General features: G+C 39.7%; 2 protein-coding genes, 1 long non-coding RNA gene, 1 other non-coding gene and 1 pseudogene across 6 annotated transcripts; 3 read left to right on the top strand and 2 right to left on the bottom strand.

The window, feature by feature from the left end:
* Positions 1–221,992: 221,992 nt before the first annotated feature.
* Positions 221,993–1,020,807, top strand: dpp10 (dipeptidyl peptidase like 10). Of its 3 annotated transcripts, none has more exons than XM_008109652.3 (26): positions 221,993–222,372; positions 710,252–710,366; positions 717,748–717,843; positions 791,898–791,992; positions 808,010–808,084; positions 921,769–921,821; positions 921,903–921,984; positions 952,655–952,775; positions 955,765–955,919; positions 957,217–957,314; positions 961,534–961,657; positions 968,279–968,317; positions 970,850–970,957; positions 976,600–976,691; positions 980,664–980,711; positions 981,159–981,280; positions 982,736–982,783; positions 989,034–989,132; positions 989,235–989,304; positions 1,004,975–1,005,169; positions 1,006,951–1,007,005; positions 1,010,315–1,010,414; positions 1,011,786–1,011,844; positions 1,011,942–1,012,014; positions 1,016,198–1,016,271; positions 1,018,745–1,020,807. In XM_008109652.3, the coding sequence occupies exons 1-26, from the start codon at positions 222,313–222,315 to the stop codon at positions 1,018,880–1,018,882; spliced, it is 2,394 nt and encodes a 797-aa protein (XP_008107859.1). In that variant the 5' UTR covers positions 221,993–222,312; the 3' UTR covers positions 1,018,883–1,020,807. The 3 variants fall into 3 exon arrangements, with proteins under 3 accessions (XP_008107859.1, XP_008107864.1, XP_003214942.1); XM_008109657.3 differs by lacking the exons at positions 221,993–222,372; positions 1,018,745–1,020,807 and adding exons at positions 644,918–645,651; positions 1,016,043–1,016,076 and having other exon boundaries at positions 1,016,198–1,016,259; XM_003214894.4 differs by lacking the exon at positions 221,993–222,372 and adding an exon at positions 644,940–645,651.
* LOC134295652 (mitoferrin-1-like) lies at positions 330,500–334,082 on the bottom strand (annotated as a pseudogene).
* Positions 360,663–366,020, bottom strand: LOC134295325 (uncharacterized). The gene is made up of 2 exons (XM_062967428.1): positions 364,173–366,020; positions 360,663–360,944 (listed from the first exon to the last, which is right to left on the bottom strand). Exons 1-2 carry the CDS (start codon positions 365,718–365,720, stop codon positions 360,903–360,905), a joined length of 1,590 nt encoding a protein of 529 aa, XP_062823498.1. The 5' UTR covers positions 365,721–366,020; the 3' UTR covers positions 360,663–360,902.
* On the top strand, positions 656,599–656,762 carry LOC134295734 (U1 spliceosomal RNA). The gene has a single exon (XR_010002371.1). It is a non-coding gene; the product is annotated as a U1 spliceosomal RNA (small nuclear RNA).
* Positions 717,850–750,909, top strand: LOC134295326 (uncharacterized). The gene is made up of 2 exons (XR_010001868.1): positions 717,850–750,290; positions 750,374–750,909. It is a non-coding gene; the product is annotated as an uncharacterized LOC134295326 (long non-coding RNA).
* Positions 1,020,808–1,116,518: the final 95,711 nt, after the last annotated feature.

Below are 1,116,518 nucleotides of genomic sequence, written 5' to 3'. Positions count from 1 at the left end.
TCAGCGCCTTCCAAGTTGCCAGTCTTCTATGTGCCCGGGTGGGAGTCTCTCATCTGATGTCAGCCATGGGTTGAGATTCCGGGTTTTAGCCTGCCACTTTTGGACTCTCGCTTGCTGAGGTGTTCCTGCATGTATCTCTGTAGATCTTAGAAAACGATTTCTTGATTTAAGGTGTCAGCGTGCTGGTTGTTATCCGAACAGGGGATGGGTAGGAGATGTCACTGCCTTGGTCTTTTCATTGCTGGCTTCTACTTCCCAGCGGATGTCAGGTGGTGCAATGCCGGCTAAACAGTACAATTTCTCCAGTGGTGTGGGGCATAGACAACCTGTGATGATGCGGCATGTCTCATTAATGTGGTGAGATGCATTCAACACCGGGTATGTGTATTCAGCAGCAGAGTAGCAAAGGACAAGGGCAGGTGTCTTCACTGTGTCTGGTTGTGATCCCCAGGTTGTGCCAGTCAACTTTCATATGATATTATTTCTAGCGCCCACTTTTTGCTTGATAGTCAAGCAGTGCTTCTTGTAAGTCAGAGCATGGTCCAGGGTAACTCCCAAGTCTTTTGGTGTGCTGCAGTGCTCCAGTGGGATTCCTTCCCAGGTAATCCTCAGAGCTCAAGATGCTTGTCTGTTCTTAAGGTAAAAACCATTCCTTAATGGCATTATTTCTTTTTATCGGGATGTTGGTTTGTTGGATATTTCAATAATGAAAACAACAATATATATACAACATAGTACTTTTTCTATAAGTTAGACATTTGCACATATTCTGGTTGTAAAATGGCCAGGTCTGCACTATATATTACTTGTAAGAACTGTGATAGGATATCACTTTGAACCCAAGCAACTATAGCTCTGGGCTTGAAAGAGCATAGAAAATAGGAATGTAGAAAATGGTGCGAATATCTAGCAGACTTTGTGCTCGAGCAGACTTCATGCTCCAGGATTATATTTTTGAAAGGAAAATTAAATACACAGAAGGCCATATCAAGAAGAATTGGGGCTCAAAGTGGGGAATTTTGACAGCTAGAGTAAAAGAAAAAAGAAAATACAGAGAATTGAATCATACTCTTCACAATCGATCAATTAAAATAATACTTGAATCAAGGCTATAACTGTTCCTGGAGGGTGGGAAGGGAGGGGGGTGGGTGGAGGGAGGGGAGAAAAATGGTTGGATACAAGTGGGAGTTAAGTGCGGAATTGATAGGTTAGAAAATAGGGCACAGAAAATTGAGAGAGAATGTAAGTGGAATATCACTAATTTGTTCTATTTAACCTTGTGAATTGTTATTGTTATTTGTATCATTCTACATTCTATTAATAATAAAAACATGGTAAAAAAGGATATTACTTTGAGTGTCTGTCTGTCTGTCTGTCCGTCTGTCTGTCAACTGAACTACAGAAATCTTTGAAATAGCAGTGTTAATGGAGAGCATATTTAAACTGTCTTCTCTGTTACATTTACCTCATCTCAACCCCTCAAAAGAAGTAGTAACTTGACAAAATGTCTTAATATACCTTTCAACCCCAAGTGCACATTGTCATCAAGTCAGAATGACAATTCAGTGAAAAAGAATGCTATTAGAACAGTGGTTTTCAACCTTCCGAATGCCGCGACCACTTAATACACTTCCTCATGTTGTGGTGACCCCCAACCATAACATTATTTTCGTTGTGACTTCATAACTGTCATTTTGCTACTGTTATGAATTGTCAAGTAAATATCGGATGAGCAGGATGTATTTTCATTCACTGGACCAAATTTGACAGAAATACCCGATACACCCAAATGTGAATATTGGTTGGGGGAGGAGTGATTTTGTTATTTAGGAGTTGTAGTGGCTGGGGTTTATAGTTCGCCTACAATCAAAGAGCATTCTGAACTCTACCAACGATGGAATTGAATCAAACTTGGCACACAGAACTCCCATGACCAACAGAAAATGCTGGAGGGGTTTGGTGGGCATTGACCTTGACTTTTAGAGTTGTAGTTCACCTACATCCAGAGAGCACTGTGGGCTCAAACAATGATGGATCTGGACCAAACTTGGCACAAATACTCAATATGCCTAAATGTGAACACTGGTGGATTTTGGGGAAAATAGTCCTTGACATTTGGGAGTTGTAGTTTCTGGGATTTATAGTTCACCTACAATCAAAGAGGCCTTTAAACCCCACCAAAGATCAAATTGGGCCAAACTTCCCACACTGAACTCGTATGGCCAACAAAAAATACTAGTCTTTTGTGATCTCTCTGAACCCCACTCGTTACCCCTCCAGGGGTCCCGGCCCCCAGACTGAGAAACGCTTTATCAGAAAATCCAATTGTCAAACTGCATTATATGGCAGTATAGATGGGACCTCTATCATTCTTATTAGCTATGTATTTGGGAGTTGTATTTGAAACAGTGCCAGGCCAGAGAATGGCAAGCGGGCAGGGGGAGCTGTTGGAGAATCTAGAAAAGCAAATAAGGAAGAAATCAGAAGCAGTAGCCACAATGCAGTGTGTTGCATACAACCTAGACAGAGATGAAACAAGATTGCAATGGAAGTGAGAGAAGGCTGAAATTTTCACTGTGAAATTCCTAGCATCACCTGAAAGAATATGTTCTAAAGGTCTCCTAGCTTCTCCAAAACTACAGAGGAAGTAGGAAATATAGCCTGTCTATTCCTTTCAGTCAATTTAGCCCATTGGTCTATCCTCTTGCTGTAGTGAGCAGGACTGCAGTTGGGTTGCCATACTCGTAATTGGGGATGTAATGATTAGGAGAAATATTGGCTGGTCTTGTCTTTCATTTTCTCAAAAGCAACAAAATGTCAATTCAAATATTTGAAGGCAGAAACCCTAAACTTAAAAATGTTAATAAGAAGGCAGAAAATAACTATTTACTTTCTATTTCTAGCTGAGCTGTTCAGAGTGGTGAGATGCTTAGCCCAGGTGCCCTCCCCTCCGAACCCATTATTAGAACCTTCAGTAGCGCACTGTGATGCTTTTAACAACCATTTCGCAGACAAAATCTCTTACATAAGAGCCGACTGAGATATGGTCATTGGAGCAGAGGCCAACAACACTCGATCAGTTTCAATTGGTGAGTACTGTTGATATAGACAAGTTGCTGGGGCAAGTAAAGAAGACAACCTGCTTTCTTGATCCTGTCCCTCTTGACTGGTCGCCCAGGGAGGAGATGCAATTCGATCACAAATACAACAAAATATTACTGCAGTCTCAGAGAAGAAAATTTTCCATCCTGTTTAAAAGAAGCAGTAGATAGACTGCTGCTGAAAAAGCCCGCCCCTGGATCCCCTGGACATTAATAATGGCAGACAAGCATCTAACCTTCTTTTTTAAAACAAGATGATTGAAAATGCAGTTGCCTTCCAACTCCAGGCAGTCTTGGATGACACACATTTCCTTGACCCATTTCAAACCAGCTTCAGAGCAGGATATGAAGATGAAACGGCTATGGTCGCCTTAGTGGATGATATCCGTTTCAACACAGACAGGGGGAGTATGTCCCTGTTGGTGCTTCTAGATCTCTCAGCAGCCTTCAATACCATCAACCATGGTATCCTTCTGTAACACAACTGGGGGGGGGGGGGCTGGGAATTGGAGGCAGTGTGTTGCAGTGGTTCTGGTCATACCTCTCAAGCAGGTTCCAGATGGTGGTGCTTGGGAATAGCTTCTCCTGAAAAAAGGAGCTGTTGTGTGGTATCTGTTTTCGATGCTCTTTAATATTTACATGAAGCAATTGGGAGATATCATCCATAGGCATGGGGTGAGGTGCTATCAGTATGCTGATGACACCCAAATATATTTCTCTATGACTTCCAAAACAGCCTCAACTAAGGATAGCGTATCTCCTCTGAATGAATGCCTGAAGGAGGTAGTGGGTTGGAAGAGGAAAAACAAATTGAAACTGAATCCAGACCATCAAGGGTTCTAATCTGGGGATGGAGGTATGCCAACCAGGTCTGGATGACGTTACACACCCACCCCTTAAAGATTATGTTGGCAGCTTGGGAGTGCTCCTGGATCTGTCTCTCCAAATAACAGCCCAGATAGATGCAACAGTCAGGAAATCTTACTACCAGCTTCAGCTGATACAACAACTGCACCCCTTCCTAGATTTGGAGGACCTTAAGATGATAGTGCATGCACTGGAAACCTCAAAGTTGGACTTCTGCAATGCACTTTACATTGGGCTACCATTGTATCAAGTTCAAAAACTCCAGTGGATTCAAAATACAGCAGCCAGATTGGTTACAGGAACATCCAGGAGTGAGCATATCACACCTATCCTTAAAGTCATTCCACTGGCTGCCAATTAGTTTCCGGGCAAAGTACAAGGTGTTGGTTTTGACCTTTAAGACTTTACATGGTGTGAGTCCAAGTTACCTAAAGGATTGCCTTCTCCCATATAATCCGCCCCACACACTTGGGTCCTCTGTGGGGCATCTCCTTCAGCCTGCCAGAACCCGACTGGCAACCACTGCCGATGAAAAGAGGACCTTTTCATCGGCAGCCCCACAACTGTGGAACGACCTGCCAGAAGAACAGGTCAGAATTTGAAAACCATGTAAAGACCTGTCTCTTCCAATAGGCTTACCCAGCCAGTTTTTAAGAATTAATTTTAAACTTATATCCTTTGTTTAATCTCTGCTTTGTGTATTTTAATAGTGTATTTTATAGAAACATGTTTTATTATGTATCTTTTATAAAATATATTTTAATAAGTGTTTTTTGTGGTATTTTTACAATGTGTATGTGTTTTAATTATTCTGTAACCTGCCTTGAACCATGAGGAGGTGGGTAAGAAATAAAATTGTCATTATCTTTATAATTATTATTATTTAAAAGAAGCAAACAAGCTCATTCCAGGATATGCCTGTTATTCATTGACTACCATTCTGCATGACATCCCAGCCTTATGGTTTCACCATCTAATCCCGTTCTGACATACAAGTTCAATATGCCTTAACTGAAAGGCTTGAACCCAGAGGTGTTTGGAATTTCAGATTATTTGGGGTTTTGGAATCCCTGTATTTGGATATGCAATGCATACATCATGAAATATATTGGTGGTGAGAGGGAAGCAGAAACCAAAAATTAATTTCTGGTTAATATATATTAACCATACATACCAGGCGTGAGCAAACTTTCTAACTTGGGGGCTGCATGGCGGGCTGGAGTGGGGTGGGCGGGCCGGGAGGGAGAGGGGGAAGGTGTTCTCCCCAAGTCCTCTCCCTGCTCTTTCCTCCCCTTCCTATTTTCTTTTAGAGGCAGAAAGTGAAGGAAATACAGGAAACTTCTGGATCCCAAAAGGGTTGGCCTTGGTCAGGGTGAGTTGGTGGACAGGAGAGGAAAAAGTGTCTCCATTAGACCCTGTATTGCCTACTCCTAATATAGAATCCTAGAGTGGGAAAAGACCCCCAAGGGCCATCCAGTCCAACCTCCTGCCATGCAAGAAGGCACAATCAAAGCACTCCCAATTGACAGACTCTGTGAAAAAAGCCTCCAGAGAAGGAGACTCCACTACACTCCGAGGCAGCCTAGGCCATTCTCCAGGAAGGTCTTCCAAATCTTTTCAGTCTATTTTTCCCCTGCCATGTGAACCCATTGCTCCCTTGTATCCTGGTCTCTAGAGCAGCAGAAAGTCAGTTTTCCCCCTCCCTCCTTCTCAATGGGACTCCCTTTGAAATCTTGAAACAGGGTTCTCATGTTCCCTCTCAACTATAATAATAATTATAACAGTAATACTGTACTTTATTTATTGCCTGCCCTATCTCCCGAGGGGACTCTACCTTCTCTTCTCCCAGCTAAACATCCCCAGGAGGAACGGAGGAAGGAAAAAGAGAAGGAAGAAAGGGAGGAAAAGAAGGATGAAAGGAAGGGAGGGTGGAAGGGAATGGAGGGAAGGAAGGGAGGGAAGGAGAAAGGAAAGAGAAAGAAGGAAGGGTAGGATAGTGAGAGAGACGAGGGCCTGAGAAAAGAGCCCAACAGGCCGCATTCGGCCCCTGGGCCTGGGTTTGTTCATACCTGATATATATACCCATAGCCTGAAAATATTTTTATACAATATTTTAATAATGTTGCGCAAGAAGTAAAATTTGTATACATTGAACTATCGAAAACCACAGGTGTCACTATCTTAGCCACCTACATGGACAATTTTCAATTTTGGAGTATTTCAGATTTTGGAATTCTGGATAAGAAGTGCTCCACCTGTATTCGACTATCATGGTGTTCAACAGGATTGAAACGCTGTAACTCCAGAAGCCTTAGACTTTCTGTTTAGAAAGTTGTTTGGCAGCCATCAGTGTTCAATCTCTTTTTTGACCTCTTGACAGCTTTAACAGATAGCTGCTTAATAGCTGTCCTTGTAACACGCACTGTAGAACACTTGTCATTTCAGCTACGCTTAAGATTATAAACCACAGAGTATATTTTTTTGTCAGTGAAGCAGACCTTGAAGCTGTAGATAAAGAGGCAACCATATAAAGTGGCATTTCAAAGAAGATGTAAAGGCAAACTAAATTAAATTTTATAGAGTGGCTTTTTATCTTAATAAACACTTGGAATTTACCAAGAAGCAACAGCAGCATCTGGAATTAAAAGAAGCACATAAAATTGCACTCTATGGCCTGTAAATAAAAAGCTTTTCTATTTGTAAGCATGGAAAAGCTCAAGATGAAATGTCAGGCCAGACTCTTGGTAACTTAGCGGTAGGACACCATGGACAGTATATAATTATCAAGACAGAATTGACAGTGATTCTGATAATCACTTAATGTCCTCATTAAATTATCGCTGTGCAATTTACAGCAAGCATTAAGAAGTCAAGTGCTCACCCCTCGGCCTTGCTTTTGAATGACTCAGTAATTAATTACATTCTATAATGCTTGTTCTCTCCTGCTTTTATTTGGTAGTGACTTTTCTCTCCATTTACTCTAAGAAGGGCGATCCTGTAATTATTAGGAGGGATACATAAAGTCAGAAAGTAGAGTCCAGACCTCTTCCACCTACTTCAGGTTTACATTTTATGCAAAGGCTGCTAATATTTAAATTGCGTCCTTTTGCAACCCTCTTGAACTGAACATAATTGGTATATTCCCATTAAAAATAACCCAGCTGACTCAACCCTGCGAATTACCTTTAGAGGAATAGCATAGACATTAAAGTTTCTGAATAGTTTGATCATCATTCAATATAATTTGTACACATTGGAACCAATGAAAGGAATGTCCTCGAGGCGACCCAAAACTGAATACTTTTATCTGCAAACCCTGAAAGGTAACATATCGTCAATCCTGTACAGTATTCGACCCAAGCTGGGGGAGGAAATTTTCATGTTTGTGTATCTTTTTGAAAAAACTTTTGTATTTCATTTCTTTCTTCAAAATTCTTCCGGCTACTACAGTCAACATATTCTCAGGACAGTTGTTTGAGTATTTGCATTGCCATCCAGCTGCACTTGCCTCGAGCTAAATGAAATTGAAGAAAAACATCTTTTGCTGCAGCTGCTAGGGAACCAACAGTTGGGTCCCCTGATTCAATAAATCACTTAAAAAACACGCTGTGCCCAGCTTTGCATGTATCTGTAAGCATGAGATATATTTACACACTTTTTCATTGATCAGAAATGGTGTCACATGTGCCTGTAGATATGTTTGGTCCTGTCCTGCTGACAAATTTGCTAAAGGAGCCAGTCAGTTTTTAAAAAGAGTATTGGGCTGGGTGTAAAGGAGAGCTTTAAAATATTACTATTCCAGAAACATTTTCCCCAGTATCTTGTGTTTATTATTCATGATGGTGTTTCTCAAAACAGTTGTGTTAGGAACGCAGTTGGAGAGTTGGAGAGTTTACTTCTTAGAAGTAATTTATTCACAGTTATCCTTGCAGTTTTTATAAAAAGTAACTCATTGCCTCTACTCATTACACTGTTAGAAAAATTACCTTGCAACACTCCTTGCTGCTTTTCTATTTATATTTCTTGTTTTTAAAGGGGGAAAGAAGACTTCTTAAGACTGAAAAGATGGCATTAAAATCCCTGTTAAAATACCTCTTAAGATGCCTAGAAATGTGCCTTAAAAATAATTTTTAAAAGTAACTAGAATGCTCAGTAATTTGCATTATTCTTGGATTGTAACATCACAGTATCTTTTCAATACAAAAAAAGGAATTTATTGCAGGAAAGGAAAAGAATGGTTCTTTGAATTATTGAAGTCTAAGGGATTCTTTGTATAGTATTTCTTAGAACAGGGTGAATAAATATCACTGATCCTCTAGATCAGTGGTTCTCAACCTTCCTAATGCCATGACCCCTTAATACAGTTCATCATGTTGTGGTGGCCCCCAACCATAACATTATTCTAGCTGCTCCTTTATAACTGTCATTTTGTTACTGTTATGAATCCTGATGTAAATATCTGATATGTAGGATGTATTTTCATTCACTGGACCAAATTTGGCTCAAATACCCGATACACCCAAATTTGAATACTGGTGGGGTTGGGGGAAGATTGATTTTGTCATTTGGGAGTTGTAGTTGCTGGGATTTATAGTTAACCCACAAGCAAAGATCATTCTGAACTCCACCAATAGTGGAATTGAACCAAACTTGGCACACAGAACTCCTATGACCAACAGAAAATACTGGAAGAGTTTGGTGGGCATTGACCTTGTATTTTGGAGTTGTAGTTCGCCTACATCCAGAGAACACTGTGGATTCCAAACAATGAAGGATCTGGACCAAACTTGACACGAATATTCAATATGCCCAAAAGTGAACACTGGTGGATTTTGAGGAAAATAGACATTGACATTTGGGAGTTGTAGCTGCTGGGATTTATAGTTCACCTACAATCAAAAAGCACCCTTAACCCAGCCCACAATGGATCTGCACCAAACTTGGCACACTACTTACAAACGTGGCGACCCCTCTGGCACTTCCCTCACAACCCCCCCCCCCCCCCAGGCGTCCTGACAACCAGGTTGAGAAACACATCTCTAGATTTTGTTGGACTCTAAATCACAACACCTCTAGCCAGAGCAGCCAATACTGAGGAATGCTGGGTGTTGCAGTTCATGTCACTGATACAGTAATGTTTTGTGTTTTGAAGACACTCTTTGAGATTCATGCCTATTAAACACCATGAAATAGTAATCAGTTTCAACTCTGAACATATGAAACTGCTTCATGATGAGTCGGACCTCATCATATGTGCTGCTGGAATCACCTCTGATCGCCCCATGCCCTGCATCACCCAGCTTCCCCCCTACCTCATCCCATGGGGGGAAGCGTCTGCCACCTGGTTTCCCCCATTGATCCCAATGCAACACTGGAAGCCTCTCGTGTTGCTGCAGCAGTAGTATGTGCCAGTTCCTCTGCAGTTTTGCAACAGAACCCTGCTGGAAGTAGTTCTATAGCTGTGGTTCTCAACCTGTGGGTCCCCAGGTATTTTGGCCTACAACTCCCAGAAATTCCAGCCAGTTTACCAGCAATTAGGATTTCTGGGAGTTGAAGGCCAAAACATCTGGGGACCCACAGGTTGAGAATTACTGGTCTACATAGTAGTTCGCACCATTTTATTCTCCAGTCAACCCTGTGAGAAAGGTAGGGCCCAAGCTGCAGCCACACTTCAGAGAGCCTGTGATTGTGAAATGGCCTTGGTATCTTGGAGAAAGCATACACTACCAGCAAGCTATGATTGTCACAGATGATATATTTCTCTCCTTGGGAAAAGAATTTAACTGTAGCACTTTTCTCAAACGTATCACTCAGTCAGTGTGTTATTCTGGATGATCAAATAACACAACCTTTTTTATTCTTCCTTTGTTAAACTTCACTCTTTGGGGTGCAACAGGGACAGCTAGTAAGAAATTTGCTACAACAACACTGGAAGCCGAAAAGGCTTTTTGGGAGATGAGCCAAATGTTTACAGAGTGTGTACTATTCCAGTGTACTCCCCAATATTGTTGAGGATAATATGCTTTTGAGAATAGAACTTCCTCTAATTTTAGCATGGGTGTAATGCAGTTGTTTTCTTTTTGTGTGTTGCACAGTTGGGAGCCAGGAAATCAACCAGATTTACTTCCAAGTAGATATGTCTAGAGATTGCCTGTGTATTTGATTGTTTCTGTAACAACCCAAAGACATGTTACCAAGAAGGCTCCTTTAGCAGTTTAATGACCTAATGGACAGCCTTGACAAATGCTCCAGTACCTGTATGATTACATGTATATTTATTTATTCAGTGTCCCCCCTCAAATTTAGAAAGAGTAATCAGAGGCCGTTTTTAGTTGACACTTTGCACTTGGCAATGCATACTGAGTACAAAACACATCAGGGGTCCATCAAGTGTGACGGAACAGAATTAGGCTTTGAATAACTTGACAACAGTGGCTGTCACTTTCAAGCATGTAGAAACATACTCCTTATTTTACGTATGCTCCCATTTTCACACTTAAGGGGTTCTCTGTGCATTTTTCAATCAGAAATGCATACGTGTGTATAGGTAAAGGTAAAGGTTTCTCCTGACGTTAAATCCAGTTGTGTCTGACTCTGGGGGTTGGTGCTTATCTCCATTTCTAAGCCGAAGAGCTGGTGTTGTCCATAGACACCTCCAAGGTCATGTGGCCGGCATGACTGCATGGAACGCCATTACCTTCCCACTGGAGCGGTACCTATTGATCTACTCACATTTGCATGTTTTCAAACTGCTAGGTTGGCAGAAGCTGGAGCTAACAGTGGGCGCTCACTCCGCTCCCCGGATTTGAACCTGGGACCTTTTGGTCTGCAAGTTCAGCAGCTCAGCGCTTTAACACACTGAGCCACCGGAGGCAAAATACCTGAGTGCAAAATTACAATTAGATTTGAACCTGGCATTTTTATATAATGTGAATTGATGCTCAGGTGTCGGCGGTGGCCAGGAGGGCCTTTGCACAACTAAAACTTGTGTGCCAGTTGCAACCGTACCTCGTGAAGTCTGACTTGGCCATGGTGGTCCACGCCTTAGTTAACTCCAGGATGGACTATTGCAATGCTCTCTACATGGGGCTGCCCTTGAAGACGGCCTGGAAACTACAACTAGTCCACCGATTGGCAGCCAGACTGCTAACCGGAGCAACTTACAGGGAGTGGTCAACCCCCCTGTTTAAAGAGCTCCATTGGCTGCCGTTCACTTTCCAGTTTAAGGTGGATTTAAGGTGCAGGTACTTACCTACAAAGCCCTGAACGACTTGGGACCTGTCTACCTTTGTGACCGCCTTTCCCCCATGAGCCTGCATGATCTCTTCGATCATCAGGGGAGGCTGTCCTCTCGTTCCCTTCACTATCGCAGGTTCGGCTTGCTGGAACGAGGGAGAGGGCCTTCTCTGTGGTGGCCCTCCGGCTTTGGAATTCCCTCCCTAGGGAGATTAGATTGGCTTCAACCCTGTCTGCCTTTGTGAAACAGCTGAAGACATGGCTATTTCAGTGTGTGTTTGATTAATTCACCAACATGATAGACCCTTTCACTTAGACCTTACTTCTTAGCACTTTAATCCCTTCCTACCTTACCTTATCCCATATTATCCCAGTTCATTCTCTGACACTTGTTTATGCACTTTATTAAAGCTTTGGCTATTGTGTTTTATATGCCCGACCCTTTTTATCTCCAGTGGCTGATGCTGTATTATTACTCATTTGTTCTGATTTTATGTGTTTTATTGTATTTTTAAAATGTTTAAATTGTTTATTTTATTTGATTTATGTTATCACTGTTTTTGTTTTGATATTCGTTGTAATTGCTTTACTCTGTTTTGTTTTGGGCATTGCCCCATGTTAGCCGCCCCGAGTCCCTTTCCAGGCAGGCTTAAAAACCCAAGAGAAACCAGCATTTGAAATGCCAATTTCTCTTAGGTTTTAGGCCAAACAGCAATCCCAAACCTCATGATTTTAAAGGGGGGACAACCAGCCACCAGCCCCCCATTTTCCCACTAAACCTACCGGAGAGGACTGTCTCTGTGTGAAGGCATTTAGGAGTAAGCTTCTATTGCGTCAAAATGATGTGCCAGGAGCTTTGGAGAGGGGCTTTCTGGTTTAACAGGGGGAAAAATTCCTACCGGGCCCCTAGGTGACCAGTTGGAGTCACACTGCTGCAAGGTTGGGTGGGTGGGTGAGTCAACACCAAGATTGGAGAGAAAACCGAGTGGAGTGGGAGCTGCCTTCCTCAAATAGCTTCCCTAAGCCCTACCCTTCTCTCAGGGTGCTTATGCCCAGCTCCCACAGATGGTCTCACCTTCCTGTAGTCCATTAGATAGGACTCCAGTTCAGCATGTTCATGCCTACAGAGTTCCCTATAAATCTTAGATCTTGGACATGCTTTATATAGGGAGATAATGGTTTCTATATAATCTGGACAGAAGCTTTGTAGGACTTTAAAGGTCATAATGAGCACTTTGAATTCTGAAATTAATTGGCAGCCACTGGAATTGTTTCAGCCAGGTGGCCACATGATCCCTATAACCTGCTCCAATGAGCAACCTGGCTGCTTAATTTTGAACCTGCTCAAATTTCTGAACAGTTTTGAAACACAGCTCCATGTCCATTATGGTAATTCAAATGGGATGTAATCCAGGCATGCATCACTGCAGCTAGGCTTTTCCAGGTGTACTTATTGGCAGTTAACACTTTACACAAGATGCATTTTTGTTTTGGTCTCAGTCTTTTGCATTTGGCCCTGTCTATTATTGGAACGTGGCTCCTAAAAACTTCCACAAAGTTGAATTCAGCTTTCAGAAGGAAAGCAGTTCCACACTCTTCATTATGTACTACTTTTATGGCCATGATGATCATGGTTAAGTTTTTTTCAGACATGGTAAACTATAGTCTTTCATGATGACCACATACATCTAGACTGCATATGTAGAGGAGTAAATAGTGCATGCACGTCAGCATGCATTGTCTTCTCCAACAGAATGTGACTGTTCCCCACTTCTTCTGTAACAAAATGGGATGAGTGACATGGGTGCTCTATCTGGAAAGGAATGAGGTTATTAAGTAAAAAATGTGATAGCACATTGGCCAATGCCATTGATCAGGCTACTTGTAGTAATTGACACTTTGATTAAAAGAATAACAAAAATGATAGTGGAAAGAAATCCTGCTTCTTGCTTTTATCCAGTTACTGGAGAGAAGTAGAAAGCTATCCATAATACATTTTATCAGCAGCTTCCTTATCAGCTGCACACAGTTGCCAAATAGGATGAGAACTATTTTATAACATTATTATTGTGTCTCCTAAGGCACAAGCAAAAATTAATAACCTGCAAGAATTGATCCACTAAGTCAAACAATGTTTGTTTAGGGTATTACTTGCATAACATTTGCTCATGTCAGATTCATCTGTTATAGGTGGCATTCAATGTATTTCAAATGATAATCTGCTCCATAGTAGCTTTTCATCATAAAGGTATGAGGGGCTTGAAACATTTGGTTAATTATTTCTCACAACATCCCAGCATAGAAAGAATGCCTTTATTATCCCAGTCCCTAACATGAGTTAAACAGAATCAGGTTGGAATGTAGCCATATTGTCCTCCCAGCACCCTGATAGACCATCACATGAAGATCTTTGATGTGAGGGACAGCGGGGAATCCACAGGGCAGCAGGGATTCCTGACTTACTCCCGCACTATCCCCAGCATTTTCTATCTGAACACGGATAGTCTTCCATGCTCAGAGTTCCTGTTGTGGAACACTTCACTATGTATTATTGTGATGTCCCATGGCCCTCTGGGTCGTGACCCTGGCGCCATTATGGATCACAGTGATGAGGAAATGGGATTTCTGCCGTTTCAGCAAGAGGCTGTTCCTTTCCGGATGCCTTTTGTTGACAATTCTAGCCCGGAGCTCATTAAAAAGGACCTTGAACAGGCGCCTATTCCCAGCACCTCTCCCCCCTTTGCGAGAAGGGAGTTTTGGGAAGCTAGCCGCTCAGAGAAAGCGCAAACACGAAAAAGTGCCCGATTAGCGGCCAGAGAGAGTGCTAATTAGCTCGTTTCCCCTGAGAGTTCTCAGGGAGGATCGCATCTGGACGAAGATGTTGTTTCAGTTCCTTTCCCTTGGGAAAAGGAGCACTGGACACCTGCTTTGTAGAAAGATTTGAAGTTCTTTAAAAGTTCCCCGCACTGGCTAGTCCTCGCGGAGTCAAAGTGTGAATTTGGAGGATTAACTTCGCTTCCAGCCAAGTGTGGACTGCGTTAAGTCCACTGCCTTCCAGCCTTGTCGTGCTTCGCCAAGCCGTGTTCCTTGACTTGCCTTGCCGTGAATCCAGTCTTGCCTTGTCGTGCCATGTATTCAGCCTTGTCTTCAATTCCTTGCCTTTGGACTTGTTTTGAACTCTAGTGAAAGATTTGGACGTTTTCCCCCACTCAAACTGCTTGGAAGGTTGAGTGCGTTTCGGTTTTGGATTACAAACTTTGAACTCTAATATAAAATATTGGACAATATATTACTGGACTATATTTGACCTTTCCTGAAAGGTCTATTGATGGACTATACTTTCTACTTGCTTTCATCTTAATTCCTTAATTCCTTAATAAAGATATTAGATTGTTTATTGGCCTCGGTGTATTGGTTTCCAGTGTTCTCGCAGCCAGGGGCGTCACAATTATGTGATGAAATCAAGTGGGCTTCGTTCTGGCTGCATCAGCAAAGTGTTCTATGATGGGAAAATTTGCCAATGTGATGAGGTCACAAGTCAACAAGGTGCCTGATATTGCTCATATTTTTAAAGAAGGTAAGCGAGAAAACTCTATCCTTGAGCACATTGTCATAAAATAACTGTTGAAAACAGAGCACTCCTTCTGATCTATTGTGTTGTCAAGAGCACTTTATTGTTGCTGGCATTATCATGACAATTCTGATAAAAAGGAGTAATGGTCACGTCAAATAGCACAGTTCCATTATAAATTTCTTCACTGCAATTCTGTTGTTATTTATTTGGGAACAAGTCCCACTGAACTCCATAAGGCTTCCCTCTGAGGATACATGTGTGGAATTGCCCTGTTCAGAGGATTTCTAATCAGAAATAGTGGATATGTTTGACTGACTTAAGTAAAGTAGGACTGAGTTAGGTAAAGTAGATCCTCTGAAGATTCCAGCCACAAATGCAGGTGAAATGTCAGGAGAACACTGACATACAGTCTGGAAATCACACAACACCCCAAAGTAGAACATTTCTTTGATCCCGGGTCATCTGAAGACCGGCTTTCTTCTTTTACTCTAACTGGAAACCCTTTCTATTACACACACACACACACACACACACACACACACACACACACACGTGTTTTGTTTTCTCTACTGAGTTGTTGTGTACCTTTATATCATTTCATCTTTTGTTGATTCTGAGGAAACATAATATAGGAGCATCATTTTAACCCAGTTTTATATAGTATAACAAGAGGTTGGGAAATGCTCTGGAGTTTCAGTGCACTTTGGGGTTAATGTGGACAGCTTGACCAGTTCTAATTTGAATCTGTCCATTGTCCACATAGTCCAGCATCCCCACCCCATTTTCCCTGCACTCTACAGTGCATGGAAAAGAGACTGAATCGGGGGCCTTTCACCTTGTTACCCAACCAACACCAACTGTTTTTCTTGACATTGGCAAAGGAGTCAGGGTGACCAGGCAGAAAGAGGGGGGCAATGCAAAGGCAACTGGCTACAGCCTGCAGGACTATGAAGCTCAGAACTGGCTGCCACAGAAACAGGGATGACAGGCCAAGCAAGGGTGACCATCTAGCAGGATTTAACCAGTGTCAGCCCAACTGGATGGTCTGCACTCTGTCTCTGCCACTATTTGTGGGTCCAGGATGGAGCATTTGAACCACTGGATTGGTCCCAGATTTTGGTGTGTGAGTGGCTGAGCCTTCAGTTACTGATTTTAGGAAACAATTCTTGCCCTTGAGGACAGCATTAAAATCTGCTAGAGATATGCAAATGAAACCTATGGAGACAAAATAATGGAACATCATCTTGTGATGACATCATCTCTACTGTCATGAAAAACTCTCTTAGTTGCTTCTTAGGTAGGTTCTTGACATCATCAATCATGTAGATAGCAGATCCTGAGAGATACACCCTTTGAATCAATGGGATTTACCTACAAGTTGTTTCCCTGAGTAACAATGGATTCAATAGGACACATAGTAAGGACTAAGCCACAGGAATTAGGCTCTTTTGTCCAAAGGGAGGGTTTAGATTTTATCATGTTTGAAGCAGCATGTGTATTTGGTGTATAGATTTGAGTGACTTCAGAAATTCAGGAAAAAAGAAAGAAAAAATAGTTTCAGATTATGCTTTGAATTCAAAAAGTCCCTGCTAGAGATAAAGGAAAAAATGTAAAATATGTAGAAATTGTTTCCTGCACTTCAATTTAAGGGTTTTTTTTTTTTAAAAAAAAACCCTTCCAATCTCAAATCCTGTATTCTATTTTACATCTCTTCCCAATTTCATCCCAGCCTACATTTTATCCTCATATTCCATATACTGCAGTCTTTCCTGGAATGATCCTTTTCTGTCTTGTTATGAACACTCTGTGCTTTTGCTTAGTGTGGGCCAAGTTGTATCCTCATGTCCCCAACTGAAACTCTTGAACATTTCATTGATATACAGTAATTCTCCCTGTCATTAATAATTGCTACTTAAGGAAATGTCACTATTCTGGCTGCGCAGATGCTGGAGCACAGAGAATATGTCTGGAGACATATCGTATTTAGGTGTGGCATCTGTTAATACCCATCTCAAGTTCTGAAATAATAGTGAATATGAATTATTTTGACAATTATAAAGATGCAGTTTCAGCTTTTAGATTTAGGTTGCCGTTCCAAATAGGGAGAAGCCCTTTGAACTCAATCAAGCCTGTGTCTCTATAAATACGTATAGACAGACAGCATTGTTAAAATATAGATAGAGTGAATGATTATGGATGACCATACATGCCACTATTTGTATGAACATTTGGCATTGAAAAATAAGGCAACAATTATGTATGGGTATACAAATATCTGTTTGGGTGAACATTGGTATTTCAAAATAAATTCCCTCTCATCAGATCCCCAAAGCGCTTGTCTCATTTGCAGCAGGAGGAAATACATACGGGCTGTGATCATAAAAGTATGAGAAGCACAAAAGAAGGGAACCGATGCAAACATAAGCTTGTGTAATTCAGAAAGATTTATGACACATGTCTGACTCTTTTCTTCTTGTTGTTCTTTTTTCAGGTATGCTAAATCGGGAAGCAGTGCTACCTTTAACTATAAATGCAATGAACCACTGGATGGCCATTTATTTGGAAGGAAAGGAGCAGATAAGGTATTCTAGGAGTGACAGAGTGGGCTGTAGTAATTAGTTTGAAGTTATTGTTTTGCTATCTTTGATGCCGCCTTATCTTTTCAGTTCAATGGCATCTGGATGGCAAGGTTAATAAATAAGCAGAAGTTGAAATGTTTTCAATATTCTGATGGCACTTCTATCTCTGTTTCATCTAACGGAGCAGCATGTTGCTTTCAGGCTTTGAGAATGGAATTCTATACACAGGATATAGTTTGAGGCTAGCCAGAGTGGCATGGAGCTGATTACTTTCAGACTAGTGGACTCCTCCTAGACGGAGCCTTGGGCAGGATTTTGGCATGAGCTCATACAAAAGCACAGCACAACCCTGTTGCTCTGTGTATAACATTTGTACCTGTTATCTTTTATGCCTAGGGAAAGACATAAATAGAATGGAAGGATGGATGAGATTTTTATTAGACCTTCTGTCTTAACTTGTTGGCCTGGTGCAGGACTTATCGTGATTAATCTTCTTAAGAGACTTGAACCATATTGTTGTGAGAATTTCCCATATGCAGAGCAAAGAAGACACAAAGGGTCCTCTCACATTACACAATTACAGTGCCACTTTAACCGCCCTGGCTGCATCTGTGAAATCCTCGGGTTTGTAATTTGATGAAGCACTGGCTTCCAATTCCTTATCCCTAGACTTCAAAATGCATGATTCCCCAAGATGTTGCCATGACAGTTAAGGATGAATATACCATTTTAATTATGTGAATAGATCCAAAGTCATTGGTGCCAGAGGTGCTTTCAAAGAAGGAATAATTTAGCAAATGGATGCCTCAACTTTAAAAAGATGAAGATTCTTCTGGATAATTTGTCATTGCAATTGTGACTATGATTAGGAGGAAACACAAGATGGTGCATGTGTAAACTCAATTGCGAAGTCTCTTTTAGAGAACATCTCATTAAGTCTTTATCATTAGGTTCCATTTTCTGTTCTCTAAGCTTCTGAGCAGAAATTGAAACAGTCAGGTAAAGAAAGATTGGTTATGATGCTAATAGGTTATTTCTTGTTCTTCACATTTTTATGATGAAAAGTAATTTTATTGCTCTGATACTAGACTCATTATCAAATTTATTTTTTTGTTTTAAAACTTTATTTGTACATTCATGCACTACAATACAAATGCACAAGTTTGCCTAAAAAACAGAAACATCAAGAACAGATAAATAAATTTTCAGATGAAATCCAAGTATTACTTGCGAGGGATTGTAGACATGAAGATGGAACCCAACAAAGAAGTACTTTTTTATTTAACCACAACAGTGAGAATAGTATATGCCAGGAAGGAGAGACAACAAGAAATATCCACAAAAGAACAATGGCTAAACAAAACTTTAGAAGTGATGAGCATGGACGGATTGACTCAACTCCTAACAAGACACCAAGGAAGACCTAAGAAGGTGACGGATTGGCAACCATTCAGAATATCTACGCAGAGATAAAATAAGACTTTTGTCATATAACCAATATGAAAAGAACATGTCTATGGACCAAGACACAAATAGAAGGAGACAAGGAGGAAGGATATTATTAAAAGATAAGAATACAAATCCAGCGAAGGAAAAGAATGGAATTACAACTTTTGGGGTTTTTTTCTTGTTTTGTTTGTTTGGTTTTATTTGTTCCCCTTTTTGTTTTTTCTTTTCCCTTTTCTCTTTTTTTTCTGTTTCTTTTAAGCTTATCTACATACAATCTCAATAAAAATATATTTTTTAAAAAGAACAAATAGATAAGTATTAGGCTGAAACAGATCATAGTGTTGCTAATCATTCTTCAAGAAATCAATTCACCATCTACCGGTATATTTATCCTTCAGATTTTAAGTTGTAAGAAGAGCATAAGTCTTAGTTTCAGTGGTAAACATCTGGGGACCCACAGGTTGAGAACCACTGCTTTATTTGGAATGGAAATCAGTCCGGAATCTTTGGTAATTCCCAGACTGGCAGATTTATTAAGAAAATCAACAAAGCATTGCTATTTATCTGTGAAATTCTTCTCCTGTATTTCCTGCAAATGTATTTTACTTTTGATGTCAGCTTTTTATTTCAAACCAGATCCAGAATTTGATTAAGCCAAACATTTGTATCCAAATCAAGATAAAACTTCCAGTTTTGTGCAATTAGTGTTTTTGCTACCTTTAGGAGGATATAAACGAAATACTTCAGCTTCTATAATTCACATTGTAGATCTCTATTAACTATATATTCATAGTAGCAATTAGGGGTTTCTCCCTATGATGAAACAAGAGTTTAAAGAGATAGCCCCAGGTACATTGGATTTTTTTTTTAGTTCATCATGGTGGTTACAAGTCTAAGCTCCTTCTGCTAGGCTAGAGTGCTTTGTGCTATGTCCTTAAGCACCAACACTCCAGAACATTTATAATATAGTCTCAATTAATATGCTGTTCAAATATATTCGAACATGACGTTTATTTCCAAAATTAGTAAAACACAACAATACATCTCTATGGGTATTGAGATTCAAAGATCTGACAGCCAGGACCCTGTGGAGTCTGTCAAAATCTGAAGTGGGAGTCAGGCGATCCAGCTGATTTACAATAATTGTTGCCAATTCCACCTCTTTTATCTGCTTCTAGGACCTCCCTCTCTTCAGTCTAGGATTACTATGTCTGCTACTATTCTCCAAACTTTGAGCTTTTTTTTGAAACTCGCATTATCTAGGTCTTGAATCCTAACATCATTTGAAATGCCTAATTTTGTGTGTGTGTCAGGAACAACTTGAGAAACTGCAAGTTTCTCAATTGAAGTGCTTCAATGGAAGTTTTGAGGATTTATCAGTCAAAGCAGAAAATATTTTTATTGATGGGTTCAAAGGTTGTCATCCAGTCCTATAAAAAGGTAAAGGTTTTCCCCTAACATTAAGTCTAGTAGTCATGTCCAACTCAGGGGGTTGGTGCTCATCTCCATTTCTAAGCCGAAGAGCTTGCGTTGTCTGTTGACACCTCCAAGGTCACGTGGCCGACATGACTTCATGGAGCGATGTTACGTTTCTGCCAGAGCGGTACCTATTGAGCTACTCACATTTGCATATTTTCAAACTGCTAGGTTAGTCTGGGGCTAATAGTGGGAGCTCACCCCGCTCCCTGGATTCAAACCATCGATCTTTCGGTCAGCAAGTTCAGCAGCTCAGCGGTTTAACCCGCTGAGCCACTGGGTACTCCAGTTCTCCTATAGCTCCCTTTTAATCTGCCTGATAATCACTCTGACCTGCATCTCAGGGGATGAAGCTTTTGCTCTCCTATAGATTTCCAGCACCATCTTAGAAAACACTGACCTTGAATCCTTGTTCAGAAACTCATTTTTGGTTCAAAAATGGCTTGGATACTTCTTTCAGAAAGTAATCCACTGCTCCCTTGATTCTCTGTTGGAATCTTAAATTATTACTAAAGCTGGTCTGTGTATTTAGAAATACTTTGCTTTGATGAGGAGTCAGCTGAGGAGCGAAGAAAGGCTCTTATGCCTCCATTGCTCTCCACAGTCCATCAACTATCTTTTTTAATTTAAACTTTGAGCAAGATGATACTTAATCTTGATTACTGTCACAGCGGACTCCCATCGAAAGTGTCCTACATTTTATCTAAACATAATCAAAAATGTTTGATGTTCTGTGGATCAGAGTAAATAGCTGACACGTCTGCACTGCATTTCAAAAGAAGTATAAAAAAGTCATTAAATAGAAATTGCTTGAAAGGTGTAAAATACACACAGGAATCTGTTAAATAGAACCTGTTTATAAAAATCATTTAAGTGTTTTAAAAAGCAATAGAAATGAATAGTGTTTCCTTTATTGCCCCTTTCCCATCATTGGTTAAGTAGTGTGCTGTCAATATTTCACAAGGATTTTGAATAGTGATCTTTAGTAACTGATTCTTTCCATTGGGCTTTCAGCAACAGATAACAGAGCAACTTAGGCAAAATTGTTGGGATATTATATACTTGGACACTCTGCTGCTCAAGCGGGAGATGGGCAAGAATACAATTCCACTTTCAAGCAGCTCCCATCCATTTCCATGGTTACTGAGCAGTTATTCCTGATGAACCTTACCCTCAAGGAAAAGCAACAATGAATTTGTTGCTTCATTGCTCAAATCTTCCATCATGATATAAGTCCCGGTGCTCTGGGAGCCAGCCTATTAAAAAGCTTAACTATTTCTCTTAATGCGTTTCCCTCGAATCCTGACTCACACACCCAGGAATGTCATATTTGCTATAAATATCAAAAGCATGGACATTCATTGATTGAATTTCCTGACTTTCCCAGTCCTAAGAGCTTTTGGGGTAAGCAATCATGTCAAAGCATTTTTGGAAGACTATTCTTTCCCCCCAAACAAATGTACTCAAGCCTGAAAAAGCAAGTCAAGTGGATAGTTCAATGAGTTAAACACAGCAGTTTCTGTCAGATTTAGCAATAATCACAACAAGGGACACTCCAGGCACTATAACAGAATATTATTTCTTTATGGAAATGGTTGGCTTTACAACTATTGGGAAGGCAAGATTTATTTCACTTTTGTGGTTTGTTTAGTGTTTTCTGCCTCGCGCCAGGGATGCAATTGAAAGAACAGCTTGGTTCTGATAGAAACACATTGCCAGATCCATTAAATTGTTCACTTTATAGCTCTTCCTTCGGAAAAAGCCAAAGTTATGTGATCCCTGAGTAATTCTGAAAAGATTGGTCAAAATGCTAAGAATTCTAGGCTTAGCCTTTGAACTTGATTTACATTTGAATGCGATTTCCTGTTTTTTGGCAGGGCGTTGGACTGAATGGCCCATGAGGTATCTTCCAACTCTATGATTCTATGATTCTATGGTGGCTTTAGCATATTGAGATTTATTAGAGGCTCAAATACCTGAGAAAATGAGCTGGGAGCTGAGATTGTGGGTACATTCTGGAATATGGATGACCTCTTTATCATTTGGGAACATATTTTCAAAGTTGTTTGCAGATGTTAACTCGCATATATTGACCCATATTAAAGTGATTTTGTTTGTGTGTTTGTCCATAACACCATATATCCCAGGTATGGGCAAACTCAGGCCCGGGGGCCGGATGTGGCCCCCGAGGCACTTACCCAAGACCCTCCTCATTTACCCTGTCCTCTTGGCATAAGGACATGGCAGCCTGTGTTTATTATTATTTATTTATTACAATGCTTCAGCTGAGAGTCATCTGGAGCACTCTCAGTCACCGCATGTCTCGCCCTCTTCCTGGCATAAGGAAGGTGCAAGTGGCCCCATCCTTATGCTGGGAGGACTGCTTAAGGAAAGCACATGGAAGCTGAGAGTCCTCCAGAGCACTCTCAGCCATCGCCTGTCCCACCTTCCTCCTGGTGAAATCGAGCTGTACGTTTGGGGGGAGTCTGCCCCAACAAGTGAGAGACCCCGCAGCCCCAACAAAAAGAGATCGCTACTTTGGCGAGCTCAAGGAAGCCTGATTTCAGCAATTTTAGTTCCCTAGAATCCAATAAAAAACTCTGCCAAAGTGAAAAAGCGCCATCAAGGTGATTTATTAGCGATTCAGCTGAATAGGTTGCGATGCCGCAATCATTTGTCAAGCAAAGCATGTGGATACAGAGAAAAATGCCATTTTTATAAGAAATACAGAGGTTTGCTTTTCAAATTTCCCGCCCTCCTCCCTCCTCCCAGCTCCCTGGTGATTGGCTGGCGCGCTTCAGCTGGGAGGAGGCTTGGCCGCCCGTCCCGCGCTTGAGCCAATCACAGGGCTTTCCCCTGTCTCAGCACTCTGGCCAACCAGAAGAGAGGGAGGTGGGATGAAGGGGAACAATGCTTTCATGAATGGATTATAGTTTTCCATGCCCGACGGCCCCTGAGTCTGGACATCGGCCTTCTAAGGGAGCCTGTTTTATTGTCTTGAGATGGGTCTGCCATAGATAATGATCACTTAATCCAGGTTTTCCTGTCGTAATCAGATATAACCCAATGGCAAGGCTGGGGTGGCTTGATCTTTTGGTGGAAGGGTTGAATAGTATACAGTTTTGGGAAGGGGGACTTTCCGAAGGTCCCTTGGCTCCCCATTGATATGTGATGAAGGGTTTGCCAAAGGGAATTCATTCTGATGGGCCAATTCCGAGGTCAGATAGGATTCCCATTGTTATTGTCCATGCAAATATGTTCTAAGATAATAGTCTTTTCATGACAGCTGATCATCTTTTCAGTGACAGGGCGCTTCTATATGGGAAAGGGAAGGGGGTGAAGGGGGGTCAGGCCAAAGTCAGATACATATAGGAAAATATACAGGAATAAAAGGAGTTCTCAGAGAATTCATATACGAACCATTCCCACTAAAACAATTAATAAAAGTTATAACCCTAATACATCATGAGTTCATAATTCATACAGAGAGACTTCACAAAATAGCTTAAAGAAAATTGAAGCTTGAAATGTATTGCAGAAAGTCCAAAGTCCCCAAAAAAGGTTTAGTGGTTTCCACTGAGCCAAAGATGGGGTCCTGCAGTGCGGGAACCAAAGCTGGCCCTTGGTCCTTGGAGAACTGTAACTCCTTCCCAGGGCTGGAGCCCAGTTGTTGGATTGCCCCTGGAAGGCTCCATGTGGCAACCATCCCAAATTTCCAAAAGGGAGACTTCACACGGGCGATGAGTGGCTAGCCGTGGGAAAGAGAAATGGCGAAGTGCAGAGTTTGACAATCAGCTGTTTTCCCTTAAAATATAACCTCAAAACTTTAAAAGGTTATTCCCCGGGCGTAGGGGCCCAAAATGCAAAAAGTGAGATAGCAGATTATGTAAGAATTTAACCAGGAAAAAGAAGACACGGAAATGGGGCGGTTGGGAGGAACGTGGATCAAGGTTCCCTGGGACGCATGGAAGGCTTCCCAGGTTGGCCTGCAGTCTCCCGCAGCCCAGATAAGTTTTTGCTAATGTTAGTATAGCTACAGGCAGAGAGAAGACACAATGTATCAGCTAGGAGAGGTTGAAGTTGCAACTTGGTTAATCTTTATTATAGACTTGTTACATAGTTGGAGCAGGGTAGGGAGATGAGAGAGAGAGAAAAAGCATGTGGTAGAATAGAGTCCCTGGTTGAGACAGCTGCTGGGGCACATTTCATCATTTCTAGCCCAATTTGGCACCCAGGAACTGCGGAACCCCCTGCAGTTTATCAGATCAGCTCAAAGGGAGGGGTTTGGGGTGCCCTCGATAACACTGGCATAGTGCCAACAGGATAGCCTGAGGATTAGGGGAGGAAAATCAGGGCTGTTGCCACGTGCCCTACGTGGGCAATAGTCTCTTCTTTATGCTGCCAGGACAACCTGAGGATGACCCAGGCCCTGCCCTGCTCCCTCCTGGCCCCACCCTCTCATGGGCCCTACCCTTCATGGGCACCCACCCAGCATGCAAACAGTCCCATCCCCCCCCACCGCCTGGCCCTCCCAGCTGTGACCGCAATGCTGCCTAAGGCAAAAAAGTTTGCCCATGCCTGATATATCCACTCAGTGGTTTTGTGTTGTTGTTTATTCATTCAGTTGCTTCCTACTCTATGTGACCTCATGGACCAGCCCATGCCAGAGCTCCCTGTTGGCCGTCACCACCCCCAGCTCCTACAAGATCAAACCAGCCACTTCAAGGATACCATCCATTCATCTTACCCTTGGTCGGTCCCTCTTCCTTTTTCCTTCCATTTTCCCTAGCATTATTCTCTTCTCCATGATGTGGCCAAAGTACTTCATCTTTGCCTCTAATATCCTTCCATCCAGTGAGCAGTTGGGCATTATTTCCTGGAGTATGGACCAGTTGGAACTTCTTGTGGTCCAAGGCACTCTCAGGATTTTCCTCCACACCACAGCTCTCGCATCCATAGGTTACTATGGGGAATACCATTGCTTTAAGTATGTGGACCTTCGTTGCCAATGTGATGTCTCTAATCTTCACTATTTTATTGAGGTTTTATTGCTCTTCTCCTGAGAAGTAAACATCTTCTAATTTCCTGGCTGCAGTCTGCATCTGCAGTAGTCTTTGCGCCTCGTAATACAAAGTTTGTCATTGCCTCCACATTTGCTCCCTCTATTTGCCAGTTATCAATCAGTCTTTCTTCTTTGTTCTTCCACCTTGGTTATAAGGCTCCTCGGCTGTTCCTCACTTTCAACCATCAAAGTAGTATCATCTGCGTATCTAAGGTTGTTAATGTTTCTTACAGCATTTTAAACTCCAGCCTTGGATTCATCAAGCCCCGCACATTGAATGATGTAACCCGCATACAAGTTTAATAGGTAAGGTGAGAGTATATAACTCTACCGTACTCCTTTCCCAATCTTGAACCAGTCTCTTGTCCTGTGGTCTTTTCTTACTGTTGCTACTTGGTCATTGTACAGATTCCTCAGGTGACTCTGTATCCCCATACCACCAAGGACTTGCCACAATTTATTATGATCCACACAGTTAAAGGCTTTAGAATAGTCAATAAAACAAAAATAGATATTTTTCTGAAACTTTGTACTTTGAAAGTTTTTTATTTTGGTAAAAAAAGATTTGGGATAAATATTTTTGAGGAAACACATTTAATAAGGGGTCAGAAACTGTAGACTTCATCTGTTATTGGGTTGCTTTCCCTGCTTATTCATGTTGATCAGCAAGTGAGGTATGAAGAATTAATTGGCTCTGTGTGTGCAACAGTTCTTTCGGTAATTGCTGCTAGCTGGAACTGTGTTCCTAATCTGTCTCTGGATAGATGAAGTAGATTATGGAAATGTGCATTAATGGACAAATTAACTGCCCAGCCAAAACTATTTAAAGGTATACAAATGTTTGAAAACTTTTGTACTGTTTGGTTATGACTTTTAAAATATGTTAACAACAGCTCTGGTAATATTAATCATCAAAAGCCACATGCAAATCTTGATATCCTTTCTGTTGTTGTGTGTCTTCAAATTTTCCTTAGCAAGAACTATTCAAAGTGTTTAATGTAAGTTATTTTCAGTTTTGGGTGTTATATTCTCTTTTTTCTCTTCATTTTTTTCATGTCAAGAACGACTTGAGAAACTGCAAGTTGCTTCTAGTGTGAGAGAATTGGCTGTCTGCAAGGACGTTGCCCAGGGGAGGCAAAGTCCTGATGCTTTTGATGTTTCTACCATTCTTGTGGGAGGCTTCTCTCATGTCCTTGCATGGAGCTGGAGCTGATAGAGGGAGCTCATCCACGCTCTCACCGGGTTGGATTCATACCGGCAACGTTCAGGTCAGCAACCCAACCTTCAAATCATCAGTTTTGCCGGTACAAGGGTTTAACCCACTGCGCCACCACAGGCTCCTTTTCTCTTCATTTATTAGTAGTGATTGATTAGTAGTCTTTTTAGTATGCATTTGAAATGCACTTTTGTAATAAATATACACACAGCCACACACTACTAGTATACAATCTCTCATAAAGTTTAAATTAAATTGAGAAAATCCTGATTTATCCACATTGCTTTGGCAACCACCAGACTAGTTTATTTTTTTCACCGGTTAGCTGTTTATTCATTACTGCAGAATTTTGGTTTGCATGTTTTCTTCTTTGATGTTCTATACATATTTTAATGAAATATCATTATACTGCAAAAGTAATAAGGAGTTAATTCTTATTCACTTCAGCTGGGGGGAATATGTTCCAGAACCTGGAAGGCACAAATGCAATGTCTGTCTCCTCTTCAGCTGACTAGATGACTTAGAGGTGGAGACATCTGAATTGAAAATCAATTCCAGTAAGAGCCAGAAGAAAGGTAGTGTCCTCATCCAGGAAAAAAATTAAATAAGGGGAAAGGGGTGGTCAGCACTGAGAGAGTATTCATGCTGAAGTATTCAAACCATCAGAAATAAACCTGTTGTGGCATTTGAATAAAAATGGCAAGTTGATTATAAAAAGTGTGACCTTTTGTGTCTAGTAGGATTGCCATGAGCTAGAAATTTGAACTTCCTTAAGCATTTCTACAATAAGGAACAAACAGATGATGAAGGACTGGATGTTTGTGCTGGATTGCAAACCCATCAGCTGCTTTTCCTTTGGGAAAGCAACCCTCTTTCTAACTTCGGGTGGACTCCAATAACTGACTGGGTGTTGGGAAGGGGAATTTTTGGCAGACTGTTACCATATTTTTGAACTTATTTTTCAAAAACTGCTTTCTTATGACCTCCTCACATGGGGCTTTTTCCTGGTCCTGTGTGATGACTCATGGGCCTTGTAGTCCTGTTCCTAGTACTATTGTGGCAGACGAAGAGGAAAACATGGGGTTTTCGCCGGTTCAGCAAGAGCCGGAGTCTCTTCACCTGCAGGATGTTGATGTTTGCCCTCAAGAATTCAGCCAAACAGGCCTTGGGCAGAACTCCCCCCCGTTTTCCAGGAGGGAAAATTATTCTAAAGATAGGGGAGTCAGGGAGGCTAATCGGAGAAGCCTCAGAATCGCTGCCAAACAAATGGCTGATTAGGTCTGCTTCCCTTGGGAAATTCTAAGGAGTCATGCATCTGGACAGAGTTGGGTTTCGCTTCTCGTTCTCTAGGGAAAGAGTTCTGTTGGCGGGAAAACGAGACCCAATATAGGTGTTTGGCACGAGGGATTCTTTGCGGAGTCAATTGATCAGCTTGAGGAGAGAGATCGTGTGTGGACTTCGTAATCCCAGTTCCTTGCTTTCCAGATCTAGCTTCAAGCCTTGCCTTGTCTCACGGTTTTACCACGGACTCTGTTCATACTTCATGTTCGTCTTGCCTCCAGTCACGGATCTAGTCAAGAATCAAGTTTATTTCCAGCCTTGTTGTCAAGCTTCATTGGACTTTAAAGACTCTGTTATTTCCCCACACTATTGCTTGGCAAAGTGTGTGTTTCGGTCAAGTGGATTAAAACTTTGAACTCTAATATCTTATATTGGACAATACATTTCTGGACTATATTTGACCTCATCTGAAAGGTCTGCTTCTGAACTATACTCTTCACTTGTTTTTATTGATTTTATATATTTCTTTAATAAAGATATTAGATAGAGACTGGCCTCTGTGTAAGGTTATCGGTGCTCTGCAGCCAGGGTCCTGACAGTTTGACTCCGCCACCTTAAGCACCAAACAACCTAAGGCCAGAATGTCTACAGGAACCGGAGCGGAGGCTCAACCGCCCAGTTACACCATTTCCCAAGATGAATTCAATCGAATCCGGGACACACTCCGAATGCAGGAGGGAGAAATACGGGGCTTGAAGGAACGCGGAGCCCGTCTCCCTGCCCTAGCGCTACCAACCAAGTTTTCTGGAGAAGCCTCCAAGGTTCATGTTTTCCGTTGCCAGTGCCAGGCGTACTTAGAAGCCCGCCAAGCCGAGTTTCCCCAAGAAGATGTCAAAGTGGCGTGGATCTACAGTCTCCTAGATGGGCCTGCGGCCACTTGGGCGACGGCGCTATATGATGCGGGTTCCACGCATCTAAGCACCGCGCAAAATTTCTTGAACTACCTTAGAAAGACCTGGGGGATCGAGGACGTTGAGGAGGCGGCCGGCCATAAACTCCGGCGTCTCTTCCAAGGGGACAGGCCGTTGTCCCGGTACATAGCCGAGTTCCGGGTGCTGGCTCAGAGCACCGGCTGGAACGATATAGCCCTTAGAGGACAGTTTCGCGAGGGCCTCAACATCGAGATGCAGGAAGAAATCTCTAAGGTGGATCCCCCAGGGACTCTTGAGAGACTCATCAACCAGTGTTTACGAGCCGAAGCCCTGCTTGCCAACAAAAAACAGTGGCTCCGAGGCCAGAGTGGAAGAGCCGGAGTGAAACCTCCCGCTTCTGCCAGTGTTCAGCCACGTCCAGTATGGAGATCCCCACCGCCAGCCCCAAACCCCATGGGAAGCGAGGAGGAGCCGATGCAGTTGGGCAATGTGCGCCCCCGACTAGATGTTGCCGAAAAGGCCCGCCGCCAACGTTTGAATATGTGTTGGTACTGCGGGAATGGGGGCCACTTCGCCAGAGAATGTCCAGCCAAAAAGAAGCCCGCTGCCCGCCTGGCGGCGGCGTCCTCTGCGGAGCCGGAGGCGGCCGAGGCGGCTGGAGCAAAGCCGGCGGGGGAAGCCAGCGACCGGGCGTAGAGAGGCTCGCCAACCCGGTCAAAAACCCCACTCAAGAGCCGCAAACCGGGGTCCTATTTCTCCTGGTGGTCACGCTGTGGTCAGTGAAAAAAGGACCCGTCATGATCCATGCCATGATAGACTCAGGGGCAACAAACAATTTCATCGATAGAGAGTATGCCGACTCTCTGGGATTACAATATCATGATTTCAAGAATGCCCGGGTGGTGCAGGCCATAGATGGCCGACCCCTAAAGACAGGTCCAGTAAGCCAATGGACTGAACCCACCAGAATGTGGATAAGGGAACACATGGAAGAAATTTCTTTCTTCGTTACCGAGGTTCCCCACTTCCCTGTGATTTAGGGAATTCCATGGCTGACACTCCACGACCCAAACATCTCCTGGTCCAACAGAGAACTGCAGTTCGCCTCAAGATATTGCCAAAACCATTGTCTAGTAGCTAAGGTCTGCCATGCCACAGACGCAGAGCCCATCATCACCTTGCCCAAGAAATATTCGGACTTTTGGGATGTTTTCAATGAAAAGGAAGCCGAGAAACTACCCCCACATAGACCCTACGACTGTGCCATTGACCTGGTGGAGGGGGCCCCAATTCCGCGAGGACACCTCTACTCCCTGACTGAACCAGAGCAAGAAGCTCTCAGGGAGTTCATAGAGTCAAACCTCCGCAAGGGGTTCATCAGACCCTCTCAATCCCCAGCAGCTTCCCCAGTGATGTTTGTGAAAAAGAAGGCAGGGGACCTACGCTTGGTTGTGGACTATAGAGCATTGAACAATATCACGAAGCGGAATCGCTACCCCCTGCCTCTGATCTCGGACCTATTAGACCGGCTCCGAGGGGCCAAGGTTTACACCAAGCTGGATCTCCGTGGGGCTTACAATCTAGTTCGCATAAGAGAAGGGGACGAATGGAAAACCGCCTTCCAGACCAAATTCGGATTATTTGAGTCCCTAGTCATGAATTACGGATTATCCGGAGCTCCCGCAACATTCCAGCATTTTGTCAACGATATCTTCCAGGATTATCTAGATCGGTTCTTGATCATATATTTGGACGATTTTTTGGTGTATTCTAGATCACAATCGGAACACGAGCAACATGTCAGAATGGTGCTACAACGATTGCGGGATCATGGACTATATGCCAAGTTAGAGAAATGCGCCTTTGATCTGCAAGAGGTAGACTTCCTGGGATACCGCGTCTCGCCACTAGGGCTCTCCATGGACCCGGCAAAGGTTTCAGCAGTATTGGAATGGCGGGCGCCAACCAACAAGAAGGAAGTACAGCGCTTCTTGGGGTTTGCAAACTACTACCGCAAATTCATCCCAGACTTCGCTCGCTGGTCTGACCCAATCACCAGCTGCATCCGAGGGAAACAGCCTTTCCGCTGGACGGAGCAAGCAGAGAAAGGGTTCCACCAGCTAAAGCAGTTATTCACGACCCAGCCAATTCTACAGCACCCTGATCCTAAAACCCCTTTTGTTGTGCAGGCTGACGCCTCTGATGTGGCAATTGGGGCTGTACTCATGCAACCAGTGGGAGAACATCTTCATCCTTGTGCCTATTACTCCCGTCAACTAACAGCCCCAGAGAGAAATTACACTATTTGGGAGAAAGAACTTTTGTCCATAAAGGCAGCTTTTGAAAATTGGAGACATTGGTTGGAAGGGGCCAAATTTCCCATTGAAGTTCATACTGATCATCGAAATTTAGAGCACCTAAGGACCGCACGAAAGTTAAATCAAAGGCAGCAGCGCTGGGCTTTGTTCTTTGAACGTTTTGACTTCCAGATCCATTATGTGACCCCGGCTCAGACCAAGCAAGCAGATGCTCTATCACGGAAACCAGAGTATGCTGCAGGACGCAGAGAGACCTCAGAATCTCGATTGCTGCAACCCGAAAACTTTGCCACGCTCACAGTGGGAAACACCAAATCCACTCCAATTGAACCAACTCCCTCTAACCCAGAATCTCTTTGCACTCAAGAAATTAGAGCCAGTCAACAGACAGATGCCTGGGCTCAAGAACAGATTCGCCAAGGACAACGTTTCCCATTCTCACTTAAGGATGGGCTACTATGCTACAGGAATCATGTTTACATTCCTCCAGATCCCGGCAGAGAAAAAGCACTTCATCTGTGTCATGACAGCAAGCCAGCAGGACATTTTGGGCTATTTAAAACCATGCACTTGATCCTACGAGATTTCTGGTGGCCCAAGATCCGCAAGGATGTGGAGTAATATGTCAATACCTGTCCTGTATGTCAGCGTTCCAAGACACGAAGGGAGAAGCCGTCAGGGCTACTACATCCCCTTCCCACTCCTTCTTGCCCATGGGAGATAATTTCCGCGGATTTTATCACTGACTTACCACCCTCCCTTGGATTCACCACGATTCTAGTAGTGGTGGACCTTTTTACCAAGTTGGCCCATTTCATCCTCTGCGATGGCCTTCCCACGGCCAAAGAGACTGCAGATTTATTCCTTCAACATATCTTCCGACTACATGGATTGCCCAAGAGTTTAGTCACTGATCGTGGATCTCAATTCACCTCTCGTTTCTGGAAAGCACTACAAAAACTATTGGGCATAGACTCTCGTTTATCTTCAGCTCACCATCCCCAAACGGATGGGCAAACTGAGCGCACCAACGCCACTTTGGAACAATACCTTCGCTGTTATGTAAACTACCAACAGGACAATTGGGCTTCCCTATTACCTCTGTCAGAGTTTGCATACAACAATAGTGTCCAGGCTTCAACTAAAGAAACCCCGTTCTTTCCAAACTACGGTTTCCATCCACGTTTCTTTCCTTCTGTCATTGAAACCTCAGAAGTCCCTGCAGCGGAGGACTGGCTGCAGGAACTCACAGCAGTACAAGAACTTTTACACCAACAACTGGATCAAGCCAAAGAGGACTACAAACGCCACGCTGACGGCCATCGCCAGCTGGGCCCCGAGATCAAGGTAGGAGATCGGGTTCTGTTGTCCACTCGCTTTTTGCCCTCCCACCGTCCCTGCCGGAAGTAGATGCCCGTTTCATTGGTCCCTACCCAGTGGTGGCGCAACTTAACGCCGTGACTTTCAAACTCCAACTCCCGCGCTCCATGCACATTCATCCGGTGTTCCACCGTTCCCTGCTCCTTCCGGCGGATGTTGTACGCCCCGACGCGAGTCGGCCGCCCCCCGCCCCTGTTCTAGTGGACGGAGAGGAGGAGTTCGAGGTTCAGGACATTTTGGATTCTCGCTTCCATCGCCGCCGCCTTCAGTATCTCATTGACTAGGTGGGTTTTGGCCCCGAAGAACGCTCCTGGGAAGATGCTTCCACAGTCCATGCCCCCGACTTAGTCTGCCGCTTCCATCAGGCCTACCCTACCAAGCCGCGGCCCCGCGACTCGAGGAGAGGGGCCCTGTTTGAGGGGGGCCTTGAGGGCGGGGATAGTGTGATGACTCATGGGCCTTGTAGTCCTGTTCCTAGTACTATTGTGGCAGATGAAGAGGAAAACATGGGGTTTTCGCCGGTTCAGCAAGAGCCGGAGTCTCTTCACCTGCAGGATGTTGATGTTTGCCCTCAAGAATTCAGCCAAACAGGCCTTGGGCAGAACTCCCCCCCATTTTCCAGCCAAACAAATGGCTGATTAGGTCTGCTTCCCTTGGGAAATTCTAAGGAGTCATGCATCTGGACAGAGTTGGGTTTCGCTTCTCGTTCTCTAGGGAAAGAGTTCTGTTGGCGGGAAAACGAGACCCAATATAGGTGTTTGGCGCGAGGGATTCTTTGCGGAGTCAATTGATCAGCTTGAGGAGAGAGATCGTGTGTGGACTTCGTAATCCCAGTTCCTTGCTTTCCAGATCTAGCTTCAAGCCTTGCCTTGTCTCACGGTTTTACCACGGACTCTGTTCATGCTTCATGTTCGTCTTGCCTCCAGTCACGGATCTAGTCAAGAATCAAGTTTATTTCCAGCCTTGTTGTCAAGCTTCATTGGACTTTAAAGACTCTGTTATTTCCCCACACTATTGCTTGGCAAAGTGTGTGTTTCGGTCAAGTGGATTAAAATTTTGAACTCTAATATCTTATATTGGACAATACATTTCTGGACTATATTTGACCTCATCTGAAAGGTCTGCTTCTGAACTATATTCTTCACTTGTTTTTATTGATTTTATATATTTCTTTAATAAAGATATTAGATAGAGACTGGCCTCTGTGTAAGGTTATTGGTGCTCTGCAGCCAGGGTCCTGACATCCTAGAATGCTGATGAGATGCAGCCAGGATGGAGCCCATTAAAGCCCATCATATGGCACAGGGCTACTTCTGGTGGGCTCTGTCCTGAATCCATCTCGGCAGCGTGTTCAGAAGCTGTCACTTGTGTTCTCATTCAAGAAGCTGAGGACATAGCGGGATGAAGCCGGGGGCAGACAGGAAATGGCATCTGATGGTAAGGAGGCAATGTGGGACGCTGCCTGACAGTTTCCTCCGCTGCCCCACATATTCCCCAGCTTATGAACCTCCGTCTAATGAGCTCCTTAGTTCAGTAGTGTTTTAATATTATAAAGATTAGGTCCGATTATTTGAAGGACTGTATCTCTCTGTATGAACTTGTGAGAACTCTATGATCTTCTAAAGAGGACCTTTTCTCTGTCCCTCCACCCGATTAAGTATGCTTGGTGGGAATAAGAGAGAGGGCCTTTTTGGTGGCTGCTCCCAGACTCTGGAACTCCCTTCCAAGAGAGACCAAGATGGCCCCAAAGCTTCCATGCATAGGAAACAAATTAACAATTTCATATTACATTCAAGGAACACATTCAAAATGTAATTACTTGCATAACAGCAGATATATTGGAAAGAGTGTGTGTTTTGAAAGAGGGGGCCAACATATAGAGAACATTTTGTAAAATTGTGGAATGAATATTTTGTAAATAAAGGTATATTTAGCTACAATTTCGCATTTCCCCCGATGTTCCTTTGGGACACCCTGTAGTTTAGAGCTGCCTTAAATTGATATTCTTGGAGAAAGGTTGGGTATAAGTTAAATAATTAACTACTCATCTGCATCTTTTACTAAAGGGGTAAAATTCAAAGACAGTCATATTAGTCTGGAATATCAGTATGCAAAGGGATTGTGTAGTGCAGTGGTTCTTTACTTGTGGGTCCCCAGGTATTTTGGCCTACAACTCCCAGGATTTCTGGGAGTTGAAGGCCAAAACATCTGGGGACCCACAGGTTGAGAACCACTGTTGTAGTGCCTCATCATCTGAGGGGACAAAGTTGGCAGCATATGCTTTCATAGAGATATGAGACATTTGAGTTAGAGATAGGGCACATCTATACTGACCATTTATCTGGGGGGTGGGGGATCAGCTCTGTGGCAGCTGCATGACACACAGAGCTGATTCAGGTTAATGCAGCCTTGAACTGCTTAAAACAAAAATTGCAGGTTGCTCTGAATTTTCCCCGAGAATCCAGAGAAACCCATAATTCTGGCCCTGTGTAAGCTACCTGTCTTTGGTACATTGTAGAGCTGAGGAGTGGGAAGTCTCTCACTCCTCTAGAGCACATCTGGGATGCTGTAGGGAGGAGGGAGAATATATATATAGTCATCCAACCCAATGTCTTTCAAACAAACAAACCTAGAAAAATAAAGTCCAAATCTGTGGAAGATGTGGAAAAGCCATTTTCTCCTTGGCTGTTGGTCAGAAGGGTAGGTCCTGCCCCCTTTAGGGCCCACCCGCATCGTCTCCTAGCAACCCACTCAGCCACAATGGTGACAGGCAGAGTTAGGCCTCACTTAGGCCTCTTCCACACTGCTGATAAACTAGAGATTATCTGATTTGAACTTGATGATATGACAGTGTAGACTCAAGGCCCTTCCACACAGCTATATAACCCAGAAAGCCAAGGCAGATATAATCCACAGTATCTGCTTTGACTGGGTTATCTTGAATCCACACTGACATATAATACAGTTCAGTGTGGGTTTTATACAGTTGTGTAGAAGGGGCCTCATATAATCCAGTCCAAAGCAAATAATATAAGATTATAAATATAATACTGTATATAAAAATTACTGTGGTATAATAAAAAAGAACAATACAATCTCAAAAATCAGGATAGTAAATAAAGAGCAACACTCTGAAAAGGGGGGAATTCCAGATGGGAAACAATCAGGACCAGCTAACACCTCCCAACAAAGGATTCCCCCAGGCAGAAAGCAGCCAGGCTTTGAAGCTGTAAGGCCGTTAAATGCTAATCAAGGTGACTAATTGCAGCATTCATACTTGTTGCACCAAGACTATTCATTGCAATTCAACCTGGTGAACCAAGGATTCCACAAGGTAGAAAGTGGCCAGGCTTGCAAGCAGCAAGATTATTCAGTGCTGTTCAACCTGACCAACCAAGATTTCCCCTAGGTAGAAAACCCCCAGCCTTTGAAGGCACAAGGCTACTCTGTCCCATTCAACCTGGCCAATGAAGGATGCCCCTATGTAGAAAGCGGCCAGGCTTTTAAGCTGCAAGCCTATTCAGTGAAATTTAAGCTGGCCCTACAGAGGAAGTAGCCAGGCTTCAAAGCGACTATTTGATTGAGGGTGCTACTCCAGCTTGCCAAACAAGGATTCCCCTGGGTATAACACAGCCAGGCATTGAAGATGCAAGCCTATTCAGTCCAATTCAACCAGACCAACAAAGGATTAATCTTGGTAGAAGGCAGCCAGGCTTTGAAGCAGCGATACTACTCTGTACCAACCAAAGATTCTGCTAGGTAGCAAGCAGGCAGGCTTTGAAGCAGCTAGGCTATTCATTGCAATTCTAGCAGCCCAAAAAAACATTTCCCTAGAACGCAAGTACCCAGCCTTCCAAGCAGTAAGCCTATTCCATTGTATTCCAGCTCCCCAAACAAGGATTCCCATAAGAAGAAAATGGCCAGGCTTTTGAGGATACAAGGCTATTCACTGCTATTCTACTTGGCCAACAAATGATTCCCATTAGCCACAGCAACCATTAGTGTGGCCGGGCATGGCATGCACACATATACACAGAGTGTACACATACACACACACAAGTATCTATCTATCTATCTATCTATCTATCTATCTATCTATCTATCTATCATCATCATCATCATCATCTTCAGCAACTGAAATTATTAAAAGAAGTGCATATTGAACATTAATTTACAAATGAAAGTCCATTTTTCCTTTTCATTTCTCCATCTTTTCTTGAGTGACATAGGCACCACATGGAGAACAATTATGCTTTCTGATAAAAAAAAGAATGCATTTGGGAATCACCAATCCTTCCCACACCATTTAGTGTGCAATTTAAAAGCAATAATCAGCAAAAGCTCATTTCCTACCTCCCTGATGCCCAATACCTAAATCCTGAAGCATTTTTGCATTACCAGAAAAGGAATGTCTCAAAACATTAAATCACAGCAGGGTTTATTTCAGTTTTAGATCAAGTCCTTTCAAAGCAACCTAATTTGTAACAAATAAAAAATACATAGAATTTATTCTTCATGGTGTCAACAAAACATTGCTTGAAAATTAAAGACGGTGTTTTTTTCTTTAGTAAAACTTGAATCAAAACTAGAAAGAATGAAAGCAGGTAATCATCAGATTCAAAATTCTTATGACTAATAAAAGGAAAAATAGGTCATTCCAGGTTTCGGAAATATATATTTCTAAGATCTGCTATTTAGTCATTTTATGAATAAGCTACTGACTGGCCACTCTAAAAATATAAGGCAGGTAAAGGTTTTCCCCTGACATTAAGTCTACTCTTGTCCGACTTTAGGGGTTGGTGCTCATCTCTAAGCTGAAGAGCCAGCATTGTCCATAGACGCCTCCTAGGCCATCTGGCTGGCATGACTGCATGGAGTGCCGTTACCTTCCCGTCGGAACGGTACCTATTGATCTACTCACATTTGCATGTTTTCAAACTGCTAGGTTGGCAGAAGCTGGGGCTAGCAGTGGGAGCTCACCTTGGTCCCTGGATTCGAACCACCAACCTTTTGGTCAGCAAGTTCAGCAGCTCAGTGGTTTAACCTTCTGCACCATCGGGGACTCCATTCTAAAAATATAGGTTCATATTTAATTACAGCCTTCTGATGTTCACAGTAAATTCACAGAATTTAATTCGGCTATTGGACTTGCAGGAATGGAGATCAGCCACTCTTTATGGCATACAATAGAGTTTATGCCAAATCCCCATTTGTCATGGAAACAGGTTTGTGTCCCACTGATACATTCAAATCTGTTCTTTTTCAGCACCTGTCTTGAGGGTTTGCAGATACATTTTACCTTATGATCTTAGAAGAAATCAATATCACTGACCATGACTACTCAGAGAAACTCGGCCCTGACTTGTGTGTTTATGCAAATGTGATGTCCTCTGATCAAAGTGTGAAATAACCTCTTTAAGGAAAGATGCTGCCAAGCATAAACCAGCAATAAGAAGCATTAATTGTTTGGGTGTCTGTGAGATATTCAGAGGCTGTATCCAAATGTTAGTTTCTCAAGTTTTTTTTGTTGGTCTTTTAACACTAAAACTGAAATTTAAGAAGATGCACTTAAACAGCAAGCATCTTTCTCAGCAGATTGGTGGAAGTAACCTGGCTCTTACTGCTCAAACCACTTACTTTCCATAGTTTGTTTGTTAAGAAGAGACAATGACTTGACCAGAGGGAGATCTACATTGATGTTTGTTTGTTGTTGTTAATTGCCATCTAATTGGCTTTGATCTACAGAAAGCTCTGATTGATAGACTTCCAAGAGACTCCCAGTTGTTTTCAGACTTATTAAAGTCTTGGAAACCTTGATTTACTCAATCCCCCTAAAATGTGTTCTTTCTCTTTTTCTCCTCACTTCAAGTTTGCATGTGTGCACACAGTAAGGCCCCCATAACAACGGAGTCAATATCTGTGGTTTTATTTACTTAAGCCTAGGAGAAATATGGTCTCTTTAGGAATTTGCTATGTCCTATAGGCAATTCTATATGTCTCTGTAACTTATTGTAGAGTTGCATTAGAGGACCTACTGCTATAGGAATATCTAGTTCGTCCTAAAGGGGATTTTTTCCTAGGAATTTCTAGTCTTACTGTATGCACCTTCAAGTTGCCTGCTGAGTAAAGGCGACACTATGAATTTAACGGGGTTTTATTGGTTTTGTCAGTTTCTTCATCTGAAATATTGCTTACCACTCATGATTTCTTTTCCAATGTGTCAATTACTGGTCACTATTAATACAACAACGGAAATTCTCTAATGTTCTACCAATGGTTCTCAACCTATGGATCTTCAGATGTTTTGGTCTTCAACTCCAAGAAATCCTAAAAGCTGGTAAACTGGCTGGGATTTCTGGGAGTTGTAGGCCAAAATAGCTGGGGACAAACAGGTTGAGAACCACTGCTCTAAACAGAGTCCATAGGTTGCTTATAGACTTTGACAGGGCTTGCATCACTAAAGAGAAGAACTTGGCAAGCCTGGGTACAATCACAGTTCATGACATGTTGTGGAGAGGTGGAGGGAGTGTAAAAAGCAGAAGCTAGATATGGTCAGTTAGAGAATGTGGATACATATTATTCTTTTTTTGGTACTCTCAGCAAAAATAACCTATACATCCATATATATTTTCATAAAATACTTAGGGAAGCTCATGCTTCAGTCCCACAACCATAGGGAAACTATTCAGTGGCTGGTCTCTGATTGTGGAACTCTGGGCACTTCTACTTCTGGCCATATAATGCAGTTCTAAGCTGACTTGTGGCCAGATCCAGGATGAAATTGGCTCCACCAAATGCGGAATGCATTAGGCATCTAACCCTGAGGAAGCGCAGTAAACAATCTCGAATGGGGCTGCTGAAAAACACCCAAAGGCAGCAGGGGGCTAATGAAGTCCTTATGAGAGGCCATGGATTACCCTCACTCTTGACTTTACCTTCTCGTTTTTCCCACCTTTTATGCCTCTGGTGCACTGAGAAACATCTATCTCAGAAATGGGAAAGAAACTCTACAAAGCAGATTAAGGTCTGGTTGTGTGGTAAATGTAATCACCTTCCTGACCTCAAACTGGTTCCAGGCATGACAATCTGATAAATAGCAAAACTGGATCCTCTTGAACTGGTTCCAAGCTGGATTATAGTATAAGTATAGAAGTGCCCCTGAGCTGCTGAACTTGCTGACCGAAAGGTTGGCGATTCAAATCCGGGAAGCAAGATGAGCTCCCGCTGTTAGCCCCAACTTCTGCCAACCTAGCATTTCAAAAACATGCAAATGTGAGTAGATCAATAGGTACTGCTCCGGTGGGAAGGTAATGGAGCTCCATGCAGTCATGCCAGCCACATGATCTTGGAGGTGTCTACGGACAACGCTGGCTCTTTGGCTTAGAAATGGAGATGAGCACCAATCCCCAGAGTCGGACACGACTAGACTTAATGTCAGGGGAAAACCTTTACCTTTACCTTATAGAAGTGTCCTCTCTTCTGAGGAAAACAAAACGTGCCCCTGCTTTGTGGCCTTTCTATCACCAAGCAGTGACCTGTTAATTCAGGCAGCCTTGTGGCTCTTATATGAGATTGCTGTTAAAAATGTCTGAACTGATTGAATGCTTTTAGTTTAGTTGTTGTTGTGACACACACACACACATATATTCACACAGTGGGCCCTTGGTATCTGCTTAGGTTTGTTTCTAGGCTGCTACATGGGTAACTAAATCTTAGGCACTCAAGTCCTATTATATACAGTAGCATAGTAAAATAGCATCCCTTATATAAAATGATGATGAGCCCAAAAGAAGCGTCAGAGAAAGCTATGAAATGGTGTGAGGCTATAGCAGACTATGTCTACACATTAGTGTAGTGCAGGGGTCCTCAAACGTTTTAAGCAGAGGGCTGGTCCAAAATCCTTCAGAGTGTTGAGGGGCTGAATTATCATTTGAAAAAAAAAATACAAACAAATTCCTATGCACACTTCACATGTCTTATTTGTAGTGCAAAACAAACAACAACAACAACAACAATGAAAGAACAATGCAATATTTAAAAATAAAAACAATTTTAACCAACATAAACCTATTGGGATTTCAATGGGAGGTGTGGGCCTGCTTCTGGCCAATGAGATTGTCAACTTAATTAGGATTGTTGTTGTGTGCCTTCAAGTCATTTCAGACTTCGGGCAAGCCTATGTCTAAAACTGAGAGCAGGGGCCAGATAAATGATCTTAGAGGGCCGCATCTGGCCCACAGGCCTTAGTTTGGGGATCCCTGTTGTAATGCTTAGTGTATGGCAAAATCAACGTTTGCCATTTTGATTTTTCCCTCTGAATACTTTTTGTTAAATCCATGGATGTTGAACCTGTAGATACTGAGGGCCAACTGTATTTTAAGTGTATCAATATTATTTGAATTTTATTGTGGTATTCAAAGTATTTGTTTTAAAAACCATAAAGTGACTTGTACGTTTTATAAATCCTTATAAAAATATGTTGTGTTCTGAGTAACTGAATAGTAAAGTAAATGTTTCATGTCCTGCAGCAATACAGAAATGAGACATCGTTTACTGGCCTAAAATAGATTTTTAAAGTCTTTTGGAAGGATATTTTTAAAAAAAGTAATGACAGCTATATAGATAAGATCCAAGCCATAGAAGACACAGACTTAAATATGGCAGTGCCCCAGTGCTTTGTTGCAAACATAATCTTTTAGGGATTTGGGGGGGGGGGGGGGAAATAAAGGCTGTCTTTTACACTTTGAAGTGTATGTTGACAGAAAGAGCGCAGAATCATTTACTCATTTCTCCCTCTTCTTTTCAGTCACCTCGAACAAATATACCGTTTCTCAGTGGCTGCATGGAATGACTTTTAGTACAAGCAAGATTGCAATTACAGATGTGTGTAGTGCCATGTCAGCTAACTTAACAAATCCAGCGTTGAACTTGTAATAGTGTCCACATTACACAGCAAGAACACTTAGGGGCTATAAAAAGAAGCACATTGTCTGTAAAGATTTAGGATTATGGACTGGAGCTTTCCCAAGAGTGTTTGAGGGTAAAATCAATGGCTATTAATTATGGCAGTCTGTATATTATTTTGTGAGGGTGTCCCTAAAACTTCATTTGTCAAAGCAGGAAAGAGTTGATAAGAGAATGCTTTCCAGTACTCTTCAACACTTAAGTTACTGGGAAACTAGGTGCTTCCACAAAAAATTGTACCAGGTTAAGTGAACTGCGTAACTTGGCTCACAAAATAAGTTATAAAGCATCCACAGACTCTATCTTAGTTCCGGCAAGGAGATAAAAGGGCTGATAAAATATGGAGTTCATTCCTGTACTTAATGTATCCCTCGTTTTATAAACTAACAACCAATACATTTCAAGACCAAATTTGGTTGTTATAACTGAAACCATGTAATATCTGTAGAGGATGGTATGAATAGATGTAGTGTACAAATGCTGATGGTGATGCAGTACACAGATATATGGAAAATAGGAAGTGAAATGTGTCATGATGGATATAAAGTGGAGAGAATGAAAGACCCTTAATTTAATTGTGATTCAGTGTAGAAAACCACAGATAATGTCTTGTATGACCTACAATTTAGAATAGCCAAGATGGTATTAAATATTTGCTCAATCTGATTAGGTCAGAGAGATATATATATAGTCAAAAATTGCAAATTCATTTTAAGGAGCAGGTATACATAGGAGAAGATATATATATATATCTCTTCTCCTATGTATACCTGCTCCTTAAAATGAATTTGCAATTTTTGACTCCACATCATAGAAGGTTAGATGCCAATAAATGTATGGAAGGAAGCTGACTATTCCATTCTCCTTTGTGGAAGACCCATTGACTCATAGGAAAAAAAATTCTGGAGGTTGAAATTCCATGTAATTCCATGAATAGTGCATTCTTTATAAAACAATAAAACACAAACTATATACTGTTCCATTTAATTCTCCAGTTGCAATTTCTTCATAAGCTTCTTTCATAGAGTTTTTTAAATGTCTACTAGAAGTTTGAAAGTGATGGAGCTAGCCTGACATGTCTCAGAATGAAATTCTATAGTCAGTTAGAATGTATTCAGGTCTTTTCGAGCCTGGTTGTTTGGCTTGGTACTTTGATATGGTCTAAGGGCTAATCAATAAAATCTTCTTCTTCTTCTTCTTCTTCTTCTTCTTCTTCTTCTTCTTCTTCTTCTTCTTCTTCTTCTTCTTCTTCTTCTTCTATAGTCAGGAGACTGCTGTGGAGAAAGTCCAGTCTTATGTACATACCAAAAAACTTTTCCAAATATCTCAAATTCCAAGGAGGCCATATAGGAAGTATAGTTCATACCATAATGGCTCATACAGAAAAATATATAGTCACCCCTCCTCATCTGCAGTTCCAACTTTTGCAGATTTGAATATTCACAGATTTGATTAATATGTGCTGCCTAGGAATCTCTAGGGGCACTTCCAGACAGTACAAAAATGCAGGTTTTAAATGGAGAATAAAAAAGTTTAAAATAAAGAGTTTCAGAGAGTTCTAATTGCTCTCTGTGTTTCCTTTAAATCACTGTGTGTCCGTTTCACAGCCCAATCAACCGATCAGCTGGGCTTTTAAAAAGTGGACATGTGCTGGAGCAGTCTACACAGGAAGAAGGGAAAGAATACACATTTTTTTTTTGCAAGTGCAGGGTTATACAGTGGTGTGAATATGCACATTTTCTGGCCTGAATCAGGATAATGAGGGACCTTTTAACATTGTGTTTTTCATCGGTTGCAGCAAATCAGCACGCATTTAGCACTAGCCTCATGTAGCCACCTCCCCTTTTAACTCGGGAAATCCTGTTTTTTAGGTTCTGTGTAGATGGGCCTAGGTCCTTCAGAAGAAAGTTGACCATGCAATCACCCTAGAAAAACTAGCGATTCCTTGAGATTTCTAGTGGGATTGCTAGAGAGGTGTTATCTCATATTAAAGAAAAATACCCACAGTTTTTTGTGGCAGTCCTGCACTCCTAACCCCTGTGACTTCAAAATTGCGATTTTCTTTGAAGACTATCTTCCCTGTCATCTTAAGTGAGGCCAGTGTGTGAAAGAGCACTCTCAGCCATGGTAGCCTAGCTGTAGAAATGTCTCCCTATGCAAGTTACCTGGCTCCTGAAATAATGTTTTTAGATGAAGGCAATTGGTTTTCTGCATTCCTAGTTTTTAATTGTATTTTTTCTCTGATTGTTTTTTTTTTAGCCCAGCCTTTTACTGCTGTCAAGTGTTGTTTTACTGAAGATTGTCGAATTGATTTGTTTTATGATCTATTGAAAACCATCCTGAAAGTTTTTAATTGGGGAATGGTAAGAGAAAATCTATTATAGACACAAATTGGTCTATCAAATTAAAATTCAGTGTAAAATAATAATGTGTAAAGTACCAGTGTTTTAAATAATTTTGTGTTTCTTTCACCCAGAGTGGAATGTACTCATTTAAAAAAAAACGAGTAAAAAGAAATACCAGAAAGGGTCACAGAAGTCAAATGGACATTCAAAATAAATAAAATCTAGGTATGCCAATTCTTTTTCAGAGTATAATGGAAAATTTCTACCCATTTGTACATGGAACTTACTGTTAGAGGTTTGTGCTGAAAATGAAAGATGAATATATAATAAAAGTACAGGGGGAAATAGAATACTGTACACTATTTTCCAGTAGGGAAGTACAGCTATGCCATTTTAAGCCTATGAAGGTTTTTGGTCTGTTGTGGATTTAAGTCCCACATGTGGATGGCAATAGTTTGATTGTTAATATCTGTAAATGTTCAGATGACAAAATTCATGAGGGTCCAAAACATGTTTATATGGAACTTTTGTATGAGGGAAGCAGTCCCAAGTTTTCTATCGGTTCTTTGCAATGCTATATTGTGATGTCATGCATTTATATTTGGAAATATTGTTTTACTGGTTGTATATCAGAATAGGGTAAAGAGTTGTTGGGAAGTGGGGGGGGGGGGGGCTGAATGTTGGAGTGAATGATGATTGGCAGAAAGTTATAGGAAATTTGCATAATTTGCATGATTGACAATTGGTGAATGATAGTTGGGTATTCAGTTCAACAAGGAGTTTTTGGGGTGTGGTGTCCGCTGAGGATAGAACTAACATGGTACATTATAGTATGTTTGTATAAATCAAGAATGTAAGGCAGGAATGAGGAACATGTTGCCCTTGATGTTTTGGGATTGAATATCCTATTAGCCCACATCATTGGCTATGCTGGTTGAGACTTGTCATTCAACAAGGGTAGAGAGCAGGCCCGGTGCAATGTGGAGGCCATTGAAGTGGCTGCGTCGGGCGCACGTCAAGAGGGGCGCTGTCGAGGCCTCGACAGTGCTCCCGTGTAAATTTACCAAGGAGGGAGGCAGCGGCGGCCTCAACTTCCACCGAGGATGGAGGCAATGGTCCCACTGCTGCCTCCCTCCTTGGCTCGCGAGACCTCACGAGAATACCTAGGCCTCAGATAGGCCTTCTGCATTCGCCAAGGAGGGAGGTGGCGGGGACCATCGCCTCCCTCCTCGGCGAACATAGAAGGCCTTCACCTGGGAGGGAGGTGATGGTCCTCCTCGCCGCCGCCACCGTCGTCGCCGCCGGAGGTATGTGTGGGGCCTTGGGGGTGAGGGGCGCAATTTCAGGGGGGCGGGGGTGGCCACTAGGTTTGCTTACAAAGCAAAATTACCTAGGGCTGACCCTGGTAAAGAGTGTAGAGAATGTAGCGAGTGTGAGATTTAGGTTGTTTTCTTTCATGATAAATGTTTTGTTTTCAAATTTATTTCATCATTGTAGTGTTTAAGGATAGAATTCCCGTTCACCTTTGCAACTAAACAATTATCATAAGCTTCATGTAAGAGAAAATCATGTCTTTAAGCATATCTTGGCTAGGGCTACTGAACAAGTCCACTCTTTTTAATTCTCTAATAGCCTTTTACTGTACAACATTCCAGATTAACTCAAATACATGATCTCTTCAGACTCCATTATGTTTAATTGGATCTGATATGCATTCATCTATTGAAATGCAAGGTATAATACTACATCCATGCAAGAAAGGCCAAAAGTATAGAGAACAGACGAATTTAAAATTCTAATGGATGCAAATTGATTTAGATGTCATGGAAAAGATACTCAAGGCTAATAAAAAATTACAGAGCATTGGGGAATGACATTCTTTTACATTGTTAAAATGCTGATATATATTTTTCTAGTATGAGATCTAAAATGCCAGCTCTCTTCTTTGACAAAGGGAAGTCAATGCAATTGGTGGCATGACTTTTACAGGGCGTTTTTCACCAAAATGGCTTGCTGCCACTTTCTTTTTGCCTACCTTCATAATAGATTCCTTGCCTTCCTCTGCCCACTCTTTTCCTCTACCACCTACTTTCTGTTATACTTAGATCTGCATTATTTTGTGACATGGTAATTCAGTTTTACTAGCAATCTGGGGGTTAAACCAACACCTTATAAAAGATATGAACACACACACAAAGTGTAATAACAAAATGTATGGGGGTGCAACATATCTCATGAAAACCATTGTGTGTGCGATTTATTGCTTATTTCACATATGCCAGGACTTCTTAAACCTTTTGCACTAGTAAGAATTTTTTAATGCAAACCCAAATACATGATCAATATCATGGAATGTTAATTGGCGGGCTCCATGCTACAAGTGATGTGGAAGTGTCATATGACAGGCAATTTTGCCCATCCGATGAGGCTGTAGGACATGGAGCACTGGATTCAAAATGGAGGAAAAGATATTCCACCTAATATAAGAAAAACCTCCTGACAGTAAGAGCTATTTAGCAATGGAATATGCTGCTGCTTTGGAATCTGGTGGAATCTCCTTCTCTGTTGGAAGTGCTTTGACTAGGTGTTCCTATATAACCAGACAGGGTTGAATTGGATGACCCTGGGGAGTCTGTTCTAACTCTATGAAAAAAAATTCTTGTTGAAATTTTAGTAGCAGATTAATGACATTTCTGATTTTAATTGAGTATAGTTTATGAAACAAACTTATTTTTTGAGAATCTAAATTTGAAAAGAAATATTTCTAAAATGGAAAAGATAGTCAACAAAATCAGCATTTGCAAGACTTGTTAAACATGACAGGCTAATTTTTTAATGAAGTACTATTGAAGCATTTTCTTCAGAGTCCACTGTAAATATTAATACGAATAGTTATTATTATGATTATGATTATTATTATTATTGATACAACGACATTGTATGACACAGCAAACAAGATAGATATACTGGATTTCGTATCACAAAATCACAAGTCGAACACTTCCCAAGTGTCTTGGAATTTGTGATGTATTTTCGGATGATACGCGCACTAGGGTGGCCTTTTGCAGTTGGCAGATTGTAATTTTGTCAATGTCTATTGTTTCCAAATGCCGGCTGAAATATTTTGGCACTGCACCCAGTGTGCCGATCACTACCGGGACCACCTGTACTAGTTTCTGCCAGAGTCTTTGAAGCTCAATCTTGAGGTCCTGATAGTGGCTGAGTTTTTCCTGTTGTTTTTCATCAATGCGACTGTCACCTGGAATGGCGACATCAATAATCCAAATGTTTTTCTTTTCCACAACTGTGATGTCTGGCGTGTTGTGTTCCAGAACTTTGTCAGTCTGGATTCGGAAGTCCCACAGTATTTTTGTGTGTTCATTTTCCAATACTTTTGCAGGTTTGTGATCCCACCAGTTCTTTACTGCTGGGAGGTGGTAGTTGTGGCATAAATTCCAATGAATCATTTCGGCCACATAGTTGTGCCTCTGTTTGTAGTCTGTCTGTGTGATTTTCTTACAGAAGCTGAGGATGTGATCAATGGTTTCGTCAGCTTCCTTGCACAGTCTGCATTTTGGGTCATCAGCTGATTTTTCAATCTTGGCCTTAATTGCATTTGTTCTGATGGCTTGCTCCTGGGCTGCAAGGATCAGGCCTTCTGTCTCCTTCTTCAATGTCCCATTTGTGAGCCAGAGCCAGGTCTTCTCCTTATCAGCTTTTCCTTCAATTCTGTCAAGGGTCAATTATTATTATTATTATTATTATTATTATTATTATTATTATTATTACTATTAGTTACCCACCTCCTCTCAAGGCTTGAACTGAGGTACACAGTTGAAATACATAGATAAAAATATAAGACCACTAAACATACATATGTTAAAAGACATGCATAAGATTTAAATACATTAAAATTATTCATATTAATAAAATGCAAATTAAATTCAGAAGTTAAAATCCAGTGGTATCTTTAACACTGCTAACTGATTTTAATAACTTGTTACATGACTTATTCATTTATCATTGGAAAAAACTTTTTCAGGACATTATAATGCTCATAATCTTTATGGTTCCTTGATAATAGAATAATACAAAACTTGGAAGAAAAAAACTCTGTCCAAATGCTCTAAAAATGCCCTTTGAAGGGAACTAGAAAACATTACTCCTTTTACTTCAGCAGGGCTTTCTTGGGTGGGCTTCTGAGAAAGGGGCCGGAAAGTGGTCATTTTCTTGTTCTTTACCCTCCCATCCCTAGCATATTTGTTGTTCTTTATTTTCCAAGGGTTGTTCCTTTAACTGTTTTTAATTTCACTGCTACTTTAGTTACATTTTTAATCTGTATGATGCACATTTTAAAGCTGCAGTTTCTTTGACTCCCTCACTCGGGAAATAAAGGAGGAAATAAATAAATTGTGCATTTGGTTGTTTTTAAGCTTTTCAATTGCAGAATTAATTTTTAATGTATATAATATTAGAGACAGTTACATTTGAGTGCACTTTTGTATTTTGTAAATCTTTTTATATCGTATCTAGCTTACGTTTACAAGCTGTGTTTAGTTCCATTTTTGGAGGAAAGTTAGTATGAATAAATCAACCAAATCAAAAATACACTGTGGCAAGACCATATCTCCTGCAGGCTTAGAAACCAAAGGTGACTGGAAAGTTTAAGATGCCACAGCCAAACTTTTTTCTGCTTGTCTCCACAAATTCCTGATTTTACCTCCTGGAAGTAATTCTTAAAGAAAGCCATCCATAAATTTTGCCTAAAAGCCTATCACTTCTTCCAGGTAAGTCTCTATATGCTGTTCAAACACTGGAAAAACAAATCACTAGCAATAATTCGCTCTGAAGCCTGACTTTAAAAATATCCTACCTTCTCCCGCCCTTCTGAAATCCATCTTCTAAAGTAGCTTTGAACCTAATCCAGAGGCATTCCTGGTCTTAGGGAACAAGGAGAGCTTTCACTGCCTCCATCATATGAATTTTATTTTCAAGCCACAGCTGTGTGAAATCATCCAGCGAGAAAGAGGAAAGAGAGAGGCTGCTGTGGCTTTCAAATAACCCCTTTTACATTAATAAAGAATACTCTTGAAGAAACAGACATATAGAATTTAAGAACTCTGTACAGCTCACATGCTGCCTTTGATGAGGTTTAAACTCCAAATAATATATGGAGAGACCTGCAGCTGCCATAGTTGCATCTAGTCTGCAGGGATTTTAAATCCTGACTGCATTACTAATCCGTCTTCTGATATATAGTCTTTCATCCCAATTCCTTCGTTTGATTGTTGCCAGGCAAGGAAGACTGAGGAGGAAGTGGGGAAACACAGGAATAGACAGTGTATGTTTCTTATTGAACTCTAAATGCTGGTGAGAAATGTTAACAAACTCCCTGGTAATACATGCACGTTGCTTTGTACATAGCAGTTCTAAGAGAGAAGGGTTTAGATACCAGTTTCCACACAAATGTACACCATTGAAGCGGTCCAGAAATGTTCTGAGATACTTTGGGGTCCAAGATTTTTCAGACTTCAGGAGCAAAAGCTCACTCCTATGCAAGGCTGTAGCTGAAAATTTTAAGGTTTAAAAAAAACAACAACCTGATTTACTCATGAATTTTAACTGATTAACCTAATCTCCATGGGTGTCCATTGAAGTTTATCTGTTTTGAGTGTCCACTGAAGTTTATCAATGGAACCTGATTTCTGGCTATGGTCCTGCTCCTATGAGCACTGTGAAGTTTAGCATAGCTCTCTTTCAGTCCCTTCTCTGGATATAGTTTTTCTTCAGAGAAGAGGACTAGGCATAGCTGAGATCCTGCACTGCATGAAATCCTGCCCTATTTTTCTGCCCAGCTCGCTTCACAAGACCTATGAATAGTCAGGTGAAGGTGTGATATGCTCTAGAACAGTGTTGTCATACTGTGGGTCCCGAGGTGATTTGGCCTACAACTCCCAGAAATCCCAGCCGATTTTACCAGCTGTTAGGATTTCTGGAGTTGAAGGCAAAAAAAAATCTGGGGACCCCAGGTTGAGAAGCACTGCTCTAGAAACATCTGGCTGCTCTTCTCCAGCTGAGAGGAGACAGCAAATGTCCATCTCCTGTGCCTGGATCTTCAAAAGGATGAGGGAAATTTGCAAGGGAGGTGATTTCTCCTTTCTTCTTCAGATAGTTCCTGGGGTTTTTGCTCCCTCTCTGGCCCATAACTACTTCATTATATTAAAAATTTTCCTGGTCATAGGACACTTCAGCTTCTTTTTAAGCATGGAGAGGCACGGAGCTCATCACATGACGGTAAACTACTTCTGACCATTATGCATAGCCCTCCTTGGTTGAGGTGGAAGTGTCCTGAAAAGACCTCATCACATTGAGAAATTTCCCCATTGTAGCAACATGGAGAGGTCTGGGACTTATCATATGATGATAAAACTTCATTCAAATCTAGAATTCACTCACTCCAAATCCCAAACATTAAATTGAGGCCCCATCTACACTTCATATAATGCAGTTGTCAGTGTCGATTCAAATAATGCAATTGACCTGTATTGAACTGCATTCAGCAGCAGCTCTAGGTTTTTTCACTATGTAAGCAAACCTAGGTCCACACCCTCCCCGAAATTATGCCCCCCAACTTACCGGTGGTGGCAGCGGCGCGCTCTCCAGCCGCGGAAATCCAGGAAGGCCTCGCTTTCTCGCGATATTTCGTGAGATCTCGCAGAAATCTCGCGAGAAGAATGAGGACTTCCTCGTTCCGTGGTGAGTGACCCAATGTTGCTGCCGCCACTGTGAGTGCACCCCAAGCGGCGGCTTCAACAGCTTCAATTATGAACTGGCCCTGACTGCATTATATGAGTCTCCATTGACTATATAATGTTAAAAGAAATACGTGTGGCTTCCAAAGACTTGTGAATCTTCATCAATGTTCAAATGTGCCTACAGAATCATTTCTTCTAGAAAAGTCTGGGGAAACATGAATACAAAAACTGGAGTCTTGTTTTTCACTTTGATGGTAATGGCTCACTGGATTTTCAAAGGAACATGAGAAGGGCTCTATTGGATCAAACAAAAGAACTGTCTAGCTCAATGTCTGCCCATACTGTTGTCAACTATTTTCCTTTGTGAAGCCCACAAATAGGACATTAATGTAAGTGCATCCTTTACCCTGCATCAGACATAGGAAGGGGGAAATATTTTCATATACCAGTTGCCAGGAAATAGTGGGATTCTCCTTAAGAATCCATTGCCATGACATATTTGTTGTCCATATTGTGTGTCCTTTTGCTTTTTGTTATCAGCAACATATATCCTCAAGTGTTACATTCTTCTCCCTCCTCTGATTACATATTTAGCTATCCCTTTCTCTTCCGCTAATTTCATATTGAAAAACAATCTTTCCACAACTCCTATAATTCAACATCTTCTCTGCCTTGTGGGAAAGGGTGCTTCCAAATGAAGCATGGAATTTTGCAATGGATTCTATTTGTAATGGTCTCCTTCCACAAGTTCTTGCTTTTTCTTTTCCCTTAATACACACACAAACACGTGCAAAGGAAGAAGAGACAGAACAGCTGCACTGTGCCTTTTTGGTTGATAGAGCTAGGAGCTATCTGTCTCGAAACACTCAAGGCATATGTTGCTACAGAGGACCCTAGGGACTGAACTGTTGGATTTTCAAAAAGAAAAATACACCTGTATAATCTCCTTTTCCCAGGAGTTATAGATTCTCTTCAATGACATTAAGTGAAATCACGCAATGTTCAGTGCATACATTTCAGTAATCTCCTGTTATATGATATATGAGTCCAGTAATGTCAGGTTACTGAACTTTATATAGTATATGCACATTTGCGATTAACATAAGAGAGTAATCAGGGCGGCAGTGGAATTATCCACCTGCAAGGATAATTTCCTGCATGGGAGAAGTAGGTCTATTCGGTGCTGCAATGGGTATTAACAGGGATGTAATGTGCTTAGTTCTTTGCCATGTGAATTAATTGGGCAAGAAGTCTTGGGAAGAAGAGACTCATCTTCGGTAAAAAGAGCTCAAATTTCACAGGGAATATTTAATGTCTGTCCACCATTGTGTCCCATTGCTTTGTTTTAACTGGCTATGAAAAGGTTGTTTCTTGTTCCACTTTATTTTAGTAGCAATGTTTCACTGCTACTGAAATAGATGTAGAAATCAGTCAGGTTTGTTTTATTCTAATCCTGTCCAAAACAGATCATGGTAACTGCACAGAAATGTTTGTGCATTTTATTTTGGACTTTTCTTATTTTTTGGTATGTTTTAATACATACATTTTCATAAATGTTACCATTAATTCAAGCACATTTTACAAATTTTCCAGATTTCTCATTTTAGTTGTGTGTTAGTTGTAACTTTTGTTAATATATCAGACACTTGTGATGTTCTCCAAATGGGAGCAGATGAATATTTGACAGCAGAATGTGTTGGAGGGTAGTGGAATCTTCTTCACTTGAGGTTTTTAAACAGAGATTGGGTGGCCATCTGTCAAAAGTGCTCTGATGATCCTGTTGGTTTTTTTCAACTCTATAATGCTCCACTTGTACATTACAGCTTGAGTGTAATGAATTATCCAGAATTCCAAAATCTGAGTGATGGCTCTGCTTTCTGGTTGTTTACTATCCATAAACTTTGCTTCATGCACAAAATTATTAAAAATATTGTGAATAAAATTACCTTCAGGTTATATGTATAAAGCAGGCATGGGCAAGCCTTTTTGCTTTGGGGCTACTTTACAGGTCTGGTTGAGAGGGCTGGGCTAGGAGGGAGGAGGTGGCAGTTCATAAGCTGGACAGGGTGGCCCCGTGAGTGGTAGGCCCCGGGAGACAGCGGGGACAGGAGGTGGCAGGTCAAGGGCTGTGTCATCCTCAGGTTGTCCTCTCGGGCTGCTTGCCCATCAGTATGCCGGAAGGAAGGCAGAACATGCGGTGACTGCTCCGATTGTCTTCCCCTGATACTTGGGCTGTCCTCTTGGCATTATGCCAAGACGAGGGCAATACAGCCGTGGTTGAGAGTGCTCTGGAGTGCTCAGCCACCACATGCCTTCCTTCAGCTGTCCTTCTGGCATATGGATGGGGCCGCTCGCACTATCCTTATGCCGAGAGGAGGGCGGGACACATGGTAGCTGAGAGTGCTCCAGAGGGCTCTCAGCTGCTGCATGTCTTCCTCCCACATCTTTTTGGCATAAGGGTGTGGCAGGCCGCCGTGTCCTTATGCTAAGAGGACAAGGAAAATTAGGAGGGCCAGAGGTAAGTGCCCAGGGGGCCGCATCCAGCCTCCAGGCCTTGGTTTGCCCATGTCTGGTATAAAGTATATGTTAAACAGAAATGATTTTTTTCTTTAAGTTTGGGGTCTCTCTCCATTACGTATGTATGTATGTATGTATGTATGTATGTATGCATGCATGTGCAAATACAGATTTTTAAAGAAAAAAATCCAAAACATTTCCAAGCATTTTATATAAGGGATACTCAGGTTGTAACAATCATGCAGATCTCATATTGGATGCATCTGTTTCTTTATTCTTTTCCTTTTTTTAAACCTCACTTGATATTAATTTCTTTTTGCACCTTATTCATATTAGGCCCGGTGAAATGAACATCTTCATTTTGATATCAAGCAAAACAGTCCAGCCAAAGAAAAGTATTATTAGACAATATTTCACTGGGAGGTGGGGGAGCTAAGCATCCATCTGCTCTTTGAAACTAGTGGGATTCTGGGAGGTTAACCATAGCTGGATTATCCCCAATATAGTGATTGTGTTTACCATGGTGGAGATTATCGGTGTCTTCCTCTAAGGCTGAGAGAGACTTGTCCAAGGTCATTCAGTAGATTTTCATGGCTGAGCAGATACTCAAACCTGGTTTCCTAGATTCCTAGTCCATTGCTCAAACCACTAGGTAAAAGTAAAAGTTTCCCCCTGATATTAAGTCTAGACTTTGGGGGTTGGTGCTCATCTTCATTTCTAAGGCAAAGAGCCAGCATTGTCCATAGACACCTCCAAGGTTATGTGGCCAGCATGACTGCGAGGAGCACTGTTACCTTCCTGCCAGAGCGATACCTATTGATCTATTCACATTTGAATGTTTTTGAACTGTTAGGTTGGTGACACCAAGGGCAAGATGGATGGACGGTATCCTTGAAGTGACTGGCTTGACCTTGAAGGAACTGGGGGCAGCGATGGCCGACAGGGAGCTCTGGCGTGGACTGGTCCATGAGGTCATGAAGAGTCGGAGATGACTAAACGACTGAGCAGCAGCAGGTTGGTGGAAGCTGGGGCTAATAGTGGGACCTCACCCCGCTCCCCAGATTTGAACTGCCAACCTTTCAGTCAGCAAGTTCAGCAGCTCAGCGGTTTAACCCACATCACCACTGGGCCTCCATCTCAAACCACTACATTATGCTAATTCTTTGGCAGTGAATTATTGAGTTGGATTTTTTCATTGCCGTAATCCTAAAATGTTTTAGTTCTCCCCCGCTTCTTTAGTCAATTGTTTATTTTACTGTGCTGCTCTCTTTGAAAACCATTATCCCTTTTTTATTTGCTCATCTGCTCTTCAATGTAGTAGCACATATAAAATGTGTTCAACTGTAGCACTTGTGGAATCAGGACACCAAATTGAGATTGAACTATGTGAAACCAGGTGACTTTCCACATAGGCATTCTTTTGATGAGTCTGAGGGATACAGATCAAGTCATTTCAGGCAGGAACTCAGGAAGATTGAATTTCTGAGCCATCCTTACCTCTTGTCAGTTCTTGGGTCAATCTCATGACTGTGATTCTTTTCATCTGTGCAATTCTGTGACATGTCATGCAAAGGCCAGCATAAATTCTTTACCACATATCAGGTCTTAAAAGATATGAGCCATGATATTTCTGTGTTGCAAAAAGCTAGTGGAAACAATAAAGTCATAACGATTTCATATTAAATTATATTTGCCAAGCAAACACTTCTTCTTCCTTGCTGCATCCCAAATTGTCAATTCAGACCCTGATGAGTTACTATTATCTGAAAGTTCAGTACACTGTTACCTTTCCTATCAGTGCAAAAAGAGGACTGAGGTAATCTATCACAGCATTCTAGTTATTCGGAAAGGACAGCCATGCAATTCTTCCAAAGGTATAAACCAAGCTGTTTAAAGATGATTATAGCAATTGTATACACAGCATCAACTTGAGTCTTTAAAGGATGGGACCATCTCTATCATTATGGAAGAGGAATACCACTTTTCAATTTGCTTTTAAGGGAAGCCATGAGTAATTTTAACAGTGTTCTTCCTGTTGAGAGAAAGCATTTGAAAATTGTGCAGCTTTCAAAGACTATTTGCAGTACAAGATTTATTCTGTGCAAAAAATCATACATTTTTTTCTGGAAGAAAACAGCAACTGCAAGAAGATGCAAATTCCTGTTCAGAAATGCCATTTTCCTTGCAAAATGCCCTATTGTAATATTTTCACAGAATAAATCTCAAACTTTCATTCTTTTAAATACAGGGTTTTCCAACAGATGAGAAACTTTAAAAAATCTTCCCATTCCTGTTGTGGAGAATGACACAACACTCCCTCGAGAGGTATTTTTTGTTCTGGCAAAAGGGCAGCAAACAATTTATTTAATATAGAATTATTGTCATTTTACACTCAGGGCATGGCACTTCGGTGCTTCTGACACCAAAATAACTTGGCTAGCCTTAGATAGTATTTTCCTTGACTTCTGGGGAAGTACGACATGCTTTTTCTGCCCTAAGAAACAAAAGGATTTGGTTCAGCCAGATGCTAGATGGTTTTATTTATTTATTTAAATTATTACCAACAACAACAACAACTTTATTTTTGTACCTTGCCTCCATCTACCCGAAGGGACTTGTGGCGGCTTACATGGGGACAAGCCCGAGTTCAACATACTTAAAATATAATATAACAAAATTCATGAAAACATCAGCAGTTTAAAAACAACCACACATAATACAGTATAAAGCAATAATCTAGGATAGATCTGGAAAGAGCTAACAACAGAGACATTTTTTAAAAAAACACTTAAAATAATTAAGAAAACATGTAACCAAAACATTATGGCAGATAATTAAAACATCAGAGTCAGCTTAAGTTTAATTAAAAAGCTCACATGAACAAAATTGTTGGTAGCAGAAAAAAAGGCAGTGGAAGGGTCTAAAAGTCTCATGGAAGACTACATTGAAGCCATAGAAAAGACTTCCCATGGCACCTAAATTATGCAATATGCATCCATGCTATGTTGTAAAGAAGGTCATCTCCATCAGATCATATAATGCAGACTGGATGATATAATATGGTGAGGTGATTCTTTGGGTCTTCCGATAACCAAGAAATTTAAAACAGTGTTTCCTAAACTTTGGTCTTCCAGATGCTTTGGACTTTAGCTCCAAGAATGCCTGCCTGTTGACTAAGATGGATGGAGCTTCTGAGAGCTAAAGTCCAGGTTCAGACTTTGGGAAACAGCAATTTAAAAGAAAGAGTAGAAGGAGGAGTAGATTTTAGCTTATATAATAATATAATAATAACTGTATTCTTATACCCCACCACCATCTCCCAAGCGGGACCCGAGGTGGCTTACATATGGGACAATGCCCATAGACACACAACAAATGACCCATCAAGGTCAACACATAAAACAAAATAAAAACAATACAAAATAACAATACAGTTAAAAACATAGTTTCAATAAAACATCGGATTATCAAATAGCCACATACACAATACTCAGTGAAATTATATCTCCCATAATTCCTTGCTGCTGCTCAGTTGTTTAGTCGTCTCCAACTCTTCGTGACCTCATGGACCAGTCCACGCCAGAGCTCCATGTCGGCCGTCACCCCCCCCCCCCCAGTTCCTTCAAGGTCAAGCCAGTCACTTCAAGGATAGCGTCCATCCATCTTGCCCTTGGTCGGCCTTTCTTCCTTTTTCCTTCCATTTTCCCCAGCATCATGATCTTTTCCAAGCTTTCCTGTCTCCTCATGATGTGGCCAAAATACTTCAGCTTTGCCTCTAATATCCTTCCCTCCAGTGAGCAGTTGGGCATTATTTCCTGGAAGATGGACTGGTTGGATCTTCTTGCGGTCCATGGCACTCTCAGGATTTTCCTCCAGCACCAGAGTTCAAAAGTGTCTATCTTCCTTTGCTCAGCCTTCCTTATGGTCCAGCTCTCGCATCCATAGGTTACTATGGGGAATACCATTGCTTTGACTATGCGGACCTTTGTTACATAATTCCTTACCAGCAATCATTTTGAGCAGGGCTGATTCGAGCTGCAGGCCAAAGCACTTGGAAAGTGAAAGTTTTGCTGATAGATGTCTTTATTACTTCAAGTGACATTACCTTTGTTCACAATGACAGAATACCCTCCCCAGAGATCTCATAAAGGAATTTACAAAAGTTGTACAAACATGATATGTCCAGAATGAGGAAGAACTTAAATGAAAATGGTCAGCAAATGTGATTTATTTCAGAAGCAACTTCTAAAGAGCATGTAGTAAAATTATATAAAACAAGATGGATGAACGAATGGAGAGAAAAATGAGAGACTGAAAAAATATGACATTCTACATGAAGTGGTATCTGATTTTATAAGTATTTGAAATTACAGCCTAAAGCGAATACCCACTTATTGGAAGGAATAGGGTTTTGTAATAGCTATGCAGCATATGGGTATGTGTTGTTGTAGTCCAGTCACCTATGTTCCATTTTTGTCAATGTTACTAAAACCTATTCACTCAGCTCCCCTTCGTTCTACCTCCCCTTTTCCTCTTTTTTACTTCCTATTTGAAAACTGGAGGGTTGCCCAGACCTTGCAGGCCTTCTCAGCAATTCCATAAATCATGAGATGTTTCAAGGCCTGGGGCAGCATTTGCAGCATTGTTAATTCAATATTCGAAACCTGGTTCTACATCATAGAAAATTCAATCTATCCATTCCTTGCAGCATAGAGGAAGCAAGAAACATGGTGTGGAGGCATCACTAGAATTTTATTAAAAGGACATGTTCCTATTAACATTTCACCCACAGAGGTGGAAATAATTTGCCTTGAATGCTCTTCTTCGACACTGGGTAATGAGGAAAGAAAATACATAAACTTCAGAAAAGAGTATCTCAAACGTCTAACACCCAACCAATTTTCAACCCATGAAATCTAGCATTCCTGAGGTTAAAAATGAAGCATTTAAACAGGGATTTTGCAATTGTACTTTTGTTTCTATCTGTTAGTATCTGGGAAATATTTAAGACTTTAGGTTTTCATATGTCCAAGGGGAATCTCACCAATCTCATTCTTCATATTTGAAAAATCTTTGAGATTTAGGTATTGGAAGCATGGATAGTTATTATACTTGCTCCTGATATCACAGTCCTATTTCTTTGAAAGCAAAATAGGGTCACTCCAAAATAAGAAAATGAGTTTCATGTATTCAGTTGCTTATAATGTCCTTATACAAAAGCACATTTTATAACCCAATTATATGCACTATATGTGTGTGAACTGGAGTGCTCAGATATCAAAATATAGCACCTCTTTTCTAGTCCTAATGGCAAGAGGAGGCATCTCAGAATAGGAATATTATCCTGAAAAAACAAACCAAGACAAAAAAAAATTATGCTGTAGATCACATTTCTTGCAGGTCGCTTTGCTGTAGACTTTCCAGGGTATCTGTGTGTCTAAATTCTCCTTTCTCAAGGGAACATCACAAATGATCTCATTACAAAGGCCCATGGATTTGCTACACATTGTTGTGAATCCATGGGCTCCTGGTAGGGGGCGTGGGAAACCGATCACTCCATACCACACATCATGTGACTTGCCTTTGCCCCCATTCCACAGAGGGAAGCATCGTTGTTCGGCTTCCCCTCCTTGATGGTAAGGCAACACAGAAAGGCTCCCATGTTGCTGTGGTGGTGGCATACAGCACTTGCTTTCCCCTTTCTGGACAGAACCTGTCCAGAAGTATGCATACATCGTGTAAAGGGCTCCATCCTGAAAGGCGAGAACAAGTGGAGTACAACGGGCCAAGTAACCCATCTGATGAGGTAGTAGGTCTCAAGCTTTGATGTTGAATCCAGGGCCTGGAATGCTCCTGGAACTGAAATCCTAGTGTGAGAACATATGTATGCTTTTTTGATCAAAGGGTGATGGAAAAGGTATCAATACCACCTGACTTTGAAAGCTAAGCAAAACACTAAGTGGTTTCAAGAGTTGCAAGCTATATTTCATAGGAAGAAAATAGAAAATAACTGTTGAGTGTTCATTACATAAGAAAACCTGTGAAATTGATGGGGCCACCATAAGTCAACAGATGATAGAAGTGTGATGCCACAACTGAAAATGGCAATGCAATTTTAGGCTGCATCAATAAGAGTACCGTGTCTAAGTCAAGGGAAGTCACAATCCCACTTCTTTGACCTCACCTGGAATAATGTGTCCAGTTCTGGGCACCATAATTCAAAAAGGATATAGACAAGCTGGAATGGGTCCAAAGGAGGACAGCCAAAATGATCAAAGGTTTGGAAACCATGCCCTATGAAGAGCAGCTGAGGGAGCTGAGTATGTTTAACTTGAGAAAAGAAGGCTGAAACTTGTTTTCTGCTGCCTTGGAGAGTAGCAATTTCATCATATGCAGGGAGAGAAGCGTCTTCTCCTCACTTTTCTGTGGTGCCATCACGGAGTCCTGGCAGGGCTACTTCCAGTGGGAATCTGTGGCGCTATGTGCCAGCAGCGTTGTGGCAGCAAAACCTGGAGGAGTCAAGTATACATCTGACTCTTCATAGGAAAAATCAACAGGAGTTGAAGACACAAGAACAGCAGGAAAACATCATGGGAAGGAATGGCATTGATCCCAACAGTAGGGAACACAACAAGATGGTTCTCTATGCTGTCCCACGATTTTCCCTGATGTCCTCCACTGTCCCCTGCTTTACAAAGGGTTATCTGATAGGTCCTAGGACATGGAGCAATGGAATCAACTTTCAGGAAAAAAGATGCCATCTAAACATGAGGAAGAACTTCCTGATGGTAAGAATTATTCAGCAATGAAATATGCTGCCTTGGAGTGTGTTGGAGTCTCCTTCTCTGGAGGTTTTTAATCATAGAATCATGATTCTATGATTCTATGAAGTTTCCAAGCACTCTTTAAAGGTGGAAGCAGAGGCTGGATGGCCATCTGTCGGGGGTGCTTTGAACATGATTTCCTGCTACTTGGCATGATGTTGGACTGGATGGCCCATGAGGTCTCTTCCAACTATTCTATGATTCTATTGGGGGGGGGGGGGCTGAGTCTGGGTGGATCTACCCTAGGAAACCTTTTGTATCGTTATCCCAATACCCCCATGCATATGGGATATATTGAGCATGGTGATCAGATCATGATATGAATAAACATAACAGTTTAAATAATAAATGTTATTTATTTACTTTCATGAACAAAATGTTTAGAATACTTTTTGACTTATTTTTTACTTTACAGAAACAGTCTTCTTTTCTACTCCCCAGCCATTTTGTCAATTACTTTTTCTGGTTTGATAGTGATGTCCTGATGGATGGAAATCATTGCTAGTCCATTAAGTCTCTGGTCTGTCATTAAACTTCTAGATACACTTTTCACAATCTTCATGGTTGAAAATGATCTTTCCACACTGCATGTCATTACTGGTAGAGTAGCTAATAGGCTTGCTCAAATAATTCGATTTCCCCGTTACCCGTTATTAATTCGTTACTTTCGTTTGTTTTGAAGCAATATATGGCCTTGATTGTCCACACGTCTGGATATCGCGGTTTCGAATCGCGAGAGGCCGTTTTTCGTTTTGTCGTCGTTTTTTTCGTTAGGAAAAAAAAGCTTTTGTAAATCACCCAAACTCCCACCATTCAGGCCCTTTCCTTTTGCCCCTCAGCAAAAGGGGCGTCACGGGCTCAGCCAATGGGAGGGGGTGAGGGGGAAGGAGGCCGAGGAGGAGGAGGAAGACGGAGGGGGGAAATGGCCGCCGCCGCCTCGCCTCAGCTCAGGCCTGATACTCAGAGGTTTTGACGTCTATGCGAAGCTAGGCAAGTGGGGTTTATATATCTGTGGAAGGTCCAGGGTGGGAGAAAGAACTCTTGTCTGTGGGAGGCAAGTGTGAATGTTGCAATTGGTCACCTTGATTAGCATTGAATAGCCTTGCAGCTTCAAAGCCTGGCTGCTTCCTACCTGGGGGAATCCTTTGTTGGGAGGTATTAGCTGGCCCTGATTGTTTCCTGTCTGGAATTCCCATTTTCTGGGTGTTGTTCTTTTACTGTCCTGATTTTAGCTTTTCTGTAGCTAAAAATGCATATAAAATTGATTCTATAGGGAGGATAAATGATTGGATTTCAACTCCTACAGCTTAGCTTTCTCTGCCAATAATGGTACCATATCAAACTAAACCTCCCAAGATTCTGTAACAGTGAGCCATCTTGGATATTGTAAGGGATTTTTTTTTATTTATTATTATTATTATTATTATTATTATTATTATTATTATTATTATTATTATTATTATTATTATTATTAGACCTTGCTCCCAGGAAGGTGCCTTCGCTGTGGCTCCCAACTTATCTATCTACCTTTCCACATATTCTCCACATTGTGTGTATGTGTATGTATATTATATATACATGAGCCCCGATGGCGAAGTGTGTTAAAGCACTGAGCTGCTGAACTTGTAGACCGAAAGGTCCCAGGTTCAAATCCCGGGAGCAGAGTGAGTGCCCGCTGTTAGCTCCAGCTTCTGCCAACCTAGCAGCTTGAAAACATGCCAATGTGAGTAGATCAATAGGTACCGCTCTGGTGGGAAGGTAATGGCACTCCATGTAGTCATGCCGGCCACATGACCTTGGAGGTGTCTATGGACAACACTGGCTCTTGGGCTTAGAAATGGAGATGAGCACCAACCCCCAGAGTCAGACATGACTGAACTTAACGTCAAGGGATACCTTTACCTTTACCTATATATATATACACACACACACACACACACATTATGCAGGGACTATATATATATACACAGTATATATCACACACACACCAATTTAACAAAGTTTCAGCCACAAAAACAAAGTTTCTGAAATAGAACAATGACTTTCACAGTAAAGACAACCCAATTTAACAGGAAATAAGACTTCCAAACCAGGAACAGATTTCTGCAATTATTAAAAAATGGTTTATTATAAAAGCTATGAAAATTCGCCAAAAATCAGAGGATAAGGGAAACGTTCCAAATTTTGGTGAGCTATCAGTGTTAAATGTGTTCTACCACTGTACCAAGTTTGAAGAAGATCACTCAAAAAATGAGGGTGGGAGAGTCCTGTAAAGTCCTCTCCCTCTGGGAATTGCGCATGCGCATCCGCCATTAACGAATTAATTTAGAAAATAACGAATTTTCATTAATTTCGAATTTTTTGGGGGGGCAAAATTCAGAAATGACATCAGAAACGAAACGCTGGCGCCCCCTGCTTTTGAAACGAGTTTAGAATCAATTTTTTCATGGATCGCTCAAGCCTAGTAGCTAACACAGTCAAAAGGAAATTTATTGACCAATAGTAGGTTTTGTCACCATGCCACATACCAGTAAGGCCTTCTCGCAGATAACCCTGAGAATTTTGGGTGGGGTTGAAGCCCCTCAAGCCCTCCACCCCCCCACCCCCCGCGGCTACATGCCTGACCCTAGGGGTTTCTTCCAACTCTATGACTATGACACAAAGGCACACATGCATACCAAAAAAGCTTGGCTAAGAACAATAAAATGCTTGCTTAGTGGTTTCTACAACCAGATTCAAAGAATGCTGAAGAGTAGCTAAGCCACAACATGCTGAAGATGTCAGGAATATGAAAGTGAAGAGGAAAAATAAAGAATGAAAATGGAATTGGACAATGTGAGTACTTTACAGTACAGTTTGAAGTTGAATTTGTGCTGTGACCTGCATGACATAGTGTATAATATGGCCATCTGTGCTACTTTTTGAAGGTGTCCTCTGTTTCAAGTGCTATTCATTTCAAATCAAATTTAAAGCAGCAGCAGAAGAAGAGAGATAAGGGAGCCAAGGTTGCCTATCTGGATAGCAGGCACCCAGGCCATCTATTTTCATACACATTTATGTATATAAATTTGCACTTAAAATTAATAAATGCAAACTGTATGCAGATCTGTGCTGTATTCTGTCCTCTTTTCTGGTGATAAAGTAGTCACCTTAGCCACTTCTAGCCTTGAGGCACAAATCTTTCCTCTACATGTGACCGGAAGGTAGCAGACCTCATCTGATTTAGGAAGGAACAGGACTAGTTGATTCTTGGATGGAAGGCCTCCAAGGAATGCCAGGAGCATAGGCTGTCTTTAAGAAAACTGTATGAAACTAATGGGGTCACCATAAACTTACAGGTGACTTCAAGACAGAAGTAGAGTAGTTGCCTATGATGTAAATCAGAAATATAGCTACTTGTTGCAAAATCAAGCACATAAAAATCCCGACAATATAATAAAATTAATGGGTGCAACTTTCAGAGATGAAAAGAATTTCACCCAGGGCTTAGAGAAGCAAAGATTTAATTTCATGCTATATAATATCTTAATATCCTCTGACTGAAAGCTGTGGAATGAATGTGAAAAAAGAAACTATTTTGAGGGCAGGGTGAGGCAGAGAGCCCTGGTATACCTAGAGCTCTGAGAAACATCACTGCAAATTAGATTGTGACTCCAATTCAAAATTGGAAAAACATACAGCACCATATTGTTCTATATTGGTTTGGGCATATCCATATGTTTAACTTTGGACTAGAGGTTCTCAACTTTTAGTTATCTAGATTTTCTCTAGAAACTCCAGTCAGTATATTCGGAGATCAGGTCAGAATTGACATCCAAAAAATCTGGAAGAGCACCAAGATTGAGAGAACCATCGATTCAAAGTATTAAAACAGCAATCTTATATTCCATAAATAGGATGGTCTTTTTAAAAAACTCACAGAACCTGGCTAGATATCAAGAACAGTGGCAAGAAAATGAGAATTGCTGGGTGGGTGAAGAGGATTAAACCTCTTTCCCTCTCTTCAGTGATCTTGATAAAGATTTTCATTTTCCTGCTGTAGTATCATAGGTCTTGGGTTGTTCATATGTGGCAGATAAAATTGCAACCTTGACATCCTAGAGTTAGATTTTATGTAAGAAAGTCATGTATTTTGCCCATTTGGCAGTACGATTCTGAACTTCAAATCTATACATTTGTCAAAGTGATAGCGCTCAAACCTATTGAAGTATCTTTGTTTTTAAGCCCTGTTATGAATTAGTTTATCTGAACGCATTGCTTTATTTTATAGAAGTGCTGAACATATAAAATGGTTGCCTAGTCTGAGAATTATTTAAGTAAGGTAGTTTTTAAAAACAATAATGTCATTAAAATTGTGGAAATAAAATGCTTTTATAATGACCATACATACCAAATTTCTATCTCATGTGGATGAAATAAGTTAGCATATTAAACGTTTTTTTAAAAAAATAATTAAATATGAGCACACACACAAACTGCAAAAACATTTCTAACAATATAAAACACCTATAAGGTGTTAAAACTGATAAGTCACTTGCTATCTTATCCTAAATTACATAAACAATATTAAGCACACATATATGTGCGCACACAATGGAACAAGGGGGTAAACAGGGCTTGACTTTCCAAAGTATATACAATTATATTCTAGCTCATGTAGATGAGCATGGAACGATTGCAGTGCTAGATGTGCCTTGGTATCCCTCCATTAATTAAGATAATTAATTCCTTGTTAAAAAAAACTGTTGGCTCTCAGGTGGAAAAAGGCGAGTTTGCCTCTGTACTAGACTGAGAGCAAACAATATTGACTCAAAGCAGAGATAAACCAGTAACTTAATCGCTGAAACTGCCGTTGAAGCTGACTGCAGTTTAGTCTTTTAGAAGCTCCATTGCTATGATATGTCTCTTTAAAAGAAGGCATACAATACATGGTATGTACAATCTGTGTATAGCAGTGGTATGAGTGCCATGCTTCTTTTTACTATTTTAAAACATATTAATAGGTTTGGGAGACTATGAGCTAAATCCTGTTATTAATTAGTGTAGAACCATTGAAATCAGCGGAATTTACAATGGATTGAATAACGCTGCTCTAGTTGGAACTAACCAACAGGATCATGTTTGTATTTACATTTCTTGTTTAACATATTTGGTATCAGCAAAAAGACAGGTAGATTTTCAACTTATAATGCCCCAATAGCAAATCCGTATCACTTTCTCTCAATCAGTTGCACAGAAGACATAAAAACAGGTAGGTGACAGATGTGACATTTGTGTTTCCTTTAGGCTTTTCAAATACTTCTAGCAGTAGTGGGGAAGATGGATGATTTTTAGCTCTCCAGTGCATCTTGGGTGTTTTGATAGCAGGCTGAGTGGGAGTTCCTTGATATCACATTGTATCTGTAATATTGTGGAAACACCTCACTCAGCGTTAAGTGGCTCTGCCTGATTTTTGTCAGATGGTTGGGTGTGTTTTCCCCATAGAACTTTCTTTTTGCCTGAGAGAAGGACTTCAGCATTTTATGCTCCTGTGGGGATTTATTCTGAAAGACAGCTTTACTATTTTCTGGTTTTTTTTTTTTTTGTTATTTTGCAACTCTTACTTTGGAAGGAGCAGGCATGAATCTTGGAAGAGAACTTGTTCCCAGTTATGTTTACATAGGCCTCTTCCACACATACATTAAATCCCCTTTGGAGCAGGTTTAGGGGGGTTTAAATCCACACAGGCAGGGGGGAAAACGGGCTTTGCCCATTGGCTGTCAACATGCCATCCCAAATATTTCTGGGATGATAAGTGGCCATCCCCCCCCCCCCCAAAAAAACCCCTTAAAATAAAAATAAAACTCACCGGGAGCCATTTGGCTTCTCCTCATGCTTGAAGGAACATACCAATGATGCCCCAAAAGATAGAGGGAGCCAGGAGTGATTTGGGCCCCCTTCTTTTTTGGGGTGTCATTGGTATGTTCCTTCAGACAGGAGGAGAAGCCAAATGTCTCCCAGTGAGTTTCCTTTTTATTTTTGAGGGTTTTGTGGGGGGTTTGGAAAGGTGGTTGATGCCCTCATAGTTTTCCAGGCTGAATCTACCTGGAAAATGCTAGAGGGCTGTCTGGACTGTTGCCTCAGATGTCCAGGACTTCTGAGGGAGCAGTCCAGACAGTGACCATAATGGGTTCAACCTGTGCCTTTCAAGAAGGTGTGGTTCAAACTCACTATCAAATCATTTCGCTATACAGTAGGGTTTTTCTTGCTTTGTGGTGAATGAATTTGTTTTTCTGTGGGTTGTTGTTTGGATGCCCCACTTGAAAATAGGGGAGCTTCTAAGGGGCTGTCTGGATGCGCCCATGGAGTGGATTAAACAAGACATACACATGAAATGATGTGGTTTAGACTGTTATCAGCATCTAGTATCTGATGTCCATATGATATATACACAGATTCCTTAAGCATATGGGTTTCTTATGTCATTAATTAAAGGATTTTTGCATACAACTGACCAACTGGACAGCTCTTGTAGATGAAAGTTTAATGTTAAGCCACACACCTATAACAGATTAAGGACACATCGACATTGTAAAATGTATGCAGTTCAATAGTATTTGAGCTGCCCTGGCTCAATATGTTTTTGCCCTTCAACTCCCAGAAATCCTAACAGCTGGTAAACTGGCTGGAATTTCTGGGAGTTGTAGGCCAAAAAATATCTGGGAACCCCAGGTTGAGAACCACGGCTCTAGAGCAATAATTCCCAAACTCTAGTCCACCAGGTATTTTGGACCTCAGCTCCCAGAAAGTTAGCTGTTATGGCCAATGATCAGAAATTCTAGGAGCTGAAGTCCCAAACACCTGGAAGACCAGAGTTTGGGAATCACTGCTAGAAGAACTAGGGAAGGATTGAAACTGGGATCTTGCTATGATTGATAGCACACTATGATTTGCTGGGTGTCCACCAATTTAACAGATTTTCAGCCACAAAAACAAAGTTTCTGAAGTAGAACAACAACTTTCAAAGTAAAGACAACCCAATGAAACAGGAAATAAAACTTTCAATTCAGGAACAGATTTCTGCAATTATGAAAAATGTTTTTTCATATATAATAGGAATATTCGCCAAAAATCAGAGGACAAGGGAAACATTCTGAAATTTGGTGATCTAACAGTGGTAAATGTGTTCTAGTTTCATCAGGATAGCTCAAAAAATGAGGGTGGGAGAGTCCTCGAAAGTTCCCCCTCTCAATGCTGTTTTTTGCTATTGCGCATACGCGTCCTCCATTAATGAATTAATTATGAATATTCTGAAGTTTCATAAAGTTGCAAATTTTGTGCTTCAAAATTCGGAAATGACTTTGTAAACAAAGCACCAACTCCCCCTACTTTCAAACTGAGTTTAGAACCATTTTTTCCCATGCCTAATTTCAGTCTGGGGAAAATAAAACTGAGGGACACTCTTGAAATATCTGAAGGCTGTGCAGGGTGGTTCAGTGTTGCTTTAGGACCAGTTCTGATTGTTGTAAGTTTTTTTGGAGAGTAGATTTCAGTTAAATATTAAGAGCAGTTTGATAAGGGAATGAATTATTCTATTGTAATTCCACTTTAACTATAATTGTTCTCGCCTATGTAATCCAGAGGCTTGTAATTTTATGAGGCCTTAGAAGAGCTCTCTGGCTGAGAATTGTAAACACCCCTTCTCAAATGGCAAGTCTCTGGATTCCACATTATACAGTCATAGTAGTTAAAATGGAATCACACCACTATAATTGTAGTGTGAAAGGGTCCCATAGCTCAAATTCATTCTGAGCAATAAAGCTTAGATGGCAACTTTGGACACATTACTCTAATGGTAACCTACCTCACAGGATTCTTATGTGCATAAAATGATATAATCCCCATGAACGTTGCTGAAAAATTGCAATATAAACATATGCAATTCAAGTGTTGTAAATACGAAATACTAGTAGCTCAGTTTATTTCCTTTTAAAAGGGGTGGGAGTTAGAGATCTCTGAAGATGAGAAACTTTGAGAAGGATGTGCATTCTTCACTCCTGCCGTGACACCAGCTGCTTGAAGGGTTATGAAAATGTTCTGCTGCTATCTATGCCTTAATCCTTGTTATTACTGTGTAAATGACTTCATCCAATTAAAATCTAATGTTCTGTTTTTACTACCTGATGGTCTCTTGCTGTTATGCTTAAACAGTGACTGTGGGCTCTGAAAAATTATAAGTATTCTCAATTCAGCCTGATGCCTCTTTCAGCTGAATAGAACAAGACAAAGTGCTTTCTCTCTTGTTATGAATATGAGATCTAGTGCTCTCCATATTGATTCTCAGCCATCCTACTCACTGATGAACGGATGTGTCAGTTACTCCCTTGATACTCCAGAGAGTCTTGTATGGGTTCATAGCAGTGGTTCTTAACCTGTGGGCCATGGCCCAGCAGTGGGCCACAAGAACAAAAATCATGTCCCCGAACTCCCTTCCTCTTTGTTTATTTTTTAAAATTAATTTTATTTCCTCTCCTTTCTACAGAGCTGACCATTGCATTGGATAGACCACATCAGCTCTAGATTATTAAATATGGTTTTCTTTGAGTGAGCAGATAGCAATTACTGGATGGCATATGTTCTTTGTGGAGCCCCGGCGGCGAAGTGCGTTAAAGCACTGAGCTGGAGACCGAAAGGTCCCAGGTTCAAACCCCGGGAGCGGCATGAGCAGCCGCTGTTAGCTCCAGCTCCTGCCAACCTGGCAGTTCGAAAACATGCCAGTGTGAGTAGGTCAATAGGTACGTCTCCGGCGGGAAGGTAACGGTGCTCCATGCAGTCATGCCGGCCACATGACCTTGGAGGTGTCTACGGACAACGCCAGCTCTTCGGCTTAGAAATGGAGATGAGCACCAGCCCCCAGAATCAGACATGACTGAACTTAATGTCAGAGGAAACCTTTACCTTTACTATGTTCTTTGTAAGAAACTTGAGCTGATTATAATAATTTTCATATGTTCAAAACACCTGGAAACCCGAAGGTTGGGAACCACTGCTCTAGTATGATGAGGCAGTGTGGCCCCATGCACAATTAAGTCACGAATTTGTCATACACTGAATTTGCAAGCCTACCTTCTATTCATTCCTCCATGAAGCTCATGGGGTGACCTTCAACCAGTCATCATCTGTTGGATTAGTCTATATCATCCTGGTAGCAGATAAAACTGGGGAGGGGGAGTTCATATGCAATATGAAAATGGTGTGAAATAGTCATTTTCCCCTTTGAATATTCATCTCTAGTTTTGATCTAGTGAAGAAAGTGGTCTTCAGGCTTCATTAAGGACTCCATCAGATGGAGCTGGAGAAAGCGGGGGGAAACCTTCTTCTTTTCATGTAAAAACATATTCTTTGTGTAAGATTCTGTCTTTAACGAAGATGGAGAATTACTTACCCCCATCACACAAGATCGCCTCCTCCTGCCTCCAGTTCAACCATCCATAGAGGAGACAGAAGACATGGTTCTTAAGGAAGACACCACTTCTCTGGGCTCCTTTCCTTTCCTTCCCAACCTCCTTACTCTCAAAGAGCCAGAAGGCATCATGCTTAAGACAGACACCATTTCTTTCTCTGGGCCCTTTTCTTTCCTTCCCATTCTCCTTACTCTCAATTGCAGAAGTCCAAAACATACTAGGCACTAGAACTTACTGCTAAAAATCTAGCAGTAGTGCAATTTTGAAATCCAAGAGAGAAATGAAAGGAAAAACAAAGTGGTGATATCTTGAAATTGAAGTATTCCTAATAATTAAATTAATTTTAAAAAATTGCCATACCAGGCTCATGAAACAAAATTTTGGGAGAGAAATGTCAGTGCTTGGTAGGAGACTGCCTATAGGAATGCCCATTACTCCACATCACTGAAGTGATTTAATACAGGCAAATTCGGCAGATCCTATACCACGTGCTTCCTCCCACTTTCTCACATGTATCAGGAGCTCAGAAGACGCTTTTTAACCAGCTCCAGTTCCCCGTTTCCCTGAACTTCAGAGACAGTTTACAGACAAAGCAGCATGGGCGAGAGGCAGAAATCCCCATGTGTCATATGATGAGATCCATGTTGAGAGCTAAGAACTGTTTTAGTATCTGAAAACACTAGGGGTGGGAGGTGGGGGCTTGCATGTAATGAAGTCCTTAGACAATAACCACCCAAGTGGTGTAGTGTATTGCAATGCTTCTTAAGCTATCTGATGTGAAGGACCAGCATTATTTTTGCTCCCAGTATGTTACGGACTAGTATCATATTTGTGCCCATTTGCTATGTTGGTATCATATTTGTGTCCATTTTTCCTTTGCCTGGAAGGTATCCAAGGACTGGAAGTACATTATACATGAACTTACACCAGTCCACAGACCACCATTGTAAGCATCATTGATGTAGTGCATATCTGGATCTACCTTTACATTATGTTTTAAAAGTTACATCTTTCATTATGTAATTGTATTGCCAGATGCTGGAGAACAATGCACCCCAATGCTTTTTGCTTGTAAAATTTACTTAGCATTGTATTATGCAGTGCTTTTGGCATGCCCAAGCCTTCTTTTCAGTTTGCAGATTATTAACATAGCAAATGCACATTTTCTCTTTGTCAAGGTGACTTTTTAAAAAAAGTTGTAAGAGCTGAACATCCAAGTGTGAAATCTCTGATATACACACATGAAAAATAAAGAGTAGCATATAGTAGATACATAAATTTTGAAATCTAGTTCAATAAGAAAAAAATGGAAAAATTATGAGCCAGGAACAGAATATTTAAGCAAACTTTCCTGCCCAGAGGTCCAGACTTAATTTTCATACTTTACATAGTAGACGTACATGTGTTTCTGTTATACTGCTTCTGGGTGATTAGTTTAAAAGGCCATTAAGTTAGGTCAATTGTGTCATTTGAGAGAAGGTGGTATAGAACAGCTAATTTATTCTTGGCTTTATGAAGAAGGTTTCAAGGATGTGAAATCATTATTAGTCTTAATGGTAAAGCAATGGCAGTAAATGCAATGATGAAGTCAAGGCTATTTTTTGCCGGTCTCAGCCTTCTATCTTTTCAATTTCATAGGGGCAAATCTTACAACCAGTGAAGAAGAATTTGAACCATTTTGGGGTTGTTCCATTTTTGGAGCAAATCAATCATGTGAATGTTCCAAAGCTGTCTTTCCCATCACAAACTAACCTTTTCAAAGTTTGTGGTGAGTTACTTCTAATTGTTTTTTTTTTCCCAAAAAAGATAATTTGTCTCCTTTTCCTTCAGTCCATTTTAGTTACATTAAACAACAAAGTGTGCAATATATTTGAAAAACAATAATATAAAGTAGGATAAACACCACCTCTCATCAAAATTTAATAGGATGCCCATATTCACTCACTGTATGCTGCTGTTTTTTTTTTTGTCTCTGATCCATCGGATTATGATTGTGGAATTTTTGGCCCTCTGGACATTTGACTTCAATCCTAGAACCTTAGACAGCATGGCTAATGGTTAGGGATTTGTTAAAGCTTTAGGCCCCATCAACACTGCCATATAATGCAGCTTCAAGCTGCATTATATGGCAGTGTAGATGGAGCTGTAGTCTGCATAAAGGCTGGATCGACACTGCCTTATAATGCAGTTAGGAACTATATGGTCTGGTGAAACTCATATAATGCAGTTTAATTGCATTGAATTACATTATATGTCAGTATGGATGTGACCAAAATTCACTATTCCTGTAGCATGTAGAATTACATATATGTAACCCTATTTGATATATCAGATCCCCTCAAATAATACAGGAAATTGAGAATCGGAGGGAAGAAACTCTCTCATACTGAAGGCTATTCTCATAACCTTAACTATTTGGGCTGTGGTGAACTGCCTGCCTGGCACAGGGCATAGTGTAAAATGTATGATAGTTCCCCTAAACCTTTCTAAAAATCCAAATGTTTCTTCTTCCTGTTACATTCAGGAACTAGAAATACTGCTGACAATGAATAGTTGTGTTTTTTCAATAGATGTTGGTGCTGAGAATCATATACATATTTTGAAAGGTAGTGTTTGTTTATTTTACTGTCCTTCCTGATAGAAGTCTGGACCCTCCAGAGGTCTAGGAGATTTTGGTCTCCTGCTCCTCCATGTATTGTTCGTATTCAGTTGGGCTACCAGCAGTAAGAACAGACCACGGAACAACAGACTGGTTCAAGACTGGGAAAGGAGTACGGCAGGGATGTATCCTCTCACCCTACCTATTCAACTTGTATGCAGAACACATCATGCGATGTGCGAGACTTGATTAATCCAATGCTGGAGTTAACATTGCTAGAAGAAACATTAGCAAACTTAGATGTGCAGATGATACCACTTTGATGGCTGAAAGCAAGGAGGACTTGAGGAGCCTTATAACTAAGGTGAAAGAAAGTGCAAAAGCTGAGTTGCAGCTAAACATAAAAAAACCCAAGATGATAGCAACCAGACTGATTGATAACTGGCAAACAGAAGGAGAAAACGAGGAGGCAGGGACAGACTTTGTATTTCTAGGTGCAAAGATTACTGCAGACACAGACTGCAGCCAGGAAATCAGATGTTTACTTCTTGGGAGGAGAGCAATGACCAACTTCCATAAAACAGTGAAGAGTAGAGACATCACCCTGGCAACGAAGGTCCACATAGTTAATGGTATTCCCTGTAGTAACCTATGGATGCGAGAGCTGGCCCATAAGGAAGGCTGAGTGAAGGAAGAGAAATGTGGTGGTGGAAGAAAATTCTGAAAGTGCCTTGGACCACAAGAAGATCCAACCAGTCCATACTCCAGAAAATAATGCCCAACTGCTCACTGGAGGGAAGGATATTAGGGGCAAAGATGGAGGACTTTGGCCACATAATGAGAAAACAGAAAAGCTTGAAGAAGATAATGATTCTCGGAAAAATGGAAGGAAAAAGGAAGAGGGGCCAAACAAGGGCAAGATGGATGGATGTTATCCTTGAAGTGACTGGTTTGACCTTGAAGGAGCTGGGGATTGTGACAGCCAACAGGGAGCTCTGGCGTGGGTTGGTCCATGATGTCACAAAGAGTTGGAAGTGACTGAACAAATAAACAACAAAACCAAAACCCATTTGTTTGCCTACTGATTTGGTACTTCTATCTTCATGTATGGGCAGTGTTCTCCATATGTCTGCTGATTACCACTGATCTTTCCTATAATTTTCCTGTGATGGCATCCTATGGCATCCTAAGGTTGGTAGTTCAGTGAGGCACTAATGCTCACTGGCTGAGGATGCTAAATGGATCTTCTACCTGGGAATCTCAGGTTTCCATAGGATGTTGCCATGGCAGTTAAAGAAGAATATAGCATATAACTGTGTCCTCTGAAAGAGCCTCATACCAACCTGATGTACTTCATCAGTGTTCCATCACTAGAAACTTGTTCCCTTTTAACCAGAACAGATTTGCTGAGAGGAAGCAGTTTAGAAAGAAGTTTGTTCTTTTCTAGATTCCCATGCAGATCAAAGGATTCTGGGAGGTATTTGAAGGAGTATGAACAGTAGTGTTAACGATAATATACATGCAAGTACATACATATTAGGCATGTGTGATCTATGAAAAAAATGGTTCAATACTCGCTTCTAAAGTGGGGAGCGCTGGCGTTTTGTTTCTAAAGTCATTTCCGAATTTTGAAGTAAAAATTCAAAACTTTCCAAAGCTTCCGAAGCTTCGTATGTACTTCGTTAATGGCGGATGCGCATGTGCATATAGGAAAACATGATTGTCAATGGGAAAAATTGAGGGGCCTCTTTCTCCCTCATTTTTTGAGCTAAACTGATGAAATTTGCTACAATGGTAGAACCCATTTACCACTGTTAGCCCAACAAATTTTAGAACGTTTTCCTTATCCTCTGAATTTTGGCGAATTTTCATAGCTTTTATGATAAACCATTTTTAATAATTGCAAAAATCTGTTCCTGGTTTGAAAGTCTTATTTCCTGTTTCATTGGGTTGTCTTTACTTTGAAAGTCATTGTTCTACTTCAGAAACTTTGTTTTTGTGGCTGAAATGTTGTTAAATTGGTGGAGAGAGACTCAACAAACCATAATGTGCTATTTTTATAGGACGATGTCCCTTGCTGTTTTTATGACAGAACCAATTAGGAAATGACATTTATCAACCAGGAACAGAAATCATAGTACACCATCAAATCACTCCTGACAGATGGCCATCAGCCTCTGAATAAGTAAATCTGTTCCTGGTTTGAAAGTGTTATTTCCTGTTTCATTGGGTTTTCTGGGGCTGAGAGAGTGTGACCACTATGGCTGAGTGGGGAATGAAGCCATAATAGTAGTCCAACTCTCAAACCACTACACTACACCATGCTGTCCCAAAAAGAGGTCCACTGTTTCTGTCTTTGAGGCTTAGCCCCCCTTCTACTCATGAGTGGCTTTCTTCCCTATGAGGCTTAACCCACTTCCGATGTTACACTATGTCTTAGGAAAAAACCTCAGTCTTTTGTTTTTTTTAATGAATGCTCCCATGAGAAAATGTATAAGGATGTGGGTGAACTAGAATTCCCAAAAGTCTTGGGTCAACCCTAATAATACTCCCCCAGGATTCACAACTGTGTGCCAAGATCCATCACTTTTCTTCTTATCCCAGATTATAAAGCAGTGGGGACTCATATAATCCAGTTTAAATCAGCTAATCTGGAATAAGATCCTGGGATATAGGCCAGTGTAGATCCAGCCTGATCTTGCAAACGAGGAGAAGGATGAGCAAGAGGAGGAGGAGGAAGAGGAGGAGGAGGAGAATATATGTCCCCACTGCCATATAATCTGGGATAAGATCCTGGGATATAGGCCAGTGTAGATCCAGCCTGATTCCTCTTGCAAACGAGGAGGCGGAGGAAGAGAATATATGTCCCCACTGCCATATAATCTGGGATAAGATAAGAAGATGATCTAGGAGTGTTTCTTTCTGCGCTCAGGAGTGGATGGGGCTTACACATGTCACATACACAGGAATACTATTAAAACATAGATTTCAAATGCAACCTTTTCCCTTCCCAGAATGATACTATTATATATATATAAGTCCCTTTCCGTCTCAAATCTAGAGAGAAAAGTGGGGTGCCAATAATAATAATAATAATAATAATAATAATAATAATAATAATAATAATAATAATAATAATAATAGGATAATTTAAAATAATAGGGGGGAATTGTGGAAAATCCTTAGCAGGGTGATAGTTAGTTTGCTTTCCCTACCCATTGGGTGGAGAGTTCTAGTCTGGGGTTTTGCCAGCACATTGGGATTGATCCCCCCTCCTTTCCCCCCTTTCCTCACATAAAGTTTCTGGCAAAGGCAGGAGGGGTTTTGCAAGGGAGATCCTGCAAAATTAAAGCCCTGTAATTATCAGGCTCTCTCCCTTCTGCAAGCCCTGGTTTAAGCGCGGGAAGACAAAGTGGTTTGCAAGGGTTTGCAAGCCTGGGTTTTAGCATGGGAAGACAAGATCCAGGCTCCCTCCACTTCTGAAGCCAGTTTTAGAGATTCATAGAAAGCAACCACTCCAAAACAGGAAGGGGGATTTCTCTCTTGAATAGCAAAGGTTGGTTGAATTAAAACATTCCCATATATCTGAAGGTTATCTGAAGGTATTTAGAGGCATAGGCACCAACGCTTCAAATTGGAAAGTTAATTCCGAAGCGCCAAACCACCTCGGAAACCCCTTCAGATCTATTTTGAATAACGAATTTATTACGATAAATGACTTTTTCTGACCATTCGTCCATGCCTAATACATATATGAAATGTACTTCCCAACAGACATTTCTCTCATGAGAAAAACAACCACCTTTAAGAAAAATAATCACTTTTCACAGATTGACTGTACCTTTAGAGCTTTTTCAACTCTTTGTGACATAATGTACCATCTGATCATAATTTTTTAATTCAGCACTGCTACGAACAGAGATTGAGATCTCCATTATTTTATGCCTTTCTTTATTCTGCTGCAGAAAGAGTCTGGGTTGGTTTTTTTGCCTCCATGTCGTTCGATTGCTTATCATAGCCGCATGGTGGGAAGATGTAATGCGGCAGGGATGTGAGACCCTTATTTTCTGAAGCCTGATTATGGTCTTGAGACATTTTTATTAAAGACACTGCATAAAGCAAGGAAACATTAAAATGCTGGCACATCTGAGAGTTATTTTTTTCAAACTCTAATAACACCAGAAGCACATCTTCCTTTCACATCTTTGCCACATCTCCAGGGCACAGACAGAGGTTTTGATTCACCTCAGAGGCTAAATGCAAACAAGAAGCTATGAGACAGAATTTTTAAAATGCCTCCTAACCAAATGGTTCTCTCTTATATTCTTCAAAAAGCTAGACTCCGGGTTGAGGGGGGATTAAATTAGCATTCCAAAATTGCCCCAACTGGCTTACGTAGTGTTATTTCTGGGTGCTTCAGGTACATGTTTGATGGTTTATTGTTTGTTATTTTCCAATTCATGCATAGTTATTATGTATGCTATCATAATCCCTAGATGAAATGCTATATAAATAAAAGTTATTTGAAAAAAGGTATTACACAAAGACAGGGCCATAGCCAGAAAAAAATCGGAGGGGGGGGGGGGACTTTTTTTTTTTAGCGAATCATGAAGAGTAGTTTCATAATGCAAAATAATTTAGAAATCAGGCTCCATCGATAAACTTCAGTGGACACTCAAGACAGATAAACTTCAGTGGACACTCATGGGGATTTGGTTAATCAGTTAAAATTAAACCAGGAGTAAGCCACAGTTGTCCATCTAACAAAATCGTTCTGTGTTCTAGGAAACCACATTTCTCCTTCTGCAAATTCATGCCAATACCACTCTTTTTACAGCAGACAATGTAGGGAAGAGGTATAAGCAAGTCAGTCCACTTTCCCATATCTTGTGTCATTACAATGCTGTTTAAAACCACCACCACCATCATCATCATCATCATCATCATCATTTAATTACTTATTAATCGCCCTCCATCCAAGATGCTCTAGGCGATTTACAAGATAAAATTGTAAAGGATAAAAATACATACATACAAATATTGATAAAATTAACATAGATTAAAAGCTCTAGTAAAGAGCCAGGTCTTGAGTGCTAGGGTAAAAGGCCCTAACTCAGGCATGGCTCTCATATAGGGCGGCAAGGCATTCCATAAGGCAGGGGCAGAAATGGAAAAAGCTCTGCGTCTGATCCTTTTCAAGTGCACTTCTCTAGGACCCGGTATATAAAGTAAGTCGTGTTGGGATGGTCGTTGCGACCTCCGATGATGGGAGAAGGAGAGACGGTCCCTAAGGTACGATGGGCCCTGGCCGTAAAGAGTTTTAAAGGTCAGAACTAGCATCTTATATAGACCACGGTAATCAGTTGGAAGCCAATGCAGATGCTGCAGCACTGGTGTTATGTGGCATTTCATGGGTGTTCTTGTGAGTAGCCTGGCTGCCACATTCTGAACAATACGGAGCTTTCGGGTCGTAGACATCGGAAGGCCAACATACAGGGCATTGCAATAGTCCAGCCTAGACGTGACCGTGGCATGGATGACTGTTGCCAGAGCCTCATCAGATAGATAGGGTACCAGTTGCCTCGCTTGTCGTAGATGGAAAAAGGCCTGTTTGCTAGCAGCAGCGACCTGAGCTTCCATTGTCAGCTGCGAATCCAAAACGACACCCAGGCTCTTAACGGTAGGCGAAGGAGACAGGGCAGCACCATCGAAGGTGGGTAGCAAATGGGTCAGACCAGTCGAGCAGCCATGCCAAAGAATCTCAGTCTTCGCCGGGTTCACCTTCAGTCTACTAGCACGTAGCCAGTTCAACAGAGCCTCCAGAAATAAGGTGAAATTGTCTGGTATTGACGTTGCTCCAGGGTCCAAGCGCAGAAGGAGTTGGGTGTCGTCCGCATATTGATAGCAGTCTAGGCCGAAACTCTGAGCCAAACTAGCAAGGGGTCTAACGTAGATGTTGAAGAGAAGAGGGGAGAGAATCATCTGATCTTAATAGTACAGAATAACACATGGATCTATGTCAGGTTTATTACAAAATCAAAGGTGCTACTTACAGCGCTGGTGTAAATGTCTGTGTTGGATTAAGTCAAGGAGGTGGGATGTAACATTTAGATTTGCACTAAAGCTTTTAACTTTTCTTCAGAGTTTATTAAGCACAAGAAAAAAAGGTGAAAGTCAGTTATAGTTTCTCTAATACTCAGCCTCTTTCCCCTCAAGGTTCCTAAAATAAGATCTCCAACTGTGTAAATATCATTTAGAGGCTGATGTGGAGGTTACAATTTTGATAACCTAACTGGGCTTCTCCTCTATAAGCATACATGTATTTCATGTGTCCTTCCAATGGCAGATTCGTGTTACAATATATTCCTACCTTAACTCAGCTTGCAAAGCTTTTAGAGATGGGAAATAACTTGAGAGTAAGGACCTAATTAGCCTTCTCTGTATTAAGGACCTAATTAGCCAGGGCTTGGGAAGTGTCCTAGGATGCTTCCCCACCAGTCCAGCACCATCCCCATGAAACGTCGTACAACACTTCCCTCCCAACACGGGAGCCTGCCCATGTTGTGCTGGCTCCAATGGAGCAAGCACGGATTCTTGCTTCTTCGGTGATTCTTTCCACATGTGATGCGGGGAAAGTGTCACTGCAAGGGAGCAACACATGGGGCAATGGATTTACCCCCCTGCCCCTCTGTTTGGCAGCAAAGCCAGGAGAAGTAGTCCGCTTCGCCTGGCTCATGAGAAGGTTGCAGGAGAGTAGATCCCATACACAAATATCACCCTTCAGGCTTCTGTGGCTAAGTCCGAATACCTCTGGATCCCCAACTATCTAGAGCTTCTTCAGCTGTTACTTTGATTTCTCTCTCTCCTAGCTTCTCTTCCTCCCCACACAGAGCTTTTGTATGCTGGCTAATATCTAATGTTGGTATTCAGCCTGTTCTTGTCAGCTAAGCCTTTCCTTTGCTCTTGGTGATGAAAACAAGGCACTAGGGAGGAGAAAAGGGCTTCAGAGTGGGAAAGGTCAATGGGAAGAGCTCCCTGGGCTCAGTCTGAATCCCTAGTTGACCAGGTTAAGCCTAAAATATTACATCCCTGTTTTAGACAATTACGTTCTTCAGCTCTCCTTTTTCAACATTGCTTAATAAATCATAGTATTTGGAGCATGCAAGACAGTAGATCAACATCTGCAATGGCCATGCTTTGACCACAATTGTTATGCATGCATCCTGAAAAATATATCATGATATCTTGTATGAAATTTAAAATGAACCAGTTTGGATTCTAGATTTTCATTCATAGATACAATACTGGAACTATCAAAAACACTGTGACACCAGTTTTAACGTAAGTGGCCCAACTAGTAGTATGGAATAAGGGGAGGAAACATATAAAATGCACAATACGTCTTCCTTAATCTATGTGTGTTAAATCACTGAGGCGTTAATAAACTGCAGATAATGATCCCTCAATGGGTCAGCACATATTCTGGGCTACCCTTTGGAGGCACGTATAAAGCTTCAAACATAATAGACTAATTTGCTATAATCCACCTACTTACTGATTTCAAAGATGAACTGGCTGTTCTCCGAATTGTATTCCCTCCAAGTGATGTACTAGCTTATATTCTCAGTATGGTTATCTTGATTCAATTTCAAGACACTCAGCTCTTTTGTTTATGGTTCTCTGCTCCTGAGTTTCAGGAAATTACTCAGCAATAAAACTGAGCTCACAAATTAGTAATGCCATGTAGTCCAGCTAGAGTTGATGACCATGAATGCTGGTAGGGTCATGAATAGTTTATAAATTCAAGCCAAGACGCTGAGAGTGAGGATGAAATGTCTTCTGACTGCATCATCAGTATGGCAATTTAGGCTTTCACAACTGAACAGGGATTTGAACCATGGTCTCTGTTCTTTCCTCATGCTATCTTAACTATTTGGAAGGTGAACTGGCTGCACAGGGAACAGACCAGAGACTATATAGTTGAATTAAACAAGAATTTATTAACTTACGAGAATTTTAGACTTTCTCTCCTCCTGAGTCTCACTACAAAGTCCTTATGAGAAGAGGTCTTTGAGAGATAGACACAGTTCTGTCCGAACGGAGGCTCTTGAATCTTTATTTCTTCTTATTGTCTTTCTTGAATGGTGTTCAACTGTCTCTAAGATGGTCTCAATATTAAACTCTGACTAGACTTGAATACAGCTCATACAGCTCCGACTGGATGTGCTATTTTGTAGACCTTCTGGCCTTCCTCTCTTTTCACCTTCCAGACATGAAAAGGCTCAATTTTCCAGGAACCAGATGTGCGTTGCCTGGGGATCTGTCCCTGAGGGGATTCTTAAAGGGGCAGGGTGATGGAGGCTTAAAATCAAAGAGGCTGTCTAGACTGACCACCCAGAAACTGTACATAAAATATTAATCCCTCTAACTAAAAAGGGCTTAACTAGGGGTAAATTGTGAGGGTTTTCATGGAGCACGACATTCTCCCACACTCCTAGTCCAGTATTTAGCTACTACAGTACAGTGAGCCTTTTTATTTTGTCATTGTAAGTACTTTTTGATATGGCAATCCTAAGTTTTTGTTGGCAAGATTTGTTCAGGGGAACTTGCCATTGCCTTCCTTTAAGACTTATAGTGTGTGACATGTGCAACGTTACTCAGTGGGGTTCCATGAATGAGCAGGTATTTGAATGCTGGTCTTCCAGAGTCCTAGTCCAGTATTCAAACTACTACACTAAACTAGCTCAGTGGATTATGGTTGTGACTCTGACTAAAATGCTAATTCCATGAAATTTGTGAAGGTTATGAGTAACCTGAAATGACTTTTAAAAATACATGCATTATTCTAGGATGCCAGAAGCAATCTCTTTTCAGATATGTCATGCAAAGAATACAACTGCCTCCATTCCATACTATTTTGTTTAAAAGTTTTCTACACATAGATGACATATATGTTAGCTGTCTAAATAAGAAGAAAGAAACCATATTTCATAGTGGTAGGTAAACAACTGGCCCTGATAAATGAATTCTGGGGTTGCATTTTATTCCTGTGATCATCTTTCTATAGACTTATCATGAAATTTCACAAGTGTCTATTTAAAATGACATTTTTGCAGTAGATGACCATGTGTACATACTTGCTGAATTACAGATCCTTGCATGGGGATGGCTTGACTTGGTGGTGAGAAGCTGCTGCTGTCAATACCGAAGCCTACCTGTGTTCTATAAGGAACAACATGGCTTCAACGGACTCAAGATGTGTGGCAATGTGGGATGGGGAAGCGTTAGCTGGTGGTCGGGGCACCGGGATTGTCCTGCTGCTGCCCCGATGCCACCCAAATTCGCCATGGAGCCTGGCAAATCACAGTGCTGAACCTCATCCATGTGATGAGGTCCTTAATGTGCTAAGGTTATCTTCAAGAGAAGCGCAGTAACTATTTTTCTGTGAAGGGCATGATAGCAGTGACTCAATCCAATCCACTTCTCCCATTCATTCAATCTTCTTTACTTCTTCTGGAATAGTACAGCACATTATTAAACACACACTTCACCCATAAGCAGTTCCCAAAGACCTGTCAAAACAAGTAAGCTTCATTTGCCACTATAAAGACATTATAGTGTGGAGCAATCCAGCCTCTTTAGGATGGGACCTCCACAGTCTGCCCATTTCTTTTTCCTATGGCAATGATATCAAAATCATGTCTCATTCAAAGATAGGTGTTCTCCCTAGTCAACCTTTGTCACAATGGTTTGACATGGTGGCATATGGATCAGGCAGTGTTTTCCCATCAACCAGAGCCGGCCCTAGGTATTTTTCAAGTGTAGGCGAACAGAATTTTGGCGCTCCCCCTCCCAAACCAATCACTGAACAATCAAAGTGTTGGATAAGAAAAAATGTTGGATAATAAGGAGGGATTAAGGAAAAGCCTATTAAACATCAAATTACATTAAGATTTTACAAATTAAGCACTAAAACATCATGTTTTACAACAAATCAACAGAAAAAGCAGTCTCGACTGCGCCCCCGTATGTTTTGCGCCTGAAGCGACCGCTTAATTCGCCTCATTGTTGGACCAGCTCTGCCATCAACATATGAAATCCTGGAAAGGGCCAACAGTTTATCAGCCCTTGTGTGAGAAGGAAGGAAGCCAGTTCCATGCAGAGCTCATGAAATGTACTGAATGGCTCGTATTGCCTCATAATATGTTGCTAGCATGTTGAAATTTTCATCTTTGCAAGATTGCTCTAGAAAGTCAAATATAAAAATATTTCCTTTGAGCTGTGCCATGAAAGTTTATAAATCCTAGAATCACTATACAGTTGCAATTGTACATCAAAAGCCAAAGAGGGCCTCTGTAACAACCCTCTCTACCCTGAGATTGGTGCAGCTTCTTGGGATGAGTCCTTCTCCTTCTTTGATGGGGAATGCAGAGTTACAAATGTAACACATTAGAGCTTCTTTTTCTTTGCCTCCCACATCTTAAACGCCTTGGTCCAAGATCAATGTTTCCTAAGCCTATTTGTGACTGAGTAGCTTTTCCCTTTGTTGCTCTGTGGCTTACAAAACTTTTGTAGTTTAGATTACAGCAATGGGTGATGGTGGGAGGGAAGTAGAGCTAAAGCTGCAGAATCTGTTTGTTGGTAAGATGTTTTTGGGTCTGTTTTTGCCTTTTCTTTTCTCAAAGAGGAAAAAAACATCAAGAATCTTGAAACAGCCTTGATATGTTTCCTTTTCCATCAAGAAACACAACATGTCCTTTGAAAGCTTAATTGAGCAGCGCAAAGCTAATTAGCTGTCCGAAGACATGCCATTTAATTCACAATCCAGCATTAATTTGTTCTACTGAATGAGCTTATCTCATATATAAACGCCTTTGGCCTCTGGCTTCCAAGGCAGCTGCAATGCACAGGGAAGACAGATAATTCTTTCATTTGAGCATTGCTTGTTTCCTTGAGCATGAAACAATTGGCACATGGGTGGTAACTTTTAAAAAGTTTTAATTTTCAGAAGTGAAAAAGAAAGAAGCTGCTTTGATAGCTATTAAAACACACACACACACACACACACAAAACGTTGCTTATTTGCCACTAAAGTGTGTATTCCTTGCTAGAAGTTTCAGGATATGATGATCACTTAACAATCTAAATTGTAACTCAAATAGTATGCCTGAGCAAATGATTTTAAAGCCTTCCATAGATATTGGCTAATTGCGTTATATACTTTCATTTCATGAGACAAAAAAAAATCCAGAATATTTTAAAGGCTTGGATAACACAGGGGAAATGCTGCAGTCAATATAGACACATTTTAAAATGTTGTTAATCTCTGAAGCATACAGTACTTCAGAAACTGGTAAATGAATCCACTTTCCTTCCATCTTTTGAAAGTCATTATATTGTAAATGTATAATATATATAAACAGTGCTGTGTGCCTTAAAGTGTAAAAAACCCATTGCAGAGCTGGGTATTTCTAACTAAACTAATAATGTTAATGAGTTTTCAAACTCCAGGCTTGATCACATGATCTTAGTAAGTTATCACCATCAATTCACTTTTTTAGTTCAATTCACTGAGAATTTGCCATGTGGCAATTATATTCTTATGATCTTGTAAGGGATATATGGAGGTGGGGTGGGGACACCCTCCAGCAACTGAAACTTCTACGTATTTCAACTGATGTCATAATGACAATTTTCTGTTGTGGATTGGGTGTGTGTATGGTCTGTCATGTGTAATATGTTGTATGTTGTTGTTTGAATGTTATGGTGAACTCTAATTTTTTTTTAAATTAATGAATAGAAAGCTTAGACTGAAAATAGTGGATAACATGTAGAAATACCAATACTATATGTTTTAAGTTAAGTTACTGATAATAATATGCACTCAATGTCAGAATTAACTGGTTGATTGACTAACGTTGATATGCATGTATACATCAAAATTATTGCTTCCTGACTACATCTGCTATGATTTGTTGTTCTGTTATGTACCATAACTATAATAAACTGTTAAAAAAAAACAACCCTAATCTGATGACCTATCCTCTTAAAAATGACAATTTGCTGCTGTGGAGACTATCTGCAATACACAATGATACCATATCACTTTAATTGTGATGTCTCTCTTCTCAGGGATTCCACAGATAAAGCCCTTCTTTCTGAGGTAGGCTTGCTCCATGTCATTGAACTACAGTTTCTAAAGTACCTCGGTAAAAAAGAAGATAGGGGTTTGAAGTGGTTTTATTTTATAGTACAGACAAATGTGTCTACATGAAAATGGATTAATGCAAGCACAGTCCATACTGATGTCCCCGTTTGAGGGGGGACGTAAGTATGGATCACACTTGCTGAGGTTTTCCACAGAGTCCCTTCTCTACTGGAGTTGTGTGCAGATCTGTTTTCCTTCAGTATCTTCAGGAGCATGTAATGGGAAGGGCCCCCCCAGTACAAAAACCCACCCGCAACTAAAGCAAGCAGGAACCAATCTTGGCTCCTCCTCCTCTATTTGGCATCACAGTTGAATCTTTTTGATTTTCCTGATCCTTTTTATTTAGTGGGACTGACTGGGACTTGGGGACCTGAGGGATGATGGGTGGGGTACGCGCATGTGTGTTTGGGAGCTTTCATCCTTTTAGCTTTTTTTTTCTCCTTATCTTCCTCTCCACCACAAAATACTTCTAAAAGATAATAAATAATAATAAAGCCATCTAGGCAAAGGAGCGTAACACTGATCAGTAGGGCCTGTCATTGTCAGAAACCCTCCCAGGTCCCAGCCTTGCAGTCTCTGTGAGCAAAAGAGACCCCCACCTCCTCCACCGCCAACATGGAAAACCTTCCCTATCAGCAAAGGATGAGGTAACCCAGAGCCGCTCTCTCACTCGCACACAGGCAAGAGAGGGGATTTTAAAGGTAGTCCAGGGAGGATATCTCCACTGAGTTCCAGGTCATCATTCTTCCTTCCCCGGGCCTCCTTAAAATACCTTGGAAAGCTGTGTGGTGTGGTGCTGGTGCTGGGAGAGAAATGTGCATGCCTGCCTCTTCTCTAGAGTAGAACAGCTTTAAGAAGTATTAACCTGGTCTCCTCCTCTACAAAGGGAAAGGATCCAGACAGAGTGGCAACTCTGATACTTCTTTAAATTCAGGACTTAATGAAGGATATGGAAGGGTTGCCTGTGGGAAGCTTCCAGCCCCCCCCCCCCATAATGGGCTGGATAGTGTGCTTTCTTAACCCCGTTGCTGACACCCAGGCTCCCTTGAAGGGAAGAAAGGAAAGGCTCCCAGGGGAAAGGGGAGCCTCAATTTCCCCACTGCCACCAATGGGCCAAAAAGAACCGGGTTTTTTTGGATACAGAACTAAAATGCCCATTTGGCAGTGCACTCATTTTCAGGTGGCACTGGAAAATTGATATGGGTGGCTTCCAGTATCAGGCAAATAGAAATGGATAGCGATTCACCAGAAATGCACAAACCTATTCTGTACCACAAATTGATTTTTTTTTATTTCACAAAGTCTTTTTAAAGATTCAACATTTCTGGGAACCTACATGTATATATTACTCCTGCATCTTATTCTCTGGTATGTGTGTGTGTGCATGCACACTGTGGTTTGATATATATATTTGCTGTATGTATTTTATGTTGATAAGTTTAGACTGTGTTGTACGCTGCCTCAACCCATTAGGAGAAGCAGGTAACAAATAAAATTGATGATGATGATGATAATGATGATGATGATGATGATTATCATGATCATGATAATCATGATGCATGCACACATTACATACATTCTGTGGGCTATAGTTCCTAAATTCTCCCAGTCACTATTCATCTGCCCTTTTGTTAGCTATATATTTGGATTACGCTGCACTCCATTAAGGTTTGCCACTTGAAGGAAGATAGAGTTCACAGCATTGTTCCAGCTTCATTCCAACACAAATCCTTCCCAAAATTTAATATTTTCCATCTTTTGAAAGATGAATAGGTATGTGAGAGATGACCATTACAATAGTAGGCTTCTTTTCTTTAAAAAAAAAGAAGAAATTACATATAGAACATACATTTCCAACATCTAAATGAGGAATTTTTTAAAAAGAATATACTTCCATTCTCACCTTCAGATACAGCTTTTCCTGCACCTGCTGGTTTCTATTAATCCTTCATTTTGTCGTCAACTTTAATAAATAATGTGTTTATTTTTTTACCTATTAAGTCCTTTGTGAAAATCAAGAGGGGCTTTTTTATTTATTAAATAGCCACATTGATTGCTGATGGATAATAATTTACAGCTGCACTGCCAGGAAAAAAGGAGAAGGAAATAAACCTTTTGTTTTATTATGTTCCTAGAAATGATTACTGGAATAAAAAGGAATAAAACAACTTATACATCTGAGAGAGATTATTACACTATCAGGCAATACACCTGCCCAACTGATGAATAGGACCCATGAGTGGAGTTAATAAAAGCCTAAAGTTACTTGAAGCTCAAGCATGGTAGGCTAAAGCAGTGAAAATGTAGTTCAAGATGATGTTGCCATCATAATAGAAAATCTGAAGATTTAGCCATGAATTATGGAAAACAGCATCACTCTGTTAAACCCATTACAGTCGTTCAGCCTTGTGGATCTAATGGTTTCCATGCTGGGTTCTAACATAAGGGCAAAATAAAGATAATTATTATAATAACACTTTTTGGATTTAGAATGCATACATTTTATTCTTAGGCAAATGTAGAAATTCACATGTTTATCTAACAAAAATGGATAGCTTTAGATGGAAGAATTCACATAAATGGATAATAGTACCTTGGCAATAGCTACACAGTGCACACAACATGAACTGTGGACTCTCTTTCTCCCCACAAGACTTCTGTGCGGTAACCAGATGGAGGGGACAATTGACCCAAAGTAACCCAGTGAGATTGATGATTAATTCACACTACACAAATATAGTGCTTTATTCCACTTTAATGGTTATGGTGGCATCCTATGGTTTCTGCCAGGGCCATAGCCAGAAAAAAATATTGGGAGTGGGTGGATTGAAACTTTTTTTTAGCTAATCATGAAGAGTAGTTCCATAATGCAAAATAATTCAGAATTCAGGCTCCACTGATAAACTTCAGTGGACATTCAAGACAGATAAACTTCAGTGGACACGCATGGGGATTTGGTGAACCAGTTAAAATTCATGAGAAAACCAGGTTTTTTTAAACCTGATTTTTTTTGGGGGGGGGGGGGGGCAGGGTTTGAACCCCTCCTTGGCTAAACGCCTGGTTTCTTCCAATCTCAGGATTCCATGGGATGTTCCCATTGCAGTTGAAGTGGACTACAGCACTACAATTGTGTGGTGTAAGTGGGCACTGGGTCTTCCAAAGTTCTAATACGGAACTAAAGAAGCTCCCAATGTGACTAACATACTGACTAAGAAAGGTAGCTGAAATTCCTTCAATTCAGATATCACATATTTCATAAACTCATTGGACAGCTGTAGGCAAGACACAAATCTTGCGGTATTAGCCATTTGTCCATAATGTGGGTATAATTGCAGTTCAGGCCTTCTGAACAGTACTATTCTGGTGGAATATGTGAAGCTTGATGTCCATTATCCAACTGCAAAGTATTAATATTAGATTACTGAAAGGTGTAGAGAGAAGGCTTTTATGTTAGCATTTCCAAGTGAGGTTCAGCATGTATCCTTATTTAATGGCAGTGCCCTGTGAGATACCAGTCAGTCTCCCAATTTATCTACCCAAGAGTAGAGGGAAGAATTTATTCCCTATATAAGAGACATAACATAACAATGCTTTCTTTAAGAGAGTTTTTCCCTTGCAAAGCATTGTTCTATTTACATTAACATTGCAATCACATACCGTAGATATCTACTCAGAAGTACATCCCAATGGGTGTACTGGGGATTCAGGCAACAGGTGAACAGGTGAGCAGTTTCTACTCCACTGGAGGAAACTGCAGATGCTGAAGATTCATTGCCATCATTCATTGAGTGATGAAGAAACAAGAGAGATTGTGTCATTGCCAGCAGTTGTTAAGTAGGAGACACTGACCTAATTAGTCATCTGGGATCCCAATAAATCTCTTTAGCAGCTTTGCTACTTTAGCTCTCCTTCTTGGCAAATGGCAGTAGTTTTTGGTGTTCATGTTTCCCTGATGTTGGACTGCCGATTTATGACTTTGTTTTAGTTCATGTTTGATTTGTTTATCTGGATTATTGACTTATTGCATGATTTCTGGAGTGGCTGATGACTACTCTATTGCTTCTCCCTTCCTCTGCTGAATACTTCGTGACTGCTGTTGGAAATCAACAATATGCTATACAAGAGATCCAGTCTTCAAGATGAGAAGGTTAAATAGGCAGATTAGGTTAGATATTGTAGGGAAACACCCCTCCACTCATTATCCTATGGCTGTCTTCTATCTTCCCTCCTATTTCCTGTGTTAGACTGATACTTCAGGGCAGTGGTGGTGAACCAATGGCACATGTCTCAGAAGGGGCACACAGCACCCTCTCTCCTGGCACATGAGCTGTCACCCCCCTGCTTGCCCGCCCCCTTGCTCGCTTTCTGCCTGCCTGCTGCCTGTCCACCTCCTTCCTTGCTCACACTTGTCCACTGCCCATTCCCTGCTCACCCCCTCCATTCACCCCCAAATACCCACTCAGTTAACTGAACGCAAAAAGTAGTTTGTGTTCAGTTAACTCAGCAGGGGGTGAAGAAAGAAGGGGGCAGAATGTTAACCTTCCCAGTAGATTCATGTATAAGAAAACTGCAGCAGCCTCTCTTAGCTTGTCAGTTCCTCCTCCTTAATATCCTTTTCCACTTCAAGTTCATTGTTATTTGGCCTCATGTGTCCCAGTTGCCTTCTATGAAATGAGAGGTCTCCGTTGCAGTTCTGCTCTTTTATCTTACAGGACAGTGCAAGGATTTAAATAGGACCATATGCATGTAAAGAATGTGCTCTGCTATTGTGCTGTGGGTCTTTTCCAGTAATAATGCTATTATATGACTCCTGCTGGACTAAACACATAGCCCCTGGCCTTGGCAGAGCACCAGCCTGTTACTTTCTCTGACTCCATTTCTAGGCCTCCGAGATTTTTCTCTCCCCTTCCTGTTATTTTAGCTCAGCTGTTTCATCTCAGCCTGTGCTATATGCGACTCAGTACACAAGAGAGTCATCTGTCTCCTTTCATCCTTAAAAATGAGCATTCTGCTTTTCTAATGGAAGCCTGCCACCCTTTTCTCCATTTTTGTTGCTGCTGCTGCTGCTGCTAGCCTGGGGACATCAAAGGCACAAAGAAATGCTTAGCTTTTTGAAAGAGACATACTTTCACCAATCAATCACGACCCTTTAAAGACCCCATGTGCTGAAAGACCAAAATGCATCTCAAGGACATATTGCGCAAATGGGCAAAACATTAAGGAACCGATGACAACACACAAACTTTACAGGACTATTTAGCTTTAATGAAGCGGGATCCAGTACAGTACTATTGGGTTCCCAGCTTTGTTTAATGCAGGCAATGGCATTAAGAGCAGAGTTTGAGGTTTACAGTAGATCCACTGAGAGATGACCTGACCAGCCAACCAAGTGCTCCTGAAGCTGTAGCTGTTCTGTCAGATCATCTCATGAATAATTAGAATTAGTTTGACACTGCCCAAGGGTTATCCAGAGAAATCCTGAGATGCAATTATGGGGGAAAAGGGGAAAGGTTGGTTAAAAATAAAAGAGTTGTACATCTTAATGCAGGGATGGGTAACCTGTGGCTTTTCAGGTTTTGTTGGACTGCATCTCCTATCATCCCTTGCAACAGATGGGAGATGTGGTTCACAGTTTCTTGGGAGCTCCAGATTGCTGACTCCTGCCGTAACAGGGCATTATACAACTGCTAGCCAGCACTTCCATTCAAAATATAAGAACTGCATTCATATGCAGAATATTAGAGAAATATCTGCTCTAACTCAATTAACCAGACTATTGGCAGGTGAGGTCTCTTTCTCTCCCTCTCTCCTTTTAAATGGCTAACCTCATGGAGAGAGTGAAATGATTCTTTAAAAAGGTACATTTGCAAAAGGGGATTTTTGGTGACCATTACTTTGTAACTTTTGACAAATGAGGGTTCGTTTATACTTATTACATGATTAATACAAAATGACCTTTTCACTCGTCAGACGTGAATCTGTCTTGCCTATTGTTCAAGAATGTTAATAGCAGTGATGATGTCTTTTCATTTGACATTTTGCCTGATGCATTTTACAGAAACCATTTTCCATCTCCCCCCCCCCCCCATACCCCTCTGAAGCAGCCTAATGTAAAATTAATGGAGAGATGGAAAGATTACTTCTGTATATGCCAAGGCAATTTTAACTAGCATTAGCCAACTTTAAGTAGTTTGGAATTAGATATTAATATGTGTATGTGTAGTGGGAGAAGGTCTGGCAACCAATTGTTACAGTGAGTCCCTAACAGGGCTGCCCAATGGATTCAGCCAAACTCTAAATAATGAAAATAGAGCTGTTTTGGACCAGTTCTAGAGCATAATACCCTGTTTCCTCAAAAACAAGACAGGGTCTTATATTAATTTTGCTCCAAAAGATAATTTAGAGCTTGTTTTCAGGTGCAGTCTTATTTTTCCAATTTGACTTTTTAAATGAACTATAAGATAAAAGTAAAGGTTTTCCCCTGACATTGAATCTAATCGTGTCCGACTCTGGGGGTTGGTGCTCATCTCCATTTCTAAGCTGAAGAGCCAGTGTTGTCCGTAGACACCTCCAAGGTCATGTGGCTGACATGACTGCATGGAGCACCGTTTACCTTCCCGCTGGACCAGTATCTATTGATTTACTCACATTTCGATGCTTTTGAACTGCTAGGTTAGCAGACTCTGGGGCTGAGAACAGGAGCTCATTTCTCTCCCTGGATTTGAACTTCTGACTTTTTGGTAGGCAAATTCAGCAGTTCAGCAGTTTAATCTGCTGCGCCACTGGGATTCCAAAATGAACTATATCTAGGGCTTATTTTTGAAATAGGGCTTGTAGTATGAGCATCCTCAGAAATGCTGAAAAATCATGATAGGTCTTATTTTCGGGGAAACAGGGTAGCTTGGTCCAGTTTAGTTGGAGCTGAATGGGACACTCAATCCAAAGATCTGGACTTTGAAAATAACTGGACAATCCTTGATATATTTTGACAAGATGATATAAGCAAGCTAAGGAGTTATATGGTCCAAAGATGGAGGAGAGAGCTGAGCTCTTTAAATACTTTACTGCATGACCGAGCAATAATCCCATGGCATTCACACAATCACAGATACTCACCTGATCACATCATGTGACAGTGGCGATTGGCTGATCCATGGTTCCGGGACAGTACTTCCTGTATAGAAATAACTCTGCCACCCTCCCCCCCCCCCCAGTTCAATGGCTCTATACATTTTCTTTTAAATCATAAAAGCAACTTCCAAATCCAGCGAAAAATGAAATATATTTTGCACTACTCCAAGGGGAAAGCGGATAAGGAGTTTCCTTCTCTGGATTGGATGGCCATCTGTTGGGGGTGCTTTGATTTTGTGTCCCTGCATGGCAGCGAGTTTCACTCAATGACCCTTGTGGTATCTTCTAATTCTATGACTCTATGACAATCTCCCCCCCCCCCCCCCCCCGCCCAATATCACTTATGTACTAGCATGCTGGCACTGAAATGGATCAGCTATTTTCCATTGATAGCAGGGGAAAACATTGTTGCAAGGATGTTGGCAAACAGCAATGGGGTGCTATTGATCTGGCTGAGCGTTGATACCCTCATTTTAGTTAAATAGAAAATTCCACATTTTAGTTGTCTTTCAGGTTCATTTTTCTGTTTAGTATGTGTGTATTTGTGTGTGTGTTAGCAAAATGTATTCTCCCTTCCGACTGTTTCATGTTGTTGCTGTTGTTGCTGCCACCGCTGCTAACAGGTGTTAGAGAATACGCAGAAAAGGAGTTTAAGTCACCACAGAAAAGCTTTATTAAGCTTTATTAGTTAGACAGCAGCTGCATGGAGGAACAAAGGGTGATGGCAGCAGCAGCTCACCCTTCCATGATAGGTTATTTTGTAAATGATGTGGTGAGAGAAGCATATGGAAATTACAGGACAATTTCCAGTGCCAACCCAGATCACCCAATGTCTTAAGGAGGATCAGAGGGCTCCTAACAGTATCTCATTGCTGACACTGCTCTCAATAAACATCTGTATGCAGCAGCACTGAATCTTGGTAGTTGTTTTGCTGAAATATCCCTCAGTTGTGCTCTCTATAGCTCTGAACAGTGCCGTTTCTGATCGGTCTTTCTGTTCCTGAAACAAATCTTTTATAGAAAGTGTTATGTTAGTGTAACACCTTTATTAAACCACCTCAAAGGTCACTAAAATATGCATGTTTTTAATATCTCTGGCTCCCTTAATTGGGCAAGATTTTACATAAAGCTGGGGAGTGTGGGATCAGGAGGTCATGCAAAGTCCTTGGGTTTGTGTAACTAGAATAAATTTGGTTTTAGTCAGTAATGGCTTTAGGTTGTATGAAAAATTACTTACACTGTTGAGAGTGAGAAAGGAAATGTTTGACTCCTAACCTTTTTGGGTTTTTTAAAAGAAGTGAGATGTGAAAAATAAAGAAACAAAACACATATAATATATTGTATTTCATCGCATAATAGTTGCCATAGTCACACAACCTTTTTTGGGTCCCATTTTTAGTATATTATAATTCCTTGCATAATAGTTGCACAATCTTAGACAATCTTCCCACTGTAAACAGCCTAACACTCCCTTCCACTTGTTTGTCCATCTGCGCGCCCACTTATCCGCTCTCTGACACACCTTACTCACTGCTTCACTTACTCATTCTCCTCATCCACTTGCCCACCCACCCAACTGCACACTCATTCATTAAGTTGCATGCCCATCCATCCACCCGAACACCCACACACCCATTCATCCACCCACCCACTCACTTGCATGGCCATCCATCTACTCGGCACCCCATTTTAAGATTAGGGCTTGAAGTACCATTCCTGGAAAACTAGAATTTCTAATGCACTGGATGGGTCAGAAGATGATGCACTGTGGGATAGTGATGTGGAGGAAAAACATCTGAAATGAGCAGCGCTACGTACAGTGTATCTAATCATGCAAGCAATGATAGTGGTGTGAAGCCTTATGACAAGGGAGATTAAAATGTACATGTAACTATTTACATTTGTTTTTCTGTACATTCTTGTATTTTTTCTCAAGTTGTTTTCAACATTGGTTTAAGAAAAAGTTAATGTTTTGGTACAAAAAAGGCACTCTTTCCCCCTTGTGTTGTGTGACTATTGTACAATGAAATGTGGTATATATGCAGTCACTGTGGCTGTGTTTGAAGGAATGCCTCTTACTTGACAGTGTGTGCTCTGCTACAGATAAGTACAAAACATCTTGCTTTGGTTATGAATGCCAGATGTACACTGAAATCATGTGTATTTTGCCAAAAAGGCAGGAGCAGCAATCAGAAAAGTTATACTCCATTTGTTTTACTGGGAAATGCATTTTATAACTATGTATACTCAAGTGAAAAATGTCAGGACAGACTCACTTAACATTCAGCTCCAACTAAACTGGACCAAGCTACCCTGTTTTCCCCAAAATAAGACCTACCCCGAAAATAAGACCTATCATGATTTTTCAGCATTTCTGAGGATGCTCATAATACAAGCCCTGTTTCAAAAATAAGCCCTAGGTATAGTTCATTTTGGAGCCCCCAGTGACACAGCAGATTAAACTGCTGAGCTGCTGAATTTGCCTACCAAAAGGTCAGACGTTCAAATCCAGGGAGCAGAATGAGCTCCTGCAGTCAGCCCCAGCTTCTGCCAACCTAGCAGTTCGAAAACATGTAAATGTGAATAGATCAATAGGTACCGCTCCAGCGAGAAGGTAAATGGCACTCCATGCAGTCATGCCGACCACATGACCTTGGAGGTTTCTACCGACAACGCCGGCTCTTCGGCTTAGAAATGGAGATGAGCACCAACCCCCAGTCAGACATGACTAGACTTAACTCACTTAACAAGGAGTTGACAGTGTATTTTCATAATGATTATTATTTATCATTATAGAAATATGTATTCTACCCTTAAGTACATTATTGTGTCTCAACGTTTGGAGGCAATTGGCCAAGAATGAAGGATCAAAGAATCAAAGAACTGACCAGGAATCAAAGAAGCCAGTATTGGGCTTCTTTTATTCTTTTATCTCAGGAATGGTGTACAAGAGTTCATACTAGTGGAAAACCTGACATATCTGAAAAGCAAGACGCCCAGCATGTTTGTCAGTCATCTTGTGAGCCTGCAGACAACACAGTTATCAAACCGGGGTCTTCTGTAGAAATGTTTTGCTCTCCCCCCCCCCCATTAATAGGAAGAAATAGCGGCATGAATAAGTGAGTAGGTGGGCATGAGGGAATTCAGTGATGAAATTAGACTCAAGCGTTGATCTGAAGAATGCATAGACCACTTTTACTTTTTATGATCTCTTCTCTTTTCTTTGTACAGAAACTGCTGAAGAGGAAATGCCAGATTCTCCCACTTGCTTTAAATGACATTCTGTTCTGCAAAAACTGCTATCTACAAATAATAGAACATGCTTGAGAGGCAGATTGGTAATTTAGAGAGGGCATGGAAAAGTTACTTTTGTTCTACAGAATTCAACAACCAGAATAGTTTATAGTCATGTTAGCTGGGGGCGTGGTATACTGGAAGCAGTTATCCAGAACATATATTTTCCAAAATGTACATATTTTCCAAAATGTACATTAGAAGAAGCCAAAATTTTCCCAGGATTAATAGGGGCCACATATATCAACTAGTACGTCTCCTAGTACTGAAGAGTTTGTTGAAAACTTTGCAAAGGATGGAAACAGAAAAAATCCTTGGTTACTTCTTTTGTATAGTCTGACAACAGAGTAAGGGTGTTATGCCATTAGGGCAGTGTACCAGTTCTAGATGCCCACTAACTTTAAAGGAGCTGTCCATATGCTGAATAATATTCAGCACCTTGGAGAGATAATTTAAAGTCTGCTTTAGAACCTGGGTTAGAGCCCCTGGTGGTGCAGCGGATCAAACTGCTGAGCTGCAGAACTTGTTAACCAAAAGGTCGGCAGTTTGAATCTGAGGAGTGGGGTGAGCTCCCATTGTTATCCCCAGCTTCTGCCAACCTAGCAGTTCAAAAACATGCAAATGTGAGTAGATCAATAGGTACCACTCTGGAAGGAAGTTAATGGCACTCCATGTAGTCATGCCGACCACATGACCTAGGAGGCATCTATGGACAACGCTGGATGTTTGGCTTAGAAATGGAAATGAGCACCAACCCCAGAGTCGGCCACGACTAGACTTAATGTCAAGGGGAAACCTTTACCTTTACCTTAGAACCTGGAGCACATTCGCTGTCTTGCTGATATGGAAACCACCAGTCACCACATAAACAGAAAATAATTATAACAGTAAAATGTTTTTTAAAACCTGTTTTTACACTCTTGTGGATGAGAAAGAACAGAGCCAGTGAAGACATCACATTGCAGTGGAAACAGCAGGCATATTTGTAGTCTGTATTTGGATAGGAATATTACAGTTGTGTGAAGGATGATGCCCAAATAGGGCTATGCTTCTTAGTCATGACTATATTGCAAGCTTCTACTGGATAAAATTCCACATCCAAGAAATTTAAAAAACTGCCCAAGACATTTCTCATTACTCAATACATTTGCAACCCACTTTTTATGGTAAAAGTTAATACAAAGTGGATTGTAACTAATCAAAATGCACAATATGTAATCAAATTAAAAAATATTTAAAAGGAACAAGGAATTTATCATTGTTAAAATATCAGGAGCAGACAAGGCTTTAAATCTTAAGGGAGAATTACAGGGTGACTCAATTTTACAATGGAATTAACTTGCATTTCAAACTTTCTTAAAGGTCAGAAAAGAATGGGTTATACATACTTCATGGAAGAGGGTGTCCTAAAGACATATTCAGCAGCACACCTACAATAGATATGCACACATTTGAGTGCCCTGTTAACAGACATACAATTATCATGACTGTCATAATAATCGGTGGGTTGCTTGGGGTTTTTCAGGCTGTATGGCTATGTTCCAGAATGCTTCTGGAACATAACTATACAGCCCGAAAAACTCACAGCAACCCAATGATTCCAGCAATGAAAGCCTTCAACAACACGTCATAATAATTGTTTTTGAAAAATACCTATAATGAAAATATATGATTTCTATGCCTAGCACAGTTTACCCAGAACAACTACAGAAAGTATGGTGTCACTAGGTGAAAGCATAGAAAAAGTATATACAGTTTGCCCTCCACATTTGTGGGTTTAACTTTTGCAGTTTACATTATTTAGGGATTAGATTAATCTGGTATCTTTAGGGATCTCAATGTCCCACCAGAAGTTGACCATAGAGTCACTGCTGAGAACATAAGAGTTTACTAGGGAGTTGTTCTGTTATATTCAAAAAGTGCTTTTGAACAAAGGATTCCTCCAGGCCAGGACATGAAGCTTGGAAGGCCATTTAATGCTAATCATTCACACTGGCCTCCAACAGTCCTTTCCCCCACCCTGGACTTTCCACAGATATGTAAACCTTCCTTGCTTAGTTTCTCCATATACCTCACAACCTCTGAGGATGCCTGCCATAGATGTGGGTGAAACGTCAGGAGAGAATACTTCTGGAACATGGCCATACAGCCTGGAAAACACACAACAACCCAGTGTTTTTATTTAATTGTAGGTTTTTCACTTTTGCAGTTGTCTTGTGTCCCCAATCCCAGCGAAAGTGGAAGGCGAATTGTATTACTGTCCTTATGGAGAGCTAAGGATCTTTTTTTCTTTAGAAAGGGGACACAAGAATAATTCTCCTGCAGCAATGGATCACCACCCATTTCCCTGTCTTCCTCTCTCTTTCTAAGTTTTCATTGGGACTGCAATTTATTAGGCAAAAAGCTATATACAAGACAGTCTGTTCAATTTCAGCTCTCTGTTAGTTTGTATGGGAAGGAAGGAAGTGGGTGCAATTAAGAGTGCTGATTCAAATAGACACATTCAGCAACATTCTTCATCTCCTTAACTTTTAGCTACCAAGCTAGCAGTGCTAGTGTTACAGCAGCAATGATGCTATTATTGCTACACAGACATAATCATCTGTGCATAGCTTGAGAGAAATAGAATTGTGTCCATTCCATGAGGCAAGACTAGAAAAATGCCATGGAAAAATACAACGGGAATCTTTAATGAGTTCTACTTGACTCACCAAAATTTGACATTATTTAGTATAGCAGTTCATGAAGCCAGCCTTCGCTGCTTAGTAATGGCTCTACTGTGGCTCAAAAATAGTGCACACAAATCCTGGAGCCTGGTATAAGCATTCCGAAGATTTTATATTTAAAGGAAGAATTTGCTTTTGTCACATTCTACTGGGGTAATCCTGCTGAGCTGGATAGTTTCTGAGTCCTTGATGTTTGCATAATTGTGATGTTTCATCCATTATGAGAGGCAACCAGAACATCAGGGGTGAGAAACTTCTATGCCCTGGGGGTATCCCAGATGGTCACACCATGTTCCTCATTACATCATTGTTAGATGATTGATCAGTTTTTAGAATGGGGGTTTCCCATTAAAAAGAAATGAAATGTCTTTTTTATAGTCATTATATGACTTCAAGTCATTTCCAACTTACTGCAACCCCAATGCAAAGCTATCATGGGATTTTCTTGGCAAGATTTGTTCAGATGGGTTTGTCCATTGCTTCCTCTGAGGTTGAAGGTCACCCAATGGGTTCCTAATATGTCTGAGCAGAGATTCAATCCCTGATCTCCAGAGTCAAACCACTACACAATGCTGACCCACTGAAATTTCTTTTAGACAAGGCTTAGTTATTGCACTAAGAGCTTTAAACTAAACTATATTGCCGCTTTCATATCACATTTTCCCCTTTGGACTCTTTCAGTAGAATGTGTCTCCAAGGACATAGTTCAAACTGATACATCTTTCAGACCAACAATTTATCCATTTGTTAAGTGCCAGTATAGCCACACAAAAGATATCCTGGAAGTATCCCAAGTAATTCTATGGTTGGTGGATGGTGAAAGAGAAACAGATGCTAGAGTGTTTGTGGATATCAACATCTTCATTTTCTTCCATCACTTCTTCTTCAGTGAATCTCTAGATAGCCCTAATGGCAAGAACATGATCAGACACACTATAAAGACCATTTCATAGATACAAAGAAGAAGAGACTATTGACAAGACCCCCTGTGCAAGTTCAGTTGCACCATCCTTGATCATCCTCTTCTCTCTTTTTTTCAAGCAGAGAGAAATTCATATAAACATAAAGACTAATTTAGTAGAGACATTTTTTTTCAAGAATCTGTAACAAGACATATCATTTTATCATATGCATGACACAGCAAGGTGAAAAATGTGTGTCCTGTATTCAACTGTTTTCCATACTTACAAAGACAACCAGTCCTTCTACCCAGCCTATCTTACTAATGCATTCACAACAAATGTTGAAACCAACAAGTGGGAAGAGCAATGTATGAATCTCACCTTATTTTGTGTTTTCTTTACACAGAGAGTGATGTCTAAAAAGGGTAATGCCATCCACTCATGGTAGTTCTCTACTGGAAACCCTAAAATTCATGACCTAAAGAATTCCACATTGGGTAGAAGACTTCCTTGATCTTCTTGTCTTTAGATTACTCATTTCAGACTGATGACCTTAATGCTTTCTGTGCACATTTGGAAAAGTTCTTATGGCTTGCCTTGTTTCCTATACTAGGAAGAAGTTTATTTTTAGCACCGGGTGATGAAATGTTTTTTTTTAACTTTCCAGGATACTTTAGGAATAATTTGAGTGCTCCTAGATATTTGGAGTGTTTTATTCCCATAGTAGAGTTTACTTCTGATTTTATTGTGCACTGTTCCTGCTGAGTAACTGAACCGGGCTTATGACTTGAGTATTTCTCATGAAACAATGCTTTGAAAAGTTCATTTTTAGCAATAGTTTTATAAGCCCTATAACAAAAGTGCTTTAGGTACAAAAGTTGCATAATGGGGGGGATACTAGTCTGAATTATTACAAACTCCACAAATCATTGAACTAGTGATGAAAATAAGCATTTGCTGTTACTAAGAAAATTAAGTTGTCTTTTTGAGAACCATAAGAAGTGAAAGGCATTTCCATCTTTTTCTCAGTGCATTTAATTTTAAGTGCATTTCAGAAAAAGGTCCTCATTAAAGTTACTCTATGTTTTATACTGGTAGAATGTGCAGTGTTGATGTAAGTTGCCATTAGTAAGTTTCTCTCCATAATAATGCTTTTAGAATTTTGCAGGTCAAGAGTGAAGAGCAAAAATACTTACAGTTCTTCTGCAAGCTCTATATATTACTGTAATCAAATAAATAACCGGATTGTTTTGCTTTCTCCCACTTTCATTTACTTTCCTTTTTTTGGTATCAGGACTGAAAGGCTTCATCCATTTGTAGGAAATTTTTCATCAAAATGTAGAGTTTGTTTAATCAAAAAGCAATCACCTGAAATTCTCAACTATTTTGCTGGTCAAATTCAGCTACTCTCAGGATAGAAGAGATTAGGATTTACCTGATGTCTATGTAGAAGTTAAGGGTGAGGAGCCTAAAAAAACAAACAAGCAAACTAACAGCAATTCTGCTGAAAATGCAGGCAGTCAAAGACAAGCTTAAGACAGTGGTTTTCAACCTGTGAATCCACAGGTGTTTTGGCCTACAACTCCCAGAAATCCCAGCCAGTTTACTAGCTGTTAGGATTTCTGGGAGTTGAAGGCCGAAATATCTGGGGACCCAAAGGTTGAGAACCACAGTTTTAAGCGCTAAATAACAAAAGACCTTTGAAAAATGGCACTCAATTTGTTAGTTTTGTTTCCTCTCATATTCAAATGTTTTAAAAATTGAAGTTTTCCCTCGATTAATTTCATGAAGAAATTTGCCAGTGTTAAAACAGTCTCATACAAAAATCAACTGAAATCCTCTCCAGCTTGTCTTGAACCAACTGCATTAGCTTCCAAGTTCACCACAAATGTTGCCTTTGGCCTACAAAGCCCTTAATAATGTAGGGATGTGACATCTGGAAGACCTTTCTCTTCATGGGAGCCATTCCAGAGTGAGAGATCTTCAAGCTGTGTGATCTATATAACAATCTCAAGATGGTGATTATATGAGATAAAGGCCTTATTTTCGGTAGCAGCCCCCAATTGTGAATCTCCCTCTCCCATCAGAAATATAAAATCTTGTCATAAATGTCTAGATGCTTCTTTAAAAAGTAAGTAAATAAGATTTCTGTAATGTTAACATGTGGATATTTCATAAAGAAATACAACCAGTCTTCCACATTCATGGGTTTATTATTTGAGGATTTGATTATATGTGTCAGTGACATATTGACCTTTCACCACTTCCCCCTCCATTTCTTAGCTGACCAACAGCCACAGCCCATAGCTCCTTTTCCTACATTGACACCATGACACCTCAGCCAAATTTTCCACTCCCACCCCCCACCCCACCTCCCTAGGACACCGAGGACAATTTTAGCAGCATAACTCCCAATTTTAGAAAGTGAGAGGTTTTGAAAATATGTCTGATGTATTGTGATGCAAACTTGAGGAAGGGAGCTACAGGCTAGGGCTGTTGGCAAGGCAGGAAATGAAGAGGAGGAGAAAGGGCAGAGTGAGGGGTCAATATGCTGCTGTCACCACCTGTTGCTAAAAATTGGCTTCTGTTGTGACTTCTCTGATTCTGAGGGAGAAGAAGTACAGGTGAATGAAGAAGCAGCACTTGGGGATTTGGGGCTAACTGGTGAGGAGGAGGAGGAGGAGGAGGAGGAGGAAGAAGAAGAAGAAGAAGAAGAAGAAGAAGAAGAAGAAGAAGAAGAGGCAGACATATCACAAATCCCTACGTTTCAGGAATGTCGAAGGGAGAAAGAAGTCAGAAGAAGATCAGCTAGGCTTGCAGAGCCTGAGCAATCAGACCAAGCCCTAGAGACAACTGTGCTGGGAAGCTCAGGGCTATATATTAGCAGCAAAGTCAGGGGCCCAGTGTTGGCTGCAACTGACCTACTTCAGGGAAGTTCCTGTTCCAAGCACCATGTCTCCATTCCAGCATTGGATCTTGCTGAAGACTCTTGGCTATTAACATTTGTTTTTACAACTTGTAAGCCTGTTCATCAAAGACTTTAATTTCTGTCTGATGTGAAGACTTCTGTTTTACGTTTGCTTGAAGACCATGCATTATTATTGAGATTGTACTTTCAGTTTCACTTATTGCATTATCTTTATTTTGGCTGAAGTAAAGACTTTTTATTTAATTTCACTTGTTTCTAAGGCTGTTTCTTCAGTGTCCTAGGAAGGGAGGTAGTCTATGAAAATTTCAGTGAGTTGTAGTGATGCTAAGGGAGGAAAGGGAACTATACAATTGAGCTGTTGGCAGGAAGGGAACTTGTAGTATGCTTTTTTTTTGAGTGGTGGCAGAATCGCTGATGATATTCATGTTTTTGCTCATCTCTAACCCCCATGATTGTAGAGCGCTAACTGTATAGTCATAATGTATGTATGTTGTAAACCTTCTGTCAGGAACGGTTTCCTTTTGTGTTCAACACATTGCCAAGCAAGCATCGCAACCAACCCCCAACTATTTATCTGCCTTGTCATTTACAATCATCTTCCAGGAAGGCTCAGCCAAATGCATACTCTCGGGTTAAAGGCTAAGAACTGCCATATTCTTTTGTCTGGTCCTTGAAATGTTGCAGCTAGAAGCACACACAATATGAAGAGAGGATGACCAAGCCGTAGGCTCTCAAGTATGCCTGTGAATTATTAACTAAGCCTTGCATTATGTTGTACTAAAAGTTTTCACAAAGTGGTGAAGAGAAGCCATCCAATGGCGACTAAACATAACTTCCTCAGAAACCTTTTGATTTTTTTCTTCTTGTTTTAAAAAAGCACATGCTTTGTTAAGAGATTCACATGCCCTGCAAACATGTATGTCTAGAGGAATCTATTATTTCCTTTCCAAATTCTGAAAAGTGTAAAAAAAAGTCTCCTATCCTTCTTTGCTCTGCAGGAAGACTGCAAAAACAACAGGAGACCTTCTGACCCTTGCAAGTTACCTACTACTGTTCTAAGGGTAAATGATACTCTTCTCACCAGTGTCTCTTCTCACTTTCTGAAGAAAAGAGTATTAAAATAAAAATGTTGAAGTCGAAATCTGGAGTCTCCTAAGGGCTGAGGTGTTCTGGAGGGCTCAAACCTGGCAGGAATGCAAGTGATTTTCAGCCAATGATAAAGAACCATCGGGATAAATGTGAGTGGACAGCAATTTATTGTGAAATCTGCAGATCTGGATGCTTTGTACAGCAATAAAATGCCAAAAAGTACCAGTATAAACACAGGGCCAGAGAGGCCTTTTTATACAGTAGCTTACCATTCACTTGCATAGCCCCATTCAAAGCTTCCCTCCCTCACTCCTGATTGGTCCAATGTCCGAAAGCCAGTCGATGTCTCCTTAGCCCCTGATTGGTTGAGGGGAAGTTATCACTTTTTGGAGGATACCAATCAGATGGTGGAGGAACCTCTTGAGGGGGGGGGGGTATCCTTGATGGCTGTATCCCTTTGAGGTGTTTGAAATGGAATTTCTAAAACAGTGGATGTGGCCAGAAATTGTGATGGGATTTATGACACCCTATCCCAGTCGAGGTATGAGTTTAATAACTCTAAATTGAATCTTCCAGATTCCAAGACAGAAAAATAAGGGATTAGCCAGCCAGATGTTATTTTGGTAATTGCTGTCCCTTTGTACCAAGCTACTTTCCTGATGGTCCAAGGGAAGTGTCATCCAGGGGACAATCGCATGCAGATTCCAGCCAAATGGAATGGAATCTGCGTGTGATTGTCCCCTGGAATCTGGGTGCATCTCTGGGTGGTTTCATGCCCTGAAGGGAATTCCAAAATAGCAGGGGTCCATCAGCTTGCTTTCTGTGAGGTGTGGGGGCATGGAATAAATGTGAAATAAAATGGTAAATAATCATCATCATCATGCGGCCCGCCCTGTTATATTGTTTTTTTATTTTATTTTGTGTTGCACTGTACATGATTATTTATTGTATTGTTTAATTGTATTATGATATGTTGTTTTTATATTTTGCTATATTGTACTGTTCTGGGCATGGCCCCATGTAAGCCGCCCCGAGTCCCCGTTGGGGAGATGGTGGCGGGGTATAAATAAAGTTTTATTATCATCATCATCATCATCATCATCATCATCATCATCATCTGAAGAAGGAGACAGAAGGCCTGATCCTTGCAGCCCAGGAGCAAGCCATCAGAACAAATGCAATTAAGGCCAAGATTGAAAAATCAGCTGATGACCCAAAATGCAGGCTGTGCAAGGAAGCTGATGAAACCATTGACCATATCCTCAGCTGCTGTAAGAAAATAACACAGACTGACTACAAACAGAGGCACAACTAAGTGGCCCAAATGATCCACTGGAACTTATATCACAAGTACCACCTCCCTGCAGTAAAGAACTGGTGGAATCACAAACCTGCAAGGATAATGGAAAATGAACATACAAAGATACTGTGGGACTTTTGAATGCAGACTGACAAAGTTCTGGAACACAACACGCCAAACACCACAGCTGTGGAAAAGAAAAAGGTTTGGATTATTGATGTCGCCATCCCGGGTGACAGTCGGATTGATGAAAAACAACAGGAAAAACTCAGCCGCTATCAGGATCTCAAGATAGAACTTCAAAGACTCTGGTAGAAACCAGTGCAGGTGGTCCCGGTGGTGATGGGCACATTGGGTGCCGTGCCAAAAGATCTCAGCCGGCATTTGGAAACAATAGACATTGACAAAATTATGATCTGCCAACTGCAAAAGGCCACCCTGCTGGGATCTGCGTGCATCATCCGAAAATACATCACACAGTCCTAAACGCTTGGGAAGTGTTCGACTTGTGATTTTGTGATACGACATCCAGCATATCTATCTTGTTTGCTGTGTCATACTATGTCGTTGTGTCGATAATAATAATAATAATAATAATAATAATAATAATAATAATAAATAAAAGAAAGGGCTTGATGAGTGGTTTTTTGGAGTCCCATGAGAGAGCAGGGGAGGTGGAAGGAAGGAGGTAAGGGAGAATGACTACCCCTGTAGAGAGCAAAAGCTATGGAATTGGTTCATTGACTTCTGGCAGGTCCGTGTTTGTGTGCCAAGGAAGAAATGGAAACAAAGTGACAGACAGGAAATGTGGTTGCTACAAGGAAGCAGGAACCGTAATGGAGAGATACATTGTATCCCTTTGGCTGTTTCATTGTTTCTAATGGAAGAGGCGAGACCAGGCAGATCTTTGATGCTAACTCTTTACAATTCTCTGCAGCCCTGCCACCGATTGTAGCCTCTGTTCTGGGGTCACTTTGTCTGGGACTCTTTGGGTCTAGGGGAGCCAATAGTGGGTGTCCTTGCTAATGGCTAGACTCACATTTGGTGCACTTTGTCCTGGGCTGGGTCAAATCTGATGATCAATGCCCTGATGTATATGGAGAAATGGGGATGATGGTACAGGGGTGCTGCTGTTGGTGCATGGATGTGTGTGAATCTAGTGCAAGGCTTCATTTATCTATTACCACATTTCTACACCCTCTTCCATTCTACATTATCCACTCACTTATCTAATATATCATAGTTCTGTTCACTCTTTTGTTTTTTCCCCTACATCCCCCTCCCCTCCCCCCACACCAAATCCATACCACAATTTTCATTGAAACTTTAACTCTATCCATGATCTCAGCTTTTTGCATCTCTGTACAATATTTACATTGGCTTTGCCTCTTTTTATCCATTTCAAATATATCGACCATTTCTCTTTAATTTTCCTCATTTTATCTTCCTTCTTATCCTCACATGTTATGTTTTCAATAATTTCTGATTGGACCTGATCAATCAAATAATTTTTCCAATTTACCATATTCCATTTTTTTTCATCTTTCCAACCCCAAGCTATTACAGCCTTCCCTGCAAGAATCATCGCTTTGAATAATGTTGATAGTACATTGATCTTATTGTTTCCTAATATTCCCACAAATATCAAGTCCATATTTACTTGAAATTGTATTTTAAATATTTTCTTCATTTTTTCCATTATTTGTGCCCAAAATGTTTTTGCCTTTGGACATGTCCACCACGTGTGAGCATACCATCCTTTGCTTAATCCACAGTGCCAACATGTTGAACTTTTACCGCTAATCATATTTAATAGTTGTGCTGGGGTACAACTATATTAGATAAGTGAGTGGATAATATAGAATGGAAGAGGGTGGAGAAATGTGGTAGTAGATAAACAATGTGTATGTATTAAATGTGCAAATCTATTCACAATACGAAATATAATATTAATAAAAATATATATTAACAAACCTAGTGCAAGGCAGAGGGGCGCCACTACAGATCTTCCTGCCCCTGTGCTTTGAAGAATTATAGATCTCATGCCTGGGACCTTCTATATTTGAGGTGGGGATATGGGTTCTTGACAACAGAGCCTCTTCTAAACTCACAACTGTTACACAAGGTTTCATTCTCCTTCTGTTTCCACTCTATTTTCTTGTCTCCATTTTCTCTCTGTCCTCCCCTCCACAGCCTTTTTTATTCTTTTGGCATCATTCTTTCAACTCACACAAATAAAGCATGGCACAAAGCCGTGCAGCTGATTTAGGAGTGGAATCTGTTTGGAGTGTCAGCATCCTGATTGACAGAAGAGCTAATAATGACTTGGAACAATCCCAATAATGGTGGCCCACCTTTAGGGCAACAAGCCTAACGATGACTTGTATTTAATTAGAAATAACTCACATTGAGTCCAATATGATATGTTGCTAACCAGCCTTATTCTTTGTCTACATTCTCTTCATTCAAATTTCAGAGTTTAATTCCCCAGATTGCAAGCTCATTCTATCCTAAAATATCTTGTATGACCTTGGAAGCTCAGCAGGGTTGGCTTTGGTTAGTATTTGGATGATAGCCTGACAATGAATAGCAGGCATTGTAAGCTGTCTTTCAGTGGAAGAAACTGGTAAAACCACTTCTGAGTATGCCTTATCTTAGTTAAATCCAGGTTGGACTACAGTAATGCACTCTACGTGGAGCTGCCTTTATAGATGGCCTGTAAATTGCAGTTAGTGCAAAGGTCGATGGCCAAGATACTAACTGGAGTGAATTACAGTTAAACAGCTTCACTGTCTCTCAATAAGTTTTCGGTCTCAATTCAAGATGCAGGGTATCACCTATAAATCCCTAAACGGTTTGGAATCTGCCTATCGTCATGACCGCATCTTCCCCTATGAACCTGCATGATCTTTAAGATCTTCTGGGGAGGCCCTCTTCCCACTCCCACCTCAGTCACAAGCACGGTTGGTGGGGATGAGAGAGAGGGCCTTCTCCGTGGTGGCCCCCCGGCTCTGGATCCCTCTCCCCAGGGAGATTAAGCTGGCACCCACCCTGGCCACCTTTCCTAAAGACCTAACAATGTGGATGTTCCAGTGTTCTTTTGATTAGATAGTTCCCCAAATAACTTTGGCCCCTAACTATGACCCAAAACCTAGTCCTCACACTCTATAACTATTCCCAACCCATTGATGTAGTGCTCTGTTTTACATTGCCCTCTAGTCCCAATTTTGTCATCTGGTTTTACACTTTATCCATCAGCTGTGCCCTTATAACTAATTTGCACCTGCCTGCCTGCCTATATCCAGAAGCTGTGTAGTATATCAGGCCATTAATTGTTTGCTCAATGGTTGTCTTTATATTGTGTCATATGATGTTGTTTTATATTGTTTTATTATGTCTGAACTTTATTGTGTTACGTTTTTACTATGTTGATCGGGCTTGTCCCCATGTAAGCCACCTAGAATCCCTTTGGGGAGATGGAGGCAGGATACAAAAATAAAATTATTATTATTATTATTATTATTATTATTATTATTATTAATTATCACCTATGAAAAACCTATGAACTCATGAAATCTCCTCCAGTAGTCAACCAATAACATGAAGGCACATGCACACACACTATCTTGCTCATTATACATTGGACTGCTCACTTTGGAATATATAATATACTTGCCTAGATAATTACAGGCAATACTGTAGTTCTAATCAAGCTTAGAAACTCTGAAGCAGATTTTCCTCACCAACTATAAGCCACCAGTGGTGCGAGGAATCTTCTTCTTCTCTCTTTCTGATCCAATGTAACTGATTTTAAAAAGCATTAAGCCAGTGGTTCTCAACCTGTAGATCCCCAGGTGTTTTGGCCGACAACTCCCAGGAATCCTAGCCAGTTTACCAGATGTTAGGATTTCTGGGAGTTGAAGGCCAAAACATCTGGGGACCCACAGGTTGAGAACCATAGCATTAAGCACTTCAGCAGCCTTCCTGAATCAAATCAATTGGTGACAATGTAAAGCAGTGGTTCTCAACCTGGGGTTCCCAGGTTTGGCCTATTTGAATGCCTAGATCAGTGGTTCTCAATCTGAGGTCCTCAGATGTTTTTAGTCTTCACCTCCCAGAAATCCTAACAGCTGGTAAACTGGCTGGGATTTCTGGGAATTGTAGGTCAAAAACATCTGGGGACCCCAGGTTGAGAACCACTGATGTGAAAGATTCCAGCCGCTATGGAGTGACATCTGATCCACAGCCTGGGACCTTTGTTTCATATGTGCCCCATACAACAGCCAGACCTCAATATAAAAACAAGTAAAATGTTGCTGGCTAAGAAGATCCCATAAATTTTCTCTTTTATGAGTTTTTTTTAAGGAACTGATAAGAGTGTCAGAAACCAGCTGCAGAGGAACTCCATCTCAAGTAAAAATGGGTTTCTTGGGAAAAGTCATCTAAAAGGAAAAAAGGAGGGCTGGTAGGAAAAAAAATGATGATGAAAAGTAGAAAGTCGAAGTGAATAAAGGAAAGCAAATAAAAGAGTGCATAAAGCCTCATAATTTATGATTGCTCTGCCAAAGGAGGCTGAAATGTATGACATAAAAGTAAAAAGGAGAAAACAAATCTCCTTTGCCTTTGCTGTGAGAAAGGTTTAATGGGCAGCATTCCTCAAAATAGCTGTTCTGAGTGCCCTGCACAGCCATATATAAAAGAATCTGAACTATCATAACCATGGGAGCAAATAGAGAAGTGGGTAATACATAAGGCAGTAATGGACTGGGAGTTTCCTGTCATGCACTACGGTAATCATTTTGCAATATTAGAACCAGTCTACGACTTGTCAGATAACTTCTGTAATTCAACTGCATGCCACTGGTGTATAATATTCTCTTGTGTTTGACAAATGCCAAACCCCCAAAGATGGGCAGAATCCATTCTGACCATGGTGCCTTCCAGTTGTGTTGGATTACAACTGTTTTCAGTCCCCAGACAGCAGGGGACTGAAAGTTGTAGAAGCAACTGACACGGAAAAAAAAGCAGGGTTATTGGCTATGAGGAAAACCATCTGGAGATAGAGACAAAGTGAGCGTACTTTTACTTGACGTATGCATTTGTATGTAGCCAGAGAAGCAATTCATTGTGTGTGATTTGGAGATAGAGCATGCAGATGTCTGAAGCAGTACTCAAGTCACCAAGTACATATAAGGAAATGGTGGAGGTGTGTTCCACCCACAGTGTACTGAAAGATGCAGGGCATACTGTGGCAAATTCATAAATAAAGTAAGAAATATGAAGCAAAGCAAAGGGAAAGGCTAGAGCTAGCAAATCTTTGGTAAAAGGATGCTCCAGTAGGAAGTCGGACAGCAATCTAATTTGACTTGTGTGTTATCATATAGGTTAGGGATAGGAATTTTTGTCCTTCCAGATGTTTTGAACACCAGCATCTATGAGCCCCACATAGCATGGTCATTGGCCAAGAATTATGGGAACTGAAGTCCAAAATATCTGAAGAGTTGAAGGTTCTCCATTCCTGATTTGGACTTACTACTATTATTTATGAGATTCATTTGGCCGGCTCCCTCATGTTTCAACAGTCAAGTAGCAGCGGGTAGCTTTCATTTTGGTAGGATAAGGAATCCAGTCCAAGTTCCAGTTTAAACTTCATAGGAACTCTCAAAGAGCTCTGGAGACTAGGACGTGGAACAATGACTTCAAACTACAGGAAATGAAATTCCACCTGAACATTAGGAAGAACTTCCTCACTGTGAGAGAGAGCTGTTCAGCAGTGGAACTCTCTGCCCCAGAGTGTGGTGGAGGCTCCTTCTTTGGAGGCTTTTTAGCAGAGATGACCATCTGTCGGGGGTGCTTTGAATGCGATTTCCTGCTTCTTGGCAGGGGTTGGACTCAATGGCCCATGAGGTCTCTTCCATCTCTATGATTCTATGAAAGATATAGTTCTCACTAACATGGAAACTATCAACCACTGTCACTGGGAAAAACTGTCTGGCATGCCAAGGATCATAGGTTTGGGATATCTTTGTTCCTTAGGCTAACATTTCTGTACTTTTCTGGCTCCCTGTCAAAAAAAGAAGGAATGGCAATTTTTCCATTTAGGCATGCTTTCATAAACTAATTAATCCATTGATTTGTTTTTCTTCTCCTTCATAAATGCCTGTTCCAATTTCAGAAGCATGGAAGTGTTATTTGGAGCTTCAAGTTCCAGTGGGAACTCCACTGTATATAATCACTCTCTTACATTACACAGAGTCTGTGTTGGATGCCATTTGCTTATGGGACCATCAGGCACAAGTTCTTGAACTGAGCATTTGACTTCCAATTAACGGATTAGGTCTCTAATGAATTTTTAAAGACACATTTTTTTGTTTTTCAGCATAGATAAAAACTTACTATCATGCAAGTGTTAGGGTTTATTAGCAAGAATGAAGTTAGCAAGAAGCTATTTATTATTAGGATATTTATAAACTGCCCTTCATTAAAGGATATCAGTGCAGAGTACAATAAATAAACCAAATCATGGTTATATAATCACAAAATGCAGAGAAGAGGAAAAAAACCCACTGTTAAAGCAACAATAAAAGCCAGTTAATAATAACAGGACGTACTGACCAAGACAAAAAGGATTGTTTTGACATGGTGCCAGAAGATTTGCAAGATTCATCCCAGTTATATTTATTCTTGAGTCAATAATCAAAATGGGTACTGTGGTCAAGAAATCAGAAGATGACTAAGGGCCCTTCCACACAGCCATATAACCCAGAATAACAAGGCAGAAAATCCCATAGTATCTTTGAACTGGGTTATGTGAGTCCACACTGCCATATATTCCAGTTTGAAGCAGAAAATGTGGGATTTTATTCAACTGTGCAGAAGGGGCCTAAGACTTGGAAGGGCAGCTATAAATGAAATAGACAAGACCCTGAAGTGTAAAGAGAATACTAAAATCAGAATTGTCAATGCATTTCTGTGTTGTTTCAGAATTGTTCTATGAGTTTCTGTGTCTAGTTTTGAAAGACAGACAGTGAAGAAGGCTGATAGGAAAAGAATAAACTCATTTGAAATGTCATGCTGATGAAGAGTTCTGCCAATACCTTGGAGTGCCAAAGAAAGGCAAATAATGGTGTCCTAGAATAAAATGAAGCCCAAACCTTCCCTAGAAGCCAAGATGACTAAACCGAGACTGTCATACTTTAGACATATCATGAGAAGACATGAATCACTAGAAAAGACAACATTGCTTGGGAAGGTAGAAAGCAGTCAGAAAAGAGGAGGACCCAATTTGAAATTGATAGATTCTGTCAAGGAAGCCATGACCATGAGTAAATGATCAGAATAGGAATGTTGTTAATTGGATGACTTGGAGGTCTCCTATTCATAAAGCTGCCATAAATTGATGTCATCTTGGTGGTGATTAACAACAGCAACAATAACTGGGGAACTGTGGTTATTTAGATGATTTGAATTACAGCTCCATAATCTTCGTCAGCCATGCTTACTGGAGCTTTTGGAAAACAAAATTCTAAAATTTGGATGGCCATATAGGCCCCTAGCTATAGCGCTCTCTCTCTCTCTCTCTCTCTCTCTCTCTCTCTCTCTCTCTCTCTCTCTCTCTATATATATATATATATATATATATATATATATATATATGGAATATATTTTACAAATGAAACACTGTAACTGAGGCCCCATCTACATTGACATATAATCCAGTTTCTGGATTCAGATGATCTGCTTTGAACTGGATTATATGGCGGTGTAGATCTACTACCTTGTCACACACACTGCCAGAATCACCCAATATCGCAGTGGATCGAGGTGATCTTGGTAGCACCTGCCCAGGAGGCATGGGGACCTGTTGCTGTGCACCATTCCAGGTTCCACCCTACCTCATCACATTGGGGGAAGTCTCTTTAAATTGGCTAGACCAATCTTTCCCAATGGAAAGATGGGGAACCTCCTGTTGTGCACTGGTGAAGGCAGTAGGGTTTTCATACCAGTTCCACCACAAAGCCACTCCGGAAGTATGTTTACTGAGTGTGATGGAAGCTGGTGGCTCCACTGAGAAAGGGCAAAAAACCTGTTGCTACTACCAAATTTTGGACCATGTGTAGAGGTCCTTATATAATCCAGTTCAAAGCAGATAATCTGATTCAGAAATTGTATTATATTGCAGTGTAGATCTTGCCTGAGAGGCTCTTTCCCATGTTGTTATGTAGGGGAAAGCCTCCTCTGAAGATCTGAAGAAACTGGCAGATTGGCAGAGTGAGAGGCATTCCTTCAGGTATTTACCCATCTGTTTTGAAGAAATTAATTACTTTTCTATACACTTTGCATTCCTTCTGTGGACCACAAGGCAGTGTGCTGAGGGCTTTCTATCAGTTTCCCAATATCCAGATTTATATTGCTTCATTATATATCTTCAGATAACAGCCTCAGGACCATTTCATCTGTAAAGGCTTGGAAGAAATGTATTCCCTTTAACACATTACTTTTTAAGGGAAAAGACTTGACTATGTCTTACTTTTAAAACACAAATTTGCCACAATAGTTAAAATAGCTGGAAGAAACATTAACAACCTTAGATATGCAGATGATACTACTTTGATGGCTGAAAGTGAGAAGGAGCTGAGGAGCCTTATAACCAAGGTGAAAGAAGAAAGTACAAAAGCTGGGTTGCAGTTAAACATAAAAAAAAACCAAGATTATGGCAACCAGACTGATTGATAAATGGCAAACAGAGGGAGAAAACGTGGAGGCAGTGACAGACTTTGTATTTCTAGGTGTGAAGATTATTGCAGATGCAGACTGCTGGCAAGAAATCAGAAGACATTGACTACTTGGGAGGAGACCAATGACCAACCTTGATAAAATAGTGAAAAGAAGAGATGTCACACTTGGCAGTGAAGGTCCGCATAGTTAAAGCAATGGTATTCCCCATAGTAACCTATGGATGCGAGAGCTGGACCATAAGGAAGGCTGAGTGAAGGAAGATTAATGCCTTTGAACTGTGGTGTTGGAGGAAAATCCAGAGAGTGCCTTGGACTGCAAGAAGATCCAACCAGTCCATCCTCCAGGAAATAATGCCCAGCTGCTCAGTGGGGGGAAGGATATTAGAGGCAAAGATGAAGTACTCTGGCCACATCATGAGAAGACAGGAAAGCTTGGAAAATATCACGATGCTGGGGAAAATGGAAGGAAAAAGGAAGAGAGGCCGACAAAGGGCGAGATGGATGGATGGTATCCTTGAAGTGACTGGCTTAACCTTGAAGGAGCTGAGGGTGGAGACCACTGACAGGGAGCTCTGGTGTGGGCTGGTCCATGAGGTCACCAAGAGTCAGAAGCGACTGATCAAATAAACAACAAAACCACAATAGTAGCAATGTTTCATCTTACCATAACATTTATTTCTCAATTGTGAAACATCACTTATTTTGTTGGGGGTCATTTTGAGATATTTTTGCCCAATGCATTTTAATTAATACATTTAAAAATAGCTTTTTAACAGTAATATGTTACTAATGAGCATCATAATTAGTGGCAGCTGAATAAAAAGTATTGCAACAACTTTTTTATTATTGCAGTGAGTAATGAGAATTTGTTAATTTGTCATTGTTAAAAATAAAATTCAAAGTTTTGAGAAATGTACGCATAGATTCTTTCTGTATCTACTTCTTTGAGAACCTGATCTTTTATGTATCAAATTGCATTTGCCCTCCATGTTAACTCCATACAGTTCAATTTGAATCCTCCAGATTATAGTGGTTCTTTATTTAAGAAGAACTTGCAGGATGAACAACTGCTTTAATAAGGCCGTCCATATATAGATAGCTCTAACTGAGTGGCTCTCAACCTAGGGTCCCCAGATGCTTTTGACCTTCAACTACCAGAAATCCTAACAGCTGGTAAACTGGCTGGGATTTCTGGAAGTTGTAGGCCAAAAACATCTGGGGGACCCCGGGTTGAGAACCACTGCTCTAACAAGTGAAGCAAACCATATTTTATGGGGAAACTGTTAGAAATAAAAAAAGTCATTAATGTGATGGAAATGTTATATGCTAAGGAAATTAAGCTACTTGGTTCTGTTGGGATTGTTAGGATGATGTGAGTTCTACAACTGCAGCAAATCTCTTGAGATATTCAAATAGGTTGACTGGAACAAGTGTAATTATACTGCTAATCTAGTGGTGACTGCTTTTAAATACCCAGCATGTTTAAACTGGAAATATCTTGTCATTTATTATTATATGTTTCCAAAGTATCTCACCGTTTGCCTTTCTCTTTTGTGCTGTAATTAATCGCAGAGATTCATAAGCAAATCATTGTGCTTGTTCATTAGCCACTTCTGAGGTTGCAAATTTGACAGACAATATTGAACTGTGGGGCTGACCTTGAAACAATCCTCTACATAAATCCATTGAAATCCATAGATTTGGGTTGCATGAAGTACTTCCACTGCAGCTCCTTCCCAGAGTCTTCCAAATGTGTCATATCAATATTATTAATTATTTCCTAACACATTGATGCCTAGTGTCCCATCCTTTTCTGCTAAGAAATGCCCCATAACTTATACAATTGATAGGATCTTGCCTTATGATAGATTTCACCCCTTCTCTGGTTATGGCTACTTTCACCACAGCATTTTATCACTCTACCAGTGGTTCTCAACCTGGGGTCCCCAGATGTTTTTGGTCTACAACTCCCAGAAATCCCAGCCAGTTTACCAGCTGGAAGTTGAAGGCCAAAAACATCTGGGGACCCCAGCTTGAGAACCACTGCATCTAAACCTTTTGCTTTTATTGTCAATCCTCTTTTTTAATTTTAAAACAATTGTTTTGCATTTTCTAAATTAAGGGCATGTGGTTGTTAACCATGAGTGATGATGGGAGTTGAAAACCAACAATATGCAGTCCATCCCTACTCCACAGCATAAAACCTAACAATGGGCACTAATTCCAAGTTTCGAGAACAGGAGGCTGCAAAAGTCCAAACCCTGATGTTCATGGCTTCAGCTGATGCATAAGCCAATGAGCATCACTGCCCCATTTCCCATACAATTCTATTCCCTCCTTTTCATTGTGGCTGGATGGCAAGGTCAGGCCTCTGTAGTTTTGAGGCCACCATGGAATTTTAGATGGAATACATGGAGGTGAGAAGACCATCCAGGAGTCTGTGAAAGATTTACATCCCTGCAGGCATGACTTTTTAAAATCACAGAATAGGTTTTGATATCAGCACACATTTTTGTATTCTCCCACTATGCTGACAGAAAACTTAAAAACATACTGTTTTTAGCATAAAAACCTACTTAAAGGATTTCCATAATATATACAGATATCTGTGTTTCCTTCCTGTGGGGAGGAGAGGATGTTATTTATTTATTTATTTATTTACAGTATTTCTATCCTGCCTTTCTCTACCCCGGAGGGGACTCAAGGCAGCTTTACATAAAAAGGAAGCTATTAGATGCCTTGACAACAATGCAGCATTAAAAGACATTTAGCAAATCATAAAATTCATGTAAAACAATCAGAACCTTTTAATTTTACAGTGACCCAGTGAAACATTTCTTCTTCCTTAAACAGACCAGCTGTTTTGCCCTCCCATCCTTCAGATATCTCATACACTCCTGTGACAGAGAAGAAATAGTAGAAAATCAGTGGAAAATGGAAATGGAAGGGATGTGACAAGATTTTGGGTTGTGTTGGTTGCTCTGGTGTGGCTCACTGCAGCGTAGAAGCAAAAATGTCTCTTCCCTGTCTGCACTCACACTGATTTAAAGCTTGGGGGTGAGGAGGAATTGTGGCCCTGAGGCCTCTAATACCCTACCATTTGTTATGCTAGCTAGGGATTATGGGAGCTTCAGTCTAGATAGCCATGTGTTACTGAGCCCCAAGCTTACCCTAGAGCAGGTCTGCACAACCTGTGGCCCTCCAGGTGTTTGGGACTCCAACTCCCAGAAGCCTTAGCCAACTTGTCAAATGGTCAGGAATTCTGGGAGCTGAAGTTCAAAACACCTAGAGGGTCACTGGTTGTGAGTCCTGCCCCAGAGAAACAAAGATGATATGAATATGTTTTCTCCTGCTCCAGATAGAACCAATGAAGGAAAATTATCAGAAAGGAAAGTGTGCTAAACATTAGACAGAGCTTCCTGCCTCTAAGAGCTGTCCAACAGTGGAACAGAAATGCTATAAGTCTCTTTCCTAAAAAGTTTTTAAACAGAGGATAGGCCCTTAGCTGATCCTGCATTGGTAGGAGATTGTACTAAATTTGAGTAAATACAAAGGGAGAAGCGGGATGCACTAGCACTCCAGATGTGATGGGAAGTCAAGCCACAGCACTCCGACCTTCATTTTCAATGCAGTTATCAAAACACATTTTTATACTACCACAGAGCTGGATGGAATTCGCTACCATCCCTTGCTTTGAAGGAGGACTATCTACTATCTGCATTGGGTTGCAGCATGCAGAGGATATGCATCATTTAGAAAAGTGCAAAATCCATAGCAAATTATTTTTGATGGCCCTACTTTATGGACATATCACCAGCAGGACAGGACTGGGGAAAGTACAGCCTGCAGCCCCCATGTTGCTCCCAGGACCCAAGCTTTATGCTCTTGAAACCACTCAGCAGACTCAAAATTTCTACTGTTTTGATGAAAATTTACTTCTAATCATCAAAACTCCCTATTACCATCACAAACCCGAAATATGCTAAAGAATCATTCATAGTTCACCTGAAAATCATTCATAGTTCACCTGAATGCTAGAACTGGGAGTGAACTCCCCACAGTGATTTATAGTTTTCCAGGGACATCAAAATAAAAACGTAATTTTTATTTCTTTTTAAAATTCTGCTGGGCTGTACCACAGCTAGTAAATCGCCAGCAGTAATAAGATCTACCAACTGAAAGGTGGCCAGTTCAAAGCCCAGTTGGGATGATCACTCAACCGTCAAGCCCAGCTCACTGTTTGCTTAAGTAGTTTGAAAACAGTTTAGAGCTGTAAGTAGAGAAATTAGGTACAGCAAATTGTGGGGGATTTATTATTGTTATTGTTATTTATTTTACACCATAAATAACAAGACCAGAAATGTGGTGACCAAGAGGAAGGTGGAAGGATGAAGTCCCGATGGCTCTTCGCCATAGAGAATGGAGAAACAGCACCCCCTTGTGACTGAATCGGAACTCAACCTCAATCTCCAAGGTACAAAAAAAGGACTTCAAGACAACATACCTCCTTCTGTCTGTCTGTTCTGTTCTGTACTGTTTGTCCAAACTGCATTGAATGTTTGTGTACTGTGATCTGCTCAGAGTCCCCTTGGGGAGATAGGGTGGAATATAAATAAAGTTGTTGTTGTTGTTGTTGTTGTTGTTGTTGTTGTTATTATTATTATTATGATGCTCTGAACTGCTCCAATTAGGGAGAAGAAGGATACCGGCAGCAGACCAGCAGCGGACCAGCAGCAACTCCTACTCAAAGACTAATTTGTTTCAAACTCTTGATAAAATATACCTTTTCTCACAACTTTCAGCTTACCTTGTATCCTTTAATGCTATTTCTATCCCTTTATGTGTGTATATAATATATGTGATTTATGCCAAGCCATAATGAGATGAGCCTTAGAAGCCTTCACCTTTCAGCCATCCTGCAGAGACATTTCCCAGAACAGGAGAGGCTGGGCCGATACTCCAGCTATCCCTGGCAAAGGTGATAATCAAGATCCATTGTATGTACATGTAGAATAATAGACAGTTCCCGTGCCTGATCTGATAAAGCTAGCCGATGTTTGTTCAACTAACTATCCCACTTGGGCTGAGAGATTGCTGACTGTGAAAACCGAAGCTTGGAATATGTACATTTGAAGACTCTTTTTATCTGAGGCTTGATTAAAATGATCATCACCTTTTGTTCCTGGGATCCTTCACCTTTGTTTCCCCAAGACATTTCCCCATCACCTGGAACTAGACAATTAAGCTACTCAGAAACTCATTAACATTTCCCAAATATAGGCACAGATCTTCCAGAGCTCACCCCCGCCCATGAGGGATGCATCTCACAGCTGATTGGCACTCCTGGACCAACCCCCCCATCCATCATTTCCTCCCCACTAGTGGGAATCGCCAACTGGGGAGGGCATCATCATCAGAGCACCAGCCAATCAGAGTGCAGATACAAACTGTCTCTTCTTTTGGCCAATCAGGGGAGAGAGGGAGAGATCTGAATAGCTGTCAAATGTATAAAAACCTTGTGTCTCTGTGTTCATGTTATCTGTACCTTTGAAAGCATTTGCTTGTACATACATCCTTTCTGGTCAGATCAAATAGACCTCTGTGGCTTGCCTTCCCCCTAATGAGTGGCTTCTCTGTCCTGGCCTGTTTTGATTTAGCCTGAATGCTCGCCGGGCATGGATCCCCTTATCCATGGTTCTGACTCTAAATTCGGCTATAACATGACTTCCAATTGTATCAGGAGCCATGGAGCTGCCTTGGAATGTATATGCAGAGAGAAATGAAGTTTTAGGGGATGGGGGAGAGCAGACAGCATACAATTTCCACTAATTAATTATTTTGCAAGTTGCCCACTGCACAGTCTTAGGCAGATTTATTTTGTAGGAAACGGTATTGATTTCAATGAGACTCACATCCAGGTAAGTGACCCTCAGACTGCAATATTAACGAACCCGTTAAGGAATCGTTGGAATACTGCAGCTGCATATTTATCATGGAGAAGAATGACTTGGGAAAAGTGGGGAGACAGAGAAGAACAGATCGTGCTTAAGGAGTTAATATACTTAAAATTGCTGAGACTGTCACAGTAATTAATGTTCCCAATAAACATGCTAATTAGTCGACATGGAGAGAATCTTCCTGGGAACATGTTGGGCTCTTTCATATTATCCGGAATGCAAACACTACCTTATCATATCCTTACCATTGAACATTACCTCTACATCATTTCCTGGGTTTAGACACTTGTTATTGACTATTCACAGAAGAGCAAAAAGACTTAATAAAATCTGACAGCAGGCTGCTTTTCCTGCCTGCATAGATTAAGTCAGTACCATGTTTGCATTTCAATTACCCAAAACTAATGGAATAAATATTTTACTTTTTTAGCACCTTATTTGGCAAATAGCTTAGAGAAAAAAGGTGTGACCTGGAATTATATCCTTCTTTTAAAAATGAATGGTCCAATGCTTTTTTTTCTGGCTGTTGAATATGGGATTTTTGTTTTATTTAAAAATAAAGAAGCCCAATGTAATAAGCACATTGTGTTTGTACATCAGTGTCAATAAAATAAAATAAATACCTGTCTGTCAGAAGCATATTGTGGTTTCAAGGCCATGAAATGTAAACACAGTAACCTTGTCAGATATAATATGGAGAAATTACCTATGGGTTATTTTTTTCCAGCCACATTATCTTCAGTGTCTCATTATATTTGAGACCATCTTCAGTCCTAACCAACACTGGCAGCTGGTGACCTCCATTTCAATAGATGGTAAACTCATTCTGAAGTTCGGTCTGAATTTTGAAGGAGCTATCCAAAGCATTGAATCAACCCTATATATTTGTATATAAGTTAAAAAATTTTAATCAAGAAATCTACTTATCCACACTTCAATGTGAATACTGTACCTTAAATTTTGTCAAAAAATGGAATACCCTACTTATTTGAGTACAGTGGCAAAAGGCAAGAGCTTAACTCATCCTAGGAGAACCTAAAAGCAGCACTGACCCCTTCAACACTCTCTGCCATGGCACCACGTTCGGCCTATTTGAATGCCTAGATCAGTGGTTCTCAACCTGAGGTCCCCAGATGTTTTTGGCCTTCAACTCCCAGAAATCATAATAGCTGGTAAACTGGCTGGGATTTCTGGGAGTTGTAGGCCAAAAACATCTGGGGACTCCAGGTTGAGAACCACTGGCCTAGATGGAGAAATGCTGATGGGCAGCAGGCCCCTTGAAACTATATTGGCGCTTTCGCTTCTCTGTAGAATGACCCTTGAATGATCCATGAGCTACACAAAAATCTGTCCCCAAAACCTGTCCATCACTTATGCTTGAGATAAATGTTTACCTGAGTACATATATTACTTAAGGCTATAGTTCACAACTGTAATAGATTATTTAAAATTCAAACTAAAACCAGAAGCAGATTCATTGCCAAACTGACAGGGATGCCGGTCTTCCATGGTTGGCCAATGTCTAGATTTGCTGTCATTACATACCATTACACATAGGCATCATAGGTTGAGTTCAGAAATTTTGATTTATTTAATTTATATTCTGCCTTTCTCCTTCCACAGGACCCAGCAAGACTAACCAGTCTCACTGGAGTCTATGGGGGAAGTTGAACCAAAGCTGAAGGCCAGAAGCCAGGAAAAATTAGAGAACCATGAGTTATTATGCGAAATCTTCCCACCATTCCTTTGTTCTGTTCCTAATCTGTTTGTTTGTTTGCAAACTAATCAGCCTATGCAAAAATTCAATTCACTTGTGACTTGTTTCAGGAAAAAAACACTGCCTGATATTCCTCTTAATGTAAGTTTATCATCTGGGAAAACTTGGCAAATATGCATTTCAATCTTTAAAAGTTTCCTATTGAGGGAGCTGTCTTGCGACTTCATCATATGTGACAAATTTCAATGGCAACTCCAGTTGTGCTGCAGCTTTGCCATGGGGTCCGCCAGCTCCCACTGCACATGGGAGAAGTAGTTCTGGTGCAGCTTTGGGGCAAAACTGGTGGAACTAGAATAACCGCAGATAAAAGCTGCCACCGGCAACACGGGAGGCGTCCCGTGTTGTATTGCCTTCAATGGGCAAGCCAGCTGTTAGACACTTTTTCTCATGTGAGGAGGAAGGGAGGACACTGGAACGGTGTGAGAATCGGGGTGATGGGTCCCTGCTGCGATCTGCGACAATCTGCGGCAATTCTGGAGGTGCGTTGACAATATAATTGGTGGTTTCTCTTCAGTGCTCTAGTAATATCCCATTGTTTATTCAAGGTGAAGTTCTATGGTCTTCAAGCCTCCTACAAACTTAAGGAGACCTATGGATTTCATTGAGTTTTTAAGGCAAGGAATACTCAGAGGTTTTTCGTCCTCTGAAGTATAGCTTGCACTATCAGGTATTCATTATCATTAAAAAGACTTATTCAATAGTAAGTACAGTTTTAGGCTTGCAACATTTCTATTATGATGTGACTATTTCTCTTATCTTCAAATGGAACTGCTTGAAAAGATTCAAATGATTTTCATCAGGGCAGAGTATCTGTTAAAATTATCCTGAATCTAATACATTATTTCAAGGATTTTAATCAAAAAAGTAGAACTCATTTATTTAACTCTATGCAAAGACTGGTTAGCTTACAATTGTTTATATTGATACATAGACATGCTTGGTGATTGATTTCCCACTTTTTTTTGGACATAAAGACATTGCAAGACCTGCAATGTAACCAATAGCAAATGGTTTTAAAACAGGAGTGATTTGATGGTGATTTGGGCTTTCCTATATTTGATTAGATGGCAGTATATATTAATCATATATTTTAAAAAAACATTGCTGAGACAGCTGCAATAGTTATGTGGGCAGAAAATTAGTGGAAATTGATAAAGCATTCTGATGAGCTGATAAATTAAAGGAAGACGAGAACTTTCTAGAAGCAAGCTTTGAACTTGGAAAATTACTTGTCATAGCAACAGGCAGGTAGGACTGCTGAGGCCATTTCTAGACAGTAATTTATCATGGGAAAAATGAATTAAAGTAACCTGTTTTCTCCCGTATTCCTGTCCACGAGGACACTCAAAAGAAGCAGGCTTTCCCATGCACTGTCCCCATTGTAGCATGGTAACAGCTGTGCTACAACGGAGACAACCCAAATCCCCTCCAAAACCTTTAAAAAATAAGAAAAACTTGCCGGGCCATCATTTGGATGCCTCCAGTAAAACTGCGGGAGCTCCCGCATTATGGGCCCTGTCTGGATGGGCCCTGAAATAACAACTTTGAAGCAAAGAATTTGATTTGTCAATGAAGGCACGTTGTGTAGGAAATATAGAGTTTGCTCACAGTCCTGAGTAGTAAAGAACTCTAATTTGAAACCAGATGAATCTTTTCATGTTCCAAAGACATAATATTGTTTCTACAAAATTATAAGTGGGTAAGGAGCATATAAAACAAAGGAAAATATCTCTCACCACCCACAACCCACATCCTTGTTTTTCCTTTTTTTGTCGACTTCTATCCTACCCAACTTCCCACCCCTTTCAGCACCAAACACAGAAGAACTTTTAAGAGGCACTGTTATATTTTTAAAGAGAGAAAGTGTCTGTTTTTATACTAGAAAGTGTTATTTTCAGAAGGAGCAGAATGACCTATTCTAGTCATATACCTACAAGCATTCTAGTCATATACCTACAAGTACCACTGAACATTCTGTTGTTCATGTTTCCTTCTCTTTTAACTCTTCAAGTATGGAATAAGGGGTGCTTTATCCAAATGGTGGAATGATTTGACAGCTGGATACACGGTTTGAATTTAAAACAGCATTAAAGACCAATCTTTCTGAGTAAAGGATCACTTGTTCAACTGAAATAACTAATACATAGAAGATGGTCATGTATCTTCTTGTTTTAAATGGTCCACAAACTCGGTTTCTATTTCTAGCTGAAAACACATAGTCCCCTTGTTCATCTGTAACTCACTCAAGGACTCGCAAAACACACTTCCAGGGCCTGAAACTTGGAGAAAAGGTGAGGTCACTCTGACTCTTTCTGTACAACACATATTTTTAGAATTCCTTCAAAGGATGGCATTTACAATATGACCCCCTTATCCACAGAGTCAATATCCATGGTTTCACTTACCTGTGCTTCAGCCTCATCTCCTCAGATGTGGTTATGTGCCTCTCTAGGTCCCCCAGTGCAATTTTATGGTATGCTTCTGGCCCAACTACCATCGAGATTAATATCTATGGTTTCACATATTCACAAATGGCCTTGAAATGCATCCCTACCACATATGAGAGTTGTTTTGTACAAGTAAAACTTGACTTCTATGTCCTGCCTACATTAACCCTTATTGATTCACAATAATTATGCTATTTTGTTTCCAAAAGATGATGCAATAGAAGACCAATTACCTGAAGTGCTATAGATAAGGCTGACCTTGACCTGCACCAATAGATACATTTTTGTGGTGGGAAAAATTCCGATGCAGAGAAATGCAGCTGCAGGAATTTTCTTGAACAGGACCCAAGCAGGAGATAACTGAGATTGATAAGTTTAACAAAAAGGAAGTGAAAACAAAATGCAATGAATATGCTTTGGAAAATGCAGTGTTCCAAGCAGCATGTCTTGAATACGTCAGAAAGTGAATACAGTAAGAGTTATCAAACAGGATCAGTCCTAGAACCCAACTAGCAGAACCAAGGTTTCCTTACGGCAATGGTTCTCAACCTCTGGGTCCTCAGGTGTTTTGGCCTACAACTCCCAGAAGTCCCAGCCAGTTTACCAGCTGTTAGGATTTCTGGGAGTTGACCCATGGGACCCATAGTTGAGAACCACTGCCTTTTCATTAGAACACAATCAAATAAGGATTTGCTGGCAATTACCACCTGCAGTCAACCTTGTCCTTGTAATAAGTGCATCTACATGTTTTCAAGTGTAATTATTCTTTTGGCAGGTCCTTATATCATAAAAATTGATCTTCTTCCTAAATATCTGAAATTACATTTTTGGGTTTAAGAGTGAAGTTGGTATAGTTAAAATCTTAAGGTTTATCTCTTGCTAGAGTCTTGCATCAAAATTGGTTATACTCTGTGCTGACATAGAGATGTTTGTTTTGTTTTGTAGTAAAAGGTAAAGGTTTCCCCTGACGTTAAGTCCAGTCGTGTCCGACTCTGGGGGTTGGTGCTCATCTCCATTTCTAAGCCGAAGAGCCGGCATTGTCCGTAGACACCTCCAAGGTCATGTGGCTGGCATGACTGCATGGAATGCCGTTACCTTCCCGCTGGAGCCGTACCTATTGATCTACTCACATTTGCATTTTTTCAAACTGCTAGGTTGACAGAAGCTATAGCTTATAGCAGGCACTCACTCCGCTCCCCGGATTTGAACCTGAGACCTTTCGGTCTGCAAGTTCAGCAGCTCAGCGCTTTAACACACTGAGCCACCGGAGGCTCCTTTGTTTTGTAGAGGTTAGTAATAATTTAACTTTAGTTTATAGAGTTGTTTTTAGTGCTATTATTTGCTTCCTGTGGGACAGGATCAATTCTTATCATTCCCTAATGAATTTTTATGTAGAAAGAAATAGGATCAAAGTATTTTCTTTTTCAATGGAATACTAATTGAGAAGGAGGAGTCAGAAATCTCATATGCTTCATGGAACATGAGTGAATAAAGCTTTTATGATTTGTGATGTTTAATGAAGTAATAATATGGCTGAATTGGAAGGGAGGGAGCAATATAAGTCCTATAATATCTGAAATCTAACTGTTGAAATCGCTGGGACTACTATATGCCACCCTTTGGGACTTCTCTTTTACTTCTAATTTATTATTGGCCCTTGCATTTTTGTCCACCAGTCCTGTTCTGAAATTCTATTGCACAATTCCCTTCCCCCCAAATTTCAGTACCCATTACTGCTCAGACTATTGGCTGTTGATAATGTTGTTTTTATTTTATTGTCTTTTTGTAATGTTGTTGATTTTATTGAGATATGTTTGGTTTTAATTTTTGTTGGCTCGGGCTTGTCCCCATGTAAGCCTACCCAAGTCCCTTCGGGGAGATGGAGGTGGGATATAAAAATAAAGTTATAATATTATTATTATTATTAATCTAGAGACAGGGTTTTTTTTGGGGGGGGGGTTGGATTCAGACAGGCCAAAAGAGAGAAAGTAATGAAAAGATCTGAACAAACTTGACTATATAGTTCCTTGTATTATAGAAATATTTCCACCTAGAATGTGGGTAGAAATCTATGAATTACCCGTGCAGAAACCTGTGATCTTCACAAAAGAGATTCATCTATTGCCCCATTACTGCTTCACTGTTGATTAACTCTGAAAATAGAGGTTGTTCCTCATAGATGCCCTCTTATACACCTCAAATAGATAGGTAAATTGAAATTTACTGTAAGGTGTAAGGATGCGGTGGTCACATAGAAATCTAAATATCTATAAAGCAAACTGAAAGCTATGTATGGTGTATAATATTCAGGAAAAATGTGTACAATATTTCAGAAGAAATGATACTCAAAGCCCATGGAAGACTTACAATTCCATCCTGTACTGCCTTGCTGAAATTTGAAGCTTTCTATTGAAATCTTGGTATATGTTGCTTTCATTTTTTTTTCTTGTTATTTACTGTCAAATTGACTTTGATGTATGGCAATCTTATGAATTAGAGCAGGGGTCCTCAAACTTTTAAAGTAGAGGGCCGGTTCATTGTCCCTCAGATTGCTGAAGGGCCGAATTATCATTTGAAGAAAAAAAAAACGAACAAATTTCTATACACACTGCACATGTCTTATTTGTAGTGCAAAAAAAACCCCCAACAACAATCATTTATTTATTTATTTATTTGCTACATTTATACTCCACCCTCTCTCACCCCGAAGGGGACGCAGAGTGGCTTACAAGTTTACGTACATACAATATATTATATTATTAGCATAGCACAATATTAGCATTATATATTACTATATTGTACTATACCACTATACCATATTATTATTACAGTAGAGTCTCACTTATCCAAGCTAAACGGGCCGGCAGAACCTTGGATAAGCGGATATCTTGGATAATAAGGAGGGATTAAGAAAAAGCCTATTAAACATCACATTAGGTTATGATTTTACAAATTAAGCACCAAAACATTATGTTATACACAAATTTGACAGAAAAGGTAGTTCAATACGCAGTAATGTTATGTTGTAATTACTGTATTTACGAATTTAGCACCAAAATATTATGATATATTGAAAACATTGACTAGAAAAATGCCTTGGATAATCCAGAACCTTGGATAAGTGAGCCTTGGATAAGTGAGACTCTACTGTAGTAATATTACATTTAATATATAATTAATATTATTATATTATACAATATTATTACATTGTATTATTATTATTAGCCGACCTGAGTCCTGTACTGGGTGAGAAGGACGGGGTAGAAATACTGTAATAAATAAATATTATATTGTATTACATTATAATATTATTATCAATATTATATGTATACACAAGATATTATATTATTACCATAGCACATTATTAGTAAATGAATGAACAATACAATATTTAAAAATAAAAACAATTTTAACCAACATAAACCTATCACAATTTCAATGGGAAGTGTGGGCCTGCTTCTGCGCAATGAGATAGTCAAGTTAAGTAGGATTGTTGTTGTTGTGTGCTTTCAAGTTATTTCAGACTTTGGGCAAGCCTAAGTCTAAAACTGAGGGTGGGGGCCAGGTAAATGACCTTGAAGGGCCGCATCCGGCCCCCGGGCCTTAGTTTGGGGACCCCTGAATTAGAGGCTATTAAGATTCCTGGTTAGGCCTTGAAACAGCTGGTAAAGTGGCTGGGATTTATGGGAGTTGTAGGCCAAAAACACCTGGGGATTCCAGGTTGAGAACCACTGATCTATATTGAAGTCTAAACAGCAATATCCACCTCCACTGAGGTCTGATGCAAAAAAGAAAGTGAATACAAAATGGAGTCCTGAGCCTGAACATGCTCAGTACAATCACATGTCTACCCCCCCCCCCCACACACACACCAGAGAGGCATAGTCAAACTGACAAATCAACATATACATAGAATACAGGTTAGCAAATATATACATTAACAAATAAATAGTGAGAGGCTTGGGAGGTTGCTATTTCCAACACATCACCCACCAGGAAGTGAACTAGAATGGTATAACTCAGTGGTTCCCAAACATATTTGGCTTACCGCCCCCTTTCCAAAAAAAATATTACTCAGCGCCCCCTGGAAAGGGGAGCATGGCTTAGAGGGGTGGGCATAGCTCCTGCTCAAGAGGGTGGGGCTGAGCCTCTCACCTAGTCCAAGATGCAGGGCTGGGAGGGGGAGGTGGGCGGGGCCACAGATGGGTGGCCAAGACTGCGATGGTTGGAGTTACGAGCTCTGAGGCAGGGCTGAGCTTCTATCCCTGTCCTGCAGCGCCTGCCAGGACACAGGGGGCAGGGCTAGAGGGGAGGATGGGGCTAGAGGGGGCGGGGAAAGAGGAGGGTGCGGAGCCTCTTCCCAAGTGCCTGACGGGGCTGAAACCACTATACCCCACCCTGTGTTCTAACAAGCACCTCAGGGGAGGTATACAGAGGCTCAGCCCTGTCTCGGGCTCTTGAAAGGAGGCCACGCCCCCTTCCCTAGCTCTGCCCTCTGTGTCCCAACAAGTGCCTCAGGAGAGGTATAGATTCTCAGCCCTGTCTCGGGCTCTTGGGAAGAAGCCACGCCCACCCCTCTAGCTCCATCCCCTGTATCCTAACAGGCGCCTCAGGGGCTCAGCCCTGTCTCCAGAACTTGGGAAGAGGCCCCGCCCCGCCCCTCCCCTGACTCCGCTCCCAAATGCACCTGTGGCTATCACCGCCTCCTTGGATCGCTGCAGCACCCACCGGGGGGGGGGGTAGCACCCATTTTGGGAATCACTGGTATAACTGGATGTTATTTGTTGGATGTTTTGTCCAATATGTAATATTTGCATTCAGTTCAAGATTGTGGAAGTGGAGTTGTAAATGTATCATTTCACATTCAAATATGTGTGGGCAGTCAGCTATTTGGTTACTTGTGCATTATGATGTACATTCTGTTGCATAACTTTGCCATTCAACATAGGGATTCCATAGTACAATCTATGCATAACTCCATATGTAGACATTTACACTATGCAACCCTGATGGGGGACTTATATTTGAACTGTAAAGGGACAGTATTCTATTAATTTTTCATGTATATGTATGTATGTAAAACTATAGATTTATACAGTTTCTTTATTTAGGAAGGCTAGAAGACTCTCAAATAATATAAAATAGACCTTAAATAACACTTTTGAAATTATAAGGGAAGTCTCTATTGTTCAGGGAAGTGTTCTATAATTAATTCACTGAAAATTGTTCTGAGTGTACACATTTTATGATTCTATTATTAATGACATTGTCCAGGTCATTAATTTTTACAACTAATGAATTCATCTAACTACTGGTATGTAAATATTAAGACTGGAAAGCTGTGGACAATTACATTCAATATATCAATATATGAATAATAATAGGTTCTAACCGATTAGTCATTTTGTGATGAGTCAGTGTGGTGGTTCAAGTGCTGGACTATGGCTGGAAACCAGGATTGGAATTCATGTTCAGCCATGGAAACCTACTGGGTGACCTTGAGCAAGTCTCACTCTCTCAGCCTTTGAGAAAGGCAAAGGCAACCTTCCTATGAACTAATACTCCCTCTTATGCTAGCATTTCCTCTGGTGCTATCTCTTAACTAAAAATGCTGCTCTTATGTCAAAGTGAAACCCAGGACAAGTACCACATCTCAACTCATCTTGCTAAGATTTATCTTATGGTTGTCATAAGTCATAAACAACTTGTAGGTAAACAAAAACAAATATACAACAAACTACAAGATAACAGTACAAAGCCTTAATACACTACACAGTTATAGCATTGCTACTGCATGTAAACTGCCACAACTACATGCTTCAGCATCAGCCTTTTCTCGGCCTAATGGCAGGATTGTATCTGGCTCCATTGCTATTATTTAAGTTTCAAATGAATGACATTCTTTGTAATAATAATAATAATAATAATAATAATAATAATAATAATAATAATAATAATAATAATAATTTGTTTGACCAGTCATATGACCATTTCAAACTATAACACAAATAAAAACATGGCAGAAAGGAGGGGAGGGGAGCAGCTGACCTTCTGTTTGCAGTCAAAATCTTATTTTTCTGATTCTTCTTTCAGGAAATGTGCTGTTTTCTTGATAGCTTTCAGGATAAAAAGGCTTACTCTGATTATGGTGGATCTTTCTTGTCCTTGTAAGAGGACTGTAAGAAGATCATTTCTGTTGGGGGACCTATAATTAGATAGTAATGGATGTAAATATCTGTATTGAAGTTCAGTATATGCTGGACAGTCAATCAAAAAATGTTTGATATCTTCCACTATTTGTTCTCCCCAAACACAAAATGTCTCATTGCTTGGGATGTTACAGTAATTTGCACCATAATACCAAGTTGTTCAAACCTGGCCCTGGTATATATTCTTCTTAAAAGTAACAGAACTGGAATGGTCAGATAGTGTTCTAAATGAATATTCATTTTGTGGGAAGTTAAAAACTTTGTGGCAGAAGACCTACCTATACTTGCTAGGTCCAATTGAGCATAGATATCACGAGTGTGTTACATGAGCACTTGTTTTGCCCTAGGTCCTAGATCATTCAGAAATTGTAAAGGGAGGCCAACTTTAGCCATCTCATTGTTTAGAGCCACTACCCATGATGACTTGTGGTCACGCTGGACTTGCTCCTCTAGACATAGGCGAGAAAGTCTGCTGGAATTCATCCAATTTATTTTTGACCAGTAATTGAATTGTCTCATTAAAATTTGAGCTTTTACTGGGAGCATTCCTAGCTCTGCCCTTACTGCAGCCATCAGCGTTGTTCTGGAGAGGCCCAGGAGGATGCGAAGCTGCTTAACTTGGAAAGCTTCGATCTTGGTCAAATTGATGTGCCCCCAAATTTCAGCCCCAAATATAAGTGTTGGTATTATTTTTGTCTTGAAGACTTCCAGGATGGGTCTAATTGTGCCTGGGTATCTATGATGATACAGCTTATACATGGAACCTGCAGCTTTCGTTGCTCTTTGTGTACTATGAATAATGCGGTTAGCCCAAACACCAGATTATGAAAACCTAATGCCTAGATATTTGTAGCTATTAATTTGTTCCAGGTATGCGCCATTCAGGGTCCAAGTGAACTGTTTCCTGTTTTTTTCCAAAGATCATGATTTTGGATTTGTCCTTGTTGATAGTGAGCGAATTTAGTTCGCAATACAAATTGAATTTTGCCAGAGATCTTCTCAGTCCCACTGGAGACATTGCCATGATCACCATATCATCAGCGTAAAGCAAGAGGTTGATGGTTCTGGTCAGAATTTTAGGGCCATGTAGACTGTCAGATGATAATGTTTTCACAATGTCCTTTATATAGAAATTAAAGAGAAAAGAGGCTAATATGCACCCTTGTCTCACACCAGTTGATGTTTTGATTTCATTGCTCAGGGCTCCACTGGGTCCAAGTCTGACTTTCAATACCTTATCAGAGTACAACGTAATGATTAAAATAAGTAATCTTCTGTCAGTGTTTGTGGCAGCCAGCTTTTCCCATAATGTGTTGCAGCAGTTTGTGTCAAACGCTGAAGACAAGTCTATAAATGCTGTATACAGACTCATCCGCCTTGAATTATACTTTTGGGTTATATGCTGCAGAACAAAGCAGCTTTCTATGGTTGACTGTCCCTGTCGGAAGCCTGATTGTTCTTCACAGATAATATTGTTTGCATTGGACCATTCCTTGATTTAAGATATTTTGCGTAATTTTTTGCTGTGATATTAATCAGGCTTATAGGTCGATAGTTCTTTGGGTTGGTTTTTCCTCTATTCTTATGAATAGGGACAATAATGCTCATCTTCCAACCTCTAGGTATACTGCATGAATTGTTAATGTGAGAGAAGAGCCCTGCTAAAAGTTGGACCCACCAGTCACTGTTGTTCTTAAATAGTTCAGTCGGCAGAAAATCCTCCCCTGGCGTTTTATTCTTTTGAAGTGCATTGATAATGGATATTACTTCATGTGGCTCAAATTATGGCCAAGGCGGGAGGGTGACAGGATTATAACATGTAGTTATGTGTTTTACATTGTTTGAATTGCCTGCCTTATTAAAGAGGTCACCATAGAAGGTTTTCCAGTGGGTTTCAGGAATTGAGGAGTCTATTGAGAATATAACTTATCTCAATTTTGAAAAAACTAGTTGCCAGAAGACCACTGAATTCTTTGAATATAAGTTCCTGCCAGATATTTGTATTGTATAAGGACTTCTTATGGGAAATCAGTTTTTTATATGATCTTCTCAGAGTAACCCCCTCGATGGATTGTTACCTTGACGTGGTGAGGGGGCTTGCGTGTTCCAATGAACCTGCGGGCACAACCACAGGAGTCACACACTTTCAGGAGTGGCCACAGGGGAGGGTCCACTGCTGGGACCTCAATCTGTGAAGACTGTGTGTTGATCGGCCGTGCACCGACCTCCGCACATTAAAAAAAATCACACACAGGCATCTTCCAAGAAATGGAGGACCATCATCCTCGAACTACGAGGCATCGCCTAATAATAACAATCTCAGAGTAAGCATATTATTGTGCAGATCTTGATTAGAGTAATGTAATGCTTTCCTCATGCTCTTTCTTAGTGACTTTCTCAGTCTTTTGCAATCCTGGTCAAACCATGGGTTTGCTCTATCAATGGAATCTTTTCTTATGTTTTGTGTTGAATATGTAAGCAGGCTTTTGAGGTTAGAGCACAAAACAGTTTGTTCCTGGTCACTGAGATCCCTCATCCGGTTATCTTGGGGATCCCTTGGCTGGCAGTTTGGAGAACCTGGATAGGGTTAGATGAAGATGCTTTTATCACTTCACCACATGTGACTCTATGTGCCTGAGCGAGCGTTAAGATTTGCCAGGGAGGCCCTTCCTGCGGTCCTGCCACCTTCACAAGCACAGTTGGTGGGGACGAGGGAGAGGGCCTTCTTGTGGTGCCCCCCCCAGTCTTGGAATGCCCTCCCCAGGGAGATTAGGCAGGCCCCCACCCTGTCCTCCTTCCAGAGGGAATTGAAGACTTGGATATTTAGACAAGCCTTTGAGAATGTCTAGCCCAATGGTCCGCAATTATGATATAGCACAGCACTTTCATCCCATTCCCTTGTTCCTTAGCTACAGCTTGCACTATCCCTTTCCTTTCTTCTTGTTTACAGTTGGCCATGCCTTTACGACAGTTGACACTATAGGTTATTGGGTGCTGTTCTGAGTTCAAATTGTTGTTTTATGTTCTAGTGGTTTAGTTTTGTATTACATGTACTATGTATTTATTTTATGCATTGTTCTACACATCTTGTGCCATATGTAAGCTGCCGCAAGTCCCTTTGGGGAGATGGAGTCAGGGTACAAAAATTAAGGTATTATTATTATTATTATTATTATTATTATTATTATTATTATTATTATTATTATTACAGACATTTTTAAAAATGCTTAAATAGGATGTATGGGGTTTGTAACTTGCACTCCAACTGCAAATGACAGAACTAAGAATGTGACTTTAAGATTTTAAATTCTAAGGTCATTTTGCCATGGAATTGCTCCACTAATTTGGGAGAGTACTTAAGGTATGTTATGAAACACTCCCATCTTAAATACTCACTTCAATCCAAAATTATTTATATGTGTATTTATGTCATTTCCCACCCCTTCTCCTTCTCCTTCCCCCTACCACATTGAAACCTTTCTAGGCAACTGACAAAAGCAAAGCTATCAAACATAGATGATAGCCTAGATTTCTTGGTGAAAACCTCATTTAACTTTCTTCGATGGTACAAAATAGTTGTTGACCTTGTCACCATCATGCTATGTAATAATAATCCTCTAATTTTAATTCACAGTCTCTCTGTGAAGAAACCCCAGTTCATATAAGCTTTATAGATCAGTCCATCTTTTCATCGTAATCATTATATTTGATAGCTTCAGTTGTATGTATGGACTTAACAAGGAACAGATTCACCTTTTGGGTCGGGAGGGGGGTAATATAACCATGATGGGTGATTCAGGTACTGCTTTTTCTGTAATTACTCCTTACATGAATCTGAGACAAACACAGTAAAACATCTATTGTTAGACTTTAAAAAAGGAACACGTTTCACTGCTCTGGAAGTTAATGTTCATAGCAATGACAGAACAGCATCCTTTCCTATGCCTGGGAGTATGAGGCTGCTTGGTACACACAGATCTACCACAGCTTTATCAAGGACAACCAACAGACTTTGTCTTAGGCTGTTCCTAGTACATGGGGGAAATTGACTTAAGCATATGGTTTCTTTTCCTTTTGTTGGAATGTACCAAAGATTAATTAGGAAACCAAACAGGGGAAAGGGCTGCAAAGGCTTTCTGAAAACATGGATGTTCAGGCAGGCCTTTGACCTTGAGTAGGCTGAATGGGCCCATATGAAGCTGACACGTGGCATTTTGTGAATTGATGGCAATTATCTACTGTTGTTTTAAAATTGTATTATTCTGATTTTATGCTATATGTGTTGACGGGGGTTGTTGTTATAATTTTATACTTTTGTACCATGTTTTCCTGTTCTATGTTATATGTGCACCCTGGAATGCTTGTAAGCCATCCCAAGTCCCTTCAGGGAGATAGTGGTGGGATATAAATAAAGCAGGCCCCTATTTTGAAAAGAGGAGATGATCCATTCATTTTTTAAAAATACAGAGGTAATGGAGGCTTCCTTTTAGTATATGCCAACTAAGCATTAATTGTTCTGTGAATGATCTGCAGTTTGTGAGGGGTAGACTTCTCAGCACATCGTAAGCAATTCAAGCATGCAAAAGCAGTGAGGCAGTTTAACATTATTAATTGCAATCTAGCTGATTAGATTTATGTGGCACTGTCAGTCCTCACAGCCCAAATAATAATTCCTCACAATATTTAAAAAATTACAATGCCGTTAAATTTAGCCTTAGCAGGTTTTCCAAAGTGAAACCTCCCAACAGCGATAACGTTTTATTACATGTTTAATTTATTTGTCCCTCCAGTCAGGAAATGTCTCAAAGACTTATGTTGCTTCACATTGGTATTATTCCTTAAATATACATAAACATATTTAATCTATTTCTTTCATTCTGTTAGGATTCTAAGAATAAGGTTGTTTCCAGATGTCACTACTGGGAGTAATAATAGTATAGTATAGAGGCCTACTCAGTAGATAATAAAATAGCTAATTAAAGAGGTGCTATCTTAGGAAAAACTTTTGACATTACTTTTGCTGCTTCTGTGTGTGAGAAGATTTCTATCCGACTCTTGTTTTGGTCTAGTAGTCCAAATGGACTGGAAGATATTGTTTCTTCCAATGGGAAAGCTAGTCTTAAAGGGTTAGCAATTTAATTAACTGTTCATAGGCATAGTATTTGTCTCTGTGACAACTCACTAACTCATAACTCATTTCTATCATGCTTTTGAATTTTGATGGTCCTGTTTGTCTACTAATTGAGACATCTGGGGTAGTGATGGGAGAATGAGTTGATTACTCTTCCATGCCAGTTTTGATTGTCTTCTTCACATTAATGTATGATCTTTAAAAATTCATCAAAAATACACATGTATTATTCAATGTGTTTCCTCACAAAACACTTATAAATATATTCATCTAAATGCATTATTAAAATACTACAACTAATAATATTTCATTTATATACTGCCTTTCTCCTGGAGTGAAATCCAAGGTGGCTCACAAAAGAAATAGACATTCCTAAACATATTTTAAAATATGTGTTTTAAAATGCATAACTGTCATTTTATGAGTTGAGAACAGCCATTTTTGGGTGGAGAATTATTCCAGGAGGTTCAGATAGTTCACACCAGAGTTCACTAAAATTCCATTTGGATTTGTGCAATTAATGTAATCCCCAGCCTTCTGACTGTTTAGAAAATTGTGCCACTGACATTCACGAGAATTTAAACTGAGGTCAACTGTTGCTGTTTGAAAAATTTATCAATGCGTTTTTGAAGTCAAAAAGCAATATTAAGGCCCAATTGAGGTAGAACCACAACTGGAAAAAATCCACCATTTTGCTTAGAGATAGAAAAATATGGAATTTTTCTAGTGACTTTAAATTAAGTTTAACATGAACAAAATCTACTGAACCATGTCCAAAACATTGGAACCTTCTGCTAACATGGCAAATCCAGAATAATGAAGCTGAATAAAAAGAACAAGTGTGACATACATAGTGTGAGAACAGTGTTTGCTCCTTATTGTTCAGTTTGCACTATATCATAATTTTTTGTTGCTCATTTTGTGTCATTTTATGTTTTTTAAATAAAAATTATATCTAAATTGGTATACTTGCTTGTTGGTAGTCAAACATACCAACTGATTTTAACAAAAAGGACTTTTGTGGTGCTGTGCTGTTTTTAATCTGTTTTAATGTAATATTTTATTTTAAATCTGTCATAAATAAATATTGTTTTATGTAATATGCTTCAAGCTACTAGATGTGTTTTGTTGTGTTCTGTCTTTGTAAGATGCCTTGAGTCTCAGGCCTAATCTAGGGGCCATCTGGATTGACCATGATGACAGCCACACACACTGGAATGAATCTTCTGTGACACGATGTCAGTGTCCAGCTGGTCCAGTAGAGTGAGACCACATCAGTCTAGCAATCAGTTCATCCCCTTGTCCTTGTATTGCTGCTCCTTGTGTTGTCCTTGTATTGCTGCTCCTTACCAGAAATGCCAGATCTCTGTGGGGGCTTGACCATCTCATGTCATGTTTCTTGATGTCATAATACGGCACTCAATCTCAACTGTGCGATGGTAAATCATTGGGGGACTCCTGAGTAAAATGAAAATCCAAATACGTAATATTTCTTTACATATACATATACACAAATGTGCAGAGTCATGCATATAAATCAATGATGTGCTGCCCTTATATGTCATGAGAATGCTCAGATTCTGTCACTTAAGACAGTTGCATTACATTACCTAAGTGGTTCTCAACCTGTGGGTCCCCAGATTTTTTTGGCCTTCAACTCCCAGAAACAGCTGGTAAAATGGCTGGGATTTCTGGGAGTTGTAGGCCGAAACCACTAACCTAATGGGAATGCCAGCCATGTATACAGAGAAACTTTAGCTGTAACAAAGGTATATGCAAAAGAGACAAAGCTTGTAAGTTCCAAGGAGCTACACAGCAGTACACAGATGAGCATTATGAAGTCCTAGAAGCAATTGGACCTTAATATGAAGAGTAGCCCCTTTCAGACATTCAGATATTATTTTATAGTAATATGGGAGGGAGGAGAATGAGCATGAGTATATTTGCCCTTTTTAGTCCTTGTTCTTATCATACTAAAATCAAGAGCTTGTCTGATTTATCGAGATTCTCCATGTGATGTAGAAGTCAAATCCAAGGGTTCTCTGGGAAGTCTCCATCAAAGGAGTGGGGATTCTGCTTCATATACTTGTTTTCATCACGATGTGCACATCCCCCTCTCCTTATGCATTGCTAAAAAGTATTAATTTAATGCCTTAATAGGGCTGGTGTCATCTTTCTAGAAATGGATAAGACTGCTGATCTGATTGCTCTAGCTGGGAAACTAAATTGAAATGCAAAATCAGAGATGGTAGGGGAGTGGAGGGAATTAATTAGAAAATTATCAGTCACAATGAACAGAGTACACATTGCTGAATTATGTTTGTTATCTAAGCCTAAGGGCATTTAAACAGGAAAGATAATATTCAACAAAGGCAACAGCCCAGGAAAAATCATGTTAACAAAAAGAGATGTACTAACAGATTTCTTTACACCTTGGTGCAGCTTTTTATGAACGATTACCACAAGGCAGAAATGGAGTGAAATTCTGTGCACGTACTGCTGTCGGAGAAGACTTGCCAAGAAAGAGCGAGGTTGGTCTTCCCATATTCAACATCCACTTCATGCCGGAATCACTCTCTTGTTTTGTTTTATGTTTTTTAAAATAATCAAGTTTACTTTAGCACTAGAATGTCTCAAAATCTACTGAGCTTCAACAAAAATTTAAAAGGTCATTTTCTTGGCTGACAACTTCCAGAATGACCTAATCACCTTGGCCACCAGTTATATTGGCTGCTAGATGCTCAGAACTGCAGTCTGAACTGGAGTCCTTGTGGACAACAAGTTAAACATGAGCCAGCAATGTGATGCGGCTGCTAAGAAAGCCAATGGGATTTTGGCCTGCATCAATAGGGGTATAGCGTCTAGATCCAGGGAAGTCATGCTACCCCTCTATTCTGCCTTGGTCAGGCCACACCTGGAATACTGTGTCCAATTCTGGGCACCACAGTTGAAGGGAGATGTTGACAAGCTGGAAAACGTCCAGAGGAGGGCAACTAAAATGATTAAGGGTCTGGAGAACAAGAGGCTTAAAGAGCTGTGCATGTTTAGCCTGCAGAAGAGAAGGCTAAGAGGAGACATGATAGCCATGTACAAATATGTGAGGGGAAGTCATAGGGAGGAGGGAGCAAGCTTGTTTTCTGCTGCCCTGCAGACTAGGACACGGAACAATGGCTTCAAACTATAGGAAAGGAGATTCCACCTGAACATCAGGAAGAACTTCCTCACTGTGAGAGCTGTTCAGCAGTGGAACTCTCTGCCCTGGACTGTGGTGGAGGCTCCTTCTTTGGAGGCTTTTAAGCAGAGGCTGGATGGCCATCTGTTGGGGGTGCTTTGAATGCGATTTCCTGCTTCTTGTCAGGGGGTTGGACTGGATGGCCCATGAGGTCTCTTCCAACTTACCTGGCCGCCATAAATTTCCTGCTCGTGCCAGGAGGGAACGAGGAAATAACAAGCAAGTAAAAGGGATTTTTCTCCTCACCCCATCTGTCTCCTCAGGCATCATTGACTCATGTCCTCCTGGCACAACGAGGAAAGTTATAGTAGCCAGATACATTTTACTTACCTTTTAGGGCGAAATTGGGGGGCTTTGGGATGGCTGCATGCCATCCAGATTTCAATTATGATGTCATGTAGGCCCTCCCCCCCTGCGGGAAAGCCCGGGCTTTTTTGCGGGCAGTGGGGATTGAAATCTATGCCAAATTAGGTTTTTTAAACCCTCTTTGGCACGGATTTTAGTCTTGTCTGGAAGCACCCTAAGATACATTTTGATTTAAACAGCATTGGTTGAGGCTCGTTCAAATCAGTGTCTGATCCCTAATTCAGTACCCATAGGTGCTCAAGTTTTGATATCCGAAACCAAATACTCTCACTCTAATACCAGAACATTTTATTTTAATGATTAACAATGTGTATATAACAATAGTTGAGAACCTTGAACTCAGAACTTCAGGTACAGGCTTTTCCTAGGGAGCACGGCAGTAATGGGACCAGAACTCTCTCCAGGTCACAGTACCAGGGCTTTGATTATTATCAAGGATTGCAACATCATCTGCCACCTTGTCTGTCTTAATAGTTCTTCAATATCTGCACTAAGGTTTAACAAAATCTGTTATCATCTATTTCTTTCACTGCAATCAGCTAGGGGGGAAAGTGCTAGAAATATTTTGTTGAGATGAACTATTTTTTTCTTGAAATACTTGACAAAGAAAAATGGAAAAAATTAAGATATGGCATGTAAGAACAAGTGTGTGTACACAAACATGAGAGAAAGGTGAGTTGATTGACACAGCTGCCTCAATTCTGGGTATGAGCATTCTTGTATGTGAGCATTGGTGAGTGCCTACATTTTAAAATGTACCACAACCTCATTGCTTGGATTCAGCCTAAGACAGCATGCTTTGTTCTTTGGTAAAAGGAAGAACTGATGAGTGTGACAGTGGCTCTCAGGTGGAATGAATTATAATCAACTATACACCCAGGCTTTGTATTTTGACTCTAGGCTAATAACTGATTTTATTTCCACTCTGAGGCTCGATACAGGAGTAGTCTGATTTGATTCTTATTGTTACTCATGAACAACTTTAAAAATTAAAAAAACCTGAAATTAAATAAATGGTTTCTTAAAAGCTTAGTTAAGCAGGAGGGTTGAGATTGTAGTAAAGTACACTTTGGGCTCTTCCACACAGCCACATAACCCAGAAGATCAGGGCAGAAAATCCCACAATATTTGCTTTGAACTGGGTTATCTGAGTCCACACTGCCATATAAGCCAGTTCAAAGCAGATAATGTGGGATTTTACACAGCAGTGTGGAAGGGACCTAAGTCACGTCTTCTGGCCTTGAATCTTGCTTTACCAATCATAGGTTGATGCAAGTGATGGAGGTCTGTTTCCGCTGTAAGCTCTGGTGCAACAATCAGAAGCAGGATCCCTATTGCAATTGAGTTGGAGATCATTAGCAGAAGGGAGGTGGAAATATTAGTGTACTGTTCCCTGACTTTTCAAGGCAGCAATTTTGCCCTGAAACCCCTCTTTAATGCCCTGGGGATTGGAGAAGAGGCTTTGAAACCTGCTTGGAAAAGAAAAGTATAGAAGTTGAGTGGGGAAGTGCTTCATGTGAGTTTTCAGAAAGATGTGGAACCACAAGCAGAATGAAATGAAATAACGGTCACTGATGTATATGTTTACATTTGTCCCTGAAGTGTTTTATGTGGGTTATATATATATAATCTTAGTCAAATCATTCCTGTGTACCAGAACCCTCAGACTGCCACTTAAGTGGAAAATTCCAGGTGTCAGGAAGGCACTGATGATCTGATAATATATCATCAGAAAAAAATAATATGAGAAAAATTAAATGTTTGCAGAAGGAAATGCGCCATAAGCTTCTTTAATCAAACTGTTCTACCAAAAATGCAGGTAATCTGACAAACGTATTATCTTTACTGGCAGAAGCCGCAAGACAGAAAACATTTCTTATCAACAGGGAGCAAGGAGAGAAATCATCAACAAGGAAAATAAATCTTTCATGTTTTTTAATTGAGTATAAGATTTCTCGTTTCTTCTTCTTAAAAAAAAAACCCAAAACAATCTGTCTGCAATTTCAGCTGGTAAGAACCTTTAAATTTTCTTGTCCTGTCAAAAGCTGAAGTCTGAACATGAGCTTGCTTTTACAACTAAGCAGCTATTCTGCTTGTGAGACAGAAAGCAGTGGGCAGCTAAATGGCAAGTCCTTAGTTATTAAATGGCCTGGCTCGTAACCCAGATATTTCTTATTGAATTTTCTGGTAACAAACCCAACACAAAAGCAGAGTTTCTGAAAGTGCAGGTAGACAATACTGACAGAACAATTTACAACTTGCAAATGAAATGCCGACTTCTACTTAAAATGTATCAATTATATATCTATCATCTATCCATCTATTTATCTATCTATCATCTATCAGAAACTGCTGATGCCTCTCAGCATAGAGATAAAGAGAAAGGGAATGTTTACACATACCCTTTCTGTTAATTCTCCTGTGTATTTGCATGAGTTTGTGGGACAACTCCCATGACTACCTTAATTTACCATCCTACACATGGCAAGGATATGCTTCCTCTTTGCCCAGTCAAGGAACCTGTCCTCTCCCTATAATGGTGCCTGGTAAGCTTTGGTGTTCTTGATGGTAGCATTCTTTAATTTAGTATACAGCAACCCCTGTGTCTATGGAGAATACATTTCTGGACTTAACTGTGGAAATGGGAAACCATGTATAGTAGCGAGCCCTGTTGAAATGATTGACACCTGGTAGAAGTAAGCCATAGAATCATGTTGGAGAACCTAGAGAAAACCTAGCATTTCTAGATCCTTCAGAAGGACTCTGGGCCCTTCCACACAGACATATAACCCAGAATATCAAGGGAGAAAATCCCACAATCCCTGAGTTCACACTGCCATATATTCCAGTTCAAAGCAGAAAATGTGGGATTTTATTCAGCTGTGTAGAAGGGGCCTCTATGATCACTTTCAGGCAGAAGCCTACCATAGACTCATACTAGAGGATTTAGAAAATTCGCAGAGAAAATGCCTCTCAGGCATTTCTACGTCCTTTGGGAAATCTTTGTACTCAAACTCCAGCAGAGACAAGCTGAAGTTAGGCTACAGTCTACAGAGTCTATAGAATCATGCTGGGGGACATAGGAAATGTCTAGAAAGAACACATTTTTCTGATATAAGACCTAGTAGAGGTTTTGCTGAATTGCCAAATATAAGCCTCCCCTGAAAGTAAGACCTAGCAAAGTGTGTTTGGAAGCATACCCGCCAAACAGAACACCAGAGCATGCAGAATTGGTAAATGTACGTACTATAGAGTATTGTACATGAAAATAATGGTAGTAACAAGAAATTATTGATAAGATTCACTGTTTGTTTGGTTATGCTGGTTTGTGATGACAATTATATACTGTACAGTAGTCAACTACTGTACAGTATATAATAAATTTTCAGTTTTTGTTCAACAATAAATGTGAATTCTTCTTCATGGAAAAATAAGACATCCCCTGAAAATAAGACCTAGCACATCTTTGGGGGCAAAAATTAATATAAGACACTGTCTTATTTTTGGGCAAATGGTACAAGGTACTGTCCCTAGCTCCTCTTTTAGTTTAATATTTATTTATTTATTTATCTTATTTCTACCCCGCCTTTCTCTATACCGAAGAGGACTAAAGACAGCTTACATATGACAACATTTAGATGCTTTAAACAGAGACATACAAACAGAGACTTTAAATCAATTACATTTAAAATTAATACATATTAAACATTTAAAACATTACATTCAATATTACAATGACATCATCCGGAAATCATAGTCCAAGGCCATTCCGTCATCAATTATCCATAATTCTAAGTTATTATTGCACTGTACTAATCACTGAAAGCTTGATCCCAGAGCCAAGTTTTTACTTTCCTCCTGAAGACTAGAAGGGAGGGGGCTGATTTAACGTCACTGGGGAAGGACGTGGATGTGCATGTTGCATCTTATTCACACAAGTCTTGTTTAAATTATAGGGAGTCCCTCTGCTGGCTCAACATTTTCTGGTCAAAAGGGCACTTCCCCCTGTGGAGGAGAGGAAGGTGATTTTCACTGATTGCGTCTCCTCCCTGCCTCCTCCTTTTTCTCACCATCTGCTTTAGAGAGTTGGATAAATCTTCAGAACAATGTGGTGGGTTCCATGTGAAGGACAGATCAGCAACCATTGCCATTCTCCATCCATGTTTAGTAATTCCATTGGTGGAAATCTCTGTTACACGTGGCATTAAACCCTGGTTAATTGTACTCAGCCTCTCTAATCAAGGCTAATTTGATGGGTAGCTATGGAAGAAAGGCATTTTTCAGTTGTATGTAGAGTTTTCAGCAAATTTGGACCAAGAGATTGCATAACGACCCTAAAAATCTACAACATATACAAGAGATACAAAGCAAATTGCAGTTCTCAGTTATTTTGAGCTTACAGTAATATGCTGAAGCCTCTTGTGTGCCATGCCTGGTGTGATTTACTCTTCTGTGAGTCTCTATAGCTCCCCTGACTACATTGAGCTTTTGTAGTACTTCAGTCCCAAAGGGGGGAAAGTCTGATGCATCAAACATAATATAATTTTCACAGCCTGGTTTGTAAGACTTCTCTAGAATAAATCACCAATACTGGATGCATAGCTGTCTGACTCAAGAGGTAGGAAAAGTCGGAAGACATGTTAAACAAACTACACATATTGCATACATTTAGAAAAAGGAATGAAATAAGATCAGTCTTCTTGTTGTACTAAAGAAAAATCTGCAACCAAAATCCTGACAAGCTATTGAAATAATGAATGTTTAGCACAGCTTTCCTGAGAGAATTAACATTTAAAAATAGTTATATAGTTTTTGTTATTGAGAGTTCAATGTTACCACATTCTAAAGAAGCTACCTCTATTCTAAACCAGTGTGTGGCATCACTAATGGACTGGAGGGCAACAGACAAATGGAAACATAATCCAGATTAGAAAGAAATACTTTTGGTTAGTCAAGGCATATCAGGAGAGAGGGATGCAGTCTGTGCTGAATGGAGCTGCCCTGCCCCTGAAAAATAGTTTGGAGAAGAGAATGATGCTGGGGAAAATAGAAGGAAAAAGGAAGAGGGGCTGACCAAGGGCAGGATGGATGGATGGTATCCTTGAAGTGTCTGTTTTGACCTTGAAGGAGCTGGGGGTGGCAATACCCGACAGGGAGCTTTGGTGTGGGCTCTGTTCCATGAGGTCATGAAGAGTCAGAAGCGACTGAACAAATAAACAACAACCCCTGAAAATACAGTTTTGCAGTTTGGGTGTACTCCTGGACTCAACCTTTGGTGTCTGCCATGGCCAGGAGTTTATATGCACATTTAAAATTGGTGCACCATCTGTGTCCTTTGCTTCAGATGCCTGATCTAGCTACAGTGACAAACACCTTAATTATACTTCATTTGGCTTATTATCCAAATGCTCTACATGGAGGTGCTTTTTAAAAGCCTTCTTTAAACAAAAAGATATTTGTCTGTCAGTAAAGGAAGAGCAGGGATAGTGTTGGAGTGCAACTCTCTGCACCATCATTGGCCATTCTGTCTTCTATTGATGGGAGTTGCACCCCAACAACATATATTACTCATTCCTATTGTACTTTCAAGTTCTCCATTGCCTCCCTTGCCAGCCTTTTCATACTACAAAATTATGGTGCTATGATTCTACTTTAACTGCCCTGATGACTTCCTATAGAATTTTGGGATTTGGAGTTTAGAGAGAGATACTTAGGATTCTCAACTAGAGAACTCTAGTGCTTCACCAAATTACAAATGCCAGGATTCCATGGGATGCAAAAATGGCAACGAAAATGAAATGATAGCACAGTAAAGTCTCACTTATCCAACCTTTGCTCATCCAACATTCTGTATTATCCAATGCAGTCTGCCTCCCGCCTGGATCCACAACTTTAGGCAGGCAAGCATGACAGATTTTTAAAAATCTTCACAGGAGTGAAATTTTTATGGGTTTAACTTTCAACAATGTTGTGACTGTAAGTTCATTTTATGCAATTCTAACTTTATTTGTAGGCAATTTTAAGTAGTCAGTGTTTTTGTAGCCAATGTTTTCAATACATTGTGATGTTTTGGTGCTAAATTCCTAAATACAATAATTACTACATAACATTTCCATGTATTGAACTACTTTTTCTGTCAATTTCTTGTAAAACATGATGTTTTGGTGCTTAATTTGTAAAATTATAACGTAATTTGAGGTTTAGTAGGCTTTTCCTTAATCCCTCCTTATTGTCCAACATTTTCTCTTATCCAATGTTCTGTTGGCCTGTTTATGTTGGATGAGACTCTACCGTACCATAATTGTGTCATGTGAAAAGGTCCCAATCTTTTTGAATGTCAAAACCTGGGATATTTTACATACAAAGGCTATGTGCAACCACTAAACTAAGATGATCCCCATTGCTACTGAGAAACAGAAATAGAGCAGTTGTCAAGCTCCTGTTAGGCAGCAGGTCTTAATTCATGGTCTCAGCTCTTTCCTGTACTTCTCAAGTTGTGGCAGATCACAGTGATTTGAACTGAGCTGGAACAAAGGAGTTGTTCTTCCCCAATATGTTTCTGAAGTTCCCTGCTGTCATGGGCCAGCAGGAGGCAGAGGAAATACTTCTTGTCCCTGGGAAAGCTGAAAGCGAGATCTGTTGCTGCAAATTGCTCCAAGCTGTTCATCCTTACATGTATTTTGTGTTGTGTGTTCATACTCCAAAGCTTTTAAGAAATAGATAGGGTCCTGTCATATATGATATGTGGTTCGTAAGTGTTGGAGGACATCCAGCAAGATATCATCTAGCTTGACTATGAATGTAACCTGCGTCATGTCAGAGTAATTTACGCAGCAGTAGTTGGATGGAATCAGTGGAACGCAGAACAAAGAGACACCCAGAGACGTTAGTAAAACTATACACAAAGTTTTACTGACTTCAGCAACAATCAAGACAAACAGACTTGCAGACAATAGAGACAGGACTCTCACTCTAGGCAGACAGAACTCAACTAAGAACAGAATAGAGCAGATCTGATGCAATCAGCAATGCACACACACTTGTGTCTGGATACTCCCCAGCTCCAGCCACATATCAAGGTCATCACAGCTTCTTAGCATTTAACTCTTTCCAGACTATAGTACACTCTGGATGATGCAATCAGTATGCAATACAGGCAAGACACAAATTGCATTTAAACACTACCAATACACAAATCCCACATTAACACGTCAGTCACTCTGTCTCTATCTATACCATCTTACAGAGTAGTTTTGAGAATAAAAATGGGATGAATGACCAGGGCCATAGCCAGAAAAAAAATTCGGGATGGGTTTTGAAAATTTCGGGGGGCCCCCGGCTACAGACCTGTCAATATCTGCTTGAGAGAGTGCCTGGAGGGACTCTTAATTTTTTGCGTCTCATAGACTTAGCATGGGGATTTGGTTAACCAGTTAAAATTCATGAATAAACAAGGTTTTTTTTTAACCTGAAAATTTTCAGGGGGGTTGAACCCCTAAAATGCCCCCCTGGCTACAGGCCTGTGAATGACTATGTACACCACCTTGAGTTACCTAGGGGAGATGTGGGATAAATTAGGGGGCAAAGACATAGATCTGAATTCTGTTACAGGTAACCCAGTAAGATATTATACATTGAATCAATTGTTGAATGGTGAGTCAACATATACATACATCCCATTTATTCCACAAGTTTGCTGTAATTGGGACTATTAAAGGGATTCAGGGCATACACGGTATAGAGTCTATAGGTTTTTCAAAAATAAATATTATTTAAATCAGTGAAAAGAAAAATAAATAAAGAAAAGAAAATAGAGAAAATACAAAATGGAGAATAAATACCTCAACCCCACAGTCAACAATCACTGTTCTATTTCCAACACTGCCCCACCCCAAAGAATCTATATGACACTACAGTAAAGATTTCATTATTACTTAACTAACATTTGAATTTCTATTGAGAAAAGCAAATAATCAAACTCAGTCTTCAAATCCTACCAGTGTTGTGATTTGATTTAATTTTGATGATGAGGTAGAGAAGTATAAGTTGTAAATGAATTAAAGGACAACATGGAAGGCTGCAGTAAAGTTTGGTAACTCCAGACTGGGAATCAAGCAATCTTTCAAATGCTGTTGAACTGCAGCTTCCAGAAGTCCAACCCAATAGTAGTTATAAGGGACACTTGGAGTTGAAATTCAGTCATATTAGAGTACGATTCTGAACCTAATAGTCTTATGGTAATTCACTGTCTTTGGATGGTAATGCGTCTTATATGAATTATTTTGAAATGTGGCTAGCCAGCCACTTTGAGGCCATGCTGTTTATTCTGCTGAATGCTATTAAGTCATGATGGGCCCACAGCTGGAAAGTCAACATTGGTACACTAAATCACACTGCTGTACTTCAGCCTGATGTATCAACAGTTGTTGATCCTTAACACCTTCACCCACACACTTCACATTACTCGTTGTATTGCCTTTGTTGCTGAAACCCCTGGGTGAGGTGCTTAAAGCAGATCTTATCATCATAGCAAGGTGAAAAATATTTACTTGAAGATGTATTAGTTACTGTCAAATCATGGTCTTCATGCTACCTATCTAGTAGCCCTGATTGCTGAAGCTGTGAAATATTTTTGTGAAGTCACTCTGAATGCCACTGTAGTAAATTGTGCTTGTGATAATGTTAATTTGATTTATGCTCAGTGCTTCATGAGTATTTGAGATTTTTATCCAGATTCTGTTTGACTACTGTTAGTCATGTCGAGTAAAATATCAAATTGGACTTCTTGTTCGTAACCCCCCCTCCCACACACACACACAAAATATGTGTCTGCATTGCTTTTCTCCACAAGTTCTGTTGTGTTGTTGCTCTTTTGATTAGTTATTGTTTTGTGTCTTCAAATACCAGTAATTTCTGACCCATGGGAACTTTAGGACCACCTTATTAAAAGGCTTTCTGAGTGGAATTTGTTCAGAAGGGGCTTTCTATTGCCTTCCTCCAAGACTAAGGGCCCTTCCACACAGCCCTATATCCCAGAATATCAAGGCAGAAAGTCCCACATTACCTGAGTGTGGACTCAGATAACCCAGTTCAAAGCAGATATTGTGGGATTTTCTGCCTTAATATTCTGGGATAAAGGGCTGTGTGGAAGGGCCCTAAGAGAGTGTCTCTTCCAAGGTCACCCAGTGGATTTCCATGGCCTAGCAAGGATTCAAGCATAATCTAATGCTCAAACCTCCATGCCATGCTACAGCCTTAATCTAATTGTGTAGGCCCATTCATTTTAATTAATTTACATGCACCTTTTTCCTAGAATGAGCCCCAAGGTAGTTTCCAAATACACTCAGTCAATGGGATTGATCTATGTGTTACCATTCCACAATTGATTGATAGGTTTACTCTAGTTGGTAGTAATCAACAGAATGTCACTCCACATTTTGTCTGGGGTCCATTTGTTCCTCTAAACATCTATCAGACAACTGATTGAGAGGGCATACAATGTATGGCAAGGTGTGGCAACTGGGGAGGCTGAATGCTGCACTGATCCTTATGGGATTTTGGAGGGATGCATCCCAATGCATCTTTTGGCAGCCATAGGATTTGTTTTTTACTTTTTAAAAAAAGTATTCCTATTTGTCCTGAAGTCCATATGGACCAATTTGCCTACAGTTGTGGACTCTCCCAAGCTGATTGAAGAATCCGGGCTGTTTGAAATCAAAAGATAATTTCCAATTTGAAAAACAAGTTCTACTGAGACAGGAGTTATTCCTCCCAACCTGGACTTTCCACAGATATATAAACCCCACTGTCCTAGTTTCCAACAGACCTCACACCTTTGAGGATGCCTGTCATAGATGTGGGGGAAATGTCAAAAGAGAATGCTTCTGGAACATGGCCATACAGCCCGGAAAACTCACAGCAACCCAGTGATTCCAGCCATGAAGGTTTTCGACAACACAAGTTCTACTGGGCTTTAAACAGCCCACTGATAAATGAGTGGGTGGGCAAAACATGAAATTCACCCCACATCTCTTAGGAGATATGGATGTCAGACAACCTCCGGTTAGAAAAATCTGAGGATTTGAGGAACCACTGACAGCCACAATAAAAGTTGAAAGAGGGCTGTATTTTCCCCCAAACAAGCTACAAGATGCTTCTATCTGTGCCACTTCTGTACTGAGGCAGTGGAGTGGTTAGAAATGAATCACCTTGTGTAAAAGAAGAGGCAAGCCCATTTACACTTGTTCACTTTCTCACTAGGTGCTACAATAGCTGTTAGCAGCAACAACAGGGGGAATTTTGTGTGGATGTAGGCGTGAAGAACTTAGGGACAAGGGAAAAAGTCATACTATAAAGCCGAGTTTCTTCTAAAATGGATTGTGAGTTGGGGAGCCAGTGAAAAATGAAGGAACAGAAACAATGTTACTGATGAACCCTATGTGATTGAGAGACACATACTTTTATCCTTGCATTTGACCACAGAAGGGAATATATCACACATCAGAGGTGGAAGATATTTAATGAAGGCACTTGTTACATTGATTTATTCTTTCACACCATTCCTTTTCCACTGTGTGGTTTCTAATGATTTCAAGGCAAATTGTTGAACCTGGAGAGTCAAGGGTTAAAGAAACCTGTGAAATCCAGAAAAGAAAGAAATCCAGCTAGAAAGAAAAAAAGTAGGCAAAAATTACGAGTGGCTATTATAGATTATAATGTAGGACACCTAGCAAGCCAAAGCTTGTGTAATTGACAAAAAGTGTCAGTGAATAAAGAATGCAGATCAATAATTAATTTTACCTTCATTTTAATATTTTAGCCCCAGACAGATTTAGTGCATACTGGATGCTGCAAAAGACTGATGCAAATTCTGGTTCTTTGAAGTGTCATGATGGGGCTATAAAATGTTTCTTTCTTCCTGGTATCTCTAAATTCCACTCCACATAAAATACTGGGGTGGGGTGGGGTGAAACCAAGGCTATTTGCAATGAGGAAGAAATCAGACTGAACACAGACATCTCATTCAGCTGGTGTCATGGTTTGATGTCTAAATAAAGGGGACAGCTGCATACGGTTACAAAACCCTGTCAGAATGAAATGGTGGATAAGCTGATTTCAGATGAATTTGAAATATGAAGGTGGAGTGCAACTTTTTGGTGACAGAATTTGGTGCCAGCAACCAGATTGTTTTAAGAGAAAGACAGAACTGATGCAGGGAAAGAACAGAATATTTTGGTGCTTTGAGTAGCATCTGGAGTCATTCCAAGCTAGCAGTCAGTGAGTGGCTTCTAGATTAAAGACTGGTATGTCTTATTGGAGCATTTACTTATCAAAATTCCTTGGAGCGATGAGACCAACCACATGCGCTCTAGACCCTTGTCCTACTTGGCTTATAAAGCTTGCCGGGGGGGGGGGGGGTTGGTCTATTGGTTTTTGAGGATTATCAATGCCTCATTGGAACAAGGGCAATTTCCATCTAGCCTGAAACAGGCAACTATTAGACCTATTCTAAAAAAGGCATCCCTTGATTCCTCGATTCTATCTAATTACTGACCAATTTCAAACCTTCCATTTTTAGGCAAGGTTCTAGAGCGAGTGGTGGCCTCTCAACTCCAGGGATTCTTGGATGACACCGATTATCTTGACCCATTCCAGTCTGGCTTCAGGCCTGGTCATGGCACTGAGATGGCTTTGGTCACCTTGGTGGATGACCTCCGCAGAGAACTTGATGGGGGAGTGTGTCCCTGTTGGTTCTCCTGGACATCTCAGCGGCTTTCGATACCATCGACCATGGTATCCTTCTGGGGCGGCTCTCGGGAATGGGCCTTGGGGGCACTGCTCTACAGTGGCTCCAGTCCTTCCTGGAGGGTCGTACCCAGATGGTGAAGCTGGGGGACACCTGCTCGGACCCCTGGCCTTTGACCTGTGGGGTCCCACAAGGTTTATTCTTTCCCCCATGCTTTTTAACATCTACATGAAACCGCTGGGCGAGGTCATCCGGGGTTTTGGAGTTCGGTGCCATCTCTATGCAGATGACACTCAACTCCACTACTCCTTTCCACCTACTTCCAAGGAAGCCCCTCAGATCCTAGACCAGTGCCTGGCCGCTGTAATGGGTTGGATGAGGGCCAACAAGCTGAAGCTCAATCCTGACAAGGCAGAGGTCCTCCAGGTCAGTCGTAAGGCCGATCGGGGCATAGGGTGGCTACCTGTGCTTGACGGGGTCACACTCCCCCTGAAGGCGCAGGTCCACAGCTTGGGGGTCCTCCTGGACTCATCGCTGTCACTTGATGCTCAAGTGTCGGCAGTGGCCGGGAGGGCCTTTGCACAGTTAAAGCTAGTGCGCCAACTGTGACCATACCTCGAGAAGTCTGACTTGGCCATGGTGGTCCACGCTCTGGTTACCTCAAAGATGGATTACTGTAACGCACTCTACGTGGGGCTGCCCTTGAAGATGGTCCGGAAATTGCAGTTGGTACAACGGTCGGCAGCCAGGTTACTAACTGGAGCTACTTATAGGGAGAGGTTAACCCCCCTGTTTAAGCAGCTCCACTGGCTGCCGATTATATTCTGGGCCCAATTTAAGGTGCAGGTTATTACCTAGAAAGCTCTAAATGGTTTGGGACCTGCCTATCTTCGTGACCACGTCGTCCCCTATGAACCCACCCGGTTGCTGAGATCTTCCGGGGAGGCCCTCCTCTCGCTTCTGCCTTCTGTATTTATTACGGTCTTACCTTTTATGTGTTTTTAATGTAATTTTTTATCCTGTTTTGTTGTTTCAATTGATATATTGCATTACTGTTTTATCTGTTTTTTATTGTGATTGTATTATGTTGCTTATATTTTGTCCTTATGTTGTTTGGGCCTCTGCCCCATGTAAGCCGCCCCGAGTCCCCACGGGGAGATGGTGGCGGGGTATAAATAAAGTTTTTTTATTATTATTATTATTATTATTATTATTATTATTATTATTATTATTATTAAAATTCTTGGATGTTATTCAGGACAAGATAAGAGTTTTGTGATCCATGCTTCTTTATATTGTTATCCCAAGGGAAGCTTATCCAAATTGATTTGATAAGATTTTTAAACCAAGAATACACAGAACACTTAACAAATGTTACAGTGCATGGAAGTACACTCACTACAAATAATAAGAGGGGATGCAGTTTAGCTACATCTGTGGGGTCACACAATAAGAACTGATTTTCAGGTCCTCTTTTCACACTTTGTACACAATGTGAAAAGCAATAGAGTCAGAGATGGGATGAGCCAGCATAGTGCTGTCCTTTGAGTGTTGGACTAAGTGTGGGAGATCAGAATTCAAACTCCTGCTGAACTATGGAGACCCACTGGATAGATCCAGGCATGTCATGGCCACTCAGCCTCAAAGGAAGGCTTTGTCAAGAAAACCCTAGTATAAGGTTGTCTTAATTCAGAGTTGACTTAATTCAGAGTTGACCATCAGGGCCTCTGACAGATCTCGATAGGAAAAGGGTTCTAAAGTGGAGAGTGGTTAAGAATCTGTCAATAAGATTAAAAGAAAATGTATACAAAGTCCTATGGAGATGGTATACCACACCAGTTAAATTACACCAGATGGGTAGGAAGCAAAGTAACCTCTGCTGGAGATGTGGCATGCACAAAGGGACATATTTTCATTTATGGTGGGAATGCCCCCAGTTGAAGAGTTTTTGGAACAACATATTCATAGAAATAGGTAACATTATAGGATTAAACATCACCCCGGATGCTAGGTTAGCATTATTAATGGATGCCACAAAGTTGAATTTAGAAATGGAAAAGAAAGAATTGGTAATTATTTTACTCACAGTGGCAAGACTTATAATTGCAAGGAATTGGAAGATAGTAACCAATCTCATAATGGAAGCATGGCATGGGGAGGTATGGAACGTAGCCTTAAATGATAAATTATCAATGGAAATGAGGGTGTTCAGGGGAAACAAATAGATCTGATTTTGATTTATACTGGTCAGTTTTTATTAAATATGTTTTAGAGAGTGAAAAAGGAAAACAATACAACTTCGTTGGTCAGAAATTTTGAATATGACATTTGTTTACTGGTTGACTTATACATTTATGGCAAAGGAAATTATACTTGTTCAAGCTTTGATGGTGGGGTTATATGTTTGTAAAATGTTCATTGTTTCGTGTTTTGTTTACATTGTAAGTTGTTAATGTATGAAAATAAAAAAAATAAAAAAATAAAAAAAATAGTTCAGCGTTGACTTGAAGGTATATAACAACAAGAAGAGAAATTGGAAAGTTACTTTTAAAAAGAATTAGTTGTCATTTTGAAGACTTTGTAGGGAGTTAGATACTTCCATAAATACCATTGTTGAAGAGCAGTGGTTCTCAACCTGTGGGTCCCCAGATGTTTTGGCCTTCAACTCCCAGGAAGCCTAACAGCTGGTAAATGGGCTGGGCTTCTGGGAGTTGTGGGCCAAAACACCTGGGGATCCACAGGTTGAGAACCACTGGTTAAAGAGTTAAAAGAGTTATTGCTAAAATAGACTGTAGCAGAGATAATGAATCAGGAGACATTGCTAGGAAATGTAGCAATGACACATCTCCAGCCAACCCTATCTAGGCTTTCTGAACTACTGGCCTCTCAGCATAGCTGGATGCATAGCAACAGGCATTCACAAGGATCTCCAGAAGTCCCCATGAATGATGCTGTTGCTGTGCATTCAGCTGTGGAAAGATAGCTGAAAACTTATATATCTCCCCCCGCACGTCTTATAAACTAGGAAATGACTGATATGGGGTGGAATGGGGAAGTTTGTTCTGTGATTTGTAGAAAATTCTGACCTTCACAGTGACCAAAAAACTGAAATGTTGGGGGGGGGGGGTACATTCAATGTACATCACCACACCTCAATAACAGGATGCCAGCCATTTTTGTAACCACTATCTGCTTTTAATGCAGCAGGAGACACAGCACAAGGCTATTTCTTAACCAGCACTATTCTCCCTCCACTATTTAATAAGGCCATATTCCATAACTGCGCCCCTGGTGGCCCAGCGTGTTAAAGCATTGGGCTGCTGAACTTGAGATCGAAAGATAGCAGGTTCGAATCTGGGGAGTGGAGTTAGCACCCGCTATTAGCCCCAGTTTCTGCCAACCTAGCAGTTTGAAAACATGCAAATGTGACTAGATCAATAGGTACAGCTTTGGCAGGAAGGTAATGGCGCTCCATGCAGTCATGCCAGCCACATGACCTTGGAGGTGTCTACGGAGAATGCTGGCTCTTCAACTTAGAAATGGAGATGAGCACCAATCCCCAGAGTCGGACACGACTGGGCTTAATGTCAGGGGAAAACCTTTACCTTTACCTAATCCCATAACTATTTTTTTTTAAAAATAGGTATAATTTGGAAACAGTGTAGTTCTATTCTTGCTTAATAGCTAGTGTTTTTACTGGAAAAATAAGTACCTGTAATTATAAGTATATGCCAAACACTTCTGAATGAGGGCCAAGGAACCTGTGATTTCACGTTTAGTTAAGGATGAGGCATGAGTGGAGTGCTATTTTTATCAACATATGGAGTGCCACTCCTGGTGTAAGAAACCACGTGTGAATTTAAATTGGAAAGAAGAGATGCCATAGCCATGAGTTGATCTGATGAGTGTGAAATGCCTTGTGTTAGGCTTTTTAAAAGCAATTCTGTACTGAAACACAAAATGATCTTCTCGAAATTCTGCCATGACCCAATTAGTAGTTGTTTTGTCCCTGTAGAAAAAAAATACTCGAGATCTCAGGACAGCTTTAATTGAAAACCTGCATTGCAAAAATATGTGGTCACTGGAACTAGGCATGACATGGGATTTCACCTTCTGCTGCATCTGCAATATTAATTCAAAAATATTTATAATGCTTTTAAAAAATGGCTAAAAATCCAAAAGAGAATAGAATTAAAACTACCCAGATGTAATTACAGGTTGAGAGATATACTATTCCTTCTAAATGTTTCTACATTTTAAAATTGATTGCAAAGTTTGATGCAAAGTTTGATGTACACAGAGGGAAAGGATGAAAAACACATTTCTGTGAGATTATCATAACATAATGGGACATAATGGAATTTTGGTAATAGTGTTTGTGTTTGCCTATATGGGTCTGATGATTTAGGACATCAGTATATTGAATTTAAGATTATAGGAAGCTATGGTATACTAGTCAATAGCCCAGTATTTTCAATATTTACTGGTGCCTCTATATGGCCATGATTTAAAATGTTTTCCATATCCCTACCTTGCAATCATTTTCTGGTGTTTGCCCATCCAATAAATAACCAGGCCTAATCCTGATTAGCTTGGGAAACCACATATTGGGTCTGTTCAAAGAAGAGACATGTTCAGACTTGTCTAATTGCATATATGTGAGTTGATGGATGCAAACTAAAAATAATTAACTGTCTCATACATCTTGAATAAATCATCCAACCAGAACGGCTGTTAATAGTACATTTGACTATGGTTGCTGAAAATGTTAAAATAAACTTGGAATGAATACAATTTTTACTGAACTGATTATAAAATTCGGTATGATGGCAACATGCCTCTTTGGAGTATTTCCCTGGCTTCCTTGGGATGTTGGCAGCTTGAGTTAAAACATGGCACCTATGTATCACTATCTGTCCATATCTTCACCTCTTGTAATATGCAGGTAAAGGTAAAGATTTTACTGACTCTGGGGGTTGGTGCTCATCTCCATTTCTAAGCCGAAGAGCCGGCATTGTCCATAGACACCTCCAAGGTCATGTAGCCAGCATGACTGCATGGAGCACCATTACCTTCCCGCTGGAGCGGTACCTATTGATCTACTCACTTTGCATGTTTTCAAACTGCTAGGTTGGCAAAGAAAACATGGTGACGAATCACCATATTTTCTTTCCCTCTTTCATCATTATGGGGCAATTCTTCAATACTGCATACGATCAGGAAAATTCACTTTAGAAGAAGCCAGGAAATGCTAGATCTATGGTTTAATTTAATTTATTAATTTTAGTGAGCAGTTGGACATAAAATGTGCAACCCCCCCCCCCCCCCCCAAATATAGTGCAGTTTTAAAAGTGATGGTGTGCTTTTGGGAAAGTTGTTGGAAGCTAGACACAAGGGCTGGAATCTTATCAGTGATATAAGAAAGTGTAAGTTCAGCTAACTGCCATGTAAGTTCCTCTTTGGACAGGTTGTAGGATGCTATGCTTTTGCTCTTGTGCACAATCCAAAACTTGCTGCTGCTGCTTCTTACTTGAAGGAAGAGAAGGGTAGAGAAAAGAGATTTAGACTAAGTTGATGTGGCTACTCTAAACTCTTTGTTTATTCATTCAGTCTCTTTTGACTCTTCGTGACCTCATAGACCAGCCCACAGCAGAGTTCTCTGTCAGCCATGGCCACCCCCAGCTCCTTTAGGGTCAAGCCAGTTACTTCAAGGACACCATCCATCCATCTTGCCCTTGGTTGGCCCCTCTTCCTTTTTCCTTCCATTTCCCCCAGCATAATTCTCTTCTCCAGGCTTTCCGGTCTTCTCATGATGTGGCCAAAGTACTTCATCTTCATCTCTAATACCCTTCCCTTCAGTGAGCAGTCAGGCTTTATTTCCTGGAGTATGGACTGGTTGGATCTTCTGGCGGTCCAAGGCACTCTCTGAATTTTTCTCCAAGACCACAGTTCTTTTGCTCAGCCTTCTTATATGAGGGTTGAATGAAAAGTAATGCATTCACCTTCATAACTCCTCAACAGATGGCAGTACTGGTATGCAGCAGGTACTGGCTTGTTCAGTAGACTCTCCTCTACAGTTCCATTTGGCAAGAAGCCTTAGCATTGAATGGTTGTGTTGTTAAAGTACGGAGTATGGAACCCTGCGCAGATGGTCAGTCAATGCGGCTTATGTGCAGTCAGTGAATTCTTGACAGCAGAAAGTGTCACCCAAAGGAGATTCATCAGAGAATGCAAGCTATTTATGGTGATTGTGTTGATGTGAGTACTGTGAGTCATTGGGTAAGTAAGTTTAAAGATGTTGAGGTGGAACATCTGACTTGTGTGACAAAGAGTTGGACGTCCTGTGACAGCAACCACCGAGTTTCACAAGCAAAAGGTTGACAGATTAATTCAGGATGATTGTCGTATTACTCAGAGAGAAATGTCAAGCATTTCGGCATTTCACAAGAATGTGTGGGTCACATTACTGCTTTGCTTGTTTATTGGAAGATCTATGCACGATGGATACCATGAGATGCTGGTTGCGGAAACAGAGTGTCGACTTCTTCTGTGACGGCTTCAAAAACTTGTTCATTGTTGGCAGAAATGTATCCAACTGGCTGGTAATTATGTGGAAAAGTGAATCATGGTAGTTAAAGAGCACATTCTAAGGATTATTTCTGCATTTGATTTATTAAAATATTCCCATCCAAATCAAAGTAACAAAGGTAGAAGCATTACGTTTCATTCAACCCTCGTAGTCCAGCTCTCACATCCATAGGTTACTACAGGGAATACCATTGCTTTAACTATGTGGACTTTTGTTGCCAGTGTGATGTCTCTACTCTTCACTATTTTATCGAGATTGGTCATTGCTCTCCTCCTAAGAAGCTCGCAGGGGAAGGAAAAGTTGGGTGTGCTCCATTTGAGAACACACTATCATGTCTTTTCCCCAACCAACTTGAGATTACCTTCTTTTCTATGGTCTAGCTTGACATTCCCTCCTTCCCACCTCTAGTTGTGAAGGACAGAGGGACTGTCTACATGGACATAATAATAATAATAATAATAATAATAATAATAATAATAATAATAATAATAATAGCAGCATTGGGTGCTGTGCCAAAAGATCTCAGCCGGCATTTGGAAACAATAGACATTGACAAAATTACGATCTGCCAACTGCAAAAGGCCACCCTACTGGGATCTATGTGCATCATCCGAAAATACATCACACAGTCCTAGACACTTGGGAAGTGTTCGACTTATGCTGGATTTTGTTTCACAAAATCATATCTATCTTGTTTGCTGTGTCATACAATAATAATAATAATAATAATAATAATAATAATAATAATAATAATAATAACAACAACAACAACAACAACAACAACAATAATAAAATAAATAAAAGAAAAATAGTCTGGCATCATTGCTATGTGGAATAAATTCCTTCAAGTTTCATTATTTGAAATGCTTGAACGGGTCTTTATATAGGAGCAATTTTTAGGATTTATGAACTGGGTGGTAGAACAAAAAACACCTGTGAACATATTTTATAATTAATATGCGCAGAATAGTCAATATGCATAAACACCAACTTCTATGCAGAAACAAACAACATGAAGTAGAAAGTCTATATTTTGTAATTCACATTTATGTAAAGACATTTATGTTCCAGCTTATCTGAGTAGTTCTTGGTGGCTTACAAGTTAACAATTTAATTAAAAACATCCTTTTAACTAACAACAGAACAGAACACAGCTTAACAAGGAAACACAAGCAGAAAGCCATAGTACAAAATATTTAAAATAGTTTAAAAAGTAGAGATAGATGTAAACAGCAAATTCAGATAGCATGCTGAATAACCCCCCTGCTAAAAAAGATAGGAGGTAAGAAAACCTTCACAATGGGTGCATCTACACTGTAGAATAAATGTAGCTTGACACCACTCTAACTGTCATGGCCCAATACTATGAAATCATGGTTGTTGTATTTTGGCGAAGAAACAAAGCTATTTGGCAGAAGAGGCTAAAGACCTGATAAAATTACAACTCCCCTGATTCCATAGCATTGAGCCATTGCTGTTAAAGTGGTGTCAAACTGCATTCATTCTGTGTAGTGTAAATGCATCCATTGTGAAGGTTTTCTTACCCTCTATCTTTTTTTTAGCAGGGGGGTTACTCAACATGCTACCTGAATTTGCTGTTTACATCTATCTCTACTTTTTAAACTATTTTAAATATTTTGCACTATGGCTTTCTGCTTGTGTTTCCTTGTTAAGCTGTGTTCTGTTCTGTTGTTAGTTAAAAGGATGTTTTTAATTAAATTGTTAACTTGTAAGCCACCAAGAACCCAAGATAATTAATGCTAAGGTGAGAATGGTGAATTTCACAGAGTACCAGTAGCCTTTTTACTAGTCCCAAATGAAGATTGCTCAGGAGTAATTGGGATAAGTAACTACATACATTATTTTAATAGCTATACAGTCTTATACGAGGAAAAGGTAGCCATTCAGATATTCTGATCCTAAACCATTCGAGATATTAAAGGTCAGTAGCAGCCATTTCAGTGATGCCTTCTTGTACTATTCTGTAGCTGAGCCAGGTGAATTTGGGAATTCATTTGTGGGTGTATTTGCATCCTCCAATGCAGCTCGATCTGGTATAGCTTCTTCAAATTGCCTGGAATAACCTAGGAATAAAAGGTCTCAATAGTTTATTTCAATTCCAAAGCATGGTGGATATATTCCTATAAGAAGAAGTCATCTCAGCTTGGGGCTCAATGAGGCATGCCAGTGATTGCTGTTGCAACAGAGCCCAAGTCACAGGTCTGTGCTGCTGTAGGCTGGATTATCAGTTATGTGACTGGCGCAAATGTTCTTAGGCTAAGGGCCCTGTGCTGCTTCTGGTCCTGTACGCATTCTTATACTATGACGCTGTTTAGAAAAAATGGTTCTCGAGAAGGGAAGCTTGTAGATGTCCCTGTCCCTCTGCTCCTCAAAGGTTAGTACAATTTACAAACACATTGGATGCTCCTAGCCAGTTAGCAACTACATACCTGAGTGATGGTGCTTCGGGACTAGTGAAAATTTAACTCAGTGGTTCTCAACCTGTGAGTCCCCAGGTTGTTTGGCCTACGACTCCCAGAAATCCTAACATCTGGCAAACTGGCTGGGATTTCTGGGAGTTGTAGGCCAAAACACCTGGGGACCCACAGGTTGAGAACCACTGATTAACAGCCCCGTTTGTTGCCTCTTCTTTGTTTAGATTTTCTTGTGTTTGTTTAGGTCTTCTTCACTCCTGTCATCTCTATGCAGCAATGATGGCTTCTCCCCAGCCTTCGTGTGCATTGGACAAGTTCCCAGGCCAACACTGAATTTTAATTGTTTCTGTTAGTTGAATTACAAGCTCATAGTATTTCAGGAAATTCAATATTATTCTGTCACAGTTTAATTTGTCTAATAGTAAGCAAATGCCATGCTGGTGGATTGGAAATGAATTTGATTATATTTTCCAGCAGTATGAAATGAATCTCATACTGATTAATAACGCAGGTGAATAGCTGAAGTTAGTTGAATTTGGATTATATGACTTTGGACAAATACCACAAGTCTTAAGGCTGTGCATGGGAAACATAAAACTGGGTCTGCCATAACAAAACTTAAATTGCTACATAAGTTTTATTTCTAGCATGAGCAACAACAGAGAAATCATCTTGTACAGAAGAGTATTTGTGCATGTATTATAAAAATAGAGTTGTGTATACTACCTAAGGTAAAACGAAAAGCAAGGTGAATTGTGACCCTAATTCAGATTTGATTGCAAAGCTGGTTTGGAAACTGGATATTTATGAGAAGTGACAACACTGGGTACTGATGGGTTTAATCAGAACCAAGTTTCCTATTGAATTTCAGTATCACACAAACATTGCGGGATATTTGTTTTAGATGGATTGTTTTTAGCTGTCTCCTCATCTATGCACACATACAGTCTTTATTGGCATACAGTCTCATCTATGCATTCATATTCAAATATTATACACACACACACACACATATACATACATATATACACACACACACAATCATTGCATGTGCTGACAGAACTATCTACAGTTTTGATAATGTTATATAATCAATTTAACTTGACAGTGGTGAACGAGGAGAGCTGAAGCCCAACATATCTAGAAGGTCACTGAAGGTCTTTAAGGGAGTTCCTTGTTGAGTGAAAGAAATGGAAAGAATATTTTAAAATAGTCTACCAGCAGTCTACAAAGGGGGTTTCCTGACCTCTAGTCCTCTCTGCTGGGGAATTTTCTGCCTAAGAAATGTCATGTATGTTGGTTTTGTTTTTATTTCTGCACAGAACATGGCATAAATAAAACATATCTCTGGCAAAACAACAACTACAACATGTGGGTGTTTTGTACGAAAACATCCCAAATTGTGAATAGTTTTTGAAAATTGTACAATTTTCAAGGATTTCATTGTAGCAGAAAGTAAATAGCTGAGATTACTCATTGCCTCCTCTGAGAAGGAAATCAACAATGATTTACAACCCTTATGAGAGGTGGGGCACAGAAAGCGTAGGTAGAAGACACTTGTCTCAGGCATGTAAGGGACACTTTCATGTTAGAAGCTGTGGGGAAAATAAACCATATGTTGCATTTTTCACAGTTTTCTTTTTGAGTCTGGGAATTTGTAAGTTTTCTTCTCTTTGTCTTTCTGATCAGAAAACAGAGGAAATTCAATTTCCACAGGTCTCTAATGAGTAATATCTTTAAGTTCTACTGCTGATAGCTTTCAATGGATAGCATCTCTCTTTTTAAAACTTTATTGTTTTGGTTTCTTTAGTGCTAGTTATATTATTATATTTTACAAAAACTGCTTTTTTAATGACTGCATTGCTTTTATTTCTATGCTCTTAGGCATTCTGGGAACAATACCTGAAATGTAGCAAATAAAATAAAATGTTGTTCTTGTGTATCTTCAAGTCCTTTCCAACGTATGGCAACCTTAAGGGAGAATCTATGATAGTGTTTTCTTGGCAAGATTTGTTTTTAAAGGTCTTTATTATTGCTCCTTTGGAGCAGAGAGAGTGTGGCTTTCATGGCTAAGCAGGAATTTGAATCCTGGTCTCCAAAGTCATGCACAGACATTATTAGAGACATGTATAACACCCCTGCAAGGTTGTTGAAAGGTGGATTGACAAGTGACTTGGGTACTATCTCTTCACTGTTCTTTGTTACATACAAAATTCCTAAGTATCAGCAGTTAATCTTTTATTTGTTAACTTTTAGACCAAATAGTGTTCAGATCATTCTAGATGGACCCTACCAGAGGGCTGGTTTGCAGTTCCCCAGACTTTTGGGGGTCAGACTATAGTTTGACAAAAACAAAACAAAGTAATTCCTATTAATACTGCACAGAAGGGAGGAGAGGAAAATTGCTCCTGGCCCCCTTTTCCTGGCGTGTCATTCCTATGCCCCAGGAGACCTCCAGCACCACGCTAATGAAGGCCAGGTAAGTTCTTTTATTTTTTAAAGGGGGGGGGGCTTTGGGGAGAGGGTTAGGGTGTCCGGATGTTTTTCCAGAAGGTTCCAGGAGCACATCTGGACACCCGCCCCAGAAAGCATGCTCTTTCTGAGGCGTGTGTGGATTAGGACTCGGAAACGTTCACATCCCAGTTTAAAGGGCTGTCTGGATGCACCCTTAGCTAAACTGGATGGAAGGATTGTAGCCATTATTCTAGATTATTTATTTATCATAATCAATTTTAACATACAGTAGAGTCTTGCTTATCCGACATAAATGTTGGATAAGCAACATTTATGTTGGATAAATGTTGGATAAGCAAAAACGTTGGATAATGAGGGATTAAGGAAAAGCCTATTAAACATCAAATTACATTATGATTTTACAAAATAAGCACCAAAACATCATGTTTTACAACAAATAGACAGAAAAAGCAGTTCAGTACACGGTAACGTTATGTAGTAATTACTGTATCTATGAATTTAGCACCAAAACATCGCAATGTATTGAAAACATTGACTACAAAATATTGACTACTAAAAGGCAAACTGCATTGGATAATACAGAATGCTGGATAAGCGAAGGTTGGATATGCAAGACTCTACTGTAATGGGAAAAAATCCAGGTAAATATTTCAAGTAATGCTCCTAATTGTAATTACATGTTAATTAGTAAGAATCAAGTTCCCTGTTGAGTCGCTTTTTACTGGTAAAGGAAGCACCCAAAGAACTGTCAGAATGAGAAATTTGTTGCTCAAGAGATGGTCTAACAGAGATGAGGAATATAAAGCGGGTCTTTAGCTGGTGTAGCAATGAAATACTGCATTTACAGCCTCTCCAGGCAACCTTTATAATTAGGATACCAGTAAAACATATTTACTGAGAAAGCTAGTAAAAAGTTTCTCTTTGAGAAGATTTACCAGGCAGGCCAAATAAAAACATGTTGGCATCTACAGAGGCTTAGAACACAGTGCCAGGGAAGAATGCAGCCTGTGGCTTACATTAATGTGTGGTGCTTCTAGTTTTAAGGAAACCCTATATCAGGATGCAGGGAGAAAAATTCTGCTCTGTGTGTGTGTGTGTGTGTGTGTGTATAAGAGATAAAAAAAACTGGGAGAGTGAGAACCATGTAAGTATCAGTCACTAAGAAATAGGTTTTTGTTTAAAAATGTTTTTACAAGTAATCACAGATATAACTCCTCAATTATGCTTTTCAGTTCAAAAGTATATTGTGCAGCTTCAAAAAAGAGCATATCAATCCAAAATAAATTGTGTTTTTTTTTATAAAAAATCTTTTTGGATAAACAAGCAACAATGACAAAGAAGCAAATGCCAATTGTGCAAGTTATTGAGGAAGTATCTGCTTGAAATTCCTTCAAATATGTTGCTCCCAAAAGTGAAAATTGTGAAATTCACTTTAGTCTGATGAAGCATTGAATATCTGTCAACACGTGTCAAAACTGAGAATCAGTTTTCACATACAGCCGTAAGTGCCCGAAAGGTGAATCCTATGGGATAAAAATGGTACATATGTGGAACTTTTGGTAAGTTCATCAAGCACTAGAGTTGGAGTTTTGCAGGATTCCGCCCTTTCAATTTTTGGATGACTAAATTGCATTTCCAAGTACTCAACTGCACTCAACTGTAACAATATTTCAAATTTGAGGACTGAAGGGAAATTTTCTTAGGGGTGTAATTCTAATTTGTGCGAGCACCAACACCTCAATCACTGTCATCCCCACATACTTATCAAAAAAAGAAAGACAAAGGAATCCATGTGTTCCCTTTCTATAATTAGGGAGAAATGAATGAGTTCCCTTCTCTTTCTTTTAACAAAAAATCCCCTGCCTGATTTACAAGGCAGGGACATTGTGGCGGTGGGTGCTCCCCCACCTGCCACCTCCTCGTGAGGTTTCTCTTTGCCAAGTGTCCCTTGCACCCTGCTCACTTTGGCGCTTCTCAGGTGCACAGCCACTGACAAGTTAACTTCCCTCAAGCTCAGCGCTTTTAAGCTATGGAAAAGCAAATAGTTACATAAAATGAACTCCAGGCTCTCTTGCGCCACCACAATGTTGCTTGTAAGGTAGCATTCTTGGGTAGACCTTTCTGCACTTGCTTGACATTCACTACAGCTGGTGTTGGGTCCGACACCACTAAATCAAGGTAAGTACAGAAATGCGGGAAGACCTGAGGGTTCGGCCTCAATTTCTAGTAAAATTCTATGGGGCTATAATAAATAAATAGATAACACAATGCAAGCCCAGAGTTGAGCTGCAGGTCCACTCAAAAGCAGCGAGCCCAGCTGTGAGCCACAGGTCTGCCTGAGACCTCTATCATTGTTTGATGGAATCGGCCAGCAACGGGCTGTCCAATTCATGATTCAGAACCCATGCATGGCTGCCAACTCTGTTTGCATTGTAACCAATAAACAAGTAGTGGCCTTTGGTTATCCTAACGCCGTACATTCATCTATTTGTTTGGGGAGAATGGATGAAAGATGGTCGTCCCTGCCCACACAATAAAAACAACCAAGGATTACTTTCTCCCTTTCTTGGTTTGATTAACAGAAGGTAGGAACAAATGGCTCACTCTTTTTTTCTCTATTTTCTTGTGCAGTGGCAAGTATGTTGGATCCATCACCAAGCCTGTTTGGCTTATCAGGACTTAGCCGCAACAATTTACTCTTTTTTTGCTTCTTTTACTTTTCATTTCATCTTCCTTTTAAAGAAGCACATTTGGTACATAGTTGTTGTGAAACGAAGGCTCCAAAGTGCCTACTATCTTCATTTCCTAGGTCTCTTTCCACCACTTTCAAACCAGGTGAAATACATAGACACGGAAAAATGAAGTTTAGAAGTGTGGTCTGTAGAAATATGCCCACTCTGGAAAATGTTTGCTCTGACAAAGAAAAAATAAGATATCAGAATGTCTGTTGAAAATTTTGTTTTGTTTGTGGGCTCTGAGCTGCTGGTCTCCAGCCCAACCTCTAGAAGTGTGGCCCTACTCATGCCACACCATGTGTTCATGAGCTGTCCCTGTGTTTTACTTTTCGAAAAGGGGAATGATTCTTAGTTGAATTCATTTTTGCAGACTAGCAAGTAATTTAGTCAATTTTCTCCTTACTGTGGAAACATCTTTGATAACAGTTTTGTAAGTTGTTCGCACATCAGGGAGAAAATCTCTCTCCCTTAAACTCAGTATAATCATGGTGAGGGGGGAAAGCTAAGAGGCAACCAGGCTCAACCAACTATAATACGATCTCTGTATCTGCAATATGTTCTTAGACTTTTGTACAGATATGTGAAACTGCAAAAATAGCAGCCCAAGAATACTATAGACTTGTGCTGTAGGATCTAGCAAAATAATGCAGAGAGAGGCCATATTTATCAATCTGAAGTGGATATATAAAACCACAGGTGCCAATCCTTTAGATACAGAAATCACATTGTATGTTCTAATCACTGCTACAAAATGATGTAGGTATCCTCTGAAATTTAGCTGAATCTTCAGATGCCGCTTTCTCTGTCACCGTGTGGCCATAGTGTACATGGCTAAGTAGACTGTGAATGCCTGTATCTGAGTAGGTAGTGGAGATTCCTCTTAGGACCTCAGGCCAAGGCTTAGCACAGCTTTCTCCTCTGTGAGAATTCCCAATTCTTGCAAAACTTCTTTTCGGGTCCCCAACCACATCACTGAATGTTCTTTTCATTCATATTTCTGACTGAAATAATAGTTGAGGAAGGGCACAGTGCTGCTGTTAAATGTTGCCAATGCCATACTGAAGCTGGAAGAAACCCCTATAGAGGAATTATAATGAACTGGATTAAGAATAGGCTGTTGAATAAAAATCATATGCCGCCTAAATTTACTTTGACATTCATAACATCGAAAAGTAAATGTAACATTAATAGCAGCTAGTGGTTGAATGATTTATTCAAAGATGTACAAGACAGGTGATTATTTTTAGTCTGCATCAGCCAACACTCATATATATGCAATGAAGCAAGTAGAGGATGCTGATGCCCTAAATCATTGGGTTCATGTCTAGAAATACAACACAGGTAGCCAAATTCGCTTTTATTGTATTCTATGTAGTGACTTAAATATTGTCCAAATGTACCTGTAAGGCTGTTTGCATGAGCTTCCATCTCTGTGTACATTCAAGCTTTCTTTGCATCAAAATTCACGGTCACTTCTAAAATCAGAAAATAGCTTGAACTATTATGCAAAACAGCGCTTTTAAGATATTTTTCAATCTATAATTACAGCTGGGCAGCTTTAAGATGAAGTCCCTCCTGGATTCTTACACTTCTTTAATGGCATTCAGAATATCTTTGGAATGAATATTGCAGCATACAGCAGAAGGCAGAATCTGAGTTGTGGGACACAGCATATATCACATCATGCACTTCAAACAATAAAATGAGTCCTAGTGGCTGTAAATTTTACAGAACAGGTTTTTCACCTTGTATTTTTGACAGTGTACATTAGGAACAACTGTAGAATAACTTTCTCAGTGGAAAGAGATCAGTCTCCCTGAATGCATGGAAGTATTTCCATGAGACACAAAACCTGGTGAATAGTGCTAGCGTAGTTTTTAATAATATTCAAGCAACTTCTCTTCTGAATCTAAATAATCCCAAAGCTATAAGGTTAGTGCCTGATCATTTCAGATTCTAAGGGTAAGGAAATCTGTATTTTCTTCACATAAGATGCACAAAAATGCAACATTCAGAAGATGGTTCCTCTTTACATCTCAGGCAAGGTTAAATTAAGGTCATGCCTCTATCTAGTAGGCTGATCTAGTAGGTCATCTTCTCTTCTCTCCCTCATTGAACTCACATATGACATTTGTGTGTTTCATCACACTCAGTTAAACAAACAAATACTTTTAAATAATTTTGGGGAGCCTTATTAGAAGCACAGGTATTTCCTGGATTCAACAACCCTAGTTCTTGTTGTTATTCCTATCAAGTAAACTTCAACTTATGTTGACTCTAGGACTGAGTGACCTACAAGAGCTGCAGGGCTTATCTACATGAGCCCCAAACCTGGTCTCACCCCAAATAGATCCCCCGTTATTCTCATGACACACAGCAGCTTCTGGGGAGCATTGCAGGGTTTTTTCCAGAGTTTAAACCATCTTTGCTTCACGACTTTGGTCTGGATTCCCATATGGCCTAACAGACAAACCTGCACAGAGATGTGGTGTATAACTTTTCAACATTTCGTGATTTGATTCTGCATCAACTGAATAAGTTGATGAGATACGGAAATAGGATTGATAAAGATGAGGATCGAAAACATGAAGAAAAAAACATGGGGAAGAGAAGAAAGATATTGAGAATGGCTGATGAAGATTTTTGAATTTGCCGAGACTGTTAAATTAACCAGGGTGCACAAGGAGAAACATTTGTCCAACTTTAATAAATATTGGGGTGTTATTATAATGAAGTGGCATCTGTTAATTGTGAGTTTGTGAATTAGAAGAGTGTTATTAAAAGTAGAAGTATTACTATATGGTATAACCTAAAGAGAGTAGCCTACTAATTACCTTATCACACTCCCTCCCTCGTGCCATTTCACTAGCAAGTGTGGCAAAACAGCAAGTGTGCTTTGCTACAGCGTGGCGATGATTCCTCCATCACACAGGGGAAGCATCCTCCAAATGAGGCAGAAGTGTGCTGGCTCCATTGGAACCAGCACAACACGAGAGCCTTCCTATGTTGATGAGGAAGTGTCCATACCGGTTGGCAACAGGGCCTCCACCAGAAGTTGAGGGATGTTGTGATGGCCTGCATGCCCATCAGTCCCTCAACTGGCTGGCAAATGTCCTAGGGTGCTTAAATGGTTAGTGTGATGAGGCTCTAAGACAGTGGTTCTCAACCTGTGGGTCCACAAGTGTTTTGGCCTGCAACTCCCAGAAATCCCCACTAGCTTACCAGGGGTCGGGATTTCTGGGAGTTGAAGGCCAAAACATCTGGGGACCCACAGATTGGGAACCACTGTCCTAAGAGATAAAACCATCAGTCAGGGAGAAGTCCATGGACTGGTTCCTTCGTGTTTTTGTGTATGTATTCATTTGTATGTCATATTTTGTTATTTTTGTTCTGTTAGTTTTAGTAAGTACTTAGTTGTAGGGTTGTAGTTGCATTAGTTGCAGGTTAAATGTAAATGTGTAGCTTTTAAAAATATATTATCAAGAAAACCTTGTTTTTATCTTCTATTACTCTTGGGTAATTATATTTTTGTTTTTGAATAAAAATAATTTTAAAAATGTTTTTAAAAAGTTCCCGGCAAATTGTATCCCCAGCTTTTTGAGGCAGCCTGGACAATAAGATTCAATTTGGCCTTATCCACTGTCCAAACTTAGCACAGAAAATGCTGTAGTTGGGGACTATTTGATTTAAAATGCACACATAGTGGGTTTTTTGTTCAGAAAACAACATTTTCTGCACACATTGTTTTCCGTGAAGCTAATGCTTTTTTTTCTGTGCAAATAACAGCAATACCAAAAATCCAATTTTTCTATTATTGGTGTTTCAGTCTGTGTCCAAGTTTGAGCAAACAATATCCTTGCTGCCATTATGTATCAGAGAAGTAATTCATATTTGCTATCCAGTTATTTATTCATAATGCACAATGAAAATATCTCTGGTAACATTTCAAATTATACCTTTGAAATGTTTCGAATTTACATATAAATCTTAGAACAGTAACTTTTCACTTTCTTACATGCCTGGACATGTTTGACAGTTTGCTTGAGAACCAATATGGCATAGAGGTTTGAGTGTATGACTCTGAAAACAAGGATTTGAATCCCAGCCATGGAAAACCAATGGGTGACCTTGGGTAAGTCACTCTCTCAGCCTCACAAGAAGGCAATGGCAAGCCTCCTCTGAAAATATCTTGCAAAGAAAAACATGTGATAGATTCATCTTAAAGCCTCCATAAGCTCGAAAAGTTACACAACTAAAAGTAGCAGCAGCAGCAACATCAATAAATATACATCATCTGTTTTTTAAATGAAGCTGGAGATTTTGAATGCCAATGAGCCTGTGTTTATATTCCACTGTGGTGCCAGAATCAGGCACACAAATAACCATATTGAAAGTATTATACCTCTAAACAGAGCTAACCATTTTGAAATGCATGCATCGTGGTGTACACATGCACCAACACAGAGATAAATATCAAGGTTTAGATTTTATGATTCACATTTGAAAACCTAAATTAGATGCCAGATACTAGATACAAGCAGAGTGGTTTACCTTCAGATCAGTATTCTATTCTCTGTAGTCACTCATTCCTTCATTTACAAATGCTATCAGCCTTGCAATTATTAATGTCAGTAGGTGCTCTCTTAGGATTGAAGCATAAGATAATGATCAGAGAATTTGCATAGACTATATGAATGTTGCAAATAGATTTGAGCAATTTACATGTCTCTTGTAGAGGCAATTTGAGTGAAAAGCCAGATAACAATGTGTATGGAGAAATATGTGAGCCCATTCTCCAACCAGACTGGATTTCAGTGTGTTATGGAACCCCACATCATTTGAAATATAAGTGTTCTAGCTGTGAAAAAAATACACTTTCAAAATTGCATTTGAAAGCTAAAATGATAATGTAAGTGCCCTTTTCTCAGCCTGCTTTACATAATCAATCCATGTACAGTATTTAACTCTACATTCCTTTCTGTCTGAAGTCATTACCATGTAGCCAATTCTAGCACGGCTGCAATCTAGATATTAAGTTAGATGTTGTCAACTGCTATCAAGCTGATTTCCACTTATGGTGACCCATATGAGTGAGAGATTGACATGTCTTTTTAGCAGTCGAAGATATCTGTAGAACTCTTTCAGTGCCATACTTCAAAGAAGCAGATTTTCTGCCTATCAGTTTTCTTCTCTGACCATCTTTCATAAGTATATATAGAAACTGGAAATACCATTGCATGGACAATTTTAATTTTAGTATTCAATGATACACTATATCTTTACACTTCAGAATCTTCTCTGTTCCTTCACAGCTGCCCTTCCAACACTGAGTTTTCTGATTTCTTTCTTGATTCCTTGAACACACATTCCATAAAACTCTTTAAAAATTCCAACAATTTTAATTTTAAGTCTATTCATTGTATCTTCCTCTGACTTCTCACATTGCCTCTTGATCTTCATATCTTCTTTTCCAGTTCTTCTTCATTGGAAGCTAATATTAATTATTCACGGCAGATTGTTTCACTTAAAGCTTTCTTTTAATTATTGATTATTATTTACAGAGAAAATGTTCTACAATTTTCATTTAAACTGTTAGTAGATTGGTATTTATATAAACAAGTCTTTGTTGTGTATCATTTTATTGTTATCATGCTTTCTCTCTTTTTGTATCACATCAGACTTATATAATTCTATATAACCAATCCTTTTTATATATATAGTCCATCCCAATCTTATTAGTTAATGCCATTTCACAAAGTTTCTTAAATTTTAGGTGGATGCTTAATACAAAATACAGGTGTGTGTGTGTGTGTGTGTGTGTGTGTATATATATATATATATATATATATATATATATATATATATATAAGTATAGCATTTTCCATCCAAATCTTTTGGGTTTTTATTTTCCTGGTCCTTATTTATTTCATCAAAAGCAAATTTCCATGCCCCAGATATTCGATACTATCTATGTGTGTGTGTGTGTGTGTATACAATTTCAGAAACTCTCATGATCTAGCTAAAATCATTCAATAGTATACTTTTTGTAATCCATTTTTAAAGACTTTCCCAAATAGCTCCTGAAGACCAGGGTCTTCTTCACATGACCGTTTGGTGCTGTGCTGTTGAGCCAGCTATCGCCGGCAAAAGGGAAGGCATGTGTGTGTGTGTGTGTGGGGGGGGGGGGGTTGTGGTGCCCCGTGCACCCTTTCTCCTCTACTCATCACATTGCCCCACCACCCTTTCTGCCATCTCATGGCAAAAAGGGGAGGAAAGTGCAGGCAGCTCAATTGGAGATACCCAAACTCCACTTTCCTTCCTGTAGTGGAGGAATGTATGCGGGAGGAATGTATGCAGAGCCTTCCGTGCCATGCAAAAAAGCGGCAAAATGGGGCAAAAATGCCCTGTATGAAAAGGTAGCAGGTCTCTCGATCTAGAAGTTTTGTTCCTACTAGCTTATTCTGCATCTGATTAAATTCTTTCTTCACCACTGGTTCCTGTTTTCCATGCCCTGCAATTTTTATTTTTGTTTTCTTGATGTTCAGTTGTAAACCTCTGACTTTGCACTTTCTTCCTTGCCTTTTTTAATTAATCAGTAAGTTACTCATACTCTACTTGTATCCAGAGACACTATTATTTTAAGCAAGTACCAGTTAACTCAGTGAGATTAATTTCTGAGTCAGCATCTTTAAGACTGTACTAGAATTGTGTGGATTTGAATTTGTATTTGCCTGCCTTTTACTGTCTTTTGTTGACGGTCCTCATATGGCCAATAAGAGAGTAGCCTCTTGCCCGCCTCAAGATGTGACATCATTTTTCTTCTTCTGTATGATTTTTAACATCTTTGCCTAATGAAGAAGCCAGTGAGGCTTCAAAAGCTTTCAGGATGTATTTTGAACATTTTAGTTGGCCCAACAAAGGTATCTCTGTTTTGTACATTTTGTATTTTGTTGTATTAAGATTGTCCTGTTAGTCTCACTGAAGGACAATGTAGTCTTATATAAAGAATAAATTGTCAACAGCTTTTTATTTTATGTTTTCCAATATTAAAGAAGATACTGTATGTTCCAGCTTTCAAGGGCAATGAAGGCACATTACCCATTCCCTGGGCATTTGTTTTGCTTTATTACTTAAATGATCAATAAGTATTTCTTCATGCCTTCCAATTACATCTGAAAAATTGTACTCCTATGGATGCAGGAATGGAAGTTCTGGATTGGTAGTATTACCAGAGAGGTCACTATTACAAGGTCCTAAGGGAGTGTCCTTTAATATTTCCTTAATATGAGATGAAACTAAGGTGAAAGAATCATCATTCCACCTCAATGTTATATTAAGGGCAGTGAATTATACAGTTGAGAACCAAACATTACTGCAACAATACAAAGGTTTATATCTGATGTAATAATATTGGACAAAAGTACACATAGTGGCAATGTTCTGCTGTCGGTTGCATGTTCTAGTAGTGGGTGCATAATAAATAGTGGAACTAGCACAAGCAACGTTTAGTTTAATAAAGTCATAATGACTTATGAAAATGTTTATGAAATTGCTTGTTGCAAAGGATCAAAGCATTGGATTTGACTCTTGTGTAAGTAGGAAAACAAGGTTTCTGCAGTTGTAGTAACTGAGCACTGCTGTATGAAACTGACAACTTTTGTGCGTGCCCCAGCTTTTACCCCAAAACAGATAAGGGGAATAGTAGCAGGGAAACAGATCCCTGTTTATTGCAGTAGCTGCTGCCTGATAAATTGGGAATGGGGGAGTTTTATAGTCCCTACATAGCCCCCGAATTTCAGTCTACACAGGGATAGTAAAGTAATGAGTGTATAATTCTAGATTATGCAAACATAACTGCCATAGACGATTTCAGCCAACAGGTTTTGCCAGATCATGGCTTTTTAGAATAATAAAGGGAAATGACTTCACTTTTTATTTTAACTTAATGAAATAAACATTTTGCACAACAAATAATGAGTTCCCTTTTGCTATTTTATTATACTTCTGCTATTATATATCTTCAGTAATTTCAAATCAGAAATAAGGAGTTATTTAAAGTATGGGAAGGTTTTGTATTGCAATTTGCTTTCATACCAAACCCTCAGAGCTTTGACATGGGAGAAGTGCTTTTACATAGAAGAAGAGTGCTTCAGATGCTGACACAGCACTTTACATTCTGCAGAGTCACTTCCACTATGTGATATGATTTACACTAGAGTGCACTGATGCACATTATGAACTCTATTCTGGAATATTTCCTGACTTTGTTTATTCTGGTTTAAAGGTGTTAAAGCATGCTGCAGTGTGCATTGTAAAACCACACCTCTGTCAAGTTGCCTCCAGACTGCATTAAATAATCAGTGTAGATATGCCCTAGGTTTCCATTATTCACAGTTTCAAAATCCAGGGTTTCACTTATCTAGCTCAAAAACCACCCCTCTTCCTGGACGTGTTTGTGGGCCTCTCTAGGCCATCCAGTGCAATTCTATTGTATGTTTCTGGCCCAAGTTAAGTAAAAATGTAGAATTCACTATTATCCAGTTTCAGTTATCAGATGTATTTCTTGGAACACATTCACTGTGGATATGTGAGTCATACTGTGGAATTATAGAAGTATGACTATGTAGAATGAAATCTCCATGCTTCAAGCTCTTAGGAAATGAAGAATTATTGTATTTTAAAGAAGTGGGAAACAGACAGACAACATTGTTATTTAGGAGAGGTAGGGAGCTTCTGAAGAAAAATCCTAAAGAATATTTCCCTCCAGATTAAGGAGAAATCATTAAGTAACTTTAAGAAAGATCGGTACCTGTTTGTAACTATTTCACAGCATAGGGGCATTTATCAATTGTGGGACTCAGGAAGTTGTAAAGTATTGCCAAAAGTAAAAGTGTGATCACATTGTTGTTTAAAGAGAGTAGACTAACAAGAGATAACAACCATAAGACAGAGTAGGAAGTTTGTACTTTTTAAAAAACTTGTAGTGGAGAGTGTGTAGTTGTGCTGTTTTGATAGTTTTACACATCTCAAAGTCTCGTCTGTGTTTTATTTTGTCTATTTTTTAAATAAATATTAACGTTATAAATAGAAATATTTATTTTGAGAATACAGTTCTTGAATGGTTTTAGAAATGTTTATTTTGACCTACATGGAATATGTTTTGCAATAATGAAAGTTAGGTACTGCATAGTGCTATAATCACTATCAATAGCTGCTTCAGAAAGCACAATTTCCCAATTTTGTTTCATGTTTATAGGATATATATATCCATCAGAAGACAGACTGCATGAGTTTTATGCATAAGATTATGGCTCCATCTCATATGATAGATAGAAAAATCTCCCTTTTTTTTAGAAAATCCACAAGCAGTGGGATAGCAATAGGGAAGAAAATAAGCAGATTTTGGTTTGGCTCTCTTAACCTGCTTGGAAAAAAAAAGAGTGACATTTTTATTATCTAGGTAAGACATGGGTAACAATACTGTCCTCCTAAATCATCAGAAGGGGGTCCTACTGCAATAGTGTTTACTGTTTTATAGACTGACTTGGATCTCGATTAAGTACTGCAGAAATAGACTTGGGCCAGAATCCTGTAAATGTAAGTCTGTCTGTGGAAGCAGCTGGAAATCTTTGTGCAATGCAGAACAGCTGAATTCAGTTCAAGGTTGTGGAAAGGGAATGAGGTTCTATTGCACCTGGATGTACATTGTGAATTTGATGTCTTGTACAAGTTGTGAAATATCACTGTTGTTCATAGGGTTCACTGCACAACTCCACATCTGGAGATGTATGCTATTTAATTCCAGTGTGGGACTTCAATCCTGAAATTTGTTGTGACTTAAATCCCACTGATTTTAATGGTTAGGAAGTATAGGCAGTCCCCAAGTTATGAATAAGATTCTGTAGGTTTCTTCTTAAGTTTAGTTTGTATTTAAGTTTTTGAAGTCATTTTTAAGTGCAACTCCAGCCAAATATACACATTATTTAGCTTTGGATAGCATAGGGGCTAACACCCTTGTGACGTTTCTTTTGTTGTTTGTGCCACCCCTGTTCAGAAGATTTTACTTCACTTTCTGTCCCTTTTGATCCACATTCTGTGACAATTGGATTTTGAAAAAAAAATGGCTTGCTGTGGAAATAAAGAATGGAGACCCCATTTTCCCATGATAATGCTTCTTGGAGTGAATTTCCCTTCAAAGGGGTAGATTTCTCTCACTTCCTGTTGTCTCACCCCTGTTCTTAACTGTGAGTCCTTTGTAAATTGAATGTTTGTAAATCGGGGACTGCTTCTACAATTAATCAAGGCCTAAATCCTATTGCTAGTCTCAAGTCAAGTAGACCTACAGAATCAATGTCTGATTCAAATCACCATTCACATGAATCTAGTCATATATATAAGGGATTCAATTTTAGTTGGGACTATGGAGTTACATCACTTCCCCTGGGATTTGTAATTTGGTGAGTGATGTGGATTTCACATCTAGAGAGCTATAGTGGTGTGATTTCACAGAATGTGCACTAAAATACAACACAAATACAATGTTTTATTTTATAGATGGTTTTATGTGTTATATTTGCTGATTGTTGGACTTGCATTGCTTTTAATATGTTGCAAGCCACTTTGGGTCCCTTTGTGGGAGAAATGCAAGATATAAACAACAACAACAACAACAACAACAACAACAACAACAAAACTTTTCAGGAAAGAATTTTAAATCTCTCACTAAACTATAGTAGTAGTAGTAATAGTAGTAGTAGTAGTAGTACTACTACTACTACCACTAAACTATAAATCCTTGGATTCGATAGGATTCAGCTATGGCAATTAAAGTAATATCAAAAGTAATATCATACTGTAAAACCCGGAATTAGTCGGGTTAAAAGGGATGGTGGCAGCTAAATGACATTTAGCCAAAGTGCAGGAAAGACTGGGTTAAGAGCTAAAAAGCACGTATTTGAAAGGTGTGCTTATAACCCGATCCAACCTGAAAAAAGCACACCTTTACCTAACAGCATATCCCTGCAGTCATGCAAAACATGTATTTTCCTTCCCTCCTTCCTGTGTAGACTGTTCCAGTGCACATATGCTTTTAAAAACCCCAAATTAGCTGGCCAGCTAATTGGGCTGTCAAAAGAACACAAAAATGGTACAAGTGAAGCACAAATGGAGAGTAATTAGTACTCTTTGAAAATCTTTATTTTATATTTTAGAATCTTAAACAGATTGAATTAACAATTGGGGGGGGGGGAAAGAGATCCAATGGAAGTTTTTTTTTAAAAATCCTTTTGTTATGCACTGAACCTCATATGTGCATATGTGAGTTTGCTTATATTTATATTAAGATATTTGCACATGTGCATATATGGTCCAGTGCATAATGGAGGGATGTGCCCCATCCACACTCCAACTTGATCCTCTACAAAGGAAGTCTGTGAAGATGGTGGGGGAACATTTCCCAGGACTGACAGATCTGTGTGTGGACCTGCTGTCAGGTCCTGGGATTTTTGCTTTAGATTTAAAGCACAAATTTTGGCACTGTCTGGAAGTGCCCTGTATGGTGTACACACACATTTAGGACTAGATCCAATTGCTAATTCTAACTAGAGAGGTCCATTAAATTAATTGAATTTATATGGCTTAACAAGCTATCATTGCTTCAATGCAATCAATTCAAACTGAGGACTGAATCCCAAGCTACTATTTGATGTTTAACATCTGGTCCTGTAACATTTGACTTTGCAAACTTCCTGATTTTATGACTTTTTCCCCTCCCTCTCTGGTATGGAAACATGCATTTTGTTCTTCATAGTAGAGGACGATTGACTGGAAACATTCAACACAAGATGGAAGATCGCAGAAAAATGATTGCTAAATCTATGGCAAGTCACAGGATTGCAGAGACACTGTTTCCAGTCAAATCTACATATGAAAAGTAGCCGGCACACTGGGAGCATTAGATTCCCCCTGAAGGACATTACAATTAATGCTGACTTTGGTTCAAGCTGCAGCCTTCCAACTTTTTTTTGGAGCAAAAGCACTTGTGTTTCCTACAGAGTGGCACATGTTTCTCCATGATCGGGGAGCTGTGGCTTTGTTGCTTCCCCTCAGGCAATGAATGTCATTGGAACGGTGACTAGAAACCATATTCCGCCAAAGGATATGAAAGTCACAGGATTGCCTACGTGCCTCTGGTGGTTGCTGATCCCTTGCTGGTTGAGTGGTTGTTCTGTTTAATACAAAGCAGAGCTTTTGTACTCTGTTTGTGAGAGAAGGATAAAATATCTGGAAGCAGCTATAATACCAGCATTCTCATGCCACATGTTTAAAGCCAATGCATGCAATAATTGCCTTTAGATGTTATTCATCTAGGGATGGGATGGTGTTTGTGAAACTAACATGTAAATCTATTCATTGTTTAAGCAACATAGCAATTGTAAAGCTAGTCTTTCTACAATATTTAATCTTCTACTGCAATGGTTCTCAACCTTCCTAATCACACGACCCCTTAATACAGTTCCTCATGTTGTGGTGACCCCAACCATAACATTATTTTAGTTGCTACTTCATAACTGTCATTTTGCTACTGTTATAAATCGTAATGTAAATATCTGATATAGAGGATATATTTTTATTCACTGGACCAAATTTGGCACAAATACCCAATGCTCCCAAATTTTAATACAGGTGGGGTTGGGGGGGGGGGGATTGATTTTTTCATTCGGGAGTTGCAGTTGCTGGGATTTATAGTTTACACACAATCAAAAAGCATTCTGAGCTCCACAAACAATGAAATTGAACCAAACCTGGCACACAGAACTCCATGATCATGAAAATACTGGAAGGGTTTGGTGGGCATTGATCTTGAGTTTTGGAATTATAGTTCACCAACATCCAGAGAGCACTGTGGACTCCAAACAATGATGGATCTGGACTAAACTTGGCACAAATACTCAATATGCCCAAATGTGAACACTGGTGGAGTTTGGGGAAGATAGACCTTGACATTTGGGAGTTTTAGTTGCTGGAATTTATAGTTCACCTACAATCAAAGAGTCCCTTGAACCCCACCAACCAAAAAATTGAGCCAAACTTCTCACACAGAACCCCCATGACCAACAGAAAATACTGGAGGGATTTGGAAGGAATTGACAGTGATTTAGGGGAGATGTAGTTCAGCTACCCCCAGAGAAGACTGTGAATTAATATGTGTTTTCTGATGGTTTTTGGTGATGCCTCTGACACCCCTTCATGACCCCCTCGGGGATCCCGACCCCCAGGTTGAGAAACACTGTTCTACTGGTAAATATGGACCCATTTGTTCTTCCTGCCCCTTTTTAGTACACGTTGACTACCAGTTTGTTACATTCTCAAGTAATAACTTTGTAAATGAGCCATTATAGATATTAAAACAGTACTAATAGAACTTTTGTATCCTTTCATGTTTAAAATCCTCTCTTTTCAACAATGTCTTTTGATATCTCTAGTTGTTGGCCATTTAGTATAAAGTGTGGAGAAACTGAGTGATGTGCATTATTTATTCATGAAGCAGGTGTTGATAATTGTAAGCTAATTATAAGCACTAATTCCACTACTGAAAACTATTGAGATAATGCTTTTCTCCTTGGAACAGAATTTACCTTTGCTACACTATACCTATATCTATTAATATACATTAATAGTTAATTCAAACACATAAACACCATTTTGGCATAATGTTGAATAATCATGGATGAACCAGTCTTAAAAGTTCACTTGTTTCTAAGTGATTGTCTTTTTTTGTGAAAAATTGTGGTGAACATTATCTATAGTGTAGCAGGAGTTTAATCCAGTGCAGTGATCCATAATTAATATCCCTAAAAATTCCCTGGGTATATTGTTGTCATTCCCTCCTTTTTTGCTAAGGAATCTCACCAACATTAAGGACCTCTTCAGACGTGCTGGAGATTGTCACTGCAGATTGTGACAATTCTGGAACCAGTTGCCCCATGCCTGTGCCAACCTGGCTTCTCCCATACCATATCACATGGATGGAAGCATCTGCTTGCCGCATTGAGGGCAATGCAACCACGGGAAGCTCTATGTGTTGCTGCTGCCAGCTCTTTTCAGCAGCAACTCCAGTTCTGCAGCAGTTTTGCCACGGAGCTGCCCTGGTGTGTGATGGGACCTAGCAGGCTCTGTGGCAAAGCTGCTGTGGAACCAGAGTTCCTGCCGAAATTTGCCCCATGTAAAGAGGTCCCGATTTAGGTTCTCTTTCCATTTTCCTGCCCATCAACACCACAGGAATTAGCAACACCACCTTATCTTTCTCCATGCTTTGTTTCCTTTTTTCCCCACATCAAGAATCTTAACATGCCTCTCAATTTTTCTAGTTCTTTCAAGAAAATATTTCACAATGGGTTATGCCAGAATCACATTTTTGCTCTTAAGATCTTGCTTATTTGCAATTTTGACTCACAAATTGGGCAGCAAATGAAAGCAAGTAGATTTTGAAACATACCTCATGATGTGTCAATGAGGTTTAGTTTCTAAGAAGTCTCCATTTAGAGTATTAACCTGAAACCATCTATTAGAGTGGTAATCAACCTGGAGTCCCCAGATGTTTTTGGCCTACAACTCCCAGAAATTCCAGCCAGTTTACTAGCTGTTAGGATTTCTGGGAAATGAAAGCCAAAAACATCTGGGGACCCCAGGTTGAGAACCACTGATCTATTGGAACTTTGCAGTAACCAAAATGCTCTGGCCAGCATTCTGTAAATGATGTTACACATGTGTACACTACTTGTACATGGGTGTATGTTTATTTCTGGATACATCATACCCACTTGTGCCTTAGGAGTTACCAAAGTAAAGAGATGGGCTCACTTGTTGCAACTTCAGGAGGATCCCAGCAGAACTAAGCAGATGGTCAGATGCAGCTATGACCTCTAACACTCACCATCAGACATTTCTTGGCCATGAGGAGAGACTTCAGCAGAGCTATAGTGGGTCTGCTTGGCGAGGGTAAATGACTCCATGGACCAAGAGCTCCTCTTGTGGAACAACACTGGACTGAGTCCTATTGGATTCTGTGAATTCAGTTGTACCCTGTGCAGTGGACTAGAGAGGGATACACAATAAATAGGTAACCGAATAAATGAACACATTTTGAATCATGTACCAGATGTCTTGATGGACTAAGTCAGACTTCCCTACTTTTTATTCTGAGAAGCTGGAATGTTGACTTGAAATGGATATCAATCAAGAAAATGTCCTTAGATTTTGAATGTATATTACAATTTTCTGAAAATTTGTGGAAGACTGTTTCTTTTAACTTCTAGGAAGCACCTGCCCTTGTCCATGTTTGAATTTTGACATGAAATTGGTGGTGTAACTAGGATTGTGTCCAATTTTAAAGCATCGACACAATTGATGTTGTGTTATGGCTCCTCCCTTTTTCATTCTTTGAAGCCGTCATCTGGAATTTCAATTTGAAACTTGGCATTACATCTTGGATGATGTCCAAAAACACTCTCCTTAATTTTTGAGGCAGCTAGCAAAATTTCAAAGTGGCTTATAACTGTCATAGACCCACAAGCTTTCTCATTTATTGATATGGATTGTTCTTAGCCTAATGGCTACTCCTTTAAAAAGAAAATTCAGACCATAGGGGCAGCAGGAACATCCAGTTCATTTTCAATTTGCTTGGTTGTTGGACAAACTTCCCTTCTAGTTCCTTGTTAATCTTTCCTCTAGGCTTGGGACACATCTACATTAGTAAACAAACAAACCTGTACTTATCTGAATCCAGTGCTGGCAATCTTCACAATGCACAGCAGCATGCAGATAAGAGAACAATCCAGCGTGGCCAATGTAGTCGTGGCCAGCTGAGACATCTGGCTACAGAGAACTTGGCCCAGTGTGTGTGGCTGGCCACCGTCATGGTTGATCTGGGGCCAATGCAGAGCATAATGGTCCAGACTGGTCCTGGATTAAGCAGCCAATATAGATGTGGTCTTAGTTGATTTTCCTTTCTGTGCATTTCTGTGGAAGCTCCCATGAAGTGACCCCAATTTACATAGAGGAAATTTAATTGATTTAATGGAGTTCCTCTAAATGTAAATTAAGCCCCACAGTATCTCTGTTTGAAATTGAAGGCTGTTTGGAAAGGATGAGACATGTGGAAATTTAAATTCCAAATGTGAGAAACATAACACTTATCAATTTAAAATTCGAGGGAATGTGCTAATTGCACAAAAGACAACATTGTATAATTAGGAATAATTATGAACAGGTAATTATAGAACTGATAAAATTTGAATGACTTTTGAAAATATAGCATATAACATTTTGCATCAATGGGCTTTCTTCAGTGTGGAAAGAGTACTGGGGGAGAGCAGGTCACAAAGAGGGTAAATTACAGCATTGCATTAGTCTCCATAGTGAAAGATATTGAAGAAATGGCCACAACTGAACAATTATTTTAGGTGAAGGCATTTGAAGACCTATAGTAAAGGTAAAGGTTTCCCCCTGACTTTAAATCTAGTCATGTCCGACTCGAGGTTGGTGCTCATCTCCATTTCTAAGCTGAAGAGCTGGTGTTGTCTGTAAACACCTCCAAAGTCATGTGGCTGGCATGGAGTGTCGTCATTTTCCCACCAGATCCCACTATTGATCTACTCGCATTTGCATGTTTTTGAACTGCTAGGTTAGCAGAAGCTGGAGGTAACAGCAGAAGCTCACCCCACTCCTAGGATTAGAACTGCCAACCTTTTGGTCGGCAAGTTCAGCTGCTCAGCAGTTTAACCCACTGTGCCACTACGGGCTCTGACTTAGTTATACTTATATAACCAAGTTATATAAGTCTATAACTTACATAGACTTGGTTAAACTTCGAGAAAAGGTAATGGATCAGTGAGACTTAAGTTACTTATGTTTAATGTCGTTATATCCATTGTGGCAAATGAAGACCTATGGTAAGTAGGAAAGAACAATGATGTTTTAAAACAAATTAATCAGTCATGGAAATAATGTAGCAGTCATTTGAGAGTTCTGAAAGATATCATATGTGAAGTTGCCAATCTATTAAGGCTATGCTGATGGCAGCATTGCTACTGACAGGGACTCCCATATCAGACAGGCTTTTGATGAGGAGCCAGATGAAATGTGCCAAAGAGCTCCTGGGCAGCAGCAGTGGTGAGTGACACTAGTGGATGATCTCTCCGAAATAATGGCGTTGGCATCACAGCTAATACTTTTTGTACTGTGAAGAATATCTAGAGTTCTCTTGGAGTTCACTATTTTGGTGACTTCTAATCCAAGACTGTCAGGATAATTTGTCAGGAAGTCAGAATGAAAAACAAGCATTTCTGGTTTCTAGAACACATTAGTCACAGAAGATGACAGCTTGCTTTGGCAGAATAATTCTAGAACCTGAGAAGAGCTAGTGATAAAGTCCTTTCCTGCACCATGCCAAAGAATGGCAGGATGGAGGAAAGAGATCAAAAAACTTTGGCATGCTCTTATGGAAGCATATGATCTAGAAACAATTGTTTTAAAAATATGCAAAGGAAAATCTCCCAGTAGCTTCACTCATGCTGTCGGGAAGACTGCTATGATTGTTCCTGAGGTAAAGGATATCAAATACATTGTACGATATATACCAGTAGTTCCCAAATTTTGTCCTCCGGGTGTTTTGGATCATCTCACAGAAACTTTGATGATTGGCCAAGTTGGCTAGGTCTTCTGACACTCGAATTTCAAAATACCTGGAACAGCAATGTTTAAGAATTACTTGTGCGTACTACAAAAGGTCACTATTTTTCCTATTCCTATATTCTTATGGAAAACTATATAAAGCTGGGACCACCTATTGTGATTTCTGTTAATGTACACTCTGAAATGCAGACCTGTCCTGATGGCCCCTTATTGTTGTTTAGATCTTATAATTATTTTGGGTAATTGACATTTCTTCAGTCCTTCTTGCAGTAAAGCAAATCTCCTACCGTGAGAAGCTGGCAGATGTATTTCCTAAGTACAGCCAAACTATTAATTTTATTGTATTTGATACAATTCAATGTGTCATGCACAGAATATGTTAGGCAAGGTATGAAACAATAAAAAATAAGATAGAACCTAACAGAATGTCAACATCGATAATGCTTGATTTCTTAGTGTTAGCAAAGTTGTTTTTTTTTCTCTCGTGTCAGGAGCAACCGGAGTTGCTTCTGGAGTGAGAGAATTGGCCGTCTGCAAGGATGTTGCCCAGGGGACGCCCGGATGTTTTGATGTTTTACCATCCTTGTGGGAGGCTTCTCTCATGTCCCCACATGGAGCTGGACCTGATAGTGGGAGCTCATCCACGCTCTCCCCGGGTGGGATTCGAACCTGGCAGCCTTCAGGTCAGCAACCCAACCGGCAAGTCACAAGGCTTTTATCCCCTAGGCCACCGGAGGCTCCACAGCAAAGTAGTTAATAACAACGGATAAGAATTTTACTATATTTGCAGCTAATGAGTTGTATGTTATTTCCCCAAAAATAAAACAGCGACTTATATTAAGTTTTGCGTTAGGGCTTGTTTTCAGAGGCATCTTATTTTTCCAAATTGACTTTTTAAATGAACTATATCTTGGGCTTATTTTTGAAATAGGGCTTATATTTCGAGCATCCTCATAAATGCTGAAAAATCATGATAGGTCTTATTTTCAGGGTAGGTCTTACTTTGGGGGAAACAGGGTATATAGACTTGGTTATTCTTAGAGAAAAGGCAATGAGATCAGTGAGACTTAAGTTACTCATGTTTAATGTCATTATATGCATTCAGGCAAAAGGGACTTAAGTTAGTCATGACGAACTTAAGTCCCAGCAATTTCAGTGAATCTGTTCCAAGGGTGATTAAGCCTGGATTGTATTCAATAATCACATCTTGATATATTTCTTTTCTTATTAATGGAGCTGTTTTTTTAAAGAAAGCATTTAGATTTAAAAAATTCTCATATGTGCGTAATTCATAGAGTAGCACAGAAGGTTAAGCAATATTTATAAGTCAAATGTTCAGAGAACGGAAACTAATGCATCCTGCTCATAAGATCTAAGAAATATGTAGGTGTCGCTTCTGTTAACATTAAGATTTTACCTAATTAGCAGAGCAAGCAGGATACAAAGTTGGATCTTTGTGAAAATGATATCATCTCTTGTTTAGGTAATACTAGGAGATCCTAACAATTGGATCCATTTCAATATGAGTTACTTTGAAAATAAAAGCAGCCTTGATCAGCATGATAGATGAGTTTGTGCCAGGGAATGGTCAGGTAGAAAATTATACTATTAGTTCCCCCTGACCTCTCAGTCAAACCTTCAGCATCACAAACTATGGCATATTTGCTATGGCAAGTTGCCATTGCAGAATAGATAAAAAATACCCTGCATCTTCATACAATTCAAGAAGATGATCAAACATTCCTACTCAGCTCCATGGATAACATCATCAGATTGATCTATAACTGGTTGGAAGACCAAGCTTAAAGAGTCATCTTCAATAGCTTCAGAATGGAATGAGGTGCTGAGTGTACTGCCTGTGTTGTCCTAGGGCAGTGGTTCTCAACTTGTGGGTCCCCAGGTGTTTTGGCCTACAGCTCCCAGAAATCCCAGCCAGTTTACTAGCTGGTAGGATTTGTGGGAGTTGAAGGCGAAAAACATCTGGGGACCCACAGGTTGAGAATCACTGTCCTAGGGCCATTACTCTTCAACATTTTTATCAATGATTCAGATTATGAGTTAGAAGAAATCCTTTTCAAGTTTGTAGATTATACAAATCTGGAAGGAGTGACTAACATTGGAGGATTGGAACAAATTCAAAACTATCTGGATAAGCTAGAAAAGGTCCTTCAAATTCATAATACTACAAAATCATGTATCTCATATCCCATATCAGTGTACTGTATTTGGGTTTTGTGGCTTAAATGTATTTCTTTCATTATTCTCTATTGGGATTTCATTTTTCTAATTTCAGCCCAAATGGAAAATTTTACATTTAGGTCACAAAAACCAGATATAGGATGAGAATGTATGGCTGAAAGGACCTTGGGGTTATTGTTGATCATAAATTGAACATGAGCCAACACTGTCAAACTACAACATGGAAAGTGCATGCTATCATAGCCTGCATTAGTAGAAGCATGGTGTCCAAGTTGAGGGAATGAATATTTCACAGTATTCTGCATTGGCTATGCCTCACCTGTAGAACTGTGTTCTTGGCTACAATCTGAAGAAGGATATAGGAAAGTTGAAGCATATTCAGAAGAAACAACAAGGATGATAAGAAGTATGGAGAACAAAATACACGAAGAAAGGTGGAGTGACTTCATGAAAAAAATACTGAAGGAAATGACATGCCTGCAGTCTTTAGATACCTCAAGGGCTGTTTACAGAGAGAAGGGAACAGACACATTCTCTGTTGGCTCAAAAAGTAGGGCTAATTGTAATGGTTTGAAATTGCAGGACAGATTTTTATTAAACATTAAAATGAACTTCTTCAGAGTAAAATCAGTAAAAAAAAATGGAACCAATTGTCTAGAGAGGTGATAGGTCTTCTTCTATGGACATCTTGAAAATGACACTGGACAGCTACCTGCAGGGGATGCTTAAGCTTGGAAAATTTGCATTGAGGGTTGGACTTGATGCCCCTTTCCAACGGTGTGATTCTATGATGCTATGAATGCCTGAAATAATCTACAGTCATACCAGAATTTCATTAATTTCTCCAGCATTTATCTGCTCTGTAAGCAGTTGATCAAATACATACCAGGACATACTCACTTGCAGATCTTCAAAGCTAATAATAATAATAATAATAATAATAATAATAATAATAATAATAATTTATATTCCTCTCTATCTCCTTGAGGGGACTCAGAGCAGTTTTACAACATACACAGATAGGCAAACACTCAATGTCTTTTAATACCATGGAATAGCAATCTATATATATAAAAGAGTGATGGCATCACGGCGATGGACAAAACAACAAATCTACAGCCCCCCCAAACTCGAAAATTGGCAACGCAATCCATCATCCCCGCCTCCAGTAAGATACAACAAATTTACACATAAAACACTATCACAACACCAAAAAATGCCAAAACTAAGTACGCATGCGCAAAAACACCATGCTTCAACCCTTTATGGCGCTCGCGCGGCTCCAGTAAGATTTATAGGACAAACACAATCACAGGGCCACAAACGGCCAAAAACTGCAACAGGCGATATGCGCCTGCGCGCACCCCCCCATCCCTTCCCGCGCGCTCACACACACACCTCGCCTCAGAGCTGAAGGAAGGAAGGCAGGAAGGCCGATTCCTTGGTGGGCGCGGGATGGAGGAGGCCGCGCTGGGAGGCGTGCGGGCCTCACGTCGCTCTCTGCCCTCTCCCCCTCAATGTCCTCCCCCCTCAGGGCCCATGGAGGGCCCCGGTTGCCGTCCAGGCCCCCTCCTCCCGCCCCTCTCCCCTCCCCCCAATGCGAGGAAGGCCCCGCGGAGCCCCCCCCCGCCTCACCCTCTCTCCTCCTCCTCCCTTCTCGGTTCTTCTCGGAGGTCTTCAAGCTCTTCAAGGTGAGGGGGGAAGAGGAGGGCACGGCCCTCGAGCAGGCCTGGACCTCCCCTCGAGTGGTTTGGGGCGCCAACCCCCCCCGCCCTTCCCGGCCTCAGGGCCCTTCCTTTTCCCCCTCACCCGGTTCAACGGCTGGTGGGGAAAAGGAAAGAGCCTCAGGCCAGGAAGGGTGGAAGTTGGCGCCCAAAACAAGTCAAGGGAAGGCCCCAGTTGGCCCAGGCTGAGCTTCCCCCTTTTCTGTTGTTGTTATTGTTGTTGTTGTTCTCACCCACAAATGACAACCCCTCCAATGCCTCAGAAGCCCCCCTTTTTCCCCTCTCAAACCCTATCGCCCTCACCTTTCCCTTCCCTGTAATAATTATTAATATAATAACTGATCATCAGTTAAGAATGTAATAATCACCAATAATAATACTAATTTATTATTAGTATAATACTGCTAATCATTCGAGAACATAATAATTCATAATAATAGTCAGTTCTTATTATTATAACACTGACAATCATTCAACAATGTATTAACAAATCGTAATAATAGAAAATTATTATTATTATTATAGTAATAATCATTCACAAATTAATAATTATTATTATAACATTGATAATCATTCAACAATATAATAACAACTAATAATAAGTAGTTATTATTTTTATCACAATGATAATCATTCAAGACTATAATAATTATTATTGTTATAACAGAAGGCGCCTCATATAATCCACTTCTAAACAAATAATATCACATTATAAATATACACTAGAATCTCACTTATCCAACATAAACAAGCCGGCAGAACGTTGCATAAATAAATATGTTGGATAATAAGAAGGGATTCAGGAAAACCAATTACACATCGAATTAGGTCATCATTATACAAATTAAACACCAAAACATCATGTTATACAACAAATTTGACACAAAAAGTAGTTCCATGCGCAGTAATGCTATGTAGTAATTACTGTATTTGCAAATTTACCACCAAAATATCACAATACATTAAAAACACTCACTCCAAAAACATTGACTATTAAAAGGCAGACTCCATTGCATAATCCAGAACATTGCATAAACGAATGTTGGGTGAGATTCTACTGTAATATGAAATAATTACTGTGGTACAATAATACACAACAATATCATCTCAGGACAGTAAATAAAGATCAACACTCTAAAAACACAGCTATTCCATCCAGGAAACAATCAGGGCCATCTAACACCTCCCACCAAAGGATTCCCCCCTTCACACAGGAAACCACCCACACTTTGAACCTACAAGGCCATTCCGTACTCATCACTCTCTCATCTCAGCACAGTAAATAAACAACAACAGTCTGAAAACACACAAATTCCATCCAGGAAACAATCAGGACCACCTAGCACCTCCCAACAAAGCATTCCCCCCCTCTAACACACGGAACCACCCAAGCTTTGAAACTACAAGGCCATTCCGTACTCTGGGGCCAATTTGCAATATATTAATATATATAATAATACAATACATATATAATACAATACATTGTATATACATATAATACTACTAATAATATTATAATACACTACAATATAATACTAATAACAAAACAAAACAATATATATATATATATATATTACTACTAATATTGTGAAATAGTCGTATATGTTATAGCGTAATATCCTATCATATGTCTTTAATGTAATAAATGAATAAATAATACTGTATAATTTTTGTTGACGGTCACAACAAAAATAAAACCCAATGTAGATTGACCAACATCACTAAAAAAAAGCCACAGCAACGCGTGGCCGGGCACAGCTAGTGACATATAAATACACAGAATAAAGGTAAAAGCTTCCCCCTTTATTTCCAGCTTTCTGGAGGCGGTGCTCAACTCTGGCCATGGGGAAGTGTTCTTGTTCCAATTCCAAGCCAAGGAGCCTGTTGTCCATAGACACACCTCCTGGTCATGTTGCTGGCATGGCTGCATGGGCGCCTTTATTACCTTTCCGCCGAAAGCGGTACCTATTGATCTACCCACATTTGCATGTTTTCGAACAGCTAGGTTGGCAGAAGCTAGGGCTAACAGCGGGAGCTCACCCCAACATGCTTCGAACTGCCAACCTTTAGGTCACCAGATTCAATAGTTCAACAGTTTAACCATTGGCCCCTATTATATGACACTTTCTGATCTCTCTAAGCTACAAATGCACCTACTCATTTTCATTTGTTTTGTATAATGCAAAATAACTTTGTGCCTGGGCAGTGAAATGAATTTGAAGTATGCCAAATTATTATTTAGAAATGATGTGCTTATTGATGTGCTTCAAGCATGAGCTGAGTCACTAACCACATGAATAGTTCTCCCCATTACTGGAGGGTACAACTGATCGATACTGGAGAGTGGGTAGCTTTGGAGGGGGATGATTCTGCCCTTCTCCATACTGTTCTAGAGGGTCCCTCAAAGTTTTGGAACATTTTCTCACGGGTACAAAATACACTCTGCTTTTGCTCACAGGAGTGGCCATGAGAAGCCTGCTTAGAAGCTTCTTTCATTCATGGAAGCAAATCCAAGATCCCAGCCATAGATGGACCCAGAGATAAAGAGGTAGCATCATAAAGAGTTTCTTTTCCATGTCAGGAGCGACTTGAGGAACTGCAAGTCGCTTCTTGCGTGAGAGAATTAGCTGTTTTCAAGGAAGTTGCCCAGGGGACGCCCTGATCTTTGATGTTTTACCATCCTTGTGGAAGGCATGGGGAGCTGGACCTGACAGAGGGAGCTCACCCACACTCCCTGCATTCGAACCGTCAACCTGACAGTCAGCCGTCCTGCCAGCACAAGGGTTTAACCCGTTGCATTACTGGGGGCTCCTATCATAAGGACTAATTGTACTTTCAGGGCCGGCCCCACTATTGAGGCACCTGACGCCGCCGCCTCGGGCGCAGGCCCGGGGGGGCGCCGTCAGGCTGGGCGGAAGGCGGGGCACCGCCCTGACGGTGCCCCGCCTCCCGCCCAGTGCGCCCTGGCCCGTCTGGTCTTTTCTAGCAGGCCAGACTTCAGCGGAGGTCCCTGCAGGCCGCAATCGCGGCCTGCAGGGACCTCCGCTGCAGTCTGGCCTGCTAGAAAAGGCCAGACGGGCGAGCGGGAGTAGAGTGGGAGGCAGAGCCAGCTCTGACGCCCCCCCCCCCCCGCCCAGCGTGCCTTGGCCCTGCCTCCCACGCTACTCCCGCTCGCCCGTCTGGCCTTTTCTAGCAGGCCAGACTTCAGCGGAGGTCCCTCCAGGCCGCGATTGCGTGGGAGGCAGGGCCAAGGCACGCTGGGCGGGGGGCGGGGCCAACTCTGGCCCCGCCCCCCTCACTATTCGCCCTGGCCCCGCCTCCCACGCAGCGTGGGAGGCGGGGCCAGGGCACGCTGGGCGGGGCCAGGGCGCGGGAGGCGGGGCCGGTGGCGGGGGCGCTTTTCAGCACCCCCGCTTCACATCAAAAAATATCTCCGGCCAGCCCTGTGTACTTTATAATACTTTTAATCATGTGATAACTCTCTATCATCGAGCTGTCACCTGGGCAATGGGGCAGTGTGGAGGGGGAACCATTTGACTTTGGCATTCATCCAGATATTACCAAATTTTTATGGTTATATGCTTCATATATTGCACGGGCAAAACTTACTGCATGCTGCTTTTTTAGTCTGGGACTGAGCAGGCCATTTACATACTTTTCAGTCACAATGAATTACATTTCAGGTAGAGGATTTTTTCCTCAATTTTTTAGGAGATGGAAAGCTTGTTCGACCTAATAAATTGTATATCTTGTGATTATGCAACACTCCCAAGCTCTCAATATGGGAATTGCAGCACATTTGAATAAATGAATGCATATGCTATTTCCCTTGACATTGTTGTTTTTCTCTTTCAGGTTGCTCCATGCTAAATTGATCCTCCTTACTTCCTCTTCTTGCAAATTCTATCGTTAAATTAAATAGTCTGAAAGGAGCAGCCATTAAACATTCATTCCTTTTTAACTAAGTGGTGTAAAATGGAGGTCTCTGAGCATTTGCCTAATTGATTGTCTAAAGCTAGAAACAAAGTTAAGAGAGAGCAAATGAATATTATTTGGGAAAGAATTTGACAATTAACTGGAAAGCTGTTTACCAAGGAATGTAGTAGTGGAAATATTTTTTCCATTCTGCAAAAGTTATTAAAACTAAACCCTCAAGGTAAATGTGTTCCATTATTTTCTGCCTCCACTTATAAACATAAACCAAGTTTGAAAATGTGGCCGTGTAAGGTGGATGTGGTCAAAGACTTCACATTATTCCTATATGTTTGTGTAGTTCTGATAGTAGGGGCATTGAAAATGTATAGAACCATTTGTACTAATTTAGGTAGCAGAAAAGGGTGCTAAAGAATAATTTAATATTGTATGTAATCTATAAATGCCTACTTATATGTAGGCTGGTTTGACTTCACTGAGATTTACTCCTCGCTAAGTGGATGTAAGCACAAACTTATAGCAAAACCTAACATGCTGCTCTTATTCTTAGCTAAAAGATTTAAAAACACAGCTCAATCTATTTTGGGAGTAAGTCCCATTCAGCTGAATAAAGCTTAGTCGCCAATAAGTGTGCAGGATAGTTGGGTTAATTAATTAAATGTTACAATTTGATCCCTAATCAATTTCCTCCTATTGTACTAATACAATTAGAGATTTTATATCAGCAGAGATTTTTAAACCTTCAGTCTAGACTTAATGGCTGATTTCACATTTACAGCAAATGTAATATCAGGATTCAAAGTTTCAAAGCCATAAATCAAACTGTTGTGTAATTTGAATCATTTTCCTTCATTTGGCTAATACCTAAAATGAACTAGAAGTTATAGAAATTATGGAGCAGAGGTTAACATTTAGTACGGTGTTCCCTCACTTATCTTGAGGGTTACGTTCCAGGACCACCCGCGATAAGTGGAAATCCGCGAAGTAGGGACACTATTTTAATTTTAATATTTATACATTATTTTGGTCCTTTCTCCCCACGACCCACCCGAGGTCAGGTCCCGCTCAGCCTCCCCCACTCACCGGTGGGGGTGCTGCAGGCCTGCTCCCTCGGCTCATGTGGCCGGCCTCCCTGTCCTTGGACCCGGAGGGGAGAAGAAGCGGCACAGTGCGGACTCCACTAGGCCCAAGGCACACCTGGCAAAAGAGGCAGGGGAGGGCAGTGCACCGCCCCGCTCGCTTCTGACACAGAGGAAGCAAGGAAAAGCAAGGCAGTGCTGCACCACCTGCTGCTTTTCCTCATGCAGGTGCTTGTGGTCACTCACCCCAAAGCCCTTGCCTAGGAGCCCCTTGCCACCATTTAAAGCGGGGAGACAAAGGAGGGTCTGACTGCCAGCAAGGGAAGCTAATACTTCTTCCTCTCCTGCCTTTGCCTGTGGCCCCTGCATGGGCACACGCAGATCCTGAGCAGAGGAGCAGGAGTGGGAAGAGGAGCCTGGCACGTGATAAGAAGGAGGAGAAGAGGAGAAGGAAGCGGAAGAGGGGGCGGAACTTGTGGAGGACTCCGCCCCCTCTTCCGAGTCCTCCATGTTTCCTGGCATGGCTGGCTGGAGTGGTGGTAGAAGAGGAGCCTGGCCACTTCTTCCAGGTTCTTTTCCTGCCGCTGCCGCTGCCCACCCTCCCTCACTCATTCATGGAGCAGAGAGGCGTTCCTTCTTCCCTGGCAGAGTCAGCCAGAGCCACATGGCAGGGCCAAAGCAAGGGGGCAGCCCTGAAGAGAAGCAGCAGCAATGGGGTAAATAAATAAATAAAATTTCCGCAAAACAGCAGCTCCGCGATAAGCGAACCGCGAAGTAGCGGGGGAACACTGTACTGTTTCTTGTCTGGTTGAAAAAAAAAGATAGGATACAAAAATAAAAATCCATGGCATGGAAACAGAAAACAAAAACAAAACTTCAAAACTTTTAACAAATCCTGTGGCAGTCAAAGCACTGTTGAGATTCACTGTCACTAGGGTGACCAAATAAAAAGTTATATATTATATCCCTATTCCTGTACTTATTTTTCTTGACACTTTCATAAATAAGAGGGAATGTTCGAGTTAGTCTTACCTCATACTGTAACTGATAGGCAGCCACAGCAATATGACTTAAAAGCTGCAAGAAGGCAGTTTGGTTGGAAGGATTTTTCTCTAAAGTCATTATTTTTAGGCAGTAATGTAGTTAAAGTTTGCCATCCCATGAGAATACTATGTGGCTAGCTACTGTTTAGTCTGGCCCTTTTCTCTGGGCACTGCAGATATCTTTCTTATGCAGCAAGTTCTTTAAGACTGCATGCCAAATACTGTTAGTGAAATACCCCACATCTGCTGAGCACATGGCTAAGAAATGATCCGGCCTGCTCTAAATGTAAACTTGGCAATAAGACTCTTTTCTAAAATCTTTTAAGCTCATAGGCAGAGACACGTAGCAATGTAGCGATTAGAATAAATGGCTGAAATCTTTCTAATGGTTCTATCAAAACAATTCCCCTCAGCTTTGAGGCTGCTTGAGAAGAATGTGGTTTGGTTGCATGGGCTTGGAGCTTTACTATGTCACCAATTTGGATGAAATTTTGAGGGAGAACTATAATTAAATTTTAATATAAGCATTAAAAACCCCCACTAAGAATGTGGTAGTCATCTCAGGACTACCTCCCATCTGGAAATATATGTCCTCTCTGCAGAAGACCATGTGGATCCAAAATAGGTCTCTACAATCACTTATGGACTCGCCGCCAAGACTCTACCCTTAGAAAACAATCATACTCGGCTACAAGGGATAGCTGATGATGATGATGATGATGATGATGATAGGTGTACGTGGCTTTCATGATGCTGAAAGACATCAAGACAACTGAATGATTAGCCCTATGCATCATATAATATTTACCAAGTTGAATCAGAACTACTATTCTTAAAATTTATCCTATATGAACTGGTCAACATGAGTCAGAAAGAAATTTTAGTATTAGAAGTTTTTTTTTTAAAGATATCAGTTCTGGGCACTGATACCTGGGAGAGAGCCGATTTGAACTCAGTGGGATTTGCTTCTAAGAAGGCATATCGTTACACTGTCAAAACAGCATTAACCTCAAGAAATTATTTTATGCATTTCATCTCTAATTTGAAAGAAGATATAGGACTGAAGTGGAGTTAGTAATTGATCAAATTTACCGTCTGTGGATTTTGAAGACCTATATATTTAACATTAGGAATATTTAGAAGAAAATACATGCAAAGTAGATTTTATGCCTCTTTTAGCCTTTTGCGATTGATTGCTCGTAGTGAAAGTATGTCATTCTTGGTGTTTTTTTCCTCTGGGAAGTACATTTTTATTGAAATTAGCTACTCTTCAGTTGATGCGTCAGACTTGATATTTAGTTATACAAAATCTCAAAGCACACTCTGGAGATTGCTGTCTCTGCTAGCGGTTGGACTAGTGCTAAAAGTCTCTAGTTGAAGAAGTCATAATCACAATCACGGCTCATATCTGCCCTTCCCCAAAGCTGCTTAAAACAGAATGTAATCATATCTTCATTATTTCACAGATAAAATTGTAATATATGTGGCCAAGCAACATTAGCATGTGGTCAAGATGATGAAGTTATTAATGAGAAAGAACATACACTTTAAGAGATGCTGCAGCATTTTGTGTTTGCCTGAGCCTACTGAGAAGAGCAAGGTTCTGCCCATCTTCTCTCCTTACTGCTGACTTAACTTATGTCACAAACACTTTCTAATTTATACGTTCTGAGCTTTTTTGGAAAAATAGAACTGGGATGCTGTTGATTTTCGTTTAGGTTCTCTGTTAGGAGCAGTAAGGGTTTTTTTTTTTATTGAAGCCTGCAGAATTTTTTTTATAGTAGTTAAGATGAAACTTTATACCATTGGCCCTCCACATTCTTTGAGGTTAGAGGCACAGGACCACCATGAAAGTGCAAAACCATGAATAAAGAAATCACTGTTTGTCAACCTGGGGAAACATTTCTCCAAGAATTTATCATTCTTCTAGCATTACTCTATGTTTGAATTCCACTGGAAATTGACCACAGAATTGCACTAGAGAGAGCATTTTAATCACATCCACGAATAATCAATTTTGCAAAAGGCAAAACTGCAGATGAGCAGGGACAGCTATAGCCCATTAGACAATAGAATAAAAATAAGATTGAAATCATAAAACCAAATGGTTGGATCCAGAAAAATATCAGATGGAGCTTTTTGCTGACTGAATGGGAGAGGCAATCTCTACTAATTCTTCTTTGCTCTTAGTACCTCCTAAAACTTTTGAAATACTACTGCAGAGGATTGGGGGAATTACTGGAGCACTAGGAAAGTGGTGCTATTTGTGGCAAAGGCAAAGTCCATGACTGAGTGCATTTTGCCTCTTGGTGTGCTCCTGGTGGGTGAATAAAATACTTTGCTCCCATCCTAGTGTATGTTTAACTGTTCGAGACTTTTTTTTTTGCCACACTGTCATATGGCCATAGATCAAAAGAAATGTGCCTCCCAGGTTACATTACATTAATGTCTTGAGTGGATAACTTTTGTTTGGTTGCTCATTGAAACAGAGCCTACTGAATTCACATGAATTAGTACACTGGTCTTAATTTGTTTTGGATACACCGATAATTGCATTCTACTTGCATTCAGTTTGGAATATGATTTTGTGGCTAGAGACAGCACATTTTGATTTAGGAAGAAAGATTTGCTGTGGCTTTGATTTATGGCTTTCCATTCTGCTTTTGGAACATTAGTAGTGCAGCAAAGAGGACAGCATGAACACTTAGTAAATGTGCTCTTACAGTGTAATTTATCTTTACGACTAAAATGCAGGGCTTCCACAAACCTTGCTAAGCAGTCTTCTGTGGTTCTGAGTGGTGTTTCAGGCATCTAGTCTTCTGAATCAATTTCGATTCAAACTAATTCAAACTGTGATGTTGCCCAGTGACTGAATGTGATGGCTGTTCCAGGCAGCTTCTAAAAACTAGACTTATTAAAGTGTGCAGTTTGTGATTCAATGCACACATTAATAACTCTGATTTGTAGAAATGGTATAGAAAAGTAGTCACACTCTGGCATTGAATGACATCATACTTTGATTGACAGGTCCATCCTCTAAAATACCACTCTATTAAAGAGACTGCTGGGCACTTGTGTGACTATAAAAACTGAAGATCTGAAGCAAAAGCAATAATAACAACAACAACAATAACAACAACAACAACAACAACAGCAACAACAACAACAACAACAGCAACAACAACAACAACAAAGATGGTGTAAAAATGAAGTCGCTATTGTTTTCAGACTTGTAGGACTGCAAAAACCATAATTTCTTTGTTTTAAATTGCTTACATTGATTTCAATAGCTTGTAAAATCTGGCACCTATTGAGAAGATGCTATAGGCGACACATGACTGCCTATTCAATTAGGTAAATGAATTTATTTATTTCCATTTATTTCCATCATTTCTATGCCGCCCTTCTCACCCGAAGGGACTCAGGGCGGCTCACAATCTGGCAAATTCAATGCCGGTATACAGTACAAAAATAAAACATAGCAATTAAAACAATCAATTTAAAACAATCCAATAAATACATTTAAAACAGTATAATAAAATACTTAATCCATGTAGGGATAACAATATGAAGGGATAACAAATGAAGGGATAACAATATTTCATGCAACTGTATACTACTTTTCTGAGGCTCATTGCAGATTATCTATATCTTACCTTTATATTTGTTGTTTATTCGTTCAGTCGCTTCTGACTCTTGGTGACCTCATGGACCAACCCAGAGCTCCCTGTCACCCGTGGCCACCCCCAGCTCCTTCAAGGTCAAGCCAGTCACTTCAAGGATACCATCCATCCATCTTGCCCTTGGTCAGTGCTTTTTGCTTTTTCCTTCAATTTTCTCCAGCATCATTCTCTTCTCAAAGCTTTCCTGTCTTCTCATGATGTGGCCAAAGTACTTTATCTTTGCCTCTAATATCTTTCCCTCCAGTGAGCAGCTGGGCATTATTTTCTGGAGTGATGACTGGTTTGATCTTCTGGCGGTCCAAGGCACCCTCAGAATTTTCCTGCAACACCACAGTTCAAAGGTGTCTATCTTCCTTCGCTCAGCCTTCCTTATGGTCCAGCTCTCGCATCCATAGGTTACTATGGGGAATACCATTGCTTTAACTATGCAGACCTTCGCTGCCAGTATGATATCTCTACTCTTCACTATTTTATCAAGATAGCTCCCATTGCTCTCCTCCCAAGAAGTCAATGTCTTCTGATTTCCTGGCTGCAGTCTGCGTCTGTAGTAATCGTGTCGCACCTAGAAATACAAAGTCTGTCACTGCCTCCATGTTTTTTCAATCTATTTGCCAGTTATCAATCAGTCCAGTTGCCTTATTCTTAGTTTTCTTGATGTTTAACTGTAACCCAGCTTTTGCACTGTTTTCTTTCACCTTGGTTATAAGGCTTCTGAGCTCCTCCTCACATGTCGCATGATGTGTTCTGCATATAGGTTGAATAGGTAGGGTGAGAGTATATAGTCCTGCTATACTCCTTCCCCAATCTTTAACCAGTCTGTTGTTCCGTGGTCTGCTCTTACTGTTGCTACTTGGTCATTATACAGATTCCTCAGGAGACAGACAAGGTGACTTGGTATCCCCATACCACCAAGAACTTGCCACAATTTATTATGATCCACACAGTCAAAGGCTTTACAATAGTGAATAAAACAGAAATAGATGTTTTTCTGAAATGTCCTACCTTCCTCCATTATCCAATATATGGAGTTTTATGTTGGTGGCAGAGTACCAAGCATTGAAGAGGTCTATAGAAGTATTCATCATGTGAAAAAAGTGCAGACTTTTGCAACACTTTTGCAAGACTCTTGCAACCTTCTTTTTTGAAATCCAGGAGAGACAAAAGGAAGTACTTCTTCTCACAGTCCATCACCAAATTCATGTCTGCGCTACCACAAAACACATGATGCCACTCTCATGAAAAACAGTATCATTGAGCTTCACAGCCATCAAATGCTCAATCTGAAGAGTCATCCTTTGCCTCTCTAATGTCTTGTTTTCTTTTCATCAAGTTTATGAGCAATCTTACCAGTGGGAGAGTTTCCTAAGAGGTTCATATTAAAAGAAAGAAGTAGTTTAGGCCTTCTGATTGCTTAATTGTTATGTTTTATGGGTATAAAAGCAGCTTTTGTCTCTGTTATTTGCCTGTTTTAGAATTTTTCTGATTCTACATTCTGAGAATGTTTTGTATTCATGTTTTGGGAAATTTAGAGGTTGTTTTATATCTTGCTATCATATCTTTGTGTTTATCTTGTTTATGGTTTGATTCCTACACTTGTTTCCCATCCAGAATGAACTATGCATTGTTAGCTCAGCAAGTTTGTACAGTTGGCTCTTCATATTCACAGTTTCTGAATCTATCATGACTTGAAAGTATTCAAATAAATTTCCAAAAAGCATGCCTTGATTTTGCCATTTTATATAAGGGTTGCCATTTTACAATCCCATTGTATAATTAGACTTCAGCATCCATGGATTTTGGTATCCACAGGAGATCATGGAACCAAACCCCACGAGGTACCAAGGGCACACTGTATTGTTATATTGTATTCCCAAAGTATACGGTTATCCCTCATGATCATTCCCTCATAATCACTTCTTTCTGACAAATCCATTTTCCTAATTTGGTTCTGGAGGTTGCTCATCCTACTAATCCTGGGTAATTGGCTCATGCTAGTGTTTACAACAGGATGGGGAAAGTGTGGCCAAGTTTCTTAATCTTGCTTCAGTGCCCGTTTAAGTGCTATTTGGAAGCGGCCCCAAAATATCAAGGCAGATAATCCACAGTATCTGCTTTGAACTGGATTATCTGAGTCCACACTGCCATATAATCCAATGTGGAATGGGCCTCAGACAAAAGCAAACTGCTGCAGTTTCTCTTAACTTTTGTGTTATTTCACATTAATAAATTTTGCCATCTTAACTATACTCTGACATTGCTGGGCTACAGTGTCTTGATTTTCAACTTTGAAATATTAGAGAGTATAAATCCCGAATGGCTATATATTATTTCAGAACTATAGTCTTTGAATACCAGTTGCTAAGGAAAAACAACAGGAGGTGACTGTTGTAATGCCTCATTGATGGACATCTCATAGAGATCTGCTTGGCCAATGTGTCCACAGAATTTTGGAATAGCTGGGTCTTTGATCTAATCAAGGATGTTATGTTTTTTAACATTCACTTGATAAAGTTTCCTGACTTGTATGGTAGCTCTGTGCTATAGATGAGCATGAAACACCGCCAAGTATGTTAGTATCATGTCTATTTCCTCAATATGTGGGATTTCTCATTGTCCTTATTATTCAAGATTTTTTAAAAAATGATCTTCAATGTCTTTTCAATGTTTTGGGCAGTCCAGGGGTATGATGATGCACGATGAAGAAAAAAACACCATATATTTCAAAAACACACCTAAGTCAACAGAAAAATGTCTCCAAAATACATTTGAACAATAGCATCCAGAAATGTCTATATAGAGATTGGGGTGCAGGAGCTTTACAATTCAATACAAAACTTGAATAGAAAGAGAATGCTGGTAGGATATAGAGAAATGCAATATGAACAAGACGGATGGATATTTATACCCTCCCTTACCATTGCTCCTATCTTGCATTGCTGTATTTCCAAGCACATTTCTCTTTTTCATATCTTCTCATTCATCTCTTTCCTACTGAACTGGCAATGAGCTCATTTGATGGTATACAGTTTCCAGCTTCCATTTAATACATCCTTGGCATCAATATCTAAAATATACATGCACCCCCCCTCCCGGAAAATTGGATGTTTTTCAACTTGGCTTGTTATCTATCTCTGATTTTTTAATCTATTGAAAGTCATAAGTTAAATCAAGCAGCAACCCTTCACAGACAAAAGTGCTCCTTCAATCTTCAAAGGGCTTTTGATCCAGTGGACATTTTCTGCTAGCTGAATGTGGGAGCCAGTGACCTTTTCTTTTTAAACCTCCAGTCCTTTCCGGACCTCTGAAAATCTGGAAATGTGAGATACATGGCACTGGAAGTTGCAGAGGGGTGAGGGAGTCTGTGCGAATGTGTTCAAGAAGCCAGATGTTATCAATGAATGCCTGCAACAGTTTGCTTTTGCATTAGCCTACTGGGAAAGGCAAGATTTCCTCCTCTCCTCTCTACTGATTTAACAGAATGCCAACAACATTTGCACTTTTGCAGCAACTGAAATAAGCTAAGGACAAAGGAGAAAAGTGTGAGGAATATAGAGTAACTGGTACATTTTAAAAGCAGCTGAAAATATGAAATGAAAGAAGATTAATCGGGATCGTCCCTGCCAAACTGGAATAGTTGGAAGGTATGTAATTCTGCCAAAATAGCACTCTGGTTGATACTGGCATGTGGAGTAGGTATTATCTGCCACAAGCTTATGTTCTTCATTCTGCCTCCTGTTTACATATCATTGCATTGCAGTCTTTTCTTGGAATCATTAAAATATAAGCTCGGTGCAATGTACATTTTGCTAAGAATTACTTTGCATCAAGTTCACTAAACTCACTCCTTCTCAATTAGCGAGTTTAGAATTTTGGTTTTATTTACAGATGAAACTAACATAATCTAAAGGTCTATTTGTGCCATTTTACCATATGGACACATATCTTCTTCTCCCTCTAGGGTGTTTTTATTTTTAGGAATTCTTCTGGAGACAGTATAAATTAGATGAAGTTTAGAAATACTTCCAGCCCCAGGGTGTTTTGTAGTTATACATTCACTGTGAACTACTGCGCTGTAGTGCTCATCTTTAATAACACAGCTTATTGCTCTGTGATCTTTTTTTCAAGGAAGAAAGAGAGGTTTTTTTCCCCCTAGTATTTGACCTGAATATTTGAATATGCCAAGTAGACCATGGCAACAAAATGCCTCAATGTGTATCCTTAGTATGTATCAATGGAGCCCAAGGCTGAAAGAATTGTCTCAGGATCTAGTGGCAGCTATCCTTGTGTACAGGCATAGTTCACAATCAGCGGGAGCCAGTCTTATTTGGGTCCCTATTTCAGATACTATGGATTAGAGGTGAGGGGCAACATCTACCATCTTCCTGGAGGCCATGAGCCTCATGTCCAGATCTTCCTATGACCTTGTCACATGGCTGCTGGCGTTGTTCCACTTCATAGAGGGGTGTTGGGGACCCAGAGACCCATGCCTCGCATCATCCAGATCCAGATAAGGGTGATCAGATGGGGGAAAGCATGAGCATGCATAGTGCATGTGACTCCCCCCCCCCCCCAATGGATTCTATGGCATTCAAGATAGTATTCACTCAGGTTCACCTCGGCAGGAGAAAAGGTTTTTAACACTGGATGGATATTCATTGTGCTCTGATTTTGCTGGCCTTTTGCTTGAGTTATATTTATTTATTTATTTATTAATTATTAGACTTGTATACCGCTACTCCCAGTTTGGCTCGGAGCAGTTTATAGAAATAGATTAAAACAATACACTTAGCTTTAAAATAACAATAAAAACAATAAAAACAACAATAAAAACAGATATAGCCTCGAGTTTACACCCATTGAAAGCTTGTCGGAAGAGGAAGGTTTTGCAGGCTTTCCGAAAGGCAAGTAGGTCTCGGATAGTTCGAGTTTCAACTGGCAAGGCATTCCATAAATGAGGGGCTACAATCGAGAAGGCTCTCTGCCTAGTGGAAGACAAATGATAAGTCCATATGTTAGGGACTTCAAGCAAATGTTGGTCTTCGGACCGAAGTAATCTCTGGGGTTGGTAGGTGAATAAGCAGGCCCTCAGGTACGCCGGCCCCAAACCATGTAAGGCATTAAAGGTTAGAACCAGTATCTTGAAAGTAATCCGGTACTCAATCGGTAGCCAGTGCAGCTGTTGTAGAATTGGGGTGATACGCCACCTTGCTGGCACCCAGGTGAGAAGACGAGCCGCCACATTCTGCACCAGCTTCAGTTTCTGGATCACTGACAGAGGAAGGCCAATGTAGAGCACGTTGCAGTAGTCAAGCCTCGAGATGACCGTCGCCTGGATCACCGTAGCCACGTCGTTCCTAGATAGGTAGGGAGCCAGTCGCCTAGCCTGACGTAGATGGAAAAATGTAGATCTGCTCACAGCAGAGACCTGGGCCTCCATTGTGTGCAGAGGGTCCAATAAGACACCCAGACTTTTTACAGAAGATGACGGACGTAGTGTCTCGCCATCCAGGGTAGGCAGCTGGATCTCTCTTCCACCCGGACGGCTCAGCCAAAGGATCTCCGTCTTCACTGGATTCACCCTCAACCTGCTGGCACGCAACCATCCAGTAACGGCCTCAAGGCACTGATGGAAACTATCGGGTACGGAGTCCGGCCAGCCCTCCATCCTCAGAATGAGCTGTGTGTCATAAGCGTACTGGTGGCACTCGAGCCCAAAGCTTCGCACCAGTCGGGCATATAGATGTTAAACAATAGAGGAGAGAGAATAGCTCCCTGTGGGACCCCACAAGTTAGCGGAGACCACTCGGAAACCATCCCTCCCCTCACCACCCGCTGTCCCTGATTCTGGAGGAAGGAGGACACCCATTTAAGGGGTATCCCCCTAACCCCCATCATGGCTAGGCGGTGGGTCAGTAGATTGTGATCGACCATATCAAATGCTGCTGTGAGATCCAATAACACGAGCAGCGCTGATCCGCCTTGATCCCTTTGGCAGCGAAGCTGATCTGTGATGGCCACTAGCACAGTCTCCGTCCCGTGCCCCCTACAGAAGCCGGACTGGAAGGGATATTTGCTATTACTCATACCCTATTTTCCACAAAATAAGACAGGGTCTTATATTAATTTTTGCTACAAAATATGCTTTAGAGCTTGTTTCCAGGGGCACTTATTTTTCCAAATTGACTTTTTAAATGAACTATAGCTAGGGCTTATTTTTGAAATAGGGCTTATATTTCGAGCATCCTCAAAAATGATGAAAAATCATGATGGGTCTTATTTTTGGGGTAGGTCTTATTTTTGGGAAAACAGGGTAGTACAGTGTTTACATGAAGTGACCAACCCTTTTGGAAGGTTTACATATCCAAGTCCCCCTTTCCCTCCTTCATTCATTCATGTCCTACTTTTCTCCAAAACTAGGACTTAAAGTTAAAACAAATGCAATTATAAATAGTTACAAAAACATTTAAAATTTATGAAAAGTTCTTATTAAAATACAATTAAATGATAACTAAAATTTACAACAATTTATAAAATCTATTTTTTTAAAAACAAGAAAACACACCATAAATATCACACCTTTTAATTTGTCTGGAGAGAAGCTCTGCAGTATCAGGTCCAGCTCAGGGGAGTGAAAGCATGCTTGTGAGGCCACACAATTGACTTCACTTAATGAAGCCTCTTTGTGCAGTTCTACACAGTCACATAGTGCAGGGCAGGACCCGTATGAAAAATACTGGTTCCAGTCTGCATTGTGGCCCCATGGAGTGCCGTGAGCTGCCTTAGTAGTGGGACACTGATCTGAAAGCCCAGTCATGCTGAAGCCAGTTTGGCATCACTTGGAATGGCTTGATCCCCATCCTCACTAGCATCCTAATTTTGCCTCAAACAGAGAAAAAAACCCAAATGTACATGTTTTACTGCAACCCTTATTCTTAGTCACTTGCTATGTGACTGGCAAAGGAGTTTGGAAGAAGTGGGAAGTGGGCTCACTCCTCCTACACTCTTTTGCCAGTTATATGGCAAGAGATCAAGAAGAAGGGCTGTAATAAACTAGGCAACTAGGTGTATTTTTGCTCTGTTTAGAGGGCAAAATTGGGGTGGGAGAGGGCACGAAGGGACAGCCATCCCACCTCCCTTGGCTGCCTGAACCCAGAGAGTGTGGGGTGGCTGTTGAGCCAACTGCCTTCAATTCCACATAGGAACTGGGGGTTGGGGGATTGCGCTAGCCAGATAAAGGGGAAAGCCCAAATCCTGGAGCAGGATTTGAACTTTTTGCTGTGTTTTTTTTAACCCAAAGTGTCACATTAAGTGGCTTCCCACAGGTTACATCACAACAGTCTGCATTCCTCTTCTAAAGATGTATGTAAAATCAGGATATAGTATGACCCCCATATTTCACTTATCTGTATTGTGGTATCGTCTAGTATGCCACTGGACTGGACTGGGCCACTTCACAACAGATGACCACCATCTACTACTGTGGACCGAAGAAATGGAGTAGCCTTCATAATTAATAATAAAGTTACTAAAGCAGTGCTTGGATACAACCCAAAAAATGATAGAATGATCTCAATTCGAGTTCAAGGCAAGCTGTTTAACATCACAGTGATCCAAATATACGCTCCAACCACAGCTGCTGAAGAAGCAGAATTAGATCAGTTTTATGAGGATCTGCAGCACCTACTGGATAATACACCAAAAAGAGACATTATTTTCATTACAGGAGATTGGAATGCTAAGGTGGGCAGTCAAATGACAATCGGGATCACAGGCAAGCATGGCTTAGGACAACAAAATGAGGCTGATAGAATTTTGCCAAGAAAACTCACTGTGCATAACAAACACTCTTTTCCAACAACCTAAAAGACTTTGCATGTTGTTTCTGCTTCTGATACCTTTTTTTGTTTAAGATGAAATATGCAGGTACATATTTATTCCATATGTCTTTGTAATGCATATCTCTGACTGTCATACACTTGAGCCTTATAAAAATCCCATTTAAGCCCTCAGCCAATCAGGTATCTCCAGCATTCCATGCTTTCATCTCTCTCACTCACTTTAATATCTCCGATCTATCCTACACACAATATATAACTATCCTGTACCTTATTTCCCTTAGTATGTATTCATTAATATATACACAAACGTCGACATCACTCCCCACTCCCATTGCTGGATTTCTGTTTTGCACCATTTGATAATTCATATGTGCTGTGTGCGTCTCATGCAGCAGTTAGCATAATTGCCCAGCATTTTAGATTTCCTCTTTCTCATTGAATTAAACCACCTCATAATGCCTTGACAGACAGTAATACTGAGAAATGTGTTCATAAGGTGTATATGGCAGCCATCTTCATTTTACTCTTGCTCTTTATGTATCCTGTGCACAACCATTGCTATGTTAAACTGAATTTCTCTCTGCAGCCAATAAAAGTGATTAGTTTGTAATAGGCCTTTGCAAATGGGAAGATGGAAGCTTTCCCTTCTATGTCTCCATTTAGGCTCCTCTAAGTGCCCTCTGCAACAGCACTTTTTTGTTCCAAAGAATCTGGCTCATATTATGCTGTTTATTGCTTGTTTCCCTTAAATCTTACTCAGACAAATAACATTTGTTCCAGCTCCCTACACTGAGCACAAAAAACGTCTTTTAATTCTCACTGTAGCATTTGCTATTTGATTTAATTTCTTTGGTTCAGATGAGTCAAGTCGAAGCCGCAGCTATTCTATAGACATTTTTTTTCCTTTTGAGAGGTTATCTTGTTCTGAATTTATCAACAACTCTTCCTTTGCCATTTTGGAGAAAAAGGACAGCTATAGCAACAATAAGATTCCATTTTTATCCCCCTCCCTGCCTCCATCTATTTAGTGTCTTTGTGGCTGCCCTTGTCAACTAACAATTGCAGTCACTCCTTTTCCTGTGCAGAATCCCAAGAAGATAGAGTAAAGATGGGGAAAAGAATAAGCTAACTGGAAGCTGAACAGTATTGTGATGAAAGTGCAGATGTACTGACACTTTCAGAGGTCAATATTTCTATCAACAAGACAAAATCATATTGCCCAACTATCCTCACTTGGCATGGACATTCCAAATTAAACCTCTGTTTCCCCACGTTTCCAGCTGCTTCAAGCTAGTTTCACTTTCTTCCTCCCACTTGCCCCCTTTGTCTTCCACTTTCTTCAATTGCTGCAAACAGATCTCAAAACATATGAAAGACTCCCTCTTCATCCTAACTGCCACTGTTCTGGCCTCAGAGGGAGAAATGAAGCCGAGGTATCTGCTAGACTTAGGACTTCATCAGAAACATCTCCAGCCAGTCTGCCTGTTGCTGCCTCTGGACTCCTTGCCTACTGCCCCCCTCCCTTTTTCCCAGCGCTGGTGAGTGGACATAAGAAGGGAGGGAAGACTTTTAAAACTCCAAAGCCATCTGGAGGAAGAAGGCAGAGGAACTGACTTTAAAATCATTCTGTCTCTTGCTGCAGGCCTACTGCCCTCCTCGCTTTCCCCAGCATTGGCTATTGAACTAAGAGTCTGTCTTACTGAGGTCCACTCATTATTTATATATTGCTGCTATAACAATCTTTAAATGCTGTTATAATAACTATTATGCACTGTGAAGCCTGGTCCCCCTGACTAGTTTACTAAGTCTATCATCTCTAATTGGTCCTGCCCTGGCACCTTATAATACCATATTGCACCATATTGAATTAGTTCACCATCATAATCCCCACTGCCTGCCTTGCACTTTAGTCAGCTCAGACCCCTATACCTATGCTGCTCATGCACCCTCTGCACTTTACAACTGCATTTGCACTTTGTATTGTTGGAGGGGGGTGGGGGAGGCCGGAGGGTTATGGGGACTGCAGGGTGGGGGAAGGGAATGGGTGTGAAAGGATGCCAATCTATAACAGAAAACTAGTAAACCAAATAACATCGTTTGGACCAGGGGAAGAGAAAGGGAAAGGACAGTGTGATAGGGGAGGAGGGTGTTCTGATGGGTGGGGAGCCCCTATAGAGGTGGTGTCTGGGAGGGGGAGATACGGGAAAGGGAGACCAAATCATTTAATTCGGCCTAGGGTTTTTGGTAGGACTTTAATAGTTCCAAAACGGTCTCCTGACATAGCTAATCTGGGTAGCCAGGATGGCGGTCCCTCCAGGTTAAAGGTGGTGCTGTTTAATGCCAGGTCAGTGAACGGAAAAACATCTTTCATCCAAGATCTCATCTTGGATGAGCATGTAGACCTGGCATGTATTACGGAGACCTGGCTGGACGAGATGGGAGGAGTTAATCTCACCCAGCTCTGCCCGCCAGGTTATTCCGTACAGCACCAGCCGAGAACTGGAGGGAGGGGAGGTGGGGTCGCGGTGGTCTATAAGGATTCCATCCCCCTGACCAGGTGCCCCGTCCCACAGTCGACCATGTTTGAATGTGTCCACCTGAGGGTGGGAGACCGGGACAGATTAGGGATTCTGTTAGTGTACCGACCACCCCGCTGCACTACAGTCTCCCTGCCTGAGCTAGCTGAGGTGGTCTCGGGCCTGGCGTTGGAATGGAGAGATGACTAGGGCAATAGACACGATTGCTCCGGAGCGTCCCCTCTCGAGTAACCGAGCTAAACCAGCTCCTTGGTTTACTGAGGAGCTGGCAGCGATGAAGCGAAAGAAGAGGGAACTAGAGTGCGTGTGGCGATCAGGGTATAACGAGTCAGACCGAACACGGCTAGGCTCCTATCTTAGGGCATATGCCGCGGCAATCAAAGCTGCAAGGAGAGCCCACCTTGCGGCCAACATTGCGTCCGCACAGAACCGTCCGGCGGCGCTGTTCCGTGTCATCAGAGGGTTGTTAACTCCCACCAATCAAGGTGGGAGCCCTGATAACTCGGCAGCCCGCTGTGAAGCATTTGCTCGGTTCTTTGCGGACAAAGTCGCTCTGATCCGTTCCGACTTTGACACCATATTAACGGCAGTCTCTGAGGATGTAACGAGTGCACCTGCTTGTCCAGTTTTGTTGGATTCATTTCAATTGGTTGAGCTCGAGGATGTGGACAAGATCCTGGGAGAGGCGAGACCGACCACATGCATCCTAGACCCCTGCCCATCCTGGCTGGTGAGAGAAGCCAGAGGGGGTTTGGCCGAGTGGGTGAAGGTGGTGGTAAATGCCTCCCTTCGGGAGGGCAAGTTTCCAGCGAGCCTAAAAATGGCTGTGATCAAGCCGCTGTTGAAAAAGCCATCATTGGATCCCACTCAATTCGGAAACTTTCGGCCTATTTCCAATCTCCCCTATTTGGGCAAGGTCTTGGAACATGTGGTTGCTTCGCAGCTCCAGGGTTTCTTGGTTGACACTGATTTTCTGGATCCGGCACAGTCTGGCTTTAGGCCGGGGCATGGTACTGAGACAGCCTTGGTCGCCTTAGTCGATGATCTACGCCGGGAACTGGACAGGGGGAGTGTGTCCCTGCTGGTTCTGCTGGACCTCTCAGCGGCCTTCGATACCGTCGATCACGGTATCCTTCTGGGACGCCTCGCAGGAATGGGACTTGGAGGTACTGTCCTGCAGTGGCTCCGGTCCTTCCTGGAGGGTCGGTCCCAGATGGTGTCATTGGGGGACGCCTGCTCGGCCCCACAACCGTTGACTTGTGGGGTCCCGCAGGGTTCTGTACTGTCTCCCATGTTGTTTAACATTTACATGAAGCCGCTGGGAGAGATCATCAGGAGTTTCGGGGTCCGGTGTCATCTGTACGCAGATGATGTCCAGCTCTGTCACTCCTTCCCACCTGTCACTAAGGAGGCTGTTCAGGTCCTGAACCGGTGCTTGGCCGCTGTGTTGGACTGGATGAGGGCCAACAAATTGAAATTGAATCCAGACAAGACAGAGGTCCTCCTGGTCAGTCGGAAGGCCGAACAGGGTATAGGGTTACAGCCTGTGCTGGATGGGGTCACACTCCCCCTGAAGGCGCAGGTGCGCAGTCTGGGGGTGATCCTGGACTCATCGTTGAGCCTGGAGCCCCAGGTCTCAGCGGTGGCTAGGGGAGCCTTCGCACAATTAAAACTTGTGCGCCAGCTGCGACCGTACCTTGGGAAGCCAGACTTGGCCACGGTGGTCCACGCCCTTGTTACATCCCGTTTAGACTACTGCAACGCACTCTACGTGGGGCTGCCTTTGAAGACTGTTCGGAAGCTTCAATTAGTCCAACGGGAAGCTGCCAGGTTAATAACTGGAGCGGTGTTCAGGGAGCGTACTACTCCTCTGTTACGCCAGCTCCACTGGCTGCCGATTAGCTACCGAGCACAATTCAAGGTGCTGGCTTTAGCCTATAAAGCTCTAAACTGTTCCGGCCCAGCTTATCTATCCAAACGTGTCTCCCGCTATGACCCACCTCGAAGCTTAAGATCGTCGGATGGGGCCCTGCTCGCGGTCCCGTCAGCCTCACAGGTGCGGCTGGCGGGGACGAGAGACAGGGCCTTTTCAGTAGTGGCTCCCCGCCTATGGAACGCCCTCCCCATTGAAGTCAGGCAGGCTCCCTCCCTCCTATCCTTCCGTAGGAAGGTAAAAACTTGGTTGTGGGGCCAGGCTTTCGAATAAGAATCAGCAGCATTAATTACTATTATGTATACTGGAACTCAATTGACAGACCCAGTCTTTTAAACTTGTACACGCCTATCTATATTTTATAAATGCATTTTATGAATGTTATATGTAAGTTAATTTTTTAACTAATTTATAGTGTATTGTACTGTTTTTATATGTCTGTTTTATTGTAAGCCGCCCTGAGTCCCCTGTTGGGTGAGAAGGGCGGGATATAAATATTGTAATAAATAAATAAATAAATCAGATGAGTCTTCAACAGCTTTGTAGGATGCCTTTCATCCCAGGTGAGCCACAGAAACCCACACCACCCATCACATGACACAGACCCCCTTCTGGCACAGCTTCATGGCTTAACTGGGGTGCAAGCATCCTACAACACTGCATCCAAAATATGGGAGGCTTTCCGTTTTTCTTTGAAAACAATGGGTCCAGTTCTGGGGGAAGTCGTGTGGTGATGCTTCCCCATGTGGGAAGTGTTGCTGTGGAGTGTGGAGCACCGGGAGTGTGGGTCACCTGCTGATTCACCACAGAGGCTGGCAAATCACCCCAGCAAATCAGTGTGATGAGGTCCTTAATGCCATTCCCTTTTCCTTCTCTGTCACATCTTATTTAGATTATAAGCATGAGAGGATATTAACAATTTGTAAGCCTTTGAAGTGGAGGAGTGTGGTATAAATATTAAAAATTAAAAAATTAAAAATAGTTTTCACTCATTTAACTCAGCAATAAGGATTAGAGAAGAAGGGAGAGGTTGTTGCCCTTGTCAGTAGACTCAGGAAAAAGCAGACTGCTGTAGCCTCTACAAGTTTATGCATCCTCTCACAACAGCTTTTGGTTTTTGTTTTGTTTTGGGGGGGGGGGTTGGCCATATTCTAATATAACTTGGTCTAATGTCTACTAGTTTTCATCTGTGGAAATATTGGAGGATGTACAAAATTCATCTTAAAATGTTGATCTAAGGCTCCTTCCACACAGCTGAATAAAATCCCACATTTTCTGCTTTGAACTGGAATATATGGCAGAATGGACTCAGATGACCCAGTTCAAAGCAGATATTGTGGGATTTTCTGCCTTGATATTCTGGGTTATATGCTTGTGTGGAAGGGCCCTAAGATTCACAAGACCCTCTTTTGCACACCTGAGTGTAGTAATGCACTACGTGAAGTAAGGGTTGTCTACACTAATCAGAAAACTCAAATCTACTGCTGTCTGTCTCCACAATGCACGATGACAGCAGGTGAGCATTCCAGATTTTCTGGCTTTAATACAACTTTGCTGTGCTGTAGACAAAGTCAAGGAAAACTTGGGCGTTTGCAGGAAAACCCAGAGTATTCAGCAGTCTGGACCATTCAATTGGGTCCTCTTTGGCCCAATTCCCTGTCCAGATGGACACTACTACTATCACTTTTTTCCCTGGACTAATTAACACAAGTGAAAGACAGCTTGTTCTGTATATCACTACTGCTGTCTCCCTACCAGCCACAAGTTCCATGCAAGCAGGCTTGTTGTGGTTGTGTCTGCTGATGTCTGAAAGAAGGAGAAGATTACTCTCCCTTTTCCTTGTTGGTTGCCTGGGAGTCCAGTTTTGACTTCAGCAGGCATGACAGCTGACAGCCAGGTGCTTGTACCATGGCCAGCAGGGAGTGGTGACAGAAACATGGAGGATGAGGATCTTTGTTTTCTCCCTGTGCTCTAGAACCCCCAAAATACATCTAGGAAACTGCCTTTCACCATAAAGTTCCTCAGTATCAAGGGTAAGGTTATCAAGAGGCCTGGTTTCATATGGATCTCTTTTTCTAGCCTTTAGACCCTTCCAACAGCTAACACTCATCCTAACACTCTAGAAATAAGACAGAAGAAAGGAATATGCATGGAAACAAAAGCCCCAGCCTCTATTCATTTTATGATGGAGAGCAAACACAACTTGTCCTTGTGACAGTATCATACTAGCTAATAATGAGTTTGATCTTTTGCCTCTCACATAGCTAAATTTAGCAGTTGGGAAAAGTATAAAACAGCTTAAATAGATGACTCCCTTTTCTAACTTCTATTTTTCAGCCACTTAAAGGTCAGGATAGCATGAAGATGTATGACTGCTTTACACAACAGCTGAAGCTTATATTTTATATTAAACATGGGCCTTTGTTTTGGCTTCCTTTGCACTATATAAGGCATTGATCAGACCATTTCCTGTGGCAATGAGTTCGACAGGCCAGCACTGTGATTCATGACTTAGGACCTCATCACATGTTAGGTCCCTAACAAGGGTGACAGTGGGGGATTCACCTGGCAGCTTGGTGAATCCATGGAGCAGTGGGGGAAATCGTTGCCTTGTGGCTCATATTGCTGCTTTCCCTATCACACAGGGGAAAGCTTCACCACTCGGCTTCTCCCTGCGCTGTCCCCATTCTATGCAATGAGAACACAGGAAGCCTTCCATGTTCTCAGGGCTCTGTCCTATGATGCTTCTAGGACAGAGACAGAATAGAAACCCACTGGAAGTAGCCCTGCTTCATGTGATGGGCTCTGGCAGGCTTCATCCTATCTCCATCCAGGAAGCATCCTGGGATGGAGCTGGAACCCAATGTGATGAGATCTTAAGTATGTGTATATGTATATATAATGCTAGGTATAAAGATTCATTAAAATACATCTTCAGTGTAATTAAAAATTCATCATGCACTTATGTAACCAGGTTACTTCATTATGTTTAGGAAACAGAATTACTTTGTGTGTGTGTGTGTGTCAGGAGCAACCTGAGTCGCTTCTGGTGTGAGAGAATTAGCCGTCTGCAAGGATTTTGTCCAGGGGACGCCCAAATGTTTTTGATGTTTTTACCATCCTTGTGGGAGGCTTCTCTCATGTCCCTGCATGGAGCTGGAGCTGATAGAGGGAGCTCATCCGAGCTCTCCCCGGGCGGGATTCGAACAGCAACCCAACCTTCAAGTCACAAGGCTTTAACCCACTACTCCACCGGGGGCTCCGGCAACAGAATTACTGAAAGGGTGTCTTAATGTGAAAGTGTATATTGAAAGAAAATGTGAAAATCATAAAGGTTCATTGAATATTTTAACAGTGAAGCATCAAAACCTTAAGAGTGAAATGTGTGGGTGGAACGTGGACTTTAAACAAGAAAAATTTAAAGCATTTCCATGTTTCCCTTTCATTCTTTAAGTAAGTGAATAATTTCCACCACCTTTCTTTTAGTTCAAGTTTAAGATAATGAAGATAATTTCAAACAAAAAGTTTTCTTTTTAAAAGTAACAGACACCCTACTGCGAGCCACAAAAAGTTGCATTAAAAAGTCTACTTTTTAAATTTAAGAATATCATAAGTTGTCCAGAACATTGCAAGTTTATTGGTGTGACAGATAAAGGGAAGAGACAATAACCAGACTACATAGTGCTTTGGAGGCTGTGTCTCTGCTGTCTTATGGTGACAAGTAAAATAAATGTGTTGTGTTTATGAACTTGTCTCACTCTCCACATTTTTTCTTTCTTTCACTGGAGTGAATCTTTTTTTTCTAAAACCTCCACTTCACTGAAATTTCACTATGCTATTGAGTACAGAAAGTATTCTAGGGAGATAATAGCAGTTTGTGAGTACAAAAACAGGATCCAAATGTTGTTTATTATAATGATGTGGAAACTTATGAATAGATAAAATTTAGTCACCATATATATAGGAAAAATCATTTGGAGATCATATCTATGGATGAGAATCATTTTGTTCCATATAAAATTGATAGGAAATCTTCAAAACATGTGTGTCTTTAAATTTTCTTTTTGATTTTTATACTACTAATACCACTTTTTCACTGCCTGGCAGTTACCCATGGTATAGCAGTATTTTGGGGGCAGAAGCTAGGAAATGTTTAAAAGCAACGCCTGTCCTGTCTGACACAAGTCTGCCCATGCGAAGCAGGTGGACGTAGCACTGAACAAAACATGCAGAATAATCACAGGATGCCTTAAACCTACACCTGTTGATAAACTCTACAAGTTAGCTGGCATTCCCCCCCCCCCCCATTGTGCGACAGGAAGTTGATGCTAACTGTGAGAGAAATAAGGTCGAACGTTGTGAAAGCTATCCACTTCATGACTATCAGCTTCTTCCCACTAGACTCAAATCAAGGAAAAGCTTCATGAGAATGTCAATGTCCCCCCAACAACAGCAGCGTATCCTTCTGGGCAGCTAAACCAGGTAATCCCAACTGGATGGCCCCCCATGAGGGCCTGCCTCCAGGGGCAAACTAAGAATGGGCAACTTGGAAGTCCCTGAACAGACTCAGAAGTGGAGTGGGCAGATCGAAAGGCAACTTGGCAAGATGGCACTACCTGGAGGAATCCTCCACCTTGTGTGACTGTGGAGCAGAACATACAACCCCACATATGTATGCTTGCCCACAATGTCCTGCCTCATGTACGGAGGAGGAGTTGTTTAAAGCTATGGACAATGGGGTTGACGTTGCCCGCTTTTGGTCTAAAATTATTTAGCTGCTTGTGATTCCTTTATTTCATCACTTTAAAACTTATTTATTATGCAATGCTTTTGGCACGAAATAAATAAAGAGGCTAGGAAATTAGAGAAACCAATAAACACAATGTTATACGGGTATGCATTTATTTTTCCAGTTCTTATACTGGAAAATATGATATGTGGAAAATATGATTGTGTATGATAATCATACACAAGGTGAAATCCAATGCACAGGCAGCTCATAAAGTGAGAAAGGTGAACACAATTGATTCAGCGCTGCTGTTCTATATGTCGAAAAACTTTTAATTCAGTGAATGCTTCAACAATTTTTCCCATTTTCTTTTTTCCCTACATGCACTCTACTACCTGTCATGACATACTGGAGAGTCTCCAAATACTCTGCGGCCTGCACTCTTGGAAAATCCTTTCCACAAAGAACTGTGTGAGATCAAAAGCCATTTTGTAGACTTCATCTTATATTCTTCTCGTGTACACATGTCCAAAGTGTGTTTTTATTTTAGAGTATTCTTATTTTCATCACCATCATGTGATGAGAAAAGGACCAGATTCATAGGTGGTTTTAAAATATTTTCTTTCTTAATATCTATTTTTCACTACCCTAGCTGTTATTCATGGGAGAGGGTGACACAGATGTAGTTTCACAATTGGATACATAAGAACATGAAAAGATTAGTGTTGAATCAGACTGACTATCTACCTAGTAAAGCAGTTTCAAGAGATTAAACAAATATTTTTAGGAAGAATTGAAGACTACATGAACCCATCATCCTGGTTATTATTTAAAAACCTGCTGCTTAGAATCATAGAGACATCTTATTTCTACTCCTTATATAACAAGGCTTGTAAGAATACATCTCTTCATTTAAAAACAGGAAATCAGTCTTAAACTGCTTCTCAGTGTCAGTTCTGTGAAGTCTTCCTTTTGAACATGTGTATTAATTTGAAAAAGTCAACATGGTGTAGCTGTTTGAGTGTTAGACCACAACTCTGGACACCAAACTTTGAATCTCAGTTCAACCATGGGAAACCATTGGGTGACCTTGGGCAAATCACATTTGTCTCAGAAGGAGGAAGATGCTAATCCCCTTTGAACAAATCTTGCCAACAAACCGCACGATAAGTTCATCCTAGGTTCACCATAAATCAGAAATGATTTGAAGGCACAGAACAAGAAACTAATGGGACCACCAAAGAACCCACCCTAGAATTTGGGATCAAGATATTCAGGTGAATAGTAAATTGCAAAGTGAACATTTCTCTCTTCAAAGACGAATCACAAAGCAATTTTCCAATGGATCTCTGCTTACTTTGCCCATGTCCTGTCTTGGGGGCTTCTGAATAATTTATTCTCATTATGCTAAAGTACTATTTCAACAAGTCCCTCTTGCTGCAGTGAAAAATGTACTTATACTCTTTCATCACATTCACACTCACACACAAATCCTAAAAGCAAAGTTAAGGGAGTTTGTTTTACTCTGAAACGTATTTTGGAACAATGTTTAGATTCATCCTACAACACCTTGTGAGACATTCATCTGTTCATTCCTTCCTTTCATTTATGTGTGACTTTTATTACAAAACACAGTCCCAAAATGAATTTTGATGGAAAAAAACACAAGAAATCCATTGCGAATATCGCAACAGAAACAATTAAGAAAAGACAATAGCTTTTGGAACTCTCTAGCATGGCTCAACACATTTTGATTTGTATCTTATTACGGATACACAAACATTAATGTTATAGTATGCTACATTTGCCATTGATGTGTTTTAACAGCCTTGCTTTAAATAACATAGGTTTCCACAATTACAGGGGATGGCATTTCCTTCTTAGAGCCCAACTTCATCCTCGGCTTACTGAACAGCCATTGAAGCCCTCCACATAGCTATTCTGTGCTTTGTGGGGAGGAGACGAGATCGTGGAAGCATGTGACTATGGCCCTGTAACCAGATACAAAATCATGACATTAGCACTGAGACCAACAGGTTACAGCACTGATCTAATAATTTTCCATCTGAATAGAGCAGTGATTCTCAACCTCTGGGTCTCCAGGTGTTTTGGCCTACAATTCCCAGAAATCCCAGCCAATTTACCAGCTGTTAGGATTTCTGGGAGCTGAAGGCCAAAAAATGGGGGACCCACAGGTTGAGAACCATTGGAATAGAGGAACATAGTCAGATGCTTTTGTAATCTTGCCTGCTCCCTACAAAGCATAGAATCACAGTGCAAGACCTTTTAAAGGCTGTTTAATAAAGCTGGTAATGACATATGGCTTTTCCCAACATAGGTCAGCGTGAAGACTTGTGCTACACTGCTGGATTGTAGCCTATATCTTTTGAAAAAATAATTAGATCTTCCCATTTCCATTTTACATTAATGCAATCTCAGGGTTTTATTATGAAGGGATGTAACCCAGCCGCATTTTTATTTCCAGTACAGACTATAAGAATGCTGAATTTTGCTCTTTTCTGCCACTTTTAAGTCAACGCAGTCTCCCTTCATTCCCCTGGAGGGTTACCCATCAGCCAAGAAAGTTGTTGTAAGCTTATTCATAAAGACTCTTTTTCCCACTTAATACTAATTAGAAGTCAGTTTGTTGATCTTAGTTGTTGCCAATTGTTAGTAAATCTATGGTCCAGCTCACAGAATGCATGCAAAGCATTTCAAAAAGAGGAAACATTGCTTGAGCGCATGTTGTCAAAGGAAAGCAAAAAGCGAGAAGAAGCATCCCTTGGGTTCTCTCCACTATCAGGAGTTTAGGATATTAGTTTGCTCCTCTCTGTTGCTCTTACAGCTATTAGGATATTACAATTGAGGGGGGTTTCTGTTTTAAAAAAGTCTTTTGGCAGCTTTTGGTAAGGAAGCACATAAGGCTTTGGCAATCTGGATGAGGGAAAGATGTGTGGCAAGGGAACAATTTTGGGGATTGGAATATTAACAGCAGGATACTGGAAGATCTGGATAATGATCAAGCGCTTTGGGGAATAGCCTCTCTAATTAGATGACTGCAATCATGGCATTTGTGTCCTAAGAGTTGCTGTTGATGTGTTTTTACTGCAGGGCTTTTAATAATATACCTTCCAAGCAGATGATCGTTTCTTAGTCATTCTTTCCTACACCCCTTTGTTATGTTAAACAGACTATTCAACATTTTATTCACTTTATTTATTACATTTCCACAGCTCTTCCTTCTCCAAAGAGATGAGGCTTCCATCAACTGTGCTGGAGGGCAGTACTATCCTTTTGATCCCTTGCCATAATACTGCCCTAGATTTGAAATCTGGGCATCTGTCTGTGGCTGCTTGTGTTCCCTCTAAAACATTTTTGGAATCTCCTATTATTTATTTTGTATTTTGGAGGCTATGAGATGTTTTAATCTTTCCTCTTCCTCCTCCTGGGAGAAGCAAACAGCAATGCGCACATTAGCAGGGACCATGCAAGGTGTCATGTTAAGAACTGAATTGAGCTAAGCGTCTAGTTACCAAAGAGGATTATACACAGAAGAGGGGATTAAGAAGCTGCCTGAAAGAAAGGAAGAAGTATAGCAGGGGAATGACATTGCACTACTACATAACACTGCACTACAACAGTCCTGCAGAGCATCGTAGTGAGTAGTAGAGCTTGTGGGATCCTGTGCTGTTGACTGGAATTCTTCGTATAATGTTTTATGATGATAAATGGTGCACTTAAAGAGTCATTATCATTCCTGATCACCCTTGTTAGGCTTATACTGTAATTAGGTTAGATCAAAGAAGACTGAGAGGTTAATCAGTGAAATTTATGCTTGCTGGGGATAGATAAATTAACATTTTGTAGAAGTCCATCCAAAAAACAATGCCAGCAAGTTATTGATCGTGCCATATATCTTTCTCTGCTCCCCCTCTCGGGCATTTTTGTTTGAAGGTGAATTTTATTTGACAGCTTTGAAGTGTCTAATGCAGGTGCCCTTTTGTGGTGTGTGTGTGAATTTACACAGGGGAAAAAAAATCAGTTTTGCAAATGCATGAAACAGGGCATAAAGATAACTATAAAGTTCTTATTGGCTCTCATAAAATTCAGTGCATACTTAAATCTATTCAAAGTCTTTGCAATGAATTTCACTGGCTTCAAATACTGAAAGCCACAGTTTGTTAAATTTGGAATGATGTTTTTCTAGTTCAGGAAGAAGGAAGTACCTCGCTTTTATCTCTAGGAGAGGGTGTGTGCAAGGCAAGGACATGTCGAAATTATATCCTCTGGTTTTCCTTTGGTATTCCTGTCAATTCATTTACACCCTCTGTTTTGTTTACTTGTCTAGTCTTTTGGCCAGGCGCTACTGGACCACACATCAAGCATCTTTTATGTGCACTCTTTGGGACTGGCCTGTCTTCTTGCCAAGATTCTTAGTACATCTAACAGTGCATTGACATTTCTGCTTTCAAGACTCTGCATGGGCTTTCCTCCCTTGATTATATTATAACTTTCAAAAGAAATAAGAAAGGCAAACTAAAACAAAACAAAACAACAAAAGTGCATATATAATAAGCAAAAATCTGAATATTGCACATCAGTTGCTGTTTGTTGTTTACTCATTCAGTTGCTTCTGACTTTTGGTGACCTCATGGACCAGTCCACACCAGAGCTCCCTGTCGGCCGTGGCCACCCCCAGCTCCATCAAGGTCAAGCCAGTCACTTCAAAGATACCAACCATCCATCTTGCCCTTAGCCAACATCAGTTGCTATAGAGTTAAAAATCCAATGGAATTCATACCAAAATCAGGTCATTTCCAAAGAACTTGATGCCATAGTAAAAAATCAATATAGATGTGAACTACAAACAGTGCCGGTTCAATATGGAGGCCAATGAAGCCCCCGCTTGGGGCGCACGGTCCCCAGGGGCGCCATTGAGCGCCCCCCCCCGCGGGGACCACTGGCTCCGTCGCCGGCTAATGCGATAGGCCTCAGTTGAAGCCTTCCACATTTGGCAGCGGCAGGCATGGCTTTTTCTTCCCTTCTCTCTCCTCTCTCCCCACTCCCTGCTTCTCTCTCTCTCTCTCTCTCTCCCCAAACTCTGAGGCCTGGATCCACCCTCCTGGGCCTTCTCCCGGCCTCCGAGGCCAGGATCCACCCAACGGGGCCTTCTCCCAGCCTCCGAGGCCTGGATCCACCCAACGGGGCCTTCTCCCGGCCTCCGAGGCCAGGATCCGCCCAACGGGGCCTTCTCCCGGCCTCCAGGCCCTTCGCTCGCCCTCAGGGGCCCTGCGACAGGCATCCTCAGAGGTTGTGAGGTCTGTTGGAAGCTAGGTAAGTGGGGTTTATATATCTGTAGAAGGTCCAGAGTGGGAGAAAGAGGTTGAATGGCCATCTATAGGGAGGGTTCTAATTGTATCTCCTTGCCTGGGAGTCTGGGGAAATTTCCTTCCCTGGTGTTTTTTTACAGCAGAGGCTGGATGGCCATCTATTGGGAGGGTTCTAATTGTATCTCCTTGCCTGGGAGTCTGCTTATCTGCTTATCTGGTGCTTTTTTAAAGCAGAGGCTGAATGGCCATCTATTGGGATGGTTCTAATTGTATCTCCTTGCTTGGGAATCTGGGGAATTTTGCTTTTCTGGGTTTTTTTAAAGCAGAGGCTGGATGGCCATCTATTGGGAGGGTTCTAATTGTATCTCCTTGCTTGGGAATCTGGGGGAGTTTGCTTATCTGGTGTTTTTTTAAAGCAGAGGCTGGATGGCCATCTGTCGGGAGGGTTTTAATTGTATCTCCTTGCCTGGGAGTCTGCTTATCTGCTTATCTGGTGCTTTTTTAAAGCAGAGGCTGGATGGTCATCTGTTAGGACAGGTCCTTTTTTCTCTCTCAAGTCTCTCCTCTTTTTTTCTTTCAAGTCATCTGGCATAAAGGTAACTATCATGTCTCCAGTGGATTAGTGAAATGATGTCCTTTTGGATTGAACAAATATTTTCAAGCTATTGATGGTTGAATATGTGGGTACAGAGTTGATCCAGATAACTTCATATAGCTTTATCAAACCACCTTCTCCTCCTCCTCCTCCTCCTCCTCCTCCTCCTCCTCCTCCTCCTCCTCCTCCTCCTTCTTCTTCTTCTTCTTCTTCTTTTAAAATATTTATTCAGGTTTTACATATATATGATAAAAGAAACATGGCAACACCAAAAGACAAAAGAAAAAGAGAAAAAATAAAAGGGGGAAAATGTAAAAATAAAATAAAATCAAAAAAATAAAGTTCCCTACTTCTGGTCTGTAGGATTCAGGAAGCAAGGCAAGTGGGGTTTATTTATCTGTGGAATAATGTCCAGGGTGGGAGAAAGAGCTCTTGTCTGTTTGAGGCAAGTGTGAATGTTGCAATACAGTAGAGTCTCACTTATCCAACATAAACAGGCCGGCAGAAGCTTGGATAAGCGAATATCTTGGATAATAAGGAGTGATTAAGGAAAAGCCTATTAAACATCAATTTAGGTTATGATTTTACAAATTAAGCACCAAAACATCATGTTATACAACAAATTTAACAGAAAAAAGTAGTTCAATACGCAGTAATGCTATGTAGTAATTACTGTATTTACGAATTTAGCACCAAAATATCACGATATATTGAAAACATTGACTACAAAAATGTGTTGGATAATCCAGAACGTTGGATAAGTGAGACTCTACTGTACTTTTATTTTTGAGCTATTGGTTTTTTTTGGGGGGGGGGATGGCAAAATTCGGGGGGGATGGCAAAATTCGGGGGGGGGGGGCAAATTTCTGTTCGCTTACACTTGAAAATTATCTAGGGCCGGCTCTGACTACAAAGACAGGAATCAGTCTGCTGGTGTTTTCCCTCATGATGTGCCTCTCTTTATTGGTCAATTTGTACATGGAGGCCACATCTCATATACTTGCATACCACTGAACTGGATTATCTCATTCAGCATTTGATCGTGTAGCTAGTCATAACTCCATTTGAGCTTATACTTCCAATTGAAAAATAACGTTGTATAAAAGTGTATTTCACACAGAGTGATTCCTGAAATGTAGGCATTGTTTCTCAGATATCTCAGACATGAGAAATATTTTTTGCTCACCATACATAAAAGAAAAAGAAATGCAAAAAGCACAAAAGTGATAATCCAGTTATTATTAACAGTGTCTAATCACAAAACACTTTTTATAATAATTCAGACATCCCAGACCAGTGTAAACTAAACACATGTAGTGTCGTTTTTTTAAAAGGAATGTCAAACAAATGCCTTACTCCTATTCAAGACCAAGGTTTGAACCAGGCTTTTTGATTAACAGTAGATCACTTATCTTCTCAACACAGTTGATCTCACCTGAATTGATAAGGAAAGTCATGCTTGGTTAGCGCTCTGATGGGACCATTAGGAATGAGGAATACCAGACATACCCAAGTAAAGCTAGGAAATATCCTTCATGAAACCCTGGACAACCACTGTTGCCAGTCAGAGACAGCAACAGATTATGAAGTATTTATTTGGCTCTGTATAAGGCAGCACATTGTGTTCCTATGTAGCTCAACACTTGTCCAATCTTAAAGTGGCTCAAGACCAATCGCTTTAATGCCACTTACAGCCTGCTTTGAGAAACAGCTCCCCATTAGTTTGGGCTGCTGCCATTTAAAATTGCCAGGTTTATTTTTATTATTTTGTACAAAGATTCCTCGGAAGAATGAAGAAAGGCATCACTGGTAGATGATGATATATATCCCATTCAAACAAGAGCAAGTAAAACAACTCTGATGTTGAAGGTAATGTTGTGAGAGCCTATAATAATGTTGCTAGAGGGCAGAGTTTGGCATCCTTGTTTGTTATAGAGTTCTGGCCCTGTGTCTGCAGCTTAGTTTGGAGCTTGTTGCTGTGAATGTGGAGCTCATTCTTAGAGTCTGAGGGAGATTATAGACTCCTCTTTCTAACCCCTTAGTCTCTTCATTCAATACTGCCAGCACTAGTGCAAAGATTAAAACCAGGAGTCAAAGTCCATGTAAGAGTGATTACTGTAAATCAAGGTCTTCTGATGCCAGAGTGGGTAGAGTCGGTGTTCGGTCATTTTTTTGTGGCATTTTCAATCTGAACTGACACACAGGATAGATTTACCAGTGTAGCATTCTGGCATTTACAAAGTTGTCTCAGGGCAAAAAGCAGAATCAAGATCATCTTTGGAAATGGCAATTCTGCTTCAGTTCATCTGCTCATGACACGATCACTGGGTTTCATCCAAATTTAGTAGCGTTTACAGCAGATCCAATGAAATCATGGGGGCAACTTACAATTGAGGTACATTCCATTGTTTTCAAGGGGTGTTGCCTAAATCTTCTGTTCCCTGATTAGTTAAGTCTTTACCTGAATATTCAAGTGACACAAATATTTATATTTATACCAGTGTAAATTAATAGCAACAGATTCAGATACCCTCTGTAATAAAAATGGAATGCTGCATGAACCACATAGAAATAGCATCCAGGACTTTGTGAATATCGCCATATGCTGAACATATAGAATCATAGAATCATAGAGTTGGAAGAGACCTCATGGACCATCCAGTCCAACCCCCTGCCAAGAAGTAGGAAAATCACATTCAAAGCACCCTTGACAGATGGCCATCCAGCCTCTGCTTAAAAGCTTCCAAAGAAGGAGGCTCTACCACACTCCGAGGCAGAGAGTTCCACTGCCAAACAGCTGAAAACAAACTAATAAAACCAAGAAAGCCTCAACATATGAAGTAGGAAATACTAAATTTATTAGATGGGGAAATCAAGATATTTACTGATTCACCTTAGTTAAAGGCACATTTACACATTTCCGTGCATATGTTTTAATATTATTAATTTCATTATTCTTTAGCAGATGGTCAATGCAACCTTCATTTTCATGCCTTTTCACTTTCATGTGTGATGGTTGCTAAAGGAAAATTAGACATGGTAACAAGGTAGAAACAGGGATGGCCAAATTTCCTACAGATTCCCTCTTGGAGTCAATCACCAACACACCAAAATATCTTTGTGTCCTTCAAATTCCATCTTTAAATGTTGACCAAAAGTAATATTGCATCACTTCATGTTGTCATTTTGAGAGAAAGTCCAATGAAAACAAAGATATCTGGAGTAGTGACTTCTTGGTAGTGTTAGGGGTGGACTAGTGAGTTGTAATTTTTGGTTTTCTTTGTGGTTTCAGGGTGAAAATTTATCCCAAGCTATGCTATCCTTTTTGTAACTTTTTTTAAAAGGTAGGTGCATGGGGCCTTTGAAAAACTGGTGGGATCATACAATTTGGGCTGTGGGACCATACTTTCTCCAACCCATCCTAAGGGAAGCCCAGCCCCAATTTTGCATGACTTTATATAACCTGTATGCACTAGAAATAATGCTATGGCCAGTGGAAGGCATGAGAGAGAAATGACTCCTGTTCTCATTGTAAAGACAAGTTTTGGAGATTTGCATAGCTCTAAAATGTATCTGAATGGTTGTTCCTAGTGAGCAGGATCAAAAGTGTGACATGTTAATACCCTCTTTGTTAACTGGGGAGGAACCCTCGGTGGCGCAATGGGTTAAACCCTTGTGCCAGCAGGACTGCTGACCGATAGATCGGCAGTTTGAATCCAGGGAGGGCGGGTGAGCTCCCTCTGTCAACTCCAGCTCCCCATGCGGGGACATGAGAGAAGCCTTCAACAGGATGGTAAAACATCAAACATCCAGGCATCCCCTGGGCAATGTCCTAGCAGAGGTCAATTCTCTCACACCAGAAGCGGCTTGCAGTTTCCCAAGTCGCCCCCAACACACACACACAAAAAGCAACTGAGGACATTTGGAGAGAGAGTGCAACTATTCCTTTGTCCTAAGGAATGGACAGGTGGTCATCACATAATATACATCATTCATACTGTGCATAATGTAAGTGAGGAAAAGGTGGTTCCCTTCTGATTTTACTAAAACTGATTTAGCAGATAGCCAGTATTTGAGGAAGAAATTTGGAAAGGTTTTCCTAACCCTTTGCATGGATTTCAGTCACTTCCCAATGACCATCTTAATGTATGGAAATTAATGTGATTACATTATATTCTCTCTCTGTGTATGTGTCTGTTATGTTCATGCTACAACAACAGAAAAGATAGCATATCATGACAACCTGAGTTAGATCAATTGCAAGGAAGGAAAGGGTGTGCTTCTTTAAGCCACCGGGCTGCAGTAAATACTGATGCAGTTTGCTGGTACTCTGCTCTTTTCAAAGGGATGGAGCGATCGTTGGCTGTGCTGAGGTGCTGTCACATTCTTAGTGCTGGAGAGGTGCAGTGCAAGTGAATGGAAAGAGGATTTGAGCCCTCTGCAAGCAGAAAAAGGCTTCAGAAACGTGCAGAAGGATGAATCAAATGCATATTTGACTTTAAGGCTGAGAGAGACTCACAGAAATCTGACTGCATCCTAGCTTCTAGTCATAAGCACTCTTGCAAAAGGAGCAACAGTAGAAGTCTGAGAAGGAAGAACAGATTTCTAACGGCTTGCTCTATAACTCCTTGTGGGATTTGTGCTGTCCTGGGTGCTGAAACATGAACCAAACTGCAACAGTGTCCCACCAGGTAAAATGCCAGTCTTCCAAGACAATCAAGGTATGAACAAATCAATATTGTTGCAGATTGTGTTGGATATCTATCATCTCTATCTATCTATCTATCTATCTATCTATCTATCTATCATCTTTCTGCTTACCATTGATCTATGTGTCAATTATTCATATCTGGGACAATGTGGTCATTGTTAATCCACATGTTTAGGATGTTGTGGTATATTGCTGGATTAATTTGTTTCTAGAATGGAAGACAGGTCTTTGTTCTTTTTATTCTGTATTACTTGAATAACACTTGTATTGGCATTCCCACTTGACAAGGGACAGCATGCTCTGCAAGGTTTCTAAATATGAATACTAGCAGAATGAACAAGTTGGTCATGCTTGGTAGTACTTTCTACAATGACAAGCAGAAGAGCAGAGCACAGGTGTACCAACCTGTTTGATTATTTCTTACATTTTCTGTACACAACAATGAATCCCTTGGCCACTGGGATTTTGAATTGTCTTGTCAGTCACTCTGGCTGTAAGGTCAGATCCCTCATATGGATAGATAGGGGAGCCAAGTTGGAAAGAAATGGAGTGCAGTTGGCTTGCTGGTGGCTTGTTAATTGAAAATGTTTTTGGTAGCTGAGATAGCTCAGAGGTAGAGCGGAAGGCTGAAGTTTTATTGATGGCCCTGTCACTTTGTGAATAGTCTTGACTGACATGAATTGATCTGCTAACAGTATGAAATAAGCTCTCTCATCATTTTGTGTTCACCTTACTGCAGTTGAGAGCACATGCATACATATAAGAGGTGTGGCAAAGGAATGATAGTTTGTTGCAGTGAATAGGGTTGACAGAAATGTTTCATCTGATTTTTGTGTATCAACAAATCTATTATTTATAGTAAGATCAATATTTATTCATGCAAAATTCCTTTCCATCTAAGGTGCAGACTTTTGATGGGCGTTTGAAAGGATTCTATAAGTGTATATGGACTTAAAACCATCTTTACAATGCTCTTTTTTGGTTTTATGATGGAATCACTCAAATGGAAGCAATTTACAATTTATTTTACACACACTCTCTCTCTTTTCTGTGCTCAGCTCAGAACAATACTACATGGTATTGTTTAGTTGGCAAAATTCTGGAACGGTTCACAGAAATGGTAAAGCTGCACTCCTAGGTTTCTTTACTTGGGATCATGCCCCACTGAGTCTGGTGGCACAATCCTATGCAGGTTTATTCTTAAACCATTATCACTGAGTTGACAAATGCACAAGTACAAGTAAGTGTGCATAGATTGCAAGCCTTCCTCTCAAGCAAATACACATAGAATTGGTTGTCCTTATGATATGGACATGTTTTCTTTCTTAAAAGAAAACAACTGACATCTATAAAATTAACTAAATCAAAATTTAAACTGATTTCTAAATCTGACCAGGATAAAGTAAGCATAACTTACAATGCAATCCTAATCAAAATTGGGACCTATAGACTTCAACTGAGTTAACTTAACATCACAAAGATTGCAGCCGTCATTTATTTCTGCAGGTAGGAGAGGAAAAACTGGGCTCAACAATAATCTTTGATTCATAATGTTATCTGTAAAAGCTAAATGGTTAGTTATATCATGTTTATATACAAAATAAATGCATTATTTAAGACTCTGTTTGAGCTGTGCATTATATATCTGGTTCATATTATACTCTATTATCACATATCTGCTTTACTCAATATCATCCTATATCTGGTTCATACTATACTATACCATATACTGTATAATATAAACTATAAGTAATCTTTAAGGATCCGCAGTCTTAGTCCAAACACTGTAAGTATTCTATGCAGGATGTGTGATGCATTGTATATGGTTTCTGCTGAAGCTAAACCAACATTTTCACTGATGGTAATGCTTGTTAAGTGTATTTGATTGTATGCCAATAGAAAAGCATGAATATGTAACTTTGAAATTAAAAACCCAGCCTGGTCAATATTTGAAAGGGAGAGAGAGAATGAGAAGAGGTTAGAACCAAGACAGGGGTATGTTTACTTGTTTAGGCACAAATCTATTCTAATATTCTTGTCATGAGCGTAGCAATGCCCAATATATGAACCTTTCATATTTTATGTCCTGGTTTTTGATGTGAGGTGTATTATGGTCTTTCCAAACATTTGCAGATACTGCAGTGCTAACTGAACAGTAGCAGCAGCCTGACATAAATATGAAGTTAGAATGTAGACTGCTTCAGTAGTTTGAAAGCACAAGCTCTTTGATGTGCCTTTTTAGTAGTAGTGTTTCCAATAGAAAAGCAATGGAGAGAAGAGTTAATCGTTTTCTTGGCAATCAACTGGAGTGCACAAAGACATTCAATTGTGCAGAAACTGCTTAAGAGCTTACTTTTATGGAGCCTACAAGCTAGGGTGACTATCACACAGGTAGAAGCAAACCAAGACAGTTGGGATCGTGTGTAAGAAATGAAAGTTGAGCAAAATCAAGAAGAAGTTGGAAATGAGTCTAAGAATGTTATACCAAAACTACATAAGAAAGGTAACAGCTAGGATGAACAGTGATTTTGGGTAATTTGCAGTCTGACAGATATGAAAATGCAATGAGCAATTTGTAGGTTTGCTTAATACTTGACTCAAAGACCGGGAGTTGAAAAGGCACCAAGCACCTTTTCCTTTCCTTTCAGAACTCACCACCATCCTCATTTTTTCTAGCAGAGGATCCATCCTGCCTGTGCCCCCACCAACACAGTGGCTGTGTCCAGAGTAGCTAAACCACCCACATATGTGGTTCCATCACACCATGTAGCCTTAGGAGAAAGAAGTTCTGGCACTATTGCTCCAAGACTTTGATTATTACCATTTTGGACACATATCTTGCTATGTTATCTTTCATATGGTTACTCATCTATGATTTGTCGACATCTTTCATTCTATGCACAGTCATAAAGACAGGCAAAGATAAGCAAAGGAAGGGGGGAGTGACAGAGGAGACAGAGGAGCTCTTGAAAACAGACCACCTGGTGGAAGATCAGGCTTGCTCTTTTTGTGAACAGCATATATGAAAGCAAGGCAGGAAAGTGAATTTTCCTAAAACCTGAACTCAAGCATCATCAATGTCATTGAAATGTGGTGGTCTTGGTTTTGAATGCATGTGAATTAACTTGAGTGAGCTGTTTAATATTAGATTTAGTTATGTGGGAAATTCTAAACAATTCCTCTTCTCTCAAAGTAATAAAAATGGTTGTTGGGATTCATTAGTAGAATCTTAGGATTGGAAGTGGAGCCTCTTGTTTGATCCATGTGCCTTGGGAATGATCACATTCCTTACATCTAGCAGGTGTGTAGATGTTTTTTTACTGATGCAGTGGCAGGCTGGCAGATGGCTGAATGTATTTGTGAACAAGCACATAACAGCAAATTTTCAATAATTGTCTGGGCAAGCAGCGTGGCACGTAAGAAAATTATAGACACAATTTTCTTCGGGAGCACACTGGGACTATAGCATTATGCTAACCACATTTTAGTGTGGACAAAACAAACCCTGTATTAGACCTGCAGAGAATCAATTTAATGCCATTTTTTCATGCCTGTGGATCATACAAATATGAAATCAGTGAGGAATTCACAGATATGGCTTGTGTTTGTAATATATTAGGAAATATCACTTCATTTTGCTTAGCACCTTTCTAATATGAACATGTCTCAGTAATGGGCTATATGGCTGTTGTTTGGAATCTATAGTATTTAAATACTTTACGGTGGAATGGGGAATTTTTTTCCCTTTCAGATGTTTTGGACTTCCACTTCCAGAGTCTCCAGCAAGCATGAGTGATAGCAAGGGATTGTGATACTCCAGGCTAAAACATGTGGAGGGTCAAAAGTGTCCCATTCCAACCTCATGCATGGAGCCAAGAGAAAAAAAAGAAGAAAACATATGTGGTGTAAATGAGATGTGGAAAGACGTTTAATGACTTTTCTCCCATATCTCGCATAATCTGTGTGTTTCTGAGATATATTTGTTGTTTAACACATTTCTAGATTGTTGGCAAAAAAAACTTCTATAGGAGCCAGTCCACAATTCTCTTTCAATCAAAAAATACAATTGTTTTCTTTAACTCTGTTGACAATCACCAAAGTTTTGTACTTAAAAGGTCCCAGTGCAGTTTCCTTATCTCTAGTTGAGAAGATATCATGAAGAAAGTATTTAGGGAAATATTCTACTAGCTGTTCTTCTTACACTTCATAATTCTACTCTATGACCTCGGTTTAACAACCATAGTTGCATCCTTCAGTTCCTGGGATTTGCAGTTTAGTGAGGCATCAGAGGAGCTCTCTGATGGTCCTCTCCACAACTACATGTTTTCGGATTCCATAGGATCTAACCATAAACATAAAATGGAGTCATAGATCTATAATTATGTAGTGTGAAATGGCTCATTGTAAGCCAGGTTGAATCAGGTCAAACACGACTACAGGCAGGACTACATCTGACTTACAAATGACTTATAGTTAAGAATGGGAGTGAGAAAACAGGAAGTGAGAGAAATCTACCCCTAGGAAGAGACATTAACTCCTAGAAGTGTTATCATGAGGAAAATGATACTGAAGCTTTCTCACCAATCCTTGTTTCCATAATAAGCCACTAAAAAAACCCCAATGATCACAAGGACAGAAAGTGAGGTGAAATCTTCTGAACAGGGGCACACATGGCAAAACAAAGATCACAGGGGTGACAATAATAACAACAATAATAATAATAATCATTTTATTTCTTACCCACCTCTGTCCATGGTTAGAGGCGAGTCACAGCACAGTAAAATCTACTCAAATACTATAGAAATTTACACATATTAAAATGCAGTTTCATAAATAATACATAAGAATTATTTCTATAAAAACATATTCATCACACAGGACAGAGTCCAAAACACAAGACATGAGTATAAAAGATATATATTTGCTTTGGATAGTATAGGGAAAATGTATATATTGCCTGGAGTTATACTTAAAAATGTAAGAACAAACCTACATAATCTATCTTGTTCGTAACTTGTTCGTAACAGAACCTATCTTGTTTGTATCTTGTTCATAACTTGTCTGTATTGGTCTAACTTGTCATGTAACCTTTCCTTTTATTTGTATGGAGTTTCATTCCTCCAAAACATAGTGTAATAAATTAACTCATTTACATGAAAAGTTATGTGATTTTTGATTCTTATAAAGTATTTTTCTTAGGAACTCTATGTGCATGTGAATCAGAAATACAGTACTAGCATTTTCTAAATGGTATTTCCTTTTAATGAATATTGGAGAACAGATGATGCCACAACTTTTCAGTTGACTTCAGTAAAATTCCCAGGCTTTTAATAAAACATCCACTTAACTGTGATTCACTTTACAGTTTTTTAAAATACTCTCAGATCTTTTACCCAACAACTCCCTGAATAACTATGTTTCGCTAAGATCTGTATACTAAAGCGCAAAATGAGCTCAGGCTTGCCAGGGACATAAAAAACAACAAAAAAGGTTTTTTTGCTTATGTTGGTAGAAAAAGGAAGAAAAAGGAGGCGATAGGGCCACTGCAAGGAGTAGATGGGGTGATGGTGACAGGGGATAGGGAAAAGGCAGAACTGCTTAATGCCTTCTTTGCCTCGGTCTTCTCACAAAAAGAAAGCCATCTTCAACCTCAGCAACATGGAATGGACGAAGGATTGGGGGAAATCCAACCCCAAATAGGGAAACAAGTTGTCCAGGAACACCTGGCCACTCTAAACGAATTCAAGTCCCCAGGGCCAGATCAGCTACATCCAAGAGTATTGAAGGAACTAGCGGAAGTTATTTCAGAACCACTGGCAATCATCTTCGAGAGTTCTTGGAGAACAGGAGAAGTCCCAGCAGATTGGAGGAGGGCGAATGTGGTCCCTATCTTCAAGAAGGGAAAAAAGAACGACCCAAACAATTACCGTCCGGTCAGCCTCACATCAATACCAGGCAAGATTCTGGAAAAGATCATTAAGGAAGTGGTCTGCAAACACTTAGAAACAAATGCGGTCATTGCTAATAGTCAACACGGATTTACCAAAAACAAGTCATGCCAGACTAATCTGATCTCTTTTTTCGATAGAGTTACGAGTTGGGTCGATACAGGGAATGCCGTGGATGTAGCATATCTAGATTTCAGTAAGGCCTTCGACAAAGTCCCCCACGACCTTCTGGCAAACAAACTAGTAAAATGTGGGCTAGACAAAACTACGGTTAGGTGGATCTGTAATTGGCTAAGCGAACGAACCCAAAGGGTGCTCACCAATGCGTCGTCTTCATCATGGAAAGAAGTGACAAGTGGAGTGCCACAGGGCTCCGTCCTGGGCCCGGTTCTGTTCAACATCTTTATTAACGACTTAGACGAAGGGTTAGAAGGCACGATCATCAAGTTTGCAGATGACACCAAACTCGGAGGGATAGCTAACACTCCAGAAGACAGGAGCAGAATTCAAAACGATCTTGACAGACTAGAGAGATGGGCCGAAACTAACAAAATGAAGTTCAACAGGGACAAATGCAAGATACTTCACTTCGGCAGAAAAAATGGAAATCAAAGATACAGAATGGGGGACGCCTGGCTTGATAGCAGTGTGTGCGAAAAAGATCTTGGAGTCCTCGTGGACAACAAGTTAAACATGAGCCTACAATGTGATGCGGCAGCTAAAAAAGCCAATGGGATTTTGGCCTGCATCAATAGGGGAATAACGTCTAGATCCAGGGAAGTCATGCTCCCCCTCTATTCTGCCTTGGTCAGACCACACCTGGAATACTGTGTCCAGTTTTGGGCACCGCAGATGAAGGGAGATGCTGACAAGCTGGAAAGTGTCCAGAGGAGGGCAACTAAAATGATTAAGGGTCTGGAGAACAAGCCCTATGAGGAGAGGCTTAAAGAGCTGGGCATGTTTAGCCTGCAGAAGAGAAGGCTGAGAGGAGACATGATAGCCATGTACAAATATGTGAGGGGAAGTCATAGGGAGGAGGGAGCAAGCTTATTTTCTGCTGCCCTGCAGACTAGGACACGGAAGAATGGCTTCAAACTACAGGAAAGGAGATTCCACCTGAACATCAGGAAGAACTTCCTCACTGTGAGGGCTGTTCGGCAGTGGAACTCTCTCCCCCGGGCCGTGGTGGAGGCTCCTTCTTTGGAGGCTTTTAAGCAGAGGCTGGATGGCCATCTGTCGGGGGTGCTTTGAATGCGATTTCCTGCTTCTTAGCGGGGGGTTGGACTAGATGGCCCTTGAGGTCTCTTCCAACTCTACTATTCTATGATTCTATGATTCTACTACAGAAAACTTTATAAGGCTTAGCAGGAAATGCCTATCTTATTACTCTGTATTACAACTTTGACTTCAGAAGCCACTTTTTGAGCAAATAATTTGTTTTTATGCTTTACAGTGTTGGTTCATCCTTCACAACTGCTAGAAAATTGGATCCTGTGGCAGAGTTTCATCACTCCATTGTACATTTATGATTTACTAATAGCAAAATGAGAGCCGATGTCAGAACTGAGAGAAATGCCAAATCTCTGCTCGCCTTGTTATTAAAAAAAACAACCAATGGAATTGCTTGGTTTTGCTAAATCCAGAAACTGTAAATCTCTTGAGATCACAAATGTGAATATAACCAAAAATAAAGTGTGAATACTGTACTGCAGAAACATTTGCCACCCGCCTGTTGCTGTGTGAAGTTAAACGTAAGTGATAGAAAACATATTATTTCCATTACATTCTCAACATATTCTTATTGGTTTTGTTTTTATCTCAAACACTGGATCAGTGGGCATCATAATTAGGGAAGACACTGAAGAATATCCTGGTATATCAGAGGAATTAACTACTTGTCATTTCTCCCTCTGAATATTTAGACTCTTGTCATTTTTCTGGGCTGAGATTATTATTATTTGGTTGTCAGTAAATTCTAATGAACTCCAAATATTATCACAGTTACTCTTATCTTGGCTCCTGAAACCGTTTTTGTGTTCAATTAGATGTTTCTTACTTTTGAAAGTGCCAATTTGGTGCTTCAGATTAAGTCAGGCAAGTGAAGAATTCCATTTATGATGAACTGCTGTCAGTCCATATAGGAATGGCCTGGGGCTTTCACAGTCCTCATATTTAGATTCCCATTCAAACCATAGAAATGTTCACGGGGAAGTAGTAATGTCTTTCCTGGGATAACTGATTTGCTGTCAAAATAATCTGGGAACAAAAAATTCTCACTGAGTATTCTACTTTTTGAAAAACACATTTCACAAGACTGGAGTTTGTGTGGCTTTCTACCAGAGAATTGAAACCTCTTCCCTAAATTCCAGTGCCAATGTATTTTTTAAAAATAATCTATGCCAAAACATGAGCATCCCTAAAACAGTAGTGAAATGATTCAGTTATGAAGGGGTTATGAAAAATCTCGAGATTCACATCCAAAGTGAAAGGTAGGGTAATATTATGGAAACTACCATACCAGCACAGGCAAATGGACAATCTATATTGCATTCTGCTTTTAAAAACGTTAGTTAACAATCTGTCATGACAGAAAAATGCTTCAATAGTCCTACTAATGTATCACCAAAAATAATTTTCATTCAGTCACATCTTTTGGTTTGGGGTTGTTGTGTGTTTTTCGGGCTGTATGGCCATGTTCCAGAAACATTCTCTCCTGATGACTTTGGTTTTTATTTTCTTGACTGAGTTATGAGGAGACTGCAGACTGGGAAGCACACATTTTGCTGGTGGCTCCATTTGTGTACTTTTAAATTAAACAACCAAGAGTCAAAACGGAAATCAACTATATCTACGCATTTGAAATTGTGTACTTCAAATGAATGTAAATACTGAGGCAGCCTGATCAAAAGATCCCTGCCTGGGATGAAATGATTAAAATAGTTGTTTATAGTGAAGTCTTCAAGGGTCCAACACTTTATGTACATCTAATGAAGGCTGGACCATGCATCCCAGAACTCATACCTAAATTTTATCATGTCAATAAAACAATGAAGGTTTTAACTAAACAATGAGTATTTTAATTTTATTTCTCTTCCTGATATTATCTAGAGAGGACAACTTTAATGTTTTCTCACCCATTAAATGCATTCTATAACAAATTTGTGGTAGCTACAATACAATATTATTTATCTGAATATGCAGCAAAATGTCTGGCCTGCAGCAAAGTATTATTCCCTTTTCTTTTACCACCTCTTCTTCTTTCTCTCACACTGACATTATTCTATTTTGTATGCAAAGATTTGCATGAGGAAATCAGTCAAATATACATGGGTTATTGAATCTATATGATCAGACTCTTCCTTCCACCATTTGATCCACTGAGCAGACTATTTCTGAAATGTACAATGTAATAAAGTGAGTCACTATCTGAAAAATAACACAATTGCTTGGACCATTAAGAATTATTCTATACAATGTACAACAAATGTCACACATCACTAATATGAGCTAATGACATCTAATGGGAAGACTGTCTGAGCGGTTAGTACTCTAATAGCCTTGAATAGACTTTACTGCTCTATTTTGTCCCAACAGCAATGCAATTCCCGGTTAGCATTTTCAGCCTTGGATAATTAGGCTTCAGTCTCTTTTCTTTCTAAGTGATGTTCTCTATAAACCTGACTCTTGCCTATTACACCATTTGTCACATAGAACAAAGTAAGACTGTGGGAAATGTGACACAATATATGTAAAATGAATATTTAGGAACATGGATTAAGGCTGCAGCCTAAACAGGATTGCTAAGGAGTAAGTAGAATTGAGTGCAGCAGACTGGCTTCTGAGTAACTGCAATTGGGATGGTGCTACTCAAACAAAGCCTCCAAATATCAATGCATATCCTTGGAACAGATGAGCTTTCTATATTGTCAGGTTGCTTTTCTCTGATTAAAATTGGCCATTCTGACAATCTCTTGCAATTTACCAAATTCCCCAGATTTATTCCCATTACTACATCTGTCTTCTAGCAGGCTAGCTTATCTCTTGTTGGCATTCTCCAAATCTGGTTCACATGTACACATTCACCCATCAAACAGGGCAATATGAAAAAGGAGCCACAAAGCTGAGCTGTGGATTAGTAAATTGATGAGAGCCATCTATTGCTTTTCCTGGCTTCCTATAAACCTCTGTTTCAATATCTAAGCCATCCTATAATCTGCCTCTCTCTTTCATCTTTTCAACTAGCAGCATCTATCTTGTTCAGATGAAAGTGATGTGAGAAACAGCAGAAACAACAGAGTCTTTACAATGTCATCTCCCCCTTTTTCCTGCAAAATGGCCACACCTTTGGACAAGGGGAAAAGTTGTACTGGCAAACTCATCTCATAGAGGAGATCACTTCAATTTACTTCAATTTTCAAAGTATTGCAAATTCCCCACAACACAAAGTTGCAGTCTAAAAAATTAAATGCACTCAAAAATCAAGAGAAACTTTGGAAAGCAGAAGATGTTGATAAAATGTCAACATATCTTTAGATTGTTGCTAATGTCAACATTTAATGTTGAATATAGGAAAGAACAATGGCAAACAAGTGTATGTGTAAAGATTCACCCGCAATGTCTGATGAGGTGTACCTGTAAAGTTCCTGGAAGTGTGTTTCCCAGATTGCTGGGAGGATTTGAGAGTCGACCATGAATCAATCCTAACTTCGAATATTAGATGTGGTGCACCAGAAGGTGACTGTATCTTTTGTCTTGACAGTTTGGATGAGCAGAGCCCAATTATTTTTCATGGCCTCTCTTTTTTTGCGAGTCAGCAATTGTTTATATTGTCTCTTTTGCTGAAGGAAATCTTGTGCAGCTGTAGGTGTAGTGTTGGATTTGAAAATCTGATAAGCAGTGGTGAGTGCTTTTTTGGCAGAAATACATTCCTTGTCAAATCATGCTTGGGATTGTTGATACTGTTGTTGATGTTGTTGTTTCCACTCTGTGTTGTTGCTCTGACTTAACTGTTTCTGGAGCTCTTGGATGATGTTTCTATAGCTTTCCATGAATGTACTGGTGGTTATAGCTGATGTCAGAGAAGAACAGAGGCTCATGAGCTGATCTGTGGCCAGCAGTTCAGTTATTCTTTGGTTCAGGTGTGGTGTCCACTTGGCTCGATTATAAGATCTTTCAGCTGGTAGTAGAAAAGGATGGTAAGATTCTGTTACGTGGGTTTCTTGAAAGAAGGAGTTTAATTGAAGAGAGATTGGGAGATGGTTGCTTTCAAGTTTGGGCATAACTTTTAGGGATTTGGCATATGGGAGGAAATTCCTTGAAATGGCTAATGGCGTTTGTGCCTCTCTCTGTGCTGGTCATGGGCTGTAATAAAGTCTTGATTGATTGTGATTCTCTAATGGTAAAAACTATATGATAGACATGGCCCTGAAATTACTGTGATTGCCATGACCTTGACAGGTGGAGGGGTAACACGCCTATCATCTGAAAAGGTACAAAAATAAATCATATGTACAACTAGATGGAAAAGAGACCATTAGAGAAGGGGGAAATGCCCTGTAAATAACTTTAAGGGATGGCCCACTTCCAGCAGCTCTGTCTCCAATGCTATGCTATACCTGATCTTTTAGAGATCAATATTTCAACATTCTCATCCTGTGAATACATAATCTTCTATTTAGCATTTTAAGAGCATGTAAATAATGCCCTTGATAACATAATGTGCTAAAGTGGACACAACCTGATATAGGATTGAACCATTATAGATTAACACTTGGTTTATTTTGACAATTTCTGGTTTAATTTTGTGGATGTTTGCACACCATCAGTATGTATGCATTTCATGTCTCGTTTAGAAAAGACAAAACAAATATTTTGCTGTTACTAAAAGAAAAGTTTTATAAAAGACCTTGACCTCTTCCCTCCCTTCTCTATCTATTGCATAACATGAATCTGATTGTCGTAGGTGTGAGCATGGCTTTGGCCACTAATAGCTTTTAGATTAATGACATGGTTGAAGAAGGGCGTTTTAAAGCAGGTAGGCACAAAATATCTGTGAACATTATAATGAATCTTTTCCAAGCACGGTCAGTCATTTCTTGGGTTGTAATCATGGCTAAATTTGCTTTTCAGAAAAGGCTGTTAAGTCCAGTGAAATATTATTTTGTGTTCCCATGTTGTTCGGTGAAACTAAGGTATGGGACTGTGATCGAGCATTATTACATCGTTTATCTTATTTGAGGCACCACCAGATATCTTCAGCTCTTATTTCCTGTTGGTTATTGATTATCAATGGTGTAAAAGGAGCAAATGTTGGTTATAGATTATCAATAGTACAATTAGAATAAATGCTGCAGAGTTCTCAGCACTATGGTGGTCTTGAAAGCATACTCACCAAGCTTTTTGTACAGTGATCATGTCATGAAAGAGCACTTCTGGAAGATGGTGACTGTTGACATTACCCTGCCCTCAGTCTGAAGGAGCTGATAGTGTTTTTAACTTATCCCAATATCTTGTGCAATGCAAGTGATGAGGCATATGGTGCTTTGCTATGTTGGTCTATACCAGGCATGGGCAAACGTTTTTGCCCTGGGGCTGCCTTTGTGGGCCCGGCTGCAAGGATTGGGCTGGGAGGGAGTGTGAGTGGGGCCAGAAGGGGCAGAGTCATGGCCCAGAAGGGGCGGAGCCAGCCTGGAAGGGGGGCAGACAGTTTGGAAAGGCGGGACTGGGGCCTTGAAGGGGCTGGGGCTGTGTCCGGAAGAGGCAAGGGGTGGGTATGTCTCCAGAGTGTTCTCTGGGCCTCAGGAAGTCAATGGCCCACCTTCCTGGGGTTCAGAGAAGTGAGAGAAACACGCTGCTGTCAAACACACTTGGTAACAGTGTATTTCTCTCTCCTGCTGTTTTCTGGACCCCAGGAAGGCAGTGGCCTGCCTTTCTCAGGTTCAAGGAGGGAGAGAACATGCTGGTGCCAAGTGCCCTCCAGAGAGCACTTGGCAGAGGCCTGTCTCTGCCTCGCTCTCCTCCCAGTCTGGGACTCAGTGGGCCACTGTATCCGCATCCTGAAGGGGAGGCTAAAGCAGACAGTGGTTGGGATGAAGAGCTCAAAGGCCGTGTCTGGCCTGCAGGCCTAGATTTGCCCATGCCTGGTCTATAGAATCCAGCCTTGGTTATACTAAATGGAACAAAGGCAAGGAGATGTCCAAAGCTCTCCCTCTCAGAGAAGCTCCTTGCTATACAGAGGCTTCCTTTGGCCACCATGAGGTCTATGCCAAGGCAATCTGACAATGGAATAACTCACAAACAGGGCCCTGTTTTTGGAACTGTCCAAGGACCCCAACCACATACTTTGGACTTGCTTTTTGCCTTACATTTGGGCCCTTTCTCAATATAGTAATGAATCATATTGTCTTTCTTCATATTTAAAACTTATATACATTACAAAAATAATTTCAAACGGGAGTTTATAAACTACTACTTCTCTGCTTACATCTTTTTTACCCAAATTGCATACTAACATGTCAAATAAAACTGAGGGCAACATCTTGTAATAAAAAGAGGAAAGATCAAATGGTGTGCCATTTTATTTGGAAAATCACCTAACTAATTCCTGTGAATTTTGTCCCAAAGTCCTCCCTCCATTTTATCTGTATGCTTGATTCTCACCATCAACCCCTAAGCATCTTTCAGCCAGCTGTTGCCTAAATGCTTATCTTCCTGTTTTTCCTCAGAAGAACCACTAGCAATCAGCAAATCCTGAATTGATAAATGTGAATCCTGAATTGGTTAGGCTTCAGTGTACTTTGGAATTTAATGTGCCTCTTGACACAAGCTTTTGTGGTACCGCTGAGCCAAAAAGATTGGCATTATAATGGCAACACAACAGGTTTATGTAGTTCTAGCAGATGCACACATTTGTGCAGCTGTAGCAGATGCAACAAATGCCCCCAAGTTTTAATTTTCAGGTGCTTGTTCAGATTTGGATCCAAAGCTTGAGAAAGTTGCGTTTTTGGATTATCTTTGTGACACATTTAAGAGTAGCAGATGTATTTTAGCATTTTTAATGGATTGCAATCTAGTTCTTCAAATATTCATTCATTTGGCAGGGGGGGGGGAGCTCTGTTTGGATAAGTTGGCTTTTCCCTCAGCAAAGGTCTGCTGAGAACACTCTTATCTGCATTCCTGGGATCTCTGTGCCAGATTTTCAATGATTTTCCAGTCTTTCTCTTGCCTTTGGAACCTTCTCCCATTATGTTATAGAAGTTTGTGAAACTTCTGAAATAGTTGTGGTAGGAATGGGGCTAGAAAGAGAGGGAAAGTATTGACAAAAAATCCCACATTGATCTAGTAGGATTCTTTAGGAACACCAAAGCCTTCTACATTATTAATGTAAGGAAAATCTAGATCTAACTGAGCCTTCCTACAATAGTCAGTCCCACAAGTTGTGGTGAGCAAAATGTCAGAGATGATGTTAACATAATCTGAAATCAGATCTGGCTATGTGGTAATGCCACCCGTGGGAGTAAAGACGACAGGATAAACAAACAGCCCAACACTTCTTGAAGGAAAGCTGTTTATGAGGACACACCATACACACTCACACACAAATGGGATAGTAGCATGCCAGCACTACTCAAAATGGTTGCTGAAAGCTGGGAGTAGTTTACGTACCATTCTGCTCACAATTATATGTGAAATATCTCTTGCTGAGTTGTGCTCCATTAAGGATGCAGAGAAGTTTTTTTAAATGCCATAACGAGTTTCTGGAAAAGGTAAAATATTTCTTGTTATAGTCCCACTGAAGGAAGAAGAACTCATTATATAGGTTCGAGCTTTCCCTCCCCCTTTTCCTCTATGGACTAATTCTAATGTAATTTTCCCATTTCCTTTTATACAGAATTACCAATGGAGCTACTCACATGAAAAATGACTTTGCCGCAGAGTGAGCGCTAGACTGTGTGTGTGTGTTGGTGTGGGTGGTGACTTAACTGTTTATGTGCATTTCTCTGCAGGCATTCATTCTTCTCTGTGTGTATATGTGTGGGAGGAGAGGGGAGATGCTGAAATCTGTCTTTCTGGTTTTGAGGTATATATGGGTGGATGAGACACAACTGCACTGCATTTGATCCTCAGTGGATCAAATGCACTAAAAATGCACTTCTATCCTGCACTAAAAGCCAAATTAGATCTAACAGCAATCCTATAAAGGCACTTAACATGCCCTTTAAAACAAACAGTAAACAGCCGAAATAGCTCCTAGGCAGTGGAATAGGACTGGGATCATGGGAGAGGAAGAAAAAGAAAAGAAAAGATTTAAACCTTTGTCCCCTGTCATGGATTGAAGATCACCTCCCCCTCCCCCCCCACCCCAATCCTATCCCATCCCATATTTCTATTGATAGTAAGTCTATGAAAAAATCCGTTTCTCTTTCTCTCTTTAGGCTTAGGAGAGTCAAGAAATGAAGTTCTGTCAACACTGCAGTGTTAGTGGTGGAGGAGGATTAAACCAATCTCCACCCACCACCATCTTAATCATTCAGTTGTTTACATTTTGTTTTACATTGCACATCAACTTATTTCACACAATGAATGCTCCACATGCCAGAGATTTTGGTGCTCCACACAAATGAATCTAAGTGGGGCAAAAACTACAGCAAGGCATGTCTTAGATTAGGTGAATTCTGACTGGGCATTTTGGTGTGCAACACTGAAATCAATGTATTTGGATCTTCACCTCTGAGTTGAATGGTAGACCAGATAACAACTATTTGTTTGTCAGAAGACAGCTCAGAAAGGTTACTAGTTTTATAACCACCAGCCTATTGATTAGGAATATTGGGATCAGGCCTTTAAAAGTAACCTTTTCTAATTTTTGTCAGAAACAGACTATATTAAGGAGAGTGGAAAATATGCACAAATAAAGGAGCAATATTGCTTCAGTATTCTGTTATATTACAGATCTGCTTCTCTGGGGAATTTTCATTTTGAAATTTTAGAGAGGGAAAAAAAGCTGGAAAAGATGTTCTTCTTCTTTTTTTGGTCTCAGGTCCAAAAACTTTGATGCTCTGCAATTTTGAAGATCCTTAAAGCATGAAATTGTGTGTGTGTGTGTGTGTGTGTGTGTAAAAATGATCAGAGAAAGCAGACATCAGAGCTGTAGAGAGCAAGGAGAAATATGCAGGTTGAAGAGAGTTGTATTATTGTGGGGCAGAGGGATTGCAGTGGGGATTGCTGTCCTCAATCAGCACCCCACGTCCCACCCCTAAAGCAAATAGCCTAGCTAGGCTTGTCAATAGCTATCCCCTGGGGAATGCTGCTGCTAAATGATAGGTCAGTGAACAAGGAAACAACTGTCTAGGACCTGATACTAGATAGGCAAGGTGTCCTGCCAGGATAAAATTACTGTACATGGGGGAAGGGGTAATTTTCTGTGCTTTGCCTGCCAGTTTTCTTTTCAAGAAGCAGACAATCTCTGGGGGAGGAAGGCACTGTTGAAGCAACCTTTTGTGATTAGTTTCTCTTCTATTGGATTCCCCATCCTGCAATCTCTAGGATTTGAGAGTGTGTATCTGACAAAATAGAGATTGTGTTGATATACCACCTACCTAGATGCTCAAGAGCCTCTCTTCCTGAACAAACTTGAGGAGCCTTGACAGCAGTGTGTTAGATTCTTCTTGGTTCATTGTGCTGGAGAACTTTAACATTTATGGTAAACATCCTTTGACCTCTGGCTCGGGAACCCATCCCCACCAAGACAACGATGAGGCTGTCCTTGTCATGATGCAGGATAACTTTCTAGAGATTTTTTTTTCAGCAGTGCATAGAACTATAGTCATCTAGAAGTACATAGACTTTCTATTGTTTTACTGCCATCAAATAGCCACTACCTGGTGGGTTTAGATTTATTGGAAATGGCAAACTTCAGGGGTGGGGAGCCAATTCAGAAGGTATGTTTTTTTAGGGCAAGTCAATTCCTTTGTGGAGCGGCACACCAAAAAGTTGTTATCAGGAGATTTCATTGTGCCACCTTACCATAGGATTTTGTAGGTCCTCATGATTCCAACTTGTCCCCCAGGCTATTTAATGCATATATGAATGAATTTGGAGGGATTGACCAGAGTTTTAGGGTCTGGTACCAGAAATATGCAGATGCCTAATTATATTACTCTTTCCTTCTAAATCAGTGTCCAATAATAATACAGTCAAGAAAGATAATTTGAAGTTTAATCAAGGCAAGGGTTTTCCTAAATCATTAAAAAGACGGATTGAGAAATACGAATTTAGTTTTTCTCAGACAGAATTATATGTGCCTCAAAAATGGTTTTTGCCATTTGGATAAAATACCTGATGGTACAAATGTGCAGTGGCTAAAACTGTATTTGCATATTACAGTGGGTACACAAGCTGCACCAGTTCCGGTGTGTGTCTAATCTAGATATGGTACCATATGTCTTAGTTATAAACTCTTTGGATTATTCTAATATGGTTTCTATGTGGCTGTATTTGAAAAGTCATGTGAAGTTTCAGATGGAGAACATATTTGATTGAAACTGGTGAAACAGATTGAAAATTATGTTTTCATTGGGGGGGGGGGAAGCCTATATGTATATTATTCACATATTTTTCTTGCAGAGGGAAGAAAATTGCTTTAATTTCTCAATCCTTTCTTCAAGAATGAAATGAGTGAAGAATTCTAGAACTGCAGTTGACCCTGTCAGTCTCTTCTGGGACATAATTCAAAGTCCTTGTAATAAACAATAGCCTACAAAGACCAAGGCTGCTAGAATCCAGACTAACTCAAGAACTGAATTTCTTTTGCCTGGGATCTCTTCAACCTGCCACGTATGATGGAAATACAGAAGAAGGTCTTCTTTATGAATTTGTTTTCATATTTTCCTAGGGAAAGTAGATTACCTTGCTGCCTGCTGTCCTCCTGTCAGCAACTAAAGTCTGTTAAAAAAAATAAAAATGCCTTTTGGATTTGTTTATAAGGAAAGAGCTTATGTTTATTTCTTATCCTCTTAATGGGTAGTTTTAATTTTTTTTTTAAAAAATCTATAGATAATTCAATTGTATTGGGTGGTACGTTAAATTCTTGCTTTTCATCTACATCTATTTTAATGTTTGTAAGATGTCTAGCTGCCTTGAGATCCAGCTTTGATAAGATGCCAAGGTATGTCTTATTAATATATTAGTAGTAAGAATTAAAACAATAACAACAAGAGAATATGGACAATGATCACAATTTCTGGACTATATTAGGTACTAGATATTTAAAGATAAAAATACCCACGAGATCAAGAATGAGAATTAATTTTGTTAAGACTCATTTCTTTCAGAACACCATGAAATGCAGCATGTACCAATTTCAATTTGCTTCCTGCCATGTTGCTGGAAAATGATAAGCTGTTTGTGTCAGTTATGAAGAATAGAAAAGGACACATGGCTGGGCCTCAGAACCGTGGGCTCTGGAGTTCCTTGCCATCACAGATAACTGGAGGAGGGCTCCAACAGCTGCCAAAAATATGCAAGGAAACACAACAGCTGCTGTTGTTTATTCCCTGCCATCAGCTAGAAATTAACTGTTATCTTGTAATGATGGAGACACAGGCCTTCATGCTGTTGAAAGGAATTGAGAATATCACTCCCTCTTTCTCTTTTTCCCCCCTTCTTGGCATTGAAATGTGAGAAAAACCAATTTGGTAGTACTCAAAACGTGCATAGTATGACTACTTTAGTCATTCATATAGATCCTTTTGTATAACTGTGCCATGGAAATAATTAAAACAACATATAGGTAAATGTAGGAATCACCTGACAGAGGTAAGGGGGAAAAACAGGCACCAAATTTAATGTAGTATGGAAAGATGCCAAGTTATCTCTCACAAAATATTTAAAGTACAGGACTTAAACTTAGTTTCTATATGGTTAATCAGTATGCTTGCATTGAGGAAAGAGAAGCTTTTCCTTTTCCTTCTGATCCACAAACCTGAAAATTTCTCACTCTCACGCACAGCAGTTACAATCAGGAGAAAGGATATTCTCATAGATGGAATACTGCATTCAGTTTTGGGCACCTCACTTTAAGAAGGACATAGATAAGTTGTAGCATGTTCAGAAAAGGGCAACAGGCATGGTAGGAGGGATGGAGAACAGAACATATGAGGAAAGGTTGAAGACATTGGGAATGTTCAACCTGTTGAAGGGAAGGCTAAGGATAACAGGATTGCACCTTTCAGTATCACAAGGGCTGTGACAGAAAGCAGGGGGCTTTATTCTATGCTGCTCCAGAGGATAGGGTGATCTAATGGTTTTCAATTACAGTTATGAGTAGATTTTGATTGAGTAAGAATTTCTTGATAGTAAGATTGGTTTAGCAATGGAGCCACGGTCGTGGGCCTGCTATATCTATGAGAGTTTGGTTCCAGAACCCTGCATAGATATGAAAAAATTGAATGATTATACCTCATGTTATTAAATGGCAGTGACATTAATATGCATACTTCAGTGAGTCTGTGTTCACTTTGATGCCATTTCATAACATGGGGAGTAATGATCCATGGTAAGTTAGAAGTGAGGATCTGGATCCCAGTAATTGAGAAGGCCTACTGCGGAGAGGTGGGTAAGAAATTATTGTAGCTGTTGTTATTATTACTCATTAAAACAATTTAAGATGAAAAGGGTTTAGTGTCTTCATACATGAGTTTGATTTGTAGCGGCATGTAGTTTTAAACACACAATGTTTTTATTTTCATAACATGTGCCTATACGCTATTTTGAGACAGTAGATAGCAATTTGCCGGAGTGCACAAATTGCATTTTGAGAATCCCATCCCACCACATTTCTTTGAGAGGTAAAAGTGTGCATAGCACTAATGTTAAGGTAGCAAACATTATTTAATGTTCAGGCAATAAATAGTTGTCTTCACAAACCTACTAAACCAAAATACTGGGGGAAGGAGGGGAATACATTTGATTTGTGTGATTTTGCAGGCTGCAACACCAACTATGATTGATTTTTGTTGTAGGGCATGGGGCCTGCTTTATTGATTTGAGTTCATTTGGATCAGAGTTTTCTTCATTAAAGCCACATAATCTTCCTTGATTGTGAACATTTCTACACTGTTGCTTATTTGTATTGCCTCTGTATCTGATTTTAAGCTCTATAGCAGGGGTCCCCAAACTTTTTAAACAGGGGGCCAATTCACAGTCCCTCAGACCGTTGGTGGGCCGGATTATAGTTTTTTAAAAAAAACTATGAACAAATTCCTATGTACACTGCACATATCTTAATTTGAAGTAAAAAAAAAAAGGGGGGGGGGACAAATACAGCCTCAATATTAATCATCATCATCATCATCAAAATAATAAATAGGGTTGGAAGAGACCCCTTGGGCCATCTACTCCAACCCCCTTCTGCTTTTGTGCACCAAAACATAATCAAAGCACCCCTGACAGACACCCAATAATAATAATAATAATAATAATAATACTAATAATAATACCATAATAAAAATGGTTGGAAGATACCCCTTGGGCCATATAGTCCAACCCTCTTCTGCCTTTGTGAACCAAAACATAAAGCACCCCTGACCAACAACAAAAACAACAAGAAAAACAATACTGTAATAATCAGGGTTGGAAGAGATTGCTAATCTTCAAGAAAAATAAATCCAGACAGGGCTGCAGAGGAGGGAGTCTGTTTGGCAAGATAAGACGGGAGGCCTCTTCCTTTTACCATAGGCATGCCTCCATTATTGTTTCCCCTCCTCCATCGCTGAGGAAGGCACACACCAGGTGAGGGAGGAGGCGGGAAAAAAGCGTGCAAGGCGAGCGAGGAGGCAGGAAAGGCACGCACCTTTCCATCCTCCCTCGCTCCATGCTCGCCTTCCTTGGCGGCAATGGGAAAGCTGCTGGCTGGGCGATGGAGGACAGGCGCACGCCTTTCCCTTGCCTCGTGTGCACCTTTATCAGCAGCGGCAGCGGGAAAAGTGTGCGGGGGGCGAGGAAAAGGCATGCACCTTTCTCTCCTCCCTCACCCTGCATGCACCTTTCCCACTGCCTTCCTCGGCAGTGATGACGGGAAAGCTGAGGGAAGAAAGGCGCACGCCTTTTCCTTGCCCCGCGTGGCCCTTCTTCGACAGCAGCAGCGGGAAAGGTGCACGCGGGGCGAGGAAAAGGCGTGCGCCTTTCTCTCCTCCCTCACCCCGCGCGCACCTTTCCCTCTGCCTTCCTCAGCGGCGGCAATGGGAAAGCTGCCCTTGGGACGAGGGAGAAAAGGCGCACGCCTTTTCTTCGCCCCTTGCGGCCCTTCCTCAGCGGCAGTGGCAGGAAAGGTGCCCGTGGGGGGAGGGAGACAAGAAAGGCGTGCGCCTTTTCCCCCTTCTCCTTCACACTACATGCACCTTGCTTGGTGGAGGAGGAGGGGAGCCACTGCCTCCGGGGGCCGGATAAATGGCTCCGGTGGGCCGCATGTGGCCCGCGGGCCGTACTTTGGGGACCCCTGCTCTATAGGCTCTTTCACACCAGGAGTGGTTTTTGTTTGTCTCCTAGCCACGCAGTACTTCAGTACAATTGAGAGTATAGATTGAATCTGACAGGGAAAGAATTGTCATAGAAAACTATGAACACCTGCCATAGGAACAGACATATTTCACAACCACAGTCAATAGTTCAAGATAAGAAGATGGGAAGAAGCAGTCTGCAGGTTAGAGTTCTACTCATGTATGCAATGTTCCGTGATGTAGCTTGCTGTAGATTAACCTAGCCAAATTTCAATAGCTAATTATGAAATATTGGCTGGAAGGAGGACAAAATGACAAGGAATATCTGGCTACACATTTGGTGGAGATGACTCAGTGGTTTATCTGGGAAAGCGGTGGGAACAGGGAAATAGCCAGATCCTTGACCAGGTGGGAAGTGGCCAAATCCTCAGTGTCATATGGGTGGACAAATTTGGACTCTATCATCACAATACTTTACTTAGTGTGCCTTCCAGTAGTCAGAACTTCAGAAGAATGAACTTTTTTGCCTTCGTTGTAGTTTTTTGTCTTCTGTGTTTCTAATGCTGTTACAACTCTCTTACAACTGGTCTTACAACTCTGCATTCCACATCAACAATCTCATCATTAATGAAAAGACTTTGAAAAGACTGTGTAAATATTTCTTAGCTCTTTGTAAACTATTCTTGTTCAATCGTATAGCTACAAGGGGGATTATGTGATTTTTTTTGTCCCCACATTTCTAACATTTCTAGCAATTTAAAATATCAGTTCAATATTCAGAAATACAGTTTAGAAACTGAAAGAAAGGGGGCCAGTAAGGTTACCAATAGAGTGTCAATGCAGCAAACATGAGTTCTGGGCATGGACTGTTTTTATGTTCAGACTATCTACATGGGGACTGAAGTAAAACTTCTCTTTTGGAGGCAAAGTTCTTATTTGAAGGGGGAGTGCCATCACTTTGACCCTTTCTCCTATAGTATCATCCCAGGCCTACATACGTTTGCAAGCGATCCCATCAAATTTTCCTCCTATGTCTTCTCTGTAGATTCTTTACAATATCTCTCTTCCAGCAAATATTGCTTCTTCATCATGTCAAGAATAAATTTCTTTCTTTCACCAACCCTCAGAGTTGGACATGACTAGACTTAATGTGAGGGGGAAACCTTAACCTTTACCTATGGGACTAGTTAACTTGTTGGGTAAGACTGGGCTGTGTTTATCTTTTGGCAAACATTTTTACTATCTGGTTCATGTTTTAGATGTGCAGATATTCTGGCTTCAGTGTTATGTGGGATTGTAAAAGCCTATCTTCCTTTCTTCCTTGGTAAAAGGGAGAAATTTCACAACTCCCAACACTCATTGATCTAAACTTGTAGCAGGCAGTGCAGGGAATAGAGAGGGTACCTTTAATAAGCAAACATAAACAGCAGCCAAGGAAGGGTGCTTTTGATAGGAAACTGGCAAGAGAAGCAATCCTGACTCAGCATATAAAGGCTCCTGATTTAGAGCCCTACATGGCAGTTTTTCTTTCAAAATAAAGGTGGCCAGATCAAGCATACTTTTGAAACTTTACTTAGGCGATCCTTCGTATTCGAGGATGATGGTCCTCCATTTCTTGGAAGACGCTCGTGCGTGATTTTTTTTTTAATGTGTGAAGGTCGGTGCACGGCCGGTTCACACACAGTCTTCACAGATTGAGGTCCCAGCAGTGGTGTGATTAACACAACGAGAGTGGCTTCTCAGTCTGTTGCAGCCTTCTTCCGCCTTCACAGCCATTGTAACATGTACCATGTTATCCTCCGCCTGCTCCGCTGTTGAGGTCTTTGGGTCTTCGGATTGTTCTTGGTCTGGGGAGGCCCTGTGGCCACTCCTGGGAGTGTGTGACTCCTGTGGTTGTGCCCACAGGTTCATTGGAACACGCAAGCTCCCTCACCACGTCAAGGTGACAATCCATCGATTGAAAAGACACAAATAAAGTAATGCATCATTTGGCTTTGAGAATACCAGCTTGCTACATCTCTTGTTAGGTTCATGCATAGTATTCATTTTTCTTTGCTGTTTTTATTACTACAGAAGAAAAAAATCTTTATTTATATACCGCTCTATCTCCGATAAGAACTCAGAGCAGTTTAGACATCATAAAAACAATCAATACATATACATAATACAAAATACAAGAAACCAATATAACAGCAATTAACAAACATGTTTAAAATTCCAGTATTGTCAAACAAAATAATACCTAGTAAGAGCAATTGCAAATCACTCCATTGAGTGGTTCTACAATGAAAGGGTGTAATATATAAAATATATAAAACAGGCAAGATGGCAGTATGGCCGGAATATGACTTATATGGTTAAAATGGCATAAAGCCAAGGCAAAGTGTGACCGATAGCAAGGAACCTAGGCCAAAATTCTACACTTCAGCCTACTGTATAGCTATCCGGTAGGACTAATAGAATAAACAGCATAACAAGATCAAAAGAGTGGGTAAAGTACAGGGCAAGTGTCATGCAATAATCAAGTGTGGTGTCTAAAATTGCAGAGTAAGCACTTCCAAAAGCCAATTTCAATCCCAGTTTCCTTTTAATGGCTAAAGTGGCACCTAAGGCTTCAGGTTAATCATTTCCAAAAACCTGTTGGAACCACCAAGTTTTCAAATCCCTACGAAAAGATGTTATTGATGATGCTAATCTTAGATCTTTGCGTAGGGTGTTCCAGAGGCGGGGGGCTACCACCGAAAATGTCCTCTCTCTTGTCCCCACCAGCCATATCTGGAATGGCGGCGGGATCTGGAGGAGCGCCTCACCAGAAGATCTAAGGGTTCATGTTGGGGCATAGGGGGAGATGCGATTGCAAAGATAGGTGGGGCACAAACCCCCACCGAAGAATGTGAACAGGGAGCAGGAGCGAAATCATGGCTAATGGTGTTTTCTGGTTCTGTCCAATCCACTGTATGGATTCAGTAGGATGTTTGAAAAGACCCTCCTTGCATGCCAACCAAACCCACCTCTACTGAACAGTGAGGGAACCTTTCTCTTCAAAAGCATGCCAATCATCCAGATGGAATTTATGTTTGGCAACTATCTAGCTCCAGAGAAGGGGGCTCTCAATAAGTGAGTGCATTCTCCAAACATTTCTTTGAGTCCACTTTGTTTTTTATAATCTAGTTTACTAAGGACATCATCAGATGCAAGTCCTCCTCTGTTTCCAGTGACTTGGAAGACATTTCAGGGACGAAGTGCCACAGAGTCCTTCATGATGTAAAACTACTTCTGGCTGTCCTCCATAGTACTACAGCCATGAAATGCAGAAGTATGAAAAAAAGGGCGACAGGAGATGGGAAGACACCATCTTCTGAGCTCCCGATGCACCTGGAAATAAGAAAAGGTGACTAAAAACATGTAAGATAGGATATGTCAGATTCTCTCATGCTGAATCATTTCAGTGACATGGAGGAATGGGCATTCCTATGGGCGGTCTCCTATTCTCCACTTCTTTTACAAAATCCTTCTGCATGAGCCTGGAAGAGTATTTTTTTTTAATTAATGTAATCCTAATGAATAGTGCTATTTTAAAATATCACCACTTCACTTTTGCTGCATTTTTTCCTTTATAATATTCTAGTCTTTGGGAGAAAGACTTTGACAAACTGATTTTGATAGGCTTCTGAACATTACATAATTCAAACAAAAAAGTATTGGGTGTGGTTTGAATCTTAAGTTTTTGTGTGCCCCCCCTCCTGTGTTTCTTAATATCTGTTCATATATACAAAATGTAGCAATTAGATGCGACTTACCCCTAGTGTATATACACCCAGGCTTGTAGAAATATATGCATACAATGCAAACAAACTGTGTAAAGGTAATCATTCTGTGAACATTATGTTTCATGAGAGGGCTAACATTTCATGGCAATTCACTTCCTGAAGATTAACATTTATATTCCATTGTTCTCCCTTGAGTTAAAATGGCATTTCACAAGGAAAGTTTCTCCCACCCATCATTCTCTCTGGCTGTATTTTTTTGACTACAATTTAACAACAGACTCCCATCTGGAGAGAGAAAACTTATTGTTTTACAACTTTTAGGTGGTAAAATCAATTGCTGAGGTAGGAAGAAATCTATCTTCCTGACTGAGTAATTTATCTTATCTCTCCTCCACAACGGCAGTTTGTGTGTGTGTGTGTGTGTGGGGGGGGGGGGTTGGAATAGGCATGAAAAGTGTTCTAGCTCTTTAACTGAATAACTAGCAATGTGCAGCAATCTGAACCTCTTTTCTTCATTAGAAGACATAAAGGAATCTAGCAGTGCCTATGAGGCTAAACTTGGACAAAGAAATGTCTAACAGAAGCTCTTGTGGATTTAGTCTACTTTACCATCTCCATGTATCTTGATGTATCTGATAAACTGGGCTGTAGCCACAAAAGCTTCTGGTAGAAATGTTTGCTTCCCAGTTAGTTTGAGAGGTCCTCCTAGAGTTCTTTATGACCTTTTATAGTAATACATGGATCTCTCTAAATACTTCATCTTGCTCCAGTGAAAGCCTTCATATATATGCTTCAAAATTGTTGTTGTAGTTATTGTTTGATATCACTCTCCATGTCTTTCCCTTTTGTGGAAATGCTTCATATATGCTTCAAAATTAATATTGTTGTTGCTGATTTTGTTATTGTTATTGTTGTGTTTTTGATAGCACTCTCCATGTCTTTCCCTTTATGGAAGTGTTGGAACTGTCTAATATCAGTGAAGGACTCTCAGAAGAAACAAATGAACCCATTCCATTGATCTGCTGCAAATGGAGCTAGTTCCCTGGGGCTATCATAAACTGCTTTGAATCATTCCACATGGTGGCTGTTGTCATATTCTGCACATTTTCATTAGAATAGTTAGCCAGTACCATTGTCTGGATGTTCTTCACTGTTGCTTAACAGAGCAAGACCATATTTGAGCTACAGGGATTCATATGTGTAGGAACTAATGGCTTTCTGGGAAGTGATTAGCTGTCTGCTTCTTCTGAAAAGAATAGTAGTAAAACACTGTCCTAAGTTCTAATAATGCAAAGTCAGTCTTGAAAAGACAATTCATATTTCAAGGTCTTTCAGATAATTCCTCTAAACTGTGTTTGCCGCAGGAGTCATTTAAAAGTTTACACCAAGATGAATTACTTCTTGTATAGCTATATTTTATTGTAAAATAGTGTGAAGTATGTGGGGCTTTATCCTCATAAGACACTGTCATCTATGCTGGGTCGTAGTGATCAATGAAATCTAGACTAGATAATCAAAGCTAAGCCTGTTGAATCTTTTTTAAAATTCCCTTTTCACATTGACAAATGGTTACAAAGGTCTGGGTACATAAACAAGTTCCAAAACTGCTTTTGAGTTAAAGATTCTTGATCTGCATTATCTGACAGTCTTGTGAAACTGGGGCTCATATTTGTTAAAAATGCTAGATTAATTTCAGATCACCAAGCAACTGAAGGAGCACACTGACAAGTAAATCACTAAAATCTATAGAAGTGCAAGGTGTTTTGATCTATATTTGTTTTTCCTTTTAAAAAATAAACCAAAAAAGCTCTGACTTGCAACAAAACAGTAATCTAATCGAAAAGCTGCAGCACATGTTGATATAATTATAGAGCTTGCAGTTTCAAGATCAAACGAAATTATTTTATGAAAGAGCTTTAGGGTAACACATCCCCCTAATGTCACTGTTCAACCCATTCTTCATTTGTAGCTGTATGTGGTGTCTGCTACAAACAAATGGTCTTAAGAGTTTAACCCCCCCCCCCCTCCATATTTCATGATGATTTCAGAGTCTGGCTGCAATTCAAGGGATTGAGATTTTCCAAAGGCCCCTGTTGCTTCTCTCAGTCTCCTCACTCACTGAATTGAAATAAGGCTGTTATTTAGAGATCTGTCACAGTGCCAATCTTCTCTTAAATGGAATGGAAATTGGAGATGGAAAAAAAAGCACTGGGGGCCAAGATATTTTTGCTCTGTGATGCAGAGCGCCAATGCCACCCCAAATATCAGGGTTGGCCCTATCATTAGGTTTGGCCAAGTCCTCCATCGCAAGTAGCAGAGAATGAAGGTCTTGGCCAGCTTGGGTGGATGGCAGCATTATTTGCTACTCTATTTCTGACAGCAATGGAGTACAGAGGATGAAAGGGAGCACTTAACACATAATCTATTTAATACAATAATATAATACTTTATTTATATACCGCCCTATCTTCCGGATGGGACTCAACCTCAGACATTCATAAGATAGTTTTAAATTCTGCATATACATTTTTTATAGATAGCAATTGATGGATAAGATTGGGATTTTAATTTCGTAAATTTCACTTGGAGGTCACTTCACATATATTCATTAAATTCATCATGGATCTATAGATTTCGGCTTTCAAATCATTACTCAAACTTTCAAATCAAATATGAATAGACACATTCTTCTGACATTTTTAAAAGGATTGGCACAATTCAATTACTTGCAAAATGTATTGTTCTATGTATGCTAGTTTTCTTTAAAACATTGCAATTAATTTCACATGAGAGAATACATTTTCTTTTGCTTTATGGTTTTGTGCCATCAGCCACAAAGCAGTTAAAATGTCTGTATTTTTAAGGGCCAAAAATATTTAGGAAATGTTGATAATATTACATTTTGGGGTTATCACAACACTCCTATCAAAACGTGTTCATAGCTGTTACCACAGGAAGTTCATTGTCTGCCTTAGAAGCTATTTATGAGTCAACTTGGACCATCTACTGCAAAGGGATGTAGCATTTGTCACGGTCGTTTAAGCCTTAGTTCATTTATAGCATTGGACATTAAATCTCTGCCAAGAAGCCCAAGAATTTTAGCTGTCTAGGAGTCTGACCCATTTGACTGTGAGGTGGGTCTGTCTAGGGCATGCTATCTATTTCTAATGCACTCAGGTCCTCGTAGTATTGATCCCCACAGCCAGAATAGAGCGCCTGCAATTAGCTGGCCTCGTTTTGACTGACTCCAATGCCTGATTCAGCAGGCAGTTTAATTTAGGACCTGGTGCTGAGCTGTAATTTTTCCCCTTTCTTTTCTAATATGCAAGCTGGAAGTTGTGTGAAGAATGCTGGAAGCTCAAGGCTCAGGGCAAGTTATAGTTTAACTCCTTGGTTGTTGAGGGAGGAAAGATAATATAATGAAAGTAAAGATTAATAAAAGAAGGTCTGAGATAATGGAAGAACATAATCGCTTAAATAAACTAGACATAGAAGAAAAATTAATTTTCTCATGGACTCACCAATTATATCTATCCTAGGATGTACACAATGTGCTGCTTTCTACATTTTAGCTTTCTGAAAGAGAAATGATGGAGTTGGGAAAATAGATGCTACCTCAGAAAGCTGCTTAAATTGCTACCCTTTACCCACAGTATTAACTCCAGTCTTTCCATTTCTTCACTGCTGAAAAGATGGCAGTACAAGTTATCCTTTCCTTAATCTGAAGCTGGAACATTGGCTGTAGATGAATATTATTATATAAAGATCCACAGGATGGAAGGAGTCAGGATAAGGTAAGGTGACATCTGTGCATAAGTTTAGTATTAGTGGTATCCTTGCCAGCAGCAGGTCTCAGAAATGAGGCATTATAAGGATAGAGTAGAGGGCACGACTACACTGAGCAAATTAGCCCCAGGAATAAGTGGTAAATCTGCCTTGAGCAGGCCTAGATCTGACACATTTGTACTGAATCTGGGGCCATCATTCATATGGCCCTGGGTGGAAACCACTCCATTGGGATGGCCCACACTTCATCTCCTCCAGGCAATCACTGCTGCCACTTCTAGATGGCCACAGAGGTCTACCTCAGATGCCTCAGCTATGGGAAGCACATTTGATGTTGGAATGGGGCACCTGCATAAAAAGCAAGGAGGATTGGGTAATCACTAGCATTGAAGCCATGATCCTTTGCCATCAGCTTTGCTGGATTGGTCACATTGTCTGAATGCCTAATCACCATCTTCCAAAGCATTACTCTACTCTCAATTCAAGAACAGAAAACGTAGTATTGGTAGATAGGGAAAGAGACTTAAAGATGGGCTTAAAACTAAACTTAAAAACTGTGAAATAGAAGCCACAGAAGGATCAATAATCTTTCCTAGCACTTTTTACTGCTCTTATCTGCTGCCATAAGTTCATGCACTTTATTCATCAACCTATTATTATTGCTGTAATTAGTTCAGCACCCTGAAGATAACATGACTTGCATTTGGTTGCTGGTTGGAACTACTATTTATTGTTATAATCAGAGGCGGTTCACCCACCAGGCAAAGGAGACATTTGCCTGTGGCGCCATCTTGTGGAGGGCGCCACAGGCAAATCCTGGCTCCGCTAGGAAGGCGTTCTGTGCTTTGAAGACCTGACAAAAAGGAAGCCCTTTCTCGGAGCTTTGCAGCCCATAGGAGCAGATGCCTGCTTCTATGGGCTGGAAAGTTCCCAGAAACTGCTTCCTGATGAAAAGGAAGCCCTTTCTCGGAGCTTTGCAGCCCATAGGAGCAGATGCCTGCTTCTATGGGCTGGAAAGTTCCCAGAAACTGCTTCCTGACGAAAAGGAAGCCCTTTCTCTGAGCTTTGCAGCCCATAGGAGCGGATGCCTGCTTCTATGGGCGAGAAAGCTCTCAGAAACTGCTTCCTCCCCTCCCTCCCTCAACCGCGCATGTGCTCCCGGACCCTGCCCGCCTGCACTGAAAAGAGGACTGAGGGAAGAAGGGAAGAGAAGAAGGAAGGGGAGAGAGAGAGGAAGAGGAGGAGAAGGTAGGCAAGGGCATGCCTCTGAGCATGGGCAGAGGGGGAGGGAGGTACTCTTTGGGGCCTGGACACTCCACCTGGGACACTCCACCTTCACTCCCACTTCCTGCCATAGAGCACACCCTGCCAATCATATATATGCATTTCAAAAGTATGGCATTTTCCCTGTTTTGACTCAGGCCCCTTCTATAATAATGATAATAATAATGATGATGATATAATAATAATATAATGTATAATTATAATATATAATAATATAATAATATAGTATATAATAATATTACCATAAAATAAAACAACAACAACAATAATAATAATAATAATAATAATAATAATAGAACTTTATTTTTATTCCACCCTATCTCCCCGCAGGGATTCTTAATTATATATTATAATATAATAACACCATATAATATATAATATATAATATCATAATATAGTATAACAGTATAATAATAATAATAATAATAATAATAATAATAATAATAATAATAATAATAATAATATAATGGTAATATTATAATAATATAATGTATAATAATATATAATACTATAATATCATAATATTATATCATTTATAATAATATAATAACAATATAATATAACAATGTGATAATATAATGGTAATGTTATAATAATAAAATAATAACCCTTTATTTATATCCCGCTTTTCTCTCATAAAGGAGCCCAAAGCGGCTTCCAGCTTGTTATAATGCAATTAAATGCAAAATAAAACCAACAACAATCAACAACAAATGCAATATAAAATCAACATCAATCAATAATAAGCAATTAGTAAAAAAATAAATAGAATCCTACAGTTGGAAGAGACCTCTTGGGCCATCCAGTCAATTCGGCCAAGAAGCAGGAAAATCTCATTCAAAGCACCCCCAACAGATGGCCATCCAGGCTCTGCTTAAAAGCCTCCAAAGTAGAAGCCCCCATCACACTCCAGGGCAGAGAGTTCCACTCCTGAACAGCTCTCACAGTGAGAAAGTTTTTCCTGATGTTCAGGTGGAATCTCCCCTCCTGAAGTTTGAAGCCATTGTTCTGCGTCCTAGTTTGCAGGGCATCAGCAAACAAACTTGCTCCCTCCTCCCTATGACTTCCCCTTACATCTTTATACATGGCTATCATGTCTCCTCTCAGCCCTCTCTTCTGCAGGCTAAACATGCCCACCTCTGGATTATATGGCAGCGTGGAATCAGATAATCCAGTTCAAAGCTGATATTGTGGATTATCTGCTTTGATATTCTGGGTTATACAGCTAGGTGGAAGAGTAGGCAAGGATTAAAATCACCGCATTGCAGCCAAGGCTAGCAGAGCATGGGTCACTTAAAACCAACAGACAGGTTTGTAGAAAGACTTATCATTAAACATACCTGATTATTAAACATGACTTCTCTCTTTGTACAGAGACACACAGCATTTTCCAAAAACCAGTTTATCCATCCCTTCTGCCTCTTCTTTCTTTCTCTCTCTCTTTGGGGACATCTACACTGTAGGATTAATGCAGTTTGACCCCATTTTAACTGCTGTGGCTTAATGCTATGGAATCAATGGAGCTGTGGTTTGATGAGATCCCAGTACTCTTTGGCAGAAAATAATAATAATAATAATAATAATAATAATAATAATAATAATAATGTGTTGTCAAAGGCTTTCATGGCCAGAATCACTGCGTTGCTGTGAGTTTTCCGAGCTGTATGGCCATGTTCCAGAAGCATTCTCTCCTGACGTTTCGCCCACATCTATGGCAGGCATCTTCAGAGGTTGAGGTCTGTTGGAGACTGGGGAAGAACCTACAGCCCGAAAAACCTACAGCAATCAAAAAAATACACTGATTTTTCAAAATGTTAATTCCCCCCATTAGTGTTTCTTTGTATTGACTCTGGCTTTCTAAACTTTTAATTTGTATTTATTTTACTCTTGGTAACTGAGGGTGATATATACATTTTAGGACCTTAGTACCGTAAAAGTACCAACTCCCATCTGATTTTGGAAGCTAAGCAGAGTCAGCCATAGTTAGTACAGTAGAGTCTTGCTTATCCAACCTTCACTTATCCAACGTTCTGGATTATCCAACACAGTCGGCCTCCCACCCGGAGCCACAGCTATTTCTTTAGGCAGCAAGGACTGAAGTTTTTACGGATTTAACTTCTGACAATGTTGTTACTGCAAGTTTATTTTATGCAATTCTATCTTTATTTGCAGTCAATTTGTTAATAGCCAATTTTTTGTAGTCAATGTTTTCAATACATTGCAATGTTTGGTGCAAAGTTCGTAAATATAGTAATTACTGCATAACATTACCATGTAATGAACTGCTTTTTCTGTCAATTTGTTGTAAAACATGATGTTTAGGTGCTTAATTTGTAAAAATCATAATGTAATTTGGCACTTAATAGGCTTTTTCTTAATCCTTCCTTATTATCCAACACTTTTGCTTATCCAACACTTTTATTTTTCAGTAATTAGTTTTGGGGGGGGGGGCAGGACACTTATATTTTCTCTATATATACTCATATACACTCTGTCTATTTAGTATGTCCACAGATGTAGTCCCACATATTGCTATTGATACACATATAGACATTCTATATCTACACACATTATATATCCACACACACATGCAGACCCACATGCACACATGTGCATACTGTGTTAATAATAATAGTGTATTATTGTAAATAATAATATATTATTCATAATTGTCTCATGTACTGTTATTAGTATTATGAATATGAATATAGTACTACTATTAGTGATAATATATTATGAATGTGTTAATAATAATTGTATATTGTTGTGATATATTATTAATATTTGTCTGTGCACATATTAGTTTTATTATTTTTATTGAGTGATTGGCTTGGGGGAGGCACCAAAATTTGGGGGGGGGGGCAAAATTCTGTTCGCCTACTCTTGAAAATTACCTAGGGCCGGCTCTGGTTATAATGTCCCTATCTTGTTTTATTTTGACTGTACTGTGAATGGCATTTTATGTAATTTTCATTTTAATTGTACTGTCAGGCTTTGCCCCATGTGAGCCACCCCAAGGTGAGATGGTGGCGGGATACAAAAATAAAGTATTATTATTATTATTTACACAACAACATAGTATGACACAGCAAACAAGATAGATATGCTGGATTTCGTAATCACAAAATCACAAGTCGAACACTTCCCAAGCTTTTAGGACTGTGTGATGTATTTTCAGATGATGTGTGCAGATCCCAGTAAGGTGGCCTTTTGCAGTTGACAGATCGTAATTTTATCAATGTTTATTGTTTCCAATAAGATCTTTTGGCACAGCACCCAGTGTGCCAATTACCACCGGGACTACCTGTACTGGTTTCTGCCAGAGTCTTTGCAGTTCGATCTTGAGGTCCTGATAGTGGCTGAGTTTTTCCTGTTGTTTTTCATCAATCTGACTGTCACCTGGTATGGCGACATCAGTAATCCAAACCTTTTTCTTTTCCACGACTGTGAGGTCTGGTGGGTTGTGTTCCAGAACTTTGTCAGTCTGGATTTGAAAGTCCCACAGTATCTTTGTGTGTTCATTTTCCATTACTTTTGCAGGTTTGTGATCCCACCAGTTCTTTGCTGCTAGGAGGTGGTACTTGTGGCATAAATTCCAATGAATCATTTGGGCCACATAGTTGTGCCTCTGTTTGTAGTCTGTCTGTGCGATTTCTTACAGCAGCTGAGGATATGATCAATGGTTTTGTCAGCTTCTTTGCAGAGTCTGTATTTTGGGTCATCAGCTGATTTTTCGATCTTGGCCTTAATTGCATTTGTTCTGATGGCTTGCTCCTGGGCTGCAAGAATCAGGCCTTCTGTCTCCTTCTTCAGTGTCCCATTTGTGAGCCATAGCCAGGTCTTCTCCTTATCAGCTTTTCTTTCAATTTTGTCAAGAAACATTCCATGCAATGCTTTGTTGTGCCAGCTGTCAGCTCTAGTTTGTAGTGAAGTTTTCTTGTACTGATTCTTTGTCTGTTGTGCTTTGATTTTTGACTTCAGTCAAAGCAGGTTCTTCACTTTGCTTCTGCCAGGGCATGTTCTTCTTCTTTGACTGCTTGTTTTACTTCTAAGAGTGCCACCAGATCTTCTAGGCAGATACAGCCAATCAACATCACTGCGAGGGTGTAGTGAATGATAAATGGTCATGGGTTTTCTTGTTTTTCTGTCCAAATTGTCCAGTTCCACCTGTGTCCAGTTGATGATGCCAGCAGTATATCTTATGACCGGTATGGCCCAGGTGCCACCTTGCCGTGGTGGGGGGCTTAACTGCTCCAATGATGACTGAGAGCTGTGCTGGCGGTAGTGTAACTACCAGCAGGTCCAACCAAGCTAGAGAGGTCTCAGCTGAGGAGTGGAACTAAGAGCACCTAACCCATTAGCATTATGGAGAAACAAACCAAAACGAAGTCTATACTGGCTCGGTCGTCACCTAAGGTAAAAAGGACCATGCTGGATGCTGCCAATTCTGGACATCCATCGACAAGTGGGCTACAGAATCAAAATACAAATGAACAGCCACAGAAGCGGCAGAAATATACAATGCCAGAAAACTGCACAATAATAATAATAATAATAATAATAATAATAATAATAATAATAATAATAATAATTAGAAGCTGAGAACTGGGAAGCCCTGGCCCTCAGGCGTTCTGACTGGAGGTCAGCTGTTACCAACAGTGTTGTGGAATTCGAAGAGGCATGAACGAAAGGTGAAAAGTAGAAACGTGTCAAAAGGAAGGTGTATCAAGCCAAACCTCATCCAGACTGCTTTCCTCTGAAAGAACCTTCAGATCAAGAATAGGTCTCTAGTCTACAGTCACCTATGGGCCCACCACCAAGACCCCACACTTGGAAGGCAATCATACTCAGCCGCGAGGGATTGCCTATTATGATGAAATAATAATGAACTGCCTTTCAATTCTTTATTCCTCAGTTCTGATCTCTGTGTGGTTTTTGGTTCTTCTGCGAATTTCTACTGGAGCTTTAATTTCCTTGCTAGCTCCTTTATTCTATCTCCTTGGCTCCAGTTCTAGCCCCCTGCTTTGTAGCTCTTGGCTCCTTGTGGAAGTATATCCAGCCCTGACATTTTAAAAAATAGTTTTGAAATTAATCTAAAAATTGAGCCTCTCCTTCCTATGGCTTGCTTTAGTTATGTTCTCTTCATCAGATTACCTTATTTTAAACAGTAAAAATGGTATGGACGAAACACCAGAGTAAACAGAAAGGAATTCTTAAATGAAAATATAAGGAGTGTGTGAACTTCTAGAAGTTCATGTTTCATTGTTAAACTGTGAGACATAGGAGGCACTCTTAAGTTCATGCTTGATAAATGTTGCACTCACTACAGAAAACCTGCCTCCCAGGATATTGGAAATGTTCCTGCAGATTCTGCGGTATTTTGGAAGGTGTTTTATGGTGCAGTTGGTGGACTTTAAAAAAAACTTAAAATACTCTTTTAAACACCTAACCTATTAAATTCTAGTGTTGTAGAAATAAAACTGCCACCTCATTTTCATATTTTCCTTTCTTTTATTTTGCTCCTTCAAAAGGTGTAGGGAATGTTCATTTTAAACATGCTACCCTTTGTTCTAAATTGCAAATACGGTTATAATACTAATCATATATCTATGCCTGGAACAAGTACTGGGACTTTTCTGGATTTCATGAAACCTATATGTACATCTCTACTTCAGTCATTACAAATCCCCCCCCCCCCTTTAATGGGTTGGGGAAATTGCAACCAGTCACATAATGGGTTTTGGTCATTTATGAGTCTTGATGAATCTAACCAGCAGTACGATAATTTAACTTTAAGAAATTCATTCAATGAATTGTTTTACTTTTCTGAATCCATTCTCAGTAAAGTCTAACTAAACCATTTTACTTTTGCTATGTCTTGTTAAATAAGATAAAACTAATTAGCGTATATACTCGAAGATAAGCCGGGTTTTTAAATCTCTTTTTGGGGGCCAAAAAAGCCTCCCTCAGCTTATAATGAGTCAAGGTCAAGCCAGCAGCAGAGCCTGGAGGCCACAGTATGTTTTTTTCCCCCAAAACCTCCCTCCTTCACTTCTCCTCCCAGGCTGGAGTTATCTTATTTTTTTAAGAGGGAGAGCGAGAGACAAGAAGAGAATGTTTTCAAAAGCGAAAGGAGAGTGCAAGAGAAACCCTTGCAAGCCAGGAAGAAGAAAAATATTGCATGGGTCGAAGGGGAAGAAAAAGAGAGATTCTTGCAAATTTGCAGGATTTATTATTATTATTATTACTATTATTGCAAGAACATTTGAGTCCAAAGGGAGGGAAGGAGGGAAAAGAGAGCAGCAGACGGTGTGTATTTCTTTTTATTCCTAAGGAAACAAAAATGAGGTGGGTTTTTTGTGAGAGGGAGAGAAGTTTTAAAAAGCCTTTTCTGGCTACTTTTAGAGTTTGAAAAAGGGAGAAAGAAAAGAGGTGGGAAAGGGCAGGACAAAAGAGGCCAAAGTTGTTTTTAGGGGGGCTTTGCTTGCATTTCTTCCTTGGGCAAATGCATGCCCCAAAGCTTGTAAATATTTATAAAGATGTTTCCCCTACAAATACATTAATATATGAATTTTCTCCTCATATGTTTGCAGGTCTTTTCAAATCCTATATACATATAGATATCTAGAGATTTCCATGTACCTGTATATCTGTACCTATATGTATATATTAATTTTATATATGAATTTTACCCTCACATCTGCAAGTCCTATATATAATTATCTATAGATAGATAGATGTCTAGATAGATATATATTAAAATAGATATATAGAGGTTGCAAATATTACAGAGGGAAAATGCGCGCGCACACACACATATAGAGAGAGATGTCTAGAACATTGATAAATAGGGCTTGCAAATATTTCAGGAGGAAAATGCACATAAAGGATTTGCAAAGGTTTCAGGGGTAAATACAAATGTGAAATTAGAATATATAATTATAGATCTATATCTAGCTTTGCATTGTTTATATAGGCATTGAATTTTTGTCTGTTACTATGTTGGAAGCCGGCCTAAGTCCCCATGGGGAGATAGAGTGGGATACAAAGGAAGCTGTTGTTGATGATGATGATTATTATTATAAAGTTATTGTTGATATCACATTGTTTTTGTTGAGCCTATTTTTCCACTTATAGATTTAGTTTATGTTTTTCTTTGAAATACAGTAAATATTAAAAACATTTAACCCACTGATGCCTCAATTAACGTTATTTTATTAGTATCTATTTTTATTTGAAATTTACCAGTAGCTGCTGTATTTCCCACCTTTGGCTTATACTCGAGTCAATAAGTTTTCCCAGTTTTTTGTGGTAAAATTAGGTGCCTCGGTTTATATTCGGGTCGGCTTATACTCGAGTATATATGGTATCTAGAAACACAGCCAGTCAAAGTTAAATCCCAGCCTTGGAATTTAAGCATGTGTTTAATTCTTTTATTGAAATCAGAGGGAGTCAACCCCCCCCCCCCCCCCCGGTAATCTGTTAACTTCTAGTACCAGCTGCATCACTGTTCTGAATGGGTGTGTGACATAATCTTCTAAAAACATTTTTGTGGGGTTAGGGGAATAGAAGACTATAGGGAGAGAAAGGAATTGAGTGCCATAGCACCTTTTACAGTTTTAGGACCAGTGGTTCTCAACCTGTGGGTCCCCAGGTGTTTTGGCCTACAACTCCCAGAAATCCCAGCCAGTTTACTAGCTGTTAGGATTTCTGGGAGCTGAAGGCCAAAACATCTGGGGACCTACAAGTTAAGAACCACTGTTCTAGACCCAAAGCTGTATCCAATAGAATCTCCATAATTCTTTCTCAACAAGTTATATGTCCCATAATATCATATCATTATGTAACATATATCCTGATATAGAAAAAAATCATGACCTTCTTTTTTGTTAAAGAGTCAGTAGTGATTTCATTATTGGCTGATCAGGGAATATACCATTCTTTGTCATTAGCTGGGTAAAATTTCAAAATTGTAGCATTATCATGTTTTATTTAACACGTACATCTTCCACAGTGATAAAAGTCCTATGCTTAAAAATAAGAACCTTGCATCATTAGCAATGACCACTGCACCAGCTCATTTCACTTTATTAACCAGAGGCAGTTTAGTATGAGATGTAAGAAGCAATACCTCCTGTGGGAACATGAATTCCTTGTTATAAATTCAATCACATTTTTGTTTCTATTATTTCTTCTACTTAGAGCCCAAGGTTATCATGTAGATTAAAAGATTTAGGTCAAGACTGTGGAATCATGCCACTGTTAGACGACAACTTTTACTTTTTTTTACTATCAGCTATGCTTTCTAGGATTTTTTGGAACACCAGTTCTGGATTCTTACCTCTTACTTAGGTTGATTAAGGAATAATAAGAGTGAAGGCCATGAAAATCGAAGATAAAGAGGATCTGAGTGGGTATATGGAGAAAATTCATATTATTAACTGATCAACAACATGAGAGTAACACATTTTTCTGCAGTACAGGATTGTTTCACATATTCATTATTTAGTAGATGTAACTGCAGTTTTGTCTTCTTTTTAAAAAATTTGCCTTTGGAGCTTTTGGATCCAAAATCAGCAAGGAAGGAAATATGCTGTGAAGTTTAGTATGCATTTTAAAAGAATTATTCAAGCTGCTGAATCCTAGTCATCACCACCCACCATGTGTTTCAGCACCTAGTATTTAATGTTGTTATTTGCTGTCAAGTCAATTTTGTCTAATGGCAACCATGAATGAGAGACCTTTAAGATCTCTGGTCACCTACTGCCCTTTTCTGCTCTTAGAAACTTGTAGCCGTGGCTCCTTTGATTTAATCATTCTACCAGTAGGACAGTCTTCCTTTTCTATTGCCCTCTACTTTACTAATCATTTTTCAATGAGTCATCCCACTCATAATATCCCAAAGTCCATCAACCTGTTGTTGTTGTTGTTGACATGTACATAGCATCACAGTACACATGCACAATAGATCCAAGTGTCTGGGATTCATCTCTGAACATCGGGCTCTTCCCAAGGGCCTAGGATATTATAGGCATTTTCATAGAATGTGAATTATTATATTATTATTGTTATTATTATTATTTTGTATCCTTGGACTTAAGGAGGATTCCAGTCAGGATTTAGGCTTGAAATGTTATAGGATCTATTTATTAGGATTTATTGGTTTTTTGGCTGTTTATGATATTCTCAGAATTTTCCTCCATCTTCTCGTAGCCTTTTTCACAACCATACATGGAAATTAGAAAAAAAAATTGACATGTATGTTTCTGACTTTGGTCTCCTGAATTGGGGTTGCTTTGATATGAATTTCACTCTGATTTGCTTAGTTATGGCATCTTGAGAAGTACTTTTTGTGATGTTCAACATGATTTTTCCCTTTTTCATTAGCTAATATTTGGAGGGAGAGGCAACATGTAACCACTAGTGACTGAGAGCTGTCTGTGAAGGTTCCCCATACACGTTGCCCATACCTCCAAAACATCAACAGCTGTAAAATGGGAAGGATTCCAACTTGAACATAACAAAATGTACTTTTAAACTGTGTTAAAGCACTGAGCTGCTGAACTTGTAGACCGAAAGGTCCCAGGTTCAAACCCCGGGAGCGGCCACTGTTAGCTCCAGCTTCTGCCAACCTAGCAGTTCAAAAATATGCCAATGTGAGTAGATCAATAGGTACCGCTCCGGTGGGAAGGTAACGGCGCTCCATGCAGTCATGCAGGCCACATGACCTTGGAGGTGTCTACGGACAACACCGGCTCTTCAGCTTAGAAATGGAGATGAGCACCAACCCCCAGAGTCAGACATGGCTGGATTTAATGTCAGGGGAAACCTTTACCTTTTACCTAATGTAGTTAGATTGAGATTTAACCCCCTCTTGTTTATAGGATATCTGCTTCAATTCAGTCAACTTGTGAGTCTTCCCCTCAGCCCCACAAATTAGCTCAGTTTGGAAGTAAATTTGTGGTATGCCCAAATCTGTTGCACACAGCTACTTCATGACAAATGATTTTCAATTTCATTACTTTATACTTTGGCATGATGTCCCAACATGTTTATTGCTTTCACCACTTTGAGAATAGTCATATGGCTTCTTGACCAAATCATTTTGTGCCAATAAGAAATTCAGCATTTTAAAAAAAAATCATCTCCTTTCTCAATTAAATCTTACAGTTGTTTAATCAATTTCATTGGGAGATGATCTACTTTAGGGGCTATGCAGGGATCATGAAAGTTCCCCAGTCTTCACTTAGTGGAAAGCAACTGCTTTGATGATGAGGATCTGTTCCATGCTGGTCAGGAAGCAGCTGGCTGATAGTTCCATTCGCTCTTGTGTGAGCAGTCACCAGCACAATAGCAATTGTGACAGAGGTCCTTCTTCTGGCTGGTGTTTAGAGGTTGCTCAAGGGGGGCAGTGGGATCATCCGTCAGCTGCTTTCTAGGGGAGGACAGGGGAATAGACCCCCATCAATTACAGCATCTGCTTCCTAGTAAGTGAGGATTGGTAGGATGGGGACAGGATTCATTGTGTAACACTGTAATTACGGTATTATGTGTATGTACATCCCAAGCAAATCCTACCTCCAAAAGAAGAAGAAACTGCTACTAGCTCTACTTTGCCAATTATCTTCCTTTTCCTGTTCACACATATTTCAATACATGGCTTGTGGGCTGAAACTAAGCAGCAATACAGCCTGCTTAAAGTATTGGTTTAGAGCATTTTGAAATTTCTAGAGGATGTTATAAATGTTAACAAAATGATTGAACCCTCACAGCATGTATCTGGAGTAGGTAGAAGGGGAGTAGGCAAGCAATTAGATGCCATTATCCCCCGTTTAGGTAGCATAAAGCTAAGGGAAAATCATGTCAAGCAGGCTCTTGTACATTTCAAAGCATATAAATGTTATTAATAGGTCTGGAACTTGAAAGCAGCTTGCTGAAATATGCTAGAAGATTCCATGAATTTGTTCATTAGTATCATAGGGTATTGTCTGTAAGGCTTCTACAGTTTTCAAGGTACAAAGAAAGTTGGGGGAAGGAGAGAAGAGATAAGAAATTAACTAAAATTGCATCAAGAAGTATAAGTACTTGCAAACTAATTGTTTGGTACGATTGGACTGTTAATTTACATTCATTTATGAATGAGTTTTAGCTCCAGTGTGAATCTGTCTTTGCTTATCTACAGTCTTGTTCACTTGGGAACATCCCTCAGGGTCTCAGAGTGGCATCCATACCTGTCTTTACTGATAAGCCTCTAGTAAACAAAAGAAAAAATCACATGTAATGGTTTACTTTGTCTTTGAAGACATTTGGAGGAAAAAAAATAAAACAAGGCAAAGCTGCATTTCTAGGTTTAAATAAAACCTTTTGAAGCTATTCTTCATGCTTAGATTTCTACAGGTGGCCAAAACTTGCATTGATTATTCTGAGAATTATAGTCAATTTCTGCTGCTTCACTGATCAGGAACAAATGTCTCCAAGTCTCTTTTCAATATTTTGTATTTAGCATATTAATCTTGGGGGAGGGGGCATCATTTTTACAGTGGTATTTAATGGTTTGTATGTCAATTAATGTTGAATCTTCTCCAGGTTTTGTAGTCTGAATTATAAAAGTACTTTCCATGATAATTTCTTCAGAATAGTTTCACTGACTTAATAATACTAGAGCCACCAAAAGCCACTGGATTTTGCTGCAATCTCAACTAGCGTATAATAATGAATCCACTGAGTCAGTGGGATTTACCGGTGTATTGACTTACCAGTCAACAATGTATCTGGTCTAAACTGGTTGGGATTAACTAATAGAATCTAGGCCATAGCTTCTACAATTACATGAGTATCAATCGTTCTCTTAGGACTTTTTTTTTTTTACAATATTTGAATTGCTAGGAAACTACAAAATAAAGAGTTTCTGAATTGCAGCTACTCACCATTCTTCATCATTGGCAATGCTGATCAGAGTTGCTGGGAGCTGCAGCCACACAATTCCCATCTTTGTGTTATGGTCAGACACACTTGGCTTGGTGTTTTGAAAAGGGCAATTGCTTCAAAGGGCTGAAGCTTCCATGCAATAAAATGGTCTGACCAAAATTATGGACACGCAAGCAACTTAGAGCTTCCACTCTCATTCCATGACACAATCCTCTCGTGGTCTCATGCAAGTGACCTTAGGGCCCTGTGGCTCATTTGGGCCATTCTGTCAATTGCTTTTCCACTCATGCATGCTGCCTACTCCCTCTATAGCAGAGGTCATTTGGCAGAACTGAATGAGAATGCATGAGTTGTGGTTAGCCTTGATTTCCCATGAGGACTTTCTTGTGGTTTGTCAGAGAATGATAACACACACAGAGCACCAAGCCAGTAAGCAAATTCCAGCAGTAGGTGATTCCGTGAATGAAAATAACAGGGCAAGGAAGAAGATTACATTTAAATGCTTAACATCTCTGTTACAGTGCACTGTGAACCAAGTGGGACATTTTGTAGATACCTTAATTTCAGCCATGGTGTGATAGAAATTAGAACTGCCATTGGTTCCACCTCGAGTCACATCCTTCCCGATTCAGATTGTAAACCAATTAGAAATGTCGCAGTAATGCCATATTCTGTAGAAACTCAGTTTGTTTCACAGTTGTTAAGCTTCAGGTTGCTAAAGATATTTCCTCATGACTCACATTTTTATCAAAGAGTTTCCATCAGATACTGACATTTTGGATTGCCAAAGGAAAATGACAGCAGCAGTTTTAGATCCAAAGCCCTTTAAGATGTTTAGAATGTTAACTTACCATCTTTTCTGATGATAAGAGCACTCAGTATTCTTTCACACAAAAGCCTTTGGAAATTTGAGGTAGCAGCTCTCGCACAGAAAATTACCACTTGCACAAACATTTTCAGATGATGTGTGTCTTGTTAAAAATAATTTGCTATAGTCTTCGATTTGAGGGGTAAGAAACTAAAAAGAAGTAGGATATCTCTGTTTGTCTGCGTGATGGGAGAGTAAAACATTTGTTGAAATGATTACACTATTTTTACATCTATAGAAATAAATCTGTGTTTGAATAAGCTTGCTGGTCCTTTGTTGAATGGTTTTTCATTTTTCCATTTCTCAATCTTTTTTTGTTTGCTTTATTTTATTACCGAAGTGTCGGAGTCAGGATACATGGTTATATATGTTCTTCATCCTCACTTTCAAATTGTACGTGGGAAAGTCACAAGTCTGGGATTATGGAAGCTCTGCATTACAGACTTTGGCCAAGATCCAAGATAGTTGTTTACTCAGTGCTACATTCATAGCAGGGTTTTACATAGTGCAAGTTCAAAAACAAACCAGATGCAGTTTAAGCAGTAACAACATGTGACAGAAAAACTACCATTGATTCCACCTCGTCATATCCTTCCTGATTCAGAATGTAAGCCAATTAGAATGTTTAGATACTGAAGAATCATTTCAGATTGTTCCTGAATGTTAAAAGATGATGCATTCTTCTTTTGGTGATTAACAATAAAAAGAAAATAAGAAAGAATCTCTTATATTTTGTCACATGATCATATGTTGACCTGAATCACAGATTATGCATTTTAGCTAGCAATCCTGACTACTTGAATCCCACCCATGGGAGAAAAGCCAGATAAAAATGAATTAATAATAATAATAATAATAATAATAATAATAATAATAATACTTCCCATGTTAGTCGGGGTAGTGAATCCACTCAGTTTCAGTCTTTTAAAGATGTTGAAACTATTTTTGGAAAAGAATTGAGCATTTAGAATAATTCCTTTATAGTTTGGACTTATTTGGAGAAGATCCAAGTCACTACTGACTTGGAAGCCACCAGCTGCCACTGTAATTGCCACTGATTGAGAAATCTGAATAAAAATTATGTCTTCCTTGCTTACTGACATCTGCATTTTGCACACTGTTGTTATGAAAGTGTCTACAAGTCATGGCTGATTCAAGTCCATGTAAGTCAAGACTACAGTTCCCTTAGTAGGCAAATAGAATCATATATGCCTACTAAGGGAACTATATTAGGCATATAGGTGTCTATTCTGTGAGGATTTGTAAAGAGACATCATGATGTAATGGGTTGACTGGAAAGGCATGTCTCGACAGCTGATAGGCTGACCCAGCCAGGAACCAGAATTCCAATTGGCTGCTGTCTCTAGCTTGCTGCAGAGACAAATGGTTTTATCTGTCACTTTCACCTCAGAGAGTGAAGAAAGCGCTGACTGGAAATGGTTAGGAAGGAAATGGCTGCCAACTCTTCAAAGCCTGATTATTTATAAGGTAAATGAGGCATATTTAAAGACTGTTTAAAGGGACTGTTTATTCCCTCAGTTTTCTGTGTAAATTCATAGAGACTGCTGTATATATTGTTGCCCTGTTTGATCTTTTGAACTGAAGTAAAGATACTGTTACTTGTTACACAAATCTGAGTGACACTTTATTATACTGCAGGGTTTATCTTGCAGGGCTTATCTAATAAATATTGTGCTATTGTTCCTGCCATTCTTTGGGTGACCTTAGTCTGGGTTAGCCAGATTTATTGTCTTGGGATTGCCTGTCACTTTTTATTGGAAAGATAGCATAGACATTTCGTAAACAGAAGGCCCAACTGTTCAAATGCTATAGCCCTCATTTTAAAGGCTTTCAGAACTATGCTGCTTTGTCCAACTAACTAGAAAAATGCAGGTTGGTCCAAGACATTTTGCAGTACAAGACAGAACAGCAAATGGCATCATCCACCTAAGGTAAGAGGAATAGTACTGAAAGCCAGGCAATCTGTTTTGCCACATATAGAAAAAACAAAAACAAAAAACATACTCAGTCCATCACTTGCAATAAAAATAAAAGCCACGAATCTATGAGCTATTTATTTATTTATGCATTTATTTTCCTGCTTTTCATGGGACCCAAGGTGATTCAAAATATAAAATAACAGATAAACTTACCAGTAGCTATATAATAATTCACAACTCTATTAGCAATTTATGCACATGTTGAAACACTTTGCAAAGTGAGTCTCACATACAGCTTGTTGCAGTAACCTATATTGGTTACTATATTGGTTATATGTTTTAAGCTTTGTATAATGTTTTTATTAAGTATTGTTAATTGATTTCAATGTGTTGATTGATTTTACTGAATTTTGTTCTGGGCACTGAATTTTGCCAGTCTCTGTAAGCCGCCTTGAGTCCCCTCGGGTGAGAAAGGCGGGGTAGAAGTGTTGTAAATAAATAAATAATTTGGTTATATAACAGACATAGGCAAACTTCGGCCCTCCAGGTATTTTGGACTTCAGCTCTCACCTTTCCTAACAACCTGTAGGTTGTTAGGAATGTTGGGAGTTGAAGTTCAAAATACCTAGCAGGCTGAAGTTTGTCCATTCCTGTTATATAAGATGTGTATCACTGTAGCCAAATCTGAAATTCCAATCATGTATGCAGTGGGCTCACTCTTCTACAAAGTTCTCAGCCACCACAGAAACTTTGATATCCATGCTAGGTTCAGGAATTCAGGGAATATAATTCTATCACAATGTATATAATCATATCTAGCACAGTTTGAATCCTCATTGGCTGGATCTAGATAATTCATTGGCCTAAATCATTTATCTCAGACTCTATGATGCACCACAATATACCTAGTAATGGAATACAGGCAGTCCTCAAGTTACAAACATCCAGCTTACAAATGATTGAGTTATGAACGGGGGCAAGACAACAGGAAGTGAAAGAAATCTACCCTTAGGAAGGGAAATTCACACCCGGAAGCGTTACCATGGGGAAAAGGTGTCTCAACTGAACCTTAATCACCAATCTTTGTTTCCACAACCAGTCAAAATCCAATGAGCACAGGGAAGTGAGGTGAAATCTGAACAAGGGCACAGACTGCAAAACAAACACCACAGGAGTGTTAACCCTTTCCTATACATATATTGCTGGAGTTACATTTAAAACAAGTGCCTGTTCAGAGTTACATACAAATTCAACTTAGTAACAAATCTACAGAACCTTTTTCACTCCCTAGGCAGCTACCTTTGTTCTACCCCATGAGAAGGGCTGCACAGGAGTGTTCATTGTGCCAAACATTCCCCTATTTCAGAGGCCAATGAGGGTTTCAACAGAATTTTTGTGAGGTGTGAGGAATATATTCAGATCAATCGACCTCCTGAGGTAGACCACTGTAATTCAAATCCATCGGCCTTCTGGTGTGAACTGCTCTTGCTGGTTTTCACAGTACCCTAAATTTTCTGCCAAAGATGGTTACTCCACATTGTCTAATTATATGGCTGACTTTGGGAAACTGTACCTGAAAGTTAAAGAAAGTCAAAGAGGTTTTTCTAAAATTTTCTTCATTACACTCTAGTAAACCCATCATCTTTATTGATGGCTGGCTTTTCAAACACCTTGCATCTATGTATTTTCTACTTCCATTAAACTTTATTTTAAAAGTTATGGATGTTGCTAAATTTATCAAGTTTTTTTTATTTCCATTGTTCAATTGCCATGGATCCATGATCCAAATAAATGTATAAAAGGAAAGGTAGTTTATAGTTTGATAATAATAGATCTGATTAATAACTTTTTGAAGCTGACCACAGAGTGGTTGGCTACATTTTTATAATGCTGAAGGAATTAGAAGAAAGATATGATATGACTTCCTGTAAGTTTTGATTCCATTCTTATCAAATATAGACACATTTTCTAAACCTGGAGTAATTCTTGATATTTGTTGAAGATGTGATACAAAATTAATAAATAACTGATCAAGGTTATGGGAAAGCAAGCTGCACTCTGTATAACTTAGGTAGAAATTTTTATAGATTATAGTCTATGTTTACAATGGAAAAGTTATTTCCATTATCTTTCCCTGGACAGATAGCCGGAGGACATTAAGTAAGAACTAAGCAGTAAATTCCGATTATTTATGCCCATTGTAAAGATCTTGACAAAAGGAAGAGCTATTAGGAAGGCCAGATTATTATAGTCAGTTCTTTATTAGGGCCAGCAATAATTGTAGCCAATCTTCCACCTCAGTGGAGTAGTAAATCCATTCTGGGTTTTAAAGGAGCTATCTAGGGTGTTGACTACAACTTCCTAAAAAATAAAATCTTCAGCGTCCTTGAAAATTACAAAGTGCATTCACAACTCCACCAAAACCAGTACCACCAGTTGTCACTGACCAACAACCACTCTATACACAGCTGTATAAAATCCGCACTGAAGTGGATTACATGGCAGTGTGGACTCAGATAATCCAGCTCGAAGCAGCTATTGTGGATTATTTTCCTTGATATTCTGGGTTATATGGTTGTGTGGAAGGGCCCTTAGTAATTATAAAAATAAGACAGCTACTGGGAAGAACAGATGTCCTCTCAAAGATAGTGAGTGTATATATCTATATCAAAACTATTTGTTGTTCTCCCTTATCCAAGAGGTTTTTCAGATTTCAGATTTTTTAAAATACCTGTATTTTTATATACATTGAAAATGAGGGGTGTTGGAAAAGAGCTAGTGAAATTTTCAGCATATATTGATGTTTTCCTGAATGAGCTCTGATGTGGACAAGGGAATGACTGGATGGGGGCTACCTACACAAGGCCCCTGTAAAAGGTAGATGTCCCAGACGCTACTGAGTGGTCAACAAACCTTCCACTTTTTTTTTTAAAGCAAAGCAGACAAGAAAGAAGGAGAATATCCCCCCCTCCAGACTTTTCCATTCTCTCTGCGTTTGATACAGGCAACAGCCAATACAGTTGCTTTTCATTTATCCTCATGGTGTGTTTACAGGGTGTCCATCCCATCATATGCTATTGAGGCACTGCACATGTGACTAGCCGCTGTCTCCCAAAGGAAGAAGTGGGTAGATGGCAGCTAAAAAAGTGTTTACATTACAGTACTGCAGATTTCTGGATAAGGAAAACTCAACCTGTATCAACATCTCTTTCTGTATAGTGCAGTAGAAAATTTGTGGGTGAGGATTGATATTCACATGAAATGTCACATTTTCTGGCTCAGAATACAAATGGTAGTGATTCATAATGCTTATCTCAAATAACAGGGGAGCATCAGTAGTACAATTTTTTTTCCTGAGATCAGGTAGAGAAGATTTTTCATTTTCCTACTTTCCCACTTTCCTCTACTTGCCATTCGCCTACTCATCTGCCCTTCTCTATTGCACCCCTTTCTCCAACTTATTTTTCTTGAATCTCTGGAATGGAGGAAAAGAGTGAATCTATTCTCTTCTTCTCTTTGCTAGTATGGGTGCACTGTAGTTAGCAATGTACCAAGTGTGCTGTAAAATAGAGCTGCATATTACATAGAAGAATGGCCAACTCCCTCTGTCTCCATTGCACCATTAATGATAATGCATCAAGCCATATAAAAGAATGTGTGGCAGTGGGATTTGATGGCTCATTGGATGTTGGAGACGTGGAAAGGGATCATACTCTTTTATGCTCTCACTATGGAAGCACTGGGTGCACAAGAACACAAACAGATTTGATGGTAATTGGTATTTGCTAGTGATGCCAACATTTGCTTATTAATAAAGTGTATAAGAGACTACCTGATCTCAGAAAAAATGTACTTTTGCACTGTGGTTCCTTTTGTTAACTATAGCGATCTTTATGAAAAGCAAGTGTTGAGCTTTACACTCTCATGGGTGAAAGGTAAACACTCTTGCAACAGTTGACATTTTTTTCTATTTCTAACCTCAGCGAGGATGAGAAAATCTGTGAATATTATTTATGATCCTAGATTTGCACTTGGAATAAGTCAACACATTTTCTTACTCTGGAGGGTTTTTTTTTGTGTTTTTTTCCCCCTGTGACCTACCCAGAGCATGATTCAATGGGAATTTTCCCTCCATGATTAACTGCCATATATTCATTCCTTGGCATAATGTTTGCTTGTTTACTGAAGGCAGAAAAACTCTGCACATCATTTGCTGCATACATTTAACTCTTAGGTCAAATATTTCAAGTCAGGCATTTGCAGTAGGTTTTAGGTTTGAGACTTGAGACTTCAAATCTTGTGTATAAACTGCCTATTATATGGCACACATACATTTTAAAGATTCCTGGGAAGAAATATAAGGGAAGAGTGAAAGAATTTAGAATTAGGTACTTGAAGATGGAAAGTGTACTATAGATAAGGTGAATTACCAACTCAATTCCAGTTGACAGTATCTATGTGTCCAAATGATGACATTCTGGAAGGGGAAAAGGTACAGCAAGATATACTCGACAACTACCATATTTTCTAACAGTTTTTTCTACCCAGTCATGAGGAGGCTAAATGCAGTTTAAAGGAACAGCACATATTTTAGGGAGAGGCAGTGCAGTCATTTGAACGTTCAACTAAGACTCCAGGTAATCAGGGCTAGGAATTATTTCTAGTCACTTGTTATTTTGCAGAACAACTTTTCTTGGACTTAAAATTGCCAGCTTCCTTCTTGACCTCAACATGACAGTGCAGGAAACATTTTGATTAAACTTTTAAACATGGAGTGCACATCTCTCTAAGGATCAGTGAGGGCCATGTGTGTGCCCAGACCTTGTAAAGAGGCCTACCTCAGTCATAAATGATAGAGAGGATGACCTTTGTTCATCTGATCACTAACAATCAACAATTTCTTTGAGTAGAAGCCTGGTTCCCATTATATTTACTGATAAACATTTTAAGGTCACATTTAAGGATAAAATCTGCTCACTATTTTATGGCATACACAGCCGAAAATTGGCCACTTGTGCGCATCCCAGGACCACCCGCAATAAGTGGAAATCCGCGGACGCTATTTTAATCACCCCCTCTTCCGAGTCCTTTACGTTTGCCGGCATGGCCAGCTGGAGCAGCAGCAAAAGAGGAGCCTAGCTGCCTCTTCTAGGCTCTTCTGCTGCCGACGCTGCCCACCCTCCCTCCCTCACTCACTGAGCGGAGCAGCATTCCTTCTTCCCTGGCAGAGGCAGCCAGAGCCACATGACAGGGCCGAAGCTAGGGGGCAGTCCTGAGGAGGAGAAGCAGCAGCAGTAAGGGGGCAAATAAATAAATAAATAAATAATTTCCCCCCAAAACACCGAGTCCGTGATAAGTGAACTGGCGAAGTAGTGGGGAAACACTGTAGTGGGAAAGATCATCAGATCTTCTGCATGCAAAACACATGCTCCTAAGTGTGGAAATGTGGAGTAAACGAAATAGAGGATGGCATCTTCTCATGGGTTTCTAATGACCCACTAAATAAAGCATTTCCTACTTGTATGCAGGCTGTCCATTAACCTCTTGCCACATCATTCTCCTCACTGCATTCCCACTTCTGTAAGCTACTCTTTGTTCCCCAACCACCGAAATAACGAGTCAACACAATCATGTGGGATAACTATGGGCAACTTTTAGTAATGTTACCATTTAACTTTTCTGTGACCTGTCAACCAATTTCAAGGGCATAAACTTGGTATGGAATAAGCGGAGGCAGTGGCCATACAAAACCTACTCCTCAGTTAATATGGGCACCTGGATGCAACAAACTGTTGGTTCCAGAGCAACCACTTAGTGAAACAGACAGAGAATACTGTCCTAAACCTGGAGACCAGAATTCTATCTGCTCCAAGGCCATTTCCGTTGGCCCTAATCTTGGTTGTTTAAACCGCAAGTGAGAGTTCCCATTCCTGGACTCGTCCATCACAAAGGGGTACACCGAGATGTGAACACATCCCTTTTTTCATGCATGATAGACTATTTAAGACCCCACACATCAATTAGCCCATAGAGAAACAGTGTAGAGTAGCGGACTAGAACACGGGGGTTGAAATTCCTACCCGGCCTTAAATACAACCCCATAAGCACACTGTTAGCAGGCGGGAGGGTGGGTCAGCACTGGATCAAAAGTGAGCATCAGGGTGGGGCAACATTACTATGCTGGCTCCCCCTCCCACAAAAAGTCCCAGCTGGGACTATCTCCACAGCTCTCATTTACTGGAATGGAGCAAAACGCTATTGCTCAGGATTTTTGAGAATATTTAATATTTAAGGGGCAACCACTGCGATTCTCACTTTTACACACCTGTTAAAGATGCGACCACCCAGCTCTTTGAACTGATCAATGTAACCTATAGATAGGTATGGTTTTTGAGAGTTCATTTTTCCCAGAGTCCAAAATGGATGGGCTCTCCTTGGAAGAGGAGAAAACCTTGACAGAACAGGAGGAACAGAAAGAGCCACTTGGAGTAAGAGAATTTCCTTTCTCTAGTAGAGGCCATACTGCGGCTCCCTTTAGACACTACTGAAACTATAAACATTGGTGCGCATTGCTGCTAAAGGCTCAGCGACACCCTATACTACAGCCAGCCACCCTTTAAAAAAGAAAATTGATAGACTGCAAGAACAAGAATGACTTGAAAGATGGAAGATCTTCCTGGAATTCACTATTTGAAGGAAGCACATTCATCAACAGAGGGCCAATTAGAATGTGACACTAACTTCATAATATAAGGATTATTTATTGCAGTTTAGATAACATAAGTGCTACTGTGGTGATGGAAGAAAATTGTTTGAATGCCCCATTTTTCTCCTTTCTTCAGCTAATTCATATTTGGAAGCACGGAAAGCAAACAGCTAAGACTGGTCTTCTCCAGCGTAAAAAATAAATACATTAATAATGCATTTAAAGAGCCTTAGGTCACCTCTGTAATTAGCTCTTTGGAATACAAATGGCCACAATGCTGGGCTAGAAGTAGAAAAAAACATTGTTTCATTTTATGGCTGGTAAATTGAATTTAAAAACAGCAGAGCAAAGAAATTGCATACTGCACCCTCACACTCCCCACCTTGTGCTTTCTTTAAAGTGTCCTCATTTGCTTATAAAACAGCTTTACAAATCAATTTGTATGTAGAACAACGCAAGGGCTCAAGAAACACATCTGGCAATGGGTGCATTTTCAAAAAAACAGCTGAAATGCTGTCATGGGGAGGGGCTTCTCCGTGGCTACTCTACTGTGGGACTCCCTTTGCAGGGAGGTTCATGCCTCATCCACACTGCCATATAATGCAGTTTGAAGTTGCACCATATGTTTAATGTAGGCTCATATAATATAGTTCAGTGCAGTTAAACTACATTATATGAGTCTACATTGACCATATAATGCAGATTCAAACTGTGTGGAATCAGCCACATAAAGGTTTCCATCCTTAATACATCAGGGTAGAAGTCATGTAACTACTGTAGTTGTGCTTTTTAGAGATATATCTATATATATAAAAGAGTGATGGCATCAGGGCAGTGGACAAAACAACAAAACTACAGGCCCCCCAACCTCGAAATTTGACAACACAACCCATCTTCCACGGCTCTAGGTTGATACAACAAGAAGAAAAGAAAAATAAAGTCCTAATTAGAGGGAGAGGAATAATTGTTTTTATCCAATTGCTGCCAATTAGAGGGCTAAGCTCCGCCCACTTGGTCTCCTAGCAACGCACTCAGCCCAGGGGACAGGCACAAGAGTTTGGAGAAACCCCTAAGGGCCATCCAGCCCAACCCTTTCTACTATGCAGCAGGACACAATCCAAGCATTCCCAACACATGGACAACGTATAAATACTATACAATACTACACAGGGACATAGACCCCCTCTACCCTCACCACTTTCACAGTACACAAACAACCAAATGCATACTAAACATAAAGAGAACCATACAACAGACATTCAATACCACCACTACCTCAACAAGTTCTCACCAACACCACCAGACAACGCCACAGCAATGCGTGGCCGGGCATAGCTAGTAATATATATTTCCTTAATATTTGTTATTATTAAGTCAATATCCTCAAAGTAGTATGTCAATTGAATTACTTTTGCAAGCTTTTTTACTCCATATTTTAAGCTGTTTTATTTTAAAATATTTTAAAATTGTAAGCCACTTCAAGCCTCCTGTGGGATCAAATTGAAATCAAAATCAAAATATATAAACACATTTTGCTTTTTAAAAATGGTTTCGCACATTAAATGTGTATTTTCTCTTTTTACAACCATATAACAGAACCTTATTTGGGCCTCTATCTTTTTCCTCTCCCATCTCTATTCACCTATTTTAATAATCATGACCCTTCTAAGTATAAAACTTATTTTCAATCTATTTGCAATAGATTTCTTTATCTTCTTTAAAAGTAATTTCATAAATCCTTTCACTTTCATTTATTTATATCTCCTTCCCGTCAGACTGAGACATTATCAAACAATAGACCTTTTGCGAATATCATAAACCAGACGAGAAAAAACCTATTTCCTCCATTCTCCCCCTCTCCCTTAAGTGTCACCCTTAGTTTCACACCAAAGCCCCATAAATGGATGTCTAGAAAATCCTTAATGGGGTCATATGAGGGGGGAAATATATTTTTATACAAAACATTTCAATCCATTTCAAACATTGTCTCTTATTTCTTCCCATTTACAAAACAAAACAAAACAAAAGTACATGCCACATCTCCAAAGCTTTCTCCCACAAATATCCCCACGTGTCTTTTTTGCCTTTTTTGCCTCTCAATTACGTATTCTCCTCCACCTCTATGGCTTCAGCAGCACTCCTGCAAAGCAGTCTCTCTTGGAACATCTCTCAAAATCCCACATTACCCACAGATTTGGGTAAGTGAAAACATAGATATGTGTTTTGTGGCTACATTCTTACTGGATTTAACTTTTTAAAACTTACTTACTTACTTAGGCGATCCCTCATTGCTAGAGTATGATTGTCTTCCAGGCGTAGTGTCCTGGCGGTGGCTACAAAGGTGACTGTGGAGCCCTATTTTTGATGTTCTTCCACAGTGAGGACATTGGTTTCCAGACGGAAGGCGGTCCCGGTCAGGATTGGCTTGATGCACCTTCCTCTTGGCACATTTCTTCCTTTCGCCCTCCATTGTGCCTCTTTTAAACCCACAGCACTGCTAGTCACAGCTGATCTCCAGCTAGAGCGCTCAAGGGCCAGGGCTTCCCAGTTCTCGGTGTCTATGCCACAGTTTTTAAAAACTTTTTTAAAACCCCAAATTTTCAAAACCAGAAGTGGATTGCCACTGTATTGTCGAAGGCTTTCATGGCCGGAATCACTTCTGGAACATGGCCATACAGCCTGAAAGACTCACAGCAACCCAGTGGATTGCCAGCTTCCCAAACATTCACTGCTTGAACTACTGCACTGTATTTTGACTGTAATGACACCACTGGAGTGAGGCCTTTATCTTTTTACTAGTTTATTCACTGATGGACTACACAAACTGCATTTTGTAAGCTGTGTCTCTCTTTCTCATGTGGTCAAATGGTGAATTCCCAGCAGAACTTTGAACAGCAGTTCTTCCAATCCCCTGCTTGAATGCCAAATTCACTTGGCTAATTAAGACACTAACAAATCAACTTTCAAATTGTAATAGATCCATGTTGCTGTGGGGAAAAGTTTCAGTGACATACACCTGATATGCAAATGAATCTTCAAAGGAATATTAGCCTATTTAGTTCTATGTCTTCATAACTAATGCAAAACAACCCTGAGGTTATCTTTCAGTTTCATCCCCCCTCCTTCTGTCAGAAATATTAAATATTAACTGGATATTTTTGATTACAAAAGTGTAAGCCGAAGCCTGTTAGAGTTAGTGGGCCAAAGTCAGTGTTGCCCTGAGGAGAGTGAGTAGGCCGAAGCCTGTTGGTGGTATCTTTTGCCTCAGTGAGGGAACTCCTCAGTCAGTCTGGGGTAATCCTGTATGAGAGAAGCCTCCTGTTTTAAAGCTCCTTTGTTTGAAGGCTGCTGCGTGTTAAATCTAGTATGTGTTTTGTGTTCTAGAAACCTTGTTATTGGAAATAGTACAGCTATATTATTTTACTACAAGGAAAAGCCTCTTTTGTAAGATATAATATTGGTCTGTGTGTTTTTGTTCCTTTTCATCCCTTTGGGCTACTGGTGCTGAGTTGCGCTGCTGCTGAAGAGTTGCTCTGCTATACATTTATGAGGAGGGTCTTTTGTTGTTAAGCCCACTCACCCAACGCCTTCTACAAGCAATATGAATGCAATATTTTGGAGGGAGACGGATATAGGACAGGAAAGGACAATCACTTCCATCTATTTACATATTATTGTGCATTCTTGCCTATACAGATCTATCATGGATCTACCATGGACATCTCCAAATTGAGGATCTTTATCTGAAAGTTGCAGTGGTCAATGTACAGGGGTATAGAAAAGAGATTTAAAGATGGGCTTAAAACCAACCTTAAAAACTGTGGCATAGACACTGAGAACTGGGAAGCCCTGGCCCTTGAGCACTCTAATTGGAGGTCAGCTGTGACCAGCAGTGCTGCGGAGTTCAAAGAGGCACGAATGGAGGGCTTAAGGGAGAACCGTGCCAAGAGTCCGCTTAGCACGTTTCTCCCTTAAGCCCTCCATTCGTGCCTCTTCGAACTCTGCAGCACTGCTGGTCACAGCTGACCTCCAATTAAGCCCATCAAGCCAACCCTGACCGGGACCGCCTTCCACCTGGAAACCGATGTCCTCACTGTGGTAGAACATGCAGATCACATACAGACACACCCCCAAGACAATAGAGATGGAAGACAATCCTCCTCGAACTACGCGGGATCACCTAAGTAGTAAGTCACAGCGATTGTAGGTGAACTATAAATCCCAGCAACTACAACTCCCAAATGACAAAATCAATTCCCTCCCAACCCCACCAGTATTCAAATTTGGGTGTATCAGGTATTTGTGCTAAATTTGGTCCAGTGAATGAAACTACGTCCTGCATATCAGATATTTACATTACGATTAATAACAGTAGCAAAATGATAGTTATGAAGTAGCAATGAGAATAATTTTATAGTTGGGAGTCACTACAACGTGAGGAACTTTATTAAGGGGTTGCGGCATTAGGAAGATTGAGAACCACTGGGCTAGAGGAAGGAATGAAAGTATAATAAATGCTCCAGGTGATGAGGAATTCTGTCTTATCAAGCATCTTGAGCTCAAGAGTTTTGTAATTACATTCAGGTAGATTTGTCCATGGTTCCTTTGCAGGCTTTGTATTCAGGGGGTTTAGGAAAGGATAGAATAGAGTTGAATTACTCTGCACTCAATACTTTGTTCTAAATGGTATGGCAAACGTCTTTGGAAGGTGAAAATTATGAAAAAAATTGAACAGAAGAAGAAAAATAGATCCTCTACAAATATTGTTTACTGGAGAGTGAAAGAGAAAATGGAGAGGAATCTACTTCAGAGGATAATTACAGATCAGGAGTTCATCTTTGTTATCAGACTGCTGGGACTGCTTGATTCATTTGTAGCTGGGGTGAATGAATGTGGAATTTGAGACAAAAGGAGATCTGCAGATTTCATAAGCTTTAAACAGAGTAAAGCTTGGAAGGAGAAAATAAGGCTGGACTTGAATTGCTAAATTGTGTACAAAATGATAAAGAAGCTACTTGGAGAAAGGAACTGTGGGAAGATATTAAAAGGAGATGAAAGTCAGGTGGAATGCTGAGCCAGAAAGTGCTACCAGTATTAGAACAGCACTACGTAGAGTGGTTGTTTGTGAGCCATTCGCTGCCAGTCCATGACAGATTTCCAGGAAGTTATGCAAGTGTGATAATAATAGTACACACAGTACCATGCATCACCACATGTGAGGACAATTAGACTCCATCTACACAGACACTATGATGTAGCTTGGAACTTGTCTGGGAAGAACTGGTATCACTGTGCAGGCAATCAGATAGACAGATCTGGATTAGGGTAGACACTAGGTGGTCAGTCACCAAATTGGGTTGACATCAACCTGGCCAAAAGCCACTCAGCAAGTGTGTTCTCATTTCCAGGAGAGATGCACAACAATGCTCCAGAGGCATAGGAGGTGGGGAAAGGGGGGGGGGGGCGACAGGTAATCAGTTAGCCCCCTGCTAGCCTTGGGGCATTTTTCTGTAGCTCCCTCACTCCCTCATTTGAATTTTACCAGTGTTTCAGCAAGAAAGGCACATTAAAGAGCTTAACCCAGACTACCTTATGACTTTCTTTAATGCACTGCATACCCTTAAATCTGCACTGCAGCACATATTGGTGGCATGCACTTTGTGGCCACTGCAGTTTCAAGTTGTCTTGAAGTCACATTATAGTGTGTGCTCTAAGTCTTCCATATAAGATGCCTTGCAAATCACTGCTTTACAGTACAGTTTAATGAATGGGTTGGTTTTTGTTTTTTACAACAGGGATATTTTCTCTATCATCTAGAACATGAATGGGCAAACTTTGTCCCTCCAAATGTTTTGGACTCCAACTCCCAGAAATCCCAGCCAGTTTACCGGCTGCTAGGAATTATGGTAGTTGAAGTCCAAAACACCTGGAGGACTGAAGTTTGCACATGCCTATTCTAGAAGCTAAGGGATTTTACAGTGCTAGGTGACCCAACATTTTTTTGTGTTACAATAATAATAATAATAACAACAACAACAACAACAACAACAACAACAACAACATCACACAGTCCTAGACACTTGGGAAGTTTTGTGATATGAAATCCAGCATATCTATCTTGTTTGCTGTGTCATAATAAAATAACAGCTACTTTATTTTTGTATGTCGCCTCCATCTCCCCAATGGGGACTCGGAGCGGCTCACATGGGGTGTTGTGTGATGGATACAAAGATGTGTGTTGTGCATTTGCATATGAATGTAAGTCTTCATCTTTAAGGAAGGTATGAGGTGTGCTGACCATGGAATCAATCTTGCCTAAAGCTTGTTGGGATCTGGTCTAGAGAATTCTGTCTTCTGTGTATTCAATAGGTTTAACAAAATATAGAAATTTAGTTTAGCTTTGCTTAATTTAGTTTTATTTCTTTTTTAAGGGAACTTCATTAGTATTCGGAGACAGTCATTGCTGGAGGGCAGAGCGGAGGGAGGGAGGGAGAGAGATGAAGAAAGGAAACATTTGTAGAGCCAGAGACAGGGGAGAAAGACAAATTGGGTAGAAAAAAGGTATCACAACTGACTTCATTTTCCCATCCTTGTATTTTCCATCTTAAACCAAATCTAAACAGTTTGCAAAGTAACCAGGTTGAATGAAACCCACCAGAATATTGTGATCTACCAGGTATTGGCAGTTGTATAGTGAGAATAGGATTCACTGAATCAGAACCTTGGAACTATTTGAATAATGATGATTATGAAAGCAAAGATTCATTTTCTCACTAATAGAGTGATACACAATAAAATAATATAAAAAACTCTCTTCTGCAAGAAAACCAAATGAGATATTTGGAATAAATTAACATTTTTCAGGCAAAAGGCACAATTTGTTTTGTGTAAAACCCCCCACATGAAACACATCCCAGAACACATTGTTCTGGAAATAATGTATATTTGAGGGGGTTGCACAAATGTGTTTTTTCTCATGAAAACATAATTTTAAGTTTTCCTTGGTGGGGGAGGGCGAAGTGCTGTGTTCTATTCACACGTGCACAAAACAAACAAACAGAATCCTCATGTTATATACAGTAGAGTCTCACTTATCCAACATAAACGCGCCAGCAGAACGTTGGATAGACAAATATGTTGGATAATAAGCAGGGATTAAGGAAAAACCTATTAAACATCAAATTACGTTATGATTTTACAGATTAAGCACCAAAACATCATGTTATACAACAAATTTGACAGAAAAAGTAGTTCAATACGCAGTAATGCTATGTAGTAATTAGTGTATTTATGAATTTAGCACCAAAATATCACGATGTATTAAAACATTGACTACAAAAATGCATTAGATAATCCAGAATGTTGGATAAGCAAGTGTTGGATAAGTGAGACTCTACTGTATATGGAAATTGGTGACCCAACCAGTTTCCAAATAATTTGAAATTCGGGGTGTTTCAAATCTCTCTATCCTTCTGGATGAATGCATCGGAGATCATCCTCACCCCCTCCCCACAAACCTGGAGAGGCAACATGGCTGACCACGTGAATATTATTCCTGGTAATGTATACTCTATGAGCTGCAGAACCTGAACATTAAAGGGCTTGATTTTCAACAAATCCAGGCCATTCTCTTCCAGATGAAAGACAAAAATTTGTGGAGGAGGTGCCTTGAACTCCCCAGACATCAAATCATGCCAATGTAGGCTTCATTTTCAAAGCCATTCTACTGTGACTTGGTTGTTTGGCCCCAGTTAACCACTAAAATGGTAATTTTGGACCTAGTATGGTACCCAATAAACCTTAGGATAGCCAAAAATCAGGATCCACTGTCTCTCCAGACAAAGTCTAAAATCTGGAAAGGCACAGAAGTAGTAAATGGAATGATATAATTTAAAACCTGATAAGACGGACATATCTTTTATATGTCAAAGATCCCAGTGCCCAATATGCTGACTAGTCCCAAACACAGGACCTCATTACATTGACGAGGTCCATTGCCATGATTTGCCAGCCTCCTTGGAGAATCTGGACAACAGCGGGGTGACAGCAGAGCAATCCCGGTGCCCTGGCCGCTAGCTGGTGCTTTCCCATCCCACATGGGAAAACATTGCCACTCAGCCAAAGTCCTGTTTCATGTTGGCAGTTGCAGTGTCCCACCATGCTACTGCCCGTTTGCACACAGAGCCCCAATGGAAGTCGACCTACATTGTATGATGGGTGGTATGGGGTTCCATATGTGAAGTGTCCTAGGATGCTTCTTCCGCCCCATGTGATAGGGTGAACAGACTCATGGTAAAAGTAAAACTAGCTCCTCCAAACTGGAGTGAATGGATAAACAGATTTAACCTCTTGCAGACCCAAGTGCTGCAAAGTCTTGGCCATAATGGCCAAGACTTTGATATTTGATAAGAGGTGAGCAATCACCATGGCTAAATTAAGGTCCTCGTCTACATCCTCTAATGTACACATAACTTAGTAAAGCACAAACAGGGAGAAAATCCCAAATGTAATCCCCCCCAACTCACTATAATCTAACTTAGATGTATGGATCCACAATCCTGCATGTTGTTCTAAAGAGCTAAACCCCTTAGCCCCAATGCTCTACCTGATAGATCCCATCTAGACAATATAGTCAGCTAACCAACCTGCAAGGCACCAAATAAGACAAAGATGCTCTATAGGACAAAATGGCCTCATAATCCATGGTACAAATGATCAATTGAGTGTCTCAATCCCTTAAGGTTCTTAAACTGTTGTACATCTATTTTATTTGGATTTCACCTATGGAATGGAGGCTGGATAATTTCTCCAACCAAACCTGCCCCAAATATAATATAATCTCATTCAGAACAATGACTATTTCTTTCTATCAATGTGTGAGTGAAAGCTTGCCAGCTCAACTAAATCCTGGTGTTTCACTCCTTCATTAATCCACACCCTGCTATTGAATGTCTCTGTGTGTGAGAGGGGGGGGGGGGGGGAGAGAGAGAGAGAGAACTTATCACATATGGCTGTTTGCAACCAGTTGCCCACATGATTTGGAGCCTTAAATTAGCCATTTGCCTGAATGGGGAATTCAATTCTGCTGGGAGGAAAAAAGGAACATAACACCCAGATATGAATCTGTTGAATTATTGTAGAATATATGCAGTTCCATGTTGTAAATATTTTGACATGTAACATCTCTCATTGCTCACAAAGGAGGAATAATAAAAGCAATGGTTCACTCAGCTAGTACTTTTCGCATAGACGGATTGAAAACCTATCTTATAGGCTGGGAGGATGCAATAAAAAGGAGGCCAAAGTGGATCTTTCCTAGCCCCTTTACAGTCGAATGTTGAATCTTTACAAAATAATTTATAGTGACAGCAGCACACCATAAACGCTTGGAGGAAGAAAAGGAAAGCACTCCCAGTGCTCTCCATCATCTCCAATGTGAAGTTTAAACTTAAGCAGGACTACCAATTAATTAGAGGAATCCTGTTTCTTCAAGATATCCTCTGTAGTTTTTGTGTCTGACTCTTATCAATAGACTGCACTTGGTATGAGACTTGTGTATCAGTGAAAAACAACCAGATGTTCCTGAGTCAGCAGAGAGGTAGAGAGGGAAAGAGGGCACATACAAATGAGACGTAGAGGGAGATTTTGCAGTTTTGAGTCTCTTGAGTGAAAAACTGGTCCATTAAGATAATCCTGGGATGATGCAATAAAATTCTACTCATGTATAAAAATTCTCTGTCTACCAACAAGGAATTTAAAGCAACTAACATTAGTAGGTGACTAGCACCCTTAATTCTACCCACTTAAGATTCCTGTAGCATCTAGTAGGAACCTTGCAATAAAAAAACAACTTCACTAGAATGTTATTGTTCTGTGTTGCAAATAAATGCTGCTCTTATGATTTTGTATTTCTGATGGGCTCACCATGCATTTGCTATTGTACAGAATTGAACAGAGATATGGTCCACAGTATTTACAAACCCAGAAGGCTTGCAACAATACTGCAAAAAGATTGTCTCTCTTCCCTCAAGCATTCACATATACAATTTTTAAAAGCCCTTCTGCTATTTTGGTTGTTAAGCTTCTGGATGGGTGCAAGAAATGTGAAGGGAAAAGGCAGTGCCTGAAAAAAAGGCAGCATACTTTGAAAAACAACAGAGATGACAAGAAAAAAGTAGACATAAACTTAGGGTGCAGCTGCACCACTTTAACTACCATGTCCTAGTGTTGTGGAATCATAAGAGTTTAAATTTTACATAGCCTTTTGCTTTCTTTGCCATGGGGTGCTGGTGTACTTCCAAACTGCAACTTCCAGGATTCCACTACATTTATTCTACAGTGCAGAATATGCACCCAAGCCTACTTCCACACATGCATAGAGTGAAGTGCCCAGAAACAGATTTTTCTAGGCAGACTGTATGTGTGAATAGCCAAGGAAATGCAAAATCTGTAGGTATGGTGTTGAGGTGACAAATTTCAGTATTAATGAAGATCATTGACCTGGTTGCTACTGTAACCAATGAGTTCTTTTGTCTAACATTGGCTGTTATGACGGCTCTAACCCTTACCAAGTAGATTTATCTGCAGTGTTTCAGGTCTTAGTTACGAATAAGTCAGGGCCCTTCCACACAGCTTTATATCCAAAATATCAAGGCAGAAAATCTACAATGTCTGCTTTGAACTGGGTTATCTGATCCACACTGCCACATAATCCGGTTCAATGTGGATTTTATATAGCTGTGTGGAAGGGGCCTTAGATTACTATAAGTGGATCTATATGAGGACACATTTGAAGTATTGTTGGAAGATCTAGCAAATTGGCTACACTTATGTCTGGTGTGCATTGGCGTCCAATACATTTCTGAGTTCATTTCAAGTCCTTGTTATTGACTTAGAAAACATTAAATGGCTTGGGGCCAAGATATCTGAAATACTGCCTTTTTCATCAGTATTAGTCTTCCTGGAATTTGAGATCCTCAACTGTGGCTCCACTGCACCTGTCAAGAGTCAGACGCCAATTAGCGAACAAAAATAGAGTTTATTCAGTAGATAAGCCAAAAGGTAATGTTAACACAGAAAAAACCTTGAAACACTTCACTATCAGTGCTTCAAGAGCAGTTCAAACAAAAATATAATTCAGCAACACAAGCAGGTAAAAACAAAGCTAAACAAACTTAGTGCAAACTGCACTTTCTGAGTCCAAGCCCTGCCAGCCGGCTCTGTAGTTTTCAAAGGAACAGTTCCCAAAAGAAAACACCAAATTGGTCAGGAAACAAACAAACAAACTAAGAATGCAGTAGACTGCTTCCACAATGTGGATAAAGCCGAAGGCTCCAAAAGGATGGTGAAAAGACGTCGTCCGGGATTCCAAGGTCAGGTCAGGAGATAACAGCGGTGTCCAAAGAGCAAGCCAGGAGTCAAAAGCCGATAGTAGTCATCAATCACAGGGCGAAGGCAGTAGCAAGGTCAAATTCCGATCCAAGGTCTGAAGAGGGTGCAGTCATCCAAAACAGGTCCACGATAAGACACAGCGAGAGCCAAGCTAGGTAATAACAGCAGATTCAAATCATAGTCCAAGTCCAGTCTTCATGGAAACACAGAGATCCCAATGGCGCCTCAGCAACACCTTGCCACACGCAAAGTGCAGTGGCCAAACATTCCCATTTTATTCCCCTTCCTCCTGAGTGACCAAACACTCACACCCAAACACCAGGTGTCCCAAATCTACTCAGAGTCTGAGCTCCACACAGCTAGAACTCGTGGATCTGGAGTACCTAGCAATTCGTCGGAGTCCCAATCATCCTGCCCACACTTAGCCCCATGAACACTTAAAGAACCATCCTCCCTTCTCCAAGCATCCCAATTGGGATCAGCTCCTGCAGAAACCCCAGGTTCAGAAGTATCCATAGACCCCAAATCCTCAGACATCTCCGGTGGCTGTGCCCATTCAGTGCCCGCTTCCCCAGCCACCACCTGTTCCTCAGCATCCATCTCCCCATCTGAATCTTCCTCAGAAGATCCCCCATATAGCTCTCTAAGTCGCTTCCTGCGCAACTCCTCCAGTGAACCCTCATCACGAGGGTTTTTTCTTCCTCTTCGAATTCCATCCCCATCAACCATAATCCCCGAAGGCGCAGTCACAACAGCACCTGAGAAACTAGGTTAGTGTGACCATGAGAGGCTGTGTTTTCTCAAGAGCAGTACCTCAACATTAGAAATTTTGCCAAACTATCTGCATGACCCATGGTCTTTAAAAGCATGGTTAGAGTTGGCTTTTGTGATGATTCTTTTTGTATGGCTTTTTTGAAAATGAATTTTTCAAACATTTAATATGTTTTTAAGGAATATTTTTATCTGTCACTGTCATTTGTTTATTTTATCAATTTTCCCCAGTACTGGGGCTGAATGCAGTATCTGTTGCATATGTCCTTGGGGAGTTTGGCAAACAGAAAGGTAATAAATATTTCTGATAAAGAAAGAATGATTTTTTTTCTTGACAGATTCTGTAATGTGCACTAAACAAGAAAGCTATAAACTTTGTTCATTTGCTTCCTTTTTTATTTCAGTGTGAACGTTAGAGCTTCTTTCTTGTTTTCTTGTTTTCTTTTTTGGCAGAAAAAGGTCAATATATTGATCTTTACTTCTTGTTTAAGGAATATGACACTGTAAAATAGGAGCTAATTTTTTTGGTCTTGGTATCATAATTATGGTTTCTATGTGCAAGCCAAGCTCTGTGCAAAAGATGCAAAGTGCTATACAGGTGAGTGCTCCCTAAAATATTCCAATCTAAGTTTGACTGGGAAAGAGCACTTAAACTCCTGAATTATTTAGTTCCACATGTTATTCTTTAAAAGCTTTTAAAAAAGCACTTCGCAAATACACCTGCAATGTCAGCATGTCATCATTCTCAAAAGGAAATAAGTGGAAATTGAAAGACCTACGATAAAGACAATGTGTTGTCTGGAGATATGCATAAACTGACTTCAAACCAAAATTAGTAGATTAATAAATTTTATTTTTACAAGCTTGACTTTTTGCCTCCTCCATATGTTTCTTCTTCCAATTGTGAGATTGGTTTTTCGGGGCCAGAATGGCTGGCATTCAAAGAATGATATGAGGTATCCTCATAGGCATTTAGTTTATGTTGGGTCATTGAACAGTAGTGCAGTAGAATCTCCTCAATATCTAAACAAGTTGCTTGATTAGACTGCTGTTTTTAAAACTTCTACAAAGTTCTACATTCACATGCTTCTGTGAAATTAGATCTCTGACCCCTATGATTTTCTACAGGGAGTTGATAAGTGTATATGCAAAAACATGTATGATATCATTTTGCAGTGCTTCACAAATCAGATGTTTAAATAAGATACCCCTTTATTTACAACAAAATCACCAGAGAACTAACTCTCTGATCAAAAATTCCTCAATCAACCTTGACATACGCCAACAACTGTGTAAATTGGAAGCCCTCCCACCTAGGCTTTATGAACTTCCAAAAATCCATAAGGACTCCACCCCACTCAGACCCATTGTGAGTGCCATTGAATTGCCCACATACGACTTGGCAAAATTTCTGCCTACACAGCTACAAACCCCTATTGGGCTCACTATGCACTACACCCACTTCATAGAAAAAATCAGCAACCTCAATCCCAGCACCAATGACATTCTGATCAGCTTCAATGTGGTGTCGCTATTTACCAAAGTCCCGGTAGCAGACATCATTGCACTAATAAACCAGAATTTCCTAGAAGACATCACAGCCCTCTTTCAGCGTTGCCTCACCACAAGCTACTTCCAGTGGGACAATGAATTCTATGAACAGAAAGATGGCGTACCCATGGGGAGCCCTCTCAGGCCGGTCATAGCAAATTTCTACATGGATCACTTTGAAAAACAAATCCTGGAAACAGCACCAAAAGGACCACTCTATAATTCAGATTTGAGGATGACACCTTCACTATTTGGAGCCATGGAGACAAAGAACTAAACAAGTTCCTGGCACCTCAACAGCATCCATCCAAACATCCAATTCACAACAGAAAAAGAAAATGAAGGAAAACTGCCGTTTCTTGATGTTGTAGTCATCCGCAAACCCATTCAACAATTGGGCCACACAGTTTACAAAAAACTTACACACACTGATAGATACCTGCATAAAACTCCAATCATCACCCAAGTAAAAAAAGAAGCACAATTAAAGACCTGACAGACTATGCAAAAATAATCTGCGAACCCCACCTCCTCCAAGGTAAACTGAACCACTTAAACTGGGTTCTACAGGCCAATGGATACTCCACCACAGACATCAGAAGAACTGCAAGGCCAAGAACAAGCCATGAGAGTAAAGACAAAGATCCACTCAGAGGAAAAGTGTTCTTACCATACATCAAGGGAACCACTGACCATATAGGGAAGCTGATGAAGAAACACAATCTACAAACTATTTACAAACCCACTAAGAAAATCCAAGAAATGCTATGTATGATAAAAAGGACAAAAAGGATCCTCTCACTTCTGCAGAAGTCTATCATATATTGTTCAGCTGTGGACAAGTCTACATAGGGACCACCAAACGCAGCACCCAAACACAAATCAGGGAACATGAAAGGCACTGCAGACTAATCCAACCAGAGAAGTCAGCTGTTGCAGAACACTTGAGGAACCAACCTGGATACAGCATAATATGAGAACACAGAAATGTTGGGCCACTCTATAACAACCACCATGTCAGACTACACAGAGAAGCCATTGAAATCCACAAGCATGTGGACAATTTGAACGGAAAGCTCATAAACTTCCAAGTTTAGCTCATAAACTTTGTGTGCTGGGCTTGGTCCCACTTTTAAGCTGCCCCAAGTTCCTTCAAGGAAATGGTGGTGGGATATAAAAACAAAGTTGTTGTTGTTGTTAACCATGAAAATGTACAAAATCTAGGTACCAATATTAAAAACTTCTAAAATCAGGACAGTAAATAAAGAACAACATTCTGTAAACAGGAATTCCAGACATGGAACAATCAGGGCCAGCTAACGCCTCCCAACAAAGGATTCCCCTTGCAGGAATCAGCCAGGTTTTGAAGCTGCAAGGATTTCAATGATAAGGTGATTAATAGCAACATTCACACTTGACTCCAACAGACAAGAGTTCTATCTCCCACCCTAAACCTTCCACAGATGTATAAACCTCACTTGACTAATTTCCAATATACCTCAACCTCTGATAATGCCTGCCATAGATGTGAGTGAAATGTTGGGAGAGAATGCTTCTGGAACATGGCCATACAGTTCAGAAAACTCAAAGACAAGATACCTTTTTGTCTGTAAATCCAAGTGTCATGTGACCCCCTTACCTGCAGGACAGGTACCCTACTCATAGTTTGGTATGAATGGTAAGCTCCTGACAGAAGTGACAATAGATTCTCCTCCCTAAAGGACATAACAAATTCCTAGAAAAGATATACTCTTGGAATTTTCTAGATCTTCCAATGTGACAGTTGTGGTATCTTCTGGCAGAAATTATTAATTTAAATAGGGTTTGTCACTACCCCCAGATTTCTGTTTACATAGTAAATTCAGGATGTATCCCCCAATGGATACAGAAATCCTGTATTGCACTTTGTATTTTTAAAAAGTGAAGTATTTTAAGATCCAGACTTTTAAAAGACTGGTTAAAATAAATAGAAATTAAGTTAATATTAAGCACCAATATTCTACACTGCCTGCTTGGTTACAGATATGTAATAACTCCTGTTCTGACCCCCTCATTCTGCAATAACAATCAGTTCTTTTTAACTTCTATTCGGGGCACTAAAAGATGATATTTCTGACCCACTCCCACCAGTGATTGATGCTGTAACAAGGAATTACAGCAAGGGTTCTGCTTCTGATTATCAGAGCCTTGGTCTAGAGGTCAATGGTTCTCAACCTGTGGGTCCCCAGGTGTTTTGGCCTTCAACTCCCAGAAATCCCAGTCAGTTTACCAGCTGTTAGCATTTCTGGGAGTTGAAGATCAAAACATCTGTGGACCCACAGGTTGAGAACCACTGGTCTAAGTGGAAACAACCTTAGACCATCATTCTTTTTAATTTTTTTATTAAGAACCATCATTCTCATTGTACCCAAATAGGCAAATTAATATAGTCTTCCTGAATACAAAGCACTTATAGATCCATAGATTTGGAATTGCAGTGTAGAATGCCAGCCAAGAAACTTAATTCCTATTCTTTCTATGTCTGGACTGGACCCAGCACATTGACTATGCAAACCACAATAACAACTACATGCATATTATTGGGAAAGGATATCCTATTCTATTTCACTAAAGCTGTAAGTAAATCTTAACCAAAATTGAAAACAACACATGGATAATAACTTGTACTAAGATACTGTGCCTGAATACTATAATATCACAACAGGCTTTCATTTCTGAATAGCTGCTTCGAATCAGGTGGACTGTAATATAGTTCATTTTCTCTCTTTGTTTGTTTTCACCAAGGTTCCAAGGCTATGTGGATTTTCAGTTGAGTTAATCATATTTAATGGATTTATTGCTGGTTTCTCACTTTCTCTGGGAATCACTTTGGATCAGATGAACATTCTTTACTTTTTCAAAGAATGAAAAAGTAATACCATTTTCAGTAGACTTTGATGACAGTCCCCATCAGCTGGTCAAATTGCCAAATACCTGAACAAGATGGACACAATGATAACATTGAGAAGTCAGATGGTAGGAAAGGAGCTCTTTATCAGGCTTCACTGCAGATAGAAGACCGTTTATGTGCTCCACAACTCCAAGAGAAACCTTGGATGTAAAATGTAAAACAAACCTTTGTAAAAGGAAGCAGTATCTTCTTCAGTATTCATGACAGCTCTCCTATCTTCCTTACCCTTTAACAGAGTTGTCATTGCCTGTTATTTAGACAGATGGTCTTACCATTTGAAAATGAAGTAGGATAATGGTTTATAATAACCTATGGTGGCAATGATATTGCATCACATAATATATGTGCTACCAGTGAGAAGTATAATGAAGAGATTAGTGTGACAGATGAAAGAAACATGTTTTTTAAAACAGAATATTGAGTGATTATTGAGTAGAGACCCAAGCGCTAATGCAAGTCACTTATCAATTGTTGAGCATTGTTGATATGGTACAAATGCTAGGAAGAAATGCTTATTGATGGTGATCCACAAATGTTGGGCCTTTTCTCAGTGGATTTCAAAATAGATGTGTGTGTGTGTACCAAACCTGTGTACACAAGCTGCATCACAGAAAACGCCTTATATAGAGTATGTATATTTTTGGTAATCAAAAGTAGGATGGTCTGCTCTGAAAAGCAGTGCCTTTTAGTGTTTCAGATAGGGTTCTTTCTTAGCTCTACCAGGAGTTCCCTGATGTCTCACATTCATGCTTCCAAAATCAGATGGGACTGGGTGTGTTAATATCAAAGCTAGACTTGAAGATATGTCAAATCCCCTATGATTTAGCTGTTTCCTGGTCTGAAGAAAGAGACACTTTAAAATAACTTTTCTTTCAGGCTACTTGCCTGAAATGTAGAATCAAAGCATTGTAATGGCAGATTGTATCCAATTTGTAGATGTACTGAGTTGGAAGCAAAGTTTCAGGTGAAGGTAGTAGGAAAGATGTAGAAAATGTTTATAATGTTGTTGTGGTTTTTTAAAAAAAATAGCTATCCAGAGTAATCAAGTGCAGCTATCCTGAATAATAAAAATAATTAAAAATTTTATTACATCAAAGAAGAGTGTGAGTTGAGGAGGACATGACAGTTTCCTAGACACATAATAGATAATATTGCATTTAGATGCCATAGGTGCACCTGTTTCTAGCAATGTATTTTGTTAGCCATCCATGCTGTGGCAGTGAATTTATGCAGACAAGAGAATGTTGAGAAAACTCTTGACATATCTGGTTCATCAAAATGCCAGAGAAAGTCTGGTCAGGTGGATGTAGAGAGGTGTGTATACAGCAATATATAGTCCCATTCAGTGACAGAATGGCTGTTTTAAGTTATTTCTTGAAGAAACCTTCCTCAGATCACATTGCACTTGTACCGTTTCAATAAATGTAATTTTTGAACATACATCTGTTAGTAGAGATTCAGCATCCCTTATCCAAAATGCTTAGGACCAGGCAGGCCCGTAGCCAGGAATTTGATTTGAGGAGGCTGGGATTTTGCTTTGGGGGGGGGGGGGGCTGAGGCTGAGTGAGAGGGGGTCTACCCTAGCAAACCTTTTGTATTGTTCTCCCAATACTCCCATGCATGTGGGATATATTGAGCATGGTGATCAGATCATGATATGAATAAACATTACAGTTGAAATAATAAATGAAAGGCCTTCTCGTGGACCACCCTGAGAATTTGGGGGGGGGGGGCTGAAGCCCCTCAAGCCCTCCCCTAGCTACATGCCTGGGACCAGGAGTGTTCTGTACCTCAGTTCTTTTCCCAGATATAGGAATACTTGCATATACATAGTGAATTGTCTTGGAGACGCCACTCAAGTCTAAACATGAAATTCATTTGTGTTTTATACACAATTTATACACATAGCCTGAAGATTATTTACATGATATTTTAAATAATTTTGTAAGTTGTAAAAAGTTGTGTACATAAAATCATGAGAAAGTAAAGGAGTCACTATTTTGGATTTTAGAATTCCAGCTAAGGGAAGCTCAATTATTGGACTTTCCAGTGGCATCCAGTGCCATTCATCACACTCTAGTTTTGGAACAACTGTAAAGGACAAGAGCATAACTGTGACAATTTACTGCCTGAAATCTTTGATCTGGAAGCTCTAACCTCGCTTGCCAGGCCATGAGAGAAACATTACATGTTCCAATGCCTGTATTGAAATGGTTGAGCAATGGTTATCTATAGCATTCTTAATTCTTTTTATACACAGTAAAAGGGTGGAGGAACTAGTAGAAAAAACCTTGAAGTTTTACAATTGGAAGATAAGAATATCTACAGCCTCCATAAATATCATTAAAGAGACACGGTGATTGCACATAAATATATCAAGTGGAAACAGCCTACATTTCTGATTTTCTGCAACAAAGCTTAGAGCCTCCATTGTCTATTTGAATTCTGGATAATATAGCTTTTGAGTGCTTCATTGACTAAGACAATAAAAAAATAAAATGCCAGAGAAAGCCATTAGTAACAAAGGTTATAAGTTCCATCATAAGCAATGACAAGCAAAGAATATTGCAAACATAGGAACATCTCTTGGTTTTTGTCAATCCTTTTGGCTGATGACTTCCCTTCTATCATATTCATTCTCATAGCTCCCCTGCTTCTATTCTTAATGTTTGTTAGGTTTGGGAAACTGTGACTGAAACCTGAAAAATGGGAATGCAAGTAGTGGCAAAACACTCTAAAGACCTCATCACATTGAGGTCAGAAATGTGGGTGACATGGGGGGAGGGTTCACTGGGCAGCGTGGTGAATCTGTGGGACAGTGGAGGAAACCATCACCCTGTGTTCCACATTTTCCACATTGCCGCTTTCCCCATCACATGGGGGAAAGCATCACCGCTTGGCTTCCACCCGCACTGGCCCCATTCTAAATAATGAGATCATGGGAAGTTTCCCGTGTTTTCTGGGCTCTGTCCTCAGATGCTTCCGGAATGAAGCCAGGACAGAGCCACATTGTGTAATGGGCTCCAGTAGTCTTCATTCTGGCTCCATCCTGGAAGCATCCCAGGACAGAGCAAGAAGTCAATGTGATGAGGTCGTAAGTCTTGATCTACACTGCCATATAATCCAGTTCAATGCTGTTAATCATTCTGAAACTGGATTGTATGGCAGTGTCGATGCAGCCTATAATGTCAAGCTGTCTCTGAAAAAAAAATCTTCAGAAAGTCTTAAAATAGGTACAGTATAGAGAAATGCACATCATGTGCATTATTATATTTCAGCAGAAAAGGCAGAACAAAATTGTAATTGGGGACTATTAAGACAGAAATTGAAAAATGGCATTAAGTCTAGAGGTGTTGATATAGCAATTGAGCAACCAAAACCCTTAATTTTGTCCAATTATTTCAAACGTCTTTTACAAAATCAAATAAAAGCCATTACTGAAGCATTAGTTTATGAATGACACTTTTGAAATTACATTAATTCTATGATTCATTCTGCTAATTGGATGTAGAGAATTTTCTGTCACCTTCCCCTTTATATCAAAAGTGTGTCAAGGGGACCATACAACAATTTTATCATTTGTTAACAGATTTTTGAACACACACTAATGTTTCAGTTGGTAGACATAAAAATATAAACAGGCAGCGCAAATGCAGCACTGGTTATAAACATGACTCTATCTTTTTTAGTTTTAGCTTCCCTGGCTGTACTTTATATATTTGCTTTATGTCCCTTGTTTTCATAAAAAGGTAGTTTATTAGACACTTGCTATGTACAGTTTATGTTTGCAAGACCAAAAACATCTCAGACAAATTATGTCCCAATTATACTTTTTTGCCATTGGCCATGTAATATATTGGGGAGAGGGGTGCCTTTTTGATGACTCAATATTCTTTTTTTAAAAAAATAAAGCTTTACATACTGAGTTTCAAAAGCCTGCTTCATATACAGCAATAGCAATAATTCCCACTCCCATTTCCATTTTTGTTGCTCAACAATTAACACAACAAAGGAAAATAAGGAAAATAAGAAGGAATAGCATGGATTTTTGTGTGTGTGTTAAGAGAGACTTGAGAAATTGCAAGTTGCTTCTGGTGTGAGAGAATTGGCCGTCTGCAATGACATTGCCCAGGGGACGCCCGGATGTTTTGATGTGTTTACCATTCTTGTGGAAGGCTTCTCTCATGTCTCCACATGGAGCTGGAGCTGATAGAAGGAGCTCATCCACGCTCTCCCCGGGTTGGATTGGAAACTGCAACCTTCAGGTCAGCAACCCACCCTTTAAGTAAACAGTCCTGCCAGCACAAGGGCTTAACTCATTGCGCCACCGCAGTGGGTTATACCCCCCAAATCCCCCAAAAACAAAGTTCACAGAGCATCAAAATCAAGTCTTTCTTTTAAAACAACACAAAAACAGTTGAATTCTTATATGATCCGAAAATATCTCAGCACTCACTCCTTGCAAGTTTTTTAATATCTACTGAAGGATTTAATGAAGTAGAAAAACAGTTGAGAGACAATCCAGCAACCAGTTAACTACATTGTTGTCAGTGTCTCACTGAATCCATGCGATTAGAAGCTCTTCTGTATAATGAAACATGTTGTCACATTTCCAGTTACCTTTAATCTCATTGAACTTGTTTTGGGGACAAATTAAAAGGGAAGGAATTAAAATGGCATCATATCCAGGAACCTTTCACAATTCCATACTCCTGACAAGAAGATTAAAGTTGCAATGCAAACTTCCATGTTTTTATGATAAAAATGTGTGTGACTGGGACTCCATCTACACTTCCATATAATGCAGTAGATGGGGCTTCAGTGGATCTGTTCTGGACTAACAAATGGATTTAAATATTAAATGTTAACATTTTAATAACTGAATTAACATTGTTATTTTTAAATAACATAAAAACCTTTAAACACCAACCATTTGTCAAAGCCCCTTAAACCAAAAGCAAATACTATTTGTTCAAATACATTGTACAAATACATCTACCAGTAATCCTTTTATCAACAGAGGATGCTCCTATACATGCATTTATTCTGTATATCTTTTCTTTCTTTAATTGTGTGCTGTATCTTGTTTGTATCATGGGGTTTTTACTTGCATTGTATAGTATACCTATCAGCCATCAGTTGAAGAGAAACGAGCAAATGGCTTAAGTGGATAAATACAATGAAAAACAAGGCAGAATCCATCCCTGGACAGGGATAACTGTCTGTCTTGATCAAACATTTTCTTTGAGACAGCAATTGCTTAAGCTCTAGTTTATGGGAAGTTTGTAATGGGAAAAGCTAGTGTTTGCAGTAGTTGCATCAGGGAAACACAAAGCTGGGAAAAGTCATAATTTGGGACTTTTCTCAGTAGAGGCAGTGATGTCATTTGCTGGAGAGTCAGAGAAATCCTTAACATGTTCTCACTGCTCTAGCAAGTCAATGAAATGATCAAAATACTTTCAGATTTTTTAGCCATTTGTGACAGAGCATACAGACCATCAAAGAATTGAGTAAACAATAAAGAAATCTGAAAACTTTTATTTCGTATTCTTGGATAGAGTTCCTATTTCATTCTAGAAATGTAAATGTCATCAATCCATTTGCCAGATGGTCTACTAGACATTACATCTCAGCCAGCTGTTTGGTAAAACTCAATATGTTTTACTAGTTGAAAGAAAGCGTGCATGGTGTGGCGTTAAGACTGGGATTTGGGAGATCAAGTTCTAGTTCTCATTGGGATGTGAACCTGGGTTAGTTACTCTCTTTCAGCTGACTGATCATATAAGTTTGTGGTGAAAATAAAGCAGATAGGAGGAGGATCATATACAGGTCCTTCAGGAAAAGGGGAGTATAAATGTAATAAATAAAAATTTGAAAATGATAAGAAGAGACCAATAAAGTTTATTTCAGAGTCACTGTGCAAAGAATTAGCAGTCAGGCCGAGTTTAATACATCTCGAGTGTTGCTAGGTGCTACCTTCCACATATCTGTTTCTACACACCATCAAATGGCTCCTGCACTTCAAAATGTATGACTCCCTTACTTGTTGATTCAAAAATGAAAAGAAAAAACACATGGGAAAGAGGAAAAAACGAAAAAATTCTCAGAGGCATAAAATAATGAAGCCTGTCCTTCCCTTTCTTTAGTGCAATAGCAGTTATGATGCCACAATATCTGAGTGAGGAGGAGATTTTTTTTTAAGAATATACATAAAGTTTAGGCAGGTGATGAAAGATAAGTCAGTGTTTTCCACTAGAAGTGAAACCTGAATATGGAAGAAAATATATACCAGAAGCAGTGTGTGGGTGTATAAGCTGAGAAAAGGTTGGCAGGGAAATCGGTATGCATGCATCCTCATTTCAAAAGTGCTTGATTCCATTTACCTACTCGCAGGGTGCTGGAGTCAGTGTGGCAAATACTCACAAACCCATGAAAAACCAGGAGCAATTATTCTGATATTCCAAACAGGATATTTGTATTCACAGCAGCGGAAAATGATTCATTTTGCAAAATACTGTGTGAAATATCATTTTAGTGGTATAATATCGTTTTATGAGGAGAACCTTCTCCCAGCACATGAGCTTTATGGATTTAGCTTGATGCCAGCAATGAATTACTGGTACTATACTACATGCAACCTGTTGTACAAAGACTTTTCCCACTTGAACCAGCAAATTAGAAATATTGTCTGAATGATAAATCCAGTTGATAATGAGATATGGACTGTTGTTGGTTTTGTTCACTAGCGCAAAACATTCATGGCACCTGAGCTATTCCAAAACTCCCATTCAGGAAAATACATTTGTTAGAACAATCTAAAAACACAAAATTTCCAGTGGAAGCTATTGGAAACACACACATTTCTCCATTGGGTAGGTAAAGGTTTTCCCCTGACATTATGTCTAGTTGTGTCCAACTCTGGGGGTTGATGATCATCTCTATTTCTAAGCTGAAGAGCTGGCGTTGTCCATAGACACCTCCAAGATCATCTGGCTGGCATGGCCACTGGAGCGGTATCTATTGATCTACTTACATTAGCATGTTTTCGAACTGCTAGGTTGGCAAAAGCTGGAGCTAACATCAAGAGCTCTCCCCACTCTCTGGATTCGAACCAACAACCTTTCAGTCAGCAAGTTCAGCAGCTCAACGGTTTAACTCGCTGCATCACTGGAAGCTCCTATTTCTCCATTGGGCAAGGTTAATTCATTTTGCTATCTTTCCCACATTCTGATGTTGCTTGGCTACACATGACTTTGCTTTCATAAAGTGTTGGAGGGTATGGCATACTCTTTCCACTGTGCACCTCAGAACATGTAGACCGTATGACATTGACATTTCCTTCCTATGCTTCTTAACCATCCATCTCATAAATATGTGTTTTGAATGCTTGCTCAAAGAATGTTTTTCATTTGGGGGGCAGCCTTTCCATATAACACAGTTACAGCACTGTGATTTTACTTTAACTGCCATTGCTCCATTCAATGGAATCCTAAAACTTAAGCATTTAGAGAATGGTAATGTCTCATCAGACTACATATCCCAGCATTCCAAAGGCTGCAGCCATGGCAGTTAAAGTGGAATAATTGTACTACCATTCCATAGTAAAAAAAAAAAAGCCATTTGCTGACAGAATTAAAATATCAGAATGTGGACTTCTGGCATTTGTCTAATGATCACATTTCTAACATAGAAGCAAGTCCATTCAGCAGCAATCTTGTGCAGTGTCAAACCTGAATGATTTCAGGGATACTTGGAAATACATCTAATTATGCAAAGTAGGATTGTTGGTTCAGGAGCATCTCGGACTCTGAGGTTTCCAGGCCAAAACCTGAGATCTAGGGATGGTCCCTGTAATGTCATAAAGTGTTATTTATTGAGTACCAAGCATAGGTTCTCACAGCTTGTCATTCATACACACAGAGGTAACTAACTTATTTTGCTATTTAGGATTTAAGACAGAAATCATTGCCAAAGAGATTGTTCCCTGATCAAGGTGAAATGAGGGAAGGCTTGCTCAGTAAAAATAGCAACCTTCTGAGAAGTCTTTGCAAGTTGCATGAACAAATTATTTAGCCTGGGAAATTGAAACAAGTTGCTGCTCAACTAGATTTGTACCTTTTCTCCCACCTGGAGGTGACCCATAAAAACTGGAAGCAAGACAAGGTACTGAAATTTAGTAAGTGTAGTAACGCAAGGTACTGAAATCTAGCAACTCTAATTTCCTAAGTGGTGAATTTCTGGTGGTGATGTCATCATTGTTTTGTTTACTATCACTCCACTACAAATTTAGCCAATATTAATCAATAATACTCAATCAGTTTATCTATAAATTGCATTTTAAATAGATCTATTTAACCAAAGTATTGGACAGGTATATTCTTCTATGATCCATTATCATGAGATAAAGCTTCAGGCACATTAATAATAAGTTGAAGAAGAAAAAAGGAAGACAAGGAGGAAAATAGCTGACTAGTCCTGGCCAGATTTCTAGTCTAATTTTTGAAATGACCAAGTGATGGGGGCCTTTTTTGAAAGAATTAGTTCACTGATGCAGTCACCTGTCTCCTTAGGCAAAATGTCTTTTTGTAGAAACTTGATGGAGTTAGAGGCACTCAATGCAAAAAAGCAGGCTTTAAGCTCCAGCCAAAGAAGTGAACTTTTCAGAGTTAGACAGAATAATTTGAATGAAGAAACAAACTCTATACTGTATATTTAAAAAGTCTACATCTATATGTGGTGGATTTAAAATAGCTGTCCATGTGGCTACAGAAGTATAATGAGGGTTATTGAAGATTGAACTCTGGATAATTCAAAGAGAATATGGCAGCTTTCTGACAAGCTTGAGAATCAGTTTTCCTTAAAAACGAAAAAAGCTTCCAACCTAAATTAGATACAGTGTGGTGTAGTGCTTTGGGAATTGAGCACAACTGCTAAGTAGGGCTCCCTTCAGATTAAGGTAGATTCCTGGAGACAGCTTTGGTTGGCTTGGTAGACACAGGGAACTGGGCAGGGTGTGTGTGTGGGTGTGCGTGGGTGGGTGGGTGTCTTCTGGATTTGCTGGACCTCTCAGCAGTTTTCAGTACCACCAACCATGACATTCTTTTGAGTTGTCCCTCTGGGATGGAATTTGTGGGGTAATATTCTACAATAGCTGTGTTGTTGCCTGGAAGGTGGTTCTAAGAAACTCCCATTTAATTCCTTGGACACTGGACTGTAGAGTCCAAAGCATAAAACTGCTGGGAAAGATTGTTCAGAGTTTGGGGGTTGCATGTCACTAGCATGCTGCTGATACCCCACTCTATTACCAAAGAAGCTGTTTCTGTGCTAAATCAGTGTCTGGTAGCTGTGATGAACTAGATAAGGGTAAACAAATTGAAATGTAATCTAAAACAAGTCAGAACAAGTGCTTGTGATCAGCAAAAAATAGACCTGGGAGTAGAGATTCAGATCTATGGGCATTGCATCCACACTGAAGATGCAAGTCAGAGTGGCACATTCCTTGGTTACATCCTATTTGTATTACTGTTATGGGCTCTACTGCCTTTGGGACTGCCTAAAGAGTTGCAGTTGTTAACTGGGGCTGGCTGCAGGGAGCACACAAATTGATTCTCCTCTTCTGCTCTTTATAGTGAACTTTCAGTCCTCTGCTACTACAACATCACTACTATTTCTTGGTCTTCCAACCTTACTGAACCAGATAGCCAGTATTTTGGTGAGATGCCTGCACTGCCAGTATACTCCAGCTGTGATATAGCCATTTACTTTGGAGTGATCGCTGTGCATGAAATACAAAGCTATAGCATACTATTTTATTTCTCAAGATCTTGTTCACTGTGTTTGAAAACAATTATATGGGAACATGGTTGGTTGAATGTAGCACAATAAAGCTCTTCTCAGTAGGCCTATGCATCAGAAGCACACATTATTAGCAGAACGAGACATAGGAGTAAACCTTTTAGTTCATTTCTGTTCAATACACCATTTCCCTTCTATTTTCAATGCTATGTTCCTATCATTTCAATTACTCTTTACCAAAATGATTATAATTTTTGTAACGATTATAATGGTCTGTCATGAGTGATCAATGATATTAATGTTTGCTCAGCCATTTTAGCCAAAGTTCTCACATATCTTTTTTGTGAGCTGTTGTGCTACTTCCTTGCCCGCTGGGCTTCTGGCTCTGCTCAGGACTAAGCTGCCCAGAAGCCTAACCACAATGACAGATTAGGTTTATAGTTCAGTGCTAATCGAAATGAGAAATATAGTAACCAATTTGGTGTATTAATTTCCTCCCTCCACAATCTCTGGATGGAACAAAATTGAATGTGTGTTCTAATGGCACTCTTATTAAATCCGACTACCTGGGGAAGCACTGTGAAGCAATGAAGCAAGTAGATTTATTCTCTAAAACTCGCAGTGCCTCCTGGTGGTTAAACCCTATACTGTCTTTCAGCATTAACTAAATAGATGTAGAACTGCAATAGTAGGCAAATTTGCTGTGATTCATCTGCAGGTGAGATTAAATATGTTTCATGGAGTACTACATTTCTCACATTCTCAGTAGCTTCTGTTATCTTTCTCTGCCAGGCAGGGATATCCATTGTTTTGGATATGTGGAGCAAAAGCCAATGCTGTCTTTTATTGAGAGAGGTCTGGACATGACAAGGAAGAGATCAATGCCATTGAGAGAGTGACAGTTTTAAAAATGAATGCTAAAGAGAAGACAGGCATTAAAAGTCTTTTTTGTCTTGCTATCTGAGAAGAAAAGAGTGTTACCATGCAGCCAAGGCACTTGATGGGAGAGATGATGACGCTGAAATCTAGATCTTTATGTGGAAGTTGATCAACATGAGATTTGCTTGGATTTGGTATAAAATTTCTGATGATTTGGGTCCAGATGACCTAGAGCCCTTCCACACAGCCATATAACCTAGAATATCAATCCACAATATCTGCTTTGAACTGGGTTATCTGAATCCACACTGCCATATAATCCAGTTAAATGTGGATTTTTTTTACAATTGTGTGGAACAGAACTTGAGTGCTTGAAAAAAATGGCTAAAAACACTGTTACTTTAAAAAATACCAATTTTTCGGAAGTCATCAAGGCCAAGCAGAACGGAAAAACAGCTTCCATACTGATTCTCAGAAAATGCAGAGAACTATTGGGAAACTAGCTGTTTTCACATAGTTGCAAGTTCTCAACAAAGTAAAAGTTCAGTTCATCTTATCTTGCTTGATAGCCTATGTAGGTGGTCCTGACTTTTAATTTATTACTCATCTTTCTTTCCTGGTTTCAATCTACTAAGAAGTAGAGATTTACACTTATTCAGGTCAAATAGCAGATTTCTGTTTGTACTGATTATACATTTATTAAATATTTCTGAAGATCAAGCATCTCATAAAGAGTGTCATTCTTCTAAAGCAAAAAAAAATGTAATATATTGGCTTTTTGATTGAGTTCTACAGGCAGGTACAAAGGTGAAGGTGGACTTGGCAGATAGAGAGAAATTGAAGCTAGCTGGGGAAATAAATGGGTGTTGATATACAGGCAGTCTCCAAGCAACAAACATCTGACTTACAGACAACTAGTAGTTAAGAACGGGGGTGAGACAAGAGGAAATGAAAGAAATCTATGTCTCAGAAGGGTAATCACTCCTGAAAGAGTTGTCACAGGGAAAAATGTGTCTCCACTGAAGCTTTATTGCCAATTCTTGGTGATATTTTTCAAAATCCAATTACCACAGGGACAGAAAGTGAGGTGAAATCTTTTGAGCAGGGGAACAGACAGCAAAATAAACACCACAGGATGTTAATCCTTCCCTATGCTATCCAAAGCTTATATGACTGTGTGTGTGTGTATAAGTAAGTAAGTAACTTTATTTTTCTACCCCGCCACCATCTCCCCACAGGGACTCGGGGTGGCTAACATGGGACAATGGCCCGAAATACTAAACAAGTACAACAATTAAAACATATTACAATGAATAAAACACAGTAAAATCACATTATGCAAACAATACATTACTGTGTGGCTGGAGCACCTGTTCCAACTTACATACAAATTCAACTTAAAAACAAACCTACAGAACCTGTTTTGTTTGTAACTTGGAGACTGTCTGTATTTGTTTCATTAGGAAATCTTGATAGTCTTTCTGCAAACAAATGTTTGCTAAGTTTTAAATCATTCTCTCAAAGAATGGTTTCCCTGTGTGTATTCAAAACACAGCTTACATACTGTGTTAGAAATAGCAACCTCCCAAGCCACTTACCATTTATTTGTTAATGTGTATATTTGGTAACCTGTATTCTATATGTATGTTGATTTGACTCTTTGGGTGGGAGGAATTATAGACATGTGATTATACCAAGCATGTGCAAACTCAAGACTCCCTTTTGTGTTCAGTATCTGTTTAGACATCAATGGGAGCAGATGTCTTGCATCAGACCTCAGAGGAGGTGAATGTATACAAGTTGCTATTTGGACTTCAGTGGTGAAGTCAGTTTAGAGACTTCAATATTTGCTTATGAACTTCAGTGAGTACAACTATGCTAAAGACTATGGACTATTGATAAAGATTGATACCCTGTATTCTCAACACAGAGAGAAGAAGAGCTATATTCTATATGTAATTGATCTATATTAAGAAATGTGCCTGTATGGTGAATTAATACAAGAGATATGTTATTTTTCAAAGAAGACTTTGTTTTTATCTCTGAATACATATTTTAACTAAGATGTTTAAATGGGGTGTATATATTTTGGGCAACTTCAACTGCAATGAAGCAACCATCCTCTGCTAACCAAATATATATTTGTATTGACATGTCTTTACCCTTGGCAGTCTAAACAGTTTAACAGCTGAAGTTACCTGTATGCTATTCCACGAATGCTTGTGAGTATCACTTGTTAAAAGAGCTGACTTCTAACAAGGTCATGCTTTTCTTGACTAGTGGTTTTCCAAAGGTGGTCTCCACATATTCATGGAGATTCACATTTGCCAAAAGGATATGTCCCTATAGACTGGGCGCAGTGATGTTCCAATAGCTTATGCAAAAAGTTATGTTTTGCAAAAGGTTATGGGATGTCCAATATATTTGGGGTACTTTAGGATACTTTCAAAAGAGAGTAAACATTTTACATGAGGACTCCAAGGCAGTGCAGGAAACGGGAGAAGTCAAACGATGTGTGGATTTGAAGTGGCAAAAATCTACAGATATACTGAACAGATAAGATAGTCGCTATGGAGGTTGACCTGATCTGGGTTTCTCATAAGCCCCAGGCTTCTGACACCATAGTTTCAAATGTCACAGAAGTTCCATTTAACAGTTCAGTGGTTCAAAGTTCTCCCCATATGATAGAGAAAAATCTAATATACCTGCCGAATAAACAAATGTATTGTTTATACTCAGCTCTTTTTTTACAATGTATTTTGCTTTCCTTGAATAGTTCTACTTCAAAATCATGTTAACAACTCTAACGTATTTGTAGAGCAAGTGTGTATTTCCTCTCAACTTCTCTGTCAGAAAAAGAAACTTTAAAAATAAGAATCTTATAGATTGTGCTATTTGTTGTTGTTATTGTTCACCAGCCTACATATTTCTACTAGAAAATACATTTAAATATAATTATAGAATAAAAGACCTGTAGGTAAAGTCATAGGCCAAGTTAGATAGGTATGTTGGTATAATCCCCTTGCTTTAGAAAGTAATTCAAACTTGAATTTAGCTTTTCTGTTTTGGTCTCTAAATATCTTTGCTGTCTGGTAATTTCACTCTGAAGATGCAATCTTGTTCCTCTAAAGACAGTGCTTCTCACTCTATTCCCAAAGGCTATAAAACTCATTGCTACACAGAGGCTAGAATGATTTCAGTCATCTGCTATCCATCATGCTGAAAAGTTTGCTCTTCTTTTCCCCCCTACACTGACAAATGTAAATGTAGCTGCTCTCCCACACAGCTTGCTATAGGAAAATGGGAAATAACTATGGTAAATAACCCCCTCCTCTTGTCATCTATGCCAATGATACTCATAATTTGGTCCTCCAGAAGTCCCCATCTTGAAGTCCCAACCAACTTGGCCAATGGTCAAGGATTCTGAGAATTTATACCCAAAAATCTGGAGGCTCAAAGATTGACAACATCTGAAGTAAATGTATGAAAGAACATTAAGGATGCTTTTTAGAAGATGATGGTAGCCCTCAACTGCCTCGAAGTACTGCATAAAGCAACTGGATGTAAATGCATTCTAACTCCTGCAAGGACAGCCACGGTCTGAGCAAGGAGCATGCCTCAGCTTGATACTCCAAGATGAGCATTCTCTCAATATGCCATAGTTGATGACACCGACTCTGTGAAGCTTTCTGACTCAATTGGATGGGCCCACCAGAGCACCCCCACATAAGCATTGATATGAGCATGCCTTGGTGGAGTGTTTCTCCAGTGATGTTGGAGAATGAAGGCCTAGAACTTCTGAACACATAGTTGTGTATTTACTTTCAGAGCCCAATTGCAAATTCAGAGGTGGTTCAGCATAGTTAATACTGCCCAGAGTATGTACTTAGTGATGGAAGAGACAATTTATGCTGCTCTTCTGATACTCCCTTAATGCAGCTCTAAGACATGATTTGCATTCAGACATTTCTCTTGTATTTTTTTTTTTAATTTTGGAAGTTCATATGTTTTATTTATCCAGAATACTGTCTGCCATCTCCAGGTATAATGGGAAATTGTTTTATACCAGCTCTGTGAGTCATTTTTTAAAAAAAAAAACACAGTATAAAATCAGAAATAACATGAACAAAATTTGGGACTTTTCAGTCTGTGGTAGGCACTTAAGATGCATTGGAGTGAAGCTATGGCAGAACTATGGGATGTAATAATTATAATATTAGAATCATAGAATCATAGAATAGTAGAGTTGGAAGAGACCTCATGGGCAATCCAGTCCAACCCCCTGCCAAGAAGCAGGAAATCGCATTCAAAGCACCCCCGACAGATGGCCATCCAGCCTCTGCTTAAAAGCCTCCAAAGAAGGAGCCTCCACCACACTCCGGGGGAGAGAGTTCCACTGCTGAACAGCTCTCACAGTGAGGAAGTTCTTCCTGATGTTCAGGTGGAATCTCCTTTCCTGTAGTTTGAAGCCATTGTTCCGCGTCCTAGTCTCCAGGGCAACAGAAAACAAGCTTGCTCCCTCCTCCCTATGACTTCCCTTCACGTATTTGTACATGACTATCATGTCTCCTCTCAGCCTTCTCTTCTGCAGGCTAAACATGCCTAGTTCTAGTTCTTTAAGCCGCTCCTCATAGGGCTTGTTCTCCAGACCCTTGATCATTTTAGTTGCCCTCCTCTGGATGCTTTCCAGCTTGTCAACATCTCCCTTCAACTGTGGTGCCCAGAATTGGACACAGTATTCCAGGTGTGGTCTGACCAAGGCAGAATAGAGGGGTAGCATGACTTCCCTGGATCTAGATGCTATACCCCTATTTATGCAGGCCAGAATCCCGTTGGCTTTTTTAGCAGCTGCATCACATTGTAGGCTCATGTTTAACTTGTTGTCCATGAGGACTCCAAGATCTTTTTCACGCGTACTGCTATTGAGCCAGGCATCCCCCATTCGGTATCTTTGCATTCCATTTTTTCTGCCGAAGTGAAGTATCTTGCATTTGTCCCTGCTGAACTTCATTTTGTTAGTTTCGGCCCATCTCTCTAGTCTGTTAAGATCGTTTTGAATTCTGCTCCTGTCTTCTGGAGTGTTGGCTATCCCTTAGAATTTGGTGTCATCTGCAAACTTGATGATCGTGCCTTCTAACCCTTCGTCTAAGTCGTTAATAAAGATGTTGAACAGAACCAGGCCCAGGGTGGAACCTTCTTTCCAAGATGAAGACGACGCATTGGTGAGCACCCTTTGGGTTTGTTCACTTAGCCAATTACAGATCCACCTAACTGTAGTTTTGTCTAGCCCACATTTTACTAGTTTGTTTGCCAGAAGGTTGTGGGGGACTTTGTCAAAGGCCTACTGAAATCCAGGTACGCTACATCCACAGCGTTCCCTGTATCGACCCAACTTGTAACTCTATCGAAAAAAGAGATCAGATTATTCTGGCATGACTTGTTTTTGGTAAATCCGTCTTGGCTATTAGCAATGACCGCATTTGTTTCTAAATGTTCGTAGACCACTTCCTTAATGATCTTTTCCAGAATCTTGCCTGGTATCGATGTGAGGCTGACCGGACGGTAATTGTTTGGGTCATTCTTTTTTCCCTTCTTGAAGATAGGAACCACATTCGCCCTCCTCCAATCTGCTGGGACTTGTGTTCTCCAAGAACTCTCGAAGATAAATGCCAGTGGTTCTGAAATAACCTCAGCTAGTTCCTTCAATACTCTTGGATGTAGCTGATCTGGCCCTGGGGACTTGAATTTGTTTAGAGAAGCCAGGTGTTCCTGGACAACTTGTTTCCCTATTTGGGGTTGGATTTCCCCTAATCCTTCATCTACTCCATATTGCTGAGGTTGAGGCTGGCTTTCTTTTTGTGAGAAGACTGAGGCAAAGAAGGCATTAAGTAGTTCTGCCTTTTCCCTGTCCCTTGTCACCATCACCCCATTTTCTCCTCGCAGAGGCCCTATTGCCTCCTTGTTCTTCCTTATCTTATAGGAATATCATATCCAAGCACAGATGATAGACAAGCTTTTACCCAGCACAGATATGGAGAAAAAGGAGCCAAGTAGTTTGGTTACAAACTCCTGCAGTTACTAAAAAATTAATGATGTCACTGAAGTTCTGAAACAAGAGTGATTTGAAGTAATGTTTTATTTATCTATCCAGAGGAGAGCCCTCTTTCAATGAATTTCTTCCTCTGGTCATAATTTTGGCTGAGATATTGTAAGTTTATGTACCTGTTTCCCCACTTACACTTTGAATTCAACACCGTATGTTTAATTACACAAAACGCCTTAAGCTCAGTAAATGCTAGCTGAGTTTTTTTTTTTTGAATGTATTTTTTTTTTAGTATTTGAAGCATAGCACACAGAAAGTAGGTCTTTTAGAAATTCTTTGTTTCTACTGACTAGCTCTTGTCATATCACACAACAAAACAAGACTTCTCAGAAGAAAGACATTAAACTGCGCTGTTAGGAGCATTTCATTTTATTATTTATTTACAGCATTTATATTCTGCCCTTCTCACCCCGAAGGGGACTCAGGGCGGATCACATTGCACACATAAAGGCAAACATTCAATGCCATGACATAGAACAGAGACAGAAACAAGACGCAGGCACCGGGCGGGCCTCGAACTCATGACCTCTTGGTCAGAGTGATTTGTTGATTTGTTGCAGCTGGCTTGCTTTCCAGCCTGCGCCACAGCCTGGTCCTCACTTTCATCACTTCTAAAAGCCGAAACCATAATGATGGTTATGTTAAAAACACACCATATGCTTAGAGAGGAACAGAACATTCTTGTATTCTAGACTATGGGAAAACTTATCAAGAAATTGCTTGAGTATACATTATCCATTCTATTTTCTCCCACATTCCTAATCACTATTATTAAAAAAAATCCCCTCTCTTTCTATAGGTTTAATCATATAGATACTGTTTTAACCATATTAGCTGCAACTAGATATATAAGAATTCAACCCATAAGCATTCTTTTGCATATCCTACAACTGTCTCAATTTGACGACAGCCCTGAGCATCCTCTACCTCTCAGCTGCTTTTAAAATGTCCCAATTTCTCTCTCTTCCTCACATTTTCCTTAGTGTCTTTAGCTTATGTCAGTGCAAACTGAGTTCAAGTAGTCAATGAATTAACTCAGTGGTAGAGGAGGAGAGGAGACCCCCCTGCAGACTCAAGGAAAAACAGACTGCTGCAGTGTCTCCTAGCTTGTATGTCTTTTATCATTAAAAACAGTTGCTAACTTGACACTTTCCTCTGATGTTTGGCTGGACATGGCCTAGTTTTCATCTGTGAAACATTTGAGGGTATGCTTTTGCTTTTTGTAGATGGGGCCTTGGTTAATTTCATCAGTTGCAATGTCCTCCTAGAAATTGTACAAAAGAAAAGCTCTTACAATTTTTACAACAATTTTCTATAGGACATAATCCCTAACAAAGTCATCACTGCAGTGCTGATGCAATGGAAAAGCTTCTTTCTGCCCTCGTCTTATACTTATTGCTAGATATTTTTCCCCAAAACATTTAATCTCCATGGGCTTTGTATAATTACTGTTAAGGCTTTTTTTCATTCCAATAGTTTGCTCTACATGGCAGCTATCACATTATGACTCTTCACCACAGCCCACACATTTCCCTCAGCCTTTTTGATATGCTCAAGGACTTAATTCTTATATAAATTCATACAGCTGTTTTCATAGGAATGGAAAATTCCTCACAATATTGGAAATATATTCTTTAATGTGAAGTAACTTGTACACAGAGTAACCAGCTTACCTTTTTAAGGTAAAAAAAGATGAGCTACTTATCTCAAACTGGGATCCTATGTGCAGTGTGTGTGAATAGCAGTGATGGGGTTTCCTGTGGGCAACTTTTTTTGGAGGGGGGATACGTTTTATTTTGTTTTCAAAAAAGAAAATAAATAAACAATAAAAAGGAGAAAAGAAGGGAAAGATGGAGAACATGAGAGGATATAGTATGTGGGCAGCTTTTGAAGATGTAGCAGAAATCATGGTGCTAAAATCATAGAATCATAGAGTTGAAAGAGACCACATGGGCCATCTAGTCCAGTGGTTCTCAACCTGTGGGTCCCTAGATGTTTTGGCCTACAACTCCCAGAAATCCCAGCCAATTTACCATCTGTTAGGATTTCTGGGAGTTGAAGGCCAAAACATCTAGGGACCCACAGGTTGAGAACCACTGATCTAGTCCAACCCGCTGCCATGCAGAAAAAGCACAATTGAATTACTCCTGACAGTTAATCTATTAAAATATCTTTATTAGAAATGGGCAAAAAAAATTCACTTAGATTTCAGACTATAGGTGTTGCATACAGGAGACCACTATCACCACTCCTATCTCCCGTCCTTCCCTCTTTTCTTCTCCTGATCTTTTTTCTTATTCTGTCTTCTTTAACTGCTATCTATGGGCAACTACAATACAATATTCTCAGTATTGGGAACAGTTGTGCCTTCTGAATATGGGCAGTGAAAATGAGTGAGTGTTGAACCCCAAGGCTGCATGGGCACCTTGAAAACCACACGGGAGCCCAGAATCTAAGCAATCAAGCTGTTTATTGTAGAATATAAGCAAGCATGTAAGCCGCCCCGAGTCCCCATCGGGGAGATGGTGGCGGGTTATAAATAAAGTTTTATTATTATTATTATTATTATTAAGCACAAGCAAATAAAGATTAGAGTCAATAGAGTGAATGAACCACCAAGCAAAATACTTATCTGTCCTAAATAGAAGTCCAATAAAGTCTCTCAAGGTTATAATCCAAACTGAAACTGTGCTTAGTCCCACAAGATGCAGAGTTCAATTTCCAAGTAGGAAACAGCAGGAAGACACAAGAATAAAAACCAAACTCAAAGTAATCCAAAGAACTGCAATCCACATGGCAAGGAATCAGAAAGGTTCAACTGGAGACAAGATACAACAAGGCGAGAGATACTTGAAATCCACAAGGCAGAATCTTGGCTTGGAAGTCACGGAGGCAAGAGCACAAAGACAGAGTTCTTTCTCACTTAAATAGCAAAGTTGACACCTCTGCAGTGCAGAGAAAGCAAGGAATATTTAAGGAGATTTCAATTTCAATTTCAAGGCTATTGTTTCTGATGAGAACTAGGGAGTGCTTTCCTTCTCATGAGAAAACTCCTCCTCATTTCCTTCTCATGAGAAAACTCCTCTGAACCAGACGCTGACTTCGTCTCAGAAACTCCCTTTTGCTTCGTCCCTGCGTAAACATCTCTCTTCTGTCAAAGTCATCAACCTCCTCCGGGCTAACAAACCCATCTGGCTGAACTGGCCTTGACTGCTTACAGGAATGCTCACCCCTAGTTTCAGAATCCTCTGTAGAAATCAATTCAGGCACCTGTAGCTGGATTGCAGGCCTATAATCACAGTCTTGGATAGGGCCAAAGTCTGATTCTGACTCCAGCTCAGGCTGAACTACAACAGTGAGAATGTTTTCTCAGTTTGTTTTTGATAAAGCCACCCCTATAAAAAAAATTAAACTGAACAAAAATTTCACCCATCTTCTCTTGCTACTTTCAAAATGAATAGTTGTTCTCTGTAGATGTATTTGTAAATTCAAGACTGAGAATTTGATTTAAAAAATAAAAAAGAAAGTCTGAGAAAGTGATTTTTTCCCAGATTTTTCTATCCTTAGGGAAATCCAAAAAGTCAGGCTAAAGGCTAAGCGCTTATAGATCTAAATAAGAAATTCTGATCTTCCTTCATTGTAACTATTTGGGAGCAAAAGTGCTATTCCACATCCTTAGAGGGCATGCCTTTTTCAGAAGACGAAGAAAACTTACAGCAATGGAGTCCTCCTTGAACACTTCAGCATTATGAACCACTGAGACCTCCTTCCATTCAGCAAGAAGGGGAGCTGGAAGAAAGACCTCCAAATCATTATGAATTAAGCATTTGACACAAAACATCATATGTTGCAAAAGGTTACATGCCCACAACTGTGAAGGCCCTCTCTAAATATTATTGAGAGCATGGGCTGAGCTGAGGTTTGTTATAAGCAGACAAGCATTCTCTGGCAGGTACTGAAAGCAACTTCAGTACATTTCATGACTACTGGACCTTGCTATTGTATGTCTTGGACTTATGATCCTTGAACCTTTTCCTGACTTCTTTACTTGAACTTTGTTCTGATTTATGGCTTCTTGACCGGGAATTATTTATTAATGCAGATTCTGTGCTTTACCTTCTGAACTCTTGTAAAAGCAGACAAAATAGATAGAAAGAATTAGCTAATGGCAATTCTTGAACAAGTGAACTAGTTTGGAAAAGGGTACTGTACCATAAATTTTTCATGCCATTGCAAGAAAAAGGAAAGGAAGCAAGATTAAGTGCTTAGAATGATGTCTGTAGCAGTTAGCTTGTGGGGATGGTGCTCCTACCAAAGTTATAAAGCAATGTCAAATAGTCACAATTTCATGGGGCTAAAATTATACATACTTAGTAGAATGAATTCAGTCTGTACATATACACATAGAATTACTGCTGAGGGTAGGGGGAAGTAATATGAAGAATGTGTGGCCAGGCTGATTGTAATGGCTGATGTTCCTTTTTTGCAAGGAAATTTCTTTAATAAGAAATTAAATTTTAAAAGGAATCAATGCCTTTGTTTCTTAACAAGTATCTGTTATTTCTCTCTTTTAGACCTCTTGGGAAGAAACTTGTGTCAGATTAAAAACCAGAATTAAACATCCTATTATTTTCCAAAATCTGTATGTAAACAAGAATAATAAATAAAACTCTGGCTGCTACCGAAAGGTGTTGGGGAAGGATGAGAGAAAACAACATTGCTATTCTGAGAGTCTGTACAAACTAGGACATGAAATCTTCTTAAATGCTCACATGAAAGATAGTTATGAAATACTATCCATAGAAATGCAGCCGAGAAACGTATCTCAGATTACTACATATATTACTCATTCCCCACACTTCTAAGTATTTTTCAAAAAGAAAAATAATGAACTAGTTTTTCTATTCAGCAAATGAGTTACCCATGGTGGAATTTGACAAAAAGTAAGGTTGTTATTGATGTCATTGTTGTTATATGTCTTCAAGTCATTTTTAATTTCTGGTGACCCAAGGCAACCCTATCATGGCATTTTCTTGACCATATTTGTTCAGAGGTGGGTTGCCTTTGCCTTCCTCTGGCTGTGAGAGTAGGACGTTCTCAGTGGGTTTCCATGGCCAGGAGGGGTTTAAATCCAGCTTTATAGAGTTATAGTCCAATGCTTAAACCATTATACCATGTTGTCACAAAGGAAGGTTGGGGAAGGGGAATTGACTACTTAGGAAAAACATATTAGTGAGGAGAGCGCCAGTATGGTGCAGTGATTTAAGGGTTGGACAAGCACTCTGGAAGACCAAAGTTCAAATCCCCATGTTCTGATCATCATATTTTTAAAGAAGTTTGTGAATTTCATAAAGCAGGATGGAAAGGGAGAGAACCAAGCTAACATTGTGGATTTTTGGTAAATTATTAAAAATACTAAGAAGCAAATAGGGCGGGAGAGACAAAAATGAACCAAACAAAATTGTCACCATCCTGATCCAAGTCTCCTTGTCTGCCCCAAGCAGACTTCATACAACCCTGGCCACTTATGATAGGTTTGACACATAGGCTTGACAGATTATGAATGCATAAAATGCTAGTCCTTTCCATGAAGGTTCTAAGTATAGCACTTAGGGCAGTGGTTCTCAACCTGGGGTCCCCAGATGTTTTTGGCCTACAACTTCCAGAAATCCCAACCAGTTTACCAGCTGATTTCTGAGAGTTGAAGACCAAAATCATCTGGGGACCCCAGGTTAAGAACAACTGACTTCGGGGTTTCATTATGAGCAAATTAATAATCAATGTTCCTTTCAAAGCTGGTGAAATATTATGTGCTAATTTAGCAAGGAAAATAGGCCGCAGGATTTGGTTATAGTGTCCCAGAGGACATTTGACAGGTTCCTTCAATTTGAATTCTCTTTCCCATTCCCTGCTTATAGGCAGATGGATTTAATGTAATGCAAGTATGTTATTTGAGTAACACTCTGGAATCGTACAACCGCTAATGAAGCTTTGGTAGATATATACAGTTGAAGGCTATTGTTATTTATTCACTTTATAAATCACACTTGTTTTGTGAAAGTGAATATAATCCAAACACTGGAAATAAGAAGTAATGATGACATACATCATTGCTGCATAATTTTATTTCATTTTATAGCCTGGAAAATATGGTGAATTCTATAAAAGTGACAAATGGCACAGCACTGTAATAAATAGCTATGCTTTATGCATTGTTGCTTGGCATATGGGTATAGATGGAGATTCATATGTGGAAGGAATTGGTTGAGGATATTGGATGGAATCAAAATATATCCATTCTCTATACCAACTCGCTATTCTTAGTCCTTAAGTGCTTGTGCCAATGGAAGGTCCCAGATGTTTTTGGCCTTCAATCCCCAGAAATCCTAATAGCTGGTAAACTGGCTGGGATTTCTGAGAATTGTAGGCCAAAAACATCTGGGGGTCCCAGGTTGAGAACCACTGATACAAACTATGCTATTCTCTATATATACTGCTGCAGGCAGATGGTTCTTCCCAATAGGTTTAAATCTTATTAACCTCAACACAATGTTTTGAGCTTTCTTTCATCCTCCCTTTTTCCAAGGTATATTGTTCCTCCTCTAAAAGTGAGTCTTTTTGAGAAAACAAATTTTTGACACTGAGTTTTATCATTAGGCTTATTGACCTGGTGCCTGCCAATCTTCATCTGCTCTCCAGTTGCTAATCTCCTGATCTTCTCCCACCCAGCATTGGAATCAGTCTACTAATCTCCTTATCTCCTTCTTACTTCCCTTCTTTGATCTACCCATCCCTCCTAAGGAGCCCCCAGTAGCGCAGTGGGTTAAACCCTTGTGCTGGTGGGACGGATGACTTGAAGGTTGGGTTGCTGACCTGAAGATTTCTTGTTCGAATCCAGACCAGGGAGAGTGTGGATGACCTCCCTCTATCAGTTCCATCTTCATGCGGGGACATGAGAGTAGCCTCCCACAAAATGGTAAAAACATCAACAAACATCTGGGTGTCCCCTGGGCAACGTCCTTGCAGACAGCCAATTCTCTCACACCAGAAATGACTTGCAGTTTCTCAAGTCATTCCTGACATGAAAAAAAATCCCTCTCCTTTCCTCCTTTCCTCACATCTCCTCTGAGTCTCTCCTCAGATCTGTTGATCTGTCTCTTTTTAACTGATCTTTTAATCTCTTCCTTTTTACTCTGATCACTCCAATCTCTTGATTTGTGTTCCTTCCTGATTTCAGGACTGGGATAGCACTCTGCTGATAGCAAGATTGCATTGAAGGAATAAATGAAGACACTGTATGTTGTGGGTGGGAGCAGGTAGGAAGAGCATTTGAACAAAGAATCAATGAAAAAAAGTACTATGAAGTAAGACAATTTTGATATAACAAAATTGTGAGCCTGTAGATAATTTGGTCATTTTTTTGTTATTTTTTAGTGCCCATCTGTGCTGGCAATTGCCTTTCTACTAAGGAAACACGTGCTCTTTAACTGGATCAACATGTACTAGTCGTATAACATTGCGTGTATAGCTTTAAACACTACTTAGTCCTTCTAAAGTTTCCTGAAACACATGGCATATTAGAATCTATCAAATCTATAATATTTTAATACACCTCATCTGACATTTCTTCCTTCTCCCCCTCTTCTTTGGGGACCTACATTTTTATTCCTCCTTTAGGCTAAGAATACCCAGCTAAAACCAATTATTTTCTTTTGACAATGTTCATCATGAATATTTACATGTGAAATGGTTATCTCCCCCACCAAATTAAAGCACACCTTCCAGTCTAGAATGTTAAATAATTTTCTGTAGTCCTTAACCATTTGAAGTTGTGCCAAATATATGCTTGTTCGAGTTTTTAATAAAAAAATAATAATCTACTGCCTGAGTGGTTTAGTCAGGTAATTGTTATGAAATTAAGTCCATTACAGACTGTACACGATATTTAAACTTTTATGTTTGATTAAGCAAGGTAAAATAAGATCTGAAGTAATTACCCTGATGTTCATCCTAAGATTTGATAATTTATTTTATCTTTTTCACATCCCCAGATTGTTTGAAAATAGAAAGAAAACCTCCTGGTCTGAGCTTGGAAAATGTTCAGTTCAAGACTGGAAAATAAAATCCTGTAAAATCCTGTGATCCTATTTTTTGCCATCTTAAGGAGTACTTCTTATAAGTACAGTAGAGTCTCACTTATCCAACACTCGCTTATCCAACGTTCTGGATTATCCAACGCATTTTTGTAGTCAATGTTTTCAATATATTGTGATATTTTGGTGCTAAATTCATAAATACAGTAATTACTACATAGCATTACTGCGTATTGAACTACTTTTTCTGCCAAATTTGTTGTCTAACGATGTTTTGGTGCTTCATTTGTAAAATCATAACCTAATTTGATGTTTAATAGGCTTTTCCTTAATGCCTCCTTATTATCCAACATATTCATTTATCCAACATTCTGCCGGCCCGTTTATGTTGGATAAGTGAGACTCTACTGTATGTGCTAAAAGTATCATAATTTGTACTGCAAGAGAGCTACAAATCATCTGTACAGCAACAATTATAGCAGTTTGCCACCACTGGGATTTGTAGCTTGTTGTGGCACTAGACATTTCTGACATAAAAGGATAAATATCTCAAAAAACTGAAAATTCCAGAATTCTCTATCATTAAGCCATGATAATTAATGTGATATCAAATTGCTATAATTATGTAGTGTGGATTCAGGCCAGAAGGTTAGCAGAACAGTGTTTCTAGGAGAAATAATCAATCATTTTTCTTTGGAAAGATGTTTACCAAATAACATTTCTTGAATTTCCATGCTGTTTTCATTACTATAAAAAGGAACTGATGTGGCAAAATGGAAAAATGCCAGAATCATTGAACAACTGGAAATATGAATGATGGAGAACAGGATCCAGTTAGACAATACTTCAGATGTGTGATGGTATTTGTGTAGGTTTAAATTTAAAATGCATCTGTAAAACTCTCCACTCTGGATCCTGACATGGTAAAAGTGGATTAATTTCCATCTCCATCCCATTCTCCCTGATGCTTGTTTTTTTTTTTTTTTTGGTTTTGTGTGTGTGTGTGTGTGTGTGTGTGTGTTGTTTTTTTTTTTTTTTTTTTTTTTTGCGGAGGCCTGATGCTATTTTTTATAGAAGGAAAGCTGGTATGAGAGAAAATAGCACTGTTAGTCACAGTTTTCATTTGCAAAAAGTGGGAAAGAGTTCACTCCCTGCACTATAGTGTCACTCTGGATCAGGCCTCCACATGGTGGTTTATATTGTGGTTACAGCGGTGGTTACATTGCGGTTACAGCGGGCGCCATGAACATGCAGCCCAACCCCTGCCAATGTCCTTCCCAAACACTACAGCCCACCACCCATGGAATGCTTTTGTTTGGGGACCATTTCCTCCTAGATTTTGCTTTTTCTTCCACCACAGGCAGGCATCCCAGGGTTCTCCATTGCTGTGGAATTTGCATGGCCCTGCCCACTGCCCTATCCTTTCCAATCTCTCTGCATAACAAACAGAGCAGAACTGAGCTGCAACTAAACTTACTGGAGGAGTTTAGGGATTGACTCCACATGGTGGAAGTTGTAGTTCACCCTGCATCAAGTCAGAGCACTGTCACTCCTACTGAGGAATATAGAGGAGTTGTAGTTCACCTACACCCAAAGTGCTATGAACCCAAACAATGATGGCTCTGGACCAAACTTGCCATGCACACCCAATATGCCCAGATTTGAATACTATTGGATTTTGAGGGGAACTGGACTGGAAGTTGAGGAGTAGTAGGTACTGGGATTTATAGTTCACCTGCAATGAATCAGCATCACACTTGGCACACAGAGCCCCCATAACCAATACAACATATTGAACAGGTTTGGGAAAAAGGGAGTTATAGTTCACCTGCAGCCAGATAAACACTGCCCCCCCCCCCCCCACTGGTACAATCAAAATGTCTAGTGTGCCAATTAAGGAAAATATCCTCTAATTCTCTCAATTTGCCTTCACTCCAGTAGCTGACCACAGAATAGATTGCTGGAATATTCTGAATATTCTGAATATTCCAAGGGTTCAGGAGTGACTGCATTCATTCTGTTACTCATACTCAGCCGTAAGGCCTAGGAGTGCTACAAATTTTATTCTGATTACAGCTTTATGATTATTGCCATGTAGATTGTCAAAAATGGTAACACTAATGCCATTTAAGCAGACAGGAAGCTTTCTCCCCTCTTTGGTTGTTTCAGAGAAGATACATATATTATATAATGGAAGAAAGGAAGATTTAGAGAAGATATCAAGCAGAGAAAATTGTACAAAGACTTTCTGCCTGAAACTTGACTACTTTTGTTATCTGCACTTGATACAGCCTCTCTTTCATCACTTCTGTGATTAAATGGTTTGGGCCCAGTCTACTTAGCAGACCGCACCTCCTCTTACGAACCCATACAAGTCCTGAGGTCCTCAGGAGAGGTCCTTCCTTCGGTCCTGCCATCATCTCAAGTGCAATGGGTGAGAACGAGAAAGAGGGCCTTTTTGGTGGTTGCCCTTCAGCTCTGGAACCAAAATGGTTAGAACAGCTTCCTTCTTGCTTTCATTTAGGAACCAAGTTAAGACCTTCCTATGGAAGCAGGCCTTTCCCAAAGGAGAAGAGTAGTATTTTTTAAACATCAGCTTCATGTGTGCAATGTGCGAATTAATGAACCTCCGGTAATTTGGACTTGACTACGGCCTAAAGGAATTGAGATTAGATAGGCTTTTAATCTACTGCACATTTAAATTATGTTCTATAGCCTATTTATAATGCCTATCGTGTTTTTTTCAATTTTTATAATTTTCATTAGCTATGTTATGGTTTGTTTATTATGTTTATTTTTTATGGTTATGTAATATTTTTCGTCTCTGTTGTTCACTGCTTTGAGTCCTATTTTGGGAGAAAAGTAAATAAATAAATAAATAGATGGAAGCAAACTACACTGGTTTTCAAACCACTGAATGCAACATAATAAAAATTAAGAGAATTGGTCTAGTTCTAGTTAAATAGAGGAACTTTAGTGTCAGCTTCGCTTGCCTCTTTAATCAACTCTGGTATAACCAAAAAGACATTAGAAACTTTTAATTCAATTACCTTTAATTCAGTAATAAAAGGGGAGCACATAAGCATGCACCTTTGGGACTAATTTATTTTAGCATGTGCTTTCATGGCTATCAGTCAATTTCCTCCATTGCCCTGATGAAATCATATAAAAACCAACATATTTAAACTCAATTACACAGTTATAGGATCGAGACAGAATAAAAAGAGATGCAGAAAGATGCAGATGGCCATAATGCTTCAAATAATTAAGAAAAAACATAAAGGTCTTTCAGGTAGATGGTTTGTCAGTACTGGAGCATGGAAATATCTCTCTGTGTGTGCATATTTCTTCAAATCACCTGTTGCTTTATTGTGCAATCATGACTTTCACAGGGTTTTCTTAAGCAAGGAATACTTGCGGTAGTTTTTCCAGTTTCTTCCTCTGAAGTACAGTTTTCAGCAGCTGGTATTCATTGGTGGTTTCTCATCCAAGTTGAGAAGTCTGTCCCAAGCGAACCTGCAAGAAGCACCAATCTGCTCTAGTTTTTCTACTGTGATGTCATATTTTGTCTTTTTGAATGGTTGGAAAGGAAAATTGTGGCAGTAGTTCTTTAGTTGTTTCCCTCAAAGGAGTACTGAGAAAATATAAAGGGTCAGTGCTTCTTTTATTTTCTCCCAGGCCAGACTTTAACTTTTTGCCACTCTATTCAGAGAAGGTGGTTCTTTTTTGTTTGTTTTGATAAGGGTCAGGCCCGTAGCCAGGATTTTGATTCGGGGGGGGGGGGGGGGGCTGAGTCTGGGTGAGAGAGGATCTACCCTAGCAAACCTTTTGTATCGTTATCCCAATACCTCCATGCATATGGGATATATTGGGCATGGTGATCAGATCATGATATGAATAAACACAACAGTTTAAATAATAAATGTAAGGCCTTCTCGTGGACCACCCTGAGAATTTCAGGGGGGGCTGAAGTCCCTCAAGCCCCCCCCTTCCCGGCTACATGCCTGATAAGGGTTAATATTGCACCTTAACTTTTATCTAAAAATGAGCCATGCCTTTATTTATTTATTTATTTATTTATTTACAGTTTTTATATTCCACCCTTCTCACCCCGAAGGGAACTCAGGGAGGATCACATTACACATATAAGGCAAACATTCAATGCCTTAACATAAAACAAAGACAAAGACAAACGCCTCGAACTCATGACCTCTTGGTCAGAGTGATTTGTTGCAGCTGGCTGCAGCTGGCTGCTCACCAGCCTCCGCCACAGCCCAGGCCTCTTAAATGCCTGATAGGGGACATCTAGGCCCTCAAAGCAACCCTTCTGCTTTCCTTCTCCATGAAATGACCCTGGACTTATTCATGAGTCATATCAAAATCCATAATTTTAGCTCCCCGTCCTGGCGTCAATTTATACACGGGGTAAACTTATATACGTGTATGTATCGTCGGTCTTGTTTTCTCTGTATGCCATAGCAAAGCATGCCACCATAAAAAATAATAACCATTCTGTAAGTGCATGAGGTGTAATCTGTGATTTGCAAATGACAGTTCAACTAACCATAATTGCAATGAGCCAAAATATATCCCAGTTCAGAAATAGCATTGAAATGTGGGAAATGATAAATGGAGGGAAAGGCTGTTTTTCTATATTCCTCATCACAATCTTCTTCCACAACTTCATTTAGACAGGTACTTTCTCAAATTCATCTTATCCTTCAAAACTCGCACAGCATAGGTTTTCCCTTCATTGGCCTTGCTACACACTAATATGTGGGAAATAGAGGCTAATTTTTCTTGCCAGACAGGGGTATTGTTATCTGGAGTGAAGTTTCATTTCCAGCATTTTTCACTGAAATCATCACCCGATAATTATGCCAAATAGAAAGTAGCCATTAATCAAAAACATAATATAACAATTCATCATAGTCCTTTCCCATGTGAAGTTCCATGGTTAAAATGAATCAGTCAAACTGAACTTCATCATGATACATCCACTGCTCCCTTAAATTAAATGACGGGACGCATGAGCCTCTTCTGGCAGAATGATTGAGTCTCTAAATTGTTTAACTATCTTTTGCCATTATCCAAGATTATTGTAATTTTATTTCCTGCCAATTTAACACAGTAGGAATGTGCTGAAGATTTTATATGACACCTGACCGTTAAATGCCTTAATTTGATTGTAGTGACAGTTTAACAAAATTTAGTCAAGGTTGGTTAGGAAGCTGCATCCCGTCCCATCCCCCCCCCCTCAAATAAGTCCTTTTCATTTTGCATAATCATATGCTACTTTTTGTTTTTGCATATTTTTAAAGCAATCCATAGAATCCCAAGGTTAATGGCAAATTTTACTAAAATTGTGAAAAATGAAAAAGTTACTTCTATTTCAAATGGCAACTTCAAAAAATGTAGCCTTCATAGCATTCTGCAAAATGAATGTAGTCACCCCTCCATATCCTCATATTCTTTATGCATAGATTGAACCATCTATTAGTTGAAAATATGTTTTTAAATTCAAAAAACAAATCTTGATTTTTCCATTTTATATAAGGGACACCAGAGGGTTATAAATAAATATATTTTAGTGTCCATGGATTATTGTAATCCTGGGAGATCCTGGAACCAAACCCTAGCAGACACCAGAGCCCACTGTAAATGTTCATGTGTCCTATAACTGTGATTAAGTGTTGGAATACTACTTAGTCATTTTACATTGAATAAGTGCCAAATGCTGTTTTAAAGATTGTTTCACAGAGAGTAAAAATTGCCCAGTTTTTCAAGAATAAAATCAGCAATGAATTACATTCCCACTATCTTGTCTAGTTATTTTCTACATTGTTTAAAAGACATTGTTTAAATGATATTTTGCAGCAGATGCAACAGGTGGCCAAGGAGAGAGGTCCCTTACCTTCATGAAGATTGGTGTTTTTCCTTCCTCAGGTTAACTTTTCTTAGGATCTAATTCAGTGTGTAAATTGATAATGGGAAGGTTTCAAAGGAAAACAAATGATCACAGATACAGACATAAAAATTACAAGTAGTCGTTCACAATTTTTTTGGTTTCTTTTTCTTAATTTCTTTGTATAGAATACAATCAGTATTATTCAGCAGTTACCAGAATTGGTGTTCAAATAATATTTGTTGCTGAAATCACAGATATCCTCTTCTGGGTGAAACATAAAGTGACTACAATGTTTAAGAAACACAAAATTCTACAATGGCAAGGGAAGTTTCAATAGAAAGCACTTAAATTTCAACTATACAAAACTTTTTTTAAAGGAATAGATATAAGCTGTAAAACAAATGAATTGTTTAAATTAATAGATGTTATATTATTAATATCTCAGTAATTTTTTTTAAAAGGGGGATGGGTATTAAGAAATGTTTACAAATAGGAAACAAAGAATTAGCAAATCTCCAAGATACAAACAATTTCACTATGAAGTTTAGGCCTTCCAGCATTTTACAGGTGAACATGGAGACATCTGTTTGAATTTGTAAAGTACATGGTTGAGCAAAGGAGCCCTGGTGGCGAAGTGTATTAAAGCACTGAGCTGCTGAACTTGCAGACCGAAAGGTCCCAGGTTCAAATCCAGGGAGCGGAGTGAGCGCCCGCTGTTAGCTCCAGCTTCTGCCAACCTAGCAGTTCGAAAACATGCCAATGTGGGTAGATCAATAGGTACCGCTCTGGCGGGAAGGTAATGGCGCTCCATGCAGTCATGATGGCCACATGACCTTGGAGGTGTCTACGGACAACGCCGGCTCTTCGGCTTAGAAATGGAGATGAGCACCAACCCTCAGAGTCAGACATGACTGGACTTAACGTCAGGGGAAACCTTTACCTTTTTACTATGGTTGAGCAACTTAAAATTTCATTTGAAAGATTAGGGTCAAGTGTAATGGTTATTAATGAGGCAAAACACATAGCTGCTGCTCTATACATCCATGATTCTGCCAGGGTTGTATCTGAAAAACTTTCAGATGACTTTTCAGACACCCAAAATATTCTCTTCTGAGGCAGTTATCTTATTATGCCTAATAGTATGACCTGCCCTAAGTATATTAGTTGTCACATTTTTGGTCTATGTGATTTGGCATGTGAGACAAGTCTTAAACACCATATTTATATTTTGGTAATTTTGTGGTGCCTCTGTCAAAACTTTTAGCTATCTTATACACGTAAAATATTGTTCTAATTTTCCTTGTTCTGCACTGCTGGTATGCTTTTATTTTGAGAATTGATTATAGTATTAAGTTTTAAAATGGAACCTTGATTCTAATTTAAACAAATAGGACCATTATTTTATCATGCAAAATTTCTTGAAGCAGATACTTAGAAATGTGGAGGTTGTCTTGTTAAAGGAAAGAAGAAAAGATTTAGGCTCTTACTATACAAGACATGTATGATGCAGATTTAGCACTGTTGATATCATTTAGGAATTTTCTTTTACCACCAGATGACATAAAATAGGAGTGAAAAGAAAAGTGCTACTAATGCAAACATCTGTTTTTTAAAAAAATGTTTTGCTACGCATTGGTTGTTAATGGCAGGAAAATGTTATCTGATTAAAAGATAGACTATAGAGAATCATTTGGGAGAAGCTAAGATATAGATGACTATACACCACCCCATCACATACATACAGACAGACACTTTTGCAGTGGGGACAGGAAGCATTTCCGTCTGTTCGGTTGCTTCCCTTCCTCCCTTTCCGCTCTATGGCTATTTAATGACCACAAGTATCAGAAATGCAGAGTGGACTTCAAGTAATTCCACAGGTTTTTCTTAAACAAGGAGTACTTGAGATGGTTTTGCTAGCCCCCTCCCCCCCCCCAGATGAAATTTTGCATTATACACACTGAACTCTCCAGGCTGGGATTACAGGTTGCCCCCATCACTCTAAGTGTATTTAAACAATGTGGATCAGCCAGATATGAATATAAGCGCATGTCTCACCATGGGTCAGACATCCACAAATTTATCGAAACTTTGGAAGAGTCCATGTATATAAGGGAGAAGGATGGCAATGGCAACCATACTGATGGGGGTAAATTTGATTCATATTGCTGCCCTTCTTCTTTTATAAAATGCTAGGGTATGTGACAGCAAATAGAAAAATGCACATTTACATTATTTTAAATTTCAAAATACAAATATATGAATTAAGAATGCAAATAATTGCTGATTTCACTCTTAATACAAGACTGAATAGTTCCAGAATATTTCTTCATGATAGGTGAGATTATTTAATTTTGTATGCTTGATGTACTATTTTGCAGGTGTGTGTATATGTGTGTGTGTGTGTGTGTGTGTGTGTGTGTGTGTGTGTGTGTGTATGTGTATATATATATATATATATATATATATATATATATATATATATAACCTTTTGCATAAAAATAGAAAACCTTTTGCATAAAAAGTGTTTTGTTAAAAACCTAAATCTATTTTAGAACGTCTGCATGTTCAAGTGCTTTGCATTGAATCCACTATTTTGTGAACAGAAATGTTGTTTTTGTGCAAAACCCAAACTTTTTGAACTATGTCTCAATAGGATGTCTCAATGCATTGAGATAGCATAAGTTCAGAAAAATACATACGCTTACCACTGGAACCTGAATGATAGTGTGATAATGACAGTGTGAATACATTGTCCTAGAGCAACATGTCCTAGATCAGTGTTAAATCTGGGCTACTCAGGAAGATACGTAGTACTCTAGATATTTGAGCTTTGAATGGTATAGAGATTTGTATACTGATATTATTGTTAACTAGTGCATTGATATCAGAACAGGTCTAATATATTTATATCTAGGTGTTGGCATTGTTCACCACTAGAGCCATCAGACTAATTAGAAGTTGGAATGAACAAAAGGAATGATCCAAGCACAGAGTATTATGGTTTTATTATTTTGGTCCAGAAACATATGTAGCTGGCAAATCAACTACAGCTGGCCACGAGCATTATCAGCTGATGTCCTTCTGTGATCTGCTGGATAAAACAGAGCCCAGGCTCTGTGTGTTCTTCAGGCATCAATAGATTCTGAGTAACATGTAATAGTTTAATTGTGCATTATGCGTGCATTGTACATGTTGTCCAAACAGAAGAATTTTTTTATAAGGATGTGGAATAAATCCCAGAGTGTGTATTCTCTGGGATTGCCAGTTGCTTCCTTACTCTTTTTAAGAGTTTTAATATATTTAAGGTAGAAGGCACTGATTCCAATTGGCATGAAATGCTTAAAACAATGTTCTGTTATGAAACTTGCTACTGTTGAATTGTGAATGCATTACTATGTTTGGACTATGAAAGCATTATGATTAGGGGAAGACAATTCAGTTTTCCAGTCTACTTTATTTTTACATATGTTCATATTTAACCATCAAGTTTTATTTTAGAATTTACATAAAATCTGCATTTAAGCATACCTTTTCAACACATATTTATAAACCCACCTCCTATCTCTCAAACACGTATTTCTTTATTTAAAAGTTATGTTAAAAATTGATCCATGATTCACATTAATCCAAAGAAGATATTCCCTTATGGTATTTGTAAAAATCTGCTGTTGAATGCAAATGAGCAAATTATATATATTCTACTGAGGCTAAAGAAACTGCATTTTCCATTTCTCCCCACTAGGTTGTACAAACAGGCTGCTGAATTTGAAAGGGATCACATTTATATTCATTCTGCAGGCATTACAGTGCACTATGGTAACCTGAAATTAATCATTATTCTATAAAGGAAGCAAGAAGAGGGAGGGAGAGTTGAACTTCTGAAATCTGAATTAATGCTTAAACAAAACCGAAGAATGTTCACTAGGGCATACCAGAGCATGCATGCATATATATATATATATATATATATATATATATATATATATATACCCAATGACATCAGCCATGTAAATATCACCTTGAATTTCAAAGGCTTCTAAAACAAAGCTGCTCTGAGAACCAGACTGTAATGGCAATCACTATGAAGCTTGAATCACTGTTTGCTCCCAATTTAAGAATATATAGCTGGACATCTGAAGCAGACCTCCATATTCTACTCACCTTATTTTGTTGGATCCTGTACAAGCTTGATTAAGTAAGCAGGTTTTTTCCAATCCTCTGTGGGCCGGGCTGTGGCACAGGCTGGTCAGTAGCCAGCTGCAATAAATAACTATGACCAAGAGGTCATGAGTTCGAGGCCAGCCCATGTCAGAGTGAGCACCTGACAATTAAAATTAAAAATAGCCCTGCTAGTTGTTGACCTAAGCAACCCGAAAGACAGTTGCATCTGTCAAGTAGGGAAATTTAGGACCGCTTATGCGGGGAGGCTAATTTAACTGATTTACAACACCGGATGAGGAAGTACTCCATCAAAAAGGACTAGCCTAGTGAATTTCATGTTGAAGTCTACTCATATCTATAATATTTAAAGCAAACTCATATGCTACAACTGGCACGATCAAAGAAAAAAATCACAGTTGCTTTATTGCTGGCTTGATATTAGTTAAGTAGGTCTGCAATATGTTCTTTCAAACAGCTTGAAATGACATGTCTACACAGATGTTTATCATTTTCAAAAAACCCATGGACTTGTTTCTTTCCCAAACATACATATTTTAATAGTCAAGTTGATTCTTTCACAGACTTCTACACTGTTATTATTATTTTCTGAGTGTGTCTCATTTCCTTTCTAAAAATATAGGAAGCTGTGGCCATAACATTTAGGTGTTAAACATCATAAGACAATTTCTTCCTGAAACTTTATTGATTGATTTATTGTTTGATTTTGGCTATCTTAGCCTGCTTTACAGATTACACTTCTTCCTATGAGTTTCAGTAACACTGTTCCTAAAAAGAAATTGAATATTTCTTGATAGTACACCAAAGTCCCCTCTCTTCTTTTCATAATGAGATCCTAATATCAATATATTTAACAGGAACTATTCCACAAAAAGTAAAGATGTAGAAATGTGTAGATTTTGAGCATAAATGTGTGCCCATAAAAATAGTATTTCCTGGGGGAAAGGTAGGAAGCATATTCATGTTCTGCTAGTAATAGTGGTAAATTTATTGATTAGCCCTTACGCCGTACCACAGTACCGAACCAAATAAAAGGGCCTAATAAAACATGATTACACTCTATACAGTAAGTTAAATACTAGCAATAGATTTAGATTATAAAAAAGGTCAAAAGCATGAAAGAGATATTCAACATAGTGATATTTATTTATTTATCATGTCAGTAGTAAACTGAGGGTACAGTTGTAATGTATTTAAAAACACAAACAAAATTTTAAAAACTTTTCATTATACTAAATGTCCTTTGACTAGTAGCTGGCCACTTGGTGTAGCTATAAGAAGGTCCTCCATTGTTCATGTGGCAGGGCTCAGACTTTATTGTAATAGGTGGTCTGTGGTTTGCTCTTCTCCCCACTTGCATGTCATGGACTCCACTTTGTGGCCCCATTTCTTAAGGTTGGCTCTACATCTGTGATGACTCATGGGCCATGTAGTCCCGTTCCTAGTGCTGTTGTGACAGATGAAGAGGAAAACTTGGGTTTTCCACCTTTTCAGCCAGAAAGGGAACTTTCCCAGCCTGAATTAGAGCCCTTGCACCTGCAGGAGGTTTGTATTCCAGAAATCTGCCAAACAAGCCCTGAGTCAAAATCTCCCCCATTTTCTCGCCGTAATTATTATCTACAACAAAAAGGAGTTCAGCAGGCTAATCGCCGAAGCCTGAGAATCGCAGCAAAGCATTCTGATGATTAAGCCTGCTTCCATGAGAAATTTTAGGGAGTCATACATCTGGACACAGAGATTGACTTTCGTTTCTGGTTTCCCCAGAGAAGTGTTCTCTGGTGGGAAACGAGGCCCTATTTAGGTTCCTTGCCCCTTTTGGAATCTTGCGGAGTCAATTCGTCAGCTACTGGAGTAGCGTGTGTGGACAGCTACTCTGTTTCCAAGCCTTGTTCCTGTTTCCAAGCCTTCGTTCCCAGCCTTGTTTACTTCCACGGATCTTGCCTTGCTTCCCGGACCTTGCCAAGTAAATTCCACGGATCTTGGTTTTGCTCCTCGTTTCTTGTTGCCTTGTTCAAGCCTTGTGTTCCAAGTATCAAGTTATTACCTAGCCTTGCTCAAGTTTCATGGACTAAAGGACCTTGTCATCTCCCCTCACTTCGCTTGGCGAAGTGAGTGTTTCGGTTATTGGATTACAACTTTGGACCTTAATATTTCATATTGGACATTGTTTCTTTGGACTAATTTTGACCTTCCCTGAAAGGTCTACTCCTGAACTATTTCCTACACTTGCTTTTATTTGCCTTATACAATTCCTTAATAAAGATATTAGTTAGATTCTGGCCTCTGTGTATGGTTATTGGTGCTCTGCAGCCTGGGTCGTGACAACATCTCGTGGTGCCAGAGCACAGTCTGTTCAGCGCCTTCTAAGTCACACAGTCTTTTATGTCCCCAGGAGGGATTCTCTCATTCAATATCAACTATGGTTTGAGGTTCCGGGTTTTAGCCTGCCACTTTTGGACTCTTGCTTGCTGAGGTGTCCCTGCAAGTATCTCTGTAGATCTTAGAAAACTATTTCTTGATATAAGGTATTGATATGCTGGCTGATATCCGAACAGGGGATGGGCTAGATGTCACTGCCTTGGTCCTTGGCAGGCATGTAGCCGGGGGAGAGGGGGGACTTGAGGGGCTTCAACCAGCCCCCCCCCCCAAATTCTCAGGGTGGTCCGCGAGAAGGCCTTACATTTATTATTTAAACTGTTATGTTTATTCATATCATGATCTGATCACCATGCTCAATATATCCCATATACATGGGGGTATTGGAATAATGATACAAAAGGTTTGCTAGGGCAGATCCTCTCTCACTTAGACTCAGCCCCCCCCCCCCCGAATCAAAATCCCAGCCCCCCCCCCTCCCCGGATCAAAATCCTGGCTACGGGCCTGATTCTCAGCTGCTACTTCCCAGCGGATGTCAGGTGGTGCAAACACAGTGGTATAAGAAATAAGAATTTGCTATGTTTGTTCTGAAAGGAAGGAATGAATAACTTTAGCAATCCTTACTAAGAAAAAGGTGTCAAAAAGTGCATTTTTTGAAAACTATTCACAGTTTGTGAGTTATCCCACAAATAATTTGCATACTATTTTTTTCTGTTTCCTGTGCAGGAACACTATTTTCTGTGTCAAAGACCATGTATTAATTTTGTGGAAAATGTGTTCTGACCTACCTAGACTATCATTGGTCCAGGATTCTCCTTGCAAAGGTTTCTCGACACATAAGAAATGTAAATTGCTATTTTTAAAACTATTTTTCATTTTTAAAATCTTCTTACTATCTCTAAAAGAGAAACAGGGCTCAAATTCTTTTTTTAAGACCTAAGTGACCCCAAAAATCAAAACCAGTATTCAGCATCAACATTCAGGCTAATGTATTTTGGATGAGGAGATCTTTAGTCAAATTCCACTCACAGGATGCTGCCACCGGAAGGCAGGTTTTTCAGTAATCTACCCCTCCTCTCTGATAGAATAAGCAACGTGAGATGGTGAGACAGTTAAGATTCAGTGCAGTAGGGTCTCTCTCTCACCTCCACAGGGTTGGGGAGTCACTGTGTGGACCACCATACCTGGGACAGATCCAGCATTGGACATGCTAGATTGGCTCTGGATTATAGGTAAATTTAGATCCACACCTTCCCTGTCTCTTAACTCACCCAAGCCTGTCCAGAAGTGAAAATAAAACCGACCCTGTATCAGAAAACTTGGAAAAACCCAAAAATGGGTGGGGAGAGACTTAAAGGGAGAGTATTAACATCCCAATGAATTCTGTTGGTGATCAACAGCCATGGGAAAACAGTGGGAGGGGAAATGGAATAAGGCATCATGGAAAATGAGATTTCTGACTGATAGAAAAAAGGTTAGCAGAATACCCCATGTGACAATGTTTTTTGTACATCCGGTTTGCTCAAAGTTGGGACTGTACAATTGTGGTAAAGCTATTCATGTCATTGCTCAGTCTTATTTCTAGTCATTTAAATGTCCTACTTTAATGAGGGAAATGACATTTTGTGTTAAATGAGAACTGCCAAGTTGCAAGTGGTACATTTTCACAAAAAAGTACCATGTGTGTTTCTCTCTCTAATTGGAAGATATGTTAATGCAGATTTGAACTATAAAGAGGAAAGATGACATGGACATCTAGCAAAACATTTATACTCACCTTGAATTTAGTAATTATTTCTGATTTATATCAACTTGCAAAAGAAACAGAGGGCACATGAGAGAAAGAAGGCATATGCTTTGTGTGGAACTTCATTAAAACAAAATGGACAAATATATACCCTGAAATGCTACTGTGGTTGTACTGTGGTTGTTTTATCCTTTTTCAGCAGCTTTTTATGACTTCAGGTGGTTCTGTAGCTTAACAGTACATTATGAGAAATAAAATTGAAGCAAGAGAATCCTAACTAGGTTTGTAGAAAGACCAAAGGCTCCAATATTTTCATACCATGCTTTTCACTAAAACCTAATTTAGATAAAAGCAAAATGAATCCTTATTTTGCCACAAAGGGGAGAAGAAAGGGAAGCAAGAAGTAGGTTTGCAAGACAGTTACAGATATCAAAGGAAAATGAGAGTCCTTTTCTTTTTTCTTTCTTTTTTTTTTAAAGTTTACTTCAAGGTTAGAAACAAAATTAGAATGCAAAATATGGGGTTGTCATGGCCTTAGTAAATTTGTGAAATAAGAAATGGATCCAAAGTTTTGCTGGCAAATGAGTATGTGTTCTATCCCAATTGTAAGAAAATATGTACAGTAGAACCCCGGTTAACTGAGCTCTGATTAACCAAGGCTCTGTATTATCCAAGGCACCGCCGAGGGCGCCCCACCCTCTCCCTCTCCTTCTCGCGAGTGAAGGGATCTCGTGAGAGGGAGAGGGAGGAGCAAGCGCCCCGGAAGCGCTCCACCTCTCTCTCCTTCTCTCACGAGAAGGAGAGGGAGAGGGAGGAGGAAGCGTCTTGGAAGTGGGCTGCTTCCCTGGGCCGGGGCACTTCCCTCCGGTAGGCACTTGGGCCTTTGGAGAAGCGTGAAGCTCTGATAGAAGGCACTCAAGCCTTCAGTCCTATGCGCCATCCTGATGCATTCCATGACAGTCTTGTATGGAGAGTTGTACATCTGCATGCGCTGCTTCACCACTTCAGCAGGATTCATGACACCATCATGGAGTAGGGTAGCCATGCTCCCAGCCATTCCGTTGGCCAGGTGGCTGTTCCCTCCGTGGTGAATAATGTCACTTAAAGTGTTTTTCATTTTTTCGTAGCAGGCAAAGTACAGAGCGTGAGCCAGGCCTGCTCCAACCACAGTCACGTTGATCCCGCGCAGAAGCCTTCTGTTTGGACAATCTTCCTCAAGGCCTCAAACACACTCCTGTACTGGGCTTTGGGGTCAGGTTGCAAGCTCTGCATCCGGGTCTTGACAGAGTCCACGGGGTACATGACCGTGTGCTCCAGGATGCCGGCCACCGCCCCGGCCGTCATGTGCGTGCCCAGGGAGGTGCCGGTGGGCAGGCTCTCTTACTCCGCCTCCCCGCAGCCCTCAGAGGAAGAAGAAGAGGAGGGCAGCACCGTTGTGGTCTCGGGGGTCGGCACGCCGCACCTCAGCTCCATCCGGCGCGCATCCCACACACACTAAGCAGCGGCACGCCTCGCACTTCCCATAGTAAGAGGCGCCTGGGCCTACAGATCTGGTTATCTGACAAATCCGGGTATCCGAGATTCGTTCCGCCCGTTTAAATCGGAAAACCGGGGTTCTACTGTAATTGAATAGATACAATTCACACCCAGGTTTTAGTAATAGTGGCAGGAGAGCTTTACACTGCTTGCAAGAAGTAGGGATCTCACATTATGTGCAATCTGTTGATCTACTCCAGGAATGTGCAGGGCTCTATCTGCTGTCACTAATACTAAGATCACCATGTTTATGATCTGTGGATCACATGTAGAGGGTAGCCAACTCCAGGTGTGGGATCAAAGATATACTGCTGAATCTGATATTTATCTAATATAAATGGTAACACAATCATAGGGGAATAATGGGATTGTGTGAGTCAGATGTTTTACATAAGTGATCTGTGACATTATGATCAATTTCCATTTAGTAAATCAATATTTTTATTATACACTTGAGCCTTCAAAAAAACACTACCGATTGAAAAGATTGAGTTCAGATATGATATCTGTGGTGGCAGCAGTTAATAGAGGATAGTAGTGTCATGGATGTAAGAGGAATAAAGTCAATGGAGAGTGGTAATGCGAGGAAAGAAATGTCAGACAGGAACCATGGGAACATCTAAAAGGTCTCCACGTTTGATGGCATAGTAAGAGATTTGAGGAGATCTTAACATTCGGTGATAGAGGCAGGGCTAATTCGAAGCTGGCAGAGTTGGAGAAAACCTATGGAAATGAGCAAATAGAAATAGCATGCCTTAGTTAAATTTAAAAAATAGAGTAAGATGGTAAGGACACAGCTAGTTCTTGGACATCATATGTAGATCAGCCATGTTGCATATAATCTGATTCTTGCCTATTTTAACAAAACTATAAAATGTCCATGCCACTTTGAGTAATCAGAAGAGAGAATAGGAAAAGAGAAAACCATGAATCAAATCACTTTAAGAAGAAAAGATCAAGAAATTGTAAGATGGTTTTTTTACCACTTTATCTTTTCAAATGTCCAATAATTTATTCATTACCACATTGCTCCAGCATTGTAAAACACACATTTCACATACTCAGAATCTACACTTATAATTCATTTAGTTCCTCCTCAACTGGAATTTCAAGTGAAGCATGACTCTTCTCCTACTGTTCCAGAGATAATTTCCTGTGAGGTCCCATCTGTTTTGAATTGGATCATATGGCAGTGTAGAGTCATATAATCCAGCTCAACGCAGATAATCTGGATTCAGAAACTGGATTATATTGCAGATATTGGATTATAACGCAGATAATCTGGATTCAGAAACTGGATTATATCCAGCCTGAGATGTGTGTTTGGAAGAGGAATGGGGCAAACAAGACTATACGGAAAATTGGTTTAACAAGGAATCAAGCAACTCTAAAATTTCTGCCATTTCTCATTATGTTGGTTGAGAACTGGCCCAAGATGTTTTAACTGCTTGACACCAAGCAGAAAATATTTCCTCTTGCCTCAATTAAAATGCACAGTATCCAAAGTTGGTAGATGTATTTAAATCACACCTTCTCATAAGAACCTTTCCCCTTTTTTGTTGTAAATAGCCAACAATAATAAATTAAATGGCAGGCAGTTTCCTGCCTGTTCAAATGACAAGATAAGCTGCCTGAGAGAGTTCTATCTTCATGACAGTTTGGAAGTCCTTTTTAAATCCCTTTCACTTTTATTTGCCACTGGAGAATGACTCTTATCAAACTATCTCTGTTACTGGGTAGAAAGAAAGCATGTCATCAACTATTTCCAAAGTTTGGAGGTCTGACATTGGCAAAGGGTACTGACTTTTACTATTGATGATGGATGTATAGAAAGACAAATACAGTGTTCCCTCACTTATTGCTGGGGTTAGGATCCAGGACCGCCCGCAATAAGTGAAAATCCACGAAGTAGGGACACTATATTTATTTTAATATTTATACATTATTTTAGTAGTTATACACTGTTTTAAGTCTTTATCAACCAATCGTGTGTTGATATATCACCTCCTTCTCCTCCTGTTGTCGCTTGGGCTCCTTTTCTCTCCCTTTGGCTTCTCCTTCCTCCCTTCCTTAGACTGTAATTTGATTTTTTATGATTTATAATAGTCTTTTAGAGTTTATTTAAAAACCGCTAAACAGTGAATCCGCGAAAAGTGAACAGCAAAGTAGTGAGGGAACACCGTACAGGGGGTTTGAAGAAGAACTCCCTAGTTGTATTTATACTTAAAACTAGGGAGTTCTGTAGTAAAGAAAATCACTCGGAGTGTATATCTCCAAGGAAATGATGCTCCTGATTGGGGGGTGAGGAGGCACGTCATGGCAGCCCAGTATGTTTACCTTTATTTTTAGGAGGAAATTTGGGGCTTGGGTGGTGGGAGTGGGTGCCCTCTTAGTCCTTCTGGCTCCAGGAGCCAGAAAAACTTAAAAGGCTGTTTTGATTGGACCCAGGAATTGTGTGATATGGCCTCTGGGTCCTATCCACACAGGACCCACACCTGGTAAGACCTGGATCTTACCTTAAGATCCAGATCTTACCAAGCATTTTATTCATTCCTAGTTTGTTCCAAATTAATTCAGTTTGGACGCCTCAGCTAAAACCAAGATAGGTCCTGGTTTTGGGCCTGTCTGGATGGGCCCTGACTGCAAAATAGATAAGAAACAACATGGCATTATAAAAGGCTAAAACCTCCAGGGTACCATAGGATGGAGCCATGACGAAAGTTAAAATTAGTATTGAATTGCTTTAATTGTGTCATGAGTGAAAATGAGAGAAAAGCCAAGATGACTAAACAGAGACTGTCATACTCTGAGAAACCATATCATGAGAAACTTTGACTCACTAGAAAAGAGGACAGTGCTTGGGAGGCAGTAGAGCAGTGGTTCTCAACCTGTGGGTCCCCAGGTGTTTGGGCCTACAATTCCCAGAAATCCCAGCCAGTTTACCAGCTGTTAGGATTTCTGGGAGTTGAAGGCCAAAACATCTGGAGACTCACAGGTTGAGAACCACTGCAGTAGAGACTGTAGAGGAAGACTGAATTCCAGGGGGATTGACTCAATCAAGGAAGTCAGAGCTTTGCGTCTGCAAGTCCTGAGCTGGGCTGTTGATTATAATGTGACTTAGAAGTCTCTCATTCATAAGACAATGACAACAAAGCACTTTTGAGTTAATGCTATCAAGCCAAGTAAGCCATAAACTAAGGAAACAAACATAAGAAAACAGTAACAAGGAGATGCATGTGGAAGAACAAAACCAATGCTTTTTTTTTTTTTGCTTCCAGTGGCTGTAATGTGTATTTCTATTTAAACATCCATCATGGAGGCAAGATTTGAATAAAGATACTGCGCTGTCATAATTTGTTCTCTATTTCTCTCTCCTTCTCGTTGCTTTGGTGCTTCGGGTCTTCAGTTGCAAAGTTATTTTTATTATGAAGCCATAAATTTATGAGGTAGGAGGTATATGTCATAAAACATTCTTCCAAGGCTAGTTTCTGCTGTTGAGTTTTGGGTTTTATTTGTTGTTTTGTTTATCTCAAAGCTTTAAGACAATTGAGATAATTTGTATGTGCCACATGAACCATTTGGAATTCATGCTGGTGGATGAACCATCTCTTAAGAAAGAATTGTTGATTATTTATTATTCATGACACACACTACTACAGTGCATTAGGACAATAAAGCCCTCTCTATGGGTATAAATAAATACCAGTGGTATACATTTTTCAGTATGAAGAGCTGATCACATAAACACATGTTTACAACTTCAGTGTTAGATGATATTTATTCAGATCTCTTGTCCTCTAGGAGCGATCTAAGATCCATTTCAAGTCAAATGCAGAAACAGCAATATTTGTCCTTCTGTATTTTGAACTATATCCTAGGATGTACAGTATCTCCCCAGTGGCATCCAAAGTGATTGGGGCAGAAACTCTTCAGAAATGAATAATAAGGCCTACTTTATGGTCAGATACAGTAAGTCTTGCTTTAAGAGTCCTTTGTCTAAACCAGTTGTCTATAGTAGGGCCACTTATGCTAAACCAGACTAGATAACAAAACAAGATGCTAAACCTGAGGAAAAAGAGTAGAAGTCTTCAAGTGCCTCACTTGCACAGCAAATTAAAGCAAGATGCATTTCTTTTGAATTATATGTGCATTTCTATACATATTTTTATTAACATATTTTGTGGCATCTCTCCCCCCCCCCTTTTTTTTTGTGCATGGACTTCATCAGACAAGCAGGCAGGAAGTGGGGAAAAGCAGGGGAAAGTGTTGGGACTTATCTTACGTTTTCTCCTGGCAAGGTCTTCAAGGATGGCCAGTCATCCCACATCCTTTCCCCATCTTCTTCTCGCTTCCCCCCTTTTCCTCCCACTTTGTTGAATCTTCTGGAGTCTTCTCTCCATTTTAGCATGCTGGCAAGACAGATTTCCAAGGGTGGCCATCAGAAGTGACTGTGCATCATGGGATGGCCTCCTTGGGACTCCATTTTGCCAGTGTGCTAAAACAGGAAAAAGAGAGGAAAACTTCCATGTGATGAAGTCCCATGTCACCTTTTGAGAAATGTGCAAACTGCTTTATAAGCCTCATGAATGATGGTGCATTAATAGGAACACCCAGTGAGTGGGTGTCAGTCGTCCAACAGCCAAGATCTGGATTCTCATTTATACCTGCTAAATTGTGCTACCATTAAGGAAATTGAGGCAGTTGCCATATAGTGCAAACTCAGCTCAAAGATGCATCAACTGCAGGGTGTTAGCAATAAGTGGCAGCCACTTGTGCTGGCCAAACTGGCCTTCTACAGCCATAATCCCCATCTGTCAGTTGGTCAGAGATTAGTTAGTGAAGGGATTTGCGAACACAACAGTTTTACCATCTAAGGTAGCTGGAAGAAAAGCCAAACAGTGCTAAAAAGGTAGCAGGGCGTGGGAGAACCAGAGTTATGCCAGATCTATACCTCTTTCAGTTGAGGGACACAGTCAAACACAAAGTCAAGTCAGGACCCAATTTCCAACATCCTGAGGCTGGGAGTGGGTTGGATTTGCCTTAGCTTCATCTGGTCAAATATTTGCTCAGCTGCATTTGGCTATCACTATGATCTAGAATTGCATTCCAATGAGAAAGAATATGTCAAATCATGATTTCACTGCCTCAACTGATCACATTAATCCATCTTCAAAAAATATGCTGATCTTTTAAATGCCCACTCAATCTGTTGTATGTTGATAGGTTAGTCAAATAGTGTACATCAGAAAATGTTCTATTATGGCATTCCTAACCCCATATAAAAAAGGGAGTTGGTGGAATTCAGGTCACAAGCAAATGTACAACCTAATTTCTTTCTGTCAGTGTGAACTGGTGTAGTGCAGTGGTTAGAGTGTTGAACTGGGACTCTGAGAGGCCAAAGTTCATATCCCTACTCCACTGTAGAAACGTTGAGCAGATCACACACAGCTTCAGAGGAAGTCAACGGCAAAGACATTCTGAACAAATTTTGCTGTGAAAATCTAATGATAGGGTCAGTTCCCATAAATCTGAAATGATCTGAAGGCAGCAACAGCAAATAAGCCATAAAACTTCTCCCTCTTATGTGAAGAAAAGATAGGAAACAAGCTTGCTTCCTTTTCTCTCCTGGATTCAATTTCAAAGTGCTATTTTAGATTTATAAAGCCTTACATGGCTTGGGGATAGGATACTGAAAAAAATCACCTCCTTCTCTATGAGATATTTATTCAACAAAGGCCATGTTACATTTCCTTCCACCTGAAAGCCTAGATTAGAGAGAATGTGACAGGACTTTCTCTGTAGTAAAACTCATTCCAAAGGGAAGTCACGTTAGTCTGATATTACTAAGCTTCTAAGAAAAAGTTAAAACTGTGCCATTTTTGTTATGCCATTGGCTTTTTTAAATGACCATAGTCTTCCTTAAACTATTTTAATTTCTCTTTTGTTTATTACATTGCAATTTTGTTGTGGGAAAGTTATTTCTAAATGGTTTTTAAAAATACATAAATATGAGATTATTTCTTATGTTCTGTTTTTGAAAATAAAATTGGAGGGGGGGGGGGGAGTACTATGATTTCTGAATACCAAACAGAACAACTGAATTTATGCTTCCAGAGATACCATAATACACAGCACTTCTAGTAAAACTATGGGATGGGCAATGGGGCATTCTAGAATCTGGAAAAAATCTTATGCAACTCTATGGAGTCATGCAGATACATATGCTATGGAATCTTACACATCTGTAAGGCGCCCTGAGTCCCTACGGGTGAGAAGGGTGGGGTAAAATGATGTAAATAAATAAATCAATAAATCTGTGTGAGTTGAAAAAGCACTATCATCACACGGGCCAGGCAATGTCAAACGGGTTGCATCTACGTGGCCCTTCAGATATTATTGAACTGATATTCCCCCATAACTCACCATCTGGATGATGGCACCTACAGTCAACAGTGTCCAGAGGGCTCCTAGTCCTGGAATTGTAAATAGTAAATACACTTCTCCTGTCCTCAGTAATTCTCAGCTGCTGCTTTAGAAGTGATGTCCAAGCAATGCCAGCATGTTTTGCTCCATGAATTGCTATTGAAGATATTGCAAATGTTAAGTTAAACAATTTTGCATGCTCTTGTGCCAAATTAAACACTTATAGCTATGCTCCAGTTGCAATAGAATTTACTTACCAAACTTTCAGATGAGTTCGATTATCACTTTTAATGCCAATTGGATGGCACTGTGAGTTTATTCATGTATCATGAATGAGCTAAGACAAGCTCTTTCCCCCTGATCTGATGAGCTTTGGTCTTACTTGAAAGCACATCTGTTGAAATGGAAGCCTAGCTGGATATTGGTATCTCAGAGGAATATGTTCTTTAATTTAACAACAGGAAGGTTTAATAAACTGGCAATGATCGAAATCTAATTGAATTTGGTCAATTAGAGGGAGGAAAAGCGGTGGATGGGATAAAAAGATGCTATTAAATATAGGAATTGAAAATTATGCTTTCATTAGCCATTGTAAATTAGGCCTCAAACAACACTTTAGTTACCATTCTTATACAAAACAAGAAAATTAGATAAAGCTAAATTACACATATTAGCTGTACTAAAAGAGTCACCAAAATATATGACCCTGGGCCCTTCCACACAGCTATATAACCCAGAATATCAAGGCAGAAAATCCCAGAATATCTGCTTTAAACTGGGTTATCTGAGTCCACATGGCCATATGTTCCAGTTCAAAGCAGGCAATGTGGGTTTCTTTCTATTTATCTGTGTGGAAGAGGCCCTGTGGCAAAAAGGAGAAGTCAATAGACCAACATATCCTGCTGTTAAAATTATTTTAATTATTACATTTTCTCTGTTCTTTATAGGTAGTGGAAAAAAAGGAAAAATCATCACTCTGTCTATATGTGAGCCAATTTTCCAAATTAATTCCAGTTTATATTGCCTAAATCTAGTACAAACGTTTTCAACACACACATACACACATTTCGCACACACAATCAGTTTATCTAGAACTACTAGTGTTTTCTTATTCATGTCCTGCCTTCTATGTTTTGGTGGATGTTCATAGTTTGCATAAAATCCTCTCGTAAGTTCTTGTCCTATTAATTTAAGTGGAAAAAACCTCAGACAGAACATTGTAGAATTCCTTACCTCCCCATAAAATTAATACTGTGAGCTTGAAATGAATGCACTAATTGGATATCATCATAAGATATATTACATAAATGAAAATTGCATTTGATTACAGTTGGCAAAATTAGAGTCACGTTGACTAAAATATGCTGCACACATAGTAGTAGAATATATTATTTATAATGGTACCCTTTGCCTTCTTCTTTTCCTTAAAAAATTGCTAATAGTATTTGCTGGACAACAGATAAGCATCTGTGCAGAGTATATGCTTCTGCTTAGTTGAACTGAACCAAAACATGAGAAATCATGAAATAATATTTTTTGTGTTTTCATCTATAAAAGTCAAGATCATGCATCCTGAACTAGTTAGCATGATTTATGCTCAGGAGCAAGCTTGTACAGAAATACAGGCTTCTGGATTAGACATCTGCACATGCAAAAGTTTGTTGATATATAGGGAAAGACCTCTGTTATCTAAGGCCCCTTTCCCAGAAATCCATATAGCCTTACTCTTTGGAGATAGGTTTTAACTTTAGCTAATTCCATTCTGTTTCTGCATCATGGGGAAATCTGTAAAGTTAACACTGTTTATTAAGCATAACCAATTAACTTTTAAAATATTTTGGACACTGAAGCCAGCTTGGAGCATGTATAAATACAATGTTAAGCTATTTCACAGTTCTCCCCATTGCTGAAGATGTGGACATTTTTACCAGTACAAGGCAAGATTGGTCGATTTTCTTCATGAGGAATTACAACTTCAGTATTGAAATTTCAAGAGTATTGACTTTTTAAAAACTTTGTGGTCTGAAACAACATTACATACTAATGAGTGCATAGATATGTGTGTAACAATGCTTTGTTCTTAGATATGGTATTTTCTCCATATCTACTTACCTTGAAAAACTCATTTCATCTGTTTATTCAGAAAAATATAATGAAGATGAATATTAGGTTATAGGTTTATTAGAAACAACTGATACCATTTGAAGATTAGATTGTGTGATCTCCTAAATCTAGGCATCAGGAGATATTTCATATGTTCTCATCATACTTGTAAACAAAACACCACATTAGGAGATTTTAGAGATCATATTTAGCCATCAGTGACTAGTCACCTGTATATGTATAAAAAAAGGTAGAAGGCCAATATTTTTGTATTTTGTATGCATTAAAACCTATTGAAGAACCATAAGGATTACATTATATTAGACAAAATGAACGTTGATAAGCTTCCTTGATTCAATGTCTTTACTGTAAACTGGTGATTTATTATTGGATTTAGGTGCAAGACTTCCACCCTACTTATACTTATTCATTGGTGTACATTAACAGCCTCATCACAAAGTCCAGGCAAAGTGTTCTGCTTCGCCCGGCTTCGCAGAGAAAAGAGGGGGGCAGCAGGGTGAATCTGTTTCCCCATGTGCAGCTCCCTCTCGACAATGCTTTCCCCATCACACATGGGAAGTGTCACCATTCTGCAGAGGATGAATGTAAACAAATCTGATCATACTGAACAAACAGAATGCACTAATGCACATATTGTCAAACAAATACATTATTTACTGTCACAGATTTTTGTAAGACAACAAGTATTAATTCTGCTGAAATCCAAAGTTACTTTTATTTATATAGTAGTAAATGTAGGTATTGAAATTGAGCAATATAATAAACAAATTATTTATATAACATCCAAGAGGCATTCTAGATGTTATTTTGGTAAAATAAAATGTTATAACATTAGACAGCTATGTTTCGCACCATTTCTTTTCCTTCAGTTTGGTTCTATCTTAAGATTTTATTGAAAATATATATTGGAATATGGACCAGACCAAAGAATTCCATAATAAAATCATCCTGTGTTTAATAGAGCATATCAAAACTTCAGATTTTGTAGATCCTGAAAAACCTTGACTCTGTCTTAAAGAAATTGGTGTCCCACAACATTTGATTGTTCTGATGTGTAACAGTATTCTGGGCAACAGTCCACAAAAAATACAGAGAAACAGCATGGTTTCCAATTGGCAAGAGGGTCAAGCAAGCCAACATTTTATCATCCTATCTATTTAACTTGTGTGCTGCATGTTTCATATGGAAAAATGGATTAGATTTAGAAACGCGATCCCCAACCTTTGGTCCTCCAGTTTTTTTTTTTACTTCAATTCCCAGAAATCCCAGCCAGTTTACTAAATGCAATGATGGTCTTTTAAGTATTCCATGACTTTTTGCAAATATGCAATCCCAGCATCACAGCACAGCATTGTAATGTTCAAGAACAACAAAGAGGCAGATCCTTGGAAGAACATATTTACTATGGGATAACTTCCATGGATTCAAGTTCATTCTAAGATCAACCTCTCATTCAGCACAGTTGCATAGTTTTTATCAGAATGGATGGCTTTTAATCAGGGCAATTTAATCTTGTTTCTATTTTTACTATTGCTTCAGAATAACAATGGGGCATTTTTCTCATTATATGACTAATATATTTCCCAAATAAAACAGCACACTAATTGGTTGCTATAAAAATTAAAATACATCATTTTTCACTTAAAAGACTTTTATACAACCTTGTGAAATAACTCTAGACCTTCCATCACTTTGCTGGCTTCCCACATAATAATATAATAGCAGCACTTTTCTGGATGCAGACATTACAGAACTGCCCAATTCTAATTCCGGTGGATTGAAGTCTACTTATAAAGATGTATGTCTCCAACAGGATTCCACCCAACTAAAATATTTATATCTTACTTTCTATTGAAAGATCTCAGGTTGGGAGATGAAGGCAGCAAAACAACAATTTCGGATAGTATAAAATGAGGCATCATCACCAGTATTGTAACAATAATATACATTCTATTCCATGTAAACATTTTGAATGTAAGGTTAAGAAATGTGTGTGTGTGCATGTGTGCAATTTGATTTTTTTTTCTCCTCAATTACAAATGTGTGTTCATGAGAGGAATAAATATTTTTCTTTGTTCAAGTATATTAAAATTTCAATTACTTAAATAAGCAGAGGTTCAATTTCCTATCTATGGCAAATGTTGTAGAACATTTTATAGGGTTTCTTGGCCAAAACCAAGGTCTATTTTAAAGTTATTAAAGTCCTCTAATGAGGCACCTTTCCAAGCAAAGAGAGGAAAGTACACTATTCTATGATGCAGTATAATAATTCAGTGAAATTAAGCAAGTACAAGTGGTCAATGAAGCAAATGATTAAAAAGAGGAATGAGAAATGAAGATTAAAATTAGTAAAACTGCATTTTGTACTACTTTAGCTTTTAGCTCACGATTAACATTTGTGTGACAAAAAACAGAAAAGTGACCTTTTGAAAAGACACGCAAAAGGTGTTATTGCTCTTACCACCTGCGCCAGGTTATTTAAGTCTCCTACTATTTCCTACAATGGATAATGGCAAATAGGAGATAATGATAGGTCATTCTGAAACATTTCAGAATGTTCTCATTACACAATGGAATTTCTCAAATTCAATTCTTTGTAATGGATTATCAGATATCTTTTTCAGTGACTGCATCCTTCTTTGGAATTGACGGCACTCATTTATTTCCATTGTTACCGCACAGAAGTAGAGAACTTACTATGTCATTTCCCTTTTTAAAAAGATATGTAAGAGACTAAAAATGCAATAACAATCTATCCATTAATAATTATAAAAGCCTATTAATAAGGGCCTATATCTGGATCCAACCCAATACTTACACCTCTGTTTTGCTTTTTATGGGTGGGGTTGTTCTTGTTGTTCTGTGCTTTCAAGTAATTTCCATCTTATGCCAACTCTAAGGTGAACCCATGATGAGGTTTTCTTAGCAAGTGGTGTTCAGAGGAGGGCTTCCTTTGCTTTCTTCTGAGACTGAGGGACTGATACTTGCCCATAATCACCAAGTGGGTTTGCATGGCCAAGCAGGGAATCGAACCTTAGATGAGAAATCCAAGACAAATCAAAGTGTATTTTTGTATGTGTTATAGCTCCATTCTACTCTGTGTCCAATTTCAACCGAGCAATGAAATGGAGCAATACTTGGCAGTGATACCAAAGATTAGGAAAACCTATTGCTTGGAAAATGGACTTTTGCTTTGACTTTCTTCTTTTGCCTCAATTTTATGACCCGTAGCATAAAGCTATCCTGGACCACAGACCTCTTATTTCTAATAGTCCAATGCACCTCTAACCTGTGATCTTTTCTCTTCCAACTCAGCTATTCTCCATCATTCAAAGGTCTCCTGCTTCAACAAGAGATTTCTTGCTTTCTTTCCTATGTTTTAATTTGTTGATAGAATACCAATGTCTCATGGAGGATGATGGCTCTGATGGCAGAGAGGTGGTAAATTCAATCTGGGTTTCAATCTAAATTGTGTAAGAGTTGTCCCAAGGTACAGACCAATATCTGTGCAATAAGTTTGGTGCCTTAGATAGTCCTCCTAAGATAAAGGTTTTCCCTGATGCTAAGTCCAGTCATGTCTGACTCTGGGGGTTGGTGCTCATCTCCATATCTAAGCCGAAGAGCCAGCGTTGTCCGTAGACACCTCCAAGGTCATGTGGCCGGCATGACTGCATGGAGCGCTGTTACCTTCCCACCAGAGCGGTACCTATTGATCTATTCACATTTGCATGTTTTCAAACTGCTAGGTTGGCAGGAGCTGGAGCTAACAGCGGGCGCTCAAGCCGCTCCCGGGATTTGAACCTGGGACCTTTTGGTCTGCAAGTTCAACAGCTCAGCACTTTAACGCACTTCGCCACCGGGGCTCCAGTCCTCCTAAAGTTGAAGGTAATAACCAGAATAACTTCATGACTTCATTGATGTCAAAGATCCTAGCCCTCTACTGCCTGTGTAGCAGCTTTATTCTTACTACAAAGTTCCTGATTGCAATCCCTATTTTCTATGAAGTCCTTGACGCAATCTCCCAATCCCCTGCTTTATTATAACTTAGCCTTTCATTCGACCTTTGCTCATAAAACTCATCCAGCTACATATACTTTCTAAATTTTACACTTACCTTCGCTTCCCACCCTCATCATTATTATTTTCCCCAAAGTTGAATTTATTTACTTGAGCTGATTTTTACCCTGCTTTTCTCCTGCACTTAAAGCAGCTAACAATATAATAAGAACATACTAAGTAAAAATTAAAACAGATTAAATTCTGATAAATTCCTTATAGCAACCCGATTATCTAAAACTGTTGGCAATAAAACCCTATTTTAGATCATAAACTCCTAGAAATAGCAGTTTGTCTTCTTGCATATTTTATAGGAGGACATCTCAGTCTGACGTGGGGGGGGGGTAGCATTTTCAAAATCCAGTTTGTCAGGGTTGACATTTGTGCCTGTTGGTTACTATTTTTTCTTACCCTCTGGAAATTTGCCAGAAACTAGCAGCCAAAAATTCAGGGTCTGATACCCATATATATGCATATTTGACACAGGTCTGAATTCTCTTTTTCCCCACTGTCATTTCTCCATGCTCCTTTGCTTAAGAACCTCTTCCCCCATAAGTTGGCCCACTTCCCATTTCAAAGTCAGGCTGGGGGAACGGAATTGGCAGCCATGCTGTGCAACAAATCACATTTCTTTTACCATTTTTTTCATCATTAAAATAACTTCTGCTCCTATTACAAATGTGAATAGGACAGGCACATATGTGATGCTGATACACAAATGCAATCACATCTGGTTTAGCCTTAAGATATCCGGTTGTGCCACCTATTAGGCAGAAGAAATATGAAAGCACAAAAGCAGTTCAAAATAAATGAAAGGAGCCTAGCCAGCTGAAACGATCTCGGCTGCTCATGAAACCTTTCTTTTATTATGTGTTTGATCAATGCTGTTACAGAGTCAGGAAACCCCAAGTTGCTTTGAAATGCTGCCATCTGCTGTCTCCTTGTAGTTGTATGACAAGCAACAAAACAGAACTAAACCAGAATTGTACCAAGGGAGGATCATTTCAATGAAATATCAGTATTCTCATCTTGTTTATTATATTGGTTGTTTGGACTATTTTTCTGAAGGGATATGACAGTTACTGTAGTACGTCATGAAATCTGACCTTGAATTGTGGCCAGCCTTGCGTATCCCTTATCCTAAAATCTTACAACCAGAAGTGTATTGGATTTCAGATTTTGGATTTATAGGATATCATGGAGATTAGATAGAATTCTTAATACAATTAATTTATATCCCATGTACACCTTATACATATATGTACATAAATTACATACAAAAGGTAATATTGCTAAATCTGTACATGAAACAAAGTTGATGTACATGTGGACAATTTGGGATTTTCGAATTCTGCATAAGGGAGCCTCATCCTAAAAGATCCTAAAACCCAATAAGCTAATATCAAATAAATGATCAGTAATTCAATCAAAAGAACAAAAAGTATGGAAATTTCACATTTATAAGTATAGAATCCTGAAAATGTAGAAGAATATGTCTACCTCGGAAGGCAGTTAACATCAAGGAATAAACTAAGGTCGGAGTTGAACAGATGCAGGAAAACAGGATGCGCCACTTACAATTCTATTAAAGCCACTGTGGACTCAACTAGAAGTACATCTCTACAAGCTTAATTGTTCAACTTGACCGTACTACCTGCCCTATGCTATGGTGCAGAGATGTGACAAAGGCTCTCTCAGAATAACTATGTATTGCATATTCCTCCCTTGAAAGACAGCTCATTGGGATGTCTTTCCTAATGCCGAGAGAATGTGGACAGCACAATGAGGATGTTTGCAAACTATCAAAAGTGGAAGATCCTCTATGCCACGTTGCCCAACTCAAACAATGCTTTGCAGGCCACGTGATGTGTAGAACAGATGGGTGCTGGAGCAATACCATGGCAACATGATACCCACAGGGGTGGACAAGATCTCTTCCCACCCAAAAGGTATGATTCATTCTATATGGCATCTAATGTGAAAGACAAACATGGTCGTACAATAATACACTAGTCAACTCGTGCTCGAAGTAGATATGAATGGAGGCGATTAGAGAAGATATTGTGATCCATGCGAAAGCTGGAGAACAAATAGATAAGGCCATGGTGCAGAATACCATTGTTTAATCTCACATATGAATATCTTTGTGGATGTTTCAAAAACAAGCATTTGCATTGACTAAGTTTAACAGGTATTGTATGAGAGTTGAATGAAAAGTAAAGCCTCCACCTTCGTTACTTGGGTTTGGATGGGAATATTTTAATAAATCAAATGCAGAAATAATCCTTAGAATGTGCTCTTTAACTACCACTATTCATTTTCCCACATAATCACCAAACATTTGGATAAATTTCTGCCAATGATGAACAAGTTTTCGGAAGAAATTTACACTCTGTTTCCGCAACCAACGTCTCACAGTTCTCTTAATGTCTTCATTAGAAGCATAAGAATGTCCCTGCAGATCTTCTTTCATTATCGGGAACAGATGGAAGTCAGATGGTGCTAAATATGGACTGTATGGAGTATGCCATACGGTGGTGAGATCCAGTCTCTGACGCTTTCATTTCAGCCGTCAGCATCCTGAGTACCCATCATGCACAGATTTTCACAGGTTCTTGTGAAGTGCCAATTATGCTTGAAATTTCTCTCTGAGTGATACGACAAACCTCCTGAATCAACCTGTCAACCTTTTGCTTGTCAAACTCGGTGGTTGCTGTCACAGAACGTCCAACTCTTTGTTTGTCACACAAGTCAGATATTCCCACCTCAGCATCTTTAAACTTACTCGCCCAACGACGCACAGTAGTCACATCAACACAGTCACCATAAACAGCTTGCATTCTCTGATGAATCTCCTTTGGGGTGACTCCTTCTGCTGTCAAGAATTCAGTGACTGCACGTTGCTTAAGTTGTATTGACCGACCGTCTGCGTTCAATGCTAAGGCTTCCCGCCAAATGGAACTGTAGAGGAGAGTCTACTGAACATGTCAGTACCTACCGCATATCAGTACTGCTGTCTGTTGAGGAGTTACAAAGGTGAAGACATTACTTTTCATTCAACCCTCGTAATTCCCATGATGGAGAAGACCTTGATGTACTTCTTCTTGTACAGATGTTAAAGCTGAGGAAACATTTATTTATTTAATCAGTTAGTTAGTTATTTCAACTGTTTTTGTATTGCCTCCCAGTCTATAGAATGAAATATATATATATACTGATATACATTAGATACGGACATATTAAAACATATTAAAATATTCTTCAAAAATTCCTAAAAGGGGTCTACAACAGTTCTAGATTAAAATTTCTAAATGGTATAAACAGCAATTTCAAACATTGGATGTCAAGTCAAACAGCATTGTTCAGCTGCCCACCACAAGATGGGTCCACTCTAAATTCCTTGGTAGACAGTTCCAGTCTAGGTGCTGCTACAAGGAAAATCCTGCAATGTGCACTTCACAATGTGTTCAGATATGAAACAGGATCTTCCCTGAAGATCTCAAATTTCTGACAGGCTCATAAGGGAGCAGACAGTCTCTAAGGGCCCTTCTACACTGACCATATAATGCAGTTCGGAGCTGATTTGAGGCTGCTAAAAGGGATGGTAACCTTAATTCACAGTAACTTTGGGAGCATATGTATCATAGAATTAATTCAGTTTGACAACACTTTAAATGCCATGGCTCCATGTTGTGAAATCCTGGGATTTGTCATTTGGTGATGCACTTACACTTTTTAGCAGAGAAGGTAAAAAAAAATCCTTATAAAACTCCAGTGCCTATTATTCCATTTTATTGAGCCATGGCAGTTGACTTTTCAGTTAAATGTTCAGAGTTCTGGATTTTGACAGGTAAATCTATTAATTTCAGCTTCTTTCTCTTTGTTTGTTTTAAGGGCCCTAATTTTTTTCTATCCAAAATATGAAGAAAGATGTGATTTGGAGAATGGAATAAATTCTTATAAAAATCAAAACTAAATTTTTGCCCATTCCCATTTGTAAATAGAAGTTCACCACAACTGGGAATGATTCTCCTGGAAAAAAAAATCTTTGCCCTCCTCCCAAATCAGTTTGAATATCTTTTTAAAAATGCATTTGCTTAACAAAAAAAAATAGTGCCTGCACTGGAAAAAATTAATCAGATAGTATGCTTCAAGCTGGGGTAAAATCTACTAGCTAAAAAAGTCTTGAAAAGATTCATCGTTAATTCTGTATTAGCCCCCTCCTATTATCACCAAAATACAGCTGCTTCTGCAATTTTCTCCCAGTGATTTCTGAATCTTTAGTATTTGCTTGGAAGTATGTCTTGCTGACATCAATGAAAATTGCTTCCAAGTGCCCTTGAGATCCCTATATAATTAAAATGAGGCTAGCAAAACTCAACAACTGGATCAAAGCTGGCCTTACAAGATCTCATCTCTTATACAAGCTAAACTGACTAGAGCTTCTAATTTTGGAAATCTCTGACCTCTGAGCGGCACTGTAATTTCTTTGCCAGCAAACTGAGACCAAAAGTGCACAATGGATTTTACATGGACAGGATGTATAAACTGGTATCCTAGTACTGAGTTTTTTTCTCTCCCTCATTAATATGTAGGATCATATTCCTGGTGAAAGAATATTTTCATCCTACCATTCCTTTCCTATTGTCTCTGAGCAGCAATCAACCAATGTGGAGGTGTGTGGATGAAGCACAATACGAAGATATAATAAATTGTGTCACATCTGCAGAGAATATAGATGCATTGGTCATACCAAGAGATGCCTAGGTATTGACCAATGACCTTATCCTATCACATGTTGTTCTTTCTTACCTTTTCTCCCAAAACAAACCATTCTCAGATTTATCGATTCCAGCTTTTCTCCAGTCTCAGTACTCTCAATTGCAGAAGTCCGAACATTAAAAAGCTAGCAGTACAGACAGGAAAAACAAAGATATTTTGAAATGTCAGTATTTTGAATGTTTAAAAAATATTAGTTTAAAAAAATACCATGCCAGGCTCATGAAGCAGGTTTTTGGGAGATAAATGCTAATGCTAATGAGGTCTCCTACAACTCTACTATTCTATGATTCTATGATTCTACTGTTCACAGGAACACCCCTACTCAACTTCACTGAAGCGATTCAACCCGGGCAAATTTGACCACTCTTATTCCATAAGTTTTGGGGTGTTTTCTCCAGTTATATCCTGGTTCCTGAGTACAGAAGATGATCTCTGACTGTCTTATCCCCTCTCCTTTTTTTTGGACTGTTTCAGACATTTTCCTAAGAAAGCATGACAGAGCTGACAAGAAGTTTCCCTATGTCATGGGAATTGCTCCATCATAAATCGTACCATCAAATAGATTCTAACTATTTAGAAACCGGGGGGGGGGGGGGGGGGGATAGTGTAGGATAAAGTTCCAATTATCTCTTCTCATAGAATCATAGAGTTGGGAGAGACCTCGTGGGCCATCCAGTCCAACCCCCTGTCAAGAAGCAGGAAAATTGCACTCAAAGCACCCCCAACAGATGGCCATCCAGCCTCTGCTTAAAAGCCTCCAAAGAAGGAGCCTCCACCACAGTCCAGGGGAGAGAGTTCCACTGCCGAACAGCCCTCACAGTGAGGAAGGTCTTCCTGATGTTCAGGTGGAATCTCTTTTCCTGTAGTTTGAAGCCGTTGTTCCGCGTCCTAGTCTCCAGGGCAGCAGTAAACAAGCTTGCTCCCTCCTCCCTATGGCTGGCTTCTCCTCACATATTTATACATGGCTATCATGTCTCCTCTCAGCCTTCTCTTCTGCAGGCTTTGACACACTCTAATGTGCCATATAGAAGAGATGTAAGATAATGTTATCTTCATGGAGTTGCACTCAGTTGTGCACCTCTGCTTTATTACAGAACTGTAATGTTATATGACTAAATGCACATTGTGCAATGATGATGCAAAGCATAATAGGCAAATATATGCAATAGTGGCAGATTAATGCACAACTATTTTCAATGGAATCACATGTATAGCTCCACTTTTACAGTCTTGAATTGAATCTATTCATGCATAAGTCACCAATATGATTCCAAATGATAAATATAAAGATTGGAATCCTACACTGGGAAACATATGTGTGGCACATATTATAGATGTACCCATAATTAGTTATACCATGTAGTAATTCAGTTTGACACCACTTTAACTGCCATGGCTCAGTGCTATTGAATCCTGGGATTTGTATTTTGGTGAGACACCAGCACTCTCTTGCAAACAAGGCTAAAGGTATTGTTAAGCTACAACTACCATGATTCCTTAGCATTGAGCCATGGCAGTTAATGAGGTGTCAAACTGCATTAATTCTACAGTGCAGCACAACCAGCTATAGAAAAATAATTGGATATGTCTCTGTTGTTCCCAGTTCTCTTCACCAACATGGGTGTGTTGTAAGAGTGGAGATTTGTATTACTTAAAAGGTGGTTTTAAGGAGCTGGTCATTCTGGAGATTAGACTATACAGAATGTAATACAAACATTTGCTTTTAATCAGTCGTTTAAACAAAGCTGCACTGAAAATATTCCTTTTGATCAAGGTCTGATCTGGTTCATTAAAAAAGGTAGGGCATGACTCTGAAGAGTCATATCTCATGGAATAATTTACATTTTACTCCACATTTATTCATAAGTGACTGTTGTTAGCTGCTTCCATTGACTGTACAATTAGAGTATCTGTTATCAAAAATGTTTGATATCAGAAATGTTTTGGATCAGATATTTGTTTTGTTTTCGAAATACCTACTGTTGCATGTACATACATAATGAGATACTTTGGAGATGAGGTTCAAATCTAAACATTAAATTCACTTGATGTTTCTTATACAACTTATACATATAGCCTGAAGATAATTTTATACACAATATTTTAAATAATTGTATACATAAAACAAAGTTTGTTGATATATATAAAACAAAGGTTGAACAGTCAGAAAACCAAGGAAATTACCTGAGCCATACATGTGGACATTTTTGGTTTTTGGAGTACAGTGTTGCCTCCCTACTTTGCTGTTTGCTTTTCACTCCCTTACTGCTTTGCGTTGTTTTTTTTTTTCTGCGTGGTGGCACATACGCAAAAGGTGCCAGTTTCCCTTTTGCACATGCGTCCTCCTTCTCATTGGCATCCAGCTGGGCCACTCTGGATGCCGACGAGAGAAAGGGGCATGTGCAAAAGGGAAACTGGCAGGTGCCGGAGAGGAGGCCACCAAGAAGAAGCGCAGGAAGAAGGCTTGCAAAGGGGAGAAAAGCCACCTAACTACTAATATAATGTGTAACTATTAAAATAAACATAGCTCCCCTACTTCATGGGTTTTCACTTATTGCGGGTGGTCCTGGAATGTAACCCCCGCAATAAGTGAGGGAACACTGTACTTTGGAATTCAGAATTCCAGATAACGAATGTTCAACCTGTAGTAAGCTTTATGTTTTCTCGTTTTGGAATTTTAGCATATACCGTAATTTACTTCATTTAAGAAATTAATAAATAAATGGTGAATGCTAGCATGGCCTATTCTGTGTTCAAGAAGAAATCAATATGAAAATCAGACATTATCTGATGGTACCACTTAAAATCAGCTAACATCTTGATAGTTTTACTCTTTATTGTAGATTTTATATTTAAAAGAAATATTTGAAAAATAAATAAATGGGTAGAGTTAAGAAAATCTCCAACACCTTTTGGTGTAAATAAAATCAAGCATTATACCGGAATTAAGTGAACCATTTTCTGGCAGCTTTTCTTTATCATTAATTGCTAATGCAACTGAAATAATTTCAGCCTTAGTTTTGACAACCTAGAATGTAAATGTGGAGGATAGATTGATCTCTTTTAACTTGAAATTTCTTTTTTCTCCACATATTTCATTTTATTATCAGCCCCATCCCTGTAGTATGTTGCACAAGCCCTGCCCCACCCCTTCTGCTCTGAATACACCCACTGTGCTTGGCTACGAGATATGGATTGCTGCTGAGTTTACTTTTTATGATCTTTTATATGTTTATATGTCTTCAACTCATTGTTAATGCAATTGCGTTTTATGGTGATATATTTTAATTTTGTTTTACTGCGCTTGGTCCCCATGTAAGCTGCCCCGAGTCCCTTCGGGAAGATGGGGCAGGATATAAGAATAAAGTTATTATTATTTATTATATATTTCAAATTGTCTGATTTGTATCCACTACAAAACATTGCGGTTCCATATGCGTCTGTGAACTAAACACTTACTCAGACACCTGCAAACTGAGAGGTCTAATGGGTATTTGTGTATAGGGAGGAGGGGAGACACCTTCTGTTTTTCTATGCCTTTCCCATCAGATGTCTCCCAATCCTGCCTATGCACAAAGAACAATGTGACCTGTACCTCATATGGTAGAGTAGCCCAAAGGAAATTTCTCTGTCTTTGTTACAAACACAAAGTGCACAAACACTCTCTCAGTTTTATAGAGAAGGGCCTTAGGCTACAGCTAGTACAAGAAGCCCAGAATTGCAAGATCTTACTTGAGATTGCTCTAATATTGCTTCTCATTGGTTGCAGGAAATCTCAGAATGGGAATTATTCCTTGGTTGTGTGTTTCTGGACATCCAGGGAAAAGCAAAGTATACTGTTTCCATCACCACTACTCCTTTTGTAGAAGTCCTGGCTGCAGAGAAAATGAGGGTGATAGTTCAAGGTTTGAATGGTTTCAAAGACTCCCTGGACATTTTGCTGGCACCATCCCCAGAGCAACATACCTTCTGACATTTGTCAGATGAAAACTGAAATATGTATGGCCATACAACATCATAATATTTTGAAAAGTTAGGAATGGGGAAGAACACACAAGCTAGAAGAGGTTACAGCAATTTATTTTTGTGAGCCTACAGGGAGGAATCAAGACTCCACTCTATCCCCTCTCTGACCCCCACATTGAGTAAATTGAGTGCAAACTATTATTGCCCTTTGAATTTAGTTTTCAGATATTGGAGTAAGCTGAGGATTAAGGGGAAAGCGAGTGGAGAGAAACTGGGACCATCATTCTGTAGATCAGGTGATCACATCATTGCAGGTTTATTGTTCTTGCTTGAACATGGTTAAGTTTTATTTGTTTGGCTCCAGGGTGGAATACTAAAGAGGTATGTTCTGAAGAACGTAAGAATGAGAAACAATAAAACCAATATGCTCTGCAATTTTTGCCAGTAGCAATCTCTTTCCAAAGTGATAAGATTTTAATTTGTTCAGATTCCCCAACAACTCAAATTGTATTAGCTCAAGAAGTGCTTATTATTCATAGATTATCCTACATAAATGAACTGGTTGAGCTAAAGCAAGCATTTGGATAGGTTATAGATAATGCATTTCAAAATAACGGACACCGATATATTATGTACTATTGGCACAAAGCTTTTGTCTAGATATCTACCAGCTCGCTTCATTTCAAAATTGAAAGTGCTTATTTGTAACTTATCATCTATGCACATTTAAAAGTTCAAAGTATCCAGTTATTATAATTAAGTAGGATTCTGTGGTTACCTTTTGTATCCCAGCTTTGAGGACCTCAATTGAAATCTAATTATTTTTCAATTGAAAAGATGATATTTCCCAGATAGATGCAATAGATAAGGGCTCATTACTACAGCCTATCATTATTTTTAATGAGTGCCTTCATTATACAGAATTTGATTCTAGTGAGGAGAAGAAGATATCATCCTGTCAATGCAGAAAGTCTTGTTAAACTTCAGTGGCCAGACACAAATGACTACCAGTCAAAATTTGGCAGCACTGATGATAGGGGTCAAATAAACTACCACATAGGATTTCTAGGGTATTAGTCTAGATTAAATATAGTAAAAGAGCGGGGGAAATTTTTTTTGTGGCAGTCTCTTTTAATGGATTTAAATGCTTACTCCTCCAGTGCTACCTGCTGCTTTATTTGCACTAATTTTGGTTTGGACCACCTGTAGTTCTTTGGTTGGAGTGCCACTCTAGTCTTTGCACAATTAATTCCAGCATGCAGTGATGCTATCTGTAACCAGCAGTCTATAGAAACGGAGTTACCAGAATCTGGAGGCAATTAGTTTCCTGAAATTATATTCCCTATAATAAAAGGTATAATGAACATATTCTACTATTATAATTGTAACATCTCTGTGACTTTTATAGGGATGGATTCACCGAGTTCTTGAAAAGGGACAAGAACAATACCACAAAGTTCACATTCTGGCTTGCGTTGTGCTTTTTGTTGCTTCCTTGTGCTCTGAGGTTAATATTGAAGCAATGATGAGGTCAGTGGGAAGAAAGCACATTTTGTACAACACTGCAGCCTATGGAATTCAGAGATTTTTAGATAAATAAAATAGTGAAAAGCTCAGTTAGTTTTAATAACAAGGAAAGCAAGGAGTTGCTTTTAAGATGTTGTATCTATAACAACTTTTGCAGAAATAAAATGGAAGCAATTATGTTGTCAAAGCAACTATCTGGACTTATTGTGCATCCTGCTCAGACATTTCTGCCAGCACATGTTGGTAGTTCAGATGGAGCCTAGTAGAGACTGGAAAATCTAGAAGTAGAGTCTTTCAGGCCAATAATTTCCCCTGCCACTGAGCAATACAATCCACCAATGAGCAGACACCACACATCCAAACCATCCAATTGATAACTAAACCATAATTGAAAAGTTCATTTTTGCTTGATGAAGTGCCTCTCCCTATATTTGCCTCCTCAGGGACTAAAGTCAGTGAGAGAAATCCACATTGGGTGCAGCACACTGTGGAAGGACATGCAAGGAACCCTTCTCTGCTCTATGTCTTTATATGTATATGCCTGTCAAGTTAGGTCAAGTTGCCTGTCAAATTTGTGGGAACCCTATAAATTTCATAGTATTTTATTAGGCAAGGAATCCTAAGAGGTGAGGTTTCCTGTTCCTTCCTCAGAAATATAATCCATAGTATTTGGTATTCATTGGTGATTTTCCGTTCAAATACCAACCAGGCTTATCCTGTGTAGCTTCCAAGATCAGATGGGATCTGGTGCCTTTAAAGTATTTAGGCACCCTGTGAAATACCCTCACCTTGTCGATTCCATTGGTACCATGCTGGCTTTGTTACACTTCTAAGTAAAAGCATGAACGAAAGCCTTTATGGTCAATACATTTCTCTACCAAATACTTTTTAACCTGTTATGTTGCATATGTCTGGTACTTCTACAAATATATATACACATACCACTCTGGGATCTCATGATAAAGGACAAAATAGAAATATTTGAATAAAATAACCAATAATAATTAGAGACAGATTTTGCTAAGGCAGTTTCAAATGCATAATCTAGAGTTACATATTCATGACTGGTTTGTGTTCATGATTCCTATGTGCAAACAACAAGGGTCTCACAAAGAAGCTGACTTTTGTTCCCTCCCCACTCCCATGCACAAGCGACAATGTAAGAATTGCTCAAAGATTCCAAAGCAAGACATTGTCATGATTCACCAACTAGCTTCCAGAACATAGCCAGAAGTTCTCCCTCCCCTTGACTAATCATTTGCTCCTCCAAGAATCAGTAATTTAAATAATCACATTCTAGTCATGAGCTATGGAGAATTAAAAGCTATGAGTTTTACAGATAACATATCCCTGATGAAGAGGGAAACTGCTGTGTCTTTGGACCATAGCTACAGGGACTGTTATGATGAGCAACCACACTTTGAAATTTAGCATTATGCTATTGGATTCATCTCTAGGAATGTCTTGTTCATATTTCTGTATTTATTATTCCTACTACATCTATGAAGCCTGAATCAGCCTCCCAGTCCTGCAATGCAGACTTTTGTTTCAATATTTAGTATGCCATGAAAGACCTGGATATTTGTCATCCTTAATGATCTTTGCTAGAAAACAAATTGCCTAGAAATTTCATGCAAGTCAACCATAATGGTGGAAAAGCCTGACATCAAAGGGACTGGTATAAAAATTGTATTATTATTTTTCATCCTGCAAAGTTACTGGACCCTGGGAGACTTACAAATCTAGAGAATGATCCCAAATGCTGAATTTTGCTCTTGGATCTCAGAATTAGCTCACAGCTACATAAAATTGCATATTGCAAGATTGTTCTTGGGGGAATATGCAAAGCTCAGGTTTTCCAAGCCATATTTATCATTAATTTAAAGTCAAACCTTGATCCTGGATGGGTTTATGGAATGCACAGCAGGGAGACCTAAGTATTATCCAGAGCGGAATATATTCAGCGGCAGGGAGTGTAGGCTTCCGCAGCAGCCTAGTCACAGTGAGAGAAAACAGGTTGCCTGAACTTTTGTCTTGCCAAGTATGCAGCCTATAAAAGAAAGAAGCATGCTGATCAACTACACAACTGGGACTATCTGGATGGCATGCAAATATGGAAGTATAGCTATTTATTGTATCCCCCTTCTTTCTGCATTCTCACTCCCATAAGAGAATATACATGATCATAATTCACAACTGTAAACTGCAATCAGGGTTGTGCATATCCTATGTCTCAAAATTAAAATCTGTGATCTCCATATGACAAGAATAAAAAAGTGCAGAGTATGTAGGCATCATTACAAGAATCCCAGCCGTTATAGTTTTTGTACACCTCTTATTTTGTCATTCTTGTCACCATTATCTCAGCACCTTTTAAAATGTAGATCACGTGTTGCATTGTACAGGCTGAATAAGCAATAGGTCTGTGGTAACTAAGAGAAAAGGGAATCTGATGTCAATATACTACTGGTACCTTTACTATGTACAAAGTTATGTGCATTTAACCTAGATTACGGGAGGGGGTGAATTAGGAGGAACTCCAGGTAAATATTAAGGGCTTCCTGACTTACCATTTTAGGTTAGGTAAAGGTTTTCCCCTGGCATTAAGTCTAGTCGTGTCTGACTCTAGGAGTTGGTGTCCATCTCTATTTCTAAGCCAAAGAGCCGGCATTGTCCATAAACACCTCCAAGGTTATGTGGCTGGCATAACTGTATGGAGCGACGTTACTTTCCTGCCAGAGTGGTACATATTAATCTACTGCCAACATAGCAGTTCAAAAACATGCAAATGTGAGTTTTTGCATTTGCATGTTTTTGAACTGCTAGGTTGGCAGAAGCTGGGGCTAACAGTGGGAGCTCACCCAGCTCCCCAGATTCGAACTGCCAACCTTTCGGGTCAGCAAGTTCAGCACCTCAGCGGTTTAATCTGCTGCGCCACCAGGAGCTACAATTTTAATCAAGTCTAAATCTGTGGCCAAAAACAATGCTTCAGTCCTGAATGGTCCCCATCCTAGAGCAGAACAGCAGATTAATAAATCACTTAGGTAACCTCATAGTATCCCTTTATTCCTAAAACATTGCTGTTTGAAAGCTTGGGTTTGTAATGCTTAGCTAGCTGGCTTCAGTGCAGCCAGAAAGCTACAAATTTGTGAAGATCCTAAATTAAGTTCCCTTTCCTTTGATTTGTTTCATCCTGATTATGGCCAAAGTTTTCCTCTTTGAAGTTTTTACCTGTACCTATAATTGTCCCTAAACTGTCAGTTCTTTGAGCATTCTTAATTATTCTCAAAACACTCCAGAGATCCTAGAGAACTTTCTTCATGGATCTCAGCACAAAGTTATCCACCATTCACTCTGTGAGCTTCTTATCTTTATTTCCACTCTGGAGCTCAACCTGCAAATTGCTCAATACTAGTGTTCCCTCACTTATTGAGGAGGTTACGTTCCATGACCACCCGCAATAAGTGAAAATCTGCGAAGTAGGGACACTATATTTATTCTCCGTGTGGAGGAGAGCAAAGTACAGACCACTTACTACAATGCAGTCTGTACTTTATTTCCATGAAGAAACTTCTCTAGGATCTCTGGAATGTTTCGAGAATAATTAAGAATGCTCAAAGAACTGACAGCTCTCATATAAAAATTTATACCAAATGCTGGGAAATCATAAGAGGAAAAAGTGATGTATGGTGTTTCAACTTTTTATAATCAAAATGCAACTAATGCCCAATTGTAACAATATATAAATTAGATTTTTGGGGGGGTTTGGAACTCTTATGCCCTACCTTTAGGAGACCTAGCATTGATATACATTTTTATATGAGCACTAGAATGGAATAATTTTTAGTGTGTTTTACTTGAAAGTACAAATTCCTTCTTGGGATGCATCTATACAATAGAATTAGTGTACCCATTTAACTGCCCTGGCACAATGCTCTGGAACTCTGGGAGTTTCGTGAGGCACCAGCACTCTTTGGCAGAGAAAGCTAAAGTCTTTATAAAGCTACAACTCCCAGGATTCCTTAGCATTAGAGCCATGGCAGTTAAATGGGTGTCAAAGTGCATTAGATAAACCATGTAGATGCACCCTTGGCCATAAAATTTTCTGTATGGCCTTTAGCCATACACAATAATTATGTCAATCATCCTTACCTCAAAGATGATATTTTGTATCAGTGTCATTTCATGTCTGTAACACATTGGTTGCCAAGTGCAGGGCCACCTGCTGGGAGATATATAAATGCTGATAGATAATGAAGTTTAGAGGAGGTTGCTGGCTATAGGATTTGACTAGCTAAGTGCTTTGCTCTCCTACAACAGAGTCAAAAGTACAGCCGGACCTCAACTTTTGCAGGTTTAATTTTCATGGATTTTCTTATTTGCAAGCACACCATCCATAATTAGGTAAAGGTTTCCCCTGACATTATGTCTAGTCATGCCCAACTCTGGGGCTTGATGTTCATCTCCATTGCTAAGCCAAAAAGCTGGTGTTGTCAATAGACACCTCCAAGGTCATGTGGCCAGCATGACTGCATGGAGTGCCGTTATCTTCCCGCCGGAGGAGTATCTATTGATCTACTCACATTTGCATGTTTTCGAACTGCTAGGTTGGCAGAAGCTGAGGCTAACAGCAGGCGCTTACCTCGCTCCCCGGATTTGAACCGCCAATCTTTCGGTCAGTAAGTTCAACAGCACAGCAATTTAATTCGCTGTAACACCAGGGGGCATAATTAAATTGTCATTTTTTTGTAGTTTTGTGGCCTACTCCAAATAATTCTGCAATAGACAGACTTTTTGTCAAAGGCTACACTTTCCTGCAGAGTTTTAATATTGACCCAGGGAACTGGTAATTGGAGATGAGAAAGAATAGCTTGCAAATATCAGTCCCTGAGGAATAATATTCATTAGGAAAACACTCAAAAGGCAGAAACTGGCTTGTTTCTCACAAAACAATTGGATGGAATAATTGTGATGAAATGAAATTCAGACGAAATGAAATTCACACTTGATCAGTCTACACATTGTTTTGCCAGAGAAAAGATATGCCACACAGATGAACAGTAAATATCAGGAACTTTTACTCTTTAAAATGCAGAACAACATAAATGTCTTCCTCTAGCAGCCTAGGAGAGAAACCTCTCTTGCTAAGCTCCTTTTCAAAACTAAATCTCCACCAGAAACTAAACTGTATCCAAAACTCCCAGGCTCAGCCATCTCCCTGGGTGTGTCCCAGCCAATCAGCTTGGTGCTTTGCAATTTTCCTGTTCACACACACAAATTGATTTTTACATGCTGTAATAATAATGATCACATTTTTTACCCCATAATTCTACTCCTAAAGGGCTAGGGATGTATTTTTTTATTAAACAAATGCTTAGAATCCAGACCAGAAAATGGTCTAAACCTCAGTGAGTGGTATAATAATAATAATAATAATAATAATAATAATAATAATAATAATAATAATAATTTCATTTTTGTATCCCGCCTCCATTTCCCCAAAGGGCTCACATGGGGACAAGCCCAACAACATAAGTTAAACCACAGAACAATCAATTAAAACATTATAACTACATCAAAGAATAAAAACACATCAACAGAATTTAAAACCAGGGAAATAATAATAACTAAACATTCAGAGGGTAAAATTGTTTAGGACTCTGAATAGGGCTCCTAGGAGGTATAAGGGCGATCAAAAATACGGCCGGAGGAGCAATTTCAATAAACACTAAAACCACAAAGGGTATGGAACAGTGATAAAGTGCAATAACTGATCATGAGTTGTAAGCGGGCTGAATATCTGGTCGGACTGCTTACTCAAAAGCGCACTGGAACATCCACGTCTTTATGTCTTTGCGAAAGATGGACAGGGTAGGTGCCAGTCTGATCTCCTTGGGAAGAGAGTTCTAGAGCTGAGGGGCTACCACCGAGAAGGCCCTCTCCCCCGTCCCCACCAGCCGCACTTGAGACGAAGGTGGAAGCGAGAGAAGGGCCTCCCTTGCAGATCCTAGGGCCTGCGTGGGTTGGTAGGGGAGGAGGTGATCACAAAAATAAGCAGGTCCTGAACTGTTTAGGGCTTTTTAGGTAATAATCTGCACCTTGAATTGGGACCGGAAACGTATCGGTAACCAGTGGAGTTGCTTGGATAGGGGTATGTCTAGAAATTGGATAAAACCTAGGCAATTTTACTGAAATCCTGCCTCAGTGTTTCATATTGTTCTCCTTCCCTGGATGGTTGGGCAAGCACATCTCTTTCTTTTCTTGCTCTATGTCCCTTTCTTTTCATAATCTTGTGCTAATCCAAGATTTAGGGTTTGTATACATTCATTTTCCTGTAAATATCTGTGGTGAAACAAAACTTGTACAGTAGAGTGTCAGCTCACCACAGCCGCTCCTGAATGAACACACGAGACTCTTTGTGGTATCACCAGGAACTTTTACTGTAGGAAACATGAACATCAGAAAAGCCAAGAATGGGAGGCTCCGGCCAACCCTCCTTTATATACCCTCCCCCTCATTTGAACAGTCTCTTCCCGCTCAGTAAAACCCCGCGCAAATTCCCCGCCAAGTCCATCAGCCGTTTCTCCTCCGAGTCCTGGGACGCAGGTGTCTTATCAATGTCAGTGACCCTGAAACTCAGAGCCACATCCAGGCTCTAGTAGCAGGGTTCTGACATGGCGTCCTCCTCCCCTTCGTCCTGGAAGGAAAAGATTAAACACAACTATTGTTCTCCGCTGTCCAGAGTTCCTTTATACTTTTTTAACAGGCTGCAATGGAATACCGGGTGTACCTTTCCTAGGTCCTTTGGTAGCCTCAGCTCATAGGTCACTTCGTTTATTCTTTTTGCTACCCTGAATGGCCCTATATAGCGTGGAGCCAATTTCTTGGATGGGAACCCCAATTTCAGGTTTTTTGTGCTCAGCCAAACCAGATCTCCTTCGCCCAATTTGTCCCCCTCTCGGCGCCTACGATCCGCAAAGAGCTTGTACTTCTTTTGTGTTTCCCGCAATGCCTCTACCACGGTTTGCCACCCTTGCTTGATTTTGGCCGGCCATTCCTCGTCGGTCTGGCCCTCCCCTTCCTTCCACTCGGGTAGCCTGGGGAAAGGTGCCACCTCCTGTCCGTATACTATTTCGAATGGGGCACGACCTGTGGCCGAATGTACGGCCCCGTTAAAAGCCATCTCAGCAAACGGAAGAAGGTCCGCCCAATCATCCTGTCTATAATTGGTGTACATCCTTAAGAATTGGCACAGTGTCTGTTGGGTACGTTCGACCCCCCCGTTGGTCGCGGGATGAAAGGCCGAGCTCAGGTTCCTTTCTGCTCCTAACAGCTGTAAGAATTTTCCCCAAAATTTTGCAGTAAATTGGACTCCCCGGTCACTAATTATCTTGTCGGGACACCCATGTAGGCGATATACATGCTTCACATACAAATCGGCAAGTTTTTCAGCTGAAGGAAGTTTTGGCAGAGCCACAAAGTGTGCCTGTTTTGAGAATAGGTCCAATATTGTCCAAATGTATCTGTGGCCTCTGCTGGGGGGTAGTTCGCCTACAAAATCCATGGCTACGCATTCCCATGGCCTCCTGGGCTCCACCACCTTCTGCAATAGCCCCTGGGGCTTCCCCGGTGGTGTTTTTCCCTCTGCACATAATTCACACTGCGTGACGTATCCCCTGGCGTCTTTCCTCATTCCGGGCCACCAGCATTGTTTGGCCAACAGTTTAATAGTCCTGGTGGGGCCTAGATGACCCGCACCCTTGTTATCATGGTACTTCCTTAACATTTCTCGTCTTAAACATTCAGGAATATACAATTTCTTATTTACAAACACCAAATCCCCACACAATTCTCCCTTTTCTTTGTTTGTTTGTAACCATTTGTCCATTCCATACGCTCGCTTCAACTCTTCCTCCCATATTTCTCCTCCCCCCGTGGAAATGGCAGTACGTTTGTTTTCTTTGGCCGCTTGTGCTCGAGTTAGTACTGCCAGGCCCCATTGCTTATCAAGAAAAATACTCCCTTCAGATTCCTGAATTCCTCCCCCGTGCTGAGGCATCCGAGAGAGAGCGTCAGCGAGTATATTATGTTTCCCCTGGAAGAATCTGAGTCTGAAATCAAAACGGCTGAAATATTGGGCCCATCTAATTTGCTTCGCTGATAGTTTACGAGGGGATCTTAGATACTGTAAATTTCTATGGTCAGTCCACACCTCAAACGGTGTTCCACTTCCTTCCAGGAAGTGTCTCCAGCACTCTAGTGCTTTTAGAATCGCTAAGGCTTCTCTCTCCCAAATCGGCCAGTTTTTTTCTGTATCGCTAAACTTTTTTGACAGATAGCCACATGGCTTCAGGTTCCCCCCCTCGTCTTTCTGTAGCAGAACTGCCCCATATGCCCGGTCTGACGCATCGCAATGTAATACAAAGGCTTTAGACATATCCGGGTGCTGTAGGACAGGCTCCTCAGTGAAACGCTTTTTAAGGGCTTCGAAAGCTTCCTGGCATTCTATTGTCCAGGTCAGTTTGGCCCCTGGGGCCTTCACTTTGGCTGTTTCTCCCCTGCCTTTAGTCTTTAACAAATCCGTTAATGGCAAAGTGAGGCGCGCAAAGTCCTTGATAAATGTTCTATAGAAGTTTGCGAACCCTAGGAAGGATTGCAGCTGCTTCCGTGTTTTGGGGGCTTCCCACCCCCTCACGTCTTCTACCTTCGCAGGGTCCATCGCCACTCCCTGGGAGGAAATCCTATACCCCAGAAAGTCTATCTGGTCTTTATTGAACTCGCACTTGGCAAGCTTCGCATACAGTTTTGCTTCTCTCAACTTTTGCAGGACTTCCCTGACTAGTTCTATGTGTTGCTCCTTAGTCCGAGATACTAACAATATGTCATCTAAAAAAACAAAGACTCCCTTGTACAACAATGGATGCAACACTTCGTTGATTAATTGCATGAACGCGGCGCCTCCGCCGCACAAACCGAAAGGGAGCACACGATAATTGAATAATCCGAATGCACAGGAGAAGGCCGTCTTCCACCTGTCCTCTGGTTTAATCTGCAATTTATGGTACGCTTCAATTAAGTCCAATTTAGTGAATATCTGTCCCTCCGATAACTGGGCGATCAAGTCCTTCACTAAAGGTAGGGGGTATTTATTTCCAGAACTGATTGCATTCAGGCCCCTGTAGTCAATGCAGAGCCTCAGCGTTTGGTCCTTTTTGCGCCTGAACAACACAGGCGCCCCTAGAGGGGAATTTGAAGGCTCTATGAAACCCCTCGCTAGGTTTTTATCAATGTATTTTCTCAGTTCCTCCTTTTCCCTAGCCGACATTGGGTATATTTTTGCCTTAGGAAGCTCTGCTCCTGGGACTAGCTCTATCTTCACTTCAACTCTCCGCTTCGGTGGGAAACTGTCTGCTTCCTTCTCATCAAATACGTCCACAAAATCCCGATACTCTGGGGGTAATTTATCTGCCAGTTCTGCTATCCTGATAGAGTCTTCCTCCCCCCTTTTCCCCGGCTCCCTTTCCACTTCCTGGCTCCCTCCTTCCAACTTCATCCTGAAGATCATGCTCTTATCCTCCCAGTTGATTTGCGGGTTGGCCTGCCCCAGCCATGGCATGCCTAGTATAACATTATAGCTGGCTATTTGTGATATCACAAATGACACCTTTCCTTCCCAACTCCCTATCTTACACTTTACATCTTCGGCACTGTACTTAGCTAATGATCCCGATGCTGTGGATCCGTCCAACTGCGAAAAAGCTATTGGGGATTCTAGGTTCGTTCTTTCGCATCCCAATCCCTCGGCTAATTCAGGGGAGATGATGTTCCTGGAACATCCACAATCCACAAATGCTTTGCAGGTTGCTTGTTTGCTGCCACTTTCCAGCTGAATGGGGACCACTATCATGGCTTTGTCCTGACTTACCAACCCCCCCGAGTGGTGCCTCATCGGTGGTTCTTCCTCGGCGCGTTTCCCTGCCACGGCTCTTGGTTTGGGCGGGCCTCCGCCTTCCCCTTTTCTCTGCCAGCACTCGGCAGCCCTGTGGCCCAAACGGCCGCACACGAAGCAGCCCCTCCTGCTGGTGCTCACGTTCCCTGTCGGCTCCGTTCTCCTCCCGGCTGGGGTTGATCCCTCCTTCCGGCTCCCCTCTTTCATCTGCGGCCGCTGCTGTAGCCCTCCTCGGTGCCTCCTCGCCTGGGCCAGCGATGTCTCGATGCGCCCCGCCAGCTGAATCCATCCGCGCAGTGTGTCAGGCTCATCACGATGCACCGCCCAGGAGAGGATCTCCCGCCTGAGCCCCTCTTTGAAGAGTTCTATCTTTGTCACTGCAGACCATTCCGGCACCTTTTCAGCGAGGCATTGGAACTCCTCCGCATACTCAGACACCGACCTCTGCCCCTGGGAGACGGTCTTCAACTCCTCCCTCGCCCGGATCTGCTCCAGTGGATCTCGGAAACGGGTCTCCAGGGCCCCCATAAAGCGTCGGAGTGACCCCAGACATGGGTCGCGCCGCGCGTGTAGTTGAACGTACCAGCTGGCCGCTCCCCTCTTCAACACTGCGCCAATGGCCCGTACCCGGCTGGATTCCGTTCTAAAAGTGTGGGCATTGTCCTCCATATAGCCCCTCACCGTGGTCAGGAAAAAATCCAGTTCAGAGGACTCTCCCCCAAACTCGATCCTTAGTTCCTCTCGTCTCGGTAGGGGTCCCTGTGGTGGCAATCCCCAATCCTCCGCCCGTCGCAAGCCCCCTTGCGGGCCAGTGGGCCCCGCTGCTGCTTCCCTTTGTCCTGTGCCACGCCCGGCATTCGCCAGGGGCACCAGGGTCTCAGTTGGGAGCGTAGCCGAGATTCTCGGAGGCTTTTCCCCTTCGTCGTCACTCTCCTCCACCCGCGTCAGGCTCGTTCGGATCTTGGGCCGGGCACCGGGCTCCTTTCGCATTTCCCTTCCCTTCGGTGCTGGGAGGTCTGCAAAGCCCTGGCTGCTTCCCATGCTCACGTCCCACATTGAGCTAGCCCGGAGTTCCCTTCCTCGCTCCGGCTCCGCCAAAACCGCCAGGCGCTCCATCGCCCTCGACATCACTGCCAGGGTGGTCTCCATCGCCGACATCCTCTCCTCCAGAAACACCATCTTTTGCGGGCCTGGGGAAGGTGAACCTTCCTCTCCTCCGGTGCTATCTCCCCGCACCACTCCGCGCCTCTGGGTTACCCCATTTGGCTGGGCATAAGCGGTGGATGACGCCAGGGCCGCCAGCTGGTGGAACTCAGCGTCCGTCTCGGGAGTGGCCCTTTCCGACCTTCCTCCTCCGGCGCCCAAGAGCTCTTCATCCTCCACTTGCATGTTACACCTCACCGCTACAGCGGGATGGTGTCCGTATTCTTGGCTTAGTGTCAGCTCACCACAGCCGCTCCTGAATGAACACACGAGACTCTTTGTGGTATCACCAGGAACTTTTACTGTAGGAAACATGAACATCAGAAAAGCCAAGAATGGGAGGCTCCGGCCAACCCTCCTTTATATACCCTCCCCCTCATTTGAACAGTCTCTTCCCGCTCAGTAAAACCCCGCGCAAATTCCCCGCCAAGTCCATCAGCCGTTTCTCCTCCGAGCCCTGGGACGCAGGTGTCTTATCAATGTCAGTGACCCTGAAACTCAGAGCCACATCCAGGCTCTAGTAGCAGGGTTCTGACAGTAGAGTCTCACTTATCCAACATAAACGGGCCGGCAGAATGTTGGATAAGCGAATATGTTGGATAATAAGGAGGGATTAAGGAAAAGCCTATTAAACATCAAATTAGGTTATGATTTTACAAACTAAACACCAAAACATCATGTTATACAACGAATTTGACAGAAAAAGTAGTTCAATACGCAGTAATGCTATGTAGTAATTAGTGTATTTACGAATTTAGCACCAAAATATCACAATGTATTGAAAACATTCACTACAAAAATGTGTTGGATAATCCAGAATGTTGGATAAGTGAGACTCTACTGTATTACTAACTCTTAAACTTTGTCAACTAAGTCATCAGTCACATTGAATTAGCATATTGCATATTGCACTGCATGCTTGGATAAGAGCAAAACATTTGGATACATGTGTGAAAATGAAAACGTGTGTATATATGTGAATTAAGACATGATGTTATCTTCAAGAATAAAGGAAAGCAAGATAAGTAGATGAAGAATATAAAAAAGTCAAGTTTGAATTATTGGTTCCAGATGATGAACAAACAGAGCATTAAGCTTTTACTAATTTCTTTAGAGACTTCTTTCAACGCCTGCTTCTCTCTGACACTTTTGACAATACTTATAATACAGGTGAGTATAATACTTTCATTTGGTTTGATTCTTTGATGAAAATTTATCAAACTTCACACGTTTCATTCTTTATTGAATGAAAAAACTCAAGATATTTTTTAAAAAATCAATGGGGAGAAAGTCAGATTTTGTCCACCTATTTTTTATCATTAAGCTTAAGAAGATGGCCTTTGAATCCAATCCCTGTGTGTTGAACCAGGTTTAAGGTGCTGATTAAGGTGCCAACCTTTGTTAATCTGGCAGATTTTCATTGCTAACACCCCCTTTGAACACAGGTAAAGCAAATATTCTTCATGTTAGAAAAAACTATATTCAATACTGATTGGTGCAGAAGTGTGAGGATGTCAGTAATGTTTTTCAACTTGCCAAAATTTGGAAATACCTTTGTAAGCAGAATGGAAAAATCTAGAGGGGTTTTTTTTTCCAAGTATGCAAGAAACAAAATAGATGTTCACCTTTAAATTATAGTTTTACAAACTTACTGTAACTGAAACAACAACTCGTCATTCTTCTATTGGTCTCCGTATTGTCTTCCATTGTACAATCCTTTATTTTTCCTAACATATTTTGGGGGCAGTAATCAGTGACTTGCTCCTGCCAACCTAGCAGTTTGAAAACATGCAAATGTGAGTAGATCAATAGGTACCGCTCCGGCGGGAAGGTAAAAGCTTTCCATGCAGTCATGTCAGCCACATGACCTTGGAGGAGTCTATGGACAACGCCGACTCTTCGGCTTAGAAATGGAGATGAGCACCAACCCCCAGAGTCGGAGACGACTGGACTTAACGTCAGGGGAAACCTTTATCCTTACTTTAATCAATGACTTGATTGTTAGTTAACTCCTGCGTCCATGAGTTGTTCTATATTACTAAATATGTATGACATATTTGGGATTTGGAATATTTTTATACAGGAAGGATCATAACATGTGATATTTATGTACTAAAATGATGCATAATAATAACAATAACAACAAAAACACTAATATACTTCATTTATATTCCGCTTGATCTCCCTGAGGGGACTCAGAGCTGATTAGAGGTACATATATGCCAAAAAAAATCAATGCCATTATATACAATTGACAGAGACAGACAGTACATAAACAGAGGCAAGTCTTTCCTTTTTTCATCTCCAGCATCTGGTTGTGCTTGACCTGACCATGGGCAAGTGCTGTTGTTTCATTTTCCATGCCGAGGAGCCTAACATCCATGGAATCCTTTTCTGGTTGGATTTTTGCCGGCATGTTTTTCAGGGCGCCTTTTACCTCGCTGACAAAGTGGTACCTATTTATCTACTTACATGGTGGTTTTTGAATTGCTAGGTGAGCAGGAGCTCACCCTGACTTGAGATTGAACTGCCAACTTTCTGGTTGGCAGGATCTTCTATAGCAGGCAGTTTAAACCACTGTGCTAGCCCGGCCCTATAAGGACTGTGTTCCATGAATTTGTTTACTGCGAGATAGTGTTTAGACCAGCACTATTCAGTATGAAGTCTATCAAGCAGTGCTGGTCTACAAGACATTCATCTAGGGTGAATTTCTAAGAAAATATTTTAATACAATAATAATATGGAATTGAGATGTTATTGATCCATTGCACATTGTTGGAAAATTGCCAGTCCCAGGCCAACACAAAGGATATTTTAGGAATCACTGGTGTAAACCACTACATTTTGAAGGTTATGATGGAATTCACTACAAGCACATTTGAGGATAAATATTACTGTTATATGAATGCATGCCATTCCACTACCTGGAAAGAAGATATTACAAAAACGTTATTATCCAGTATAAAATCATCCTTTTTATTTCAAAAAGATTCTAATGTTCATTCCTTATTCATTTAATAATTCTTCCTTCGTATAAAGAACTGGCAGTTTTAGGCTGGAATATAATACAAGGTGTTGTAATATGGTGATTTAAAGCAACGCTAAACTCTAGAGCTGGTAGAATGCAGAACACAAGTCAACACTGACTTGTATGGACTGATAAATGCACAAAAACATCTGCACAATATTGTACTTATTGTTATCCGATCATCAGTCTGTTCTTAATTTTGTCGTAAGTAAACAGAGCCAGGAAAAACAGCACTAGCATTTATACTCAATATGGATATTTGATTTTACATTCTTCATTCCTGTTTTACACTCAGTAAACAACCATTCCTTAGAAGTGAACAAATTGCATTTGAATGTGGATGCCTAATTATCAATATTTCTATCCTAAAAAACTTATGCATTAGTCATGGTAAATGGAAATGTGCTATTTGCCTATTGGATTTGCAAGTAATATGCACCACAGCCATTATCTCTTCTTTTTCCTCCCATGGCTTTTCTCATTATTTTTATTTGCCTTGTTAGTGGTATTTAGATAAATTAAATGGAAAATTAAATGCTAGCAACAATTAGCATGCTCTTTACGAACTGATTTTGACAATGCCTTCTATGACTGAAGAATCTCATTTATTGTTTCCTTCCTCCATTCTTGGCAGTGTACAGTGTACTGCCTGTGAAAAATCCAACTGTACAGTTGCTGAACACATTTTCTTTAGCAGTTCAGGGAAAGCATGTTAATGCAATATGCATGGCAAGAAAGATTGAATTGCTCCCACTTTTCCCTTACACTACAACTGGTATAAATTTAACTATGGTGGCATTAGCAATGGGACTTTTTTTTTCGTGTCAGGAGCTACTTGAGAAAATGCAAGTCGCTTCTGGTATGAGAGAATTGGCCGTCTGCAAGGACGTTGTCCATGGGACGCCCAGATGTTTTTGATGTTTTTACCATCCTTGTTGAGAGGCTTCTCTTATGTCCCCACATGGAGCTGGAGCTGATAGAGGGAGCTCATCCACGCTCTCCCTGGCAGCCTTCAGGTCAGCAACCCAACCTTCAAGTCACAAGGCTTTAACCCACTACGCACCAGGGGATCCAGCAATATGACATAAGGAAATGATATGCTAATAGTGAACTAACAGAAAACTACCTTCCTAAGGTTTGCTTGAGAGACTATTGGAATAAAGGTGCTTGAGCTAAGCTATTATTTATTTGTTTGTTTATTTACTTTTATCCCACTTTTCTCCTACGGGTGGGATTCAAAGCGATGAACAAAATAGAAAAACAACTACATAATACAGAAAATCATCATCCAACCATATAACCTACATATAAACAGTAAATCAAAACACTGCATAAAACACAAATTACATAAATATAAAGAAGCATAAAAATAATCACATATATCATTAAAATCTCTAAACCTCGGGCCACTGAAGTTGTCCTAACACATTAAAACATGAAACTAAACATCTCAGGGCTCCAAGTCTTTGGCCATATGAGACTTGTCTGATCGAGATAGCCGTTATTGTGTGTTTTTGGAGAAGGCCTGCTTCCATTAAAAGGTTTTCACCTGGGAGCAAAAGGCCAATAACAAGGGAGCCAAATGTACCTCTTTGGGAAGGGAGTTCCAGAGCTGTGGGGCCACCACTGAGCTATGTCAAAATTTACTAAAAGCCTCTCATTAGATGTTCACTAACAGTGATTTTAATTTTCTGGGGCAGTTAAATGAGCATTCCTAGCCAGGAAAGGGAGGAAAACATCTAAATAGTCTTCCTGAAAGTGTTTAGCATTTGCTTACTCACTCAATTGAACTAATGAGAAGTTTGTGGGTTCCTGTATACGCAATAAAGGGATGTCAGGGGAGAACGCTGAAGATCCCGCCTGCTGATAGTAGCAGCCTTGGGCAACTGAGCAATGTAGCAGTCCTAGGAGACCATTGATTTCACTGCACTGATCCTCTGTGAGAGCAGTATTCATTTCAGTGATGTGCCTCAGGCTAGCCTCTGGTCCTTAGAATCCATTCTCTCTTGTCAAGGGATGGCAGCCCTCTAAGCTTGCTTCCCACTCCATGACACATGAGTGTTCACATGCTCATCTCTTTCATAAAAATACATGGTGCTTTACAAAGGACAGATGTGACAGGTCCTCATGCCAAGTAGCTCATCTAAAGAAGATGCAAGGGAAAACTGAAGGAAGGAGATGGAGACATGAGTAAGCAAGGGAAGGATATGTTTTCATTTCAGTGCCAATGGCCTGTACCTCGGGCCCTTTCCACACTTCCCCTGTATCCCAGGATCTGATTCCAGATGATCTGTTTATCCCAGATTTATCCCAGATTATCTAGAAGTGGAGACTTGTATAATCCAGTTTAAAGCAGTTAATCTGGGATCAGATCCTGGGATAGAGGGCAGGTTAGAAGGGGCTTTAATTACAGTAATGTATAGGAACTGGGGGGGGGCATATATCAACTCTCTCGTAATATGAGAGATTAGGGGATCACTCAATGAAATGGACCACTGAATTTAGAATGGGAAAAAGCCAATGCACAACACAACATTAATTTATGAAATTTACTTCTTAAGGAAGTAAATTAATTTGTGAAATTTACTTCTAAGGAGGAGCCCCTGGTGAGCTGCTGAACTTGCTGACCAAAAGATCGGTGATTCGAATCCAGGGATCAGGGTGAGCTCCCGCTGCCAACCTAGCAGTTTGAAAACATGCAAATGTGAATAGATCAATAGTTACTGCTCCGGCGGAAGGTAACGACACACCATGCAGTCATGCCGGCCACATGACTTTGGAGGTGTCTACAGACAATGCTGGCTTTTCGACTTAGAAATGGAGATTAGCACCAACCCCCAGAGTCGGACATGACTAGACTTAATGTCAGGGGAAAACCTTTACCTTTACCTACTTCCTAAGGTCTGATGAAAGACACAACCTTAACATGACTTCAAAGAGAGGCTAGACATATTTAGGAAGTTGGGTCTGTTAATGGACAACTGCTATGATGCACAATTGTAACATGTAGTATGACTGGTAAATATTTCACCAGTCATATATTCTGGTCATAGATCATAATAAATTGCTGACTGACTGACTGGTAAATATTGACGTATGGATGTTGCTCCTCTTGTAACCTGGAAAAAACAATTTGTTATTATTCCAATATATTTGGAGGAGTTATTATTTTAACGAAAAGAATGCTGATACTGTACACTGCTGTGTACCTTTGGTTTATTAAAAATAAAAATCAGAAGTTTTAATTGTTTAAAAGACTTTAAAGATGGCTCATTTACATTTTTGTGTCATTCTTTTGTATGTTTCATTTGTTTGAATTTTTTAAGTGCCCTGAATTCTAATTCTAGGTAGAAAGATAGGATAAAGAGGGAAAGAAGGTAAGTTGGATGGGAGGATGTAAGGGGCTAAAGTGACTGTATTATAAAACTAACAAAACAATAGCGAGAGTAACATAAACTCATTCAAAAAATCAACAAGTATCAGTAAAGAAAGAATGGGACTGAATGGTGAATGAGGAAATGATTTAGGGATGTATGTGGAACTAGACAAGATCTTGAAGTGTAAATATATATCACTGGGTACTAAAATTAAGTTGGTCCATGCCGTCATATTCCCTATTTCTATGCATGGGTCTCAAAGCAATGAAGTGTCCAGTCCTATCCCAGCAGTAAGGACAAAAAGCACCCGAGACTCTTATGGAGTCCTGTCACAGCTTTGGCTTCAGAGTTAGGCTCCATCTTGGCCAGTGTTACCAAAAGAAATACAAAGCAATGAAGAAGGGATCCCCAAAACATGGACACCTTCATGATGTTGAATTTCAGCATTTAGAAGCCCTAGCCATTAGCCAAGATAGTTAGTGGGTTAGCAACAGCAAGACATCGAATTTTGAAGCCAATGTCCTGGAAGCCACTATCCCAAGAAATGCAAAAGAGTTTAATCTACGAATTTTGTTTTACATTGGGTGCAAATATGTTCCCTCGGCTTTGTTAGGCCTCTATTTCCAAAGAAGAAGAAAAGTAGTAATAGCAATCTTTACATGTTTGTATTTATTATTAATTTGCATGTTTCCAAACTTGCTGTTTTCTCACATTACCTCACTTGTTCTCTTACTGTATTATTCTATCCGGAAGCAATTTTTCCCTGTCTATCCTCTATAAAAATATATGTATGATTATGAACAAGTAATTAGTGTTTAAAGCTATTTTTATATATTATTACAAAGAGTGTGGTGAGCTCCCGCTGTTAGCCCCAGCTTCTGCCAACCTAGCAGTTCAAAAACATACAAATGTGAGTAGATCAATAGGTACCACTCTGGCGGGAAGGTAACGGTGCTCCATGCAGTCATGCCGGCCACATGACCGTGGAGGTGTCTACAGATAATGCCTGCTCTCTGGCTTAGAAATGGAGATGAGCACCATCCTCCCAGAGTCGGACACGACTAGACTTAATGTCAAGGGAAACCTTTACCTTTACCTTACAAAGAAGACTGGCCTTATTTCATTGATTAATAAAGACACTGTTTGGGGCTGGAGGTGGGATAGGTTGTTTTTCAGCTTCTGCCTTGCCAACTGTTTGCGTTGTTTGAGCGATCTCTCCTGTTTCTAATTTAAAAGGGTGCCATCTATGGTGGAGAAGGAGAATTTTTTGGAGAACATTCAGCTGTAGAGAGTGGACCAAGTCATTCCTACTTTGTTGGTTTTGACAGACAAGGTGCTCAATATGTGTAGGAAAATAATAAATCAAGTAAATATGGATTTAACATTACTGATCTATCTCCTTTTTTCAAAGTAGGCACAAGGTTCTATATTGCATTGAAAGGGCAAAACTTTTGGGGGACTGTTTTTCTGCATATGAAAAGGAACATTTATTTCTTTATCACAATAGTAGCACAGTCTATGAGAGATAAGAGGCTGGATCAAACACACCAGGAACCACATTTTCAAATAGCTAAATATTATTTATTTTTCACCTTATGGTGAACTCTAATACCAATGTTTCATTGAACATTTATTTATATTAGCCATTATAAGATAAATAATACCTGCTAAACTGCATCATCTAGATTAGGCATGTCACTGAAGAATTAGTTCTGTTTAGTCACATAAGTTGCTTGTTGTTGAATTTTTAATTTGCTGCAAGTGAACTATCACTCATCTGTGTCTGGCCTTACTTGTAAAGAGAAATAGAAGTGTTTTACGATTTGAATTACAAATATCGTCTGCATCAAACAGAGTTATGAATATTTAATATACCAACTGGAATTAGACATGATCTTTTTGAAAATATCCCTATTTGCAAAAAGTCGGAATTATACAGACCTGACCTTTAAAATGAAATGAACAAGATTTTTAATGCAGTTACATTGAAAGGAATGTAACTTCCATAGGAGGAATTTATGGAAATAATGAGAGATGCATAAATGCTGAAGATTTGCATAATTTTGTTTGTTTAAAATCTTATTTAAAATCTTATTTAAAATATTTTAAGTGGGAAACATTATAAACCTAACATACAATACAGCAACTAATACAAACCAGTAAAACACATCCATAAATGCCAAGGCCAGGGTTTGACATAAGGCATGGAATAGCTCGGGTAAAAATATGTATTTTTAATATATCACAGCATTGCAGGGCCAGTGGTAATGGGCTGGATGCAGGAAGTGAAGGCATAATCTCTTCGGAGAAGGAAATAACATTATTTTATCAACTGCAGTTCCATAGGGTTGGTGTAGCAATCGGACAATCCCCATATCATCTAATGATTGCCAATCCCTTTGGTCTACATGCTAAATGGGAACTTGGAGTGACAACTATGAATTCTATGGCCCCATCTACACTGACCATTTAATACAGTTGCAAACTGGTAATGAGGAAAGGGCACTTCCAGACTGGCCCAAATCACTAAAGGAAACAGGATTTAAAATCCCAATTCTTTTTGCAATTTACGCCATGCATAGGGCCCAAATCCCAGGATTTCCCTGGGGGGTGGTGACTAAATGCCCTCTCAGGTCAAGCAGAAATTGAACCAGTCCCCTTTCCTTTCAGGTGTTGGGTCTGTGGAGATTGACTCTCGTATCCACCTTCTGCAATCCTGGGGGCCAATGCCCATTGCCATTCTGGTTCTTCAGTCTCTAAGAGCTAAGACAAGTTCCATCTTGGCCAGTGTTACTAACAGAAATACAGAGTTATGGAGCAGTGGTCCCCAAACTTGAGCACTCTCTCGGCGGCTTTTGATAGCATCAACCATGGTATCCTTCTGGGCTGTCTCATTGGGATAAGACTTGGAGATATCATTGTATAGTGGCTCTGTTCCTTCTTGGAGAGGTGCACCCAGAAGGTGGTACTGAGGGACTCCTGTTCGAACCACTGGCCAATGACCTGTGGGATTCTTCAGGGTTCTGTTTTGCCCCCCTTGCTGTTTAACATGTAGTTTTGGAGTTTTGGAGTTCAATGCAATGATATGCAGATGACACCGACTTTACTACTACTTCCCACCTAATTCTAAGGAATTTGTATATATTAGTTCATAAATTGTATTGCATTGGTTTTATTGTAAGACATTTAGAGTCTCTTTTGTAGGGTATAAATAATAAGTTCACAAGTTTATGAGAACTTTACTATTCTTTCCTCTTGAAAGCATTAAGACTAACAAATGAGGAAACACATGTGCACTTACACACTTTTCAAGTCAGTGCTCTCATCCAGAGATTTCTCCTCCTCCCCTTGAGAACCATGGAAGATGACTCAGACCCCTTCCACACAGCTGTATAAAAGCCACATTGAATTGGATTATCTGGCAGTGTGGATTTAGGGCCCTTCCATACAGCCATATAACCCAGAATAGCAAGGCAGATAATCCACATTCGAGTCCACACTGTATTATATTCCAGTTCAAAGCAGAAAATGTGGGATTTTATTCAGCTGTGTGGAAGGGGCTGTAGTGAGGTTAAATGACATGGGGATGCTTTTTTACATCCTGTGTGTTATATAGAAAAGGAAAAATAAAATCCTGAAAGTTTCCCATAGAGTTTCATAAATACCTGCCCTAGGAAGCCCTGGTATATGTAGATGTGTGTCTTTAAAAGGAGATAGGCTCCCTTCATTAGAGAACATCGGGATTTTTAGCAACCTGTTTTCCCTAATCTTGCTACAGGACATAATTTCATTGACAAACAGCAGCTTTACTCACCAGTAACTGGGTACCAGCGCAGTGTATCTGGGCATTTGTTCTTACCCTGTTTCTCATCAGAAGGCTTACTGGATGCAAAGAGCAATTTTAATACCGTGTAAGGTACTCAAATACATCCTTAATTATTTATTATTCCTGACAGAAGTTCCCTTATTTAAACACTATATTGGAAGAGCACCTAATAGATATGAACAAGAATGTAAGTTTAAACAAATGCATTAATTATCATGATGATGCAGGTAGCTTCTGACTTTCTGGAAGTACGAGAAGTGTGGATAAATGAAATAAATGGTCAGACAGAGCAGGAAGCGATGCCATAGAAATGATATCTGATTGAGAAGAAACAATGTATTTTTCATCAGAATCATGATTTTTTTTTCATTCTATTAAATGTATTATTAAGTAAAGCAATTGCATTATGCAGCTATACTCGTGGGGATTCACCCCATTCCATAGGCATTTCCCCATGTTGACACATTATGTTTCATGGACTTTTCATAACATAAGCACATATTTTCTTATAAAAGCACATTTCATATTAGGAAAGCAAAAACTGGGGAGCATCCATTAAAATCCACAAAAGAAACCAAGAGATTTAGTTCAAAATGCTCAAAACATATTCTGTTTATTACTTCAAAAACCCAATGTGTTTTGGCCTGTGGGCATTCTTAAGACTTTTTTTTCCAGGAGGCTATAGAAAATAATAAAAGGAGAACACATAAATACTGCACACTGCATAAAAACATTTTTTATTTGTACATTGCCTATAGCCCATATATACCTACTTGGAATTAAAATATCTGAGCCAGGAACACCAACCCATTTATTGGCAATTATTTCCCATGGTGTGAAGCAAAACATTGTTTGTATGGATAGAGAATGCTGAAGAAATAGCAGTCGTTTGCTATAGAGGGAAGAAGTTGTCTCTCAATATTTTTTTTAACAAACATTACATTTTAGAAGATATATATGGCTCCCTCATCTCCCAAACCTTGTTGCTGAAGACTCTTTATCAGTTAAATTGCTTGGAAGGATTCAATAACTGGAGAGGAAGAATTCATTTTTGGAGATATGGCTTCAATATGTATCTCTTAAGGTGATACGATTATAGGATTATGGGCATGATTATGGGATGGTAGACATGGTACAGTTGAGGCATAATGACTCCATTGCTCCTCCTGGCAAAAGGGGAGCAGGCTGTTTTTCTTCCCACATTTAGCCCTATGTGCACCAGCACGAAAAGGTCTTGAGCATTCCCATAACCTACAGAATAGATTTTATGGGGCAAAAGAGAAGATGAAAACTGCCTAGCTTTCATATCCGGTAGTGGCTTCTGGGAGCATGTTTTTGTGAACAGAGTTCTTCTCACTTGATTTTTGGTTCTAATCATTATGATGAGGCAAAGCCACACAATGGTCAAGTTAAACTATGTAATCTTTCAGACTATATTTTCTTTCTTTCTGTTTTTGTGTGTGTGTTATCCATGAAAATGAGGATAAAAATCTTGCAAACATTCATCCCCTATCGTCTCCTTTCCAAATCTAGACCCTAGTGATAAACATGTACATTTACATGCATTGCAAGTCACACAATCAAACATGTAAGGTTATTTGCAGGTACTTCATAAGGACCCTTAAGAGCTCTTTGTGAATCTCTGGTGCAGCATGTTAACTACAGGAAAATAACTGGATATCTCTTTGGCTCCTTCTGTCTCCAAGGACATGGAAATGACAATGTTGGGGGAGGACTGCATCACATAAAGGTTGGTAATGGTGGTGGGAGACACTGGGAGACATTGTTACAAAGAGGTAATAATAATTATAATAATAATGATTTTTATTTGTATCCCGCTTTTCTCCCTAAGGAGCTCCCAGTGGCGCAGCGGGTTAAACTGCTGAGCTGCTAAAATTGCTGACCAAAAGGTCAGCAATTCGAATCCAGGGAGTGGGGTGAGCTCCTGCTCCAGCTTCTGCCAACCTAGCAGTTCAAAAACATGCAAATGTGAGTAGATCAATAGGTACCACTCTGGCGGGAAGATAAAGGTGCTCCATGCAGTCATGCCAGCCACATGACCTTGGAGATGTCTACGGACAATGCCGGTTCTTCAGCTTAGAAATGGAGATGAGCACCAACCCCCAGAGTTGGACACGACTAGACTTAATGTCAGGGGAAAACTTTTATCTTTACTTTTCTCCCTAAACAGGACCCAAAGCGGCTCACAACATTATAAAAACAATACAAATCACCATATATATATATATATATATATATATATATATATATATATATATGCACTTTTAGCACTTTGGCCTAGATTTTTTGAACCGAATCCATGATTTTAACACTTTATCTTGTATGTGGTTTTTTATGACTTGCTTTTATTGTCTGATTGATTGGTTTTATTGTTTTGTTTTTATATTGTTCTGTTCGGGCTTGGCCCCATGTAAGCCGCCCCGAGTCCCTTCGGGGGGATGGGGCGGGGTATAAGAATAAAATTATATATATATATATATATATATATATATATATATATATATATATATATACACACATACACACACACACACACACACAGAGTATATATATATACACACACACACACACACATATATATACTAGCTGTGCCCAGCCACGTGTTGCTGTGGCAAATTGTGGTGGTACTGGAAATAAAGTATTGAGTAATTGGCGGTAGTTAGTACATGTTATTTACTAAAGCATGTGAATATACAATATTCACAACAAGTGTCTGTTGGAGACAAGTATGAAGGCGGCAGTTTGCCAGAATTATTTGCATGTAATGGCCTTTAGCTTCAAAGCCTGGCTGCTTCCTCCCTGGGGGAATCTTTTGGTGGGAAGGTGTTAGCTGGCCCTGATTGTTTCATGTATGGAATTCCTCTGTTGTCAGAGTGTTGTTCAGAGTGAACCCAGTTCATAGCAGAAAATGGGCGATGGCATTCAGCTGGGTGGAAGGGACCCTAGAATCTCAAGGCAGGTAAATCACACTATCTGCTTTGAGCCGGGTTAGCTGATTCCAGACTGCCGTATAATCCAGTTCAATGGGGATTTTATTGAATTGTGGAAGGGACTTTAGGCATTCCTCCCCCCTATATATTATTTCCTTGGTTTGAGAGCACCCCCATTAACCTTTACTGTGAGGACCCTCCATTCTTCTTCTTCTTCTTCTTCTTCTTCTTCTTCTTCTTCTTCTTATTATTATTATTATTATTATTATTATTATTATTATTATTATTATTATTTTCTCCTCATCCCAAAGAATCCCCCATTCCCGTCTCCATTGGCCCCATATTATTATTATTATTATTATTATTATTATTATTATTATTATTATTATTATTATTATTTTCTCTTCACCCGAAAGAGTCCCCCATTCCCCTCTCCATTGGCCCCATATTATTATTATTATTATTATTATTATTATTATTATTATTATTATTACTATTATTATTATTATTTTCTCCTCACCCCAAAGACCCCCCATTTCCCTTTCCCTCTCCACTAGCCCCTATTTCCACTCAGTCCAAGGACACCTGTTCCGTCCCCCAGGACGATGGTTTGCCTTACCTATTGGTCGTTTGTTTGTTTTCCCTCCTTTACATTTTGTTTGAGCCTCTGGCTGCAAAAGCCTAGGAAAAATGGCTTGGAATCTGCAAGAGCTGGCTGCAGTTTTCTTTGCAGTGATTGGTCAAAGAATGCAACATCTTAGGACCGCCCTTTTTACCAGGGTCTAGTCTCCATTTTGGAGCTTCATTCTGGCTATAGTCTTCCAACGTGCTGGAGCTGTGCAAGGCTAACTGGGACAAATCATCCTCAAAACCAGGCCAATCTAAGCCTATCCAAATTAGATAAGTATTGAATTATATTGATCTGGAATAGGAAATCTAGTTGGAGGAGCAGGGTTATTCTGTCGCTTCTAGAACTAATCTTTGCTGTAAAGATAGGGAAGGAAAGAGTTTCTCCTTCTAATATAGGCAGCGTGATTAGGGTATAGTGGTTTTATAATCACCTTTGCTTTCTGGAACCAGGGATAATTCTGTACCTAAAACCTATAGAAATTTGTTTCATTTTCTGCAACTTTAAGATCTGTGCCAGGTTTACAACCTTGTATGAATAAACATCCTTTTTTGAAGTTATCCAGACTCAGTCGTTCAATATCTATAGGACAGCTTATAGGGATTTGCAGTTCGCCCGGATAAAGGACAGCACGTTTCAGTTTTATAGTTTTTTATTGTCCGGCGGACGGCACAGTTTTGAGGTAGATCAGCGGTTTTTCCGCTTGAGCTAGCTTGCACGGCTTATAGTTTTTTATAGTTTAGGAAGTTTAGTTTAGGCCGCGGCTTTTCCGCCTGAGCTCAGTCTGCATACCTAAAGACTCTACCAGCATCTGAGGCAGTGGAGCCCGCTCTCAGACCTGAAGGAGTCAAATAGTGGGGCTCTATTTCCTTGCTATTTGGCTCGCGTGTGCGCACGTGGCCCAGTGGCTTTCTGGGTTTGCACAGGCTGTGCAGTTCCCAGCAACGTCCAGGGCTCCCTCGGCGGTAGACCTCGAGCCGCGGAGCACCAGCGACAGTTCTTTGGCTGGCTCTGAGGCGTGAAGCCCACCGGAACCAGGCTAGAACCTGGACAGGCCTGGCAACGCTGCTGCGAGTTCGGCCGGAGCACTCGGCCGGCTTCGACCTGCCTCATCGTCCTGCGGTGGTGACCTGCCTCATCGTCCTGCGGTGGTGACCTGCCTCATCGCCTGGCGGTGGTGACCTGCCTCATCGTCCTGCGGTGGTGACCTGCCTCATCGTCCTGCGGTGGTGACCTGCCTCATCGTCCTGCGGTGGTGACCTGCCTCATCGTCCTGCGGTGGTGACCTGCTTCATCGTCCTGCGGTGGTGACCTCCCTTCACAGCGGGGAGGAGGCGTCTTTTCTCTCCTCCTTTCCAAAGCCAGCCTCGGTGCTCCTTCGGCGGCAGGCCTCGAGCCGCAGAGCACGAGGTGCTTGAAAATTTGGCGAAGTCGCCATTTTGGCAGTTTACGTCACTCGGGCAAGGGAGGTATCAAGTGGCAAGTTGCTGTCAGTTGGCATTTTGCAGCTTGCCCACTAAAATCTGGCACCAAAGGTCACAATCTTTGTAAAGTATAGTTACTTAGTGATATATATTGCTATGGTTAAGTGTTGTGCATTGTATTATATATTGCATTTGCTTTTATTGTAAATTTACTTGCTGGTATGTTGTATTTGCTTTTGTTGTAAATTTACTTGCTATTAAGAATACATAATGTCTATGCAATTTCAAGATGATACAGATGGTATACCTCCTTCTGAGGCTGAAAGTAGGAATGAAAGGCCCCAAAGGATAAAGCACCCTTCAGCCAAGATGCTAGCCCATCTAATAGGTGAAAAGGAGCTCCTCCATGTGAGGTTAGGTTCGGCATGGGAGCGAATTGTAACATTGATGGACAGAATTGAGAGCTTGGGTATTACAAGGGTGCCATCCATATTACAGACAGACCTTGAAGAGACCTTCGGTCTCTGGAGGGGTTTGGTGTCTAAGATAGTCCAGGTCCTCGAGCGCATTAACGCCAAGGATTCAGAGTTAGAAATAGTGAGTGTCTTAGCTGACACTAATGAGAAAGAAAATAAGGTGAGGGCAATTCTAGATGCCTTGGAATTTAGTTCTCCACCTGTTAATCTAAGGTCTGAGCCAAAAGGAAAGCAGTCTTCCTTATGCAGCCATGAGACCAATCTTTTAAAATCACCTGCTGTGGCACTTAGTCTTAAGTCCAACCGCTCTAGCCAGGTATCTAAACTAAGGGAGTGTGCATCATCTAAACATAGCCACTCTAGCAAGTCTTCTGCTGCTGGGAGTGCCATCTCTTCCCTAGCTGCCTTGCACATTAAGGAGGCTGCACGTCTGGAGCTAAAGAGCAAGGTAGCGGGGGCGGAGGCTGATGCTAAGGCAGCTGATCTCACCCTTCCCTTTAAAGAAGAAGAGCAACGACTGCAAATAGAACAGGCCCGTAGACAAAGCGAAATGCAAATAGAACAGGCCCGTAGACAAAGCGAAATGCAAATGGAACAGGCCCAAAGGCAAGGTGAAATAGAAATGCTTAGAATAAGGATGGATGCTACTGCCAAACAGGTAAGGGCTGAGACTTTGGCCAAGGCCCTAATTGAGCCACTCACAGAAGAAAATGTAAGTCAGTTGCCGAAGCAGGACCCTTCTTCCAAGGTGCTTGTGCATCTTAATAGCTTAAACAGCCAGTTTTCGGATGAGGAACAGGAAGACTTCTCTCCTTACCCAGAGCAGGGCCCCAAAGTCACTTTTGAGTTTCCTGCAGAGCAGAGCGTCATAGCGGGGAGCTCACCCTTGCCCGAGCTACCTGTGCCTCCTGCTAAATCCCTAGGTCAGTCAATCAGGGCCTCAAGGCCAAGTGCTAGTTGGCCCTTACAGACAGCTGCACAGGGAGCCACCGATTCGTCAGTGGTCGATGTCATCCCTCCAAGAGGCCAAAGGTTGACGCAAGGTGCACGGTGGGAGTCCACTCCACAACAGCAAACTCCTCAATTGTTCCCTTCGACGCCAGAGTCCCAGCTTGTCTCCATCATCAGAAGCCCCAGAAGAGATCTTAAGGACAAGGGTGTCGAAAAGTTTTCGGACAAGCCTGAGGAATTTCTTCTCTGGAAGGCCACCTTCCAGAGAGCAATCAGAGACTTAAAGTTATTGCCTGAGGAAGAACTGACTCTTCTGGCTGCATGGTTGGGCCCAGCCTCATCCTCACAAGTTAAGAAGATCTACGCAGCCCACGTAGCCGATCCCGACAAAGCCCTGGAAAAGGCCTGGGCCAGGTTGCAGCAGAGGTATGGGGCCAGCACAGAGATTGAAGCATCTCTTATGGACAAGCTCCAAAGGTTCCCAGCTTTGAAACTCAAAGACTTCAAACTCTTGTGGGACCTCAGCGATCTCCTTACGGAATTAGAGTCGGCCAAGGAGAATCCAGAACTGCCCGGTTTGAAGTGCCTCGATCAGCACCTGTCCCAGAGGCAGATCTTGACCAAGCTGCCCTTCACTTTGCAAGAACGCTGGGGACAGGAGGTCTTCAACTACAAGGAGGCCCACTCCCAGGCATACCCTCCATTTTCTCATTTGGTCCAGTTCATCACCAGGGCAGCCAGAGAAAGGAATGATCCGCAGACGGGCCTCCCCACCTTATACCAAGGGACCCATCCAGGGAAGGCATCTGAAGTGGACAAGAAACCACCTAGAGAGGCCAATAGACCTGTCAGCGTAAAGGCAGTCGAAACTCAACACAAGACTGATGAACCCAGGTCGGAGGTAAAAGAGTTGCTTTGCCCTATCCACCAAAAGCCTCACAGCTTGGCCAACTGCAGGGAGTTTAGTAGAAAGTCATACAAAGAAAGGCAACAGCTAGTTCAAAAGCAGGGAATCTGCTTTAGATGCTGTGGAGCAACTCCACACTTTGCGTCCAACTGCAAAGAAAACGTCAAGTGTGAGAAATGCAACAGCCTCAAGCATTGCACCGCAATGCACAACTCCAGTGTCATCTCCCACCCCAAAGGGAACGTTTCACCAAAAGAAAATTCAGCAGTCGAAGACACCGACAAGCCAGTCGTACCAGAGATGCAGGTGGAGGTTTCAGCAGTCGCCTGTACAGAGCTGTGTTCTGACTCGCACCAGTACAGAGTTTGTCATCCTATCTGCCTAGCGGATGTATATCCAGCCAAGAGCCCTTGGCTTAGAAAGAGACTCTATGTGGCCCTGGATTCACAGAGCAACGCCTCCCTGGCTACTCCAGAGTTCTTCCGCATGTTTGACCTTAAAACCAAGATGGTTGACTACACTATGACTACGTGTGCAGGAAAAAAAGTTGCAGGGTCGCATAGCATCTGGCTTTGTTGTCTCCTCTTGCAACCAGAAGAGGCAGTTCAAGTTGCCAGACCTGATTGAGTGTTCCTCCATCCCTCGGAACAAAAAACAAATTGTAACTAGAGAAGTTGTGGAGGCTCATCCACATTTGCGACGATTAAAGAATGCCATACCTGCTTTCCGTCCAGATGTGGACATTGCCCTTCTGCTTGGTGCGGACTGTCCGAACTTGTTCTATGTGAACGACCAAGTTAAGGGACCTCCAGGGGCGCCCATTGCTCAGCTGCTACCACTAGGCTGGACAGTTACAGGCCCAGTGTGCATAAACAAGATGCACCCACCATCGTCGTTGGACTCCAATCAAGCACAGGTGCTTAAAGGTGGACGTCCTACACTTGTGCGCAGTTGCCTAAGTCACGTCTCAGTCTACTGCCAAGCAATAACTCCAGAGTATTCCTCCATTTTCAAAGTCTCTGAGAGAGACGAAGCCACAGCGCTCTCGAAAGATGAGCAAAGGTTTTCGGACATTATGAATGCTCAAGTCTCACGAAGTGCAGAGGTGAAAGCCTGCAAATCAACCACAGAAATCAAGATGGGCCAAAGATCTTGCCTGGAACCACACCGTTTTGAACGTTTTTCGGAGTGGCACAGTCTTCTTAGAGCAGTAGCTAGGCTTATACATCGTTTAGCTTGCAAAGATAGTGAGCCTTTACAGGTCCAGGATATGATAAAGGCTAAGAGCGTCATATTCAAGTCAGTACAGAGATCTGCTTTCAAGCAGGAAATAGCTAGGCTAGAGCAAGGGCTCAACATCCCTAATCAAAGTCTTCTAAATGAGTTAAACCCATTTCTAGACAAGGAGGGTATTTTGAGAGTTGGAGGAAGGTTAGCCAAAGCTAAACTCAAGGCGTGCATAAAAAACCCCATCATCATACCCCCTAATAGTCACACTGCATTGCTGCTCGTTCGGCATCACCATGAAAGGATCCATCATCAGGGTAGAACTCTAACTGAGGCAGCCCTTAGAAATGAAGGTCTGTGGGTAGTTAATGCCAAAAGGTTGGTCAACAGTTGTATTTTCAAATGTGTTAAATGCAGGCGCCTTAGGCGAAACTGTCAAAGTCAGTTGATGGCAGAACTACCTCAGGATAGGACTTTGACAGACCCACCCTTTTCCCATGTGGGAATCGATGTGTTTGGTCCTTGGGAGGTTGTCACTAGGAAAACCAGGGGTGGTGTTGTAAATAACAAGAGGTGGGCAGTTTTGTTTACTTGTTTAGTAATACGAGCTGTCCATATAGAAGTCATAGAAGGGATGGACACTTCATCATTTTTAAACGCATTAAAAAGGTTCATAGCCCTCAGAGGGCCAATTAAGTCAATTCGGTCGGACTGTGGCACCAATTTTGTAGGTGCGACCAAAGAACTCAATTGTGTGTCTAGGTTTGGGAGAGACCCAAAGGTTCAGAACTTTACGAATACTGAACAAATTATGTGGACTTTCAATGTTCCTCACGCCTCCCATATGGGTGGTGTTTGGGAGAGGATGATTGGTATTAGTCGCAAAATCCTTAATGCCATGTTTTTGAGTCATAGGTCATTGACGCATGATGTTTTGGTGACACTTATGGCGGAAGTTACCGCAATTATCAACAACCGGCCGCTGGTTCCCCTTACCAGTGACCCTGAGAACTTACAACCACTGACTCCTGCACTTATTTTGACACAAAAGGTGCCAGGATGGAAGGACGTCATGTTGCCAGTTCCGGACGGAACTCACCGTGCCCTGTGGAAACAGGTGCAGTCCTTGGCCAACCACTTTTGGAAAAGGTGGAAAGCTGAGTACTTAAGCCAGCTTCAAGCTAGAAGAATCTGGCAAAGCCCACAGGACAACATTGAGGTTAACAACGTTGTGTTGTTAAAGGACAAAGACTTGCCCCGCCATGCGTGGCCCATGGGCATTGTATTAAAGACCTTTCCTTGCCCGGACGGTAAGGTCAGGAAAGTTCAATTAAAGACTTGCAACAGAGGCAAAGTGTCCATTTTGGACAGACCAATTAGTGACCTCGTGTTGCTTATTGGAGATGTTTAAAGTTCTAGTGTTTGTATTGTTGTGTATACAAAGGTGTTTGTATGTTTTTGATTGGTAAATTCCCACATCCTGGGAATTTAGCGGGGAGTGTTCCGTCCCCCAGGACGATGGTTTGCCTTACCTATTGGTCGTTTGTTTGTTTTCCCTCCTTTACATTTTGTTTGAGCCTCTGGCTGCAAAAGCCTAGGAAAAATGGCTTGGAATCTGCAAGAGCTGGCTGCAGTTTTCTTTGCAGTGATTGGTCAAAGAATGCAACATCTTAGGACCGCCCTTTTTACCAGGGTCTAGTCTCCATTTTGGAGCTTCATTCTGGCTATAGTCTTCCAACGTGCTGGAGCTGTGCAAGGCTAACTGGGACAAATCATCCTCAAAACCAGGCCAATCTAAGCCTATCCAAATTAGATAAGTATTGAATTATATTGATCTGGAATAGGAAATCTAGTTGGAGGAGCAGGGTTATTCTGTCGCTTCTAGAACTAATCTTTGCTGTAAAGATAGGGAAGGAAAGAGTTTCTCCTTCTAATATAGGCAGCGTGATTAGGGTATAGTGGTTTTATAATCACCTTTGCTTTCTGGAACCAGGGATAATTCTGTACCTAAAACCTATAGAAATTTGTTTCATTTTCTGCAACTTTAAGATCTGTGCCAGGTTTACAACCTTGTATGAATAAACATCCTTTTTTGAAGTTATCCAGACTCAGTCGTTCAATATCTATAGGACAGCTTATAGGGATTTGCAGTTCGCCCGGATAAAGGACAGCACGTTTCAGTTTTATAGTTTTTTATTGTCCGGCGGACGGCACAACACCCCCATTCTTTTCTCACCCCCAAAGACTTTCCCCAATTTCCACTCAGCGCCTCGGAGGCTTCACTCACGTAGATGATGCGGCCATCCACCCCCTTCGCTCCTCTCCCCCCAGGGTTGCGAGCCTCACAGTTTGGCAGGCCACCTTGCTCTCCAGCTGAAGCCTGAAGAGGTAGCATGTGGTCTCCTGGCCTCTTCCCAGAGAGCAAACCGCTGCTTTTGCTGCCCCCTCTCTCTCCTCGGGCGGTTTCTCCTTTCATCCCCCTTCCATGGCGTGCGGTGCTCTGTGGAGGACGGAGGATGGGGGCGATGTTGGCAGTGCCCGCGGAAACAGGCGAGCGAACGTGCGAGCATGTAGGAGGGGGGGAGTGTGAGGCTCACGCACTGCGTCCTGCTTCGCGCATGTGCTTATGGTTTTTTGTGTTTTTTGGGCCATGGTTCTGACTTGGATGTTTGGTTTTGTTGTCAGAACCTAGCAGCAAGGACGGTGGGTTGTGTTGCCAAGTTTCATGGTTCTGGGTCGTTTAGTTTCGTTGTCTACTTTTAGGTAAAAATTCCAGAAGATATATAAACCAAATTTACAATGAGGAATAAATAAATGTATTTAAAAAGTTTATCAAATACAATTATTGCAGGAAACTCAACAAAACAGATAGTAAACTTAGCACGACTCACTAAAAGGTGGCCTTCCTGTCTTTCCAACTAAGTATCATTGTTAAAAGCTTATGCAAACAGGAAGGTCTTTAGCTGCTTTTTAAAAGATGACAGGGAGGGGACCATTTTAACCTCCTTGGGGAGGGAGTTCCAAAGGGTTCAGGGGCCACTCTCCTGTCGCTGCCAACTGCATTTGCAGTAGTGGTGACACGAGAGGAGGGCCTCTCTGGAAGATCTTAATGTTTGGCCTCGCTGGAAGATCTTAATGTCTGGGCAGGCTGGTATGAGGACACGTGGCAAGATAGCTAAGTAGGACCTGAACCATTTAGGGCTTTAAAGGTCAAAATTAGCACCTTGAATTGGGTCTGGAAAGGAACTGGCAGCCAGTGCAGGTGCTTTAGCAGCGGAGAAGTGCACTCCCAGGGTCCAGTATCTGTCAATAACCTACACATTCATCTCTCAATGCATTATTTTAGCCATGTATTGGAAAAATTCCTGTTTGGCAAGAAACTCCCAGTGAGCATTAATGGTTGGAAAATCATGCTGTTTTCTTCAATGATTTTTTCAAGCTCTGTATATTACTCAAAGCACTTTTAGAACTCTAGCAATATTGATAAGGATATCCTAATTGTTTAAACCATCATATGTCCAAGAAAATAGCATAAGTGATAATGAAACTCAGAAGCTACCTGTATTTACTCAATGACCTCAAAATCAGGAAAAAGAAGTAAAGGAAATGTAAAATAATCTTCCAATGTGGGTAAATATCTACTTACCTGATGGAAAGGTCAACAGACTCTGCTGTCTTTTGGACATCTAAAAATGATCTCACATCCACAAATATCCAGACAAATATATTGATCTCCCAGAAGACAAAGAAAAGGAGGATGGAAAAACCACTACAGGGTTGTAATTAAAGGTCAAGTCATCTTTATAGCACTTTAAAATGCTAGCAAGTTTCTGCCTCTTTTTATAAGCTTTTAAGTTTACAGGTTTACAAAGCTATTCAGTAGAGAGTTTATCCTTGAAATGGAATTTACATTTGAACAAAGAAGCACAGGCTTAGGCTGGAATCTGATGCTTTTCACTCTGTCAGTATTAATTGTTCAAGCGCTAAATACACATTCAGTCTCTCAATCATTTGGGTCAGGCAGTGGTGCCTTTCTCATTCTTACATATTCCAAAATGAAAAGACATTGAGCTAAATATGCCAACCCCACCCCCACTCTGTGTGTGTGTGTGTGTGTGTGTGTGTGTGTGTTTCATTTATGTGTTCACATACAAATCGGATTTCAGTTTAAAGTAATGGTAAAAGCATCCATTTGCAAAGCCTGTCTAAAAATCTGAATATCTTCTGAATTTTCAGAACTGTGGCAACTGTACTAAATGCCATTATTGTGTCCCAAGTAACAATTATTAGATGCATCAGCACTATTAGGATCTAATGTAGACATAACAGTAAATAAATGCATTTTCATATCGAAAATATTCAATTTTTCACACTGCAAATAGTGGCAGGGATACAGTCGATGGGGCAAGGAAGTTTCAATCCTTTCTCCCCTTACTTCACATATGGGAAAAAACTGCTATTGGCTCTGGTGTAATCATTTGATCCTCCTATTTACAATTTCTCTCCCTATAACTATGTGCAGCCGTCCAAAAGGACTACAATTTGTACATATGATGAAGTTAGATTTCTCTAAGGGTCCTTATATTCTGACATCTATCTGCACATTCTTTGATTCATTAGGCAGATTAAATAACTGTGTTATCTTCACTATTTATCAGTATTGTTTTACTGTAGAAGTCATTCCTTTAAAAATAGTAATTCCATTTTGGCAGGTAATGATCAGTCAGAGATTGTGTATAATGGGTCTTTATTTATGCCCCTGTTTTGTACTTCGTTGCTTGTCCTGCCCTTTAGTATATTACTATCTAGACCTAATGGGCTACTGTTTGAGTAATGGATTTCCCAACGGGGTAAACAAGCAGGTTCTTCTTGATTTCCACTGGATTTAGTCTTTTCTTAATAAAAGGTCAGGGGAGCATCATTTACTTTCCTTCCAGAGTGAATAAAAGCATTTATTCTTTAACAATATACCACATAGTTTATTCAGCAGATACTGTTTTGAAAACCTTGAGCATATTGGCTGGAGTCTGTGTGTATATCCATAAAATCAAGATTCCCTTTTTAGATTTGAGTCAGCTGCCTGGGGCACAACTCTCTTGGCATTGCTTAAAGTAGCATTTCAAGATAGAGGGTAAAGTTTAATATAAAATTAGAAAGACTCCTGCAAATATAAACACTTCCCAAAAAAGAGACTATGGCAAGCTGAATTAAAAAATCAAATATTTAACAGCAGCAAATGCCAGGTACAGCATAAATAGTTTGAGACAATTGACCTTAGGCTGTATACTTCTCACATAGAATAATTAAAATGTTTCTCATATCACTCAATCGTTGTCTAGTGCTTCATGTAACCATGGATTTCATTTCAGTTTGTTTTGAATAAAAACACAGTCAGTTCCTTAAATAAATGATGTACACAGAACAGGGTTCTAAAAATCTCAAATCTTGACAAATTTGGGAGAAACCAAAAATGATCTTTCATTTTTCAGCTTTTAAAAATATGGATTTGAATTCCTGTGTATGTGTTGTAGTCCAGCCTGTGCGAGTGTCAGATGTATCTGATGTCAATGAGGTTTCTGGGCCTGTGTTTGATTGGCAGGCTTGCCTTAGAGCCAGAGGTTTCTGCAAACAGTATTGTCTTAAAGCCAGAGATTTCTACAGAACAGAGACCGGAGGTTCAAGGCCACATTCCTGAAAGGGGACAGTTTTCTGAGAATGATATGTCGGACGCAGATGCAGATGTAGAGGTTAATAAACTAGCAGATAAATGGCAAGACTTTTGTAAACAGAAAAAGAGTTCTCAGCTTCTTCGAAAGTCAGTTCACTTTCGAGAAAAAAGGCCAGATAAATTATCTGGTGAGAAAGTGAAACGAAATGTGGTTTTTTTTCCCCCACTGCAGGAGGCTTTTTAAGAGAAAGGGGAAAGTCTTTTGCTTTCATTGGGGGTCAACATTGGTAATTTTCAAGTGTAAGCAAACAGTATTTGCCCTCCCCCCAAATTCAGTGAGAGTGGAAGAAGAGAGCCACGAAGATAAATAGCAAAGATAATAGGCTTCTTGTTGAAGAAGAATAACTAAATTTGTTGTAACCAGAACAGAACAATAGAGTTGGAAGATATAGATATATGTATTAATGAAATAAAAATAAATCTCTAGTTTGCACTTGTGTGTCTTGTACAGTTAATCTGTGTTGTGTAATGTTTCATGTCTTTTAAATTTGTTTTAATGATTCCCTTGTAGGTTTAATTATATTTTAATGCTTATAGTCTGCTTTGGAGTATTTTAAGAGGGAAAAAGTGGTATATAGTATAAATTAATAGTAATATCAAAAATAAAATATAGTATCCTAAAAATAATGCTAATAATATAATCAATATAGCACAACTTCTAGTTTTTAACGGCATTTTCTATATTTTTGTTATTTTAATGTTTATGGTTTGCTTTGGAGCATTTTTAGAGGGGGGAAAGGAATATACAGTATAAATAAATATAAGTAAAAGGTAAAGGTTTTCCCCGATATTAAGTCTAGTCGTGTCCGACTCTGGGGGTTGGTGCTCATCTCCATTTCTAAGCTGAAGAGCCAGCATTGTCCCTAGACACCTCCAAGGTCATGTGGCTGGCATTACTGCATGGATCCCCATTACCTTCCTGATCTACTCACATTTGCATGTTTTTAAACTGCTAGTTTGGCAGAAGCTGGGGCTAACAATGGGAGCTCACCCTGCTCCCTGGATTTGAACTGCCAGCCTTTCAGTCAGCAAGTTCAGCAGCTCAGTGGTTTAACCCACTGCACCACTGGGGACACCAAAATAAATATAATAATATCAAAATAAAATACAGTATCACAATAATATGTGGGAAAATGAGGCAAGGAAAGTCCTGTCTTGTTGTATATGAGGCGATCTTCCATGCAGGGAAAAGGTGGATGGAAGGAAAGCACGTAGGCAGCCTGTCAGCCGTGAGACACCTCCTCTCTCCCAGCTTTGTGGGTGATTGATCTTGGCATCAGAGAGTTATAATTCCCCTGTATTAGAGAACACTGAATCCAGCAAGTGACGGATCTGGACCAAACTTGGCACACAGACCCAACATGGCCAACTGTGCATCCTGCTGGAGTTTTTGGAGGGTTGGCCCAAGATTTTTTGGGAACTGTAGTTCACCCACATCCTTATACATTTTCTCATGGGAGCATTCATAAAAAACAAAATAAAAGACAGTTTTTTCCTAAGACATAGTGTGTGTAACATATGATATTACCTATGGTAATTTCCAAAAAATAAACAATGCCCCTTTCAAATAACCCTGGAATTGTCAGGTACCCAAGCTAGTTTTAAAAAATGGGAATAAGAGATGATGGGCATTAGGACCCCGCAGACCTCAGCCAGGGGAAGAGGGAGACACGCAGACACACTCACAGGGTGTGAGGGAGTCAAAGGAGGGAAGCAGGAGGAACTGGGCGCCACCGCAGGAGCAAAAGCAAATGTGGCAGCAGCAAGAGACTCTCCCAGATTTGGGTGCTGCTCTCACTCTTGAGCAGCAGAGGCAGCTCTGAGGCAGAGAGGTAAACTTTTCTTTGCCCACCTCTCTCTCTCCCTCTCTCTCTCTCTCTCTCTGCAGCACTGAACTTAACGTGCCTCAACAGCGCCCCTAGGGGATTGGTGCCACTCACAAAAGCATATCTTGCTTATAGCATAAGCTGCCCCTGCAAGCCAGTCATGCTAAGTTCATGCTCCTAGCTTCCTAAATGGATTTTTAGCTTCATGGTTCCTTTCCTGAGAAGTTCCTGTTCTTTGATTCCATGTGCCCCCTCTTTAATTTTTAAGATGGGGGGGGGAGAGGATGAGACTCATCAAATTCGAAACATTTCTGGCCTCAAGCATTTTGACTAGGGGATACTCAGCCTATATGCCTCATCACAAAGGCCAGGAGAAGCGCCCCACTTCACCTTGCATAATGGTGAAAGGAGAGGGGCAGTGGGGCCAATCTGTCACACTGCACACAGTTCCCTCTCAGCGACATTTTCCCCATCACACAGGGGAAGCGCTGTCCTCCTGAACAGAACCCATGCTGACTCCATTGGAGCCATCACAACATGGGAAGTGTTGGGAAAGCCTCTGGTGACATTTTTACCCCAGTTGAGGGTGGGGCCTCTGCCAGAAATCACATGATGTCATATAATGGCTGGCATGGGGCTCCATCCAGAAGACAGGGTGAAAGCATCCTAGGACACTAATTCCCTCCATCTGATGAGGTCGAAAATGTGACAGAAGGGTAGCTGTTTCATTTTAACTATCTGATTCTCTCAGCCAGGGTTCACTAAAAGCTTATGATTCCACAAGGCTTTGCTAGGGGATCTGCAAGAGATCATGATTGTTCCCTTCCATATAACTGGCAAGACCTTAAAATCACAATTTGTTGTATGGCAGTGGTTTCTAATCTTTGGGCCTCCAGGTGTTTTTGACTTCAACTCCCAAAAATCCCAGCCACCTTACCAGCTGTTAGAAACTCTGGGAGCTGCAGTCCAAAAAAACAGGAGGCCCAAAGGTTGGGAACCGCTAGTGTATGGGTATCCATCCCTTTTGGGATATTCCCAACCAAAAGATATTAAGCTGAGAGCTTATGCAGGGGTTGCACCTGTGCTGGGTAAGCTCATTTGCTACCTATATTGTGTAAAGTCATTTTGTTTTTGCTAGCAAGTAAGGCATTTAAAAAAAATCCAGGCCTTTTAGTCTTTTCACATACATTTTTGAGATTTTTTACCAACTTTTAATATTGCTCCAGCTTTCCTTCAACTTTATTCAGCAGCTGTTTTAATTTTTTTTTTAGCTTTTTCTTTTATTCTTAATATTTTATGTCTTTGGACATGGCTTCCTGAAGCTCCTAATGAGCTTCAGCTGTTAGGCAGAATGGAAGGGTAACTAAAATAAATAAGGCAACCTTACCCTGCCTACTAGATAATGACTTTTTCACCAGTTAATGTTGCACAGGATGTTGTTCTCTGTCTAGTAGAGTTATTGACTTGGCTTCTGCTGAAACTGATTTCTTTGTGCTAGCTGAGTCAGCAGACATTCCTGGCACTATTCCCCTGCTGTACCCTGACTTCCAAACTTGACAAGAGTTCAGTGTGTGAAAGATGTATCTATCTTTCAGAATGAAAATGAGGTACAGCATAGACTGTGATGTCTGAATGCAGGAGAATAAGAATCCCACCTCAATTCTGTCTCTTATCACACAGATTGAAATTGTACATCATTCTTGTTCCTTGTCTCAAAAATGCCATTGCACATTGATTACTGAAAGGTCTGGTCTCTGACACCGTCCTGTTGATGGCTGGGTTTCAATATTTTGTAGGAATACACAGGGGACTGAGGGTTGAGATCATTGAATTCCAATACATAGCATTTTGGCCTTTTTAAAAGGGTGCCTGCCTTTTGCTTTTGTTCAACTGATCTGCTCCAGCTGAATAGTACCTTTGTACAACACACTGCAGCCAAACATGTAGTAACAATCCAGAGTTAGAACTGAATGTTGCTACCAGAGACATATAATCATATACAATGGGAATCCAATCTATATACAAGTCCTGCAATCTATTATCATTAGTAGAGGCCATTTCTGCAGAAACAGAGTTGTGAAAAAATGTCTTTTTGTGGTAAAGTCAAATGAAACCACCCAATTGATCTAGGGCTCTAATTAACTTTCCAGTACAAGTTCAGATGAGATAATACGAAAAAGTGATTTTTAAAAATGTGTGTGGTTCACAGCATAAGAACATCGGTAATGGGCAAATTTGGAAACAATGGGAAACAGGTTTGAAATTTTGTGTTTTATAGTTTTTTGTTTGTTTGTTTGTTTGTTTATATTAGAGAACCACTAGGCCACTTCTACTGGGAAAACAAAGTATTTTCCCTCAAAGTGTTGTGCTTTGGAGATCTATGCTAATAGAATCTGATTTTTGTCTACCTTATTTCTGGACAGTGAAGGAGGGAGTGGGGACTAAGGGCGCTTCCATACAGCACAAAAATGCAAGTTTAAGAGGCGCGGGACACTCGGGATCTGAGAGCAGGTCCCCACACAGACCTGTGGGTCCTGGGATTTCTTCCCCTGCTGTTCTCACAGCTCTCCTCTGCCCCGGAACAAGATAGAGGGTGGATGGGGGACATTTGGCGGAAGTTTGTTTTTTTAAAAAAAATCACTGTTATGTGCTGAACCATATATGCTTACATGCAAATATCTTAATACAAATATAAGCAGATTTCCATGTACACATATGAGATTCAGCACATAATAGAATGAATTAAAAAAACTTCCACCCGATTTCTATTTCCTTCAATTTATAGAATGTAACCAGGTCTTTTCGAGCCTGGTTGTTTGGCTTGGTACTTTGATATGGCCTAAGGGCTAATCAATAAAATGTTCTTCTTCTTATTTCCCTCAGTTGTTTATTCAAGCTCTGTTTAATATTTTACAGTTTAAAATAAAGAGTTTCAGAGTTTTAATTGCTCTCCATTTGTGCTTCCTTTAAATCATCTATGTGTCCATTTCACAGCCCAATCAACTGATCAGCTATTTCGGGCTTTTTAAAAGTGGACATGTGCTGGAGCAGTCTCCAAAGGGGGGAGGGAAGGAAATCATGTGTTTTTGGTGAGTGCAGAGATATACAGTAATGCAAATATACATATTTTTTACCACAATCAGGATAAAGGGGGCACTTTTTATCCTGTGTTTTTTCAACCATTGCAGGAAATCATTTAGTGCTAACATCATTTTAACATGGGAAATCCTGTGTTTTAGGTAATGTGTAGGTAGGTCCTAAGGTTGCCAGGTCAACATTGTCCCGTTTCCTGAGATTTCAGGAGCAAATACTGAGGGTGATGGTGACTTCCGATGTTATTGAGGTGAGACTGGCAATGACTGATAAGCAAATTAAGATTGCTTCTAGGCCAACTCATTATACAAGGAAATTCGGGGTAAAATGGCCCAGCATCTGGAGAAACACAGCTAACCAGGTAATGTGGCACTCCAAAGTATGTGTCTGAATATATCTATCAGTGTAGAAATATCTGTCCTTGTTGGGCTCATATTCAACACAGTTTGGGTTCATATCTGCAGCAGCTCATATGTCATACATGCCAATTCACATGTAGCTGCCAAGGTAGGTACAACCAAAATGTTAATGGGTCATGGCACTCCACTTTCTGCCTTTCTTGGAATGGCAGAATGGCCTGGCTCTCTCCTTGGTTCCTTCCCTGTGCTGCCAACTTTTTGAGGTACTAATGTACATATAAGTACAACCAAAAACCCTTTTATGTTGAGCCACTGAATCATGATGGAAATGGGTGGAAAAAGATGTCTGACTTTAAAGACATGTCACATACCAAAATCAGACTTTGTTCTGCTGTAAAGCCATTCACCCTGTGATTAATCTCATTGAATGGAGATCTGGAGCAGCACAATAATTCCCTGAAACTTCAGTTGATTTGTATTCATCTAGCAAACAGCTCAGGGACTGTTCACTCATTTGTTCAAGATGAAACTGGTGTGTTAACCATTAACTGTATCATGGGGTTGTTTTGGGGTTTGTTTGTTTTTTTGCTCCTCTGAGGATATTACAATCTGTTGCAAAGCTGTTGCAAGTGGCAGCTGGAAATACCAAACCTGGCAGGTGCAAAGTCATTCTTTTGCATCTCCATAATGCCCACTGAAGGCCTAGTGATATAGTTCCATGGAATTGTATCCATGTTGGGCACTGATGGGTTTCTCCAATGAATTTAATGTAATTTTGAAATAAAGTTTTAAAAAGAGAACAAAAAAAACTATGGACGATATCACATTAATGTTATAAAACGGAGGAGCTCATTTCTGTATTGCCTGGTTTGCTTCTGCAGAATTCTGGGAAATGTAGTTTAGGGAGGGGCCTTTGGAATTCTCAACTAGAAAGGTCCCTGGCTTTCCTAAACTACATTTCCCAGAATTCCACAGAAAGCAATCTGGCTGATAGGGAAATGAGTACCTCCGCCTTAAAATGCTAATGTGATATCATCCTATGTGATACTATTTCTCACTGAAGAATAAAGAAATTTGCTGATTACAATTTTCACTACACCATGGAATGTACATCTGGATCAGCCAAATTAAAGTAGCCACTATTTTCTCCCCTTTTATATTATTCTCGTAGCAAAGAAATAGACACTGAATGATACTGACACTCAGAGATGTGTGAGGCAGGATGACTATTTTCGATTTCTTCCAATCCCTATTTCATTCTTCTTCTTCTTCTTTTTATTCGTTCAGTCGTTTCTGACTCTTCATGACATCATGGACCAGTCCATGCCAGAGCTTCCTGTTGGCCGTCGCAAGGTCAAGCCAGTCACTTCAAGGATCCCATCCATCCATCTCACCCTTGGTTGGCCTCTCTTCCTTTTTCCTTCCATTTTGCCCAGCATCATGAATTCTACGCTTTCCTGTCTTCTCATGATGTGGCCAAATACTTCATTTTTGCCTCCAATATCCTTCCTTCCAGTGAGCAACCGGGCATTATTTCCTGGAGGATGGACTGGTTGGATCTTCTTGCGGTCCAAGCCACTCTCAGGATATTCCTCCAGCACCAAAGTTCAAAAATGTCTATCTTCACTCGCTCAGCCTTCCTTATGGTCCAGCTCTCACATCCATAGTTACTATGGGGAACTTTTCAGCTTAGAAAGACAGAAAAGGAAGGCACTCTGGGACAACTGCAAGTCGCTTCTGGTGTGAGAGAATTGGTCGTCTGCAAGGACATTGCCCAGAGGACGCCTGGATGTTTTGATGTTTTTACCAATCTTGTGGGAGGCTTCTCTCATGTCCCCACATGGAGCTTGAGCTGATAGAGGGAGCTCATCCACACTCTCCCCTGGGTTAGATTTGAACCTTCAGGTCAGCAACCCAACCTTCAAGTCGTCATTCCTGCCAGAAAAAGGGTTTAATCCACTGTGCCACCGGGGGCTCCACAGGCACTCTAGTGCTTCTGACCGAACTCCAAAACCCAAAGTGTTAACAAATGTTATAATTGCTATAACTCTGCAATGTGAAATAGCCTTTTGTAGAGACACGTGAGAAATACAGCTCAGAAAACCACTGCTAGAACTTTTTATTACAAAATTGGCCCTTCTATTATAAAAGTGGAAACGAAAGTCCTGACTTCTTTGTTGGGAATGGAGAACCCATGAGCACATTTACATAGTGCTAAGCTATACTTTAATGTTCCACTCAGAAAGGTCCATTGATAAATGTTTCCTTTTCATTCCTTTGGAATGAAATACTGGCAGTCTTTAAAAGCCATAACCTTGGTGGATGGCTTCAATAATGATTATTCTAATTCAGTAGAGGGAAAGGCTTTGAAACTAAACAAAACTGCTTAATATTAAGCTTCAGGGCCTGATTGAGAAACAACTGTTGGAATCATTCATCACTTAACATTTCCAATAGCAAGCCGTTAGACATTTCTGCTTTAGTCCCTTTATCTTCATTGTTACCAGATGTTGATTGAAGGGGATATGTCCCCACATTCTAATTAAACCATTTTTAACCTCATGCTCTGCAGGCATGAAAGCCTGGAAAGCAAAATGATTACTGGCTGCTTTGGAGTTCTAATCGATAAACTGTTATTCATTTATCACGTGTTTTTTTTAATAATTCAAATGAAATGTTCATTATATATACTACAAAGGAAACAAAACATCCAGTATGCAAAACTGCCAAGGTACAAGGCTCAAAGCACTTCATTGTTCCTGTCATGTACAAGAAAGATCAAGGCTAGTCAAGATATGAACTTGATATTCAATAATTTCAGAGCAGTATTACTTCTTTAAAATGTTAGAAATGGAAATATCGCCTCAATTGTCTGTTTCCCAATTGAAAAAAATAAGCAGTGTTACTTTTGTGAAATTTCCCCATATATTGAAATGTCCAAATGTTTTCAGGGAAATGATTCTATAGAGGAATACAGAATTGTTTGGGTTAAAACAGAAAGTTTTCTACACATAACATGTCTTTCATGCCTTGCCGTTCTCTCACCTCCATATGTTTCCACATAATATTTTCCCTAGAATATTTTGTCCACATGTAGGAAAAATGCTAAAGGAAATATTTGCTTTCTCTGCAATTTGGGGGGAAACCTAGGATAATTATTTGTCCTTGAATATGAGGATGAAATAGTGAAGGATGTAGAGTGCTGTTTGATATTGTTATGTGCCTTCAAGTAGTCTCTGACATATGGCAACCCTATCACAATTTTTTCTTGGACATTTTTTCATAGAAGGCTTTCTATTGCTTGTGTGTGACTTTTCCTTAGTATATAAAATGCACATCATTGAAAATGCTTGAAAGTTTTTTTAAAGAAGGAGGGCAACTACACCTTATACTGTTCCCAAACTAGCATGGCCAGAACATTTGTGGAAGTTGTCATAATTAATAATAATAATACTGGCTGAACACCAGAAAAATTGAAGAAGCTTTGGAAATCGTGAAAGAACAAATTACAGCAACAGCCAGAAAAATTGAAAGATATGAAGCCAGAATCATCCAGTACAGACAAAATCCAGCATATCTACCTTGTTTGCTGTGTCATAATAAAATAATAATAATAATAAAAACAACAACTTTATATTTGTACTCCGCCTCCATCTCCCCGAAGGGACTTGGGGCGGCTTACATATGGCACAAGGTGCCTAAAACAATGCATAAATAAACACACAGTACTTGGTGGCACAGCATGTTAAGTGCTAAACTGCTGAACTTGCGGACCGAAAGGTCAGCTGTTTGAATCTGGAGAGTGGAGTGAGCACCTGCTGTTAGCCCCAGCTTCTGCCAACCTAGCAGTTCGAAAACATGCAAATGTGAGTAGATCAATAGGTACCGCTCCAGTGAGAAGGTAACGGCGCTCCATGCAGTCATGCCAGCCACATGACCTTGGAGATAGATGTCTATGGACATTGCCAGCTCTTCGGCTTAGAAATGGAGATGAGCACCAACCCTGAGTCGGACCCGACTGGACTTAATGTCAGAGAAAAACATTTACCCCTTATAATACAAAATAAAATCATTAGTATATAAAACAGCAATTTGAACTCAGAACAGCGCCCAATAACCTATAGTGTTAACTGTCATAAAAACATGGCCAACTGTAAACAAGGGAAAAAAAGCTTTCTAATCACAGCAATTCAACATCTTGGTAAGAAGAATTCTCACAAATCCACATGTCTTTAGAAATCATGTGAAACAGTAATCAGGATTTCCTTATTACTTGCGTTGATGCAAAAGACTTTTTCCCTACCATGTATTTCTATGTCCATCCTAGAAAGCTATAATTGAGTTATCTATATTCATATAGCAGGTCTAATAACATTAGCCTCATCTATGGGTTCCAATTACATTTAAATGGTGCAACCAATGTGTATAAAGTGGCAGCCTCCACAATGGTTAACAGAAAAGCTGTCTGCCAAAGTTTACTGCACTGTGAAAAAGATATTTCAAATGATGGTTCAGAAGGCCCTCAAGTTAGATAACTAGTAAATGGAGTTAAGCTTCCTATGCAATTTATGGGCAAGAGATCATTTCTATTACATTCTGAGTTATACTTTCTGTTTATGTAATGGAATGAAACAAAGCATCAAGGATTTAGTTAATATCCTTAACAAACTGAATGTACCTTCAATGTATCTGGGCATCACCTTCAGTTTGTCAGACACATCCATTTCAAGAATTTCTTTGAAAACCAGAAACCACCAATGTAAGGGCACTTCCAAATAGCATCCAAACCCGCTTTGGCACAGATCTGAGTCCCTACCCCACACCCCAAAAACTGGGCTTTCCTGGGGGGGGGGGGGTCTAGATACTATCAATTGTTAAAATTGCATTGAAAATGGGATATTCATCCAATCTTGGAAGAGGCGGGGAGAGCTTTGAGATAAAAATAGGGAATAGGGTCTCTACTCTTGCTTCTTTAAATCTGAATGATTTATACACCTTATTTTGCATGCACCTGTGACCATATTAACAGCACATTAATGCTACAAATCCCACTGGACCTAACAAACCTTTCTCTCAGGTAAGAGAAGAAGCATCATAATTACATTAACAGTGGTGAGCTGAATGCAGGAAACAATTACACCAGTCAAAGAGTTGAAGTACACTTCATGGACTTCTGTTAGTGTATATAGATCTGAAAATACATTTTCCCAAATATTATAAATCCTATTATTCTACACAACTTTCTTCTACACAGCATTTTAAAAGTTTACTGTATGCTAGCAAAAAGAAAGGAAGTCCTGAAGGAAATCAGAAAAAGGATAAACGGGAATTCCTTGGTAACCTCAACAGCTGAAATGCTGAGTAGACATCTAACATAACTGATAACAGTACTTTCTGTTATGAATTTTCCTCCTATCTCGTCACTAATCCCTGCTTCTTCAAATCAAGTTAAAAAGATAACTTCACAATCTAGTCTTGTGGAAAAAACCATTTGTGAAATCAAGTAAGCCTTGGAAGGAAAGGCTGTAATTGCTGCAAAGAGATTTTGGCAATAAAAGTCATGCTTCCACTGTCAAAAAGTAAGCATGGCTCCAATTTCAAAATTTCTGCCTGATTTATGGCTGCCTTTTCTCTCACTGTCATCTCCTGCTGTAGTGAGGTCCATGAATGTGCACAAGAAAGAAAAGGCAAATGAGAAGTGTCAGATTCTGAGTGGGCCATAATGTAATATTTCAGGATCATTTTAAGTAGCAAGGAATAAACTATGGAGGATAAGATAGGATTGCTATATCCCCGGTTTCATAGGAGGTGTTCACATTTTTTTTTAAAAAAAGAGCAAGTCTCTACCCTCTGCAAAATACAAGATATGGGGCAAAATTATTGGACACACATCAAATTGTTCTACAAGAAACAAGTCCACATTGGAATTTCAAGTATATGAGAACTAAGAAGAAACACACTGCAAGGGCATGAGGTCAGGTGATGGTGGAAGTAGGAGTGTTATGAGAGCAAGTGGTGTTAGTAGCAGAATGCAAGAAACAAAGGAGTGTGCTGAAAGCATGAGAGTTGATGTGAAGAATGGGAAAGCAAAAGGTGTGGAGTGCAACAAAAATGTGTGGGACAGAGATGGGAAATGAGGCAAGGGGAGGGGATAGGAGTGACAGGAGAGCAAATGTTGTGAGCAGCAGATTGCCAGAAGGAAGGTCACTGAGAGGACACAAAGTGAGGTGGGAGAGTGCATTCAAAGGAAGAGAGAGAAAGCAGTGGATTGCAAAAGTTGTCAAAAGGGAAAATGGGAAAGATTGGAAAGTGAAAAATTGGAAAGTAGCTGGGTGCAAGTGGAAAAGGAAGGACCCTCTATGAAGGCATGATGGAAAAGGAGGGAGGTGGGAGTGGCATGAGAATGAGCAGTGGGAGCAGAAGGTAAGGAAGGGATGTACTGCAAATGAAGAAAGCGAAGCCTGGCTGTGAGTAGGAGGGAGGCAACAGTGGATCAAGGGAGAAAGGGATATGTGGATGAGAAAGTGAAAGCTGTAGTGGCAGGGCACAAGAAGCAGGAGGGAGGGGGGCCTGGCACATGCTGGGTGGGTGGGCCTGGGAGGGGGAGGGTCCGGGAGAGGGCAAGGCCTGGGTCATCCTCAGGTTGTCCTCCCAGCATAAGGACGGGGCTGCTTGCCCTATCCTTATGCCGGGAGGAAGGCAGGACAACTGCACCAATCCTCTCCCCCAATCCCCATCCTCCTGCCTCAATCCTCGGGCTGTCCTCTTGGCATTATGCTAGGAGTAGGGCGAGACAGGTGGCGGTTGAGAGTGTTCCAGAGGGTCCTCAGCCGCCATGTGCCTTCTTTGAGCTATCCTCCCTGCATAAAGATGAGGCCGCTTGTACCATACTTATATCAGGAGGAGATCAAGACACACAGTGGCTGAGAGCACTCCAGAAGGCTTTCAGGTGCTACATGCCTTCCTCCCCCAACTTTTTGGCATAAAGATGCAGTGGGCTTCCATGTCCTTCTGCCAAGATGACAGGGGAAATGAGGAGGGCCTGAGGTAAGTACCTAAGGGGCTGCATCCGGCCCCCAGGCCTTAGTTTGCCCATGCCTGATATAGCTGCATTTGTCTTTTATGACAAAAACAACAGGATTTTGTATCTACTTTTATGTACACAACAGTATCTAACATAGTGTGGTTTGGCATATGCCATTGCAGCCCAGATAACATGGAGAGAGACAGCAGTTGGTGGATATTTATATACATGTTTGAGGTGAGAAAATTTAATTTCTGAGTTGAGAGGGAATAGAAATGCAAAATCTACAGACATTCATCTTTAACTTAGCTGACATTAACAAATAACAATTGTGTGGGAGAAGATACATCCTAGCATAGGCAAACTGTTTAACGTAGATTTTGATGAAAAGTCAAATAGTTGAAAGAAAGCTGAAGGAGATTGTTTTCTAGTTATAACAAAATATTCTGTATCTCTGAAGAAAATAGACTACATTTTTCTCCTTCCATTACTGCCATTTGTCCTCATTACACACTTTATTTGTGCATCAGAGAGAAGTCACAATAAGATCCTTCTCTGATATATTCATGGATATGTACCTTTGTGTGATGACTAAAATTGATGAGAAACCCTGGAAGTTCCTGTGCCTGATAATATGTTAACATCATTTTTATTGTTCCATCTCTACTTCACCAGGAATGTGCATGTTCTTTTTCCATGGTTTTTCTCTCCCCATTAATGCCTACAGAAAATCTATAAGGTATGGTTGCTGAGAGATAGTGATGAAGCAGACATTTGATCTTGCTCCTCCTTGTTCCATGTCAAGCATTTTAAACATTCTTTTTTCTCAAATTGATTCTAACTGAAAAATGCAATGCTGCTGTTTTATCAAGCAAATCAAAGATTTCTTATGGTTCCATCCACATCAATCGAAACACAAAAAATCTTTGATTTGCTTGATAAAACAGCAAGACAGTCTTGTCCCCCAATATCACTGGAACCCCAAATAGAATCTGAGTAGTGATAGTTTTTGGTTCACATGATAGTGTTGTGATATTCAGAAAACACTAATATCAGATCATTCTTCTGTTTATCCCAGTTTTCTGTCCGAATACTCATTAGAAGAGACTTCTTCAATGTTGTTTTTTTTTTTTAATTTTTATTGGTTGCTCTCTTATAACCTGAAAGTAGCTGTAAAGGCTCTGAAATAAACCTACTTTAGGATAATTGCAACTCAGTTTTTCAGCAGACATGATTACCTTTCTGAAATCTGGACCCTTCTCAGACTCAAAAACAAGCAATAGCTAGTTTGATAAATTAAAGACTTCAGAAATAATTCTTAAAAATAGGTTCTAGGTGCTGTTTGATTAAAAAAATGGCAGATATTTTAATGTTAATTGTGTGACAGTCAAATAAAAATGATTACATTTGTAACAACATTATTTTAAATGTCTTTTTAATGCTGTATTGTTGTCAAGGCATCGAATAGCTGTCTTTTATGTAAAGCTGCCTTGAGTCCCCTTTGAGGTAGAGAAAAGTAGAGTAGAGAAAGGCGGGATAGAAATATTGTAAATAAATAAATAAACATAGATAATAATCATGAGAATTAGGCATGCTGTCCTGCTAAAAAGTTCCACTGAAAATCCAAGTTCATTGTTCACTTAGCTGAGAGAAAAGCTGACACAGTAGCAGATTAAAGATAGATATGCAGTGACTTGCCGGTTTGGAGCAATGTCAGAAATTCTACCAACTATATCAGTATTGATAGATGAAAAACAACATTGAGAATGGTCTTCTTCCTTGGACAAGTACTACATTTGTGTTGTAGGGTAGTGACGATTGCATTAAGAGGGATGTTATAGATAGGATTTATGTATAATACAACCCCCATATATACTGGACCAGTATCTGCAGTTTTGTTTATCCATATGTGACAAAATTTGTTCTTTCTAGCATTTTCTAGTCCTCCAGCATGACTCTACAGTATTCTTAGACCAGATGTACATACTTTCAATAGTACAGTAGAGTCTCACTTATCCAAGCCTCGCTTATCCAAGCTTCTGGATTATCCAAGCCATTTCTGTAGTCAATGTTTTCAATATATCGTGATATTTTGGTGCTAAATTCGTAAATACAGTAATTACAACATAACATTACTGCATATTGAACTACTTTTTCTGTCAAATTTGTTGTATAACATGATATTTTGGTGCTTAATTTGCAAAATCATAACCTAATTTGATGTTTAATAGGCTTTTCCTTAATCCTTCCTTATTATCCAAGATATTCCCTTATCCAAGCTTCTGCTGGCCCGTTTAGCTTGGATAAGTGAGACTCTACTGTATTTGCTATTATCCATGGTTTTGTATATCCACACAAAATCCAGGAATCCTCTATGTTATGGAGATTGTAATTTTTTCTAAACAATCTGAGCTTCGTAATAATATACATATGATATTTAATTTCTTGTTTTTAATCTCCTGTTAGCTCATTTGTTTTATTTTTGTATGAAGATTAACATCGTCTCAATATTTTACTGTTATTAGATGCAAAAGGAGAGACTATGGCAGCTGATGGATCAGTCGTACTTTTGGTCTTCCATTTGAAGTCCTTTAATATGACCCTTAATAGAGAAGAAGGGCCATAAATGCTGTATTATAACAAGAGAAATACTAATATAGACTTCAGTGAAGAGTGCATGAAGCTATAGAGCTTCCGATTAAGAGCAGGCATAATTGGTATTGTTAAAAAAAAAACCAAAGAAAGCTAAAAGGCACCTCTTCCTCTGCTGTGAAAGACTGAATCTTCTTTCAACATCACTTCAGTCTAGTTGTTCAATACACTTATTGATGTGTTGTGCATTGAACAAAAGTGGGCCTTTGCAAGAAGGAGTAGCTAAATTCAGAGGGCTCTTGACTATCAGTAACCCTTGGCTCTGGAAGAGATTGAGTACCGGGACTTAAACTCAGGTTAAAGTGGTTCTGCATTTATGCTAATTCAAGATGAGATTGTACCAGAGGCCTTCCACTAATGTAGCTAAAATCTTCAGCCACAAACATCAAGGAAACATCAAAACATTCTAGGGTTTAGGAAAGGTCACTTCTTATATTATAACTTTCAGAATCCTCCAGTTAGTACTCCTGTGCTGACTTGGAATGTTGAGTGTTGTAGCCTTCAAAAGTATTTTTAAAAAAAAAAAAAAAAACACTCATGTGAATGATGGATTCTGGCAGTTTCTGAGTGTTCCTCAGACTTTGTCCCTCTTTCTTGTCTCCAGATGTTTTGTGGTTTTGTTCTGGCAGAGACTGATATCTGGTTCTGGTATCTGTATATTCCAATCTCTCCCCATCTTCGGTATGTGCTTTGAGTAGTTATTGTGACATATTCTCAAATTGTTAACAATTTTTCTATTTTAGTAGCTCAGACTCTTACAGCTCTGACACTTGGAATTTCCTTTCAATTCAATGTATCTTATATGTTCTCCTTTATGTCTTTACTGATTCATATTTTTTATATATATATATATATATATATATATATATATATATATCTTTATTAAACAGGAACACACATATACAATTCCAAAAAATATACAATATAAAACAAGGATTTTTACAATATAATACAAGGAAATATATCACAAACTTCCTTGATATAAACAACTACCGCAACAACAAAAAATAACACAAGGATAAAACAAAACTAAAATAAGGAAGTAAATAGGGCTTGGGCTTCAGTCCTCCAGCTGAAGGTATCATTTGCCTCCTAGACCTATTTTCTTGAGTACAAACTATATTATTCTATCATTTGTCGAACTAGATAACTTATATAAACCTCTACTTAACATCATTTTCACTATTCTTCGAACACTATAACAAATGATTTGTTCTAGTTGTCTCTCAAATCTGTCATAACCAGTTGCCAGTTTTGCTTAAACCTCTCTGCTGTATTGTCCTGTATTAAATTTGTTAGTCTGTCCATTTCAGCTAAGTCATACATTTTAAATAACCAAACTTTGCTTGATATTATATTGTCTTTCATCTATTAGTTTTTAACTTAAAACATTGATTGTCAGAGTTGCCATAAATTATAAAATGTAAGGGACTCTGAAATGCAAACCTTTAAGGAAACAAAAAAAATGTTGTTTGCTGGCAGCAAAGTAAAAAAAAATGGTACAGGACTTGATTACAAGATCTAAAGAAGAGACATATAGCCTGAAGGAAGAGGAGGAGAGTCAACATGATTGTTAAAGAACACATTCTACCTTTGTGTAATTTAAACAATCTAAATTGGCACTGCGTCTCTCTGATGATGTAATTATAATATGATGGCTTTTGTCATCAGAATATTAACAATTCTACATCAATCTGTTTTGGAAATCTGAGGACAAGCTTTAGCTGGAAGATTTTTCATGTCCAGGAACTTCCTCTCTTCCACTCTTGTATTCTTTGAATCCCAGGCAACACCGGTGAGTATGTAGCTCTTTTTGTAAACATGAATTGAGCAAGATAGCAACCTCCCAGTGCCTCAGAGCAGGAATATTAATTTTAATTAAAACATATTTATTTTTAAAGAAAGATGAATGAGGCCCTTAACATAAAAATAAAGATGCACAATGATTATTTTGATCCTAGTTGGCTATTTTCTCTGACAATGTTTGTTCAGCTTAGCAGCTATCCAATTGCTAGAGTGGAGGACAGCTTTCATTCCAGTTTGTGGAAAGTTCCAGGATATGAATCAAGACTTGGTTCATCACATCACCAGAGGTAACCAATGATTCATTTCCATGAGGGAAGCAAACCCATTTTTGGTTTTACAGTTGATCCTCCTTGTAACTGCCTAGAGTTGTGAGAGTTTTCTCAGTGCTAAAACTCTGATGAGATTGAGGAAAGCTCATATGACTGGGAGGAGCAATGAGAAGAGTGCCTGTGAAACTGGAAATGGCAATGAGCCTACCAGTCAACATTGCATATCTCCACTTTTTGTGCATGAGAAGGTGTATGGATCCTGAGGGATTCCTGAGGTCTCTTGGGGTTCTGTCTGCTATGGAGGCTGACGATCCTGTCGATGCCTTGGTCACTCGCCATAATAGCGAGATGTCCAGGGCAATAGACACGATCGCCCCCGAACGTCCCCTCTCGCTGTGTGGAGTTGCCCCGATCCCCTGGTTCACAGGGGAGTTGGCGGAGATGAAACGTACGGGAAGGAGACTAGAGTGCCACTGGCGGAGTACTCGTGACGTATCTGACCGAGCATGGTCTAAGGCCGCTATTAGGGCCTATTCCGCGACGTTGCGGGCAGCCAGGAAGGTTTTCTTGACTGCCCGCATCGCGTCTGCAACTAATAGATCTTCAGAATTGTTTCGGGTCGTCGGGGAGCTCCTCCACCCTCCTGGGGATGGGGGGGCACCTGACATCTTGGCAACCCGGTGTAGCGAGTTCGCTCACCATTTTGCAGATAAAGTCGCTCAGATTCATTCCAACTTAGACACCGGCCTTGATGCATTGCCAGGTGAGGTAACCGAGGCATCTGTCTGTTCGACCTTGTGGGATTCGTTTCAGCTTGTGCAGCCTGATGATGTGGACAAGATTCTTGGTGCGGTGAGGGTGACCACCTGTGCCCTGTACCCTTGCCCATCTTGGCTTTTAAAACAGGCCAGTGGTGGGTTAGTTGATTGGTTTTTGTCTATAATCAATGCTTCTCTGACGCAGGGCAAATTTCCATCTAGCCTAAAACAAGCTGTGGTTAGGCCGATTTTGAAGAAGGCCTCTTTGAATTCGACTGACCTCCGTAATTATAGACCAATCTCTAACCTTCCATTTTTGAGCAAGATCTTGGAACGGGTGGTCGCCTCTCAGCTCCAGGGATTCTTGGAAGATATGGACTTTCTGGACCAATCGCAGTCTGGCTTCAGGCCTGTTTTGGTCGCCTTGGTGGATGACCTCCGCAGGGAACTGGACAGGGGGAGTGTGACCCTGCTGGTTTTCTTGGACATCTCAGTGGCTTTCGATACCATCGACCATGGTATCCTTCTGGGACAGCTCTCTGGGATGGGCCTTGGGGGTACTGTTCTACAGTGGCTCCAGTCCTTCCTAGAGGGCCGTTCCCAGATGGTGAAGCTGGGGTACACCTGCTCGGACCCCTGGCCATTGACCTGTGGGGTCCCGCAAGGTTCTATTCTGTCCCCCATGCTTTTTAATATCTACATGAAACTGCTGGGTGAGGTCATCCGGAGTTTTGGAGTACGGTGCCATCTCTACGCGGATGACACCCAACTCTACTACTCTTTTCCACCAAAATCCAAGGAAGCCCCTCGGATGCTGAACCAGTGCCTGGCCGCTGTGTTGGCCTGGATGAGGGCGAACAAGCTGAGACTTAATCCTGACAAGACAGAGGTCCTCCAGGTCAGTCGTACGTCTGATCGGGGTATTGGGTGGCAACCTGTGTCTGACGGGGTCGCACTCCCCCTGAAGGCGCAGGTCCGCAGCTTGGGGGTCCTCCTGGATTCGGGGCTGACACTTAAGGCCCAGGTGTCAGCCGTGGCCGGGAGGGCCTTTGCACAACTAAAACTTGTGCGCCAGCTGCGACCATACCTCGAGAAGTCTGATCTGACCATGGTGGTCCATGCCTTAGTTACCTATAGACTGGATTATTGCAATGCACTCTACGTGGGGCTGCCTTTGAAGACGGCCCGGATATTACAAGCAGTACAACGTTCGACAGCCAGGCTTTTAACTGGAGCGAATTACAGGGCGCATTCTACGCCTCTGTTTAAGGAGCTCCACTGGCTGCCGTTTGCTTTCCGGGCCCAATTCAAGGTGCAAAAGCCCTAAATGGTTTGGGACCCACCTACCTTAGAGACCGCATCTCCCCCTATGAACCTGCTCGTTCTCTTCATTCGTCGGGCGAGGCCCTCCTCTCGCTTCCACCACCTTCGCAGTCACGTTTAGTGGGGACGAGAGAGAGGGCCTTCTCCGTCGTGGCCCCCCGACTTTGGAACTCGCTCCCCAGGGAGATCAGGCAGGCCCCTACCCTCCTCTCCTTCCGGAAGAGCCTAAAAACCTGGCTCTTCCAAAAGGCTTTTGACGATTAATTACTAGGTTGAACTATCTGCCCATCCAACTACAGGATTTTCTGCCACTACTACTTTGCACTTTATGGACTACTTTGACTGAGAAATTACCTCTCCCATTTTGATTCTACACTTTGGCCCAGATCCTTGTTTTAGTCTCTGGTTTTTAACATTTTATGCTGTATGTTGATTTTTATGATGGTTTTATTGATATTGATGTTTTATTGTTGGAATAATTGTTTTTTCGTTTTATTGCTGTATGTTTTGGGCTCGGCCCCCGTGTAAGCCGCTCTGAGTCCCAACTGGAGAGATAATAATAACTGGAGTTATTATTATTATTATTATTATTATTATTATTATTATTATTATTATTAAGATTGGAATACTTTTTAGGAATCTTGGTGCATGTGTTATTTAAAAAAATACTTATGGTATGTTTGATCAATTCAGTGTCCTACTTATAAACCTAATTGAAATATACAACATGAATCATTTTCATCAGGAATATTGAGTCTTTTTTAGCCTTCTGTGTTTTTGTGTTAAAGACAGCTTTACATGGAAAACAGAACCACATATATGGATTACCATATCATAGGGTGCCCCCCCCCTCATATTTTTATTATCAGATAGTGAAATGCAGCTCCTCTGTAGACACTTAGTGTAATAACTATCCATGCCTCATGAGAGGTTATTCTGTAAGCATCTTAGGAGGGTAAACACTGCATTCAAAGTTGCCCAAGTGTAGAATTCTAATTAAGTTGTAAGGAAAACAACTGAGGGTTTTCTTTGGATCAAGATATTTGAAATGCTAAGCTAGAGAGAAGGAATTCTTTTTTCCTCCTGACTTTTCACATTGTCCTTTCACTTACTGTAACACAACTGTGGCTAGAATACAACATGACACCAGGCATCAGCAGTATAAAAGGGGTCTTTGAACCTGCTTCTTTTTATCCTGCTCTATTCTTAACAGGGCGTCTCTGCTCTAATTCTTTTACTGTTCCAAAGAGAATTTGCTTCAAGGCCCATAATTGCATCAGGGAACTGAATCCTCATCAAAATGCAAAGCATTCCCTCTCCTAAGCCAATTTGTATTATCTGGAGTAGTAGCAAACTGATATACCAAGAAGAAATAATTAAAAATGCCTCTTCTCAAATGAACCATTTTTCACTGAAAACAGAATAAATTTCAATTTATGGCTGGTTTATAAAAATAACAACAAGCATAAATGGTAATGCACTGAATCCATCTTCATCATACTTTGAGTAGACTCGGTGAAATCAGTGGCATACGTTCGCTGCTACAGACATGGGCTGCTTTGTCAGGCCCATCATTTCACTCTCAGCACAAAACAATGTTTCAAATATGGAAATAGAAGAAGAAGACTAAACCCAAAGTGACAATGATTTCCAGTGATGATTTTTGACTTTTCAAGGGGAGTGGGATTGTTATGTCCTACTAATCCACCCCACATCAGATTTGAACACAAAACCTCTTCTATTGGACAATTACCGTGTTTCCCCGAAAATAAGACAGTGTCTTATATTAATTTTTGCTCCCAAAGATGCTCTAGGTCTTATTTTCAGGGGATGTCTTATTTTTCCATGAAGAAGAATTTACATTTATTGTTGAACAAAAAAAAATGAACATTTATTATATACTGTACAGTGGTTGTCATCACAAACCAGCATAACCAGACAAACTGTGAATCCTATCAAGAATTTCTTGTTACTACCATTATTTCCATGTACAACACTTTATGGAAGGTACATTTACCAATCCTGCATGCTCTGGTGTTTGCTAGGTCTTACTTTCAGGGTAGGCCTTATATTTAGCAATTCAGCAAAACCTCTACTAGGTCTTATTTTCTGGGGATGTCTTATTTTTGGGGAAACAGGGTACATAATATTCAGGTTTTGGAGAGGTGATGGATAACTCCAAGCAGTGCAGGCCACGCTAAAATCCAAGGGGACTAGGTCTTCTGGCCACCATTCTTCTACTCAAACTATGGACAATTGTGAGAGCTATGGCAGCATCCATTTTTAACACATGGAAATTTAATAGATAAAAGTAATTTTTGCCTGGCCCTGAATTCAGGAGTCATCTCCGTGGCTATGCAGGAGGTGAAGTGCAAAGTTCCAGTTTTGTGGACTCAAGGTGAGAAAAGGACCATGTACAACTCTCCAACACAGTAAGTTGAGCATTTGCTTCCTACAGCTTGCAATTATTAATTGATAGCTTCTGCAGCTACTAAAGGGGTGGCCTATGTATTCATTTGGTTAGCTTCTTCTTTCTCACCCAGTCATTGTGGTACAAAGGCACACCCTCTCCCCTGTCTGTATTTGCATTCTAGCTAGAAGTAAGTAAATGAGATTAAACATTTCTTATCCCATCTCCCTAAATTAACAGTAAGGAATAATTTCTTAATTTCACTTTGATCTCAAGCAGCCCATTTAATGTCTCTAATAGTTTAAGTGTTGGACAAAGAGTCCAAGAAACTGGGATTTAAATCCCACTCAGACCTGAAAACCCAGTGGATAATCATGGGCAAGTCACACTTTCTCAGTCTTAGAAGAAGGCAATAACAAACCTCCTCTGAACAAATCTTGCCAGTAAAACCCTGTGATAGATTCGCCATATGTTGCCACCAACATGAAAGCACATTAACAATTTTTTTCCAGCTGGACAATGAAGTTTTATTCCTGAAAGGGCGAGGAAGGCAAAATCATTAAAACCAACTGCATTAATAAAGGGAAAATCACTTAGTAGATATATCAGTGGATACTGAAATATACACCCAAGCCAAAATAGTATTTAGTAATTAAAATGTGTTTTGTAGTGAAATAGCTATCCTTTCTAAGTGGCTGTAAAATATGATGTGTGTCCCACATGGTAACCTTTGCTACTTTCCACTTAGAAAATGCTGCCATTTTATTTCTTTCTAGTTTGCTAACATCGCTATCTCCCAGTAAATTGCTTTTCAGAAAACCATGGATTCAAGAGAGACAGGAAATTTAATTCCTTCTTTGTTTCTTCGGGATACTAGCTTTGCAAAGGGGCTTACTCAAGGGAGGTCCTTACAGGACTGCAATCTTAGATAAACAAACAAGCTAACAAATCTCAAAAATGGGTTTCTTCAGAAAGCAATTCAGTGTTGTTCTTTTGAAGAAGGTTACTTCAATATCCTCACTTACCAGCTGCCCCAGCTGGAAAGCTAACTTGTTGAAAGAAATAGGTACAATAGATTCCCTAGGACTCATAACAAAGCAGTTGGACAGGAATCTAATCAGATCTTTTTGTTCTGGTTTCTCACATAATCCTTTAAAAAAAAAAAGATTGCAAATTCTTCCCAATTGACAAAAAAATTGCATGTTAGGAAATTCATGTCCAAAAATAAAGCAAAGGAAACTCTCACCTCTCTACATCGATGGGTTCACCGATGTGAGAAGGACATGTTTTACCTGCCTGAAAAATAACCATGTGAAGGATGAGGCATCTGACAGGAGGTTGTGCATGACTGTTAGTATATGGATGAATACACAGGTCTTCAAAGGCAATTTTTATAGAGCTATGCCCTCAAGGCCATCTGCTTCAGTGGACCAACTTGTCCATTTTTTCTGGGTGCTTAAAACACCAAGAATGAAAGGGCGGATTCCAGGGGTCATACATAGGTTTTTAATGTGACAGAAAGTGGCAAAAGGACCTTAAGTGTTAGGGGGGGAAAAGATTGGAAAATCACCATGTGTGTCCAGTTACTGTTTTCTGAGTAGCACAAGGGTTTAACCCACTGTGCCACCGGGGGCTCCTGACTTTCTGGATATAACTAAATGACTTTCTGGATATAAATGCTTTTACTTTGCATTTTCAGTTTTCCAAGCCTACATTCCATTTCTAATCACATTCATTTACTGTCGGACTTTATGTAGCTAAAATGGCAACAGCCATGCAAAAGAGAAAGGTGTCAGCAAATTCAAAGTTGCCTCCTGCCCCTTGCCTTCTCACCCTGGCGAACCTTCCACCCGCTTGAGTTTAAAAAGCAAATTTTATTGCTTTCTTTAATGTATTAAAAAAAAGGTGTAAAAAAATCAATCTGAGGAAGGCAGGTATGAAGAAATAGCTCCATAAATCCACTTTTATTTAAAAATATACTCAGGTACTTCCCCAACTGGCATGTTGCCATAGCCTGTTTAAGACCCGCTTCCTGGGAGAATTTGACTGAGAGTATTAAATCCCTCCAGGTCATTAACATTTTAAGTAATTAGAGTGAATGAGTATTCTCAAATGCTTATTTAGCATCTCGTTAATAACAGTGCGCGGTGCTAAGTGCATTTATGAACAATAAACCGATTAGCAGGTCTCGTTCCCATCTTAAGTATATCAGATTTACAAAACTGAAGGCAGCAATTTCATTTATAATTCTTGGTGACTGATTATCAGGATTTGCTGCTTTGGCTGAAGTGGCCAGGAGAGTGCTGGGGGCAAACACAGGTGCTTGTGTGGCTTTGGATTTAGCACTCAATCATAAGTGGCCTAAAGCGAAAGTCTGATAGATGTAAAGTTCTCTGAGTGTACCTGTCGGTACATACGGGATTGTCTAGCAATGCCATAGCTAAATGTCACCATGGGCTGGCTAAAATCTGAACTGTGTGGTGCCATAAATTGGCTCAAAATGCATCAGGCATGAAGTTGTAGCTTTGAGTTGTTGTTGTTGTTGTTGTTGTTGAGGTTTCTTTCTTTCTCTCTCTCTTTTTGCAAATAAAATAATGTAGAAGTTAAAGGAATAATGTAGAGAATGTTAGAGAAACATCTGGGGTGCTTCTACATTATGGGTGCTCTTTCTCTCTTAAAAAATGTGCAGTTTATCTGCTTTATTCATTGTAATATAATTGCAGTTTTCCCTCTAGGATTTTTTAGTTTCCTGTATAAAAAATCTGCTAAGGAGAAATGCTGAAATAGGTCCAGCATCTTGCTTGAATTATGCCAGAATAAATCCATTTGGAATCATCCAGCTGTTTAGGATGGACTTCCCATGCTTTCTTCTTTTCTCTTTTGTGCCAGCCTTTTCATTCAGTCGAAAATACACAGAGACATCTCTGTGCAAGGTTTTGAAAAAGTGGTAAGGAATATGGGTGGACTAATCTGAGGACCTGATCCAGAAAAATGGAATGTTTATTGATTAGAAAGTTAGATTCAGTACATCGATCATAAATGTAAAAGGAAGACTGCATACGTTCTTCAATCTGTATTTGTATGGGTTTCCATGGATCCAATTTTGGACAGGTGTTCCCAAGAGAGAACCAAAAGTCAAGTTATTCTGCTAGAGATTTTATAGAAGATTCTCTATAGGCTGTCAAAAATGGCAGGCTAGGAGACAGGTAAAGTCTTTTGAGAAAAGCACGGCAACAGTTTCAGTTCTTGGGAACAAGCAATGTGTATCATTATCTGAGGAAATGACGTAAGAGAGCTGAAGGACTTGACAAATGCAAGATGACTATATTTCAGGGCTTGCTTGCTTGGTACACTTCACGCTACATGTAAAATGGACCTCTAAAAATAAACCACTGTATAGGATAGAGATGTAGATACAGTAGAGTCTCACTTATCCAACATAAACAGGCCGGCAGAACGTTGGATAAGCAAATATGTTGGATAATAAGGAGGGATGAAGGAAAAGCCTATTAAACATCAAATTACGTTATGATTTTACAAATTAAGCATCGAAACATCATGTTTTACAACAAATTTGACAGAAAAAGTAGTTCAATACACAGCAATGTTATGTAGTAATTACTGTATTTACGAATTTAGCACCAAAACATCACAATGTATTGAAAAGATTGACTACAAAAACATTGACTACCAAAAGGCAGACAGTGTTGGATAATCCAGAATGTTGGATAAGCGAATGTTGGATAAGTGAGACTCTACTGTAATATTATATGGTATTTATCACAAAACATCAAAATACTGGTTTTTTGAATGTCAAGAAAGACTGCCAAGATAAATTTCATATGACAAGAAGCTTTATAAGTTTAGGATTTATTCTGCATGAAAAAGGAACATAGAAGTTTTGCAAAGAATGTGGCACTTTTACATAGGAAAAAAAAGTTGTTTTGTGCAGAATTTTTTTTACATTCATTTTAATATGGGACTTATTGCGGCAAAGATTTCTACAGTTAAAATACCAAAATATTCCAATAAACTGCCAATTACTAGGTTAGGTAATAATATTTTATATTTATAAGTAATAATTTAGGAGGATAATGGTTGAGCTATATGATTTTTTAAAAGCAAGATGTTAAAATGTAGGATCAGGTCATCTCATTTTTTTTCTTATTTTATCCAATTTAGATTCCTTTCAATCATCAAAAAGGTATACAGCAGTTGACCAGGAGGCGGCAGTAGTGCTTGCTGAAACAAATGCATATAAGCAGCAGACGGTAGAAAAGCCTGTTGAAATTCAAATAGGCTGTTTGCAGTTTTGCCAATACAGATAAGAAGAGTCTGAATTATAAAGGTGGTGAACTTTAATTGCATACTTTATTGACTATATGGTATGCTTAGTAAATAATTTATCATTTCAGTTCAAAAGCATTTGAAGATGCAGCACACACAGTATTTGTTGAAAATACATTAGGCATCAAGGCTTGGCAAGATTTTATAGGACAACTGTCTAATTTTATATTTGACTACATTTCTCTGCCATGGTTCTTCAAAGTTCAAACTGAAGTCTCTGTCAGATCTCATGCTTTTGCAAGGAGTCAATTGTATAAACATGCATTCTTTTGTTATGCATAAAGCTAGGAGGGAAAATCACTGTGAGAGGCTCAATAACACTGTCAGGCTAATATTATTTACATGGAATTGGGCTGAGATCTTTAGTGCAGTTCTGTGGATTCAAGTTTATACTGTAGTATTCTATTAAGAAATACATCTATTTGTAGAAGGAGATATTAAATGAGTATACAATATTAGTTCGAAGGCTTCTTAAGAAAGTACAATGTGCTATACACCCCGTTTTAGTTTTGTTGTAAAAGAATTTGAATCCGGAACATTGGCACACACTCTGCCACTGAATAGTTTGAAATGGAATGCTACCCACATCAAGGATGGAATGGAAATTTGTCAGTTTCAGCTAGGGTTGCATTCGGTGTTCTCAACTCCTGAAGTAACTTAGGCAAGAAGATACTGGAGGCCATCTTCTGTGGTTTATGTAGTTGCAATCCTGGCCCTAATTCTGTTCTAGAAATGGCAATCTAAACATCCACACACCAAAACCAGTTTCTGTCAAACCAGTTCGGAACTGACATTAAGTGGTCAGTGTAGTGATCTTCAGACAGACTCCACTTTCCATCATCTGGAATGGCCAGAAATTCTGAAAATAGCAGCCAAAATTATTTAAAAGACACCAGAGTCAGGTACGGTCACACTGAATGTCTGCTTTGAGCCTTGTACAGAGATGCTTTCTCCATCTAACTAGAAAGGGGTATATGGGATTTTGAAATAAAAAAGCCCGCCAATGTGTTAGCCATGAAAACATAAGGCAAATGAGGCCACTGTATTATTTCATTCTAAGTACATAGCTTGCTTTTTAACTCATCAAATAAGATATAGAATAAACAGATAACTATGGGTGGTATCCAACTGGTATCATTTGGCTGACAGAAGACATCTGTGAGCATAACCAAGAGGCGGGTCACAATTTAGGCTCATTTCACTCTACTTGACTTCTTCCACATAACCTTCCATACTGTTCTGAAAGTTCTCCCACTGCTCTTAACACTTTTTGGGAGGTGGGAGGCTGCTTTCTGCCAGCAGTAGAGGCACCAGCTAGATAGCACACATCGTCTGGCTTTTCCAGGTCTTCTGAGGAAATGCTATAAAAAGCTACACATTTTCATATTGTTTCCAAATATCTATTTTCTGACATACTTGATCTGATTTTTTTTTTTAGTATTTCACAAAATAATGGGTTGTGATGTCCTTCTAGATAAAGTCTTACATTCATAGTCAGAGACTATTTATCTGGTTTGGACAAGACCAGGTGCATAATTTGGAGGTGTTCATAGATCTATCATTGTCACTGAAGCCTCAAGTAGTCTCAATATTTTGCCACCTTGGGAAAGCCAACTGGACATTCAAAGGCAGGGTACATTTTAAAGATTAGCAAAGAGAAATATAGAACAAAATATAGGTCATTTCTGATAACTAATGTAGAAGGAGATGCTATTTTAGGATCATCCCAGTGGAACAGCTTCCTATAATAGACATGAGTTGGGGGGTCTTGTGGGTGAATTCATGCTGTCATTCTTTCCTATATAAGCATTGTTCTTTCCTCCCAAATAACAATGCTGGTGCTGCTATGGGAATTGAGTACTATGCTCCCATGTGGCTTGCAATGCCTTGAAGGTGAGAATTGTGTGACTTTCCATATCTCAAGGGAGGGAATTGTGTGACTTTCCACTGTTTATTGTCTATGTTTTGTTTTGCACTTGTTATATTTTGTATGTCACACCTTGAGTGTACTGTGAGCCAACTCTGGGAGATGGTGGTGGGATATAAATAAAGTATGATGATGATGATGATTATGATAATGATGATGATGATGATGATTATGATAATGATGATGATGATGATGATGATGATTAGTGGGTCTAGTTAATCTCAAGGGGTACATGATTCTCACCCCTCCAGAAGCCAAATGCCATAGAACAAATTGTTGTTTCAGTTTCTGTTTTCATGTCTGTGTATTTGGTCTAACTTCCCCTTTTCCCCATACACAATTGTTGCATTATTAGATTCACTACATCTGCCTCCACAGGGAACTTCTATACTTTTGTATTTTTGCACTTCTACTTGTTCATTTCTTTTCTTCATTTTCCGTGCCTAACGCAGTAATATCCATTCTATCCCTCTCACAATGTTTGCATATTGCCAAATATATCTTTTTGTACTTTAGTTAAATAAACTTATTTTAAGTTTTGTATGATACCTGGCAAATCTTTTCTTTCTGTGACAATAGTAGAAGAATCTGTCACTGGTAAAAAGGACAATGGCCAACGTATTAATGGCTGCCCTTTTCTTTAAATCTGGCTAGATGTGAGCTTCAGGATAGAAGACCATGCTGGTTCTGCATGAATTTCTTTCAAGAGTCCACACAGAGAGCCATAGAAATATATTTTCTTAATAGGAGTCACTGTGGTTAGAAGAGCACAGACCATTTATTAGTTAAAGACACACCAAGCCTGGCTCATTCAGTTGGTGTTCTCTGTGCCTTTAGATCAGTCACTCTCTTGACCTGACCTCATTAATATGCTTTTCCCTTGACTGTTGAAGATTAATCTAGTCAATGTATAGTTTTTTAAAAGGATCTTATAAAGACATATAAAAGGTATTCCCAGGGCAACAACTAAAATGTTAAATTAGGCTTTGACAGCAGAACATTTCACCCCAGGTAGATTAGAAAACTGTGCCACAAATTACCGCTCATAAAATTTTCCTGGTACTTATTTGCATTTTATTATGGCACATATGGAATACACATCCAAGCTTGATTTATTTCAAATGGCAAGGATCTAATGCTATTTCATGATATTGTTCATGCTGTTGATGAAAAGAGGAACTATTTCAGACAGGCGTGGTTTGACTGAGATATTAATGTTGGAACTCAGTCAAGTTGTGTGGACCTTGTTTTCCTACATTGACTTGATTGACAAGTAACCATGGATTTGTCTCTCCCTCATTTTGGTGGATAAATGCTATAAGCTCCAGGAGATAAATTATTCTTATACCTCAAGAGGAGAGGTACATAGCACAGTGTTGCCAATGACTGAATGCTTATGTGTATGAATAATGAATGACTTACAAACAATATTTTATAATCGGCCAAGCAATTTTGACAATACTGTACCTAACTTTAGAACGTCATTATGAAATCTAAATGCAACCACTTGCCTTCCCCAATCTAACAATTGATGCTGAAGGGTCATATTTAAAGATTACCATACAGAATTCTCTAAAGGATGGATATACAATAGATTCAATGCAAACATATGTTATTGCCTAGGAACATTTTGACATGATCCATTTTGCCATTTTTCAAGGATATTTTCATGTCTGCAAGATTGCTTCAGGAGTTTAAAACTTTCCATTTATCATTGTGTGTTTTTCCTCCATACTGATACATTTTCAAAGTTCTCTGGGTACTCTGTACTTTGAATTAACAAATACTCAAAGTATCTATAAAGACCAAAAACATTTTGTACACTTATTATTTTGTGTCAAAAGCATTGCATAATAAATAAATTTAAAAGTGATGAAATAAAGGAAATCACAAACAGCAAAATAGTTTTAGACCAAAAGCGGGCAACAGCGACTGCATTGTCTGTAGCTTTAAACAACTCCTCCTCCGTACATGAGGCAGGACAGTGGGGGCAAGCATACATATGCGGAGTTGTTTGTTCTGCTCCACAGTCACACAAGGTGGAGGATTCCTCCAGGTAGTGCCACCTTGCCAAGTTGTCTTTTGATATGCCCACTCCGCTTCCCTCATGGGGGGCCATCCAGTTGGAATTGCCTGGTTTAGCTGCCCAGAGAGACACCCTTGCTGCTGTTGGAGGAACATCAAGAGGAGTGGTGGTTCTCATGAAGCCCTTCCTTGATTTGAGTCTGGTGGGAGGAAGTTGATAGTCATGCAGTGGGTGGCTTTCACAATGTTCAACCTTATTTCTCTCACAGTTAGCAGCAACTTCCTGTCGTATGTCAGGAGAGGCAATGCCAGCTAACTTGTAGAGTTTATCAACAGGTGTAGGTTTAAGGCAGCCTGTGATTATTCTGCATGTTTCGTTTAGTGCTATGTCCACCTGCTTCACATGGGCAGACTTGTGCCAGACAGGACAGGCGTACTCAGCAGTTGAGTAAGACAAGGCCAGGGCTGATGTTCTCATTAATTGTGGGTCTGCACCCCATGCACTGCCAGTAAGTTTCCGCAGGATGTTGTTGCGTGCAGCTACTTTGTGCTTGGTGTTCATGCAGTGTTTCCTATATGTTAGTGTTTGATCTAAGGTAACACCAAGGTATTTAGGATGGAAACAGTGTTCGAGCTCTTGGCCTTCCCAAGTAACTTTCAGTTTCCTGTACACAAGGCCCTCACTACATTTTAAAATGCAGCCATGTAACTCAGCTACAGCTAATTACTACAAAAAATATCTAGTACAGTAGTTACAGAATTAACATGTCAAAAAATGAGTTACCACCTAAAACTGCTTTTGGTCTGTCACATCCATGTCTTCTGCAGAACAATTTGTTTCCACACCTTTTGCTTTGGGAACAAGCAACAGGTCTTTGGCCAAAGGTCTCCTTACCAATAAAGAAGGAGGACCAGAGCACATAAAGACTCCTATTGCTTCATTACCTAGAGTTTATGAATATTCTGTTGTTGTTGCTGCTGCTGCTGTTTATCTTCAAGACATTTCTGATTTATGGAAACTAATGTGAACCTATTGCACTGTTTTCTGGGCAAGATTTATTCCAAGAAGGTTTGCCATTGCCCTCCTCTAAAGTTGAAGGAGTGACACCACTTTATCATATCAGAGCTTTAAAGCAGGCAGCCCTACATTTCAACCACCTGCAGAATTCTGGGAAATGTAGTTTAAGGTGGGCCCTTTTGAATTCTCAGCTACAGAGTTCCTTGCCACCCCAAACTACATTTCCCAGAATTCTGCAGGTGGCAAAAATGTGGGGCTGCCCACTTTAAACACCTGGTGTGATAACGTCACAAGTGGGTTTCCACAGCCGAGTACAGATTTGAATCCTTGTCTGCTAGAGTCCTAGGGATTATCTACACTGGCCGTGTGTCCTGAATCAGATCAGAAGATGCTCCTGGATGTCCAGGCAACATCCAGGGACTTCTAATCCTTAATGCGGGGTAAAACTGGCTAACTCTGGAGCAGCCCTACACTTTGGAGTTAGTGGGGACAGTTGAGCTTGCTCTGATCAATTCAATCAATCAACTGTCCACACAGCCTGGCACTGCCATCTCCTTTTTCTTTCTCTCCATGGTACAGGGAAAAGGGTATTTATTGAGCCTGTCATTTATATCATTTTGGCACAAGGTTTGAGAGCTCTGTAAAGCTCCTGGTTATAGTCAAGTGTCATCTCTAATGTAAGCAAAGACTGTTGGAACTCTCCAGCCAGCTGTCATAGCAATGGAAGCATCAAGCGAGGAAAGGGTGACCATCCAGGAGGGTAGAACCAGTTTTGGTGCAAGCAGATGTTTTGGACTCTGCTCCTGCTGCTGCTGCAGGTTGGGAGCAGAATGTCTGAACTGCTCCATGGAAGCCAGGACTACACTGGAGCAAAATGCTCTGGACTGGCCCTGGATTTGGGAGTATCTGTAGATATGTCCTCAATCAAACACTGAAACTACTATACCGCACTGGTTCACTAATATTCTTTTAATTGGACATTTCTTTTAAAACACCTCACATTTTTACAGAGGCTACAGATAGAAGGAATGAGGTAGGAATCCAAATGTGTCAATAATGAATAAGTAAATCACAAGTGAAAAGTTTATTATTGTAGACAATTCCCTTTTAGAAACAGAACTGGTGCACTGGGGAAAACCTACATTTACACTAATAATCAAAAGGCAATCATTATTGTTGTCATCATTCTGGATACAATGTGAGATTCCTGAAACTGATTTGCTTAACATGATTCTCAAATTCAATAGTAACAATGGGCTATATTTTGCATCTTTTTTGTGTGCCATTAGCCTACAGGATGTCATTTAAAGTAAACATTCAGAATATGAAAAATGAATTCTTCTAACAAGATAATGCAAGAATCTGGCAGCTATAAAGAATTATTTCTTTTGGGTATAGTGAGCACACTCCATTGCTAAACCTCTTGAAAATGTTAATTAGCACCAAATAAAGAACAATGAAAAATGTCTGCATCCTTCCTTTGAGACTGAGATTTGGGACAAGTCATTTTGCACATGACTTGAATACTTAAGTGTAAAGAGATTTAAATATCTGATTTTAATAGGTTTCCTCCCACTGGGAGAGACACTTTTGATTATCTATGACCTCTACCAATTATTGTGATTCTCCCCATAGGCGAACCGTAATTTTAATAACTCATCACACTAAGCCTGAAGGTTCTCTAAAATGCCAAATATGTACTTGAATTTTTTTTGCTAGTTACAGAGCAAGTAGTTGCTACCTGACCTTCTTTTATTCCTTTTTTTTTTCAAACAAGCAGTCATCGTTAACTCATTAAACTATTTAACTTTTGAACAAAGGTTTCTCATAAAACCAGAACCCCTATCTGTACATAGGTGTGGATCTCCTAATAGATAAAACCCACATATTAATACACAAGAGAGCTTGAATGAAAATATATCACATAAGATTGTACCTGTACAGTCAAACAACATCAAATTTTTGTCTTATCATGTTGTGTTGCAAGGAGAACTGATATATGAGTAACTGAAATGTGATTTCAGAGTTACAGAGTCAGGTGCAAATACTGATAGCTTTACATGAATGACAATACAAAATGTTTGAGCATTGTATGTGTGTATGTGTGTGCGATGATGTTTCTTTGTTGGTTTCCTATTCATCTGTTGCTTTTAACTTACCACACACACACACAAATGTTTATTACTCTTCATGAAAAAAACTAGATAAAACTGGATTAGCCAAGTAGTTTTAAGATTTGATGGATATACCAATGGGGGGCAGGAAGTAAAAGTAGAGTATCAGAGAACCTTGGTGGGCTCAACAATCTTATGATCACACTTTCCGTGTCAGATGCTGGGAACACACAGCAATTAGTCTATGTTTTACAGAAACTACCCAATTAAACACAGCAAGGAGTTGATAGTTTTGTATTCATTTTATACACCAGATCAATATCATATCTTACTTATTTTCAAATCTAGTTGTAAGATTTACTCATTAAAATGGAAATAGGAAGCTTTTTTGCTTGGAGAAAGGCCATAGAACATTTTCTCGAGCCTGAAGTATAAAGTACAGGGTGGTGTTCACTGGCGATGCCCTATGTTAAGCATTTCCATGAAGAAATATGGACAATAGAAGCATAGAACTTTTGCCTTGTTATTACTTCTGCCTAGCAATTGTGAGAGCATTTTGGTCACAATTCAAAATAATGTAACTCAATATTCTCCCCATGTTGGAACTGTGGTATTCTTTGTCATCACTGAACACAGCACTTCATTATTATAGAATTGCCGTGGTTTTTCAAAAACCTTTCATTTCTAGGGGTTGTCTGTTTGGAAGCTGCAACTGGTCCAATGGGCGGCAGCCAGATTGCTCACTGGATCGGCATACAGGGAGCATACAACTCTCTTGTTGTGCCAGTTCCACTGGTTGCCAGTCTGCTACCAAGCACAATTCAAAGTTCCGGCTTTAGCCTATAAAGTCCTAAATGGTTCTGGCCCAGCTTACCTGTCCAAACGTATCTCCCTCTATGAATCGTCTTGGAGTCTAAGATCAACTGGGGAGGCCCTGCTCTCGGTCCCGCCTTCTTTGCAGGTGCAATTGGCAGGGATGAGAGACAGAGCTGTCTCGGTGGTGGCCCTGTAGCTATGGAATTCCCTCCCCAGGGAGATTAGATCAGCCCCCTCCCTCCTGACCTTTTGCAAAAAAAGTGAAGGCTTGACTCTTTGACCAAGCCTTCGGAAATCTGGTGCAATAATAGATATGAAAAATGTTGAACTGACTAATGAAATGGACCCGACTACGTCTATGGCTCATGTGATTTGCCCTGTTGTATGGAGTTAAATGCTTTTAATTGTATTTTAGTATTTTATTTTATTTTAAATTGTTGTTTTATTGTACTCTGCTTTTAAAGGCATTGAGTTGTTTCCTATGTTGTAAAGCCACCTTGAGACCCCTCCGGGGTTAAGAACACTGGGGTAAAAGTGCAGTAAATAAATAAATAAAAATTTCCTGCCCATAGTCCTTGAATTCACAGTGTCTTCAATCTTAGAAACAACTTAAAAAATTAAATGCTGCTTCTTTTCACTTTCTCTTCTTTTTAGCTAACAAATACAAAGAAACAAACATGGTACATAGTCTCTGATTATAATTTCATTGAACTATCATCAAAAGAGGGCACTGTTCACACCGCACAAACATGGTTATTTGGTCTCAGCCCATTTCTGTTTTTCATTACAAGACTTTGTATTTTCTACAAATAGTGTGAGAGCATCTTATTTTAAAAAGTGCTTGGATAAGCTTCACCAAGTGTGTGTGCAAGTTGTGTGCATATTTGTGTGATGGGCCCCACATGGCACTGTAAGCGATTCATCTTCTTTTGGTTTGATGTTTGAAGCATCTCTCTGCAGTTTTCATTTCCTGCTGAGTGGTCAGTCACGTGTCTTAAACAACTATTTGCCAAACATTCTGCTACAAGTAAATACCTTTTGTTCATCCTGTACTGCAATCTTGGCAGTCAAAAACAGAGCCCATGTTTCCTTACTTCGGAAATATCAAGATTTTGAGAGAGGAAGCCTTACACCTTTACAAATCACTGCTGTCAAAGTAACTTGTGACAAATTGGGCATGCCATGTTTCATTGTACTTTTGTGGCAAAGGTCAACAGATGGTGCTATTGTAGATAATTCTTTCTTCTTTTATTGTATTTGTGTTGTTTCTTGCTAAATCTGTAACTTAGGTTTTCAGTAATGTGTTTGCTGTTTGCTTAAGTTTTTTTTAAAAGAAAGAACACTGTGCCTTTCTGGCTAATGTGTTAGAGCATATAACTCTACTTCTACAATGATGTGGCATTGCAGGATGGCATGGGGACAGCCAACAGGCAAAACCCATTTTTTCCCCAGGGTGTGGAGACTTAAACCCACTTCGAAGAGGGTTTAATATATGTCTATACTGAAGTGCCTTCGGTATATTTGTAGTCCATTTGTCTCATAGATTGGAAACATTCTCCCACAATTTTCCAGCAAAGTATCAGAACTTGATTTTGGTTGATCCTGCACATAGGCAGCAGCTCTGTACAGAAATTATTTTATTATTATTTTATTTACAGTATTTATATTCCACCCTTCTCACCCCGAAGGGGACTCAGGATGGATTACAATGCACATACACATGGCAAACATTCAGTGCCATTAGACATATGACATATAGACAGACACAGAGGCAATTTATCATTTTCCAGCTTCTGGCTTCATGAGGGTATGCTCAATTCTGGCCACGGGGGGGGGGGGGGGGCTGCCATTTTATCATCCACTTGTGACACTGAATCATTGATGGTAGTACTTCCTCATTCCTTTCCACACTCTGCTGGAAGCTAAATTGGCCTCTCCACATAAAGCGGTACCAAAATTTTCTACTAGACAGATGCAACTGTCTTTTGAGCTGCTTAGGTCAACAGCGAGCTAGGCTATTAACAGTCGGGTGTTCATTCTGGCCCAGGCTTCGATCTCATGACCTCTCAGTCTGTAGTGATTTATTGCAGCTGGCTACTAACCAGCTGTGCCACAGCCCAGAATAGTTGGCAGGTGTGCTTGCACCTCTCCCACTTCTCTCCAGGTATGCTGTCTGTATGTTGATCCCTGTGATGTAAGATAATAAGTATCTTGGATAGAAGCAGGAAAAACTCCTCCCTAAAAGTTCAGAAAATTGCTTGCCAAGTTGACTCAGTAATACTGAATGAATCAAAGATCTGACTAGACTTGGGAACGTTATTTTGGGGATTAGATCCCAAAGGCTAGCATTGGCAGTAATTCCCCACTACACTTTGGAAACATAGTTATGATAGTTTCTTGTAATCCAGTGTACAAACATATAGTAAACACCACATATTGGCTTGCTCCCTAGAAATGTTATTTTGCATATGTCTGAGAAATGACAATAGAAGTGCCATTTTCATGCTGAGGAAATAATCAGTACTAAGTAATCAGTACTAAGTGCTCTCCACTTTTTTAGACAATATCTAAGCATCCATTCATCCAACAAGATGGATTGGTTTGCAGACCTACATTCAGACATGATAACAGCAGAACAATGGAAAAATGTATCTCCTTATTCCATGGGTATTCCATTTTGGTCTCATCTTAGCCCAGCAGTACACTAGCACTTTAATAAACATTTGACATAATACAGCTATGTAATGGTTGGAAGCTTTGGTAGGAACAATGAAGAAATAAATACACTGACCAAACTAAGTCTCTGCACGCAAATGAAAAAGTTCATCTGTCATAACAATGTTACCACAGAATGCACAACAAAATAATTTGCACAATGTTTTTATTGAGCATTTCCAAATGCTTTTTCACACAAAAATGGGGAAATGGAACAGTCAAGTAGAAAGGAAAAAAGGGAGGATAAGAAAAGTGGAGTTATTGTTAGCAAGTTAACTTTTTATAAAGATCTTGTATGGGCATTAAATGGACAGCAGACCAATTCCAAAGTGAACTGGTTGGCTGTCCACGTGGACCAACCTGTGCCTCCTTTCCCCTGTGTCCATCAGCATGGGGAAAAGGGGGCAGATTGGACGCATGCCTCTCTGCCATTGTAACACATGGTCACAGAGCTTTGGAGAGCTCCTGGCTATCTCTGGGCAATTTTGCTAACATCAGCAAGGGCACCTGCACAAGAGGGAATGCCCCCTCTTTCTCCCTGGCCACACAGATGCCTTTGCTAATATCAGCGACAGCTAGGAGCTCTCTGAGTCTTGTGACTGTCTAGCAGTGGTGATGTCAACAAGAAAGCTAAGACTGACAGTTTAGCTGGGCCAAATCAGTTTTGATCCAACTGGACTTTGTGGGCTCCATCTACCACTGCCATAGATTGAAAACAGAGCTTCTGAATACCTCCATGGTCTCCAGGCCAGTCTGGAGCATTTCTGCTTTAGACTCTGCTATATTTGGTAGGTGTTGATGAAAGGAAAGTGCCAATGGGATGGTGAAGGGCTAGGAATTCCTTTCTTTATATGTTGATTCAAATCAGGTAAGCAATGCCTGAATATATACATGTGCAATACCAATGTCATATTGATTAATCTATGCATGTGAAGACCATGTCTGTCAACAATTCAACAATTTCCAATGATTTTCTATCAAGAGTTTCACAATAAGGAATAATTTCTTTCCTTTCTGTTCCATCTGCAGCTCCTAAAGTCATATGGATATGAAGAAGGCCCACAATTTAATTAAAACTGATAGGTTTCTAGCCTTCTGGCTCTAGAGAAACTTGAATCCATGACCCCAATTAACCTCAAACTCTCAAACAAGAAAGTTAAGCAGAAGAAAATGTATATTCCCCAAAGTATTATTTTTGGAACACTCAAAAAATTGTGATTCATTACTCCTGAAAGTTTCACAGTGATAGAAAGTGGTCTGTTATCAAATGAAAAAAAATTAGCCTCTGAAGATATAGCAGTATCTTCTAAGCTTAAGGCGTTGTTTGCATGAAATTTGTCTTAAACCTAGCATATCAAAGTCATAGATTTAATAGAAAACATGACGCCATTTTAAATATTTCCATGCATCCCTACAATGAATATAGTTTGTGGACACTTGACTTCATGATCTGGGGAAGTAGACTTCTACATGGACACAATATCCCAGGGCTGATAAGGGTGTTGAACCACAGATCTACCCAAAGATGGTTCTTACCACAATCTCCCAAGCTGCTACAGAGACAGGACGGAGTCCTTACTGCCAGACCATGAGCCATTGCAAAGGCAGGAAGGAGTCCTGACTATCCAGTGGCATCGAACGCAGTTCAGCACTACTAGACAGCCACCATTAAAGATGAACCAATTTTCTCCCCACAGCACCACGAGATTTGTTTTAAATGCTTTATATACTTTAACTAATTGTCAGTTTCCACACACATTACTGAATCTTTGATAATTAGAAATCAGTTTTTTTAAGTCTATATGGTTTTTTTCATATAACTGTAATATCAAATGAAAACGAGACCTATCTGAAATATTGGTGTGCATTGTTTTAAGCTCTTACAACAACTCTGTTTAGAGGCCACAACATGTCTTTAGTTTACAAGCAGAGCACAACTCCCAGTTATCCGAATGGGGTAAAATATTTCTTATTGCACAGACTCTAGACAACTTCTTCCTTTATAGTTTAATAACCAACTGCAGCTAGTAATAGTTTCTCATGTTTCTACTCAGTTTGTTCCCTTGTTTTTTAGCTTTCCCTGGAAGAGTTTTTAAAAGATGAGAGTCAAAAGTATTGTGACTTGAAATGTCAGTAATTTTTGTTGTTAGTATGTTAGAAATAGTTGGAATTATGGATTTAATATAAAAATAAAAGTTGTTCAATTGTAGTGCTTAGATTGGAATGAAGTGTCCAGAGGAAAATACTTTTGTCTAATATTTAAGACTGGAACTCTGTCTCAAATTTTGTATTCAGCGTAGGTCTTGATGGATACAACATAGTGACCTTTCTGCAAATACCACGTCCAGCTGAGCTGATCAAAAATCCATCAGTTACGCAGTTTGAGAAGGCTCCCTCAACCAATTTGCCTGTATTACTTCCACCGTGGAGGACAAGTAGGAAAGCAATTTGGAAGTGTTTAGGCAAGTGCACCAGTATTGGAACAGATGTTCAGACTGATGAGATGGTGCAGGCTTCAGATGTGAAGAGGGCAGTCACACAGGGAGAGCCATCTATGTTCAAATCTCCAAATGGCAACCTTTATATTTGCATTAACACCCATCTTTCAACCATAGACTTCCTGAAGCATCTTGTAATAAAACCCTTTGAATTGGTGTTTTGGAGAAACAATTTCTTTAGTTGGGTTAAATCTGATCCCCCCCCCCTAACGAATGAATATCCTATCCACCAATGTTTATACCTCCAAATGGCTCACTTTCAAAATCACTGTCCTTGGTATTTACACTGGGCATCACCTCCCCCCCCCCCCCCCCCAGTTTTGAAATTGCCGGAAAAACGGAAGGCTCATGGGGTGCCTTGCAGTGACCTGTGTGCCCTCCCTGACATGGGGGCATTGGGACAAGGCACATTGTCCTCCTGTCCTGCCCCCATCAGATGAGGAAAAGGGTGGCAACACTTGTTGCTGCATTGTCCTTTCTCCATCCGACAGGAGGAAATGGCCAAAACTGCAGGTAGCTCTGTCAGAACTTCCCAAAAGACACCTTATCTTTCATTGTTGGTGAGGAAGCATCACTACTTCAGCCATGAATGTGTTAATGTGAGATTTGTGTATTGGTAGTGTTTAAATGAAATTTGTGTCTTGCCTGTATTGCATACTGATTACATCATCCAGAGTGTACTATAGTCTGGAAAGAGTTAATTACTAAGAAGCTGTGATGACCTTGATGTGTGGCTGGAACCAGGGAGTGTCCAGACACAAGTGTGTGCATTGCTGATTGCGTTCGGTTCGTTGTTGAGTCGAGTCCTGTCTGCCTAGAGTGAGAGTAAAGTCCTGTGTTCATCTATTGTTTGGAAGTCTGTTTGTCTTGATTTTTACTGCTTACAGTAAAACTTTGTATATAGTTTTACCATCGTCTTGGTGTCACTTCATTCTGCGTTCCACTGATTCCATCCAACTACTGCTGGGCTGCAAAATACTCTGACAGAATGAGGCGGGGCCATGTCCTGTGTCACATGATAGTTCTCAGCAGGCTCCATGGCCAAAGAGGAGGGAGAAGCCCAAAACCCCCAGTGTGATGAGGTGGTAAGTGAGTTTAGGTCTTCACTAGGAGCTTAGGTGATGGTTTGTGACAAATAAATGATTCACGTACATTTTGAAGATATATTGAAAATAGTTCTCTGTCAACTATCCAGACTTTCCTTTCTGTTTTGGAACTTGGTTCATAGCTGGTTCACACAATATGGATTAAGATGGAGTGTATGTATTAGTTTTCATCATGCTTGCCTGTGGGTATGTAAGTAATAAACCAATGCAATACATCAGAAGAGGACAGCCTTTTTAAATAACATTTACTCTAATATCACAGTAGCATTTTTTCAATTACAGCTTGGATATATGCTGTTGGGTAATGGTGTTGAGTGGATATTTATCATGGAATGCAGGTAATTGGATGGGAAGGTAGATTTGCACTTTTCTATATATTACTTTTGAAAGAACACCCCATACAAAATACGTAAAATATAAAATATTGAAAAGAGTAAGCTTGCTCTTAGGACATGTTTTGCTGCCCTTGAAATTAGGACTAGGAGCAATGGGTTCAAATTACAGGAAAGGAGATTTCACCTGAATATTAGGAAGAACTTTCTGACCGTAGTAGCTGTTCAACAGTGGGACTCTCTGCCACAGAGTATGGTGGAAGCTCCTTCCTTGGAAACTTTTAAACAGAGGATGGATGGCCATCTGTCAGGGATACTTTGATTATGCTTTCCCTGCATGGCAGGGGGTTGGACTAGATGGCCCATGTGGTCTCTTCCAATTCTATTATTCTATGATTTTGTGGCATGAAGCCTTCTGAAGGGCTTCACAAGACAGAACTGATCCACAACATTTTACTAAAAAGAGCATAAAACAATAATGTGCCCATCTCTGTACCAACGATTATCATGGTTACAGCTTTAGCACTGGCAATAAGCAAAACCCTTAATCACATCTAAAAGCAGCAAGATGATTTTGTACAAATTAAGTAGGTTTTGTGATATGCACAGAGTTCTCTCATCAAAGAGAAGAAAGTGGCATGAGCCCTTAGAAGGGATAACCAAAAGTCTAGCGGTGCCACCCCCAAACAACTGTTGTCTAAGTTTGTAGACTCAGTTTGGTAGGGTTGTCCCTGAGATCAGATATTTTCTACTTGCATAGATCTGATTTAGTGTCTTGGGAATATTGATAATAGATAGGCTTTTGAAAGGCAACCTGCTGTGAACACTATGTACAACTTCTGTTCAATATGCTTGTGTGCTTCCTGATATTTGCTGGCCCATGCAAGCTGTTACATTAGATAACTCTGTGTGTGGGGGGTGGGTGTTAGAACTGGATGCGTCTACACCAGGCATGGGCAAACTTCGGCCCTCCAGGTGTTTTGGACTTCAACCCCCACAATTCCTAACAGCCAGTTAGGAATTAGGAATTGTGGGAGTTGAAGTCCAAAACACCGAGAGGGTCGAAGTTTGCCCATGCCTTTTCTACACTGTACATTTAATGCAGTTTGATGCCACTTTAACTGCCATGACTATGGAGTCTTTGGAGATGAAATTTTACAAGGTCTGTAGTTTTCCCTGCTAAACAGTGCTGATGCCTCATCGAACTGAAACTCATGGGATTCCATAGCATTCAAGTGGTGTCAAACTGCATTAATTCTACAGTGAAGATACACCCTTAGTCTCTCTCCAGGATACATGCTCATATATACACACTTATACATTCTGAAGAAGTAATGTAGTAGTTTGTGCTTAGAACCATGACTCTGGAGACCAGGATTCAAATCCCTCTTCAGCCATAGAAATCCATCAGTGGTCTTGGGCAAGTCACACTGTTTCAGTCTTGGAGGAAGGCAAAAAAGGAGGGCCCTCAACAAATATTGCCAAAAATTCTCTGTGGTAGCTTTATCTTAGTATAGCTGTAAGTTAGACTTGAAAATACACAAAGAATATTTGCTTTTATACATTTATCTGAACTAGTGCCTTGTAGAAAAGGAGTCCCTGAATACTAAAAAATATTATGTGAAGAAATGCAGTCTTTCTGTAAAACAAAGGATGGAAAGAGTTTTATGACTGGGAAACAGTATTTTGTGAGAAAGAGCTCACTTCCCTGCGCAGAAAATGTGAATTTGGCACATTTTTTCATAGAAAATAGTATTCTGTGCAGAATTACTTAACAAGGTGACATTACTGGAAGAATGCAGCACAGAAAACTTTCTTTTCCTCTACAGCAGAGAGAAAACTGAGACTTATTCATTCTTGCCTTTGAGGATGATATACATTTACATCCATGTTAAAAATGACCACTTCACAAACATGTTTCAGCAGTTTGTCAGGTATTACAAGCTTTGGGTTGTATCTTTCCCAGGGTCATTCTCCTACTGCGGAAAACTGTTTAGTTCTAGGTATCCAAGTATATTTCCATTACCAATATGCAGTGAAACGATCACTTAGTCACTAGGGGTATGCAACTCAGCAAAACCCATGCCATTTTCAGTCCAGGCTTTTCCTTAATCCCTCCTTATTATCCAATATTTTCACTTATCCAATGTTCTTCTGGCCCATTTATATTGGATAAGTGAGACTCTACTGTGTGTGTATATGCATGTGCTGGTATTCCATAATCTGAAATCCAAAACACCTGTAGTCCCAGCAAGTATTTCAGGATACGATAGACTCAGCTTTTGAATTAAGGCCCCCTTTCACCATCTAACATTTAGTTCTGTCCAGAAATGTTCAACATACAAGTGATATAAATAATAATAATAATAATAATAATAATAATAATAATAATAATAATACATCACACAGTCCTAAACACTTCGGAAGTGTTCAACTTGTGATTTTGTGATATGAAATCCATCATATATATCTCATTTGCTGTGTCATACTATGTCTTTGTGTCAATAATAATAATAATAATAATAATAATAATAATAATAATAATAATAATAATAATGTAAAGGGAAATGAAATAAAACCACAATATTCAGGGGCAAAACTGTTAAAGGGACCACAGAAAAAATCTACCATTCCATGCCAATATCTCCAAACAGGTCAAGACCACTTAGAGCAGAGGTCCCCAAACTAAGGCCTGGGGGCCACATGCGGCACATTGAAGCCATTTATCCGGCCCCCGCAGCAGCGGTGGCTCCCTCCTCCGCGTGCGGCGCAAGGGAGGAGGGAAAGGCACATGCCTTTCCCACCTCCTCCCTCGCCTGGTGCGCGCCTTCCAAAGCTTTGTTTGTTTATAATGGTATTTTAATTATTATTTAATTAATAATTAATTATTAACAGGTGCTTTGCTAGTGCTTTTGATGCACAAAGGCAGAAGGGGGTTGGACTAAATGGCCCAAGGGGTCTCTTCCAACCCTTATTATTATTATTATTATTATTATTATTATTATTTACACAAAGACACAGTATAACACAGCAAACGAGATATATATGCTGGATTTCGTATCACAAAATCACAAGTTGAACACTTCCCAAGTGTTTAGGACTGTGTGATTATTATTATTATTATTATTATTATTATTATTAACAAAAATATTGAGGCTGGGTGGCCATCTGTCAGGCGTGCTTTGCTTTTGCTTTTGGTGCACAAATGGCCCAACACATTGCCTAGCTGCTTCCTGCCTGAAGGACTAAATGGCCCAAGGGGTCTCTTCCCACCCTCTTTATTATTTTTATTATGATTATGATTATGATTAACATTGGGGCTGTATTTATAGTCCGGCCCTCCAAAGGTCTGACGGATCGTGAACTGGCCCCCTGTTTAAAAAGTTTGGGGACCCCTGACTTAGAGAGGACAAACCCTTCCCTTGGGCAAATCTCCAAATTGCCCAACTGATTGGGTCAAAAATCGCCAACTGACCAGCTGAAAGAGACCCAAGTGCCACAAACACATTGCAACACATTGCCTAGCTGCTTCCTGCCTAAAGGAATCCTTTGTTGAGAGGTGTTAGCTGGCTCTGACCATGTCAGACTACACATAGAAGCCACTGAACTCCACAAGCATGTGGGCAATTTCAACAGAAAGAAGGAAACCATGAAAATGAACACAATCTGGCAACCAGTATTTTAAAAACTCTAAAATCAGGACAGTAAGTAAAGAACAACATTCAGTAAACAGGGGAATTCCAGACAGGACCAGCTAACACCTCCCAACAAAGGGTTCCCCCAGGCAGGAAGCAGCTAGGCTTTGAAGCTGCAAGCCATTCAATGCTAATCAAGATGGCCAATGGCAACATTCATACTTGCCTCAAACAGACAAGAGTTCTCTCTCCCACCCTGGACATTATTCCACAGGGGCCGGGCTGTGGCGCAGGCTGTTGAACAGCTGCAATAAATCACTCTGACCATGAGGTCATGAGTTCGAGGCCAGCCCGTGGCGGGGTGAGCACCCGTCAATTAAAAATAAAAAATAGCCCCTGCTCGTTGCTGACCTAGCAACCCGAAAGATAGTTGCATCTATCAAGTAGGAAATAAGGTACCACTTATAAAAAAAAGTGGGGAGGCAAGTTTAACTAATTTACGACCTGGAATGAGGAAGTGCCGTCAGAGTGGATGATGAAGCAGCTGCTCCCCCCTGTGGCCAGAATCGAACATCCCCTCAGGAGAAAGTTAAAAATTGCCTCTGCGTCTGTCTGTCTCAGTCTCTGTTTGATGTGTTTATGGGCATTGAATGTTTGCCCTATGTGTGTATAATGTGATCTGCCCTGAGTCCCCTTTGGGGTGAGAAGGGCGGAATATAAATACTGTAAATAAATAAATAAATATAAACCCCACTTGCCTAGTTTCCAACAGACCTCACAACCTCTGAGGATGCCTGCCATAGATGTAGGGGAAACGTCAGAAGAGAATGCTTCTGGAAAATGGCCAGGCAGCCCGGAAAACTCATAACAACCCAAAATCCACATAGTCTGCTTTAAAGTGGATTATTTAAGTCCACACTGCCATATAATCCAGTTCTAAGCAAATAATCTGGATTCTGTATGGCTGTGTGGAAGGAACCAGAGAAAGTGAAGGATGTCAGAAAAGGGAAAAAAGGATAAAGAGAAGGGGAGAGGGAATGAGAGAAAAGCAAAGGCAAGGGGAAAGAAGGAAGGAGAGAAAGGAGAAATGGGAAAGGTAAGAGAGGGAGAGGAGAAGGAGAGAAAGAGACAGTGAGAGGGTGAGAAAGAGAGAGAAAAAATCACAGAAAAGTAGTGAGGGGAAAAAGAAAGAGAGAGAGCTTCAGAGAAGGAAGGAAGGGAGAGAGGGAGGGAGGGAGGGAGGAAAGAAGGAAGGAAGGAAGGAAGGAAGGAAGGAAGGAAGGAAGGAAGGAAGGAAGGAAGGAAGGAGGCTGGCTGGCCTTCCTCCTCCTCCTCCTCCTCCTCCTCCTCCTCTTCCTCTTCCTGCCCCCTTCTCTGCGCGTGCGTGCAGAGTCCCATCAGCCATTTTGGGCAATGGGACAGGAGTGCATGCATGCACAGTGCCGGCAGGGCTTAGAAGAAGGGCGATGGCAGCGGTGGCGGGCAACAGCAGTGGCAATGCCGCGGGCGGCACCTGGGGGGCTTTGACTGCGCCCCCTGTTGGTGTGTGCTACAAGCGGCCGCTTCATGTGGCCCACACCGTTAGACCGTCTCTGCTCATTAGCCAAAAAGACTTGGTTGCTGTGATCCATATTGGCTAAGACTTTGGCTGCCCCCTGCCAGGCCCGTTTCAGAGGATTCAGCAGCTGAATCCACTGAATCCCCCGAATTCAGTATACCAAAATAATATTGTGGCCACCTCTATTAGTTACTTCACATTTGCCACATAGAAGCAGGTGGACACTTACCTCCATAGGTAGAGTAATGTGTGGGGCAGCCCTACATGTAATAAAATAGGGAAATTAGGCCACATCTAATATTAGACCAGCACTTGACAGCTAGCATGGTGATAGTTTCCTTCCATGCAGTTTCTTGTAATGCCCCACAACTAAAGTCCACCAGAGCAGGGTTTGTAGGTGCATGGGGAGCAAAGGAAAAGCACTGGCTATTCTGCATAAGACCATCTTCTTTTCTTGGGGAGATCTTTACTAAGGATCCATTCTCACTTCAGAATTATCATGCTGTTATTCCACTTTATAGAATCATAGAATAATAGAGATGGAGACAAACACATGGCCCATCTAGTCCAACCCCCTGCCATACAGGAAAAGCACGGTCAAAGCACTTTAATTGCCATGGTTCCATACTATGGAAATCCTAGGGTTTGTAGCTTAGTGCAGATTGGAGTCCGCTGGATGGAAATCCTGAGTGCTCTTTCCTAAACAGCCAATCCCAGAATTCCATAGAATTGGTAAATAACAGTGGAATAATAACACTGTAGTTATCTAGTGTGAATGAGTCCCCAATGTTTAAAGAACATGCCTTTAAACTACCAGGTTGAATTCCATCTCACTCTTTTATGAGGAAGTTCAAAACTTTGTGTTTCCTCAGCTCTATATGTGAATTGCCTCTAGCAATACTTGAATAGTTACAAAATAAAATGAAAATATATGATTTCAGGGGAAGTTCTTATACCAATTCAAATAGACTAAATTGCCCAGATATGAGGGCTCGGTTAAAAAAACTGTGCACTTTTGCTTACAAAACACACTGAGATTATGGCCAGTAAATCCCATTTTCCAGAGCTAATTCATTTAGAATATTTTGACGAAAAAGCAATAACAGTGGAATATTGAACTACTGAACTTTCATAAACAGTTTTAGCTCCATATGAAATTTATGTTAACTGGGTGAGCGCTGGCAATCCTGAATACCTTAGGAAAATTGTTTTGTCAGATAAGATGATAATAACATCTCAAATAAATATGAACACTTGTGAAATGTGAGCAGCTTGATGTAGGCTGTATTCCAATGTGGGCATCAGTCACATTCTGTAAGGAGATGCTCAGCTCTCTAGGGAGATATCCAGCAGTGAAGGGGATTTGATGGTTTCTCATTGCTTTACTCATTAGCTTCTCTGCTGCTGCTTTCAATTTCTGGCAAAAAAACCTCTCTTAGGATGCCCCATCGTCATAATAACAAATGAATTGATTTGAAACGCGAAGGCAGCTGAGCTATTCATACTGGACCACATCTAGAAGGGTCAGATTCACATAAAAATGCTGGAAACAAACAAATTTGGCATATTATGGTATCAAACTGTTTTGCGTATTATACACAGAGGAACATCACATTTTGTCCCAAGAAGCTCAATCATCCCAAGAACATAACATTCCATCATCTTCTGTGCTGTTACCAAGGTAGGATGTTATTTTGTAGCTGAAAGATGACTCCACCCACAGAAAATACAGATGTGGTGTGCCATCATTTTGACAACACCTTCGAAAAGACAGGAAGAGCAGTGGGAATTCAGGAAGGAACAATAATAGTTGCCATGCATAGCTGTAAGGCAAGTTGCTCTAAGGACTTTATCACACAAGGCAGTAATTCGTAATTGGAGTAGAATAATTACTATTTGGGTGAGCCTTATCACCTGATCCCCTGGTGGTGCAGTGGGTTAAACCCTTGCCCTGGCAGGACTGGCGACCTGAAGATTGGGTTGCTGCCCTGAAGGTTGCTGGTTCAAATCCACCCTGGGGAGAGCGTGGATGAGCTCCCTCTATCAACTCCAGCTCCATGTGGGGACATGAGAAAAGCCTCCCAGAAGGATGGTAAAACAGCAAAACATCTGGGCATCCCCTGGGCAACGTCCTTGCAGACAGTCAATTCTCTAACACCAGAAGCGACTTGCAGTTTCTCAAAGTTGCTCCTGTCATGAAAAAAAATCACATGTTGTTCTCATTTTATTAGAAAGGGGTTCTTTTCATTAACACAAAACCTCAGTGAATGATCTTTTTTCCTGGTAGAATTTTGTAACCATTTGTAATGCTATAATTCAATTCTACTGTGATGCTAATTTTGGGTAGGCCTTTGATGTGCCTTAGGTGTGCTTTGTTTATCAGTGATCAGGGGAGAAGGGATGGACATTTCCATTTGATTTCCTTTCAAAACATTTTACAGTTTTTCCTCATTAAAAATCCATTGGCAATGGTTTTCCCATTTCTTTTTGCAGCTGAGTATCACAGTTCCAGAATCATGCACACACACATCATGAAAAGGATTTATTTCATTAAATCTTTTCAGCTATCTTTGTTGCTAAACTCCAGTGTTGATTAATCGCTGGCAGGTTAATTACTAACAGATGAATGCCACATCTAGTGATTAATCTGCCAACAATTAATCTAGTCCAACCCAAATCAGAAAACTGTCCTCCAGAAGGAAAAAAATACCTTAAAAATATTTTAATTTAATTTTTATATTTTGGGAGAGAAGATCTGAATCTGTACCTGCATGTGGATGTATGTCAAACACAGAAAATGGGTGCTGCTAGATGAGTAGTCGCAATCTTTTAGTGCATATGAAAGATACTATATTTAAGTGCAAATGAAGATTGCAATTCTTGAAAGATTCTTAAGGTGTGCAATTGGTTGCATGGTGTTTTCAGCAAGAAAGGTGTTTTGTGTGATAAGGTCCTAAAGCACCAACATTTCTTCCTTTCCTTCTTTCATTCATTTGCCTTAAATTATGTATACATTTCTTTCCTTATCTAACAAAATTAAAGTGGCATATAAAACAAATTCTGGCCTAAAAAACTCCAAAGTCACTGGGCCACATCTGATCTTGGAAGCTAAGCAAGGAAAGATTTGGTTAGTATTTGGATGGGAAACTGATAGTGAATACCAATCGTTGTAGGTTATATATAGGGAGGATCTGGCAAAACATCTCTGAGTAGGTCCTTACCTAAGAATAGTTTAAGCAATTCATGGAGTCACCAAACATCAACGGGTGACTTGAAGGTACAAACACACACCCAATAAGAACGGCTAGGGAGTGAAAAGTCATAAAACTGAAAGGTCTGGTTGAAATGTCCTTCTAAATGCAAGTAGTGCAGGAACAGGAGGGGAAGGAAGGGATTGCAGAGGTGAGTGATCGCACACAGAAAAAGCCCTGTGTATCCTACCACATTATAAATTCTTGGGGGGGGGGGGGGGGTTGATGAGAAGCCGGGAAATCCGTCTTTGTTCTGAATTAATTCAGTAAAACCGAGACAGGTCTTGAGTTAAAGGCCTGCCTGGATGGGCCCTGAGTCTACACTGCCATATAATCTACTTCAAAGCAGATAATCTGGATTTTCTATACCAGTGTAAAAGGGGCTTCAGTCAACCCAGCCAGTAACTAGGAATGATGGGAACTATAGTTCAGAAACACCTGGGTTTCTCAACCCTCTTACTATTAAGAAAGAGAAATGCGTTTACAATGTATAGACTAATCCCATCCTGACTTACTTGTCAGGTGTGGAGTTTCTGATTCTCATTCAGTCACGATAAATGCCCTTAGATCATAAAGCATAGCTTGGGGGTTTCATGCTTTCCTAAGGGCTATTTTGTGGAACCCATGGAGTTTTTTTATTACTCCAAATGCCCTCTATGAGCTGTTGGAACACTGTTGCTCCTTCCCTTCTCGATCAGGAGGATACTTCTACCCATCCCTTGTTAACCCTTTTGTGGGGTTAAAATGGTTTGGCAGGCCCTCAAATGACTCCCTGACCTCTAGAGAGTGTTTGGGGGATTTTGGTAGCAATTTTTATATTTTATTACATTTTCCAGGGGGTGCAGGTGTACACACCATTTTAGATGGCTTTGAAAGTGAAGCAAATATTTGTGGCAAACCATCAATGATCACTGCTCCAGACAAATTATCTTGCTACCCTATTGTAAAGGGGGGGGGGGTGTTTGCACCTCTGCATTCACCTACACTGTGGAACCAATGTAGTTTGGTGGCACTTTAACTGTTATGCACAATGCTATGGATTCATTAGAGTTGCAGTTTTAACAGGTCTTTAACCTTCTCCGCCAATGAGAAGTACAAAGTACACTTCAGCAATCAATAAATATATTTGAAATCAAGAATCACAATTTTCCCATATTAAATAACAGTAACTAAGATCATTTCACCTTGATCTTTGAAAAATGAGACACTCTAGTCTTTCAGTTTTCAGCATCAATATGCTAACATTGACCTTTTGTTTCAGAACAGTGTTATAGAAATGTTTGTGATGTAACCATTCCAGTATTCTATATAGAAATACCAATCTCAACAGAGAAATTATTTAACTTTCTGCACGACTTCATTGAATTAATTGTTACTTCTTACAATACAAGCAACAGTTCATGCTCTTCTCATCATATTTAAAAGTCCACTGAACACAACTTTTAGATACTTTTGCAGCCATTCTGAGAGTTCTGAATTAAAACAGGACTCTAGAGAGAACATATAGACGAGAGACAAAAGCAATGGATGCACCATGGGTAACAGTACCTTAACCATGTGCAGAGCAAATTACATGTCCCAGGAAAAGAGATGGTGAATGGAAAAACAGTCAATGAAGTGTTGGGAAACACAGCCAATTCAAGCCTATTCAGCTCCCCCACTACATTAGCTTTATCTCTTCAGGTACAACAGAATATGTTCTCCCATCAGGGAGCTGAAGTGAGATTCACCTGCCAACCCCAGTCGACTTGTGCATTTGGAAGGGAAGGATGGCATATTGTCACAAATATCTTGGGATGAATTTCTATTAATATAACTTCTAAGCTGTATGTGATCTCTAAAGCTTACGGCGATCTCCCGAGTTTTCAGCAGAAAAGAATAGAGAAACCTTTTTTAAAAGGTGGGTGTAGCTATACACAAAAAGCAATTGCTTATTAATGATACACAGATTAGTATTGCTGAATTATTCAAAAATGGGAAGCCCGCAGAATTTCCAGCTATTATTTACATTACACGGTGTTCTGTTGGTCCAAAATTGATGTTTTCTAGCAGTAGCAATAGAAAAGGAGGTATTATAATGAAGATACAATAGACACCCAGTTAACTTGAATTCAAACAACCAGAACTCTCAAGCAATTAGCATAACAATTGAAGAAATAATACTGCATTCAGTAATGTTTGTACTTTATTTGTCATTATTTACTTTTAATTTCTGTATTTTAAAATCAATATCAGGTCAATATACAGAGTTTATGGTATGGTATAGTAAAATTAGGCTTATTTAGATGGGGCTTCAGTTAACTGGCACTCACAGAGATTGGTAAATGCTGGATAAATGTAGTTTCTGATTGTTTGAAAATTACTATTAAAAATAAGCCTAATTTTACTATAATGTAAAGGTACCTTATAGTAAAATTAGGCTTATTTTTAATAGTAATTTTCAAACAATCAGAAACTACATTTATCCAGCATTTACCAATCTCTGTGAGTGCCAGTTAACTAAAGCCCCATCTACACTTCCATATAATCCAGGCTATCAAAATGGATAATCCACATTATTTGCTTTGAACTGGATTAAATGAGTTTACACTACCATATAATCCAGTTCAAATCCGATAATCTGCATTTTATATGGCAGTGTAGAAGGGGCCTCAGTCTGCCATATATAATTTAATATTAAGTGCTCCCTTGGTATACTTTGGGTTTGATTCAATGGAAACTAAAATCTGTGAATGCTCAAGTCCCATTATATATAATGGCATAGTAAAATGGTGTCCCTTATTTAAAATGCAAAAGACAAACTTTGCTTTTTGGAACTTTTGTGTGAATATTTTCAAAGCATGGATGGTGGAATCAGCGGGTGCAAAATCTGTGGATCAGAGGGCTGACTAACTATATGCAAAGATTAGAAGAATAGAAAAGTATAATGACATTATATTATATTATTGGTAGCCATTATATTAAGAGGTAGCCAATTGCAGCCCTTGGAATAATAATATAAGCTATATCAATAGGGTCCGTTCAGATAGTGTAAACCGACAGATAGAGAACAGGGAAGAATTCAAGTAAAGAATTTGCGATAACACTAAAATAAGTTGCTACATTGATATAGTGTCTACATAGAATTCTTGATTCTGAGCCTTTTGCTCTTCTTTGTCCTTATTTTATTTTACATCTTTATAAAAACATCTTTATGGGGGAGGCAGGTCAGTCAGACAAATATTAACCCATACTAAAAAGTAAAAGAATATTTGCTTGTCCAATATTTTAGTCACCATAAGACTTCAAATACTAAAGTTAGATAGTGGTTTAAAGGTTGTGGGGCAAAATGACAGGTACTCCAGAGTTAATGTCTATGTAAGTAATGTGCCCCTGATGGCGCAGTGGGTTAAACCACTGAGCTGCTGAACTTACTGACCGGAAGGTCAGCGGTTTGAATCCGGGGAGCAGAGTGAGCTCCCGCTGTCAGCCCCAGCTTCTGCCAACCTAGCAGATAAAAAAAGCAAATGTGAGTAGATCAATAGGTACCTCTCCAGTGGGAAGTTAACGGCGCTCCATACAGTCATGCCAGCCACATGACTTTGGAGGTGTCTATGGACAACGTCAGCTCTTTGACTTAGAAATGGAGATGAGCACCAATCCCCAGAGTCGGACACGACTAGACTTAATGTCAGGGGAAAACTTTTACCTTTAGTAAGTAACGTGGGGAAGGTTTCTATCAGAATATTCATTATTATTTCTATAAGAAACTGTTGCACAAATAGATTAATACAGATTAGTATATTCAGTACACACGGACAGAATGCAGCCTTTACATTCGGAATTCACCGTATTAGATTTTAGTAATAAGCAACAAATATGCACGAAGAAACCATAAATGTTTAATTGACTTTTCTGTAATGTATTAATGTAGCATGAAACACCGGCTACATAGTATGATATCATTTAGGGAAAAATAGATTTGGCTAAGCCCTTAATGTGTGTTCCTGAAATGTTTCACTTAAGGAATTTATATCATCCCCCAACCATAGCAGGTCAAGTGTTCAAACTATCACTTTTCAGTTGAACATACAGTAAATCAAAGCAATCTGTTCCAGTCTGTGGGAGATAATTCAAGCCTGGATTGATCCTTAGGAAAGTAGGGGATATTTTGTGTTACATTAATTACACAGCAATCCTGCTCTTTAAAGCGTGGTTCAAAGACACAATTGCCATCACTTAGGAACCTCCCGCATGTTTCATCTACTTTCAGTTTTATATCACTGTGCCATGCTGAAGGATTTTTGCAATTTTCAAGTGTAACAGTAGGAGCTTGTAACGTAGGAAGCAAAAAAGGGGATGCAGGAGCTTACTGGTGGACTCTCTGGCCTAGATCCTATTGAACATCCCACCCAAGTAGATACATGGAATGAATTTTTGAATGGGGAACTAACAATTATGTAAATCTCAATAATTTGATGGGTCTGCCTTAATTGGAATAACCAACAGGATCTACCTTAGTAGAGGTAAATATTTTCCCCTGACATTAAGTCTAGTCGTGTCCGACCCTGGGGGTTGATTCTCATCTCTATTTCTAAGATGAAGACCTGGCGTTGTCCGTAGACACTTACAAGGTCATGTGGTACCACTTCCTGCTGGAGTGGTACCTATTGATCTACTCACACTTGCATGTTTTCGAACTGCTAGGTTGGCAGAAGCTGGTTCTAACAGTGGAAGCTCACTCCGTTCCCCAGATTCGAACCACTGACCTTTCGGTCAGCAAGTTAAGCAGCTCAGTGGTTTAATCCGCTGCGCCACCAGGAGCTCCTGGATCTACCTTATAGCCTCCTATTATATTGTGCACTGATTATCTATCTATCTTCCATATCTCTATAGGCACAACACCCAAGATAGATTTATCACCCCTTTGTTAATGAAAGCAGTTGTGCGAATTTGTTTTTATTTATTCCCTGCTCAAATTACAAGGTGGTGCAATGTGAACCCAGATTGTCCCCAAAACATAAAGCTGAGCCATATCACAGGTTGAGTACAGTGTGTGCTAAATTTGTGTACCCCATAGTTTGTTAAATCAAAGTACTTCTAATACATAACCCAAACCCCTCAAAGTTGGATAGACTTTCCATTCTACATTACCATTTTCTAGCTGGACAATACCAGCAGGCATCCTGAAAGCAATACGTGCATCAAAACCCTTTCACAACACTTGCAAATACAATTTGGCATCACCAACATGTACTGCAGTAAGTTCCACTGATATGTGGTGAGAAATTTTAAAATAATAATTTCTGTCTGGCACACTTTTGTGGCATGAAAATGGGACTTGGTTCTTGTTATTATAACACATTGGTGTGTCTTGGTATTACATAGTGCCATTTCCATGGGAAGTGATGGGGACGAGGTCAAGGAGGTTCAACCACGTTGCTCATGTGTCAGGTTTTCCAGCTGACCTCTCAGTACCACAACAGTACAGTAATCAAATCTTTTCATTTCATGGGATCACGGCATTGACTTCATGTGTTTTAATACCAAAAAGAGAGGAACCCAGAATTACAATAATAGTAATGTTGATTATAATCATAATAGGCATAAATCCATGATCATTTTAGAATAATTAAGCTTAAATTATTAGCTCTGACTTTCAGGCTTACAATATAAATAAAAAAACATTTCTTGCCAAAAGGAATATACTTTTCCAAAACTGTACGTGACATGGATCCAGTTTCTTCACTTGTTTTCGTATACTTCTCCCATTTTGTTCATGATTATCTTAGTGAATTGAAATAATGTTCATGAAGATCGGGATAGAACTGTTCCCCAATGTTCTCTTTCCCTTCCTTCCTCTTGGATGGATGAATCTGCTAGTTTCAGTTTCCGATACATAGGCTTTCTTTGGCACATAATTATGTAGTCTGTGAAGCAATAAAGGTAGAGTTGGGACCTTCTGGAGCATATATGGGGAAAATGAGGGGGGAAAGGAAATATTATATAGAAAAGAGCTGCAATTCCAGTAGCCATCCAGTGGACATCTGCTCCTGCAGTTACAGGTTCAGCCCAATAATGGCAAGCTATGACTTCTGTCTCATTGTTGTGCTAAATTCCTTCTGGGTTTAATTCTAGATTTTAAAAGAACTATTCATCATGCTGAACTCTATCTTCGAAATAGATTGAGCTGTTTGGATAATTCCTTTAAAGTGCTGAATAAAACCCAAAGGTAATTCACAAGATTAGATATGAGCCTCTAGCTACTCCTCAGCCTTGTGTATGATTGTATACTTTATCATTCTACAAGTTCTAAACATATTTTGACATCTTTCATGTAAGTTTGGTGTAACTATTCTGAAGGGCATACACTTCAAACACTGGGCTAAAAAGTAGAAATATAAAGAAGAATGAGACATTAAGACAATTGTCTATACACAATGATCTGGAAGGAAGTTTCACTGTGGAACTTATTTCAAAGTGAGTATGCACAGAGTTGTAATGTTAAATACTCCTATATACATTAACTCACACAGATATAGCAAGTTCTCTACAAGTTCTAAGGGCAAATGGTAAAAGTAAAATATGATGTATAGTATAAAAAATAAACTCCAGTATGTATTTCAAGCATTAGAATAACAAATCAGTAAAATCTAATTTGAACTAAGTCAGTGCATATTCTATAGTGCCCTTACCAAAACGGGGAATTTGATAGATTACCAAGTTAAGAGTGCAGAGTTGTTCCACAGTTTATTGAGTTTCTCCACAGAGAAACTAGAAGGTTGGTTTAATTACGCAAATTGTACCAAGCTCAAATGTTTTTCGTAAAGTTAGAATCTATTTCCCTCACATTCCCATGGGATCTGGCAACACATTTATTTGCCTGTCTTACTTCAAGAAATGATATTTAAATATTGAGCAACATTTCAGCGAAATTATTATCATAAAATGTCACGCTATTCTTAGTCATGCCAGTGTATGAAATATTCAGCTATTCAACTCATACAAGAAGGTAATGCAGTCAGGTATCATTAGCACATATATTTCAGTGCCATCTTCAATTTACTTAAGAAGCTACTCTTGAGGTAAAAAAAATTACAACAACTGAACAAGTAACAATATTGGGTAGAAAAAGATAATAGAGCCACCCATAATATTGCTGATGTCAAAAAAATGTAAACTAAATAGATCAGAATGAGGCATCCAACATAGAATTGTTTACTGGGAGCAGTAAGTGATTTTTCAGGACCATGACAAAAAGTTGTTTAAAATGGTCACTGTTGTTTGACACTAGAAGATTAATAGAACCAAATTTTATTACTGTTTGGAGGGTTCTTGATCAGGATTCCAGGCATGTCAGATTCTTGTTGCTAATTGTTTCTGTAATTGTTGTGTGCCTTCAAGTCATTGCCAACTTATGGGGATCCTAAAGTGAACCTATCACGGGGTTTCTGGGTCCATGGTAAGTGGGAAATTGCACCCTCATATCCAGAGTCATAGTCCAACCTTCAAACAACTATGGACCTCATCACATTGAGATCCAAATCCGTGGGGCAGCGGAGGGGGGACCATTGCCCCATGCCCCACATCGCCCGCTGCAGCCCTTATTCCATCTCATGGGAGGAAACGTTGCCGCCACACTCCCCCATTTTTCCCTATGGAACACAGGAAGCATCCCATATTCCCAGGAAGTGTCCTCGCACACTGCCTGGACACTTCCTCTACGGAGCCCTATCTGAAGTTGTTGTTGTTGTTGTTGTTGTTCTTGTTGTTGTTGTTGTTATATTTATACTCCACTTTATCTCTTCCAAAGGGGACTCAAAGTGGCTTGACATAAAAGCACTAGCATACAATTTAAAATATACAAATATGCAAACATTAAAACACAAATAAACACAAACAGCACTCTAAAATTTACAATTAAAATCCATCAAAACATATTCAAAGTTAGAAACCACAGCACCCTCTGACTAGATCTTAAACACCTTCATATTTTAAAGCCTGTCTGAATAGGTTTTAGCTTGCCTTGTGTTGCCTTGTGTCGTCTGATGGCATCCAGCTGGCTCCATGGAGGAAGCATCTTGACAGTGTGCTAGGATGCTTCCAGTATTCAGTGTGATGAGGTGGTAAGTCATGCAAACTTCCTGACATTACTCAGTCCTTGTTGAAGTGTTTGGACTTCCTCTCACCCCACATTTAGAAATTCTTTCCCTTAGTTTTGTTGTTGTTGCAAATCTCTAGGTTTCCAAAATCTAATGAAATTTCAAAACTTATGTGTGTTACTTTTCTTTTAAAACTTCCAGAAAAATCCAGATAGTAATTAATAATAATGATGAGTGTGGTGAATTAATTCCCAGCCTTTTAGCCAGTCTGCCTACAAGTGCTCCAGGAACTACGGCTGCTCCAGAGTAGGGTTGTCCATATGTTCGTAAAAATTCTCCTACTGTAATTATTTCGTATTGTTCCCGTTTTTTGAAACGAGTATTGAAACGTTTTCCCTGGGCGCAACTGGCAATGTAATACGATCCATCGTTGGCCCATTCTGTAATTGTGTCTTAAAATTTTCGTTAATTTTTTTCCTCCAAATTTTTTTTAATATTTTTAAAATATTATTATTTATTTATTTTTGTTTCTGCAACCTAACATGAACGGGAGCCTAGAGCAGCCTAACATGGCTCCCGCTCCCTGCCAATCAGAGTCTTCCACGATGGCTAAAAAAGGTGGGGGCTAGCGTCCTCCGTGTCCACGTGTAGAATCGCTATAAAAATCGCCTCCGCACGGAGCCAAGCCATTCTGGGTTGGGATACCGAGGAGAGAGGGTGGTTTGCGCGCGCCATGAAGCTGAGAGGGCAAAGTGACTGGGGGTAGAGGGTTGTTGCTGCTTAGATATTGTGTTGGGGGGAAATTGGCTTGGGGCTTGGGGCAGAGTCCTTGCTGTGGATGTTGGGAATTTTTTTTCCAAAGGAGTCTGCATCCCTCCCTGCTAGTGCTGAGCTTTGGGTTGGTTCCTTCTCCTGAGGTAGACCTTTTGCCTTTCTATTTTTCCTTTTTTGGAATAAAGCAATCACCCCATAAGCCTTTCTTTCCAAGCCTTAAAAGGAGGGAGCTTGCTTCCCTGTAACCGCTGAGCTTTGGGGTGTTTTTGCTTTCCTACTCCTGAGGGAAACCTTTTGCCTTTCCTTTTTTTACTTTTTCTGGAATAAAGCAATCACCCCATAAGCCTTTCTTTCCAAGTCTTAAAAGGAGGGAGCTTGAAAATTATAGTTTTCTAAGCACGTCTGCTTCCCTGTAAGCGCTGAGCTCCTGAGGGAGAACTTTAGCCTTTCCTTTTTAAATTTTTCTGGAATAAAGCAATCACCCCATAAGCCTTTCTTTCCAAGCCTTAAAAGGAGGGAGCTTGAAAATTATAGTTTCCTAAGCACGTCTGCGTCCCTGTAAGCGCTGAGCTCCTGAGGGAGAACTTTAGCCTTTCCTTTTTAAATTTTTCTGGAATAAAGCAATCACCCCATAAGCCTTTCTTTCCAAGCCTTAAAAGGAGGGAGCTTGAAAATTATAGTTTCCTAAGCACGTCTGTGTCCCTGTAAGCGCTGAGCTCCTGAGGGAGAACTTTAGCCTTTCCTTTTTAAATTTTTCTGGAATAAAGCAATCACCCCATAAGCCTTTCTTTCCAAGCCTTAAAAGGAGGGAGCTTGAAAATTATAGTTTTCTAAGCACGTCTGCTTCCCTGTAAGCCCTGAGCTTTGGGGTGCTTTTTCTTTACTACTCCTGAGGGAGAACTTTTGCCTTTCCTTTTTTAAATTTTTCTGGAATAAAGCAATCACCACATAAGCCTTTCTTTCCAAGCCTTAAAAGGAGGGAGCTTGAAAATTATAGTTTCCTAAGCACGTCTGCGTCCCTGTAAGCGCTGAGCTTCCCTCACGCTTCGTTTATAATCCCAAGCCCCCGGGCTGAGTGTTATTGCATCAATTACAAAGACACACATAGCTTTCAAACCTAAAAGGGTACATTGGAAGAAATAGTTTCCAAAGGACATTGCCAATCCTGTCAAGGCATTGCTTGGCGTGTGCTGCGTTTCTAATCCAAAGTCTGCACAAGTAGAAGAGGGACTTTCACAGTAATAAGAACCCAATGGAACAGGAAATAAGACTTTCAAACCAGGAACAGGTTTCTTCAAATATTGAAAAATAGTGTATTATAAAAAAGTTATGAAAATTCGCCAAAACTCATAGGAGACAGGAAACATTCTGCAATTTGTTGAGCAAAGAGTGTGGAATGTGTTCTCCCACTGTACCAAATTTGATGAGAGTAGCTCAAGAAATGAGGGCGGGAGACCCCCAGAAAAGTCCCCCCCGGTTTCCTGTTTTTTGGCGATTGCACATGCGCGTCCGCCATTTTAGAAACATTTTAGAAACATTACGAATTTTCGGAAATATCTGAAAATTTTGGGTGAAACATTTAGAAATAATTTCTACATCGAAGAGCCGGCACCCCCTACTTTAGAAACGAGAATTGAAACATTTTTTCCATCGATTGGACAAGCCTACTCCAGAGCTTTGCAGGTGTCAGGAATAGGTCCCAGCAGCTGGATGACCTTTGTACAATCAAGAGGCACTATAGATCAGTGGTTCTCAACTTGTGGATCCCCAGATGTTTTGGCCTTCAACTCCCAGAAATCCTAACAGCTGGTAAACTGGCTGGGATTTCTGGGAGTTGTAGGCCAAAAACATCTGAAGACCTCAGGTTGAGAACCACTGCTATAGATAGAACAGCTTTAAACTGAATAGATTGACTGTTCTCTTTAAAAAGGATCCATTAGTACCATAGTTAATACTAGTTAATGTAAAAGAGGAGCTGTGTGTTCAATAAATGAGACACACTGTTGCCAGAGGAGTCATAAGTACCACACTGACAATTCCCAGGATGTTTATCTATGTATCTATTATTACGTATTTACTTTATTTATATCCCGCCTTTCTCCCCAACGGGACTCAAGGCAGCTAACATCTATCTATCATTTATATTTACTGTATATGTTTGTTTATTGTATTTACACCTTGTCCTTCAGCCAAAGAGACACCAATGTGGCATTCAAAATATTAATTTGACAGCTCCCTGCCCTCAGGCTTACAATCTAAATAAGAGATGACACATAAGAATAGTGAATTGGGCTGAGGGGTGGGATTCTGTCCTGCAGATACTGGTTGTTTTTTTGAATAATGGCAGTTGGAATGGATAGAGAGCCTCAACTGTAGTCCAATATTCTAACAAGTATAACTTTTCCAGGTTCTGAATAACTTTACCTTGTGTAGTCCCATTTTGCATTTGGAAAATGGATGTATAATTCCTTCCTTTCCAGAACACCCCAGAAAAAAGACACAGACTTGGCCCTATACATTGATCCAAGAAGGATTGGCTGTAGGAATCTTCCCTTCTTCCATGTTAGAAACACTTCTTTTCAGTTGAGGGTTGCCCTGGGATGGCAGTATATTTTGGCCTCATCCATCAACCCAAGGACCAACAGCCCTGGAGGACTGTCTTCCTTGCCTCCCAAGAAAAATGTCGAGGCAAGAGGGAGACCAACCTAGATTGGCCAATCTTTCAGGAATACTGTTTTTCTGTTCTCCACCAAAGGTGGAAAACCAATAATAAGAAATCTGTAACTAAGAGCTAACTCCCCTTTCCTCCTTTCATCCCACTCGATTTTTTTTTGTATCATGTCATTAAGATTGTAAGTGTGAAGGTAGTGGCTGCCTTTTTGTTATACTTCTTAAGCTGCCCTGGGGAGCCTTTTATGACTGAAGAGTGGGGTGGGTATAAGTCAATAATTACATCAATAAATAAGTGAGGAGAATAGAAAAAAATTCAATATGAATGTAAAATCTAATTTAATACCATCCTTTTATCTGTTAGAACTACATGAGAGTGCAGTAGGGTTTAGAAAAAACACTTTGTCAGGGCCCTTCAAGACAGGCCCTTTATCCCAGGATCTGATCCCAGGTTTTCTGCTTTAAACTGGATTATATCAGTCTGTATTGCTAGATAATCTGGGATAAACAGAAAGCCTGGGATCAGATCCTGGGATACAGGACCCGTCTGAAAGGGCCCTTAATCACACTCTCTTCTTTTTCCTTTTAAGAGCACACTGTTTCCAAACAGATGGCAGTTTAAAATTCTTTCTGCTCCGTCGTTTTATTTATAGTGGGGTTTCTTAACTGGGGGTCCATGGAAAGATTTCAAGGGGTGTGTGAGCTTTAATTGAGATATATATATATATATATATATATATATATATATATATACACACACACACACACACACACACACACACACACACACACATACATACACATACACACACACACACACACAGAGAGAGAGAGAGAGAGAGAGAGTATAGTGTGGACTTAGTATGATTTTTATTTTGATGTGGCATGTTTTGGTGTAGTGAATATAGCTGTCTGCAAAAGGTTTGGCAAGGATGGTATATGGTTTTGTGACAACTTGAGAAAATACACATTTCTAAATGTTTGCCAAAATTATCACTTGAACAGATGTTGCACCGTGTTAGGTTATCAGATATTGAAATTGTGGGAAAGTTGAATAATTATACATTTTAATTCAATGGCATGCTGATATTGAATGTCATAAAACTGTCTGTTGCTACATTCTGAGATGGGGTTCATGGTTTTCACCTGACCGGTAAAGGGGTCCATGTAACAAAAAAGTTAATTATTCCTGGTTTAGAGGCTAAAAGATCTGGATCAAAAGAAAAACCTATTCAGGTCTAACCTAAATTCACATGCATTTCCCTACTAAATGTCAGTGGCGAATTCTTTGACCTAGTTTGTTTTAAGCATGAACAGAGAGCTGCTGTTGGAGAAATAAAGCAGTTCCATGTGAAGTATAATGTGTTTGCTGCTTGGGATATATGAAGAGTTCATTGGGTTCTTATTTTTAAAAACTTTCAAAAGTTCCAAACCTTTTCAAGCATGCAATAGAAACAAATTGCCACCTGCAAAATCTAAATATGTAAAAAGCAAAACACATGATTCCTCAACCCCTGGGATACTTAGATCTTAAAAGTTTGTATCTGGATGCATGCGTATTAACTTGCATTTGTAGCGCTAAATTATGTTAGCCATTTCTACCTTTCTGTCAGGACCCAGGCTGCAGAGCACCAATAACCATGCGCAGAGACCAGAATCTATCTAATATCTTTATTAAAGGAATATATAAAGTCAATAAAAACAAGTGAAGAATATAGTTCAGAAGTAGACCTTTCAGGAAAGGTCAAATATAGTCCAGGAAAACAATGTCCAATATGAGATATTAGAGTCCAAAGTTATAATCCAATAACCGAAACACACACTTTGCCAAGCAAAGTGTGGGGAAATGACAAGGTCCTTTAGTCCAATGGAGCTTGACAACAAGGCTGGAGAGCAAAATAGATTCTTGGCAAACAAGGCTTGATTCAAGGCAACAAGAAGCAAGAGACGAGAACAGGGTCCGTGGCGAGGTCCGTGGCAAGGTCCGGGGAAACAAGGCAGGGCTGGAACAAGAACAAGGTCCTGGAAACAAGGAACAGGAATAGCGAGTCCACACACGATCTCGCTCCCGAAGCTGACGAATTGACTCCGCAAGGATTCCCTTGCGGTTAAACACCTATATAGGATCTTGTTTTCCCGCCAAGGAACACTTTCCCTGGGGAACAAGAAGTGAAACCCATACTGTGTCCAGATGCATGACTCCTTAAGATTTCCCAAGGGAAACAGGCTTAATCAACTAATTGTCTGGCAGCAATTCTGGCGCTTCTGCGATTCGCCTCCCTAGCGCCTCTATCTCGATTATAATTATCCCGGCGAGAAAACGGGGGAGATTTCTGCTCAAGGCTTGTTTGGCTGACTTCTTTTGGGCAAACATCTTGCAGGTGCAAGGGCTCCAATTCTGGCTGAAACGGTGGGAAACCCAAGTTGTCCTCTTCATCTGCCACAATAGTACTAGGAACGGGACTACATGGCCCATGAGTCATCACACTTTCTGACAGGTTTTAACATCTACATAGCAGGCAGGTTCAAGACAATCCTCTCTATACTGGGGTTATTATTCCTTAAATGTCACCATTGCAAGTATTTTTTTTAATAAAGTTTGATTTTTTTTTGCAAAAATCCCCCCTAATTTGGCAGAAATAACTCAATATCCTTTTAAAAGGACAGGAAAAGAAAACTGACAATTTTGTCTATCTTGATTTGTTCCACCAACAACTTGGATTTCAACTCACTGAGAAAAACCATGATTAAAACATTTGAAAGTTAATGGCTGGTATCCTGTATCAGCATATACTTAACAATATGCTTAACAGTAACTTGTCCTGAAATGATCCCTATGGTATCCCATGAAGACCCTTACTGTTTACCCCTAATTAAGCCCTAATTAAATAGAAGGATTGTAACAATTCATAACGTTTTATTGACAATTTAACAGTAATGTAATATTAACTTTTTTATCCTATGAGGAAATAATACATCATCGGTGTTAGAATTTGATGGTTTCCTTAGATATGAGATTCAGTTAAATTCTTAAACAATGGGAATAATAAAGAGGGAACATGTGTGGTTATGTGTTTGATAATGATCAATGGAAATGCGAGTGTACAGGGGAGAAACCAATAGATAAGATTTTGATTCATATTGGTCAGTTTTTATTAAATATGTTTTAGAGAGTGAAAAGGTAAAACAATACAACCTTGTTGGTTGAGAATTTTGAATATGACATTTGTTTAATATTGACTTATAAATGTAATGGTAAAGGAAATGATACTTGTTCAGGCCTTGGTGGTGGGGTTATGTGTTTGTAAAATGTTAATTGTTTTGTGTTCTGTTCCACTCTCAGTTGTTAATGTATATAAATAAAAATTAATTAAAATGTGTTTGATAATGATGTCATATATATACTATTAACAAAAATGAAGATATACTCTTCCGCCAACTCTGTCAATGAAGAAAGAAAATGTGGAACATGATATTAATGAACAAGAGCATTGCCTGTAGAGATTCGTGAAAAAGAGGAAATAACCCAATGGAGACTTTTCAGACAAATGGGACTTTATTCAGCTTTGGAATCAATACAGGCCAAGTGATTTAGTACCGAAGGGATATTTTGGCAGACTGTCAACAATGAAAAGAACTGGATTTGATTAATAACAACAATAGCAAAACAACGTGTTTGCCCATTGTTCCTTCATCTTTCCTTTCTCCTTTGGCTTTGTTCAGATGGGATGGATCAAACTGAGTACTATAATCCTTATTTGTGAACTTTGTCTGGAAAACAAAGAATCGGACTTAGTTGGAACAAAAACATGAAGAGAAATATTGATTCCAAAACATGTAAATTAAATCCTAGAGATATTGCTGTTTTATTTCCAGGATTACTGGCCAAAAGTAAGGAGGACACCAGGAAGGCTTTTCTCCCCTTCCTCTCTCCTCACTCACCCCCCCCCCCCCCGACAGAGCCACAGGAGAGGTTTAGACTTTGCAGTAATGAAAAACCTTCTGCAAAATGTCCAAGACAAAAAAGTTCATCTAATTCAAAGTTGCATAAACATATGGCATCAAGAGGATTTCAAGCCATAGGATGCTCTCAGTAGCAACAGAAGGTTTGGCTACTCTGACTTTCACCCCTTCCCAGTTGTTGAAAATCTATTCCAGGGGTTTTCAAGCTATTCAAATAGAGTTTTGGGGACATTTGAAGGGCTTCACCAGGAAAGAACGGCTGCATGCCTTCTCTTTTTCTTATACTGGATTTCACTTTCTAAGCAAGTAGACATCCATAATTGGATGCAGCCCTTCCTCCAGTGTCCCTTTATTGCTAACATATACGGTCAGCTGTCCACCTTCATTGGGAGTTAGAGGCACAGGACCCCCATGAATAAAGAAATTGGCATTTTTCTACCAGAGAAAGCACCTCTATAGGAATTTCTGCATTTTCCAGCATGACTTCTACCAGAAGCTGGCCAGAAAATTGCATTGTAGGACTGGAAAATGTGTTCTCTCTAGAAATCTCGAGGTTCTCTATCATGACAGGTTCTCCAGCATGACAGGAGGAAGTTGACCATATAGTCACACTGGAAAACTTAAAGATTACTAGAGATAAAATTTTCAATCAAATATATGAAAAATAAAATCTGCAAAAGTCAACCACAAATGTGGAGGGATGTCTTTATGTGCATTCTCTATGTATCTGCTGGTTATGTCTGCTCTGAAACTGGGTATGGAATTGGTTTCTTTGGGTGGGGGGGGGATGTCCAAGGAAATTTCAGGAGACCAACTTTGCAGAATCACTTTCTTTCTGTGGTGATTTCATCTAATATAACCCAAGATGTTAATTTATGCTCTTTCCCCCTAACCCTCTTCTTAACGGTTTACAGTTGCTTATTGAAAAAGTAATTACTGTCTTCCAGTACAATAACTAGAAAATGACTTTTTTAAATAGAACAGGCTGTCATAACATCATCAACACTGTGAAATCATTCTTGCACAGAGGGTGACAGAGAGAGTGGGAGACAGCCGGAGAGATTTCTTTGATTTTAGATGGATTTTAAATTACTGCAAAAAGATCTATTAATGTCTAGATAGCTCTGTTGTGATTATTTGATCCAGGGATTTTGCTGTGCAAGACAAAAGGTCAATACCTAGAGAAATGTAGGAGGGGGGCACTCCTTTGAAGTTTAAAAATTCTCCCTGGGGTAGCAGAAGACAAAAAGAGAAGAAAAGAAAAAGGAGAGTCTGCTAACTGAGATAATCTCCCAAAAAGCTTGTACTATAACTGTTCCCTCATTCTTTCAAAATCTCTTTTCTATTTTTGTATATATTTATTTATTGCTGTGCGTTTTCAAATCTGATATATGAATTACTGTAAATTTCTGTTCTTTTTCCCAATATACAGTCCATCAGGAGAGTTTAAATATTTGAAAGAGCACTGCTTATCATGAAACAACTCAGTAAATTTGAGCACTGTTGTTGTTGTGAAGTGCCTTCAAGTTTGCTTCAACCTATAGTGATTCTATGAGTGAGAGACTTCCAAGTTACCTTATCCTCACCAGCCCTGCTCTGGTGTTGAAAAGTGAGGTGTGTTGCTTCCTTCTGCAATGAGGTCTTTCTCTTTTCAACTGCAATCCACTTTACCAAGCAGTATTGTCTTTTCTAGTGAGACATCTCTTCTCATGATATATCCAAAATGTATCAGAACCTCATCGCATGGGCTTTCAGCCCCATCCTAAAACACTGCCAAGATGCTGCCAGGAAGATCGTGATGGAGACCATCACATGACGCAGGCTACTTCTGGTGCGGCTCCATGATGGCACTGGTACTTTAAAAACAATGTTGACACTTTTCAAGTTTGTAGCAAAGCAACATCTGCATTTACTATTTGGAAATGTGTGCTGCTAGAGCTGAAGTAAAGCTGATCTCTAAATTGCTCTGCATTTGCAAACTTTCAGGCTGAATAGATTGCAAAACAAGAAAGCCTATATAGTAGAACATGCATGGAGACTGAAATCTAATTCTCATGTCACACTTGCTTAATTCTGTAATTTGGCATAGTGAAGATGAGATTGTATCATTTGTTTGTTATTTCTTATGGTTAATTATTTTGTTACCAGCCCTGTCCTCAGCCCTGTCTTGTTCTGTGAAAGTAGAATAGACTACTCTAGCATACAGAGAGTCATTTAACATTCTGGGCATGACTGGAGAAAGAACAAGTGACTGGTAGAAGGGCTGTTTTCATTTACACCTCTGTGACTGAAAGAGCATTTTCTGTAATGATACCTACCTGTGAAAGGCCCTCTGTAAGATGTTTTTTCCCAAAAATTATGTGTGTAGGAGATGATATGATAACCTTTGAAGAAAAAATAGAATCTATGGGTTGCATAATGGGTTTCCCATGTCTAGAGTCTAAGATATGCCAAGTAGGAAGGTGTCTACCTTCCAAAGACCTGGCTTTCAACCAGTTAGCTAATATTTGAGCTGTAGAATGGAATTGATGAAATTCAAAGCATAGAAAAAAAGTTTGATGTTTTTTCAATACCATAATCACCATCATGTTAGTCTCTGTAATTTATTTCCTACTTTTTTTCCCTGATATGGGATCAGAGTTGTCTTACAACCTCATCAGATGGACTGATTTTCTTGTCATATGCCACTTCTTCTCCTCTTTCACCATGGAGCCCTTCCCAAGACATGCATCAACTTCCAGCCAGGCTCCATGGTGAAAGAGGAAGCAGTGCATGATGGGTAAATCAGCCCATCTGATGAGATCATAAGACAACTTGGAGCAATGGGGGAAAGCCGGGCAGTGACACTTTCCCCCTTGGGATGGGGGTCCAGGTAAGGCGGGTGATGCAGGGCATGGAGTGACTGGCTCTCCACATCCTCAGCCAGGATCCCCATGGATTTGCCACAATGCATGGCAAATCTTTAGTGTAATGTGATACGGTCTTTACAACAACCAAAGTGGAGCTAAAAATATGAACCTAATTTTTTTTCTATACATAGGCTACTTACATAACATTTCTTTGCCCAACCCCTGCTGAATCTACTGCATTAGGCGCCAGCTGCACAAAGAGAAGGAGATGCAGATGAATAGCATTCCCAATCCCTCCTAACAGCCAGTGAAACATAATTCCCATGGGAAGCATTTCCACTGCCTGAGAGTAGCCACTGCAAGATGTTCTCACCAAACATGTATGTTATGTTGATAAGATTGAAACATATCCCAAAACACACACATCTTAAGACTGGGACAGGCTCATACAGGGAGATATAGTTTTTCAAATCATCTGGACCCAAGCCACAAAGGCCCAAAGCCACAAAGCTATAATCAGGACTTTGATTTCTGTGTGGAAACAAACCAGTAGCTAGTGAAGCTGTTTCAACAAATCATTAAATTGACCTTTAACACGACATGGTGAGCACTCTGGGTATAGTATTTGGTGTGAGCTGAAGTTTCCAATAGTTCTCCTAGGCAGCCCCACATATATTCCAAAGGGAATGTAATGAACAATAGATGAAATTGCCATTTCAAGAATGGGCACAATTCGTATAAAGTACCAGTTTGAAGTCATACATATGAAAACAACCAAAAACCTGGGAATACATGCTTGAAGCTGAGCCCAGGATTATATCCAAACTGAAAACCTGAGGTTTTAGGATGGATTTAATGATACCCAGTACAAACTGTTTCCCTGTTCCCTGATCTGTCTTTCAACAGACCAGGAGCACCTATGTCTTGTCTGGATTAAGTTTCAGTTTGTTCACTCTCAGTCAGTCCACTACTTTTAACACTCAATGAAAGGCAACACTTGAAAACTAAAATAGGGTCTCATGGCTGTGCAGAGTTTTGAATGTAGTCTTCTAGAGTTGTAGTCCAACACTCAATTACACAGGTTCTGATTAACATGTATCATATTTATAGAATCTCATCTGTGGTGGTCTTAATGTCGACTTCAGAAATAAACACAAAATAGTAGAACGCTTTGGACTGATTCTAGATTTCTCTCCAACTCTTCTGACAATTGTGTATTACAAATTCACTATTGCAAATTTAATATCTAATGTTTAGTTTGGCGGACTGCCTTCTTTCCAACTCTTTGTATTTTTGATAAGGAATAAAAATGAAATATTGAGGGTTAGAGCACCATACAGAACGTTGAGCATTTTGTATGTACACCATAGAGAAGAGCTGAGGGGGTTGTATCTATACTTGATGACACAACAGGATTAAAAAAGTTGAGTTAGAAGTGGGTTATGGATTGTATGTTCAGTGGTGAGACTAGCTCTACATATAAAAACATAAATCAGACAGATGCCTTAATTAGAAAGATATAGGTAATAACTTTATTTGGTTGCAACTATATATCAGTTTGACAGACATATAGGTCCAGATCCAGGCATCGACCAAACTGTTTGTTGACATATGAGCCCATAATACCAAGCTAATGTTGAATCCCTTGGGAGTGCGTGCAATGGTCCATCCAAGTGGAACCCCAGTGTGGCTCCACAGCTACCAATGAATGCCTCCCTTTTGCATAACCTGAGTCCTTGACAGGGAGCCTCATCAGATACTGGAAGACACTGTTAACACAATTTTGGAACTTTAAACCATGCCCACAAAATTATGACTAGGTAATTACTACAATACCAAATATAAGACGGGAGTATGGGACCAAGCTTGGATAGAACCGGCCTGCACTCCTCCCATGCCCTGATTTGATCTAAATTTACCTCACCAGAGACAAAACCTTACATCTGGATCACTGCCCATGAGTTGGGCATCTGGTTTGCTTGCATTTTCTTTTCCATTTTGCACTAAGCTATTTTTCAGTTGGCATTTGGCATAGAACATTTACATCAGCATGCCTTCCTAGAGCATTTCTGTCACCTTGTGCTGTTGTTCCTCTGCTTTTGGAGAAGATGCATTGTCATTATCTGTCTTGGTTGAGCAGCTTCCAAGGCACATCTATTGGATGAGTTGAAGAAGGTGACTTTAACAATTTTAGCCAGGTGCTATTGCTCTCTGATCTTTTATTCTTTTTTACTTAAAAAAAACAAGAACCAGTACTTCAGTGGTATTGAGTCCTAAATAAACCTGGCATGCAGTCATGTGTATCTTTCTTTTGACTTTGTTCAGTCCAAAGTAGAGGACTTGAGCAGATTAAATATAGAGCAAAAACTCATATGTGAATAATGGGGAAAAGGAAGGGATTCACCTTTTCTGCTAGCAGTCTTTATGTTCAGAATTGCTTCTGCCGGGTTTCTTTTTTATGGAGAAAATTCTGTATAAGAAAAAGGAAATATGAGAGGAATGCCTTTCACATGAAAAATAACTGGTAGGGAAATGTTTATTTTATGTAGAGAAATGTGCATTTATCACATGGCAAGGGAGCTTGATTTTTCTTTGATTCCTTCCTCCATGTAGCCTCAAAATAAGATTGTGTGATACCATTAACACTCAGGTATAAGTCTAAAAATTGATTTAAAAATTACTCCCCCCCCCCCCCCACACACACACACACAAAAAGGAAAACCTGAAGTGATTTATACACGAGTCAGTGTTGGAATAGGGATCCAGCATTAAAGAAATGACAAGAGGGAAAGATAAGAAATGCCCAAAAAAAAAAATCCTAAAAATGGCTGCCACTAATCTGCTCCACCTTGGGCGCTTGAACAAGGCGAGAAAGAAGAGAAGGTTGCCCTTTTTCTGTGATTTGACACTGGAGGGTTAATGCGGTGGGAGTACTTTTCTCCTCTGCCTTTTGTCATTGTTGGGGTTTTTTCTTGCTCTTCCCTCTCCTCTTTTTTCAGGCTACATTCTCACTCTTTCCTCCATTTATATTCCTTTCAGTTCTATATTAGTATAAATGTAGACAACTTAAGATCAACAATATAATTCCCCACCTCCTGTTTTAACCTGTCAAATACAGATCTTCTCCTTCTCTTTAGTTTTTCCTAGCTATGCTTTGTATGCATTTTAAAAGAAAAAAAATACAATATTTACTTGAGTCTAATGCTCATCTTTTTTGGCTAAATAACATTGCCAAAATTGAAATGCACATTAGATTTGATGGCATGAAAAGGCCCAGAGGAGCCTGAAACTATGGAAGTCAGACAGGGAGGCAGGTTGGTAGAAAGGGATTGTTCCTGGTATTGGCAGCAACGTCAGGGCTCCGTGGCACCTGGAGAAGGAAGAGTGCTGGGTTGGTGACTCAGTTGTTTCTACTGCTTAGCCATGGATCCTGCCTCCGAGGCAACTATCAGAGTCTCTCGTCCACCCACACCAGGCTCAGTCCCATGTGGTTCCCAACCAGCCTCATTCACGAGGCCTTCAAAACCTACCCATCAGTTTTGAAGGCCTCGTGAATGAGGACAGTTGGGAATTGTGTGTGGCTAGTGAATTTGCAAACCTTGGTCTGTTGGAGGGGCATAGCTTGCCAAACAGCCTCATTCAAGTTGCCTTCTTTCTTCATATGCTATGCCTGTGCTGTTAAATACATTACATTTGAGGGCAAATCCATTTTTTGTAATGTGCACCTTCAAAATTTAGGTACGCATTACATCCAATAGCACTGTATATTTGAGTAAATATGAATATTTGTTACATGCCTTTACCTTTTACCTTCAGTGTTTCTATGTGTCAAAGCATAATCTGTAATTTTGACCTCAAAACTGCCCTCAGTTTATACATGAAGTTGACTTATACATAAATAGATACAGTAAGTTAGGACAGGAAAGGGAAAATTAGTGGGGAAAGGTTAAAATGTTAAATTATCTGTGCCAGGCATGTAGCCAGGCCAGGCATGTAGGGGGCCAGGCTTCAGCCCCCTCCCCCCGAAATTCTCAGAGTGGTCTGTGAGAAGGCCTTACATTTATTATTTAAACTGTTATGTTTATTCATATCATGATCTGATCACCATGCTCAATATATCTCATATGCATGGGGGTATTGGGATAACGATACAAAAGGTTTCCTAGGATAGATCCTCTCCCACCCAGACTCAGCCCCTCTCCCTGAAGCAAAATCCCAGCACCCCCCAAATCAAAATCCTGGCTAAGGGCCTGATCTGTTCTAAAGGTAAGCTGTCAATTACAAATACATTAAAATATTGATAGATTTTTGAATCATTTTTAAAATGGTTCTAAAATTTTTGTTATATTTTTATTGTTTATCCTTATCATTATTCCATTGAAAAATCAACCCCATTATTTAACTTAGAATCATAGAATAATAAAATCATAGAATTGGAAGAGACCTCACAGGCCATCCAGTCCAACTGCCTGCCAAGAAGCAGGAAAACTTGCACATACATACCCTACTCTGTATGAATCTTGGAAAGAAGAAAATGATTGTACATATTTTTGAAAACCTCAGTTTCTCATCTATCCCATAAAAAGACTTCTTTGGATTCCCCTTTCTCATTCCTTTGCAATTTTATCCCCTTACTCCACTGATTTACTAATTTCTGCATGAATCTCAACAAAATGTCCTGGGTCAAAATTCACTTTCCTGGAATGAATGAAGAACATAGGATGATCATCTGGATGCAAAAAAAGTCCACCAAACCCCTTTAGGCAGCCATTACGAATTGCTATCTAAATGTTGTAGGTTCCCAACTGAGGATTTTTTTTTAAAGTAAGGATTTGCTTTTTTCAAATGTAAGACATCTAGGTTTTGGGTAAAGATCCAACTGGGTAATATAAAATATAGAAGATTGTCAGTATAGTTGATAATATAATTAATTTTAACTTTATTTAAGAAAAAACACAAACACTGACTAGAAACTTGTTGGGGAGGTATGAATACTTAAGTACCATAGTTATGATGCTACACATCCTCATCCCCATAATTCCAATTTTACAGATAGCGGCTACTATAATCTATGGAGTTCTCAACTGGAAAGCTCTGATGCAACAGGCATCTTATGCCAGAGATCATTTGTGTGAGGGGTGGTACTGAAATATTGAGTCAGCTTATTCCGTCTGGACATAAGAACAGATCTCTGTTAATTGCAGTGGCTGCTGCCCAACAAGTGGGAATCTAAAGATATATAATTTAGGGTTTTATTTCTTTGTTTATTCATACAAAAGCAAAATTCAAACATTTATTGGTAGAAATGTTAGAATGCACCAGAACTTGAAGTTCTGAATAACATTTGAACTAGGTGTCAAAATCAGTAATATATTTGAATATGAAGCTGTTTCAATAACCTTTAGGAACTCTGCTGGCATAAATGACTCTGAAATTATAGTGGCTGCAATATGCTTGAAGGTTCACAGCTGTAGTTAATGAGTAACATTAATTTTTGATGTCCCTGTTTAAAACACTGTCACTTTCAGGTAGGTCCAGAATGTACTAGTGATCAGTAATTCCTGTCAGGCTCTAGATTGTAGACTTCTTTGTGTCCAAAGTGTTCAATGGATTTCAAAGTAACTTCTCTGCAATTGAGGGCATATATTCACTACAGGATCACCCAAGATATTCTGTTGTTTGATGAGGAAAAGTAAGTGTCTTCCCTCACTCCCTGATTTCTACATTAGAAGCTGTGTCATCAAGCACTGCATTCAAAATCAAAGAAATAATATTCTCTACTACATTACATCTCAGTGCATGTTAGTTTTCCTATATAATGATCCAAAGAAGTAATTGGAAACTGACATCAAAGAAAAGGAAGAATATTGAACCAAAAAAAGCCAACAATGTCAAATATGGAGAAGAGATGTTGAACCATTGTCCAAACTTAATCATCATACAAAAGCTGGCTTTTCTTATCTAAGAGTCAACTCAACCAGAAAGAAGTCTCAGCCAGATTTTTTGAGAAACTGCTGACAAATAACAAGTTATAAGGTCTTCCACGTCTGTCACTAGCATCACCTTCCATGGTGGCCTCTGTCTGCATGGATAGCCTTCTAGAGCATTGTAATTTAAGAAACACTAAGGCAAAACATAGGCCTGTGATTCTAACATTGTCATTTTTTTCTACAATATTTTGCAAGATGTATTTTGTGTTTTTTTAGTTGAGCCCATAAAGATAACACTGTCTTATGGATTTTGCATTTTGTTGCATTTTACTAGACCTAAATAATAACTTCACAAATTGCTTCTGAAAACATCTAGCAATTAATCAACCCAATTAGGCTCAAGTGTAGATATTTTCATATCAGGGCCAATTTTGTCTGTGGAATAAAATGGAAAAAAAATAATTTGCTTTTGAGGATACCTACTGTCCTAACTTGTTCTGTAGTTAAGCCCTATAGGCTCATAAAAGTGCTCATATAATATTGAGTGAACACAGATATTACAAAATTAACTTAATAATTGCAAGCACTATTTGGAATCTGCAATTCCCACCAAGGCCCTTAATTACATTGCAATCAGACATAATATGGCAATTGTTATCCATTACCCTTCATGAATAATGGCTATCATCAACTGTAAATATTATACTTGGTGTTACTTAAAATGAACATATAACTTTCGCTCCACCCTCTTTTCAAAGGCTGTTTAGCCAATGCATTCTACAGTATTCTGTATCTGATCTCTGCAGCTACCAATTTAGCATGGACTTTTGCTTATGCTGGTGTTATTCATGTTCTTTAGTAATTATATATCTATTAAATATATAATTAGATAAAAATGGCATCTAGTAAACTGAAATTTAGCTATTAGGGACTTATTTTTTTCTGACTAGGCTATTTTTTAAAAAAATTCAGTTTGGATGAAATCCAAATGCGCATGACTGGCATAAAACTAGACTACTTTGACCACCTACATGAGAATGAGGTGAAATCATATAATGTGAGCAACAGTAAATTATTGAGGCAGGGACTTCATAGTAATAATTACACTTTCTACTCCATTATATAGGCAACACATAACTTGTCAGTAATCAATGTGAAGAGACCAAAACTAAACATAAATAAACTGAAAAAAATTAAAGATAATGCAATGCTAGACTGCATGAATACTGTACTATACAGAACAAGGTAAGTATTGGTGCAAGAAAGAATTGAATCCTGCCTCCAGATATACATCAAAGCTGCAAGAGCCAAGTCTAAAAATAATATCCAGTATTCTCTTTCAACCACTATGTTAAATATAATTAATTAAGTAGCCACTGTAGGCCTGACCACCACCCTACCTCAGCCCTCAACTCTGATAGAAACATTCACCCATTCTCTCATTACAGGCAGAATAGACTTCTTTCTCCCTATGTTGCTGATGAGTGTTCAGTGTGTGTATTATGATTGTGGCAATAGGCTCAAAATCATGATTAAGTAGTAATATTGAATTCAAAGCAATTAGAAATGAGGTTACTGTTTTATATATACAGGCCATTAGATGGGAAGAAAATGCCATGATATCTGTAGTGATTATACTGATGAAAGGAACAGATTTTCAGCATAGTTCCTCTTACATTTTTAAACTTATTCTCACATTTCTATTATAACTAGCTCAACCCGTTTCTCTTCCCAATGACATTGCCTGGCTAAATCAAAGGTTAATCCTTTGTACAACACTGATCCTTCTGTGGATAGTTATGTGAGTTTGTTGTAATAGAGAAGTCAGAAAATGTGTGTGTATTCTTTACAGCAACTCTTTTGGCTCACTCTTTATGATGGGCTAGTCTGTGTTCTCTCTGTTCTGTCAAAGTACAAAAAGATGTGAAAACATCTCTCTCTCTCTCTCTCTCTCTCTCTCTCTCTCTCTCTCTCTCTCTCTCTTTCTCTCTCTCAAAAGCTAAGTGGCCCAAATCAGGATTTGCCTGGACCTTGTCAAAGAATTTCATCCCTTTCCTTCTACAGTTATATCGAGAAGGAAATTGAGATAGAGCAAACGTTTTCAAGCATTAGAAAGCCACCTGCTGCTTTTTTTTTTTTTTTGCCAGTTCGTGAAGAGATGGAAGAGGTGGCACAGGGATATGCTCAGCATGCCAGAAAGGGGGGGGGGGGGCAAGATGTAAGGAGGATTTGTAAATGCAGACATTTAAATTGCTTGGAAAGGCACCTATGAGCACTGCTGGTAGAATTGCTGAATGAATATCTTCCAATATTGATCAGTACTATTGGTTGTAATAACAGTAGTTGCAAAACCAATTAAGAATATTATCAACATATCATACCTACATCCTGTATATATAACATTGTTCTTTATTTAAATAACATTGCTTAAGATAAACATAAGGAAGGCCCATAAGGAAGGCTGAGTGAAGGAAGATAGATGCTTTTGAACTGCGGTGTTGGAAGAAAATTCTGAAAGTGCCTTGGACCGCAAGAAGATACAACCAGTCCATACTCCAGGAAATAATGCCCAGCTGCTCACTGGAGGGAAGGATATTAGAGGAAAAGATGAAGTACTCTGGCCACATCATGAGAAGACAGGAAAGCTTGGAGAAGACAATGATGCTAGGGAAAATGGAAGGAAAAAGGAAGAGGGGTCGATCAAGGGCTAGATGGACAGAGCATTTTCTCATCTGAATCATAATGCCCTTGTATTTGCAGGGCAGCCTTATCCTGCCTGATGCTCTCCAGGTGTGTTGTACTTCAGCCCAATGTTTACGTCAAAATGGGGTTTGTAGTCTAAAGAACACTGAGTTAGGAATAGCTGAGGTAGGAATTTCCACAAAGGTTTAACGTTTCAGTCCAAATCAGTGGTTCTCAACCTGTGGGAAGTTTTGGCCTACAACTTCCAGAAATCCCAGCCAGTTCACCAGCTCTTAGGATTTCTGGGTGTTGAAGGCCAAAACATCTGGGGACCCACAGGTTGAGAACCACTTGTCTAGATGCAGGCTGGCACAGTAAGCAGATAAGTCATCTCACTCTTCCTTAAATGGCAATGCATGTAATGAAATCTGATCATTATGAATGTGAAAACATAAGCATAGCCTTAGTATTGTCAATCCATATGGCTATAATAATCACACAAATGTTAGATATAATGTGACAAAGGATACATCTGATATTCTGAGTCATGTTTATTTTGTTAAAATGCTAACAAGAAGCACAGCTAATGTTCTGCAATCTTACTTTCTTTTTATGAACTTTTCCCAGAGAATGCAGTATCAGGCTTTTTAATGTCCTGTAGGCACCATGAATTATATTGCCATGGTGTATTGCTCTGACCTTTTCTACCTGGTTTAATTTGAGTAGCCATTCCAGTACCCTGGCTTTTAACTGTTTTATTATCCTTTAGGGAACAGATAGCCAAAAAGCAGGCATTAAAAACAGTCACCCTCACTCATTTCACCGTTGGCAGCATTTTTGATTTCATGCAACATTTTTACTGAAGTTTCACATTAATTGGTCTCTATAAATGGAAGACTCTTATCAGAGGATAAGTTATAAAAGAAGGGACAAAATATAGAATGCTGAAACAAAATGTGTCATATGGAATAGTCAAAAATATGGTAATACAGTGTTCTTCTCTTGTGACTCAGAATTCATTTGCATATGATAAAGATAACAAGATGGGAAATGAAATACAATTTCCATCATTCTCCATTGTGGTGTTGAGATAAGCTGCATTGTGGTGCGGTTCTTTGACCTTAATAATGGGAGACTGTTTAATGAATTGGTGATATTAGGCATTATATTTGTGAAAGATATAAAGCCAGTCATGATATCATTAAGATTGCACCTGGAATATAGGATTTCTGCATGTAAAATGTGAGAAGAATAATGAGTAGTTTAAATGTCTTTTTGTTTCTTAGGGTTGGTGTCTGTCTGTGAAGTAAAATGTTTCAATCTGGAATTTTCTTTCACAATAATAATTGTGTTTCTAATAAAATTGGAATGTTTAGGGCAGTGGTTCTCAACCTGTGGGTCCCCAGATGTTTTGGCCTTCAGCTCCCAGAAATCCTAACAGCTGGTAAACTGGCTAGGATTTCTGGGAGTTGTCGGGCAAAACACCTGGGGACCCACAGGTTGAGAACCACTGGTTTAGGGAGTCTTTGGGTTATTAAGAGAGGGTCTTTAATGGGACACAAAATGTTTGTAAAGTCTAAACCTATTATGACCCATCTGTGAACAAGATGCTTAGGTCTAGTCTTTGTATCAATTGGCAAAGTCAGGGGTACACAACCTGTGACAAAAGAACTGTAAATAGTCCAGGGTCCTGATATATGGCCTTTTAACCTGGAAGGAGTTCACCTTCCTTTTCCTGTATGAGGAGAATGCTTTCATTGACTTCCATGATTGCAATTTTTCAATTACTAGGGATTCAAAACAAATCCATATACAGTAGAGTCTCGCTTATCCAACCTTCACTTATCCAAAATTCCATTTTATCCAACTGACCTTGGCTGCTTCTGGCTTGGAAGAATAAAAACAAGGCTCTTCCTCAGAGAATTTCAACGAGGTTTCCTTCCTTCCTTCCTTCCTTCCTTCCTTCCTTCCTTCCTTCCTTCCTTCCTTCCTTCCTTCCTGTCTTCCTTCTCTGGCTCCTGCTCCGGATTCTGCTTCCCTCATTGTTATCTCTCTCCTCCCTGAAGCCTCTCAGTCAGGCCAGGCGAGGCTCCGGGGAAGCGGCCTTCACATGGGTGAAAGTGGAGCCCCACCAAGGCTGCCCTGGCTTTTCTCTCTCTCTCTCTCCAACAGCAGAAAATGTTTGCTTTATTGAATGAATGAATGAATAAATGTGAAAGAAAGAAAGAAAGAAAGAAAGAAAGAAATTGGGCACTGAAGGTGGGAGGCAAGGAAGGGGGGGGGGTCGCATGTGGGAAGAGCCTGGGAATGATGTCAATAGCCCCCACTCCCTCCCTTCTGCCTTTGTTTGGGTTTAATAGACCTTTCCTTAATCCCTCCGTATTATCCAACACTTTCACTTAAACAACATTCTGGCAGCCTGTTTATGTTGGATAAGCAAGACTACTGTAATTGGAAATAGCTTCAGGATGGGAGAGACTCCCACGCCTACCATTCTCTATTGATCCCATACCTTCCAATTCTGATTTGGATGGAAGAATCCCAATCAATCCTCTGCCATACCATCATTTCAGATGCTTTTAAAATGTCCCAATTTCTCACCCCTTTTCCATTTTCCCCTTTTGTCCTTAGCTTACTTCAGTCGCTGCACTTTGAGCTAAGTGTATAAATAATTAACATCAAATTAACTTAATGGAGGTGGAGAAAAGGCGGGGAGGCTTGAGCAAAAACAAACTGCTGTGGCCACTCAGAGATTGTTGTTCCTCATCAATAACTTTTGCTATCTTGATCATACTCTGATGTTGCTTGGACACAAATGTCCCATTTTTTCTCAGTGAAATGTTGAAAGGAGTAGATTGCTACATCTTTGTGACCCACGAGAGAAGCTTTAAATCTGTGTTAATATGTAACCAAAGCACAGAATGTCCTACTACCATATATATTCCTGCTCTGTGTGCATCAGCTTAACTACCTCTATTTTCAAGGGCATTCTCAGTGTGATCTTCAGGTCTCAGATCTTAGACATGTTTATTTTCTCACTGCAAACTTCCAGACTATTTGATATTCTCTTCACAGAACTAAAAAATGGTGTAGTGATCCTACATTTATTTAAACATTTATTCAGACAATTTTATGCTACAATCCAGCTAGGAAACATACATACACAGAACTCTGATTCCACTTGTACATTTAAGCAAGAGGAAAAAATGTATGCTAAAAATAGGTGTACAATCTCATGATTCCATGGTCTAATCTGCAATTTGAACAGCATGTGGTTAGCTCTTTAGATGATGCTAGATTTCCAGTGATCTGTTGTTCAGGATGAATAGGTGATCACTTGATTCAATTTTCCTCCCTTGCTTCTCAAAAGCTGACAGACATATTTATGGTTTCTTTTAATATGGTGCATGCATAAAACTCCAGTACTTGTGCCCATGCACTCTGCAATTAAAATTTAAATTTACTGACTAAGCTTCACATTTAGTCACATATTTCAAAAATAAAGATACCCATATGTGAATCCATGCCACTGATATACCTTCCCTCAAAATAATGATTCTTTTTGCACTCTCCAGTATCAGCCAATATAAAATTGTAAAAGAGCTTTGTCCTTCATGGCCAGGAGCTGTATAAAACATCACTTTCAATCAGGATCAGGTATGTTTGATTCAATAATGGATTTCTTTGGTGTTAACTTAAAATTGTGAAGCTCTAAATAGTAGTATTTTAAATACAAGAAGATTCTTCAAAAATATGCTTTAACTATGCCATCAACGGATCACGGGAAGAAGCTGGGACCATTAATTCTACATATTATTAGATTGAGCATATGAATATGGGGGGAGTGGGGAAGGAGGGAGGCATTTTAATGACTCTTGGAATTTTAAAGCATTTCTTGAGTGCAAAAGCATTCCCTACTGTGTGCATATATAAGATAATGTATATATCTCAGCAATGTGTCAAAAAATCACTCACATAGTCAGCTCTTTGATGAATGCAAAAGACTTCTGAAAATTTTACCAGATGTCTTTAGTGGCTTGAAGCCTCCACTGACATAAAATCTACATTTATTCTCATCATTCCATACTTTAATACTTTAATTATCTATTTCACATTTGGTCTTCTGAGCAGACCAGAGAAGCATTTAATTAACATTCTGGCTTAACTATAATTACATATATTTGGTAACTCTATCTTTAGTCTGGCATTATAATTGATGGACTACAATATTCAGGAAATGTACTGTCATGTTTGGTATGCTACAAGTACAGTTTGACTGTCTAAAACTTGCTGAATTAATTTAATAAGTCTTGACAGAGCTTAGGAATGGAATTGCAACCAGGAATACATGGCTACAATTGAAGCAGATGAGACTGAAGTGTAATGCCAGCTGATTTTGTAATAGATTTGACCTCAGTTGAATTTTTTGCCCCTTTTAATGACTGATCACATTTATTTTAACTCACAGTGTTCCAAAGCTATGTTACATTTACACTGAAAAAACAAGTCTCCTGTTGCAATACATATAGGGCACAGTAAAAAGAATAATCAAAGGAAGAAACAAGACAATGAAAGCAAATATGCATCAGAAAATAAATGTTGTTAAAACAATCTTGGATTCTCACAGATTGTTCAGTCTTCAAAGAAATTCCAAAAAAAAGTAATTTTAATAAAACTATTATGAACTCCAAGAGTTCTTTTAAAAACAACACAAATGAGCAGACGAATTAATATTGCATTGCTTCAGATCTTCCTTGTGGGCTTCCAGTAAGCACCTGATAGTGTCCCCCCATTACTTCTGGAAACAGAAAATTAGACTACATAGACTTTGGTCCGATTTAGCAGTACAGTTCTTATGATCTCAGTGAAATAGTAATAATGATACTACTGGCACATCTGAACAATTCAAAATGCTGGCTATGACTACATGACTTGGCTCCAGATTATCTGAAAATTGGTATCTTCTCATATGACACTCCCTGTGGTGTAAGGTCAAAGGGGACAAGACTTTCTCTCAGTCTTACCACATCCCAGGCACATTTGGTGAGGACTTTGGTGGTTGCACCTAGTTATGGAATTCCCTTCCCTGGGAGGTCCAATTGCCCTCCTCCCTGTTGTTTTCTGCAAGCTGGTAAAGAACTTTTTCTTTGAGGAGGCATTTGATTCTAGTACATTTTAATAGGGGGCACAGTGTTTTTTTTATTTCATTCTGTTTTAATTAAGCTTTAATGGATGTAATGATGTTTTAAACTTGTGCTTAAACAACAAATTTGGTATATTTATTTACTTATTTATTTCATACATTTTTATCCCGTCTTTCTCACACACACCGCCCTGGGGGGGGGGGGGGGAGATCAGGGCAGCTTCACAACCAGCAACCATAAGATGCCAAACACAAATATAAAACAATTACAGTTAAAACAGATAGTTTAAAAACATCAGTTATAAAAACATCATTTAAAATTACACAAATTCAAGTCCTAATCCAGGTTTGTCCATTGTCAGTCACATATAATAGTGTTTTAACTTTTGTATTAAGAATTTTGTAAACTGGTATATTTCATTAGATGCTATATGCCACCCTGGGTTCCAGGATGAGGGAAGGGAAGAATAATGAATGAACTAATACAACGAAATGATACATTGGGGATTTTAAGGTTCCATTTTCCTGTGCATTCTTAACAATCTCAAAAGATCTTCTGAATTATGAAAGGTCTTGCCAAGTAGGATTAAGTATGCAATGGAAGAAGGAGCTGCAGGTGGCAGTGTTTTGTACAAGTGTGACAGTTCCCTTTTTAAGGGACTCACCATATTTACTTTCTTCATTCACTAGTGACATTTATCCCACCTTTGCTCCAATGAGTTTAAAACAGAATATAAATTTATTCTAATCTTACATTCTTTTCATGCTAAATTTTCTCCTAGGCTGATCAAGCAGGCCAAGAGTAAAGGATGTGATATTTATTAGTCATGTAGGTCAGTTCTTTAAAATCTGCCTTTCAGATATTCCAGTCTGAGTGATAGCTTTGATATATAGTTCTTTATCTGACTTCCAAAAGGCACACAGATTACCGATTTCTTTTCAATACTATTTTACATAATGCAACATGTACATTCTTTGGATACAATCAGTGTTAATGGTAGGCTTTGTTTTCTTAAGGGAAAAGAACAATGGTATTATTTTGTGAAAGTCAGAGAAAACAAAGCCCCTAAATAATATAAAGGAAACAGTGAAAACATTAGGAATCTTGCACATAGTGTAATTTTACTTCCAAAAACACAAGAAATCATTAAAAAACAAAATCAAAATTCTATTTAACAGCAGAGGAAATTAAGGCTTACACAAATGCAGCAGTGCTAAAATATTCAATATTCACATACATAAGGAGCAACAGCCTGAAACATATGTTTTTCTGGTTCAGTCACTAGCATTTCAAGGATGAGATGAGAAAGACTTCTTGAGAGACCTTGGGAAGCTACAGACAAATCAGTTTAGACTACACCGAGATAGATCAATAGTCTATCTCAAAATAAAGCAGTTTCCTGTGTTCCTTTGATAATTAGGAAAGCGATTGCCCCAGTGGATTCCAGGTGATGTAGTTTTTGCCAGATGGTTGCTTGCTTTCATTTGTATTCTGAAATATGAATATAGGAAGCTGCCAAGTCAAGGCAGTGGTATCTCTAGCTCAATATTGTTTGCAGTGGCTGCCAACAGCTCTCTTTTCTCCATGGTTTCAGAAAGGAATCATTTCTAACATTGGATGGTAAAAGCAGGGACTGAGCCTGAAACTTTTGGCTTGACCTTGAACTATAGTTCATCCCCAACAAAATTGAGCATGTTTATGTGGATATCTGTTCTATTTATATGTCATTCTTATACTTCCAGTGAGGTCAGGATGGTGTGCTTGCTCCTCCTTACCTAATCTTCATGGCAAGCTTATGAGTTGAAAAAGAGTGATTGGCCCAAGTACCTACTGAGTTTATTCACAAAGGATTTGAGGGGGATCTGCAAACTCCCCATCCATCACCCTAACTAGAGTAGAGTCTCGCTTATCCAACATAAACGGGCCGGCAGAATGTTGGATAAGTGAAAATGTTGGATAATAATGAGGGATTAAGGAAAAACCTATTAAACATCAAATTACATTATGATTTTACAAATTAAGCACCAAAACATCATGTTTTATAACAAATCTACTATTTGGGGCCGTGGCTGCATTTGTGTTATTGTTGAGTGTGTTGGCCCGCTGCATGTTGCTGCCTAGAAAAACAGATGGGGATCCGGGCTGGAGGCAGACTGCATTGGATAATACAGAACATTGGATGAGCGAAGGTTGGATAAGCGAGACTCTACTGTACTATGCTACACTAGAAATGTAATTTTTATGAATTTCACCCGTGTGGAGAGGAATGAAAAAATTCAGCATTTTGAGAAAAAGCTGTGAAAGCTAAACAATTGCTGAACAATATTTACACTTTAGAATATATTCAAAGCCCTAAATATTGAGGTTTTTTTAACAGAATACAGCATTTTCTGTGTAGGAAAATATGACCTTTTGTGAAGAAAAATGTAATTTTCTCTTCAAAAACCCTGTATGAATTTTTCACCCAGTAAGAATCCCAAAAATTCTTATCTATCGGTATTGCTGTTGCCGTAGCTTTCCAATATTCTGTGAAATCCATCTTTTGCTTATTAATAAAATATTTCTGAATATTTGTTCAATTCCTACCCACTGACTTTATGACTGTGCAAAACTTCATTTGTAATTAGTTTTTTTAATCTAATTTGTTAGATTTATACATACAAAGCAATATTAAGAAATGGGAGGGGCAGCCACATAAAACACTCAAGATTCAAAACCTATGACTTTTGGATGAGTTATGTAAGTCTTATAAATGGCTCCAAGTCTCCGTCATGGGCATCTCTTCTCTCCGCAAAAGGGCTGGCTTGGAGTGGAAGAAGAAGCTCTGCTGAGCTAGAGGCAATGCAGCACCTGCGTTTTAAAAGTAACTTCTCCAACTTAGAGAAGGAAAACACAAGCCCTGCTGATCTGGAGGCAATGCAGCACCTCTGTTTTAAAAGTATCGTCTCGAACTTGGCGAGAGAAAACCCAAATACTTTAACATGGGAAGTGAGCAGAATTCTGGGAAATGCCGTTTAGGACAGAACCTTTTGAATTTTCTGCCACAGGAGTCCTCACCTTCCCAAATTTCATTTCCCAGAATTCTAATTACTGCCTTGTTTGTTCTCTAAAGGAATTTCGAAATAAAAAAGAATTGTTGGGAGTTGAATTAACCCAGTGAGGTAGCCAAAGTTGAGAGGCAGTAACTCCAAAGTTTACGTAGTAGGTTTCCTTTTATTGTTGCTATTGTTATTATTATTTCAAAGGCTGGGTGGACATCTGTTGGGGGTGCTTTGACTGTGCTTTTCCTGCCGGGCAGAATAAAAGGGTTTATTCCCCCTTGTGCAATTTAGTACAGTGTGCCCTATCTACTTCGCAATTCGCTTTTTGGCGCCCTAGCTATTTTGCAGGTTTTTAATAAACATTAAAATAATAGTATAAATCATAAAATAATATTATAAATCCCTCTTTCTACTTCCTTCCTAAGGAGAAGCCTAAGGAAGGGAGAGAAAAGGAGGTTGAAGCAGCTTTGTTTTCGCCTCACAAGGCAGTGGCAGTGGCGGAAGCGTGCATGCGCATGCTTGAGAGGTGAGAAGGGGATAGAGACGCTACTTGCAAGCAACACAAATATAGCGTCCCTACTTTGCGGATTTTCACTTTTTGTGGGTGGTCCTGGAACGTAACCCCCGTGATAAGTGAGGGAACACTGTAATGAGGATTGAAACATTTTTTTTCATGGATCACACAGGCCTTATGGATATATCATTTGGGAGGTATTAATATATAAAAAATAGCAAACAAGTAATTTTTGACGATGTTGTTTTGGCCTCTTTTGTAAATAAAAATTGTTTTATAAGTTGTACATTTTTAAATGATGTGTTGCTTTAATCTTCATGTCATATGGCAACATTGTATAGAGAAGTGAGAAAATTACTGTTCCATAACAACTTTTCTGCCATGCTAGTTATAGAATTTGGCATTATGCTTGCATCTACTCTGCTCATTATTATTGCATCAAGAAAGGAGAACCTTCTGAAACTGATTAACTGCTATTTGCTGTATCTTCAGAGTATCACCCACCAGTCAATGTTTTATAAATAAATGTGTCTGTGAAGCTTTAGTATCTGAGCTATAGATTTGTATTGTCAGAAATAAGTAACATCCACTGTGTGATATGGACATTTTCTGTAAAGTCATATTGGATAAAAATGATCAAAATAGATGACATACATTAACCCTAGCCAGTGCTCAGGAATATTAAAAAGACTAGAAATATTCCCCATTCAATGCATGGTAGTCCAAATTTTACCTTGTGGCAAAAACTTTGAAAATGGGACCAAGAGTTCACATGACACTATGCTAATGATGATACCAACGTACATGAACAGAATGGAAGATTGTGCCAAGTCTGTTGGAAAGTCCTGAATTTGTACTTTGAGTGGTGTTGACCACTTTATACGTTTGACTGTGCTGCATAAGCAGCTTGTGCAGTACATGGAACCACTGCATACACAGACAATTCTCTAAAAGGTGACTTTATTGGACTATACCTAACAGAATGCTATAGCATTTCCTTTTTTAAAGGTCGTTTTCCAAGCTTAGGAGACAGAAGCTACCTTTCATTTATTAATATTTATGAGGGGAATATTTTACCCTCTGTTTAAGATTGAAAGTGTTCCAGAATGACTCACTCTGGATTGAAAGTGAACAAGAGGCAATAATTCCTAAGACAGAAAAGGTTAAAGTCTTGAACAGAATGTGGGTAGTAGGAGTAAACAAACTCAGGTGCCAGCCTGAACACAAAATAGCATGAGTGGAAACAACTCTTGAAGAGAAGCAACCAAAGGGAACTTGGACATTATGCTTTGGATAATGGCAATGGAGCTGGGTGTAAGGAAGTATGGGGGCAACAATCAATGCATTTCATGAATGCACAGAACAAGTTGAAAAAAACATACCAGCTAGTCCCGCCCACCTCTGTTGTGTATTATCAATTGATGTTTTGCCATGTATGTAAAAATTCTGTGTGTACGTATGGAAACAGATACGGACCAATGGTAAATGGGCATTCACCAGTAGAACGTGGTGATTATGGTGGTTTGTAGGGGCAATCTGGGTGATTCCTAAGCTGCTCCAGATGTTGTTGCACTATCCCTGGCCCAACCCTTTTATAGTTGGCCACGTTCATCTTGTAATCCTGGCCATTGGTTTGTTGAACCTTTTCCTGGTGCAGCTACAATGAAATTAGTTTTTAATATTTTATTTTTTACTTTTAGTGTGTTTTAACAGGTTTTTGGTATTGTAGGATGGTATTTTGGTTGTTAATTATGGTTGTGTTATATTGTTGAATGTTTCTATTTTGATGTATTGTCTGTATGGTTTTCTTTCTGACAATTGAACGCTTGCCTTACATGTTGGAAACCGCCCTGAGTCCCTCTGGGGAGATAAGGCAATATACAAATAAATATTATTATTATTATTATTATTATTATTATTATTATTATTATTATTAATATTCCTTCACATTTATGCATTCTCTTTTTTTAAGTCATCAGAATTGTGGAAATGGCAGCAAGAAATGGCAACTTCAGGTTTCGATAGGAAGCATCTGTTCATATTAATGGGGCTTCTGCATGAGAAGCTCTCATTTGAAAAATGATTGACAATTCCCCAATCAAAACTTCACATTCAAAACCTATGAAAAAATAGATGCTGTGCTTATATGGAAAAGTTCCCACTTGGCATGTTCTGTCCATGACTTTCCTTTCTTTTGATTGTGTGATGATTAAAGCCTATCCTACATTTTTCTATCCAGTCTTCACAGAAATGGAGACTTTTCTGATGACTGTGCACCCAATCCCATCTAGGTCCTTCTAAATCATCTCATACAATTTCTAAGGTTACTCTAGCTTCCAAAATAGGTTTTAGGGGGAGCACTAGGAGGCCACAGATAGAAGAAGGATGCAGCCATTCACTGTATTTTGTGTTTGACCTTTCTACAACTGAATGACACCATGACGAAGTCAGTAAAATATTTAAGAATTCAATTCAAGGAGTTCAGGTGATTCGAATTCAAATACTACTCAGGCATTTCAGTATTAATCTATGTCGATAGATGCTAAATGATTTCATGGTAAAGTGAAGCGTAAGAGAAGAAAGTTAGTATAAGACTCTGTAATGGTATTACAATTATTATAATGGTATTATGCTACCAGTTGAATTAGGTAATTCAGGGTAGGGATAGTGCACACACTGATTGATATTGCTAGAGTGCTACTCCCAGCAGCCTTAGGCAGCATAGCAAGGGAAAAGAATACCAGAAGCTGCCGTCCAACAACATTTGGAGGGTCAAAATTTCCACATGTGGCTACAGATTTGAACTGTCTCTTATGAGTCTTGGTTTGGGATTTTGTGAGGCTATTATCCAGGGTTGATCTCTACTTTATACTTTCAGGATAATATTTTTGTAGATTTTTCATGGTAGTTGTAGATGGAAGCATTAAAGGTGGAATGGGAAAGACTTGGGGGAGGCAGTATCAGGGACTTGCTTTTTTTGGCAAAAGCAGCAGGGAAGTGTAAACCAACTGAAACAGAAGGGGATTGCTGCTTGGGTAAAGTGGCATCAGCTGAAATGGCTTACAAGATCTTTATGATTTTTAAGGAGGAGAAACTCCCTGCAATATCTTTTAAACGAGTGGTTCCCAACCTTTGAACCTCCAGGCGTTTTGGACTTCAACTCCCAGAAATCCCAGCCACCTTACCAGCTGTTAGGAACTGTGGGAGCTGAAGTCCAAAACACCTGGAAGCCCAAAGATTGGGAAACCACTGTGTTAAACAATATGGCAATACATTTGTTGTAAAGTATATCAGCTTTAGTCCTTTGCTTGTGCCTAGCTATATCCCAGATTGGTTTCACTGATTCTGACAGAACAGAGCTTCTTCTTTTAAGATCATTTCTATCTTCATTTCGGATACTGCTGAAGACTCACGGAATGCTTTCAGTATTGTGCAGACCAAATGTGTATTGTCAGATTTTGCATGTATAAATCCTGAATAGACCTGTGCATGCATACTTGGAGCATTTATCCTGTGAAATTTCTGCAGTAATTGAAGAGCCCAGAGAAAGCTCAAGGGTATTTACTTTCCCTTTGTCTTCATTTCTCCTTCCCAATGAATGGAGGACCTAGAAATCCTGTCAGAAGTCACGTATTCCCATATGCACCAGGATTTGGTATGCTTCCCAATTATTATTATTGAAATGTCAGGCTCGTTGATCTGTTCAGAGCACACTCAAATTCCACATGGCAAATACCTGATGTATACCTTTTAGATGAGAAATAAGAAAAATATAGGCAACATTGCAGGTGTCCTGGAAAATCAGTGGCAGTGGCTTACACTTTAAGGTGCATCTTGTTCAATCTGCTGTTTCTATGCTATTCATTTTGATTAAACTTTGACATTTGACATCTTGGGGTGTGTCTACACTGCAAAACTGATGCAGTTTGATGCCACTTAACTGCCATGGCTCAGTGCTATGGATTTTTTGGAATTTTAATTTTACAAGATCTGCAGCCTTCCCTGCCAAATAGTACTGGTGCCCCACCTCACATGGTTTCATATCATCAAGTCAAGCAGTTAAAGAGGTGTCAAACTGCATTAATTCTACAGTGTAGTAAATATACCAAGATGAGTGTTTAGATAAGAATGTATTGATTGCATCAATACACATGAACAAAATCATCTTAAAAACCAGTGCACAAGACACAAAATATATGGCATAGTCATTGTTTAAATCAGCAGATATAAAAATGCAATTTCTGAAATATAGGATTTAAGTACCAATGACGACTTAGCATTTATATGGATATCAGATCATGATTAGGAGAAAATCACAATCCAAATGTCAAACATGATAAAAGTTAATGCATCTCTGTACAGGTATTCAAGGCTATAAGAACAGCTAAGAATCAAAGTGATAAAGAAATTGATTTGGGTAAATCCACTATTTTTTAAATTCTCTTTTGCTTCTTTTGGGGAAAACATTTTCCCTTATTTTTGATATTTAGTATTCAATATACATGTTGACAAAAGGTGGAAAATATATGCCTAAATTGTTTCAGCCCAGGCCTGGAAACCCCTATGATCACAGCACCACACAAGAGTCCAGAATATAAGCAGTTTATTGTAAAATATATAAAAAGTATTGGACAAATTGAGGAATAGAGAAAGGAGAAGTATATCCAAAAAAGGGTTTAGCAATAAGTAATAATCCAACAGGAGTCCAAATGTCTCAAACAGATTCACAGGTAATACAGTCCAGGAATAGCCAAAAACCATGAGAACAGCTTAAGTCCACAAGCATAGGGCATTCTTAGAAAAACTTGATCATGAATATACACACAGGAACATAGAAACTTCTAATATATTTGAATCCCAAAATTAAAGGCTTGACTTAAAACATGGACCAGGAACTCAGGCCTAGCTTCTTATTCCAAATACTACGTTGCCTGAACTGAATTAAAAGTAAACAACTTGTCAATTAAAAGCTGCCCATGAAAGCATTTCATCTCCCCTGAAATCTCTCTCCAACTTTCCCATGCAAATGCTCTGCTCTGTGATGCCTATTGTCTGCTCTGATCTGTAAACATAGGCCTGTGTTGACTACTGTATCTCCAGATGCTCTTTCCTAGGAGTCTTCAGTATCTTTGCTCGACTCTTCCTTATCTAATGTCTCTGGGTGCTTTGATTGACTTTGAAGGCGTGTACCTTTCTAGTCAGCTTTCTCACTGAAAGAAGCATCATTCCATTGACTTAAATCTCCATCCCTTCATGCCCCCAGAAATTCCACAGGCAATCCCACAATCCCCTCTAAAACATCAGTGAACCCATCCATCTCAGGCTGATCTACAACATAAATGTTCTAAAGACACCAGACCCTGTCTGATCTTGGAAGCTAAGCAGAGTCAGCTCTGGTTACTACTTGGATGAGAGACTGCCGATGAGTATCAGGAGCTGTGGTGTTTTAATAGAAAGAAATGGGGGGAACACCTCTGAGTATTACTTGCTTAAGAAAACTCTGAAACTCATTGGTTCACTATAAGTCAATGAGCAACTTGAAAGCCCATGTACACTCATAATCAAACATGTCAGAGCTGAAGGAGCCAATCATCATCTTCCTCAGAGATGTATTCAAATGCCACCTAGAATATGCACATATATTTTATTAGAATGCTTTGTCTTCTTATTGTCACCTTCCTCTTTCCTTTCTTTATCTGTGACCCTTACAAGTTGTAGCCTGATCTCCAATCTCTTTTCCTAATGAAATCTATCTCCTTCTCCCTTCCTTCCCTTCACCTTGTACCTTTCCTGTCAAAGGAATAACTGCTCTAATTCTTTCTAGTTATCATTGATGAGTAGTCCACTCACCAGAAGTCCTATCCCAAATGAGAAGGTTAGACACATCAAGGCTATTTGCATTGACCTTCATCTTCGCTCATCGCCATGCCTATCTTATGTGATATATTTCTCCATTAAACACTATGTATTTTTGTATGAATGTATAATTTTGTGTGGATGCATTAATAGATTCATGGCCCCAATGGAAAAAAAAACGTAACACATTTGTGCACAGGGTTGTTGTGTGTTTTCTGGGCTGTATGGCCATGTTTCAGAAGTATTTTCTCCTGATGTTTCACCCGCATCAATGGCAGGCATCCTCAGAGGTTGTGAGGTATATTGGAAAAACTAATCAAGGAAGGTTTATATGCTTAGTTTTGCTTAATTTTTTGCCAATATTCCTCACAACATCTGAGGATGCCTGCCATAGATGTGGAAGAAAAGTCAGCTTCTGGAACATGACCATACAGCCCGGAAAACACACAACAACCCTGTGATTCTGGCCATGAAAGCCTCCGACAACATTTGTAACACTTTAAAATATGCACAGTTTTGTTCATATTTCCAAATGTGAACACGTTGAATGCATTTTCCCCTGTGCAAACCCACAAATGCAAAGATTTCTAAATGTAATTTGTGACCATTTCCTTCCTTCCAAGGAGGAGAAGATAAAATACATTTCTTTAAGCTTGACTCAGTGAATTTCTTATGTATCTATATTCCCTAAGATGCAGCAATGGAAGATGAGGAGCTAGAATATGAAGAAAGGGTTCTGTCCTGGGAAGAGGGGAGAGCAATAGAATCTCTTACTTTTCTATCAAGAAATGGAGAATGTGTTTCATTCCTTTCTTTGCTCATTTTGCCTGTCAACAAAGGAACAACAGCTATTCTAGATGAACATATATGCCGATGAACAGCTTTTACTTCACTAAAGGCAATGCAGAAATTACTTTATCATAATAGAAATCTAGGTGTATGTGTGCATTAAAAGCAGCTCAGCTCTTTGTATTTGTCCTCACAATGCACTAGCCAGTACACATTTTGGTGCCTTAAAATTTAAACCTGTTTCTGTGTATATTTGACATGTTGATTCCAAAAATGGCACTGGTTTTCCCCTATCAGCTCTAGTTTTTGAGATGCAGAATATATGTTATATATCAGTCACCATCTGCTTATCCATAGAAAATTCTGATAACCATATCTTAGAAATTAGAGTTGATGCAGGCAATTTTCTGAATCAGCATCCCAAATAACCCTAGGAACAGCCCAAAAAACCAAGACATTAATATGAGGGTTATACGAGGTTAAAAACTCCTTCCCCACTAAATTCTGCCACCTCCGTTGTCAACCCTTCCCCCTTTCCGCAGCTGCGCAGAGTTACCAAAACGCTGCATTGCCAGCCACGCCCCCATTGTTGGAAACAAGTAGTTGAAACAAGAATTTAGTGGGGAAGGATTTGCAAAGCTCATTTATCGCTATGATAAGTGCCTAGATTTGAATGGCAACTACATGAGATGTATTTGGGTGTGGCTTTCAACTGCATATGTTAAATGTTTTCTCCTATACTTTGTTCATTTTTAATTCCAAAACATAATGTACTTTCTGGATAGCCCTCATATTTTTTTGTCTTGGGCTGTGTTATGTTGTCAGTATTGAACATCACTGTAAAGTCAACATGGTTATGGTACTTGCTGCTCAAACGACTTAAATTCGGCAGCTCAAAGGAAGCTATTACTGATTGTGTCCCTTTCCTCAATATGTCATTGCATTTATATCCCCACACAATTATAGGGAATTTGAACATGTGAGTTTTATATGCTGTGCCTATTTTTCAGCTGTCCTGAAAAATAGGCAAGCTGCAGGACACCATGCAAATCTATTAACAACCCCTTAGTCAATGCACATGGGAAACAGAGACAAGGTGAAAGAATTAGACAATCTCCTCTCCACTTTAGAAACAAAAGAACAAGTCATGTAACCACTTTGACTTGTTTTCTCTCTCCCCAATTGACTTCATATTTCAAAAAAATGGGAGTGCACAATAACCTGTTCACCCCAGAATCTTCAATGACATCTGATACTACACTATGCAGTTCCACTAGCACAGTGATGCTAAATGTCTGAAAACTGACATCTGCTTCTTCTCTCCTTCCAGCAGTGTAATGACAGTTCAGGCACAGTTCTCCCTGACCAATGAATGATTGTCACTGAGTATGTCTGTGAAAGGCGGGGGGGGGGGGGCACCCAGCATTGTCTGGCTGCAACTAACACATTAGGGAAGGCCATTGAGCAATGAAGCATTATATATATATTACTGTACCTTGTGCAATTCTTCAAAATCCTTACAATAGCATAAACCACAGTTATTAGCCTTTAACAGGATTTTGGTCCCAGTTGGCATTCTCCATTGTAAGAGTATGTCTAAATCCAGGCATTATTGCAGGTTAGGTAGTCAGGTATCCCCAGAGTTTTGGACTATATGTCCCATTATTCATCACCATTAGCAAGGTAATTTGAGCTTCCGAAAAGTATACTCCAAAACATTTGGATAGCCCCCGCTGACTCACTCAGCTTTTAGCTATGCCATTTGACCTAATTTTTCTATTGTTTTGTGCTTATGGTTTCCCCATCCCCTAATTTTTCTACCATCCATATGTAAAGCTTACAATTTATTTAATGACATTTTATTCTAATTAAAATATGGCCTCTTTGATGATGCGCACACACACACCTATGAGCCAACACAAAAATATCTGCTTACCAAAGTAAATTGTTGTACAATGTGTCTCAATATTTAATACCTTAACTTTTTTAAAAACTGCTGTTCATTAAATTAACAAAAACAATTAGTAACATCAAAGTAATTTTGTAGCTTCTACTTCACAGAATATTTCAGTATGATCTCAGGTAGTGAACAGAATTAGTGGGTGAAAATTCCTATGATTCACCATAGAAAGAATGGTGCTTTTAAAGCAGAGATGAGTTCAATCTCTGTGAAATTCCAAGAGTCTATGGTGTAACAGCCATAAAATTGCAGATGTTCATGGTTATCATACAGTGTATTGCTACATAAATACCCTAGAAGCTTTTAACCAGATACTACTGGGGAGTACAGAGATGTGCTAAAACAGAATAGTTGCATTGTAATCTGTCTAATTAGCACCCTGCTTTTTGGAGTATATCCCCAGAAGAATACCAACTGTTGAAGTTTCTTCTAAATAGGCATTTTTTTTCTTCCATTTCCATCTTTCTTTTTACATAGCTTGATTTCAAAATGGCTCTCCAGGAGACATTAAAATACTCATGTGAGCAATCTGTATCTAAAGATGAGTCTAGCACAGACCTAATGTTTAAGGGTATATATTCAAAAGGGAGAACAATTTAAAAAGCTTCTCTTTTATGCTGGAAAAATGTCATTAAACAAAGTGTTCCATACTTACTTTGTTTGTACAATGACAGACTTACTCTCTAGGTTTGTAAAGCCCTAAAGGAGTAGTCAGTACCCATAAAGAGTACTCTTTCTGCTGATTAAAAAAAAAAAGCTTTGTCTTTGTACAAAACCATGAAGAATGCTTTGTGCATAGAACCCAAGCATATAACTGAAGCTTTTAAAGCGATTGCAGATGAGGAACAGCTCTAGTATGCAATGCTATGAAGTTTTTAAATTAATCTGCAGTGGTTGCTTAATCTGCAACCAGTCTGGAGCAGTGGCCCTCTGAACTGGCTCTAGCTACTCTCTCCATGACCAGCTCAGAACTTCCAGAATGAAAATGATTCAGCTCTGCTGGACCATCACGTTACCTTCCCTGTCACCACCACTATGGCTGAAGAGCTCCGGAATCATTGCTGGCTCTGGGATCACTGTTGGCCATCTCAAGTGCCCCATGTTGACACTGGCAGAGACAACTGCATAGCTAAGAGGAAGAAAGGGGCTGATGCTCCCTCCTCCCTGGCCATGCAGGTCTCTGCTGATGTCAGCATGGGGCACTTGAGATGGCCAACTGTGATTCTGACACTCTGCCATTCTGAAGCAGCGACTAAGGTAAAACAGGAGTGATCTATTCTCTTTTCCCGGCACAGATAAGGGCTGCTCTGGAGTTTCAGCCAAACATTGTAACATTCCCCAAATTTCCTTGGTGCAAAGTTTAACATGATTTAGCTTACAATAAAGGAGCCCCGGTCGTGCAGTGGGTTAAACCGCTGAGCTGCTGAACTTGCTGACTGAAAGGTCCCCCTGGGGGAAAAGAGCGGTATATAAATAAAATAAATAAATAAATCAAGGTCGGCGGTTTGTATCCGGGGAACGGAATGAGCTCCCGCTGTTAGCTCCAGCACCTGCCAACCTAGCAGTTTGAAAACATGCAGATGTGAGTTGATCAATAGGTACCGCTCCAGCAGGAAGGTAACGGTGCTCCATGCAATCATTCCGGCCACATGACTTTGGAGGTGGCTACAGACAACAGCAGCTTTTCAGCTTAGAAATGGAGATGGGCACCAACCCCCCAGAATCAGACATGACTAGACTTAATGTCAAGGGAAAACCTTTACCTTTACCTAACTTTCAATAAGGGCAAGAAGTCCCTGGATGTCATGTTGTTATTTTTTTCAGAACAGTGACACAATGAAGATTCTCTACATTGGAAGGAAAGGTAAAGGGCACTTTTGAGGATTTCTGCCGAAGCCCCAAGATATTCCTTCAGCTCCTCTTACACAAACTCAACATTACTTACAGCAGATGCATTGAAATTCATAGGTTTAGCTTTGAAAAAGTAATATGAACTAAAACTGCAAGGCTACCAAATTGCTGCCTTCCTAGTTTAGCTGTTAAAAATTGGGTTTTTTTACTTCTCATTTAACAAAAGTAACAAAAACAGCTATTTTTTCTTATTTTGAAAATCATCATGCTGCAATCTTGTGGATCAAAACATACTCTTTACCAGTCTACCAAAATGCCAATCAGTTCTATCTGAGGAAATGCTGTGGCGTCTCTGATGCTTTTAAGGCAGTGGTTCTCAATGTGGGGTCTCCAGGTGTTTTTGGCCTTCAATTCCCAGAAATCCTAACAGATGGTAAACTTCCTGGGATTTCTGGGAGTTGGAGGCCAAAAACATCTGGGGACCCCAGGTTAAGAACCACTGCTTTAAGGGATCATGGTAGGACAAACCACAGGAACGGATATCATGGGATTTGAAGCTGGAAGTCAGTCACTTTGACTTAACCCAGGTTCCATATTTAAAGAATGCCTTCTCATCCCATTGGTGGTCATACTGCAGAGATCCCTGCATTGAATAAAGTTATGGCATTATTTCATCAATACCTGTGCCTGGCATCACACAAAACACGATAGCAAGGTCGGTGCTGCATTTGTGGAAATGAAAAAAGAAATACAGGTGATTCCTCTAGGTAAAATTGGAATTCTTGAAAAGATGATAGACCTGTAGCATATTTATTAAGCAATGCAGTTAAATCTAACCATGTGAGGACAGAATGTGAGTCAGTACCCAAACTAAAAATCCATTTTACTAGTGACATGAGTGAAATTTCTGAATGTTGACTCTATAGAAATCTGAAATAACATGATGAAATGAAGTAAATAAATATAGAAAAACAGAGGACACATCTACACTGGTCATTTAAGGCAGCTTGAAAGCAGCTTGGGAGTATGGTGTTTATATAACGCATGTCACAAATGCATGCTGCAGTGTGCTTTAAAACCTTTAAACCAAGAGAAAAGTCCGGGGATACTCTGAAATAGAACCTGAAATGTACATTCTCCACTAAGGTCAAAGCACGGATCCCCTGGAACTTGGAAGCAGTTTGAGACCAGCCTCTGATGTGTGTGGAAGTACTACCCAGCCCCCAATTCACTTCCAGGAGTTCCAATGTAACCATCTGCACAGCAAAACTGTTTCTTCCTATCCTGATTTCACTCCAGATTAATTGGTCACAGTAGATGTACCCAGAGATTAAAGAAAAGACATATGTAAAGTTAGAATAGCCCCAAGGTTTATATTTAAATGAGAACATGTTGATGACAAACCATACAATTAATTTTAAAAAATCACTTGAAAAAGAACTTCAGTTGAAGGTAGTTTGGGTCAAGTAGTTAATTCAGAATGATTTGTGTTCTGAGAAGCCCTTTTTATTTTGAAGGAAATATTTGTTCTCTAATTTCCTGTGAGAATAGTACACTTTTTACTTACAAGATGGTAGACGTGGGATAGAAACACATTTCTCATTATTGTTTTTGCAGATATCAATATACACAAAATCCAGTTAAAGTTAAATACTTCCTTACCCCAATGATGTGATTTTCCCCCATAACATATAATTCAATCATGTACTTTAAGTCCTGAACTTTTTCTAGGGAGTACCATATATAATTTAATGACTAGAAAATGTTTAAAGCATTACCTTGTATAGAACATGCATGACTGTTGACAACAGAGTAGGATAGCTACTAGATCTGGAATATGCCCTTTAGCATTCCACTCAGGACCCATCCAGGCAGCCCTTTTAATGAGGGACTTCCCGCATCAGAAAAGGGGCTGTCCAGACGACGTCTCTGGAAACCACAAATTCATTTACCACAAAGCAGGAAAACCCTGGTTTGTGGCAAATTAATTTGATAGTGGGTTTATTCTGCACCTTCTAGAAAAGTGCGGGATAAACCCACTACTTCCATTGTCTGGACAGCTGTCCCACGATTTTCTGGGCTAAATTAGGCTGGAAAACCGTGAGGACAATAACCCCCTCCCCAAAAGCCCCCAACCCCCTTTAAAAAGTAAAATAACTTACCCGGCTGACATTTTCCTTCTGCCGGCCCTCTCCCGGCACTTAGGAGTTACGCGCCAGAGAAGGGGGGGGAGAAGGAAAATCCCCCCCCCTTCCTGGCACGTCATTCCTAAATGTCAGGAGAGGGCCGGCAGAAGGAAAATGCTGACCGGATAAATTATTTTACTTTTTTGATGCTTTTTAAAGGGGTTTAGGGAGGGGGTTAAGGCATCTGGCTGTTCTCCCGGAAGGTATCGGGAGAACATCTAGACACCCAGCCACAAAAACACGGGCTTTTGCTCCTGGTGTGTGGACTACAGTCTTCCCTGACCCAAGTCTTTTAACCCTGGGTTGAAACGGACTTTGCAGTTGTGTGGAAGAGCCCAAAGTCATCCCCTTTTGTTGTAATTTCTTTAAAGAAAATTGTTGTAAGGATGAATATATATGATAATTAGCTTAATACTGCATATTTTTTCAGTTTCTAAAGGAAAAGATATGAATCCCACTCCAAAAACACATACAACCCCCCATTTTTATTAGTGTGTTATGCTGTGTGTACTAACCTACTTTTCTCACATGTTGAATACCAATAGAAGTTTGTCAGACATGAAATACATATAAACTGGTTCATTATTTTGTAAGGACATGAAAAAGGTAAAATGGCAACCCCTTTCCATGTCTATTTTTCTGTTATTGCCATGGGTTTTCTTTGTTCTGTGATAGATCATTCATTTAAAACCAGAAAAGCTGACCTTTTTGTTCATCAGCTATTTTTTTTCCTCTGAAGTGAGAAATGTAAGGGATTTGTCTGAGGAAAAAAACCTTCTCTTGCCTAAGTTTTCCCCCTTCTATTCTTTACTAATTCTTATTCACATACTATCTTTCCCTTGCCCTCTTTGCCCTTTCTGGAATAAAACATTACACCTTGGCCTTTAACTGGAAGTGAAAGTCTGCTTCCTAGGCTATGCTTCTTATTGCCTGGCCGTTGTTAAAGAAACTATGCCCTCTTCATTCCCTTGCTACCACAGCAAACGGTACTATGACCATTTATCCTTGTGAAAAATAGCAAAAAGATACTTTGGATGTAGATGTTTGATATCTGAACATCTTGAAGACTCCTGCCCCACTAGAGTCACTGACATTTGAACTATTCACACGACAAAAAAGCTTTTGCAAACCTTAATATTTCCATTTAAAGTAATGCAAGATTTAATATAAGTGAGTAATTATTTATGTTGTGGAAACATGGATTAAATTTGGAAAAAAACAAATTCAGAATGTATTAAAAAGTAGAAAAGATGAAGCATTGAGCATCTCTAGATGATGGTTATAAAGACATACACACATTCTTTACTTTTCATTCCAGTGTTACATTCTTTTTTTTCTTTTTCTTTTTTGGTAATAAATTTTTATTAAAGGTTTTTAAAAGTATTATAAAAGAAAGGTAGGGCAGACTTTTGGGAAAAGGGATGAGGTAGTGGGAATAGGGACATGGGTAGGAAAATGGAGGGAAAATAGAAGAGGAAAGATAGGGGGGGTGTTTGTACTTCCATTCTTCTTCTTTGCAGTACAATATATTTGTTTTAGAGTTCTTATTTATCTTCACCTCTTTTCTTCAGTCTATTTCCGGGACCTTTCCTTCTTTCCTTCTTATGATTTTTACAGTTTGTTTTTCCTCTTTCAACTGTATTTTCACGTATTCCTTAAACGATCGCCAATCAGTTATGAAGAGACTATCTGTCTCTTCATAAAAAATGTTAATCTGTCCATATCCATAATCTCCATTATTTTATCTAACCATTGGACTTTTGATGGCACTTCTTCCAGTTTCCAAAATCTTGCATAAGCCATCCTTGCTGCCATAGTCAGATACACAAACAAAATATCTTTATTTGTATCCAAATCCATTTCCTCATCTGTCATACTCAATAGGATGTATTCTGGCTTCATTTGAATATTTATTTTTAGAATCCTTTGGCAAGCCTCCTGGACCATTTTCCAATTCCAGAGTTACATTCAAATAGAGATGGGTGAACATTTAATTCCATCTTGTTTTGATAAAAACTGACCAAATGTTCACACATTCCTTTATATTTTGGAAGACTGGATCCATCACAATCTGGCTTCTGACCCGGTCATGTTACTGAGATGGCTTTGGTCACCTTGGTGGATGACCTCTGCAGATAACTTGACAGGGGAGTGTGTCCCTGTTGGTTCTCCTGGGCATCTCAGCATTGACAATGGTATCCTTCAGGGACGACTCTCCGGAATGGGTATTGGAGGCACTGCTTTGCAATGGCTCTATTCCTTCCAGGAGGGTCACACCCAGTTGGTGAAGCTGGGAGACACCTGCTCGGACCACTGGCCTTTGACCTGTGGGGTCCCGCAAGGTTCTGTTCTATCTCCCATGCTTTTAAACACCTACATGAAACTGCTGGGTGAGGTCATCCGGAGCTTTGGAGTTGGGTGCCATCTCTACGCAGATGACACTCAACTGTGATGGACTGGATGAGGGTTAACAAACTGAAACTTAATCCAGACAAGACAACACAGAGGTCCCCCTGGTCAATCATGTGCTGATCGGGGTATTGGGTGACAACTAGTGCTTGATGGGGCTACACTCCCCCTGAAGGTTCATAGTTTGGGGGTCCTCCTGGACTCGGTGCTGACACTTGAATCTCAGATGTCAGTGGTGGCCCGAAGAGCCTTTGTACAGTTAAAGCTTGTGTGCCAATTGCGACCATATCTCGAGAAGTTTGATTTGGTCACAGTGGTCCATGCCTTAGTTACCTCCAGATTACTACAATGCACTCTACGTGGAGCTGCCTTTGAAGATGGCCCAGAAACTCCAATTGATACAACGGTTGGCGGCCAGGTTGCTAATTGGAGCGAATTATAGGGACCGAACAACCCCCCTATTAAAACATCTCCACTGGCTGCCGATAAGTTTCTGGTCCCAATTCAAGGTGCTGGTTATTACCTATAAAGCCCTAAACAGTTTGGGTCCAGCCTATATTTGCAATCGCATTTTCTACTACAAACCTGCATGGACTTTGAGATCTCCTGAGGAGGCCCTTCTCTCGCCCCGGCTGCTGTCTCAAACTCCCTCCTGCTTTAGATTAGCCCCCACCTTGGCCACATTTTGAAAAGGCCTGAAAACCTGGTTATTTCAATGTACTTTTGGCTAATTCTTCACAAATAGATGGAGTCCTTTTACCTCCACCTATACCCAGCCACTGCACTTTATTACTGGCCCATCTTATTAGTGACTTTGCAATATATTGCACATGGATAATTTATTGCCTCGCCTCCAATCTTTGTACACACCCATTGCTCACGGCTATTGGTTATTGGTTGTTGTTGAGTTTATACTTTTATGATATTTTATATGTTTTATGTTTTAATTTATCATAATTGAAATGTATTTTATGTTGTTGTATTTTATTGTTATACTACTGGGCTTGGTCTTAATGTAAACCGCCCCGAGTCCCTTCAGGGAGATGGGGCGAGATATGAGAATAAAGGTATTATTATTATTATTATTATTGTTATGAAAAAACCTAAGGTTTAAAAAAGGCAGGAAAAAGATAAATTGATAATTTTCCTCCTTTCTATGATTGACAGTTAAAACAAACAGTTAAAACTGTCAGTCCTTTTCTTCTTCTCTATTCATGCTCCCTTGAGAAACAGAACTTGACATCATGTCCTTTAAAATCCATTCATAGAATGTTACTAAATGTCTAAGCAAAAGCAAAATTCATGAATTTCAGCATCTTGTTTCTTTTCAATGGCAATCAGGCCAGATGTTTTAAAACTACGTGTGTTATGATTCTCCTCCATCGCAATGTCTTCCAATGGCATGAAATTGGGAAACCATACAATCCCTCCAAGAAACTAATATCCAAGTTAATAGAGAGAGAAAATGGCTCAGCAGTTCTAAAGATAATTTCAGCCAAATGCACCAGTAGCTCTCTTCCACATCTCAATCTGTGCAGTATTTCAGCCTTGTAGATTCTTAGAGGAATGTGAAGTACAAAATGAAGGTGAAGAAAGCAGCAGATTGACAACCAAGGCATGTGTGAAGTGACGCTCTTAGATGCTGAGAGGTGTGATAGCATAGTAAGTGCTATATTATCAATCATTTTTAAAATGCACACTTGAAAAAAGAGAGAGCAAGAAGGTTTGAGTCTATTTGAATGTGTAAATGCTACATATATCGGAATGTAAACTTTTGTGAGACAAAGTGACATATTTGGGTACAGTTCCGTTTGAAAAAATATACATCAAAACTGTAGACTTTGAGTCATTTAGAACAGAATCTCACTGAATCAATAAATCAGGTATGGGCAAACCTTTTTGCCTTGGGGCCACTTTGCAGGCCCATCCAGAAGGTCCGAGCTGGGTGGGAGAGAGGACGGCTGGGCACACATTGGGCAGGATGGGCCCGGGAAGGGGTAGGGACAGGAGGGGGCAGAGCAGGGCCCGGGTAATCTTCAGGTCTTCCTCCCAGCATAAGGGCAGGGCTGCTTGCCCCATCCTTGGCTGTGAGAAGGTGAGACACATGGTGGCTGCCCCGATCCTCAGGCTGTCTTGTTGACATTATGCTGGGAGAAAGGTGAGACAGGTGGCATCTGAGAGTGCTCCAGAGGCTCTCAGCTGCTGCATGTCTTCCTTAAGCCATCTTCCCAGCATAAGGATGGGGCAGCTGGCCCAATCCTTCTCCCCATCCTCCTCCCTGATCCTCGGGCTGTCCTCTTGGCATTATGCCGGGAGTAGGGAGAGCGCTCCAGAGGGCTCTCAGCTGCTGCATGCCTTTCTCCCCATCTTTTTGGCATAAGGACACAGCTTGCCACCATGTCCATATGCCAAGAGGACAGGAAAAATGTGGAGGGCCCGAGGTAAGCACTGAGGGGGCGCATCTGGCTCCGGGCCTTAGTTTGCCCATGCCTGCTTTAAATTATTTAAGCAACTGTAGGACTAGGGGATGTCTTGGACTTATATAATTTCTTATTATTTTCTCCATAGGCCAAGTACCAGTATAAAACACAATAATACAATTATTATAATGGTTAAACTGATTACTTCTTGATGGTGTTAAAAAGACTATGGTTTTATCAGAACGCATTATTCTCATAATATATTAGCTATGGTACATGATCCAAGTTCTGAGATGCTATCCATGACTGACATCATTGATCTGAATTTAGTTGGTGACATATTAAAATCATGCATCTTTGTTGAAAACCATATCAGGCCATAGAGTGTAGCATATCACAACAAGACATTCTATTAATAATTCACTCATTGGTCAAAGGCATGACTTTGTAACTTCCTAGCTCACTGACACTTGCTCATTTTTCTTGAGTATATGTCTCAGTAGATCATGCTGCTTAAAAAAATATTGGCAATAAAGGGATCAAAAATAGGTGGAGAAAACATGTCCATGAGTGGCCATTTTTACATCTCCTCCAAAACCACATGGCACCTCCTGATTCTGGCAGCAAATCAACTGCTGTCCTTTAATACAAGAAGAAAGTATTAATTTTAAATATGTTTTCAATAGTTTGCCACCAACATTCATATCAAACTCAAAATGTGTCATTAATCTATGAAATTTTTTTCAAAGTAAACTTCTCCTTGTTTTTTTTAAGTATTATTTTTGCCTGGCCACCAAATCTTTGTGAGGTACAATTACTGAAGCTGTGGCTTGAGGCAGACTTCTAGTGTGGCAGGATTGGAACCCAGAATTGCTGAAGATGCCTACCACTGAAAGAAAGGAATTACACTAGAATCTCACTTATCCAACATAAACGGGTCAGCAGAACGTTGGATAAGGGAAAATGTTGGATAATAAGGAGGGATTAAGGAAAAGTCTATTAAACATCAAATTACATTGTGATTTTACAAATTAAGCAACAAAACATAATGTTTTACAACAAATCAACAGAAAAAAGCAGTTCAATACACTGTAACGCTATGTAGTAATTACTGTATTTACGAATTTAGCACAAAATATCGCAATGTATTGAAAACATTGACCACAAAAACATTGAGTACAAAAACGCCAACTGCGTTGGATAATACAGAATGCTAGATAAGCGAGACTCTACTGTATATTTATTTATATACAGATGAGCTGCATCCCTAGAAAACATTTACAGTAGAGTCTCACTTATCCAACATAAACGGGCCGGCAGAATGTTGGACAAGCGAATATGTTGGATAATGAGGGATTAAGGAAAAGCCTATTAAACATCAAATTAGGTTATGAATTTACAAATTAAGCACCAAAACATCATGTTATACAACAAAATTGACAGAAAAAGTAGTTCAATGCGCAGTAATGCTATGTAGTAAGTACTGTATTTACGAATTTAGCACCAAAATATCACGATGTATTGAAAACATTGACTACAAAAATGCGTTGGATAATCCGGAACGTTGGATAAGCGAGTGTTGGATAAGTGAGACTCTACTGTACTATCAAGATATTTGGTTTGGTTTTTAAATGAAATGAGAACAGCTGGCCATAGACCTGCCTTGAGAAATAGTCACAATAATTGTGAAAGTCTATAGCAGTGGTTCTCAAACTGTGCTCCTCCAGGTGTTTTGGACTTCAGTTCCCAGAAATACCAGCCAACATACCAGCTGTTAGGAATTGTGGGAGCTGAAGTCCAAAATACCTGGGGGAGCACAGTTTGAGAACTATTGGTCTATAGTCTCAACAATGAGACCAATGACCAATGGAGAGAGTAGGGCTGCTGGGAAGCCTCTGGGCATGTCACTATAACCAGACACTTCACAAAGGCATCTTATAGGACCTTCTAAAGTAGTGGTTCTCAACCTGTGGGTCCCCAGATGTGTTGGCCTTCAACTCCCAGAAATACTAACAGCTGGTAAACTGGTTGGGATTTCTGGGAGTTGTAGGCCAAAACACCTGGGGACCCACAGGTTGAGAACCACTGTTCTAAAGGTTTGCTGGAGGTCCTGGAAGAAGGCATGATCATTATACATCTGGCTATATTCACATAGCCAGATGCTTCTCGGGTCTCTCTGGTCATCACTTGCCACTCCTGACCTATGAAAGGAGAACAAGAAGACATTTCATAGTTTAATCATGATGGAACTTTATGATACATCTCTCATTTGAATGAGAGCTAAGAGTTCTAAAACTATGGTACTCATATTAACATGCAGGTCAATTGGAGGTCTAATATGAGTTCACATACTATATTGCAAAACAGATGAAAACTTACATGTTACAAAAGATATACTAAACCAATATTTTATTTCATTTCTTGCTGAGATGCAGCAAAGAAAAGAAACGAATTAACTAGCAGAGATAAAGGTCACATTAAAAGGAAAAATGTTCTCTAACATAATGCATGGCCTTCAATATTATTTCAATAATACTGTTGTGTGTTATGTAAAGATATATGTCTATCTACAAGGAAATTGCACACTGAGAAAAAAAAGAGAATAACCCTTCAGAATAACCCTTCAGATGCCCTTCTCATACTTTTTTTTTAAAAAAGAAGAAGAAATCTAAATAGCCCATTTATGTTCTCTGAATGTGGTCTAGCTACACACTGAGATAGGAAAGAGTTAGAAGAATACAGAGCATAAAGTGTTATAACTTTGTAATATTTGTTTTTGGCTTAGTGGATACTGATATTTTTAAAGGTTGCTTACTAATCCATACTACCACAGCTTGTAACTACAAGCTTAGTGCATCACAGCAAGAAATGTAAAAGTTTAGACATTTTGAAGTCACATGGGGAAGTCATGGAGAGAAACATCCTTTTCTGTAGCTTAAGGGGGACTGAAATTTTTCAGGGGAAATTGAAATATATACAGTATTGCTTTTCCTGAATGTATTTTTCTGCTACAACAGAAAATGCATCACTTCAATGTATCATATAGGTTTGAACTGTTTGACATACTTGTGAAAGGTACAGAACAGCCCTATATACAATCACTCAGCACTTTGAATCAGATGCATTCCACTTCTTTCTATGGGTCATGGTAAGACCTCAGTTCATACCTAAACTTTCCTTTTTCCAACACTTGCTGAAAAACCCTCTCCTACACAATCATTAAAGATATTCAAATGGCAACACTGTCTCCATCTGATCTTGTTCTCCTCTGGCAAGGCAGTACAGTAGAGTCTCACTTATCCAACATAAACGGGCCGGCAGAATGTTGGATAAACGAATATGTTGGATAATAAGTAGGCATTAAGGAAAAGCCTATTAAACATCAAATTAGGTTATGATTTTACAAATGAAGCACCAAAACATCATGTTAGACAACAAATTTGGAAGAAAAAGTAGTTCAATACGCAGTAATGCTATGTAGTAATTACTGTATTTATGAATTTAGCACCAAAATATCACGATATATTGAAAACATTGACTACAAAAATGCGTTGGATAATCCAGAACGTTGGATAAGTGAGACTCTACTGTACCTTGCTTGTTTCCCAGTCTGAATAGAAGTATGTATGTCATAATTGTGTAAAGGAAGATCCGAGATATTGAATCAAAGGTTGCACACACCAAGCAAAATGATCTGAAGTCATCTGCCCTGGATACACCTTGGGGTGTCAATACATACCAGTGAGGAAGCACCTCAAAGCCATATTGTAGTCCACCAAGAACAGATTGGCATGAGTGCACTGTCCTCATGGGGACTACAACCATTGCTGTTTTACAACCCAGAAGCAGCTCCTTGGCAGAGCCTTGCTGGCAATGTCAATTCTGGCGAGGTCACAACAGGGCATCCAACCATGTAATCACCAGAAGACTTTGCCAGCAAGGTTCTGCTTCTGGACGGGGAAACTATGGTGGATATTTTTGACATATGGATACTGGATTACCTTGGATCCAGCTCAATCCAACTGTCCATAGGTCAAAAACATGCAGGGTCCCCAGATGCTTTGCCCTTCAACTCCCAGAAATCCTAACAGCTGGTAAACTGGCTGGGATTTCTGGGAGTCGTAGGCCAAAAAACCTGGGGGCCCACAGGTTGAGAACTACTGATGTAGGGCCACACTGGAGTTTACTTGAAGGAATAACCTTCATGTGACAGATTAAAGGCTGGAAACAGCACTTCTGCTGTAGGACTAACCATATGTCATCTGAACTGCTCACAGTGGGTTCAAAGTGGAAATGTTTTATGTGGTCCATGTAGTTATTGGGAAAAAGACAATGGCAATTATGAAAGGAGATCTCCAGCCATAGGTACTAGCAGCAGCTGATGTGGCCATTCAGAGATTTTGTATGTGTGAGCAGGCTGTTGAATTGGATCAGAGAAGTACAGTTAAATGTTCATGTTACCACTGGACAGATGGAGGAGTTATAAACAGTATATCTGAGACCATATTAGAGTAAGATGCCCTAACATCATAGGACACTGAACCCAAGTATAATTTATACTTGCATATGCATAACCTTCTCCTGTATAATCATAGGCAATGCACCGCAGTCTGTTAAGACAATGCCATTACAAGAAGCCTCAGATAATCCAATACCTTTTTATATAGTTAAAATGTATTTATGTAAATTGCTTTAGGAACAGGAAAGCTATTAAACATTTACATAAAGAGGAGGTACTCACTTAAAAGGGGAGTGTGGTCTAATTAACACTTTATATCCAAATGTCATGGTGGATACACTAATATCAAGTATCTAGGTTTTTGAATCACTGAAGCATGTCTAATGAACATTCTACTTTGAGAGTTCTACTACATTAGAATATTATTTCTAAAGATACTAGTGTTTATTTTTGAAAAAAGCTACAGTAGAGTCTCACTTATCCAACACTCGCTTATCCAACATTCTGGATTATCCAACGCATTTTTGTAGTCAATGTTTTCAATACATAGTGATATCTGGGTGCTAAATTAGTAAATACAGTAATTACTACATAGCATTACTGTGTATTGAACTACTTTTTCTGTCAAATTTGTTGTATAACATAATGCTTTGGTGCTTAATTTGTAAAATCATAACCTAATTTGATGTTTAATAGGCTTTTCCTTAATCTCTCCTTATTATCCAACACATTTACTTATCCAACGTTTTGCCAGCCCGTTTACATTGGATAAGCGAGACTCTACTGTATTTATCTTTTCCATTTTATGGCTGAACAAAAGTATGTTTGTGATTTTTGTTTGTAAAATCATCAAAATCTTTGAAAGAAAAATTGCTGAGTAGACTTAAAAAAATAAATTAAAATTTATAGCACATTGAATTTATTGTATTGCATGTTGTCCATCATTTCTAGTTACAAAGAAACTCCACCTTTTAAAGCAAAAAACCCCACACCTTTCACTTCTTAACTGCATTATTTGTGGCTGTTCTGAGTCTTACATAATGTTAGCTTTATTACTTTCTTTGGAATCTCAGTATTGAGCAGGTGGGAAACCTAATTACTGTGCAAAATTGAGTAATGACAAGATATCACATTCTTATTATGCATATTGAGATAGGAGTCATTGTGTTTTTGAACAAAATTTCATGGCACAACGTGAGACAATTATCTGCAATAACAGATGAAGTAAGTTTAATTTATTAATTGTCAGTTATATTACATTCTTGTGAAGCCAAATTTAGCCATAGTGGCAATGATCACAAGTTCAGCGATAATATGTTGTACTAATTTAGTCTATAATACAATGTCAGACAGACATAGTGAAGAGTTTCATGAAAGTAGGAAGTTTATAACAACTGAGAAGATTGATTTATTTTACCAGAATTGTCCTATCCTTCTCCAGAGTCCTGATACAGAAGTTGCTGTGTAGGTTTCTATGGCATCCTGGGGCTCATTCACACTTTCCAATTATAGCACTTCGATACCACTTTAACTACCATAGCTACATCTTATGGAATCCTGGAGTTTGTTTTTCCAGAGGCTCCCACTGCAATGAGATAATACATCCATATTTTCTTTTGTCATCTCCTGTATAAAATCTGCCCCACTATCTCACTGTTTTATGAGACAGAGCTTTAGATACGGCACACAGAGCAGGTATGGGAGGAAAACAAGGGCATACAGGTACAAACATAGTCCTCTCTATGCAGAGCCGGCCCTAGGTATTTTTCAAGTGAAGGCGAACAGAATTTTGGCACCCCCCCCCCCAAACCAATCACTGAAAAACAAAAGTGTTGGATAAGCGAAAATGTTGAATAATAAGGAGGAATTAAGGAAAAGCCTATTAAACATCAAATTACATTAAGATTTTACAAATTAAGCACCAAAACATCATGTTTTACAACAAATCAACAGAAAAAGCATTCTCGACTGCGCCCCCGTATGTTTTGCGCCCAAAGCGACCGCTTAATTCGCCTCATTGTTGGACCGGCTCTGTCTCTATGGTAGTAATAGATGTATAATTGCTGTTCATCATAAGTGCAGGGAAAGTGAAATAACCAGACTCCCTATATCCTAAAGGTACTATTTCAGTCTCAGAAGAAGGCAAAGGCAAACCCTCTCAGGGCCCATTTAAACAGAAACTATATTCTGGGCCCTCTCTCACTTTTACTGGAGGTGTCCAAACAACGCCTCTAGCAAAAGAGGGTTAATTCAAGACAAAGTAGGAAAACCCTGCTTTATACTGAATTAATTTACTAGCCCATTAGACCCACACCTTTGTGAAAGGTGCAAGTCTAATTGGCTACGGGCCCTGTGGGACAAGCCCACAGGTAGTTCCAGGACTACCCGGGGGCCTGTCCGCAAACTCATCTCATACCTTTTTGGCTCCTAGAGTCCAAAGCTGAAAGATGGTGCCCCCCCCCCCCCAAAATAAACCATTTAAAATTAAAAAAAACTTACAAGGAACCACTAGACCTCTCTTCAGACTGATGGAACATACCAATCAAATGCGAGAAGACGGAGAACAAGGAGCAATTTGCCCCCGTCTACTTGCACATCATTGATATGTTCCATTAGGCTGAAGAGAGGCCTAATGGCACCTAGTAAGTTTTCTTTTTTCTTTTTAAGGATTTTGTGTGTGTGGGGGGGGGGGGGGGTAGGGTTGCCCCATGATAGCCCAGAAGTTACCACACTTCAATGAGGACAACTGAAAGAATAGCCTGTTTTTTCCCATGAGGTGTGCAGTCTTTAAAGTGCTTTGGAGTGGGTTTACTTAACCCACTCCGAAGAGGGTTAAATGTATGTCTAAAAGCATCATCAGAATTGGAAATAACTTGAAGACACAGCAGTAATGACATATAAGACTACAGGATTCTGAATACAACTCATTACTGCACTTTTGTCTTCCTCTACCACAAGAGATGAGCTTCATAGGGCACAGATCATGTGAATTTCTCCTCTTGAGAAATGGAGATAAAGGGCCAACTTACACCAGATGCTCCATACTAACCCAAGGGGAAATTATGAAGGCCCTAGCCTATAAGTCTTTTTTCTTTTTCTTTTGCAGAGCTCCTAGAATTTTATTTCCCATTGACTTCAATAGAAGGGATATTGTCATATAGCTGGAAAAAACAAACAAACAAACAAACTTAAGCCCAAAGAAACTTACAAAAAACAGTACTCATCCCAGCAAGGATTTGGAAAAAGCATTTCTTTTGTCTTTGACTTTCCTCAACTGGGAGGATTGTTCTGCAAGATGTACATTTTGGTTAGCAAACCCATCTGAAAAGAAAAGAGGAACCAAGGAATGTGTGAAAAAAAGTGTGACACATACTTGTGCTTTTGTCATGTTATGCCTTTATGGGCTCATCTGATAAAACAGTTGCCAACCCTTAGGCAGGAGACAGACAAAAAGAAAAACAAATTTCATTCTGTTTAGTGGTTTGAGCATTGTACTACAACTTTGGAGATCAGGGTTCCAATCCCCGCTCAGCCATGAAACCTACTAGGTGACCTTGGGCATGTCATAGTCTCTCAGCCTCAGAGGAAAGCAATGGCAAAACTCTTCTGAACAAATCTTGCCAAGAAAACCCTGTTTGCCTTAGGGTCACTTTACAACACAGAAGACTTGAAGGCACACAAAAATAACAAACACTAAAAACACTTTTTTTCCACTATAGGAAATTATTACACTATATAGACAAGAGTTGTGACGTAATGAAAAATCAAAATGTGTAGTTCACACGCTGCCTTGCCAGAGAAAGAAGATATGAATAATAAAGAACAAGTAGTTTATTCTTCTTAAATCCAGAACAACATATGTACATGTGCTCAGTTGCACCAACTCATATAATGTCCTTTTATGAGAGATTTAAAATAGTCTTTCCTTTGTCCATGTGGATAAATTCCTTCCAGCAGCTTATGAAGCAAGAGCACACTCCAAACTCTCCCTCTCTCTCTCTCTCTCTCTCTCTCTCTCTCTCTCTTTCTCTGCTTCTTTCTTCAAACTTTCTATGTGCACCTGCTTAGCTCAAGCCTGAACAAAAATGTAATAGTATCAAAAACTCCCAGGCTTGACCAGCTCTCCAGACATGGCTCAACCAATCAGCTTCATGCATCTTATTTTGCAATTGACAAACACACATTAACTGATTTCTTACATATTGTAATAAGAATCACGTCTTTCTAGTTGAGGTGGACAACTTTGTATCATGTAAGTTTGGATAAACATAACTGCCTTGGATGTTAGCAAACAACAGGAGGCAAGTTTGCTCTCAGGAATGAGGGTGTCTGCAATTGACATCTGCAGTTAAGCCTGTCAGAAGCAACAGTCCCAGAGGAATCTCCTTCTTGCTTCTTGATGCTAATTGCTTGGAGACACCTGAGTTTACCTCCTCATCCTCCCACTACCTATAGGGTAAGTTAACACCAGGAAAAATATGAGGGGATTTGCCAAACAGACGGGTGTGCGTGCATGCAAGTGTGCGTGCGTGCATACTCGCACTATCCTGCTCCTTCTGCATTCTTTGATGAGAATTCCTACTGACATTCCTCTTCTACTGAGCAATCAAAGGGCACCTAAACAGAGCCATCAGTTGTGTGCCTCTACTAGTTAATTGTGCTTTTTGCTTAGAAAGTTGATGATTGTCCTTGAAATGCTGAGTGTTTTTTTCTCTCACTCTCACTCTAAATCTTTCTCTCATTCACTCTCTACCCATTCTAGAAGCAGAGCTATCAAGAAACCCTGTACATCAAACTTGCCATGTATTTGTTTCATATGTTGGTAGTTTCTTTGATCCGAAGCAAACAGCGAAACAAAGCTGGATAAACTTTTGAAGAAGCTTTTAATCTGATGTTTTTGCTTCAGGCTACTAGATCTCAACAGTCTGGGCTTATTTCTCCCTGTGATGCTGCATCTAATTCTGTGCATATTCAAGTGTCATGTGAAAATTTTTATTATTTAATTATCTTTGGAGACATATGTTTGGGGAAGGATTATCACTATGACAGGAATAAATAAATACATACACAAAATAATTAGAGAAAGAATGTGTTGCTGATAGGGAACTGGGAAATATAGGTATTCACACATATATTGTATGCACATTAGAAACATTGAAATGTAGAAAAATCAGGCTCTCTCTGTGTTAGATTCTTAGGGATGCACAAGCTGGCAGGACAGGGAGGAGAAGGGGGGCTGTTATCTATACATTCCAGTGCTAGATGGTCCCTGGTATCACTAATGGAGGGAGAGTGGACTTCTCTCCCCTGAGAGGTCCAAAGCAGGCCCCTTGGTTGATCTCTATAGCTGAAACTGCAAACTGTTTTCAGGGTGCCTTAGATAAGGAAAATGCTGAGACATGCATATATGTGCCGATGTATGTAGAAAGATAGAATTTGATATTTCGATGACGTGATGTAGTGATTTGTATGTAGAAGTATGTTCTTTGTTTGTCTCTATTTTGAAAATGTTTAAATAGAGGAGGACAGCTTTCTGCCCGCACTCTTGTGCCTTTTGGAGTAATCCATGCTAGAGTCAGTTCCAGCTGGTTTTCCTTAAAATAAACTGTTCCTTTTTAAGCCTCCTAAAAGGATTTCTTTTGATATTATTTCTCCTATCAGCCACAACATTGCTATCTATTCCAAGAAACACCTGAAGAGGCGTGATTCTGAGCTCCCAGGTTTTGCATTTCTTTCATAATATTCAAATAGCCTACTTTCCCCCTACAAAGAAAAGCTGATGTGCCACATCTGCTCTTCAGACGTCCCTCTAACATTCAGTGCACCTTGTTAGGAGGCCTAAAGAGAAAAGAGTGTGCAAGAGTGCTCTAATGCCGAAAGAGCCTTCTGCTCTTGCACCTTTGGGTCAAACCCATTCTTACAAATAATTTTCATTAGTCTTCTCTTAAGTAGAAGGGTGTCTTTGAATCTAATCCCCTATATGGAACTATTTAAACACCGAAAAGATTGCTAGTTTGAAATGTGTTGGGTCTCCTCTTCTGACTTTAGCAATGAAAAGATGTACCATAAATTTGGAAAATAGAGCAGACCCCATTATGTGGCGTGGGAGTCCCACCCAGTCACTGTCTGTATCAGCCTGAAGCCACACTGTCTCTCTATAAGGCACACCATAGCCATTAAGGCAGAGACCCCATGTTGCTGTTTTCTTTTAGAATTTTACTTCACAGATTTTTATTGACTGTAGCTGAAAAAAATCTAGATTGCATTGTGTAATTACCTAGCTGAACTACGGGAATTGCCTAAAGGGCAAGCTATATATCACATTCATGGCATTTATTACTTTTCCATTCCATTTCTTTTCTGTATTAAATAGGCACAAAAACTCTATTATTTGTCAACAGCAATGAGTTAGCAGCCAGCACAAACCTGTAGTGCACAAGAGAATTCTGATTTCCAGCATCTCTGAATAATGTTAAAACTCATCATTGGAAAAGTAGAGGGTTTCAGTGTTTAAATTCATCTGATTGCAACTCTTTGAAGTGTTTCACAGTAAACCATTTCCCTCCAGTCCTACTTCGGCATGCCAGCAATGCTATTGAGAATACAAGGGACAATAGAACATGGAAAGAAAAGGTGTACATTTAATTTACTGGAGAGTTAAAAACATTTCAGAGAATGGAGACCCAGAGGAAGGAACAGTTCTGGCAGGAACAGTAATCTTCAGGTCATTCATGTGCTCTGAGTCACCTTTGCTTATCTGTGCTTAAGTGAAGGATTGATGAAAAAGATTGCAAGTGATGGGGTCCCTTTACCCCATTTGAATATCTAGCCCTCTTTTTCTTTTCTTTTTTTTGTGCAGTAGAATTTAGCTTCTGACTCTAACCCTTTATAGCAATGAGGTTGTTTTGTGATACCTAGTAAAAGTGGAGTGATGGAACCATTGCTAATATTTAATACTGGATTTAAGGAAGCTGTTGAATTTCACTACAACACATCTAACAGGACAGGAACTGCCACTCAGTTGCTTGACAATAATTTAGGTTGGAGAAGCACACACTGCTCAGTTCTGCATGTTGCTGTGACTCTGTCCTTCCTCAAGCACTCAACCCACTTCCTTCTGCTAAATGAAATGCCACAAAGTCCCTATTAGGCAATAGAGGAGAAAATGGGTAAATGAGGGACCTTCCAAACAGGGCAGAAAGCCAGGAGGAAGTAGGTTATTTGGTTGACCTGGGCTGGCATTCAGTCCCCCACTTTTTCCTAAAAAAAACTTACCCTAGGCACTTGGTTGTGGTGCAGGCTCCTCTGCAGAACACTCCTAACATACGAAAATGACACATCAGATGGTGGGGGGTGGGGTGGGGGGAGAAACGGGAGGAGAGATTTCCCTCCACCTCCCATCTCCTGATGTGTCATTTTCGTTCCAGGAGCCGGAAGAACCGAGATGGCTGTGGAAATTGAGTCAACCTCCACAGCCTCAACACCTGGAAAGATCTGGATCTTATTGTAAGGTCACAATATTTCCAGGTGTTTTATTAATCCAGAACAAACTGGGAAATTCCAATTTTCTCTGGATTCCATTTTACCTGACGTGTCATTTGGATGCTACAGGTAAAAGTAAGACAGGTCCCGTGTTTTGGACCTGTCTGGTAGGGCCCTGAATTAATTTGTGCCCCGGTTTTCTCCTTCTTCGGACAGGGTCGAGACTAAAACAGCATAGATCCTGAAAAAGAGCTTCCCCTCCCCATTCTAAATACTTTTTATTCCCAGGAAGAATCAAGACCCTCACATTTAATTTAACAGAATGCAATTCCTTTTGCCCCCAAGCTGTGGCACAATAATCCCAACTCATCATGGCAAACCCTCAGTTTAGCAGGGAAGCAAACCAGACCTAGCCCCTTTTATACCACCTTTTACTTTTTAGATGATGGCTATAATTTAAAATCCGGTGACTGAACATATAGTAATCAACTGTGGCCCTCCAAATGTTGGATTGCAATTTCTATTTACCTTATACTGGTAGTCATAACTGCTGAGAGATTGTGTTAGTTTCAGTACAAGAGTGTGAGGGGGACTATACATGGATAACCTGGTATAAGCTACACCTAGAAATGCAATAACATAAATATTTACCTGGGAGTAAGAATACCAGAATCAGCAGAACTTGTTTGAGATTCGTAAAAAAAAATTGACTGTATATTACTAGCTCCTAAAATGAATTACATTGCTTTTTTAAATGTGTCAGAGACTATATAGTGAGTGAAAATGACTTACGCCTTCTGAGAGTCTCTTTTATCTACATGGGTCACAAAACTTACATATTACCAAATTACAGTTGTGTGTTGTTGAAGAGGTGCTCAAGAACTGATCAAGACCCAAGCAATGAGCAGTAGGGTGATAAAATGAGTTTGCTGGCATAGCAGGATTGGCTGGATTCATTAGATTTGTTCATTGCAAACAAAAATATTCTTCTCCATTCCACTACAAACTTTTTAATGGAGATTTAGAATAGCAACTTTTATAAAGCACACAGAGGAAAGGCTTTATGATGAATCCTTTAAATATATTTGGAAAATTGGTTCCCTGTCCCGCCCGTCCTTCCCCCACCCCCATTTTGATATAATCTTACCGGGCTGACCTTATCCAACTGTTTGTCAGACTGCTGTGCACATGAATAAATACATGGAAGTTAAGTAGGGAACATGAGGTCTTCCTGGTGTTGTTTGAACTCCTATTCCTACCAGTCCCTGCCAGTATGGCCAATGTAAGGAGGGTCAGAGCAGTCATGAAACATTTATAGGATCACAGTTTCTCTGCTGATACATTAATGACCTTCCTGTTGAAGTTCACTTTCGTTTGGTGCCTCCTCCTAGCCAATATAGACAACACTTGTGGCAGGGAAAGGGTTATGTTTACTTGCATCGTACTTCAGGGTCCTTCTTTTTCTAAGCATACATTCATTCAAAACCTGCAAACATCGCTTGTTTGGGCTACAATGCCCAGACTTAGCGAATATCCAGATTGGCTAGAAATTGAGTTCTATGAGTTTTAGCCCAAAGAAACCCCAGGTATCAAATTTTATTTTTTATTTTCATTTGTAATATGGCAGAGCCTTTTTTAAAAAAATGCCTGGTTGCCTCAACACCGCATCTATTTTACGTTGTAAGTTTATTATAAACGACATTGTCAATGTTAGAGGCATTGAAGTTATAATGCTCCCTATGAGGCATGCGATTTCATTACAGCCATCATGGAATTATAGAGAATATATGAAACACCACAGCTTCAGTTCACTTCCTTGTGCATACTAATTGGTTTGAGGCAGAATGTGAAATGAACAAGTGACAGCCATATTAAAAAATAAGGTCTTAGATTTTCATTATTTACTAGTGAACTGGTTTGCCACAAATAAAAGAGAATGTGAAAAATGAGAGTGTACTGCACAGGGAGCTTGCAAATAAGGAGTGCTTCATTCATAATCCAAATCAACAAAACATCAGATTAAAATAGATGCCATTTTGCATTAGCCCATATGTTGGATTTTCAAATAAGATCCATCAAAGAGTCTATTTTTTGCCAAAATATGTTGTAGAGAGAATTAATTACAAAAGTTGAGAACAGATATCAGAATATATATGCATAGCTAAAACATGATATAGTATGGAATATGTGGCACAGTATATATTTCACAATATTATATTTTAGTTTTGTGCTTCAACTGCCCCATATATATTCTAATATCTGTTCTCAGCATCTCAACATCTAATCAAGTCCTTCACTACTGTGTTCTATTGGACACATGTAAAACAATGAATTTTCATATAAGCTTTTGTGGCTACTTCTCTCGATGCCACAACCTCTATAGACAGACATTAATTCTGACAGATCAGAAGAAGCAAGAATTTGCAGAATGATAAAACTGCTGGCATGGCTGTGAAAATCCATTTGGGGACCTTGGATAAGTCACACTCTCTTAATCTCAGGGGAAGGCAAAGGCAATCCCTCTCTGAACAAATTTGTTTCATCTGCAAATTTGTTACCATCTGCTAAGATGGTATATCTGCAAAGGGAAAACAAAAATTTTCAACCATAGTCCTGAAATAGACTTCTCTTTGGACCTCTTCACACAGGACAAAAATGCCCCGTTTTGCTGTTTTATTGCATCACATGACATACAGCAGGTCCCGCCCAATTTTCTCTCAAAGTGGAGGTGAAGTGCTGAACGGAGCTACCTGTACTTTCCTCCCCAATTCCCTGTGTGATGGCAGAAAGGGAAGGGGGGAAATGCATGTTGCTGCCATTTCTGCCATCTGAGGGGGGAGGGGAAAAGGGTACCAACACATCTTTTCCCATCCCCATCTTATGATGCGGGGAGGAGGGAGGGTGTGTGGGGTGCCACAAATGAAACAGCACAGCCTGAAAGGGCTATGTGACAAGATCCTTAGAGAGGAATATTTGTGTGCAACACAAATTAAATGAAAAGCAGCATAGTAGTATGTCAATAGTTGTTGGGGAAATCTGCATTGGCCACTAAATTTATGGACAGTCCTGAACATAAATTGGCCCTGTAGGAGGCCAAACACATTTGGCTGAATCCATTGTGGTGCTATGTTGGCATCTACATGGTCCAGCCAGGCTACACTACAAGGTACAGCAGAAAAATAATGAGACCGATTTTCTTTCAACCATAAATTTTATTCTGTGTCCAAATCAAGGTTATCCCCTTCAGACAGAGCCAGCCCAACATAGCGGCCAATGTAAGTGCCCACTTGTGGCTCATTGTCCCCGGGGGTGCCGGCGGGGACCATTGACTCCCTCCTCGCCGAACGCAGAAGGCCTCAACTGAGGCCTAGCTCTTCTCGCGAGTCCTCGTGAGACCTCGTGAGACCTCTTCTCGTGAGGTCTGTGAGGACTTCCGAGACCTCGTGAGAAGAGCTAGACCTCAGTTGAGGCCTTCCACATTCGGTGAGGAGGGAGCCGATGGTCCCCGCCGCCGCCGAAGGTATGTGCGGGGCCTTGGGGAGGCGCAATTTTGGAGGGGGGATGCAGCCACTAGGTTCACCTACAAGGCGAAATTACCTAGGGCCGCCTCTGCCTTCAGAGTACTTCTCTTGGGCATCTACATAGCAACAGAAGCATTGTTTCCACTGTTCATAGCAGTACTAGTAGGCTTCTCTTGAAATGTGTGTCAGCTCATCGGTCATACTCGATAATTCTGGCTCCTTCTCAAGACAGTTCAGAATATCAACACACACATTCCTCCAACTGGCCTTCTACTCAGTCATGAGGATATTTGGAACCATTTCCTTTATGTTGTCCATTTCATAACACATCTCTCAAACACAACTTCACATCAACTGCATAGCAACTGTAGCAAGTTTTGACTTGTATTGGGTTTAGGGCAGGGATTAATCTAACTGCCACGTGAAGGGAAAGGTAGCAGTGTTGTTAGTTTGTGCACAGAGTTGCCAGTCACATTACTTTTCTTCTGTATTCATACATGAATCTCAGCAGACCATTATCTCCATGTCACTTTCAGACTTCCAGCTGGACACAGAGTTCTGTCGGAGCTTCTGACCATCATGGACATCTGGTTCTTGCATCAGCAGAGGTGTCTGCATGGCCAAGAAAAAGAAGGGGGGTCACCCTTGACTGAGAATAACTAAAAGGATGTCAGCCCAAATTTATTATACCGACAATCACCTCTTACAAGAGTGTCTCATTTCTTCGTGCTTCAAAGCCCACACTTCCTCAGCCTGAGCAGTACTGCAGAATCACATGCTGTTAAATCAGTTAGATGATATGATACATTTATGTCCCCTGCTGGGATAAATGCAGAATATAAATAAAATAAAATGCTAACCCTATCCTAGTTTGAAATGTGTGTGTGTGCGTGCATGTGTGTGGAGGGAGACAAATCCTGGCAATCATGTTAAGAGGTTTTTGGCATGGACTTCACAATATAGCTTAAAAACTACAGAGTAGAAAGTAAAAATGGCACCATCTGCATCCATCAGCATATTCCCAGGACATAATGGGTGAGCTACATGCTTCCTATTTTTATTATAGATGGTTCATTGAAAGTGTCTGTGTTTCCTAAGCTGTGTTTCCTAAATTGTTCTTTTATATACTAGTGGTTTTATTTTGTATTGTACTGTGCATTTATTTTATGCTTTGTTTTAGGCACCTTGTAAGCCGCCCCAAGCCCCTTCGGGGAGATGGAGGTGGGGTACAAAACTGAAGTTATTATTATTATAAGTGGTTGGTATCACCAATGCAGTGCTTGCATTTGACAATGAGGAATGAGAGAGCCGGGTCCTGTTATTCCCTGCCTTTTTCAGGCACAGCCATAGACTGTGCCAGATGACTGAGATGGTGATAGAGAAATTAAAAGCAAATGGGTGAATGGAAGGGAGAAAACCAGATTAGAAGCAAGGGAAGGGGTAGACCTTTACAGTTCATCTTGGAAAATACATAAGAATTGGGGAGGGGAGGTAAGAGTGGGGAGAGATTTGTAATGCTTGCTTTGTATTTGAAGTGAGCTTCACGAGCCATTGGAGCTCACAATCTCAATATAGGAATTGCAGAAAGCTTAATTGAATCTCCAGGTAAGAAAATCATTCAGACATATGGAGGTAGAGTTCTTTTCCACACTCTTGGGCCTGATGTTTACAGCCTGTTTGACAGAGATGTTGAATCACATGGAAAGTGGAAATGTAAATGGATTCGTATTGGAGAAGTGTAGTTCACACTTTGAATGGATGAATACTTTTATCCTATTTTGAGGTTCCTGATAGATGAGAACTTTTCCTTCTCACCTTTTAGATAATACTTGAAAAGAAAAAGCTTTTTGCCAATCCTAAAAATGTTCATGAAAAACTTTGCCCAATAAATAATTGAAGCTACCACAAGGGTATATGTTATATAGACTTTTTAAATATCTAACTGCTAGAACTGGATGTGAATGGCAGGTTCTGTGTTGCTTGAAAGACTTTCATCAAGGTGTGGTGAGTTTTATAAAAGACATGCCTCATTTGCTGGGCATGATGTAGGAATTAGAAAAAACTTTATATGATCAGCATTACTCAAGAGGTCAAGTTCAGTGTTGACAATGGTACCTGATGTCTATAAATTCAGTGAAAAATATCATCTTGTGCCTCAGGTTTGTAACTTTTTTATAAAGCTGGCAAAGCATTATTGTCTCCAGTAACTAGAGCAGAAATAAGTGTTTTCCTTCAAAGCAGAGGTATAAAAAACATCAGTCTCAGTTTCATTGAGTGTCTCCCATCTGCATTCTCAGCCACCCTCTGCTCATACCAGGTTCCCAGACTTTTTTCCTTCTCACATTGAAATCCATACAATCATTTTTGTATGGAGTTTTCCTAACGTACATATTTTTGTTCTCATTCTTCCCCTAAAGTATTATTTTTCAAAACACTATTTCTTATTGACTAAAGTATGTGCATATTTTTGAGTTTATAAATCTGACTGTTTGTATTCCTAACAATGTATGCATGACTTCGAATATGATTCATTTCTCTGAAAAATAACAGCATGCTTCACAATTGCAGAGTTTTCTGAGTTGAGTTGCCGTTTGTCTCACGACAAGTTTTCAGAGGTGAAGGCTTGGCTACTTTCATTGGTGATCTGGACTCCAATTAAATTCTTTCCTATCTTTACTCTTAAGTTAAAAAAAGAGAAAGAATGATGGAGGAACTGTGTTGAATGCAACTGTGAAAAAATCATTGTCATAAGTTCAGTGCTACCTGTTTCCTAATTACCTGGCTTCGATGAAAAGAGGAGATTCCTAGCTCAGAGCCAAGGCACCCTAGGAAGGATGTCTTAGATAATCACCTGTCTCATGGCAGGGGGGATTAACTAGGTCAGATGGGTAAAACCCACCATTTTTGACCTCAGTAGCTAGCTACATCAGAAATAATACCATTTGTCAAAATAAGAATTGTACTTTTTAAAAATTGGGTGGTCAGAGGGAGGTGGGGGGCAGAGGCCATGTGACTAAAAATTGGTTCTCAGGCCCTCCAAATTGCCCATCCCTAGTTATTCCTCCAAAAATACACATACCCATACAGAAGGACCCAGGCATTCAAGAAACAAGCTGGATGGAGTGGCAGCCTTTTGGCGCCAAGGACATCTTCTAAGAGACCCAAGAAAGTGAAATTGCGTAGATAAGAGATCACTAATATGTAAAACATAATTAATGTGTGTAATGTACACAAATTCCAGAGGCTATTTCACACAATTCAGTTATAGTGCTATGATTTTATTTTCAGTTGTGGTATTTGAAGACTGGCTAGACCAGTGGTTCTCAACCAGGGGTCCCCAAATGTTTTTGGCCTTCAACTCCCAGAAATCCTAACAGCTGGTAAACTGGCTGGGATTTCTGGGAGTTGTAGGCCAAAAACATCTGGGGAGCCCAGGTTGAGAACCACTGGGATAGACACTAGACTTCTCTAACTGAGAATGTTAAAGGCCCCACTTGAAAGCACAACTTCCAGGATACTATAGACTGGAACCTTGACAGCTAAAATGGAATCACAGCATTACAATTGGGTAGTGCGAAAGTATCCCTTTGCCAGATGGCAAAGATACTGGGTAATTTAGTTTTAAGGCATGAAGACATACCACTACAAAATAATTAAAATATATGTTTACATTGATTTTTTATGGCTACCAGGTGCTAACCTACCTAAATTACTTTCGTTTTGAAATAAATACATATAATTATAGGTTAATTTAATTTAAAAATATTTCAGACTTTTAAAAATATAAATGTTTGCTTATGTACATTTCAGAACTGTTAGAACAGTGGTTCTCAATCTGGGGTCTCCAGATATTTTTGGCCTTCAACTCCCAGAAATCCTAATAGCTGATAAACTGGCTGGGATTTCTGGGAGTTGTAGGCCAAAATCATCTGGGGACCCCAGATTGAGAACCACTGCATTAAAGAATGCTGAAATTTTGGGTGCGAGGAGCCAACAATAAGTACATGAGAGTTACTCACATTTTATTGGTCTTTAGAAATTGAAGCAAAGATTTCACTGGGTTGCATCTATTTTACTGAGTCACATCCTTGGATTCTGAAGCTGTCTGTTTATTATGTCACTGAGTTTTGTTTTAGCATTTTATTATTTTTATAAGCCAAACTGAATAATAAGACAGGATATGTATACTTCAAGTAATGATGGGTGAATTCTCCTCAGTGTGAGTTAGAAATGAGAAATTGATTATGGAACTTGCGAAATCTTGACTCGGGTGTATTTATATTGAAATAACCCACCACTATACATCCTGATCTCTCTCTCTATTTTTTCTTTCTTACTTACTTACTTACTTACGAAGATAAGCCGAGTTTTTCAGCCCTTTTTATCAGCTGAAAAAGCCTCCCTCGGCTTATAATGGGGTCAAGGTCAAGCCGGGCAAGCCATTGCATGCAATATATGATATATTTCTCTCCTCCCTTATCAGCGTGTTTGTTTTTCCAAAGCCTCCCTCTTAACCAAGGGAATGTTTTGAAAAGGAAAAGAAGAACCCATTAATCTTTGTTAATCTCTGCTACAGATCTGTAGGCACTTCCCTTTGCAAGCCTTTGCAATCCCTATGTACCTAAATATTTGTATCACTCTATATAAATTAATTTTATATATGAATTTCCCCTCATATGTTTGCAAGTCTTTGCAAATCCTATATACATATAGATATCTAGAAATTTCCATATAACTGTATATCTGTATATGTGTATACATTGTTTTTATATATGAATTTTTGCCTCACATGTTGTCAGGTCCCTGGCTGCTGGGCACCAATAACCTTACACAGAGGCCAGTCTCTATCTAATATCTTTATTAAAGAAATATATAAAATCAATAAAAACAAGTGAAGAATATAGTTCGGAAGCAGACCTTTCAAATGAGGTCAAATATAGTCCAAAAATGTATTGTCCAATAAATGATATTAGAGTTTAAAGTTTTAATCCACTTGACCGAAACACACACTTTGCCAAGCAATAGTGTGGGGAAATAACAGAGTCTTAGAGTCCAATGAAGCTTGACAACAAGGCTGGAAATAAACTTGATTCTTGACTAGGTCCGTGACTGGAGACAAGGCAAAACATGAAGCATGAAGCAGGGTCCGTGGTAAAACCGCGAGGCAGGGCAAGGCTTGAAGCTTGATCCGGGAAGCAAGGAACTGGGGTACAAAGTCCACACACGATCTTTCTCCTGAAGGTGATCAATTGACTCCGCAAAGAATCCCTCGCGCCAAACACCTATATTGGGTCTCGTTTTCCCGCCAACAGAACTCTTTCCCTAGAGAACGAGAAGCGAAACCCAACTCTGTCCAGATGTGTGACTCCTTAGAATTTCCCAAGGGAAGCAGGCCTAATCAGCTTGATGTTTGGCAGCGATGCGTAAACTCCTCCGTTGGGCTTCTCTGACTCCCCTTTCTCTAGAATAAGATTCCTTCCTGGGAAACGGAGGGGAGTTCTGCCCAAGGCCTGTTTGGCTGAATTCTTGAGGGCAAACATCAACATCCTGCAGGTGAAGGGACTCCGGCTCTTGCTGAACCGGCGAAAACCCCATGTTTTCCTCTTCGTCTGCCACAATAGTACTAGGAACAGGACTACAAGGCCCATGAGTCATCACACATGTTTGCAAGACTTTGCAAATCCTATGCAGATATAATTATCTATATATAGAGAGATGTCTAGTTTATATATATGAATAGAGATATATAGGGCTTGGAAATACTACAGGGGAAATGCACACAAACTCACACATATATAGAGATTTCTAGATAGATGCAGGAGGGAAATGCACATATATAGAGAGGATTTGCAAACATGTCAGGGGAAAATGCATATGTGAAATTAGTATATATAATTATAGATCTATATCTAGCTCTACATTGTTTATATAGGCATTAAATGTTGCCTATTACTATGTTGGAGCCCCGGTGGTGAAGTGCGTTGAAGCACTGAGCTGGAGACTGAAAGGTCCCAGGTTCAAACCCCGGGAGCGGTGTGAGCGGTCGCTGTTAGCTCCAGCTCCTGCCAACCTAGCAGTTTGAAAACATGCCAATGTGAGTAGATCAATAGGTACCGCTCCAGTGGGAAGGTAATGGCGCTCCATGCAGTCATGCCGGCCACATGACCTTGGAAGTGTCTACAGATAACACCGGCTCTTCAGCTTAGAAATGGAGATGAGCACCAACCCCCAGAGTCAGACATGACTGGACTTAATGTCAGGGGAAAACTTTACCTATTACTATGTTGGAAGCCGGCCTGAGTCCCCATGGGGAGATAGGGCAGGGTACAAATGAAGTTTTATTGTTGTTGTTGTTAAGTTATTGTTAATACCATATTGTTTTTGTTGACCCTACTTTTCCACTTGCAGAGCTAGTTTACTGTTTTTTCTTTGAAATACGGTAAATATTCAAAAATATTTAACTTGCTGGTGCCTCAATTAATGTAATTTTATTGGTATCTATTTTTATTTTGAAATTTACCGTTATCTGCTGCTGCATTCCCCACCCTCGGCTTATACTCGAGTTAATAAATTTTCCCCGTTTTTTTATGGTAAATTAGGTATCTCGGCTTATATTCGGGTTGGCTTTCACTCAAGTATATATGGTACTTACTTTTGCATGCCTACTTGATTCTTGAAGACCTCAACGTTCCCTTTCGGAATGGAGGAAATAATTGCTCTCTCCATTATGTTTTTCAACATTTGATACATCAGTGATTTCTTTTCCTACAAAGGCAAAATCTATCCCTAAAAGAGGGCACGTTTAAGGATGCTATCAGTTTCCTATAGTTACATCACAGTATAAGTACAACCACAGCCATTGTTACCTACTACTGGATTCACAGCTTATAGTAAAATGTCACATAGTTATAGCAACATATTACCCTGTGGGACATTGATCTTACAAGCTAATGATATGTTCGGCTGTGCATGAACAGTTCTCAGGCTTTAATATTGACAAATTGCAGGTGTTATATCCTAAGAATCATGAGCATGAAGCGAATGCCCTACTATGCTCAGAAAGATGTATTCTATGCCAGACAGAAAATTAAATAAATTTCTGGTCAGGAATAATGTGGTTTAAACAGGAGTATACAAAAAATCAATACACCTGCCAAGATATCTGCTTCATTTGGCGATTATTTGATTAATAATTGACAAAATGTTCTTGACATCCTCCTGAGGCAGATTCACCCAGGCGTGTACAGGAGTCAATGATTCAGCACTCAGTGACCTCAGCTAAATGTGAAGCTTTTTCACTGAAAATGATTGCATTTAAGGTGAAGGATGGTGTGACGCCTCTGTCCATGAGGTCTGATGGATGCTTTACCTTGAGATGCATAAATCCACCAGGGAATATGTTTTCAGACTGTTTAAATACCAACAATACATTTAACTAAATTCTAATTTCAGTTAAATTTTAATGAAGAATCATAGCTTAGTGATAAAGAGCATACTTTCTAGACAGAAGATCCCAGGTTTAGTCTCCAAGGAGCCACCACAGCACTATCTTTCTGTGATGGTAAGATTGCATGATCTGGTTGGGCAAGAGGCTATGCTACTGGTAGTAATGCTAATGGTAGGGTTTCCCATGTTAAACTGGCTTATGATGAGGCGCCAGACTCAATGTGCCAAACAGTTACTGGGTAGGAGCAATAGTGGGGGGATGACACTAGCAGAGGATCTCATTGAGATAAAGGTAGTGACACTATAGTTGACATGTAATGGGCAGAAGGAGGTAAGATAAAGCCTCTTGAACATCTTTTACCTTGAAAATCCTATGATGAAATATTCCAAAATGAAACAAAATATAGTGTCAAGGATGCAACTCCCAGGTTAGGCAGCACTTCACAATCTGCTTTGCTACAACAAATGACTACAAGTAGAACTGTGGCTAATGGAACAACTAGACCTAAGCCAAAAGGATGTGCAACTGTTGACATGCTCAAAGGTGAAAGGAAAGTCTGACGCTTAAGTTTAATGCCATGTTATCAAAATTCTGCTAGTGCAGTGAGATTTTCTTGACCTCGGCACCACCAAAACATGTGCTCCAGAAACTTTTCCAGCTCTCTGGAGTAGATTATGAGGATGTGCAGGAACAGCAGGGAAGAAGAGAATCACCTCTTCTGTCAGCAAAATGATGCAATTGGATCCAATCCATTGAATGTGAACCAGCTTGACAGGTGTTTAATCTCCCTGTAGGGTGTCAAAGGCTGCATACAAGTCCTTGAATTGCTTATGTCTATCTTTAGTGGTCTTGGTCATGGGTATGTATAATAAGAACATTATTATGCACACAACTGATCTCCAGACCATGGAACTTGAGGCACAAAAGTTTTTAGAAGAACCCATGCACTGGGAATGTTTGAGACTGGGGCTTGTCTTCTCAGTTTTATCCCTGGGCCTGTTGGTTTTGTTGCACTTTCACTGTGCATGTTGTCTGGTAAAATACAAACTAGGTTTCTAGGTTGACTTCAACCAACAGTGCTGGTAGATATGTTCCCTTAAAATCCTTTATAAATGCCTTTTGACTTTGCTGTAAAAACCCCACTCTGCCATCTTAGTGTAGGATTTATGACGCTCTGCCTACTCTGCATTATTGAAGACTAAACAACTAGCAATATCGTATAATGTCTTCCCCTACCCATCGTTTTAAAGCCTACTCTTCTGTTTCCTTCTATCTATCACAAAACCTTTCAGCTCACTCCCCACCCCAGACTTTCGGTGTCTGCTCAGCCATACATTTGATAGGATACTTCCTTTAGAAAAGGAGTGTTACTATGCTATTTCTATAAACACAAACATCCCCCCCCACACACACCAGACTTACATAGAAATGTGAAGTGCAGTATGACCTTGTAGCCAAGAAAAACATAACAATTCACAAGACAATCTTAAACTGGATTAAATAGATTAATTTTAATTATTTCCTGCAGTATAGTTTTTAGAGCATGTTATAGTTCTTTAGGAAATGGAATCTATCACATCAATGAATCTAAAGATTTTTTTTTAAAAGAAATGTTTAATAGCCAGTATAGAGAAGTTCAAAATTTTGACAGAAATATCTTTTTACAGTTAACTTCCAGATGAAGAGGGCTGCTATGAACTGAGAGGAAACTTCCTTGTTCCTAAACATCACTTTAAAAGTTGAAATTCAGAACATTGCTATGTTTTAATTATGTGTAGGCATCGAATTGTTGCCAATTGTATACGCTGCCCTGAGTCCCTTCGGGTGAGAAGGGCGGGATATAAATGTTGGAAATAATTAAATAAAAATAAAATCAATAAAACAGTTCGGGCAGAAACGAAAACTTTTTTTCACCATGAAGCGCGTGTATCACTTTCAGGACAAATGCTTTGCTGTTACTTTGCCTCTATTCTCTTCTGCTTCACAGCTCATGAAAAGTGATACCTTGGAAGAATTGAAAAGAGCATCACTGTGCTGGGTTTCGCTGTTTTTAGCCCCAGGAAGGTAGACACAGTAGTCTCTCTCATTGTCATCTCTTGAAAAAGGACCCCCCTTTCACAATGTCTAGTATAAACCACCTGCTTCTCTATAAGACACAGGTTGAGAACCATGGTCTTAATGATTTTAAATAGTAAAAAACAAGATATTTGCCATGTACATAGTAATTTATTTATTTTTTAAACTTAGTTCACACATACACTCTCCATCTATCTCATAGAATCATAGAATCATAGAATAGTAGAGTTGGAAGAGACCACATGGGCCATCTAGTCCAACCCTCTGCTAAGAAGCAGGAAATCGCATTCAAAGCACCCCCAACAGATGGCCATCCAGCCTCTGCTTAAAAGCCTCCAAGGAAGGAGCCTCCACCACGGCCCCGGGGAGAGAGTTCCACTGTCGAACAGCTCTCACAGTGAGGAAGTTCTTCCTGATGTTCAGGTGGAATCTCCTTTCCTGTAGTTTGAAGCCATTGTTCCGTGTCCTAGTCTGCAGGGCAGCAGAAAACAAGCTTGCTCCCTCTTCCCTATGACTTCCCTTCACGTATTTGTACATGGCTATCATGTCTCCTCTCAGCCTTCTCTTCTGCAGGCTAAACATGCCCAGCTCTTTAAGCCGCTCCTCATAGGGCTTGTTCTCCAGACCCTTAATCATTTTAGTCGCCCTCCTCTGGACGCTTTCCAGCTTGTCAACATCTCCCTTCAACTGTGGTGCCCAAAATTGGACACAGTATTCCAGGTGTGGTCTGACCAAGGCAGAATAGAGGGGGAGCATAACTTCCCTGGATCTAGACGCTATTCCCCTATTGATGCAGGCCACAATCCCATTGGCTTTTTTAGCAGCCGCATCACATTGTTGGCTCATGTTTAACTTGTTGTCCACGAGGACTCCAAGATCTTTTTCGCACACACTGCTGTCAAGCCAGGCGTCCCCCATTCTGTATCTTTGATTTCCATTTTTTCTGCCAAAGTGAAGTATCTTGCATTTGTCCCTGTTGAACTTCATTTTGTTAGTTTTGACCCATCCAGTTGGGAAGTTCCCTTTGGCACGCAATTGTAATGCACCATGAAATCTAATAAACACCCCAATTTTGGCAAGGTAATTTAGCCAAAAAAAAAGTTTGCATTTCATTTGAGTAATTCAAGATCTAAGAAAAGTCAACACTTTCTCCAATGGTCCTCACCACAATGGTCCAGCTTAGGCTTATATGAAAAAGAGACACCTTTGATGAGTGGAAGGGGAGAGAGAGGCTACCATTTGAAGGGTCACCACTTCAGGGTTGTCATCAATAGAATGGCTCATCCCCTTGATAGCTCAGAGATTAAGAGCGTTTCACTCTGGTCAATTTTCAGTCTGGGATATGTGTATGGAGATGATTATTATTATGGCCAATATTGCGTGTGGGAAGAAAGGAATTTTAACTGTACTATCTTGGTCTTTGAAACTGAATTTTAGGAATTGGTTGTATAGAAATTGTGGTATTTTGAGAGTGATTTATTCAGATAATTGATGTCTAGGAAATATATTACAGAAATTTGAAACTTGTATGTTACAGATAAGAAAAGAGGAGGATTTGATTACTGCAACACACTCTACGTGGGGTTGCCTTTGAAGATGGCTCAGAAACTGCAATTAGTACAAAGGTTGGCAGCCAGATTGTTAACTGGGGCTGCTTATAGGGAGCATACTATGCCTCTATTGAAACAGCTCCACTGGCTGCTATCAAGTTTCCAGGCCCAATTCAAAGTTCAGGTTAATACCTACAAAGAACTAAACGGATCAGGTCCAGCCTGTCTTTGTGACCGCATCTCTTTTTACGAACTGGTGAGGATTCTGAGGTCCACCGGGGAGGCCCTCCTCTCGGTCCCACTGCCTTCACAAGTACAGTTGGTGGGGACGAGGGAGACGACCTTCTCACTGGTGGCCCCCTGGCTCTGGAATGCCATCTCAAGGGAAATTAGGTTGCCCCCCACCCTCCAATGTTTTCGGTCCAGCCTAAAAACTTGGCTCTTTAACCAAGCTTTCCAATAGATATAAAGCCCAAAAGGTTCAAATTGCAGACCCATTGGTTTTCTCACTGAAAGCACTTTTATATGACTGGTTGGTGGTTGTTCATTTTATGTCTATAATTACCATAATATTTTATTGATGTGCATTTTGATTGATTTTACTGTGGTATTGTTATGTATTGATTATGTGAATTATGTTTTCATTTGATATTGATGTATCTGTATTTATTGCACCGTATGTATTGTTACATTACGAGTGCTTTGTAAGCTGCCCCGAGTCCCTTTTAGGAGATGGTGGCAGAGTAGAAATAAAAGTATTATTATTATCATTGTTGTTGTTGTTGTTTTCTTCATTCCTTTTTCAAATAATTACTAGCCATGGAAGCTCTATCAAATTGTCTGGAAATTTCAAATGTATGTTGCTGTATGGGGGTGTAAGAATTCTGTTGATGTACCATTCATTGCACCTAGTAGTATCCTTTGTGAAGCTGGACAGAAAAACTCAGGTTCAGTGTTAGATTGCTGCAAATTGTTGAAAAATGCTTGTTGAAAAAAAGCATTTTCATAATGTTTTTATTACAGTTTGGTGTGATACTTGAAAGACACTGGCCCATCTCATATCATTCAACAAACTTTGCGACAGAGTTGTTGTTTAGTTTCCAATTTATGGTGACTCGAAAGCAAACCTATCACAAGCTGCCTACATGGGAACAGAGAAGAACATTGCATAGCTAAATAATAAAATAACAACTAGCTGCTAATACCACACACATTTCTGTACAATTACAGAAAGATTATTGCCAATAAAGTAATAGAGCATACCATATTTCAGAACAACATTTTTGCACATTTGTGGCCAAATATTTTTGCGTATTTGTAGTGTTGTTACAGGAAAATGACTCAGAATAAATTTGCAAAACTACATGACATTTATTTACTGAGAACTTTTACAGAGTGAGCTTATTGCTTTTTAAAAAATTACTGCATCTAATACATGCTTGCAAAGTATAAATACTAGCATATTTTCTTTTTAAAGTTGCACATATGCTTGATATAACAAAATATTTCAGAGAGATGAATAATTATTAGTGTTGCATTAGAAGGACCAATTAATCATTCAGTAGCATTTGCAAAACTACCCAGTCTTTATGATATATGGTCTATGCTGTATAACTACACACAGATTTGCCTTAAATGCTAAAATGCTTTTAAAGATTGAGGATGTAATTAAGCTTTTCCATAATTATTTTTATGTACGTAAATTGATAAAAATATGGGCAGTGAGATCTCGTCATATTATACTGCCTAAAGCATCTGTATATATTTTCCAATAGAGTCCAATGAAACATATTTGTAGTTCAAATACAGTTAGCCCTCTATAGAGTCTGTGTCCACTGATACAACCACCTACAATTTGAAAATATTTTAAAAATATTCTCTAAAACAAGCATTATTTTTGCCATTTTATATAAGGGATACAATTTTACTTTGCCATTGTATATTTTGGGACTTGAGCTTCCACAGATTTTGTTATGCATGGTGGGTTCAGCAACCAAACCCCAAACCCCAAATATACAAATAATATTTTTAGGTACATTAATTCCTTGGTCTCCCATGTTTGTTTGTTTGTTTGTTTGTTTATTTACAGTATTTATAATCAACCCTTCTCACCCCGAAGGGGACTCAGGGCGTATCACAATGTACACATACATGGCAAACATTCAATGTCATTAGACATACAGACAGAGGCAGAGACGAAGACACAGAGGCAATTTAACATTTTTTCCAGCTTCCAGGATTCATGAGGGTATGCTCGATTCTGGCCACAGGGGGAGCTACTGCTTCATCATCCACTGTGACACCGAGTCCTTGATGGATTGTTTCTTCATTCCTTTCTGCATGCTGCTGGATGATTTTTATGTAAATTAGTTAAATTAGTCTCTCCACATAAGCAGTACCTAAATTTTCCTACTTGATAGATGCAACTATCTTTTGGATTGCTTAGGTCAACAACAAGCTGGACTATTTTTAATGGTCGGGCACTCACTCCGAAGCAGGCTGTCTTCGAACTCACGACCTCTCGGTCAGTAGTGATTTATTGCAGCTGGCAACTAACCAGTTGCGCCACAGCCCTGTTTCATCTGTTTGACTCATTTGACAAGTCATTTGAACCCCCCCCCCCCCCAATAATACACAGAAAAAATAGATACTAAACAAAATAGAAACCACATAAAATTGGATTTTTGGTTTGCAAGATCTTGACAGTGACTAGGCAACTTTACTTTAAGTCCCTGTTTGAAATGACGCTTTTGGATCTGAGCACGCAAAATCTTTAAAAGAGGTTTTTACTAATTAGAGATTATTCAGACAAGATTCCATATCTGATAAAGGGTTTAGTGGGAAACTCTTAAAGAAGAAAACATGAAAAGCATGATTGCTCTTGGTACATGGGGAAAATGATTAAGGAAGATTATACTGACCATATTTAAAACATTATCAGAAGAAAGAATGAATGTAGAAGCTAACAAGATGGCTGAGTTCTCCTTGAAATGTCAGCAGGAAATTTGCAATGAAAACTTCATTGCAGGCTCCATTCCCAGCAGTTTCTACAGAGGGGCTGAAAATGGAAGAACTTCCAGTTTCCTCAGATGTGATGCCTCCTTTAACCATGGGAAAATTATTTACCAGTGCCTGGGGTAGGGAATAAGTTTCTGTCAGTCTCTTACAATATCACAGCCGTAAAGATTTTCACCAAATTTTGTGGACATGCTCAGGAAGACTTTGACTTAGCATATGGGCTATCTGACACACCCAAATTGCATTCAGGGGATCCAGAGAGGCACCTCAACTGTTCTTTATTGGATTGTCACCAAATTTGGAGGCTATGTTTAGAATTGTCTGATTCAAAATATAAGCCAGCCATGTATCTTATATTTTATAAGCAGTGTAACAATATACATGGAATTTATTTTGGGGACAACTGAGGACACTCCAAATTGTTTTTGCATACACAGAGAGTAAGTAGTTTGACACAGCATTTAAATGATTTTGATATTTTAAATTTTATTTTAAAAAATTGCAATAACTATTTACATAAAATCATGTTTCTGACTATTCATCTATTTTTCCTTTTGTTACCACATCGCACATGAATGGCTGGACAGGTTTTCACCCCAACTGAAGGGAATATTTGGGATAGCATGTCTTAAAATATGGAGTATGTTGCATATGCGAATTTCCCTTTGGGTAGCACAGTTATTATTATTTTCTAAATCGATAACAAAGTGTGCTTCCTAATATTGTCCCTTCATCCCTAAGAATATGGCATATCATTATCATAACATCATCCCATAAGCATTCCTGAAAAAAACATATCTTTACCAATAACTACAATTTTTGTTCAAAATGAGTATGGAACAACCTACAGGTTGGATTTAACTATGAGTTTTCAATAATGTAACATTAAAATACAGCAAAATTCTACCGTCCTCACCAGCAGTTCACTCCATGCTGCCATAGCTTATTCTGAAAGGTTAGGAAATGCCATAGCAGCGGGTTGCGGAAAAGGGAAGAGAAAGCTAGACCCTCATAAATGTTAAGATTTAGCCTGTGCTATCACATAGGGATAAGTAAAACATTTGGGATTGTTGGTTTTCCCTTAAGATTCACAACATCTGAAATTAAACGGATGATTACCGCCATCATACTTTCTCCTTTTCTCCCCTTTCTTTAGGATTTATCCATTTGATTTGCCATCACACAGTAGATATTTGTTTCCTCCCATTGTCCCTTCAGGATTTCAATTATTTATCTTAAAAATAAAACACCATCCCAGATTGTAAGAAGTGGTTTAAAATTAACCCTGATCTTTCCCCAATCCTCTGCATCGGTGATCATAGGAAGTGGTTTAAAACTGGGGAAATTATCATTTTGGCTCCTCCCACACATGGCTTCATTGTTTTATTTATAAGTGGGCAACAGATATTAACATCATATGGGGAAAATGGCAGAAATATTGGAAATAAATAAATAAATTGTATCATGTGAAGGGACCATGGGTTGCCATGTCTTAAATATGTAGAAATGCTGATTTTACTGCATGGAATAACAACAACAACAACAACAACAACAACAACAACAACAACAACAACAACAACAACTTTATTTTTGTACCTCGCCTCCATGTCCCCAAAGGATGGCTAACATGGGGCCAAGCCCAGACAATTACAATAAAACAGAATAAAATACATACAAGACACACGACAACATCAAGTAAAAATGCTTATACAATAACATAGTAAAACAATAAAATAATAACAATAGCATAATAAAACAGAATATAAAAGCAGTACAAGAATTAAACGAGGGCGAGCTGGGCCAAAGTGCGAGGAGTGAAAATTGTAAAACCTGTGGGTGAGGTAGATAGATAAAGTGTTGCATTTGGTGAGAGACTCGGATGGGATAAACAATTAAGTTATTCTCAACTGAGGATGAGATAAAGTGTATCAGAAAAACAGTTGACATTGAGACGAGACCTGACATGAATGAAGTCCCGTATCCTTTTGAATGGGGCATGGTGAAGGGAAATTGTAGGTACCAGGAACTGCTTCTCCCAAACAGCTCCATTGCTGTTATTACTTCCATTACTTCTGTTTTTATTAACTTTTTATTGACTATTTATTCTTTCTGTTATAAATTACATGAAACTAATGCAGGTCATGGCTGCAATTAGAGCAGGAAATGGGAAAGCAATGCAAAAGAAGTTATTAGTGGTGGAGGAGGAGGGATATAACACTGTAGAAAGGGAAGGAACAGATGGGCTCTATATCCTATGGATGAGAAATGTCACTGTTGAGCAAGTTGCCAAGTCCACTGATGTACAGCCAAGCCTGTTTATATGTCTACTGTTGAATCAGATGTACTGCCTCCTCACCACCACCCCTTTTCAGTGTTTCAAGAGTAAATGTTTGGGAGTCAGAAATACACTTTCTGTTTCTGATGGCATGAAGAAAGATTCTATGTTTTTGGGTTAGATATCATATATTCTTAATTTAGATCCCACTTAAACATTAGGGAAAACTTCCTAATGGTAAGACCTGTTTGGCAATGGAACATGCTGCCACAAAGTCTCCATCCCTGGAGGCCTTAAGCAGAGGCTGGATGGTCATCTGTCAGGACTGCTTTGATTGTGTATCCCTGCATTGCAAAAGGGGGTTGAACTGGATGACCCTTGTGGACTCTTCCAAATATATGTTTCCGTGTTTCTACATATGCACATTTCAGTCTCAAAAAACTCATTCCAAACTTGAGTGTTTTCTAGAAACTTCTAGAAATGTCTTAACATTCCCAAGCATGGCTGTTTCTCCATGATGGTAGGGGTCAAATCTTACCCTCCTTCAATATCCTACATAACAAGAGACATGCAGACTTGCATACACAGATGGGATGAAGTTAAACCATTTTATTAGCACTCCTAGATATTATGGCAGGAAGGAGAAGTTATGAGGATTGCATTTTTAATAGCATTCTCATAGCTGGCTTATGAATCTCACTGAGAAAAAAAGAGATAAATTTATATTTGGCCTCCATAAACTGCTTTTTTAAAAAAAAATATGTAATTTTACCATTGTGTTGTGGCCATTATTGGTGTATATGTTCTGAAACTTGGCACAGGTCTGTAATCTTTGCTTTGTTGTACCAAAGTCAAATTTTTAGCATTAAGAAAGTATTACAATGATGATGTTTTATAAACCTGCCCATGTGTTGCGCTGAACATCTTCAAGTGTGAGGAGACAGTTGACATGATAAAACTGCTATTTTGTTTTGTGGGCCATCTGTCCAGTTGTTTACAAGCCTCAGTTCCACAGGAATTTTCAGGAATACGTTAAGTCTGTAAAGGGCAATCTATAACAGTCAGGAGACTACAAGTGGGAGATTTGTAATTGGGTTTACTACAACATGCTGATTTTTAAGATGTGCATGCTGGTTTAATAGCTTTGAAGGCTAAATGAAAAGGATGTGGGATGAGCAAAGCAAAAGACATACCACTTAACTCTCATAACATTAGGGGCAGATGGAAATGAAAAGAATAAAGAGGAGGAAAGTGGAGGGAAATTGTTAGTGGTCCTGTATGTCAAGCAGTCTCAACCAGCACAGTCAATGGCCAAAGCTGATAGGAGTTGTAGCCCAACAACATCTGAGAGGTCACAGATTCCTTACCCTGATTGTAAGCACAGGAAGCAGTCCCTTCTCAATACAAGTATCAGTATGCAAATACCAAATTGTGCTTTACAATCTCTCTGCTATTTCCAAATTATTAATTCATCTTGTGCTACAATGGAAGTACAAGTTCTTGCTTTCCTTCCTTCCTCAAATTACCTCCCTGAAAAGGTCTTTGCATGTTGAGACCAACAAAATCTGGAAAACAGTGGAGAGGAGAAGATTCACTCTGCAACAGTGGTGAGAGAATTGTTGATTTGATAGGCCACTTTGGTGTAACTGCAAGCTGGATGCTTAGTGACAATATCTACTCAGTTACTAGCTGTGTGCCTCCACAATGCTGAATGAGGGACTCCCTCTGTCCCCATCATTTCATGACATTTGCAGGAGATGAATGGGAGGTGGATTCTTACTTGCACTGCACGATTTGACTTTTGAGGTCCATAGATGCTATGGGCCCATCATATGCATTCTTCAAGGTATAAGATAATGTTTTATATCTATAAAAGTAGGTACTGTCATTTTGACATGTTTTTAGTGAGAGATTTGAGCATGATGGTCTTCTTCCAATCATTTCAAATAATCAATATTCCTCAATTCCTGTGTCAACCAAAGTCCATAATTCTACCAAAAATGAAAGTATATTATTTATTTTAGGCAATTTCATTTAAAGCTCTCTCTATCAAAAAGGAGAGTTACAAAATGGAGACACATAAAACAATAAATCATTAAAATGCATTAGCACGCTAAAAGCAACAACAAAAGTGAACTCAAACTAAAAGTCAATAAATAACATTAAGTAATAGCCGTCAAATGTTCATTTAAATATAAATTTTGCCTATATACATTTCAATCTGGCTTCATGCCTGTTTATGGAAGGGAGAAAGCTTCAGTTGCCTTGGTAGATGATCCATTCCAAGAATTTTCCAAGGAGAGTGTGTCCCTATTGATTCTACTGGACCAGTGGCTTTTGATTCCATTGACAACGGTATTCTTTTAGGCCACTTCTCTAGGATGATACTTATAGTCATTGCTTTACAGTGGTTTCAGTACTTCTTGGAGGAGCAGATACAGAAAAATGGTGATGGGGGGGGACCCCGCTCAACATCCTGGTCATCGGCTTGTAGGATTCCTCAGGCTTTGGTGCTGTCCTCCATGACTACTATATGCCTACATGAAACCACAGGGAGAGATTTTATGAAGTTTTGGGATTTGGTGTCACCAGGATGCAAATGACACCCAACTCTATCTATCCTTTCCACTCAACTTCAATGAAGTTATTTCTATACTAGACCAGTATCTGCTATCTGTAACAAAACAAACAGAAACAATCCAAACAAGACAGAATTGATTCTGGTCATTTAAAGGCAGAGCAGGGATTTGACCTGGATTGAGTTATACTCCCCATGAAATCTCAGTTCACAGCATGAATGTAGTCCTGAGCCTGAATGTACAGGTTTCAGTGGTAGCCAGGTATGCCTTTACACTGTTAAAACTAATGTATCAGATGCCCCCTTTTTTGTGAAGTCCAGCCGTGAAAGCCTTTGACGATACATTGTAGATGTTTCTTGTCAAATCCCTGCAAAATGATGACATCAGCGCTGAAATCCTCCAGACCTCTTAGTGCTGTTGTAATCATTCTGCATCTAACTATATTGTTCAATATGTCAGGGGTGGTACATAGCTCTTCCTAGTTTAGGTCAGCATGCAGGACATACTATATGCTGAGCCTTACAGAAATGGGCCTAGGTGAGAAATATTCTAACAAGCACATTTCACTTTTTGGAAAAAGAATCTTAACAACTAATTATAACCTTCTTTCACATTTATTTAAAATAACATAACAGCCAGTACTAGAAATGCAAATATGCATTATAATATTGCTTCAGGTGCAGAAGCAATCTCTCTACATAAACATTGATTCATTAGCAAAACGGAGGTTGAAAAGACATCAGGATGGGGATGAGCTTTACATTCTTTATGATTACAAGGAAGGAAATTATGGAGAGCTTATGAATATTGCATATTCATAAACAACTAAGTGTGGCAAGGGATTTCTGGTATCCATATGCAATCACATGTAAAGCAGTTTCAAATGTCAATGCACAGAAAAGACCCATTTCATGTTATCACTGCAGTTACTTAGAAGTAATTTCTTGAGCTTGAATCCTTTTGATTAGCTCAAGTCAGACCCATGGAATCAACTACTGAATAGTGACTCAATACCCGCATAAATCCCATTAACTTAATGAGTCTACTCTAGTTAGGACTAATAATAGTTTTTAGAATACTAGGGTGTCTGTACTAGTGACAAGACAAAACATACTCTAAATGCAGCTCTGTCAACATTAACAATGCAATGGGACTTCCAGTAAGGATCCCTTGGTTTTTTACCCTTAACCCAGTTTAGCTCTGCTTTAAGCAAAGTTGGAGGATACTCTGGATTTTCTAGGAAATTCTGGAGTAACCTAATGCTTTGAAGATATCAGGTCAATTTTTGCCCAGTCCACTCTCTACACAAATACCACTGCCATTGCCACCATCATCCTTTACCTATGCTAATACAGTAGAGTCTCACTTATCCAACATAAACGGGCCGGCAGAATGTTGGATAAGTGAATATGTTGGATAATAAGGAGGGATTAAGGAAAAGCCTATTAAACATCAAATTAGGTTGTGATTTTACAAATTAAGCACCAAAACATCATGTTATACAACAAATTTGACAGAAAAAGTAGTTCAATACGCAGTAATGCTATGTAGTAATTACTGTATTTACGAATTTAGCACCAAAATAGCACGATGTTTTGAAAACATTGACTACAAAAATGTGTTGGATAATCCAGAACGTTGGATAAGTGAGACTCTACTGTAATACAGGGAAGTTGATAGCTCATCTTCATGCTGCAGTCACGACTCCTTGGCAGCTATGGAGCTCCCTGGAAGTACTTTGCTGTCGTGGTCACATCTTGGACAGAATGGGATGACCACATAATAAGCAAGAGGGAGGGAATCACTCTACCCCTCCTTGCTAATTGCATTGGGACCCTGTTATGACATCAGTAGATGTAATTGCAGTGGCCATTCACTTGCAGGGAGCTCTCTGGCTGGTGAGGAGTGGCATCAATGACACAGAAGACGAGGAGAAAGCCAGAAGGACTGATCTGCTCACTGGACCATCCAGACGCCAACAGGCTGCTGTTGCCTGGTATGTCTGGCCACAATCATGATTGATGCAGGGTTGGCCCTAGATTAAATTTCAGTGAAGACACAACCGACATGCTACACCTAATTGACAACATACAATAAAATAAAAGAGAAACTTACTTTTCAATAGCAATATAAATGTAATAGTCATTTCTTATTTTCTCCCATTTCTCTCCCAGTATGAAAGTTAAGCACTCATCAAGAGGCTGGAATAGGTGATGAAGTAATTCCTGCAATGATATGTAAGATCACATTATCTTCCTCCCTTATCTCTTTCTCACAGGTATCCTTATGCACCAAGGCATACTTGCATTTCCTTAAAATGGATAAAAGAGAAAAACCAGTAGAGCAACAACAGCTGTTGCAGAAGATGGATTTCTTGCTATAATGACATTGTTAACATTATTAATTTATTTAATAGAATTCAGAAGGAATTCATCTGTAAACTGTCAGGATTCCACAGGGCTGTGAGTTGCTGTAGGCTATTGGCATGCTGGCTGCCTGTTAACAACATCCAAGGGGGCCAGCTGACAAATAGCTTTGTTTATTTGTGTTTGGATTATAGGGTCTAATCTATTACTTGGTTCAATGGATCCAACTTCCTGCATTTTATCTAGTCTTAAAAGATAAGTCTTACTGTTGCTAATTTTTCTGTTTTAACTTTTATTTAGGTCCTTTAAAAATGTCAGCGAATCTCAATATGTTGATGCATTTCAGTTGTGTTATAACCTTACAGGGTACATTCAAACTTTGGTCTTGTTTCTGCATGTGCATTTCAAATTCTGAGTAAATCCAATGGCATGGATAAGGACACTACAACTGGTCATGAACACAAATTAAGTTGTACCTTAATTTGGAAATGTCCTCCTTTGGAGCTGTAATTACAAAAATCATGCAGGCAGAAAAAGTGGCATTTCCAAGCTTGGATTAGTCTGTTATGTCAATGCTTAGAGACCATGCCTAGTGGTGAGTTATTGTTAGGTTTTTTCAATACATTTTTTGTGGAAGTGAATTAGCTCTTTTGTACCCCTTGGGTTTTGAATGTAAAAGAAAGACAGTATTTTGCTACAACATGAAGATGTTAAATCAAGGGAATATGTTTAGTCAAAGCCCATATATGAAAGGAGACCTCAGGCTGTGGCAGCTGTCTGTTGGGATTGGCTTTAGTAGGAACCATCAGAAAACTATTCCCTTTGGGTTGCTCTCAACAGCAACATTTTCAATTACTCTTTGTCATGGGGGAAATGAAAGAGCTTCACTTCAGCGCTGTGATATAATATTTTGACATTTTGCTATAGGTATAAAAATGTAGTAAGCTGCCACTTGTATGGGGTATTGGACAAAATCAGATTGCATACTCTATAATCATCTTAGAAAGGACAGGGTCAATAAATGGGCAGATGTGATTTGTCATTGCCTTTCTCTGAAAGAAAGCCTACAACCCTTGGCATTCCTTGGTGGTCTCCCACCCAAGTACTAACCAGATGCAATTTAGCTTTCAAGATCAGATGGAATTAGAGTGCTTCATGGTAAAAAACTGATAAATTGCTGTTGTGGTCTATGTGCTTCCACAACTCAGTGAACAGAGAATTCTAGTGAAAGCAATATCAAGAGGATGTTTGTTTTATAACTTTGTTTTATTAAGCTTTGCAAATTCCTTCAGAAATCCAATCGAAAGGGTGGAGATTGGAGGTTCTTTTTGTTGCTGTTGGTTTTAAAAATCTGAATGTTGAAAACTACAAAATTGACAGACTCATGGCAGGAGGATGGACTGGATGGCTCGTGTGTCCTCTTCCAGTTTGATCATTCTCTGGTTCTATCCACGAAGCACAGTGAGGTCCAAAGTTGAGTTGTTGATAGTAGCCATAGAAAAAGAAAAGAATAAGGAATTGGATTTCTTCTTCATGGAGTGACTAGTGTCAAGAGATGTTGCCTCCTTTCCCAGTCCTGGTCCCTGTTCCCTTTGTTTAATCACATTGCTTCAGCAACTCTGAAAAACAGCTTCTCGTGATTATGGCTGAATATGCATTTTTATTTCTATCCTTGTCTGCTTAGCCTCCCAGCAGACCTCTATGGGCCAGTTGGAGTGGCCTCGTGACTCATTGCTAGGAGCCTTTATACTTGTAATCAGAAATTGCACATATACCACAGGACTTCTTGGGAGGAATCCACACACTTCTCTTGTCAGCTTATCTGGTGTCCTGCTTTTAGCATCAGGGAGGAGAAATAGGTGGACAACAGCATTAGTCAGAGCCACTTCCCAGTCAGTTTATTGGGAAGTACACTTTTTAAAAGAAATATAATTGCTTGTGCAGAGGACTGAACCATTAAATTTGTGTTAAATTAAATTCATGTTAATCCAGACAAAGAGAATGTGAAATGAGTGATACATAAATATTGGAAAATAAATCAGACAGTTTATTTGCTTCCAGTTTGCTGGTTAATTATTTGAGAAATTTGTAAGAAACGTTTAGGAATTAATAAAAACAGACTAGTGTGAAAATCTCTCATAAATGAATCTAATGTGCAAGAAGTAAACATGTCCAAGCTCCTGGTGTGGTCCTTTAATTTATTTTTTAGAAATATTCTTTGTGCATGTATTTATGTGCATATGCATGTGTGTGTGTGTGCACTGTGCACCTGGTTTTATCACTTTCCTAGAAGATATTGTAGAGGTCAGACGTGGTATCTGACACTTCTCCTTGGCATACTACTTCCACCAGAAGCTAGTTTTTCCTTGTTACATAATATGACCAGCCTTATTAAGGTATCTCTAATACTTCTGAGGGTGCTTGGCCACAGAACTTCAGTGCAAAATACTAAGTGACTCTATTCCCTCTTATAACTTTGGCGTGAACACAGTAGCAAGCCTTTCAAGCACTCCTGGTGGTAAAGCCTCAAAATGTTTAATACAAAGATCACAAGAAATGGACCACACTGCTTTGATGACACAGTAACCTAGCTGCAGGTAGCAATGAAGAAAGAATAAAACAAATAATTACAAACATCTTGCAAAACAAAATACAACAGCTGCCTGGGAAACATCATTTCAAATTTAATTTTACCTTCACCACAAGATTCTTCAACAATAGTTCTCCTGGTAGGAAAATTTCAGAAACAAGATCGGAGGGCTGTGTTGGTTTTAGTGAAAATGTTGGCTTTAGCAAGAAGAAGCATCTAATCTAGCGAATTTTCAAAGCATTTTAATCCAGTGGTTTACATCTCCAGAACTACTGAAAGCAGGTACTGAGCTCAAAGCACAAATCACGATCATGCTTCTTTCCATGAATTTTTGTACAAACCAAAGATTATTACTTTCTTTAACTATATGATTCAATGATTTAAATTTAGCTTAGAGCAAAAGAGATTGAAAATAAATGAAAAAAATCATTAAATGAAATATTGTGGTTTTAAATCAGTTTGGTGGTTTGTGTGTTGGACTAGAACTCTGGAGAACAGAGTTTGAATTCCTGCTTGACCATGGAAACTAATTGGGAGACCATGGACAAGTGACATTAGCCTCAGAGGAAAGCAAGGCAAATTCCGTCTGAACAAATTATGCTAATGTGGCCATAAGTTGTGAATGACTTGTGGCACATAACATCAAATCATGTTTATAGAAAATAACACTGTTCATAAAGTTAAGTGCAAATAAATACTCTACATATGGGTGTGTATATATACACACAATTTTCATTATACTGCCAGCTGTGGCACTTCCTTACAATAGAGATTCAATGTGTTGTCAAAGGCTTTCATGGCCAGAATCACAGGGTTGTTGTGTGTTTTCTGGGCTGTATGTTGCATGTTGCTATCATTAAGGCCCCTTCCAGACAGCTAAAAACACACAACACACATAAAATCCCACATTATCTGCTTTGAACTGGGATATATGGCAATGTGTACTCAGATAACCCATTTCAAAGCAGATATTGTAGATTTTCTGCCTTGATCTCCTGGGTTATATGGCTGTGTGGAAGGGCCCTCAGACTCCAGTAAAACCTGTATTTATGTGTACATTTTGGTGGTGCGCTATATATAAAGCTATTGGAGGGTTTTTTAAAAAATTATTTCATTATATATTTTTTGTCTTTGAAATTATGATTTTAATTGTGTCTATGTATTTTTTATGTAAGTTTATTTTTTGTTGAGTTATTTGTGAGGATAAGATGAATTATTGTAACTCAACAAAATAAATAGTAAATTTACATAGATCTGCCACTGTGCTGTTTCCAGTAACAGATGCAGAATGCTTGCCATAAAATTTCAACATAACGTCTAACACGCCAACTATTCTCAGAGTTCCCAGGAAAGAAAGAAAATGCTACATTTTCTATTGGCTGTGCATTTCTTTTGCTTTCTCTATACCAGGCATGGGCAAACTCGAGCCCTCCAGATGTTTTGAACTTCAACTCCCATTATTCCTAAGAGCTGTTAGGAATTGTGGGAGTTGAAGTCCAAAACACCTGGAGGGCCCAAGTTTGCCCATGCCTGTTCTATACATATAACTTTAAATGTTTGTTTTTCTTGCATCTAGATATAAGCCAGAGAAAATAAACACATATAACATATAATATATTGGGGATGCAATTTACTCTTTGGACCAACAAGCTCAATATATTCCTGCTAAACAGACTCATAGTATAATATATTGAAACTTATTTAAATATTAATCATTGAAATGCACTGTTTATAAGACAATGATAAAGACTGGTCTAAAAAGATTATCAATTCATTAAGAAATCTAGCAGCACTGTAGTTTCAGATATTCTATTTTGACTCTTGGTTTTGTAATCTGGAGCCCCTTCCACACAGCTGTATAAAATCCCACATTATCTGCCTTGAACTGGGTTATCTGGCATTGTGGACTCAGATAACCTATTTCAAAGCAGATCTTGTAGATCTTCTGCCTTGATATTCAGGGTTATATGGCTGTGTCAGAGCCGGCCCTAGGTATTTTTCAAGTGTAGGCGAACAGAATTTTGCCCCCCCCCCCCCATCCTGGGATATAGGGCCTGTCTGGAAGGGCCCCAAGCATCAGGAGAACTAACAATGCCCAGTTTTAAAATGGTTGTGTATGGTTGTATCAGAACTATTTTATTATTTCAAGAGCATTGTCTAACAAGGAAGTTTAGTATTAACTGTAGATAAAAGAAATTGAATACTAGAGAAGATTAATGTAAATGTTCCCTTAAAAGAAAATGAGATTCTTGAAACAAAGAAGGAGACTAAAATGTCTCATAGTAACTTATTATTAGTAATGCAATCAAATGCTGCCATTGTTCACAACTGATGGTAGGCATCCTTTTCTCAAGGCAAAAAATACATTCTTATTTTCTTTTGTCATAGAATGGGTACTTCAAGCCACTAGAAAGTATTCTACTTTCAGAAGGTAACTGGAAAAGTGATACAACAGTATCATAATTTATCTCTGTTTGCATGGATATATGTAATATGCCCGAATGACTACTGAGGGTCTTCACCTCTTGCTGACAATATTCTGAAGTGAACAAACTAATCTAGATGAAGATGCTTCTGGTTGGTCAAGAGGCAGATCATTGCATAGGGCCAGTTGCTGTTGCTGTTGAAGTATACTCTTGGGACCCCTCCATACAGCCATATAACCCAGAATTTCAAGGCAGATAATCCACAGTATTTGCTTTAAAATGGATTATCTGAGCCCATACATTACAATGTGGATTTTATACAGCTGTGTGGAAGAGGTCTAAGATTAAGCCATGGTTTCTGGCTGAATGGCCAGGCTTATGTGGTGACCTGAAGTATGTTTGCCTAACTAAAACTAATGTTAAAGTTAATGTGCCATCTTCACCCAATCCTGGAGATGTGAGACCTGGCCAAAATGACGTGTGCCAAAGGTCTGCTCTGATTGTGTATTCTTGCATGGCAGGATGGAGTTAGGCTAGATGGTCCTTGTGGTCTCTTCCAACTCTGAGATTCTATGATGTGGAGAAAATGAACAATGAAAGGTTTTCTCCGTCTCCCAGAAAGCTAGAAACTAGCATCATATAATGCAGTTGAGTGATAGTAGATTTAGGACCGAGGAGAACAGGTGTTTATTTGCAGAGTGTGCATTTAGGCTACAGAATTCATTGCCACAATGTGTTTAACAGCCTAACTCAGATGGTCTTAGAAGGGCACAGACAAATTCATGGATGGAGGACAAGTCCATCACTGTCCATGAACCACCTACAGACAAGATGCACACTTGTTTCTTTCTGCTTCAGAAAGTCAACTCTCCACTCTTACTTGAACAGAAAGGCAAACACACAATCTGTCTCCTGGAGAATTTTCTGGCCCAAGTAAGAGAAAAAGAGCAGGATGCCTCTGACCCTAGCAGTCTCATGGTATGTATGTATGTATGTATGTCTCTCTCTCTCGCGCTCTCTCTCTCTCTCTCTCTCTCTCTCTCTCTCTCTCTCTCTCTCTATATATATATATATATATATATATATATATATATATATATATTCATTGCATTATTTACACTTATTTCATTTAGGTGCAGATATTCATAAATCTTTTGTACAAACATTTGTAATCCTATTATTAGTATTTATTTATTTCTATTTATTTGTATTGGCTTTATCCAGCATTCCTAGATATTATTCATTTCTTTTGCTTATATCTTAATCTTTTACATATCCTTTATCTTATTAACATTTACTACTGGATGTGTAAGCAAATAACAAAGAAAAAAATAAAAATAAAATAAAACTCCAGTGCTGTTCCTCCATCACCCAACTCACCAACCACATTTTCTACTATATTGTTATCTTTAGCCATGTGCACAATTCTCTTAATTTTTTATAGTATTTGTGTTGGCTTTATCTATTGTTACACAAAGAAAACAATGTGTGTATATATGTACCTCTTACAATTCCTTAAGAGAAAAGCCACATTGTTATAATTACTCAACTCATGCATAGACCTACTCGGAGGTAAATCTCATAAAGCTATATTATCAAGGTACAATGTACTCTTGAATATCTATGATGAAAGTCCAAGTCAAATCAAAAGATTCCAAGAAGGGGATAACAAAGTTTATAGTCTATGCAAGTCCGTCATAAGGAAAGAATAAAGGGATGCATTATCCATTGTTACCCAGTCTATATATGTTGTCCACTTGTTTTTTATTTCTTCTGTTTTATCCTCCTTTGTAACACATGTCATAATTTGAAATTGAACCTGTTCATATATGTAATTGTTCCAGTTCTCCAACGTCCACTTTTTTAATCTTTCCACCCAAATGCAATTAACTGCTTTTCCAGCTTGAATCATATTTTAAACCATTCTTGTTCCTTTTCATTAATTCTCTTGTTTTCTAATATTCCCATTAGTATCATTTATAAATTTACTTGTATAGGTATTTTAAATATTATTTCCATCATTTTTGTTATCATTTCCCAGAATGTGGTTAATATGAATATTCCCACCACAACCCTTATTCTTTCCATAGTGCAAGCACATTGGGCTTACTCCTTTTATCATATAGGGTAATTGGGCAGGAGTCCTATATCATTTTAGTATAAATTTCCTTTCTAATTCTTTGAATTTCTCCATTTTGATTTCCTTCATCCCCTTCATTATATCTTGTATTATTTGATTCATAAGTGGTCCTTCTCTTTGCCATTTATTTTGTATTGTTCTAATCATATGGTCATTGTCCTTCACCATCAATTTGTATATTGCTCCAGTTAACCTTTTTTAAATTTTCCATTATTTTAAGAATTTCTCCCAATTCATCTTCTCCCTGTATTTCCTTCATATTTTCCTTGTTTAAGTTTGTTATGTAGACCTAATAATTTTATCCAGTTCTTGTCACCCATCTTCTCTATTACTTTATCTATAGGGATTAACTGGCCATTCAGATCGTATGTATCTTTGATTTTATCATAACCTTTGCTTCTCATTTCCTTCCACCAACTCAGGTCCCTCTCCTTCTCATATAGACTCTCCAGAGGTGTCTATATATATATATATATATATATATATATATATATATATATATATATATATATCTCAATCATCCATTTTGGTTTCCAAATTTTCCTAGGTCCATATGTTTTTTTAATACTTAATCTTTTCATGGCTAATTTACCTTCTCATGAGAACAGTGGCATGCACCAGTTCCTCATAGTTTTATGACTGAGTCCGCCGGCTCCCATCCCATGATGTAGAACTACTTCCAGTGGGGCTCCATCATAAAACTATAGAGGAGCCAGTGCATGCCACCATGGTGGCAACACGGGAAGCTTCCTATGTTGAGAACAACGGGGGACAGCCAGGCAGCAGACACTTCCTCAAGGGATGAGGTTGGGGGGACACCTGGAGATGTGAGGCGTAGGACGACAGGTTTACCATGTCCCCCTGCCAGGCCCCGCCAGATTTGCCACAATGTGTGGAGATTCCGGCGGCACATTTGATGAGGTCCTAAGAACTGTTGATAAGCTAGAAGACACACAAGGAAAAACAGTTGAGTGTTGATAGTTGGAAAAAAAGTCAATTCTTGAAAAATATCAACCACTGGAAAGCATTCAAAGGCATATAGTAATTATGTTACTCTAGAAAATTAGTTTGCAATGGGATCTGTAGCACCTTCAGGACTAGAAGAACAAAAGTGGTAGCACAAGCTATCATAGATTAAATCTATTTTTGCACATGCAATCATTGGAAAAAAGCTAACATTTCTTCTGTGAATAGATTCCACTGTATCCTAATCTTGGGGGGGGGGGGGAGCTTTGCAAAAATCCCCAAATTTGCTTAGTTTTCCAGTCTCCTTTATCAAAGCCTTCTGCTCGACTAAACATTTCCCAGGGAATATCAGTTTCTAAACATTGTTAACACTTTTCGGCTGCCTAACAAATGTAATGGATTCCCAAAGTGTCATTTTTCAAACATCATTCCAGATTATTCCTACACAACTACCATCATCAACAGCTGTAATGCCAGCAGATAACAGTCAAATGTAAACAACTAGAGCAGTATCACATTTGCGCCTGTCAAAGATCAGCTTAATTCATGTTGCTCTACTAATGTCTGAGAGTCAGCTTAAGCACGATAAAATGTAAAAGTATTAAATCTGAATGACTTTTATGTAAATCTCACGTCACTTTTCAAATCTGCTTTTTATGATACAAGTTTGTGACACAGAATCCTAATCTTGTCTTGTAAGAAAAAAAATGCAATTATAGTTTGATGGTTCTCTAGTTTACCATTGTCAGCACAATCACGTAAAGTTATGTCAATACAACTCATCTTCTCAGCTGACAGCATACTACTCTTAATCCAAATATGCAGAAATTAGTTTAGACAGCCCATTTATCTGGTATTTCTCCTTTGGGACTCTTGTCTTCCCTGGTGTTCTTTTTAGCTTTTCTAAAATTATTCTCCTTTTCTCTTGACATTTTCTTTGTATTGTGAACTTAACAGCTGTAGCTTCTGTTATCGCTGGTACATTACAACACACATCCACAGGTGCTCTCTTTCATTAAACTTTGACTTATCCAGCTAGAAAAGAATCTTTCTTTTTCTCCTATTCCATTTTCCATTTCCCATTTTTGACACGATCACTGATGACACCCATCTTTCATTCCTGTTCTCAATGGTTATGTTACAATCATCCAGTTGGGATGTAATCAAGGCACATGTCACTGTGGAAAGATCTAATATTGACAGGAATTTAATCACTGGTGTCACTAAGGGGGTGCGAATGCACCAGGTCATACCCTCAGAGAAGGTGACACCAAAATAACTCAGCCATGAACTTAAGGAAGATTAAGTTGTGACAATGTTTGTGAATTTTAGCAACATGGAGTCACTCCATCAAATATTCATGGAATAAATTCCTCGTTAACAAAACATCTGTCAGTGAAACTCTTTTTCTTTTTACAAATGCTGCCCAGGAGCCCCATTCCATTTCCCCCTTGTCCTCTGTCTAGCTAGATGTTTTTAGCACACTCAGCATTGGGGTGATAATAAGTAAGGCTGGAGAAACACAAGCATTCAGCAGCATCATTGTCAGTAATAAACATTGCAATAAAACTTGAAATGGGAAAGAATGGGATTTTGCTCCAGCCAATCGTATTGCAGTTGTGTGTGCTTGTCAGGTCTACAAAAGGTTCCCGAAATCCTTACTCAGCATGTGTGAACCAGAGTCAAGGCAGGAAAACAGATAAGCGTGCCTCACCAGCTACTCCACACCAAGTATATTTCAATAAGCTGGGGAAAGTGGCGGAAACTATCTTACTCTGTTCCTGTCTTTCCACATCTTTCCCCATCTTCTGGGATGGCTAGCTATCCCATGTGTTTCCCCTGCTTTCTCTTGCATTCTGCTGCTTGAAATTGGGGGACACCCAACTCCTGAAGGTGATCTCCATGCTTAGTTTCCATGTGGGAAGTGTCCTTACATCATGTGGTGGCCTCCGTGGGGCTCCGTTTCCTAAGCACATGGAAACAGAACCCAAAGACCATCTGATGATGTCCTAGATCTGGAGGTCTGGGCACAAACTAAGAAAAAAAGGAGGCTGGGTGCATTTTGTAATAAAAGTTCAAGGACTCTGTGGCGAGCCCCAATGGTTTTTGCTAATGAAGGCTTACCTGACATGGTAGTTTCATCTCATGTATGCACATTGTTAGTTATGAACAAAAAAATTATTTGGGAACACGGTAGACTTCTCCTTCTTTTCTTTCTCCTCCCCTTTTTCTCTACCTCCCTCGTTTCTTTTCCTCCTCCTCTTTGTCTCCATGTTCCTCCTTCTCCCTCCTTCGCCTTCCTCTTTTTCCTTCTCTTCTTCTTTCTATTCCCTCTTCCTTCTCTTTATCTTCCCTTCACTCTCATTTTCCTTCTATTCTTCTTTTTCTCCTTCATTTCTTCTTTTCTCACTTCCTCTCTTCTCCTGCTCCCTCTCCTTCCCTCATTTTCAATGAGCATGAGTGGGTTGTTTGGACAAACGTTTTGTCATACACATCTCAATTTGCTATCATGTTTAGCTTTGTTCATTAGAATCATAGAATCATAGAGTTGGAAGAGACCTCATGGGCATCCAGTCCAATCCCCTGCTAAGAAGCAGGAAAATCATATTCAAAGTACCCATGACAGATGGCCATCCAGCCTCTGCATTAAAGCCTCAAAAGAAGGAGCCTCCAGAGAGTTCCACTGCCGAACAGCTCTCACAGTTAGGAAGTTCTTCCTAATATTCAAGTGGAATCTTTTTTCCTGTAGTTTAAAGCCATTGTTCCACATTCTAGTCTCCAGGGCAGCAGAAAACAAACTTGCTCCCTCCTCTCTATGACTTCCCCTCACATATTTATACATGGCTATCATGTCTCCTCTCAGCCTTCTCTTCTGCAGGCTAGAACATGCCCAGCTCATTAAGCTGCACCTCATAGGGCTTGTTCTCCAGACCCTTGATCATTTTAGTTGCCCTCCTCTGGACACATTCCAGCTTGTCAACATCTCCCTTCAGCTGCAGTGCCCAGAATTGGACACAGTATTCCAGATGTGGTCTGACCAAGGCAGAATAGAGGGGTAGCATGACTTCCCTGGATCTAGACACTATACTCCTATTTATGCAGGCCAAAGTCCCACTGGCTTTTTTTGCCGCCACATCACATTGTAGGCTCATGTTTAACTTGTTGTCCACAAGGACTCCCAAGATCTTTTTCACACATATTGCTGTCGAGCAAGGCATCCCCCATTCTGTATCTTTACATTTCATTTTTTCTGCCTAAGTGAAGTATCTTGCATTTGTCCCTGTTGAACTTCATTTTGTTAATTTCAGACCATCTCTCTAGTCTGTTAAGATCGTTTTGAATTCTGCTCCTGTCTTTTGGAGTATTGGCTATCCCTCCCAATTTGGTGTCGTCTGCAAACTTGATGGTCGTGCCTTCTAACCCTTCATCTAAGTCATTAATAAAGATGTTGAACAGAACTGGTCCCAGGACAGAACCCTGCGGCACTCCATTCGTGACTTCTTTCCAGGATGAAGAAAACACATTGGTGAGCACCCTTTGGGTTCGTTCACTTAGCTAATTACAGATCCACCTAACCGTAGTTTTGCTGAGCCCACATTTGACTAGCTTGTTTATTAGAAAGTCATGGGGGACCTTGTTGAAGGCCTTACTGAAATCCAGATAACCTATATCCACGGCATTCCCTGCATCTACCCAGCTTGTAACTCTATCGAAAAAAGAGATTAGTTTAGTCTGGCATGATTTGGTTTTAGTAAATCCGTGTTGACTATTAGTGATGACCGCATTTGATTCTAGGTGTTTGCAGACCTCTTTTTTAATGATCTTTTTCAGAATTTTGCCTGGTATTGGGCCTCTTACTTTCAGCTCAGAACATCACAGAGGATATGCCATTTAACAAATCTGGCATTTCCACTCTGAGACAGTTTTGAAGCTTGAGCAAATGCTTAAAATGCCTACTACGACTCACAAGTTTGATCTTTTCTCTTCTTCACAGCAGCAGATGGTCCTGCTTCCCTTCACCCATTCTCCAATGTTTTAGTCTTATACCAGTGTTCACAATTCCAGTTTCTGTGGGGAAAGAAGCTTCTGCCAAATAGATTTAAATTTAAGTTGACTTATCCATCATACCATATTTCATAATTTTGAGATTGACTTTTACATGAATATATGGTAGTTGGATAATGCAACATTCATTAGATGTTTAACGTATGTCACAATTATTCAATTAATATCTTAATTCTTCAAAGCCTTGTGTACTAGGTTTGAGGAGAAATGTGGAATACAAATAAAGTTCATCATCATCACTGTCTGAAATTAAGTTAATGCTAAATTCCAACATAAGCCAATCATTTTATTTTAAAAGAAATTCAATTAAGTTTAGTTAAATTAAATTGCCTCTTTATATTAGAACAATTTCAACTTAATTTATAGTGGAATTGATTTCAACTATTTAGTTCATTTCTCTGTGGACATCTCTAAATTGCCACATCCCCAGACTCTGCTCTCTAGTTCTATCAAGGAAAAATATTTTTCTAGAGCGAGAGCTGGGAAGATTCTTTCCCTCCTAGTATTTCATTTTCATTCTAATTCCAAGCTTTCACCAAAATACTTTTTAAAGAATTTAACGGACAACTAATTTTTGTTGACTGCAATTTATTCTTAAGAAGGGATACTTTAAAGAAATGTCTCTGACTTTCAGTTTAAAATGGGAGAAAAGCTATGGCGAAAGATAATGGTATACACTACAGAGGTTGAATGTCATTATACTCTCTTCCAGCTATGAATGTTATAGTAGCATTTGCTTATGGTGGAAATAACTTCAGGACAAATGAATTGTGTGGCTCACGACAGTTGGTGCCAAATCATCCTTCTCTCTTTAAATGGTTATCTGGCATAGCCACATAATTCTTCAAAAAAAAAAAAAAGGCAGAAACTGGGACAGTGGTAACCTGTTGTTGCTCAGTATTTTGTATCCATGGATTGAACTATCCACAGTTTGAAGATATATATATATATATATATATATATATATATATATATATATATATAATACAACAAGCAAACCCTGATTTTGTCATTTTACACAAGGGATGCCATTTTGCTACACCATTGTGTATAATGACACCTGACATGTATTTTAGTATTCATGGTGGTCCTGAAACTAAATCCCAATAGATACCAAGGGCCCACCAAATTAATATCATATTGGGCCCGCAGTCCAATACACAATTGAATACTTTAGATTTCTCTTCTGAGTAGTCATGTGTTGTTTTTTTATTTTTTTTATTTCTTTTTGATACATCATAACAATTAACTATTTTTGCCATACATAACTTATTTCAGTATACATTGTTCCAAAGGTAACTATTTCTTAAATGACATTTTAAACAGTTCTTAGAAATGTATCACCCTCCACCCCCACCCTCCCCCCATACCCCCACCCCCCTGGAACAGCCATTCAAAATTGTCAATACATCAGTTTAATCATGTGGAACGCCTGGTTCAAGGTACGGTATCTTTTGTCTCCGTCTATTTTGTCGATTAGAACAGTCCATTTCCTTAACCAGTCTTCATCTTTTAGGCTATTTGTATATATTTTTTTTCTTTTGAATGATGAAATCGTTAATTATATATTCTGATATATAAGTCCACCAGGTTTCTACATCCCATTTTGTATCATCCCTCCATCCTCGGGCTATCGTGGCTTGTATTGCGGCTGTCATATATTTTAGAATCTCTGTCCAGTTATTATTATCTTCCCTTACCTTTACTGTGAGAGACATGTATCTAGCTTTGTCCCATATTAATTCTTTCCCTATTATTTCTTCCATTATTTTTCTTATTTTTCTATAGAAGTTCTGAATTTTTCTACAGTCCCACCACATGTGGGAAAATGTACTTATTTCTCCACAGTTATGCCAGCACTTATTTGAAGTATTTCCCGTTATATGTGCTACTTGGAGTGGGGTTCTATACCATTTAGATATTATTTTCCTTTGTGTTTTTTTTAATCCTTATATGCTTAATTTTAGGAATATTGTCAATCCAAGTCCCAATTAATTTCTCAGTGAAGTTTTTTTCCTGTTTCCAATTATCTATAATGGTTATTTTTGTATTGTAAGTTAATGTGATTAGTACATCATACAATAGCCCAGTTATTCCTTTATCTATTTCTATTTTCCTTTTAATTATTCTATCCAGTGGGGTTTCGACAACTTCTCTTCATTTCATGGCCTGGGCTTTACTGGACAGACCTAACCATGCTATCCAGTTCCCTTGACCACATTTATCTTTTATTTTATCCCACTTTAGTATTTCTCCTTTGGGATTCATGATGTCCCCAATCCTTTTGAAACCGTTTTCCTTCAGTGCCCTAATTAGATTTGTGAATGTCTTGTCCTTATTTTCCAATGTTTCTAATGGGAAAGGGTCGATTTTATTTATTTGTAATTTATTTTGCCATTTTTTCCAGATTAACAACATTGAAAAACAAGGGCCCGCTTTTAAATTCTTTAAGTCTTTTCTATCAATTCTCTCTTGTTTTTCAATGTTGTTAATAATTCCTCTATTAATATTTATTTGTCTGGTTTGTGTCCCATTTACTGAGATAGTTGCTTTGTTTTCACTATATAGTTCTTTTATTACCTTGCACACTTTCCCCCCCATATTACATTCCTCGCAGAGTCTGTTCAAATATTTGTGATCTATTGAGTCGAATGCTTTGCAAAAGTCCAATTTTAATATAAGTACTTTAGATTTTTTTTCTGTGGCATGGTTCAAAATGTTCAAAATATTCCTTATAGGGTCCGCTAATGTCCTGTTTTTTACAAATCCGTATTGATCTTCATTAATTATATCCGGTATTATATCTCTCAGTCTTTTTGCTAATATTTTAGTAAATATTTTGTAGTCCACATTGCTTAGGGATATTGGTCTATAAGAGTTAGGATCAGTTTCATCCTTATTTGGTTTTAGGATTGTGAGAATTTCCGAAAATTTCCAGGTATTTGGTACATTTTGTTTCTCCATTATTTCATTAAACAGTGTAAAAAGGTTGGGGGTAATATCGTCTTTAAATATTTTATAAAAGTTTGTTGTAAAGCCATCTGGCCCAGGTGATGAATTTATTTTTAGACTTTCTATTGTTTGTTCAATTTCTGTTTTAGTTATTGTACTATTTAGATTAGATTTTGCCTGTGAATTTATTATTTTTTCCAAGAGGCCTACTTGTTTGATTGACTCCTTACCTTCGTAAAGTTTTTCATAGTAATGAGCCATAATCTCCCTGATTTCCTCCTCTGTAGATCTCAAATGTCCTCTATCATCTTTCAACTTAAGTATTTTGTTTCTAGCTTGTTTTGATTTTAGGACTCTGGCCAATCTCTTCGAATTATTAATTGAATTGATTTGATAATCATTTTTAACCCATAAGTATTTTTTGTGGTCTCTATTTTATCTAAATTCTCCAATTGCTTTTTTTTTTCTTTCCAGTTTGTCTTATTATCTACTGTTGGATTTTTTTGGAATCGTAGGAATGCATCCTCAGTCTCTAATCTTAATTTGTCAAATGTATGCTTTTCTTTCCTATTGATCCCTATTTCCAATGAGATGCAAGTGCCCCTTATGGTCGCTTTAAAAGCATCCCATAAAGTCTCTTCTTTTATTTGTGGTTGTCTATTAAATCGAAAAAAATCTTGAATCTGTTGTTTAATGACCTGTTTGTCCTTTTCATTGTATGTTACCTTGGGGTTGAATATCCATTTCCTCGGTGGTTTCCTTACTTGGTTTCCTAATTTTAACAGGAGGGGAGCATGATCTCCTGGCCAGTCGTTCCCCACTTTAATCTCCTTTATTTGTCTTGAATTATTAATTCCAACTATGAAGTAGTCTATTACAGTGAATTTTGTATGCCTATGGGAATAAAAGGTTGGGGTATTTGCCTCCACTCCCAATCTATTATGCACTTCTATGAGGTTCCACTTTTTGAAATTGACTTTGCATTCAGGCTTACCTGGGTTCCACCCTGGTTTTTTTTGTTTGTTTATATAGTTCCATATTAAGATCTCCCCCTATTATTATATCTCCTTTTGCTTGTTTTTCAATTTTAGCACAATACTTTTGTATAAATCCTAGCTGATTTTTATTAGGGGCATAAATACTTACTATAGTGGTTTCATTATTGTTTAACTTTCCCCTTATCATCACGAATCTTCCTTCCTTATCTACGATTTTTTCTCTAACTCAAATCTATGTATATCCTTTATTAATATCGCCACTCCTCTAGACTTATTTGACCCCCGGGATTCATATTGTAGTTCCCATCTATTTAGTAGTCATGTGTTGAAATGTATTGCTGCCATAAGACATTCCCTTAATACCGAATGTGAGATCTCAACATAGTTTGTTTTGATTTTATTTGTTATATGTGTAAATTAAATTTCTGTTACTTTTTTACTGTCACTTGCTATAGCTTAGGTTTGTTTTTATATAATGTCAGCTATCCTATGAGCTCCATTAAATCAAAAATTATTAAATAATTTATCTTGTGTGTATAATAACATTATTTTTATATCTGCAATTTAAGTGGTTACTAGTTTTCTATTGTAGGTTGTTTTCTGTATAATACTATTAAATATTCTCCCATGTTGGTAGTAATAAATAATTCACACACGCACACACACACACACACTAATGGATAGTAGAGATGTGCGCAATTTTTTTCCCTTCGTTTCCTTCATGCTATCATTTCGTTTTGACTGTTTGTCTAAACAAAAGGAATGATGACATTTTCATAGGAAACAAGAGGTTTTCGTTGTCCTTTCGTTTCTGCAACATAACAATAAGTAGGTACTGACAGAGGGCTTACATCTGATGTGTACCAATGGGTGTTCATATATATATTAAGAAGGCTCTGGAATCTAATCTGAGTCTGGGAGAGGGAATCCCAGATCTCCATGTTAGATCTGATCTGTGGAAATGGGGGTTAATGTAATAACAATATTAATAACAATAGTACTCTGGGGAAGATCCAAATGTTTTAAAAGTTGGTGGGCTAAAAGGGATCAAAATGCCCTCCGTGTGTGGCGATTTTCATCCCTCTAGCCCAAAAACTGAGGGGAGGGGGGATGAGCCTCCAATGGCACAAAATGTTCGTGTTTTTCATTGACCAGATGAAAATTTGTGTTGTATAGGCGGCCCATTTTCATTAGCAGGACACAAATACAAAAATGAGACAACACAAATGAAACTACACAAAACAAACAGCAATTCCACATGAATGCACAACTTTAATGAATAGTTCTCATGTGGCTATAGGGTTTATTCAACCTAGAAATAATAGCACAGATTTAATTCATTAGGCATCTTACATATTTTGTATATAAATTAGCATTATATCTCTAATATTGAACTTCATGGGTTTTTGTCTATAAGACGAGACAAAAGCTCCTAAAAGAATGCTGTGAGTCATCCCCCATCCAGCTAATTGTGTCTGGAGTGATGTTATTAAAAATGGAACAGAAGACATCCTAGTAGCCATTGTTGGATTGTGAGACCATTCATGGGGTAATATGTCCATTAAAATGCAGTTCACACAACCCAAAGATTTTGACACTAGTTGGAATCTATTGTGATGTTAAAGTGCAGATCTTGCTAGTTTTTTCCCCTTTAGGCCTATGCACTGCAAGTACATCATTAGTATAATTATATCTTCCACATGTAAAAGAGAGGACAAAGCGAGTGTTCCACAAATAGTTTCCTGATAATGGAGACAGCTGGACTAAAATGATTGCATTTTTAGAAGGACTTACATTTTGTCTAAGTATGTGCTTTAAATGATGCTGCAACTGGCCTTGTATTGTGTGTTTCCCTTATGGTGTCATATAGTTTCATGAGTTTTATACTTGTAACTTGTAGGTTTCCTGTGATTTCCTTCTGTAGCATCTTAGTATTTCTGGGCTCTAGTGAGAGTGAGTTCTATCTAGGCTACCTGACTCTTCTAAATATAGCTCATTGTTCTTCAGTTCACTGGGAGCCTGTACTCCAAACGTGGCATCTTTTCTCTACATCCCTCTGTATCTTTTGTTTTGAAGTCAGCTTTTGAAAGGGGAAAGATTCTACTTCACTCCCAAGTAGTATCTTATGTATTTGAGAAGATGTTTGCACACTATTGTCACTCCATACAGATTCAGGTTGCTCTTCTTGCTCTCTGTTACTTCCTAAGTCTTGTACTTCACTTTCCTCAAAGCAGCCAGTGTAAGATAGTTCATCCCCGAAATAGACAGAGAGTTGGTAACAATTGTTGTCTTCTACATGGAAGACTTCTAAGTGCTCAGCCAAACATCACTGTCTGAATAGGTTCAAGGTATATATAGAAGGAGTCTGATAAGTATCAGTGATACTGTAAATATCTACTACTCCAGGTTGAACATCCCTTATCTGGAAATCAGAAAGTGGAAATGCTTCAAAATCCAAAATGGTCTGCATTGGTGGCTAAAATAGTGACATCTTTGCCTTCTCTTGGTTCAATGTACACAAACTTTGTTTCATGTAAGAAGTTATTTACAAAATTTATTTATTTGTTTAATATACTGCTCTTCTCCCCCAGGGGGACCCAGAGTGGTCTTACACAATGGCAGAATTAGATGCCACATATAATACAAAATGTAGTAAAACCAAACAGTCATAAAACACAATTAAAAGCCGGTATCCAAATCCAATTAAAACAATAAAAACCATGTGACTGTTACAACAGGGGCAGTAGAATTGAGCTGAAAAAGCCTGTCTCGCTTGAAGATCTTAATCTGCGGGACGGCTCATGGGGGAGATACGTTCAGAGAGGTAAGTTGGACCTTCAATTTCCTTCAAGCTCTTTATATGAGGTGTACAGGCAGTACCCAGGTTATGAACAAGATAGCTTTGTAGCATTGTTCTTAAGTTGAATTTGTATGTAAGTCGGGACAGGTACATTTTAAAGTGTAACTCCAGCCAATTTGGATAGCATATGGAAGGATCAACGCCCCTGTAATGTTTGTTTTGCTATCTACACTGTTATTCAGAAGATTTCACCTTACTTTCTGTCCTGTGACAATTGGATTTTGAAAGTTTTGGGTTGTTGTGGATGCAAAGATTGATGATAAAGCTTCAGTGGAGATCCCTTTTTCCCATGATAACCCTTACAGGAGTGAATTTCCCTTCCCAACAGTAGATTCCCTCTCATTTCTTTTTGTCTCTCCATTTGAAGAAAATAACTTAATTGTCTCAATACAATGAAATTAAATGCTTTTCCCAGCACACACTGCAAAAACAATACACCCATCCCTCTATACCCCAACCACCACCACACAGCCCCCAATGTTACATCAATGCAAACGGTTGATGTTCTGCTGTGCTTTTGAGTAGACAACCCTCTAGATAGCTAGCCCCAGATGGGACCAAAAATCTGTCCTCGCACTTTATTACTGCTCTTATCCTTATTGCTGCCATATGACTTATGCACTTTACTTATCAGTCTATCCTTTAAATCATTGTTGCACTAGCACCCACCCATGTTGATAAGAGAAACTGATTTTGGTTGCTGGTTGATGCCTTTTTATATATTGTTATAATGTTGTTCTATTCTGTCTCACATTGTTGAATTGCATTTTTATGTAATTACATTTTAACTGTGTCGTTCGGGCTCGGCCCCATGTAAACTGCCCCGAGTCCCTTCGGGTAGATGGAGGCAGGGTACAAAAATAATATTATTATTATTCACTATAGTTATAACTCTATGATTAAAAGCTACCTCTCAGTCTGTTGGTTCTTGTCGTTGTCACCCTGTATCATCTGGGAGTTGTATGTAAGTCAGATGCTTGTAATTCGGGGACTGTCTGTATATGAAATATGAATTATTTTTGTGTTTAGACTTGAGTCCCAACTCCACAACGCTTCATTATGTACAGTCAGCCTTTCATGTTCATGAATTCTACATGCATGTTTTCTACCACCCACAGCTTCAAAATTTACATATATATATTTAAAAACAAAAATAAATAAAAGCAATTTTGCCAATTTTTATAATGAACAGCATTTTATGAGGACACTGTGGATGACTTAAACATGAACAGACTTTGGTATCCATGGTAAGTCCTGGAACCCATCCTAGCAGATACCAAGGCTCCACTCTATATATAAATATTCCAAAACTAAAAATATACAAAATCCAGAATGGTTCCAAGCATTATCTGTATTTAGGTGCTATCATTTAAAGTTTAGTCAAACAAACATTCTGAAGGGTCCAGTCTTACTGGAGCCTATCCTTGAAAAGGGGAAGTTTATTTCAGGAAATTGGAAATTGCAAATAGAAATGTATTACTGATCTATCATGAAGATAAAGAGATGAGACACAGAAATTGGGTTGTATATAGGCCACTTTATTAAAACTATTTCCTTAGTTAACTATATTGAATCCTGTGAAGTCCAGTTGAGGCGAGGAGGTATCAAATCCAAAAATAGATTAAAATTTTGTAGCATTCTTACCTGGCAACCTACTACTACAGAACTCTATTAAGAGAGATGCGTGTACAGGAAATCCCCAAGTTACAAACATCTGACTTAGATGCATAGTTACAAATGTGGGAGAGACAACAGGAAGTGAGAGAAATGTACCCCAAGAAAGGATATCTACTTCTGGAAGAGTTATCATGGGGAAAGGGGTCTCCACTGAAGCTTTACCATTAATCCTTGCTTCCACAACAAGCCAGATTTTTCAAAATCCAATTATCACAGGGATAGAAAGTGAGGTGAAATCTTCTGAACAAGGGCGCAGACAGCAAAACAAACCCTTCGCTATGCTATCCAAGACTTATATATGCAATCTATCTATCTGTCTGTCTGTCTGTCTATCTCTATCTATCTATTTATCTGGCTCAATTTAATCTTAAAACATGTACCTGTTCTGACTTATATACAAATTCAACTAAAGAACAACCTACAGAGCTTATCTTGTTTGTAACTTGGGGACTGTCTGCATAATGGTTTTCTAGCAGAGAATCTCAAGTATCTCCCCAAACAACAGGATTCTCAGGGATTGCATCAAATGGAATCACAACAATTAAAGTGTTAGAAACTGATGTAAGCATTTACTGAAACTATGGGAAGATATCTTAACAATATTTTGAAGTAGGTAAAGATTTTTTAACGTAAGTGCATGACCAACTGCTGAAGATTATAAAGGATTTTCACATGTTAAATAGTTACCATAGGGATGAAGTAAAACAGAAAAAACACCTGAACTGGACTTTTAATGGGCTCCTATAAGTCAACCTTTGCTGCTCCAAATAAACGGAATGGCTTCCAGTCTGCATTTCTCTAATCTGTAGATCAGGAAAGAAGGATGTTATCAACAATGTGGATCCCTCTTAGTTTAGCTTCCTCTGTGTTGTAATAACGTTTTCAGAACCTCCAGTTAACCCCATTTACCACCCTTCCAAAATGCCATTTGTTGAAACATGACATTTGGGCTGCTATCTCTGTATACCAGCTTTTACTTTTATAGATATTTCAGTGTTCAGGATTAAGCCACTGCTCATATCAACCTGCTTTTGCACTTATCACCTGCAAACCATCTTGTTTCCCAGAAAGTAGAACAAACCACTGCAGATATCTTTCCAAGGTTGGAACAGTCCTTTGGCTGAAACGTGACTAAAGGCATTGCAACATGTGCTCCTTTTGTGATGTCTGAACATATTCCCTGCTTTATCATATTCATAAATGATGTGACATTGTATAGTTAGGGTTTCTGGAACAGAAGAGAAGGCAGTTTGAATTTCCTAACATAAGTAGCAGGGATATTCTTCGCAGTGCAAATTAAACAGCAGGCCGTTTTGATTCTATCTGATGATTCCATCCTAGCTAACGCTGTTATCAAAAATATACATTGGCACCTTATTCTGTGCAGACTCAAAAAAAATGGGGGGGGGGGGGAGTTGGAAAAAATAATGAGTATTGATGCCTATGGCAGAGTTGCAGATTTTTTAAAATAGATACTGTCACAGAAGACAACTCATGACTTCCTTTTTTAATGTGCAGGATTTCGATTTTAGAGTATCTGTGATTTTGAGTTTATAATTTATGTGTTATGTTGCCACCTTTCTTGGCAAAACAAGCAAAATAGTGAACAGAGAGAAGGGACAAACTTCACCATTAGATAAGATCCTAAAGCGTATCAATGTTCATACTAGACTTTGCATGGTTGGCAGGACAGGATATTTCAAAAACAAATATTTAATTTATATGATATTTTGGGAAGAATAGAAACATTTTTCTGTCCACCAAATACCCAGATTTAAACAGGGTATAAAAGAGACAAGGTATAATACATAGTCAAGTTGCCTCACCTTCCCAAAACCATGAATCCTAGAAACAGGTAAGTGAGTAAAGTCTATAACATCTGAGCTGGGATCTCATCAGAAGCATTGGGTTGGTGACCTGAAGGTTGCCAGTTTGAATCCAACTCAGGGAAAGCAAAGATGGGCTCCCTCTATCCTTGTGGGAGAAGCCTCCCACAAGGATGGTAAAACATCAAAAACATGCGGGCGTTCCCTGGGAAACGTCCTTGCAGATGGACAATTCTGTCACTCAGGAGCGACTTGCAGTTTCTCAAGTCGCTCCTGACATGAAAAAAAAAATCAGAAGCGGGGTTCCCTCCCCACTTCTGCACACTTTAAAAACATTTTAAAGATGGAGTCACACAGAACCCATCAAATGACCTTCTGGCAGGTCCACATAGGACTCCATCTCCAAAATGTTTTTAAAGTGTGTAGAAGCAGAGATTTTTGGAGTCAGGGAACAATCGTCTTCAGAGCTCTCAATTCATGCAGAAACTGCTAAAGGCATTTATTTTAAGATGGGATGAGAACTGTCAGATTTCCTCATTTTATATCATTGTAGTGACATTAAATATTGGGCGTTCTTGTGGGTGGTCTCAAAATCTGCCTCACTGTTCCTTTTCTCGCCATTAATCCTCTTGCATGAAATGGTAATTTTAAAAAAACAATTTATTTTTCAGGAATTGGGCAATTTTGATAGATAAACATTTTGCTGTGGCTACATTTTCCCTTTTTGTAGATCTGGGATTTTCCAATTTGGATATAGCGTGTTACTGTTCCCCCCTCCCCCCGCTACCTTTTTTTAAAATTGAAATGCCAAGAGTGTTATTCAAAGTCCTTGAAGCAGTAACCAGTCATTTATAGGACTTTGATTTTGATTTCAGACTTTGGCAATTTCAAAGTTTCCCTTTTTTATTAAAAGGAAGAAGAGAAAGTGGTATGGACGGGAGACTACATGTGCGATAGTTGAGTAAACAGAGGATTTGTCTAGAAACAGATGAAGTCCATTACACATGATGGGGGTAAATAAATGATCAATTATTTTTCAAAAACCAGAAAGGCACAAAATATTACAATAAGAAGATGATTCCCTCCGCTGTCTGATCCAAATGGAATAAGGTCCCTATTGTGTTTTCTGAGGAGGAGGAGGGAATTGCGCTACTCCTCCCATTGCTATTGGTTTATTCTCACCTTATCAGTAACCAAATGTAGTTGCCAGGACACTGCAGCATTTGAATAACTAAAAAGATAACATGAATAGTTGTTTGATGAAATTTAGGTTTAATAAATTGTGGCTAACATTTATGAGATGTGGCATGTCCTATCATTGTGACTATCACTACAAAAGACACATGTCCTTTAAATATGAATGGTGTCATGGTGAAGTACTCAGAGAGAATAGTGGTTGCTGAGTACAGAATAGTGCACTATTTCTTTAGGCACTGTGGATTTCATTCCTCCCCAGTGTTGGAAACTGGTTTGGGGTCCCAGGCTGAATCCCCACCCTCCTCTTTCTTATTGGTTGGAAGTTTTTGATAGACAGTTAAGACCCTGCAACTTTAAAAGAGTAATGTTCCATGAACGAGAGAGAAATTAGCAAAACTGGCTTCTTGATATAGTTTAGTGTATCAGCTTGCATTTTCAGAGTCTCCCTGGGGAGTGTTGACTATGTGGGCTGCATTTCAAAATGTACTATTTCATGTGTTCCCATTGGGTTCTTCCACCCACAGTCTTACAGATCAATTCACAGCCTTTATGGTATCCACTCACTTGTGTTATATTTTCACTTTGATCCCAATTGTGAATGGAAGTTTAATGTTAAATCTAAGTAAATAATCTATGAAGAAAATGGAACAATAATTTATTTATTTATTTAATTTATATACCGCTCTTCTCCCCCAAGAAAATAATGCCTCTTCTTCTATTTAATATTAAATATAATACTAAAAGATATAATACATAATAAGTATGCTCCACTGGGGTTCAACATTGTGAATTCAGCTTGAAAAGATCAGTACAAGCACAAAATATATTCAGGCACCTTTACTACCAAGATTGGTGGTGGTGGGAGAGAAATAAACATTATACTTGGTGGATAAAATAACTAAAAATGGCTTTTTTAATGAGTGACTGCACTAATAGAATTTTGTAAGTCTGTTTTAACTAGAATTCATTTTCTCCCCTTGAGATAATAGCAACACTGTTAAGGTCAGTCTGAATTTTATACCCAAATTGGTTTTGTCTGTTTCTATTTCTAGTATAATATATTAGGGCTTCCTGAGCAGTTAATATGCATCACCATATCCAGCCATTAATTCTTCAAGTCCTCCCTAAATCAGCTTTTTCTGTGCTGAAGAATACTAATACTATTTTGTTAGTTCCTTATGATTCTCCTCTAATGTACTGTGGAAAAATGTGCTACATGACTGATTTTGGCATCTCAAGTATTTAAATTGGCTTATTTTTGCCTTACACAGCTAATAATTTTCTATACCAAAATTAAAAAAAAATCTTACTGTATGTTCAGTAAATCATTTGCATTATTCCTTGTCAGCTCATTTCTTCAATGTATACTTCACCGTGTTTTCTTAAATAAAATTCTGAGAGGTGAAGAATCCAATATAGTTTGGCATGGTATTTTCTTTTATTTTCCCCAAAAGCTAGCCACCATTCATATTTAAAAATATATAAAAGAACCCCAGTATTTGAAATTTAATGTAAGCAGCAGCTGATAGGATCTACTTGCTGAAGCTTGTGTGAATTCTACCACATATTGCTCATTATTTGTACATGCATACACTAGAGAAGTATATAAATGAAACTCTTCTTTGGAGGGGGGGGGGGGTGAATCGGGAATGTTTTGAAACTACAGGGCCTGGGTATCCAATGGTGCCTCTCCATATTTTGTTGAATATCACCTCCTTTCATAACTAGCCTGATTAATCAAAGGAGAGGTATTGTGGGAACAACACATTCTGGAGTGCCATAATTCCCCATTTTTGCTAGAAGGCGGAGGGAAAGCTGACCTAATACACATTCTATGCTCATTGGGAATGGAAGATTTGTAGGCTTGATCTTTTCCCCCCCCCCCCCAAATAGCCATAAGAATATATAACCTGCATGTGCAATTAATTTGCTGGTGAAAACTATGCATATTTCCTAGGAGGAAAGAGGTTCATCTACACTGTCGAATTACGTAATTTGACACCACTTCAACTGCCACAAATCCTAAAAATTATAGTTTGATACGGCATCAGCACTATTAGGCAGAGAAGGCTAAAGCATAAAACTACCATTCCCGTGATTCCATAGCATTAGGCCACCACAGTTATAGTGATGTCAAGCTGCATTAATTTGTCACGCCCTGGCCGCAGAGCACTAGAACCAACACACGGAAGCCAATAACAGTCTAATATCTTTATTAAAGAAATGAGTAATTAGGATAAAAACAGATAGAAAATAAAGTTCATCAATAGACCTTTCAGAGAAGGTCAAATATAGTCCAGAAATATATTGTCCAGTATATAATATTAGAGTTCAAAGTTATAATCCAAAACCGAAACACACTCAACTTCCAAGCAGTTTGAGTGGGGAAAACGTCCAAGAATTTTACTAGAGTTCAAAGTAAGTCCAAGGCAGGAAACTGAAGACAAGACTGGATACTTGGCACAAGATACAAGACTGGGAACACGATGGGACGGGTCAAGAACACGACAAGGCAAGACACGATGAAACTGGAGTTAGCGGACTCAAAACGCAGTCCACACTTGGCTGGAACCGAAGTTAATCCTTGTGCTGACTTCTTGACTCCGCGCGGGCTAGCCCGTGCGGGAAGCTTTTAAAGAACTTCAAATCTTTCTACAAACAGGTGTTCAGTGCTTCTTTTCCCAAGGGAAAAGAACTGAAACACATCTTCATCCAGATGCGTTCCTCCCTGAAAACTCTCAGGAGAAACGAGCTAATTAGGACTCTGTCTGGCTGCTAATCTGGCGCTTTTCCTTGTTTGTGCTTTCTCTGAGTGACTAGTTTCAAAGAACTCCCTTCTCGCGAAAGGGGGAGAAGCGCTGGGAATAGCTTGTTCAAGGTCCGTTTTAATGAGCTCTTGGCAAGAATTGTCAACAAAAGGCATCTGGAATGGCACAGTCTCTTGCTGAGACGACAGAAATCCCATGTCTTCATCACCATGATCCATAATGGCGCTAGGGTCAGGACTCAGAGGCCCATGGGGCATCACATAATTCTACAGTGTAGATGCACCCCATATAATAAGAGCTAACCTTATCATAATAGTAACTTAATAACTTTATTTTTATACCCCGCCAACCATCTCCTCGAGGGGACTCGGGGCGGTTTACAATCAGGATCAAGCCCAAAACATACAAAAAATACAGCAACTAAAACACAGTTAAAAATGTAATAGCATATAAACGGTCAAATTAAAACAATTAAAAACACAACAGGGTATAAAACATCATTAAAAGTAAAACAAACAAACTCAACAACCAGAACCAGGAGTAGATCATGAGCAGATTAGAGAGGCCTGGGGATAACTTGTTTAAGAGCGGAATATAAGACCAGGGCTAGGTTAATGTGCTGAATAGAACCTTATCAGTAAATAGGGTGGGCATTCATGAACAAGGACTAACTGCTTTCAAAAGTACTTTGGAACAACCAAGTTTTCAAATCCCTACAAAAGGTCGACAGAGTGGGGGCTAGTTAATCTCCCTGAGGAGGGAGTTCCAGAGCTGGGGGGGGGGCACCACCGAGAAGGCCCTCTCTCTCATTCCCATCAACCATGGCTGTGACAGCGGCGGGAGCAAGAGGAGAGCCTTCCGAGCAGATCTCAGAGCCCGTATCAGTTCATAGGAGAAAATGCGGTCGTGAAGATAGGCTGGACCTGAACCGTTTAGGGCTTTGTAGGTGCTAACCTGCACTTTGAATTGGAACTGGAAACTTATCGGCAGCCAGTGGAGCTGCTTTAGTAGGGGTGTTGTCCGCTCGATATAATTAGCTCCATTTAGTAACCTGGCTGCTGACCTTTGCACCAGTTGCAGTTTCTGGACCATCTTAAAGGCAACCCCACGTAGAGTGCTTTGCAGTAATCCAGTCTGGATGTAACTAAGGCGTGGAATGAGACAACAACTTCAGGTGTTAGGCAGATGAGAAGTAGCAAGGTGCTTAAAAACAAGATGTGATTGAAGTGAACATAACTGCTTTCTTCAGGAGGAGGTTTTGTTACCACAGGGACACAGCATGAAATGAGGGCACCATCTTGTCCTTTTGCCTCAAGCAGAAAAGTGTCCTCAAATACCCTGTGGCTAATTAAATACCAGTGAAATTGGTTCTGAGCTAGCAAGGCATAGAATTGGGTTTTCAAGTGTGAATTCCTTTGCACACTAGCGACTGACAGTTAATCTTTTAATACATGGAAATAAGTGCTGCTTTATGATAGAATACAAACAGGCCAGGGGGAGGAAGCTCAAAGCGAGGCTGCCAAATCCTGTAAAGCTCAAAGCATTTCACCTGCAAGGCATGGAATCTCATAAAGGATAAAAGACATTAAATAGCTTTTGCTAACCTTTCCAACAATGACATTCTTTGGTATCCTATAGATATTACTATATATAAGCAGATAGTTTATGGCATGCTGTTAGGGATACTGTGTGTAGCGGAAGCAATCCAAATCATACTAATTTCATGTGTATTTTTATTGTTCTGCTAACACGTTGCCATTCCAGCCAAAAAGAAAATTCCCAGTCTCTGAAGACTGCTAGCCAAATGTGCATTTACTTAGCTTTGTTTAGTTCCCCACCATTCTCAAATTTCATGTGAATATCATATGAGTACTTTAATAATAATAGTAATAATAATAATAATAATAATAATAATAATAATAATCCTGTATTTATATTCTGTCCTTCCCGAGGGGACTCAGCGTGGATTACAGCATATAAACAGACAAAGGCAAACATTCAATGCCTTGCTACAGTGAAATACAATGAAACACAAATACACAGACAAAGGCAAAGGCTTCCCCTTCCATTTCTGGCTCTGGAGGCGGTGCTCATCTCAGACTCTGTGGAACGTTCTCATCTCAATTTCCACACCAAGGAGCCTGCGTTGTCCATAGACACCTCCTAGTCGTGTGACCGGCATGACTGTATGAAGCGTCTTTTTGCCTTCCCTACGGAGGCGGTACCTACTCACATTTGCATGTTTTCAAACTGCTAGGTTGGCAGGAGCTAGGGCTAATAGTGGGAGTTCACCCTGTCCTGTGGAGTCAAACTGTCAACCTTCAGGTCAGCAGTTCAGCAGCACAAGGGTTTACCACAGCCGCTTTTTTTCTATTTTGTTTTACATTCTATTCATCTGCATATTTTGAACATCATCCAAATGGATGCCAGTAAATGAAACCAGAGGAGAAGACCCTGCACATTCAATGAATTCCAGGAAAATGCTAAAATGGCTCAGTCATTTTGGAGGAAGAGGGTTCATTTATTTAAGAATATTTCAAAATCTACACATTTATTCATATTCTAATAAAAAGGTGAGATAAAGTGAAATTATCAGTTTCATCCATCTGGGGACAAAGCCCTGTGTGTTTTAATTCTTAAACGTCAAAATGGAAATCACATGTCAGATGTGTTCATGTCAGATATACCAATCTGCCTTGGCTCTATTGGGTAGGTGCAGTTTTTTTCCAGCTCGGAGAAAGCCATGCTATACTTTCCTGCCATGTAACTGATAAAAATGAGTTGCTTGCTATTGTGCTAAACCTGACTGACAAGCAAGGTTCAAATCTCTCTCTTTCTTTCTGTCTCTTTCTTTACTACCTTACAAACTTTAATGCCGGGCTGTAAATTCTGTCATACTTTTCAAAAGTCTCCAGCAGCTTGCTAAACCTTACATATGAGAGATTTATACAACAATTTCTGGAATGTATACTATACAGACTTAGGACCTCATCCTCCTTTGGGGGGGGGGGGGCAGGAGGAATCATCTTTGCTTGGCATTTCATGGAGTTCTCTTTTTAAAGAAAATTGAGATTTTACTCACCCTCATCAAACAGTATCACCTCCTCCCCTTTCTAGCTCAACCATCTGCTTACGTAATTTCCCATCACACAGGCTGGCGATTGTCACAATTTTGAGTAGACCTGCGGACTTTTAACACGTTTTTCTATGATCTCTCTCTCTCTCTCCCCCCCCCCCCCCCAACCCTCAAAACCTCTCATGTCTAATACTTCCTTCAATGGGATCTTCCCCTCTTCTCTTTGAATTCTTCTTCTTAAGTAAACCAGAGGATGTTTAATACCCTGTTCATTATTTTCCCCCATTTGAAATCCTCCACTTTTAACACTCCTTTCAATGGGATCTAACCTCTTCTCTTTGAATTCCTCCTCTTGAGTAGACTAGCAGACGTTTAACACCCTTTTTCATGATCTCTCTTCCCCCCCCCCACATTAAACCTTCCACTTTTAACACTCCTTTCAATTGGATCTTCCCTTCTTCTCTTTGAATCCCACCTCCAGAGGACACCAGCATATTTTTAACACACTTCCTTCAGTGAAACACACACTGTCTTTAAACACAAATGCACAGAAGGATCATGAAAGGGCACTTCATAAAATGGAGAGTAAACTGAGAAATCCACCACTTCCTATCCCAAGTAGACATACTCATTTTAAGACATTCCTACATGCATGCAATAGAGTGGGGTCGATTATTGCCCAGCTAAGAAATCCTCCCGTTTCTACATGCTGCGGAGATGGAGTCACACAAGCAACCACCAGAATCAGTCTTGGACCCTTTGAGGGGCTCCATCTTTGGAGTCCATCTTGGAATGGTCTTTGACGTGTGTAGAAACCGAGGAGGAAATCCATCTGATGAAGTCCTTAGTGTAAGTACAACATTAGTATGCTATCTACTAGCATTGACTTCAGTAGTTCCTGATTACCATTACATTTTAATACAGTAGAGTCTCACTTATCCAACACTCACTTATCCAATGTTCTGGATTATCCAACACATTTTTGCAGTCAATGTTTTCAATACATCGTGATATGTTGGTGCTAAATTCATAAATACAGTAATTACTACATAGCATTACTGTGTATTGAACTACTTTTTCTGTCAAATTTGTTGTATAACATGATGTTTTGGTGCTTAATTTGCAAAATCATAACTTAATTTGATGTTTAATAGGCTTTTCCTTAATCTCTCCTTATTATCCAACATATTCTCTTATCCAACATTCTGCCAGCCCGTTTACATTGGATAAGCGAGAATCTACAGTATATAAAAGAGAATGTGAGTGTATGTAATGGAATCACGATTAAGACTTTATGCCATTGTATCCATCTCACACCTGTATGTGTAAATGGGCCACATTCAGAAAGCTTTTACTGTTTCCATTTGAGACCAGGGCCCACAGTTTAGGAAGCGGTGTTCTAGTGGGCCACAGCACAACATTTGTGGTCAAAACATAGCTCAAAGCTTGCACCCTATATAAGCCTCATTTATAAGAGCTACCATGTTTTTGCAGCATTTGAGGGATTTGGTGTAATTTTTGCCCTCCATCCACCTTTGAAAACACTGGGCAAACACTTTGGAAAATCTGTGGAAACTTGGAGACCACAAAAATGTTGATAGCCTCATGCATCTTGTATTCATACTATATACTACATTGAAAGCAGAATAATAATAAAAATGCTAGAAAATCAGGGTATAAAAGCACACATATATTGCAGTGGTATACCGGGTGTTTGAAAAAGAACTCACTATTCACCACTTAATTTAAATGGTGAACAGGGAGTTCTTTTTCAAACACCCTGTATTTTTTCCTCCTCCTCTTTACCTATATCCCACCTTTCCCTTAGGACTGGGACTGAAGACAGCTTACAAATTTTTATTTTTGTTAGGAGTATGTTATGGTCATTTCAACTGCTCACTCAAACATATATCTTACTAAATTAAATGTCCATAAGAGAAGAATATCATCTACCTCAACAACTTGATCAAGAAAAGGATGGTGTTCAATGGGGAAGCCATTTCCCACACTGAATATGCTCTAACAGGAAACCAGCAACCAGGGAGTTGGCATTTATTTTGTATATTTTAATCTTATATTAAGAAATGTCTTTAAAAGTTTTCAATTGTGTGGCTGTGTTTGGCTGGAAGCCTGCACCAGCTTATACTTAACTAAGAACTTAACTAAGTAACTTTTCCCAACCCAACACCCCTAAACCTGATTGAAACATCATTCAATCATGCTTTGATCACTGGCAGAATGGCCCTCCCTCTCTCCATGCAGCCTGCTAAAGTAGGTTGGAGGCTGAACCTACTAGTTCAAGAGTGAATGTAGTGCATTCAGAAAGACATCTGTCATAAAGGTAACTGAAGAGCTTATTCTAGTCAGAAATAGGGACGGGTCAGGAATCTGCTCCATTGGATGTGTGTTTTTCTGTTTGTGGATTTATGCATTGTGTACCACATCGAAAGGGATAGAGATAAGGTGTACTTTCCATTCGGAAATTTGTACATTTCATGATTTTTAATAATATACTTAATAAAATGCATGTATATGGAAAGGTGCAAATAGAAAAATGTATAGCTTAAACATATTCATGCAATCACAATTTAATCATTGTGTGGATACAGGCAAACAGTGTTCATTTCTTTTAAAAATAATATGTCACTAATTCCCAATTGAACAGGATTTTTTTTCTTCAAAAATGAATAGAAATGCTAGTCACAGAGATGGCAACAAAGAACAGGAACACAAAGCACATTTAATTTCTTCAGGAGAGGGCTTCCTTTCCGTCCCATCCTAGTTATTTTGTTGAGTGTACAGGAGAGAGTCTTCTCAGTGGCTACTCACAAACTGTGGACCTCAGATGTTCTGTAGACTCATGGTGTTCTATCTGGAAAGTGAAGAATATGGTCCCAGAAGCCAAAACCCCTCTCATCTACACCATCTACATTGCTGGGCATTCTCTTTTAATTGTGTAATTTTGTATTTTTCACTGGCAGAATTCACAAGAACACCACCTGTGCTCAAAACCCCCTTCAGCTTCATACTTAAAGCTTTATAGTCAGGAGTGGTCTGATTATAAAATCAAGGTGTTCTTAAAAGCGTGATTGGTGCCTATGTGAATAAGAAGAAAGAAGTACTGATCAGTGCTCTTGTGTGTTTGCGAAATGTCAATGATATACTGAATTATGTATACCAGAAAACATCAAGCTGGCACACATACTCTTGAGCAATAGTCTTCAACGACCACCATATTTTTTTTTCTTCTTGTGGTTGGTGGGTACCTTGATTTCTTCTTTGGTATGTGGAATCGCTGGTTGCTGGTTTCCTGTTAGAGCATATTCATTGCTGCTATTCACCTTAAGATGTAGGAAATGATTAGTCAGAGGGGTTCTGAACCCTTTCTATATGGTTTGGTCCTGACAAGGAATGTCCTTCAGGATGTTCCTCACTGTTACATGCTTTTATTTTCCTTGACAGTTTCTTCCTATTAGTCCTGTGTGCTACAGCTTCATGTTGAGTTTCTTCAGTGGATCAGAAAACATGAGCTCTTTATTTAAATAATCCTCTTCCTGGAGATGTTGATATGCTGCATATGTAGATAGGGAGGCTTTCTTGAAAGAAGACAAAAAAAATTCACATATATTGCAGTCGACATCCATGGAACCTTCTGCCTCCATCTCTGCATTTATTTCTCTATCCTTCCATAGTATCTATAAGAGATATGTAGAATATAAATGTCTTTGCCGCAAGGCAGCTACAGGTCAGCAGTACAAAATCATAATTTATAATACAGTGGCTCAAAAATACTTCTTAGAAGACAATTGCCATAACAAGCCACCAGATCATTAGCATCAAAGAGATGGTTCACACATCTCCAGGGCAGAGATCTAAGACAGCGTGGGTCAATTTTCTGCCTTTGAGATCTTTATGGACTGCCAAAAAAAAATTGAGAAAAACAAAATCTCAAATAGTCAGAAATCCACTTCTGTTTTTATATTGATGTGGGAGGAGGATTTTGTTTTTAAAATGTAAGGCTACACCTAACTCACTTACATGATGAATTACCACTTCTGGAAATTTGTAGAAAAAGCAATTACTGTATTTCTTTGATTCTAAGGTGCACTTTCCTCCCTTTATAAAATGTCTCAAAAAATGTCTTAGAATTGTGGGCCCTCTCTCTATATATAGAGGGTGGGGGAGGGAGAGGGAGAGCTTTCTGTTGGTGATACTGAAATTAATTTGGTCTTACTATCCATGGTGTCTTAGAATCAATGAAATACAGTAATCCTTTTTGTTTGGATTAGAAAAAAGGTAGTACAGGATGCTTGAAAAAGTGGGGGGAAACCACCAAGAAGGGAATCACATGCTGTCCTAGGGCTTTGCTTTGTCTATCATGATCTAAACACATAAATGATTGGATGCAGCATATTACCTGCCATACATCACATATACAAATATATTTTGATACTTCAGTCCTCTCTGGAAAATTATTCTGGATAATGGCTGTTGAATCTAACATGCTTATTGTTGCAAGAATTCTAAGGAACACTTTAAAAATGCATTCATTTATTTTGTTACTCTTTTTTAAAATCTCCTTCTTGATAGAGGGATTTCTTATCTATATAAGTAGAATTGTCAAAAAGGGAAAGGAATTCTATTGTGTTTTGCAGAGCTAGGAATAATCTAGATTCCTATTGTGCCTTTAGATGTGGAATAGATTATAGCAGTTCCTAGGTGTGTTGCATGAAAAATGCCCCCCACCCCCCACCCCTACAAACAAAGGCTGGTGTTATTCAAGTGTTATAACTTTTACAATTTGCACAATTTGCTGATTCATTTGCAGTAATTGCTACTTAAATGGATACGTTTCTAATTAAGAAAAGAAATTCTGTTGACAGTAATGTTTGTGATGGACCACATGGAGCAGCTATAGAGGAAACTACACAAGAATCAACTGTAGTACATAGTTGTAAAGGGAAGAAATCCGAACATCATATTTACAGTAATGATTATATGAGATATATATGTGTGTGTATGTATGTGTATATATACACATGGTAAAGGTTTTCCCCTGACACCAACTGGGGGTTGGTGCTCATCTCCATTTCTAAGCCAAAGAACCGGCGTTGTCCATAGACACCTCCTAGGTCATGTGGCTGGCATGACTGCATGAAGCGCAGTTACCTTCCAACCAGAGTGGTACCTATTGATCTACTCACATTTGCATGTTTTCAAACTGCTAGATTGGCAGAAGCTGGAGCTAATAGTGGGAGCTCACCCTATGCCCCGGATTCAAACTGTTGACCTTTTGGTCAGCAAGTTCAGCAGCTCAGCAGTTTAACGCATTGTGCCACCAGGGCTGCTATATTATGGATTATATATACAATATATTATATATTATGTACATAATATTATATGATACTCTTATCATTTTTACCATTACAAAGGTATGTTTTTCTAGTAAAATTAGATATTATCTCTTATAATAAGTCTTCCAATTTTATATACTGCAGTTATTTATATAATGTTTAAATTTATCTAGTCTTCAAAGTCAAGTTTCTTTAATGAAACTGTACTTTTGATGACTAATTTTATTCAACTGTATTTGACACATTTGCTTGCTTATTAATTGAAGAACTAAAAAAATCAGCCTGATTGAGAATGAATTTGGCTAGTTAAATAAGTCGATAAAGCAGTGAGAACAGGCCAAGGTTGAATGCTCTGTGTGATTCTCTCAAGTGACTTATGCAATGCTACTAATTAAATATAGGTATTTACGTCATGATGCATTGAATTAACCATCAACAGTTTCAGGAATGTTTAACAATAAATTAATATCTACACAACAGAACAAAGAAACATGAAATTTTCAAAAACCAACAGCTATACGTGAAAGTAGATTAGTCATTTATATTTCAAGACATTTATAACAGATCCCATTGAGAAGTCCTGAGCCCTATGCATTCCAGATATATGTGCTATCTATATTTGACCATATAATTCTTCCTTCAATACTCTTTTTAGTTTGTATTTTTTTGCTGTATTTTTACTGACTAAAAACAAGTCACAAGGATCATACAACTGAAATCCAGCACAAGATGGTGGGAGGGGGGACATATGTGTTTAGTGTTTGCATCAAGCAAGAAAGTGAAGTAGCCAAACAAAGCTACTCATTTTAAAATTGGATGGGATCAGGATAAATGGCTTGTGTTTACACTGAAGAGCAAAAGTAAATTAAGCAGGACTCTAATAGATTACAGGGAGACAGATGCGAGCTCTTTCCCTCCACTGTAGCTTCATGGATTGTGCTCTTGCTTGGTCTGTCTGACATTTAGATTTTGCACAAATGCATTGGTTTCTAAGAAAAGCATCTGTTGCTGGAATTACAAGAGCAGCTGGATACAATATGAATGGGGAGAAAGGCTTTAGTTGTTTTTAGGAAGTGCACACAAATGCCAGTGAAGGGAATTTCATTTCATTTGTATGCCAGAATTCACAAGATTATTAAATTAAACTTTCCTTTTCCTCAGGGAATCTGCTACATTAATTTTTGCAGCTTTGAGTGCACAGAAGAGATACAATAAATACAATTTCTTCAAATTAGAATAAGATCTTGGGAAAGTTACTTTAGAAATAATTTGTTACACTTGGAATTCCTAGAATCCAAAAGCAGTATTTTTTAAACAATAATGACACTTTAATTACTTTAAAAATGACCTTGTCTGCATGCTACAAGCAGGTCATATGATAAAAATAACATTATCCTTACTATGTTGTCATCTCACCACTCACAAGATAGCAAGAGCCAGCGCTTGAGCCATGTGATAGTTGTCTTTCTCCATGTAGGTAGGAGAACAACTACATTTACAATTCTCCTACACATGAATGTTATCCTTTCTTCTATTTTCAAAACCATAAAATACTGATAACCACAGACAGATGTCAGATCTGGGATTCTGTCTCCCCTGGCATGGTACTCTACTATGTCCTGCCTTTGGTCTGTTCTGTAATAGATTAGTCCTGGGCACAGTATTGCTTTGTTACTGTCAATGTTTTCTTTCATATGGTGGGTACTGTAGTTTGAAGAATATTTACTGTAATTCAATTAGTTTCACAGATCAGTCTTGTGGGTCTGACTGAATGAATCAAAGAGCTTGGCTGTAAACTATGCACTTGATAGTGTGCTCAGGGTAGAAACTGGAGGCATATAAATGCATGTAGCAGTCAGTGGGTTTGTTATGTAACATGGTGCTTATATGTCCATTGTTGGGGTTCAGAAAATGTACTTGTTCTGTTGATAGTTCCAGGCTGAGACTGATGAAGGGAAGGGCATTGTTGAAATTCTGGCAGAATGTCTTAACTGAATCCTCTTGATGAGTCCAAATAATGAAGATATAATCAATGTACCTCACTCAGATGAGAAGTTTCTGGGAAATTCATGTGACTTATATTCTGTACTTGAATTAAATCATAAATATTGTCATGTTTAACTTGAAATGTAGGAAAGTAAGGGGGGAGAGAGAAACATTTTTATTACATTCATGCTACTTAACTCGCAGGCTGAATTTTTTTAAGTGACTGACATCTAAAGAGAACAATTCCTGAAACCAGGTGTATAATTATAATTTGTAAACAATTAGATGAAAACCATGAGCTGTACACTTATGGCAGCATAGTTTTATAATACCTTCTAATAAACGCACACAATAAACTGTGAAGTGTTAGGCATCTTAAGAAATTGCCTCTTTATTGTCTTTGCAATTTTAATGTCTGTATTCATTTGCAGGGCATATATCTAAATGCATCCATTTTTCATTTTTGCACATATATTGAAAACAAAGTCTGTCTTAAAAACAAAGTGTCTGTAAATTAATGTGGATTTTTTCTGATTTTATGTCATTATATAATTTTTGTTTGACAATGTTGGTTTAATTTATTGATGTTAGGTTTAATTCACTGTTGTTAGGTTTAATTTGATGTTAGGTTTTAATTGCTGTTTTCATATGTGGGGTTTTTCTGGGATTCTATGTTGGTATTTGTCGGTTTTTCTGAAGATATTGAATGTTCGCCATTGTATGTTGGAATCCGCTTTGAGTCTCTTTGGGGCGGAATAGAAATAAAGTTTTATTATTATGCTATTAAGACACAATCCGCTAGTTTCACATCCTAGCAAAAGTCTGACTAGCAAAGATGTCTACAGCAACCTGAAAACAAGACATGAGAGAAACAGATTCCTTCCTCAGTCATTTTTCTGCCACCAATTCTAAAGATATCATATCACCATTATGACAATTGGTAGCTATGTCCCCAGTGAATTTATCTAACCAACTTCATCTTTCTTACACACTCATTTAGCTTTCTTAGACAGTCTTGGATCCTGACTATATGTTTCTATAGGACTACCATCATGGCCTTATTTCAGCTTTGGATTGACATTGATAAGCTAAAAGGTTTGTATTTACCTTTCCCTCAGAGATGTTTAACTCACTTGTCTGCTTAATGCTTCATCATTTGGCCTCTTCCCTCTGAAGCTTGCCTTACTCTGCATTGAGTCTTGATTAAAGAATAAGAATCTCAAAATCACTTTATGTGTTTAAGAGGAGAGCTGGTCTAAAAGCATAGCAGATGAAGTGGTAAAATTGTTCTTGGAACATTACCATTTTAGGCACCAATGGACCACAGCAGAAAAAGTAGGAGCTAAAGAAAATGGTTTTGACCAGAATTTTCTTAAAATAATAAAACTAATTAATTTATTTCATACCTGCCTCTCTTCGCAGTGGGGTAGAACATGGCTTAAATACATAACTAAAAACATAAAACCATTAAAACACATATATTAAAAGAAATAGACATAAGTTTAAAACACATTGAAATAATATCAATAAAGGTCAATTTAAAATTTAGTTTAAAATTGACTGGCTAGGCCTGCTAGTAGTCTTTAATTCTGTTATAAACTCTTGACAGCTCATTTTAACTGTCAAATTTCTTCCAGCAGGTCATTCTACAGAGTCGTGGCCCCCGATGAAAATGTCATCTGGGTGACAGTTCAGTGGTAGTGTTCTTCATATTGTGAGGAGAATTCAGACATACATGTCCCTTTCCCACACCCATTTTGTTGTGCAACTGGATGTGGTTCTAGGCTTCCCCAACAACATGTTTGATGCAGAATATTGACATGTTGGAAATAGCAACTCCCCAAGCCACTCACTATTTATTTGTTAATGTATATATTTGGTAAACTGTATTCTATATGTATGTTGATTTGACTCTTTGGTGTGGGAGGAGTTATAGACATGTGATTATACCGAGCATATGCAAACTCAAGACTCCATTTTGTATTCAGTATCTGTTTAGACTTCAATGGAAGCACATGTCTTGCGTCAGATCTCAGAGGAGATAGATGCATACAGGTTGCTGTCTGGACTTCAGAGAGAAGTCAGTTTAGAGACTTCACTATTTTCTTATGGACTTCAGTGAGTACAGCTATGCTGAAAGACTATGGACTATTGATAAAGACTGATACCCTGTGTTCTCAACACAGAGAGAAGAAGCTACATACTATCTGTAACTGAACTTTATTAAGACATGTGCCTGTATGGTGAATTAATACAAGATATGTTATTTTCAAAGAAGACTTCATTTTTATCTCTGAGTGCATATTTTAACTAAGAGGTTTAAAGGGAGTATATATATTTTGGGCAACTGCAAAAAAAAAAATCCTCTGCTAACCAAATATATTTTTGTAATGGCTTGGTTCTTCAGTTTAACAGCTGAAGTTATCTGTGTGTCATTACATTAATGCTTGTGAATATGACTTTTAAAATAGACTGGGTGCAGTTATGTTCCAATAGGTCATGCAATAAGTTATGTTTTGCAAGGGTTATGGAATGTCCAATATGACACATGTTGCTGTTGTTGGGTAATGTTAATGGTAAATTATATAACAGAGACATTATTCCAGGAGCAATAGGGGGAAGCCGGGCAATGACGTCCCCCCCCCCCCCGGGTGAGGAGATGGTGTCAAGAGAAGACTGGCCACGCAGGGTGTGGGGCAACAGGTTTTCCATGCTGCCACCAGTACCCCATGGATTTCCCACAAAGCATGGTGAATCCGAGGGCATTTGTAATGAGGTTCTTAGACTATCACCCACAGTTTAAAATGGTCTCAAGCCAATTTTGCCATCCAGTTTGGTGAAGTAGCATCAGAGAACGTTTCATTGAAGAAATTTTAGTATATGTCATTTATTTTCACTGCCCAGCTTTTCACAAGAACTCTGTGTGGTGATTAGAGAGAGACGGAAGGATGGAGAGAGAATGACTAGTGTGAATACACCCACTTAAATGCTGTGTTGGGATCTGGATTTAGATATCCCACATACACACAAGGATAGATACAATAACAGAGTTTTCCTGTAGCTTCAAAATTAAAATGTTTATTATGGCATACACTTTTGCAAACTACATTTGTTTCATGAGATGCATAAACATTATCCTGAGATACTGTGATATACATATGCATGATTGGAAGTGGATGGTAAACAGTGAAGTCCAAGAAGAATGAAATGAATGGAAATGTGTGTATCTCAACTAAAAGATTTATCTCAGTTCATCTCAGACTGAGGCTATTCAATTCCAGTTCAATCTGAATTTGAATGTAATGAAAATCCAAAATCATTGGAAATCCAAATATAGTAGAGTCTCACCTATCCAACATAAGTGGCCGGCAGAACGTTGGATAAGTGAAAATGTTGGATAATAAGGAGGGATTAAGGAAAACGTCAAACATCAAATTACGTATGTGGGTCTGAATTTTGTAAATTGGATGTTGCTGATCCTGCTTGTGAGAAGAACTGGTTGAATTCCTTGTCATGGTGATACATTTTGTTTTTAGTTGCTTGTAATTTGTGTAGTTCTTTAGTTTCATTAAAAGTAAGTGATCATTTCTGCAATATGAAAATAACAGAATGTGCTATCATTATATAAATAAAAGTGATTTGGTCATGTTCACATTACTCTCCTGGAGAGTGGCATTTCCCTATTCCCCTTTGGGGCCTCTGGAACTGTAAGGAGTCAGATATGGAGAAATGTGGTATAATAAAGCACTATGGGGTATTTAAGTACTTAGGATATGAATATTCTGATAATGGATAATAGGACAGACGCTGTGCAGGCCAGACGCTGTGCCCGATGGGAAAAGTCTGCTCCAGCTGCATCTTGCCCCTCCCGGCAGGCGCACGGAGAGGTCCGCTGACTGTGTTGGATAATACAGAATGTTGGATGAGCAAAGGTTGGATAAGCAAGACTCTACTGTATGTCTATATTATACACATACTACATAATTGGGTGCAATATTTAGGCAGAGTGGTCCAATAGAAGATAATCATTCTATCTGAATTTCAGTCCCCACTTGCCTCACTTTTGTAATTCTCTTTTCTTCTCCAATCATAGGTCTATGTACTTGTAATTCAAGATGACATATCAAACCTAGTGAACGGAACTAGAGTCTGTGAATGCTTATAGCATAATAAATCTGTTACTTTTCATGGTGCTAGCATATTATAGGATACTTGCATTGTTGGTTTTTTTTTTCAACAGGCTAACATGGCCACCTTTCTGGAAACTGTAATAACAGAGTTTCTCAAATGTTGCAATTAAATTTAATGTCCTGAAATATGGATTCATGTCTTTAAAGCAATGCAGCATTTGACTTGTCCATATTTAGCCATTTTCATGGTATGTGAAGATACACTTTCAGAGCCACATCTTTCTGTGCGATAACTGTGAACTAATAGGAAACAATTTATATTTACAGGAACATTACTGACCTGTAACAGAGGCATTCTGCAGTCATCTCATGTACCAGCCAAGCAAGTTCTGAGGTTGAATTTGAATGCTTAAAAACCAGTTTAGCAAAAAAACAAAACAAAAAAAGGGGGGGGGAGTAGTGCATTACAATATTGTCCAACTTTTATGGACTTTGAAGTTTTACATATTTACAGAAATGGCAATTTTTGAGTACATCAGACAGCACTGGGTTCATTAGCTATTTCCTAAATCCTTGTCACACTTAACAAGCCCCATTAAACATCTCGTGGCAGTTTTAGACCACAGTGTTAAAGCTAGAAGGAATTGAGAAACTCTTCAGGTGCGTACAAAAGCCCCTCGGGGGGTCAGTGTCTTTATGATAAGACTGGCTAAGGTCAGATAATTTCAACTATCTCCTTATTGTATCAGGTATTTCAAGCAATGATTTACTGTATTATTCACAGAGTGTGTACTTGCCATGGCAACAGGAGTAACTTGTGGCCTGTGCACTGGCTTCAAGATAAGGAATACAAAGATAAATAATGTGGATTTCAACAATTAAACTCTGCACTAGGGATGAAATTGGATTTGGAGCAAGGGTGTCCTCAAGAAATTGGAATGTACTCTGAGGAGAATGGGGAAATGATAAAGTTTTGGATTGGCATTGTGTGGTTCAAGCTTCACGCTACTTTGAAGATCTAGCGTATGGTGAATGGAGATGTCAATTTCCGGTTGGGTCCCCTAGTCTCTACCCATCCCTTTAGCTTCATAGAGGGAGACAAGTATCAATAATGCCATGGCTGGAGATTCAAATAAAAAGCCAAATTTCATGGTGTGGAAGCATCCAATAAAAAGTGATCCAAACTGCTAGCTATGTATTTGAAACCCTATACAGTGAGACATAATGTTTCTGCAACCATTTTTCATAATAATATGAATAAAAAAGAAAAAAGTTTGGATTAGAAATCCCAATCTTTCTGCTTCCTCTTCACTATCAATGCAACTCACTCGCCATAATTTTGCTTCAGTTTCTTCTAATCAGATGGAATGTTTAAGCACCATGCTATTGACCATTTGCTGAATTGCCAAGAGCTGAATCCGTATAGTAACCTATGCTTTAAAAACTTGCTTAGCAAAGTATGGTTTATTGCTCTACTTGAAAAGTTTATATTTAAATTAAGGTTCTTATATAATGAAAACCAATTTGACAATTTTGTTTCAGAACTATGTGAATATAGTGTGCTTTGCTATAAAGAATATTTCCCATGGTATTGTTGTGTGTTTTCCGGGCTGTATGGCCATGTTCCAGAAGTATTATCTCCTGACGTTTCACCCACATCTATGGCAGGCATCCTGGGAAAACTAAGAAGGAAGGATTAGTTTCTTAGTTTTCCCTGAACATGCTTATAATCTCATATAAACCTTCCTTTCTTAATTTTCCCATATACCTCACAACCTCTGAGGAGCAAACTGCAAACAAAGTAGTGCAAGAAATGTTATGTGAATGCTTAAGATTGTAAATTGTCATATTGCCATACAGAAGCCACAATTGCTTTGCCTATTGAGCATGCTGATGGAATTTGATTTCCAGTGGTCCAAAGAACAGCTTTAACTATATATTTTATTATTATTATCTGTGCTTATAGTATGAGATCTCACTTAGTGCAAGTGTGCCAAAATAGATGCGGTGGAAAAAGCATTTGGAAAAAAAATATGAAGAAGATTTACTTTGAATAATACTAAATCAAATGTAGTGAATGATTCCATTTCTTCTATTAAAATAATTTTAACTAGTGTGCATTTGCTGATATCTTGATACAATTCTTATTATTTAAGACTGCATTATATTTAGATGTCGTATCATAAAAGTTTAGCTGGCATGCGCATTTACTGACTTCAAAAAGATTTCACTGTATTTAATATTAGAATGAAGTTAATCCTTGGCTCCTTCCTTATGAACATTTTATGTATTAACAAAAGTCTGGATTTTGGCTACAGATAAGAAATTTCACTCAGCAGGTTTCTCTATGAATATATCATTCCCAGGATTCCATGGTCTCAAACTACTCAAAGATAACCATTCTGGAAGTGTTTGTGAGTTTTCACTTGTACAGGGAGGTATCTGAGATGTTTCTGTGCACATAGTGGTAGCCAATAGCGGCAACCAACCCTGGCCATGTGCTGCACTCAAATACTACCACCAGGGGAGAAGGAGGCTACACAGCATGCACTTCCAGCCAAAGGCCAGCTCTTTCTAAATTGGCCTGTTTCTTCAGTGACTGGCACTTGAGAGTCTTTGAAACTAAGGCACCATGGTAGGTGTGGATCAGTTCATCTCCTGAATTACTGCTTCAACCCCAAATAGGGTCACCATGACTGAAAATGGGGATCATGAAACATTTGACAATAGTAAACTGTTTCTGAACACACTTATGATCTCATCAGATGGGGTTAAAAATCAGCAGCATACGCTGGTTCCTCTTCAGTTCCTCTTCAGTTTTGCAACGGAGCCCACTGGTTCCCATCCCATGATGTACATCTACTTCTGGCAGGGCTCAATTGCAAAGGGGAAGAGGAACTGGTATATACTGTGGAGGCGTCAACAGAGGAGGCTTCCCGTGTTGCATTGGGATCAACGGAGAGGGGGGGAGCCAGGTGGCAGACACTTCCCCCTGTGGGATGGGGCCTGGGTAAGTCAAAAGATGGAGGGCATTGGGCAACAGGTTCCTCCTGATGGATTCGTCATGATCTGTGGCAATTCCTGCAACACATATGATGAGGTCCTAAGTGGCTGTTTTAGACATGTACATGCATCTGTTTGTAGCAAAGTGCAGTGTTTATAGTGAACTCTGAAGAAAATGCTTCAACTGTATTTCATAAAATGGAAATCAGTCTGTTTAGAAAGCCTTACAAATGCTGCTTTATTATCAGTAAATGTTTGATTTTCAAATCTATTTTATATATCTATGTACCCAAGGTTGCATAGACATTTCTCAGGCAAAAGGGGGTTTGGGCAGAAAAAGTTTAAGAAGCCCTGGCCTGGAAAGCATAACAGTGCTATCAATGCATTCTGCTCCTCCACAATTTCGTAGGATCTCACCTCATAACAGTATATCTACGTTGCATGTACTCATGTATACATTACACCTGTTTATCAAATGTGACATTGAAACTGGCTCACAATTAAGACAAATGCATTAAATTGAAACTATAAGTGTATTACCAACATACTGCATATTTTTGTTTACTAATTTAAGCAATACATGGATTTATGTAAAGTGCTTAATATCTAACATAGAAGTTGAAAGAGTCAAAATAATCTGGTTTCCTAGGCTTTTCTGTCTTCTTTGCTTTTTTCATATCTCTCAGGAGCTTGAACATACTCCCCCATTTACCCATTTCATCTAGGGAACAATTCTATCCGGAGACAAATGATTCTGTTTCCAGACTTGTAGCACAATCTTACCCATCGTTACTTTGACAAACTTTGTGTCTTAGGAAGGATGTATCAGAGTACAACTCAAAACTGGATAATATATAGTTCAGTTTCATTAATTTCAATTTTAATTTCCTTCTCTCAAATTCAGGGGTTTTCCAATCTAATTTCCAAATCCATATTCTCCATTATGAAAATCATTTGGACATTACTTATGTATTTACTTTCTAGACATTCATATATTCTGAACAAAAAGCTCTCTCAAGGGAGTTCACAAATTTAAAAAATAGTAAGTTCTCAGACAATTACAAATATAAAATCCTAGCTACATAAAAGCAAAACATTTACAACCAACAAGAAATCAACAATCATTTTTAAAGGTTAATTTACATCAGAGTCAAACAACCATGTAGAGGACTATAACGTTTTGGATGACCTTTTAACAATATGTTATTGATTGTGCCCTGAACTCAGGTTTATAACACAGTCCAAAAACAAAAATAAAATGTTCTTGGTTTCTTGGTTTTTAAGCCTGTTCCTAGGGTTCTTGGGGCATTAATTCAGATAATTGCATTGAATAGACTGCATCAGCTCTAGTTTCTTAGATATGATTATCATGATTTTCTATGAATGAGCACATGGTGATTGGTATATGGCATATGTTCTGTATCTTAAAAACTAGAGCTGATGATGCCATTTTTGGAATCAGCAGGCCAAAAATATCTAGAAACAGGTCTAACATTTAGGGCAACAAAATGTGTGTTGACCAATGTAATAGACACTGGTCATTTGGAGGACTACATGATTTTCATCCACAAGGTCCTCCAAATGACTAAGGGTCTCATTATACTAATGGGTCATTCCCCCCTTTTGTTCTGTTTTACTGGCAATCACCAGCAAAACTGAAGGCACACGTGATGCCTCGTGGGCACCTGCATGCCCTCCTTGCTTCCCCTATCACATGGAGACATTGGAGAAAGGCACCCTGTCCCTTACCCCATCAGACGGTGGGAAGTGTGGCAAGGTGTGCTGCTGCACTGCTGGGGGGAAAGCCCGAAAACCGCGGGTAACTTAGTTGGAGTTACCCAAAAGGAAATTTACTTACCATGGTTGACAAGGAAGCATCCTGCAATGCTTCCTTGCCACTTCAGCCATCGATGGAGCAGGCCACGGTCTGTGTCATATGATGACATTCAGCAGGATCCATGGCTGAAGAGGAGTAAGGAGCCAAGAAAAACCTTGTGTGATGAGGGGACAAGTTCAATGTATCTAGGGGACTAAATGGAACCAACATGCACAAATGCAGCCAGCACAAAACCAATATAACATGACTCGATCAAGCAACTAGGGTGTTGCATTCTTATACTAGCTGAAGCTACCAATTTATTTTCAGAAGCAGCCCCACAGCTAATGCATTACCAAAGTCCACCCATAATGTACTTAAGGCATGCATTTCAAAGCAGCCTAAATGGAATAAGTGCTTCCTATGTCTACATGCTTAGGAAGCGTTATGGTTTACATGAGGAAACAACAGCAACAGCAGGTTTTCTATCGAATCTGTTCTCTATATTTTAGATTGTCACTCAGATGCCAAGGTTTTCCAACAAAAAATAAAACTAAGGCCTGAAACTTCGATTCAGGTATAACCTTGTTCTCCACAGGGAGCTTTACCACCAGCTGTACAATCATAGCAGTCAAACTGTTTTGATTAGAGCAATGGTAGATTTACAGGTGTGAAAGGAAACAATAATTTCCTAAATTCTTTCAGCACAGCAGACAAGGACATTGGTGCTCAGCAAAGGGGTTTAAGGAATTGTCTGCATTATTCTGTTAGATCTTAAGGCCTTCCTGTCTTGAAGGCTTAGGAAGTACTGCCATATTAATACTATAGAAATATGTTATAGAAAGGGGCTTAAGAGGGCTGGAGATGCAACAATACAATATTGGTTTCTGTAACTAATGGCAGCTAAACAACGTTTGAAATGCCATTTAAATTGTAGCAACCTGGTAATGCTTCTGCAGGATTGAGACACTCAGATTCATAGGTAGCAACAACCACCATTAAAATGTCCAGTCTGGCTGTGTAACCTAAATTTCATTGTGAATCAAAATATCTTTAGGGTGTACTTGGAATAATCCCATCAATCCAACCAGCCCCTTCCTCAATATAATCTGCCACTTCTGGTTTGCTTTCATGGGTACCATGTCACCAAATCCCTTGGCCACAACCATAAGACAAGTGTAATACAGAACTTAGCATCAGGTACCTGATAACTGTTTTAATTTTATATTACTAATCAGTCTCTATGCACCCTCATTCTGGACTAGTAGAAGTTCTTAAAGGGTTGCATCATACAGAGCATAGAGCAGTATCTAATATCATCTCTGAATAGATATGTATTGGATCATGCAATGAAAATAATAATCTAAAATTTTTTTGGAGGGATTTCATTTATCTTGACTATCTCACAAATGAGTGAAGACAGGCTGAAATCACCACTCATTATTTGGTGAAATCATATTCGATCATAGCTAAAATATGTATTTATCTCTTAAGCTTGTTTTATATTGTTGTTTTATATTTTGCTATATTGTACTGGGCATGGCCCCATGTAAGCCGCCCCGAGTCCCCGTTGGGGAGATGGTGGCGGGGTATAAATAAAGTTTTATTATTATTACTATTATTAAGCTGTAAATCATAGTTTACTTGATTTTTTGCTGGATATGTATTTTATGAATGCTGTAGTGACATCAAAGATCAACACAAAGATCTAGAGGAGAGAGTACGGTTGTAAGCTTTTTAATAAAACTCTTAGAAGATTGTATGCATTCATCAAACTCTGTGCTTCTGCCTGGTTACAGTCAGTGGCATTCCATATTTTGTCAGTTCCCTACATCAAGAATAAATAAGCTATTGAAGAGAGGCAAAACCCCATGGGATGCTTAGTGTGATATTTCTTCTTAATTGGTAAGGAAATAATGTTGTAAATGCAATGCTTTTCTATGGTTCTGTGAACTGAATCATAGATATCTGAGAAGCGAAATATTTTATCTGATCTTTCAGTAGTGCAAGAAAACAACCTACTTCTGATCCCTTTAGACTCCCATAGAAAGCCATATTGTAGACACCCATATTCAGTGTTGCCACCCTCTAAGGTGACAACCTAAAGGTGGGGAGATATTATGGGGAGATATGTAGTGATGATGTACATGGCTGGGATATAAAAATAAATCACAATTGCATAGAGTATGCCAATCCATTAAAAATGCCATGCCTAAAAATGAAAATATGTATCCACATACTTCTCAAGTTACTGCTGTCACCTCTGTTTTGCCTGAAGACCAGAGAAAAGGATGCAGGTCAAACCCTGAGATCTGGGAACTTTAGCAGTCACTGGAGTTTTAAGAAAGCAAATATTGTATGCATCTCACTAAAATGCACTGAAAATTGCAATATTCCTTCCTGATTAGCAGCCAGGTGAGCTAGAAGGGAAAGGAAAAAGAGACAACATTAGTTGAAAGATGATAAATGAGGAGCTAAAATTAATAGTAACTGGAGGTTGTAATTAAGAAATGTTTGTAATTGCAAAGCATGACCTTTGCTGTGCTCAAATTAGACTCCATTCTGTTTATCGTTCTTATGATTAGAAAAGTGGCACGAAGAGGCTCTTTGAATATTCAAGCTAACCTGAAATACCTCTGCACAGCTATGCATTGACATGTCTTTCCGTTTGGATAAAAGTCACTGCTCTAGTTTCTAGTACAGGTAAAAAAGCAGAATCCCATGTATGGGATATTATATTTGTGGAATTTCAAAAAAGATCAGTTAACATTTCTTGTCATTTGCACAGTAGTTGCACTTAAGTATAAAACTAAGTGAAAACTTAGAGCTCCGTTTTATAGCTTTAATGTCCAAAAATGTCAAAATTATAGCATTTTATAGTGAAAATCTCTCTTACTTCCATCTATTCATTTTTCTATCGCTAAAATTCAAACAAGTTATAGTGATTCATATCTATTTTTAATATTTATTTGTTCAGTTTATCCAATTTACACATATGTCTTCCACATTGTGATGAACCATGGGCCTTGTAGTCCTGCTCAGGACATTGTAATCCCTGATGAAGATGAAAACTTGGGTTTTTTACCTTCCCAGTCTGAACTGGATTCCTCTCAGCCAGATACTTCCCAGGCAGATCTGGAAACCTTGCACCTGCAAGAAAGTTGTGCCCCAGAAGTATGTCAAACAACCCCAGAGCCTACTTCTCCCGTGTTCTTGCGCCGGGAGTTTTGTAAACAACAGAGAAGTTTGGATTCAGCTTCGCGCAGGAGTGCGAGGATAGCAGCTAAGAATGTTGCCAATTAACATTGGTTCTCGTGAGAATCTTTAAGGAGTTTAACATCTGGTCTCAGAGTTTAGCTTTCGTTTCTGATTCCCAGAGAACCGCTCTGGTGAGAAAGTTGGACTCTATATAGGTGTTTTGCCCGCGTAGCAACTTCGCGGAGTCAATTCGTCAGCCTGCGGAGCGAGTTGTGTTTGGACAGCGCGCTCCGATTCAAGCCTCGCTTCAGCTCAAGCCTTGCCTTGCTATCCAGCCTTCGCCTTGCTTCCCAGCCTTGTTTACCTACGGACTTTGCCTTGTTTCCCAGGACTAATCCTTGCCTTGTTTCACGGATTTTACCAAGTTATTCCACGGACCTTGTTCTTGTTCTTAGTTACCTTGTTCCACGTTCAAGCCTTGTTTCAAGTATCAAGTTATTTCCTAGCCACGCTCAAGTTTTATGGACTAAAGGACCTTGTCATCTCCCCTCACTTTGCTTGGCAAAGTGAGTGTTTCGGTTATTGGATTACAACTTTGGACCTTAATATTTCTTATTGGACATTGCTTTTTTGGACTAATTCTGACCCTTCCTGAAGGGTCTAATTCTGGACTATTTTCTACACTTGTTTTTATTAACTTTATATATTCCTTCAATAAAGATATTAGTTAGATTCTGGCCTCTGTGTATGGTTATTGGTGCCTCTGCAGCCTGGGTCGTGACAGTTTGACTCCGCCACCCATAAGCACCAACTAACCGAGGCCAGGATGTCTACCGGAGCCACGCCGGCTGGACAGCCGCTCAGCTACACCATCAGCAAGGACGAAGTGGACCGCATCCGTGACAGACTCAACGCGCAGGATGGAGAAATAAAAGGGTTGAGGGAGCGCGGAGTTCGCCTCCCGGCCATGGCGTTGCCTACCAAGTTTTCTGGGGAAGCTGCTAAGGTTCATGTTTTCCGCCGCCAATGTCAAGCTTATCTAGAGGCCCGTGATGCCGAGTTTCCCCAAGAAGACATCAAGGTGGCGTGGGTCTACAGTCTTCTAGATGGACCAGCGGCTAGCTGGGCGACGGCCCTGTTTGATCAAGCCTCCCCCCACCTAAATTCAGCACAACGCTTCTTGGATCACCTTAAGGAGACCTGGGGAATCGAGGACAATTTGGAGGCAGCCGGTCACAAACTCCGGCGCCTCCTTCAAGGAGACAGACCCATGTCTCAGTACATAGCCGAGTTCCGCGTGCTGGCCCACAACACCGGCTGGAACGATGTAGCCCTCAGAGGACAATTTCGGGAGGGTCTCAACATTGAAATGCTGGAAGAAATCTCCAAGGTGGATCCTCCCCAGACCCTCGAGGCACTCATTGATCAATGTTTACGGGCTGAAGTCATGATTGCCAACAGGAAACAATGGGTTCGAGGCCAGGGCGGTAGAGCCGGGGCAAAACCCCCCGCTCCCGCCAGTGTTCAGCCACGTCCGGTGTGGAGACCCCCGCCTCCAACCCCATACCCCAGAGGAGGCGAGGAGGTGCCGATGCAGTTGGGCAATGTGCGTCCCAGACTAGATGCCGCCGAGAAGGCCCGTCGCCAACGCTTGAACCTCTGCTGGTACTGCGGGAACGGGGGCCACTTCGCCAGAGAGTGCCCAGCCAAAGGGAAGCCTGCCGCCCGTCTTGCGGCGGCGTCCTCCACGGAGTCGAAGGCGTCTGAGCCGACGGGCACACAGCCGGCGGGGGAAGCCAACGACCGGGTGTAGAGAGGCTCGCCAACCCGGTCAAAAAATCCATCCAAGAGCCGCCAACCGGGGTCCTGTTCCTTCTCGTGGTCACATTATGGTCAGCAAAAAGGGGACCCGTCATGATCCACGCCATGATAGACTCTGGAGCTACCAACAATTTCATCGATAGAGAGTATGCCGACTCTCTGGGATTACAATATCATGATTTCAAGAATGCCCGTGTGGTGCAAGCCATAGACGGCCGTCCCCTCAAGACGGGCCCCGTAAGCCAGTGGTCGGAACCCACCAGGATGTGGATAAGGGAACATATGGAAGAGATTTCCTTCTTTGTTACCGAGGTTCCCCATTTCCCTGTGATTTTGGGAATTCCATGGCTGACACTCCACGACCCTAACATCTCCTGGTCCAACAGAGAACTGCAGTTTGCTTCACCGTACTGCCAAAACCATTGCCTCGTAGCCAAGGTATGCCATGCCACAGACTCCGAGCCCATCATCACCTTGCCAAAGAAGTACTCCGAGTATTGGGATGTATTCAATGAGAAAGAAGCCGAAAATTACCCCCACATAGACCTTATGACTGTGCCATTGACTTGGTGGAGGGGGCCCCGATCCCGCGAGGGCATCTCTACTCCCTGACTGAACCAGAGCAAGAAGCTCTCAGGGAATTCTTAGAGACAAACCTTCGCAAGGGGTTCATCAGACCCTCTCAATCCCCAGCCGCCTCCCCAGTGATGTTTGTGAAGAAGAAGTCAGGGGAATTACGCTTGGTGGTGGACTACAGAGCATTGAACAATATCACCAAGCGGAACAGCTATCCCCTGCCCTTAATCTCGGATCTACTGGACCGACTTCGAGGAGCCAAGGTCTACACCAAGCTGGATCTTCGGGGGGCTTATAATCTAGTTCGCATCAGAGAAGGGGACGAGTGGAAAACCGCCTTCCAGACTAAATTCGGATTATTCGAGTCCCGAGTTATGAATTTCGGTTTATGCGGAGCTCCCGCAACGTTCCAGCATTTTGTCAACGATATTTTTCAGGACTATCTAGACAGATTCTTGATAATCTACCTGGACGATTTTTTGGTGTTTTCCAGATCACAATCAGAACATGAGAACCACGTCAAAATGGTGTTGCAACGATTGCGGGATCACGGACTTTATGCCAAGCTAGAAAAATGCGCTTTTGATCTACAAGAGGTAGATTTCCTTGGCTACCGCATCTCGCCTCTAGGGCTTTCCATGGATCCAGCCAAAGTTTCAGCAGTATTGGAATGGCGGGCGCCAACTAACAAGAAAGAGGTGCAGCGTTTCTTGGGGTTCGCGAACTACTACCGCAAGTTCATTCCAGATTTTGCCCGCTGGTCCGACCCCATCACTAGCTGCATCCGTGGGAAGCAGCCTTTCCGCTGGACTGATCAAGCAGAGAAAGGGTTCCAGCAACTGAAGAAACTATTCACCTCCCAGCCAATTCTACAGCACCCAAATCCTGGAACCCCTTTTGTGGTGCAAGCGGACGCCTCTGATGTGGCAATTGGGGCTGTACTCTTACAACCGGTGGGAGAACACCTCCATCCCTGTGCCTTTTATTCTCGTCAACTAACCACACCAGAGAGGAATTACACCATTTGGGAAAAAGAACTACTGGCCATAAAGGCAGCCTTTGAAACTTGGAGACATTGGCTAGAAGGGGCCAAATTCCCCATTGAAGTCCACACTGATCATCGTAATCTAGAACATCTAAGAACTGCCCGCAAACTAAATCAGAGGCAGCAACGTTGGGCTTTATTCTTTGAACGTTTCAACTTCCAGATCCATTATGTGACCCCAGCTCAAACCAAGCAAGCAGACGCCCTGTCACGTAAACCGGAATACGCTGCAGGACGCAAGGAGACCTTTGAATCCCAACTGCTACAACCTGAGAACTTTGCCACGCTCACAGTGGGGAACACCAAATCCAGTCCCATTGGTTCAACTTCCCCTACTCCAGGACCCATCTGTGCTCAAGAAATCAGGGCTAGTCAGCAAGCAGATGCCTGGGCGCAGGACCAACTTCGCCAAGGTCTGCATTTTCCCTTTTCGCTTAAAGATGGGCTGCTCTGCTATAGAAATCATGTTTATATCCCACCCGGACCGGGCAGGGAAAAAGCGCTTCGTCTGTGTCATGACTGCAAACCAGCAGGACACTTCGGACTATTTAAAACCATGCATTTGATCCTAAGGGATTTTTGGTGGCCCAAGATCCGCAAGGATGTGGAAAAATATGTCAACACCTGCCCAGTATGCCAGCGCTCCAAGATACGAAGGGAGAAGCCCTCAGGGCTTTTACACCCCCTTCCTACCCCATCTCGCCCATGGGAAATAATTTCCGCGGATTTCATCACTGACCTACCACCTTCCTGTGGATTCACCACGATCTTAGTGGTGGTGGACCTATTCACCAAGTTAGCCCATTTCATTCCCTGCGAAGGCCTCCCCACGGCCAAGGAAACTGCGGATCTATTTCTTCAACATGTTTTCAGACTACATGGATTGCCCAAGAGTTTAGTCACAGACCGTGGATCTCAATTCACCTCTCGTTTTTGGAAGGCACTACAAAAACTATTGGGCATAGACTCTCGCTTATCTTCAGCTCATCATCCCCAAACAGATGGGCAAACGGAGCGCACCAATGCCACTTTGGAGCAGTATCTTCGCTGTTATGTAAACTACCAACAGGACAATTGGGCTTCTCTGTTACCACTGTCTGAGTTTGCCTACAATAATGGAGTTCAAGCTTCTACAAAAGAAACGCCGTTCTTTGCAAACTACGGTTTCCATCCACGTTTCTTTCCCCCTGTCATTGAAACTTCAGAAGTTCCCGCAGCAGAGGATTGGCTGCAGGAACTCACAGCGGTGCAACAACTTTTGCTCCAGCAACTGGACCAAGCCAAGGAGGACTATAAACGCCACGCTGACAAACACCGCCAGCCGGGCCCCGAAATCAAGGTAGGAGATCGGGTTTTCCTGTCCACTCGCTTTCTGCCCTCCCACCGCCCATGCCGGAAGTTAGATGCCCGCTTCATTGGCCCCTATCCAGTGGTGGCGCAATTAAACCCCGTGACTTTCAAACTCCAACTTCCGCGTTCAATGCGCATTCACCCAGTGTTTCACCGTTCCCTGCTCCTTCCGGCGGATGGTGTGCGTCCTGATACAGACCAACCGGCCCCCCCTCCTGTTTTGATGAATGGGGAGGAGGAGTTCGAGGTTGAGGACATTTTGGATTCTCGCTTTCATCGCCGCCGCCTACAATATCTCATTGACTGGGTGGGTTTTGGGCCTGAGGAACGCTCTTGGGAAGACGCCTCCACAGTCCATGCTCCTGATCTAACCCGTCGCTTCCATCTGACCTATCCCACCAAACCGCGACCTCGCGCCTCGGGGAGAGGACCCCAGTTTGGGAGGGGCCCTGAGGAGGGGGATAGTGTGATGAACCATGGGCCTTGTAGTCCTGCTCAGGACATTGTAATCCCTGATGAAGATGAAAACTTGGGTTTTTTACCTTCCCAGTCTGAACTGGATTCCTCTCAGCCAGATACTTCCCAGGCAGATCTGGAAACCTTGCACCTGCAAGAAAGTTGTGCCCCAGAAGTATGTCAAACAACCCCAGAGCCTACTTCTCCCGTGTTCTTGCGCCGGGAGTTTTGTAAACAACAGAGAAGTTTGGATTCAGCTTCGCGCAGGAGTGCGAGGATAGCAGCTAAGAATGTTGCCAATTAACATTGGTTCTCGTGAGAATCTTTAAGGAGTTTAACATCTGGTCTCAGAGTTTAGCTTTCGTTTCTGATTCCCAGAGAACCGCTCTGGTGAGAAAGTTGGACTCTATATAGGTGTTTTGCCCGCGTAGCAACTTCGCGGAGTCAATTCGTCAGCCTGCGGAGCGAGTTGTGTTTGGACAGCGCGCTCCGATTCAAGCCTCGCTTCAGCTCAAGCCTTGCCTTGCTATCCAGCCTTCGCCTTGCTTCCCAGCCTTGTTTACCTACGGACTTTGCCTTGTTTCCCAGGACTAATCCTTGCCTTGTTTCACGGATTTTACCAAGTTATTCCACGGACCTTGTTCTTGTTCTTAGTTACCTTGTTCCACGTTCAAGCCTTGTTTCAAGTATCAAGTTATTTCCTAGCCACGCTCAAGTTTTATGGACTAAAGGACCTTGTCATCTCCCCTCACTTTGCTTGGCAAAGTGAGTGTTTCGGTTATTGGATTACAACTTTGGACCTTAATATTTCTTATTGGACATTGCTTTTTTGGACTAATTCTGACCCTTCCTGAAGGGTCTAATTCTGGACTATTTTCTACACTTGTTTTTATTAACTTTATATATTCCTTCAATAAAGATATTAGTTAGATTCTGGCCTCTGTGTATGGTTATTGGTGCCTCTGCAGCCTGGGTCGTGACACACATTGACTAAAACATGTTTATGTAATTTTTCCAATTTTACGCATTTTCACCTTTTAAAATATGCCCTTGTCTTCCTGAACACTTTTTTGGAAATCCTCTGTAAGCCTCAGAAATGTGACAATGTTAGGATTGAGGAGCACATTTTTTTGCAACAAGTTTCAAGAAATATAAAAATCTACTTCTGTTGACACTGTCAGGTACAATGAAAATTCTTTCCATTTCCACTAATTGATAAGAAAACCATGACTTCAATAATTAAATTATTCATAAACCAACTGGGCATACTGAGGAGTCGGCAAGTTTCGTAGGAATGTGTCCAACTTGGCTCAGCCCTCTGATGTCTCAAAAGAAAACTGCATAAAAAACTTAGATTTGGAAGCAACCACAAGGATCATCCTGTCCAACCCTCTTTTGCCATACAAGAATCAAAGTACAGTAGAATCTCAGTTAATCGACACTCATGAGAATTGGTAGATGCCAGATAAACGTGGTTTCTGGTTGCTTGAGAGTTACTATTAAAACTAGGCCTAGTTAATACTATATCCCATACTATACTATACCACACTATAGACTCTTTATTGACTTGATATTGATATTGAAATACAGTAATTAAAGGCAAATAAAGACAAATAAAGGCATAAAGACAAACTTAATTTAATGTAGCACTGTTTTAATATACTTGATATATACTTTATATATATTCCGCTCTATCCCCCCAAGGGACTCAGAGCAGATTATAGGTACATCTCAATTTCTAAACCAAAGAGCCAGTGTTGTCCGTAGACACCTCTAAAGTCGTGTGGTCAGCCTGACTGCATGGAGCACTGTTACCTTCCCGCTGGAGTGGTATTTATTGATCTACTCACATTTGCATGTTTTCGAACTGCTAGGTTGGCAGAAGATGGAGCTAACAGCAGGAGCTCACCTTGCTCCCCAGATTTGAACTGCTGACTTTTCTGTCAGCAAGTTCAGCAGCTCAGTGCTTTAACCTTCTGCACCACCGGGGGCTCCACATCACGATTACCGAATTAAAATCGAATAAAATATTATTAGACATTAAAATAAGATAAATGTCCCACATAGCCATATAATCCAGAATATGAAGTTAGATAATCCACATTATCTGTTTTGAACTAGATTATTTGAGTCTACACTGCCATATAATCCAATTCAAAACAGATAATGTCGATTTTATACACCCGAGTGGAAGGGGCTTTAGATTCATTGTGGCTCATACTAGCAATTCTGTTTACAACTAATCAAGTGAATATATGACTGAAGCTCATCTTTATATGTAGTGCCTTTTTAGGACATGCCTTTCGAGCTGCCTATATTCTGTAAGTCTCTCCTCCCCCCCCCCCTTTAACTTTAAAGACCCAATATGAGGGTAACAGAAAATTGACAACAGTAAGTAAATAAAGTAAGTACCAAAATGGAAGCACTCTTGAATTTAATGTTAACTCTGCTTAGAAGCAGAAACTATGATTATATCATGACGTTTACTAAGACAAATTAATTGGTACTTTTCATTTAAATTTTGTAAGCCACCAAAAAAAAAGACATTTCAATTAGTTTAAAATGCTTTTCTCCCTCAAAACTTGATTGGCTATTTAAAAGGCTTTGACAATTATCATTCTTCTAAAAATACTCATCTTTCTGTTTTTGAAGGGTTTTCAGTTGATAATCATGCAAATTAAACTTTTAAAGTTAGAGATGTTTTTAAATTGGAGATGGGGATTCCAGCATTTGTCAGATGTGCTTTCACATTCCCTGGTGGAAATGAGTATCTAATATTTATTCTAGTCTCACATCATCTAAAATGTTTTTTTCCTCCTGATTTACATGATTAACTTATTTAATGAGGCAGAAAGAAGGTCCCATCCATTGTATTTAGTCACGAACAATGCTGCACTGAATAAACAGTAACAGCACATTAATCTTGCTGACTTTTCATTATTGTGCACTAACAGGAATAAATTAGTACCTGGATCTATTGTTCCAAAGCATTCACCATGTCTGTTTTAAATAAGCAAGGTCTGAAGTATTAAGAAAGCTGTTATATTGCTTGACTGAAAATGCACAAATATTCCCCAAATGATGGGATTATAATGTGAAAAACAAAATGGAAAGTCAAGAGGGTTAAATGTCTTCAGAATGCTTGTGATGTTATTCAAATCTACAGCTTCACTGACTCTTTAGAACTATGTTGCAGATCAGGAAAGCTACTGCTAAATTCCAGAGGATGCCGTGTGGCTAAAGGCAAAGTGTAGGTATTAAGAGTAAAAGAAAATTAAAGGCATGCTGGAAGAGGTGGTCAAGCAAAGTTTTGAAGTATAAGCAGAGAATAAGGGAAGTTAAAAACAACAATCAAGAGTTGGCCCGTATCTAGGAACAATACTTTCTTTTTAAAAAAGTTTAAATATTTTAGAACTAGGAAACCCTTACCACAGTGATTCTCAACCTGCGGGTCACCAGATGTTTTGGCCTACAACCAGGGCTGTAGCCAAGGGAAGTGAGTTTAGAGGTTCAACACACACACACACACCGAATTTTTTTTTCTGGCTTTGGCCCTGTCTACAACTCCCAGAAATCCCAGCCAGTTTACCAGCTCTTAGGATTTCTGGGAGTTGAAGGCAAAACATCTGGGGACCCACAGGTGGAGAATCACTGTCTTAATGGAATTTTGGGTTACCAGAGTACTTTAATCCCTCCTTATTATCCAACATTTTTGCTTATCCAATGCTTTCATTTTTCAGTGATTGGTTTGGGGAGGGGGGGGGCACCAAAGTTCTGTTCACTTACACTTGAAAATTACCTAGGGCCGGCCCTGGTGACATTCCACAACAATGAATGATGAAACAGCCCAAGGAAGTGTAGACTGCCTCCTGTCTTCTCATTTCTGGTTTGATTTTGATGGGGAGGAGACATTGAATTACATTATTTCCTCAGAACATATCCCATGTATTGGATTGCTTTTTGATTCTTGAATCAGGATTTGTTAAATGAAATGTGATTTGCCATCCTTGAATCTGATTTAAGAAATGATGTTTTCCCATATACATCTTTTCCACTTCTGGTCTTTAACATATGCATTCAATCCAGAAAGTGATAAAAAGTTCAGAATGCAATTTTCCATAGTAGTAAAAATCTCCCTTTAGCTACATTTAGGGGGGAGATGGCAATTCACATTAAAATGACTGTGTTAACACCCAGAGAGTTTCATGGGTCTTTTCAATTGCATGCCAATTGTGGTGGTGGAGGGCGATGATGTCTAGGCAACACACATAAAGCAAATGGAATTAAAATGTAATGAGATTTTCCTGCCATTAATACTTAATGAGTCATTTAGTGTGCCACTTGTCTAATCATGGGAATGATCTATTTAGAAAGGTTTAAGGAAAGCACAGTGCAGGTCAACTTTTGCATTCAAAATATTACTTAATTGTAGCCTTTGAACTCTATTTCTGCTCACATGCAAGAGAGAAAACAAATGTCTGGGAAATCTTACCATCTTAGCCTTGCCCCTTTCACCCAAGTTCAACCTTATTTATGGCAATTAAAATTACTCCCCACAATCACAAACTTGCTATCATGGTTTTAATTACTGTAAAATAGAAGCCTCCTGCAAAAACTGCAACCTGACAGAACTGTTAGCTATTCGAGTTTTCAAATAAGTATCCATATTATTTTGTTGCAGCATAAAAAAGAGAAAGGGAGGAGAAAAAAATGGGGATATTGTATCAACTTGAAGACTAACTGATTTTTAGTATGAGCTTTTGTGGATACCACTCACCTTCTTCAGATGCCATACAAAGTAATAGTCTCCATTTTTTCCAATATAATTTTTATTGATAAAATATAAGAAACAGGAAGGGGTAAGGTAAAGGTAAAAGTTTTCCCCTGACATTAAGTCTAGTTGTCTCTGGCTCTGTGGGTTGGTGCTCATCTCCATTTCTAAGTCAAAGAGCTGGTGTTTTCATAGATACTTCCAAGGTCATGGCTGCATGGAGTGCCATTACCTTCCCGACAGAGAGGTACCTATTGATCTACTCACATTTGCATGTTTTAGAACTGCTAGGTTGGCAGGAGCTGGAGCTAACAGCAGGAGCTCACCTTGCTCCCTGGATTCAAACAGATGACCTTTCAGTCAGCAAGTTCAGCAGCTTAGCTGTGCGACCAGAGACATCAGGAAAGGGTAGAAGAACAGATATAGAGTATGGACTTTAAAAAAAATCTTATAGTATCATCTTCTAACGTTGTCTAATTTCTATGATGTTAAAAGAGAAAGAAAAAGCATATCTTATCTAGACTAAAACAAAAGAATAGAAAAGTGAGTATAGATTATATAGAAACAGAGAACATAGGAAAGTTAAAAAATAGAAAACTGGAAGCCCTATCTAACCCTTCCTGTCCTAAAACTGCTGTCTTCTTCATAATGAAAAAACTTTTTTGTTTCGGGTCTTACTTCTGGTAGACTAACTTTTCAGGATCCTTTGATGTCATTGGGAATCCTTCTTTTCTTGTATGACTGCTCATACAATTGCTAGACGCTCCCAAATTTGAGAAAGAGTAACAGCCTTTTTTTGACTTTTTAAATTTTTATATTAGATAATCTAAATAATGCATAGGCTGCCCCAACACTGTAAAATTAATGTAGTTTGACATGAACTTAAATGCCATGGGTCAATGCTATGGACTCCTGGGTGATGAAGTATGATGAGGCACTATCACTCTTTGGCAAAGAAGGCTAATGACTTTGTAAAACCTTCAATTCCCAGGTTCCATAGAATCGAGCCAAGATAATTAAAGCGGTGTAAAACTGCATTCACTCTGCAGTGGAGATTCACCTTATAGCAGTGGTTCTCAACCTGGGATCCCCAGATGTTTTTGGCCTTCCAGTCCCAAAAATCCTAACAGCTGTAGGCCAAAAACATCTGGGGGACCCCAGGTTGAAAACCATAGCTTTTATGGGTCCAGTAAGACGTCTTCAGTGACATCATCATCATCCTTTAAAGAGAAACATGCTGCTTTATTCTTTCAGTCATGTTCCGGTGATAGCCTTCCTCTCAGCTGAAAAATCTGGCAGTGAAACATGAAAAAGAAGCCCTGATTAAGACTAGCTGGATCTCCGTTTAATTTTGAGTGACAATTATTTTGAAGAAAAAGAAACTCATGATCTCAGCCATGTGTAATTCTCTGTATTTTCATTCTCAACATGTTATACTTCAATGAGTGGGAGGTCCTTTTAGGGATCAGCAGATTCCAGGCAAACTGTAAAAATGCCCAGTGACATAAATACTACTTAATTGTTCTGTTCCTTACATGACAGATTCCAACAGTAGAATTTTGAATGCTGCCATAGTTGGTAGCATTTGTCTATATAAAAAATGACAGTAAAATTCTATGCAGAATATTGTAACCATGTTAAACAGCCTCAGGTCGAAAGCTTAAGAATGTCTCATATTGTCTTCTAAGATTTATTGTTAGAAACTATGGCATAAAAAAATCAGGATTTCGTATAAGCTAGCTTGTCTTTCAGAAAAGATGGTTTAAGTTATATTTTCAGTTATAAAGGTGATATTGCCTATGACTCAAATTATTTCATATTGGCTATATAAAATCATTGGAAATACATTAAACAAACAAAGGAACTTAAGATTGTGGTCCAATAATGTGTTAGAATATTTTATAAACTAATTGATGTTTCATGTTTATCCCTAAGCCTCCCCTCACAATATTAATTTCACCTGGGACACCATTTGCCTTGTTAAGGCTTAAATTGGACCTTCCCTCACTTAAGGGCAGAATACATAAGCTTAACATCTCATCTGGTAAGAGACTTCTGGAGATGGAGGATGAGAATATAACAAAGCAATACTTGATGGAGCAATATAAGAGGGGAGGTTGGGCTCAGTACTTGGTTAGCCCTGCTCCATCAGTATGTTGGGTCAACAACAACCCTAATGCAGTTGGACAAGAAGGCAATTAGAGATAAAATCTTTGAAATGAATGCATCTGACAACCTGTGGACTAGTAAACAGCAGGGTTTCACTACTTGGTACCTTCTACTAAAAAGTGACTAATATATTGTCAACAATATCTTCAAGACTTAATGCCTGTAGTCCTTAGAAAAGCATTTACTGCCCTGTGTTTCCAAACGATGGCTAGAGGGAAGATATAGAGGGATCTCTCATGCTCAGTGACTTTGTATTTGTGGGTTGGGGGAAAGAGAAGATTCAATACACCTTTTGTTATATTGCCCTTTGTATAATGACCCTAGAAACAACCTTCTGGGAGCCCTTTTGGAAGAAAGGGCTGCATGGCAACAGTCAGCAGTTATCTGTGACTTGATAGTGGATTCTTCCAAAAATATAACATTAAAGGTTGCCACATTTGCAGTCGCAGCCCAAAAAATCCAAGCTAAATTAGTAAAGTTCACAGCGGAGGCTAGAAATGGAAATAGAGATAATTTGGGATGATACAAATCAGACATTGTTATTGTTGTCACGTCACTGCTACTGTAGTTTGAAAGCACCAGTATATAGAATAAGTTTTAATGCTAATATTGGAAAGTGTTTATTGTACTTTTAAAAGTTGTATATTATTTGATGTCATGGCCTATGGCTGGAACAATAAACAATTTATTCATTCATTATTCAATATTAATTTCAATGCACGGTGTGGTGAAAAATTAATAATTTTCATCTATTTCAGATATGAAGCAAGCAGTATCTTTTCTTATAGACCTTTGCAAAGTTCATATATATTTAAAATGCTGGCCTCTCAGAAATAGTCTGGTTGTCAGGTTAGATCGCATCAAAGGTGTTTTCAAAAAGGTTAGATCGTATCAAAACGTGCTTTTCCTGAAATGGGAAAAATGGAAGTGTTCATTTGTGTTTTGAATCAAGATGTGCTATAGTCTAGATCAGACTTCAGCTCTCCAGATGCCAAAGCTTGCCCATGCCTGCTCTAGATTAAAAAATGCCCAGTGCTAGAGATTTCTTTTTTCTAAGCCCCACTAGCTACTACTGGGGAGTGGCCATTATCAGTAAATTATGGTTAGAAAGGGAAGAATGGAACCTTTCCACCTCTGTATAGAAGGAGACAAGAAAAATATTTTTAAAGAGGAAAAATGAACTCTGTACAGGTATGATTCCCCAAAGGTAGACTTTCCTAATGCCATAGTTTTCTAAATTTTCATGGGAACTCTTAGGTACCTCAATGAAAAGACAACTGCATGTATACTTTCCATTTTTTTTAGTCCTAGGATCTCTCTAATTATCAGATAAAATAGCAGCTAGCTTCCCTCCCTAATGTGATTCACAAAAACCATGCTCCCAATTACACAAAAACACTCATAATTTTCATAATGTCTTGTTACCACAATCACTTGGAATGCCTCCTGCAACACGTTATTTCTCTGTGTTCAGAGATCAACCCTTTCTAGGATACAAACGCCTTCAGTGATTCAGTTCAAACTATGTCCTAAAGAAAACATCTTCCCAAATAGCTTGATGTCATTCTACCAAAACTTTTCCTCCCTGTTACCATGCCAATCCAGAATTTGAAAATGTTTATGAAAATTGCTAATATTGAACGAGAAGTTATTATATATCATTACAAACAGAAAAATGTGATGGGATAGCAGATGGGGAAGGGGGACATTTGTGACATCCTCACAGCAAAGAAAAGTAACTTGTTATGGGCAGTGTTGTTGTTTGTAATTCATAATTTCCAGGTGGGTAAAATAAAAAGGAGCCAATTGTGAATAATATTCACATCAGAGCAGATGATTTTCCTTTATTTTCACAAAGGATACTGGAACACATATACAAGGAACAACAGTAACACGTGAGAGCTTTTCTAGGAAAATTGGTGTTTATTGGAGGAGTTGCTGTTACATGCCTTTAAATCAACTGGACTTGTGGGAACCTTGTCTAGGAGTCCTCTCTGCTAGGTTTATTCAGTTAAGTTTTGCTGTTGTCTTTCTCTAATGCTGACAGTGTGAATTGCTCAAGGTCACCTAGTTGATTTCCATGTTTGGACAGGAATTAAAATTCTGATGTCCAAGTTCTATAACAATATTGAAAGCTCCAATCTATGCTGGCTTTTTAATTGAAGGACAATTCCAGTAGGAATTCAGAGGCCGATCATAAAGCTTTCCCAGAAATGGATTGTAGACTGAACTAATTGCCCAGCTTATAGTCAAGTGAAGGGTTGCCTTGCCCAAGATATCAGGGAACAAGAAGAATACTATCAATAGCACTGAGAAAAAGGTTGAAAACAGGGATAATAATAATAATAATAATAATAATAATAATAATAATAATAATAATAATAATAACTTTATTCTTGTACCGTGCCTCCATCTCCCTGAAGGGACTCGGGGCGGCTTACATAAGAAAAACAGTCCATAAATTTAGAACACAATATAATGACATAGTTATAAAACAACATAGCATGACAATTATTAAAACCAAGACATCAGTTGCTATGTACAGAGGGTGATTAGTACAAAACTCCATTTACTCATGAGTAAAGTCCATGAATAAAATAGAGACGGGTGGGGGAGGACAAGGAACCGATCACGTTAAAACACTAAACCTATAAAATGGGGGGGGGGGCAATATTAAAGTGCAGCACCGTTTTAAAACAAAATACATCGCTGATGGCCTCTTCACTCAAAAGCGCACCGGAACATCCATGCTTTTAGACAAACGGGAGAGAAATATTGTTTTGTGATTCAGCTATGGGACAAAAATGTAATAGGGTAACATGCTGGACAATTATGTACAGCTACAGTGGGCTCTTGATATCTGCTAGTCCACGTCACCCTTCCACCAATGGATACCAAAATCCATCAATGGTTAAGTACTGTTATAGTAGAATGGTGACCCTAATATAAAATGGGGAAATCGAAGTTTGTTTTTGGACTGAGGGCAGTACTTTCAAGCTGTGGATGGTTGAATCTGTGGGTGCAGAATTTCTGGCTATGGACGGCCGGCTGTATAATAGAAAAGAGCTGCTGGATAGACAGGAAAGGGAACCAAAAGGAAAGCACCTGTAAGAGCTACACCAACTGCCTTTTCTTTCATTCTAGTATTCAGTTTTGCTAGGCACTTAATGGCTAAGAACATATCAGCTTATTTTAATGATGTTGCTGTAAACTTTTGAAAATTTACATAATATTGCAAGCTTCCCCAAGGCCAAGTGAAACCTAAACAATGAAATACAGAATCTCTGTTTGCTGGACCCCCCTTCTCAAGCATGGCTATAACAAAGTGCTCAAACAACCATTAACTCCCCATGCCCTTGATTTGTTATTATTCTGTTAGCATATATTCACTCTTACTCTGGTCTTTCTTTGTTATTTTTAATCACCTAATGGCTAGTAAATAGTACATTTTCCCATTACAGTCAAGACAGCAAGATAACAAAAGGGAGTAAGAGGAAAGTGCAAGAGAAACAATACCATTAAAAATGTGGGTGCTTTTGCACAGCTTAAGGAAGCCACAGAAGCCAACCTATTGTCTTGAAAGGCAGAATAGGATAGCATTCCAACACATTCTCTGATCATATTCTTGAAAATTATGAGATTCACATATTCTGTCAAGAACTGTGTTATACAAGTTGCATCCCTTTACTGAAAAATGAAGACAGCAAAGCAGACTCACTGCAGAGAAGCCTTATATCAAAAACAGGTAGGTAAACTGAGCATTGTAGATAAAATATATTCTATACTATTCTATTTAGCTGACAGGCACATCACATAGATACACTCTCACAAGTCTCTCCTTGCTTTGCTTCCTCGATGCTGACTATTGGTGTGTGGTACTTCTCCTAATTAGTTCCACATTTTAGTAACGGTGGATCTAGTGCTGTGATCCATCTCACTTATTTTCCCTCTGGAGTTTTCCATTCGCTGATCACAAGCACAAAGAAAGAAGATATCCCTTTCCCAGGGGAATAGCTGTCAAAAAGAAGTGCCCCTCTTTTATTTCTTTGGTTAGCCATGTTCCTCTGTGGAACTCCTCAAAGTGTCACAAGCCCTCTTTCTGACTAGTTCTGTTTCTGCTCAATAGGTTCTTGCAATTTACTTTCGAGCTCTGTTTTTTTCCCCCCCTAGTCACATTTCTCCTGGACAGTTTCCACCTACCCTGCTTTGCCACCACACACTTCACCCGCTCACTTATTTTGGTCTAGGAAATTTGTTTTGTTTTGATTTTTTTTTTGCATGTTCAGTATTTGCTCTCAGATCTGGGCATCTTGCCAAAAGGTTTTTGAAAAAATATTTGTGTGAAGTTTAATATTATCTTATCCACAATAGCTCTTCATTCCTTATATATATTCGATTTATTATGTTCGAAGGAGAAGACCTAGAAATTCCTACAGATATCATATTAATCAAATTTGCAAATGATCAAATCCTCAAAAAGGCAACCCACAAATTATTTGGCATGCACAGAATCTGAGTGAATTCCAACCACTTGGGTATCATGGCAGCACTGCTAACTACTGTAAATGCCATTAAGCCTAGGAGTCTTGAGGAGGAAGGATATGCTGTGTCACTTGTTGCATTGATTATTACTTTTCTGTTACTTTCCATTTTTGATTGATGAGAAAATAGCATGATAAACAATTACTGACAAAAAGCATCTAAAATATCTCAGAATGCCAATAAAAACTAACATTTGAAAGAAACTTCTACTCACTACACCAATCAAATAACCATTTCCTAATTTACACTACTTTTATGTGTTCCTTTGTGGTGACCCTACTATCCTCAAAAGAAACTACAGTAGAATCTCGCTTATCCAACTTTCGCTCATCCAGAGTTCTGTAGTATCCAACATAGTCTGCCTCCCGTCTGGATCCATAGCTGTTTCTCTCAGCAGGCAAGGATCATAGATTTTTTAAAAATTTTCACAGGACTGAACTTTTTATGGATTTAACTTCCAACAATGTTGTTGCTGTAAGTTCATTTTATGCAATTCTATCTTTATTTGTAGTCAATTTTTAGTAGTCAATTTTTAGTGTTTTTGTAGAAAATGTTTTAATATATTGTGATGTTTTGATGCTAAATTTGTAAATACAGTAATTATTACATAACGTTACTATGTACTGAACTGCTTTTTCTGTCATTTGTTGTAAAACATGATATTTTGGTGCTTAATATGTAAAATCATAACGTAATTCGACATTTAATACGCTTTTCCTTAATCCCTCCTTAATATCCAATATTTTCGCTTATCCAACATTCTGCCAGGCCTTTTATGATGGATAAGCAAGACTCTGCTATATTTAGAAATATTGCCCCTAGGGTCCCTTCCACACAGCTGTAGAAAATCCCCATCGAACTGGAATATATGGAAGTGTGGAATGAGCTAACTGAGTTCAAAGCAGAATTTGTAGATTATTTGCCTTGATATTCTGGATTATATGGCTGTGTGGAAGGGCCCTATGTCACAATTTCCAAACTTTGCTTTTTCTTTTTAAAACTAAAAGAATATGTGCACTACACAGATGACTGAAATACGTAACTGTATAGAAACCTGAATACACTGGAATGAGATTGCCCACATGGGTCTTTTCAATAAGCTAGATGGAATGATTTCTTGTCTTCTTGAGGACATAAAACAAATATCTTGCTCTCTGGGCTCCTTGTTTATACTGCTTCCAATTAGACATGTCACAGATCTAGCAATTTAGTCTTAAATCTGTGAGTGAATAGCCAGTACTGCAGAAGAAAACATTTGTAGATACCAAATAAAATTATGAGCTGTTATGCGTTGCAGAGATGGTATCTTACAGAGATTGGCACCAACATCTACCAGTTATTTCTGAAATACTCTTGCTGCTGTCAATGCATCAAGTATTACTGCCAAAACCCCAGGACAGTGGTGCTTGATACATCTGCTGTGAAACATAGTGGAAACATGGAGAAAACACACCCTGTTTCCTTGGAGAATCACATTCCTGACAGACTGCTATGAAAATCAGTCTCCTTTTTCTATGTATATATAGTATTCCCTCACTACTTCACGGTTCACTTTTCACTATCTCACTGTTTCACAGGTTTTCAATTAATATTATTGTATACATATATCACAGTATTTTTGCTGTTTTGCGGGTTTTTGCAATGTGCAAAGGGTTTTGGAAGGGGGGAAAGGGAGAAATAAAGGGGGGAGGAGGGGAGGATTGGAAATAAAGGGTTATTTAGCTTCCATTCTTCTTCTCTGCTAGTGTACTGTATATTGTAACTGCTAAAATAAAGTACAGACTGCATTGTAGCAAGTGTTCTCTGTGGTTTGCTCTCCGCACATAGAATAAATATAGTGTCCCTACTTCGTGGATTTTCACTTATTGCGGGTGGTCCTGGAATGTAACCCCTGGGATAAGTAAGGGAACATGGTATCTAGTTTGCCACCAACGTTTGGGATTTGGGCATTGGTGGTAATAGTGGTGGGGATGGCTTGGCTGAGGGATTTAGTGATGTCTGTGGAGATGGGTTTGATATCTCACAGGTACCATCCCAGCTCCAGCTGTTACATGTTAAATAAAGAATTTGGGGGTGTTTGCCAATACATTTGAGTCTCTTTTTCCTAGAGCATTTCACGATCCCCCCCCCCCCCCCAAATACACACACTTCCTTCACCATCGAAGACATTGGGGATATGTCAATTTTTGAGGGAGCAATGGAAAAGGAACTCCTGTTACCGATAAAACAATTATTTATAACTTGTCTTAGTTGTGCTATTCTATGTTGTATTATACAAATTGCTTTATCAGCAACAGGACTCCCCTTTCCAATTCTTCCTCCTGTATACTATTACTTCTACTAATTATATTAATATAATTGTCTCTTTATCTTGCTTTTGAGCTATATATACATGTAGGGGTGTGTGTGTATATGTGCCTTCAAGTTACCTGCCAACATATGGTGGGTTATGTTAGGCCAGGAATATGCTCCAAGGTGGTTTTGCCAGTTTCATCCTATGAAATATATGCATTGGTGGTATCCCATCCAAGTAGAAATCAGCTTCCAAGATCAGACAGGACCTGGTGCCTTTCAGGTAACCCTTGCAAAGTATATATTCCACTCTTACTATTGTGTGTGTTGTACATATGTGTGTGTTGTGTAAAATATCTATATCACTATATATAATATGTGTAAGATAGGCCTGTTATATTAGCATATGTAGACCTTTAAGCAAGCTAATGTGGATGAGCTTGATTATCCATTATGCAAACAGCATGTGTTTGGCGAGAAAACCAGTAACTACACTTCTTATCCAAAAACACAACCTATCAGTTGTGCTTTCATGAAGTTTATGTAAGTTAAGTCCTACAATAGACAATCATTCTTGAGTTATATAAGTTAAGTACTACAACAGACAATCAAATATAGAGTCACATTTGTCAGGATTAGGGGCACAGAACTCACAAAGGTGAAAATCCACAAATAAAAACCCTTTTAAGGTGGAAACCTATCTAGGAACCTTTAGGGCAATGGTTCTCAACCTGTGGGTCCCCAGGTGTTTTGGTGTATAAGTCCCAGAAATCCCAGCCAGTTTACCAGCTATTAGGATTTCTGGGAGTTGAAGGTCGAAACATCTGGGGACCCACAGGCTGAGAATCACTGCTCTAGATCCTCTAGTGTGACTCTATGATCAACCACCACTAGGAGTTGACATAGAATTTTGTAGTAGGACCTAGAGATTCCTAAAGAGACCATATTAACAAGATCTGTGGAAAAAATGTTTTAAAAAAATCAAATGTGAAGGGCTGACTGAATATGCAACAACTTTTTACAGTTTTGACTTAGTGGACCTGGAACTAATTGGCTCAAAGCTGGTTGAGCAACTTCAGGATCCAGTGTAACAGTGACAGATCCTTAAATTATTTTACAAGTATATAGCTTCTTGTCCTTATTCATTTGTGTAAGGGATTCTACTGATGCATCATTGTTTATATTCAGAATGATTAAATCTTATAGCCTTGGCAACACAAATGTTAAACGACAGAATATAATTTCCAAAGCCATGTAAAATTAATGATACGTCTTTCCAATTAGCAAGAAATAAAGAACTGAATCAGTAAATTAGTCAAAGTTCATTTGTTCAATTCACCTCTCTGACTCTGAATGATATTTTCTATTTTTGGCTTGTATCTTTGACCTTTTGCATAAATTATGCATTTCTATATATTTTATTTGCTTTGGCTTGTATTTAACATCCCCTCCAACCAACTGCTACAGACTAAAATATACAGTGGACTCCTGGAGGCCTTCTCTCTATCCTTGAGGCTTTGTAGAAATAAGGACATTTGTCCTGTTGGCCTGGAAACATCAACGTGCTCATTAAATTTGTTGCAGTCCTTCACATTCAATCTGCTTCCTCTTTAAAAAGGTAAAGGTAAAGGTTTCCCCTGACATTAAGTCCAGTCATGTCTGACTCTGGGGTGTGGTGCTCATCTCCATTTCTAAGCCGAAGAGCTGGCATTGTCCGTAGACACCTCCAAGGTCATGTGGCCGGCATGACTGCATGGAGCGCCGTTACTTCCCGCCAGAACGGTACCTATTGATCTACTCACATTGGCATGTTTTCGAACTGCTAGGTTGGCAGGAGCTGGAGCTAACAGCAGCCGCTCACGCCACTCCCGGGGCTTGAACCTGGGACCTTCAGCAGCTAAGCGCTTTAACACACTGTGCCACCACCAGTGTGTTGCAAATATAGGTATTCAAAAATCCGAAATGATACAAAATCCAAACTCGTCTGGTTCAAAGCATTTCAGATAAAGAAAACCCAACCTGTAATAGCCACCGGGGCTCCGATTCTGGGATATATGACTATGTGGAAGGGTCATAAGGAATAGAATTTTTCCATGTCAAGCTTACAAGGAATTCAACACATTTCAGGATAGCATTCAGTACTATACATTTGTCTTCCATACTGCAGTATGACCCCCATACTTGTGGGATCCGTAGCCACCCACATCGAGCAAAATGTATCATCTTTGGAATTTTCTAAGCCTATCTTGGACAAATCTCTCTAAGGGCCCTTCCACACAGCCATATAACCCAGAATATCAAGGCAGAATAACGCAGAGTATCTGCTTTGAACTGGGTTATCTGAGACCACACTGCCATATATCCCAGTTCAAAGCAGACAGTGTGGGATTTTATTCAGCTGTGTGGAAGGGATCTAAGTCACATCCTTACTACCAACACCACCAATACAGTACATTACACTGGACTTCATTCCATGATAAGGGGAAAGCAGGGAATGGGGGGGGGGGGGTTGGGTTATGGATGTCTTCTTTAGCATTGCATATTGTGCCTTTCTGTGTGGTTTACAACTTGATAATTGCTGTCTCCCTCATCAAATGTGTTACTCCTGCTGTTTTAACAACGATCATATATTCAATTGAACCAGTTATAAAAGCAACAGGTGTGAATCACCCTGGAGAAATAATGATCACCATTTTCTGTGCAGTAGCTCACTACTGATGTAGATACAGACTACTGGGTATACTCAGTTACCCAGATAGAATACAGGCCCTTGATTACTATTCAGGTGATAATATCGTAGAAGGACTACTCTGTGGGTCAATTTCAGTATTCTTAGTGCTACAGGAAGTGAATCTGGGATAAAGAAACTACCCAGCCTAATACATGTGGGATAAATACAGTAGAGTTCCGGTTATCTGACTTCCGCTCATCCGACACTCCAGATTATCCAACAGTCTTAGTGAGGAGGAGAGAGAGGGAAAAAGAGGGTGGGTGAGTGAGTGAGTGAGAGAGGGAGGGAGGGAGGCTGCAAAGGCGACAGCTGTGGTAGAAGCAGGAGCCTGGCCACCTCTTCCAGGCTCCTCTTTTTGCTGCCGCTGTTGCCTTTGCAGCCTGCCCTCTCTCCCTCTCTCCCTCTCTCACTCACTCATTCACCTGCCCTCTTTTTCCCTCTCCCTCCTTCTTGCTAAGACCTGGCCAATGAGTGAGAGAGGGAGGGAGGGCAGACTACAAAGGCAACAGCTAGAAGCAGCAGCCTGCCGCACTGTCGCCTTTGCAGCCTGCCCCCCTCCCTTTCTCACTCACTCACTCACTCACTCACTCACTCATCTGTCTTCTTTTTCCCTCTCCCTCCTCCTCGCTAAGACCCAGCCAATGAGTGAGAGAGGAAGGGAGGGCAAACTGCAAATACAACAGCGGTGTTAGAAGCAGGAACATGGCAGCCTCTTCCAAGCTCCTCTTTCTGCTGCCGCTGTCACTTTTACAGGCTGCTCTTTCTCCCTCACTCACTCACTCACTTGCCTTCTTTTTCCCTATCCCTCCTCCTCGCTAAGACCTTGCCGGCGAGTGAGAGAAGGGAGGGGAGGGTAGGCTGCAAAGTCACAGCAGCGGCAGAACTAGGACCCGGCCAGTGAGTGAGCGAGGGAGAGCAGGTGAGTTAGGGGATGCCTATCCCTCCCTATTATCCAACAGTTTCGCTTATTCGACATTGTGTCTGCCCGTTTATGTCAGATAACCAAGACACTACTATGCATCAAAACATAAGCATTCCTCTTGCCAAACTTATTAAGTTTTGATAGTGTTAAAAATATGTGCAATCATGATTGCTACCCTAATTTATATCCTCTACCCTTGTACATGTAATTAACGTTTGAGCTGAAAAACCCAAATAGGGCATTTATTTTTATAGCCTATCATACAAAAATTGTGAGCCTTTTTTTGAAAAAGGCAACATAGGCTCATGAAAGTAGATAATTAGAAAAGCACTAGCTATTTATACAAGACAGTATCTCATGTATATGTAGCATTACCCTTCTACTGTTTGTTCTTAGTATATGCTCATTGGTTAAGCAATTATTTCTCATTCATCTTTAATGCTATCAGAATTTTGACTAGCATAGAGAAATATTATCTGGATTTAAGTTTTGTTATAATGTGCCACATTTGTCCTTGACTTAAGACAACAAAAGATGTGCCACCATCTAGCATTTGATCAATAACACTAGGTAAAGGTAAAGGTTTTTCCCTGACATTAAGTCCAGTCGTGACCGACTCTGGGGGTTGGCGCACATCTCCATTTCTAAGCCGAAGAGCCGGCGTTGTCTGTAGACACCTCCAAAGTCATGTGGCCGGCTTGACTGCATGGAGCGCCGTTACCTTCCCACCGGAGCAGTACCTTTTGATCTACTCACATTGGCATGTTTTCAAACTGCTAGGTTGGCAGGAGCTGGAGCTAACAGCGGGCGCTCACTCCGCTCCCGGGATTTTCGGTCTGCAAATTCAGCAGCTCAGTGCTTTAACACACTTCGCCACCAGGGCTCCTTGAGCATATTATACCCATACTAAAAGCACTCCACTGGCTGCCAATTGAGTTCTAGGCAATATTCAAAGTGTTGGTTTTTACCTTTAAAGCTCTACATGGTTTGGTTCCAGGTTATCTACAAGATCACTCTCTCCTGTATATTTAGGTCCTCGGGGGGGGGGGGGGGGTGTTTACTCCATCCTGCCAAAATCTGATTGGTGACCGTCACCCAGAGGACATTTTCATCAGCCACCCCAAGACCGTAGAATGACCTACCAGAAGAACTCCAACAGCTAAATAAGTTGTCAGAATTTAAAACACATCTGAAGACTTATCCCTTCTGGCAGGCCTACCCAGCCAGTTTTAATCATGAATTTTAAACTTGTGTCTTGTGTTTACTATATTTTAATCTTTGGTCTGTGTACTTTAATATATGTGTTTAGTAGAAATATGTTTCAATATGTGTATTTTATATAATGATTGTGCGTTTTGACTATGTTGTAACCTGCTTCAAGCCTTGAGGAGAGGCAAATAATAATAATAATAATAATAATAATAATAATAATAATAATAATAATTCCTTGCTGGCTCTTAGCCATATTCTCTGCTTGCACAAAGTTGCACTGATAATTATAAAATTTACTATATATTGAGAAAGAAGTGAAAACATCTATTCTTAGGCCATTGCATTTGAAATCTTAAAAAATCAAATTCCAAATAAAAAATGTCTGTGTGGAACTGTTAATCCTTAATATTTTCAAACCTAATATTCATCACTGATTATTGAAACGGAACCAATTATATTATTTTAAATCACGTCTTACCCTGCAGTTCTGATCCAAATAACCCTTCCTATTTTGCAATTTTCACGTTTCAAAAGTCTTCACTGAACCAGATGGAGGGCTTTTTTTCCTGGGCAACTTTCATGGAGAGGGTCAGGAACACCAGAACCGTGAGCAGACTAAAATTGAAGCATTTCTTCCTCCCAACACTAACCTCCCCATGCATATCAGAACCTCTGCACTTATTTGTAAAAAAACAGATGATGGCAGCAAGCTTTTAATATGCAAGCTACTAATTAAAGATAATATGTTGTCTCACTATCAGAAATACATGAGAAGAACAGCCTTGTTTTCAGAGAGTACTTGCCAAAGGTTCTGAATTGCATACTGATAAAAGGATCTTATGTGAAGTGACCCTTGAGTTGGGGTCCTTTTGGGTTGAAGAGTGGCATACACTCACAGTGACTGAAAACCTTGAGTTATTTGAATCTAATCTCATGAGCAAAGTGGTAAAATAGATTTATAAGCATAGTAATTATCCTTTCTTTCCTTCACAGTTTTTATCTGGCATGTTTTAATCCACATAACAGTTGCGCTGAACCAAAAGTGCATGTGGTAGGATTAAATACCTCTCCAATAAACAGAAATGCTCACCTAAAGTAGAATTTAAGACTTGAGGCAGTCACCAGCTTTTAAGATTCAGGAGAAGCCAATTCCCCTTTTTTCTTTAAGGAAACAACCTATCTTTATATTTTATTCACCAAGGCATCCATACCATATTGCCCTGGATGATTTCTGCTATGTGCAGATGTGAATATAGAGGTTTTACATTCACCTGACGGCCACACACATTCTTGAATCAGCAGTTTGCAATACACTTAAGAAAGTTATGGTGGCGATTATTTTCCCTAATGCAGCCTTAGTACTCTTCCACTCATCAGACCTGAAATGCTAAATTAACACCCTGCTTTAAAACAGCAGAAAAGGAAAACTGATGTAAGGAAATGGTGAATTCTTTAGATAGTTTTGTCTGACATGTGTCAAGTATCATTCTTATTGTCTTAACGCGTTCACGTGGATCACAATTTGGATATGAACAGCAAATTCAAGTGCCCAGTACTTCCCATTTTTATATTTTCCCACGGGGGTGTGGGTGAGGTGTCTTCACAGTAATAACACACAGATCTGAATCCTATTGTTACTCCTGATTAAAGAATACCCATTGAATTGGTTGTATTAATCTATATCTATCTATCTATCTATCTATCTATCTATCTATATCTATCTATCTATAAAGGTCAAATCAGTCCATACTCCAGGAAATAATTTCCGACTGCTCACTAGAGGAAAGGATATTAGAGGCAAAGATGAAGTACTTTGGTCACATCATGAGAAGACAGGAAAGCTTGGAGAAGACAATGATGCTGGAAAATGGAAGAAAAAAGGAAGAGGGGCCGACCAAGGGCAAGATGGATGGATGGTATTCTTGAAGTGACCGACTTATTCTTGAAGGAGCTAGGGGTGGCCACGGTCAACAGGGAGTTTTGGTGTAGGCTGGTCCATGAGGTCACAAAGTGTCGGAAGTGACTGACTGAATGAATAAACAACAACAAAAACCTGCATATATTCAGAAGTAGCCATGTGGTCTTGGTCCACATGTTGCCAAAAAATGGGGGGGGGGGGGGAGCAGCCTCTGACTGCAATAAGGTGTCTCTAATTCAACTGAACTATATCATAGACAACATCTGATACAAACTGAAGGCCTATGTTGCCAATGATAATCTTTGCCTCATTTTTTCTTTCTCTTGTATGGTGAAGAAGTTTGTGGAACTTCAAAAGCTTGTGTGGTGTGTTTTGTGTGTTTTGGTTGGACAAGAAAGGTATCACTGTTTGGTAGATGGTGAGTTTTGTTTTATTTTCTGCATGTTGGCTCCAATTCTATCACTGATTCAATATGTTTAATTCTACTTGGGTCTAACTAGAAGGGTTCTAGCTACAGATTTCCAAACAGAAAAAAACAGATTACCATGCAGATATCCAAAAAAGTCAAAGCATACTACTCCTGTTTGCAATAGATTTTGTGATGTTTGGGTCTGCAAAATTCATTTAGCATGATTATATTTTCTGTGTAGGGGAACAATATATTTCAATTTTAGGAGAAGAAATTCCATTAGCAGAAGAAAACTTTTTACTTTCAACTTTGATTCTATTCACTCATTTTGCACTAATCAGATTGATTTTCTAACAGTACAAACAGGGGAATGTGTATGAAAAGTTGTCCATGCTAAACAAAAGAAAGCTACATGAGTTATATACTATTCAGTAGTATATCTATCCTGTCAAATGTCAAGTCTGATCTACAAAAGAATAGGGCGTCGTAACACAGCAAATAAATAATTAAAAATAAGATTTTCCACATCTTAATGAAAACAGGTAATAAAGTGTATTTTGCAGTAATAAATACATTTTTGAAAAATTAAAAATGCACAAAAAAGGTTATTTGTGGACGGTTTTGCAATGAAAGTTCTCCAATTCAGAGACACAAGCATGGACAACGAGGACAAAATGCCATGTACTCAACTGAGGAGAGATATTTTTGTGTGGAAAAATGATGTATGCAACAACTTACACTCCTAGCCAGGCACAAATCAGTTTTTACTTGAACTGTAGATCCACCTGGAAACTGATTCCAGAAGAACAAAACTTGCTTTTCAAGGAACTATATGCAATGTTTAATTGCTGCTGACTGATACATACATAAGCTGTCTCTCAAGGATGAAGCCACCGTGTAATGAACACTCATATGTGAATCTTCTACAAAAGTATTTATGTTAGGCAATATGAAATGCCTTTAAAAGCTATTCAGAAGTTTGGTTCAGTGAACACTAACAAATCCTTATTTTAAGTGGTCGTTTGACGGTACCTTGCTGCATGATATAAGATCAAAAATATGGATAAGAAAACATGAATTCTCAAGTGGAGCTATCTACTGACTAGTTGCTCAATGACTCAGAAAGTATGAGTACTAAATGCAGAAAAGAAACAAATAATTGATCTCAGAAAAGGATTTAAGCAATTTAGCTAACCATTGAAATTTTTTGTATTCTCATAGCTTCTGAAATATTGCTTAAAGAAAGAAAGGCAACTGTTGAATCCATTTCAGCTTGCTGTTTTTTTGTATATTCAACAGATCACCATGTTGAGTTCAAAGTACCATTAAAGGTAACTGAATGACTACTTTGTCTATAGATACACCATGCACATCCCTATTATCTGAAGTGCATCAAGTGGCTATAGGTAAAATGCCTTCCCAATTGCATCACTCTGACTGTAAAATACTGTCCCCAAGATGGCTCATTCAGTTCCATTTTGGTGTAATTCTAGTGTAAGACAAGAATATGTTCTTGTGACTTATAATTTGACTTGCATTATTCATGCATTTTATTCTGATTGCTTTCACTGGGTTCTATTCTTTCTAATTTAGTAGCTTTAGTTTAAGTTGTTGAAACTTGTTAGGGACTGGGGTATAGTTCAGAAAAAGAAATAAAAATAGATAAATTAAACGAAATAAACAGATGTACATATAGTCACCATACAGCTGTACTAGATTTTCAAAAATTCTTTAAAATGCACATGTTTTCTTTCATGTAGCACAGAAATGGCTTTATAGTTCCTTTGGGATGGTATTCATTATGGAGTGAGATTTCTATGTAATCCCCTGAATCAGATGCCAGCCAAGGAATGCCAAAGTCTACCATTCTGGCCCTTATAAATGGAACAGAATTTTGAGCCAGCTGGTTAATGTGTATTTTAAACTGCACTATTATTTATTGGCTGCTATATACTGTCACCACTTTTTAATGGTCTTGTTAATATGTTGGACTCTGCAATGCCTTATCATAAGCTTTACTGTACTAAAGGATGTTACAATTTTTCTTTATCATTTTCATGCCTAATTTTTTTTAATGTGACCAGAGGATCATACGTCAAAGTTATCAAATGATAACTGCAGGTATTATTCTGACAAAGATGCAGGGAACACATTGTTGGAATACAATTCCTATCAGCCCTTGGCAACATAGTCAATGACAAGGGATGATGGGAGTTGTCAATCCAACAAGTGAAGGACTGCATACTCCCCATCCTTATTCTAGCATTTTTCTTGCTCAGCATTTATGAAACCATGTTTTCTTAATGATATAGAAAATCTCTTTCTCTCTCTCTCTCTCTCTCTCTCTCCATCTCTGATGCACACTTTTGCACTGGGGATATGTAGCTGTACTCACGTGTCTGATCTGTCTTTGGGATGACTTGAATAAATTATCAATATCTTAAACTGTAATGCCGCTGTGATAAAGCTTTCAGTCACCTGTAGAACAGGACACATGAAAAATGGACAAGGTGGGGATTATATGTCAGATAATCAGTAAGGAATAAAACTGTGCAAGCCTCAGTATTCCTGTTTGACAGGCTACTTGAGAAATTGTCAGTTTCTTCATAAGCTTTTAATGTCCCCTTTCTTACCCTCACCCACCTTTCACTAATCATTCTAACTATTTGAAAGATGATTCAAGTTTATTGGCTCACCTGTCAAAATATGTACCGAAAAAATAATTGTCTTAAATGTGTATAGCAGACAAATAGTATGTTAGAAGAGTGGGTGGTGTGGAATACGTAGAATCACAAATCAAATCATCTTTCTTATGCTGGTCCCATCTGTCTTTTGCTGATACCTGTTTCTTTCTGTATCCACTATGCAAGAGAAGGGATTTGGTTTACTGTAATTGATTGGGTTTGAATCATTCAGATTTCTTTCTGCAGTTCTAGTTCATTCTATTCTTAAAATGTAACAAAAGCCATATAATAAACATCTAGATTCATTTTTGAATTTTTGAGAAAAAATGAATTATTGTAGCCATCTTAAAAGATAACCATGTTCCCTACGTTTCTTTTATTATAAATGTGGTTATGATTTCTTCCAGTGCCCACAAAAAATACTTAGAAAATACTTATGCACTTCCTGGAACACAAGGCACATTTACTTCTGTATAAACAACATACACAGGATAGTATTGTCTGATTCTTTGTTAGTACTTCATGTGGTGCTGTCACTGATTTCACATATTAGATTTGTTGTACTGATATAAACAACATCTCATTTCCAGAAAATGACAAGAAGGAAATTAAAGTACTGGTTGTTGGCATCTCCCTTATGGCAGATGTATATTTGCATATAACTAAGAATGCAGCTGGGCATAAAGCTGGCCTGAAGTTCTAAAATCTTCCTTAATCTTATTTTATATTGTATTTGTATTGCTATTGCTCACAAATGTGTTAGACCCAAATAGAACAGAGCCACCAAATCAATGGTTATTAAATTTAATATGTCTAGGCTGTTGAGACTAGTAATAAGATTTAGGCCAGCATTAGATCATACTCAAAGGCATATAAAGAGACCTTTGATCATGCAGGGAACTTGCTTTGCCTCTTCTCCAGCCTACAGGTTTCCATGATTCCCTGATCTTTCTTAAAAATTCTTCCACTTCCCAGAGTAGATCTCCATGGTAGATTGCGAAGAGAGCAATGAAATTGTTTTCACTAGCAGCATCCATTATTTTTGGAATGATTTTCACCCAATGACATTTTCTGTGTGTATAAGAAAGGAGTCACAGTGGCATGGTAGTTTGGGCATTGAACTATGCCTCTGAAGACCAGGAAACTCATCATATGTACTGCCGGAATTGCCATGGATCGTGGTGAATCCAGAGGTGCCTGGCAGGAGATGGGGAGAACCCGCCACCCCACACCCACTTTGCAGGATAATCACAGGATGTCTTAAACCTACTCCGGTTGATAAACTCTACAAACTAGCGGACATTGCCCCCCCCCATATGTGATGGGAAGTTGTTGCTAACTGTGAGAGAAATAAGGTTGAACACTGTGAAAGCCATCCACTGCATGGTTATCAGCGAGGGCGTCCCTCTGGGCAGCTAAGCCAGGAAATCCCAGTTGGATGGCCCCCATGAAGGTCTGCCTCCAGGGGCAAACCAGGAATGGGCAACCTGGAAGTCCCTGAACAGACTCAGAAGTGGAGTGGGCAGATCAAAAGACAGCCTGGCAAAATGGCACTACCTAAAAGAATCCTCCACCTTTTGTGACTGTGGAGCAGAGCAGACAACTTTGCATCTGTATGCTTGTCCACAGTGTCCTGCCTCAGATGAAGAATTGTTTGAGGCTACAGACAATGAGATCACTGTTGCCCGTTGTTGATCAAAAGGTATTTAGTCACTTGTGCTCCTTCTATTTTTATCAGTTTTATACTAATTTATGCAATGTTTTTAATATGAAATAAATAAACCCATTTTGTCTGGCTCCCCCCTTACCTCATCCCATGTAGGGAAGCGTCTGCCACCCAACTTATCCCTGTTGATCTCTATGCAACACAAGAAGCCTCCTATGTTGCTGCGCCAATGGTATATGCCAGTTCTGCTTTAGTTTTGCCATGGAGCCCCATCAGAAGTACATCTAGGATGGGAGCTGGTGAGTTCCGTGGCCAAACTGAAGAGGAACCAGCATAGCCCATCTGATGAGGTTGTAAATCCCTATTTGGCTATTAAAATACACTGGATGAGGCAATGCATACACTCTCAGTTTCAGAGGAAGCAAATGCTTTCTGAACAAACCTTGCCGAGAAAAGCCCGTGGTAAGTTGACCTTGGAGTTGCATAAACTGGAAATGACTTGAAGGCACACAGCAACTACAATAAAGGAAGGAAGATTTTCCTTCAGCAAAATAAGTAAATGACACATTTATCCATTGCTTCCAGTGTATGAAGATTTTTATTACAAAGGCATTACAAAGCAAAAGAAGTAGTATATAAGCGGTGGAAAGAACCATTGTCTCATTGAATTTTGTTTGTTGTTTTACCAGTGAGTGGATAGTGGCTGTAATGCCAGTGGGGCTTGAATCCATCCCAAGTTTTGATTGGCTTTAAAGACACTCTCTAAGTTGCTGAACCCATTTGAAGGATAAAGCTCAGCAGCTTCAAAAACACCTTGACAGCCTTCAGAGGAAGAAGACCTAATATTCAATAGCAGAAGCAGCAAGATCATGTAAACACTTTTTTCCTCTATAGATGTGATATTAATATGGAACGTATGTGTGGTCCTTGAGTAGCTACTTCTTTGATCTCCTAAAGAAATTAATTATCTTTTTTGATCTTTGTTTTTTTGGTGTTTTTGTTAAAAAAAATCTTGAGAAGATTTGGGAATTAATTTTACAGGATGATGAAGAATATGTTTAGTTCTTTATTTTCACGGAGAGTTTGTTGCCTCTTTTAATTTTGCTTACATACATTTAATTCCAGTTAAGTAGTTAAGAGGAACTTGAAATAAGCCATTGCCTTCATCAAAAACACATTTACACTTGTGCTTTTTTTGAACATAGACTCAGATGAAGGTGCAATACTATCAGATGCACAGAATGTGTCAGACTATGAGGTTAATTTTCAAAGTTGTGTTATACGAATGAGTAAAGGAAAATTAATTGCGGAGGAGATGTATTGAATCATTAACGCTTGGTGTGATCAAAATGTGTGTGCCTTTTGTATATGCCAAGTCTCTATAATTACTAGTTGAAACATTCAGCAACAGCATAATCCCAATGCCATGTATGTCATTTGAAAAAGTGAAAGCAAGAGGAAGGATCTTGTTGGATTCAATTAACACCATTCCTCATTATTGCCTATGCTGGCTAGAGGATCATAAGACTTGCAGCCCAACAACATTTGGTCATATAATTTCTACCGCTATCACCCTATTTATATTCTGCTTTCTACCCAAGATACTCTCAAGACAGCTTATAGAATAAAAAGAAATACAAGTACAACACATAAAGCTGCGACGATAGAAAAGATTAACAATAAAAATAATATTTCACTATTTATAAAATAATATAGCACATTCAAACAGAAACCAAGTGGTTTTTCCTTGGGTTGAATTTTATTTTTAAAATAAGATACATGTGTAGTGAAACCTGCATTTCAATATATCCATAATAGCACTCCTCCATTTAATAGAAAATACATGTATTCATATACATTATGGGGATTGAGAGGGAACAGAGCATCAATAGCATGGGGACAAAAATAATGTGAAGGATTGGAAATGGGAACCACCCCTTACACCAAGGTGAGTTCACTGGGGTAATATATGTGTGATGGCCAGTTATATGTGTGATGTCTGTGGCATGAATGGAGTCACTGCAGGACCAATCCAGATGGAAAATGTGCTGCTCAACAGAATTTTTTTTTATCAGATTTTGGTTTCTGAGCTGAAGGCTGAATCTTAGAGTAGATTAAAACTGAAGACCTGTCCCTTTAGAAGAGTGTAACCCATCCTGCACAATTTAATTTCTATTGTTTATTCTGCCTTTTGTCTGACTGGGAAATTGGTCTGTCTTATTTAGATTAAGCCTCATTATGTTTGCTTTGCTTCACTGTAGACAGGCAGAAGTTTAGAATCAAAATATTTCCCCCCAGTGCTGCATGTCTGAGAAACGGAGAGTTTAAAGGAGATACGTCAATGCACATGGACTTCAATTCCTTGCAGTGACTCCTTGGGGTGCCATGTTGAAATAGGCTTCCATCAAAAAGTGGTGAGAATACGTAAGAATGTATTGCACTTATCTTTTTGAGTAAGCATGCTAATACACTGGAATGATGAACTAGAGTCCAATACAACAACTTGTCAGCCACTGCATAATTTTTAGACCTTCACAATGCATTCATTATAATATTTTGAATCCAAATATTTTCCCCAGTGCATAAGCTTATAAGGCCAATATGTTTTGTAAAGAAAGAACAGTCATGGAGTACAAATCACACAAAATAATTTTCCCTCTTTAACTAACAATCTAAGAAGCAACGTCTATGGATGTTTTGAAGTGGAAACACTTCACTTTTAAGAAATACACTGTATACTCAGTAGTCACTAATGCACATTTTTAAAAATAGGAAAACGAGCAGTTCAATGTTCTCTCTGCAATTACAAGCTACACTCAAGCTAATAAAAATAGATTCTCTTCTATGACCTATAGAGGACAAGTATTGGTGGCGATGCATTGATTTGCCCAGAGGATCTTTGAGGGGTGTTATCTTGCACCCAAATTTTATGTTTTTTCTTTCCTCACCAAAAAATTCCCTAATTTTTTCTCAGGAGTGGGAAACATTTTCGCTACATTTTCAAGGGGCACAGAGCTCTTTTGGCCCAGCAGAGCTCTTTTGTAAAAACAAAACAGAGAGGATGAACAATAAGTCGACTGACAGGTCACTTCACAGATTTAGAAAAGACCTCTCCACATCTGAATCTGGGTCCAGGTCTGGGCGGCGGGGGGGGGGGGGGGAGAATTTGTGAAATTGTCCAACTTATCCCAGAGGGAGTGCTGAGGGGCACTGGAGAGCAAATTTTTTTCCTAATCCCTTTAAATAAAGTTTGGATATGTAAATGAAGTGAGAGCCTCAAAATAGCATGTGGCATATAGGAAGAACTTTCCACAACCCTGAACTAAATTATATACACCTAAAGAAATTTAATAATCCTTCGGTGCAGTATCAGTTGCATTCTCCAATTATGGAGAAATTTGTGAAAGGAGAGCTCCATGTTGCACTTTCCTGGGAAGCCTACGCTAGATCTGAAGGTGTCTCCTTGTCCACTAGGTAGCTGCAGAGTGGTGATAACAACATGTCTAATTACTTTATCACAAAAGCCAGGTGAAGAGTCATGCTTCACAAAAAAACAAAAACAAAACAAAAAACAGAGGGGCAGGGGGTTTAATCCGTTGCCCCATGTGCCATTCACTTGCAGCAATGCTTCTCCTATCAAACATGGGAAGCTTTTCCCGAATGATGAGGATTCATGCTGGCTTCATTAGAGCCAGCACAACATGGGAAGGCTTCCATGTTGGGAGGGAAGCGCCGTAGAATGTTTCCACTGCAATTGTGGGTGGGACTTATGTCGGAAGCCCAATGAAGTTGTGGGATGAGCAGCAAGCCAATTCATTGCTAGACTGGTGGGGAAGCATCCTAGGACACTTCCCATGCTACCTCTGATTAGAGTGTTAATGTGCATGTGTCATACTCTCCAACCGTCTCTTTTTGTTAGGGATTTACCCAACTAATCTTCTGCCATCTTACCAGTCCAAATTTCTCACTCCTATTCCTATTCCCTCCTCTTTGTCCTCAGCTTAATTCAATTGTTACAAATGAAGTTCAAAGTACAAAACTTTTTCACACTCAGTTAGCCTAGTGGAGGGGTGGAAAGGAAGGGGCAGCATCTTAGCCTTCCCGGTAGGCTCAGGCAAAAGTAAACCACTGCTTCCTATTTTTGCTTGAATGTTCTTCTCATTAATTTCTTAACCTCATATACTTGGCTTTCTCTCCCTTCAACGCACCCAGTTCTTATTCCGCCTTACCCTCTCCTTATCCTTTACCAAATTCCAAGAAAGTTTGTCTCACATATATTTGTTCTCAGTGTTGCCATTTTTTAGTTTCCCAGATACAAAAGCCACATGTGTGTTTTATTTGTTCATTATGTGAATCATGGCACAGGTCATGAGAGGGTTGATCAGTAACCATCTATAAACCCCACCACTACCTTCACACTCAGAGCGTTTATTGAGTAGACACAGAAGGTTGAAAGTACAGTAGAGTGTCACTTATCCAACATAAACGGATCAGCAGAACGGTGGATAAGCGGATATGTTGGATAATAAAGAGGGATTAAGGAAAAGCCTATTAAACATCAAATTAGGTTATGATTTTACAAATTAATCACCAAAACATTATGTTATACAACAAATTTGACAGAAAAAGTAGTTCAATACGAAATAATGCTATGTAGTAATTATTGTATTTACGAATTTAGCACCAAAATATCACGATTTATTGAAAACATGGACTACAAAAATGCGTTGGATAATCCAGAATGTTGGATAAGCGAGTCTTGGATAAGTGAGACTCTACTGTACTTAGATATTTTCCATTTAATGCTAGACCAAACAATCTGGAGCTCAAATGTTTTGTGCGCCCCATGACCCCCTTTCTTTAGTAACATATCTCTTCACAGAGGAGATGCAGCAATTCATCCAGTATAGCACTCTCATGAACAAGAGGCAGAATACTTCATTTATTTACCTTATTTCCCCTAAAACTGGGGACTCATCCCCCAGTTTTAGGGGAAAGAGAAAATTCTCATTTTCTGCCGGGAATTGAAAACATGGTTGTTCCAGAGCGCGTTTGAATGAATAGGCCAAATAGAGCTGTCATCAGAATACTTCTTTATGTTTTAAAAGCGTATGGCACTTTATCACTGTTACTCATTTCCATGATACAGCACTTTACGAAACCTGTCTCCGCTGGTTTGCTTTTAATTACTCTGATTTGATCTGCTTGGATTTTAATGTATTGTCCATTATTTTATTTTGTGTATTGTTGAAATATTTTAAGTTTTTGCCAAATATGCTGTGTCGTTGTTTCGGGCTTGTCCCTGTTGTGAGCCGCCCCAAGTCCCTTCGGGGAGATGGGGCGGGATATAAAAATAAAGTTTATTATTATTATTATTATAAAAAAAACCTTAAAACAAATGAAAATATAGGCACACACTGCCAATAAAATGATATTGATAAAATGCAATTACACTGTCTACAGAACTAAAACCATTTAAAGAAAAATCATTAAAAAGAGAAAAGGTAAAATCAGTTTTGTAAAAGTGCATTATTAAAAGCCCTTATAATCTGTTTCTAGAAGTTTTAAATATCTTGTAACTTGGGCAGGCTCATATAAGAAAATATGATCTGAGCTGTATAGGGTTTTACATTGTCAACATTTTCAACTGTGCCCAGAAATGGACCAGTGAAGCTGTTGTAACAAGGAATAATGCAAGAAATAGTGACAATGACAAACAAGGGAGTTAGGATACAATTCCTGTGAACATAGCCTCAATAATTGCTCCTCAAAAACTTTAAGTTAGTGGACTCATAGAATTATAGAAGCCAAAATGGAAGGTAAAAATAAGTGATAATTCCAGAGATGGTTATCATATGGATGCGTATTGTATATTTTTCCTTTTAGTAATCTCTAAGCTTCTAATTCTAGCCCAGATTTCTAGCAGGAGAAAGAAACTCTATGGACACATAAGAGCATTCACTGTCACTGTTGTTTCCCATCTTTCTCCAAGCCACAATATTTTAATCTTTGAAGTAAAAAAAAGTGGAGACAGAAGATAAATGAGTGTAGTTTTGAGACAAAGGTGAAGACAATTGCCAATCCCTAACAGTCATTTTCTTTTTCAAGAGAATAAATCTTTCTAAGCCCTATCTGAAACACACTGAGAATGTATTCTCATTATAAAATCATGAAAATTTTACAATGAAAATTGGGACACCTGTGACCAAGCAAATTCAGAGGAAGGAGAGGATTTTGGTGAAGGAAGGAGAAACAGAGAGGAAAAGTACAAGGAGTAAAGGAAGGGGTTCCTACCCCATTACTATTGGTTATATAAGTATTGTGATGGAGAAATGGTACAGGTAGAGTATTACTTATGCAAAATGCTTAGAAACAGAGGTAGTTTGGATCCCCCCCCCCCCGAGATTTTGGAATACTTGTTTATACTTAATGAGTTACCTTAGAAATAGCACCCAAATAAGTCAAAGAGCCAGAATTGTCTGTAGATGCTTCCAAGGCCATGTGGCCGGCATGACTGCATGGAGCGCCGTTACCTTCCTGCCAGAGCAGTATCTATTGATGTACTCACATTTGCATATTTTCGAACTGCTACATTGGCAGAAGCTGGGGCTAGCAGCAGGAGCTTACTCCGCTCCCTGGATTTGAACCACTGATCTTTCGGTCAGCAAGTTCAGCAGCTCAGTGGTTTAATCTGGTGTGCCACTGGGGGTTTATACACATAGCCTGCAGGCAGGCCCGTAGCCAGGATTTTGATTCAGGGGGTTCTGGGATTTTGCTTGGGGGGGGGGGGGGTGAGTCTGGGTGGGAGACGATCTACCCTAGCAAACCTTTTGTATCGTTATCCCAATACCCCCATGCATATGGGATATATTGAGCATGGTGATCAGATCATGATATGAATAAATGTAACAGTTTAATTAATAAATGTAAGGCCTTCTCGCAGACCAATCTGAGAATTTTTTTTGGCGGGGGGGGGGGCGGCTGAAGCCCTTCAAACCCCCCCCCCCCCGAAGCTACAATTTTGTATACAATATTTGTAATAATTCTGTGCATGAAATAAACTTTCTGTAAACTGAACCACCAGAAAGTAAAGGTCACCCATGCAGAGAATTTTGGATTTTGAAGTATTTTGAATTTTGAAATTCCTTCTAAGGGATGTTCGCCCTTTCCTGAACTGAGATAAAACAGCAAAGCTGGTTACTTTCAGAGTTTCCATTCTGTTTAGAACCTTGAATGTTTTAATGATAGATATTAAAACTAAGATTGGAAGAAATAAGAATTGCCAGGATTGTAATAGATCTGGTTTAAATGTTCTCGATAGGTGTAGATTCTGTCAGTATCACCACTACTGGTTGATGTGCACAACCATTTCTACAGATATCCTCAGAACAACCAGAATAAGTTTTGAATTCTACTGTTTAATTCTTAAGCTTCCATTCATGGAAGGACACCTGCACTTATAGACATTCCCTTTCTCCTTGCAAAGGTGTTTCCTCTTCTGCGAATGAAACCAATTTTTGTTCAGAGAATATATGCTTAGGATGTGAGACTATGATTTCAACTTTTCATTTTTAGTAAAGTGCCGTACAAAGTTGTGTCAGTCACTTGGGGTTTTGTGATGAGACAGGGGTTTCTGAAAGACCATACTAAAGAAGCATTGATTTCAAAAAACAAAACAAAAATATAACCTCATCAAATCATTACATGTAAGTTGCATTTTGATTGCAATTTTGGCATTTATTCTGGCTCTTTAATGTCACATATGAATTGGGAGCTGAATCCAGAGTAAAGCATTATATAAGCTGGGAATGGAGGTGCTAGTTCAAAGTGTTTAATATGTACATATACATATGATTTTCATCATGCAAAGCTATTTTGGCATCATTGTGATGGCCTACTGTACTCCTGCAAATTACTTTGTCTTCTTCGCAGCTTCACCATTCTTCTTGTCAATTGAGTGTCACTGATAATGTCACTTTTAACAGTGATGCTGTGAATGCTTAGAATTGCTGATAATTCCAAGACACATTGTCCTTTAGATAAAGGAGGAAGAAGGGTATGTGTTCTTTGTTTTACCTTTGTCTAAGTTCCCCAGTGTATGATTTCCTTGGCAATGGTCCTTTTATGCTAAATGCAAGGACATTTGTCTAGGGAGCGTGCTGTGCCACTAAGATTAGAAAAGAAGAAATTCTCTTTTTTTCCCCTTTGTAAATGTAAGTGGAGAAAAATCATAATATAACAGACTTCCATGAGCAATTGCCCTCTGGATATATTGGATTACAGTCTTTGTAATGCCACACAACAAGAGTAGGAATTTTGTGCTAATTTCCTCCATACAAGCAGAGGCCTGCAAGCCATATTTGGCCCCTGGGTTTTGCTTTGTGGCCCTAAAGTTTTCCTTCAATTTCTCTAACTTTCTGCATTAAAACCCCCCATTTTAGAATGATTTTTGGGCAATTCTTCCTTGAAAACCACCCAGAAAATATACCAAATGTGTGAAAACATCCAAAACACATATGGTGAATGCAGTCTCTCCAGAGCCTCTCAATCTGCCCCTCCAAATACCAAATACCCAAGTCCCTATAACGTAGGATTTCTCAACCTGGGGGTTGGGACCCCTGGGGGGGGGTCGCAAGGGGGCTTCAGAGGGGCCCCTGAAGACCATCAGAAAATACATATTTCTGATGGTCTTAGGCGACCCCTTTGGCAGAGAAGGCTGAAGATCTCTCCACCTGTCCTGTGGCCCAGTTCTATCGTTGGTGGGGCTCAAGGGGCTCTTTGATTGTAGGTGAACTGTAAATCCCAACAGCTACAATTTCCAAATGTCAAAGTCTATTTTCCCCAGACTCCACCAGTGTTCACATTTCGGCATATTGAGTATTCAAGCCAAGTTTGGTCCAGATGATCATTGTTTGAGTCTACAGTGTTTTCTGGATGTAGGTGAACTACAACTCCTAAACTCAAGGTCAATGCCCACCAGACCCTTCCAGTGTTTTCTGTTGGAATTCTGTGTGTCAAGTTTGGTTCAATTCCATGTTTGGTAGAGTTCAGAATACTCTTTGATTGTAAGTTAACTATAAATCCTAGCAACTACAACTCCCAAATAACAAAATCAATCCCCCCAACACCAACAGCATTCAAATTTGGGCGTATCGGGTATTTGGTCCAGTGAATGAAAATACATCCTGCATATCAGATATTTACATTCCCATTCATAATAGTAACAAAATGACAGTGATGAAGTAGCAACCAAAATAATTTTATGGTTGAGGGTCACCACAACATGAGGAGCTTTATTAAGGGGTTGTGGTATTAGGAAGGTTGAAAACCACTGCTCTAAAGTGTACCCTCTGTATACTTTTCTCCATATGGTGACTGGAAATAATGTTGTACCATTTTGAGAAGGCATACACAGTAGTGCAAAATCACTTCCAGTCGCCATTTTGGGAAGGGCACAAAGGAAAGCCAGTATATTTGGGTTCGCTGGAGGGTGGGCTTTCTGGCCTACAGCAGGTTGGGGCAAAATGTTCCTTTACAGATGCCCATCCCCTGTTTATTCTAATTGGAATTGTGTGTCTCTTTGTACTAAATAGCTTTGACCAGGCGATATAACTTAAAACATAGTTTCTTATTTAAGTGTGTCTTTATTTTTTTTAAAAAAGCTTGTACCTATCAATCTGTCATAATACATCAAAGAGCTATGTTCTCTTCAGCTAAACTGAATCAGCGAAGACAGTAGCTAAACAAAGAATGGAAAGGAAGACGTGGTGATGGCAGGTGATTTCCATATTTGTGGATCGCAAGATTTGTTCCAGGCTTTAGTTTTAACTTCAAAAGAGCTGTGGCCTTATCCCCAAAGAGGTTTCCGCACCTTGGATAGCTCCTTTAAATTTCAGATTAAACCAAGTGGATTTACCACCTCACAATCAGCTGTGTTGGAAAACTATAAAAAGAATGTAGCCTAGACACCTTTTTTATATTGGGATCAGAACATGTTATCATTTGAATCACTTGTGTCAAATCACATTAATGTAAAAACGGACCCTTTAGTTGAATTTAAAGATTTCTCACAGATCCCACTTCTCTGTTTAGCATGAAAATACCATTACAGTTATCAACTTCTCTCACATTTCACAACACTCAAGTGGGTTGTGATTCCATATCAATTGTGATATATACTGCTGCTTCTTTAATTAAGTACAGGAAGTTCCCAAGTTACAAACATATGACTTATGAATGACTCATAGTTAAGAACAGGGGTGAGACAACAGGAAGTGAGAGAAATCTACCCCTCGGAAGGGAAATTCACTCCTGAAAGAGTTGCCATGGGGAAATGTTTATTAACCGAAGCTTTGGCCCCAATCCTTGTTTCCACAACAGCTATATTTTTCAAAATCCAATGATCACAGGGACAGAAAGTGAGGTGAAATCTTCTGAACAGGGGCACAGACAGCAAAACAAACACTACAGGGGTGTTAATTCTTCCCTATGCTATCGAAAGCTTTAAAATATTTAGGCTAGTGTTACACTTAAAAATTACCTATTCCAACTTACAAACAAATTCAACTTAAGAGCAAACCTACAGAACCTATCTTGTTCGTAACTTGGGGGCTGCCAGTATAATGTATTTTATTCATTTACCAGCATTGATACCAAAGACTTTGTGAAGACTTCACAGATACCCTTATAATTCAGTAGAAGTTTCAAGCAGGTTATACAGAGCCCTAATTTCCATTACAGTTATCCATAACAGTTATACAGAGCCCGAATTCCCATTACTGTTATTCATATTAGTTATTCATAGGTGCTCTGGATGTTCTGGATTTGAGCCATTCCTTCAGCCTTCTAGAGAGCAGATCAATACTTTCCAGGAGGAGAGAACAGAGAGCAACAATTCAAAGTAAAGATGTGAAGCTGGAAGGCAGCCCTTGCATTGATTTAATAAAATTGCATTGTATAAAGACCTTTTAATGGATGGATAAATGTGGTTTTAAATTCCAGACAATGTGTAAAGATGAGTGATAAAGAAAACAAAAGGGCTAGTGGGTGGTGTGAACGTTTCTCCTTATCCAGTCTTTTAAAGCTGTCCTAAGTTTCCACTGGAGCCCCTGATGGTGCAGTGGGTTAAACCGCTGAGCTGCTGAACTTGCGGACCAAAAGGTGCCAGGTTCAAATCCAGGGAGCGGAATGAGCGCCCACAGTTAGCCCCAGCTCCTGCCAACCTAGCTGTTCGAAAATATGCAAATGTGAGTAGATCAATAGGTATCACTCCGGCAGGAAGGTAACGGCGCTCCAGGCAGTCATGCCGGCCACATGACCTTGGAAGTGTCTACGGACAACGCCAGCTCTTCGGCTTAGAAATGGAGATGAACACCAACCCCCAGAATCGGTCACAACTGGACTTAACATCAGGGGAAAACCTTTACCTTACCTTTACCTAATTTTACAACATGTGAATATCTCAAATTCAGTGAGCCCGTGAATTCAGAGAGAAGTATGTTAGTATAAATAATATCTTAGTTTTGGTATGCTTTTATACTAATGGGATTTTCTTGCAAATGGCCTTCAGACTTTCCTTGCTATAATATATTTCTCTTTTTACAGTATGGAATCAGTGCACATTGGCTTCAGGTATGCTAACCACTATATTTCTTGAACATGTTATCAAGTAGTACACATGACTGAGGGCAAGAAAGCAGTTTCCTTCAAATAGTCATAACTCCCAGATGCTAGCCTTCATGTGGAAGATGAAATATGTACAACCAATATTATACTGTTTATTTTGTAAGCCAGTAGACTGATCTTTCAGAATTTCAGTGTTTTATCTTTTAAATAAGGACTTTATTATGCATTGGTCTGGATTCAAAAAAACAATGGAAGGGTTGCATTTGATCTTTCAGAGCTTTCTACTAGCTGTATCAGGGAGGAGCTGCTTTCCCCATTCTTTCACCCATCTCCACTTTCCTATGTCCTGCATCTACTTAGGAAAAAGAGGGAACCTTCTGAAACAGTGGAAGAGATAGGACTATGGGCTGTAGAGTAAAGGAAAACTGACATAAATCACCTTCTTTGCCTTTTCACTAGCAGGACTATTCTGAGTGGAATGGAAAATGTAGGGGAACTGTAGAAAACAACCACTGGTGTACCCAAAATTCTGGATGCAAGACTATATGTATTGTTTCATAACAAAGAACCTACTTTAATAACTTCATCATTCCCTTTAGGGGCTGAAATATTAATGTCTTTTTAGGTCCTCTACATTTATGAAATGTATTAAAGTCACCATATGTTTTACATCAAACAGATTTTCTTCTGAAGAATGAGGTGGTCATATTATCCATTTTTATATAGAAACATGTATCCCTAACATGAGTGATGACACCATGCTTTGCTTCCATTTCATTTGAAGTTCTAAAAATGGAATATAATGTACAACAGTAACAAAAGGAAAGCTTCGATGGTAGTGAAAGCAGTGTTCTTTTGTGCTATGCAGGTGCATTGATGGACAAGAGAATCGTTTGGTCTACATAGCTGAAATTTGTGCCAACTTGTACCAGTTGAGCAATTTCCTATGTTAAACACCTCTTTTGGGACTGAACAAGGAAAATGCTTTTTTCAAAGACCACCATCAGCTCTGTAGTGAAGAATATGTTTCGTTCAGATGTCTCTTACTTGAATAGTTTCTTTTGTGGATACATTAAATATTTTCTTATTCATTGCCTTAAAGAAAAGTAAAATAAAATCTGTGTGAACATAAATATAAGTGAATCTAGCTATAGTTCTGTCTGAAAAATTGTGGAATGTATTAAATAATTCCACAAAGTATTCCATCTTACTTTGTGGAATTACTGAATACATAGAGCCCCCAGTAGCACAACAGATTAAACCACTGACCTGCTGAACTTGTTGACCAAAAAGTCAGTGGTTCGAATCTGAAGAGCGGAGTGAGCTCCCGCTGTTAGCCCCAGCCACTGCCAATATAGCAGTTCAAAAACATGGAAATGTGAGTAGATCAATAGGTGGGAAGGTAACAGCGCCCCATGCAGTCATGCCAGCTATATGACCTTGGAGGTATCTAAGGACAACACTGGCTCTTCGGCTTAACAATATCTCAGATAGGACTTGCTTTTAGGTTGCCTCTGGCTGCCATGCACCATTTCAGCTAGCAGGAAATACATCTGCCTGGGCCACCTGCTCTGATGCTGCCTTGATGCTGACTCTCATGTCCCTAGAGTCCAGTAATGATATCTCCACCACCACCATCCCCAGCAGACACTCATAAATTCAAACATGTATGCCTATGGCAACTTTGGTACCTCCTTGGCTTGGTCCCAGCGCTGGGATAGACAGAACAAGGATAGTGATGCTAGGATCTCTATTTGGTGTTGCTTGCCTGTCTGGCTCCCTGAGTATTCTTGACTAAGTCTGAATGTGACACAGCCACTACACCATTGTGAGAATATGGCAGGAGGGAGGTGAAATGTGGCAAATATACTGCATTGTTTTGCAGCATTTCCTAATGAGACCAAAGTATTTTGGGGCAACAGCACCTGAACCCAGGACATGTGCAGCCTACACAGCTCGATCTTTTTATATTCACCAAGCTCAATAAGCTTTGTTTTAAAAGGCCTCATCTGGACTTCCAAGATCTGGAATATTCCAAAATCTAACATTGTTCACACGGGTAACTAAGGAAATGAAACAATTCTGATAGTTCAATGTACACAAACATTGTTTCATGTTTTATAAAATATTTTACAAAATTACCTTCAGGCTATGTGTTTAGGAAACATAAATGAAGTTTGGGTATAGATATTATTCCCATCTCCAGAATATCTCATTGTGTACATCTGTGCAATTGTTCAAAAACATTTCCCAAAAAAAGAACACTTCTGGTCCCAAACATTTTGGGTATGGGACTTGTGCAAGACACCTGTATGGCGCTTTGATCTTTAGTGATACTTTCAATGACATTTAGTAACCCAGAGATTGAGAGGGAGATCTTCTGGGATTTGAATGCACAAAGGCAGAACATAAGTGGCATCATGAATCCCAATAAAGGTTTATGTGGCATCAAGGACAACTTTTAATTAAAAAGAAACATAAGGTGGCAGAGGTGGGTGGGACTCTAAGAATTTCCTTAATTTTTATTCTCCTTATGCTTCTTATAACTTCAATGACACCACATTAATTGACAGGAAAGTTCTAGAGTGATTAATTTCATATTTGAAACAGTAGAGAATAGCAGCAGGAAATATTGTTGGCAGCAGGAGAAGAAATGTCTTTGTTTGATGATGCTGGTTCTAGAGGAGCCTGGACTATGAATTTTATACAGTACCAATAACATAATAGAGCATTTGCACTACTCGATGTTTTAGCTTTAAAAATATGCTTTTGCAACTGCATCTTTTGTTTATAGGGAAAATTTGGTAGTTTAACAGAAACTGAACAACAACAGCAGACTATGTTGTGACGTTGTCATATCGCACTCTTAATTCTTTAAAATAATGCATTTAGCAGCTATTGGCTACTTTACAAAACCCATTACCAAAGGTTTCCCATTTAATATATGGAAATAATACTTTTGCGTTTATCTGTATTAACAAGCAGACCAATTTTTAGATGTTAGAACTGCAAAAATAATTTTAGACAAGAATACCAAGAACAGACTGTGTTTTATCACAGTTACACCAAACTCCAGTATTGTTTATTCTTATAGAAAACAAGGTAGTGATCCATTCCTATCTAGGAAGATGAAAATGATGGCTTTAAAATGAACTAGGAAGGCATCTAGGGATGTTTCACCTGAATGTATGATAAAGGAATTATCAGTGTAAACACAGGGGTTAGTAGTTTGGGTTTTCATAATATTGATCTTCGGGGACAGTGGGAAGTGTTTAGTGATGGTCTCATCTTTTTCCTCAGGGTATAAAAATCTCATCTCTAACCAATTTATGCTATCTGGAACTGCTCTCTGCTGGTCAATTGTTTCCTTAAGGCCTTCTTCATTTGAGTACTGGCATTTTGTATTAATTTTCTTCAAAAGACAACTTAGTGCCTCCAGCCTTTCTATGATTTGGCTTTGCTCCTTCCCTGGTAGATCTGCGAAGGATGCAATCAGAGACTGTTCCTCAGCACTAAACAGATAACCCTGACCTTGAATGTCATCCTCACCATTTGCGGATTGGACTGCTTGGGCTTTATGGAAATACAACCTCTGTTCATTTCCTTCCTTCATATCTGATTTCTGTACCTCTGCTGACATTGTGTCATCTGGGACCTTTTGGATAGGAACCTGTTTAAAAAATCTTGTAATGACCATGCCTTGTTTTAGAAAAAGGTCTCTGGCTCTTATAACAAATTTGGCTATATTAGGGTCAACAAGGGAGACTGTAACATCAACATGCTTTGGATCATTATCTAAATATTCAACCGTATCTATGTCAGAAAGAAACAGCCCCCCTGGTAAGACTTTTTCCAAAAGCCCTAGCACATGAGTTTTGCAGTCTTCCAAACCGGCCAGCTTTCCTGGTTTGGGGACTTTGATAAACACCAGCTTTTTTGGGTCAAGAACCAAATTCCAGTTTCCAATAAGATGTCCTTTGCCATTGAAAATTTGTTCACAGTTTTGCTGTTTTGTTATTGGCAATGTGGATCCGTCAGCTGTCTCTGTCTTTTCTGGGGACATATTGTCCTTCTCCCCCTTCCCGATGATTTCCTGGTTAATCCAGTGGGTTTGTGTTGCCATGTTGATCTTTTGGTACCCTGGATTTGCTGGTCTGGAGCTGTCTACTTTGCCTTGTCCAGTGGCGCTGTTTCTTAGTTTCAAGGTACTTTTTTTACTTTTCCTCCTACTCATTGCAGTGGGTTTTGAGGATGGGATTAGTGCAAATAATTTCTTTAGGCCTCGTTTGTAATTCCTAGATTGTCTTGGCTGAGTACTTGTGGTTTTTTTGTTTCGCCTCCTTTTTAGTATTTATACCTTTTGCCATGCCCTTGTGGATATTTCTTTCTGTAGAGAGCTTGGTTTTATCCACTTTTGTTGGTATTGTTTTTATGTCCCTGGGGCGAGGAGTAGCTGTACCCTGTCCAGTGGCGACTGAAGTGTTTGAAGCCATCGACGTTTTAGGGGCATCACTGTTACTCCGGCCTTCTAGCACCTCAACTTTAATTATTTTTGCCAAAGTGCTCAGGAGCCCCGTGCTTTCCTGTAGATATTTCTTGATTGTCTGCAGGTCATTGGAGAGAGCAGAAAGTTTCACTTCCAAAAAGGAGCAACCCTCAGTCGATTCTCCTCGCAGCTGTGAAACTAGGTGAAGCTGCTGCTGTATTAGATCCTCAGATGTGTAAGGAGTAAGGTAGGCCTCTTTCAAGAAGGGCGTTGTAACTACTCCTGGCTCGGCTTGTGCCTGAACCTTGGGTAGGCTTCTCACAGTCTCAAAGCTTGTATTATCGCTCTCCTTCTGTAGTAGCCCATTGATATTAGAAGGCCAGTTCCATAAATCATCTGCAGACGTAAACATATTGGCTTCCCTTTCCTTTTCGGCCTCCTTAGCTAAGGGAGCAGTTTGAACCTTTTCCTTAGAGTAGAAGGGGAAATAATCAGTCATTTTTGCTTGGCTGTGGCTTTTCACTATAACAGGAGTTGATACATCTACCTTGGCCGGCTGTGGTCTCTTAGCCACGGGTGTTTGTATTGGGCTGTGCAAAGGTAAGGCTTTCTCCCTGTAGTTATTCCTTGTGTAAACCATTCTTTTAAAAAAATTCTTAAAATGTTCTAAAAACAATGTTAAAAGTTAAAAGTTCAGCTTATCTGGGCTCCGGCACTCCTCCGCACTCCACCGCCGGCTGTCGAGGCCAAGAATTATAATTTCAATGGAGCTCTGCTCTTCCCCATCTGGAGATTCTGGCTGTTTCTGGCCTAGCAATTAAAAACTTCTAAAACAATAAAATATTGCAGTAAATAGTATTGCCTGACTAGTAAAAACAAGTAAAAACAAACAAACTACAGGAGCTCTGCTCGGCAGCCTCCCTGCGCAGCCACCGGAAGTCCTCTCGACTGAGTCCTACTAAACAAATAAATGGTTTCTGGCATGTCTTAGCTTCTATGTTCAAAATCTACTGGCTTACATACCACAAGTTGTCTCCTGCTTTTTCCAGGTGCAACAAGGGCAATATACCAAAGGAAAGAAGTCTGGAGATTATTACCAGCACGAAGAGGCTTATCATTATAAAAGCCACACCAGAATTATTTAGGAAAACTCATTATTTATTTATTTACAGTATTTATATTCTGCCCTTCTCACCCCAAAGGAGACTCACAGAACATACATATGCGGCAAACATTCAATGCCGTTTATACACTGACAAGATGGACAATTGTACATAGATAGAGGTATATATAGGTTTTTTCATCTTTGGCATCTTGGAGGCTTGTGTTTGGTTCTGGCCACGGGGGGGGGGGGGGGGTGTGCTATCACTCTATCTCCCTACCAAAGAGCTTTGCTCAAAAACTTCCTCCTTGATCGAATCACCAACATTTTTCTGGCATATCCTTATGGGTGCCCTAATACCTTCCAACTTTTAAGTGGGACATATTTATCCACTCACATTTTGTTTTTGAACTGCTGGGTAGGCAGAAGCTGGGCTAAAGGGCAGGAGCTCACCCTGACCTGGGCTTCAAACTGTCTACCTTTTGATTGATAATATTCACTGCAGCTGGTGGTTTAACCTGCTGTGCTAAAGCCTGGCCTCTTGTCCTTCAAGATTAATACAAGTAATACCTGTGGGTTTTGAAGATTAGCTAGAGTAGAGATAGGACTTTCTCAGATATAGACAAAATTGTATTTAATAATATTGAGAAGGAAAGGCAACAGAAGCAATGAAATTTTGGATTTGTGAAACAATATGAGTTGGTTGGTCCTGGTGAAGGGGGCACAAAATAAGGGGAAAGGGAAGAGGGGGGAAAAGGAATAATAATAATAATAATAATAATAATAATAATAATAATAATAATAATGAAGGAGACAGAAGGCCTGGTTCTTGCAGCCCAGGAGCAAGCAATCAGAAGAAATGCAATTAAGAGCAAGATTGAAAAATCAGCCAGTGACCTAAAATGTAGACTGTGCAAGGAAGCTGACGAAACTATTGAACATATTCTCAGCTGCTGTAAGAAAATTGCACAGACTGACTACAAACAGAGGCACAAATTATTCATTGGAATTTATGTCACAAGCATCACCTGCTAGCAGTAAAGAACTGGTAGGATCACAAACCTTCAAAGGTAGTAGAAAATGAGCACGCAAAAATACTGTGGGACTTTCGAATCCAGACTGACAAAGTTTTGGAACACAACACACCAGACCTCATGGTTGTGGAAAAGAAAAAAAGTTTGGATTATTGATGTCACCATACCAGGTGACAGTCGAATTGACGAAAAACAACAGGAAAAACTCAGCTGCTATCAGGACTGCAAGATCGAATTGCAAAGGCCCTGGCATAAACCAGTACAGGTGGTCCCGATGGTAATTGGCACACTGGGTGCAGTGCCAAAAGATCTCAGCCGGCATTTGTAAACAATAAACATTGACAAAATTACGGTCTGTCAACTGCAAAAGGCCACCTTATTGGGATCTGTGCGCATCATCCAAAACCACATCACACAGTCCTAAACACTTGGGAAGTGTTCGACTTGTGATTTTATGATATGAAATCCAGCATATATATCTCGTGTGCTGTGTCATACTATGTCTTTGTGACAATAATAATAATAATAATAATAATAATAATAATAATAATAATAATATAATAAAACATGTATAAGTAGATAAAAGGTGCGTAGTAGAGAGATATGTAGTACAAGTTGTAATGGAAAAGTTAAAAATTGATAAGAAATATGCTTAAAGATGTGTTTGATTTTTTTTCTTTTACTGTTGGATTCTATACAATATGGCATACTTCTTTGTCTAAGATACTGTAAAAAGAGGAAAGAATGTATACCTATACATTTTGATTGATAAATCTATAAATAAAATTATTTAAAAATTAATATCGAGAAGACAATTTCTAAATTAAAATGTAAGTCTTTAAGGAAGTCATCAGCAAATAATTTCAATTGTTTTTTCTGTTTTTCTTTTTAGCATAAAGGGGTAGGGAGTATGAATCTTTTTCTTTAATAGTAGGGAGGATTTGTTCTAGATTTTGGAATACTTGCATATACATAATGAGATATCTTGTAGATGGGGCAAGTCTAAATTTGAAAATTATTTATGATTTCTATATACCTCAAACTCACAGACTGAAAGTAATTTTATACACAACATTTCAATAATTTTTTGCTTGAAATTTGTATACATTGAACCATCAGAAAGCTAAGGTATCACTACCGGTGGACAATTTTGGATTTGGGAGTATTTCAGATTTTGGAATTTTGGACAAGGGACACTCAACTTGCATTCCAATTGTAATTCTAGGGAGTTTGAACCTTTTAATAATTAAAGAAGCAGGCTTGTTAGGTCAGAACAAGCTGTATTGTCTTGGCTCATCATGGTTCTGGACAATGTAGCTGGAGTTTTGGAGTGGCCGATTCAGTGCTCTCACACATTACTCAAACCTTTTTTTGACTAGCAGGATGTGTGTGTGTTTGATTATGATACAATAAATATATAAATAAAATGTATGATTTAAGGGGGAGCTGTCTTCACTAGTATCCAGTCACCTGTGAATTACTGTCTAATCATAATTTGAACATTAAAAAAGTTTCCCATATTTTGGTCATTTCTAACAGTACTGATTGATAAAATGAAGACAACTTGCAAGAAAGTGCATGTTTTCTTGTTACTAAAGTCTGCTTCCATTCTGTTCATATTCTCACATTTAACCACGTGTTTACTGTACACTATTAAACAGATAGCCAAACCGCATGCAAATATTTTAATTTCTTTACAGCAAAGCTGGCAAAAGTATAGAATCTTAAATATAAGAAAAATGTCAGCAGGTGTTATTAAATCTGCTTGCCAGATCAATTAAAAAAAGGTTTCAGTAGGAGTTGATAAAAAGCTAGAAGTATTTCCTACAAATAACTCCCTCTCAGCATATGTGCTGCTAAGTTGTATTGTCTGATTTTTATTGGAGAAAAATAAAAGCTCAGAAAAAATAAAAGCCACACTTTGTTTCTAATACATAGGGAAATTTTGATGTCATGATTTCCATCATAATACTAAGCAAAGTTACATACAGAGAGGTCTTACTCAGAATTGTTTTCTTCAAAAGGGACTTCTCCAGGCTCTACTCAGGATCCCCAAGGAGGAGGCAATCAGTTCCCATATTTATGTGCTGCGGCATCTGGTTTCTCAGTGTGCTTCTGCTTAGCTCTGATGAGTAATTCTTTCCCAAATTCTTCTAATATCTGAAAACATATTTGAAAGAGATTAAATAAGGCATAGCCCTGTGTTCCTTAGATGTTTAGGCTTCTAAATGTCATTGAATGTGGCACCAAGAACCAAAGTGTGTAGGTGAACACATATGGAAAATGCGTAGGTGTGTATTTATTTATTTATTTATTTATTTATTTATTTATTTATATCCTGCTTTTCTCCCATGGGTGGGATTCAAAGTGGCGTACAACATATAAAATTCATACTAATACATCCATCCACAATACATAATCAGATTAAAACATTATATCCTAATATAAAAACCCAATTAACATATCACATAAAACAATTTTTAAAACTTGCAGCAAGCACCATTTACAGATATCCATAACCTCCAGCCACTGAAGTTATTTGTCAGGTATTTTCAAATTATTTATCAGACTGGCAGTGCCTATTATTGTAGCAGAACATGCAAAAATTACAAGGTATACTCACAATCCATACAAAAAACAAAAACTAGAAAAAATTAGTGTGAACATCCTTGAAATACTTCATTATTCTTTGCCGTGCTGAAAAAAATCCTCTATTAGTTGCTATTCTTTGAATTTAATTATGAGAATGAACTAATGACATAAAACTTGAACATGATACAATTCCCGAAAAAGCCAGCTAAAGTATCTCTCAAATGTCTGTGATATTATCCATAACACCAAAGAGGTAACGTTTTCCCGCCTTTGTTACATTATTTTTGAAATGAATTTCATTCTTTTGCTGCAAATAACACAATTCCTTGTAGACAACTGTATTACTTGTGACTCATTAATTCCAGTTTCTGAATACAATTCACAACTTTTTTGTCTTCATACTTTAAAATGCATTTAGAAATCAAAGCCCGCACCTATGCTCAAGGGAAGCTTTATCTTGTACGTTCACCTCTAAGTCCCACTTTCTACTTGCTGTTATTGAAATGAAGAGCATCTCTGGCACTGGACAGGGTTGTTTTTTCTTCTTTTCTCCTACAGCATTTCTGTTACTGAACTATAAACCTCGGTCAATTAAATCAGGGGGACAATCAATAGGTGGGGCAAAATATGTGGGACAGAGTGGCAGGCGTTGAGAAAGGAAACTGCAGGTACAGGGTATAGGGTGACAACCTGTGCTCGATGGGGTTACACTCTCCCTGAGGACACAGGTCCGCAGCTTGGGGGTTCTCCTGGACTCAGCGCTGACACTTGAAGCTCAGGTGTCGCGGTGGCCAGGACAGCCTTTGCACAAAACTTGTGCACCAGCTGTGACCATCCCTTGAGAAGTCTGACTTGGTCACAGTGGTCCATGCCTTAGTTACCTCCAGATTGGATTATTGCAATGCGCTCTATGTGGGGCTGCCTTTGAAGATGGCCCAGAAACTCCCAATTGGTACAATGATCAGCAGCCAGGATGCTAATTGGAGTGAATTATAGGGAGCGGACAACCCCCACCCCACCCCCTGCCATTAAAACAGCTCCAATGGCTGCTGATAAATTTCTGGTCCCAATTCAAGGTGCTGGTTATCCTTTAAAAACCCCTAAACAGTTCAGGTCCAGCCTATCTTCACAAATGCATCTTCTGCTATGAATCTGTGCAGACTTTAAGATCTGCTGGGGAAGCCCTTCTCTCTACTCCCACCGCAGTCACAAACACGGTTGTTTAATAGGGACGAGGGAGAGGGCCTTCTTGATGGTGGCCCCCCAGCTCTGGAACTTCCTCCTGAAAGAAATTAGACTAGCCCCCATCCTGGCCACCTTCTGGAAAGACCTGAAAATTTGTCTATTCCAATGTGCCTTTAACTAATCAGTTATAACTTGACTTGGCCCTTCTACCCCTACCTTAATACCTGACCTCTACACTTTATCACCAGCCCCTTGTACCAGTGGCCTTGCACTGTATTGCACATGCCCTATTATGTCCTGCCTCCAGCTCTAAACACGCCCATTGCGCTTGGCTATTGGTTATTGGTTGTTTTTGAGTTATGTTTTTATGATGTTGTATGTTTTTAGGTGCTAATGCATTGAAATTGCAATGTATTTTATGATTACATTTTATTGTTGTTTTACTGGGCTTGGTCCCCATGTAAGCTGGCCCGAGTCCCCTGGGGGAGATGGGGCGGGATATAAGATAAAAGTTATTATTATTATTATTATTATTATTATTATTATTATTATTATTACATAATTTCTCTGGCTATAGTTCCAGACCACTGAAAGGGGCAATCCTGGTGCACCGCGCCTCACCTCGTCAGCAGCTGGTGCTTCCCCATCACACATGGAGAAGTGTTGCCATGCTGCTTCTGCTCCTGGTAACCCTGTTGTTCCAGTGCTGTAGGATGCTGCCGCCCCAGTTGAGCCATGGAGTCCCACCGGCAGTGATGCTGGGTCATGTGATGGGAGGCATGGGCTTCATGGATCAACTGGGGCAGAAGCATCCTAGGTCGTTGAAATTTCCATGTGAGATGAGGTCCTAAGACTTTATTTGATATTGAAAACTGATATACACCACTAGTATAAGATAGTCCTTATTGGTGGTAAATGAAGCAGCAGGTGGTTTATAATTGTGAAAGCATCACAGCCCTTTAGCTTATGGGTTCCGTTGTTAAGGCAACTGGTAGGATAAGATCTATAACTACACATACTATCACAGGGCCAAAACTCTATTTCCCTATGACTGGATGATGGATCCTCTGGGATGAGATGAACCTTCTTTCTAGTAGTACAACTGGAAGTGTATTACTAAACAAACCAAAAAGGAACTGCTCAGGAATGACCTATCTCCCATCCTAATAACAATGAAACAATATAAGTAATTTGGCAAGAGGGAAGTTTATTCCCTTCTCAATCTCTAGTATGCACCAAAGCCAAAGCGAAACTAAGGCCTCCACCATCTGAAAGGAATCCGTTTGTCTGGATGGATCTACAGTAATGCAGTTTGATGTTATTTTAACTGCCATGGCTCAATGCTATGGAATCACATGACTTGTGGTTTTAAAAAGTCATTAGCCTTCTCTGCTAGAGAGTGCCAGTGTCATAGCAAATTATAAATCCCAGAATTCCATGGCATTGAGCCATCCCAGTTAAAGTGCTGGCAAACTGCACCTATTCTAAAGTGCAGATAGAGCCTAAATAACTGAAAAGTTGTTAATATTTGGCTATGGTGTAAATAAGGCTTCTAGAGCCTGTTGGCCTGGTGGAAGAGAGCAGGCCTTTGGGAACTCTGTAATGTTGATCTTAAACTCAGATTACGTGTCTCCTCTGTCTTTCAAATCTGTAAAGTTCCTTTTTCTTTGCCTAGTTATTTTAGCTGGTTAGCTTCTCCTTTTATATTTTTCATCCTGCTTTTTTAATTATCGTATTCTGTTCTTGTACTGTATGAACATTTTAGGGGAGGGTTTTATTTTGATATACTGTCCCAATACCTTAAAGGGAAGGAATACTAACTGTAATATGAATAATTCAAGACTAATACTGCTTCACTTTATAGAGATCAAAGATCATGTCTTATGTCTTCCTCCTGAAATATTTCTCTTTTTTTTCTGGAAATTACACGCATTTTTATATATTGCTGCAAAAAAGACAAGCTCACAACGCAGGAAATCCATGTTTCTCCCTCTCGTTATTAACCACTGCTGCATGCATGCTGTGATAAGTGTCACCCAGACACTTACTACATCTAATGCTAACTAAGATAAATGCTGACTTCATGTCGGCTCTCACTCACTAGAAAGAAGTCAAGTTTGGCATCTTGTCTTAATTATATGTCTGCTGGTGCTGGAGCTACAAGGAATAAATGTCTGCAAAGGGATATCACAAGTAGATGCTGCAAGAGGTACAGAAACATATTTAGACACTGCCGGTCTGTTTTTATCAGACGATGCACTAACAAATACAGGCTGAGTATCCCTTATCTGCATTCCAAAATCCTTAACACTCTGAAATCCAAAATTGTCTGAATTGTTGGCTGACCTATGATTTTTGATTATTCAATTTACACAGGGTTTGTTTCACACATAAAGCTATTTTTAAAAGATTGTATAAAATTACCTTCAGGCTATGAAATATAAATTATTTTTTGTTTTTGACTTGGGCCCCATCTCCAAAACTATTTACGTATATGCAAATATAGGTATTCAAAAATACGAAATGATACAAAATCCAAATTCTTCTGGTTCAAAGCATTTCAGATAAAGAAAGCCCAACCTGTAATAGCTACAAATATGTTTCAGTGCTTTCTGTGTCAAAATATGTTTAATGCTGTTAAGAAGTTTTAAAGGAGAAGATCTTTGTGACATTTTAAAGACTGAATGCAGCAATATTGACCATACTCAGTGTTTCCATATATCATGTTACACAAAGTCTTTGGACTGTATAGCAATTATAGTAATAAGGGGTGCTTGATGGTAGTTGGAAGACAATGGATTACTTATTTTTTCTCCAAATCATTGGTTCTCAACCTGGGGTCCCCAGATGTTTTTGGCCTTCAATCCCCAAAAATCCTAAGAGCTGATAAACTGGCTGGGATTTCTGGGAGTTGTAGGCCAAAAACATCTGGGGACCCAAGGTTGAGAACCACTGCTTCAGATAATCAGGTACAAACTTTTTAAAATGTAGGAGTTCCGATTATCATTCACCAAAGTACCCATTTCCCATTATCACAGCACAACTATGCTCATCCATAATATCCCAGTACCTACTCACAAATTATCTTAGATGAATGAATTGCTGAAGTTCTTCTGCTTTTTGTACAATCACTACCATACTTAGTTATAGCACCCCACAGAGTATAATTATGGATAACTGAAGATCTATTAAAAGGATATTATATTCAAAGCCATTTGTGAAATAATTGAGTCAATTGTGAATTAAATTATTGTCAATTGGATGAAGTCAACCTTACAGCCTTTTTAAGAGCACAAATAATCTGAACAGAAATTGTTACAGCATTGTTCACTGTGGGATGGAATTTGCCAGAGAGATCGTACACATGGATTTTCTTTGTTCAGAAATGTTTGCTGTTGAAAAGCATTTAGCTCCATCTTCATTTTCCTTTATGCCTGCCCCTTAAATGCATCCAGGTGTCTCCTATTATTTTTTTAAGAATGCTGTTGTGATTATGAAAATTTGCTATGTCTTCATTACAGCAAGTCTTTTAATTTCCCACTGCTTTAAAATGGAATGGTTGGTGCTGCTTCTTACACTTAGTGGGAGCATAGAGGGATCTAACAGTGATGAGTACTGCCAAAATTAGGAGCTTTATAACTACTGCTATGATTGTAAATAAGTATATTTGGTAAGGAGCAAGTGCTGTCAGGAGCAAAGAGAACTGGTGGGGAGCTACTCCAGTCAGTAATTTTAGTGGTGAAGAAGCTTCAAGTTTATCAAGGAGATCACATATGTGGAGTTTGTTTTCAAAAGGTTTCAAATCCCCTGCTGCCCTCCCCCCCCCCCCCCAAAAAAAAAAAAACTAAAGAAAAATGAGTTATAGGTGACAGCACACTGTTAGGAATAGAGCATTGTGTGTAGATCAAAACTATCAAAATGTATCAAATCGCTTCAGGACAAGGTTTGGAAAATTGCATTTAAAGCAAAAGAATGTATGACAGTATTTTTTTGGGGGGGGGATTCCTGTAAAATACGTTCAAATGGATTTGGTACCTTTTGTAAACAAACACCACGTATGTTGTTACAAAAATTATTGAATGAAAAAGGGAAATGTCAGTGCCTTTCAAGGAATAGCTTTCTTCATTAGGAGGCGATACTGATCTAAAAAGCTGCAAGAGCAAATACATTTTTGTATCATTCACAGAGAATATTTCTAGACGAAGAGAGTCATGAAGTGTGACCTCACAAGTTCTTATGCAATAAACTTCCAGGAATATATCTTCCAATTTCAGACTGCAGGGCTTACAGTTAATTAAATTTAAGAAATCAGTTTATTCAATGGATATTGTTCAAGGAATCCAATATTTTTTCTGTATTTTATCCTTACTGGATAAAAAATGTCACAAAAGGCTTTACAAAAGCAGGTTGTAATGTACTCAAACAATAGCTGTGCAACTTAATAATAACAAATTGCCCTTTCTGTCTAGCAGCTGCCTATATAACATTGACTCGCATACTATTTGTTTGCAAAGGGTTGTATTCTTGCAAAATAACAAAACAATTGGGTGTTATCTGAAAACTTGATAAGTGGCCCCTCTAAACCATCATCCAAGTAATTAATAAACACGTTCAACACCACTGCACCCAGGACCAAACCCTGCAGCAGTCCATTAGTCACTTCTTTCCAGGATGAAGAACCATTGGTGAGCACCCTTTGGGTTTGGTCGTGGAACCAATTACAATTCCACCTAACTGTAGCATTGTCTAGCCTACATTTTACTAGTTTGTTTGCAAAAAGATCACAGAGAACCTTGTCAAAGGCCTTACTGAAATCAAGATATGCTACATCCACAGTATTCCCTGTATCTACCAAGTTTGTAACTCTATCAAAAACAAGAGATAAGATTAGTCTGGCATGATTTGTTTTTGAGAAACCCATATATAAAGTGTTATTCTTAGTTCATGCATGCTCCCATAAATACACATGCAATGATGTGAATGCGTCTTTGTTCTGATTTCCGTATGTTTCTCCAGAATGGGTTCAGGGGTGAGGGGTCTTTGCAGAAGGCAAGGTGTTGATGTGCGTTCGTGTGCTGGGTATTGGGAAATTTTTTGTAGTCTTGCTGCTGCCTGTTTCATGTTTGGATCTGCAGTTTGGACCTGAACCGGTTTGGCTGGAGACTCTGCTTCTGTAGACATTGGAGCAACGCTGCTTTGGTTTCTTTGTGCTTCGACCTTGGACTTTGGCTGACGGCGCTTCTCTTCTTGCAACTCCCTCTGTTAACCATTTGTGTACTGTGCGTTTTGTTTTGTCTTAGAGCACTTTGTTTGACTTGTTGCTTTTTGCATCCAGTTGATCTGGATTACATTTTTGTTTACCCTTTTGAACCAAATCTGGTTTGTTTTTTTTTGAGTTTTTGACCAGTGGAACTGCATTTAAGTATCCCTGAGCCTTTTTTCCTTTTGTTTCAATAAACTCTGTTTTGAAGACACTTTTAAGTCTGGCCCTTTAAGGCGTCTGTGATTCCAACAGTAATTTAGATGAATCCAATTAACCCATCACACAACTTGAGTTGGGTGGGTGGTACACTGCAGAACAGAACAGTATATTACATCAAAATAATAACAATAATAATACTCACCTCTTCTTGTGACTTGAGGTGGAGTAAAACATGATAAAACAGTACACTATTAAAATAAATATAACAATTACAAACAGGTAAAATGCCGATTAAAATTACCAAATATAAGATAGTTCTGGAGCACCCGGTAGCACAGTGGATTAAATCCTTGTGCCGGTAGGACTGATGACTTGAAGGCTGGGTTGCTGACCTGAAGGTTGCCAGTTCGAATCCAACCTGGGGAGAGTGTGGATGAGCTCCCTCTATCAGCTCCAGATCCATGCGGGGATATGAGAGAAGCCTCCCACAAGGATGGTTAAAAACATCAAAACGTCCGGGCATCCCCTGGGCAACGTTCTTGCAGACGGCCAGTTCTCCTACACCAGAAGCGACTTGCAATTTCACACGTCGCTCCTGACACACAAAAAAGGTAGCTGGATTCAGTATTTGATCCAATGTTTATGCGGTAGGTTGTTATTATGTGTAATATGTGTCTATATGATAGCTGTGTTATAGTTTAGTTTTTTTGTTCTTATCAGTATCATGATGTTCATATTATGTCTTACAGGTATATATCTAAACATTAGGAAGCTGCTTTTTACTGAGGCAGCCATTGATCCTTACGGTTTAGTACTGTCTACATTGTCTTTGGAAATCTGGGAAGGATTTTCACTGGTCCTTCCTGGAGATGCAGGGATTGCATGTGTGGTGGTGGGGCAACCCAAGAAATTGCGCTGCCTAAGGCAAAAGACAAAATGGCACTCTGTTTTATTTACAGAAGCTGACCAGACTGATAGTTGAATCTTACTTCGGTTCTAGCTGTCCCTTCTTATTTGAGGACAGAGAAAACCTTTGAGAGCACAGAGCAGGCTGCTTAGTATGCATGCAGCTTGGTCTTCCAACCACTTTCTGCCACTTCTCTCCCCCACCTCATTTGTCACTTGAGGCAGTCACCTCAGCCTGCTTCATGGTAGGTCCAGCCTTTGAATCTGAGCCACGTTATATGCATCACATACTCAGCTACTAAGCTATGTCCCTTCCCATACTGCTGTTTCATATATTTTGAACCCATGTCAGTACATGTGTCATACAGGGACACATCAAGCAAATACAATTAACCCTGAGCTCTCAAGTTTACATTCATAGGAAAAACAAAGTTTATTTCTTGCAAAACATCCACAACATATTACAATAGTGTGCCAAGGACACTTTCATTTAACACATCACTTGAATATGAACGACACAAAATATCCAGGGTAAAAAAAAAGGATGAGATGCTGATATTCTGGATATGCTTCTAAGCTGTCTGAAGACAACAGTTGCTGCCTCAGAGGGCCGATTCACCTAGATCATTTCTGACAGTAACCTGCTCTGAGTTCCCTCTGATACTTCACATAAGGTATAATGCAGAATAAAGGCCTGGTGAAGTATATGATTCTTGTCGGTCATCTGAATCTTCAAGCATTCTGGGATTTAGGGACACTTTCATCGCATCTTTCTGACATTTTAACTGATAACTGTTGATATAATTTTCAACTTTTTTTTTAAAAGCCTTAAATCTCAAATTGGACTAGAATTGCTGGTAGATGGTTTGCCTAAAAGAGGCATGGAGGATCTTTCAAAATCGAGCCATTTTAAGTGGAGCATTGGTTATTTATTTATTACCGTACTTAATACATTTGGCATGCAGAGTGCTTCACTGTCTTTCTCATTAGTTTTGACAATCAATGTTATGAATGCAGCGAAACAGAGTTACCACTTGAGAGACAGGAAATTGGAGTTGAGAGATGGCAGATCTCCTAGTTGTTGGGCTATTTCTCTAAATCTAACTAGAAAATAAGAATACAAAAACATGCAGACTTTGTGGAGCTGTGAGTGGAGATTGCATGCTTCAACTGCCTTTATTGCTGATTCTGGTGCACGATAGCAGGTGAGGAGTGCAACCACACTGTAAAATTAATGCAATTTGACTCTACTTTAACTGCTATGTCTCACTGCTATGGAATCCTGGGAGTGGTAAATTGATGAGGCACCAGCACTCTTTGACAGATAAAGCTAAAGACCGTGTAAAACTACAACTCCCAGGATTGCACTGCATTGGTCTATGACAGTTCAAGTGGTGACCAACTGCATTAATTTCACAGCAGAGGTGCACTGTAGGACTCAAGGGAATGAGCAGAAATAAGTGTCATAAAGGATGCATTGCCTACTATTAATCTGACTACTAGATCGTAGGAAAAGATATTGTAAGGATGTCTGTAAGGTAAAGGTAAAGGTTTCCCCTGATGTTAAGTCCAGTCATGTCTGACTCTGGGGGTTGGTGCTCATCTCCATTTCTAAGCCGAAGAGCCGGTGTTGTCCGTAGACACCTCCAAGGTCATGTGGCCGGCATGACTGCATGGAGCGCCATTACCTTCCCGCCGGAGCGGTACCTATGGATCTACTCACATTTGCATGTTTTCGAACTGCTAGGTTGGCAGGAGCTGGAGCTAACAGCGGCCGCTCACGCCGCTCCTGGAGTTTGAACCTGGGACCTTTCGGTCTGCAAGTTCAGCAGCTCAGAGGTTTAATACACTTCGCCATCGGGGCTCCTGCTTTGTAAGGATGTCTGTAGACTACAGCAATCACTTTTGCTTAATATTCTGCAAACCCTTAATGCATCTGTACAATAAAAAATCACATCTGAAACATGTTAGATGTTCAGGAAGTTTCATGTTTGATTTGCAGTGGTCATTTCAAAGTTTGGGCATTTATGCAGATCTTACTTGTTCTGTCATTACTGAGTTGTTCAACAAGAAAGATATGAAACAAGCATTGGCATGAATAATCTGACTACATTTATAGCCTGCCTTTCTTCCATGTGTTGATCAGGTTCCCCTAAAGTCATCCATATAGGACACTGGCAAGGAACAGATCTCCTTTCCTGACAATAAATTCAGTGCAGTGTCGTGGTTTGAGCACTGGACGATGACTAGGGTTCAAATCCCTACTTGCTCATGGAAACCAACTGGGTGACTTTGGGCAAGTCACACTCTTTGGGAAACCTCCTTTGAAGGCAAACCTTTTCTGAACTAATCTTGTCAAGAAACCCCCATGATAGGTTGCCTTGGGGTCGCCATGTGTTGGAAAAGACTTGAAAGCACACAACAAGTTCCTCATCTAGCTGGCTATGAGCTGATGTGGCATTACATCAGTAAATCTATATATATAAAATGATAAAGTTGTTTGCGCAGTGACTATAACAACAAAACTAAACATCCCAGAAATACGAAATTTGGCAACACAATACAAAAGGCTTGCCTCCAGGTTACAACAACACAACCACACCACAAAACCACAATCCAGACCCACAAAACTCACAACAACGCATCATGCGATAACAACACAACTAAACGCCCCAGAAATACAAAACTTGGCAACACAATGCAAAAGCCTTGCCTCCCAGTTGTAATGACACAACCACACCACAAAACCACACAGGACCCACAAAACTCACAACAACGCATCGTGACTATAACAACACAACTAAACGCCCCGTAAATACGAAACTTGGCAGCACAAGGCAAAAGCCTTCCCTCCAGGTTGTAACAACACAACCACACCACAAAACCACAATCCGGACCCATAAAACTCACAACAACGCATCGTGACTATATCAACACAACTAAACGCCCAGAAATACAAAACTTGGCACACAACTAAACGCCCCAGAAATATAAAACTTGACAACACAACGCAAAAACCTTGCCTCCCGGTTGTAACAACACAACCACACCACAAAACCACAATCTGGACCCACAAAACTCACAACAATGCATTGTGACTATAACAACACAACTAAACGCCCCAGAAATACGAAACTTGGCACACAACTAAACACCCCAGAAATACAAAACTTGACAACACAACACAAAAGCCTTTTCTCCCGGTTGTAACAACACAACTACACCACAAAACCACAATCCGGACCCACAAAACTCACAACAACGCATTGTGACTATAACACAACAAAACACCCCAGAAATACAAAATTTGACAACACAACGCAAAAGCCTTGCCTCCCAGTTGTAAGAACACAACCACAACACAAAACCACAATCCGGACCCACAAAACTCACAACAACGCATCATGACTATAACAACACAACTAAACGCCCCAGAAATACGAAACTTGGCAACACAACACAAAAGCATTCCCTCCCGATTGTAACAACACAACCACACCACAAAACCACAATCCGGACCCACAAAACTCACAACAATGCATCGTGACTATAACAACACAACTAAACGCCCCAGAAATACAAAACTTGGCACACAACTAAACGACCCAGAAATACAAAACTTCGCAACACAACACAAAAGCCTTGCCTCTCAGTTGTAACAACACAACCACACCACAAAACCACAATCCAGACCCACAAAACTCACAACAACGCATTGTGACTATAACAAATACAACATTTGACAACACAACTCATCCACCTCCCCAATCCCTACATTCACACTTGGCCTCCAAAAAAACAATTACAATAATAACAATGACAACAACAACAACAATAAGAATCAACACCATCACAGGCAAGAAACAGCCAGGCACTGAGGCTGAGAGGCCAGTCAGTGCTACACTGAGCCTCCAAAAAACAATACAGTAGCATCTAACTTATCCAACCTTCATAATCACTACAACAACAATAATAATAAACACCTACACAGGCAAAACAAAAAAAGGACTATTGTACCATAATAAAAATATAAACCGCACTCAGCAGAATCAGACATTACAATTAACAACAAACCAAAGACAACAGGGATCTCAAGCAATTATCAATCAACACAAAAATTGAAGAAGGTAACAGACTTCAAATACTACTACTAATGTGAGTATAAAGAAGGGTGGAGGTCACAGCATAAATACAACCTAATGTAGACTGACCAACTCCACCAGACTAAGCCACAGCAACGCGTGGCCGGGCACAGCTAGTTGTCTTATAAATTGTTGGTTGTCTAAACTGTCTTATAAAACTAGGATTTGCCTTTAAAGAATCCTACTGTTTACTTACCCCCCTGGATCTGGTTTAAGAAATGCCTCTTTTTAAGGCATAAAAGATATTTCTAATAACCACTACTATAATAAAAGTTTACATAGGTAAAGGTTTACTGGACATTAAGTCCAGTCGTGTCTGACTCTGGGGGTTGGTGATCATCTCTATTTCTAAGCTGAAGAACTGGCATTATCCGTAGATGCCTCCAAGGTCATGCGGCCGGCATGACTGCATAGAGCGCCATTACCTTCCCGCCGGAGTGATAACTATTGATCTACTCACATTTGTATGCTTTTGAACTGCTAGGTTGGCAGAAGCTGGGGCTAACAGCGGGAGCTCACTCCGCTCCCCAGAATCGAACCACCAACCTTTCAGTCAGCAAGTTCAGTAGCTCAGCGGTTTAACCTGCTGTGCCAGTGGGGGCTATGTAAAAGTTTACATAGATTATGTAAATCAACAGTGTATTTATTTTACACCCTAACTACCTCTCAAACCTGGGTCTCAAGGCAACTAGTAGGAAGAAGACATGAAAAGTAAGAGTTACAAACTTCATCTTGCCAGTTGAGCAACCCTTAGCTGGAATTCCAAAATAAGCTATATATATAAAAATAAACAAGGGAGCCTCCGGTGGCTCAGTGTGTTAAAGCGCTGAACTGCTGAACTTGCAGACCGAAAGGTCCCAGGTTCAAATCCAGGAGGCGGAGTGAGCTCCCGCTGTTAAGCCCCAGCTTCTGCCAACCTAGCAGTTCAAAAAAATGCATATGTGAGTAGATCAATAGGTACCGATCTGGCAGGAAGGTAACGGCACTCCATGCAGTCATGCTGGCCACATGACTTTGGATTTGTCTATGGACAACGCCAGCTCTTTGGCTTAGAAATGGAGATGAACACCAACCCCCAGAGTTGGACACGACTGGACTTAACATCAGGGGAAACCTTAATCTTTACCTTACCTATAAATAAACACAAGTGTGTGTGTGTAGATATGTAGTGTTGTGTTTTATCGCTGTTTTAACCCTGTTGTAGCCTGCCTTGAGCTGCAAGAAGAGGAAAGTTATACATTTATTACTGTGATTGAAGTGTTTATTGTACCAGCCATAGGCCATGACATCAAATAATATACAACCTTTAAAAGTACAATAACTATTTTCCAATATAACCATTAAATCTTATTCTATATACTGGTGTTTTAAAATTACAGTAGCAGTGATGTGATAACAATAACAATGTCTGATTTGTATCATCCCAAACTATTTCCATTTCCAATTCTAGCTTCCACTGTGGACTTTACTAGTTTAGCTCAGATTTTTTGGGCTGTGACTGCAAATGTGGCAACCTTTAATGTTACATTTTTGGAATAATCTGCTAACAAGTCACAGATAACTGCTGACTGTTGTCATGCTGCCCTTTCTTTCAAAAGGGCTCCCAGAAGGGGAATGTAACAGACAGTATATTAAATCTTCCCTTTCCTCCGACCCACATATACAAAGTTGTTGGGCACAAGGGATCCCTCTACATCTTCCCTCTAGCCAACTTGATGGCATAGTTCGGAAGCACAGGGCTGTAAATGCTTTTCTAAGGTCTATAGACCTTAAATATTGAAGATATTGTTGACAATATTGGTCACTCTTTATTAGTAGATACCAAGTAGTGAAACCTTGCTGTTTACTAGACCGCAGGTTGTCAGATGCATTCATTTCAAAGATTTTATCTCTAATCGCCTTCTTGCCCAACTGCATTAGGATTGTTGTTGACCCATCAACATACTGATGGAGTAGGGCCAACCAGTATTGAGCCCAACCTCCCCTCTTATATTGCTCCATCAAGCATTGCTTTGTTATACTCTCATCCTCCATTTACAGAAGTCTCTTCCCAGATGAGATGTTAAGCTTATGCATTTTGGCTGGGGCCACAATATGGCGCCAAGGCAAAAAGGTTTGCCCATGCCTGTGTTAAGCAATGGAACTCTCTGCTCTGGAGTGTAGTGAAGGCTCCTTCTTTGGAGGCATTTAAGCAGAGAAGATACCTTAGATATGCAGATGATATCAATCTGATGACTGAAAGCGAGGAGGAGCTGAAGAGCCTCATCATCAAGGTGAAAGAAAAAAGTGCAAAAGCTGGGTTGTAGTTAAACATCAAGAAAACCAAGATTATGGCAACCAAACTGATTGATAGCTGGCAAAGAGAGGGAGAAAACATGGAGGCAGTGACCAATCTTGATAAAATAGTGAAGAGCAAAGACATCACACTGGCAATGAAGGTCCGCATAATCAAAGCAATGGTATTCCCCTTAGTAACCTATGGATGCGAGAGCTGGACCATAAGGAAGGCTGAGCGAAGGAAGATAGATGCCTTTGAACTGTGGTGTTGGAGGAAAATCCTGAGAGTGCCTTGGACCACAAGAAGATCCAACCAGACCACACTCCAGAAAATAATGCCTGACTGCTCACTGGAGGGGAGGATATTAGAGGCAAAGATGAAGTACTTTGGCCACATCATGAGAAGACAGGAAAGCTTGGAGAAAACAATGATGCTGGAAAATGGAAGAAAAAAAAGGAAGAGGGGCCGACCAAGAGCAAGATGGATGGATGGTATCCTTGAAGTGACCGATTTGATCTTGAAGGAGCTAGGGGTGGCCACGGCCACCAGGGAGTTTTGGTGTGGGCTGGTCCATGAGGTCACAAAGAGTTGGAAGTTACTGAATCAATAAACAACAACAACAACAACAACAATAAGGACGGGGTGAGCATCCCTGCCCTTAGGCCAGGAAAACAATTTGAGGATGACCTGGACCCTGCCCCACTCCCTCCTGGTTCCTCCCTCTCCTAGACCTTCTCCCTCCCAGGCCTGTCCCACCCAGGGTATAAAAGTTTTCCCATGCCAGTGTTAAGCAATGGAGGTCTCTGCTCTGGAGTGTGGTGGAGGCTCCTTCTTTGGAGGCATTTAAGCAGAGGCTGGATGGCATCTGTCAAGGGTGCTTTGAATGCAGTTTTCCTGCTCCTTGGCAGAATGGGGTTGGACTGGATGGCCCATGAGGTCTCTTCCAACTCTACGATTCTATGTAATGGTCTCCCCCTTTCTTGTCCTTAGCTCACCCATCCTGCAGAAGGTTTAGGAGCAGAAGCCTATTTATGTATTTATTTGGGGGGGGGGGGTGGAGAAACACAACCAGCAGGGCAGGGGGAAAAGTCCAGAGTCTTGGGGTCTGCTTAGGAACAGGGCAGCTACTGGGTCCTGTGCATCAGGGCCGTAGCCAGAAAAAATTTTTTGGGAGGGGTTTTGAAATTTGGGGGGGGGGGGGTTTGAACCCCTGAGTCACCCGCTCCCGCCCCCCGGGTTCAGACCTGTCAATATCTGCTTGAGATAGTGCCTGGAGGGACTCTTAATTTTTTGCGTCTCATAGACTTAGCATGGGGATTTGCTTAACCAGTTAAAATTCATGAATAAACCAGGTTTTTTTTAACCTGAAAAAATTCGGGGGGGGGGGGGGGTTGGACCCCTAAAAAAACCCTGGCTACAGGCCTGTGTGCATGTGTGTGCGAGCCACACTAGAGTATGAATCTACTTTAAATCCGGTTTCTGCCTCCTGCAGATTTATGGGGTTTGTAGTTTGGTGAAGCCCAGGACCTGTCTGGCTGAGCTGCTTAAAGCCCAGGGTTGTTGTGTGTGTTTTTCGGGCTGTATGGCCATGTTCCAGAAGTATTCTCTCCTGACGTTTCGCCCACATCTGTGGCAGCCATCCTCAGAGGTTGTGAGGTGTGTTTAAAGCCCCCTCCCTCTTGATTGAAAGTGGCGCCAAGCTTGGTGTGAGGAGGTCCCCCGGGAGGACCGCATCTTGGCCGTGCGCCTTCCCACCCCAATCCACTCCGCTGTGCCTCGCCGCCTTCCTCTCCACTCCCCCCGCTTTGCGCGCCCCACGCAAAGTGCAGGAGAAGATTCAATCGAGCCATCATTGGGCGCGCAGCCGGAAAGGAGGCGGAGAGGGAGAGAGAGGGAGAGGGAGGGAAAGGGAAATTGGGTGTGAGTTGGCGAGGGGGGAGCCACAGCAGAAGGAGTCCCAGGTAGAAGAAGAAGGCAGCCGGGCTGGTAGCATCGCCAGAGGGGGGAAAAAACACACACACACACCCTATTCCTCACCAACCAGCCGCCGAGGCGCCTCCCTCTCTTCCTCAGCGTCCGAATGGTCTCTTCCAGCTGAGGAGGGAAAGCCAGGAGAGGAGCGGTGCCTCTGTCCCTGCGGTGGAGCTAAAGGGAAGCGAAGGGAACTGGTAGGCGAGAACCACCGGACTTGAGAAAGGCGGGCAGACCCGCCGCCGCTTTGGCCGCCTTTGCAAGCGCCTTCCCTGAGGAGCCTCTTTCGGAAGCGATGCCCCTCAAGTCCCAGGTGGCCGCTGCCACCGCCTCGTAGAGCTGCCAGCTCGCTCCATCCTCTTGCTCTCCTTCGGGGTTCCGGTGCGTGTGGAGGGATTGCGGTACAGGCAGGCACCAAGGCGCTCGCAGGTTGGGGCTTGTGTCAAACGTGCCATGCCCCGGCGCCCGACGGACCAGCAGTGAGAGAGAGGCAGCAGCGTGGGTAGTGGGCGCCCGGACGTCTCTCTCCCCCTGGGCCATGACAGCCATGAAGAAGGAGCAGCAGCAGCAGCAGGCGCCGCCGGGGAACAACAGGGGCAGCCAGGCGCAGCAGCAACAGCAGCAGCAGCAGCAAGAGCAGGTAGGAGGGCGCGCCGGGCGGACGGGGACCACAAACCAAACCCCCTCCCTTCCTCCTTCCCCGGCACAGGGGCTCCTGTGGGTGCCTGCTTTGCTATGTCCATCCTCCCCTCCGCTCTCCCACCCGTTAGGGGCAGGCCTGGCTTTTAGTAGGCACAAGTTGAGGTGAAAGGATGGGAAGGAGAGGAAAGCACAGAGGGAGGAAGGCGTGGGTGGGAGAGACATACTCTCACTTTCCTCTTTGTTCCCGCGCATTCCTTTCCCTCTCTCTTTTAACCCCCCCCCCCCCCCCCCTGGGCCCTTCCACACAGCCCTATATCCCAGAATATCAAGGCAAAAAATCCCAAAATATCTGCTTTGGACGGGGTTATTTCAGTCCACACTCAGATAATGCTGGACTTTCTGCCTTGATATTCTGGGATATAGGGCTGTCTGGAAGGGCCCTCTCTCTCTCCTTCTTCCTCCCTTTCTCTATTTCTGGGTTGCTGTGAGTTTGTTTCAGAATGCCATGCATCAGAAGCATTCTCTCCTGGCGTTTCGCCCACCTCTATTTATTTATTTGCCATATTTCTACCCCCGCCTTTCTCCACCCTGGAGGGGACTCAAGGCGGCTTACATATGGCAACCATATTTTCTTGCCTTGAAAACATACAATCACTTAAAATCAATTGATTTTTTTAAAAAAAAAATACATATTAAACAATTAAAGCATTTAAAAACAATTACATTCAGTATTAGAATCACATCACATCATCTGAAAATCATAGTGAGGCCAGCAAGCATCCTCAGAGGTTGTGAGGTATATACAGGCAAAGGAGGTTTATGTATCTGTAGAATAATGTCCAGGATGGGAGAAAGAACTCTCGTCTGTTGGAAACAAGTGTGACTGTTGCAATTAATCCCCTTGATTAGCATTAAAAAGCCTTGCAACTTCAAGGCCCGGCTGATTCCTACCTGGCTGAATAATGCCCAGGGTGGGAGAAAGAACTCTTGTCTGTTGGAAACAAGTGTGAATGTTGCAGTTAATCACCTTGGTTAGCATTGAAAAGCCTTGCAGCTTCAAGTCCTGGCTGATTCCTACCATATACCATTCAGCTGTGGACAAGTCTACATAGGGACCACCAAACGTGGCGTTGCCCAAACACGAATCAAGGAACATGAAAGGCACTGCAGACTGACTCAACTAGAGAAGTCAGCCATAGCAGAGCACCTCGTGAACCAACCTGGACACAGGATATTATTTGAAAACACAGAAATGCTGGACTACTCTAACAGCTATCATCTCAGACTACACAGAAAAGCCATTGAAATCCACAAGCATGTGGACAGTGTTAACAGAAAGGAAGAAAATCTGGTTACCAGTATTAAAAAACTCTAAAATCAGGACAGTGAATAAAGAACATCATTCAGAAAACAGGGGAATTGCAGACATGAAATAGTCAGGGCCAGCTAACACCACCCAACAAAGGATTCCCCCAGGCAGGAATCGGCTAGATTTTGAAGCTGCAAGGCCATTCATAGCTAATCAAGTTGGCCAAGTGCAACATTTATACTTGCCTCCAACAGACAAGAATTCTTTCTCCCACCCTGTACCTCCCACAGATATATAAACCTCCCTTGCCTACTTTCCAATAGACCTCACAACCTGAGGATGTCTGACATAGATGTGAGTGAAATGTTAGTAGGGAATGCTGGAACATGGCCATAAAGCCCAGAAAACTCACAGCAACCCAGTGATTCCAGCCACGGAAGCCTTCAACAACACATTTTCTCTATTTCCCTTTTTTCTTCCTCTCGCCCTCCTCCTTTCCCTCTCTCTCTCTTTCCCTCTTTTTTTGCTTCCCTCCCCCTCTCTTTTCCATCCTCTTCCTTCCTTTCCTTCCCTCCTTCCTCTCTCTCTTTCCCTCCCTATTGCTCCCCTCCTCACTCCCCTTCCCCTTTCCCTCTGTCTCTTCTCTTTTCTCTCCCTGCTTCCTCTCTCTTCCTCTCCCTATTGCTCCCCTCCCCTCAGTCTCCTCTCCCTTCTCTCTCTGTTTCTTCTCCTTCCTCTCTCATTCTCCCCACTCTCTCTCCTCCACCGCCTTTCTCTCCCCCTCATTCTGCTTCCTCTCTCTGATGCCCCCCTCTTGCCAAAGCGCCCAAGAGTGGAGGAGGAGGCAGATAGATGCCCAGCGGCTGCCTCTCTCCTCAAAATGGACTTTCAGACTACTTAGCAGAGACTGTTGCTTCCGAAACACTGAAAGGAGCCGCTTTGGCTCTCCTGGGAGGGGATTGGGGGGGGGGGGGAATGGCTCTCCAAGCCAAGGAATTAGGGTGAGAAAAGGAAAAATTGTTACACCCCAGAGGATAGGTGAGGAGAACGGGGATAAAAGCCCCTGCTTGCCTTTTCCTTTTGGGCAGGAGGGAGTGCCAAAGGGATCCATGCCTATCAATGGGCATCATATCCCCCCCTTCCCACCCTGACCTTTTCATGGGCAGAGAAGGGGGCTGTAGGGAGGGCTGCATGGATGCCACAGTCCAAGGCTGGAGGGGAAGTAGAAAAGAGGTGGAAGCGTGAAAGGACTGAAAGATACTAAGATGAAAATGTCTTCAACTTGGAGTGTAGTGGCTTTCTCCTGATTTCAAAAGGCTCTTGAATGAAGTAGTGAATGCGTGCTTGTACTTGTGTGTATCTGTCTGCTTGTCTGGATGATGTTATATGACTGCCAAGAAATATGCAGGTGCATGGAGTAGGAAGAAAGGCAAAGCACTGGACAGATCTAGGAAGGGAAGGAGAATCAAGGTTCCTTCATCCTCAGATCACCTTTTACTATCTCAAGTCATATTTTCTGTTCTCTCGCCATCTACCTTTCTTGCTTGTCCTGAATGTGCAGCTGTAACATCTCCCAAATTACACCATGCAAAACTACCAAATGGGAAACACAGAACCATTTTTTTCATAGACCTGTCATGTTTACATCAATTAATGATCCTAAGTAGAGGCTGTCAACTATTAGGTCACTGGTTAATAGCAGCCTTTGAGACAGAGGCTGTTTTTTTCCAGAGATGGTGCTGTGCTTTTACCATAGACATAAGGAATCAGGGGAAATCTCTCTCCTTGTCAGTTACTCTGTCTCCAGAAACACAGATAAAGGAGAAGGAATAACTGGTGTTTTTGTGCCATGGTGTGGGTGTGTGAATGGTGGAAGGGCACTGGCAGCTTCTGCCAGCTCAAAGCTTGCAATTAGACACAGAAGAAAGATCTTTTTGCTTTTCCAAGGCTATGTTTGGGGCTTTGTTGCTGATCCTTGCCTTTTGCTCTCCAGTTGCAAAAGTATTCTCATGCTATTGATTGAGAGAGGGTATGTTTACTGAACAAAGCAATTAGGCATTCAGCTGTCAAAATGATACTTCCTTGCTAATAACTTCATGCATGCAGAGCTTTTTCTTTTATCTCTTTCTGTGATTCCATCTTTATATTATTGAATCAGGTTGCTTGAAAAACTCAAAATGTTTTAGAACAAGAGAGGAAACAGTTTATGCTGGATACGTTGACAAGATAGGATTATGTATTTTCTGCAGTAACCTCTGAGTGTTTCCCCAAACCCTGGGTGTCATTTTAATAGGCTTCTGGATCTCCAGTAGCTCAACAATGGCAGAAATTGATTCTGTGACATTCTATTGTCCTGTGAATTCTCCATGTGAACCCCTCCCTTTTCATTAACCTGTGAGAAACCTGGAAGGAAGTTGCAGAGTTTGAAAAGGTGGGAGGAAGAGAGAAGTTAAGCAGAACATATGAGAGACAGAAAGGCCCTCCCATAGCTCTGCTTATCAGAAAACAGTTCTGTTCAATTGTAGCTATAGATACACAGTTCAGTTTAGACTCAAGGTATTTGAAACACTTAATAATGCAATCAGGGTATTTTAAACAATCTTTTTGTTTCTTACACCTTCATTGGAAAACCTTTTGGACATTTTAATAAAAAATTACACTTAATATTTAAAATAAATATGTTTAACTGTACTAGTTGTTCCACTAGAAGAAACCCTGCAGGATATCCACACTTATCAAACTATGTGTACATGTTTCATTGCTGAATTACTCACAGAAATGTCCAAGAATGAACTAGATTTTTAAACACAGGCCATCTGTCGGGGGTGCTTTGAGTGCAATTTTCCTGCTTCTTGCCAGGGGGTTGGGACTGGATGGCCCATGAAGTCTCTTCCAACTATATGATTCTATGATTCATAAGTTTCAGTTTTGCTGTCAGAAGGCTTTCAGTGTCTCGAGTAAAATCAGTGCATTCATTTAACTTGTTGGCAGATAATGACTGGGCTGTTTCAATCAGTGCTTCATACTTATGTAGACAAGAGATCAAATAATCCACCGACTTAAAAAAAAAAACCCAGAATTTTCTATTTTGGATACAATTCCATTAGTTTGCTTGTTGTCAGTAAATTATTCAGCCGCACAGCCAGTCCTGCTAATGTTTTCTCAGTCCAGTTACTATGAGGTTTGCCATGTTGTTCTATTATTTATTGTCTCATTTTCTAGGCTAAAAAAATGGTTAATATGGCCCAAGCCCAAGTCTGGCAGCACTTGAACTTGGGTGCCTCACAAAAGTGTACGAACTACTGTCAGTTCCTGGAAATCAAATCTTGATCTTGTACAAATATGAAAAAATAGCCCCGGCTTGTTCCTGCCGTCTACTACATCAGAAAGTCCAAAACAGTTACAACTCTTTACCAGCAAGGTATTGATGAGACACTTTCCACATAGGAAGAAAATGCTGTGTTCTCCAGGAATATGAATAACACTATGTATTTGAGGAAAGTATGAGTTGTGATTAATATTGTGTTTACTGATTTTATAATATTAAGGCAGTACTATTCAACATATTCCATGTGGAAGAGAGAATTTTTTTTGAAGTACTGTGTGCATGTGCCTTGGTTGCCTGTAGACTCTGGTAACATCATTAACATTGTAGGGTTTTCTTAGGGAAAGAGTATTCTGAGTGATAGTTTGGCCATTTCTTTCTTTTGAAATATAGCTTACACACCTCTTATTTGTTGGTAGTTGTCAGTCTAAGTACTTAAGGGTGACTCTACTTAGCTTCCAAGATTAGTCAAGATTTGGTGCTTTTAGGATATTTAGGGTGATATCTTGGTTCAGCCATTGGACTATGACTCTGGAGGCCAGGATTCAATTTTACTCTCTGTTTTGGAAACCTTGAAGGAGTCACATATTCTCAGCCCCAGAAATCTCCATGATATGTTTGCTTTATGGTTTCCATAATTTGGAAACGACTTGATACACTATATGTCAAGGACAGAACGCCACAAGGTTCAAAATAACAGAGTTTATTTAATTACAGAACTCAAAAATGCCCGTAAAAACACAAGGGCCAGGCAATTTTAGCCTTTAGGAGCAAAAAAGGGACAAGGAAAAAACGTACAAAAGATAAACCGGATTAAACCGAAGTTTAATCCGGGTAAAAACAAACTGCTTGCTTCAGCCTGAGGGTAAACAAAACAAAAGCCAAGGAACAAAAGAATGCAACTAATTGGCAGCAGATTCCTCTCTGCTGCCAACACGGTGCTTAGAGGAACTTGCGTCGCTCCCACACACACAGCAGACAGGATTTCCAACACGAACAGATCAGCCAAGGATTGTAGCAGAAGAGTAGACCCAGTTCCTTTCCGTGGTTCAAAGCCAGAAGTAGACGTTTGTAGTTTCCAAGTCCAGAAGGGGGAAGACAAGCCGTGGTCAGTTCAATCCGAGTTTTCAAAGCAGGAGATGGCGTCCGTCAAGAAGACGACGGAAGGTCAAGGTCTCAGCACAGGAAAACACACCAGTCTTCAGGAAAGCGTCCCACACAGATCCCAAGCGTTTGTCCAGATTACCTTGCCCAACGCAATTTGCAATTGCTCCCAAGCCCCATTTTATGCCAGTTACAAATCCTCATCACTGTCAGCTGTCCTCCTTAACCCGGGCGTTTCCTCATCACTTTCCTCATCAGAGCTGGAACACCTCTGACTACGCCCCACAGCATCTCCAGCTGTGGATCCCGTCCCATCCCTCCAGCTAAGCCATGGGTCTAATCCTGAAAGTCCCCATTCATCTTCTATCCCATCATGACCAGTGGCACCCAATTCCTCCCTTACCCGAGTCCAATCCATCTCATCCTCCTCCGAGCTAACCAGCCCCTCCTCCATTCTCTCCGTAAACCCCTCAAAAGACTCTTCGTCAGACGGTGCTGCAAAAATGTCTCGCAGTCTTTTTCTTTCTCGCTCCTCGAGAGTATCTGACTCTCGAGGAGTCTTACGCCCACGTCTGTCAGTAACAGAGCCATGAGGCTCAATCATAACACTATATGTACTCATATAGGCATGGTGCCTTTGACATGCTGAAATATAGTTTTACCTGTTTATCTTTTACTGCAGATTCAATTAAAGATTTTTCATTGGGGAGGGGGAGGTTGTTTACATATTTGACATGTTTGCCCACATTATGCCTATGTATAAGGTTATTGGCAAGATATCCACAAGACACAATATAACCTCATAATTCCATTCTTTATAATAAATGCATGGATTAGGTAGTGATAGTTGAAAGAACAAGTTTCTAAATTGCCCTTAGAAGATCCCTTCACTGTGTAACATGATTTTTGTTCCTAAGTTATAAATGTCATTTCCTAATTGGTTCTATTATAAAAACATGGAAGCATCATATTAAATTGCAAAACCATTGTTTTTGCGGGACATCCTGCAGCACATTTTGCTATAGTTTTTCAATAAATCTCATTGAGTCTCAGCCAATTCAACATACCCTGTTTCCCCTAAAATAAGACATCCCCAGAAAATAAGACCTAGTAGACATTTTGCTGAATTGCTAAATTTAAGGCCTCCCCTGAAAGTAAGGCCTAGCAAAGTTTTTGTTTGGAAGCATGCTCAACGAACAGAACACCAGAGCATGCAGGATCGGTAAATGTACATACCATAGAGTGTTGTACATGGAAATAGTGGTAGTAACAAGACATTCTTGATAGGATTCACAGTTTGTCTGGTTATGCTGGTTTGTGATGACAACTACTGTACAGTATATAATAAAAGTTCATTTTTTTGTTCAACAATAAATGTGAATTCTTCTTCATGGAAAAATAAGACATCCCCTGAAAGTAAGACCTAGCGCATCTTTGGGAGCAAAATTTAATATAAGACACTGTCGTATTTTCGGGGAAACACGGTAGTGTGGCAGCTGCAAAAATGAAGTTTCTGGAATATAACAACTACTTTCAGTATTGCACCATTAAACAAGAATAACACTTTCCAAACAGGAACAGAAATTTTTTCAAATTTTGTTACATAGTGTGTTCATGTTTGATGATGTTGTGTCCATCCTTCATATCATTAACCATGACCATTTTTGGACATCTACAGTAAAATGTGTAAACAAATTGAATATTTTTCCTTCACCCTTTCACATATTTTAGGTATTGTGAAAATAATAATAATAATAATAATAATAATAATAATAATAATAATAATAATAATAATAATAATAAATGGAGGGCTGTGCAGGCTGCTAATATTCATTTACAAATTACTGAAAACTACTCTGTTCAGTTTGTTTCTGACACTCTGGAGACCTGGCTGAAATAAAGTACAGTAGAGTCTCACTTATCCAACATAAACAGGCGGGCAGAATGTTGGATAAGTGAATATGTTGGATAATAAGGAGGGATTAAGGAAAAGCCTATTAAGCATCAAATTAAATTTTGATTTTACAAATTAAGCACCCAAACATCATGTTATACAACAAATTTGGCAGAAAAAGCAGTTCAATACGCAGTAATGCTATGTAGTAATTACTGTATTTACGAATTTAGCACCAAAATATCACAATTTATTGAAAACATTGACTACAAAAATGCGTTGGCTAATCCAGAACATTGGATAAGCGAGTGTTGGATAAGCGAGACTCTACTGTACATCATTATCTCATTATGTATAAGGGCAGAGAACTATGTGAAAAGCAGAAAAACAATTGATTAACACTTTTTCAGTCAACATTTCATTTAAACAATCCATAAAGTGAATTGAAATAATTACCATCTTTACCAATACATGCAAATTTACATATACAGGCTATCCCTAAGTTATGAACAAGGACTGTTAAAATTGGGTGGATAATTAAAAAACAGAGGACATGCATGCGTATTAATTCCAACACTGTTCTCTTAAAAGTCACATTTAGTTTTCTTTCCTCTCTCAATCTTCCTTCCTAAACTATTTTTGTTACATGCATTGTATTTCTTATGCACTCATTGTGTGCAATCATTTGATTACTTTGGATAAAATATTATAAATGTGGTTAAAGATCAGGGGACAAAATATACTGCTATGTGTTCAAGGTAGCTTGAGTTCTGGCAAAGAATATCGGGACCTTTACCTGCTACTTGTAGTTATGTCTTATGCTTACATATAATACCACATGAGTCGTGTAACTATCCATTATGTTGCTTAGACTGTACAGTCTCACTTTTAACATTTAAAATATATTGGTGGACCACAAGGGATATGGTGAAGAAAAAAAATAACACACATTGAATGAAAATCAGTTTCTTCTGTTATACGTCACACTAATTTGGCCAGTCTGTCAGAAAAAGGCAATATAATCCCTAAAAGCTCTTTCAAAGCCTAAATGAATATCCTCAAATCTTTTTGAAATTTCAGATTTTTTTTTATGAGCCTGCCATTGGAAACAACAGTGTCCCACACAATAACTTCTAATGAGTTTAAGAGAAATCACAGAGATTCAGTAATGAACGGATGCAACAGATTTGGAAAAGGAGTTCTAATGTATAATTGACACAGTGTGCTAGCACTATGTTTTTAGCTCTCAAGAAATGAAAATAATAATATAGTTCCTACAGGTATGATAGCTCTATTTTGGATACAAAATATGCTGTCAATATGTACCATTTTGTGCAATTTATTGCTGTTTATGTATACCATCTGAAAAATAAAGATGTGTCTAATAATTCCTTCTTTGGTTTTATGCACTGCTTGAAAATTAAACACATTTTAGTTTGATTTCTATATCACATGTGACAGTAAGTTATTTACAATTGATGAAGTTGGGATTTTTATATGCTGTTTGAAATAGGTCTGAATGACAATTCCAGACTTTCTCCCATCTGTGATGGTTTGCTCTTTCCAAAGGGTTTATTATTTTGGTATCTTGTATTTCTTTCAATTGTAAGGAGTCATATACAGAAATCAAATTATTACATGGCTCTCATATAATACAATCCTGAGCCATCAATGACCTATTACGTTAATTTTTTTATGTTAAAAGTCATTGTTATGGCCATGGTTCTTAAACAGTTTAAACCAGCCTCATGTCTTGAATTTTATAATTAATCCAGTTAATTCAAAAATTAAGCTACAGCCAGCAGAAAGCCACAGTTGGATGCTAGGAATTTTTAGCAATAATTGCATTAAATGAATGTACCTGAAAGCTCTGGTTTTTTTTTAAAGGAAGAGCTTTTGTTATTTATCTCCAGTTTCTTAGAATTGCTGCAAAGTTAAACTTGCATGAGGCGCACAGATTTAGAGCCAAAACTTTCTTCTAACCCAAACCTTGCCTTGTGCTATGTATTTGTGTGTCTGCCTTCAAGTCACCTGTTTTCTTAGGCAAGGAATACTTAGAGATAGTTTTACCCGTTCCTCTGAAATACTGCATATAGTATTGCTTGTCTGCTTCCCCCCATCGAGCTAAGACATCTCAGAACACTCTTGGTTCTCTAACTCAGAACTGTTTGAATTGCTAATGATTCCTACTGTGAAGTGGAGAGGGCCAAGCTCCTTTGAGTTTGTGCTGATAATAGGAAGCGTGTTTTGCAAATAAATTTTCTTTACCGTATTTGCAAAACATGTATACTGTGATGTTTGCTATCAAGGTAGTAGTGGCTGGCAATAGGCTTGGAATTGATCCTAACATTCCTCTGTTGCAATGGTTCGCAACCTGTGGGTCCCCAGAAGTTTTGACCTTTAACTCCTAGAAGTTGTAACAGCTGGTAAACTGGTTGGGGTTTCTGGGAGTTGTAGGCCAAAACACATAGGGACCCACAGGTTGAGAACCACTGTTCTATTGCCCCATACCGTGTCCCCTGTCTGACTGCCTTTTGGAATTTCCTCTCCTCTATTTATGCCCTATTTTCCTCTCATACTGGGACATTTCCCCAAATTTTCACGAGTGTCCTTCCAAACTCTCCTGAGGACATACAAAAAAAAAAGTTGTGGGAGATTGTTACACTCGTTGAAACTATTCTTTTTGCAGGATATACTATGTCATCATGCCTATGGGTATGCATAGGGCTGGATAGGTTTAGTGGTAAAGATTAATGCTGGCAGATATTTTGTTGATAAGTCATGTTTACATTCTAAGTGCATTTTGTGAGCTACAATTGAGTTAATTTTACAATGGCCTGGATCCATTCTTTACACTGCAATATTGTGATTTTTCTCATATATGTATATAGGTAGCTCAGTCTGCACATTTAGCCCTGTTCTTCCATTTCTGATACTTGTATGTTGCTGTGGAAGGCCTAGAAAGAAGTTATGGTGTGTTATGCTGAAGTGCAGTTATAGATAGGATAGTGGTTCTCAACCTGTGGGTCTCCAGATGTTTTTGTCTTCAACTCCCAGAAATCCTAACAGCTGGTAAACTGGCTGGGATTTCTGGGAGGTATAGGCCCAAACACCTGGGGACCCCACAGGTTGAGAACCACAGGGATAGGAACTCTCCATATGACTAGGAACTCAAAGGTCAAGTGGTTGGAGTATATTTCCTTGACTTCCTCTGAGAAAAAGGGAATGTCTGAGTAACAACCTTGCCTTTGTGGCAGTGGTATATGTGAAAAAGTAACTTGCTAGACTTCCTGAACTCCCATACATAAATCAGATTCTTACCTGGCAGGGGAGACACCATGATCATGAAGGTGGTTTTCCCAGGGTAAAGCTCATTCATTGCACTCCGGGTGTGCTGACCCCTGTGATTTCCCCAAATATGGGAAACTCAAATGCATAATTTGTGGTAGTGGGGGATTGCAATCATACTTTCCCCTGGAAAAAAAAATACAAATTAGAGAACTTCTTTTTAAAAAAATAAAATAAAATAAATAATTACAATTAAAATCTTCTTTTTTATTATTTATTAGGGATTCATTGGTCCATCCTTCTACTTGTCTAATTACCTTCCCGTTTGTGAATACAAGATTCATGATATGTTAGGCATAAACTGTGCTCACAAATAGCTAGGGTGGTATTCTTGACTTATCATGGCTTACTATGAATAGGCAGCATATTGGTATGTATGGCGTGGTTGCCTGTTCTTTGCCCACCCCCCCTCAAGTGGATGGGTTAAAATGAACCAGGAATGGGTAACTTCTTACAAAGTCTGAACCCATTGCTCTGAAACAAATCAGTATAGAAAAACAGAAATGAGATAACCTCTTATCATCTTTTAAAATATGCGAAACCCACCCATGGATCAACTCAGTATAGAGTAGAACCCATAGAAGCATTCACAGAATGTAAACTGGAGACTCAATAATTTTCAACTGATCCAGTAGACCTATTATCATTGGAACTAGGAAATGGATTTAACCGAATGTGTCAAATTATTTTTATTTCTGAGTAATCTGCATGACTGAATACAGCATACCCCTTTCTGTGTGATTCAGTACATTCACTAACTGTGTGTAACCATTCAGCTTAGGGCCTTTCCACACAACCACATAACCCAGAATATCAAGGCAGATAATCCACAATACCTGCTTTCAACTGGATTATCTGAGTCCACACTGCCATATAATCCAGTTCAATGTGGATTTTATACAGCGGTGTGGAAAGGGGCCTTAGTTAACAGTTTACCTTAGGAACTGTTTATAATGTTTGGCTTGAGTCTGTTTTACATTTGCATGTGCTTGAAACAAAAAGCAGTACTGAGATAGATAAGCAGCATTGCTTTTGCATTTTTGTGCTCCCTACTTAATGGAATATTTTGACTGTCAAAATTGCTTCATTTGGTCAAAACCACTTTCTAAAAACAGCTGTTAAATTGTGGTATAGGCGTGGAGTAGTACAATAAAAATGATATAAAAAATGCCTTTATTTGCAATGGTAATTCTGTAAATTATGGACATATTTCTAACCTGATGTAAATAATATTGTTTGTCTATGCAAATTAGTGTTAAAACTTGTATTTTATCATTCAAATCTATGAATGTTATCTGTACTTGGATTTTTAAGTAAGCCAACAAGCTCTTCTGTTGATGGCATTACTACAAGAACAGAAGACCTACCAGCCTCCAAGTGCTGGAATGAAATATTAAAGACCTTCATGGATCAAATGAATATTTTAATACCTCCTTCTGCCATGAATCACCCTCTTCTTGACAAATGATGGAATACTTTCAGACACTTTTCTGAGCATTAAAAGGTTAAGAGGTAACAGCGGGATATATAGCATAGGTTGTCAAAGGATAACCAGAGTTCAGAGGTTTCCTGGTCTAAATTGGTTCATGTGATTATATGTATTGGAAGTAAAGATATATCAATCCATTATGATTAACCAGCCTAAACATCTCATATTTTTGGACAGTAAGATCAGTTGATAATTAAAATAGAGAAAGAATTTGAATCATTATTCTAATTGGTAAGCCTCAGTGGATACTGTGGGACTTAATTTTGATTAAACATTGCCCTGTAAACATAACATACTCTCTTCATAAGGAACTGATGTACACAACACATAGACTTCCAATGTTGTATAATTGAGTTGTTATTTTGTCTTTAACGGCTGAGCGGCAGTTATGATTTTGGATCAAATATCTAGGATGACACATTGGATTTATGTATCTGGAGACAATCTTTTTTGAGAAAGTGCACTGCATCCAACCTGTTCGCTTTCTCTTATAGCTGCTGTTGTATATTGTATTAGCACTGAACTAGTATGGCAGGAAAGTGAGAAGTCACTTCCATGTCCATTGCCACTGTTACAATTTTGTCTCCTAGCAGCAGTTTTGATATAATCTACTAAGAGTCTCTTTCCCACCGTTACAAGGCTTGTGTCACTTTCATAGCCATGTACATAACCATGAAATGTGAGCTGTCTCACTCAAAACTTTAAAACATGCAGTTCTTTTATGGTCCATCTTAGATTTAAAAATATCCATGAATATAAGGGAATAAGAATGAAAAGGAACAATGCTGCTGATGATAAATTACTGCATTTATCTATTACAAAAGATGATTGGACGACCTATAGACTCAGGAGCTGAAGCTAATACAATCACTTTTAATCATAGTAGTTTGTCTTGTACTGATATCTGAACACTTCTTCTAATTTTTTATTATCATTCCTCCCTCGTCCCCTTATCCAGGATAAAAGTGAAAACAGAACACCACGCTTACTATTTTATATCACATTCTGTACATACTTTGAGCATTAGTGTAACACATGACATATTGGGGCAAAAAGGGAAGGCTTTGGTAAAAAAACAAAAAACAAGAAGGGACATAGAAAAATGAAGAAAGGAAGGGGTTCTTTTTTTTAAAAAAATCAAGACTATTTCAATATCTGTGGTACTATCAGAAGTATATACGACTTGTTCTCATAGCCCACACCATTTATTTTACAAATGGAGAAGAAAGACTTTTTAATACAGCACAATGTCAAGTTTTTGTTAGTGCTCTGTTTAAAATGCTATGCTGTTCAAAACAAAAGCGCAGTCAGTGCCATTCAAAACTTTCCATACTGTATTATTGTTAATTTAATGTAATGTAAATGTTAACATTCATCTGTTGATATGCTCAGAGGTTAAAATAAATTTCAAAGCTGCATAACACATATTATAAGAATACAGAGGGTGTAAAAGTGTGAATCAGCAAGAGCTTGATACAATAAAATAAGAAACTGATCATGTAATCATTACAGTATTTGGGATGATCGAAATTGTATAGAAATGGGGCAGTTTTAGTCAGTAAATTACAATGTTTTACTTAGGAAATGAAAATTTAAGAAGACTTGGGAAGCATTAATAAAATGGAGTGATGTATCAAAAGCAGTCAAGGAATATAATGTAAAACCTGACTGAATAATATCAACAAGATCGTAATGAAAACACAGGAATAATGCCATGATCTAAGTTTATGTTTCAATCGCAGAAAAACAAATTGAAATAATCTACCTTAGAGATTACACACCAAGACGGGATATATTTGTAATCAATAGGTGATTGGAACATAAAAGTAGGAAACAGGGCAAAACCAAACATTATAGGAAACTTTGGCCTAGGATCAAGAAATGAAACAGGAGATTGACTACTGAATTTTGTCAAGCTGACCATTTCTTCATCACAAACACCTTCTTCAAACAACCACAGAGGTAACCCAATACTTAGACATTGCCTGATGGCCAATATAGGAATCAGATGGACTGCATTACTGGGACAGAAGATGAGAGACACAGTGATCTTTCTTTGCAAGAACATGACCAGAGTACATTGTAGCATTGATCATGAACTGCTAATATCAAAAGTCAGAGTAAAGGTAAAGAATACCAAAGCAACTACCCTGTTGAGCCCAGTTTCTTCAGTTGTTCCATATGTACAACTGCTGCACTGTGTGAGCAGTGAATTTTTTTTTAATACTCATTGCTAAATTGGGCGGGGGGATCATTTCTTAAGTGTTTCTAAAATATCATAAGGGGTCCGTATCATAACTATAATGATGTAACAAAATATTTGTTACTTTTTTGTTACGTAATTGTTCAAAGGAGAAGCTTTTGGGGATCCTTTCTCCCTCATTTTAGAGCTACTGGGATGAAACTTTCTACAGTGATAGAACACCTTTACCATTGCCCCCCAAGTTTCAGAACATTTTAAATATCCACTGATTTTTGGAAAAAAATTCAAGTTTTTATGAACAAACTACAAGAACTATCTTCTTGAATTTATGATACAACATAACCAGGATATAATTCCCCCCTACTGATTTTTAGGGAATTTTAACCAACATAAACTTAACAATACTATTTCACTGGAAGACCCCAGAGGCCATCCAGGCAGGAAAAGCACAGTCAAAGCACCTCCAACAAATGCCCATCCAGTCTTTGAAATAACAACAACAACAACAACAACAACAACAACAACAACAACAACAGGAAACTTTCTAAGTAAACTTTGGAGTTACTGCCTCTCAACTTTGCCTACCTCACAGGGTTGATTCAACTCCCAACAATCCTCTTTTATCTCAGAATTCCATTAGAGAATGAACACAGGTTTTCCCCTCCAAAACTTTCAGGGAGGAGGAGGAGGAGGCACAAGGTGGTAAGCAAAATTCTGGGAAAGGTAGTTTGGGAAGGCAAGGACCCCTGTAGCAGAGAATTCAAAAACCCCACCCTATACTACATTTCCCAGAATTCTGCTTGCTCCCCGCATTAAAGCCTCAATGTGAGTATGGTCTCTGCCTCTCTCTCTGGGCTGGCCATGTGCCTAAGGGGCTTTTTCCTTGCCTAGCCATACAGCCAGGCATCCATTGCTCCCTCTCTACTGCCCACCCCAGGCCCCCCTCACCACCGCCTTTGGGGAAAGGGTGGCACTTCTCTCTCCACTCCGGATTCACCATCCTCCTTAAGGTCCTTTGGGGAAACCAAACCCAGCTCTTTTGGGGGAGAAGCAGTGCTCACAACGGGAACATGAAACCATTTACAAGACCTACATTTCTGAAAGTCATAGGTCAGTGTTTTGAATCTTAGTTTTCTATGTGAATGCCTCTCACATTTCTTTATATTGAGTTGTATGTACAAATCTTACAAAATAGAGACAACAAATGAGGCACAAATGAAATTTGCACAGCCCTAATAACTGCACCTTTGTCTTCTCCTTTTTAAAATGTCTATTTATTTATTTATTTGCTACATTTATATGCCGCCCTTCTCACCCCGAAGGGGACTCAGAGCGGCCTACAAATAAAATTTACATACAATATTATATTATTAGCATAGTACAATACTGGTAATAAATTACTATATTGTACTGTATCAATATATTGTAATATTATTAGTAATATTACATGTAAAATATAATATATAGTTTTTTCTCTTTGGAGGGGTGGAATTGTCTTAATTTTTTTACCTTTTCAACTTACTAATATTGAGCAGAATATTTGGTCCAATATGTGTATTTTTTGTACACATACCAGTGTGCATCTGGACTTTCTAAGTGCAATTCTAAACCATGTTATAGTTTTGCTATTAAGAAATCAGACAACCTCCAATATCAGTACGAAATTGTAAAACAATTATAGTAATTATTATTCAATGAAAATGAATAATAACCTAATATTTTAATAACTTAACAAATATCTTACTAATATAACAAATAACTGGGGGGGGGGTGAACACAGACACAGAAAGAAATATATAATGTAACAGTTTTTCAACAAGTAAAGAGGAAAAATAATTGAGAATGTTGTTTTCCTTAGGGTTTTGTGAAATTTTTGTCTTACTTTCAAATTTTTGAATGGATTACTGCTTTCTGACAGATTTATAGTACAACATTATCAATCCATCTTCCATTGGAAATAACTACTAAAATGTATTAGCAGGAAACATCCATAGATAATGTTCTATAGATTTTGCATTTTGTTTGTTTCTTTGTTCTGTCTGTAATAACACCTCCTTCTAAAAGGATTTGTGAAAGTTGAATAGGAAAGGATAGTTGCTTATAAATGTCAGAGAGCACAAAGGTAGGCAATTATTAAGGCCCCCTAAAAAGAGCCTATTAACTACTATTAATATTAATATTAATATTAATCACTACTACCATCTTGGACTTTAGGGGGTCAAGCCAAATAGAAAATATCATATTATCTTTGTTATATCATAAAAAGGTCATATAGTCAACTAATAATAATAATAATAATAATAATAATAATAATAATAATAATAATAATAACTACTTTATTTTTATACCCCGCCCCATCTCCCCGAAGGGACTCGGGGTGGCTTACATGGGGCCTGGCCCGATAAAACAAACAAATAACAGTAACAAAGCAATAAAACAATTATCCCAGTAAAAAACACCAACATCAATAAAAACAATCATTAAAATCAACAAGCAGGATACAGTGTTAAAAACAGGAGACTAATAGGTGATCAAGTGTTTAGGAATTTCATAGCACTTACTCAGTTGACGATATATACATCCTTTTGGATCCTCATTGGATTCCTCTCTCACAAAATGGTCAAGGAGCTCTCTAAAGCCAAGTTGTTCTTTGGCCTTAGAAAGTGGAATGAGTCTTCTTAATTATTGTCTCAGCAAAATTCCTCTTTCTTTGATCATCCCAACCAATTTTACTTATTTGATATTTTTGAATAATATGTCTTGAAATACCTGCTTCATAAATCTTTTGATAGCTAAATTACTGCTTTTAATCAAGTAAATTAGACTCTTTCATCTGATTGATAGACTTTAGAGTATGAAAAATTGGTAAGAACCCTACAGCATATGTTATAGGATGTACCTCCTCCCCCATCTTCATTTCTTGATTGTACTGAGACTGTGACTGAATTTGGACACTAAAATGAGAGGTATATTAATATAATATATCAACACAAAGTCCCCATTATCATGGATTAGATTTGATCTAAGAAGTGTGCAGTTAGCAATAGGTTTTTATTTCATCCTTTAAAAAAAGGGTTATTAGCTTCAGAACCAGTTAAGGTATTAAGTAAATCACGGTTTGAAGGTGGTTTAATATACTGGCTTGCTTTGAATTAGCAAGCAAAATCTTTAAGATGAAATTGGGAAATATTGCTCATACCCAGTTTATCTTGGTCCACTGATGGAAGATGTTTTGGTCACTTTTGTCAGCGAAATGGGAAATGTAGTTATTTCAATTTCTTTTCCCTTGCCATCTGCATATTCCACTTCATGGCCCCTGTTTTTTTTCCAGATTAGATTTTTGAATGGGAGATGAGAAATTCTCCAAATCATATTCCCCTTTTCTGTTGACAAATGTTACTTTTGCATCCAGAGCTTCCCATAACTGAAGGGCATCAACTGGATATGATCAGTTATGGGTTTCCTTTAGCTGTGGTTTATTCAAAGGGAAAAGTATATCATATTAATGCAGTCTGACAACTAGGAATTCTAATACATACCTTGAAAAATATCAGCAGCTCATTATCATCATCTATATATATAAAAGGATAAAGTTGCGGGCGCAGTGACTATAACAACAAAACTAAACATCCCAGAAATACGAAACTTGGCAACACAATGCAAAAGCCTTGCCTCCCGGTTACAACAACACAACCACACCACAAAACCACAATCCGGACCCACAAAACTCACAACATCACATAATGACTATAACAACACAACTAAACGCCCTAGAAATACAAAACTTGGCAACACAATGCAAAAGCCTTGCCTCCCGGTTGTAACAACACAATCACACCACAAAGCCACACTGGACCCACAAAACCCACAACAACGCATTGTGACTATAACAACACAACTAAACACCCCAGAAATACGAAACTTGGTGACACAATGCAAAAGCCTTCCCTCCCAGTTGTAGCAACACAACCACACCACAAAACCACAATCCGGACCCATAAAACTCACAACAATGCATCATGACTATAACAACACAACTAAACGCCCCAGAAATACGAAACTTAACACAACTAAATGCCCCAGAAATACAAAACTTGCCAACACAACGCAAAAGCCTTGCCTCCTGGTTGTAATAACACAACCACACCACAAAACCACAGTCCGGATGCACAAAACTCACAACAAAGCATCGTGACTAGAACAACACAACTAAACGCCCCAGAAATACGAAACTTGGCACACAACTAAATGCCCCAGAAATACAAAACTTGACAACACAAGCCTTTCCTCCTGGTTGTAACAACACAACCACACCACAAAACCACAATCCGGACCCACAAAACTCACAACAACACATCGTGACTATAACAACACAACTAAACGCCCCAGAAATACAAAATTTGACAAAACAATGCAAAAGCCTTGCCTCCCGGTTGTAACAACACAATCACACCACAAAACCACAATCCAGATCCACAAAATTCACAACAACGCATCATGACTATAACAACACAACTAAACGCCTCAGAAATACGAAACTTGGCAAAACAACGCAAAAGCCTTGCCTCCCGGTTGTAATAACACAATCACACCACAAAACACAATCCGGACCCACAAAACTCACAACAATGCATTGTGACTATAACACCACAACTAAACGCCCCAGAAATACGAAACTTGGCACACAACTAAACGCCCCAGAAATACAAAACTTGACAACACAACGCAAAAGCCTTGCCTCCCAGTTGTAAGAACACAACCACACCACAAAACCACAATCCGGACCCAGAAAACTCACAACAACGCATTGTGACTATAACAACACAACTAAACCGGATGGCCATCTGTCTGAGAGGTTTGGGTGGGTTCTTCCTCCATGACAAAAAGAAAGAAAGGGATTGGACTGGATGCAAACTACAAATTCCAGCACCCCATGGCATGGAGTCCATGCATTTCAATTAGAGGCCTCTTCCTTTTCCCTTTCCCCGCCATCCAACCCACTGACCCAGTTCCATGGCTCCGCAGGCAGGAAAGGCTCGGACGGATAGAACGAAGGAAGGAGGGAGGGAAGGGAAGCGAAGGAATGCCAACGACAAGAGCCCTCCCTTTCTGCCTGGAAGGCCAAGAGCAAAAGGGAGAGAAAGACCATTGATCCAGTTATATTTACACTCCTTTTTGACCAGTGTGTTCTTATCAGCGAGCTCAGGATTGGAGCAGAGAAAGGGAACAGCATAGGAATAAAGGAAACAAAGAGAGCACCCACTCTATCTATCCATCCACTCATCTATCCATCCACTCACCCACTAATAATAAACACCTACACAGGCAAGAATCAGCCATGCACTGAGTCTACAAGGCCATTCAGTGCTCATCCACCTCCCCAATCACTACATTCACACTTGGCCTCCAAAAAAACAATTACAATAATAACGATGACAACAACAACAATAAGAATCAACACCATCACAGGCAAGAAGCAGCCAGGCACTGAGGCTGAGAGGCCAGTCAGTGCTACACTGGGCCTCCAAAAAACAATACAGTAGCATCTAACTTATCCAGCCTTCATGACCACAACAACAACAACAACAACAATAAACACCTACACAGGCAAAACAAAAAAGACTATTGTACCACAATAAGATATAAACCGCACTCAGCAGAATCAGACATCACGATTAACAACAAACCAAAGACAACAGCGATCTCAAGCAATTATCAATCAACACAAAAATTGAAGAAAGTAACAGACTTCAAATACTACTACTAATGTGAGTATAAAGAAGGGTGGAGGTCACAGCATAAATACAACCTAATGTAGACTGACCAACACCACCAGACTAAGCCACAGCAACGCGTGGCTGGGCACAGCTAGTGTCTATATAAAGTACTAGCTGTGCCCGGCCACGCGTTGCTGTGGCGTTGTCTGGTGGTGTTGGTGAGAAATTGTTGAGGTAGTGGTGGTATTGAATGTCTGTTGTATGGTTGTCTTTATGTTTAGTATGCATTTGGTTGTTTGTGTACTGTGAAAGTGGTGAGGGTAGAGGGGGGGGGGGTCTATGTCCCTGTGTAGTATTGTATAGTATTTATATGTTGTCCATGTGTTGTGAATGCTTGGATTATTAGTATTAGTATTGAGAGACTGGGTGGCCATCTGTTGGGATTGTGTCCTGCATGGCAGAATTGGGTTGGACTGGATTGCCTTTAGGGGTGTCTCCTAACTGTCTGATACTATGCTTCGATGTGTATTATTATTGTGCAGATCTTGGATGGCCATCTGTCAGGAGTGCTTGGTTTGTGTCCTCCTGCATGGTAGAAGGAAGTTGAACTGGATGATCCTTAGGGGTATCTGCTAACCTTAGGATTGTATGATATTCTCCTTCTCCTTCTTCTTCTTCTTCTTCTTCTTATTATTGAGAGGCTGGGTGGCCATCTGTTGGGAGTGCTTGGATTGTGTCCTCCATGGCAGAATTGGGTTGGACTGGATTGCCACAGTAATTATTTCATATTACAGTAGAATCTCACTTATCTAACATTCGCTTATCCAGTGTTCTGGATTATCCAACGCAGTCTGCCTTTTAGTAGTCAATGTTTTTGTAGTCAATGTTTTAAATTCATTGTGATATTTTAGTGCTAAATTTGTAAATACAGTAACGACAACATAGCATTACTGAGCACTGAACTACTTTTTCTGTCAAATTTGTTGTATAACATGATGTTTGGTGCTTAATTTGTATAATCATTACCTAATTTGATGTTTAATAGGCTTTTTCTGAATCCCTTCTTATTATCCAACATATTCACTTATCCAACATTCTGCCAGCCTGTTTATGTTGGATAAGTGATACTCTACTGTATATTTATAATCTTATAGTATCTGCTTAGAACTGGATTATATGAGGCCCCTTCTACACAGCTGTATAAAATGCACACTGAAGTGAATTATCTGGCAGTGTGGACTCAAAATAATCCAGTTCAAAGCAGATAATATAAGATTATAAATGGGTAATATAGCTGTGTGGAAGGGCCTTGAGTCTACACTGCCATATATTCCAGTTAAAATCAGATAATCTGTATCTTATAGGCAGTGTGGAAGAGGCCTAAGTGAGGCCTACCTGTGCCTGTCCCCTGGGCTGAGTAGGTTGCTAGGAGACCAAGTGGGCAGAGCTTAGCCTTCTAACTGGCAGCAATTGGATAAAAAACAATTATTCACCTCCCTCTAATTAGGACTTTATTTTTCTTTTCTTTTTGTTGTATGAACCTAGGGGCATGGATGAGGGGTTGTGCTGCCAAGTTTAGTGTTTCTGGGATGTGTAGTTTTGTTGTTTTGTCCTAGGCCGACATTTCATAACCATTATATATATATAGATATCAAGTACTGTCTAAACAAAGAAGTTGCTATTTGCAAACAGCATATTGCTATATGTCTGAAACAAACTTTAAGTGTATATATTTAGAACTGTCCAGAATAATTGGAAGAGGTAGGAAAATTTTGACGTGAAATGGCATCTTGATATATCTTGATATATCAAGACATTCCACTGGGATGGGGAAATTGTTATCTCCCACAATATTTTTAGCTTCTTTGTGAGAGGGAAAAGAGCAGTAGGTTTTTTTATTAGCAGCACTAGAAATCATTTTCCTGCACTAAAATGCAGAAAATACACGTTTTATACAACATACTATATTTTACATAGAAAACAAGGTTATTTGGACAAGAAAGGACAAATATGAAACATGAAAACATCTCACCTACTAACAGGGCCATAGCCAGAAAAATAATTCGGGGGGCGGGGGGGTGAATCATGAAGAGTAGTTCCAGTTCCATAATTCAAGATAATTTAGAAATCAGTCTCCATCGATAAACTTCAGTGGACACTCAATATAGATAAACTTCATAGGGATTTGGTTAATCAGTTAAAATTCATGAGTAAACCAGGTTCTTGTTTAAACCTGAAAATGGGGGGGGGGGGTTGAACTCTCCCCCCCCCCCCCCCCGGCTACAGCTCTGTCTACTAACAATTAATATTTGATTTTTTTTTGTTCCCAGTTGTGAGAAAAATTAAGAACACTTAAGGGAAAATATACTCCCTAAACATTAGTGTATTTCCCCAACATATCTGTTGGTATAGGAATGGTGGGAACCATTCTAAGTTATGAATAAAATAATTTGATATTTAATTTAGACAAGAGATTTAGAAGGTGCTAGATGTTAATTTCTATGTTGGTATAGTGCTTCTTTTGAAATACTAGGATTTCCATATCATTATGGATTATGCTTTAATACTTGATTATTGGTTTTTGGCAGTAACAAAGGCTGTTTGGTGCTTTGGCTGGTAATTCACCTGGAGTCTTCTTTCCAGGGGAGGTCTTGGTATAAACATTCAGGTTTTGGCAACTATCCTGACCAGAACATTTTTGTGTACAGTTTTCATTAGACAAGCTCATGAGGTGTTTGTGCTAGCAGACTTTATGAAAGGAGAAGTGAATGTCTTTCATTTGGGGTAAAAACTAGCTTGCCTTCTTCTAGCTCAAGGCTTTTTGCTACCAAGATACCAAGAGTGAGGTTCTGTTTTCAGATGCAGGAAATGAGGGAGGCCGTTAATCCACATTTTGTGAAGACATGATAGCTCCACTTGCTATTCCCAGGGGACTTTACATATGCAGTTGGCACCAATTTGTTCCTGGGAAGAGAGTCATATGATTGATTGCTCCCTTCTTCATCTTGAGCCTGTGCAAGACTCTTTGCTATTAATTCACTGTGTCAATGATTAATTTATGTAGTACTTCATTTCCCAAACCCGAAACATTTCCTTGGGAAAATGTCGCAATTTATTTAGTGGCCTGTGGGGTGCAGGGGAATTGAGGAAGCATCAAGTTGTGTCCCCATAACGAGATTAAGACAGGTGACACCTTCTGTCAAGATCTGCTGGTGCTTCCCAGAATTCTCAGTGGATGGTTTAGGAGTGCTATTGTGATGAAATGATGCACTTTGGTTATCATGGAAAGTAGATAAGGTACCAACCTTCACAAAGACCAAAAAAGAAAAAAAAGGACATGCACAGGCTAAAGAGGACTTATACTCAGTTATGACATTACCAGGATGAAAAGTAATGTATACTGGTTTGCACGTTACTGATCTAGATCAGGTATGGAACTGAGCAGCTCCAATTTTGTTGGAGTACAACATGCACCAGCCATAACCAGGATAGCCAAATGTTTAAGAATATTCATCACCTTCAGAATCATGTGATTCATGTCCCTGACATGGCTTGAAAATAAAATATCAATAGCTTTACAAGATAATTACTGTAATTGATGGGATTCAGAGAATGGAAAAATAGGGGCTCCATAAGAAAAAGAAATAGAAGTTCATTTTAATACCAATAACTTGAGCGATTTTTCTTTTAAAAGGTTCTTAGATTGTAGTTCTAGATTGTGTCTTCTTTGAAGGCAAGAAATTGTATAAGCAGATATCAAGTAAGTCAGCACCAGGCAGGAGATAAGAGCCAAGAAGTGATAATGCACCCAATTAGCAGGTAGATTTTAACTATGGTAACTTACAACTCATTTTAATTCTAAGAATCAATCCCAAGGAAGAGATTTTGGTATGGTTATGTCCTGTCCCCACCGATTATTATGGGATGTGAATACAAATATGCATAGGCAAAGATATATGAACTTTTAGCAATGAATTAATATGATGTTGATACAAATTGTGATAATGCTCCTCTTAATATTAATAAAAATGTATTAATATCTATGCTGTTATATTGACTTGTGCTATTTTGGAAAATATTCCCTAGTGCCTTTCAAATAAAATAAAAGAGAGTTGCATTTCCTCTCTTGTGTGCTTTTCATTGGGCTAAGCACACTTGACAAAAGAACCACAACATCAATCTTGATTGACACAGATAGTGCACTGGGAAGCCAGCAACACTTTATTTTAAATTTGTGAAAGACATTTCCCTGCTTTAGCTGTCTTGGAGGTAGAACATTTGATCTTGGTTTTACAGCACCAGGTCTTGCTCACTGCTTCAGGTTTTTCAGGAGTCATTCAGGTGCTGAATCTTATTCCTAGAAAACAATGGCAGAATGATTCCTCCCATATGATCAGGAGCAGCTGTGCATGGATGGTCAAAACTGGAGAAAATTTACATGTATTTGTTCACAGAGTTTTCTGCATATAAAAAGCTTCCCACATCTATTACCTGGCATGAAAGACATATTTTCTGCATAGCACGTTTGTGTTGAAATGCCATGGTCGTTTTGGGCAATTCTACGCTGAAAGTGTGTTGCTCTCGTATGACATCATAGTCCTTTTCCACATGCAGTACTGCTAAACCAAAACTCCCTCATTCTATACATGTGTCCTTGATTTTTTGGGTAGGCGAGTGGGTCAAGAGCAGGGGTCCCCAAACTTTTAAAACTGGGGCCAGTTCATGATCCCTCAGACCATTGGAGGGGCGGACTATAGTTGGCCAGGTGGCCACCGAGCAATAATAATAATAATAATAATAATAATAATAATAATAATAATAATAATAATTAGTCCAACCCCTTTCTGCCTTTGTGGACCAAAAGCACAAGCAAAGCACCTCTGACAGATGGCATCCCAGACTCAACAATAATAATAATAATAATAATAATAATAATAATAATAATAATAATAATAATAGGGTTGGAAGAGACCCCTTGGGCCATTTAGTCCAACCCCCCCCCCCCTGTCTTTGTGCACCAAAAGCACAAGCAAAACACCCCGGACAGATGGCCACCCAGCCTCAATGTTGATGATGATGATGATGATGATGATGATGATGATAATAATAATAATAAAAAGAGGGTTGGAATAGACCTCTTGGGCCATTTAGCTCAACCCCCTTCAGCCTTTGTCCTGTGGGGGCCGGATAAATGGCTTCGATGGGCCGCATGTGGCCCCCGAACCATAGTTTGGGGACCCCTGGTCAAGAGTCTACCTGAATGAAAAAATATTCATTTTCTTTTGATGACTCATGGTGGTTGAAGAGGTGAGTGAATCATTATGGGCCTTGGACCTGTGGAAGTTGCCAACACCTTTTGTAAACAATCATTTCTACAGCCCTGAAAGATTGGTGGGTGGGAATGGCCTGCATCTACTTTTAAATCTTACTTTTCACCTTGAAGGTGATTGGAAATTAAGAGTTACACCAGTTATTTTTTTTAAATGTATTATAGCAACTTTTTCTTAAGTTTTGGTTGCTTAATTATTGAATAAAATTGTCAAGTCAAAGTACTATATATACAGCTTTTGCGTCTCAAAGTTTCATTTCACTACTTAGAGCTTTGTGCATGTAGATGATAGCATTTCTCCCTCTACTGAACTACATGTTTTCCTTTTATTTAAAACAGTTTACACACTCTTGACAAACATATCCTATAACTGTCTTATACTATATTTTAGCTGTTATAATACATGTAGTTGAGCTCACAGCTACAGTAATTTTGAGGCTTTTAGGATGAAATGAAAAATATAAACTGCAGTATTTCTTGAAACATAAGCAATGGGTTGATGGCTTTTCCATATTAATTTAATCAAGCTGTACCAGAGTCTAGTGATCTTCAGAAACTCATTCAAACTGCACTGAAATTTTTGGGAGGATAGATCACAGTCTTTTAGAGCAAAATTCACACTGTTAATTTTAGCATGGTTTGAACTCAGGATGCATAAATGACTTCTTTTCTTGCACTAACCTGGTAAGATTCTCCATAGACACTCTTCTCCTGCAATAGCTTGAAAGCTGTTGGAATAAAACATAAAAACACACTTCCAAAACAAAAAAGTGATTTAGATTTTTGCATTTCCAACTATGCACTTTAACTGTGTATAGAAAATAAACTTTCTTCAATTCTTTTCAAGTTTATGTTTTATAAAAAGATATTAAGATTTTTTTTTGCTAAATGTGTGTGTGTGTGTGTGTGTGTGTGTGTGTGTGTGTGTATATATATATATATATATATATATATATATATATATATATATAATATGCTAAATTTACTTTTGCTACTTAAATTTATTTCTTGGGGTGGAGGTGGTTAATCAGATGTGCTTAATATTTGTGATTCTTCTCTTTATAAGAAGGAAGACATAGTGTTACATTCTGTTCAAGTGGTGAATAGGAGCAGTCTTTTGGCTATATTTTCAAGGTTTTAAAAGGCTGGCCACATCCCTAACCCATTTTCTCCCAATGTGTCAAAGTCAACTGCCAATGAGACAAGCCATACCCTCCCCATATACAGAATAACAGCATGGTACAGTGAGTCAGGAGTTCCCAGGGCTGAGTAGAAGAGTTTGGGTTGTCATTCAGCTGGCAACATAAAAACCAAGAAAGCTTTCTTTTTTATCAGATGTGTACCATTGGATGGCTGCCATTTACTTCCCCCGTCTTCATCTTGGCAGAAGGTATAAAAGTACCCAGAATAGAAATGTGTTGATTGTGTTACAGCAATGGAGTCCCTTTTCCTCAAGGCATCTTGAGGAAAATACTTCATTTTCATGTTAATACTTCATTTCACAGTTACATTATTTTCTTTTTGCTTTGACTGGAATTTGTGGCTGGTGTTGGAATGAAGTAATTTTAATAAAGACCTCATCACAAAGGGCAGATTTTGGTGGCATACACTGGCTCAGCCCTCCTTCACCCATGAAGCTCACTGGCTTCCTTCAAATGATGCTTGGCGGGGCTCCGTGGGTGAAGTAGGGTGGACAGGGCCGTAGCTGTGGGGGGTGGTGGTTAAAATTTCAACCCCCCCCCCCTCCAAAATGTGTCAGATTTTAAAAACCTGGTTTACTCATAAATTGGTTAACCAGTTAAAATTCATGAGTAAACTAGGTTTCGGGGGGGGGGGGGTTGAACCCTCCCCCCCCCCCCCCGACTACGGCCCTGAGGGTGGAACTGGCACATGCCACTGCCACAGCAACACAGGAGGCTTCCTATGTTGCCATTGGAATCTGTAGGGGAAGCCGCACAATTGATGCTTTCCCCATGGAATCTCCCTCAATTGAAGCCTGGTGATGCGGGCTATGGGGCACTGGATTTTCCATGCCCCCCGACAATGCACAACATTTCCGGTGGCTGTGTGACAAGGTAGTTATTTAGTAGCAAACCTATGATTTGCACTTAAATTTATATTAAAAATAAGGTTATCATCATTTTGAGTACTGTATTAGATTATTGCTATCCCATTCTCTATTGTGAGGTCTGAGGATGGCATACAATTAAAACAATATAAATAACTGCAGCAATTTAAGATAAAAATAGCAAAACCATATAAGTAAGATAAAAACATATTAAATATTTTTAGACCTTTGTGCTTCATAATTAAAAATACCATACTCAATAATCACATCCTAGGATGTGTGAATGATGCTTCTATACTGTTTTTCTGTATGTTTGGGGATGTTGTGAAATGCATTGAAGACATATAATGTTTTTATCCGACAGTGAGCAACGGCACTTCCTTATTGAAAGCAAACTTTAGAAATGAAATACTGTTTTTGAAATATAACTTGCACATTATGTAAGGTTATGTGAGACATAAGCAAATACAGTTCAGGCCTTTCAAGTTTTGACATCTTGTCAGCATCTGTACATCTATTAAGATTAAATAGTTATGAGTACATTCTTTCCTTTAAACCCGGATGCATTTGTGGAGGAGAATTTGTTCTGATTTAGCCCGTACTACCTGCCAGACCATCAACTTGAAGGCTTAAAGAGCACAGCTGCTGTTTTCTTTTAGGATTCTCTTACTTTGTGTGAATCCTATTTTGCTTTAGGGACAACAATGACACATGATGATGCTGTTTGGTGTATGCATGCTGCACATACATTCTCAAATTTTAATAAAGAAGTAATTTATTATAATGGTAATGTAGTAATGATTTAAAAACCTACAAGATGACAAACTCAACCCTAATTTTATTACTAGGAAACAATAGGATTGCATGCAAACTTTATTATTAAAAATCCCACTATTTTAATTGCATTAATTTTTAGTGCATATTTATGGAACTACCTTCTGAGGTGAGCTTATTTAGTACAGTAGTTTGAACATTTGATTTTGACTCTGGACATCAAGGTTTGGATCCCTGCTTAGCTATGGATATTCCCTGGGTGACCATTCTCTAAAGCAGGTTTTGCAAATATGTTTTGGAATTTACTTGCAACGTTTTAATCTGTTTTTACTTGGAATGTTTGAAATGCTATGGGTTTGACCATTTTGACACTATGTTCATTGTTGTATAGTATGCTGTAACCACTTTGGGTCCCCTAGGGGAGGAAAGTGGTATATAAATGATGTAAATAAATAAATAAATAAATTCAACTCCCACCATTCCTAACAACTGGTAAACTGGCTGGCATTTCTAAGAGCTGAAGTCCAGAACAATTGGAGGAGTACTGTTTGAGAAACACTGCTCTAAAGACAAAGGCGATCCCTCCTCTGAATAAATTGTACCAAGAAAAACACATGATAGGTCACTATAAATCAGAAATACATTGAACCCACACAACAACTTTCCAAAGGAAGCTAGTCTGGCTTCTCTCTGTTGACCACTGCCATTTGGCAAAGAACATTAAAGGCTCACCTAGGTGATGCTGATGACAATTTGAATTTGCTAACATGAATGTGTGGTAATAGTAATGCTGGTAGTAGTAATACTAGTAGTAATGTTAGATACATTTTGTTGGCTAAAGAGAAAGACTGAAAGTCCATTATGTATGTCTTCTTAGTTTAAATCCATATGAAATAAATATAGGAAACACTTGACATGGTTCCTTAGATATAGCATGCTGTAGAGATGTAGGCCACTTCACTTGTAACAGCTGGTAATATTAAAGACCCTATCCTAAAGGCCTATGGATTTGCCACACATTGTGGCAAATCTGTGGGGGTTCAGTGGGGGGCGTGGAGGATCCATCGCTCCATGTCCCACATCACCAGACTTACCTCTGCCCCCATCCCATTCCCAGCCTCCCCCCATTGCTCCAAGGGCAACATGAGGAGCCTACTGTGTTACCGTGGCAGTGTTCTCCCCCTTCACCCTGCAACTAGGCTGGAATTCGCCATGCATTTTAGCATTATTAAAGGGGGTCAGTATATACCATCAGCTATTAAAGTTTTTAACACCAAGACAGTTATTCAATTTCTGTATGCATCCAGCATCTAGATTGATGGCTTAACACCTAAGATAGACAAGCAACAATAACAGTTTTTGAGGGCCCTCTTCCAGTTCCTCAGATGTGTTCTATCCTGTTTCTTGCTATTAGAGTCTGGGGAAATCCCCGTCAACAATAACTTGGTGGTCATCCCTTAAATATTGGTTTAAGGTCAGCGTGTTCAGACTGGCCTCAGGTCTGATTCTCCTTCTAGCCCAAGATGATTACACTAGCAACTGGTTCAAGCTTAACTCTAAAAAGCCTTTTCTGTCGGCCTTTCTTCATCCCTCTTATCTCACCTAGGTTGTGACAAAGCACTTAAATCTATTAAAGATTGTGGGACATTGCCTTCTGTGAGCTGCATTCTCACTCATATGTTTCTTGTTCTCCAAGTGACCTAAGTTTACACTATGCTGAGCTTCTCCATGAAGCAAGTTATCTTAAGAACTTGACTGTGGTGAAATATCGCTGCCTATTCTCCAAGGCAAGGTGTAATGTGTTCCCACCTGAAGTGCTTCAAGTTAGATTTGGGGGAGTCCCATACAATGCAAGACTTTGCCCATGTAATAACCAGGATGTTGAATGTATGTATCACATCTTATTGTCCTGCAGTTTTTAAAAGCAGGTTCAGCTACATATTATCAACTCACTACTGAGAAGCCTACCCGGTAGATCAGCTCTATTCCATGTAAAGTTTTTACTGGGTGACAATTTCCCCCATGTGACCTTGACTGTTGCCAAGTTTCTTTCTGAGGTGCCCAGGATAAGACAACTTCCTGTATTATTCTCAGGTTGAAACTTGCCTTGTATCTATTTTTCATATATATTTTTTTACTCTTGTTCATATGCATTTTGCATGTCATCCTGCGTTTAAGTGGTCTTATCAGTTTATGAATCTGTTGGCAGTTGTGCACCTTTTACTGCTAAGCAAATCGGATCTTTGGACCATAAAAAAGCTTGTTGTAATGTAATGGGCTCTATGGTGAAAGGGGAGAGCAAGCAGCATATGATGGACCAGTTAGCCTATATGATAATGTAGTAGCTGAGTAAAATGTTTAAATTTTACATTCTTGGATTGGCAGGACTGAAACACATCATAGCTAATAACTTCAAAAGATATTGTGAGCCCTAGAAGGTAACCACTTCCTCTCATGTTATCCATATACTAAGAGGTGTGATGTAAAAGGGAGCCTGATTTAAATATATTAGCTCAGCTTTCAGTTTCAAAAAAATTAAAATATAATTGTCTAGTGATCACACCAGGTGTGGTGAGATGGACTTCTATCAATAAGCAGATGGGGTTTACAGTCCTTGTCCAGTTGTGCAGAAGGATTGATTTGTGTTTGTTAACCATCTTGGATATTTCTGTATTTTCTTTGCAGTCTGACACTATAAAAAGATAAAAAGGTTGGGTGATGGGGAAGTAATTTTTTTTCTTTTGCTAATATGTATGCACAGGTCTTGTACAAACTAGGGGCAGACAGACCACGTTTCTGTGTGCTGATTTTTGTTTGTTTGCTTATGTACCTTTCCCGTCTTGGCACTGGAGAACAGAGTTTTGTGCAGGCTATTTATATATCCCATTCAGCACCTAGCCTCTGATCATAACCAAATTTAATGTGAGCAGTTTTAATCAACAATGGACTAAATGGAAACTCATTGCCAAAAAGTCAGATTGGTCAATGCCATTCCTTCCTCTCTTCCTTCCTTTCTTGGCTACTTTCTATTAAAGCAGTGGTTCTCAACCTGTCGGTCCACAGATGTTTTGGCCTTCAGCTCCCAGAAATCCTAACAGCTGGTAAACTGGCTGGGATTTCTGGGGATCGTAGTCCAAAACACCTGGGGACCCACTGCTTTAAACTGTTTTGTTTTCGCAAGGACATTCCAGTTATTTTTCTCCTATTCCATGTTTTCAGGTGTTTTTCAAATGACCCAGTTTCTCTCTCTTCCTTCCTTTCTCCTTTATCCTTCTCTTCACAGGTTGAGAACCAATGTACTAAAGTAACAAGACAATTTACTGCTAGTTGGGTAATGAGTTATGAATTGGGTTACAATTGGTCATAACTAGAGATCAGGAACAATGAATGTGGCTCACATTTTAATGCTGGCATATCTAATTTACCCCCGCAGAACGCATTTAAGTATCAAATGCATGTATTTTGACATCTCTAAATTTCAGAGTTGTGCATTCAGAATATAAATACATATAATTTCTTAGGAGAGAGTGAAAATAATCCTTAAACCTCCACTGAATTAAAGGTATTACATTATACATTGTACAAAGTAGGATCTGTCAAAACTGCCTCTGAGTACTCCTTGCCTAAACTAACTCTATGACATTATGGGATTAGCATAAGTCAACAGGTGACTTGGAGGTCTATACCTGTACCACAGTGTACAAAATGTACACCAAATTGTGTAGAACATATAAAAACCTTCACAATTGTCATAGTACTGGAAGGAAACAAATGTAAATCAGGAAAAATGAAAATGACAACAAAGAATATTGAATTTAACTGTCCCATTGTAACTAGATATAGTTCATCTAGTTACAAGTGGATAGTATTGATAAACCAGAAAAGGAGCATATTATTTCAAAGGATGGCTTAATGATGAAGAGGAGTCCTAGAGTCCATGGAAGGTAAAATCATCCTTTGATGTCTGAATGGGTTAGGCTGCATATACAGTGTTCCCCCACTACTTCGCGGTTTGCTTATTGTGGACTCGCTATTTCGCGGGAAATTTATTTATTTATTTACCCACTCCATTGCTGCTTTTAATAGTTAAGTGGCCTTTCTCCCCCTTGCAAGCCCTGGGGAGAGTGAAGTCTTTCTTACCAGTGCCGACGGGCCTCTTGCTTTGTGTCTGCCATGTTGCCCTGGCTGCCTCTGCTCCTGCAGCCAGGGAAGAAGAAAGGCTGCTCTGCCTGGTAAGTGAGTGAGTGAGTGAGGGAGGGAGGGTGAGAGAGCGAGAGCAGGCGGCAGCAGAGGAGCATGGAAGAGGCGGCAAGGTTCCTTTTTCTGCTACCGATCCAGCTGGCCCACACCGGGAAACGTGGAAGACTCAGAAGAGGGACTCGGAAGTCCCACCCCCTCTTCTGAATCCTGCACGTTTCCCAGCATGGCTGGCTGGAGTGGCGGCAGAAAAAGGAGCCTCGCAACCTCTTCTACGCTCCTCTGCTGCTGCCCGCCCTCACTCTCTCTCTCACCCTCCCTTGCTCGCTCACTTACTGGTCAGAGCGGCCTTCCTTCTTCCCGGGCTGCAGGAGCAGAGGCAGCCAGGGCAACATGGCAGACACAAAGCAAGAGGCCCGTCGGCACTCTCCCCGGGGCTTGCAAGGGGGAGAAGGGCCACTTATCTATTAAAATAATGTTTAGATATTAAAATAAAAAGAGTGCCGCTATTTTGCGGATTTTCACTTATCGCGGGTGGTCCTAGAACCTAACCCCCACGATAAGTGAGGGAACACTGTACACTGTAGAATTAAAGCAGTTTGACTCCAGTTTAACTGTCATAGGTTCAGTGCTTTGAAATCATGGGAACTGTAGTTTTAAAAGGTCTTTAGCCTTCTCTGCCAAAGAGTGCTGGTGCCTCAAAAAAGTACAACTCCCAGGATTCCATAGCATTGAACCATGCCAGGTGAAGAGATGTCAATCTTCATTAATTTGGCAGTATAGATAAACCTGTAGTATATTTGGACTTGAGAGATTGAAATATAGGAAAACTCCTTAGATTTTAAGAAAAAACATTAGCATGCTGCATTCTTCTTTGGTTTGAATGTACTTCCCTTTATTACCTAATCTTAGCAAGGCTGTTATGTACAGATTATGAATAGGTTTAGAAAACCTATTCAGAAAGCTCAAACTTTTCTTCAAATCATTACTGAGTCTGAGTTCAAAAGCAAGGGAATTAATGTTTAATTATATAGTTTCAAACAGCATATATGCCCAAACTGCTTACGATGTTTAATTTCGGCTATACAGGCAACCATTTAGAATATCTCTTTGATAATGAAAGGTTTTGGATCAGCTAGATTTCCAATTTTTAATCAAGATAGCTGGGTCTATGTGGGGAAATTACAGTCATTTCAGCTATTGGCCAATTTGCAAATCTGCCATTCCATTAAATATACATTTTTAATATTCAGTCTCCCATACTTTTGTTCATTGTTATTACAGGAGGCAACTGTGCTATGCAACTTTCTTTCCAGTGGCTGTAAATAAGATTTTAATTGTTCTCTCTATGGAGAGTCATAGGATTTTTATTTTTCTGTCTTTTAACCGTACATTAAAATTAAATAAACTTGCCGCATTAGCTTAGCTATTGAATTACATATGTCAGCAACATCTTCTTGATTATGGATGTGTTTTTGTATTGCTAATATATTTTGTTGTAAGCCACTTGGAATGTTGATTGGATAGAAAAACATGATAAAACGTAACTACATAAGAACAAAATCAAAAATATCTTATAGTATCTTACAAAGGTCAACACCATATTAAAAAAGATTTAAGAGTAATTTTATTTATTCTGTTAGTAGTTTTTTGACCTTGTTTTGAACATATGAAATATCCTTTTTCCAATCCCAGAGGTGCAATTACTACTGTTCAAAATGAATACTTGATGCATTAGGATCATACTTATTAGTGGATATATTTCACTTTAAATACAGAAAGTAATTTAGTGATGAAATCTATTTTAATGTTGGAATCTTTGATGTGATAGTTTTTTTTGTTTGTTTGTTTTCATCAAGATGCTTTTCTGCTGAGGAGAAGAAAAAACTTCTGTATAAAAGCTCCTTAGCTTTGTTTTCCTGTACTTGTCCTTTTACTGAACATTTGTTTTCAGTGACTTACACACCAATGTGCTAATGGTAAACAGGTTGATACATAGCGGTACTGGCAGTCTGAATCTTGCTCATAAAGGTTGTTGTTATGACAAAGCTTAATTAAAATGCATGAAGCAAGAGAATTTTGAAACCTGTCAAACATCTTGGCATGGACCTGCTCATGTCTCAGCAGCATAGTAGAAACTGGTCCACAAGTTGCTAAGCTTCTTTGATGTTAGTATCTTGCTGTCTCTGGTGTCTAAGAAAAATCATGGTTTGAAACATAACTTTTCCATAAGCATTGTTTCTAGGCCCTTCAGAACAGCTGCCATCGCTGTATGGATTCTATTTAAAAATCTTAAATTCAGTCCCAACGGCACTTCCTTCACAAAATCAGATTATGTATCAAAGGATTGCCTAGAGCTTTCTGATAGAACTATTTGTTGGGGCTGATTAACATGGTTGAAAGTACTGAATATGAATAAAGAGCATGGCATAAATATTACACCTTCAAAGAGTTCAGTAGAATCCTTTTGTGTTTCCAAAGCAACTAACAGTGAGACATTGGCACCAGCCATCATTTTATTCCATTTTCCCATATATATATATATATATATAATTTCTGAAAACGTTGGCATTGAATACTGCTGAGGAAAAGAAAGCTTGCAAGTAATTTTACATATTACCACATGATTGTTAGCACATGATAGGTAACAAAAAGTGTGGTGCAATGTGTATTAAAACTTACTTTTGTTTTGGAATCAAAGTTTGGATTAATCCTTGAATGTCATATATTAATTTTTTATTGTGCCAGCCATAGGCCAGGACAGCAGATAATATACAATCTTTAAAAGTACAATAAGCATTTTCCAATATAAACATTAAAACTTATTTTATATACTGGCTCTTTAAAATTACAGTAGCAGTGACATGCTAACAATAACAGTGTCTGATTTGTACCATCCCAAACTATCTCTATTTCCATTTTTAGTGTCCACTGTGGACTTTACTAATTTGGCTCAGATTCTTTGGGCAGCGACTGCAAATGTGGCAACCTTTAATGTTATATTTTTGGAATAACCCGCTAACAAGTTACAGATAACTGCTGACTGTTGCCATGCTGCCCTTTCTTCCAAAAGGGCTCCCAAAAGATTGTTTCTGGGGTCATTATACAAAGGGCAATGTAACAGATGGTGTATTAAATCTTCTCTTTCCCCTGACCCACAAATACAAAATCATTGGGAAAGAGGGATCCCTCTATATCTTCCCTCTAGCCAGCCTGATGGCATTGTTTGGAAGCGCAGGGCTATAAATGCTTTTCTAAGGAGTACAGACCTTAAGTCTTGAAGATATTGGTGACAATATTGGTCACTCTTTAGTAGAGGGTACCAACTAATGAAACCCTGCTGGAATGTTATATATTATAAAACCATATTTTTCTCATAGGTAAAAGAGTGTTCACATAACCACTTTAGTATATGGTCAAGAAGATTATGTGTTAAAATGGCATGATTGCGTAAATCAAGGGCCGGGCTGTGGCGTAGCTGTTGAGCAGCTGCCTTAAATCACTCTGACCATGAGGTCATGAGTTCGAGGCCAGCCCGTGGCGGGGTGAGCACCCGTCAATTAAAAATAAAAAATAGCCCCTGCTCGTTGCTGACCTAGCAACCCGAAAGATAGTTGCATCTATCAAGTAGGAGATAATGTACCACTTATAAAGTGGGGAGGCAAGATTAACTAATTTACAACCTGGAATGAGGAAGTGCCGTCAGTGTGGATGATGAAGCAGCTGCTCCCCCCTGTGGCCAGAATCGAAAATCCCCTCAGAAGAAGGTTAACTTGCCTCTGCGTGTGTGTCTCTCAGTCTCTGTTTGATGTGTTTATGGGCATTGAATGTTTGCCCTATGTGTGTTATAATGTGATCCGCCCTGAGTCCCCTTCGGGGTGAGAAGGGCGGAATATAAATACTGTAAATAAATAAATAAATAAATTCTTTGCATTCTCTGCATGCATATATGGTTAACAGATGAGTACAGGCATGGGCAAATTTGTCCATCCAGGTGTTTTGGACTTCAATACTTACAATTCCTACCAGCTTTTAGGAATTGTTGGAGTTGAAGACCAAAACACCTGGAGGGCTGAAGTTTGCCCATGCCTGGACTAGTGGTTAAAAATAATCTATTTAGAAAAATAAGTTTATTCAAGAATAACAAATAATCCTTCGCTCTGATGATAAATCAGCAAAACCATTATTAGACTCTGGATCATACTTGTAACCATGTTTATATTTTAGTATTTCACATTTTCACCAAGCCCCATTTTAGAAACTCTAACCATCTTAGATTGTTTAACCTTCAGATATTGCAATAAAATATCAAATGATTTTAATATAAAAGTTTTTTTCACAGTCCATCATACAAAGATAGTCTATCTTTGAAAGTTTTACCATCATTGACATATTGCCACAATGTCAGCAGATACTGTTTTACCTGTTGAGTTTTATAATTTCAGGTAGTCCATAATTTGCCATTGTTGAATGGAGCCCCGGTGGTGAAGTGTGTTAAAGCATGGAGCTGCTGAACTTGTAGATTGAAAGGTCGCAGGTTCAAATCCCGGGAGCGGAGTGAGCGCCCGCTGTTAGCTCCAGCTTCTGCCAACCTAGCAGTTCGAAAACATGCCAATGTGAATAGATCAATAGGTACCGCTCCAGCGGGAAGGTAATGGCGCTCCATGCAGTCATGCCGGCCACATGACCTTGGAGGTGTTTACGGACAATGTCGGCTCTTCGGCTTAGAAATGGAGATGAGCAGCAACCCCCAGAGTCAGACATGACTGGACTTAACGTCAGGGGAAACCTTTACCTTTTTACCTGAATGAAGTTATAATATGTGACTGGAGCACCATCCAGAAATGAGTAGGGAATATTCAAATAAAAACAGAACTGTGAATCAGTGCTGAAATCAATACTGACAATATCCCTGTCTGTTGCTATTTATTGAATTCATTAATATCTTGCCTTTCTAATAATGGAATTCAAGGTAGTGAAAAACATATTTTAAAACAATACAGATTAAAACTATAACATTCATTAATAAAAGTCTAAATGTAAATATTATTATAAATGAATATTAGACAGAAATAGAATCCACATGTCAGCATTTACCACATACAAAGAGGAAATTGGAATAATTTTTCAAAAATCAATGTCTTCTGTTATATTCAGGAACTAGGAAATCATTAGTGGTCTTATAAATATTAAATAAGCAAGTAAACAAGTAAACAATAACTCCATATTTTCTCATAAGATGTATATGCTCAGAAATGATTGGGCATAAAACTTTGAAAATAATACATCCCCTGGAAGACCAAGAGCTGGAAAATATTAAATGCGCTGCCTGACTTACCAGACAGGGATGTTGCGGTGGCAGGCGCCTTCCCACTCACTATTGCTCCTGGGGGTTCCTTCTTTCCAGAAGCCCCCTGCGCCAAGCACTAGTGGGTCCCACCCTGCCCACTTGACTTGCTAGGTGCTGCTCAAATTTGCTGGCAGCCTATATAAGGCTGAACTCCCATTTTATCATATCTCCTGTCTGGTTCCCAGCCAGCATCCCACTATATTCCAATAACTCCCTTGACCATTCATATGTTTATTTACACCTTGACTTCACACAATATCTTTTCTTTTACCATTTCTGCCTCACCACTATAGTCACTATAGTTTTGCATTTCTATTGCTATTCAAATACACAACTTGCTCACTGATAAATATAAATGTCTGTCCTAGATACCTTATTCTGTGCATATGAAGTCTACAAAAGCTTATGCTACTAACTTCTTTCTCTTAATATCAAAGGCATTAAATATGTCTATGAACATAGCTGTGTCTTTGAAATCTTTTTTGCTTCTCTCAAAATTTTTCTTTTGTTTAATCTTGAGGAAAATTAGAAACTATGCTGAAATGACATATCACAAATCATAACTGCTATGTTAATAGCAGCATTACTTTTTAACTACGTTGTTCTTGATAGCTTTGGAAAGGACTGTCGTATTTGTAAAACTTGCTTATATTTATAACTATGTGTAATGTTTTATTAAAAGGTTGTGTTTAAAATAATCCTTAGTTCATTACAAATTGAATATTATAATAATGGAACTAGAGGAGAGATGTGAAGCATGTATATTTTAGATTCATGTTGGTTTCAAAGGAAAAAGCGATGTCAAAATTTTAATTAGAATTAAGAAAGACTTAAGAGAACTGGGCCACAAAAATTGTGGCCAGATGATGAAATGTTTTAATAAGAAAACTTTTCTGTGAACAAAACTGAACATCCCTTTGCTGGGCGAATCAATGTAAACCATATATCCTACCTAGATTGTTTTTCTTCTTTCAAACTATATCCATCCACCCAGTGAAACCCTTTCTTTGAAATGGCAAAAAATAATGGAAGAATGTGTTATGGGCTAAACTAAAAAATGAACATTTGGTATTGTAATAGATTTGCAGGCAGCTTTGTTATTCTGATTTTGAATTCATATCCATTGAAATCAATTTCTGCCTTGAAAAAAAAATCAAACTGAGTTCAGAAAGTATAGTATAGAATGAAAGACATGAGAGAAATAATCCCAAAAGACCACTATTGATTCCCCCCCCTGTAAAACGAGGTTGGTTTAACTAGGGACTGAGGGACTAAGGGTGGGACAGTATTTGCATGAGTGGCAGACTATTTTAATAGGGCATACTACCACCTGTAGATGTGATATTAGCTCTGACCAGAAAGTGATCTGTCCATAACAACTCAGAGGTATTAGTTACCTCCACCCACAGATCCATATGTTCCAAGCTGACAATTGCATCAAGTGTATTACCTGCCAAATGCATAGGTCCAGAAACCATCTGGGATACGCCAAGGTTTATCTTGGATGCCATGAAGTCCCAAGCTGCACCTGACAGACTGTCCTCTAGTGGTATGTTGAAGTCACGCAGAAGCAAAGGTCAGGGTGACTCCAACAATACTTCTGAGACCAGTTCCATGCGCTCGGCCAGGGAGTCTGTTAGGCAGTGGGGTGGATGGTACACTTACAGAATCCCCATCTATCCCTAGGTTTCGTCTATCCCTAGGTTTCCCTAGGTATAAACCTTATCCCCACCAGGGGACTACCTTATAGCTAACTAGATGGTTCTGGGTAGTCCTCTCACTACTACCCAATCTTCTAGCTGGCTCCCTCACCACGAGCCACTGTAACAGTCCAAGAGCTACCAGTATCCACCCAATGAGCTGATTTTCTACAAACACAACATAGAACTCATTAAAATAGGGCCTCTTCCACACAGCTGAATATAAGCCTACACTTTCTGCTTTGAACTAGAATATAGGGCAGTGTGGACTCAGATAACCCAGTTCAAACAGATATTGTGGGATTTTCTGTCTTGATATTCTGGGTGATATAGCTGGGTGGAAGTGCCTTCAAAGAAGACCTCCCGGGCCTTGTGGACGCAGCCTTATATTTGCTCCCTTTTCTAAGATTGCTGAGTCGCACCCAGCTGGAATAATAATAATAAGCCCAAACAACATAAATTAAAACATAGATCAGTAAAGTTAAAACATTATAACCACATAAAATAACATAAAACAACATCAATAGTGATTTAAAACCTGGACAGTAACGGTTACTGAACATTCAGAGGGCAAAAGTCTGTGTATGGAACTCTGAGTAGGGCTTGCTGGATGGTGTAAGGGCAGTCAAAATGAATGGGCCTGGACTGCAGTCTACTCACAAGAAGTGACCAACAGAAAAACTAGATGGTGATGCTCTTGCTTCTCGTCTCTTTAACAGCAGCAGCAGACTCAAGTTAAGTGATTTCAGTTCTACTAAACTGGGGGTTCAAAAACCTGTAGTGCCCCAGCTACTCCAGAAGGCCAATTCAGGACACAGACTTGTAGAAGGCAAAGCAGAGTTTTTTTTTTAATTCTCAATGACCAAAGAAGATATCAGCAGAGCTAGTGCTGAAAGTGCTTCTCTTTTCCTTGTGAGAGGGAAAGGAGGAGTGAATTGCTATCTTCACATTCCCAGTTTAGGATTCAGTATCCAAATAAAGCCCATTTACAAGGGCTAAATGAGTTGGGGCAGGGGTGAATGGACTTCATGATAACCACTTTCCCGTTTGAAAGTGGCCATAGCTGTTCACATGACCATCCTGCTTTCTTCAGGCTTGAACATCCTGGGGACAGGCACTTTCCCCTCTTATCCTAGACTTGGCAGTGACCACCAGGCTTGTGGTCATAGCTCATCACATCCACTTATTCTGAACAGATTAATTGGAGAAAGAAAGGGTAAAAATGGAGTAATTCGTTGCCCTGGCCAGCTACAGTGGATGCGACAAGTGATGACCACCAGCAGTTTGGTGCCTGTAGGTGTTGGTATACTAAGGATGAGAGTGGGAAGGAAAAGGGAGTTGGTCCAGGGGGCTCAACTGGATTTTGGTGCTCTTGGGCATGTGAACTTCATCCAGCTGCTGGGGCATCCTGGTTTCATAAAGTACAGACACCTGGCCATACGAATTCTAGTGGCATTGATGTATGTGTCCCAAGTAGATGGACTTAGACATAGTTGCTTAAATTTTGAAAATTTACAGGTTTGTTTCAGAGGTTCACTGTTCTTTTGATTGCTAATTTCAGAACAGTAGTACCCAGGAAACTTGAAAAGGTTTAGCTATCCCCCAACACCACATTTCAAATGGGTGACACTCTTCCTGTCAGCTTTATTAATTATCCAACTTTCACAACCTTATGTAGAAATTGGAAATGTAATGGCATGGATGATCCCGAATTTTATTTGGTGATATATCTTTATTCTTCAGGATATTATTTAGACCCATCATAGCTGCCCTTCCAAATTCTAGCCTCCTGGTTTCCTTGATTACACTTCTAATTTTGATTCATCAAGGAGTCAAGAGATAGCCATTTTTATTACTGTGTCATCTTGATTTCTTCATCATCTATGAGTCCATTAGAGCTTTAAAATCTTGTTTAGAAACTGAATGGGATGGGCTTTTGATGATGTGCTGTGCTGTTTTATGGTTTGAATAATATTTTAATGAATCTTAATATTTGTGATGTCTCATGGGCCTTGGAGTTCTGATCCCAGCGCCATTGTAGCTGATGAGGTTGAAAACAGGGGATTTTTGCTGGCTCAGCAGGAGCCGGAATCTTTCCAGATGCCTGTTGTTGATGATTCTACCCGAGAACCCATTAAGGAAGACCTTGAACAGGCCTTTTCCCCTGCCTCCCCTCCTTTTCCCAGGAAACAGTCCTATGCGGCGGGCCGGGGTGAGAAAGAGCAGTTTCGGAGAAGCTTGAGATTAGCAGCTAAACAAGACATTAATTAGCCATGTTCCCCTGGGAAACTCTAGGGAGGAACGCATCTGGAAGGAGATGTGTTTCGCTCTCCTTTCCCTTGGGAAAGGAAGCTCAGGACACCTGCTTTGCAGAGAAATGAAACTGAGTTAAAAGTGCCCGACACGAAGGATTCTGTGCGGAGTCAACAGATCAACTTCGAGAGTGATTTCGTGTTTCCAGCCAAGTGTGGACTTTGCAAAGTCCACAACTCCAGTTCCTTGCCTTGCCTTGTCTAGCCAAGTATTCAAGAACTATCTTGCCTTGTTTCCAGCCTTGGACCTTGCTTCTAGTATCAAGCCTTGTTTCTAATTTTGCTGTGGACTTACTCTGAACTTTGGAAGGAATTTGGACATTTCCCCACTCTATTGCTTGCAAATAGAGTGTGTTTCGGTTTGGATCTACAACTTTGGACTCTAATATAAAATATTGGACAATATAATTTTGGACTATTTCTGACCTTTCCTGAAAGGTCTTTTATTGGACTATATTTCCTACTTGTTTTTATTATTCTTACATATTCCCTTAATAAAGATATTAGATAGTTTTTGGCCTCCGTGTGTCGGTTCTTAGTGCTGTCGTTGCCCTGGGCGTGACAATATTTGTAATGTATAATGTTTTAGTTTTATAAAAATGTTAAAATTTATTTTAAAAACTTTTGTCAGTGTTTTTGTTTGATTTTTTTTATGGGAAAGCATCAGTGAATGCCAGGCTATATTTCAGAGGAAGATATGGCCAAAACGACATCTGAATATTCCTTACCTTAGAAAACCCTATGAAATTCATGAGGTCGCCATGGCATAAGTTGACATGTGACCTGAATGTGTGTGTGTGTCCATGTATGTTTTTAACTATATTGTTGGCCACCTTGAGTTTCAGTATAGGGAGAAATGCAAGATATAAATCATCATCAACAACAACATGGTTATTTGCATAGATATTAGCACAGAGTTCCATGAATTTGGTATTTGCCTCAACCAAGGCTTATTTCTTATGAAAGACTCAAATGGGTGAAAATGAACATTTCAGAGAATCTGGTTACAGGATAATAATGCTATACTATGTTGAATCATTCATGAATTTAAAGAAAAGGAAGTCAAATAATATTTATAAGAGAAGAAATGTTTTTGTTTTTTACTGCATTCCAGATCTTATTGTCCATGACTGATGAAAAAAACTGCTGGTTCAGCAGTACTGTTTTAGTATAAAGTGATTTTAGAAGCTGAAAAAACACAAACAAGATCTAGTGGCAGAAATTTAGAAAGCATAAATGAACCTTGAAAAGCTATCAAGATATGTTTGCCTTACCATTTTAATTTTATTTTCCCCTAAAAGTACTATTTTCAGAACACATTAAATGGTGTTACAATTTACCAAAGAAAACAAAACTAAGAGTCAGTGATAACCCAGTGAACCGTTATACTTCAGACCAAGTGGCATTTGTTCAATTACACATGTAATTGGATGTAATAATATAACTGGCCAAGATATTTATGGATTCCTAGGTACTTAGTTCTTTTAACAATCCCATTGAAATCAGCTGTGTTTAAAAGCATTTAACTTTGGTTAATATTTTACTTTAACATCTTTCTATCACAGTAATTCAGTTTTCAAAGATATAATGTTCTGCTGACCAAATGATCATGTGTTCAGCCTAGCGATACAAGGGCTGTACAGTTATTCCCTTCCAGCTCTGAAGAGTGTGGAGCAGATGGTTTTAGTGTTGCTGTTGGAACAGGATCTGCTTCTGTACAGTAAAATTTTTGTCCTAGCCTTCTAGTGCCTATTTTAACACCCTGGGTGGCATGCAAAAATTAATATCATATATTTATATGTGAAATATTGTCTTCAAAGAATGATAGTAAAATAACATCAGAGCAACCAGTAATAAAGTTAATAAGGTAAAGATCTGGAAGTGCATTCACTAGGTAGTGAAAAATAGACAAAGTGGTAGCCATGTTGCATCACTCTCAATGAATAAAACAGTGATAAGTAGTGATAGTGGTAGTGATAAGTCTATATTTTATTTGAAATACACAATGCTACAAGCAGGAGACAAAATAATTTATCAATGACTAAAAAACATGCCTAAAAGCTTAGTAATTTTTTTCTGTAAAGTTCTATGAAACTTACTCGTGGGTAAGTTTATATATAAAATACTAGTAATAAATGCATTTATCTGGAATTAGGTTACACTAAGGGAGCATGCATTGTAGTGGACTTAGACTACAACTCTAGAAACCAGGGTTCAGATCTCCACTGGGTGATCTTGGCAAGCACCTCTCTTCCACCCTGAGAGGAAATCAGGGGCACATCTCCACTGAATAAATATTGCCACCCCCTCCCCCCAAGATAGGGCTGCCTTAGAATTTCTATAAGTCAGAAACAACCCTAAGACACAGAACAACTATGAGCACATCTACACATGCCATTTACATTGGGACTGACTAAAGCGAGTCCACATAGCTAGTCTCTGAGCCACTCCAGTGATGGGAAGGTGTCCACACAGCCAGGCCTTAAACTGCCCCACCTGTGGGAAAGGGTGTTCTCTTCCCAAAGGTGCCGAACCTGGTTTGGTGCTGTTGGATGGTTACCCTTGGAATCACTGTCCTGTCCCTATTATGGCAGTGATCAAGGATATGAAATTGCTGGTAGTTATCACTTATTACTAGTGTTAATGCTGGCCAGAGCACCAGTGCAATTTGGGAAGGAGAAGGAAAGCATGATGGCCATATAAACAGTGGCATCCACTTCAGAATCAGAATTAGCCCAACTTTTACTCATCCCCAAAGGGCACATGAGCTCTGAAGCTTTGCGTACTCACTGTCACCAATATACCATACTTCCCTCCTTCCCAGGTGCAGTATTCAACATGTTTTGAAGGATGATGCTTTCCCCACATATAACCATGTTTATGGTTCAAAGGATATACTGCTGGCTTAGAGCAAAGGTGAACAACTGGAATACAAGGGACCACATTAGCTCCCCCAGGAGACCTAGGAGCATCACACTCCCCATATTTAGTCTCACATATACAAACAATCATTTTGTTGCTCCTGTGCCCCAAAACATTATCTAAGGGGTCTTTTCGGTCATTTTGAGGTAATTTTTAAAATTTGCAGACTTTTTTGATTTCTTGGGGCTTCCATGGGACTCCAATTATGCTAGAGTGTGGAACACTCCATACTCTCTAGAGGTCATATTAGAAGAAAAAACTACATATTTATCCCCAAGGGCCACCAGGTGGCACAAAAATGTCAACTTCTTAGAGTATGTCCCTTTTTGTAGCCAGATTATAAAGTGCAAGTCTATTTGGACAGCATGTCTACTGTCAATGTCAGAAAAAACACATAAAGAGAAAATAATTTAACTATATAATTTAAAGTATCTAAAAAAATCTATTTAAACAAGTAGAAGAAAAAAAATCTGTATTTTTATCTTGTATGCTTTAAAAATGGACAAGAAACAATCCCACATGCTTCCATTCTCTCACATTAGTAGAGACTTCCCAGTTCAAATTTGTGTTTTGAATGACTTTCATAAAAGTTATATAGTGCAACCAGCTTTCTGATAACTATCCACTTCATTTGATTCTCAGGCATTAGAATTTGTCATACCCTTCAAATATGTGAATTGACATTTTGTGATTCCCTTCCAGAATTAGCAAAAAAAATCAGGCTCACTTGCTACACTTTCTTGCCTTTGCTACCATGTGTAATAAATATATTTTTGGAATTTTCATGTATTTTGGCCAAGTTAGAAAGTGCTTTTCTTACTCCCTATAGGGAACTTTTACAACTGTCCAGAATTATCCTGTTCCTAAAAAACTACCAACCTCATAATACATTTTTAATATCATGGAGGCACCTGGTTAATCCATTATTCAGCGATACTAGTAAATAGGGACTGGTAGCTTCTGGTGTTATGAATTTCTCAAAGCAAATAAATAAATAAATGAATAAAGTAAACAGAAACGTGAAAAGAAATTAGATCATAGAACTATATGCTACATAGCACCTAGAAGACTGAGAAATAACCTAAAAATGTGCGCTGTCTTTTTGACTAATTATCACTTTGGTGTGAAAATGCCTTGTGAATCATTATTTTTAGATATTTCTGAAGACCTTGCTATGTTAAACACACATGGTATTAATAGAAATGGATATTGCTGATAAAGAGAGATGGTCTTTGGCACAAATCTAGGTAACATGAATAGCTTCAGGAGAACTGATCATTAAGAAGATAAAGGTCAGCAGTTTAAACAAATATAAGTTGAGTCATTCAACATACTTGGGTATTACTAATACATTCGGAACAATGTAGCACATTAAAAATAAATCTGAATTGGTTTAGTTCCTTTCATATCACGGAACAAAGTTGTCGGGACAAAAATAAATCAAATCAGAATAATAGAATCACAGAGTTGGAAGAGACCACAAGGGCCATGCAGGAACACACAATCAAAGCACTCATGATGATGATCTGCTTAAAAACCTCTAGAGAAGAAGACTGCACCATGCTCTGAGGCAGCATATTCTGCTGTCTGAACAGCTCTTACTATTAGGAAGTTCTTCCTGATGTTTAGATAGATTCCCCCCCCCTGCAATTTGAATAAATTACCCTTGCCCCCTCCTTGATATGATATCCATAGCTCCTATCAGGGCTGTAGCCAGAAAAAAAATTTGGGAGGGGTTTTGAAAATTGGGGGGGGGGGGGTTTGAACCCCTAGCAAACCTGTCAATATCTGCTTGAGATAGTGCCTGGAGGGACTCTTAATGTTTTGCGTCTCATAGACTAGCATGGGGATTTGGTTAACCAGTTAAAATTCATGAGTAAACCAGTTTTTTTAAATAACCTGAAACATTTTGGGGGGGGGGGGGAGGGGGTTGAACCCCTAAACCCCTCCCCCCTCGCTACAGGCCTGGCTCCTATGTCCCCTTTCAACCTTCTTTTCTCCAAACTAAACATACCCAGCTCCCATACCTGTTTCTCATAGGGCTTGGCTCCCAAACCTTCAATAATTTTGGTTGCCCTTCTCTGGGCATGTTCTAGTAAGATGAAGTTGAATACATTTTTTTCTTTAATATCCATTAATCTGTTTAGTATTCCTCTACATCACTTGCTTTTCAGATAATGAAGGTATGAAAGTATTAGAAATGAGATCTGGAAATTGGGTTTCAGTACTGAATTGGAGAGGCTGAGCATTTATAAAACTACAAGCAAACTGTGGCCATCTGGAAATCTTAAAAAGGTTTATGTACTTCTTTCCCACAACTCTTTCTAAAGCATGGCCTTGATTGATTTGCACCATTATTCTTCCCACTTCACTACCCAAACTATACAGTTTGACTCTAATTATAGGTGCTTATGTTTCCAAGCTGACAGAAGGTTTAAAACACACATATTGATTTTGTAACAAGAATTGAGAATAAAAATATCCAAACATGCCTTCCTTATCTATCATGAAAACTGGTAAACTGCCTAGCAAGGAGTCATTACTCTGAAATGAATTAATGAGGCCATTTGCTCTGAGGCAAAACTCACAGCATCGATGGATTTTGGCCAGAACTGCACAAGATGTTCAATGAAATGCTCTCACCTTTATTAGCATATGCATTATGACATATATGGGAAGCTGGGGTGCTGGGGGAGAGTCTCATTTCTGGGCAACATTCATCATTCTTTTTGTGTATAGTACTACCATGAGAGCCACAATCATAAATGCTGTCATCATAAATGTTAAAATTAAGGGCATTCATTTTAAATGGCTGTTCTTTGGCTTGATGCTTTTCTCATAATTATTGTGAAAAGCAGTTTGAACGTGCCTGTTGTAGAAAATGGAATAGAGCATCCCACCAAAACTTAAAATTATGTCCAGACCATTTTTCTAATATCTCAATTCCTTTATGTGCAGCTCCTGCTCATTCCCCTCCTTGTGAAGTCGCAGACTATAGAGCAGTGGTTCTCAACCTGGGGTCCCCAGATGTTTTTGGCCTACAACTCTCGGAAATCCCAACCAGTTTACCAGCTGTTAGGATTTCTGGGAGTTGGCCAAAAACACCTGGGGACCCCAGATGAGAACCACTGCTATAGAGGCTGTTCTACTGCTGCTGTTCTTGTTATTTGCTTTCAAGTAATTTCTGATTTATGTCACTGCTTTTTCTTGGCAAGATCTATTCAGGGAATGCGTGCCTTTCCTTTCTCTGAGACTGAGAAAATTTAACTTACCCAAGATCATGTGGTAGGTTTCCATTACTCTGCAGGGATTAAAACCCTGTTTTCCAAGATTATATTCCAACATTCAAACCACTACACCACAATGGCTGGAGCCCTCGGTGGCGTAGTGGATTAAAGCCTTGTGACTTGAAAGTTGGGTTGCTGATCTGAAAGCTGCCAGGTTTGAATCTCACCCGGGGAGAGTGCGGATGAGCTCTCTCTATCAGCTCCAGCTCCATGCAGGGACATGAGAGAAGCCTCCCACAAGGATGATAAAAACATCAAAACATCCGGGCGTCCCCTGGGCAATGTCCTTGCAGACGGCCAATTCTCTCACACCAGAAGTGAAGCAGTTTCTCAAGTCGCTCCTGACACGAAAAAACAAAACAAAACACAATGGCTCCTTGTTGGATGAAATTGTTTATTTTTTCCTCCCAAATGCACAGTAAATATGTAGCTTATATACAGAAATCATTTAAACGTATACCATATATAACCAAGAGCATATTAATGTAATTACAGCATACTAATGCAATTTTTCTTACATAGTCTAAAAGTGGGGGAACATGAGATCTTCCAGATGTTTTCCAAGTACAATTTCTATTGTCTCTAACAGTTGGGTACGATTATTAGGGTTGAGAGAAATACCAGTTCAACACCACCTACAAGACTGCAAATTCACACCCTTATTATACATAATGCTAATATTACTAATTACCTAATATCAGGGCAGCTTTATGATCAGTACTGGCACAGTTGGGCTCCTTGTCAGTTCTTATTCTGACCTAAGAAAACTACTTACATTGAACTGGTGCTTCTAAAAAGAGGGTAAAACTAAGCAAGAGATATAGTACATGGTAATTTGAAATGGATGAATGTTTTCAGGCTATGCCTAGCAATATTATGTTATGGCTTGGTAATGAAACAATGCTGGGTTTTGCCTCTGACATTTCTCATCATTCTCATCCAGAAAGAGTTTAATGCATTGATGATATATTCATGGCATATCTCGCCATATTGCCTGTCAACTTATGGTGAACCCATTAATTTCATAGGGTTTTTGTAGGCAGGAAATACTCAGAGCTGGTTTCACTAGTTTTTTATCTGAAATATAGTCTATTGTACTTGGCATTCATTGGTGGTCTTCCATCCAAATACAAATCAGGGATGACCCAGCTTAGATCAGATGGAATTTGGTACATTTAGGGTACTTACTCAGGTCTAAATCCAATTGTTAGGCTATAACAAAAGTACAGCGATCGAATCAATTGCTGAATTGTAAAGCAGCACTAATATAAATCCCATTACTTCAATGGGTCTTCTCTGCTTGAGACTAGCAATTTAATTTGGGCCATGACTTCTGCTTACAGTTATTTAATTTTTTTTGTTTGCAAATTTATTTAGAGGTGAATGTGTTTGTCTTCCTCCAGAACAATGAATATGGATGAAGGGGGAAAGCAGGATTTAGGCCATAAAAACTAAATGCACAGAAAAAGACAGGGGATACTTTTCTCAACAGTACTATATGTCAAAATGAACTTGTGCTTATTATTTTTCTTAAGATGAACATGAGCCATCAGTGTGATTTTATAACAATGAAGGCAAATATTAAGTATGAGAAGGGCAATGAAATTGATAAGAGGCACAGAGAACAAAACATATGAGGAAAGGTTGAAGAGACTGATGAAGAGAAGATTTAGACTGAGCATTAGGAAGAACTTTTTGAGAAAAAGAGTACTTTGGCAATTTAATCAATGGATATTCTTTTCTGAATATTTTCACAAAGAGGCTGGACAGCTGCCTTCTATGGATGCTCTGACTCGGGATCCTGCATTGAGTAGAGGTTTGGACTTTGACCCTGTGGCCCTTTCCAACTCAATGATTCTATGAAATACACCTATAATCATGCCAATATCCAATCAGATATGGGGATTTGATGGGGAGGAACCTTTTTCATTCACAAAAAGCCATTGTGCAAAAATCCATATACACTTTTTTCTCTTTCAAAATATTTGTTGTTCAGCTCTTATCAATTTCCATCTATTAAAAGATGACATTTCTCAATATGAAAAGGCTAGGAATTTCAAGTGAGAAACCAATGCTGAATTGATTTTTTGGCCTCTGTGATTGAGAATATTTTAACAATTACAGGAAGTGTGAACAATAATTTGTAGCTCAGTAACATTCAAGATGGGATAATATTTCAATTCACCATAACATAGACCGCCTTGTGAATAGTGAATAGCCTTGTTGATAGTTAAGCCTTGTCTTTAAAGAACATTTTTCTTATTTTTCAAATGTAATTTTTAATAGCACAAAATACTCTGGTTTCTCTTCAGATCATGTATATCTTTCACCTTTTACAAAATTTTATTAAACTTAATTCCTAGTTCCTTTCTTCTGTGCCTTGCATATCAACAAATCAATATAATCAATCTTTCCAAAAACAAACTCTACTTTAAAGGCTTTGCCTTAGGCTCTGAATTGAGCCTCAGGCACAAGAAAGGAAAATGCTAACTTGGATTAGTTCTAGGCCTAATTTTTGCCATGTGCGTCACTTATCTGTTAGGCCCCATGCAGTATCTGCTGTATTAGAAAATTATAGTATTAATGGATTCCATTCAAATAACTCTAGCAAATATTCCAGAACATTTGTAGGAATCGATTGGGGTGACAGATGTTGCAGCCAGAGTTGGTCTCGATGGTCCTTGTGATCTCTTCGAACTCCATGATTCAATGGTTTCAATAAGAATAAGAATAAAATTTCAGCATTGCATTTACTTGTGTATAGGTTGACTTCATGTATAAATCAACCTCATGTACAAGTCAATGGCATGTTTGTGGGCCAATTATAGATTTTGATATGACCAGTGGATAAGTTGAGGATCGTTCTGTGGCGAGTTAAAAACACCAATGCCATCTCGGGGGAACAGTTACCCTGGGCATTGCTGCAGTTGTTCTGCCCAGGCATTTAAAAAGTCAAGAAGTGGTGTTGTGGCAGATAGAGTACAGGGGGTTGGTACTTTTTTTTTTTGGTTGTCTTGGGATGGATCAAACTTATGCCAATTGCCATGTAGAGTCAATTGTACCTGCGGATAAGTCAACCAAGATTTCTGGGTGGGTTGCTTTTTCCCTACCAAAATTCTAGTTTATAGATGAGAGTATATGGTACTTTCTCTTGAAATTAAACCAATATTTTTGTGTCTACAATATTTTTGCTTAATTTTTTTTACTATACTCAAACAGCACTCCATATGCATGAATAATTTTTCCTTGACTTCACTGGGTACTATGATCTTGCTTTAACTAGGTATAAAAAAACTAACTAAAATAATGTGAACTAAGTTAAGTGCAACATAGAAGCTAAAAAGTGAAAGCTTTGCATAGTTCTTGATATGCTAAGTACAACCATGTTATTTGGCAGATTGTATCTCTCTGTATGAACTGACCCAAGTTCTGAGATCACAAACCACAGTTGAAAGGGACATGGGAGGGCCATCTTGAATGCCCCCCTATTGACTTTCAAATGGCAAACTAAACCCTTTTTATTCAGATAGGTTTTTTAAAAAGAAAGCTGTGAAAAAAATGGGCTAATGGATGCTGCATTTATTTAGCTAATCTGTTTTGAACAGCTTTTAAACTGTATTTAATAATTATTTTAATATTTGTAACTAGTAATTCTGTTGTAATCTTTATTTTTTGTATTTTTAAAATTGTATTGCTTTTTAAGCTGTGCGGTGCTTTGTGTCCCAATATTGGGGGGAAAGGGGAATGATGATAATAATAATAATACCAAATAATTTTGCTCTTCTGTGTAAGGACATCATTGAGGCAAAACCAAGCATATATTCTCCATAGCAAAATGAAGATATCTGCCTGCAAATCGTGTTGCATGTAGGGATTTCTCTCTGATCTAACTGTCAGGGCTGCAGAGTGAGAATCCCTCTGATCTATCTGTTACAGATAGCCTGCATTTTTTTTTAAAAAGGAGGTTGTACTAATCAGCTGACTGGTAAGGAGTCGGGAGGGTTAATTTTAGCCTTCTTCTTACGCACCAGTTTCCATTAAACACCTGACTGGCATGACTGCCAGTTGTCAGAGGAAATCTTCTGGGACACTTCAAGAAAGGAAAAATGAGAGTAGGTGGTTTGCTGCAGGTTTGCAGTTTTCTGTGACTAAAAAATCAACAGGGAACACGTAGGAAGGTGAATTTTTAACAGGAAAATTTCCTATGTATTCAGTCCCTTCCCATTTCTATGCTCTGCTCTTAATAAAAATAATAATAATAAAACTTTATTTATATACCGCCCTATCTCCCGGATGGGACTCAGGGCGGTTTACAGTCATAAAAGCAACACAAACATTACATAACAACATAATACACATTATTAAACAAAGTAAAATAATACAATTATAACAATAAATCACACTTACATGACCAGATCAAGGGGACGGGAACCATAAAGGGAAATCTTATGCAATATATTCAGGCTCAGAAGTCGGCGGTATTCCAATATAATTACTCAAAAACCTGCCGACACCACCAGGTCTTCAGTTCCTTACGGAAATTGGATAATGTAGGGGATTGCCTGATCTCTTTTGGCAATGCATTCCAGAGCCGGGGGGCCACTGCTGAGAAGGCTCGTTTCCTCGTCCCCACCAGCCGCACTTGAGACGGTGGTGGGAGCGCGAGAAGAGCCTTCCCGGAAGATCTCAAGGTCCCCACTGGCTCATAGGAGGAGATGCGATCACGGAGATAGGTAGGGCCCAAGCCGTGAAGGGTTGCTCTTAGCAACTAGAACTCTAGAGAACCATTAGTCTAATGGTTGTGAGAGTGGTCCAGAATTGTTGTGTTCTCAAATAATATTCAGGAGTCTACCATATACCATGAAGCTGTTGACAAGTCTACATAGGAACCACCAAACACATCGCCCAGACACGAATCAAAGAATATGAAAAGCACTGCAGACTAATTCAACCAGAGAAGTCAGCTATAGCAGAGCACTTGCGAAATCAACCTGGACACAGTATATTATTTGAGAACACAGAAATGCCGGACCACTCTCACAACCACCATGTCAGTCTACACAGAGTAGACATCGAAATCCACAAGCACATGGGCCATTTCAACAGTATTTTAAAAACCTGGAATCAAAACAGTAAATAATGAATAGCACTCAGAAACAGGAGAACTCCAGACAACAAGCAGTCAAGGGCCAGTTAACACCTCTTAAACCGAAGATGCCTCCAGGCAACAAAGGCCAGGCTACTTCTATGAAGATCCCCTCACTGATTGACTTTGAAAACTTCATGGCTACTCAAATGCTAATTCAAGCTTGTGAATGACAACATTCACACATGCTTTAAACAGGCAAGGGTTCTTTGTCCCACCCTGGACATTCCACAGGTTGTCAAATGGTACTATAGAAACTGCATTTGGGAAGAAATTAACATGTTATATTTTAGTCAATTATTTGAGTCTAAATTGGATTCTCATTGATGTCCTCTGGTTTAATTCCTGAAACAAGCTCCAATATTTCTTAAATACCCTTAATTCTGGAATGCATTAAAATAATTATCTGTGACCAGAGTTATCTGTGTTACCTTGAAAATAATGACCCCCTCTCTCCCAGAAAAGAAAGCCAAAGAAAATGTGTATAAGTCAGAGTTTTAAAAGGCTGAATTTTGCAAAGTTACTATTTAGACAATGCAAGAGCTAGGGTTCCAGATGGGTTCCAAAGTTCATCTTTTTAAAATACATGTAGCTTAAGAGAAGAAAAATATGCCATTTCTACCCTGAAGAAGATACATTTGATACATGACCAGAATGGAATCCCTCCCAAACAGCTCCCTCATTCATTTCCTGAGGTGTTCCTTCCACATAATGTTCCTTCACATGGGTGTCAGATGATATCCTATGTTGGATGGAGAAACACCATATACAGTAGAGTCTCACTTATACAATATAAACGGGCTGGCAGAACGTTGGATAAGTGTAAATGTCGGACAATAAGGAGGGACTAAGGAAAAGCTTATTAAACGTCAAATTAGGTTAATATTTTACAAATTAAGCACCAAAACAACAAGTCTGCCACTTGTTTGGGAGCATGGCTGCACTTGTATTGTTGTTGGGCATGTTGGCCCGCTGCACATTGCTGCCTAGAGAAACAGCTGTGTATCTGGGCGGGAGGAAGACTGTGTTGGATAATACAGAACGTTGGATGAGCAAAGGTTGGATAAGTGAGACTCTACTGTGTATATCAGTATGGAAAGCCCCTTTTGATGCACACTGCAAGGTGTGCATTGATGGTGGCCGAGAGCATGATAGTGCATGTATTGGTAGTGTAAGGTAGGTTAGTTTATACACAGTCTTTCCTCATATGTTCCTTGTGATGAGAGATATTTTAATATCCTGATGCTTGGGTTAAACCCTTGTGCCGGCAGGACTGCTGACTTGTAGGTTGGGTTGGTGACCTGAAGGTTGCTGGTTTGAATCTAACCCAGGGAGAGTGCGGATGAGCTCCTGTCTGTAAGCTCCAGCTTCTCATGTGGGGACATGAGAGAAACCTCCCACAAGGCTGGTAAAACATCAAAACATCTGGGCATCCCCTGGGCAATATCCTTGCAGACAGCCAATTCTCTCACACCAGAAGCAACTTGCAGTTTCTCAAGTCACTCCTGACACACACACACAAAAACCCCAATTACCATTATGTTATTATGTCCCAGATATAGCCAGTGCACAGAATACTGATTGAAATTTGAAATGGGAAGGTGGAGGACTTTTTTCTATTGTGTGAAGTGTTTTTAAATCCTGGGCACCCATCTCCCTCCTTTTTTGCAGTAATGCTCAGGCTCATTGTTTAGCATAAAGGCATGTATGTTGCAGGTGTGCAATATCAGCTTGCCAAAAATGCATGCGATATGGAAAAGGAGGGTAGAAACAGGTCCATGCATGTATTTGGGCTGATCATTCTATTTGAGGGTAAAGCAGTGAACAAGTGCATTCAAATCCATCCTGTTTCATGAACTCTGGTAACCGTGATGCAGGGCAAGGAAAAACACTCCATGGTTTGTATTAGAAGAAAGGCAGGATGTAAACTGAGTAACTGAACAAATAAATACATTTGTGGCTCTAGAGACAAGCTATAGTGGGAGTGGTGGAGGTTACTGCAGCTGTTGTAAAATTTGTAATAAAAAATTGTTGTTTTCCAGCTCGGCCAAGGTTGCCATATTATTTAGTCAGCTGCATTTTAATGGATCTGTGCAGTTTATAACTACAAGCACAGAAATGGTCCACATATGTTCATGAATGCCATGCTTTCTGTAGATGCATTCATAACTCAAAAGAAAAGGAATAGGGAAGTCTTCCTCAGAAAAATACGTAATGCATTGAATGGAGAATGAACTGGAAAAATCACCTCTGATTATTCCTTGCTCAACAAAACTCTACGAAACTAATGGGTCACCATGACACATGAGGCAACTTGACGACATACACATGCACACAATAATTGTGGTGCTCTTAAGCTTGATGAAGCCAAAAATGTTTCCTCTGCACCACATGTTATCAAGGCTCTATTTTATGTTTTGTCATTCCACATCTGTAATGGAACCATGAATAAGGCTTGTTAAGACATTTCTGTTTCAATTAATTGTTCACTCAGATTGTTCATGCAGTAGTGTAAGGCAACACCTCATATGGCGTTACCTTATGTTGTGACTGCGCCTTCGGGGATTATGGTTGATGGTGATGGAATTCGAAGAGGAAGAAAAAACCCTCGTGATGAGGGTTCACTGGAGGAGTTGCGCAGGAAGCGACGTAGAGAGCTATATGGGGGATCTTCTGAGGAAGATTCAGATGGGGAGATGGATGCTGAGGAACAGGTGGTGGCTGGGGAAGCGGGCACTGAATGGGCACAGCCACCAGAGATGTCTGGGGATTTGGGGCCTATGGATACTTCTGAACCTGGGGTTTCTGCAGGAGCTGATCCCAATTGGGATGCTTGAAGAAGGGAGGATGGTTCTTTAAGTGTTCATGGGGCTAAGTGTGGGCAGGATGATTGGGACTCCGACGAATTGCTAGGTACTCCAGATCCACGAGCTCTAGCTGTGTGGAGTTCAGACTCTGAGTAGATTTGGGACACCTGGTGTTTGGGTGTGAGTGTTTGGTCACCCAGGAGGAAGGGGAATAAAATGGGAATGTTTGGCCACTGCACTTTGCGTGTGGCAAGGTGTTGCTGAGGCACCATTGGGATCTCTGTGTTTCCATGAAGACTGGACTTGGACTATGATTTGAATCTGCTGATATCACCTAGCTTGGCTCTCGCTGTGTCTTATCGTGGACCTGTTTTGGATGACTGCACCCTCTTCGGACTTTGGATTGAATTTGACCTGGCTTCTGTCTACTCCCTCTGACTGACGGCTACTCCCGGCTTCTGACTATTGGTTTGTCTTTCGGAATTTCTGCTGCCTCCTGACCTGACCTTGGATTCTTCTGACGACGGCTATTCATCATCCCTTTGAGGCTTTCGGCTTATCTGCACTGTGGAAGCAGCTTTATTGCTTTTCTAGTTTGTTTATTTTCCAGCAATTAACTCTATTTGTTTTCCAAAGCTGAATTGAAGCGTTATTTAGTTTTTTATTGAATGCCAGCATGGGAAATTAGTGTGACTCGTTTTTGAGTTATTATTGTCCAATCTACTCTCGAAACACTGAAAAGTGAAGTGTTTCAAGGATATTTCCTGTGTTTATGTTATTTTCTGGCTTATCTTCGGAATAAATTCTGTTTTGTATGTTAACTGGCGTCTGACTTATGACACCTTACAGTAGCACATTTGCATAGATTCAATACCTGTGAAATCATATATTTCTACTTAATTTTTTTCAGATTATAATCTTATAGGATGTACCAATAGCTTTGATACACAGTGCCTTTTGAAGACAAAGATTACTATATATGTTAAAGCATTTGCCCTACATAGGATAAGGACCTGTGAGCTATCTATATGCTATATATAGTATTGGTTTAGAAAGTAATTTGGTAAATCCTTCCCTCTTGTTTACATACTTTGGCAGAATCCAAACTCACAGATGGTTGTCTTTAGAACTGATTAAGTATTTTTGCTTAGTGCAGAATGCACGTATTTAGTAGAAATGAAGTCTCACACTGGGTTGTACATGCACATATTAGTTGATATTTAATTAACATGAATATCACAACCATCCTTCAGTCTCCATAAAAGGTTATTTGGTTCTGCTATGTTTTGATGATTTTTTTTCTGGTGCAATTTCCACCATATGGTTTGTATTGTGTTTAATGATGCATCAATGCTCTTTTGTTGTGTTGTATAAAATCTAGATAGAAGTTGAAATGTGTAGATCTGTGCAGGATAGTAGTCTAGGGAAAGTATATGCTTAAGGAATTAATATATTTTCCTTCAGTAATAACTGATGCAAACATACATTTATATACTTTTATATGATAATAGTTTGGAAATAGAAACTGAGATCCAAATTAAATACCAGATATGATATATGATGACAATTTTGATCTAATCTTACAGGGCATATACAGGAACAGCATTAACATATGGAATATTGTGTAGTACTGATATAGGGCACTGGTCATCAGGGTTGCCATCTCTACTTGGCTATGGAAACTCCCTGAATGATGTTAAATAGTCATTATCTGTAATGGTGCACATACTTTATATAATTAATGTAGTTTGATACCTCTTGAACTGCCATGGCTGGATGCTACGGGATCATGGGAACTGTAGTTTTACAGGGTTTGCAAAGACTACTGGTGCTCCACAAACTTCAAATCCCAGGATTGCATAGCATTGTGCCATGGCAGTTAAAGTGGTGTCAATCTGCATTAATTCTACTGTATAGAGATGCTCTCAGTTTCAAACAAAGGAAATATTTTCCATTCCTGGCTTCACCTGGTTATATAGCATGACTAAATTATTTTTATCAACCACTTTAATACCTAAGTTTTTTCAGTTTCTTGTAGTTCTTTCTCTTGGTACAGTAGAGTCTCACTTATCTAAGCTAAACGGGCCAGCAGAAGCTTGGATAAGCGAATATCTTGGATAATAAGGAGGCATTAAGGAAAAACCTATTAAACATCAAATTAGGTTATGATTTTACGAATTAAGCACCAAAACATCATGTTATACAACAAATTTGACAGAAAAAGTAGTTCAATACGCAGTAATGTTATGTTGTAATTACTGTATTTATGACTTTAGCACCAAAATATCACGATATATTGAAAACATTGACTACAAAAATGGCTTGGATTATCCAGAGGCTTGGATAAGCGAGGCTTGGATAAGTGAGACTCTACTGTATTTTAGCAGTAGTTAATTATTATTTTGTAAGCATATACACAGTTAGTGTTCAGTTCCATTGATGTGTGTATATATACATGCATTCTACATTTATGGATGGATGTACGGTGAAATATATTCCTGGAATGAAACTTTGTTTACATTTTGGTGTGCTTATACCTCCCAGAGTTAAAATATAGAGAAATAATGTTATCTCCTTTCAAGAATGTGTAGGAAAATTGCAAGGTTGGATGGGTGGCGACTACCTTACTTTAGGACAGCGATGGCCAACCTATGACACTCGTGTCAGCACTGACACACCTAGCCATTTTTGGTGACACGCTGCCGCATGCAGATTGATTGGATGACTATGTCTTTTGTGGCCAAATTCGGTGTGATTTGGTCCAGTGGTTTTGTTGTTTACTCCATGGGAATTAATACACATTACATTTATATATAATAATTATATCAATCTATTATTATTGTATATTATCATATGATTACTATTATATTATTATATTATTCATTATTCATGACTACATTAAAACTAGAATAGAGAGAATAGAGTGTGGAAACTGGAAGAGGTACCATTGATTGTTGTACATGGACATAATGGTAGTAAATAGTTTTTGATTTATTAAATACAGTTATATATTACAATTATACATTTTTGTTATTTAAACTATACGTATTGCAAAATTATGGTTTTTTTCTTGAAGTGACACAGCACCCAAGTCATACTAGGGTTTTTTTTGGTGAATTTTGACACACCAAGCGCAAAAGGTTGCCCATCATTGCTTTAGGACAAGGTGATGGAGGGTAAGTTTTATAAAATATTTTTAAAATGCTGGGGGGTTTTTTTGTCAGCAGTTAGCTAAAGAATTGGCACATGCTCAGCAATACAACCAGAAGAAAGTAAAAAAAAGATTGAGAATTTGCAAGGGTTATAGCAGGTGGCAGTGGCTGCAAAGGCATTTGAAAAGGCAGTTGAAAGGGGTAAGGGAGACTATCACCAACCGTTTCAATTGCAAAGTAAAGCAACTTCCCTCCCCTTTAAAAAAGAAGACTTTTCTCAGAGTTCAGTTTTTGCAGAAATTTTCTTTTCACTCAGGTCACAAATTGTTAAAAATAAAAATAAAATTAAGCACAGAAGTACTTAAAAGTCATTACACCACTGACATTTCAAACTGATTGATTTGGAAGTCAAATATAGTTAATGTTCATAATTCACAAATGAATAAGTTTTGGCTTCATTCCAACAAATGTTTAATGTAAACAGAAGCTGGTTACTGGTTAATTTGAATTTTCTACATGCATGCAAGTAGTTAGTATGCTGCTGGTTTTTCGTGTTTTGACTTTGTTTATTCTCATGCTTTATTTATTCCCCAAAATTATTTTCATGTCAAAGCCATGCTCTGACTTTATTTTTATTTAATAAAATATTTATATCATGTCCTACACCCAATGATTTCGCGGCTGCATACAATAAAATAAATTTAAATAATTTAAAGCAATTTAAAATGCAAGAAAGGAAAATATGAAGTACAGTTTAAAACAACAAAGTACAGTAGTTAAAACATGTAAATGTACATAATCGATAAAATCAATAAACCCCAACAGTTTTAAAACTGGGTTGTTGTGAGTTTTCCAGGCTGTATGGCCATGTTCCAGAAGCATTCTCTCCTGACATATTGCCCACATCTATGGGAGGCATCCTCAGAGGTTGTGAGGTACTGTATATTGGAAAACTAAGCAAGGGAGGTTTATATATCCGTGGAAGGTCCAGGGTGGGAGAAATAACTCTTCTCTTTTGGAGGCCAGTGTGAATGTTGTAGTTAATCACCTTGATTGGCATTTAATGGCTGCTTCCTGCCTGGGGGCGTTTGTTCGGAGGTGCTAGCTGTCTCTGATTGATTCATATCCACAATTCCTGTTTTCAGATTGTTTTTCTGTATTTACTGTCCTGATTTTAGAGTTTGTTTTCATACTGGTAGCCAGATTTTGTTCAATGTCATGGTTTCCTCCTTTCTGTTGAAATTGTCCACATGCTTCTTGTGGATTTCAGTGGTTTCTCTGTGTAGTCTGACATGGTGGTTGTCGAGCTGGCCCAGCATTTCTGTGTTCTCAAATCATATACTGTGTCCAGGTTGGTTCATCAAGTGCTCTGCTATGGCTGACTTCTCTGGTTGAGTTAGTCTGCAGTGCCTTTTCTGTTCCTTGATTAGTTTTAAAACTTGACAAAATTAAGCCAATGCCAGTGCATACTATAATCAGTGTCAAAGGTCAGTGCTTTTAACAAAAAGTCACAGGGAAGTCTTGAGTTCTGTTGAACCTATGTTGCAGCTGATCCCTGTGTATCCCCAGGTTTAGGGCAAAATTGGCTCTACAAAATGCACTGTAGAAACCTGCCTCTGCTGAAGCACAGTAAAAGATCCTAAACATGAGCACGGTAAAAGATCCCAAACATGCACCCCAAGGGTATGTTAAGGCATGTAAAAATCATTTTGTGTGTATGCAGGGCTGTAGCCAGAAAAAATTTTCGGGGGGGGGGGGGTGGTTGAAAATTTCGGGGGGGGGGGGGGTTAACCCCTAGCACACACCCCTCCCTGCTACAAACCTGTCAATATCTGCTTGAGATAGTGCCTGGAGGGGTTCTTAATGTCTTGTGTCTCATAGACTTAGCATGGGGATTTGGTTAACCAGTTAAAATTCATGAGTAAACCAGGTTTTTTTTATAACCTGAAAAATTTCGGGGGGGGGGTTGAACCCCTAAAACCGCCCCCTCGCTACAGGCCTGTGTGTATGTCAACAGAAAAAATGCGAAGGACGAAGCTGACTGATTGGGCCACACCCAGGGAGCTACCTGAGCTTGGGAGTTTTGGCAACAGTTACAGTTTCTGCTAGAGCTCAGTTTGGAAAAGAGCTTACCAAGAGAGGTTTTTGTTTCTGGGCTGCTGGAGGAAGACATTTCACATGGACATCTAAGGACTATTTGAATCTCTCTTAAAAGGACATGGTGTGAGTCAGTGCAACTTGTCTTATGAATGTATATATGTTGCTCTGCATTTTGAAGAGTAAACTTATTATTCATCTGTGTAGCATATATTTTCTCTGGCAAGACAGTGTGTGGACTGGTCAAATGTGAACTACATGTTATTTTCATTCCTACACAGGGCATGGCTGGGCTTCAGAGGGCTAATCAGCCCCCTTTTAATAGTTATTTTCTTTTTCCCACTATCCTGAATAATAATAATACAGTAGAGTCTCACTTATCCAACATAAACAGGCCGGCAGAATGTTGGATAAGCAAATATCTTGGATAATAAGGAGGGATTGAGGAAAAGCCTATTACACATCAAATTAGGTTATGATTTTACAAGTTGAGCACCAAAATATCATGTTTAACAACAAATTTGAAAGAAAAAGTAGTTCAATATGCAGTAATGTTATGTTGTAAGTACTGTATTTACGAATTTAGCACCAAAATATCACGATGTATTGAAAACATTGACTACAAAAATGCATTGGATAATCCAGAATATTGGATAAGCGAGTGTTGGATAAGTGAGACTCTACTGTAATAATAATAAGATTCATTTGTATTCCACCCTATCTCCCCCAGGGGACTCATGCTTCTGGTGTGCTGATGTTCATCTCCCCAGGAAATAAGGGACCCCCCCTCCACCCGCCAAGCTCTGTGTTCAGTGTAATCACCTTCCATGTCTCAAACTGGTTCTAGACCTGTCAATATAATTACCCTGCATAAAACAGTTACAGTGGAGTCTCACTTATCCAAGCCTCTGGATTATCCAAGCCATTTTTGTAGTCAATGTTTTCAATATATCATGATATTTTGGTGCTAAATTCGTAAATACAGTAATTACAACATAACATTACTGCATATTGAACTACTTTTTCTGTCAAATTTGTTGTATAACATGATGTTTTGGTGCTTAATTTGTAAAATAATAACCTAATTTGATGTTTAATAGGTTTTTCCTTAATCTCTCCTTATTATCCAAGATATTCGCTTATCCAAGCTTCTGCCGGCCCATTTAGCTTGGATAAGTGAGACTCTACTGTACTTTTGAACTGATTCCATATTGGATTATAGTGTCAGTAAAATGTCCTACATCTAAGCAGAACCATATTCCAAAGAGTTTAATGTATACAGGACTTTAGACTTAAGATATTCCAAAATATCATCGGAATGCATGAATTTATTCATTTAATTTCATCTAGTAGAGCAAAAGGGGCCTCTGGTGGCACAGTGTGTTAAAGCGCTGAGCTGCTGAACTTGCGGACCCAAAGGTCCCAGGTTCAAATCCCGGGAGCGGGATGAGCGGCCACTGTTAGCCGAGGTCCTGCCAACCTAGCGGTTTGAAAACATGCAAATGTGAGTAGGTCAATAGGTACCGCTCCGGCAGGAAGGTAACGGTGTTCCATGCAGTCATGCTGGCCACATGACCTTGGAGATGTCTAAGGACAACGGCGGCTCTTCGGCCTAGAAATGGAGATGAGCACCAACCCCCAGAGTCGGTCACGACTGGACTTAACATCAGGGGAAACCTTTACCTTTTAGTAGAGCAAAAAGTATTCTCCACATTCATATTTCCCTGGCATTTCATCCACCTTCCCCCTTTTTGTCTAGTAACTCGGTGAATTAGGTTAAACTAGGAGTGCTATATTATTCCTAAGTGCTAAGAGTGCTGTATTATTGGTCAACTGGTCTTTGATCTGATGTTAAAGGATTTCCTAAAACAGTACCTACATTCCAAGGGGTCTCTGCTTAAAATAGTAGCTTGGTGTGTTATTCCTTGTTAATACCATACTCTAATGCAGCTTGACACATGTGACTCAGTTTTCATTCATAAAATATTGAAGAATATACTAGTCAGAAAATTCCTCTCCAAATATATTTAGAGCAGGCCCATAGCCAGGATTTTGATTCCAGGGCGGAGGGGGGGGGGGGGCTGAGTCTGAGTGAGAGAGGATGTACCCTAGCAAACCTTTTGTATCGTTATCCCAATACCCCCATGCATATGGGATATATTGAGCATGGTGATCAGATCATGATATGAATAAACATAACAGTTTAAATAATACCAGTAAGGCCTTCTTGTGGGCTAACCTGAGAATTTCGGGGGGGGGGGAGAGCTGAAGCCCCTCAATCCCCCCCCGATACATGCCTGATTCAGAGGGATCACCTCACACCTCATTATAATCAATGAAATGTAGCACATGCCACAAGATGGTAAATGATATTGTACCATGTACTATTTTAAAAACAACAACAAAAATAGAAATAATATACAGTTTGCATTTATTTTACTGAAGGATTTAAACCTCCTTGCCTAATTCGGATTGGAAACGTTGTGCACCTGCATCATATGGAAAGAAGTGTGCTTACATGTGCCAACAATTCTAGAACCCGTTCTTAAATGCTACTACAAAATGTTGATTTTTATGAGTCATGGAGGAGCACTTCAGAAACAGGATACAGAATAATAAATTATTTTCAATTATAATATTTAATTTTAAGATAATCTGATGTTAAAGTCTTTTTTCGTTCTTAATGGGAAGTTTAACACTTCATGCTATAAACTACATGTATTTAAAGCTTAATGGTTGATGCCACTTTAGGTGGAATTGTAGTAAATGTGTATGTTTTATTTCCCTAATTATTTTGCAAAGTGTTACCCTGAAGTACATTAGTACATTAAAACACCAGTCATATTCTTGTCAACCTTTATACTGCTTCAATATCCTCCCTCCCTCCCTCTTGATTAGTATTTTTTTTAAAATAGAGGATTCAAGCCCTTCTAAATGACTGATTGAAATGCTGCAAAATGAAGCATGATGATCAGATTGCAGACTGTGATGATAACTATGCATATAGCAAGACCTTTTACTTTATAATGCATAGCAAGTAACTGAAACATTTTTTTTATTCCTCCTAGGATCTTGGAAGCAACAGTCCCCCACAGAGGAATTGGAAAGGAATAGCCATTGCGCTGTTGGTGATTCTTGTTGTATGTTCACTCATCACAATGTCTGTAATTCTTTTAACACCAGGTAGGATGATTTTATTTATATATTATCTAAACACATTGCAGTACCTATTTTTTATTTATATCATCTTCTATGACTTATTTTTCTTTCTGCATTAAAGTTTGGTCTCTTTCTTTCAGTGCTCCCTTAATGCTATGAAAACTATAGCTAAAAACCCCTCTTTTGACAAAAACATCCATGTATAGCAAGGCTAGGATGTGTGTTCCTCCTAATATTGTTAGACTGCAACTTTTGGCATTCCTCACTACTGCCTGTATTGGTTAATGCTGCTGGGAATTATATTCCAAAATCATTAGAACAGTGGTTCTCAACTTGTGGGTCCCCAGATGTTTTGGCCTTCAACTGCCAGAAATCCTAACAGCTGGTTAACTGCCTGCGATTTCTGGGAGTTGTAGGCACAAACACCTGGGGACTCAAAGGTTGAGAACCACTGCATTAAAAAGTCTACATGAGTCCCATTCTGATATAGATAATGACGATTTATTTCTATTATCAGAATAAACATACAGAAAATATACAAAACAACAGTATGAATTTTCTGATGATACCCAAGGAGTCATAATGGTTGATTTCTTTGACTCTGCTCACACCTGCTGCATCCAATAACTGGAAGAAGGTCAATACACTGGCACAGTACAGCTATACATAACTGAGGCTGGTGTTTCTTGGTGAAAGTTTAATGTTTCTTTCCTGATTCCTGTTAGAAATAGTGAAAATTGCTTTGTTGCTCTCCTAGTGCCAGCCTGCTGCATGAGAAATGTGGATGACACATCACATAATCAACTGGTTGCTAGCCTCTGCGAGATGACAACATAATAATTTATGGTGTTAGAACCCCACCATCACAAGACGTCATTCTTAACCAGCATTGGTAGTATTAGCAGGCCTCTCCCTTAGTCCTATTTACTCATATAATCCAGTTCAAAGCAGATAATCTGGAGTCAGATTGTGGGATATAAGGCAGTATAGATCCAGCCTAGGTGTGGTAGCGAATTCTGACAGTTGCATTTGTAGTTCGTGGTGAGAATTAGAAGCCTATTTATTATTCATTCTGGAAAGTGGCAAGAGGAGGAAGGGAAGGTCTCCAGGCACCAGGGATAGTGGAAAAGCAGGGAGAAAGAAGGAGGTGGCCATATTTTTTAGCTATCCCTTCCCCTCCCAATAGTCCTGGTAGTAATGCAGTATTTTAAGTCACTTTCTATTTTGAAAAAAAAAGAAAATAAGGTCTGGGATTTGGAGGGCAAGACACACACGCACCCCCTCACACACACCACATCTGCCCAATCACTGTGGTCTCATGCAAATTGTTTCCAGGTGGCATTCAGTGATCTTATTCTTCAGAATGTGACATGTATAAATTTTGGAAAGGGAACAGACAAGATGTTTAGAAATGGTTTGGAGTCAGTTAGAGGTGTATGAATTCCTAGACAGTAAAGCAAAAGGACCGTTTATCAAAGAACTTAAAAATCCCTTGGTGGCAGAGATCTGATGCGGAATTTGCAAATGTTCACCCTAATGTTCCTGTCCCCCAATTTTTCTGTATTCTTTCTGGATTTTGGTCTGTAGTTACAATTCATTCAAATTGAATAACACAACTTCTTTATTTTCTTTTGTTTTGGAGAATGTAGCAACATATTAGTCTTCTGAAGCCTGTAGGAAAAAATGGTATAATTATTTTCTGTGTTTTTTTTCAAGTCAGAAGATGCTCCTTAAGATTTTGTTTCCTGATAGCTTAAGTTTATATAGAATAGAAAATAAAATTATTTTTCCATTTTTTTGGTAGACTACAAGGGACAGTAGAAAAAGTTACTTGCTTTCTTTTTAATTATTTTTTTAAATAATCTTATTATTTGTTTACATTTTAAAAAAAGAAACCCTAAAAATCACAGCTATAGAAATGCAAGGTGAATAAAATTATTTTATAGAGCAACGGTGAAAGAAAATGTTTGCTTGATCAACAAGAAGCTAAATGCTTGGAATATGAGTTACAAAAATAATAGATGTTATAAATGTAATATTTAGTAGATTCCTTCTAAAATATCACTAGGGTATTTTCCAACGGGCAATACAAGTACAGACCTCACTTTTTTATTTTTGAACACAGAACAAAATTAAAATAAAATATCCATATTTTTCAATTGCAATTGTAGAGATAAAAGAAATATATGAATTGTTTACTTCTCTGCAATTGGATTGTATTTGGATCTTGAGTGTTGGGTGGTAATGCTAATTTAAATTACCTCACTATTTTGACAGCAGCTGTATTTATTCAGAATACAGCATGCATACTGTTTGTGTGTGTGTGTGTGTGTGTGTGTGTGTGTGTATAAAAATGGGAAGATTTATAGTTCTCAACTAACTGTGTGCATACATGCAGGGGCTCCACGGTTCTATGGTGCTTCTCGCCTCCTCCTTTTTCCTCCTCCTCCTCCTGAGAAATGCAGGGAAATTAAAGCTTAGAGCTGCTGAAACAGCAGCAGTGTCCTCCTAGGGCACAGACTTTTTCTCCCTGAATCTCTTGTTGCCCACATTCTTTTTCTTGTTGCCCAGACCCCCCCCCCTTGCCTTCTTAGCTTTCAAAACCCTATTTTCCTGCCACCGCTCAGGGAGTTCTTTGATTATGCTATTCCTGCATGGCAGAAGAGAGTTGAACTGGATAGCCTCTGATGTTTCTGTTGTTGTTGTTGTTGTTGTTGTTGTTGTTGTTGTTGTTGTTGTTGTTGTTACAAAGGCTAGATGACCATACGTTGGAAGGTGCTTTGGTTGTGCTTTTCCTGTAAGACAGAAGGGGGTTGGACTAGATGCCCTCTGGGGGTCTTCCACTGAAATTCTGATAAGTTTATGTTGGTTAAAATTGTTCTTCATTTTAAATATTGTATTGTTCTTTCTTTTTTGCACTACATACAAGGTATGTGTAGTATGCAAAGTAACTTGTTCATGTGTTTTTCAATTAGTTGACACAAACACTCTCCATCCATCTACCACTGTCCTGGCCCGTCTGTCAAATTTTAAAATGCAATGTGGCCCCTGTGTCCAAAAGTTTGCCCATGCCTGATACATATTATATTATATTAACATTTCTTGGGGCTCCATGAGAAACTTTTTATTCAAAAAGGACTTCATGGCTGAAGAAGTTTGAGAACCCCTTGCTTTAATCTAATTGTTGTATCCTAAAGCTTTCGTGTTTTGTGGAATCTAGCAGAAGGGGAGATATCCCTTAATAAGGCATTGCAGCAAAATAAAATTAATTAACTCATCAAAACATGGTTTTAACTTCTTTATTAATCAGGAAAGTATTAAGCAATATTTGGTGGCTAACAAATTAATAATGTAATGAGTCATTGAATTAGTTGTGTCTGATTTCTTTTAGTGTATTGAAACAATGACAATTCAAATGGATAGTCAACAAATAACTAATTAATTTATAGTAACATATGAAAAAACTGTACATCCCATTCACGAACTGTTGCAGATACAAAACAGTCAGAAAGTGAGAAGGCTATTCTGGTGAACTTTATAGTTGGAATTAATTGAATTAATACACTGTGCTAGATTGGGTTTAAGACAGTCAGCTTAAGAGATGCTGGGAAGAACTATTTAAGAAAGCATTATACTTTGCATGAGCTTTTTTGTACACCACACATCTACACACAGCCAGCTATCTAATGGCATGGAAGTGTCAAATGGCATTTTGTATTTAATTTCAGTATTAATATTTACAGAGTTTAAATTCTTTCATATAGAGACTTTTCTGTAACCTTGTGGTCCAGCTTTTGGTGCTGTAAATACTTGTTGCATCTAAATTGCAATCATTCCTCAATTTATTTTGGTGTGGGAAGCTTGATCAGCCCCAAGGTATGACGCACAAACCAAAGACAGCTGTGTAGAAGAGCTTGATATTACAGTTAACAAAGCCTTTGACATCCAGTCACTAACAATCTTGTCACATGGCCACCAGAAGTGCTCCATTTCAATCAGATGGGGAAAGCGTGGAGTGCACAGCTTCCTCCCATGAATTCCAATGCCAACACAGGAGCCCTCCCATGTTACCCTGATGACAGCATGCGTCGGTTCCGCCCTTCTTCTCCCATGGAGCCAGACTGGCATCACCTGATGGGAGCTGGCGGGCTCCATGGGTGACCTGGGCAAAACTGGCATATGCCACCAATTATAACCCCATGTGAAGAGGTTTTCTTCCTCATTCTCTATTTAGTTGAAAGGGTTTTTTTGTTTCATTTTTAGTTGCATTGGCATTGTGAGTATAGTGAAGGAAGCCTGGAGAAACATAGATTTTTGGTATCAAGTTGCAGCAGTGTTTCTACAGTAAACAATGCAATACCCCTTGAGCTTGAAAACAGTGGAATTCTACTCCAGCTGATCTTACTGTGCGCAGCTAACTCCAGGATTGATCACTGATCAAAACAGAGAGAACAAGCATCTTATGTATTCGGAATTGTATCAAGAACAATTTTCTTGGAGCACATTTCTTGCTTATTTTTCCTAAGACTTTGAATAGGACCAAGGACTATGGTCTGTTTCCCAGCCTCCTGACTTCTCCCGGAGACTATAATCATTATAGTGGGAAGGGTTTGGGGCAGTTGAATAAGGCTTGTTAGTCAATAGTTTTGATATCAGGTGATGATCCTGTCCACTTGTTTGCTTCCCCATATCCCCTCCTGCCGACCTCAGTATAGTGGGAGAACAGCCAGATGATGCTCATCCACCCCAATGTGCTCTTTTCCTTACTCAACTTGTTCATGGAACGCTACCTGCTGGCATAGCTACCCTTATGCCTCCTAACAGCATGGACGTGTACTACCTGGCAAGAGAGGGTGAGGGAGTTTGTCCAGGACCAAGTATGGGTCCTTTCATACAGGCCCCATATCCCAGGATCTGATCTCAGATTTTTTGTTTATCCCAGATTATCTGGCAGTGCAGACTCATATAATTCAGTTTAAACCAGAAAACTTGGAACCAGATCCTGGGATATAGGGCCTGTCTGGAAGGGCCCTATGATACACTTCCTCGCCCTCTCCCAGTAATTGTTACATGACCATGGGGAATCAGGAAATTTGTGAGTTGGGAGACTGCTTTTTCTCCAGGAGAACATATTAAAAAACCACACAGTTTTCAAAGATATTACCAGAGCTCAGAAAAGATTTTTAAAATTACTTTCACCTATGTATCCCTATTTCACACTATATTTTCCTGTTTGCCTGTGTGTTCCTTTGGGACTACAAACTCAAATGTTATGACAGTACAAGCTGTATTGAGCTTCCCATTTCAAAATCATTTTATTCCATCTTGTTAATCAAGGCATAGGTAACTAACTATTTTTATCAGCATTCTCTGTCACTATACTGCACAATAATACAGGTAGATTCAGAACTCTGAATGTAAAATATGGGCAGAAAAAATTAGTCAAGGAGTGTGTAAGTAAAACTTTATTTCTATACCATGAACATCTCCAATTGAATTGGAGCAATAGGGAAATGTTTCTAGTTACATTCTGAAACAGTTGTACTTTCTGGGAAAAGAATAAGACAAAACACTACAAAAACAGAAGTTGATTAAGAGTCTTAAGATTGAAGACAATTAAAAGAAATTAAATGTAAATGTTAAAGTTTGTTTGGAAAGCAGTTTGTTGGATTTTGTGAGCAGTAGTTTTATAGCTTTGAGACATACTTGATACATGAATGGAAGAGTTGAAGATATGTGTAGAAAATGTTCTGCACTGCTCATTCAGTGAAATCCATGGACATCACACTATGAACAGTGGTTTGTATTCTCTTGTTAAAAAAATATTTGTATTCAGGAAAATATGGATTTGAAATGAAAGTTTAAAAATTATGTTGAGGGGAAGAAAGCAACACAAAGAGGGAAAATGGTATCAAGATCTTATCAAAAGTATGATAGAAGAGATTAGTTCCAGGAGAGGTTTTGATTTCCTCAGTGCCGTTACGGCTGCCTGAAAAGCCGAAACAGCCAAAGCCTGTTTTGAAAAATGGATCTAACAACCCTAATTACTATCTTTATCATAACATTGGCCCCATCTACACTGACCATATAATGCAGTTCAAAACAAGTTTCAAACTTTGACGGCCAGACACCTCCCTCCCCCCCCCCCCCCCGACAAAAGCATGCAAAAGAAATCCCTTAATACGCATCAGTGCTCTGTGGTTTTTGTAATCCCCATCTGGGACTCAAATTAGTTCCAGGATTTCCTATATAAACATCTGCACATCAAAAAAACCTTTTCATTACTGCTTTGAAACTGCATTAAATGGCCAGTGTAGATGGGCCCATTGACATTTTTATATAACATGTCGGGATATGGATTCCTATATTCTTGAACAGCTTTTCCAATTCTAGTGCTATCCAGATGTTTTGTCTTACAATTCGCTTGGTCATTGATTTGTATTGAGGATGATGACGATGATATACAACAGTGGGAAACATATGGAGGATCCCAAACTGACAAAGTTGTTCTAGAATTATTTCCTTCATCTTGGAAACATTTGTGAACATACTGTAGAGAATAACAGTGCTTGAAAGTGTCTTTAGCAAGCAAAGGACAAAATGACATGCTTGATCTGGATTTGAAATTGGAGGACAGCCTAGACTATTCACATTAAGCTGTGATTAACAACTATGCTACTAATGCAGTAATACTTAGCATGGCCACAAGTGTGTCTTTCTGTACTCACTTATGACTTCATCATACATGTCTTCGGCAGCATCATAGGATGCTTTCACCCCAGTTGATCCATGGAGCCCCACTCCACCCATCACATGGCACACACTCAATTCCATCGGGGCTCTGTGGATCAACTGAGGTGAAAGTGTCTTAAGATACTGTGTCCAGAACACAGGAGGCTTCCAGTATTCCATTGAAAACAATAGGGCCACTGTGTGGGGAAGCCGCATGGCGATGCTTCCCCATGTGTGATGGGGAATTGTCGCTGTGGGTTAGGCGAGGGGCTTGGATTATTCCACTGCCCTTCTGATTTGCCATGGAAGCTGGCGAACCACCCCAGGCAACCTCATCAATGTGATGAGATCCTTAGGCTGTTCTTATTAAATGTTACAAGATTGCTGCTATAATTGAATTGTGACTATTATACAAGCCTCTTTAAGACCATGTATGTATAAAGTACTATGGTATTAGTGAAAATGCATTCACTTTTTACCCTTGTTGATATATCATTCAGAAAATTACAAATATATTTAATGCATGGGGAAAACCCATTTACTACTATAGACTTGATGCTGTGTATTGAAATTGTAGGGCTGCTATTGTGATTTAAACATCTTTGTATCTCTGTTCTTTTTTATTTAAAAATAAGTGATTTGATATTAAAATGTGTTTTTTTATTTTATTTAGATGAACTGTCAAATTCATCAGAAACAAGGTTGTCTTTAGAAGATCTGTTCAGGAAAGAGTTTATAATTCACAATCCAGAAGCCAAATGGATTAATGGTATGTGGCATGTTATTAAGTATTTTGAACAGAAAAAGTTGGGTTGGGCATATTTATAAATAAATTCAAATGCTGTGTTGACCAATTTGTTAATTTGTTGATGAATTCATAATGTGTGAAATTTCTTGTTATTCAGGACTGGTTTTTAATAGTTTTAACGGATGAAATCCAGGCATACTCTTAACATTTTGTAATCATTGCCTTCCAAATTCATATTCAAGTCCCTTCCACACAGCAGTATAAAATCCACATTAAACTGGATTATATGGCAGTGTGGACTCAGATAATCCAGTTAAAAGCAGATATTGTGGAATATTTGCTTTGATATTCTGAGTTATATGGCTGCGTGGAAGGGCCTCATAGATTTGAGGGAAGAGTGCAATATAAATGAGATGATGACGATTATGATGATAATGATTTTAAATTCATAAAGTCTATATTATATTGTAGAAGTGGCAATGAGAATTGCAGGCATCATGTTCAACTGCTTAGGAAACTAACAATAGTCTTGTGAATAATGAATATACTGATTTTTTTCCCTAGTGTTAAAATCTTTGTGATAGAATGAGAACTGTCCCACATTTTATTTATTTATTTAATTATTTACGATACTTTTACCCTGACTTTCTCACCCCGGAGGGGACTCAAGGCTGCCTCACAGTGTGGCAATAATTCAATGCCTTTAAAACAAGTGCAAAATAGACATTTAAATAATAATAATAAACAATAAAATACAACAGTTAAAACAATAATTCTGAAAACAGAGTGAATCTCGTGGTCCAATAGCATGGTCCGGGCCGTTCCATAGGTCATTTCCTTGTCTTCATATCTCTTATTCCACCAAATTTCCAACGGCATTGTCAAAAAGCCATGTTTTAATTTTCTTGCAGAAGATCAGAAGGGAGGGGGCTGATCTAATCTCCCTGGGGAGGGAGTTCCACAGCCGAGGGGCCACCACTGAGAAGGCCCTGCCAATCGTGCCTGTGAAGAGGGCGGAACCGAGAGCAGGGCCTCCCCAGACGGTCTTAGACTCTGAGATGGTTGATAGAGGGAGACACGTTTGGACAGGTAAACTGGGCCAGAACCGTTTAGGGCTTTATAGGCTAAAGCCAGCACTTTGAATTGTACTCAGTAGCAAATTGGCAGCCAGTGGAGCTGCACGCAGCTCTGGTGAACAAGCTGGCTGCGGCCCGTTGGACCAGTTGCAGCTTCTGAACAGTCTTCAAAGGCACATGGTCTTGGGTTTCATTCAAGGTGCTTCAAATAGGGAAGCTTAACAACAAGAAGTTGTACTGGGATAGCCCTTCCATCTCTGTGATTCTACGATTAGAGAAGAAAGGGTAGAGAGAATAGCTGTGTACCACACACAATAACTTTTCAATGTTAATTTATGTAAATCAGCTCAGTATTTGTAAGGACCTCTTCACACAGGCCTTCAGGATTGCCACATGTTATGGCAAATCAAGCAACTGCTATTGGGGGGATGGGGAACCCATTGCCCCATGTCCCATATGGCCCAGCTAACCTTTAAGCCAATCCCATGAGGGTGGGGTGGGAGCCTTGACGGCATTGCTTCCCTCCATTTCTTCTAGTGCAACACAGAAAGCCTTCTGTGTTGCTGCAGTGGCAGCATACTCCTGTTCTCCAATAGTGCAATCTCATCAGACTGGGCTTATTTCAGCGGCATACGTCGTTTCAGCCCTAGTTGACTCACAGAGTTCTTTGGAAGTTCCTTGGTGTCATAAGCCCAGTCTGATGAGGTTGCAAGTCTGCACTTGTATTCAGTTGATTAGTCCTAACCAGAGTAAACCTATTCAATAAACAGTTTCATGATTAGCCACATGTAGGTAAATCCCATTGATTTAATTGGTCTATTCTAGTTGGAAATAACAATAGCATTGAGATCTGATATCTGATTCTTTTAAGGGCTCTCCCACATAGATGTATTAAATTCACATTATCTGCTTTGAACTGGAGTGTATGACAGTGTAGACTAAGATAATCCAGTTCAAATCAAATATTGTGGACTTTCTATTTTGATAACCAGGAGTATCTGGCAGTGTAGAAGAGAGAACACTTGGTTATATCTTTGCTGACTATTTTAACAACATCCAAAATGTTTGGATTTAAAGAATTGTTGGTGTTATGGAAATGTAGGATAGATATTACCGTATTTAGTAGTGAAATAAAATTTGATATTTACATCTTTACCATTTGTACAATTTATTTGCATAATGGAATTTCTGGTTGTTTTCTCATTCTTTGCCATTGCTTTTGCCATATAATACTTTCTAATATATATTTGAAATATTTCAGAGCTACTTTGAAAATGTTATTGAATTCTGGCAAATTGCTGAAAAGGGGTATTATAGCTATTTGTAAATTTCAAATTATAGTTAATGAAAGGGAGAAATATAGGTTTCAAAATTAAGATTTGAATTTTGGATTGCAGTTAAATTGTGCAATCTCTCAATCAATGCAGACCAAATAACCAAAAATGAAATTTAGATTTAGAAATACTACCTGGAGCAGTGGATACTTTTAGATCCAGGAGATGAAGAAACATTTGCTTTAAAACATTTAAAGCTTATTGTGATCATCATGGAGTGATTATATCAAAAGTTAGTTACTTGGAATCTTTTGAAGGGTCTCTAAGGCATCTCCAAAATAGACTCTTAAAGGAAAAAGCGGAGATGTTTCATTTAGATTCAGGAACTGAAATAGCTTTAAAACTTTCCTCTCAAGACAGGTCACTTCGACCACTGGACTGCTTATCTGAAAATTAGGAGTCTGTGAATTATTATAACCATAGCTAAATAAACATGTAAGGCAACATATTTCAGATAGAAAAAATAGGATAAAGTTCCCCACGAAGCACAGTGTGGCATTAATTTGCACTTTGTCCTTTCTACAATGTTGTGATGCTGTTTTATATGTATGGATTTAAGATGAAATGAACACTCTTGTGACACTTTCCAATTGTTTTTGTCATTAGCCATTGACCTATTTTATAAATTCAGTTTTTTTGTATTCATACTCCCCTCCCCATATGCAAATAGGTAATAGCAACTCCATATCCTTACTAGCAGCATTTCTCTCTCTCTCTCTCTCTCTCTCTCTCTCTGAGATTATAATTCAGTTATTTCCTGATGCATATTAACAGGTGTTAGAATAAAAGTTCTCAAGAAATGATAATACTACGTGTACTGATGAAAAAACAGTTCACAACAGAAAATGTCTACTTGCGGATCAGTACATGTATCACAGTTTGCAGAAGGTGAACCAGGGGATTAGATAATGCCATACTAATGAAAAAAAATGAAGAGGTGCTTTTACTTGTGGAATGAATAATAAGAAGTCTCATAGACATGGGGCAATATAAAATATTACCATTGCACATTTAGGAAACTGCATTATTTTTTAATCAAAATACCTATTAATGTATCTTTGCGTGTGTGCATCTATATATATATGTGTGTGTGGGAGCAATAAATTTCCCAACTGACAAAAATATGTCTGGGCATATAATAAATATATGGATATTTTTATATCTTTATAGGATGATATTTATTTTGTTTTGCATTGCATTTTACTCCTTTAATATAAGATCGAAAACTATATCCCAGACACAATGGTCAGGATGAGTGTGGACCAGAACTTCATGAAGATTGAGTTGCTCTTAATTTCTGCATAATATCCATTCCTGAAATGGGGAATATTCCTTGAACCACAGCAACAAAAAGGTCTTTTTTGCAATCTGCTTCTAGGGTGTTGATGTCTAATGTGATGAACAAGAGAGGCAGAAAGCCTGGCTCTGCATGCACAATCCCCTGAGAGCACACAAATGGGCTCTCTGGATAGTGGCCTGTGTCTTTTTATGCTATAATTAAATTCCATCAGATCAGCCACTGCTCTCTAATGTGATTCTGAAAGAGGTCTATGTCTGTCAGGCCTTTGAGGATGTTAAATGAGAGTGCATCTACTTTTAGTAGTATTGATTTTCAACATTTAATAAAAAGTGAAAATTTAAAATGCTGCCAGTGAGTGATACAAAATGTTTCAGATTAAGGACACATTGAAAAAGAAAGATGGGATGTGCCATAGAAGTAGAAATGGAAGGGAATTGCTGTAATTTGTTTAAACTACAGTGCTGTGTTGAATGATGAGGCATCAAAATGGTTATCAGATGATTTAAAATTACAAAAAGGCTGTGCTATTAAAGGAATGCATACAGATTCATTTGCAGAAATCATTATGAAATACATCTAAATTAGCATGGACATGGGAACAGCTTTGGCTAAGGTGATATGTGAATATTGGGACCCAATATTTAGTTCTGTTGGTCCTCTGCCAGGTACTCAAGTGCTCAGTCTGTCTCAGTATTCCTTAGATTAATTTAAGCGCAGCAGCTCTTCACTTATAGGAAATAACTATCCTATAAGAATAGTTTTACAAAGCAACGTCTTGCAGAGCAAATCCCATCACTATTTCTTACCAGGGAAAAGTGAAGAAGGGTAAGCTATCTGGCCCTTCTCCACCATATACCTTTCAGATACCTTGTTGTGGATTTATTTTTAAATGTTTTCCCCACTGTTTTCAGAAGAATTGAAGTGCTCTGTGTACTTGTACAGATCTGGTGCTGCTTTATGGTGTATCTGTAGATCTTCCTCTTTTGCCATGTTCAGCTGTCCACCAAAATGCTTATTTTCTTGTCCCTCTGTCTAAAAGTAGAATTCTGAAATAGGAATTTTCCACATATTATGTGCCCTATGGGATGATATCATAAGGGCCATAGGTTTGCAGGCACAGGTTGTTACGTGTTTAAGCCAGAAAAAACTCATCATCAACTAAACTTTTTAAAAATATCATGTTAGGAATATATGGATTGGCAGCAAAGCACAAATATACCAATCTGGAAGAAGAAAGGCAGCCCTGTGGACTGTACAACTTACTAGGCAATCTGCCTACTATCCCATGCGATAAAGATCTTTGAATGTGCCGTCGACCACAGAATTCGCGAAATTGTCCACCTTACTACCAACCAATGAGGTTTCATCTCCAGTTGTGGTACCATTGATGCAATTCATGTCACTCAATTCTTGGTCGAGAAACATTGGGAGAAAGGAAAGGCACTCTGTATCACATTCCTTGATTTGGGGAAAGTATTTGATCATGTCCCTCATTAAGTTATTTGGTACACTACAACAACATGATGTTCCATAAGAACTGATCAACTGGATCGAGATTCTGTACAGCAATCCAAAAAGCAGAGTTCAGGCTATTGCTGGCACATCTTCAGAATTCCCCATCACTGTTGATGTGCACCAGGGTTCAGCCCTCTCTCCCATCCTTTTCGTTGTTGTAATGCAGGGGTCCCCAAACTTTTTAAACAGGGGGCCAGTTCACGGTCCCTCAGACCATTGGAGGGCCAAACTGTAGTTTTTTTAAAAAACAAACAAACTGTGAACAAATTCCTATGCACACTGCACACATCTTATTTTGAAGTAAAAAAAAAAACCAAACGAGTCTCAATGTTAATAATAATAATAACTATTATAATAATCATCATCATGAAAATAATATAGACGGTTGGGCCATGTAGTCCAACCCCCTTCTGCCTTTGTCCACTAAAAGCGCAAGCAAAGCACCCCTGACAGATGGCCACCCAGCCTCAATGTTAGTAATAATAACAATAAAAATAATATCAAGGGTTGGAAGAGACCCCTTGGGCCACTTAGTCCAGCCCTCTTCTGTCTTTGTCTGCCACAAGCAAAGCACCCTAGCAGATGGCCACCCAGCCTCAATGTTAGTAATAACAATAAGAATAATATCAAGGGTTGGAAGAGACCCCTTGGGACACTTAGTCGAGCCTTCTTCTGCCTTTGTCCACCACAAGCAAAGCACCCCTGGCAGATGGCCACCCAGCCTCAATGTTAGTAATAATAACAATAAAAATAATATTAAGGGTTGGAAGAGACCCCTTGGGCCACTTAGTCCAGACCTCTTCTGCCTTTGTGCACCACAAATTAAATAATAATTAAAATACCTTTGTAAACACAAGCAAAGCTCCAACTCCAGGCAGGCACAGGGCAAGGAAGGAGGCAGGAAAGGCTTGTGCAGGGAGAGGGAGGAGCCAGGAATGGCTACAAACGCTTTTGCAGGGAGAGGTCAGAAAGGGCTGCAAAGGCTTGTGCAGGGAATGGATAGAGCGGCGGCATGCACCTTCCTTGGGGGAGGAGGAGGAAGCCACTGCTGTGGGGGCCGGATAGATGCCTTCCAGGGGCCGCATGTGGCCCGTGGGCCGTAGTTTTGGGACCCCTGTTGTAAAGGATGCAGTTACTAGAGATTTGCAGAAACCGGCACCTTGGACTTTGCTTTATGCTGACAACGTAATGCTTGCTTCTGAGGACAAGGAAGAACTTGAATGTCAAGTGATCGGTTGGCGCAATTCAGTCATTGCCTCAACATCAAAAAGACGGGGTACCTGATGATCAATGAGGAGGGGACTGGTACCATTCAGGTGGATCTTTCAGATCAACGATAACTTCGGATGGCAACCTCTTTAATGAAGTCACTACATTGATTAATGCAACTTGGATGAAATGGCGCTCTGTAGTAGGTGTACTCACCGACAAGAAGATTCTCAATAATAAAAAAATCTATCAAACTACCATAAGGCCTGCCACAATATATGGAGCCAAATGTTTTCCAGCAACAAAGGAAGCAGAACGCTGCCTCGGTGCTATGGAGATGAAGATTCTACGACTTATAGCTGGAGTCACATGCCTTGACCACATCTGCAAAAATGACATCCGGCAACACTTTGGTATTGCCCCAATTGCTGACAAACTATGAGAATCACTCTCCGATGTGAAGACAAGAGCCAAAGGGACGACTAAAGCAATGCTGGCTGGACAAGTTGCACAACAATCTGAAGACTGCGGGCATACATCCTAATCAGGCACATGACTGGGTGAAATGGTGCCAACAAAACTGGACCGCACGATTAAGCGGGACAAACGCTGAAGAAAAAGATGCTACCGTAGGAATACAGTGTTCCCTCGCTACTTCATGCTTCACTTTTCTCTCCCTCGCTGTTTTGCGGGGGGGAAAATATTTATTTATTTATTTATTTATTTATTTCCCTCATTGCTGCTTCTCCTCCTCAGGGCTGCCCCCTTGCTTTGTGCCTGCCATGTTGCTTTGGCTGCCTCTGCTCCTGCAGCCAGGGAAGAAGGAACACCGCTCCGCCTGGTGAGTGAGCGAATGAGTGAAGGAGGGTGCGTGAGAGAGTGAGAGAGTGATGGTGGGTGGCAGCTCCAGTCGGGAACGTGGAGGACTCAGAAGAGGGGGCGGAGTCCTCCATGAGTCTTGCCCCCTCTTCCGAGTCTTCCATGTTTGCTGGCGTGGCCTGGCTGGAGCAGAAGCAGAAGCAGGAGCTGCCGCCGCTGCCGCTCACCCTCACTCTCTCATCCATCCTCCCTTGCTCGCTAGCTCACTCACCAGGCAGAGCGGTGTTACTTTCCCCAAAGGGGGTGGTGAGGCAGTCAGAGCAACATGGCAGGCATGGAGCAAGGGGCCCACCAGCACTGGTAGGGAAGGCTTCACTGGCTCCCCAAGGCATGCAAGGGGGAGAAAGGCCACTTAACTATTAAAATAATATATAAATATTAAAATAAAAATAATGTCCCTACTTTGCAGATTTTCACTTATTGCAGGTGGTCCTGGAACGTAACCCCTGTGATGAGTGAGGGAACACTTTATATGGAATTATAGAATGTACCAGTAACTTATATTTCTAAATATACAATATGACCCCTTATCCATGGATTCAATATTTATGATTTTACATATCTCTCCCATTCCCCCTAGAATAATTTGTGGGCCTTTCTAATTCCTCCAATATGAGTCTCTGGCATTCCTCCTGCCTGAGCATACCATAAAACAGCAAAGGAGGACCTAGAATTCATCTACACTACAAAATTAATACAGTTTGACCACTTTAACCACCATAGTTTCACAATGAGTTTAGCCTTCTCTGCCAAAGAGTATTGCTGTCTCCCCAAACATCGACTCCCAGGATTTTATAGCATTGAATTGTGACATTTTAAGTAGCCACATCATTCTATAATGTAGGTGCACCCCTAGGTAGGACCACAAACAAGTGTTTGGGTGGCTCTCTAGATTCTTCAATGCTTTTTTTGTGGAGGTCATCCTGGCCCAGATATCGTCAAATATAGGGCTCACTCTTATCTGAGAGGTAGTGGTTGTGATCTTGAAATGCATCTCATGTGGATACAGGAGTCATATCGATTTTATTTATGTATATTTTTTCTCAAAACATACAAATTAATCTTATTTAGTTATTGGCTGTGTCACATTCCACCATTTAGAACATTTAAATAGAATAGGTGTTTTATTGGTAAACACATAATGATTATGATAATAACCATAACAATAATAATTTTATTACTTACCAGCCTCTCATGATTCGAGGAGGGTTACAGAATAATTAAAACACATATACATGGTGAAAATACCACAATTGGAAAAGTGAGTCTGTCTCTGTTGTATGCTCTGCCTTCGAAGTTCCAAATGCCTTGATTGGGACAAAGATTTGTTTCTCACATTTCTCTCAGCCTGTACTTTTGGCAGATTCTCATGAGAACTGATACCGCTTTCTCCAATCTCATGGGAACTGCTAGGAGCTTCCAAAACAACTTTCTCCAGGCCACTTTTATCTTCCCATGGGGTCTCCAAATCTATCCCAGAACCCCCTTCCTCATCTTTTGAGCATTCAGAATCTGATGAGGCTACAACAGGGGCTTTCCCCGCTCTAAGGAATGACCCCTGACATATCCATGGGTTATATCAAAATTCATAATTTTGGCCCTCAAATCTACCCTTGACTTATACATGAGGTCAACTTATACATGAATTTATACAATAGTTCACTTATTTTGAAAACAATAATTCTTAACAGAAATTCCTTATGTGCTTGTTTCTCTTAGGAGAAAACCCAAAGTTAAAAAATGTGGCTTCTTGACACCTCATTGTCTTTCCTAAAATTTTAACTTTCGCTTGTTGATTTTGTATATATTTTCTCCACAATAGTTGGTTACGGTCCTTAAAGTATCTGGCAATATACAAAGTATATTGTTTTATCAAAGCTTACTTTGAAGAAATAGTTTTAGTTTCTCAAGAATGTATGAAAACAAATTATTTTCTTTTTATTACCACAATCTTTCCCCTCCTAGCTATGGTTAGAAAGGTTTTTAAAATGGCATAGAACAACAGCAGGACATAAATCATGGCCCATTTTAGCCAACATGATAAAAATCAGATCCAGATAATAAACTCAGCTGTGCAATGAAGGCCCAAAAATGAGCATTTTCAGAGCTGATAGCAGATAACCAAACATGGGTGAGAAGTTCAAGGGAGAGACAGAGAACTCAGATCAGAAAAAGAAAATTTAGCAAATAGCTAGCTGATACAGTTTTCTATAGAAACAGTATGATGTTAGGTGCTCTGTGGAAGAACGGTGCATAATTGGTCTATGAAAATCCATTAATTGTAGAGGAAAGGCAAAGGCCAGGATGTTGAAGTGTATATGAATGAATTCAAATAGTTCATAGTGAAATCCTATAGGCATATTTCAGTGAGAATTGTAGCGGATTGATGATGATAAATGGAAGCTCTTACGTGTGCCTGCGATCCAGAATCACCTGTAGAACAATAACATGCCACACAGATTTGCAGAACAAAAATGCAGAAACTTTACTGAGTCCAAGAGATCAAAAACAATAGCACTGTATTTACAATGGTCCCTCTGATCACTTACAGAAGTCCACAGTCATAAATAGTCCTTTCTCAGTCAGAAGACAGTCCTGGTTCTTTCCCCTCTTTTCTCAGCAGCAAAATAGGCCTCAAAATAGCAAGGCCTTCACCAGCAGTTCTCAGTCAGCAACTGAAAACTTGTGCAAACTGGTTCTGCAGCAGCAGAACAGAAACAGCATCAAATCAACGCAGGTCTTTGCAGGTTCATCCAATCAGCTTCATGCACTTCATTTTCCAGTTAACACACACAGCACAGTGCCTTTGCAAACCATGACAAGAATTGACAAGTCTTGGTGAAATACTTTGTTCTTTAATTAATTACAGATGCTGTGGTAGCAAGGATGATACAAACAAGGGATGGAAAAAATTGGAAGGAAAGATATTGCCCATATAGCAAGCAAAATCTTCTTAGAGAGCATTTTGAAACCAGGAAAACTGGGTTCTAGCATGCAAATTTATTGCTTTCATTATATCAGCACTAATTGATCACTATAAAGATCTGAAAGACTTTTAACTCCTCATGTCTTTCAAAACTTTGAAAATGTAGAACAGATATGATTTGCATCTTTTAGAATAGATCCTATTACATTATTTTCCAGTCTGTACCCAGTGGTACTACATTCGGAGGAGTGAGTTTATATCCACAAAAATGGATGCTAAAATAAAAAAGTTAGTCTTGAATATGTTGCTACATTTCTTCTGTTCTTTACCTCTTCCCACCCAGCAAAGACTTAAAAAACTTGTACTAGTAAGACATTACTTAAAATTACTTATTGACTAATTTAAGAACAAAGTTAGGAACAATTATAACATTCTCAAGAAAACACATGGAAAAATTCTCAGGAATATGAAAAAGATACATTGATCCAGAAAGCTGATTTTGTAGGGGAATAACTCTAGTGAATGAAAGGATATAGAGGGAAGGGGATATATTGGCAGAATCAGGTAGAGAGAATATTCAGGATAACATCACATTGCCCAACCTGAGCCACAAAGGCAAAGCCTATGGCAAAGTGAGGCTTTGGAAGGCCCACATGAAGGAGATCAGATGGGATTTCGAGGGGATTAGCTGATTTCTTTCCCTTTGTTCATGTGACAAGGGGTAGAGCAAGCCATAAATAGGCTCCACCCCTCACAATGTCCTTTTAAATGTGTGTGACCCACCCTCATTTACTGTGAGATTAGAACTGGTAATGTAAAGGCCTTGTAGGAATACCCTGCTCCCAATGTTTAATCTGGGAGGTTTTTCATTTATCCCACACTGTTTCTGTTGAAGATGGAAATTGGCTTTTAGGTGGAGTCAATTAAATACGTTGTCACTGGCATGTTAAAAGTTTAAATTAGATTCAGTAGGCACCACGGTATCGCTTTTGTAGGTGAAGGGTGGCCATCTGAAACGGTCTCTCTACTTGGTGGGCTGGGAAAGGGGCCACCTTTGAGGCTAGAATGGGAGTTTCTCGCTACTGTAAAACCCTATGATTTGGAAGAGAGCACCCCCAGGATGGTCTTCCTGTTAAGACGGGATGAAGTGAGCAAGGATTGCCCCTCGGGGTTGAGGTGCTGGCACAGAGTGGTTTGTGGAAGTAGTCATTGAAGTGACACCTGTCCCTTAACTATATCCATCACCTGTCCCTTAACTCCCCCCCCCTTTTTCCTCTAGGTTACAGAAGATAGATAAACAAATACATACGTCAGATAATGGCCCCTTTAAAGCATATGTCTGTTGTCTGACCTCTATTTTGTATGGAGATCCAAAAATATTTTAAAGCGCTGGATCCTGCTTTCAGTGGTGTGGTTGCCTCCTGCAGAATTCTGGGCCTTGTAGTTTAGAGTGGGACCTTTGGAATTCTCATCCAGAGAGGTCTCCAGCCTCCCAAACTTACAGTTCCCAGAATTCTGCAGGCAGTAGCCACACAATAGCAAAGCAGGAACCCCCACTTTAAAACACTAATGTGATATCATCCCTAGCTACAGAATGGGGGGGGGGGGGGTGAGACAACAGGAAGTGAAAGGAAGTCTGCCCCTAGGAAGGAAAATTTACTCCTGTAAGACTTATCATGAGGCTTTATCACCAATCCTTGTTCCCACAGCAGCCCAAAATTTTAAAAATCCATTTGTCGCAGGAACAGAAAGTGAAGTGAAATAAATCTTCTCAACAGGGGCACAGACATCCAAACAAATATTACAGGAGTGTTAACCCTTCCCTGTGCTATTCAAAACTTAAAATATTTTGGGCTGGAGATACATTAAAAAATATGCCTGTTCCAACTTACGATAAAGTTAAAGAACAAACCTACAGAACCTATCTTGTTTGTAACCTGAGGACTACATGTAATAAGCATAAATGCAGGGCAAAGCCACACAAAACCATAGAACAAAGATTCCCTCCCCCCTTCATGTGACAATTTGAGTGCTCTCTTTATGAGAATTGTATAGGATAACAAGAAACACGGGGGGGGGGGGGAGCTCAGGAACAAGAGATGAGAAGAAAATGATCAAGTAGCCAGTTAGAGTATATTTTGCAGTTAGCCATCTGCCTGATATCATAAAAAGCACTATAATATACCAGCTGCTGTGTCATGAGAAAAACCATAGGCATTTATGGCAAAAATGAAGAATATTATTATTCCTGAAGGGGTTACTCTATGCTAACAAGCATTTTGAGCTAGTACCAGAAAACCAAAGTATTAGAGTTTCTTTTAGGTTGCCAAAATTCCAGCAAAGCATTTTTGGTTACCCATAGATATAATAGTTTCTGCCTTTTCCATGTAGCAAAGAACAAAACATGGGTGCATTTACAGTACACTAGTAAAAAAAATCATACTCACCCTAAATCCAGCAGTGGCAGTCTTCACAATGCACAGAGGCTTTTGGTAAGTATCCAGAGTTTTTCGCCCTTAGCTCAACTTGTCTCCATACTAATCAAAGTTGAGGGATAATCCAGAGTTTGCAGGAAAATTTGGAGTATCATGAGGCTTTGTGGCCAGCTGGACAACTGGATCGGGCCCATTTTGGCTGATCCATTGTCCACACTCACACCGCCTCCATCACCTTTTCCCTGACTGCACAGGGAAGGCAATGGGTCATCCCTGTGTCACTGCTAGTTCTCCTTGCCAGCCATGGATCACCCTGCAAGTGCCTTCTTATTGTGGTCATATCTGCTGACGTCAGAATCACAAATCACCAAGAAATGGGTTATTCTTTCCCTGGATTTCCCCAATAATAGCAAAGCATGCCTGCTGCCTTGCTTTCATCTTGCTTTCCAAGATCTATGTTACTCAAGAGTGTTTTTCTTCCTGCCTACCTGTAGAGGTAACTTCCCCCTTCTTCCCAATATCTTTGGGATGGCCAAGCACTCATAAGAAGCTCCATGGCTGATGAGGAGCATGGTGACATCACATGGGCAATTGTATAGCCCAGTGGGACCAATGTGGCCATAGTCAAAATAGATCGGCTAGATCTATGGCCACCATCATGGTCGATCTGGAGTAGTTCCGGATTAAGCACTTTGTTTCTTGTGATTGGAAATGCAGTGTTAAAATTGCAGTAAGCTGAATTGATATTCTGTAGGAAAAGTAAACTATGTTCAATAGGATGTACTTCCAAATTTTATGTTATTATTGTGTCGCAGACTTAAAGGGAAACAGTTATATGGACGGTGTTATCCTGGTACATCCTATATCTCCTGCTGTCTAAAAAGAGCTAAAAATGAACATCTCAGTCATTCCAGTGTACTTAATTATTTATTTACTTGCTTCTCCATCTAAAGCATTAAGATGTGACAAAAATTTAGCCACATATTTCAAAGTGACAGTTTATCTACTATTTGATGGATTGTGCGTACTGTGGGATATAAGGAAGAGTGGACAAAGTTTTTTAGCTTTCAAAACAGCTAAAAGTGCAGAATAGTGCTAGACTGAATTATCTTTATTATTACCCTTTGTCTTCCTCTTTTTGTTGTTGTTCTTTTATCTTATCTTATTGAAGCACATGAGAAGGTATTAATATGATATCTCTGATGATAGCATAGTTAAGTGTCTTTGGCTGGAGAACAACTGGCAAATGACAACTTCAAAGGTCATGTGGAGCCATGACTTCGTCAAATACACACAATTCCACATGGAAATGTGTGTTCCATGTAAACACGTATTTCCCTAAATGTCAACATACACACAGTGCTGCCAAAAAACATGACAATGTGAGAAATTAGCTGCCTGAAATAGCAAAAATACACAATATAGCTTTTGAGCGATCTTAAAATAATAGTGAACCAGATAGAATACTGTGAATGAAGTAGTGAGCAAACAGTATTCCCTTCTCTTATTGTTGATGTTGATGTTCCAAGGCTGTTTCTAAACATTCCTCATTTTGAGGGTCATGTATCCTATTTTTAGGTGTAAAACTCTCAGAGCAGTGTTTTCTCTGTCTTGCCAAAATATCACTTCTCCCTCAAATGAAAAACAATATTTTGAGGAGTAAATTTTGAATGTATCATGGGGAGTCTGTTTTTATTTTTTTTAAAAAGAAACTATTGGAATTTTTAAAGGATTCCCCCCTCAAAAACCTGTATAGATTACCAAGGATTTTGTATTCTTGCCTACATTTTAGAAAAAGGTTGTGTCTGTGGATGTGAGTAATATTTACAACATTTCTTATTGTCAAAACCACAGCCTCTGTAAGGGTTCTCACTTCCAGTATGACAATGAGACAACAAGCCCTTCAAGTTTTCTGCTTTTCATTAAGTATTTATAATTTGTAATTTGTTTTTGTACAAAACTACTGTCTTATCTCATTGTGAAGCAAAGGCTATGTAGACAGCACACAACAGAAAGATAGTCTGATTGATCACAATGAAGCAAACAACACATTTGATGCTCCTAATTTTTAGAGGTCGATAAACTAGGCAGCAGCAATTACAGTTTGTATATATTTAATGTTGTTTTTTGCAATTTGTACCATTTGCACCAAAATTATTTTTGAAAATGTGAAAACTCTCCTGCAAATCTCCTCTTAAGGAGGAGATTTTTAAAAAAATATTAATATTCAAATAAGTATTTATGTTGCCAATCTGTGGAAGGGATTTCGGCTGTGCTGGCACTTCTTTCTGTGTTGTGCTGTAACAGGTTTTCCTTAATCATCAAATCAACTCTGTATACCTTGTGCAGCACAAATAGCAGACAGATTCCAGGACATAGTAAGACATCTTGCCATTTAAGTACTCAACTGGGTATAACTATTACTTTTTCAGGTGGCAGGTGAGTGGCATATGTTGTGATAAAATAAAGTAATGGGCAGGTTGACATTGATACCTGGAAAGGATGTGTAACAAATTGTTTAGCAGTTAATATATGAACATTAAATAAAAATGCTGTTGCTGGTCCAATGCAGAAATAAAGTGACAGGATACAAGATTGTAGGATGAAAAGGGTTACTTTATTTAACCTATTTAAACTTGTAACTGCACTGTAGTGGTAGGGAGAGCACAGGATGTAAGGTTTCTGAATCAGGGTCACCCCTATATCTCCTCTTCCTCCTTAAACATCCCTGGGCAAAACAATGTGCCCTAGTAGCACTCCATGTTTGGTTGGTCCCCAGCTGCACAGGCTGAAGGACTACCCATCTATGATGATGATGATGGTGATGATGATGATGATCATCATCATCCATCCATCCATCCAAGGACTCCCCTCCTTCACATTTCATAACATAAAGTGAAACTGAACCTAGGCTAACTTGAAGAACAGTCTCTTTCCCCACCCCTGGGTCCAGCAATCAAAAAGGACAATTCCAGAAAAGTGTTCTTCACCAATAGTGCCTATCATTTCTCAATAGGATCCTTCTCTTTCTCTCTCATGCTACTTGCCAAGTAACTTCCTGTTCACCAGCAATACCCCTGAACAGTGTCAAAACTCCCTCGAGATTCAGATGTCTTCTCAAAGAAAGCAGATAAAACCTCCTGGCCAGTGCCAGATTTAGGACAAATGAGGCCTTGTGCTAGTTATGTTATAAGGCCCCTTCCTTGGGCCTTGAAGGAGGTAGGCTCGGTAGACCCACACTGCCTGCTTTATGCCACACTCCCATAGACTATCAACGCTATTGTTATGTCTGGAATCGCCCAAACAAATTTGGCAGGAAGATCCCCCCCCCCTCGCCAACAAGGCCCTGTGCTTAAGCACCCCTAATCACAATGGTAAATCTGTCATGGCCCCTGCCCACTCCTAAGATGTCCAGCCAAAGTTTGCACTATATAGGAGGTTGAAGGATGACCCAAACAAGAAACAGGAGAGGGCCACAAGGTTGTGCCCTCATAGCTTTATGTCATGGCAAATTTAAACTTGACACTTGTTTTCTTATTGGCTTGATTTTCTTTATGAGCCATCTTGGTGGAAGTGTGGATGTGCTGTTGCATTGTCACAAATATGGCTTCCTTAAAATAAATCATATCAGATAAATGTTATCTATCTTTTATATATGAAGAGAGTGCTACCCCTTAATTAGTAAATATTGTTGGAGAATTAACAATCTTGCCTCATCGCTGTTTGATTTTATGACCCCCAATCACATTTGCATACCCCCTTTCTCCATGGCGTACTTGACTAAAGAACATGCTCCATCTCATTCAAAGTAGAGAGTTCAAAAGTTGTTAATTTCTTTGTTCTCACTGTCTGTTTGAATGCTAACCTGTTAGTATCTTTCGTGTTCGTTTGCATGATGCTCCAACTAAACACGTAGTATTCCTCTCCCTTTGTTTCATTAGAGAGGAAAATGCTATTTTAGTCCTCATTTTCTATTGGACTTATACCTTTATCTGGATTTGATCTACTTATTCAAGTTTTGAGCCTGTGTGATGACTTACACAAGTTTTTTGTAAGCTAAGTTCTTTAAATCTCATCAATTTTGTTGATGCTACTTGTTGTATCCAGCCTGTGATAGTGTCTGATGTGTCTGATGTCAATGAGGTTTCTGGGCCTGGGTCTGATTGCAGTGGGGATGGTCATGCTGACAGTCCTGGCTTTCAGTCTGTTGACAGGCCTGCTCTTGACAGGCTTGGTTTCGAGCTGGAGGTTTCTGCAGAACAGAGAGAGGAAAGTCAAGGCCACATTCCCGAGAGAGGCCAGTTTTTTTGAGGAGGATTTGTCAGATGCAGATGTAGAGGTTAATGAGCTGGAAGATAGATGGCACAACTTTCATAAACAAAGAGAGTTCACAGGTTCTTCGAAGGTCAGCTTGCCTTTGAGAGAAGTGGGAAGGTAAATTATCTAGTGGGAAAGTGAAACAGGATGTGCTTTTCTCACTGCAGGAGATAGGAAGGGCCTTTTAAGGGAAAGGGGAAAACGTTTTACTTCATTGGGGTCAACGTTGGTTATTCATGCCAGTCATGCCAAGTTCATGCTCCAAGTTTCCAAAAGTGGATGTCTAGTTTCATGGTTCCTGTTTTTGCCAAGTTTCTGTTCTTTGGTTCCAAGTGGTTTTTAGTTCTTTGGTTCCAGTTTTGCTAAGTTCACGTTTTGACTGTTGGGATTTTACACTGCCTTGTACTTTTGGATTTTACAACCTTTTACCTTGTGTCTTATCCTTGTACCTTGAAAGTTATGGACTTATGGTGATATTTTGAAGATAACTTTTTGGACTATACTTTTATATAATTTTTATGGCTTGGCTTTTATATATTCTTCAATAAACTGCTTGCTTGAAATTACTCAACTGGTGTGGTGTTTTAAGGTCAGGGGGGGTTCCAGCTCGGATATAACACTGCTTTTATTTTGGTCTCTAATATACAGTATTTTACTAGTGCATGTTATTAGCTGTTGTTTTATAAATTGGAGGAAATGGGGGTGCTGAAAATTTTTAAAGCTTACTCCATATAAAGTTACCATTTAAATCTTGTGGCTCTCCTCTTACTCTGCTAAATTATGTCAAATAAGAGGGTTTCTTTGATTCAAACGGATTAAATACAGTCTTGGTCAAATGGCTAGATATTTTTGCCTTAGGCATAAATTAAGTCCATTAATCCCAAATAAATATTTTAATAAATATGGAGAATGTTTTGAGAATCTATAGGTATATTTCTTTCAGCAAGACTCTGGACAAGATTCCCTATGATATTCATTCTAGCAGGTTGACAAAATATAACTGCTAACTGGATTTTTTGTTAATTGATGGACTGTGCAAAAAGAATACTTGTCATTAGTTCCTCATCAGCCTGGACAGAAGTGAAAAGTAGGAACTTGAATGAGAAGCAGCAGAAGGTGCTAAGGAAAACTGTAAAGGAGATGAAATTGGATGAGATAGTCAGAATCCTTAGAAGTCATAAACAGGATTCAAAATTTTATTGGAAATTTGGAGAAATGATAAATGTAATAACTCACATTTACTTGCAGAGATAAATACAAATGCCTGTGTTTAAGTAGGAAGAATGAGTTTTCACATATAAGATAAGTAACGCCTGACTTGATGTGCATAAATTCTAGGATTTTCAATGGGTAACAATGTTATGGATCATAAGGCTGATGAAATGTTAGAGTGCATAATCAGAAATAGAGATGACAAGAAATAATGAGTGCACTTTATTTGTCACATTTCACTGATGGCACTTTACTAGATCTAAGCACTGCAGTTTAAGAAAGATATTAAACATTGATGAAGCTTTTCAAAATCCTGAAGTTTGAACCTAGGGAAAGAAGTAGCTAGAAAATAACTAGACAGTGAAGAGATGATAGAATAGTCCTCTTCAAATAAGTGAATATCCATATTGTAGAATTTTCCATTCTTTTGCTCTGCTAGAAAATCCTTGTCCTCATCCTCAAAGGCTTCACAAGCCTCAACATCCTCTCAGCCTGGGGACGTAGTGGGAAAGAGCCCAAGGGGCCACATCCTGCCCATGGGACTGGATTTGCCCATGCTTGCTCTAGATTGTAGGGTCCGAATCAATGAATTCATATTACCAAAAATGTGGAGGAGTTCAGAAGTATTCACATCTTCAAAAGGCATTATTGGTGTTTATGAAAGATGTAAGAAATTTAGTTAAATTTATCTTTATTCAGGAATCTTGAAGTTAGTTTTTTGTGCACACAATTGTGGTTGCACGCAAATGTTTTTCCTTTTTGGTTTCTTAACAATTTAATCTGTGAGTTCAAATTATTACCATTCTGGATATAGCCAAAAATATACTGATTATATGGTAGATGGAAAAAGAGGAGCATCATACCTGGCTCTGTAAATTACAGTTTGTTTCTTCCACAGTTTAATATTTAGTAGAGTTTCTTTTATAGTTTCTTCTTCTTTTCTCTGCACTGCTATTAAGCTGATCCAGGCAGTCCCTGAGTTACAAACATCCTATTTTCAAATGACTCATAGTTAAGAATGGGGTGAAACAACAGGAAATGAGAGAAATCTATCTCTAGGAAGGGAAATTCACTCTTGAAAGAATTATCACGGGGAAAAGGTATCTGTACTAAAGTTTTCTCAGCAATTCTTGTTTTCACAACAAATTTTTCAAAATTCAATTATCACAAGGATAGAAAGTGAAGTGAAATCTTCTGAACAGGGACACAGACAAGGAAACAAACACCACAGGGGTGTTATCCCTTCCCTGTGCTATCGAAAGTGTGTGTGTGTGTGTGTGTGTGTGTGTGTGTGTGTGTGTGTGTGTTATGTATGTATATTTGCAGTTATCCTGAAAAGTATACCTGTTCCAATTTACAAACAAATTCAACTTAAAAACAAACCTACAGAATCTATCTTGTTTATAACTTGGGGACTTCATGTCTTCTATAAGAAATGCTATTTTAGCAGCACATCCCTATACTCAGGATTTGGAATTACAGATGCAATTTAACCAACCCTCGGTGAGGAATATGTGCAACAAGAAAAAAAAGTACTATCAAATTTAATTGATTACATTTTGATGGTCTGAGTTAATTACATTTTTAATTTACTGCTGCAAAAGTTGAATGTGGCACATATACTGACTCCTAACATTTCAGAGCAATTACATTGAACCATGGTCAACTGGTATAGATTTGTAGATCTCACTCTGACAAAGATTCTGGGCAATATGTGGGAAAGATTTGCCAGCTAGTAATGATTATAGCAACCATGTACCACTTTGCCAAATAAGTAAATGTAGATTGATTTCGATCCATTAATGGGGCTACACAAACTCATATTCTTTCCAGTAAGATAATTAAATTTTGGACACTTTGTTAAAATAAAATTGCTAAACATTGAAATTGAGAAAAAACAATCAGGTTTTGGACTGAATTAGAGTATTGGCTTTCCATACTGATTGGGCTTCATTTCCATCGAAAGTGGTTTACTTTCTATTTTTTTTCCATGCATTTTGTTCTTGATGATCCGTAATGAGAAAACTTTCTATTCTTGACACTTTTTAGTTATTAAAACCAACTCACTAGATTTTCCTTGCAGTTTCATTAATAATAGGTGATGCTACTACTTTATACTTTCTTGCTATACATACGAATGTGTCTGCACACACGTACACATTATGCTAAAGCTCTTTGTTTGAGGTATTCAGAGCCTGGCTCTCAGCAATGGGGGACCCCCATTTATCTATGAGAAGTTTTTATTTCAGTAAAGGAAGCCTGCCAAGCAATGGAGGTAGTAGTGATTATCTATCTTTGCTATTATGCTCAAACAGTACCCCAGATTCCTGGAAAAGTGGGGGAGATAGTACTTCCGAGGAAGGGAGCATTATTGTAAATTGCCCCATACCTTTATACCATATGGGCAAGCTCCTGCCATTTTTTTAAAAAAACAGTAAGCCATATCATACCCAAATGTGGGTTTGTTGTTGATTTTTAATGTAGAGAATATGAAAAAAGTAGCGTAACTAAAAATTGACTCATGTTTCACAAATGCAGATATATGAGTGGTAGAATTCCATGCTGATGGGGTATCCATATACTGTAATTACTCAAATCTAATGCTCACCTCTTTTTTTGGCTAAATTAGGATGCACATTAGATTTGAGCAATATGGTATTCTTCATTCTGAGCCAAAGTAGAAGGGGAAGCTACTTCAGGAGCATCTGGCGCTCCTATTTGAGGGATGTCATATCTAATTTAATGGCCATGACTCCATGGTATGCAATCCTGGGATTTATAGTTCGATGAGTCACCAGCATTCTTCAGCAGAGAAAGTTCAAGAACATATAAAACAACATGATTTCATACAATTGAGCCAGGGCAGTTAAAGCGGATTCATTCTGCAGTTAGATGCACCCCAGGGTTTTCTTTTCAATTTCTGGAAGCTTTGGTGTTCTAACACTTTGGTTTATAAAGAAGGAATTCTAAGCAGGCAGCCACTGTAATGCACACCTTTTTGGCCAAATTACAAAGGGTGCACTTTTTGCTGCTGTGCATTCATTCACCAGCAAATACACATATTTTTGGTTTCAGGGTTTTAAAAATTGAGGTGCACATTAGATTAAATTAGACTCGAGTAAATATGGGTAAAGTGAATAAAAATACCAAGTCCCCCAATTATGTGGAATTATTACTCCCAAAAGGGCATGGTGCTAATGCTATGGGAAGAACACATACTGTAGCCATTATAAAGAGTACTGCCGTGAGGTACTAATTTTGATAACTCACAGCAGGAATGTCTGAATCCAACTCCTCTCATAAACCCATAGGGAAAGTCCACCATTCATTTTTAGAGTAATAGATTCTGCCTCTCGCTCTCTCTGTCTTTCTCTTGCTCACTCACTGTCTTTCTCTGCCCCCTTGTGTAATGTGTTATTTAGTTACCTTGGGTTCCCAATTTGAGAAAAAACCCAGAGTATAAATAAATTAACATACAGGCAAACATCATAATCAACTGAAAATGGCAGTGCTGATCATAAAAATAATTATATTGCCCCCAAAATTTTCTTAATTTATTTCTCACTGAAAACAAATAGTACTGAAATTGACACAGTTCTTGTGTCCTGGTGGCGCAGTGGGTTAAACCCTTGTGCCGTAAGGACTGCTGATTTGTAGGTTGGGTTGCTGACCTGAAGGTTTCCGGCTTGAATCTGGGGAGAGCGCGGATAAGCTCCCTCTGCCAGCTCCAGCTCCCCATACTGTTTCTCAGGTTGGTCCTGATATGAAAAAAAAAAGTTAAACCATAAAGTGATTTGTTGTTGCGTGTCTTCTAGTAGTTTCTGACTTATGGAGAACTTAAATAAAATGACATATTATGGCAACACTTGTTCAGAGCAGGGTTGACTTTAACTTCCTCTGAGACTGAGGCCCCATTTACCCTTTGCCAAATAACCATTTAACACAGTTCATATCTGGTATTAAAGAAAGTGTTTTTGTTGTGCAGATGTTTACAAAAGAAATCCCAGAAATCTACTTTGAGGTCCGAAGTTTAATGCTCAAATTACTATATCACACTGTCTCTCTAGGATCACGAAAATGAAAACTTTGTCAAGGTTTTCTATGAGAGTTTCAAGTAATAATGTAACTTAATAAGTTTTAGAGAGGTGACATTTGTCGCTTAAAAATATGGAACACTATGACAAAAGTTGCAGAAACTTTCGTTCATGAACATTTGGGCTCTTTCTGCATACTGTGCTACCTATGTAACAAATATCAATTGCAGTATATTATTATTATTATTATTATTATTTGAAACACAACAAGAGGAGTCCACAGCAGACACTCTGCTGGCTGTTGTATTGGATCACACTTCAGACACTTCCCAAGTGTCTAGGACTGAGTGATGTATCGACGAATAATGCGTGCAGATCCCAGTAAGGTGGCCTTCTGCAGTTGGCAGGTGGTAATTTTGTCAGCGCCGATTGTGTTTAAGTGCAGGCCAAGGTCTTTAGGCACTGCACCACTGGGACCACCTTGACTAGCTTGTGCCAGAGTGTTTGCAATTCAATCTTTAAGTCCTCATATCGTGTCAGCTTTTCCAGTTGTTTATCTTCAATCCTGCTGTCCCCTGGGATTGCAACATTGACAATCCATACTTTGTTTTTTTAACATATCGTGAAGTCAGGAATATTGTGCTCCAAAACTGACTGTCTGATTTCGGAAGTCCCAGAGTAGCTTGACATGTTCATTCTGTGTAACTTTTTCCGGTTTGTGATCTCACCAGTTCTTTGTCACAGGCAGATGGTATTTGTGGCACAAGTTCCAATGAATCATCTGAGCAACGGTGTTATGCCTCTGCTTGTAGTCTGTCTATGCGATCTTGCAGCAGCTGAGGATGTGATCTATTGTTTCATCTGTTTCCTTGCAGAGTCTACATTTGGGATCCGTCATCAACTTTTCAATTTTGGCTTTGATGGCATTGGTTCTAATGGCTTGTCCTTGGGCTGCCAGAACCAGGCCCTCCATCTCCTTTTTCAAAGTTCCATTTGTGAGCCACAGCCATGTTTTTTCTTTGTCAATTTGGCTCTCGATTTTCCCAGGAACTGCCCATGGAGAGCCTTCTTTTGCCAGTTTTCTCTTCTGCTCTGGATTGTGTTTTTACGATATTCACTCTTGGTCTTTTGCACTTGAAGCAGTTTACTACTTTTGACTTCTCTCAATGTTGGTTCTTGACTGCCTTTCACATAATCTGCCAGGGTATGTTTCTCTTCCTCTACTATTTCAGTTGTTATTTCCATCTGTTCCATTTTGTTCTGTGAGAATTTTCCTTCAAACTCCTTTATCAACCCAGCGTTCTTGTTGTAGTTCTTATTATTTTCCCAAAGTTCTTTTCAGAACTTTGTTGTTGCAATATTCTCTGGCTTTATAGTTACTGTGTCTGTTGTTTGGTTCAGACTCTGGTAGAACCGTCTTTGGTCTGATTGAAACAGTTGATTTTGTCTGTACTGGATGATTCTGGCTTCATATCTTTCAATTTTTCTGGCTATTGCTGTAATTTGTTCTTTCACAATTTCCAAAGCTTCTTCAATTTTTCTGGTGTTCAACCAGTACTTTCTGATCAGGTATTGCTTGATTTTGTCATTCTTCAGTTTCTTCTCTTTCATATTTTTCAGGTTACTTGCATCTGATCTGAGTTTCTTGATTGTCAACTCTAGCCTGACCTTCCACTTTGGTTTTCCAGTCGATTTTCTTTGGGGCTGCCTTAGTTGTAGGAGCCCAAGCTCTTCTGTTACTATCACTGCTGCACTGTAGGCATACTGGTTTGTTTGTTCAAATGATGTTATTTGGACAGTGGAGAGTACTGCATTCACATCTTTCATGAGAGGCGCCAGGTGTTTCTTGGGCACTGTTTTTAGAGTTGGGAGCCACTGTCTTATTGCATTTGCTGCAGCATGAGCCATGATCTTATTCTTGAGCTCTTGTTGTCTTGCTGTCAAGGTTCCTGGTGGTTCAACAGGTGTTTCAAGTGCTGGTTCATCAAATTCTTGCAAAAGCTCCACACATTCTTCTGGTTCAACCTGTTCCACCATTCCAAGTGTTGCTGGAATCTTTGCTGCTGTCTATGCTGTGGTCTGATGGTAATTTGCTTTGCAGATTTTCTGGATTTCTTTGAGTTCAACTTCACTGAACACTTTGTTTCTGATTATGAATCTTCGTTGGTCAGCCAGTCGGGATTCTGTTATCTGTGAGTCAGGGTACTCTTGTTTCCATAGCTGATGCATCCTTTTTTGGTAGCCGCGCTTTTCAGGTTCAGAATTGTAATAGCATTTCATACCTGTGCGGTTTTCTTGCATTGTATATTTCTGCTGCTTCTGTGACTGTTCATTTGGGTTTTGATGATTCTGTAGCCCACTTGTCGATGGATGTCCAGAATCAGCAGCATCCACCGCGGTCCTTTTTATCCTGGGCGACGACCAAGCCAGTATAGACTTCGTTTTGGTTTGATTCTCCATAATGCTAATGGATTAGGTGCTCTTGGTTCCATTCCTCCGCTGAGGCCTCTATGGCTTGGTTGGACCTGCCAGTAGTTACACTACCGCCAGCACAGCCCTCAGCATCCTCGGAATGGTTAAGCCCCCCCCCCCACTTCAAGGTGTCACCTGCGGGGGGGGGGATTATTATTATTATTATTATTATTATTTCTCAACTATTTTAGGCAATGTGCAGGATAATTGAACATTTATGGAAACGATTTGGTATTTTTAGAAGCAAGAATAATAGCATTCTTTGTCCAAAAATGTAATAAAATACTATGCATTAAGAACTACATGTACAATAAGAGTTGAGATGACATTCAGTTCAGTAATTGGAAAACAAAGTATATTCAGAAGATCAATATAACTAAAATTAAATGAATTCACAATTAAAAGGACAACACACAAAGCTATCATGTCTCATTGCCAATGCACACAATTCCCTGAAAACATCATTACATGGATGGTGGATGAAAAGAAAACAATTATTTATATGAGTTTTAATTGCCTGTTTGATTATACTTGAATAAATTTACATAAAACGTTGGTTTAGTAAACATGAATTCATAGTGAGCAGAGATTCAAACTCAGATTCCCACACTCAATTACAAAAAAACTGGCATGCTTTTTCTCAAGATCTTTGAAAAAATGTTCAATGTCCAAGTAATTAATTCTCCTAAGATCCACAAACCTTGTAATGTATTAGCAATAAGTGCTTACAGATCAGAATGCCATTAAGGTATAATCCCATAAACAAACAATATCATGACCTTTTTAGTCTTCGTGTTTACTTTTCTTTAGCAGGCAAATGGGACGTCAGACATCTACATAAATGTAGTCTGTATCAGGGCTTCTTAAACTTTTCCAACTTGTGACCCCTTTCCACCTAAGAATACTTTTTATGACCCCAGGTCAGGTATATAGGTATATATAAGGTGGCAATATGTAGCAATGAAAGTTTTATTCTCTGCACATATTGCATCTGTGGATTCTCACCCAGCTGAGCTGTTCAGAGTGATGAGGTGTTTAACCCAGGTGCCCTCCCCTCTGAACCCATTATTAGAACCTTCAGTACCTCACTGTGATGCTTTCAACAACCACTTTGCAGATAAAATTGATTGCATAAAAGCCAACTTAGATGCTGTCATTGGAACAGAGGCCAATCCAGCAAGTCTGTAAGTAGGATTACACTGGATCAGTTCCTTTTGGTGAGTACTGTTGATGTGGACAAGCCGCTGGTGCAAGTAAGGAGGACAACCTGCTTTCTTGATCCCTGTCCCTCTTGGCTGGTTGTCCAGGGAGGAGATGCAATTCAATTTCAAATACAACAAAATATTAACACATCTCTCAGGGAGGTGGATTTTCCATCTTGCTTAAAAGAAACTATAGTTAGACCACTGCTGAAGAAACCCTCCCTGGATCCCCTGGACCTTAATGAATACAGACCAGTGTCTAACCCCCCTTTTTTAGGCAAGGTATTGAGAAAGCAGTTGTCTTCCAACTTCAGGTAGTCTTGGATAACACACACTTCCTTGACTCATTTCAACCCGACTTCAGAGCAGGTTACAGAGATGAGACTGTTGTGATCGCCTTAGTGGATGATCTCTGTCTCAACACCGACAGGGGGAGTGTGTCCCTCTTGGTGTTTCTAGACCTTTCAGCGTCTTTTGATTCCATCAACCATCGTATCCTTCTGGATACACCTTGTTGGGGGGGGGGGGGAGACTGAGTATCGAAGGCACTGTGCTGCAATGTTTCTGGTCATACCTCTCAGGCAAGTTGGTGGTACTTGGGGATCACTGCTTCTCAAAAAAGGAGCTGTTACGTGATATCCCACAAGGTGTCATTCTATACCCAGGACTCTTTAATATTTACATGAAGCCACTGGGAGAGATCATCCATAGGCATGGGGCAGAGTGTTATCAGTTGATGACACCCAAATATATTTCTCCAAGCCTTCAAAAAACAGCTTCAGCTAAGGATAGCCTGTCTCCTCTGAATGACTGCCTGGAGGAGGTAATTGGGTTGGATGAGGAAAAACAAATTGAAACTGAATCCAGACAAAACAGAGGTGCTTGCCATCAAGGGTCCTAATCTGGGGATGGAGGTGTGTCAACCAGTCCTGGATGAGGTTACACTCCCCCTGAAAGACACTGTTCGCAGCTTGGGAGTATTCCTGGATTCTTCTCTCCAAATATCAGCCCAGGTAAATGCAATGATCAGTAGTACTTACTATCAGCTTCAACTGATCCACTAGTTGCGCTTCTTCCTATATTTGGAGGACCTGAAGATGGTAGTGCATGCGCTGGTAACCTCAAGGTTGGACTTCTGCAATGTGCTCTACTTTGGGCTACCCTTGTACCAAGTTTAGAAACTCCAGCTGGTTCAAAATACGGCAGCCAGACTGGTTACGGGAACATCTAGGAGTGAGCATATTACACAGATCCTAAAGTCATTCCACTGGCTGCCAATTAATTTCTGGGCAAAATACAAGGTGTTGGTTTTTGCCTTTAAAGCCCTACATGGTTTGGGTCCAGGATACCTTCAGGTGCGCCTTCTCCCATACAATCTGCCCCCACACATAGTTTTTCTGGGGGCAGTTACTCCAACTAGTCACAACCTAACTGGCAAACACCACCCAGAGGTCCTTTTCATCAGCCACTCCACTTTGTAATGACTTGCAGTAGAGTTCCGACAGCTGGATCAGCTGTCGGGATTTAAGATACAAGAGAAGACTTATCTCTTCCAGCAGGCCTACCCAGACAGTTTTAATGATGAATTTTAAACTCCACTGTATGCCTTATTTTTATTTTGTATATTTTGATATGTATTTTATGGAGGAATGTTTTAAAATGAGTATATGTTTTAATGTTTTAGTAATGCTGTAAGCTGCCTCAAGCTGTGAGGAGAGGCGAGCAAGAAATAAAGCTGTTGTTGTTGTTGTTGTTGTTTGAAATTGGTATAAAAATCAATGATCTACTGAAAATAAATCAGCACTTACAGGGCTTGCTAAACAGGCTGATTTTCCTTTCTGTGGAATGTGCCTGAAGCATTTTCTGCAGAGTCCACTGTAAACACAGTTTATTAAAGTTACAGAACTGAAAAATGCCTGTAAGAAACAAAGGACTAGGCAAACACTTGCCTTCAATGTGAAAAGATACAAAAAGACTCCGCTGGTACTAAAAACGGTTCAAAAGATAAACCGGATTAAACAGGAGTTTAATCCGGGTTAAATCAAAAATGCTTACTTCAGCCTGGCAATTTAAACAAACAAAAGTTGATAAACAAAGATTCAATGTAACACAAATAACTGGCAGCAGATTCCTCTCTGCTACTCAAAAGCTACGATTGAGTAACTAAATTGTTACTCCTCCGTGCAACGAGCGAACTCCGGGTACAGACACATCAATCAGGGTAGCAGCGGTCAGCAGGGTCCCAATCCGGTCCAAGGTCGAAAGCCTGGTAGAGACGTCTTTAGTTCACAAGTTTCACCGATAGCCACAGAAGGGATAGTCCGAGGTCGTAGTCAGTCAGTCAGTCCAGCGTCAATCCAGAGTAGGCAATTAATGTCCGTCAAAAAGACGACGGAGGTCCAAGCTATCAAGATTAAACACAAGTTGCACAGGAAAAGCCCACACAGTTCCTCCCGCCGTCTATGCCCAGTGTCCTTGGTAACTTACGTATTCAGCAAACGAATCACACCCGTCTTCAGGAAGTTCCCCAACAAGAGCCCAAGCGTTCGTCCAGATTACCTTGCCCAACGCAATTAGCCATTGATTCTAGACCCCATTTTATGCCAGTTCATAACTCCTCATCACTATCAGCTGCTATCCTAATTCCAGGTGCCTCATCATCATCATCCTCATCAGAACTAAAACACCTTTGACTACGCCCCACAGCATCCCCAGCTGTGGATCCCGTTCCATCCCTCCAGCCCGTCCACGGGTCCGATCCTGCAACCCGCCAGTCGCCTCCCATGCTATCATTGCCGGTGACACCCAAATCCTCCCTCACACGAGTCCATTCCATGTCATCCTCCTCTGAGCTAACCATCTCTTCCTCCATTCCCTCGGTAAAACCCTCAAAGGAGTCTTCGTCTGTTGGTTCTGCAAATAAGTCCCGGAGCCGTTTCCTTTCGCGCTCCTCAAGAGAGTCTGAGTCTCGAGGAGTCTTACGACCTCGTCTCCCAGTATCGGAGCCATAAGGCTCAACCATAACACCCTGTTAGTTAAACACATGTCACACATAAACCAGTTAAAATATCAGCTTGTAAGAACAGATATGATTACTAAATATTTAAACAATAAAATTATAATAGATAATTGAGATTCATAATTTAAAATAATCTGGATAAGCCCCTGGAAGAGACTGGTCTTTAGTGGTACTGTAAATACAGATTGTGTAGTTGTTGAATCTCCTCTTCATTCAGCAATCTGTGGTCACCTGGAGAAAAAGAGTGCATCTTCACTGTAGAATTAATGGCATCACTTCAACTGCAATGGCCTGCTGCTATGGGAGTTGTAGTTTAACAAGCTCTTTTGCCTTTTCAGCCAGAGTGGTGGTACTTCTCCAAACTACAACTTCCAGGATTCCATAGGATTGTGTAATGGCAGTGAAAATGGTGTCAAACTATACTACCTCTAGTTGCACCCAAAGTCCTTTTGGAGTGATAGTTGCTTTCTCGCCTAGTGCTATTTGACTTAAAATAAACATCCCTCAGAAAAGCTAAGTATTCAGGATGGATTAAGTGGAAGGAAATGACCCCATAGTTAGCCTGGAACCAAGTTAAGCAGGACCTTAAGGGTAATAAGCAATAATTTGTACTTTATGAGGAAACTAATTCATATGTTTTGTATTCTTGATCAACACATTCATAAGAATGATACAAATAATATACACTAGTAGAGCTATATTATTTATCTAGATTGGCTTCACCTTCAAGTGCAACATTTTTATTCTATGTGTTTAAAGAAATGTGATGAAGAAAAACACTTCTGTAAGATATGTATAAAAGAGATGAGATTCCACAGGTGTAATTCTTATTCCTGCCTCGATTCAATTTTTAAATTGTCTAAAGCATTGTGCAGTTCAAAAGCATGCTCAAATTATTGCCATTTTGCAACCTTAAAGTGGCAGCATTTACTTTGGTAGAGTGATAGTAATTATTTTATTAAGGATAAAGCAAGGAGATCTGATGAAAGAGTGTCATCACATTATCCAAACATATATATAGACATACACACATACAACAGTGTATTAAGTGATAGCATTTCTTTTATCCCTGTCATCAGCATGTTGGGTAAAGTCAATAAAAATACTAGACTTGAATTATGCAGAGAGAATATGGTTGTATACAGTGAATCATTCACATAATAATGTTTGATCTTTATATTTTGGTAAGACCTGTGGAAAAGTTAGAGGGGAAAGAACATTAGAAAATTCTGACATATCTTCTCTTCATATTCTTGATGCCAGAGAGTTACTGTGAACATAATACCAAATACCAGTCCTGTATACTTTCCAATGAAATATGTCTCAGGTTGGTTAACACCGTTGTGACCATGAAATGTGTTAAGTAAATTTGAATGGGTTAAGACAGTGGTTCTCAACTTGTGAGTCCCCAGATGTTTTGACCTTTAACTCCCAGAAATCCTAACACCTGGTAAACTGGCTGGGATTTCTGGGAGTTGTAGACCTAAACACCCGGGCACCCACAGGTTGGGAACCATTAGGTTAAGAGAAAAGAGAAGGGAGGAGGGGGCAGGGAAGGAGTGAGGGAATGTGGATGAGATAAGATGTTACTAAAGCGTCACTAAGGCAAAAGGTGCAAAATTTGTATCTTGACATGACTGCAAAGGATTTTCAACCATTTGTGCAACCAATTGGGGCAGCAATTGAGAATAGGCCCTCAACCCATACACACCCTTATTTTAATTTAAAAAGAAATTAATGCTGAGATGAATAGGCCATAGCCACACTCATTAACATATTGAGAATGAATGGTCTATGTCAGTATTTTTATGGTGTTTGAGTGAAAATAGCATATAGTTTAAACAGCATGTTTCAGTATTTCATGAGTTAATACGATAGAGGTGTGCAACGTGTTGAGGGTTGTAGATAAGTACCGTGTTTCCCCGAAAATAAGACAGTGTCTTATATTAATTTTTGTTCCCAAAGATGCTCTAGGTCTTATTTTCAGGGGATGTCTTATTTTTCCATGAAGAAGAATTAACATTTATTGTTGAACAAAAAAATGAACATTTATTATATACTGTACAGTAGTTGTCATCACAAATCAGTATAATCAGACCAACTATGAATCCTATCAGGAATTTCTTGTTACTACCATTATTTCCATGTACAATAATCTATGGTATGTACATTTACCAATCCTGTAGGCTCTGGTGTTCTATTTGGCGGATATGCTTCCAAACAAAAACTCGTGGACAACAAGTTAAACATGAGCCAACAATGTGATGCGGCAGCTAAAAAAGCCGACGGGATTCAGGCCTGCATCAATAGGGGTATAGCGTCTAGATCCAGGGAAGTCATGCTCCCCCTCTATTCTGCCTTGGTCAGACCACACCTGGAATACTGTGTCCAATTTTGGGCACCGCAGTTGAAGGGAGATGTTGACAAGCTGGAAAGCGTCCAGAGGAGGGCGACTAAAATGATTAAGGGTCTGGAGAACAAGCCCTATGAGGAGCGGCTTAAAGAGCTGGGCATGTTTAGCCTGCAGAAGAGAAGGCTGAGAGGAGACATGATAGCCATGTACAAATATGTGAGGGGAAGTCATAGGGAGGAGGGAGCAAGCTTGTTTTCTGCTGCCCTGCAGACTAGGACACGGAACAATGGCTTCAAACTACAGGAAAGGAGATTCCACCTGAACATCAGGAAGAACTTCCTCACTGTGAGACCTGTTCGACAGTGGAACTCTCTGACCCGGGCCGTGGTGGAGGCTCCTTCTTTGGAGGCTTTTAAGCAGAAGCTGGATGGCCATCTGTCGGGGGTGCTTTGAATGCGATTTCCTGCTTCTTGGCAGGGGGTTGGACTGGATGGCCCATGAGGTCTCTTCCAACTCTACTATTCTATGATTCTATGATTCTATGCTAGGTTTTACTTTCGGGGGAGGCCTTATATTTAGCAATTCAGCAAAACCTCTACTAGGTCTTATTTTCTGGGGATGTCTTATTTTAGGGGAAACAGGGTAGGTGTTATGGTTGAGCCTTATGGCTCCGATACTGGGAGACGTGGTCGTAAGACTCCTCGAGAGTCAGACTCTCTTGAGGAGCGAGAAAGGAAACGGCTGCGGGACTTATTTGCAGAACCAACAGACGAAGACTCCTTTGAGGGTTTTACCGAGGGAATGGAGGAAGAGGTGGTTAGCTCAGAGGAGGATGACATGGAATGGACTCGTGTGAGGGAGGATTTAGTTCTCACCGGCAATGATAGTGTGGGAGGCGACTGGCGGGTTGCAGGATCGGACCCGTGGACGAGTTGGAGGGATGGAACGGGATCCACAGCTGGGGATGCTGTGGGGCGTAGTCAAAGGTGTTTTAGCTCTGATGAGGAGGATGATGATGAGGCACCTGGAATTAGGGTAACAGCTGACAGCGATGAGGAGTTGTAAACTGGCATAAAATGGGGTTGTGAATCCAGGGTTAATTGCGTTGGGCAAGGTAATCTGGACGAACGCTTGGGCTCTTGTTGGGAATTTCCTGAAGACGGGTGTGTTTCGCTTGCTGAATACGTAAGTTACCAAGGACACTGGGCATAGACGGCGGGAGGAACTGTGTGGGCTTTTGTTGTGCAACCTGTGTTTAATCTTATTAGCTTGGACCTCCGTCGTCTTCTTGACGGACATTAATTGCCTACTCTGGATTGACGCTGGATGGACTGACTGACTACGACCTCGGACTACCCCTTCTGTGGCTTTCGGTGGAATTGGTGAATTAAAGACGTCTGTACCTGGCTTTCGACCTCGGACCGGACTGGGACCCTGCTGACCGTTGCTACCCTGATTGATGTGCCTGGATCCGGATCCCGTTTGTTGCACGGAGGAGTAACAACCTAGTTACTCATTTGCAGCTTTCGAGTAGCAGAGAGGAATCTGCTGTCAGCTTTTTTTATGTTTCTTTGAGTCTTTGTTTATCAACTTTTGTTTGTTTAAATTGCCGGGCTGAAGTAAGCATTTTCTGTTTAACCCGGATTAAACTCCCGTTTAATCCGGTTTATCTTTTGAACCGCTTTAGGTATCAGCGGAGTCTTTTTTGTGTATCTTTTACACTGAAGGCAAGTGTTTGCCTAGTCCTTTGTTTCATACGGGCACTTTTTAGTTCTGTAACTTTAATAAACTGTGTTGAACTTTATCTGGTGGCGTTCTGTCTGTGACAGTAGGTGGAGGACTGCCTTGAAGTAGCAATTTTCAGCTAGATGTCCTTTAGCATGATACATTTTGCAGAAAAATTAGATCTCTAATGTAATGAGGATATGTTTTCCTTTGGAAAACAATAATATTTAATTTTTTTTCAAAATGACATTGATTTTTGCAACAGATAACTCAGCATGCTAAGCCCACTATGTGCTCCGAGTTATTTTCTGCAAAATGCTGTGTAAATTGTGTGCCTGGAGTCTTTAAACAACAAAATGGCACAATTTCAAGGTGTTCTATGGGTTGTTCAATGCCTTGTATTTCAGATCATATTATAGGCGAACAGGCATGATCTAATACCACAGAGCTATAGTTAAGAATAAAAAGAGCCACAAGAAGCTTATCCAGAGTAATTTGAAGAGTGTTGCGTTTATAAATTAACTTTATTTGCTCAGCTGTATACTTCTGAAGCTTTCTTTTCTTCTCCCCAAGGTGCTGTTTTATCTGTTGGGGAGTGATGGATTTAAAATCAAATATAAACAAGAAATGTGTGAAAGCTAAAGGAGTCAATAGAAACCACAGGAGCTTAAAACCTGAACATGTTTTTCAAAAGTTTTATTTTTAAAAAAATGTTTTTGCTTGAGCTGTCATAAATCCATTCATATACACTAAAGTGTCCTAATGAATTAGAGTTGCAAACAATATCCAAGAGAGAAATGTTTGATATTGAGTTTATAGGTAGGGTAGGAGTCTGTGAAAGTCAGCATTCCTGGGCCTGGGCCTGTATGGCAGAAACAATTCAGAGATTCAAATGTTCTTTACTAAGTTGTATGCTAGCAGAACTATTTCTCAAGGGCAATTGCCTAAATAGCAAGGTAGAAAACTATACTAGGATGATGCTAATAATGTGATTCTTACTAAGAATATTAGAAGCATCTTCAATATGGTTCTAATCAGCAGAACAGATTAATACTGAATTTAGGGATTTTTAATGTTATTTTAATCGGGTCTTATGTCATTAAGACCTTAAGACTTTCAGATCTTGTTAATACCAGTACTTAGCTCTTGCACATTTCCTTTCCTCCTTCTTTTCTTACAAAAGCCACTTGACTTCCTCATCCAGCATGACTAGAAATTTGTCACTGGGTTAAATCCCTTGTGCTGTTATTCAGGATACATATATTTCTTTGCCTTGTAAAAAAAAATAAAACACAAGCAGAAGGAAAGAAAAATAAGAATAATGCTCTCAAGCGGGATCACACTGAAATTATGAATAAAATTGTGTCATTATTTTTTTCAATTATTAGTTCATATATGTTTGTGTTGTATGTCTTTTAAGTTTGTTTTTCTCAAAATGTGATGGCTAGTAACTGTTTCATTTCTTGTGAGGAAATTTTCAGGCGTAGCTGCCCCTTCTGACACACACACACATTTTGAAATATCTATTTCATGAGATATTTTGGAGATGGTGCCCAAGTTTAAACACAAAATTCATTTATGTTTCATATACATTTTATACAAATTTTACACACAATACTTTTAATAATTGTGTGCATGAAATAAAATCTGTGTACATTGACCACCGAAAAGCAAAGGTGTCACTATCTCAGCCACTCAGTGGACAATTTTTATAGATTTTGTAGTCTTTCAAATTTCAACCTGTAATAGGTGTAAGGAAATTTTGTGATCAGCCTTTTCTGTTTGGAAGATGTATATGAAAGGATACATGTATTCTGCAGAACTTGTAGATAACTGATTGATTAACGAAATTATTACTTTATTAGATTTTCCTCACTATGGCACAACTCATTATTTCCATATGATCACAGACGTTAGTTATTTTTATTTAGTTAATTATTTTTAATCATTAACATTCATTAAGGAGTGAGGTGGCCCAAGAAAAAGAGGAATTAGAATTAGCAGAAATACATCATGTATCACTGTGCAGGTTGGGTAGTTTTAATTTTCCTGTTACTGAAAGCAAGGAAATTGTGAGTACTTGCCTAGAATGGAGGAAAAAGATTGTGTGTGTGTGTGAATGTTCAGTAGAAGGATCTCAGGTAGCCATGGAGCTTTAGTATGACGGGTTCTTTAGGCCTGCAAGACAAGGCATTTCATCCCACCCTTGGGCTTCCGTTAATTGACACTTTCTATGTGTAGGAAATTCCTTTCAACATTCTTCACTTCTTTGCTATTAATGTTGATGTCTGTAATATGCTGTATAATATTTTATTTCATTCAGTGGAGTGAACTTCAGGTCAACTCATTGGATACCTTTAGTGTATTTTTATTGTTTACCCAATGGTAGTAATTTGATAACTAAGCAAGGAGTTTTCATAACACCTCCTATCCTTCGCCTTTTCATTTGGCTCTTCCCATTTCTATCTATCTTGCTATCCCTCCCTTTCTACTTCCACCCACATCCTGGTCCAGCGAGTTAGGGCCCTTCCACACAGCTATATAAGCCAGAATATCAAGGCAGAAAAACTCACAATATCTGAGGATTATCTGAGGCTGTATGGCCGTGTTCCAGAAGTATTCTCTCCTGACGTTTCGCCCACATCTGTGGCAGGCATCTTCAGAGGTTGTGAGGCATGGAGAAACTAGGCAAGGAAGGTTAATATATATCTGTGGGAAGTCCAGGGTGTGAGAAGAGTTCTTTGTCAGTTGGAATGTTGCGTGAATGTTTCAATTAATCACTCTAATTAGCATTGGAAAGGTTCGTCTCTTGCCTGGGGGGCATCCTTTGTTCAGAGTCATTAGTCATCCCTGGAGCTCCTCTGCCCTCACAACCTCTGAGGATGCCTGCCATAGATGTGGGTGAAACATCAGGAAGAGAATACTTCTGGAACATGGCCATACTGCCCAGAATACATACAACATTCCTGTGATCCTGACCATGAAAGCCTTCGACAACTCACAATATCTGCTTTGAACTGGGTTATCTGGGTTCACACTGCCATACATCCTAGTTCCTAGTTCATAGTGTGGGATTTTATTCAGTTGTGTGGAAGGGGCCTCTGGTGCTCTGAATGCTTTGGTTTGAACTATTATACTTTTTTTTTCTCTTTTAAGTAGAGGTTCCACCCATGCGTGGACATGAGAGAAGCCTCCCACAGGATGGTAACACATCTGGGCATCCCCTGGGCAATGTCTTTGTAGATGGCCAATTCTCTCACACCAGAAGCGACTTGTAGTATATTCTCAATTTGCTTCTGACATGATAAAAAGGGGTTCCATTGTATATAAAAATATATTTGAAGTCCACTGTATATAAAAACATATTTGGAATCTAGCATGGTTTGTATACTGTGTGATTGGAAGAGAGATAATTAGACAAATTTTTGAACAATATTCTTTACAGTATCTAGCTCTTGTTCAAATGTCGGAAAGCCCCGTTCCTAAGAGATTTGTCCCATCTTTCTCCAATCTCCCATATATCAACTCCTGAAAGCCCTAAAGTTTATTGGCTGGGGACAGAATGTGCATTGGAAAAATGACTATGGTAAATCTGCTAGTGCCTTGTTGGATGACACCCAGTAACAACAACAATAAAAATAGATTGCTCACTTATCTTGATTCTTTCCCTTTTTCTTTGACTGATACTGTTTCTCATACTCACATAATTAATAGCTCCTTTATGAAAGAGATTTCATCCATGTTACTTTATGGTAATTATCACAGTGTCCTACAATTTAAATAGCATCTGTTTTACAGTATTTCAAAGAATGAATGCTCTATCCAAGTGTTGATAGCTACTTCAGTACTATTCACGATGGTTGCATTTAATGTACAATCATTTAAAGTGTGAGTAGAACATAAATAAAATGATCATTATTCCTTGTACAACCTGTATGTTGTTTTGTCATTTGTACTGAACTTAGATGCAATAAAAAAGACTTCAATATCCAAGGTTATTAGCACTAGCTATTGAGATCATTCACCCACAGAGGTTACAGCTCAATCATTTCCCTGCCATCATCATTTCTCAATCAAGTCTATACCAACTACTTGTTCTTATCATTACAAGGAGAGTCAGAAACTCAAATGAAGGTGAAACTTAGACAGGAGCTGGAAGTAGGACATTCAGGCCTATGATATATCCCAAAATTTAAGAAGTTTAAGTATAATGAATGAAAAAAGAAAATAGAGACACTACTTTGACCATATAGAAGTGGCAAAACCACTGTCAAGGTCACTTTGATTGTGTCATCAAAATGCTCTTGATCAAATATGAAGTACACGTGGCTCTTCAGATATCCCTGGTTTACTACACATCACAGACAAGTTCCCCGATTTGGTTCAGAAAATGCATAGTTGACCTATGTCTGTCAACATTTGCCAAACTGAATATGCTTTCTCAGATGTAATATTTTAACTAGACTGGGGCTGTATCTTTCTTTGCTTATTTTCAAGGCATATTTTAAAATTGTATGATTTTTATCCATTTTATGTATTTGTAATAGTTTAATGCAAACCACCTTGAGTCCAACCTATAGAAGAAAACCAGGATATAAATTAAATAAATGAGTGGATAACTGGATAAATAAATCAATTTTTCTTTATTCTATCAGCTACAAGAGATTCAGAATAGTCACTTGAAATTAAATCAGATTAACCCTTTTCTTATTAATGATCTTATCATTAATGTTGTCACATTAAAATACTTGTCATGTTTACAAAGTATTTTTCTGAAAGTAGAAGGAAAGGCAGCTCTGTAATGATTATGTACATCCAGCCCTCCACATTTGATGATTCGGAGATTTTTTGAATATGGTCTCTCTAGGAATCTCTAGGTCCTCTGGTGTGACACAATATTTAACATTTGCCATACATTGATCATAGAGTTGTGATGAAGGCCTTTGAAATTCCTAGAGGAAAATCAAAGGTACATCTGGATGATTTCTTAGAAGCTGCACAGCTCTTCTCCCCTTCTAGCTTCTCAAATCTTAAATAACATGGAGGTATCCTCCTGTGAGCTAATGGGTACTACCGAAGCAACAGTTGTCATTTCTAAATGTTCCTGAAGATGTGGATGCTAAATGGCTGCTGTGTATGTTGTGTATAGACATTATATGTGTCCTTAGCCTGTATTGTACTACTAAAACCTTGGCCAGTGCTTCCTCTTACTGTATCAGCAAAGTAATGAAGGAGAAATTTCACTGAAAGTATTGATGTCCCTCAATATAATAATTACGGTAAAACCTGAAGTGGGAAGCAATGAAAACTAAGAGCCTGTAAAAAAGTAACAGAATGAGCTTGGGAATGCTGCCAATAATTTGATGAATGAGACCTCATGAGGGCAGGAGGCCAGATACTTAAATGCACTCTTCTTTTGAAATGGCAACACTGAAATCCAAGCCAAAATCTGTGACCTTCCATGCATCCTATGTTCTGGCAAGGTCTGTAACACTGTGAAGTCTAATTATTCGATTATTAGATTCATCTAAATGATTATGTTGATTAGATCCTCTATGGTAGTAATTCATATTTTTCATTAACTCGTAATGTAACTTGCTACAGTGGCTTCAGCCTACTTTCCCAATTAGCATTTTTAAATCAAAAAGCTCCCTTGTGTTTCTTCTAAAAACAAGTGCAAATGTATTGTATTGTGTTGCTTATTTATATTACACCTTTTTCTCCAAGATTGAATTCAAAGTGGTGTACAAAATAAGGCAAAAATAAAAATTCAGTGTTGTACATATAAATATGTCAATTAGTAGAGAAGCAATTATGTGAAGAAGCAACTGTATAACCGTATGACTTCCTTTTTGCCTTCTAGCTTCTGTAGAATAATTTTTCACATTTTTGACATTTTGGCCCTTAATTGAGAAGAGTTCAGTTTGCTTCTCCCTGATTCATAACCAGCAGTTGCCTTTAGGTTACTCACAGAGTTTAACTTTTAAATTGGTTGTGAGAGACATTGATCAACTGTTGGGGAAAAACACTGTGAGAAAGTCCACATTTGAAAGTTGAGAGGTAAAGTTTCAGAATACTAAGGTACCTCCAAGTCAGCTTGAGTTGGCATTTTTCTCAATTTAAGTTTTGACATTCTGTAACTAATCTTAATTGTTCAGGAGAAGTATGTGGCACAGAACTCCTAGGTCTTTACTACTGCCAAGTGCCAGTAATGAATCATTATATCAAAAATACATTGCCAATCAAACACTAGTTTGACAAGGTTCCAGTTAAATAGGAATACTTGGAAAGAAGAAACTTTGCTTTTAAAACTATTCTCATAGTTATCAATATTATTTCTTGTTTTAATCTATTTTGTGTGGGGAAGGAAATAATGTGTTTTTTTTTATGTTAGCTGCTAACTAGGGGTGTGCACGAATCCATTTTGCGATTTGGGATTCGGGGAAATTCGAAGGTCTGGCTGCTGGGCCGCTGGTAACAGGCCAAGTTGGGGGCAGCCAAAGGCACAGCCAGAATGGACCACATGGTGCTGGATCTTCGGCTGCATTTGGCTGCCCCGTGATTGACAAGAGCAGCCATACACATGTCTTTTTCCTGATAGCCTTGCCAGAGCCAATCAGAGGAAGAAAGTGGATCACATGTCTTTCTGCAAAGCTGGTCTTCCACTGAAGCAAAGTTAAGACATCTTTCTTAAGACACCACTCTCTCTGGTATCATTTGCCCTTAAGACCCTTCTGCTGAAGCAGAGTTAAGGCATCTTTTTTAAGGCACTACCCTCTCTGGGATCATTTGCAATCAAAACACTTCCAATGAAGCAGAGTTAAGGCACCGTTTTTAAACACTTATTTCAATGGGAGCCACACTGCCTGAAGGAGCATTAGCAAACCACCCACAAAAAATTAAATGTGAATTAAACGTGTCTGTTCTCAGGGAAGTAGTTTTTAGAAAGGAGCCTCACAAGTTTTCCCGTTGTCTCCAATTGGCTGGATCTTCCCAGCACGTAAACGGGACCTCCAGTTGTGGATCACAGAACAATATTTTTCCCCTCCTAGTTTTGGGAATTTATTTATTTATTTATTTACAGTATTTATATTCCGCCCTTCTCACCCCGAAGGGGACTCAGGGCGGATCACATTATAACACACATAGGGCAAACATTCAATGCCCATAAACACATCAAACAGAGACTGAGAGACACACGCAGAGGCAAGTTAACCTTCTTCTGAGGGGATGTTCGATTCTGGCCACAGGGGGGAGCAGCTGCTTCATCATCCACACTGACGGCACTTCCTCATTCCAGGTCGTAAATTAGTTAATCTTGCCTCCCCACTTTATAAGTGGTACCTTATCTCCTACTTGATAGATGCAGCTATCTTTCGGGTTGCTAGGTCAGCAACGAGCAGGGGCTATTTTTTATTTTTAATTGACGGGTGCTCACCCCGCCACGGGCTGGCCTCGAACTCATGACCTCATGGTCAGAGTGATTTAAGGCAGCTGCTCAACAGCTGCGCCACAGCCCGGCCCGGAATTTCCTGGCAAGTGGAACCGGGGGCGGGGGGGGGGGGAGAGAGATGAAAACGGAACAAAAATGGGATGGTTATTTGAGAAATCACACACTCCTACTACTAACATCTCAAAATTATCATGCCTTACTTCCAGTTCATTGGGTATTATATCTGGTTATATTACTCTTTTTGTTACCATTATCTTACTTCCTTGTTTTCTCCTAGATATGGCACAGTATGGCTCACATTGTGAGATACATTTTTATTACTATTCACAGAAAGAAATTGAATCTTATTGTCTTATCTAGACATGTTTATTAAGATTCAAAATGATCAACAATTGAATTCATCTCCTGAATAATTTGTGATTGTTCACATTTGTCTTTTAGAATTTAACTACTTTTTTACACTTTTCTTTCCCATTGTCTAAGTTGTGTGAATGGGACTGTTGAGCTACTGTATATACTCGAAGATAAGCCGAGTTTTTCAGCCCTTTTTATGAGCTGAAAAAGCCTTCCCTGGCTTATAATCGGGTCAAGGTCAAGCTGGCAGCAGAGCCTGGAGGCCACTGCTTGCAGTATATGACATATTTATCTCTCATCTTACTCTCCCTTATCAGTGTTTACTTTTCCAAAGCCTGTCTCACTCTTAACCAAGAGAATGTTGGTTTTGAAAAGGAAAATAAGCTCTTGCAAGTCAGGAAGAAGAATATATATATATATATATATATATACACCCATAAATGTTATAAAAGCATTTTCCCCTGAAGTATTTGTTAATCTCTGCTACAGATATGTAGGCACTTCCCCTTGCAATCCCTATGTACCTAAATATTTGTATCTCTCTCTATATATTAATTTTATATATGATTCCCCCTCATATCTTTGCAAGTCTTTGCAAAACCTATATACATATAGATATCTAGAGATTTCCATATACCTGTATATTTGTATCTATGTGTATATATTATTTTATATATATAAATTTTTGCGTCACATGTTTGCAAATCTTTGCAGATCCTATGCAGATATAATTATATATAGAGAGATGTCTAGCTAGATATATATGAATATAGATATATAGGGCTTGGAAATACTACAGGGTAAATGCACACACATACACACACACACACAGAGAGATTTCTAGATAGATGCAGGAGGGAAATGCACATATATAGCCCTAAACGGTTCTGGCCCAATCTACTTGTCCGAACTTATCTCCTTCTATGAGCCAGCAAGATCCCTGAGATCATCTGTAGAGGCCCTGCTCTCGGTCCCACCTGCCTCGGAGGCGTGCCTGGTGGGAACGAGGGACAGGGCCTTCTCGGTGGGGGCCCCCAGGCTGTGGAACACCCTCCCAAGAGAGATGCGTCAAATTCCAACTCTGTTGGGCTTCAGAAAAGCCCTAAAAACATGGCTGTGTGCCCAAGCTTTTAATCAATAAATGGTGAAAATGACACTGACTGAACTATGGAGAAAGCATGAGGAAGAACGGATCTGATTTTATGTTTGAAATGTATATTTTTAATTCGTAATGTATTTTAATAGTTTTAACTGTTTTATGTGCTGTTTTATATTGGTTTGTATGGGCATCTAATCGTTGCCACTGTTGTAAGCCGCCCTGAGTCCCTTTGGGTGAGAAGGGCGGGATATAAATGTGAGAAATAAATAAATAAATAAATAGAGAGGATTTGCAAACGTTTCAGGGGAAAATGCATATGTGAAATTAATATATATAATTATAGATCTATATCTAGCTCTGCATTGTTTATGTAGGCATTGAATGTTGCCTGTTACTATGTTGGTAGCTGGCCTGAGTCCCCATGGGGAGATAGATAGGGCGGGATACAGTTGAAGTATTATTATTATTAAGTTATTGTTAATACCATATTGTTTTTTTGACTCTACCATTCCACTTAGAGAGCTAGTTTACTGTTTTTCTTTGAAATACAGTAAATATTCAAAAATATTTAATGTGCTCGCGCCTCAATTAATGTAATTTTATTGGTATCTATTTTTATTTTGAAATTTACCAGTACCAATTTTTGCTGCATTTCCCACCCTCGGCTTATACTCAAGTCAATAAGTTTTCCCAGTTTTTTAGGGTAAAATTAGGTGTCTCGGCTTATATTTCGGTCGGCATATACTCGAGTATATACGGTAATTGAACTCAAAGTACTTTTGCACTTTGAACTCAGTTTGCCTCAACTGAAGTAAGCTGTAAAAAAAGGAAGGTACAAAGAAGAGAGAGAAACTGGGATATTTTAAAAGCAGCTTAAAAAGTGGGATGACAGAAAACTGATTGGCACTGTCCATGCTAAATCAGGACAGTTGGAGAATATGCTGAAGTACCCATGACTATTTTAATATAGAACTCAATCAGTGCTTGTGAAGAAGTGGATTCACATTTATGAAAGCTAATGCTGAAATAAATTTGTCTTAAAAGCACTATTACATTTCTTCTCTTTTCTCTCTCCCTATTTTCCTTTTTATGCTACAACAAACTAATGTGGCTATCTCTTATAATTCTTAGTGAAGACACCAACTACCAATTTAAGTAGTAAGAAGCCCCTGGTGGTGCAATGAGTTAAATCCTTGTTCCGGCAGGACTGCTTCCTGAAAGATTGGTGATTTGCATTTGGAGAGCGGGGTAAGCTCCTGTCTGTTAGCTCCAGCGTCCCATGTGGGGACATGAGAAAGGCCACCCAAAGGATAGTAAAACATCTAGGCATCCCCTGGGCAACGTCCTTGCAGACAGACAATTCTCTCACACCAGAAGCGACTTGCAGTTTCTCAAGTCACTCCTGACACAAAAAAACCAATTTAAGTTATTGCTTTGCCAAAATAAAAAACGCAAAACCATGCCATATGCTCTCTTTCCCAAATGAAAACACACACACACACACACACACACGTGTGTGTGTGTGTGTGTGTGTGTGTGTGTATATACATACAGTAGAGACTCACTTATCCAAGCTAAACGGGCTGGCAGAAGCTTGGATAAGCGAATATCCAGAGCCTTGGATAAGTGAGACTATATATATATATACAGTAGAGTCTCACTCATCCAAGCCTCACTTATCCAAGTTTCTGGATTATCCAAGCCATTTTTGTAGTCAATGTTTTCAATATATCGTGATATTTTGGTGCTAAATTCATAAATACAGTAATTACAACATAACACTACTGCGTATTGAACTGCTTTTTCTGTCAAATTTGTTGTATAACATGATGTTTCATTTGTAAAATCATAACCTAATTTGATGTTTAATAGGCTTTTCCTTAATCCCTCCTTATTATCCAAGATACTCGCTTATCCAAGCTTCTGCTGGCCCGTTTAGCTTGGATAAATGAGACTCTACTGTATATATATATATATATATATATATATATATATATATATATATAGAGAGAGAGAGAGAGAGAGAGAGAGAGAGAGAGAGAGAGATGATACATCTTATTTTCAGCTAAATAAATTATTTAACAATGTATGGGCAATGCCTGCATAGATTACAAAGACTACATGATTACATTAAGAGGAGCTGAGAAGTTAGTACCTTTCTGTTTCTTGAGATTTCATGGCCAAAACATCCTTAATGTGATGTAGGGGCAGACCTTCCATAGTGTGTATGTGAGGGAGAGGGAGAGGGAGAGGGAGAGGGAGAGGGAGGGGTGGGTGAGAGAGAGAGAGAGAGAGAGAGAGAGACAAAACACTGGCAAACTACTACACCATACTGGCTTTCCAACTGACATATGCGATTTATGGATGACTAGAAGGCCTACCCCTATAAGGGATAATACTAACAATACTGTTACATATATAGTGCCTATAGTGTATCCAAAGTGCTGTGTACCACATATATGGAGGTTTGCTAGATTATTTTACAAGAGAATGTATAAGTACAGTTTAGAAATCACACAGTTTTAAATAATGTCTCATTAATTCATTTAATTCAGTAATTAGTTTCACAGAAGAATTCTTTCACACAGAAATGTCTTACTTCCAGTTTTGCATGAGGAAGCTTTGTTTAGTGTTTCACAAAGTAAAATCATAAATCTTACAATCTTGTTTGCTAATACAGTGCCTTAATTATAAGTGATTCAGAGGACATCCCTGTGGCTTTCATAAAGTTGGAGCAACTGCGCCCACAGAATCACAATCAAAATAGCATAGTTAAAAGTCAGTGTATTGTATTGTTTTGGTCTTGGAAAATCCAGGTTTCAATTTTGCAATATTGACTAGTTTGATTGGGCCATAAATATCACAATATGGGGCCCAAAGCTTCTTAAAATAAAACTGAATGATAGACTTTTGAAAATTAAATTATTCCAATAAACATAATTACTTTTTAGATGTATAAAATCATTTAAAACACCAGAAAAGGCAATATACAGTATACATAGTCCATAAGAAAAATGACTTGCAACCAATGAATGTTGTTTATTTGTACTTTTTATTTGATCAAATATAAATTTACCATGTATACTTCTTAAATTTCCTTATCAATGGCAACTAAGGTCACTTCATTGTCATCCTTTACCAGGAGAGGAGGTAGAACTTCTTTCTTTTTTATCCCTTTTGCCTTCTATAATGGAGGCAGAAATCGAAGTAGTACATGTTAATAGCAGCGTTGCTGTAATTGTCCTCACTATGCTTCTTTTTCTTCTACTAGAGAATAAACCTGTACCTATTTTATATGCTACTCTTTTCTAGTACTTAAAAAAATTACTGTGTGATGCATAATGAAAAAGATTATGCAAATACCTGTATGCACCAGGCAATAATCTTGACTGAACACTATACCTCATCATAAAGTTTCAAATGATATTCCTAACAAAATACCAGATTTTTGTCTTTTTTCCTGTTGTTTTCTGTTGCTTATATGAGCATTCCTTGGGGAGATGGGGGAGAATTGCCACTTAGAATAATTGTACGTAATTTACTTTGGGGCAGAGATTGGTTTTGTGGTTTAGTTGTGTGTTTTGCCTTTAAACCAAGACATAAATCGGCTCAGTGCATTCCATTTACAAAACTTTGCAGTACTATAAACTTTTCCAGTTTTCTTGGTGTAACCGAGGAAGCCTTCAGTCACATTATATACCATATTAAGATTCCTGGAATACATCTATGAAAACAAATGTGATATAGGTGTAATCGCATCTTACAAATATTGCTTGAAGGGCACTTACACAACGGGTCTTTCTGTTCTCCCCTGCAGCTCCCTATACTCACCAGAAGGTTGGAAGAATATGCACAACATTGTGAACTTCATCTTCTAAGGTTGAAGTGGGAGAGGGAATAACAAAATTGAGAACTTTCTATTAATCATTTTTGAGTAACCTAATTAAGTCACATTTCACCATTTTTCTAGAAGTCCTGTTGGTAATACTTTGAAACTTGGAAAGAATAAGGATACTTGGGGGGAAAAGGGAAGGACTCTTAACTGGAAAAGGCCATTTCCCTATTGTATTAGACTTCAAAGTATGGGAAGGTCTTTGATGTCAGAAAGGCCATAGCGAGGAGAGCAAAGGAGCCTCTCTGGAAAATGTATTCTATATATGGGCTGTCACCAAAAGGGCCCTCTCCTCAGCAAAGGCCCATTTCATTTTGGAGGAGCTCATGGAGATTGTTAATCAAATCCATGTTAAGGGAATCTTCCCCTACATACATAATCACTTCACCTTCTCTTTAATTCATGAGCCTCAGTTTGTGAATAAGAATTTTGTGATATTAACTCAGGGCTTTTAACTTGCATGATTTCCTTTTATTTCTGCAGACAGGCATTGCCTTTTAGGATGTGTGTGTGAAGTTACTGATATAATTTTGGCTGTATTCATGGGAGCATGGTATCTGTAAAACATTGAAAAAGCAGGGAGGACTACATACTCATGTTCCCTTATTATCTGTACTGTTTGTTGTGATGTGTACTGGTGTCTATTAAAACTCTTGTTGCAAAGTAGGCATATACGTAGCAGATGTGATTCTTTGTAATAACAGACCAGTTTAATATAAATTGGAGCTCCCAGTGGTGCAGTGGGTTAAACCGCTCAGCTGCTGAACTTGCTGACCGAAAGGTTGGTGGTTCGAATCCGGGGAGCGGGGTGAGCTCCTGCTGTTAGCCAGGGCTTCTGCCAACCTAGCTTTTCAAAAACATGCAAATGTGAGTAGTTCAATAGGTACTGCTCTGGCGGGAAGGTAATGGCGCTCCATGCAGTCATGGCGACCACATGACCTTGGAGTTGTCTACGGACAACACTATCTTTTTGACTTAGAAATGGAGATGAGCACCAACCCTCAGAGTCGGATACGACTGGATTTAATGTCAGGGAAAAACCTTTACCTTTACCTGAATATAAATTTAAAAAATATTGGGAAAGACAAATGATCTTGGAATGATCTCTTTAGAATATATTTTTTTCTGGCATCAAGTTGGCAGTATGAATGCACACACATTCTCTCTACTCCTCACAGATAACACACAAGGTATTTCTCCCCCTCATCACCCTTAAACACAACTTGATTTAAATAATTCATAGAACATAAACAGGAAATTTGAGGAATGCTTATATTTTATATATTTATAACAGGTGGCCCAACTATATATCAATCATGATTTTTCCTTGTTTTAAAAAATAACAACTATTCCCTTCTAGAAAATTTCTACAAAATATTTTATCAATCCTATATGACACCTGTTAAATTAGCCAAAATGCAGCCACAATTAAAAAACACTTGCTGGAAATGTAAACAACCAACAGGATCATTTCCCCACATGTGGTGGACTTACAAGAAGGCAAAAAACTTTTGGATTGAGATCCATAAAACTACTGAAAAAATACTATAGCTAAAAATACCCATGCCCCCAGAAATATTCCTACTAGGAATAACAGACACATCACTGCTGAAGCCACACGATAAACTCTTCACTTTGATGATAACTGCTGCGAGCATAGTTTATGCACGAGCCTGGAAATTGGAGGAAACACCAGAAATGGAGGAATGGATCGTGAAAGTGACGGAAGTGGCTGAGATGGAAATTCTGACAGGGTATCTCTAGTCAAAAGACCCTTCCGAGTTTAGGAAAGACTGGGAGCCCTTCAAAAGGTTTTTAGAAGGAAAGACTATTTCAATATGGGGGTTTCAAATTTGACTATTATAAATTTTAATTTTCACCACTCGTTTAACTTCCTTCTATAAAAAAAAGTCATGATGAAGAAAAAAAGAACTACAGTTCACAATTGCTGGTGGCTTGTGAACAGGTTGTGAAATAGTGAAAATAAGCAGATAATTCAGCTGTATTTCAAGGGATTCTGGACCTTGTGCAAAATAAAAAACTAACTGAGCATATTTATGGAGAAATTGTTATATTCCTGGTAATATCTGAATAAGCATGGAGATCTCTGGGATATCTTACTGGAGTGCTTTACTGGAAAAGCAGGGAGCTAGACTGTTTAATTGATGACCTCTGGAACAATAGATAGTATAATTAGAATAGGATGGACTCAACGCTGGTATTTTCATTAAGACATCTTAGTCTATATATTTGTAGAAATGCTCTGACTCACTGCCTGCATATTATAATTTATTTTACTTTATTTTATTTAATAAAAGAACATTCCTAAAATAAAAAAGCGATACAACAGACTATAGGATAATTTTGCCTGAAATGCAGGCATTTATATTCTACCATCTAAGGAAATACATTAAAAAATATTCTTAATGTACTAAAAAGCAAAAATATACTATTCTAGGAGTAAGAACATGATTTATTACTAGCCTTAATGAAATACAGACTTATCATAAATGCACGTTATATTATTCTTCTATATCTCTCTGTTAACCAAATGATGACATACTGCTTGGAAATCCTGACTATTAGTATTACTACTACTACTATTATTATTATTTTATTTTCCAACTGTCGTACTGGAACAACAATGATTGTTTAGTTTAACTTTAATGGTTTTTGGCAGTTCTTTGTTAGAACACTACCAATGTCAGCTGCTTCTAACCTAGCGATTTTATTCAAAGTGTTTAATGCCAGTGCTAATGCTTTTTTGCTTTTGCTTTTTGGTGTGTTTCTTTGCCAAGTACTTTTGCAATTTTATATCGCCATTTGTTCACTTTTTTTTCTTTTTTATATAAATATGGACACTTTAGCTTTCGGGGGGGGGGGGGGGGAGAGCAGGAGCTGAGAACAAGTCCATAACATCTGCTGCTCTGGAGACTAGGACATGGAACAATGCATTCAAATTTCAAGAAAAGAGATCCTACCTAAACATTAGGGAGAACTTCTTGATAGTAAGAGCGGTTTGGTATACTTGGCTGAGTATACTTTATTAAGTACTAAAGTATACCTTAGTAAGTAACTGATGCAGTATACTTCCCAGTGATCAACAGAAAGGTAGAGGAAGCTAAACATAGATCCTGAAAACATGAAAATATTTGCTGACCTCCTGATCTAAAGCAACTGCTGATCCCAATGAGAACAGTCACGTTGAATCACTTGTTGAATGCTAATTCAACATGTGTGTAGATCTCACTGACTTAATGGGTTTACTCTAATTGGGAATACCTGTACTGTTTTATTTTATGAAAGCAATTATTTCATTTTCTGAAAATAATCTCAAAGACTTCTCTGTGCTGTTCATGGACAATAAAGTCTTGTTGTTGTTGTAAAAAAAATAACTGCAAATCTCTATTTGAAATTCTCTGGTTGTGCTATTTCAAGAACATGTCAAATCTGTTTGCAGTAGTGTATGATGTGATTGATGTTTGTTGGGTTTACTGAATAAATAGTCTGTGAATAGTATCATATCACTTGAACAACAGAATACCTTTCTGATTTTATAGGGTTGGGTGTAAAGTGAAAACACTGCCCTGCTTTTGCTATTTTTGAGTATTTCAATGTCTTAAAATATATGTGCAAATCCTCTGCTTTCCTTTATAGACAATTTTATAATTATGAAAAAGTAAATATTGATAATATCTTAGCTGTCACTACCCATTTAGCCATTTGATGGCATGTATTAAAAGATAATGAAAGTAAGTTCTAATTTGAGATATTATACCATGTAAACTTTTGATTTAATGCAGTTATACTAATACAAGGCCATTAATCCTTTTCTCAAGGCAGTTATGTTATTGCCATTCAGTTCTGATCTACAAGCAAATTATAACATATAACAAAATTCTGTAAATCAATCAGTGTCACTGAAGAAATGTGCATGGAATCTGAAACATTTTCAGGTATGCCTCATTTAACAAAGCAGATGTTTCTGGCTGTAACTTCTTTAACAAAATGTTGGTATCCAAGACAGAAATAACATGCGAATAATAGGGATATATTCCTATTTCACGAGAAAGAAAAAGAAGTTCATCAGTTTTTACTCCAGCTAACAATAAACACATGTGAAATGAAACAACCACAGCATTAGAAGAAGAAAAACATTTTAAATCAAATGTAAAGTACTTGTAGCCCCCCCCCCCCCAAAAAAAAAAAAGCATTGAGGGATGACTTTGCTTTTGCTAACATTAACTTTCTTGTTATAATTTCTGGCAAAGCTTATAGGTTTGTGCTTTAAATAAACATGCTGAAGGATACCTGGAGAGTCAGGCTAGTGTTTTCTTTCTATTTTGTTATTCATATAAAAGTACTGTCCTATTACAGGCAAGTGCCAATTGCTATAGTAGGGTTGGCTAGAGCAGAATCCTGTTCTTTCTCAACTCAAACATTATTGCCTTGATTATTGCAGAGCCACTTCTACAATTTGATGTCAAAAATAACTTTGTCCAACTTTCCTTCACTATTCTCTCAACGTTGATGTTACTAAAATGTGCAGCTAGAGAACCAGGAGGAAATTGGGTGAACAAGCATAAAAAGACTTTGTAAAAAGGAGCTTTTTTGTTTGAGCTTTTTTTGACAGAGGTGTACCTAAACATGTACTGGATAAAATTCAAGGGGTTTAGAGAAGGCAAAAGCACTCATTTTGTGACCTTGGTTCTTTATGTAGAATGATGTGATTATTTTTTAAATCTCTTTAAAGTGCGGGGATGCTGTGAAGCAACAACATCCAAGAAGGGATATTATTTATTTTGATTTGAGGATTTTAAAAGTTGACACATGGCTAGGTTAGTACTTTATATTCCTTCCTACTTGGATCTCTTCATTTCATGACAAGAAAGCTCAGAGGTGATACAAGTTGTCACCTAAGATTGGATAATAAGAACCAGAACACCAGAACTTCCCACACACTCCCCCATTTGTCATTGCTGTCTCCATTGTTGCCATCTGCATGGATCAAACTTTACTTCTAAAGAGCTATGGAGACATCCACAGCACCTTTGTTTAATCCAGTTGTTCTTAACCTGGGGTCCCCAGATGGTTTTGGCCTACAACTCCCAGAAATCCAGCTAATTTACCAGCGGTTAGGATTTCTGGGAGTTGAAGGTAAAAACATCCAGGGACTCCGGGTTGAGAACCACTGGTTTAATTTGTTTTATGTATTTTAATATGTATTTTATAGAGATAAGTTTCAATGTGTAGCTTTTATAGAGGTATGTTTCAATATGTGTGTTTGTGGTGTTTTTTGCAGTGTTTATGTGTTTTTATTGTTCTGTAACCTACCTCGAGCCATGAGGAGAGGTGGCTAATAAATTATTTATTATTATTATTATTATTATTATTATTATTATTATTATTATTATGTCATCATCATCATCATCATCCTAAATCCACTTAGCATTGCTGTGAATCCTTCAACACCTCCCTCCCTGTTCACTCTAAAGGTAAGCAATTGATTCATGATCCATATCAATTTTAAATGGATGTTGCACACATACCACAATTCCTAACACTGGTAGTGTCACGATACAGACTCCTCTTAACGAGTCACACACAATAAGTAAAGTTAGCAAATGTTTATTAAATGATAAATTGAACTCAGAAACACTTAACTTCAATGTTTCCACCAAAAGTAAACGTCTTTGCTTCAAGAAAAGGCACAAAACAGGAACAGAAAGATAACTCGGATTATCTAGCTTGATAATTAAATGTAACCAAAACCTTCACTGAAACAAGCGCCACGCTATGCTGTGGCACAGAGAGTCAGGGAAGCTCCAAATGCTCTTAATTAATGAGTGCAAACGATACCGTTGTCAAAAGCCAAGCCAAGTTCAAAAACCAAAAGGTGCCAAAAACGCCAAGCCAGGAGCAAACACTGTCGTCATCAGGAAGCAGACCGGATTCAGAAGCCAAAGGAGAGCCAGAAACGTCAAGTCGGGAGCAAACACTGTCGTCGTAAGGAAGCAGACCGGATTCAGGAGCCAGTGGAAGCCAGAAACGCCAAACCAGAAATGTCAAGTTGGAGTCACCAAGCCAGGAGCAAAACGCTGTCGTCAGGAGCCAAACTGGATTCAGGAGCCAGGAACGCCAAAGCAGGAACGAACGCTGTCGTCAGGAGCCAAACTGGATTCAGAAGCCAGGAATGCCAAGCCAGAAACGCCAAGCCAGGGATGCCAAAGCAGGAACGAACGCTGTCGTCAGGAGCCAAACTGGATTCAGGAGCCGGGAACGCCAAGCCAGAAACGCCAAGTCAGGAACGCCAAAGCAGGAATCAGTCCGGATTCAGAACACGAAGCTGTACAGCCAGGACCCAAGGAGAACAGGCAGTGACAAAGCAATGTCCCAAAAACAACACCTTGCCTTCTGCAAGGGACCTTCACTTTCAATTCCACTTTTAACTTGCACCTCGGAGTCTGATGATGATGAGGCCTCCGCCCTGTCATCATTCTCCACAGCTGATCTTGATCTCATATGTGAACCTCGCCCATCAGCCCTCCAATCACTCCATCATTGTTCAAGACTTAGATCTCCCCATGTCTCTGGTGTACAGGTAGCTTGCCAGTCTCCCAATGCACCCTCAGAAACCAGTGCTGCACACACATTTACTTGAGTCCAACCTTCAGCTTCTTCCATCCCACTCTCAGACCCATCATCCCCAGAAAAACCTTCAAACGTTTCATCTTCCATGGGAGCAGTAAGTATATCACAAATCTTCTTTCTTTCCCTTTCTTCATCTTGCTCCCGAGTTGATCTCTTAGTTCCTCTACTTTCTGTTAACCCATCATCTTCCTCCATTGAGTCCTCCTCACTAGAGAAGCCTTTAAACGTCTCCTCATCAGTAGGAGCCATAAGTAATTCCCGAATCCGCTTTACTTCCTGTTCCTCATCAAATACCTGCTCAACATTATCCCTTTTCCTCCTACTAGCAATTTTACCAGTAGTACCAGAACTGCCCCTTGGCGCAACTACAACAGGTAGGCTGTTAGAAATTGTGGGAGTTGAAGTCCAAAACATCTGGAGGGCCAATGTTTGCCCATGCCTATTCTATACTATGTTTCCCATTATTCAAACAGGTGGAAGCATATCTGCTTCCAGCTCTGGTATGTAATTCATGGACCCCCCCCCCCAATTCTTCTTTGGGGTCTATTCCCAAACTCTCCTTGCCCTCCTGCCATTTTGTTTTCTTCCATTACACTATCTCTGTGTTATTCCACAGGGTAAAAACTATATATTTTATTTTATTTTAAAGTATAAACAAATGAATCCATAATCTCATTTATAAACATTGTCTGCTGCTTTGCTAATTTCTGTGGACTAATGAGCTTCAGATAATGAAAATGTTTTCTTCATAAGTCATAGAGACACCTGCTATCTTTTAGACATTTTGATAAATAATTAGGGATGTTGAAAATTAATTGGTTTACTTTTGTTTTTACCAGCAGAATTTTTAACATGGGACATAACAATAAATGTCTCTGTTGATCACATAATTATTATTACATGAGACAGAATATTAATGGAAGGAAAATTCAAGGGCTTCCTGAGTGTCAAGAAACATCAAAAACCTGATGTTTTTGAAACATCAAAAACATCAAGTCTCCTTCTTCGTTTTTCCCAGTCCTCTAATAAACTTGGGGACTACAAGCCTGCCCACCTCGGCTCAGATTACCTTTTTCTTGCCTCATCTACATGGGCATAGTGATTAGAAGGAGGGTGAAGAAGAGCAGCAAAGAGGACCATTTTGCCCCAGGATAGCCAGTGCACTCCAGTGACATAGCCTTGCAGGACCTCTGAAGAATGCCCAAGGAGATCCTGAAAGGTGCCTGTATCAACACGCACAGGCTGGGACAGGCATTCTTTATTTGTCTGTCTCTGTCCCTCTTACCCATATGGCTTTATAATGACAATGTGAGTAGGAGGGACAGGGGATAATAGTTCACCAAGTCTTGTCCATCTTTGGTTATAATTGGCCCTCAATAAACAATTCCTTTTGCTTGCATTGCCCTACTTTTGGCTCTGGCTGTTACATAGCTGTGGGGCAGGGCAGACAAAGAATAGGGAGGAGAGATTTTACCCTCTATTTTGGCCCCATCTACACTATTTAATAAAGTTTCAAATCAGTATTAAATAAAGTGGTTTCAGTGTGCAGATAATTATATAGGAAATCCTGGAACCAATCTGATGACCGGGTGGTGATTACACAAACCACAGAGCATTGATGCATATTAAGGGATTTCTATAACATGCTTTTGTGGGAATTGGTTGTTTGGATGCCTCAGTTTGAAGCTCACACCAAACTGCATTAAATTGTCAGGGTAGATGGGGCCATAGTGAGAATATGAAGCTGCTCAGTTTTTGAAGACACTCCTGTAGGAAGGAGAAATATGCTTAAATTACTCATTCTTCCCAGTAGGAATGAATAATTTAAAAAGCATGAACAGAATGTCTAGTGTGTTAAGATGAAGCATACTGCATAAAACATAAGTGTTTTCCATTGTTATTGCTTTTACTATACTCATTTTATTTTGGGGGAAAGCAACAACAAAAATAAGGTGGCTTACCAGTGTTGGAGCTGGCCAGATTCTGGTTGATCTGTCCAAAGTAAACATATTTCCTTGTTACACCTATCTTGAAGTTTGAAAGATTTTGGCCCTTCATGCTCTAGAGCAGGGGTCCCCAAACTAAGGCCCAGGGCCCGAATGCGGCCCTCTGAGGTCATTGATCTGGCCCCCGCCCTCAGTTTTAGACTTAGGCTCACCCAAAGTCTGAAATGACTTGAAGGCACACATCAATAACAGTCCAACTTAACTTGACTATCTCATTGGCCAGAAGCAGGCCCACAATTCCCATTAAAATCCTGATAGGTTTATGTTGGTTAAAATTGTTTTTATTTTTAAATATTGTATTGTTCTTTCATTTACCAATATTGTGCTATGGTAATGATATAATATATTGTGTATACATATTATATTATTAATAATATTATAATGTCATACAATATAATTATACTAATAATAATGCAATATAATATTAATTATACATTATATATTAAATTTAATATTACTAATAATATTACCGTATAGTGGTATAGTACAATATAGTAATATATAATGCTAATATTGTGCTATGCTAATAATATAATATATTGTATGTACATACAACTTGTAAGCCACTCTGACTCCCCTTCGGGATGAGAGAGGGTGGGATATAAATGTAGTAAATAAAAAAAAATAATAATTGTTGTGGGTTTTTTGCACTACAAGTAAGACATGTGCAGTGTGCATAGGAATTTGCTTGTATTTTTTTCAAATGATAATTCGGCCCTTCAAGAGTCTGAGGGACCATGAACCGGCCCTCCACTTCAAAAGTTTGAGTACCCCTGCTCTAGAGTAATGGGAAAAATACTCCACCAGTATTCCTCGTATACATACTGTTGTTTTCATTTTCCTAGAAATTGATAACATTATAAGTAGATGCTGTTAACAAACACATCTCTCCCGGGCTGCTATAAAAGTATATCAACTTAAGCAATTATATTAAAAATGTATATTGAGACCTTTATAAAATGGGCTATGCCAGTTGAACTGATTTAGTTTGGTTCGGCAATTCAAATCCAACCCCATTACAGTTCTGTATTCATTCAGACCTTTCAGCAACAAGTTGTGGGAACCTAAAACATCTATGCCATACATCTGTTGGAAATTTGGAGACATGATAGAGTACATTAATCATGCCAAATAGGTGGATAGGTAGCTTAAGCTGTTATTTTATTGGACTGCTCTAAAGGTTTCTTTAAAAAACAAGAATACATCTTTAGTTTCTGTGCTGCACAAGTGAACACAAAGAGTAAATGCATTGTGGAAATGGGCTGATTTTTTGTGCTTTTAAAATAAACAGTTAAATCTGTTCTTTGTCAGTTCAAATTTTTAAAAGCTTAAACATGCAACTGTACGATTACTTTTTCTAGTACATTCTGCTTTTTACTAGGCACTGTCCCTTACATTGGAAATACATTCCTAGATCCCTTAGAGCATTTTCAGTTGAAAAATCTTTCCAGTGAAGAGCCAGTGAAAGATAATAATAATAATAATAAAACTTTATTTATACCCCGCCACCATCTCCCCAATGGGGACTCGGGGCGGCTTACATGGGGCCATGCCCAGGACAATACAATATAGCAAAATATAAAAACAACATATCATAATACAATTACAACAATACAACAATTGCTGGCCTCTTCTTGAATCTGTTATTCAGGACACAACAGGATTTGAAGAGAGGAGGGAGAGGAGAAAGTTCTGTCTGGATCAGATTCTTTGTTTTGGAAATGGCTGATTAGGTGCACAGTCCCATATCAAAACATCCACATTCTGGACCGTGTTATATCTTCTCCCTAATGGAAAGAATGAGGTTAACATAGGCTAGTATTAAACCAATGTAGACCGGAAGTTTTGGATAGCTGGAGTACATTTTCATTAATTTTTATTCCATTTTGATTATGCCAAAATTTCTGCAGTCCACTGTGTTTGTTAAAACTTAGTAAGAATAATAGTGCTGCAGTGAGTTTAGGGGGGAAATTCATATTTTGCAGTACAGCAATGCGTTTTTTTAACAAAAGAATATATGTTCTTCAGTCGCCTCCCTCTTTCGATGATAAAAAAGCCAGAAGTCCTCTTGTGTCTGAGAAAGACCTGTAGTACATCAGGAACTGAAGCAATATCGTGCCACTCAAAACAGCTTCCGACAGACCTTAATATCCTCTTGATGATTTAATAGCATAGTTCATTTCTGGAGATATTTCATCATCTTGGTGGAGTTCAGCACTTACCTCTTTTATTGCTCCCCTTGAATTATGATAGCCAACTCATGCTGCTACTAGTCAAAAATTCTATTGGTTTCCGAGGGAGCGATGGAATGGCAAGAATTGACTCTGCTTGAATAAAATATTAGAAGAGAGGTTATTCTTGGTCAGTAGAGTGCAGGAGATGGGAACAGCAGAGTTTCTTTTCACTTAAATTACTGAATGTTGCAGCTAGTGTAGGTATGTGTTTTGTAACTGTAACTGTTTCAGTGCTGCATAGATATACCGTATTTATACGAATATAAGGCACACCTTTTTGGGTAAAAAAAACCATGCCAAAATTGGGTTGCGCATTATATTTGTGTAATACTATCCCACGTCACCACCTTCGCCTCCTCTACCTCCACCCCTTGGGCCCGCCGTCTTTTGACCTGGCTCTCTTTTTGCTGTCAACCATTGCTTCTAGGGTTTGAAGATGAGGAGGAGGAGGAGATGGGAAGGAAGGAAGGAGAACACAAAGAGAGAGAGAGAGAGGCGAGGGAAAGAGAGAAACACACAAAGCAATCCTCTCCCTTCTTTCCTTTCTCCCTCCTTCAGTCTCTTGGCAGAGAAGTGTCCAAAACAGAAGCAGAAGCAGAGGCAAAGAGGGAAGGAAAGCCAATGAGGAGAAAAAGGAGGAGGAGGAGGAGGAGGGGGCAGTGCTCCTCTGCTCCACCAAACGAGAAGCCCCTTCCCACCTTGTCCTTTCTGCTCTCTTTCTGTATTTGAGTGTCTCTCCGAAGGAGGAGAGGGCATGGCTGGTGGCACAGACAAAAGGAGGAACCGCTTCACAAAGGGAGCCCGTCCAGGAATGGAGTCCTCCAGCGATGCACATGCAGAGGGGGAGGAAAGGAAAGAGACCCCTTGGAAAGCAAAAGGAAGGAGGGAGAAAGAGAAGAAATATATCCGAGAAGCAGAGCCTGTGGAAGGGTGCCCCAAAGGCTCTCAAGTTGAGCCCCACCTCACTTAAGGCTTTCCACCTCTGCTTTTCAGACAAGGGTTCACTTCCAGTCAAATCCTTGGTCCCAATGTGGAGGGTATGTCTGCACTCTTCCTTGCCCTCCTCTCTTGGCATTACCCCACAAACCTGGCTCAGACTGTTCTTGGGAGGCCTTTCTACCTCACCAGGGTCTTATGAGAAGGGTCCAGGAGGGAGCAAGGGAAGGGGTTCTTTTGTTATCGTGATCTCCTCCAGCTAAGGAGAGGGAAAGAAGGGAAGGCACTGGGGCACTTTCAAACCTTCTCTCTATCCTTTTCACCTTTTCCTCCCTTTTTAAATTTTCTCCCCCCCCTTCTCTCTCTCTTCTTTCTCTAACTGCCCTTTTTCCTTCTCATACTCTTTTTTCTTTCCCTCTCTAGCCCTTTTCTTTCTTCCTTTCTTCTTTTCCTTCCTTCCTTTTTCCCTTCCTTCCTTTTCTTTCCTCTCATCTTTTCCTTCCCTCCTTCCCTCCCCCTTCTCCCTTCCCCTCTTATTTTCTTACCCCCTTTCTATGCTCCATTCATCTGCTCCTTTCTTCCACCGCCTCCTCTTTTTTCTTTTCCTTCCATCTTCCCTCCTTCCAATTTCCCCATCTTCCTTTCCTTCCCATTTTCCCATCAAATGTTACATAATTCTCTGCTGTAGCTTTCCATTGCTGGAAGATTTGGTCATCTAACACTTTTTATTTTTAAAGAAGGAATTGTGAGCACACAGCAACTATAATGCACATCTTTTTGGAACAAGTTATAAAGAGTGCACTTTTTACCTCTGTGCATCACATTTGCCAGTAAATACTTTTTTTGGTTTCAGGGTTTTGAAAATTGAGGTGTGCATTAGATTCAGTGGCACACTAGATTTGAGTAAATAGCGTATGTTAAGGAAATGTACTATTTCAAGAGACAGTCAACAGGACAGTTAAGCTTCCTGTCCTTGTTCATAGGTGCAGGTCTGATAGCGTAGGCATCCATTAAAGTGTGTTTTCGCACAAGAACCCCCCCCCCCCCGAAAAACAAATAAAAATGAAAAAAATGATATTCCCCCATTCTTTCATGGAAGGAATAATCTGATTTTTATCACTTCTTTTCAGTGGAATCATTTTTCCTGTTTACATACATTTTTTTTTTTGCTGAGGACAAATAAAAAGAAATTAATGATTGCACCCATAGTTGGGAAATCTCTGTACTACCTATGAATTGTGTGCTTGTGTGGTGGAAACATACCTCGCCTTTTTCACAGTATAGCTGTTTCTCAATATCATGTGGTCACTCAGCCAAAGAAACCAAAGTGTAGGATTGTTTCCTAAATCATTGCTTTATTTAATTAGGGCTAGTTTTAGGGTTAATTATTAAATTAGGAGATACTTAGCTGGAGGAACCATCTTCTTTCATTAATAAAACTTTTTTCTTAATTGAATGTAACAATAAGTTATTCTACTAATACTTTGCACAGTAAACACTGGTTTCCTCTCTTCCCTCAATATCAAACTAAGAAAAATATATAATAGTGTCACAGTGAGAGATCCTATGTCTTGGATTTAAATTAACATGTGTTTTACTTAGTGTTCACAAGGAAAAAAAAAGCCTTACTGGGAAAATTGTCATGAGGCTTACTTTAAGCCTTCATCTAAATGATCTGTAAAGGCCATGTCCTCCACAGGTTTATGTAAGTCCGGATGTGTTTTAAAGGACTATGCAGATTAATTAATGTGAAAGCATTCTGGTTATCCCCAATTTACCCAAATGCCAGACTCTGTCCTTCCAAAGTTATTTGCACATTACAGTTGTTTATTTAGCCTTGCTATTTAGTGTTGGTATAAGGCAGCACTGTAATGTATTGTAGAAAACAACATAATTATTGAGAATAATTCAGAAAGCATTTGGAAAAGGAGTCAGGAGGGTAATTTTTTTTTGTTCCTGCACTAGAGATGATGCAACTTCTTGTCTAGTATTCCTTTTTTCTACATCATTTTGGTTATGGTGGATTTGATGGTAGGCATTGATGATCACCACATTCAGGTATTGCTGGGTTAATATGCAACCATAGTGTGTTCATTATTTGGACACAGCTTTCAGCCTTATCCAGTCAAGGCAATTACATTTCATAATATGAACAATCCACAACACCCCATAGATAACCAAAATCCATGGATGCTCAAGTCCCATTATATACAGTGACATAGTAAAATTATGGTCCTATAAAAAAAAAGGCAAAATCAAGTCTTGCCTTTTGGAATTTCTGTTTTAATCGTTTCAGACTGTGGATGGTTTTATCAGTGGATGCAGAATCTGAGGATACAGAAAGCTGATTGTAATTTATGGTGGGGAAATTGTATTTAATGAAACATAGTTTAAATATTTCTCTACTTACTAAATACAGTAGAGTCTTGCTTATCCAACCTCCACTTATCCAATGTTCTGTATTATCCAGTGCAGTCGGCCTTTTCGTAGTCAATGCTTTTGTAGTCAATGTTTTCAATACATTGTGCTGTATTGGTGCTAAATTCGTAAATACAGTAATTACTACATTACGTTACCATGTACTGAACTGCTTTTTCTGTTGATTTGTTGTAAAATATTATGTTTTGGTACTTAATTTGTAAAATCATAATGTAATTTGATGTTTAATAGACTTTTCCTTAGTCCCTCCTTATTATCCAACATTTTCACTATCCAACGTTCTGCTGGCCGGTTGGATAAGTGAGACTCTACTGTACTATCTACTTTGGACAGAAAGTGTATTGAAACAAATTGTCTCATGCTACTGTTTTGCAGAATCATAATCCATTAGTACAGAAGTGACATAGTGATACTGTAAATAATTTGGCCCTTTTGAGGGAACTTTAGAATTGACAGTAAGAACATAATAGTATACATGATGTGCTGATATAATCTCACTACATTACTGTGGCCATAACTTTAATCTGTGTTTGTGTGTGTGTGTGAAAATATGTGTGTAAAGAATAAACAGAACAGAGGGAGCAGACTCTTATTCCTGGCTACATATCTGTTCCTAGGCATAATTCAGTATGCTTGTTTTTACTTATAAATTGATACATGTCTTGGCTTAACTATCTGAATTACTATATCCTCCCATATCAGCCTTCCCAGGTTGTGAGATATTAAAGAGAAGCCTTTCACATATTCCCAGGCCCCTTCCACACAGCTGAATAAAATCCCACATTGTCTGCTTTGAACTGGGTTATATGTCAGTGTGGACTCAGATAACCCAGTTCAAGGCAAATATTGTGGGATTTTCTGCCTTGATATTCTGGGATATAGGGTTGTGTGGAAGGGCCCTGTGTGGAATTGAAACAAAGGAAATTCCCACTTCCTGGTTCTGTGTCTGGATCTACACTGCCCTATAGCCCAGGAACTGATCCCAGACTATCTGCTTTGAACTGGATTATATGAGTCTACACTGCAAGATAATCCAGTTCAAAGTAGATAATCTGTATTTTATATGGCAGTGTAGCAGGGGCCTAAATCCAGCCTGAGGGCCCTTCTACACTGTGCTAAAATCTGAGAGGAAGCGGGATAAAACAAACCTCTTCCTCTCGGGTTCTAGCCCACCCCACCCCAACCCCACCACTTTCTTTTGAGGGGTGGCTAGATAGCATCCCAGGTCAACCAAAGGTCGGGGGAAATCCCTCCCCCCCCACCTTCTGATGTGCCATTTTCTTGAGTCAGGAGTCCTGTACAGAGGAAGTTGCTCTGTTGGGGGGAATGTTTGGGGGGGATGGGGGGCTGGAGGGGAGGAAGTGGATGCCCTCCCACTCCTTCAGGGTTCAGGAGCCCGAAGAAGTGGGATGGCTGTGGGGACTGGCCCCCAGGACTGCGGAAGCAGTCCCTACAGGTTCCTCACCTCTGAAGATCTGGATCTTAGCTTAAGGTCTGGATCTTTAGAGGTGTTTAATTAATGTAGAGCAAACTGGGAAAACCCAGTTTACTCTGCATTAATTCACGAGACAGGTCCCATGTTTTGGGCCTGTCTGCAAGGGCCCTGAGATTCCTTATCAGCTAGACTAAGTTCTTCCATATCATCTTCCATTTGCCAAGAAAGATCTTTTTATTTTGACAACTGACGTTGCTGGTTGCAAAAGGGATTGTTTACTGGGCTAGTGCTGTTTTCTACTACTCATGCATTTTTAAGTTGTTTTTGAATATTTTATGTTCACATTCATTTTATTTTTAGTTGCATTTTTAATTTTCAAGTGAATTCAAGTCTCAATAATTCAAATAAACAAACAAATATGAATAGCATCAACAATATTAATTCAAAGTATCAATTTCAGTATTTTGAATTTCAATAATGATAGTTCTGGAATTTTTTCCAGTTAAAAGTTATAGTAAAATAATATAGATTCATAGTACTTTGTAATAATCTTTGTTAATTTTGTAACAGTTAAATAAACTAGCCAAACTTTCATTGCTACGTGCTTCTCTAATTCTCTTGTTCAATACAGAACAATTATGTAGAGTCTGACGGAACTCAGAAGACAGTCTGACCCACAATCTTTCCTTTGCAAAATGCATTGTTTTTTATTTTGTGTACTATAGACTTGCTTGTGTGAAATGATAAAAAATAGATGGAAAAGATTGATTCCCTTTCATGTTGTGACATATTGTCTCCGTTTGTGAATAGAAGAGTTTTGAGCAGAAATACCTATGAGGCAGGCATACTGTAGCCCTTGCCTCTTGCTTTTTATCGTTAACACTGAACACAATTTTAGAGGTGGTGACCCTCATTTGTCATACTGTCACCCAACTACTTTTTCTTTACAAGCTCACCTAAGGAGGCTGAGCTGCACAAAATAAATGGACCCTCAGGTAAAAAAACACAACATTTTCCAGTTTTAAAAACAACAGTTGACTTTCTATTAATAGTATTATTTGAATCAGAACAAAAAGTTCTAAATTATTTAAAAAAGAAAGTCCAGCTGGAATAACCATAAACAGATAAGGGTGAACTTATGCCAAAGTCCAATTTGCCAAAGTCAAGCCAGAGAAGCAACAGAGACAAGTTAAGAACAAACGAAAGCCGAGGCCACAATCCAGGTTCAGAAATGCTGGTCGTCCAAAAAGCAGTAGAGTCAGATTCTAAGACAAGATATGATGACATTGTCTTCCACAAGACTCCACACTGAGAGCCTTTTTATCCTATGATCTCAGCTGTTGCTTATTTAGTGCGTGTTTCTCTGCTAATCTCACAGACCTGTGATACTCTGCGTACTCGCTCCTGCACTGCAAAAGTAGGGCTATATTTAACCCTTCACAAGCCTGTTCCAATGTTATTGCTTCAACTTGTTTAGACTGCTGGGGAGTTATTCCTCTGCTGGTCCTTCCAGCAACTCTTCATCCTCACTGTTGGAATTGACCATGACAGAACTTTTTCTCCAATGTGACTCTTTTGCAACATCCAGCATAAGTTACTTATTTCAAGTGGCTTCATGTTTCCACACTATGTTCAGGAATGTATCCCTTGTAGATTTGGGGCTCATATTGTAATAATATTAAATAATAATATTTAAATGCATCTATCTAGTGACCATCTTCATGATTTGTCGTAATTAATGCTATACATTGAATTATGTATTCCGTTAGGAAGTACTTTCTTTGCCAGGACCTTTAGCTAAGTAGAGTTCTAGTCAGAACACTCCTGATCCTGGAAAGTCTTGTTTCATTTTTATGAGATGCAGTACTTTACTTGTGTCACCTTTGTATCTAATTTTCAATGCATCACTGCATTAAAGGCTGCTGCATGGTGTTGAAATTCCCACTTCCATACCTTGACTCAGCTGTGTGAATTCTATCTGAACTTTCTTTCTAAGGTCAGCTTTTCATTCCTTCCCTAAAGCTGTCTAGAATATTTTGCAATCTGCTTACAGAGCATATAGCCAGACTGAAGTAGCATGGATCATTAGAGCTTATAACTTATGATTCTCATAAGTACAGCCCTCAGGTCCAATATTCCCTGATTGGCCATATTTTACCCAAATTTTAGCAATTCCATCTGTTGCTTGTTTGAACCATTACCTGGCGCAGATATCAAGTTTTAATTATAAAAAAAACAGATTATGGGTTAAAATTTATAATGACTATTCTGTCCTGCAGTCTAAGGTCTTACATCTATGTTTGGTATTTATAATTATAGGTGTCACCCATCCAATTCCAAACCCTTGGATTGGTTTCACAGTTTGGGAGAAAAGTTTCACTTTTGGTCAGAGATGTTAAACTTGTAGCCCTCCAGATATCTGGCCCTCCAACTCCCAGAAGCTTTAGCCAGCTTGTCAATTGGCCAGGAATTCAATGACCAGCTGAAGTCCAAAACACGTGAAGTGCCACAAGTTTGACACAACTGCTTTAGAAGAATAGCCAGTTTAAGGTTTCTTTTTCAGACCTTCTTGCAAAGATTAAACAGAAAGCAGTGGATCCATTGAGAAGAATTAGATTTTTCCCCCTGGAATCCCCCTCCCTTTTTCTTGACTTTACATAGCAATATTATAGAATTTTACTAGGAAGGGGGGGGGGGTGTAATTTTATACAGGATAGCTATCTGATCAACGAAGATAAGAGCCACTCTTTTCCAGTCCTTCATCAACCCCATCATATTTTCTCTCAACACTGCTATCTTTGCCACCATCTTTTCAACAGCATGAGCGTTACGATAGGAGATTCAGTGGTAGTGCAATGATTGGAAGCATTGCAGTAGTGTAAGGCAAGGCAAACTGAGGGGAAAGAAGAAACAGTGGAAGTGATGGGTTCAAGGTAAAGGAGAGTGAACAGTATGTGATGCTGAAGAAGGGAAGATTAATTGTGCTGTAATGTTAATACACAAAGAAACTGAAGGAGGCATTATGAGGATGAGATGAGGCAATGGAGGAAAAAGGTGGAGTCCCAGGAAAAAGGGTATTATTGGATTGGCACTTACCTTGCAGTTATATTTTTCTTAAACAAAGAAACATCTTTCAAAGTTTTTAAGCACACCATTGAGTTAATCAGTTGTAGCAAAAACATTGGCAATGGTATAGTGAGCACCTTCACTACTATAAGATGGCAATACACGTATTGTGTCTGCAGATTCACATCCAGCTGAGTTGTTCAGAGTGGTGAGAAGCTTAATGCAGGTGAACCCATTGTTTGAACCTTCAGTAGCTCACTGTGATGCTTTTAACAACAATTTTTCAGATAAAATCTCTCGCATAAGAGCCAATTTAGATGATATGATTGGAGCAGAGGCCAAGAAAGAGGTGTCCCAACAACTCTGTGAGTGGGATTACACTGGATCAGTTTCAATTCATGAGTATTGTGTTTATGGACAAGCTGCTAGGGATGGTAAGGAGGATAACCTGTTTTCTTGATTCTTGTCCCTCTTAGCTGGTCATCCAAGGAGATGCAATTAGAGTTCAAATACAACAAATTATTAATGCATCTCTCAGGGAGGGGAATTTTCCATCCTCTTTAAAAGAAGCTGTAGTTAGACCACTGCTGAAGAAGCCCTCCCTGGAGCTCCTGGACATTAATAATTACAGAGCAGTCTCTTAACTTTTTTGGGGCAAGGTGATTGAGAAGGCAGTTTTCTTGACCTATTTCAAACTGGCTTCAGAGCAGAATATGGAGTTGAGACTGCTATGGCCGTCTTAGTGGACAATCTCAACACCAACAGCGGGAGTGTGTCCTTGTTGATGCTTCTAGACCTTTCAGTGGCCTTCAGTATAATCAACTATGGTATCCTTCTGGAGGGACTTGGAATTGGAGGTACTGTGTTGCAGTGGTTCTGGTTGTACCTCTCAGGTCCCAGATGGTAGTGCTTGGGTATAGCTGCTCCACAAAAAAGGAGCTGTTACTTGGTATCACACAAAGCGCCATTCTATCTCCAATGCTCTTTAATATTTACATGAAGCCACTGGGAGAGATCATCTGTAGGCATGGGGTGAGGTGTTATCAGTATGCTGATGACACCCAAATATATTTCTCCATGTCTTCAAAAACAGCTTCTGTTAAGTATAGTGTGTCTCCTCTGAATGAATGCCTGGAGGAAGTAATGGACTGGATAAGAAAAACAAAACCAAATTGAAACTGAATCCAGACAAAATAGTGGTGCTTAACATCAAGGGTCCTAATCTGGGGATGGAGGCATATCTACAAGTCCTGGATGGGGTTACACTTCCTCTGAAATACTATTTGCAGCTTGGGAGTGCTCCTAGATCCATTTCTCCAAATGTCAGTCCAGGTAGATGCGATGATCAGGAGTGCTTACTATCAGTTTCAGCTTATACACCAGCTGTACCCCTGCCTACATTTGGAGGACCTAAAGATGGTAGTACATGCACAGGTAACCTCAAGGTTGGACCTCTGCAATGTGCTGTACATTGCACTACTTTTGTACCAAGTTTTGAAATTCCAGTTGTTTCAAAATATGGCAGTTAGACTGGTTATAGAAACATCTACTGTAACAGTGAGCATATTACACCTATCCTAAAGTCATTTCACTGGCTGCCAATTAGTTTTCGGGCAAAGTACAAAGTCCTACATGACTTGGGCCTAGGTTACTACCGGATGTCACGCCCTGGCCGCAGAGCACTAGAACCAACACACGGAGGCCAATAACAGTCTAATATCTTTATTAAAGAAATGAGTAATTAGGATAAAAACAGATAGAAAATAAAGTTCATCAATAGACCTTTCAGAGAAGGTCAAATATAGTCCAGAAATATATTGTCCAGTATATAATATTAGAGTTCAAAGTTATAATCCAAAACCGAAACACACTCAACTTCCAAGCAGTTTGAGTGGGGAAACGTCCAAGATTTTACTAGAGTTCAAAGTAAATCCAAGGCAGGAGACTGAAGACAAGACTGGATACTTGGCACAAGATACAAGGCTGGGAACACGATGAGACGGGTCAAGAACACGACAAGGCAAGGCACAATGAAACTGGAGTTAGCGGACTCAAAACACAGTCCACACTTGGCTGGAACCGAAGTTAATCCTTGAGCTGACTTGTTGACTCCGCGCGGGCTAGCCCGTGCGGGAAGCTTTTAAAGAACTTCAAATCTTTCTACAAACAGGTGTCCAGTGCTTCTTTTCCCAAGGGAAAAGAACTGAAACACATCTTCGTCCAGATGCGTTCCTCCCTGAATACTCTCAGGAGAAACGAGCTAATTAGGACTCTGTCTGGCTGCTAATCTGGCGCTTTTCCTTGTTTGCGCTTTCTCTGAGCGACTATTTTCAAAGAACTCCCTTCTTGCGAAGGGGGGGGGGGAAGCGCTGGGAATAGCTTGTTCAAGGTCCGTTCTAATGAGCTCTTGGCAAGAATTGTCAACAAAAGGCATCTGGAATGGCACAGTCTCTTGCTGAGACGGCAGAAATCCCATGTCTTCATCACCATGATCCATAATGGCGCTAGGGTCAGGACTCAGAGGCCCATGGGGCATCACACCGGATCACCTATTTCCATACAATCTGCCCCAAACACTGATGTCCTCTGAGGGGAGTCTGCTCCAGCCTGCCAGAACACAACTGGCAACCACCAGCCAGAGGATCTTTTCAACAGCCACCCCACGACTGTGGAACTACCTGCCAGTAGAGCTCCAACAGCTAGATCATTTGCCAGAATTTAAAACATGTGTGAAGACCTATGTTTTCAGGCAGGCCTGCCCAGACAGTTTTAATGATGAATTTTAAACTTCAACATCTACTTTTGTTTGGGCATTCTAATGTGCATTTTATGGAAATACGTTTTAATATGTGTATTCTACGGAGTGTTTTTAAATGATTGTGTGTTTTGATTATGTGTTTTAGCAATGTTGTAACCCGCCTCGAGCTGTGAGAAGAGGTGGTTAAGAAATAAAATTATTGTTATTATTATTATTTATTGAGTATAAGCCTTTGTATACCATGACCTGCTTCATAAGATGTTGCTCCAGCCGGCAGGTCATTAAGTACAATTGGAAAGGAAAGCAAGATAAGAGGGAATGAAAAATACAGAAATTGCATGTACAGTGTTCCCTCACTTATCGCGGGGGTTACGTTCCAGGACCACCTGCAATAAGTGAAATTCCACGAAGTATGGAAACTATATTTATTTCAATATTTACACATTATATTAGTAGGTGGCCTTTCTCCCCTTTGCAAGCCTTCTTCCAGTGCTTTTTCCTCTCCGGTGCCTGCCAGTTTCCCTTTTAGTGCATGCGTCTTCCTCTCGTCAGCATCCAGAGTGGCGCGGCTGGACACCGACGAGAGGGAGGGCACATGTGCAAAAGGGAAACAGGCTTCTTCTGCACATGCACACCTCTCAGAAAAGCAAACCGCAAAGTAGGAAGGGAACACTATATCATTAGGAGTGGTCAGGAACAAATAATAGGTGGCATCCTGAGGTAGACGAATTGACTGACACTTGTTTTGTGATGAAAGGTTGATTATTTTATTTATTCAAGGCATTCATTGACTTATCCACTATGATTAGGATAAATGAAGTTAAACTAAACTCTGTTTTAATTATAATAACATATTCAATTTCTGTCTCTGATTAAACATCACACATTGCTTTTTTATTCCTACAATCATTTATATTTTTCTGTAATTTCCACTGCATTGTCTCATGTGAATCAGACAGTAGTCACTCGCCAGCCTTCCTGTTTATTTCAAGTTTTTGTAGCTTTTTGCCATAAGTAAAAAGAAAACAAACAAAAAACTACTTGATGTGTTATTATGTATGACAAATGACAAAATTTTGTTCTTATTATTTTATTTATAGTACACTAGCTGTGCCCGGCCACACATTGCTGTGGCTGTAGGAATGTTTTGTTGGGCAGAGAATTGGCCATCTGGAAGGACATTGCCCAGAGGATGTTGCTTGGATGTTTTGATGTTTTTTTACCATCCTTGTTGGAGTTTTTCTCATGTCCCCGCATGGAGGTGGAGGTGATAGAAGGAGCTTATCTGCGGTCTTTTCAGGTTGGATTCGTGAGAAGAGGAAGCTAACCTTCAAGTCATAAGGGTTTGACCCATTACGCCACCGGGGGGTTCCATAGGGCCAGCTTACATTTCCCAAGAAAGGAATTCCCCAGGTAGGATGCAGCTAGGCTTTGAAGCTGTAAGGCTATTCAATGGTAATCAAGGTGACCAATTATATCATTGAAGACAAAAGTGGTTTCCTCCACCCTGGACATTATTGCACATATGTATAAACCCCTACTTGCCTAGTTTCCAATAGACCTAATAACCTTTGGATACCTGACATAGATGTGGGCGAAATGTGAGGAGAGAATCATAGGGCCAGCTTACATCTTCCCACAAAGGATTTCCCAGGCAGGATGCAGCCAAGGTTTGAACCTGCAAGGCTATTCAATGCTAATCAAGTGGAACAATTACAACATTCAAGACAAAAGTCCTTTCCTGCACTCTGGACATTATTGCACATATATATAAACCCCATTTGCCTAGTTGCCAACACATTATTGCACATATGTATAAACCCCTACTTGCCTAGTTTGCAATAGACCTCACCTGACATAGGTGGATACCTGACATAGAGGTGGGCGAAATGTGAGGAGAGAATCATAGGGCCAGCTTACATCTCCCCACAAAGGATTTCCCAGGCAGGATGCAGCCAGGGTTTGAACCTGCAAGGGTATTCATTGCTAATCAAGTGGACCAATTATAACATTGAAAAGTCCTTTCCTCCACCCTGGACATTATTGCACATATATATAAATCCCAGTAACGTAGTTTCCAACACATTTCACAACCTTTGGATACCTCACATAGATGTGGGCGAAACGTGAGGAGAGAATGCTTCTTGAACATGGCCAGGCAGCCCGGGAAATTCACCCCAAACCAGAGTTAGGAAAGTTGGCCAAGAGGAGAAAGAAAGGTTTAGAAGTGGGAAGGAGTGAAGAAGGAAGGAGGGAAAGGAAGGAGGAAGAAGGAAGAGCAAGAAAGAGAGGGAAGGAAGGAAAGAAGGAGTTTGAAGGGAAAGGAGAAAGGAGGAAGCAGGAACGAAGAGGGTGGGAAGGAAGGTCGGGGTTTGAAAGGGAGGGAGGGAGGGAGGGAGGGAAAGAAGGAAGAAAGTGAAGGAAGGGAATGAATAAAAGAAAGAAGGGAGGGAAGGAAGGAAGGAAAAGAAGGGGAAAAGGGAAGGGAGAAAGAAAGTTAAGGGAAGGAAAGAAGGAAGGAAAGTTCTGAAAGAGTCAAAGAGAGAAGGTGAAGGAAGGGAGAGAAAGAAAGAAGGGAGAAGAGTGGAGGGGGAGGGGTGGGTGGGGGGCTCTTGGGCTCCGTGTCCCTGCTGCTGGGAGTTCGGGCGGTGCGGGAAGGAGGGCCAGCTGGCCAGGGGTGCCTCCCCTCCCCCTCCCTTCCCTTCTGCCTTCTTTTCGGAGTTGCGGAGGAAGCGGCAGCCGGCCTGGACTGCCTCCCCTCCCCTCCCGTTGTTCCTTCCTTTCCAAGCTGCGGGGAAGATGGCGGCAGTGCCAGCGGCGGGCGAAGCTGAGCGCGTGGGTGAGGGTTATATGTGTGCACGTGCGGGAAGGGTTGAAAGGATTGTGTGTTGGCGCATGCGCATATGGCCTGTTGTGGTTTTTGGCCCTTTTTGGCGTTCTGATTGTGGTTTTTGTTTAATTCTGTTGTCTTGGCCTTGAGGCGGGGATTTCAGTTTTTTTTTTTGCCAGTTTTCGAGGTTGGGGCATGTGTCGTTATGCTGTTTAGTGCGTCGCCGCGATGTCAGAACTCATATATATATATATATATATATATATATATATATATCCACTTTAGGAGGTTCTCCCTATTGATATCTACAACTATCTCTTACAGTAGGTTTGCTGAGAGGTAGTGATGGCCAAAGATCACATGACAAATTGAAGCAAACATCTGCACTTGGTTCTCACTCTTTCAAGGGTGCATCTACATAGCAGTATTTATGCAGTTTGACACGACTTTAAATGCTATCAGACAGTGCCATGGAATCATAAGAGTTGTAGTTTTATATTGTTTTTGGCCTTCTCTGCCCAAGAGTGCTGGTGCCTCACTGAACCAAACTCCCAGAATGGCATAGGATTCATAGAAGTTAAAGTGGTGTCAAACAGAATTAATTCTACAATTTAGATGCACCCTAAATCACAACTTCATTATTATACATTGGTTTTCTTAGATGAGCAGTTATTATAAAAATGGTAGCAAGGCTAATACACAGAGGTAGAACAAATGCAACACTTAATATGTAGAATTTTCATAAATACAATGCATAAATAAATGCAAAGTAGAATATTTTAATATTTGCATAATATGTAGGTTGCATATACATTTCATAATATGCAAATTGTCTAAATTGAAGAGATTAGAATAAAGCAAGCCTAATATGACTATATTTATCATGGAGCAGCTCATTTTTAGAATGGGCTTCTTAAACAGGCTTTTCAAATCAAAGTGCTGCTAAAATTACTTTTTAACGTGTTACCTGGCACTCAGGATATAATGTCCAATACTGGAACAGATTCCTTTCATCACTATGTAAAAGGCAGGTCATTTTTAAGAGCCGTTTCAAAATATGTTTAGAAGTAAATAATAAAATTGAATAGTCACATGACTAAAAATACATATTTAGTATTTACTGTTGTGCTGTGTTCACTAACTTTCTCACCTCACCTCACAAGAGAGGTCTATAGATTTTCATCAAAGACAGATGGAAATTAAATGTTCCATAAATAGGTGTTGAATGGAATAACACAGAATTTTGGACATTTCTCTGGTTCACCTAATTTTGTTGGTAGCTGTTTTTAAAGTGTTCTCATGTCTTCTGTGTTACACATAAGAATGGCAGGAAAATTGGTTTTTGTGGGGGGTGATCGCGAAAATAGTCGAATGGGGTGGATAGGCTGAAAAAATTGAGATTTAAAAAAAGCTGAATGTAGGGAAAAGAGAAAAGAATAGATTTATATCCTGGCATGTGGTTTTGAGAGTTCAAAGACAGCTCTTCTGAAAAATAGTTGCCACTTAAAAACAAAACAAAACAACAAGCTCTTGATCTTTAACAACAACATGTGAAGTAAGTACACTGTGGTCATTATGATGGTAGCAATAGGTCTAAGTAATACATTTGGCTCAGGTAAATAGATAAACTAGCTATAGTTTTTCTGCCTCATGTAAGCTAAGTAATGAAATTTTAAATTATCTATAGTTTTTCTGTCTGTCATTTTTAAAATAAATCTGTCATTTTGTCAAGTGGCCATGAAACGCTTCATTATCCTGTCTAGGAAGCGTTCCTTATCACAAAAAGCGCCATTCGTTAGATTGACACTTTAATAGAAATTAATAGTGATTGCTGATGATTACTGTACTTACTTCCAACACTTATATGTGGAGTTTTATTTTAGATTCTTAAAGCACTTTATATGTGTTTATCTACAGTTTTCACTCCCAATGCAAGAAAAAGAGTTTTGTGCTGTGTACTGAAATGAGCATGAACCCCCAAGTCCCTAAATATGTTTTCTTCAGACATTTTCACTGCTTGCAAGCATTATTGTTTTAATTATTTCTGTTAAAGAATTTTTAATGAGATACGAAAACAAATACATTACAATAGATAAGCATGTGCTATGCAACAGGTTTAAGCCCTGTCCAGAAGTGCCTTGGAAGATATGAAAGAGGTGAAATGACACATTTGAAACCAATTACATTTCTACAGTCATAAGCTTCCCCTTTCTGAACAAATCTCTAATATGATAGACCTCACATTTCCATTCTTTAAATTGTGTAAATCCATCAATCATTTGGAAAGATGGGTAAAAAAAAGCTCTTGGAGGGGATGGTTGGCGAGGGGGGGGGGGTATGTTCTCCCATGCTATCCAGATACAGTAGAGTCTCACTTATCCAACACTCGCTTATCCAACGTTCTGGATTATCCAACGCATTTTTGTAGTCAATGTTTTCAATATATCGTGATATTTTGGTGCTAAATTCATAAATACAGTAATTACTACATAGCATTACTGCGTTTTGAACTACCTTTCCTGCCAAATTTGTTGTCTAACATGATGTTTTGGTGCTTCATTTGTAAAATCATAACCTAATTTGATGTTTAATAGGCTTTTCCTTAATGCCTCCTTATTATCCAACATATTCGCTTATCCAACATTCTGCCGGCCCGTTTATGTTGGATAAGTGAGACTCTACTGTAGTTAATGAACTGAACAAAAATGGTTTTGTAGTTCCTTTAGATATTTTCACCAGTTGTACCTCTCGCTAAACTAATCAATCTAATCTAATGATATCAGACTTGTATAACATAGCTGTATATGCTGAAGACATTTTGATCTTTCTTTAAAATCCTGAAACCTCCTTTGCAACTCTAAAAAGACAAAAGAAAACTTTGGTGTTTACTAAAATCTCAAAATTTATTTACAGAGGAACCCTAGGGTTTATCAGTTTCCTGCCAATATAAGTAACCACAGCTATTTACTTTATTTATTAAAATATTTACCTCTATACCTTAAGATCTCAGGACAACATACAAGTAAAATAAATCCAAACAGTTTAATACACATCAATTTCAAAACAATAAAATCAAAGGTATTTTAAACAGATGAAAACACTGAAATATCAAGAAGTTAATATTGGTTTAAGAGATTACAACAGTTTTAATATGTACATGCGCATATAAAAATCATTTGACCCCAGAGGCATTAATAAAACACCATGTTTGATCCCAGCATCAGCTCCAATTTGACGTTCTTGGGAGGGTGTTCCACAACCAAGGTGCTAGAGCAAAGAAGGTCTCTGGGGAAACACAAAGGGGGGGGGCTCCTCTAGCAGACCCCAATTCTCAGGCAGGCATATATAAGGAGAGGCATTCCTTGAAGTTCTGAGCCTTTGAGCCATTTATGGATTTGAATGTTGCACCATAAATATATTACCATCCAGTGCAATTTACTTACTGTAATTTCCACATCTTCTTCAGCAACTGCCATGTGTAAATGTCCTATAAAGCCAGCCAGGAGTTTAGTACTGAATGCATTCTGGATTAACAATTGTTTAACCAAATAAATGTTGCACAGTTATTTAACCAAAAAACGTTTTAAGGTTAAGACTAAATGGCTAATGTTGGTGCTTTTATGTGGGATTGTTGTTCTCTTTTTATACAAAAGCTAGGGTATGGCTACAGTGATGTGTTGAAACCACCTCCATCAGTTAGACCAGAAGATGAAAAGCACAGAGATTTTGCAATTATCCCTGGACAATCAACAAAATTAGATGCTGCTAATGAAGTCATTACATTAATCTAAGCACACTTTAATGTATTGTGTGGACACTTATGTCTTTTTTCATTAAACATGTCCATTAACTAAGAAGCTATTGCGTGAAATGCTAGTCCTTTGCTAATCCTTAATGCATTTTTCTATTAACAGATACAGAAGTGGTGTATAAAAACAGGCATGGACATGTCATTAAACTGAATGTAGAAAGAAATACAACTACATTATTGCTGGAAAATGCAACTTTTGTAAGTATAATTTCATTATGATTAATATTGGCATACATTGCTGAGGCCTTTTTTCAATTTCTCCATTAAACATTTTATCCTAACATAGAAAACCACTTATGTAAATGCATTCTGACCAGAGTCTTACTCCACCAGCTAGAGAGGTTTTTGTAACAATGACTGCTTACTATTCCTGCAAAACCTCATCTCCTTTGTTGCAGACCATTCCAGATTTTTATTTTATTTTATTTTAATTTTTTTGGGGGGGGGGAATACAGTATTGTTAGCTCTGCTGAACCTCACAACAAAATTCAGTACATCCATCAATACTTTTCTTTGGATTATTTTGTTATATAGAACTTGGAGATATTCTGCAATAATTTAGATGTATCTTCCCAAAAAGTGAAGTTGAGGGACTGCTTACCACTCTCTACATTAAGCTACTGAGGGATATGATATCTGGAGCGATGAGGCGGCTTCTCGGCATTGGCTCTCTTTCATGGCTCATTTCAAATAGGCTGCAGATGTCCTGAACCCCTATCTGGAAATCCACTTTGAGTTTGGAATTATAACCTATTTTGGGCAGTGTTATATTCTCCATGAAGGAGCAGGTTCACAGCTTGGAGTGCACTGGAATCCAGTATTGTCCCTGGAAAATCATATGACTTCTATGATTATGAGTGGCTTTGGATAGTTTCAGCTGGTGTATCAAAACATTAAGAGAAATTGATTTAGCCAAAACATCATTGAGAAATTGATTTGGCCATAGTTATTTATGCATTAAACACTTTCCAATTACAATATTATAATGCACTTTATATGGAGGTGGGCTTTGAAAAATGAATTTGAAATCTTCAGCAGAATCCTTTTTGTTCCTACACCACAAGAGCCTAGGTTGGTGAATGTGTGAAATAGCACTTTCACAATAGCAGTACCTTGATTGTAGAAATTAAGTGGCTCTATCTTACTGGTAATGAAAGTCCGCAGAGCTAAAGCAGTGGTATTCCCCATGGTAACCTACTGATGTGAGAGCTGGACCACAAGGAAGGCTGAGTGAAGGAAGATATATGCTTTTGAACTGTGGTGTTGGAGGAAAATTCTCAGTGTGCTTTGGACCGCAAGAAGATCCAATCAGTCCATACTCCAGGAAATAATGCCCAACTGTGCACTGGAGGGAAGGAAATTAAAGGCAAAGATGAAATACTTTGGCCACACAATGAAAGGACAGGAAAGCTTGGAGAAGACAATGATACTGGGGATAATGGAAGGAAAAAGGAAGAGGGGCCGACCAAGGGCAAGATGGATAGATGGTCTCCTTGAAGTGACTGGCTTGACCTTGAAGGAGCTGGGGTGGCCACAGCCAACAGGGAGCTCTGCCATGGGCTGGTCCATGAGGTCACAGAGAGTCAGAAGCTACAGAATGTATAAACAACAAATTGGCCAGAATGCTAAAATAACATACAAAATGGCCCTTTTTCTATTTAGAGCAACTCAGCTGAGAATTGCATATTTGGAGTTGATTGGTGTAAATTGTATGGGTGATGCAGATATTTGATCTGGTTCCAGATCTTGACCCTTTGTTAACAGCTTATTTATTTTAACTTTGGTTGTAATGTGGGTTCTATGTGTTAAATGTGTTTCTCAAATGTTTTGATACGGCAGATAGGCTAATAAATAAAATGTGTGTATGTTTGTGACTCTTATCTCTTTTAAATTTCCAGCAGACAACTGAGACTGCAGTGTTTTGTGTGGCATTTGGACATTGAAGCCTGGGTTGGTGTTTGAGACCATTTTAGCTGCATTTGTAGTTTAAAACTAGTTACTGGGGCTTTCATTTGGCCATATGAGACCTAACCCAAGAGGTGATTGTAAAAAAAAAAAATCAGTTTTCTTACTCAGCCTTTATACTTGAAAGCTGTTTTAACTTCCATTATGTTTTAATGATGAAATGAAAAACAGAGAAATAATTGCAGAGGTGACACATGGCTGCGTGCATTATTTATGGCAGGAACATGGTATCATCAAGGACATTAAAAGTGTTAGCAAAATCCCCCCCAAAATAATAAGCATTTAAAAGATAAAGCACAGCAGCACATTCACTCACACAGCAGGAGGCAGCAGTGTGACAGGAGGAAAATTGAACTTAAAAACAATGAGCAGCAGAGTCAACCTTAAAGTTTGAAAGGTTTACTAAAAGCATAAAGAACTACATTTTCTAGATAGAAAACCGAGACCTAAACTATCTGGCATGGTTTCCACTTCCATTTAAGATCAAACAAAGGAGAGACTCAGAGGTTACATTCAGCAATCAACTTTCTGACACAGAGGTTAGAAGAGCAGATGAAAGAATTCGGGCCATGGTCTGGGCAACTAAAAACAAAAAGTATGCAACCTGAGATACATCAGCCTGCATCATTATTGAGAAGGGAGGATGGAATAGAGAGAGCGAAAGGCAGACAGAGACAACAAACATTCAAGGAGGATAATGGGAGAAGGAGTCCTCTATCCTGGCCTCTTTCCTGCCTTTCTTTTTTCTTGATAAGCCTATAAACATGTGCTGTGTGTGGTTGAACCAACAATAAATTGTTAAAAAGCCAGTATTTACTGCAGATTGTTTATAACAGGGGTCCCCAAACTAAGGCCCGGGGGCCAGATGCGGCCCTCCAAGGTCATTTACCTGGCCCCCGCCCTCAGTTTTATAATATAATATTTTATATCATTTTAATAATATATTGTATTTACATATAATATTGATAATAAAAAAAATTTTTCGTGTCAGGAGCAACTTGAGTTGCTTCTGGAGTGAGAGAATTGGCCGTCTGCAAGGACGTTGCCCAGGGTACGCCCGGATGTTTTGATGTTTTTACCATCCTTGTGGGAGGCTTCTCTCATGTCCCCGCATGGAGCTGGAGCTGATAGAGGGAGCTCATCCGCACTCTCCCCAGGTGGGATGCAAACCTGGCAGCCTTCAGGTCAGCAACCCAACCTTCAAGTCACTTAGTCCACTACGCCATCTGGGGGCTCCGATAATAATATTATAATGTTATAATATTATTGTTACACAATATAATACTAATACCATATAATAATAATAATTATATGTTATATATTACATAGGGGCCCCTGGTGGCACAGTGTGTTAAAGCGTTGAGCTGCTGAACTTGTGGACTAAAAGGTCCCAGGTTCGAATCCCGGGAGCGGAATGAGCGCTCGCTGTTAGCCCCAGCTCCTGCCAACCTAGCAGTTCGAAAACATGCCAATGTGAATAGATCAATAGGTACCACTCTGGCGGGAAGGTAATGCGCTCCATGCAGTCATGCCATTGGCAACATGATCTTGGAGGTGTCTACGGACAATGCCGGCTCTTTGGCTTAGAAATGGAGATGAGCACCAACCCCCAGAGTCAGACATGACTGGACTTAACGTCAGGGGAAAACCTTTACCAACCTATATATTACATATAATATTACAGTATAGTGCAGGGGTCTCAGCTGCTCTGAGTCCCCTTCAGGGTGAGAAGGGCAGGATATAAATGTAATAAATAAATGTAGTAAATGAATAAATAAATAATTTTAGACTGAGGCTTGCCCAAAGTCTGAAATGACTTGAAGGCACACAACAACAACAATCCTAATTCACTTGACTATCTCATTGGCCAGAAGCAGGCCCACACTTCCTATTGAAATCCTGATAGGTTTATGCTGGTTACAATTGTTTTCATTTTTAAATATTGTATTGTTCTTTCATTGTTGTTGTTTTGCACTACAAATAAGACATGTGCAGTGTGCATAGGAATTTGTCGTTTTTTTCCCCCAAATGATAATTCGGCCCCTCCACAGTCTGAAGGATTGCCCTTTGCTTTAAAAGTTTGAGGACCCCTGCTTTATAACATGGAGAAGGTTTTGAATTGAGCATGAATGAAACACAACTGTAGCAATGTGTTTAACAAAGATGACTGGTGAAATTTTGATCATTTGAGCCATTGTCCATTTTTGTACATAAAACAGATCAAACATGGGAATGTGAGCAGCTTAGCTTACAGTCAGCTTCATTCCATGTTGATCTATAGATCTTGTCCTAAACTTCTGAAACAAAAAATGTGTGTTACAATTTATCTATAATATGAACCTAGCTGTATTAGTTTTATTTTATTTGCATCATGATAGTTATTCTAGTTTCATCTTAGCATCATCAATAGGAGCCGTGGTGGCGCAATGGGTTAAACCGTTGTGCCAGCTGAACTGCTGACCTGAAGGTTAGTGGTTCGAATCTGCGAGTCAGGGCAAGCTCCCATCTGTCAGCCCCAGCTTCCCATGTGGGGACATGATAGAAGCCTCCCACAGGATGGTAACACATCCGTGCATCCCCTGGGTTATGTCTCTGTAGATAGCTGATTCTCTCACACCAGAAGCAACTTGCAGTATATTCTCAAGTCACTTCTGACACGATTAAAAAAGTGTCACCAACAGTAGGAACCACTTGAAAGCACACAATCACATCTATGGATAACATCAGCAAAAGGAGTTCTGGATCAAAGAGATTATAGGTGCCACTTTGGATCCCACTCTTGGAGAACAACAGCATATAAATACAATAAATAAATAAAAGGTGGACTGAACATAGTCAGTGACTGATTATTTTTGTGCTTTGTTCCGAATGGTAGAAATCATCAGCACTGTGAAAACCTTCTGCTGTCAAGTTCTGTACACATAGCCTACTTACACTTAGTTGGATCCTAAGAACTGTTAGGGTAAAGAGATGCATAGAAGATTAATTTCCTGCCAGTTCTGCCACCTGCATGTCTAGAGGAGACCCATTGGAATGTGCTATGAAAGATAGTTGTAGATGGAAAACAGTGAGACTCAGAAATGAAGAATTACCTGTAGTTCCGCTATCTGTTGTGATAAGTTGTTTCGTCCCCTGCAGCTTCTTGTATCACATCCCCTGGACCCAGGAGGAGCTTATGAAGGAATATAGGAGGATGTAGTGGAGGAAAGATGTATGAAACGTCTTTTCTGAGAGCTTCTTCCTAGCATCAGATCTCAAGATTCAACCCAATATTTTCACATAAGTACTGTAAAAAGAAGTGGGCCTTTTGTGGGATATGGCTACTTGAACATTCCTGACATTGTGAATCCCACTTAAAAATAATTTTATGCTTCAACTTCAACTTTAGAAAAAGTGGGATGGGCACAGAAGTATCTAGCATTCTCACAGCATTAACTGACTATTTAAGACGGAGTGCGTTCATTCATTAATATGAAGTCTGGGTTTACAAATGAAAAATGTATAGAATAAAGAATTGCAAGCTTGCTACAGTTCCTAGTTACACTGCCAGCAAGTGTGAGGTCATTTAAAAAGGTAGTACAACTAAAAATGTGTGTGATAATAATAGTCTTAGATTGAATCCACTACCTTCTCTCCCTGGGGCTACTTGTCTACTTCTGTCAGCTGTTCTGACAAGCTTCAACAGTACTAGCTGCTAGTGAGGCTGTACTAACTCCTTGTTCCTTCCATGATGCTAAGTGAAGGGAAGAATTCCTTTTTGATGGACAAGTTCTCAGGCCTGACTGCCAAAAAGATTATTATTGTGATGAGAAAAAATAGTAAGAAAGAGAAGAAAATTGATTATTCAAGTCTAGGGATCCAGGAAGGAACAGGTAGACATATTTGAAAAATATTAAAATGGGGTTTATTTTTATGTTGACTTAATTAAATCAAATTTCTATTTTACTTACATTACAAAGATTCAAACCCTGAAAGTGAATCTTAATTGATAATTTAGTGGTTACAAAAGAATGCCACAATGACTGTTGGAAACACTTGAAAACTGTTGGACATACTGACAGAAATCGGGTTCCACCACAGATAAATTTCAGTGGACATTCAAGAGTGCAGCACTGTGCTTCTTATGTATGTTTTCAAATGTTTAAAAGTTGAAAACAACCTTTTATTTGTAGCTATTGACACTGGCAAAGTTGCAGAATTCCGAAGTTTCATCATATTCAGACAAAACTGTCTATCACAGACAAGATATGCTTCCAGTGCAACTGGATGGTTTTTCTGCAGGTGTAATCTTTTTTTCCATTTTCTACACCACAGGTCAGATCAGACTCTTCCATCAGTGTGTCAGTATCTTGAAAGCATTCATTGTAAAGTTCTATATACTTCTTCAAGTTGGATTTTCAGTGGCCCTAATTAATAGGGAGGAACACTTGCTCTTCCTGAACTACTTCCCTGTGCCTTGTAAAACTTTCTTGAAGCTGACTGAAGAAAAAGTCCAGAAATGAGATGTACACATTTACCCTATAATATTCCATTGGTGTTGGTAAAGTTACCTGGATATTGTTTTTACAAGTCTGTCTTGAACAGATGCAAGGAATCCTAAGTTCTCCACCCATAGACTCCACCACTGATCTTGCTGTGTCAAAGATCTGAAATTATTTCACAGATTCTGGTGCATCTCCCTGGATTTTTCTAAGAGGCTGTCAACATATTGTAGACTACAAAAAATGTAAATATTTACTCTTTGTATTGTTTTGCTAAGCTAATGGGATGATGGCAGAAGCTTTCTTAGGATGGGCATGGTTACTACAAATTCAGCATTTAGAACATCTAAAGGAAGGTGTCCAGCTTGGGAAGAAGTCTCACTATTGTCTAGAGGACTCTCTTTTAGTTCTTCAAGTGTTCTCACCATCACACTGTACAATTCAACAAAAGAATCATGTTGCTCAACCCAACCAGTTTCACAAAGCAGCAACAGGTTGTTTGCTCTTGAATCAGGGAAACAGTCTTTTATATTATTCTTCAACAATTCTGATGGATGGTGCTCTGAACAAATTGCACTGGTAGGTGAAATGCTGCAAGTCTTTGCTAAGGCTAGATTTAGTAAGCGAGCACTACAATGAATGTAGACAGCCGCTGGAAACTTCTGTGATGTAATTCCCTGTGTGCCACTAATATGACCACTCATATTAGCAGAATCATCATAACCCTGTTCACACAAGTATTGCAAATTCAGTGCAGTTTTTAGGTATCTTCTGGAGTCAGATGGATGAAAGGAAACACTAACAGCAACTAACAGGACTTTAAGTCTGAGAACAGCCACTCAAGCTGGCAGTCAATAAATAAGACAGCTGTATTTGGATTGGCTTTCCTTTTGTACCCCAGTGGGAGAGGCAAGAATGTGAGCTTAAGAGAGAGCTATGAAAGAGGGAAGAACAAGAGAGCAGGGGCATGACTACTTTCAGGTGTTCTTAAAATTATAATTATAATTTAATTACATGGGGTAAAAAACAAATGAAACTACATAATAAAATCTATAATTGTGTTCAAATTTCACAAAAATGTTGATCAGAATCAGAGATACAACTTTAAATTGGAATATCTAAAAAATCAAGATCTATTACCCACACATATTATTACATTTGTAGAAAGACCTTTAATCTGATACCTAGCTATTCAAAAGTATAAACTTTTAAAACAATTAAAAATTATCAGTCGTTACATCTCTGAAAATATTGTAAATTGTATTTGAATTGAAGTTTTTCTTATGGAGTTTAATCTGGGGAGTCCAATTCTGATGTCAGTTTTGGTGGATTACATTGTCTTCACATCAAAAATGTTGATTAAGCATCAGCAATGTCAAAACTTGGTCACTTCCACTATGTCAGCTATTGCTGCTATTACAATGTAAATTAGTGGAAAGGTAAGTAATGATAGTGTGAATAAATTATCAAAATTTGGTTGAGATGGTGCTTGTAGCTGTCGAGGAATTCTATTTTTTTGCTTCTCATAGACTTAGCAGGGGATTTGGTCAACCAGTTAAAATTCTTCGCCGGGAACTGGACAGGGGGAGTGTGTCCCTGCTGGTTCTGCTGGACTTCTCAGCGGCCTTCGATACCGTCGATCACGGTATCCTTCTGGGACGCCTCGTGGGGATGGGACTTGGAGGTACTGTTTTGCAGTGGCTCCACTCATTCCTGGAGGGTCGGTCCCAGATGGTGTCATCGGGGGACGCCTGCTCGGCCCCAAAACCGTTGACTTTTGGGGTCCCGCAGGGCTCTGTGTTGTCTCCCATGTTGTTTAACATCTACATGAAGCCGCTGGGAGAGATCATCAGGAGTTTCGGCGTGCGGTGTCATCTGTACGCAGATGATGTCCAGCTCTGTCACTCCTTCCCACCTGTCACTAAGGAGGCTGTCCAGGTCCTGAACCGGTGCTTGGCCGCTGTGTCGGACTGGATGAGGGCCAACAAATTGAAATTGAATCCAGACAAGACAGAGGTCCTCCTGGTCAGTCGGAAGGCCGAACAGGGTATAGGGTTACAGCCTGTGCTGGATGGGGGTCACACTCCCCCTGAAGGCGCAGGTGCACAGTCTGGGGGTGATCCTAGACTCACCGTTGAGCCTGGAACCCCAGGTCTCAGCGGTGGCTAGGGGAGCCTTTGCACAATTAAAACTTGTGTGCCAGCTGCGACCGTACCTTGGGAAGCCGGACTTGGCCACAGTGGTCCACGTTCTTGTTACATCCTGTTTAGACTACTGCAACACACTCTACGTGGGGCTGCCTTTGAAGACTGTTCGGAAGCTTCAATTAGTCCAACAGGAGGCTGCCAGGTTAATAACTGGAGCAGCGTACAGGGAGCGTACCACTCCTCTGTTACGCCAGCTCCACTGGCTGCTGATTAGCTTCCGAGCACAATTCAAGGTGCTGGCTTTAGCCTATAAAGCTCTAAATGGTTCCGGCCCAGCTTATCTGTCTGAACGTGTCTCCCGCTACGACCCATCTCGAAGCTTAAAATCATCAGGTGAGGCCCTGCTCGCGGTCCCGTCAGCCTCACAGGTGCGGCTGGCGGGGACGAGAGACAGGGCCTTTTCAGTAGTGGCTCCCCGCCTATGGAACGCCCTCCCCATTGAAGTCAGGCAGGCTCCCTCCCTCCTGTCTTTCCGAAAGAGAACAAAAACGTGGTTATGGGACCAGGCATTTGAGCATGAGTAGCAGCAAAAATGAGATATGAATATATCACCTACTGACAGACCCCACCTGGACATGGAAAGCGTCTTAAATGTATATTTAAATGTATAATTATGTATATTTTTAATGTATATTCTTAATTTTATTGTAATTTTTAATCTTGATGGATTTTTAAATTTGATGAAAACTGTTTTTTGATGTGTGTGTTTATATTGTAAGCCGCCCTGAGACCCCTGATGGGTGAGAAGGGCGGGGTAGAAGTGATGTAATAAATAAATAAATAAACCACATTTTTAAAACCTGAAAAATTGGTGTCAGGGGTTTAACCCATAACACACACACCCCTCCACTGACTACGAGCTTGACAGTGTTAATTGTAATGTTTTACTTCCAAACTGTCATATTATTTGACTAGAAGCCAGTGTTTGATGACTATTAAACAGGAAAAGTGAGATTCTCTAATACTGAAATCTCTAGCTTTCTATCTCTCTTTTCACAAAAGTACTTTTGGCAACCAGACAACTCAGAGGCTGTTTGAAATTCATTTACTAAACAGTGGCAAGAAAACTGTCCACCCCTTCTTTATATTGTATAGTCTTTCTGCACCATAGTGGCTTGCTTAGTAGATTATATCATAGATATGAGTCACTTTATCTTCAGCAAAAACTAACACTTATAGCTCTAGAATATATGATTTTGAGAGAGGGTATAAATGTATGTGTGTGGTGGAAAAGGAATGCCTGCATCATGGTGTTGTGTAATACTGTCCTTGATTTGATTAGCACTCATGTAATCTATGGTACTGGCAATACTTTTGGTCATGCCTGTCAAGTGCATTCCTGGACAAAGACAAGAGGCTAACACTGCTTGTCTGAGGAGCATCACATCCCCATGTATCATTGTCAAATAGAGTATTAAAATGCAGGTCATGAAAGGCATTTATTTCACAGGAGGCAAGAAATTCAATCTGCTGCTTGTTTTCTACAGTTATGCCTAATCCTAGCTGTTTTGCTTTAAAAATAAAACAGAATGGATAGGTTTCTAAATTCATCAGTGCTAATTACGCCAATTACTGTCTACTCTTATTTTTAAGATGGTAAAGCAATGTTATAACATTCAGATGTGCCATAATAGCTTTGTGTCAATATCCCAAACTAGGGAAAACTCAGGAAAAAATATAATTTAAAATAAATAAAAATCATATGAATATTAGGGGAAAATCACATATTTACATCCTGTTTTCCTGTCACTTTCCATTCTCTAAATATATGCTAATGACTTTCCTTTGAGTTTGCCTTTGCTCAGCATAGGCTGTTTAGACATTAAGAATCTCTGCTTGTTTTGTCTCAAAAAACATTCTCAGAAGATGCCAGCCACTGATGCAGGCAAAAAGCCAGGATAAAATGCTGCTAAAACACGGCTATACAGCCCAGAAACCATGCATCACTCCAGTGATTCTGGCTGTGAACGCTTTTGGCAATGCATTATTTAGGGTTGCTTTTGTTGTTATTTTTGTTGTATGCCTTCAAGTAGTTTCAGAATTAGGGCGAACCTAAGTATAAAATTAGATTGGGGGCAAGTAAATTACCTGGGAGGACTGCATCCAGGCCTTAGTTGAGGGACCCCTGAGCTAAAACAAACCAGGCATAGCCACACTAGAAACACTGGAAAATTCTGAAGCTGCAGAAAAGAAAGAAAGAAATGACGTTGATTTTTTAAAAAAGTAACAGCAGTATGAGAATAGCAACTCATGTTCATTAACAGTTATATAACAATATTCTACCCTTGCTGAAGTTTTCTAGGCTGTCATTAAGGACAACCCCTTGTCTCTGCAATAATTTACTACAGAAAAATTTTGTCTGGGTCTTTATCTTCCAGTAAGCAGTGGAGGTAATTGGCAGCTATTCCACCAAGTCCATTGCAGTATTATATTTATCTCTGTTCCACCTGTCTTGTTTATTCACCCGTATCCAATTTTCATCACTGATCCCAGTCATGCATTTTGCAATGTCCATTAAAGGTGATAGACAGAATACCAAGCCCCATGTAACTACAAGGCTTCTAATAAAATTGCATATATATGTTTAAATCCATGTGCAACACCCTCACTTTATTTTTATTTTTCCATTTCTTTCCCACAGTAAACTGTGTTCACTCGAACATTGGAAAAGTCTGCATAAAATGGCGCCATTTCAATCTCATTGTTACAAAAGATTACACAGTTCAAACACCCATAAAAATACAAACATCCAACAAATAAATGCAAAGGTTAAAAAGTAGTACTAAGGACTGACAATTGAAAAGCAAAAACATTCTTCAAATCACAAAGTACATGTATCTTAAAACTTCAAGAGACAGGCCATTGTTTGATTCTGTACTTGACCATAGAAAGCCACTGGGTGACCCTGGGTAAGTCACATATCTTAGAAAAATGACAGTTATCAATAACAGTACTTTTTTCATGTCAGGAGCAACTTGAGAAACTGTAATCACTTCTGGTGTGAGAGAATTGGCCGTCTGCAAGGATGTTGTCCAGAGGACACCTGGATCTTTATATATATACTAGCTGTGCCCGGCCACGCGTTGCTGTGGCTTATGGGAATCATTTGTTGGCCAGGTGGAATAGCAGTAAATAGCCTTGCAGTCTCAAAGCCTGGATGTTTTCCGGAGTAGCTGTAGTAGCACCCTCAATCAAAGAGCTGCTTTGAAGCCTGGCTACTTCCTTAGTAGGGGAATCCTTGTTTGGCCAGCTTGACCTGCACTGAATAGTCTTGCAGCTTAAAAGCCTGGCTGCTTTCTACATATGGCATCCTTTTTAGGCCTGGTTGTATGGGACAGAGTAGCCTCGCGGCTTCAGATCTTGGGGATTTTCTATCTAGGGGAAATCTTGGTTGGCCAGGTTGAATAGCACTGAATAGCTTTGCTGCTTGCAAGCCTGGCCGCTTTCTACCTTGCGGAATCCTTGGTTGGCCAGGTTGAATAGCAATTAATAGTCACAGTGTGGCAGGTATGAATGCTGCAATTAGCCACCTTGATTAGCATTTAATGGCCTTGCAGCTTCAAAGCCTGTTTGCTTCCTGCCTGGGAGAATCCTTTGTTGGGAAGTGTTAGCTGGCCCTGATTGTTTCCTTTCTGGAATTCCTAATTTTCCTGCTTTCAGAGTGTTGCTCTTTATTTACTGTCCTGGTTTTAGAGATTATATTGTTCTGTATTATTATACCACAGTAAATATTTCATATTACAGTAGAGTCTCACTTATCCAATGTTCTGGATTATCCAACGCAGTCGGCCTTTAAGTAGTCAATGTTTTTGTAGTCAATGTTTTCAATACATCGTGATGTTTTGGTGCTAAATCCGTAAATACAGTAATTACTACATAACATTACCGCACATTGAACTACTTTTTCTGTCAAATTTGTTGTATAACATGATGTTTTGGTGCTTAATTTGCAAAATTATAATGTAATTTGACGTTCAATAGACTTTTCCTTAATCCCTTCTTATTATCCAACATATTCGCTTATCCAACGTTCTGCTGGGGTATTTATGTTGGATAAGTGAAACTCTATTGTATATTTATAATCTTATATTATCTGCTTAGAACTGGATTATATGAGGCTCCTTCTATACAGCTGTATAAAATGCACACTGAAGTGGATTATATGGCAGTGTGGACTCAAGATAATCCAGTTCAAAGCAGATAATATAAGATTATAAATGGGTAATATAGCTGTGTAGAAGGGCCTTGAGTCTACACTGCCATATAATCCAGTTCAAATCAGATAATCTTTATTTTATAGGCAGTGTGGAAGAGGCCTGATTGAAGAGGTCCTGGGCGCCATTAAATGGCTGAGCGGGTTGCTAGGAGACAAAGTGGGCGGAGCTTAGCCTCTCCCTCTAATTAGGACTTTATTTTTCTTGGTTTTTTTTCATGTAAAAACACAGTCCGGATGACCATGTCTTTTGTGGCCAAATTTGGTGTATTTTGGTTGTGTACTTTTGTTGTTTAAGTTAAGGGAAAAAACTATCAGAACATTTAGATAGATAGATAGATAGATAGATAGATAGATAGATAGATAGATAGATAGATAGATAGATAGATAGATAGATACCATCCTTGTGGGAGGCTTCTCTCATGTCCCTGCATGGAGCTGGAGCTGGACTTACAGCCAGACATCTTCTGGCTGTAAATGAAGATAGTTTTCACATGCAAAAGAATTGATAAGAATGGGGGGGGGGGTAGGAATAATGGGAGTTGTCTCAGACTGACTTCCAAAAACCTTTGGGGGGGGGGGGTTGGAATACAGGGGTAGAAAACCATAAGCGCCATTAGCAACTTTGGCTGACTTTAGTAACATGGTAGGCTACATGATTCCCACACCTCATTTAGACAATATTCAGAGAATGATTTTAGGGGTTTTGTTTGGTTTTATCTGGCGTTGTGACTCTTGATAGTTCATTATAGCAGCCTTTCTCAAAACAGTAACCTAAATACATCAGTAATTCATAAATAAGCACTTTATTGTCATCCAATGTCCTCTTTAGAATCAATTTACTCAGTATTCAAGGTATAATATGATTGACAACAAACTATATTACAGTTCTTAACATTTATATTTTTGGATTAGGTGGGTGTTTCTTGTTAGTGTAATTGTGTTCCAAGATTTGTAATTATTATTTGTGTTAAAAAAAATACCAAGAGTATCATTATTCTATGTGTTTTATACTGAGATGCCAAAGCTGTATCAGAATGCAATGCCTGGTTCAAATTACATGTTGATGTATACATACAGTAAAGGATGGCCTCTGTCTTCTATTATGTTTATAGAAGATAATGTTTAAAAGTTACACAAGGGCCATCTTATACGTTATATTAAAGATTACATTTTACCCATTAACATTTTTTTTAAAAAGCAAATTATCTTAATGCATTTATTTTCTTTTTGAAAAAGTATATTTGAGCATCATATTAGGAGATGGGTGTCAAAATTTTCTCTATCAGTACCTCTAGCTGTTATTTCCCCTCAAGGTATTGTTTGCAATAAACACCACCTCTTCTGGGAGTGAGAAATAGAAACTAAGGCTGGTCAATTCTGTTCTATTCTATCCATATCCCACTTCTGACAAGGAGCCTACTATTTTAAAAGGTAAACCAATGCTGGAAGGAAAACCATATGCTGCTGTCATATTTGGAAAAAGAAAGTGTGGCATGAAATATGCTTTAAGATGATGTTAAGCGACTTACTGATAAAGAAGGTGAATAACTGGAGAAAGGGGACAGGTACGAGTAGGTGACACAATTGTTCCCTTCTAATGAAGAGCAAACGACATCTGTTGCAATGTGGGGGATCTGTATTTCAGTGTGACAGAGTTGAGGGAAGAGGTCACAATGAGTCAGTATGAGTACTGTACCTTAACTTTGATAAAAAAAAAAAGCAGCCTTTCCCTTCTCTGCGAAGAGAGATGAAAGGCAAGGGCTTACTCCATCCTTGGAAGCACTAATTGCCTTTACTCTCTCTGTCGTGGTCCCACATCTGGCCTTTTTGATTACGTGGGTGGGGAATGATAGTGGTGATGGCTGCCTTCTTGAGTTGGCATTGGTGCTTTCCCCTCTTCATGGAATGATCCTGACTTATCTACATGTCATATCAAAATGCATAATTTTGCCCCCCCAAACCTGTCCTTGACCTACACATGAGGTCTATTTATACATGAGTGCATATGGTAGTTAGAGGACTAAATGTTCAAATCACCTGCCAGTACCCTCTTAAAAATATCCCATTGTTTTTTCATAATTTTTCATTATTTAATGAAAAAAGGAACAGCAGTGTATGTCTGAATATTAATATTTCCCTTTATATGTTACTTTTTAAGTTCCAGTGCTAGCATTTTGTCTACAGAGAAATATTCTTCTCGGCTTTCCTGAATTTTTGAAATGCCTCTTTATTGGCAGCCTGGCTCTTTAGATAGGAAGTGTCTTCAGATATACACAAAATAATTCCCTTCAGTGGTTCTGTTCCTTCAAGTATCCTTCTCTAAATCAGATTCATTAAATTCATTCTGACACCACCATTACCTCTTGATGAAATCATAGGCTTAAATTCAATTGGGTGTCATGTATTTTTATCTAGAAGCAAAGTGTTATTAGGATGATCATGCTTCTTTCTCCTCCATTATATCTGCCACATGACTGAAGATTCTAAATCTTTTCTAAAAAAAAAAGTGGTCTTTGAAATGTTTGGTTCAGGAAGAAAATAGAATAGAACTCCTCTCTTCTGTATCTGTTTTTTCCCCTTAGGGATGATGCTCACTTCTCCTGTAAAATAATTTGTTTCTGCCAAAAGTAAACGCCAAAAGATTTAAATAACTGATATTTTTTGATGTACCATAATATTTTTGACACCATATCTATATGAAAATATAAACTGCTATTATTACAGTTTCCCTGGGTATGCTGAAAGATTTGCTTCCATGCAATGGTTTTTATTTCTTTTATTGGTCAACTGATTGTCTGGGCATTTCATTAACTTTTGATACCCTCCCAAATTTTTAGATTTTGACTAATTTTATCCTTTAAAACAGTGGTTCCCAACCTTTTTTTGACCAGGGCCCACTTTGACCAGGGCCCACTCTCCAACATTAGTACCAAAAGGGTTATGAATCCGTTTTTGGTCAACTTTAGATTCGGTTTGGTTATTGGGGGCTGATTCAGAAAATTGCATTGGATAGACCACATCAGCTCTAGTTTCTGATACAGAACATACCATCCAGTAGTCGCCATCTGCTTGCCCACAAAACCATATTTAATAATCTAGAGCTGATGTGGTCTATCCAATGTAATGACCACTGATTCATATAACAACAACAACAACAACAACTTTATTTTTGTTTCTTACCTCCATCTCCCTGAAGGGACTTGGGGCGGCTCACATGGGGACAAGTCCAACATAATCATAAGTTAAAAACACAATCCATGAATTCATTACTGTTATGTCTTTTGAAATGTCCAAGGCAAAGTACATTTTATCTAACAAAATGTCCAATGCTGTGCTTTCTTCATAGGTAACCTTTAAAGCCTCAAGATATTCAGTATCTCCAGATTTAAAGTATGTTCTCCTTGCATATGACATCAAACAGGTAAGAAAGCAGTTGGAAAAGGAACTACTAGAATACATATTACTATATGTAACCAGTCTATGGTTGAAAGAGAGAAAAAAATATTTTCCCTGCTTTGATATTGATATTATGTGGCAATGAGATAGGATCAAAGCCTTACTTTCTTTTGCTTTTTGGATTCATTTTTGGTTTGTTCTAGATGAGTTTGAATGAACTTGATTTGGACTGATAATGTGTATGTATAATTCTCTAATGAGTGCTATTCATTTTTTACTTTCAGAGTACATCTTTTTAGAGTAGTATAAATCTGTGTTTTTGTGTCAGTATGTGGCTTTTGCAGTAGTGTAACGCTTACAACCACAGAATGTAAATTCCTGGACCTGAAATGACTCCAGGTTCCTTGAAATGGGATTCAAAAGCCCCACCTAAACACGCAGCTAACTTAGTCAGTTTAAAACTTCAAAAGATTCTCCAACTGATCTAATTTAATTCAACCATGTCTCTTTTGAAAGGTGCACCTCCTGTGCTGCTGATCTGTAGCCATCTGCTGCTTATAGCTAATCCGACCCCATGCTTTTTTGGATAATATGACTGCTATGTGTCCTCTCAGCTTGAGTTGACTGAGCAGGTGTTTTAATTTGCACCCACAACTGTAATTGCGTATGATCCCACTTGAGGGTGGGGTCAATTGCTGATCTCATTCAGAATACATTGTCGTAAATTAACCAGGCTAGATCAGCAAAATCCAAATAGGATCTATAAATTATATCAGAATAATAGAGTTGGAAGGGACCACATGGGCCATCTAGTCCAACCCCCTATCATGCAGGAAAATCTTTGTTTCTAGTAGATTATAATAAGTGGTCCCCAAATGGAAGCATGCATTCCCTATATGAAACAGCACAATGAGGGACTGCACTATATCTGCTACTGCTGTGCTAATGTATATGCCACAGATCCTCATAAAAACACTATGAGGGATTGGTTCCTTGGACAGAAGTCAAGTAGGTACATGGAATTGCCCTAGATTCAACATGGGTTGCATAGGAAGCCTGTCTGATCCACTTCCCTTATACCAGCTCCTTGGATGCTTGGCCACCTGATATGTTCAAACCCACTTTCTCATGACCAGTTGTCTGAACTTGTATGTATGGTGTTCGTGTCAGAAGGTTCTGTTGAAATATGCTTTATTGATGCAGACTCCCTGTCACCATCCTCAGCACTCATCACTGCAGATACTAGATCCTCCTCCAATTCTTCAGTCAAAATACTCTCATCGCTTCAGCTCAACTTTTCCAAAAGTCCTAATTAGTTGTTGTGGCCTATCTGTACCAAATGGCCTAATGTATCTGTCCACCTAATAAATGATTCTCAACCTGTGGGTCCCCAGATGTTTTGGCCTTTAACTCCCAGCAGTCCTAACAGCTGTTAAACTGCCTGGGATTTCTGGGAGTTGTAGGCCAAAACACCCTAAGACCCACAGGTTGAGAACCACTGGAGTAAACAGAATTTCAGCTTCAAACACATGGTTTTATGCCACAATGCATCTGACTTCAATACTGGCTCTCCTCCATTGGCGGTCAACAAAAGTATGTCCAAAAGTAACTCCTTGTGGATCTCAATCCAAGTATTCTATAGTATCTGCAAATATTTGTCTATAGGGCGAATCGACACTTCAACTGGGGAAATGTTATGGGGGTTAACTCATCAGTCGATTCCAAACCCCATTGGTTCCTATTTCATTCATTTTCTTTTTAAAGCATATCCTGAAAGTTGCAGACATCAATTTCATATGTAGTCTGGCCTTAAGAGAAAAATCTAACAATTGAAGTCATTATGTACATATTTTTGTTTGGTACAGAAATATATATGGAACATCAACACATTACAGATGTTTTCTTTTGTATGAAATGTGCATAAAAAGAGTTGTTGCTTTTGAAAGGACCAAGAATAATTTCTATCACATTTGTGAATAAGGCAGCAAACGCTGAGATTTTAAAACAGTTGTTCTTTGAAATAACAAAAAGGTTATTATTACTATTTGAATCAACAATAAAAGACGGGGAGGGTTTTATAATCTTACATATTGCTGCAAAGTATATTTTTTCTTGTTTTGACAATGTTGTCTGGTACGTTTATTCTTGAAAAAACACCATTAGGCATTGGAACATTGCCTACAAATGCAAATAATAGGTATAAGGGAGTAATTCATATCGAGAGCACGTCAGTGGACAAAAGGTACTTATCTTTCCAGGGCTTTGGGTTGGTCTTCCCATTCTACCTATTTACATATTTTAAACAATTGCAAATTATGTTAATCTGGTATCAATCACAGCTAATTTGGTCTTGAGATTAGTAGTTGGTCTGAATTTCAAAGTTTGGAGGCGTTGTGGCAGGGTTGGGTATCTCACAGGCTACAGCTGGTATGGGGTGGATAGAATACTGTGTATCGCATAACCCGATCTGAATTCCTTAAGACAGTACTTTAGTGCTATCCTATGGAGGGAACTAGAAAATACTTTTGTCTAATTCGCCAAGGACAAATTTGCCAATAACAACAATTACTGTATCTTTTTTCCTGCAAATGTGCCAGGAAACAAGAGCCAATATCACAGGCATTGGTTTCAGTCCACTTTGAGTATAGTTGCCCTTAACTATCCTGTTACTTCCAGGTACCATCAAAAATGTTGGTGTTAAAAAAGATTTAACTGGCATTGTGGTGAACTTTGGAATTCTGCGTGGGAGGTGTCATTTTGTTTTTTTGCTCAGGCAAGAATTATTTATTTATTTCGTGTCAAAAGCATTGCATAATAAATAAGTTAAAAAGTGATAAAATAAAGGAATCACAAACAGCTAAATAGTTTTGGACCAAAAGCGGGCAACAGCAATCGCATTGTCCGTAGCTTTAAACAACTCCTCCTCCGTGCATGAAGCAGGGCATTGTGGGCAAGCATACATATGTTGTTTGTTCAGCTCCACAGTCACACAGGATGGAGGATTCCTCCAGGTAGTGCCATCTTGCCAGGTTGTCTTTTGATCTGCCCACTCCGCATCTCAGTCTATTTAGGGACTTCCAAGTTGTCCATTCTTGGTTTGCCCCTGGAGGCAGACCCTCATGGGGGGAGGGGCATCCAGTTGGGATTGCCTGGTTTAGCTGCCCAGAGGGACATCCTTGCTGTTGCTGGGGGGACATCAAGAGGAGTGGTGGTTCTCATGAAGCTCCTCCTTGACCTGAGTCTACTGGGAGGAGGCTGATAGTCATGCAGTGGGTGGCTTTCACAATGTTCAACCTTATTTCTCTCACAGTTAGCAGCAACCTCCCGTCGCACGTCAGGAGGGGCAATGCCAGCTAGCTTATAGAGTTTATCAACAGGTGTAGGTTTAAGGCATCCTGAGATTATTCTGCATGTTTCATTCAGTGCTATGTCCACCTGCTTCGCATGGACAGACTTGTGTCACAATCATGAAGCCCATTTTATTGTGGGAGAGTTCAATAGCCACAGCTGTGTCTGGGGCTATGACGAAGATTATAGAAATGGTGAAGCAGTTCTAACATGGGCCGACAATAGTAGAATGAACCTCCTTCATGATAGTAAATTACCACCATCATTTCATAGCAGCCGATGGAAGCGTGTTTATAACCCTGATCTGATTTTTGTAAATGAAAGCATAATCCACCAATGCATTAAAAGGGTATTAAACCCGATACCTAATACTCAACACAGACCAATATGCTGCGTAGCATATGCAGTTGTAAGACCAAAAAGTGTCCCATTCCGCAGAAGATATAACTTCAATAAAGCTAACTGGACAAAGTTTATAGAGACCTTGAAAGCAGCTATTTCTGATATAGAACCTTCTACAGAAAATTATGACCTGTTTGTAGAAGCTGTGAAAAGATCCTCAAGTCTCTCGATCCCTAGAGGATGTCACACAAGCTACTTACCAGGCCTAAATGAAGAATTGCTAAATCAGCTACAGGAATATCTCAGACTATTTCAAGAGAATCCATACAGTGATGTGACTATAGAAGCAGGCCAAAAACTATCTAGAGCCATAGCTAATGCTAAAAAAGCCCGCTGGATAGAACTGCTTGAGAACCTTGACATGTCCAAGAGTAGCCGAAAAGCCTGGCAATTGTTGAGATGCCTGGATAGTGACCCTCTGGTCAACCATGGACATGCAAACATAACACTAGACCAGATAGCTCACCAGCTAATTCAGAATGGGAAAACCAACTGCAGCAGAGTAAAGATGAAAATCAACAGGGTGCCAGAACTTGAAACCCACCAGTTGTCATCTCCTCTAAACCTGAAAGAACTCAGAGAAGCCATCAAGCGATGTAAAACTGGTAAAGCACCTGGCCTAGATGACTTAATGATGGAGTAAATCAAACACTTGGGGCCCAAAGCTGAAAACTGGCTTTTGAAATTCTACAATCAATGCTTGGCACACAAACAGATTCCCAGAGCATGGAGGAAAACTAAGATCATTGCCATTTTAAAACCTGGTAAAGATGCCTCCAATACCAGGAACTACTGACCAATCTCCCTGTTATGTAATCTATATAAAGTCTATGAGAGGATGCTATTAAATCAATTAGGACCTGTCATTGAACCTAAGCTTATTGCACAACAAGCAGGTTTCCGACCAGGGAAAAACTACAGGTCAAATTCTTCATCTGATTGAGCATATCGAGAAAGGCTATGAGAAAGGCTGCATTACGGGAACAGTTTTTGTGGACCTTACGGCAGCCTATGACACGGTGCAATATAGAAAAATGCTGCATAAAGTCTACCATATTACCTGGGACTTTGACTTTACAAAAACTGTCCAGACCCTCCTGGAAAACCTCAGCTTGTATGTGGAGTTTCAGGGAAGGAAAAGTAGATGGAGGAGGGAAAATAATGGTTTAGCCCAAGGAAGCGTTCTTGCACCGACCTTGTTTAACATCTTCACGAACGATCAGCCACAGCCACCACTCACAAAGAGCTTTATATATGCTGATGACCTTGGCCTTACAACAGTAATGTGCATTGCTATTGTAGTCTGAGATCACCTCAGAAAATGAGAATCTGCCCCACAAGAATTTTACTGCTGACTAATTTTAGCAACAAATTTTGAGGTCATGAAAGGCAAAATGGTGCTTGTATAAAATGATGACTACACTGTGTACTAGAAAAACTGACTTATTGTCCAAAAGATATCAGAAAAGAGAACAGGTGAGACAGTTTTCAGACTTTTAGTACCCATTTGTTATTTTGCCAAGACTCTGCTGTATGATCAGTCCACCAGCCTAGCATTCTCTGGTCTCGTAATGTGATTACGTTTGTCATCTCCCATTTCTGTTAAGTCTGCAAAAGGAAATGCTTCCAAAGAGTGTGATAAAGCTTTTTTTTAAAAGAATTAGTTTTGTTTTAAATACCTTAACTGATCAAATTCAGCAGCATCACATAATCTCATACTAAATCAGCCAGTTTTGTTGGTTGACTGATAAATGATACCAAGTTGAAAAAAAAAGTTAAATGGAATATTTTGCGGGCTTAAGACTCTTTAAAGGTGAATTATTAGAAAATAGTACTCATCCCTTCCTTTCTCTAGTCACACTTTATAAATGAGGAATTCACACTGTCTACTATGAAGTTAGATCAATTTATTCAATTAGGCTTAGTTCCACATAAGGGTGTGAAAACACGCAGCCTTTGTGTAAAGCAAACTATATCTAAACAACAGAAAAAAGTTGTGTATGAAAACTACTGCATAAAAAACTTAATGTAGTTTGAAGGAACTGAAGAGAAAATTGAGAACACATGTTTCATCTGACATTTGCCATGAAATTGTAATTAGACCCACAGTTATTTTTATGTTTGGATTAAAAATAAATTCAGAGCTAAATATTTATTTTTCTTGTGTCAGCATTTTCTTTAATCTATTTTATGCTTCGAATGGCAAACTTTAATTAAATTTGCAGTTGTTTCAGCACAATTAAAAATACTCTTTATGCATAACGGGATGCAGATTTGCATGAAAGTAAGCTGTCCTTGAATACAAAAAGTAACAATGGAGTGGATTGTTAAAATCATGGCACAAAAGGAAAGCTGTTAGATGTGCCTTTGCAGCTGTTGTGATGTTACTCTTTAAACCTTGACTATTGAAAGAAATATGTGTTTGCTTCTTAGTGCATAATGTTCTTTTCTGGTTTTGTTTTTCAGGACAGATGTTTATCAGCCTTTTCTGAATATAAAGAAACTCTAATCTAGAGTTGTATAAAAAATAAGATAGGGAGTAAAAAGTTAGGATAAAGGAACTCAATTTATTGATTTTTATTTTTTAATCATGACTCATATGTTCCTATGACATTTTGCCTTGGTTGTCATAAAAGATTCTGATCTTAGCTATAAAATTTCTCACACAGAAGCTAGTGATAGATTGCACTGTTCTTCTGTTACAGCACGTGCTGACATGCCAAAAGTCATTCAAATGTCATTTAATTTTCAAGGACTGGGTATGAAATATTCATCCCAGATAGACTTATCTTATATCAGGAAAAGGCCTGAAATACTAATTGGGTAGGGCAGGGCAGGAAGTTATGATATCTCCATTATTCAGATTAAGCCTGGTCAAGTCTCAGGAGTGCTTATCTTTAGGTCTGTACATTGGCTAAGTAATGGATGCCAAATCCTTGGGAATATACTATATGTGGTTGCTTTGTCCATACTCACTCCCCCCCCCCCCCCCACTCGCAGCCAAATTCTGACATTTCTGTTTAAATTCAATAATATGAAGTAACATATCGTGGAATCAATATTTGTAGAGATAGGAAGAGAAGCACAGAATAGGACTATATGCCTCACTTTTGATTTTATAGACTTTATCATGCCTTCATGCTCATAAATATTAAATAAGCAAATAACACCTTCCATAATTTGACAGTAAAAAGGCAATGATGGGGAAAATACTACTTGTTAGTACTACAATAACCAGCCTAAATTACATTCTTGAATTTCCTGTTTCTGAAGAAGGTCTAAGACACTCTGTTGCATTACCATTTGTTCCCATTATTACTTTCCCCCAAGCATTTTACTTTTATTGGGCATGCTCATTAACCTGTTTTAGGTGCTATCAGGTTTTTGTGTGTTGAATATACTTGTCTAATCCCAGCTACGTTATAATATTACTTTTTAATGTTGACAGTGTTGACACCAATCTGTTCCATCTTTCCCCCCTTCATTTTGAAAATAGCTTCTCAGTGTCAGATAAGTCAGACAATGAGATAGTTCCTTCTGTACCTTTTCAAATACATATGTTTATCCAGTCCGCTTTTGTAGCCACTGCATTCTGTTTCTCCACCACAAATTATTGCTGGGTGGATGCACCTTTATTTGTACACTTGGTGTGAACATAGGTACCTTGGTGGCTGTTCCCAGGCTCTGGATTCTCTTACCAGAAAAACTAGACCAGCATCCTCCTTACTATTTTGTTTTATAGACAAGTGAAGACTTTGTTATTCTGGCAGGCCATGAAAATGGATGTTAAGGGGAAGTGTACCTTTTCATAATGTGCTGGATTTTTTGTTGTTGCTATTATTGGGAGAGACAGTCATTCAAGTGAGGCTGTCTGTGAAAGCTTCCAAAGGTTGTAAAACACAGTAACAGGAGGTATGCAAGAGTGACTTGAGGATTAATAGAGAACTGAGGGTACATCTACACTGTAGAATTAATGGAATTTGGCATCAATTTAACTGCCATGGCTTGATGCCACAGAATCTTGGGATCTGCAGTTTGGTGATGCACTAGCACTCTTTGACATAAAAGGCCAAAGACCTTGTACAACTTCAACTCCCGCGATTCCATAGCATTGAGCCATGGCAGTTAGTTAGGTCAACCTGCATTAATTCTACAGTGTAGATGCCTCATAAGAGAGATGCTGCCTACACTATCTCTAGGGAAGCATGGCCATGAGCTGGACGGCAAAGGCCAATCTTCCAGCTTCCCATGAACATCTGAAGATCCAGATTACAAACCAATTTGGAAAATGGACTATTCTAGGTTTTCCATACCTTCATAAACTACCACCTGAGGAAGACTATACAGTCGAAACCGCTCGTGGATGGTGACAAACCTTGAATTTGTTTAAAACATTTGATTTTTTAAAAAAAGAATTCACTAACTTGGACATATAGATTTGGACTTACAATTAGTGATTTATACAGTCCTCCATGTGGAACATGAACTCTGGTTGTCATTGAACTCACAAACCCTTAATATAAGAGTTCTGCTTTCTATGAATATATGTGTGTTTGTAACACATTGATTATATTTTGGTTTAGAGATGTGTTTTTTGAAGCATTTAGTATATTTTTTATCTCTATCATCCTTGTACATTGAATGTTCTATGACAATAGCATATATAGGAAATACTGTCTTATCGTTTATATTATTAGATTACATTTCTGGTTATAGTGGCCTCTTGGCTGTGCATTTTGGGGAATCCCTTTTCTGTATTGTTGCTCCTTCTCTGCCTTCTCCTTTTTCTCCTTGGCTCCTGGGGCCTGCAGATGGCAGCCAGTGAGGGAACCTGTCCTGGTAAGGTTGCAGCCCTGGCAAGCCAAGGAGGCTGCTCCTCCTCTGACTTCACGGCCTCCCTCGCCACTTCCTCCTTGACTTCTGGGGCCTGTGACTGGTAAGGGAGCTGGCCCTGGGGAGGCGGCGGCCTCAGGAAGCCAAGGAGGCCACGTATTGAGGCAAGTAGGGAGGTCCATTACCACATTACACAAATCTAATGCACACCCCAATTTTGGCAGAGCCATTTAGCCAAAAAAGATGTGCGTTAGAATCACGTAAATACAGTACTTCTTTAAATAATGAGCTATTTATCTCTGTTGTTGTCCTTTTTGTTGCTGTTGGGTGCCTTCAAGTTGTTTCTGATTTATGACAACCTATCATGGGGTTTTTTTTGGCAAAATTTGTTCGGAAGAGTTTGCCTTTGTCATATGAGGCTAGGGGAGTGTGACTTGCTCAAGACAGTGGGACTTGCCCACTCAGTGGGTTTCCATGGGTAAGCAGGAATTCAAATCCTGGTCTCCAGAATCATAGTCCAACACTCAGAGCACTATATAATGATGGTTCTTTTTAATACCTATAGTTGCTCTTCCATTCCTAGGTATTTTGTTCTCCTCTCCCATTTCATTGTCATGCTCTCCACTCTACCTGTAAGTTCTTATCATATCGTGCTGTTTAATAATTGTAGGAATGCTTGGTATGCCTCCCTTTTTTCTTAGTTACCTTGTGTGTGTAGGTGGGTAGAACTTGTGCATGTTAGGTGGTTGGCCACAGAAAGATTCAGATCACTATTGGTAGAAATAATGATTTTGGTTGTAGACTTCCTTAGCTTTCTTTTAGCATCAGAGGACTATTTGTAATGCATGAAAGATAATTTTTACATAATACATCTTTTAAATAGCCATTGACAGAACAAACAATTGCTTTCAGTCATATTGACAAGCTTAGTAAACTGCAAAAGAAAAACATCTTTAATGTTAATCCGATGAGTATTTCAAACAATACTAGAGCCCCATACCAATGCTCACTTATATTGTTCAAATTCAATAATTTGAAAGTGAAGGTTATTTAAATGTCAGAATAATTTGTTTATAGAGACTATTATCTACTCATTTAAATTTGTTCATTGCATAATGACATGACAATATACTTATCAATTTTGACATATTTGACAGTTTTGCTATTTGGGAATTGAATGAACATTCTGAATCCCATGGAAAATGCAGATTTCTCAGGGTATATTGTCTCTAAGCATGGTTTTCTAAATTTAAATTGAAAATATACACTTTGTTAAGTTTTGATTCAATAATTGCATCACAGCATTCAGACAGTAGAAAGAACCAATCCAGTGCACATATTGTTTATCAAGTTTGGATTAGGCCTGTTCACCTCAAGCTAGATACAATAATCAGGCAATCAAGATTTTGTCTGTTGGTTTTTCTGGTTTAAAATGATTCTCTGCTTCTATCATATTTGTTTCTACCACATGAATTTGTCTTGATATTGTACAATTGTCAACCGTTTGTAGTCCATCTTGAAAGTCTGTATAAACGTGGTCTATGATTTAAAATCAACTAAATCAAGGATACCATATATATTCACGTATAAGTCAACTACATGTCAAGGGTAGGTTCTAGGCCCAAATTATGGATTCTGATATGACCTGTGGATAAGTCAAAATACATTCCATGTAGAGGGGAAAGCACCAATGTCGCCTCCGGAATCTAGTCACCTCTGATCCCTACTATCATTTCCCCACCCAGCCATTCAAAATGGTCAGAAGTGACACAATGGTAGAGAGATTAGAGGGGACCAGTACTTCTCTTAGCTTCTCCTAGGATGGACTGAGCCCCGGTGGCAAAGTGCGTTAAAGCACTGAGCTGCAGACCGAAAGGTCCCAGGTTCAAGTCCCGGGAGCGGCGTGAGCGGCCGCTGTTAGCTCCAGCTCCTGCTAACTTAGCAGTTTGAAAACATGCCAATGTGAGTAGATCAATAGGTACCGCTCCGGTGGGAAGATAACGGCGCTCCATGCAGTCATGCCAGCCACATGACCTTGGAGGTGATTACGGACAGCGCCGGCTCTTCGGCTTAGAAATGGAGATGAGCACCACACCCCAGAGTCAGACATGACTGGACTTAACGTCAGGGGAAAACCTTTACCTTTTTTAGGATGGACTAAACTCTTGCATTTTGCCCTCTATTCATGGAATGGTTCTTATTTTTGGCAAAAGGTAAGGCACAGTTCTTAAACCGACCCATGGGTAAATCCACCCAGATTTTTGGAAATGATTTTTTGACTAACATTTCTAGACTTATACATGAGTATATAGACTAATCTCCAGCATCTTTGTTATATTATGTTTATCACTTAGTTCTTATTTTTTAGCATACCGTTTTAATATATTCCTGTATATATGTTCTCCTGGTCTTTCTGATGAAGATATATTTTCAAAAGTATAATTACTAACCTAACCAAGATATGAACAAAATGAAACAAGCAGGTTTCCTAAATCTGCCATATTTTACAGATTCTTCAGTGTTGTGTTCCCTCTGCTTCTGAAATCTGAAGCACAAATTCTTACAGATACTGTGTTTCTCTTTCTTTGGGCAATAATAGTTCCACAGTGTTGAATTTGGCATTGGGCATTCCATCTCTACAGATACCATGATAAAATTAATGAATGATGATGATGGTGCTGATGCTTGGTTTGATCTTAGTATGACAAGGCTGTCTACTCCTGTAGGAGACATGGCACAAGAGTGAAGGCAGAGACCCTCAGCATCAAGGGTTGTTCTCCCACATGTCATCATCAGACCAATCATGAAAGCAGAGTAATGATAAAATGCATTGGTAAAATATGCACCACATTTTTGAATATTATTTCCTGTAACAAGAATGGTCTAAATAGTCAAAGTGCAAAAGAGTACTCCGTTTTGTGAAGAAAGTTAAGTCTGACATAGTCTGTTTAGTGGAATCTCACATAATAGAGGGAGATATTCACCTATTGGAACAAGAAACCATAAGAAACCATAAGAAAACTAATGGAATTACATTTTATATTAAGAAAAAAATTGAACCTGGAGGTAACCTATTCAGATAAGGAGGGTAGGATTCTTGTAATTAAGGTTCTAATTCAGGGCAATTTTGTTCTTCTAGTATTGGTATGCCCCCAATAGCAAACAATGTGAAATTTATGAGATACCTTGCAGAAAATGGTGAGAAAGATATGATCTGGTTGGGAAACTTCAATAGGGTTATGGATACAAAGTTAGATAGGAGTAAGAGAATCAAAAAGATAAGAAAGAAGGTAAAGTACCAGGTTTCTTCATGAAAGAAACACACCAGTGGGACATGTATGATATTTGGGGAATTCTCAATCCAACTGGGAGAGAATTTACATACTACTCCCACAGACACAGATCACAGATCTGGGAATTATGATCTTGAGCAAAAACATCAACTTATTTAAAGACGATTATGGAAATGTGTGGTCAGAAATCATAGAAAACCTGAAAAAATGGCAGAAGTTGCCATTAACATTGCTGGGCAGGATAGCAATAACTAAAATGACGATACACCCCCTAAATGCTCATCTTATTTCAGAACATACCTATAATTAAAGGGAACAAAATGTTTAACATATGGGAAAGGAGCATCATGAAATTCGCTTGGACAGGGAGAAAAGCCAGGATTGCTTACAAGAATTTAATTGATGTCAGAAGAGGGAGGGGGGCTAAATTTACCAGACCTGAGAACTTACTATGAAGCCGCTTGCATGAGCTGGCTCAGAGATTGGATACAATTCAAGAATAAAAATTTACTTAATTTAGAAGAACGTGGACTAAGATTTGGATGGCATGCATACCTATGGTACAAAGGAGGGAGGCTAAATAAGGCTTTTAATCAATGTATAATTAGAGGAAGCCTAATAGATATCTGGAACAGGTACAAGTTAGGTATGGAACCTCTTTGGTTGAGACCAATAGAAGCTATTGCAAGACCCACCTGTAAGGATGATGTAAGAACATGCTGGGAATTACTTATCAGAATTAATGGCCAATGGGTATTGAGGGGGAAAGATGAACTGGGTATTAAATACTGGTTTTGTTATCACCAATTAAATGAAAGATTTTAAAAGGATGTAAAGAGGGGATTTGCCTCAAAAAAAATCAGAACTGGAAACTATATTAGAAAAAGGAAAAAAAAGGTATAATAGCCAGACTTTATACATATATTCTCTGTTACAATCTGGAAGATAATCGAGTAAAAACCTCCATAATTTCATGGGCAAAAGATCTAGGGAAAATATAGAATTTGATAATTGGAAAAACCTGTGGAACAAAGGCTTCAGATTTACAGTGGCAGCTTCAATTAGAGACAATTTATATACAATGTTCTGCAGATGTTACACAACTCCAGCTCTCCTAGCCAAAGTAGATAAATCACAATCAGGATTTTGTTGGAGGTGTAAAATAAAGAAAGGGACCTTTTTCATGTGTGGTAGTCTTCTGAATTGGTGCAGCTCTATTGGAAAAGAATCATAAAAGAATCAAATAAAATAATCCACAACAAAGGGGGAAAAAACAGGGATGTGTCTATTAGGGTTATTCAGAGATAAACTAGAGCAGCCGGAAAGAGAAATTTGCCTGTACAGTTTTGCAGCTGCATGCATTACAATTGCCAGAGACTGGGAAGGTGAAAAAACATTAAGTGTCAAAAATTGGAAACACAAATTGTGGGATTTTGCACAGATGACCAAGATTTCTAGCAATCTGAAATATGAAATTCATGAAGTTTTTTGAAAGCAACTGGAAGCAGGCTTTAGCATACCTGACAGAATAATATAAGAAATAAAAACAAGAAGAATTTATTGTTTCAGAAGTACAGGCGGTTAAATAAAACTATGTATAAACTCTGCGTAGATCAGTGTCGAGAACCATGGTGGTAGGTCGCACTGGGGGTAGGTTGAGGGGTAATCGTATTGTGGGTGGCAGGTTGTCTGTGTATATGTTTATAATGTGTATTGTGGGTGTACAGTATACACACTCACGAAAACCAATGAGAAATGCACTGAAACTGTGACATCAGACGGATGCATCTAATGAGGCAGCAATCTCAGAAAGGCTTTTGCAGAGTCACTTGACCCAGAGGCAGATTTCAAGCCAAGCTAATAAATAAGAGGTTCCAGTGAAGAAAAAGGCTCCATCTCAGTCAGAACCAGAGCCCATCACTTGCAAGGCACAAGAAAAAACTGATCAGCCTAAATATATCACCATCATTTCAAAATATGAAATCGTACTAATTTCTTCATCCAGTGCCGCCCTTGAACAGGTCCATGTATGCAGAGGACCTTCTATATTGTAAAAGTTCTAACCTGTGCTTTCTGGCAGTCAAGCAGACAGTGAAACAGCCAGTTTATCAGTTGTTAGGATTTCTGGGAGTTGAAGGTCAAAAACATCTGGGGAACCCAGGGGAACCACTGACCTAGAGACTGTGAGTTGAAAAGAGGAAGCAGAAGCTGCTTCCAGGAAAATGGAAAGAGGAGGGAGAACTTGGTTTATAGTAAGGCAGAGAAAAGGGAATAGAGCAAGAGTGGAAATCATGGAGGGTAGATTTCGAAGGAATAGTTGAGTCTAAGATATTGGTGGGAATTTATAGAATAAGTGGATGTTATATAGGTTAAGGATTAATTGACAGAAGGGAGAAGTCACAGCAAGGTTCTCTGCCTCTTATGATACTCTGGACGCAGGTGAGGAAGTCCTTCTAAGCAACCCCCTCATCAAAGAGGGAGTCTAGGGATCCGGGGGGGGGGGAGTTTTGGGGTAGAGATCAGGGAACAGCTATAAATAGGATTTATAATAGTAGGAGAGACCTGAGAAACCAGAGGGAGAAGTACATATCTGATTGATGGTGGATGAAATAAATGTACTGTTGGTTAACATAAATGAGCTATCGTCTCTGGTCAAGAAGCAAAAAATCTGTAAACTGTTATCAGAACAGCATGTTGACATATGTCTCATTCAGGAATCCCACAGAAAAAAAGAGGACAGAACAACATTGCTGAACTTAAAAAGCTGGGACTTAAAATATGAATCGTGGGGGTCAAATAAGTTGAGAGGAGTGTCAATATTAATAAAGAACACCCATAGATTTGTGTCCTGCTCACTTCAAACAACCAGCATGAACGCAGATCAAAGACAGCTGCTATCAGAACCGATCTTTATTGAAGAACACATGACTTGGAAAAGTCGAGAATGACATAATGTTTACATACAAGCAATTTTATCACCTTGGTTGCAACGTAACACCACACGTAAATATCATCACCAAATCCCACCCCCTGTCTCACATTTCTACTATTCCCACACAAACTACTCATTATAATTGTTTAGATTTTCAACCCCGAGTTCCCATGCTCTGCTGCCAGGTGCTTTCCTGAGGCATTCAGGATTGTTTATGTTATGGCTCCAAATCCAGGGCTTGCAAATTCAGCCCTGGGAATTGGTCCCATGACATGGCGCCCCCCTTTTCTTCGTCCTCCTCTTCCGTGCTTCTTCCATCACGACTCTGAAATAAATCAAACAAGAACACTAGGTATCCAATTTGTCCAAAGTACCCATATACTTTTTCAATAAACTGCGATGGAATACTGGATGTATTTTCCCCAAACTTTTTGGCAAGGACAATTGGAAAGTCACTTCGTTTATCACATCCTGTATCCTAAAAGGTCCAATAAATTTGGGGCCTAGTTTCCTTGAAGGTAGCCCCAATTTGATGTTTTGTGTGCTTAACCACACTAAGTCCCCTTTCTCCAGTTTATCACCTTCCACCCTTTACCTGTCTGCAAATGTTTTATACTTTTTGTGTGCTTCTTTCAAGGATGCAGTCACCTGACTCCAACATTCGAGCATTTGAGTTTTCCATTTCTCTGCCCCTGTTTCTTCATCCTCTGCCCACCTTGGCAATTGGGGCAGAGGCTGGATTTCATACCCGTAAACTACTTCAAAGGGGGTTTTATTTGTTGCGGAATGTATGGTAGAGTTAAAAGCTAGTTCAGCGAAGGCTAGCCACTTAGACCAATCATTTTGTCTCAGATTAGAGTACATGCGAAGGAACTGCCCCAGCGTCTGTTGAGTACGTTCTACCGCCCCGTTTGTCATGGGGTGAAAAGCAGAACTTAGGCTCCTTTCTGCTCCTAGCATTTCCAAGAATTTTTCCCAGAATTTTGCTGTGAATTGAACACCCCTATCACTGACCACTCTACTGGGACATCCATGAAGTTTGTAAATGTGGTTTATGTATAATTCAGCCAGTTTCTCTGCCGATGGTAGTTTAGCCAGTGCTATAAAGTGGGCCTGCTTAGAGAACAGGTCTAATACTGTCCATATGTAGCGATGCCCCCTGCTAACAGGCAGTTCTCCCACAAAGTCCATGGCTACACATTCCCAAGGCCTGGTAGGTTCTGCTACCGTTTGTAATAGTCCCATTGGTTTCCCTCCTCTCGGTTTATTTTTGGCACAATCATCGCATTGGATAACATAAGTTTTTATGTCCTTTCTCATCCCTGGCCACCAACAGTGTTTTGCTATCGCCTTCGTCGTTTTTGTAATCCCCATATGACCAGCGCTCTGGTTATTATGAAAACGATGCAAAATCTTAATCCTCAATATCGCTGGGATATACAGTTTCTTGTTCACAAACCAAAATCCTCCCTTCTGCTCCCCTTTTCCCGCGTTGGATAAGATCCACTGATCTCCTTCATATGACTGCCTCAGTTCCTTTTCCCAACTATCTTCTCCTTCAAATTTGACAGTAGCAATGCTCTCCCTTTGAGCCTGCGCTCTTGTACTGACAGCTAAACCCCATTGCCTTTCAGAAAATAACGTTCCCTCTTTTGCTGTGGTTATGTCCTCGTGCTGAGGCATGCGTGAAAGAGCATCTGCCAAAACATTCTGTTTCCCTTGGAAAAACTTTAATTGGAAATCGAACCTGCTAAAATATTGTGCCCATCTAATTTGTTTGGGGGATAATTTTCGAGGAGACTGTAAGTACTGGAGGTTCTTATGATCAGACCAAATTTCAAATGGGATTCCACTCCCTTCGAGGAAGTGTCGCCAGCATTCCAAGGCTTTTAATATAGCTAATGCTTCTTTTTCCCATATGGGCCAACATTTTTCAGTTTCACTGAATTTCCGAGATAAATATCCGCAAGGCTTTAAGTTCCCATTTTGATCTTTTTGCAATAGTACTGCTCCGTATGCACAATCCGAAGCATCACAATGTATTATGAAAGGGCTTTGAATGTCGGGGTGTTTTAGGACAGGTTCTTCTGTAAAGCGTTCTTTTAGGGTTTCAAAAGCCTTTTGGCATTCTGGCGTCCAGCTCAACTTGGCGCCAGGGGCTTTCACTTTCGCTGTCTCCCCTTTCCCCTTTGTTTTCAAAAGTTCTGTGAGGGGTGCGGTTATCTGTGCAAAGCCTTTTATGAATGATCTATAAAAATTTGCAAATCCTAGGAACGATTGCAATTGTCTCCTGGTTTGAGGCACTCCCCATTCCCTTATGTCCGACACTTTGGATGGGTCCATAGCTAACCCCTCCGGAGATATTCGATACCCCAAAAAGTCAATTTGCGTTTTATTAAATTCACATTTGGATAGTTTCGCATACAGTTTTGCTTCCCTCAATTTTTGCAAAACTTCCCGGACTAGTTCAATGTGTTGCTCTTTGTCCTCGCTTACGATAAGGATATCATCCAAAAATATGAATACTCCTCGATATAATAGTGGATGTAAGATTTCGTTTATAAGCTGCATAAAACAAGCGCCTCCATTTTTTAATCCAAAAGGCAAAATTTTATATTCAAAATGGCCGAATGTGCAGGAAAATGCAGTTTTCCAAGTATCCTCGGGTTTGATTCTTAATTTATGATAAGCTTCAATTAAATCAAGTTTGGTAAATATGCTTCCTTTCTTTAACACGGTAATCAGATCCTTTACTAAGGCATAGGGTATTTATTATCCTTAGTAATTGCATTTAAATTTCGATAGTCAATGCACAGTCTTAAAGAGTTGTCTTTCTTTCTCCTAAATAACACTGGGGCTCCCAAAGGGGAGCTGGACGGCTTAATGAAGCCTCGCGCCAGATTCTTATCAATGTATTTCCTCAATTCCTCCTTCTCCTGGACAGACATGGGATACACTTTTGGTTTTGGTAAGTTTGCTCCTGGGGTTATTTCGATTTCTACTTCTATATTCCTTTTAGGAGGTAATTTACTTGCCTCTTTCTGATTGAACACATCCACAAAGTCCCTGTATTCAGGGGGCAATAGTTCTTGGTCTATTTCCCCCCCTTCATCTTCCTCGCTCTCTTCCTCTGCTATTTTGCTTATCTCCCATTGTGTTTGTTGCTCTTTAAATGCCAGGCTCTTTTCTCTCCAATCCACTGCGGGGTTTGCCTGTTCAAGCCATGGAATCCCTAGTATGATATTGTATGTGGCAATAGGGGCTATCACAAAGGATATTCTTCCTTCCCATTTGCCAATTTTACATGGGATCCCCTGTATTTCTTTCGTAGATACTTCCCCAGCAGCAACTGATCCATCTAGCTGCGAAAATGCAATTGGGGAGTCAAGCAGCGTCTGCTGGCACTTTAGTGCCTCTGCTAATTCCGGAGTTATAATGTTCCTAGAGCAACCACAATCCACGAACGCTCTACAGGTGGCCCGATTCTCTAACCCCGACAAGCAGATTGGCACCACCAGCATGCGTTTGTCTTGACTCACCAGCCTCTCCGGAGATTCTCGCACCTCCTCCTCCGCTTGTCTCCCGGCTGCTGGCGTGAGCTTTGAGGCTTTGGGCGGTTCTCCCTTTCGGGCCCAACATTCTGCCGCCCGATGGCCCGTCTTCCCACATACAAAGCATCCCGGTTTAGGTCTGTTGTCGTCTCCTTTGAAGGGGATTCCCGGCCTCCCTCCGGGTTTCTCCTGCTTCCTCGTTTCTCCCCGACCCCTCGCCACCGGTCTCTGCTGGCCACCGCCGCCGCTCCGGAAGCGCTTTACTTGGGACAGGGTGGATTCGACGCGCCCTGCCAGTTGAATCCAACCCTGTAGTGTTTCTGGGTCATCTCTGTGTGCCGCCCAACTAAACACCTTGGGGCGCAGTCCCTCTTTGAATATTTCCACTTTGGTCACTTCGGACCACTCTGGTACCCTTTCCGCGAGATGGAGGAATTCTTCTGCGTACTCGGGTACCGTCTTATCCCTCTGCTTTATTCCTTTTAGTTGGTCTCGAGCCCTCAATTGCTCCAGCGGGTCTCTAAATCGGTTTTCCAGTGCGGCGAGGAATTGGGGCACTGACCTCAAGCACGGGTCGCGTCTGGCATGTAGTTGCACATACCAGCTGGCCGCTCCCCTCCTCAGAGTATTACCAATGGCCCGCACCATGCTTCCTTCAGAGGGGAATGTGTGTGCATTGTCCTCCATGTATCCTCTGATGCCAATGAGGAAAAAGTTCAGTTCGGAAGATTCCCCTCCAAATTCTAGTTTGAGCTCCTCTCTCCTAGGCATCCATTCTGCGGCCCTCTGCCTTTGCATGGGTAGTCTGGGGAGGGGTTGCATCAGGTTCCCCTGAGCTGGCCCTTTGATCACTCTGCGTCCCAGCCCAGCGGTCGTTCCCCACGGCCCTCGGGATTCCGCTGCTGCTGTCGGCCCTTCCACCCATTTGAATGCAGGTCCCGCTGTAGCCCCCGCACTTCGCACTCCTTCGCCGTACGGGGCATCCTCCCCGTCTCCGGGGATCTCCGGCTCCTCCTCGCCTTCATCCATTAACCCGCTGGAGCCGATCCCTGGTCCCAGCGGTCTTTCAACCCCGACACCCATTCGGGGGGTCGGTAGTACTGTTGGAGTTGGCGGTCTCAGAGTCTCCAAGGCTTGCTGGCGCTCCTCCTCGCGCGCCATCCTTTCCCTGAACTCCATCTTCTGCCAGTACTCCTCGTCTCCGTCGCCGCCTGCCGCCGCCGGGCTCTGCGTCGATGCGCGCTGGCCCCTCTGGCCCCAAGCCTCGTCCTTACTCGGCTCTCTTTCGGCACCGTATCGAGTGGGCTCCTTCTGGAGATTCTCCTCCAACAGCGGCACCAATCTTCCCACGGTCTCCGACAGCCTGGACAGGTTGGTCTCCAAGATAGACAACCGTAGGGCCACGGTCTCCAGCATGCTCCCTCCAGACCCCCAACTGGTCTCTGCAGCTGCTGAGACACCTCTCCCTCCTCTGGGGATTCTCTGGGTAATTCCGTTCGGTCTGGGGTATCCGGTAGAGGAAGCGATAGCTTGTAGCGTTTCCTCTCCCAGCGGCCGAGCCTCTGGCAAGGGCCCCTCTGCTCCTTTCGGGCTTTGATCGCCCCCTCCACTCATTTCCACTTCACTGCGGCTCTGCAGGAGGGTGAGAATGGGGATTCTCGACTTAATTGTCCTGCTCACTTCAAACAACCAGCATGAACGCAGATCAAAGACAGCTGCTATCAGAACCGATCTTTATTGAAGAACACACGACTTGGAAAAGTCGAGAATGACATAATGTTTACATACAAGCAATTTTATCACCTTGGTTGCAACGTAACACCACACGTAAATATCATCACCAAATCCCACCCCCTGTCTCACATTTCTACTATTCCCACACAAACTACTCATTATAATTGTTTAGATTTTCAACCCCGAGTTCCCATGCTCTGCTGCCAGGTGCTTTCCTGAGGCATTCAGGATTGTTTATGTTATGGCTCCAAATCCAGGGCTTGCAAATTCAGCCCTGGGAATTGGTCCCATGACAGATTTGAACTAGAGAAAAAAATAGCAGACAAGAAAGGATAATTTGTGATGGTAAGAGAAAAATTAAATAATAGTTAGATCACTATAGCAAGTATTTTTGCCCTAATAAAAAACAGGAGTCATACAAAGGTCTTCTGCCAAAATTGAAAAACAAGCAAAGGGAGACATAATCATTGGGGAAGATCTTAACATAGAACTGAATAAACAAATAAAAAATATAGGGACTTACCTCACAAGGCTGAAGTGTAAAATTGATTTTAAAAAATGTAACCTTATAGAAGCACATAATAAAATAGGAGAGAAGGAAACAACTCCAGCCTTCTCGCAAAGGAGCAACCTCCTGGTAACCCAGTGATTTTTTTAAAAAAAGGCTGGGGGGGGAGTTGAAGTGTCTCCATTCTGGAATGGGGACAGCCCCCCCCCCCCCCCGGGAAAGCTGTGTCTTTGGAAAAGGCATGGGGACTTAAACTTGATTTGGAACTGGTTTCTTTCACCCGCTCCGAAGCAGGTTTAAGTCTTATTTGGAAGCACCCTTAGAAAAAGGTCTCTTTCAGACCTAAAGATACCCAGAGGGGGACAAAATATGGCATTAGGGGAGCAGCCTTCCTCAACTCTTCCCATGGGGCCAATGTAGTCCTCTACCTCACAACAGCTTCCTATTCCTGATTTTAACTAAGTGTAGTAATTACACTGACGTTTTGATAGCAGATTTTTAATCCTGTCTTTACTCACTTTGCAAACATATTCCTAAATACCAAAATGTAAGAGGCCAGCTGAACTGAAGGTGTTGATGAATAAATCAATCACATGCAGTATCTCTACACTGTCATATAGAGATCTGAAAATAATTCAACAGTATGAGGCTTAAAGGCAGCATATGTGATAATTAAAGCTATGCATCAATTGGAAATAAGAAGCCACTCCTGAAATCCTCCTGACTTGTGAAAGTAGCGTGTTGATCATTGTGGGACTCAGTGACACCCCTCTGCATACAAAAGCTCGCTGCAGAATCCTTTGTATCTCACTCAATTTAATTATCACTTCAGAACCTTTGTTTTTTTTTATCTACAGGGACAAATCTAAGCAACCTAGAAAATACTCCTCACAAAACATAAACATTCAATTTTTAAGAAAAGGCCTATTTTTCATTGAAAATGTCAGTTATTACTTTGCTGTAGAATCTCAATGCAAAGAGAATGTGTCATTTGCTATCTCTCAGTCATTAAATATTTAAACAAGACATTAGTATTGATGAATTCGCTGCAAATGAACACCTACAACCTTGTCACGTGGCCCTTTTGGGCCATGCCGTAGTGCCACTAAAGGGAAGATGTGCAGGCGGCTCATAGCGTCCCGTGGGCCTTCCCTCTTCCCCCCATCAGACGACAGAAAGGGCGACAACGCATGTTGCCCCGTCGCCTTTTCTGCTATTATTTGGGGAACTACCCGAAAAACACTTTCCTCCCCTTGGTCAAGGACAAAACATCTTTTGGCGCTTTGTCTCCACTTTGGGAGGAAAGTGGGATGGGCTCCCATGTTTCATGTGATGATGCATGTAAGCCCCCGTCCAAGCCGCAAAATGGAAACACGGCATTTTGCCCCATGTGAAGAGGTCCTTAATCTTAAAATAGGGATTGATCAGAGTATTCTGAATTTTAAATCTTGATGGCAAACAACTATACTGCATTGTAAAGTAAGAATTAGAACCACAAGAAAGCTATTAGGAATTATATTTTACAGGTAACAGTGGCTAGTAAAGTGCCTTCTGGTTTTAGTCAACTGGGTCTCATGAAGGTATGCCCCTTTTTGTGAACAAGAGATTTTTAATCCAGTAGTAATTTCTTATTACCAATATCTCAATCAGGAAAAAAAATACTTTTTGGGCAGTTCATGCTCTCTCTGCAGCTTTCTACTGGGGACACTTCTGGGACAATCGGGGTGGTGGCTATTGGGGAAATGGAAATGACAAAAGTCCTGCATCATTTTCAGGAAGTAAGATCATTCCCTGTTTAAATTCTGTTTAGGGATGCTACCACCTGTATCATAAGATCCCACTCAATACTGTTCCCCCCATTTAATACGCATATGTCAACACCAAACTTTAATGAGTTTCTGTTTTAAATGTTATTCCAATTATAACCACATGTAATTTTGAACTTACAGTGTAAAATACCATTATTAGATTTTATTGTTCAAAACACACCATTCTGTGTGCCACAATCTAGTTTTAATTAGAATAGATTATTCACCTTTTTCTGCTACAGAAGCCTAGACTATAATGTGTTGCATATAGGACTAGCTTTGAAAACTGTTCAGAAACTTCAGTGAAGCAGGAGGCAGCCAACATGTTTTTAAAGCAGTTTTTAACTGTTGTAAATTTTACCCATTTGTGTGTTGCTAATCTCATTAATCTGCATACCTATAATTATTATTATTATTATTATTATTATTATTATTATTATTATTATTTTATTTTTGTACCCCGCCACCATCTCCCCAGAGGGACACGGGGCGGCTTACAGATATAAAACCAACATACAATAATATCAAATACAAAAACACACAAATAAATTTAAAAGGCATTAAAAATCACAGTCATTATAAAACACTTGAGAAACACAGCAATAAAAACATAAAATGAGCTGGGCAAAGTGCACTGAGTGGAACTTGTAAACAAGAAGGAAGTTAAGGTGCTACAAGGTCATGGGAAGAGCCTTAGACTGGGGTGAACACTGAGGCTATGTCAGGGAGTTAACCAAGAGGTACAACTGGTCAGAAGTGTAATAAGAGTCTTTGGATCATAATAAAATGTTGTTGTTGTTGAGTCTCCTTGTGGAGAGAAAAAGCAAGGTATAAATAAACAAAATAACAAGAAGAAGAAGAGGAAGAAGAAGTCGTCACTGTAACAGTTTCTTACTGTTACACTTCTGATTAGAGGTTGAGTGCAAGGGTTTCTTTTTCTCCTCATTCCACCAGGGATTGGCGCTATCATGCATGTCATGAAACAGGTGATGGTCCCAGGCATCCCCACCCTACATTCCTGGTTCTGCAGATTCTCATGGAAGTCAAACATTTCCAGTTCAGGCTGTGCAGAACTGATACAATCCCACTACCTCCACTTGCAAACTGCCAGAACAATTTGAGCATCTCTTATCCAGAAGTCCAGTATTCTCAGAAATATTCTGGACTTCTGGATAAGGGATGCTCAGTACTTTTTAAAAGTTTTTTTTATTGAATTTTATAATTCAATAATCATAATCATATAACATATAATCATAACAATAATACTTCCCTTTCTTTAACATGTTTAACATTTGCCTTCCAAATCTTCCTATATTGTTCCCTTCCCTCTCTCCATCCCTCCAGAAGTCCAGAATTCTCCTAAATGTATATGAGACAAGTGGTAGAGACAATAGGGACAACAAGGAATACAAAAGTAAGAGAAATGAGGAGGAAAATATTACATAAGTGATATCGTACACCCCATCAATTAGCATATTATTTTTAAAAGAGGAGCAGTCAGTGCTGGCATGGATGTCAACAGAAAGGGCAGTTTATGCACATGAAGTGGGAATGTAAACAGGTACAATACTTCTGGCAGACTATATAAAATGTGTCAAACCAAATAGTAACTGATTGGGTTATAACAAAAGAAATGGTGGTCTTAGTACAAAGAGAGGGAATGGGAAATTATAGGGAAATAAAAGAAGCAATAATTGAGTGCACAGAGCAGTGATAGTATTGGGATGGAAAGATAAATCAAAATCGACAGTAAATAAATGGTATCAGTATATGGTGGACCAAATGGAATTCGAAATTATGGATGTAAAATTAAATGATTCAAAAGGTAATGAAAATAGAATGCAAAATGTTGAAGAAAGATGGAACTGGGTCAAGAATTATATTATGAATAAGTCTAGCGATCAGGCCATAAGAAATAGGATACAAATGTTATACATTATGTAAATCTAGGATTGTCTCAAACAGGATTAATATGTAAAAGGAAATAATCTTCAAGGTGGGAACTGTAAATGTTGCGTATGTGTATGTCCTAAAATAAAAAAAAAATATTTTTTAAAAAACAGAATTCTCCTAAATGTGAAACTGTCCAGATGGGAAGATGAAACAGTCACACTGTCAAATGTCAGACGGCAGCCAGTAAGATAAATATAGTTTATTCAAAAAATAACTCAAAATCTCAGCACAAAGTCCAGAGAGGTCACAACATTCAGTGTGATTAAACAGTTCAGAGCAAGAAACCTCAAAAAACGCTAACTGAAATATAATCCGGATTATCCGGAGATAAAATCCAGATTAAACCAAAGTGCTTGAAAACAGCTCAGAATTGCAAGGCAATGTCAAAACATCAAAACAAACAAGGGCAAGAGTTCCCAAAGGCACAAAACCTTCCCAAAACCCAAAAGTACAGCAAAAAGCCCAAAACTAAAAAGAAAGCCCAAACCAGGCTAAAGTTCTTTGCCAAAAGCGGCGCGGGCGAACAATGCTGGAAAACGCAGAGGCAATGGAGACGAGCTGCTGCGGATTCGAAAGCCAAGCCAGATATATACAGATATATACAGAGGAATGAGATGTTGTAGCGAAGTCAAACCGGTCCGGAGTCAGGATTAGAGAACAGTGTTCGAGTCCAAGGCGAAGCCAGCAGTCAGCTACGGAAGTCAGTCACGAACCCGGGAATGATGCCAAGCCGAGTTAAAGAGCGAAGAGATAATGCCAAGTCGAGTTCCAGTCCAAGGTCCAAAGGGTGAAGTCGTCACAGCAAGGTTCACGTCGTGGGATAACACAAAGAGCCAAGACAACGGAGGTGAGCAGCTGCTAATGCAAAATAGTAATAACAATGCAGTCCACACAAAAAACCCACACAGTTCCAGCCCTCCGTCATAGAATAACCCGGATTAAACTTACATCGGTTGCAAAGTCCCAAGCCAGTCTTCGGAGTCAAATACAGGAAACCCAATGGCGCCCAACAACACCTTGCCACATGCAAGAGACAATGGCAAAAAACCCCCAATTTATTTAGGTTTCCTTGGGCGTCCAAACAACCAACGCCTTAGGATCAGGTGTCCCAAGCTCCTCATCAGAATCCGAGCTCCAAACAGCCAACGCCTTAGGATCAGGCGTCCCAAGTTCCTCATCAGAGTCAAAATCACTCTGCCTACGCCCAACCCTGTCCACACCTGCGGAATCGCCCTCATTCCTCCAGGCAGACCATGTGGGGTCTGCTTCTGAAGAAACCCAAGCCTCTCCAACGTCCTCAGCATCCATGGGCCCAGTTTCCTCCCCAAGATCCTCCCAGTCTATGCCTACCCCTTCCGCCACCACCGAGTCCTCAACAGTCATTTCCACCTCAGGATTCCCTTCCAACTCCCCAAATGAATCCTCATCTGAGGATTCCTCATCTATCTCCCTGACTCTCTTCCAATGTAAATCTTCCAGCGAGCCCTCCTCGCGAGGATTCTTCCTCCCCCTCCTGATCCTACCATTATCACTCACAACCTCAGAAGACTCATTCACAACACACACTTTTGCTTTCTGATGGTTCAGTGGACACAAACATTGTTACATGGATAAAATATTTTGAAAATGTTAATATTTTCTATCAGCATATATGTTTATGTGTATGTTAAATATAAACTTTTTATTTAGTCTTGGGTTCCATCTCCAGGATATCTTCATTATGTGCATATATGCAAATACAGGTATTTCAAAATCAGATAACTTTCAGCCCAAGTATTTCAGTTATTTATTTATTTATTTATTTATTGCATTTATATACCGCTTTTATCACCCCTGGGGGGATTCAAAGCGGTTCACAAAATAATCAATGGCAAAATTCAATGCATCACATATGTAAACATCAAATATTAAATCAACAACATGTGACAATAGAAAGGATGTCCAACCTGTATTACATTTTTCTTTACATTTTTCCCTACTGGCACATTTTACCCCGACCCTTTCTCTGCTGATGCGGAGCTATTGTTGAAAAATATATATGAACATAATTATTATGCCCCATGAGATGCAGAACCTCATTATTCTCTTCCAACTAGAGAATCAAATCAAACTTGTAGCTCCAAATTAAGCAGAACCATTGCATCAAAGGGATTTTCTTATAATTTAGCAATTGTTTTAATGAGTTTGTCCATGTTGGAATTTGCTATTAACTTTAGACCATAGTCACCATAATATTGGAGCAGTATCCAATGATAATCAAGCACTCTTAAACCATCTAATCAACAAGTGAAGTTTTAGTTAAAAACTACAGAAGCAAAGACTTAAAATTTTCCATAGCAAAGATCATGCTTGCCACAATACTTTGTGGGCAACGTTTCCACAGTAAAGAAGAACCCGATTTAGTACTGCTTTTAATCGCGGTACACACAGAGATGCACATGAAATATAAATCATTAACATTTTAAAAATCATAACAAGTAGAAATAGGATGGAAAATAGCATGTTGTGCTAATTATAATTTAGTTACAGTAGAGGCCCTTGACCATCAAAGGTGAACACAATCAAACAGACTGTCAGCAACTTTTTTCTTTAATGAGTAAAACTCAGCAGGAGCAGTGACAGCATCAACAGCTGTTAGTAGTCAGAAATTAAAAAGTTTCTGAAAAGGTCAAAAGTAAAGTTTGCATACAAGAAAGATTGGGCACCAGCCATATTAATTACATTAAGTGTAAAACTTAAGTATCTTGATAAATATGTGCACAAATAATATTGTCTGTAGAATTTAATGTCTGAAACTGAAGTATTTTATTTTAACTACAATGGTTCTTTCCAAAAGAGTATTCTAAATAAGAAAATCCTGGCTAATTTTTTATTGGTAAATGTCAGGGGAAAACCTTTATCTTTACCTACGATACCTGTATTGGATTGATTGCATGTTTCTTACTTAACTGTGCCCTTTTTGTGTCTGCCTTTCCCTTCTCACTCTGATAATGCTACATTGTGGGATGAACTTCTGTAAGAGATTTATTGTTCTAAAAAGCAGTAATAATGCTGCAAAGAAAGAGCAACACAACCTCTTGTAATCTAAGTGAGATGTTTGACACAGAATTCACCAGAGACTTAATGGACTCAACTGTTCTGTTTCAAAAAATATTTGAACTCTCCTTCCTCATAATATAATATCTATATACATAAAATCAGATTTATGGTATCAAATGACAGTTCCATTGAAAGTGATATACCCCATGGTACTTCAAATATAGGAAGTACATTGACTGAGTACATTGATTAAATGGCCTTAACAGTATTGAAGTCCAATATGCTCATGCCACACCTTGATCCAAATGTGTAATTGTTTGTGACATATGACACAGTATTCTTTATGAAACTCCAACTGTCAGTTTTGTCCTCAAAATATATATAAAGGGTTTTTTTGGTGAACATAATCACATATGAATACATTCAATTTGTAGTAATCCTATGTTTGAAAAAACTATTAGCCCTATTTAGATAGCATATCATAAATATGTGAAGAATGTGGTCAACTTGCTCCTTCCAGTCTTTGTCATCTCAAGATATGGACAAGGGTACTTTGAAGTAGAGAGCTTCACATCTATGTAGTGTTTCCCATCAAAGTCAGAACCCTAACTTTCCATTGGGGAAGCTTTCACACATAGAGGAGACTATTTTTCACAAGGTTACTCTCCTCATAAAGAACATGATAACAACTGACCAGGCCATGTATAATTATTGTGTAACCCCCCTGATATTTATTTTATAAAACCTGCACAAGACATTTTTATTCATGTTTTGAAAGCTGAAATGTTAATACAGTGATACCTTGACTTAAGAGTTTCATTCTGTGATTGAGCTCTTAACTCAAAACAGTTTCAACACAAAGTGAATTTCCAATTAAAATGCTATTAATCCATTCTGCTGACTTAAACCCCTCCCCCATTATTTTTGTTGTGTGTCTTTAAATAAGAAAATGTACTTTATAAATAACAAATAATGTATATAAGTGTGATGACTCATGGGCCATGTAGTCCCGTTCCTAGCGCTGTTGAGACAGATGAAGAGGAAAACTTGGTTTTTCCACCGTTTCAGCCAGAATTGAAACTTTCCCAGCCAGAATTGGAGCCCTTGCACCTGCAGGAGGTTTGCCTTCCAGAAATCTGCCAAACAAGCCCTGAGTCAGAATCTCCCCCATTTTCTCGCCGTAGTTATTATCAACAACAAAAAGGAGTTCAACAGGCTAATCGCAGAAGCCTGAGAATCGCAGCCAGGCATTCAGCTGATTAAGACTGCTTTCATGAGAACCTTTAGGGAGTCATGCATCTGGACACAGAGATTGACTTTCGGTTCTGGTTCCCCAGAGAAGTGTTCTTTGGTGGGAAAATGAGACCCTATTTAGGTTCCTTGCCCCGTAGGAATCTTGCGGAGTCAATTCGTCAGCAACTGGAGTAGGTTGTGTGTGGACAGCGTTACTCCCGCTTCCAAGCCTTCGTTCCAGTTTCCAAGCCTTCGTTCCCGTTTCCAGCCTTGTTTTGCTCCACGGACCTTGCCTTGCTTCCTAGGACTCAGCCTTGCTTTCCAGGACCTTGCCAAGTATTTACCACGGATTTTGTCCCTGTTCCTCGTTCCTTGTTGCCTTGAATCAGGCTTGTGTACCAAGAATCAAGCTATTTCCTCGCCTTGCCTAAGTTTCATGGACTAAAGGACCTTGTCATCTCCCCTCACTTTGCTTGGCAAAGTGAGTGTTTCGGTTACTGGATTACAACTTTGGACCTTACTATTTCATATTGGACATTGTTTTCCTGGACTATATTAGACCTTTCCTGAAAGGTCATCTTCTGAACTATATTCTACACTTATTTTTATTGCCTTTACTTATTTCCTTAATAAAGATATTAGATAGATTTTGGCCTCTGTGTATGGTTATTGGTGCTCTGCAGCCTGGGTCGTGACAGTTTGACTCCGCCACCCTAAGCACCAATTAACCTAGGCCAGAATGTCTACCGGAGCCGGACCGGGTGACCAGCCACTCAGCTACACCATCGACAAGGATGAAGTGGACCGCATCCGAGATAAGCTCAATGCGCAGGACGGAGAAATAAGGGGATTGAAGGAACGCGGGGTCCGTCTCCCGGCCATGGCGTTGCCAACCAAGTTTTCTGGAGAAGCTTCTAAGGTTCATGTTTTCCGTCGCCAATGCCAGGCTTATCTAGAGGCCCGTAATGCCGAGTTTCCCCAAGAAGACATCAAGGTGGCGTGGATTTACAGTCTCCTAGACGGGCCAGCGGCCAACTGGGCGACGGCACTGTTCGACCAAGTCTCCCCACATCTGAGATCAGCGCAACACTTCCTGGATCACCTTAAGGCGACTTGGGGAATCGAGGACAATTTGGAGGCGGCCGGCCACAAACTCCGGCGCCTCTCCCAAGGGGACAGACCTTTGTCCCAGTACATAGCCGAGTTCCGAGTGCTGGCCCATAACACCGGCTGGAACGACATAGCCCTCATAGGACAATTTCGGGAGGGTCTCAACATCGAGATGCTGGAGGAAATCTCCAAGGTGGATCCTCCACACTCTCTTGAAGGACTCATTGATCAATGTTTACGAGCTGAAGTCATGCTGGCCAACAGAAAGCAATGGATCCGAGGCCAGAGCGGTAGAGCTGGAGCGAAACCTCCCGCTCCCACCGGCATCCAGCCGCGTCCAGTGTGGAGACCCCCGCCACCAGCCCCATACCTCAGAGAAAGCGAGGAGGTGCCGATGCAGCTGGGCAATGTGCGTCCCAGGTTGGATACTGCCGAGAAGGCCCGCCGCCAACGCCTGAATCTCTGTTGGTACTGCGGAAACGGGGGCCACTTTGCCAGAGAGTGCCCAGCCAAAGGAAAGCCCGCCGCCCGTCTGGCGTCGTCGTCCTCCACGGAGACGAAGACGTCTGAGGCGGCTGGCGCGAAGCCGGCGGGGGAAGCCAGCGACCGGGCTTAGAGAGGCTCGCCAACCCGGTCAAAAACCCCACTCAAGAGCCGCCAACCGGGGTCCTATTTCTCCTAGTGGTCACCTTGTGGTCAGCGAAAAAAGGACCCGTCATGATCCATGCCATGATAGACTCAGGAGCCACAAACAATTTCATTGATAGAGAGTATGCCGACTCTCTGGGATTACAATATCACGACTTCAAGAACGCCCGTGTGGTGCAGGCCATAGATGGCCGCCCCCTCAAGACAGGTCCAGTAAGCCAATGGTCAGAACCCACCAGAATGTGGATAAGGGAACACATGGAAGAGATTTCCTTCTTTGTTACCGAGGTTCCCCATTTCCCTGTGATTTTGGGAATTCCATGGCTGACCCTTCACGACCCAAACATCTCCTGGTCCAACAGAGAACTGCAGTTTGCTTCAAAATATTGCCAAAACCATTGTCTTGTAGCCAAGGTCTGCCATACCACAGACGCTGAACCCATCATCACTTTGCCCAAGAAATACTCAGACTTTTGGGATGTATTCAGTGAAAAAGAAGCCGAGAGACTACCCCCGCATAGACCTTATGACTGTGCCATTGACTTGGTGGAGGGGGCCCCGATCCCGCGAGGGCACCTCTACTCCCTGACTGAACCAGAGCAAGAAGCTCTCAGGGAGTTCTTAGAGACAAACTTCCGCAGGGGGTTCATCAGACCCTCTCAATCCCCAGCCGCTTCCCCAGTGATGTTTGTGAAAAAGAAGTCAGGGGACCTACGCTTGGTGGTGGACTATAGGGCATTGAACAATATCACTAAGCGAAACCGATATCCCCTGCCTTTGATCTCGGATCTCTTAGACCGGCTTCGAGGGGCCAAGGTTTATACCAAACTGGATCTTCGAGGAGCTTACAATCTTGTTCGCATCAGGGAAGGGGACGAGTGGAAGACCGCCTTCCAGACTAAATTCGGTTTATTCGAGTCCCGGGTCATGAATTACGGTTTATGTGGAGCTCCCGCAACGTTCCAGCATTTTGTCAATGACATCTTTCAGGATTATCTAGACCGGTTCTTGATTATCTACTTGGACGATTTTTTGGTGTTTTCTAGGTCACAATCAGAACATGAGAACCACGTCAGAATGGTGTTACAACGATTGCGGGATCACGGACTTTATGCCAAGCTGGAAAAATGCACATTTGATCTACAAGAGGTAGACTTCCTGGGATACCGTGTCTCGCCACTAGGGCTCACCATGGACCCGGCGAAGGTTTCAGCAGTATTGGAATGGCGGGCGCCAACCAACAAGAAGGAGGTGCAACGTTTCTTGGGGTTCGCGAACTACTACCGCAAGTTCATTCCAGACTTTGCCCGCTGGTCTGATCCAATCACCAGCTGCATCCGCGGGAAACAGCCTTTCCGCTGGACAGAGCAAGCAGAGAAAGGATTCCAGCAACTAAAGAAATTATTCACGTCCCAGCCAATCCTTCAGCACCCAGATCCTGAAACCCCTTTTGTCGTGCAGGCGGACGCCTCAGATGTGGCGATTGGGGCTGTACTCCTACAACCAGTGGGAGATCACCTTCACCCTTGTGCCTTCTACTCCCGTCAACTGACCGCACCAGAGAGAAATTACACTATTTGGGAAAAGGAACTTTTGGCCATAAAGGCAGCCTTTGAAACTTGGAGACATTGGTTAGAAGGGGCCAAATTTCCCATTGAGGTCCATACTGATCATCGGAATCTAGAGCATCTAAGAACTGCCCGCAAGCTAAATCAGAGGCAACAACGCTGGGCTTTATTCTTTGAACGTTTTAACTTCCAAATCCATTATGTAACCCCAGCCCAGACCAAGCAAGGAGATGCACTGTCACGGAAACCGGAATATGCTGCAGGGCGCAAAGAGACCTTTGAGTCCCAACTGCTGCAGCCCGAGAACTTTGCCACGCTCACAGTGGGAAACACCAAATCCACTCCAATTGAATCAACTCCCTCTACTCCAGGGCCCCTTTGTGCTCAGGAAATCAGGGCTAGTCAGCAAGCAGATGCCTGGGCTCAGGACCAACTTCGCCAAGGACTACATTTCCCCTTTTCGCTTAAGGATTTGCTATAGAAATCATGTCTACATCCCTCCAGGACCGGGCAGGGAAAAAACACTTCATCTGTGTCATGACTGCAAACCAGCAGGGCATTTCGGACTATTTAAAACCATGCATTTGATCCTAAGAGATTTCTGGTGGCCCAAGATCCGCAAGGATGTGGAAAAATATGTCAATACCTGCCCAGTATGCCAGCGCTCCAAGACAAGAAGGGAAAAGCCCTCAGGGCTTCTGCATCCCCTTCCTACCCCATCTCGCCCGTGGGAAATAATCTCTGCAGATTTTATCACTGATCTACCACCTTCCTGTGGATTCACCACGATCCTAGTGGTGGTGGACCTTTTTACCAAGTTAGCCCATTTCATTCCCTGCGATGGCCTCCCCACGGCCAAAGAGACTGCAGATTTATTCCTTCAACATGTTTTCAGATTGCATGGGTTGCCCAAGAGTTTGGTCACAGACCGTGGGTCCCAATTCACCTCTCGTTTCTGGAAAGCACTACAAAAATTATTGGGCATAGACTCTCGTTTATCTTCGGCTCACCATCCCCAAACGGATGGGCAAACTGAGCGCACCAATGCCACTTTGGAACAATACCTTCGCTGTTATGTGAACTACCAGCAGGACAATTGGGCTTCCCTGTTACCGCTGTCGGAGTTTGCCTATAACAATGGTGTCCAGGCTTCAACTAAAGAAACCCCGTTCTTTGCAAACTACGGCTTCCATCCACGTTTCTTTCCTTCTGTCATTGAAACCTCAGAAGTTCCCGCAGCAGAGGACTGGCTGCAGGAACTCACAGCGGTGCAACAACTTTTACTCCAGCAACTAGACCAAGCCAAGGAGGACTATAAACGCCACGCTGACAAACATCGCCAGCCGGGCCCCGAAATCAAGGTAGGAGACCGGGTTCTTCTGTCCACTCGTTTTTTGCCCTCCCATCACCCTTGCCGGAAGTTAGATGCCCGTTTCATTGGCCCCTATCCAGTGGTGGCGCAACTTAACCCCGTGACTTTCAAACTTCAACTCCCGCACTCTATGCGCATTCATCCAGTGTTTCATCGCTCTCTGCTCCTTCCGGCGGATGGTGTGCGCCCTGATGTAGACCGGCCGGCCCCCACCCCTGTTTTGGTGGACGGAGAGGAGGAGTTCGAGGTTCAGGACATTTTGGATTCTCGCTTTCACCGCCGCCGCCTGCAATATCTCATTGACTGGGTGGGTTTTGGTCCCGAGGAACGCTCTTGGGAAGACGCTTCCACAGTCCATGCCCCCGATTTAACCCGCCGCTTCCATCAGACCTATCCCGCCAAGCCGCGGCCTCGTGCCTCGGGGAGAGAGTCCCAATTTGAGAGGGGGCTTGAGGAGGGGGATAGTGTGATAACTCATGGGCCATGTAGTCCCGTTCCTAGCGCTGTTGAGACAGATGAAGAGGAAAACTTGGTTTTTCCACCGTTTCAGCCAGAATTGAAACTTTCCCAGCCAGAATTGGAGCCCTTGCACCTGCAGGAGGTTTGCCTTCCAGAAATCTGCCAAACAAGCCCTGAGTCAGAATCTCCCCCATTTTCTCGCCGTAGTTATTATCAACAACAAAAAGGAGTTCAACAGGCTAATCGCAGAAGCCTGAGAATCGCAGCCAGGCATTCAGCTGATTAAGACTGCTTTCATGAGAACCTTTAGGGAGTCATGCATCTGGACACAGAGATTGACTTTCGGTTCTGGTTCCCCAGAGAAGTGTTCTTTGGTGGGAAAACGAGACCCTATTTAGGTTCCTTGCCCCGTAGGAATCTTGCGGAGTCAATTCGTCAGCAACTGGAGTAGGTTGTGTGTGGACAGCGTTACTCCCGCTTCCAAGCCTTCGTTCCAGTTTCCAAGCCTTCGTTCCCGTTTCCAGCCTTGTTTTGCTCCACGGACCTTGCCTTGCTTCCTAGGACTCAGCCTTGCTTTCCAGGACCTTGCCAAGTATTTACCACGGATTTTGTCCCTGTTCCTCGTTCCTTGTTGCCTTGAATCAGGCTTGTGTACCAAGAATCAAGCTATTTCCTCGCCTTGCCTAAGTTTCAGGGACTAAAGGACCTTGTCATCTCCCCTCACTTTGCTTGGCAAAGTGAGTGTTTCGGTTACTGGATTACAACTTTGGACCTTACTATTTCATATTGGACATTGTTTTCCTGGACTATATTAGACCTTTCCTGAAAGGTCATCTTCTGAACTATATTCTACACTTATTTTTATTGCCTTTACTTATTTCCTTAATAAAGATATTAGATAGATTCTGGCCTCTGTGTATGGTTATTGGTGCTCTGCAGCCTGGGTCGTGACAATAAGCACCTTTAACAATAAAAAAGAAAGACCAGCTTTAAAATGGTAGAAAGTTGTAGCAAGGAAGCACATTTGAGGCAACAAAATGTGTGCTGGACAGTGTATCAGCAAGGCAAAATCTGCACATTCACATGAAACAATAAAGAAAAGAAAGATTAACTTTAAAATGTTATAAGCGTAAAGTTTTGGCAAGGAAGCACGAAGCACAAATTGAAGAGGCAGAAGCATCATTTTCTTCATACTGTACTCAATCCAGCCTCTCTTCATGATGCCAAACATGCAAGGAATAATAACAACACAAAATCAACTAACCCAAAGTTCCTCAAAGCGGACAAGAGCAAGGCATACAGCAATCCGCCGAAGCGTACAAGAGCAAATCAGACTGCAATATCCTGGAATAGACAAGAGCATGAGGCACAGGCACAAGGCTTCTCCCTTGAAGCCATAAAGCCCTATACACTCACACATAAAGCCCTCTACACTCACTCTCTTGCTAGCGCTCCCTCTTGCACTTGCACTTAACTCAAAACACTGTTCTTATGTCAAAGTGACACCCAGGCCAAGCGACAGCTTTTAACTCAAAATGCTCTTGAGTTGGGATGCTCTTAAGTCGAGGTCCCACTGTATGTTTAGAGAAATGCACCATTTTTAGTGACTAGCTTTTTGTTTTAATCAGTGTTGATTCTATTTTGCCAGAAAATTACCAATGACCGTAGAGATGAAAAGAGAGAGGAATTAAATGCAAGATGGTTTCAGAGATGATACAGCAATTTAGAGAGTAGGTTGAAAAGCATTTCTAATTTAATTATTGGTTTTAAAAAATCCAACAAGATTTCTTATTTTAAAAACGATTTAGAAGTAGCTAGCTGGCCATATGTGACCTACCTTTGCACTGCAATCCATTGAATATGGGACAGTCTTTCCCGAGAAAATGGTTTATGCGAAACAAAAGTAGATGACATGTTCATAAGGTCACATTAGGTTTTTTAGGAAAATGGAGTATTTTAAGGAGAAATCTATTTCTGGAGAGAAATCTCCTTTAGGCAGATGTGAAAACTGTAATTTCCTTGCACTCATGACAAAGATCCTTTTTCTGCTGTGACATAACCGAGGAACATACCATTATATGTTGCTCCCCTAGCCCTAAAAAACCCCCAAAGCTTTAGGAAATATATTTACTGTGTATCTCTACTGAGCCTGAAACAGAAGAGAACAATAAATACTGCTAAATTACCTTCTTTTCCTATCTTGTGTTTGACATCTGTTTTGGTAGATTGGCTTTGTTGAGATTGTTCTGAAGCTTTTGAAACAATTGTGATGGAATTTAAATTAAGAAGAAAAAATGAGTTTATGTAGCTGTTATTCTTTATTATCATGTTTCCTACTGAGTATGATTGCTAGTATAACCTGGTGAAATGTCCTGTAGATTAGGAGGTAATGGGGCTTGATGCAAACAATAAAGTTCAAATCTTGGGGAAATGCTTCAGTACATTGCAAGGATCGAGTTATTCACATTTATTAACATATAGAGAACTGGAATTGTGAAATAGATACTGTACTGCATTCATTTGGTACAAAATCCTCTTATTAGTACATTTTGGACTGTTAGAAATTATTTTCTGAATTTGGTTTATGATATGGAATTGAATGAATCATATTATACTGTGGAGTTGTGCTACTAGACAATTCTGCTGAATGCCTTTTTTGTTTCAAACTGACAAAAAGTGAGCCTAGACACCACAACTCCCCCAATCAAAACAAAATTTGAACTGTCTACCAATGTCACAATTAAGGATTTGCATGGTTATCTCATCCTTTGCTATTCAATGCTGTCTTTCTCTTCTAGGCAACTGAAATTTGAAAAATAGAGGGAACGGGAGCATTACTTGCTATTGAAGCCATGCCACTTGGTTATACAAACTATAATATACATACACAGGCACAATTGCATATGTATCCATTCTACATTCATTCAAGCTTATTTGTATATAAGATCAGCTAAAATGAGATTTTCCTTGCCGATGATAGGAAAGATGATGCAGGAACACATTTTTACATTCATTATGTGACACTTTGCACGAGACTAAAGGTTAGCATATATCATAAGACATTTTCCAAGGAACTGTGCCCCCCCTCTGTATGTGTGTGTGTGTGTGTGTGTGTGTGTATGCACACACACACACTCTACTGTGTATATATATATATATATGTATATACACACATACATACAAAGTAAAGTCTCACTTATCCAACATAACGTTCTGGGCCAGCAGAACGTTGGATAAGTGAAAATGTTGGATAATAAGGATGGGTTAAGGAAAAGCCTATGAAACATCAAATTATGTTATGATTTTACTAATTAAGCACCAAAACATCATGAAAGCAGTTCAATAAACAGTAACGTTCTGTAGTAATTACTGAATTTATGAATTTAGCATCAAAACATCGCAATTTATTGAAAACATTGACAACAAAAACACTGACTACTAAAAGGCAGACTGCATTGGACAGAATGTTGGCTAAGCAAGGTTGGATAAGTTGAGACTCTACTGTATATATGTGTGTGTGTGTATACGCACACACACAAACATACATACACACACACACACACACACACACACTTCTGTATCTGTCTTATAGGCCAGTAATCTTACCTCAACTCAGAAAGGGCTCTTCTGCACATGTAACAGGCCTTCCATTAATGCAAGGACACCTCTGAACCTTTCTCAATATGGTCACTAATAGTTTCTGTCGCCTTTTTCTTGTTTTCTTTTAATAGTTGACTTTTATTCTCTAAAGAACAAAAAGTGCACTGCAAAAGCCCTTGTGACCAAGAAGTTAATGACAGACATTTCAATTTGATGAAATTGCCACTTTGTTCTTCATATCTTGTTTCTAGGGATCAATTTCAATCATTAACAGTTAGAATAAAGTATACTAAAAGTGCTGAATGGCCTAAGATTTCCTTACCTCTTTTCTTACACTACAGCTGGATCCCTCACTCATATTTATAATTGTTATAGACCCCCTGAAATCAATGTCCCAGTTTGTGGGATACGGAACAGACTTTTACTTTAATCTATCCTTAAGTTTACACAGCAGAGTAGCATGTTTCTATTTATTCTACTGCAAAGGAAAATATTTTTGTATTGATCTATACCTGTCAGATCAATAAATAAAAATACATTTTCATTCTTCCTGCCAGGTTATAGTTGCAAAAGAATTTACTGAAGATATAGTAGCCCTCTCAAAAACCAGTTGTAATCAGGGAGCTTTAAACTTGTGTCCTGTGTTTTAATTTTTGTTCTGTGTATTTTAATCTGTATTTTGTAGAAATGTGTTTTAATATGTGTATTTTATAAAACGTTTTAGATTATTATGTGTTTTTAGCAATGTTGTAACCCGCCTTAAGTCATGAGGAGAGGCGGGTATGAAATAAATAATAATAATAATAATAATAATAATAATAATAATAATAATAAGCACTATATTGCAAAACCTTATACTGTCTGAATAGGTTCTAGGGCAAGCCAAACATGTCCATACTAAGAGTTTTGATTTCTTGTATAGTAATTTTAAGATTTTATATTTAGGAGTTTCATATATTTGCAGAGGATGAAAATTAAATAATAACTATATTATAGTTTTTTAAACAGTATTTGAAACATTCTGTTTTTTTTTAATATGCCAACTCTTCTTGTATACTTCATTTATTTAAAACATCAATGTTATTATTGTTTTGAAATTGTTAATTTTCATTGATAAGCTAGGCAGCATAACAAGTTCACTCTGAGTCAAATATCTTCATTTATTTATTTATTACAATATTTATATCCCGCCCTTCTCATCCAATAGGGGACTCAGGGCAGCTTACAATAAAACACACATATAAAATTGTGAATCAATTAAAAAGTTATTAAATTACATCAGACATTCATAAAAACACTTATAAAATACAGATGGGCATGTTTGAGTCTAAAAGACTGGGTCTGTCAATTGAGTTCCAGCATACATAATAATAATTAGTGCTGCTAATTGTTATTCGAAGGCCTGGCCCCACAATCAAGTTTTGACTTTCCTACGGAAAGGTAGGAGGGAGGGAGCCTGCCTGACTTCACTGGGGAGGGCGTTCCATAGGCGGGGAGCCACTACTGAAAAGGCCCTGTCTCTCCTCCCTGCCAGCCGCACCTGTGAGGCTGACGGGACCGTGAGCAGGGCCTCACCTGACGATCTTAAGCTTCGAGGTGGGTCGTAGCGGGAGACATGTTCGGACAGATAAGCTGGGCCGAAACTGTTTAGAGCTTTATAGGCTAAAGCCAGCACCTTGAATTGTTCTCCGTAGTTAATCGGCAGCCAGTGGAGCTGGCGTAACAGAGGAGTAGTACACTCCCTGTATGCCGCTCCAGTTATTAACCTGGCAGCCTCCCGTTGGACTAATTGAAACTTCCAAACAGTCTTAAAAGGCAGCCGCACGTAGAGTGCGTTGCAGTAGTCTAAACGGGATGTAACAAGAGCGTGGACCACTGTGGCCAAGTTGGGCTTCCCAAGGTACGGTCGCAGCTGGCGCACAAGTTTTAACTGTGTGAAGGCTCCCCTAGCCACCGCTGAGATCTGGGGTTCCAAGCTCAACTATGAGTCTAGGATCACCTCCAGACTGCGAACCTGTGCCTTCAGGGGGAGTGTGACCCCATCCAGCACAGGCTGTAACCCTATACCCTGTTTGGCCTTCCAACTGACCAGGAGGACCTCTGTCTTGTCTGGATTCAATTTCAATTTGTTGGCCCTCATCCAGTCCGACACAGCGGCCAAGCACCGGTTCAGGACTTGGACAGCCTCCTTAGTGACAGGTGGGAAGGAGTGACAGAGCTGGACGTCATCTGTGTACAGATGACACCGGACCCCGAAACTCCTGATGATTTCTCCCAGCGGCTTCATGTAGATGTTAAACAACATGGGGGACAATACAGAGCCCTGCGGGACCCCACAAGTCAACGGTTGTGGGGCCAAGCAGGCGTCCCCCAATGACACCATCTGGGACCGACCTTCCAGGAATGAGTGGAGCCACTGCAGAACAGTACCTCCAAGTCCCATTCCCACGAGGCGTCCCAGAAGGATACTATGATCGACGGTATCGAAGGCCACTGAGAGGTCCAGCAGAACCAGCAGGGACACACTCCCCCTGTCCAGTTCCCAGCGTAGAGCATCTACTAAGGCAACCAAGGCTGTCTCGGTACCATGCCCCAGCCTAAAGCCAGACTGTGCCGGATCCAGAAAATCAGTGTCATCCATGTCATCCCTGGAGCTGCGAGGCAACCACATGTTCCAAGACCTTGCCCAAATAGGGGAGATTGGAAATAGGCCGAAAGTTTCCGAATTGAGTGGGATCCAGTGATGGCTTTTTCAACAGCAGCTTGGTCACAGCCATTTTTAGGCTCGCTGGAAACTTGCCCTCCCGAAGGGAGGTATTCACCACCACCTTCACCCACTCGGCCAAACCCCCTCTGGCTTCTCTCACCAGCCAGGATGGGCAGGGGTCCAGGATGCATGTGGTTGGTCTCGCCTATCCAAGGTTCTTGCCCACATCCTCGAGCTCAACCAATTGAAATGAATCCAATAAAACTGGACAAGCAGGTGCATTCATTACATCCTCAGAGACTGCTGTTAATATGGTGTCAAAGTCGGAGCGGATCAGAGCGACTTTGTCCGCAAAGAACCGAGCAAATGCTTCACAGCGGGCTGCCAAGTTATCAGGGCTCCCACTTTGATTGGTGGGAGTTAACAACCCTCTGATGAAACGGAACAGCACCACCAGACGGTTCTGTGCAGACGCAATGTTGGCCGCAAGGTGGACTCGCCTTGCAGCTGTGATTTCTGCGGCATATGCCCTAAGATAGGAGCCTAGCCGTGTTCGGTCTGACTCGTTATACTCTGATTGCCACACTCCCTCTAGTTCCCTCTTTTTTCGCTTCATCGCTGCCAGCTCCTCAGTAAACTGAGGAGCTGGTTTAGCTCAGTTACCTGAGAGGAGACACTCCAGAGCGATCGTGTCTATTGCCCTAGTCATCTCTCCATTCCAGAGAGAGACCAGAGCATCAACAGGATCACCTGCCGAGGAGGTGGGAAATTCCCCAAGAGCCATCAGGAATCCATCTGGATCCATAAGCCTCCTGGGGCGGACCATTTTAATAGGTCCTCCACCCCTGCGGAGGTTGGGGGGCACAGTAAGTCTAAACCTGATCAGATCATGGTATTCACAACAGTTATAATTATCATTAACATTACATACAAGTATTACAGGGAGTTCAAGGCAGTGAGATAACATTAGACCAACTAAAACCTAAACAGTATCAAGCAAAAATTAATTCATCATGGTGAAGGGGGAATGTCATAATTGGCAAAATGCAGAAGACGCAGAGGATGAAAAATGGCATAACCCCTATTAACCAATGAGATATCTGATGAGTATTTAAGTAAGGTGCTGTCTTGGTCCAGTCCTAAAGCACTGTGCTTCCAGACCCTCCTGATTCATCCCAACCCTTCCTTGTTTTTGTTTTAAAATAACACCAACAAAAGTCATGTCACACACACTTTGGTTAGCTGAAGGGAATAGTTAATAGTTATCTGAATGAGGTCAAAATTTAAGCCATTTGCCTCTGAGACTAAAGAAGTACAATGTACAGGTAACTTACAGTTGGCAGCCTGCCAAGGAACAGCTAAGCTGACTCAGTGAAGGAGGTGACAGTGTGCCTTTTGAGGTTTTCCATTAATGGTTGACATAAGAGACCACTGCTTTTATAGGAGGCAGAGGAATCAAAAGGTCAGGCTGTGGTTGGTCCATTACTGAACATCCTGTTTGAACTTGTTGGTCCTTGGTGATAAAGCAAGGGATTTCAGACAAATTGGTTAGATTATTCCATCTGAAGGGGATAAAAGGAGCATATGCTGGCATTTTGGGAGACAGTTTGCAATTGGGAATCAGATAGGAGGTAAAGCAAATCTATTGATGGGCTGTGTGGGCTGAAAGCAAAAAGGATTGGGTGTCAGCAATGTGACTAAGAATGGAAAAAGTTGAATTCTCATCTATCTGTTAGATGGCAGATAGATGAGAATTCCTAAAGAAGCCCTAGGGTGCATCTACACTGTAAAAGTAATGCAGTCTAAAACCACTTTAACAGCCATGGTCCAGTGCCACAGAATCATGTGTGTTGTAGTTTTACAAGGTCTTTAGCCTTGTCTGCTAAAGAGTACTAATGCCTCACCGAATTACAGCTCCAAGAATTCTATAGGATTGGGTCATTGCAGCTGAAGTGGTGTCAGACTACATTAATTATGCAATGTAGATGTATCTCTGGTGAATCTAGATAATCAACTGTTGGCAAAGACTTCAACCTCATCATAAAGGCCGCCAGAATCGGCAAGCATCATGGTGATTCCAGTGGTACACATTGGGGAGTGTGGGGTTGCCCCATAACCTGCATCGCCTGACTCACCCAGCTGATCATCCCACGGGGGGAAGCGTCGACCATCCGGCTTCCCCCCGCCCCCCATTGTTCCCGATTGTTTTAATAGTAATAGGTTTATGTTTTTTATTATGGTTATGTTGTATGTTTCTGTGTTGGTAATTGAATGCTTTGGAAATCGCCCTGAGTCCCTTCAGGGACATAGAGTGTTATACAAATAAAGTCCTTATTATTTTTTATTACTATTACCACGAGAAGCCTCCTGTGTTGCCTCTGCCATGGCATTCTCCTTTTCATCACCCCTTTAAGCACGGAGCCCCGCCGGAAGTAGTTGTGTGTTGTGTAATGGGAGCCAGTGGGCTCTGTGCTTAAAGGGGCAGTGAAGAGGAGCATGCCGCTGATTCTTCGCACATCTGATTCGATCGAAAGACAAATCCACTTAATTCCTAGTAAAACAGTTTGTAAAGAAGTGTTTTGTAACTTTTCTGATTACTATGATAACATTGCATTTTAAGTTAAATCCTCCACTTAGAAAGTGGAAAATATTATATAACGTTTTTAAAGGTCAGTGATGGAAAAATACTTAGATGTGGTTGAATTTAATTCCATACCAAGGTTAAAGCCACATGCATAGGTGTTAAATCCTCTGAATTCCTGTGACTTTATAAAGGTGCAGGTCCTTGTAATATAAAGATTTATATCGCTGTCTACAGTAAACCCCATTAACTCACCAACTGCTGATATGATAGTAGGATATTCATTAGCAGACAGTGGATAGAAAACAGATTGCTCTCGCAACAGGTTTTTAGGCATCAGAAATCTTCAACAGACCCAGGCAGTGGCTTAAAAGCAGCATTAAACTTAATCTGTGTCTCAACAGGCAGCTAATGGAAGCAGTGCAGTGTAGATGTAATATGGTTGACTGGGCCAATAAGCAAGCCCACTGTTTTATATGAAAAAGTTTCAGACAAACACTGCTAAAAGGCCACATAATTGGTATGTTTTATATAAAAATGCAGCTAAGAAATTGACTGTTTTTTTTTTAAAAAAATTGACAATGGGACATAGACATGCAAAATGTATCAGTTAAGAACACATTGCAGAGTATTTCTGATATCGAATATTTAACAGATAGTCAAGGATGGCAAACACATTTCCTAAAAATACAGGTACTCTGTTAATGTCAGTAGAAACTACACAGATGTATGAATGTAGTATTCACATATTTAAGACAGATAATATCATTTCCTAGGCATCTTCATAGAGATAATTCTTCCAAAATTGGTATTCTGAGATTGAAAGATACATCACATCATATGATTTTACAGAAAAAGTAGTTAGTTTAATAGAGTAGGTAAAGACAAGTGTTTTATTTGATTAAAAATTATATGGCATACAGCAGAATATCATTCATGATTATGTGCCCTATCAGGCTTTTAAGGAATTAATTTATACTTAATGAGAAACATCTTATTAGTTACAACCAGTGCAGGAGCACTGTTTGATATGAAACGTATTAATAAGAGACCTCATCTATTTAATATGTTCTTAAGGTGACCTTCTGTAAAAAGAAAGCTTCCATATGGGTTTTCACAGTCTAGACTAATTACTCCCAGAGACTTCATTGCCCAGTTTTATATAAAAAACCCTACCTCCATAAGTGATGATTCCCAAATATATTCTGCTCTTTATGACCTAAATCCCACTTAATATCGATCCAAGGAAAGCCACATTAGTTCTGTGCTAAAAGATTATTACTTTGCAGTGTTGAGCAAAAAGCAGTTGTACAAAGAGTAATGAATAACTTGCACAACCTTTTGTGCAAATACTTGCACATCTGTTTGCATATTATAATATGCATCAGCATGCATACCACCTTCATGCTGCATTTAAAAATGCACAATCAATAGTTACTGAGGCTTGCAGTAGTACAATTGCCATATCTATTTTTTTCTAAGATACCATTGATTGTAAAATGCACACTTTCAGTACTACTAATAGAAAAAAGGCTTTATTTTATATATATGAAAAAATCATGGGTATTTACGATGCATCCCATTTTAGAAGTGTTTACATGGCGAAAAAGTGTGTCTTAGTATTGAAGAAATGCAATATATAACTGGATAGTGTCTTATGTGTGCTTGTTTTGAGCATATCCCACCCACATGTTTTTATATTTTCATACTACTGTTTTGAATTAAAATGTAGAAGAAGCAATACTGGAGATAAATAATAGCCATACAATTCTATTCGATATCTGTCTCAGCTTTACAACTAAATTGGGCTTACATTTTAACACTTTGCTGGCCATTAGTTAGTTCACAGAACACATTGCCGCAGAATGCTTTTGAGTTCTAAGGGTGAATGTTTTAAAACTTTGATACAGTAGAGTCCCACTTATCCAAGCCTCACTTATCCAAGTTTCTGGATTATCCAAGCCATTTTTGCAGTCAATGTTTTCAATATATCGTGATATTTTGGTGCTAAATTCGTAAATGCAGTAATTACAACATAACATCACTGTGTATTGGACTACTTTTTCTGTCAAATTTGTTGTATAACATGATGTTTTGGTGCTTAATTTGTAAAATCATAACCTAATTTGATGTTTAATAGGCTTTTCCTTAATCCCGCCTTATTATCCAAGATATTCGCTTATCCAAGCTTCTGTCGGCCCGTTTAGCTTGGATAAGTGAGACTCTACTGTATATCAAAAGTTAATGTTAGAATAAAGATGCCATTCTGGATCATGTCAGATGCCTTCAGGAATTCCACATACAACCTCTTGTTTTTTTGTTCCAGAAATGTAGCAGTTCTGTATAGCAAATGTGACTGCTAGGTATTGAAAGACCTATCCAAAGCAAATTTATTTAACCCATGAGTCTGTATTCAACAATAGTAAAAAGTGAAGTAGATGGAGCATTTGTTTTAAAAATTAAATGGGTCCAAGGCAGTGGTCCTCAATCAAGCAGCATGTGGCCATTAATCATACTGTGTGCTGCAAATTGTCTAACCAAATTCAATTGTTCATATGAGTTTGAGGAGACATATTGAATTAACAGGGATATGGTAAATCAACACTTATGTAAATTCCATTGATTAAGCAGGTCAACTCTAGCTGGAGCTAATAGAAGGACGGGGGTGTATGAAGCTTTCCCTGACTCAAAAACAGAGAGGGGAATGAATAATTTCAGAGCCGTATCCTTGGGCCCATCAAGACGGAACCAATATCCCGGGCCCTCTTGCACTTTTACTGGAGGCACCTAAACAAAGCCTCCATCAAAAGAAGATTAATTTGAGACAAAGGAGGAAAACCCAGTTTTATTCTGAATTAAATTATTATCCCATTAGACCCGCACCTTTGTAAAAGGCATGGGTCTAATGGGCTATGAGCCCTGTAGGGACAGGCCTGCGGGTAGCCCCAGGACTATCCGGGGGTCTCACCTTGCACTTCTCGGACTCCTGGAACCCGGAGATGCAAGATGGCACCCACCCCTTTCCCCAAAGCCCCCCAAAAGCCTTAAAATTTAACTTACCTGGAGCCGTTAGGCCTCTGTTCAAGCTTGATGGAACATACCAATGATGCGCGAGAAGACGTGGGGGGCGGATTGTTCCTGCCCCCCGTCTCTTAGCACAACATTGGTACATTCCAAAAAGCAGTTACCAGGATGGTATGTAGCCACCCCACCAGGAAAGCATGTTTTTTAGGGGATGTGTGGACTTTCACTTGCACCGAAGCAGGTTTTTAAAACCTTCTTTGATGCAGATTAAAGTGCTGTCTGGAAGCGGACTTTATGCTGTGTCTTACAATTTATATAACTGTTACAATTAAGGATCCACAGCTCGACATACGGGAGAAGGCTGCTATCTTAAAGTATACAGGTAGTCCACAAGTTACACACAAGATAGGTTCATAACTGTGAGTCATTTGTCAGTCAGATGTTGGGGCCTGTATTTGGATTCAATTTATTCTGAAATAAATGGGAGCTGTTGAGTTGTGAGGAGTTTCTCTAGATTTGATCTATATTTAGGTGTGAACAGAGCAACTATATTTCTCTTTTCCCTTTAAAAGACTAGAAATATACCTAGCTGCAATAATAGACAAATAACAAATGAAATGAATGTAAGAATTCAGGAGCAGACGAATGTCCCCATATACTGTAATGTAGAAGTGTGAGTTTCCTATTCTATTTGCAATTGGAAATTAATCTGAATTAGGATATGTATGATAGAATCTAAAATTATACTCCTAAAAATATATAAGTAGGATAACGAGAGGATGAAAGGTTGCACTTTTTTCTGGCTGGAATGTAATTATTTATTAATATATTCTGGGAAATATGTTGTTGTAAGTGATAATCATTTATTCATATTACACTATGAAATGTATATGGTGTTTTACAATAAACACAACCAAAAACAATGGGTCTGGCCAAAGCATGCAGTCTATAATATATGTCTGTACACATGCATTATTAAGAATAGAAAGGCTTGATATGGATGCTCTTGTTGCCGTGAAGATTTGTTTGTTTTCTTATGTTTTGTTGTTGTCAAGTAGAATGTGAGTATTCTGCTTTGAATGAAAGTATCAGTGAATTTGTTGTATGGTTGCTCTGTGTTTGTTTATATGCTTGTCTAGTGAAGTAAAGATGACAGGGATTTACTTCTAAGCTTGCTGCAAGAACCTCTACCCCACAGAGAAATACAGAGTAACACATAATTTTGTTTGAGGATTTCAAGTGTGCTATTATTGGAGTACCTTTTTGAGTTGATTTGAGTGACATGGAAAATTGTCTGACTTGCTTCCTGCAACATCCAAGATATAGATATCTCAAAAATGTAATGAATCTCATGTTGTTTGAACTCTGTTGGAGGCATACTTTGTGGACATACACACAGACACAAACACAAACTCACTTATCAAGATATCTTACTGAACAGAACTTTTGCCTTTAGATTCTATTTTTAAAAATCCCACAATACAACTCCTTTTAACAAGAAGACTATTCCTTTAATGAGTTATACAATTTGGCTACAAAGCAGCATTTGGTAAAATTTAGGAAACATGTGGGAAGCTAGTACTTTGGGGCTGAATGCCACTTACTGATTGTTATTGAAAAACAAGTAAACTAATAAAATTAATATTGATTGTTCTTTAAAAGGAAATTAGAGGTAATTATTAGACATTTCATGAATATATAAAATTACACTGTGGCGGATTACCCAATCAAGATAATATTCCCCCTAACTGGGCTTCAGCAATCTGAAAACCCTTGAAAATTTGTTAGCAATTTGAATTCATATAGACCTGGAGACTCAAACAGTGCATTTCCAAAGATTATGTGTCTCACCTAAAGTTGTTCACAAGCACAAGGAACACAGCATGGTGAAGAAAGTGGGATGAGACATGGAGCAGTTTAGAGATGGATGGTGCCATTATCTAATCTTACTGGATGACTTTACCAGGATTCTCCATAAATCAAAAGGGATGCTGAAGCATTATATCTCATGACTAGTGTCCAGTGATATTTTTACGTACTTCTTTCCCAGAGCACAACTATTCAAACTGTTCTGGTGGAGTCTGACCATAAAAAGTGAGGAATTTGTGTTCCTCCTTGGAAAATATGGAATATTTACCTCATTCAACCTTTACATGTTCCTGTGCATATGGTTGAAGTCCCTCTTCCTTAAAAACATGTTGAAGAAAAAGAGAAATTTGTGACCAAAAGAAGAAAACTACATACGCAGTACATCCTTTGATTTGATTTTTCATTAACTTCAGATGCTATGCTTGATCAATTTTAGATATCACATACATTATTTCTGATTTGAAGATCTGAGGGTCATAGTTAATGCTTTCTTCTTGGGCCTGATGGAGATAATGGCCATTGGAGGCAATCAAAATATAGTTCACCCAATTTTAAATTATCTGAAGAGTCAGCTACACATGACTCTAATGCATAGAGACAGAATGCATAATCTGAAAGGAGTACTCACTTTGAAGTTGACATTTCTTTTATGTACCATGATTGCAACTGTAGATATGATGTAAATGGCATATTATGCAAAGTGAACGTTTAATTATAATGAGAAACTTCAGTTGAATATTTCTGTTTGATTAATAATCTATCAGCAGATAAAATGCCATTTGCACATTTGAATTTTGATATAAGCCATATGGTGGCTGCTGGAAAATCTTAAATAAAGGTTTGACCTTACAGTAATTATTACCTTAAACTTCTCTGTGTTACATATGAGGTATGGAATATACTGCTTCAAAAACACTGTCAAATTTTAGAAGCAGAAAAAAAATGTGTACTGTATGTTCATTATATATTAACCATCTAGATTTAACTCTTTATTTTTAGGAACACACAGTAATCTGGTTGAATATGCACATGTAGCTAGAAATACTCTATTTGGAACTTAAATTTTCTCCAGTAATAATTTAGGCTGGAAAGTGCAGGGTTTTTTTTTTAACCATACTGCTGAAATGCACCAATGTGCATATTATTGTATGTTGGGGATCAGGGCACAGGAAATGAGAACAAAGAGGTAGAATGCAAAAGTTCTCATGGGAATTATGCTGTTTTCTCTCTTGGGGAGTAATTGTTTGCCTTCAGGCCGGCCATGTTTTGGCATTTTTATAATGCTTCAGTACTAGCAGTGTCCTGACAAGGACGGTTCATTTTTCAGACTCAGTTTTGAGCCCTGCATGGGATATACTCTGGCTGCAGCACATTATCTAGCTTATTCCGGATTTTCTGGTGGTATTTTTAAATGTGCAGTTTCTGGCTTGATGCTTGCTGCAGTCCACATTGGGAGTGTACGGTTTGTGGACACCCCACCCTTAAACTGACTTTGAACAGGATTACAGTGTCTGAGGAGAATCTCCTTCAGTGTATTCTCTCTAGAATTTCTTAAGATTAGACAATATTGACTTTGAAGTCATCATTAGGAACCTATACTAAATAAGTCAGCTACAGCCTTGAATGGCACTGCAAAACTCATCGTTTTGACAACAGAACAATTGAAAAACTAAAGTTATATTTCAGGACTATCAAATATAACAGATAACACAGTATGGGGTGGCATTGCCAAATGTTTCTGGCATAGGATTTGAATGAATTGGATTGTTTTGAGTTGAGTAGGTGAGCAGTACAGGTTTGGTATAGAGTGGGAGTGAATTGGACAAAGCCAGATTGGTACAATCCTACACTGATTAAGTCAGCTGCACAATTTGGGATCATGTAATGCAATCTTGGCTTTGGGCTTTAAAAGTGCCATTCTTCTCACCTGAGCAGAAAGTCTACGTTTCTTAATTGTGCCCACTTCTTTAAAAAATCTGTAGAACTGGGAACATTCCGGCACAGTGTGAGAGGTTGGGTAAGAGGTTGCTAGGGGTGCTGGAGTGGACATGGTCATCTCCCCCTTTCTTCCACTAGTATTCGTTTGGTAGATCAAAAGCCTTCCATGGGTACGAATGAGCCCTTGTATCCACGGCCTAACCGTGTTGAATACTACTACTTATGCCAATCCTATTCATGCCAAACCTATTAATCCCTTGAAGTCTGTACAAAACTCACATTTTTGACTGCAAAGTAATCTGAAGCCAGTGAGGACTAGGTTACTGGGAAACCGGGTTTGAAACCCTTCTTGGCTTTGGATGCCTGTTGTGTGACATTGTTACATAGGATTCAAGGAACTCACACAAATCTTTCACTTTCTCATTTGGTTCAGTAGCTCATCAAGCAATCATTTTTTTCCCCTGAAATAACTTTTTCTATGAGTCTCATTAATCACAGATAGAGTTTCACCTGCAACAACTTCATTCATTTTGTATTGCATTGATTGACCGTAATTGAAACTGACGTTATCCAGACACATCAGTAGGGTTCTGTAGTTGAACTCTGTTTTAACTTCAGATCTTAAAATAAACCTCACAAGAGATTTTGCTTGATGTAATGCCACTACTACGCTATGATGCAAACTTCACAGCCATTTATGCTAGAATTAAATGAGAAGCTTCATGCCATTTTTCATCTTTGGAAGTATTTGCTGGTTATCATAGTTCCAGCACCTTTTGGAGTGACATTATACTTTATTTCTTCTACCATGAGCATGAAAGAATTGCTATGGCACCTTTCTACTGATCAGCAGGGGAACATACATTATTGTATTTTATTTCTTTTGCAGCTCTTTGAGGATGAACATCTTCTGATTTTGTGCAGAAATATAGCCTTGCTTATATCCTTACCCTCTTCCAAAGTTTCACATACAGAAATGATGAGAATGTGTCTCAGCAGTGACTTCACCACTTTTGGATAATATGCCTGCATGACCTCACAGAAAGTTTCAGTGATGTTTCCTTTGCACCTTACACTATTTTACTGTCGTGTTCATCCTATGTCATAGATGTATGAAAAAGGCACATTTTAAATCTATTATTTTTTATTATTTTAATTATTATTTATTTGGGTCATATATAGTAGAGTCTTGGTTTTAATCTCTGTTTGATCGTGCTTGTCCCCATGTAAGCCACCTGAGTCCCTTTCAGGAGATGGAGGCGGGATATAAAAATAAAGTTTTATTATTATTTGTAAACTTTTTCTACTCATGTTCTCTTTCCGTCCGAAAAATATTTACGTCATCTCAAGTATATAAAATAGGTATAAATACCAAACATTTTCCTAATAATAAATAATCATTTGCAAAACTTGCTAAACAGGATGATTTTTCTTTTTGTGGAGTAGAGTTGAAGGATTTTCTGCAGAGACCACTGTAAACACTGCATGTTATTGCTAATAGATTTGTGTATATGGGTAGCATTCAGAAACCTTTTTTTTTGGGGGGGGGGGCAACATAGAGTTCAGGGCACTGCATTTGAGGTCAGGACCCATATTTTAAGAAGCCCTGATATATACTACATCCTTTAACCAAAAAAAATTCCATGAAATAGTTAAAATAACATATGTAGATTATATGATTTCCTGGATACAAGATGACACCAGAGCACCTAACGTGTCTGTAACAACCTTCATAAACATTAGTGTACTATCCTAGTGCCACATCCTAATTTAATGTCTGATAGCATGTCTGTTGTTCAGTGATTATGCTACTGCCAAGCAGATTTATTTCCATTCTCTGTCATATTTTTATATCAGGATTTCTAATAAATGATATGTCACTGAAATATATCCTTTTCATTTTCTATCATTTTTAAAATTAACTTCCCTTTTGCATGAATGTTCATGTTTGGAATATTTGAACAGTCTTCCAATATTGACAGCAAGCCAGAACAAGTAATGATATGGCACCTGTTGATATCTGTACGATACCATTTTAATAGTGTACCAGTTAGTATATACTTCATAAATGAACCTCCATGCAAGTGAGCTTCCTTCCCTTGGAGATTTGCACTTTGCCACTCACAAAGCAGTTGTAAGATGGCATTGTAGCATGTGCATAGAAATGATGATGAATGTTTACTGTCATATTTTCAGTCATAATTTTTAATCCATCATCCCTTTGCAGCTCCAGACAATATTTAGGTTTTGTCATCATCCTTCTATCCAAGATGATTCTTTAACGCACTCAATCAGCACTGACTTAGAAAATGCATTTCTCCTGTAACTTTCAAATATTGTGCCAATCTGACCTAGCAGTGTTATTTTAAGTGGAGGTTTCAGATGAGACACATGCAGAGTTCGCATGTGGGGGGTCCAACACATATGTGTATATGGAGTTATCTTTCTTATACTTGTATGCCACCTCTTGTGGGAAAATCACAATATTTAGAGAATGTGTTCGTAAATTCCTTGCTGTTTAGATGCTGTTTACATTGAATGGTTTGCTTAATGTACTCATGTTTCTTGTTTTCCCAGGTGCTCTCTTCTCTATTATACTCTCTGAAATTGTGAAATAAAGTTGATGAGGAAATGTTGATGAGATTTTGTATTAATGAGTTAGGTGGACAAAACCATTCTGTATGATTCATCTCATTATAGTCTCATTATTCTTGGTTTATTCAGGCAGTAAAAAGTTAAACTTGCCTTTGGCAAAACTGCTTATTTATATTACTGGTGTGACATTCAGAATTCTCCTCAGTACATGGCTGAGAAGGTATGATAGACATGTTTTGGCACTGCTTTCACTAACTGTTTTAAACTGTTACAGTTCTGCAGTCTATAGAGATAGCGAAACATCCAGTTGAGTGTACATTGATAAGCACCTTTTAACATTATTTGTCAGTTTTAAGATGACATAATTAATAGGTAGCATATGAGGTGTAAGAAGTTCTGAGTAGGCTGTATATAGCAAAGATGAATAGAATAGACCCAGTGATCCAGACAATAAGAGAGAATAAGAAGAGAATAAGAGAGAATAAGAAGTGTCACTCATTTTCTTACTATCTCTTTTTTAGATCAGTAAGTGAAAGTAAAAGGTATTTCAGTGTCCATATTTTTTGTGTGTGTGTTTATGTGTAACTTGTAATTAGTTACAACAGAACATATTTGATATATGTATGTTAATAACTTGTTGACAATGACAGTAGAACTATCCCATGGTAATGGAAACCCCTGTATTCTCATAGATCACGAACAAAACCAGTGGAATTATTTGTTCTTGCATGTGAAAATTAAATCAACGATTTACCCACCTGCTGACCAAATAAATTCTCAATCTGGCTTGCCTAGAAACAGCAGGATGGCAATAAATGGATGTAAACCACTGTGTTCCCTTGGCTATCCAGGAGTGAAGCAGGCACAGTAGCTCTCCAGCTGAACATTCTTCTTTATACCTCCCAGTACTCCTAAAAATGGTCTCTAAAGCACAGGTGACAGGAATCTGAGGTCTAGTTTGGTACTAAAACTGTCAAAGTTCTCACAGAGATAAAGATACAAAGAGCAAAAACAAAACAAAACTTCCTTTGAGGAATCCATGATGCAATATGAACCTCCATGCAATGTCTAAAGGGGTGTGTGTGTGACAATTGAATGAATGATTAATAGAGTGGCTGAGGTACTGCAGTTATGGTCCCACACCACACCAAAAAGGAGAGTCCACCAAGAAGTCCCTTTTACCGCTAGGCACAAAGGTTTGATAGCCCGCTCTCCTTCCTCAAGGTTGGCAAGTGGGACTCCATGGGAGTCCGAAATCTATGCTTTACACAAAACAGAAATATAGTTGCTGAAAACAGACCTAGTATTTTAATATGCACTGAACTGCCATGAAGGCATAGTCTGAATATATGAATGTACTTTTCCCCATATATTTTGGGCCACTGCAAGGGATAGATTAAACCAACAGACACAACTTTGTAGCATAGCTTTGGTAGTTATTTTGAAAAAGTACTATTATAACCTCTGGGGTTTCGAAATGTAACCATTTAATTTCTTATTTCTCAAAAATTAGTAACCTAGTAACTTTTATTTGAATCTTAAAGAGAACTGAATATTTCAATTTATCTAACTTCTGTTAAAGCAACTTCAGAAGACAAAGAAGAAAATAAAGGAAAATTATATATTCAGTAAACCAAAGAATGACATGCCAAGCTAGTCATATATGTTGTTTTTATTTCTGTGCTTTTCATATAAAAAAGTTAATATGTGGAAATAATGTCAACAAAGCAGTCTCAAAACAATCTCTTCACATATCTTCTGTTCTCAGGGGGGAAAGTGAAAAACAGAAAAATGCACACACAAAAAAGAACAGCTAACTTCCATCTACTCAGACAAAAGGATTGTTATAGAAGGTTCAAGTGAATCCTGTAGCTAAGAGTGCCCAATTCTAGCTGCTATTCTTCGAGAGCAGTAGCTTTGTTATTATAATTTACATACGAGTGACCTTTAAACTAGATTTGAATAGTGTACTCTATGTGAACCTGCATTTAAGGTTAGTTCAGAAGTCACAGGTAGTGCAAGATACAGTGGACAATAGGGGTGTGCACAATGCCCAAAAATGTACTGTTTTTGGCTCTCACCCCCAGATTCTGTTTTCAAGGCTAATTTTTTTTGCCATTTTTAGACCTATCAGGATGTTGACTCTCTTGTAGGCCACATTTATGACTGCAAAACTGCCAAGTTTCAGAACGTTTCACCAATCCACTGATTTGTGGGATTTTTGAAAAAATTGTATCATAACATTTTCTTTTAAAAAATCACGAGGGGGTGGGGGGTTCTGGAAATTGCACTCCACAAGAGGGGAGGAGAAAGAAGACAGTTAATCAGGCCTTTGATTGGCTGAGAAAGAAATGTGAGAAACAGAGAGAGAAAGGAGCTTCAGCTCCCATCATACCCCCAGAGGGAGCGTAGAGGCTCATTCAGTACCCACACAGCACAAGAGGAGAGACTAGGGAAGCCTTTCCTGCCTTTCTCTCTCTTTCTCTCTCTTTCCAAGCCTTATTTACCTCAAGCGGGCACTCTGCTGGGGGGGGGGCTTCAGGAAGGGATGGGGGAAGCTGCCGGGGAAGAAAGAAAATGAAAAGCCACTGCAGACAGACACCCACTCTTGCCTGATTTGCGGGGCTGCCCACAGATCGTGGCCTAATCTCAAGTAGAATGCCACTTAGCCCCATCACCCTCATTAGCCAAAAGATCCAGCTGCTCATGATCTATTCCAATTAAGGCTTTGGCTGGATCCTATCTAGTTTGTTTTTGGAAATCCAGCAGTCAATCAGTCAAGACGTTATTATGGTCCATGACCAGCACAAAGATGGGCACAAATGCCCTGGGATAGGGAAACACAGTTCCCTGGGGGGGGGGGGCAATCATAAAAGGATTAGAAAACTTTTTTTAAAAAAAAATAGTACTGTTTGAAAACATGGTTAACAAAGCAGTTATGGGACCAAGAGAGGAAAGTCTGATAGGAGGGGTCAAAACACTAGGGAAGCACTAGAGGAAGAGGGAGGGGCACATTACAAGTCCAGCAACACCTCAACTGTAACAGCTCCTGTCAGGGTGCTGCCCTGCTGGGTCGATCATAATCTGTCAAATTTTAAGGGCTGCAGTGCAGAACCTAGCAACACTGTAGGTTCTTGTAGTGCTGGAGCCCTGGAGCAGCAAGGTGGTATAAAATTTTCTGGTGCACCCTGGGTATTTAGGAAGCCATGGAGTACTGAAATTAGTTCTAATGTCTCTGTAGAACATGCATTGAAGGAGCACATGTTAGGTTGTTTCTGTGTGTCCAGACACACATGGTCATAATCTCTCCTTGAAGGGGATCTTCTGATACCTCCTCTCCAATACAGCCGATGGGAGGGCATGGCATCTTGCCAGGGTGAAAGCTTTTCGGTGTTTGGGCACCTCCAGGTTTGTTAGATATGCCATGGGAGTGTTGAGTATCTGTTAGCCTCACTAACACAGGCTAAGTCCAATTGTCACTCTATGTCCAGGATCTGTTGCTTAATGAGATCCTTGTCTTGATCCCATCCCATGCTTAGTAATTGTCCTTGGGAGAAGTCTAGTGTTGTGGTGTTTACTGCCACTTTTTTAGTCCATGTGGACTGGAAGCCATCCTTCATGACTAGAGGGGTAAGACCACATGAGGAGAAATCTAGCAGTCGGATTTTCCCAAATACCAAATGGAATTCTGCACTACCCTAGTGGACAAGGTATTGACTGGTGCATCTTCATGCATATGTATTATATCTTGCAGTCCACCTTGTGTGACTGTGGAGCTGAACAAACAACTCCTCATATGTATGCTTGCCCACAATGCCCTGCCTCATGCACGGAGGAGGAGCTGTTTAAAGCTACAGACAATGCGATTGCTGTTGCCTGCTTTTGGTCCAAAACTATTTAGCTGTTTGTGATTCCTTTATTTTATCACTTTTAAACTTATTTATTATGCAATGCTTTTGATACGAAATATCTTGCATTGCTAGCATCAGAATCTGCCTAAAAGTTAGCTAAAACTTACTTTTACATTTAAAAAGAAAGTGAGTTAATACACATTTGTAATGTAACTAAGTTATACTTTCAAAATGGAAAAAGAGATACACAAGTTATTTGCAGCTAGTTATTTGTAAACTCATCTTCTCAAATGAATAGAGAAATGAAACAGTAAGCAGTGAAACCCCTATGCTTGTGCATTTTCTGTGTTCCTTGAAACATGCTTCAAGTTTATTCATTGAATAAAAGTTTGTACTTGTAAGGGTATATTGAGAAGAATGTGAAATTACCTGACAGTTTTGTTGCTATGAGGTGACAACTACTGGTTGCCAGCCAGACACAGGTAGGAAGAATAATTCTGGAAAGTAAAGTAGAATGAAACACCAGCAGGACGTTACTTATCGAATGCACTGAATAAAGATGTGATGTGGACAATGTTGCTGTGAGGTGAAAAGTAGAATCCCATGCAGAACACATCTGCTACACAGATCTGAGTGGGCCTCTAAACAGGACTTTTTTTCCTTGTCAGGAGCGACTTGAGAAACTACAAGTTGCTTCTGGTGTGAAAGAATTGGCCGTCCTTAAGGACGTTGCTCAGGGGACACCTGGATGTTTTGATGTTTTTACCATCCTTGTGGGATGCTTCTCTCACTTCCCCGCATGGAGCTGGAGCTGATAGAGGGAGCTTATCCGCACTCTCCCCAGGTCAGCAACCCAACCTTCTAAACTCATCAGTCCTGCTGGCATAAGGGTTTAACCCACTGCACCACTGGAGGCTCCCTCTAAACAGGATGCAAAATAGATTTCAAAAAGAGGTTTTCATGATCTAGACCAGGGGTCCCCAAACTAAGGCCCGGGGGCCGGATGCGGCCCTCCAAGGTCATTTACCTGGCCCCCGCCCTCAGTTTTATAATATAATATTTTTATATCAGTTTTAATAATATAATATATTGTATATACATATAATATTGATAATATTATGTTATACAATATAATACTAATAATAATACCATGTAATAATATTAATTATTTGTTATACACTACATATTATATAATAGTATAATTAGTGGTATAGTTCAATATAGTAATATATAATGCTAATATTGTGCTATGCTAATAATATAATATCTTGTATTATACAGCTGCTCTGAATCCCCTTCGGGGTGAGAAGGGTGAGATATAAATGTAGTAAACAAATGCAGTAAATAAATAATTAATTTTAGACTTAGGCTCAGCCAAAGTCTGAAATGACTTGAAGGCACGCAACAACAACAATCCTAATTAACTTGACTATCTCATTGGTCAGTAGCAGGCCCACACTTTCCATTGAAATCCTGACTGGTTTATGTTGGTTAAAATTGTTTTCATTTTTAAATATTGTATTGCTCTTTTGTTGTTGTTGTTGTTGTTGCACTACAAATAAGACATGTGCAGTATGCATAGGAATTTGTTTGTATTTTTTTTCAAATGATAATTCGGCCCCTCAACAGTCTGAAGGATTGTGGACCGGCCCTCTGCTTCAAAAGTTTGAGGACCCCTGATCTAGACAGTGTCAATTTTGGAATAGTTGATCCATTTGTTTACTTTGTTTTACATCACGCCCTCTCTCCCGCACTGAACGACTCAGAGCAGCAAAACCTGCTAGTTCCATGCAGTCTACTTCTCTGGTGCTTCTTTACTTTTATGACTACTGCACTTACACCTCCTATTGCCATCAACTCATTGACATAATTTTATTAGCATAGTACACTAATAGCATAGTGTGGGTGTGTTTTTTTAAGTAAAGTTTACTTCAATTCTACTTTTGTACTCTTTACTGCAGTATCTCAACACTATTACATTACTTCCTTTTTGCTGTACTTTCAGCAGCAGCAGCAGCACTTTGAAAATATATAGCACAAAATTTGAAGGATGTGATTGCATGTACATGAAATAGGAATGCCTTGTATATTGTATTTCTGGAGACTGAAGAAAAGGTAGATGTTTAATTCCTCAGTGGGGAATTGCATTGCATGTGTATTTTGGCAGACAGATCACTAATAACATCAAGGCAGTAATTTAAGGCATCATTAAAAATGCTACTACACAATAATATAGATTAAATTCTTGACATGAAAATACAAATGATAATAAAATAAGGCCCCTTCTATACTGCCGTATAATCCAGATTATCAAAGCAGATCATCTGGATTTTATATGGCAGTGTAGAAGGGGCTTAAGTTCTTCCTGACTACTATATATATATATATATATATATATATATATATATATATATATATATCAGATATGAGGGATGACAAATCCACCAGGGCAGAGGATTGGTGAATTCCTTGAAGTTTCAGCTGTCAATATGAGGGCCTTATTCTGAAGACAGGTTTTTGGATTGATTCTTTAACATTCATATTAAACCCTGGATTGAATTCCCTGTAGAGTTACCAGCCTCCACTGTTATCACTGTTAATTAAATCTAGAATATGTCAAGCACTTCCCATGCCTTGTACCTTTCTCTGAACATATCAGTGAATTAAGAATACTATACAGAAGGATGTCTGCCAAGAAAAGGAGAACCTATGTAAATTTTTAATTATAAACAAAAGTAGCCCCATTAATGGAAGGGATTTAATTGGATGAATCATAGATGTCTCTGTTGTTGCTGCCAAAGACAGGATACATTTTCCGCATTTAACTGATTCTTGCCACTGATCATCAAGTGGGAAAGCTGGGTCCAGAAAAAAAAAACCACTACATGTAAATTGCAGAACTGCATAGGGCAAGCATGACAACATTCAAAGTAAGGTCTAAGTAGGTCAATAGACATGTCAATAAACATCAATAAAACCTCAGCCACATCAAGTTTCCACTTCCTCCCTCCTTCAGCTAATTGTCAAAATTGGTTAGGGGCTTGGCTTCTTCACTAGGGTTTGAAAAACCCTTTTCTTGTGACTTTTGTTATATGCATTTTAATAGTTTGTATTTGTTTCAACCATATTGTACCCTGCCTCGATCCATAGGGAGAGGCGGGTAAGAAATATTTTTTGATTATTAACGCACTTTGCCCCGGTGGCGAAGTGCGTTAAAGCGCTGAGCTGCTGAACTTGCAGACTGAAAGGTCCCAGGTTCAAACCCCGGGAGCAGTGTGAGCGGCCGCTGTTAGCTCCAGCTCCTGCCAACCTAGCAGTTCAAAAACATGCCGATGTGAGTAGATCAATAGGTACCGCTCTGGTGGGAAGGTAACGGCGCTCCATTCAGTCATGCTGGCCACATGACCTTGGAGGTGTCTACGGACAATGCTGGCTCTTCGGCTTAGAAATGGAGATGAGCACCAACCCCCAGAGTCAGACATGACTGGACTTTACGTCAGGAGAAACCTTTACCTTTACCTATTATTATTTTATTGTATGACACAGCAAACAAGATAGATATGCTGGATTTCGTATCACAAAATCACAAGTCGAACACTTCCCAAGTGTCTAGGATTGTGTGATGTATTTTCGGATGATGCGCACAGATCCCAGTAGGGTGGCCTTTTGCAGCTGGCAGATCGTAATTTTGTCAATGTCTATTTTTTCCAAATGTCGGCTGAGATCTTTTGGCACGGCACCCAGTGTGCTGATCACCACCGGGACCACCTGCACTGGTTTCTGCCAGAGTCTTTGCAGTTCAATCTTGAGGTCCTGATAGCGGCTGAGTTTTTCCTGTTGTTTTTCATCAATGCGACTGTCACCTGGGATGGCAACATCAATGATTCAACCCTTTTTCTTTTCCACAACCATGATGTCTGGTGTGTTGTGTTCCAGAACTTTGTTAGTCTGGATTCGGAAGTCCCACAGTATCTTTTCCTTAATCCCTCCTTATTATCCAAGATATTCGCTTATCCAAGCTTCTGCCGGCCCGTTTAGCTTGGATAAGTGAGACTCTACTGTACTGTAATACTTGTAGCATAATTTCATGCATGGAAAGACCCACCTGTCTCGTTGTGACCCTGTCACGACGTAAGTTCTTTAGAAGATGCTATCTTGTGAATATCATCACATGTGGAAACCTGTTTGACAGGCAGGTTGAATCATTCTCAGACTGTGGAAGGGACTTTTCTTAAAGTTGTGACCAGTTTCTACTCAGCTATTTCTAGGACAGCTGATATATATCTTTTTGATCTCCCTATAAATTGTTTTGACCATAACAAGGTTTAACAGATATTTTAATTGTTTGTTTAATTTGTTTAGGTACATTTGTTGACCACATTGAGCAGTCTTCTCTTCTTAGAAAAATAGGATTTAAATGAATAGTAAAATGAATAAACTGAAAAAAAAGGGAGGGGATATCCTCCATCGACTAAAATCCTCTGACATATAAACTTACAAAGACTAAAGACTGAGCTGATAAACCCTCAAAACTCAGATGCCTAATAAGTTACACAGAGATACAAGCCATGCAGTTTGGGGGGGGGGGGGGGGATGTAAACAGTAAGGCCACAAAGAATAAAGGACATGTGCATCTATGGAATTTCTATGTGATTATAATTTATGCAAAACAAGGAAATACATGTCCATTCATAACAGACAGTAATTACGATATATCTTATTTAGTATGATAATTTGCAAACAATGGGAAAGAGAGCCAGAATGCATTTAAGCCCAACCTAAACTGAATAAAATTTGCTAAAATATCTTTACTCAATGTGTTGTCGAAGGTTTTCATGGCCGGGATCACAGGGTTGTTGTATGTTTTCCGGGCTGTATCTTTACTCAGCTGTTTTTCTTAGACGTTCACTTTGTAGTATTTTTTTATTTAAATATAGTGATGCTTAGGTCAGCAGCATAATATATTAATAATCTGAAATATTCTCCTGGTGGTTTCTAAATGGGTTCAGTTTCCTTTTGAGATAATTTCTATTACTAGGTAAAAACCAAATACATACATACATTTTAAAGCTTGATGTACTTGGCATATAGGTTTTCCAAAATACCTATATGGTGGTGATAATACAGATTCATTGCAGAATGTACAGGAATTCGAGTTTCTATGGACAGTTATTAACTTTCTATCCTACATAGTCACAAGCTATTTTTCATTTAGAAGATGTAGCCAATAACTGTCACCGTCCACTTAAAAAAGAAACAGAGGGAACACAATCTGATTTAATATCTCAGTGAAAGGGAAAGGGGTTTAGTGATATTTTATTCTGTGTTAGTACAAAGTGATCTGTTGAAATATGTGACTATTTTGGCAATGCATCTTGCAGGTAGGCGAGGCAGGGAAGCTGATTTTAGTCAGGATTGCAATGAGGAACTAAGTTAGAGGTCCTCCCCCCATCTATATCTTTAAATAGGAAGTGCTTTGACCCTGAATATATATGGGTGGAAATCTGACATCTGGATTTGTTGTAGAGTCCAATTATTGGACTTCTGTCTTTGGTGAGTGCCTCCTTTGCTTTATAGAAGGAGAAGGCAGAAGCAGTGCTTTGGGCAAAAAAACAGACTTCACTTCCTACAAAGTGAGTAAGGAAAGCTGCAAAAACCTACTTTTCAAAGTAGCAGGCAGACATTTAGTCAGGATCAAATGGTAACCCTCTGGATGGGTTCCAACTTTGAGTAGTTGAACAATAGAAACAATACCTCCTTTGCTTCCTATCATACTTCTAGCATCAAAGAAATGGAGTAGGGTAAGAAGCCCCTGGTGGCGCAGCGTATTAAAGTGCTGAGCTGCTGAACTTGCAGACCAAAAGATCACAGGTTCGAATTTGGGGAGCGGAGTGAGCACCTGCTGTTAGCCCCAGCTTCTGCCAGCCTAGCAGTTCAAAAACATGCAAATGTGAGTAGATCAATAGGTACCGCTCTGACGGGAAGGTAACGGCGCTCCATGCAGTCATGCTGGCCACATGACCTTGGAGGTGTCTATGGACAATGCTGGCTCTTTGGCTTAGAAATGGAGATGAGCACCAACCCCGAGTCGGACACGACTAGACTTAAGTCAGGGGAAAACATTTACCTTTAAGGAATAGATTTGTGCACGGAAGGGAATATTTATGGATTGTTCTGGTACAAAATATTTTAGTATCAGTGTCACTGTTCGTCTTTGTTCTTCAATTTTTATCCTCCACATTCTACTACAAGCAGAATGAATCCTCCAAGAGAGACGCTGCCTTTAGTAGAGCAGTGCTTTTCTCTTCTGTGGCATGACTCCTCTTCTCCAAGGTGGGTAGCTTCCTGGTCACCCATATGTGTGATTTCACAGAGACGAAGAAGAAGAATGGCTTGCTTACCTGTAATCATGTTTCTTCGAGTGGTCATCTGTGAAATTTGCACATCCCCACACATCCCGCCCATCTTCTCTGCTGTCATCATGCCTTGCTTTCTTTAAGCTGCTGCTAGAGAGGCCAAGGAACTAAGGTGTTTGCCCCAATAGCTGGCTATATCCTCATGGAAGTGGGCGGAGTTCTTAGTTCTTAAGAGTTCTAAAGAATTTGAACGTGTCTTGCACCTCTATACAAGATCCATATGTGTGAATTTCATATTTCATCATCATATATCATATTTCATATAATACCTGTTTTATATACATATTTACCTGAAGTCACATAAAAATTTATTGTGTAGAAAGGGGTTGTAAGTGGGAAAAGTTTAAAAAGCCCTGGTTTAAGAAACTGATCACCCCATTGTCGCAGGCTGTAATACCTATCTTGGACATTCATCTATAATTCATTTTGGTGTCACTGTGTGTTTGGTGAGAAGTTATGAGCTTCCAGTACAATAACTAGTTAAAGTAGTTCTTGAATTTCTTTAAAATCTTGCTGTATTTTGTTAAAAAAAAAACAGACTTCCATTTAGTACCCATAGTTATGTAGATGAAATGTTATTTGGTATTTGCAAAGAACAAAAGGTGACCAAACACCTCATTGACAGATGTAACAAGCAAAATGGGATTCAACAGTAATGCTTTAACAACCAGGAAAGTTCTAGCTATTATAACACATTATTTTGCATCATCCAGGAATGTATAATTTCATTTACTTTTTCTGAACTGAGGTGGAAAGATAATGAGCAGTTTTCTGGGTAGTATTTGGAAATAAAAGCACCCATCCATTTATATTACGGCTTTCAACATAAATGTACTACTGCAGTATCTTTAATTTTTCACAGAAAGGCATTTCTGTACGCATTGCATATTAATACCATGAGAACCTATAAAGATAAATCAGCTGACGTCTTCTAACCATCAAACATACTGTTTTGAATTTATTGAAGACAAAATATCCATGAGAAAAGCATAGAAATTTAGAGACCGATGAAACTTTTTAATCCAATTGCTGCTGTACTCAATCCAAAGCTAAATTAGAATGATTAGATAGAAACCATTCATAATTCTAAATATTTTGGTACTTGGACACTTAGAAGTATTTTAAACAGCAAGCTTAGAAGTATTTTAAACAGCAAGCTGAAACACAGCTTTGTGCCAAAAATGTTTCATCTAAGAACAAACTGCTTCTCCAGCAGCTGAAATTGATAGAGCAAGAAAGTATTTAACTAGCATCTAGGTTTCCTGCTGGTATTGTGAGCTCACCTGCTTGCAGTAATATGTTTGCAAAATCACATTTTAAAAAGTCAGTGCAGGGGCACTTAGAAGTACAAGATTCCACCTCCACTTGAACCCCATCCACATGCTAATTCACACACAGTGATGTTTACTATTAAGGTGTAATACAAGAATGTCCTTTAATATTTCAAAAGATGGGAAGCAACATCCTGTTAGCATTTTAAAAACGGGAGATGTGTTGTTGGGAGTTGAGAGCCAATATTTGATTAATAAGCCAGAAAACTAATTTTGAAAGATTGTCACCTAGCACTCAAAGTGATACTGTAAAGAAGGCTCAAATAAAAACTCTCCTGAATAATAAACATGACATTTAAAAGTCCTGAAAACATATTCTAGTGTTCACTTCTAACAACTGCTTCTTGCTATGAGAGATTTGCAGATGACTGCAAGAAGTAGCAGCCTGGAAGTATTCCTCATTGATTGATAGATCAACATGTGACAGGTCTCATCTATCAGCACTTCATTAGTATAGCTATATCTGTTACACTGACATATGTCACAGTAGGGATGCCCTGGGAAGAAAAAGTACTAGTGCCACATAGGAAAAACTTGGGTTGAATTGATATTAATACAGCCTAAGGTCTCATTTGTGGCCTGCATGGCCAGTAGCTGTTGCTGAGAGTGTTATATGATTGCTTGACTAGATATGGACACATTGCTATTGACAACTACCTATTTACTGAATGAACAATGTCAAAGGATACACACCTCGAGGCACCTTTCCTTCTTTTACATTTAAGCTAAACTTCCTTGTTAAGCATGGCAATTGTCCTTGTCTACTACTGATCTTTCTGTGTACACCTAAGAATTCAGCAACAGTTGTTTTCATGGGTATTGGTGTAATAACTGATCTAGCTTCACTGCATTATTCTAGATTTTGGCTTTGACAGAGCACAGCTATTGAAGAGTGATCCTATCCTTGGGTGCAACTACACTATAAAATGAATACAGTTCAACACCACTTTAACTGTTATGGTGCAATGGTATAGAATTACAGGAATTATCATTTTACAAGGTATTTAGCCTTCTCTGAGTATTGATGTCTCATCAACTACAAATCCCACTATTCCATAGGATTGAGGCAGGGCAGTAAAAGTGAAGTCAAACTGCATTAATTCTACGGTGTACATGCACCCCCTTTTCAGGAAGCCTTAGAATAGGCTGATGCTGTGTGTGTATCATCATATGAGCCATTGCAATACCTACACCTCAAATTGTGATAGTCATACAAATCTATTTTCCGAAGGTTGTGTGGTCAGATTTACCATACTATCAAATCAAGTCAAGTTCTCTTTATTACGGTCAATGACCAGTTTGAGAGAAGACGACATAGTCCCCTACAAGCATATCTGAATTATGGGTTAAGAGATTTAAAATTTTAAAATAGGCATATCATTATTAGGACGTTAAGATAATTAACGTAAGAATCCAAGCTAAGCTAAAAGCCATATACTGAATTATATTTAAACCCAACAATATTTATGGAATTAATGGGGTTTTCTGGAGTAGCTGGAGTAGCACCCTCAATCAGAGAGCCACTTTGAAGCCTGTCTACTTCCTTTGTAAGGGAATCATTGTTTGACCAGGTTGAATGGGACGGAGTAGCCTCGTGGCTGAAAAGCCTGGCTGCTCTCTACATAGGGCATCCTTGCTAGGCCAGCTTGAATGGGACGGAGTAGCCTCATGGCTTCAAAGCCTGGGGATTTTTCACCAAGGGGAAATCTTGGTTGGACAGGTTGAAAAGCACTAAATACTTAGCCTTGCTGCTTGCAAGCTTGGCCACTTTCTACCTTGCGGAATTCTTGGCTGGCCAGTTTGAATAGCAATTAATAGTCTCGGTGTGGCAGGTATGAATGCTGCAATTAGGTACCTTGATTAGCATTTAATGGCCTTGCAGCTTCAAATCCTGTTTGCTTCCTGCCAGGGAGAATCCTTTGTTGGGAAGTGTTAACTGGCCCTGATGGTTTCCTTTCTGGAATTCCCAATTTCCCTGCTTTCAGAGTGTTGCTCTTTATTTACTGTCCTGGTTTTAGAGATTATATTGTTCTGTATTATTATACCACAGTAATTATTTCATATTATATTTATAATCTTATATTATCTGCTTGGATTATATAAGGCCCCTTCTACACAGCTGTATAACATCCACATTGAACTGGATTATATGGCAGTGTGGACTCAAGATAATCCAGTTCAAAGCAGACCTTGACATTCTGGGTAATATAGCTGTGTGGAAGGGCCTTGAGTCTATACTGCCATATAATCCAGTCCAAATCAGATAATCTATATTTTATAGGCAGTGTCGAAGAGGCCTAACTGCCTCTGCCCTAGGCCCGTCTTCGCTGAAGGAGTTGCTAGGACATGAAGGGGGCGGGGCCTAAAGACAGCCGGGGTGGGGGAGGCTTATGGCAGCAGAGCCTACCTTTCTAACTGGAATTTTTCAGAGAAAGGCTCTTCCTCATCCTCTGTAATTTGTATTATTTTTCTAGGTTTTTTTTTTAATTGAAAGACATATTTTGGGTGACTGTCTTTTGTGGCCAAATTTGGTGTGATTGGGTTCAGCGGTTTTGCTGTTTACTCCATACGAACATTACATATATATATATATATATAGAGAGAGAGAGAGAGAGAGAGAGATAGATATATATAGATATATATATATAGATGTATATATAGATGTATATAGATATAGATAGATAGATAGATAGATAGATAGATAGATAGATAGATAGATAGATAGATAGATAGATGAAAGGATCACAGTACTGCATTTTGCTGTTACCACTATTAATAAAAGGCTGCTGCTGATCTTTCTAAAGGGAGAGAAATAGTAAAGTATTATTCTGAAAAATTTCAGTTTTCAGGTTCCACCTTTTTAAAAATCTGTCTTCTGATAACCTATCATCTGTGTTTTTAAGAGTCATTTAGAGTAACTTTGCCATTACCTTCCTCAGAGGCTGAGAGTGTGTGCTCACATTAACCCATTGGGTTTCCATATACAGTAGAGTCTCACTTATCCAACACTTGCTTATCCAATGTTCTGGATTATCCAACGCATTTTTGTAGTCAATGTTTTCAATACATCATGATATTTTGGTGCTAAATTCGTAAATTCAGTAATTATTACATAGCATTACTGTGTATTGAACTATTTTTTCTGTCAAATTGTATAACATGATGTTTTGGTGCTTAATTTGTAAAATAATAACCTAATTTGATGTTTAATAGGTTTTTCCTTAATCCCTCCTTATTATCCAACATATTCACTTATCCAATATTCTGCCAGCCCGTTTATGTTGGATAAGTGAGACTCTACTGTATGAGCACAGATCCTGGTCTCCTAAGGTTCTAGTCCAACACTGAAACCACTTAACCAGTGGTTCTCAACCTGTGGGTCCCCAGGGGTTTTGGCCTACAATTCCCAGAAATCCCAGCCAGTTTACCAGCTATTAGGATTTCTGGGAGATGAAGACCAAAACATTTGGGGACCCACAGGTTGAGAACCACTGCACTAAACAACGCTGATTTAATATGTTGTTTCCCAATTTTTGCATTTTTATGCAAGTTAATATGAGGCATGTGCAAATATATATATTGTACCTCTTTAGTGTTGCTTAGTAATATTACTGCATGTGTATTATCCTCCCATCTTTTTCTTTTAACAACTCTTGAAGCCCATACAAATATTTCATTGCCTAAATGGGCTAATTTATGGGATACACCCTTTTCAAAAGATCTTTGGACTGGACTTTTACATTGTTTTTTATTGTATATGTCCTATTTCTTCTGTAAATTAGACAAATTCTTTCAAAAAAGAAAGATTAAGTACAATATGTTATATATCTGATGTATAGAAACATGTGGAGGAAGGTGCCACTTCACTGATGTCCTGTTTGTGAATATTTTCATAAGCAGTGATTTGCCCGCTGTAGGAATAAAATGGTATGATAGATAAGACTTTGGTCTGATCTAACCAAAATCTTTTGGTGTGTTATTCAGAATAACAGCATATATTTCTTACTTGAAAATATGGAAATATCATACTCATTCCACTTGGATTGGATAACTTCATATTTTTATGTCATAGCAGTGAGTACGATTCAGTTCAAGCAAGATTAAAATTTGGGATCAAAATACTTTAAAAAAAATTAAGGCATCAGAATTTAGAACCAACCATGAACCCAGCCTTGTAGGAAATGTAATTGTACACAGTAATGTGTGATCCCATCAAATGGTGTTTTAAATAATTTATAATGAATTAGCCTGTGCGTAGTGAGAAGCATGAAAATTTTCATTTGACTTCATGAGTCATTTATTTTAATTAAGGCCAAGACAGGAAACAACCGTGCATTTCTATTTTGTGTATGGTCAAATTAATAGCTCTCAATGAATTTTACAACTCTCACCAATTGAATTTTGTAAAGGATTGCTAGTTATATGCATCTTCCTGTTGCACATACAATAATTTGTTTGCTTTATTAATTATTTCTTCATGTTGAATTAAAAATGGAACCTTCAAGAAATATTGCCATGTATTCCCCAACCTTTAAAATGAGTTACTGTGTTTAAGGTATCAGGAACAGGAGACTTATACTCTTAATTTGGTTTCTTAGGATTCTTGGGAAAATTATGCACATTCAAACACACACACATCTAACTGCTAGCCCAAAACCCGAACAGTCTTTAAAGCCAGAAAATCCTTATTGCTCAAGTCAAATGCTAATTGAAAGGAAATACGTTGTTTTCCTATGGCATCCTCTTTTTGAAGACATCCAGAAAAAGACCCCACCCTCTTTGTAAGTAATTGGTTCCATTACCATCGAGAAGTTCCAACTAAAATCTACCTGCTATAACTTATAACCATTTGACCTGATCCTACCTTCCCTTTGGGGTAGCAGAGTATAATTCTTCAGTGTCCTCATTGTGACAACTGTCTTTTTCCACCAGATTAAACATGCCTTGCCTCTTCAGCCTTTCTCGTGAGTTTTCTTTACGTATCATCTTGGATTCTCTAAATCTGTTCCAACCTGTCTATTTCCTTAAAATGAAGTGATGAGAACTAAACACAAGTATTCCAGATTAGGTCTGACTAGTGCAGAAGAGGTTTATTTCTTCCTCTTGGTTTGAAAACTATAGTTTGATCCATATAGGTTAAAAAGTTATGTGCTTTCATTGCTGCAGCGTCACACTTCTGGCTCATGTTCAATTTATTATCTAAAAGAATCCCATGTTCTTTTTCATACGTAGTACTGCTAACCAAGGACCAGGCCCGTAGCCAGGATTTTGATTCGGGAGGGGCTGGGATTTTTGGTTCGGGGGGGGGGGTGAGTCTGGGTGAGGGGGATCTACCCTAGCAAACCTTTTGAATCATTATCCCAATACCCCCATGCATATGAGATATCTTGTATATGGTGATCAATCATAATATGAATAAACATAACAGTTTAAATAATAAATGTAAGGCTTCTTCGCGGACCACCCTGAGAATTTCCGGGGGGGGGGGGGGGCTGAAGCCCCTCAAGCCCCCCCCCCCCCCGACTACATGCCTGCCAAGGACCTTTCATTTTGTCCCTTCGCATTCAGTTTTTGTGGCCTAAATGAATTTAGCATTTATCTCTGTTGAATTTGACTTTATGAATTTTCTAGTTTATTAAGGTCCTTTTGAATTCTTTTGCAAACATCCAACATGTGAAGTTAGTTGAATTTTGCATTTGACGGTTGAATTTTGTATTAAGGTCCTTTTGAGTTCTGCCAGTTTGTTAGCTATCTCTCCCAGTTTTGTATCAACTACGAACTTGATAAGGAATCCCTCTACCCCACCATCTAAACAAATGATAAAATTGGTGAGGAGTGTTGGCCCCAGGACAGAATCCTCAGTCACTCAAAAAAAGTTGTTGTCAAATTGCAGTCCTCAAAAATATACACCATTCAGGACATCTACACACAGTATTAAAGATTCCTCTTGGTTGTTTAAAGCTGGCCCTTTTTTCACATCAGGAGAGACTTGAGAAACTGCAAGTCGCTTTGGTGTGAGAGGATTGGCCGTCTGCAAGGATGTTGCCAAGGGGATGACCAGATGTTTTGATGTTTTTACCATTCTTGTGGGAGGCTTCTCTCATGTCCCCACATGGAGCTGAAGCTGATGAAGGGAGAGCGCGGATGAGCTCCCTCTAAGTCATCAGTCTTGCCAGCACAAGGGTTTAATCCACTGCACCACCAGGGGCTCCAAAGCTGGTCCTGCTGTCTTCCCAATGTTCCACATTACAGGCTGATCTGGAAGGAGAAATGAACTGTCAGTATTACTCTATTCTGCTATTCTGAAAAGAATCATATCCATGCTCCTCTGGCCACAGTATTATCATCTATCATATTTCACATTCCTAGGTTGGTTTCTGGTCCGAAAGTGCAAAGTGATAAATTGTCATCAGTTTCTCTAACAGGAGCTTATTAACAACCAGTCCCATGCCCATGCAAAACACACAGAGGATCACTATATTTACTTACAGATCACATGCACATCATCAAATACAGAGTTTTATAGAGAGTAAAGAAATAGAGGAGAGGGGAAATGGCTCAGGGTTAAAGTGGTGCAGGAAGTGGAAGCATGTGGAAAAGGAAGTCCTGCAAACTGTGATGACTCATGGGCCATGTAGTCCCGTTCCTAGCACTGTTGTGACAGATGAAGAGGAAAACTTAGGTTTCCCACCGTTTCAGCCAGAATTGGAGCTTTTTCAGCCAGAATTGGAGCCCTTGCACCTGCAGGAGATTTGCCTTCCAGAAGTCTGCCAAACAAGCCTTGAGCCGAAATCTCCCCCATTTTCTCGCCGTGATTATTATAAACAACAGAAAGGCGCTCAGGAGGCGTCTCGCAGGAGCGCTAGAATTGCTGCCAGGCATTCAGCTGATTAAGCCTGCTTCCCATGGGAAACTTTAGGGAGTCATGCATCTGGACACAGAGAATGGCTTTCGGTTCTGGTTCCCCAGAGAATTGTTCTTTGGCGGGAAAACGAGACCCTATTTAGGTGTTTTGCCCACGTAGGAATCTTGCGGAGTCAATTCGTCAGCTTCGGGAGTAGGTTGTGTGCGGACTACGCTACTCCCGCGTCCAAGCCCTTTGTTCCCGTTTCCAGCCTTGCCTTGCTTCCCAGGACCTTGTCTTGCTCCACGGACCTTGCCTTGCTTCCCGGACCTCGCCACGAATTTACCACGGATCCTGTTCTTGCTCCTCGTTTCTTGTTGCCTTGAATCAAGCCTAGTGTTCCAAGAATCAAGTTTACTTCCTAGCCTTGCTTAAGTTTCATGGACTAAAGGACCTTGTCATCTCCCCTCACTTTGCTTGGCAAAGTGAGTGTTTCGGTTACTGGATTACAACTTTGGACCTTAATATTTCATATTGGACATTGTTTCCTTGGACTAATTTTGACCTTTCCTGACTACTTCTGGACTATTTTCTACACTTCTGGACTATTTTCTACACTTGTTTTTATTAACTTTATATACTCCTACAATAAAGATATTAGATAGATTCTGGCCTCTGTGTATGGTTATTGGTGCTCTGCAGCCTGGGTCCTGACACAAACATGCAAACTAGCAATTAAAGCAGGTATGCAGAGGTTGCTAACTCTAATAAACACCATATTGCCCTTTTAGCAGCCTAGGGGCAAAAGATAGCTAATGATTTCCTGCTAGGGATGAGGCAAGCATCCAAAATGGGAGGCAACCAAAATGTGTCTAAGCCAAAATCTCATTCACCATTCCACAGTGTGTTCCAATGGCACTGAGTATAGTTGCCTGAGCAAATTAAGCCAAATAATTAAATATTTCAGAAGTGAGACTATGTGATCCAATGATGTGATCCATCATTTCTATAGTGTTTCTAAAGTATAGTGAAAAATTCATTACTGTAACGAGAGTAACAAAATGTTGTTACAGTAATTGTGCATAAATTACAGTAGAGTCTCACTTATCCAACGTAAACAGGCTGGCAGAACGTTGGATAAGCAAATATGTTGGATAATAAGGAGAGATTAAGAAAAAGCCTATTAAACATCAAAATAGGTTATGATTTTACAAATTAAGCCCCAAAACATCATGTTATACAACAAATTTGACAGAAAAAATAATTCATTACGCATTAATGCTATGTAGTAATTACTGTATTTAAGAATTTAGCACCAAAATATCACAATGCATTGAAAACATTGACTACAAAAATGTGTTGGATAATCCAGAACGTTGGATAAGTGAGTGTTGGATAAGTGAGACTCTACTGTACTATAATTGGAGAAACTTCAGGGGCTCTTTTCTCCCTCATTTTTAAAGCTATTGAGGTGAAATGTCTACAGTGGTAGAACACATTTATCACTGTTAGCCCACCAAATTTTAGAACGTTTCACTTGTCCACAGATCTTTGGCAAATTCTCAAAGCTTTATAAACAACATTTAAAGAACTACCAGAGCTATCTCCTTGAATTTTATAGAAAATTCAAGGAGCTAGTGGGATAATTCCCCCCAACTTTCAGAAGTATTCATACATCTACTGATTTTAGGAATTCCAAAAAAAAAGTTTTGACAAAAATATTTTTAAAGCCACAACAACTATTTCAATGAACCTCTCTCATATTAACCAATAGAAACCAATATTAACTAATTTTACATTTTTACAGACTCCTAGAGTTGGAGGGGACCCCGAAGACCCATCTAATCCAACCCCATTCTTCCAAGCAGAAGGGCACCATCAAGTAGAGACTGACAGATGACCATCCAGCCTTTAATCTAATTAATATGCTTCCCCTATATTATGGGGGCTATCCATTTAGGAATTTCTTCCCAGCCCAGCACAGAAATTTACTAGAAGTATCTGTCAGTCCTCTTTGCAGATTCAACCTTCCATTGGAACTCTCATTGGCTGCTGTTAGGGAGGGGCAAATCTCTCTCTCCGCTACCCTGATGGTTGCTTTCTGATGCTGAAGCATTCTGGGAAATGTAGTTTAGGGCAGGGGCATTTGAATTCTCTGCTGTAGAACGCCTTCCTTCCCAAACTACATTTCCCACAGTTCTGTGCTGTTCCCAGCAAATACTGCTCCCTCTTCCCCCCCGCTTCTAATGCCGAGATTCCGTTAATTTAGAGAAAAGGCAAGGTACTAAGCTAGCCTTTTTGGCTTTGGTTTGCTTCCTTGCACTGAAAAAAAAACTGACTTTAGGAGCCTTCAGAGATTTACAAAACTAAAATGAAAAAGTATGAGGTAAGTTTTAATTCATAAATTTTTGGCGCAGGCCACATCTGCATATCGGATATTGCCTCATAAGTACAAAATTTAACAAATTTGATCTGAATTTTAGTTTACAAGGTGAATGAAAAAAATACACATCCCTAATAAGCTAATTCTCCCATGTAGAAAAGAATGCCCATCCCAATTCTCCCGTATTGCAGATATAACTAGCAATACTCTCCTTAACTTTCAAAACCTGTCTCTAGTCAAGATAATCCCAGTTACTAGTGTGTATGTGTGTATCATATGTGTGTATGGTATTTCTTTTTTTCCAAGATGGTGTATTAAATATGTGAAAGTACAATGAAATACCTGCACCACACAAAGCCATAGAACATAGAATTCTGTTAAATAACTTTTAAAGAGAAAAAGATGTCACCACCTCTCTAGGTCATTGGTTCTACTATCACCAACAAGTTTCTTCTAATATTCGGTCAGTTGAACTCGACCCCCCTGTAACTTAAAACCTTTACACCTAGTGATCTCCACTGGGGCAGTAGAGAATAAACCATCTTCCTCTTTATGATGGTCCTTTAGATATTCAAAGAGTATAATCGTATCACCAGGCTGAGCTATTGGACAAAAGGATCTTAGCCTAATATATAACAAAATTACAAGAAAGAAAGTTCACCAACACGAATCTCTAAACAGTGGCTAAAAGAAATACATTATTTCTAATGAATGGATAAGTGAAAAAAATAACATTAGCTAATGAATGTAGTAAACCTGCAGTATCTGAGTTTCAAGTAATTTGGGGTGGGTTTTACTGGAAAACATGGATCTTCAATTGGCTTGCTTTGGAATTCCTTTAAGACTATTCAGTTATGGCCACAAGACCTCCAAACTCAAGAACCCTCCGCCAACGAATTTTACTTTGTTGAAAATGAGTTTAGGTTTATTGGCTTTCACCAGACCTTGAAAAATATTGCTTTCTCATAAAATGCCTATCTGTTAGGAAATGATATTTTTTCAACAGGTGCTCCAAAGTGTAAACAGGGAAGATATAAAATATTAAGTCTTTCTCTGTATTTCCTTTGCACAGGTCCTCAGTAGAAACTGAAGACCTCTGCATAATCCACAATGAAATAACATTTTCCCCAGTTCTTCATTCACCAGGTGCAGCCCTATGGTAATTTTGGAATTTAGTCTACACTTCTTTTATTTTCTTTACTTCTGCCTGTTTCTACAGTCCTTCTAGAAAACCTACTCAGAGAATGATGTTAATGGGTTTTATATATTTTATCAAATGAAAAAGTAATACAATTTATTAGAATTTATTAGAATCATAAAATCATAGAATAGTAGAGTTGGAAGAGACCTCATGGGCCATCCAGTCCAACCCCCTGCCAAGAAGCAGGAAATCGCATTCAAAGCACCTGACAGATGGCCATCCAGCCTCTGCTTAAAAGCCTCCAAAGAAGGAACCTCCACCCACTCCGGGGCACAGAGTTCCACTGCCGAACAGCCCTCACAGTGAGGAAGTTCTTCCTGATGTTCATGTGGAATCTCCTTTCCTGTAATTTGAAGCCATTGTTCCGTGTCCTAGTCTGCAGGGCAGCAGAAAACAAGCTTGCTCCCTCCTCCCTATGACTTCCCCTCACATATTTATACATGGCTATCATGTCTCCTCTCAGCCTTCTCTTTTGCAGGCTAAACATGCCCAGCTCTTTAAGCCGCTCCTCATAGGGCTTGTTCTCCAGACCGTTAATCATTTTAGTCACCCTCCTCTGGACACTTTCCAGCTTATCAACATCTCCCTCCAGCTATGGTGCCCAAAATTGGACACAGTATTCCAGGTGTGGTCTGACCAAGGCAGAATAGAGGGGGAGCATGACTTCCCTGGATTTAGATGCTATACCCCTATTTATGCAGGCCAGAATCCCGTTGGCCTTTTTAGCTGCCGCATCACATTTTTGGCTCATGTTTAACTTGTTGTCCATGAGGACTCCAAGGTCTTTTTCACACATACTGCTGTCAAGCCAGGTGTCCCCCATTCTAGAAAAGAATAGCATGATCTGATATGCTTTGGGATTGCCACAAGATATCCAGACTTCAAATTTGATGTGGTGGTGGTGGTGGTGGTGATGTGTGTGTGTGTGGTGTGTGTGTGTGTGGGGGGGGGGGGGGTAAATACTATCTCTTCAGTAATACCATTTGAAGGATGCTTGTTGAGGATAACGAGGCCAGAAGTTCCTCATTGACAGGTATAAAATGGGTAATCTGGAGCATGAACATTACAAATATGGTGGTTTTGGGCTGTTGTATAGTGGATCCAATGCTTGCAGAGTAGAAGTCCTGGGACTTTTTATGAGAACATCATCGACAATCCCTGTGAACTCCTCACTTACTAAAAATGCCTTCAACAACAAATGACAAGTGGAGAATAAAGATTTTCATAACATTTCTACGTTTGTATGACCTGCCTCTGTGGTAATCCAGAATATGTAGATATGGGTTTACAGAAGACATTCTTCTGGTTGAGATTAAAATGGTAGACATATTTATTTATTTGGGGTCTTTTGTTTTTTTTTTGTTTTTTGTTAGATCAACTTTTGAACTCTTTGAGGATGTTCTAGGGACTGTTCTGGTATAACCCTACATTTCAAAATCCATTACTGCTTGTGGACTGATATTAGGTCACTGAAACTGTATAAATAACTCCCTAGCATTTCTTTAAATCTGTTAGTTTGAGATTGTGAAAGAATGATGAAGAGTGGGCAGCTGTTGGGCTTGATGAGTTTCTCTTTCATTTCTTTTACTCTTGCAGAATCGCCTGCAGTGATCCTCTATTTGTCTTTCTTGTTAATTTGTCAGTTTAATATGGTTTAATATGTTTGTATGTGTATCAAGTAGAAAAACTTATTCCTAGCCCCTAAATGTGTCATGTGTACATTATGGCCTTCTTTTCACTAGCACTGTGCATCATCACACATTTTATATGCCATTTGGTCAAAAGCCACCTGCAAGCAAAAATGTAATTGGGGAAAGCTTGCTACTATCATGGTTCCTGACAGTCTTCTATGTTTTTTAATAAGTACACACCTAGACTGGACTAAATGCAGTTAATATAGCTTCTTGAGCCCTCAACTCCAGCTGGTCTTGGTTAATCATGATTACTTGGATCGATTCTATTCCTGATTTTGCACCAGTTCTGAACCACTGTAGTAATCCATGTGGCAGATTGGACTTAAACACGTACACTATTTCTTCGTCTGGATCTCTCAGTTGCTTATGATTCAGTTGACAACAGTGCTCCCCTATATCGGGATGTAAAGTGTGGCCCAACCATGTTTTTGTGGCATCTGCCATCATAGAATTCTCAGACTGGCATTTTTCTGGACAAAAAGATGAACTGATGCTACTAAAAGAAGCCTCCAGGGCAAGAACCAATCTGTTAAATAGGCAGCAAAAGTGCCCAGAACTACTTAAAATAAAAATAACTGTTTCTAACAATCAGAAATGGACATATGGCAACTTTACATTTTAATTTTATTTTTACTAGCCCATGCAATCCAAGGAAAATAAGAGTGCCCCTTCGAACCTTTGTGGTTGCCCACCATGTGCAAGCTCATCTGACTTTGCTGGCTTTTTAAAATATCCATTTAGAATGGTCAAATCTTGCTGCATTTACTCATACATTAGTTGCTTTTAGAGTCTTCTGCTGTAATATGCTGTATGTATGGCTTTTAAAGACACATCAGAAACATAAATGCTATGAAATGTCTAGGTATGGAGTGCCCTTATTGCCATAGAGGTATTCTTTGTCTGTACATGTCTTGGCTTGAAACAATGCCTGGTTGAGGCAAGGTTGCCTGAAAAACTTCTTTCATCGGTATGAATCCACCTATACTGATCATTTTGGATCATCTAGGTTAGTAGCCACAAAACACAGGTTTTTTCAGTGTTTGCTTCATAGGACTTACTTTTCACTGCAATGTACCTGAACATAACTGAACAATTTCAATTTTTTTTTCTTGGAACAGTTTTAAATGCTGGTGGCTTTTGAATCTGTTGGTCTGTTTGAAGACATCTTGGGTTCTGTATGTATGTGTGTATGTATCTAAAAGCTGCCTGTTGATTTATGGTGATCCCATACATTTTTAGGCAAGGAATACTTGGAGGTGGTTTTTCAATTCCTTCCTCTGAAATTGCCTATTGTACATGATATTCATTGATGGTTTTCTATCCACATATTTACCAGGTGTGAAGTTTCTTGGATTAGTTTCCAAGATCAGACTGGGTTTAATGTCCCTAGTGTTTTTAGGCTGTTGTGTGGTTTGTTTAGTTATTTATTTGCTATATTTGTACCCTGCTGTTTTCACCCTGAAGGGGACTCAGAGTGGCTTGCATTTATGACAGAATTCAAATGCCACATTATGAATACAAACAACAACACATTAAGCAATAAAACCAATACACAATAAATAATAAAACATATAAATACAATTTAAAACCAATTAAAATATAATGCCTAATCTCAAAAATGTTATTTGTGGTGCTTTGTTTAGAATATCTTATGGAAATATTTCTAGTTATGCTTTTACGTTACTCGTTTAAAAATGTCTAAATGTGGTAGTTTGATAATGTATTTTATATCATAAGACTAGGACCCAAAGTGTGCACCAAGCAGTTTTTCATAAATATATCAAATAGAATGTACATGGCATCTGTTGAGTTGCAGGAATTGTGCATTTTCACCCACAGAAAATTATTGCTACTTCTAATATAACTATTTTGCCAATTGAATAACATGTGCCATAGTTTTTTGTAGTCAGCCAGCCAAAGCTTTATTTCATGTGAATCACTGTTTTACTTTTCTAAATGCAAAGCTTAGATTTGAAACAGCTGGTCATTACTGTATTGCATAAGTAGTATTCTAAACTAAAAACCCACAAGAATTCCATATCTGCTGATTTGTGTATATTAACTGGATATAGTGTGAATTCTGCATAAGTAAAACTGATTTCTCACAGTGGCATCTTGAGTCACAAAACAGAAGATCATTACAAAGCAATACATTCTGAAGTTTATCTTTCATCTTCTAAATTCAGCATGCTCCGTAGAGCTCCAATTGAGTTCTTATTTTTTAAGTCTACAGATAACAGAAATAATATCTGTGTTCCCATTCCCTCCTGCACACCCTGCTTGTCTCACACCTGCTCTCACGCAATGTCCAACTTCCCAATCAAGGTTTCTGACATTAGAGAAGGTAGCGTAAGGTCCAAAAATCATAATGCTACCCAAAACATCAGGCTGAGTTTGGGCCCAAATTTATTAGAGAACTTAAAATATTTTTCATATACACTTTGGATGCATTTTGATATACAGTTGCTTTGGAATAAATCAAATTTCACTCAATTCTGAATAGATAGTTTATTATAATACCAGCATGATACTATTTAAAATACTAAAGATGGCTTATACATGCAACATACCATTTTTTTAGCTGGATGATGGCAAATTTTGTTTTTTCAAGAACAAGCTATGACATAGCCTTGGGTGTTTATCATAGTAACTGTGGGATTACTCTAGCAATGATGTATCATTGAAACATTATTTTCAATAAGTTCACAATGATTTCATAAATATACAAAGCTTAGTATTTTACTAGATTGTTAAGAAGAAACATAATAGGTGAAGTAGCCCACCAATAGATGCTTTTTGTACAGACAAATGTCATGTAAAGACAGAGCACAGCTTTGTAAAAGAGATGCAATAATGTAATTGGAACCAAATTCACTTGCTAAAAACAAGAAAACCAGCATGTTGACAGATGGTAAATTCAGATTCTGTAAATATGTCAACAAAATCATCAAATGTTGAAAGACAAAGAAGCATGAGCAAAATAAAGAGCCCTGTGGTATAGACTGCACCATCTGCACAACTAATTTGTTTTGTTCTACCTATGGCCCACACATTTGATGTAAAATATTAGGATCAGCTAACTTGAAAGCATAACATAGGACATTTGTTCCATTATCTTGAAAGCCATGCTCTGACTTGAAGTCACCTCTGTCTCCAGGTTGAAAGAATACTGGAAAGAGGAAAGTCTGTGTCTTTTTAAATAAAGAAAATGTTCAAAAGCTCTAATCATGTTTCATTTTACATATCCTGTGATGTGTAGATCAAGGATGGAATGATCAGTAAGCATTTAATAATAATGAGCCATAGCCCATGTTTTGTCTTTCACCTGCCAGTCCTATAACAAGTTTTCAAGTTTCATAGAACTAAGAGCTATAAATGTACAGTATGTTATAGTAAATTCTACAAAATAAATAACCACATTTGTAACATGTAATTGTGAGCAAGCATATGAATTAAAATATACTTATTAGGAATCAAAAGAATATTATCAATCATTCATTTCACAATTTTAAATGTCATTTCTGACAGTTGGAAGATTTTAGTGGGGAAGAATAATAGAGCAGCAAGACTTTTACATATTTTTCCATGGAAATCAAAAGTTCAAAAGTTTTTTGGGGGTGTTATTCTGCAGAAAAATACATTGCAGTTATTTTTTCATATTTTCTGAAATTCATTTCTCTTGGGAGAAAATTATGGTTACTATTTGTCCATGAATGAGAAAATTTGGAATATTCTTTACATCATACCATTTGGTGTTTTGGGAGAGAATCAAATTGCCACAAACCCTCATATCTTTTTGTGAGTTTCTACACATGAGAAAGTTATCAAAATGAGGCTTCACAACTGAATACTAGGATAGATGTCATAGTACAGAACAGGGACGCATAGTAGAAAAAAATAGTATAAGGCAGTTTGATGGCATTTGAATGTGATTTTATCTGTTGCTAGTCCCTAAGATTTCTTTGTAAAGAATAAGTTATTTTATTCCCGGTCCTGCTAACCCCATTCATTTAGGAACAGGAAAATCATCCATTAGCATGTATCCATTAGCATTATCCACCCAAACCCCTCCAGAATATTCTGTTAGTAATGGGAGTTCTGTGTGCCAAGTTTGGTCCAGATCCGTCATTGGTGGGGGTCACAGTGGTCTCTGGGTCCCCCCGGGGGAGAAGAGTGGTATATTAAATAAATAAATAAATAAATAAATATTTGACTTAATTGTGGATAACATTTTTGCTAGTATAAAAGACCATCCACAGGAGGTGACACTTTCATGTCTGTATTTTGAAACTCTGCATACCTGACTATACAAAAAAGACTGGTTGAAAGAGAAACTGTTGAATAGATATCCCAATAGATATCCCAAGAGAATTACAGTTTGCTGCATTTCTTTGTTACAGATAAACCAACAATATTTTGGAAAACATTATAGAAAGAATAGAAAGCATTGCAATTCAAACCTTTTTATATCAGATTTGACAGAAGAAATGTTTTAATGATATGCAGCACAGATACAGAGATATAATATAATAGAGAAGGATATTAAGTTTGTTCAGCATTAGCTGTCTTGCCTGTAAAATGTATCACACACACACACACACACATGGCCTTAATTAAGAGATTTTTAATCATTTTCTGTCCTATGCACAAACATCATGCATGGTGCTTGAGAGTTGTATAATCAAAGACACTAGCAGATGCTTTCTAAGTGTAAAGTGTGAAACCAGTGGTAAAAGTCCCATCATTTTATACCAGTTTCTCACGTAAATACATTCAAAACATTGCATATCTTTACATGTAAATCCTCTTCACAGTGCAATGAGTCCTTTTTATTTGAAGATTATGTATATTAAAAGATCTCAACTGTATATGTGGTCAGGTTTCTCTGTTCCTTAGCTTCAGATAATAAGTTGTATTGATGCTCTGCTTCTGATAGTGGAAGCTATTTTTGCCTGTAGAAATGGGAATGGTGACCAACCCTCTTTCACAGGCTGCTCTAGTCACCTCAAAACCCATAAGAACTGATTTTCAGAGCCAGAAAGTACTACAGGGAGGTGTAAAAGAAAGAAAGCCCTAAAATTTTGGCTAGCACCACACTGGAAAAAATATCAATTCCTTCTTTGGACTATAGTCGAACATTTTGTCTTTCCTGTAGCCATCAGTTCTAGTGTGCTATCTTGTGTCCAGAGTTTACAAATGTGATTTATTCCTTTCCGTGTGTGTGTATGTATGTGTGTGTATGTGTCTATCATCCTCAAACCCCACCAGTATTCAAAGTTGGCCATGTTGGGTCTGTGTGCCAAGTTTGGTCGAGATCTGTCATCAGCTGGGTTCGATGCTATCTGGATACAGGTGAACTACAACTCCCAGATTCCAAAGGCAATCACTCCCGAACTCTGCCTGTATTCAAAGTTGGCTATGTTGGGTCAGTATGCAAAGTTTGATCCAGAGCTGTCATTGATGGGGCTCAGGATGCTATCTGGATGCAGGGTGAATTACAACTCCCACCCAGATGGTTCACTTTCCCCAAATCCCTCCAGTATGTTTTGTTGGTCACCAGGGTTCCGTGTGCCAAGTTTGGTAAAAATCAGTTATTGGTGGACTTCAAAGTACTCTCTGGATAAAGTGTGAACTCTAGCTCCCACCTGGGTGGGTCAGTCCTGTCTCAAATCCTTCCAGTATGTTTGGGTGATCATGGGGGTTCTGTGAACCAAGTTTCACCCAGATCTATCATTGGTGGGCTGCAGAATGCTCTCTGGCTGCAGGGTGAACTACAACTCCCACCCGGGTGGGTCATCCCCCACCCAAACCCCTCCAGAATATTCTGTTAGTAATGGGAGTTCTGTGTGCCAAGTTTGATCCAGATCCGTCATTAGTGGGGGTCACAGTGGTCTCTGGAAATGGGAGCCAATAGGAAAGCTGCCACAAATATACTGTCACATAATACATATATATGTTATTCTACACATGGAAATAACTTAGGGCTTCAAAGATATAAATAGATATAGATAAAGCCTTAAGTTATTTCCATATCTGAACATATTAGAATGTTTAGCCTGACCTCAATATCGAGAGCGGGGGAGGAATCTTAGAATGGACTGTATAGGTTTGTCAGTTACAAATCCTACCAAACTAACCTGATCACCTCCTCTCCCCAATATTAAATAATTAGTTTGTAGGTGTGAGGATGATGTGGACATCATTTTTCATTTCAGCAAGAATTTGATAAAGGACCCCATCATTTTTTTATGAGGAAACTGGCTAAATATGGAATAGATGGAAACATCATGAGATGGATCCATAATTGGTTGAAAAATCATGCTCAAAAAGTTTTCATCAGTGGCTGTGCTTCAGACTGAAAGTGCTCTAGAAGAATCATTAGGAAGTATGCAGAGGATACAGAAGTGGAAGGGACAGTTAACACATTGGGAGATAGCAACACAGTTCAGAAGAACTTTTATAAGCAGGACAGCTGGGTAGTAATAATGTGAAATTCAACAGAGACAAATTAAAAATTCCACAGTTAGGCCAAAAAAAAACACCTTATCAATTCACTTATCCAACATAAACAGGCCATGTTGGATAAGTGAAAATGTTGGATAATAAAGAGGAATTAAGGAAAAACCTATTAAACGTCAAACTGTGTTATGATTTTACAAATTAAATACCAAAACATTATGTTTTACAACAAATCAACACAAAAAGTAATTCAATACATGGTAACATTATGTAGCAATTACTGTATGTATGAATTTAGCACCAAAATATTGTAATGAAATGAAAACACTGACTACAAAAACATTGACTACTTAAAGGCCAGCTGCGTTGGATAATCCAGAATGTTGGATAAGCGGAAGTTGGATAAGCGAGACTATACTGTACACAAGAGTGAAATGATTCCACTCTTTAAATACCCCAAGAGTTGACACATAGAGAAAAGTGTAGCTTTCTTCGCTACTGCTTCAGAGAGTAGACAGTAAGTTACAAGAAGGGTAGATTTCGATTGAATCTTAGAAGGACCTTCTTGACAGTTAAGAGGAATTTGGCAATGGGACTAATTCCTAGAAAGGCCATGGGGGTCTCCTTTTCTGGATGTCTTCAAAAAGAAAATTGGTGTTTTTTAGATGGAGAACCTCCATTGATCAGAAGGATTTGACCTGATGAACCATGAATCCCCTTTTTCAACCCTGAAAACTATATAGTTTCATAGAATCACAAAGTATTCTGCCATAAATGAGAAATAAATGAAAGCTGAACCCTTCTGCCACAAAGGGGATGCCATAGTTCTTTCCAAATCTAATTTAATTTTTTACATGCCAGGATGTTACCATGTCGGAGCAACCTATATAAGTAACAAACCATAAAAGAATTGCCACACCAAACAGAAACAGTGTGGGGTAGATGAAACCCCCCTCAAATATAAACATCGAGGGAGAGATTCCTACTTGGCCCTAACATGACCAGCTTAAAGCATTGAATAATGGACTAGAACACATAGTTCTAGTTACAACAATAGTTGTAGGAAGAATAATGTTGTCACATAATGCCATAATTTCAATGCACACTTTTGAAGTGACTTCACCTTGAAAGGTGAGAACTTTTGTTAATATATTTGCAGGCAGGCTTTTGAAGAAGGTTTTAAAGATCATGTCAGGGATGCTGTGGTTATTAGCTTTGTGTTTTTATGGATTTTAACTGTGAATTTTTAATACAATGTATATTTAATTGTATTTTAATGCTTTTATATTTTTAGATTTAAATTGTGTCAAAATACTTTTAATGTAAGACTTTGAGTCTCATTGTGGACAGAAAAATGGGTTATAAATAAACATTACTACTACTACTATTTTTGTTGCTAATAATAATAATAATAATAATGAATCTATATAAATAATAATATATTATTATATATAAATAATAATATATTCTAGGCTATATCTGCCTAGAAGATCAGGGGGCAGAGGACTCTTGAAAGTAAAACAAGCAGTCAAAGAAGAGGAACATGCCCTTGCAGAATATGTAGTAAAGCAAAGTGAAGAACCTGCTTTGATTGAAGTCAGAAATCAAAAACTCCTCAAAACACAGCAGACAAAGAATCAGTACAAGAAAACCACACTACAAACTAGAGCTGACAGCTGGCACAACAAAACATTGCATGGAAAGTTCCTTGACAAATTTGAAGGAAAAGCTGATAAGGAGAAGACCTGGCTCTGGCTCACAAATGGGACCCTGAAGAAGGAGACAGAAGGCCCAGGAGCAAGCCATCAGAACAAATGCAATCAAGGCCAAGATTGAAAATTCAACTGATGACCCAAACTGCAGACTGTGCAAGGAAACCGACAAAACCATTGATCATATCCTCAGCTGCTGTAAGAAAATCGCACAGACAGACTACAAACAGAGGCACAACTATGTGGTCCAAATGATCCATTGGAACTTATACCTCAAGTGCCACCTCCCAGCAGCAAAGAACTGGTGGGATCACAAACCTGCAAAAGTATTGGAAAATGAGCACGCAAAGATACTGTGGGACTTCCGAATCCAGACTGACAAAGTTCTGGAACACAACACACCAGACATTACGGTTGTGGAAAAGAAAAAGGTTTGGATCATTGATGTTGCCATCCCAGATGACAGTCGCATTGACGAAAAAAACAGGAAAAACTCAGCCGCTATCAGGACCTCAAGATTGAACTTCAAAGACTCTGGCAGAAACCAGTGCAGGTGGTCTCGGTGGTGATGGGCACACTGGGTGCCGTGCCAAAAGATCTCAGCCGGCATTTGGAAACAATAGACATTGACAAAATCACCATCTGCCAACTGCAAAAGGCCACCCTACTGGGATCTGCACGCATCATCCGAAAATACATCACACAGTCCTAGACACTTGGGAAGTGTTCGACTTGTGATTTTGTGATACGAAATCCAGCATATCTATCTTGTTTGCTGTGTCATAATAAAATAATAATAATAAATGACCATGAGAAAAAAAATTGCTTGCCTACATTACCATCTTTTCTAAGTAGTATTTCTCATTACCAGATTATAATATATATTATAATATGCTACCGAGCCCAATTCAAAGTGCTGGTTTTGACCTACAAAGCCCTAAACGGTTCTGGTCCAATTTACCTGTCTGAACGCATCTCCTCCTATGAGCCCACGAGAACCTTAAGATCATCCGGGGAGGCCCTGCTCTCGATCCCACCGGCCTCACAAGCACGGCTGGTGGGGACGAGAGACAGGGCCTTCTCGGTGGTGGCTCCTCGGCTGTGGAACTCCCTCCCCAGTGACATCCGGCAGGCTCCATCCCTTTTGGGGTTCAGGAAGAAGCTGAAGACCTGGCTATGCGCGCAAGCATTTAATGAATGAGCTCAGTTAGCATTGACATGGATCGGATCAAGGATTTTGCACAAGGTCTGATGGATGATTGGTATATATATTTGGTGTTGCATTGTTTTAAATTTTTATATATTGTATTTTACTATGTTATTTAATTATTTTAACTAGTTTATTCTTATTTTATTGTATTATGATGTACTGGTAGTGATCCTACCAGTTGTGTAAGCCGCCCTGAGTCCCCTCGGGGAGAAGGGCGGGGTAGAAATATTGGAAATAAATAATAAATAAATAAATAATGGGTTAAGTAGGCTTTATGACTACACTGATGGCTAACCAATCCATACAACTTGCTTTTATCTGGAAATATTTATTTTAATCCATTTTAGTGGTTGTAATAGTGGTTATTCTTACAACCGCTAATATAATACTTATTATGAATTAGAAATATTTTTAATTAAGAATTTTTGTCTTTAACACTTTTTAAAAAAAGAATTGGGAACTTGAAAGAAGATAACCTTGAAGAAAAATCTGTTTCAGATTACACAGAATGAATGGATAGATGTGGGGTTGCTAGTATGTTATCATTTTATAATTTAATCATAGCTGTGATGTAAGCAATGATAAAAATATGTTTATACATCTAACAGAATATATTTGAATCCTGATTAATGAAATTGGATGATTTATACTAACACCATAAATATTTATATATTTATAAATATGCATTATGCTAGAAAATGTTCTTATTAGTATTTAGATTATATTTTATTTGTATTTTCTTTTATGTTAGATTAATAAATTAACATAAACAAAGACGCCTTTGTATTTTCATAAGCACCTACATGTTTCAAAATCATCATTTTCCTTTCTCTGACACACAATGAAGATTACTCAGCCATTTTAAAATATTCAAACTTTTCTTAGCCTTCTTGGATTGTATGGTAAAGTGACTGTCCTCCAGATATGTTTATAGAGTTTTTATTTTCAATCTTATACATAAATCTAACAGTGTGGTCTGTTCTGTTACATTACTATACTTCAGATATTTGCAGCCATACTATCAAATCATGAATGACAGAGTAAATTATTCTCAAGTGCCACTTTTCATCGTTATTGCCTACAAATGCACAAGAACACCCTGTGTGTTGCTGGCATTATTTTATTTGTTTTGCCAATAAAAATGACCACTTTTTGGTGTGTTTCTTTGCCAAATACTTTTTTTATCGCCATTTGTTCAGATTTTTTTCTTTTTTATATAAATATGGACATTTTAGCTTTGGTTTTGGTTTTTGGTTTTTCTCTCTCTCTTTCCCTTTTTGATCCTTTTTAAATCTCAGTTTTCCTACTTTCTATACAATTTCTATACAATTAACTCTTTCGATGTTAATTTACTCTATCTTATAAGGTAAAACTTCAATAAATATATATATATATATTAAAATGACCTCTTTAGCATGACTTGTTTCTACTGTTTATTTCTTCAACCCATTCGAAGCTCTATCCTCATATGTCCTATTCTGATTATATTGATTTTCTCCTCCCATTATTTCACACCATTTACAGTTGACCCTTGGCATCTGCTGGGCTTGGTTCCACAACCTCCCATGGGTAACAAAATTCATGCATGATACCATGTTCCATTATATACAGTGGAGTAGTACAATTGTGTCCCTTATATGAAATGACAAAATCAAACGTTACTTTTTGAATTTTCAAAAAAATCAGAATTTTCTAAAAAACAAAAAAACAACAAAAAACCATTGGAACCCACAGATGCAGAATCCATGGATGTGGGGAGTCTGTCGCAAATAATCTCCATGCAGTTATTACCCTCATTTTGTTTTTTTCCTTTTCCTCTACATCTATGTGTGACGGGAAGTTGCTGCTAACGGTGAGAGAAATAAGGTCGAACTTTGTGAAAGCCACCCACTGCATGACTATCAGCGTCCTCCCAGTAGACTCAAGTCAAGGAGGAGCTTCATGAGAACCACTACTCCTGTTGATGTTCCCCCAGCAACAGCAAGGGTGTCCCTCTGGGCAGCTAAACCAGGCAATCTCAACTGAATGGCCTCCCATGAGGGTCTGCCTCCAGGGGCAAACCAAGAATGGGCAACCTGGAAGTCCCTATATAGACTGAGAAGCAGAGTGGGCAGATCAAAAGACAACTTGGCAAGATGACACTACCTGGAGGAATCCTCCACCTTGTGTGACTGTGGAGCAGAACAAACAACTCCTCATATGTATGCTTGCCCACAATGCCCTGCCTCATGCACGGAGGAGGAGTTGTTTAAAGCTACAGACAATGCGATTGCTGTTGCCCCCTTTTGGTCTAAAACTATTTAGCTGTTTGTGATTCCTTTATTTTATTGCTTTTAAACTTATTTCTTATGCAATGCTTTGGCACAAAATGAATAAACTTTCCCTGTAATTCCTCACCACTTTTGCTATATTTTCATTTTTAGTCCTTCTCTTTTTCTTTCCTGCCCATTCATTATTTATAACTAGAGCAGGTTTCTATTGTTCTTTTTTTGTTTTGTTGCTTATTTTCACTCCAAAGGACTGCTTCTTTTGCCAAACTGCTGCACGTTTTATGCCTGTTCCTGATTGCATGAACCAGATAAACTGGAAAAGAATGGGGAGAGATGGTTTTAAATGGCTCAGAGATGTTGCTAAGCTAATCTTTCCTTGAATCTTGCAACTTGCAGATATAAATTACAAACTCAGTAGCAGGGATAAGATTCTAAGTAGGGAGGTAAGGAAAATAAAATGCAGAAATAGTTAATTTCTTAATACAGGAATGCCTCAGTTTAACAAAGTTTCTGACAAGACTTTACAAATTCTTTTTATGGGAATCCAGCTCCTCTTTCCCTGTGTCCTGTGTAGCTGAATTTTTGGCAGCATTGGGAGGATGTTCAATGGAGGGCTGGAGGGACATAAGCTTTCAGTGCTGGGCTGCAGCAAAATGTCTTAAGTAAATACTGTAAAGAAATCAGATCTTAGAAAGAATGGTATTCTTCTCTAGGTGATCCTACTATAGCCATGTGTGCTAAGGTAACCAGTTGCCTTCAGAATCACAAATTGAGCATCTCTAAAGAAGAATGCTGAAAGAAAAAGAGAAATCACACTAGTTTGCCTTACTAGATACTCTAGCACAAGGATGCCAAACTCATTTTCACTGAGGGCCACATCAGCCTTATAGTTTCCTTCAAAGGACCACTTGTAATGGTAGTACAAATGTAACTATGTTGTCCCGGCATTGAAAGCTTTGTGGACCACATAAAATGATGGGGTGGACTGGATTTCAGCTGTGGGCCTTGCATTTGACATGTGTGCCCTAGCATTGTAACACCTCTAAGCAGCGTGAACACTGGAAACCAACATGGAGGCCAATAAACAATCTAATATCTTTATTAAAGCAATAAAAGTTCTAAACAAAAATAAGCAGAGTATATAGTCAAGCAGTTGACCTTTTAGAAAAGATCAAAATTAGTCCAATAAAATGAAGATATGTGTCCAGTATTAGAGTCTAAAGTCTATAATCCAAATAACCGAAACACACTCAAACTCTTTGGAAGTTTGAGTGGGGAAAGAACAAGGTTTCGCAGCAAGATTCTTGAAGTAAGTCCAGAACAAGAATTCAAGGCTAGGCAAGGTATTTCGTGATGGATCTGAAAACGCAGTCCAAACTTGGCAAGGAGGGGGATGCAACTCCCAGACTACTCATGAGTAAACGTGCTGGTGGGCTGCTTGGAAGCTCAGGAACAAGAGACGATGTTCTTTAGTCAATAGTCATTTTGACACTGCGATAGGAAAAACTCAGCGCAGAACTTTTATTGAAGTTCAAGAGCTCCCCCCAAGCAGGTGTTTGACTCCCCAAATCTTCCCAGAGAACGGAGCTATTTCAAATCGCACCAGATGCCCGCCTCCCTGAAACTTCCCAAGAGAACCGATTTAGCCACAATCGCCTCTCTCCGCTAATCTCGCGCTTCTCCTTAAAATCTGTCTTTGGGAGCAATCTGTTTTGAGAAAAGCCCTTCTATCAAATACCAAATTGAACCAGGCTCCGTTTCAAGGGCGTCCCTAATTGGCTCTGGCACGGAAATGTCAACAGGAGACATCTGGAAAGGGACGGAATCTTGCTGAGATGGAAGAAAGCCCAAATCCTCTTCAGTTTGATCTATGGTGGCTGCGGGGTCATGGGCCAAAGGTGCCTGAGACATCACAAGCATGTTGAAAACACATTTTCTATAAGGTTGAAATGAATTGAAATTAAACTAAGAAAAATGGGGCTGTTGAAAAAATATCCCTCTGTGTATTTTTGGAAGAAGCTTTGAGGTGGTCTGTAAAAGATTCAAAATGTTTCTGTTAGTTATTAAAGGCTTTCTTGACCAGATTATTTCATTTCACATGTGCATAGTAATCTTGTGCAAAACTTTGGAAATTTTATAAGTCATATTAAAATATGTACTTCCAAAGTGATATCTGACATGTGGCCATGGCCTGCACTTAAAGCTTAAGAATCAAAACTTACCTACTCCTTTTTCGTTTTAATTTTGTAATGCTCAGAAGCCTCCCAAAGTCAGTTTTATAGTCATGGCAAGCAGCCAGAAAGTCTCCCATTCATCTTTAAATTAATGGCCTTTCACCATTAGAAGAGGGAAATCAGGGAGAAAGCAAAGTTCACTGGGAAAGGAAGCACAGAACGCTGGACAATGTAGTTTGGGAAGGTAAAGAGCTCTATGCCAGATAATGCAAAATGCCCTGCCCTAAACTATATTTCCCAGAATTCTGCTCACATCAGAATGCCCCAATCAAGAGAGGAGAGAGATTTGTCCCTCCATAGCAGCAGCCAGTCAGTGCTGGTCTGGGGGGAAAATCCTAAATGCATGGCCCAACTCAATAGGGGAAGCATTGATTTAGAGTGGTGGTTCTCAACCTATGGGTACTCAAATGTTTTGGCCTACAAGTCACAGAGATCCCTGCCAGTTTGCCAGCTGTTAGGATTTCTGGGAGTTGAAGGCCAAAACATCTGGGGACCCACAGGTTGAGAACAACTGGTTTAGAGACTGGAGGGCCATCTGTCAGTAGAGTTTTGATGGTGCCCTTCTGCCTGGAAGAAGGAAGTTGGGTTAGATGGCCTTTGAGGGTCCCCTCCAACTCTAAGATTCTATGAAAATGTAGAATTGGTTAATATTGGTTTTTGTTGGTTAATATGAGGGCCATTCAATGAAATAGCTGTTGTGACTTTAAAAAAATGTTTTTGTCAAAACTTTTTTAAAATCCCTAAAATCAGGACATGTATGAATGTCAGCTCACTACAGCCGCTCCTGGATGAACACGCGAGACTCTCTGTGATATCACCAGAAACTTTACTGCAGGAAACATAGACATCAGAAAAGCCAAGAATGGGAGGCGCCGGCCAACCATCCTTTATATACCCTCCCCCTCATTTGAAAAGTCTCTTCCCGCTCAGCAAAACCCCGCGCAGATTCCCCGCCAAGTCCAGCAGCCGTTTCTTCTCCGGGTCCTGAGACGCAGGTGTCTTATCAATGTCAGTGACCCTGAAACTCAGAGCCACATCCAGGCTCTAGTAGCAGGGTTCTGACGTGGCGTCCTCCTCCCCTTCGTCCTGGAAGGAAAAGATTTAACACAACTATTGTTCTCCGCTGTCCAGAGTTCCTTTATACTTTTTTAACAGGCTGCAATGGAATACCGGGTCCTTGGGTAGCCTCAGCTGATAGGTCACTTCATTTATTCTTTTCGCCACCCTGAACGGCCCTATATAGCGTGGAGCCAATTTCTTAGATGGGAACCCCAATTTCAGGTTTTTTGTGCTCAGCCAAACCAGATCTCCTTCGCCCAATTTGTCCCCGTCTCGGCGCCTACGACCTGCAAAGAGCTTGTACTTCTTTTGCATTTCCCGCAATGCCTCCACCACGTTCTGCCACCCTTGCTTAATTTTAGCCGGCCATTCCTTGTCGGTCTGGCCCTCTCCTTCCTTCCACTCGGGTAGCCTGGGGAAAGGTGCCACCTCCTGTCCGTATACTATTTCGAATGGGGCACGACCTGTGGCCGAATGTACGGCCCCGTTAAATGCCATCTCAGCAAAAGGTAGAAGGTCTGACCAATCGTCCTGCCCATAATTGGTGTACATCCTCAAGAATTGGCACAGTGTTTGTTGGGTACGTTCGACCCCCCCCCCCCCGTTGGTCGCGGGATGAAAGGCCGAGCTCAGGTTCCTTTCTGCTCCTAACAGCTGTAAGAATTTTCCCCAAAATTTTGCAGTGAATTGGACTCCCCGGTCGCTAATTATTTTGTCGGGGCATCCGTGTAGGCGATAGACGTGCTTTACATACAAATCTGCGAGCTTTTCAGCCGAGGGGAGTTTTGGCAGGGCCACAAAGTGCACCTGTTTTGAGAATAGGTCTAATATTGTCCAAATGTATCTGTGGCCTCTGCTGGGGGGGTAGTTCGCCTACAAAATCCATTGCCACGCATTCCCATGGCCTCATGGGCTCCACCACCTTCTGCAATAGCCCCTGGGGCTTCCCAGGTGGTGTTTTGCCCTCTGCACATAATTCACACTGCGTGACGTACCCCCTGGCGTCTTTCCTCATTCCGGGCCACCAGCATTGTTTGGCCAACAGTTTAATAGTCCTGGTAGGGCCTAGATGACCTGCACCCTTGTTATCGTGGCATTTCCTTAACATTTCTTGTCTCAAACATTCAGGAATATACAATTTCTTATTAACAAACACCAAATCCCCACACAGTTCTCCCTGTTCTTTGTTCGTTTGTAACCATTCGTCCATTCCGTATGCTCACTTCAACTCTTCCTCCCATATTTCTCCTCTCCCCGTGGAAATGGCAGTACGTTTGTTTTCTTTGGCCGCTTGTGCTCGAGTCAGTACTGCCAGGCCCCATTGCTTATCTAGGAAAAGGCTCCCCTCAGATTCCTGAATTCCTCCCCCGTGCTGAGGCATCCGAGAGAGAGCGTCAGCGAGTATGTTGTGTTTCCCTTGGAAGAACTTGAGTCTGAAATCAAAACGGCTGAAATATTGGGCCCATCTAATCTGCTTCGCTGACAGTTTGCGGGGGGATCTCAGATATTGCAAATTTTTATGGTCAGACCACACCTCAAACGGTATTCCACTCCCTTCCAGAAAGTGTCTCCAGCACTCTAGTGCTTTCAGAATCGCTAAGGCTCTCCCAAATCGGCCAGTTTTTTTCTGTATCGCTAAACTTTTTCGACAGATAGCCACATGGCTTCAGGTTCCCCCCTTCGTCTTTCTGCAGCAGGACTGCCCCATATGCCCGGTCTGACGCATCGCAATGTATTACAAAGGTCTTAGACATATCAGGGTGCTGTAGGACGGGCTCATCAGTAAAACGCTTTTTTAGGGCTTCGAAAGCTTCCTGGCATTCTATTGTCCAGGTCAGTTTGGCCCCAGGGGCCTTCACTTTGGTTGTTTCTCCCCTGCCTTTAGTCTTTAACAAATCAGTTAATGGCAAAGTGAGGCGTGCAAAGTCCTTGATAAATGTTCTATAAAAGTTTGCGAACCCCAGGAAGGATTGCAGCTGCTTCCGTGTTCTGGGGGCTTCCCACCCCCTTACGTCTTCCACCTTCGCAGGGTCCATCGCCACTCCCTGGGAGGAAATCCTATACCCCAGAAAGTCTATCTGGTCTTTATTGAACTCGCACTTGGCCAGTTTCGCATACAGTTTCACTTCCCTCAACTTTTGTAGGACTTCCCTGACTAGTTCTACGTGTTGCTCCTTGGTCCGAGACATTATCAATATATCATCTAAAAAAAATAAAAACTCCCTTGTACAATAATGGATGCAACACTTCGTTGATTAATTGCATGAATGCGGCCCCTCCCCCGCATAAACCGAATGGGAGCACACAATAATTGAATAATCCGAATGCGCAGGAGAAGGCCGTCTTCCACCTGTCCTCTGGGTTGATCTGCAATTTATGGTAAGCTTCAATTAAATCCAATTTAGTGAATATCTGCCCCTCCGATAACTGGGCGATCAAGTTCTTCACTAAGGGTAGAGGGTATTTATTTACAGTACTGATTGCATTCAGGCCTCTGTAGTCAATGCAGAGCCTCAGCGTTTGGTCCTTTTTCCGCCTAAACAACACAGGTGCCCCTAAAGGGGAATTCAAAGGTTCTATGAAACCCCTCGCTAGATTTTTATCAATGTACTTTCTCAGTTCCTCCTTTTCCCTAGCCGACATCGGGTATACCTTTGCCTTGGGAAGCTCTGCTCCTGGGACTAGCTCTATTTTCACTTCAACCCTCCGCTTCGGTGGGAAATTGTCTGCTTCCTTCTCGTCAAACACGTCCACAAAATCACGATACTCTGGGGGTAATTTATCCGCCAGTTCTGCTAGTCTGATAGAGTCTTCCTCCCCCCTTTTTCCTGGCTCCCTCTCGACTTCCTGGCTCCCTTCTTCCAAACTCATCCCGAAAATCATGCTCTTATCCTCCCAGTTGATTTGCGGGTTGGCCTGCCCCAGCCACGGCATGCCTTGTATAACATTATAGTTGGCTATTTGTGATATCACAAATGACACCTTTCCTTCCCAACTCCCTATCTTACACTTTACATCTTCGACACTGTGCCTAGCTAACGATCCTGATGCTGTGGATCCGTCCAACTGCGAAAATGCTATTGGGGATTCTAGGCTCGTTCTTTTGCATCCCAATCCCCCGGCTAATTCAGGGGAAATGATGTTCCTGGAACATCCACAATCCACAAACGCTTTGCATGTTGCTTGTTTGCTGCCATTTTCAAGCTGAATGGGGACCACTATCATAGCTTTGTCCTGACTTACCAGCACTCGGCAGCCCTGTGGCCCAACCGGCCACACACGAAGCAGCCGCTCCTGCTGGCGCTCACGTTCCCTCTCGGCTCCGCTCTCCTCCCGGCTGGGGCTGATCCCTCCTTCCGGCTCCCCTCTTTCATCTGCGGCCGTTGCTGTAGCCCTCCTCGGTGCCTCCTCGCTTGGGCCAGCGATGTCTCGACGCGCCCTGCCAGCTGAATCCATCCGTGCAGTGTGTCAGGCTCATCATGGTGCACCGCCCAGGAGAGGATCTCCCGCCTGAGCCCCTCTTTGAAGAGTTCCATCTTTGTCACTGCAGACCATTCCGGCACCTTTTCGGCGAGGCATTGGAATTCCTCCGCATACTCAGATACCGACCTCTGCCCCTGGGAGACGGTCTTCAACTTCTCCCTCGCCCGGATTTGCTCCAATGGATCTCGGAAACGGGTCTCCAGGGCCCCCATAAAGCGCCGGACTGACCCCAGACATGGGTCGCGCCGCGCGTGCAGCTGAACGTACCAGCTAGCCGCTCCCCTCTTCAACACTGCACCAATGGCCCGGATCTGGCTGGATTCCATTCTAAAAGTGAGCATTGTCCTCCATATAGCCCCTCACCGTGGTAAGGAAAAAATCCAGTTCAGAGGACTCTCCCCCAAACTCGATCCTTAGTTCCTCTCGTCTTGGTAGGGGTCCCTGTGGCGGCAATCCCCAATCCTCCGCCCGTCGCAAGCCCCCTTGCGGACCAGTGGGCCCCGCTGCTGTTTCTCTTGGCCCTGTGCCACGCCCGGCATTTGCCAGGGGCACTAGGGTCTCAGCTGGGAGCGTAGCCGGGATTCTCGGAGGCTTTTCCCCTTCGTCGTCACTCTCCTCCACCCGCGTCAGGCTTGTTTGGGTCTTGGGTCGGGCGCCGGGCTCCTTTCGCATTCCCCTTCCCTTCGGTGCTGGGAGGTCTGCAAAGCCCTGGCTGCTTCCCACACTCATGTCCCACATTGAGCCAGTCCGAAGTTCCCTTCCTCTCTCTGGCTCCGCCAAAAACGCCAGGCGCTCCATCGCCATTACTGCCAGGGTGGTCTCCATCGCTGTGATGACTCATGGGCCATGTAGTCCCGTTCCTAGTACTATTGTGGCAGATGAAGAGGAAAACTTGGGTTTCCCACCGTTTCAGCCAGAATTGGATCCCTTGCACCTGCAAGATGTTTGCCCACAAGAAGTCAGCCAAACAAGCCTTGAGCAGAAATCTTCCCCATTTTCTCGCCGGGATTATTATAATCGAGATAGAGGCACTAGGGAGGCGAATCGCAGAAGCGCCAGGATTGCTGCCAGACAATTAGCTGATTAAGCCTGTTTCCCTTGGGAAATCTTAAGGAGTCATGCATCTGGACACAGTATGGGTTTCGTTTCTTGTTCCCCAGGGAAAGTGTTCCTTGGCAGGAAAACAAGATCCTATATAGGTGTTTACCCGCAAGGAATCCTTGCGGAGTCAATTCGTCAGCTTCGGGAGTGAGATCGTGTGTGGACTACGCTACTCCAGTTCCCTGTTTCCCGGACCTTGCCACGGACCTTGTTCTAGTTCCAAGCCTGCCTTGTCCCCGGATCTTGCCACGGACCTCGTTCTTGCTTCTTGCCTCTTGTTGCCACGTATCAAGCCTTGTTTGCCAAGAATCTAGTTTGCTTCCAGCCTTGTTGTCAAGCTCCATTGGACTAAAGGACCCTGTCATTTCCCCACACTTTGCTTGGCAAAGTGTGTGTTTCGGTTATTGGATTATAACTTTGGACTCTAATATCACATATTGGACATTGTTTTCCTGGACTATATTTGACCTTTCCTGAAAGGTCTACTTCCGAACTATATTCTTCACTTGTTTTATTGACTTTATATATTCCTTTAATAAAGATATTAGATAGATTCTGGTCTCTGCGCATGGTTATTGGTGCTCTGCAGCTGTGATGAACCATGGGCCTTGTAGTCCTGCTCAGGACATTGTAATCCCTGATGAAGATGAAAACTTGGGTTTTTTACCTTCCCAGTCTGAACTGGATTCCTCTCAGCCAGATCCTTCCCAGGCAGATCTGGAAACCTTGCACCTGCAAGAAAGTTGTGCCCCAGAAGTATGTCAAACAACCCCAGAGCCTACTTCTCCCGTGTTCTTGCGCCGGGAGTTTTGTAAACAACAGAGAAGTTTGGATTCAGCTTCGCGCAGGAGTGCGAGGATAGCAGCTAAGAATGTTGCCAATTAACATTGGTTCTCGTGAGAATCTTTAAGGAGTTTAACATCTGGTCTCAGAGTTTAGCTTTCGTTTCTGATTCCCAGAGAACCGCTTTGGTGAGAAAGTTGGACTCTATATAGGTGTTTTGCCCGCGTAGCAACTTCGCGGAGTCAATTCGTCAGCCTACGGAGCGAGTTGTGTCTGGACAGCGCGCTCCGATTCAAGCCTCGCTCTTGCTCAAGCCTTGCCTTGCTATCCAGCCTTCGCCTTGCTTCCCAGCCTTGTTTACCTGCGGACCTTGCCTTGTTTCCCAGGACTAATCCTTGCCTTGTTTCACGGATTTTACCAAGTTATTCCACGGACCTTGTTCTTGTTCTTAGTTACCTTGTTCCACGTTCAAGCCTTGTTTCAAGTATCAAGTTATTTCCTAGCCACGCTCAAGTTTTATGGACTAAGGACCTTGTCATCTCCCCTCACTTTGCTTGGCAAAGTGAGTGTTTCGGTTATTGGATTACAACTTTGGACCTTAATATTTCTTATTGGACATTGCTTTTTTGGACTAATTCTGACCTTTCCTGAAGGGTCTAATTCTGGACTATTTTCTATACTTGTTTTTATTAACTTTATATATTCCTTCAATAAAGATATTAGTTAGATTCTGGCCTCTGTGTATGGTTATTGGTGCCTCTGCCGCCTGGGTCGTGACAGTTTGACTCCGCCACCCATAAGCACCAACTAACCGAGGCCAGGATGTCTACCGGAGCCGCGCCGGCTGGACAGCCGCTCAGCTACACCATCAGCAAGGACGAAGTGGACCGCATCCGTGACAGACTCAACGCGCAGGATGGAGAAATAAAAGGGTTGAGGGAGCGCGGAGTTCGCCTCCCGGCCATGGCGTTGCCTACCAAGTTTTCTGGAGAAGCTGCTAAGGTTCATGTTTTCCGCCGCCAATGTCAAGCTTATCTAGAGGCCCGTGATGCCGAGTTTCCCCAAGAAGACATCAAGGTGGCGTGGGTCTACAGTCTTCTAGACGGACCAGCGGCTAGCTGGGCGACGGCCCTGTTTGATCAAGCCTCCCCCCACCTAAGTTCAGCACAACGCTTCTTGGATCACCTTAAGGAGACCTGGGGAATCGAGGACAATTTGGAGGCAGCCGGTCACAAACTCCGGCGCCTCCTTCAAGGAGACAGACCCATGTCTCAGTACATAGCCGAGTTCCGCGTGCTGGCCCACAACACCGGCTGGAACGATGTAGCCCTCAGAGGACAATTTCGGGAGGGTCTCAACATTGAAATGCTGGAAGAAATCTCCAAGGTGGATCCTCCCCAGACCCTCGAGGCACTCATTGATCAATGTTTACGGGCTGAAGTCATGATTGCCAACAGGAAACAATGGGTTCGAGGCCAGGGCGGCAGAGCCGGGGCAAAACCCCCCGCTCCCGCCAGTGTTCAGCCACGTCCGGTGTGGAGACCCCCGCCGCCAACCCCATACCCCAGAGGAGGCGAGGAGGTGCCGATGCAGTTGGGCAATGTGCGTCCCAGACTAGATGCCGCCGAGAAGGCCCGTCGTCAACGCTTGAACCTCTGCTGGTACTGCGGGAACGGGGGCCACTTCGCCAGAGAGTGCCCAGCCAAAGGGAAGCCTGCCGCCCGTCTTGCGGCGGCGTCCTCCACGGAGTCGAAGGCGTCTGAGCCGACTGGCACACAGCCGGCGGGGGAAGCCAACGACCGGGTGTAGAGAGGCTCGCCAACCCGGTCAAAAAATCCATCCAAGAGCCGCCAACCGGGGTCCTGTTCCTTCTCGTGGTCACATTATGGTCAGCAAAAAGGGGACCCGTCATGATCCACGCCATGATAGACTCTGGAGCTACCAACAATTTCATCGATAGAGAGTATGCCGACTCTCTGGGATTACAATATCATGATTTCAAGAATGCCCGTGTGGTGCAAGCCATAGACGGCCGCCCCCTCAAGACGGGCCCCGTAAGCCAGTGGTCGGAACCCACCAGGATGTGGATAAGGGAACATATGGAAGAGATTTCCTTCTTTGTTACCGAGGTTCCCCATTTCCCTGTGATTTTGGGAATTCCATGGCTGACACTCCACGACCCTAACATCTCCTGGTCCAACAGAGAACTGCAGTTTGCTTCACCGTACTGCCAAAACCATTGCCTCGTAGCCAAGGTATGCCATGCCACAGACTCCGAGGCCATCATCACCTTGCCAAAGAAGTACTCCGAGTATTGGGATGTATTCAATGAGAAAGAAGCCGAAAAATTACCCCCACATAGACCTTATGACTGTGCCATTGACTTGGTGGAGGGGGCCCCGATCCCGCGAGGGCATCTCTACTCCCTGACTGAACCAGAGCAAGAAGCTCTCAGGGAATTCTTAGAGACAAACCTTCGCAAGGGGTTCATCAGACCCTCTCAATCCCCAGCCGCCTCCCCAGTGATGTTTGTGAAGAAGAAGTCAGGGGAATTACGCTTGGTGGTGGACTACAGAGCATTGAACAATATCACCAAGCGGAACAGCTATCCCCTGCCCTTAATCTCGGATCTACTGGACCGACTTCGAGGAGCCAAGGTCTACACCAAGCTGGATCTTCGGGGGGCTTATAATCTAGTTCGCATCAGAGAAGGGGACGAGTGGAAGACCGCCTTCCAGACTAAATTCGGATTATTCGAGTCCCGAGTTATGAATTTCGGTTTATGCGGAGCTCCCGCAACGTTCCAGCATTTTGTCAACGATATTTTTCAGGACTATCTAGACAGATTCTTGATAATCTACCTGGACGATTTTTTGGTGTTTTCCAGATCACAATCAGAACATGAGAACCACGTCAAAATGGTGTTGCAACGACTGCGGGATCATGGACTTTATGCCAAGCTAGAAAAATGCGCTTTTGATCTACAAGAGGTAGATTTCCTTGGCTACCGCATCTCGCCTCTAGGGCTTTCCATGGATCCAGCCAAAGTTTCAGCAGTATTGGAATGGCGGGCGCCAACTAACAAGAAAGAGGTGCAGCGTTTCTTGGGGTTCGCGAACTACTACCGCAAGTTCATTCCAGATTTTGCCCGCTGGTCCGACCCCATCACTAGCTGCATCCGTGGAAAGCAGCCTTTCCGCTGGACTGATCAAGCAGAGAAAGGGTTCCAGCAACTGAAGAAACTATTCACCTCCCAGCCAATTCTACAGCACCCAAATCCTGGAACCCCTTTTGTGGTGCAAGCGGACGCCTCTGATGTGGCAATTGGGGCTGTACTCTTACAACCGGTGGGAGATCACCTCCACCCCTGTGCCTTTTATTCTCGTCAACTAACCACACCAGAGAGGAATTACACCATTTGGGAAAAAGAACTACTGGCCATAAAGGCAGCCTTTGAAACTTGGAGACATTGGCTAGAAGGGGCCAAATTCCCCATTGAAGTCCACACTGATCATCGTAATCTAGAACATCTAAGAACTGCCCGCAAACTAAATCAGAGGCAGCAACGTTGGGCTTTATTCTTTGAACGTTTCAACTTCCAGATCCATTATGTGACCCCAGCTCAAACCAAGCAAGCAGACGCCCTGTCACGTAAACCGGAATACGCTGCAGGACGCAAGGAGACCTTTGAATCCCAACTGCTACAACCTGAGAACTTTGCCACGCTCACAGTGGGGAACACCAAATCCAGTCCCATTGGTTCAACTTCCCCTACTCCAGGACCCATCTGTGCTCAAGAAATCAGGGCTAGTCAGCAAGCAGATGCCTGGGCGCAGGACCAACTTCGCCAAGGTCTGCATTTTCCCTTTTCGCTTAAAGATGGGCTGCTCTGCTATAGAAATCATGTTTATATCCCACCCGGACCGGGCAGGGAAAAAGCGCTTCGTCTGTGTCATGACTGCAAACCAGCAGGACACTTCGGACTATTTAAAACCATGCATTTGATCCTAAGAGATTTTTGGTGGCCCAAGATCCGCAAGGATGTGGAAAAATATGTCAACACCTGCCCAGTATGCCAGCGCTCCAAGATACGAAGGGAGAAGCCCTCAGGGCTTTTGCACCCCCTTCCTACCCCATCTCGCCCATGGGAAATAATTTCCGCGGATTTCATCACTGACCTACCACCTTCCTGTGGATTCACCACGATCTTAGTGGTGGTGGACCTATTCACCAAGTTAGCCCATTTCATTCCCTGCGAAGGCCTCCCCACGGCCAAAGAAACTGCGGATCTATTTCTTCAGCATGTTTTCAGACTACATGGATTGCCCAAGAGTTTAGTCACAGACCGTGGATCTCAATTCACCTCTCGTTTTTGGAAGGCACTACAAAAACTACTGGGCATAGACTCTCGCTTATCTTCAGCTCATCATCCCCAAACAGATGGGCAAACGGAGCGCACCAATGCCACTTTGGAGCAGTATCTTCGCTGTTATGTAAACTACCAACAGGACAATTGGGCTTCTCTGTTACCACTGTCTGAGTTTGCCTACAATAATGGAGTTCAAGCTTCTACAAAAGAAACGCCGTTCTTTGCAAACTACGGTTTCCATCCACGTTTCTTTCCCCCTGTCATTGAAACTTCAGAAGTTCCCGCAGCAGAGGATTGGCTGCAGGAACTCACAGCGGTGCAACAACTTTTGCTCCAGCAACTGGACCAAGCCAAGGAGGACTATAAACGCCACGCTGACAAACACCGCCAGCCGGGCCCCGAAATCAAGGTAGGAGATCGGGTTTTTCTGTCCACTCGCTTTCTGCCCTCCCACCGCCCATGCCGGAAGTTAGATGCCCGCTTCATTGGCCCCTATCCAGTGGTGGCGCAATTAAACCCCGTGACTTTCAAACTCCAACTTCCGCGTTCAATGCGCATTCACCCAGTGTTTCACCGTTCCCTGCTCCTTCCGGCGGATGGTGTGCGTCCTGATACAGACCAACCGGCCCCCCCTCCTGTTTTGATGAATGGGGAGGAGGAGTTCGAGGTTGAGGACATTTTGGATTCTCGCTTTCATCGCCGCCGCCTACAATATCTCATTGACTGGGTGGGTTTTGGGCCTGAGGAACGCTCTTGGGAAGACGCCTCCACAGTCCATGCTCCTGATCTAACCCGTCGCTTCCATCTGACCTATCCCACCAAACCGCGACCTCGCGCCTCGGGGAGAGGACCCCAGTTTGGGAGGGGCCCTGAGGAGGGGGATAGTGTGATGAACCATGGGCCTTGTAGTCCTGCTCAGGACATTGTAATCCCTGATGAAGATGAAAACTTGGGTTTTTTACCTTCCCAGTCTGAACTGGATTCCTCTCAGCCAGATCCTTCCCAGGCAGATCTGGAAACCTTGCACCTGCAAGAAAGTTGTGCCCCAGAAGTATGTCAAACAACCCCAGAGCCTACTTCTCCCGTGTTCTTGCGCCGGGAGTTTTGTAAACAACAGAGAAGTTTGGATTCAGCTTCGCGCAGGAGTGCGAGGATAGCAGCTAAGAATGTTGCCAATTAACATTGGTTCTCGTGAGAATCTTTAAGGAGTTTAACATCTGGTCTCAGAGTTTAGCTTTCGTTTCTGATTCCCAGAGAACCGCTTTGGTGAGAAAGTTGGACTCTATATAGGTGTTTTGCCCGCGTAGCAACTTCGCGGAGTCAATTCGTCAGCCTACGGAGCGAGTTGTGTCTGGACAGCGCGCTCCGATTCAAGCCTCGCTCTTGCTCAAGCCTTGCCTTGCTATCCAGCCTTCGCCTTGCTTCCCAGCCTTGTTTACCTGCGGACCTTGCCTTGTTTCCCAGGACTAATCCTTGCCTTGTTTCACGGATTTTACCAAGTTATTCCACGGACCTTGTTCTTGTTCTTAGTTACCTTGTTCCACGTTCAAGCCTTGTTTCAAGTATCAAGTTATTTCCTAGCCACGCTCAAGTTTTATGGACTAAGGACCTTGTCATCTCCCCTCACTTTGCTTGGCAAAGTGAGTGTTTCGGTTATTGGATTACAACTTTGGACCTTAATATTTCTTATTGGACATTGCTTTTTTGGACTAATTCTGACCTTTCCTGAAGGGTCTAATTCTGGACTATTTTCTATACTTGTTTTTATTAACTTTATATATTCCTTCAATAAAGATATTAGTTAGATTCTGGCCTCTGTGTATGGTTATTGGTGCCTCTGCCGCCTGGGTCGTGACAGCAGCCTGGGTCCTGACAATCGCCGACATCCTCTCCTCTAGAAACACCATCCTTTGTGGGGCTGGGGAGGGTAGATCTTCCTCTCTTCCGGTGCTGTCTCCCTGCTCCACTCCGTGCCTCTGGGTTACCCCGTTCGGCTGGGCATAAGCGGTGGATGACGCCAGGGCCGCCAGCTGGTGGAACTCAGCATCCGGCTCGGGAGTGGCCCTTCCCAACCTTCCTCCTCCTGCGCCCAAGAGCTCTTCATCCTCCACTTGCATGTTACACCTCACCGCTACAACGGGATGGTGTCCGTTTTCTTGGCTTAGTGTCAGCTCACTACAGCCACTCCTGGATGAACACACGAGACTCTCTGTGATATCACCAGAAACTTTACTGCAGGAAACATAGACATCAGAAAAGCCAAGAATGGGAGGCGCTGGCCAACCATCCTTTATATACCCTCCCCCTCATTTGAAAAGTCTCTTCCCGCTCAGCAAAACCCCACGCCAAGTCCAGCAGCTGTTTCTTCTCCGAGTCCTGAGACGCAGGTGTCTTATCAAGGTCAGTGACCCTGAAACTCAGAGCCACATCCAGGCTCTAGTAGTAGGGTTCTGACATATGAATATTTCTGAAAGTTTGGGGAAATGATCCCCTGCTATCTTGTATCATTGTATAGAAAATTTAAAGAGACAAAAATGTTGTTTATAAAAACTTTGAAAATTCCCTGAAGATTCATTGATAAGTGAAACATTCTGAAACTTGATGGGCTAATGGTGGTAAATGTGTTCTACCATTATAGCACGTTTCACTCCAATAGCTGTAAAAATGAGGGAGAAAGGAACCTCTAAAGTTTCTCCATTTATGGTAATTATGCACAATTACTATAATGAAAAAATAATGACATTTCATTACTCTTGTTATGGTAATGAAATTTTGCCCAACCATACTTTAGAAACAAAACTCCAACACCCCCTAGTTTTGTAATGTCTTTTGAAACATGTTTTTATTGATCGCACATGCCTAGATAGTACAGGCAGTCCCTGAATTGCAAACATCCAACTCATAAATTACTCATAGTTAAGAACAGGGGTGAGACAACAGGGAGGGAAATCTACCCTTCGCAAGTTAACTTCTGAAAGTGTTACCATGGGGAAAAGGTGTCTTCACTGAAGCTTTATTCCCAATGGAAGCAAAACATAAATATAATTGCATTTTTCCACCTCTAGGGTTTGTGTTCATGTGCCATATTTCAGAATGGTACATTCAATTTTATTATTGCCTAAATGTTACCTATAATAGAATATTAATGTTCTTTTCAGAATCTCAGTCAAAAGAATCTCACTGCTCCTGAGATTTGGAATGTGAGCTGTCTCAGTTCTGGAACAAGACTGTGATGTCTACGTTTTTTTAAGTGTTCTGTTTAATTTGTTCTATTTAAATGCAAATGCAAAACTTTTGATATCTGATAGTAATAATAAATAGGCTACATTCCTAAAAATAATGTTGGAATTTTCTATATAGGAAAAATCCAAGAAATAGTATATGTAGAATGTATCAAATTTGCACTATTGCAAAGTTTTACCAGAGTAAAATAAAACAGGAAAATCTTGTAATATGTACAGACTTGAAAAAAAAACCAAACTTCCATTCTATACATGAACCATGCTAGGATGAGTCTAACTCAAAATATATTTGGGAAGCATCCAAATATACACTTCTGGAATGACATGGGGATGAATTTTAGGTCTGATGCCATTTTCGAAGAAACAATTATTCATTTATCCAGGGAAAAACATTCCACTCACTGGATGTGGTTGCTTCTTCTCAAACTCCCAAAATCAAACTAAAAAAAACTCAGCAAGGCTGATGGAGTGATGGGTTCTAGATGGTGGTGCAACAAGGGCACAGGGCAATACATGTTTCCGATGTCAGTCGCAGGCACCCCACCTCTTCACTAGTTGAAACTTGAAAGAGTGTGGAACAGCACAGAAAGCACAGACAAGAGGGACACGATTTGAGAGGGAGGAAGCAGAAGTGAGGTTTGAGACCTGGAGGGAGTGGCAGTGGAGGAGAAAAGGAAGTGCAAAGGAGGGAGGCCAGAGAAGGAAGATGCTGGAGCTCATTGATTGGAGGCAGAAACAGAACAAGGAAGTGACATTAAATGGAAAGGAGATAGAAGAAAGAGGAAACTAGGGTCAGAGAGAAAGAGTGAAAGGACTAAAGACTGATGGCTGTGAGATGGACAGTACACATTCTTTTTTTCACATCTGAAAGTACAAATAATGGCTTCCACAACTCAGACAGCATCTGAAGCTTGAAACTCAAAAGCAGAAGGAATTCTGCAGAAGGAGTCACATCCTCTATGAAAACCTAGAACAGTGGTTCTCAACCTGGGGTCCCCCGATGCTTTTGGCCTACAATTCCCAGAAATCCCAGCCAGTTTACCACCTGTTAGGATTTCTGGGATTTGAAAGCCAAGTACATCTGGGGACTCCAGAACAACTGGCCTAGAAGATGAGGAGTGAAGGGCTGGAGAAAAGATGTTGAGACCACATCTCTAATGGGGAGGGGATACAATGTGTACAGAGTTATCTACCCAAGAGGCAGAAACAGTTACCCAGAGCATTAGGCCTATACTGTGGGATCATACATGGTTCAACTGTTCTTGTTCCAGATCAGGTGGTGCCTGCATCTGCAGACATCCTCAAGAAGCATAAGTGGAAAGAATCTGAGAAATAAAAGAAGGGAAAGCTTGAGATTTGAGAGAATATCTATCTTTTTAGTCAACCACTTTAGTCAACCACTATATTATTGTATTAATATCTGCATTAAAGTCTTTTATTTATGGACATAGTATATTTTTGCTAAAAGAAGAAATAAAAGTTTATTGTCAAAGACTCTTTGTTGGGAATGAGGTTCAACCAATAAAAATGATTCCAAATATATAAGGTCTGAAAATGTCAATCCAAATAGATAGCAGTGTAGGAACCACAGAACTTCCTGAGCAGCAAAACAGGGCAGCAAAACATAGCCGCTTGGACTAGGCATAAAGAGATGATTCCAATAGGTATGCCATGATTTCTTTCAAAGCAGAGATTAAAATATTAAAGAATTGATTTTGGATAAATAGATATTTGAAAAAAAGACCTATAAGCTTTTCCCACAAGCTGTGCTCTTTATAGCACTTGATATTAAAACCAGGACCATAGCCTCTGTTTGGGGTTTATTTTTCCTGCCACAAGTTTGCAGACAACCCATTTTAACAAAATTATGTAATATCTTAATTTCAAAATAATAATGCTATATTGATACTTTTATAGTTCACAATTGGAAATATTTTAAAGAAATTTTCTCATGGATGTAATTCTGTACGATGTTTATTTTTTAAGGAAACAACACATGATTTTCCCATTGGAAGAAGGTCTTTGGAAAACCACACAATATTTGAACACAATTCATTATTTGGGCCCTTTCTGCACAAAAGTGATACTATTGTTTTGCACAGAAAAATGACAGCTCCTGCAAAAAAAAAAAAAAAAAAAGAGTACATTCTGCATAATGAATACTGTTTTCTGCATAAAAGTATCATGTATAAATTCTGTACAGAATAAATCTTGAACTACAAAGAATCTTGTCAGTCCAGGATTTTTTTCAGGGTTTTTAACACCCAAAAATTTTTTTGCTCTGTTTTTGAATATTTTAAATTTATTCCTTATTTAGAACTAAATGGAAATGCATATCCAAATGCAGAAATTAACTCAGTCCAGTTAAGATAACGGTGAGCATAGTTTTTCATTCCCAGAATTGAACCCAACTTTATTGTGTATCACATTTGAACTCTTGGGTAAGCTGCAGTGAGTTCAATTGATTGTGAATTAATTAACACTCCAAAGAAGATGACTTTTTTCATGAGATAATTAATCTTAGTGTGAAATGATTAGAGCAGCATAAACCCAGGCAGATTTTCTAGATGTGCTTTTTTTTTGTTTAGTCTTGGTTGACAGTCTTTTTTCTTGTTAGATGAATTAGATGTCTAGAAATGTCTCTCTCTTATATTTATTTTGGCTTGGCAACATATCTTTGTTATGATGGTAATATTTCACCGCCAAAAGTGTTAATACCATCCATAAATTCTTCCCAGTGTTAAGCAATGGTTGCAATCAATCATGACAAGTAATAGATGTTGATTGAATAAAATAAATGTGATGCTTTAAGAAGTTATGACCTTGTCACTTAACTTCATTTAGCTGTTTAGAATGAACTCTTGTTTCTTTCTAGACTGGTATAGCATATTACAAAGCATGACAGTAATTCATTGGGAGCCTAGAAGATTATGAGACTTAAGATACAGTATTCAGATTTACACATCTTAAGGTCCAACTGACAATGGCATCCACTCTCACATGTATCTATTCTCATGATATATTTGCACTATGGAATTTACCCCTCTTTCCTCATGTAGATTGCCCACATAGTTCCACAAATCTGTTTATAGTGGGTGCCAATTGGGTCCTTGTCATTTGTAGGTAGCAATATTTGCATAAAACTTTGAACTAACTTTGAATAAAAAGAATAACATTTCTTATTCTATACTGTCCTATTTTTGTTCCTTATTCAGATAATACAGATTATTTTTGCTAAACTGCATTTCTTACAGCATTCAAAAAGAATATTTTTCCAAATTGAAAATTTTAAGTTCCCGTGATGATGACTAAATAATATATTCCCATGCTACATATATCAGTCAATTAGATATTATTTCCATTGTATTATCAACTTTCACTGATATACCTAAACAGCTAAATTGGTCTGGGAAGTGGGGGAACATGGCCTTCTTATTGCAACTGCTTCTTTGGCCACCATTTCTGGGAACATTGCAAAGTACTGATTATGATCTACAAAACCCTACATGCCTTGTGTACAGGTTGTGTGAAAGACTGCAGTCTCACATATGTACCTGCTTGAGTTTCAAGGTGCTTGGAATACAATTTTCTTCATTTCAATCAACAACATATTTAGTAAAAAACAAAAACAAAATGAGACTTCTCAACTGCTACCATGTCTGGTTCTCCCTGTAAAGGAAAGCTAATATGTGTCATTCTTTTCCCACCAAAAGTTGGGGTTTTTGCTTTTCAGCTTCTGACCTACCTACGGAAATAGATATTAATTGGTGGATTTGTATTTGATTTTATGTCTAAATCATATTTTAATTCTATTTTTGTATTTTATTTCTATCGATTGCCTTACTTGTCATGGAAGGAAATATATTTTGTAATAATTTGGAAATGCAAACAAAGCCCACACTGTGTAATGCTAATCGCATTGAACACATTCTTGTAGATCCAAAATATATTGCATTAATACAGTCTGGCCAATCCAAGAACTATATTTATTATAATAAAATAATTTCAACTGTATCCCTGTTATCAATGGCCCTTTTCAATTATTTATTAGGTTTATATGGATCAAATGTTCTTATCAACCATCAATTCTGCATTGCCACAGGCAACTAACATGCTGCTACTAATTTCAGTTTATTAATGACATCCATTGTTTTAGTAATAAGAAGGCAACATATCTCCTTTAGATAGAATAAAAATAATACATTATTTTCATTTATGCTTCAAAGGCTTCTGGGCAAATTAAGTACCAATTCTGTTTTCTTTATTCTCCAGTCTTAGCAGTTGCACATATCTATCAGTTAAGGCTGAATAAGTAAAGGATATTATTTTCTTATATAAACAGAATGGGCCAATAGACTCATGAAAGAAGGTGTTTTATCCTTTGTGTTAGAATATGACTTTCTGAGTCATCACCAAAGGCCTTAATTTTCTCTCTTTTTCTTCTATGGTTCAAAGTGCATTGTCTCTACATTTTTAACTCATTGATTTTAATTTTTCTTCTCGGTTTCAAAGAAAAAAGGGTATTCCTGTATCCCATGTAACAGGCACAGATAATTTTCATTAGAAATGCATGTATGATTCTAAGGATATTAATTGCTCAGACTGGAATGGGTTCAAGTTGATTCCATTTCTGTGTCGTTTGGCATATCAGATAGAGAGACTGTGATACGTATTTCAAAATGGCTTCCGAATAATCAGCAGATAAGGAGGACTGAAATCACCTATCTTTGGCTAAGAACTGTTGGGATTTTTGTTCTCCAATCACTTCTTAACGTACAGCCTCATAGAGCATGGATCCACTTTAAATCCGGTTTCACTTCTTGCAAAATTCTGGGGTTTATATTTGAGTGAGGCCTAGGACCTGTCTGGCTGAGCAATTTAAAGGTCCCTCCCTAAACTAGTATACTCTAGTATGGTGAGATCCATAGTGAGAAAGATGTGAATTTTTTTCAATGCTAGTTATTTCTGTTGTGTTCTGGGACTTTTTTCTAGGGTGAGGTGTGGGTATGCCCAAGGTGTGTGAGTCTGAGGAGTTAAGTTTTACAGTGATTTGGATATCTTTGCCATAGATGGAATGAAGGACAAACTTTTCTCTACTATAACATCCCTGATGCCTTTTTACACTTGTGGCCTATGGTAGCCTTGGCAGATTTCTTGGGGAGGCTAAGAATAGATCTAGCTCACAGTCAAAACATCCCATCAGAAATATTAATGCAAACATCAATGAACAACATTTATTCTAAGCAGTTATCTATAAAATGTGAATCACTAATCAGATGCCCATGATTCTGTGTTGATAGAAGTGCATACAATATGATTGATTCATTGTTTTGCATAATTACTCACATTATTTCAAATCATAACCAAAATTTGCAGCCAAGTACAGCTTGGATTCATTACTATCTAGACAGTCTCCACAGCTTTATGGTTGATTTTTTTTTTTCAAATAAGGTGTATAAATCTGGGATCTAGGCTACTTTTCTAAAAGAGGACTGTTAGGTTTGGATTTTTTTGAGTAACTTGCAAATCTAATAATTTCTCTGCAAGATTAGGTTCCATATCTTTTACCTTTTGTACTCCTGAACCATTCAAAAGTTTTTTGTAATAATTTCTTTCTTCTGAGATTAAAAATCAAACAACCATGTTTTGAGACATTGTTATGTTTCTCGAGCTCATCTTCATTGTCAGAGATCAGAGGCTGCAGCGTATGTCCTGTAGGCTTCTTATACCCCCAGTGTCATTTTGGTGCCCTAGGGTTTCCAGAAACCACAAAACTGCCTTCAAATACTCCTAAAATGTGTTACACAGGCAAGGGCATATTTACATCAAATTTTATACTTATCCAAGATCATTTTTCAAACAGGAAGTAAACAGGAGGCAACTTCTGCTCACTTTACATTTTCAAACAGTCTTTGATGACCTACAAATTCCAAAAACATGGAAGTTCTGCTCCATTTCCCCTATAAAGTGTTTGAGACCGATAAAAAGTTTTTTCCTAAGAGCAGGGAAGAGGCACAATCTTTCAAAGTCACCTGGGAGGTTATATGGCCTTCTATGGCCTCATCATACGGGGTAATTTCGACGGCATACACTGGTGTCCCCCCCCCCCCCAATTTGCTCAATGGAACCTGCCAGCTCCCATCCCACGATGCAGAACTACTTCTGATGGGGTTCTGGTATGGAAATGAAGGGTTTCTGTGTTGCATAGGAATCAATGGGGAAGCCAGGCAGTGAATGCTTCCCCTCATGGGATAAGATAAGGGAGAAGCCAAACGATGTGGGTTGTGGGGCAATACGTTTCCCATGGTACACAGCTGGTACCACCAGATTTCCCACGATGGCGGTTCTGGTGGCCAGTATAATAAGGTCCCTAGTCTTTTATAGTTGTCCACCCCTATCTTAAATAGAAGCAATAATCTTGCTATTTACAAAGTAAATATGTAGCAGAAGACTCCCAAACACATTGCGTATGTTCTGTCCCTTCCTGTACAAATCATTTTCATATTTTACTGGCCTGCTATAGCATTTACAGAAGCCTTTTTCAACATCCTATCTCATACCTGAAACTGTAATATTTTTATTGTCTACTTTCACCTGTGAAGTTAATTCTTGCTATCAAGATTTCAGCTGAGATTCCCACTCCAACCTTCTGATCCATGGTTTCTGTCTGATAGGGATATAAATGCTTCAGTGTTCCATTCTTACATGCAAGAGTTAGTAATCATAGTTGTTTTCTTTAGGCTTAACTTGTTTTCTTCATGATGTTACTTTCTCCCCACCTTCAGAACTCCGAAAATATTCAAGTGGGCTGTTTTGGGGATTTTCTCTCTCAAAACAATACATAGTTGTTGTAGGGAAAAACAGCAATGTGAAAAATGTATTTCTTGCACAGAAAACACAATTTGGAGCAAAAAATCCCGATTGTATACAAAAAAAAACCTTTGTGTGTCTTTCTGCACAAAAAGTCCACAGGTACGCTTCAGGCTGTTCAAATACAAAGGATACTTTTATTATTTTCATGATATGTTTTCACCTTGAAGTTGCACAAGGCAAATGTCTTTTCCCTTTAGCCAAATGCCTGGGATACTGCTGATGCTACTAAAATCTGTTGGACAGTTTTCTTTACAAAAGATGTGTGAATTCTTTCAAGACCACCTTGTATTAACTTTGAAAACTTGAAAAATCTCCCTATCTCTCAAATGGAAATTTATGGAATGTTTCTCTGAGTCAATCCAAAATCTCAACAGTGTATCCCACATCTCAAATTCCTGCAGTTCCCCAAAGCCTTATTTTCTGTACCTCAGTCACAAAACACACTGCCATTCGTTCTTCTTCCACACAACCATAAAAGGTTGGTGGATTGATTGGGTTTTCCCCATAGAAAGGTGGGATGTTTCAGAGAAAAATATCTGGAGAGCATGTATTAATTTTGCTGGTCAATTCAAACAAGCCAAGCAAAATTCAAACATTCCCCTTGGTTAAATTAAGTTTCTGAGTAATTAAGAAGTGCTGTATGGCACTCTACGTTTTTTTTTTCTCAGTGGTTTTCAAAAAAGTAGAAAGCTACTTGGTATGATAGAATATGTTCTTAATTGAGCCCTCTCAGCTTTTATGTTTTGGAAAATGCGGCGCGCCTTATAATTTTTTTTCATCATATTTTGCAAAGCTAACAGGTTCTGTTCAGTAACAATTTATTATTGTAGCAACCCCAGCAGAAAGAGTATTCTGAAAAACACATAATAAAGGGCTTTTAAAAAGGGGGAACATGATCATATTCCATCAGATAGGTCTCATTGTGAATGGTTTATTATTAATATTTTTATTGCCGAGTCTTTTCATAAATAATAGATGGTGATTTTGAGTCATTTGGCCACAACATTTATCTTGGGAATGCTTTTTCTTATAATTTATTTATCATTATACTGTAAATTTTCTGCAGTTATTCCAGACAAATAATGTGGAATATTGTTACAACAGTAGTAGCACTGGAAAGCTTCCCTTTTACCTTGTGGTGCTCAGAGACAGGAAATGTAAAGGAGTTAGAGAAATAGGACTTAGATAGAAAAGAGAAAGCAAGAGCCCTGAGCTATGAAGTCAATGAAGAAAGGATGACAGATGTGTCTAGCGGAAAGGGAACTTACAAAAAAGCAAGCAGTCAGCATGATCTTTAATTTCCCCCTTCAGGTCAAGTTATACCAAGTGTTGAACAGAAAAGGCATAATACTGGATAGAGTGGATGATAAGGTTAAACCAAGATGTTAGAACACAGAGAGGGAATAGTAGAACTTCAGAGCTCTGGTGTCAAAGAGGGTACACGCTGTAGTGAAGAGAAGCTGAAGTAGGCAAGGAGTGGATATGATGGTTTGGTATGTAGAAAAAGATTTTAAATACACACATACCAAGCACATGGACACTGACTTCCAGCATCTCTCTTTTCAAGACAATTCCCTTTTCTAATTTAGCCCTAGATTGAAAATGTTTCTGCTGAATGCCAAGTCAGTATATTAATTTAAGGCAAGTTCTATTCAGAATTTGATTCTAGATGAAAATTCAGACATGGCCTGTAATACAGAAACTTGGCTGGATGAGATTGGGGGGAGGGGGGGAGGCTGAAATCTTTCCGAGCTCTGCCCACCAGGTGTTTTTGTACAGCAGCAGGTGAGATTTATGGGGAATGGAGGCAGAGTTGCAGTGGTCTAATTGACCAGGTGCCCTATCCCACAGGGTTTGAACATGTGTAGCCAAAGATAGGTACCATCTAGCCCTCTACTCAACAGTATCCCTTCCTGGCCTGGTCACAGTAGCCTCACAGTTGGTGTTGCAGTCTCCACAGCTAGTAGTGCTGAGATTGCTTTGTCAAAAATCACTCAGGACTTCATAGCAACCATGGGTCTGTGCCAAGTGGTATCTCCTCCAGCACATGCTGCTGAACACAGTCTGGGCCTTGATTTCTTTGCAGGGTGGAATGATGGTGATTCCAGTGTGGAGAAAATCTCCACAGTTCCATTGTCATGGACCAATCATTACCTGGTCAGGTTTAGACTCACCGGGATAAAACTTCCACAGCCATAGGATATTAATTCAGATGATCCACCCAGGAAACTGATGGATCCAAATGGATTCCTAATGGCGCTTGTGGATTTCCCTGTCACCTCAGCAGGTGCCTCTGTCAATATTTGTTCATCACATGCAGCATTTCAGTCAATCAGATTTTTCTTTGAAGAATTCTGTAATGATTATTAAATGTAACAAATAAGGTCTGAAGTGTAAGTATGTATGTGTGGCAGGTTAGCAATGGGCTTCACAGATATTTGTTTTGGGTCAAGAGTCCAAGAATTTATTTTTGTGTACAATTATTGGGTTTTTTGTGTGTTTTTGCAGGCATGATTCATAGTTATTATAAAACAAGTGTTATTTTAGCAAAGAAAAATTACAGATTGTTGGTATTAAAAATATACACTCAATTGTTAAGAAAAAAAAACCCAAAGGAATAATTTCAACTATCTCTTATTTTGTAGTCACAACCAAAATCTGTAGTCTGTTTCCAGGAACATTGAAGACTCACTTGACTTTTGATATACCTCACTTGACTTTTCATTATTTAATTACTGCATCCTTTATTATTATGTAGAGTTGGATGCATGAACTGACTCCCTTGGAAAGCATTATGATCAAGCAGATGCATGGAAAATTTACCTGTGATATTTTACCAATGGTATTTATTCAAGGATGCAAGTTACCATTTTAGTATTATTTTTCAAGTTAATAGTAAAATACATTTTTAACTGTTGCAGGGAGAACTAAGTACAAAAGATACCAAACATTAGCCACAAAAAGGGAATAAACTATGTACTTTGCTCAGCCTAATCTGGACGATGTAATATATAGCAAACCCAATAACAATTGTCCCTGATATATGTGTGTGTGATGTTCATATCTCCTTTTTTCTTCTTGTCTTACAGGTTTTTCATTATTCTTATACAGCTTCATATGTGATATATAACATGCATACAAGGTAAGATAATGTTATATAGAAACTGTTCTTTACTGTGTAATGTTGCAAGTTGATCAAGTAAAATGTTTGCCTTTTTTCAAGGGAAGTTTTGGAGTTAAACCCTCCGGAAGTAGAGGACTCAGTTTTACAGTATGCAGCATGGGGTGTACAAGGTCAACAATTGGTAAGAATAGCAATATCTTTTTAATCCCTTGAACTGATTTAAAGAGTCTGCTAACGGAATAAAATGCTTTTTATGGTTTTCAAGCAAATGTGCCTTTCTCTTTTTTCCTCTGGTTAAACATTCTAATTCACTTCATATTCCTTTGCAATTAAAATAAATGTTGAAAGAAACAAATAAATAAATTTGGTCCAGTGACTCTACTCTGTTTAGAACTATCAACAGAATTGATCCTGTTATTAATAATTTTTAAAATAAATCAGCTGTAGAATAGATGTCTACTACCATTTCCACTTCAGGTGTTCCCATAATTCACACAAGATGGTAAATTTTTTTGTTCCAGCATTTATAAGCAACCTATATGTGCTCTCCCATAACACTCCTCAGCCATGTGCTGGATCTGGCAATAAGTTGACATAAACAAGTTCCCTTCATCAGTGCTATTCGCCTTCAGAGCCAGATCTAAGAAAATTCATATTCACCGACTATGTGAATACTCTGAGTGATCAGTAACAAAGTAACAAAGCAAAAAGGCATTAGAAGAAAGAGAAAAAGTAACAAAGCAAAAAGGCATTAGAAGAAAGAGAAAAAGGAAGAATAACTCAAATGAAAAACGAGATTTTGGCCTAATATTTTTGTCATAGTTTTGTTAAGAAAATCCACAAATATTCCCAACCTTGATTAAGGGGCATCCTTAAATGATAAAGACATTCCATTTTCTTAAAAAGTGTCAACTACTGTGAATTTTTCCATCCTAATAAAAATATAAAGTCGACACGTCTTCCATAAACAGCAGCAATATCAAAAATGTTTTAGATGGAGAAATATTTTTGCACAAAATTGTATTTTATTTTTCATGTAGAAGTTTGTGAAATTTTATTTCTTGAAAAATAAAAAATAAAAATCATGGAAACTATCTTATTTAGGGAGATAATGGCTGAAACATTCAGAATCACGGAGATGCATTGATGATGGAGGAAAAGGAATCGTCATAAAATTATCAAAAAAATTACAAGTGTAAAAGGAGGTCAGGTTCCTCATTCAGGATTCTAAAGGGATCCACCCCACGTCCTCCTTTAATAGGATCCTCTCATCAATAGTGTTCATCTGCTCAATAACCCAAAAATCTTCTGAAAAATGTTATTTCAAAAAATGACTCACCAAGGGGGTGTTTATTTTATTAATTCCTTAAATTACAATTATGTTCTCTATGGCCTAGTTGTTTTACCCCATATAAATGTGTAGGTGCTTGTTGAGAAATAAATAACAAAGCTACAGTTGCAAGTAACAAAGTGGTGTCAAAATGTGTCTGCTTGTTAACCGCCCTGAGTCCCCCCCCCCCAGGAGAGAGGATGGATTATATTATTATTATTATTATTATTATTATTATTATTATTATTATTATCATCATCATCATCATCATCATCATTATCATTATTAGATACACAACATGATGAGTACACAGCGACCAAGATCACTATGCTGGCTTTTGTATTGCATCACATGTCGGACACTTCCCAAGTGTCTAGGACTATGTGATGTATCAGCGAACAATGTGTTCAGATCCGAGTAGGGTGGGCCTTTTGCAGCTGACAGATGGTAATTATGTCAGCGGCAATTGTTTTCAAGTGCTGGCCAAACTATTAATGTAGTCTATGACTTCACCCATCTTGGAAATGTATGTTCAGTACGCACAACATTCAAGGGATGATGAACTGTGGGTATGGTTACACTCCTCAGAAAATGCTGTGATGTGTGTTATTGCTTCTTGAAAGTATTCCTCACTCAAGTATCCATGGCGTTTCTGGTTCCTTTGAATGAATATTGTATATATTGAACTTTTTTCATGAAACAGAGTTGGTGACATTAGCACATGTGAACCTACGATTGAGATGGCTGGACTGTGGTCTATATAATTTATTTAGCAGTTCTGAATTTGGGATGCCTTGCACAGATTTTGAGAGATTACTTTTCATGGATATGCTCTGGAATTATAGTGGTCATAGTGTGGAGGAGAGAGTCAGATAGGATGAGGTTTTGGAGCAGACAAAGGCAAGGGGGAGACTGAATTCTAAGGAGTGAGCAAGAAGAGACTCAGAGAGAAGATGGCATTAGATAGTTAAGTAATTGTTAGCAGTGTATGCAAATGTATAGGTGAAGCACAAGTGTTTTTAGATTGAAGTATAATTACTGAAAAAATAGCCATATATCATTTTAAATTTCTTGTTCATCATAGTCATACTTGCTTCCTGGATACTACAACTCTACAAGTAGAGATAATTCTAAAAGAAAAGAATTATATACATAGACAACAGAAAAGGTGAATTTGGATAGAAAACATAGTGACAGTAGTGGTCTCAAAAATATTGGGACAAGTGGTAGTTTATTGTGGAATTACTACAGTGGAATTGTTAAAACCTCCTTGGCTATGATCTTTGACCAATCTGTCTTTGCAACTGCTTGCACAAGTGGTGCTCCCACATTTCAGATATAATACCTCTGATATCCATACATATGAATGAGTAATATTAAGACTATAGCAATTGAAAACAGTTCTCAATATGTTTCATACACATCAGCCAGTACAAAGATGAATGGAAGGATTTAAGTACTGTAATATAATAACTTCAGTCTTATACCTCAGCTGCAGGTTCAGTAAACACACATTTATTAAAAACTGAGCATGCATGTAGCAAAGCATGCATGTAGATTCTGCAGTTGGAGATTCTACTGAGAGCCTCTATAATCAAGTAATTGGTAGGGATATACTGTTCTTGTGTCATAAATCAAGATGCCATGAATAGAAAAATGCCTCTGGTTAGAAAGCATCACATTAAACAAATAGGGACAGGAGGTAATACTGCAGTGAGAAGTAATTGCATCCAAATGGAACATGACTGGTAATTTTAAATAATTAAGTATGCTAATTTATCAATACATCAGTGTGCAATGAAAAAATTAAATATAAGAAATATGAGGACAATACACAAAGCACAGTACTGAAACATGTGCTCTTAACATAAAAGCTGGAAAAAGGAAGAGCAGACATAAATGCCCCATTGTTTATACTGGAGGTGGCTTATAGAAAAATTATTAATGGATTACTTTCTTTGTCAAAGACTAGAAGGCAGCATTCTTAGAATATTCTTATTGAATGACTGGCTAACGTTTCATGAGCTTGAGTATCCCCATACAACCTGAAATAGCAGTGGCATGTTTTAGTTTTAGAACACTAGAAACAAGGACTAGTGTTGGTATATCTCCTTTTAAGGCTTCCCTGACTGATCTGTTATTTTTGTGTGCTAAGAGGAAATGTAAGAATAACATCTCAGCATTCTGCTCTTCACTGTTACCCTTTCCAGAAATGATTTCAATTCCATTGAGATGTCTTGATTCCATTGCAAATTCTGACTTTCTCAAAGTGCATTTGAATTCTCTTAACATTTTGACTTCTGTTAGGCACTGTGTATGATTTCTTAGCCCTTACTTTTGCAAATAGAATGAATTATACTTTGAGTTAGTTTTTACTCATGTGTAATTATGGGCAAGTTTTTAAAGAGTTTGTCTGCACTGAAATAAATTTTGAAACTTCCTATAGCATGGAAGTCAATTATGGCCCTCCAGGAACTGCAGCTCCTGTAATATTCACTGTTGGATATGCTGAATGGCCACAGTAGATAGAAAAGTAAAGGGTAGGTTGGTGTGAACCTCGAGCTCAAAAAAGTGGCAATATATTGTGTGCTTTATGCAATTTATTGCACCGAATCCATTATGTCTCCTATTCCTTAAGCAGTTCTGAAGGGAGCTTGAGTTATGCCTCCAAAATGAATTAATAGAAGGAATGAATGATTAATATGACTTACACCTGTCTCTGCGTTCCAAATTCATGGTTTAATCAGCACAGCAAAAGAGAGTGTTCTAATGTTGGGAATATTGTATTTTGTGAAAGAGAATAAGGTTCCTCTTAATACCTAATGTCATTAGTAAAATACAAGATAACATAATTAGAAGTTACTATCATGAACAAGATCATTTTGTTACAATAGTAATAAGTGTATTCAGCTTTGTTCCTTTTTTGATTCCTAAATCATAAATGATATGAAAACATCTGTATCATCTAGTATGAAGTGACATAGGTTCTATAACACAGAGTATATGAAGTATCTACAAAGTTGTGAGCATAAGGCTGCAGAGGCAAAGTTTGTCTCTTCACAAACACAGCTTAGCAAAGACTGCCAAACACAGGAGCCTCCACTCATTAAATACATACAGCTGGAGTAAAAGGCATTTTGGTTTAAAGAGACATTATGCCACACTCATACTTATCCATGGATAAGTGAAATGTTCTGAAATTCAGTGGGCTAAGAATGCTAAATGTGTTCCACCATTACAGTGAGTTTCACCCCACTCCAAACGATGCCCCCAGTAAAAACAAACTAATTTAGAATAACCTGGAATATTCTGAATTAATTAAATACCTCATTACATCTGGGCTTTCCTGAAAAGCCTGGGTCTAATGCAGTATTGGGCCTGTAGGGACTCATTCCTGGGTTGTTCAGGACCAACCAGAATTACCTGGGGTGAATCCCCATTTGCCATCCCAAACATTTTGGGCTACAGGACCCCAAATGTCCGGGATAGTGACCAAGTTGCCATTAAGATAGTCCTTGCATCCTCCAGGTGCATAGAAATGATTTGCCAGAAACCTGGGGGCGGGGGGGGGGGGGGACAAACAATATTTTTGAATCAATTTTGGACTTCGAAAATCAAATTTTAAAAAGGATGGAGAACTGCTAATTTTAAAATTCCATATTCAAGACCCTTCTTCATATCAACTTCACGAGCATTTACAGATGCGCCATACTGAGTTGGCCACAGTAATATTTTTCACTGCAGAGTGATTGTCTTTCTCACTTTGACTTCTGAAGTTTTGGCCAACCTAGGAAATGCTGTTCTTTCCAGCTTTTCAGGAGGTAAAAGAGTAAAACTTTGCACAAAGACTTCAAGGGCATTACTATCACTGCTGTTAACTAATAAATAGGCAGATGGATTCTTGTGGAGAAGCAGTTAGTGGTCTTGCTCTTTTCAACAATAAATTGCCTGCCATATGAGAAGTGCTTGTATCATCTTTAAAAAGGTGGTCACCAACTCTCCCTCACCAAGACCACAATCTACTATTGACTCCACTCATTGGTAATTGGTTTGTGTCTGGCTACTACAGGGATATAACCAGATAAAACCAGATGCTTCTCTGAGCTCTCCAGGCATGGGATGAGGGTAGGATTCGTTGGCTCTGGGGTTATTAAATGCCTGGGGTAAATCAAGGTGGTATTAGATGGCTCAGCATAGCTATGCTGGATTGCACTGAGTATTGTTTTTGGGGATGGTTTTCTCTCTTATTCCGTATTGTTTCAGTTACCTTCAGATTTCATTTAGCATAGTTGTAAACCACTCTGAGTCCCCTTGGGAAGATGGGGCAAGGTATAAATAAAGTTTTATTTATTTATTTTATTTGCAAATTCTACAAACAAGCTGTTTACAGAAGCTAGTCCATGTTCATTAACTGCATATTGTTGTACACGTAGAGTGTACATTATGTATTATGCTGCGATAGTATTCTAGGTAGGTAATCTGTGTGTTGAAGGATAATTCCTATTAATTAGACAGCATACACCATATTTTCAAAAATATATTTAGCATACTATGAGATACATATGTGTTTTGGAAGAGATTGGGTTACATGTTTATATAATCATAATTAGTATTTAGCACCCTTGAAAGAACTAGCAAACTCTTTTGGTGAAAAATGTTATCTGCAATTTAAAAAGGGAAATTTGTCAAAGTTCAGGAACCAAGTGAGAGCATAATTAATGGCAATGAAGCCTCTCTATAAACACATATATTAAAGGTGCAATTTTTGTGCAATTTCAAAGCCTTTTACTAAGTTGCTAGATGAAACAGCTCCAAATCACAAACAGAACTATCAAAACGTTTTCTGTATTCTTCTTTTGAATTCTCTTAATGAGACAACTAGTAATAACACTGACAGCAAGATAAAATGCTTCTTGAATATATAATAAAAATCATGTGTGGATAACTGAGTTGTAATTACGAATAACCCTCAGGATTTTTTTATAAAAGGTATGTTAGTAAAAGTGTTTGCAGCTATGTTAATTGCATTTCAATACTCTTGTCTTTATACGTGTCTTGTCAGGTCATCTATGGGATTATTTGTAGAATACATGGTTAGATGAGGCAATCTCCCTTAAGGAGTTCTTGAGGGTGCTTCCACATTGATGCTATAATCCATTTTTGAAGAAACTGGCTTAACTGCGGGGGTGATTAGATTGTCATGCTCGGAACCAGTTTGAGGCCAGGAAGGTGATTACTTTAACCATGGAACCTGGCCTCAAACTGTTTTGCAGATTTATTTTTCCATTTCCTGCAGAGATCCGCATCAGTGCACCAGAGATCAATGGAAAAGGAAAAGTGACAGGTAAGAGCATAGGTAATCAATTACACCTCTAAGGGGAATCAGTTAGCCCCTTCCTGCTCAGCCATGGTCTTGGGTTGTTGTTCAGTAGCCCCAGTTCTGGGATTTGTAATGCCCTTCATCAGGGGCAGGTGTCTACAAGGCACTTTGCATTTTCCAAAAGCAATTTAATCCTTGATCGGGGATACACTGGCATCTGCTACGATACATTTTTTGGTTGAACTTGAACTTTTCTGAGACTTCAAAAATGCATTATATACCCTTAGATGTGTGCTGCAGTGCACATTGCCAGTGTATTTTTTGTGTCCACCACGAACTCGAAGTAGCTTCAGACTTCATTTTATGGTCAGTGCAGAAGGGCCCCCAACTATTCTTTACAGATGTGTCAAAGCTAATCTGGCATGAATTCATCATTTACTTACTTGATTACCCGAGTTTAAATTTTATATACTTTCTTTATATTTACAAGAGTATAATATGAAGTTTGCAATTAACACTGCATTGTAGCTAAGAGCAAAGCTTATACTATTTCCAGTACATGTTATTTTGGAGCATAAAATCTATAGAGCTACTAAACTTACTTTAAAAAACTTTAAAACTTGCTTTCATAATGGGCATTTTAGCATTCTTCCATTTTCTGTTTTGATTTTTGCATCAATTCTAGCCCATATCCTGTGCCACCAAATTTTATACCAATTTAATATATTCAGATAATTTCCTACTTTTCAAATCGTGTCCTCAGTTTATTAAGCTTTATTTCATAAAGCAAAGAGCATGACAACTTGCAAAGTACTTTGAGTCCGTCCCCCCCTTAATTTATTCCATCCCAAGCACATTTGATCACAATTTCAAAGACATTCAGGTTCTTGGCATGACTAGAAAACTCAGACTTTCTAATCCCAGATGAGAATGGGTTGCCTCTCCGCAATGAAAGGAAAATCACATTGCAGATGCCCAACGGTATTTTGCTTCTCATTTATTCCCCCATCAAAATTAAATATTCATGCTGCAACTCAGCACAAGGTCTGAGCCTTAGATATTTTCTCTCTCCTCTTAATGCTAGGCCCTGGGTCATCCAATGAAGCTGCATAGCGCACATTTAAAGATAAAGGGAAGTACGTCAGATATCACATAAACAAACTGGAATTTTACATCACAAGATACAGTGATGTAGATGAAGCTATCAGTGGTCAATATTTTTCCCAGTATCAGTGTAGCTGTCAATATTATCTGCTGAGGAACATAGATGGTTTTCACTCATTCCCTGGTTTTGCACGTCCATAGACAACTGGCTGACCATGGTGTGAACTGAATCCTTCACTAGATGAGATTTGTATCTGCTAAGAAAGGTATCTACTGTAAATGGACAGTGGTGGGATTGTGAAAAGCTACAAAATTTCTACAAAATGATTAAGGATGAGTAGGAAGAATTATTAAAGAGAAAAACTGAAATAAACAAAAACAATTCTTTACCCAACAAATTGAAGGGTAATGAGAGGAATAAAGACCAGACTTAAAATCCAAAATATATGATAGCTGCCACCCAAGCAACAGTTGCCTTAAGATGGAAAGATGAAGGGAAATAGGAATTTAAAAAATGGCTTGAATATTTATCAGAGTATATGCTCCAAGCCTATATATCTGAAAAGATATGAATGGTCATCCAAAGGAGAACTTGAAGTTAAAGTGGAAAGAGATTATAGTCAGAGTGAAAGGGAAAGGAAAACATAAGGATCTTAACCCAAAAAATCTTCATGACTGAACACATAATATAAACCAATGAGAAGAGTTACATCTGTTCCTGGATGGAGGGGGGTAAAGAAAGAGGGAGGGGGAGATGGATAGGTATAAGTAATAGATATATTGAACTGTAAAAGATAAAATGTAATCAACTGAATGGGTTATATGAGGTAAATAATAATACTTGGTTGTGTATATACAATTGTGACAAATTACTTAGTAAAAAGGTTTAAAGGTTTTCCCCTGACGTTAAGTCCAGTCATGTCTGACTCTGGGGGTTGGTGCTCATCTCCATTTCTAAGCCGAAGAGCCGGCGTTGTCCATAGACACCTCCAAGGTCATGTGGCTGGCATGACTGCATGGAGCGCCGTTACCTTCCCGTCAGAGCGGTACCTATTAATCTACTCACATTGGCATTTTTCCGAACTGCTAGGTTGGCAGGAGCTGGAGCTCACAGCGGCCACTCACGCCGCTCCCGGGGATTGAACCTGGGACCTTTCGGTCTCCAGCTCAGTGCTTTAACGCACTTCGCCACCGGGGCTCCACAAATTACTTACATCTAACCAATAATAAAAAAAATCAATTATTAATTTTAAAAATCAATTAATAATAATAATACTTTATATATATATATATATATATATATATATATATATATATATATATATGTACACCTCCCTATTTTCTCAGGGGACTCAGAGTGGTTTCCAGGATATCAGGAAACATACAGTCAGTTAAAATATACAGCAGTTAAAACATTTTAAACATAAAAGTGCATAAAACAGATAATCATACCAACACATAACCGAACATTTAAAACCAAATAGCAGGACTCAATAAATCTGCATACAATGGCCAGGATTTAGCGTTTTAGTGGCCAACTATAAAGTGCTAATTGTGCCAGGTATTTCAATACATAGTGGGCAAGAGTGGATAAAGAGCTAAGCGAGGGCATAGCTGGCGGGTGTAAGGACATTTCAGAAGGTCAGAAAACAAAACCCCACTTTTACAAATAATGGTCTTTGAGAATCAAGGTTGGCCTCCCAAATAAAGTAGGCCCATTGGATCTATCCCTGAATCCTTTTGCCTTCCCAAATAAAGTAGATCAAATGGATCACTGATCACTGAATGGCATATCACTATGTATATAAATTCCACTGATTATATAAGTCTAGTCTAGTATGGACTACCAAAAGGATTCAGATCAATGATTTATCATTGGAGAGGTTAAACTAAATTTAATCGTCATTGAATTATCTTTGTCTATATTGCAGACTAATTCAAAGGATTGTGTGGACATTAGCAGAGTTACTACTTATTTACATAGAGAAAGGATTGTGCCAGCTAGCACTCTAGCTCCAACATAAACATGATCCATATTGCATAATCATTCCTGCAGAAATCGCATTAAGCACATCTGCAACACTATTTGCCTCTTTCAACCATTTGGTGCTTCAGATGTTTTGAACTTCAGCTTCTAAAACATCCTGTCAGCCTGACCAATGGTCAGAGATTAAAGTCCAGACATCTGGATCACCAAATTTGGGAACTATTTATCTGTAGGATGATGTTTTTGTGTGCATAGCCATTTAAATGGAAGCTTCTTTTTCACAGATCAGGGCTTCCTCTGTATAGAGGTTCATGCTGACCTGAGAAGTCAGCAGGCAATAGCTATGCCATCTACCAAATGGGTAAAGGACTTGGTACAAACCTATATCTTCTCATTCAAGTAAACAAGCATATTCCTTTGGTAACACCTTCATGGTGCTCATGTGTCACTCTGCATTTAGTAGAGTTGAGGGAAATAAATAGAATGTATTTGCTCACATTAATACTTCATTACCTTTGGCTTTTCCATTTCTCTTTTCAGTGTCAAAATTCAGTATGGGGTTTATCTTATTCATATTACTGTTATCAATGTGCAGTAATGTTTGCTTAGCATTATTCTGTTAAAATTGTGCTGGATGTAAGACATACCAGACGTAATACTTCAACTGTAATCATTGACACAACATGTTCCACTGTATGTAATTGAACTTATTTTCCCACCTATTTATTTATTTATTTTATTTATTTACAGTATTTATATTCCGCCCTTCTCACCCCGAAGGGGACTCAGGGCGGATCACATTACACATATAAGGCAAACATTCAATGCCTTAACATAGAACAAAGACAAGACAAACACGGGGCTCCGAGCTGGCCTCGAACTCATGACCTCCTGGTCAGAGTGATTCATTGCAGCTGGCTGCAGCTGGTTGCTCAACAGCCTGCGCCACAGCCCGGCCCTTATGCATACTATTTCAGCCTTAATGTAACAGAAGGAGTTTGGACTTCTTGGTTTGGGAGTCATGATAAGCCAGTGTTCCAAGAAAACTCCAGCTACTGCAACGTGTTGGTGCATGCTGCCTTTTGCTTGCTTCCTTTTGGCTCCTTCTGCAAGTAGAAATGGCTAAACAAATCAGATAATGTAGATTTTCTGCTTTGATAACCTGGATTATTTGGCAGTGTAGAAGGGGCCTGAGTGTCATCATTGTATTGATGGTAGCTTACTCCAAAACCCTTTTGAGTGCTCCCAATAGCATCATATAGATGTTAAATCACACTGACAGCAAAATATTATACTATGGGGCACATAGTTTAAATAATTGTTCACAGCCTCCTCTACAGCTTTTCAAGTGTCATGCTTAGAAAATCGGTTGAATTGCGGTTTACTTTTTATTCCAATGTTTACACCCCAACCATGGTGCCAGTAATTTACCCCCATGGTTAGAGGATCACAGCTTAATTGTGTCTGAATTGATGTTTTATATGTTGCATGTGTTTTATTTTATTGTATTTTATACTGTGTTCACTTTTATGTTGTTTTTAGGCACCTTGTGCCATCTGTAAGCCGCCCGGAGTCCCTTCAGGGAGATGATGGCGGGATATAAGAATAAAGTTGTTGTTGTTGTTGTTGTTGTTGTTATGGCATTCCCACAAGAAATTACAGTGTGCACAAAGACTCTTTGCTCCAGGTTTACCTTAGTTCTCATTTAATATAATCTACCTTTCCCCTCTCACCTTCTCTGATTGGAACAAAGAAAGCAACCAGCCTGTGATTGTCAGCAGTTGGATGTCTAACATGCATTATTTAGGGCTTCAATCATTTTCTAGCCAGCAACCACTGTCCCTATATTTCCTGTTCATTAGAAGGGCTTGAAATGTCATATAGTTTGATTTGAAAGAAGAACTTGAGAAATGGTGGCCCAGACAAAATACTTCTTGTGATGGATTAATTTTCACTATTTCGACAATCTTATCAATTATATGTCTAGTGTAAATATCATCTGGAGGAACAGAAGAAAGAACAAATGGATATGCAACTAGCCCATATGGGAAAACATCTTGAAAGCTCTAAATTGTCAAAGTAATTAGCTGGCAATATCACATGAAGGAGAGATGTAATAAAGGTTAGAATTTGATATAATGACACTAATAAATTAGATATTTAGTTGTTCACAAAGGAGCTGAGCATCTCAGGCTCCTTCTACGTAGTTGTATAAAATCAAGATTATCTGCTTTGAACTGGATTATATGGCAGTGTAGACTCAGATAATCCAGTTCAAAACTAATAATGTGGATTATCTGCCTTGATACTCTGGATTATATGGCAGTGTAGAAGGGCCCTAAATTTAAGCATGAAAAAGGCCCCTTCTACACTGCCCGATATCTCAGGATCTGATCCCATATAATAGCAGATTATATGGAAGTGGAAACTCATATACTCCTGTACAAATCAGTAATCTGGGATTAGATCCTGGGATATAGGGCAGTGTAGATCCAGCCATAGTTTATTTCTGAGAGAGATTCTGAGGCCCCTTCTACACTACCATATAATCCAGGTCAAAGAAGATAATCTGCATTTTATGGCAGTGTAGAAGGGGCCTGGGAAGTCAAGATTAAGACCTTGTTTTGTAATGGATACACTGATACTCATATCAAACTGATCTTCATTTCATTGTGTTTGTATCTGCCACCATATTCCCTTTAAATCAAATGAAATTGCTTCTGTTCTTTTTCTTCTGTGCTTCCTGTCTTTAAGTGAAAAAAAGGTTGTGTGATCAGGTGCAAGATTCGCTCTGCATGCCAAACACAAAGACCAAACAGACACATTGATTAAAGAAAAATGGGCCAAAGCTTTGTTTGGTTACAACTGTAGTCAAGGATTAACCCCATACATGGGTCTGGATTCAGGCATTAACCAACCCACCTGTTTATGATGAGCCCCCAAATCTGGCTTGGTGTTAGATACCCTAGTGATGGCTTGAGGCACCAGCTGAAATGATCCCAGCCATGGTCTCTCAGGCCAAGAAAATACATTGAGGGAAGTCCCATTTAACTCTAAGGCCCCTTCCACACAGCGGAATAAAATCCCAGATTATCCACATTGAACTGGATTATATGGCAGTGTGGACTCAGATAACCCATTTCAAAGCAGGCAGTGTGGATTATCTGCCTTAATATTCTGGGTTATATGGCTGTGTGGAAGGGCCCTTACTCTTCTTCTTCCTCCATTCCTTACTCATAGCACTCCCTTTGCCTTTCCTTCTTTCCTGACATGCCCTCTTTTCAGCCATGCACTCTTAGGCACACTTTGAGTTTACATTGCCAGATGGCACCTTCTAATCCTCTGCTTCATTTCCTGTCCTGAAACTAAATCAAATGAATCTTACTGATTCTTGCCAATTCTGAGTCTATGTATGGATTTCTTTGTATTGTAGCCTCTGGAAGCCCACAATCAGCTACCATGACTGCACCTATCCTGAATGAATAGCTCCAAAATCTGATATCAGACGTGCCAGCATTTCCAATGCTAAACAAAGCACGCCGATGAATTGGAATCTCGTGAGAGGGATCCTATCCCTGCATGTAAAGAATGAGCCTAGGCCACTAGTCTGGATATCTAGAAATTTCTTTAAGATCATAGAATCATAGAATAGTAGAGTTGGAAGAGACCTCATGGGCCATCCAGTCCAACCCCCTGCCAAGAAGCAGGAAATCGCATTCAAAGCACCCCCGACAGATGGCCATCCAGCCTCTGCTTAAAAGCCTCCAAGGAAGGAGCCTCCATCACAGCCCGGGGGAGAGAGTTCCACTGTCGAACAGCCCTCACAGTGAGGAAGTTCTTCCTGATGCTCAGGTGGAATCTCCTTTCCTGTAGTTTGAAGCCATTGTTCCGTGTCCTAGTCTGCAGGGCAGCAGAAAACAAGCTTGCTCCCTCCTCCCTATGACTTCCCTTCACGTATTTGTACATGGCTATCATGTCTCCTCTCAGCCTTCTCTTCTGCAGGCTAAACATGCCAAGCTCTTTAAGCCGCTCCTCATAGGGCTTGTTCTCCAGACCCTTAATCATTTTAGTCGCCCTCCTCTGGACGCTTTCCAGCTTGTCAACATCTCCCTTCAACTGTGGTGCCCAGAATTGGACGCAGTATTCCAGGTGTGGTCTGACCAAGGCAGAATAGAGGGGGAGCAGACATGCTTCCTTGAAACCTAGGTCCAGCCAATCCATTTCAATCTTCTTACCCATGTACAAGCTGTTTTCCTCTCCTCTTGCACATCCTCAGTTGTCTCCTTTTGGGGGGAAAAACCACCAGAGCACAAAAGAATGCCACTGCACCAAAGAATGTCATCACAAAGGTTGTCCTGAATATCTCATAATAAAATAGGGGGATGGGGCAAGGTTCAGTTCTCCAAAGTAAGAAGACAAAATCCATGCACTCCTCTAGGTCCTTAAAAGGGCAGTGAAATTAACTCCAGCCTCCCAGCCTACTTCTATTTATGCCTTCTATTGATGCCAGCTGGCAGAAAGGACAGTAGACAATAGCCATTGCCACTGTGCACAATGCTGAGCAAATTGCCACTGTTGAACAAACCACGAACAACTGCTGAAGAAACCACCACCACAGTCACGGTCTTCTTTGTTGTCACAACTTCTTTGGTCCATGCTATTGCTGCCACCTACTGTGATTGCCACTGCCTTCACTCACCATGGCTTCCTGGGCACAATTTCGCTTCTAGCCTTTCCTTCCACCAAAGCTCATAGTGGATTGTCTGAGTTCACTCTAGTACAGAATTGAGAGTGGAAATTACCAAGACAGTCTGCTCAGGCCTATCAGCCAATGAACATGCAGCCTACCTCTGTTCAATCATTGATTGATGACCATAATAGCATTAATAAAATTTATTTATCGTGTCAGAAGCTAATTGAGAATACAGTTATAACGTATTTTAAAAAAACCACAAAGTTAAAAACTTGGCATTATACTAATTAAAGAAGAGGATGCCATGTGGTGGCTGAGAGCAACTCCCATGCTCTGCATCCACCCCAGCAAACAACTTTGGCCACTATGGTAAATTGGGCATTGCGTATCTCAAAACAGCAACACAGTAGCGGTATCTATCTATTTTCTTTATAACCTTCCCTATTGATGGTGATTGCATTTTAAAGGCCATTTCATACTCTTCAAAGATGTTTCACCACTTGGCATTAGATATTTGACAGCATTGTATTAGACATTTCTCCAGAGCACCAATTACCATCAACTCCTACACCATTTTGCTGTTCAAAATAATTCTTATTCTTCTTAGTAATCAAGATGTCACTGTTCATCCAAATATTGCTTGCTGTATGACATTATTACTCTTTGTAGGGCAAAGCTAGGCTTATTTTTAGCAATCATTTATTCCTTAGCCATAATCCAAGTGACACATCCCATTGAATTCAACAGAACTTTTCAGTAAATGTGTCTACAGTTGTACCATAAATGAATGTTTGGCTTAGCACTCATAATTGATGCTACTGTTTGTTTTTTACATTACATCTATATACAGGAAGTCCCCAAATTACAAACATCCAATTTACAAATGACTCATAGTTAAGACAACAGGATGTGAGAGAAATCTGCCCCAAGGAATGGAAATCCACTCCTGGAAGAGTTAACGGGGAAAGGTGTCTCAACTGAAACTTTATCACCAATCCTTGTTTCCACAAAAAGTCACATTTTTCCAAATCCAATTATTGCAGGAAAAGAAAGTGATGGGAAATCTTCAGAACAGGGGCATAAAGAGCAAAACAAGCACCACAGGGGTATTAACCCTTCCCTATACTATCCAAAACACACACATATATGGCTAAGGTTCCGCTTAAAAAGTGTACCTGGTCTGACTTAAAAACAAATTCAACTTAACAAACCTACAGAACCTATCTTGTTCGCAACGTGGGGATTACTCGTATTAAGAAAACTATTCATGCATATTTGTGAAATTTCCTCTTTTACATTTCTTATTAGAACCATCACTGCAATGGTAATAAGAATTAGATATAAATACCACTCTTATCCCTATAGAATCAGAGGAGATGCCTGTGTCTCTTCGTTTAACCCATTTTGGCAGCTTATAATGGAAGTGGGAAAAATGTAGCAACACACCAAATGCCTGAATGTTTCATAATGCAGTACACAACCTGATTTTGGACTACCTTCTCCATCCTCCCTATCTGCATTTTACTGTGAAAAATAAAGGGAAAGTATGGATTATTTTATTTATATGTTGCCTTTTCCACAGAATGGGGCTGAAGGCAGTTCAGCCTTCCAAGGCGGATATATGGAAGGTACCACATATACTTGAAGATAAGCTGAGTTTTTCAGCCCATTTTATGAGCTGAAAAAGCCTCCCTCGGCTTATATTGGGGTCAAGGTCAAACCAGGCAGCAGAAGCCTGGAGGCCATTGCTTGCAATATATGATATATTTCTCTCTTCCTTTATCAGTGTGTTTCATTTTCCAAAGCCTCCCTCACTCTTATAAAAGCATTTTCCCCTGAAATATTTGTTAATCTCTGCTAGAGATATATAGGCATTTCCCCCTGCAATCCTTTGCAGTCCTTATGTACCTAAATAATTGTATCTCTCTATATACATTAATTTTATATATGAATTTCTCCTCATATGTTTGCAAGTCTTTATAGAGAGATGTCTAGATAGATAGATAGATATGAATGTAGATATATAGGGCTTGCAAATATTGCAGTGGAAATGCATACACACATATAGTGATGTCTAGATAGATATAAACAGATATATTGGGCTTGCAAATATTGCAGGAGGGAAATGCACATATATAGAGAGAGGATTTGCAAAAGTTTCAGGGGAAAATGCATATGTGAAATTAGTATATATAATTATAGATCTATATCTAGCTCTGCATTGTTTATATAGGCATTGAATGTTTGCCTGTTACTATGTTGGAAGCTGGCCTGAGTCCCCATGGGGAGATGCGGTGGGGTACAAATGAAGTTTATTATTATTATTATTATTATTATTATTATTATTATTATTATTATTATGTTATTGTTAATCCCATATTGTTTTTGTTGACCCCACTTTTCCACTTACAGAGCTCGTTTACTCTTTTTCTTTGAAATATGGTAAATATTCAAAAACATTTCACCTACTGATGCCTCAATTAATGTAATTGTATTGGTATTTGTTTTCATTTTGAAATTTACCAATAGCTGCTGCATTTCCCTCCCTCGGCTTATACTCAAGTCAATAAGTTTTCACAGTTTTTTGTGGTAAAATTAGGTGCCTCGGCTTATATTCGGGTCGGCTTATACTCGGGTATATATGGTAAATTTTAAACAAATGTAACTTGTGATGTTTGTTGAATATCCTACTGACCAACCTCAGCTTCCAGTATCGTTGGGAGCTGAAGCCAAAGCTTAAGCTGGTCTTAACTCGACAAGGGTTTTTTTATTATTGAAATTCCTTGATGTTACTTTTTTTTACAACAAACAAAACAAAATAGTAAAACAGGGTTGTTGTATGTCTTTCGGGCTGTGTGGCCATGTTCCAGAAGTATTCTCTCCTGACGTTTCGCCCACATCTATGGCAGGCATCCTCAGAGGTTGTGAGGTATGGATAAACTAAGTAAGGAAAGGAAAGAATATATATCTGTGTAGAGTCCAAGGTGTGGCAAGAATCCTTTGTCACTGGGAAGCCAGCATTAATGTTTCAGTTAATCACTCTAATTAGCATTGGAAAAGTTTTGTCTCTTGCCTGGGAGCATCCTTTGTTCAGTCATTAGCTGTCCTCTGCCCTCAGAGTGTTGGTTCTCATCTTTTGATTTTAGAGTTTTTTAATACTGGTAGCCAGATTTTGTTCATTTTCATGGTTTCTTCCTTTCTGTTGAAGTTGTCCACATGCTTGTGGATTTCAATGGCTTCTCTGTGTAGTCTGACATGATAGTTGTTGGAATGGTCCAGCATTTCTGTGTTCTCAAATAATATACTATGTCCAGGCTGGTTCATCAAGTGCTCTGCTATGGCTGATTTCTCTGGTTGAATTAGTCTGCAGTGCCTTTCATGTTCTTTGACTCTTGTTTTGGCGCTGTGTTTGGTGGTCCCTATGTAGACTTGTCCACAGCTGCATGGTATCCGGTAGACTCCTGTAGAAGAGAGAGGATCCCTCTTGTCCTTCGCTGACCGTAGCATTTGTTGGATTTTCTTTGTGGGTCTGTAGATAGTTTGTAGGTTGTGCTTCTTCATCAGTTTGCCAATGTGGTCAGTGGTTCCCTTGATGTATGGTAAGAACACCTTTCCTCTGGGTGGATCTTTGTCTTGACTCTCATGGCTTGTTTTTGGCCTTGCAGCTCTTCTGATGTCTGTGGTGGAGTATCCATTGGCCTGTAGAGCCCAGTTTAGGTGGTTTAGTTCACCTTGGAGGAAGTGAGGTTCGCAGATTCTTTGTGCACGGTCTGTCAGGGCTTTGATTGTGCTCCTTTTTTGACTTGGGTGATGGTTGGAGTTTTTATGAAGGTATCTATCTGTGTGTGTAGGTTTTCTGTAAACTGTGTGGCCCAATTGTTGATTGGGTTTGCGGATGACCAGAACATCTAGAAATGGCAGTTTTCCTTCCTTTTCTTTTTCCATGGTGAATTGGATGTTTGGGCGGATGCTGTTAAAATGGTCCAGGAACTTGCTGAGTTCTTCTTCTCCATGGCTCCAAATTGTGAAGGTGTCATCTACATATCTGAACCAAACAGTTGGCTTTTTTGGTGCTGTTTCTAGGGCCTGTTTTTCAAAGTATTCCATATAGAAATTTGCTACTACTGGGCTGAGAGGGTTACCCATGGCCACTCCATCCTTCTGTTCATAGAATCCAGTGTCCCACTGAAAGTAGCTAGTGGTGAGGCATTGATGAAACAGGGCTGTGATGTCTTCTGGGAAGTTTTGTTTGATTAGTGTGAGGGTGTCAGCTACCGGGACCTTGGTAAATAGGGACACCACATCGAAGCTGATCAGGATGTCCTTGGTGCTTAGATTGAGATTGCTGATCTTTTCTATTAAGTGTGTTGAGAAAAGATGTTTTTATAAATGAATTATGGGAGAATGTGTCTTTTTTAAAAATAATAATAAAATGCCATTATGCAAGGGCAAATGCTGCTTTTCTGTGACAGTAACATGGGTGTGTGAAACAGGTGATCCATGAGCAAAAATGTTTGGATGTATGAAATCAAATGTCCATATTGCCCACCTATGACATAGATCAGGGGTCCCCAAACTAAGGCCCGGGGGCCGGATGCGGCCCTCCAAGGTCATTTACCTGGCCCCTGCCCTCAGTTTTATAATATAATATTTTTATATCAGTTTTAATAATATAATATATTGTATATACATATAATATTGATAATAATATTATAATGTTATACAATATAATACTAATAATACCATATAATAATATTAATTATATGATATATATTACATATAATATTACAGTATAGTGGTATAGTTCAATATAGTAATATATAATGCTAATATTGTGCTATGCTAATAATATAATATATTGTATGTACATACAGCTGCTCTGAGTCCTCTTCGGGGTGAGAAGGGCGGGATATAAATGTAATAAATAAATGTAGTAAATTCATTAATAAATAATTTTAGACTTGGCCTCACCCAAAGTCTGAAATGACTTGAAGGCACACAACAACAATTAACTGGACTATCTCATTGGCCAGAAGCAGGCCCGCAGTTCCAATTGAAATCCTGATAAGTTTATGTTGGTTACAATTGTTTTCATTTTTAAATATTGTATTGTTCTTTCATTGTTGTTGTTGTTTTGCACTACAAATAAGACATGTGGAGTGTGCACAGGAATTTGTTCGGGTTTTTTTTTCCAAATGATAATTCGGCCCCTCAACAGTCTGAAGGATTGTGGACCGGCCCTCTGCTTTAAAAGTTTGGGGACCCCTGACATAGATCATAGATGTCAAGGCTCACATTATTAATTCAAGAGATGTCATTTTTATAAGCAATGGGATTTGTGGCTTACAGTGTTTGTTTGCTTTGGCCTTTTTACACCTTAATCAAAAGCGTAATGTTAAGGACATCCTCCTTTCTCTCCCCCCTCCCCTCAATATTGCAAATCACAGAAAGGTCCCACTTAGGTATTAACCTTTTGTGTATTCTCCACATCAAGACATCAGATATTTGATATTATCTATTAATCTGGTACATTAAATTTTAAGATGTTATTAAATCTGATGTGCAGAGTGCAATTTGTCACAAAACCTACAGACCCTTATAACTTTCAATGAATAAACCCATTATCTTTGATGTGTTGTACCTAATCCAGTTGATTTCACTTATGCAGCCAACCAAATGGGTCACACCTAAACTATAAAACTTTAGTTAAAAATATGCTTCCATTCTATTAGAAAAGAAAAAGATTTTGCCTGCATGTTTTTGCAAAGGTAAAAGCAATCTTTCCATAGCATTTCTATTAACATTAACAATCTTTCTATTAACATTTTTCTTTGCTTATAATATCTTTGTTATATTTTTGAGTGAAAATATTTTGCCAAAGATAGTCAAAGCACTGGGCACCAATTAAAGACTCTCAGGGTATTTTTAAATCTGACAGGAAGTGCAAATTTACTTTTCTTCTCAGAGATCTTTTAGTGGAAAGAGCACTTTTCAAAGGCAGACCCATGTGGAGTGCATTGTAATAGTTCAGACAGTAATTAAGGCATGTTTCACAGTGGCAAGATCAGAGGTATACAGGAAGGGATATAGTTCATTTATCTTTTGATTTAGTCATTACATTTTATCCTATATTCTCATTTAAAACACAACACTCACGGCACCTAACAAACATGAAACTTCTTTTGTAAAAGTTTAAAAATTTAAAAGAAAGAAAAGAAAATCATTAAAATCTCTGCAACATTAATAGCTAGTAAAGCTATTAACAACAATCAGTAAACATCAAAACAGTTTTAAAAGAGTGGATGTGATGACCTCAGCTGTGCCAATCAATAATTTGACATTCAGGCTCTTGAGCCTTTAAAAAAAGTGGAACCCTTTACTGCACCACTTAAATTTTTGTCCTCCTTTCTGATCCTCCTTTCAATTAATGGAAGGCATCTTTATATTTTCTGAATTAAGCTTCAGTTTCTTTGCTCTCATTTAGTCAATTACCAACAGCAGACACTGTTTCAGAACATGATTAGTTTATCTGGATTTAGACTGAAGGGCGAGATAGAAGTATATTACATAAATATACTGCTGGCCTCAAGATCGAAAACTATCTGCATCTGATTGACATCAGCTCTAAAAATGTAAAGTTAAAATTCACAGTTTAAAATTGACATGGTAGGCCTGCCAGAAGAGATACAGTAAGTCTCTGATTATGTCCTGAATGCTGACAGCTGATCTTCCGTCAGGTCATTCCACAGTCTTAGGTGAGTCAACGAAACGGTCCTCTGGGTGACAGTTGCCAGTCAGGTTCTAGCTAACTGGAGTAAACATCCTCCAGAGGAGCTTAGTTATATGAGAGGAGGAGATCTTGTAGGTAACCTGATCCCAAACTATGTAGGGCTTTCAAGGTTATAACAAACACCTTGTACTTTGCCCAGAAACTAATTGGCAACCAGTAAAATGATTTTAGCATGGGTGGAATATACTCACTCCTAGATGTTCCCCATAACCTAATCTGGCTGCCACATTTTGAATTGATTGGAGTTTCTAAACATGGGACAAAGGTAACCCAATGCATAGCCTATTGCAGAAGTCCAATGTATAGCCCATTGAGGAGGTTTCTAGTGTGCACACTACCATAATAATAATAATAATAATAAAACTTTATTTATACCCCGCCACCATCTCCCCAATGGGGACTCGGGGCGGCTTACATGGGGCCATGCCCAGAACAATACAATATACCATCTTTAGGTAGAAATAACACAAGGAGTACCACAATAATTGTAGTTTTGGAGAAGAGTCCCCAAAACATATTTCTCAAATGGCCCATTAGAGATATACCTATGTCACCATAAAACATTACTGCCAACTTCTTTCCTATTACAGAAGGCTTAGAACAGGCCTGCACAACCTGTAACCATCCAGGTGTTTGGAACTCCCAACTCCCAGTAGCCCCAGCCAGCTTGTCCAATGGTCTGGACATTCTGGAAACTGAGGTCCAAAACTCATTAGCCAATGCAGGATGTACAATTGGATAATCAAGAAAAGTCTTCCCTGTCCACTTTCTTGTCCAGTATTAACCATTGTGACCAAAAATGTACCCGTTGTTTAGCCATATTGCAAGTAAAACTCCGACATCTTTAGACAAATCTCAAACATATACTTCATGCTCATTGAAACTATGATCAATACCTTATTGCTTTTTATTCTAACACTATAAAAATAAAACATCAAAGACTCTTATAACTATTAAATATTAATACATTGGAACACTTAATTCACAGTATCATTAAACACATGTAATTGCTATAATGTTAAAACTCCCTCTAATCCTATTCTAATGTTTTACTTGCTAAATAACAAAAATGTTACATGAAAAGAGTTGCCAGAGGGTAATATCTGTGTAACTGAACATCACCATATATATTCTGTAGATGTCTATTTTGAAATATTTAGATGTTTCTGATCAATTAATGACTAGCAATTAAATGTATTCAACTACAGTCCTGGTAATATCTACTTAAAAGTAAGCTCCAAAAATCTATTTGGATTTATTTCTGAGTAGGGGTTTGTTTACAGTCATAGGAACTAAAAAGGATTTTTTTTTTCTTTTAAACAAATGTGCAAGATAGTGCAGCCTTGTTCCACTTTTTGCCTTTTCCAATTTGTTTCTTATCATCATGCCAAAACATTTTAGGCACAAAGCCACTGGTGAATTAATGAGAATACTGTATGATACTAGTGCCTTCTCTTTCAACAATTTTTATGAGCATAATAGTTTCACCGTCCTGCAGTGCCAATATAAAATTTCATTGAATATTCTTTGATTCCAATATTTCTTTTGCAAATAATGCGCCTAATGCAGTTACTGAACAGTCATATTGTTTTGTTGGATTCAGGTGTACATGGTTGCTCTCAGATAAACATCTGTGGCTAGTAGCATGTAAAGTTGTTGTAATGATTTCAGTTAGCTAAGGCATATGACATATTTTGAACACGTGAAATCAAGAAAACACTGTATTTCATTGCTACAACAGGGTTCTTGATACATTCAAACACTCATAAAACATTGTTGAACTCGGTGAGAGTTTGTCACTCATGAGCATGATAAAAAGATTAGTATTTTCTCACACTTATGTGGTTTTAGGTTTTTTTGTTGGTTATGCACAAAATATATAATTTTCACCACCGTGCCTATAGTAAAAGGGAAGGACAGGTTGCTTACCTGTAACCATGTTTCTTCGAGTGTACTCTGTGAATTCACACTAATGGAGAAGCTGCGCCTGTGCAGGTTCCGACGGAAACTCTTCCAAGCTGAAGTTCAAATTTTGGCGGTAACCACGCCCCCCTTCCCAAGGGGCATATAAGGCAGCCCCAGGTGCCCGCTCTCCAGTTCCTACGCCGCCAAGGCAACGAGAAAGGGAGAGGTTTGCCAGAGGGGAAGGAAGGGCGGGTTTGTGTGAATTCACAGAGTACACTCGGAGAAACATGGTTACAGGTAAGCAACCTGTCCTTTTTCTTCGTGTACTCTGTGAATGCACACTAATGGAGACTGACACGCTAAGGTCCCGGATGGTGGGACAAGGCAAACTCGACAACCAATGAATGTCCAAACATAAGTTTATTAGGACACATTGAGATAACAGTCCCAAGAGACCAGTGCAATAAGTTGTCCGAAAGGACCAGTGCAATGCCAGCATGAGCATAGTACAAGAAAACAGAACATATTAGGAAATACTGAATAAGCGTAATAGAAACACAGAAATTGCGTATAGTGCATATAAACGCTCTCCCAAGGGAAGAGGGGAAAACATCACACAACTTGACACACCCGTCAGGGTCAATAAAGTGTTACAGAGCAACTGCCCAACACAATCAGGGAAAAAAACATATCCCCAGAGGTAGGTATGGGGAGAAAAACTGGCCCATAACTTGAAGGAGAGGTATAGAGAGTCACCTGCGGGTGAGTATAGGGAGAAGAAGGACGTTTGAGAGTCAGGATAGGCAAGATGAGAGTACTGATCTTGCAAAGGCCGAGTCTTTTAGGGCTTTATTGTCTAGCCTGTAGTGAGAGACAAACGTAAGTGGGTTCGACCAGATTGCCGCTTTACAGATGGAGTCAAGCGGGATACCTCTGAGGAAGGCGGTCGAAGCCGAGAGGCCCCTCGTTGATCTCGGACGGATGGATGGAGGGGGAGGGCGTTTGGCCAGCTCGTAAGCCAACTCAATGGCCTGAGCAATCCAATGGGACAACCTTTGGGAGGAGATGGGATTACCCAACTTGTCCGGGGCATAGGCGACAAAGAGTCTCTGAGTCTTACGGATGCCCTTGGTACGGTCCTTGTAGAAGAGGAGCGCCCTGCGAACGTCGAGAAGGTGCAGTTTTCGCTCGAGAGGAGAGGAGGGGTTAGAGAAGAAAGCTGGTAGAACAATGTCCTGATTGAGGTGGAAAGCTGACACTACCTTAGGGAGAAAGGTAATGTCCGGGCGAAGAACAGCACGGTCGTGGTGGAAACGTAGGTAAGGCTCATCGACCCTGAGAGCAGCAAGCTCAGATGGCCGTCGTGCCGAAGTGATTGCCACTAGAAAGGCCAGCTTCCACGAAAGCAAGCGGAGATCAGTTGAGGCTAGTGGTTCGAAGGGAGCAGAAGTGAGTTGAGAGAGTACGAGTTCGAGGTTCCAGCCCGGCGTAGGTGGTAGCGACGGTGGGCAGATGTTGTTGTAGCCTCGAAGAAATGTTTTGATCAAGTGGTGAGAGAAGAGAGACGGCTGACCATGGCGTTGAAAAGACCAGGAAAGAGCTGCGAGGTAAGCCTTAATAGAAGCGAGAGAGAGTTTCCTCTCGACGAGAGTCATAAGGAAGTCGAGGACCACCGATACCGAGGTTGGAAAGGAGTCGATATTACGGGATCGAAGGAAGGCGTGAAAGCGAGAAAGTTTGTAGGTATAAGCTTTGGTTGTAGACGGCTTATGGGCTGCCCGAAGAACATCTTGTAGGTTTTGCGGAAGGGAGGTTAGGTAAGAATCCTCCACGCAGTGAGATGAAGAGAAGGAAGGTCCGGGTGAAGAATTTGACCGTCCTCTCTCGAGAGAAGGTGCAGCGAGGGAGGCAGAGGGCGAAACGTTCCTCTGGAGAGACTAAGAAGGGCTGGATACCATGGTTGGCGGGGCCAGGCCGGAGCTATGAGAATCGCTGTGACCGAGATCGAGAGGAGTCTTTCGAGGACTTTCGGTATGAGGGGAATAGGGGGAAAAAGATAAAGCATCTCCGCTGACCAGTCCAGCAGAAAAGGCGTCCCCTAGGCAGCCGGGAGAGGAGTTCGGGGGAAGCCTCGCTTCGTAGCGGGGTAGCTGAGCGTTCTGGGGGGAGGCAAAAAGGTCCAGAGTAGGTCGCCCCCAGTCGAGGAACAGATTGTGGAGGATCTCGGGATCGAGCTTCCACTCGTGAGAGGAGGATGTCATCCTGCTGAGGGCATCTGCCAAGTCGTTTTGGGCACCCGGAAGGTGAATCGCGGAGACCTGGACGTTGTGGGCTATGCACCAAAACCAGAGGCGGGAGGAGAGGTGCATCAACTTTCTCGAACCCGTACCGCCCTGTTTGTTGATGTAGAATACTGCTACCAGATTGTCCGATTGAATGAGGATGGATTTGTGGCAGATGAGGCAGGAGAAAGCTTTCAGGGCTTTGAGGATGGCGAGAAGCTCGAGAAAGTTTATGTGGTTGGTCCTCTCGGATGGGGACCAAAGATCTTGGACCGTCAGGCCGCTCATGTGGGCTCCCCAAGCGTAGGTGGAGGAGTCCGTGGTTATGGTTATCGAAGGTAGGGTTGGATGAAATGGAAGGCCCCTGCACACGTTCCGGTGAGACGTCCACCATGAGAGGGACTGGCGGACGTTTGACGGTATCGACAAGTACTTGGAGTTGTGGTGGTAGAGCGGCTTGAAAGTGTCTATAAACCACCTTTGTAGAACCCGAAGATGCAGCCTGGCAAAGGGGGTCGTGAGAACCGTGGAGGCCATATGGCCTAGAAGGACTTGAATGGCACGGGCTCGGACCCTCCGGGCGGATCGACATAGGGCGATCTGGTGGCGGAGAGCTAGGAATCTGTCGAGCGGTAGCGAGACAGTCTCTGTGACGGAGTCGAAGAGAGCTCCGATGAATCGGATTTTGGTCGACGGGGAGAGATTTGACTTCTCGGCATTGAGTTGAAGGCCGAGAGATTTTAGGAGACGCAGCGTGAAGGAGACGTGGCTCTCGAGAAGAACAGGATCGGGCCCGACCAGAAGCCAGTCGTCCAGATAAGGAAAGACCGTGATGCCATGCAGCCTGAGGTGGGCCACTACGGCGGCGACGACCTTGGTAAAGACCCTTGGAGCCGTGACAAGACCGAAGGGTAAAACGGTAAATTGGTAGGTTTGGTCGAGGACTTTGAAACAGAGGAAACGTCTGTGAGCCTCCCGTATCGCCACGTGGAAGTAGGCGTCTCGTAAGTCTATGGAGGCAAAGTAGTCTCCCAGCTGCAGCATCGGGAGAATAGAGGCAATAGAGACCATCCTGAATTTGGAAGGGCGAATGAAGATATTCAGGGCCCTTAGGTCCAGAATGGGGCGTAGCCCGCCCCCCCTTTTCGGGACTGTAAAGTATCTGGAGAAGAAACTTTGAGGATCCAGTTCGGGAGGAGAGGGACGGATGGCCCCTTTGGCCAGGAGGGCATCGATTTCGGCCAGTATCTCTGGAGAAGGAGTTGAAGAGAGAATGTGACCTGTAGGTGGGAGCTCTGTGAACTCTAAGGCGTAGCCGTCTTGGACAATGCGAAGAACCCAAGCATCTGAAGTGATGGACTCCCATTGATTGTAAAAGGGGGCCAGGCGGTTGGCGAAGGCACAGGAGGGTCGAGGCAGCGTGGGCTTTCCATCGGTAGCGGACGAGGAGCTTTGGCAAAAGGGGATGGCGTCAGGTACGCCGGTTAGCCTGCGGAGGAGCGGGAGTGGTTCGACCCCGTTGCCCGACGGGGTTGGTGATGGCTTTGATTGCTCGAGCCTCAGGGGCGCTTGAAAGATTGGTGCTGGAAAGATTGTGGTGGGAAGCGATGGAAGCGGTGAGGGAACCAGCGGGTGCGCTGTGGCTGCGGTTGGTCGCCACATTTAGACGCAAGAATTTTAAAGTCATGATTAGACTTGAGTTTGTCATTGGTACCGGAGTTAAATAGTCCGAGTGCATCAAAGGGGAGGTCCTCAATGACCTGTCTGGAAGATGAGGAGAGAGCTGACGACCTCAGCCAGGCGTGGCGACGGATGGCGATCGCGTGAGCAATCATCTTGCCCGCCGTGTCCCCGGTATGTTTCGCCATCTGGATTTGATGGTGGGCAAGCGAGTCAGCCTCCTGTTGGAGGGTGGTAAGGACGGAGCGGTCTTCGTCTGACAGTTTAGCGAAGAAGGGCTGTGCCTTCTCCCAGATAATCTGCTGGTAGGCACCCATGCAGGCTCCATAGTTTGCCATCCGGCAAAGCAAAAGGGCTCCGGAGTAAAGCTTTCGACCCACAGCGTCGAAGCGCTTCCCTTCTCTGTCGGCCGGAGTGTTCGACTGACGACCTGAGGATTGGGAGGCCTTGACGACCAGGGAGTTGGGGTCGGGGTGGTGTTTCAGCCACTCCAAGGTATCGTCGTCGGTACGGTACCAAGTCTCGATCCTCTTCGAGGTCGGAGGAATGGAGGAAGGGGTTTTCCAGGAGGCCTGGATAACGTCCAAGAGATAAGGCAGGAAAGGGAGTAGCGTGGCCGGCGGAGCTTGGGCCTGCACCCTTTTGAAAACTGGATCAGACACTGCTTTGGAAGTCTGCTTGATCTCCAAACCCAGGGCGTCGGCCATTCTGACCATTTGATCAGAGAAAGCACGAATATTGTCAGTAGGAGAAGGCGGGTCCGCCTCATACGCATCGTGAGGAGGAGAGAGGTCGACTCCGAGAGAGACTACCGAAGCCGAGAGGACAGAGTCTGGGCGGTCAATGTCAACATCTTCCTCCTCAGCCCCTTGGGGGGACTGAGGGGGAGAAGAAAGCACAGTCTCGGGGGGAGGCATGGCCTCACGGGAAGAGAGGGCCGGGAGCCGAGGATCTTTAGAGGCTGAGGCCTGGGCTGCTCGAGCCAGGCGAGCCGTTTGTCTGCCACGCTCCGGTGTTGAGGTGGGAGGGAAGAGCTGTTGGCGCAAAGAGTGAGGCGGCGCAAGAGGCTCCGGCACCGGCACCCTGACCACCGTTTGGGTAGAGTGGTGGGGTGAGTCCTGCAGCTCCCCGTCAGACAGGGGGTGCAATGGAGATTGAGAAACATCTCTAGGCCTCTGGGCTGGCACAATTGGAGAAGACCTTCTCGAGGAGGTTGCCGAGGAGGACGGCGGGTCTCTCCTTGAGGAAGCCGAGGAAGAGGAGCGCTGAGTCAGCCGTTTTTTTGTCGGCGGTTGCTTGGATGCAACCCTCAAGGACTTGCCAGGTGTGGGAGGAACCACAGCTGAGTCAGATTGCGCTCGACGAGACTCCTCGTGAGCCCTCTTAAAGGCTATTTTAATAGCAGAGGAGGACGGAGGGGAGCCGATACGAGAGCGGATCGAGGTCACCGAAGCCAGAGAGCTCGACGTCGAGGAAGGCCCCACCTTTCCGGAGCGGGTCGACACGGTAGCCGTCGTCACAGTACACGATGGCTTGACCGGTTTAGCGGCCCTGGAGGTCCTGGACGCCCTGGACGAGACCGAGGAGGCTTTAGCTGTCGGAGGCTTAGCTGGTGGCGCCGACATTGCTCTCAGAGCTGAAGACGACGACGTACCCGACGTCGACGGAGTCGGTTCTGGCGCGAGAGATCTTTCGTAGAGCGCCGCTCTGAGCCTAGCGGCTCTGTTCTTTCTGGCCTGAGCCGTGAGAGCTAGGCAGAAGCGGCAGGTACCGACCACATGAGCCTCGCCAAGACAGAAGAGGCACTTGGCGTGGCCGTCTGAATCAGGAATTTTAGCAGCGCACTGCGTGCAGCGTTTGAAACGAGTAGTAGACATGCGAAGAGTCCGAAGTGAACCTTGCGGCGGAAAAAAAGGAACTGGAGAGCGGGCGCCTGGGGCTGCCTTATATGCCCCTTGGGAAGGGGGGCGTGGTTACCGCCAAAATTTGAACTTCAGCTTGGAAGAGTTTCCGTCGGAACCTGCGCAGGCGCAGCTTCTCCATTAGTGTGCATTCACAGAGTACACGAAGAAAAAACATTAAACTAATTTGTATTCACTCAACAGACTCAATTTTGTGACAAGGAGTTCAGCAAGTACATTTTGTACAATAGCACAACTTCCACTAATACAGTCAGGCATTAATAGCAGAGCACTTCAAAAAAGTGCTCAAAACAAAATAAAACAAAACAAAAATGCTCTGAGAAAGACAGAAAGATGAGAATAGCCATCTGTCTCAGTAGACCCATGTGTAATAGTCTTCTAATTGGCTTCTTCCAGTTGTCATTGGGCAGATCTACACAGACAAATAACCCAGACTGATCTCACTTGCTGGATATGGATATGATCCCCACAGGGCTACACCAGCCATTGCGGAGGCAGGGAGCAGATCGTAGTACCCACTAGGGACCTCTTTACACATTTCTATTTTTGGGTAGTGGTGATAGGTACTTAGTAGTTCAACCATGGACCCCAGTGGCTCCCAACACACCCCAAAGAACTACTTCCTGGGCAGCTCCAGGACTGAACTGGTGTGAACACCCTGCTGATGACACAAAATTGTCACCATTAGGAAAGATGGGTTGAGCACCTTAAACAGGCTTTCCTGCATGTGATGAGTCGGGGAAAGCCACGACAGACCAGGGCGTGAGGCAACAGGCGCCCATGCACCCAGAGTTGGTGCTGCCAGGGCATGGCAAGACAGCCCAATTTTGGTGGTGCATGTGATGAGGTGAACAGTAGCCAGGACTTTATAGGCCTTTGGTCTGAACTAGTATGGGTCATCTTTCTGTGTTATTAAATTAAGCCTTTGCTGTACATCAGCAATTCTCTTGTGGTTATGCTGAGAGTATTTAATTAGGGAATACCTTTGAATTTGCAAGCATGAAATGACTTAATAAATTGTTTACTTCTGATAAGTAGCATTTCAATCTTGTCAGCCTTGTCTATTTATAGGCAGTATCCAAAATGTGCTGTATAATAGAAATAAGAAAATCTAAGGACATCCCCCATAGAAAGCTAAAATGATTTCAATTTACACTATTATTATACCACATGCATGGTAGCATTAGAAGCTAATGAAATAGAAATACATCTTCTAACAGCAGCACATATGGGTTTTTTTCTGGAATTAATTTTATTGAAGAAGATTAATCCACTCTATTGACAAATCGCACTTAACACTTGGCACGTGGCCTATTTCATTAAAATTGGCAAACATGATTAAACCAGTAAAACGGTGGTCAATATATGGATAAATGTAGTCCCTATGTGTGTGAGTGTAGTAATGATAAAAGTTTGTGATTTTGAACCTTTCTTTCTTTTAGGGTTAATTTTATTATATATATAGATTTTGACTTTTCTTCCTTAAAACACTTCTCCAACTGCCCTAATTGGCAGTGGAAGTTTTGATTAATCCCCTGTTTCCCTACTTTTTGTGCTGCTTTTACATTGTTCCAGTTCTCTATCCAGTCTTCTCCTTTGTCCTTAGCATACTTGAACTGCTTTATATATGAAGTGCAAAAGTGATTTGTGCTCAACATCTCAAGGTGAAATTATGCCAATCCCAGTCAAATTAGTAAAATCTCGTTCAGTGCCATCATGACTACACTGATACTGTTTTGTCACATGTGCTACACAAATATATATTAAAAAGTGTGTTTTGTCACCAAGCAGTAAAATATTTACCAATATTTATAGTTATCCTTTCTTTCCCAACTTAGATTTATATTTTTGAAAATAACATCTACTACCAGCCTGATGTAAAGAGTAGCTCTTTGCGACTAACATCATCTGGAAAAGAAGGAATTGTGTTCAATGGAATTGCAGACTGGTTATATGAAGGTAAATTGCACAAATTTGTTGCAAGCTGCCATCAAGTTGACTTCAACGTATGCCGCACCTATGAATGAGTCCTCTGAGTCACTCACCTCTCATCCATAGCTCAGCTCAGCACAAATACACTCTGGCTTTCTTATACACTCAGAGGGTATTATAAATGTACTTGTTAAATTTTGAAAAGAAAAATGTATTCATTCTAGGACAGTGCTGTTCATTGTTCTTTTACATTTAGAATGTCCTTGCAAAATGGTAATTTGGTTATAACAAAAGCATGCTATGCATATAGAGTAAGCAGAGTTTTTGTTTGCAGTTTCAGAATCTTGTTTATCTCTTTACTTCAAGATGAACAATGGTATGGGGAATGGAACATAGGACAAAGAATGCTGTATTTATAGTAACAGGTCTGACAATTGGTGTACTTACTGTGTAGTGCTATATTGTTAGGAATAAACCTAAGATACTACATTAGGCAGGAAAAAATGAAATGCAAAGATACAGGGTGGGTGATGCCTGGCTTGACATCAGTCCATGTGAAAAAGATCTCAGAGTCTTAGTGAACAACAAGTTGAAGATGAGCCAACAATGTGAAAGAGCAGCTTAAAAAGCCAATAGGATTTGTGCTGCATCAAAAGGAGTATAGAGTCTAGATCAAGGGAAGTCGTGGTGCCTCCCTATTTTGTTTTGGTCAGACCTCTCCTGGAATACTGTGTCTGATTCTGGGCACCATAATTCAAGAGAGATATTTACGAATTGGAAAGTGTCCAGAAGAGGGCGATTGAAATGATCAAAGATCTGGAGACCATGCCTTATGAGGAGCAGTTTAAATAACTGGATCTATTTAGCCTGCAGGAAAGAAGGTTGAGAGGAAACAAAATCACCACGTATAAATATGTGAAAGTATGTAATAAAGAAGAGGGAACAGACATGTTTTCTGTTGCCCTGGAGATCAGGACTTGGAGTAGTTGGTTTAAATTAAGGAAAGAAGATTCCACTTACACATTAGGAAGAACTTCCTGATGGTGAGAGCCATTCAGCAGTGGAGCTCACTGCCTCAGAGTGTGGTGGAAGCTCCTTCTTTGGAGGTTTTTAAAACAGAGTCTAGAAGGCCATTTGTTGGGGGTACTTTGATTGTGCTTTTCTTGCATGCCAGGGGGTTGTACTAGATTATCCATGTGGTCTTGTCCAACTCTACGATTGTATGATACTATTATTCTGAACAGGGGCACAGACAGCCAAACAAACTCCACAGGGGTAATCCTCCCCAACATACATATATACATATATACATAATGATATATATATTTGGCTGAAGTTCCACTTTAAAAACCTACCTTGTTTGTAACTTGGGAACTGCCTGTAGGTAATTCTACTTCACTTCAAAATGTTGCAAACTAGCTCCTCAGCCTTTAAAGACAGCCTTAGCCTTCCTCATTCTGTTGCATGAAGGTAGTCTAGATATTTGCCTTAAGGCCCTGTCTTGACAACACCACTGCATGTATGTTAGGTATAATAATGCTGTATTTATTGTAGTAGTAGTAGCAGTAGTAGTAGTAATATTAATAATAATACTCATTATTGTTTTTATTGCAGCACCACTGATATACATAATCATGTACTGACTGGGTGCACAAAAATCTTATAAAGATACAATATCACACTACAGTCCTAAAAGTAGCATATAATTTTTAAAATGAGCTAAAAAGAAACCATGATTCATACAGGGCCACAAGGAAGTGAAGATTCTAGTTAGCCTTTTTTCCATTCTTTCCTGCTGTTTTCTGAATGTGTTAAAAAGACATATATTTCCAACAGATACTTTGATACTGTAGAATACACACAAGCTCAATGGCATATGTAAATTCTCTGATTTTTCATGACTGACTTGCACAAAGGACTATGGCCATCTTTGCTTTCATTTTTCTTGTCTAGGTGAATAGGGTAATTGCATGGGCAAGGATGACCCCCCCCCCCATTTTCAACCAAAGAAACAGCCTCACACATGATTTTGTGATAACCAAAGGTCACAACTTATTTATTGGTTATAACTGAAAACAGGGTTATCAGCCATACATAGGTTCTTGATCAAGGTATTGAACAGTCTACTGCTGACCGATCCACAAGGAAGATGATACGGGACATGGTGCAGGTTCCTATTCTTTCTGCTCCAGGACACCTGCACCACAGCATCACCTAGTAAACACACATATAGAGTGAGAGCTGAGGAAGGGGGGAGCCTAATGTACCAGATCCCGATCCAATGCCAACCACCCCCAAGTTGTAACATAAGACACAAAGAAAGAAGCAACCATACCTGACTGCCTGGCCAGCCAAGAATATGCCGAGAGAGCACACAGCACAGGGCTCCCTAGGAGGAGGGAGTCCTGCAGAAGATTGCAAGCAGAGAGAGTGCCCGCTGCCGCAACTTCCCTGCCCAGTAAATTGGGCAGGGTATTAATTTTGCTAACAACAGGAAAATGTATAAACAGAGTAGTTTATCATGTGGTCTTCAGTGGGGCTCCAAACAAGCAGAAATGCTACTGCAAAATTACTCATGTAGGTTTTAGGCAGCCAGTGGCTTATAGTCAGGATATTCTCCCAATACCAAAGAACATTTTGGGCAGTGGTTCCCAACCTTTCGGCCTCCAGGTGTTTTGGACTTCAACTCCCAGAAATCCCAGCCAGCTTACCAGCTGGTAGAAACTGTGAGAGCTGGTTCAAAACACCTGGAGGCCCAAAGGTTGGGAACCACTGGTTTTGGGCATCACTACCCTGTAGCTAGCATGTATAAATAAGAGAGATTTATGACCTTTTAGTGAGCTTCTACCAGACATCTTGTTGGCTAATGAGGGGAAAGAGTATGGAGCCATACAGATCTTTGGTGTGATCCATCATGGCTCTTTTTTATTCTCTTAGTAATCTGGTATCTTTTTATATGAATTATGTGTCCAAGTTTCCAATTCTTTGGGTTTTAAGAACACTTTCTTTCTCCCAGAGGAGCTGCTTCATTCTCATATCACTCATTGGTGGTCACCTGATGGAGAGAGGCTGGCATTTCTCATGATAAATGATTCCTTAGTACCAAACATGGTTATTCCCCGCTTTACTGGATTTCTTTATCCCAGAGGAAAACAGTATCCATATCCAAAGGTAAGAAAACTTCACATGCAAATGTCATCACTAACTTACAATCTAATATTTAATACTACTGAAGTACTGATTCCATGATTTTTTAAAAAATTAAACAAAACAAAATAAATTACATCTTTTTAGAAAGTCTAAATTACTATATTTGTGCAACTGCTTCAACTGAACAACAAAACAGGCTTGTTCAAACTTATTTTTATCAGCTCCAGATCAGATTACCTTGGCCTGATTATTCAGTGCTACAGCAGTGCCAAAGTACTTCAGACCCATGTAGAGATTCAGACATTCAAAATAAACACAAAAAAATGAGAGTCTGTCTCTACCTTAGCTGAATAATAAAGACACACTGTGGCTTATCCAAATGGTCTGAATAGTCCACCTTGATTGAAAAATCATTTCTACATGTCCAAATGATATCCAGGGACTTCTGATACTAAACGCAGAATGAACTGAATTAAGCAATGCTAAGGAAAATTGGAGACTACTCAGGAGTTTGGATGAAACTCTGGAACAGCTCTGCACTCTGTGCACAGTGTTGACAGAATGACAGTGACTGATGTTGATTGATCTGCTCGCCACACAAGCCACTATCACCCCGTTTTGGCTCAGGGAAAAGGGAATGGAGGGGGCCGAGGTCATCCTCAGTGCCCCAGATGATTGCATAGTTCTGCGAGATCTCTTGGATGTTGTGGGCACCCTAACATCAGCAGACTTCTCGCACAAAAGACCATGATTTGAAGCTTTCAGGGTCTTGTTTTCATACTTTAAAAGCCTTTGAATATGTTTTATTATACAGCACTACTTCAGAAAAAGACATAAAAGTAACCTGTCAAAGAAATTCTTCTTAAATTACTTATTTCAGCATTTTTGCACTTTAGGTAAATGTGTTTTTAATATTAAAGTCTTTGTGAAGAAAAATGAAATCTGCTAAGTTTACAGGAAAATGTGTTGTACTATAGTTAAAACCTAGTGGGGGTTTTTTACGAAAAGCTTCAGGTAGGATATGCTTGATTGTTTTGTCAAGACACATCAAGCCATGTCAGTGCTACCCAAATGATGGTTTTGGACTAGTGGTGGTCCCTGAGACAGTGACAATTTCTGGCGAGTTCCAAGAAAAAAAGAAACAATTCTAGCAAATGGGCATAAATATGATGTTGATCTCTTAGCAGTCATATGCTCTAAGGTAGCCCAAGAAGCTCTGATTTATGTGTTTGTGTTTAATAGTTTGGTACCTTGCATGAGTTCTTCCATATCTTTATAGATGCACATTCAACTTTTCCCTCTATTTTTTTCCCTAAAGGCAGGAGAAATGAATCCAACAGTAAAGCTATATGTAGTCAATTTATATGGACCAACACATACATTAGAACTCATGCCACCAGACAGCTTTAAATCAAGGTAAGCAATGTGGAACCTGATATTTAATTCAGTGTATATGAACATTGATAACCTAGCTGGTGTATATATTTATTTTAAAGACATTCTGTACACTTTTTTCCATATTGCTCTGTGCATTTTTTAAAAAAAATTCTGACAGAAATGGCATATGAATATATGTAGAGCTTTGTTCATCTCAATTTAAGCAAGTCACGTCTTTATATTGCAGGAGTCCATGGCATCAGTAAAACAACTATGAAACTACAATGCATGTGATACATATTGCTCAGCTCCAGTTGTAGTAAAATTTCCTAAGGCAGGTCAAACTGATGTTGGGAGACCGTAGCCCAGTCCCACTAGAGCAGAAACTGATGCTGAAGTACTGCCTATCTGCATTCTGGCCATATGATTGGTCAGCTGCTGTGTACTTGTTGGAGTTAGCCCATATTGCTGGAAGGTTGCTGGCTGAGAAGCAGAAGCTGATCGTGTGGCAGGCATAAACTGTTGACGAGGCCTTTGAAACTGAATTGTAGAAACAGGAATCCCATTGTGTATACCTCCTTGTCCAAATTAACTATAGAGAGGCTGTCCAGGATGAAGTGATGTTCCAGATGTTGATATAGCTCCTCCAGAAGTGGAAGGAGTTCTTAGATAACCTTGTGGTGAGCCTATGGGTAAATATCTTGTCACTGGCCCATTATAAGCACTATACTGAGAGGCAGGAACACTTGAGATTGGTTGCTCTCCATAACCTGGTTGCAGGTATCCTGAATAACCAGGCTATGGTTGCTCGATGTGAGTCTGTGGGTTTACATTCATTGTGTTTGCATCCCCAGACTAGTCTTCACCCCAGACCTGCTCCCTTCCTCAGCCAACATCTCTCAAAACTACAATGTGATTATTTCCAAACATTAATTTACCTCTGGCAATCTAGGTGTCATCACCACTATCAAGATCCCTTTGCACTGAAGCTATCTTTACTTGCTTGACAATCAATATAATTATTTACCATATATTTGATCACAAAAAAATGACAGTGGCCAGTATTCTTCATCAGCTAAATGTACAGCCCTCCATATCAAGGATTCTGTATTCATAGATTCAGTCATTTACATTTTGAAAATATTAAAAAAAAAGAAAATATGTTTTGCCATTTTCTGTAAGGCAAGCTATTTTACTACACCATTATATATAACAGAAATTAAGAATTATAGTGGGGTCCTGGAGCTAAATGCCAATGGATACCAAGGGCCCTCTGTGCTTAGGTATAAAATGAGACCAGAAAGAGAAAGGAAAGCCTCAATTCTCTGCTCACATCATGAAAGCCTAAAGAAACTGATAGATTTGAAGGGAAATCAATTTTAATTTTAATTTTACCTATGAAAGCATAATGTCCTAGTTATAGCAAATTGAAGCTTTACAATATTGTAAACCAAATCCATGTAGTTGTTTCTATTCTCTGTCACTATCATCTCTCACATGCAGAAACACACTCAGAGAAGGAGAGGAAGACAGGGAGGAGTAGTCTTCAATGCTTGAAAAAAACAGTACTTTGCAGGAATGGATATTGTTTCTGATACTGTACTTACTTTGTGCTGCAAGGGTTTGCAGCTCTACAAGACAAATGAAGAGTACCAGGAAACATGGCAGTAGCATTTTGACTCCAAGCCAAGTATAGCAAGTTCCTACGAGATTTGTATTTGGTGACCAAACATGAAATAACAAGACTAGACATAGATGGGTTAAATAAGGTCCACTTTATTTTATTTATAGCCCACGTAATTTGCAGTGAAGCTAGAATGGAGCAATAAGAGAGCAGCCTTATGTGTCCAGTAGAGGCCAAGTGTTACTTTTTGAAATGCCTTGAGCCTTCTCTTGTGTAAAACATCTAAACCCCAAGGTCTTTTCAACAATTGGATTGCTGTCCCTCTAGCAATTTACCACTACAAGACTATAGTCAAGACCTTCCAAACTCAGTTCTCTGTTCTAAAATTACAGTATCTTATCTGAAATAATAATCTTAAACCACTTTTTAACATTATGGGTTGTATCCACCTGTGTTATTCTAATGGTGCAAGACTTTTACAGCTAGCTCATTTTTATTTTTTTTCACAAGTGCTTTTTGGTCTTGTTACTGGTGTTTTCTTTTATTACTAGTTCTACTGTTGTTTGCTCACTCCTGGCAGAAGATACAGCCACAAGGGGAACAGTATATTTTCCTCTTCCATATTGTTGGGTATAATCCAATGAAGTTATAATGGTGGCATTTCAGAGTAAAATTGTCTTAATAAAGCTGTAAGTCCTTCATCAAGGTTAATTTATGTATTATGAAATTATCTGTGCTAACAGGGTAATAATGCAGTCTTCTTTTGTGTGTTCAGCTTAGTGTCTCTGCTAATTTTGCACTTATTATAGTAGCCAGTAACAGACTCTTACAATGTTTTCTGTAGTAGCCAGAATTAAGAAAGAAAAGAATTGTGTGGAGGAAGAGGAAGAAGATAGTAGTATTGGAAAATATTTTGCAACACCACCCTATTCATAATGGCTCAGAATTTAATTCCCTGTGTTCAGTGGGGTTGGAAATAATTGTTGTTTAAATGTCATCAGTTTAAACCATCTCCTTGAAAACAGGAAGGAGGGAGGACAAACGTAATTTTACACATACTGTAGATCATCTTGTGTTGGATGTTGGTTTTCAGATGTCCATTGTCAAATCATGAATTAAATATCAGATTCCATCAATAATAACATTCGTTCTCAGAGCTATGCATGTCATACACTTCAGTTTCATCTCTTAGTTTTTGATAAACATATGTAGTATAGTGTGGTTGCTCAGTTTTATAAAATGGGTATATAGATGAAGGCCATTATGGATCCTCATAATTTTATTTTTTTTCAAGGGGACATTTTCCCCACTTTTATTTTAGGTTTGTGTGCACACATGCGCATGTGTGTATTTATAAAGCCAGAACTGAAATTCAGCCATTTCCTGTTAAATATTTTATCTCTTCAATGATTTATTAAGATCACTTGATTACCCAGGTGTTCAACCTGTGGGTCCCCGAATGTTTTGGTCTTCCACTCCCAGAAATCCGAACAAATGGTAAACTGGATGGGATTTCTGGGAGTTGTAGGCCAAAACACCTGGGGCTCACAGGTTGAGAACCACTGCTCTAGAGTAACAAGGGTTGTTGTTGTTGTTGTTGTTGTTGTTGTTGTTGTTGGGGTTTATAGGGTGGAGGGGTGCATTGAGCACAGTGCAAGATGGCAGTGTTGCTGTTATGTCTGGTAGAAGAATAAGTACCCTCATGATCTAATGAAGCTTCTTCTTTACCACAATATAGTCCAGACCTGAATCTAAGGAGTCTTTGAGTAGGAACATGTAATAAGGTTTGGGCGGCTTGAGAGATGCCACCCATGATCCTAGAAAGTGAATGGCTGTGTGTAATAATGAACACTGATCATTTGAACTATGATAGGAAAAGGCTGCTTGTCAGCCATGAGTAACATCCTGAACTAAATATTGCATACCTCCTATTCTTGACAGGTTATAGTGGGTGGTCAAAGAAACAACATCAGTATGACAATCAAATGAGGTTTATGGAAGAAGGAGGTTGTTTGCACTATTGAGAAAGCCTTTTGTATAGAATTGTTTTATTTTGCTAAAAAAATGTTTACACCCATTTTTAAAAAATACTTGCCCACAGAAGCAGCTAGGTCTGCAGATTTCTCTACTCCACTTCCTAAATAAAATCTTTAGAGAATGCCCTTTGCCATATTATATTTTAGTTGTCAGTTTCCTTCCACTGAAATCACTTTCATGTATACAGTTGTTTCAATGATGGTTTTTCTTAGTTGAATCGAATATAGGTTAATAAAACTTCTTGAGCCCATTTATGTTAATTTATTTAAATGTCTATGGAACAGTTTTATCATGCTTGTTTTGCCTGTTAGCAACATTTCTATCCGACCTCTTGATGGAACTATTTAGAAAGCTCACATAAAGGTGGCAGATCCATAAAGCAGAAGAATAAAACTTAATCTAAATCTACAATAAATTAAAATAGCCAGAGAAGTTAAATGCAAATGTGAAATGTGGTTTTGGAATTCTACATCTATCAGTAGGCTGTTGAATGAGCCGGTACAAGAGGTCTGTTTCCTTGCTGTGCCTGTCATATAATTTCACAATTTATATGTGCATTTTATAACTGCTGTATTTTAAAATGCATCTCTACCACAGAGAATATTATATAATGATGGTGAAATGGGTCAGCAATACGAAGACAGTGGTGCGGTGGTTAAACAGACCCCAGAACTTATCTATCCTTACAGTGTGTGAGACAACAACTGGTGCTTGTAGCATGGTAAGCAGTTTCTTGTTTTCCCTGGATAATTTCTTCTCTACTGAGGTTTGGAGCTTTATTCTGAGGACAATACATTTATTTTTGTTAAAAAAAGACTTTCTGTTAAAATCCTTCATGACATAAACCATGTGATACCATGTATAATGTGAAAGACAATATTCTGAATATCTTTCTGTCTCTGCACACACAAACACTCCTCTTTCTTTCATTGGGTCTTTAAAGATAAGCTTCTTGTGCATGCAGGGATGTGTATTGAACAAGTCTGAGTTCCATGAAATCTGTATTTCTCAAAATTGAATACTCCAAGAAAATACTTACATTGGGGGAAGTCCCATTTAATTCTAAGGCCCCCTTCCACACAGCTGAATAAAATGCCACATTTTCTGCTTTGAACTGAACAATATGGCAGCGTGGACTCAGATAACCCAGTTCAAAGCAGATATTGTGGGATTTTCTGCCTTGATATTCTGGGTTATATGGCTGTATGGAATGGTCTTTAGGCATTGCCTTCTGAGTACACATTGATTGTGCTGCAAAGGTTGTGCGTTTTTTGTTTAAGAAATGCTATTTAGGCCCACAAATGTATTATCCTTTCTCCATGAAAATGGTATTAAACACTTTACTATGACAATAATAGTAATAATAACTTTATTCTTGTATCCCACCACCATCTGCCCGAAGGGCGGCTTACACAAGGCACAAGGTGCCTAAAAAGCAGAACATTAAATAAACACAATATAAAATACAATTGAATAAAACATATAAGTATGTAAACAACCACTTAAAACGAGATTCAAATTCAGATTAAAACAGCGCTCATCCATCAATGGCAGTTTATGTAAACATGGCCAGGCTGTAAACAATAGTGCAATGGAATGGGAATAAGTGCAAGCTGTAACCATGGGACGAGGGCATGGGATGAAGTGCAACAGTTTCGTAGATCAGCTAGGAGCTAAGCATTCTCAAAAGCTTGTTTGAACATCCAGGTTTTCAGGTCCCTACAGAAGGAGGGCAGTGTATAATTGCTCATTTCACAAACAATATTAATATTAAAAAAAACAATAGTCCCATAAAATTAATACAATTGCTTAATATTTCATGGTACAGTAGAGTCTCACTTATCCAACATAAACGGCCTGGCAGAATGTTGGATAAGCGAATATGTTGGATAATAAGGAGGGATTAAGGAAAAGCCTATTAAACATCAAAATACATTATGATTTTACAAATTAAGCACCAAAACATCATGTTATACAACAAATTTGACAGAAAAAGTAGTTTTCTAGTAGATGGGCAGTAATGCTATGTAGTAATTACTGCATTTACAAATTTAGCACCAAAATATCACAATGTATTGAAAACATTGACTACAAAAATGCATTGGATAATCCAGAACATTGGATAAGAGAGTATTGCATAAGTGAGACTACTGTATGTGCTGTAGTAGAAAAGTACTGTGAATAGGATATTCAAATCCTTCAAAAATGTAGGAGATATACTAATATTGAATATTTTTTCAAGATAACACTGATGCAGTCTTTTGTGAGACTGTTGCATACTTTATTCTTGAGATTAGTGACTTTGAAGTATGTTTCCTTTTTATCTGTGACTTCCTCTTGTATATGCTTGTGTTGTGATTTTGTTGTTGTATGCCAATAAAGACTCAATGTGTGCGAGTGATAGATGCCAGATTATATTTTACACAGTCTTACACAGCTATGTAACTAATTTAAATATTTTATAAAATACTAGCTTTGCCCAGCCACGCGTTGCTGTGGCTTATGGGAATCCTTTGTTGGCCAGATGGAATAGCAGTGAATAGCCTTGCAGTCTCAAAGCCTGGCTGTTTTCTGGAGTAGCTGGAGCTTTTTGTTGTATGAACGTAGAGGCATGGATGAGGGGTTGTGCTGCCAAGTTTAGTGTTTCTGGGATGTGTAGTTTTGTTGTTTTGTCCTAGGCCGAAATTTCATTACCCTTTTATATAGATAGATACTAGCTTGGGGGCCCGGCGGTGCCCGGGTTATTTGAGAATGGAATTGTTTGCCTTTGTTCCAAGTTTAGTCTCAATCCAGTGTCAGTTGTCTTCAATTGGTATGGGTGAACTACAACTCCCATATGTAAGTCCATGGTCCATCCCCCTCCAAATAGCGCCAGGATGTAAAGTAGGTCATGGGGATGGAATGTGTCAAGTTTGATCTTGATCAGTCATTGGTGTGGGTTGCAGTGGTCTGAGGAAGTGAGTGAAGGTACTGTAAATCCCATCTTCCCTGGTCAGTTGTTCCCTCAAACGGCAGGAGGACTTAAAGCTGGCCACATTGCACTTGTGTGTCAAGTTTGGTACAGTTTCATCATTCATGGGCATCACAGTGGTCTGTGGGAGGTAAATTGGATGAAGGTACTGGAAATCCCATCATCCTTGGTGCATTCTTCTGCAAACAACACCAGGACATAAATTGTGTCACATTGCACCTGTGTGTCAAGTATGGTACTGTTTCATCTTTCATGGGTATCACAGTGGTCCATGGGAGGTGAATTGGGTAAGGGTACTGCAAATCACATCATCCATGGCCCACCCTGCACCAAACTGGACCAGGGCGTAAAGGGGGCCACATTGCACCTGTGTATCAAGTTTGGTACAGATTCGTCATTCATGGGAATCACAGTGGCCTGTGGGAGGTGAATTAGATGAAGGTACTGCAAATTCGATGGTCCTTGGTCCATCTTCCCCCAAACTGCTGCAACATATAAAGTGCATCATGGGGTAGGCTGTCTGGAAGTGTGGGAGTTGGAGTCCAAAACACCTGGAGGGCCCAAGTTGGCCCATGCCTGGTTTAAAGGCTTTTATACAATCCTAGAGTTAGAAGGGGTGCCTAAAGGCCATCTAGTCGAACCCCCTTCTGCCATAGAGGAAGACAGCATCCAAGCCCTCCCGACAGATGGCCACCCTGTCATAAATATGATTGGGAGATAGATAAGAGTCCTAGATTTGAAAGGGGTCTCTGAAGGTCATCCAGTCCAGCCCCTTCTGCTGTAAAGGAAGACACCATCCAAGGCCTCCTGACAGAAGGTCATTCCAACCATACATACCATTGAGACATTTATTTATTTATTTAATTCTGATATTTGGCTTGCAAGGTCATTAAGCCACGTGCTAACATCCACCATATAAATAAAACATAAAAGTAACGTCAAGTAATAGTAGTATAAATAAGACATAGCAGGGTTCAGTGGGGGCAGGTGAACTACAACTCCCATATGCAAGTCCATCATCCATGGTCCATCCCACTCCAAACAGTGCCCAGGTGTATAGTAGGTCATGGGAACTGTATGTGTCAGGCCTGTTAGAGTTAGTAGACCCAAGCCTGCTCTGTGGTAGTTTTTTGCCTCAGTAAAAACTGGGGGGGGGGGGGGAGTAAACAACCCTTAAAAGGAAAGAATAAAAAGATAGTCGTTATTTTCTCTTTAGTCGGCTATGAATAGTACTGTGTCCCAATGAGCCAGGGAAAACCTGTCTTTGGAACAGTATTGAGGGGGGAAGATGGCCCCCTCCTTTGCGGCCTAGCAGGGCCTAGTAGCCTGCAAAGGCCTTGGCCTGTCAGTAGAAGCGCTGAAGGGGGGGGGGTGAGGTGAGGGGGTAGAAGTTTTCATAAACAAAGGAAGCATTAAAACATAATTATTTTCCATCATTAGTTGGATTCAGAATGTTGTGAATGTGTGAGTGGGCCAAAAGCTGTTAACAGTACCAAAGCTAACGTCGTTCTGAGGAGATAAGTAGGCCGAACGAAGCCAGTTGGTAGTAGTTTTTGCCTCAGCAGTCCCAGTGGCCTGTGAAAGTGGAGGCCAATCAGAAAGCTGGCCAATATTCCGGCCGGCCAATCAAAACGCTGATACATATTCCGCCAGGCCAATCAAAACGCTGATACATATTCCGCCAGGCCAATCAAAACGCTGATACATACTCGCATACAAACATTCACTTTTATTATATACTAGCTTGGGGACCCGGCGGTGCCCGGGTTATTTGAGAACTGAATTGTTTGCCTTTGTTCCAAGTTTAGTCTCGATCCAGTGTCAGTTGGCTTTAGTTGGTACGGGTGAACTACAACTCCCATATGCAAGTCCATGGTCGATCCCCCTCCAAACAGCTCCAGGATGTAAAGCAGGTCATGGGGACTCGATGTGTCAAGTTTGGTCTTGATCAGACATTGGTGAGGGTCGCAGTGGTCTGGGGAAGTGAGTAAAGGTACTGTCAATCCCATCATCCATGGTCTGTTGCTCCCTCAAATGATAGGAGGAGTGGGTCACATTGCACCTATATGTCAAGTTTGGTACAGTTTCATCATTCATGGGCATCACAGTGGTCTGTGGGTGTTGAATTGGATGAAGGTACTGGAAATCCCATCATCCTTGGTGCATTCTCCTGCAAACCACACCAGGAATAAATTGTGTGACATTGCACCTGTATGCCAAGTAAGGTACAGTTTCGTCTTTCATGGGTATCACAGTGGTCCGTGGGAGGTGAATCAGATAAGGGTACTGCAAATCCCATCATCCAAGGTCCATCCTGCACCAAACCAGATCAGGACATAAAGGGGGCCACATTGCACCTTTGTATCAAGTTTGGTACAGTTTTGTCATTCATGGGAATCACAGTGGCCTGTGGGAGGTGAATTGGATGAAGGTACTGCAAATCCCATCGTCCTTGGTCCATCCTCCCCCAAACTGCTGCAACATATAAAGTGTGTCATTTGGGATATATATACCAGATTTGGTTCAGTTCTGTCATATGTAGCAGTTGCTGTGGTCTCAAGAAGCGAGTGAAGGTACTGCATGTCCCATCTGTGTGCCAAGTTTGGTCCAGTTCCGTCACTGGTGGGCATCGCAGTGGTCTGTGGGAATCGTAGCGATTGAAAGTACTACATATCCCATCACCCATGGTCCATCATCCTGCAAACGGCACCAGGACATAAAGCGCATCATGGGGTAGGCTCTCTGGAATTGTGGGAGTTGGAGTCCAAAACACCTGGAGGGCCCAAGTTGGCCCGTGCCTGGTTTAAAGGCTTCCATACAATCCTAGAGTTAGAAGGGGTGCCCACCTAGTTGAACCCCCTTCTGCCATAGAGGAAGACACCATCCAAGCCCTCCTGACAGATGGCCATCCAGTCACAAATACGATTGGGAGAGAGATAGAGTCCTAGATTTGAAAGGGGTCTCTGAAGGTCATCCAGTCCACCCCCATCTGCCACAAAGGAAGAGACAATTCAAGCCCTCCCGACTGAAGGTCATTCCAACCATACATACGATTGAGACATTTATTTATTTATTTATTTAATTCTGATATTTAGCTTGCAAGGTCATTAAGCCACGTGCTAACATCCACCATATAAATAAAACATAAAAGTAATGTCAAGCAATAGTAGTATAAATAAGACATAGCAGGGTTCAGTGGGGGCAGGTGAACTACAACTCCCATATGCAAGTCCATCATCCATGGTCCATCCCACTCCAAACAGTGCCCAGGTGTATAGTAGGTCATGGGAACTGTATGTGTCAGGCCTGTTAGAGTTAGTAGGCCCAAGCCTGCTCTGTGGTAGTTTTTTGCCTCAGTAAAAACTGGGGGGGGGGGGGGGGGAGTAAACGATTCTTAAAAGGAAAGAATAAAAAGATAGTCATTATTTTCTCTTTAGTCTGCTGTGAATAGTATTTACGTACTGCCGCCTTACCTTGTTGAAGGAGAGTGCTGTATCCAAAAGACACAGGCAAAAGCTGCTCTGTTTGGAACCATGTGGAACAGGGAAGATGGCTGCCTCTTTTGCGGCCTAGCACAATGGAGCCAGGCTGCAAGGCCTGAAACGTGTTAGCAAAATGATCAAAGGAGGCTTGGATTGGGGCTTTGGGGGCTAGAAGTGTTCATAAGCATATCGTTAAAAAGATAATAACAATGTTCTCTGCTGTCTTTTGAGGCAAGTAGGGCCTTACAAAGAAGTTGAACGCTGAGGCAAGATGGCGACTTCCTTTTCGGCCTAGCAGTGAGGGGCCAGCCTGGAAGGCCTTAAACATGTCAGCAGAGGGGCCAAAGGGGGCCATCCGTTGTCAGTGGGTTCATGGGGTGATGTGTGTCAGGTTTGGTCCAGGTCCGGCCTTTCTGGTGGTGGCAGTGGTGTTTTGGATTACCAAAGTGTAAGCCGAGGCTACCAAAGTGTAGGCCGAGGCTGTTAACTCTTCCAGAGCTAGCATCGTTCTGAGGAGAGAAGTAGGCCGAACGAAGCCAGTTGGTAGTAGTTTTTCCCTCAGCGATCCCAGTGGCCTGTGAAAGTGGCGGCCAATCAGAGCTGGCCCATATTCCGGCTGGCCAATTAGAAAGCTGATCCATATTCTGCGAGGCCAATCAAAACGCGAGCACATATTCCGCCAGGCCAATCAAAACGCTGATACATACTCCGATTTTACTTTTATTATATATATAGATATAGATTACTGTTGGATGATCAGTGCTCTGTGAAGTTTTTATTCATGCTACTACTGCAGTGTAATGAAGAGTAAAATGGAATGATTTTCACTGAGCAGAACGTTTCTATGGGTTTCATAATAACAATTATTTTTCTTTTATCCTTTTTTTAGAAATATGAATTTACATCTGAAGTGTGGCTATCTAAACAGGTATGGTTGTGTTACTATACTGATAAATAAGATATTAAAAAGTTAATGTTTTAAACAAAGCTATGTTTAAAACCTGAATGAAGAATTTTTTAAACAAAACATGGCAGTAATTGCAGATGAAATGAAGAATCAGAAAAGCTGAATTAATAAGGGCACATTGAAAGGTAAAGGTAAAGGTTTCCCCTGACATTAAGTCCAGTCATGTCTGACTCTGGGGGTTGGTGCTCATCTCCATTTCTAAGCCGAAGAGCCGGCGTTGTTCATAGACACCTCCAAGGTCATGTGGCCGGCATGACTGCATGGAGCGCCGTTACTTTCCCTCCGGAGCGGTACCTATTGATCTACTCACATTGGCATGTTTTCGAACTGCTAGGTTGGCAGAAGCTGGAGCAACAGCAGGCACTCACTCCGCTCCCGGGATTTGAACCTTTCGGTCTGCAAGTTCAGCAGCTCAGTGCTTTAACACACTTCGCTCCTAAATCTGGGGAAAGTCCAAAGCATTGCGGCTTCTCCTCCTTTCTTCAGATTATAAGGGCACCATTGCTGACATCAGCAAAGGTGAGCAGAAATGGAGCTCTCTGAAGCTCAATGACTGCTGATGCAGTCACTAACAATAACCTAGGTAGTGGGATGGTATTTCCAATTAGAACCAGTCCATCTGTCTCCATCAACGCCAAAGTACTGGGATGCTCCAGAGTTTTGGGGAAGCTCTGCAGCATTTCCTGATTTCTGTGAACCCAAGGTAAAATCAGATTAACCAGTTTTATCCCATTTTAGGGATTGGTTGTCCTTGAACACCGTGCAGCGTCCTGGAGCAAATTCTAACCCAATTTGAGATATGAGGCCTGTTTAGACATTACTTAAGAGTATTGTGATGGTGCCTTAGGAAGGTATTCCAACAGCAGTTTGTAGGAACAATGTTACATGTATTTAGCTATTTGATACTAGTGACTTTTCATGAACTAGACAAAATTTAAATGATTTGTTATGTGCACAGTGAAGTGGAATAAAGCATCCAATGAATGACTTCATTATCAAAAAGTTAGCTAAAGTTATGGTAGGGCAAACTGGGCTGTTGCATCGGAGCTTGGTATAATAATTTCAATATTAATTCATTACATAGTACTGTGAAAATTACATCCATTAAAGCATGTTATCAAAAGAGTAAGATCATTCATTACCACTACATTGCTTTTTCAATACTTTCTTTGAAAAAATATACAAAGACATCCCAAATCATCCAAAACGAATGCCACTCTCCAAAAGGTAACATTTAAACAAGAATGGATATATGTTATTTGCTACATGGAAAAAATGTGCTCTTAAACTGCTTTTCAGTACCCCCCCCCCCAAAACAACAACAAAAAACAAAAACAAATTATAGGCAATATTGTCACCAGTATTCTGGTTCTGGCTTGTTCACAGCACCTCTATCAAACAATTGGTTTATTGGGCTTTTAGGTGCTAACCAAAAGATTAATTTTCTTGTCTTAACAGTAGCCAGTGCATTTTTGTTTGATCCGTTTTGTCTTGATTTGTACTAGCAGCCAATTTTTAACATGAAGTGTTTGGATCCTAGAACAGAATACAAATCATATTTATTGGTCAAGGAACAAACAAACAAAAGAGCACAATAAATTATTATAAAAGTGGGAACTTTCTTATGTAGTAATTTACTTGAACGTGCATATTCCTGCATTTGGGGGCTCATCTACATTGGTCACTTTGTGCCGACTCCAGGGCTGTTGTTCCCAGGGCTGGGGAGCTCATTCTCTCTTTTGGGGCAGTGTGCATCTCACCTCCATTGTGTTGCCACTACTCCCACCTACAAGGCTCATGGAAGTTCATGGTTGTTGTAGGTGCCTCGGCTGATTTCAGAACAGTACACCTACATGACCAGCAAGGGCAGAAACAGACCCAATATAGCAGTCTAGACTGCTCCAAACTTGCAGAATACTCTGGAGTTTCCAACAAACCCTGGAGTATTCCCTGACTTTGCCCAAAGGAGAGCAAAGCCAACTTAAATGAAAAGACTGGGAAACTAACTATGTCATGTCATGTCATGTCATGAAGATAGCCAACCCTCTATTTGAGGTGAGTCCTTTTTTCCCCCTTGCTATGTAGACAAGCCTGTAATCTTTACATATCAATTATTTCCACAAAATCTCAATAGACTTTGAAGTAAATGATTGTCCCAGTGCAATATTTCTAATATCACAGAAAGATGGAAATTTTTGAAGTGTAATGTAAATTTCCTACAAAAATTGTTAATCAGAATTATATTTTCTTCCTTCTTTACAAATCTGCTAAGGAAAAGTCTTTTTAGAAAAAAAATCTTTGGGCCTGTTTTGATAGAAAAGTTAAGTTCTTGCATGATTTCTCTGCTTTTCTGTTTTGACTATTTTTATCATAAAATTGTGTTTCCTTTCAGTAAGCTGTAAATTCCATGTTTTATTCACACTAGTGACAGCTTATACAGAATAAAGCTTAACTGAAAAAATGTAAAATGCTGATCCTGTTTAATTCTTATAGAATGAAGAGCCAGTTTTTTCTAAGGATAGCAACAAATTCTTTATGACAGTTCCTGTTAAGCAAGGTGGCCGTGGTGAATTCCACCATATTGCTATGTTTGATGTTCAGGTAAGTTTCTTCTAGTTGGGTTAATAGATTATGGACTGGATGATCCTTCCTTTTTTCAGGTTCTTTGAATAGTATTTACCATACTTTTAATTAGGATTTAGCACACTCTTTTCCCTTTCCACACAGATTCCCTGGGTATGAGGTTGGTATAGTCACAAGGTTTTCCTTCCCTCTCGTGGTAGCATTGCATTAGGGCAGCAATACTTAGTAGTTTGGGTTTATCTGTATAGGAAACCTTGGCCACAACCCCAACATGTACTAGTCAAACAACAGTACCATCAAAGCCACTGGGTTGGCCCATAAGCTTCCCCAACCCCAATCAGACAAACATCTTTCTTGTACAGCCCAGTAAATATATCTATCATAAACTGTTAAATTCACAATTCTTACTCTAATTCAAACAGTGCATTTGCCAGTTGTTTCTTCATGCTTGTCATATACCTACATGATTAATATGAACCACTCCTGACAATCACATGCAGGAATGGAGGAAGTACAGTTTTGAAGTTTCTCAAGCTCCTAAACACACTCATTTTGTTTGTTTTAAAATATGTCTGATATCCTGAAATTTATGGCAGATTTGTTATGTTTTTTGTTTCTGCACATCTCATCTGTAATGTATGAACCAGGAACTCATTTGGTACTGCTGCCTAACTTCCCATCATAGTACAATATAATGCACTGCTAGAATCAGAAGTTGCTGTAGCTCTGCTGCATAAAGTTGTCCACTTGCATAACAAATAAGAAAAATAATTAAGAAAATATGATGTTAGTTCCCTGAATCCCATAGGGATATGCTATTTTGAAGAAACGTCATTGGTTGTAAGTACTGTGGCTTGTTGCCAGACTGTCACTAAGGATTCTAGGAAATTAATAGTGAATCATTCCAGAGAGACAGAAGAATGAAGTGCATGTGTCAGTTCTGCAGCTTCCAGTAAGCCCCATGTGTATGCATAAACGAGTTTCTATTATATTAACACAAGAATGTATGCATGAAAGAATGTTACAGTTTGTGTCTTCCCCATGAATGCTTGAAAGAGCATTGTTCCAATTGCCTGTGAAGCAACCATAGAATAATGAAAAAGCAGACTTGGATTCAAAGACGGAAGGAGTGAGAAAAAAGAAGAAAGTCTCAAGTTGTGGAGCAGTGCACTTATAAGTTCTTCCCTTATCTCTTCAGGAGTGATGAGAAACAGACCCAAAAGATGTGCTGACTCTAAATTGAAGTCTCTTTGTCCCTGTTTGTTGTTGTTGTTGTTGTTGTTGTCTGCTTTCACGTTGTTTCTGATTTGTGGCAAACCTAAAATAAACTTGTCACAGGGTTTTCTTGGCAAAATTTGTTCAGTGGGAGGTTGATGCTGCTTTTCTCTGAGACTGAGAGAGTATGACTTGCCCAAGGTCACCCAGTAAGTTTCCATAGCCAAACAGAGATTTGAATCCTGGTCTCCCAGAATCATAGTCCAATGCCCAAGCTACTAGTTGTTCTGAAAAAGGAAGGAACCTAAATGGGGCAACTACAAGGCCCATCCTAGGTTATTGTCACTGAACTAATTTCTTCTCACTTCTTTCTTTGTCTTGAAACAAAAGACTTTGCTTCCTTTCATCATCAAGACAGTGTTTGTGGGGAAGGTTTTACTCATTCTTATGAATGCAGAATTGTTACTGATAACATATTTTTGTATTTTATTGTAATTTAACTTACTATCCTCCCTGGCTCCCCAACATAAAAATGTGCAAATTGTGGATGAGAGTTTTTGCGTCTGATTAAGCAAACTCCAGATGCAAGTTGACTTTTTGTTCAATTCTGCAAACGGACTGTAGACATGACCCCAACCTTGTGGAGGTTTATCTATGTAAACAATTTACCTTTACCTTAGCAGCCTCCACACATGATGTTAATGCATGAAATTAAGCACAATACATTCATGGAACAATGATAATTGTCTTTCAAGTAGGGGTGTAATTCTTTACTTTCCATTCAGACATGTTGTAAACCATTTAGAAATTTTGTGGTATGAAGCAGGATAAAAATAAGCTTCCTATTGCATAATTTAGAATCAGACTAAAGAGACTGGGGAAAATACACAGACCAGTTAGATATGATCTCACAAATATTCCTAGTGAATATGCAGTGGAGGTGAAGAATAGGTTTCAGGGACTAGATTTAATAAATAGAGTCCCAGAAAAACTATGGACAGAAGTTCACAACATTCAGGAGGTGGCAACAAAGTACATCCCAAAGAAAAAGATCAAGAAGGCAAGATGGTTGTCTGCTGAGACACTGGGGGTAGCCCAAGATAGAAGGAAGGTGAAAGGAAACAGTGATAGGGGGAGATATGCCCAATTAAATGCACAATTCCAGAGGTTAGCCAGAAGAGACAAGGAACTATTTTTAAACAAGCAATGCATGGAAGTGGAAGGAGACAATAGAATAGGAAGGACAAGAGACCTCTTCCAGAATATCAGAAATATCAGAGGTAAATTTCAGGCAAAAATGGGCATGATCAAAAAGAAAGATGGCAAGGACCTAACAGAAGCTGAAGAGATCAAGAAAAGGTGGCGAGAATATACAGAAAATCTGTATAAGAAGGATAATATAGCTTTGACGGTGTGCTGAGTGAATTAGAACCAGACATCCTGAGGCATGAGGTTGAATGGGCCTTAAGAAGCATTGCTAATAACAAGGCAGCAGGAGACGACAGGATCCCAGCTGAGTTGTTTAAAATCTTGAAAGATGGTGCTGTCAAGGTAATGCATGGGATATGCCAGCAAATATGGAAAACACAAGAATGGCCATCAGATTGGAAAAAATCAATTTATATCTCCATACCAAAATAGGGAAACGATAAAGAATGCTCAAACTTTTGTACAGTGGCACTTATTTCACTTGTCAGCAAGGTAATGCTCAAGATCCTGCAAGGCAGACTCCAGCAATACATGGAGCGAGAGTTGCCAGATGTACAAGCTGGGTTTAGAAAAGACAGAGGAATGAGAGACCAAATTGCCAATATCTGCTGGAGAATGGAGGAAGCTAGGGAGCTTCAGAAAAAACATCTATTTCAGCTTCATTGACTATTCTAAAGCCTTCGACTGTGTGGATCATAATAAATTGTGGCATTTGTTTGGTGGTATGGGGATACCAAGTCACCTTGTCTGTCTCCTGAGAAATCTGTATAAAGACGAAGTAGGAACAGTAAGAACAGACCACAGAACAACAGACTGGTTTAAGGTTGGGTAAGGAGTACGTCAGGGCTGTATACTTTCACCCTCCCTATTCAACGTGTTCATGCGACATGTAGGGTTTGAGGAATCCAAGGCCAGATTTAAAATTACTGGAAGAAACACTAACAACCTGAGATATGAAGATGATACCACTGAAAGCTGAAAGTGAGGAGGAGCTGAGGAGCCTTATCACCAAGGTGAAAGAAGAAAGTGCAAAAGCTGGGTTGCAGTTAAACATCAAGAAAACCAAGATTATGGCAACCAGAATGATTGATAACTGGCAAATAGAAGGAGAAAACGTGGAGGCAGTGACAGACTTTATATTTCTAGGTGCAAAGATCACTGCAGATGCAGACTGCAGCCAGGAAATCAGAAAATGTTTACTGCTTGGAAGGAGAGCAATGGCCAACCTCAATAAAATAGCGAAGAGCAGAGACATCACACTGGCCACAAAGGTCCGCATAGTCAAAGCAATGGTATTCCCCATAATAACCTATGGATGCGAGAGCCGGACCATAAGGAAGGCTGAGCGGAGGAAGGTAGATTCTTTTGAACTGTGGTGTTGGAGGAAAATCCTGAGAGTGCCTTGGACCTCAAGAAGATCCAACCAGTCCATACTCCAGGAAATAATGCCCGTCTGCTCACTGGAGGGAAGGATATTAGAGGCAAAGATGAAGTACTTTGGCCACATCATGAGGAGACATGAAAGCTTGAAAAAGATCATGATGCTGGGGAAAATGGAAGGAAAAAGGAAGAGAGGCCGACCAAGGGCAAGATGGATGGATGATATCCTTGAAGTGACTGGCTTGACCTTGAAGGAACTAGGGGCCGTGATGGCCAACAGGAAGCTCTGGCGTGGGCTGGTCCATGAGGTCACAAAGAGTTGGAAGCGACTGAACGAATAAACAACAAACCGAACATGAAACACTGTAACGTTTTCTCGTCACTGGGCAAAGATATAAGTATCTTGTCATGTTTTTGATTACTTTCTGCTGGTATTTGCTGTTAAGCCAACTTAACCTATGATGCCTCTATTTCATAGTTTAGTCCTCAGCTTCTAGGGAAAGTACTGTGATGACTCATGGGCCTTGTAGTCCTGTTCCTAGTACTATTGTGGCAGACGAAGAGGAAAACATGGGGTTTTCGCCGGTTCAGCAAGAGCCGGAGTCACTTCACCTGCAGGATGTTGATGTTTGTCCTCAAGAATTCAGCCAAACAGGCCTTGGGCAGAACTCCCCCCCGTTTCCCAGAAAAGAATCTTATTCCAGAGAAAGGGGAATCAGAGAAGCTCAACGGAGGAGTTTACGCATTGCTGCCAGAAATCAAGCTGATTAGGCTTGCTTCCCTTGGGAAATTCTAAGGAGTCACACATCTGGACAGAGTTGGGTTTCGCTTCTCGTTCTCTAGGGAAAGAGTTCTGTTGGCGGGAAAACGAGACCCAATATAGGTGGTTGGCGCGAGGAATTCCTTGCGGAGTCAATTGATCAGCTTCAGGAGAGAGATCGTGTGTGGACTTCGTACCCCAGTTCCTTGCTTCACAGATCAAGTTTCAAGCCTTGCCTAGCCTTGCAGTTTTACCACGGACCCTGCTCCACGCTCATGTTTTGCCTTTGTTTCCAGTTATGAATCTAGCCAACAATCAAGTTTAATTCCAGCCTTGTTGTCAAGCTTCATTGAACTCTAGGACTCTGCTAATTCCCCACACTATTGCTTGGCAAAGTGTGTGTTTCGGTCAAGTGGATTAAAACTTTGAACTCTAATATCTTATATTGGACAATACATTTTTGGACTATATTTGACCTCTTTTGAAAGGTCTGCTTCTGAACTATATTCTTCACTTGTTTTTATTGCTTTTATATATTTCTTTAATAAAGATATTAGATAGAGATTGGCCTCTGCGTATGGTTATTGGTGCTCTGCTGCCAGGGTTCTGACAAGTACAGGCTTTATTTCATCTGGGATCCATTAATTTGTCTTGTTAGTAGTTCATAGTATTCACGGGACTCTTCTCCGGCACCTCATTTCAGATGAGTTTATATTCTTCCTGAAAGCTTTCTTCACTGCCCAAATTTTTTGTATTTTGGGAGAAAGTTTTGTTCATTAAAAAAAACATTATTTTTGTGTTTCAAAAATGGAAAAAATATTTTGTATAAGGAACACATGTCTTTTGGAAAAGGATTAAAATATGGGAAAGGTTTTCTGAATCCACCAAAAGAAGCTGACAATTCTTTTTTCAATAGGAATGTCTCATTCTCCTTATGGGGTAGAAAGTATTAATAGTCTTAACACTCCTCCTAGCTTTAAGTGCAGATATTTGTATAAATGCCAATTTGCTCATTTTAGAGGCCTTTAAATAATGACAGGTACAAGCAATCTTGGATGAAAGAGAAATCATGGTTAAACTATTTATTTCCTTACAGACCAAGAGTGAACAATTTAGCATTCGCCATCTAACATCAGGAAACTGGGAAGTTGTCAAAATCTTGGCATATGATGAAAATACGCAAAAGATGTGAGCATTATTTTTCTTTGTCTTTTCAGGTAAAATATCTGTGTTATCAAGATGAAATGCATTTTACTGGAAATTGTATTGTTCACCATGCCTCTTTCATTTCCAGACACTAATAGAAGTTATAGCCATAAATATAAAGATAAATTTGATTTATTTCAGTTATTAATGTATTTCAAGATCCTTTCTCAGATAAAGAAAAAGGATGACCTATCATGTCTTTTGACTCACTACATTTGCTGAAATAAAAATAAATAAATAAATAACATATATTAGTATAACTACATTTGTGGTAGTTTTCCCTATAAATATTCTGAATGATATAGCTAGAGTGCATATAGATTTCAAATCCTTGAATATTACAATGTTAAATGTGGTTTCTTTGACTATTTATTCTTTTATGGTTTCAGTAAGCATGAATGAGAGGGGTCTTATGGGTTATAAATGAATATCTAGGTTTCCGTCCCAAATATTGTCAAAAGAAAACAGCATCTCAACATTTTCTATAAGAAAGGTGTTGCTGATCTGATGTTTTACAAAGTTGTTAAGACTGTATTGCTATGTTGATTAACAATGAGCACATTCAATTGAAATCAGTTGGAGTTATCTCTGAGTAGACATGTTTGCATAATTATTCTTCACTTTCTACCAACCAGAATTGTGTCAAGCTTTCCGTATAAGACATTAACTACAGTAAGTTACAAGCATCAGTCTTAAGATCAACTAGGTAAAATGGAAATCTGCTCATACAACTAGACTTCTTACCCTCCCCCTTGTAGCTGCTAGTATATCCCAGAAGATCTTCTTCAGAAAGGTCTTCAGTGGCAAGGATTCCTTGTCTCCCTATTGTTCAGTTAAAATTAGTGTTCTTGGCAGAAACACTGAGTTTCAATTCATCTATGACTGTTTATGATTTGCAAAAATATATGGGTGTGTGCACAAAATATTTTAAAAAGTTAAAGAAAGGGGGAAATATTAGGAAAAGTCAAATTACCTTTCATTGCCTAATGTCCCATGAGAAAAAACAAAGAGAAATATTACAGGAAAGTTGGGTGGACTATGACTACCTTTCAAAATTGCGTCTTTCCCTTTGAAGATTCTAAATGATTACAGAAAAGGAAAAGAAAGCAGTCACCAAACTGCTTCCTAGGTGCAACTAAACTCTGCAAGGATTTGAAGTTAAACAGCAGTATCTTATCCCAGCTATGTTTAATCTGAGGGCTGTTCTAGACAGGCCCGAAAATGATGGAACCTTGTTTTGTCCTGAAATAATTAGATACCCCATTAGACTTGGACCTTCCAGACTTAGGATATTGGTCCTGTGGGGACTGTCTCCTGGGTACTTCTGGGGGGCAGTGCCCACAGCCCTCTCAGTTCTTCAGACTACATTAGCCCAGAGAACCGAGAAGGCTCCCCCCCTCCCCCCCAAAAGCCCTTAAAAGAAGTCAAAACGTACAAACTGCCATGTCGCTCCTCTGACAGGCCTCCTGATGAGTAGAAATGACATTACAGGAGGCAAAGAGAAAAATCCTCCCTCCCCGCCTCCTGGCTCATCATTTCTACATGCCAGGAGGTCTGCTGGAGGAACGTCATGGCAGCCTATTAATTTTTTACTTTGGGGGGAATTTTGAGGTGACCCCATGCCATCACAAAAGTTACTGCAATGTCATGGGAACACCCCACCGGGAAAGCCCTTTTTTTAGCGGGTGTGGGGACTTAAACTCACACTGAAGCGAGTTTCTTTAACCCGCTTCATTGCGTGTTTAAGCCCTATCTGGAAGTGCCCTGAGCCACAATAAAGAAGAACTCAGGCTGAACCTCTTTGGAAAACAAAACAGGATTTTGGCATAGGTTAGTTAGCAGAATAACTGTTTAGAGGACAAGCTTAACTGAACTTTTTTTTAATAACCTCTATAAAATAAGAGGTCCATCCAGACGTGTGCAATGTATAGCAAAGGTTCTAAATCACCACTCAATCACCGAGGGCATATTCTAGTCAACAGAGGTGACTAGGCAACCTGTCAATGATGGCAAATTGTTATTCTCTGTAGAAATTAATTAGATGTTTGGATCAGCAAAGCCTCATTGGATCTGAAAATTTTTGTACAATATAAAATGATCAGGTGAATCTCATGGTATTATAGTGTTTTGAAAAAAATATTTTAAGGGGTTGTATTTGTTTGTATACTACACTTTTAAATATTCTTGGAAAACTTGTGAAACATGTTGGACAGGCTCATAAAACAGCATTGTACATTGCATGAGCATATGAGAAGCAAAAAAATTATATAGCCCAACCCCAACAATACATTTTGTGGTGTCTTGGTTTTTAGGCTTGTTCCTGGAATTATCTGGGGCTATGATTCAGAAAATTGCATAGGATAGACTACACCAGCTCCAGTTTTTAGATAGGGTTATCATAATTTTCTAAGGGCAGGCAGATGACAACTATTAGATGCCATATGTTATGTGGCTCAAAAACTACAGCTGTAGAGGAAAACTGGTGCAATTTACCAAGAAACAGAACTAACATTTGAGGCACCAAAAGTGTGTGTGAGCCAGTGTTATCTTTGTGAGGCAAATGGTAAAATAGAACTAGTTCACTGTTCAGCTATTTCATAGCTCACTTTGTTGTGGTGTTTGGATTCTGGGGAGTGGTAATTTATGACTTTTCTCTCCTTCTCCACATGTAGGCTTTAAATAAAAAGCCTAGAAATAGTCAAATTTTGCAGCTGCCACTTTTGCAACCTGTTCTGGTTTAAGTTCATGTTAACTAGCTATTTACAAAAACCACCTGCCAGTTGATATGGCTGGTGAGCAATTTTACTTACATTCAAGATTTCCTTAATGCAGTTTGAGTTTGCTATTGATATAAAGAGGTCTGTGTGCCTTCTTCACAGCAATATTTGATCCAACAAAGGTAATTTTGGGACTCCCTCCCCTTTCATTTCTTGCTTCAGCACCTTGTATTGCGAAAAGAGAATGTTACTGGGGATATTCCAGTTCTCTTTAACAGGTTTTGAGATACACAAGAGCTGTAAGGGGAAACAGCCATTCTAATGGAAGCATGACAATTGACAGCCATGCCACACTGTTTTATGGCCTTTTTGGTTGGTTTTATATTGTACTTTAATATTGTATATTGCATTTTCTTCAAAGTCTTCTGAAGTTCCTGGATACATAATTTTGTCATTGTACAGAGAGCAATCTGAGTAATCCCCATAAGGAATTTGGGATGGTTTTTAAGGACTTAGACCAGTTTAGGGAATGACCTATCTGCCACTCATCTAGGTCACAAACATGACTCGTGGTATCAAGGATATGTGCAATCCCCCCCAAATTTGGATTGTTATTCCTCTGATCTGTATCTTTGTACTCTATGATGTATAAGCAATTAATCGTGGTCACTTATAATTCTTCTGTTAGCAGTTCTCTCTTTGTGGCCTAAATCAGATCGAGGATGCAAACTTTCTCTCTAGTTCTGCAGTAAGTCAAGACTGTAGAGATGAAAGTGCCAATGGAGTCCAAAAAAACCTGTCAGTTTTATTACTTTTTTGCCTTTGTGCAAGCTTTTATGCATAAATCCAAGAAGATTTACTGTATGCTATCATGCATGAGAATCTATGCATTTAGTTACTAATGGTATTTCTCACTGATGTATAAAAGGTCATAGATAGCCTTAGATATTGTATTAATTGGAATATTTGCATTAGAAATGAAACATAATAAGTGATGAAGATGTTCCTTTTTAGGAGGCTGATAGGACTGTATTAGTTTGACTGCAGTCAAGGCTGTGGTCAGAAATGTAGCTCAGAGGCAAGAAACAGCAATGTAAAGTCTCCATCTTTCAGGTCTCGAATTCAGGAGCTCAGGTTTCATGGTCCTTCAATATTAGAACAGCTTGATTGTACAAATTTATTTATCAACGTAACTGAATATTTAAAGTGCTGAATCCATTTTCCTTTTCTTTGGCAGTTATTTTTTAAGTACTGAAAATTCACCTAGAGGAAGACAGTTGCACAGGTGAGACAATCAGTAGTAGTATGTTTTCAAATTAGTTAACAGAACTTTACCAGTTTGTCTACCCCACTCGCCCCTACCCCCACCCAAAAAAAGCCCCTAAATTCAAAAGGGAATCTTGCATTCCTATTCAGGCATCACCTGCAACATGACTGTCCTCAAAGTTTTCTGTTTAGGCAGCTTTAACACAATCTTTATAGTGCTGAGTAGTGCACATATCTCTGCTCTGTACCAGAAGATCTTAAGTGCCATAAGGATACCTCATATTGTAGGAAGAGACTGCCTCTCCCATGTCCCAGATGCCTCTCAAAACATTGGTCTTGGGTGAAGGGATAAGTCATCTGTTGATGGATTACAGAGATTAATATCACCCTGTCATAATGTATTTTTGGCATATATTTTGCTTAGTGTTCAACTATGCTTGATCAATACATGTTTTTGCCACTTCAGTGTGTCAACGGTTGATTTATTGAATCGTCAGTGCCTTTCATGCAATTTCTTGAAAGATCAGTGTTCATATTTCAATGCAAAATTCAGCCCTACAATCAAGTATTTCATTCTTCAGTGCAAAGGTAAGCCAACCTGTTCAGTAGGATTTTTGAAATGTTTGAGATTATTTTGGATAACAAAACTTGAATTTGAATAAGGCTTTCATACAGATATAGCACCACAACCTCAGCAGGCTGAAAGCCAAAAGCAAGGTCACAATAATGTAGTATGTGTTCATTCAGAGAACGACTTACAAGGCCCTTTAAACACCTTCGCAGAAGCATATGAAATGTTTGGCCCCTCACTGAACATCAAGAAAGTCCAAGTGCCCTTTCAGCAGGCACCAGCTAATCTCTCTGCAATGCCAGAGATACAGCTTAATGGTGTAACATTAGAAAATGTTGACCATTTGAGCTACCTTGGCAGCCACCTCTCCACAAAAGTTGACATTGATGCTGAAATACAACACTGTCTGAGCTCTGGGGCTGGAGCATTTTTTAATGAAGCAGAGAGTGTTTGATGAGTGTTTGACATTCATAGGGAAACCAGTATACTTATTTATAAAGCGATTGTCCTTCTAACTCTATGGTCCATGTACGCCTGCGAAACATGGACCATCTCGACTTATAGAAAGATTCCATCAGCGTTGCCTTCAAAAAATCTTGCAAATCTTTTGGAAAGACAGGCGGACAGATGTCAGCTTGCTGGAAGAAGCAAATACCACCAGCATTGAAGCAATGATCCTCCACCACCAACCACTGCCCAATCAGTTATCCAGATGCCCAATCACTTTCTCCCAAAGCAGTTACTTTACTCTCAGCTGAAGAATGAAAAATGTAATGTCAACAGCAAAAAAATTAAAAAAATGAGCTTAAAGCTGTTACCAATGGTGCCATGAATTTTGAGGAGACATGAATAGAGAGCGAAAGGGAGAGTGTGCTGAGATGAAGGTGCATCAAATAAACCCTTTTTGCAACCACCTCCACCTGGAAACTTATGTCCTCATTGTGAATGACCATGCAAATCCAGGACTGATCTCTACAATCACTTATGGATCCACCTACTCCTATTTGGCAGTAGAAAGAGAAGCACCATCCTCACCTGCAAGATGCCATAAAATAGAAATCAGGGAATCTTTGTCTGTGTTTCAATGCAAAACTGGTCCTTAGATTTTTCTTTTAGTGGTTTTCAAGTGACTTTGAAAAGTGCTGAATACTCACTGTTCTCTTTTTGATTTAATAGGAGCTGCATGTGCTCGAAATATATATATGGACTGTGTGTCAATTTCTCAACTGTAAAATTGAGATAAAAATAATACTTCAGACTTGCATTATTCCCCTTGAGACTACCCTAGTAATGCCTTCGCATTAATCGAACTACTCATGGGCTTAGTACTAAACTCCTGCATTAATTGTTTTGTGTATTGAGTGCCAAACTGTTAAAGCATATCCAGATGAGATTTGCTTTTGACTGAAATACTAAGGTGCATATATTTAATCAAATACTTTCCCAGTAACTATTTTTATTTGTTGTTACAGGACCTGGCGTTCCAGCTGTCAGTGTGCACAGTACAAGCAACCCTGAAAGTAGGTGTACATTAGTTGATTATGTATTTTCTTGGATTTCCTTTCCTTAAAAAGAAAAACCTTCAGGGAATTAATTTTTAAAAGCCCATCTCAATTACATCACAGTAATAAACAGGCCAGTAAGTGAGAAGAATAGAGGAAAGTGAATCAGATGACTATAACATTCCAAGGATTTCTCGGGCTGATGTTATACTAGATGCATGCATGTAGCTGGGGGGGGGGGGGCTTGAGGGGCTTCAGCCCCCCCCCCCCCCCAATTCTCAGAGTGGTCCGCGGGAAGGCCTTACATTTATTATTTAAACTGTTACGTTTATTCATATCATGATCTGATCACCATGCTCAATATATCCCATATGCATGGGGGTATTGGGATAACAATACAAAAGGTTTGCTAGGGTAGATCCTCTCTCATCCAGACTCACCCCCCCCCCCCCCGAATCAAAATCCTGGCTACAGGCCTCACTAGATGTACATATTTTATCTCCTGTTAATACGTAACATTAATTAGGTGGCACAGTGGCATGCTCTCTTTCACTAACTATGTAAATTGAGTTCCTTTTATCGCACCTCTAATGTGTGCCTTGAAACTCTTTAAAGATATAATCCAGTTAGTTTGGATTAAGAAGCTAACTTCCAAGTGCTACTTGTCTAATTCAGCCTAAATTAATAAACCAGAGTCTACTTTTATTTAAAACTCTGAAATCTAGTGCTACTACTTATTTATCTATATTTATGGAAAGAGAAGTGGCAACAGTATGAGAACTTGTGATATCATTAAGAAACATCCTTCTATAATTTGTATAAAAACACAAAACACAACATAAATTATTGTCCTTAAAGTATGTATTAATGCCAGTGCTCATATTTTTATTTCATCAGCTCTTATTTGCATTGTTGATATTTAGTTAAAACATTATTGGAATTAAGAACTTGGACAATGTATGTTTTTCTACTACAACACCCAAATAACAACATCCAGTCATTATAGCCAAGGTTTCTGGGAGCTTGGGAGTTGTAGTCCAAAGCATACCAGGTTCTGCAAAACAGGAGAATCCTATATTTGTCTAGACTGAAGTAGATCCCATCAAGGCCATTCAACCTAAATATATAATTTAGGTTTCAATTTATTATTTGGAAAGGAAATTTCCGTCCAGTCAGTCAAAGTGTGCACTTTTGAGATAACATAACTGTGCTTTAAATGAAGAAACACCCAGATTCAATTGGCCCCTTGTGCATGGGATTTTGTTATTTTCTTGAAACTACAGTATTCTTACCAATAGTAATTGGACCAGCAAGTAGTCAGTTCAGTGGTTTGAGACTTGTAGAAATACAAAAGGCCTACTTTGATCCTTTTTAAAATTCTCATCTGCAAAGATTCAGGGAAAAGATTCAATTGTACAGAACATTTTGGAAAGAAAATTAGTCAATGTCTAGAGGTTGCTATTTACAATTTGCGATAAAACTAATGATGTATCTAATGCCTTCCTACAAAACCAGATAATCTCTTCTATTAATAAAGCAGAAAACACATGACTGACATTTGCTTCAATTATTGTGTCTGAAACAATTAATATAACATTTTGACTGACTGTCCGGAAATTACTTTCTAGGAAGATTATCCCTTGTTGCCCTAAATGAGTATTGGTTTTTCTTGGTTTTTTTGTTTTGTTTTGTTTTGGGTTTTTTTGGTTTTTTTAAAAACTGAATAAATTAGGGAAGACTGCAAGAAAACCAATCAAATATTTATCCAGATAGAGCTGGATTAAAAAACACACACACAACAACAAACAAAGTTTTTTAAAGGATTTGCTGCTTTTTGGTTGAAACAATTTTTAATGAAGAGGACTGGTGTGTAAATGCCAAGATTTTGTGCAACAGGATTTGATTTTGTGTTGAGGGAATACCTTCCGTTATATCAAAAATGAGATGGACTAATGGTGTTGTAAAGCACTGCTAGGAAATCCCAGGGGTTCTGCAAGATACAGACACATCATTTAAGCTCCAAATCCTGGGATTTACTGTCATTGTCTTGAGTGTATTACTCAGCTTTTAGCTTCTCCTAAATTTAATGATATAAATTCATTATAAATTTATTATTTATTATAACATGGAGGACAACATAGTTTATTTATTAAACTCATTGCAAATGAAACAGAAAGTTAATAATCTAGTTACTGAACCCAAAGGGTGCTCACCAATGGTTCATCTTCATACCTGATAGAAGTGACTAGTAGAGTGCTGCAGGGTTCTGCTTTGGGGCCGGTGCTGGTCACCATCTTTATTAAAGACTTAGATGAAGGTTTAGAAAGCATGCTTATCAATTTGCAAATGACACCAAATTGGGAGCAGTAGCTAATACTCCAGAAGACATGGTCAGAGTTCAAATGTACCTAAACAGATCAGAGAGCTAGGCCAAAACTAACCAAATGTATTTCAACAAGAAGTGGAGGATACTTCACTTAGGCAGAAAAAATGAAACACAGGACCCTTCCATACATGCCCTATATCCCAGTTTTTCTGCTTTAAACTGGATTATATGAGACCTCACTGCCAGATAAAAAGGTAAAGGTTTCCCCTGACTAAGTCCAGTCATGTCTGACTCTGGGGGTTGGTGCTCATCTCCATTTCTAAGCCGAAGAGCCGGCATTGTCCGTAGACACCTCCAAGGTCATGTGGCCAGCATGACTGCATGGATCATCGTTACCTTCCCGCCAGAGCGGTACCTATTGATCTATTCACATTTGCATGTTTTCAAACTGCTACGTTGGCAGGAGCTGAAGCTAACAGCGGCCGCTCATGCCGGTCCCGGGGTTGGAACCTGGGACCTTTCGGTCTCCAGCTCAGTGCTTTAACACACTTTGCCACCGGGGCACTGCCAGATAACCTGGGATAAACAGAAAACAGAAAACTTAGGATCAGATCCTGGGATATAGGGCCTGTCTGGAAGGGCCCACAGATACAGAATGGGTGATGCCTGGCTCGACAACAGTACATGTTAAAAATATCTGTGGGATATATCTAGTGTAAAAATACATTACCATATATGCCAAGATCTGATCCCAGATTATCTTCTTTAAACTAAATTATATGAGTCTCTACTGCCAGATAATCTGGGATAGCAAATAATCTGGGATCAGATCCGGGGATATAGGAGCAGTGTGAAAGGGGCCTTAATGGACAACAAGTTGAACATGAGCCAATAGCTTAAAAAGCCAATGTGATTTTGAGCTGCATCAAAAGTAGTATAATGTCAAGGTGAAGGGTGCCTCTCAATTCTGCTTTGGTCAGGCCTCACCTGGAATACTGTGTCTAATTCTGGGCATCACAATTCAAGAGAGATATTGACAACCTGGAAGGCATCCAGAGGAGAGCAACTAAAATAATCAAAGGTCTGGGGACCATGCCCTATGAGGAATGACTTCAAGAGCTGGGTCTGTTTAGCCTGCAGAAGAGAAGGCTGAGAGGAGACATGATTACCATGTATAAATATGTGAAAAGATGTCATAAAGAAGAGGGAACATGCTTGTTTTCTGCTGCCCTGGAGACTAGGACTAGGAGCAATGAGTTCAAATTACAGGAAAGGAGATTCCACCTGAACATTAGGAAGAACTTCTTGACTGTGAGAGCTGTTCAGCAGTGGAATTCTCTGCCTTGGAGTGTGGTGGAAGTGCCTTCCTTGGAGGCTTTTAAACAGAGACTGGATGGCCATCTGTCAGAGGTGCTTTGAGTGTGCTTTTCCTGCATTGCAGGAGGTTGGACTAGATAGCCAATGTGATCTCTTCCAACACTATGATTCTATGAATTGTTGTACTTCTGAGGTTTTTTTCTGTGTGTTCAATCTACCTGTAGAGTTTAGCATGCCCAACACCAGCTGAAGATCTCTGAAGAAACCGTGTTTGTGTCTGTTCCTCTCTTCTAGGTCTTTAATAGTATGAGCCTAAGTCAGGGATAGGGTTGGGGGCTCACAGAGATGCTGGAACCAATGGAGAAATCCTGCTTCTTCCTCCACTCATAAAATGAATGGGCAAAAAAGAGGACTAAAAGTGCTCTCAATTTTTCAAGCCAGCACAGAGAAAAGAAGGAAGAAATAGACATTGGGACAACTTAGGGCCACGACTTTATTTAACCATTTAAAGCAGAGGTTGGAAATTATGCAGGGGTTAGGGGGCATCCCCCACATCACCCCTCCACTGTGCTCCTAAATGCCTAAAAATGGCAACTTGAAGTGAAATTGTGTCACTTTCTGATGCTTTGGAGTTCTGGAGAATTTCTGTGTGGAGCTGTGAACGTTTTTGCATATTTTGAAGTTTTCAGCAAAAATAGTTGGCAATTTTTAAAAATGATATAGTGGGCTGGATTTGGAGGAGATGGAGGTTTCCAAGGGCTTCAAAAGTCACAAAAGTGGGATCTAGGAGCACAGACACCTTGTGGACCTATGGGTCACACTTTCCCCAATGATCTACATCATCATCTGCAATAGGTGTCCTACTTGTGCAGGATAGGGGTCTGATAATTATTCCTTTTGAACTGGTCCTCGGTTGCCCAAAATAGCAAGGCCAAAACTGGCTATAAGGCATATATCTAGCACTTATGAAAGGGCAAACTCCTCTTTTCCTTCCTGCTCATAATTTCTCCTAAGTACATTAACACAGTGTTCCAGAGGCCCCAAGACCCAAGGCAAAGAACTACCTTTCACCATAAAGGCACTTCTAGGTGTACTTACCTTCTAGATGCCTACCGATCTCTCTCCCACATTACCCTGATATTGTGACTTCTTATTAATAGCAGTGCCATCCATTCAGACTATGCAGTATTCCCCTACTACATTACTATATGGTAGATGAAAAGACAAAAAGGATTTGCTGTACAATACAATCCTCTAGGTCAGTGGCTCTCAACCTTAGTACAGTTCCTCATGTTGTGCTGACCCCCCCCCCCCACCACCACCACCACCATAAAATTATTTTTGTTGCTACTTCATAACTCTAATTTTGCTACTGTTATGAATTGTCATGTAAATATCTGATATGCAGGATGCATTTTCATTCACTGGACCAAATTTGGCACAAATACCCAATATGCCCAAATTTGAAAACTGGTGAGGTAGGGAGGGTTGATTTTGTCATTTGGGAGTTGTAAATAACCTACAATCAAAGAGAATTCTGAACTCTACCAACAATAGAATTGAACCAAACTTGGCACACAGAACTCCCATGACCAACAGGAAATACTGGAAGAGTTTGGTAGACGTTGACCTTGAGTTTTGGAGTTGTGTTTCACCTACATCCAGAGAGTATTGTGGACTCAAACAATGATGGATCTGGACCAAACTTGGCATGAATATCCAATATGCCCAAATGTGAACACTGGTGGAGTTTGGGGAAAATAGACCTTGAAATTTGGAAGTAATAGTTGCTAGTACATAGTTCACCTACAATCAAAGAGCTCATAGAAGCCCACCAATGATTGAATTGGGCAAATTGGGCTTTTGGTGGGAGGATTCACCATCTGTTTCCAAAAAGGAAGAGAAGGACAGGCAAAGAGATATTCAGCCTTCTCTGCCAAATAACACCAGAAATATGTGTTTTCTGATGGTCTCGGGACTCTCTTCCCCCCCCCCCCCCCCGGGCTCCCAGGTATTCTCTAGGTATTCTCAAAGGTGCTCTAGGTATTCTCAAAGGTAGCTGGCTGGCAACGTCTTAGGCCAAATTGTTGGTTATTTTGAATTGGAATAAAGCAATAGATTTTATATCATTTGGTTGGGAGGACTGGTTCAAAAGCTTTAAAATAGATGCAAGTTCAGTGCCGTTTCATATAAAATAGGGTAAAAGGTATGTATTTCTCCTTAAAGAAGAAATACATACAGTGAAAACTTACTTGTTGCTCTCAAATCCCAATGCTATTATTTTTTTAAATCTTCACCTATTGTGAAGTAACTTATTACTTTATGAGCTACTTCAGAGCTTTGAAATATAAGCTATATATTTTAGATGCCAAGACAGTTACAGCCAGTAAAAATTATAGGTAGGACTTGCATATTTCAAATTAAATTAAATAAATCATAATTTTCATTGTTTTTCTATTTTAAAAGCAAGGGTTTCTCCTGACATTAGCCTAGTTTAGCAAAATATATTTTATTTATATAATTGTATTTTCAAAACTAACATTTCAGGCTTTGTTATCTTACATCTTATTATATTTTAAATGCACTTTGTTTTTCATTTAGTCATTGCTATTTTTGTTGTTACAGAATTTTATATATTAGAAAATAATTCCATATTAAAAGAAGCAGTTTTAAAGAAAATGAAATTTCGGACTGAAACCAAAATGCTCCATATTGATGATTATGGTAAATATATCTAGAAGTTATTGACATATTTTTTTTCAAATCATGACTTTTTTTTCATCGTTGAAACTACCAGCCTTTAATGTTTTGCTCTTTTCTTAAAAGAACTTCCTTTACAGTTGTCATTTCCAAAGGAATTTACAGAACGGAATGCGTATCCTCTCCTTTTAATAATGTAAGTACATCTGGTATTATTAAAATTGACAAAGTTGATTCCTGAAAGTGTTTGTTTACATGCTACTTTACCACCAGAATAGTTCTTTTTATTCATATAAAATTGCCATTTCAGTTTGTGGTTCACTAACCTTGGTAAGGCATTTCATTTTCTTCTATTTCATGGAAACTATTTTCCTCCCAAATTATGAAAAAAAATTCTCCAGGAGTAAGATCCCAAAGTAGACAGAATCTGTACTTACTCTCCTGATTGTATATATGCCGGATCATCTTGTTTTTCTGTACATTCCTCCATTTATTTATTTTTTTGGATTTTCTGTAATATTTGTTCATTGTAGAGTCTGCAGTGAAAACACTGGAAACATTGCTTTTTGGACATTACTGAATTTAAATAAGTTTATCAAGGCTTTTTGTTTCCTTGCTCATCTCCCCGCCTCACCCAGTTCCTTTAACAGATCTAGAAAAATTGTTATTTGTTTCAAGTTCAAAAGGTGGGTTTCCCCAGAAGCCTGTTTTTTTTAATATAGATCAGCAAGAATTACACACATTTTTCCTCATTTTCAAATGTCCCAAAGCATTGCAAGTGAATTATTCTATGTTTTAAAAATGTCCAGTTTCCACAGACCTATTTTCTGCATAGAAAACTTTGAAAATAATTGTGTCTGCACGGAACATACTCTTTACTGTGCAGAAAATCCTCCTATGTGCAGAAAAAATATGTTTGCATTAAAAAACAGTGTGTTTTTCTCTGAGAAATGGTACTTCACAAACTTTAGGAATATGAATATAGGGAGAATATTGTAGAGGAAATTTTTTACCCCTGCAGTGTAGAGAAAACAGCTATGAATATTCACACTCATAGGGGAGAGCAAAATAATTGAGAAATTGTTTCCTAAAGAATACAAGGAGATCAAAAAGCCCACTGAATATCTGACTTCTTGATGAATCAGTCTAAGATCAAAAATGTTGTCGTTTTCGAAGGTTGGTTAGCAGTGGGAGGGGGAATCCATTTATGTTAAACAGTGAATATGTTTGTAAAACATATACACTGAAAAAATGTGGCTGTCTTTGGTATGCTTATATTCAGAAGGGATAAGTGGAACCATAAGATTGCTGGCTGCACAGACTAATCACCAAGCTTCAGTTAATACTATAATGAATTATGTTTTTATTTTATCTTTCGGGTTCCTGATAATAAAAGATTAGTCTTCTAACTATTGATACATGGAATAAGATCATTACAATAAAAATCTTCTCTGTATCTTGTAGTTCACGTTGATATTACATATTGAATAACATGATATGATGGTGCAATTTTTGTCCTTTATGGTGCCTCATAAAATATACAGAATACAATTAAGGCGGCTGTGAAAAAATCAAAATGGTGTTATGAAACTTGAAGTGACTGGTGATTGGAAAATAGCTTTTACTTTATACAATGAATTATTAAACTGTATGTAATACCTAAAGAATTGCATTATATTGCACTTGAAGTGTGATTTTTACTGGTAGTTCATGGAAAGAGACACAATTTTGAGCAAATGAGGAAGCTAAAGATTTTTGCCTCTGACAGTTCAACTGTCTAATGCAATCAGAAGTTGCAAGTAAAATATGCATATATGAGTACCAGTATACTAAATATAACCGAGGTATCTTGATTCCAAAAAGAAGGGGGGGGGGTCCTACTCGGCCTCATAGGAACCAGCATACTAAGATAGAGGCAGGAGGATGGGCCAAAAGGGATGAAGGCCTGAAATCATCCATGTTCCACCCCCTCACTCTATGTTTCAGTGCTATGTGTCCTACGTCCCTTGAGGCCAGCACATGTGCTCTGGTAGCCAGGGGAATTTGAATTTCACAAGTTCAGCACTTTCTTGTAAAAAAACCCAATGCACATATAAGAAATATGTGCCATTATAAACTATAAAACTAGATTATATAAGAGAACATCTCAGTTGTTTAGATCCTCAACTTCCCTATGACAGATTCTGCTATGGAATGGGATTCTTTTGCTAGTAAAAGGGATAGGAATAGTTTTCAAATTCTTCTTTCGCCTTACAATCCTTGTAGATGCAAAATTCTGCTTTGGATTGTTGCTGGATCCTTTGGAGCACAGGACACCTCTGGCCCTTTCCATACAGCCATATTACCCCAAATTTCAAGGCAGATAATCAACAATATCTGCTTTCAACTGGATTATCTGAGTCCACATTGCCATATAATCCAGTTCAATGTGAATTTTATATAGCTGAGTGGAAGGAGCCTTAGATGTACTTATATAATTTCCTGTACTTATCAGAAGTTTGGACTCTATAGCTCTGGGCCACCTTCTAACTCTGATTCTATGAAAAGAGAAGCTGAATTTTTGAAATAAGGATCACCTCATCTTCCCCTTCACAGCTGGAAAATTACATTAAAAATAAATGAAAGAAAAGGTGTGCTGAAACAATCCATAACTAATTGGCAGTAAGAAAGTGATCTGAGTCCCAGAGCATTTTTTTTTATTTTTTTTAAAGGAATTTTCAAAATTATGTTTTTACAGTCGGGAAGCTGCACAAAAAAGGAGACTTTCCAATCATAGATGGAAAAGCATGTTACTACCTCAAAATATGCATGCTCCTAAAATGATTGATGCAAATAGATAAGTTCTGTAGCATTTTGAAATGTTTTGAAATGTTGGAACTTCCATGTAAAGAGGTCATTGTTGAAGAAAGTGCTGACCAGTGCTCTCTCAACTAGTATTGTGAAAGGTTCGTTCTTGTCTAATTTTACTCTGGTTTTCTGCAGAATGGTTTCTGGATTCAGGTCATTTACTTCACTATCCCACCTTCACTGAAAGTAATTTTTCTGCAACAAGTGGAATACTTGAAGTTCACTGGAGGATCCAGTGTGGACAAGAAACCTTTGTCTTTTTATTCAAAATGACCCCTCAGTCATAACAGTGTAAGCCATTTTTGCAGAACAATGATGATGTTATTGGAGTGTCTAGATGTGGACACATGTATAAATAGATGGTTCAGGTCCAGGCTATTTGGCCGACCGCATCCCCTTGTATGCATGTGTCCAGGCCCTGAGGTCTTCAGGAGAGGCCCTTCTCTTGGTCCCACCTCCATCTCAAGCTGAATTGATGGGAACGAGAGAAAGGGCCTTCTCGGTAGCTGCCCCTCAACTCTGGAACTCCCTGCTTAGGGAATAATGATAATAATAATAATAATTTTATTTCTTACCCCCGTCTCCCTGTGGCTTGAGGTGGATTACAACACAATTAAAAAACATGAACACTGCAAAAATTCAACAAATATACATATTTCTATAAAATATCCACATTAAAACTGTATTTCTTTAAAATAGATAAAGTACACAAAACAGACATCAAACAAAGGACATGTTAAAAATTTGTAATTAAAAACTATGTAGGTAGGCCTGCCAGAAGAGATGTGTCTTTAGATGGTTTTTAAATTCCGACAGCTGATCTAGCTCCCAAGCTGCAAACAAAGTTTTTCAGGGTGAATGTAACTTGTTTACATACCTCTATCCCCAGATTACGACTTTTGATGGCAAGCACATCTGTTTTATCTGGATTCACTTTCAATTTGTTTTTCTTCATCCAGCACAAGTACCTCCTCCAAGCAGTCATTCAGAGGAGATAGGCTATCCTTAGCTGAAGCTGTTTTTGAAGGCTTGGAGAAATATATTTGGATGTCATCAGCATACTGATAACACCCTGCCCCATGCCTATGGATGATCTCTCCCAGTGGCTTCATGTAAATAGTAAAGAGCATTGGGGATAGAATGGTCCCTTGTGGGATACCATATAGCAGCACCTTTTTGGAGGAGGAGCTATCCTGGCTGAGCGTTACCACTGGAACCAATACATCACAGTGCCTCCGATTCCCAGCCCCCCCCCCCCCCAGCATTCCAGAAGGATACCATGGTCGATGGTATCAAAGGCTGCCGAGAGGTCTAGAATCTCCAACAGGGACACCCTCTACCTGTTGGTTTTGAGTCAGAGATCATCCACTAAGGCAACAATAGCAGTCTCTGCTCTGCTTTGCTCTGAAGCTGGTTTGAAATGTGTCAAGGAAGTGTGTGTCATCGCAAGACTAGCTGAAGTTGGAGGGCAACTGCCTTCTCAATCACCTTGCATTAAAAATGGAGGTTAGACCTGTCTGTAATTATTAATGTTCAGGTGATTCAGGGACGGTTTCTTCAGCAGCGGTCTAACTACTGATTCTTTTAAACAGGATGGAAAATTCCCCTCCCTGAAAAATGCATTAATAATTTCTTGTATTTGTATTTTCCTGTTGGTGGCTCACACCAAGTTCATTTGCCGACTGGGGCAAAGGGAGGAGAGAGGGGCGCACTACTCTGGAGACTGAAATTTTGGGGGGAGGGGGAGAAGGCCCTGTGCTCCTTCCCCAGACCCAAGAGAGCTCGCTGGGCTGTCCTTCCTTCTCCTCAGCCACCACTACCTCCTTCCCTCCCTCCTCCTCCTCAGTGGTGGTTGATTAAGGGAATGCTTATTCTGCCATCATCGCATCATGCACATACTCCTCTCTCTCAAAAAAACCCATAACTTTGGTCACTCGTAAGTTGAGGTATCACTGTATATAATTATATAAATATATCTTAAAGTATATCTTTTTCACCTTGAAGTTCTCGAAGGTTTCTTCGTACGTATTAAAATTCCAGTTAATTTAAATTGTAATGAGGCATCTAAATGAAATGTATGTCACTGAATGTTTTAAGATTATTCCTCAGGTGTGAAGATATATAAAGAATTAGCAATTATCAGGGATTCATTAACATGATAGAAAGTTCATATTGAAACTGTAACCAGTGAGCTAAGCTGTGATTATTAGTAAGGTTGGCTACATTACGCTTTCCCCCTTTTTTGAGCAGCTTCATTAAAAAACATTTTTCTGTCCTGTTGGCTGTATTTGGTATGTTTATGGTTTGCCCTGTTTTCAGGAAAAAATATTTTATATCTTTTTCTTCTCTGAGTCTTCTGCCTTTGCTACCTATTTTGATTACCCTTCTTATCTTTATAATCTTTCGATTATCATTGTATAGTTGAATTACTTCTTAGGATGTGTGGGTGGTGTATCCTATCTGTCATAGTTATAAACTTATTTTCTATTGTTTTAATACAATTTAATACTATTTGAAACAATTGGTATCCAGTCAGCCTGACATCAATACCAGGAAAGACTCTGGAGCAGATTATTAAGGAGCAGTCTGTAATCCCTTAGAAAATAATGCTGTGATCACTAAAAGTCAACATAAATTTCTCAATAACAAGTCATGCCAGATTAATCTTATCTCTTTTTTGATAGAATTACAAGCTTAGTAGATGGAGGGAATACTGTGGATGTAGCATATTTTGATTTTAGTAAGGCCTTTGACAAAGTCCCCCATGACCTTTTTTCAAAGAAACTAGTTAAATGTGGGCTAGACAATACTACTGTTAGATGGATTTATAATTGGTTACAAATCCACCTGACCCAAAGGACGCTCACTCTTCATCTTGGAAAAAAGTAACTAGTGAAGTGTAGCCAGATTTAGTCCTTGGCCTAGTGCTATTCAGCATTTTTATTAATGACTTAGGTGAAGGTTTAGTTTGCAGATGACACCAAACTGGAGGAGATAGCTAATACTCAGGAAGACAGGATCAGAATTCAAAATAACCTTAACAGATTGAGCTGAGCCAAAACTAACAAAATAAATTTCAACAAGGGGAAATGTAGGATACTACATTTAGACAGAAAAAATGAAATGCACAGATACAGGATGTGTAATAACATGGCTTGACAATAGTACATGTAAAAAAGATCCACTGCTGAACAGCTCTCACAGTTAGGAAGTTCTTCCTAATGTTCAGGTGGAATCTCTTTTCCTGTAGTTTAAAGCCATTGTTCCGCATCCTAGTCTCCAGGGCAGCAGAAAACAAGCTTGCTCCCTTTTCCCTATGACTTCCCCTCACATGGCCATCATGTCTCCTCTCAGCTTTTTCTTCTGCTGGCTAAACATGCCCAACTCATTAAGCCATTCCTCATAGGACTTGTTCCCCAGACCCATGATCATTTTAGTCACCCTCCTCTGGACACATTCCAGCTTGTCAACATCTTCCTTAAATTGCAGTGCCCAGAATTGGAAACAGTATTCCAGGTGTGGGCTGACCAAGGCAGAATAGAGGGGGAGCATGACTTCCCTGGATCTAGACACTAAACTCCTATTCATGCAGGCCAAAAATCCCATTGGCTTTTTTGCCACCACATCACATTGTTGGCTCATGTTCAACTTGTTATCCACGATGACTCCAAGATAGTCTGGCCTCACCTGGAATACTGTGTCCAATTCTGGGCATCGCAATTCAAGAGGGATACTGACAAGCTGGAACCGTGTCCTGAGGCAACTAAAATGATCAAGGGGGTGGAGAACAAGCCCTGTGAGGAGCAGCTTAAAAGCTGGATATGTTTAGCCTGCAGAAGAGTAGGTTGAGAGGAGACATAATCGCCATATTTAAATATCTGAAAGAATGTCATAAAGAAGAGGGAGCAGACTAGTTTTTTGCGGCTCTGGAAACTAGGACTTGGAATAATGAGTTCAAATTACGGGAAACTTCCTGACCACAAGAGCTGTCCAACAGTGGAACTCTTGGCCTTGAAGTATAGTGGAAGCAGTCTTTGAAGGCTTTTAAACAGAGTCTAGATGGCCATCTGTTGGGGGTATTTTGATTGTGCTTTTCCTGGATGGCAGGGGGTTGGACAGGATGGCCCATGTGGTCTCTTACAACCCTGTGGTTCTATGATTCTATGCTTGCTTCGTGCTGACATAAAATGCCTACTACTATAGGGTTCCTTTTTGCCAATCTGAAGAATTTAGTAATAGGAACTGAAAACAGAATGAAGTGTTTAACTGTGTGGAGAGATGGGCACATCGCATCAGTGAACATCAGAATCTAAAAACCTTAAAGGTTTTTGGGGAAGGAGTAATAAATTGCTAGTTAATTTGGTGAATGCAAACCTCTTAATCCAAATAACTAACCCAATCTTAAGAAAAGGAAAATGCTACTTTTCTACTTTTTGTACATACTGACAAAGATAGACGTGTGGGAAAGCCACATATTGGCCTTTATATGTTTATCTATTAGTAAACTTTCCTTCTGTATAACCCCTTACCTTTTCAGCGTGATTCATTTCTACTGTTGGTATTAGCAGAAGTTATTTTTAGAAATCTCTTCATAATATAATGAAAAGTCAATACTGAGAATCTGTCAAGAGAAGCCTTCTGGGACTGATTTAATTTGTCTTGGATCTTTCAGGAGAGAGGGGGTGGTAATCCTCTATCCAATTTGCTAGAAGCTCTTCTCTGAAACAGCCAAATTAGTCTCTTCTTATAATTAAAGATAAGCCAAAGTGGTGTATAAGAATACAGAACTACTTCTAAGGTCAACATAGTTTTTGTATCCAGAATGAACTGTTAATTCCATTGACCTCAGGAAGAGCAGTCTCTAGGGAAAATAACTATAAAGCTGCACTTACAAAAAAGAAGGGAATGGGCACCATTCAAATCTGTGTCAAAGCAATAAAATTTGTCTTTTTGTCACAAGAAATACTGCTTCTAAAAGGCAGGGCACTAATTTCAGGAAGGACATTGCACTGTCTCATAATGCTCATATAGTAGCTTTTTATAGTGCCAGTTTTGCAATACTGAACAAAATACTGTATTTCATCTCATAATAGTCACCATTGCATAATAGTCGCATTCCCATTTTTGGGTGCCAAAATTATATTTCTATTTTCCTCACATAATAGTCACATCCCCATTTGAGGCTGATCCTCCCTCCCTCCCTTCTCTAAAGGCAAGGCTGATTAAAAACTACAACATGAATATCTCTGAAGCTCCACTCTTCTCTCATTTCTTCTTCTTAGGAGGCAAGGAAGTTTAATAAACATGAAATTGATGTTTCTGGAACTCAGATCTTTCCTCTTTCCTCCTTTCTCCAAAGAGCTACATTTCATATTTGGAAACTACTTTGGCTTTGAAGAAGGAGGGAGGAGGGAAGAGTGCAACTCCAAAGACCTCCATTTTTAACTGCCTTGCTTTCAAGAAAAGAAGGAAGGGAGGGAAAATCAGCCCCAAATGGCTCTACAATGTTAAAGAACAAACAAACATAAACCAAGCAGTGTGTTTGAGGCTAGATCATCCCTCCTCTTCCTCTACTTTCGGAGGTAAGGCATTTTATTTATTTATTTATTTAAAAAATAGAATTTTTCCTTGTGTAATAGTCACACTCCCCTTTTTATAAAAAAGGGGGGAAATGTGACTATTATGCGATGAACTATAGTAGTTCTGCAACTGATGCAGAGTTCTATTGACATGCATCATATCTTTGAACTACTAACAACAATAAAACAAATTGCCTTTGTGGTAACTTTTTCCTTCATCTGATGTTTTTATTTATTTATTTATATCCCACATTTTCCCTTCAGCTAAAACATATGCAACTAAAATAATGCATAGTGCAAGCATTTAACACAATAACTAAATAAATAAATAATCTTAACTATATATGATTTATGACATAATTAGGGTAAAGAACAACATACCCCCCATTAAAATGATATGTCAAAAGCCAAATATACAGTAGTTCTAAATACAAAGTTCTTTGCTGTCTTGTTCTGTACTTGGAAGCGACAAATTTCACATTTGGCAGCATTCCAAGATACTTAATTCTTTATTAGAAATCAGATTAGCATGTACTTACTTTTTAAGATATCAAAACCCTCAAAGCTCAAAATAGTTCTATCTCATTTGATAGTCTTCATTATATCAGAATTCCATTTATTTAACTATACATATAATGTGAAGCATGCCAATGTTGTACTGATTTTCTTTGTTTGTTTACAAAAATTGATTGATACAAGACTTGAATTACTGTAGTTAGTAGAAAGATGATACAGCTTCAATTGCTGCTCGACATGTTCACTTACACCAAAGGCCTTTAGGTTCTTGCTTTTAAACTGGATCCCTGTTCACTGTACCTTGATTGATGTGTTTTATTGGAAGCATATAGTTCTGTCTGCCCAGCTAGCCAGACCCCCTGCTAATTTTCAGAGTCTCATTACTGTATTCTAGGTTTATTGATTCAGAAGACTGCTTCTTCGAAACCAGTTTGAAAATTGCAGGGGAAGTGTATGCACATAGTACAGTATTTCCCTTATAGCGGTGTGTATTACCTTGTAAACCAATGCTTGTTTTTGTGATCTGTTGTTACTCTTTCCACTTTAAATCTATGCAAAAATTAAAAAATGCTAAGTATATTGTAAAAATTCTAAGTCCATATTAACTCCATTTTAATATGCTTTACAGTCAGCATTATAACTACTGTAGTCTATAGATCAGAAAAATGTCCCGTAATTGCCTGAAAGTGTGATTATTATCTCTTTTCTATATAATTAGGATCAAAGTTTAACTTTTGGATCCCTGATTTTCCTCATTAATGTTCACCTTATTCATTTTGAGAGTTGGAATAGACATTCCCTGGTAGCAAATAGGAAGTGATTAAGTAGAGCAAAGACTATAGCATTTAATTTGTGTAATAAATGTGAGCAGTGATAACCACTCTTTATTTTTCCACTCGAACACAGATAACCTCCTTGCTTTGAAATCTGTAGATAATTCATCTTTACATGTCTGCATTCCTTATGTAATACTATTTGAAAATGTACAGATTATTGGTTGATACAGTGCAACCAAATCAGTATAAGTTTCCACTAATTTTACCACATATGCTGTTCTTTTTTCTTAACCATATATTCGTTCTTTTCTTCATAAGAGCAGTTCATTCACCTCTGTCACAAATTTAGTCATTAATAGCTACTAAGTTATATACATAAGACGCCCCCTTTCTCTTATGAAAAAAATATCACCAGTGAATTTTAATTGTCCGGAGCAGTATGAACAGAATATTGACATATACTATACAAACATCATCCAGTTCTTCAGAAAGGAAGGCTATCCAACTGCAGTTCGACTTTAGCTATAACAGGCCTGTTTTTTTTATTGATTTCTGCTTCTTTTGTTTCCTGAAATTGTGTTCTTAGTTTTGATCAATATGCAATGTGTATGATAATGGTAAAACAAAAGACGACATGTTACAGAAAACAATTTACAATAAATATTGTCCCATTGCATCCTCTATTCTGCGATCTAGAAATATATGGGGGTATAGGACACTAGTGATGAGCAGTTTAACATTGATTTTCTGCTGTTTATCTAAACAATGTAATTAGTATACTTTGGACTGCCAACTAAAACATTTATTATTTCATATATTAATTTTGAAAATCAAGCTTTGGTATTTCCTAGTATTTAATTTATGTCATAAAAAACCAAAACAAAAAAGAGGCATAACTGTTTATTTCTTTACTCATAAGTCATGGTTGATACATCTTTATAATGTCCCTGTTTTAACATGTAATCATTTTAGACTAGAATGGCAGGATACTAACCGTAGAACATGTTGGCTACTCTTTCAGTATTACATGGAACAATGGAAAGATTTGGAATACTTTGGGTAAATTGCCATTGAATTGATTAAGATTAATATAAGAAACAAGACACATACACAGCATACATATCTTTCCAAAATCTTACAAGAAAATTATCCAGATGATTTTTAAATGTTCTTTTATTTAAAACATGGTAGAGCTCACTATATGATTTCTAGTTCAATATAGTCAGTCGCTTTTCTAGTTTAATATTGTCAGTTTTGCTTGCAGAAGGGATTGTTATTTGTACAAATGGCTGTATTGAGAGAAAGCAAAAAGCATAAACATGCTCTTAAAATTGTGGGTTGAAACTGGCAGCTTATTCTTTAAAGTTTTGTAAGACTGTGTTTGTTTCATTGGTTCCATCAGCTGAATCATATAGTGTCTCATATGCAACAATGCTGGCCACCTGACCTTGGAGGTGTCTACGGACAACGCCGTCTCTTTGGCTTAGAAATGGAGATGAGCAACAACCCCCAGAGTCCAACACAATTGGATTTAATGCCAGGGAAAAACATTTACCTTTACCTTACCTATGCAACAATGTAGTTTTCAGTAGACAAAAGAGGAAGCGTAATTTCATTGCAATCTTGGTGAGGGTGAAGGTGAAGAAATTGAGTTGAGAACTGACAAGGCTGAATGTTCATTGTAGCAAATAATAATATATTTCCTTTAAAGTCTATTCATAGGTGATGGTAGAGCTCCATGGTTTTAGATACCAAATGAAAAGATTTGTTTTTCTTTCTGAAAAAGGAACAGGCAAGTGATAGGCTGCCATCCCTCTCCCCACGAGTCTTGATGCATGTGGAACTGTAGTGTAGGAAGCATTCAAATTATCATCGTTTTGGTCTATAATTGGTATCTTCTGTCTGTTTAAAAAGCACATCAGCTTCAGTCGAGTTTCTGAATCATAATAAATCCTGCTTCTTCTGCAAGTTTAGATGACATACATGATTGGTATCTGCAGGCAGAGACTTGGTAGGTGTCAATTTTTTAGGCCACAAAAGAGAAACGGAATTGAACAGAAACAAGGTATTGCTAAAGGAGAAACAACAAAATCTAAGGATTAGGGGAAAGAACTTTGGCTAAAAAAAATCAATGAAACAGTGCTCAAGGAATAGTAGATTGTACAAACTGGGAACAGGTGGCTTTTCTCTGTGTTGGAATGAAAATATCTACAACACAGACCATATGTTGGAAGTAATTTATTTTTGCTATCTTTTCATTTCCTGGAATACAGCATATTTGTTACATGCCTGTGTGTGTTCAGCTAAGAACTGATTCATAATGTTTGCTGCCCAATCTGTGAAATGATGAGCCTGCACACATGTATTGAGTAAAAATATGAGCCATTTCATTTAAACTGATTCTCACTTAGAATTTTTTTGAAACCCACAAAAGGGGAAACCCCTAGTGAAGAACCAGCAGGGGCAGTTGGTCTTACCCACACCTACTGTTCTGTTCATCCTGGGTGAGAAACACCTTAGCCCTGGGGATAATTATCTACTGGGGATCTATCCATCCTGATCCCCATCTACCCATCCTGAAGATCACACACAACCTCTAATGGGGGCTCAATCCTGAGGCCATCTCCACGTATAACCTCCTTCCCCATACCCCATATCTCACAACCTGTGAAGACAGTTTCAGAGCCCTTTCCTTCACCAAATGGGTGCAGTAAGTACTTATCAGAACTTCAATTTCTCCCTCACTACCCAGCATGTGATCACCTAATTAAGGCACCACCCTAAGTCAATAACCAAGTCCTTATCTACAGTGTAGGATATGTGAAAAATTCCATGGGAAAAAGCGGAGAATATTCTACCCTGCTCATAATGACCAACAAGCTCATACTGTATCTAAGGTGAGAGAGTGGCCCAAATGAAATCAACAAATGGGAGATGGTAGGGGCAACAGCTGCCTAATAGCCTTAGTTCCAGTTCCAGCACAACTGCCATGGCCTCTCTTCAACATCGAAGAATCCTCCTTCCACACTACTCTGCTACCCAATATGAGGGAGGAAGGCAATTAGTCCTTTCTTCATTATTTAACATTTGATAAATGTCTGGTGAACAAGTGTATTGTATTAAAATTTATTTTCACCTGATGCATTTGAGATGGCATCAACTAAAATTAAAGTTTTGTCTGTGATGTAAAATAGTGATACTACCAGATGATGACTATACTTACAAATAGACTACAGACCAAAGATTCATCATATATTTTGTCTGAAAGATGAATATTCATTGCAACCTGAATTATATCCTCACTGCAGGTTTTTAGTATTCACTATTTTTAGCTCCTATATGGAGTGCTAAGTTTAAGTGTCTTAATGTCAGATAGAATCCTATAATTACACATTTCAAAAATAAGCATCCAAAGAAATTATGGAACTGAAACATAATTAAAGCTTCTGCAATTCAGTGAACAGTTTGTCAAATATATTTTGCCAGAAAAGAAATGAAGGACATCGGTGACAAGAAGTTGGCCCAGTCAGAATATTAACTGTAGCACCGAGCATATGGCTCTCTTGCCCCACTGACTAATGTTCGGAGGAACAATTCAAAGTGCTGGTTATGGCCTTTGAAGCCTTGTGCAATTTGAGTCTATGCTATTCTCCTGTATAAGTTTTCCTTGGCTCTGATGATACACTGTTCTTGGTCCTGCTACCTTTCAGAGATATGTGTGGTGGAGACACAAGGTAGGAACGCCTTTCTGATTCTTCCATGCTCATGCTATGGTATTCCTTCCAGGTGATATTATCCTGCCGGAGGAAAGTATACATTATTTTATTGAGCTATTTGTTTTGACAGCAGACTAACTAATGATAAAAGGACTTTTAAAAATACCACTCACTGTTTTTGATAGTTTGGACTTTGAGAAAAGGAGGGTGACCATTTAATTATTCATTTCTTTGTTTATTTTACTTCAGATACTTCCCCAATCACAGAATCCATGCCATGATCATAACAAAAAAATTTACTGAGGGTGGTTTAACTATTGTAATCTATCAGATCTGACTGTCATCCACTGTGATACCATGGAAGGTCAGGCACTTGTCTTTCTACGCAGTGATAAAGCAACACTGACAGATGTTCTATTCTAAGTTCAGCAGTTTAAAATATCCCAGAAACAATGACTGAAGAAAATGTTACATATTTTATTGCATTCCTTTATGTCTCTTAATTGCAAGCTTCCTTTATTTATCATATGTCTATCAGGAGTGCTAATCATGTTCTCATGAATATAGTCTAATTTTATTTCAATACATTAGGCAAGGAATTTTATATTTATTTCAGTTCTAGTGGCATATAGCTTTCACTGAGATATGTTGTTGCCGTTTCCTCTCCTCCTTAATATTTATGGCTGAAGGAAAATAGAATATACTTTCCTTTTCAATAAATGACATCCTGTTGTTATTTTTTAAAATACCATTCTTAGCAATGTTGAAAGAAAACATCATAGTAGAAGTGAAATATTTACCATCTCAGATAATTTATTCTTCTCCACCCACAAAGAAAATTAGTTACTTCTGTATATTACACACTCTGAAATTAATATTGTCTCCCATTTCATGCTTCCTGGAGTTTTCAGAGGTTTTTTCCCCCATTCATTAGTAACAGATTTGTTTTTGAGAAGGAAATAGATAAGGGAGGGATGAGGGCATTACAACCGTGATATAATTTTAGGTCCCTTTGAACCTGAAATTTCCTATCCTGGGAGTGTTCAGTCTCCAAGTATTGAGGAATAGAAATTAAACCTACTCCAACTCATTTGGGGCATGCCACCACCTCTGGAAATTGGTGGCTACTGAGGTTCCTTCCACAGTATTTACCAAACAGTTGGGAATTACAGCAGCAATATAGTTGCAGGAGCCTCATTACTCCAGAGATACCAAGTCCTGTGTGATTTTGCACACTAAGCAGTTTCTACCCTGGTTAGTAGAAGAGAATGGTGCTGGGAAAAAGTAAGAGGGGTTAACCAAGGGCAAGATGGATGGATGGTATCCTTGAAGTGACTGGCTTGACCTTAAAGGAGCTGGGGCTGGTGACAGCCAACAGGGAGCTCTGGCATGGGCTCGTCCATGTGGTTATGAAGAGCCAGAAGTGACTAAACGAATAAACAACAACAACCCTCATTAGTATTTGCATGGGAGGCCACCAGGTATTGTAGGCTATATTTCAGGTCAAGGAACTGACAAACCCACTTTTGAGTATTCCTTGGCTTAAAAAAATCCTATGAAATTAATGGAGTCAACAGATTACTTGAAAGTGAATACACATACATACACATGTACTGTATGTATATCCTCATGTATCAGTCTAAAGTAAAAAAATGGGTTGACTTCTTTTAAAAAAGGAATAATCTCTGAGTAAAGTGGTATTCCAGGAGATACTAAAAGAAGCACCAACTCCTTCTACTCCTCTCCACTCTGCTGCCGCTTCAGACCTCTTTGAATGCCTGAGCAACAAAATGGCAGCAGCAGAGACTGGGGAGGCTGGACCTCTGAGACAATGTTGGCTCTTTCTTTCTCAGTGGAACAACTATCAATCTTTTCACAGGACATATCAAAATCCGTAATTTTGGCCCCAAAACCCTCTCTTGACTTATACATGAGATCAATTTATATGTGGGTATATACAGTAGTTGCAGGAAGGCATGACCCTACAAATAGAAATGACTCTGTTTCCTATAATGCTAACTGGTTTTATTTTAGCATGAACTTCTGTGGATATAAATCTATTTCTGTGGCTGTAGTATTGCCACATTCTTTTTTTTCACCCCTCCCTTTTTTATGCTGCAAGTCACTCAAATAGCTGCTGCTTTGATAAAAAAGGGGGCAAGAAGCTTTCTCTGTTCCTAAACTTCTGTCAATGAAGCTAGTAAAACAATATGTTAATCTCACTAATTTATTGCTATACAGTTATTTCTGTTCGCTGCTTCCAAGAGGGATAACAGCAGTGGTTAATGTGCTGTTATAGATAAATCTGACAATTATCCAACTGGATTGCATGATGAACTCTGCCATCCAGGTTAGATAAAATATTGAAGAACTGCAAAGTTCATCACATTGTCAATAGCCTCCATTTGTGTCTGGTCTGTTGCTATTTACAGTGATGAAGCTCCAGGCAACCAGTTGGTTACAGATAAGTTTCACATTGACTGGGATTCTGTGCTTGTCAACTCTGATAATGTCATCGTAGCTCAGTTTGATGGAAGAGGGAGTGGATTTCAAGGTCTAAAGATTCTGCAAGAAGTTCACCGTTCCATAGGATCAGTGGAAGTGAAGGACCAGATAGCAGCGGTAGAGTACGTATGTGCAAACATTTCTTCTATTTATTTTCATGTAAAAATAATTCTTAGTTTAATATAACAGATTGAAAATATATTGCGCACTGGTTTGCTACAACGCATTCAGAGTTTCATACAAAGAAAAAAAAATACTGTCTGATAAACCATACTTTTAGGCCTAGTCTGATTACTGCAGTGTGGCCCGGGGCTGTGGCGCAGACGGGAGAGCAAGCCAGTGCAATTAACTGTAATGAATCACTGACCAGGAGGTCATAAGTTCGAGGCCCGCTCGGAGCTATGTTGTTGTCTTTGTCCTATTTTAAAAGGCATTGAATGTTTGCCTAATATGTGTAATGTGATCCGCCCTGAGTCCCCTTCGGGGTGAGAAGGGCAGAATATAAATGCTGTAAATAAATAAAATCTTTGATTTTTCTAAATTCATTAACAAATTATTGCATAGTAGAGGATGTTTTGCAGATGCTGTATTTCATTTATTTATTTACCATATTTATATCGTGCCTTTCTCTACCCCTGGAGGGATTCAAGGCGGCTTATAAACGGCACTACATAGTGCCTAAAACATGAAACACAAAATTAGATTAAAATTGAACATACATAAAACCATAGTTAAAATACAATCTAATGTTGAGACACGTCATCCAAAGGTGAAGTCTTAAGGCCGTTCCATGATCAATTGCACGATTTCCAGTAAATTTGTTGCACTGTACAAAGCGTGCTCCCAAAGGCAAGTTTTAACTCGCTTTCTGAAGGCCAGAAGGGAGGGGGATGATCTAATATCACTTGGAAGGGAGTTCCACAACTGAGGGGCCACCACTGAGAAGGCCCTGTCTCTCGTCCCCACCCATTTCACTTGTGAAGGAGATGGGACTGAGAACAGGATCTCCGCAGATGATCTTAGATTCTGAGGGGGTTCGTAAGAGTAGATACATTTGAACAGGTAGACTGGGCAAATGTAACAGACTACTTGATATCCAACTATCAAGAATACAACTCAGTCCCACATCATGGCCTCAGTATCAAAAGGCACTGCAACACCTTCTTAACAGTTGTCCCTGCATAAATAGCTGTCTTAGGCAGCCTCCCTCAGGGAAGTGGTTGATCTCTGCAGTACAGAATTAGAGATCTAAACTATAACGTTCAGCAACCTTTTAGCATTTTAATTTATTTTTTATTAGAAACAGTACAGAAGATATCACGATGGTTTACATCTTTGCCCATGAGATATGTAGGTGCATAGGCTACCCAAACAGTGTGGATATTTTAAACCATCTCTGTCATTCTGCAACTTTCATGTATTCATCTCAGGGAGATTTTACATGTAACTGAGGTCTGATTAAAGTGGCTACAATCTTCTTTTTTTTTAAATGAACACTGAAAAATGTTTAAATTGGCCAAAGTGGTGAATTTTCCTCAAAGGAAAATTGATTAATACTGTGTTGATGTAATTCATGGAAAAGATTATCTTCAATCAGTTTTTCTTTCTTGGGCTCCATGTTGAAACAGTAACAGTTGTGTCTTGGGCTCATAATTTCTCAACATTTCTGTAATGTTTTAGCTTTTATGTTTAATCCAAGCAGAAACATAGTTATTTACATTTTATGTAAGATAAATCATAATTTTGAATATTGTCAGCGTCTAGCAGGCATTATTATTGGGTTGAAGAAGGGATTTGCAAGTCTAGAGTGGAATGATTTATTTATTTATTGTTCTGTTTTTATTGTAGAAATCACAGTATGATATCCGTCACACAGGAAACATTATTTTACTGTCTATTTCAGGTACTTGCTGAAACAACCATTCATTGACTCTAACAGACTGAGCATATTTGGAAAGGTAAAATTCTATATTTAATTTGTCCTATTCACAGCAGGTGTGTGTTTGTGTGCATGTGTGCACTAGGAAATTTACCCAATGTTGCCCGGATTAATTTGGATCATTTCATTTATGATTTGTAGCATATAAAAGTGTTTCATGCCAAATTCCATGTAAAATGGACCAAAACCAGTGATTTTCCTGAAGAGAACCAAATTTTGTCACTTGTCCCAAACTTATTGCAGGAAGTGTTCCAGATATCAGCCTAAGCCTGAATAACATGTTTTGTCAAAATCCTTTTCATAAATATGTATTATAGAGCAAAAAACCCTAACAAATCTGGTGTGTCTTCAGAAAAAACTCAATGTAATTGACATGTCAGTTTCAGTACTTTACCGTAGCCCTTGTTTTAGTCACATTGTATAATATTCCAAGTTTATGACTCAGTGAGTAAACAACATGAATATTTATGGAATGCCATAGCCAAAAAGACTTTAGTGTGTGTGTTTGTATTAATATCCAGCTCCAAAGAAATTTGCTTGCAAGGTTTATTGTTATTTCATCTTTGGATGAGACTATCTGTCAAGGATTCCTCTTCTTCAGAAGAGGAAGCGGAGCAGGAAAGTGTTCATGAATGTGAGGGTGAGTTGGAGTCTGAGGAGGAGACTTTGCTAGTACCCCAATTCTAGGAGAGGCAAAAGGAAACAGAGCAGAGACGTCATTCAGCTAGATTAGCTGCCAGAAATGCAGCTGAGTAATTAGGAACTGCCCTAGCAGCTGTGTGGGGACCCAGGGCTATAAAAGCCGAAGCAGGTGCAGCCAGCTCTTGCTGGTAACAAACTGACTCTAATGCCTTCACTCTGTGTGCCTGCTCCAAGTCTGCATCTGGATTTATGCCTGTTTCTTTGTCTGAAGTAAGACTTCCTGGCTGTCTTTTGCATTATTTCACTTAGTGTACTGTACTTTATGTTTTGCTAAAGTAAAGCAGTTTTCATTTACTCACCACAGTGTCTTAAGGCTGTTCTTGAAAGACAAAACAGGACACTATCTAAGTTTATTTCAGCCCTAGATTTGCAAAGAAACTGTGATACATTGATAACCTAGAATAGCAGAAAGAGTATGAGAATATTCCAACAGTTTTCTAAACCATTGATCAGTTTCTTTCTGAATACATTATCAAGAATTAGGATTTTGGTGATTTCATGACGATATATGTTTTAAGCAGCTGGTAAAGGGAGAGTTGTTAATCAATCTGTGGACATTATATGGAAGTTTCCTGCAGTTTTTTTCCTGATTGTTGTCACATTTATATTAAAACCCTAATCTGGACATTTGGAGTGAGTTGTCATCAGCATGCCCATAACACCTGGCTCTCATGTTTCATCCATTTCAGGTGAACGATTTTCAGTGCTGAACCAGTGCTCAGAATTAGTCATAGACTAAAAACTTGAATTTGAAAGGATAAGTGTCTTTCATTTTGTGTCTTCGTTTGGCTAGTTCAAATGAAGTTGGTTTGCTTAAAAATGTAAACCAAATGAAATTATTTTCCATCCTTATTTTCTGGTCTGATTGCTTGCTTTCTGACCTTTCTGTGACCACTTGAAAAGATTCAAGGATGCTTACATAGGGATGCTAAAAGTAGGCTAATCTGTAATGACCTACTTTTTCAATAGAAATTATTTATTACAGCGTAAATATTTTTTTTCTATTTTGTGCTAAAAAGTATTCATTGCTATATCATAGACATTGATAAAGCACAACAAAAGTTTATGCTGTCAGAGTTCAAATATTCTTATGCAAATTATAGTTTCTGTTTGCACCAGAAAAATAACTAGAGGAAACATATTATCCTATTCCAAAAGAGTAGCTTTTTCTGTCTCTGGGTGAGAGCAGAGAAATCACAGCCTTTTTTGTGAAAAGCCTATTGTTGGCCATACAAGTTTTAAATTAGGGTTGCTAGACCTTGAATTTTATCTCTTAGAAGTGTAGAATCAATCTACAAGTATTGTGTATTGACTCTTATATTTATCTGGAAGAAAACAAAACAATTACAAAGCTGCCGAGAGGGGTTTTTAAAATGAGCTTATTTTACCAGTTTTCTTCATCAAACATATTTGTATAAAATTACCTTCAGGTTATTTGTAAGGTATATGTGAAGCATAAATTAATTTCATGTTTAAACTTGCTTCCCATCTCCAAAAAAACTCATTATTTACATACAGTATATAGAGAGACAAGTATTTCAATAGCCAGAAAAATCAGTTACCCAAAGTGCTTCAGTTCCAAAGCCAGTATCATTTTTGATAGCAGCCACGTGTCTCCTATAACATCTAGATTGCCAACTGTTGTTGTGTTATGATGTTGTGAGTCCAACATAAGCTAGTGGACCCCACTTAAGTTGTTGCAGAAGCTGAAATTCAGTTCCAACCACACAATGATCCAAATTCACCCCAAGCCTGTCCTTCATCTGTGAAAAGTAAGAGGAGCAATAAAGATGTGGCCAACTGTTTTCCTGGATGCACAGTACTGAGGTTATCTCAAGGACTTATAGAGGTCCCTGAAGATATCTGTCACACTATGACTAGTTAAAGTAAACTACTTGGACATGTCTCTGTAGCTCATATTGCTTTCCATTTACATGGAAAATAGCCAAGTTTTCCATCAGGAGGGTTATGATAGCTACATGCCAGAGATATGTCTCCTGTTGCAGGTCTTGGTTCTAGTTTTGACCACAGAAATATATATTCATAAGGCAGTCTCACCTATAGAAGTTTTTTTTTTCTTTTGAAGGCTGTATTTTACAAGCATAATATGACAGGAGTCATATGTTAGTGGCAGGCATGACCAAATCCAGTGATAGGATTGGAACTCAATGTTTACTTTTTTCCCCCTGCCACTCTATTCACTTCTATCTCTTTTGCTTTTTTTTTCTTTCTCAACCAGAGACCTAAGCTGATAATTTCCGAAGAACTTTTGAAATAGGCTGAAAGCTCCAGAAAGCCAAAGGAACAATTCTGAGATAAATGTGAAACATTCACAGCTTTAGCAGAGCTAGTGCAATTAATGTGTTATACCCCAAACATTGCTGGAAAGGGACAGAAAAAATTGTATTTACTATCTTGTATTATTTTCAGTGTACACAGTGAATATTATTGCACTATATATCAGCTTAAAGTTGTCTTAAGCATTCTCGATTCTTTCATAATTGTTGCTTTATAGTTCACAGAATGTCAGGGAGCTAAAGAAATAAATGTAAATGCTGTGGAACAAAAGGCGATTTCATTAAGGCGATAATGGTTACATTTTAATTCACATTAGGTTGTTTTGTAGGGCTATGGAGGATACATTGCATCAATGATTCTAAAGGCGAATGAAAAGCTTTTCAAATGTGGGGCTGTGATTGCACCAATTACAGACATGAGATTGTATGGTGAGTGTTTTGTATTATTAGAGCTGTTCACTGAGTATAAGTAGCTCAGTTTTCTTCTTTTGTGAAATAGTTGAGGGGTTACATCAAGTATGAAGACAAATAGTTTGCAAGAAACAGAACTCCGTTGAATCAAACTGCTGTGCAACAAACTAAACATATGTATCATGTAAAAAGATACAGTAGAGTCTCCCTTATCCAACATAAACGGGCTGGCAAAACCTTGGATAAGCAAAAATGTTGGATAATAAGGAGTGATTAAGGAAAATACTATTAATCGTCAAATTATCAAATTTATCAATTTTGATTATCAATTATTAAATTTTGATTTTGCAAATTAAGCACCAAAACATTATGTTTTACAACAAATCTGCCACTTATTTAGGAGTGTGGCTGCAATTGTGTTGTTGGGCATGTGGGCCCGCTGCTCGTTGCTGCCTAGAGAAACAGCTGTGGATCCGGGTGGGAGGCAGACTGCTTTGATAATACAGAACATTGGATAAGCAAAGGTTGGCTGAGCAAGACTCTACTGTATGTAGAAGCACAGCATGAACAGGAGTTGTAGGGGACATTTACATTGAATATTTAATACAGTCTCAAACTGGTACAGTAGAGTCTCACTAATCCAAGCCTCACTAATCCAAGCCTCTGGATAATCCAAGCCATTTTTGTAGTCAATGTCTTCAATATATCATGATATTTTGGTGCTAAATTCGTAAACACAGTAATTACATCATAACATTATTGCGTATTGAACTACCTTTTCTGTCCAATTTGTTGTATAACAGGATGTTTTGGTGCTTAATTTGTAAAATTATAACCTAATTTGATGTTTAATAGGCTTTTACTTAATCCCTCCTTATTATCCAAGTTATTCGCTTATCCAAGCTTCTGCCGGCCCGTTTAGCTTGGATAAGTGAGACTCTACTGTATTAAAGAAAGTGGTTTTGCTGTGTAGGAAATAGGAAATACTATTACATAGGAAATACTTAGACCAGTTTTAGACCCAGATGATGATGACATAAAGCACAGAGCACTGATGCACATTAACGGCTTCTTTTTGTACAATTTCGTGGGAATTTGTTGTCTGACCACTGCAGTTTGAAGCTTCAAATTGCATTAAATGGTCAGTGGAGATGGGGCCTTAGTTCCTTATTTTGGATCATGGTGTCTCCAATTGAAAGTAGAGGTGATTCTGTGTTAATATGTCAGTAGAGCCTTGGATTCCATATTGGTATTCAGTTGGGTCTCAGCAATAGTAGATAGTGTAACCTTTAGTTACATATGATTAGGTCCATAAAGGTTAATATATCTAATCCCCTCTCCAAATAGACTTTCATGTAAATAATATTTTCTTCTGCTCCTCATACACAGCATCAGCTTTTTCAGAAAGATACCTAGGGATTCCAGCTAAGGAAGAACATGCTTATCAGGTGAGCAAGATGCATTACGGATCCTTATAGGGTGCCAAAGGGATGTGGAGTTTAAATCAGTTATAGTTATATATAATATGTGTGCTTCTTTCTAAAGGCATCAAGTGTGCTGCACAATATTCATGGCTTTAAGGAAGAAAATTTGTTAATCATCCATGGGATAGCCGATAGTGAGTATTTACGCAAAAGCAATTCAGTTTGCAGTTGCAGCTTGTTACATAAAGAAGTTCAGTAAAACTGTGTATGTGTGCTGGGGTGTGTGGGTTTTATAATACTGATATTTGTCCGCTCCTTAGAGATCTGCTTGTCACAATCAGTTGACAGTTTTGGATCTGAGCAGATGACATTTCTCTTAAGTGACTATTTGTAGTGCTTTGCAGCTGTTCATATCAATTTGTTTAAATCTTATAAAACACTATGCCATTGGTAGAAGGCAACATGTATTAATAACTGAATGCATAAATATTTAAACAACTTCTAAATTATTCCCAGTTTGCCACTGGCAAAATCTAAATGTCAGCATAAGAAGGTTTTGAGAGCCATGGCATAGTGGTTTGTATGTTGGCCTGGGACACTGGGAGACCAGGGACCTCATCACACTAGAGCTTAGATCCACTTTAAATCCACTTTCGGGTGGGGGCTTTAAACAGCTCAGCCAGACAGGTCCTGGGCCTCACCAAACTACAAACCCCAGAATTCTACAGGAGGAAGAAACTGGATTTAAAGTAGATTCATGCTCTAGTGTGATGAGACAGCAGGAAATATCTGTGGAAATACACTGGATGAGCTTGGGCAGATAACATTCTCTCAGACCCCATCTACACTGCCATATAAAATCCAGATTATCTGCTTTGAACTGGATTATATGAGGCCTCTTCCACACAGATGTATAAAATCCCCATTTAACTGGATTGTATGGCAGTGTGGACTCAGATAACCTAGTTCAAAGCATATATTAGCATTCTGGGTTATATGTCTGTATGGAAGGGCCTTGAGTCTACACTGCTACATGCTCCAGTTCAAAGCAAATAATCTGGATTTTATATGGCAGCATGGATGGGGCCTCAGTCTTAGATGAAAACAAGGACTCCCCCCTCCCCCATCAGATTCCTCCAAGAAAACCTCACGATAGGTTTTCCTTAGGGTCACCATAAGTCCAAAATGACTTGATGGTTCACAACAATAATGACAACCAAATATAATGCTTAAGTGCTTTAATGGCTTCTCACTAACAATTTGTGAAGTGCCTTTCACTACAAAGGGCTATCTTATCTGGCTGACTACATGGACTTCTATCTGCATTGCAAATATTTCATTAACCCTCCTCAATCACATAATTCTTTCCCTTTCTCCTTCCTCTTCTCTTTCTTCTGCACAGCAATTGCAGTCATATCCATACCACTTCTGCCAGCCTGCATGCCTAATGCACGTCTATTTTAGCTTAGATTTATAGTGGGGTGTCACTTTCATATGACACACAGTTAGAAATCCTGTTGAGAATAAGTAAACAAACACAAAACCAACATGGATTTTTCTCAATATCCATTCTTTGAACCTGTATATCTCTCTTAAATGGAGAAAAAGATCCTCACCTAGAAATCAAACAAAACAAAGAGCTGTAAGCCGAGTTCTAACGTTTAATAAACATGGAAAGAAAGGTTTCCTCACTTGCATACATTCACGATATTACACTGGTCAAGCTAAGAAAATACATCTTTCAGCATTATTGTATTTATACCTGTTGCTATTGGTGTGTGGATGTGTTTTGAACTCTGAGTGCAAGCCCGAAACTTCTGTTGAAGCATCATGCACATTGAAAATATGCACAATAATAATTGCATTAGTATGCAACTGAATGTAAAATACACAGGCATACATGGATGCAAAAATATTTTCCTATAAAAATGCAAGGGTGAACTCTGAATTAGGAAACCAGTAGAAATATCATCTCAATTTTACATGGCTATCTCCCATGGCCTGATGGCCTGCTTCAGGTATTACCATGTTTGTCATCCAATAAACTATGCTTTATAGCGCCACCTCTCCTCTTCCCACCCTTTCCTTACCTCTTGCACCTCCAGCTTTGATGAAGATATAATAATTTATCAAACCATTGTTTTTATTATGGCCAAATTTGTAAACTTGACTTTTCAAAGGATTCTCTCCAGGCACAGAAATTGAAACTTATTGAACCTGGGGCACAAAGACAAGGATGAGGGAATGTCTTAGTAGCTGTAGCAATCTTATTTCTTTCCAATCTCTCCCATGTTTGAAGGCAGGAAACAACTTATTAAAATACAACGTATACAATCAGTTAAAACACATAACACAGAGAAAATATAAATCTAAAAGACTATATACTATCAGTACCTATTAATATAAACAGTAAAAGGCAGTTCATAATTTAAGTTCCATAATTAAAAATCATCTGGCTAAAATCCTGGGGATTGAATAGGACTTTTCTTTATAAAAAGCATGGACTGTCTTACTAAGCTCTGGTCCTTCCTTTCTGCTTTTTACCCCAGGGAAAACATGCCCAATATATTTCCTTAACACATGCAAATTAAAAAAAAATCCCAGACTAGTTTTTATTTCAGTGAATGCTCTTATGCTCCCCTGGGGGAAAAAAATAGGCAAACCTAAACATTTCAGCTTCAGTTGATAGTTTTACTTTTTAAGGGTCTCATCAATTTGCTGACTTTATAATAAACATTCTAGACTCAGTGGTAAATACATCATAGTATTTGGTTCAGTAGGGTCACTTCCAAAAGATAAATCCTTTTTTTCCAGTTTTGCATAGTACAGGGGATATTCAATTGAACAAAAAAGAAAATTACTGCAATTTCACCAAATGGCTTATATTAGGAGGCTGTTTTTGGCAATCACTCTCCTAAAAATAATCCATAAACTATGGACTTGATAAATCAGACATCTAAGTTAAAAGTGTAAGGCAGCAAATATTAAAGGGTGTGTATTTCCCAATGAAAGATTTTGGTATGGTGGCACAGAATCTTTGTGTAATCACAAGACATATATAATAATAATAATAATAATAATAATAATAATAATAATAATAATAATAATAATAATAACAACAACAACAACAACAACAACAACAACAACAACAACAACAACAACTTTATTTTTGTACCCTGCCTCCATCTCCCCGAAGGAACTCGGGGCGGCTTACATGGGGCCAAGCCTGAACAACACAGTTTAAAATGTAATTACATAAAAATGAAATTCAACAATATAAGACAGAATAAAACATTATAGCAATATACAAAAAGGTATCAACCTTTTTGCTCATTTATGCTGTGCCAGAATACTTTTGTTCAGCTTTTCAGTTTTTGCTTTTCGATGCTAGCATAATGAATGGAAGTGGATGCTAAAGGTGGACTGACAACCTCAACCTGTTTCAACTGAGGTTTAATAGCATTTTTAAAGGACATGGCAGCAAATGATAAGGAGAGAGGAGGAGTGTTAGTATTTGTAAGAGGAAGGGGGCTTCAGTCTAATAACAAGACCATTTTAGAATTCAAAACCAGCCAGCATTTCTAAATTCCAGCGCTATATTCTTCAATGTGCTTTACATTATTACAAATACCACAGTAAAGTCCCATCTAAGTGCATTTATATAATGATGAATAGTCATTAATAAATCCCACTGTTTCAAAGGGACTACTCTAGTTAAGAGTAGCAAAAGGATTCAGGTCAGTGTATCTGTTTATATTTGAGTACATTAGCACATTTTTGCAACTTGGAAGTCACATCAGCCTGTAGCCCACACTTTAGCATCTCCTGCTTTTCATATTTTCTTCTATATTCAGAATCTTTCACACATTTCTTCAGCTCTAAAAACGTATTATCCTTCATTTTGCAGTTTGGGTGTATCTGTGGCCCCTTCTACACTGCCCTTATCCCAGGATCTGATCCGAGATTATTTGCTTATCCCAGATTATATGGCAGTGGAGACTCATATAATCCAGTTCAAAGCAGATAACCTGGGATATTAGGCCAGTGTAGAAGGGGCCTATGAAAGATAAACTTGGATTGCAGTCATATTCATGTGTGTCTTCAAGAATGTTCCATTGAACTAGGTGGGATTTAAAGACATGAAGCAGCATGTAAATTACCTAAAGTTCAGATGAGATATGAACCAGGCCACTTTCATTCTCTCATTCCCACTCTGTTATAGGTAATCTCTTGTAAGGAATATGTTCTTGGAAGAGGTAGGAAAGGATATTTATGCATATCCCCATTGTTTAACAAGGGTGGGGGACAGTCAATCTTTAGGGTCTGATTCTCATTAATAATGCTTTTGACTAACACTCAGATGTTGTTATCCCATAGCTAAAGTCCATTTCCAGCACTCAGCAGAATTAATTAAACATCTAATAAAAGCTGGAGTGAATTATACTATGCAGGTATGTAATACTTCAGAGTCTCTTTAGCTTAGCACATATTTCAACATATTTGATAAGTTATGATCTTCTCTTCCCTTACAGGTGTTTGAAAGATATTACAAAATGTTATTCGTATACAATGTATATTATTTGAATATCTTCAGTAATAAATATATGTAAACTATAGCTGGCAAATATATTGGTACTAATATAATCTATTGATTAAGCAATATTATAAGCATATATTAGTTCAAAATGTATTGTTTTCCTTTTCCAAAGAATTAAACTGAACCAAAAGGGTATGTCTTCGGGGTAACTATTTCTATCAGTGGAATTTAGAGAAAGAAGCCTCCATTCTCCACTTCAGCACCTTATGTACCCCAAATATCTGATAAATTAGGCTGGAGCAACTTCTGGAGTTGGATTCTAGTCTATGTGGAGGATTATACAGGAACTGAAGAGGAGAAGACAGTTCTATCAAATTCACACTGCAGTGCCAATACAATACAGGATGTAGAAACTTCAGAATAATATTATGACAATACTCCTTATCTCTTCGTCAAGTATTTCTTTAAAAAAAAACAATGTGGCATGATACAATTTAGGCTCCTCGGGGATTAGACAGACAGACTAACAATCACTTCCATGTGCGGAAAATTGAGATATAGACATTTAAGACTAAACACCTGGAGTAATATAATTTCAGCTTATATGCTTTCTGCTAAACCTCCCCATCTGTTTGATATACCTTCAACAAGTGAAGAAGGGAAGATTTCAGTAACTAACTGCCAAGGAGAAAAATTAGCAGCTGTGTTTTATTTCTATTTTGTTGATTATTTCTGATTGCTTCAGTTGTTCTTATTTTTGGTTACAAAACTAATGTATACATATCTGATTTATTTATAAAGCAAGGGGATTAGAAAATATTACAAATTTTATAAAAGCTATTTTCCCACTTTCTTGTTGATCTGGATGAAGCTAGTTTGTCTGTGTTATCTTCCTATCATTATACTAATAATGATCATTTCCACATGTGGAAAAATTGGATATAGCTATTTAAGACTAAACACCTAGAATGGTTTCGTTTCAGCTTCTGTGCTTTCTGCTAAGCCTCTGCACCTGTGTTACCTAGGAGGAGAACTTTGTACACATAAACTAAATATTGTAATATACTAGAAGCTATGTTTCGTTGATGCTAGAGGATTGTGGCTTGTTAGATTTGACACTTCAATAGATTTGGGAAGAAATTTTAAATTGAAAATGAACTAACGCCTCTTGAGTAGTGGAGTTAATTATTTTAAACCTACATGTCTGTTTTAAACTTAATTCTTGTGTAATCAAACATATGAAGCAGACATCTTTATTTGTGGAATAAAAAGAGTAAGATTCAGAGAAACAGCTAACAAATGATTTTGTGATACATTGTGAGATACTGCTGAAGCAGAGACCATATAAGATGGAGGAGACTTGACTCTAAGAGACAGAGAGATCAGGAATGTGCTCTGAAGAACATCCAACACCAGTTGCATTTAAAGAAAATATTATGAGACATTTTAATTTTAATAAGGAGCTTTAGCTGTTGCATTAAGAATCATTTTTGTCTTTCTTATCCAGTGTCAGAACACAAATTGCAATGCAACTTTTATGTATCATGTCAGGAGCGAATTAAGAATACAGTCCTAATGTACAGAAAAATCACAAAGTTGGCATCATACTAAATTTCTTTTGATCACAAGCTGGCCACTTGGAGTGCCTCTGGTGTTGCTATAAGAAGGTCCTCCATTGTGGCAGAGATCAGGTTGCATTGTAATAGGTGGTCTGTGGTTTGCTTTTCTCCACACTCGCATGTCGTGGACTCCACTTTGTAACCCTATTTCTTAAGGTTGCCTCTGCATCTCCTGGTGCCAGAGTTCAATCTGCTCAGTGCTTTCCAAGTCGCCCAGTCTTCTGTGTGCCCGGAGGGAGTTTCTAATCTGGTAACTGAATGCAACTGAAGAAAATCATATTGAACCTTTGTAAATACTAGAAATTCAAATAAAGACATGCAATTCCCCCCAAAATATTGGCACAACATAATCAATTGTTTCCTCTAAAAGCAAGTCTTTACTTCCATATATATGTATATATAAATAATGTTAGATCCACATTCTGATCATGCTGTATACCATGTTGTTCCAAGGTCTTGTATTGTTTCCATCAATATTTGATACAAACTATTTCCTTTAAACCATCTTGAAAATGTGAATGGGAAAAGCCATTTTAAATAAAATGTGAGAAAATACTACTAGCATTTGAGCTTTTAGTGAATGCTATGAATTGCTAGTTTAAAATATCAAGAAAATTGATTTTATTTTGCATTTTATGAGTTTTCTGGTGAGGTTGCACATCACCTAATGTGTTCATTTAGTATTGATGTAGAAACATTTAAAACAAATCTTAGAGACATATCACCTGATTTTTTAAAGTCTGTTTCTTTTTACTTTTTGTCTCTTAGATCTACCCAGATGAAGGTCATTATATCACATCAGAGAAAAGTAAATACCACCTTTATAGCACAATTCTGAACTTCTTTAGTGCTTGTTTAAAAGAAGAAGCACCCGTTGTATTACAGGAACCAGAAGAAGATGAATAAGAAAGCTTATTTGTATAGAACTGTGGAGACTTTCAGTGAGGCTCACGAAAAGCTGCATAAAAGTGACTATGTGAGAGCAGTTTCTATGGAAGCCCAAGGGCAGCTAAAGGATATACCAGTGGGACAAAACATTTTGTAATGTTGAGCGAACAAACTGGTATTTGAATACAGAAGTCCAAATGTATTACCAGGGGACAACACCTATATACCTTTGTGGAAGGCCAAAGGTTGGATGCAATTTTCTGGAAGAAATTAATTTTGCATAAGAGTAGGGTTAGTGCATGTTGATTCTGTTAAGATTCACTGTTTGTTCTGTATGTAGTTGCTCTGTTTTTATTTAAAATGCAATTAATTTCTCAATTTCAGCATAATGTACAGCTGTCTTAGGTATCAAGGACACTAATATTAGAAAAGGACAGCTGCAGGTTAACACTCAATTGTATTTTTTACAATAAGTGCATTTTTCACTGTCCAGCATCACAGTATTAAGGAAATTGCATTTTGTTTCTGTTTTCATGGGGAAAACATTAGCTAGATCAGAAACTATTTCTAAATATTGGTTTGATTTTTTCCCCCTACAAAATTAAGGCATTCACTGTTACTACTGTACCAACTATAAATGAATAAGCGGAATTTTGATAGTATACCCTTGGACTTTATGTATATACACAAGACTCCTTCCACACAGAAATGCTTGTGCGCTTGAACAGTTTTTTCAAGCCATAATTACAGCTATGTTTAAAGCAGTATCAGCAACTAAAATAATTCCCCGGTTAAAAGTTGTATCTTTTTATTTACTAAAAAAATGTTTGGGTTGTGTTTTTTCGTATTGTTTATAGTAGTCAATAGTTTGCTGGTTACACTCTAATTTTAGAATATGCTTCTTTGTCACATGTAGATTAGATACATGAATATTAAATTATAGTTTCAGATAAAGAAATTTTATTAACATTGTAATGCCATTGAGTAATGCTTTGATGAAATCTTTCATGAAGGTGGTTCTTGCCTTTCTCCCCTTCCAGATGGGTTGAGGTCCAAATCTGAACTTAAATGGTCACACAGCACAGAAATCTGTTGTTTTTTCTTTGGTATTTCACAACTGTCTATCAAGTCTAGTTCAGGAAAGAATGAAAATCAGGCAAATAATTTTAAAAAGTGATTTCCTCCTTCACAATTTGTTTCTAAGGAAGGTTTCGGTAAATGATGAGACCCCAGAAGTGGCGAAGAAGTGATACTATGAAATGAGCAATGAAATAAACATTGGCTGTCAGAAGATTATCTTCCATACCAGAATCAAGCAATGTTGGATGTAAACCAAGTGCAGACTAATGCTGCCTATGCATCTCACTGTGAAATGTAGCAATTTGTTCCCAAGAGTTTTTATTAATATCTTCCATTGTGAATGATGTTTTGGTTTTCAGCCTCTAGCACTGAGCAAATTTCAAACTGAATTAATTGAAAATATTATGTTAATAACAAAAATGCTTACAGAACAAATGTTAGGCTGACAGGAGGCTTTTAAGTTCTACTTATTTATTTTAATTTCTTTATTTTTACAACCGTTTGTGGAACATAGTTAAAATGTATACTGCTAAAATGGTTATTCTTTTGTCCATGATTTTTTGCAGTATTTTCTTCTTAACTATTTTGTTCTGCAACAACTGGAAGTCTCTAAGAGGCATGCATGTTGTTTAAAAACCATATATCCTTCATTGAAAACTTTTCAAGCTTTCTTTTAACCCATGAAAACATTGAATATCACTGGGAAATCACTGGATATTCATTGGTATAAACACACAGGTATTTATAAAGATGGTTTTTTTAACCAATGGAAATAGATGGTCACTCTAATATAGATTATATTAAATGTGAAATACAACTATAATAATTTTAATGGTATAATTATTAAATATGATGATACTTTTGTCTGGGCTCATCCACTGAAATGTGTTCTAATAACTGAACACATATACTCCTCTAAACTTCCATATTAAACAAGTGATAGTTGTCCAAACATGCACATATCACCTTGGCAGATTGCTTCTATAAACAAGGATAGAAACTATTTTCCGTGACAACGCTCAGTGTGTATCCATAGATCACTCTTGGATTTAAGAAACCATTTTCTACAGAAAATCATGCAGATGCATAAATAAGTAAATAAAATTTTGTTCAATGGAAATTAAGCAAAGGTAAGTGAATGTAGGATGTCATCATTCTCCTTTGTAATGTTAAACATACTGAGGCCTCAACCCTGCTCTTATTCCTTACTAAAGTAGACTCATTGAATAAATTAGATTTTCCTTGATGTAGATGTACAATTCAACATATAATTCAACATGTCTTCTCTAGTTGGGAGTAACCAATGAGATTCCAAGCTTACTGTATAAGCCTATACATATCTACTCAGAACTGTACACCGTATTGTTCCATGGTGCTTAGTCTCATGTTCAGTGGGTATATAAATACTTTACTAGATTCAGTACAGAGATATTTTCTTCTAAATAATCAAGATTAGTATTGGAGTATCAATGGTTGACTCACTGATTTTAATGTGGGACATCTTACTACAGAGACCTTTGCTAAACAGCAATCTGCATTTGAAATTGTGGAAATTTTGTAAGTAGGATGTGCTTCTGATTTTGCCAAAACATGAACCACATAGAGCTGATGATGGAATATGGAAGAATCCAAACTGAAGTAGGCCTCTTCCAAGCAGAATAAATCTGAATCTAAGCCTCATTATCAATACTGATTCAGAGGGACCCAAAGATTCTTGAGAGTACAGTGTTCCCTCGCTACTTCGCTGTTCACTTTTTGCGGATTTGCTGTTTTGCGTTTTTTAAATAAACACTAAAATAATAGCATGAATAATAAAATAATATTATAAATCCCTCTTTCTACTTCCTTCCTAAGAAGCCTAAGGAAAGACGGAAGGATAAGCCGAAGGGAGAGAAAAGAGGCTGAAGCAGCTTTGTTTTTGCCTCACAAAGCATGCGAGTGCTTGAGAGGCGAGGAGGGGACAGAGACACCACTTGCCAGTGAGATTGTAAACAACACAAATACAGTATCCCTACTTTGAGGATTTTCACTTTTTGCGGGTGGTCCTGGAACGTAACCCCCACGATAAGTGGGGGAATACTGTACTTGCTTCTTCATCTAGTGTCGTTCATGGCTGGACCACTAATTCTCATCTGAAAATTTGTCATGCTCTGTAATCTGTCAGGTAAAAAGTATCTTCATATGCTCAGAAGAATCCGGAAGAGGAAGGAAGTAATAGCTGTAACATCTTCTTTCTTCTATGGAGAATGTCAAAAGTCAGACGCCAATTAGAGACCAAAACAGAGTTTATTCAAGAAATAGCCCAAAAACTAGTCACAAACATAAAAGATGGCTTAAAACACTTAACCTTCAGTGTTTTAAGGCAGTCCAAACAAAAATATATCAAAAATATGCTTTAACAAATAAACCGGATTATTCAAGCAAATAATCCAGATTAAACTAAAGGTGCTTCAATTCAGCTCAAAACGTTCTGAGTTGGCTTGGAATAAGCAGCCAAAACAAAGCAAAGACTTGGAAACCCCCCAAAAACTCCCCAAAGTCCCAAACTTAGCAGTTCAAACTTAAAGCCTCAAACAGAAACTCACACTGGACAAAGGAGCTCCCCAGTGCTTGTAAACAAACTTGGAGGCCTGTGCAAAAGGAGAGAAAGCGGCTCCAAGCCTTTACTGCGGCCAGCACCAGGCTTTGGGATTTAAAGGGACAGTGCAAGGAGATGTCGTCAAACCGGTCCGGAGTCAAACAGCAGGGGCAGCAATAATCCGCTTCAAGAGTGCAGACAATGCCAGGAGCTCAAGGAATAAAGCGAAGAGACGTCGTCAGGTCGGTCCAGGGCCAGGAAAGGAGACAGCAGCAAGGTCAGGAGGCAAGCCAGGAGTCAAGAGCCGTGGGTAGACGCAAATCAAAGAGTGAAGGCAGAAGAAGAGTCGAATTCCAGTCCAAAGTCCAGGGGTTGTAGTCATCAATTCAAGGTCCACGAAACGGAATGGCACAAAGAGCCAAGGCAATGGAGGCAACAGCAGCTCATGCAAAACAGCAATAACAGTACAGTCCAGGAAAACCCACACAGTTCCAGCCCTCCGTTGCAGAACAACCCAGATTAACTTACATCTGATGCAAAGTCCCAGTCCAGTCATCTTTAACACGTACAGGAGTCCCAGTGGCGCCCAGCAACACCTTGCCACATGCAAAGTGAAGTGACTAAACATTCCCAGTTTATCCCAATTTTCCCTGAGTGTCCAAACACCAACGCCCAAAGAGCAGGTGGCCCAAATCCTTAATCTGAATCAGAACTTCACACAGCTAAAGCTCGTGGGTCGGGCGTGTCTAATTCTTCATCAAAATCCCAATCAACCTGCCCACGCCCAACACCGTGCACACCTGGGGATCCATCCTCACTCCTCCAAGCAGCCCAAGTGGGGTCTGCTTCTGAAGACACCCAAGCTTCCCCAGTGTCAGCAGTATCCATGGGCCCCGATTCCTCCCCAGGCATCTCCGGTGCCCGTGCCCAGTCAGTGCCCACTTCTTCAGCCACCACCTGTTCCCCAGCATCAATTTCTTCCACAAACTCCCCATCTGAATCTTCCTCAGAAGACTCCCCATTGAGATCCCTAATTCTCTTTCTGTACAAATCCTCCAACGAGCCCTCCTTGCGAGGGTTTTTCCTTCCTCTCCTAATCCCACCACCATCATCCACACTCCCCGAAGGCGCAGTCACAACAGAGAATGATTAATATATTAATTTAATTTATGCAAATATATCCAGATGTTATGATGGTGGGCTCTCACATTATTATATAAAGGAAATACATTAACAGCTGGGGTAATTAGCTTCCTGATACAATACATTGAAAGAAAGGGTGGTTCCATCATCACATGCGTGGAAGGGCAGTCATTATTTTTATAAATATGTTGAATATAATAGTCATTATTTATATATATATATATATTGAAGATAAAGCAAGCTTATTCTTCAGTTGCTCTGTTTAGAGACTAGAACATGAACCAATGGTTTTAAACAGCAAGATAGAATATTATCTAAACATTAGAAAGAATTTCCCAAGAATAAGAGCAGTTCTACAGTGGAATGGACTTGCCTTTGAGGTTGGTAAAATCACTTTCTTTGTAGATATTTAAATAGATGTTGGATGACGATCTTCTAGAAGTACTTTCATGGTGTCCTTTATGGCAGAAGTTGGACCAGATGGCCCTTGTGGTCCTTTCCAACCTATGATTCTATGTTTGCATTATGATTGTAACTTAAAATCATATTCACTCTTGCCTTTTGTTCTGTAAATTTTATACTCAGAGGGATTTGTTTGTTTGTATTCCACCTTTCTCCCATATTGAAACTGAAGTGGCTCACAAAGGACATAAAATTAAAATAAAAACACATATACAGTAGAGTCTCACTTATCCAAGCTAAACAGGCCTGCAGAAGCTTGGATAAGCGAATATCTTGGATAATAAGGAGGGATTAAGGAAAAGCCTATTAAATATCAAATTAGGTTATGATTTTACAAATTAAGCACCAAAACATCATGTTATACAAACAAATTTGACAGAAAAGGCAATTCAATACGCAGTAATGTTATGTTATAATTACTGTATTTATGAATTTAGCACCAAAATATCACGATATATTGAAAACATTAACTACAAAAATGGCTTGGATAATCCAGAACCTTGGATAAGCGAGGCTTGGATAAGTGAGACTCTACTGTAGTTAAAATATACAAAAACTGAAAATAAAAAATATTTAACAATAACATGGCAAGGTTCTTACAAGTACATACATGTATACAGGTTGAGTGTCCCTTATCTGGAATCTGAAATGCAAATACTTTATTCACAAAATTATTTCTGAACATATTGTTTATAAAACTACACTCTATGTGTATAATGTGTGTATGAAACATAAATGAATTTTGTGTTTGGACAGGGATCCCATCTCCAGGATACCTTATTAAGCATATTTACAAATCTGGGGGTAGGGATTCAAATGCCAAAACATCTCTGCCCAGAAAAAGAATTTTCAATATATATGCATGTATGCACTAGTGGTGTGCAATTCGACACAAAAACCATGCCATTCTCAGTCCCATTTTCGGCTATCCCCTCTTTCTGTTTCATGGGAAATCGCTAAAATTGGGGGGGGGGGGGGATTTTCATTCGGGAAAGATTCGGCCCATTGGCTACAATGTGGAAACTTTAGAGGCTCATTTCTCAGTCATTTTAGGCCTATCTGCATCAAACCTCCCTCAGTTGTAGACCCTGTTTACAACTGCAGGCCTGCCAAGTTTCAGAACAATTCACCAATCTCCTAATTTTTTGGAATTATTTTAAGTTTTTATCATAATATTTTTTTAAAATAAGACAAATCAGAAGAGAGAGTTCTGGAAATTGTACTCACTGGTTGTATGCATTTTCAGCCAATCAGAGCATGGGCATAACCAGGCCTTTTATTGGCTGAGAAAAAGAGAGAGAAAAAACTTCAACTGCCATCATGCTCCGAGTGGAGCTCAGGGGCTTTTCAATTCCCGCCCCATACAAGTGCTGCTGGGAAAGTGAGTTCTCAGCAGGGGCCCTCTCAGGCCCCATCATCTCCAGAAGCTGAAAAATCCAGCTCTTTTGATTTGTTTCGGCCTGCTTTCTGTCCCTGTCCCCTCCCCCCAGTACTGTTTACAGGGATCTAGCAAACAAATAACTGAATTTTCCAAATCAGTTTCAGTCCAAACAAATATGTGCACTCCCCTAGTGTGCATGCTGTTCCTTCCAGTTGACTCCAACTTATGACAACTCTCTTCTTGGGTTTTCTTGGCAAGATTTATTCAGAGTTTATTTGCATTGCCCTCTCCTAAGGCTGAGAGAGTGTGACTTGCCTAGGACCACCCTGTGGGATTCCATGGCCGAACATGGATTAAAACTTTGGTTTGCTGGACTCCTAGCACTCAAACTACTACATCTCTCTTCCTCTCTCTCCTTCTCTCTAGCTATCTTTCCTCCTCCTTCCCTCTCTATTCCTCTCAATCCAAAGAAACAAAACTGTAGCTTTCCATAAACCAAAAAATAACTCGTGCATCATTTTGATTTGAGTAGATTGCTGAATAATTGGCTGGTGAATGTATGAGTAGGTTCCCTGGAAAAGCAGCCATTAACCATATTTCAGCTATGATGCTGTTGCTCTTAGTTCAACTTTGTCCCAATTAACCTGACACCTCAACAAAATTAAGTTTGTGTTCATGTTATCACGCATGACCACTAAATTTAGCTGCCTCTGAATTTGCTCTCTTTATTGAAGCCTAAAATTGATTAACTTGTCATTGAACATAGTTTTAAAATGCATCAAAACGTTTAAAAGTAATATATGCAGCTGGACATTCCCATTTGCCAAGCAGGGAGTTAAAGCTGCAAGCTATTTGTGGCATTTAACTGTTACATTAACATCCCTAATTGTAAATGACAGGGCAATTAAGCTTGAAAAATATCCCAACAAAGTGCCTTGAGCAATTACAATGCTTCCATCAAATCCGGAGGCCCACTATTCATTTAGTATGGAAGTAGGGGAGCTCAGCTGTCATCTCCAAAGGCATCCTGAATAGATCAGTAATCCATGTTATCAGTGCTCTATGTATGGAACACTTAGTATTAGCGGTTTTCTTACATTTTCAAGATAAAAAGATATTGCACATGCATTTCTTTTCTTCTTTACTCTGTACTCACTCATGTGTACTTCAGATCCACTGATTAAGGAGTCCAAGGGAACAATGTGGCTGCTATGGGTACTGACTTGACCATTAAATAGTTATTGTGGGTAAGGGCTTTATCCATTGGAGCAGTGATGTAGTTCCTATATTCAACAGAGAATGGGGATCAAATATGAGTTGAACAAGTTCAAAATAATAATGCACATGTGGATGTTTGCATAAACTGGAGCCTTCCCTGGACTTACCTTTCATAATTTTTTAGGTTCATTTCATTTCCCTTTCATTATACATGAGAGCAGTCTTATGTTGAGTCAGGAAGCCAACGGTAGAGGGGATTGACAAGGCATGCATACAAGTTGTAGGACATTTTGTTGATCGTATCAGTGACCAGCATCAGCATGTAACAACTGATGTGGAAATAAACAGTTGTACTTTCAATATGTTTTTGTTTACTGTGTTGGCCCATTTATCCCAGCAAGTCATCCCTAGATATTGGCAATGATATAATCATGCAACTCTGAAAATAATTCATCCCTTGGGTTGTTATTTTAGATATCCAGGTGGTTTACACCTTATATAACTAGCTGAATTGCTTTTACTCTGTTGTGGGAATGGGGGCAATCTGAAAAAGAGCAATAGAATGTAGATAAAACTAGGTAGGCTAGCTTCACAGTCAAACCTTTGTGTGAGCTAAAGCAATTCATCTCAAACACTGATTTTGCGGACTGGCAATTTTCTCCCAGTGTGACAGGGGGAAAATGTGTCCATTGGCTAGTGTTGCTTATTTTTCTTGGGAATTCACTAGATATTGGAAGCCAATGATTTGTAGACTAGCATTAGACCATGAACAACTTTGAGCAGTACTGATGTAAAGGACTACAAGGTCCCCTTTGGGGAGATAAAGCTGGGAATAACAACTGCCCTTGCTTCCCAAATCCCAAGCAGACCTCCATGTAGCTGTGGAAGTACCAGATATACTGTGCTGGGTAGACACAGGACAGATACACAGAAAAGGGAATTCGATGTGGATAAGGCAGGAGTAGACATCTGTTGGGGAGGGGACTTCACTGCCTCCATGGGACCTCAGGAAGCAATTCCTTCACCACATTGTGACATTTTTGGTTAGTTACTGTTTTGAATTCTTTTGAGGTGACTGCACCTTCTATAGGGCACTGTCAGGCAATTTTGGCATTACCTTCACATTTCTTTTAGGCACATGAGGAAGTAATATCTAGTGAATTCAAAGGTTGACTATTTATGGCCCTAGGGGTATACTTTCTTTACCCCTGTTCTAAATAGGAGCACCAGATACTTATGACCTCATCACACTTACCTAAATCAGCTTCCTAGGACGCTAGCACCCTATCTTCTGGACCAAGCCCCACGCTGTCCATCACATGATGTTGTGTGACTTCCAGTGCATGGTCTACCCCCAACTGGGGTGGAAGCATCATTGGAGCCTCCTGTGTTGTGCTGGCTCAAATGGAGGCAACATGAATCCTTTACAGAAGGGTGATACTTCCCACGTGTGATGTGGATAGCATCACCAAGAAGGAGCTGTGCACAGGGTAACAAATTTGTCCCACTGCCCTTCTTTTTTTTCTTTTTTTTCTTTTTTGCTGAAGCCAAACAAAGCAGGACTCTTTGCCTGGCCTTTGTGATGAGGCCCATAGAGGAAATGCCTTGATTTGGGATCTTCAGTAGAGATGACTTTAGCATGAATCAGCAAACAAGTCAACAAACATCAAAAGATAAAACCAGGGATATTTTTGAAAATTCTGCTGTGAAAAAAAAAGAATTGAAAGATTGGTCCAACAGAAAATTAAAATATACCTACGCCTCAGACTTGAAAGAAAACTGGTTTAAAATGATACACCGATGGTACATCACTCCGAAGAAATCGGTGAAAATGTATAAAAAGGCCGAAAACAAATGTTGGAAATGTAAAGAGGATCCTACTATCACATGTGGTGGACGTGTGAGAAAGTTTCCAACCATTGGATGCACACAGAATGTCTTAAAATGTTAACAATCAACTTTCCAGTGAAGCCAGAATACTATTTGTTAGGGTTGGTTGACACAGAAGTCTTCAAAGATCCTAATATTGATAAATTATTTACATATTTTACTACTGCAGCCAGGATAGGTTTTGCTAAACAGTGGAAAACAGAGGCAATACCTTCTAAGGAACTTTGGCTAGATAAAATTTATGAGATAAAAGACATGGACAAATTTACATTTTTGTTAAGGAAAAACACTGGCAGAGGCAATAAAAGGACAGATTGGATGATTTTTGAAGAATATCTAGGAGATTAAGAGGGCATACTAAAAGGGAAGAAACAGGGAAAAACACATAAATACTCTCTTTTCTTTTACGGCTTAGAGAGAGTGCAAGATACAATTGTTCGGATGGAAGGAAGTAGATTGGAAGTCAAATCTATACTTTCCCTTTTTTTATTTTGTTTTTCTTCTCTTCCTTTAATATATTTTATTTTCCCCCTCCTTTTCCTTGATTACCTTCCCTATCCCTTCCTTCCCTTCCATCCCACATTGCTCCCTTCCCCTTCCCCAGATCCTTTTTCTTTTTATTACAATGTTAAAACTTGTTCAATAATTTTTTTTTTAAAAAAAAGAAAGATTAGTCCAACTAGCACATTACATATCTGATCTTAAATTCTAAAATAAGAGATAATGCAAATGCAGTAATTTTGAAGAATGTTTAATGTGGGCTTACTGAAGACAATGTACAGTTGCTTCCTTCTTCATGTCCAAAGTTCAAGTCCAGTAAGTTGAAGACTACACAAGCACTGGTATTTGAATGGGAACACAGGAGTCCATTCTCTAGCCACTCACACCCCCTTCAAAAATAACTTCCAGGTTGCAGTCAGGCCCCATAAGGAAGGGCAGAATGGGTGTCACTGGATAGCTGAGATGGCTTTCGGTCTCCATGGTGTTTGGGATAGAAAGGGAGAGGTAGACAGGACCACAATTTTGTCATCACTTTGCCCGCGACCTCAACCTCCAGGGGGATGAAAGGTGGTTAACTCAGACCAGTTGTTCCTCCTCCTCTCCCTCCCCCCACCTCCCAAGGGCTTGGATGGGTCTGTGGAGGGGTACGCATGGTGTTAAACACTCATACAATTTATGATCCGTAATTGCTATCTTGAATCTCAGTCCAGGTGTCTAGTCAATATTTTGGCACTTTGGGCACCTCAGATAGCGATATAAACACCACAGCTATTCCTAGCATTAAAAGTACAACAATCTATTAACTCTTTGGGGTTTTTGGAGGAGGGGGTAATTAATCTAATTTTATGAAATTATTCCATGTTGTTTGAACAGCTTTATTTTCTTTGTATTTTCAACAGCAATGAGAGTAATAACACATTTTATTCAGAAAAGCATGTGGCATTTCCAGCCATATTGTCTATTGTTAAAAGAAGGCTCTGGCAGAGGGCTATTGCTTCCCTCTTTTTATTGCATTTTAATTGTATTTCTAGCTGGTTTAATGTTGAGGAACAGGAAGAAAAGATTTTCAAATGGTGTTAGAAAAGTCTGACTCACATCTTATTCAGCATTTGCAGTGTTTTCCTAGATGTTGTCTAGCTATACCTATGACATCATACATTTTTCTATTCACATTTATGATTGTGGCACCATTGCCTGATCGTGAATGGCCACTAAAACCTATTCACCCCCTCACCATAGAACTCATTTGACTGGTGTGCAAACTGTCCTTTGAGGTTGTCTTTAAGTGGCCTGAATACGAATGTTACACAATTTCTAAGTCCCACTTGTGAAGATGTAAGATGTAAGTTTCCAATGGGATTCTGACCTTTGCTAGCAGCCTTAAGAGTATCAGACTACATCAGAAGGACGTGAGCATTGGTGTACCTAAAAACTGTCTAGGAAATGCAGACAAAAGATGGTCTACCAAGTCTTAAAACACAAGGATCTTGAGTATATAATGAGTCATTTTTCTGCCACCTTCAAGAAAGGAAAGATCCTTAAATTGGCTGCGACTGACAGGATTATCAATGTATATGTGGCACCCAGTTGTCATTGTCACATCAAGACTAGGACTGCTAGTCTTTCAATTCACCAGAAAACTGACTATTACTGTGTCTGTAGTGGATTATGTCTTCTATTTTCCCCCCACTGGAAGAAACGACATGTGAACTGGGTGCTTCTCCATCTGCAGCATCTTTCACTATCTTCAGATTCAGACTTCTATGAAAACCAGTGTTTAAATGATAAATAAATAAACCAAACACAGGAATAAAGCAAAGGGACAGGATAAAGAACAGCCTGGGGAAGAAGGGCCATGGTTCACCCACATCAGTTTTGCAGAGTTCTTGTAGTGTTTACAACAGTGGTTCTCAACCTTCCTAATGCCACAGCCCCTTAATACAGTTCCTCCTATTGTGGTGACCCCCAACCATAAAATTATTTTGGTTGCTACTTCATAACTGTAATTTTGCTACTGTTATGAATTGTAATGTACATGTCTGATATCCAGGATGTATTTTCATTCACTGGACCAAATTTGGCACAAATACCCAATACGCCCAAATTTGAATACTGGTGGAGTTGGTAGGGGGATTGATTTGGAAGTTGTATTTGCTTGGATTTATAGTTCACTTACAAGCAAAGAGCATTCTGAACTCCACCAACAATGGAATTAAACCAAACTTGTCACGCAGAATTCCCATGACCAACAGAAAATACTGGAAGAGTTTGGTGGGCACTGAATTTGAGTTTTGGAGTTGTAGTTCACCTACATCCAGAAAGTACTGTGGACCCACACGATGATGGATCTGGACCAAACTTGGCCTGAATATTCAATATGTCCAAATGTGAACACTGGTGGAGTTTGGGGGGAATAAACCTTGTCATTTGGGAGTTGTAGTTGCTGGGATTTATAGTTCACCTACAATCAAAGAGCCCCTTGAACCTCACCAACAATAGAACTGGGCAAATTGGGCTTTTGGTGAGAGGATTTGCCATCTGTTTCCAAAAAGGAAGATAAGGACAGGCAAAGAGATATTCATCTTTCTCTGCCAAAGGGGTTCCTAAGACCATCATAAATATGTGTTTTCTGATGGTCTTTGGCAACCCCTCTGACACCTCCTCTCAACTCCCCCCCCCCCCCGGCCAGGTTGAGAAACACTGATTTACAATATCTGTAGGTTTTTGCTCCAAAGCAATCCCAACACAATGGAAATGAGTCCGTCAAGGTGGGAATGTTGAGCTGGGGCAGGGAAGTTAAATAGTCTCAGTCTTTTCTTGGTTGTTGTGGTTTTTACATATTGCAGACGGCACAGTCAACAATACAGAGCCACCACTTTGGATAGTAACTTCAAAATCTGGAATAAAGCCCAGGATAGATTCATTGCACTATTGATACAGAAATCCTCAACTTGCTGTTTAGCAAGACAGCAAGATCAGGTAGGCCTAAATGAATCTGAAAGGTTACTACCTTCAATATGGCTGTCAGATTAAATATAGCCTTTCTGAAAGGATTTTATGTGTGTGCCTTATTTGTTAGAAAGGAGAAACAGATGCACTGGATGTATATCCACATTCTCCCCCACTATACATACAGTTCTCTTCTTCTGGCAATGTGGAGTAAGGCATCTTTTCTTTGTTATTGTTTAAGGCTCCTCAGGAGGACTTTAAAACAAAAATGTGGACCCTACAGAAATGTAGCAACCAATTTACTGGTGGCCTGAAACATTACCCTTATCCTGCTTCACGGTGGGGGTTGGACGATCAAATTTTCTTGACTGCATTCAGGTGAATGAAGTGACATTTCCAACAGAAAATCATTTAAAATGTTTACACCATGAAATTACCAAATATGTATAGGAATCTGTAAATAATAACATTTTTAAAAATAAAAATCCTTAAGTAAAATAATTGTATATAGTTCAATGGCTTAAATCTAGCTGCTTGCCCAAACAAGTTTAGTCCTGCTGAATCGATGGGAACTTGGTAAATCAGCAATTACGACACTTATATTGATTTAATGTATCTATCCTACTTGTGTCTAACAGCTGAATTTAAGCCAGTGATTGTGGGAAGTAGTTACCACAACAAAAACTAAATAATCAACTATCACAGCTTTTTTTCCTATGTTCATAAACACTTGCCCAAACCCAGTTTACTAGGTAGCAGTCCTTTTGAGCAGTGAAGACCTCATCAGCTGGCAAATAGGGAACAGGAGGATGACATTTAGATCCCCCCTCAGGCTGTGACAATCACAAGGAGGACCCCTGACACAATTTTTGTCACAACCTGATTTACTGGTGGATACATCCTTCTGTTCCCCAGCTGAACAAGTCTGCATTTCTCAATGCTGTTCCTGCCTGGTAAAGTAGTTTTGGGGATGATAGTGCCAGGGGAGGCACACGTCCATAAGTAAGTTAGTAAACCGTGCATATGTAATTAATTAAGGGCACATCTGCACTGGGCAAGTTAACTGCAGGGTAAATCTGGCCTGGAGCAGCCTTGGATCCAGCAACTATGTGTACTGAAGGACCAAGGCACATTGGCCCCACTGGGCCATCACTTTGTCTTTTGTGTCACCGTCACCATTCCCCAATGGCCACCTTATCACACAGGGGTCTTTTTTGTTTTTTTTTTTTGCCCCTTACCACTCTGGGCTCCTCTTTGGCCACAAATCCAGATCCATCCCATCAGACGGCGCAGGCTCAGGCCCTGCCTCATTAGTGGGTGAAGTGGCAAGAAAGTATTGCAAGTAGTTTCCTCGCCACCAAGCTGAGTAATTAATCTTTTGGGTAGCTCCGACACAGCTACCCACAGTTTTTATGCTTTTCCCCTGTCTGATGGGGGAAGCAACAGGGCATCAATGCCCCTTGGTCCTCCATGTGATAGGGGAAGGAGAGAGAACTTGCAGCTCATTGCGAGGCTCCACGCGTGCCTGCCATTTCGCCTGTGATTGCTGACAAAACTGGACAGAAAGGGGGGGGGGGGTCATCACTGTGATGAGGTCATTGCCTGTTGCATCTGCATTGTCAGAACAGTGTTTCATAACAGGGTGCTCACGTGACCAGTAAGGAGGGGGGAGATCACCCAGACATCTCACTCTGACATCACACAGAGCTTTGTGACTCAAACAGATGAGCCACGCCCTTCTCCTAAGCGGATCAGAATAGCGAAAAGGTGATCATGGCAGTATCCATCTGGACAGGAAACAGACATGGTCCGGCTGTCCACATTGCTGTGAAATCCCAAGATATCCCAGAGTTTGCAGCAAACTCTAGAATATTCCCCAATTTACCTAGTGCAGAAAAAGTTGGATTAAGCACAAAAAACCAGGATGAAAGTGGTTGTACATCATAGAGACAGACATTCATGACAAGTCCCAGCTTTTTTTGGCTAGTGAAGACAGGCCCTGAGTAGCAATGTGGGCCTAAACCTGTTTTATGTTTTGTTTGTACTTTCAAGCAAGGATGGCTAAAATGTCACAGCTGGTGCAAAGAATTGCCAGAAAATAACCCAGGAAAACACTAAAGTTATAATTTTTTAAAAGAACAAACCAAAAGGAAGAAGAGCCTTTTATTGATTAGCCCTTTGGCCATATCAAAGTACCAAGCCAAACAACCAGGCTTGAAAAGACCCTCTCCTGATGTGACATCACGGAACGAGAAAGAAGAACAACAAACCAAAAGGACTACAGTTGCAATATTACAACCTACAACTACCTCTCCACTCATGTGCCTTGTTAGGAGGAGCCTTCTCTCAACAAAGGTGAAATCCTGCTCAAAATAGTGTGCAATGTGCACATGTAGGAAATTATTTATTTACGTTTAGCACTATTGTGTTTTTCTTTTCATTTTCTTACTTATGTATGTTGGGTAAATGTATACCTCAGAACCAATCTATCTTTGCTTGGGTTTTTTAATGCACCATGGTGCAAACTACAACATAGAAACTTTTCCTTGTTAATACACTTTCAAAAGTTTTATTTATCCTAACATTTAATTCCTTCTCCCTTTGTTGTTAGTCTCCTGAATCCAACATTATCTCCTAAGAAACACCACTTACATAAATTTGGCTTCTGTATTCCCATTACAGAAAATTACAGTTACGTAACAACCAGAATGTAAATTGCAATATAAATATTTTATATAGCTGCACTTTTATATTATGGATCATATTTTACATACACATTTTTCATCAAATACATCTTCCTTTTCCTAGAGTCTTCTAAATAAAGATGATCTTTCCCCAAGGTGCCTAAGAAGCAATTAGTTCCTCTCTGTAGTAATTCTCATGAGAAATTGAGAACAATTCTTTATCTAATCTGTCCCAATGGAATACAAGAGGAACACTGATTAAAGGCATGCATGTGGTATTTCAGTTTATTTCTTTTTTAAAAATCCTCCTACATCATATTGTCACCCAGAGAAAAGAAACAGTTCCTTTTGAAGAAGAAGAAATTATTATACTTATGGGAGGAGAGGGGAGGAAAATGTGAAGAAAACCTTTAGCTGTTGAGTTTTACAACCAGCCATATTTCATAAAAATCACTTAGCTGCTGTCACCTTGTTGCTGTCACACTGAAGTGGACAGAAAATCATACTTCTCCAACTTTCACATAAAGATTTGGGGAGAGCAGAGCCAGCCCAAGATAATTTTCAGGTGTAAGCGAATAGAAATTTTGGTGCCCCCCCCCCCACACACACACACCAAACCACATGAACGGGCCAGCAGAGCATTGGATAAGCAAAAATGTTGGATAATATGAAGGGCAAGTGTGAATAACTGCAGTTGATCACCTTGATTAGCATAGAATAGCCTTGCTAGACATGGTTATGGTTATTGAGCATTATTCCTAGCAGTGCAATAATTGAGGACTTTTTAAGTATTGACCACTGGACTGATTCTGGACTATGATTTTGAACTTATGTGGTTGTAATTGTTGTTTTTAGTAGTTTTTGTTTTAATGTTTGAGTTTAATTGTCATTATATTATTGGAATTTGTATGTCGGCCATCGAATTGTTGCCAGTTGTGAAGCCACCCTGAGTTCTCTTCGGGTGAGAAGGGCGGGACAGAAGTATGGGAAATAAATAAATAAATAAATAAAATCAGGACAGTAAAAAAAGAACACTCAAAAACAGGGGAATTCCAAACATGAAACAATCAGGGCCAGCTAACACCTCTCAACAAAGATATACAAACCCCACTTGCTTGGTTTCCAACAGACCTCACAACCTCAGGATGCCTGCCATAGATGTGGCCCTCCTCTGGACACTTTCCAGCATTATTTGGCAGAGAAGGAGAAAGAATTTGGGCCCTTCCACACAGCTCTATAACCCAGGATATCAAGGCAGGATAACCCACATTACCTGCTTTGAACTGGATTGTCTGAGTCCTTACTGCCATATATCCCAGTTCAAAGCAGGTAATGGGGGTTATTTGTTTGAAGCCAAGTTCTAGTCTCCAAGGCAGAAGACAACAAGCTTGCTCCCTCCTCCCTATGACTGCCTCTCACATAATTATACATGATGAGGAAATTCCCAGCTTGATTTCGTCCCCACAGGCTATATGATTATGTGGGATGCAGGACTTCTTTGAGGTCAGAAACACCGTTTCCCGCCAAAGGGAAGGGGATAGGGTCTCAGAAACATAATGAGGCAACATAACACATGGGCAAGTAGGAACACATAGACAGAAACACTGAGCTTTTAGGGCAATTTTATATACATGAGAGATGTAGTTTCCCAAAGTACCCTAGCAAGCCAGACTCCTTGGCACATAAATCCTGGGTGACTCTAAAGAGAGGGATGAAGGAAGGAATGTCCCCAAGTTTGGGAAGGCGCGGGGCCAGGATGGCCCTGATAGAGGGAAAAGATGAACTGATTGCAAGAGAGTGAATAAGTATAAGTTCCGAATTGCTATTATTACAGGGCAGTCGGTGGCTCCCAGAGAGAGCACACTACACTCAAAACCAGGAGGCTGCAAGTTCGAATCCCGCTCAGGGACAAAAATGTCAAAATCAGTTGGAAATGTTTTGTCAGAGAAGGCAAGGCTTGACAGCTCGATTTATTTATTTACTACATTTATATGCTGCCCTTCTCACCCCAAAGGGGACTCAGAGCAGCTTACAAATTACATTCACATACAATACATTATATTATTAGCATAGTAAAATAATAGTATTAAATTACTATATGGTACTAAATCATTACATTGTAATATTATTAGTAATATTACATTTAATATATAATATATAATTAAAATTATTAAATTGTATTATTATCAGTATTATAGCGTAATAATAAATAAATAAATAAAGTTTTATTATTATTATTCTTAGAAGATAAAGGGAAAAGATGAATGATAACAAGAGAGTGAATAAGTATAAGTTCTGAATTGCTATTGTTACAGGGCAGTCAGTGGCTCCCAGAGAGAGCACACCACACTCAGAACCAGGAGGCTGCGAGTTTGAATCCCACTCAGGGACAAAAATGTCAAAATCAGCTGGAAAAAGGCACGGAGGGTACGGGGCGCACGGAGAGCTGCCAAGGCACATGTTTTGCCTGAGAGCACCCCCGTCGACGTGCGCCCAACTCCGAGGCGTAATTGGCGTCCCATGTTGGACCGGCCCTGAGGGAGAGCTAGTATTTAGAGAGTTGTAGGTTACACTACTCTAGACTAATGAGTTGGATTGTATATCTTTCAGCTGCAGTTGTGGCTTTTCTATAAATTCTTGAAATTCTTGATTTTCATCCTCCTCTCTATATTTTGCATTCAAATGATGTGCTTGAAAACAGCCTGCCATATATTTTAATACTGTCTTAATTCCTTTTGTAGCAGTACACTGTGATTTTCTCACAGTGTAAAAGAGGGTAGCGTAGAAGACCCAATTAATAACGAATAGATGTCCCAAATAATAAAAGATAACTGCCACCGATTAGTGGAAATGTAGCCACCACTGTGTGGAGAGACACTTTAGATTATAAAAGTGCTCAACCACCCAATAGCTCAGAGGAAGCCTTTTACTTTATTAGGTGTTAAAATGGTAGCGCAATTGTGCTGAGGGAGTCTATAGACGATAAGAGACTTTGATGTAAAAAGAACAATATCAAGTTTATTCAGGCACAAGCTTGGTGGTTACAAAAGATGTTTCACTTAGAGGTATTCTTATTAACAGTTACAATACTAGAATGAGATGAATCAAACTCTCTAAAGTATCACTTCTTTTACTTAAAGTAGTTAAAACTTCTTCCTCTGCTCCTTTTAAACGGTTACTTCAATGGATCTCTGTGAGTCCAACTGGAACTGGTTCCCAAAGTCTGAAACTTGGACTATCCAGTGACTTCTAACCATAGTCACCCCTGTTATATACTTTCACAGATTATTTGTGCCTTTCCAGGACCCAGACTACATTAAATCCCACTGGGGCATTGCAGTACACCAAAATATATGGGAGTTACCCTGGACCATGATCTGACTTACAAGAAGCACTGCTTTACTATCAAGTAAAAAGGGGGTGCTAGAAATAACATCATATGAAAGCTGACTGGCACAACCTGACACAGTGAAGACATCTGCCTTTGTGCTTTGCTACTCTGCTGCTGAATATGCATGCCCAGTGTGGAATACATCTCACCACGTTAAAACAGTAGATGTGGCTCTTAATGAAAAATGCCACATTATCACAGGATGTCTACTTTCTACACCACTGGAGCAATTATACTGCTTAGCCAGCATTGCACCACCTGACATCCGCTGGGAAGTAGCAGCCAACAATTAAAGGACCATGACATTGACATCTCCAGCCCATCCCTTATTCAGATATCAGCCAACACGGCAACACCTTAAATCAAGAAATAGCTTTCTAAGATCTACAAAGATGCTGGCAGAAACACCTCAGCAAGCGAGAGTCCAAAAGTGGCAGGCTAAAACCCAGAACCTTAATCAGTGGCTGACGCCGGATGAGAGACTCCCTCCTGGGCACACAGAAGCCTGGGCAACTTGGAAGGCGCTGAACAGACTGCGCTCTGGCACCATGAGATGCAGAGACAACCTTAAGAAATGGGGCTACAAAGTGGAGTCTGCAACATGTGACTATGGAAAAGAGCAAACCACAGACCACCTACTGCAATGCATTCTGAGCCCTGCTACATGCACAATAGAGGATCTTCTAACAGCAACACCAGAGGCACTCCAAGTGGCCAGCTACTGGGCAAAAGGCAGTATTAATGCCAGGGTTTTTTTCTTAAAAATCTCTATGTTTGCAAATCCATTACAACTTGTACCCTTGGTTCGCTTCTGACATGAGAAATAAATGTGAATGTGAGTAGATCAATAAGTACTGCTCCACCGGGAAGGTAACGGAGCTCCATGCAGTCATGCTGGCCACATGACATTGGAGGTGTCTATGGACAATGCCAGCTCTTCAGCTTAGAAATGGAGATGAGCACCAACCCCCAGAGTCAGACACAATTAGACTTAATGTCAGGGGAAAACTTTTACCTAAGATGTATGTGTGCATGAGAGAGACAGAGAGAGGGAGTTACACCAAGGTGAGGAAAAAAATGAAACATCAAAATCATTATATGCAGTCACAAAGTATATATGGGCATCTCTCTGTGTTTTTTTCTGTTCAGAGATATTGACTGTAGTACAACTCAAGCTCAAGTCTCTGTGTAGTTCTACTTATCATACATCTCCATGGTAGCTTTTATCATGAGATGCAATTTTAAAATCAAATGTTAAACTTTGCAGCTATCTTTGGAATCATACCAGTGTACATCCAGGCAAGAGAGCCCTTTATGGCAAAAAGAAAAAAAGTTTGTGGGTGTGTGTTTAAAAAGATCTCAATGTCTGAAAATTGTTTTCTACTTTACAAACCTCTGATGTTCAATAAATGCACCATCAAGTTAAGAGCTCTGTAGCAAAGGTACCATTTCAAAGAGCTCCAGACAACATGAGTTTGAATTCTCAATTACATTATTTCTACCACAGTTGGTAGAGACTGTTGCCAGAGGCAATTCTATTTGCTCACAGTTTTTCTTTTCTTGTTGGTTGAATTTTCTTTGAATGATAATAAAAGTAGAATTCAGAAACAGATCTTATTGCTGCGTTTTGATTTATCTCACCTAAGCTATACTTATAAATCACACCCAGACATCAGTCATAGCTGTGCCAACCTGTGGGGGATACAAAATACCTTTTCAACCATGAAACCTGCCCATGACACATTTTGAACCAACTAACATCAACTCCTGCCATGGCTAGATTTGAGAGAGTGAAGTGTTAGAGCATATATTTGCTACATTTAAAAAAAACAACCCAGAGTGTCTCTGGATATTTTAAATTCATCACCACACCAGCCTTCAACTAAGGACATAAGGTAAGAGACCCAATGGGATCAGAAACACTTATGGATATGTACAAGATAAAAAGAGGCACTGATTTATATGAGCCAGATAATATTTCCATAAAGCAATATCATTGGGAAAGAGCATATTAAACTTGGTATAGGGCTGTAAATAATAGTTTAAAATATATGAAAAATGTTAGAAAACATATAAATAGATGATCCCCTTGTGCCTGTTTCATCTTTTGGACAATGACATTTTTGGCAGAGTTTGGCTGACATTTTTGGCAGAGTTTGGCTTTCAATAAATATCAAGATAGCTTAAATCTCCCATTACTATAGTTCTCCTTTCTGAATGTTTGACCATCTGTTCCAAGAAGGCATCAGACAAATCCTTGGTCTGGCTTGGGATCTGTAGTAGAGCCCTACAATTATGTCCCTGTTTTTTTCTCTCCCCTTTAAGTTTTACCCAGGGTGCTTCCAGACAGCACTAAATCACGACTAAATCCCAGGACTTCAGAAGAAGTCCACATACAGTTTGTTAGTCCTGGGATTTCTGCCTCCGTCATCCACACTTGATGCTTTGTTGCAAGATTTAGAGGCTCCCAAGATGGCTACCACAGGATGTTCACCGGAAACTTTGATGACTTTTTTTTTTTAAAAAAAAAACCCTCACAATGTGGATATGCAAATATGAGATTATGTGGCTATGTGGCCAGAGAAACTTTGCCCTTGACATGTTTAATGAAGTTTTTGGCACACAAATAAAGTTTGCACAGTAGGACCACTTCTGCCCAAGTCAGCACTTCACAATCAAACAGGAACAAACACTGACCATCTTTGCAGACAGATTTGTAAGTCAGATCATGGTCCAGGGTAACTCCCAAGTATTTTGGTGTACTGCAATGCTCCAGTGGGATTCCTTCCCAGGTAATCCTCAGAGCTTGAGATGCTTGTCTGCTCTTAAGGTGGAAAGCGCATGCCTGTGTTTTAGATGGATTAGGGATCGGCTGGTTTCCCCTGTAATAGACAGTAAGAGTACCTAAAGCTTCGGAGAGCTTCTGTTCAACCATTTCAAAGCTCCCTGCTTGGGCGGTGATGGCACGATTGTCAGCATAGATGAAACTCTCTGTCCCTTCTGACAGTGGCTGGTCATTTGTGTAAATGTTAAACATTGATGGAGCAAGCACACTCCCCTGAGGGAGGCCGTTCTTCTGTTTTCGCCATCTGCTTCTCTGACCCTGAAATTCAACAAAAAAGCTCCTGTTTTGCAGCAGATTTCCTATGAAGCGGGTGAGGTGGTAGATATTATACGTTTTTTTCAGGAGAAGGCAATGGTTTGCAGTGTCATAAGCTTCTGACAGGTCTATGAAGACAGCTCCTGTAATCTGCTGCCTTTCAAACCCATCTTCTATGTGCTGAGTCAGATTCAACACTTGTGATGTGCAGCTTTTGCCTTTCCTGAAGCCAGCTTGCTCCAGAATCAAACATGGGTCTATTTTTTCCACAATTCTATTCAAAATAAGTCTCTCCAGAACTTTGTAAAGATGGCATAACAAGGAGATTGGTCTATAGCTTTTTGGGTCATTATGGTCTTTACTTGGTTTCAAGATGGCTATGACGCTTTCTGCCAGATTTTGGGAATCTGACAGGATGCAATGCAGTTGTTCATCATCTTCAGCAGCCAGCACCTTGCTTTTGGGCCAAAGTTCTTAATTTGTTCCATCCGTAGATCGTCCAGGACAGCTGCTTTGCCATTTTTACATTTATTGAGGGCCATTTCAATTGAGGTGATGAAAAAAGTTCATGAAGGTGGTTGTTCTCATTATCTGGTTGTCTGATTATTGGTTTCCTTCCTACTTTTGCATGTTTTCAAACTACTAGATTGGCAGGAGCTAGTAAAAATAGTGGGAGCTTTCCCCACTCCTGGATTCGAACTGCCAGCCTTTCAGTCAGCAAGTTCAACAGCTCAGTGGTTTAACCTGCTGTGCCACCGGGGCTCCCACATGAATTTTAGAAGCCATTAATGTTATTGATAAAGATGTCAGATCCATACATGATTTAACATTTCTGATGCCTGTGTTCATTGAACTTTTCTTCTTTTATTTCTGGGTACTTTCACTGATGTGGCAATAGATGCTGTGCAATATATTAGACATTGGGATGATAGAAATGGACATACCTGCCATACTATAGTTATATAGAACAATTGTAGGCAGGTAGAGGAACATTTTCCCTTTCCCAAAGTATTGACTTCTGTCATTCTTTCATCTATTACATTAGTGTCATGATTGGCATCAGTTGGGCCAGATCAAATAACAAAGGTGGTTTTTACTTTGTTTCAAACCTTCACAGATAGTCTATTGTGTTTTGGAGGCAATATAAAATCCTCGTTGAATGCAGGGAAAGACAGAGAGACAAGAGAATGAATTCTTTGAGCAACATGCAAAAGTATCATCAGCTGTGGCTCATTTGGATCAAGCATCAACCATATTAGCAAGCTGTTAATAGCCTTAAGGGTGTTAATAGCCTTGAGCCTTGTTCTCTTAAAAAGAATGAATAAAAACATACAACAAATAATACAAGAGTAAACAAATCAAAATAAAGTGTTCCTGAACTGCACTGGTCATGGTCAATGCTGAATGCCTTCCCTCTTGTTTGAGAGTGCCAAGGTAGGGATCCTCAAAATCATGTAACTGCCTTAGTTTCTCCAGGGTACAGATCTCCACCAGCAATGGGCTGCTACAACCAACCATACACGGCATAATTGCTCAGGGCGAGGAACTTGAGGTCCTGTTGTCTGTAAAAATCACCTTCAAAATTTTGTGCTCCACATAGCACAGTATCTATCCATGCAGAATGTGTGTTGATAATTTTTTCTCACATGGGGGCTTGGGAATTATTCATTCTCTATATTTCAATTACTTAAAAGAAATGGAATACAATTCTAGTCTAAGGGCTTTGGTTGGGCCAAAGAGCCTCCTTCCCCCAGCCCAGAGATAGCCTAATTTCGTGCCCACGTAGGGTCTCTATCTTTGGGCTAAAGGAGATTTCAATCTGTTATAACTTGCCTTCCTTTCACCTTCCCTACTTTTTACAGTGTGTGTGCATGAATATATGTATGTATGTGTTCTTTTTCCAGCAAATCTGAGTCAGAAGATTCAGATGTCCCTGTCTACAGATCTCTGAGATCAGTTATCAGAAGGGGAAGAACAGCAGAAGAACATTTCTGTCAGTGAAAGCACCCCATGTGTAATCTTAACTCTCTATTGATGTCACATCTTTCAGTAAAAACTGCTTTCTAATAATATTTTGACATATCTCTGATTATAGGAAAGCCCAATCAGCCATACCCACACAGCATTTCCCTAAGCATACTTCCTCACAAGCAAAGTCTATATGGAAGTGATAGAAAGTTTGCACACATTTAGGGCCCTTCCACACAGTCATATAAACCAGAATATCAAGGCAGATAATCTGCAATATCTGCTTTGAACTGGTTTATCTGAGTCCACACTGCCATATAATCCAGTTCAATATGGATTTTATACAACTGTGTGGAAAGGGCCCGAGAAGTAAGCCCAATTTATTCAATTCAATGAGGGCTTACTCCCAAGCAAATTTGATGAAGTTCTGTGTAGATCTTTAAAGACTAATACGTTTATTATGTCATTCCTTTTGACCCATCATGCATATAGACAAACATGCTATTTCTTAAGCGATGTAATCCAAGCAGAGAAATGAGCTGGAAGTATCGAAAACTAGCAAAGTCTTTGGCAGCAAAGCAAAACGTATAACTGGAGTCACATGTCTGCATTATTAAGCATACAGTTTGTACCTCACATCAGCATGGACTATCCTACAAGGACACATAGTGTCCCCTCCCACCATTTATGATTAAAATGACAGAATATGATTCATCTCGCTATATAGCTGCACCTGTAGCATTAGAATGAAATCAAAACCGATGTCCAACAAATAAAAGAACAAGACTTTGACTAATCTCTCATCTTGATGAGATTCTTGGAGTTGTGGTCCAAAAATAGAAGTTTCCCAAGTTCTGCTCCAAGCACCCACTTTTCCCAGTAGCCACACCTATCCTGGCATATCCCTGAGTACATTGATGCACAATTGATGTCTTGTTCCCTTTGATTAAGACTTTGCTGGTGAAAATGTCTGCTGTGCCTTTGCTTGTGCTAGTTTGCATGATGTTGAAAAAGTGAATTTGTTTCTGTGGTCATCAAATACATTTTCAACGCATTTGCCAAATTTTTATTTTTCTGTTCCAAATGTGCTTTCAAGAGCCACGTTTAAATGTCACTTAGTTACCCCCCCCCCCATTTATTCCTTGAATTTTATTACAGGGTGGACAACTTTTATTGTCAAGGACTGCTTTCCCTTCTGAGGAATTTATAATGGGCTCAGTAGATGGGCTCAGAATCAAAAGAAGATGAATCAACCCCATTTCTTTCTCTTGGCCAGAAATTCCTCTCCCCCCCCCCCCACACACACACTTTCTCCCTATGTAACAGGTTGTTCTTGTGGAGACCTGAACTGATTCCTTGACAAGCACTTTGAGATCAGCTAAAGGCTGCATGGTCCCAAACAGTGCCAGATTTACCACTGTGCTTAGGTGTGCTTAAGCACAGGTCCCCATTGGCCGGGGGGAGGGGGGATCTTCCTGCCAATTTTTTAATTGTGGATTTTGCTTATGTGGTGCAATTTTAAATTTGAAGGCAATATGTTTCAGAGCATTTCCAAACATAATGATAGAGTTGATAGTCTATGGGAAGGTGCCACAAAGCAGGCAGTGTAGGCCTACCAGACCTAACTTCTTCTGAGTCCAAGGAAGGAATGGGCCTCATAACTTATGTAGCACATTCCTCATTTGTCCTAAATCAGCGTTTCTTAACTTGGGGATTGGGATGCCTGGGGGGGTTGCAAGGGGGGGGTGTCAGAGAGGTTGCCAAAGACCATCAGAAAATACTTATTTCTGATGGTCATAGGAATCTCTTTGGCAGAGAAGTCTGGATGTAAGTGAACAACAACTCCAAAACTCAAGGTCAATGCCCACCAATTCCTTCCAGTATTTTCTGTTGGTCATGGGAGTTCTGTGTGCCAAGTTTGGTTCAATTCCATCATTGGTGGAGTTCAGAATGCTCTCGGATTGTGGGTGAACTATAAATCTCAGTTACTACAACTTCCAAATGACAAAATCACTCTTCCCCCAACCCCACCAGTATTCAAATATCAGCATATAAGGTATTTGTGCTAAATTTGGTTCAGTGAATGAAAATACATTCTGCATATCAGATATTTACACTACAATTCATAACAGTAGCAAAATTAGAGTTATGAAGTAGCAACAAAAATAATATTATGGTTGGAGATAACCACAACATGAGGAACTGTATTAAAGGGTCGTGGCATTAGGAAGGTTGAGAACCACTGTCCTAAATCCAGCACTGCTCTAACCCAAGGACTGCATATCACCCAAGAACCACTGGTTACCCGGCTATTTAAGTTGGTCTTGTTACAAACTGGATTAAAAAATAAATCAGCAGCTCTGAATGCAGCACCATTCAGTGCTGAGATTTCAGTAATTCTTTGCAGAAGGAATTATAGAAATGTGACGCTTTTGTCAGATCTGTCAAAGCCTACTTGACTATGGCATCTTTGTCCGCTGCTTCTAAAAGTAAATATGAATACCAATTGAAAAACAGACTTCTCTGTATTTGTGTGTGTTTAGTCAAGGGCACACCTGCTTAGGGGATTAGAATGCCACCAGAGGACTTTCCTTCACACACAAGGATCATAGGAAGATGAAACAGCTAAATTTTTAAAAGAGCTGCTCATTCTTAAGCTTCTGTCAACTTTAGCTGCATTATCACTTTAGCAAACACCTCTTGCTGATATCTTCTTCAGTGACAGATCTCTTTTCCCCCTTTTAAAAACAAACTATTACTCTGAACCCATATTTCAGGGTTTCCCCTACCCCCAGCGTTTGTGGGTATGCACAATGTATGAATATGTTCTGCTCAAAGATGAACAATTTGAAATCAATTTCCTTTCAGCTGGAAATGTTAAAAACAGGAACTACAAACAGATACAGGAATGGTTTGCCACTGTGAAATTATATTTCTTGTGACAAGTATAGATGCATTGAAAAAAGAAGTGATGACAGTTATTAAAATCACACTGTGATTTTCACAAATATAGATAAATTGGTATAGGTTGATATTGATATGGCTACTGATACTGTAGGAGTGCTTGGTGGTGCAGCAGATTAAACTGCTGAGCTGCTGAACTTGCTGGCCAAAAAGTAGATGGTTTGAATTCGGGGAGAGAGCTGAGCTCCCACTGTTAGCCCCAACTTCTGCAAAGCTAGCAGTTCAAAAACATGCACATATGAGTAGATCAATAGGTACTGCTCTGGTGGGAAGGTAACAGCGTTACATGCAGTCATACCAGCCACATGACCTTGGAGACGTCTATGGACAACACCAGCTATTCAACTTAGAAATGGAGATGAGCACCACCTCCAGAGTTGGACACAACTATACTTAATGTCAGGGAAATTATACTGTACACCATCAGATCAGTCTTCTTTGAACACTTTAAAAAGTCAGTTATTTTCTTTCAGTTTGGAAAGACAAATTCAGTTTCACAACAAGCCCCTAAGACCCCCATTTTCAAATTCCCATTGCTGGACACTTCTTGTGTTTGCTTTCCCGAAGTCGGTATTTGCATGTATGTCTAGGATAACTTCAAATTTCAAAGAACTTCATGGTAAAACAAATAGTCTTATAGAAAGAAAATTGACAGAAAATGGTGATAGTATTTACATAGCTATCTAGCATTTGCAAGACCAAATTAAATGCACTGAGTATAGCAAATGTACTATTCCTGGAAATGTTTGAAAATATGTCTGCTTTCATATTGCATATTTCTTTTCTTCTCTCCTCTTCCTCATCTCTTTCACAGCATTTTTCAGACAATTTAACTATTAATATTGAGATGGCTTCAGAGACCAAGAAATGTTATTTCTCTAGTAACTTAGCAACAAAAATGTGGAAGACTTGAATTCTCCTAGCCATTTCAGTATCACCTAGACCAATGTTCCTTAAGCTATTTGAGGTATGGGGAGTTTCCAGGAGCTGACCATCAATGGCCATGGACCAGGAATAGTCCATGGGCTTCTACATTGAGAAGCACTGACTAAGGACATTATCATATAGACTGCCAGAATAGCCACGGACCATGGCAAATCTGGCTGTGCCTATTGGGGGTATGGGGAACCCATCACCCTGCATCCCACATAACCCAGATTACTAGCATGCCTATCCCATGGGAGGAAGAATCGACTATGTGGCTTCCCCCCATTGCTTCTGGTGCAACATGGGAACCCTCCCGTGTTACCGCAACAATGGCATACACCAGTTCCACTATAGTTTACCCATGGAGCCCTGCCAAAAGATCCTCTGTGTCTTGGGATGGGAGCTGGTAGGTTCCACGGGTAAACTATGGCTGAACTAGCAGATGCCGCTGACATAAGCCCTGTCTGATGAGGTTGTTAGACTTTCTAGCCTACCTGGCTATTTCCTTTTGGCTTTACGACTCAAACCCTTAGAGAGGCTACCAAAAGTATATTTACTTATGTCCAAGTTTGAGTGTTAAAAGAATGCTAAAACAAAATAACTTCAATCTAACTAAACAAAAATTAAGTTCAAAAAGATATAGCAAACGTTCTGAGAGATTCTTGTAGGTGACAAAGTGGTTCTGTTTTTATCTTCCAAAGAAAAAGTTGAGTATCCCTTTGTTAGAGTAGGTATTCCACAGTTAATTGGTTAGATCCTAGGATTTAAGGAGTAAAAAAGCGATTGGCTTTAGAGAGAAACAAAACTAAATTTTATTGTAGCAACTCCATTCTAAGATAGGAGAGTTATTCAGCGAGCTAGTCCACCACACTCGGACTTTGGTGGAGGCTCCTTCTTTGGAGGTTTTCAAACAGAGGCTGGATGACCATCTGTCGGGGATGCTTTGAATGCAGTTTTCCTTCTTCTTGGCAGGGGATTGGACTGGATGGCCCATGAGGTCTCTTCCAACTCTATGATTCTATGATTCTAATCTACCTACATCTTGGACATTTGGGAGAGGAATCCTGGGAAAGTGAAGAGGCGGAGAAATGAAATTCCTAAGAGTATCAATTTACATCAGAGAGGAGGCAAGATTGGTTGTCAAAAGAAGGAGGACACTGCAGGTCAAATTAGTCCTATTTCTACTGCCAGCTGTGAGGCACATATCACTCTTTAATTCCAAACACTGTTGCATTTCCAGTACCCTTATCTGAAATGTCTGGAACCTGAAGTACTTTGGATTTTGGAATACCTCGTATGTTGCATTTAAGTACGTAATGAGATATCTTGGAAATGGGACCTAAGTCTAAACATGAAATTATACACATAGCTTGAAGGTAATTTCATACAATATTTTTAATATATTTATGATTGAAAACAGTTTATGGAGTATTTCAGATTTTAAAATTCTTGATAAAGAATGTTGAACCTGTAGTATACACATAGATTACCACAACGTGAAGATAGTGGTATTTAGATTTGCTACAGTGAGTGCCATGTTCAGAATGGATCATAAGTTGGAGCAGTAAATATCCAAATAATACATCAAAGGGAAAACTACTCCCTCTCAGTTCCCATTTTCCAAAAGACAATCAGCACTGTCAATAAGTTGTCTTGAGTGTGAAATATCCATGTGGGTAATGCCCTCTGCCCCCTTTCCCTACACTCTATAACACAAATCCACAGTGAGTAGGATTTCTCATTTTCCTAGGATTACATACAATGCATGTCTAAAATGGAACCATAGTGTAATTAAGTGGTCTCAACCTATGAGTCCCCAGAGATTTTGGCCTTCAACTCCCAGAAATCCTAACAGCTGGTAAACAGGCTGGGATTTCTGGGAGTTGTAGGCCAAAACACCTGGGAACATATAGGTTGAGAACCACTGGTGTAGTGTGAAAGGACCCCAAAATTTTGTCTGGAAAGGGAAAAGACCAATGGCACAAGTAACTGGTAAAATATCATCCTAAATTACATTCTGTACAAGTTGATGTTTTCAGCTCCATAAAAATGCCAAAGTAACGGAGTCTGTCTTTCCAGTCAAATAGGACTGAAATATATTCCGATGAAATATACACATACCTCGTATTTATTCAAATCTAGTGCACCATCTAATGTAAAATGCACCTCAATTTTCAAAACTCTTGAACCAGAATAAAATTTGCTGGCTAATGTAATGCGCGGCGGTGTAATTTGTTCCAAAAAAAGTGTGCATTACAGTTGCAGTGTGCTTAGGATTTCTCCTTTAAAAACAAAAAGTGTTAGAACCCCAAAGCTTTCCAGCAATGGAAAGTAAAGCCAGAGAAACAGGTAACCCTTCCCTCAAGGAGCCTCCCCTGTTTGACCCACCTCAGTTTCCTTGAGTGAATCTATCTATGCTGGAGAATGAATGCAGTTTAATGCCACTTTTTCACTGCCCTGGCTCAATGCTATGGAATCCTGGGGGCTGTAGTTTTAAAAGGTCTTGAGTCTTCTCAGCCAAAGGGTGCTGTGGCCTTACCAAACTACAAACCCCAGGATTCTATAACTCTTCTAAAAAGCCCACTTGCCATGTGGGCTTCCTCCCCACCTCTCAAGCCAACTCCTGTCTTCTCTCTCGTGCTTACGTGCAGCCCTCTCCTTCTTCTCCACCTTCGAGGCCCCCCTCTGTCTCCACTTGTCATGTGAGTTCCCTCCTCCTTTCCAAGCCATCTCCTGGCTACTCTCTCCCCTCATCTACCTCTTTGCCTTCCAAATCCTGCCATCTGGGTACTCCTGAAGTGGTTTTCCATTTTGCTTTACCTATTCTGCGAATATGATACGTATGTCAAAAAAGGTGTGCATTATATTTGAGAACATATGCTATATAGTAACACCTCACCTCACTCCTACTCTGGTAAAACTAGAACTTGTAGCTTGGGAAAGTTACTGTGTGCACAAGCGGTCCAACCGCCCACCAAGGGAAGCATTTGCCTGTTGCACAATCATCCCGGCGGCGCAGTCGAGCCCCTGGTAGGATGGCGCCACCCCCCGCCTCCTTCTCCTTCGGGCCTGGGCCTTCCCATAGCGGCAGGAAGACCCATCCAAGCCCGAAGGAGAAGGCCCATCCAGGCTGGCTGGGACTTCCCGCCCTGGCCCATGCGCCCCGGCCCCACCTCCCGCATTGCACGGCCTGGCCCAGCCAGCCTGAATGGGCCTTCCTGCTGCAGCCTGAACTGTAAGTAGACTTAATGTCAAGGGAAAACCTTTACCTACCTACTTAATGTTTAGGCTGTACAATATCCTGAATCCTATTGAGAATCACAACCAGGGGAGACCTGTTGAATCCATTATTCAATGATGAGCTAACACTTAAGTAAATCGCATTGATTTGATGAGTCTACTCTGACTGTGTCTATCCATAGACTTGAGATCAATATTTCCTGAAAAAATGCTGAGTCTGGCAAGCCATTTGTAGAGATCATGGGTCAGGCCATAGTGAATACTGTCTTTACTGGACCAAAGCAAATGAGAATAAACTTCTAGAATTCTTTTGCAGAATTGGCACTCCATTATAATTTTTGTGTACATACAATCCTTCAGATGAAATGGAAGCTAGGTCATTTATAGGCAGCCGTGCTGATGACAACTAAATTTAATTAATCCAAAACTTTAATTAAGTTTATATGAAACAATAAAAATGGAGGTAATGAAATATTGTTTGGTCCCTTGATTTGTTTGATTTCATTTTATTGATTTACATGCAATGATTTATAGGGAATCAGCAATTCTGGCAAAAAGCTGTACAATAAATCAAAGCTGCATGAGGCAAACTGGAAGTTAATATAACATTAAATAATTGGAAATGTTTCTCATTCCATAAAAAATAGAGCAAAAGAATGCTGAAGCATGTGACAAAGTGGGTCTTCCATCATGCTGCTACCTTGTATTACTACATTATCAGAGCCAAAATGTTGATGTTTTCAACACATTACAGAGCAGTGCAAATGTGTTTTGATGTGATATGTAGCAAGAGGAAGGCACCTCCAATTTGAACTACTAAAATATGATCCTTCTTAATAATCCTTCTACTTAGTCCCAAAAGCATAAAGGGGGTGCTGTATAAAATTATACCTACATTTCCAACATTCTTCAGCTGACAACTTGTTAGTGGCACACAAACATGTGAGTTTCCCTTATCCATTGAGGAGGTTAGCATTCCATTCTTCCTTCTGCAGCACCCAGATGCTTACTATATCTGTATAAATGGGGGGCAGACAGGATGAGAGAATTATGTGACTATGCTTCTGTAGCCAAAAGCAAATGATTACATCGATACTAAGACATCTAGTGAAAATCTCAACACTGATACAATAATTTTCTGTCTAACTACAGAGACATATATAAACAGATAATGCCACTCCCTATGAGGTTTGGAATTCCTGTTGTGAGGATCAGGGGCTTGTTTAGAGACTGTATGTTAAATATAGCTTAGGGAAGACAAAGAAAGGAAAGAAAGGATAAAAAGAGAGAAGAACTGGATGTATGAGGGAAAGGGAGGAATCTGGGTATATATGCTAGTATATAGATATAATAATCTATAATAATAATAACTTTATTTTTCTAACGTGCCTACATCTCCCAGAGGGGACTCAGGGCAGCTTACATGGGGACCAAGTCCAAGGATCAACAGATAGAAAAGTAAAACTACAACAATATAATTAAAACAGTTAAACAATACAATAACATCATAAAATACATCGACAGGCATCATGGCTAAAAATGGGGCAAATTAGACATTACCAGGGAGAGGCATGTGCAAAATAGGCCTTTTTTGTTTGTTTTTAATGCTAAAATTCTACAGTTCTGCTAATAAAATGAAAATTAAATGAACACCAAGTTATGCTGTGATGAGAGTAGTATGGGAAGGTGAGATTATGAGGGTATTCAGAAGTCTGATCACGGGACCATGGATTGGTGAACTGTCACAGTTGTGCTACTGAAGAGAGCTATGATATCAAAGTTGCTCCATGTGGTAAACATCTGTTATCTATGAGAATACAATTGCTGTTGATTGTCAGGTTGGTGTGATAAAGTCCAATTTTTTCAGCTAAATGACATAAAACCCATGTGCAAGTACATAGATATTAAATGCACACTACCTTGATATTCAAGGCAGCTTGGGTTAGAGAAACTCCTAACCCAGGGAAGATGGGACCAATTAAATTGTACTATAAAAACAAGAATACAGGCAGTCCCCAAGTTACAGACATCCGACCCCTTAGAAAAGGGGATGAAACAACAGGAAATGAGAGGAAATCTACCCCTAGAAAGGGAAATTCACTCCTGTAGGAGTTATCATGGGATAAAAGTGTCTCCACTAAAGCTTTATCACCAGTTCTTTTTTCCACAACAGCCCAACATTTTCAAAATCCAATTGTCAGAGGGACAGAAAGTGAGGTGAAACCTGCTGGACAGGGGTACAAACAGCAGAACAAATGTTATAGGGCTGTTAACTCTTCCCTATTCTATCCAAAAAATTGTTGGAATTGAATTTAAATATGTACCTGTTCTAACTTAAATACAAATTCAACTTAAGAACAAACCTACAGAACCTATCTTGTTCATAAGTTGGGGACTGCTAGCATTCTGAATGCATGGTAAAATAGACCACCATTCCACAAGAAGAATGGGGGCTTCTACAGAATCAGTCTACAAAGCATTGTATGGCAACTGAACCTCTCCCTTATGATAGCCTTTCTTTCAGTTATTAACTGAGTCTGAGTCTCTTGGTGAGATAGAAACTGAAATTAAGTGACCTATTGTAGACACTGATGAGTAGTTACATTAGAGATGTGGGTGAAAAAATTTCCTTTGTTTCCTTCGTACTATCTTTTTTTTCGATCATTAGTCTATACAAAACGAATGACAACATTTTTGTAGGAAACGAGAGGTGACATGAAAATGAAAGCGGCACAGTCATTGTGCTTGCTTTTGTTTTGGCTCCGTAACAATAAGCAGATACTGACAGAGGGCTGCTTTCCCATTATAGCTGATGTGTACCAATGGGTGTTAATATTAATATTAGAATCATAGAATCATAGAATAACATAGAATTAGAATAACAATAGTTATTCTAATAATATTACTATTAATGACAATTGTACTTTGGGGAGGATCCAAACGTTTTAAAAGTTGGTGCGCTAAAAGGGGTCAAAATGTCTTCCATGTGTGGCGGAGGGAGGGGGTGAGCCTCGGAAGCCCTTCCACTGCAGCTAATGGTCCAAAGATTTTCATTTTTTTTTTGTAAGCTAGGCGAAAATTTTGTTCGTATAGGCACCCCATTTTCGTTAGCGGGAACAAATAAGGAAATAAGAAATAAGGAAATAAGATGAAATGAATGAAACTACACAAAATGAGCAGCAATTCTGTACAAAAGCACAACACTAAGTTACATAACTTGCAAGAATATACAACTGCATGTGAGCCATTATGCTTGTGGAACTCTGTTTACATAGTTGTGGCTTGAATGCAGACATAAAGTAGAGTCATATAGTAAGGGAATAGATATGTGTGAAACATCAATAGGATGCCAACCAAAGCTTACCCGTCCTTCTCCAAATGCATGCTGCTGTGAGAATGTACACTCACTGTTTGAACTACTCTGCCTGTCTGCCTGCTCCCTCCCCCCACCCCTGTCCTTCTCTCTGCTTTATCCTTTCCAGGACTACAGTAGAATCCCGCTTAACCGAGCTCCGCTAATCCAAGCATCTGTATTATCCGAGGGCACAGAGCTGCAAGGAGGCCCGAGAGGAAGCCGCCACTGCCGCAGCTCAAGAGAAGAAGAGGGAGAGGGAGGAGGACTTTCCTCTCCCTCTTCCTCCGGCTGGAAGATGCAAAGGAGGCGGAGGCAGTGGAGGGGGAGGCAGATGCAACCATGAGCACAACGGCGGCGGTGGCTTCCTCTCGGGCCTCTTTGCAGCTCTACGCCCTCTTCTGCATGGAGCCCGCCCTGCCATCCATCTCCTCAAAGCAGCTGGTGGAAGTCTTTGAGCTCCTCAAAAGTAAACAAGGAAGGCGTGGGGGGAAGAAATCTTCCATTGGAACTTCCTCTGGTGCCTGCCTCCCTCCCTCGAGTCACCTTCTCTGTGGCCTGGCCCAACCCCCGTCTTGGATAATAGCTCCCCCCTATCATCCATCAAATTCAGTTATCCAAGATGGGCCCATCTGTTTAACTTGGTTAAGCGGGGCTCTACTGTATTTCAAACTAGTGATATTTTTTCAGGTCCCAAGGTGATGGAGTCTCTTTTGGTTCCATATCAAGTATTTTAAAATACAGAATCCAAAATAAATGTCAAATGTCCGTTTTGGGTAATCTCCCCACGTTGTCATAAGGGGATGCTGTGGTATGACTCCTCCCTTGTGAACATTGTTTCCCAGACTTAACCAGGAGTCACTGGGGACAACTTTTGTTATTTGAAGTAACTATGGAAAAAGTCCCTAAATTTGTGAGATCTGGGGCAACTGCTTCATAGTTATGTTTCATTAAAACTGGCCATAGTTTAACTGTTTCCTTAAGCGCAAAAATGATGAAACAGTATGGCTAAACCTTGTTGTGAGACCCCCTGAGCCAGAGCACTGAAACATATTCATCAAAGTTACAGCTGCTTCTAGAAAAACCAGACACTTACCTAAGATCAAAGCCATTAAATGGCAGATGAATCAATATGCATTCCTCAAGCAGCACTTCATATGAATCAACACTTTCCCTTCATCCTGGCCATGTAAAAAGATTGCTTCTTTATCATTTTGGTAAGTTCACAGTATAATTAACCTTCACCCCTAGACTTTCTTGGTTGATCCTTCTTCTAAAAATAATAGATGTGGCTACAAACTCGGGATTATAATATTTTGATGACAAGTTTGTGTACTGAAATTAAATGCTGAAGTGATCACAGACCACTGGTAATGGTTGTTCATTTTATGAAATAAATCTTCTTTCACTTCTCTTTTGACTCCTCTTAATAAGTAGGCTAACTTTTTTCAATAGAGTTATTGCCTGTTTAACCAGTTTTTTATTGTCAGATTTCCTAACCTTTTCCAGGTTTTGAGTCTTGAAGCACATAACATGAGCAGCATAAGATTTTTATTTACCAGATCTTTACTGTCACTTTTGAAAACAGAAATTAATAGAGCTCTCCTGAAATGTATCCCCCCCACACACACTATTTGATTTCTCAAAATAATATATAATAGGCAAGACTAGTTATCATATCCAATATTACCTACTCTGAGTGGCATCAACTAATTATGCAAATGTCATTTCATTTATCATCCCTTGGAAATTATGATTTGGGCAATGGAGTGGAGGAGGATTGAAATATAGGACTAGGAAGCACATGGTCTGCCACTGAATCATAATTCCTTCCACTAGTCGTCCAAGGGTTACAGCATGAAAATGAAAAATAAATAAAGTTGTGGATGTGCAAAATATATCCATTTTGTTCTCATAACATTTATCAGAATACCAGAGGAGTATTTATATACAGACATTATTAGTAATATACTTTTACATGTGTGTAATTCAAAAAAGGAGAGCAATCTGATGCTTCCAATTTTCCAATGAGAGGAAAATCAAAGACAGATGCACATTTTTGCTAATAATCTTGCAGATCATAAATTAGATGCACAAAAAATGGTTAAGATGGATTTTGTAGCCAGGGAAGAGAGAGAAATGTGATGTGACTTTGCCATCATGTGTATGAATGCTTCCTCATGTTGCTGGTGAACATGGAAGGTAGAGCTAAGACCTTAACTTTGCCTTAACACTACTCATTTTAACACACTTCTTTCCTGTGTTTAGTATGGGTTTTGCCGGTCACATAAAGGCCCAAAACAAAATTTCAGATCTTCCTTCACTTTCAGGTAGAAGTCTTTTTGCTTACTGTACACTGAATGCTATGGGAAGAAGACCCCCCCCCGATCCAATTATAGTATCAGTTGCTGGTTATCTTGGGTACTGTTCCATTATCTAGGTGGTGGAGACCACTAGATGGCACTAGAGAGAGAAGGAGAGTCAATTTTACAGGGGGGATGTGTTGAAGGTGGAGAACCATTTTCCCCATTTTTGCCGATTATTTCCCCGTCCCACTTCCCATATCATAAAGGGCTGTTTCTACAACAGGGACACGGGTGGATGGAATAACAGGAAAAGAGGGGGAAACCCACCCTCCACTCCCATAAAATGGATTATCATTCTCTCTCTAGTACCCCCTAGTGGCCTTCGCCCAGATGATGGAACAGTACCTTATCTTGTTTCATTCTCGTATGATTTACTTTATGAATGAGTGTTCTAATACATAAAGTAATTCATTGTAATTCATTGATTAAGTCAAAATTGCTGCAATTTTACAATGCTTAGGAGTGAGCATCCAGAAACAGATCCAGAAGCAAAACTCTACTAAAACCCCAGAGGACTTTCAAGTTTAATGAAACAAATTCGGAGTTTTTCTGTTTTCCCACCTTCTTGCTCATTTAAGATGTTCTTTCAAGCGGTTAATACACTTTTTGTTTCTGTTGATGATTAATATTTACAGCATTTCATTGATTTGGTTGACAGATAAAAGCTGCTGTCTTCATGCACTCAAGAATGAAAAAGCAATAACACAAATCAAATGAAATGTGAGAAGTTTCTTAGCAATGGGTGAATTCATTTGACATTTTGCTATGATGTCTTTTTTGATTTGCAGAATGAAATGTACCAAAAAAATTCCCCACTAATTTCTGTACTTAAGAAAATTGGAGAATTAGCACCAGATCTCAGCAGCCCAGGCCTCCACTGAACCTTCCATTGGAGAATGTTGTGTGGAAACAGGAAAAACAAAACAGAGAGGATATGCCTTTCAATAGTGAATCCACTGAATTTTCTAATTTTGATGCTGGCTTCAAAATTAGTTTATTGAGGGTGGCTGAACAGATAGCGGTCAAATTATTACAGTTCTTCTTTGTCTTAATTTAAACTTTCCTTTATATTCTTGGGGCCAGTTTCCTCCTTTGCATTCACTTTCTTTGTCTTTGTGAGTCTGATTTCCAATTAGTCTGTAATATCATGGCAATCCATTTCTGCAGCAACAGTCTGATATAATATTATAACGCTGTGAACAAAAGCCTTATTATGGTGAGGCACAAGCAATCTTCTCTGCCAAAGAATGCTTGTACCTCACCAAATTACAGCTCTAATGATTCATAGCATTAAGCCATGAGAGTTAAAGTGCTGCTAAACTGCATTTATTTTACAGTGTAGAGGCACCCTTAGTTCTACACTCAAGTCATTACAGCACAATAGTCTCATATCAGAGAGTATATGTACTGAAAATCAAGACACTTTTCAATACATATGTATGTAACTGCAAAGTATAGAAAGGTTCACTTTCTTCAACTTCTATTTAAATTGCAATAATCCTGGCTATTGTAGATGAGTTTATTTAGCGTATTTGTGTAATAGACTACACCCAGTGCTACAAAATCTGAAACTGCTATCTGGATAGTCCCAAGGCACCTTTCTTGCTTTAATAGAATTGGAAAATAGGGGAGGAAAGGTAGAAATGAAAACATTATGTTTTCACACTTCATTTAGCTGATGGTTACACTAACAGAGCTCATTGGTATATTATATTATCTTCTTCCCTTGCTGTTTTCTTCCCAGTGGAGTAGTACACAATGTTCATTAAAAGAATGGGATGATTCACCAAGATAATCTCAAACTATTGCTTTCATCGTTTCGTTCACACTTCTAGCTCACCTCTGCTGCTTGAGAAGATGGGTGGTTCACATACTTAATGATTGTTTGGATTTAAAGATTAACCTGCTGGGAAAACTGTTACTGAAAAAGATTATATGGACTTCATATGTGCAGTGAGGCTCTTTCAAATCCTATGATTGTATGACTCTATGACTCTGTATTTCAAAATGCAATACAATATCCCCTAAAAAATAAAGCAAAGATTTTCATCATAAATGAACATCATATTCTACACATTAACATTCTACAAATCCAAGCTCACCTGAACAACTGGCAGGTAAATTGAATGAAAAAAGACTAGGTTGCCTTGCTTTCCTTTTGCGGGCAGGTAAAAAACATTTTTGTTTAACCAGGCTTATAACCTGTTTAACCAGAGAAACCTTTTAGTGGAAGGATTTATTTATCTTTAAAAATGTTTTTAAATGATTTTTGAGTTTTTTATATGGTGCTTTTAATTATTTTTAAAATTTTATGTACACCAGAGTCTCACTTATCCAACATAAACAGACTGGCAGAACGTTGAATAAGCAAAAATATTGGATAATAAAGAGGGATTAAGGAAAAGTCTATTAAACGTCAAATTACATGATGATTTTACAAACACCATGTTTTACAACAAATTGACAGATAAAGCAGTTCAATACACAGAAACATTATGTAGTAATGACTGTATTTATGAATTTAGCAGCAAAACATCGAGATGTATTGAAAACATTGACTACAAAAACACTGACTACTAAAAAACTGACTACAAATAAAGGTAGAATTGCATAAAATGAATATACAGTAACCACATTGTCGGAAGTTAAATCTGTAAAAAGTTCAGCTCTGTGAAGATTTTTAAAAATCTGTGATCCTTACCTGCCTAAAGGAACAGCTGTGGATCCGGGCGGGAGACAGACTGCGTTGGATAATACAGAATGTTGGATGAGCGAAGGTTGGATAAGCAAGAGTTTACTGTAGCTTGGTTTTTTTAATTGACTGTCTGTGTGGGCCACTTTGGGTCCCTGTAGAAATTCCTTGTTGCAACCTTGCTCACTAGTTGGCAACTGGCTTTTAAGGTGGGCTTCAAGGGGTATTTGTGATCATGGTAATAGATCACAATTGGGACTACATAGTTTTATAGAATATGAAGCACTTACAGATACATAACTCTCCATTATGAATCTGTAACTGCAATATAGAATGCCAGCCAATTTTACAATCAAGTATAAATGCATAACTATAGGTTATGAATCCATAAATGCAATGCAGAATATCAGCTAATGTTTTTATCAAGGGTAAATGTGTCAGGATAACCTGCAATTATTTTTTTCCCCTGAAATCTGAGCACACTACTTGGTACAAATACAGAATGTAGAAAATGAAAGGCTCAAGTAAGGAAACTTTCATATTTGACTATGAATTTACAATAGATGATCATATGTGGCCAGTTCTAGTTTCTGTACATTCTAGCAGATGAAAGAAAATAATAAATTGAACTGGCAAACCTAAAGGTAAGCTCCCCAGGTCCTTCCAGACAGGCGCTATATCCCAGGATCTAATCCCAGGTTTTCTGTTTATCCCAGATTATCTGGCAGTGTGGACTCATATTATTCAGTTTAAAGCAGAAAACCTGAGATATAGGGCTTGCCTGCAAGGGCCCCCTGTTAACACGAAGGGAGAGAAATCAACACAATGCAAAGCATCTGCTTTTGTAGTGAAGGCACATCAAACTTTAAAAGGAAAACTTCAAAGTCTGGGAAAGCTAATCTTTAAGATATACTTAGAACTTGACTGAGCTAGTGTCCATGCTTTGCCACTCCTGAGTTTTAGACTGACTGAAGTTAAGAAACTGACAGCACCTGCTTCCTGTGGTCTTTGTGCATATTCATCAAAGTGAATGCCTTAGTTGTTTTGAAAATGGAATTTATTTGCTTGTCCCTGCATTCTTTGGGATTCTTGTGAGCTCCCTATTCATCACCATTCCATACTGACTTTCATTTTCAATCACTGCCAATTTGAAATAATTTCTGGCTTTACCACTAAAAGTATTCATACAATAATGGGATCACAGAGTTGGAAGATGTCAGGGGATAATGGGTTGCAGAGTGGATTCCAAAGATCATCATCCTCGTCTCACCTCCTTCTCCAGACTGTATTCCCATGCTGAGAAACAGCACTGGTCAAACAAACACTCCAGCAGACGAAGTCCAACTGTTGATTAACTTTATTTACATGTCTATTTACAGTTTGCATTTCTCGGCTTCAGAGCATAGCATTCATAGTCCATTTTCAGCGAAAGCTCAAGCCGAACCACCCAGATAAGATAAACAACATTCCTCAGTCCAGAGGAAGTTCCAACCCTCAAAGGCAGGAAATCAATTCTCATAGGTCATAGCAATCACAACAGGCTGTCAGTCAAAACTAGCCTGCTGTTAACTATTTCATTACTGAAAAATACACAGTCTTGCTCATCAGCAGTAAACACTTGATTTACATTTCATACAAATACAACCATACTCCAACAGAAGAGACCACAGGGCCATCTGGTCCAACATCATACCTCATAGGAATGCACAATCAAAGTGCTCTTGACAGATGACTCATCTATCCTTTGTTTAAAAACATTCAATCACACTCTGAGACAGTGTATTCCACTGTCAAACAGCTCTTATCATGAGAATATTCTACTTAAAGTTTAATTGAAATCTCTTTTTCTCTTATTTTCTTTTCTATTGCTGTCCCTGGAACAGTATAGCACAAGTTGGCTTCATCTTCAATATGACATGACTATCATATCACTTCTTATCCTTCTCTTCTCTAGGATAAAGATATCATAAGGTGCTTCTCATACAGCTTGGCTCTCAGACCTTTTACCATTTTGGTCATCCTTCTGTGGACATGTTTCAGCCTGTCAATGTCTTTTTTTGAATTGTGATGACCAAAACTGGATACAGTATTCCAAATGCTCTCTGACCAAAGCAAAATAGGGTGGGATTATGATTTCCTACAATTTAGACACTGTAGTCCCTGTGATGCAGTCTAGAATTGCGTTGGTTTTTTTTAGCTGCCACCTCACACTGGCTCATGTTTACAATGTAGTTTACTCAGGTTCCTGTTGTTGTTTATTTGTTCAGTCGCTTCTGACTCTTTGTGACCTCATGGACCTTCCCACACCAGAGCTCCCTGTCAGCCATCACCACCCCCAGCTCCTTCAAGGTCAAGCCAGTCACTTCAAGGATACCATCCATCCATCTTGCCCTTGGTTGACCCCTCTTCCTTTTTCCTTCCATTTACTCCAGCATCATTGTCTTCTCCAAGCTTTCCTGTCTTCTCATGATGTGGCCAAAGTACTTCATCTTTGCCTCTAATATCCTTCCCTCCAGTTAGCAGCCAGGAATTATTCCCTTGAGTATGCACTAGTTGGATCTTCTCATGGTCCAAGGCACTCTCAGAATTTTCCTCTAACACCACAGTTCAAAAGCATCTACCTTCCTTCGTTCAGCCTTCCTTATGGTCCAGCTCTCACATCCATAGGTTACTATGGTGAATACCATTGCTTTAACTATGCGGACTCAGGTTCCTAGGTCCCTTTCATATGTATGTTTGTCTAGACAGGTGTCACTTATCCTATATCTGTGCATTTCATTTTTTTTCAGCCAAAGTGTAGTGTCATACATTTCTCCCTATTGATATTCATTTTGTTGGTTTTGGTCTACCTCTCAAATCTGTTCAGATCATTTTGAATACTGATCCTATTCTCTGGGATATTAGCTATTTCTCTTTATCTCCATTTGGTGTCATCTGCAAATTTGAAAAGCATGCCCTCTATTCCATGACCAAAGGGTTTGATAAAGATGTTGAATAACACTGGGTCCACTAGTCACTTCTCTTCATTGTTGAGCACCCTCTGGGTTTGAGTAGTCATCCAATTACAAGTCAACCTGACAGTAGTGTTGTGAAGCCCACCTTTCACTAGCTTGTTCACAAGAATACCATGTGATGCTTTCTCAATGACCTTACTGAAATCAAGAAATGCTACATCGATAGAATTTCCTTCATCCACAAAATTTGTAAAAAGAGTTTTTTGAAAAAAGAGGTCAGATTAATGTGGCATGACTTGTTTTTGAGGAACCTTTGTTGATTTTTAGTGAGCACAGCATTCCTTTCTACGTTCTTGCAGATTTTCTATTTAATAATCAGCTCTAGTGTTGATATTGGGCTGACTGGGCAGTAATTTTGGGGTCTTCTTTTCCTAACTTTTTGAACACGTGGACAACATTTGCCCTCAAATCTTCAGGGATATCTCCAGTTATCCAGGGATTCTATGTAGATGGGGCCTCAGAAAATCAAGGCCCCATCTACATAGGCACTATAATCCATCCTGAAGCTGGCTTAAAGTCAGAGTGTCTTCATAACACACACCCTCAATGTGATCTCTAGTATGCATCCAGGTGGAAACTGCATGTCGCATAAAGTCCAAAATCAGCCTAGAAAATCAGCTAAAGCCAACCAATGTATGCCTTGCTGCAGAACAGAAATTTAGGATCAATATGCAGTGCACACTTGGGGGAAAAACAAACAAACATGCAGAGCACACGTGAAGACAGGGCTAGCACTAGAACATTTGGATAAATACAAAGCTCAGACAGAAGGTAAGCATTAACAGACACCTTTCCCCTGGAGAGAAAACCACTTTTTCTTTCTTACTTTGCCTTGAATTTCTGTAATGCTGATCCTTATTGGATAGGCTGCTTCTTTACAGTGCATCTCACTAGAGGACATAGGGAATACTCCCCAATCTGCAGATCTGTGTAGACTCTGACCAGGTTCCAGTCGGTTACCGGGGCACCTATGCAGGCACCCTAGAGTGAACCAGATTTCTTTGAAACACATCCTGAATCAGATTAAATGGCTTTGTGAAAGCATCCTACCTTTTCTTTGTCCCCTATTAACATTTTCACCATCTTCATTACACAGTGGCCTTACCATTTCCTTGTTTTTTCTTTTCTTATGGACATAACAAAAAAATAATAATCCTTTAACATTTTAAACCTTTCTGACAAGTATTAGTTCAATCTGCACTTTAGCTTTTCTAACTTCTTCCCTACATGAGTTGGATATTCATTTGAATTCCTCTTTGGCGATTTCTCCCTGTTCCCATTTTATTTTGCAGTTTCTACAGAGAATAAATTCAATAATTTAGTTGAATTAAAGGTTGTTAAACTTCTTGAGATTTTTTTCAGAATAAATTTACAGTTGTCATCTAGTTGTATGTACCTCATCTTGCTTGAAGGAAGAACTAAGTTGTAGAAGCATATGACCTAGCTCAAACAATCTGGAGGAATATATCTCCTCATAAAAGACTGATTTACATTCTTTGGAGGAAGCTATTCTGTTCCATCACCTCTACAGACATGTTTGGTAGGAGTAAACAGGAAAGTCTTCATGATAGCTGCCCTCAGGTTCTGGAACTATTTCCACGTCTTTCTTCTTCTGTCAGTAAATGATTGTTTTGTTATTCTGAAAAATCTTTGGGAAATAACTGCTTTTAAGGTTTTCCAATATTGTGCACGACTGCTAAAATTGCTTGCATTTTAATGTAGAGTTTTCATTTCATCGATTGATTAGTTACATTTTGACAATAAATTTTTGTACAAACTTATTTAAATGTATCTGTTAATTTTTTAAGTCTGATTTCTAGAGAAACGGTGTGATGTAAATAAACTATATAATATTCTCGCTTCTTGTTGGATATTGTGTGTGACATCTTTGGAGCTAATTTTTTGTATTATGATGGGGGAAGAGAAAGGAGTGTATCCCTTTTTTTGAAGGCCAGATGCATCTGCATTATACACATATGATAATTCTTAAAGTGATCTAAACTTGAAATAGATACAGAATATAGGAACAATGCAGTTTTCACAACCCCATATTTGATTGAATGACTGACTGGTTGTCATAGAATACTATCTTCCCTTCTCCTTTTTTTTTTTTAAAAAAAAAAAAACCTTGTTATTTTTTTTCCCTTTTTCTTTTTCTCCTCTTTTTCACAAATCAGCTGTTTGGAGAATATTTTCCTTTCCAGTATGCTACAGAATCCCTCCCTTGTTCGAGAAAAAAAAGAGAGGTTATTGGATAGCACTCAATTCTTTCATTCTAACAGTTTTAAATGTCTTTATGTCATCTGGATGAGTAGTTTTTCGAAGGTGGGATTGCCAGAATGAGGAACCAGGAAAAGAGTTTTCTTGTTTATGTAAATGGCCAGGAAGAGAAAATCTTGCTTGCAAATGAATGATTTAACAGCTGTATCTAGGTTGCACATTAACATTGTTTCCGTGGTTTTAATAGATGTGCAGACACGCCCTGGAAGCGGCAATCATCCAGTCACTTTCAATCAAGTCTTTGGCATCTCACCATTTCTTGCTCCAGGGAAAGGCCTTGTGCGAAGCCTCACAGAACTTCAGTGGGATACACAGAGTGCTGAAGGGAATAATTGAAGGCAGAGCTATGACTAAGCACACTTCAGATGCATTGGGGATGGGAGGGCATATATAACCAGCATTTCAGCTTTTATTTGATAAGCCAGGCATGAGCTTTGAAACTAGGAATATTTTGTTGTGAGATATGCAGAAAGCTCCAGTAGCCCTTTGGTGTTTTGGAGCGGAAATGGTTACCCTTACAAGTGCCAAGGTGAATTAGTTAGGCATATGGCTGGTAAATTGTAACAGCAGGAGGAAGGCAATGGGAGAAGCGTCAATACTAAGATTTCCTGGGGTGCTATGTCTGAAAGCATTCTGATAAGACAGTGGGCAGAGGCTTCCATCTGAGACAAAATAAATTTTTCTATCCCTTTCACATGTATGCCTGCAAAACATTAAAATAGTATCAACAAGGTATGTAATGGAGAACATTGTCCTGAAAGAGGCAAAGATGGCATTTTATTTAAAAAAAATAGTAACATTTAATGCAAAGGGTGCTGAAGGGACCAATGATGATCCCTATTATATCTTCAGATCTGAAACATTATTGTTCTACTGTAATAGAAAATTAAAGTTTAACCATTCTTGCATGCAAAACAACAGAAACAGTTCATTTCCGAATTTAGAAAACACAGCACCCTTCATTTAGTGATCCCTGGAAGGTGTGAGTACATGATACTCCCCCATCCACAAAGTTCATGAATTAAATCTCTTTGCAATTTTATAATAATGGAAGTGATCTGGACATCAGACATACAGTGATTCTATCTGCTTGCTGGGAAGCTAAGATTTCAGATCGCAGTAACTTTCTTCTGTATCCCCAGAGAGTGGAGCTCATTCAGAAGCAACTTTTGATTAATTTCATTAATTAAGCTGGAACTAATTCAGATCTGATGCTTTTCCAAGCAACAAATATCCTAACAATGTGGTTATCCTACAATATGTGCCCAATGCCCATTAGGGAAATTATATTTGGAAGGTTAATAAAATTGTATTTATTCACATTTTATAAAATGCAAGAGTAATTGAAATAATGTGATGCCCCAAGGTTGTGTGTCTGGGTGTTTCTGCTTGAAATTTTAATCTTATGGGATAGTGTTATTACAAGTCATGTTTTACTAATGGCATTCGAGAAATGGCTAAATCTATTGGGGAAAACTCAGCAATGTTGTGGCTAACAGATATAAGATGTACAATGGATGAAAAACAAGAGGAAATTAAGAATCTTTGCTATATAAAGCCTGATGAACATTTCAAAGAAATAATTGTATGTTTAGTATGTAATGAAGGGGAAAGTATTGTTACAAGTTTAAGACTAATTAAATTTAGTATTGTATCTTTTCATCTGAAGAAATGGGCTAGTACAGTAGTTCTCAACCTTTGGTCCTCCAAGTGTTTTGGACTTCAACTCCCACAATTCCTAGCAGCTGGTGAACTGACTGGGATTTCTGGGGATCGAAGTCCAAAACACCTAGAAAACCAATGCTTGAGAGTAACTGGATTAGTATATGGAAGCTTATTCTGAACTAAAGGTACCAAAGGACTCTTTCCTTCCTATTAAAAATACAGTCTCTTGAAAACTGAGTATGTGTGTCTGTGCATTGTGCAACTTTATGCCATTTCTGATTTATGGTGACCCTAAGGTAATTATATCATAAGGGTTACTTAATAAGATTTGTTCATAGGGGTTTTGCAATTGCCTTCCAAGACTGTGACCCAAAAACTCTCCGTTTATTTTTCTTGACTGAGATGGGATTTAAACTCTGGTTTCTCAGAGATCTACTTCAACATTCAAACAATTATTCCATACTGGTTTACCTACCTAGTCTTACTAGGTTTTGCTAGTTTTGAACTATGTTGTGGGCCCAGTATAATTAACTAACATCTTGCCATAATAGAATATCATATAAACTGTAATTTTAATGTTACTTGATTTCTTATTACTATTTGTACTTTAATGAACGTTGCAGCTGAAATTTATCATACTATGATTAGGGGTTTGCAATTTTGTCATTAGTCATCATAAGTCGTATCAAATTTGTTAAATTCATACTTACTATGTGATATCCTACATGTGGGCATGGCCTGAGCCAAAAACGTAAGAATTGAAACTTACTCAGTACTTTTTCATTTGTATTTTGTAAATCCTGGAAGCCTCCCAAAGTCAGTTTCATTTTTAGTGCAAGAAACAAAGCAAAGCAAAGAAGGCTGCCATTCCTCTTTAAATTAATGGCCTCTCACCATTAGAAGAGGGAAGCAGCAGGGAGAAAGCAGAGTTTCCTGGGAAAGAGACTGAGAAAGCACAGAATTCTGTGAGATGTAGTTTGAGAAGGCAAGAAGCCCTATGCCAGATAATTCAAAAGGTCCTGTCCTAAACTACATTTCCCAGAATTCTGCTCAGTATCAGAAAGCTCCAATTAGGATAGGGGAGAGATTTGTCCTTCCGTAACAGCAGTCAACAAGAGTTCCAATAAATTGTTGAATCTGCAAAGAGGAGGACTCACTGATACTTCTGGTAAGTAAATCTCTGGGCTGGGAAGAAATCCCTAAATGGAAGTTCTATTGGTTAATATGAAAGGCATTCAATGAGATCACTGTTGTGGCTTAAAAAAATTGTCAAAACTTTTAAATCAGTAGATGTATGGATATTTTTGAAAGTCTTGTAATTTTTTTAGTGTTCCTTGTATCAAGTTTCACCTCTATAGCTGTAAAAATGAGGGGAAAAGGAGCCGCTGAAGTTTCCCCATTTGCGCAGTTTGTTATAGTAATAAAATTTTCACTAACAATACTTTAGAAACTCTTTTAAAATGAAACACTGATGCCCCCTAATTTTGTAATGAGTTTTGAAACATTTTTTCATCGATTGTACAGCCCTACCTATGATGTAAGAAGTGGAATTGAAAGGTATCACAAATTAGAAAAGCCTACTGAATAAGTTTTTATTACACTGTTGTCACAAACTGATTTCCTAACATATCTATATGGGAACTGATTAAATCAAAGATCTAATACATCAAAGATAGATAGCTGGGGACTTGTTTTTCTTGCTACAGTAATGAAGGAGTCATTTTAAAGCATTCTAACCAATGAAGCAAAGCTGCACTCAGTGGGGATTATTTATGACTCTGTGATACTCTACAAATTAAGAAAAAGGCATCTGGTTCAGGTTTGCTGGGATTTTACTTCATCAGGATATATTTGTGTGACTCAATATTCTCCCTATGAAATAGTTACTGTCAATATAAATCTGTCTTCTTTGTCAACAGCTTGAGAGGGTTCCTCATGATACTCTAAAATCCCAAAATGCACACCTTCAATGTGAATCTTAAACTCAATAACCATAACATGAATGGTCTGAATTAATTTATTTCCTCCCAAAATGGAAATCTTAGATCACAATTGATAAAAGGTGCCAAGGAAGAGCTTGAATAGGACCACCTGATTCCTTGTACCCATGTCTTAACCACTTCGTTTCCTTATGCATTTTTTGTTGGTTTATCTTTAATACGTATATTCTCCCTTGCAGAGAAGGGAAACATACCTGTGGCTTGATTTCATTTCCTATTCAGTGGATTCTGAATTTTTAGCTTTTCCAGGCTAGACAAAATTTTCTATCTACTTTTTAAAATACAATCTTTTCCACCTTGGAAAATGTCTTCACTCTTATTAGTGCTTTTAACATGAGCAGTCCCTAGAGTGCTTCCAAAAGCTTCTGTTGAGTTTCAAAGGACTTACCAGATTTTTGTTGTGATGTGTGTCTTACTGCAGTGGGAAGAAAAATTCTTCAAAAAAACCCTGTACTGTTTCTGGTAAGTATCCAGTTCACATCATTCCACTCCACCACTTCAGCCTAGTAAACCTTTGGTAGGCTCCCACAACTGCCTAGAGATATTTTTAAAGTAGGCACTGGAGGCTATAGCAAGGAGGAGAATAGGGGAAACAACCACTGTAAAGCAGTTTTAGTACTGTTATGGAGTTGAATTTCATCCTTTCAATTTTTCTTAAACTCACTCTGACGATAGATGGTAGGATCTAATGTCAAACTAAGCCCCACCTCTGGTTATTACAAGGTTAATATTATAAATTTCACGACTCAGTTCATATTTCCTTAATTGACATCTGAAACTGCAATGTATTCAGAGTTAGAGGACTAATTAATGCTGCATAAATTTTAATAATAGTTTCGTGGGAATTCAATAAGTTCTGTACAGTTCTGGTTAAAATGGGAAACATGCTCTGAGATCTAATCTACTTGCACCAGGAGTGATGTTGCCTCTTGATATTTATAACTCAAACACGAGATGCACAATTTAATGGTGCTGTGCCAAGTTCTGCCCACTTAGGACCTGGTCCTTTCAGTGCACTGTCATCTAAATCAATCACTATTATTGGGCTCATTTACTGTGAGCTTGCCTTCAATTTATACTATTTCTGCAACAATGTCACACAGAACAGCCAGAAGAGAGAAGGAACCATCTACATTTAAAAGGGACTGTGCTGTGATGTCCCATCAGATTTCTTCACACACCTGAATCTCATTTTCCATGCACCAGAAGTTCTTTCAATTACAGCCTTTGTGGATGATGTACAGCATTATAATGATGGTCTTCTAGAGCCTTGGGATATGGGGCAAGCGGGGTTAGTCATTTCAGAGGGTTTCATAACAGGGGATATGTGCTTCTTAAATTAAAAAAGAGGACAAATGTGTTATTTTAATGCTAAAAATGTTCCTGAAAGACTCAAATAAAATTCTCTTACACATGCATATAAAGCAAATAACAACATAAAAATAGCCAGTAAAATGTTTGAATATAGTAGTTAGTAAATGCTTTTACTCACTCTGTGCCATGAGTATATAATATTACAATCCCTCAGAAAACCTACAAATGGCTATTCTGGAGGCTTGTTTTGCAAGAACATAACAATCTTCAAACAGAAATTGCAAACAGCTATATGATTGCAGTCATGGGTACAACTGGCTGAAATTCAATCACAGTATTACTACCTTAACAGGAATTGAGGTTCAGCTATCTCAGTGGGATCTACCCTCGATGTTTTCAATTCTCCAGAGATTTTGAAAGAAATTCTTCTCTCTCGACTTTGCCATTATTTCAATAGCATTTTTGTCATGATGCTGCAGATCTCTGGGCAGCTACATTGAGCTCTTTTGGCTTTGACAAAATTGAAAGACCTGCAGGAAGGCAGGCAACATAAACATCACCATAATTTACTGCTTCTTATCTGCCGTCAGATGTGTGTAACAAAATGTAGATGGTTTGGAAATATGGGAATATTTTTTTAAAATCCCAGAACAAAGGACACCAGGGAAAATAGAATGGTTTTTTATTTCCTTAATCATTATAGATGTGCTATCTGCAAAGGTTGTAGGTATGTTATCTGAGGTGTGAGTTTTGGCAGCTATGTAACCCAGCAGAGTGGAATACCCCATAGGCACTGCTAGTCTTGCCATCATATGCAAGCTAGCTAATCCCAGAGCAGCCTGTATCTTCAAGGTCTTGTTGTTTGGGATACTTAAGAGTCAAAGACTATGAAAGAAGTTAAACTAAGAAATCATTTCATGAACAGACACAAGTGCATTCCTAGGTCACTCCTTCCACAATGCCTTTGCTCCAATGAACCATGAAAGGCAGGAATAAATAAGCTTTAGAACAGTGCTTCTCAACCTATGGTCTCCAGATGTTTTGGCCTTCAACTCCAAGAAATCCCAAGAGTTGGTAAACTGGTTAGGATTTCTGGGAGTTGTAGGGCAAAACAGCTGGGGATCCACAGGTTGAGAACCACTGTTCTAGATAGAAGTGGTCTTTGACTGATGGCACAAGCCCAGAAACCAGGGACATCCACCATCATATTATTGCCACTGCCAATCTTGTGCTGTCACATAGACATTTTTGACACCTTCCTTTCTGAGTGCACAAATTGTCAAAACTACTTATAGAATAAATCATTATAGGCACGCTTTTGAAATATAACATCCTGCCAATTATTCTCTTACTCATAATGCTACATGAATTCCACAGCAAATATAATCAGTCTTGCACAATAATAATGTGGTATCAGCTACATAATGAGTAGCAGAATGCCTTGCAAGTACTTTGCTTGGGTGTAACTTATATGATGGCTACAAAACTATATGACAAGTGAAATCCAGTAATCTGGGAGGACATGGAGCGTTTGCCTGAAACCCATAGTCTAGGAAAAAAAATGTGTTTCTGTGAATTTCATAATCAGAATACTGGAACAATGATGCATATTTATTTATTTACAGTATTTATATTCCGCCCTTCTCACCCCGAAGGGGACTCGGGGTGGATCACATTATACACACATAGGGCAAACATTCAATGCCCATAAACACATCAAACAGAGACCGAGACAGACAGACGCAGAGGCAATTTAACCTTCTCCTGAGGGGATGTTCGATTCTGGCCACAGGGGGGAGCAGCTGCTTCATCATCCACTCTGACGGCACTTCCTCATTCCAGATCGTAAATTAGTTAAACTTGACTCCCCACTTTTTTTTATAAGTGGTACCTTATTTCCTACTTGACAGATGCAACTATCTTTCGGGTTGCCAGGTCAGCAACGAGCAGGGGCTTTTTTTAAATTTTGAATTGACGGGTGCTCACCCCGCCACGGGCTGGCCTCGAACTCATGACCTCATGGTCAGAGTGATTTATTGCAGCTGCTCAACAGCCTGAGCCACAGCCCGTATGTTCTCTGTTTCAGACAATCAATTTTCTTGATTGCCTTTCTTTGCAAAATATTTTGTACATTTGTGTGTCTGTGCATAAACAATTTTTCCCCAGATATTTGGGAGAAAAGAAATTTGTCTGATGGTTTTGTGCCGTGATTGGGAGAAATCCAAAAATGTCCATATACCAGCCAATGCTGGTATATCCATGGTACATGATGAAACAAATGGAAATAGATGAGCTTTTCTTTTGTATGTTCACTGTGTACACTGGTGAATATCAAACTGGGCCAAGAAGAATTTGTACATTTGAATAGACAGTGTTATCAATTTCTTTTTGATTAAAAAAGGGTGGAAAAACTCTACATCCTGGATAAACTAAGGCAAAAAATAAAGCAGGTTTGTGTGACTAAATCCAGAAGGAGACAAAGATAATTTCGAAGGAAGGAAGGAAGGAAGGAAGGAAGGAAGGAAGGAAGGAGACGTATCCACAAACTAATAATAAAGTATCTGCGAAAGTGTCTCTTTAGGAATATGAAAAGGCTCAAGTACTTTAAAAGATCTTTAATATGAATAACTCACCCCTAGCATCAACCACACAGAGTTATGTTTGAGAGGTATGTGGGCAATTTTTCAGTATGAGAGAGCTGTTTTTCAGAAATAACTGAGCACAAAGCCCTTTGGAACTTGGGCTATAATCGATCAGCTTCCACTGGTCTCATGTACAGAAAGATAAACCTTTCTCTGTCACCATCATTTTATTTATATCTATGCTAATGGAAGTTCTACCATATTTGAAAGGCATGGCTATAAATACTAGTCAAAGCTGCCACTGTTTATTTATATATAATTAAATTAGCCTAGCTCTGACCTTAGCAACCTTGACCGTATCCTGTCAAGTTGGCTGTTTCTACATTTGTATTTAAGCAGAGACTCTTTTCAAAGAATTGCAGTGATATCACTCAGAAAGGTCAACAGACTGTGCATGAAGATACTCAACCACAGACAAGTAAATATATGGCCATAACAACTTTTTGAAGATTTTGGTGGGACAGAAACTTCCCCTATGGCAGTGGTTCTCAACCTGTGGGTCCCGAGATGTTTTGGCCTCCAACTCCCAGAAATCCTAACAACTGGTAAACTGGCTGAGATTTCTGGTAGTTGTAGGCCAAAACACCTGGGAACCCACAGGTTGAGAACCACTACCCTATGGTAACTATGTGCCCAATGAACGAGGCATAACTTTCCTTTCAGTGTCTATGATGAGGGGAAGGATTTCCCATAAATACAAAATGGGAGAATTTTTCCTCAAGATTTTTCAGTCAACCAATCAACCAGCAGCTACCTAAACATACCAATCGTCTGACATGATGCCAAGCAGTTCCTTTCTGATCTCATAAGAACAGAAGTGACAACTTTATGCTGAGTCTAACAATTGCCTTATTAATCTCAGCATGCTCTTAATTGACTGGCTATGGATCTCTAGCATATTCAACAAGAGTCTTTCCTTCCTCTTGGGAAGATACTCAGGGTTGAACTTGGAGCCTTGTCTACACAAAGTATATACCTCCTGTCATTGAGTACAGGCCCTTCCCCAAATATCTCCCCCCCCCATTTTAATATTTTACGGGGTTGTTCATTTTGTTCTAGCCAATATCAAACCTTCTGAAAATGATATCAATCCAAATTCTGTTACTGTCTCAAGTATAGGTAATGTGGTGAAAAGAATGGAAGAAGCTGCTTGCATCCAGTTTATCTTTCTTCAACAGATATCCCCCATTCAGTAGAATTTCTCTGTGCATTTGATGCAGTCACGCACAGTGCATAAGAGTAAGCACAGCCACAAGGATTAAGCTCTAATCTTCCAAGATCTGATCAGGTAGACACCCATGAAGGAGAGTGCCTTTAGCTTTTGACCTCAATAGTTCTGTACCTGTCACTACTTTGTTAAGTGGCCTTTAATCCTGTTCTCTAATCTGCCCGGTGCTTAGGCCACTCTGAAATGATAATCTGCAGTGAAATTAGCATTTAGTTACAGCACAATTCACACAATCCTTTAATTCAGTAATGAAGTAGGTTCGGGTGTCTGTGGAGCACAAGGTCGAAGCCCAAGTAATGATTAGAAGCAATGGATGCCTCTGATGAAATCTTCATTTTATGACAACTTGAATAACTGACAAAAACATTAATGTGACACATGTTGTGTACTGCTCCCACTCAGAAGTCAGTTCCAAAAACTTCAATGAGATTTATTTAGAAAGATCTCACTTCTTCGGATATAGGACACTATATAATGACTTGTATTTTAATTTTTAAAAATCTTAGTATACTTAGGACATAACTGTTGTTACTCAGTAGTAAGTCTCATTAATTTTAATGGTAATTGATCTTAGACAAGTATGTACAGGATTTTGGCTTTAGTTTTATAGGATGGCAACTTTACTTTTAGTCACACAGATTGACAGATGCACATGCGGAACACACTGAAGCAAGTTGTGGCTATGGATTAGGAATACACTCCTGGTTATTACTCATTCCCATAGGGTAGAAGAATAATTTTATCAGTTGTTTCAGGTGGCGTAGTGGGTTAAACCCTTGTGCTGGCAGGACTGATGAATTGAAGGTTGGTTTGCTGACCTGAAGGTTGCTGGTTCGAATTCAACTTGGGGAGAGCATGGATGAACTCCCTCTATCAGCTGCAGCTTCATGTGGGGACATGAAAGAAGCCTCCCACAAGGATGATAAAAACATCAAAACATCCAGGCACCCCCTGGGCAATGTCCTTACAGATGGCCAATTTTCTCACATCAAAAGTTACTTGCTGTTTCTCAAGTCACTCCTGAGACACACACACATACACACACACAAAGTCAGGATAAAAAGGAGTACAGAATTCCTTATGCTGGAGTTTCCATGCATTCAAAAATGCCCTTTTTGAGTTCCCCTCTCCTATTTCTTCAATTATTGGGAGGAATTCTTAATCAGGTAAATAGAAGCCATTTAATGTCCCCTTTCTTAAATCCCCCAATACCTATTTAACAAAGCAGTAGTTATTGAGATCAATGTGGGTCTCTTTCCTTGTCAATTGGAAGCAGCTGACTGACTTTTCTACATCCTCCAGTGAGCAATTTCAATTGTAACAGGCCGCACACATGCTGCCATGTGCCGAGCATGCCTGTTCTCCCTTCCCCGCTTGGAGTCTCAGAAACAACCCTCCCCTTGGCTGAGAGGCCTGCCAATCACAGTGGAGGAGGGCTTTTGGTGGGAGGAGTTGCCATCTGGTAACAAAAAGGAAGAGAAGGACTGGCAGAGAGTGGGACCTCTCAACGGATAAGGTCATTCCTTACAGCTGAAGATCAAGGCAAGAGAACTAATGAAGCCTTGTGTTCCGGTTTTTCATTTTCATCCACACCTCTGGATGTTGCATTTCACTGACCAGAGGCAGCTATAGGACTCCGTCCATACAAGCTTTTAGCCCTTGGCTGCCTGATTCTTCCAGTACGCGCATGCTTAAAGATGTTTTTTTCATATACATTCATATACAGTAGAGTCTCACTTATCCAACATAAATGGGCCGGCAGAATGTTGGATAAGTGAATATGTTGGATAATAAGGAGAGATTAAGAAAAAGCCTATTAAACATCAAATTAGGTTATGATTTTACAAATTAAGCACCAAAACATCATGTTATACAACAAATTTGACAGAAAAAGTAGTTCAATACGCAGTAATGCTATGTAGTAATTACTGGATTTACAAATTTAGCACCAAAATATCATGATATATTGAAAACATTGACTACAAAAATGTGTTGGATAATCCAGAACATTGGATAAGGGAGTGTTGGATAAGTGAGAGACTACTGAACCTCAAAACTATTGTGGCTACCACCCTGGCCATTTCCCCATTCCAGAGGTCAGCCAGAACTTCAACAGAATTGCCTGCCAAGGTGACAGGAACATCCCCAAGAGCTATCAGGAATCCATTCAGACTTGTATGCCTCCTGGGGTGGATCATCTTAATCTGCCCACCCACCCGTGTGAAGGTTTGAAGTTCCAGTGAGTCTAAACCTGACCGGGTAGTGGTTGGTCCATGACAGTGGAACTGTGACAAGTTCCTCCACATGACAACCTACAGCATCCCATCCTGCACAGAAAACAAAGTACAAAATGTGCCCAGCAGCATGAGTAGGACCAGACAACACTTATGACAGACCCATGGTTGTCATGAAGGCTATGAAGTCCTGAACCACTTCTGACAAGGCAGTCTCAGCATGGCTATTGAAGTCTCCCAGCAGTATTAGCCACTAAGATTCCAATGCCAATCCCAAGAGCACCCCAGCTAGCCCAGGAAGGGAGACTGTTGAGTGGTGGGATGGGTGAGACACCAATAGAATCTTTATTCCATCCTGACTACACACCTTTAGTTAAATACAACTGAAAGCCATTGATTGTGGGCTGAGGAACCTGGTTAGGGGGGTGAAATCATGATAGATCACTGTGCTCCACCTCCACACCTCCCAGGGTTTGTCTGTTACACAGAAAAAGATGTCAGGCAGAGATGAGAGAGATTAACCCCTGCCCACAATTCTCATCCAGCCAGGTCTCTGTAATACAAACCAGGTCAGCATACTCATCCAGAATCAAGTCTTGGAGGCAGTTGTTTGATCTGGGTGTAAAAGGGTGACATTTCCATCCCCTTCTCACCAGTCACCAAATCTGTGGCAATCAGAAGTAGGACTTTCTCACAAATCCTGGTCTCACTGCAGATTCCTTTTGGGAGGAGGATTAGAAACACCATTCCACTGCATTTCAGTTGCTATCAGAACAGACTTTCACTGTTCAGACCACCACTGTGATAAGTGGATTTGGTGCATTTGCTATAATAAGAAAAGTTGTAAATCACACAAGTTAATTCAGAAATTTCTACATGAAAATACCTAAATGCTTATTTCATAAAGCACACGTACCCTCTCTGGGTGAGCATCAACTCAGCTCTGTCTCAATTTCCCAGAACACTTTCACAGCTGGTGCTTTCTAAGACACGCTAGCCTGCCCATTTAGAAAATTGAAGAGAGATGTGCAAACTCTGTGAGACTTTTATACCAACATTTGCTTCACATTGGCATATTTCCATGGATCCTTCAGCCAGTCACTAAAAAGGTATTTTCTGCATTTCATTGTACCCATTGGTACTAAACAAAGACTCGTCTAGAAAGGGATGCTGGGAATTTCTGAAACATAACTAAAGGGAGGAAAGAGAACGTTACTTAACAACTGCATTTATACAAATGTATGTATCCAAGATCAGAGGAAGAACAACAGCAGCCGTCTTTCTTCAATGGAATTATCATGTACTGTGATTTAAACCATAAAACTGAAACCATGGGCCATGAATAACAGAGAGGAGAGGGAGGGGGCTTGCTTCTCATTATATATGCACAAGGCAAGACAATAACAGAACATAAAACTAGCTGTGAAACAACAGGAAGCAATAAAAATAATTCCTGCCAAGTTCTGGAAAACCTTACCTATACTTCATACATTACCTTACTTCATACATTGGTGGACTGCCAACTGAGAAGGGTGTGTTGTCACACAATGGTGGTGGCATCAAATACATTCTTCCTATTCAGATTTTACCCATTTTTTTTTAAAAGGAACTAGTTACTTCTCTTATTCTGATTACTTAACAGGCAATTACTTGCTACTGCTACTGCAGTCCAGGAAGACAACTGACCGAGTTATTTGTTAGCAATTAAAAGATCCTGTCATTGGAAAATATAGGCAAATGCACTCACTTCTGCAAGTGGCCAATTTAGATATTTCACCTTGGAAATCCTGAGGAAAAATACAAAAGACATTACAATATAGTCTTTCCGGGCTGTAGTATGAACAAGCAACCCATCCAACCTTTCACACAAGTAGAGACCTATCACTTCCAGCAGGCCCAGACAGTTTTAATGACTAATTTTAAATTTGCATCTTATGTTTAATATTTGTTTTGTATATCTTAATATGTATTTTGTGGAAATATGTTTTAATATGTGTTTTTTAAAGATTAATGTGTGTTTTTTGTAAAGTTGTAACCCACCTCAAGGAGAGGCAGGCAAAAAATAAACATATTTTATTATTATTACTATTTGTGAGTGGTAAGCATGAACATTGTCTCCAGTGTGTAATATTAAGCACAGAAAAGGTTTAAAATAGTTGGTTCCTCCTTGTGGCCGCCACCACTGTCTTCCTGGCAAAGCAACTTTTCCAAGCCTCACTAGCAATATCACTCTCCTCAAGGTTGGAATGAGGTGCCTAACCTTAAGCTTAAACGGTTGAATGCCCCATTCTGATGCCAGAGCAAGCAATGTTGCCCCAGAGAGAAGGAGCAGTTATGCGGTGTTGAGTTGGATTTGGACAAGGGATCTGTGTAGACGACAAGATGATTTCAGATCACCTTATTGCCAGTGAGTGTGATGCAAATGGGACTGCTCTGGGGGAAAATGCTCTGCATTGCACTGGGATTATGTTTACTGATGTAGAGACAAGACCTAAGTCAGCACAAATGACATCACTAGGGTTGGTATCACTCAGTGTGGTAACACATAGTATCACCCCTATAGAAATCTCTGGTACCAGACCAGACTACCATATTGTAGCTAAATACCAGAATCTTGCCCCTCCCACATCCTGAGATTGTGTATGTGTGTATGCACACACAGTGACTTGCTCCTGATGCTATCCAGAGATCTCTGCTGTACTAGCAGCAAGAGCAGAAGGAGTAGGGAAATGTAACTAGCCTGTAAGAGAGCAGGGAAAGAGTAGGGAAAGATCAAGAATCTCAAAACATATGATTAGCCCATTTATAACAATGTTCGAACTTGTTACTACCAAAAAGTGCCTAATTACAATGAGTTATATTCCAGTTCTAGACTTTGTATCCAACATTCTGGTTTGATGACTTTCAGCACAGGGGATTGTGTGTGTGTGTGTGTGTGTGCATGACAGGCAACAGACAGACAATTAGCAGTCCCATCTCTTAGGCCTTTCCTCAGCTAGTCCAAGCCCCCTGTTCTCAGTGTATTGATCACTTTGGAAAGCTTCAGGCAACTCCTGACAACAACAGAGTCCTTTGCTTGTTTCTTATTATCTTCCTTGTATTGATGGACTTACATAAAGCCAAGATATTTGTCTTACCAACAGCAATGGCTTTGTCAATAGTCTGTGTTAGTAGCATGATAATGGAACATGAGGAGTAACAAATGGCACTGCACACTTTCCTCAGGAGGGGCCCCATCTGAACAATCTTGTGTTTGGATTTGGCCAACACCACAAAGTCCCAGAGGAATGATCTCTCAGAGCTAGGCATTAGTTCCTAGCTGGCTTTATGGAAGGAAACATCTACAATGTTATGTTTTAATTACTTTGTTTCACAGATGCCAGGCAGGAGAAGGCAGGGGAACTAAAATGGGTCATAATGAAATAAAGGAAAAGAGACCAAGGGGAGACATGAAGGGAAGAGGGAAGCTAGAAGATTTTGGAGGATAGATGATGGACAGCCAGCTGTGCTTAGGAGATTGGCAGATTTAGAACGGTGAAACTGCAGGTATGGCTTCGGCTGTTATGAGAAGCATACTTCAGTTTCTACTGATTATGCTCTTGTTTGGATTGTGTCACTTGTGTTGTGTTGTGCTGATTTTGGGAAGTCACAACTTTGGTGGATTAAACGTAGGACCTGGTTACAATTTTGATCCACTTTTGAGGAGATTGAGTCTGCATATCCATGATGCTCTGCTTTTTTGTGTAGTCCCCTGAATGGACCCAAGGGTAAAGGTTACAATGGTGACTCCTAGACTGGGTTATTTGGGTCTATCACACTTCCAGGTGGCTAGGAAACTAAGTGGTGACTTCTACTCATGTGAAAGCACGTCTGCTATTCCACATTTATCCAACTGGGTGAAGCCATTTTTATCAGCCATCAGGAGAACTGGTTCAACTGAAATCAATAAAGTTGCACCATGTTTACAATTCCCAAAAAGTTGTTAGCAGACCCCAACTCTTTTGTTACTGGACCATGCTGTAAATTTGTTAGTGTGAGAAACTTGTCATTGTTTTTTCTGTAATAGGAAACATGGCTGTCCTAATGGAAAGGAAAAACTGCTGGTAACTTAACAGCTGTTCTTTGTCTGGAAAAAATCAACAGCCATTATCAGACAGAATAGGACAGTATTGGGTTCAATGCTCAAACAGTCTAGCGTCTTATATACCGTATATACTTGAGTATAAGTCGACCCGCATATAAGCCGAGGCACCTAATTTTACTACAAAAAGTGGGAAAACTTATTGACTCAAGTATAAGCTGATGGTGGGAAATGCAGCAGCTACTGGTAAATTTCAAAATAAAATTACATTAATTGAGGCATCAGTAGAGTAAATGTTTTTGAATATTTACCGTATTTCAAAGAAAAACAGTAAACTAACTGTAAGTGGAAAAGTAGGGCCAACAAAAACAATATAGTTTCAACAATTTACTTAATAATAATAATAATAATAATAATAATAATAATAATAATAATAATAACAACAACTCATTCCTATCTCCCCATAGGGGCTCAGGCCAGTTTCCAGCATAGTAATAGGCAATGCCTATATAAACAGTGCAGAGCTAGATAGATGTATAATTATATATACTAATTTCACATATGCATTTCCCCTGAAACATTTGCAAATCCTCTCTCTATATACAGTAGAGTCTCACTTATCCAACATAAACGGGCCGGCTGAATGTTGGATAAGCGAATATGTTGGATAATAAGGAGGGATTAAGGAAAAGCCTATTAAACATCAAATTAGGTTATGATTTTACAAATTAAGCACCAAAACATCATGTTATACAACAAATTTGACAGAAAAAGTAGTTCAACACGCAGTAATGCTATGTAGTAATTACTCTATTTACAAATTTAGCACCAAAATATCATGATCTATTGAAAACATTGGCCCCAAAAATGCGTTGGATAATCCAGAACGTTGGATAAGTGAGTGTTGGATAACTGAGACTCTACTGTATGTGCATTTCTCTCCTACAATATTTGTAAGCTATATATATATCTATGTTTATATCTATCTAGACATCTGTGTGTGTGTGTGTGTATTTCCCTTGCAATATTTTCAAGCTCTATATATCTATATTCATATCTATCTAGACATGTCTATACATATTTGTGTATGCATTTTCCCCTGAAATGTTTGCAAGCCCTATATATCTATATTCATATCTATCTATCTAAACATCTCTCTTTATATAGATAATTATATCTATATAGGATTTGCAGAGACTTGCAAACATGTGAGGGGAAGTTCATATATAAAACCAATGCCTATAGATAGGTAAATACTAGATAGATAGATAGATAGATAGATAGATAGATAGATAAAGATATATAGGTACATAGGGATTGCAAAGACTTGCCGGGGGAAATGCCTATATATCTTTAGGTGAGATTAACAAATATTTGAGGGGAAAATGCTTTTATAAGGTTAATGGAGATATATATATATATATATATATATATATATATATATATATATATATATATCTTCCTGACTTGCAGGGGCTTCTCCGGCCCTCCTTTCCCTTTTCAAAACATTTCCTTGGTTAGAGGGAGGCTTTGGAAAAGTAAACGCACTGATAAGAGAGGGTAAGATGAGAAAGAAATATATCAAATATTGCAAGCAATGACTTCCAGGCTCCACTGCCCAGCTTGACCTTGACCCCATTATAAGCCGAGGGAGGCTTTTTCAGATCAAAAAAAGGGTTGAAAAACTCAGCTTATCTTCGAGTATGGTACTTGTGCTGTTGACTGCAGCATGGAAAAGTTGCCCATCATTGCATAGGCTATTACTACATGGAAATTACTAGTGGGAAGGCAACCTCCCCCCCCCCTCTCCGTTGATCACTATCTCTCAGTGAAATTAATATAGATCTCTTGAGAAAAAAAAATCTCAAATGAACAATGAGATTTCTATGGGATATTATGTACGGTACAGAATCAGACCTTTCTGGGTGGAGGGAAATGTCCATATTCCAAATTATTAATTTCCCCTTTGCTTAATCACCATAAAATTAATTTTTTTAAAAAGACAAAACTTGCTTTTACAACTCTGATTTTCCACCCTCAGCAATCTCTAACACAACACCCAAGATGGTTAACACCATGTTTTTTCCCCATGACAAGTTGTGATAAGACTGTATTAGTATGCACACTGACCTTTCTCATATTCATTAAACATCTGTGAGATTTGTGCCTCCAGAGATCTTTTTTGTTTCTCAACCAAAAGAAAATGGATACTTAAATCATATGCAAATTCTTTATGGACTCCAAATAGTACCAAATGAATTCCCAACTATCTTGTAATGTGCTAGAAATCCATAATCATCTTATTACATAGCTATCTTCCATGGGAAGAAATGCAGGCCATAATTAATGAAGCTTTGTCATTGTCTGTGTAAATAAAAACCACAATTTCACACAAGTGCTCTATAAATAAGCTTAGTTCAGAACATGCATTACTTTTCCCCATTGGTGTTGTGCTTCGAATCAAAGCCTATTATAAGCTCATGGAAATAATCAAAAATTAATAATGAAGAAGCAAATGAAGTCCTGGAACATTTTCTAGAGTGACAGTAGAAATCTCCTAGCAATGTGTAAATATTAGTCTGAATCCTATAGTGTCGTTCATACATTATGTGACAAAGTTATTATTTCTTCTGATTATACAAGGATTACAACTTGAAAAAAATCCATTTTAAAAAAAAACCTAAAGGTGGGTTGACTTGTGCAATTTTCTGTATCACTGCTGTTTTTATCATTACACAAAATTGAAGCAAATGAAAGCAGAAAAATCTGAAAGCAGAAGATTTCATTTCTAAGGGGAAGATTAAGAAAGGTATATGATAAATTAATTTTTAGGAATTGGAATAAGTGGCTTCTGAAATGGAGTTTAAGCAAAAAAAAAGAGACTATTAATTAGATAATTGGGTAGGCATGGCAAGTGTATGTAGTACACAGTCTGGGAGCGGTTTTTACGCAATGTGATTCTCAGTACCCCCCTCCCCAGCATGACCACCAGTACAAAATTAACCTTCTCAACCTCTGTTACAGTATTTATACATATAAATATGCAGATGTACAGCCAATGCTGGGATCTCCAGTGAAACCAGATGTGCTCCATGGGTTGAATAGCCTGTACATTCTCATGTTAAAAGGAGGGCTGAAAAAAATAATCTTTGGCTTTGACAATGTGATCCATCATGGTAAGTGTGACTATAGCTCTCTATGGAAGCCTCATACAATCTATATTTCTTTCTTAATCACGGTATTCTACCCACATTCTCCAGCTTCTGAAAGAGATTCCTAGGCATGCCTTCAGTGGCTGAACAGCAAAGGCTAAAGTGTTCTCACGTTTTGAGGCAGGGTAGTGTCACTCATCAGGAGCATAGTAACGGTATCACATTGACTCTGGATATGTCCCATTTATATTTCAAAAGAAAATCTGTACAGCATATGGAAGATCTAAATATCATGCACTACCAAATGCCACTGTTGCCAAATTCTGCTTTTTTCTTTGCACTAAAATCAGAGCAGAATTCAATCTTCAAAATGCACATCAACATTCAATGGCATTTGGATCGTATTTATCAACCTGTGCACATGGCTGCTTTTGACATTTTGGGGTTATGTGTGGAGGAAAGAGGTGGGTGGATTCCTGTAGAAATAGCTCTGTGAACTATGAGAGCTGCCAAGTTAATCCCTAGTTGTATAATAAAAGGCATTGGCTCAGCATCAGCGGTGTAGTAGGAGGGAAGAGTACACTGAAGCTGAAGGTCAATGACATCTTAACAGTCTTTAGTTCCTTCAGGTTTCTTCTTGATCATTATATAGATTAAAGTCAGAGCAAATTAAGAAGGGTGAGACAACAGAGTGCAGTAAAATTCTTCTGTCAGATAAACTGACAGAACCTGCTGCCATTATGTTCTCCAGTTGTGTTGGACTCTATAATTTCCCTTACACCAGCCAATGGCTATGCTGGCTTGAAGGGGTATGAGTTGTAAGATCTCATTGCCCAGGACTTATAAGCTGCATTGGAGACTCCAAGGCACAAATGAAAAACTTGCCATTGCATCACATTGTTGCAAAGTCACTGTGAATCAATCTTCAAGTTGTGTTGAAGCAGTACTTTTTGAAAATGGGCATATCTCATTTAAGGGTTGTTCAACATGCATTCAACCAGTCTTTCAAAATGTTTACAGCCATGCAGTGTAGCCACTTTTGGAGTGACTTTGGGACCAGTGACATTTATTGTGGACATGTTGTAGGTGTTCTTTCCACTGCAAATGCCTGTTCCTAGACTGCCGCCATTGCTATTTCCGATGGGGCAGACTTGGAATAGGCAATAGCAGTGGAGAAAAAAAGTGGCTACACTACATGGCTAAAAACATTTTGAAAGACTCTTTTAATGCATGTTGAACAGCCCTAAAATGGGATATGCCCATTTTCAAAAGGCACAAAGATGTCTGGTTGCAAAGTTTTCCTTTCTCCCAAATTGCCTTCTTTATTTCTTATTATTTTTTAAATCAAGTAATGGTGATTTTCCCTTCTTCTTTTTCTCTGAAACAAGAAAGTTTTATTTTGTTTTCAAAATAAATCATAATAACAACAACTCAAATAAACAGAACAAAAGGGGGAAAAGAAAGGAAAGATAAGGACTACAAAGGGATATAGTATGTAATTTACGGAGCCAAATCCCCCCATCAGAGACATGGGGGGGGGCTATAATTATATCTATTATTTAGTAAAGGAAGAAAGTAAAGGAAAAGGAAAAAATCCATCTTTTCTGACAAGTGTACCAAATTGTCCTTCCAAATCTGCGTTAGTTTCTTTTATATTCTTTTATTGTCCCTTCTTTTCTTTTCTTCTCCTCCTTCTCCTTATTCTATCAATTAGCTAAATATTTATTATAATTATCTATCATTCACATAGAATCTACACATTTTGTACTAGAGTATAGTCTCTATCTTCTTTTGGAACTAATATTATTGTGCCTTCTTTCTATGATTCAGGTATTTATTTTGTTTGAATATTTAAGTTCATTATTCTTTGCAAATATGGGGATAATTCCTCTTCAAATATTTTATAAAATATTGCTGTGTATCCATTTGGTCCTGATGCTTTATTGTCTTTTCAACTCTTTTTTGCTGTGGTAATTTCATCCAGCGTAATTGTACAATTCAAAATATCTTGATTTTCTTTTGCCAACTTTGTTAATTTTTGGCTCTGTAATTGTAGCAATTTCTTGTTTAGTGGCTCCTCCTTTTGTATATAAATCTTGAAAAAGGTTGAAATTGTTGTATACTTTTGTCTGTTTGATTTATCTCCTGTCCTCCTTTCTTCACCGAGGTTATATACTTTCTTTGTCTTTCCTTTCTTTAACTTACTTGATAACCATTTGCCAGGTTTATTCGAAAATTAAAAATGTCATTTTTTTACCCCCATTTGGTATGTTAGTAGCATTAATGCTTAAGTTCTTAGTTGTTTCAATTTCTGTGATATTGTTTCATTTAATGGTTGGTTTTTACTTTCCTTTTTTCTTTAATTGGTTCTTGTATTTGATTGATCTTTCCTCATTGTTGTCTTCTTTCTCATGTATTTAGTTATACTAATCTTCATCTTAGGTAAAGATTATATTAAGAGACATTCTTTTTGTTTCATTCATCTTAAAAAGAATTATTCTATTTCTTTTTTACCTTTTGGATATTTTTGGGTTTATTTAATAAATATTTGCTTAATTTCCAGGTTGAGTGCTTTTCCCTTCTTAATTAGACATTTATTTTTCTTGCAAGACAAGATCATTTTTCAGAACTTCCTTCTCATGCATGGTTCTGTGTAGCTAAAAATATTTCAAAGTTAAAACTACACGCCCTTGCTTTTTTTTCTGTGTCAGGAGTGACTTGAAAAACTGCAAGTCACTTCTGGTGTGAGAGTTGGCCATCTGCAAGGACATTGCCCAGGGGATGCCCGGGTGTTTTGATGTTTTTACCATCCTTATGGGGGGCTTCTCTCATGTCCACGCATGGAGCTGGAACTGATAAGGGAGCTCATCTGTGCTCTCCCTGGGTTGGATTCGAACCTGGCAGCCTTCAGGTCAGCAACCCAACCTTTAAGTCACAAGGCTTTAACCCACTACGCCATCGGGGGCTCCACCCCCTTGCTGAATAATCACCATAGGAATAATTAAATGTTTTGATTTAAAGTTTGAATGAAAGGTGCTTTAGTACTTTGAAAACCTGGCAGTACAAAGGTGAACATCCTCAAGTTTGGAAAAGCCTGCTCTAGATAAAATTTGACAAAATACTCAGGAAAACCCCACCATCTGTTTGTGGAACAACTGAAGACCAGTCAGTTCAGCCCCTGGTTCTCACCCAAGATGGTAGAAAACAAATAATGAAGCCATAAGAGCAAATAAGAATAGTACACAGAAATATTACATGCACAAACAAAGAGAAATAACACAAAATACCACCTAAATTGCTAAAGAATATTACATGACATGTCAACCCTCAGATATTTTCAGATTTGATATACTGGTGATTTTGAAGAAGAGTGGATTCTTCAATAGTTTCCTAAAGGTTCAGGGAATGACAATAAATGTCAAGTGGAATCTGATTCCAGCTACTTTCTGTCCAGCATGGTGTAATACTGGTTGTATTGTATTACAACTGTAGCAAACAAAATTGGAATCCTTATTAAGCTGTTGAAACCTGCTGGGTGATCTTGGGTAAATCACAATCATTCAAATTCATAGAAAGCCAATGGAAAACCCTCTGAACAAATCTTGTAAGAAATCCCATTGACAAATTTGCCTTAGAGTGCCATAAATTGGAAATGACTTGAAGGGACAAAACAAAAATATGCCCCAAATTAGCCAGCAATAAAACTGAATTAATTAGTTTAAAGAGAAATTAAAACAAAGATAAACTGAAACCATTCACAGTTGATTTGTGGTGGGATGAGGCTAGGGACCCAGAATCTCATCCTACATGGTTGTGAAATGGGAAGCTTGATGCCCTCCAGTTGTGTTGGACCATAGTTTCCCTTGCCTCAGCTAAATGTCATGCTGCCTGGGAAGGGTATGCCATCATATTCATTGCCCTTGTCATCATATTTGTTGCTCTTGCAACTTTCCAAGCTCTGCCACAGAATGGCTGATTAAGTATTCATGTGAAAAACAAAATTTGGAACGATTCATCAGTCTTCTTTAACTTTGTAAATAAAGCACAAATCTTGCTTGATCTCTTTCAGTGTGCTTTGCTGTGTTTGCTCTGTTTTTATCACCACATCAGCAGTGTGATTCATTAAGTTTATGTGTGAAAAAACAATCCCTACTTGCTTTAAAGCAGGTCTCCAAGTTCCAAAGTCTTTGTAATATGGCTTCTAATGCCCAGGTCATCTTTTCATGAATGAAGCTTTCCTATGAAACTCAGGATGAGTCACTACTGTGACAATTGCACCTTACACTGTGGACACTTGACATACTGTATTTCCATAATCCTCTTAAGAAGAGTAGTTAGCTTTGATTTCCTGGCCAAATAGAAATACTCCTTGAGAAGCCTCATCTTTTAAAAATAATACTAATGAAGACTACTAGCCATTGCATCATTTGTAAAAGCTAATGTATTATGCTGTTACCTACCAGGACCAGACTACTGGGCCAGTGTATATAATAGTGCATTGATTGTTTTCATGAATGGACAAAGCAATCATTGAAGCCTGCTTTTGTTTTCAACTCAAAACATGTGTGAAATTGTTTGATAGAAAGTCTTCTTAGATTGTCCTTAGAAAGCAATAAAGGGATTTCCTACTATAATGCTCCATCACACCAAGCAAAATACATGTTGTGCAAGTTTGTCTTCAGTGCACTTTGGGAACAGTCTTGGATCTAGTGCTGTTCTTGGGTGGTCAGGGAGTAGTAGTGGCCAGAAATGTCTTTTTATGTTTTTGGTTGGTGCATCAGTTCTGATTTTTCCTGATATAGATGGAACTGGTTGCACTCACGTAAACTTAAATAACTCATACTCAAGTTGCATATATATTATAATATATACTAAGTAGGGCAGCCCTTGGAATGTGTTAATCTGTGCCACTCTATTATAAATACTTTAAGTTGCCAAATATACTTCTCATGGATAATCATTATTTTATTATTTTCCATTTATCATTGCGAAACATTATTTATTTGAGTGGTGTTTAGATGTTCACTGCCTGAGTATAACTAGAATCATGCCCAAAAGCGGAAAGAAAACGTTGTTGTTGGCTCTGTCCCTATCTCGGATGTTCATTACTTACTTGGGGGATGAACCTTTGCATTGGGGAACTCCATAAAGACTTTCCACATAAGTCATGATCAGGGACTGAACTTGTTATGAGTGACCTAAGGCAAGTCACACTTTCAGCCTCAGAAGAAAGACAATGACAAACCTCTTCTGAACAAACCTTTCATGAAGACCCTGTGATAGGGTCATCATAGTTGGGGAAATAACTTGAAGACACACAACAATGACAATGAAGTCTCCATTGATTCCAGTGGAAGTTTCTTCTACTGCCTTAGCAAATTGGAGGGGTTAAAGGTCTTATCCATGTTGGCAAAAAACAGAGGATAAGGAATCCCTGTCCTGGGTACTCAAATTCTCCTGATTAATCATTGCATACTTTTGGGTACGAAAAAATAAATGGCTGTCATACATTAATTATATTGTATACCTTCATATGCTGAACATTAGCACTGTGGCAATGTGACACTGAAACAAGATGTGTATAGAAGGTTTAGGATTCTGGGAAGCCTCCCAAAAGGGCTAGTCAGCTTATAAATAAGGTATGTGCTCCTCCATGTGCCTTGCTTTAAAGCAGATTGTTGTTTTTTCACCTGCTATTGCTGGGTAATGTGGCAGTTTGCCTCTAAAATGTAGTGCAGAGGGAGTAAGCTCCTTGTATATAAACCAATCAGTCCTTTCAGGAATAGGTTTCCACCACCACACTGCTGATATTCAGTAGCAGTGTGTGGTAGAGAGTGAAATGGTGAAGGAGATGGAAAGCATGAAATTACCGAATGGGCTTTGTGTTGCCTTCACTCCATCGTCAGACCTATCAATGAGTAAATTCCAATCACTGAAAATGATGATAGTTTTCCATGGCTTCTATTATGATGCAGAACTTAACTAATATGATGAACTTGTGTAATTTTTATGGAAGAAAATGGTTAAAAAGGTTTTGACTATAAGCCTGAAAATGAGCATTTAATCTGTTATATTACACTTTTTATACACACACATATTTAATCATTCTTACTTCACTGTCTATATACTAGTAAAATTCTTTGAATAAATTACTCACATTAGTTGGGCAAAGATCTGACCTTCTAAAATTTAGAATCTAAAATGGAGATGGTTATCATGGGTGCCATTAATGGCTAAAAAGAGTAAGAGTTTCCAGAACATCTGCACAGGAGTTAAAGAACCGGTTGGCAAGGCTGTCACATTTGAGCTTCCATCTCGCGTTCAGCTTTTATCTTTATTGTTCTGCTTCTCCTGTCTCCCAGCATAGCTGAATAGACATAAAGCTTTATTAAATCCATAGTATACATTAGAGAGGCACAGTAACTTTCTTCAGAAATTCATGTCTGAATGTGTTGGGGGTTATGGAAACACACTGCCCCTCAATGGTGCCCAGTGCTTACAACATTTCAATAGCATGATCACTGTGCATCTAAAAGGAGAACATTTTCATTGTTCATTCTTATATGGGTAGGAGAACCCTGAGTGGCAGTTATTTTTTGACCTTTCTTGGGGCTTCTCAACACTAACACTAACACACACACACACACACACACACACACAAAACCCCCACACCTTGAATCACCTTGAATCCACTGCTGGTTGTTTCCATGCTGCATTGTGAATTTCAGTGAGTATTTTGGTCTTAACCCAATTTTACCTTGTTTTAGGCAGAGTTTGCAGGATACTTCAGAGTATCCTAGGGCTTTCTTAGCAGTCTAGGGAGCTGGATTGGGCCTATTTTAGCCTGATCCCATGTCGAGATGCCATTGCTACCATCACCTTCCCCCAGCACTGATCAGGGCACGGGAAATGATAGCTCATCCCTGTATTGTTGTCTATGCTCCCTGCCAGCCACAGAGCTCACTGTTAATATTAGAATGGGACACCCATTTGATCAGCAAGTAGGAGGAGAGTCAATATGCCCATCCTTGCTGGTTGCGGCAGCTCATTCTGACTTCAACAGATGTGACCCCAACAGCCTAGTGCTCCCAGTGAGCTCAATGGTTGGCAGGGAGCAGAGGTGGCAACAACATGGAGGATAAGGTGGCATTCCAGCCTGGCTGATGCAACACACTAGAGTATCTTCCCAAATTTAGATGCCACCTTGGAAACACTATATTTGCTTAAGCAGCCCCCCATCCATGCTGCCTATTCAATATCTATTTTACCAGGTTAGAAGTTTTGCACATATGTGGAGCATGGGGCTGCACATTCCCAGAGCCTTTTCTCAATGAGAATCAAGTGGGATAATCTCATGCTTTGGATTTGATTTACCCAGAAAGTATTTACCAGAATTATTGTCTGCAAAAATTTGCCAACATACTACAAAGAGATAAAGAAACTACAGGACCTGTTAACTAGTTACATTGCAGAATTATAGCAATTTGACACTACTTTAGCTACCATGGCTCCTTCTTATGGATTTTCAGTTTGTGAGGCACCAAAAATGTATGACAAAGAAGGTTAAATATATCATAAAAGTACAAACTATAGAATTCAATAAAACTGAAACATATCAATTAAAGTTGTCAAACTACTATTATTTTTCAGTGTGGACACATCCTTTGTGATTTCAGGTCAGTCATTATCTCTCATTATAACCTTCTTTCCTAGGGTGATTGTGAGGGTAGAAATGGGGGAAGTACCTTGAGTCATTTAGAGAATAGACAGGATATAAATGTAACTAACCAAATAAATCCCTCCTCCTCCTTCCTGATTCAGAACTTGTTCTGAGTTGGTCTCATCACAGAGTTTAGCAGAGCCTCACAGAATGTAATCTACATTTTCTGTCTCAATTCTGTAGCCCCAGAACCAAAGGAAAGCTATTAATCATAAGCCTATTTAACATATGTAACTATATGGTGGTGGGTCTATAGCTTTTTCATACTTCATTTATGTCATCGCAAATCTTGGGAACTGAGCTGGGAACACTGACTTACATGTCACCAGTATAGAACACACTGGAGAATTGGCTTTGCAGATACTTATTTATGGCAATGACAGGATGATTTTACCCATTTATTATCCTCTGCCAAAGGGGAACATGGATTTTGTTCTCTACTCTTGGTAGGAATATTTCAGATAGATGGAGTTAAGCAATTTATTCCTGGCTTAATGCAAAACACGTCAATTATCTCACTCTAACGTCCACCCCACACCTTGGCTGTTGCTCACATCATTCCCCTTGTTTGGCCTCCTGAAATTTGCAGTTCCTATACTTTAGGAAATTTCCTGAATATCCCAACAGCACCCAAACATGCATCAGCTGCACACAAATACCACGTACAATGGACTTACATTTTAGAGGACAAAACTGATAAAAATACCTCTAAGTATTTCTTGTCTAGGAAAACTTTATTAAATCCATGGGACCACCACAGGCTACTTGAAGGCACACATACACACATACTTAAGGCAAATTATAAATGGGTGGAGATGTATTTGTTTTATAGTATTGATATTCTCTCCACAACAATGTGTGTGTGCATTGCAAGTTTTCTTCCTCCTACAGAGGTACAATACCTAAATAATTCTGACATTCCTTGCAGCTCTATCTTTTAGTAGAAGTTATATATTGCATTATAAATACTGTCTCACAGTAAGTCCCCCGTGTACTTCTTGCATAGAAGTGAGACAGATAGTGGAGTCATTATTCAACTTAATTTGCAATGTTTATTATTCCCAGTAGAAATGAATGTGTTACTTACAGCCACAATAAATGACCTCCGGGTTTTTGAAGTATGGGAACAAAACATTTTGATCCATAAATAAGATTATCTCTGTTCCACCCTTCTAATTAATTGCTATATCCTTCTCATATTCATGTATGTAACTTCAAATGTACTGTTTCCAGTGCTCAGGTAGACGTTTTAAGCTGAGAATTGCTGGAACTACCTTTGGACTAGTCCCTACTCCAGGAAATAATGCCCGACTGCTCACTGGAGGGAAGGACATTAGGGGCAAAGATGAAGAACTTTGTCCACATAATGAGAAGACATGAAAGCTTGGAGAAGATAATGATGCTGGGGAAAATGGAAGGAAAAAGGAAGAGGGGCCGACCAAGGGCAAGATGGATGGTTGGATCCTTGAAGTGACTGGCTTGATCTTGAAGGAGCTGGAGGTGGCCACGGCCAACAGGGAACTCTGGCGTGGGCTGGTCCATGAGGTCACGAAGAATCGGAAGTGACTGAACAAATAAACAATAACACCACTTATTATGGGAGGCCAGTAATTTGATTGAGTCTCACTCCATGAAGCTCAGGCACAGAAATCATTTGTCCCTGCAACTAAGGAATTGTACCTTCAGTTTCAGAATCTGGACATGTTACTTAATGAACCACAGGTCTCAGAATCCCCTGACCTGCACAGACAATACTGTTTGAGTCCAAAAAGTAAACCTTTCAAGCCCTCTTTAAATATAAATGGGGAAATCCATCCAGCCAAGGCCACACAGGTATCACAACAAATGCATTTTATATTTATAAACAAGCATCAGGGCCGGCCCCACTCATGCGGCAGCTGACGCCGCCGCCTCGGGCGCAGGCCCGGGGGGGCGCCGTCAGGCTGGGCGGGAGGCGGGGCACCGCCCTGACGGTGCCCCGCCTCCCGCCCAGTGCGCCCTGGCCCGTCTGGCCTGCTAGAAAAGGCCAGACGGGCGAGCGGGAGTAGCGTGGGAGGCGGGGCCAGCTCTGACGCCGCTCCCCCCCCCCCCCGCCCAGCGTGCCTTGGCCCTGCCTCCCACGCAGCGTGGGAGGCGGGGCCAAGGCACGCTGGGCGGGGGGGGGGGGAGCGGCGTCAGAGCTGGCCCCGCCTCCCACGCTACTCCCGCTCGCCCGTCTGGCCTTTTGTAGCAGGCCAGACTCAGCGGAGGTTTCTCCAGGCCGCGATTGCGGCCTGGAGGAACCTCCGCTGAGTCTGGCCTGCTACACAAGGCCAGACGGGCGAGCGGGGGTAACGTGGGAGGCGGGGCCAGCTCTGACGCCGCCCCCCCCGCCCAGCGTGCCCTGGCCCCGCCTCCCACGTTGCGTGGGAGGCAGGGCCAAGGCACGCTGGGCGGGGGGGGGGGAGCGGCGTCAGAGCTGGCCCCGCCTCCCACGTTACCCCCGCTCGCCCGTCTGGCCTTTTGTAGCAGGCCAGACTCAGCGGAGGTTCCTCCAGGCCGCAATCGCGGCCTGGAGAAACCTCCGCTGAGTCTGGCCTGCTACAAAAGGCCAGACGGGCGAGCGGGGGTAGCGTGGGAGGCGGGGCCAACTCTGGCCCCGCCCCCCGCCCAGCGTGCCCTGGCCCCGCCTCCCACGCTGCGTGGGAGGCGGGGGCCAGGGCACGGGGGGCGGGGGCCAAGTCTGGCCCCGCCCCCTCACTATTCGCCCTGGCCCCGCCTCCCACGCAGCGTGGGAGGCGGGGCCAGGGCACGCTGGGCGGGGCCAGGGCGCCGGTGGCGGGGGCGCTTTTCAGCACCCCCGCTTTACATCAAAAAATATCTCCGGCCGGCCCTGACAAGCTGTCACGACCCAGGCTACAGAGCACCAATAACCATACGCAGAGGCCAGATTCTATCTAATATCTTTATTAAGGAAATATATAAAGTTAGTAAAAGCAAATGTAAAAGATAGTCCAGAAGCAGACCTTTCAGGAAAGGTCAAAATTAGTCCAAGGAAATAATGTCCAATATGAAATATTAAGGTCCAAAGTTGTAATCCAATAACCGAGACACTCACTTTGCCAAGCAAAGTGAGGGGAGATGACAAGGTCCTTTAGTCCATAAACTTGAGCAAGGCTAGGAAATAACTTGATACTTGAAACAAGGCTTAAAACGTGGAACAAGGTAACTAGGAACAAGAACAAGGTCCGTGGAATAACTTGGTAAAATCCGTGGAACAAGGCAAGGATTGGTCCTGGGAAACAAGGCAAAGTCCGTAGATAAACAAAGGCTGGGAAGCAAGGCGAAGGCTGGATAGCAAGGCAAGGCTTGAGCAGGAGCGAGGCTTGAATCGGAGCGCGCTGTCCAGACACAACCCGCTCCGTAGGCTGACGAATTGACTCCGCGAAGTTACTACGCGGGTAAAACATCTATATAGAGTCTAACTTTCCCACCGAAGCAGTTCTCTGGGAATCAGAAACGAAAGCTAAACTCTGAGACCAGATGTTAAACTCCTTAAAGATTCTCACGAGAAGCAGTCTTAATTGGCTACATTCTTAGCTGCAATCCTCGCACTCCTGCGCGAAGCTGAATCCAAACTTCTCTGTTGTTTACAAAACTCCCGGCGCAAGAACACGGGAGAAGTAGGCTCTGGGCTTGTTTGACATACTTCTGGGAGACAACTTTCTTGCAGGTGCAAGGTTCCCAGATCTGCCTGGGAAAGATCTGGCTGAGAGGAATCCAGTTCAGACTGGGAAGGTAAAAAACCCAAGTTTTCATCTTCATCAGGAATTACAATGTCCTGAGCAGGACTACAAGGCCCATGGATCATCACACTATCCCCCTCCTCAAGGCCCCTCCCAAACTGGGACTCTCTCCCCGAAGCGCGAGGCCGCGGTTTGGTGGGATAGGTCTGATGAAAGCGACGGGTTAGATCAGGAGCGTGAACTGTGGAGGCGTCTTCCCAAGAGCGCTCCTCAGGGCCAAAACCCACCCAGTCAATGAGATATTGCAGGCGGCGGCGGTGAAAGCGAGAATCCAAAATGTCCTCAACCTCGAACTCCTCCTCCCCATTCATCAAAACAGGAGGGGGGGCCGGTTGGTCTGTATCAGGACGCACACCATCCGCCGGAAGGAGCAGGGAACGGTGAAACACTGGGTGGATGCGCATTGAACGCGGAAGTTGGAGTTTGAAAGTCACGGGGTTTAATTGCGCCACCACTGGATAGGGGCCAATGAAACGGGCATCTAACTTCCGGCAAGGGCGGTGGGAGGGCAGAAAGCGAGTGGACAGGAAAACCCGATCTCCTACCTTGATTTCGGGGCCCGGCTGGCGATGTTTGTCAGCGTGGCGTTTATAGTCCTCCTTGGCTTGGTCCAGTTGCTGGAGCAAAAGTTGTTGTACCGCTGTGAGTTCCTGCAGCCAATCCTCTGCTGCGGGAACTTCTGAAGTTTCAATGACAGGGGGAAAGAAACGTGGGTGGAAGCCGTAGTTTGCAAAGAACGGCGTTTCTTTTGTAGAAGCTTGAACTCCATTGTTATAAGCAAACTCTGACAGTGGTAACAGAGAAGCCCAATTGTCCTGTTGGTAGTTTACATAACAGCGAAGATACTGCTCCAAAGTGGCATTGGTGCGCTCCGTTTGCCCATCTGTTTGGGGATGATGAGCTGAAGATAAGCGAGAGTCTATGCCCAATAGTTTTTGTAGCGCCTTCCAAAAACGAGAGGTGAATTGAGATCCACGGTCTGTGACTAAACTCTTGGGCAATCCATGTAGTCTGAAAACATGTTGGAGGAATAGATCTGCAGTCTCTTTGGCCGTGGGAAGACCTTCACAGGGTATGAAATGGGCTAACTTGGTGAAAAGGTCCACCACCACTAGGATCGTGGTGAATCCACAGGAAGGTGGTAGGTCAGTGATGAAATCCGCAGAAATTATTTCCCATGGGCGAGATGGGGTAGGAAGGGGATGTAGAAGCCCTGAGGGTTTCTCCCTTCTTATCTTGGAGCGCTGGCATACTGGGCAGGTGTTGACATATTTTTCCACATCTTTGCGGATCTTGGGCCACCAAAAATCCCTTAGGATCAGATGCATGGTTTTAAATAGTCCGAAATGCCCTGCTGGTTTGCAGTCATGACACAGACGAAGCGCTTTTTCCCTGCCCGGTCCGGGTGGGATATAAACATGATTTCTATAGCAAAGTAGTCCATCTTTAAGCGAAAAGGGAAAATGCAGACCTTGACGAAGTTGGTCCTGCGCCCAGGCATCTGTTTGCTGACTAGCCCTGATTTCTTGAGCACAGATGGGTCCTGGAGTAGAGGGAGTTGAATCAATGGGAGTGGATTTGGTGTTCCCCACTGTGAGCGTGGCAAAGTTCTCGGGTTGTAGTAGTTGGGATTCAAAGGTCTCCTTGCGTCCTGCAGCGTATTCCGGTTTACGTGACAGGGCGTCTGCTTGCTTGGTTTGGGCTGGGGTCACATAATGGATCTGGAAGTTGAAACGTTCAAAGAATAAAGCCCAACGTTGCTGCCTCTGATTTAGTTTGCGGGCAGTTCTTAGATGTTCTAGATTACGATGATCAGTGTGGACTTCAATGGGAAATTTGGCCCCTTCTAGCCAATGTCTCCAAGTTTCAAAGGCTGCCTTTATGGCCAGTAGTTCTTTTTCCCAAATGGTGTAATTCCTCTCTGGTGTGGTTAGTTGACGAGAGTAAAAGGCACAGGGATGGAGGTGATCTCCCACCGGTTGTAAGAGTACAGCCCCAATTGCCACATCAGAGGCGTCCGCTTGCACCACAAAAGGGGTTCCAGGATTTGGGTGCTGTAGAATTGGCTGGGAGGTGAATAGTTTCTTTAGTTGCTGGAACCCTTTCTCTGCTTGATCAGTCCAGCGGAAAGGCTGCTTTCCACGGATGCAGCTAGTGATGGGGTCGGACCAGCGGGCAAAATCTGGAATGAACTTGCGGTAATAGTTCGCGAACCCCAAGAAACGCTGCACCTCTTTCTTGTTAGTTGGCGCCCGCCATTCCAATACTGCTGAAACCTTGGCTGGATCCATGGAAAGCCCTAGAGGCGAGATGCGGTAACCAAGGAAATCTACCTCTTGTAGATCAAAGGCGCATTTTTCCAGCTTGGCATAAAGTCCATGATCCCGCAATCGTTGTAACACCATTTTGACGTGGTTCTCATGTTCTGATTGTGATCTAGAAAACACCAAAAAATCGTCCAGGTAGATTATCAAGAACCTGTCTAGATAGTCCTGAAAAATGTCATTGACAAAATGCTGGAACGTTGCGGGAGCTCCGCATAAACCGAAATTCATAACTCGGGACTCGAATAATCCGAATTTGGTCTGGAAGGCGGTCTTCCACTCGTCCCCTTCCCTGATGCGAACTAAGTTGTAAGCCCCCCGAAGATCCAGCTTGGTGTAAACCTTGGCTCCTCGAAGCCGGTCCAGTAGATCCGAGATTAAGGGCAGGGGATAGCTGTTCCGCTTGGTGATATTGTTCAATGCTCTGTAGTCCACCACCAAGCGTAGTTCCCCTGACTTCTTCTTCACAAACATCACTGGGGAGGCGGCTGGGGATTGAGAGGGTCTGATGAATCCCTTGCGAAGGTTTGTCTCTAGGAATTCCCTGAGAGCTTCTTGCTCTGGTTCAGTCAGGGAGTAGAGATGCCCTCGCGGGATCGAGGCCCCCTCCACCAAGTCAATGGCACAGTCATAAGGTCTATGTGGGGGTAATTTTTCGGCTTCTTTCTCATTGAATACATCCCAATACTCGGAGTACTTCTTTGGCAAGGTGATGATGGGCTCGGTGTCTGTGGCATGGCAGACCTTGGCTACGAGGCAATGGTTTTGGCAGTACGGTGAAGCAAACTGCAGTTCTCTGTTGGACCAGGAAATGTTAGGGTCGTGGAGAGTCAGCCATGGAATTCCCAAAATCACAGGGAAATGGGGGACCTCGGTAACAAAGAAGGAAATCTCTTCCATATGTTCCCTTATCCACATCCTGGTGGGTTCCGACCACTGACTTACGGGCCCCGTCTTGAGGGGGCGGCCGTCTATGGCTTGCACCACACGGGCATTCTTGAAATCATGATATTGTAATCCCAGAGAGTCGGCATACTCTCTATCAATGAAATTGTTGGTAGCTCCAGAGTCTATCATGGCGTGGATCATGACGGGTCCCCTTTTTGCTGACCATAATGTGACCACGAGAAGGAACAGGACCCCGGTTGGCGGCTCTTGAATGGATTTTTTGACCGGGTTGGCGAGCCTCTCTACACCCGGTCGTTGGCTTCCCCCGCCGGCTGTGTGCCAGTCGGCTCAGACGCCTTCGTCTCCGTGGAGGACGCCGCCGCAAGACGGGCGGCCGGCTTCCCTTTGGCTGGGCACTCTCTGGCGAAGTGGCCCCCGTTCCCGCAGTACCAACAGAGGTTTAAGCGTTGACGACGGGCCTTCTCGGCGGCATCTAGTCTGGGACGCACATTGCCCAACTGCATCGGCACCTCCTCGCCTCCTCTGGGGTATGGGGTTGGCGGTGGGGGTCTCCACACTGGACGTGGCTGAACGCTGGCGGGAGCGGGGGGTTTTGCCCCGGCTCTACTGCCCTGGCCTCGAACCCACTGTTTCCTGTTGGCAATCATGACTTCAGCCCGTAAACATTGATCAATGAGTGCCTCGAGGGTCTGGGGAGGATCCACCTTGGAGATTTCTTCCAGCATTTCAATGTTGAGACCCTCCCGGAATTGTCCTCTGAGGGCTACATCGTTCCAGCCGGTGTTGTGGGCCAGCACTCGGAACTCGGCTATATACTGAGACATTGGTCTGTCTCCTTGGAAAAGGCGACGGAGTTTGTGACCGGCTGCCTCCAAATTGTCCTCGATTCCCCAAGTCTCCTTGAGGTGGTCCAAGAAGTGTTGCGCTGATCTTAGGTGTGGAGAGGCTTGGTCGAACAGTGCCGTCGCCCAGCTGGCCGCTGGCCCGTCTAGAAGACTGTAAACCCATGCCACTTTGATGTCTTCTTGGGGAAACTCGGCATCACGGGCCTCTAGATAAGCTTGACATTGGCGACGGAAAACATGAACCTTAGAAGCTTCTCCAGTAAACTTGGTAGGCAACGCCATGGCCGGGAGGCGGATTCCGCGCTCCCGCAAGCCCTTTATTTCTCCATCCTGGGCGTTGAGTCTGTCGCGGATGCGATCCACTTCGTCCTTGCTGATGGTGTAGCTCAGTGGCTGCCCACCGGGCACGGTTCCGGTAGACATTCTGGCCGAGGTTAATTGGTGCTTAGGGTGGCGGAGTCAAACTGTCACGACCCAGGCTACAGAGCACCAATAACCATACGCAGAGGCCAGATTCTATCTAATATCTTTATTAAGGAAATATATAAAGTTAGTAAAAGCAAATGTAAAAGATAGTCCAGAAGCAGACCTTTCAGGAAAGGTCAAAATTAGTCCAAGGAAATAATGTCCAATATGAAATATTAAGGTCCAAAGTTGTAATCCAATAACCGAGACACTCACTTTGCCAAGCAAAGTGAGGGGAGATGACAAGGTCCTTTAGTCCATAAACTTGAGCAAGGCTAGGAAATAACTTGATACTTGAAACAAGGCTTAAAACGTGGAACAAGGTAACTAGGAACAAGAACAAGGTCCGTGGAATAACTTGGTAAAATCCGTGGAACAAGGCAAGGATTGGTCCTGGGAAACAAGGCAAAGTCCGTAGATAAACAAAGGCTGGGAAGCAAGGCGAAGGCTGGATAGCAAGGCAAGGCTTGAGCAGGAGCGAGGCTTGAATCGGAGCGCGCTGTCCAGACACAACCCGCTCCGTAGGCTGACGAATTGACTCCGCGAAGTTACTACGCGGGTAAAACATCTATATAGAGTCTAACTTTCCCACCGAAGCAGTTCTCTGGGAATCAGAAACGAAAGCTAAACTCTGAGACCAGATGTTAAACTCCTTAAAGATTCTCACGAGAAGCAGTCTTAATTGGCTACATTCTTAGCTGCAATCCTCGCACTCCTGCGCGAAGCTGAATCCAAACTTCTCTGTTGTTTACAAAACTCCCGGCGCAAGAACACGGGAGAAGTAGGCTCTGGGCTTGTTTGACATACTTCTGGGAGACAACTTTCTTGCAGGTGCAAGGTTCCCAGATCTGCCTGGGAAAGATCTGGCTGAGAGGAATCCAGTTCAGACTGGGAAGGTAAAAAACCCAAGTTTTCATCTTCATCAGGAATTACAATGTCCTGAGCAGGACTACAAGGCCCATGGATCATCACACAAGCATACACATATAGTTCAACATTTCTCATATCTTGGTTCAAACATTCATCAGAGTTGATACTACAGTCAAGAAATAGAAGGCTAGGTCTTGGAAGTGTAGTTTGGAAAGAACTAGACAATATTTTGACGTGCAAATACTCTGTGTGTGTGTGTGTGTGTGTGTGTGTGTGTGTGTATCACTAAATACTAAACTTAAGATAATCAATGCCATTGTAGTCCTCATTTCTATGTATGGTTTAGAAAGCTGGACAGTTGAAATGTAGTGCTGAATGAGAACTATCCTAGACTACAAAAAAAAAATACAAAGAAATGGGTACTAGAGCAAATGAACCCTGAATTCTTTCCAGAATCTGACATGGTTAAGTTGAGACTGTCATACTTTGACCTTATCATGAGAAGGGATGGCTCACTAGTAAAAATGATAGTGCTTGGTAAATTGGAGGGCAGTAATGAAAGATAAAGGCCACATTCCAGATGGATAGACTCAGGAGCGGCCCTAGGTTTTTTCAGTATGTAAGCGAACCCTCCCCCCAAATTACGCCCCCCCCAAACTTACTGGTGTCCACGGCAGGAAGTACTTGTTATTCTCGTGAGATTTCATGAGATTTCTGTGAGATCTCGCGAGATTTCACAAGATCTCGTGAAATCTTACAAGAATAGCAAGTACTTCCTTGTTCTGTGGCGAGCAACCCAATGGTCGCCGCCACCACTGCTGCTGCCGCTGCCGTCGCCGCGGAGGCTTTGAGAGCGCCTAGCAAGGGCTGTGCCTGAAGCAGAAGCTTCATGGGCCTCCATTAAGAACCGGCCCTGGATAGACTCAATCAGGGAAGCAGCATCCCTGAGTCTGCAAAAATTGAACAAAGCTGTTGAAAAAAAGGTGACTTAAAGATCTTTCAGTCACAGAGACTCCCAAAGTTGAAGTTGATTTGAAAGCAGTAAACAACTAACACACAAACATTTAATATCATTTTGGTGCCGAATGAGTCCTTCCACTAAGAGGTTAATACAAGAGAACAGTAACAAAAATTATGGGAGTCCTAAACTCTCAAAAATCAAAAGGTAAAATCTTCAGCCATATATTGTAAACCATTGAAATTCAAGAGGTATAGGTACAATTTTTGCTGCCTGATAGTATCATGATTAAAGGGGGAGCTTTATGAAAGGAAACTCCATAATCCTTAATAATCCATGGTGATTTGAACAGAATCCTCAAAGCTGATTTGAAACTGAGGAATATTCATATGGGCAGGAATAGTCTTTCATATTTATTTATTTATTTGTTTGTTTGTTTATTTATTTATTTATTTATTATAACATTTATATTCCACCCTTCTCACCCCAAAGGGTACTCAGATACCCCACGAACTGGACCTTTAAGTATTGGAACATTGTAATGGGTTCAATGGGTCACGTGTAATGGGCCACGGTGATCTTTGCTCTTGTTACATCCCGAATAGGCTACTGCAACGTGCTCCACATGGGTTTGCCTTTGAAGACTGTTTGAAAGCTCTAACTAGTCCAACAGGCAGCAGCTGTATTGCTCACTGGAGCAGTGTACAGGGACCACACCACGCCCATGTTACATCAGCCTCCCTGGCTGCCAGTCTGCTACCGAGCACAATTCAAAGTGCTGGCTTTGGCCTATAAGGCTCTTAACAATTCTGGCCCAGCTTACTTATCCGAACGTATCCCTCTATGATCAACCTTGGAGGTTAAGATCATCGAGGTAGGCCCTGCTCTCGATCCCACCATCTTCGCAATTGGTGGAGACTTTCTCAGTGGTGCCCCCTTGTGTGTGGAACTCCCTCTCTAGTGATATCAGATTGGCCCCTCCTTTCTGTCCTTTTGGAAAAAACTCAAAGCATGGCTGTGGGACCAGGCATTTGCGCAGCAAACGCAGCAATAATAATAAGAACAATTTATATGTCTGATAATGGACAGACCTTGGACTATGACCGAGACTTGTGTAATTTTTAAATGATGTTTTATAATTGATGTTTTAATTATCTGCTTTAATTGTAATTTGTTTTTATGATTGTTGTTTTGGCATCTAATGATTGCCACTTGTGAAGACGGCCTAAGTCCCCCCTCCCCCCTCCCAGGGTGAGAAGGACAGGATACAAATGTATTAAATAAGTAATAATAAATAAACAGAAAAAATAGGGAAGCCAGTGCACTTTGTTGCATAAAAAATTTGTACAATGGCCATCCTTTTCGCACCAACTGAAGTTCACTTTTCAAGGGCAATCCCATGAACATCTTGTTACAGTAATCTAATCAGAGATCACTTAATTAGAGTTTATTGGAAAGGCATACTTTTATTATACACATAAAACATGTGCTGTCTCTGAGAAAGATGAAGAGGGAAGATATGAAGACATACTGCAGTTATGCCAGAGCATAACAATGGCATTTCCCTTGAAGGCATCAGCTACCACCTGCATGTCAAAGTATGCATTGAACATGTGTCTGCAATGTGCAATTATTGTGTGAGATTATGGCTTTAAATTCCATGGCTCCCATCTTTGGAATGGTAAGATATTTGAATTCTTTCTGTTGGGGAGCTTTACTAGTTCAATAGGCTGCACTAGCAAAAAAAGTCAAGTAGAGAAACCTTGTCAAACTGCAAATCCAAGGATTCTAGAAAATGGAATCATTGCAGTTAAAATGGCATTAAATCACTGCAATAATATAATGCGAATTGACTCTTGGTTGGAATCAGACTGAATTAGTAGACTAAGGTCCTCGGTCCCTTGGTAATGCTACAGAGAGGACTAGGAAGAAAGATCTCCAAACTTGGATGTTTTCCATGCAGGAATCTTTTTGTCCATGGAAGGAAGATCTTAGATCCAACCATCTACTTTCTACATATAATGAGTAATTAGGAGGAAATGTCATAAATGAGCATGGTTATTATTAGGCACATATTATGTCCAGTAATCATCTTTCTTTTCATAAAAGAGGGGAAAATAACTCTTGCAAGCCTAGTTCTTGGTATCACATGAGTATAGCAGTCACAAAGGTGTTAGTCTTTATGTTCTGGTTTACTTACATTTTCACAAGGTCTTACTCTGATTTTTGCAAGACCTTTCAATTACTTGTGATGTGGATTTAGATGTCAGATCACTAATTATTATTTTAAAGGATTAAATTGTTGGTATCAATTGTCAGATGCATCTTCCCACTACTTATATTTCATTTAGTTCTCTGGAGGGTTGTTTTCAAGTGAGAACCTCAATGTGAGTCAATCAAAATAAATCAAGGAAATCTGTAGGAGGCTGTCATTGTTTAGATGTCTGAAACTTGCAGAATGAAACACATTTTCCTTAATTACCTTTGTTCTTGTCATGTTTGAAGACAAGTATTTAATCAAGCAAGTGAACTCAGAAAGCAAGCCTTTAATCTCTTCTAATATTTTGTTTGTGTGTGTTTCCTGCTAAAAGTACACAGCTTTGCTGTGGATCACTTAACATTGGGCAAGCATGGCCTTTAATCAGACTGGCGTGGGTGGGGAATGTGATCAAATGTCACTCTCATGCTGGGCCAACAGATGGAAGAAGAAAGGAAGAGCTTTTTTTACCATGTGGGGTCACCACATCAAAATTAATTTGAAAATAAACAGGATGATATTGAGCTAATTGTATAATAGTACATTTATCAGTCTATAGTATTTAATATTAAGTGTTTCATAGCACAGAAAACACAGCATTTCCCCTATCACAGGGTGTTCAGGTCAACAAGAGATAACATCATAGTTCAAAATTCATGGACAACAACATGGAACAAGATCCTTTAGGACTCATCAAAGTGTAAGATTTCCATGTTTAGAATTATGCTATGAGTCCCTGTCACCACCCAGGACTTACTGCTGAAACAAAACTTCTCTGTCATTCTGATTATGTTCCCATTTCAGATCAGATCAAAGCATCTTCTTTTTGTTTTATTATTAATTTTTTATTAAGACAGAATAAAACAAAACCTTTAGACAAGCATGCCAAAAAACCAAAATAAACAATAAAAATAGTTCTTTAGAATAATACTACTACTATATTCTAAATATCAAAGAAACAATAATTACAAACTGCAAACAATTTATGTTATCTAATCTAGGGGCTTTACATTCTCTGTTTTCTCTGTTTTCTACACCCATTTAGTGAAAAATAAACTTTGATACATCTTTCCCCCACACAATTACACACTTCTAGTCCAAAAAAAAAACAACCAAAAAAACAACAACAACAAAAAACCAGTAATGAAGATTTGGCTCCATCGTTGCTGGAGGATCACAGTAGATGGGCTCCAGACTTCCTTAAAGTTAGAATTTTCTCCTTAATCAATGTAGTAAGTTTATCCATTTTCACAAGTTCTCTTATTTTCATAAGCCAGTCATCTCAGGACAGACATACACACACTTTGGATAGCACAAGGAAGGGTTAAGACCCCTGTGGTGTTGGTTTACACCCTGTTCAGAAGATTTCATCTCACTTTCTGTCTCTGATAATTAGATTTTGAAAAATTTGGCTTGTTGTGGAAATAAAGATTGGTGAGAAAGCTCCTGTTGAGACACCTTTTCCCCATGAATACCTTTTCAGGAGTGAATTTTCTTTCCTAGGGGTAGATTGGGGTTGTTGTGTGTTTTCTGGGCAGTATGGCCATGTTCCAGAAGTATTCTCTGCTCACTCCCTGTTGTCTTACCCCTGTTCTTAACTATGAGTCATTTGTATGTCAGATGTATGTAACTCAGGGACTACCTTTATATGACAATGTCATACAATAATATAACAAATATACAGCTAAGATGTATGTTTATCAAGCGGTTATGTTTCCAATGCTATTCTACAAACATTAACCTTTTAAGCTATTTAGCTCCCCCCTTCCCCATCACTGCCATTTCTGTGTTGTTGGAAAGTGGGAAAATTAGTGTATTTAGCTATTTTATACTGCAATGGTGTAAGTTAGCATCCTATTAATGAATTACAACCATGCAATGACCAAAGTCCTATGCACATAAAATTATTGCACTGTATCCAACAATAATAACTAGATGCATCCCTACTCATCCTTCCACTCACCAACAGTTTGGAAATGGTGTTTCTGGGAAAGGTTGCACTGAGTGATTTTTGTTTGGAAGGAGGTGATTTTGGTCATTCCATGAGTGGAACAGAACCTCAGAACTGTGAAGGCTTTACGACTTCATCACATGGGCAAAATTGTCCATTCTAGGACAGTTTGACCTCACTTCAGGCACAGAGCCCGACAGATCCCATCATGTGATCTACTTTCAGCAAGGCTCCATGCCTAAGGTGTGGTTGAACTGTTGTAAGAGTCAGCGCTGGGAAGCTTCCTGTGTTGCATAAAGAATGGGCGGAGGGCAGGTGGCAATGCTTCCCTCCATGGGAAAAGGTGAAGGGTAATGCAGGCTCCCTGACACCCCCGCCAGATTTGCCACAATCCAAGGTGAATCCCCTCCCTGCTACCATTTGCAATTGTGACCTCAATGTGATGAGATCCATAGTCAGCTTTGAACTGTTGTAATTCACTAACAAGAAACTAACCTACATTTCAAAGTGCTAATCTGTCTCCAAGCAATCTCATTTGAAAGAGCCCAAACCCCAGTTAGGCAAAGGAGCTCTTGACATTTCATGACTCAGAGAAATGGATTGATTTTACCAACCGATCATGCATGTAGGCAAATTATTCCAGCTTGCAGTGGATCTAAGCTAAATAGGAAGGAGACATATATATTTCCCAATGCCAAGTCAAATTCATGAAAGCCGCAAATTGGTTATTTTTCAGCTCTGTTCTCCTTCTTTAATGATATGAGGGCAAGTTAAATCTTTATTTACTACTACCACAGCTTATATATATTTGGATCATTAATCACTTGCATGCAAACTCATGAAGGATAGGAATGACCATTATTTTAGAGAAGCAAGAAATGGTGATAATTAAAACTAAATATCGGAGAATCTTTCACAGACCTTGGAAATCAGGACTGTGCAGGAGGCATGAGAAGAAAAGGAAGACTCTTGTCACGAGCAGTCTAGTTTTATAACAATGCTATCAAATCCTTACTATCAACCTATCAACCCTTACTCTTGAAAACAGAAAAACTAAAAGTGCTCTTCTAAAGTGAGCTTATTTGCCCAACATTTGGCTTATCCATTATAATATATTGCCCTAAACTTGACATATTTTGGACATAAATTATGAGTGTGTAATATTATTTATGAATATTTTTTCATGCATTTTATTTAACCCGGGTGGCTATTGATTTTTAGAATGGCATCTTCCAAATTCTGATATTTGTATACTTAATTCTGACTACCAACAATGCTCTTTGGTATTATTTGATATAATTTTATTTGTGCTATTGTTATGTTTTGAATAGAGTTAAATCTCTGGGTTTGTGGATATCAGTTATGTTTAATTTCACCTGGAATGAAATTATTTGTAAGAGTTGTAGTGATCATGAATTTATTGGTTTAGGTTGTTCTTAAATTATTCAAATTGTACAAATTGATCATCCAAATATTAGTCTCTTGTTCTGTATATTCTTTTATCTTCCCATCCTCTATATCAGAGGTTCTCAACCTGTGTTTTGGCCTACAACTTCCAGAAATCCCACCGAGTTTACCAGCTGTTAGGATTTCTAGGAGTTAAAGGCCAAAACATCTGGGGACCACAGGTTGAGAACCACTGCTCTATCATATTTATTGTATTGAATTTTTAGAATTAGCTGCTTTGGGTATCTATTTAGAAAGTTAAAGTGGGATAGAAATGATATTATTATTATTATTATTAATAATAATAATAATAATAATAATAATAATAATAATAATAATAATCTATTTTGGTTTTTAAAAGTGATGGTCTAGAAAGGTCAAAGGAGTGATGGTGCTGGTACTAGTAAAGGTAAAGGTAAAGGTTTCCCCCTGACATTAAGTCTAGTTGTGTACAACTCTGGTGATTGGTACTCATCTCTATTTCTAAGCCGAAGAGCCGGCATTGTCCGTAAACACCTCCAAGGTCATGTGGCCAGCATGACTGCATGGAGTGCCGTTACCTTTGCGCTGGAGCGGTACCTATTGATCTACTCACATTTGCATGTTTTCGAACTGCTAGGTTGGCAGAAGCTGAGGCTAACAGTGGGCGCTCACGTTGCTCCCTGGATTCGAACCACCGACCTTTCGGTCAGCAAGATCAGCCGCTCAGTGGTTTAATCTGCTGCACCATTGGGGGCTCCTTGGTGCTGGTACAAAGCTTTTCAAAAGAAATGCCTTTTTAAAATGTGTATTTAAAAAATATCTTCAGTGAGTGGTTTGGCTATTTTGTCTGTAGGTTTTTTTTTTAATAACTGAAAATATACTTGTTAGTTTGGTAACCTCTCTCTCTCTCTCTCTCTCTCTAATCTATGTTCAAATCCTTTTTATGCTAATATGAACTTCTCTGAGATTTTTTTGCCATTTTGTATTGATCATGGAATGACTTGGAACAACAACAACACAAGGAAAAATGTGGGGGCTTTGGCTAATTGTGAGAGAGAAACTTCCCTGTTCACCAGTTATACTTGTTAAATTGTACACAACAGTATTAATCTGGTCTTTAATGCATTTGTGTGAGTGGGTGGATGTTTGCTGCAACACAGGCTGTGGAATAAAGGAATTTGTTCTGCATACATGCACTTTTCTTTATAACATTCTCTTTTGAAATACTTGGTTGGTCCCTGCAAAAGTAGAAATACGAGTAGATTGTATAAGGTATTGCTTAAACTTCATTGCTTGAATGCAAATAAAACAAACACTCAGTGTGCTCTGTCCACCATTGCCATTGGGCCTCACACTTATGGGCTGACCTTGACTCAGTCTCTGCATTTCCATGGCTCATTTTCCTCCCATCTGCTTCATACCTGTTTCACATAATGATTTTGAGGCTTAATTACTGCGGGAAGTCCTATTATTTATGGTTGTAAAGGACTTTGAAAGCCCCAGAAAAAAATAACCTAGCATGAACCATTATTATTATTAGATAATTTCAAACTATTTAATAGAAGAAGTCAATGATAACACATCATTCTTTGAACAACTGGTGCTGTTAATATGTTCCTGAGGAGATGAGACTCCTAAAATTTAGTGATACTCATTTATTACTGAGTTGCTTAGTGGAGTGGGGGAGGGGAGGGGATAAGAAATCCCTAATATCCAATGTGACCTCAGGTGAGACCAAAAGAAATAAGTTTTTAAAAATCTCAAATTTCCTCTCTGTTTCCATGCAAATGAGCATTATTAAAGGTGACCTTTGTCTTAATGAGCATAGCATATAATGTCTTCTTTGAGCCTATGGACATGTTCAGCTGGAAGCATCTGATTTGGACAAATTAAAATGATAGCATTTTTGCAGGCGCTGCTGAATTTTTGCCAGGTGCTTTCCTGTAACTCAATTTCTTAATGGTTAGGACAGTTTCTTTAAACAAAACCCCAACATTTTGAGGGGAAAAAAATAATCTTGTAATCAGAAATTGTTGAGTTACTTTACTTATGTGCATGTTTTGGTTAGATCAACAGTCAGCCTTCCATCAAAGGTGGATTGAAGAGGACATTCATATATTATGGGGGATGATGATGCCTTCCAGAATACAATAGGATGTATACAATGTAATAGAGTTGCAAATATTTTCAGAGAATGGGTAGGATTGATTTGAAACATGAAAACCTTCCTTGTTTCCTATCCCCAAATTTGGGTTGCAATCAGTTTGCCCTACTTTTGTGCATGATTTTTAAACTACGTACAAACTACATAAAGCCATTCAAATACAAGCAGTCCCCAAGTTACAAACTAGATAGATTCTAGCTCAAAACTTAAGTTGAGTTTGTATGTAAGTCAGTACAGGCATATATATGTATATATATATATGTATATATGTGTGTGTGTGTGTGTATGTACGTATCTTGTTGGATTACATAGGGAAGGATTAATACCCTGAGGTGTTTGTTTTGTTGTCTGTGTCCCTGTTCAGAAGTTTCACCTCACTTTCTGTTTGTTTGGTTGCATGCTGCAAGTGGCACCATGAGATGCAGAGCCAATCTTCAGAAATGGGATTACAAAGTGGAATTGGTGACATGCGAGTGTGAGAAAGAGCAAACCACAGACCACTTACTACAATGCAGCCTGAGCCCTGCCACATGCACAATGGAGGACCTTCTCACAGCGACACCAGAGGCACTCCAAGTGGCCAGCTACTGGTCAAAGGACATTTAGTATAATGGAAAATCCATGTTACTGGATATCCTAAAGTCCTCAGTACTTGTCATGTTGCAATGGCCTCCAAATGACACACAAATAGAAAGGGAAAACGTATTAGTAAATCTTAGCAAGATCTTATTCTGAGCCTGTCACTACATCCACCAAAACATTTGAAAAAGGAGTTGGTTTGGAATTTGACAAATGAGAAGAATCACAGGAAGGAGTTAATTAGTTTTATACTTTCCTACTCCCTTCCTAATATATCTGAGGATATGAAAGGCTCCAAATTTCAACATTAATCTTGGAATTCAAACAAGATATTTTTGAACTATTTAATTATTCATTGGTGTGAACATAGATGGCAAGTTCCTGAATCCAAATTCTGAGCTGAATGGGGGTTAACCAAATCAGTTGAAATTATGTTTTCTGAATGCTTTGAGTCCTGAATATTCAGAGGTTTGGCTGTGGATGGGTAGGAAATTTTGGCATCATGGATCCATCATATTTCCTTTTCCTCCTCCTGTCTTCTTCCATAGAAAACAGACAGACAGATTTTCACACTATGCATTCGCATGCAAATATTAAAGTGAAAGAGGAAAATCAGAAATTAAACCTCTAGCATGCAAATACTTCTTATTAGATTATATGGTCATCCTCACGGAAGGCTAACCAGACTTGCTTAGTGTTAATATTTGAATTCTAAATTCAACCATATTTATCATGACGCAAAGAAGCTGAGAAGGACCATCACTCTTGTGAGATAGATAGTTGATTGATAGGTAGGTAGATAAATACAAATAATAAATGACTACAATTCAATATATAATGTCAACAACATACCCACTTTCCACTGGTGAAATAATTAAGCACAACAATTCCAAGTGTATTACTGTTTTAGGCTGTGGGCTGTTAGCAAAATGCCCAATAGACTCTGATGTTAGAAGGTTATCATGACCCTTAATATAGGGTTTGCAGACAGCTTGTGATATTTTTTTCCTTGGTGCTGTGACAGTATATAAATATCTTTGTCATTTGCAGTCTTATGTGAACAGATGGAAATATGGGGGTTTTTTCCAGAAGGAAATGGCTCAACCTCAACCTTCTGCTTATTAACCACGAAATAAACTATGTAAAAGAGAGGCTTTTTTTATAAGCCATTGTCTGCCTTCATCCAATTTGCTTGGAGATCCAGTGAAGTCAGGAATATAAACACTCCAGACAACTAACAAGTTGGTTTATTATTAGAAATGAAAAAATGAATGTGAAACACATTAATTATGAAAAGTGTGAGCAGGTGGTAGGGGGCTCTAAATATCATTCTTTACAATTTGTAAACAAAACATAAGATCAGTGTTTTCTTTGGCCTTGTGTCTTCTTCCAACAGCAAAGCTTTGTTATTCACCACAACAAACATCACCTAGACTTTCTAACTTTTTCTAATTTCATTTAAAAATGAAATGCAGTGGTGAAAGTATCCAGCACCTCAATGCCTTCTTAGGAAAAATTACTGCCCAAATTAGCATTATATTTCATCTAGGGGTGGGTCTACTATAAGGACCTTATCACATGGGACAAGCATGGCCCAACCAGGGCAGATATGGGCTGACACCACTGGAGCTAGCACAACATGGGATACTTCCCGTGTTGATGAAGAAGTGTCCTAGGATGCTTCCACACCAGTTGGGTGCAGGGCCTCCACCAGACATTCATCCCTCAACTGGCTGGCAAGTATCCTAGGATGCTTAAATTGGTAAGTATGGTGAGGTCTTTAGACAGGTGTAGTCAGCCAGCTTAGGTGGCAGATGCTGGGTGATGTGTTAAGTGGTCAGGGGAGCCCACTGGCTATTCTTGATGGAGGATAAAGCTGCGTCATCCAGGCAAACACTCTGAGGCCCCTTAGCATGTTATCCTTAGGTGAGGTGGATGATACTGTTCCCTTACTCGTACTTTATGAAGATTCAGTTGTAATTCAGTCAGTCTACCAGTGCAATTACTACTGTGCCAGGGTTTATTTATTTATTCTTTGTATACCCCACCTTTCTCTACCCCGAAAAGGACTCAAGGCAACTTGGGTGAAGATAAAGGTTTTTCCCTGACATTAAGTCTAGTCGTGTCTGACTCTGGGGGTTGGTGCTCATCTCCATTTCTAAGTCGAAGAGCCAGCGTTCTCCGTAGACACCTCCAAGGTCATGTGGCCGACATGACTGCATGGAGCACCGTTACCTTCCCGCCAGAACGGTACCTATGGATCTACTCACATTTGCATGTTTTCGAACAGCTAGGTTGGCAGAAGCTGGAGCTGACAGCAGGAGCTCACTCCACTCCCCGGATTCGAACCGCCAACCTTTCGGTCTGCAAATTTAGCAACTCAGTGGTTTAACCCACTGCACCATCGGGTAATTATTCAATGCCTTAAACACATAAAATTCTTAAAATTACAGTTAAAATTAGATTAAATTAAACATATAAAATATTTAAAAACATTATACTCCATAATTAAAATTGCGCCAGGGTTGGCAATGCCATTATACTGCACACTTTCTGATGCAGCTCTCCTCCTTTGTTCATTCTGCACAAGCCACTCTGTAGAATTAATGTGGTTGTATTCCACGTTGACTGCCATAACTCAATGCCATGGAATCATGACAACTCTCTTTGGCAGAGAAGGCTAAAATCTTGTATAACTACAGCTTCCATGATTCCATAACATCGAGCCATGGTAGCTAAAGTGGTGTCAATTGCAATAATTGTCCAGTTCAGACACACCCTCCATTTTATCTTCCCCACAATGTTGTTTTTGAAGCAATAGATTGGCTGTTTTCATTCATATCTCTCAATTTAGTGCTATCCAATCCATATTATTAATTCATCCACATATAGATGGGATCCAAGGTCATAGATATCTTGGGAAGTTGTAAGTAAAAACTATTCCCAAACCATCTATTTCTATGTCATATTACATGCGAGAGACACTTTGGGGGCAAATTAATTCAAATTAATCACCCAATATATCTATTTAGATATCTCCTCATACTTTAGAGCTGTATGGAATCTTGAAATTATTGGATTTTATTTGGGGACAAAGAAACTGGGGAACCAAAGACACTGTGGGTTCTCTATATCCACAGTGCTAGTACTACAACAGCCTCTTTGGCTTTTCTTATTGTTGTTGTTATTGTTGAGGTAGTAAATGGTTGCCCCATTCATAGACTAGGTGCCATTCTGTATCTTCCGACAACTGAATCTGTGATAAATTACTATGGAAAATGTTTAAAAACATTCCAAAATGTTCTTTACTGGGGAGAGTAAGAAAAAGAAAAACCGGAAATAGTTTTTTCTTTCTTTCAGTAATACATGTACTCAGGAACTGAAAAGCTTCTGAAAAGGAAAGGTTATCTCATTGTTTTTACTACATATTCATAGTCAGAGCCACATTCTTTAAGAACTTTTAGACACATAATACTTCAGGACTGCCTCCTGTTAGGATTTTCTATCTACATTCATTGTGAAAGGAGTGCAACAATATTTAAAATTGTTTCCCCAAGCCTGAAAGATTTCTATTCTTTCAGATACCAACTTCTTTTGATGCCTTATAAGAGAAATGTTCAGTATACTGCAATATTGCAATATTTCTCTCCTGATATGTTGAACTCCCTTGTCTTTTTATCTTTCATATAGTAAGTTCTTATCAACATTTCTATCCTGCCTTACAATCAAGAATTCTCCAACGAGCCTACTCCTAGAAAATTTTGAACTAGAATATATATAAATTCAGTTCTATAACTGATGCTAAAATATATGAACATTTCAAAATCAACCCAGCTACTTCCCATGAACAGATGTTTTTGCATTATTTGCCAAAAAGGACAATGTGGGAGCCACTGACCATAAATTCTCGATAACTGTTCTTTCATTTGGAAAGTAATCATTAAGACATGAAATCTGAAATGGCCACATTTCTTTAGTGATAGCTATCATGGGAAAAATGCATAGAAAAAATGACAAGAGAGCAAAATCTTATTTTAATGATGTGTCATTTTCAGTTCTCTGTAGTGAGGCATACTCTTGGATCCGTTTCCCTACAAACACAAATTTCAAATTAATCAGTGTTTCACTTCTTGCAGCCAGTATGGTGAAAATTGTGGTCTTGGTTACATCACTAAATAATGCTGCGTTCAAAAAAGTTAGGAAGAAAGACTTGAGTAAACATTCAGCCTAGTCAGGGTATCTGGTTCCACCTCTCAGAGTGCATCTACAATGTTCCCTCGCTACTTCGCGGTTCACTTTTCGTGGACTCGCTGTTTTGCAGTTTTTAAATAAACACTAAAATACAGTAATAGTATAAATCATAAAATAATATTATAAATCCCTCTTTTTACTTCTTTCCTAAGGAGAAGCCTAAGGAAGGAAGGAAGGAGAAGCCGAAGGGAGAGAAAAGGAGGCTGAAGCAGCTTTGTTTTCGCCTCACAAGGCAGCGGCAGACAGAGTCGCTACTTGCAAGTGAGATTGTAAACAACACAAATATAGCGTCCCTACTTTGTGGATTTTCACTTTTTGCGGGTGGTCCTGGAACGTAACCCCCGCGATAAGTGAGGGAACACTGGAAAAGTAATGCAGTTTGATACCACTTTTACCGCTATGGAGCCATGCTATGGAAACATACGAGTAGTAGTTTTTAAAAGTCTTTAGCCTTTCTGCCAAAGAAAAATGGTGGCTCACCAACAGCCAAACCCCAGGATTTCATAGCATTGAGATGTGGCAGTTAGTGGTGTCAAACTAACTGAGAGAGGGACCTTTAGCAGTTAAAAACACTTTACCTTAGATAGATTGTGGCTATTCTGAGGATTCTCACTCAGAGGCCCTAGCTTCAAGGTGACAAGCTGGTGATAAAATGGGATTCCTGCATGCTAGTGCTTCTGGGAGAGCAGGATTGCCTGGGGTTGGAGCTTTATGAATCCCATAGAGTTTTTATAAGCAAGGCGATTTTGCCAGATCCTTCCTCTGAAATATAGCCTACAGTGAACTGAAATCCATTGGCAGTCTCCCTTCCATGTACTAGCCAGGGGTTCATCCTGTTTATTTTACAAGATCAGACAGGATCTGGAGCCTTTAGCCTTTTTAGACTTACAGCAATGTATTGCTTTTGAAGGGTTTTTATAGGAAGGGATCCAGCATTTCTTTGCCCAGTACCTTTGCCCTGGCTAGCTGCACAAAATCTGAATGCTGTGCCATCCCTGACCAATGACTGGTCACAGGGGATACGCATTGGTATCATTTGGTTGCATTTGTGCAACTGGGGAAGAACAGCCTTCATACTTGACTCAAATGGGCAAGTAGAGGCATTTTCTTCTTCCTCAAGTGCACAAGAACAACCAGACATTTAGTAGGCATCTTGGTCAATCACTGGTGGAACAAGAAGACCACCAGGGTAACTATACTGCTAATTTAAACACTATGAAGCATCCAATATGATGATCAAAGACTTACTAGGGGGCTACAGAATTCAGGGGTACAGTGATACAGAACACTAAAAGGATGATGTAGAGCTTTTGTATATATTGAAAAACTCTTTCCTGTATTGAAAATGATGAACCTAAATCCAATTGTTGATCCCATCCAAAGTAGAATCATTAAATAATGGCAACGTGATAAGTCAACATATACGTAAATTCCACTAATTCAGTTAAGACCCTTGGAAAGAGGTAAAGGTTTTCCCCTGACATGAAGTCTAGTCATGTCTGAGTCTGGGGTTGGTGCTCACCTCCATTCCTAAGCCGAAGAGCCGGCGTTGTCCATAGATGCCTCCAAGTTCATGTGACCGGAATGACTGCATGGAGCACCGCTACCTTCCCACCAGAGCAGTACCTATCGATCTACTCACATTTGCATGTTTTTGAACTGCTAGGTTGGCAGAAGCTGGGGCTAAGAGTGGGAGCTAACCCCATTCTCTGTCTTTGAACTGCCAACCTTTCGTTCAGAAAGTTTATCAGTTCAGTGCTTTAATCTGTTGTGTCAAACTTGGGATGGTGTGTTGTTTCTAGATTCAGTCTAATCTGGAAACAAACCCAGGTTTGTGGCCTGTGTGGAAGGGCCCTTAGTGTAACTCTAGTTGTAAGAAGTGTAATTCAGGCAGGGTGTTGATAATAACTATATATATCTCTATCAAGAGTGTCACAGATTCTGAGTCTTCTGCAAATATCAAGGGAGACCTTCATTTCTGGCACTAGGAGACAGTCATGTACTTGTGATAAACCAAAAATATGTTACAATATGCATTCTTTCTACAGTTGGCCATGCAGGTGCTTCTGAGTTCATTACATGGGGTTCATGTTGCCCTGTGTAATGTGTTGTTCACACTAAACAATGGCAACTTGCCATAAGTTAGGAAGCTGATGGCTTGTCATTTGAAATGACGAGATTAGATGCATGCAATGATTGTGAAAACTACCTAACAATCAGGAGTGTGAAAAAAAAATCCTAAATAATATATACAGATAGAATCCTGGCAGCCCCAGAATCCTCTTTGCCAAGAACACTGCAAGGTCTTATTTGAAATGCAGCACCTGCAATGCCTACATATAAAATTGATAAGGCAGTAAAAAGATGTTTGAAAAAAATCTTGCCAAGGGTTTCAATAAATATTGGATGGATGATGATCCACCCCACAGCCAAATTTTGCTAACAGGATTCTGCAGAAAGTTACTCTTTGAATCTCTCTCACTCACATACAAACACTGTTGATCACATCATGGTGTGTAATTGCAGCTTCAAGGTTAATGTGAATGAAGATAATTTTATTGCCAAATGCCTGCTGGAGGACTTCCCTTAAGGGGAGACACTGAACGGAAGAAGCCACAGGAGACAGGATAATATTTGGGGACAATTAATATAAAAGTCTTCCCCCAGTATTCAGTGGTGTCTCATTTGCTCCTCCAAAAATAAAGGCCCTTGAAGGGTCATTTTCTCTTCAAACCAGAGTTGCCTGGGGATGGGCTGGGGTTTCTCAGGACAGATTTGTCAGCACATTTAGAAGAGCAGAAATGTACAGCGTAGAAATGTGGAGAACGCTTGATTACATTCAGGGCTGATTTCAGAAGGGCTTTTTGGTCTTTTAAAATTATTATTGAGCAGAGCAGGAATTTTTTCTTTATATTTCTTTTAAGACCAAACTTTAAAACTTTCCTGCTGTTGTTTGTAAAATATTTTTGATCATGATGATATTGATAAGCGCAAGTTCCAATAGTTTTGCTACAAAAAGGCAGGTACTCAGAAACAATGTACATCTTAGAAGTCTAATACAGTAGAGTCTCACTTATCCAACGTTCTGGATTATCCAACGCATTTTTGTAGTCAATGTTTTCAATACATCGTGATATTTTGGTGCTAAATTCATAAATACAGTAATTACTACATAGCATTACTGTGTATTGAATTACTTTTTCTGTCAAATTTGTTGTATAACATGATGTTTTGGTGCTTAATTTGTGAAATCATAACCTAATTTGATGTTTAACAGGCTTTTCCTTAATCCCTCCTTATTATCCAACATATTCGCTTATCCAACGTTCTGCCGGCCCGTTTACGTTGGATAAGCGAGACTCTACTGTACATTTTGCCTATGGATAGTATGTTATATCCTTAGTGTTCTCTCCTTTTCGTTTGAAACTGCATTATATGGTCATTGTAGACTCATATATAATGCACTGAACTGTATTATATGACAGTGTCAAAGGGGCCTTAGTGGCTAGGTGAGGGCAAAGATGGACATCCACAGAGTGGAAAAGTGTACATGTGTGTTTTCCTGGATCTCTAGCAAGATTTGTTTGTTAATTTATATGCTACCTTTCTGTGAGAGCAGGACCCAACATGCAGTGGAAATCCAGGAGGGCAA

The sequence above is a fragment of the Anolis carolinensis genome, chromosome 1 (assembly GCF_035594765.1).
Source record: "Anolis carolinensis isolate JA03-04 chromosome 1, rAnoCar3.1.pri, whole genome shotgun sequence".
Taxonomy (NCBI): domain Eukaryota; kingdom Metazoa; phylum Chordata; class Lepidosauria; order Squamata; family Dactyloidae; genus Anolis; species Anolis carolinensis.
This window is presented reverse-complemented; position numbering and strand designations above follow the sequence as displayed.

Coding starts and splice junctions, on each gene's coding strand:
- LOC134295325 (XM_062967428.1), bottom strand. CDS start 365,720: ATGTTCATGTTTCCTACAGTAAAAGTTCCTGGTGATACCACAAAGAGT. Junction 360,945..364,172: donor GGCACCACTCGGGGGGGTTG/GTAAGTCAGGAC, acceptor TTTTCCTTCCAG/GACGAAGGGGAGGAGGACGC.
- dpp10 (XM_003214894.4), top strand. CDS start 645,550: ATGACAGCCATGAAGAAGGAGCAGCAGCAGCAGCAGGCGCCGCCGGGG. Junction 791,993..808,009: donor TGCTGGAAAATGCAACTTTT/GTAAGTATAATT, acceptor CTTTCTTCATAG/GTAACCTTTAAAGCCTCAAG. Junction 961,658..968,278: donor CAACTGGTGCTTGTAGCATG/GTAAGCAGTTTC, acceptor TCCTTTTTTTAG/AAATATGAATTTACATCTGA.